The 1153433-nt window shown below is 36.6% G+C and overlaps 6 protein-coding genes and 1 long non-coding RNA gene across 11 annotated transcripts; 5 read left to right on the top strand and 2 right to left on the bottom strand.

Annotated features, from left to right (window-relative positions):
* The first annotated feature begins 214463 nt into the window (after positions 1–214463).
* LOC147914294 (dynein light chain 1, cytoplasmic-like) lies at positions 214464–216875 on the top strand. 3 transcript variants are annotated; one of them, XM_087444903.1, is made up of 2 exons: positions 214464–214474; positions 216546–216875. In XM_087444903.1, exons 1-2 carry the CDS (start codon positions 214464–214466, stop codon positions 216799–216801), a joined length of 267 nt encoding a protein of 88 aa, XP_087301029.1. In that variant the 3' UTR covers positions 216802–216875. The 3 variants fall into 3 exon arrangements, with proteins under 3 accessions (XP_087301029.1, XP_087301030.1, XP_087301031.1); XM_087444904.1 differs by lacking the exon at positions 214464–214474 and adding an exon at positions 215887–215901 and having other exon boundaries at positions 216550–216875; XM_087444905.1 differs by lacking the exon at positions 214464–214474 and having other exon boundaries at positions 216556–216875.
* Positions 216876–218539: 1664 nt separating this feature from the next.
* Positions 218540–881051, bottom strand: LOC106802359 (uncharacterized). The gene is made up of 6 exons (XM_087444925.1): positions 880838–881051; positions 880477–880749; positions 873989–874105; positions 782790–782897; positions 396230–396259; positions 218540–218775 (listed from the first exon to the last, which is right to left on the bottom strand). The coding sequence occupies exons 1-6, from the start codon at positions 881049–881051 to the stop codon at positions 218618–218620; spliced, it is 900 nt and encodes a 299-aa protein (XP_087301051.1). The 3' UTR covers positions 218540–218617.
* Positions 530080–542515, top strand: FLRT3 (fibronectin leucine rich transmembrane protein 3). 3 transcript variants are annotated; one of them, XM_004433740.2, is made up of 3 exons: positions 530080–530295; positions 538449–538650; positions 540220–542515. In XM_004433740.2, exon 3 carries the CDS (start codon positions 540263–540265, stop codon positions 542210–542212), a length of 1950 nt encoding a protein of 649 aa, XP_004433797.1. In that variant the 5' UTR covers positions 530080–530295; positions 538449–538650; positions 540220–540262; the 3' UTR covers positions 542213–542515. The 3 variants fall into 3 exon arrangements, with proteins under 3 accessions (XP_004433797.1, XP_004433798.1, XP_087301761.1); XM_004433741.3 differs by having other exon boundaries at positions 538449–539203; XM_087445635.1 differs by lacking the exon at positions 538449–538650.
* Positions 543795–563414, top strand: LOC147914293 (uncharacterized). Its single transcript, XR_015555654.1, has 6 exons — positions 543795–544023; positions 545956–546044; positions 550287–550383; positions 557173–557363; positions 558215–558706; positions 561357–563414. It is a non-coding gene; the product is annotated as an uncharacterized LOC147914293 (long non-coding RNA).
* A 62971-nt stretch (positions 881052–944022) lies between the features above and the next one.
* Positions 944023–1023556, top strand: SEL1L2 (SEL1L2 adaptor subunit of SYVN1 ubiquitin ligase). The gene is made up of 20 exons (XM_087444924.1): positions 944023–944185; positions 960235–960337; positions 964734–964896; positions 986606–986659; positions 987125–987184; positions 987275–987356; positions 988585–988739; positions 989406–989462; positions 996113–996181; positions 997077–997154; positions 1001249–1001311; positions 1001873–1001960; positions 1004136–1004284; positions 1005425–1005590; positions 1005698–1005772; positions 1010339–1010511; positions 1020136–1020264; positions 1020392–1020525; positions 1022157–1022224; positions 1023330–1023556. Exons 2-20 carry the CDS (start codon positions 960288–960290, stop codon positions 1023554–1023556), a joined length of 2040 nt encoding a protein of 679 aa, XP_087301050.1. The 5' UTR covers positions 944023–944185; positions 960235–960287.
* Positions 1023557–1047721: 24165 nt separating this feature from the next.
* On the bottom strand, positions 1047722–1088280 carry NDUFAF5 (NADH:ubiquinone oxidoreductase complex assembly factor 5). The gene is made up of 11 exons (XM_004433743.3): positions 1088031–1088280; positions 1085773–1085813; positions 1082737–1082800; positions 1078226–1078273; positions 1076943–1077046; positions 1073426–1073465; positions 1070499–1070696; positions 1056588–1056648; positions 1048422–1048505; positions 1047989–1048071; positions 1047722–1047829 (listed from the first exon to the last, which is right to left on the bottom strand). The coding sequence occupies exons 1-11, from the start codon at positions 1088250–1088252 to the stop codon at positions 1047737–1047739; spliced, it is 1038 nt and encodes a 345-aa protein (XP_004433800.1). The 5' UTR covers positions 1088253–1088280; the 3' UTR covers positions 1047722–1047736.
* A 119-nt stretch (positions 1088281–1088399) lies between these two features.
* On the top strand, positions 1088400–1151179 carry ESF1 (ESF1 nucleolar pre-rRNA processing protein). The gene is made up of 14 exons (XM_087445634.1): positions 1088400–1088512; positions 1089828–1090512; positions 1094336–1094724; positions 1095327–1095440; positions 1097477–1097577; positions 1098584–1098736; positions 1100924–1101038; positions 1102932–1103079; positions 1108261–1108419; positions 1133120–1133241; positions 1141868–1141955; positions 1146058–1146134; positions 1148018–1148164; positions 1150338–1151179. Exons 2-14 carry the CDS (start codon positions 1089870–1089872, stop codon positions 1150629–1150631), a joined length of 2550 nt encoding a protein of 849 aa, XP_087301760.1. The 5' UTR covers positions 1088400–1088512; positions 1089828–1089869; the 3' UTR covers positions 1150632–1151179.
* Positions 1151180–1153433: the final 2254 nt, after the last annotated feature.

The raw sequence follows: 1153433 nt of genomic DNA, 5'->3' as shown, positions 1-1153433 counted from the left end.
AGACCTTCATCTCTCGGCTGAAACATTGCAATAAATCTCTATGTTCCTTTACAGGAGTCTCATCTCTTTCAATACAGTCTCCACATTCCTTCAAGTGTTCACTCTCTGAAGATACACTTTTGATCATGTTGCTCCCTGCTCAACAATTTTCAACTGTTTCTAGCAACCATTAGCAGTGATTTGTAGTTTGGGTTCCAAGTTCATGGGTGTGCTTATATGCAAAAGTGAGTTGGTATGCATGTTTTTCTTGGGGAAGGGTTTTAGCTTTCTTTAAGCAGATTCCCAAAGAGGAGAATGTCCCCAAAATAATGAATAAAAAGCAAAAATAAGAGCAGATAAACAATAAACCACTGGAAATCAACAGTCAAGATCCAAATTCTATTTTTGGATATACAAAACCATTTATCATCTAGCTCCTGCCAATGTCTCCCATTTCTTCTCTCACTACACATCACCTCAGACCCATTTTCAAGCCTTACTTAATTTTGCACCATCTCTTATCTTCCCTCTTTGTCTTTGCACTTTCTAATCTTTATGCTTTTGTTATTCTTTTTCCATTTTCTGATCGAGCAAACTCAAGACCTAGTTTGTGAATCACTTTTCAATGAGGCCTCCTACTAATGACTTAGGTACACTGATCACTCCTTTATGGACCATGTACTTAGTTCTATTCTAGCACTTACCACATTGTATACAATTATGTATTTACATATCAGCCTCCTTTTCTATGGATTTCTCAATGGCAGAGTCTGAACTTTAATCCCTTTCTCCTCTACAGCACCCCAAAAATGTTCATTGAATTAATTAACAAATACTGCAGCCTTTGATAAGAGACAGGGGCTGAAAGCTTTACAGAATACTTTAGATGAAAAAAGCAGTTTATTTTAGGTCCTGAGAATACTTATGAAGGAAATAATACAGTATACTTGGAGACAATAATAGGAAATACCTTGTTTTTTTTTTTTCTCATAATATAAGTCCTAATGTCAGTTTCAAAAGAGCATTATTGAATGATATTTTGGCACATTATATATGTATTAACTCTCAATAAAAAATTTAATTTTTTTAGTAGACCGGCTGATATCTCTGCTAAACCCTGTTCACCAAAAGAGAAGCAAGCTAGTAGTAAATGTTTCATAAAAACCAAGTCATTGCTACTGCTGACTTGAGCAAAAGCAGACATAACTATCCTTACAACACTAACAAGGAAAAAGGGGGATTCCACCCCTCCACCATCATACTTTATATATGGTGGCAAACAATATTTTATTCTTATAAAGGCATCACTTTTCACCAGTAATTCTTGCTTATTTGTTTCCCTTTATGATATTTTCACTTTCATTCTTTTAGTACAGTGGAAGTACCAAGTGAAAAAAACATGATGAAAAACTAGGAGAAACGATATGGGGAAAGTGCAATAAAGGTGAAAAGGAAGAGATGAGAGGATTGGAAGAGGCCCAGGGGAGAATCTAGACATAACCCATGGAGTGAGTCAGGAGCCAGGGATCTGGGCGAGCAGGACATCCCTGGGAATGAGTGAAATATAGCTCTTGTTCCCATCAAAAGGGGTGAAAGGGAGACCAGAAGAGAAGCAAAACCCAGAAGCTGAAAAATATGACAAGAGCCCAGGTAAATAGCATTGAGGTGGGTCCAACAAAGAGAATAGAGATGTTCCAACAGATGTAGAACAATAGTGACTCTAGAGGATGTGATATTCAGAGAAGGCTCCTAGAGTGTTAGAGCATAAAGGAATCCTGGTCCCATTCATTTGCTGTTCAGGGGAGAAAAACGGATGGTGGAAAGCTCAAGTAAAATTTTCAAAGTCATAGATATCATTCTGCTGCTCAAAATTCTTGTCCTTTCTCACTTTGGATCTTCTCACTCGTTGATTACAGAATAAAGTCCAACTCTTTAGAATGGGATCAATGCCTTAACTTTCCAATTTGACCTCACAGTACTCCTCTGCTTATTTCTCAATTTTGCATGAATATATCCTGTGCTTTTTCCTGTCTCTATTCTTCTTTCTGAATGGAATGCCTCTTTTCGCTATATCCACTTCTTGAAATTTCTGGCTTTAAGAGCCAGTTTAAGAGCCAGAGAGTTTTAAATGTCCAAAACATTTTCTTGAATTCCCTCCCTTCCAAGAAACGGTTTTCCTCATTTTCACTCTAGTATATCACTCTGGTGTTTCTCCTATGCAAATGTCACCTTGCATTATGACTATTAGAGTTCTCATAATCAGGTGGTAAATGCTTTAACAACCATGAAGCTGCCTTTGTAATTTTTGTGCTCACCATAGCTCAGAGCTTATACATATTAAGGGTCTAACAGTGTTTACTCAAGTAATGAATAAATGAATGAAGCTATTAAATCTCAGCAGCCAGCACATTTCCCATCTATTTTTGTGTCTATCTGCATTTTTGTGTGTGTGTGTTATGGGCTTCGAAGGGTATGTGAAGCTTCTTACTAAGCATAAATATGCATAATATATACCATTGAACACTGACTATGTGCCAGATCCTATGCTAAATGCTTTACATATATAGTCTCATTTTATTATTTATAACCACTCAGTTTGATTAATAGCTATTAGTATTCCTAATATATACACAAAGTAACCAAGGCTTAAAGAGGTTGAGTAATTTGCTTAAGAGTCATCCATATATTAAATGGCATTACCAAAATCTGGAAACAAATGATTCCAAAGTCCATGATACAGAAAACAAATTATGAGTTTAGCTCTATCTATCGCTGTGGAGTTCAACTCCACAGAACTTTCTTTAGTTATATACACCAACACACAGTATATACTGCGCACATTAGTATAAACATACTAATTTACATGTGTATGTATACGTATATACACATATTTATGTGTATATATATTTGCACACAAATATATATTCTAATTGTATTATGAACATAATATTTTAACTAGGCACAGTCATTTGTCAAAGCAATGTCTCATTTTTAGTTCTCTCATAAAAATTATTTTATTAGGATAAAATCAGTGAATAATGTCAATTATATGATCGGATACATACTGATGTTTCCTATTTTTATGTGAATGAGTCATATAAACCACAAAGATTAGAATTAAAGTAAAATGTAGAAAAAAATCTATGCCTTAGCAAAATTTGCCTGGATCTAACAACATTCAATTATTGCCTGGTCTACAAAATGCACACTGAACTTCAGTCAAGAGCCAACTTTGTAACCCATTCAGGAGCCTACCCAGAACCTAGCATGTTCAAGGGTCTTTGGTAGACGTAGATGTGGTATCACAATCCTTCATATGAGTTCAGTGACTGCCTACAGAAGGCAGAAACTTCTTGTTATTCACCAAAATCTCTATCTCCTTTCTAGGCACTCAGTTGGACACTTCTCAGTTTGCCTCGCATTTAGTGTAGCCCTGTGATTATATTCTGACCAAGAGAATGTGAGGGAAAATCATAAAACCTTTCATGTATGCTCCTTCACGCTTTTACCCATTCTGCCAGATGGATATCAATGCCCAGAGTAAGCAGGGAAGTTGTACACTGATAGTGGGAAAGCCTCTATCAGCCTGGATTCCTAAATGACTATGTGTAGCAGATGTGCCACTCCCTCCTGTTGGCCAGGAACACCCACCCATGTTGGACCGTGATACAGGCAACTAACAAACCTCTATTGTGTTAAGCTGATGAAATTTGAGGGTTGTTACAGAATCTAAATTATTCTAGTACAGATAGCAACCTCTCAATAGACTAAGTGCTCCCACGTTCAGCAATTTTGACTTCTAATATTATCTAAATAAGACTTTTATTTTTGTGAGGAAGATCAGCCCTGAGCTAACATCTGCCAATCCTCCTCTTTTTGCTGAGGAAGACTGGCCCTGGGCTAACACCCATGCCCATCTTCCTCTACTTTATAGGGGATGCCACCACAGCATGGCTTGACAAGCGGTGTGGTGGGTGCGCACCGGGGATCCGAACCGGTGAACCCCGGGCCGCCGCAGCAGAGCGCGCGCACTTAACAGCTTGCGCCACCGGGCCTGCCCCTAAATAAGACTTTTTAAAATAGAATTTTAGAAACTATAATCAAATTATATTACTGATTAACTATAAACAAATTCAAGTATGTATTTAAATTAATTTCAAGCATAATTCTATTTTACTACCAGTCTATCCTCATTAGGAGTTGATAAGAATTCTGTGATCTGCCAACGTGAACTATATCAAGTCAGCCTTATTCCCAGTCTTTGATATGTTCATCTGTTGTCTGCTTCTGTCTTCTTCAAATAAATCTTGTAGGAAACCTTCAGATGTCTCCCCCCTTACCCAGAGTCCACTTCTTTTACTGTCTGGGTTTTGCTGACAGAAGAACAAAAAGGTGACCTATAATCTTTCCTTATTTTATTGCTTCTGTTATTTTCTATGTGGCACCCTCTGTATTTACCTTTCATGTTTCTTCCTTCTCTGCAGCCTTTGAACTTCCATTTATGTATTCCCTCATGTTGAGCTCATGGTATTCCTTGGGTCCCTCCCAACTTTTGCTCTCAAGGTTGAACTTTGTTTTTAGACAGGTTTTAGAGCACCTACTTTCCCTTAAAGTCACTACTGTGGCCTCAAGGCTGCAAAGTTCCTAGTTTTCCAATCTTTCTCAGCATGTCCTGACCACCCTGCCTCTCCTGTCTTCTTAGACATTGGGTCATTGGCTACCCTGACCACAAACTTACTCTTACTTCCCCCCAGACTGACTTATAAGACTACTTTGACTTTGATCTCTCTGGAAAAGGTTACTATTTCACCCTTGTGGTATGGGGAGGGCAAAGGCTAGTTTTCTAAAAGAATGCCACAGGAAGACTATTTAAAAAGAACATAGAACATAGTTTCTCTGATGCCAACTTTTGCTTCACTTTGAAATAGCCTACCTTTTGCATCAGCAAGGCAAGGAACAAAGTGACTCACCTATTATCTGCAGCAGTCTGCCAAGTTTGGTTTACAGATATTACTTAAAATAAATAAAATGTAAAACAGGGCTCCTTTCTACTTAAAAATTTAACTCCTAGCCGCAAATTCCAAAAATTAAAACAAACAAATAAGTATAGTCATGGCTGCTTGAGGAAAATTTGATTAAAAAAAAATTCTATTCCTAATGTTTTACATTACAAAAGCATAATTCTTTTTACACAAAAGGCCCTTCAATGTTCCCATTAAATTAGAAGCTCTTAGCACATGTAAAATGATAGTTATTCCATGTATTGCAGTTGGTTTTAAAATCATCTTTTCGGGAACATATCTACGTGCTATTGCCTGTATAGAATGAGTTTCAGTGTATAAATTTTGCACCAATTTTTCTGTGAAAGTTTTGACATATATTTTAAAATTACATTTCCCATTGCTCACTACATTTCTGGGAGGACCTTTGCCACATTCTGCAACAGTCAAATGAAGCAAAAGGCAACCAAAACTGATAGACACACCATCCTACAGTCACAAAGAACCTTAAAATTTCAAGATATCCATTCTCATGTCTCAAGGCACATGAGGCTAGAGAAACTATCCCAGATGTAGATTCTGGTTTTGTTTTTGATGTATTTATTTTAAGTCTTCTAAACTAATTATGATATTGATTTTCATTGAATGATTTAATAATTGTTTTAAAAATACAAATGTTATTTTAAATACACTTCCTATTGTAATCTATAAGTTTTTGTGACAAAAACTCACGCATTTAGGTAATTTCCAGTACTCATACTATAGAGCATTTGAAAAAAAATTACAATAATTAATTTTTAATGACAAATAATAGCTTATAACCTAAGAATATATTACAAAGCTTGTTCAAGGGTTTCACACAAATTTTTGCTGTTGTTATTGCTGTTGTATTAACCTCAATGACTCAGAATAACATCTGCTTTTAAAAGAGTATTTGGTAGGTTTGTTTTCAATTTGTTTCAAATTGTTTTCAATTCTATGTTTTATTGAAAAGAACTAGAATATTTAAGAGAAAGACAAAGAATGTCATGAAGTTTCCTTTTACCAGTTCATTGGAAAACGAAAACAACTGCTTTGCATTAAAGAATTGCAGGAGCTCCATTTACAGCTTTTAATTTTCAAAGAATATTTTTTTAAAAAAAGCTCAAACACTTTAATGCTGAATAATATCATAAGTATTTTTTAAAGTGTAGTAGCATTTAATGCATCTAATATAAGCAAAAATTAAAACATTTTTACATCAAATAATGCTATCTTCCATCAGAGCCCTTGGAAGGAAATTTGAAAGAATATGATAAATACATTTGGAATCTAAGTGCTCCTGATTTCTAAAGATGTCCTTTTGGCTACATCCATATATGCAGTAAAACTTTTTCTTGCATGAGATCTAAATTACTCATTTAAATAAAGTCTCCATTAAATCTGCCTTAGGGTTTTTATACTAGTATTTCACTGATAATTAATGCGATACTGAAGGAAACCAGAATTGGTCTAAATTTTCTAGTACTTCAGAGCATATCCACAAAGAAGATCTGAAAGAAACTAGAAAAAGAAGAGCTAGTAAACTCAAAACAAGCAAAATAAAGGAAAAAATAAAGATTTAAGCAGAACTAAATGAAATAAAGAATAGAATAACAAGAGAAAAATCAACAAAACCAAAAGTGGGTTATTGGAAAAGATGAAAAACTGGTAAACTTTTAGCTAAATTGACAAAGAAAAAAAAGGACTAAAATTACTAAAATCAGGAATGAAAGGGGGGACATTTCTACCAACTTTGCAGAAATAAAAAGGATTTTAAGGGAATACTAAGAACAACAGCATACCAACAAATTAGATAACCTAGATGAAATGGAAAAATTCCTAGAGAGATACACAATACTGAACTGACTCAAGAGGAAATTGAAAATCCAAACAGACCTATAACAAGAGATTGAATTAGTAATTCAAACATTTCCCACAAAGAAAAGCCCAGGCCTAGATGGCTTCACTGGTGAATTCTACTACACATTTGAAGAATTACCACCAGTCTTTTACAAACTCTTCCCAAATATAAATGAGGGAACACTTCCCTGCTCATTCTATAAAGCCACTATTATCCTGATACCAAAACTAGACAAAGATACCACAAGAAAACTATAAACCAATATCCCATATGATTATAGATGCAAAAATTCTCAACAATTTACTAGCAAATTAAATCCAGCAGCTTATAAAGAGAATTATAACCATGACCAGTGAGATTTATCCCAGGAATTCAAGATTGGCTTATAAAATCAACATATGAAAATCAATCAGTATAATATACCATATTAAGAGAATAAAGGACAAAAACCACATGATCATCTCAATAGATGTAGAAAAAGTATGGAAAATCCAGCACCCTTACATGATTAAAATACTCAACAAGCTAGGAATACAAAGAAATTTCTTTATCCTGATCTAGTAATTCCTTGAGTTTCCTCAAAGAAACCATTTTATCAATTTCAGACTTGAAATTTAGATGTGTATGTATCCTCAATGGTCAACCAAGTCTGCTCAGTTATATATTCCTTGGTTTAAAAAAATTTTTTTTATTTATTTACTCCAGAAAGGATTCAATATTTCAAAAACTCACATTGAAGAGGTAGCCATTTAAGAAGTTGTTCTAGTTTGAATTATGTCCCAAAAGAAATACGTTTGGAATTCTAATCCCCAGTACCTCAGAATGTAACCTAGTTTGGAGATATGGTCTTTGCAGAGGTAATAAAATTAAAAGAAGTCATTAGGGTGGGTCCTAATCCAATATGACTGGTGTTGTCATAAAAGAGAGATTTGGACACAGATGTGCACACAGGGAGAATACCGTGTGAAGATGAAGGCAATGATTGGGGTGATGCTTCTACAAGCCCAGGAATGCCAAGCATTGCCAGCAACCCACAAAAAGCTATGAGAGAGACATGGAACAGATTCTTCCTCAGAGTCCTCAGAAGGAACCAAGCCTGCTGAAACCTTGATCTCAGACTTCTAGCCTCCAGAAGTGTGAAACAATAAATTTCTGTTGTTTAGCTACTTAGTTTGTGGTACATTGTTATGGCAGGCCTGGCAAACTAATACAGAAATCCTCAGTAAATATTTATTCATTGTGAAAATCATGGCAAAACAAGCAGAGGGAATTGATGCTGATTTAAAAATATGGGTTGAGACATAAGGCAAATATGTCTGCCTTCTCCTAAACTTGAAAATACCAGATGTGTTTGCACAAAAGGGAGGCTGGTGTGTAGTTCAGGAACAGTAATTGTGTCTTTGTTATAATAGGAAAAGTCCTGGGATAAAAGGTCACATCTATAACCAAGTGTTGGGGTTAGGGATATTAATGATAGCATTATTTACTTCACATGTTTATGGTTATCAAAAACAAAGAGAAAAATAAACTAGAAAAAAATGATTTAACCGAGAATTTTCATTGTCATGCACCTCTGTTGGCTCCCGTCTGCTCTTGGTCCTTTGGATGTCCAACAACAGAACTTCCTTCCTTATTGGGAGAGATCTTCTACCGCATGGGCTCTGGTGGAAGAGAGGCTTCAGTTCTCATTAGGAAGCCAATGCACCAAGCAACCAGGGAATTGGCACATGGTCTAAACTCAGCCAATCAAAATTTCCTGCTTAGAACTTTGAAGCTCTGGAGAATGGTAGAAAGATGCAAGGACAGCTGAGAAATTAGCTTTGGCAGTGTGGAAATCCCAGCACAGCCAAAAGCAAGTGCCCAGTGGAGATGGAGCCAGCAGCAGAATGCCCTCACCAGACTATGACTATGGCTTGAAGTAGGCTATGGGTCTTAACTACCCTATTGGGGAACCGGGATTCCTGCTTGGTTCTCCTGCATTTCTTCAGTAAATATCCTTCCATGTTCTTCCATTTAAATTAACCAGAGGCAATTTCTGTAGCTTGAAAAGAAGTCTGATATGAATCACTAACTAAAATTAACTATCTAAATTCCAGGTCCTGAAACTCGGATCCCGTCTTACTTTCTATAAGTAGAAATCATTTTTATTCCTTATATATCTGAGCCTCTATTTGGGAACATTAAAAAATATATTTATAGGTTCATGCTCTGTATGTAAATTCATCAGAAAAGCACATTATTATAAAAACTAATTGATGGAGATATTTTTTTTAACTTCTTAAAAAAAGTTTAGGATGGAGTGAACCTCAGAATTTGATAGGATTGTAATTATCCCCTTAAAATTCAGTTTTGTTAGACGCCTACCTTCAAAAGGAATGCAACACAACCCGACTGTGATTGAAACTTGTCTGCAGTCAGTCCACAGAAATGCATCTGCCTCACACAGTCTTGTTCATCTTGTCAAGCAAAGAAAAATCTCATAATCAACTTTTGCACCCCTGGGGCCTTCCAATTCTCAAAGTAATATACCAAACAACTCAAGAAGAACACCGGAACCAGGGCTCCGTGGTCAGTCTATTGTAACATCATGCAGGTAGAGACCTCATGGCAGCGTAGGGTCATAATATCTCCTTAGAACATCTCTTTAGACAAACCAAATGACTATCTGTTGCCACCCTTTATTTTTATTTTTATTTTTTTTAAGCCATCAAGGAACTAGCTGCACAATTTTAATTACCTGGGCACTATAGACAAACCAATGCAACAGATTTTTTTCAAGGTGATTAAAAACATTGTTTCTCCTGGACTAGAACATGGTAGGATTCATCATGTAAATTGGCATTTTGCCTGCAGCCATATGCCATCTGTCATTTTCTTTAATGAAGTTTGCATCAATTTACAGGCAGCACCAAATGCCATATAACTGGTAGAATCACTTCACGCAAGCAGATCAATGTTTGATGTCGCTTTTTCTGTGGAAACTCATCACCCAATTCCATATAAGTAAAGTTTTCTGAGTCTCTGGTCCCTCAAGTGATGAGAATATCAGAATAAGTTGCTCAGAAGCAAAATATTGAAGAGAAAAGGTCTGAGTTCATGAACTGGGGCAAACAAATAAACAAACGGGGAGAAATCCACTAACCTTTTAGAACTGTAATTATGCTGCTAACCACAGCAGATTTAGAATTTTTGGAAGAAGGAATTCTACATTCATTAAAAAAAAGGCAATGATATAACTGACTTAATTCACAACAAATACCCCTTTTTAAAAGATTAATAGCAAACATGTTCTTCTTTCCAAATGTTATTGGTCTAACTGACTTACTCATTTTCAATTTCTAGTGTTAAAAAGAAAGATATAAGGTAAATAGTGAGATCTCAGCTTAAATTTATTTAGAATTGAACTAATATTTCGAATTATTTTAAAACTCTCCTTCTTTATCTTCCAAGGTTTTTACCCGAAATTTTCTGACCCTCAGAAAATTAAATTATAAAACAATTAAATTATAAAACATTTCAAATAGAAAGGAATTTAACCTAAAGTAATAAGGTAATCACTACCCATATCTGACAGATGGTAAGATTTTTTAATTTTCTTCAGATTTCTCTTCTTTAAAATACTAATTAATAAAACACTGAAAATTCTGGTAAAACTCACTCCCTTCCCCATCTCTCCCTCTCCAGAGGTAAACACTATCCAGAAATCAGTGTGCATTAGTTATATACATGTTCATATATTTTTGTTAAGCTCCATGATCCCCCTTGTCCCTAGTGCACAATCTGCCCCTATATTCTCCTTTCCTCCACCATCACTATACAGATGTTTACTTTTACTGCATGTCACTTTCATGAAAATTTTGGAGGGGTGGAGAGTAAGCTTCTCCCTACCCCCTACACTTGCACCCTCGACCATCCCTTCCAGAACATGCTTATACACTACCAGAATTCTTAGCCCCTAATCTGGAACTACACAGCAAGAAAATAATTCAGGCCCTGTAACTCAGTAAACTTAATTGCAGGAAATTTTTCTCTTCTCTAGACCTCTTGCTTTAAATAGTTCTCACACAGAATATTTTCAAATCTAGTTCTAACTCCTCCGACTTTCCTGAGCTCCAGGTGGCTATTCTTCAATACCAAGTAGATGTCTCCTTCAAATTACCGTGTCTAAAACCTGACTCTTCTTTTCCCAAAACCACTTTCAACTCCATCATCCGATTTTCTGTTAATAGAATCTCATTCTCCAAGTTTCTTACACTTGTTAATTCTATCTATACTCTTGCCATCCTCTAGCCTCCCACATCCAATTGCAATTAATCAGTTACCAGGTACTTGACAGCATACTTTAAAATGTCTCACATCCATTTATTATCATCCATTTTCTCTGCCATCATCCTGGTTCAGATGCGAGTCATCTCATCCATAGTGGTAAACAGGGAGGTATGTCTCAACAATGCTACATTCCATGGGGAATGTTCCTCAAATGGAAAGAGGTTGAATGTTTCTCACATACTCACAAAACAACAAATACTCATTATATCCTTAAATACCCCTTTGAGACTATCGGTTTCTTGCTCAAAAGCAATCAGTGACAAATGTTAGAGCAGAAGAGGACTAGATAATGTGACCGTCAATTATTGGTACTTGTTCTTTACCAGGTGCTTTTATAGACACTACCCACATTGGCACATTTAATCCCCACAACAACCTGGTAAAGAAGTTATTATTTTCCACATTATCTAGACAAAGTAACTGAGGCCTAGAGACATCAGGTAATTTTCTTAAAGCCACTTCAGAGAGCCATTTGATAATTTCAAAGAAAAATGAAAATGTGCATTACATACAATTCAGGAATTCCACATTTAGATGTAGACCTTGTAGAGATATTCTCACACGTGTACAAGGAGACATGTATGAAGTTGCTCATAGCACAGTTCTTCACAATAAAAGGAAAAACTTGGAACAACTTACAATGGCAATCAATAGAAGAACGGATAAACATATTACTGTATATTCACACCTCATAATACTATTCAGCAGTTAAAAAGGATTATGTGGATTTATACTTGTCAGCACGGATACACCTCAGAAACAAATTTTGAGGGATAAATAAGTTACAGAGAGATATAACAAAACACTATTTATATGAATGTAAATATTCCAAAAAATAGGATATACTTATTACTACCTATATATGTGGTGAAAGCATAAAAATATGGATAAGAAATTATATGCCAATTTTTGATGGCAGATACCTAGGCAGAGGGAGGGGAATAGGATTCTGCATGTATATAAAGAGACAAACTTTATCAGTAATATTACATACATATGAGATCTGAAATTAATATGGCAAAATGTTAATATGAATTAAACCTTGTTAAGGAGTTCATGTTTTTGCTATAATATTATGTGCTAATTCGCTACATTATAATATTTTTTCAAATAATAAAACAGACTATTTGGGGAAAAATATTAAATCCAATCATTAATAAATACCTGATGTAATAGAATTGATAAAAATATTAACACTAGGAGAAAAGAAATGAATACTTGAGTGACTATCACATGAGAATGGATTTTCTTCTGATAAAAGTAGATGTAAATGTGAATTAAGAACACTAATACCCCCATGATGGTATTAGTGTTCTTAGAAGAAGAAGAAGAGACCAGAGCTCTCTTTTTCTTCCAGCTGCCATGTGAGGACACAGAAGGAAGGCAGCTGTCTGCAAGCCAGGAAGAGAGCCTTTATCAGGAACCAAATCTGCCTACATCTTGATCCTGGACTTCCTAGTGTCTAGAACCGTGAGAAATAAATGTCTGGTGTTTAAGCCACTTGGTCTATGGTATTTTGTTACAGCAGCCTGAGCTGACTAAGACAGGAGATAAAAGCATAATATATTTTATAAATATTATAAATTTGGTGTAGGAAACCCAATAAAAAAATATTTATAGATTATAAACTTATAATCCACAACAGAAAAAACATAACTGCCCGTAGGTATGTACAAAAAATATCAAATCTTATTGATAATCAAAGAAATATAACAAATTATTTTTCACCTATAATTTATAACTACAATTTTATCTTATCAAATAAGCAAAGACAAAGCAAAATATATAACAATAAAGGTCAATAAGATGTGTTAATTTTATATACAAATATTCTGAAAAAACAAGATCTTTAAAAAGCTCTATGTATGTCACTCCCATTAGGCTGGCCACTATCAAAAAAACAGAAAATAACAAGTGTTGGTGAGGATGTGAAGAAATTGGAACTCTTGTGCATTGCTGATGGGAATATAAAATAGTATAGTTGCAGGGCCGGCCTGGTGGCACAAGCGGTTAAGTGCGTTCACTCTGCTGCAGCTGCCCAGGGTTCACCGGTTTGGATCCCAGGTGCGCACCGATGCACCGCTTGGCAAGCTATGCTGTGGCGGTGTCCCATATAAAGTGGAAGAAGATGGGCACGGATGTTAGCCCAGGGCCAGTCTTCTTCAGCAAAAAAAGAGGAGGATTGGCAGATGTTAACATTGGGCTGATCTTCCTCACCAAAAAAAAATAAAATAAAATAGTATAGTTGCTATGGGAAAGATATGGAAGTTCCTCAAAAAATTAAAAAAAGAATTACCACACAACCTAGAAATCCCACTACTTCTGGATATATATCCAAATAACTGAAAACAGGATCTTAAAGAGATTTTGCACAGCCATGTTCATTGCAGCATTATTCATAATAGCCAAGAGGTGAAAGCAATCCAAATATTCATGGATGGATGAATGGATAAAGAAAACGTGGTATATACATATAATGGACTATTATTCAGCCTTGAAAAAGAAGGAAATTCTGATAGATGCTATAACGGGATGAATCTTGAGGATGTTATGTTAAGTGAAATAAGCCAGTCACAAAAAGACAAACACTGTATGATTCCACTCATACAAAGTATCTAAAGTAGTCAAACTCATATAAACAGAAAGTAGAATTGTGGTTGGCAAGGGCTGGGGGAGGGGGAAATTGGGAATTGTTCAATGGCTATAGAGTTTTAGTTTCACAAGATGTAACAGTTCTAGAGATCTGTTGTACAACAATGTGAATTTACTTAAAACTACTGAACTGTACACTTAAAAATGGTTAAGATGGTAAATTTTATGTTACATGTTTTTTTACCACAACTTGAAAAAATCTCTATGTCTGTCAATCTTTGAAATATAATCCTACATCTAAAAATTTAATATAAAGAAATAACTATAATGGGTGAAAGTGGTCAAAAAGAAAAGAAAGAATTATCAAATACACACAAAGACATGGTTACAAGGCTCTTCATCTTAGTTCGGTGTATAATGGAAAAGAGAAAATGACAATTTAAATATTCAATCCAGGGGAATAGTTAAATAGATCATGGTACATCATACAATAGAATACCCTGCATCTATTGTAAATAATGTTTAAAATACTTGTATAAGCAAAAAAGAGGTCCATAATATAATAATAATTGATTTTTCTACAAACATGCATTTGTTTTCTTATTGGTGGGGGGAAGGCAGCAGGAGACTATTTTAAGAATAACTTCCTTAGTATACGTTTCTCCTACCAGCATAGAATCCTTTGAGTTTCAATCCTTTAAACACGTTTTAACTACAGATTTCATTTGATCACTAATCACAAGCCTGTCTTTCTTTGTTACTTTATACTGTTCTTTCCTTTCTGTTGAACTTGTCACATACATCTGTATTTTCTCCCTAACAAGACCGTAAAGTCTTTGAAGACTAGAACTTCTAGTAATATAAGCACTATTCTATGATTGTTTTCTATTAGTATCCTTCCATAACTGAGTGAGACTCATATATAAAAGAGCAAGATCCAGTAGAGTGAACATAGAAAATTAAACCAACAAATGTTTACTGCATACCTACTATATGCAAGACATGGCCAGGTACTAAAGATATTATAAAAAAGTAGAAAGTTTGGTTGTTGTCTTCAAAGAGTTTACTATCTTGTTAGGAAAGCTATGCATATACAATAGACAACTTAAACCCTGGGTACATTTTGAGAAGAACATGTGACTTATGTTAAATTGCCAAGATGTAATAAAACAAGTTACTAATACTTTTTCTCCACACTCAGTGTATGAAACCACAACACAATGGCTTAAAATAAGTTAACAATGTTCTAAAATGTTTATCTGTACCCTTGGCTGTTTTGTTCACAAATGAAATCTGAGGATAATTAAAATTCACACCAGTTTTGGAATGTTAGGATCAGATAAAATACATGAAAATCTTCCAAGAGTTTAAAAACAAAATCCCCAAAGGGATTCATTAAAATTGTACTGTCAACAAATATCTGAGTTTGGATATTTGGCCCACTTTGATGGCAGAAAAAAAAGAAGGAAAAAGGAAAGGAAGAAAAGAACAAAGAAAGGAAGAAAAGAAAAAAGGAAGGAATGAGAGAGAGCGAGAGGAAGAAAGATGGAGAGGGGAAGGAAGGAAGGAGGTAAGGTAGGAAGGAAGAAAGGAAGAAAAGCAAGAAAGCAGGAAGGAAGGAAGGAAGGAAGGAAAGAAAGAAGGAAAGAAAGAAAGAAAAAGAAAATCTCTTTGTCTAATCAGGATTTTATCCCCATCATACCACTCAAAATGCTGCCAGCAATCCACCCATGACCTCCATATTGCTAAATCCAGTGGTCATTGTCAGTCTTCAGCTTACTTTACCTTTCAACAGAATTTGACCCCACGATCACTCCCTCCTCAAAGTACTTTCTTTACCAAGATACCACTCTCTCTTGGTTTTCCTCCTGTATCACTGGTCATTTCATCTTAGCCACTTTATCTTGTTCCTCACTTCTCTCTGATCAAATGGTGGAATGCCCCAGGGCTCAGACCTCTATCCTCTTTTCTGTCCATACTCACTCTCTTGGTGTTGTCTACCTACGAGACTTTAAATACCACCTACTTGCCAACAACTCTCAAATTCTACCTTCTGCCCAGACCTATCTCCTAACATATATCCTGAGTTTTATATATCTTACAATTGGATGTTTAATCGTCTTCTCAGACTTGAGATGTCCATACTTGAATTCTTGATCCAAATTTGAAAACCTCCTCTTCCTATGGCCATTTCCATATCAGCTGATAGTAATTCCATCCTTCCAGATGCTTGAACCAAAGCGCTTAGAGTCATCCTCAACTTCTCTCTATTGGCTCTACCTTCAAAACAAGTATAAAACCTGAACTCCTTTTGCCACTTCTACTGCTATCTGCCACCTTGATTGAGCCAACCGCAAATCTCTTCTGGATTTTTGCAATAACCTCTTGCTTCTTTCCTTGTCGTTCCATGCCATCCGCCCCAAACAGATTAGTCTGGCTAAAAGATTAGTCAGACTAATCTTTTAGAAACTTAAATTGAATCACATCACTCCTTTGCTCAAACAACTACAATGGCTTCCTATTTCACTTGGCATTAAACCCAGATATCTTAAAATAGTCTGCAAGGCCCTACATAATCTACCTACACCCCCTACTCTGACCCTAAATAGATACCTTATGTCTCTGAACTCATCTTCGCTTTGCTCCCTTGACTTTAGCCACAATGATCTCCAGAGATTTCCTTGACACTCCAGGTTACCTCCTTAGGGTTCTTGCTTTAGCTGATCCCTATGCCCAAAATGATCTTACTTCAGATTATCTGCTTGGTTCACTCCTCTACCTATTTCAAGTCTTTGCTCAAATCTCTCCTCCTCAATGAGACCTTTTCTGACCCCATATTTCCTATGAAATACTGGAGTCCACCCACTTCCTCCCTCATCTGTTCTACTTTTTCCTCTATTCATAGCTTTAATTAGTTTCAAGCATGCTATATAATCTAAATTATTTAAATATTTATGGTAATTTCTTGTTGTATATCTCTCCCTACCCATGTCCTGCTAAAATAAGATCTTTGTGAGAGCAGGGATCTTTTCCTGTTCTTTTCATTGATGAATCCCCAGTGCCTACAACAGTCCTTGGCACACGGTAGGCACTGAATAAACATTTATTACATATACAAAATATGGTGAGGAATATAACAACATGAGATGGAAGAGGGTGGTCTGTGCTTTTAATCTTTGTTATAATTCATGAAATTCCACAAAACTTGTATTTATTCATATTGCTGTATATGGAAAAATATCCATGGTACAAAATGATATAAAGCCATCACAGTTTACATGCAAACTCATGCAACAGTAATGATATCAAAAGTAGAGAAGTGGTGCCTTTTGTTCAAGGATAAGTAGGTAAATAGCCTTTTTCCCAAGAATCATGCAAAATCCTATATGAGGAAGGATTATTATTTAATAAAGAGACTCCCAGAGCCCCTCAATCTTATCATATTGGAAAGAATTACTCATTGTGCTACTGAAAGAGGCAACTAATGTAGGGAGATCTAATTTACTCATAGATTGTTTTGCTATAGATGTTTTAAATTACAATTCTTTAAAAGTTCAGGGCAAAACATGGTTCTGGTTTATCATGAACAGCAAGTATGTCAACTTCCAAACAGGGTCACAACAATAAACCGTTCAGGATAAGTGACTCGTGCTGACACTGTAATTGTGGAAATGCTTCTCTGAATCAAGATGTGTGCTTTAAATTAATTTTATTTAATTTGGTTGCGTGTCCCTCTTGCCATATAGTTATAAGAGAGAGACATCACTGGCTCTTGCTGTCTGGGTCAGTCTACATGTAAAGATGGTAAAATTTCAATAAGCAAATGACAGTTCTCGAACTAACTGGAGATTTAGAGAAGTGCATGTATCTGACTGGACCTCTCTTCCTTTCTGGACCTTAAGCAGCATGCCAGCTCTCTATGTGGTCTGGCAAGCTTGATGCAGTGCAGACAAGCCCAGTAAGCCACAAAACTCAGCACCTCCATCTCCTGTCCCTCAGCAGCTTGGAGCAGCAGGAGAAAAGAAGAGAGGATGCCATGGCAGACTCAGCTCAAGGTGGTAAGGCTGACTTCGCAGCATCCTTTATCAGTCTGCAGTGCAGTAAACGAGGAAGGTCAGCTGACAACAGGAAGCAATCACAGTGCACTCAGGCTTCAGCCTGACCATAGCACATCTAGACTGAGTAAATGAAAAGAAACCAACAAATAAACAAAGGCAGGGGCTTATAGGTAAAGAGACTATCCACTAACTAACCCCAAAGTACTCCTGTGGAGAAGATTGTCATTCTCTTTTTGATTTAGGTAACAAAACATAGCCATTTGACTGGTCAGAGGCTCAGAAGCCTGATTTTCCTTTTTATTCTTCCTATGTGTGATTTTTGGCAAGATTCAGTCTCCTTGGGCCTCATTTTCTTTACATTTTAAACAAAAGAGCTAAATATAGGATTTTTTCTGTTTTGTTTTTTCCAGTTTGAATATTTTGTGACTTCATAAGACAAGTCAAATGGTGATTCCCAAGATGGTACCCCTCTCCAATCATACCCATTAAACAAAACAAGAAACATATCATTTTCGTCAGTAAGCAATTGTTCCTGCTGGTATTCCAGAAATGCTAATCATATAATCAGTATTAGTATATTTTTCTACCTAATTTATTCTGTTCTATTTACTTCCTAGAAGAGATATTTATTTCCCTACTATACTACTCACTACACTGTTCTGTAATTATGTAACCCCTATGGGTCTATTGAGGGCAAACACCCCTACATCTCTAGTGCTAGACACACAGTAGACACCAATAAACACATGTAGACTAGTAATGAAGCCTTTGTACACAAATGTGCACATATGTATGTATACATGCGGTCAGGTGGGAAATGAATTTTTGTAATATGATAGTGTCCTGGTCATTTTGCCTTGTTATCCTTATAATGGTCCCAAAACTGAAGTACCTCCTCTTCCCTGCCAAAGTCAAAAAAGCATCTCCTGTGACTATTTCTTTTCAGAGAAGTCAATGAACATCTCTAGGTCTAACAAATGGGCCAATAAAATTCTCCACTAGAGACCTCAGGGTAGAAACGAATTGCGTTTCTTAGCTTAAAGAAGGCTGCCATGATTGCTCTAAGGAATTTCATTTCTTTCCTCTCCCTTTTCTCTTTATCACTTCCATTCATTTCCTCATTTATAAATTGGGGTTTAATACTACCAATCTGAAGAAGATGTTGTAAGAAATAACAGAGTTAAAGATTAGCACTGGAGCTGGTGTTAATTTACTCACTATTTCAATGACATCAAACATATGTTTATTGAGAACCTATGATTCCTGGGCACTGGATTGGGTGGTGAGAATAAAACATTAACAAGTTGGACACAGTCCCTCTCCTCACAGAACCTAGACACTAGTATAGGAAATAAACAAGCTATAGCACACTTAAAAGTTGTATGACGGAAGTATGGGGTAATGAGGGAAGGGGCCCTATCCAGGATTTTAGGTAAGGAGGTGATCCCTTTAAAACATAAACCAGAGCATGTTGCTCCTCTTCTCAAATCCTCCCAATGTCTCCCACTTTACTTAGAGTAAAAGTCCAAGTCCTTACAGTGACCTACAAGGCTTTCTGTAATCTGGGCCCCCATCATCTCTCTGATCTCATTTTCTCTTCTTCTGCTCTCCCCTTAGTTCACTCCAGCTGCTCTGAGCTCTGGCCATTCCTTAAACACAAAAGTGCATGCCTATCTCAGGGCCTTTGCACTTGCTGTTTCTTCTGCTTGAAATATTCTTCTTCCAGACAGCCTCCAGACTGTCCCCTCACTTCATTCAAGTTCTGACTCAAAATGATACCTTCCCACTGAGGCCTTCCCTAAGTGCCTAAACTTCAATGCCCACACTCCAACATTTTATATTGTTCATCCTGCTTCATTTTTCTTTGCTTAGTACTTATCACTACTATATATTTTCTTGTTTATTGCCTGACTTTTCCACTGGAAGTGCAAGTTCCATGACAGAAGGTCTTTTGTTTATTTTGCTCACTGTAATATCCCCAGGGCCTAGAAAAGTGCCTGGCACAGGACACGTACTCACTCAATATTTGTGAATGAATAAATAAATGAAGTGTTACAAAATACTTGGCAGAGGAAGTGACCAATTGAAACAAAGTCGAAATCTGAAGAATGAGACTGAATTATCCTGGTAGAGTAAATGAAGGACAGTGAGAAGAAAGTGGGGCAGAAAAGAAAATTTCAAAGAAAGAGAACAGGCTGCACAAAGCTTCAGAGGTAAGAGGAAGCAAAAGCATTTGAAGAACATCAAGTCTTTGTCAAAACTGAATGCTAAAGGTTTAGCAAGACATGAAGAGGTGTGGCTGGAGATGGAGTTAAGGGCCAGATCACACAGGGCCTTGTGAGCCGTGCAAACAAGTTTGCACTTTACCCTAAGAGCAATGGGGGATGTTTGATGAATTGTAATCAGAGGAGTGATATTATTTGTGATTAAAAACAAAATCACCGTTACTGGATTGGACAGGAGCAAGGCTGGAGGCAGGGAGACCACTTAGGAAGGTGAGGGATGTTGTGTGTACCGGAGAAGTGGTAATGGCAATCAAGAGAAGTGGAAAGATTCTAGAGCCAATTAGAAGGACTTGGTAATTGACATTTATATATATGATATAAATGATATATGATTAAATTATATAATTATAAATTATATGCAATAAAGAATTTATATATTTCTAGGGTGGGTCATGGAGAGGAGGACAAATAAAAGGGAAGAAAGAGTAAAAAGTGATGCCTAAGTTTCTGGCTTGAGTAACTGGGTATTAATTAAAGATTGTGGTAGTATAAAGATGGCCAAATTCTTTGACGCTTCTCCCAATGACAAGTAGGGTTCTATGTCCACCCCCCCCTTAATTCTGGCCAGAATTTGTGACTTCTTTAGCTAACAAAATATGGCAGAAATGATGCTGTGCCAGATTGGAAGAGACTGGCAGCTTCCAGTTCTGGTATCTTGAACCTAAGGAACCTAGCTCCCCAGACAGCAGACCCAGTTGAACTCCCAAGCAACAGCCAGCACCAACTTGTTGGCTGTTAGTAAGACATTTGGAGATGGATCCTCCACCCCAGCTGAGCCACACCAGCTGACTCTATGTGCAGCAGAGACAAGCCTTTCCTGCAGAGAACTGCCCAAATTGCAAATTCATGAGCAAAACAAATAATGGCTATTGTTTTAGGCCTGTAACTTTTAGGGTAGTTTGTTACACAGCCATAGATAACCAGAAAAAATGTGAGAGAGGCAAAGAGAAGAGAAATTGTCATGATTTTTCTGTGTGCAACCACACAGGGTTAAGCAATCCTGGTCCCCCAATTATTCCTACTTAGCGGATGTCACAGGGAAAGTGGAGTGCCCTCCAGGATGGGGTACACTACTACTTTAGGATGATCTTGGAAGAAGTTAATTCTGATCTAAATTAACAAAGGAGGAAACAGAATATATTAAACACTTTAAGATCACACTTTCATGTTGTTTGAACCACTGGTGGGAATGCAATCCCAAATTAATACAACAAAACCAAAAGCTTGCTTAAAAAAATATTTCATCAGATTTCCAAATTTTTACCTTGGGGTAAGGCATGTTGGAACTTTTTAATAGTTACTCTAGTAAAGACATTCGTTTCATTTTGTAAGTGAACAAAAGAAGATTAAGTGAGCGCCTCTGGAACTGCCTAAGTTATTGGTAGACACCATCCCTATATTAAGTTGGAGATCGATAAGGCTCCAAATCAATATTAGAGCTTCATGTCAGGGACCAGTACATGTATGTGACAGATGCAGCTAGGCGGGAAAGAAGAGCAAACACCTCTTTGCTTTTATTTGAAGTACTTTTTTTTAAGTTAGTTTGATATAGAGAGTTTGTTTTAAGCACTGGGATTCAGAGCTGGAATGCGGATGGGATTACAGTAGTTTTATTAGAGAAAGAGAAAGCCAGCCCAGAGGGAAAAAGGTATGAAAAACTCAGTGACTTCCAGAAATTGACATCAGTCCGACATGCTTACCACAGAGCCAGAAACTGCCTTGGTAAACCTCAGCCAAGGGCTCTATAAACTCAAGCATTATTTCTATTACTATCCTAATCACCCTCTTCATTGAAAAGGAAGAAAACACCCCCTCATTGTAGGCATAATATTCAAATTATATATGAACCCTGCAGCTTGAGAAAGGTTAGGTATGTCTCTTAGTTTTTCATGAACCTAACTTAGACTTACCTATTTGGGCTATTAACAACTAGCATTTCTTAAATGTAATTACGGTCTTTTTAGGAAACGGATTGTTGCACATTTTTCTACCTTACTAAAGACATAATAGAGTCTAACTCTTTTGTGGTATTTAAAACATGTTAGGTTGATAAATAGGTAAGTGGTTCAAAGGAAAGAGACGCAGTATTGCCATCATTAACCATGACTCAGAATATGGTGTGGCCTCTGTTTAGTGAAGGCAAATGAATTCCAAACACTTCATCACAAAAATATGGCCATTCTCACCACTTTTGCGGCCTATTTAAGAGGGTATTTTAGTGTCTTCTGTAATATCATGTTTGATGGTATTATTTCCTATGTCCAATATATAAGGTCTACATAATTGATTCCTACTTGAATATAGTTCCAAGAGCAACCTTACCTTCAGAGAGGAATTTAAATGCTATTTTTTCTTAAGAAAATGGAGATGATGGAATCCAACATATTTCCTTTAGTGACCTGAAATCTCAGAGGCAGACCCATTACCCTAATACTCTGATCAGTTCTACTGAAGAATCTGAATGCCTTTCTGCTTCTTTAAGATGATTTTATTAATCTATTTTAACTTTAAATAATTTGTCATATTGTCTTCTAATCTTTAAACTTTTCAACCAAATAGCATTTTGTGGGAAGGAGAAAAGAGAAGGGACTGATTGGGAAGGGGAGTAAATTTTATATCTTTCAACACATCAAGTTTCCAATCTGTTTAGAAAGTTGTTTTAGGGGTTCCATGTGTCATATGTTGATTATTCAGCTATTCTTGTGGAGGTTATATAACAGGTATAAAACATGGTTCTTCCCTTCAGGAAATGATCTCTTATATTCTGAAGACAAAGAGATATCTAGTAAAACAAGGAACTGAAAATTCCAAACACTGGGAAGATGAAAAAAAGGGAAGAAAGTTTCAATGAGAGGACAGGGACTAGAATAATTATGAAAGTATCATTCATTTACGTATTCACTCATCAAATATTTACAAAGTGCCTGCCATATTTTAATGACTGGGCTAAAGTCTGGAAGACAGTCATAATCTAGAAGCAAGACATAACTCTGGCCGTACCGCAGAATCTCTAAGCATGTGGGCTCAGAAAGGAACAAGGCTGCCTGAGCTTGAATCCTCAATTGCCACTTAGAAACCATGGTGCCTTCTAGGGCTTTAGGCAAACTACTTAACCTTTCTGTGCATCAATTTCCTCTTCTATAAACAGAGATAACAAGAGTACTTCCTTTTAGAATTGTTATTGAGGATTAAATGAGTTAACACATGTAAAGCACGGCACAAATAAGCACTATACAAATTTAGGTCCACTCCTTAGAATATAGAAGGAGACAGACCAGTGAAGAGGCAAACCTAAGCAATAGGGACTTGAATTGGATCAGAATTCCTAGGAGCTTCCCTCAGGCCCTTCACTCACCTAGACTTATAAAGCCCTGGCTCCAGGAAGAGGTGGGATTGGAAAGTCGCAGATAGAATTTTTGCTGAATATTCCCCAGATTCCAAACTCAAGATGCAGGCCAGTATGCAAATAACGTCCCTCCAGAGTATGGACAAGCTTGAGGCAATTCCAAAGCCTGTCAGCACAGAAGCCAAGTAAAAATATGACCTGTCTTCTCATTGCCTGGTTTCCCAAACTGAACAGCGTGAGAGCTACCCCTGACTCTTCCTGAAGAGGCTGTGTGTGAGGGGCCAGGCTAGGCAATTTATGGATTACCTCATTCAATTCCCAGCAATAAATCTGTGAGATAAGAATAGTAAGTTTCATTTTATAAATGAGGAGACTGAGGCACAGGAAGCTTAAGTCTCTTGTCAGTAAGAAGAGTCACCAGCTTTTACTTTTCTTTCTTAGACCTAGAGTCCAAGGCTTGTTCTAGCAGAGTTCTTGAGCTTTAAGCTCAAGAGGTGGTAGAATTTAGAGCTCAGAGCTTAGCCACAGTGCCTGATATCTAATATGGTCAAGCCCATGAGAAAAAGGGAATTTATAAAAGCCCCCAGGCTGACTGGCTCCAAAGCCTATGGATCTATAATTCCAGCAGGAGGAGAGTGGGAGAAGATTCCACTTGCAAGGGCCTAGCACGGGTTAATATTTTTCTTTCCATTGCAGCATCTTCTCATTCCTGATAAAGAACTATTAGAAGCATTGTGTTCTGCATCCCTTCCCTGCCCAAGGCAAGTCATGTAGGTCCTAGCTGGAGGATTTACTTGCAAGAACTCACACACAGGCATTACAGGGGCTTGTGACAAAGGTTCTGAGGAGTCACATGGCTTTCCAGCCCTCCAGGACCACCCAGGCAGGGACAGGGGCACTGTGATTGCAGCTGCCCACACTGGACGGCAGTAGCTCCCAGCAATGGAAGGCCACTCTGGCCCAGCAAACTCATCCCTGATATGGTGGGAGCTGTGTTTGTTTTCTGAGGCCAAGTTCAGATACAAAATAATGCATGGCATTCCAAGGCATCAGTTAGATGGTTCCATCAGTTCTTTTCAGTTTGTCTTTAAAAATCTCTGAAAATAAAACTTAATAATTTTGGCTTCTCATCATTGGCCATTGGAGGGAGGCTGAATGTGGCTAAGGAATGTTCTACCACATAGCTATAAATTAGCTAAATGCATGAACTGTTCTGAACCTTGAATACTGCTAAGCAGAGGATTTGGAGGATCTGCCCTCACACTCTTCACAGAGGCCTGCGTGTTTAGTTACATCAGATGCAATTAGGTACAGTTCATCTCTCTTAAATTCCCCAGGGATTTACTACATTGGCCCTTGAAGGTTTCCCTTTCAAATGGCCATGGATTCTGTATTCAAATCAGTGTTCAATGAGCACTCTAATCCTGGCTTTAACTCTGCTGCAATCCTGTGTCCATGGAAGTTGAGGATGTGAAGAGTGAGAAAACAAACACAGTTCTTTGAATTATCACACGAAATGCAGCAGAAGATGAAAATAATTTTGTAGCATACCAGATAATCAGAGGCTGTGATGGCAGTGACACCACCAGCCTGGTTTCCACATTCCTCCACCCACAGCCTGGGGTTGAGATAAGATATATGTATCTTCTGATGGCAACAGGAGACTCACTTCTTCACGATACAAATCTTCTCTTTCAGATTCTGTCACAACACTGAAAGGAAATTGATCCTGTTTCTCAAGTCATAGCTGGGCATGCTACAATTTGCAGAAATCCAATGGCCTGCTTTCCGCCAGTCAACACACAATTTGTATATTTATCATTCCAGACAAAAGTATAATGTATGATCTGCTCCCATGAGGCCACAAAGAGACAGGACTTAGATTTTCACAAGTTCAGTTCCTACTAAGATTTTTTTAAAAACTCACTTATGAAACACATAAACAGACTTTGAAGGAACTTTAAAATGACTTTCAAGAACCTCTGTTTATTTGCAAACCCAGGAATATTTAAAATTATTTTCACAGTTTGTTTTTCATCATCAGATTTCACAACAAGAACCAGGCTTCTGTGTTCTTTTAAAGCACTAACTTGCTTAAAAAAGTAAAAATAGAAAAGCACAATGATCAATTGTCTTCTGAATCAATTATACTCTATATATATCACAATTAACCCAACAGTTTGTGATGAAAGAATAATGTAACCTCATCATGTTGTTGAACAGTGCTACGTCATTTCTCCATGAAAGGACTAACAAAGCAGGCTTAGTTCTCATCTTTGCTCAATCAGGTTTAGCTACATTATTACAGTCTTTCAGCCCCATAGCCTTGCCATTCTCCTCTGAGTCATTGTTTTTTTCCTCCATAATTTAATTGGAAAAAAAAAAGTTCATCTCAAATATCAAATCTATATGCATACATGTTATGTCTGAATTTCAAAATTGGTTAATGTCAACATGAGTGAACCAATTTGAACATTCTAAAAGATAGGTCAAGTTAATACTGTCTTGAAAGAATATTTTTCCTTATATTAGCCCAAAGGTCACATTCACTAAGTATATAGGTAACATACATTAAATATAGTTAATGAGCAACTCGAATATTCTTTTTCTATACATTAAAACATTAGTCAGAATGGTTTATTAGTAAATGCAGAGAACGATACCATTCATGCATTTATTAATTTATTAAATACCTATTTGCTGGGCATTTCTTTGTGCAAGGTTTTATGGTATGCAATGCTTGTGAATAAAGATAAAAAAATATGGAGCTCACAGTCCACCTGTCACAGAGATGTAAGTATGAGTGAGATGAAATATACAGAAGTATAAAATAGTGCCATGTGAGAATCAGAGAGAAGAGATAACATGTGGTTGAAGCATGTAGAAAGTATGTGTGAGGGGTCATTTGATGAAAGTGGGGCATGGTGGACAGAAAGGGTAGATACTTCAAGTAGGAGGACAGGTATTAAGGAAAAGAATTGGAGGTGAGAAAGCATGGGTTATGTAAGAGAAGCAGCCCTGTCCACAGAGGCTTTCGGAATGGAAGGGCAGAATTTCAGCCTGGAAGGACAGGTTGAGTTTAACCCATGGAGGGCCTTGAAAACCAAATTAAAATTCTGCTGGCTAATAACAAGGATATATGGTGTTTTCACTTTGGCCAGACAACTGTTTGAAAAATGAAAGCATTCGTCAAACAAATTATTAGGCAGAATTGAAAATGTTCTTTTGACAATTTTAAATGTTTTGATTATTTGTTTTAATAAATGTAGGCGTACTATATGGTATCATGGTTGTATGCTATGTGATCCCCAATTCTGAGTCTGTCTTTATCTCATAATATTTCACTACATAATATTTACTACTTCTCATCAAACAACTAATAATGCTTACAGCTTATCTTTAAAGGAAAATGATATCAAACAACATACAAAAGAGAGGGCAGAGATTCCCTAACAAAAAGAAAAACATATGAATGTACTCCAAGCAATCAATCATGCTTTGACACTATCGATGCAGTCTTTTATGGTGATGTAGCATAGTTGGCTAATTTATGCCATGTCTCAGATCCTGCCTTTGAGTACAAATGCCATAAAGGCCAAGAAATATCTGTAGAGTTTAAAGATATACAGTCATGTTTCACTTAATTATGGGAACGTTCTGAGAAATGCATTGTTAGGCGATTTTGTAGTCGTGCGAACATCACAGAGTGTATTTGTATTTACACAAACCTCGGTGGTATAACCTACCACAGACCTAGGCTCTATGGTACTAATCTTATGGAACCACCATCATATACGTGGTCCATCGTTGACTGAAACCTCATTATGTGGCACATGACTATACTCTTTCTTCCCCTCTTCAAACCAAAGAATTCCAAATAGCAAAACCTGCTTACACAGTTAGCTGCAAAGCAAGCTGAAAGCAACATGCCTAGACTGTTCTCTACTATTTTATCTCATACAGTGATTCCCTTTTCTGAATGGCCTTTGCAAAATTACAGCTGTAGGTATGTTTGTAAAAATGTGTAGAAATGTATCCTCCTAATCAGTGTTAGAGATAGGTAAGCTCAGTGCAATACTGCTATTTGGGCTAATATTGTCTTTATCTTTAACAGATTGCATTCAAATCCAGAAGTTTCTAAACAAATTAGAGTTGACTCAATTGCACACATATTTAAAATAGTTCTTATCAATTAAAGCATCAACATCAATCAATGCTTACTATGCTTTCCAGAAAATAATAAAATAATATTATTATAATAAATGATAAAATAATAAATAAATAATAAAATGAAACAATAGAACACAACCCACTTATTTACGTATTTATGCATTTATGGCATTTTCCATTTCAAATCCCATTATTTTAATCTGAAGCATTCCATTTTATTTTTAATTCTAAATAAACGAATAGGAAGCAATTTATAAAGGCCTGTACAGATCATCAAAGATCAGACTAGATGTTGCAAAAGTGAATCTAGTGATTGATCCACATGACTATAGCTACAGACAGATAATATTCCAAAAAGGAATCTGAAAGGAGAAAATCAAAGAGATCTGAGAGATTCCTAATAAATTTAAGTATAATACCAGGACGACTCAATAAGTTAAGATAATAATAATATATATTTACTGAGCTTTTACTATGTGCCATGCGTATGCTGAGCACAATATACGTATTAACTTGTTTCCAAATATGCTACTCTTTCTTAAAATCATAGCAATAATAGCTAATATTCATGGAGTGTTTCCTAATTTCCAGGCACTCTATTAAAACATTTTATCTCATGAAATCCTCACAACAATCCTATGAGATGCACTTATTATCCCCATTTTACTGATGTAGAAACTGAGAAAGAGGTTTAATAATATACACAAAACTACATACACCATTAGCCATTTTCTCCTTGTGAATGACAACTCTGGTTGCTGAAATGGTGGAAGGGTCACCTAGGTGCCTGTTAGACACCATGTGAAAGAAATTGTCTAGCTATTAGTCTTACCCATTTCCTTTTCTTCCTGAGCATACAACTGGTTTTCCCAGCATACTCTGCAATTAGGAGTGGTCATGTGACTAAGATCTAGCCAATGAAATGTCAGAAAAAGTGTAAAGTGCCACTCCCAGACCTGGCCCATAAAAACCTGCCATGCGATCCTCCATTTTCTCTCTTCCCCTTTCTGCTAGCTAGATATCAATGCCCACAACTGTGAAAGCCATGTGTTGAAGATAGTAGAGCCTACATCAGTCTTGGTTCCTGAATGGCTGCATGATGCAGCTACCACCCTCTCTCTAGCTGCTATTTAGTTTGATGTGAACAAGACATAAAATTATATTGTATTAAGTTCTTAAGATTTTAGTGCTCATCTATTATAGCATCTAGTATTTACTTTAGCTAATATTGACTGCCCTCTACATTTTAGATATTTACATAAAAGTCAGATACTCCTCTACCAACAATGCAGAATCCAGTTTCTTCGAATGTGCTCTCTTTTTGAGAAAGAGTTTGCTTTCTATACCAGCTGAAGAAGTCAGATTCTCTTCAACGCCTTTTTACCATTTTAAATTTCATCAACAAGAAGACTTATGCAAGGTACAGAAGGAAGAAGCGAGGCTGACAGCAGCCTATTGCTCCTCTGCAGTGATAGTCAGGCATGGCTTTGGTGAAAATCATCCTCTATAGTGCTGCAGGCAGCTTGGCCATCACTAGTGATTTTGTGGGGTTCCTACACCTTCTGTGGCTTCTGAAAGCAAATGGTACCTTTCCTTGAGCTTTGATCTTCCAACTGTTTTAGAAACACCTAATTTGAAGTATGAAATCCCTTCCAGCTTAAAATACCTAGAGGAGTTTCTGTTTCTCTAATGAAATGCTGAGGGATACAATATAATTTCTGCTTCTCAAGGCACTTGATACTTGGTTATTGCCATTCAAGTTATTTTCCCTGTCCCAGCACATATCCCCTCCAAAGCTGGTGAGAAATGGATCTCAGGCTACAAAAACCCTTTGTTGTTAAAATCTTACTGTCAACAATAACCATCAATACAAGACAGGCCTCTTGGGTGAGTGACCTGTGCAGCTGCATAGGACTCTGTGCTTAGAAGGGCCCACATGTGGCTTAATGCTCTTCTGTGGCCTTCTTGAAGTTCTGGATAACTTTGGAACAATGCGCTCACGTTTTCATTTTGCACTGGGCCCTGCAAATTACAAAGCTGGATCCGTATCAATGATAGTATTTGACCAAGAATCATAGGGGGCATATAAAAAGAAAGAAATCCAGGTACCTTAATCTCTTTTGCTTTTATAGTTCAATGTGGCAACACATAAAGTACAGTCCTGCATCTATTCTTGACATCCCAACACCACCAACGTACTACCTGTAACAATGGTGTTTACTCTGCCAAGTAGAGGAGGAACCATGTGATCTATGATATGTTGAAAAGAAAACGCAGCAATTTCAAATGTTCTGATGGTTCTTTATATATGTAAGAGTGGAGACCCTTGTATTTGGGAAAACACCTTAATTATTCTCTTTGAATATGCAAACTTGGGCCCCAGATCCTAGGTTGGAGTAGGGTTTGAGAGTTAAAGTCTTCTACATAATAAAATAATAAGGATTTTGTTATTATAGTAGCTAATGATAGGAAACTGGAACTCTGGAACAGGAGATATGGGAGAGAGATGGACCCTCTCAAGACAGCAGAGTTTGGGGATCTAAAAAAAGCTAATGTCAGTGACAATGTCCTTGTGGCAGAAAAAGGCTAATACATTTCTAGGAATAGTGCTGTTTACATTCAAACTTAATGTGTTTCCTGTTCTATGTTTAAATTACAACATCCGAATCCTTCACTCTATCTCCTTCTCCATTGCTATCACCTTCTTTCCATTGCCTAACTTTAAGGAAAAATCAATTGCGAGTGGCCTTAGTTGGTGTCTTAAAGGGTTGATGGGGCAAGATAGGGCAGAAAATGGCCAGCAGCCATGAAAGGTGAGCCCATGAGAAAGGATTTGGAGTGAGATGTGCCACCACAACTTCAGGCTTTTTTGGATACCTTGGAAATGTTAAGTAAAACATTGAATCTTCCAAAGTGTATGGAGTGGAGGCTTAAGCCATTTTTATTTGACTAGGAAGAAAAATGGTGGCTTCAAAATCCAAGAGGACTTGGAGACAACCAGAATATACCAATATTTTCTAGAAATAGAATTACTTCTGGAAGTAATGGGAAATGAATACATGGAAGAAATCAACATGAAAGATGTAGGTAGAAGGCTGGTTCAGGATTGAGCTGTGAGGTAACCTATTGTATAGAGATCCAAGCAGAAACAGGAATCTCACTGCCTTTAGCAACTTTCCTATGGCTAAGAATCCTATTTTTCAGAAGCCAGGTACTTGCATAGGCATAAAACTCACTTTCCAAACCTACTAGAAAAAAAGACTCAACTGAAACGTCATTTACATTTCAAAAAGAATGTCATCTGGCATATTTTCAGTTCCTTAGCCAGAAACAAAAGTCTCAGTTTATATAAGCCAATCTACGTTCCCAGCATAGAGACTTAAAATCTACAGTGAGTGTATCCTTTATGTAACAGACCCAAATAAAAAAGTCTCCCCTCCCCAAGAAAATAATATCACATCCTCATTCCAACTATTTACAAGGCAGCTATCAAAACTATGACTCCATTCACCAGCTTTCTCCAGGAATTCAGCATTTATTTATGAGTAGTTTGGAGCTTCTTAGAAAAGCATCAAGTAGGGCCACCAAAATATGGCCCTTGAAGAATGCACACAATAACAAAAGTCAGATTGCTCTCAATTACATACATTGACAGCTTCCACATCACAGAGCTCCGAAATTACAGGAAGGGGAAAAAATTATTCTTAGACAAAGATAATATAGTTTGAGAGATGGTACATTTACTCTTTAAAATCAAACATCTTTGATTTAACTACATTTCAGATTTGTTCTTCTTGACAAGGTGGCATTAACACCTTAACTTAAAGCAAATTCATATTTATCCAACATACATTCTGTGTGAAGAATTGCTTACGCTCTGGATAAACATTGAGGCATGCCTTCCCACCCACATTCAGAAACTGGAATTTTTACTCATACAAGCATACATCACAAATACTGAAAAGCTTTGTCTTTACCTATATTCTTAAAAAAAAAATTAGCCCAATATATAACAATAGTGGGGACTGTATTGTTCTTAAAAGAATGCATCTGCAGCATTACAAATTAATTGTTGTTCTCCTGGACAATTTTATGCTCAGGTCAATTTAATAAATTTGAACATGTCATCTACTAAATTATGAATCACCAAGAAGACCTACTCACCCAGAAACTGTTCTGTTGTTTCAACTGCAACTTTAAAAAAATCATCATCTAAAGCATTGAGAAGATTAAATTACCTGTTTTTTAATTTCAGCAAGCAATGGAGTGTGTCTACCTGCTGGATCCTCTGCCAACTGACAGACAAAAGGCTGAGAGAGTGCACTTTGGATGCTATCAATTAAGGAAAGGTGGTTCATTAATCTCTACTGTCAATGCCTGAATTCTGCTCTGATGGTTCCTATGGTATGCAGTTCGTTGCTTCTATTTCAAACCAAGACCCACCAAGCTAAATTCACCTTGTAGAAGCATAACTTAAGCTTTTCTTGGTTAATTGTGAGTCCATTTAAAAATAGCTAATAATATGTATTGCTATGAGAGAGAGATATTTTGAAAATTTCTTGTGTTCATTAACTCAAAATATAGTTATTTTGTGCCTATTATTTGCCAGAAATTCTACACAAAGATTAACCAAACTGCACCAAAGAAGAACCAGACATCATGGAGCTATTTTTGGAACTGGATCACTATACATACTCTAAGAAGGGTTGAACTTTAAAAAAAAAAATTATGGCTGCTTCCAAGATGATTAGAAAATGAAAGCTGCAAGCACATCTTTTTGAGAACTTTCTACAAATAACTTAGAGTTTTAAGAAAAAGCAATGCCAGGAGCCCTGCCCAGTAAGCACACAGGCCAGCATCACTGTAAGAGGAGGTGGGGGCAGCCCCGTACAAACTCGAATGCCTTTGGAGGGGTAGCCCAGCCTGTGGGAGCACCCATCATGCTGCAGTGCCCCCACCCTTGGGAACATTCCCCACCAGTGGCAGCAGCTCAGCTCCCATGAAGTTTGCCCACCAACCAACCACAGTGGCTCAGTCAAATTACCCGTGAGTGAAGGGCCAGCCTGTGCCTGTGCAACTAACCCGCTGAGCACAGAGGCCTTGCCCCTATGAGAGTGGCCCACCGAGTGGCTGTGGCCAGCCTGTGCAAACACAGGGCAGCTATACCCACATGACTTTCAGTAGATGGGGCAGGATCAAAAATACAGCTCCTGCTCCCTTCCAGTGGTGGCAGGTGGAATCTGTGACCTGATATTACCACAAATGCACTGGCAAAGGATCAGTTCATCAAATACCATGAAAAACTACATTAACACTCCAGAGCAGCAGGAAAATGACAAGTGTCCAGAAACCAATCCTGGTCACATAAATTTATAATCTAAATGACAGAAAATTTAAAATAGTGGTCATAAGGAAATTCAACAAGTTACAAGAAACCTCAGAAAGACAGTTCAATGAGTTTAAGAATAAAATTAATAAGCAGAAGGAATACTTCACCAAAAAGACTTAAGCCCTTAAAAAAAACTATACAGAGATTCTGGATATGAAGAAGACAGTTAATGAGATAAAAAATAATCTAGAAACCATAAAAATAGAGCTGATGTTATGGAGGACGGAATGAAAGAATTAGAGGACAGGAATATAGAAATGCTTCAAGTGAAGGAGGAGAGACACCTAAGATTAAAAAAAAAAAAATGAAGAAATTCTTCAAGAAATATCCCACTCAGTTAGGAAAAGCAACATAAGGATTATAGGTATTCCAGAGGAAAAAGAGTGGAAGAAAGGAGCAGAGAGCTTGTTTAAAGAAATAATAGCTGAGAACTTCCCAAACCTGGGGAAGTAACTGGACTTACAAGCACATGAAGTGAATAGAACTCCTAATTACATCAATGTAAAAAGACCTTCTCCAAGGTATATAATAGTAAAACTGATAAAAGTGAATGACAAAGAAAAAATATTAAGAGCAGCAGGCAGAAGAAAGTAACCTACAAAGGAACCTCTATTAGGCTTTCAGTGGATTTCTCAGCAGAAAAATTACAGGGTAGGAGAGAATGAAATGATATATTCGAAATACTGAAATATAAAAACTTTTAGTCAAGAATACTCTATCCAGTGAAACTACCCTTCAGATACAATGGAGAAATAAAAGCTTTCCCTGATAAACAAAAGCTGAGGGAGTTCATCGCCACTAGACTTGCCTTATAAGAAATGATGTAGGAAGCCTTCATACCTGAAACAAAAAGGCAAAGGTGTACAAAGCTTTGAGCAAGGAGATAAGCAGACAGACAAAATCAGAAAATTGAAGATCTCTATCAGAACAGGTTAGCACACACTTAAATATAACATAAAAGATAAAAAGAAAGAAAGAATCAACAATAACTATGAGCATTTCAATTGAGTCACAAAATCACAACATAAAAAAGCATAATTTGTGACAATGATAACTCAGAAGCGGAAGAGGAAAAGGATGGATCCTGCTTAGTCTAATGGAGATAAGAGGCTATCAGAAAATGGACTATCTCATCTATGATATCTTTTATACAAACATCAGGGTAACACATAAACAAAAAATCAGAGCAGAGCCACAAATTATAAATAAAAAGAAAACTGAGAAAAACCATCACAGAAGACTACAAAACTGAAATGGCAGTCAGAAATACAAGGGAAGAGAAATATAGAACAACCAGAAAATAGGAGGTAAAATGGTAGTATTAAGCCCTCATATATCAATAATCACTCTAAATGTAAATGGATTGAATTCTCCAGTCAAGACACATGGTGGCTGGCTGGATTAAAAACCAAGACCCAACAATATGCTGCCTCCAGGAAACATCTCAGCTCTAAGGACAAATATAGGCTCAGAGTGAAAGGATGGAAGACGACACTTCAAGAAAATTGCAAGCAAATGAAGCAGGCGTTGCCATATGTATATCAGACAAAGCAGACTTCAAGGTAAAAAAGATAATGAGAGACAAAGAGGGGCAGTATATAATGATAAAAGGGACATTCCACCAAGAGGACATAACACTTATGAAGACATATGCACCTAACACAGGAGCACCAAGGTACATAAAGCAACTATTAACAGACCTAAAAGGAGAAATTGACAGTAATGCAATAAAAGTAGGGGACCTCAACACCCCACTTACATCAATTAATAGATCATCCAGAGAGACAGTCAACAAGGAAAGAGTGGACTTGAAAGAAATACCAGACCAGATAGACTTAAAAGACATATATAGAACATTCCATCCAAAAACAGAAGAATACACATTCTTCTCAAGTGCACATGGAACATTCTCAAACATAGACCATATGTTGGGAAACAAGACAAGCCTCAATAAATTTAAGAAGATTGAAATCATATCAAGCATCTTTTCTGAGCACAACGCTATGAAACCAGAAATCAACTACAAGAAAAAAGCTAGGAATGTCACAAATACATGGAGACTAAACAACATGTTACTAAAGAACCACTGGATAAATGAAGAAATCAAAGGAGAAATCAAAAAATACCTGGAGACAAATGAAAATGAACATACAACATACCAACGCTTCTGGGATGCAGCAAAAGTACTCATAAGAGGGAAATTCATAGCAATGCAGGCCCATCTCAACAAACAAGAAAAATCTCAAATAAGTAATCTTAAACTACATCTAACAGAACTAGAAAAAGAAGAACAAACAAAGCCCAAGGTCAGCAGAAGGAGGGAAATGATAAAAATTAGAGCAGAAATAAATGAAAGGGACTAAAAAAATAGCAGAAAGGATCAAGGAAACTAAGAGCTGGTTTTTTGGGGGAGATAAAAAAAATTGACAAACCCTAAGCCAGACTCACTATGAAAAAAAAGGGAGAAGGCTCAAATAAATAAAATTAGAAATAAAAGAGAAGAAAATACAATGGATACCACAGAAATACAAAGGATTATAAGAGAATACTCTGAAAAACGATATGCCAACAAATTGGATAACCTAAAAGAAATGGACAAATTCTTAGCATCATACAACCTCCCAAAACTGAATCAAGAAGAAATAGAGAATCTGAATAGATCAATCACAAGAAAACAGATTGAAACAGTAATCAAAAACCTCCCCAAAACAAAAGTCCAAGACCAGATGGCTTCTCTGGAGAATTCTACCAAACTCAAAGAAGATTTAATACCTATCCTTCTCAAACTATTCCAAAAAACTGAAGAAGACAGAACACTTCCTAACTCATTCTATGAGGCCAACATAACCCTGACACTAAAACCAGACAAAGACAACACAAAGAAGAAAAATTACAGGCCAATTTGCTGATGAACATAGAGGCAAAAATCCTCAACAAAATATTGGCAAACCAAATACACCAATACATTAAAAGGATCATACACCATTATCAAGAGGGATTTATACCAGAGATGCAGGGATGGTTGAACATCCACAAATCAATCAATGTGATACACCACATTAACAAAATGAGGAATAAAAATCACATGATCATCTCAATAGATGCAGAGAAAGCATTTGACAAGATCCAACATCCACTTATGACAAAAACTCTCAATAAGATGGGTAGAGAAGGAAAGTACCTCAACATAATGAAGCCCATATATGACAAACCCACAGCCAAAATCATATTTAATGGTGAAACACTGAAAGCCATCCCTCTGAGAACAGAAACAAGACAAGGGTACCTGCTCTCACTACTCCTATTCAATAGTACTGGAGGTTTTGGCCAGAGTAATTAAGCAAGAAAAAGAAATGAAAGGGATCCAAATTGTAAAGGAAGAAGTAAAACTCTTGCTGTTTGTGGACAACAGGATTCTATATATAGAAAACCCTAAAGAATCCACCAGAAAACTATTATAAATAATCAACAACTACAGCAAAGTTGCAGAATACAAATCTACTTACAAAAATCAGTTCCATTTCTATACACTAACAATAAACTTAGCAGAAAGAGAAGTCAAACATACAACCCCATTTACAATTGCAACAAAAATAATAAAATATCTAGGAATAAATTTAACAAAGGAGGTGAAAGATCTATACACTGACAACTATTACAGATTATTGAAAGAAATCAAAGAAGATATAGAGAAATGGAAAGATATTCCATGCACATAAATTGGAAGAATAAATATAGGTAAAATGTCTATAAAACCTAATGCAATCTACAGATTCAATGCAATCTCAATCAGAATCCCGATGACATTCTTCACAGAAACAGAAAAAAGAATCCTAAAATCTACATGGAAAAACAAAAGATCTCGAATTGCCAAAGCAATCCTGAGAAAAAAGAACAAAGCTGGAGGCAACACAATCCCTCACCTCAAAATATACTACAAAGAGATAATAATCAAAACAGCGTGGTACTGGCACAAAAACGGACACACAGATCAATGGAACAGAATTGAAAGCCCAGAAATGAAAACACACATCTATGGACAGCTAATCCATATGTATGTACATACAATAGAGAAAGGAAAGTCTCTTCAATAAATGGTGTTGGGAAAACTGGACAGTCACATGCAAAAGAATGAAAGTCGACCACTGTCTTACACCATACACAAAAATTAACTCAAAATGGATTAAAGACTTGAAGGTAAGACCTGAAACCATAAAACTCCTAGAAGAAAATATAGGCAGTACACTGTTTGACATTGGTCTTTAGGAGCATCTTTTCAAATACCATGTCTACTCAGGCAAGGGAAACAAAAGAAAAAATAAACAAATATGACTTCATCAGACTAAAAAGCTTCTGCAAGGCAAAGGAAACCATCAACAAAATGAAAAGACAATCCACCAACTGGGAGAAAATATTTGCAAATCACGTATATGACAAGGGGTTAATCTCCAAAATATATAAAGAACTCATACAACTCAAGAACAAAAAACTAAACAACCTCATCAAGAAATGGGCAGAGGATATGAACAGACATTTTTCCAAACAAGATATACAAATGGTCAATAGGCACATGAAAATATGTTCAAGATCACTAATCATTAGGGAAATGCAAATCAAAACTATAATGAGCTATCACCTAATGCCTGTTACAATGGCTATAATTAACAAGACACAAAACAACAAACGTTGGAGAGGATGTGGAGAAAAGGGAACCCTCATACACTGCTAGTAGGATTGCAAACTTGTGCAGTCACTATGGAAAACAGTATGGAGATTTCTCAAAAAATTAAAAATAGAAATACCATACGGTCCAGCTTTCCCATTATTAGGTATTTATCCAAAGAACATGAAATCAACAATACAAAGAGATTTATGCACCCCTATGTTCATTGCAATATTCACAATATTGTGACATTCACAATAGCCAAGACGTGGAAGCAACCCATGTGCCTATCAACTGATAAATGGATAAAGATGTGGTATATATATACAATGGAATACTACTCAGCCATAAAAAAGACAAAATTGTCCCATTTGCAACAACACGGATGGATGTTAAGCACAATAAGCGAGACAGGGAAAGACCAACACCATATGATTCCAGTCATATGTGGAAGATAAATAATCTCATGGATAAAGAGAACAGATTAGTGGTTACCAGAGGGGAAGGGGGTCGAGGGATGGACAAAAGGGGTAAAGGGGCACGTATGTATGGTGGCAGATAAAAATTAGACTACTGGTGGTGGAGCACGATGCAATCTATACAGAAACTGATATACAACAAAGTATACCTGAAATTACACAATGTTATAAACCAATATGACCTCGATAAAATAATTGAAAAAAAAGAAAGCAAAGCAATGCCATATAAGGCCAGGCTGGATCTGGGCTTGCTTTATCATCACAAGACAAGCTTTAATTAAACAGAGTTGGCAAAAGAAGCTTTATTTCAGGTGAGCATAAAAAAAGAGTTGAACTGAGAGCACATGATAATCTATTAACCACCTCCAATTTGGTTAAATTTAGTATATAATACATTTGAAGATGCATTTATTATTATCTTTAGTATTAATGGTAATTAAGTTTTACAGTAATGAATGATATTAACAGACAAGATTTGAAACAAGTATTTGTGGAAACAGTAAATTCTGAAAAGCTGGTAACTTGTGGAGTTGATTGTGACTAGTCTTCCACTACAATAACTGACTCCAGTAAACATTTGATATTTAAATGGAAACTTTATCAGTCAAGGTCCAACCAGGAGCACACAAACCAATGAATAACTTAAGGGAAAGGAATTTAATTCAGGGAATCGATTTCACAAGTAATAGGAAAGATGAAAAGCCAAATAAGAAACAGTGAGACAACTTAGGGATTGCCAAAGGCAGAAAACAACAAAAAGACACAGCGAAGAGGTAGTGTCACCAGAGCCCAGGAACCAGGGTTACATGGAGGAAGTTGTAACCTTGGCAGGTTTCTCTGGCAGGGGAGAACACAATGGAGGCAGAGATGCCACCAAGGCAGAGATGGAAGGAGAAAGAAATACCCTGGCTTCTCCTTTCTCCTGTCCTCTAAGCTCCTGGCGATGACTTCCAGTCACCAAAACCAGATGGCGTCAGATATGGGAGGCTGGGAAATGCAGCCCGCAGGGGGCTGCTCCCCTCTAATACAGAGCAGAGCATAGCAGGAGAAGGACAAGAATGGATGCCAATCCAACAGGCCCAGGACCACTATTTGAGCCTAGATCTACACTGAGGGATCTGTTAAGTTCAGAAGCTCTCACATTACATGACTCTGGAGTCACCATGAAATTCAACAGCAACCAAAACATAAGTTAACTCCTGTGTTACCCTATAGTCCTTGTGAATAGGAAGACTGCAAGACTTAAATTGACACTGGTAACACAGGTCTAGAAACCTTCTTAATATCTTATTTTTTAAAAGTAAACTAGGATTCTATGTCCAAATATCTATTAGCAGAAGAAGGTAACCTTCAAAGCCAATGTTTTCTCAGGCACCTTTGGTAGCATTGAAATTGCTCCAGCTGACACTTTCTTGAGGTCCTGGCTAAGTGTTTAGCTAAGTCGTCTTATTCTAAAGACAAGGTCCCTGGGTTCAACACCCACTGTTGCTCTATAGTGAAGAGAATTCTGTTCACACAGTATTAGTTATCTAGAACTTTCCAATATTTTGTTACAGAGAGCAAAGCTTTATAGTGAATTAGTCTAGCTTTAGGAGATAGAATTGCCTTACATGTTCAAAATGAGTAAAAACATTAAATTCTTAAAATTAAAGTTTTACTGTATAAAAAGAAATAACTGTTTTAGAAATCCATACAAAGTGATTGTAGGGCTTAAGACTATATTTATCCAAGACTGCCTTCCCCAAAGGGTGCACTGCGGGATACACGTGTGGCTGTTATTTGGAAAAAGGGTTCTCTGGACAAAAAATGTTGTAGCTGTAGGACATTTGATACACCACAGCATTGATACACCAACAATCACGTCTTCATCACCAAGAAAGGGCATGGTATTTAGTATTTATAAGACATATTTGACAATGAAATTTTTAAAAATTTTTTTGCAGAACACCTGAGAGTGTTATCATCCATATTTTGGAAAATAGGAGCCTAAGAAAAAAGAATCATGTATAAATCATGTATACTCAGGAAACAGAATAGCATAAAGTAGTATGGCCCAAATTCTCCTGACCATAAAAATCACCTAGGAACTTATTAAACATTCAGATTCCTGGAGAGAATATGGCAAACTGCACTTAAAATCAATGGCCCAGTTGAATTTAACAATAGAAAAATGAGCTTGGGGTTTGAAAGCAGGTTAACCAGGGTCTGAATCCTGGCTCTGTCACTGGCTAGCTACATGACCTTGGGCAAGTGTCTTAAACTTTTGGAGCCTTGGTTTTTTCATCCATAATATGGGGATAACAATAGTTCCCATTTAATAGGGTTGTTGTGAGGATAAAACGGATGTAAAGCTCTTAGCAATAGTGTCTGACAAACGTCATATGCCTCATAAATGTTATTAATCTTATAATATTAAGCTAGACATGTCTTTTTTCTTCTTCTCAATCTGGAAACATATGTTTACCTAATTGATATTTTTTCTTGGACTCCCCACTCCCACCCCTAGCCTCTCACCTCCTGTCCAATATGACTTTACATTGTCATAATGTGTCAAATTGTACATGCAATGCATATGCTAAAATTAAAATTTTCAGACAGAAGCATTTGGTATAAAACAGAAATATTCACAACACCTGTAAGAATTGCTTCTTTATTACCCACCCCTACCCTTCTGCACCCCCTTGAACTTTATAGAGACATTGTAAGCAGCCTTTATCAGGATGATTTGGGAGGAAATAGGAAGGGACAGTGCATCCAGTGTGAAACGTGCCCACAGGTATAAACGCTGCTTGTGTAATGAGCCCATAGATACGTGCGCTGGCAAAACTGCGAGTGCCACTTATGAAACGTTGCTGCCCTTCGGGTATCCTGTTCTTCTTCCTAAAGATGTCTGGTGAAATGTGAGGCTGACGGTGGAAGAAATTGGTAAAGAATCCGTGGGCAGTTGGCTTCTGCTTTACTGATGTCTCATTTGAACCCAACCCTTGTGGCTGGAGAGAGTAGCCAGTGAATATTTTGTCCTTATCAGGAACTAGAGTGTGGCTTCGTCCATGGTGAACCTAAATGTGTAGTCACTGACCATCTTGTGTACAAAAGGAGGCAAAATGGCATATATATCATCCAGTCATCATGAGAAAGTATTTTTAAATTGTTGAGGTTTGGTTCTCACATGGAAACGTGCAGGTCTTTGCTCAAAATCCATGGCTAAAGTGTTGTGAAAAGTCTGATGTTCACTTCTGCCATCTTCTCCTACAATTCTGTGCCCACTAGGAAGAACTGGGCCACTTGTCAGACAGATGACAAAGACCAGACTAGGTGGGACTCATTGCTCTGGTCTCATCTTCTCTATAAAAATGACTTCTCATGTCTCATCTCACTTTGGAAGTCTGCATTCCATGGCTCCCACCAGCAATTGGGCTCATGTTAGCATAAGCATATACATCCCAATAGACCTTGAGTCCCGCTTGGCCAGCAGCAGGAGAGCCACTAATACCCAGGAGGAACACTATAAGGAGTACCAGATGATGTTAGCCCTTTAGAAGGCCATTACACCTGAAGGATATCCTGCTCAATACCAAAACAGCATGAGTGAGCCCACCTTAACAGGGAAATGTGAGTCTGTCCTTATTTCTAATTTCTTGGGCGGGGGAAGAGGCAGAGACTGTTGGGTCTCATTGTGAGCTCTGAGCTTGTTATTCCACATCCTTCCCTACTACATGGGCTACAGGGGGCTGACCCAAGCAGACTGCATTATCCCAGCTTCCCTGCCATCTGGCTTCTGACTGGAGGCATCAGCAGGATGTCAGAAAGTGGAAGAGGAAAGAGATGCCAGGGTATCTCTTCCAGGTTCACACCTAGCTCTGACACTATATCTCAGTCAGTGGCTGTGTCCTTCAATGACTATGTTTCTCTAACTTGGCTGTACATTACAATTACTTGGGCAGCTTTTAAAAATCCTGATGCCCACACCAAAAATCAATTAAGTCAGAATCACCAAGGGTGGGACTTACATGCTAGTATGTTTAAATTTCTCCTGGTAATTCCAATGAGTAGACAAGTTTGAGAACATCTGTTCTAGGACAACAGCTCTGCTGGGTGCCCTGTCCTCCAAGGCCCCAGCTCTCACTGTGTTCCAGTAGCCCATCTTCTCCTTGCCCCTTGAGGCCTAGGCGGGTGGTAACAGCTTCCACCAATTGCTAGGCTCTGAGTGACTCAACATCTTGTGTGGGTTTCCTCAACCCGGCTCACACTTCTGTAACTACTCCTTTAATTAAATTCTCTTTCTTTAAACCACCTGGGGGAAATTATATGTCCCATCATGACCCTTTGTTAAGCTCCTTTGTTGCATAAGAGAATAGAAACAGGGAACTGGCTAACTGATAAGCATGAGATAAGCAAATAAAACAAAAACCTCTAGAATGGGGATATAATTAAAGATGAAGACTATCTAATTCAGCCCTTAGATATCCAAAAGAGGCTAGAGAAAAGATTGTTTTTAAATAGCCAAATTAAATTTATTTTGGAAGGTGGAGTGGGACTCTGTGGCTTGCAGGTTATGAAGGTTATAAATGTCATTTGCTGGCACTAGTCACAGTGCTTGCTTAGGCTGTGTGGTCACAGCCTTGGAAGGGAGCATCTCAGCAGGAACCCCCACCTGGATTTTGCTGCCCTCTTTTCATGTGAAATGATTGCTTACCTTCCCATTTTGTCCTGCTGCTTTGAGAAGACTTGCTGAAAAGGATCAAAGGGGCCAGTGAGAACTGGAGGGCATAAGCACAAGTTGCAATTAGACAGAGACACAGAGTGGTCCCAGATCACAGAGAGCAGGATTCCAACAGGGAGACAGGGAGGGAGGTGCATCATTGCTTTCCACACTCAGGCTTGGAAAGAATTCTCTCACCATATATTAGGCCCCTGCTTCTTGCTAATTCTCCCACCTTGCTCCACAAAGAGGGGATGAGTGAGAGTAGAATTATCCCAAGGACTATGTGGTTTATCAAAAAAAAAAAAGCATAAATTCTTTTCTATGAATTTTTGTCATTTCCCCCTAAAAGTTGAAAACACTTATGACACAGGTCCTGCGTTTGACAAAGATTAAAGTGATGTCCTTTTCAACTTATTCAAGGGCATATTCAGAAATGGACCAGTAATCTGTACAATTTAGGAAGCAATCAGCCAACATAATAGATTTTTTTTAGGGCTCTATTATATGTTCTCCCTCCTGCTAGGATATTTTTCAGGAATAGCTTTAATTTTTATTCTTCAACAATCTGAAATTAATTGAAATGCTTATGTGTGCATTTGTGCAACATACATTTTAGTATATAATCTGTAGGACTACTGTCCTGGGTTTGTCTCTCACCTGCTGGGTAACATTGGACAAGTCATATCTCCTTATCTATAAAATGAGGCTGCTGGAGAGAGTCGTCTCTAAAGAATCCTTTCCTGATTTAACATTTTACTACATTTTCTCCTATTTAGTACTTTCGAAAACTGAGAATGACTTTTATTGTAAACCTCAGACTGTTATCTAAGATCTAATGTAGATCAGATCCATAAGTGATACTTAGAGAGCTAACTAATAAGTAATGGGCAGTTGAGATTGTGCATTGGAAAAATAGACGACGCTGGCATTTTGCAAAGGGAATTATAAATGGATGAAAAAATTGTTGGCCATGAAAACAATATCTCAACAGCAAAAATAAAGTCATCAATGGTTTAGAAAAGAAACATCTCTGAGAAAATTACCACTCTAATGGGTTAATAGTTGCCCTAAAAGGTAAAATGGTTTACTGCATGTATCCTCTAGAATATTCACTGTGATGGATGCTCCAGAGGTCAGCTGAGGGTGAGCACTGGAATGATAATAGTAATTCTAACAATAACAACAACTAGCATTTATTGAGCACAGGCACAGTTTTAAGCATTTACATGAATTAAATCATTTCTAAAGATGTAGCCCTTGTCTTTTTCTTATGTCCAAAGCAGTAATCATGATGATAATAACAATAATAATTAATATTTATAGAGTGCTTACAATTTGCTAGGCACCGAAGCCCTTTTATATAGTACTACACAGAAGTACTAATTGTTAGTTATTACTTAATCTCATTGACCTTACCTGAATATTCCTTTAAATTACTACTTAATTTTCTAACTGCCTCTTTTCCTCTAAATCAAAACTTTCACTTTACTCATTTAATCCTCATAAACCCTTTGAGGTAGGTACTATTAGTATCACTATTCTACAGATAAAAAAACTGAGGCTCAGATGGGTTTGAAAACCTGTTTAAGGTCACACTGCTATTGAGTGGAATAGTGGAATTCCCAGCCAGCACTGTCCCCTGAGAAAGCATAGTGCTGCAGTCCCTCGCCTAGAGGAACACCACACCCCCGGTCGTAATGATTTCACATGACAAGGGGAACATCAATATAGTGAACATGCACTGACGCTAAGTGCTCTGGGTAGTTAGAAATAAAATCCTATAGTTTGGATGTCAAGGTGAGAATTTATTGGATCTCAGATCCCCTACCTGTAACATTCCAAGATCCTAAGGATTACTCATCTTCCGATATGATCAAGCACATAATCTGGATCCAGATTGTATTTTTTCCATTTTTTTCCCCCTACCACAAAGTCCCACAGGAAGTATTGAGACTTTTGCATCATCTCAAGGACCCCCTCCAGGGTGGCATTCAGGGAAAATAACAATCCAAAAAATTCTGCTGACTAATGGCCTAGCAAGTAACTGCCTCCTTGTCTCCCCCATGTTCAGAACTTCACTCAGACCCCTGCTTTGGGTCAACCACATTTCCCAGCTGCACCCTTTGGGCCTACTTATCACCTTGCTGCATGTGCCAAATCTCGAAGTAACATGTTAAACTAATAAAAATGTACTACGTGGCTCTTTCTAAAAAGTGTCTTTCGAGTGAGACTATTATATAAAACATTTCCCTGTTGACTAAATAACTCCACATAGGTACTAATTATGAGTTATTAATATTTAATTTTATCGCCCTTATGTGAAAATTCCTTGAAATTAATATTTGATTGTCTAACTGCTTCCTTTTCTCTAAATCAAAACTTTCACTTTACACATTAATTACCTTTTAACTTTGTGGCCTTTAATTTGGAGTTTTAGAAATTAAGACAATTTATAATTTTTCGTGTTACATCTGAGCATGTGCATGCTAAGGCAGTGTTCCATTGTCACACCACAGTAGAAATTCAACTATAGGGGGCTGGCCCCACGGTTTGGCAGTTAAGTGCATGCACTCTGCTACTGGCAGCCCGGGGTTCAGATCCCGGGCGTGCACCGATGCACCGCTTGTCAGGCCACGCTGAGGCGGCGTCCCACATACAGCAACTAGCAGGATGTGCAACTATGACATACAACTATCTACTGGGGCTTTGGGGAGAAAAAGGGAAAAAAAAAAAAGGAGGAGCATTGGCAATAGATGTTAGCTCAGGGCAGGTCTTCCTCAGCAAAAAGAGGAGGATTGGCATGGATGTTAGCTCAGGGCTGATCTTCCTCACAAAAAAAAAAAAAAAATTCAACTATAGAAATTTCCTTGATACATTGTCTAAAGAAATATGCTTTGGGAGTTAATAGGCACCAGTATTGGGTTGCTTTAAAATGCAGTACATAAGGAAGCTGAAGAACATCTCCCTGTATACATCAATACAATTCCAACAGACAACTATTGAGTGGCTTCACCCTGCCCAGCTCTGTAAGATGGTGAGTAACCAGGCCACTCAGAGCCTATGAGCGCAGGAGGAGTTTTCAGGGAGACTTCATGAAGGACAGGAAATATAAATGTGAGGCATTCTTGGTCTAGGGACTACACATGCAGAATTTGGAATCAGGAAAAAAACTATCCTGTGTGGAGGACAGTGAGATGACCAGCCTTGCAGAATAAAGGCATAGACTAGGGATGATGGTTCATAGGACTGATGAGGAAAATATCAGAATGAACAAAGGAAATGCTCAGCTGAGTGAACCTTGAGTGAGGAAGTGATGAGATTTGGAGAATACTTTCTGAAAGAGATGTCTATCTATCCTTTGCTCATGCTGGACTGGATGGGGAAGGCTTTGAAATAAAATATTCTTCTTATGTAATTAGCTTTACTATAGTGACAATCAAGCTGAGATAAAGCATATAGCATTATGCAATGTGAAGACCAAACTGAGATGATGGAAATAATATAAAAACACTCCACAGTAGAGAGGTAGTGTTATTTAAATATCATTATTGGTACAATCATGGTGGTGGTGATGGTGGCAACTGTCTTCACTTCACTATCTGGGGCCTTGTGACTCAAAGGATGGTCCTCAGACCAACAGCCTGGGCATCATTGGGAGCTTTTTAGAAGTGCAGAATCTCAGGCCCTGCCCTAGACCTAGTGACCTACTGAATCAGAATCTGTATTTTCACAAAATTGCTGAGTTATTCATGTCCACATTAAAGGCAGAGAAGCACTGATCTAGTGGAGCCAGAAACCAAATCTGGGGAAATTGCTTGTCAATCTACATTGCTATTTAACAAGTAGATTGCCTAGTTTTTCACACTTTCATTTTATGGTTGTAACAGAATAGAAAAACAAGAAACAACCCAATTTTTACCGTGGGTACAAATTCAACAGGACATGTTTTGCGTATTTAGAATTCTACATAAATGTATAGATAGCTTTTACAACTGGATTTCCCTCCCCCTCCCCCTTTTCTGAATGCTGGCCTCTGTTTTACTAAACCTTTATCCAAGTCAAGCAGAGGTAGGTCTTACAATGTCTAGACTTTCTGCAAAATTTTACCTAGTCAAATCAGATAATTAAGGTCTATTGAAACTTATGCATATTTATTTTAATTAAATTCTATTTAACTGCCACCAGACAGGGAAAAAAATCCAAATTAAATTTGATCAAAGGCAACTTGATTAGGTTGCTGGATTTGTGTACATAGAGGGGGTTGGAGGCATAGAAAAGGAGGGAAGCCCAAGCATCTTTACTGAAACTAAGTATGTTTAATGCAATAAAACAGATCTTGGTAAATCTGATAGAAAACCATACAGAGTACCATGGGACCTTCACATCTATTCTGAAATCTTTCTTAAATAACAAGTTTCATTTCAACGCTTAGAAATAACAACATTTTAAAATATTAAAGATGCTCTGTACAAGGTAATTGCTTAGACACACTATATTTTTTATTTACATATTATCTGTCAAGATTACTTAATATTTTAGATGACCACAATGAATCTAGTCAGTGAACTCTAAAGGACATAGCATAAAAGATAACATTAAAAATATTTTTATGACCTTACATGGGAATTTAGTCTCTTTTCAAGCTATCAAGGATAAATTAAAGCTTGTAATAGATACAAAGATATTAACATAACAGTCTTACAAGAAGACATTGTATGCCAGTCAAACCAAGAGATAAGAATTGAGCTGTGCCTTATTTAAAAAACTCGTTAGGATCACTAAAATTCTGACTTCTTCCTCAACTGACTGATTATATCTAAGCATGAAGGGTTATGTTGTTTCTTCGGGCTATTGAATATGCTGTTTGGAAATACTCAGTGAAAATTATGATGCTATTAGATCCGAGATGAATTTACCGCGAAACAATGAAGCTTAAGCTTCAAGAGCTCTCGTTTGCACAAGCCCCTTTTAAGGCTTTGGATAGGGTTCTAGCAATGTGTTCACATAGTCATATATTTTTTTAATTAGCAAAAATGAGAAACAGTTATGACAACAAGCTACCTAGTGAGGATAATCAATTCCAAAGGTATTTAAGATTAGTCCTTGCACAAGAAAAATTGAAATGCCGTAAAATCTTGCAGCTCATCATAAAAGAAGCCTGAAGAAGTTTTCCTAAATTTGACTACAATTCTAACAATGTACATGACATTTTCAATAAAAAATAGATGGAAACTTTTCTCAGCTATTAATAATTTTTTTTAATTCCACCATCTTAAATGAAAGAATTAATTTAAATAACCCCTTCATAACTAATTTTATATTTGTGAGTTTTCTTTCTCTCAAACAGGGCTCACCCCAAATGTTGTATAAGTTGCAGTTCCCACAAAACCTTGATTCATCCCTGCATTAGAGACAGATGTTTACTGTTGAGTAACAACTTAGTTTTTTAAAATAACCATTGTAGTGTAAAATAAAATCTATTTCATCTCTATTGCATCAAGAGAGAGTATCAGCCCAAGTTGTAGCACAACAATTAAAACTTAAAAGGTCCTAAAATAGAAGTAGGCAGCTAATCCAATCACACTTAGTAAGACATTCCATGTGTTAAGTCTAGGACTATTAACTACCAGTATTTGGTGAGTCATCGGTTAAGTACACCAATACAATGATATAAAAGCTATTATCACAGGCTGTATAATTAACAAGGCTCCTAGATCCCCATTTTTTATAAACCAAATTCAACAATGGGTATTCAGTAACAACCAATTTTTGTCTTTCTCACAGCAATTTTTAATTTTTCTAATTTTGGAACAGGATGCTCTTTTTACGTAAAGGGTAATCCTACTTATCTGACCACAGCCTTTCTCCTGGTAAAGACAGATTTGCTGGAATGCCATCTACACGCTCTGATTGGTGCCTCCCTGCACTCAAAGACAAAAGTCAGGGCGATGATGAGGTTTAAAGTGTCCTTCTGGGGTCATGGAATAGGTTAAAACCAAATGGCCTGCAGGAGTATTAAGCCCCTAATTCTGACCTCATTACGCCAAGATTCCAACCAAATAAACTAACTGCTGACCTGGCTCAACAGACACAGAATATACCCAAACCTAACTGAAATATACTCTGAGGGGTAAGTAAGTGGAGTCCATTTAATTGTAGTTATGCTTAATGGTTCCTTTTACATTTTTTTTCATTACTTATTAAATCCTTGTCATTTCTCTCACTTTTAGCACCAAAGAAAATTGTTTACATTGCTCCTTATAAATGTCTGATAAAATCTTATAAACACATACTTGGCCACCATCACAGTGCTCCTAAAAACTCGCTCCTCAGATGCTCTCCTTGTGTAAGCAATGTACCATGCTCATTTCCTAAGGTATTTAGTAATGAAAAAAAGAAAATGTATTGCTGGTAAAAGGAAACCGAAAGGTGACCTAAGATATGGGTTGTGACAGCAAATAATTACTTGCCCTCTCCATTTCTCTTTATTGCGTTTTTTATGTTGTTTTTTTCCCCCTCCTTGCTTTGACTCTATATAGCTCTGTCTTCTGCTTACAAACTCCACCCCATTTTTAAAATATCTACTAAAATCACAATTTAGACAGGCAGATGGTTCTCACTGAGCCACAAAAGCACTTCCAGTCAACTAGGCCAGAAATCAGAAGAAACCAAAGCACCCAATTCTTCTCCACCACAGAATTCAGTCACTAACAAAACCAATTTTACCTACCTTCTCCAACCTCATTTCCTCTCGGCTAATTCAGGCCATGATTTCTTACCTGTACTGTATGGGCGTGGGTAGCTTCCCAACCTAGAGCATTATGAATGCTAAGTAGCGAAAGCAAATTTCTGTACAAAATTTGCCTTGAGGTAGACAAGTACGATTTATCATTGCTCCCCTATTCCTATGTCCCCGATCAGGCTGACACACGGGGGTGAAGGGGTCCTGTGACAGAGTACTGAAGTGTGACCTCAAGCTGGCATTCAGAGCATGAGGCCTGCCACAGAGCCATCTCTGGGGCATGCTCCCATATCTAATGTTACCATAGGTTCTTCAAAATGAGAATGCTACAAGGGTTTGCAAATGTGAAAAGCTGACTGAGCTATATGCCCCCCTTCCATTCTTACCAAACTTCTTGAGTGATCTACTTTCATGTCTCCATTTTCACCTTTTACTTCCTCCTATTCCCATTGCAATTTTTTTTCAACCCTCTATGCCTCACCACTACTCTAATGAAGCTGTTTTTTCTACAGTCACCAGTGACCCCAAAATCAAAACAGCTATTGGGGTCTTTGTAGTCCCCTCATATCTCTTTCTCTCCAAAGCTGACCACTTCTTTATTTATGCCTACATGGTAACACTTACCACATTTTACCTTTTAACTGTGTCCATCTTTATATATATGACCCTCAAGCCATCTTAATAAAAGCAATTCATTTTTTTTCACATTCATCTTAGTATCCCTATAACTCCTAAGATAACATTATATTTCACATGTAAAACATGAATAAATGTTTGTCGACTCAAATTAACCCTAGAATAGCTTATCCAAAGATATAATTTTGTCCCTCCATGGAAACTATGTACCAAGAACGCTCAACTTTAATAAGCTGACCTGCAAATGGATGAGGAGAGATTAAACAGAATTTGGTAAAATCCCCCTGATGCTCTTGAAACTGTCCTTATATTCCACTGTAATTGTTCTTTTCTGGGGACCAAAGTTCATCAGCAACTAAACTAATCTCATCTCCTCAGGGGCTATAAATTCAAGGAGAAGGTAAATCTGTTATTTGGTATCCAAACTCCAGTTCAGGAGGGCCTCCAGGGAGAATGAAATCAAAATGTCCAAGAAGTTCCAAAATGAAAAAATTCACTTGCATAGTCTTAAAAAAATTCTTATATAAAATGAGCCATTCTTTTTAACTCTTTCCCTCAATAACAACTTAGTTCTTTGGTATTTCTGTTGCTCCCAAAGACACAGCCACTTCCTCTCCTAGACAGAAGGCTTTTTAAATTAACGTGAGACTTCATTTTCCAATAGCATAAGGCACTGCATGTCATAACACACTCCTTCACTCAGGGCTCTAATGTAGTTTTATTGTGAAAAATAATAGAAATTGCAAAATCTGGCCTAGACTCTTTTCCTCTCCCCAGCTATTCCTCCCTATCTAAGGCACTACTATCTTTCTTATGAATCAAATTGCTTTTAACTCCTTTATCACCTCTCCCTATGTTGAGGTTCCTTACATGTTAACATTTTCACATTTTAAAATCTAGTAGTCCATTGTCTTCCACTCTAAGATACATTTTTACATATATAGATCTAATTCCAACTAAGATACACTCTGCTGTGTATGGTAATGTCTTCAGTATTTTGAGTTATTTAGAGGTTCCAGTTGCATCTAAGACTAGAATATTCTAAAATCCACCCATCAGTTTGGGGTGCCCTGGATTATCCTCTCTCTCCTTCATCGGGAAGAGGACTAAACAGCTCTTAAAATGACATTAGGGTGCCAATTAAACACTTTAGTTAACACATCCCTGATACAACAGTGGCAAACAAAACTCTAAATAAAGCTGGCTGCATGCTGAATCTTTTTTCACATGAAGGAAGTATACATGCACACATTCCCCCTTCAGTTAAACTTGTAAAGTTCTGATATTCCCTGAGAGTGCATGGGTACATTGGCCCTGTGCCAGTCCAACTGATTTGCATTTTTCCATTTCAAACTCTATTTACATATCTTCAGGAACATTATTCAGAATATTTCATACTTTATTAGGTTGAGTTTTAGAACTGTCATAGAGCTTCAAATCATCTATGTACTACAGGCATGAGATGTTCATTTTCCTGTCTTTGGGCTCTTTTGTTTTCTCATGTAACAAACTGCAAACAGAGTTGCAATGTCCTAGATGACTAAAAATGCTCTGTACTTTTAAACTATCGCTCTCCTTCCTATTTCCTTTTGACCATGTATTGTGATATTTCATTCAGTCATTGTGATATGTAAGAAATCTAAATTTTGAGAATCCAACATAGAAGCATACATAACCGTTGGTAAATTTTGGGTTGGGGTTTTGAAGTAATAGCTCTCTTTAGGAGTAAGACAAGATTCCTTTTTTATGATTTGCTTGCATCTAGATTTGCTATGATGAAACACAAATACCAGAGTAGGGGTCAGGAGCCTATTTTTATTGGCAATGGGACTTTAAGCTGCTGCCACCTTCCCTTGCTTTTAGATGTAAGAGTTACTACCTGTCAAGGGAGGGCTTGAGCAAGGACATCGAATAATACCTGGTGGGCCCACATTTTGCTCCTCAAGCTACAAGACAGTCCCAGCATGCCAAAGTTAGAGTTGCAGCATCAATACATCTTTAATTCATGGATGCCAATTTATTCACTAGAAAATAGTTTCACACTCTAGTGTTAAAACAACAGTGAAGTCAGGAGTAAAACTTGAATAAAGTTGGAGGAATGAAATGTAGATGACAACGATGATGAGCTGGGAAGGAAAAGGCAGGAAGAGGCTGAATCCAGGTAAAAAGAGCATTAGGAAAAGTAAAGAGAATACTATATTTCACCAATTCAGAGATGCCAATATCATCACATCTTGACATCTCTGTAATTGGAAGCTGAAGATAGGCTAGGATTTCGCAGATCTGCCTGAGTGGTCAGAGCACCTAAGTGGCAAAGAGGGCTGACCCGGCCAGAGTTGGCAAATGTGTTTATTTCACTTGCCAACTCTGGTCAACACGAAGGGGCTGCCTGGATCATAGTGGTGGGAAGAATTCTGAAGCTGTGTCTTAGTTCATGGAGTGCTGGTTCCACGAAGAAAAAGGCTGTGATTGATGTGTGACATCTGCCTGAGAATGAGGATTATCTATAGGATTACCATGAATTTGCCATCCTTAGCCCAGGCTGTCCTAATTAGATGGTACAACTTCTGGTAGATAAATTCTCCCCAGAGGTAAAGAGTTTGATTTGCCTTCAGTGTGAAACTCTGGCAATAGAATCTACTCAAGGAATTGATAAACATTATTTTACAAAGAGGGGATTGTCAGCTTACCAAGAAATATTACTCTAAAGGTAAAGGGACAACTTTTCCTCCCATTTTACTCTCTCCATTGTATAGACTCAGAGGATGCCTTAAGAAGATCTAAAAGGAGAAAAAAACTAGTCATTCCTATAGGGTAATAAGGAGAAAGATAATATTATATAAATAGGCTACCATATCCGAGAATATATGCGTGTAAGTGTGCTTGAGCATGTATGTGTGTAAGTTCTTCATCCAAGCCCTAGAAAGTCCATTAAGTGGAATGAAAACAAAGAGTTGAATAATAAGCCATAAAGGAGCATTGTTTTAACTACATTAGTAGTCTTATTAAAATATCCATCAATTTTATTTTCACTCCAGTTAGAGAAGGCAAAAGCTCTGGTCTTGTATGTGCCTAGAGGGATGAAAGAATACTCCTCATCAGCAATTATCAAATCATTTGTTTAAATGCCATTTCTCCACATTCAGCTCCCCATCTTCCTCTCGCATAAGAATAATGTTCCCTGAGAATAGAATTTGGTGATATATACTTCTAAGAGAACCACGGAGTCTGTAGAGCTCATTAATCACGCAACCTTCTGTGAGCTGCTGGCCTGAAATGGTTGGAGTTCACTTTAAACTAGACCGAATTTCAAAGCAAAGGGCTCTGAGGTGGCAAACAGCTCATTAATTCAGAGTGTAAATCAGTAACAGAAGAATTGTTTTAAATGCACAATCTAAAACTATTTAAATTCACATTATAATTATAAGCAAAAACTATGCACTTCAAATTTGAAATCTGGATATGTAATCTACCGATAAAACTAATGCACAAAAATTTTTAAAAAGAGGGGACTGCCATCCTACCAAGAAATGCTAATCAACCTGCTTTTTGAAGTATGCCTCATTTGCATCGCAAGCATTATTATGAAAATTCAACATTATGCTTCTGTGTATTGCATTGTACTGCTCTGCTGAACATCAAAAAAACAGCCAACACTTCCCCAAAGTGAATAAAAATGGAATAAAAAATCCTGATCGAAGATAACTTCAATTCCTTGTTAATTTTACCTTAACTCCACTCTTGGGACAAGAAGTCTTCTCCATAAGTTTTCTTTCCTGTGACAAATTCTCCAGCAAGCTTATGATCCCTAAATATATTCCCAAATGTAACAGAAGCATAAATAAACATCAGTCAAATTTGCATAGCCTCTACCATAAATATGGCAGCACGTTCATAAACTCATTAAAGTTCACTGTGAGAAAAACTCATTACACTCCCATTAGAACATAGGAATTAACTTTTTAAAATTAATGTTACAGAAGTGGTTTTACTCTTTTTTTAAAGTAACCAATAACAATGAAAAGACTCACTAGTGCTTTCTTTGTACTTTTTCTTTTGTCTAAAGATGAAAAAAAATATAGTTATTTCTTTCAAACATCTTTATGGTAAAAAAATTGTAAATAAATATTGTCTAAAACATCTGTGGTCACACACTAGTTTCTTGATTTTTTATAAATTTAAAGGATTATTTTCCTAAAAATTAAGATAAGAAAATCAAGCATGAAAAAATTGAATTATTATTGTTGATTATTTTAGCTGAAGAATACGCCAAATGGTGACAAACATCTTATAACTGAAATTAAACTTAATTCAAAATTCAAGTGCTGAAAAATTACGTGTTGAAAGGTGATGTGCAAATTTTTTTCCAGAAAGTGTTGTCTACCTCATATAATAAAATACATATTTAGTTTAACAAAGAAAGTTGCCATTTTTAAGGCTATTTTTTTTCACATTGATTTTCTCTATGAAATATGTGTATATTTTTAACTAGAAATCTAGTGAAATTACATTATATTTTTGACTACATCAAAAATATTCTGTGGCACTTCCTGATGAAATAAATACCAGCCTTAGAACACTTAGATGTATTAAAAAAAAAACCACCCAATTGCAAGAGCAAGGCTTAGACTCAGAAAACAAAAACTGTTTCAAGTGATAACCATTGCTGAAATTCTCAGGTTCTTGGTCAATTACTAGGAGCCAAGTGTCTCTGTTATTATTATTCCTGAAAAAGGCCATCTAGGGAGAAGGAGCATTTTTAATAGCCCAAAAGTCAACAAAATCTTACTGATCGTGATTCATACCTATAGCAAACCTCTGTAACTTCTCTGACAGATCAAATTAAATTCAGCTTGGGAAAGATATGGGCCACTCCTCTTGGTTGAAGCAATGCTGTACTTTTTATTCCTGCTGAATAAATAGCCTCAAGTCAAACTACTTGCCCTGACTAATGATCAAACATATTCAGGAATTCTGTACAACAAATGCATTCTTCTCTCCTTTGAAGTGCATTGCTGGGAGAGCAATTGGGTTTGCTGGAGATTTTCCTTAGAACTGCAAAAGAAATTTCTTGGCTAAGCATATAATCAAGCTACAGATTTTCTTTTTTTTATTAAATATCTTCTTGTAAGAGGGTGGACACTGAATAAACATGTGCCTCAAAGGAGTGTCAGAATGATGCACTACTGTCTGTTTGCTGACTGAGGAATTCTCAGCAGTTTTAGGTTAAAAAATTCCATCAGAAGAATACATCATTGTGAAACATTTCATTCAGTCATATAATCCCCTCTAAAAATACAATTGTGCCTCCAATATATTCATACCATTATAACTAGGCAGTCATGAATATACAAAGATGAATATGACATAGAACCTGTCCTCAAAGAACTTACAAACTAGCAGGTTAAGTATTATAAAAATATTTTTTAAAAAAACTATACAAAAATAACCATAGAGTCAGGATGTGATAAGGCTATAATAAGAATGCCGCAAAATAAATGCCACAGGGCATCGGATGAGGAAGAAAGAGGTTACTTTTGGTGAGAGTGGTTAGCAGAGGCTGTTCGATAGTTCAAAACAGTTCAAAATGACTGGAGTATTAGAAAGAGAAGATGAGAGATAAATTTAAGAAGGCAGAGCCAGAACATGGAGAACTTGAACGCAGATGTCATTCATGGAGAATGCATAGGGAGCTTTAGAAGGCCCTTCTTCTTCTGTTGATATTCCAGAAGGAATATTCTATTGTTCCTTCTGACAGTTCGTTGTCTTGGGTTGACTTTAAGTACAGTAATCATAAACCAGTTTGCCTGAGATTGTCTGTTTATCCCTTTTTTCTTGAGAGAAAGGGGTACCCCTTTTGTCTCAAAGTATCTCATTTCAGATGAAAGTGGAAAAAAAATTGGAAACAGTATCTAGGCAGGGCAGTTAGTGTCCTGAGGAGATGTCCTTCTATTAACCTTTCTGAGCCACTTCTTTGCTTCCCAGACTACTGGGATTTTGGAGAAAAATAAGTTATGCTACAATAAAGAGAGTATGAGAGCCTCAGACCATGGCAGGAATGCCATTTTTAGCTCCTAATTCAAGAACAACTCATAACCAATATGAGTGAAACCATGAAGTAGAAAGCCAGGATAGTCTCAGAAATAGCACTGAGATCTCTGCGTGACGGAAGAAGAGAGGTAAAGTGAGTGGATGGGGTCATGACAGCTTGGTGAGAGTGGCAATAGTGATCATGGCAGTACCAACAGCACCAAAACATCATGGAGTACCTGAGGTTTTAAAACTACTTACAGGCTGAAAACATCAAAACATATAAGTTAAAACTGCAAGAGAAACAACTATAGAATGGAAGAGAATGTGCACAGACAACAATGTGAATAAAGAGTACAGTAAAAGAGTAAAGAAGTTAACAAGAATGAACAAATAAGACAAAGAATTTAAGAAGGGCCAAATATAAGAAACGGGTTGGTAATCCCTTTGAAATATGCCCAAGAGAACAAAAGTAGTCAAAAAGAAGGGAGGTGAACAACAGCTCAACAGTATTTACCAACTGCCTTTGTGTGAAGGAAATGGTAAGCAAATCTAAACTCCTGTAGCAGACTTACAGAAGGTGTCTAGGTTAGTTCTAGATCTACCAACAGGAAAGATTTAATTTACTTGCCTTGCCCACCTAGTGGAAAAGGAAAAAGGAAAGAAGGAAGTCACATCAATAGTCTACAGTTTATGTGTGTGTGTATTCTCTTATTAAAATGTATTTTGAGCATACCCTAATAAATGTGTGTTTATTCATCAATTGTATCTATGTACTACTATATTGGTAAAATATACATGTTATAAAATATACACAAACACACAAATTTAGAAGGATGAGAAAAATAAATTTAAAGAGAAGTTCTAATATTTCCTTCAGAGGTCATTAAGTTGGATAATTGCTTTCTCTCCCAGTCCCAATCATAATGCAAAGAGCTTAGATTTTTATATTCTGTAGGCAGTAAAGCAACAAGAAAAGCTTATGAATATGAAATGAGATGATCAGATGGTTGTTTTAGGAAATTTAATCCAAGGAATCAGAGTTGGGGATGATAGAAGGGGAGGCTAAGACTGGTAGACCGGAAGCCAGAAGGAGGGCCACTTTGACAGTCATGGTATGAAATGATAAAGGCCTGGATTTAGGTGTTGATGGTACAAATGGAGAGAAGGGGGCACATACACTCTGGCAATTGTACTTTATAGGAAACAATCTGATGCACTCCTGTAAAGACAGGAAAGGAGCACAAATTCAGCTGCAGATATGTCTTCCGGATATAACTCCTAAGAATTCATCTCTTCATCTCTTATTCTAAGTGAACGTTGGACTCCGTTGCTTCACTGAAGAGACTTCAGCATAGCGTGGATGGCATTTCAAGTGATAATAATTTCTTATATCTGAGCAAAACAATTAATCTGAAAATGAAATATTTCTGGAGATAGACAAAGATCAATTTGGAAAGCCAAAGAGCTTCAAAAATGTCTCAACAATTGTAGGGTATCATTTTCCACTTTATAATTTTTATTTATTTATTTTTCCCCCAAAGCCCCAGTAGATAGTTGTATGTCATAGCTGCACATCTTTCTAGTTGCTGTATGTGGGACTCGGCCTCAGCATGGCCAGAGAAGCGGTGCGTCGGTGTGCGCCCGGGATCCGAACCCCGGCCGCCAGTAGTGGAGTGCGCATACTTAACCGCTAAGCCACGGGGCCAGCCCTCATTTTCCACTTTGATGCATGCAAACATCTGTTCAGATTCTAAAAATCTGTCAGCATCCTTTTTAAAGCTATTATATCTACCTTCATAATAAAGCATTAAAAAGAATAACGATATGCATTTTATATTTTCCTAGGTGTATTGTAAACAGAGCAGAAAACAATATCACTATATTTTTTTAAATAAAGACAGTTCTCAATTTTTAGAAAACACCTCTAAATGTGAGTGTTTCAGTGAAATACCCAGAACTAATGATTACTGCTCTAGGGAGATTATAGGAAATGTACTAAAAAAAATCAACTGAATGTCTGAAGGTCTAGGAGGGAAAAGTGACATGGTGTCTATTCCATAAAACTCTATCCAAAGAAAAAGTCTTAAAACCAACCTTGGTGTAAGTAATACCAAGATCATAGAATATTTCTTTATTACCCAGAAGATACAATTTCTTTCATGATGCTTTACTATGTTACAAATGGCAGGTAATGAGACAAAACTCAAGTTTACTTATAATCATGTCATTTTAACTTTCATTTACAACATTGTATTGCAGTAACTGCCTTGATGAAGGATGTTAAAGCTGAAATTCAATTGAACATACACACACTTCTATCTGATCACCTAAGAAAAGTTGCATTATAGTGTCATTCAAATATATGTGGCAAAGGCTGCCTTTCTTTCTTTCTTTCTTTTTCTGAAAACATCTACTGGAAAGGTAAATCGCAGGTGTTCTCCAATACTTTAAGCTAAGATATTGAAAGCTAGGGGAAATATTTCAAAGACCCATTATTTCTTTGTCTTTTTCATGACAGAGAGGATGGTGGGGTTTCCCTTTGCCCCTCAATCAGTGGAAAGTTCTTATTAGATCAAATCACAAAGTAATCAGTTCATTCACTCAATCTACATTAATAAAGGAATTTCTCAATCAAAATCTCTGATTTGATTGTCAGAGGAGGTTTCAAAGGAATGTCTATTTAATTTCTTTTATTCATTATTTTATCTGCATCATAAAGTTATCATATAGAATATCAGTCATTTAACTATAACCAAATTCTATATTTTCACAATTGTTTCAACGTACAGAGATTTCAATGGAAATATTTCTAATATTAGTCAAAAGAAAGTAATTAGAGTATAAGCAATAGAGCAAACAACATTAAAATAATATTTGTTAAATATTTTTGAAAACCTTTAGAGTCATTCATGGTTTTGTCCTAAAATTTACAAGTATATATTTTGAAATAATATCACAAGATTTTATTTCATGCAATAAAAGACATGAAACATTATTATGGAGCATCTGATAAAGACAAATCATTTTGGTTTATTTCAAAGTGCAGTATTGTTGCACCAACCCTGCACTCTTATAGCTATGTTCCATTCTTCCTTCTGAAACCTACCAGAATCATGCTAAAATGTTCTAGGAGAATCTGTGATGAGCTTTCAGATAAGAGCAAAAAGTAGAGTTAAGTGAAAAAGCTTACTTAAGCTTCCAAAATGAGCTTCCTTTGAAAGAACCTGTCAACCTTTCCAATGATAGAACATCAATAATACTTTTAGGGCCGGTTTAACTCAATCTTCCTTTCTTTCTTTTAGTTTCAATGTATGTAGTCCTTTCTGACAGGAGAACTGATTACAGTCCTCCTTGGTCTCCCTGGACACAAATGAACAAGTATACACAGAGGAAACCCCTGATAAAACAGCAGGGGATAAGTTTAAGGCTTTGTCATTTTATCATTTCAGGAAGCTGGTTTGAAATGAAGATTCTAAGAGACATTTTATATCTCATTGACCTCAAATCATGAGCCCTCTAGGAGCAGGTAGAGGGATGAGTAACAGACATCCCTGAGAAGAAAGGGGAAGGGAAGAAACATTTTCACCATTTTCGCTACCCTCTTCAATCTGAGAAAACAGAGAACAAAGGATGTGTAGTAGTTTGGAGATTTATCAGTAGGATATTGAGAGTTTCTGATAAACCCTAATCTAAATTTTAGAAAATGCCAGCTTATATCTATAATCAAAATTCGGCAGTAAAAGAAAAGCTCTCTTTCCTAATACCAAAAATATCCAAACCGAACGAAAAAACAATTCTCGTTCCACAAGTATGGTTTATACCAAAATACCGGCCATCTGATGAGTGTCCACCAGCACCATTTTACATGGCCAATGCCTCTATGTCACTGTCAATTTTGGGGACATGTTCACAGATCAATACAAGAAACTAGAGCAAAAATTACTTAGGGACCAATTGTCAGCCCCATCAGGCCATGATAAACATTATTTTATGGGAAATGGAAACCTCAAGTGACCCAATCCATATAACTTGCACGTGTGTGTCAACTGGAGATGGGCCAACAGCCATTACAAAGATCGTATTGCTTTGTCTTACATACTGGCATTCCAAAGGCAATGTAACTTAAGACAAAAGCTGGTTTTCAAATGTCCACCAAGCACTCAGCTTAAATCAAATTCTTTCATGCTATCTCTCGTTCCATCAGTCTTGTGTTTTAACGTATTAGGAAGCCAGAAGGACTTTAAAATCACAAAGGGAAATGCAAATCAATCTACAACAAATCACCTAACAGGTGCTCTGGAAGAGAGTTTTATTGCTAATGACGTTAACAATTTCCTTATCACTGATACTATCCTCTTTATGGATAATATCTGGTTATTCCCCTCACAACTTAGAGTCACACAGAGGAAAAAGTAGCCCAAACAACCTCCACATTGCTTCAAGGGAAAATGCATTGAAATGACTAACCTTTCCCAAGGTCATTAGGCCAAGAGATGGGTTCTTCTGTTTCAAGATAGCTTTCCTCCTGACCCACAGCATATGGTTTCTATTACTGCCAGACCATGACCACAAAGACATTTCAAATCCCTGTGAAAAATGTGATTATATGTCTCCTGCTCAGTTGTATGTCATAGAGGACAGCTGAAGTTCTGGCGGATGAGAGGCAGGGGGAAGGGTGGCAGTAGGGATTTAATCCATGCCATCCCTTTATATGATATGACTAGGTTTGTAATAGAAACCTTCTCATTGCTGCTTTCTCTCTTTTATCTTACAAACCACTTAATGCTCATAAGGGACAGTGAACACACTTCAGTGTATCATGTTTAAGCTCTCCAAAGATGTGAAACAGCTTTATCAAGGGTGATAGCTCTGCCATTCACTAATCTGCTCTGCAAAATTTGGGAGTTTTTTTTTAAGGGAGATAAAAGTATATTTATCCTATTTAATCTGCATTAACACAGCAAACAATATTCTGTCTATGATGATTAAGAAATGTTTATGAAGTTATTTTGAATAGATATTTACTTGTTGGTATTGCAGTTGCCACAGAACATTAATAATGAGGACAAGAATTAGTCAACTAATACAAGATATTCCACAAGACACCTTTAATCCATTCAGATTAGTCAGACTTTCAATATGAACATAATAATGTTCTGCCTCATTAGATTTCACAAGTGACGTTTTCTCAGTTTTTAATATAACATAAAATGTAGAACCATTGTCTAGTCTTGTAAAAGAATTTTATACAATTAATTATGAGTTTCTAGCATATCCTAATTTTATAGTAGCTAATTTGCAACATCTCTCTGAGCACTGAGTTTAATGGTTCCTGACAAAAGAGATGGGCAAAAGATTACATATACACACAAATATTTACACAAATATAAGCAAATAACTCAAGCTATTTGCTTCACAGTGAAATCCTACAAAGTATAAAATAAAGCTTTGAGCAATTTTTCTTATTTTATCTTTATGAATTTTTTTTTCCCACAGTATGGACTTAGCACTTTTTCAGTTTGTCCTTTTCACTCACTTGTTTGTTTGTTTTGGCTGTGCTCTGTAGTCTTTATTTTTCCTTCAGGGGGTATTCCACTCTTTGTGATCATTTTGGAATGTTTCATGGAAAAAACAAAACACCCTGACACCTCCCCACGGAGCCCTGCACGTGTCTAGACAGAAATAATATTTTAGTATATGCAAAGCACTAATCAAATTAAATTTCCTGGTTGAGCATGATACAGGTAAACCCACTGATATCTTGTTTCCTATGTAAAACACGAGAATTTGTCATACCAAAACATGGTTTTGCTAGTTAGTGGGAAAAAACTGATCAGAATCATATTTTATTGAGTTGGCTGGTCAATTCCAATAAAAGTGGTCTCTTTTATCTCAAGTACCCTTTTGTAGTGTCATATCAGACACCTGATCCTGGGAATTACGAAGGCATGGGCTTTCATGTTATAGTTAGTTTCAAGGCCAGAAATTTACAAAGAAACACAATTATAAGGAGGAAACACATTACCAAGTCTTTGTTACATACCCATTCATACTCCAATTGGCTAAATAACAGGAACACTAAAAAGTTGAGTTGTGTTTGTTTTCAAGGATACACTCAGATAAGATTATCCTCACTGGGGGCTCCTAAGCACATCTGAATTTTTCCATAGCTGTGATAAGTTTATTTAACAATCTCCTGTCTCTTAGACAATCAAAAATGTTCTACGGTAAGCTTGCGTCTTTACAAATAAATTCACTCATAGACTATTTATCTATCTAATCAATCATATTTTCTAGACATTATGCATATATAACAAACACTTTCCACTTTAGTCTTCAGGAATCAAAATTCACTTGGGGAGGGAAATAGACTGATGAGTGAAAAGGAAATATTCATCTACTTTTAATTTACAGATCAATCTATCACACCTTTCTAATTAAATCACAGTATTTCTATTTCCTCTTATCTTTTTAAAAAACTTTTATGGGGGCTGGCCCAGTAGTGCAGTGGTTAAGTTTGTGCTCTCTGCTTCAGTGGCCCAGCGTTCACGGGTTTGGATCCCAGGCATGGACCTACACACTGCTCATCAAGCCATGCTGTGGCAGCGTCCCACATACAAAATAGAGGAAGATTGGCATAGATGTTAGCTCAGGGACAATCTTCCTCAAGCAGAAAGAGGAGGATTAGCAGCAGATGTTAGCTCAGGGCCAATCTTCCTCACCAAAAACACTTTTATGAACTCTCTAAAGCACAACTGCTTTCTTTACAATCTATTTTCATTCTTTCATAAAGTATTTCTTCATCATCTAATATTTGCTATCAATTGGCCTATGTATAGACATGTGTTTGGAGAAGGAAAATTTTAAATTCCAATGCATATTTCTGCCAAACTGATTCATTCAGCTTGGGATTCTGTTTCGCTCTTCATCATCACCAAAAGTTAGGATATACTTCTAAAAGCTTGATTTCCTATTAACAACTCTCTAGGGATCTCTTACTCATAAATTAATCCTCCAGTTGCAAGCAGGGGAGGGTTTATATAGTAAGTTCTGTCTTCTAGAATTTGATTAAATAGTATGGGCAACCTGTGGATACCATTTACAGTTATACACATTTCAATTATATCCCTTCAGAGTCAATGCCATTTTAGATCAAAGAATCCCAGCTTCATAGACAGTTCTCCTACAGAGAACTTTTCATTAACCTGGATCCTCTTTGGGGCCTCTGTGTGGATCCCTTTTTACCTTTGCCTTTTTGAAGTACAACCAGCAGGACCATAGCCAGCATCCCTCCTTGAGTTTTCCTGAGGATAAATTCTCTTAGCTATGGATAAAACTGGGACATTAGGATTTGAACAAATTTGTGCTGCAGGACACTAATCTCTCAAGATGCTTCAATATAAACTATTCCCAGGTCAAATAATTTTGAGAAGCACTGCATACGTTAGTCCCTCTTGGATATTATTACACTGCATATTAGCAAATTGAAAGACCATGATGTACACTGCAGTAAAACAACTTGTTTAACTGTTTAATTATTTCTCAAATATTTTTGAGTAGAGACACCTCAGTCTTTTGTGTGCTTATTGATTTGAGGAGGGTTTTTCTTTCTATTGTTTTGGTCTAATAACTGTGAACCATCTACCCCTTGAGGAATTCAACTATAAATATATACATTTGGGGATTTAAACTTGTTAGCAAAAATAGGAACAGAAAAGCCCATGGTAAAATCTTTCATTGCAGCTCATTTCTTGACATATTAACATTTTCTACTATGTCTGTAACACACTTGCCTGGTTTTTCCTGAAGAAGCAATAGGGAGAGGCTAGCTAAGAAAATAGTACTTAGCCCTAAGTAATAGCAGATAATACGTGTGATAGGCCTAGCACAGTGCCTGGTATCTACTAAGAAATAGGTAATAATAATAAAAATGGAATTGGAATGGCCAATGGCTTCTTATATTCCAGTTTCTAAGAGAATGGCATTATGCTCCCTCCCAGAGCAATGGCAGTAACAATTACTCTGGTCCAGTATCTGAGCAAGTGACAACTGACTCTTAGTGATAAATCAACCTCAGATGGACACCTGCAACCAGGTTGGTTCACTAAAGTCAGTTCCATAGAGACTATGCTCTTGTGTTATTCCCTCTGTTCTTGCACTCACTTTCACTCAGACTTTCAGAGCCTGAATTTCTGGATCTTATTCCATAGTGGACCAAGAACTGAAAGTCCTGACCTTAAATATCAGTGTCTCAATGACTCAGTCCAGATGATGGCTATCAAACTTCCATGATGCCAACCTTTCTCTAAAAAGCGTACTTCAATTGGCCTTAGACTTTACTGACTGTCTGCCTGATATGGAATCTTGGACTCACCATGGACTAGGTGTTAACTCATATTTCACATGTTCTTTCATTTATGAACAGAACTCCTGCTTCAAATACATGTCTTCATGTGTCCATCTTACCTTATGCTTTGATTCCTGAACCTCTCCAGACAGAATGGTCTTGAGTTCTAAGGCTGTCTTTTCCCTCATGGGTCAAAGGCCCACGTAGTAAATTAAAAGTGACAGTGGGAGAACCAGTAGTACTAAAGAACTGATGTAGTTTAGATAAAATACTTGTTATAGAGGAGTTTATGCACAAACAACAACAAAACCGAATTTAGCAAATGTTCTATTTAGTTCTATTTTACCATAGTAAGGGGAGAGTCAACTTTAATGAATAAATCTCTCTTTCTTTATCATTCATTCACTCAAATATATATATTCTCATAGACACACAAATACATTTAAAACACATTTTAAATTTGTCCCATCCTAAGGTCTATTACCCTAATTCCACTGAGCTTTACCATTGGCCAGTACAATCTGGAAGATAACAGAATAGTTATTTCAACCAATGTCCTGGGTAGATGTATTGTAGTACGAAAGATTTTGCAAATATAAAAATTTCCTAATATATTTTGAAGTATCTTCTTAAAATTTTTAAATATATACAGTAAATACATACAATGAGGAAACTTAATAATCTATGGTCTCCAACATTCACTTAATGGGTCCCTTCTGATTTTAACTCTTCACTTCCTCTGAGTCTGCAGTGATTGGGACCCCTGACTTATACCACCTGGAATCACTCCCACTATCATTGTCAAACATCATTTTACATGATTAAATTGATTCATGGTAAAGCAGTTTGCCCTCCCTATAGGATATGAAAACACTATTCTGGAAAGTTGGTCATGCTAAATATTTTCTATCAATTTATTTCCATTTCTAGTATTTCTCTGAAGTTTGGTTCTTCTGCCTAGAAAACCACACCAGCTGCAAGGGTAAAGGTCACAAATTGGCATTTCTTCTTAAAATATCTCTATTTAAATGCAAATTTTGGCCTTTATTCCTAACCTTTAAACAGCCATTTCATAGAAATGCAAAAAGTAAGAGTAAATTTTGTGTTTTAATATCTACAAAGTAGCACTCTAATGTGTTATTTAGCTTCATTTATGTTGTGTAAATCCTATATTTTTAGAGCCCGATGGATTTCTTTAGGGATAAGCAGTATTTCCCCAGAAAATTCAATTTTTAAAAATTTAAAGATGCATAGAATGGTTTATATCCAACTTTAAGAAAATAGAACCTTATTTTTCATAATTTGAATCACTAGAAGTTGCTACATGTTTTTTGGTAATATTTTTATTTAGCTTACGCAATTTACAATGAAGCCACAGCATTCATTAGTGACAAATAACTTGAAATAGTCTTTATCATTGCTGAAACTAATTTAAATACACTTCTGTGCAAATAAAAACGTAAAGCAGATAGCATTTTCTACTTGCATTTCAAAATGTAATCATTGAAAGCACAGTAAAATACTACTTAATAACGAGGTGACAGTTTTTTCTAGTTACTAACTTAAAGGAAAATCAAAATGATTACAGTTTTAAAAGAAAAAAAGCTATTTAGAAAACATTAAAAGTTTCAAAGCATTACATTAACTTATAACTTCAGGATTATTACCAGAATTAAATTTCTTATGATATGAACATTGATACAGAATCATAAAAACAGATTTGAATGTACCAAATTGTTACTTTTTCAATGCCCTATAAGACAGTGTAAGAGGAATTTTGTGCCTTTGGCATAACCCCTCAGCCTGCCTGTGATTGCCTCTGTAGCTGTGGGGGACCAAGGCAGTGTTTCTCTCAACTTTTCTTCCTCAGGAATTTCTCCCAAGCACTGGCAGCTATCTTAGCCCCCATGCAGGGTAGATTGGAGTATGAGGAAATTAATACCCCTCCCCCCATACACCATCACAAATGGGGAGTGGGAGTTAGTGATTAATGCCTGAGCCTCTGATCCTGTAGAGTTGTGTGTCCAAATTCCAATCAAGTTAGTCACTAGCCAGCCATTATACCTTTTTACATTAAAATTAAATAACAGTAAAAATTCAATTACTCAGTCACATTAACCAAATTTCAAGTGCTCAGTCACCACATGTGGCTATCACAGCAAATAATGTGGATATAGAACATTTCCATCGTCAGAAAGTCCTATTGGACAGTGCTATTTAGAGGGACCCTTCTGAGGCTGTGTTCCACATCGTTCTTGAGAGGGTCTCCAGCAGGATTGAGCTTCAGTTGCCCACAGAAGTAACCAGCTAGAGAAAGCATCCTTTACTGGGTTTTCTCCCATTCCCTAGCTTACTCCCTGCTTCTTCACTTCTACTCCCTAGGAGGAGAACCAAATAAACTATTTGCACCTAAATGCTTGTCTCAGGCTCTGCTCAGTGGGGAATCCAAACTGAGACAGGTAGCATCTCAACATTTTTGACCCTGCTTTAGTTAGAAGAATGCTATGATTAGCCAAGATGCAGACAGGAATAAGATAACAATTATAATATATGTATTTACAATCCCTCCTTTCCCACCCCACACCTCCCCAGGCTTCATTTCTTTACTAGTTCTATAACTACTTGGTCTTCACTGAATTGCTCAGGCTAAGGAGGAAACGGGACCGTGTCAAAGGTCAACCAGACAGGCTAAAATATTATATTTTAGAAGTAAGGCTAGTTGAAGAATAAAGGGGGTGGAAAGGAGGGAAGTAGAGAGAAGGGGAGAAGAAGAGCAGGTGCCCTTAGGTATGTTACTCAGAAAGTTACTTAAATGGGAGTTTTAGACAGCCTGGATCTATATCTTCTCTTCTGATGCAACTCCCTCACTGCTGCTTCCCTGAAAGACCTTCTGGAAAGACCCACATTTATTTTCAAGGCTTTTTAGTTAGACTGCTACATCTTTCACTTGCAACACTGGTCTCAAAGGGACCCAACACAGTCAGGGTGCATCCCCAAGAAAAAACAATCATCAAATGTGAACTTCACATTTGTACCATAGTACCACATATGGCCTAAAGCAAGAAAAACAAAAAATGAAAACTATGACAAGCTCATAACAACTTGAAAGTGAAACATTAACAAACTATCTTTGCCCAAAATTGTGGGAATTAAAATTATCTCCATTTATGCATGATTAATAAGTGGCAGCATTATAAAGGTTTAAAAGGCTAACTTCTGAAAATATTTGAACAAAAGTTTAGTATTGTATTTTGTTTATGGCAAATTTTAGTAAACTTTAATAATTGCCTTGGCAGATAACTAATATTACTGCCACTAATCAGCCCTTGGACCTTTATAAAAATGAAAGTCTATGAAATTGTCCATCATTTTTCTATGTAAGAACCATCCACTTGTGGGCCTTAGGCTATACTTTGAAAACCACTATGATAGAGCTTTCGGTTTTTTCTGCCTTATTTAAGATTAAGATAGACTATGAAGTTAAAAAAAAATACTGACTGAAAATATGTGATTTAATCATTTGTTCTTAAATCAATTTATTCCTGCTAAACATACATTTCTCAACTCTGTTATTCAAAGAGTGAAATAGCTTTCAAAGCTTAAAATACATTATCAACGGAATTAAGAGATATGCTGATCAGGAAAGATGTATACATTAACTTTTACACTCTCCACAGAAATCTCCCATAATAAAATACCAAGTTTCAGTCAATTGCATTTTATTGCTCTTTTTTATTGGGGTATGGAGGGAGTAGGAATGTTGGGGAATGATTTCCAATAAACAAATCTTACGTTGATATTCCAAAAGAATATCTGAAAAGAACTTTTCCCTAAACTTTTTTTCCTTATAAGTCTGTGATCATGCCTCCATCACATCAATAAAATTTGAAATATTCATCAAACAAATGGTAAATTCATCCATTCATGCATACATTCATTCATTCACTCACAAAATTTATTAAGAATATACTTGTGTCAACCATTGTGCTGGATGGTGGAAATCCAGAGTAGTTAATTTATCCAACAAATATTTATTGGACACATACTTTTTAGGCCTTTGGTAGGTGGTGAGGGAAGAGCGGTCACAAGTTCGAGTGCCTGAAGACAAGTTGTTTTCTCATGTAGGTTAGACAAGTCCTTCCCCGTGGATCTGGCTATGACGTGCATCTGTCTGGTAATTCCCTGCCAATTAATAACTTCACCCTTATTTCAGTCCACTCCTAACTAAACTCTTACATATGGAGTATGGTTTCTCTTGATCTGCATGTTGGACATTCAATAAATCAATATCTAGATTACGTATTGATTTTTCTAGTGCTATACGCACATGCAGACATTTCATTCAGTTTGAGGAAATGAAATAGAGACAAAGATTACACTAACATGCTCTTTTTAATAAGTGAAAAACAAGCCTGGCACCATATTTAAATTTGATATTTGAATGGTTTATATATGAATCTAATTTTTTAAATCTCAATTAATAAACCGAAAGATGCCATCCCTAAGAAGTTTGCCAATGTTTTATATAATGCAAAGCTTAACCATTAAAGTTAAAAAAAAAAAAAAAACTCTAAAAACCATTGCAGAAATAAAGTACACAGCATCAGGTTGCCCCATTACCACTCAGAGAGGCCTGGTCATCACGGAATGGCCAATTCAAATTTCAGCGATGCCTCTTTAAGCCCTAATGAACCGTAGTGCCCTAATGAGAGGTTTCACTGAATCCTAGTCAACGAAGTATACATTTCACAGAGAAAAGAGAAAACTAGGAACCCACTGCATCACAAATGGTGATATTTGTATCAACAATGTTTATAGGTCATTTTTTCTTCGGATAAAGAAACCAAATAGCTATAGCTCTATGGGACTCATATATAAGGGTGTTCACTTAATTCAACATGAAACTCACTTTACATCATGAAATATTTTGTGTCAATTCATCGATGTTAAGAATTAATTCATTAAATGTACTTCTTTTAGGAAAATAATATTTGCATAGTTTTATATAGTAAGGAGTACATTTTGAAATGTTTAACAAAGAATAAAAGGTATTTTGTTTACAGAAAATCAATGCTGAGGCTAAAAAAAATTGATTCACTAGAAAAAAAGATATTATTTAATTCACAAAATAATATTGGTCACCCAGTTACTGGCATCATATAGGTCAAATCGCATACAAAGTCTACATATTTTTGTTCCCTTACTAGTAATTTTGGCAAGTGTGGACAGAGTGATGGGTAAAATATGTCCACAGAAAGATCAGACTCAAAGGCATTACTGTTCACGGTCTAACTATGGTATTCCAATGCCCTTTCATTTTTGCTTAAGACCTTTAAAGATGATTATTAGAAAACTGAGGCTAGAACTTCTTGGCTTTTACTCCAAACACTTGGCTCCAAGAATAGCATTGAGTAACCTGAATATATTGCCTGTGCGATGAAACCCCATCTCAATGATATGCAGCTCTTGGGTATGGCATCACTTTTTCCCTTAACAAATAGTTGTGGACCATCATATGTTAATTATTATAATTGTGGGCAAAAGGAGGAGAAGTGGAGTGAAAAGGAGACTTTGTAGACCGTTTTTTATTGTCCAACAATAAAATAGAACAAAACTAACTGACTTAGAATATGCCAAAGCATACCTAGCATTCCCCAGTAGGAATGTAACGTTTAATGGCTGCTAGCATGATGTAACACAGTATATATTATATCTCACCCACACCCACCCCACACAAGTGTCAAATATCATTTCTTTAGGGAGGCCTTTCCTGACTCTCCACACTAGATCAGGTTCAAACTCCCTGTAACTTTCCTTTATAACACAAGTTCCATCAAGAAGGCACTTGTATAATTATTTCCGATTTGTCACCAGTTATTGCATATTAAGTTCGGGGTAAGCAACTGGGCCATCTGTTTCACATCAACTATTGTATCTTGGTCCTAGCTCAGTGCCTAATGCATAGTAAGCACTCAAATGGTTTTGAATGAAGAAGTGAATGACCATGCTGTCCCAGTTAATCGTAAAAGTAAGTGAGAATCAGGCAACTTTCTACACAAGAGTAGTTCTAGAGGGTATTTTGATAATATGTCTGAATATTAAATATGCATAACCTTTCACCTTCTTTAGTAAAAAGCTGTATATATAGGAATGGTTAAAGAAACATTGTTTACAATCACAATAGCTCAGAATCAACTTAAATTCCAACAGCAAGTAATTGAATAAATTAGGGCACATCCTTAAAAAGGACTAGCCCAAAATTAGTTGCATGGACTAGTTGCAAAACAGTATATACATAAAGCACATGCAGAAAAATTTTATACATATACATAGGAAAATATACGTGAAAACTTTTGAAAGGATACCAACTAACAGAGCTTATCTTTAAGGTGTGAGACTGTATATCATCTTTATTTTCTTCATTACACTCTCCTATTTTTCCTAAACTTTAGGAATGAGCATACATTACTTTCATAATAAAAAATTAAAATTATTAAAAGAAAAGGAAACCAAGAAGATGGATTATGACAATAAGATGGATAGAATGTAATGTTTCTTGCAAAAAATTCTTTTCTACTTCTTATGAGACTATGTCTTCTATACTAGACATTATGAAAAGAAATTATGTATTTTGAACTACTACTAATAAATATTAAATATTTATTCAAATACAAATCAATAATTAGGCTATTAAATTAAATATCTAACCTCCAACACTCTAGATAATAAAACTAATAGTTTTAGAGAGATACCAGAGCAAGGAGTATGTTCTGTCAGCTTTTTCTTTTGGCAAGGAAAATATGCATATATAAAAATAAAATGAAGTTAAGAATTAGTTACATTATCTGTAAAATACCATCTCTGAAGTCTATCAGGGTACAAAACCTAGGTCAAAGGAAAATTTAAAACTTCTTTTCTATGATTGTGGTCAATGGTAGGGGCTTTGGTTTGTGATGCTGAATAAGTGGCTGAAGTGATGCTTCAAGTCTCAGAAAGGGGATTACATCTACCTAGAGGTTACTATGAAATAAACCCAGATACCATGTAGAGAAAGCGTCCATGCCATACCTGGAACATACTTTTCATTCAAGCTACTTTTGTTACTATTATTGTTGGTGGGGGGGTTGGATAGAGAAAAATAACTTGCTCAAGTCATCAAGATAACTGTTACAATTTCCTACTTAATGCACTCTCTGTGGAAGGAGACTAACTACCATGTAGATTGACAAGCAAATCCCAAGGATATCAATAAAGAGTTCAATAAGTCATTTGATGCCAACTTAATTTTTTAATGTAGTTGGAGTAGTCCCCAAGGGCCCTATGGCTGCCTCAAAGTACTTCTGTAACAGCAAATGTCACAGCCGTCCAAGGATGTGAGGATGCTAATGTAGCATTCCTCATAAAATAAAACCGGGTTGCTGCTCCCCCTGACATCATAACAAAGCCCTGATGGATGTGCACGCTGCGTGCTGAATTGATTTTTGTTAAGTCTGAGCTCTCATACTATTTTATCCTAATGTGCCTAAATAAGCGGTGTTGACTCCTTAATTTACTCATGTTAACACCAGCAGCTTCTGGGACTCCACTAACATGACGCTGTATTTAGGTTGTCTGTTGAATTTGCTAACCTCAAATGTATGAAATCTGAATTCTTAAAATTGATAACATTGCCAGGAAAATCATTTCTTTTAAGACCAGTAGGAACTCCTGCATCAGCATTTCAACGGGTCACATCCATAAATTCTTAAACCAGAGGGACAGTAAATTAATTAGGACAACTGGGTTTATTAAGAAGGTTGATTGTGGGTACATATTCAAATGCGAGCTGAAGGCCCAAAAGAAGTAGTATAATGTTTTGCCACCAAAAGAAGCTGTAGGAGAGACATTCATTGAAGGAAATCCAACAAAACAGAATGCAATTCAATAGCTACATGAATTCTGCCAAAAGCAAAATAGACTATTAGGGTCTGGAGTAATTTGGACGTAAACAGTAAATTCTGTAAGAAAATAAAATAAAAAGAAAGTGAGGAAAAGAATTACTTCAAGTCACACAAATAGCGTTTTAAAACAAATTGAAACTGCATACCAAAATAGAAGATTGTTTTAACCAAGCCAAATTCAAAAAGAATTTTGTTAGGGACATTTGTATGATATACAATGATGATGCTAAACCCTTGGGGATATAGTAATACATGTATTTTTTGGGGAATATAAGAAATCTATTTCCTTAGAAGTCAATGAGGGGTATTGTGGGTTCAGATTTGTGTTTGATTTCTTTTTTAACTATATAGTGTTTATTTCTGAGTGTTTGGTGGTTGTATTTTATCACTCAGGGAATTGCAGGGTGATATACTCAATGAATTTCTCCTTGCATCAAGTTCAGTGTTTTACTGGTTTTAAAAGCAGCCATTACTTTTATTGTCTCCAGAAAAACCAAACACATGCTTTACTTTAGTTCCACATCTGTATTGATAGTGATAGGTCACCAGCTCTTCAGTACAACCCAAACTGTGACATTATAAAAGCCTGCCTCCTTATTGAAGCTTAGACTTTGCTTGTAAAAACAAGGCGAAGGTCCAATTAGCGATTCAGAGGAAAGTGGGAGGGCAGTCTTTTGTGCATAGGCATCCCTGTTCAAAACCTATAATCCATAATGAGCCCTGTTTAACACAACGGATGCTTTCCTTTCAGACGAACCCAAATACCAGGTCACTAATGAGCAAGAATTTAAAACGCCAAGGCTATAAATGAAACAGGTTATTGTGAAAATTGGCACATATTAAGAGATTTAAAAGACTTGGCTAGTTCTGTTTGGTCTGACAGGTCTAGCTAATTAATCAAATGCTTTGATAAGTAACTAACTTCTCACATTTTAAAAGGGAACTCTGATCTGCCAAACAGTGAAGGAAAAGAACAATCTTGATGCTACTTAAAATATAAAGAATGGGATTTCATGGCCATGTCATGACCCATACTTATTTTGACAAGGGTGTTCTAGTAAAAGCTGTGATATCTGGAACACACCAATTAGAAAGTATTAGAAATTAGCGTATTTGTAATGCCCCTGTTACAAGCTTTTATTCCAGGAAAAAGGTACCCCCACAAGAGCTTTCTAGAAAAGACTTGAGAGGCTATTATCACTGGTCAGGTTTGCTGAGATGAAAGAGCTTGCAGTGGGGCTGAGCACAAAGGAGCAGGTCTCTTGTCCAGCCCCATGGCTTGTGCTTTCCTTTTACGGCTCTCAGTGTTAGGCATCTCTGTGGCACAAGGAGCTCTTAGTTAATTAGAATGCGTAGGGGCCTCTTTCCCTTGCCCTCAATTCAAAAAAACAATATATCAGGTGGCAAGGCTTTTGTTGTGCTTAGAGTGAAAACACACGGGGCAGACATGCCTGCAGCAGTTACAATGGACCAAGAGGTTAAGAAGGTGGCTGAGGGCTGTGGAAAGAGGAAAGTCTTTGGAGGCATTCAGAACCAGGCTAAAATACTGGGCCCTACTATGTAGACCTATGTGACCTCCTACCAGTCAATTAAAATATTTTGAACCTCATTTTTTCTATTTGAAAAATGGGACAAATAATACATTTGCAGGGGAATTGCGTGATTAAAGACAAGTAACTGGCACATGGGAGTGACTCAATAATAATGGCTATTTTTTTCCCTCTTAGAACTTACTGTGGCTGGAAGTTACTTTGGAGACCCCAAAAGAACCACACTTCTTGCTATTTACACACCCATTTGTAATTCCTCCCACTTGGACTCTGCCCTTTGCCATGGGACTAGCTTTGGATGTTAACAGAAGCTTGATTAGTGCTTGCACATTGGGATTTATCCTCTTGGGATGCTCACTCTTAAAATGATCTCTCTTTGAAATCAGCTGCCATTGTGTGAGAAGCCTAACCCAGCCATGTGTAGAGGCCACATAAGGAGAATTGAGATCCCTGTCATCGGGCAGCACTGACTTGCCAACCATATGCATGAAACCATCATGGAAAAGGATCTTCCAGCCCCTCCAATTAGCCATCCCATCTGATGTTAAGTGGAGAAGATATAAGCCATACCCACTGAGTCCTGTCCAAACTGCAGAATTGTGAGAAAAGAAGTAATTGTTGTTGTTTTAAGCACTAAGTTTTGGGGGGGATCTGTTAGTAATACATAATCAGTACACATCACCTTTTCATCATCTGCTACTGGTTACTGTAGACTCCCAAGAATTCTGCATAGTGTTTAAAGAAGCTACAGTCTTCAATACTCTTGATTTGCCTAGTATTTTCTGAGGCCTTCACAATTTTATAATTGTTCATGAACTCTGAATTGTTTTGAAGATCGGATGAATAACTCTAGACCAAATATATACCCCCCTCTCTTTCTCATAGATGTTCTGAATAAATGCAGTTGCCAGACAAGTGATTAGTATATAAACAAATTTTAGAATTTTTCATATAATTGTTAGAAAAGTTTACATAAGAATTTGGTCCTGGTATTTTCCTGCCTATGGTCTAAGTTTTTTTTAGATAAATCCTCACAGCTGTCAATATAGTAAGTTGTTCACTAGCTGTATTTATATCACTTCATTTACTCTCTGTCAACAAACAATATAAATACTTGTACTTTTTAATTTGAGCATGTCTTCCAATAATACAATCTGAAAGCAGTGAAGTGGCAAAGATCACTATTATCTACCCCAATATCTATTCCCCTCTTCCTCCTTAGTAAAACACAAAAACAAAAACATTTGGGATGGCATTACACCCAAATACAGTTATAGAATTCCAAGCCTCCCTTTCAGCAAGGTATAGCCGTGTTAGTTTCGACCAATGAGATCTAAGCAAAAGTGATGTATGGGATTTATAGAAAGACTCGTTATAAAGAAGAAGACAACTCTTGTGGTACCTCACTCCCCTTTCCTAGCTTCCTTCCTCCTGTGAAGGGTGGCGATCCAGCAGCCATCTTGGAATATAAGTTGACCTTGACGATCATGTGCTAAGGATACAGAAACCCAGGTCCCTGATGACGGTTGAGCCACCATGCCAGCTCTGAACTCCCTAGGACTGCACTTATTCTACATGAAGATAAAAAATTAAAGTCTACCTTGTTTAAGCCACTATTATTTTAGGATTTCTGTTATTTGCAGATAAACTTAATCCTAACAAATACATGTAACCTAAGTATTACTATATAGGAAAAAAAGAAAAGAGTTTGATTTTAGTCTCAAGTTAAAAATTTTAAAAGGAAAAAAAATTTTCTGAAGATCAAGAAGCCATAAATAGGAAGATGTTGCTGCTGGAAAAATCAACAGATACAATCTAGAATCCAATAAGAATTAATGCCTGTTTGCTAAAATTTGTTTTCATATTCAAAGATAAACTACAACAATAACAACCACAGAACACGGAAAGGCACAAGAAAACCATTCATCAATGTTGAATTCCTTTAAATACATTTTCAGAAGATTCAACTAAAGAAGATTAAATTACATATACTAGATTACAACCTAAGTGAGGAAATTTACTTAATTGTGACAAAATGACAGCACAATTTTTAAAATTATTAAAATACATAGATTCTATGCAGTAAAGTCTAACTTAGAATTAATTCATAATTCCACTAAAGACATGGATGGGAGATGAACACAACAACGGATGTGTGTGCACACACAGGCGTATGGTAATAATCATCAAAAGCTCTATCAAAGCACATTTTCACTTTTCAGAGGAAAATTGCAGTGAGGATTTAACTTTGTTCAATGATTGAAAAAAGCTTATTTTATACTGAAGTCTCAAATTCAGTGACAGGCTGAAACAGAGTTTCTTAATGAAAAATTGTATTTCCAACAAAATATTCAGATGCCTTAATTAAATGAAAACTTTACCTAGGAAATAGTCAAAGTCCAAATGTTTTCCTAATAATCATTGAAAATACTTAGAAGAGATTTTGACTTCTCCAGATCCTATAATGCCTAGCCATAGCTCCTAAGAGTGTCATAAGACCAGTTAGTGGGTTGCCCAAACTATAGCTGGAAGAATGAGTAAGCACATATTGTGAATGACAGTTTACCATAAGGTAGAATATTATGTAAATTATATCTATCATGTTAAAAAGGCTCAAATACCCTAAAATTTATTTTAAATGAATATAAAATATAAATATTACTCATAAATAAAATTATTTTATTTTTTTGTGTGTGTGTGAGGAAGATTACCCCTGAACTAACATCCAATGCCAATCCTCCTCTTTTTGCTGAGGAAGATTGACCCTGGGCTAACATCCATGCCCATCTTCCTCTACTTTATTTGGGATGCTGCCACAGCATGGCTTGACCAGCAGTGCATCAGTCCATGCCCGGGATCCAAACCTATAAACCCGGGCTGCCAGGAGCAGAGCGCACAAACTTAACCACTATGCCACCAGGCCAGCCTGACTTTATTTTTTGATTGGTGAATTTCCCCACTCCTTCCAGTATGTTTTTATCAGAGATATTTTCTTAAAACTTAAGGCAACCTTCTGAGCTGATAATCTTCTTGAAACTGTTATCCATTTTAATTGGAAAGATATCTTAAGGGTTGCAATAGCTAGAATGTTTCTCACCATTTTTCAACAAAGCTTTAAATCTATGTACAACTCTTAAATAAAATCATCCTTGGATAAGTAATATCACATTCCCAGTCAGCGTCTATCAAGTTTTAAAGGAATAAGAACTCTTGTTTTATACAAGAAGGTAGAAAATGGGGTTCTAAAAGCACTATGGTCCTCATGCTGCTAGCATATGTTTTGATGCTCCATCTTGTTCAAAGATATGAGATGCCAAATACCCCCTTTTTGTATTGATAAATAAACATTTGAATCCTAAACTGAATATTAAACATCTATTTAAAAGTATAAAATAAAACATATTTTTAGTAAAAGGCCAAGTCTTAGGTACCTACGGGATAACAAAGTCCTTACTAGACAGAAGTCCTTATCAGTGTAAGTGTTCACTGTAGGTCTTTACTTACGAGTGTGCCAGGGCGAGCTGGGAAGTGCACGAGGGGCTCTTGGACAAACTGATTCACCTACTTGGTAGCTTACAGTGGTCTTGAGTATCCTCCTTAAACTTCTATATGGTCAACCCAAGCCTAAAATGGAACCATCTGAATCTCCTTCGACTCTGCAGCTCCCTTATTCTGCTAACCCAGAACCATTCCCTGAGATGTGAGCCAGACTTAGGAAAAACAAAAGAGAAAGGAGAAATGGGGAGAGTTACCTTAGGAAAGTATGTTGTCTGTCACATATGATGGGAACACTAGCTCTCAACCTTGGCTGCACATTAGAACGAACTGGGAGCTTTAAAAAAATCCAGATGCCCAGGCTGCATCCAAGACCAATTAAACCAGGATTTGGGGAAGATGGGACTCAAACATTAGGACTATTTTGAAAGCTCCCCAGGTGATTCCAATCATTCTGTCATACCAAACTCTCCCTTAGCTACTGGCATTTAGGAAGGTCATTAAGAGAACAAGGAAAAAGAAACATAATTTACTCTGGTGAAATTACGTGATTGTGGGTACACAATATAATTCCTGACTGCCCGATTAAGATATTAACCCAATTATGCTCATTTTATTACATTGAAAAAAACAGAGCCATCATTTTATTTTAATTTGTTCAACTGCTAAAAGAATAATGTATTCCAGTGTCAATATGCCAAACCTAATACATTTCATATGAAAGGCATCTATTTATGAGTTTTAGCAAGACTGGAAAACTGCCAATGCATGTTTTCCAACAGATCTAGGAGGCTTAGCAGGTAGTAAGCTGAGCTGGCATGTAGGGCCTTGTGTTAATGAAAATGCAGAACTCTGGTTTCCGAACTATTCATGATTGGGAAATTAGAGTTTACGGTTCCAGAGGCTTTCCACACACCTCACATCATCTGGGCATAATGAAAAACTGACAAATAAGTACCCAAGCATCATGTGAATACTGTGCAAATGCTTCACAGAGAGGCACAGCAGCTTAACCAAATGGAGAACAAAAACACAGCAACACACAATGAATGAGTAAGTAAAATCCCCGTGAATCAATTCACTCAGGCATAATACCCTAAATCCTTAGGAAAAAAAAAAGCAACAAGAATCCTTTTTCATAGTATACCCAAGGGTAGCCTATGTAACAACCTGGTTAATGACAATACAAGATTAAAATAAACACCAAAAAATCACTATGCCTGGATTCATATTACTTAGATGAGATCTTAAGATATTCTAGAAAAGTTGACCTAACTACACTGGTGATAAAATTATCTTTTCTTTGGCTTAGCAGTTATGACTTGGCCCCAACTCTCCTGACCTCATGAGTAAGTGGAGCCACATGTTCATCTGAAGATATCACAGTAGCTGTATCTTTATAAGAAAAGCTCCTTTTTAATTATAAAAGTAAAGCAGAGGAAAACAAGAAAATAGAAGGAAGAAAAATTATTCCTAATCCCACCACCTTCAGATGCCAAAAGAGTTGCATCTGCATCAGCATGTCCTTTTAGACTCAGAGGTTGGGGTTCCTCCAGATCTTTGGCCAGCAGACAGAAATCAGCTTTCATACAGGCCACCTTCCTAAAGATTTTCAGAAGCTGTTTCACTAACACTCCCCACAGTGTCCAAATCAGAAGCCCAGGCAACGTCATTGCTCTCCTCCTCCTTCACTGCAAACATATTCAAGTCTTCCCGCCTAAGTCCTTGATCTCCCTCAAAGAAATCCACTGCTCTCTACCCTCACCAGTAGAATTATTGGTGCAGCTTCCTTGCCCCTGGATTTATTCCTCTTCAATTCATCTAACACAGAGGAATGTTTCTAAAATGCGAATCATGATGTCACCTCCTTCATGGGCTTCCCAAGGCCTTTAGGATGGGAATGGCATCACGATGCCAATGGTTCACAGGGCCTCCATCTCCCCAGCTGCTTCTGTCTCCACTCTCCATCTTAAACTTAATGTCCCAGCCATAGTGTCCTTTCAATGCTGGAATGAGTCCTCTGGGCCTTCAGATATGCTCTTCCCTGTGCCTAGAACATGTCTCCCCTGCCCCCTCCCCACGTTTGGCCTAGTCATCTTTTAATTTTCACCTTAAACGTCATTTTCTCAGGAAAGCTTTTTCTGATCCCTAAAGTTGATTAGGTACCCAGGCTTAGGGCTCCCTTAGTACTTGTACTTCCCCATCATAACACTCAGGACCTAGTATGCACTGATTTGTTTAATAGCTTTGGTATGCTCCCTATAGGCTATAAGCTGTATGAGGGCAGGGGGTGTCTATCTTGTTCATGATGGTGTGCACAGTGCCTACCTATGTGGCCCATAGTCAATTTCCTAAGTAATATTTGTTGAACAAATAGATGAAACTTGGATCTCCCTTTTTTGTACCTTGTCTTTCTTATCAATAAGTTTTGCAACCGTACCTCAGAATTTGCGATACTCACATAAAATCCTGATGGAGTGGCTAGTTTTGTGATTTTAGACAAGTTATTTAACTTCTCTTAACTTCAGATTCATTAATATAAAATGCAGATAGTAATTTGCCTTGTAGAACAGTTGTCAAGGTTTCAGAGATAAGGTATGTCTGGTGACACAATAGTAGGCCTTCCATAAAATGGTAACCATGGCTATCACCAACATCTCTGCAGCCACCTCTACCATCTTCCTGAAGAAATCTAAGGAAGAGTAACGAAAACACTCTCTAAATATCAATACTATTTTAGATAATCACATACTTCCATTCACATTACTATAGTTGTACCTCCCATTCTGGAATAATAAACATCTATCCTGAAATATTATGATTTTTGTTATAACTTCTTCAGTATAAATTCATACAAAAAATGTGCACTGGCCTTCTTACATGTGCATGGTCCATAGTAGTAGTCCTCCTTTAGATAAAACTAGATGTTTGGCATGCAGTCCTTATCTCCTCCTCTAAGTGGAATCAGAATATTCTCACGTCAAAATCTTGAACAATCCTCTGAATATTCCAGCCAGAGAACACAGCTACTAAAATACCCTGACTGGAACAACAACATATTGCTACTCCTCCTTTTTCCATACACATGCGTCTTCATGGGGGTACACAGAGACCAGTGGGCTAAAACAGGGACATTCAAAGCTAAAAAGAAGAGCCAAAGCCACTCTGGAAGGTATTAGGATTCTGTTCTTTCCCATAAATGGAGTAAATAATTCAAACTCCTGTGTACTCCAGGGACTTTCCATTGCTTGTCCCCTCCTAAGCCAATTACCCTGACTGCGAGCGCCTCAATGGTGGCGATTTCTCATATTCTTTCCTGGTGTCTGCCTCTATGCCTAGAACAGTGGCCCCTAGCAGGATAAATCAATAAATGCGTGTAAACTAATGAATTAATGAATACACAACCTCTATCTTTATATAGACAGACATAAAATAACATTGGATGGACATAAACACACTTTGGAAGGTATGGTAGATACTTTTGGTGGTCTGATGGACATAAACACACTTTGGAAGGTATGGTAGATACTTTTGGTGGTCCTCCCAATGCTCCCAACTATTTCTGCTTCAGTGTGCCCCAATTGACTCTCAACTGCCAGTATCTGCTTCTCTTTGCCTCAGGGCTTTCTCTGAAGCTTCAAAGACTACTCCTATTTGCGTGGCAGGCCAGACCAGTCAGGAAAATCATATCCTCTTCAAACTCTGTGGCATTCAGTCAACGCCCGATGACAACTGGTGTATAAATACCCCACCTCCTTTACCCTTTGGGTAGCATAACTCTGAGACATTTCAAAATCATTTCTAAGAAATCTCATGAATGCTTCCTCTTTCCTGTCTCATTTCTTACTCCCCTATCAGTAATTTATGAATTTTCCAAATAAACTACTTACTTACACAGGAATCCTTGACATGGGGTGTGGTTCTGAGGGAAACCCAAATTAAGACAAAAAACATATATGAAGAACACAGAACTTAACATGTAGTCTAGCTAAGATAGTCCAAGGAAGTTAGTAAGAAATTCTGCCAGGTAAACAAAATATATAGTTCTAAATAACATTTTCTTTAACTTCCATGTTTTATAATTTAAACTGTATGCTCTGATATGAATAAGACAATTTAGTGTACACATCCTTTACATGCAGTTTTCAACAGTAGACATGTATGAGCCACAGGAGCAATAAGCATTGTGGAAATAAATAAACCAGTGCATCGGTCAAGGGTAATATGTTCTTAATGAGAGAACTGGCTCCTTGACACAGAATGCTTCTTCAAGCATGATTTCAAATGTGATATCACTTGAAAAAAGAGTGCAGTTTCAAAATAAAATGCTCTGATAGTTCTATTTGCTTAGCAAGAAGTATATCATTTAGGAATCCTAAAATTAATTAGCACTCCCATATCATGCCTTCAAAACAAGAGGATCAACGGAAAAACTATAAATCATCAATTTAAAATTAAAAGATTTATGAATAGCCAAGCTATCTTTGAATAACATTTTGGAAATCCTATTGCTCTGTGGTAATCATTCAGTTACACACCATTTTATAAAATATTAGTATATATGATTTAAATGTTGAAGAAAAATTTTATTTAGGTGAGCAGTTTTCCTTTTATTCCACATAACTAGTGCTTTATCTTTCACTTTGCACACTCCAATTATTTCCTTTTTATCATTTTACATAACTCAAATGCAATTGTATTTCATCAGAACATATAATAGAATGACAATTTTAAGGCCAGCACCTCATATAATATAATTTAGTTCCATTACCCAATTTGTCCAACTATTTTGCCTGAATATAGTCAATAATGGAAAGCACTTCAATTCCTCTCCTTGCTGAATCACATCATAATTTTCCATTCATAACATTAGTGTTAGGTGAAAAAAAGAAATATTTAGATGCATTTTTAAAAATATAGTTTATATATGTATAAGTATTATATATACATTTAAGTGAAAAAAATATGAAAGTGGCTCTATTGAAGAAGACATGGTTCTTTTAAAAATTCAAGAAATGTGATATATTTATATAGATGAAAAAAGAGAGATATAAAGCAATTTTTATAATACTAAGGAATACATAAGCTTCTAAAAGCTTTTGAAGGTCTTCAGTAATTTGACTTTTTAAATGCTTGGTAGCTTCATGGATCTCGGCCCTTACCAGCTCTCCTACTCTAATTCATCCCTAAAAGGTATAAACTAGTGACTTCTTAAGCAACATTTTTGCTATTATAAAATCAACAGGAAAAAAATGCAGATATTTGGAAAACGGAGAAAATAAAGGGAAACTGAGAGTATGGGTTTCTCTGTGTTCCATATCTGGGAACTTAATCCAGCAAACATTCCTTCTTTCTTCGACAGCTTAAATCCCTCACCTATTTATTGTTTTCCCTTCTGATAAACCCTGTTTCCATTCTTTCCCCCCACAAACCTACCATCTTATCTATTTGCATGTTCATCGTCAAATTTCTAGGAGGAACAGTAAACTTAGATTCAGTTTATTACTCTTTCATAATTTTTTACACAACTCCTTTTAATGCAGGTTCTAAACTCTTATCAGTTAACACGTTATCTGCAAGGGACAGAAGATCAACTCAAATGTTACAGTATAAAAGAAAATATACTGGCTCCTGCAACTAAAAAGTGGAGCTGTAAGTCTGGCTTTAGGCACTATCAGATAGAGGCCCTCAAAAAATGTCACCAAGAAATTGATCACTGTCTATTTCTTGGTTCTGTTTTCTTCATTCAGATGATCACATGGACTGAAAGTGAGTGGAAGATTGGCTCCCCAAATAAAAGTTATGATACAGTTACCAAAAAAGGGTAGGGGAAACCATGCAGTGATTTATTAATACTGTTTTTTTCAGAAGTCACTAACATTTGGGCAACTCTAATGGCTGCCTCTCTACCTCTTTCTCTTTCTCCTCATACAATCTATTGGATAATGAGGTCTTCCCTGACATCGAGGATACTAATCAGTTTTGGAATTCTCCCCCTTATTTCTTTGGCTGATCATTTTAGTTTCTTCTTTGGACATCTTCCCTTGAGCAAGCTCTTAAATGCAGTCATTCCTCACAGTTCAGTCCTTGGCTTCTTTCCTTCCTTGAACTTTTGCTGTGCAACCTCACTTCCACATAGGCTTCTGCTATCATCTCTAAGTGGAAAATTGTCAAGTGTACATGTCAAGCTGCATGTTCTCTCCTGTTATGGACTGAATTGTGTCCCTCACAAAACTCACGTATTAAAGCCCTAACCCCTAATGGGATGGACTTGGAGATGAGGCCTTTGGGAGGTAATTAGGTTTAGATGAGGTCATAAGGATAGAGCCCTCATGATGGGATTATTGCCCTTACAAGAAAAGACACCAAAGAGCTTGCTTCCTCTCTTTCTCTCCACCATGTGTGAACACAAGGAGTGGATGTCTGCAAGCCAGGAAGAAAGCTTTCACCGGGGAACAGAATTGGCTGGCACCTTGATCTCAGATTTGCCAGCCTCCATAACTGTAGGAGATAAATTCCTGTTGTTTAAGCCAATCAGTCTATGGTATTTCGTAATAGCAGTCCAAGTGGACAAAGACACCTCTCAACTCCACATCTTCACTTCCAGTTGCTTGTTGAATGTCTTCTACATACTATTACCGAAAATTCAACAGGACCAAAGTAGTTGCTATCTTCTCTCAACACACTATGGTCCACAGACCAAATCTGGCCCAAGACTATTTTTGGAAATAAAGTTTATTAGAACACAACCATGTCCATTCTTTTACATGTCGTTTATAGCTCCTTTAATGCTACAAAGGCAGAGCCGAATCATTGCAACAAAGACCATATGGCCTGCAAAACTTAAAATATTTACTATCTGGCCCTTTATTGAAAAAATTTTCTGACATTCGCCTAAAACAATAACTGTTATTCTCAGGTATACATAAGAATTACATGGGGCACTTTTTTTTTTTTTAAAGATTTTATTTTATTTATTTCCCCCCCCCAAAGCCCTAGTAGATTGTTGTATGTCATAGCTGCACCTCATTCTAGTTGCTGTATGTGGGACGCAGCCTCAGCATGGCCGGAGAAGCAGTGTGTTGGTGCGTGCCCGGGATCAGAACCTGCGCCACCAGCAGCGGAGTGCAAGCACTTAACCACTAAGCCACCAGGCCAGCCCACATGAGGCACTTTTAATATCCCATGTCCTAACCAGTTAAACCACGATCCCCGGGAGTTCAAGCCAGGCATCACTAGTTTTAAAGCCTCCTCAGGTGATCCCAATGTGCAGCCAAGACGGAGATTCGCTGCTACAGAACCAATTTCTGTTCCTGAATTCCCAATCTTACATATTAGTGTCACCATTCTCTCAAGGCCAAGTTATCATTGGTGCCTTTTTGCCTGCCTACTTCGATAACTTATCCCATACACTGTCATATTCTACCATGTTTAGATCAGCAAGTTTTCTTGATTTATTCATTTCTTTCTATTCAGGCCCTCATCATCTTTCATTCAGCCATTTCAATAACTGCTTCATGAGTGTCTTTTTGCTCTTGTTAGTCCTACTGATGGTCCTCAGAGTTTTACCACTAAAATAAAGGGATAATCATGCTACTCCCATACCAAAATAAACTCTGACTCTGGACACTTTATTAAACTCTTTTATGAATTGTAATAGTTTTATTTAGATACAATTTTTATAAGTAGATAATGATCTGCAAATACTGATAATTTTGTCTTTGTGTGTGCTTGTATGTGTGTAAAGTATGTGTTATTGCATTGGCTAAAATATCTAGTATAATTGTGAAATAGCAGGCATTCTTGTCATGTCCCTATCTCCTGGCAATACCTTTTATTATTTTCCAGTGCTATTATAGACGTATTCTTCTTTTCCCTTGTGTCTTTTCAATGGAATTTTAGGTGAGTTGTGCCTTATCTGCTGTTTTGGTCCATCCCTTTCTTTCAAGATGATATTTGAGGAATAAATCAGGTCTAAGGTTTACCTAATACTTCTTACTAACATCTCAAATTCATCCACCTCCTTTGAAAGTTATCACTGAGAGAAGAATAAGCAAACAAACATGAAATCTAAAGTGTTCCACTTGAAATGGAGATCTTTCTTTGTCAATTAATAATACACTAAAATGAAAAACTGTGAATAAATATCATTTGAAACATGCAGACTCCAGGTTTGATTGAAAATAACAACGACATAATAAAGTTATCTGTTTCCTGAAACTCTTTCCTGAAAAAAAGATAGGGCACAAACCATTTGTTGCACTGGAATCAATAGATTATCTAATGAAAAATATTGGAACAGTGAACAAGTAAACAATCTCTTGCTTACCCTATAGCTAAGCTGATCTAGTGTATGTATAATCTCAAATTAAACCTTTTACTTAATATGATCTTTTCTCAGACCTGGGAAAAATCTGGCCTCTGCTGTTCACTATATATGTAACCCTCAGAAGTAATTTAAGTTCTTTGGAGCCTGGGTGTCCTCATCCATAAAACAGGATCGATCAATACTATCTGCCCAATTCAACTCTCTGTGACAGTAAGAGGATCAAAAAAGATGGTGGATGTGGAAACCTTCCATGTATTGAAACATTCACTATAAATGTTATGATAGTACTGTTTTAATTATGGAAAAAAGAAGTCAAAGAAATTTTGGAATGGAAGAAAGGACAGCCTGGCTTTCAGGAAATCTGGATTTGCACTTGGCTAGGTCTTATTATCTGGGCAAATAATTTCATCTCAATGTACTTCCTCTGACCTATCTTCCTAACAGTATTAAGCATAGGACTGCTAATAGATATGAAAATGTTTAGGAAAGTTGAAAGTACTATAAAATCTGCAGTATCTTTATTATATATTCCCAATAAGGATATTTGTTGTAAAAATAAAATGAATTCTAGTTATATCCATTGACAAAGACATTTAAGTCAAAGCATTTAAAAAAAGATTATATTCAAGCAAAGAACTCTGGTTTAGAAGGGAGAAATGTAAGAATAAAAATCAAGGAAGGATAGGTCATGGGATAGTATCTGATTTAATTCAGGGCTACCTTCATGAACTGAAGAATCAGGGCAGAGCACCATTGCAATTGGAAGCAGAAAAAAATTGATAGAAAGGAACATTTGATGGTGCTAAGAAGAAATGAGTTATTTGGGAGCAAAATCAGCAGCTAAATGACCTACTTCAAGACTCGAAGGGTCAAGTAGAATGTGAAAATGCCAACTTTTAATTCTATATTTTGCACTTTAAAAATGGTTTAAGATTGTTAATTGTAAGAGTTAAAGGAAATCATGTATGAAGAGTTGACAGCATTGTTTGGCACGTAGTAAACCCTCAGTAATTGTTATTATGTTAAGTATCGTTAATGCTATCACTATTATTAACTTGTGATTGAATGCTACACTATACCAGAGAGGAAACCTTAGTTCAAAGAAAAATTAGACTAGCATTTAGCTATCAGATTCAGTAACTGAACAATACCTGTAAGACTGACATACCAATTTTATATTTGAATTTCTGCAGAGGGAATTTAGATGTTGAGAGAGAAATACATGCACACACACACACAACTCACACACAAAGATTCAGGGAACAGATGTAGTGATATATTCTGTTACGGTAAATATTTAATCTATGAAAACTTCAATGTCATTTAGAAATTTAGATGTGAAAAAACTATTCATGAAAGCACATATGCAAAATCCTAAAGGAAAAAGCATCTACTTATGATTTTAAGGGATTTCTTTTTTCTTTCCAAAAGATTCACTGCTGGTTTTCTTTAAAATGTATACCACTGTTATATAATTTGAAATAAGATATCAGATGCAGAAATTTGACCTAGACACAACTTTCCCCAGCAAATTACAATTTTCTGGGAAATAACAGCATGCAGCTTACATTATTTAAAATATGTTACTCAATTGTTAGTGGGATGTAAGAGCCATAAAGCTTCCCCTTTCGCCTTGAGGCCACAGTGTTCTGCAATATGCATTCTGCCCTGACTATTCCATTGAACCTTCCCGTTTGTTTGCCAAATCCCATGTCATCTTCTCAGAGCACAGCATTTACCCCTGTGATTACACCAGTTTTTATGATACTATTCATTCATTCAATCATACATTCAGTAAATGTTCAATATATGTACCTTTTTCTATGATTCTTCTCTGAGACCTAGAGCTGATAACTTCCTTTTCTGTGCTCTCGCAGCAATCTTTTCCTATCTTTATCATCATACTCATTGTCATGTTCTACCATTATTTCTTCGATTATCTGTCTCCTTTAACCAGCACTTCAAGGACAAAGATGACAATGATTTAGTCATCTTTGTTGCCCTAGCAAACAGCCGTCTACTTGGAACATGGTACATATCCACAGCTGTTTGCTGAATGACTGATAATCACAAAAATAAATTCTCCTTTAGAAGATACCATAGTTCAAAACGTTCCATTCTTTTAGGGTATCCATTTTTCTCTAGTGATTGTTTTTATTTACACTTCTCATTACAAAACTCTAATTTTTTAGTGTCTGCCAAAAAATGATTTATTCTGCATGCATACACAAGTCAGTAGAATGTTTTATTACGATATAATGTCCACTAACTCTCCTTCACAACTGATTTCCGTAAAGTTATAATATCAATTTTATTTTGCAAAAAAAATTGCAAGCATTTATCATCACCAACCAATGAAAAGCTATAAGGCTGCTGTCTCTTATTCCTCCTCAGATGTAGCTCCTGGCTGCCACCAGGGCTGAGAAATGGGTAGTGGTGAGGTGGCAAAGTCCTCAAACAAAACTTTCGGTTATGCAGTGTGGAGAGAGGTGTGAAATAGCACTGATTTGGAATGCACTCTGTGCTGATACTCTCTTTCTGGTCTCATCTTCCAACCTCTTTACCCCGATATTTAAGGTGAGTCTACCAAAAGAGGTGCTGCTGGGGGTGTGGAAAGATAAAGAAGGGGAAAGGTTATATTTAGACCCAGATATCATTCTGAATGAATCATGGTCATTTTCATGCCCATTTCTATCCAAAGGCATATTTGATGCCCTCAGGAAATAAGGCTTTCTATTTGAGTTGTAACTAATAATAACAGCTATCTTTTACTGAGTGCTTATTATGTGCCAGGCACTATTTTCAATGCTTTATTTGTATAAACTCATTGAATCCTCACAACGACCCTGCTTTAGACATGAGGGAACTGAAGCATAGCAATCTCAGATTATGTGCCCAAGGTCAGACAGAGAGAAAGGGGTAGATCCAGGATCTGAGTATCAATGACAAAACTAACAAGGGGACAACTTGCAATTCTAACCTTTGTGAACTGGGTGAATAGCAATAGCTTGCCACTGTACACTTTTTCCTGGTTAAGCCATTGCAACTTAAACCCCAAGAAAGGAAAAAAAGGGAATGTTCAGAAGTTGTCTCTTGTTAGACGTATGTCACTGGAAAGTGTGAAAACTGATGAGCTTTGTTCTTCCACTATGGCTGGCATCTTAGCATAGTGGTTAAGCTCATGGGCTTTAAAATCAGAGAAACCTAGGTTTGAATCCTGGCTTTGTTACTTCCTAGCTATATCATCTTTGCAAGGTTATTTAACATATCAGAGTTTCACTGAATTTTTATAAAGGTTTGGTTAATGCGCACAAAACTTTTACCAAGTTGGTTGGCAGAAAGCAAGCACCCAACAAGTGATATGATGATATGAACTGATAATTACATATTGTTTCCACTAAACTGGTGGCTATTGAAAAAACGACAAGAACCACTGTTCGCAGAGGGGAAGCAGTGCAATATATGCCTATAATATGCGAAATAAGAAGTTCCATTAACTTATGGACTCTGGGTTTCTCTTTTATGTGGTGTTTTGCGTCTCAATTATGGTTCTGAAATCATGTAATTCACACCATGTGAAAAGAAAGTTTCTAAAGAAGTAGTATAATAATTCAAGTGACCAATATTTAATGTGAACAGAGAGAGACTACTCTTAATTACAGTGCCTGGTTGGTAGCCCATAGACCTGTCTTTTCCTAGTCCTAAATACAAAACCTAGAAAAAACAGGGGTAAAAAAAGTAAAACCAGGGGCCGGCCCGGAGGCGCAAGTGGTTGGGTGCGTACGCTCTGCTGCTGCGGCCCAGGGTTCACCGGTTCAGATCCCGGGCGTGCACCGACGCACTGTTTGTCGAGCCATGCTGTGGCGGTGTCCCATGTGGAGTGGAGGAGGATGGACACGGATGTTGGCCCGGGGCCAGTCTTCCTCAGCAAAAAGAGAAGGATTGGCAGATGTTAGCTCAGGGCCGATCTTCCTCACCAAAAAAAACCAAAAAAAAAAAGTAAAACGAACAATTGATAACAGATACTCAAAGCATTGCTAGATCTAGGAGGAATTTTTCCTAATTATAAGATCAATTAAACTGGATTCTAAAGTACAACCCTGGCCCATACATGCCATGACTGCCTGAAAGTAGGCATATATACATGCACAAAAAAATTGGGCTTAAAATTCCAAGGGGTCCATGGACCCACGGAAGCTTGTCTAAAGATCTGTAGAGCTTCATAGACATCAACTTAAGAATTTGGGTTTTCTGTGCAGGAGCTCAGTTTTGAGGCACCAGAATTACCTCCTCAATACCCATCTTCAACACTTACACACACACACACGCACACACCTGCACATCTCCTCATCTCTCTTAACATCCTGTTAAAGACTACAGCTCTAGAAAAGAACTGGAAAGGAGGTTGGGAAAGATTAGTAAGCACACAGTCAATCACTGGTGACCATGACAGAGCAGCCCTCCTGGTGGCTCTCACTGGTGATTGTGCTTTTCATACAAGTCATCAGTTCAAAGCATACAAATGGCAGGTGGGGGTGAAGAGTGCTAAAGGAAGATCCCACCTCCATTGAGCAGAGCAGTCGCAGACAAAACTGGGGATTTTCCAGGGGTCTCCTCTTTCCCTGGATGCTGATCCTTTCCCTTAGCACTACAGTGTTTTCCATGGACCTATGTTGCTGCTGTTTCCTGTTTGCACATTTGTGACTGAGAAAAACTCTAGATTCCCAGTTTAACATAGGCAGCTTGCATGAAATGCTCTTGAACCCTGCATTCTTTTCGTCTAGATGGTGAGAAAATCATCTGCTCAGATCTTCTACAGCTTAAAGGGAGGTAAATGTGCACAGCTCCTAGCAAATCTCCAGTGAAAATAGAGCATCCTTTCACAAAAGACTCTAGATAATGCTTAAAAGCAAACAATTACATTACAATTATATGAAAACAATACCAAAAAAATAAAAATAAAAACAAAGAGCTACCTATTCCTAGAAAAACACTAAAACCAAGTTTCCCAAAATATAATTGTTTTCGAATGGTGAGATTTAAAAATAAAAAATCACTGTTAGTCAATTGAATGAAATTTGAGGGAAATGGAAAACCATGCACACATATCTGTTTTTATTAAATTTGATTGTTATAACTTTGTTCTGTGATTTTTATCTATTGAATATTCAAGTGGCATTATTAAATTACAAATGCTTAGACATGAAAATCAAAATTAAATAATATTACCACTACCTACTCTAATAGAAATAGTAATATTATATAACTCAGATTAGAGGCCAGAGTATAATAAAACCGTATAAATAAGTGTTACAATAATTTAAAAATAGAAAGGGGAAAGGGGAGAGAAAAAGAGTGTGTGTGTGTATTGAGGAGGGAGAATTTGGTTGCATTACTAGGAGAATTATCCAATAAAATATTTATGAATTTATCCATATCAGACATGTAAATATATTTATACCTGTATATCCATATCTCTATATAACTTATCCTTTGTAAAGTTGAAATAAAATAATTAAAATAATAAGGTTGAACTAAATCCTCTGTCTTATCATCTCATTGATTTTCCTTATTTCTGATTTACAAACTTTCAGCTACTTTGGGACCAAATCCAAGGACTGGTGAATTAGAATAGAAAACAAGAAAAATGATATAACTCCCAGTAAAATCATTGATAAAGGAAAGAAGTATAATAAGCTAGATACTTTGCTGCTATGAAGATTTTTATTTTGCTAAATAATTACCTACAAAATTTATATACACTAAAGTTCACAATTTTTGGTATGAAGTAGTAAATGTTCATCAACTCCCCACTAAAAAAGTGCCATTTTGCCTTCTTTGAGCCATACTGGACAGGAAGAAGTCACTTTTCTATTTAAAAAATAATATTAAAGGTAATTTAGTCCTATCATTATTTAACCACTTACCTATCAAGTGATGCTGAGTCATACATTAAAATATGATAACTTCGAATTATGGAAGAACTAAACATACTAGAAAATATTCCTATGATATTCTGAGCAAACTTTGACTTATTTTATGAATGGTCATCTTAACCTAAGCATATAAGAATTCCAAAACGCAAGAACGGTGGGAAAGACTGGGTAATTCATCAATAAGTTCCTTGCTGTGTCCTCTTTATAAAAATAGTAATATATTTCACTTTAAGAAACCCCCTATTTTCCTTCAATTCTGTGCTGCTAATAATTAATTTATTTTGCTTATACTGCATCCAGCTTCAAATCATGGTCTCCCCTCTCTTGGTAATAGATTCTGCCACAGGCAATATGCTGTGCCATAACCTCAATTACAACTTACAAAGGAGAAGACTGCACTTATTTTCTGCTGGAGATGCTATTTTGTCTTAAATGAAATTGTATATGGGTGATGGGGAGTGCCGCTGCGGTAGGAACTAGTGGGCCTCCAACCATATTGAGTCTGTGTAAAAACTCATTTTAACTCCAGGTCTAAGAATGAAAGATCCATTGACATTAAGCAGCTGGTGAAAAATGACTAATAAAAAAATTTCAATTACAGTAGAAACACCAGTGGTACACACAACTCTATTATTATCATTAAAAGTGAAAAAATCTAACCAAATAAATCTTTGTGCAGATAATAACAAAGTATAAAACCCATTATTTCTTTTGAAATCATAAGATGTGTGTCTCTATGTGCCCATAGGGAAAGAGAAAAACACAGAGTCAAAAACAGATACAGAGACAGACAGAGAGACACAGAGACAGAGACAGACAGAGAGACATTTATATGTAATACAAATTTACAAGGATATCAGATGGAAGAATTATCTTGTCTCATCATTATTTACTTTATTAGAGGTGTATTACATATCTTTTTTGATTTTTACAATATTATTGTTATAATTTATATTTGTATTTACACTCAGAATGTGTTAGAGATATGAGCCCAAATGAAAAGGTATAATTGTATATGTATGCATGAATGTGCAAGCACATGTACTAATGGTGTGTGTTAGGGAGAGTGATTTTTTTTTATTTTTTGGAGGAAGATTAGCCCTGAGCCAACATCTGTTGCCAATCCTCCTCCTTTCTGCTGAGGAAGATCGGCCCTAGGCCAACATCCGTGCCCATCTTCCTCTACCTTATATGGGATGCTGCCACAGCATGGCTTTGATAAGTGTTGCGTAGGTCGGTGCCCGGGATCCGAACCCGCGAACCTGGGGCAGCAGAAGCGGATTGCGCGAACTTAACCGCTATGCCACCAGGCTGGCCAGAGAGTGATGGTTTTAACAGCATTTTTTGCTTCTTAATTTCCTTCTTAAATTATATAGCAGAAGGGAATATTTAACACTGAATACAAGGTGCCCCAGATCTTTAAGTCTTCCTTTAATAAAAGTGTTTAATTATAAATGGGAAACTCGATTACTGTAAAGATGTCTGTAGCATGTTAAAACCATATCCAAATCTTTTTGCTCCAATTTTTACCTCAGAATTCTCCCACTAGTGAACTAGATTCCTGTCTTCTCTGGTCAGAAACATTTGGGACAGTTATAGCAAGTGCTGATGTGATCATGTACTAAAAGGAAACTCAGGGACATGCCGTCTCAGGCTTCTTCTAGAGGAACGCCACTCAGTTTAGAGCATGTGACATCATGGTTGATGATGGGCCGAGATGCCCTTGTCAACCACTCACAGGCTCTGTAATTTGGTAGAGACATATATAATTAATTCTGCTCTGTCCCTGATGTTTCTACAACTTAATTATGTTGAAGTCCTGGAAGTCACTGATATTGACCCATTGTGCCCTTGGTGGGTGAACCTTAAAAGAGAGGTTGCTAAGATTTCATCTTTTGGAAAGTCAAAAGGAAAACAATCAGAAAAAATAGGACTGGGGGCTGTAAAAGGAGAGCACACTATGCTCTGTGCTAATCAATCATCTGCATTTCTGCTTCTGTCTTTTACTTTCTCTTTTCATAGAACAGTAGAAATGTCCATTTGGAATGGCTATGGATCATCAAGTTCAATCACCTTAATATCACAGAGGAAGCCTCAGATAGGCCAAATGACTTCATTAGGGTCACATAGATTGTGGGGGGGCCAGGACTGGGAGCCAGGTCTCCTGGTGTCTAGTCAGGTCATCTGACCGCTACACACTATGCTGCCCCTAACATCTATCTCGCAGCACAAGGAAATGTCTTTCATAGAAATCAGTTTTTTAAGAATAAGAGAGAGAGAGAGAAAAGGGAGGAGAGGAGGAGAAAGGAAAGGAGAGGAGAAGAGAAGAGGAGAGGAAAAGAGAAGGGAAGGGGAGGGAGGGGAAGGTAAAGGAAAAGGAAAAAAGAAAGAAAAGAAGATTTCAACCTACCTTCAACAGTACACGTGTAGGTAGATCTGGGCCTACAGCTGAGTCATCTCTAACTCATTGCCAGGTTGACCAGTCTAAATATTATATACATGAGGGACTGAGGAGCCTCCTGGGAGAAAATTTGTCCTAGACAAGCATGTATAAACCACAGTGTATCAAAATGAAGGAGTGGTGGCAATGGTTTGCCCTGGTAGGGAGGAGTACTTTTTTTTTCTCTGATATCGTTTAGAATCACCAGCACATAGTGATACTAAAAAGCCGACCAATTTCAGCCAATTTTGTTTTAGTCCTAAATTCTCTACAGAGAAAACATCCCATTATTTTCTGTACCCGGATTGGACTGATCCCATTGCTCTCGCAGCACCCTCTCTGCTTTCCACCCCTCACCCGCCTGCCCCTTCCCCTAGTAAGCCTCTGACTGTAACACAGTGGGACAAGCTGCAGAGCTCTGGCCCTTCAGCCTCTGACAGAACCGAACAGACAGCGCTGAGAGACGCAGAGTCCCTCTCAGTTTGCCAGAGATCGTTTGGTAGATCTGGCATCTAGGTATCGGTGGTGCCAGTGGGGCTGCCAGAAACCAGGGACCAAGCAGACTCGGCTCAATAATGCATACTGAAGAGGGCCCAAGGCAAGAGAAGAGGAAAGAAATATCCAGCACGTTAAGTAGCGGTCTGCACAGCTGACTGGGTTATTTGTGAGCATGGGTGAAATTCCCCTGGAAACTCTAAATATGCTTAGTTTTTCTGATGGGAGACTTTTCAGAAATATGCCTTAGCAGATGGTCAATATATATTATCATTGCAGCTATTACTGTATGAAAAACTCCTGGTGTGAGAATATGTAAAATAAACAGATTATAGAAAGAAGTCTTTAAAAAAAAATCCCTGGGGATAAACATTAATGTTGCAATTTTTAATAAATTTATGAATACACGAAGTCTGCACAAACACTGACTACTAGAGATGTTGAATGGACAAATTGACCTAATGATTAAGTCCATGAGACTAAAGGGACTGAAGCCTTGGGTCATGCTGCATAGACACAGAGTAGCTTGTTATGGAGAAAAGCACCAGTTGGTGTACTATGGCATGCTGTCAGTGTTGGAGGACACAGGAAAGGTGGCTTATCACACCCTAGCAACAATTCTGGCTAAAAAGCATGATCTCAATTAATTCTGAAAGACAAAAATTATCCCAATTATTGAAAAATTTTCCACCAGGTTCTTCATTTTTAAATTATTTCAAACAGCAATGTGATTACCTTTCCCCTTTCTATTATTTTGAAGTTAGAATTTCAGGAAAATTATAAAATTATGTACTAAAAATTCACTTTATACAAACAACTCACATGTGTGTTGTCAAGTTAAATTATGGGTGAAACGGTGGACTGTAACCATATGCATCCACACGCGCTGACTGTTGTGGCAGATTTAATTAGTAAAATTAGTCAAACCCACCGGCCAAGATGTGTCAAATCAAACCAGCACAACCTGTGTTTGTTGGCAGAACACTACTATTAAATAGGTTGAGATTATTTCAATTCAAGACAACTCTGGGGTACTAACTATACCCATGACTGTGACTAAACTTCAAACGAAATTATAAAGGTATTTTGGCCTTCAGAGAGAAAGGAGCAGACAAGTTTCCTAAAGTACTCAACAATACTCTTATTGCATCTTGAAAGGACTTATTTTAATTAATCTGGAAAATCCTCTAACTGGTTGAATTTCCAGGGAAAATTCTCCAGTGGAACGCTTAAATACAAGAAGAGAAGACATTCCAGTGACTCTTAAATTGCATTGGGCAATGAGATTAGGATCTCATCAGGTACATTATATTGGAACAGTTAGGCTATGAAATATATTGTTTTCAAAGAAAAATGACAGAAATAACCTTAGATAGGCAATGATTTCCACCTATAACTCTAGGCAAATTAACTCCATCTATAATTCCATTATTAATCATCAATACAGTTTTAATAAGAATTTCTTGGGCACAAGGATATTTATTTACATTCTTTACACACTCTCTAAAATACTTGGAATTTGGGAGGCACTATTCTGAGTAGTTGAATTCTTTTAGACATAAAATTCCTTTTGGAGTTAACAGAAGTAGTTTTGCTTCTCTTTGAAGTTTTATGAAATTTCCTTGACTTCTTGTGCAAGATGACTAATTTGCCTAAACTGGAACAAGAAAAAAAATCTTAAGACTTGGAAATCAAGAAATCACTAAAGCACCTTCCTCCTAGTTTCCATTACTAGGTGCCATTCAGTGACCTCAGCAAAGGTGGTCATGATAGAATGCCTGTCTGAACTGTCAGCTTGACTAAGTACATTTCTAAAGCTTTCCATATTGGCATTTAATCTTTTATTTAGTCACGGAAACATGAAGTCACCATTTTTAAAACTGCCAAGAGAAATGGAGAAGAAGTGTTATCTTTCTTCAGCTCCCAGCAAAACATTACAAGATAATAGGAAGATGAGGATATTTCTTCCATTAACCTCTTGACCCTGTAAGGTAATGGCTTTTTGTTGCAAATATATCAACAAACAGGGCCCCATGTGAGATTCTAACCCAGGGAGTAAGGTCTCTGCAATTACATGGAACAGTGTCCTGGTGCTCCATACTGATACCTAATACACTTAATGTAAGGGCCAGTCTGCCCCAGAAGCTGGCCAGGAAGCATAGCTACTATCTTCTCAGAGCAACTTCTAAGGAAACACAAAGACATTTAAATTATTTTAAAGTTAAACAAACCAGAAGTGCTGCCATGCCTATTTCTTGCCTTTATCTAAAGATCTTACCCTATTGCATAATGAAGGTGCCATTTTCATTGTCATTGCAGAACTCAAAATCTTCTATGCTGAGATTAAATTGAGTGAAAAAAACTTGGAGACACAATTTTAAGCAATTTCCTAAAAGAAAACGCATTACAATTTGCATAAACTATCCAAGTGGTATGCTTTAGCTACTGTTTAAAAGGATGACAATGACAATCAAAATTACTATTACTTCTTATTATTTTAATATTAAGATTGTGCTGGGATTTCCAAAATAAAAATGTTAATAAGTAAGGGCTTCATCAAGTTGATTTGGGATGCAAGAAAAAAATGACTTAATTTCTTCAAAATCAAAATCTCATCAGAAGTGTACTTATACAAATGAGAAATCTTTAAAGGATAAAACAGCATTAAATTATTACATTTTCATAACATTTTTCCTAATTCTAAAAGTGCCCGTTTTCTAACAATTTCTTTTAGGTAAATTTCTAAGAGAGGAAATATTATATTATCAGTATATACTGTTCAATTAACCAGTTCTACTCTAGAAAATCTGTCCCAATTATACTTTTGAATAATAAAAAATCTGAAAATAATAGTTTTTGGTGGTATGATTTAATTCAAATCACAATTAAAAACAAATTTGGAGTAAAATCTCAGGAGACTTATGTCTCATTATTTCTAAGTTATTAAAACATAAGGTTACAGTGATATCTTTTCTCATTTATGTGGCTGTAACCATACATCAAACTAAAATAAATAATGCTTTAAGAAATGATAGGATTTATCAAAAAAACACTGAAGTAAATTTACTTCTTAAATAATAAATTGCACTTGGATTGGCCTGATCAATTAATATTTAACATATCCCCATAATGTAGTAAATGCCAATGAAATATGAGTAGTAGCTATTAAACTAACACGACTATTAAGGTTTGACCTATAAAATCTAGTAATGAGACAAAAAAGTCTCTCTCTGATCAATTGTCTGTCTGCCAATCATCCATGCGATACAAATGATGAATACCCCTTTTTTGGAAGCAGATACAAACAGAAAAACAATGACCTTCTGAAATCAAATAGTTTGTAAAATTATCTAGACAAATCCAAGTTGATGAATTGCAGAAAAATTGAAAGCTGAAGAACCTGGGGAAAATATTAAACTTCTGTTCCACGTATTTACAGTAAAGTTAAGTTTACCTTAAATCTATACCTAAGTCACTGTTTCCAATTACATTTTATGCTAAATTCATTTAAAGTAAATGAAATAAGGTTTACAAGTGGATTTTTGCAAGCTACTAGTGCTAATTATTACAACTGTGAATAGTAACAGTAATAAATGCTGTAGAACATATCTGAAAATAATACTTTTGCACAGAGTCCCATAGTCAGGCATTATTACTTACACATCTATCTATATACAATAAATTAATAGAAAGTCAATTTGAATCTTAAAATGTACTGACCTTTACATACAAGGAAGGTCCTATTAACTCAGTAGGATATGAACTTTAAGTTTGTTTTTCCAATTCTAATAACAACATGCACTGAGTCAGCCTTATATTTTTATGCAGTCCTTTCAAGACTATTCATTCATCAACAAATGCCTACTAAGTGCTGTTATGCTACTGGCACTGAGTGCTGGGGATACAAGATGAACAAAAGCAGGCATAATCCAAGTCCTCACAGAATTTATAGTCTAGAGTTAGAAATAGATATTAATCAAATATCCTTCATAGCATTTATCACACATACGAAAAAAAATCCACAGCTATGAGAAGTGCTGGGAAGGAAAGGTAGCCAGTGCTACAAGGGGATGGGATTGAATCTGGGGTGTGGGGAAGACTTCATGAGGAAATGCCGTTTGAGTAGGAATCATAAGCACAAGTAAGCATTAACTAAGTGAGAAAGAAGGGGGAGGGAGAGAATTCTCAGCAGAGGGGACAGTGGGCACAAAGACAGAATGGAAGGAACACACAGAGAGTATAAGGAACAGAGTTCTACAAGGTGAGGCAGGAGATAACTGCAGGGGCTAGATCATGCAAGCTTGGTAGTCTGGGTGAAGGATTTTGGTCATTATCCCAAAGACAACTGGCAGGTCATTGAAGAGTTTTCAGCAGAGGCATGACATGTTCAGATTTGGGTTTTGAAAACAGCATTCTGCCTGTGGCCTGGAGAATGGGTTGAAGTAAATGTATGAAGACCATTTAGAATGATATTGCAATAGTCTAGGTGAGTGGTAATGGTAGTTTGGGCTGGGAAGGTGACAGGAAAGTGAATATAGAGAGAAGTAGATATATGAGCAAGATATTGGCAATGGTAGTAAGGATCAGAATTTTGGCTCGGCATCCTCAATAATACCATGCACTGTGATAAAGAACAATGGAAGAGGAGGAGACTTATGGATAAAGATCATGAGTTTGTTCCAGACATCTTGGACCTGAGATATCTAACAGAAGATGTTAAGAAAAGTATGGCCTATAGAGAATTTGAGACATAAATTTGTAAGGCATCAGCCTGTGGTCTGCTGGGATAAGGCAACAATAGGACATCCCTTAAAAAGATTAAAACTGGATTTAAAGTAAATAATAGTTTACAAATGCAGTAAAACCTTTACACAAAAATATATATTAAATATAAGTGCATCTATCAGGGCTCCCTGTGGTAAAGCAAAACTAAGTATGTGACAATATAAAGGGCATATTTCTGTACTTCTGAATCAGCATTCCCAGTGCGCAATAGGATGGCAGTGCCTTTTGCCATCAAAAAGAAAAGTAGAGCACAGTTAAGAAAAGACAAATGCTATATTTATATGAACTAAAATAACAGCAGATAAACTCAGCTTGCTCTCCAATAAGGAAGTAATTCAATAACATCCACAGATATTAGATTTTCTGCTATAGAGTATCCTTGAATAGGTAAACTTTATTTCACTTTTTAGTTCAAGTAATTTATGTTGACATTGAATGAAGATGAAACTGGTCATATAAAGAACACTACTGTAACATTCTTAAAATGTTATTTTTATTCAGATGAAACAGTTATTCAGATGAAACAGTTAGTTTTCCTACATTCGTTACTACTAGTTTTCCCAGCCTGGTTTCACTAAAACAATTCTTGGTCATCATTTTCAGTGAGTGTCCTACAGAGAAAAAGCCTAAGAGATTAAACAGGAGGATAGCATTCTCATTACCATGCTGGATCAATTTCCAGTTATAGATTCCAATCACAGAGGAGGCAGAAAACCTTTCAGAGACACTTACATCAAATATTATCCCCTAACTGAAAATGTGATGTCAGCAGACAATTCTTCCACAGACTTGACAAAAATTGTGGTGATTATTATTCCTTCCTATCAACCACCTGAGGCTTATAAAAACCTGAATATATATAGGCTCATAAAACCTCATATAATATAGAATTGTTCATGTCAAGGTCAATGCAAACTCTATGTGGCCAAATACAATGGACCCTTCTCTCTTTTCACCTACTTGGAGTTCTCTACACTTGGCTTCTGCAAGATATACTTGGCTCCTTCAGTGATGCAATAGTTTTCTCTCTTGGATTTCATAAGGTTCAACTCATGCTTTTCTTATTACCTCCCAGGATGACTTCATTTGCTTCTGTTATGATCCCAGTCTTTGAAATGCTAGATGTTCTCTTTACTATGCACATTATCTCCCTATGTCACCAAATCTTGGCACGTGGCTTTACGTTCCACATGACGATTTCAAAAACAAACAAAAATAAGCTACTAATCTCTATCACTAGCCTTCACTTCTGCTATAATTTCCAAACTTGGATATTCAACTGCCTGTTCAATATCCACATTTGAATCTCTTGTAGGTGTCTCAAACATCCTATGTGTCTAAAATGGGATTCATTTTTCTTTTACTCTTACAAGTGTTCATTCCTCTCCTTGTTTCCAGCAGATCCATAATGACATTAATATCCACTTAGTTGCTCAATCCAACCCATAGGAAGTGTTCTTGATTCCTCTCTCCACCTGCCATCTCCCCCCACCAACCCTAATATCCATTTTATCGGCTAGTCTTTCAAAGCATATCTCAAATCATCATCATCATCATCATCATCATCATCATCATCATCATCAACATCATCAGCTCTTGTCTCGCTTCTGGCTTTCTTCTCCTAGTCCTTTCTCTGTTTCTACTTTCACCTCTAGAATCCATTCTCTACAGTCACCAGAGTGACCTTTAAAACTATAAATCGGCTTACATGACTCCCACATTTAAAACATTCTGTGGTTTCTCATTTTTGTTGGAATAAAATCCAAACTTCTTACTGTGCCATACTAAGTCTTTCATGGTCTGGACCCGCCTATTCCTCCAAACTCACTCTCTTCTCTTCTCACTGTACATTACCGACAGCAGCTTCTATGGTAGTACCTTGAAAACACCAGGTTCTTTCCTACTTAAGGGATGTTGTCCTTGCAGTTTCCTCTGCTGAGAGTGCCTTTCACAGGGCTTCCTCCTCCATTTTCATCCTTCAGGTCTCATCTCAAATAGTATCTTTTTAAAGAGATTTTTATGACTACACCCACAAACACACTTTCAAAAACAACCCAGTATTTTTTCCTTTATAGCATTTTTCACATTGTTTCTGTGTTTACTAGCTCATTATTTTTCTCCTTGTCTCTACTAGAACATGTGCTCCTTGCATGCCTGAACAATGTGGGTCCTGTTCACTCTGATTCCTCAGTGTATGGCACTGATGAGATCCCAGTAAATATTTGTTAAATGAATTTAAAAGTTCCACAAACAGGATTTTGATATTATAAAGAAATTATAAAACCTAACATAAACCTGTATGCAATAAAATACAAATGGGTATTTTACCAAAATTCATCTTCTACATTTTTTTTTAGAGTTTATGTCATCTTCTGATTATTTCAGCTAAAATCAAATAAACCAGAAAATCTCTCTCATTTTAAATTCCTTGGATAATTTTTAGCATTTAATGAATATTTAACCTCATATAAAATTTTCTAAAGGTAATGGTCATCTTTCTAACACAATTAAACTGCAGAAGGATTACGAGATCATATTAATTTCCATTTGAGTAAATGAGAAATATTTCCCTTATTTAGGTATTTCTCTTTTTGATACCAACCGAATTATATGAAGATTTGTCTTTGAAGAATCTTAAAGGAATAACAAAAGTCCTCTATTGAGAAGGTATTCTTGAATGGGGATGCACCAAGCAAAGAAAGTCACATTATCTATTCTTCTCAAAATATTTTTTTTAATAGTCAAAGGAATTTTAACCACCCAAATTTGAATATATAACTACAAATATTTACTTTCAACATTCATGTGAATTTGAGTCTATTTAAAAGTGAACATGTCATTTTAAATCAAACCAAAGGAGTCAATGGGCTTTCAAGTCCTTTGGGGGAAGATTTTCATCCTACAAATCAAAGTATAACATCACTCTGCTAATACAGACGTGTGCCAGTCGGTAAGCTCCTGTCTCTCAGCCCCAACACCATCCTTGTATTCCCCTGCTGTCTGATGCTGGAGGTGGGACTGCGAAGCTACATATCCTCTGTACCAGCTGGCTCCCTGTCGGGTTCCAACAATAGGGGCACGAGAAGGAAATTGGCAAACAGGAGGAGAGGAGAAAAGACCAGCTCCTTCCTTTTTCACTCATCATTTCTACCAGTGAAGCCCCAACCTTAGCTCTTCACCTCAGCAGCAGCAACAGCTGGCCTCAGCTTCTATTTTCTATTTTTTGGTACTTCTAGTGTAAGTTTTATTGTGCCCCTCAGAGTTACCAGCTTGAGGAGGACAGCTCCACAGAGACCCTTCTCCAGCCAGTCAGGTCAGCACCAGCTGGAGAGCACTTTTCCTCGAGAGGTTGAGGCCTAAGTTTTATGGGGTACTTTCTTTGAGCTCCTAGAATCTGATAAACCTACCCTCTTTAATTCATCCTTCCATCCTTAGGATTGCTGTTAGCTCACGGTTCCCTTTTTTGCCTTTGTAGCCCTCTAACAGCTGTATAATCAATTCTCTACATGAAATTTTCTCAATTGAAATAACTTCTAAGGATGCTCACTTCCTGAATAGACCCTGGATGACACAGAACAAGACAAAGAAGGTGGCCTGTGGTGAACTAAAAAGAGGAATGAACCAGGAGATAAGCTGCGGAGGACAAAATGGAGAATCAGTATATTTTATGAATAAGTTGGAGGTGTTTTAATATTAAGCATCTCATAAATTATATCAACAAAATGTAAACTCCTTTGAGGACAAAGGCTGGGTCTTATTAATACTACCACGATGCTGAGAACCATTATTTATTCTGTCACTACACATTTATTGAGTACTGTATGAGGTACATAAAATGTTTAATTTTCAATCTATACTATAACCTAATGCAATAGGTATTAATCCCACTTTACACACACAAACACACACACACACATTCGCATAAAGAGAAGATAAAGCCCAAGGTCACTTGGCTAATAAATGACTAAATGAACATTTCAACCCATGACTTTAGGACTCCAGCGCTCTCATTCTCCATTAGACCAGGCTGCTCTCACTTGTTTACTGTTATAATACTTGCCACAAACAGGATAGAACCCTGCAGAAAATAGAAGCTCAGTAAAGGTTTGTTGAGTGAATGACTGAAGAAACAAATAAACACTTTTTTCAAAACCAAAATAACTTCAATTTGGTAGCTATATGATGTTGGCATTGGTAAATAAAACTGATAACTAGTAAATAAAATAGAAAAAAAATTCTATTCCAAAGGTAACATAGCTTTGTGGCTACAATTCAGTAATCACATCATTCTAATAAATAAGGGGCCCATCTGCTGACTAGAACAATGATGAGGGGGAAAAGAAACTGAATCAACTTTGTAAAAGGAATTTCCAATATTGCGATAAATCTAGAATGTTAACCTAACTCAGAGGATGGGAATACCAGTGTTCAAGGTGACAGGCAGGTTCTCATCGCACACGGGGTAATCAAAGTGTTTGAGGTGCAGGTGCTCTGCCCTAATGACTCCATAGAGCTGTGATATTAGTTCAGAAAATCTGCTTTATGTGTCTGATTCTTTCTTTTGACAGAAAAGCTTCACTTGTAGCAAGAAGGCTTTGGCAGATCACCAAATGATCATTCATACTCAGACAAACAGCTTTAATCTTTGAAGGCTATTCTTAACCAGTATTAAGCCCAAAATAATGAATGCAATTAAAATCTTAAAGAACAGAAATAACTTGGAACTGGCACTAGAGTGTAGGGGTACATTTATTATGAACAAGTAGGAGATAGAAATGTATGTAGGGAGAAAATAACATGTTCTGTATTAAAATATGTGGGTGTATCCACAATTAATACAGAACAATTCAGAGCTAATCCAAGAGTCTTATATCCACAATTAATACAGAACAATTCAGTACTAATCCAATATTCTCATGGATTGTATGCAGAGAAGAACAGTGACTGCCATTCCATAATAAACAATTCCCTAAATTAAAGCCCAAAGTATATGATATATGATATGATGCAAGCTTTATGATGCATCTTTTATGAAAAAAAAATCCTCATGTTATAAGATAGAAATAATTATGTAATTGTAGGATAAAGAAATATTCTTCATTTGAGGAAAGATAAGGGTTTTTTCCTGAGAATATCAAAAGATTTTACAACTTTTATGATATCAACAGAATACTATAAATTGATTGCCATTAAGATTTAAAAATCAGAGAATATTCTAATTTTAAATATTTACCAAGTAAAAAATATAACTATACAATATACATATAAATACATGTATATATAAACAAAATATGAATTCATTCATATTTGTATATTATTTATATGCTTTTTGAAGGGCTTTACTATAATATACCAATTTTAGTCTACAGTCACATATATACAATATACTGAATTTATGTGTGCTAAAGAGGATCTAGTGGAACCTGAGGAGATGGTGGAAACAGTGACGAGATTCAAAAGGCTTTGATTCATGTCTCAGCTTATCACTTCAAAATATTTAAAAATTTACAGTTATTTTGTCAATATCCTCATATTCCACATAAAGAAACTGAGGCACAGAGAGAGATTACATATCCAGACAAGACCACAGCAAAACTAGGGGCAGCAATCAGGTCTCCTGATATCAATATCTGTGTTTTTATCCCCCTCTTGGATTCTGGATCTTAGTTTTGTCAACTGGAAAATAGGAATAATAACTCCTAGGTAAACCTCACATGTTTTGTAAAGATCCAGAGACGATGTGCTCACGAAGTCCTTCCCAAACCAGGAAGCACTCGACAAATATAAGGGTTCTTGGAGCACAGATGTGACACGTTTCTTGAGTCTTGCAGTACACACACAGACTTAAAATTTAAGCCTAAATATCTGCATGCATAATTCAATGTACTATATTTAAACAGAAATGGCTTCTCTCATTCATTACATTGACTTATTTGTACAATGTAAGACCAATTAGTTTTTATCACACTCTGGGCAACAGCAACAAAAAATTGCATATAAGCCATATCTGAAGTTTTACAAAGCTTTTCCTAAAAGGGAAAACACCATCTACAGCAGACACTGTCGATGTCTTGCCTCACAGCCCTTTGGATCAGCTGAGTAAACCTGGAGCTGAGAACACTTCCTGGTTGCTGACAATTTCTCACCTCAAACACTTAGGTCTATCTTCTACTCTGCCTTTCTGTGGCACTCCCAGAGCTTGCAGAGAGGCGCAACCTAGAAGTCAAATGAGGAAATGCACAGAGAACACTTAACACCCCTGAAGCTAACACTCAACCAGTGTGTGTGGCTGAGCCTTGGAATGGCCTTCTGCCCAAAGAAATGAAATCCGACAAGAGTGGGGAAATGTTTGTTTTCTATGAACCAAATTACCACCTGATATGTACTGGGCATACTGACAGTTATGGCATATTTGCAGTCTAGAAAACTAGCAAAATAATTTTACATGCGGTTTTTATTTCTAAACAAATAACAAGTGTATATGTAAATATGCACTTAAAGAGAAAAAAATTGCCTATTGAAATAAGGGGAAAAATGCTGGCTCTTTAAATTTACATATTTGATATGTTGTTTAGGTTTGTTTAAATATATGTATAAGTGGATAAAAGCACATTTAGCATCCATAGAAATCCTTTGAATATTCTATTTTATTCTATTACAAAATGCAATCTAAATTTCATTTTTATTTCAAAACCACATTTTTTTTCTCTTTCAATTTTGTGTACTTTAATTTTTATTTCTCATCATCATATTTATGCAGTGTTAGGAAGGCAAATACAGTTATATTCCTAATGGAAATGAGGTTGGATGGTTTATAAGTTTGCATTAGAATTTGCAGTGCCTCCCTGATTAATCTGCAAGATAAAGAGATATCCTTCCAGAGGTCATGTTTTTGGTTTTGGTGTGCTGTTCTGAATTCAAGGAAAGAATGAAAAATGATACGATTTCTTTCTATGTTAGCCCTCAGAACCCCTGTATTTAATTAATGAAAACTATGGGTGCTTTTATTATAATTTAGTTTACTTATTTCATATAAGATGGCAAAGTTTAATTGCATTTAATTTTTTTCCTTTTATTTTTTTTCTAACTGAATAATTATACAAGAGACCTTAATGCCATATTGTTTTTGATGCAGGTCTCGATTTTTAATGAATGAATTGAAACAGTTTATATGAATTTGAAAACAGCTTCCCTAATAAAAAGAATAAAATATAGCAGGGATACCTTTAGAAAATAACACTGATTTGAGTTTGATTTTTGTTAATACAGAAAAGTACAAAGAAGAGAATGAAAATGACCAATATCTCACCACTCAGATAAATCCTGTTAATATTTTTTTTTAAAAATCAAACTGTATTAAAAGTAGATAATCAGAATCTTCTCTTTCCTAAAACTCCTTCTTTTTAAAGAAAACCACTATTAAAAATTCATTCAAATACTGCCTATTCTCAGGTGTTGCAGCAAATCACCCTAATGTGTCTGCTTATCCATCCCTCCATCCATCTACCTACCCATTCTTTAAAAAGAAAAACAATATTATAAATGCTATGCAACCTAATCCACTCCTTGGTGCTTAATATATCCTGGAACATTTTCCACATCAGTACAAATTTGCCTTATTTTTTATAGGTTGCACAGTATTTCAATATTTAGAAAATACATACTTTATGATTCTTGGACTTGACTGTCAGAGAATGGCTAGACTAAATTTAATAAAAAGCCCTTCTAGGTAAATATTTTATAGAGTGGAAAAGCCAAGATATAGTAAACAGACCTTGAAAGTTGCTCTATTCTATTGTTCCCCATCAAGTGCCTCCATTCATGTGGTCCACGAATGCCACAGAATAGACTCTGCAACATTTCTTTAGGAAATATCATTTAAGGAAAATATAATCTGAAAAAGACCAGCCTCCAAGTTCTCTCAAAGCACAGTCAAGAGTAATAATTTTTCCCTCTCATAAACTGAGTTCTAGAAAAGGATAGGAAGTCCCTACAAGGTTGTCTGAATAGGGGAATGTGGCCTTCCGGGGCATGAAAAGGAAAATGGGGCATGGTGTTATGTCTACAGTATGCACTCTACAGACAGCATCAGTTACTACTTAAATCCTGGATACTTAGGAAGATGAGAAGAATGAGGATTTTATTTCAAGTGAGATCATGGAACAGATGATAGGGGCCAAGACTCCTTGGTAAACCTTACCCTGCTTGTCCTCTCAACCTACCTTTGCTTTGATTTCATATTACATCTCTTCAAGTGAACTCACTGTCAACTTTGAACTTTCCCCAGGCAAAGAAAAAAGGCTACATGTTCCTTAACAATGACAGGAGTTCTTTTTTATGATCTTTAAGGATAAGTCAGAATTTAATACATTTACTGTCATTTTTTCACTCTACAATATACTCAATGACTTCTTTTTAGAAAGGCTTTCAAAAATGATCATTTAAAATGTAAAAGGTAATTGAGAGAAAATTGATGAAGATGCTTCAAATTAATTATTAAAACTTAAGGACTGACCGTGTCTTTAATAGACATTTAATATGGAATCAAATATCCCATTTAGATCATATTAGATGTGACAGATCAAATATGAAGACCAATAAATATCTGGTAGCTATGATTACCATTATGTGTGTAGCTTACAGCTGGGAAGATATTAGAGCTCAATGATCCATGTATGACTTCAACTTGCAGCTTCCACCTCCTCAGAAATTGCTTATAGTCATGAACTTCTCAGTGATGGCTGTCCTGAGGGGCCTACAGGTACGTTACTTTTCCTATTTTAGCTGTTGCATTGCCCCCATTGCCCCTTTTTTTAAATTACATATTTGGAGGTTCAAGAGGACAAAGAAAGCAGAATCAGGAAGCTGAGAGCCCAGCATCCAAATTTATGTTCTTACTGAAAAGTGAAGTTCCAGATTTGAAATTCTAAAGTGGTAAGTAATCATTTCAATAAAAAGCTGTGTGCATTTCTCTCTAATCAATGCTATGGATTCTGGTACACCCAGGCTCCTGCAACCCCAGGATCTACTCTACTTTGTATCTTTAAAAGTACAGAGTTCAACCCTGGGCCTCCTGGTCTCCATTCCCATTAAAGTCCACGCAAATGTCTTTTTTTTTTTTCTTCTAATAAAGAATCCCTAAGAGTTTAAAAGTAGATTCAACTCAACTTCTTTTGAAAGCTGAGAAAAAACAGAGACAACTTTGGCCAGTAAAAAGAGAATAATGATACCTGCTTCCTTCCAGGCCAACCTGTCCCCAAGGGAAGAAATACTCAAGGCCATTAAGAGGTGAGGATTTAAATCATGTTAATAAAGGATTTGAGCTGTCCTGCCTTAGAGTCTTGCACAAATATACAGGGCTTTGCATTCCAGATGCTGAAAAATGCAATCTACTTCAAAAAGAGATTTCAATACTTCAGAAAATTTCAGGCCTCTTCTTTAGCACTCTCTCTCTCTTTCTCTTTTTCTGACTCTGAATGAGCCAAACAGCATCAACAAGAGAACTGGGAACTTGCAGAGACTTTTTAGGCGCTGAAAGCATGCTCTCACTACCCTTCCGCAGCTCCTTCTCCATGAGCCTCTAAACAGAAGCAATGCTGTGCGTCAGTGTGTTTTGCCTACCTAATACCCACTCTCCTCTTCTTTCTGAAGAAGCAAGAAGCATAGATACTAAAATGCATTTCCTACTCTCCCTTTCAGATAGAGGTGGCCAATGAGATGTAAGAGAAAGTAACTGCATGGGGTTTCCAGGAAAGCTCTTCAAAGGATGCTGGTCAACTGAGGGAGAATTGTTTTTGATCTTCACTCTGTTTCCCTTGCTCCTTCTTCCTCCTGCCTAGAACACAGAGGTGATTGATGGAATTCCAGCAAGTCGTCTAGGACCATGAGGCAACACTGAAGATGGAAAACACACATTAACAGAGAAAGATGGTAAAAGGAGCTTAAGTTCCTAATGATTGTGGATCTCCCATATCACCTTTGGCTGCCTCCTTCTCAGCTCCTTTTGCATGAGATATTTTAAAAAAATCAAAACCCAAAAAACACAACAAAAAAACAAAATAACCCTACATTTAGTTTAAGTCACTGCCATTTGGGGTTTCTGTTGCTACAGACTACTGATACAGTATGTATATGAGTATCATTGTTTGGGGTAGGTGTTGCGAGGGGTCATGTGAAATGAGACTGACTTAAAGAGGACTGTCAGTAGAGCTCACCCACAGTCCTCTGCCTGGACTCCAAGTCCCAGGAGGGCACTGTTCCTCTCCCTTTACCTCGGAACTGTGACTTCATTTAAATACAGTGGGGGCATTTCTTCTTGTTCATATCTCACTAAAGGCTCTTTTCCCTGCTTGTTTGAATTAGATATAGCTTACAGAAGTATGCAAAAGGTCTAAATGTGCATGGGAGGGTTGCGGCGGGGGGTGGGGAGTGGGGGGGGTGGAGGTGGGGGGGGGTGGAGATGGTGGATGTTTCAAGTAAAGCCAAGTGATTTTCCCTGTCCAGACCCTTAAGTCCCGGGCCAGTGGCCAATGTCTGCCCAGACTCCTAAAATGATCTCTCTCAGAATCATATGCATGCGTGTGCATGTATGTGTGTATGTGAGAGAGAAACAGTTTGTTTCTTTTAGCTTGTTGCCACACAGAAGTTAACTGAAATTATTAAAGGGTAACTAAATGGGCATTGTCTTTTTTTAGGAGAAAATACTTTTTATAGAAATTTACTGTCATTTCATTGAGTTTGCTTTCTTCTCAGAAAAGTATGTTATAGAGCATCCCTGCCTCCAGGCCCTGTTTTCCCATTTGTAATGATATACTATATGTAAAGTTATATTACCAGCACTTGCAGTTTCCCAACTGCTTGATGCCTGATGTCACAAAATTATAACTAAGAGAGGCTGTTACATCTACTGCTCCAAGGCATAGGGAGTAGTATTTCGGCAACAGCGAAAGCGTGTAATAAAGGACTTTAATTTTAATGACAGCTTGAGTGCACAAGCTGTTAGAAAAATCGTGTGTATATTTTCCTATCTAGGTAACCAAATCAGATGGCCCCCACAAAACAGCATCCTTTTCCAAACAACTTTGGATTTAAATTAATCAATTTAATTCAACAAGCATTTTTCAAATGCCCATTATATGTGAAGCATTGCAGTGGATGCCACAGTTAATTGAACAGCAACACCTGCCCTTCAGGAGTTCACAGTCTAGTGAGAAAGAGAGATGCCTATTAACATAACTTTAATACAAGGCAGATTGTGAGAAGTGCTAAAATAAGGCTACAATGAAGTGCCACAAACTACAGGAGAGGGATTGGTGAAGCATCTTGGAGAAGGGCACCTTGGAGAAGGACTTCAATAGGAATGTAACACATACAAGAGGAAACATATTCCAGCAAAGGGACCCAACCCCCAACCTAAACAAAGGCTCAGAGGTGAGAACACTTGGGGGGTGTTAAAGGACGAGAATCAGGCATATGTGACCGAAGACAGTAAAAACTGCAAAGAATGGAGAGGCTCTGGAGCTAGCAGGGAGGCAACATCAGTAGAAATTGGTAACTGATTGGATGTAGGAGTGAGGAAAAAACACCCAGCCTATATGATATGATTATAATATCTGTGTTTTCTCTTTCTTTTCATTAATTAGTCTGTGTCACTGATGTTACAGGGCCGCACTCACATCCCCTTGCCCTGAGCATTTCAGTGCCGATAGGCCTGACTGCTAGCACCTTCGTTGTTTTTGTTTTTGTTTTTAATTTATTTATTTATTTTGCCTAAGGGCTTTCTTTGGCTTCCAGAGCCTGCTTTGCTCAAGCACATGGGAGATGGGAAGTGCTAAGGAATTATCGTCCAAGGGGAGCTAGACAGGAGTTGGTGTATCAATAGCAGAGCTTCTTTGCTCTTGGGTGGGTAAGGATGAGATACTTATCCTTTGTGGGCTACCAGAGTTCCCTCATTGGAGTTAGCTCTAGTTGCTTGATAATCCACCTTTATTGTCTGCCTTCTCTTCCTTGTCTCATTTTCCTATTCCCCTACCTTAAGCCACCTTGCCAATAAAACTACCTGACCTCAAATCCTTAAAGTCTCAGGGTCTACTTCCGGGGAAACCCAACTTGAAGACAAAGAGTATAGGTGATGACAATTTGGTGTTGAATGTCATTAAAGTACCATTATCACCAGAAATTTCCAAGGCTTTCTTTCAAAACTGTGTATCAGTGTAAATAGAGAAAAAAGCAGAACTATGAGGAGAGTAAATTACTCTGAGTAGAGATGGCAAAATATGAGACATAAAAGAACAAGAGATGTTTGCAACCAGACTTTAGGGCAAAAGCATTATTTAGTCACATGACTGCACAGTAGTTTCTCAAAAGTGAAAAGCTACATGATAATCCTGAGAGAAAGACAGCAACGGACAGGGTTCTACTGCAGTAAACACAACTGCCTTCTTGCTTGCCTTTGTGGGCTATTGCTACGATCATTAAAATTTAGAAAGAGGCTGTAGAAAGATAACAGTGCAAGAATATGATCCCACGAATTGTTATGCAATGTTATGAACAAACACACATGGAAAAATAGTGTTAAATTGTTAATACTCTGAGATGGGTGCTCTGGGTGGAAGAAGGAAACATTTAGGAGAAGCTTCCTCTGAGAAGCCTTCCTTAGCTACCTTGGTTCTCAGCAGTTTCTCTGGCTTCTGAGAGGTAAGAGCATTCAGAATCTGAATGGTTCTTGTGGCCCTTAGCTCTCCTACCTAGTATACACTGCTGTGACCTGTCTTTTAAATTAGACTGTAATTTTCTTTGAACAAAGGTCTCAGTGGCTTGCACAAAGTGAGCCATACTGTGGCATGTTGGTTTTCCAGGAAAGCAGACTCTGGAATGGAGACTGAAGTACAGGAAATTTATTAGGGAGTATTTTTGAGATTAACAGCGTTGGTGGAAGTGAAGGAAGCAAGACTAGGCAGAGAGAAAAGCTGGGCTGTGCTACAGTCACCGTAATGCCTTTCATGGCTGATCCCATGGGAAGCTCTGAAACTCGGACACCCTTTAGAGTTGTCACAATTGGGGGGAAGGAGCTGGCCCTTTTATACCTTTGCATTGACCAGTCATTGGATGTGGGCATCCACTAAAATGGTAGATGACATATTTTGATGGATTTGGGTGATGTCAATGTCCTTGTAAGCATCTGGTGAACCTCAATAATATATTTTAGTTATGAAATCGAAGAACTATGTTGAGAATGTTATATCTATGATTAACATAAATTTAGTAATGACAGTATACACTAACATGAGTTGGCTTGGTATATAAGTTGTCTTTATTTTCTAAAAAGATGGTTAAGGACCTAGGGAGCAAACCTCTTTCATTCTTTGATTCACAGTATTTTTAACACAATAATTGTTCAATTATTATTTACTGATGATGATTATGATTTAATTGGAAGCAATAATAAGAATTAAGATCTTTTAGTCCACTACGACACAGTCCTAAACTTAGGAGAATTTTTTAAAAAAAAGATATATAATAAGCTCTCTATGAGACATTCTTTTAGCACTTAGGACAAGGAAACATATTGCTATCCCTGTTATACATTATCTCCTATGATAATTTTAACTAAATCTGCCTTTTTGGTTTGGCTTCCTAAAAGCCCTTTCATATTGGTTCTCATTTATACATTTCCAGTCCTAACTATGTATATTTACCATTATTTTTTACATGTGCATTTATGTGTGTTGAACAAAGCAGGGCATAAATAAATCAGTATTTCTAAATTGTAAAACTTCTCTGGTGCCCAAAACAGTGATAACTGAAGCTCTACTTTATTCTCTAAGGCTTTCCCTAAGAATTCCAATCACTCCATACACAGATTTTTTTCAACCCTGTGTTATATGGTTTTGCAGTTCATAGCACACTAGAAGGAGAAAAAGCAACTGAGGGAAGAATCAAGTAGATTCAAACATGAGAAAAAAATAACATCAAGAGAGCTGGAAACAAATAAAAGCAGACTCAGAGGTATTCTATTGCATAGTAAAATTCTGGATTTTTCAAGCCATGCCCTTGAGTCATCTGTCTAAATATACAGGAATGTCTATAGAATATTTTAGAAAAATTTCCATTAAAAATTACCTTTTTAAAGTTTTGGTACTTGAATCAATAAAACTTAGTTATCTGAAAAAAGTGTTTTTATAAGGATGCTAGATTTTGTGAAAATAGCCAATTGTTATCATCTAAATAGATTTTGACTGACTAATAACACCCTCATGTTTCTCTGTTTATTCATACACTTGTTTCATCACTATCAATTCACTGGAAATTACATTGTGAATCAGGGTTTTTTGAATTTCCTCTTTTTTTTCCCCTGTAGATAAAATGGCCCATGTGAATATGCAACAAAGAAAAGTCACCCATTTCAAAAGCAGAATAATGCACTCTCACTCATAAGAGCAACTTGATGTCAGAAGGTCCTGATCATGAATCCTAATTCAACCACTCTCTTATGTGCAACATTTTGACAATGACTCAACCTCTCCAATCCTCAATTTCTTCATCTGTAAAAAGGGGACAATGATATCTATGTCATAGGAACAATGTGAGATTAAAGGAGATAATTTAACTGCTTAACACAGGACCTGGCCCACAGCAAACAATCAAACTGCCTATGCTATTACTTTTATTGTATTTGTTAAAATATGAGAATGATTCTAAATGTAGGGTATAATGATCTATTAAATATGGACTAGTGCTTATTTGAGATACTATAAAATTTTAAAATAAAAGGTTTAAAGTAGGTAAAAATAAGGAGGATATGAAGAATACAGAGAATATAACGATTAGTAAGTCATTTCAAGTGCTATTATTCATCAACCTATCTGTTAATGAGAATTTGGTGAATAGAATTTTATTTTTACCATACTGATAGACAATATAAACCTATAATAAATAAGAAAACAGGGTTATGGTATATGATACAATGTAAAGTTCCAAGTTAAATTCTATTTTGAATAATAGCTGTAAGGACATTGTAACTTGCTGACTAAATGCCTTGTGTTGTCATCCTACTGTGAATGATGGATTAGAGGAGGACACAGAGATTATGACAAAAATCCAAAGACTCCTTTACAGCTTCTCAGTAGAAATAAGAAAAATGCAAATGTGAACTTGTCACCTGAGTGTGTAATCACATGAAGGCCAATACAATCATTACAATTACCTTTTGAAAGATAAAAAGTGCAATGTATCTATGAAGGGAGAAAAACATCCAAATTTTTACATCCAGGGATAGCAGGACCTAGTACTGAGAATGGAAAATTAGATGACCATAATTCTGATTTAGGGAAAGAAATAAACTGCCATGGACATGCTGTGAGCAGCAGATTGCTTTATGCACACTCTGAGCTTGGAATGAAGACATCCGATGAGGACTTTTGGTAGAACAAGTCCGACAATTTTTTTCCCACCCATCATCTTATTCAACCCCCTGTCGACTCTCATATATTTCTAGTCAATGCTGGAAATGAAGCCTGTCCTGAGTGATTTAATCAGTTAGCTTCATTTTGCTTAATTTTATTCATCTATAAGATTATAAGAACAAAACTGGAAAAAAAATCAAATTATATGATGTAGTGAAAAGAGGACTGTACAGTGAATTCTAGCCCTAACACCTCTCTCACTTGGCATTCTTAGATTTGGCCTTTTTGAGCTTCAATTATTTAATGAGATACTTGGATTGCATAATCATGGAGGTACTTTCTATTGCACAACTCTATCATTCAAGCACCAATTCTAGACATTGCAAGGAACTGAAACACTTTTCTCACCTGGTCTACCAGTTCATATCTATCTTAAGCTTGAGCTTCATAATAAAGCTCTCTAAGTGAGACAGCCAGGAAAACATACCCCCAAGTCACTTAAGATATATCATAATTTGATGGCTCTGATGCGATTCCAATGGGGTCCCAGGAAGATCTGTCCGCACTAATATCCTTCCCCCAAACTACCATAAATTTCACACTTGGCCACTCTGTCTGAATTCTTCCTGAATTCATTTTGGAAATGAGCTGTGTAGGTTGCCTTAGTGAAGAGCTATGGACAGCTTAAGGACCCATTTTCTAGAGAAGGCCACTAGATGGGAGGGGAAAGAGTTAGAAAATTAAAACATAAGGGAACAGAGATGGATATAGACAGGAAGGTGGGACGACAACAACGACAATTGTCTAGGCTTGGCTGGCCTTTCTAAGATAGCAGAAGGTGAAAGAGCAAACTGGTATTCAGCTACTCCTACCAGAGAGAGTGGAATGATAGAAATTTAAAGATCATTTGTAAAGTCTATCACAGAATTTTTTATAGTTTGCCTGCTGTTTACTGCCATAACGTACAACTACTTCCCTTTTATGTTTCTCTGGCAACATTAGGCAGTAAAGAATCAGTTAAACCTGGATTTGAAAACAGCTGTGTCATTTGCATTCTTTGGGAACTTGGACAAGTTGCTTAGCATCTCTGGGACTGATCTGTGGGAAAAAGGATGGGGAAAATGCATAACCGGCAGGCGTTGAGGATTCAAGTGAGAAATGAGTGTGTAAGACCTCGAGCTCAGTAGATGCTCAGTCCATTACTGAAAGTTCTTCTTGTTCCTGCTGGCTTGTGGTTTTAGCATGACTTTTCCAAAAACACAGAGGCTTGCGAATGGTTCAAATTAACACAAGATATAATATTTATAACCCATTTTTCTCCTCATGCTAAAATTGGAGGCAACCTGATAAGTCAAAACTGCTCTTGGTACGGGAGGATGTCAGTGTGAAAACTCGCACATTCCTTACACTAGCTGTCAGACACTTCTACAATTTCAAACAAGTTTTTCTTAACCTTTTATGTTTACAACAGCATTTTTACTGAATTTCATGCCTGGATCTAGTAGTTACCTAAAAGTAAGCTTTTTCTTTTTTGCTCTTTGGCGCCATTCTAGCCCATATTTGTGTTATCTAATATGCCTCTTCTTACTTGTGTGGTCTATATGAATCAGGCTGCTTTCAAACTCGTTTCAGTTTCCAAGAAAACATTAGAAAAAGAAATCCACAGCTGTTAAGGTCTGCCATCAAAATATATCAAGCCATAAAACAGAAGCAGAAATGCATGGCTCTGATAGCTCTCTAGTCTCTCACACATATCATAGGGCTGGCCCTGCTCTCAGCCAACTTTACGGGATTGACCGGCACAAGGACCAGCCCTTAATACAGCTGCATTTTGCTCAGCTGGATGCTTTGAAAGTAATCACAATGCAGGGAGAATAACTCTTAATAAGTAATAATCATTCAAAACAACCCCGGACACTGCTGGTGAGAATGTAAACTGATACATGCACTTTCGGAAGAAGCTAAGCATACGCACACCCTACGACCTAGCAATCTCAAACCTAAGTATATATCCAACAGAAGTGTATCCATCTGTACACTGAAAGACATGCACAAGAATAAAGAATTTCTATACAGAATATCTCCAGTTTGGGGATACCCAGTCTATGGTATTTTTGTTATAACTGCCCAAACTGACTAAGACAGACTCCAATGACAAATCTGACACAGAATGTTTGAGGACCACTGGGCCAATATTTCTATCATTATTATTATCATCTCTGATATGAGCCAGGCACTATATTGAGGATCCTTTCATAAACATGATCTCATTCATCCTCACCAACAACCCCCATGAGAAAACACTACAATTTCCATGTTGCAGGTGTGGTAATTGAGGCTCAAACATGTTAAATTATTCATCTCAAGTTGTTAGAAGACCCAAGATGTGGATGATCACCTGTGACACCTGTGTGTCCAGACTATGGACTTATGTGACCCTACTCTTTGACTCCAGGAAATCTCCTCCCCATTGCTGTGTGGGATGACAATGACTTCTTCCTATGGCATTCATTTTTCCTCTGTGGGTTCAAGTTAGTTCAGCCTGTGCTCTTTAGTCAGTCTGTGAAATACTGACTGTTGAGCAGCCGTGGCAATATCCAGCTCTCCTCTCTCCCACACACATGTGGTTTAGTTCCACCAAGCCCAACATCAAGGCTGCCAGACTGGCTGGACTCCAGAGACTCATTGTGACTACAATTTTCCTACTAGAATTATCAAAGTGATCACAGAAGTAACCCAAACTCCTGCTTGCTTTTAGAATTTTCAAAGGTTAATGTGAGGATAGACGTTTTCAGAATTCCCAGAGAAGTCCAAATTTTTTTTTCCCTAATGGACCCATATAAAATTATTTATACTCAATATCAGCAAATTAGTGGAGCTTTTTTGTAGTGAAAAGGAAGAGTATGATTACTATGTGCTTACATGAAGGTCTTTAGAGATAGACAAACCTCTGTTCAACTCTCAGCTGAGCCACTTACTAAGCCCCAGTTTCTTTATCTAATAAATATGGAAAATACCTTCATCAGAGAATTATTATAAACACAAATAATATAATGTATGAAAATCACTTAGTTTAGTCTCTGCCGTGTGTTACACTGTTTCCATAAGTGGCAAATACATACACATAAACACACACATATAATTTATTTAGCAAGCTGTATGGTAACATCATACATTATATACACATACATTTACGTACACATTGTCTCACAGAATCAAAGGTTTGCAATTTCTTAGTCTTCTAATAGCTACAACAGCAAACCCTGTTTTTGAGGGAGTTTGGTGACATGCTAGTTTTCAAAAATAGCTGAGAATTATAGGAAAAAAATGTAATCATGAACAGCAATATAATAAATAACCTGTAAAGCAGCAAAATAGGTTTTAAAGAAATATGAGTGTCTAAATTCTGAGAATTCAAAAAGTGTGAAATCTGTCCAGTACTAGATATTTCCAGGCCACTTACTCAAATGGTAACTTGCACCATATGTTTAGCTTGACTAGCATACTATGTTACTCATTTATAGAACACTTTGACACCTTGAGGTTAAAAAAGTCTTAACTATTGACAATCTTTTAATAAATCTACATGCAATAATGGCCTTTTAATCCATTGTCTCCCCTTCTCTTTAAAGACTACAAGAGTTCCACAGTTGTTCTTTATATTTTGTATAATCTCTCAAAGAACTGAGAGGGAATGTTCGGATAGAAATTAGCCACAGCCACAGCTATGCTTGGGAAGCTAATTCACAGCAGAATTCAAGAAGACTCTGTCCCCTTACTCACTGGTGTTTAATGATTTTACTTCCTTATTACAGTTCTTTTGCCCCAATATAGAAAAAATAATTAGACCTTGAACATGGCAATTAAAAAGCAGATATCCTGAGCTCTGACACTTCTAGCAGACTAGCAGACTGTTAAGGAGTATCATCATCCTGTAGCGAAATTTCTAAAAGGTTATAGAGCACTGTTGAGAAAAAATCATTCATTGGCAAGTATAACCCAAGAGTTTAAATGTTCTAAGTTCAGGTTCCTAAAAGCACACACATATACAAGCTGATGTTTTTTAATGCTATGATATTTCCTTTAAGTCATACACTAATACTCTATTTCCAAGGTCTTCTAAAGGTTATTTTTCCATGATAAATAATTATAATAAACAAAACTGTAACTTTGGGTTAAAAGCACCAGTAATCAAATAACTATATGTTGTGAAGATAACACATACAATCTATAAAAATTGCTATTTATTAAACCCAATGAGATTCATTTGGAAAAGAAACTAAATATGCTTCTTTATCAGCTGGTGTTTGATTTCTCACTGATGCATATTAAGAAAAGATATTAGGACTTTCACACAGGAAAAGTAAGTATAGCTTCATCACATAAGCACACTTCAATCAGTGTACACATTAATGTGAGTAAGACAATAAATTTCTGTTGTGTAAGCCACCCGATTTGTGGTACTTTATTATGGCAACCCTAGCAAATTAATACAGATAGCAAACTGAATTTCAGACGTATTGCACAATGAATTCAACTATACGTTAGAGGTGTTACAATCTGAGTCTATCACTTTGGTGAGTTGTCCTACAAAACTACATTCACTTGAGGCATATTGTGACAAAGGATTTATTTTTGCTTGAACTGAAACTTTATTGTGGGACAGCCTACTGTCTACTGCTGTCTATGCAGCTGATAGAGAGGTCCATGTGGTAAGAAACTAGGGCCTCCTGCTAACAGTGAATGAGACATCATAGAAGTGGATCCCCCAGACCCACAGTCCAGCCTTCAGATGCCTGCAGCTCCTGCTGACATCCTGACTACCACACACGGAAGACCCTGAGCCAGAGCCACCCAGCCAAGTCACTCCTGAATTCCTGATCTACAGACACTGTGAGACAGTAAATACTTGTTATTTCAAACCACTAGATTTTGGCATAAGTTATTGCACAGAAATATATAACTAACATATCTATCTGAAATTCATGTTCCCTTTCTATTAAGAGAAACCTTACTTATTATTCAGATGGCAATCTTTAATGACTAAAATACACTCCCCAGCTCTGTGCAACTAGAATTGGCACTGTAGCACAATTGTGGCAAAAAACTGTAAACAGAAATTTGCAAAGGATGTCTAAGAATGTTTTGCTCTCCTGATAAATGTGCTTTCTTTCATCCTACCTTGAATGTCAGTGTGATGGCTGAAGCTGCAATAACCATCTTACCACTAGGAAGGAAAGGTCAAGGGAAGCATATTGACCTTGGCCTTGATATCATTGAGGTGCTAAAATAATAATGGAAATTGCCTGCCTTCGGATTGTTATATGAAGAAAAAAAAATTTGTTTAAGTCATTTTTTTATTCAGTTTTTCTGTTACCAGTAAGTGGAATACAATCTTTCCTGATAAAAGCTATTTCTCTATTTTATGTCATTTTGGGAGTAGTGGCATAACTTCTCTGTTTTTATCTTCAGAAAATATTATTCATTCACTGTCATAGGAAGTTTTATTAATTTATTTTTAAAAATCTTTAGAACCAGATTTTTTGCATATATTATCTCCTTCCATATTATTTGTATGAATAAAAAGGAAAAATTAGAGAAAAATGGAAGGGATAAAAGAAAAAGAAAAAGAAAGAAGAGGAAGAAAAGGGAAAAGAAAAGTGGCCAAGATAGAAAGATACAGATATGGAAAAGAGAAAATGAAGGGGAAAAAATACATTTTTAAACCTGTAGAAAGAAATAGGTGTGAAGATCATTAAAAGAATTTAAACATTAAAGTATAAAAACATTTGTTGTCTCCTTCTAGGATGTCAAGTAGTTTTTGTGTGTGTGTGTGAGGAGGACCAGCCCTGAGCTAACCTCCGATGCCAATCCTCCCCCTTTTTTTTTTTCCTTGAGGAAGACTGGCCCTGGGCTAACATCCGTGCCCATTCTCCTCTACTTTATATGGGACGGCGCGACAGCATGGCTTAGCAGCGGTGTGTCGGTGCGCGGCGGGATCCGAACCTGCGAACCCCGGGCCGCCGCTGTGGAGCATGCACACTTACCCGCTGCACCACCGGGCCGGCCCCTCAAGTAGTTTTTAAATATCATGTACAATGAGATTTTTGTAAGCATTAAATTTATTTTCCTAGTGTTTGAACTTTGACAATAAGCAATGAAAGTCTAAACTTGCAATGCTTTTGATAACTGTGTTTCCTGAAAACAAGATGCGAGGTGATAATGAATTGAACCTTTGGAAACATTGAATGAGTTTGCAAGTTCTACTTATTTTACGGGTTACATACAAAAAAATAAAAAAGGCAATTACTTACACTACATAGATAAAATGGAGATGGGATAAATATTCCAAAGAAAACAAATATTGAATTAATCAGTGGTTCCAAGTTTTTTTTTTTACATTCATACAAAATATATCACATACATACTATAAAAAAGAGAAGAAATTACAAACCAAAATTTCTAAAACTCTTTATAAGTCATTTGTGAAAATAAAACTCTTTCGGAATATTTTTTTCTTCTATTAAAAAAATATTCCCTACTTTATACTTCCAGGGATAATAGACTATCAGTCTATTTGGTGTTTGAAGTTTCATTTCATTTTAAGTGGCTGTTTTTATAAATCTAATCTTTGGTAAATATTAACACATAGTGTAGCATATGTGACACATATCTGTAGGGCTCTGGAGTCAACCTGTTTGACTTGAATCCCAGATCTACCACAAGGTATTGGTCACTTCCAACAAAGATTTACCTTCCCTGGGCTTCAGTTTCTTCATCTATAATATGGGAAAAATAATAGCTACCTCATAGGGTATTGTGAGAATTAGGTAAGTAAATCCATGTACAGCATTTAGAACACTCCTGGAATATGATCAGCAACGAATGCATTATTATTAATTATTATTTGTGAATACAGACCTAATAATGAAATGGCTAGAAGTGAACATTACCTATAATTTTTTGACAAGGAAATGGAAAAATTAGAGCCAAGATGTAGGAATTAGTCAAAAAGTGTGAATCCACAAGAGATATTTGAACCTCAGGATAAACACATGCAGAACAAGCATAGTTTTTAGACTTATATTTTAAGGCTCACCTTTTTTTTGGACAAAGCTGAAAAGAAGAATTCTAAAATCAGGATAAACCAACTACAGTCACTTTCTACCACCTCTCTCCTGTAGTCCCCTATTTGAACATGAGTATATGATTTTAAATAGTTTTTCTTACTTTTCATGATACAGACAATACATGTTCACTATGGGCTAATACACAATACAAAACAGCAATAAAGAGACAAAAAGAAAAAATAAATATTACCTACATTTCCATAATCAGAGATAAACATCGTCAATTTGGTGTGTGTCCTTTCAGACCATTTTCCGTGCATTTTTAAGAATCTAAATAAATAATGCACATTTTTATACCAAAATCAGATCATACTATTCATGCTATTTATAATCTCTTTTATTTAGAGTTATATGAAACGATCTTCATGTCAATAGATATAGTTTTTACAGCAGCATTTTCAATGGCTAGTTCTTAGGAATTTCTCAAAATTTCTTTATACCTTATGTTGAACATTCAATTAGTTTCTGGATTTTCTCTATTATAAACAACGCTGATTGTTTCTTGTAGCTAATAGTTTTGCATATGCTTGAGATCAATGCTAGAAATAAAAGATTTTTAGGCTTTTGACACATGGCACAGCTGCACTCCAAAAATGCTATACCATGTGTTGTTTCTTGGATGCTTCTAGTGGGTCTCTAAAGGTGTCAAGCAAGCAACCTCAAACCAGGTCTGGGTGTAAGGTTGCTCCAAAACGTTGAGAGAAAAAAAAAATTAGTTTACAGCTAAGAAGCCAAAGAGAACCCACAATCGTTTTGAGCATTTTGACTGTGACGCAAACCCAATGACTTGATCTTGTATAGTATAGGACCAGGAACTAAAAGAGTTAAAATTGAAAGCTTGTCTGACAGATATTTAAAGAATGATGTGTCATTGTTCTGGTTTAAAGCAAGAAAATTGTATGAATAATTCATCCCTCCCCCCAACAACAACAAAAAAATGTTTTACACTTTTCAAATAAGTGTTAAAATAGGAACTGTTTTGCCAAAAGTAAATAAGTAGAATATAAATTTCTCTTCCTGCCAAGACGGAAAAGGTTCTACATCACAGCTGGGGAAGGAAAGAAGATGCACTACCAGAAAACTTCTCTGCACTAAGAAACTCAAAGAAAACCCTGGCTTAGCAACCAACCAGTTCTATTTAATATTTATGTTACATGAAGGATGACCACCCTGGGTTGGATTTTCACTTTTCTAACTGCACTGAGAGAGAAGCTTTCCAATGGGGGAAACACATCTCTTTTGGTAAGTTCATCAATGATTAGGTCTTAAGGGCACCATATCATATTCTACAAGGAGGTCATTTCTAAAATGAGGTCTAAGGCCTTACTATTAATAATAGAGTAAGAACTAGCTTAAATTCTGTCTCCTGGTCCCAACCAAACTCAAACATCTCTTTATTCTTTTCTTAAATTTCAAAACCTAAAGGGGACTGACTCCCTCATTTCCTCTTTTTTGAGAAATAAGCTCAAAGTAGTCCTTAGGAGATGTTGGTTAAAAAGTTACTGTTATTGGCATTCTCTGATCTTGATGGTTGTTCACTCAGTAAGACGTGCAATCAAATGCTCTCTTAAAAGAGGAAAGGTTCACATCTAGAAAAGTCTTTAGATTTCCATACGGTCCATCTGAGAACAGGAAAATCAAACTATTATGAATTCCTAAGTTCATAGGAAACGTTCACGTACACTATGCTGTTGGGTATTCACAGCAACCCCAGGATGTAAGTCAGACAGGTATGGTTACCCTAGTTTAATCAAAGAGGAAACTGAGGTACAGCAGGATCGAGGAGATTCTGAAGGGCACAGCAATAAAGGTGGAATCAGGAGTCAAACCTACCCCTCTTTTTATATATACTGCATTCAGGCAAATTGACAATTAATATCTTTCATATGCCAATACTTCTAACTAAGGGGCATTACTTCTTCACTTGTGTTTCTAAAGTTTCTCTCAATATTTCATTACCTTCAACTTACACACTATTGGTTTCAGCTAGTGTTTTTCCTTAAAAAAAAAAAAATCAATCCTTTTATGCTAAGTCTGATTCTGGATGATTCTTGACCTTGCCTACTGTATTAGTTTCCGAGTTAGTGGTTATACCAATGATTTAGTGGGAAACATTTAAGTATCATTTACAACCCAGTTAAGTCAATATGATCAGTATTGTTTAAGTCCATGCTTGTAATAGAGCTGAAAATTATTCTGAGTATATGACAATATGTAAGGAAAAAAGATCTTGCTTTTCTCTGCATTGATTACTGTATCCTTATCCGAACTGATAAATGAATAATACACCATTTAGTTTGACGAATAAGTTCCTTGAAATGGTAGAACTAATCTATCTTATGTGGTGTCTTTATGTTGTTGCAGCAGTCTTTATGAATATGTCTTCTCCATAGCAAACATAAACAATCACTTTTCTTTTCTCTCCACATCTGCTGAAGTTGAGATATGCCTCAGCAATGTTTTTTTTGCCAGCTATTGGCCACATAATTATTGGCCAATCCTCCCAGGCTGCAGTGAGGTTTACAATTCCCCTCTATGTCAAAGGAATTCCCCAAACTCTAATTGCTTTCTGAACTTCACCCTTTTTTTCTTTATGGGGCTGCCATAAAATTTGCCTTTTACCACCTACTTTATCAGTACTCCTGGGACAATCACTTGGATTCTTTTTTTCAGCCAATAATGGTCCAAACTGTATGCTTGACCAGGAATAATGACAGACAGAAGGACGATGGCAGAGTAAATAAATAACTTAGGGGTATCATTCTAAACAAGGGAAGTACAGTATGAGGGATGGTCAGATACTCATCGGCTAAGGGTGTAGGAGGGCACAGAACTGGCTGACTGCCCATGAGAAAAATCCATAACCACTACACTCTTCAATGTACACACACACACATACACACATATGCATGCACATGCGTTTTTTTAATGTTAAACATTAAAAACAAAAAACATTAAAAAACACACACATATTTTAAATGTAAAAATATTCTCCAAGATAAACAGCTCTGTAATAAATGAGCAGTGTAGGAGCAGTGCTGAATGAGGAGTCAGGTATGTGATCTCTTGGATCGAACATAGATTTGAAGTAATGTGGAAGGAGGCAAAGCACTGTGGATTGAGAAGCAGTTTCCTATATCCAGGAGGTTCTTGAACTAGCTAGGTTATTTGGGTCATTTAACTTCTGTGACATAGTAGATTAAAGGTTTTCAAATTGGGCTTCATGGAACAGTCAGGGTTCCCAGGAATCCACGTAATAGTGACTATGGGAGGAGCCATGGGTGTTCTCATGTGCACTCAGACTTCCAACTAACTTCATTCAGAACAAGATCTGTTTCATATACTGATTTATTTTTAAGATTTTGTTTGAATATAGGTTTCTAAGATTTTTTTAAATGTAAAAAAATTACACAAAATTATCTCTAGAATCTCTTCCAACACTTTACTTCCTGATTCACCCGGAAGAGAAAAAGGTGAATGACTTCATTCTCACTATCACAAATAATCCTATCTGCCAACTTTTGATGAAATACTGACTTGGCTACATTTAGAGACGGCATGATATGAACATGGTCATACAAGGTCAGTGGCCTCCAAGTTATCTGATGTTTCACATTTCAACAAAAAGTCAGGAAGAAGAGTATGTTGACGAGGTATGTCAGTAGGAAAAGTTAGGCAGGTGGGACATTGACTAACAAGAGTATAGGGAAAGAGAGTTTTTAGCCCTCTCCTTAGACCAGACCTACTTCTGGCAACTCCTGTGTCCCATCAGAGAGAAAGAAAAATAGAGAAAGGAGTTGTTAATCTGACTGGTAGAGTATTGAGTCACATTTTCTAATGCGGGGGGGTGAGGGGGCCACAATTTCTTAAATTGTATAAATCCACACTCTTGCTTGGTCTATATTCTTGAATTTGAAGAGAGCAAGAGTCACTGCTTAAGTCTTTAACTGAAATTTTCACTGGACCACTAGGTATTAAAGCAGTACTCTGATGCCCCATTCACTGCCATTGCTTGCATAGAGCTCTCTTGGGAGCTCTGCCAAGACATCTAGTTTTAGCTGGGCAAGGCTGAGACATTCCTGGGTTCCTTGGCTATGAAAAATTCCATCCTGCTTGCCAACAAAAAAGTTGAGAAAAAATAAATATCCAAAATATAAGAAAAATCTTCAGGTTAGATCGAAGCTATCAGTGTAACATTCAGCCTTCCTAATGTAGTTGGACATATTCATACACAAATTGCACAGATTCTGAACTCGCACATTTCCCTTCTCTTCTAAGCTTAGCAATATTCAAGGGCAGCTCTAGGAATTTGGGACAATACTTTCTGGGTACAGTTTCACCTGGGATGTGTGGCAATGATATCTTCTTGTCACCCAGACTCTGGAAACTGTTTAAGAATAAATCCACTTAGGTACCTGACAGTCCTCACAGGACGTAGTTCACAGGCCACTCTCGTGGGTCAGGTCAACAATTTTGATGGTTTGTCTGAATTTTCTGTGCCACAAATGCATACTAGAGTATCAAAAAAGACACATGGACCATGTCTTAGTCAGGAATCTGGCAAGAAACAATCTACCTCAGATGGTACAGAGACTGGACTCTAAGGGACTCCTTAGATGTTGTAGGTAGGTTTCAGGCAACCAGGAAAATATGACAAGACACCAAAAGAAGAGCAAGAGCAGGAAGTAGCTCTTGCAGGACCAAAAGCACAAGGCACAAGGCAAAAATGATGTTACTGGAGGCTTGTGAGTGCTGGCTCCATGAAACATAGGCCTGTGGACAGGAGCTGTAGTCCTGGAGGAATACAGCCTCTGCCAGAAATGGGATCCAAAGCAAGGAAGGAGAGGGAAAAAACATCCCAGACTTCATCTTCCTCATCCCTCTCATTTCCTGCCGGTGCCTCCCAATGGCTAAGCTATTGTCAAAAGTCATAAGTTGAATGGAAAGGGAATTCAGGTAGTGCAGTCCAAACTATCAGTCTCCTGGGGGCATAGATTAGGGCAGAGAATGGATCTGGGAATACGCATGTGTGGTGGGGCAACTGGAAATATTCAGCACACATCCCCAGCCTAAGAAAATACACCTATGCACGTGGGAGGTTTGTAAAACCCCTGAAGCCTATTTATGGATATCAAGTTAAGAAACTAAATACATTAATGACTTTCAAGTCTATATCTACAGGCTATATTTTTATCTTTCCCCAAGTATGGATTTTATATATACAACTACCACTAGACATCTTCTCTCAGATATCCAATAGGCATCTCAAATTCAGGCTGCTCAAAACAGATGTAGCTATCTTCCTCTTCCCTTTAGATCTGTTCCTTCTCACAGACTCACTTTTTTATTAACTTGAATCAACCTGGCCAGATAAATCCAAATCTTTCACTCCTTTTCCCCTTCACTCTCTAAATCCCATCAGTGACTAAGTCCTGTTAATATCACCTTGTAAGTCTCAGGAACTTATCCTCTTACTGTCAATCGTATTACCACCTCCTTAAGACAGACCTCCATCACCTCTGACCTAGACCACTGCCCCTTCCCCATGCTGTCCCTCCCTCATACTTCTTCCCATCAGTCTATTCTTCGAAAGTCATAGAGCTACTTTTCTAAAAAAAAATTCCATCATGCTATTCCTTTAATTAAAACACTTCAGCCTCTCCTTTTCAGTTGTAGAAATCCAAATCCATCCAGATTCAACAGCATACACACGAGCTTTGTCTCCACTGCTCCCTCACGACCCTGAGGTCTAGCAACACCACATGAGTGGCACGGATTTTTGCATATATTTTGAATGCCTTTCTCTCAGCGTCACCATGATTTGCCTGCTGAGTTTTTGTTAACTTTTTATTTAGAACTAATTTTTAAATTACAGAAAAGTTGTACCAATCTCCTATATATCCTTTCCCTGCACTTTTATTCATTCCTTACTATCCGTTTCCAGGAACACCTTCTCTGGTCCTAACCCCATCTTGTGAAGCTCATTTACCCCTTTCTCTGTGCTCTGTTATTTTTTCAGCTCTCTATTGTAATTGCACTTTCTATGTCTTCTGTGCTTCTCTACTTGTCTGTATGTCACTTAATAGTCAAGTTCATAATGACACAGGCAACGCATCATGAGGGACTACTGCAGAGCTTACCTTCAGTAGGCACCCAAGAAATATGTGCTGAGTAAGTGACTGAATGCTCAATCCTATGACCAAGAAATAAAATAGGACATCAGGGTATATGGGTTTTGGTATGTGTTTTTTTTTTTAATTTTGTTTTATTTGCCGGGGGTAGGGGGTATCATCCTATAAATTGAGTCAGTACCACTAGATCTTCTCTATTCCAAAGGAGCAGAGGAAGAAGAAAGAATCTGCCATTCTCTGAAGAGACACCATGACCCCACTCATAGATGAGTCTTCTAAGCTTGTACAGACACTTGAGAGGAGATAAGTTCAAGAGGAGGGAATCCCTGATGTGCTACATGATGGCCTAAGCGGAGGATTATGCTAAAAGTGGTACATGTCCCTGACACGTATGGAAGGGACTGACAATCTCTCTTGGGAAGGCTACTGGTATCTTGCAGAACTAAGAAAGGTCCCAGGCAATGAGGTGAGCAGGAGGCAATGTGAACTACCTGAGACCTTGAAAAGGGAGAGAACAGACCTGGAGTTGCATTTACCAGCAGAGGCCATATTCAGAGATGTCACGTAGATTTACCTACTAGGGAATGGGAAGAGATTTGGAGGAACATCGTGGTGATTCAGTTTGCAGCAATTTACCAGTGAGAAGGTGCCTAAGTATTTGCTGACTTCTCTTCATTGTGGGCAAAACTTCCTTCCATTACATAGTAACCTGAATGCTTACAAACTGTAAAGTAAGGAACATCTGGGTTTGTGTGGGGGGACTACAAAGGGGCACCTTAGACCCAAAGGCAACCAGTGTATTTTCAAAATAAGCTCATCTATAGCTCTATGAAGTAGAAACTTCATTTCAGATTGGTGGCCTTGAAAAAGTAGTTAGAGAAAAAGCACCCCAGGAGAGGAACCTAAGGAATATAGAGCAAGTGTCAGGATTTAGCACTCTTACCTTTGCTCTAGCATATCAATGAGCTGAAACAGCTATCTCATAATGAGGACCTTGGGAATAAAAAACAAGTTTAGGTAAGAACTACATTGGATGAAGGGGCAGTAAACTTACTGAAATAAATGTATAAAATTCTGAGTGTTCACCAAAAATGGAGAATAGTCACTAGCATGAGTACGATGCTGGGAATTATATGAGGAATTTGTCACTCTTTTTACCTCAGAAATAGATATTATGGCTCAACTGTTAATAATATACAGCAATAGGAATGTTTCAATGATTGCATCCAAAAAGAAAGTCAATCCTCAGCAAACATTTATTGAGAATTTACTCGCTAAATGGATTTTGCAGTTCTGTAAGACAATTTCCTATTTTCAAGAACCCTGTTGTCAGAATTCAGGACAGAGATCTTAACAATACCCAAATAACTATAAATTAAAGAAGAAAATAGGTTTTCCAATAGAGGTAAAGACAAAATGGCATGGGGGGCAGCTGGGAAAATCAGGGAAGGTCCCATGGAGAAGGAAGCATCTGAGATGGAAATTGAAAGTGTAGGATTTCAATAGACTGAGTTGTGAGATGAGGAGGTGTCACAGAAACAAAAAGGAAGAATTCCAAAAGGAGTGTAGTTAACAATCTATACTGTAAAGGAATCCAAGAAAATAAGAACAGAGAAAAGATGATGAAATTTTGCACAAAGATCTTCGGTCACTTTCATAACAGTAGTTTCAGTACTGTTGAAGAAATAGAGCTCAATTTTGAACAGTCGAGATTGTAAATTGGTAGTAATAAGATGACAATAATGAGCGAAGATACAAGTTTCTAGTTGTTAGGTGGTAAATGGAAGGAGAAGAAATACAGAAAACATAAAGGGCTTATGTTCTTTTTGAGGGAGGGATAGATGAGAACTCAGAATTACGTACCGGAAGAAGAACAAAGAGAATCAACAGGCCTGGATGAGGGAGCATGTGAGGGAATGAGGTCCGGAATGGAACTGAGGCAGAGGGACTAAGGAGCACCACATTGTATTGTGTTTTAAAATGTATGTAACCCACGATTTAGAGGACTATGTTAGTAATAATAAATGGTGAATATGAAGAATTTCCACTGGCAATTGTATTAAATGCCAGAAAACAATAAGAACTAACATTAATTAATTCTTTACTATGTATCTGGCCCCAGGCTCGTACTTCACACTTGAAATACAATTTTGAATCATTTCTGTAAACTTAAAGGACCAGATACCCTCAGAGTACATTAGAGCTAAAATTTTTAAAGTACAAGTACTTGCAAGATTTTAGATACCCAACTTTCCAACACCTTGAAATAAAGAAATTGCCATCTGCTCAGGATCCCTCCCTGCCCCACTCTACCCTGCCCCAACTCTACGGGCACCATGGGGACTGAGTGATCCAACATCCCTTCATCAGCAGTCTTATTTTTCCCTCGGGAATTCTGGGCGACACACGAACTCTCCACATCGCTCACGACCTCAGTACCTTATGGCCCATTTGGTGCCACCTCAGAAAATTTCCCTCATCTCCACAAACTTTCCCTTAATCAGATGCTTTCTTCTGCCTCAGCTCTTACCCAGTTACCTCAGGAATATCAATCCACGTAGTCTATCTTTTGCTCTTCCTCTTTTCTGTTACTCTATTTTTAAGTCAAAAGGCAACTTAATCATGTTGATAAATGACAGAGTATGTACCACTAATGCTATACTGACAAGAAAAAAAAAGGGCAAACATATATTGTGACGTGAAATTGCACAGTACAATAAATCCTGCTCCTTTTAAGTATATCCAGAATTTCTCTCTTGAATCTACATGAATTTGTGTACCTACATCCTGATCTTCTAATTATACCATTTTTGTCTAGGTTTCAAAACTGAAATAAGGTAATTCTTGGTCTTTTTTTTTTTCTATTTTAAGATGTAAAATAGTATTTTCTGTAATTTCTCACTGTAAATTAATATTATTTCTTCTATATTATGAGTGAAACAAATTTTAAGGGCTAACTTAAGATCTTAACCCATTTAGAAAATTGATTGTTCATGAAAATGAATTTTGTGCTCTAAATAACTACTTTATAAATACACTTTTGAATACAGTCTCTTTGTATGTTGGAAACTGTATGACTATGAAGATAAAGCATATTATGATACTGTTATGCAAATGATTGCATGGAATCTCTAAACTAAACATTAGAGATGCCTTTTTGAAGACCATTAATTAATTTTTTACTGGATCAGTTATGCTATCAAATACTCTTATTTTATTCTTAAAATCTCTCATCAGTTTCCTATGCAGTTGAAATTTTTAAGAAAATTAACTCAAATATAAGATACAAAAACATATTAAGAGTGCAAGACCTTCCCAAAGTCCAGTTTTGATACGCCTAATAGAGTATCAAAAAGGCTTTATAAATTCTCCAGTTGTTCTAATGACTTGAAAATTACAATGAGCCAGGCAAGCAATCTATACAGTAAATAATGAATTAACAACCTACCTAATTTTAAAGGCGATTCAAGTCAGCTTAACAGAAAGCATATAATTAAGCAAGATACAATGAATTAAATATGAGCAAGAAAAAGGAGAAAAGGAAAAGGAAAGTAAGATGGAGCGAATAGGTAGATTCATACACAGTTACATGCTGTGAAATATTGGGACTGTAAATGGGCCCCCAGATTTAATTCTTAGAGTTCTAGAAGACAATCTAAAGAGGAAAAAAAAAAAATCAATTACAAGATTCACAGTGTTTACAAAGTAAAAACTAATCTAATATACTTATGGAAGAATAAGAACAACTATTTCTGGTACTGAAATCCTAGAGAGATCCTCAGCATCTTCAATGGTATTCTTAGAGTAATCCTAATGACGGGATCTATAGTGCTGGAAGTTGATATTCTCCACACAAGTAGATGGAAGCAATGCAAAGCCCAGTTGAATAAAACCAGCCCCATGGGTGCCTATCAAAGTGCTGTCCAGGGAATGGGTCCCCCCAATAGACTTACTGAGTCATAAACTGCTTTAGATCATCTATAATAATATATGGATTAATTATCTTTCAGTCAATCTTACATAAATATTCATTTCCAGTCCATGTTTTGAAATGTACTGAGCTCACCAAATTCACATGCCTGGATCTAGCTACCTAGCGTGGCTGGGGAAATATAGGACTGCCTGCTTTAATACGCAGTGAAGCTCTGGGAAGCATTCTGGGTATGAAACTGTCATTGAACAATCTATGCAGATCACTTCTGCTTACCACAATAAACGTGTTGGTACTGTCCTAAAATGGATAATAATATTATAAATACTCACTGAAGTGAGTAACACTCAATGCTATATAAATCCAGTGGCGCAAGTGATCAGCTGGTTAAACAAAAACACACACAAAAACAAGGCACTAGAAAATTGAAATTTCTATGCTTATTTTTCTCTTTTAATAAATATGAAATCAGTGAAGTTTACATACACTTTTTTAAAAAGAGTCATATTGGATCTCTTTTCTTTAACAAGATGTCTCCCCAAGAAAATAATATCATTGCACAAATTGGTACTTTGTAAATCTCTTGAAACTAAATGAAATTTACTATTCTAAATTCCCTAGGTACATTTCAGAGTATTATGGCTTTGAATCTCAAATTTATCTAACCGTGCTTTTTTTTTTTGAGCTAATATTGGTTTATAACATTATGTAAGTTTCATGTATACAACATTATATTTCAACTTCTGTATACACTACAGTGTCCTTACTACCAAAATCTAGTTTCCATCTGTCACCATACAATTGACCCCCTTTACCCATTTCATCCTCCCCTCACCCCCTTCCCCTCTGGTAACCAACAATCTGTCCTCTGTAACCATGTGTTTATTTTTCTTTTGTTTTCTTTGTTCATTTATTTATTTATTTTTTTATATTCCACATATGAGTGAAATCATATGGTATTTGTCTTTCTCCATCTGACTTAATTCACTTAGCATGATACCCTCAAGGTCCATCCACGTTGTCACAAATGGCAAGATTTCATCTTTTTTATGGCTGAGTAGTATTCCATTATATCTATCTATCTATCTATCTATCTATCTATCTATCTATCTATCCCAAAACTTCTTTATCCATTCATCTGTTAATGGGCACTTAGGTTGTTTCCATATCTTGGCTATTGTAAATAATGCTGCAGTGAACATGGGGGTACATATATCTTTTCAAATTAGTGTTTTCGTATTCTTCAGATAAATACCCAGTAGTGGGATAGCTGGATCATATGGTGGTTGTATTTATAATTTTTTAAGGAATCTCCATACTGTTTTCCATCATGGCTGCACCAATTCCCATTCCCACCAACAGTGTACAAGGGTTCCCTTTTCTCCACATCCTCTCCAACACTTGTTATTTCTTGTCTTTTTGATAATAGCCATTCTAACGTGCGTGAGGTGAAATCTCATTGTGGTTTTGATTTTCATTTCCCTAATAATTAGTGATGTTGAACTTCTTTTCCTGTGCCCTTTTAACAGTGCTTTTTTATTTTGTTTTGTTTTTAAATTTGCCACACAAAAGTGAAATATAATACATTAAGATTTTAATGTATTCTGTCACTGAAAGAAATTGATTCATTTTTTAAATTTTGACTGTATTACTTATTTGCTAAATTGCCCTAAAATTTTGTATTACTTCTTTATCTCCATTATGATAAGGATAATAAATGAAGGAAACCAAACTATAAGAGAGTATTTTCCTTTTCTTTCAGATATTTAAATAAAAAATGTTGTCTTTGCAATAAATTTCTAAAACAGTATATTATTGTCAAGATTCAAATTTTAAACAATGTCTTTTCCTTCTTGTTACATTTATTAAAAATGTTTTCATAAAGCTAGCAGCTGGGAGCATGTGGGCTGAGGCCTCATCAGATCAAGACTGGGGATACAGTTCAGTCATGAATTGAAGGAGCTTGACAGACTTCCAATTTATAGTTTAAATTAATAAATTATAATTTTTGCGATCACCTACTATGTGCCAAGCAAATTATGAGTACCAGGGATATAATTAATAACCAGAAAATAAGCCTCCTACTGCCATGAAGCTCACAACCTAATGGAAAGGTCAACACATTTTTGAAAACTATAGACTGTGTTAAATGCAATGAAGACAATAAACAGACGCTGTGAGAAGAATAACAGGGGATGTTAAATTTGGATAGGAGGTCAGACAAGGCCACTCTGAGGAGGGGATATGTTTAAGTTTCATCAGAAGGAGGAGTAAAGTATGCAAAGAGTAACCTAGGAAGAAAGAATAGAAAGGAGCAAGAACCTAGGGGAGAAAAAAGCTTGCCATATTTTAGGAACTGATGGAAGCCTAGAGTGGCTGGAGTTTAGAGAGCAATGGTGACGCAGGAGATGACCTGATAGAGGTCAAACCATGCAGAGCCATGAAAGTCTCAGCAGATCCTTAATTTTATTCTAAAGAAATGGAAAGACCCTGAAGGACTGTAGAGTGGCAAGAATAGGGCAATGCATTTAGAAAACAGAATGAATTAACAAATTAAGCCTTCCTTAATGACCCAAGATGTTAGCAAGTCTTCAGAGATTATTTTTAAAAGATATAGAAATCTCAGTTAAACAAAGTCAAGTAAACTGGGTAAAACATATAACAAATGTTAAGTTTAGAACATGGACAATCTTGTATTTTTTGAGGTTCTTTCTATTAATGGAATATTTATTTCCTCTTAATTTCATACATGCTGACCCAGAAGTCTCTAAAATCCTTAGAACTATGTTTTCTCCCCAAAGAAAACATGATAGAAAAGTACAAAAGATAATATAATGAACACTTATGTTCTGAGTATTAACAGTTTGAATTTTTCAAATTTACTCACTTTACCAATAATGTCCATATAATAAACTTTATACTAAATTTTGACCCACTCAAAAGCAATAAGCAATCCTCTCAAAAAATCAGTCCTTTTTTCCTGGTAGGTAAAACTATAACTTCACTGAATTTACTGGACTTTATTAATCAAATTTCAGTGTAGCCACTGTTCACGAGGGGTGCAATTCTAGGTCATTGTACTTACAACTGAAAAACATATATATAAGCACCTGTTAGGCACTTGTGTCTGATTTAAACACTATATGTGGCATTCTCAAGTACATGAGGCAAGAAATGTTCCCGATGGGGTGATCTCATCCAAAATGCCTCTGAGGAGAAATGGTGAGAATGTGGCTGAGGTGACTTCATCAGAAATGACCCAAAGCTGGAGTGGTGAGAACATGGCTCAGGTGACCTCATCTGAAATGGTGCAAGGCTCTAGCAATGAGAGCAACCAGAGAGTGGACTCTCCCACTCTCATGGAGTCTTGGCTCCAGCACACATTGCTCTGGTTCCTCCATGTGTCCTAATTCTGAAGGATGATCTCAGATACAGAGATTGGAAGATGAATCCTGAGCTAGAGTTGTCACCCCACCAAGGCAGAACCTGCGCCTTGATTGCTGAGCAATTCTCAGCTGACAAGTAAGCCAAGATTCTCTCAGGACAAAGACGACATTGCCTTTGCTTATTGTAAACCATTTTTAGGATCATGGGACCTTAAAAACATCATGGCGGGGCAGCCCGGTGTTGTAGTGGTTAAGCTCACACGCTCTGCTTCCACGGCCTGGGGTTCGTGGGTTTGGATCCCAGGTGCGGACACATGCACCGTTTATCAAGCCATGCTGTGGCTGCGTCCCATATAAAGTAGGGGAAGATGGGCACGGATGTTAGCTCAAGGCCAATGTTGCTCAGCAAAAAAGAGAAGGATTGGCAACAGATGTTAGCTAAGGGCTAATCTTCCTCACAAAAAAAACATGGCACTTTTATGTACAAAAAATAAACAAACAAAACCCAGGAATTTCTTCTGTTGCATACTTGGCTCAACAAAAACTATGTTCTCCTAAGTTCATGTTAGTCCACCATCCCCTTGGCATCCCTCAAAAAAATCTACTTTATCTAAAAATGTCTCATATGTGGGAGTTTGTGGATCCTGGAATGACAGATATTCCCTGATTTCAAACGTACAATAAGCCAAAGAAAATATTGTTCACAATGTTTGCCATATGGGGCAGAGTGTTCTTAGGGAAACTATTTTAGGGCCTCAAAGTCTTCAGTTCACAGGTTTTACATGCCATTTTCAATGTATAGCTCTGTGCATAACTGTGATAACTACCAGATGGAAAGAAACTCGCTAAGCCCACTAGACATTCAATATCTCCACATTCCCCAAATGAGAGAAACTGAATATAAGCTACCACTAATTGATAGCAACCACTAATTGACACAGATACAACTACTTTCATAATCTATTCACTATCTTAACAATCCTTTCACCACAATTTATCTCTTTGTGGCTGAGGTTTGAGACCAAATTAGAAGCATACTGGTCTGGCTTCCCTTCCATGAAATTAAAAAAAAAGGTTCAGCATATGATGGATGTTTTCAGAAAAAATATTTCCATTTTTTATAATATAATGCCAATTATATCATAATCTCTGTAAAGGTGGAGACCATGTCCATCCTATTTTCCAAGAGCGCCATATTACCTCAACATGGCAAGTGCTCAATCAGTATTTGTTGAATTAATGCTAGATGATATGAAGTGTAACATGATAACTAGAAATAAAGAAAGTATGTATTGAATGTGGATAATTTCCTATTGGTATCTTATATTTATGGAAGTATTTCATTTTCATTAAAAATAATTTATGTAGATTTCCACCTGCCTTTCCTTTCCCTATTTGGTTGTTAGTATCTTATATCACCATGAAGCCAGAGACTGAAAATTGATTTACTTTCATAACATTTCCTACTATAAAATCACAGTTCCCACTTTGAGAATTAAAAATGTAGATTTGGACATGATATTTTAGAGGATATGTGCACGTGCACACATACCCAAGTCCTCAAATTGCCCAGCGCTGCCAAATGTGATGGTCTTCTCTACTGATTAATGCAGAATTGTCTAGGGCTGTGTTCTAGGGTCTGGTTATTCCCCTTTTAACTCAAAATCTCTGTTTTACTAAAGAAACTGCATAGCGATAACTTTCTTTAGAAAAGTACAACCAATGCTATGAGCTATCAGATCGATCAAGATACTCTAATGTAAGAGTTATATTCTCTACTGTTGACAATATGACTCCCTTTGCACAGAATTTTTCTCGTGTAATCCGACTATATAAGTACTAGAAGAAAGCAATACATAAAAACAGAACAAGGCATTTTTTTTTTATTAACCAGAAACTATTTTTTTATTTATATCATAATAGTTTATAACATCGTGAGATTCCAGTGGTACATTATTATTTGTCAGTCACCATATAAATGCGCCCCTTCACCCCTTGTGCCCACCCCCCAACCCCTTCCCCCTGGTAACCACTAAACTGTTCCCTCTGTCCGTGTGTTAGTTTATATTCCACATATGAGAGAGGTCATACAGTGTTTGTCTTTCTCTTTCTGGCTTATTTCACTTAACATAATACCCTCCAGGTCCATCCATGTTGTTGCAAATGGGACGATTTTGTCTTTTTTATGGCTGAGTAGTATTCCATTGTGTATATATACCACATCTTCTTTATCCAATCATCTGTTGATGGACACTTGGGTTGCTTCCATGTCTTGGCTATAGTACATAATGCTGCAATGAACATAGGGGTGCATAAGCCTCTTTGGATTGTTGATTTCAAGTTCTGTGGATGAATACCCAGAAGTGGGATAGCTGGATCATAAGGTATTTCTATTTTTAATTTCTTGAGGTATCTCCATACTGTTTTCCATAGAGGCTGCACCAGTTTGCATTCCCACTAGCAGTGAATGAGGGTTCCCTTTTCTCCACATCCTCTCCAAGATTTTTTATTTTTTGTCTTGGTGATTATAGCCATTCTCAAGGGTGTAAGGTGATATCTTAGTGTAGTTTTGATTTGATTTCCCTGATGATTAGTGATGTTGAACATCTTTTCATATGCCTATTGGCCATCTGTATATCTTCCTTGGAAAAATGTTTGTTCATATCCTCTGCCCATTTTTTGATTGTGTTATTTGTTTTTTGTTGTTCAGATGTGTGAGTTCTTTATATATTACGGAGATTAACCCCTTGTTGGATATATGGTTTGCAAATATTTTCTCCCAGTTGGTGGGTTGTCTTTTCATTTTGATCCTGGTTTCACTTGCTTTGCAGAAGCTCTTTAGTCTGATGAAGTCCCATTTGTTTATTTTTTCTTTTGTTTCCCTTGTCTGAGTAGACATGGAATTTGAGAAGATCCCTTTATGACCAATGACAAATAGTGTACCGCCTACATTTTCTTCCAGGAGTTTTATAGTTTCAGGTCTCACCTTCAGGTCTTTGATCCAGTTTGAGTTAATTTTTGTGTATGGTGAAAGAAGATGGTCTATTTTCATTCTTTTGCAAGTGGCTGTCCAGTTTTCCCAGCAGCATTTATTGAAGAGACTTTCCTTTCTCCATTGTATGTTCTTTGCTCTTTTGTTGAAGATTAGCTGCCTGTAGATGTGAGGTTTTATTTCTGGGGTTTCATTTCTGTTCCATTGATCCGTGTGTCTGTTTTTGTACCAGTATCATGCTGTTTTGTACCAGTACCATGTATGTATTACTATCGCTTTGTAGTATGTTTTGAAGTCAGGGATTTTGATGCCTCCAGCTTTGCAGAACAAGACATTTTAAATAAAAATAAGTTTTTTGATAGCGATAGTAATCTATTTATTCCCTGACAATTCAAAATTTCTCTTTATAAATACATGTGCATGTATACACATACATGCACACCTACACTTATACATTCATTGAAAATATACTAAACATATTTTATGTACCAGGTCCTAAGTTTCATGCTGGTAAGACAATGATGATGAAAAGTGGTATATTTCTTTCAGGTTTATTAATAAAATTTATATTAGTTTTATATGTTCTGAAAAGGACAAACCTGGACCCTAATACTTACATCATTCATTTTATTTACTGGTTCAACTAACCTACTAGAAATGATTCCTGGTCTTCTCAAGCTTGCAGTCCAGTGGACAGAAAGATCTTAATGAAATAATCCCATAGCAAAATGCAAACTCAACACTGTGATCAGCAGTGGAGACATACATGGTATGGTTACAGCATAGAGTAGAGGGATGTGGTTTTGTTGGGAGGGCTGGAAGAACCTGTTTCATTTAGGGACAGGGGTTCTCTGGCACAGGAATGAAGTGGGATCTGAAAGATGAGTAGGAAGTAACTAGGCAGAGATGGGGAGGATGTGCGCAAGTATGGCTCTGAAATGCAGGAGAGCTAAACACACATGGATGCAACCTTCAAACAATGGGGAACCAGTGGATACATGGTACTAGCTGCCCATTCCTCAGGCATATAATTATGGATCCTATTCTTTATACTTCCCAGAGGTCTCATAGAATCAAGCCACTATTGCATACAGTGGCAACCTCAGTAAAGCACTCTTATGATGGCTTTCCTTTCTTTTCTTGTTTACTCTCCCCACTCCTTCACAGCTACTTCCTGGCTCCATCTTCCAAATAAAAGCCCTACAAAATCTTTGTCTCATGTTATGCTTTTTGGGTAACTGCAAACTAAGACATTAAGCATGACATGGGATGAGATAAGGACAAAAATGTATAGGTCTGTTAGGCATTTTATCTCTATCCATTCAATAAGAAGCCTAAAGTGTTTTTTGGTGTTTACCGAAGTGTTTTTTAAAGGAGGAAAACAATTAGACTTATTTTTCAATAAGATCTTGCTGGCTGCAGTACAGAGAACAGATCAGATGAGGGCAAAGGCGATGACATTCAGAAGTTATTATCACGGTCCAGGTGAGAGGATGGTGGATTAGACTAGGGAGGAACCACAGTGATAGAAAGCAGCAGATGGATTCCAGAGCTATATACACAATATAGTAACAGAGTTTAATGATGAAAGAATAGTATCAAGGATTACTCCTAGTTTTTTGGCTTGCATAATTCAATGGATGTGTTACCATTCAATGAACTAGGGAGCACTGAAGAAGTCTGGGGTAGAATGGAGGAAATGTTAGAAATGCTTTAAATCTAGGTTGAATCTGAAGTGTCTTTGAGATATCTTAGAAGAATTATAAAGTAGGCAGTTAGATATATGATTCAGATACCCAGAGGAGAAATTTAAGCATTTCTAATTCATCTTTATGTGGGTGGCAATGGGATCCATGAAGACAGATGACGCCAACTAGGGAGGCCATATATTAAAAAAAGAGGATATGGTATCAGGTCTTGAGGATTTCCAACTGAGTCTTGAGGAAGCTGGATTGGCAAAGAATACTGAATGGGGTGGGCCAGAGGGATGGGATGAAAATCAAGAGAATGTTTCATCATGGAAGCCAGAGGAGGAGGGTATTTCGGAAAGAAGGCAAAGGTCTACATTATCCTTTGCTATTGCAGAGGTAGGTAAGATTACTGCGGTAGATTGTGTTATTAGCTCCAATTCTTCACGTCCCCATACATCCACATTCTTTACTATGTGACTTTTCAGTTTCACCCACTAAAAGAGGTGAAGTATATTTTCCCATTTGTATTTATTTGGCCAAGTGACTTTGCTTTGGCCAAAAGAGAATAGTAGAACCGATGGCACACAGTTTCTGAGCATTTCTACTTGCCTTCATGCACTTCTGATATCCTCATGAGAAGGACAGGCCTGGTCTATCCAGTGAATCCCAGGAGAAAGAGAGACAGTGGAACAGAGCCCAGTGGTCCAGCAGATGCACAGATGTAAGAACTAAATAAGTGTCTAGTGTTGTTTGTCCCTGAAGTTTTGTCATTGTTTATTATGCAGCATTATCTTAAAAATAGGAAACTGATACATTGACTAAAAATCTATCTGCTACATTAAGCATGTAGTTCATTAATTGGTATAGATCAGTTTTGCTATGGAGAGACAGGAAGAGACAGGGTAGTAGGAGAAGCACTTGGATTTGAGAGAATTTGTGTGTGTGCATGTGCTTGCATGTCTTAAACGGCTGGAGCCTAAGCATGAAAAAAAGTTAATGGTAATTCCCCAAGAAGAGAGACAAACTGAATATCTAAGATAAAAAGGGAAGATATGATAGATGCCATTTGAGAGACTGGTAACATGTTATGAGAGTTCATATTAATGATGACATAGGTCAAGGGTGAGGCTGGGAGGCTTTGTAAAGGAACTAGAGTGCTAGGTCCATAGGTGCTACCCTCAGGGAATGGTGTAAGTTTTTCTTCATATTGTGCTTATTTCCACAAATGTGAAATTCAAGTAAGCACATTTAAAATTTCATAGTATACACTCTTAAGTGTCATTTATAATGATATAAGATCTTACCATTCTTTCAACAAAGGTCTCACTAGTGGAAAAAACAAAACAAAACTTCTGTATCTTGTACACAAGGTCTCGCATAGAATGCTAACAACATTATAATATTAAAATGAAAAGAAATAAGTAAAAGTAGATATATCTGTAATCAACCAGATTAGTTATTTATTTAGTTTATTTATGAAACATTTTTTTGTGTGTGAAGAAGATCAGCCCTGAGCTAATATTCACGCCAATCCTCCTCTTTTTGCTGAGGAAGAGCGGCTCTGAGCTAACATCTATTGCCAATCCTCCTCCTTTTTTTCCCCAAAGCCCCAGTAGATAGTTGTATGTCATAGTCGCACATCCTTCTAGTTGCTATATGTGGGACGCCGCCTCAGCATGGCCGGAGAAGTGGCGCATCGGTGCGCACCCGGGATCTGAACCCGGGCTGCCAGTAGTGGAGCACATGCACTTAACTGTTAAGCCACGGGGCCGGCCCCTGAAACATTTTTTTAAGAAGATAACATTCTCAGTTTTAAAGTTGCAGGGTACAAAATCAACATACAAATATCAGTTGCATTTCTATACATTAACAATGAACTACCAGAAAGACAAATCAAGAATACAATCCCATTTACAATCACAACAAAAAGAATAAAATACTAGGAATAAATTTAACCAAGGAGGTGAAAGACCTATACGCTGAAAACTATGAGACATTACCGGAAAAAATCAAAGAAGACAAAAAGAAATGGAAAGATATTCATGCTCAAGAATTGGAAGAATAAACATAATTAAAATGTCCATATTACAGAAAGCAATTTACACATTCAATGCAAGCCCAATCAGAATCCCAATGACATTCTTCACAGAAATAGAACAAAGAATCCTAAAATTTATATGGAACAACAAAAGACCCTGAATAGCCAAAGCAATCCTCAGAAAAAAGAACAAAGCTGGAGGCATCACAATCCCTGACTTCAAAATATACTGAAAAGCTATAGTAATCAAAACAGCATGATACTGGCACAAAAACAGAGACACAGATCAATGGAACAGAATTGAGAGCCCAGAAATAAAATCACACATCTACGGACAGTTAATCTTCAACAAAGGAGCCAAGAACATTCAATGGAGAAAGGAAAGTCTCTTCAACAAATGGTGTTAGGAAAACTGGACAGCCACGTGCAAAAGAAGGAAAGTAGACATTATCTTACACCATACACAAAAATTAACTCAAAATGGATTAACGACTTGAATGTCAGACCTGAAACCATAAAACTCCTAAAAGAAAATACAGGCAGTACACTCTTTGACATCGGTCTTAGCGGCATCTTTTTGAATACATGTCTACTCAGGCAAGGGAAACAAAAGAAAAAATAAACAAATGGGACTAGAACAGACTAAAAATCTTCTGCACGTCAAAGGAAACCATCAACAAATGAAAAGACAACCCACTAACTGAGAGAAAATATTTGCAAATCATATATCCGACAAGGGGTTAATTTCCTAAATATATAAAGAACTCATATAACTCAACAACAAGAAAATGAACAACCCAATCAAAAAACGGGCAGAGGATATGAAAAGGCATTTTTCCAAAGAAGATAGACAGATGTCCAACAGGCATGTGAAAAGACATTCAACGTTACTAATTATTAGGGAAATGCAAATCAAAACTACAACAAGATATCACCTCACACACTTCTGAATTGCTATAATTAACAAACAAAGAAATAATAAATGTTGGAGAAGATGTGGAAAAAAGGGAACCCTCATATACTGCTGGTGGGAATGCAAACTGGTGCAGCCACTATGGAAAACAGTATGCAGATTTCTCAAAAAATTAAAAATAGAAATACTATATGATCCAGCTATTCCACTACTGGATATTTATCCAAAGAACATGAAACCAATAATTGAAGAAGATATACACACCCCTATGTTCATTGCAGCATTATTCACAATAGCTAAGAAGTAGAAGCAACCCAACTCCCCATCAATGGATGAATGGATAAAGAAGATGTGGTATATACATACCCTGGAATACTACTCAGCCATAAAAAAAAAACAAAATTGTGTCATTTGCAACAACATGGATGGACCTTGAGAGTATTATGCTGAGTGAAATAAGTCAGATGGAGAAAAACAAATATATGATTTCACTTGTATGTGGAAGATAAACAAACACCTAGATAAGGAGAACAGATTGGTGGTTACCAGAGGAGAGTGGTCTGGGGGAAGGGCAAAAGGGGTAAAGGGGTACATATGTATGGTGACAGATAAAAACTGGATTATTAGTGGTAAACACCACGCAGTCCATACAGAAACTGAATTATAGTGATATACACCTGAAATTTACACAATGTTGTAAGCCAATATGACCTCAATAAAATATTTTTTAAAATTATATATTAAAAAATGATAGCATTATCAGTTTTTATGTTAACTGTATTTTATTATACTTTAAGTATTTTTATTAATTATAAAATAACTGACTAAAACAATTCAAATTCTGATGATAGTGGATAAAATGTTCACTATTCTAGTAAAAGTAAATTCTAGAAGATTAATATTTTTATGAAACATGACAATTTTCAGATCAACATTAACGCATTTTTAATTAACTTTTTAAAAGTCAGTGTAAATTCTCTATAATGTTATGCTGTTTTCTAAACCAACTGTTTTTTAAAAGTCCCAAATAGGTTTATATAATATCATAAACATACATAGCAGTTTGTTTTTCTAAACCTAGACTCTCATAGGATATAAAACTAAGAGGTAAACAATAACTATAATTTCCAAAACCAAAAGATTACTCAAATTTCTTATTTTTCATATACTATTATGTTTCAGTAAGAAAATTTATCCCAAGATACCACTTTCTATTAGAAAATTAAAGTTTATTCCTGATCAGAAATACTGCTAAATATCTATCTTTGTAGGCCTATATTAGATTAAACAAAACATTCTCATATTACTGAAATGGAATCAGTATCTAAGAAAAGAATGAACAGACAATTTAGAATTTATGTTTTTACTGAAATTTTCTGAATTACATATTTAGTTACAAATTCCTGTTTTTAATTTTAACTGAAATTCTGTACAGTATTCTATTAATTGTTCAGAGTTTATATCTTTGTGGATTTTTTTTTTGAAATTCAAAGCAACACCTATAGTAGACTAATCTTTGAAGTTTTCTATGGTTAAAATATAATATTCTCTTTAGAGAGATGTTGACATGCACCTGAAGGGCATTTTCTTTCTTTCTTTCTTTTAATCTATTAAAAAATCTAAACTGTACAATTCGTATTAAACCATCACCCTTGCACAGAGAAAGTCTAAGTGCACTGCCAAGACAGTACTTATTCAAGCTCCGATGGCAAATACAAGTGATTCGGGCGGGGGGGGGGGCGGCTAGGCACATTTTCATTACATAGTACATGATATACAAGTTACAAAAATGGTAGCGTTTTTAACGTTCATATGGCATGAGCCATAGTTCAATTTCTCCCCAAGTAAAATGAAGAGACCTGAGAAAACACTGAAATGTTGTAGTAGTGTTTGTGTCACTATGTCAAGTGTTGCTCTTATGAGACAAGCCCCCAAAAAGTAAAGATAAATGAATGGAATCACAAGAGATTTGCTGGCTAAAACAGTTCCTTTGTGAAGGGTCTAAATTCCTATAAATTAATGACTTGAGTTGCTGGAGTGAAAACGAAGATCCATATTGTCCCATTATTAATGTCTATACCCCAAGTTTCTGTGGATGTATCCAGTTTTTCTCACTTGCTCTGGAGAGTCATGGGGCATGAAGGACAGAGATGCTGACTGTTTCCAACAGCTATTCCTGCTTCCTGCCTAAGAACCATGGTCTGCTGGATGCATCAAGCCAGGGGCAACTCCCTTACTTTTGGAATTCTAAAGGTAATTCAAGTTGAAATAGCATTAACTAGTTTGGAAACTGGGGAGACAACTGGTACAATTTTAACATAGTCATAGATAAACTTCTGAGATAATATAAGGGCTTTCTAGAGTCCATCATTCTCAGCAACAAAATATTTAAGTCAATTTCTTTTATTTAACAGTTTTCTAAATCTTCTCTGTACCCTACTTAAGTTCTTTAATAGTCAAATGTAGTACTAAAGGTGACCTCCCTACACACAGACATATTAAGGTACATACTTTCTGCTTCTCAATAGTTCATAACAAATATTAACTGAGCACCTGCCTAAGTGTCAGCCACCGTACTAGGCACTAGATTTAGTGGTTAATGCATTATGCGCTTACTACTGTGACAGATAGTAAAAACAATAAATAGTAGCAGTAAACTACACTATGAGAGTTCTTCTATCTCCGAGCCTGGTCCAGTCTGAATGGAGGAGATGTTCAGGAAAGGTTTCCTTGAGCATGTAACACACTCATGCTAAAGGAGGAGTAGGAATGAACCAGATGATGGGAACAGAGAAGAGCACTCAAGACAAAGGACAGCCTCACTGAGGCCTGTCTTTGAGAATCTTATAGACCTGTTATACCTGGTATACAATCTCATCTTTCTAAGATGACGATGGTTTTCTTAGAAAGTCATCTGCTTTCCTCTAAAGAAACATTTGAGAGTCACATCCTTTCTTCCTGAGACAATTCTCTGGAAACTCTATTGGTGAAGTCAGATCCAGGAGGCCCAGATTGGCCTGATCTATGACTAACGTGTGAATTCTGTTCTGATAGAAATGCAGGAGAGATCAATCTACTAACATTTCTTCTAGTAGGAGTTCACTTTTTCTCCCATTTAGTCCCTCAAACTCTTTCCCTTTCTCACGTCCCTCAAAATCTACCCCATTATACCAACAGAGATGGGAGCAGAGGCAAACCAAGGTTGAAACCTTTTTTTGCCACTACCTGAGGACCTGTCATACCCTTCTCAATCTTCTCCTTTACTCTCCTGAGGTTCGCCCTTGGTATCTCTCCTTCCACCTCAGCAAGAGTTTCAGATGCAAAAGGGATAGCAAGAAAAAAAAATGGGTTATTTAATGTAAAGGCTACTAGTGAATTAAAAGCCTGTTTTTGACCAAGCAATCCTACCTGGGTGAACTTGACTCCATACCTGATTTTGAAATTGTTTTAAGAAGGGAGTGAGGGTTGAAGAAGCATTTAAACCTAATCTAGCTTTAGGTCTTTGCCCACCCACTCACCTAGCTCTCAATCTTTCTCTCTACTCTTCATCCTAATGTCTCACCACATCCTCACCATTCACAAAAAATTCTGACTTTCATTCTCCTCAGCCTTTATCTTGATGCTTCCACCTTATCACATAACTCCCTTGTCCCCAACTCTTGACCCCAACAAGGAAAGTCATTACTCCAGGATTTTGACTGGGCATGTCCGAACTTCAAATCATTTTGGGTTGGAGGAAAGAAGACAGAAAAGTCCTCACCCCTACTGACAGGGCCGCCACAGAAGAATAAGCTCCAGGCCTCCCAACTTGGATCTTAAAAAGCATGCTACCCTCATATGCATTGCTATTTGTGTTATTTAGGCTAAATAGCAGCTTTAGCACTGGGCATATGATGGGTTAAGTAGGCTTCTGTAGGCTATTCTGGGAACATACTCAACATTTGTAGTTTTTATTTTTCTATTGAAAGTACCTTCTAAGTTCCAAATAACCAACTCACAAATGAGTTTTTGGAATAGAATAGTTTGTAAGATGGACTGACTGCAATTAGAATGAAACAATGTAGGGGCTGGCCCCGTGGCTTAGTGGTTAAGTGCGCGCACTCCGCTACTGGCGGCCCGGGTTCGGATCCTGGGCGCGCACCAACGCACCGCTTCTCCAGCCATGCTGAGGCTGCGTCCCACATACAGCAACTAGAGGGATGTCCAACTATGACATACAGCTATCTACTGGGGCTTTGGGGGGAAAAAAAAAAAGGAGGAGGATTGGCAATAGATGTTAGCTCAGAGCCGGTTTCCTCAGCAAAAAGAGGAGGATTGGCATGGATGTTAGCTCAGGGCTGATCTTCCTCACAAAAAAAAAAAAAAAAAAGAAGGAAACAATGTAGATTGGATGAAAATTCAATTAAATTAACCAAAAAGCAGGAAGATGAAAGGCTATTCCACAAAAGCCAAGTAATTCCTATGAATTAGGAAAAAAGATGCCATTAGCTAGTAAATTAGACCCTTCTTGAAACCTACATTAACTCCTTCAGGACACAAGGGTAGCAATGGACAGATACCTTATCATTTATCTGTAAAGATGTTTTCAGGGGCAAGTAACAAAACCCCCAACTCAAACTACATTAAAGAATATAATTAGTGGTCTGAAAAGTATTCCCAAAAGGCCTCAAATTAGTTTCAGCATTGGAAAAAATCTGATTCATTATTTTACATGAGGCCATGGGAAATAGAGTTAATCTATCAAATAACTAAGCATGAATATAGCAGAATGAAATATATGAGGCCAATATAGTTTATATCATATCCTTACAAGTTATAGACTGCACACAGAGACACACAAACACACACAGACACAAACCTTCCCAATACAAACATCACGGTTCACAAAATGTAAATTCTTCCACCTTAAACCAAATAAAGATGTTATAAGATTAACTTATTGTCTCTCTTTTAGGTCAAAGTATTTATCTGGCCAAAAAGACCTTAAAAACGGTGCTAGAAATTTCTTTTACTAACTAGTGCTATTAAATTCTATTTTCGGGCCAGCCCTGTGGCTTAGCCGTTAAGTGCAAGCGCTCCGCTGCTGGCGGCCCGAGTTCGGATCCCGGGCGTGCACCGGCGCACCGCTTCTCCGGCCATGCTGAGGCCACGTCCCACATGCAGCAACTAGAGGGATGTGCAGCTATGACATGCAACTATCTACTGGGGCTTTGGGGGGAGAAAATAAATAAAGAAAATCTTAAAAAAAAAAAAAAATCCTATTTTCATTTTTAATTCTCACATGTCAGCTCCTCTGAAAGAAAAAATATGATTCTGCAAACCTGGGTGGTCACAGCAGAAGACAACTGCAGGAGTTCCTTACTCAAAACGTAAAGACAAAGTCTTGGAAGTGAAAACCTGAAAGCAGCTGGGAAGCCTGAATGGTTGTTTCAGTTGACTAAGTCCATGGTGAAGGGGATGGAGTCATTGTTTCCACCCCCAAGGGAGTCAGTTAACTTTGCTGTATTCCATGGAAATAAATATCATCTTCCTAATATGAAAGAAGTAGCCATGATGCTGTAATTCTAGAATTAGAAGGGACTTTAGAGAGCATCTGGCCAGGGTATCTTCAAACTGTGATCCTTCAGAGGCTTAGAAATTAACATACAACTCTCCAAGAGACCAGGAGGGACTGTTCCCATGTTTCTTATTTCTTTAGCAAATTTACTAGTAGTAAGTTTTCATGGAAACCAAACGGTCTCTGGTTTCTGTTTTGTAAAGCTCTAATTTCAGCAACTTGATCCAAGGACCCCAATGAGGTAAGACTTCTTGTTAGTTAACCCTACCTCTCCTATACTCATATAGGTCTATAAAAATATAGAAGGTATTCAGCAATAAGTACACTCTGTTTTTCATTTAGAGTCTATTCAAAAGGTAAAAAGCTTTTACAAAAATATTGGTAATCTAATTATTTTTAGTTGGATGTATTTTGGAGAATAAGGATAAAAAAATTGGGGCTGAAAAGTACAAGTCAAGGTACCTTACTTTCAGTCATTTCAAGATGCCCAGGAAGTCCTGACACCATTTCTAGCACAGCCTCCTGAAAATCAAAAGCTACAAATGATTCAAAAGAAATCTAGTACAGGACATCTAAGTGCTACCCCCTTATGATTTCTAGAGGCATGGTCATGTCTAAACCATACCCTACAGCCTGAGAAAGTAAATGCACTGTATTGGTTATCTATTGCTGAGAAACAAATCATTCCAAAACTGAATGGCTTAAAAAAAACACACATTTATTACTTCTTATGATCCTGTGGATTGTATGAGTGGTTCTTCCAGTCTGGACAAGTTTGGCTAGGGTGTGGTGGTCTAGAATGGCATCACTCCCATGTTAAAGGCCTTAGCTGGGGCTTCTCTGCAAGATCTCTCATCCTCCAGGAGGCTAGCCCAGGGTTCTTCAGACTGTGAACAAAAGGGTCCAGGCACAGGAAAGAGCAAGTCCAAAGCAAAAGCAAATTTTAAGCCTCTGCTTGAGCCACCTTTGGTATTTTCCCATTGGCAAAAGCAAGTTACATGGTAAAATTCAAAGCTGGTATGGGAGGGGCCTACTCAATGTGTGAAAATAGGGATATGAATTACGGTGGCCATTTTGTAACAGTCTATTATATTTTAAGTTTTTAAAATTGAATTCATTTAATACAGAAGTAAATGGGCTTTTATCTGAAAATATAGGTTCTATGATTTTACTAACATAATTTTTATTCAAGGAATCAAAGATCCATCCTATGACTATGTAGCGTCTTGTGTAGATATGCCTCACTTTATATCTCAAATGTCTTTATTAATTTCGTATGGTTGCTGTAACAAATTTCTACGATCTTAGTCACTTAAAACAACACAAATTTATTCTCTTACAGTTCTGCAGATCAGAAGTGCAAAATCAGTTTCACTGGGCTAAAGTCAAGGTGTTGGTAGGCTGATTCTTTCTGGAGGCTCTGAAGAGAGAATGTTTCCTTGCCTTGTCTAGCTTCTGGAGGTTTGTCCATAGTCCTTGACTTGGGACCTCCTTCCTTCATCTTCAACCAGCAATGTTGCATCTATTTATACTTTTTTTCCACAGTCACATCTTTGTCTGACTATAGCAGGGAAGGATTCTTTAATTTTAAGGACTCCTATGATTAGATTGGGCCCACCCAAATAATCCAGGATTATCTCCCCATCTCAAGGTTCTTAACCTTAATCACATCTGCAAAATTCCTTTGGTTATATAAAGTAATAGTTACAGGTTTTAGGCATTAGAGAGTGGGCATCTTAGAAGGGCCATTATTCTGACTGCTACAATATGTTATTAGAAAACTGTATCTAAATAAAATTTCTAAATGCCAAATCATATTGAACTGCATTGGAGAAATTAGCTATGTTACATGAAAAAAATACGCGGCCAGGCCCGGTGGCATAGTGATTAAGTTTGCAAGCTCCGCTTTGTCAGCCTGGAGTTCACCAATTTGGATCCCAGGCACAGACCTATACACTGCTCATCAAGCTATGCTGTGGCAGTGTCTCACATACAAAAAATGGAAGAAGATTGGCACAGATGTTAGCTCAGTGACAATCTTACTCAAGCAAAAAGAGGATGATTGGCAACAGATGTTAGCTCAGGGACAATCTTCCTCATCAAAAAAAAATATATATATATATATTCTATGATGAGCTTTCTTTTTTGGGGGGGGTGGTAAGGAGGAAGATTAGCCCTGAGCTAACATTTGTTGCCAATTCTCCTCTTTTTTTTTTTTTTTTTTTTACTGAGGAAGATTGGCCCTGGGCTAACATCTGTGTCCATCTTCCTCTACTTTATATGGGATGCCGCCACAGCATGGCTTGATGAGCGGTGCGTAGGTCCACACCTGGGATCCGAACCTGCAAACCCCAGGCTGCCGAAGCAGAGTGCGTGAACTTAACCACTATGCCACTGGGCTGTTCCCTGATGGGCTTTCTTAATAGAAGTCAAGTTTTATAAATAAAATTTCCATTACTTTAGAACTATAAGGTACAGTTTTAATATTTTAGAACTCTTTTCAATACTTTGTGTCCAGGGCTAAGCACTTCAGCATATGAAACCAATATATCTAGCCTGTGGTTCAGATTTCAACCATGATTTTAACCCTTTTAAAAAGTAAAAGTAAAATTTTAATATTACAACTGAATTGAGTAGAGCATACTTTGATGCGAATTAGTGATAGTTTATATTTAGTACTATTATCTTTCTCTCAAAATTGTTAATAATCAAAGGTAAACCCAACCCTGTTTGCATTTCCAGACTTTCATTAGACATCTATTTTCTAACTCACCACAAATACAACCTTGGAGAAATGCCTAATGTGACCATGACTTCATATTTCTACAGTTTTTGAAGTTATTAAAACTTCTGTCAGATGTCAGTTCCATTTCTCAGATTAGGAAATCATTTTCAGGAACTGTCTCCTTCTCTCTCAAACCATTGAAATCATTTGTCGTAGGACTTACACTCTGTTTATAAACAAGTGAAAATTACCCAGCAACAATCTTCACTCAAAACTGGCTCTGATAAAAATTCTTCCAAAATCTGTTTTGTAAAAGGACCTAATAAATCCTTTATGCAAAACATTATGAACAAAATTTAAGCAAGGTTTTGGAGCAGAGACTTACAGTGAATTAATGACACTTCTATGTCTGTGTTTTCAAACACTATTATTATATTGCTGAACTCCTATCATTTTTCTCTCTTCATGACAGTAAAAATGTACAGTACATTGAACTTCTGTAAAAGTAGATGAAGAAGTGTGCAATGACAGGTTAGTAATAACTCCTGAAAGTGCTTTATACATTTTTATCTTGTCTAAAAAATGTTTTCAAACAACTGCTTTATTTTTCCTGATTTTTATTTTATCTAATGGGCCTATTTTTTAAAAACTGGGTCTGAATTTATGACCCCTTGTGAGTAGACTCAAATATTGCATTCTTGAAAAGAAAATGTTGCTTTGTCAAATAATTCTTTTATACGCATCAGAGAACCTCTTGGAGTAACAGCGAATTAAAAAAAGACACCACAAATTTACTTTTTAAAAATTTATTTTAGGTAATTTTCATCAGTCTCACATTCTGGCATTAGGAGAATTGTTTTTTTTTTTTTCTTACATTTAGTATTGTGTATAGTAGAAATCACCACACAAGTAAATTCATGAATTATGTAGTAACACCACCCCACAACACAGTTTTTAAAGGATGACCAATGAGGTAATAATAAGCCAAATATTATCTTCTCTGACTTCTGACTCAGCCCAATTAAAAAATATTATTGTTTATAAAGTAAAAGTGATTATAAAAATGTGTGGATGGGTATATACAATACATCATCTAAAATAAAATAGAGTGCCTAAATCAAATTGCACATGTGCTAACATTATTTTACACATACAATATATGAGTGAATATTGACATAAATAATTCAAATTCTGAACTTCTCTTCACTCAAAAATTAACAAAAGCTGGATTTCACTTTGTTAATAATGACAATATATACATGACCAGAAATGAACACTGTCCATTTGATGGTGAAGCTTTAAAATGAATAAGTCAGATTAATTATTTCTGAATGATTTGCTTTTTTCTTGCTGAAATCCAATATATTATTAAGATACCTAGACATTCCTAATAATAGACCAAGGTGAGCCTTCTGTCAGAACACACAAAGGAGCTGAAGCAGAACTCACAATAGCACACACAAACCAGTATGCTAATGTGCAACAAAGGAGCAGAGCCCACAAAGGGCCAAGATGGCAGACAAATCTCAAAAGAGTGCCGCACTTCAGTAACAAGATTTTCTGCGACCTCATTAATATTTACCAAAGCCAAGAGAGCTGTTTTTTCCTTTAATTTAGCCACAAATGCCTCCTTAAAATTATTCCTATATTGAGACAGTATTAGAAAAATAAACCATGCATATAAAAGAAGTCTCAAATGAAAGACAAGCAGCTTTTAAGATAAGCCTGCTTTCAGTGTGAGCATCTGCACCCAGAAGACCATTTACACAAATTAACATATTTTATCTACTGTAAAAAAAATGAAATAATTCACACATGTAAGATTGTTTAATTTAAATTACTATCAGGGAATGCTTGAGTATTATTAGCACACTCCACAAAAACATAAGTTCTGATAACCAAGGCAAAGATTTGCCACTTAAAAAGAAAACTAATGGGAAAGATGTTTTTCAATAGCAAGCAGTGTTTTATTGAATTATTTAGCAGAGTGATCAAAAATAAGCATTGGATGCAGACAGACCTGGGTATGCTTGTGACACTAGCTGTGCGGTATTGGATAAGTTACTTAATCTCTGTGAGCCTCGGATTTTCCATCTGTAAAATGGTTAATAAGACCTAACTAGGGTAGTTTTAAGAAGTTTAAGAGACCATGCTCACCAAAAGCTTATTATAGCACATAGCTCATTCAAAGCCTTCAATAAATGTTGAAGGTTTTTTGTTTTTGTTTCTGTAATTAAAGTATTTATTAGAAGTACTTTAGAGACTAGAGATAATAAAAAACTTACCCATCATCCCACTACCCTGCGAGAACCACTATCACCACTTGGTGAATGTCCATTTAGTTCTTTCTTTATGTGTGTGAATAAACTTGTATGCATGATTTCCAAATTTTTATTTTATGGATGTGGAATCCTACTTTGCGTTATCTCACTTGTTTCTCCTACCTCCCCATCCCCCAAATAACAATATATTGTGAATACATTTCCATATCTTTAGCTGTTATTTTATAACATCATTTTAACTGCTGATGGTATTTCATTGTGTGACTGTATCAGTATTTGGGATGCTTCCAATATTTAATCAGTGTAAACAATAGTGCAATGTATGTATCTGGCAATAAATATTTGCATACATCCTTAATTATTTTTTAACCTAAGTACCATTATGACAAACATCCCACAAACAAAAGCGTGTATATATTTTTATTTCCTTCAACCTGAAAACATGCATTTCTACACATCTTACTTTTTTCTAGTTTTTTTTTTTTCAAATTTTTTTTTTTAATTTTTTTTTTTATTTATTTTTTTTTTTATTGAAGTTTTAATGGTTTCTAACATTGTGAAATTTTGGGCTGTACATTTTTGTTTGTCCATCACCATATATATGACTCCCTTCACCCCTTGTGCCCTCCCCCACCCCCACTGCCCCTGGTAACCACAGTCCAGTTTTCTCTGTCCATGTGTTGGTTTATATTCCACATATGAGTGAGATCATACAGTGTTTGTCTTTCTCTTTCTGGCTTATTTCACTTAACATAATACACTCCATGCCCATCCATGTTGTTGCAAATGGGACGATTTTGTCTTTTTTTATGGCTGAGTAGTATTCCATTGTATACATATACCACATTTTCTTAATCCAATCGTCAGTCGAGGGACACTTAGGTTGCTTCCACTTCTTGACTATGGTGAATAATGCTGCAATGAACATAGGGGTGCATAAGCCTCTTCGGATTGTTGATTTCAGGTGCGTTGGATAGATTCCCAGTAGTGGGATGGCTGGATCATAGGGCATCTCTATTTTTAATTCTTTGAGGAATCTCCATACCGTTTTCCATAGAGGCTGCACCAATTTGCATTCCCACCAGCTGTGTACGAGGGTTCCTGTTTCTCCACATCCTCTCCAACATTTGTTGTTTTTTGTCTTGGTGATTACAGCCATTCTAACAGGTGTGAGGTGGTATCTTAGTGTTGTTTTGATTTGCATTTCCCTGATGATTAGTGATGTTGAGCATCTTTTCATGTGCCTATTGGCCATCTGTATATCTTCCTTGGAGAAGTGTCTGTTCATTTCCTCTGCCCATTTTTTGATCGGGTTGTTTGTTTTTTTGTTGTTCAATTGTGTGAGTTCTTTATATATTATGGAGATCAACCCCTTTTCAGAAGTATGTTTTGCAAATATTCTCTCCCAGCTGGTTGGTTGTCTGTTCATCTTGATTCTGGTTTCATTTGTCTTATAAAAGCTCTTTAATCTGATAAAGCCCCACTTGTTTATTTTTTCTTTAGTTTCCCTAGTCTGGGTAGGCATGTCATCCGAAAAGATTCCTTTAAAACCAATGTCAAATAGTGTTTAATTTTTGAGTAGATAGTACATTTGTCTTACATTATTATATCAATATAATATAAATAAAAAGTAAACAGTAAAAAATCTTGCTCCCATCCCTGTATCTTATTTACCCACTTCCCACCTCATCTAACCTGTGAGTAACATTGTTATCAATGCATACAATCTTTTAGATTTCATCTATGAATATATAAATAAATATGAACATATGTATTTTACCCCTTTTCTCCAAAAAGGGTAGCATGCAAAACACGCCATGCTATATTTTTATTTTTTCCACTTAATAATATAGTTTAGAGTTATTTCTATGTCAGTACTTAAAGAGATTTCTCATTCTTTTATGTATAGTTTCATAGTATTCCTTTGTATGCTTGTACCATAATCTAACCACTCCTCTACTGATTGGTATTTGGCTTTATTCCAACATTTTGCTCTTGAAAAAAGTTGCTGCAGTGATTAGTATTGTACATATATTATTTCATGTGCATGCAAACATATCTTATTTCAGACTGATATTCAAAATACTTAACAATTCGTAGGCTATACTGCTGTTTATCATCTGATTATTAGCTTTGTCTGTCAGTTAAATTCTCAGAAATAGAATTGTTCATCTCAGTTCCATATATCTTTTAAAAGAAAAAAAAAAAGGGGGATACAACTTTACATTTCTACCATCATGACCTCCTTTTTGTACTCATTGTGTTTGTTCCCTAAATTTACCCCTGTAGGTCATGTCTGATCTCAGCTACTTTTGGCAGCCCTTTGACATGGTATGGAGTTTGTGGATTTTATCTGTCTCCTAATTTCACTTATATAACTACTGCATCATTCCTTCATAGAATTGAATACTATGATTTAAAGGTTTTCTAAATTTTATATTTGAAAATATGGTATCTGCTATTGATTCTATTTGCACATTTTAATAATTAGTGAGGTTGCTCTTTTAATATATTTATTAACTATTTCTACTTCATATTTAGCAAATTAGCTATTTTTATCCTTTGCTCACATTTCCATTGAAGCATTACTATTTTCCCTTTCGTTTTCCAACAGCATGCTCTATATTAAAGTTATTTGTGAATTTTAAAATTTCATTATATCCCTTTTAATTTTTGTCTGGAAATGATTTGAAGATATGCTTATTTAATCTACCTCTACTTTTTGCAGAAATAAAAGACTTAAGGAAACAAGAAGTAGATTCATTCATTTATCCGAAATGTATCAAATGCCCATGTGAGCCAAATATTTTTCTAGGCGCTGATGACACAGAGGGGTATAAGTTCCAGTTCTCATGGCATTTATATTTCAATGAGGGCAAAAAATAAAGGAGGGAAGGGGCTAGAGAGTGGCAGGTGAAATGTGTTTTGCTTTGTTTTTAGATAGGATATGAGGAATCCAAGATGCCCATTTTAAAAAGGATTGATTGGACCACCTTGAAGCTTAAGGCAGTTACCAAATCCAAACAGCTTTTTTCTACAACCAAAGTTATTCTTATGATCAGAAAGAGAGCTTTAGTACCATATGTTCAGTCTTCAGATATATTTCACCTTGGTTAAATTTTTAAAAATTATTCTGGGCCGGCTGGGTGGCCTAGTGGTTAAGTGCGTGGGCTCCACTGCGGGGGCCCAGATTTCGCAGGTTCGGATCCCTGGCGCTCACCAACGCACCATTTGTCAAGCCGTGCTGTGGCGGCGTCCCATATAAAGTAGAGGAAGACAGGCATGGATGTTAGCCCAGGGCCAGTGTTCCTCAGCAGAAAGAGGAGGATTGGCAACAGATGTTAGCTCAGGGCTAAGCTTCCTCACATACACAAAAAAATTATTCTGCCTGAATTCTATTTTACCTTTTATAATGGTTTGACTAAACGGCTTTCAGAAAACTGACTTTTTAAATACTCTCCTAAAATACCAAAAAGCAACCATGTTTATCCTTAAATTTCACCCTTGACTCAAGAAATGAAAGAACACCACTTGATAAGGACAAAAATATAGAGTTGTGATGAGAAACTCAAAGTAGTTCGCAAATAACTGAGAAAAGGTATACAGGAACTATTATCAGAAATGAAAGTAAAATTGACCACAAATGCTTAGAGGGACAATGAAATAAACAACCTAGCATGTACTGCTGTTTTGTTAACATCAAGCATAGGCCAGGAGATTTTAGCTCTTCCAAAGACGTGGGTTTTTTTTTGTTTTTTTTTTCCAGCTAACAGGAACCTATAACAACACAACAGTGATACAGATTCCAATGCATTACTTTCCTAACATCTTCCAATCAGAAATCAGGCCCAAGTAGTATCTATTTGGTTCTGTTTTCTGTTGCAGAAACAATGCAATGTACTGGTTAAGAGTTTTGGTTTTGCAAATAGACCAATTGGAATCAAATCCCTTAGTGACAATTTATTAAGTATGTAACCTTATGCAAGTCACTTAAGAATCTGTACCTCAGTTTCCTCATATTAAAAAAAGAGGAAGAGTACTTATTTCATAGAGTTGTCATGATGATTAAAGAGAAAATCTGTGCAAAACACTTAGAATAGCACCTTGCACATAGTGAGTGCTCTATTATTATCCATGATTCTCATATTAACTTGTCATCACTGCTGTTGCAGAGGTATTTCAAGTAGAAAACGTAAAGTATGACTGGTTTCGTTACTGCCCAAAAAATTTACAAAACACTTCATTGATTTTTATTTTTTGTTTTTACCATTTTAACCATTTTAGTGTTCAATTCAGTGACATTTGGCACATTCACAATGTTGTACAATCATCCCCACTATCTAGTTCTAGAACATTTTCATCACCCCAGAAGGACATCCTGTACCCATTAAGCAGTCACTCTTCATTCTCCCCTCTCCCCCCAGCCCCTGGCAACCACTAATTTGCTTTCTGTCTCTATGGATTTTCCTATTTTGGATATTTCACACAAATGGAGTCATAAAATATGTGGCCTTTTGTGTCTGGCTTCTTTCACTTAGCGTATGTTTTCAAAGTTCATTCATGTTGTAGTATGTATCAGTACTTCATTCCTTCTTATGGCTGAATACTATTCCATTATATAGATATACAGAATTCTGTTTATTCATTCATCAGTTGATGGATATTTGAGTTACTTCCACCTTTTAGTGATTGCAAGTATTGCTGCTATGAACATTTGTGTACAAGTTTTTGTTGGAACACCTGTCTTCCATTCTTTTGGGTATATACCTAGGAGTGGAATTGCTGGGTCAAATGGTAAGTCTATACGTAACCTATTGAAGAATCACTAAACTATTTTCCCAGTGGTTGGAACACTTTACATTTCCACTATCAATATATGAGCATTCCAATTTCTCCACATCTTCATCAACAATGTCATTTTCCCTTTTTTAAATTTATTATAGCGATCGTCGTAAATGTGAAGAGGTATCTCATTGTGGTTTTCATTTGCATTTTCCTAATGACTAATGGTGTTAAGTATATCTTTTCATGTGCTGGTTGGCCATCTGTGTATCTTCTTCAGGGAAATGACTATTCAAGCCCTTTATCCAATTTTTAATTGGGTTGTTTCTCTTTTTGTGGTTGAGTTGTAAGAGTTCTTTATATATTCTGGATAGTAGACTCTTTCAGATATATGACTTACAAATATTTTCTTCCATTCTGCGGGTTGTCTTTTCACTTTCTTGATAGTATTCTTTGAGGCACGAAAGTTTTCAGTTTTGATGATGTCCAATTTATCTATTTTTTTCTTTTGTTGCTTGTGCTTTTTGTATCATATTTAAGAATCCATTGCAAAATCTAAGGTCTTGAAGATTTACCCCTAAGTTTTTCCTAAGAGTTTTATAGTTTTAGCTTTTATATTTATATCTTTGATCCATTTTGAGTTAATCTTTGTATGTGGTATCAGATAAGGGTCCAACGTCATCCTTCTATGTGTGCATATCCAATTGTTCTGGTACCATTTGTTGAAGAGACTATTTTTTTCCTATTCAATGGTGTTGGCAATGGCCATAGTGGAACAATGGAAAATGGAATCCTTGTCGAAAATCAACTGACCATAGATGTATGGGTTTATTTCTTGACTTTAAATTTTATCCCATTGATCTATATGTCTATCCTTAAATCAATATCACATTGTTTTGACTACTGTAGCTTTGTAGTAAGTTTTGAAATTGGGAAATGTGAGCCCTCCAACTTTGGTCCTCTTCTGCTAGATTGTTTTGGCTATTTGGAGTCAAACTACTTCATGTATTTAAAAGTTATTATTAACAAAAAAATAGAGCTGGATGTTTGGTGACGATATAACAATATCCTAGTGGCTAATACCTTAGTGTGAATTTTAATATAAAATATTTACTAATCTCACCTAGAAAATTATTTTAAAAAATGTGTTTTCAGAGTCTGCAGAAATTTTTAAGAAGATGTACCAGAATAGGGGAAATTGGAGTACAAGGCAGTTTAAAGATATTAATAATAATAATAATAATAACTATTTAAAATCAGTAACATTAGATTGTTTTGAAAATACTTGCACATCCATTATCTGATATTTTCTCACAAAACTTTTGCAAAGTAGGGCAAGCATGATTATCCTCAATATACAAATGGGGAAACTAAGGCCCTGAGAGATTAGACAATGAGCCTAACATTACACAGCAGATAAGTGCTAGAGACAATCCATAATACCATGTTCTCTGATTTCCAGGTTGGCTATTTCAGCTGGGCAAGTCAACATCAGCCTTGGATAAAATTGGCCTTATTCATAATTTTACTTCAGTTTGGGAGGAAAAAAAAAGTCTATTTTATAACTAATAAGAGATTTTATAATTACTTCTCCAAACCACTTGCTTATTCCAAGTTCTCAGAGAAATAAAAGTAAAATACAGATGTCAAGCAAAGATTTTAGCTCTGCTGAGAGTTATTTGTGTGGAGATATAACTTCTTTGGGTTGATTCCCTTTATACTCTAAGCTATGCTATGATTCTTCTCCACATACTATTACATTATGCAGTTAAGCAACACAGATTTTTCTGTATAATCTGTGATGAAAAATCCATGCAAGCCAAAGGGTTGCCTGAGGGAAATGGCCTGAACCACCTCTTAGGTATTCATCCACTAGCCCCATCAAAGTATCACAGGAATATTACAAAGTATTAAAGGATGAAATTTGGAGAAGTGTTATACTTATTTCCCTTTGGAGGACTTACGTGAAGCCAAGGAAAGATAAATACTGTGCATTTTGTAGGTCATAGGATGTGTCTAAAACTCCAAAGTCCAGGGCAAGAAGGACCACTCAGCCCATGTTCTTTCAAAGCAGTGAGTTAAATGGTCTTGTTATAAATTTGCAGCAGAAAAAAAAATGTACTCACTTTCATAAGAAAGTAGACGAAAATATTTTCCCTTAAAGCTTGAGCCATTCTGGTATAATACAAACTGAAATTCACCTTCAGTTATTCTCAAGTGTAGCTATGCTGTGTTTTTTATTCTTCTATTTGGTGAAATGACAGTCTTGGTAATTGAATATTAATTTTCACCAAAAAAGCATTCCAAACTTTTCTTCAAAGAGGGAGTTAAGCTTATTAATTCATTCCTTAACAAGAGGACAAAGTGCATGACTTGCTGTATAAGGAATAAGAATGCCTAGGGGCCAAGAAGATTTAATCAAGGATTGAGGTGGGAAGAAAAAGCAAATGAGCCAGAAGGCAGAAGAATGTGAAGAGGTCATCCAACTTTGCAGGAGAAAAAAAAAAAACCTTTCTACAGCTCAGGCAAAGTAAAGTAACAAAGCAAAGCAATCAGAAGTACAAATTCCTCCTGAGATACAGGCTAAAACATTGACTTTCCTTTATAATGCCACTTTAATTTCTGGTAAAATTCCAAAGCAGAGGTTTATATTTCATGATATTGTCAATTTTGCATAAGACTATTTGTGCTACTCATGACTTACATGGCCTTGGAGACAATATTGATATTTTTCCCCCTCATAAATCTGAAAATGCTCTCTGCCTTCACAATAGACCCCTAATATTTATTGGTGTCTATCCTAAAACAACAATTCAAGGTTAGAGCTATGAAAACATTTGGGGCTCTAAATTACCACAAAGAAAGTCTACTGAAGATTATAGATAATACACAGCACTCAAAATTTGCCCAAGAAATACTAGAAACACCTCTGCCTAAACACTCACACACTTTATTTTTCTTAATAGATGTTGCCACATAGGAAAGTTACAAAGTGACTCATGCCACAGCCTTCTCCAACACAGCCAAAGAACTCCATGCCTATTCAAAGTATCACTTCATTTATAAATATTCCCTTTCTGTTACTTTACATTCTTAAAAATTATTAAAGACCTTAGAGTTTTTGTTTCTGGGTGTTATATGTATAGATGTTTACCATATTATATATTAACTGAGATTTTTAAAAATATTTAATTCACTTAAAAACAAAAATTAATCCATTACAGATTAATATAGATAACACATGCATTATGAAAAACAAAGATATTTTCAAAAACAAAAAAACCTAGTGATAAAATGGCATTGTTTCAAATTTTTGCAAATATCTTTAACGTCTGGTTTAAAAAGAAGACAGCTGGATTCTCAGCTCTTCTTCTACGTTCAGTATGTGAAGATATCATATGTCATGTAGCCTCTGGAAAATACTATACACTTGTGAGAGAATGAGAGTCAAAAAAAGCAAATAACGCCTTAGTATTATTATGAAGATCATGTTGATCTCATAGACCCCCTGAAATGGCTTTTGGGACCCCCAGAGATCCCCACATCACATTTTAAAAATGATTGCTTTAGAACATCAGAAAATCATACAGGGTTTGGAGCCACAAAAAGGAGATAACTATTAACAGACTAGCAAATAACTACAGCAGTATCCTGTTAAGGTTTTCAAATTTATTTCTTCTAAATAAATGTCACATCAGTTACAGTTCTCTCTCCTTTTGCAGTCATGTAGGCAGAAACATAGTGTCAGTCCCATGTAGGACGTTGGAAAAGGTGGTAGATTTTCTAAGAGATAGTGGATCATGTCTGAAAAAGTTGATTTGGGAACATAAGTTATTTTTCATTACAATTAATTATCTCTGTAATAATGGCAAATATAAATTTGTTGCATAATCCCACATTATCAGGGTTTATGTGAAATCAGGACAGCCATGTTTCCTCCCAGGTAGGTGAGCAAAGATCTCATATCTTTAAAGCGCTGCTTTCATTGGCATCCTTGTATTGTTAAACGTATGACTCTTTTGACAAACAGGGATCATCACTGACTATTCTTGCACTACTCTTGTTGGATCCAAGTAAGGCCTACAAGGTGATGAATACAAAATAGCTCCTGAAATTACAAAAGACAATTCCTTTTTTTTTTATTGAAGTATAGTTGACATATAACATTATATTAGTTTCAGGTGTATCAGATAATGATTATGTGTTTATATATATTGCAAAGAGATCCCCACAATAAGTCTAGTTATCATCCATCACCATACAAAGGTACTAAATTTTTTCTTTTCTTGTAATGAGAAATTTCAAGGTCTACTCTCTTGGCAATTTTCACATATGCAATACAATATTATTGACTGTAGTCACCATGCTGTACATCACCTCTTCATGACTTACTTATTTTATAACTGGAATTTTGTAGATCTTGATCCCCTTCACCCATTTTGCCCATCTCTCAAATTCCCTCCCCTCTGGCAACCACCAATCTGTTCTTTGTATCTATGAATTTAGTTTTGTTTGGTTTGTTCATTTGTTTTGTTTTTTTAGATTCCACATATAAGTGAAATCATACAGTATTTGTCTTTCTCTGTCTGACTTACTTCACTTAGCATAATACCTTCAAGGTCTGTCCATGTTGTTGCAGATGGCAAGATTTCTTTCCTTTTCTATGGGTGAGTAGTATTCCATTGTATACATATGCCACAACTTTTTTATCCATTCATCCATCAATAGACATTTAGGTTGTTTCCATATCTTAGCTATAGCAAATAATGCTGTAATGAACATAAGGGTGTATATATCTTTTCAAATTAGGGGTTTTTTTTCCTTTGGATAAATACCCAGAAGTGGAATTACTGGATCATATGGTAGTTCTATTTTTAAATTTTTGAGGAACCTCCATAATATTTCCATAGTGGCTGTACCAATCTACATTCCTACGAATAGTGCACGAGGGTTCTCTTCTCTCCACATCCTCATCAATGCTTGTTATTTCCTGTCTTTTTGATAATAGCCATTCTGACAGGTATGAGATGATATCTCATTGTGGTTTTGCATTTCCATGATGATTAATGATGTTGAGCATCTTTTATATGCCTGTTGGCCATCTGTATGTCTTCTTTGGAAAAATTCTATTCAGATCCTCTGCCCATTTTTTAATCGAATTTCTTTTAAATGATTTGAATGAATTCTTTATGTATTTTGGATATTAACCCCTTATTGGATATATGATTTGCAAATATCTTCTCCTGGTCAGCACGTTGCCTTTTCATTTTGTTGATAGTTTTCTTTGTTGTGCAAAAGCTTTTTAGTTAAATGTATCCCATTTATTTCTTTTTGACTTTTTCGCCCTTGCATTTGGAATCAGGTCCAAAAAATCATCACCAAGACCAATGTCAAAAAGCTTACCACCTATGTTTTCTTCTAGGAGTTTCATGGTTTTGGGTCTTACATTCAATTCTTTAACCCATTTTGAATTAATATTTGTGTATGGTGTAAGATAGTGGTCCCATTTCATTCTTTTCCATGTCTCTGTCCAGTTTTCCCAACACCATTTATTAAAGAGACTGTCCTTTCCCCATTGTATATTTTTGTCTCCTTTGTCATATTTTAAATGACCATATATGCATGGGTTTATTTCTGGACTCTCTATTCTCTTCCATTGATCTATGTGTCTGTTTTCATGCCAACACCATACTGTTTTGATTCCTATAGCTTTGTAATATAGTTTGAAATCAGAAAGCATGATGTTTCCAGCTTTGTTCTTCTTCATCAAGATTGCTTTGGCTATTCAGGATTTTTGTGGTTCCATAGAAATTTGAAGATTGTCTATTCTATTTCTGTGAAAAATGCCATTGGAATTTTGATAGGAATTGTATTGAATCCATAGATTGCTTTGGGTAATATGGATATTTTACCAATATTGATTCTTCCAATACATGAGCATGGAATATCTTTCCATTTATTTGTGTCTTCTTCAGTTTCTTTCATCAATGTCATCTAGTTTTCAGTGAACAAATCTAGCACCTCCTTGGTTAAATTTATTCCTAGGTATTTGTTTTGATACAATTATAAATGAAATTGTTTTCTTAATTTCTCTTTCTTATATTTCATTGTTAGTATATAAAAATGCAACAGATTTTTGTATATTGATTTTGTTACAAAAATCAATAAGACAATTCCTATCAAACTTCCAATGACATTTTTCACAAAAATAGAATAGACAGTCTTAAAATCTGCAACTTTACCTGCAACTTTACTGAATTCATTTATTAGTTTTAACAGTTTTTTGGTGAAGTCTTTAGAGTTTTCTATAAATAAAATCATGTCACCCACAAATAGTGACAGTTTTACTTCTTCCTTTCGATATTCCTGCATATCTTTTCTTTTTCCTGCCTAATTGCTCTGACTAGGACTTCCAATACTATGTTGACTAAAAGTGGCAGAAGTGGGAATCCTTGTCTTCTTCCTGATCATAAAGGAAAAAGTTTCAGCTTTTCACCATTGAGTACTATGTAGCTGAGGGCTTGTCACATATGGCCTTTACTATATTGAGGAACATCCCATCTATACCCACTTTGTTGAGAGTTTTTATCATAAATGGATGTTGAATTTTGTCAAATGTTTTTTCTGCATCTGTTGGAATAATCAGATAATTTTTATCCTTCATTTTGTTAATGTGGTATATCATGTTGATTGATTTGCTGATGCTGAACCATCCTTGCATCCCTGGAATAAATTCCACTAGATTATGGCGTATGATCCTTTTAATGTATTGTTGAATTCAGTTTGCTAATATTTTGTTGAGGATTTTTGCATCTATGTTCATTAGGGATATTGGCTTGTAATTTTCTTTTTTTCTGGTATCCTTGTCTGGTTTTGGTATCAGGGTAGTGCTGGCCTTGTAAAATGAGTTTGGAAGCATTCCCTCCTTTTCAATTTTTTGGAAGAGTTTGAGGAGGATAGGTATTAATTATTCTTTAAATGTTTGGTAGAATTCACCAATGAAGCCATCTAGTCCTGGACTTTTGTTTGTTGGGAGATTTTTGATTACTGATTCAATCTCCTTACTAGTAATCGGTCTATGCAGATTTTCTATCTCTTCATGATTCAGTCTTAGAAGACTATATTTCTAGGAATTTATCCTTTTCTTCTAGGTTGTCCAATTTGTTGGCATATAATTGTTCATAGTAGTCTCATGATCCTTTGTATGGCTTTGGTATCAGTTGTAACTTCTTCTCTTTCATTTCTGATTTTATTTATTTGAGACTTCTCTCTTTTTATCTTAGTGTATCTAGCTAAAGTTTTGCCAAATTTCTTTTATATTTTCAAAGGATCAGCTCAGTTTCATTGATCATTTTATTGTCTTTTTAGTGTCTATTTCACTTATTTCTGCTCTGATCCTTATTATTTCCTTCCTTCTAGTAACATTGGGCTTCATTTGTTCTTTTTCTAGTTCCTTTAGGTGTATAGTTAGACTGTATATTTGAGATTTTTCTTGTTTTTTTAAATAGCCTACATTACTATAAACTTCCCTCTTAGAATTGCTTTTGCTGTATCCCATAAATTTGGGGTTGTCTTATTTCCATCTTCATTTGTGTCAACATATTTTTTGATTTCTCCTTTGATTTCTTCATTGACTCATTGCTTGTTCAGTAGCATGTTGTTTAATATCCACATATTTGTGATTTTTCCAGTTTCTTCTTGTAATTGATTTCTAGTTTCATACCATTGTAGTCAGTAAAGATGCTTCATATGATATCAATCTTCTTAAATTTATTAAGATCTGTTTTGTGGCCTAACATGCGATCTATCCTGCAGAATGTTCCATGTGCACTTGAGAAGAATGTGTGTTCTGTTGCTTTTGGATGGAATGTTCTGTATGTATCTATTAAGTCCATCTGGTCTAATGTGTCATTTAAGGTCAATGTTTCCATATTGATTTTCTGTCTGGATGATCTATCCATTGATGTAAGTGGGATATTAAAGTCCCCTACTATTATTGTATTGCTATCAATTTCTCTCTTTAGCTCTATTAATATTTGCTTAATATACTTAGGTTCTCCTATGTTGAGTGCAAGGTAGGTACAAATGTTGTATCTTCTTGTTGGATTGACCCCTTTATCATCATGTAATGTCCATCTTTGTCTTTTATTATAGTCTTTATTTTAAAGTCTATTTCATTTGATATAAGTACAGCTACCTTAGATTTATTTTGGTTTCCATTTGCATGAAATATATTTTTCTACCCCTTCACTTTCGATCTGTGTTTGTCCTTACATCTGAAGTGAGTCTCTTGTAGGCAGCATATATTTGGGTGTTATTTTTTAATCTATTCAGCCACTCTATGTCTTTTTATTGGAGAATTTAGTCAATTTACATTTAAAGTAATTATTGATAGGTATGTACTTATTGCTATTTTTTTTTATTGTTTTCTGGCTGTTATGTAGTTCTTCTCTGTTCCTTTCTTCTTATCATGCTCTGTTCCCTTGTGGTTTGATGAATTTCTGTAGAGTTATGCTTAGATTCCTTTCTCATTATCCTTTGTATATCTGCTATAGATTTTTGCTCTGTGGTTACCATGAAGCTCACATATAATAGCCTATACATATAACAGTCAATTTTAAGTTGATTGCAAGTTAAGTTTGATTGCACTCTAGAACTGTATTTTTACTCCTTCTCCCATTTTATCTTTTTGATGTCACATTTTGCATCTTTTTATTCTGTGTAACCCTTAACTAATTATTATAGTTATAGTATTTTTTACTACTTTCATCATTTAACTTTCATACTAGCTTTATAAGTGATTAATCCACTACTTTTACTATATATTTACCTTTACCAGTGAGATATTTACTTTTATATGTTTTCTTGTTACTAATTAGTGCCCTTTCTTTTCAGCTTCAAGAAATCCCTTTAAGATTTCTTGTAGGATTGGTTTAGTGGTGATGAACTCCTTTAGCTTTTACTTGTCTGGAAAACTCTTTATCTTTCCTTCAATTCTGAATGATAACCTTGCCAGGTAGAGTATTCTTAGTTGGAAGGTTTTTTCCTTTTAGTATGTTGAATATATTATGCCACTCCCTTCTGGCCTGCAAAGTTTCTGCTGAGAAATCTGCTGATCATCTTATGGGTATTCTCTTGTATGTAACAAGTTTGTTTTCCTCTTGGTGCTTTTAAGATTCTCTCTTTATCTTTAACTTTTGACATTTTAATTATAATGTGTCTTGGTGTGGATCTCTTTGGGTTCATCTTGTTTGGAACTCTCTGGGATTCCTGTATCTAGATGTACATTTCCTTCCTCACGTTAGGAAAGTTTTCAGGCATTATTTCTTCAAATAATTTTTCTGCCCCTTTCTCTCCCGTTTCTCCTTCTGGGAATCCTATAATGCCAATGTCACTCCATTTGATGTTGTCCCATAGGTCTCTTAAGCTATCTTCTCTTTATTTAATGTTTTCTGTCTTTCATTGATGCTATGAGAGAGACGTCAGTCTAATGGCTGTTGTTCATGTAGGTAACTTGTCCTTTCTCTGTAGCTGCTCTTAGTATTTTATTCTTGTCTTTGGAGTTCTATGGATGGACTTCAGTGTGTCTAGGTGTGGTTTTCCTTTTTATTTATCCTGCTTCAGATTTGTTGGTGTTCCTGAGTCTAAGGATTAATGTCTTTCATTAATTCTGTAAAATTCTCAGACATTATATTTTCTCTACTGTCTCCTCTCCTTTTGGAATCCAAGTTAGATGTATGATAAACCTGCTCACCATACCCTCACATCTCTTAATCTGGCTTTTATATTTTATATCTACTTGCCTCTTTATGTTGTTATTCTTCAGATCTTCCAGTTTGCCAGTTCCTAATTGTTCAACCTACATAGTAATTCTTTTAATTCATTATCGTCAATTGCTAAACTTATATATGATTCTTTTTAAAAGCTGTTTAATCATTTTCGATAGTCTCTAATCACCTAACATTTTAAATCACTTAACATTTTAATTATTTTTCATTTTAGTAAATATAATATACATACTTATTTACATTCTTACCTGATGATTCAAATATTATGATTCTATCTTTGTTGCTTTTGTTGATCCTAGATCATGGCGATTTCCTTGTTCATTTAGTGATTTTACATCCTGAGCTTCCAGCCATTTTAACTTTATCCATAAAATTGTTTGAGATTTGTATTGAGAGTGTGTACCTCTAATGAGGATTTCTATTTGCTTCTACAAATCACCTAAGAGTACTTTAAACAAAATATTTAGCTTGGGAGTTTTCAGGCAAATAAGTAGTGTAAATGTGTGCTGCCAATCCATAAGACGGTCAGCTTGTGGTTACAAATATACCCCAAATTGCATGGGCCCTAGTTCCTGGGCCTTGGTTCTTATTGTCCCATAAGATGTCAAGAATTGTCTAGGTTACAGGGAATCAAGACAACACAGGAGAGCAGCAGATTCCCGTTCTCACTTATTCCTTTGACCTTCGGGGATTTCTTTATTTTCAAGTCAGCTCAACCATATATTTTAAATAGTTATTAAAGACACTAGAAAAATGGGCCGGCCCCGTGGCTTAGCGGTTAAGTGCGTGCGCTCCGCTGCTGGCGGCCAGGGTTCGGATCCCGGGCGCACACCAATGCACTGTTTCTCCAGCCACGCTGAGGCCACGTCCCACATACAGCAACTAGAAGGATGTGCCACTATGACATACAAGTATCTACTTGGGCTTTGGAGGGAAAATAAATAAATAAATAAAATCTTAAAAAAAAAAAAGACACTAGAAAAAATATTTTAAGTGCTTTTAATGAGTGATATTTTTCATGATATCTAGTCAATCATATCAGAAATAGAAGTTTCTTAGCTTAAAGTACACTATACCACATTTATATAGAAATTCTACTACGGGGGTATATCCTTATTTTAATTTATAATGTTCAATGATATTCATATCATTTGTTAAAATCATAATAGTTTAAATTCATATGGTTTTTACAACTTATCAAATACATTTGTATCATTTATTGTAGACTATATAAAGGCTAGAACAACTATGTGGAACTAAACATAACTAAAAGTTGTTTTTCATTTTCATTAGAAAATCATAAAGAGACAAAAATCACCAGAAATTCGTCTGAATGGGAGCTATAAATAAAGTCATGTGACTATGAGTTAAAATTTAACCTAAATGTGTTTGTAGCTTTTTAGAAGTCATCTCATCTATAACCATAGAAATATAGAAAACCATAGCATATAACCGGAGAAAACCAAAGAATATGATCATAATATATCTTTTATGTATCTCAGATGAAAACACAATGATAGAAATTAATCATACAATTAACTTTATTTATGCTCATATATAACCCATGTGGAGAATAATCTGACATGACGGAACCTTAAAATGTATCAACTAACTTACTTCTCATGTTTTTCCTACTCCTCCAGGTAATTAAAAAGTCATTAATGGGGCCGGTCCCGTGGCTTAACGGTTAAGTGCATGGGCTTCTCTACTGGCTGCCCGGGCTCGGATCCCGGGCATGCACTGATGCACCGCTTGTCCAGCCATGCAGAGGTGGCCTCCCACATACAGCAACTAGAAGGATGTGCAACTATGACATACAACTATCTACTGGGGCTTTGGGGAGAAAAAGGGGAAAAAATGGAGGAGGATTGGCAATAGATATTAGCTCTGGGCCGGTCTTCCTCAGGAAAAAGAGGAGGATTGGCACAGACGTTAGCTCAGGGCTAAACTTCCTCACCAAAAAAAAAAAAAAAAAAAAGTCATGAATGAAAAACTTAACTAATTTTTTTAAATAAATATAACTTTACAAAAATAAAATTATTGTTTTGGCCAGAATCTTGACAGAACTTAGCATCAAACTCCAAATAATTCCAAGAATATTTGGAGCTCATCTCTGGCTGCTTCTGATACAGACATTAACAGTGAAATAGTTTCCCATGTTCTGTAAGTTTTCTAATAGAATCTCCCTGCAGCCATCAGACATAAGAAACATTAAAGAGAGGCTTAGATATTCAATCTTTAACCTTTAGCTATGACATATGCCATATAAAATTGTATATCGCAGGACTAATATCAGAAAAATAAAGAAAATAATAATTCAAATAGGAAGTACTTAAGCCAGTTTATTTTTAAAGTGCTTTCTAAAAATAATGTTTAAATTATAAGGACTTTGGCTTAATTCAATTGCTCATGGTTCTACTCAATTATAAATTAATACTCTAAAAAATATAAATTGCTACATCTGTAAGCGATTAGAATTACAGGAATGTGCCATAAGTGATTTTAAATTACCAGAATACTTCATTTTTTCCCATCTGAAAGAAAAACCAACAAAACTAAATATACAGACATACAAATCTGGTACTAACTTTTGGGACATAGGAACTTGACATTTTAAATAAGAGAAGAAATACTGGGTCCTAATTTCTTCTGTGGCTCTACTTTAACATAGATATAAGTGGAAACAGAATTTTGTGGCCTATAAGTTAAGCACCTCCTATTTTTGAAATTCACGGGCTATGAAAGGATTGCATAAAAGCCTTTAAATCCCCTCCAGTAGGATTTAAATAGTAACCAATATGAAGTAGCACAGGTGAAGCAATCATAATATCTTAGGGCTATATGGGACTGGAGAGTTCTTCCACATGGGGAAGGAGCTGCTAAAAGCAGTCCTTTCCTCATAAGGTGGGATATCAGATTCTCCTTTGTTGTGAAAGTGATCTCCTTACAGATCTACCTAGTATCAAAAATCTTACTGAGATCAAATGATGTAACATATTTGAAATTACTCTAAAAATTATGATTAGTCATTTGGTACACTGGGCAGGTAACAGCAAAAGAAACTGGAGAGGAAGTAGATAAATTGGGTTTGGGGAGTGATAAAGTAACAACATCTTTCTAAGGCACATATGACAATGAAACGTTACAGAATACGTCTTGAGGAAGAGCTGGGTCCATATGGCTTCTTCTCCCAAGTACAAAGCATCCAGCAAGCAGACCTTTCTTAATTAGATTTTTAATGGAAGTTTATTGGACAAGGTATCTCTTGGTATCCTGCATATTTTTAAACCTAATGATAAGGCATAAGAATTCACAAAAGGGAAAATCACTGTTAAGAGACTGTATATTAGAATATATGAAAAACTGGTCACTTGAAACCACACAAAAGAGATTTAAAGAAAAGACATTCCTTTTTTTTTTTTCAATTAAAAATAAGACTATTAGTAGTCAGGGTTTTTTGTTTTGTTTTTTTTTTTAACCTCTAGTAGAATGATTAGCAAAGTGAATTTATGGACAAAGTACCAAACAAATCATATGTGTGATTTGTCTAAGCAATTCAGACAGCCAGTGACAAGATCACAGCTCATCAGTGCTACTTAAGCCATGTAATACAATGATTTGAGGAGAATGGACTCTAGAGGCAGAATGCCTTGTTTTGAGTTTAAGCTTTGGCATTTACAGATGTGAACCGGACAGTTACTTAACCTCTGTGCCTCAGTGGGTAAAATGAGAAAAATAATACTATGTATATTGTAGTGTTGTTTTGAGAATTAAATTAGCAAATTTTGTAAAGTGGTTAGGACAGGGCCTGGTACATAGTAAGCTCAAGTAAGCATTTACCTTTTCCATTATGGTAGAGAGAAAAGGAAACCAGATCAGATGTTAATAAACTTGAGTCTTGGTCTCAATATTTTTATTTGCTCAGATAAGAAGCTTAAAAGCAATTCAGTTTCACCTGTGACACTAATCACTTCACTCACTACCCTTCCAGGAGTTACTATCAAGTGGTTTCATGTGTACAAGGGTACCTTGAAAAGCATCAAGTGTAACCTTGAGTTCTCTGAGAGAAAGGCACTGAATTTCAAGGTACCATATCATATGAATTCTTATTCTAATATTTCAAGAACTATCAAACACTGAGGCCATATGTGCTTACCTTCATTTTAATGCTGTCCAATTTAATGATGTTTTTGGCACTGAAGAATATGCTTAAAACTTACTGCTACTTTAGATCAACAATATAAGGAGAATTATTCACCCATTGATTAATATGCTTCAACTAGTTTGTCACATCTTCAGGTATGACCAGTAATGAAGAATTTTGAATTCTCGCTTGTCTTAATAATTTAATTTTGTCAATTGGAATAGCTTTTGTTCTGATTATATTTCAATGAAGAAAGGTAAAATGATTAGGGCCAATCAAGTAAAGAACATGACAATAGCAACAGCTAATTGTACTGACCCTATTGGCGCCCACCCAGATCTGCTCAGCACTTGTTCTAGTACATGCTGTGGTGTCCTACCAGAAGCATCTGCATCCCCCCTGAGGGTTTTATCTTGTGGGCAGGCCAAAAGTGCCATGAGTTAATACCTCAGGGAGCAGATCTCAACTAATGACAAATGCAGGTGGAGGATAAATATTCCTCATCCCTTGGGTGGGGCAACTCTGAGGTGTGTTTCATGTTATTTCCCAGAGGTCACCAGCAGGATTGAGCTCCAGTTTTCCCCAATGGTAACCTGCTTGATAATGCATCCCTCAATGGCTTCCTCCCCTTCCCTGTCTCGCTTTCCACTTCCTTTCCAGCACTTCCTGGGATCACCTCTCAATCTACTTGTCTCAGCATTCTGAAGAAACCCAAATAAGACACTAACATCTACAGAGAAGCTACTATGTACAAGCATGCTTAGGGCTTTATATTCTTGTTTTCCTGCTACCTCAGTGCCCATGCCTTTTCAATGCCCTTCACTGACCTCTCTTCTGCCTGACTTCTAAATGTTGGTACACCATGGGATTCATCCTGGGACACCTACTCTTTTTCCATTTCCATTCTCTACCTAGGCAGTCTCATCAACTCCCAGGGTCTATGTACCAATGACTCTGAAATTTCTATTTTTAGCCCTGACTTGTCCTCTAAACTCCAGGTTCATATCTTCAAGTGTTATTTAACATCCTCACCTAAATGTTAACAAGGCCAAAACAGAACTCTTGATGTCCTTCCAAAACCTGTTTTTCCTCCATCTTGCCCGTCTTGCCAGGATATGCCATCACCAACTATCAGTTGCTCAAGCTAAAAAACTAGGATTTGTTCTTGATTCTTCCCATCCTTTCACTCCCCATGTCTAATCCATTAGCAAATTTTGTTTACTTTACCTCCAAAACATACTTTAAAACTATCCATTTGTTTCCACATCTAGAACTACCACCTCATCTAAGCACATTCCTCATCTGGACTATTGCAGTAGTCTCCTACCAAGTCTTCCATCTACATTCCATTCTCAACAACATATCTAAAGAAATAATTTTGTAAAATATTAAGTAAGCTACAGTGCTCCCTTCTTTAAACCTTCCAATGGCTCCAATAATACTTAAATAAAACCCAAACTCCTTGTCCTGGCTTATGAAGATCTATAGTTTCTGACCCTTTCCTTCTCTAATGTCTGTATGACTTTCTTCTTAGATCATGATGCTCAAGTCTCATTGGCCTTTTCTCCTCTTTCTTGAATATAGCAAACTCATTCTTGCCCCAGAGTTTTTACCATATCTGTTTCCTTTGTTTTAAATGCTCTTCTCTGAGATCTTTGTAGAGTTACCTCCTTCTTATTCAAGTCTCAGCTTAAATACATCCTCTTCATAAAGAACTTGATAAACTGTCTAACCTAATATAAGACCTGAAACCACAAGACTCCTAGAAGAAAACATAGGCAGTATGCTCTTCGATACCATTCTTAGCAGGATCTTTGTGAATATCGTGTTTCCCCAGGCAAGGGAAACAAAAGAAAAAATAAACAAATGGGACTACATCAAACTAAAAAGCTTCTGTCCAGCAATGGAAACCATCAACAAAATGAAAAGTCAACCTAACAACTGGGAGAAGATATTTGAAAATCTTACATCTGATAAGGAGTTAATATCCAAAATATATAAAGAACTCATAAAATTCAACAACAAAAAAGCAAACAATCTAATTAAAAAATGGGCAAAGGATCTGAACAGACATTTTTCCAAAGAAGATATACAGATGGCCAACAGGCACATGAAAGGAGGTTCAACATCACTAATTATTAGGGAAATGCAAATCAAAACTACAATAAGATATCACCTCATGTCCATCACAATGGCTATTACTAAAAAGACAAGAAATAGCAAGTGTTGGAGAGAACGTGAAGAAAAGAGAACACTCATACACTGCTGGTGGGAACATAAACTGGTGCAGCCACTATAGAAAACATTATGGAGATTCCTCAAAAAATTAAGACTAGAACTACCATATGATCCAGCTATTCCACTTCTGGGTATTTATCCAAAGAACACAAAAACACTAATTCAAAAAGATGCACCCCTATGATCATTGCAGCATTATTCACAATAGCCAAGACTTGGACACAACCTAAGTGTCCAAAAATGGATGAATAGATAAAGAAGATGTGGTATATATATATACAATGGAATACTACTCAGCCATAAAAAAGATGAAATCTTGCCATTTGCGACAACATGGATGGAACTTGAGGGCATTGTGCTAAGTGAAATAAATCAGATGGAGAAAGCCAAATACCATATTATTTTACTTATATATGGAAGATAAAAAACAACAACAACAAGAAACAAACACATAGATATAAATAATAGATTGGTGGCTACTAGAGGGGAAGCGGGAATGGTGAAAGTGGTAAAAGGGCATATGTGTACAGTGATGGATAGTAATGAGACTTTGGGTGGTGAACAGGATGTAGTCTATGCAGAAATCAAAATATAATGATGTACACCTGAAATTATATAACGTCATAAGCCAGTGTAACCTCAATTAAAAAAAAAATTTAAGATTATAAATGTTTCTCTGAGCATTGTTTAGTCATGCCCCGCATACTTTGTCATTAATTTCAAGTTTTATCCTATCATGATCAGATAATTTTTTTGGTGAGGAAGATTGGACCTGAGCTAACATCTGTTGCCAATCTTCCTCTATTTTGTATGTGAGATGCCACCACAGCATGGCTTGATGAGTGGTGTGTAGGAGCACACCTGGGATCCGAACCCATGAACCCCGGGCCGCCGAAGCGGAGGGTGCAAACTTAACCACTATGCCACTGGGCCAGCACCCAGATAATGTTGTTTTTAATAGTTGTAATTTGTGGAAGTTTTCTTTGTACCTACTAAATGGTAAAATATTTTTGGAATGCTCCATGGAACTAGAGATGATATAGTCTGTATTCACTGTGTGTGTTGGGGAAAGGGTGTCAATATATTCTACTTTATTAATTGTGTTGTTTAGCTTTTATATATCCTCCTTTATTTTTTTTTTACTTAGTCTGTCATGGACAGATTAATTTACATGAAAGTAAATTAAGGTTTTTTGATATTAATGTATATTTCTTCTTACAGCCATAGATTTTGCTCTTTGAAAGTGGTGGTATACTATTTGGTCCATATAAAGGCAAAAATGCTATAAAATATATATATATATATATATCCTCTTCATAAAGAACTTATAAACTATGTAACCTAATACAGTGCCCAGTCACTATTTTATCACAGGTGTTATCACTACTTTTTCATGCTTATTTCTTTTATATTGTGTATCTTCCTCTGAATAAAAGTCAATAATAGGAATTTTGTCTTATGGGGCATAGCATCTAGAACATAAACTGACACATGGCAGGCCTTTAATAAATTTTGTTGAATCAAATAAATGACAGGAACTATTATCATCCCCATTTTGAGGTTGATAAAACAGAACCTTCAGGTAGTTATGCAAATTGCTCAGGCCAAAAGAGGCAGAGATTGATATATAAATCAAATCAGTCTGACCCCAGAGCTCACGTTTTTAACCATTACACCAAATTTCCTCTGCATATGTGTGGTAAGGAAATACGAATTAATCCAAGAATTTTGTGCATCCATCTTTACAAAGTACTTGCTTTTAAAAGACTCAGCACGTTTGAATTATTCTGAGACCTATAAAACATCCATAGTTCTTAAGAAATGATTCTTAATTTTTATGCTGTGTGGGTAAACCAAGAAGAAAGGAAATCAAAGCTATCTTGGTTCTCACTCTCTACACAAGCCTAGTAAGAGATATCCAATAGTTTAAATAATAGGATACAATTTTCAGACCATTTCTCATAGGAAAACTAAGACTCCAGATTACAATAGAACATAATTCATTTTGCATGGAAACCACTAGAAGAGTGGTCATGTTCAGTAATGTTTCCTTTATGAGAAGGAAACTGCATTTAACATGTATGTATGTAATTTAAAATCAGAGTTACAATGGCCTACAAACCAAGGGATATGAATAGATATATATTTTTTTGTGAAAAGCTGAATAGCATCAAAATAGAAATACTCATAAAAATGCACTACTCAATGTATATGAAGAAAATAAGCTAAAATTACCCAAGGGATAATAGGCATTTAATGCAAAGTATTCTAAAATTATTTTGAAATGTTTTTTAATGAGACTCCAGTATGCTAGATGACAAATTCCATCCAAGGTTTCTAAGAAACAATATATTTAACCACCTCAAAAAAGAAATTCAAGGAATAAAGAAATATCAAATCTTCATGAAGAGGAGGTAATGATATTTTTATAATCCTTACACTAATAATAATAATAACAATAATGATAATAATAATAATAATAATAAAAGAAATATTAGCTTTCATGCCAGATTCCAAAACAGTGACTTACAATGGCACAAAGACACATTATTTAGTCAATGTTTTGTCTCTTTTGCCCTCATTCCTAGTCCCTTCATTTCCAAGGAGTAGAATTGCAAAATGTCATAATCAAAAAGCATATACAAGAAGAACAAACAATATATCTAAGTCATGCTCCTGATGAAGAAACCAAGGCCCAACTAACTAGAGCCAGGGCAGGCATTTGAACCCAGGACCTCTGATTCCAAGCTCAACAGTCTTTCCTCTTTATCACACAGTCACCACACAAGAAAATAGCACACAAGTACATATAATTTGTGCCCTTTTCCTTATTCTACTTTCCTTTGGTTGTTAGTGGCAATAGGAGTGTCATAAAGCTTGAGTTTAAGCCACTTTAAAAAGTATAAAAACCCTGTGAGTTAAAAGGGAAGTATTTGGGTTACAGTTCTAACATACAAGGTGGTCATACAAGACAGTGCTCCCACCAAAAATCTCTGGTGGCCACTGTCAGACCAAAGTCAAATTAATATAAGGTAATAAGTCATTTCCTATGATCTCAGGTTTTTATTAATATAATTTGATCTGATATAAAAATTATCTATCTTTTCTCTGCAGAAAAGTCAGATATTATCACTCAAAGAGATGGCTATGCAGGAAGTGCTAGTCAGAGGGAGAGAAAAGAACTGGCATCAGCAAACTAACTTGACTCAGATGCGTGGAGATCCTGAGTTCTACAGTCTGATTGACAGAACACCAGGAAGAATGACAATGGAGGTGATGAGGCATAATATTTCCTATGTGTAATTTCTGCATGGTCATTTCACATACCTGTCAAAAAATTATATATCATTTATACACTGAAGCTATTTCTATCACTTTTGCTCTAAGGAACTATGAGAGTTTAGGTAAAAGATTATATTCATATAATTCACAACTTCATTTTCATTTAACTTGCAAGCTTAGTATATGATTTTTGGTATTTTTTTAGAATTTCTTTGGTTTTGTTTGTTTCACTAGGTTTGAGAATCAATATGGCTTATTAAATGTCAAGTAGGTTCTACCTGACATTATAAGAAAACCTAGGATTGATGAGAAAATACAGGACTTGATATCAGCTGCTCCAGATGTACTTCAATAAAGAAGCTAATAAAAACTGACTATAAACTTATGTCCAAAAACATTCACTAAATACCTACTATGTGAAAAGCACAAGAAGTTCCAGTGATAGAACACTATCTGCAAGAGTTTTATAATCTGCTTATGATGATTAAATCCTATATAGGGGAAGAGATGAAGGCCAGATGCGAATTATTACAGACAATGCATTAAGTACTAAGGAAGAAGTGGTTCATTTTAATTAGAAGTGAGAGCAAGGGAGATTTCATGGAAGAGATGACATCTATTTGGAGACTAAAGGAAAGAAGGAGGTTTTGAACAGGTGGGGGTGAGGAAGGTACAGAGAGAAAGTCAAATGTGTTGAGTGCCTTTGTGCCACATGCTATGCTAGAAACCTAACCCAGATGATCTGAATTAATCCCCCAATAAGACTACTGTGGGAGATCCATTATTGTTCCTAGCCTTCACCCTCATCCTTTATCTATCTGTTTTGCCCTATGACACTGTAATTCCTCCCACTGGAGGTAGATTTTATTTCCCCACTCAGTGATATGATTTCCTTAGGCCAAAGGAGACATGGTGCAAGCAAAGACTTGAATTGTACATGAACAGTTGGACAGTTGGACTTTCTACCTTCCCCATGAGAAAAACAATCTTTGCATCCCACTGATCACCCCAAGTATGGGAGACCCATGGAGAAGTCCTAAGCAGAGCCCAGCACCTGGAGCTGAGCCTAGCCAACCCACAGATGCATGAGAAATAAATAAATGTTTATTTTATGCCACTGTTTGTTACAAGGCATTATTCTGTCAGTAGCAAATTAATATACCTGTACAGAATTAGGAACTAAGCCCTAGAGGGGAAAAGTGGTTTGCTCAAGGTTACCTAGCTAGTAATAGGAAAAGCCCAGTTTAGAACTCTGATGTGTTATGGACCTAAGTTTATATTCTATTACACGAATGCTTAAGAGAAGGGGAGAATTAGAGAGAAGGACATTGCAAGATTAGGGCAGCTGAATGAAGAAAGTCATGGAGGCAAGAAGGAAAAGACTACCTTGGTTGAAACTGTCTGAGGTAGCCTAATGATTCATGAGGTTAGAAAGGTAACTTTGGTCTAAATTTAAGAGAGTCTTGAATGTCAAACATTAGAATTTCAACTTCATTTTCAGGACATGAAAAGCCATCAAAACATTGTGAATATGAAAGCAACCTACTGAAGTAAGGCAATTCAGGAAGCCCCATTTAGTACAAACATTTAGTGGGATCACTCACAGGCTTTTGCATTAATCTAGACAGTAAAATAACAGACAATAGACAATTATTTCTCATGTTTAAGCCAAAACTAATTGTACTTGCCCTAGTAGATACTCCTTATAGAATTGAAAGATTTGCTTTTATTTTAAACTCATCTTCTGAATTGGTCTAAATGTAAATTTACTTGATAAGTTTTAACTCTCAATTTACTTCAACATATATTTCATCTAATATTTATCAATTCATTATGTGTGTATGCAGATGCATCCAGCAATTTGTAAATGTGGTTAAAAGAAGTTGCTTGGCATCTAGGAGATAAATCAGGCTAAAAAACCATAAATCTACTGCCTTTAGGCTAAAATGCTAAGTAAAGGAGGAAATGACTATGATATGACAACTGCATCAACCAAAACAGAGAATTACTCATGATGAATGTTCAATACCCTTGTTATTTGGGGACCTTTCCTAAGCCAACTATGCCAAGGGCTTACGAAGAGGAAATACATATATTTTAATTTGCTTATGTCCTTTAACAAAAAGTACTTTTTTATTCAAAGCATAACTACATGACATATTAATTGATTAGAAGTACTACAATTTAGTCTAAAGATCAATTAGGTATATATTATAGCATGTAAACTTTGTAGTTTTTATTAAGGCCTAAGATTTACAAATATCAAATTATTATCCCCATTGTATACTCATCACTATATTTGAGAAAAGGTATCAACAATAGGAGGATTTTTCAACACACAACATCCTCCACTTTATATTATATGCGATTGCCTTTCAAGAAAGTTTTCTGCAAATCAGGCCATACAAGGAGTCTTTCTCTGGCAAGATAAAAGGTCAAGTTACAGACATGAGAAGGACACAGCTGCCCACATATCCTTCCATCCCTACCTTCTCCCGCCCACAAATTTCTTTTTCTATTACCTTTTCTCTCCCCACTGAAGTCTCAAGGCTCTGGTGGGACTTGGCTGTGGATTGTGTACATGTTGGGGGCAGAGTCACTGTCTTTAAAGAACTGTAGTTCTTTAATCACTGGACATTTTTGGGCCTCAAGTTGGAAGGAATATAAAGTACTATTTTTTTTTTTTTTTGGCAAGGAAGATTAGCCCTGAGCTAACATCTGTTGCCAATCTTCCTCTTTTTGCTGAGAAAGATTGGCCCTGTGCTAACATCCATGTCTGTCTTCCTCCACTTTACATGTGGGACGCCTGCCACAGCATGGCTTGATGAGTGGCGCATAGGTCTGCACCCAGGATCCAAACCTGCGAACCCTGGGCCGCCAAAGCAGAGCGCACAAACTTAACCATTACCTCACCAGGCCCGCCCCCAGTAAAGTACTATTTTCAAAGTACTATTTTCACAGTATTCTTCTAATATGTGCCCTCATGTCATGCCAACAGATTAATATATATACATATGTATATACTCACAGACATATATGTGTGTATATATGTGCATGTGTGTGTGTGTTTTTTTTTTTTTTTTGGAAAGGCACCATCTCGGACTATGTGCTTAGGGAGAATAATTACCCCTTCCTGCTTTGTCCACCACTCTCCTTTCTCACCTGGCTCCAACTAACTTCTCCCAAGTCCACAGGCATTTCCAGAAGGTCAAAGGCCGTGAAGACATCTTCCAGACTCTCTACCCCCTGGCTTTCAGGAACCCAGGCAAGTAAGTGCAAATTACCTCCCAATATCCCCGTGACTCAAGGTTCAGTTCTACTACCTCCGTTCAATCTTTCCTCACCTCCCCAAAGCTCCACTTCCTTATTCCCTTATTGGACATCTTAAATCTTGAGGGAAATGAAAATTTAATCCTCTCTCTGCCAAAGGTTAGGCACTCCTCAGTTAATGAATAGCTATCCCTTAAGGGTGTTTGAAAATATTAACTGAAAACCTCATGAAAGGTATTCAATATAGCAATCTGCTAAAAACTTGGGGACTAAAAAATAAAGTGTAGCATTTTACAAGGTTTTTAAGTGAATACTTTTACTTTAAGACCTAACATTTCAGCCTTTTAAAGAAATACTTAAAAGTTCATTAATATTTCCTCCTACCACTCACATCCGTTTTTACACCCCAACCCGTAGACACCAGAGCCCTCAGGAGAAAGGGACAGATAGACAGACAGATACTTTCTGGATAACTTGCTGATGATTGTTTCAGGAAACAAACATGTTAATTATGCAAACAACTGTAAAACTCCAAAAACAGAATATAAACTTAGTATAATTTATTCTATTATTAATTTACGTATTATTAATATACTTATATAATTTATACATTTTATATATATTATATATTATTATAATATGATATATTATATAGATTATTTATACTATTTTTTATATTTCAAATTTTACAGTACTATTCTGACTTAGTGTAGAAAACTAGTTTAGTTTCATTCCAGTTTAGTTTACATAAAATGAGAATTTTTAGAGTCAGTGCTTTTTTTTTTTTGTAAGAAAGATCAGCCCTGAGCTAACATCTGCCAATCCTCCTCTTTTTTTTTTTTGCTGAGGAAGACTGGCCCTGGGCTAACATCCGTGCCCATCTTCCTCTACTTTATATGGGACGCCGCCACAGCATGGCTTGCCAAGCAGTGTGTCAGTGCGCGCCCGGGATCTGAACTGCCGAACCCCGGGCTGCCGCAGTGGAGCGCGTGCATTTAACTGCTTGCGCCACCGGGCCAGCCCCTAGAGTCAGTGCTTACAATACTCAATACTCAAAATAATTTTTTGTTTTAAATTAAAAAACCAAATTATGAATTTTCATTTCTTAAGATTGTCAGTTGACACTCAAGATTAAAAATGGTTTAAGGACATATTGCAAATTTCTTTTCAGAAAGGAGAAATGAAAAGGCCTCACCTGCATCTCTACAAAGCCAATTAATATGCCAGGTTCCTTTCCTCCATCAAAAATAATGGAGCATTTGCATATAGCAGAACTAGGAAGCTAGTCTGCTCATCAGCATATTATAATGCCTCCTGACAGCCTCACACACTGCCTCATCAACATCATACTGTTTCAATTACACATTTTTTCACCCACTTCACAGTGTTAAGCCATCTTCACTTCTATCTCACCTCCAGCTGCAGTATTAAATTTAACTACATTTTTCCAGGTATAGATGGATTTTCTGCAAGTCAGAAACTGAAGAATCACTAACATTGTATTGTTCCAGGCCACAAAAGAAAGAGGAAAAGGCGGGAGGAAAAAGAACCATGGTGGATTTTAAAGAAACAAATAATCCCTCCCCACAAAAACCTGACCCTCTGAACCAATGGCAGAGAGAATTAAGAATTGGCTGGAGCACAGTATGGGGTCCCTCTACCAATGAAATGGAAATAGTCTTTTCAAGAAACGCTGAAGCGTGCTCACTCCCCTGTGATCATCCTACCCGTTCTGCTCCACCTCGCAAGGGTAATGAAGCAAGGTCTTTGATTTTGCCAGCAAGCTACTGAAAAAAACCAAAATAAAGCCTGGGCTTGAAAAGATGAGCTTTAATTTAGCAAACACCATAGAGACACGTCCCAAGACAACTGCTACCTCACGTAAAAAATGTCTTCAATTTAGATCATGAAGAGAAATTTCGATAAAGTAAAGCAAAATAATTCCAAAAGATCATGACTCTTATGTGGCTGTATTCCTAGGAAAAACTCTAGGCAGACTGAAGGAAAACTCCCTCATATCACTGCAGAGTCCATCTTTCAGAAAAAATTGTAATTGCATGAATATGTAGTATCCAGAGAGCTGACTTCTGAAAGTGAGTTTTCATAGCAATAGAGCAGGTTGGAAATTAGAACATCACTGATTTCCTGGTGTTTGGAAGATTTATGAAAGTTTCACACTATCTTCCTTTCAAATTGACATTTCATCCTGATTGGTTAATTACCATTTTTCTGTTTCAATGGCAAAAAGATCCTGAATAATGCAGATGCAGCTGGATTGTCTTTACATGAATCCCAAGCTGTGTAATTTCCGTGTTTTCTCACCCTCTGTTGATGTTTAACTTAAAAACGACAACAAAAATAGTTCCCTTTGCCTCACAGACCCTAAGCCTTAAAATCTGTAAAAACAAGTAATCCTGGCCTGTTTTGGTTCTCAGAAAGCTTGACTATGTCTGAGCTGATGGGACAATTTGGAGGAAAGCAGCATTTTTTTTTTTCTCCAGAGGTTCTCTGCATTTCAGTGGCAGCTTTATATCCCAACAGGATGTTTGCAGACCTCTAGGTTGGAAGGATGTGAGACTGACTAAGAAGTGCCATCTTAGCCTCAACACTAAAATGATCAGTCTGTGATTTGGGAATATAATTCTACCACTGACTACGTAACATTTCCTTTTTTTAATCAATGCAAAAGGTATTTAAAAATAAGTAACATTGCCAATAACTGAAGCCTTCAAATAAAGAAATTTTCAAATCATGTCAGTTTTTAATCACAGCTTTGGTTATTTCCCCCACTATGTATTTATTAAGAGTCTACTATGGACTAGGTATATGCTAGACTCTGGACCTAAATGGAGAGCAAAACCAGACTGTGGTCCCCAGGGAAAAACCAACATTAATCATACAATCAGATAAATGTAGAAATTGCAAATGTAATAAAAGCTACAAAGGAGAGATAGATACATGGGGCTAAGAGACCCTCAATAGAGAGATTTGACCTAGTCAAAGAGGTCTTGAAAGATTGGGCTGATCTGAAAGGTAAGTAGGAGTTGACAAGACAATGAGGGGAAAGAAGAGCATTCCAGGAAGAGGGAACAGTATGTGCAAAGGATCTACAATGGGAAGGAGCATGGTGAACACAAAAAATAGAACAAATTTTTTTTAAACCAACATGCCTAGAGAAAAAGAGTGAACAAGGTGGAAGATAAGGCCAGAGAGAAGGTGGAGGCCAGATCTCGTAGGCCATGTTTAGGGGTGCGAAACAGGGATGAAAATAAGAATATCTTTAGAGGCCATGTTGAGATCTTTTGCAGGGGGTGACAAAGTATTTATGTTTTGTAAACGTCACTCTGGCCACATGGTGGAGAGGTGACTAGAGGGGTAGATGAGTTGGGGGCTATTGCCTGCAGCAGTGTGAGCAGCAGTGGTAAGTATACGTGGGTAAGCTCTTGGTCTGCCCCACTGCAGCACAGTCATGCATGTTGCCTTACTCTTTACTTGTAGACATTGATCCTCTATCCTGCACTCCACTGCCTAAATAATCTTCTTAAAGCTCAACTCTGACCATGTAATTTTCTGTTTATGTCCATTTGCCATGTCGTTATAGCAAAAGGCTCAGTCTATGCTGGCAGTCAAGGCCTGATAATGGGATCTCAATCTACTTTCTAAGTCGCATCTCTACTTCATACCTGTCCAAAGCTCTACTTTGTCAGAAGGGGTTTACTTACCTCCCCTGTTTTTGTTTGTGTCCTTCAACCCACTTGGGATGCCCTTTGCCTCCTGCTGTCCTGCTTCTCTTTACACTTGTGTTCAGGCCTGAATTAACTTCCCACCTCTGTCCTCACTTTCTAATTTTTCCCCATCCTTCTCCATCAAGCTTAAATACCTTCCTTGTTTTGTCTTAAGAATTCCCAGGGGCCAGCCCGGTGGCGTAGTGGTTAAGTGCGCGTGCTCCGCTGCCGGCAGCCGGGGTTCGGATCCCGGGCGTGCACCGATGCACCGCTGTGGCAGCATCTCATATAAAGTGGAGGAAGATGGGCACGGATGTTAGCCCAGGGCCAGTCTTCCTCAGCAAAAAGAGGAGGATTGGCATGGATGTTAGTTCAGGGCTGGTCAGATCTCTTAACTTCTTCCACATGCATTTCTTGTTATTTGGCAATTAATCATGCCTTGTTTTGCTATACAAATTATTAATTGATAATAGTAATTTTTTTTAGCTTTTCATATGTATATGTTTTATCGTTTCATCTAGTTAATAAAGTACTGGTGGCAGGGACCATGTCATGTATTTCTTTGAGCCTTTCTCAGCACATGCACAACGCTTTGTACATTTGTAAGTCTTCAGTGAATAAGCATTGCTTAAAATTTGCTCTGAGATATGCTTTACCTTTACCCATGAAGGTGGGGAAGGGTTTTTGGAGGTCTCCACATAATCTATTTAATCAGATTTATAAAATTCATGGAGTAACAGATGTGGCAAAATTTCCAGAGTAATATCAAACCTGAATCTCCAATAACTCTGGTTTCCCCAATGAAGAAAAAAGAGGTTCTGTAGTGACAATCTGGATTCAAATCCTGGCTCAACCACTCATGTTTTAAGAGATTTTAAGCCAATTTCTCACTTTTCTAAGATTCTATGTCTTCATTCGAAAGATGGGAATAGTCATACCTACCCAGCAGACTATATGTAAAAACATGATACAAGTCTAAGCAAGCACTTAGAAAGCTCTCTGGCCATTAGTATTCAAAAACAGTAAATACTTTCTCTTCAACTCTTCTCATCACCCTTAATCTAATGCACAGGCATGAATTTGCACATGCATGCTCAGACACACAGACAAACACTTCTTTTATTCCTTCTTTTACTCTCATTTTGTGACTGCCTTGATTTCTCAAATCTATCATCTTCTTCTTTTTTTCTCTTTTCTTCTTTCTCTGTCTTTCTTTACTTAATGAACACCTAACAATAAGACTTTGGAAATTACAACTGGAAAAATACAACCACTATTGACAACCTTTTCAGTATACCGGTTAAATTATTGAATGTAAACAGGAAGGATAAGAACTTCTACCAAATTCCCTTTTCTATTGTCCGGTAAGCAAACATGCAAACATTTCTGGACTGAGCCATTAATCCTCCTATTGTATTCTCTCCTCCACAGTCTAACTGAGTAAGATTAGAAATCAAGAGAAAAAAACAGTTGAGAGATTAGCAGATACTGACAATTCAAGCTCACAAAAAAGTCTTTGAATGCCCAAGAAAGAAGACAAGTTAAAATCTATTTGAATCAGTGCAAAGTGTGAAGCCATCACGTAATGTTTATTTCTTACCTTTGTATACTTGAGGTGTGGTAAAATAGTCAAAACAAGATTGGCCTCATTTGATATTAGCTTCTCTAAATGTCCCAACAATGACTATTCACTTAATAAATATAGGTATTCAGGGCATTCAATATATATCAGGTGCTGTAAGAAATAGAAAGAATGCTGGCCAATTCCAATTATCAATATCTATCACTTTTTAGATGTGCACTATTTAATGTCACATGAAAACAAGCAAGCACTGCTATGGGGCTGCTTACCAAGACCCTAGAACGAAGTTCACCTTGACTGTTGTATTTCTCACTTTATTTTTAATAATGCATACTAATTTTTATGTATCACTGGCATTCATCCACATAATTTCCCTTATTAAAAATAATTCTCGGGCCGGCCCGGTAGTGCAAGCGGTTAAGCGCACGTGCTCCGCTGCGGCGGCCCGGGGTTCACCGGTTGGGATCCTGGGAGCGCACAGACGCACCGCTTGTCAAGCCATGCTGTGGCGGCGTCCCATATAAAGTGGAGGAAGATGGGCACTGATGTTAGCCCAGGGCCAGTCTTCCTCAGCAAAAAGAGGAGGATGGGCAGATGTTAGCTCAGGGCCGATCTCCTCACACACAAAAAAATAATAATAATTTTCCTATATAGAAGTATAGGAATAAAATAAATGTGTATTTCCAACCCAAAGAGACATATGTTCGACAATTTATGTGACTCTAACCTGGGGGCATATTGAAAAAATAAAACTGTCAAAATTTTAGCAAAATCAACCCAACCTTGAAAAGATATATGTGAAATTTCCCTGAATCTATTAGAGTCTTTCATTATTATTGTTATTTTAAAGAATAATTTTCTCTAGTTTCATTAAACTTCTGACATGAGAAAGTGAGTGTTTCATATAGATGGAAGAGGTCTGGGCAGCACTTAAGAAGCTGACTAACAGCGGCTTAGCTACCTCCAAAGTGATTCCTATTAGAATGAAAAATAAATAGACCAAGTGCCAAACTCAAAACTATTCTCTTACAGAGATAAACTATAAGTGCTCTACAGAAAGTGAAAACAGCTCTCCAGGGAATGCTTGAGATTTGGGCAAAAGAACAATGCAACTGTTTCTGTAAGTCAAGTGGAAATACTTGGGGGAGGGGAGGAGTTGGAAGAGTTATGAGAAATGGGCAAAAGAGCTGCCAGAGAGTAGAGCTAAAGGTGAGGTCCCTATTTAGTTCACTGACCTTGCAGACAAACCCAGGTCAATTCTGAAAAGGAAACGAAGAAACCTCATGATGAACATAAACCCCATTTGTAACAGGAAGGCTAATTGTATTTTTTAAGTCTTTGGCAACATATAAACCATCACCTAGTCTTTAGGGTCAATAACATCTTTCAATGCTTCAAGAAAACTGAAAAGAGAGAGACAAATGAGTTTCTTAAACATGATCAATAATTTACACACCCTGCTTTTGCAAAACCTATATTGATATAGTGATTAACTTGGGTGTTTCTAACTTCTTCAACAACACTGAAAACTATTCCTGAAGAACTGCAGAATGAAGATGGAGACATGATTTATTCCCCCTTTTCTTCAATATAAAAAAGCTAAAATTGACTTCAAAAGATTGTCCAGAAGTTGTAATTATGCTTGAGCAAGAGACCCCAATAAATCAAAGGTGGTTGTCTATTCTGAACAAAAATCCAGGAAGAAAACTTGTGACCCACTCCAGAGAAATCTGAACAACTTTCTTAATCCTTAGAATACAAACAAGCCTCAGCTTGAATTTACAACCTAGTACTAAATTTGGATATAATTTAGGAAAAAATAAAAATGATTGCATGCTCTCTCTCAATTTCAACTCCAATATACTTGGTAGGAAAATCTCTCCATTTGAGAGATGCTAGTGTGGATTCCTTCCAGACAGAGGGCAGAAGCTGATCAGCAGTAAGAATGTGAGTCCTTAGGAGAGGAGCCTACGAGGACTCCACTTTCAGTAATGATTGTGTACCTAGGTGTGAAGACAGAAAGGGGGTTATCAACTAGGAAAAACATCAACCCAGCCTAATTGCATTTGTTTCTTTAGAAAGATTTAAAAATATCGGCAGTAAGAATAATGAGTGAGTAGGTAAAGATAGTAAAAATAAAACTAAATCATATAAAACTATAATAAGTTGCATTATATGGGCAAAACGATAGAACACAAAATGGCAACGAGGAGGAGTATCCAAAAGAGGTAGAAACAAGGGTCAAATCCAGTATGCCAGGTAAACTCTGCATTTCTGAATCATGTTAAAAGACACCTTAACTTTTAAATTTCCCCCAAAGGGAGACTCAGTCAATAAGATGTAAAAATCTGAAACTGGAGCTACTCTTCCATGAGTATTTACTGAACCAATAACTATTTTAGGAATTCTACATATGTGACAATAAGCCCCACGCTTATCTTTTTTTCCCATTATACAAGATGAAATTGTAAACCAAATATTTACTGTACTCTTACTGTGAACTTGCTTTTTTTAATGCTATTTAAAGCATTCAACTTCTCTTTTTGGAAATTCAGCTAAAGATGCTTATTGAATATTTACTGCCTGTCACCAGTCCAAAACTGAGCAGATAGAATGGGAGTACATCGTCAGAGGGGCAGGACTTTATCACCAGCCCCAAGCACATGATGTGTTTTCCTATTGATTGTGGTATCCATTTTTGTCAAGTAAATATAACTGAAGCCTCTGGTCTGGCCACTCAAGGTCATTTTACTTCCTCATTCTTAGAGGTATTCAAGGTAATTTGCCTTATCAAGTTGTGAATTATCTTATCACTGCTGCTATCCCTTGATTTGACCTATACTAAATTTCCTTTATATTAGATCCAATATGATTCAGCTGAGTAAAGAGCTATAAAAGAAAATAAATATAGCTAATCAATTAGGAAATGTCTGAAAATAAGCAATTAATGTTCTTACTTAAAAGATACATTTTGGACTATAACACAGTTATGAATATGTGGGAACTCTATATTTATCTAACATCAGAAAAAGAGTGAATTTTCCAGAAAACTGAACTTTACAAGTTAAAGGTCAAAACTTCTAATTGTTAGAACGACTTTCGAGCAACATAATCCTAAAAGATATTACACTTATTTCTGTTTAAATAATCAGAGTGCAATGTATATAGGTTAGCCTTTTCTAAATAACTGATTCAACATGGTATCATGGTATGGTTTTTCAGTTTTCTGGCTACTTCCTGTGGTATCCAAACGTCAGCTCTCACCTCTGCTTCATTCAGTTACCCTTTACTAGTAAAAGCCCTTTCCCTATTTATTGCTTATAATTTGAGAAATTGATGCCAAGCCTATTAAATTTGAATCTAACTACATACAAGTAGGATCAGAATAATAGCTTGAGGCAACCTCTAAAGAGTAAGTCTGATAGTTTGGTGCATATCTGCTTTTGACACCCAAATACCCTCTTTACTTTGTGTATAAGTGTGTGTGTATGTGTGTGTATAAGTGAGAGAGAGAGATTGAATGTGTTAGTGGGTGACAGAGAGAGCATGTATGAATGTGTATCCTAGAAGTGTGTGTAAAAGACTCTCCTCAAGCCACAGACTTCATGCCCCTCTCTAGGGATGGCTTTTACAACCAAAATAACGCTAAAACTAGAACTTATTTTACAAAAGTATCTTACAGAGTTTTGGGGTTTTTTTCAGTATTTCAATCCATATCTCCCAAATTAGCCCTTTCTCTGAAAGATACAGAACCCAGGAATACATCTTTGACTGAAAAAAATACACTTTCAGTGTTATTAAAGTAGAGAGAAGTATTAAAAACTTCTTGGAGGTGCTACATTTCTAACCTCAGTTGGAACTGACACAGGCATCTGCCTGTGCCCATTTCTTCTTCTGAAGGACCTGCAAGCTAGAAAGAAGGCTGTCTTGATTTTTAAAGTTGAAGTCTTGGCCACAAAACAAAGTAAAAGCAGATTGCCCACAGCACCCCCCACCCCCTACCCCACTCTAACCAATAATGCAAACAAGTCTGTTTCTCAGACAAGGAGATGATCACTAGATAAGAAACGGGCCTCATAAACTGTCCCACAGAAAAGTCCTGAGCTCAAAGTTAGATAACAAGTGCTATTACCTTGACATATACCAGTAATTAGCAATGAGCTCACAGGCAATCTCCTAACAATCTGCTTCCATTCTCTTATTTATAAAACACAGATAATAGGAAATAGGGAGTTGTCAGAAATCAGAAAACTATAGTCCCCAGGCCAAATCCGCTTGCCTCCTGTTTTTGTAAATAAAGTTTTATTGGAACACAGACACATCATCCATTCATTTATACTGTCTTTGTCTTCTTTCACACTACAATGGCAGAATTGAGTAATTATAAGAGAGACTGTATGGTCTGCAAAGCTAAACATTTATTATCTGTCCCTTTATAGAAACGTTTGCCTACCCCTGGTATATATTACACTACAAGGCTGTCAGGAAGATTAAATGTCATAATAAACAGGAAAGTAATCAAAATGCTATTACTAGCAAACATTGATAGTGCTGATCGAGTTTCAAGTACTGTGGTAAATGTCATACATGTCATCTCCTTTAATCCTTAGAACAATCCTGAGCTGGTCTCCATTATTGTGTCTGTTTTATAGATGAGGAAACTGAAACCCAGAGCTCAGTAATTTCCTACCACACACAGCTGGCTAGATGAAAAGGCAAGGACCAAACCAAGGTTTCCAGATCTAGAGAGTCCTTTACTGCTAAACATACTGCCTTTATATAACTGGAAAGTTCTAATTGTTAGGCATATGAGCATTTTTATCAATTCAAATTTTATTAGCATTATTTTAATGTAGAATTTAAGATAATACACAACTAAATATTTGCTCTAAGTGTGAACTGCTAATGACAGGCAGGTTAATTTTTCTCTTCTCCTTTGGGACCATGACTTATTTGAACAAATAGTTGAAACGACCTTCTTCCCTATCATATATATGTACATGTGGTTTGGTTATAAGGTTCCAGATGAAAGTCAAAATGATCCTGCTGAGTCTGAATGCGACACTCCCAGAAGTAGGCAGCCAGAGAATTCACTCTGAGCTTCGTGCCTGTGGTGGGTGTGCCTCATGAAGGAAGCAAACTCTACAGCACTGGGAGGGGCTCAGCCCTGAAAGCTATAATAAAAACTAAAAATCAAGACAGCATTGGTGTTTGTTTTCTAGGGAGGCAGGACAGAGTGATAAATTTTCTCTGCCTTATAGAAACACAGTTCCAGCCTTTATATCCGCAGAAAGAAAATTGAGGCTCTTCTGTGGAAATGTTAAGATGTAATATCTGTTTAAAAAAAATAAAGAATTCTATTCAAATTGTTTCCTATTGAGAACCAGCATTACTTAGTCCAACTCAGCAGACTTCAACAAATTTATGGGAGCCCATCAGTCTAGGTGTCCTGGACCAGTGGTCAGCTCAGTGTCTTCTGCTCTTAGTGATCTTCCATGAAAGCTTCTGGACTCCACAAAGGTCAGGAAGCTCATTCCACAAGGCGGCCACCTCAGCCTTTTAGAAGATGACTGGAATTATGCTCGATTCTACAACATCACACATTTCAAACAAAGAGGAGTAAATAAATTTATTTGTATCCTATTCTTTCAACCATGTCAACCCTATCAATCTGATCATTAAGGAGAAAAGAGAGAAATAAGGGAAAGATGAAACGAAAGAAAGGAGAATTAGCGCCTTGGATCTAAATTTTAGCTCCTAGATTTCTGCATCCTATTTTATGAACTCCATATGTAGGATATCATTTATCTATTCACCTTATTTCAGGCAATCAGCTTTTCCACAGTAGCACCAAAAAAGTTAAAATTAGAATGAGGGCTGAATTGAAAAAGGAACCTTTCAACAATTGCGCCCTACAGTGTCAGCACTGCTTGCTTTCTGCCAACAAGAAGAGATAATCTGTAATGAACTCTGGAGACAACTGGAGGGACAATGATAAAGTCAATTCAGGAAGAATAAAGCAGAACAAAAGGAGAGGCCTCTTCTGCCCAACCAGGTTGTGTGCAGTTTGAAAAGAACTAAATCTGGGAGATAAGCTTTTTTAGAATATATGTTACAAAATCAATACTCACTAAACAAGTTCAAACAAATGATAAATAGAATGTTACACTGTTTGAGGGGGGAAAAAGTTTCCTCAGTTTTTAAACCACAGAATAAGTAATAATGCCTTCAGTTACTGAAAGTTTTGGAAGCGAGAGGCCATAAGTACTGGTCTTCATTTCACAAAGAAAGGAAAGACTGTAGCTAAAGCATTTAAGTTGAGAGTTATTAGTCATTCGCTAAACAAAACCATAAGCTGTCAGCTTCACTTACTTAAATTCTTCTACCAGTTTTTAACCATATGAGATATTTAACTGAAATAAAATAGAGAATTTTAAAAAGTTACTTAATTTAAATTTTTATTTAAATCAGGCTGATTGTGGAAGGAGGAAAAGAAAGAAAGAGAGAGAAAGAAAAGAAAGAAGGAAAGAGGGCGAGAGAGAGAAAGAGAGAAGGAGAGAAAGAAATAAAGAAAGAAAAGAAAGAGAGAGAGAGAGAGAAAGAAGGAAGGAAGGAAGAAGGAAAGAAGGAAAGAAAGAAAGGAAGGAAGGAAAAGAAAGAAAAAAAATAAACTAGACACCATCTCATGGGGGAAAAGTAGTAAAAATATTTGAAGCAAAACATTTAGAATCATTAATGTTTGAGTTTGTTCATTTGTTTTTAACCTCATATAATCTTGACAATAACTCTAAAACAAAGCTGTGGATAAATTTAGAATTAAAGGCATTAGGTAAAAATAAAAAAATTCTAAGTACTACTTTCCAACCCATTTTTATTTCCAGTTATTTCTGCCGATTTGGCTGAAATGTTCTCAAAGTGTGACCAGAAAGAGTATTTCTTTATATTACTCCTATAATAAAATGGATGGCCCAGTCTGTAACCTTTTGACTGTCAGGTCCTCAGGAAGTCACCAAGAACCACAAGCCTAATGAGAAGCTAATTAAAAGACAAAAAAATCCAAGAAGAGAGGAGAGATGGATGAGGAGAGATCCTAGCAGTATGGATCTCTGAAGACTAAATTATTCATTCAATGACAATTTACTACATGCATATATGCTGCAGCAGTTCCGTGCTAGGCACTGAGGGACATTAAAAATAAAATCTAAGCAACACAAAAAAAGAGTTCTCGACTTTTGGCAGTTCATCTTATAATTGGGAGGAGGAAGGACACAAAAGGCAAGAACGTGACTAACCACATGCAGCCTTGCATTAATTTGTTCAAATGACAACTTCTGTAAGGTCCAGAGCAGCTCTATGAGCATGAGCTCAAGCAGGCCAGAAGAACCTTGGAAGTCTGTGGGACTGGGCTAGAGGTAGAAGAGCATGCAGTCTTTGAATAGGTGAATATCTTTGTTTGAGTTTCCCCAGAAAAAAGACCCTGAGACAAGAAGCTCAGGAGCCGGTGGTCAGAGGTGGTGAAATGAGACCAGAGCAGGAAAGGGACAACAAACAATACTGTTATCAAGCCAGATACCACTAAGGTAACCGGAGCCTGATGCTCCTTGAGAAATCTGAGGGTCACATGCTTCAGAATCGCCCTGCCCAAGAACCAAGAGAGCTGGAGCATTGATACAGTGGGGAAAGGGACCAATAAAACCAAATGCCTGGAACTCTGGAATTAGGAATGGGCACTATCTTCAGGGGCAGCAGGGTAGCAGATTAGGGGGGCAACAGAGACTTAGGCCTGTGGATCATTTAGTTCAATGCGGAGGAGTTATATTAACATTAAAGAAAACTTGTCCTAGCCTTAACTCAGGTAGACTAGTGCTGGAAGAAATCTTAAGAAAATATCTACTACTAAAAATTCCTCATCTTTAGATAAGAAAAACGAGATTCAGAGTCCACTAATATACTGTTTTATGGCACAAGCTAGGTTAGAGCACAGCTGGGGAGAAAATCCAGGTCTCTTGCTTCTTAGCTCAGAGTTCTCTTTATCAAACCTCACATAAACCTAACGTTTGTTTGTAGGAACTTCATAAAGCATGGAGGCAGATTATCTATACTAGCAGTGGAATTTATTATTAATCACTGTCTCTTAACCACAGAAAATTTCTTCCTGACTCTTTCCTTTAATTCTCAAGTGTTGTCTTGATGGGTCCCTCTTCTCATTTGATGCTCTTATATGTTCATTGCTAGAGTTTACTGCACAGCCCCTCCCAACCAGCAATCCCACTTCAGGAAACACATGCATGTGAGGCAATATGTACTGAAAAACGTTCATTTCAGCACTGTTTATAACAGGAAAATATTGGAAACAACTCACTGATAGGAAAATGAACAAATAAAATATGACATATCTAGAAGATAGAATTAAATACAGCATCTAAAAATTAATTACAGCTAGAATGAGATCAGCACGGAGAGGTTTCAAAAATACAGTGTTGAGTGAAAAAGCCAAGAAACTGTATAGTCTGTTTAAAATGAGGCCTTTTGTATACATTTAAACACACAAAATCATAGTGTATATGGTTTATGGATATTTCTATATCTGTGGTAGAAATATAAAAATATAGTCTAGAAAGTTTTACATCCAGCTCTTAAGAGTGGTTGCTCTGGGCAAGGAGTGGGAAGCAGGAATTGGAGGAATGGGACTGAGGAGAAGAATTTTGTCAGAAATATCTTATTCTTTTATTTAAAAAACAAAGAGTAGAGGTAAAGAAGCCAAAATGTTAATGTTTTTAAAATTCCTGATGGTCGATGCATAAGTATTTGTTATTTTTCTCAGTACTTTTCTGAGCTTAAACAGTTTTTAAGTTAAAAAAAAGCCTTCTAAATATCATCATCAACTTTCATATAAAAGGGAAAGAAATCAAAAGAAACAATATCAGTGAAATTAGTTCGTATATAAGCAAATGTTCATGCCTAGGGATGAGATAAGGTCTTGTGTAGAAGTGCGGAGCCATGGAGAGGTACTGTCTGAGGCTGAATCCTCGCTCTGCTCTTACTAGCCATGGGACCTCAGGAAAGCTACTCAAACTGTCTGTGCCTGATTTTCCCAGTGTATAAAATGGAAATAAGAACAACCCACCACATAGGGTTGTTTTGAGGATAAAAATCAGGTAATATTACAGAAACATCCAGAACAGGGCCTGCCACACAGGCAGAGCTCAGAGACATACAGAAGTGATCATTTTGCTTCATTAGACCGCTTTAGACTTTTTTTACAAGGGTATTTCTCCTTTTAGTGAAACTACCTTTAATACACTGATATGATAATTAATTATAAGAAGAGAAGATTGCACTGGCTCTCATCTGCAGCACCAAGTCTTGCTTTACAGCATAAGATACTAATGAATTGCAACAGCAAAGTTCCCATTCATTCATTTAACTAATAAGTTAAAACCTCATTATAATGTCATTTACTGTGCTGTGTAATTCAGCCCAAGAGATCTCTCTTGGGCCCCAGATAGAAGGATTTAATTATTGGATTACCAAGAGGACTTTTCAGTCAAGTGGAATCACCTATGAGGTAAACTTGAAGGACAGAGTTATCAAAAGAGTGCAGCATCAATTTTTACAAGTATAGATGTTCAGGAGTTGACATGGGGAACATACAAGACCTTAAAAAACCTTCAATTTAGACTACTCAAGATGGAATGAAAACAAGAGAAGGTGAATAATTATGTAAACTATATGTTTGAATTATCAGAAAGTCATAGGTGGAAAGTATCTACAAAACATATGTAGATACCAATGACATACAGAAATACATAAGGCAGAAGAGAAACCTGAGTGGTCCATGGCTAAAGAAATAATCATTTGTGTGCTTTTTGTTTGGTCCATTGCAAAGGTAAAAATGGGAACACTGTTTTCTACCTATATTTTGTACATTTCTAAACATCGGTGTTTTAGTACATTTACTGCTCATTGTTTAAACTGTAAGCCTCATGACCATAGACATCCTCTCATAGGAGGGACGTAAGAAAGATGAGTCAGGGTCTCAAACTTTTACCATGCTACAGAACCTAATTTTATTAATTGGAAAGCCTACTTTGAAGTTTGAGACAACAGACTCTAGGCCATCAATGATAAGCTCTTTTTCCAAAGAGGAAGGAGACATTCCTTTGGTGAACTAGCTCACTCCCACAGCTCCAGAAGTGCCAGTTTCTGTTTTGAAAGCTAAATGCATCTGTTTTGTATATAGATTATGACTATGTCAGAACCCAAATCAGTATGCATCAAAAAGTACCAACATTTACTGAGAGAAATGTATTTTACTACTGTAAGCAACTTAGTTCCCCTATTTAAATAGATTTTGTACAATACATAGATAGAATGGCATAAAATAAATGCACACATCACAGATCCCTTTTTCCCTAAGGTAGTAAGCAAAGGTTTTGGCTATCTGGTACATCTATCAAAGAAAAATAAATGAACACCAGATGGTCAAACTCTAAAAGAACAAGCTTACCCATCTATATCTAACAATAATTGAATAGTTGAATGATATTCAGCTTCACAAATGGAACTTTCGTTTTACCTTATGCTTTATATTCAATTATGGTCTAAAAGGTCTACTATTTCAATTTTTGAAGTAGTCCTATAAAAGTCAGTTTACAATATCATGAAATTCAATACTATGTGAAACCTTGCTTAAAAATAGCATCTAGGATACTTACATGAATATAAGATGCTAATAATGAATTTTCCTCAAACTATAGTGTATGAGTATATATTACACATACACAAAAAGTTATGGTTAAATCTCATCTCTCAAAGAATAGCCATAATGCTCTTTTAACATAAGGAGAAGTTAACCCCAATTTCTAGATTTAAAATTCTGTGGTGAAACTGGGTATTTGTGGAAAAGAAATTAATTTCCATGTAGGTATAGGGATACATATTATTAATACATGTGCTTAAGAATATTTCTGCATAAATATAGTTCAAGCTGTAAGATTGATTACTGTAATACAATAAAAATATATATATTTGGTCTTTGTTCCCTGTTCCTGGCAAAGAGCTTCTAAAACCCTTGGAATTTCCTGAGTGATAAAAGCGATAGGAGCATCTTTTGTTATTCATAACAAGTCCCTTTTAACCGCATCTGAATTTATGCTAATGAAGTGATTCTTGGTGGGACTTTACATAGCTTCAGGTTTGGGGGGCTGGTTGCCAGAAGAACCATGTGATCAGAAGGTTAGAACTTTCAGCCCCACTCCTACCTCTGGGGCAGGGAGATGGGCTGGAGATTAAATTAATCCAGCCTTCAGCCAGAGGGCCAATGATTTAATCAATCATAACTAAATAACAAACCCTTAAACAACAGTGTTTGAAGAGCTTCCAAGTTGAACATACTGGGTATTGAGAGGGTAGATGACCAGAAAGGACATGGAAGCTCCATGCATCCCCGTACCTTGCCTTCTGCATTTCTTCCATTTTACTGTTTCTGAGTCGTATCCTTTATAATAAACCAGTAACAGGAGGTAAAGTGTTTCCCTGAGTTCTGTGAGCCATTCTAGCTAATTGTCAAATCTGAGGAAGGGGTCATGGGAACCCTTAATTTATAGCCAGTCAGTGAGAAGTACTAGTGACAAGCTGGGACTTTTGACTGGTATCTGAGTTGGGGACAGTAGTGTGGGACTGAGCCCTTAACTTGGTATATAACACCAATTCCAGGCAGATAGTGTCAGAATTGAATTGAATTGTAGGACATCCAGTTGGTGTCCAAAGAGTTAGAGCATTGGTTGGTATGGAAAAAACAAAGAAACAAAAACCACACACATTTGTTGTTAAAGTGTTGTAGGAACAGCTCAGAATTGGTATGAGAAGGTGGGATTTGCCAGGAGGACCCTAGCTCATAGAAACATGTGGTTTGGGAACAGAAAAGATAAAAGGGCAGAGAATGAGGAACCTTTGATCCCTGGATGGCTACCTAGTCACCCATGACATAAAACTACAGCTGCAGTGCAATCAGTTACTAAGTTAAAAGTTACCAATGGAATTTAGAAATAGTGGTCAATCTGATTCCTGAGAAATTGGCTCATTAGATATATAAGGAAATGCAAAATAATAAGAAGCATGCTACACATACAATTCCTTGTTTATTATTATCTGTGACAGCTAAAAAGAAAGTTAAAGAAAGTGTGGGGTCAGGTCTTGATGCTAGACGAAGCTCAGATTTTGGTCAGTCTGAGCTTTGGCCACTAGCCTCAAAGCTGCCTACAAATGGAAAAAGTATGCCAGGACAACAGAAAGTACCTCTGATCACCAACAAGGTAATCAATGTGGAGGGAGGGCAAAACCAAGAAACTACAAAACCAGAGGGTATAGCATGAAGGAGTTGTCTCATTTTGTAGACCAATATTATCAGCTCCCTGAAGAACATTCACTAAAACAGATTGTGAAAATGACTAATTTAGGGACACTATCTTTGGTTTTGAATGCTGCAGGGTGGAAAAGCATGCTTGGGTTGATGCAGGACTCACAGCTCATTATGGAACAATCAAAATGGCTATATATGATCCAGACAAACAGCAAGTTATTCTTAAGGAAATAGCCGGCATGGTGAACTGGATAAAATCTGCTGTAAGGTCTGTTTACTGTAAGAAGGGGGAATGTCCAACTCTCTATAAATGCCAAGTGGAACACCCTAGATATAGCAGTTTATATGCTGAGTATACAAGCTATGTGGAACTGGCTTTATGATAATTGGGATATTCACCCACTGAATATGCCCATTACCCAGGTCATGGTAAATGCTGTGGTTAAGGGGGTCCCTTCTGTATGGACACTCCTTGTAACCCTACTGCGGCAAAAATCAAGCACAGTTTGAGAAGCCTTATTAAACTTATTGTCTTGGTTCTCTCTCATTGGTCTTACAGATACTAATAAAAACACTAAAATAATTAACAAGAGAATGCAGAAAGGCAGAGGAGAGAGTCAAAACACGTGTCCCAGTAGGGTGAAAATTTTTGAATGGTTATTAAGAAATGAGGTGAATATAGCAAACATTGATGGCGGTGAAAAAAAGAAGAAAAAGAAAGGGGAAAGTCAAGGGATTCATCCCAGCAGGGTAGAAATCTTTAGATGGTTATTAAGAAATGGGATGAATAAGATGGATATTGATGGGGTTGAAAGAAAGGTCTTTTTCTTTTATTATTTTTTTTATTTTTCCCCCAAAGCCCCAGTAGATAGTTGTATGTCATAGTTGCACATCCTTCTAGTTGCTGTATGTGGGACATGGCCTCAGCATGGCCGGAGAAGTGGTGCGTTGGTGCGAGCCCGGGATCCAAACCTGGGCCGCCAACAGCGGAGCTCGCGCACTTAATCGCTACGCCATGGGGCCAGCCTGTGAAAGAAAGGTCTTAATAAAGTACTGTTGAAGGTTGGGTGGACCAAAGGGACTCCCTGCTGGTCATCCAACATTAAAGGGCCCCAAAAAAGTCTGGTCTACGTACCTCAGTTTGGAGGAATTTAAAAGCTGGAAGGCAAAGATTACATCAAAAAATCAGACCTAGAATCACATGGAGCAATAGTCAAGAAGATTAGTCAAGATAAATATTGACAAAAGGGCCAGGGTCCCCAGGCTCAACCCTCTGCTGGGGACCCAAAGTCTTATGTACTTAAGTGGGTAAAATGGTCAGGAGGTGCAGAGAATTGATGGGATTCCTTGATACAAAAACCGCAAGCACTGTGATACCAAAACTCACCAGTGAAGCCCTGAAGTGAACTACAATTTGATAGAATACAAAAATTTAAGGGTTGATAGGATTACAAAAGTTGGAATATTTAAACAGGCTTTATGGGAACAGGTTGTTTCTCCTTGACCTGAATGTTTTATAGGAATGGATATTATATCTGGCTGGAGAATACTTACCCTGCTCAGTATTGTAAAACCAAAACCTGTTAATGAAGTCCTAATGGAGGCTACAGTTAGGAATGTAAGTGTTGATGAGATTAAAGTGAAAGTTTGGAGAACTGGTATATTTATACAGGCTTTATGTGAAGTGGTTGTGTCTCTTTTACCTGAATATATTATGAGGATGGACATTGTATCTATCTGGGAAATGTTTCTTCAACATAGTATCATAAAAGACAAGGCATGTTAATCCATCCTTCAAGCAATATTAATTGGACATACTAAACGGGAACAAATAAGACTACCCAAACTCACGCAGTGTAGACTACAACCTGGAGTGCTAATAAAAACAAATTCTCTGCAATTGCCCAATGTGGAGTGCAAACTGGGGCTGTGACAGAAGCTGGTGAGTGACTCCCAGAGACAACTACTGTGACTCTGAACTAGAGAATTTCTCTTTGAGAGGAAATCACTAGCTTGCTATTGGACATTAATTGAAACTACTCCTATGACTGAAGAACATGAAATACATCTTGAAGTCTCTATTAGCCATAATGTCTTGGATGATGTTAAAGAAACACTGTAACGGAGAGGTCAGTGCCCAGAAGAGTTCTCTAATAAAATGGAAATGGTTTATACATGCTACCGGAGGAATGCAAGGAGGAGGAAGATACTCATGAGCAGGGAGCCTCTTTTCCCCTAGGATTAACTTCAGAACTGCATGAGGAGCCGATGGATTCTATCATCACTTGGACAGTGCCCTATAAGCAGCTCTAAAATGACTGAGAAAGAGCTGTTTGGTTTGTAGACAACAGTTTCAAGGTAAATACACAATATCCTCTTTGGAAGTCCCCCACTCTGATAAAAGAAGGTGAAAATGAATCAGCTTGGTAGGCTGAATTGCATGATGTTTTATGATGAAAGCCCCTATGTTTCAGTTTTTACAAACTCAGGGGCAATAGCCAATGGCCTGGCCATATGGTCAGGCAGAAGGGCAATGGAAACCTGGAATATTAAAGGGGTGCCCAAACGGGGCACGGCCCTATGGAAATCACTACAGGAATTGGAGGAGTGTATTAAAGTAGGACATATCAATGCTCATCAGAAGAACCCCCCTCCAGGTTCAGAAGGTGATTGGCATTGACAAGCAGAAATCCCTGTGCACTTGCTTAAGGTGGCCACCTGGCTGCATGAAATGAGTGGGTATCAGGGTACTGCAGCAATATAGAGATGGGCTGAATTTAGACATTTTCCTCTTGTACCCTCTGAAGCACAAAATGCCAATAAGAATTGTTCTGTCTGCCAACAAAAGAGACAGAGATTGCAGATTGTTGTATGGCAGATTCCCCGGGGGGAAGGCCCTGAACATAGTGGGCAAGGGAGACTGAGGTAGGTAGCCCCAGTGGGGCTACAAATAGGTCTTGACAGGAACAGACACTGACTCTGGACTGAGTTTGGCTTACCGAGTGGTAGGTACAAATGCTCAGGGTACCATAAAAGAACTGGAACAGAGGATAGTGCACCAATTTGGATCACTGAGTCACATTTCTTCAGAACTAGGAGCATACTTTACAGACCATAATGTCCAACAATGGGCAGAGAGGCATCTTCCTCAGAGTAATAGTTTAGTAGAGTTTGAATGGACAATTAAAACATTGGTTTTCTAAAATAGGGGGCTACAAAGACATGAAGGGCTGGTTTAAATGCCCTCACAAGTGTATGCTTACATTCAACATGAATGGGACTAAAGGAATGTCCCCACTAGATAATACTCTGTTTTTCTGGTGACTCTGGGGAAGAGGAGGTAGGGGAGGATGCCTGTATGAATACGCAATTCTTCCCAAGGTGGGGAGGACACTAGCATAACAACTATATTTTTTCTTTCTTCCCCACATCACTTCAACTTTTTTTATCTCTACCTGATGCAGTGATCTCAGCAACAGTGCTGCAACTACAAGTGCTGGAAACAAGGATGATTCCCAAGCAAAAAACTGTAACTGTATATATATATTTTTTGCAGGGAAGGATTCACTCTGAGCTAACACCCATTGCCAATCTTCCTCTTTTTTTTCTCCCCTTTTTTTTAATTCTCCCCAGAGCCCCAGGGCATGGTTGTACATCCCAGTTGCAAGTCCTTCCAGCTCCTCCATGTGAGCCACCAACAGAGCACGGCAACTGACAGATGGGTGGTGTGGCTCCACGACCGGGAAACAAACCCGGGCTGCCTGGGCGGAGAGTGGGGAACCCTAACCACTAGACCATCAGGGCTGACTCTGTAACTATATTTTTAAACCTTTATGTCAGAAGTCCTAAGGGCCTGATGGGGTTGGTTGTTCCTTCACCCCATCTGGCAAAATTGGGGTTAACAGTGAATGCCGCTGTATTGCCTAATGGTCAGATAATTTCCTTCCCTGTAATAAAAGGAAATTCTATTTATATCAAATTAATATTCTCTAACCACTGACTATCATGCTATTTCCTTCTCTACTCCAAGTAACAATTAGCTCTGGTGGTCTATAAGTGGGGAGATGGCCCAGATTACTCTGACACAAAATAACAAATAGATTTCTCGTGTTGTTGCAAGTCCCTACCATCCTATTTGTGAAGAACAAGTTGTAAAGCTTTATTATTTCCCATAAAGTCTGAACAGTTTGTACACAGAAGAAACACACATCAATATTTCCCCTTTTAACACATTTACATGTAAATTGTAAGCACTGGGACTAGCAGTCTCCATCAGAAAGTCAGTCATAACACATTTCAAACCCATAAAATTATCACTTTATTTTAACGAGGTTTAACAATAAATTGAGCTTGGAAATCATCTTTGAATACAGACTCTAAATCAATGGGAAAGGATCACACTATCAATCCACTGGCTTTTAGTTAGGCAAGTCAAGACATGGTTCTCAGGTCATTAAAGTTCTTTAAACCTCTTCCTCTCTGCTTTATTTCATCCTGACACTACTACTTAAACTACAGAGTTTTAAAAAATAGGAAAAAGATGTGCAGCACACCTAAAACAGTCTTGGTAGGTAAACCAGATGTCAGATATGGTCTTGACCCTCCCATACATTGATACTATTTTCCTGGATTATTTCCAACTATTAGCCAAGTTAACTGGAAGAGCCAAACGAACAGAGCATGAGACTAAATGTGCTCTTAGGCTAATTCTTCCAGGAACTCTGTGAATAATTATACATAATTAAACTTAAAGTTTCCTGTGCACATACATTTGTTCATTCACAAATGGTTTTGAATACCCTCGTAGGATTTGGAGATACAGCGAGGAACAATGTTCCTGCATTCATGAAGATTACATTCTAGTGGAAGAGACTAAATTCAACAAATAAACCAATAAATACATAAAATAGTCCCAGATGATAATAAGGGTTGTGACGTCAACTAAAGCAGGGCAAGAGATAGTGATGGGTGACATTTTAGATAAGATGGTCAGGATGACCTTACTGAAAAACAGCGAACCTTACACAGTGTTTACTCGGAGGCAGGCAGTGCTCTGAGCGCTACACAGACATTAACTCATAATCTTCCACATCTCTGTGAGGGGGATATTCTTATCCCCATGTACAGGTGGCAAAACAGAGGCACAAAGAAGTTTCATAACTTGCCCAAATCCAGAACCTGAATTTGAGCCCAGGATGTTGGGCTTCAAAACCCATGTTCTTAACCATTTTGTGGGATGTGGATATCAATAGAAAGAAAGTTCCAGACAGAAAGGACACCCATTTAAATATTTCAAGTCAATTGATTCTGACTTCAGGAAGTTCTAAATTCTATCTTTAAAATGGATTATGCCACAAGTCAATCAATCAAATAGCTTAACAAAAATTTGAAAGGCAGTTATAAAGCACTAAAAAAAAAAAAAAAAAAAAGAGCAAAAGGAAACAAAAGAACAGAGAGCCATAAAATCAGACAATAAAGCAAGTATTCCACCAGAAATCCACCCATGTGTTTTACGTCTGGGAAATATAACCTGGTACAGATGCTTTGGCAGATATGTGTCAATCTTATTTTTTAAAGGTGCTGCTAAGGAAAATAAACAGAATAAAATCATAGGTAATGAATTAGTCTATGTTTAATTGGCTTCCATATCAATGCATGTTTGACATTTTGACTTAGAGACAAGAGAGTCAAAAGTTTTTCTCTCTAAAACATATGGATATCAAGTCATGATTAATTATTGAAAAAATTGTTTACAAATCACTGTCTGCCTTATTCTTTGTTTTTTTTTTTTTGGTGAGGAAGACCAGCCCTGACCTAACATCCGTTGCCAATCCTCCTCTTTTTTTGCGGAGGAAGATTGGCCCTGGACTAACACCTGTGCCCATCTTCCTCTACTTTATATGGGATGCCACCACAGTGTGGCTTGATAAGTGATGCATCGGTCCATGCCCAGGATCCAAACCTGCAAACCCCAGGCCTCGGAAGTGGAGCATTCGAACTTAACCACTACACCACCCAGCTGGCCCCTGCCTTATTCTTAAATAATGTGAATGTAAAACTCTTTCATAGGGATTATAGAAATGTGCTCTATGTGTCATTAGAAAATGAATCATTAGAAAATGTCAGGCAGCCGTTTACCAGACCCAGTCAAGAAAGGCCTGTGCCCCTTATGCCAAGTTAGAATAAGGTTTCCCAGAATCATTTACTATAGTAATCAGAGAGAGGTGTACCGTGTCCCTCGTCTCCATCCCAGGGTACAAATGTGTCGGAATCCACTGACCATTTCCACTGGTCACTGCATAGTAAAATCCCAAGGAAACATGATGGAAGAAGGCCAATACCACCAGATCTTTCCATTATAAGATCCCTCAAATAAAATCTCCATGAAAAAGAAGAAAAGACCATAGACTGAGAATCTGACAATTTGGATTCTTGGCAAGGTTTTATCCCTTAAATATCTGTGTGATCTAGGGCAAGTCACTTGATTCATTTCAGCTCAACTAAACTCGATTCCACAAGGGTGAGGTCTCTGTCTATTTTGCACATCATTCTTTTCCAAAGGATAAGCAAAGCTCCTGGCACATACTTTAGGAACCAATCAGTGTTTGCTGAATGAATGAGACACTTATCACTACTTACTATGTACCAGACAGATTGTCAGATACAAAGTACACAGTCTTAAACAACAGATAAAAATCCTTGCCTAGTTCTTAATGGGAGAAACTGGCCTCAGTTACTAAAAGAGTGATTTCTAGATTTTTTTTCCAGCTTTAAAACATTGTAATTGTGAGACTCTTAGCGAAAGCTCCACTGTCCCCAAATGTATGCCCTCAAAGATAGTGATGAATAAATAGTTGCTAGTACACCATGATGAACAATAAGTAGAAACATCTCACGTACAGGTTTAAAAATATTGATCCCATCATTTCTGAATGGAGTGATAGGAAAACGAAAATAAGAGGGGAAAAAAGGCCATGTTATGGTTAATTTCAAAATAGGCATAAACAATAGGATGTTGTTTAGAGTGTGATATTAATGTGTTTAAGATAACAGGTTTGGTGCCCACGACAACCAGTTAATTTGGTACAGTATATGAAGAAACACTGCTATTGCAGACATTAGAGAATATAAGGAAATGTTTTAAATATTACCTCTTTTTTGATGTGTAGTTCTCTAAATTTCACCTCCCTTTATATGCATAGCTTTATGGTTCCATCTCATAACTATGCAATATTCTACATACAGAGCCCTGGCCATTCTTGAGGGGTACACTTGGATGTGAGGTTTCTCAATCTCTCATCATTCTTCCTATCCACCCTACTACTCAGGCAGTGGATATTATTAAGAGGAAGATAATCAAGTTAACTTTTCTTAATTTTAAAACAATAGGTACGACATGTCCTGCGCACATGGAGGAGGAAGGCTCAGTCCTGCCAGCCTGCCCAGCACAGCAGGTAGCTTTCTTCTGCCTGCCCTCCAGGATGTCTCTTAGTAGATTTCCTGGGGGATCCCTAGAACCCTCTATCCCAGTTCCATCAAGCCACTTCCAAACCCAAACTCTACCAAAACGCTTTCCCAAATAACTCCACAAACCAAAAAAAATCCCCCAATTCCATACTTATAAAACGTATTATAATGCAGAAGGAAATCTGTGTTCAGCATAACGAGAATATACTCCTAATGGAGGACACGAAAAAGGACGTGTACATGTATATGTATATGACATACCTAAGTACAGGAGTAACATTAAAACAGGAAAAAATCACCTGGCCATGAAAGGAAAGACAATAGTTTGGCATCACATGCTATGATATAAGAAAGCAAAAACTGAGTGTCTGTAAATGGAAGGAATTTCTAAGACAGCCCTTTACCCTCCACACCTTCAAATGGGTGACTGGACTCTAAATACAATACAGACACAATCTGAAAGAGAATTTGCAAAAATACATTTAAGGTTGTCTCTGATGATCTTCACTAAGCAGAATAAATGCAGAAGGAGAATAAATCTTTCCTCAAAATGTCACAGGTAGGAAGAGGAAAGCTTCAGAAGGCCTTAGGAAATTATAGGGATTTCACAAATAGCGTGTGATTAGAAATGAAACAAACTCTAGGTGGTTCTGAAAAATGAAGGAGCTGACGAGAAACACACCACCCAGTATAGCAAACAGATTTAGAAGGGCACTGCTACAAATGTAAATAGGAAGTTACCTCTGCTTCACTTAGCTAGCAGCATCAACAGAAAAGAGAAGCTGAATTAATTTTTCCCTGCAAAATGAAAATGGCAATTTCTATCAGTAAAAAGCATGTGAGTAGCAAGTGCAAAGACCCAAAAACACTTAAGGAATATCAGGTAAATACTAATACCCAATTGTGTGTTTTGAGTTGCATTATTTTCCTCCTAATGCTTCTTTACTAAGCTGGACTTTGGATTCTCTTTGACCCTAATCAACTAATCTCTCTCTCTTTTTTTAATACATAAAATGAGAGAATTTTCCATATATAACAATTTTTCCAATCTAGTACGCTATGACAGAGGAATGCTGAAGAGATATGGTTGCATTTCTTGATTTTAAGATCACTGATTAAACATAACTTTACCCCAAATTCTATTTTGCTTTCATTTTGCATTTAGGCCTGTCCCTCAGCCTGGCAGCTCTGTGCTGAGAAAACATGATAGACACCAACCACTCTGCCAGTGGGCTTCTTACATTGCTTAATAAACTTCACGGCGATAGTTGCTGTAATTAGTTACCTATTGCTGCATAACAAATATCCTAAACCTAAAATAACAAACATTTATTATCTCACAGTTTCCGTAGGTCAGGAATTCAAAGAGCTTAACTGGGTGGCTCTGACTCAGGGTCTTTCATGATGTTGCAGTCAAGCTGTCAGTCAGGGCTGCAGATAGCTGAAAGCTTGATTGGGACGACAGGATGTGCTCCCACGCTCACCTTTATGACTGTTGGCAGATCTCAAAAGATCCACTTCCAAGTTCACTCACATTGTTGCAGGCAGGCCTCAGTTCCTTGCCACATGGGCCTCTTCAGAGGCTGTCTGAAGTCCCTTACAACATGTTAGCTGGTTGTCCTCTTCTCAGGGCTGCTTCATGACATGGAAGCTGACTTCACCCAGAGAGAGTGTGTAGTGGGTTGAATGGTGATCCCAAAAAGATATGTCCGTGTCCTGAGCCCTGGAACCTGTGAATGTGAATTTATTCAGAAAAAGAGTCTTTGCAGATATAATTAAGTTAAGGATCTCAAGACCTTGAGATCATCCTGGATTAGAGTGGGTCCTAAATCCAATGACAAGTTTCCTTATAAGAGAAGAAAAGGGAAAAAGACATAGAGAGACACAGGAAAGATGACCGTGTGAAGACGGAGGCAAAGGCTGGCATTATGTTGCTATAAGCCAAGGAACACCTGGAGCTACAAGAAGCTGGAAGAGACAAAGAAGGGTTTTCCCCTAGAGTCTTCAGAAGGAGTGGAGCCCTGCCGACACCTTGATTTCGGACCTCTGGCCTCCCTAACTGTGAGAGAGTAAATTTGCTGTTTTCAGCCATCAAGTTTATGTTAGTTTGTTACAGCACTCCTAGAAAACTAATACAGAGTGATTTGAGAGAGGGAGAGCAAAGAGGGCACCAAAGATGGAAACCACAGTCTTTTCATAACCTAATCTCAGTAATTCCCATTATTCTGTCACATTCTATTCACTAGAAGGGAGTCATTAACTTCAGGACACGCACAAGGGGAGGGGAATTAAACTCTACCCCTCTAGGGGAGAAATATCAAAGAATGTGTGAACATATCTTAAAACCAAGAAAGTTGCCATCTGAAGTTTCTCAAAATGACTTTTGAGGAGTTTCCCTTTTCTCTAAGACAAGATACTGGAAGGAAGCAGGAGCAAATGTCTGAGTCTTGAGGATGGTATAGGCTTTTTCTTAATACCTACCTGTGACTTCTGTATTTTCTCAGACACCAGTCACTGCTGTATATATTCAAGTGGATTATCATCATAAACTTTTACTAGTAGACCTCGTGATGTCATAAATAATTTGTATGTAACTCACCTAAAATTACTGTTAATAATAAAGTGCCATATGAAATAAGAAATCAGTATTTCAAAAGTATGTTCATGTATATCATCTCACTTAATAGTTAATCAAATTCTCACAACACTCCTATAAGAGAGTTAGTATGATCAAAGAGACTAGAAGATTCTAGACAGTATCTTTTAGCAGAAAGAGCACTATACTGTGAGTCAAGATACTCAGGCTCTAGTCTTGGCTCTGTCCCTTATCACATGACCCTGGGAAACATTAAATAATCTTTCTGGGCCCCAGTGTCCTTAACTGTAAAATTAGGAGGTCAGATTAGGTGACCATTAAAATTCTTGTGGATTCCAGCAGCAGCAGCATTATCTTGATTACCTCCAAAAAGTAGACTAAAATTAAAATTATACATATGTCAGAACTGAAATAGAATATTTGTAGGAAGGAAGAAAAACTGACAAATTCATGGACTATCTCCTTTTACACATCAGGCAAGGTGAATTTTGTTAACCCAATGGTAAAGCACTTTCACTTGGTCTGCAATAAATTTCTCCCAGATAGCGGTAAGGCTCTCAGCTCAAATATCTCCTCAGAGAGGCCTTTCATGACCACCATAGGAAAAGTAGCCCCCTCCCTCCACTCTCCATTCTATTGCTACGCTTTATTTTCCTCATAGCCTTTAACTTTATCTGAGGTTCTTTGCTTTTATGTGAACGTGTTTATGATCTGCCTTTCTCTGCTAGAACATAAGATCTAAGAGGACTGGAACTTTGGTTGTCTTCTTTACTATAGTCTTCTACATTCCAGAAGAGCACAGTAGCTCAGAACAAGCACTCAATAAACAATTGATTGAATAAGTAAATGCAAGTATTTTGCAAGTAATAATAGAGCCATATATCTGTATGATGTCTTACACTATTAAAAAGTGGTTCTGCATATATTCCTTAACAAACTTGCCTAAAGTAGAAACTACTACCCCTAGAAAATCATGGATGAGGAAACTCAGGCTCAGAAGTTAAAAGATTTTACCAAACAATTAGAATATCTTGGATTCAGGACTTCTCCTTAGACTTTCCACGTTCATGTTTAACGTTTGTGACCCAGTTTTATTCTACAGTGCAGAGCTTGGTTCCATCAATATTTTTGACTGGAAACACCTCTAATCAAGCCATAAAGTGGTCTAATATTTAATCTTTGGGATTAGTGATTAATTGTAAGGATAATTAATAAAATTACAAATTGTTCTATGTTGCCCACTTTCTAATCAAATCATTTATGTTAGTAATAGCTCAAAGAACATTTTAGCACTGGGGGAATATCTTCATTTAACTCAGCATTCGCTACTTATTTCAATACATGCATTCTGCAATTCTTGCACATTAACTATTGTGGTTCTGAGATTAACCTTTCTTGTTTGCTTGTACCTCACCTCAAAGCATCCTAAATTACTCAAAGCAATTCTGATAGTTTTAACTTATGAGAACACCTTCAAATATAAATCTTTTAAATCCTGAAAATGATTATCCCTGCACAACAGTGGCTCTCTTTTTAATCTTAGCTGATAACTCTGATTAAACACATCCAATGGCTGATTACCCCCACTGCGGTTAATGCCAGTGTCACAGCTAACTACTTATTTCACAGCAGGAATAGCCTTCAAGAGCCCATTTACATTATTACTCAGAATTGATTTACACTGTTATTTCTTATTGATCACATAGGAAAAAGAAGGTATAGACAGTGTCCTCTGAAGGCCTGCTAGTATGTCAAATAATACAAACTAAGCACAGGCATTTATTCGACATTCATCCAGAATACAACAGTGTAAACACTCATTGCTTTCAAAATGTAGATATTTTAAGAAGACACTATTTACAGTTAGAATTGTTTATTTCATCACAAAGTCACTTGGGGATGGAATCTACGTTATCACAGTGCGTTAAAGAAAAGAGAGAAAATGAAAAAATAATCTAAGAGTAGGTTAAATGTGTGCTGTATGGACAAGTTAAGCAAATTTTGCCCCCTGTGCTTTGTTATACTACCGGCCTTTGAGCAAGCAACATGTTTGGTGAAAGGATAACAGAGATGCTGCAAGTGGCAGCAGTACTAGCTCTGTAGATTACTGGAATCACGTAGTCCTATCCTGAGTGTCTTTTTGGTTGGTTTCCTGCAGCGGCAGCTATGACTATGACAAACACAATGCATTCATTAATTCCTCCAGTAAATATGTATCAAGAGCCACCAACTCTGTGTTGGGTACTATGTCAGATGCTATGAATACCAGGGATGAATGAGATTGATATGACTTCTGCTCTCCCTAAACTGTTATTCTGTTTGAGAAGACAGGCAATAAACAAGGAAACAAATAAATACAGATATCACTAACTGTGAAAATGCCACAGAGGAAAGGAAGAGCATATCAGAGTTATCTTCGAAGAAAGCTCTAAGCTGTGACCCAAAAGCATGCCTGTGTTGTGTAGCAAAAGGGGTGTAGGGCAAGGAATCAAAAAGGCAAGGGTTCTTCTCAGGTTTCCACCACTGTCCAGGTGGATGGTCCTCACACTTGACTGTACATCAGAGTCACCCGGGGAGGTTGTTAAACTACGGAGTTTCTGATTCAGCAGGTCTGGGGTGGGGCATGAGAATTCACATCTCTAACAAATTCCCAAGTGGTGCTGCTGCTTCTCCTCCAGGGAGAACATTTTGAGAACCTCTACTCTGGGTTTTACAATCTTCCTGCCCCTGTTACTTCCACATTCATCATTAGGATCACTAAAGAGATAAAATGTACAAAACTGCTTAAAATAAATGAAAGGGGTGGTAATTATGAAGAAATAAATTCAAAGAGAAATTAAATTCCTAAAGCATTTAAGGAAAATGAGCCAATCAGAGTTGATTTTAGGAGAAACAATCCCATCTCTCTCTTCAGGAAGGAGGATGATTTTATGTTCTTCAAAAGCCATTTTTCTCTTTATGTAATATAAGTCATTTAATTATGGAAGGGGCTCATGAGAGCCCTCAGGTCTCCATCAAAGACTCGCAGAGTCATACTCTTAGCAGCATGCCCACTCCACTGCCTTCACAATCAGACACCTGCTGGTAGAGCCCACAATGGCTGAAATCAGGTCATGCTTTGCAGAGGACTAACTCAGAACCATCTTATAAGTTAGCAACTCTAGAAACTGAATTTCCTCAGGACTACAGGCTCCCTCTCAGCACATTAGCTGACACCACTGGAGGAAGCAAGGAATAAAGATCTATGGCCTAATACTCTGGTGGTTTGAATTAACTCTGCCTTCCGAGACGACTTATTCACTTTCCAGTTCTAGCCCTATTGAGAAAAATGACCATTTTTTCAGGGGTTTTTCTTCAAGGTGTCCTTATAATTTAAAAGATTTAAAAGGCTTCAGATCATCCTCCCAAGGTGATGTTCTATTGAGGCAGCAGAAGCAAGGACTGTCCCAAGAAAGAGACGGCAGGTATTTCAGTCTCATGTTTGTCAATAGTGATCTGAGTAAGTCAGAAATTCAAGAAATATTTAACCTCTCTAGATCTCAGTTTCCTACTTTATAAAGAGTAGGGATTTCCATTCAGCAGCAGTTGGCAAACTTGTTCTGTAAAGGGCCAGATAGTACCTGTTTCAGGCTTTGTGGTCATACAATCCCTATTGCAACTACTCAACTCTGTTGCATGAAATAAGCCATAGGCCTACCTAAACAAATGGGCATGGCTGTGTTCTAATAAAATTGTATTTACAAAAACAGGCAGCAGGGCTGGCTGACAACTGCCATAGACTCTCTCCCTAGCTCAGCAATATTTGGTCACTGCCATGCCCCTAATATGGATTTAGTTTGTTATTGGGAGCAACAAATTTAACCTCTCTGTACCTGAATTTCTCTTTGTGTTGGAAGAAAATATCATTACTTGTCATGTCACTTTCTCACAGAAATTTCAAAAAGCACTGATGAGCTAATGTTTCAAAGTACTATGATTTCCTGATGAAGGGCACAAGAGAAGTACTAATTATTATCAACAGTACCTTTTAAGCTACTATCATTTGATTATTATTGCACTTGGGAATAGAATAAGCATTCTGATTCATACCACTCTATAATATTCAAACATATTATGCTATGGTCTCTCACCCTATAGTCTCCTTTCAAATGAATAATGAAAAACTGTGATTGGGATGCTAATATTACCCTTTGATGTCTTCCAAATATTAAATAGAAGAGATAAAAGAAACAAATTCCATCGTTATATATACACGGATTTAATTTTTTTTTCATTTATCTTTGATGATTATTCAGCCTTAAATCCTAAAAGTGGAGCATTCTCAAGAATAGAACAGACATGAGCTATGCTGAAAATCATTCAACAAAGTTGATATGGTTTCTTAATTTTTATTTGTTCACCGTTAGGGGAAGCTCCATTAAGAGTAAATTTCTTAGACAAGAGACTTTGGAATTAGTTGTATTGTAAAATATGATTTAAAAAACACAATAGATAAATGACACTAATTTCATCATTTCTTAGGAATATTAGCATGAATTTTCTTCTACATCCCACCCACCACCAATTATCAACCAGTCTGTCCTTTAACAATTAGTTCATTTGATAGATATTTCTCTATTACCCATTATATACAAGGGAATGCTAGAAAGCTAGAAAGGAAAGTTTGCATATATAACAATAAAAAGTAGCATGTGAAAAGTGCCCTCCACGTGTAACATGAGATATTCTGGATTTTGAAGGAAAAGAAGGCACTTTTAGCTAAGTTGATAAGGGAAGAATTGTTTTATGGCAGAAGTGATATTTGAGCCAAGTCTGGAAGACAGGTGGAAAGGAGCAAAGAAACAGCTTTCTACACAGGCCCAACCACAAACACCATGCACAGACATACCACTGTGAGCAATTCAGATCACATAAAAGGCTGTAAGTAGTTCGAGATATGGCAGTAAATCATGGAAGGCCAAAGATAATCAGGTTAACAAGTCTGTGTTTAAGGAAAAACCCATTGAGGGATTTTAAGAGGAGTAGAGTTAGATTTTATTCATTCATTCGACAAATAATTTTTGAATTCCTGTTATGTGTCAAACATTTTTCTAAGCTGGATGGATACAATAATAAATGCAAATAATGCAAAGAAAAAAAAATTCCCTGCCCTCATTTTGGTAGGGGAAGACAGACAATAAACAAAACAAATAAGTAAATGATACAGTGTATTTGAAGGTTAAATGCTACAGATAAGCAATTATAAATAAAGCGGAGAAGCAATTCTAAATACATTAGTTAGGGTGACACTTGAGGTTACATTGGAGTAAGGGTTTGAAGTAGGCGAAGGAGCAAAAAGCTAGGTATCTAGTAGAATTCCAGGCAGAGGGAATACTAATGCAAAGGCACTAAAGATCAGCAAAGCAGCCTGTGTCAGCAAGGCAGAGGATAGAAGGAGATGATGTCAGAGAGGTAAGGAGGGACAAATCATCTAGAGACTTGTAGACAATTATAAGGACTCTGGATTTAGGAATATTAATCTACCAGCACTGGGCAGAATGGATTGCAGGAGGTAAAGAATTATAAGCAGAAGCAACAGTTAAAAAGCTATTTTCCAGGTGAAAAGGTCTGAAACTATTCATTCATTTGATCATTCATTCATTTATATTAGTTCAGCACATATTTATGAGACACTCTGCTAGATATTAACACTAGAACTGTGACTGAGTTGGATAAACCTCTCCCACATGAATCTGATCCTCTCGTAGAATGATGACAACGTGAATAGAAATGTCCCACACATTGACAAGCTTCTAAAAATCTATAGGATTCCAAAATCTATTATAAATCCAAAAAATATCTAATATTGTAAAAGAGAAGGTCCCAAAAGCTCCAATTATATAAACAGTCCTTAGTCCACTTCCTAAGTCATTTCCTTAGTAATAGCCTTCAATTAAATATTGGCCATATTCTTTCTACTCTTAAGATTACTTCTGAAAAAAATGATTGGATACTCTATTTGAAAAGAAATCATTCAAAACATCCAAGCAGTAAGAATAAACTAAATATCTGAGGCTTATCTTTCCACCAATCATGATGAGTCACAGAATACAGACTACAAGTATAATCAATTCAAATACAAGCATTTATGAGTAGATTAATTTAGCACGCATAAAAGAAGCAAAGATCAGTCCAAAATTACCAAGTTTGTCTGTAACCCCAACAATAGCATTTTCCAAACAAATTGCTGATGCATGAAGATATCACTGGTGGCTGGATGACTGACTTTGGTACCCCAATAATGATAAACCCGCTGTCATAGAGGATAGATAGGAACTAGTCTTCGCTGTCAATTTGTCATGGAATTATTAAATATGGAGAGGGAAAATGACCCAAACAGTAGGTAATGAGCTCTTTTTTCATTCTCTCTCTACAAAAGCACATCTGTGGATTGTTAATGACTCTGAAATGGATGAACCAAACTGATGAGAAAGAAAAACAACTCTCAGGGATAGGGAAAGGGAAAGCATACGCACATACAATGTTTTTAAAATATAATGGCTTGTGAAAGTAGTGTCAAATACTACACAGTGGCAAACCAATATAAGCTCTTATTATTCATTTTGTATTGCTTTGCTTTATTTTTTTAAAATAAATCATTAATCTTTCTAAATATAGAGAAATACCAACACCTATTCACAAATAGTCCATGTTTGTGAATTTCATGAGGTGGCACCGCCATTCTAGTCTGGTATTTCTATTCTGTTGGATGATTTTTTACTAGCTGTGCCCTGTGGGCTACACTCAGTGACTTGAATGTGTGTCAGGCTCTCAGTATCTCAGCTCACACAGACTCTGTACCAAGTCCTGTGGATTGACTTTCCATGTCTGGAGTCTTTGTCCCACAAAGACTCACTTGCCATGGGATGCCCACGAAAGCCACACCTTTGCTCAAAGATATGACTGAGTCATGGAATTTCTCAAGCACAGGTATTGGTATTATTGATCTTTTGTACCTCAGTGTCTGGTATTGTACAAGTCTTCAATGAGCCTGAACTAAGCTGAATGACATTCAAAGGAAGCTGAATAACATATAAAGAGGGATGTCAAACAGGAAAAAGCACATTAAACAAAATTACCATGGTGTCAATCCATCTATTAGAGCCACCATTTTATTTGGTCCTAGTTAGTGATTCTGAGATTATCTGTCTTCAGAAATCTCAGAGTTGAAGAATTTTTTATTTGTGTTTTAATACATGAGATAGAAAGTAACGAGTCAGTGGGAGACTAGGCATTATTCCTTGGTTTAAGGACAGACACAAGTCTGAAAACAACCAATAATCTGCTTGTTCTTACAGTGGTATCCATTAGCTATATCACAAAGGTAGTATGGTATTAAAAAGGAAGAATGATGAAATGCACCATGGCTTTGGTAGCAGTGGCTGCCCCCTGGTGGGTCTAAGCCTTGCCAGCCCCTCCTCCAGGAGACTGTTACAGTAGGCCAGCCCCTGCTCCCTGGTAACCATGTGCAATGGAAAGGAAGAAAGGCTCTGATCAAAAATGCTGATATGTCAGAGGAGATGCAACAGGACTCAGTGGAGTATGCTACTCAGGCGTTGAAATATAACATACAGAAGGACATTGTGGCCCATACTAAGAAGGAGTTTGACAAGAAGTACAACCCCACCTGGCACTGCATCATGGGGACAAACTTTGGTAGTTACATGACACATGAAACCAAACACTTAATCTACTTCTACCTGGGCCAAGTGGCCATTCTTCTCTTCCAATATGGTTAAAAGCATGCCCTGTGCCACTCACCCAGTGATCCATTCAAAAACAAGGACTGCAGCCTAAATTCCAAATACCAGAGACTGAAATCTTCAGCCTTGCCTAAGAGAACACTTCAATCTTTGAACCTTTATTGTGTTGTTTTGTACAAGGCATTCTCTGTACTATTTGTTGTGGTTATAAAACAGTCAGCAAAACAGCTTACATTTGTATTTATTTTCTGTTCCATATCTCTCTGCCCATGTTTTTCTCCTCAAAATCCATGCCTTTCAAAAAAAATAAATCTGTTGGGGAAGTGTGTTAGTTACGATTTATTCAAACAATCTAGGGTTGAAGATGGCCTACCATTTGATTTTGACCAGGTTAGTGGGGATGAGTCCTTGATGGTTCTGTGGGATATAATGGACTAGCCTATTCAATAGCCTTGAGTCTTTAATTCTCACCTATCTTGCATGTTGAGAAATGCACAGCAGAGACACTTTTAGATTAAATCTTATTCCTAATCTGAAAAAAAAAAAAATACAGAATGACTAATATTTGTAAACATAAAGCCATACAATCTTGGAAAGGAAAATCATCTTTAATATTCAGGCATTCTGAGTCAGAGGGAGGACTGCTCTAAACACCACCGTATACAAAGAACTTTATTTAACATAAATGTATATTCCAAGTAGGAGTGAGAGGCCATTTGGCACATGATTTGACTCTTTCAAACAAGGTAAAACACCAACGAAGAAAGAAAAATGAAGTCATTAAATGAAAAATTAAATAGTATGTAGCTGATATACTTTCACTAGCAACCCACTGTGAGGAACATAGAATACAGTATTATCATATTTATAAAGAAAAATACCATTTTAATACATGACTACTTACTAACTGTCCTCAAATTTAAACATACTTTAATCTTTAAAAGATAACACACTATCTCTCCATTAACACATATATGTGAGAAATTCATTCTTACACAACCTGTCTATACAGAGCCCAAAGAGTATCCACAGACTGCTATAATTTTTTTAGTCACATTTTCTCTACTGTTAAAACAAAAACAAAACCAGCTTCACTTTTACGTAAAATGTATTCACAGACCCAGGCAGTATCATAAGAAGCAGGTGAATGGAATGAGCAATAATTGGTTTCCCAATTTCCAGATGAATGCACACCTTAACCCTCTACCTTCACCCCCCAGGCCCTGAAGATTATATGCTAAAAAATCTGTGCCTTTAACCAGCTTCTCGCTTAGTATTTTTATTTCACACCACCCCACCCAGTTGGCTAAACAACTAAGCAACAAGGTCAATCAAATGCAATACTTCTCTCTATTCAAATATAATGGAAATTTTGACCATTCCACATTTAAAGAACAAATACGTTCTCACACTGACAACCACATTCCACTGGCTTTTCCTAAAAGCAAAGTGTGACAGATGCCTTGGCTGTAATTGCCAATCAGCCTTTACATGGCAGCTGAAAACACAATACATCACTTTGAACTCCTTTACTCTAAACACATCCACAATCAAGAAACCCGAACACGGAATAAGAAATTGGCATCATTTCCAGAAGCTGTCACTCTGTAGCACTTAAATATTATAATGTATATTTTGCTCATATTTTTATTTCTCTGTTTCAGAGACACTCTGTCAAAGACCTGAACAAAAATCACCTATGGTTAAACATCATACATATATATTTGGAGACATATTTGGAAGACACATTTTATTACCACATAGAAATCTGATAAGTACATTTAATTAAGTATCACTACTACCATCTCCTTTTCCATTTACGCACTTGAGGAATAAAACAAGACAAGAGTGCTCATCCAATTTTGAAACAGTGTTCAAAAGAGCTGTACTCACATTTTGCAGGCAGGTCATAGCCACATGTGATTTTTGCATGTCCAGTATCACAGCCATTCAGGTTACGACATTCAGCTAGCAAACAGGGGCCAGCTGCTCTGTGAATACAGCCATCCACTGGGGGAGAGAGAAAAAAGTTAGCCCATAATTGGCCTTTTGAAAATAAACGCAAAACTTGAGATAGGAAGAGAAAAGCAACTCAATTTATCCCTCTTGGAAATCACCATAGTCCCATGGAAGAAAATCCATGGTGTCCAATCACTCAAACACTATGTTTCTGTCTCTCTTTCAATCTTTCTCTCTTTCAATCTCTCTCTCTCTCTCTCTCTTTCTCATTCTCCCGCTGGATGTGTGTGTGTGTGTTTGGTTTGTGTGGTGAGCAGAAGCAGAGGGGTTACAGAAGTAGTGTGCTGATAAATGTTCTCATGGGGTGGGGGAGCACTCTCTTTGTACCATTTTCCAATTTCAACTGTGTAAATATCCCCACCATGTCTGATTTCAAACTATCAACTTGATGTCACTAAACACAGGGTTGGGAAGAAATGCTAACAATTCTATCTCCCGAGCTGGTAAGCGTTGCCTCCAACACACCACAGGTTATAGAAGAAAAAAAGCTTGAGAAGAAAGTGAGAAAGGCACTCTGGAACATTTGTACTCACCTCAAAACTGCGAGTAGAAGTAAAGCTATCAAAATAAGAGCCAGACCTCTAAGTTCCTTCTCCTGGCAACAGCATGACACAAATACAATTGTGTTTCTACAGAGTATCTGCTAGGACGCTAGATGATGGGAAGGGTAGCTTAGATATTAATAAACACCTATAAGACTACCCCTCCCTCACTTGACAGGGATTAAAACAGAACTGCTGCTGCTGCTCTAGCTCTGCTAAATGAGCAGGCTCTCTGTCCTTTACCAACCTCAGGTCCCAGCAGCTCTCAGGACTCTCATCCTGGTCTCCCCACTTCACATCTGGCCTTCACAGTGAGATCCACATTTTAAAAACACAAATCTGATGCCACTGTAAATTAAAACTTTATATGACTGGATTGGGGGTGAGTGCACAGGTGGAGAGCTAAAAGATCATATGCACGTATATTAGGAAATTGAGAACTTGAGTTCTTAGTTCTTATTGAATGGGCCCCTTGGACAGAAAGGAAATGCAAGATTGCAAAATAAAGGGTAAAGAGACAGAAAGAGAGAGTAACAGCAATCTGGGATGTAAAAACAGACCAGTATATTAGCGGCCTGAAGACCTCCCCCCCTCCACAGTCCACAATACCATGTAATTGATCATTGCTTTTTACTATTGCTATTATTATTATTTTGAGAGGAAGGTGGATATTGGGAGCTGGAGATTGTCAGTGAGGGGCATATAACTTGTCTGATGACCAAGTGGCTTCTGCTACCACTGACTGGCATGGAGATATCACTTATGGCTGAACAAGTCTCTGAGGGAAGCAAGCTTATCCGGGCTTTACTACATCACCATTTGCTTATCTGTAAAGTTTGAGAATGAACCTGGTCCTCAAAGACTTTCACAACAAAACGAATTCACTCCAGACTACTCTAGACCACAGTATTTCAGAAAACCTAGATTGAAATCCAGACTGTACCTTTACCACACATATGATACTCAAGCCCCAGTTTCCTTAGAAATCAGTGTCAATAATGGCACTACCTCACATGGTTGTGCATGGAATTTGAATAATATAGTGCATGAGAGGCACCAGCATAGTCTTTAGTACAGTGTTATGTGCCCCATTGATGGTGGTGATCTTAAACTCCTTAAGTAGAAATTTTGTGTAAATTTGAAAGTATTTTAAAATGATTTTTCTTATTTAAAAATGAAAAAAATAGAGAAGCAAGAAGAATATGAAAATCATTATTTACTCTTCCACCCAGAGAACTGTTCAACATTCTGATGCTTATTCTTTCACTCTTTATTTCACAAACACACTCACCCATACAATTTTTCTCTTAAAAAAAAGGTTAATAAATTTTGTTTGAACTCTTTCACATAGCAATTTTACTTTTGTGAATTTATTCTATAAAATAATTAACACAAGTACAAAAGATATAAGTACATAAAGGATGTCAAAGTTTTTTATAACAGTGAAAACTTGGAACTACTCAGATAAATAGAGAGCTGGTTAAATAAATAAAAGTCCGTCAATGCAATGGACTATTATGCAGCTGTTAAAACGAACGTACCAACTCTATATGTAAATGGAGTCCTAAACATGAAAAGATTTCTAAGTGAAATGCCAGGTTTAGAAGAGTATATATAGTATAGACATAATTTTGTTTACAAAGTTATACATACATGCTTATACACGTATACATATGTATACATATACACATATATGTACTGGAAAGATATACACCAAAGTATAAAAATTGATTATGGGATGGGAAACAGAGGGTGAGACTACTAGGGAAAAAATTAGGTTCTAATTTTTCTATGTTCAAATTTTTTTACAAAAGCTTCAAGACAAGTACTTTAAAGTAAACATTTTTTCTTGGCAAAGAGATAGTTATTTAGTTTGAAATGGATAAGGAAAATAGGATTTGCTAGTGTACTTAATCATATGCTGTCATATATATTCTGCATTATTTAGATTACAGCTTAATGCAGTTTGTAGATAACTAATTCTCAAAATCTTCATGGTTATACCAGCATTCATGACAGCAATAAGGCAGTGAAAGTGTAGCTGAAGAGCTATTTAATAATAATGACTGCAGCTTAAATGTACTGAGTGTATCCATGTGCCAGGCACTATACTAAGGACAACCTTATAACCTTATACTGATTTTATCATTTCCATGCTATAGGTGATTAGAAGAGGTTAGTAAGTTGCCTACATTCACAAAATATTGGCAACACGATTCAAAACCCCAGATTTGTCTGATGTAGCAACTATGCTCTTAACCATTATAATTTAGTTCACTGCCTTCAGGACTTGAATTAAGACAGTCTTTCCTCAATTCCTGCATGTGGCATGTTGAATCACTATATTACATACATTTTTAATTTTCATCAATTCTACTTATGAGTCATAATGTACATACAATCAAATGTACAGATTTTAATTGTAGCTTTGATGAGTTTTAACAAATGTACACACTCTTGTAACATGATGTCAATAAACATACAAATGTTTCCATCAACCCAAAAAGTTCTCTTGTGCCCTTTCCATCCAATTTCCCGTCTCCTCACCCAGAGAGAGCTCATGTTCTGATTTCAATCACCACAGCTAAGTTTTGCATTTTACATAACTTTAAACTTCATATAAGAGATTTCGGAGGGTAACAGCTTCTTTCACTCAGCATATTTTTGAAATTCATCTGTGTTGTTGCATGTATCAGTACTTTTTATTCCTGGGTAATGTTCCATTGTTGAATATACCATAATTTCTTTATCCATTCATCTGTAAATAGACATGGGAGTATTTACAGTTTTTAGCTATTATGAATAAATCTTCATACTTTTACAAGTCCTTTTGTGGCTATATATTTTCATTTCCATTAGACAAATACCTATGAGTAAAATTGCTGGGTTTTATTTTATAAAGAACTAACATACAGTTTTCCCAAGTAATTACATCACTTTACATATACTCCCAGCAATGTATGAGAGTTCAAGTTTTGGCAATACTTTGGTGTTGTCAGTCTTTTTAATTTCAGCAATTCTAGTAGATACAAAGGGTATCTCATTGCGATTTCAATTTGCATTTTCCTGATGATTAATGATAAATATCTTGCCAAGTGCTTGTTGGCTATTTACATATATTCTTTTTGAGAGTGTCTGTTCATGTCTTTCGCAAATTGTTATTGTCTCTTTATTACTGAGTTGTGTTAAATCTGCTATTAGTTCCAACCATTTTTTTTTTTAATTTCAGATAGTTTTATTTTTTCAGTTCTTGAAATTTGCATTTGGTTCTTTTTCTTATAGTTTTCATATCATTCCTGAAATTTCCCATACCCTCACCCATTATACCCATCTTTTCATGTAAATGCCTTTACAGATTTCACACGGTGATTTTAAAGTCCCTGTCAGCCAGTTCCAATATATAGGTCAGCTAAGAATCTGTTTATATTGACTGATTTTTTGCATGATCTGGGTCATACATTCTTGTGTGGCTCCCCGCTCTGTGACTCTCTCCCTTCTAGGATCCTCATCTCAATTCCTAGTCCTTCTGACAAGGCTGAATTCAGTCTTCTGATTCCTAAAGCCCATAAAACTATTGCTTTCTATTTGAGCCCTATCAGCCACCTCCATTTGGGGTAGAAAGGGCCCTCAGGGATCAAGCCATTTAAATGTAGATCTCACCCAAAGTGGTTTCCTTCTTTCAAAGGTTGACTCTTTAGTTTCAGCCTGCTTTTAGTTGCTCTCTAGTGCCAATAAACGCTTTCTGCTATTGCTTTTATATTTCGTCAAGAATTTATAATTACTATTGGTGGGAAGGCTAGTCTGGTACAAGCTATTCTGTCATTATCAGAAGCTGGAAGTATACACATTTTTGATTGGTTAAAACATGATTTCATATTATTTCAGAGCTATATTTGTGGCCTGTTGAAAAAGGGTGTGAGAGAAAAAGGCAATAGTAATATCTGTTATACCAATTCTGTGCTTAAAAGTATTATTATGTCTAAGAAAGAAAAAAAGGATATCTCTATATGCACAAACTCAATATGAGAGTTTAAAATTCTCTAATCTGTTACCAATTCTTTTACTGGATTTATATTCCTAAAATGCAAATCTGATTTTATTACTTCCCTACCAAAGTAATGTTTGCTAATCCCTGTATCTTACATTATAAAACTCTTAACTCCAAATTATGGTCTTTTAGACCTTTCACAAATGTGGTTCCAGCTTGCCCTCCCACCTTCACATCATCCCAGTCTTTCTCCTCACATCTTCTGATCTAGCCACACATAAATCCTCACCTTTGGCTAAACACACCATGACTTCTTTGCAAAGTACTCTCTACCCAGGATATCTAGCTACCCTTTTCTTTTCTGCCTACCAAGGTCTTTCTCATTTTTCAACTTCATTTCCAATTCAAATGTTTTCCCCTCTAAAAAATGCACAACCTTTACAGAACAAAATAATGTCTCTCTATGTTCCCTTAATATTCTGGTTTGTACTCTTATTTTCATACTTAAAACTTGTTTTATAGTTATTACATAAAGACAGCAGAATGTTTATATGCTGAAAAGTCTGTCTCCTCCCTTTGTCTATCAGCTCCTTGAGGGCACAGCAGGTGGCTTATTCTTTTGTATTTCCCCAACTATCTTAATAACTGACTTTTTGTAGGTGCTTAATACAGCTGAATTAAAGTTAATTAATACAGTTAAATTAACTTAATACGGTTAAATTTTTAAAAAATTTATGCAATTAAATTTGTGAGGAAAAGTAGCATTGCTTTCTTTTTCATTTTTTGTTTTTTTTAAAAATAATACTGAGGAAGAGGTCAGGCTACTTTAAAGCCAAACAATCAGATATTAAAAACTAAAGTTGAATTCACAGCCACAAGGTTGAAGTCACAAATCTAGTAATGAGCTTCCATATTAGAAGTGTTAACAATTCACAGAATCTGAAAAGCCATCCACTTCTCTCAGGTCTGGTGCAGGCTGCTAGAAAACCTGCTCCTTTAGTTTCCCTGATGGTCAGGCTAAAAAGGCAGCAAGCTGAAGAGTGGCAAGAAATGCGATTCAACACAGGAGTACTTTTACCATCTCTCCAGGGTGGGAGGGGATGGAGGACCAAGCATCAACACTCAGGCTAACACAGAATATATTCAGTCTGATCCAAAAGGTCTAACTTAATTACAATTAAAAAAAAAAAAAAAAAGCCATGATCAAAAGTCTAAAAGACAAAGGAAAGTTGAAAACAATTTTCCAGAGAGCAACAGGACTATCTATGCCTCTTATCCTACCAAAGAAATATATACTATAGGAAAAAAGAAAGACAACTAAGCTCCATAAATAAATATGTTCTCCAAAGCCTAGTTATTTTTCTTCCTGGGCATTTGCTAGACAGCACTTCTCAGTCTCCCTTGTAGTTATGTGGAGTCATGAGACTGAGTTCTGTTTAAAGGAGTATAAGTACAAATGATGTAACTACCTCTATGCCCAATCCCTAAAAATCCTGCACACAATCATCTTTCAAATCCTCCACGTGATCTTTCATTGTCTGCAGGCTGGATGCAGAGGATCCAGTGCAAGACTCCAATGCCCCAGGAGACAGTAAAGCACTAAATGGAAGGTGCCTGAATCCCTAAATGACTGTGTGGAACAGAAGTCCACCCAACCTCTACTTCCCATACTGGATGGTGAATCAAGAGATAGATAAACCTTTATTATGTAAAGCCTCTGAGATTTTGGGATGTTTGTGACAGCAATTTGCCTCAACTAACACATTTACTTCTGTTGTAAATACTGTAATGGTAATTTTCATTCAGCTTGGTTACTGCTATTTTTTAAACTTCTATGCAAAATATTCAGTTTTTACTACGAGAATGAATATATTATCTCGGCCAAATTCGTTCCCTTAGGTATGCCTCAGAGTCCTTAATCATGCTAGACTTGAGGACTAAGTGAACACCAAAGCTAGCTTGTCCTATTCATTCAAATATTTGTTCCTCCTACTTTGTGATTGAAACCTTATTAACAGAAGATAAAGGCCGAGGACTGCCTAGAAACTGCCTGTGCCTTGGTCAGCTAGTAATGGAGTGAACACTGAGGTCACTCATAGGGCTGCTCTTCATCAGGGCTAAGGGAAGTCTGGCTGTAGCTTCTTCCAAAGAGCAGGCTTTCTGCCGTACTAACACACCTGTCATTTACCATCCTGACAGCGAGGACAAAATGCCTGTAGGCAGATGGTTAACTAAGGCACGGGCCTTTGATTCCTGGCATATTTCTTCCAGTTATCTAACAAAGGCTAAATTCAGAAGACTTCAGCCTGTTAATTAGGCCATCTTATTTAGGTTTCCTTACACTATAGCCTAGAGAATTAGACTGTCTGAGGGTGGGGTAGAAAGATAGGTTTCTGTTGTGCTTGGAGAAATTGTTTTTCACTTTTGTCAATATTACCTTGGGGTTTAGAGTTTGAGAATGTTTTCATAGGATAGTCTTATCCCACTATTTAAATAGCTAAAATAAAGGGGAAAGAAATGGGATACGAAACCACATCAATTTTTCTGATCTAAGATTTATTTTACCCCATGGATTTCAACCTGTCTTTCTAGCATTCCTCAGGTAAAGCTTCCCATTTTATAAACAAATGAACAAATTGATCTTGGAAACAGGAAAGAAAAAGCAAGCCACAAAGCACTGAACGGGAATCCATCAGACACCATGGACCAGTGAAGAGGTAGCAAAAAAAACCAGGAAAGAGTTCTAAATACATGTTGTGAAAAACACTAAAAGCACCATTTAGTGAAATCCAGTTATTTCAGAAATTGGCCCTATGAGGTCTCTTCCTTTTGTCTTACAAAGACAATTTTCTAAACAGTTTTTAGCAAGGGGGATTTTGAAGTTCTTAGATCTGCACATATTCATTTAATCTTCTTTGGTGAATAAAAGGCAGTAACTTAATCTAAAAACAGCCATACAAGTCATATTAGCCTGAAAAATAAGAGGCTCTGTCACTGAATATATCTCTTAGAAGCCCAAGAGGATACAACAGAGTTCTTTCCAAATCAAATCAACATAAATTTATTAAACAACTACCTTGCACAAAGCATTCTTAAAGAACCTGTGAGGGAATCAAATAATGATAATAATATGTCACATCTTTTGAAGATTTTATGTGATGCCTTCTGGTGTGCTAAGTGACTTGCAAGCTTTCACCTTATAAGAGGCAGTGTTACAGAGTGGAAAGAGGATGGTTCTGGAGGCAGAGGCAGAGGTTTGAGTCCTAGTGCCACCATTTTAGCTCCCTATGCTTTAATTTTCTCATCTGTAAAACAGGGACCCTCATAGGATCTCTATCCAAAATTAGGGGTGTTTGTGAGTAAATTAGTAAATTATTACATGGCAAATACTTTGAATAATGCCTGGCATGCAGCAACTATGCAATAAATGTTCTTATGCTATTACATTTAATCATTATAAAAATTTTTACAGGTAGGATCTATTAGGATGACTACTTAACAAATAAGAAGTAAAAGTTAAGGAAATAGTGCAAGATCATGTAGGAGCTGAGGTCAGAGTCCATGTTTGCCTGAACTTAAAATCTGTGTTCTTAATCCCTACTCTCTCCTGTCTCCATTAATGCAAAGAAGTATAAACCATGGTCCCTTCCCTTGGGAGCCAAGCAAATAGGACAGAAAGGCTCAGAACCATATTTTCACTAAAATAAAAAGTAATCACAATGTATAAAATATATTACTATGGAGAATACATCTTTCAATAGATCGACAGAACTTTTGGGACTATGTCACGTTATGTTACATTTTACAAAGCCCTTTGACAAAATTACCACATATTTAATTCTCAAACAATTTTGCAATGTGGTCTTGGGCTTTATTACTTTGTCCCATTTTATAGCTGAAGAAACTCAACAAGAATAGATGACTAAGAGGCTGGCCTGGTGGCACAGTGGTTAAGTTCACATGCTCCGCTTCGGCAGCCCAGAGTTCACAGGTTCGGATCCTGGGCGCAGACCTACACACCACTCATCAAGCCATGCTGTGGCGGTGTCCCATATACAAAAAGTAGAGGAAGATTCACACAGTTGTAAGCTCAGAGCCAATCTTCCTCACACACACACAAAAATAGATGCCTAAGGCCATCCACCTGTTAAATAGCCAATACGAATTCAAGTTTACGGCTTTCAAAGTGTGGTCAATATCACCTGGGGAGCCTGATAAAAATGTGAATTCCAAGATCCAACTCCAAATCTATAGAATCAGTCTCTCTAGCAGTGGGACTCTAGACTCCACATAAAATAATCTCCACAAATAATATAGATGCACACCACCAGTTGAGAACTTGGAGAATCACTCCTCCAGACCCTCTTGCTTACGTAACAAAGTTCCAGAGAGTAGTGAGTAGATGGGTCTGTGGTGAGCAATCTGAGCTTTCACTGGATACACAAAATCATGGGTCCTGGCTCTTATAAATCAGAAGATCGCTTTAAATTTAATCAGAGGCATGTTTTCACCTTCCCCCATTCATCCTAATCAAATATCCAAAGAGTCTCTGCTCTTACCAGTTTGCATTTAAAGCTGGCAATATCAACTGGACCTAGAACTGAACTCCAGTTGCAAGTAGGATGTTGATTAAATACTGCTTCACTCAAAGACAGAGATGGTAATTATGAAATGCCTTGGGCATGAAGAGATCCCTGGTGCATGGTCTCCAAAGTAAGGCCACAAGACATCCATATAGAAGATGGGAGAATATATTCAAACTTTTATTGAAATTTACGAAGTTCAGGTTTACTAACATTTAACATGTAGATTGACAGTAGTACTTATATATAATTTATAAGTAAACACACACATACATGTAGTTCCACACTCAAAAAATTGGTAATGAAAGAGCTGCACAATTAAAAAAACTTGGAGTCAAGGGGCCAGCCTGGTGGCGTAATGGTTAAGTTCACCTGGTCCACTTCGGTGGCCCTGGGTTTGCAGGTTTGGATCCTGGGCACATACCTATGCACCACTTATCAAGCCATGCTCTGTACAATTGTATTGTACAATACAATACAATGACATAAAGTAGAGGAAGATGGGCACGGATATTAGCCCAGGGGCAATCTTCCTCAGCAAAAAGAGGAGGACTGGCAACAGATGTTAGCTCAGGGCTAATCTTCCTCACCAAAAAAAGAAAAAAAACCTTGGAGTAAACAGATGTGGTGCTTAAGAGTGCTCTAGAATCAAAGTGCCAGTCACTGTCACTTAGAGTTTCTGCATCTATATAATGGGTATAATATTAGTACCTACGCTGTAGGGTTCTTATGAGAATTGAATGAGGTAACATTTGTACAGTGCTTAGCTTGTGCAGTGCCTGCATAAGTGCTCAAAGAATCTTAGTGTGGTAGATCTTTCTACCACACCAATTGCTGCATAGAAAATTGCAGAAATTATTCCCATCTCTGTGTCCATGCCCTTGGTAATGTGACTCCACAGCTTCTCCCATCAAGAAATGGAATCTGTTTCGTCATCCCGTTAATCTAGGCTGATCTGATAACCTGCTTTAGCCAACAGAATGAAGCATAAGTGACTCTGTGCCAGTTCTAGTCCTATGCCTCAAGAGGCCTTTCATGCTTCTGCTCACTCTCTTGGAACCCTGCTCGGCTCCCATGTGAACAAGTCCACGCCAGCCTGCTGAAGGATAAGAGACCGTGTGGAACAGAGACAAACTACTCCTACTGAGGCCATCCTAGACTAGCAAGCTCTCAACTTTCTTGGCAGCTGACCACAAACAGATGAGTGAGCTCAGCAAGGATGAGAACTGCCCAGCTTATGATGAACTCATAGAATTATGAGTTATATAAATAGTTGTTTCAAGCCACTAAACTTTGGGAGTGGTTTGTTACACAGAAAGAGCTAACTGAAATAGCCGTCATCATCAGAAAAGATACAAAGCAATAATCCATTCTCAAGCAAAGACACAAAGGAATAAGGTTAAATAGCTGTCCTAAACTCTTGGGGAAGAAAGACAATATAGCTAAAGTAATCAGGTGAAAAGTTGCTTCCATTAGAGGTCACCTATAGCCTGCATGAAAGATTTGTGTGTCAGTTACTGAATAACATCAGTGTTCCCTTTAGGGAAGAGAAGAAATATCTGTGAGAAAATACAATACAATGACAAGGAGATCCACATCTTGAAGCTTCACAGATCTGAAGAATTCAGCTATTTGAAACAGCCTTGGGCTGACATAAAAATTAACTTCTGTTATGAACCTCTTGATCTTGCTGGTCAATTTGACGATGCGATTTGGGCTGTGATCCCAGGTGAAGATGATACATGTAATAGAATAAACATTTACGCATTTCTTAGCTCAAAAACCTGGAGCAATTTTCAGCTACAGGTCACACATCTAGCTTTCTTCATCTCTAATCCAAAAGCTTAGGGACTGATCTTTAAAAGTCAAGACACTTCTATCTCCTAGAATCTAAGATCTAACTAATTGTGCATATATCCCCAAAAAAGTGATTTTTGCTTCTCTTGTTGAACTTGAATTCCCAAGTGAGGATAAGAGTATTTCTCAGAAATAGTTACAATAGATCTTCCAAATTTTTCTCAGAAAAAATATGAGTCAATGAGCTCTATCTCATCATTAGGTTTGAGAGTGAAAAAATAAAGTTGATTAAAACCCTACTCAGATTATGATAAAGATATACTTAGTTGATGTTAACTTCATGGCAAACAAACTATTTTAAGACCTAACCCATGCCCTTGTCTTCCACATATCCATGCTCTCTTTAAAGAAAAAAAAATCCTTGACCAAAGAAAATGTCATTATGACATAGATTACTGGTTGCCTACCCACTCTCAATTCTCATTTTCCCTACTAACAGAATCTCTATATTGATTGGTGTGGCTATACACCCAACTGAAAATCTGTGTTTGCCAGCAGCTAATTTAAAGAGGAAAAAGATATGAGTGACTAATTTAAATGGAATGAGATGCCATTGGGTGGGCCTTCAAGAAAGATTATGACAGAGGGCTAACTCACACAGCAGATCTTTTGATATATTATTATTATTATTTGGCTTTCCCATTCTTCTACCTTCCTGCGTGAGACTAAAACCTAGTGGTCAGACTTCAGTAGCCATCTAGTGAGCTTGATCATAAAGGTACATTCTGGAATGGTAGAAAGAAGAGCTGGTAGGTGTCTGACTCTCTAATGGCATCTGTGGAGGTGTTACATTAGTCTTGACTACTTCTCATTCAATGAAAGAAAATATATTTTATTAATAAGCATATGTCTTGTGTAAGCCACTATCTGAGGTGGGGATGGGACTTCTGTAACTTGGAGCCTAATGTCATTTTAAAATGTTGTAGGCATACATTTTAATTTAGCTGAGACATGTTCCTTGAAATTCTGGATAAGGAATTTCCCTTGGACCATTACAAAAGTATTAATTACAGGGAAATTCTGAGCTGACAAAACATTGGAAAGGGAAAAACATAGTAGGCTACACTCCCAAGAGTTCACTGGAGGGGCCAGGGCATTAATGACCATACCACTAAGAAGGAATGGCAGCTAGAAGAACCTAGAAAGTGCTAGTCCGGCAGACATGTGATCTTAAGATGGCTTATATTACATCAGCTCTCACCAGGGAGGGATATTTCTATCAGTAATAAGGCTGAATTTACTGAAGGTAGATGCTACTAAAGGATCCAGAGAAGAGAGTAAGGATCATATTTCTCTGGAAGTCCACAGAGACAGTCTGAATGAGGGGTAAATTTGCCATCAGAGATGATAGGGATTTTCAGGAAAAGGATATATTAGCTGGTGTCTCAATGGCTCAGTAATACACCATTTTCTTTTGTAAATTTGGCAAGTTTGCTTGGGAAGAAAATATATGCATCTCAATTCTTATTCAAGGGCATTCTCATTCCTCTTCCCAAGCAGAGACCCTTCTCAAGGAAACGTGAAGAGGCAGGTCCTAACACTATATCCCTTGAAAGAATAATTCCTCAAAATAATTTCAAATCTGATGTTAATAGAGTCTAAGCATTAATGGAAATTTTGACTTTAAGTAAAGAAGAAATAATAACTGTATTCTCAGAGCAGCCATAATAGACCCGCTTTTACAGTGTGGCTTTGCCTGGGTTAAAGGCATAGATTGTGCCCTTGTTCCTGGGGAAGTCTTCTTAATAGAGACCAGGTCATGCAGAAATGCAGGGGGAGAGAGACTGCTCTCTTTCCAAGAAATAAGTGAGTCAACTTAAATACTTCCTCTTCATCAGAAACTTCCCAGTGGCTGGGGATACAAGTTCAGAACTAGGGATGATGTAGGTCAATATTAACAGGTGCCTCTGAGACAACTTCATTTGTTTTATCAGAAAATGAGACCTATGGAGAAAGGTAATCTCTCCTCAAGGAATTCAGCTTTTAAACTTCAATCGTGTTATAGAATCTCTTCTCATTTTCTTTCTACGAAGAAGTAAATATGTCATTTTGTGGTTCATGCTCCCATCTGTTCCAGGAAATACTAATGGTTTTAGGTGAGATGATAAAGGATTAAAAACTTTCAGAAGAGAAAAAGAAATCTCTCTGAACTTTCACCTGGATATCTAAAGGAAAATGATAAAAGCCTGTCTGTGTATACCTATTTGCAAAAATTTTAAATCTTGACACACACAAAAGAGAATCTCTGTTTTGGTAAACTCTTTGCCACTCACTCTGCTTGAACTTGAAAAGGACTAATGACTCAGTGTATCTGTAGGTCTGGCGAGGTGATAAGCAATAAGCAGCTCTTTTCTCCAAGGTCTACACATGAAGATGGCATTTATTGCTCCAATCCAAACATTGACTTTCTCTTCTCCTATTATTTATTTGCAAAAGGAGCTTTGAGGGATAACATTATGTGAAGAAAAAACTTAGAGGCAAAAAACATTTTGGTCATTCTGTCAAGCAGTAAAATTATTCTTTCTTTTTGACTTTTTTTCTGATTAAAGAAAAAGCTGACTTGACTTAAAGACTAATTTTTAGAAAAGGCTCTTTTTTTTCGCCATATTTCATACTTGACTCTTTTTTTTTTTAGTAGGAAAATCTACCCAATGAAGCTTATGGTAGTTTATAATTTTGATGAAATTTCCTTATTTCTTTCCAGTAAAAAATTCAATAGATGTGCCTGCATGGATGAAAATTTTTTCCTTAAAAATTCTGAACTCTCATGAATATTTTAATAAAAAATTCTCAAAGAGAAAAAAAAAGTACCACATATCAAAATAAATTTTACCATAAAAAAACAATATTTAACCTAAACTGATAAAAGAACAGAATAAATAGTGTCACATGAGATTTTCGTAACTAAAGTTGCATTTCAATGTACTCATCTAAAATATTTCTAAATAAACAGGTTGAGATCATTTTTTTTTTTTCAGGCAATGTTTCTACTCAGGAAAAAAAGAAAGAATTTCAGAATTATTTCTTTTGGGAATGAAAGTAGCAATTTGCCAAGTGGAACCTATAGGAGGGTCCTGGTACTAATCAGACGTGCAAGGGACATTCAGTCCCCATATCCCGGGCCTATATTATTCGAATGTCAGTTGAGGCCCTCACCTCCAGACCCTCAGAGGCTACAAGGCTGCTGCCAAAGGAAAATATATTTCCAGAAGCAAATGGAGCAAAACTTTCCATTTGCTTCCCCTTTTCCAATGCAGGCCCAGTCACCAGGTCTACAGCACTTGTTTTATGGCCTCTTCTAGGAAAACTCCCTCTAAATCTATTTGTTCCCTATCTGAGACACTGGGGGTTTCTCCCCAGAATGGCAGCTGAATGTGAAGAAAACTTCACAAAGTTTTCTGCTAGAGAAGGGTCTATGTGGTGAGACCTTTCGATTCACATACTTACCCATTAAAAATCAAAAATACATGATAGAACAAGTGGTGGTGATTGTGGGGGAGGGGTAAATGGGTCTCTTTGTGCTGATAAAGAAAGTTTTGTTTATCCTTCAAGTTCATAGAAAAGAGACTTCAGAGAGGATAAAGCTATGTTTTGGATAATCCTGCAGCTCAGCAAAATGTCTATTTTCTTTTTCCCCAGTGGAACCATTTTGCCCCATCTAAAATGCTTGCGGGAGAAGTTAAAATAAGCCACATATGCTTTCCTCCACAAAGGAGCCCTATATTTAACATAGCACACGTATCCAACACCTCAAACGGTTTTGAAGAAAGCTGTGCTTATTATGTTGGCTTATGAAACAAAAAGTACAAACTTTCTCACCCTGGAAAAATATGCAATGAAATTTACAGCCAAAATAAGGAAGCTGGGCATAATGTAACACTTAGCAAGAATTTTAATCAGTGGATTGGCAAGGCTAGATGCAATACTTCAGTTCCTTTCAGACATTTCTGAGCTTCCTCAATTTAAATACCACACACTGGGTCTGGGGAGAACATTTAGGAGACATTGTACTTTCTGCAGGAGTGCTGAAGAGCAATACAAGCTAACTGAGAAGGGAGCATCATTGATGTGATAACATCTTCAACCTCAGGGAATGAATGATGGCAAGAGATAGACAAGCTGTCACTGTAGAGGAAAGCAACACAGATTTACACTATGATAAGGCATTCCAGCCACATTACCTTAAGCAGGTAAAGACGTTTCCAGGTACCAATCTGACTGAGTTTTGACAATCCTGGACCTTGTCAGGAGTGTTCACGCAGGATTGTTGTTTTCCCAACTGGAAGACAATAGAACTATCCAGTCGCCCTCAATTCCTGAGCAGCCTGACAGCAGTTCAAACAACTTGAAAGTCAGGTCACATAATATGGACCCAAAACTGACCATCACAGAAAGAGTTATAATGTGATGAAAAGCTCTGGGGAACCTATTAAATCCACCATTCCTGTCAGGATGAAACAAGAGCAATCCTGCCTCCGCAGCTATGATTTTTAAAGAGCCCACTAAGAAAATAGTTTATCCCTCTGCCATCTGCACAACACTCTAGTAATTAGTATCAGTATATCATATGAAATCTTAGGAACTGAAACATTAAGAGAGAAGACTCAAAATTTAAATGATAGAGATGTAAATTATACAGTGTTTGGACTTAACTGCATCCCTTGCATGGAGTATTTTTCTTTAAAAAAATACTCTTTAAAAATATTTAAATACCCTTAAGTTTGCAAATGTATCACCAACTGGAAACATAAGATGTTATTTAAAGATATTCTTCAATGACTCAGCTCTATGGAAGGTAAATGAGGGATGGGGAGGACAATTTGCTCTGCTGAACAGGAATCCAAGGTCAAAGGACATGAAAAGCCCCCAACTCTTTGTAAACTTTCCTGCTAAGAATGTTATCAAAAATTAATTTAGAAATATGATCTGTTTAGAGAAAATACTGATTATTTTTATGCTACACTATTTCTCTGCTAAGTAATAAAGAATTTATATACATCATAAATATCTGGAGAAAGTTATTATTTTGGGGTTTACCCTGTTGTGAGTTCTGTGAAACCAGAAATTAATGTGAATACAGTTTGAGACATGATTGCTTCCCCAATCTTACCAGTGCATTTTTGGTTCCTAACTCTCAATGAGAGGAGCAGAAAGTTGAGAACTTGGCAGAGCCATGAAACCACACCTCATGGACTATGTTCATCGTCTCCTTTAATTCTGGCCCTGTAGAAAAGGACTCTAGGTTTTTCAAAGGAACACTTAAAAGGGCATATCTCCTTTTAGAAAATAGTATAAGGACAATTTTGATTGTTTCTGTTGAAAATGAATATTGGAACTGATGAAAAAAATAAACAAAACATTTATTACACTGGGCTGAAGAAAACGGTTCTTCCAAAATCATATGGAGTGCATGATACCTCATAATCCAAGAGAATGTAAATAGAAGTATTTTTGAATGAGGAGATAAAAATGCCCTGGAGAATTTGATGACCAGGCCCAATGGCTGTGGGAGAAAATAAAATTCAAAGGATGGATATGTATGAGTTAATTATGCTAAGAATGATGGCTTGAGGGAAAAAAAATCTAATAAACTAATTTAGGAGCATGAAAATTATTCCAGTGTGATTGAAATTAGGTAAGAATGACTTGATAATTAAAGAAAAAAATCATGAAATTTAAGTAATATAGAATCAGCAGGCGTAATATCTGTGGGAACCAGGCATTTCCAACTAAGGATAAAGCAAAAAAAAATCACCAATTGGAAAGCGTAAAGAAAAAAGGAGATAATTACTTTTATATGTCTATTTCTTTATTAAAGTAATGCTTAAAAATGTAATTCATTAGGTCAGGGCTTAGCGTCCTTTTTTTTTCTTTAATTGTTCCTAATTCTTTGTAAACTTTTCTACCTCCCCCACTCCCTTCATCCATACTGCAGTTAAAAAAAAAAAAAAAAAAAAAATTAAGCTGCCCCTGAAATCTTAACTGGTAATTCCTCCCTAACTCTTCAACCTGTTAATTCTGGTCACTAATAGCAGTAAAATGCTATTCAATAAGTTACTCTTCTAGTATCTCATTTATTCACTTTTTTATTTAACAAAGACTCTCCAGGCACCTACCACGTGCCAGGTACCACTGAGCATTGTGGACAGAAATATAAAGAAACATACCTTTAACAAAATGGCATCAGAGTTACATATCATAATTAAGATATCTGGCAAAGTTCTTTGCCCTTATATCAGAGGATTTTTCAGTGCTTCTCCATTCCACTGCAGTCAGCAAAACCTGCTATCTAGTTGAAATCCTAATGCTGTCCTTGTGTAACTTCTCTCAGCCATGCCAGTATCCACTTGTTACCCCTCTGACTTGGGGCAGGTTTTGTGAAAAAGGAGCAGGTTCCAGAGTCAAATAGGATGGGCAAATTTCTTCCCACTACCACTATTAGTGATGCTAGGTGAGCTACTTAGCCCTTTTGAGCCTGTTTCCTTATTTGTAAAATGAAAATAATAATTCTTATCTTTGAGGGTGGTTTTGAAGACTAGCTGGGATCAAAAGTGTAAGGCACTTAGGACATGGTAGATGCTCACTGAATTGTGGCTGCTCTCATTACCATTAGCTTTATCATTTTATCTATGATCAGGGGTGCTGTTGCACTGGTGTTGATTTAGATGGGAATCTAAAAGGTCAAGAGCTAGCCTCAGTCTTGAGTCAGGATAACGCATCTTGCAGGTATTAAGACTCTACAGTTGGCAAATTTTGTACAGTAAGGCAAATCTTGCAATCAAAACTAGACTGTTGATAACAGTCTACAAAAGTTCCAAAGTAAATCTTGCAATGTTGTTATATGCCTAACCAAAAGGAAAGAAAGCAATGGTTATTATACAAGCAAAGATGATTTTTTCTATCAAGGAAGATACCATGTTCCTCATCCAGCCTTCTGAAAAAGTTGTCATGTGAAATTATTTCACATTCTTTTCAACCCACTCAAAGCACATAAGGGTTTACTGAAACATGGGTCTTGTAAATATGCCTGAATGTCAGGATTTTGGCTGTAACAGTGGAACTAGGAAGGACTCCAGTTGTATCTTTCTGTGCTCTTCCTGATTTATGAGCCAGAACCCTGGTATTTGATGCACATGTGAGAAAATATGTTTTCTTTTTTATCTATTGTGATTTTTGTGAAACCAACAATTATCTAATTCTCACCCTTAGTAATGGACAAGGAGAATTTAGAAAGTAAAAATGTATCATCCAGCAGTGAAAAAAAGGATGATACTATATGCAATAAAGTATCTTAATTAGATCTGGAAATTATAGTCTATATTTTAGAACTAGAAACTCAGAAGTGTTATAGCAAATAAAAAGGTCAGTCCATTGGTGAAAATAGACAGCCATCAGTCTTTCCTGTTAATGGTCATAAGACACAATGTGTTAGGGGAGAAAACAATTCTTTTAGTGGTTTCTTTATTCAAAGCCAAAATTAAATTGTCTACTCAAAATGTTATATGATCAAGAGTTTATACAGATTGTTTAATTATAAAAGTAAATGCCATGACATACAGAATCAAACTAAATACCATGATGTAAAGAAACTGAGAAACATTGCAGCAACTAAGGTATAACCGTATATTATGTGGTCTTTTTAAATAAGTTATTTTGAAAATAATTTCAAACTTACAGAAAATTTGCAAAGCCAGTATAAAGAACTCCTATATTTTCTTCATCCAGATTCCTCAATTATTAATATTTTACCACATTTGTCCCTATATATATGGCTATCATAATATATACACTTATTATTATACATATATCCCCATTTTATATGTATGTACACACATATACAAATTTTACATATTTTATATATATAAGATATATAAAATTTATGTAAATATAAATATATTATACATATTATAAAAATATATATATACCCATTGTCATTCTCATTAACAATCTTTTTTCTGAACAGCTTGAGAGCAAGGTAACAAACTGATGCCCTATCACTCTTAAATGACCCAGTCTGTATTTTCCCAAAGCAAGGACATTCCCCCCATAACCATCTTACAACCCTCCAAGTCAGAAAATTGATATTAGTACTACCCTACCATTCTATTCGAATTTTGTCAATTGTCCCATCAATGTCCCTTTTTGCTTTCTGGGTCAGAATCCAATTCAGTGTAAGTGTATTTAAAGTCTATGTGGAGTTGAATGATTTATGGAAGAAGATTTCTTATTAGAATAACTGTTCTTCACAATTACTTAATTTTTAAAATATGATTTTTAAACTTCTTTGCCACCAGATTTGGTACCCTCTCATCTTGACATTACCGACCACTAAAAGTAGATACTTCCATATCACTTGGAAACAAATTACTAAAACACAGAAAAGAAGCCAAATGTGTTTTTGAAGAGATTGAGATTATCAATCTGCTTCATTGCTTGAATTCACAGATTTGTTAGTAAAATACATGAATATTTTAAATTTCTATTATTTCCTGGTTTCTAAAGGAAATGTATTTTATTTTATTATTTTCTTTATCTCTTGCTTTTTTTTTTTTTGTGAGGAAGATCAGCCCTGAGCTAACATCCATTCTTATCCTCCTCTTTTTGCTGAGGAAGACCAGCTCTGAGCTAACATCTATTGCCAATCTTCCTCCTTTTTTTTCCCCCAAAGCGCCAGTAGATAGTTGTATGTCATAGTTGCGTATCCTGTTAGCTGCTTGTGGGATGCGGCCTCAGCATGGCCAGATAAGCGGTGTATCGGTGCGTGCCCGGGATCCGAACCCTGGCCGCCAGTAGCGGAGCGTGTGCACTTAACCGCTAAGCCACGGAGCCAGCCCAGAAATGTATGTTAAAAATATGTATTTAAAGTTGTGCTCCCAACCTCAACTGGATGATATTACATATATACCTCACATAGTGTCAGATACAACATGTATTTTGATAATTACTTAGTAAATCAGCAAATAGATTAAATATCTTAGGGAAATATTTACTGAAACATTTTAAAGCATTTTTAAAGGAGAATAGACATTAACATGTATGTAAGAAGCATGGATACATTGAGGTGTTTGACTATAAGCCAACATCTTGAAAGCCTTTTGCAACAAGTTATTTATTTATTTTGACAATGGAATATGGACTTTTCTCTAGCAAAACCTAGGCTCAACTATCTAGCAGAGATCTCAATACTTTCTCATCAGAAACAAAGTATGACATCTAAATGTGGCAAACTCACTTAAGCCTGCATGCAATTCTAGACGAGATACAGGGCAAGAGGTTAAGCCACGGCTGTATTTATCAATATGCTTTTAAACCAATGAGTGGATCAAGTAACATACAGAGTGAATGGGAATTAAATGTAATTAAAATCACTGTCTCCACAGACAGGGCAGGTTATAACCTTTATTCTCTCTAACCAAGTTCCCTCCCCACACATGCCTCTAAGAGTCATAAATAAAAGAACCCAAGATTTTTGAAAGATTTTTTAGGATGTCATATTTAGTTTGTTTTTAAAAATCAAAGATAAAAATACAAAGCACAAGTATCTAGGAGAAGGTTATTGGAAGAGAAACACCAAAAGAAATGGCTGAAATTGTGATGGTATATTTTATTTTGTTGGATTTATTTTAAGGAGATCTATCTGAGTGAGGCAAATTTGTCAAAAATGAATACAGGCCCAAAATTAACAACAGAATTTCTCAATATCTGAGCACACTGGTGCCCAGCATTTGTCCACCAGATCCTTTTTCCCAATAGTGTATACGTCAACACAGAACTTTTTGGGCTTGTAACCTGGAGTGGCAGGGAGGGGGAGGTGGTGGAGAGAAAAAAATAGGGAAAATTTTTAATGTATAATTAAGTGATTTGCTAATCCCCGGGGAGCCAGCATTCCTTGTACTAAGTTCTAGCACAATCGGAACTGCACTATAATAGGAACCAAGCAACTGTCTGGTGACTGTTGAGTAAAAAGCTACCTCAAAAGATATGGAAGACAATGTTTGCCTCTGGTTGGTGAGAAGGACAGACATTACTATATCGATACAAGACATTCAGAAGGGAAAGGTGAATATAGATTAATGAATTACTAGTTCAACAAATATTCTTCAAAAAGTTCATTATTTTTTCTCATTATATATATAAATATTCCGTATAAGTTGTAGAAAATGTGGAGAATACAGAAAAATAAAAGTACAAAATTACCCATACTCCCAGATCCCAAGATAACTTCTCTTAATATGTGGTATATTTCCTTACCATTCTCTTATGGAAAGAGTTGATTGTTTTAAGGCATTTATTCTCAAAGCGTAGTCCCAGGAACTAGCAACAACAGCATCACCCGGGAACTTGTTAGAAATGCAATTTTGTGGGCCTCACCCAGATCCATCAGAAGTTCTGGAGGTGGGATCCAGCAATCTGGATTTTGACAAACCCTTCAAGTTATTCTGATCATGCTAAATTTTGAGAACCACTGCTTTAAGATATTCTTAACATAAAGATTTGAAGAATCTGGGCTAAAGGTATCATTCTTCTTTTTTTAATGGAAAAGTAAATAGTACTGGGTTTAGAATGTGCCTAATTCTTCAATTAAGAGATAAATCCAGCAGTAGAACACAGGCTCTGATCTCTAGTTTTAAGAGTATAGTTCCTCTGCTGAAAGAAGAAATAAAATTAGGGAAAACAAAACACATTTTTTCTCTTTTCCTTCCTCCGTTCCTGGTCTTCCAGGAAGTATTGTGATGATTTAAGTTTCTGAGATCAAGATATCTATCTATAGACAGTTTTAAAGGCTTCACAGGCTATGGTTTAACTTGATTTCTCCAAAGTGAGTATGACTTGGAAGAAAAGAACAATTAATCAGAGCATGAACATTGCCAGTTAGCAAAATTATAATTAAAGTAGATAATTAGACATAACTCATTTAAAATAGACCTTCAATAAGAATTCCAAACTTTAATCATCTTCTTTCCCTCATCATCTTAGAAGTGAAATAGTTTATTGAAGAAATAGTATAGAAACAGATAATCCACTTTATTAAAAGGTTAAACTGCAATGCAGTTATTATAAATGTTATTGAAATTATCAGGTACTTACAGTCTTTTTTAAAAAACTATGTTCATACTCTCTTGGAAGAGGAAAGAAATAAGCCCAGGATGCTAAACCACGTAGACATTTTAGAAGACATCTGCTTACTAAAACAAGCGTGGCTTAGAAGTCAGAAGCAAGTTGTTACAAGCCAATGGCTTTACTTAGTGGCAGAGCATTGTTCTTTCCTGGATGGTCTGATAAAGACTGGTAATTCCCTAGAATTATTAAGTACTGGAACTAAATACTAGTGAAGGAAAATTAAAAATAAGAACAAGAATAAGCCTCTCAAAGAGCCTTTTCATATTGTTCAACATGGCTTTATATATTTCTGTTTAAGGTTTTCTTATCACAGCTAAGCCAGAAAGACGTATACTATTACCCTTGTGATAATGATTTAATTATTTTATGTTCTTGTCCAGCCACACAGGTGGCACTTTTCATGGACAAAGAAAACCCCTAGTAAATCGAAGGCCAAAACCCCAGAGATATGTAGTCTTTTCTCACAGTGTGTGACAGTTCTGGCTGGTATTTCTCCATGTGCAGCCCTGCAGTGCTTCACTCTGCCAAACCCAAACAGAAACTACTGGTTTATTTCCAGTTATTGCTGAGGGTTTTCATCTGATTTTATTTACTTGTCTAAAGTGGCTGTAACAAGCACCAAATAAGCCACAATTGCCAAAAGTAGAATATAAAATTAAAGGGCTTCAATTAATAAGTAATAACACACTTAGAGATGGATGCTAACTTGAATCATTGAATGAGGCACTGTAACTTATTGGATTGTATTTTTAAATGATTTTGAACGAATTTATTTAAAATTATATAGATGCTATTTGGTACATGAATTTAAAAATCTATAATACTAATGCACTGGAAAATGTAAAATAAAGCACACATGTATGAACATAACAGTATGGCAAGACTAGTAAACACTCCCCCTATTGTGAGAATGTGTGGTATGTACATGTGTACATGTGTATGCACATATGAGAGTGTGGTGTATTACCTACATGTTACAACAGATATGTATACCAGCCCTGTGAAAAGGTTGTGAAGTTTATAATGTAGTAGACATTCATGTACATCTTAACTCTTACTTATGGTCTAGGAAACAAAGAAACCTAAGACAGCACAGAAAATATACTACCCCAAAATAGAGATACAGCAATTTTCAAGATGAAAAGTCCACAATTCTCTACCACGAGTACTAGAAAACAAACTGAGTACAACAATATAACCCCCGGAGTAATGACATCTCTCATATCAGCCAGAACAGTCCCCGGGCTGACGCCAAATTTACTGGCTGGTATTTCCCCAGCAACAACCCTGAGCCACATATTTCAATCATAATGCTAGTAAAGGGCTGCCGAATGTATTATAATAAAACATGAACAGTTTTTTCCCCATAATCTATGGTTCAGCCAATACGCATTGCCTCTTTCGGCAGGAAGATATAAATAAACCAGCTAACCCGCACCACAGAGAAAGGGAAATGTATAAATGAACTAGGACGTTTCTATTTGTGCCACATAGAAATTAACAGCTGTTATATATGGTGTCACAAGTTCTGTCTTAAGCTTGGGTGGGGAAACTGTCCAGCTTGTGCTGTGAAAACAGGTGCAATTCCCACCCTTTTAAAGTTGAATAGATGTAATGAGATCAGAAATTGTCTGTATGAATTTCTTTGCCATCCCAACTCTCTGGACTCAGTTTATTCCTCTCAAGCATAAATGGGGTAGAGGGAGGCGATCTCTGAAGTTCCTTGAGAGCTCCAATAGTCCATGACCTCCATGATCCTACTACATCAGACATGACGAGGGAAGGCCTGAGCTAGCCCCTGCAGAAATGCCACAAGACACCCAGGAGAAAAACTAGATTAAGAGAAATGGACTGGCTACGGGAGAAGTAGGTTCTACTCAAGTCTTGCCCCTTACTTAGCTATGGGACTCTGGGAAAGTCTCACAAACCCTGTGGGCCTTGATTTCCTCATTAATAGAAGGAGGCAGGTGACCCTAAATCTCCTTCAACTCTGTTTCCAGGGAGTGAGAATCTAGCCCACGTGTATTAAGCAGCAGTGACAAACGGCTTCTCAGAAAATGAAAAGACATCACAGGCCTTTGGAATTTAGGACAGCCTTGATCATTTCATAGAAAGCCAATTAACTCATTATAGCTAAAATGCTCAACAGCAACAACAATTTTGAGTGAAAGCAGGTCAATAGAGTTTTATTGATTAATCATAGGGGGTTAATTTCTACTTTATTTTTATGTTAATTTACCAACAATGATATGAGCTGCATTTACACATAGCCCTGAATGTTAACACATAGAAATGCTGCTTCATTAAGGAGAGAAGGAGGCAAAGAGAAAGAATATTAAAATATACGTAAAAGTTAAAAACAGACTCAAGGCAAAAATAAGCTAAACAATTCCTCTTCTCTTATAACTTAGTAATAATGTTACTGGAATTTATAAAGAATGACATTTGAGAAGAGACAGGTCAATTTTAATACCCAGACCCACCCAAGTATTATTTTATCTTCATTTAAGTTATCCATCCCTAAAGACTTGTGTGTAAATAGGTAACTGTTAATGACTAAACAATTACAGAAGCAAAACAGCCATGAACACACACGCAAGCACACACTCAAAATACACACACCCTGTGTCCACTTTTGATCTATACATAAGCTTTGTATAGAGAGGTAATTTGTGCATTTCTCAGTTACTCCACTGACAATGAACTACACTCTTTAAGAACAAAGAGATGAAATAGAAGGAGACATCCTTTCTTCTAATCTAATTTTTTAAGGTTATAATAAATAGTTAACCATTCTCAGTCAGTCTGAAAAGAAAGAAACACTGAAGCAATCTATGGTCACCAGTTCTGAATATTGCTGAGGGCAGCTATGGTCAGAGAAAATATTCAACACAGCCTTATAATTAAAAAAAAAAAAAAAAACCCACTGTGTATGAAAGAACTCAATCCATCCTAGTAATTGCTTTTTATGAAATCTAACCCTTGGTCCAAATTAATGAGTTACAGGTGTGAATCTAATGCTTTCCATTTTGCCTAAGATGTTACTGTTGCTTTTTTCTGAGACACTTGGCCTCCAAAGGTATTATAGTTAATTTATCACAACATACTATCAATGCTCAGCGTTCACTAAAAGGGGAAAATGGGGCCCTTTTGGTGAAATAGAGAGCTCTTGCTTTCTACAGTGCTGTCAGATACTAATACAATTTTTAATACCTCCACATTTAAAATTCTGCTTTTATTATTTGCCAGATGAACTGCCAGACCAAAATAGGTGTTACAAGATTTTATTTTAAAAGGCAGAGAAATTAGCACAGGCGAAGTCATTGCACAAATTTGTCTGCTGAACATGTTCCTGTTATTCAAATAGAAAATAAATTTTCAAAAACTGATTTTTTTTTTAAACAACAAAAGAAATGGTGAAAAATAAGAGTAGCAGATGTGGCAGCCATGAGGGTGGTTAAAAAAATATCTCCTTGTTTTTTACATAAATAAATATGTCTTTTGGAATTAATAACCATTACCATTTATTATGTGCCAGACACTGTGCTAAGTTCTTTTCACATCTCTTATTTTGAGTTCTCTCAGAAGTAGACCCTGAGACAAGGATTTGAATGCAACTAATTTATTTGAAAGGAGATCCCAGGAAAACCAGGAGAAATGAGACAGGGAAGGAAAAGAAGAAGGGTCTATCAAGCAATTAACTTCTATGGGCAACTGGAACTCAGTCCCGCCAGGGAGCTCTGGAAAATGTGCAGAGCAGGCCTCACAGATATTCCAAATGAGAGGCTTCTTTTGGAGGCATTACTTTTGTAGACTTCCACTTTGCCTTGTGAATGAGCCAACCATGCTACTACAGCCAGAAGGAAGGCAAGGAGCAGGAAAAGTTCTCAGTAAGTAGAGTCCGATGTGTATAAATGAGGGCCCAGGGAATAAGAGCCGGACCCTAATAGTCTGCTAGAACACATTATGGCATTTAAACTTCACAGTGATCTTATGTCGTGAATAATAAGATCCCTATTTTACATACGTGAAAGCTGAGGCTCAGCGAGTTCAAGCAACCTAAATAACCAAGGGTATACAGGGCTAATAAATGATGGGGAAGAGACTAGAAATCCTGGGCTGTTTAACTCCAAACCTTAGTCCTGAACATATTGCTAAACTGTAATAGGTACAAAGAATGAACATAGGGACCGTTATAACATGTCAGGAAGGCCAAGTGTGAGAGAGACAGAGCATTGCTAAAGACGGAAGTCCTTCTCAGGGCCAAAATAAATAGCTATTGGGACTGAGGGAAATGAATGGAAGGTCATATGCAAACATGAGGACCTTGTCAAGGACAAGCAAACAGATGAGAACTATCACCCTTAGTTATATATTTAGATAACTGTAGCCATTTTTGCCAAAAAGTCTCCAGCTTTGGAATTCCTTCAATTTGGTGGTCTGAATGAGCCCAGGTCCTTATTATATGGCACATAAAACCCATCTGTTTGCTGAAATGTCAACTGTTCTTGCGTTATATGTAGGAAAAACTGGTGGTGGTGGTGGTGTTTTTAACTTTCAAAGTTTTTTGTTATTAAGTTACTGTTTTATTGTTAAATTCAATGGTCAAAAAATCTGACACAGTTTTCCCAATATTAAAAAGGGGTAGAAATTAGATAAGAAAAAATAGAATTTTATGGACTAAGGGATATGTTTGAATGATAGGAAATTAATAATGATGTTTGTGGTAGCTATGAATGCTGCAGCTATCTCATAGTTTGAAAGAAGAAATATCGTGTTGGTGTTGTATGAGATAAAATAATACGGCAAAGTTAGTTTCCACTGCGGTTTTGAAGATGTAAAATTAATATGACCAGAACACTGTAAGTCACTACTTACAAATAAACCATACTTCAGATTAGGAGAGAAATTTCTGAATGAGGATCCCCAACAGTCAACTGTCTAAACTTTTTTTTTTTTTTGAGGAAGATTGGCCCTGTGCTAACAGCTGTTGCCAATCTTTTTTTCTTTTTTCTCCCCAAAGCCCCAGCACATAGTTGTATATCATAGTAGTAGAGTTGTAGTTCTTCTATATGGGATGCCACCTCAGCATGGCTTGATGAGCAATGAGTAGGTCCACGCCCAGGATACGAACCAATGAACCCTGTGCCACCGAAGCAGAACGGGGGAACTTAACTGCTCTGCCACCAGGCCAGCCCCAAGTGTCTAAAATTTTATGTAAAATAATTAAAATAAACCAATGGCAGGAAAATAAAATGTGAGGCAATCATGTTTCCAAAATATTGATGGGGTAACCCACCCTGGTTGGGTATCTCTGTGTCCTTGCCTTGGTATCTTTCTAGTGACTTAGATTGTTTTTAGGGCTTTTTAAACTGCAGCTGTTTATCATAGGACCAGGCCCCTACCAGAACCTCCACTGGGATTTGTCATAATAGGAATGCATTTGTGAATTCATAATTACTTTGTGAATAAATAAGAAACAGAACCTGCTAAATAGCTAAGACACAGCCTCAGCCTGAGTTCCCCAGAAAGCATCAACAGCATTAACTCAAAAATCCAGGGTAGGAATGGGATTTGGTGAGGTACTGTGGGTTGGATCTGCATGAAGCTAGTTGGAGCCATGCAGAACTTGTCCCCACGCCTGTGGCTACAATCACAGACAAATGAGGCCTAGAGGATCTGGAGAGGCACACCTCCTGATACAGGAATTTGGCCTATAGCAAAGCGGCTGTCTTACACTCGGGCTTCCTCGCATGTTATTATGTACGCTACGTTAATTTCTTGAATTTATTACCACATAGCGATATGGTTCAGGACTGAGGTTTGTAGTAAAAAAATCCAGGATTTCCAGTCTCTGCGCTGCCTGGCTGTCTCCCTCCCTCACCTCATCCCCATCACTTATTAATCCTGTATATCATTGGTTAAGTTGATTTCAGCTTTGACTACCAAAGATTTAGAAAATATGCTCCACTCAAAGCCACAATATGTAGCCTTGTCCTCTCCTCCTCTCCTTTCTTCTGTCTTCTTCTGGTCCCTTCTTAGGTGTGTTGAGATTAGGGTCCAGTTACTACTAGTTCTGTGTAGGTTCCAATTTGCTCTAAGTCCTTAGAAACTAGTTCTCATGGCATGCTGAATTCATTTCCTGGGTTCTTTTCTCTTAGGCATTTCATCATATCCTCCTAAAACAACATTGTCCTAAGTGGAATCTTCAAACCATACAAGTTTGGGAAATGCAGCATATGCTGTCCCCGTCTTGGAGATTAATAGTCCACACTAGAATAGCAAGCAATACTGCAAGAAGGAAATCTATTTAATGACATTTAATTCAGTATTTCTCAAACTTATCTGATCACGGAACCCTATGTTGGACATAACCTCTCTTGGCATCCTATAGGCCTAGTGTTCTACAGAATGGCTTATCTCTTTATACCGTACTGCCTCTGTTCCACTGATCTCTTGTTTCCATGCTACATAATTTTCAGCTCTCAGTCTCAAAATAGCACTTGTACCTTACTTATCCCTGTTGTTTTGCCTCTGAATGCTTATCACAGACCAAATGACATGAGTTCACTTTTCACTCCAGTGTTTCATCAGAACTGCTTCTGGCAACTAGACTAAAGGCTACACTTCATTGTGAAAGTGTATTATCAACTAACTTTTTGCACAATGGAATGGGTTTATATCTACCTCTCAGAAAAACCTTATCTTTTGATGGGGAAACAGTATAAAAAGATAAAAGTAACTAATCTCCATTGAGATTATGTAACCACAGAAGAAGAGTTAGCTGTTTGCTATCAGTCTATTTGGACAACTAAAAGACAGAAAAAGTCTGCTCCATTTGATTTTTCAACCCATAAGAAAAACAATAATTACTAATTTTTGATAGTAGAACTCTAACCTTCCCATGGCTGAGAACCATTGATAACTATACCATGAATTCTGATCTCCATCATCATTTTTAAAAAGCCCAAAGTTCATAAAAGGGGCAGAGGTGAGGACACAATTACTAACGTTGTTCTTCCAGTCTATGGTAACGTAATAGGTCAAGATAGTGGGATATCAACAATTTGACCCGAAGGAAATAGGAAATCAGTAATGATAGCCAACTGTTTAACAGCTAAAAATCTGATCAGGACATGTCTACATGGCAAAGTGTTTAGGATTTCTGCACCTCACACTCCTTAGTAAGTTGCAAACACACCTAACTCATTCTTTTCCAAGTAGGAAGACTTTCCCATATAAATATCCTAGCAATCAGCAGGGAGAGACACACATTTTTGCATATCTCAGCCATTCAAGCACTTGGAACAAATCCACTGGGACTGATAAAAAGGATGTATTGAGTCTAGGCACAATAAAGAGATGACAAAATTTCCCCTTCTACTTCCTGTCTCCATTCTGAATGCGTGGATTTGACTTTTCTGAGAAGAAAGTTATTGGCTTAACTCAAGGCTTCAGTCTGCAGAAAACACTGTGAAAACAAGTTGTTATCAGTCTATGCATGCCCCACTTGGATCCAGAGGCAAGAACTGAGGATATTCACCCTGTAGGCCCAGCCCCACCCAGGCTGTGACTCAATGAGAACCAAGCCTGGGTGTGTATTAGATGTGGAGTTCTAACAAAAGGAGGGGCCTAGCATTAGCCTCTGTACCCTAAATCTGACATCTAGTGTAACCAGGGCAGAGCTTTGGGGCCCTGTGTACATACAGAGCTACAGCTGGATGTTAGCCCCCAATATACGTGCCCAGCCCTATGAGCAAGCTCCAACCCTAGTTCTTTCTTGCAGTCCACATCCTTGAATGAACTGCAGTCTTGCCCAGAAAAATCCCCTTCTCAGTCTCTTCAGGGGCTAGGTCTTGCTTAACTCCCTCACCACGGCTGTGGTCATGGCTCAATCCAGAAGAATATACCTATAAGTTATGAAGATAGTTTCCTTTCAAGATTTAAATTGTTATTGTCTAGATATCCCTGCCCATGAAAATAAACCTTGTAGATATCAGTTCTGATCTATATCTGAGGAACTGGCTATGCCTTCTTTGGGACCAGTTCTACTAGACCTGACCTCACTGATATCTAAAATTCTTTCCTCCTACTAGACGGCCCATACTTCATGGCAGTGCTAACTGAGCCCTGACAGGAAAAAGGTGTGCTGAATATTGGGACACAAATTGCTATTCCTTTTATTTTCATCCACGTCCTAAGATGTAAACACTTCTTTAACAAAACTGGGCAGGGAGGTGGGAGCCTTAAGTATGGAGGGCCCTGAGCGTGAAGTGGAGGAGTTTAGACCTCTGGAGTTCATAAACACCCACAGGACTCCAGTTCTACTGACTACTCCCAAGAGACACATTAATTTCAGAGATTGCCTCATGGACCCATTGTACATAGCACTTTGCAGAGAAATTGTGGATTTTTATCTTTTTCTTTCTCTATTTTTTAGATGAGAGACAAGAGTTTAAATCCCTAGGAATAGCAGATTAATAGGCATAGGTGAAGCTTATCTTATTTAACAGAGATGTTCTTGGTTGAATATATAATGTACAGTCAAACTATAGAATATTATTATACAGCTATTAAAAAGATAAATTAGATCTTTATTAAGACCCAAATGAATGTTTATCATATACTCTTAAGTAAATGAAATAAGTTGCAAAGTAATATGTATAGTATGACTCCATTTTTATAAAAGAAAACAAAAATCCTTTGTATGTGAGAGCTTTATATATATTTAAATGAACAAAAAGAGGAGTAGGAAGATCCATACTAGATTGCTAGCTTCTGTTACCCAAACAAGTTTGATACTTCTAGGTTTGATTTCATTTGTTACATTGAGTGTGTTTTAACCTATAGAATATTTTTTAATTTAATAGATTTTGGAAAGATTATCTTGAAAGTAAATCAGATTTTAAATGCCATATGGGTACTTTCACTTAGAGAGTCATATAAGAACTATTTTGTAAATTTTACAAATGACCTAATTTGTGATACAAATATTGATATTTGCATTTATGTAGAGTAGGAAACTATGCTATTATACAATCAGTCATCCTACATAGAGAAACCATTCTGATCTTTAGTTTTCCTTTTTTCTGATGAAAATCACATTGCAGAGATTTTGAGCTATAACCCTGACCTTCACTACTACTACATCCATTTCTAATGCCACATAAATATTAGCTATTATTACTCTAAGCAGTCACCATTCAGTAACATATATTAAGTACTATGTATCAGGCATTATGGAGGCAAAGATAAATAAAATTTGGGCACTGCCTCTAGAGGTTCTTAGTCTAGTGAAAAACATTTTTGTTCCACTTGAGTAGAATGCAATGGTAGTTCTTTGAGGAAAGAGGTGGACTTTCTTTTTCCGATACAGTGAGGAAAATAAGATGGGGCCCTTCTGAGAGAAGAGTAACACAGAGGAAGTCCTGAAACTAGAAAATCCCAAGACAAAGGGAAAAAAATTAACATGAATGGTGGTGTCTGAATGATGATCATCATCCTCAGGGATGATGTCCGCCCAGATATGGACTATTGTCTCTCAGTCAAGAGTGGCAGGCATATTTATCTATTCTATTTACCAGGAGGTCTGTCATCATTTTAGGGTGCATTAAGAAATGGAATTGAGAGCCTGGAGGGCTGGGTGTCTTGTGAGGAATCAAGGGAGCCAGTGAGAACTTGGTCTATTGTCTCCCTAGATTCTTGACCTGATAAACAACTGAGGTACAAATACTGAGAGTGAGATGGCATTAGCCATGACAATTACTTCACTTCTGCAATGCATTGAAATATTTTACATATTTTACAAATGGTACTTGCTTAGTTAGTATTTTTTTTTTTTTTTTTTTTAGGAAACAAAACATTGTCCCTTTTATCATCACACCACCCTCAAGGTTATTGAGAAAATTTTACATGTTCACCCATAAGCATTACTACTAAGGTTCATCTGAGATTTCTCGCCTCCCCTAAAATGTGAAGGGAAAGCATGAGCTGCTGAAACAAAAATTCAAATAATTAAACAAACTTGGTAACTTAGTCTAAATCCTTAAATTCTCAGCTCCAGGAACCTTGAGGATTGTGTAGCACGTTCTTTTCACACAAACAGATTTTTCAGAGAACTCAAGAAAGGACAAATAAATCCTCCTGAATTAGTAGCTGCTGGCTGTACAGCCAAGATCCTCAAGTGTAGGAGAGAATAGTTTAACTAGGATTCTCTTCAACTTGTTTTAGAGGGAAAATGCTGATTACCTGATTAAGATGGCACATGAGGTGTGCCAGCATGCTAAAAACATTAATAGAAGGATCATCAAGAAGGTTGACAGCAAATACTCAGATGTGTGGAAATGCTTCCCATCTCTCAACTAACAACAAAACCCCAGAAACCCACACATATTTATGTGTACGAAGGCAGATGAAGAAATACTTAAACACACACATAATGGCTGTGTTTTAATAGAAAGGATGATGGCATGGTGAAGAAATGTAATTACACAGTACCTTCAAAGATTGCTTTTAAGCAGGACAAGAAAGTAACTACGTTCTGGTACTAAAATGATAAATGAATTAATGACTTTAAATACGGTTACTCCTAATGAAACTATGTACCATTATGTTAAGAATAAAGGCTTGATGACAACATAAATGATTTAAAAGGTGAAAGTGAAGTGTGCCACCTCATTTCTATTACATAAAACGAAAAATCTCCCCTAACATTATCAGCAGAAAGACCAATTTTTTTCCTAGGGAAGAAAAAAATCCCACCATTATAACTTTTGTGATGAATCCACTGGGTTCCCTGCTGACATTTATATATAACTGATTATCCTACTATAGCTGGATAATATAATGGTACTATATTAATGTACTTGAATATTAATGAAAGATTTGGTTAAATATGAAAGCTGTTTGGAAAAAAACACTTGAGAAATAAGGTAGCTTCATCAACGTTAGATTTTCATCACAGGTTTTATGACATATCATGGAATATAAGTGCTTTTATGAGTTGTAAAAATTGCTTCAATATTTGACACTCCGCGCTTCAAGGAATCCTGACTGGCAGTTGATTAGACTTTTGCTCCAGTCATTACCTTCTTTAGTGAAATTAGTAGGCTAGAAAATTGCATTGTAATTCATCAAGGGGAAATTAACATTGCAAGAGATCTTAAGGCTATGATCGTATATTTACTTAGTATACAATACAAATTTTTTTCAGTCAATTTCTAATAAAAATGTGCCTGAAAGAGTACGTATTATCGATTCATCTGGAATTATGACAATCCATTTCTGCACATTTGGTCTCTGTAAATGGAGAAGTTTTATCTGCCTTGAATCCCTGTGTGATGGCATTAAAATAAATTACAGAGAGAATGTGATCTCTCTGTTATTACTGTCTCTTACATGTTCTATTTAATATCATCTTGAGGACCAAATACTTTTGAAAGGATTCTTCAAATGCAACCAATACTAACAATATTTTCACACTAATGCAAAGTAAATAATTCACTATCAGCCAATGTGTTACATTATGTGCAATGCTCTAGAAATCTTACACGTGGAAACATTGTAGCTAAATAACACTTTTAATTAGGTGTCAAAGGTATATACAGATGTATTTCAGTAAATTAAAAAAGTTTTTTAGGGATAACAAATGGAACACACCCCAATCAATTTAAATTAGAAGAAAGTGAGCCATGATATGACATTAGGTATACTCTTGTCAATCTTCAGAAGTCAATTCTAAGTTCTCAATATTTTATTCTCTTAAACTAGGTATAGAGGAGAAAAATTTACAGTGTATGAAAATTTGTGGGTGGTAAAAGGAAGTATCAGAAAATGAAAAGATTGACCAGAATATATTACTCATTCATTCAGCTACAATGACAAATGCAATAGACTCACGTTAAATTCTTGTCTTGTTTATATTTCGTAGGTATGGCTAATATACTTAATACTCATGAAATAAATTTAAAAAAAAGGCACCTAAATAATATACTTTATTTTTTAAGGAAGTTTACAGTTACATTTAATCTTAGAGTGAAGGCAATTTTAAAATTGACAAAAGAAGCTATTTATCATTGATAAGTAATTCTAAAATAATCATTATCCCTGTGAAAATAATATGTTTTGGTCTTTCTAAATATTGCTCAATATCTGAGTATAAAATCATCATCAGAATGTAGTATTCTTTACTTTCATACTGGCCTTTTTTTCCTTTCTATGCTCCTTCTATGGCCTGGCTTCTATCTATCCCCATCCTGTTTTTGTTTATTTGGTTTTTATTGCTTACGTTTGGTCACCCACTCCATGCTCACACAAACATGAATGGTATCCGGTGTTATTATTGTATTTGACAAGTGAACACAAGACTGATATAATTCTGCCTCTGTAGCCAAATATCAGGCAAGGAGACAAAAATAACATTATGTTGTATATGCAGACTATGAATAGCCTCAATGTTCTGTTATATAAGCATATTAATTTTAAATATTGTATCGACATCATTCATTGCATATTTGAAAGATAAACTTAAGTAAAATGGAACTTTGACTTTTTAAAGACATTTAAGATATAAGACATATATCGCTGTATCTTCAGGGACTTAGGGTCCATGAACTTGGATGGGAAAGAAAAAATCCTCATTTTTACGAACCTAAGTAAAACTTAACATTTCCTTCACTTGTGAATGCAGGGAACAGATCAAAGTGGTTTCAGGAAAACCTGTGACTTTGTCAACAGTAGAAATCACAGTTACTTTCCTATTGCATTCCAGTTGATGCAGAGATCCCAAAATATCATTTACACCCATCACTACTTAGGAATTAGAGTAATTTTAGACCGGCTGTCAGGTCTTATTATTTAATGTGTTAATAAAAAAGCACATAAATTACTATTTCACAAATTTATTTCAAAAATGTGATAAGTATATTTCTATATAATTGGTTCCATAAGTAATTCTTTGTATTTTATTTTATGCTTTTAAAACATTTTGAAGAGGGGTCCACAGGTACCAAAGAAGTAAACAATATACACACAAAAAATATTAAGAAACTCCTACTAAAGCCTGGAGGTGGAATGAAAGGAAAGGGAGAGGGAGCTGAGAAGAACTATTTACAATCCTACTGATGGTCCACTTACTTGGGAGAGTAACAAAAAGTAGGCCCTACTCTGAGATTATAAAAAATGGCATTCCCTATTAGACTGACTTGAGCTATACTTGTGCAATAATACTCTGTGACTGTTGATCACAGTCACACTGTTGATGTATCATTCCTAATACTGAAGCAATTCTGAAACCTAAGAACTTGAATCAAGGAGGAATTTGAGTGATAGCTCAGTAAATCCTACTTTTGATGGTGTACAGCTGTAGTTGGCTAAAGGGCCGTGAACTGCAAGAGAATTAGACAAGTCTTTAGACTTTTTATTGAATGATAACTATTCTGTAAACAGCTTCTGAAGGAGGAAAAATGGTGGAGAAATCCCCACTGAGTTATGTAAGTGTATCCTGATTGCAGCTGAAGGAAACCACAGTCCTGTCTGGCCAAAGGTCACTGAAAGACTACTGATTACAGGAATTCTCCTAGCCACAGGAATTAACTTTACTAGAACCTTCTAAGATAGCTGGATAAATAATAAACATTTTAGAGCAGACAAGAATTGATTAATTATATGAAATTGGGCATGGAATGAATGAATTGAGTGAGTTCAAGAAAAAGGTACCTGGATCTTAAGGATGTTCTAACTCCTTTAAGAGATGAACTCTACCTATTAAGAACAATTTTAAGTTTACTCACAACATAAATAAAAAGGGATGGGGTTACCTTAGACTCTGCTAAAATGCAAATGGCTTATACTTATTAATTCTTTCACATTAGTTGGGAAACCCAGGGGACTTATTTGGAAGCAAGTGAGCAAATGCGTTGCTGCCAAAGTTAAAACTATGAAAACCACTTGTGGATAACATGTCCAGTAGCCCTGTACCAAAACATGAGGCCGGACATAAATTAAGTGGGTATGTATTCCTTTATCTATCACATATATATAATGCCTACTGTGTGCTGCCGCCTAAATACTTTACATATATTCACTCATTTAATTCTTGCAACAACTTGATGATGTGAATACTACTTTTATTATCCCTATTATACAGATGAGGAAAGTGGGAATGTGAGAGGGGAAGGAACTTGTTCAAAGTCACATGAGTAATCCTGGCAGAATCAGGTCTGGGGCCAGGCAATCTTCTAAGACCATGCTTTCAACAACCACGCTGAGCTCCCTTGAGCTGCAGAGGTGTAACTCCGGAGTGGCCTAAATTGTAGTGTCCCACAAGAATCATTGAAAGTTGTAGCTTGAAGTAGGGAAGAAAGCAGCAGAAAAAGATTCGAAGTGTGTTTAAAAGAAATTCATTTCATTCTCTTAGTTCTAACAAAGTGAGACCAATTCTTGAATATCTAATTTATTTCCCAATTTCTTTTCCTCCTTTCCTCCTAACAATTCTAGGGACTGAGGAGAAAACAGAAGAGGTTGGAAGAAAGGTTTACATGACAGGGACAATGTTCCCTTTTCCACTTCCTTTCAATGTATGCTGTATTTGTACGTATGAAATGCAATGGGATATATTTTTGTGTGTGTGTGAGGGAGATCAGCCCTGAGCTAACATCCGTGCTAATCCTCCTCTTTTTGCTGAGGAAGACCGGCTCTGAGCTAACATCTATTGCCAATCCTCCTCCTTTTTTTTTTTCCCCGAAAGCCCCAGTAGATAGTTGTATGACATAGTTGCACATCCTTCTAGTTGCTGTATGTGGGAATCGGCCTCAGCATGGCCAGAGAAGCATGCGTCGGTGCTTATCCGGGATCCGAACCTGGGCCGCAAGTAGCAGAGCGTGTGCACTTAACCGCTAAGCCACCGGGCTGGCCCTGCAATGGGATATTTTTAAATCACATGATATCCTAAAAATGATCACTGAAAGGTTATTTAGACACTGGCTTTTGATAGATAGAATTCAATTTAAAGTGTAACAATAATAATTTAAACTACTAGTAAAAAAAATCCCATCACAGAATTCTATTGGTGGATACCACCAATTTAGAGGCACCTCTGATACAGAGGATACCCTCTACATCAAACTGAACACAAAAAGGAATTGAGCTGCCTTTTCTTCCCAGCTTAGGTTATGAAAAAAATAAACTTTACATGGAAAAAAATCATAATTCAGACTTGAAAAACAAAATTATAGAAAATCACAACTGAAAAGAAGTTGTTCCCTGACTTCCAAAATCCTGACAGGATCTTGACAGGAAACATTTTTTGGAAGTCAACCATCTAAAATGTTGCTTATTCATGATCCTGCCAAGGTAGAAAATACTGAGAGGGAAATGAGATTGCAATATCTCCTTGTCCAGCTGTCAAAGACGACAGCAAATTTCTTCCACCGAAGAGACAAAACTTGGGGAAAAAAAAAAATCACCCTGTTGGAAAACTGCAATTCACCTCAGTGGGTTTGAGGAACATCTGAGAATGGATGTAATGTGACAGCAGCCACCTGGACACCAATTCAAAAATGACAAAGATTATTGTTGTAGTACAGTGTGAACAATAGGAACCTGGCAAATCATAATGATGAAAAGAGCCTACGCATGTAAAACTCCATGGAAGGCATGATTAGGCCTTCAGGGTGTTGGGGAACATAGAGAAACTGAGTAAGGTGACAGCTTACATGCCTCAGATATAATTTTTCCTTTGGTTTTCACTTTAATATTTTACTCTCTTCTTTTCAACATAACTACTAATTAGGCAGTTTAACGATAATAAATCAATGACCCTGGTAGGATTGCCAACTTGTACAGGACTTATATATCTTGGTGGTCAACTGGAATACTAACCAGTACCTGAAGAACACTTTTAAAAATTGACTATAATATCCATCACTCAGAAAATTTTTTTTCTTCTTAAAGCTAGAGAAATCAAGGTATACCAGTAGAGCTGACTCTTAGAAATACATAAGCCAAGGCAAGCTAATCTTTGAAACCAGTATAGAAAGGTAGCTGCCAGAATGTTCAATGGAAACCTTTCAGAACTTCCTTCTCCTCCCACTCTACTCTCTCATGTCATCTCTCCTTCTGCTGGTTCTCTCCCGTTTTTCATTTTCCAATAGGTATATTATATTAACAAGTCACATCTTGTTTGTACAGTATGAAAAGCCATCTCAGTTCAGCGATTCTATTCTTTCTTATCCACTATCATTATTCTACATCTTGGCTAATGGGCTACTTTTCTTATCTTCAATTCCAGTCTTCATATGCATTTTACTTTTCCACCATTCAGTGCCTTTACTTAAGCAGACTCCATGAGCGTCAGTGTTTTCTTCCTCTGGGTTCCCTTAACCTTACCTGTAATTGATCTGCTTTTGACCCTGTTCTCCAAATAGAGAGGAACCATATTTTATTAATTTTTGAATTTCTGACACAGGGCACAGTCCCTTACACTTAGCAGGTGCTCAAAAAAACACCTGTAGGTATAAAGTGCAACACCCTGAAAAAGTTCTATAACATTTCACTGCTATCCTCTTTTTTCTTGCAAAAATATATAACATAAAGAAATATTTGAGCACAGGTGCAGACCACATGAATAGCAAGAAGACTGGGCATCTAGTCAACCTGGTGATGGATCAAAACAAAATCTCTATGCATCATTTCCTCTCTTCTACAGGACTCCTATTCGGCTTTCCAGGATCACTCTTGCCTTGCTCATCTCAACATGGCAGGTGTTTCCCCTTGAGCCCCAGAAAGGGATGCAGTGGCATAAGTTTAAATGCCGTAGTGGTCCCCAGTGAAAGAAGAGAGAGAGAGAGGAGAGAGAGAGGAAAGAATAATATTCCAGATTAACGGAATTCCATGGGAGAAAAGTACCCTTTTGTATCCATAGCCTCTTTACTTCATCTTTACTGCCCCCTCATTTCCAAACTATCTATTAGAGACACTGCTTAGCTTTAGACAGTATGGTTCTGAGCATTGTCTTGTTTTATTTATTGGCGGGGTGGTAGTGGTGGTTGGAGGGTGTAAAGTTGAAGAGCCTTCAGGCTACCCTTTAGAGGTGGGGAGTGGGGAAATACCTGGGGTGAAGTGGGGAGAACTATGTATAGTTTCAGGTCATAGTAATTATCTCCTCTGAAAACAGTAAAGGGGATGAATAGATATCCGTGTAGAGATTCATTTCATCTCAATTTTACAGATGAAATGAGAGAGAAAAAAGCACCTATCCCCCATATCAACATTACTCCCCAATATTTCTGGCTTAAAAGGAACTTCTGAAACAAATTCTATAATGAAAAATAAAGTGGAGTTAAACTCCTTTTCCATTCATTATCATATTAAAATGACATTTTAATAGAATTCTTATTCTTATAGATGACAAGCTCTGTGTATTGTAATAAGCAATAGAATTACATCAAGTAAACATGAAGATAGATAAGCCTTAAAAACAAATTGTGCAGTATTTAAAAATTAATACATGCAGTAAAGCAAAACATAAATAAATGAAATTCCATTTTTTCCACTGAACATTAGACTAAATTAGTTTATAAACATGTTCTTAAAATTTTGTATTCTGTCAAACGTGTCTCATATCATTGGGGAAAATTCAGCATTTATTACTATTTATCATCACATCCTTACATTTTTTGTTCCAATATTATATGAGAATTAATTTTATACTCTTGGCTTTGCTTTCATCTTCTTGATTTTTCAAAGGATGCTTGCACCCAATGGTTAACATTCATCATATGTCTAATAGTTGTCATTCAAGACTTCAACCTAAATGAAGTCTACAATGTAATAAGGAAGTTACATACATGAATAAATTATTGATCACAATAAAGGTGTGATCAAAAGATTGAAATAAGGTCTTATATTTACTTTAATGATAAATCTATTAGTCAGAAAGTAATTGTTATACTCTATTAATAAACAAAAATTGTCAGGACAATTAATAATTTTATGTTAGCATTTTTTACCTTTGTATTGCAAAGGAAGCCCTCTCATTTCTGGACACTATTCTTATGGGACATTCTTTCTGAGCACACAGAATTCAGCATCAACGAGCTTTATCTACTATAGCATGGTCAGTACTGCCTCTGCTTTTTGGAAAGTTGAAAAAAGAGCATTTTAGTGACTTTTCTAGGTACAAATCCGGCTCTGCTAGACCTTTGTTAGTGGGTTTTGTGCAGCAACCCCTGGCCTAGACTATGACAAGTTGAATAAAAGCACTGGGGAAAAGTTAAGTGATAACTTGTAACAATAACAAAAAGCACAAAATGGTTAACACCACCACAATGCTGCTTGCCTGCACTGGTACCTGATACTGAAGAACACACAGGTAACTCCATACAGATTACACAACTGAGATATTTTCATTTTTAACAATCTCTTTAGGATTTTTCTGTAGTTTTTTTCAGGCAAATAGAAAGACATAGCTCCTTGTCCTCACTGCACTTTGCACTCAATAAATATTCATCAAGGGATTGTTGACTAAAATGTTAACTCCAGAATTTTGCCTGGGAAAGATAACTAGAGCAAAAATTTTCCCTGCAGACCACAAGGAGGTAAAAGAGATTGAGCTTGAGGGGTGACATGGGTCTAAACTTTTTATTCTTTCCCTTGCAAGAATTATGCCTCAAGGCCATAGCTTCCTGTCTAGAGCTATTAGTCTCAGACAAACACGTAATTTCAAACTAAAGACAGAATAGGTCTAGGGCTTTTACTTCAACATGCTATGCCTATTTTGGATATCTTGGAAACAAAAGGCCTTCAATAATGAAAACCAGAGGTCTCTCCTATAGACTCTGCTATCATCCCATACCCACAATATTTGTAGCCTTATAGGCATGCTACGTAAAATCCTCTCATGAGTTGTCCAAATTCTCTGAACAATTCTGCTGATGGGATCTCATATGAAAATAAATTTGAACCCCCAGCTGGGAGGGAGCATAACAAGAGGAGAGCCAAATTGTGGCCAAATATTAGGCATGAAAAACAGTCAGAAGGCATGCTCTAACCAACAGAATATGAGAAGACATGAAATTTGCCACAATTGAGCAGAAGCTTAAAATTCCATGTTTCTTCTCAGTGTCTGCTGTCTGTCTGTCTCCTCTGCTCTGTCACATCCCAAATATTGGCTGCTCCTTGATCGTGGGTCCCAGAACGAGAAGACACAAGGAACAGAACCCCAGTCTACTTGTGGTCAAGGAGAGCCATGCTTGTCATATAGTAGGTAGTTGGTATATGAATTTAAATTTTATATATATTTTTGTGTACATAGAAAAAAAGTTCTCCAAAGCTCACACTAAACTATTAAAAGTGCTGATTAAATCAATGCATATATTGATAATTACTTTTCACTTTGTTCATCTCTGTATTGTTTGAATTTTTAAATGAACATGTACTACTTTTATGATGTTTTATTCACTTTCTTTTCTTTTTTAAATTACCTATGCTGACCTCCATTTAACATAGATAACTGAGATTAAATTATAATGAATTTACTTTTCAAGAAAAAAATCAATAATAAAAATGCTGATTCAAATTAAAAAATAGTCACAAGGTTCATGAACAATATGTGATCAGAGCAACACATGGAACAAAAGAGGAATATACAAGTCATCATGGAAATGGACAACTTTACTTCAAGTTGTGGCCTTTAAAAAATTCATTTGAGAAATACATATTAAATGCCTACATTGTTCAAAACACTGTAAAGAAGTATAATAATGAACAAAATGAACAAGGCATAATCCCTGTCTATTAAGTGCCCATCATTCAAAAGGATGACTTGTTCATTGATAAGTGCAACTCGAGCTAGTAACATTACAGATATTATTTATGTGTGAAAGAGAAAAACCTTACTTCAGGCCACATTTCAGAAGGGTCTTGAAAGGTGAGTAGACTTTTAAATGCAAGTGGAAAAAGGCATGTCAGGAAGGAGAAAGAGGATGCAAAGACTTATAGATGGGAAAATAAATGGCATATTCAGAGGGCTTTGAATAGAGCAGTTTACCTAGAATCCAAGGATCAGGTGAGGAAGACATCAGAAATAAAGCTAAAAAAGTAGATCACGGCCACGCTGAGGCAGGCTAAGGAGTTTAGATTTCACCTCATATGAAATAAGGAGCCAAACAATATATTTGTGCAGGAAAATTAGATGACCAAGGTAGTGTTTTAGAAATATTAACCTGGTGGGTGCAAGATAGAATGGAATAGGGGAAAAATGGACATGGAGTAGCCAGTTAGGAGGCTATTAGGATACCTCAAATTAAAATGTCTTGGATTGAGATAGTCTCAACGGGCTTATGTGCCTGTGAGAGAATAAATTTCTGTTGTTTTAAAACACCAAGTTGGTGGTAATTTATTATAAAAGACATGGGAAACTGACACAATTACAAATGTAATTTCTATTATGTAAATGAGAAATCTCAATATATGTTCAAATGGTGATAATCAGGATGATTAATAAATTAATAGAATAATTAATGATTAATAAATTAATAAAATAATGATTAATAAAAAGTCCAAGAATTTTGAGATTATTTTTCTCAAAATATTTTTCTTCTTATATTTTACATTAAACTGTTCTTTTAAGAGGCCATTCTTGTCATAGAGTTCTTTGGAGTTAGAGAAATCCTGCTTCAAAAAAATGCTCTAAATAGGGGCCAGCCTGGTGGTGTAGTGGTTGGGTTTGCACACTCCACTTTGGTGGCCTGGGGTTCGCAGGTTCAGAACCCAGGGATGGACCTACACACCGCTCATAAAGCCATGCTGTGGCGGCAGTCCTACATACAAAATAGAGGAAGATTGGCACAGATGTTAGCTCAGGGACAATCTTCCTCAAGCAAAAAGAGGAAGATTAGGGGGCCAGCCCAGTGGCGTAGCAGGTAAGTTCATGTACTCTGCTTCAGCGGCCAGGGGTTCGCAGGTTCGGATCCCGGGTGTGGACCAATGCACCAATTGTCAAGCCATGCTGTGGCGGTGTCCCATATAAAGTAGAGGAAGATGGGCACAGATGTTACCCCAGGGCCAATCTTCCTCAGCAAAAGGAGGAGGATTGGCAGTGGATGTTAGCTCAGGGCTAATCTTCCTCACAAAAAAAAAAAAAAAAGAGGAAGATTGGCAATGGATATTCGCTCAGGGCCAAGCTTCCTCACACACACAAAATCCTCTAAATTACTTAATTTTGTTTACTACACTTTTAAAGAAACATCTCTGCATCAGACACTAAAAACTTTTAACTATCTACTGCCTTCTTGATTTCCAGACTAAATAAGGAATATTACAAATCAACAATAGCAAGTTGGTTTTGAGATACAATCAATCATAAAATAAAAACAACAAAAACAAAAGGCTCAGAGTAAGAAGGGGACTCAGTGGGGGAGAAGGACCATTATCATTATGTACTCAAGAAAATAGGTTAGAGATACTTCGTAAATATCTTTTTTCCTGCATGAATTACACATAAAGTTGACATTTTTAAATAATTTCCCATATCTGCTATATTTCAAAAATTTGTCTTTACCTATCCACATATAACCAAAGAGTTCTATGAATAAAGTAAGTTTTCATATTATAAGTTTCTTAATATTTTTTTAAACACTCAACTTTTAATCCTGATTCTAAACACACAGTATTTAAATTAAATCCTAAATACATTAAGAAAAAATTAAGGACTGATTTTTGCCAGAACTCTCCTTTGTTCAGTCAGATTTTGCACGGCCACCCTAATGGAAAGATGTAATATCATTCATAATCCAATATGGCCCCTTTACCTTTCCCTCTGAGCTTCACTTAGACTAACAATATAAGCAAGGTGAATCACTTCACCTTAAATGCAAAGCAGTCAAAAAGACCTTTGAATATCAGGGAAAAGCAAGTTTGGAAATTAAAATGCCATTCCAATAATCACAAATTAAATACTACATTCAAGAATTTTTAAAAAACAACTGAAATTTTTGCCTATTCAGGTGGAAATTGTCTAAGACTCCAAGCGGCATGCTCATTCCAGTAGCATATGTGTTGAAGTTATAACAATACAGAGAAGATTGTTGATGGTGTGTAAATTTATGAAGAATCCTACATGTTCCTTAAAAAAAAACAATTTTAAAAAGAAGACAAATAGAAATGTACTGACAATCCCAAAATGGCTTAGTAGAGGTGGACAAATAACAATTGTTGGAACACTGGAAACCTCAAAGATCCAGAAAAGCGATTCCATAAGGGAATTACATTCTTATTAAGTGGGAAATGTAAAAAATCTATATGTAAGAGAAAGTGTTTAAAACTGTTGGATTTAACTAAAGATCTGTAAATCATCTCCTTGAAATGATGTGCCAAAGATACTTCAATAGAGATTAGACAATATGCAACTCTTTCCAGTGTAGATAACAGTATATATTTAGATTTAAATTTTGTTAGCTTATCTTTTTGAAATGCTTATAAATGCCTAAAAGAATTTATGTTGCTGGCGATGGGCACATTTCTACTGAAACTCCGCGCATGCAGGCTGGTGTGATCTAATTAAAATCCTATTGTGTAAGAATTCAATAATCTAGAGAGAAAGGCATCATAATTAGAAGAAATCTGCATATATAATTTATGTTGTTTAGAAGGCCTAAATCATTGCTAAGAGTTACAGGAATTTTTAGAAAACAATTGTTAATTTTAGTTCACTTCAATTTGATCTTTGAGTCTCTGGGGCCTACTTCTTAAAGTCTCAAACAACTTTAGCTAGTCAAAATTATCTTCCTCTACTGTGCACCAAGGTTAAGCAAAAAAAAAAAAAAAAGTACACTTTTTAAAATTTCTCTTACAGTCTAAGTTTTAGAAATTGGTGAGATGCTCTTGGGCTCTTTTAATTTCAGCCACCTGTGAAGAATTTCACCTTTTTCTTTGTCTCCATTCTTGCCCAAATCCCCCAGTTGCATTCTACAGCACACAGAACATCTCATGTGGTTTTAAAAGCTCACACTATTGAAAGACAGGATAACATGATGGTTAAGAGGATGGGCTCAAGAGCCAAAGTGCCAAGACTCTAATCCTGGGACTGCCCTTTCTAGCCATGAGACCTCGGACAAGTTACTTAACCTTCCCCTACCTCCATTTTCTCACCTATCATGGGGAGGTAATAATAGTGTCAACTCACAGGGTTGTTGTAAATCTCTAAAAAGTTAATATATAGAGAGCTTGGCACATAGCAGCTGATAAGAAGAGCTAACGCTCTGATTGCTTTGTACATGTGTCTCTTTGAGACAGAAATATGAAGACAAACCTTAGCGTTTTAAAGTTGAACATTATAAATGTTAAGATTTACCAGGAAATAAAAAGATGGACTGGGGTTCTTCAGGATAGGAAGAAAAAAGTCTTGGCTAGAGGGAGAACACCGAGACTCCAAAGCTAATTTACAGCACGTCTTTGTAGTGTGACCCTTCCCAGCATCTGTGCATTCATGACCCCTTTTAAAGACCTGGAGAAAGGGGGGCCAGGCCCCGTGGCGTAGCGGTTAAGTGCGTGTGCTCCGCAGCTGGCGGCCCGGTTCGGATCCCGGGGGCGCACCGAAGCACCGCGGCACCGCTTATCAGGCCATGCTGTGGCGGTGTCACAAGTAAAGTGGAGGAAGATAGGCACAGATTAGCCCAGGGCCAGTCTTCCTCGGCAAAAAGAGGAGGATTGCCATGGATGTTAGCTCAGGGCTGATCTTCCTCACAAAAATAAATGTTTAAAAAAAAAGACTTGGAGTCAGGGCGAAAAGCTGAAATCAGTCACTCAAGATTTAGAAAAGTCACCTTTCTTACAGCTTCACAATCATTACATGCAACTGAAATACTCTACACATAAATTATACATTCATCGCAGGTAAAAAGAGATTTAAAAATCAGATATCTCCCAAAATAATTAATAAACAAATAAAGATTGCAATGTATGAAAGTTGTCTCATGAAAGATAATTGTGTGTCATATGCTTAGGTTTAAACGAAGTTTTATTTTCAAGTAATGAAGCACAACAGCTAATTCTCACAAATCCAGACTATGTGTTGTGTTTTTTGGATTACATTTGAGGGACTGTTCCATTTTTGTTTAAAATCTTGTTCATTTAATGGAGAAGTAGAAACATTCTTGAAGGGGTAAAAATTATTAAATGCATTTCTTATTCCAATGATCTGGCATGCAGAACCAATGACATGTTAAACACATATCTTACCAAGTTGTGCAAGGACTGCAAGGGTTTTTTTAATACGCAACTCTCTTACGACATGCAGAAACTGCCTTTGGGGTGCCTACTTTAGAGAAGTCACCAGTGGTGCTCCTGTTTTCCTGGGGCAATGGAGCATACGCCATCCTAAGAAGGCTTCTTAATTCTGGTCTTGTTAAGTATGATAACAATAAATATAATGTGTCTAATTCTAGTCTACACAACTAAATGGGAAGATACCAAACTTGGCCACAGTTCCAAAGAAATTTACCATTAGAACTCTGAGGAAAGATTAAGAAACCTTGGATTATTCATCCTACATAAAAGATCATACTAAATAGTGTCTTATAACTCAAGATTCCTACAGAGAGGATGATGAACAAAGGCAGCTCTTGTCACTATGATTGCTGAAGACAATTCCAGCTCCATTTTCTTCTTACCATACATCTGCAGCTAGGATGAGATCATCCCATGTCTTCTACTGTTGATATGATGTGGTCTCCTAAGCCCAGATCTCTCTATCCACACATCTAATTGCCTTTGGATAGATATCTCAAAGTTTCTCAAAAAAAAAAAATCAAAATAAAAGTCATCATATCTCACCCTTTCTGCATTCCCCCCAATACATACCAACACACTCATATATACTACCATTACCCCCACCTCCACCACCTATTTTGGTAAATGGTACGTCTACCTGCCCAAACCAGATAGATACCAAGGGGTATCTCTCTACATTCCCATATCAATTCATCAACCAGTTTTATTGATTCAATTTCCTTTCTGTCTCAGGAATCTATTATTTTATCTTCTCCATCTTCCCCGCTCCTACAGTAATTTAAGCCATCATTTATTAGCTATATTGCTGCAAGGAACTCCTAACTGGTCTCCTCTCTATTCTAGTCTCTATACTTCCACTAGAGTAGAGTCATAACTCCAAAATGAAAATCTGACCATATACCTTTCCCGCCTGGAGTAATTCAATGAATGTCAACAGCTCTCTGTACCTCACACTAATCTCTACCACAGTCCTTGGTCTGGTTCTATGGAAGTACTTTCCTACCTTCAAACCTTTACTCTTCTTACTTCACACTGTTGCCACTCTTTGAACAAATTCTTTTCTTTACCTAAATAATTTCTACTTATCCTAAAGGCTCAGATCACATACTTTTTCAGAAAATCTTACAGATTTCTTTCTCTTACCCAGCTCAACAATCTAAACTAGATGTCCCATCTCTGGGCTCCCACAGCATGCCCTATTAATCATAGTACATTTAATTGTTAATTTAAATGGTTCTCCCATTCACCCATCAGGTCAGGCATTATTTGCCACTGAATCCAGAATGCTTGGCATAGTGCTTAATACATAGCAGACACTCTTTAATTGTTGAATCAAATTATAATGAATATAAGACATAGGTTTTAAGAATCAAAACATGTAAGGAGAATGCTTGGGAATGCTTTTGGATGTGCTAATAGTGAAAATTTATCAAGTAAAATAAATAAATACTAAAAATAATAAATAAAATAAACAAATATTAAAATATAAGTATTTTTAAATTAAATTTTATTTTGATGCTGGGGACAAGGTCCTAAGTTCCACTCTCCCAAAAACAGACTCTGAGGCAGAGATTTGTGTGCAGGAAGTTTATTGAGGAGTTCTCTCAGGAACAATGCCAAAAGAGAAGCAGAACAGCAAGACTGAACAGGAGAAGAAATGCACCTGCAATGCAGTTGCAAGAGAGACCTCAGCGGATCCAACCAGGACCTCTGAACCTGAGATGGCCCTTCAGAATTGGCCCCCATCAAGGCAATGGGGGTGGACTTTTGAGCCCCTTCGTCAACTAGTCATTAGATGCAGGCTACTCCTAGGAGGGGCCATGACCTTGTGAGACAGTTACTTTCAGCAAAGGTCAATTCCCAAAGAGGGAACTAGTTTTGAATCATCAGCGGTCAATACTTTCAGCAAATGAGGATATGAATGCCTCATTCCTGAAGGGGATATCTGGGTGGTGTAGATGCCCCAGCATACCTCAGACTCCTAAAAACTTTACTGATGTAGAGGGCCCCTGAATTTCCATAAGGCTTATCTCCTACCAGGATTTATCCGGTTTTTGTAGGGGCCAGACTTGTGTCCATCATGATCCACTTTGCTATCAGACAGTCCAGTTCTGTAACAGCATTTTGCAGTCAGTCTTGGCTAACAGAGAATAGCTACCACAGGGCTTCTCAGAGATAATGGTGCTCTTCTCACTAGGGATTTCATGATCACTCTGGTAAATGAAGAATCCTCTAGTTCTTTCTGCAGAATATGGCCATCTGGTTGGGCTTCCAGCCCATGTGTATCTCATCTATCAAGCCAACTTTTCTGAGCCTTTTGATTCCTTCATTCACTGTCTCCTACAGCAATTTTGGCATTTCTATTTTTCATTCTGTAGGCCATTACTTTTTCCAAGCTTCCAAGAGCCATTCTAGAAATATGTTAACACCAGCTCCCAAAGTCATCTACCCAAAATATTGCTAGGGTATTAAATTGTGTATCATAAGAGAGTCCTCCCACATTAATAAAGATTCCCTTATTCAACTTTATGTTTCAACCACTTTGATGCAGCATTCTCTGGATCCAGTCTCACATATACTCTCTTATTCCTGTCAGTGCATAATAGCTAGGATCTACAACTCTTTGGGCTTCCTCCTGTAGCATACCTAGCACCTCCTTGGCCATGTTATGCTGGGAATTGACCCTAGATATTGGTCTGATGACCTGGAGATTGGTTGAGAAAAGAAACTAAACTGCCATTCAGTTGTAACAGAGGCCTCAGCCAATCCTACAGGAAGCTCTGGCATTGGGATAGTCCTTCAGAGTTGTTCCCGATCAAAGCAAGGGGCCACGGCTGTGTTCTTTCTATATCGACAGTTACTGGATGTGAGCTAGCCCAAAGGGGTCAGGTCTGATGTTGGAGGGGACAGCTCCCTTCAACAGAAGTCAAGTCCAGTAGGGGGGCTTAGCTTTGAGTCATTAGCAGACAACACTCCCAGTAATAGGGAAATAAGTGTCTCAGTTCTGAAAGGGGGAGACGGGTGGCTCACCAGAGTATTCACTCTAGGCAGTATGCCAATGGGCCTAAAAACAATGGGACAAATCTTAAAAAACTCTGCCATTGCCCTCTTCTTTGACATCTATTAGGGGATAAACAGCTCTGGGATATTGGCTGTCATTTCATGAGGTCAACGTTTTTAGGAGAGTAAATAAATGGATTGTAGGATTTGTTCTTGCAAAGATTTAGATCATCATAAGAAGTAGGATATTTGGCAGAAAATAACGGTGCCTCAAGGGTAGCCTGAGTATTTGAGTCTTCTGATCCTAGAATGCTAGGCTCTGAAAACTTCTGGTCTTAGAATTTTCTGGAAGTGTTTATCCCCAATAAGAACAACAAGATCAAGTTCTAAAAACTCTTTTTGCGACTTAGACTTAAACATTAGATTTCTTTAGTAAGAATTTTATTCTTTTGAATACTAAACAAGTCTCTCCTGTATTCACAGTTCCTAGTGATTTTAAAATGTAATGCTGTATAGGTCTGCACACAGAATTTAAAAAAAAAAAAAAAAAGGATGTATGATAGTAGCAAAGCCAATGGCCAAAGCTGCCCACTCAAATCTCTGACATTCCTTTGACCAAGTTAACAGACAACTTCTCAGAAAGTGCATATTGACTTCTTTCTTATCATGCCATAGGATTTAAGACTAAAGGCATGGATTTTAGAAAGTTTTGAGGAAATTATTTGAGTTTCTAATATCTTTATTATCCATGAAAGTATACTTAGGGGCTTGTTAACTGAAGAACAAAATAAATGTAAGATAATTTAAAATGTTAAATAAAATAATACAACTTAAATAGCTCATTTTATTTGTGAAACATTTTTCAAAGATTTTACCTTCTTTGATTCTTTCCAGAGCCCTGTTAGGTAAGCAGAAATTATTTTATACACACATCTATATATGGAAACTGAGGCAGATATTAAATTATTCTGTCAAAACACACACAGGTAATAAGAAATCTTCCCAAGTCCTGACTGCAGTATTTTTGCCGCAAAGCCAATGTTATTTAGCTGCACCATGTAGTTATCTATAAACATGGTGTATACTTGACCTTCAAAAGAATAGCTTGTTTTTATGTACCTAGAAACACATTTCTCAACGGAGTCTATAAAGCAAATGAAAATTAATTTGGGTTGGGGTGTTAACTTTTTACAAATGCAAAACACAGCCACAGATCAAAATTTCTCTCCTCGGGAGAATACCTTTCTTGTTTTCATCCTTGAAGCAAACACTGTGGGAAAATTAGAAAGAGCTGGTTCAGCTGATTTAGTTATCTGAGTAAGAACATTTCCTGTCTTATGCTGAAGAAGAAAATGCTTGAAGATTCAAATTTTGCACATTTTTAAACTTTATTGAAACATAGGATTGTATGAGGTTTTAAAGAATTGATTGATACTTCTGAAGTTAGAGCAATTTCCATTTTATAAACGAAAGATCATTTCCCATCTTTTGGTCTTGAAGAGACCAAATCTTCATACTGATGATTACCCTAGCTACCGAATATTTTCTCCAGGCAAAAAAGGGACTGGAGCAGCACATCTGTAAACTTATTCCTACTCCACAATCCACGTGGATGCTGACTTCAAAGCAGGGAGAAGCCCTAGTAAAAACTAAACACAGCACACTAATAATACTTCTTAATAATAGCACCTAACAATTATACAATGCTTTGCACTTTCAAAGCATCTTACAATCATTAATCAGTTTATCCACATATCATCCCTATGACTTATGCCAGTATTATTATCCTCAATTTAAAGATGAGGAAACTGAGATCCAAAGTGATTAAGTGCCTTGCCCAAGGCCACATAATGAATCAGTAGGATCTGTACCTGAGTTCATAACGCTCTGTCTCATGTTCAGGACTAGCAGAGAGTGTGGAAATTCTTGAGGTCCACAAACCATCTGCTTGGACTACAAACATACTGCTATCCCCATTCATCAATGGTATCCTCCTTTCTTCATTGATTTCTATAGAACAAAGCTAAGAAATTAAGAATCTTCCCTTTAAAATGTCTAAGTACATAATGAAGTCATTTAAATCAAATAAAAAGCCAGCATATTAAGAACATCATGTGGTCTCCAGTATCACTAAATGATCACTAATCACTCCAGATTACTAAATGATGCTGTTTTCAGCAGAAAAGAAGCTGACAACCCAACCCTACCCTGCAGCTATAATTAATATAGCTTCCTTGCACCCAAATATGACTACCCACTAATACCAGCATCACAACTACTAGTCAAATGAACCAATCTGAGGTGTCTAGCTAATTTTTTTTTCTACCTATGATAGTAAAAAATTGCCCCTGAGCTCTTTAACTTTGAGGAAATATAAGTCTACAGGAGAAAAAGAAAACTAATTTTAAACTTTTGGAAAATTTTCCTAATATGTTCTAAATCTGAATCAGAATAGACTAGGATATACTGCAGTAACAAACAACATTCAAATTTCAATGACATAAAACAAATGTATTATTTCTTGCTTATACTGCATGTCCATCTTAGGTTGGTGGGGAGCTCTGCTCCATTTTGTCTTCACTCAGAGACCCAGAATGACAGAGCCATAAGCATCTGGGCCACTCTGACAAGAGGAAAGAATATTACAATTTGCACACTAGATCTTGGAGATTCAACAAGGAAGTGAAACATTATCCTCACTATGCTTCACTGGCCAAAGCAAATTACATAATCAAGGCTAATTCAAGTGGGCAGAGAAGTGCAATCCAGCACGTGTGCAGAGGAGGAGATCCAAAATATATGTGAATCATAATAAGGACTGACATCAAATATTTGTTTCATTCCTCTTCCAGTCTTCTGTCTGCCTCAAAGTGACAAATGCCAGGGCTAGGTTCTTTGGCCAAAAAACTGTGTTAAGAGCCCAAATACAATTTGGTATCTTCCTTCCCCCACTCAGGCAACTAGCATGTTTCAAATGGTGGAGGCTCTGTTGGCCTATATCCCTGAGTAAGGATGAGGTGAGGCAGAGTTCCTACCCAATCAGTAGTGGAACTACAACACGAACAAGAAATAACCTTTTGTTGTTGTTGATTTAAGTCCTAAGATTCTGGGGTTGTTTGTTATTGCAGGCTAATGTGGCCAGTCTTGACTAGCACATCATTTTACAAGATAGCATGGATTGATGACAGCCACATTTCTCTTACTAAAGTCAGATTAAAACCTTCATTATCAACAAGCTCCAAAAGGAAGGAGAAATAAGGAGTCTTTTATTCCCTTTTATCTCCTTCCTTCCTTCCTTCCTTTCTCTCTCCCTCCTTCCCTTCCTTCCTTCCTTCTTTTTTTAAACACTGAAAACTTTCTAAAAACAGCCTGGTTAGAGTGAGGCTTTGGAATCAGAGATATCTCTCAAGTCATGGAATCATTTTAACAGGGAGTTCATGAATAAGGAACTTAAAGTTCCAAGAACAAAGGTATGATACCTGAGATAAAATACTTTAATGGCACTTGTTATCTAGAAAACTATCCATCTTGTTACTTTCTGAGGAAGCAAGCAAATGAAATATTGTTATCTTTACAGGGTAGTGGGCATTGTTTTTCTTGCCAATCCCTTGGACCCTGGGTTTTTATTACTATAATAATTATTAATAAAATTTATCATTTATTACATCCCTATGGTGCACCTGGCACTTTAAATGTATATTCTATCTTATTTAATCTTTTATATAATACAAGAGGTATTTTTTATCCAGTTTATAGATGAGGAAACTAAGATTCCAAGAGTTTTAATAATTTTGCCAGAACAGGCAGCTAATAAGTAGCTGAGCCAGTATCAACACCAGGTTTGGATGGCACTAAAGCCTGTAATACTTTTTGCGCACCTCACTACCTCATTTTCAAGTGCTCAATTATTAACCATATGAGTGTATTCACACTGGTTGCAAGATTTCAGCATGACTTCTGTTAAACTTCTGTGATTGCAGAAATCTGGGGATTAATATGGAACATGAGGAAAGAGAGACGCAAAGGTGCAAGACTTCAGAGGTCCACTTAAACTGCATGATTCCACGTTGTTTAAGAAGCACCTGTCAAATGCCACACTTGCCACCATGGGAGGAATCCTGTGAGTTATACCATGTGCCACTGACTGCTCATTGCCAATATAACAGCTAACAGATATTGAATGCTAACCATATACTAGGTATTAAGTCCTACACATGATTTAATTCATTCAATCCTCACAGCAATCTTATGAGATATGTTCTATTATTATCTGTGTTATGCGATAATTGAGGCACAATGAAGTAAGTAATTTGCTAAAGATCACACAGCAGGAATTTGAGCACAGGCAATCTGACTCCAGTACTTGGAGAATGGTACTTGATCATTCTACTATATTGACTCTCAAAAAAACAAAACAAAACAAACCAAAAAAATAGGTGAGGCAATGTTGCCTGACGAGAAAGGTAACTGCTATTCTGAATTCCCTTTATCCCTTGGCTCTGCTTTTCAGTTCACCCACAGGACCTTCTAAGCATCAGGCATTATTTTAGGTACTTAGGATACGTTGATGAAGAAAACAGTTATGGGGGATGAGGTGAGGAATGGGTTGCAGACTCCTTCCAGTGACCTTGGTTAAATGGTTTAATTACTCAGATTGCTGGTTGTCTTATCACTTTAGCCAGGATGACACTCTTCTTTGCCTATAAGAAGGGTGATTGAAGAAACTTCCCTTCATGGATCCCTTCAGCTCCGAGACTCTGAAGTCTAGCTCGGTACAATTCATCAGCTGCACAAATTCCCACTAAAGCACTCCCCTGTCCTCTTCACTACTGTGAGGCTTTGACCAAAGGCATTTGAAGAAGGTTCTTTCTAACATTATCCATAAGAACTAGAGTTTCAGTAATAGGCAGAATTCAAATTCAGCGGAGTCTCATAATATCTTGACTCTGTTACTAAACAAAGAAAGTAGATTTTATTTTAATTTACTAGGCATAAAAAATGGATGAGAGGGGCCGGCCCAGTGGTTAAGTTCGCATGCTCCGCTTCAGCAGCCCAGGGTTCACAGGTTCAGACCCCGGACACGGACCTACGCACTGCTTATCAAGCCATGCTGTGGCAGGTGTCCTACATGGAAGTAGAGGAAGATGGGCACTGATGTTAGCCCAGGGCCAATCTTCCTCAGAAAAAGAGGAGGATTGGCAATGGAGTTAGCTCAGGGCTAATCTTCCTCACCAAAAAATAAACAAACAAACAAACAAATACATAAATAAAATGTATGAGAGAAGTACTTGAGCAAGCTAGTTCTTTAAAAGGGAGAACCAGTTCTTAAAAAGAATGGTTATTTAGGGGCTGGCCCAGTGGCGTAGTGGTTAAGTTCGCATGCTCTGCTTTGGTGGCCTGGGGTTCGCAGGTTCGGATCCTGAGTGCGGACCTAGGCACCACTCATCAAAGCTGTTCTGTGGCAGGCATCCCACATATAAAAAAATAGAGGAAGATGGGCACAGATGCTAGCTTAGGGCTAATCTTCCTCACACACACAAAAAAAGAATGGTTATTTATTATCCTTTAATGTGACTTCTATTATAAGTACAACAAGCATCTTTGAAGGAACAACGTAAATGAGTCTCGTTTATGGTTTCTTGGTCTTTAAATTAAAGAACAATTCTTGCAAAAAAACAGAGGAGGGTGGCACACGTATATCTTTGCTAATAAACAGAGAGTGGTTTGTGTTTCCCCAAAGATCAGGTGCAGAATCATATTCACCACTCAAAGAACAGAATTTGTTTTAAAGACACAGAGAAGGGTAAAGTCTCAAACATAAGCTCATCACTGACACTGGAGGCAGACAAGTGATATATTATCACAGTGAGTCATTACTCCAAGAGGTTTCTTGTAAACATTAACCAACAAAGGAGGAAAGGTTGGCTACTTGGAAACACACACTAAAGACTTAGGATGAAATATAAATCATTTCTAAGAACTGCACTGAATCTGTGAACTGAAAGAGAGAGAGAGAAACAAGAAAGAAGAGTGAGGTGCCAACGAAACTAAGGTTGAGTTCTAATCACAGTCAGGAGAGCACACAGACTGACAATGTCAAACAACGTAGTTCAAGTAATAGGACTGGACGATATATGACTAGGAACTTCCCAACAAGCTTGATTTATCTTCCTTTGAGAAATATTTGGGAACCATAACCAGATAAACGCTAAAATGAAATTTCTTTGCAAAGCAATAAAATCGAGACTCTCAGGTGTCTATACCTCAATTACTTTCTTCCAAGGTTTTAGAATGGAAAGAGAGATTGTACAGAGTTCTGTGACTTCACAAACTGACTAGTTGGAAACTAATGATATTACAACAGTTCATTTTGAAATAAGGCTCATTTAAACTGTTCTTAAATGAAATACCCTAGACATTAAGATGAAGTAGGAAAGGTTCTTTCATGATGACAAATTACAGGATGATCAGTTCATCCATTTCATTTCTGTGAGAAAGAGAGGCGAAAAAAGAAATTATAACAATATTAAGGCATACTATGTCCCACAACTGAGTCCCCTGTAAGGCAGCGTTTATAACATTCCAGGACCTCCTTCCAAGGTTAAAAAGCTACAAGTATGACTTAATTTTCCATTTTGTTCAAATCCTGAAAATGCTGGCCCTCAAAATTAAATCACTGTGGGTGTTTTTACTCTTAATATCACTTTCAGGGGCTCAGAAGTCCTCTTACTCGAAATAATCCATCCACTGAAATTCATTTAAAAAGACTTGAAGTTTAATTCTATAACTACAGAAACTTCAGGAATAGATGATAGGTAATTGGAGAAACCAACACTGTGGTATAAATGACCAGTTTTGACAGAGAATAGGGAAGAGAGAGGGAGGATAAATACTCTGAGAGCTTGAAAGAAATGGCTAGAAAGTGAGAATAACTGATAGCTGGCATTTTGAGAACAAACATTAGTTATTTCATAGCTTTACCTGGCACCATGTAGGACAGTGCTCTAACATGACTGGGCTCAGACTCCTGATGTACTTTCCTTGATCACCAAAACAAAATGACCTGATGTTGTCAGGCAAGCCCAGATAGTAATACAAGAATAGAGGATTCAAATCAACCTGAACAATCTACCTTCGTGCACTTCCAAAGCTCCATGCAAAACCTTGGTCACATTTGTCTCCTCCTTTTGTAATAATAGATCAAAGCCACTGCCCTTTCTGAGCCCTCTTCTCCATCACTATGCCTTTCCTTACTACAGCTATCCCCTACCTACTGACCATCCAAATCATCTGATACACATATAAACATTCAGTCAGCTATCAAACCTGTCAATTCCACGTCTACACTGCCTCCTGAATCCATCCAGTTCTTTGCAGTTCTCTGTCTTCCTGCCTGTCTTAGGTTCTTCTTCCTTAGGTTGGTTCTTGGTGTACAGTTTCATTGGCTTACTCCCCAATCTGCCTGGATTCCAAATTCTGGCCCCTCCTATCTCTCCATATTGCTACCAGATTAATCTTTCTCAAGCACACTGGTATATTTTGCTCCCAGCCCCTGAAGAGCAACCAAATTAAGCCTCAACTGCTTATCCTGGCCTTCTAGACTCACAAGCTTCTAAACAAATCTGTACTTCATATTTCTCCACATTTACCTCTATTGTTTCCTGTACCTGTAATACCCTGCACCTTATCTCAGCCTCTTGAAATATTAACCATCTTTAAACATCAAATTGCAATGGTATCTACTTCAGAAAGTGGTCTCCAATTCACCCCTGGCTTTTCTCTCCAAATAAATAAATATGATCTCTTTCTTCTTTGAGTCAGGGTAGCTTTTTTTTGTTAATCTCTTTTTTTTGCATGTGGTGGAAGTTGTAATACTCTACCCAAATCCCCCTTTAGAAATGAAGGATGCATTCCTCTATCTGCTGGGAGAGCTGCCAGAAGACACTCTAAGCTGTCAGCTCTATTTGGGGATTGCTTCAGCTCAAGAAATGTGTGTTACCCAAGGTTTCTTCTTCCAGCAGCTGTATCCAAGTACTGATCAACATGGAGGAACAAAAACATGACCCCTTTCAGCCCAACTTGAGACAACTCTGAAGAGCTGTTCCAGCCCCAGAGCTCCTTGTGGGGTTGGTGGAAACCTTTGTTGGGAATGCATTGAAAGTTAACTTCTTCTCTCTGCCCAACCTTGCTTCTGTCATGCCCCTCCCTTCCCCACACCACAGACAGAGGCATTGATCCCAAGAGCACTACCTAACAAACACACTGCATGCTCCATCTTAGAATCTGCTTCCTAGGAAATCCAAATCGCAACATGGCACTTAAACACAGTCAATTTTCCTTCTATTCAAGTCATGTATGTATTTATTCACATTCTTCATCACACACTAGATTATAAACTCTTCAGAGCAGGGACTGTATTTTCAAATCATATGTGCTTGCAGTGTTTAGCACAGTAGATCAAGACTTAAAACTGTGTATGTGTATAAATGAGGAAATGAATAATTAATGCTTAAAATTAGCACCTCTGTGGTACTGCAAGGTCTTTACACATTTAAAGAATCATCAACATGTTTTCCTTAATTGACAAGTATTCAATGAGTGTTAGTTACAAATAAAGCACTGAGCTTGATGCTCTGGGGAGGAGTGTATAAAAAGAAGTAATATACTCCCTGCCCTCAGGAAGTTTATAATTTAGCACAGCAGGATAATTACAGCCAACATTTATGGCAATGGTTCCCAAGTGTGGCTGCTCATTAGAATCAACTGAACTGTTTTAATGATTCCCACCACTGGGCTCCACCCCTAAAGATTCATATTTAATTGGTCAGGTGTGTGGCCTAGGCATCAAGCTCCCCAGGTGATTCTAATGTGTCACCAAAGTTGAGAATCACTGAGTTATGAAGACTTTATATGTTCTAAGTACTGCTCTAAGCACTTAGCCTAAATTAACTAATTTAATCTTCATAACAACATTAATACAGAAATTATTACAATCATCATTTTATAGACAAAGAAATTAAGGCACAGAAGATTGAAATGATTTCCCCAAGGTCACACAGTTTGTTAGGAGTGGAGTTAGAATTCAAACTCCAAAATGCAGGCTCTGAATATGTAGCTCTTTACCACTATACTGCCTCACTAGCAGAGACAGTGAAATGTAAACTAATTTATGTTTAGTACAGTTTTATATAAATATTTTATCATTTGAAAATTGGGAGGCCTCTCTGGTGGAAATAACAACAACAACAACAACAACTACCTCTGACATTTGGATTGTTCTTTGACTCTAAATATTAAAATAAGAAGGAAATCTAATTTCATTTATTAAGGGAAGCTAAGAATAATGATGAGTTTATATAGGCAGATGAGGTGAAAATAAGCTAGATAAATAAACTTGGTATTTGTTTAGCACTTTGCAACTTATGGCTAAAAGTGGATTCTTATTTAATTGTTCTGTAATACAAATGGAATACTCTGCAGTTCCTTAAAACTATTGTTCTACTGAGTTAATTAATTGTGTCTAAATAATTTTAAGATACTCTCTCCTTCATATCCAAAAACAAGTAGCAACAAGCAAAGTAAGAGGAATAATAGAAGCCATGTGAACCAGGGGAAAACATTGGGGTATCTTTTCTCCCCTGTATTGTCTTGGTCTCCTTAACGCCCTGCTCTCTCCTTTTCTTATCAAGCTTTTCTTATCTCCATAGTTAACAGACTTGCAAATAGTTGTCAAATAAATAATTGGATTTATTGCTCTCCATTTGCTCTCCATCGCTTTCACCCACACTTGCTAAGTTCGCTTTTTCTCCCCCTCAGTCCTCCCTGTCACCTTCTGTTGCTCCCCATATACATTAACTAAGAGAAACAGAAGCATCTTCCCGCCCAAAATAAATCACTCTATCACAGAGAAATAAAAGCCCAAGAAAAAATGTTTATAAATCTCTGTTAGGTTTAGAGCATGGTTTTAGGGAAGGCATATGGATCATAACTTATTCTCATGGCTCTATATGCATATTTCATATCCAGAGACATATCACAAACATACTTCAAATGATAAAACTAGAAGAGATGGTAATAACCAAGTTCAAACCTTTCATGTGGTCAGAATTGAGACTTTAACATAAACTCCTGATGTTTACTTTAATACAATTTCTACTGTATCACTGCTTTTAATACCCTATTAAAAGTGAAGCTCAAAACAATATTTGGGAATGATCCCCTAGGTCTCCAATGAGATCTGTAAAACTCAAAATACTTTTAAGATCTTCCTCAGGAAGATTTAAGAACTCAAAATTTTTAAGAACTCAAAACTTTGTAATATAGCTCAGAATATTTAAAACAGCCCTGTAAATGCATACAAAACTAAAGTGCAAAATTGAAAATACAATGGGAGATACAAATAGATAGAGCTATAGCATAGCTATAGACACAGACATATAGCAGGGCACAAATGATTTTTGTTAAGTAGTAGCTGATTTTTTTTCTCTGTTTCCCAAACCCAAACCTTCTATAATTTTATATTACTTTCATAATTTTTTTAAAAAATTATAAAGAACATTTTAAAATTCACCATAAGCAGAACTATTTTAACACGTTTGTAGTTCCCAACATGATTATTTTAGCGGCCCCCACCTCATGAAATATTAAACATATTAAAATAACCCAATCCACATCAACACAGTGTTATAGGCAACTATATGAGTCGAGTTGAGCTACAGTTAAGCAAGTGCAATGCAATATTATGCAATTTTATTTTTATACCTGCGTGTGGTTTATGTGCATGTGTGTGTGTGTGTATGTATATCCCACACGTGCCCATCTTGTCCCCATTCTCAGATATTATCATAGGCCCATAATCAATTGGTATGATTTACCTAGTGCGAAATTACAATGGAATATTATATCTGTTGCAATATCCATAAAGTATCGAATCATCATAAAAGACAATGACAAAGGCAATCGATATCCAAAATTGGGGAAGGCGCCTGTAATAAATAGAATGTTCCCTAATTTTGCAAAGTTTATAGAGTTTCAAAATTAGGTTTTTGTATCTTTCATTTTATGTTATCTAAATAGTTATATCGATACATATTATGGGGATGAAAAGCCTGACTTTGTGGCCTACTGCTGAGAATTAACTACTTGATAAATGAAGACTGTGTTAATTGTATTTAACTTGTTTCCCCTTAGTGTTTAAACATCTGGCTAGACAATTTGCACCTAAAAATCTCTATAAACAACACACAGTTCTTAACAGATAGAGCCCAGTATTTTTAAATGCCAAATTGATTAAAAACGCAAAATCCAAGGAAGGCAAGAAGAAAAAAGACCATAATTGAACTTCCTTTTACATATAATAATCTCCTACCTGATGCCTTTTAGAAAAATTGACACTGTTTACATTTTAAATGTTAGATGAATACCTGAATAATCCACTATGTAATTTAAAATCATACATTTTTAGGCAGCTAAATGAACTAAAGCATATGTTTTTTAAAAGCTTAATATTTTAGCCATAATACTATACCTTCAAATTTTCTGATTTTCCTAAGGCTAAAGGCTAAATTTAAGATAAGAACACTACACAGATTTACTAAGAACAGAGAAGCAAGGCCCTTTATCATCGCAGCTCAAAGTCCTGAGCAGAGACAACGTGGAGTGAACTTAGGTCTACAAAGGGCTTACTGCACACCAGGCCCTGAGCCAGGACAGTGGGTAGAGCACAGATTCGAGATGCTGCCTTGTTTTTCCCTTCTGAAGGCCAAATCCTTGTTCTTTTTTATTACATTTTATGAAATGTAATAATTAGGCAAATTATGACCAAAACAAAAACAAAACAGGTCATTGTTGATCTCTCCACTTAATGAAGAAGTCCTCAAACAGGACCAACGCAATTTGATAACCAGTAAACTTGAATTTTTACCAGGCTTATTCAAAAAAAAATAATTGCTGACATTTGTTTTTTACTAAGTGCTAGACATTCTTCCAATGTTTTGCTTATATTGTTCATTTAATCCTCAAAACTAGGTACTATTATTATGTCACTATATAGATGAGGAAACATAAGTACAAAATGGCTGTAAGATGTGTCCAAGCTCTTACAGTTAATAATTGGTTTGGGTGGGATTTGAATCCAGGCAATGTGTCATTATAAGCCACATTCTTAACCACCACACCATCCTGTGAAAAATTCGAAGACTAGTATTCCAAGAATGTAAGTCTACAAGCAATGCAATTCTACCAAAGCCTTCTATGAAACTCCTAAAAAACACTTCTAAAAAATGCTTGTAAAATGAGTCTTCACTATAGAAATCAACTATACTTTGTCTTTTTTGCTTAATGCTTGAGTTACAAACCAAGCTAACAGCATTATCTTGCACACCTTAACAATCACAAAGAATAATAATAAAAATACCTTATATTTGCATACTTTTACCATTTTCAAAGCATTTTCGTCTGAATTCAATTCAACTTTTATTATTCTTATTATTAATGTATGCTTTTATATATACTATCTTGATCTTAGGCCAAAAAAAAAGAAAAAAAATCTCAATGTTAGACTTTACCGATTAAAATCTGTCATTCTGTATTTCTAGAATCATTTAAAATAGATGATAGGAAAGGGAAAATGTGTATTTCAACCAAAGTACAATATCCACAACAAGTAAACACTGTACTTACTCATGAATAAAAGACATTTTCTTTTCAGCATTCAAAGAAGAACAATTTATGAATTTATCTCAACACTATTGCCAACTGGAGAAATAAACTCATCAGTGGGTAAAAAGAAACCCTAGGTAGAAATGGAAAATTACCTGAAGAGCTCACCTTATAACAAAGAGTAGGAGAAACTTAACAGTGACAAATATTTTATTCATCGAGGAAAATAAAATGAAAGGTTATATTGTGTTTTCTTGGAAAATGAAGTAAAAATCCCCATGGCAACTTTACATATGCATTAATTTAAGACATTTAGATCCAATACAGTATAGAAGGTCTACGTTAGATGAAATGGATGTGTCTCAGAAAAACTGTTTATAAAATCATATATTAAATCCTTCAATGTTGTTTATTATTTAAAGACATTCTACAATAAACCTCTTTTCAAAGCAAATTATCCATCCTTTTAATTTTGTTTTTTTGTTTTTGCTTATTTATTTGTTTGCCAGATCAGATTTTCTCAATTTACAACAGAGAGCACATTTGGATCTGGTTATAGAACAAGTCTGCTTATTGCTGCTTGAAATTTAGACAAGAGAGTATTGTAAAACCCTGCAGTATACATAGGCTTTAGACTAATGTTAAGAAATAATAGGACAGAGGAACAAAATACTTCTTAATCATTCACTGGAAAGACATTAAGTTCTTGAAGGTTTTTTTTCTGGGTAATTCCATGTGTTAAAACACTGATTCTTGGAATTTTCTCTCCAGTGTAGAAAAAGAAGCCTCATTCTGTTCCATGGCCCATGACCCCAGATAGCCATGTTATCTACATGAGTCAGTGATCACAAGGAAGACGAAGCAACATGCAGACGTCTGTTTCCATATAAATCCATCACTTTTTCTGGAACCACAATTCTGAACACATGATCTACTGAGAACTGGTCATTTGTGTAAGCTTCATATACACAAGTATTTTTGCAAAGAAAAGAACGATGCTTCATAGTGTTTGATATTTCAAAAATTAGTTTGCCATGAAGTTCAGAGTAGAAGGTTAATGAAAAATCATGTGAAAAAGATGCACACTCTAATTTCTTGAGTAAATCACAAAGCAAAAAGGATACAAGAGGGGAAAGAGGTGACCTTTAAGTACTCACCCCAACCAACCCCTACACACATATCAAACCAGCTAGTCCCCCAACAAGAATTCCCTATCTCAGTAAATGACAACATAATTAACAGCAATAATTAAAAATAACTCAGCTACTGTCTACCATGGGTAAAGAAATCTTGTTCTCTTGTCTTCTGCTTCTGTTCTGTATTCTCGTCTTTCCATAGCTTTTAAGTGTGATCTATCACAATTCTTTGCGGTTCCCCTCAACTCAGAAACAAAACTATGGCATGGGTTTATTGATTTACTGGGCCCACAAATAGGTACCATTCATTAAGTAGATCCAGAAAAGGATCATTCTAAGCCTAACTGTTGTGTAGTGTTGACCACAAAGGAAATCTATTTTATTTGAGGAAGGAAATGTATTAAGTGTCGTTAGTAGAAACAAAAAGCATTAAATCAACGAATTCAGGAAACATGTCTTGGTCTGCAGGACATGGTGAGAAATGGACAAGATAAAGAGGAGGGAGCTGCAGAGGGTTTACATCCTCATTATCACAAGAGCAATGTGAGTAAAGACAAGAATTATAATTCATAAAATGATAGTGCAGTTGAGATAGAACTGCCCTTCTTGGGCCCTCGTCCTCATTACACTAGTCCCTAGCCACCTCTTTGTGCTAATACAGGCCTAACTCTTATTCAATATCCATCTGTGGGGCCAGTTGTGTTCATAATTCAGACTTTTCTGGATCTCAGAAAGGTAATCTAGTGCATATACCACATACTGCATAACACCCCCACTGGAATCTGGGGCAATATCCTATAATCAAGCACATTTATATTTTGGTAGCCAAATATATGAATATTCACGTCAAGTATGATAAATAATAACTATAAATAGCTTCATAGTAGTTAAGTTATAAAAATATTTTGGTTCTTATAACTTTTTGGATTCAGAAATCCAAATTTAGAATTGCAGATAAAGGATTTTTAATCTTTAATAGTACAGTGAGAAGAGACATATGCCAATGAAATAAATTATCATTAGTTCCACTTTGGAAGACAGACAGGAATAGAGTTGGAGAGCACGACAAGAAGCAGACAAAAGTAAAATCATGAGGGATGAACTTGGGTTACCATCCCTCTGAGCTGGAAAACTTCTTAGTTGTCTCAGAGTTTGTTTCTCTCTAGTTGACAATAGTAGGCAATGGAAATAAATTTCAATTTGTGAATTCATGTTACTTCAGCAGTCCTATTGGAGGGCATCTCTACATGAAAGGAACCTGGAGCTGGGAAATGGATATAGAGCCCCCGTTGACTCTGCTTGCTACCTGGGTTCTTTCCTGTGCATTGCTGTAACCAAACGAGTTGGCCAGGTTGAAAGAGGTTTCAATCCAGATGAAATTCAATTTAGCAAAAGATGGTGTAAAAGTCAGAGGATAATAGTAAGAGATGCTATCTCAAAATGCAAACACTGATTTTGTGTGGAGTGTGAGCCTATGAGTGGCTTGATTTTTAAGTGTGTGTACTTATCTATTTCTTACCACAATGGGCATGTATTATGTATATAAGAAAGGTTGGTTTTTATGAGTTTAAGTTAACAAAATAGCACTTGAAAAATAAAAGTAAATGACATCAGGAAACGAAGCTACTCTAACAAATTAAAATACCAAAAAGTCTTGGGATTAAAAGCACAGGAATGGGTGTCTAATGCTAAAGAAAGCAAAAATTAATAGCCAAATGACAAAATAAATTAAAAAATTTTTTTTAATCTCATGAGTCAGGGTAGGTTCTAATTTCAATTAAAATTATTATTGGTATAGAAAGAACTATTTAAAACAATAAACTCATAGTTACACTCTTTGACATAAAACAATAATAATTTATTGCCAATAATGACTCTAAATTTTGCTCTAAGCACAGAATCACAGCAACTCCTGCTCTTCAGGCTCAGGGCTTTAACTTAATAGGGTAAAACAGTATTATAATTTCAGTGAAACTAATTCATTTAATTGATGGTGACAATATAGTTGATGTTTATTGTCTGCTCACAAAGTGCCTGTGACTGTTGTAAGATTGCTACACATATTTTCTTAAACAATTTCTCCAAAAGTCCTATGAGGAATATGGTATTGTTATCTCAGTTCTAGACATGAGAAAACTGAGGCTTGAAGTTAGGTTAGTTGTCCAGGCTCGTTCATATAATAATGGCAGAGTTGAGATTCAATCATATTTTTTTTTTTTCTCCAAAACCCATTTCTTCTAACTACTGTGGTAAATTTTTACTTAAACGGATATAGAAAAGATAATGACAGTTAAATTCCTTTGTTTAAATTTAGGAAGCACCTCAGTATTATTCTAGGCCATGCTTACAAACAGTAACAAGTACCCAATCTATTTTACAATTCTAAAATTACTTACTCCTAGGGTATACCTATGAGCTGATAAGGGACCTATATCCACAAGAAAAAACAAGCAAGAGTGAATACATTTTTCATTCTATTATCCCTGGGTAATATAACTAGACAAAACATACACATGCACATATAAATATAAGATTACAAATAGGGGTATTCTATAGTGCCTACAGGTATTTTTTCCCTCTATTTGCTTTTCTTTAAAAGCCTAACAATCTTTTTTGTTAAAAAAATATATTGCAAGGATTTTTTAAAATAATTCTTAGAAAACTAATAACATTAAGACAATGCATCAAAATTCAGTTGTGAATTCTTTAAAAAGAAATTTTAAAAATAACAAACAAATTCTGTAGAAGAATCAGAAGCTATCAAATTAATAACAACTAAGTACATTCCTGAATAAATGTTTTAATAGTTACTAGAAAAAATTTAAATTATAAGGGGCTTCAGAATGTAGTACAAATCCTGTGGTACTTAGTGTCAGAAATCTAACTTATAATATGTACTTCCCCCCTGTTATGGGTTGAATTTTGCCCCCCTTAAAAGATGTTGAAGTCCTAACCCTCAGTACATATGAATATTATTTGGAAATAATGTCTTTTTAGATGATCAAGTTAAGATGAGGTCATTAGAGTGAGTTGTAATCCAATATGACTGGTGTCCTTATAAAAAGGGGACTTTGGGACATATAAACACATATAGAGGGAAGACAATGTGAAGCTACAGGGACAATGCCATCTACCAGTCAAAGGAACTGAGGCTACCAGAAGCTTAGGAGGTAGGCATGGAACAGATTCCTCCTCCTCAGAAGGAACCAACCCTGTTGACACCTTGATTTTGGATTTCTAGCCTCCAGAACTGTGAGACAAATTTCCATTGTTTAAGCCACCCAGTTTGTGGCACTTTCTTACAGCAGACCCAGGAAACTAATATACCCCCTAACTAGCTGTTTGGAATAAGTCCAACTTAATAGGCTTCTATCTTTCTACCATGAGTTGGAGAGAGAACATATATCATAGCTACCTCACTATGTTTTGTGAGAAGCAAAGGCACAAGTGTAAAGTGTATAGCATTATGTAGACATAAGTGTGATGAAGTCATGTTCAGACAGAGCTTAAGTGGAATGCCCAATGGGAATTTATTTTAAAATGATACAAACTTTTCTATATGTAGAGGTAAAGACACTGATTTTCCAGGCCTCTTGAAGGTGTCTTCTTAGTCATGTGAATGTGAGGCATGAAGGCAACTTCTTCCTTGAAGAGGGGAGAGAGAGAGTTTGGAATATGACCAAAGACGCCATTTGCTGAGACCTCTGATCCTTGTGGAAGAGAGAACCTAGCCCTGCTCCCTAAGTTTCAAAGTTTGGGAGACCTGTAAGATGTATCAGGGTGACCTCCACCAAAACTCTGTGGCAGGAAAGAGCAATGAGACACTGAAATGAAACCGCCTGGAGAAAAGGGAGCACAGCGACTGGAGGCTTGAGTACAGACATACGGATGTTTTTGAGGAATGATCTGAGCTTGTGGCTTACGCAGCAAGCTCTTTCAAACTCAGCCACCATGCCACAAGGCCACCCTGCTCTGGGGAATAATGACTGGACCTGAAAATGTGAACTAAAAGTGCTGCAATCATAGCACCCAGCAGGGGGTATCCCTGTGAGCTGATAAGGAACCTATACCTACAAGGGCAACCAGGCAACAGTGAGCAAATAGTAACTGCAAAACTGTACTAGGTGAGTCTACCACAGGGACACCTTGTGATAGCCTGAAGCAACAAAAGGAATCAATGGTTCAATTCAAACGTGTACTCGGCTGGCAGTTGGAAGGTAGGATGCCTCTCCTTTGAACTTAGCACGATTCAGGGTTCCTGAATAATTAAGGACAAGCGGAAAATCTTAGGAAAGAGAAACTAAACTTCCTGCAATATTGGTATGTAATAGTTTGAGCTACTAATTTGACAAATAAAAGAAATGTGACTGTTTCCAGGCCAAACTCAAAATATGGTAGAGACTACTATAACACCCAAGCTAGAGGGAGCAGAAGCATGGATTAAGGTCCAAGTAGCCAGTGAAGGTGGATAAGATATCTGAGGTAAGTGAGCCTGGAAGGGGTCAGAGAAAGGTTGTTTTTGATTGCCTTCCAATTGTGTCAGGAGGCCTGTGGTTAGATCTTACTGACTTAAAGGGCTTAGAAGCAAGGAAGCCATAAATAATAAGGGAATTTAAATACGAGGAAGACTTAGAATTTGGTCCAATTCTGCTCGTTACTGATTGTGAGATCTTGTCTAAGTCACTTAAAGTCCATATAGTTCAATTTCTTTATCTGTAAAATATTGATGATAATAATACTCTCCTCACAGGGTTGTAAGCGTCAAAAAAAATAATGCCTATGAAAGCATTCTGCCAACTGAAAACTGTCATACTAATAGTAGATACTATCATTGTTATCACTAAAATCAGAAAAATCATCTGGGTAAAACCTCACATCAAGGGAATAATTACCCATTTTTCTTATCATTCATCCTTCCTTTATAGTGAGGAATTTAAACAACTTTTGAAGAACCCAATAAACGTGAAACTTCAAGTATTAGACCATGCCCAAAACGCTGCAATTGCATTCTCCATACATGAGCATACATTGGTTTTCCATAGTTAAAACCAGCCACTTCTCTTTCAAAGAGATATTAAGTATGCAAAATAATCTCTACAAGTAGCCAACCCTGTTACAGGCTATTGTGTAGGACCAGGCATGAGAAAAAACAAAAATCACCCTTTTCTTCAACTTCTTCGATGTAACTAGTACCATCAACCGCTATTGTCCAAACTGCAAATGGTTTCTTTCCTCTCTAGTGCCTCACTCTTCTATACACCACAAGCTATTAAGATGTAAAAACGCTTGAAGCCTGAGAAAGTTATAAATCAGAGAGTGGGAAAGACAAAAATAAATGAAAAACAAAGTGGCGCTTGGCAGTCTCTTAAAAAAATAAAGCTACTATGTGGTGCAAACTAATTAGCAACAAATGTCCTGATAATTTATTATGTATTCTTCTCCTCTTCAGAGAAAATGGAACTTTTATAAATAATATTAAAGTAAAATAAGAAAAGCCATTGTCCATAAAACTAGATGTTTAAACCCTAGTAGTGATATATGTTGTCTCCTATTCTATAATTAGATAATGCTGGTCTGTCTTTGGTACTGAGGAATTAATGCTCATTTCTCACTCTCACACTGTATTCCCATTAGATCAGTGGAACACAGAACCATTTATAACACGGGAATGCATACATGAAGATATCAAAGGGCCTTGACTGTTTTCACAGGCCCTTTGTTAATTAAACTAATTTAGCAAGGGAGAAAAGTCTTGACAAACTAATTTATTTAACTTTTCAATTTTTAAGGAATAATTAGGATGGTAGAGAGTAATGCTAAAAAGTATAGAAAAGCCATAAGGAGGAGCTAATTTTGCAGGACAGATAACAATTTTTCATTTCAGAGATCTAAAGTTTTAAGTGAAATTTTAGTTACAAAGTACAGTTACACACAGCAGTTAGCCTATGGATGTCAGTGTTGCAAATAGAATCAATTTAATTGACTAAACGTTTATGAACAACTTTCTAGGTGCCATATACTCTGCTGGTTATTGGGGATAAAGGAGGGGATAAGACACAATCCATGTTCTCAAGACACTTTGACGTTCTAGTAGAAGAGACAGATGTGTAAGTAAATAGTTTAAATATGGTGTGAGAAGTTTAATCACACAGCACAAATGTAGCCCAGAAGAGGAAATAATGAACTTTTTAGGAAGGCAGTGTTAGAATAATATTGTTGGGTGAAGGAATACAAATGTTGGGTTTAAGTTTACTTTAATTGACATAAGCTGGCTAACGAATCAATCAACAAAATGTATGGGGAAAGCATTATGGCTCAGACATTATAAGAGGTTTAAGGGATCTAAGGAAGAAGTGATGGCCAGGACTACACTAGGATTTTCATGAACCTGAGCCATTTTTGCTCCATTAAAAAAAAAAAAACCCTGAAAATTATATATTACAATTATAAAAGATGAAAATATTAATATTATATATTAAACATTTTATTCAACCTAAAAGTTCATTTTTCCTTCTGATTTTAAACAAAATTAAAACATTTTCATGGGCCCCTAAAAAGTATTGTGAGTTCTCTAAACTGTGCCTACTGTGCCTAGACTGACTTTTACGAGCCAAATGCTAGGTAGGCATTTCACACGTATTATGTCGTTTAACTCTCTCTACAACTTGTTTACAGATAAGGAACCAGGGTTCAGGGGGTAATCAACTTTCTCAAGGTCACACAGTTAACACGACAGAATGTTCCCATTTAAACCAAGCATTTGGACTAGAATCAAAGCCTGTGCACTTTCTCCTGCCATGTCAATTTCCTATATAACACAGGTACCAGGCCTCAATCAATTTACCTTCAGAGCAAGGAAACGGGTATGTGTGGAAGCAAAGGTAATGCATCTGGTCCAGATGAACTTTAGAAACAGGAGGATGTAATGCAGAAGGCCACATTAACACAAATGCAGTAACAAAATGAAGCACGGTCTGAAACAGATACCTACTCAATATGGAGGCAACATGAGCACTAGTGGTTAGGAGCCTGGCTCCGAAGCCTGAGTGCCTGGGTTCAAATTCCAGCTTTATAAATGCTATTTAATTTCTCTGAGCCTTGGTTTCCTCATCTATAAAATGGAGATAATACAACGTTATGGTGTTAATTTAAGGATCAAATTATTTAACACTTGAACAGTACTTAGAATTGTGCCTGGCACAGAGTAAAAACTTAATGAAAGCTAATTATTTTTATATATTTTTGTACTTAGAACATCTTATAATGTACAATTAAAAAAATTAAAATACTAGCTGTATTTTTTTTAGAGTTTTCCCAATATAATAACAACAAATATATTTGTATATATACTCCTATTGCAGATTTTTTTTTTTTTTTTTTTTGTGAGGAGGACCAGTCCTGAGCTAACATCCAATGCCAATCCTCTTTGCTGTGGAAGACTGCCCACGGGCTAACATCCATGCCCATCTTCCTCTACTTTATATGGGATGCCGCCACAGCATGGCTTAACAAGCGGTGCATCGGTGCGCGCCCGGGATCCGAACCAGCGAACCCTGGACCACCACAGCGGAGTGCACGCACTTAACCGCTTGCGCCACCGGGCTGGACCAAAACAATGCTTTTAATACAATCTCAGAATCTAGGAAATGGATATGGAACTGGTACTGTTTTTCCCATTTTATAGCTGAGAAAATTAAGCTATTGAAAGATAAGTGATTTGAGTGAGATCTGGGAGCGTTTTGGGTGTATTCCTTGGATGATGATGGCCTTGCCACATTTTCAAAACTTTAGTCATTTGTTCCTGAAAATATTAATTTCTTATCATGCCAGCACTATCCAGACAGTGTGGTGGACTCAATAGCTGAGTTTCTCCTACTCTCCAGCCTCTTAATTCCCAGTGACTGCTGAAAATGTCAACCTCTCTGTGCTTTCAACACTTTAATTCAATTCACAGCCCTACTCCTACTGCAGTGATAGCTGTCTCTGTCACTGGTGCCACCTTACTCCTCATCACATGGGCTCAAAACTCAGCTCATCCTGAAACCCACCCCTGTCCTCCTCCCCACATGAGGCCAGTGCCAAGTCTTGTCAATTTCTCATCCACAGTGCCTCTTGCATCTGTTCCCACCTTCCCATTACTGCTGCCACTGCTCGCTCCATTCAGGACTTTATTAAAGCTGCCCCTCACTATTAGAATTCAATTACCGCCTCCTGACACATAGGACACGGCTCTGCTTCCAATCTCTCTACCTCCTAAGCCATCCAGTACACTGCTGCTGAAACAATCTTCCTACAGATGGGAGTCCAAGCAGCTCAGTTTAGCGTTTTATGGTCCCTATGATCTGATACCAACCTATTGTCCAGCCTTATCTCCCTCTTATGTACCTCACATCCAGTCACATGGGAATATTGCAGCACATGTCCAGCATGTTCCCACATTTGTGACTCTGCTCCTGCTATTAGACTATCCAGATGTCCTTTACCCCATTTATGTCTGTCAGAATTCTACCCATCCTCCAAAGCTCCAATCAAATGCCCTATCTTCCAATAATCCTTCCTCTATCTCCCACTAGTTTTCTTTCCGACTTCCCACCATCCTTGTCTTCAATGCTTTAATAGTATTTGTCATGCATTTTGATAGGGCTGAACATAAGTGTCATCTCTTCAGGAAGCCTTTGCCATTCCAGCCTCTGTTCCCTCCTGTTCTTTCCTCTGCTTTCTAGAGTTTGTGTTTTTTTTCATACCTTTATTATTGTACTTAATACAAATTTTATAATTATTCGGGAATGCCTGTACTCTGCTAGATGTAAACTCTTCACCCTGACATACCCAGAACACCTTTTGTGGACTCTGACACAAATACATATTCTTTTAATCAATACGTATAAATCAATATAGCTATCCCCATTTATATCTATACTTTGTGTTAAACTTTTAAGTACATATATCCAAAGCCAAAAAACTTATTAATATTATTATAATACTAATATAACTACAACATGCTTAGAGTCTGACAACTTTTCTTCTATCAAACTGTTGATTTATATGTTATAATTCTTCATCTTTGAATCTAGCCAAAGATTTGTGGCATGTGTCATAGCACCATAGAGAACACGTATAACGTGAAATTGCAAGGCAATAAAAGTCTGAAGTCCTCCGTTAAAGGCATTTCCCAAGCCTCAAACTGCTTTCCCTACTCCATTTCCTCATGTGTACTTAGGCTTTCAGGAAAGCTTCACAGCAAATAAATTCCACCATTTTCACAGTAGGTACCCCTAGTGAAAATTACTTAATTAACATGTAAATTAATTAATATATTTATTTTCTCTAGAGAAATGTTGTTTAAACCAACATGAAGAATTAAGAATTCAAAATATAAACAAACTAAACTTAAGGCCTGGGGATAAAAATTCATATTACTATCATAAAATTATATTCTATACTACCACTATCATTTTTTAAAATCATAGACTGTGGGACTTAAAACTCCTAATCGTTCAACTCTACTCAAATAATAACAAAAAAATTAGAATATTCACATTGAAAATCAATTTGAAATCCTAAAAAGATAAACACTTCTGGACAAATGGTTACTGTGAATATAAAAATATATAAAGGAAAGATGGCTAGACCTTTGGTTTCATTTTAAACTAGAAATTTAAGAAGAAATATGAAGGAAACTTGCAGATAGCTTAAGAAAAGTAGTCTTAAACAGAAAGAATTTTTAATACGATCATGAGATTTGAGTGAGTCTGCAAATAAACATGCTGCATGCAGAAATGCTTCTGGGAATGTCCATATGTTTGATTGTAAAGTACATTACTTTTAAACTCTAATTAAAATAAACTTCCAACCCCAGTCCTTACTGCAGGCTGAAAGCAAACAAACATGGAGAAGAAGAGATCTGTTTATCTTGGAGACCTTTGATAAAAAGAGCACATTTTTAATCATTTGTATTTGGACACAGAGCCATAGTGCAATAAAATAACTGAGTATAAGAAAAAATTCAATAGACAATCCAAAGTGTAATTTTTAAAGGCACAAAATTTTGAATTTATGTTAATGTCAGACTATTTTATAATTGAGTACTACAAACAACTTCTCTATTTCCTATTAGAATTGCAAAATCTGAAATTTATAAATTGAGATCAATATTAGGAGACTTAAAAAAAAAAGGAGGAAAGGAGAGACAATTGGATTTTGCCACATATAGGGTAAAAAGCAACAGTTGAGCCAATTATAGCCTTTCTCCTAAATGTGATTATCCCTAAGGCTAGTGAATAATGAACCAGATTTCATTTCAGCCAACTTGCCTTCTCTCTTTTCGTTGAAATAAGATAGTTGGGTAAGCCAGTTCCTTAGTGTTAGAAGCTTAATTTTCAAAGCACATCTTCCAAAATGATTCCAGACTTGAAGATGGCAAAGTTTCTTGATATTTTTCACATGTTTTTTGAGGGTTAAATAAACACTTCCAAGTCAACTCACTCTTTGGGCACTCTTTCCTCTATATTTCTTCAAAAACACTATTGTAGTTGGAAAACAAAGGATTAAGAAATGCTTTTGTGAAGAAATGGAAAACAGGAACAACAAACTGCCTTCATTCCCATATAAGACTTAACTTGGTTTCAACCAAATGTTTATATAGTAATTTATTTACACAGTAATGGAAATACATCCACTATGTGTAAGCAACAATGATGTAATTTCATTATGAATTCATCACTCCCTGAGAGGGAACAGGACTGCAAAAAGTTGTTCTCCAAACTTCATGAAAGTCTGAAAATCATATTTCAAACTCAAACTTTGAAAACCATATTTCTGAGACCAAATAATCATTTTGAAAAGATGACACCTCATTATAAATTTTCAGTATAGTGGTATTTAAAACCATGACAATGAACACCAAATTTCAAATCATAATAATTTACATGATGGAAGTAATTCTTAATGCGAGGTGTTCAAATGATAACATGTTGCACACATGTAGGGCTTTATAGATTACAAATGACTTATACAAACATATCTCATTTGATGCTCCAAACAATTCAAAGAGGTAGGTATTATTAACTCCATTGGACAAATGCGAAACTTAATCTTAAAGAAGCTGGGCAACTTGTCTAAAGTCGCAAGCTTAACAAGTATAATATCAAAAAAATTAAGGGGCCGGCCCAGTGGCTTGGCGGTTAAGTGCGCATGCTCCGCTACTGGCGGCCAGGGTTTGGATCCTGGGCATGCACCGATGCACCGCTTCTCCGGCCATGCTGAGGCCACGTCCCACATACAGCAACTAGAAGGATGTGCAACTATGACGTACAACTATCTACTGGGGCTTTGGGGAAAAAAAGGAGGAGGATTGGCAATAGATGTTAGCTCAGAGCCGGTCATCCTCAGCAAAAAAAAGAGGAGGATTAGCAAGGATGTTAGCTCAGGGCTGATCTCCCTCACAGGAAAAAAGAAAAAAAAAATCAAAACTCGGGGCCAGCCCTGGTGGCCTAGTGGTTAAGTTCAGCGCACTCCGCTTTGAGCGCTTTGGTGTAGGCGAGGACCTACATTACTCATTTGTAAGAGGCCATGCTGTGGCAGCAGGTCACATACAAAAAGATTGGCAACAGATGTTAGCTTAGAGCGAATCTTCCTCAGGAAAAAAAGAAAAAATCAGAACTGGGTCTTCAGATTCCAATTTCTTTGTACTCTGCTACCTCTAACAGTATAAGAATAGCAACGAAAATAGACACATAGTCATAATAATTTGGTAATTTTTATGGGTGAAATAGGATAGGTAGAAGTACTAAAGGAAAACAAAAGTACTGAAGGAAGACAAAGACTCCATTTTCCAGACTATAATCCTAAATTTTATAAGGTAACAAATTGACAGAAAGGAAAAAAAGCTCACTCAAGAAAATGAGTTCTCAGTAATAGCTTTAGTTAAGTCACAGGTGCTCATTCCTTCCATGAGAGTGAGATAAATATTATTTCAGGAAGCCATCATCTGAATGGATAGCCATATGGGAGAAGGAAAGGTACAAATAATCATCTCAACATGTGAGAATTCACATTTACGTGCTTCATGGTAGGATTTCCCTTTGGAGATTTTTTTTCTCTAGTCACATCTAGTTGTTTGGGACTAGGCATGGAAAAGGAGGCAAACTGGGTTCAATAAGATGGGATTTGGCAAAAGAATCTGAGAGAGAGGCAAGAAGGTGAGGGTATTTGCACAGGACTTGTAATGATAGACCGTGGAATCTAAGTTAGACCAGGAGGGAAATGAAGACAGGAGATGCTGATAGATAGTAAGAAGTTGGTGGGGCCAATGGATTAGTCATCTCAACAAGGTCGAATAATTGTAATGGGGCTTCCAGAGCAAAGAAGCCGATGGTCAAACAATGGGATGTTAGTAAATGAGATTAGAGGTGCGATTTCTAGTGATACAGAGGCCAGAGTGTGATGGAGAAAAAAGGTAAAAACGTGCGAAGAGGGCAAGGAATCGAGATACCAAGGCTTCTCAATTGAAACTGGAAGGGCCCTCTTCACAGACCCTAAAGTCACTCAGGACGATGTTAGGAGTAGGGAGAGAGAAAGAAAGTGATTCAAGAGCTTGATTCTTCAATGAATAAGATGAACTGAACAGGAGATTGATAATGACATTAAGAAGAGAGGAAATATGACCTATTTTACAATCAAAAAAGCAACTAGTGATCATGATTCAAATTTTAATCCTTTACTTGTGATCAGAAATGTATGTAAACCACAGAAGAGTTAGTGAGACAGATGAGTGAATTGTGCCATTAAATAAAGGAAATTCCTTTCCAATCCAATCACTTTCAACTTCAAAGAGGGAAGGCAAGATGGGAACAGTCCTCTTTAAATTATCACTTGTCATTTGACACATGGCTAGGACAAATCTGCTCCTGTACATTTCATACAGATACAGCTTCTTTTCCACTACACTTCCCAAAGGTACTGGAAGTCCTGAAATTTTTGTTAGAAATTTCAAGTTTTTTTTTGGAAAGCCAAAATTTCCGTTAATATCAAACTCATTCAAATAAAGGATTTGTACTTTAGTGGGAAAATCTGACTTTTCACAATAAAGGTAGAAACTCCTCCCTAAAGTATAGGAATGTTAATTGTTATCGGGAAAATTTAACTGAAAAAAGTCAAAATAATACATATGTTTGCTACAGAATTTAGTTATTTAACAGTTCTGGTGTAGAATGTGAATATTGCATATACACATTCAATGTAAGTGTATATCTTTCAACAGAACAGCGTTTTCACTGCTAGTTAGTGTGTACACAGGCAAAACATTTCCGGAGAACAATATGTAGTAAAAACCTTAAGAAGTGCATAATTTGACACGGCACTTCTACTATTAATTCATCCTAAGGAGAAAATTAGACATACATGCAAAGATGTGCTTACAAGGATGTTACTAATGTGGCTGTTTATACTAGGAATGATTAGAAACATAACTACTTATGGGTTGGTTAAGAAATTTTGATATAGTCATAGAGTGGAAAACTCGGCTATCATTAAAAATGAAGATGGAGCCCTGTACTTGCTACTGTGAGAAAATGTTTATAATGGATTAAGTGAACAAAGCCGAATAGAAAACAGTACATATGGTTTTGACTCATTTTTATAAATATGTGTTTGTTATTAATATTTGTACGTCTATATCCATACTGGAAAAAAAAAAGCCAGGATTAGTGTATAAGAAAATAATAGTGGAATTTGGGGTGTTATTTTCTCTTATTTACCCGTATTTTCTAACTTTTCCATACCAAATATACATTGCATGTGTATTTATTTGAAAGAAGGAAAATATATTATTTTTAGGTTTATTTTTACATTGTCTTACTCAGATTGTGATGGACAGTTCAGATAGTTGGCAGATATGTAATGTTTTGAAAAATTAATACATTTTAACATATAAATTTTCTTGTGACAAAGGACCAGGAAGTTTTGTATTAGTTTTTATCCAGAAGCAGTATTCTCCATATTTGAATAAACCCATAAATGCCTTGTAAGTTCTAATTTTTTTTTTTTTTCTTTTAAAAGAAGTAGACTAATGCCAGTCAAATGAGAGGGAGAATTTAAAAGACCACAGACGAATACCAGATAGCAGAAAACAGAGAAAATTGCAGAGATGAAAAACCACGGTGAAGAGGGTAGGGGAAGAGTCAGTAAAAGGCCCCCTCAGTTTCTTACCATTCCCTCCGGCTAAGTTATTTTCTCCTTCTTTGTACTCCCACTATCTTCATTTGTAAGTCTTTAATAGCACTCACCAAGTCTCACTTATTATCTCTTTACCTGGTTGAGATTCTCACTTAGTCTCTGAGAGTCTCTTTTCTAGCCCTATCACCTAGTTTCATGCTTGGAGCTATAAGATGCTTATCAAAACTGTTTAGATGGATGGAAGGACTAAACTGCATCGAAAATCTCCTGATAATCATATTCCATTCTTGGAAGTCAACAACTCTATATTCATGATGTCTAGTTAAGTATAAGAAGCAATTTACAAAAAAACATGATTTCAACATAATCACTCCTTTTTCTTTTTGGTAAATACTATATATATACACAAACAATTCTAAAGGGATACAAATAAATATGTTAATAGTAGTAGGAGTATATTTGGCATCTATTTGAATTAACAAATGAATACATTTATTAATAATACATGAAATTGATCATATAAATATCTTCTATGACACAAATATATCATATACTTTGTTTCTCTGCTGTGTTATAAAAAAACAAAGAAATATCGAGAACATAAACAACTTTTTCCCTAAGAGTATGTGATGATCCTAGTTATTCTTAGCTTTTCCAAATCACATTTGTTTTGCCACCACAAAACTGTTAATTAAAGCAACTAGAATGCAAAACTACTGAGTCTGTTAATTATATTCCTTATTCCTTGTTCCCTCCCTCATCTCATCTTGTTTTATTCTTAATTCACACTGCATACAAACAGTAGTTAAAGTACAAACCAGAACGTTACTTGCACACATACATTTCATTATTATACACAATCTGTACTCTTAAATACATCTGCCTTTTACAGGAGATTTGGCCAATATTTTCCACTAATCAAGCAAGAAAACTAATGAGTATACGTAGGTTATAATAAAAACACAATAATATACTTTATGAAACAATTTTAAACAGTTAACATTTTACTCTTAGAAGATATCATTGGTATATTGGTATATCATCGTTATACCATTGGTATATCATTGGTATATTTAGCTGGTATGGCAGAAAAATACAGCTTCAGATAACATCAAAATGTACCTCCTACTTTTTACTTGATTTATAGAAAAATGACTCACACACTATATGCCTCTAAAGCAAAATTTTGACCTAAGATTTTGCCATAATTAATATACTGAGTAATACTGATTGTAACGATTATCTACCATTTACCTAAAACTCAGACTATCCCAGTAATGTCTTAGGATTATGTAAGTCTAGAATTTAAGGAATGACTTGCCAGCACTAAATTTTCTAAATATGAAAAAAATATTATAGTTAAAGACAGAAACTACCAACAAACATTTTATTTTATATTGCTTACACCAGAGAAAATCAAGTATTGTGCAACTTATTAACATAGAGCTAGATCTGCTACAGCTACTGCTAGTAAATGATACCTATGCACACCAATAAAACCAATCTGTCAAGATGGGGAATTAAAACACCCAAAGACTGGTAAGAACATAGATTTCTTCTTCATCATAATTTTGCCTTCTTTTAGCAGGCCAAATCAAATGTCCCAAAGTTCCTAAAACACAACTACACTGTAAGCTACTGTCCTTGACTTTTTGAGCTGCTTCTTCCAATTTCAAATTTAACCTTCTAAAGTACACGGCTTCATATCACCTTCTGATTCAAATATCCTTCACAGCTGCCTCTTATGTGCCACATCATGTACTGTTTTTTTTTTTCTGCCTAGTTTTTAAGGAAGTGCAAAGCAAATAGAGCCCCCCCAAATGCATTTATTATGATTTCCCAACAAACACAATTGAGTGTCCAGTCATGCCCTCCTGTACTCCTATTAGCCATGTCCTTTCACATCCAATTTTCTCTATCCAGCTTGTCTTTGTTTCTCCTATCTGCCTAATGATTTCCTGCTACCTTCACATTCAGTCTAAATTCCGGACTACACACTGAGCTTTCTCCTGGAAATACTATAGCACTTGAATGTACACTTATTCATTTGTAATTACATGATCATACATTACTTCATATTTTTATATATTTCTAGAACTCTCACCATACTGCTTGATAAATGGTTGGCTTTCAGTAAAAATGTGACTGTTGCAGCAAAAGGCTGCAGCTAGCCTGTGAAGATAACATTGCTCCTGTTCCCCAAACCCGTCTTAGAAAGGCATTATGCTAAAGCTTAAAGTACATAAAAAACCTCTCTTCAAACTTTATGAGGCTGTACATTTTCTTCTAGACATCAAACTGTGCTAAGTTAATGCTCTTCCTTTGCAGACATAGAATGGTGATGTCCAGTTCATCACTGGCTTTGGTGTTTCAGAAATTGCCCTGGAACTAGAGATGGCCAGATTTAAGCACAGTTGCTGTTGAAATGGCTATTGAAACAGGTATCTCTGAAAATATATTAAGTTTCTTTTGCTATGAGACATACTTGTGGGGAGCCAATCTAACTATACTACATAATTTACAAAAAGGAAACTACCAAGAAAGGGAGAGAGCAAAGAGAGCTGACGTATGACGATTTGAGTAGAGCCTCTTATATCCTCAGATCAAAGAATTCTGTTAACAACCCTGTGTTCTTTGGGAGAAGAAGGCAATGAGGGAAAAAATTGATTAAATGCATTACATTTGGAACACAGAAAGGAGTTCAACAGCATCAAGATATTCAAAATAAAATTAAGTTCAGTCAATTCACAACTGAGTATGCAGGGGCATTCAAGATAAAATAACTACTAAAATATACAGATAAGGCAGAAATAGTAATAAGACCATAATGCATACAAAAGTCAAAAAAGTAAAAACGGGAGAGTGAAATCAGACCTCTAGCACATTGCGCAAAATGGATGAATTTGGATTCATATGCCCTTTTCAGGAAGAATATGTTTACAGTACCATTTTGACAGCCAGTCAAGTGTATGGGAGGTGCTAGGAAGCTGAATGTTTCCTACCTAAGCCATGTCACAGCATCATAATCTCTTTTCTCATTCAAATCTTGCTGTTCCACAAACCTCCAAACCCATACAATCTTTTCCCTCTAACTAGTAGGGTTAGGAAGACTTTACATCCCATTTCGCCCCAGAGGATCCCAATTAAATACTGTTTACACAGTATTAATTATTAATAGTGTCTCCTTTTATGATCAAAAGCATTCCAGCTTAGATAACATATTTATGATCACCTAAATATAGTCAAAATAGCCTAAAAGTGATCAAGAGATATGAATAACAAATATTAAAAATATAATTCTTTAGGGCTGCAGAGAAGAAAAAATGTCCAATATCCACAGTTTTCAATCCTAATCCCCAGAAGCTGTCATACAAATGTACACCATAGCTCAATACAACTCTTCACCAACACATGAAAAGCAACTCAAAGCACATGTCTCACAGATGGAAAGGTCAGTAAGGTCACCTTTGTATATCAGGACACCATAATTTTATAAAGTGCTGCAGAAATTCATAACATAAGCAGTATGCAGCATTTAGTGAAGTGCATGCAGATGTACCATTTTCCAGCTGGTTGTTGTCAGAACTTTTCTTTCTGAATTTAAAATAGATTTTATTTGGTTTTTCAGCTCAACCTGGCATCTGGCTAGCCACAACTAATGTAGCCAGAGTGGGGAAAAGCAGTACAGAGAAAACCAAAAATGAAATGTCAGGAATAAGCCCAAATGTTTCAATCATTATAATAAATGTGAGTGGTCTAAATTCTATTATTAAAAGATAAAGACTCTTAGAATGAGTAGTGCTACATATATAATTAAATGGCTACAGAAAGATTCTAACTAGAAGATATACCTGTATAACAGAGAAGAGAACAACAAAAAGCGAGAATAAATGGCAATATTACTATCAGATGCAATAGAATTCAATGTGAAAAGCGTAAAGTGGAGCCAAGAAAGATGTTTTATTTGACAAAAGTTAGAGTCAAATAACAATATTTCACTTATTGAGATGTTATGGTAGCATTGCTTCAAAATATATAAAGCAATAACAGATAGAAACAAGGAGACATTGACCATTTTACAAGAACAGCTGGAGATCTTACCACAACTCTCTCAAAAATCAGTCATTTAAGTATATAAAAATAATTAAGTGATTAAAATATTTACTTATTAAAATAAGCTTGATCTAATCATTAGACATACATAAAATAATATACCCATAAATACACCCTATGAATTAAGAAATAAATTCTTTTCAAACAAAAACAATACAATAGAAAAAAATCATGTGTTAGGACACAAAGAAAATGTCAACTATAAAAATAGAAAATCATACAGGATACCTTTTTCTGAGGCAACGAAATGAAATTATAAATTAATAACAAAGCAATTATATACTCCCTCTTCTCAAACAATTTAATTGCTCAGAAATTTTCTTTAAATGTTTAAATAACTATTGGTTAAAAAAGCAATTAAAAATAACATTACAAACTACTTGGAAATAAATGACAAAACGAACCATACATATCAAAAGCTGTGAGATGAAGTCAAAGAATATGAAGTGCTGCAAATTCATGTCTTATAACATTTACTATGAAAATTCAAAAAATGTCTATTCTGTAGTCCAGGAAGTTTCTGGAAGAGGAGCAATGAGGAGATATAGGCCTGTCCCAATATCATGAGACTATAATAATTAAAACAATTTGGAACCAGAGTTGATAATTGGCAGACAGATGAGTGACACAATAAAAACTCCTGAAATAAACCCTAGTATATGTGAAATTCTGTATATCATAAATGTAGCATATCAAAACACTAGGAGAAAGATGGATCATTCAATAATTGACTAACTTTTGTGGAGGGGTTGGTTGAGGGGAGTGTAAAATAAAGTAAATGTATAGAGTAAAACTATGCAAATTAAGAGTATTTTTGAGAAACTTGTAATGTTTGAAAATTGATCGTCACATTCTGCATTTCTAACCAGTTAACTACAGAGAAAGCCAATTGACACTCCTTGTGCAGAGTTCTAAGGAAGCATTTCTTTTATTCTTTTGATATTGAAACTAGTACTTAAATTTTTCCTTGTTACAGCAGAATGCATTCATTCCTTAGTGTCACCTATATAAGCACAACTTTTCTTTTGCATCCTTTCACATGGCAACTTAGAATTAGGAAGCCTGAAGAAAGATGTTACTGATTAAATCAACTTATCTAGAATATTCTGAGAAAGACAATAAAAGATTCATTTATTGAAAGAATATGCAAACACCCATCATCAGAGTTAACATTTAACACACACACACACACACACACACACACACACACACACACACTAAGTGGCACCTAAGTGGCATCTCATCACCCTTCATCACAAGTCCTGAGAGCACCTTTACTTCGCAAGAGAAAAACATACATACTGTTTGTTCTTGCTTCATAAATTCATATTTCCCTGTTGGCAACCAACCTGTGAGTCTTCCCCTATGTTCTCTAATACGTAAAAAATTAAAACAAAACAAGCAAACACACACACATAAGCCATCACTTATATGTCCAATTTAGTGCACTGATTGTCCTTACATCATATAATTTTTTATTCATACAAAGACATAGCTATCATTTTTCTTTGTGTTCCTGACTGGTGTTTAAATGGTTAGACTTAATATCCGTTGGTTCAAGTTAAAGAAACTACATAGAAAGCTGTACACCTTAAATACCACACCTAAAGGTCAATATTTTCTTTAAAAATATTTTAACTCCAACACAAATATTTTAATCTACCAAGATCCTGTATCTTTGAAGAAAAAGAGCTTTGTCGAAATAACTATTTTTCTGTGGAAAAGTAGGTAACCTCTTTAAGATGGTTCCCCCACTGGTACAGGAACACCTTACATATTTAATCTTTTCTGTAAGCTTCATGAGGTCAGGAACAATATCTGTCTTGTTTACTGACTATTGGAAGTAATTACCTGAGTAAATCTATACCATAAATATTTTGTGAATGATGGACTAAAGCTGATGTACATATTAGCTTTGTGTCGCTTCAAAATTCATATGTTAAAGCCCAATCCCCAATGTGATGGTATTGGAGGTGGAGCCTCCAATTACCAATGGGAGGTAATTAAGTCTTGATTGGGGAGCTCTAGTGAATGGGATTAGTGCCCTTATAAGAAGAAACATGAGACAGCTTGCTTCTCCCCTCTCTGCTTTCTGCCATGTGAGAACACAATGAGAACACATTCATCTGCAAACCAGGGAGTGGACCCTCACCAGACACTTGATCTGCTGACACTTTGATCTTGGACTTCTCAGCCTCCAAAACGGTGAGAAATAAATGTTTGTTGTCTAAGGCACTGAGCCTGTTGCATTTTTTTTATAGCAGCCCAAACTAAGACATATATACATATATATGTATAAATATATATGCATATATACACATATATATAATATGTAACCACATATATATACACATACACACACATACACATGAGTTCTTGTACTTCCTTATACTAAAGTACTTGTATATTCCTGCTATGATATCCTTATACTAAAGTACTTGTATATTCCTGCTATGATTTATCAATCAGAACTTACTCTCATACTTTACACATGACTCTAAAAGGCTTAGTTTCATGTCTTTAGAGATGGGGTTATATCAGAGGCATAGCGTATAAGAATGATTTGGGAGGTGTTAGTACTCCATAATTTTCTTAAATCCTAACAATTTCAGAAAAAAGCACACATGCTAAGTAAAAAGCAGTATGTTTTTATGTACACTCAGCTCCAGGACAAACTTGCTAGATCCCCTTCCAACCAGATTTTTCCTCCTATATAAAAATTCTAGCTGGAGCACATAAACTTCCGGGTCAAGCTGTCCCTTCATCCCAGCCAGAACTAGGCTGCTCTAGCGAGGCCTGCTTAAGAGACTAAACCATATTCCTTAGCTGTAATGACTCCAGTTGATGCTAAGGAGATTGGTACCTCCAGTTTTCAGGAGGACCTTAGGCCAATTTCGTTGAAAGAAGATTTGTTTCCAAAGGATTTGTTAATCCCAGAATCATAGAATTTTACTGTTGGAAGAAATCTCAGAGAAGAATCATTCATTCATTCGATAATTTATTCAATAAGTATTTATTAAGATAACTCGTATAGAATCAACAATAACTTCTAGCTCAAGTTTCTCATTAAAGTATCACTGGATTACTAGTTATGATAACCCTAAGGCATACATTTAAAAACTTTTAATTAGGCTCAATATATTCTAAGAAAGAAAGTAGAAAAATATGCACTAATTTTGAAAGATTTGTCACCCTCAGTATTTACTATTTTTAGCTTAAAACAAAACGGCTCTGATTTTAATATTTGTACTATTAAAGCAAACACAACTTAAAGAAGTGTCAGTTACTCAGCATGCTCTGTATATGGAAGAGCTAATTTCCAAACTACCAATGCTGCAAATGAGGTGCTTGTGGGAAATTTGGGCCACTTGAGTTTGCTGGATGGGAAAACCCTTGATGGAAGTAGAATATTTCATTGGCTGGGATAAAATGTAATGGGAATAGTTACAAGGTGAGTAAACTAAGAAAATGAAGTTGAATCTCTAAGTCCTGTAAGTATTTGTTAGAGAAGGGAAGAAGGAACAGAACAGTAGGGCACCCCAATTCGAGGTAACACAAGTGCAAAGACTGGTTCTGTGATGGGATTGACCGTGCCTTGTGGTAACTGTCTCAGGATGAGAGAAGGAAATGAGTGGTAAGTATTCACGCATGTAGCATCTCTCAGTTGTGTTCACTCTGTCTCTTTCTTGCCTTCTCTATAGAAATCACGTTAGGATGAGGTATTCAAATTTGTCCGTCTCTTACTATTTACCTATCAGTTTTTAAAGTGAGTAATGTAGCATGGATAGGGATAAATGCTTTGTATAAATTAGATCCAGTCCTCTCAATAACCTTGTGAGGTATATATTAATATTCCTATTTCATAGATGAGTAAGTACTGATTCTAACTGATCTAATGTCACTGTCTTAGTTTGTGCTCACCTGAAATCAAAACCTATGACAAGGATCTGGATATAGACAGTTTATTTGGGAGGTGATCCCAGCAAGCAGGATTGAGGCTATTTGAATAATGAGAGAGGGAGGAAGGAGAGGCCAATATAAGGGTTCATTACTGAGGTTACTGCTGTGGGCAACCAGGGCTTGAATCCATGGGAAACTCCTAAGAGTACAGATGCCTCCCAGGATTGCCCACCTAAATGCTGAGAGGCTGGAAAGTTTATCTAGGATTCCTGACCCCATTGGTTGATGGTTTCTCCTCAGGCATTAACATCCGCATGCTTCTGGCCCCTACTGGTGTTTGGGTGAGGAAGCTCCAGCAACACAGAAAAAGGACATGGGCAGGAAGCTAAAAGACATACTCATGCTTGTGGTGGAATGCTGCTAGCCTGAGGTGAATCTCGCTTGCACAGAACTGTCTACTGCATCTGTGTCTGAAGTCAAAGAGAAGCCACAGGGATGTGGCACAATATATCAGAGTCACCTGTGACAGTCACACATTTCCTACGTCCCTGAGCCAGACAACAGACTTGCATCACCCATGCATGTAACTTCCATGTACTGAACTGTATGCACTCAGCCAAAAGAGATAGAGAGAAATGACCAAGGGTTCAGATGATTCTGACACCATGTCACTTGATGTGTATGGCCCAGAGTCAGTGTGATTCCGGACCAGGACTCCTCTTGTTATATGAATATTTCACGGCAAAGAATGTCATCATAATGTTGAAGCATATGTGTTTTCATACATCTGGTGCTCAGCTGAAGAAAAGAAAATCTGTTTCAATGCTGGAGGAAAAAAATGGCTGTCTTGTCCTTATTAACGTGTCTGCTAACTGTATTTATTTTCTGGGCAATGGAAGATGCAATTACCTTGCACTGGGACCCTAACCATAAAGTGCTAGCCTTTCCACTACACAAATAGTATCACACTGCATCAGCACCACTTTTCTCTCTGCAAAATCTCCGCATTTCATTTAATTTTATGCTGATGCTACTCACATATGTGGTTTGAATCTATAAAACATTTGCTGCATAGTGTGAATGTGTGGTGTGGGCACTGATGAAGAGTATAGGGCAAGCTGCTGGGAAGACACCAGGAAGAGTACTCAAGATGACCAAATCACAGAGGATGATGCAGGCAGGAGATGCAAGAGCAGGCCCACAAACTGATAACATGGGGATGAGGATCTCTTCTGACATTCAAGATTTGGGAGTAGATTGTTTCCTATCTTAGTTTGATAAAACTAACATATTAAGTAGAAAAATGGTGTGAGAGAAAAATCACAGTAGAAAAGACAGCACACACTAAAATATGCCTAGCATGATTTTCTCCTTCTGTACTGTTTTAGCTTGGATGAAATTTTCTTTTTTTTCTTGTGTGAGGAAGATCAGCCCTGAGCTAACATTCGATGCCAATCTTCTTCTTTTTTCTGAGGAAGATTGGCCCTGGGCTAACATCCATGCCCATCTTCCTCTACTTTATATGGGACACCGCCACAGCATGGCTTGACAAGCAGTGCATCGGTGAGTGCCCGAGATCTGAACCTGCAAACCCTGGGCCGGCGCAGCGGAGCGTGCGCACTTAACCGCTATGCCATCGGACCAGCCCCTGGATGAAATTTTTTAAAAAGCAGAGATTGAGATGAGGTCCTGTGTGCAGGTAGTTTACTTGGGGAAGTGACTGCCAAGAAACTGGAATGGGGATTGAGGTGAGTGGGAAGTAAGAAACAGGAAGGGGGAAAGCAGTAGTGGATAAAGCAAAAAAGTGGGTTAGGAAGATGTGAGATTGGGCATAAAAGATTTCTAACACTCATATTAAAATGTACTCTCTGTCCACTAAAGTGTCCATAATCAAACCATGGTGGCAAAGTTTTACATAGTTAAATAATGTAAAAATAATATAAACCCTGAATCATGGCCTTTTATGATGTTCCCAAGTCCAATTACATAGAAAAGACATTTTTTTTTTTGTGAGGAAGATCAGCCCTGAGCTAACATCTATGCCAATCCTCCTCTTTTTGCTGAGGAAGACTGGCCCTGGGCTAACATCTGTGCCCATCTTCTTCCACTTTATATGGGATGCCGCCACAGCATGGCCTGACAAGTGGTGCCTCTGTGCTCGCCCGGGATCAGAACCCGGGCCGCCAGCAGCAGAGGGCGCACACTTAACCACTATGCCACAGGGCAGGCCCCATGGAAAGGACATTTTTAAACAGAAAATCTTCTATACCAGCATTCTAAATTAAGAAAGTCATGCTACAGGGTGTTTGTTTTAATAAGGTCAAGAAAATAAATAATACAATGAATGAAGAAATAAGTGCTTGATTCAGTGGTTCTCAACTTTAGCTACACATTGGAATCATGTAGACAGCTTTAAAAAATACAGGATCCCAGGTCCCACAATCAGAGATTCTGATTTAATTGATCTGGGGTGTGGCCAGGACATTAGCATTTTTTTCAAGTTCCCCAGGTGATTCTAATGTGCAGGCAAAATTGAGGAACACTGGCTTAAACAAAGCTTAAGTTAAGTTAAAAACCAAGACTGTTTTAAGTAACTCAGTAGGGCCTAGAATCCAAAATCTTTTTTCTCTAATTCAAGAATTTAGATCATATGCTTCAGCTGAGAATATCGGGCCTGCTACTGTTTTACATTTCCAAAGGGGTCTCCAATATGACACTCACAACATCGGCCTTTGGAACTGCTCAGAGCTAGTCTGGTAGTTATTCATTTTATACTCATGGTGGACAGCCAGGTGACCAGAGGATCCATTTAACTTTTTAAACGTGTTCTTTGAAGATAAAGCTCTGCAACGACTGACTGAATAAATAAATTCATTGATAGTAAATGAAGAAATCTGCTACTGAACGTTTGCCCCCAAAGTATGCATTACTAAGTAAGCTTGAGGTCATTCGAATGTTGAAAGAGTCAAAGAACACTGACAAAAGAACATAGGACTCCTAGGTGTTTGACAGACATAACTTGTTAGCTTCAAGCTTCCTTTCTTCAGTAGAAAAGTAGGTCCTAAGGTCATGACTTCCTAGTTCTCATTTTCAGCTATAAGGCATCCATCTCTACTTTGACCTGACCACCCCTTTAAGAGAAGCCAGAGCCTTGCCAGCATGTGTTTACAAAGCACCACCGAGGCATGCCAGTTTCCTCATGTTATCATCACAAATGTCTTGAAATACAAAATGCAGATACAAGGGATGACATCCAATTTTTGCTTGACAGTTAAAAATAACATTTTATAATAAGAATGATAATACTTGCTTTTGGTATTTTTTCAGGCAAAGGGTAAAAAAAAAAAGAATCAAATCCTCTTTATCCAGATCAATTGAATAATGGCGTAACCAAGTTAATAGAATAATCTATTAGTGCCATTGCATATTAAGTCTGCTTGGATTTCCATTTTTCAAAAACTTAAAATACACTAAAATACTATTAATGCTAACACTACTCAGAGCTGATCACAAATTTGCTGAGCAATTAAGTTCATCATTGTGAACATCTGCCACCATAAACAATACTGTCAATTTTCTTCCAAACTGGTCTCCAACTATAAAACTTAGCTTTTTCAACTAGACTGTGTGGACGTAGATGTTTAATTTTTTTTTTTTTTTAAAGGAACACCTCTAATCAACCTGCTTTGAAAAATTCTACTTAGTAGCAAGGCACTTAATTATCTTGCTCACGTTTTGTTCAGTTGCTTTGCAAATAATGACACGAAACATTCTGTCTTTTTACTTTCAAGCTTTTCTTCTTCCCGATTAGATTCTACTTAAATAGCATCATGTTCCTTCAAGTTCCTCCAAGATGAAGGATTTTCTTTAATCACCTGAAACCTGCTGGTCTGCCTCTTTAGCATTCTGAGATATCTCATTCAACAAGCTTAAATCAACAATACAACTATTTACCCCAACAGGTTGAGTACATTAATTCTCATCCCTTTATCAAGCTTTTATATTAATTCAAGTATACAAAGATATGCAAAGTGGATTTTGAAATTCAAGATGGTTGCAACACATTAAAGGGAGATTTTCCCTGAAGTTTCTTAATATACCGTATATAAAAAGAAAAAGTTAATATAATCAAATTACACCTGTGCAAGAAAAACTAAGATTCTATTAAAAAAATGTGATAACCAAAAAATGTATTAATCAAATTTTGAAATTTTTTTTCCTTGAAAAGCTCAAAAGGCAAGTACTAAACATGTATTTTCAATCTGATTGTAAAATATCATTTGCATCATTATCAAGGAAAGATTGGTTATCAAGAATTGGATACATGCGGCCGGCCAGGTGGCACAAGTGGTTAAGTGTGCACCGCAGAGGCCCGGGGTTCGCCGGTTCGAATCCCGGGCACGCACTGACACACCGCTTGGCAAGCCATGCTCTGGCGGCGTTCCATATAAATAGAGGAAGATGGGCACAGATGTTAGCCCAGGGCCAGTCTTCCTCAGCAAAAAGAGGAGGATTGGCAGATGTTAGCTCAGGGCCGATCTTCCTCACAAAAAAAAAAAAAACAATTGGATACAGTTGCTGCCCAGAAAAAAAAAAAAGTGTTGTATTTTAATACAGGCAGACACCTGAACTAAAAGAGGATAAAAAGGTAAAAAGTGAGGATTAGGGCTTTCAGCTAGCAGCAGTTTAAAGAAATGCAACCCATAAAATTCACAAGTACTTCGAAGAAATATGGGAAGGAGAACACTGAAGCTCAAGAAGACTTAGAGAAGAAAAAAGGAATTCTTACAAGAAACAGATGAAAATCCTGTAAACCAGAGCCACACACTCCACTCTGTAAAATCTTATGGCTGCAGAAAAGTAAATTATTATCCACATAGAGTCATATCTAGCTTAGTTTTGAATGAATTTACCTTCATCTGGTATAAATTTTTCCTTTATTCAGAAGCAATACTTGCACACTTTAAAAAATAAATCCAACTGCTTGTAACTAAATCCACCTGATATTTGGTTTTAAAATTTTTAGAGTCTTAGCTGAATAAGGACATAGGAATTTATAATTAGACGCATTGTTGTTGCAATTATACTCCATAACAATTTAAAAGGTGGAATGGGGTTCCCTAAGTTACTTTTTGTTAAAAAGCAAACATTTAACTCAATAGGATTCTTTAAGGAAGAAATGACGTTTTAGTAAAGAATACATTTCTGAAAGGCAGTCATCTGAATAAAAATCACTGGATTATCAATCTCTGCATTAAATATAACACTAAAATTCCTGCCTTCAGTTTATAACATGAAACACACAATTTTTTTTTTCTGGAAGTACATAGCTTCCACAACAAACTGCCTTATTTGTGAATATTTTTTATATTTTAGCTTTCTCCAAATAAGTTTAAAAATTCACCAGAAATATTTTATCAAATAAGTGAAATAACAGAATATTCCAAATTCTGTAAAGCATAAAAGTTGAATTTTTTTTTTTTTTGCTGAGGAAGACTCACCCTGAGCTAAAGTCTGTTGCCAACCTTTTTCTTTTTTTGCTTGAGGAAGATTAGACCTGAGCTAACATCTGTGTCAATCTTTCTCGATTTTTATATGTGAGTCACTGCCACACATGGCTGACGAGTGGTGTAGGTCTGCACCTGGGATCCAAACCCACAAACCAGGGCTGCTGAAGCAGAGAGCACCACTCCGCTTAACCACTACACCACAGGGCCGGCCCCAAAAGTTGACTTTTTAAAAACTTCCATCGAGGGGTGGGAGTCAAGATGGCGGCGTAGGCAGACTCTGAACTCACTTCCTCCCGTGGACACAGCCAATTTACAACTACTCGTGGAAAAATTACCCCTGAGACAGAACTGAAAACTGGATAAGAGGAACTCCTGCAACAACGGACAATCCTAACTGGGGTAGAAGAGGCAGAGACTCCCTTCTGGAGAGGAAAAACGCCACCTTCACAAGCCGCCAGCTTCACGGCCGCCGGGAGCAGCTCACAGGTACGCAGCCTCCCTGGAGGCGCGGGGCCCTGAGCCGGGGAGCGCCCCCGCTGTGGGCATTTTGTGGACCCAGCACAATTGAGACCAGCAGCATAATATCTGACTTTGCCTGCTCCTAAAGCATTGGGTAGCACCCCCAGAAAACCCGGTTCACAAAGAAACTAAAACTGGCTCTTAAAGGGCCCGCGCACAAACTCACCCGTTCCAGAAAGCATCCTAAAATCACCAGAAGGTGCACAGTGCTTCGGTGACAAGAGACTCACCTAATAGGCCCTGAGTGCATCTCGGTGAGGGGTGAGACCTCTCCAGGGACTGGGACATTGGCGGCGGCCATTGTTGTGGCCTGGTGTGAGCGTGCTGACACAGACGCCATTGGAGTTCTCCCTGAGGCCTGCTAGCCCAGGGTCTGCCCCACCCGCTAGAGCACCGATTTAATCCAGCTCAGCCAGGGCAGGCAGCCCACCCTAGAGACTAGCCCCACCCAACAACAAGCCTTCAGGCAACGTGTGGGCCTGCATAGATTGGTGACTGGATTCTCTGCAGCCTGGCAACTGAGCTGACTTGAGCGGGGCAGGGTGTGCACAAGGAGCTGGGGGAGAGTGGGGCGGTGGCAGAGTGTGTGGGGCTCCCGCCTTGGAGAGACTGGGTCCACTTGGGAGGTCAAGGTGCTCACACGGGGCAGGACTGTGTTGACTGTGTGTGTGGACCTGTGGGCGGCAGGGCTTCTCAGCCACAGAAGACTTGTACTTCTCAAAGACCCACATAGGAGGTTTGCTCCACCTTCCAAAACCTGAAACAATTGGGTGCTCCTGTGCCTGAGGCCAGCCCCACCCAGCTGCAATCCTCAGAGAGCTGACAAGAGACCTAATAGGCTAGAGGCTTACAGCAATTGTAAGGCCCTGAGCCTAACAACCTGCCACGGTGGGGGCCTACTCACTTAAAAGAAATACTGCAACACAAATGTGGTATTAGAACTTGCAGCCAACTGTGCTGGGGCTCCCCACAGCTGATAAAGAGACTGAAGGGCCCACAACAACTACAAGCAGCTGAGCTGTTACAACAGCTGGCCAGGAGCATAACTCAGCCTCCTGGGCGCCTACAGGAGAGCAAACAGGCCACAGCAGAAGGATACACGTAGCCCACATAGGGGTCACCCCTGGAACATTGAGAACTGAGGGAAGCACACTGGAAGCCTCCTAAGCCATCACTTACATAAGGTCACCTATCCAAGAGCAGGAGACGTGGCTGACCTACCTAATACGTGAGACACAAGCACAGGTAAAGAGGCAAAATGAAGAGGCAAAGAATACATTCCAAGTAAGGGAACAGGACAAAACCCCAGAAAAGGAACTTAGTGAAACAGAAATGAGCAACCTACCCGACAGAGAGTTCAAACTAAGAGTGTTAAGGATGCTCACTGATCTGGGGAGAAGAATAGATGGACTCAGTGAGAATGTCAACAAAGAAATGGAAGATATAAAAAGAACCAATCAGAAATGAAGAATACAATACTGGAAATGAAAAACTCATTAGAGGGACTCAAAAGCAGAGTAGAGGATACAGAAGAACGGATCTGTGAGCTGGAAGAAAGACTAGAAGAAATTACCCAAGGTGAACAGGTAAAAGAGAAAAGAATTAAAAAGAGTGAGGACAGTCTAAGGGACCTCTGGGACAACATCAAGCGCACTAACATCCGTGTTATAGGTGTCCCGGAAGGAGAAGAGCGAGACAAGGGGGCAGAGAATCTATTTCAAGAAATAATAGATGAAAACTTCCCTAACCTAAGGAAGGAAACAGACATCAAGGTACAGGAGGCACAGAGAGCCCCAAACAAGATAAACCCAAAGAGGCCCACACCAAGACACATCATAATCAAAATGTCCAGAATTAAAGATAAAGAGAGAATCCTAAAAGCCGCAAGAGAATGTCAAGTTACATACAAAGGAAACCCCATAAGGCTATCAGCTGACTTCTCAGCAGAAACCTTACAGGCTAGAAGAGAATGGCATGATATATTTAAAGTGCTAAAAGGAAAAAACTTACAGCCAAGAATACTCTACCCAGCAAGGTTATCGTTCAAAATGGAAGGAGAGATCAAAATTTTCCCAGATAAGCAAAAATTAAAGGAGTTTGTCACCAAGAAACCAGTGTTACAAGAAATGTTAAAGGGACTGATTTAAGGGGAAAAGAGAAGACCACAAATAGGAAAAATTATCTATTTCCACGATTAGAACGTAATGGATACAAATGCACAAAAAAGAGGTTGGATATGATATCAAAAACATAAAAGGAGGGAGGAGGGTAGTTAAAGAGTACAGCTTTAGACAGAGGTCAAACTAAAGTGACCATCAATTCTGTATAGAAGAAGTAAGGAACAGAGAAGGACTACTAAAACACTGAGGAAAAAAAAGTTAAAAATGGCAGTAAGTACATACTTATCAATAGCTACTTTAAACGTCAATGGACTAAATGCTCCAATTAAAAGGCATAGGGTGGCTGACTGGATAAAAAAACAAGACCCATATATATGCTGCATACAAGAGACACACTTCAGACCTAAAGACACTCACAAACTGAAAGTGAAGGGATGGAAAAAGATACTCCACGCAAATGGCAATGAAAAGAAAGCTGGGGTAGCAGTACTCATATCAGACAAAATAGACTTTAAAACAAAAACTGTAAAACGAGACAAAGAAGGGCATTACATAATGATCAAGGGAAGAATCCAACAAGAGGATATAACACTTGTAAATATCTACGCACCCAATGTAGGTGCACCTAAATATATAAAGCAATTATTAACAGACATAAAAACAGAAATAGACAGTAACACAATAATAGTAGGGGACTTTAACACTCCACTTACACCAACGGATAGATCATCCAAACAGAAGATCAATAAGGAAACATTGGCCTTAAACGACACACTAGAACAGATGGACCTAGTAGATATATACAGAGCATTCCATCCAAAAACCGAAGAATACACGTTCTTTTCAAATGCACATGGAACGTTCTCCAGGATTGATCACATATTAGGCCACAAAACAAGTCTCCATAAATTTAAGAAGATTGAAATAATACCAAGCATCTTTTCTGACCACAAAGGTATGAAACTAGAAATCAACTATAGGAAGAAAATCAGAAAAGCCACAAATACATGGAGATTAAACAAAATGCTACTGAACAACGACTGGGTTAATGAAGAAATCAAAGAAGAAATCAAAAAATCCCAGGAGACAAATGAAAATGAAAATACGACATGCCAGAATTTATGGGATACAGCAAAAGCGGTTCTAAGAGGGAAGTTTATAGCAATACAGGCCTATCTCAACAAACAAGAAAAATCTCAAATAAACAATCTAACAATGCACCTAAAGGAACTGGAAAAAGAAGAACAAACAAAGCCCAAAATCAGTAGAAGAAGGGAAATAATAAAAATCAGAGCAGAAATAAATGAAATAGAGACCAAAAAACAATAGAAAAAATTAAGAAAACCAAGAGCTGGTTCTTTGAAAAGATCAACAAAATAGACAAACCTTTAGCTAGACTCACCAAGAAAAAAAGAGAGAAGGCACAAATAAGTAAAATCAGAAATGAAAGAGGAGAGGTTACAACAGACACCTCAGAAATACAAAAGATTATAAGAGAATACTATGAAAAACTATATGCCAACCAATTCGACAATCTGGAAGAAATGGATAAATTCTTAGAATCATACAACCTTCCAAAACTGGATCAAGAAGAAGTAGAGAATTTGAATAGACCAATCACCAGTAAGGAGATCGAAACAGTAATCAAAAACCTCCCCAAAAATAAAAGTCCAGGACCAGACGGCTTCCCTGGTGAATTCTACCAAACATTCAAAGAAGACTTAATACCTATCCTTCTCAAACTCTTCCAAAAATTGAGGAGGGGGAAGCTCCTAACTCATTCTACGAAGCTGACATTACCCTGATACCAAAACCAGACAAGGACAACACAAAAAAGAAAATTACAGGCCAATATCACTGATGAACATCGATGCAAAAATCCTCAACAAAATACTAGCAAATCGCATACAACAATATGTTAAAAGATTATACACCATGATCAAGTGGGATTTATTCCAGGTATGCAGGGATGGTTTAACATTCGCAAATCAATCAACGTAATACACCACATTAATAAAATGAAGAACAAAAATCACATGATCATCTCAATAGATGCAGAGAAAGCATTTGACAAGATCCAGCATCCATTTATGATAAAAACTCTGAATAAAATGGGTATAGAAGGAAAGTACCTCAACATAATAAAGACCATATATGACAAACCCACAGCTAATATCATCCTCAATGGTGAAAAACTGAAAGCTATCCCTCTAAGAACAGGAACCAGACAAGGATGCCCACTGTCACCACTCCTATTTAACATAGTATTGGAAGTCCTAGCCAGAGCAATCAGGCAAGAGAAAGAAATAAAAGGGATCCAAATTGGAAAGGAAGAAGTGAAACTCTCACTATTTGCAGATGACATGATTTTATATATAGAAAACCCTAAAGAATCCACCAGAAAACTTTTAGAAGTAATAAACGAATATGGTAAAGTTGCAGGATACAAAATCAACATACAAAAATCAGTTGCATTTCTGTACACTAACAACGAAGTAGCAGAAAGAGAAATTAAGAATACCATCCCATTTACAATTGCAACAAAAAGAATAAAATACCTAGGAATAAACTTAACCAAAGAGGTGAAAGATCTGTACACGAAAACTATAAAACATTTCTGAAAGAAATTGAAGAAGACACAAAGAAATGGAAAGATATTCCGTGCTCTTGGATTGGAAGAATTAACATAGTTAAGATGTCCATACTTCCTAAAGCCATCTATAGATTCAATGCAATCCCTATCAAAGTTCCAACAACATTTTTCACAGAAATAGAACAAAGAATCCTAAAATTCATATGGAACAACAAAAGACCCCGAATAGCTAAAGGAATCCCAAGAAAAAAGAACAAAGCTGGAGGTATCACACTCCGATATCAAAATGTACTACAAAGCTATAGTAACCAAAACAGCATGGTACTGGCACAAAAACAGACACACAGATCAATGGAATAGAATCGAAAGCCCAGAAATAAACCCACACATCTATGGACAGCTAATCTTTGACAAAGGAGCCAAGAACATACAATGGGGAAAAGAAAGTCTCTTCAACAAATGGTGTTGGGAAAACTGGATAGCCATATGCAAAAAAATGAAAGTAGACTCTTACCTTACACCATACACAAAAATTAACTCCAAATGGATTAAAGACTTGAATGTAAGACCTGAAACTGTGAAAGTTCTAGAAGAAAACATAGGCAGTACGCTCTTCGACATCAGTCTTAGCAACATCTTTTCAAACACCACATCTGACCGGGCAAGAGAAACAATAGAAAAAATAAACAAATGGGACTACATCAAACTAAAAAGCTTCTGCACAGCAAAGGAAACCATCAACAAAACGAAAAGACAACCTAACAATTGGGAGAAGATATTTGCAAACCATACATCTGATAAGGGCTTAATCTCCAAAATATATAAAGAACTCATGCATCTCAACAACAAAAAAACTACCAACCCAATTAAAAAATGGGCAAAAGACCTGAACAGACATTTCTCCAAAGAAGATATACAGATGGCCAACAGACACATGAAAAGATGTTCAAAATCACTAACTATCAGGAAATGCAAATCAAAACTACAATGAGATATCACCTCACGCCCGTCAGAATGGCTATAATTAACAAGACAGGAAACAACATGTGTTGGAGAGGTTGTGGAGAGAAGGGAACTCTCATACACTGCTGGTGGGAGTGCAAACTGGTGCAGCCACTATGGAAAACAGTATGGAGATTCCTCAAAAAATCAAGGATAGAACTACCATATGATCCAGCCATCCCACTGCTGGGTATTTACCCAAAGAACTTGAAAACACCAATTTGTAAAGGTACATGCACCCATGTGTTCATTGCAGCGTTATTCACAATAGCCAAGACTTGGAAGCAACCTAAGTGCCCATCAAGGGACGAATGGATAAAGAAGCTGTGGTATATATACACAATGGAATACTACTCAGCCATAAGAAATGATGAAATCCAGCCATTTGTGACATCATGGATGGACATTGAGGGTATAATGCAAAGTGAAATAAGTCAGAGGGAGAAGGTCAAATACCGTATGATTTCCTTCATTAAGTAGTAGATAATAACAACAATAAACAAACACATAGGGACAGAGATTGGATTGGTGGTTACCAGAGGGGAAGGGGGGAGGGAGGAGGGTGAAAGGGATAATTCGGTACATGTGTGTGGTGATGGGTTGTAATTAGTATTTTGGTGGTGAACATGATGTAATCTATGCAGAAATAGAAGTACAATGATGTACACCTGAAATTTTTACAATGTTATAAACCAATGTTACTGCAATAAACAAAAAATTTAAAAAAAAAATAAATAAATAAAATTATATGAGAATACAAAAGACAGCCTAGAATGTCATCTCATAAATTGCCTTTTGATTTTTATGAGATCTCTGGGCAGGCAGTGCTGGCAGAACAGAGAACTTATTCTCACCGCCCAGAGGAAACAGCCAGACCACCACATCATGGCAGGAAAGGCTCCTCTCTGTCTAGTCTACTCCACATTTCCAGCTCCATCTCCCACCTGCCCTGTACGTGCCTGACAGTCCAGATACCACAGACTGCTAATTAGAACTTAAATATATTGTATATGTTGTCTCTGCTTTTGCCCATGTCATTGCCATTTGTAGAACCAAACTAAAACGGAGTCACTTATGTCAGAGACAGCACGGAGTTGGCCAACATAGGTGCATTAAAGAAAAAGGAAACTTAACCTTACCTAACGTAAGTTGCAGGAATTTATAGCTCTTCTCAGAGATCAGCAGAGGACGCCAGCCAATCCTCAAATGCCAAGTCTGTTCACACCATCTCTGGACTTCTTTGTTCCCCTGACTCAGCTACCGTGATCCAAATAAGGAAGAAGACCACTGGGTAACCAGTTGAAAAAGCCAAAAACTTCTGCATTTACCACATAAAAATCCCTTAGCTTGTGAGCAACTTGGAACTCATTGCTCTTTGTAGCCTTGAGTTTCCTGGCTTGCAGGTCAAAACTCTTGCAATAAACTCATCTTTCTGCTTTGTTTTAAAAAAAAAAAAAAAAATAAAAAAATAAAAACTTCCATCATCAGATTGTTAAAAAATTATGTGATGTATAAAGGAAAATTATGAAGAAAAGCTCAAAAACCAGATGAAAATAAAAGCATTTAAAATAGCTCATATTTGATATTTCTATAATATTATATTTAAATCTGCACTAGTTTTTTCTCATTTAGTGAAAAGAAAAGCTGCTATTGATATAAGCATAATATATATCTCCTTTATTGAATATGAATAAATAATTCTCTTCCCTTATGTAAGAGCCTTTCAATTCTATGCCATTTTCTGAATATGTAAAATTTTAAGAAGGTGGCAAGTCATAGAATAGAAAAAACATCAGGTTGTACTTCAGAAATCCTGGGTTCTAGATCCAGCTCTACAGCAAGCTTGCTTGGAGAAATCAACTCAGTCATTTAGCCTGAGAGTTCTCATCTTTTATTGAGGGAATTGGCATCCACTTCCTCTGCTTTCCTTTCAGGTTCTATGATTCCAAGTCAAGGGATGATTTTTCCAATTCTAACTACAAGCTATTCCTTATATGGTTCTAAAAGCTGAGCCTAAATTCTTAAACGATAATTGTAACGTTTAGATTAAAACAAAGTTATCATTTTAATCACTTGAGGTTAAAAAAACGTTATAGTTTTGAAGTATATGCTTTACCAGTTTAGTAATCTCCAATACAAAATTAGTTACTTATTGATGCATATACATTCACATATTAAATAGGGCTTTTCTCAAAGGTGAGCATATCATTTTAAAAAACTGCATATTTGGGGATTTCATTAATAGGTTACTTACATAAAACATTTTAAAATTTAGAAATTTATTTCTCTCTTAATAGTCATATCCTCAATGATTTGGCTATCTAGTGCCCTTAGGTTTAAAAACATTATTGTAAATAGTATAACATATTGATGTAAAGGTGTCACTCCTTTAAGATGGAGCAGCAGAGCCTATCATTTGAGGATCACACCCAGAAAGTACTTCAAATTTAGGATTTTATATCCAAATGAGGTCATTCATGAAGAAAACTGGAATATTCTAACGGGATCAAAAGAATATGGTGTTTACTATACAACTCAAACTCATAACTAGTACTGGATATATTTATAAAGTTTGTTTAGGCAATTTTATTTAAAGACATGTTCAAGTAAATTCTGCAATTATCTTGAGAACTCCCAACTTACCTTGCTTTATATTTGTGTTAAAAGTGTTAATTTGTCCAATATAAGTCCTTAAAATATAATTAAGTTTTTAATAATGCTTTTGCATTTTTTCATCTTTATAATATACCAAAAGTTTTGAAAAATGGAGTGGCCTCCTGATCTCATGACCTCTGAGAGCCCTTATGTAACAGTGTTTGCAAACAGAAAGTCCAGCTGTCATTGAAAATTGTCACATTTAGGCTGGATCTGGGTCTTTTAATTATATCCAAATAAGGCAAAGTCCTATAGCGTGTTCTTGACTTGGGGCCTCCACGTTTTGCATTGTCTAAATTAATCAACTGGTTCCCAAAAGCAACTTTGTCATTAGCAGCTCTGAGGCATACTGAAAATGGCAGTTACACTTTCAATCCAGTAGCAGAGATAAAAAATTGGAAATAGACTCTGGTAAGGGAGCCAGGCTCACATAAAGGGACTCTCATAAAGGCTTCCTTGAATTGGAGGAGAAATCTGCATATTCGATGAATGAATGAATCTGAAGGGCAGGGTAAATGCTGTGGCTTGGTAAGAGATGCAGCTGAGAGTGTAGGGTTTGATAGAACGAGACCAGATAATAATCTGAATTGGTCAACCTGAAACAAATGAAAAAGACAAGTAGAAGTCCAGGCCAGAAGTCGAGGTTTGAGCCCAAGGAGCAATGAGAGCAGAAGCAAGATCCAGAGCCTGAGCCAGTACAGGATGACAGCCTCAGGAATATCTCATGTCCTCAGAGATGCTGGCACCTGACCAGTACCATTTCATCATATTCCTATTGGGACCCTGAAAGCATCAGGCCCTTCTTGGAAGGTCAATCTTTCATGGTTGAGGCTACTTCCTCATGCACTCAGAAGGTCAGCCCTGATGAGGTGGTACTATAATTTTAGGAACATAAGTAACAGGTCAGGTTGGAGATATGGGATACCCATGGCTAGAATAAGCCATTCCTCTGGGCCTTGGGAATCTTCTTTTGACACCCATCCCAGCCTTGCTCCTCCCAGTGGGCCAAGGCAAAGACAGACTTTGGGTGGGTTTAGCCACCAGCCACATATTTTTTGGATAAATTGGGTAAAGATCTAATTTCTCAATAAGTATAGTTGTTTGAGGACTTTTTCAACAGTCTACTCTGTTGTAAGGTATGGAACACTTACAACGATAGCAGTGCAGCAATAAAAATTCTCTAGGATTCAGGATTCTTTCATCCTAGAAGGGACGCCTGAATAAAGTGACTAGTATGATGCATTCCTGAAAAAAATGTCTCTTTGCACTGAGGTGAGGCCTAATCCAACCCTTTACCCATAACATTCTTAATTCAAAAGGTCTTGTCTATCATAAAAAAAAAATATGCTCAATTCTCAGGGGTAGATAAGGATATAAGCAAAAAAAATTTGCATAAATTTCCATTTAATTTCTGTCCCTTACATAACTGTGAGTATCATGGGAGCAGAAACCATTTCTTAGACATTGCTAGCACTCAACAAGTATTTGTTTAATTAATAAATGCAGGAATAAATAAATGAATGAATGAATTCCCTAGTTCCAGGAAGAAGGGCAATGATATGCTAGGCCTAGTTATACGCTAGTAATTGTTATTTAAGTTCCCTTGAATGCAGAGACAGTTCATTAAACTTAATTCTATACTGCAGTGAATGGTAGACCCAAGTGCCAGACTCAGGGTTTCTGGTCACTTTTTTCCCAGCTTTACTGAGGTATAACTAACAAATAAAATTGTAAGATATTTAAAGCACAGAAAGTGATGATTTAATATGCATATACATGGAGAAAGGATTCCCCTCATCAAGTTAGTTAACACATCCATCACCTCATGAATTTACTTTTTTTTTTTTTTAGTGAGAACATCTAAGTTCTACTCTCTTAGCAAATTTCAATTATACAATATAGTGTTATGAACTATAGTCACCATGTTATACATTATAACCTCAGACCTTAGTCATCTTATAACTGAAAGTGTGTATCCCTTTTACCACTCTCTATTTTCCCTCTCCCTATTTCCTCCCAACCCCTAGCCCCTGGCAACCACTTTTCTACTCTCTGTTTCTATGAGTTAGACTTTTTTTTTTCTCTAAGATTCCATACATAAGTGATACCGTGCAGTATTTGTCTTTCTCTGTGTGGCTTGTTTCACTTAGCATAATGCCCTCCATCTGTGTTGTCATTTGTGTTGTCATAAATGACAGGTTTTACTTCTTTTTTAAGGATGAATAATATTCCATTTTATATATCACATTTTCTTTATCCATTCATCTGTTGACAGATGTTTAGGTTATTTGCATACCTTGGCTATTGTGATTAATGCTGCCATGAACATGAGAGTACAGATATCTCTTTGAGATAATGATTTTATTTCCTTTGGATATATACCCCGAAGTAGGATTGCTGGATCATATGGTAGTTCTATTTTTAATTTCTTGAGGAACCTCCATACTGTTTTCCATAGTTGCTGTACTAGTTTACATTCCCACCAAGAGTGTACAAGGGTTCCCTTTTCTCCACATCCTCGCCAGCATTTGTTATCTCTTGTCTTTTTGATAATAGACATCCTTATAGGTGTAAGGTGACATCTTATTGTGGTTTTGATTTGCATTTTCCTGATGATTAGTGATGTTGAGCACCTTTTCATGTACCTGTTGGCCATTTGTATGTCTTCTATGGAAAAATGTCCATTTAGGCCCTTTGACCATTTTTTAATTTTGTTATTTGGGTTTTTTTGCTCTTGAGTTTTATGAGTTCCTTGCATATTTTGGATATTAACCCCTTATTGGATATGTGATTTGCAAAGATTTTCTCTCATCCCATATGTTGACTTTTCATTTTTTGATGGTTTCCTTTGCTGTGCAGAAGTTTTTTAGTTTGATATAGTCCCACTTGTTTAGTTTTGCTTTTGTTGCCTTTGCTTTTGGTGTCAAATACAAAAAATCATTTCTAAGACCAATGTCAAGGAGCTTATCTCTTATGTTTTCTTGAGTTTTATAGTTTCAGGTCTTATGTTTAAGTCTTTAATTCACTTTGAGTTGATTTTTGTATAGGAGTCCAGTTTCATTCTTTTCACATGTGGCTATTCTCTGGTGACTTTTAATGATAGTCTGACAGTAGTAAGAGCAGCAGCTAGAATGTGCACAGATTATCTATTTTCATAGTTCTTTCAGTATTCTTGTTTTAGCAATTTATTCACTTAAAAAACATTTAGTAAGTACTGATTACTTGCTAGACACAGTTCTAGGAACTTGGCATACCACAATGAATAAGACAGACAAAAATCTCTGCCCTCATGAGATTCACATTCTAGTAAACAAACAATATATAAAATAATTTATAACTCCAGGGACTCACAATAGACCCATATAGCCTTAGATAATTTATACTCCATTTTCTTATGAGGAAAATAAGGCCTAGAGTAGTTGGTTATGTGAGCTGGCCCAAGAACTTAGTTCATCAAAGACAGAGCCAGAATGCAAACCTGGTTTTATGACACCAAATCCTGCTATTATTCCACCTGGCTATAACACCTCCTTATCATACACTAAACACTATAAAAAAAAAAAAAAAACCCTGTTTCATGATGTGTAAGGATACTGTTTGTATTTTTACTCTTCTCTACTTTTCTCTGAAGCCAGCATGTTCCAAAATAGGTACATGTAAACACAACTGATAAAAACTGGAAACTGATTCCAATTCACATCAAACTCATGCTTACAAATATCTTTAAACTTTTTATTGAAGTATAATATACATATATAAAAGGGCACTTATCATAAATGTACAGCTTGATGAATTTTCATGAACTAAAACACCCTTCTAAACAGCATCATAAAACAGAACATTACTACTCCCCGCCAAAACCTTTCTCATGCCCCGTTCCCATTACCATATAAACCCCAAGGATAACCACTATCCTGATTTCTAACAGCAGAGATTAGTTTTGCCTATTTTTGTGCTTTGAATAAATGGAATCATACATTATATACTCTTTTGCTTCTAACTTCTTTCTCTCAATACTGTCTGTGAGATTCATCCATATTATTGTGTGTAGAGATTGTTCATTCTCATTCAATTTATCTTCTCTACTATTGATTGGCATTAGAGTAGTTTCTATCTGGGGACAATTATGGATAGAGCTGCTATCAAGATTCTTATGCAGTCTTTTGGTGAATATATTACATATTTTCCTTGAGGATACACCTAGGAGTAGCACTGCTGAGTCATAGGGTAGATACACGTTCAGCTTTAGTAGATATTGCCAAATAGTTTTCCAAAGTGGTTGTACTAATTTACTCTTTTGCCAGCAGTATTTGAGAGTCCCAATTACTCCAGGCTGTAAATATTTAAATTAGATGCCAAAATGCCTTCAAAAATGGACACCAATTTATCTCTAAAATAATCTCACATTATTTTACTTGTTTTCACAGAAATTCAGATATGACTGACCTATGTTTAAAAAAATAGAAATAATATAATAAATAAACATACCTAGTGCTCCCCACTATTATCCTCTTCTATAAGGCACTTCCATGTACCAACAGAAACTACAGAATATAGGTGGCAAAGAAATGTTAGGAAGTCTGGGATCCCATACTATCTATGACAAAATGTTTTAAGCAAACACTTCCTAACTGAATATGACTGATCATTTGACTAGAGCGATAATAGTCTTTTTCTTCCTTTTCATCCCCATATATCTGTGCATTCCTGAAATAATAAAGTGTCTTCCCCTAGAATAACAGCAACTTCTTAATGCATAAAGACAAGGTGTTAGGCAAGCAAAGTTTCTAGGAGATTGAATAATTTGGTCTTTCTTAATTGGAGAAAGAGCCCATGATTTGCAAAGACTGGTGAATCCACATTATAATAAGGTAAACCCATTTCTGACAATTTCTCTGCCTTTTGATTTTAATAGAATGGCCTATCAAAGAAGTGTGAGCAGGCAAACACTTATCTATATTCTAATTCTGACGAATGAAACATCAAAAATACATGAGGCCCTGTACCATTTGGAACATGAATTTTTTTTGCTCCTAAGCCTCCAATTAGAACCCATGAAATGACAGAGACAAAATAATATTTCAGAAGCCAAGTACATAAGAGATACTCAATAAATCTTAAAACCGGCAAAATAGATTATTGTTTTATTAAAAGTGATATAAATGTAAAAGGAAACTCAGTGCTCTTCCAGATTAATTTCTAACAATGATTATAATACAACAGTGCTAAAAATAGCTTCAATCATCCGGACTTCACGACTTTCCTAATGCTCATTGGCTAAGCAGTACATTCACAGATGCTGTGAAATTCGCCCTTAAGAAGGAAATGAAACACACTTCTCATCTCCCATAACCTTAATATTTATTAGAAACTTAATAATAACCAATGTGGATAATAAGCCCTGCCATAAAGGGGAAAAATTGAGCCAAATATATCTGTTTGGCCAGTGTATTCTTTTTCTCCAGGCCCTAGTTTCTCAAAGTATACTGGAACCAGCTGCGTCCTAATCTGAGTACTTTTCTAAGGTACTTATGAAAAATGCACAAACCTCTCCTCAGACTTCCTTCAAAATCCTAGCGTGAGACCAAGAAATCTGCATTTTTAACAAGTGCTTAAATCAAGTTTGAGAATCACTGTTCAAATAGGAATTGGGAATAGGTGAGAGGATGGGGGTGGAGGAAGGAGAAACAGGAATAAATCAAGCTACTTCATTTTTAGCTGTTATTAAAAAAAAAGGAATCACTTAATTTTCTTCCCCTCTTTTTGGCTAACCATTAGAATCATCTAAATTGTGTTTTAAAAATAAAGATAATTGGCCCCATCTCAAACACACTAAACTAGAATCTCCCAAGGAGGGACCTAGAGTCAATATTTTTGACAAGCTTCCTTAAGTGATTCTAAAAATCAGGAAAGTTTGAAACACTAGGGTAACTATCTTGCATTCCATTCAAATAATTAGCCTTGGCCACTTAGAGAATTTAAAACATTGACTCTCAAATTTTCATAGACTTTAATAATATGTCTCCTTCTTGATTTCTTTCTATGGTTGAAAAAAAACAAAATACATATACTTTTATGCTGCTAATCCTCTTCATTTCTACAGCTGGCCTTTTTCTTCATTCTTTCTTTTTAATCTTTTTATTGAAGTAAATATATATGCGTAAAATTGCAAAACCACAAAGTGAACATACTCATGTAACCAGCACCCAGATCAAGAAACTGAACACCACCAGGACTCCAGAAGTCCCCATTGTGCCCCCTTCTTGTGACTACCCAATATTGGTAACCACCACTCTGACTTGTAACACCATAAATTAGTTTTACCTGTTTTTGAAGTTTATATAAATTGAATAATACCAAATATACTCATTGCTTATCCAGTTTCTTTCATTTATCATTGAGCTTGTGAAATTTGTACATGTCATTGTGTGTACTTATGATTGGCTCATCCTTTTTGCTATATTATCCTTTTGTAATAATGTGCCACAATTAATTCATCCATATTACTACTGATTATTTCCACTTTGCAATTAGTACTAATAGTACTCCCTTGAACATTCCTATGCATGTCTTTGATGAACATATGGACTCATTTTTGTTGGTTGTATACCTAGGCATGGAATTGCTGAGTCAAAAAGTAGATGTATGTTTAGCTTTAGTTCTCCTGCTGAACAGTTTTGAAATCGTGGCACTTCCACCAGCAGAGAACCTGAGACACTCCAATGCTAACATTGCCTCTCTTTTTCACTTTAACCATTCACTGTGGTTTTTATTTGCTGTAGTTTTTGTTTTATTTGATTTTCTATGGCTGGTTTCTGAACTATTTTCCTTAATAATTGTGTTTAAGATCCAGATTCCTTTGTAGCTCTATCCTTCCCAGCATATAATATTCATAGTCAATAATATTCGACCTAGCATCTAAGAAGTAAGCCCCTGGGTAGATTTAGCATACAAAAGATAGTAAGTTCACCCTAAAATAAATTTGCCTAACTCCATTTTACTTTTACTTTATAAGCAGAGTCAGAAACAGTCATTTTCAGTCAATTTCATCCTCCCTAAAAATTGAAAGAAAAAAGATGGGGGTACTTAAACGTTGGTAGATTGCTAAACCAAGGCTAGCAGATAACTTTCTTCAAGAGTGAAGTTTCATTAAACTGGGCTGGGGAGGAGATTTGATAGGCATGGAGGGATACAAAGTCTTGATATATTTTTTTTTCATATTCTTCCTAGCTGTAGTCTCCAGCCAGCAAAAATTCATTTTCAGTAATAGCTCAATATCTATACTATTAGCTAATGTATTTGTGAAAGCAACATAACGTGAAATTGAAGTTTTAATAGTTTTTTTTTTTAAGAAAAGAAATGTAATTAACTCAGAAGGTGAGCTAACAACATTATTCAAGACTCTGGAGTTATTTTTCATTTTTCCTCTATGCTATTTTGTCACTAAAAATGCAGTGTAGATTTAGCCAGAAATCTACCTCCTAAAAAGCGTTGTGTCAGGAATACTAGCCCATTAATGAGACATCTCAAAGACACTGAGGTAGACACAGGACAGGAAAAGATTGCTGGTTTGAAAGGAATCATGCCTGAGTGAGAATTTCATTTTTTTTTTTTAAGCAAAACAGAATTTCAGATTTACATGCTGCCAGAATATCTCTCCTTGGCACTTCAAAGATAGATCGGGCTAGAAAGAGCAAGAACATTTTGTGTACTCCTTCATGGTTTGGTAACCTGAAAGCAGACTGGGGCTGTAGCAGTTTGCAGGGAGGGTGTTAATTTGAGAGTGAGGAAAGATACAGCTAATCCACTCCCTCAGGCAGAAGTTGAAATGGTGTTTAGGAAAAGATTTAGGGGGAAAAAAGTCTCTCACATAGAAAACTGTATGTTACTTCTCAGAAAAGCCTAAATTTTCCATGCATAGTCTTTCCTTGTCCCCTTCCCCCACAAAGAACTAAACCAATGTTATTATTTAAAGATTAATTAAATTAGGCAGGGAGAAAGTTCACTAAGGTTTATGTAACACAAACCCATATGATGATTTTTTTCTAATTATAAAGATTTCATGTTTGAACAAATACGTTTCTTCTAAACTGCTGAACATATTCAGAGGTAAATTAAACTATCTGAGTAACTTAAGCAATTACAACAAATTAGAAAACAGCCTCACTTGCTCCCTTAACCACCAAGTCCTCATGAATGCTTTGCAATGACCCACAAGTGGAACAATAAGAAGGATGTTAAAAGGTTCTGTCAAAGGACCTGGACGCTAAACGATGCAAGCTTTGTCTAAATCCATCCAAAAAGTGACAAATTGCTATGTCATGCATTGGGGACCCTTTCTTGTAAAGACCTGGGTAATAATGAGATCCTTTGCCCTTCTGCAGTGTCAGATCATATCAAATACAAATGAGCAAACTCTAACCTGAATATATTTATTTCTTAAGTAATCATCTATTTATTTATAAATCCAAGCAAAATACCCTTTCATTCTACTATTGTGTTTTCTCTACGAGAAAGGTAATATAAATCATATATAGCTAATACAAAAATGTGCTTATTACTTTAGCCACTAGTTCAAAGCCTTTAATACAATGTCACCTCTCTTTCTTCCTATGCATCTCTGATGTGTTCATTATGCTTTACAACAGTATTTCCTAAACTTCAGAAGCTGGCACTCCTAAATATATGTTCCAGTACCCCAGAAACCCATGGTGGGAGTAATGAGAAATAATGCTTTGTCAGTATTCAGTGATAGAATGTATAATCTTTCTCTCTTTCTATATGCTATTCGTAATGCAGAGGGATTGTCTATTATAGAGAGCTTACCAGATAGAATTAGGATTTTTTATTCTAATTCTAACTTGTTTATATTTGTTATACAAATATAATATCTGCATTGAATACTTCCTTTTCCATCCAAATATCTGGCGTAATCTGAATACAAATGTGGTCTATTGAATCTTTATTTTGTTGTTTCTGTAGCCAACTATACACACAGGCTTTCAAAAAGTGTCAGCTGACAATATACTTTATAGGCAGGGACAACAATCAAAATAATTAACAACCAGGGCAGCACAGGCACTGACTAATCAGAATAAACACCCAGCCAATCAAAGTGGTCATCACCATAAATAACAAACATGACCAGGCAAGCATATTCTGGCTGAAGAGCAACCCCCAAGAAACATGTTCTTCTAACAGTCACTGTTTTTGTTGATCTTCAATGAGCTATAGCAGGGCACATGTAAACACCCACATATCCACACACATCTATAACCTGCTTTTCTTCTTTTATTATTATACAACATTATATCATTGACATTTAGATATCCTTTGCACACCACCAGATACAGATCTAGTTCATTCTTCTCAGTACCATCATAATATCTCAGGGCATAGATGTACCATTCCTCTACTGGTAGATCATTTTTCAATTGATGGATATTTAGGCCACTGTCAATTATCCCAGCAAATAAAATTGCAGTACACATCATTTATACATATATCCTTGCGTACTAATGTTTTCTTGTTTTTAATGCTGAAAACTGGGATTGCTAAATCAAAAGATACATGTTTTTCTTTTCAACTGATTTTTTGAGTTTGTCTTCTGAAAGAGACTGCAACTATTCACACTATAAGAGTTTCTATGCCCCTACAGGCTCACACACGCTGGGCTGTGGGTTGGGTTCCCTGGAAAATAGCCCTTTGGAGTTGTCCAGCCTGGAGGCAAGGAGTTGAACTCTTTTATCTCACATCATGAGTCACTGCTTACAGGCCATCCTCAGGGAGAGGGCATAATCTTGGAAGACAGCTCTTTCTGACTAAGAAAAATTCTTGGAGAGGGAATCAGCAGCAAGTTGTCAGCCACCCAAACTCTCAGGAGCAGGGAGAATTCTTCAGTCCTAAAGGGGAATCTGACCCCATCTTATGGGTAAAAACGTATTTCATTGTTGTTTTAATCTGTATTTCTCTAAATACTGATGCAGGAGCATATTTTCACACGTTTATTGGCCATTTGGAATTTCTCTTCTGTGACATGATTGTTCATACCCTTTGCCCATTTTTCTTTTGGTTGTTAGCTGTCTTCTTATCCTTTTGTAGGAACTCTTTGTAAATTCGGGAGAGTAAATCTTTGTTTTTGCCCCAGTCTATCATTTGTCATTCCATTTAATTCATCTGTTTTTTGCCAACTGTATCAGGGTCCTTGCAGGGACAGATGGCACACTCAAAGGTTTTGCCTGAAATAATTAAATAAAAGGGCTATGGTCCAGAGATGTAGGCAGGGTTAAGGAAACCAACAAAGGTTCTAACAATAAGAGAGAGCTGTCTCTACCACCAGGTCTTAGAGATAAGAAGAGAGAAAGGATTAACAAAGTCTGATAAAAAATAGAGATATAGAAGAGGAGAAGCCCAGGTGATACAGTCAATAAAAGTAAGCCTCTGGGGCAGGGGGTAAGCCAGAGAAGGGCACAGAGGATTCAGAGTGGGAGGAGGAAAAATGTAGAACAATCAACACATCATATAAAACATTTAACATGTGTAGGCCAACATTTCAGTTTTTTAAAAACTTTTAAAGTATTACTGGTTTATTATTGTTATAAGCTATGATTTTTTTTATAACTTTTTATTTTGAAATAATTTAAGACTTGCAAGAAGGTGTAAAAATACACAGAGTTTCTGCTTGCCCTTCACCCAGCTTCCTCCAAAGAAGATAACCCTAATGAACATAATTGTGGTACACTGTCAAAATTGAGAGAATGACATTGGTACATTATTCACTTAAGTGCACATTTTATTTAGATTTCACCAGTTTTTACATGCACTAATTTATGTGTGTGTGTGTTTCTACAAAATTTCATCATCAATATAAATTTGAGTAAACATCCCCACAATCAAGACACAGAATTGTTCCATCACCACAGAGAAACTCTATTGTGTTAACCCTTAATAGTCACACCCTTCTCCCAATCCTAATCTTTGGCTACTAATGAAATCATATTCACTATAATTTTGTCACTTTGAGAATGTTATAGAAATAGAATCATACAGTATGTAACTTTTTGAAATTGGCTTTTTTTTCTTTTTGCCTCAGTATAATGCTGTTGAGATCCATCCTAGTAGTTGCATGTAACAAAAGTATGTTCTTTTTCATTACTGAGTAGTATTCCATTTTATGGGTATACCACAGTTTGTTTATCCATTCATCCAATAAAGGACATTTGACTTGTTTCCAGTCTTTGGCTATTACAAAAAAAGCTGCTTGGAACTTTCATTACAGGTTTTTGTGTGAATAAAAGTCTTCATTTCTCTGGGTTAAGTGGCTAAGAGGGCAATTGCTGGATAATATGGGGGTTTATGTTTAACTTTATAAGAAACCGCTATTTCCACTTCTCAGAAGATGAAGTAGATATAATTTTCTCTATTGCTCATGCTGAAAACAACTAAAAACCCTGAAAATTATGTATCAAACAAATACAAAAAGACTATGACAAGTGGAATAAAAAAGACAGACTGGCTAAGGACCTCAAAACCCAAAGAATGACAGAGTGTTAAGTTCCCTGGGTTCACTTCTTGCCGCATATGTCCCAGACTTGGAGCTGAAGAAGTTGGTAACCCAAAAATGCCAACGGACACAGACAGAAAACAAACAACAAAAAAACCCACACAACAAAAGCCTGCTGCCAAGTACAAAAAAATTTTAGACAATAACCAGTTTTACAGCCTAACACAACACAGAAAAAAATGTGGCCCTACCCCACCAGCAAGGCCAAGTGAGAAGCATAGACTACCACCTTGGCAAGGCTGCAATGAGGCACTCCCAACTCCCCTCGCCCACTAGGGAGGGGTCAGAGAAGCCAATCAAGGAGCTTGGATTTTCATCTCCATCAGCTCTAAAGAGGTTTCCAACAGAGCACAAATGGAGACCACCTGGAGAGCCAGAACTCCCACTCCCACCCAGCAGTAATGAGAAGGTCCATCCTTTGATGTGAACAGAGGCCCAGTAGGGTACCTAGACTTCTACTTCTACCGGGCAGTAATGAGGCAGTGCCTCTCCTTCCCCTGCTAGAGCTGAGTCAAAGGATTCAGTTGAAACAGGAGATTTAAACAAGATCCAGAGTCTCATAACATAATATGAAGATGTCCAGGTTTCAATAAAAAATCATTCATCACACCAAGAACCAAGGAGATATCAAACTGAGTGAAAAATAACAATCAATAAATGCCAAAACTGAGACGGCACAGATGTTATAATTACCTGGCAAAGATTTTAAAGTAGCCATGATAAAAATGCTTCAGTGAGCAATTACAAACATGCTTGAAACAAATGAAAAAAGAGAAAGTCTCAGCAAAGAAGAAGAAGATATAAAGAAGAACTAAATAGAATTTTAGAACTGAAAAATAGAATAACCAAATAAAAAGAATAACCAAATAAAAAGAATTAGAATAACCAAATAAAAAGAACGGGCTTAACAATACAATGGAGGGGAAAGAAGAAAGAAACAGTGAACGGGAAGATAGAACAACAGAATTACCAGATCTGAATAACAGAGAGAAAATAAACTTAAAAAAGAAAAAAATAATAGACACAGAGACCTAGCATTCATGTCATCTGAGTACTTAAAGCAGAGGAGAAAGAGGGCAGAGCTAAAGGAGTATTAGAAGAAATAAAGGTTGACGACTTCTCAAATTTGGCAAGAGATCTACAGGTTCAAAAAGCCGAATAAATCCTAAATAAGATAAACTGAAAAAAAAAAATCCATGTCATAACACACCTTAATTAAACTCCTAAAAGCTAAAGACAAGGGAAAAGTATCTTGAAAGCAGCATAGAAAAACAATACCTTACTCATAGGGGAAAACAATTCCAATGGCAGTAGATTTCTCATTTAAATCATGGAGGCTAGAAAGAAGTGGCACAATTTATCTTAGTGCTGAAAGAAAAGAACTGTTAACCCAGAATATTATATCTAGTGATAATATTCTTCAGGAATGAAGGGAAAAATCAATACATTCTCAGATTAACAAAAACTAAGAGAATTTGTCACCAGCAGACCTACCCTATAAAGATGGCTAAAGAAAGTTCTGTAACAGAAAGGAAATGATGGAAGAAAAGGATCCTTGGAACATCAGAAAAGAAAAAAAAAAACATGGCAAGAAAAAGTACGGGTAAACACAATAGGCTTTTCTTCTCCTCATGAGTTTTCTAAAGTATGTATTATGGTTAAAGCAAAAATTAAAACCTGTCTAATGTGGTTTTAAGTGTATATAAGGAAAATATTTACAATAATTATATATAAATAGGGGAGGGCAAAGGGATGTAAAAGGAAGTAAGATTTCTATACTTAACTCGAACTGATAAAATGACAATACCAGTAGACTATGATAAGTTATATATGTATAGCTACAGTAACCAAGACTGGAGGGTATTGGCAAAGGGATAAACACATAGATCACAAAGGAACAGTAAGAGGAGAGAACCCAGAAACAGACCCACACAAAAATGCCAAAAGGTTCTTCACAAAGGAGAAAAAGCAATTAAATAAAGGAAAGATAGTCTTTCAAAAAATGGTGCTGGAGCAATTAGCCATGCAGAGACATAAAATTGAAACTTGACCCATGTTTCACACCTTATGCAAAAATTAACTCAAATAGATTATGGACTTAAAGGTAAAACTTTCAGGAAAAAAATAGAAGGAAATCTTTAGGATCTAGGGATAAGCAGAGTTCCTATGCTTGATACCAAAAGCATGATCTATAAAAGGAAAATTGGATTTCATCAAAATTTAAAACTTATGCTCTATGAAACACCCTTTTAATATCCAACAAAGTGCTAATAGCTAGAACACATAAAGAACTCTCAAAACTAAACAGTAAAAAAACAAACAATTCAATTAGAAAATGGACAAAAGATGTGAAGAAACATTTCACTGAAGAGGATAGACTAATGACAAATAAACAAATGAAAAGATAAGCCATTAGGAAAATGCAAATTAAAGCCAAAATGAGATATTACTATACACCTATTAGAGTAGCTAAAATAAAAAATATTGACAACACCAAATGCTGGTGAGGATGCAGAGAAAATGGCTCACTCATGCACTGCTGGTGGGAATGTAAAGTGCTACAGCCACACTGGAAAATATTCTTGCTTGTTCTTAAAAAATAAACATGCAACTACCATATGATCCAAAACTGCACCTTTGGGAATTTAACCCAGAGAAATGAAGACTTTTGTTGACACAAAACCCGTACATGAGTGTTTATAGCAGCTATATTCATAATAGCCAAAAACCAGAAACAACACAGATATCCTTCAATGGGTGAATGGTGAAACAAACTTGCTACATCCATACCATGGAATACTACTCAGCAATATAAAGGAGCCAACTATTGATACAAGCAACAACCTGGATGAATCTCTAGAGAAATATGCTGAGAGAAAAAAGCCAATACCAAAGGTACACACTAGATTATTCCATTTATATAACACTCCTGAAATGACAAGAGGGTTAAGGAGGGTGTGGAGTGAGAGGTAAATGAGTGTGGCTATAAAAGGGGAACACGAGGGATCCTTGTGGTGACAGAAGTACTCTGCATCTTGACTGTCAATGTCAATATCCTGGCAATGATATTGTACTATAGTTTTGCAAATGAAAAATTAGAACTTCTCTGCAAAGAAAAAGAATGTATAAAAAGAACCAAGTAGAAATTATAGAACTGATATTGTACTACAATTCTCCAAAATGTACCACTGGGGGAAACTGGGCAAAGCATACATGGAATCTCTCTATACTATTCCTTACAGTGGCATGTAAATCTACAATTCTCTCAAAATAAAAATTTTAATTAATGAAAAAAAGAAACTGCCAAACTCCTTTACAGATGATTGTACCATTTTACATTCTCACCAACAATGATGAGAGACCCAGTTTCTCTGCATTCTCGCCAGCATTTGGTATTGTCAGCATTTAAAAATTTTGCCATTCTAATAGGTGTGTTGTGGTGCCTACAATTTTTAACTTTTAAATATATGACTTATTGGAATAATGAAGAGTTTTTCCTAAATATAAAAAACATTCCAGTTCCCTTCTGGAGGGGTTGCTTTCTCCCCTGCAAACTACTGTATTTGCTTTCATTATACGCTGAGTGTTTTGTAACTCATTGTGTTTTCCCTTTTGAACTTGGCTTCCTGGAAGCTTCTGCAGGGATTTTCCTCCTGCAAGAAACTAATATATCCTAGCTTTATGCTACCAGTCAGTCATACAGACAGAGGAGGAGGGAAAAACCCTGGGGGAGATGCTAGTGGAAAATAGATAAGGAGCATTGGAAAGTGGAGATAGAATTAAACTTAATTCCAATCTAGTCCTGCATGGGCAATGTCTATAATCCAATTTAGTCCAAGGAAGGTTGTTGACTACATTCTGGGTCAATGGTGAGATCCAAGGGAAATCTGATCCAGGAGGAATGGGGCAGACACAGGGCTCACAAAGCATGGAACAGAAATGGTCAGAAAGATGCAAATGGCACCCAAGTTTTCCAAAAGTTTTGAAGTAGGACAAAGGAGCACCAGAGCAGAATATAGCATAATCTCCTGGGAGAAGGCTAGCAAGAAAAAGACAGGCAACAGATCCAGAGAAAGGTTTTCCTGCAGAATCCTCTACCCTCAGGGGGAAGAAAAAAGGAGAGAGGATGGAAACAACCCAGGAAGCCAAGAGACATACTGTGGGAGAGCAGACTCATTCATTTTTAAATATAGTGGACACCAGTTTTAAACACTAAGAAGATGGCCCAAGGTTGGAGTGTATAGGTCCAATTTTTGTAGTCAACTACAGTTGCTATCCCGGACAAATGTGTTTTGGTTTAATCATCCTTTTGTTATTCCGCATTACTCACTGAACATTAATATTTTTACTATAGCTATGCCTTTTTAGTGTAAAATTGCTCACCTCATTTTTTTTTTTTTTTTGGTGAGCAAGATTAGCCCTGAGCTAACATCTGTTGCTTATCCTCCTCTTTTTGCTGAGGAAGATTGGCCCTGGGCCAACATCCATGCCCATCTTCCTCCACTCCACATATGGGATGCCACCACAGCATGGCCTGATAAGCAGTGCACAAGTCCGCACCCAGGATCTGAACCCACGAACCCTGGGCCACCCAAAGTGGAGTGCGCGAACTTAACCACTACACCACCAGGCCGGCCCCAGCTCACCTCCTTTTTGAAAGTAGGTGGATATATAAATAATAAATAAACCAAGTTAAGCAAGACAATGTTAAATTCAGAAAAAAAGCAAGTTACATGTTTGTTGCAATAGGTTTTACTAAGAAGTGAATTTGACTCCATCTATGTATTTGGACAAAACGAAAATTTTTGATCACTGCAACAAAGTGATACTTGAGGACACTCTATTTCCTAATCCCCTTCTACCTGGAGGAGATCATGCAAAGAACAGATGTTTCAAAATTATGGCCCTTGGTTTTACATCACAAATCCCAATACATTAAAAAATGAGGTTTCCTGCCAAAACATCTATCTAATTATTATGCCTTTCCCTCATCCAGAGGCATAAGTTCTATTCTGGATGTCCAGATGGCAGTAGAGTAACATGTTTCCAGTTAAAATCAATAAATTGCCGATTATTGCTAAGAACTGTTAAAAAGAATTAAAAAGTTCATGCCTTACATTCTGGTTTATTTACTTCCTTGACCTAGACTTGTAATTCTCAACAGAATAATTTCTTGGGTATTTTAGGTTTCTCATCCCAATTATTTGAGCTTTTAAAACTGGATGCAAAGTTCATTCTTTATGTGTAACATGAGAAGTGTAGTTTAAACTGTAGTAGAGAGAATACAGCACTAGAGATTATGCTTCAAAGTATATTTTTTCTATTACATGATAGTTTTTGATTTGTCATTTTCAAGTAACCCACATGAAGTATTTTTTGTGTTCAACATGGTATTCCTTCCTCAACAATACAATATTTATAGGTGGAACCTATGTAAACTGAGACAATAATATAATATCATCAAGATTTACACTGTCTTTTAGCTATTAGAAAAGCAAATAAAAAATTTACCATCCCAAATGAACAATGACAATCTCTGGAGAAATCCTGTACATAATAAAAATACCAAATTCCCACACCCAGCTCCAAATATAACATAGGGATCAAGGTCACTTTGTTAAAATTCAAAAGTCTATGAAAATATAAAACGTTAGCATACTAAAAGGCTTTTCATCAATTATTCCAAAATATTTATACAAGCTTATAGTAGTTTCTAGTCCATAATCATAAGGCAACTTATGACTGCACTAAAATGTCTCAAATGTCAAGACATTTAGAAAGAACAATTTGAAAATGGCAGTTTTCTAATCAGGTTACAAATCTAAAAATAAATCTAATAAAATGTTTTTAAATAATATCATCATTTCAGATTATAAACAATTCCTCATATATAATTTGTATATAAACTACAACAATAGAAAGAGATGTTCCTTGGCCTGTATGCAGTATTACAAATTCACCAAATATCTCTATCTAGATGCCACACTGTAAGACTTCCAGGATTTAGGTGTTAATCTATCCGGACAATATCTTAAAGCAATAAGATTACTGCATATTACCATAAAGCAATAAAACTTCATTTGAATTTGTCAGTCCATCTGTTAAAGTTCCTGGTATTTCAGATGAATGAAAATAAATCAAACTTTATTCCACGGAAATAGTTTCAGAGGTTCCTTCTAGGTTGATAAGGTCAAATTCTAAAGTTTATTCATAAAAAGAAAGGGAATAGGAGGTAAAAAAGCAAATTAACATTCGGTATATTTTACTAATTTGTTTGCTGTTATATGAACATTGGAAGTAAATGACTCTGTGGAATTAGTGCTAAAATAAATGTTGGTATTCACCAAAAATGAATTAATATCGCCTGAAAGTGGTGGTAACATAGAATGGACAAAATATGACTCACTCTGATGCACATAGGTCTACTGTAGGATGCAAAAAACATTGTATAACAGTATTCTCAAGAAAATCACTTCAGAAAAAATGCTGTTTATGACAGGCAAACACAGGATGAATTACTACTTAATAATAAAGCTGAGTAATAGTCATTGATAGAATGAGTTGTGACATTTACAAATTTCATGTTTCTTTGTTCTTATCCTTCTGAATCCCTGAGATAGGCTGCACTTCCTATGTCAGTCCCCAGATGACTTGGGGAGGCAGCCACAGAATAATATCTGCATCTGAATACTCCAGAGGTCAGTTTTTGATCCCATTTTCAACTCCTGTGTATTGACGTGTGTGTGTGTGTGTGTGTGTGTGTGTGTGTGTGTGTACGTTAAGCATAGCTATCCATTTCCAACAAAGTGTGATTAGCAATCAATTTTTTCTGTGTAAGCATCTCCACCAAACTCACCATCTTCTTTTAACATATCAAAAGCTCTTTTAACAAAATCCTAACGATCTTGCTTTCTAAAAGTTTCTAGAGAAGGCTCTTTAAAACAAGTAGCAAGGGCTTGTCCTCTCTTGCTTGAAAAATCTTTGGCTAGTCAAAAAGCACAGGTAGAATATTAATTATTAAGAACTAAGCAGTAGAGCTTGAATACTTAAATATGTAAATGTACATGCTATTAAACATTTTCACATTCAGGAGATCAAAACACAGAGAAATGTGAATAGATAAAGGAAAGAAAAAGCTCCAAATTGCAGCGTTAGGTGGACCCTGAGCCCCATTTGACACCAGAGTGGCAGAGAAGGGAAATGGTAGCAGCCATTACTGTCTTCATTTGATAACACAAGTAAAACCTCTAAGAATCTTAGCATTTCCCAAAGGGATCTACAAATTATGCATGATTCATATCTTTAGAAATCACTCCAGTCAACTGACAAAATGGAGAATTCATTGTAAAAGGTTTGGAGGTCAGCCCTAAAACAATTTAACATATATAAATAAAGAAAAAAAATTGTGGAAATTGTAGTTACAAAATATGCAAATATTATAAGCCTTGAAAATTTTAGAAATAATATAAGCTGAAAAAACAGAAAGCAGAGAGAGAAGAACAAGTAGGGAAGTGTAAATGTGCTGATATTCTAACTTTGCATACAGAGGGTTAAGAGATAATGCTTGAAGCTGATAAATCAAGTATAGGGATTTGAATATATAATCTAGATGCATATAATTTCCAAAGAGCTAACCAATCAAGTTTTGATGACAAAATGAAGGGTGATGGTGGTGAAAAGAGCTATATAAGTATAGTAGCTTCATCATCTTTCATAGCTGACCACTTTAGAGGTTATTTCTTCTAGTAGATAGGATTTAAATAGGTAATGTATTAAACTTACCAGATGCTAGCTAGTATTGATTTATATAAAATACAATTCTTTATTTGGCTAAATTAAATTTATATATTACTTTATTCATTTAGAAAAAACAAGCTGTTAGAATGTTTAATTTGTATCCCATAGGAAGAGTAAATTTAAAAAACACAATTATTATACTTGTGAGGTTCAGGGAGACTGCAGGCAATTATACCTCCATTTGATAAATATTCCTAACAGATAGTTTATTGCTCCCAAATATAAATACTGAAATTTGCCTTTACTTCTAAAGTTCATACTATCTCTTTGGGTAGAGATCTTTCTCAGTCATATCAATTATTAAGAAATACTAGTTTAGAACAGATATATACTATTAGAGCATTAATAATATTACCAATATATATTTATGGAATTAAATCGATTCTACTTTTGCTAATCTGCGTTTCTCTGTGAGTGTCATGAAAGAGTCTTGAAAAATGATCACCTAGCCCTAAATTCTATGATTATAGAATCATAGACTTTGTCTAATGGTGTAAATACACACACACACACACACACACACACACAATTCAATACCTAATACAACATTGTATTTCAAGGGTAAAAAGACAGTGGCAGTTCTTTTAGGAATTACTTTTTAACTTATGCTATAATTAAAGACCATTATTTTAGATGCAGTAGGAATTAAAGAACTTAAGAAAACTGAGACATGTAACATTTCCTTTTGCTTCATGTATTTTTAGACTCTGTTGTTTGATGAGTACACATTTACAATAGTTATGCCTTCATGATGATCTTTTTATAATAATGTAATGTCTCTCTTTGTCGTTAATAATTTTCTTTGCTCTGAAGTCAACTTTATATATTAATATAATTGCTTTTTAAAAATTATTGTTTGCATGGTATATCTTTTCAATCCTTTTACTTTCAGCCAATCTATGTTGTATTTGAAGTGAATTTCTTGTAGACAGCATATTATTGAATCATGTCTTTTATCCACTATGCCAAAATCTGTCTTTTAATTGGTGTATTTAGACCATTTACATTTTTAGCAGCTTTATTGATTCACATATGATAAAATTGGCTCATTTAAGGTATATAATTCAGTGTTTTTTGTATATTCATAGGCTTGTTCAACCATTGCCATAATCAATTATTGAACATTTACATCATCCCCCAAAGAAACCTATACCAATTAGTATTCACTCTGTTTTCCCCCCACCTCCCAGCCCTAGGAAACCAGCAATCTGATTTATAGATTTTCCTATTCTGGACATTTCATATAAATGCAATTATACAATATGTATGTAGTCTTTAGCGGCTAGCTTTTTTCGCTCAGCATAATGTTTCCAAAGTTCATCCATATTGTAGCATCAGTAGTTCATTCCTTTTTATGGACAATTTTCCATTTTCTGGATATAATACAGTTTTCTTATCCACTTATTAGTTGATGGTGATTTGGGTTATTTCCATTTGGGGGCTAGTACGAATAATGCTGCTATGAACATTCATGTACAAGTTATTGTATGAATATATGTTTTTGTATCTCTTAGTTATATAACTAGGAGTAAAATTGCTGGGTCAAAGAGTAATTCTACGTTTAGCAATTTGAGGACCTGACACACCATTTTCCAAAGTGGCTGCACCATCTTACATTCCCACCAGCAATGTATGAGGGTTCCAATTTCTCCATATCCTAGACAACACTTGTTATGATCTATCTTTTTGATAATAGCTATCTATCCTAGTGGGTGAGAAGTACTATCCCATTATGGTTTTGATTTACATTTATCTGATGGCTAATGATGTTCAGCATCTTTTTATGTACTTATTAGCCATATGTATAACTTCATTGAAGAGTTATCTATTCAGATTCCTTGTCCCTTCTGAAATTACATTATTTGTCTTTATATTATTGAGTTGTAAGAGTAGTTTATATATTTTGTTTTTTTCTTGTTGTTTATTGCAGTAACATTGATTTATAACATTATATAAATTTCAGGTGTACATCATTATACTTCTATTTCTGCATAGATTACATCATGTTCACCACCCAAATACTAATTACAACCCATCACCACACACATGTGCCGAATTATCCCTTTCGCTCTCCTCCCTTCCCCCTTCCCCTCTGGTAACCACCAATCCAATCTCTGTCTCTATGTGTTTGTTTGTTGTTGTTATTATCTACTACTTAATGAGGGAAATCATACGGTATTTGACCTTCTCCCTCTGACTTATTTCACTTTGCGTAATACCCTCAATGTCCATCCATGTTGTCACAAATGGCTGGATTTCATCGTTTCTTATGGCTGAGTAGTATTCCATTGTGTATATATACCACATCTTCTTTATCCATTCGTCCCTTGATGGGCACTTAGGTTGCTTCCAAGTCTTGGCTATTGTGAATAATGCTGCAATGAACACAGGGGTGCATGTATCTTTATGCATTGGTGTTTTCAAGTTCTTTGGATAAATACCCAGCAGTGGAATAGCTGGATCATATGGTAGTTCTATCTTTAATTTTTTGAGGAATCTCCATACTGTTTTCCATAGTGGCTGCACCAGTCTGCACTCCCACCAGCAGTGTATGAGAGTTCCCTTCTCTCCACATCCTCTCCAACCCAGTAGTTTACATATTTTGGATACAAGTCCCTTATCAGATCAGATAGATGATTTGCAAATATTTTCTCCATTCTGTGAGTTGTTTTTCACCTTCTTTATGGTGTGATTTGAAGCACAAAAATTTCAAATTTTGATGAAGTCCAGTGTATCTATCTTTCTTTTGTTGCTTATACTTTTGGCATCACATCTAATGATTCATTGCCTAATGCAAGGTCACAAATTTGACATATATGGCTTCTACTAAGAGTTTTATAGTTTTAGCTCTTACTTTTAGATCTATGATCCACTTGAAGTTAATTTTTGTTTATGGTGTAAGGAAGAGGTCTACCTTCATTCTTTTGCATGTAGATATCCAGTTGTCCCAAAACCATTTGTTGAAAAGACTATTCTTTCCCCATTGAATTGTCTGGCACTCTTACTGCAAGTCAATTAGCCTTCAATGTAAGAGTCTATTTCTGGACTCTCAATTCTATTCCATTGATCTATGTGTTTATCCCTATGCCAGAACCAGACTGTCTTGATTACTGTATCTTTGTGGTAAATTTTGACGTTGGAAAGTGTGAGTCCTCCAACTTTGTTCTTGCTTTTCAAGATTGTTTTGGCTATTCTGGGTCCCGTGCATTTCCACAGACTATTTACATTTAAAGTAACTTAGTGATAGATATATTAGGGCTTAAGTCTGTCATTCTATAAAGTGCTTTCTATTTCTTTCCTCTGTTTCTCTTTTCTTACTATCCTATGGGTTATTTGATCATTTTTAAGGTTTCGATCTTGGTTTATTTATAGTGTCTGTTAGTATATTACTTTGTATAGTTTTCTTAGTGGTTGCTCTATATATCTAATACAATATACATACGTAACTTATCACAGTCTAATAGTATCAGAATTTGTGGTGGGGAGGTGATCAACTTCCTGCTCAGCACCACTGAAACCCAAGAGAACTATGGTTTTTTTTAGTAGAATGAACCTAATTTAGAGTCTCAGTTCCTCCTTGGGCAAGATACGTAACACCTTAGAACCTCAGTTTCCTTGGCTATACATATAGTTTTCTGATGGTGTTTGGCAGATATTGCCAAAAAATTTTTCTGTCATTAGGCTACCCTTTTCTTGGGCCTTTGGCTAAGGGAAATAGGATTTTCTTGGAGCTTTTTTCATCTGCCTCTGTCGGTGGTCCTGGGTTGGAGACTTCTGAAGCGCCCTGTCCAGGATATATGAGAGGCAATAAGGAAATTCAAGGAACTCACTGCTGTGTAGTTCCTCAAGTCCCTCGGCAGCCCACCTTCTTCTTTTGATCTTTCAGAGACTTCCTATGCTTGTTTGTTGTATTATATCTAGAGATTTCTAGTTGTAAGGGGGAGGACCTGGGAGGAATGGGGCTACTCCATATTGGTGGAACTGAAACTTAATATTTCATTTTAGTATTAAAAATGCCCACTTGTGTCATTTGAACTCCACTGATACACTCCGATGTTTCCTCCAGTAATATCTGAGGAGGGTTAGACTATTTGGGTGAAGGTACCAAATTATTCCTTTTGTTGCTCATATGCAGGCAAACATTCATTTATATTTATCTAAAAGTAATTGTAAACATTTGAAAATAATTACATGGTTAAGTCACTTCAATTAGTTGAAACAGTTGGATGAGAACACAACAGAATTTTTCAAGCAATAGCTGAGTAGGAGATTTTAATCTCATTACAACCGATGTCAGCAATCTACTTGAGGCAAAACTAATTGCAGCAGCTTCCACCCACAGTCCCAACTCATCACATACTCACTGGATAACCATGCAAGAGAAAATGTGCTAATAAACGGATATGGAGCACACAGAGATTTTATTTGGGCATCTGCAGTCATACAGTGAGCTAGTGCATGTAGTCAGAACCTTATGTACATAACAGAAAGTGTCTATGTCATTTCCCAATCTTGACCTTGGTGCCAACATCTGTGCTGGAACACTGATCGCATGCGTTCCTTGTGAGAACAAGAGGACTATGGGTTTTTTGGGTGAGATGAACCTAATTTAGAGTCTCAGTTCCACCTTAGGCAAGTTACTTAACATCTTAGAATCTCAGTTTGCTTGTCTAGAACATGGGCTTCTGAAGCTCTAAATTCTTTGGAAGGATTAAATAAAAGTATGTAAAGTGCCTTTCACAGTATCTTGACTCACAGAAAATGCTAAGTAAGTATATTTGACCCACTGATTTTGCACAGATGAAACAACAAAGTTAGAGCTCACATACCTCAGAGCCACCAAGATTGGCTTTGACATTCCCCCAAATTCTAATTTAAGGGGTAGAATCCCAACTCTGCAATTCAGAACACCAACCAAAGAACATTATGAATTCCCAGACCTTTTGCTTTCTAAGAAATTGTCTCTCCCAAAATATTAAAAAAACAAAAACAAAACAAAATCTTGGTCTCAGAAAGCACACAAGTATTTAATTTGAATAAATATAAAAATTCTAACCTTCCTGATAAATCTTTCACTACCAGTCATCAAATTTCAAGTATACTTTTTCTAAAGATATATTCAAAGACAAATCTCATGAATTTCTATTTTAATTCTGTACTTTTTTTGCTGAGAGTTGTTTGAGGATTAAAAGGAATTTTTAAATCATGTGTAGAAAAAGTAGAGATTCTCTCAACATAAATCCCTTAACAGATAAGTGGCAGAATCGCAATAATTAAATACTTGCCCATCCCTCTCTTTTCCCCAGTGCTCTCTGTAAACTAAAAGGTAGTTCTGGGTTAAGTAGAGTTTCTGAAGATCAAACTTTTGTCATAAGTTCTACCTTTTTGGCCTACAGGAACATGGAAACACTTGAAACAAAAAGTCCACTTTATCCAACAAAATGTTCTCTGAAAGAGGAGGCCAGATTCTCCAGGTTGTAATCCTGGCTAACCACTGATGGGTTGCACAGCCCTGGCAAATCACTGAGCTGCCAGAGTTTCAGCCTCCCAGCTAAGTGGCAATAGCAGCACAGCACTCCCCATTCAATAAGCATTTTCTCATCTAGCCTGAACACACCCTTCAGTGTCAAGGGAAATGTCAGCAGCCATGCCTATCCTCATTTAATAGCAGAGAAATGAAAGCTCTGAGAATCTTGGTGTCTCCCAAAAGGTAATCTACAGACTGTAGATGATTCATAGGCAGCCTCTGAGATAGGAGAAATACTGGCTTTGAGGGCTGGAGAGAAAAACTGGAAAAACAAAGGGACGTGGGAAGGAATATTAGAAGCCCAAAATAATAGCAGCTAGCAGATAGTAAGCTGGCAATGAAAGAATGATGAAAGAGCAAAACAGCTGTACAGGACATGAGGAAATGAGACATTCAAAACAGTTGAGTTCTGTGGACAGCTGACTCTTAGTGCCACCGAGGGCCAGGAATTTCAACATTGAATGGTCACTTAAACTCTGTGACAGATGGAAAATCATGCCTCAGAATTTTGAAATGACTTGTATAGAGGAAGAGTTAAAGCTAGCATGAAAGTTTCATGATTTCATATTTCAAATCGGGCTGGGTCCTGACCTCATGTATTGCCAACTTGGATGGACATTAGCCAGTTGCCCATCCCTTACGACTCTAAATTCTGGTTCAATAGGTTTGGAGTATGTATTTTTAACAAGCCTCCCCGCTGACGCTGAAGCACAACAAAGTTTGAAATATTCCATCCTATATACTACAAGGCCTTTTTTTCCATGTACAGTTTATTCTTCTTGTAGCTAAATCTATTTCAGGGATAAGGTGTGGTTATTTGCTACTTTCCTGAGAGAGAAGTGTCATCTCCATGACCCTTATCCACACCCTCCCACCTAGAGGATATGAATAGTCTAAATTTTACTTATTATAAAGATTAAAAAATAAAAGTCAGGCAGCATAAGATGTACAGAACTCAAAAGGTCATTGAAATGTAAATGAATGAGAAACTGAGTCATTTTTGAGAAAATGATGTAGGAACCATTGCATCATTCCAAGGTCAGATGAAATAAAGAATAAAAAATAGATGTTCTGATACTAGTTTCAGCAAGCCAGTCATGCTTTCTGACCTCCTTGATGAGAAGCCCATGTCATTATGAGGGAAAAGATAAAAAGCATATACTATTATCTGTGAAAAGGATTAGAGAAATTAAATATTTTTATTAAATGTAATATTAATTCAGTACTATCCTGAAAATAAACTAAATGCATCAACTGAAAAAACATGGAAAAAATGAATTTCGGCTTTAAAATAACTCCACAATATTCATGCATATCTACTCATCAAAAAAATACAAAGAATATTGTTATATATACAAAAGAATGTTGTAAAATTATAGCCAACTTTATAGCAGTAATTGGCTAACAGCTCAGGAAAAACCTTATTTAAAGTTTAATATGATGAAAATTTAAGTGAGAGAATATTAAGCTGCCTTTTTTATCTTTTATAATTTTAATTTCACTAAATAAATATAAAATTCTATTCTCGTATATTCCTTTACAAAATAATCCAAGTGCACAGCGATGTCTTGAATGGTAATCCATCCCAAAATTTATGCAAAGAAGTTATTCTCTTTTACTTTGGCCATTTTTGCAATAGATATAATAATTGCAACGGCAGAATTGATCACCTCCAATCAATCTGTACCCCAGTCACCTGGCATATGTATAATCAAAAATCTATTGTCAACTTAATGTCACTTTTTGCGTCAACATAATTTATTGTGTCAGAAATTATGAGGTGTGAAGAGGACTGTTTTAACTTATGTTCTACATCAGATTCAATTAGAAGAGAAGGAAAATATTTTCATGGCATTCATGTATTGCATTGGAAGCAAGACATCTTTTCAACCATACATAATTTAATATCATTATTTAAATCAATATTTGAGAAGTAATAAAGAGATTACTGAATCACAAGTTGATTTAATTTACACTGTACTCTAAGACTATGCACTGCATTAAGGAACTGATTCCACTTCCTTATTCTATCAGAGTCCTAGGACAAATCAAATCTTAATTTTCATGTTTCACAAAACAGTCTACACAATGAAATTGCACAGACAGAAAGACAGACAGAACATTCTACTACATGTATGGAGACTTTATATGACAGAAGTTACTCATTCAAAGGTAAAAACAATTACACTGGGTGAAAAGGAAAAAAAAACTTATTTTCTTGCTCCAATATGAGTATCTCCTGCTTAAAATGATAGGATGACAGTAAATATGAGCAATTCAAAAATAATGTAATTAGTTATAATAGGTCTTCCTTTGGAAGTGAGACTTATGAGGATGCCATAGTATCATTATGCCTCAAAACAAACCTACTGACTACTACTGATAGAAGGTAGGGGTCTTAGTCAACACTTTCAACCTCACTCTACTGTTCTTCCTTGCTTCCGTTTTGCACCTAAGGCCTAATTCATCTTGTGATATTGGCTTCCTCTGGGTTTCCTACCAGCAAGGATTCCCTTGCTTTATGCATGATGTTTTATTCTAGCTATGTATTCAATCACTCACTTTCATTTACTCAGCAAACCAAGAACTTTATTTCAAAGCAAGGTACAAAGTGCTAGGGATCCAAAAAAATGAGTAAGATACATTCCTGCTCTCAATGAGTTTATAGTTTTAAGATTGTAGAAAACCATGAGTCCACTCTAAGAAAGTGCTCAATACTGATAGGAACTTTCCGGTCTGCCATCTAAGAATAGTGATTTTCCCCCTGCTTTCCAGAGGCGAGACTCTTTAATTGTCTGTTTAGCTACCTATGTATTTCTATGGATATTCTTAAAAACACCAAAACAGGCAAAGGTGGCTTGAAGGAGACGATTTCTCCCTACCGGCTGATGAAAGAATGCACAATGTGGCTTCTGCACAAATGTAATGGTCTTCAATTTATTCCCTTTATCAACTTACTTTACTTATTTTTACCTCAGAAAGAGATCTAAAAAATCATCTGAAAACTTTTGGTCACAGAAGTTTTCTCTAAGCAAAAGTTTACTCTGCCTAAAATATAACTCAGATAAAAGTAAAGAAGAAGGTAAAAAGAGACCAGAAAATTTGAGCAAATTTTGAAAAACATAAGTCAATACTTTAAAAAAAAAATAGAACTGAGTCTCAGAGATATTAAGTTTCTTATCAACAGTCATATAGCAAAAAAATGGCAAAGATATTTAAAATTATCTTTTCACTACATTATTTTCTACTCTCCTTTATTAACTTATTTATTGATCAAATATTTATCGAGTACCTACTATGATCAGACACTTTTCCAGGCACTGGGATTACAGTGATGTGCAACAACAGATATAAACCCTGCTTTTGTGGATTTAGAACCCAAAGCCCTCACGTTCCTTTCTAAAAATGTGAGGAGGCCATCAGGGTTGGGTAGTGCATGGTGAAACTGCTATTTCCCTTCATATGAATATCATCTTTAAAGATCTCTTATGATGTGACCTGGGACAGCTGTGATGGCTAAAGAAGTATGAGTTGTTTTTCTTGGTCATTATTTTAGCTAAAACTATTTGGTAGAAGGAGAAATTGCCAAGCTTCTCCTTAAAGGAAGTTAGGTGAGACAGCTAAGCCTTCCTTTTGGAAAGGGAATGGAAGGGGAGAGAAGAGAATTGTGTGTATGGCTATCACTGATAGTCCACTGCCAGACCCCCATGTCACTGGCCACTTCTGTGCTGTTAGTCCAACTTCCAGTACCAGTTTCTCTTTGCTTAAGGGCTTTCTCTGGCCACTAGAGTCTGCTTTGCCTGTGAACAGCCATAAGTGCTGAGAAATTAATGGCCTCCAGCTCTCCCATCTCTCTGTGAGGATAACTCTGAGGCACATATCTACACCGTTTCCCAGAGTTCCCCAGTAGAAACAACCTCTGGTTGCTCCAAGTTAACTGGTTGACACCCCTTTTTTAGCTTCCTTCACTCTCTGTTTTACTCCCCCGACTTCCCTGTTTGCGTTTCCTAGAATCAGCTCCCAAAGGAACTACTTACATTTTCATCTGACTTAGGGTCTGTATATAAAGAAACTCAAAGTAAGATAGTATGTCTTATAGTTATATATCTACAAGATAAAACTCAAAAGGTAAGAAATGAGAGAAAAAAATCAAGATGTAGAAATATTTCATACCAGTATTCTGAATATAAAACTGAGTTTATCATTGGCAGTTAGAGGTAGAGGTAGAACCATCATGGGGCAACTATTCATTCATTCAAGAAATAAAGACCAAAATATTTCTCATGTTCTGACCCTAAAAATGTGAGGAAGACACAGCCCTTCCTCCGAAGAAATCACAGTCTAGTGGGAAAGGCTGATACAAGTGTAAAGATAGGCACCAAACATGGCAATCAAGTATTCCTTCCATCATTGTACACATGTCCCTTTGCAATATGACTTTGCTGCTCCTCTCTTCAAGAGATGGAGTCTATTTCCCATCACTGTGAATCTGGGCTGGCCTTGTGATTTGCAGTGAACAACTGAATACAGTGGAAGTGATATCTGGGACTTCTAGTGTAGCCCTAAATAGTACTCGCGGCTTCCACTTCCCCTTCTTCCTCCCCTTCTAACCACCACGCTAGAAGTCCAGGCTAGACTGCAGAATGATTAGAGCCAGTGGAAGAGACTTTGGAGGGAGAGAAGCCATCTTGGATGCTCCAGCCCCAGACAAGCTCCCAGCTGAATGCAGCTGGATGAACAAATTGAGCTACACCACTGAGAAGGAAAATGCCCCCAGCCGAGCCCAGCTAACTCACAGAGTCATAAGAAATAATAAATTGTTGTTTTAAGTCATCAAATATCGGGTGGTTTATTAAGCAGTAGCAATAACTGAAAAAGCAAGCAATTATAGTGCAGCTTGATAATTCTACTGAAGTATAAAGTGTAAAAGAGGACAGAGAAAAGCTAGTTATTGGGTGAGCACCTACTATGAGATATTATTGTGCAGGGAATAATCAAAGATATATAACGTGATTGCTGCTATAAATACACATTTTTGCTGGGAATGATGGCTATTATTTGTATTGATAAGAGAGCACCAAAGTTATGAGTGTATGATTGTGACTGAATGGACAATGAAACTTGAGAGAGAAAAGATATATAACATTGAACTGGTTGAAGGACTGGAGCTTTTCCTTTGAAAAGAAAGGGAAGCCATCCAGGTAGGGCAAAGAGTTGAGTGAAAAGGCAAGAGGCCAAGTAGGGCTGACAACAAAGATCTGTCTGACAGGACAGGCGAGAGGAGTGGGAAATGTGGATAGTATGATGTAATCTTCTGTATTTTCTCACTCCACAGTCCTAAAACTTGCTCCCTAAATATGTATGATGACTATCGCCCTTCTTTTCTTTGAATCAGTAAAATATTAAGAGAACCACTTATGAAGAGTAACAAAGTATCACCTATCTTCTAATCACTGTCGAAAAGTAGATTTGCAAAACATTTCCTTGTTTTTTTCTCCCAGAGGACTCTTTATTCTATTTAGGTAAACCACATATTAGTCAACAGCATGCCTATTGCTAAAACTATGTCATATCTACTGAAATGCTGACCTTAATAGTTGATGCTATCAGTGCAAGAAAGGTTATAGAAATTATTTCATATTGCCCTCTGTGACAGATTTTTAGTATATTTAAAGAGTGTTTCAATGGCTCCTAATTTCTACAATGTGGATGCACAGCATTTTATGCTTCAAAAATTAAGGAGATCTGTTTTCCTGTACTTATTTAAATATAGTTATTGTTAATCCATTCATTCCTTTAATAATTTATTCCCATTTTTCAAAATAAAAAAATAAAATACATTTATGAATTTAAAAGGAATCTTTTAAATTAAGGTTCAGATTTACCTTTTTTTCTTTTTTTGAGGAAGATCAGCTCTGAGCTAACATCCATGCCAATTCTCCTCTTTTTGCTGATGAAGACCAGCCCTGAGCTAACATCTATTGCCAATCCTCCTCCTTTTTTTCCCTTTTTCTCCCCCAAGCCCCAGTAGATAGTTGTATGTCATAGTTGCACATCCTTCTAGTTGCTGTATGTGGGACGCTGCCTCAGCATGGCCGGACAAGCGTGCGTCGGTGCCACCCGGGATCTGAACCCAGGCCGCCAGCAGGAGAGTGTGTGCACTCAACCGCTAAGCCATGGGGCCGACCCCTTACCTTTTTGTCTTTGATACGGCAAGCAACTGGTCAGTGCAATTCCATCTTTGTTAGGTGTCTAGGACACGGCCGAAATAATGTATGTGTACATGTATACAGATATCTCTATACCCATATATGTAAATAATGGTTTATGGCTTGTAGATCCTCTGAGATTTATTAAAGAAGACACCTTCAGTGCTTCCCAAAGATAATAGTTACCTGAACATACACAATTCTAAGAGAGGTGCCTTATCTCTCTCCTCCACGCCTTCAAATTAATAGTGTTTTCCTAACAACTACCACAATTTCTCAAAAGTGAACTTGAACAAACAAAGCATTTAGGTGTTATGAAGTGTTATGAAGTGCACTATCTTCATGTTCATAAAAGTTATTGCTTACACCCCGTTAGATTGCTTAATTACCATGATTCAATTATGAACAAAACAAAATGCAGAAAGAAGATCTCACTTATTCTCCTGCCCAGAAACCACATCCCATAATTAAGTTGGAAGATGGTGGGATATCTCCTCAAACAACGTAAGGGTGTGGTGGCACTGTTTCTTAATGCTCATTACTTTTGGGTTACAGTTGAATCATAATTATTAAGGGATCCTGTGGGCTGTAATGAGCAGATCACCTCATACCAAGGTTGCTGACTCAGAAGTGTACACTGCTCTAGGAGGTGAGCCCAGAATAATAAACAGTGGACTCTCAGATCCAAGGAGCAGCCACTAATGCACAAAACCTACCTAGGGCCCAGACAGGAAACCTGTACAGAGGAAACTTATGCCAAATAAAATGACTCATCGGCCAGGGCCACAATAATTCCAAGCCTGTCAGATAAATTGCATGTACAGGTAGGCAGAGACACACGGCACAGACAGGCATTTCCCTACATTTAGTCATCTACATTTATATTTCATTTCTCAGAGAGAGACACATAGTGTCCCACCTTCATCAAGTGGTCTCATCATCATGATCATCACATGGACAGATGCTATCAGTGCTCTATCCATATGCCCTCAGCTCTGGCCATTTCAGGCATGTCAAGCTGACTTCCAACCTCAACACCTGAATCATTGCCTGCGAGTTTTCTCTACCTGCCAAAGACCACTTTGCCTATGCAGGTGGCAGGCTGTAAATGCCAACGAATAAGGCCCCTTAGAGCAGCCCTCAACTAACGACTGGCAGGAACTGATGAATAGATACTCCATTATCTCTCTGGTGGGATAACTCTGCGGTACATGTTCTACACTGTCTTTCAGAGCAACCTAGCATCATCATGCTACAATTGCCCACCTCTTTACTGGCTTTCTTCCTTTTCTGTCCTATCTTTTCACTGCTCTACCAGTGTTCCTTGGGATCACCACTTACACAAACTACTTATAGTAGAATCTGTCTCAGATTTGATTCTTGAGAAATCCAAACGAAAATCATCATCATCATCATCATGACAACAATAATAATAGCACTTACCAATTATTGGGTTACTACTGTATGGACTTGAGGCTTTTATTCATTATTCTATTAAATTTTTAATTTTCACAACAGGCAGCTATATTACCCATAATTTACAACTGAGAAAGAAAGGCATGGGGGATTTAAATAAGTTGCTGAGATCTAGATCACTGAGTTAATAAGTGAAGAAGAAGCCAGGATCTGTTTTATTCCAAACTCATTTTGCTCATTCTACGATACTATACTGCCACTCGTCAAAACTAAAATTAAAATAAATTAAAAACAAAATTTACGGGCCGGGCCTGTGGCTTGGTGGTTGAGTGCGCGCGCTGCGATGCTGGCGGCCCGGGTTCGGGTCCCGGGTGCGCATCGAGGCACCACTTCTCTGTCCATCCTGAGGCCGAGTCCCACATGCAGCGGCTGGAAGGGTGTGCAGCTATGGCATACAACTATCTACTGGGGCTTTGGGGGCAAAAAATAAAATAAATAAAATCTTTAAAAAAAAAAAAAATTACATGTTGAGCCCTTCTCTATCTTCTAAAAAATATTAGAAGGAAATCGTTTTATTTCAGCTACTTACTAATAAATGTCCAAGAATACATTTGTTCACCTAATAATACTTTCAAAAAGAGTCATCGGAAGACGGATAGCATTTTAATCCATTTGAACATTCCTCCATTAAATGTTTGGTTGTGTCTCCTTTTTGCCGCAGTAGCATTTTACAAGAGCACAAGACCTCCTCAAGGGCAGGGACGACCACATCTTATTTGTGTTTGCATTTCCAGAAGCCTGCCTAATAAGCATTCAGTGAATGTTACCTGAACTCACAGACTTGAGTTATGGTCATTTTTAACGATATGGAAATGTTTAGGAGCAAAGCTGGTTTCAGTAAGATTCAATCTGGATGCAAAGGAGATTGATGTTCCTTGGTAGGGAAGACAAATTTTACAAAATGAGGTAAAATGAGGTCCATGGTCTTCCTGATGGTGTTATCTACACAGAGAATAATCCGTGCTTCGAAGAAATTTGATATTGTAATGTAAATAGTGTTTTGATATAATAATTGAAAATCTTGAAAAATTTAAATTGAATTTAGAGTAATGAGGAAGAAGCAGAATTCTGGAGTATATGTTACAATATAGATCTGCTTCATGTCACTGGAGATGCCTCATTGGAAATATTGCTGACTCTGTCAAAGAACACGTGGTGGGTTTCTTTTCCAAATTGAAGGAAACAGATTTTCTTGAAGATTTCATAGCCAAGCTCTGCCCATTAGCAATCCAAATGTTTCCACTAATGATATGTATCCTTTAATCAAAAAGTAAAGATTATTGCTTGGAACTGGGTAGCTGAGCCATTGCCTACAACATTTTGCCATTTCAAATATTTACAATTAAGTTACTTTTAATAGTCCTACAACCTCTTATTTATAATTGTAGAATATAAGTTTCTAAATATATGGAAGAAACAGTCTATGAGAGACAAACCTTTTAATCATGATATGCCAATTATTTACAAAAATGTGTATGAATTAAACATTCAAATTCTAAATGGCTTCACCTTACAAAGTGTAGAGTGAATGTCTAATCAGTTAAATTAATTCATACCCCACATATAAGATTATGAAAGATCTGGAACTTAAGGAGCCCAGAGAATACTATTTGGGACGTATTGGCCATATGAAAACAGATATAGCAAAGAGGAAGAAAATGAAGAGCAAAAGGACAATTTTCTACAGAATAAAAATATCCCATAATTACATTTCCAAATCACTCTTGGGTTTTTTTTTTTTAATATAAAAGACTCTTTTAAAATTAATTCTAGAGACGCAGAATCAAAAATTTACAGTAATTTCCTGCTTCATTAATTCATTATGTAAAATTTTACATTTAATTTGAAAAAATATCTTTCCAAAAAGAAGAAACAGTATGCAAATTAGTCATATTTAGTTGCAGATTATTTTCTCCAACATTTAATTATGAAATTTTTCAATCATACAGAAAAGTTGAAAGAATTGTAGAATGAAATCCCATATACCCACTGCCTAGCTTCTAGCATTACTATTTTACTCTGCTTCCTTTATCACGTACCTATGCATCTATCTATCCCTCTACTCATTCATTAATCTATCTGTTTTTGGTGCATTTCAAAGTGATTATCAGACAGAAAAATTCTTCTTAAATACTTTTGCATGCATATATAATTAAATATAATTCAATATTTGCTTCCATCTTATAAAATGTGCATGCAATGAAATGCAAAACTCTTAAGTGTTGATTCATGGAATTCTGACAAATGTGTATACTCGTGAACATCCAAACCCTTTCAAGATATAGAATATTGAGCTACAGATTCTTTTCAGGAAAATAATAAATACCTGTTATAACCTCTCTTTTCTTTTCTTAAAAAAATCCAAAATATTTAGAAATTTTAAAGTAAAATAAAGGATACCATTTTTGCCTTAACCTCAATAAATTTTTTCAACTCTATCTCAGCAACTAAATGAAAAGCAGCATATGAAGTGATGCCTGAGGATGAGCTTGACTTAGAGCAGGGGTGCTATGCCAAATGCCAACAGTGCCCATGCTGGTAAGATAAATGTAGGAATAAGGTGAGTAAGCTACAAAAAGGCATGGTGGAGACCGCACATCAACACTCAGCTCCAGCACCGTCAGACCTTCAGATTAGTCAAGGAGGGCTGGAAATCCAGATTTTTATGTGCAATATGTTGAATTTCAAAAATGTTAACTATTAAATTAAAAATCTTAAAAATATTATATGGTTCAGTCACATTGAGCCTATAAACCTCCCCAGTTTGCCTTCTCTTGCTTGGAGTTTCATGCTATTTCATGACTTGTAGTTTCCTGTAGTAGTATATGTTTATTATGATCAGATCATTCTTTGAGTCAAACAATGAGTCTCAGAATAATGACTTAAAAGATCTATTTATCGATAAAGTTTAAGACCTGAGCAGTTAGATAGACCAGATCCTATTATAACAGACATAATAGGATCAAGAGAGACCAAAAGTAAATAGTAATACAAGCTCTTTCTCCCCAGGAAATACACCCATATACACTCCCACAAAATGGGGCAGATAATATCAGGGTTTTATAGACTTTTATCCTCTCTCAGTCTCATCGTTTGTTTGCTTATACATTCATTCAACAAATATATATTGTGTATATATGTACCAGCACTGTCCTGGGTCTGGGGATATATTAGTAAGTAAAATAAAGACCCAGATTTCGTGGAATTGAGTTCAGGGGAGAAAAAGAATAAGTGTATAATATGCCTTGTGATTATAAGTGATAGGAGAAAACTAAAGCAGTGTAAAGGTGAGAGGATTATATAAGGTGGTCAGAGGAGACTTCTCTGACAAGATGACATCTGAACAGAGGTGAAAAGAAGTGAGAGAGAGAACCCTAAGAATATCCTGGTGAAAGAGGGGTCCATGCAGAAAGAACTTGCCAGACTAAATGGAAAGACCTCAAATCCATCACAAAAAAGTATGTCACCAAATGCAAACTAATACATGTGTACTTCACTTTAAGAATGCCTGTTCTCACATAAAGTATATATGAGGTATATTCAATTGAGAGAATAATATCCTATTTGGGATTTAAAGCTTCTACTGCTTCTTGCCTTGACATACTATTGGGATGAGACTCTAGCAAAGATTTATCACGAGCTTATTATTCAGAGGGGTGAATTCTATAATTAAGATATGATATGATTTACAATTTTTGATGCACACTTTTTGTGGAATGCATTCATTACGTAAAGGAAGGTACTCCCTACCAACAGAATTCATACACATTGTATATTGCAAGGTAGAGTAATAAAGGGCTAATTATGGACAGTTGGCAGATCATTTTCATATAAGAAAATGAAATCTAGATGAAGAATGAAAATGTGAGCTAATTAGTCTTCAGAGATTATGCCTGATTTTTTTTCCTTGAGCCCCTTTGAACGGAGAGTATGATCATGAAAGTTAAAGAACCTGTCTCTTGCCAACCCCTTCAAGGTGCTGATAGCAGGTGGTGCTAATGTACCTTGACATAGGATTTTTTGCTCAGGAGCTCAAAATAGGGAAAAGGGATTATGGCAACAACTTCACCTGACCCAGCGATATCTCTGTCTTTTGTCACCCATCATACCAGTTTCAGAAAAGTCGGTATAATGTTTCAATCAGAAACTGGCAGAATTCTCCTTTTTTACACCTGTCAAGACTGAAGGTAATTGTGCTCCCAGGGCCATTCCACTTGAAGGAAAATATGGAAATTAGAAATATACCACATTCTACAAGAAACTGCCAGTTTCTGAGTGCCTTTGTGAACTCCCTTTCTTTTCCGTTTAATATAAAAATAGAAAGGGAAGGGCAGGGAAAGGGGAGGGTGAGAGCACACAGTAAAATATGTTTAGCTGTCTGCAAAGTTACCACATTGAAGCTTCTACTGCTTCTTGCCTTAACATAAACACTTCATAGTCTCCAATTATATTAATTGCTCATGTGGTAAAAAACCATCTGCGTAATAAACATAACCAAGTTCACAGACACGATAAATTTGAAAATGTCCTGAATGCAAACAAGGGCAATATAAAGATGTTGTCCCACCATTTTTGGTTTTAGAGTTTTATTTTTAATAAATTGGGATTCTTTTGAAAGTTTACATCAAACTCTGGTAAATATCAAAACTATGGCTATGTTATTAATTAATGACATTGCCATATCATCTTGCCTTTTAAAATGTAGGTGAAGATATTTACAATATTACAAATAACTGAATCCAAGTCATAATTATCTGTGAGTTATGAAAAGCTACCGGGACCTTTAAAAGAATGGCAAAACAGTCTGCAGATGATAAAAGATCCCCAAGACATTCACATGTGAAGCAGTTTGCTTAGCATCCAGAAAACTCGCAACAGCTGCCGTTGTATCTAATGCATTCCTCCCAGTCTACCTCTCCACTCCATTAACCAGTGGAAAAATGTGAGTCACATCCTTACCAGAATTTTTTATCTCTGTATTTGGGGACGAAAGCAAGACCTAAGTTCCCAATTTCTCTAAAAGAAAACTAAGCAACCTGTCAATACACCAGCAGCATTATTTTTCAGTTGCCAAGACTTATAAAAAATAGAGGATTTATGGTACATATGCTAAATGCATCTTATTGATTTTTTTAAGAATTTACTCACTAAGGAAAATTAGATATAACTCCTTTTTTTGAGGAAGCGTTTTATAAAATATCTTAGTGGCATGGGTGCTGATATATTTACCTGTGCAAAAATGAGCCCAATTCTTAAGAGTTCCCACTGCTACTTACTCAGGGCTTTTATATAGCCCTCCTTGCCTAAATGATGGGATCAAATCATTTTCACACAAGTTCTTTCCTCACTTCACCTAACTCTCTCCTCCCACCACCAGACCATTCTGCTACCTCCTCCATTCCCCTGGGAAAGCGAGAGTCAAGGGAGGATGGCAGAAGAGGGTGTTTCTGAAGCTCTGTGTATAATTATCTAAACTTGGTCAGGAAAGCTAACAAAGGTGTCACCCTGTACATGTGGGTACTATTCTCTGCAAAAAAAAAAAAAAAAAAACTATGTCATCTCCTCCCATTAAATAAAAGAGAAAAGTGGGATTCTGAGAGGGAAAATGTTTTTGGCTCAAAATATTACACACAATGGATCTGAGATAATTTTGACCAGAGTCACATGAGCTGGCGAGAGAAATGTCTTGATTTCAAGTATTGCCAAATTTTACTAAGTTAAGGTAAAGTAACTAAATTTATAAGCCATTTGTTCATTCATTAGTTCCTTCCTTTATTCATCAGTTAGCCAGTCATACATCAAATATTTACTGAGTACCTATGATGTGCCAGGAAGTTCTAGGTATTAGGGATACAGTAGTGAAACAAGACATACAAAGTCCTAACTCACAGAACATTTAGAGGGGGGTTGGGGTCAGGGAGACAGATAATAAACATGTAGGCTCAAAAATAAATGAGATAATCTTTCAGATTGTAACATATGCTATGAAGAAAAGGGAAGAGGGTCATGGAATAAGATGCACAGGGTGAGGGAGGGGGGCTGGTCAGCTGAGGCCTCTGTAGCTTCCAAGCTGACATCTAAATGATAACAAGGGGCCAGCTAGGTAAAGAAGCAGGAGGGAAAAGCATCCCAGGTGGAGCGAGTGGGAAACACTCTTGTCCTGAGGAGGGTAAAAGCTTGGTATGTGCCTGGAACAGAAAGCAGACCAGTGTGGGGCTCAGAGTCAAGGGTACAGAGGTGGGAGATGAGGGCTGGGAGACAGGATGAGAAGACTCATAGGTAGTTGAGTTCTTGCAGGCCAGGATAAGCAGTGTGGATTTTTCTCTAAATGAAGTGGGACTCCATTAGACGGTTTTAGGCAGGGGTAGTAGTATGATCTGATTTAAGCATTTTAAATATTATTTTGGATGCTACATGGAGAATGGACAATTCTTAGGGCATTTTACACAGGATCCCCAGTAGGACTGAGACCCAGTTACCCAAATCCTGAATCTGCTCATTAAAATACCCTTTTGGGGGGGTGCTTCACTCTCCTTTCCTTCATTCCTATTTCCTAAAATTATCAAATAAACTATCATATCCAAGTCATTGTCTCAGGTTTTGCTTTTGGGGGAATCCAAACTAGGACACCATATAATGCCCCTAAACAGTTCAGTATTCATGTGAGCTTCCTTCCACAGTGGAGCAGGATTTCCAACCACTATCCCCATGATTAATCCAGAATGGAATGAGAGTGCACAGAAGATGGGGAGGTGGGTGGGAGGGAGAAGACTTACCATGTGTGGGAGGAACTATAAGTTAATACCACGGCCAAGAAGACACCCTGACCCTTTCTGACTAGACCTACAGTCACACAGATGGACACTTCCATAAGAAAGATGTACAAAATGTCTGTGACATTAATTATTATCTGACTCAAAATTTTGACAGAATTCAGTTTAAGAACTGAACATGTTGAGACAGGCACTGGCACAAAGCCCCAACCTAGTCAGATGTACATTTTTATTTACTGCAGATGGGCACCAAGTCATTTTGCCAATTTGAATGTTCCCAATAAGGTTTCACAAATAGATCTGTTCTCTAATAATATCTGCCTTCAGTCAAACGTGGAACAAATATAAGAAATGCGACTTAATTCACACACACATAAACATACACCAAGGTTACCAGTCAAGTTTAAGACCAATTACTTTAGATTTTGTTCAAAGTTCAAAATAATCTATCATCATCATCATTATGTTATTTTGCTACTAAAGAATTTGCATTTAATCATTTTAATACTTATTTATAAAGGTAAACTTTCCCCATGAAGAATAAAATAAATAATTGCCATCTATTTCACATATGTTCTCCACATCCCTATTTCTCATATACTATTCCTTACTCTTCCTCAAGTGTAATATGAAACTGCATTCAATTCTCTTCTGTTCATGCTCAGTATTTCTTCATTCTTCTGTATCTAATGAAGTCCTCCACTTGAGACATGAAAGTTTAAATTTGGCTAGTCAAATTCCAGCAATGTTAATGGAGAATGCATTTTTAAGAAACGATAACAGTAACAGAGAATTATTTTCATATTAAATGGCAATCACCAAAAGTCTATGTTGCATATATACATGTTGGTGTCATCATGACAAAGTTCTTCTTTTTGAGATCTCTGTGAAACTATAGGCGATTTCTCCCAATGACAGAGTTCAAAAGACTTTACTTCTAAGTGTTGCAAGGCCCCAGCTTTTATTTTGTGAAGTCATGATGTGTTTCTCTCCAATAATCAAGAGGGTTATTTCTATCAGATTGAAACTATTTCATATGTTCTAATAAATAAACACTACACTATAAACAAAGTTAATTACATTAGTACTAACCTTAATACTTTCTATCTATAAAGACAGATATGCTTAAAGAATTAACGAAACCTCTCACAAATTCAATTCTAGAATACCTTCTTAAGATACAATATGACAAGTTCAGTTGCTCATGCTTAAGCCTGTTGGTACAAATTATTTGCCATCCAATCCAAGGAAAGTGAGGGTCTTAGTAAAGTCACAGCAGCTAAGGGAGGATGCTGGGGAGACTTCAGTGCATAATTAATTCTGCCTTCTTCTTCATAATTTATTCAAGACTTTCGTGACTATTAAGCTACAGCTTCCCAGAAATCAAATTAAAGCAATGCCCAAGTCTTTGACAGGACTCCTTCCAGGATAAGAAGGTAACCCTTATAAAGATAACTGATTCAAGAGTAAAATGACTTAATCTTAAATTCTGAAGGGACCTTGGAGGTTCCTTCAACCCTCAAAACCAATGGAAGAGTGCTCTGAGATAAAAATTATTCACTCTCTGCTCAAATATTTCTAAATAAGAAGTACTCACTAGCTTCCAAAGGGGTATCATTCTATTTTTTGCTGCCTTTGTTTATTAGCAAGCTCTTTCTGATAATAAATAAAAACCTCTCTCCTTGTCTCTTTTTATCCACTGGCCCTAATTCTTTCTCCAAGGACAACAGAGCATATCGCATTGCTCTGTTTAGTAATTGTCTTTTATCTATCTATTCAGAAACTCTCTCTCCCCTCCCTCCATCAATTAACTTCAGGCCTCTTGAGGGTGAAGGAATCATTTTAATTATTTTTGGATTTTGAGGGCCTAGCACAAAGTAGGTGCTCAATAAATATATATTGAAAGCATAAATAGACATAAAGGAATCTCCAGGTCCTTCTAAAATATGTCTACATATGAAGATACTCTTCATTAACAGGATTATCCATTGGTTCCCCAGTCATACATAATACCCATTATTAAGTAGAGAAAATCTTTTCTATATTTAAATCAAATTTAATGTCAATGGGGGAAAACAGCAGAATGGATAAAACAAAAGTGAGAACAAATTATAGGTTTATATTTGAACATCAGCATATCTACTATTCTTAAAATTTACCATATTTGAAACAAAATATAAGCCAAATAAAAATTCAAACACAAGACCTGGAAAACTATCCTAGTTCCCCATCTGGTCTTTACCACTCAGTCCTCTTTGCTTACCACTCAACCCAAGGAGGATAAAATTACCCTTAAGGATAAAGAATGCTCTAATCTGACAGTTCTGCCCTTTCTGTATTTTAGGCTTTCTTTACTGGGTCTCCATGGAATCCTCAAGAAATACAGATGTAATTGACAATTTAGGTTTTAAAAAAGGGAACCTGAATTTCCTGCTCTTTGAATGGTATTTGTTGAAAATAGATGGCAAAAGTTGTAAAGAGCATCTCTTCTGTAGAGGAAGAACTAATATAACAGGGATTGACCATCAAATTGATACATGGAACATTTATGAAGTTAAACATAGTTGCTACTGCTTCAAGATATAGTGCATATTTGTTAACATATTAAACTTATCCAAAAAGTGAATGTCCAAACACAGGTAAGAAGACTCAACTTAAATTCTTTACCTTGACTGTAAGGCAAAAATATGACATTACTAGGGCTCATAATGAAACTATTGGCAAAGAAAGTAACTAATTATTCTAGTGAAAGAGATACATAACAGGATATGAGAGTTTTAAAATAATGCTATTTATGGTTAAAGGTAAAAACCAGACTCTCATAATATGACCAGATGTTTAGGAATCAGGGATGAATGCAACTTTGTTATTTTTCTCCCATTTCCATTCTCTTTTTCTTTTTCCAAGATCAAATAGTTTACCACCTAGTCCACCATAAAGCTAAAACTAGCAGTCATTTATTTTCCCATAAATTTGTAAGAGTCTTAATAATAAAGGAATTATTAATAAATATATAATCATAAGTCATATGACTGCATGCCTCTGACATATTAAATACAACTTCACAATTTTTGGTCCTTCACACAGGCTGAAGGGATTGCAAAACACAACAAGCTCAGCACATATGTCAGTAATTTCTGCTACAAAGGCCTAATCCCAACAGATCAAGCAGACCTCAAACTTCAAGTCCACATCAATAATTCAATACTCTGAGCAATACATGCAGTCATTTAAGCAGAGATGAAGTGAATAACATTCTAAGAAAATGCCAGGGGCAAGTATTTGAGCAACAGGAGTCCAGGTCATCACCACATCTGAAGCATTCACCCTCTTGACAAAGAGGAAAGGCATTAGAAAAAACAAGCAAAAAAACCAAACCTACTAATGAAAACCAACTTGCCCAAATATTGAGTAACTATAAATGACCTCAATCACACTTAAGTAATAGTTCTTAGTATTGCATAAATTTTGTCCTTAAATTTCACACTAAAAAAGTTATTAGTTATAGAAGGTTGTTTTGTGCATAAAATGTCAAAGCTATGCTTCTTAGAAATCCTGGATCTTAAAATCATTATACTACTCTTGTCTTTTAGAATAAGCAATAGTTAAGCCCTTAGTAGGTACTAAGTTGAATTAGTACCTACTAAGTACTTAATGTTCATTCAATAAAGAAATGAATGCATCTATAGTGAGCACAAACTGAAATCATCATATGGTAAAGGAAAAAACAAAAACTAATTGGAATGTGTCCACACAGTGAACATGAGGTGCTAAGAGAAACTTTTAATGAGAAAATTGAGACACAGCTTTTAGAAGGCCAGCTTTAGAAGAGGAAATACAAGATGAGGGGATACAACTTTCCACCTAGACTTGTTACCCTCTAAGGGCTCGAGTAAGCTCTTCAAGCTTTCCCTCACAGAGGTAGCCTCCAACGGGTTGGTGGCTCTGTGTTTGGTGCTTGTGACCATAGCTGGGGCAGGTTATTTAACTTCTCTTAGTCATTCAGCTCACTATTTGGCTCTGAGGACCAGAGATGAGTACATTTGGTAAACTATTTAAAAAAAAAAAAAGGTATTGGGCCAGCCCCAGTGGCCTAGCGATTAAGTTAGGTGTGCTCCCCTTTGGTGGCCCAGGTTCGGTTCCTGGAACCTACACCACTTGTCTACCGGTGCCCATGCTGTGACAGCAGCTCACATACAAAATAGAGGAAGACTGACAACAGATGTTAGCTCAGGGCGAATCTTCCTCAGAAAAAAAAAAAAGTATTACCTCCATTACCACTACTACCCCTAATAAAAATATCTGTTGTATTAGTTTCCTGGGGCTGCCGTAACAAATTACCACAAACTTGGTGGCTTAAAACAATAGAAATCTATTCTGTCACACTACTGGAGGCCAGAGGTCTGAAATCAAGATGTCAGCAGGACCGTGTTCCTTCCCAAAGAAAATAATCCTTCTTTGCTTCTTCCAGCTTTTTGGTGATTCCAGGCATTATTTGGCTTGGGGCTATATGACTCCAATCTCCATCTCCATCTTCACATGAAGTTCTCCCCTATGTGTCCCTGTGTCTCAAATCTCCCTGTGACTTTCAGCTCACCCTAAATCTAGGTTGAATCTCATCTCAAGATCCTTAACTTAATTACATTTGCAAAGACCCTTTCTCCAAACAAGGTCCCCTTCACAAGAGGCCATATCATTTTTGGGCACAGTATTCAGCTCACTATACCTTTCTATTCCTCCTGCTCCCACCTTTCTTGCCCCCAAACAACAAAAGGAAAGTAAAATGATTTTCAGAGCTTTTCATTTAGTTTTTGCTAATTGCTTTGTATTCCTGGTAAATAAAAAAAAATTTAAAAAGAGAAAATAACAAAAAAGCTAGTGGAGAAAATGCCTTGCCAGGCAAGTGTACATGGTGACTATTATATTATTATCAACATTCTTTTGCTCCTGAGATGCACAAGTTTGTTTCTCTAGAACATGATATTTATATGAGTTAAATGAAGCATAGCCTACTGATTTGAACAATGATTCTCTTACTTTAGATTTACTAATTAATTGCCATTCTGTTATGTATGGCATAAATGAGAAAACTAAACACACATATAAAAATTGAAAATAAATTATATTTCAGTGCCTTTAATCAGCTTGGAAGGTGAAAAGACACCAGCATTTAAACCAATGCTGTAACATCAAAACGTAGTCAGCTAACAATTAGAGATAATGTTTTTAATGTAAGGTTTCAACTCTTAAGCTACTCTATAAGCACCAAAACAAATCCTGCAGGTGAAAATATCTATTTTTAGAGCTATTAAAATCAATTTTCTTTTGCCAGAATATCTGAATGTAAGCAGTGTGCAGGGAAACAACTTGCTATAACATATACACAAATCACATAGTTTCAGAAATGACCCCTTTTGAGGCCTACGGAAAAAATATGGAAGTGCCTTCTCCTTTTTGACATGACAATTCCCAATAGTTTTGCAGGCACTCTGACATTTCTGCTTTTTATACTGTTCTATGGACATAAAGGAATGTGGCAGTTGCTGTTGGTCCTCAGCTAATAATTCTTGAGCTTCATCACTTCCTGGGGACTTCTAATTTCCAATATCTGTATCTCTGTCTGAGAGCTTCCCCATCAGCTGCAAAAAGCCACATCACAAGCAGCCTGGAGACATTAACACATTCTCCTGAATTTCTCAACAGATGACTGAAAAAAGTTGGGGTACAAATACCCCAGCAGCCTTACACCTCATGTGGGATAACTTGGAGTCTAATTCCACACTATTTCCCAGAGTGTCCCCATGGCCTTATGCTTCTATCATCCACAGTTGTGACTAGTTTGATAATGTAGCCTTGTAGGCTACCTTCCCTTCCTTGTATCGCTGTATCACTTTCCATTCTCCCCTATCTTCCAAATAAACTACTTCCAGTCTAATCTTTGTCTTCGAGTCTGCTTCTAAGGCAACCCAACCTAAAACAGAGAACAAGGAATATTACTACCCTTCGGAAAAAAAAAAAAAAGAAAGAAAAACCTCTTTGCTTTAAAGTGACCTCACAAGTGAATCTTTCTGCAACCACTGCCACATACTAAATATGGATGCACTAACATTAAAAATGAAAAACTCATAATCGTACAGTACTGTGGCAAATACCACTTATTAACAAAAAGGCATGTCCTAGACCCTTCTGTCCTTACCAGAATCCCAATTTCATTCAAGCAAGACATGAGGGAGGCTCGTCCCATTTCTCTTGAATTAAGACCCTTCCTCATGAACAAGGCTGCTTATTTTACTCAGCCTTCCTGAAGACACTTATTCAAGCAGCCCTTTTTCCTAAACCATAATAATTGAGATAATTACCCCCTAAGTGGACATGGAAAATAATACTAAATTTAGAGGAACTCATTTAATTCAGAATAGTGTGTCATCAAACTTTGCTGGCTCAATTGAACCACATGTGAAAAACATTAGGACATTCTGGGATGTGTCTAACACATCATTAAGAAACAGTTTTCCAAACATGAACTCTTTCTTAGCTATTTTAATGTAAATCACAGAAAACGAAACTGCTGAAATTCATGACTTCACAATGCACAGTGTGAGTCATTGTCCCCAGAGCATTCTTTTTAGAAAAATGGTACGTTAGCATATTTTCCTATAATGTTACTGTCATCCATTGATGTATATTTTATTTGTGGTTTACAGGTTGTTCACTAGAAATCTGTTTTTTGGATGCCTATGTAATCAGAGTTGGTATAAGCACATTCTGGAAAACTAGCTGATGTAAGGAGTGTCGTTGAAGTCTTTGAAAGGTTGAACTGAATCTGAATCTGAAAAGAAATATAAATCAGACTTGAAAGACTTCTGTCTAGGAAGAGAAAATTCCAACCAACGACACTAACAGTACTTGACAGCTTAATCTGAAACATACAGACAAGACAAGATGGTTCGCTTGATTTACTAACCCTTTTTTTTCCTAGTTAAAAAAGTATAAGTGTGAATAGGAAGAATGTAAATGAAATTCTGCAAGACAACACTGGATCTTCATAGAGTCAGTATGCCCTCCAAATAGTTAGATCTGCAACAGCAGAATTTGAGTCAGTTTTACCTATCCTACTTTAAGTGAGAAAGAAAAAAGAAAGATAACAAAAAAGGGAACTAGAGTTTACAGATAGTATGAAAAAAACATATTTCCTATGCAATTTAAGTTCCATGAGAGATACATGAAAAATACTGCTGTCAGAGTCATTCCAGTGACTTTCATTGCACGTTTATTATACTCTAAGCTATGCAAAATATTTGATTACCACCATCATGACAGTAGAAAGTTTTTTGTTTTTTTAGTCAGCATCCTGACATCAGCTTTACTCACTGCCCTGCCCTTAGAAATCAATTTTGTGGTAAATGTCCCCCTCTCAACCCCCCTAATCCCTTCCAAACCTCAGGAAGCATGATCATTAAAGGGGTAGATTTAATCTGATCATCAGCATGGATCCAATATCTATTGGCTCCATTGAATGGAAAACCAGCAGGAGGAGGGGGAGAACATAACAGGCAACTTGAAATTAATGTGAATATATGGGTTATTTGACATCTTCATTTACCATTCTTTGGAAATGCAAATGATCTAAAAAGTTATTCTAAGTGCTTTAACATCCAACTGTTCTAATTAACATGCCTAAATGCCATTAAAATGCAGAATAGGGTACAGCACCTCTCTAAAACTGTTCATAACTTAAAATAAGCACACCAATATGGTAAAACACGGTCAGGCATAGGCGACCACATGTCATTGTAGAAAGATGTCAGTTATAGAGTCTGACAACTTGGGCATGAAGCTTAGCTCCGTCATTTACTCATTGCATAATTTAAGCACCTCCCTTTTCCTCTCTGTGCCTCACTTTCCTCATGTGTAATATGCAAATAATACTTGCATCACAGTGAGGTTATGGAGAATAATAATAATGTAGTGACTAGCACAGTACCTGCTTACGTGGTGGATGCTTAATAAACATGAATGATCATCATTATCATTAACATTGGTAACTTTCAACATCTTGAAACTGAATGTGTTCAAATGGCATCCAGCAAAAAGTGTGGATAAACCTAATTATAAACAAACTATATCCCCAAATTTCATCTAAGCAACCTTGGAGAGCTAACCTCAGATTTTCTGTATAGAAATAGTGTTAGAGTTGGAGAATAGGTTGATAAATAAGAAAACAAAAGTCTATTTAGACACCAATATACCCAAAGGGTACTACTAGTAGTATTCTAATTCTAATTCTAATTCTAATTCTAATTCTAATTCTAATTCTAATTCTAATTCTAGTTCTAATTCTAATTCTAATTCTAATTCTAATTCTAATTCTAATTCTAGTAGTATATGGCCAGTTATAAAGGAGTTTCAATGAGAAAATCAATTCAGAATTCTCAAGTGGAGTGCCAAGACCACATCTTCTCTACCTGCATTCTTGATGTGAAAAAAGGAAAACTGAGTCTCTTCCCAAACCCTCAAACTCTCATCTATAAAACAATGAAAACGAGGTTCTCCAAGCTCCAAGTTTTTGCCCTCAGCATGGTGAGGGAGTACTTGCAAGGTAAAAACCATCCAGAGAGAGTGTGAGGCATGTGAAGAGGCAGGAGAAGGGGCTTTGCTATGAGAAGCAGCATGGAAGCCACTCAGGACCAGGAAGAAGGGCTAGAAAACCTTATGAGAAGGTCAAGGACTTGAGGAGCATCAACGAACGGGGTGAAATAAGAGCAGGGGAGAGTATTCTAAATATTCCCTCCCTTTCTCCTTTAGTGGGATCCTTGAGGTAAACAAGGGAGCAGTGAGTCAGAGGCTAATGCAGGCAGGGCACAAGAGCATGAGCATAATGGGTAATGACATGTACCTAGATGGTATGCATCCTTCCTTTATCCTATCTTTTCCTTTCCCCTTCTCTGTCACTCCCATCTTGCCACCACTAGTCCACATTTTGCACTGGGACAAAGTGAGAGTGAAATTCCAATTTACTATGATAAATTGGAAAAGAAAACCTCCATTTGTCCAGTCAGCTGCTTTCTGTCAAGAGAAAGCTTAGGGCATCTCTGGAGCCCTAGCCAACTTCTGAGGCTAAGATGGAGAAGGTGGTTAAGAATATGAACAATTTGAAGGGGTGGGCAAATTTAGACCATATAATTATATTGGAAAGGACACTAACAGGTGAGGAAAAGTGAAACCTTAAGGTGACAGACTAACTCAAAGAGGAGTTCTGAAACTATTTCACCATATTTGGTGAAATAAGTTGAAGATAGGCTTTTCGAACAGATTTCTGCCATAACCAGAGCGACTATACGTCCTGGTTTATAACTTCTGATCCTGTATAATTATAAATACCACTCCCTTTTACTTTTTTTTTTTTTTCCTTGAGGAAGATTAGCCCTGAGCTAACACCTGTGCCAATCTTCCTCCATTTTATATGTGGGTCGCCGCCACAGCATGGTGGACAAGTGATGTAGGTCTGTGCCTGGGATCTGAACCCGCAAACCCAGGCCACTGGGCCACCAAAGTGGAGCATGCCAAACTCAACCACTACCTCATGGGGCTGGCCCCCACTCACTTTTATTTTTAAAGTGTCAGGTTTTAAAAAATAAATTCTATAATCAGCTTAACCATAAAATATAGAGTACATTCCATCGACCTTACATAACTAAAGCTATTTTAGAGTTCATGATTTTATTTGCATTTTATCAAGAACAATCACCAAGCCTCTCACAAGACTGGCCTATTCTTGGGCCTTTGCCAACTGGAGCATATCTGAGGGCAACTGCCAGAGGCAAAAGGGGACCCTTAAAACTAGCCTCTGGATTCTTGTGAATACACAAATACATGCAGACACATAAGTACTCAGATACAGTGTCTGCAGAACCAGAATTACATCTTATTACAGAATTTGCAGATGCACAGAAAGCATAAGCTAGTAAATTTATGGAAGGAGACCCAATGTATGACATTTGTCAGTGGACTAGTTAGGACCTCTGCTATTTTATAAAGTTCAGCTGGAGGCCAATATTCTTGTACCTGTGGAGAACATACACTGAAATTAATGCTCATGATTGGTTTAACCCTAGGAGCTCCAGTGAGGACCAACAGGAGCCCAGAAACCGTGGGAAAAGAGGAGATGAGAAAATGTTAGGAGAAGGTAGAGTCTCCCCATCTCTAGGTGTGAAGCCTCAGTGATTACACAAAGTCCACGAGAGGCAGCACATATGTTACACCGACATGGGGATATAAGATGGATCTCTGATTCTGAACCTGCAGGTTGTGCCATTGGCACCTGGACACAGAAAATATAATTGCAGAAGAAGGACTGAATACTTTGAGCAGGGTAAGGATGGGGAGTTCTTTTACGAGTGGAGTAGCAAATGATAACTTTTCTCAATGGATAAATGGAAAATCTGCCCCCAAATCAACTGCACTTTGAGGAACTGGGCATGCCAGAGAAGAATCACACACGTTACTTGTTCCCTCCTGATGTGGAGATTACAGTGGTAAAACAAAGCTCCCTCTGCCTGCTGGTAATTGGAGGGCAAAGCAAGCCATCTACTTGTGAGGCCTCAGAGGTTCCTCTGGGGGAGAGAATCAAAAGAGTTGTATATATCCTTCCACCTTTTTTCTGAAGCAGAAAAATAATAGCTTTTATTTTTTTTCTTCAGTAAAGGCACCTATGAAAATAGGAACACAGAAGAGGACCTTCTATAAAACTACTAAAAGCAGAGAAATATTTTTAGCATAATCAATAACACATAGAGGGATGAGCCAAAGAGACATGCAGTCTTGGCAGTAGAAAAGATGTGACTGTGTCATAGGTATTTGCTTCATTAATTCGCTCAACAAATACTTACTGAAAACCTACAAGTTACCAAACACTGCTCCAGGAGGCAGGGAAACATCTATGAATAAAACAGACCAAAACCCCTGATCTCAGTGAGCTTATATTCTAGAGCTGGTATTTGACATTCTAATGTTTGATGTTGAGACTAGACGCATGAAGGTGGGTTTTTTGTTTTTGTTTTTGGTGAGGAAGATTGGCCATGAGCTAACATCTGTTGCCAATCTTTCTCTTTTTGCTGAGGAAGATTGGCCCTGAGCTGACATCTGTGCCCATCTTCCTCTATTTTGTATATGGGACACCACTACAGCATGGCTTGAGGAGTGGTGCATAGGTCTGCGCCCAGGATCCAAACCTGCGAACGTGGGGCCACCAAAGCGGAGCACGTGAACTTAGCCAGTACACCACAAGACTGGCCCCAGAAGGTGGGGTTTTTTTTAATTGCCTTTATCCACAGAATGGACCAGAAGATCTCAATTCCATCCAAGAAAATTAGTGACGGGCCACTTTGGCCAAAGGCCATAGAGAGAAGGCAAAATAGTCAGAGGACAAAGAGCGGAGAGTTTTAAGAGACCACACAGCCTGCTGGGGAGAGAATGAATTAGAGGTTCCACAAATAAGAAAGGGCAATGCCTGTGTAATGCAGACCAGAGCCCTCTGGTACCCACTGAGTTGCTGAAGGGACAAGCCCAGAAGAGTAGAGGTGCCTCATCCAAGATGGTCTCTGTATAGACTGCTATAGGTTTCTCACACTCAGAGTAAAGAACTTACTTCTGGATTTACTGCTGTGACTGACCAGTCTAGGAAAGGTCTCCTCATCCTTACGTCTGATTTTGTTTTTCTTTTTTTGAGGGTTAAAGGTGTTTTGTTTTGTTTTATTTTCAGAAATAGACTATACTGCCCCAGCTTTCCATTGTCAAGGGCATATTAGGTGAGTTACTTACGTGGCCATTAACATTATTTATGTGGCTTATTGATATTTTAAAAAGAACAGTAGGAGCCCAAACAGTGGATTTTTCTAGTTTTTTTGCCCAGTAGTTTTCAAATATATCATATATGATAATACCATTTTACCCAAAAGATGAATATGTAAAACAGACAGAAGCAGAGCTGCTCTGATTAGAACTAGAGCGGGGGGTGGAGGGAGCGGGGGGGGCGCAGGGGGAGGCACAGAATTCTTGCCTGCTTTCTCATCATAGTGGCATGTGAGGGGGCTTCATTAAACCCCTAGAGATGCACCAAGCACAGACTGCAAACCCTGACCTGTCTACATTGGCAGAGTGCACTCCCTCCTATCCACACAATCTGACAGCATTGCCCCGTACTGGTGAAAAGGGATGTGTCAGAAAGTATAAGCCATTTCAGTGTAAGCAAAGAGAATTTTGATGAAAAGATTTCCCATGGAATAACTAGCTGTCCGAATACAAGAACTGGCAATATCCATGGATAGCAGAGCGAAAACCAGGGCCTGCACCGACCATGAGGATGAATTACCAGAGGAGAACCATGGTGAGATGAAAACAAAAAACAAAAAAAAGAATTATGACTAAGGGTCTTGTGAACAGGCTGATTATTCTTACCACCAATTAGATTACATTATACATACTCTGTGTTATTCATCCAACAAGGATTTATGAAGTGCTTACCATGTGCCAGGCATGTTGCTAGGTATTAAGAGCAGAGAGAAAAATAATACACAGTCATCACTGTGAAAATGCTCAAGTCTTCTACAGGAGACAAACCTGTAGGTATGGAGATATAAAGAGAATCTTATTTAAATGTATATATAAAGTAGTTAGTATAGTGCCTGGCATATGGTAAGCTAACCATAAATGTTAACTATTATCAACAGCTTAATCCTCTGTTCCCATTCACTGGCTCCCACAAAAAGATGAATTTTCAAGGAATGGAGACTTTGATAAGCAACTAAGGTCAGGGAAGAGGCATCCAAGGGCAGAAGCTTGAGAAACAATAGAGGCTTTTGCTCTGATGAGTAGTTCATGCAAGTTGAGGGTGACAGCTAACTTATTCAGTGTGGTGAAGGGCATATTTTAGAAGATACATGGAAGAGCTGATACTATGAGAAAGAAAAACATGAGATATTCTGCTTAGGGAAAAATAGAAGTATCCAATCCACTTTTGTTAAGTCTCTGCTTTGCAGTGCATGATGTTAATCCTCTTTCCTGTCTCCTCAGGAAATCTTCAGTAACACCTAAATTGCAGTGTGTGGGCGTGTGTGTGTGTGTGTCTGGTGCTAATGTCCTGCTTAAGGATGGCCCTGGTGGAGGAAAGAAGCCTCTGGAGGAGAGAGTGGATAGAGGAAGAACTGATCACAACAAGGTCTGTAAATAAAACAAGACAAAACAAAGCAAAAGCATATCACTACAAGTGGAAGATAAAGTAAAGATGAAGGCACACTGGGAACTGAAAAAGGGAGACTAGTGAGCTCTACATGGGGAAGTCAGGAGAGGACATGCAAAGGAAGTGCTATTTGAGCTGATCATAAAGAATGGGTATTTCACCAGGGAAGAGGGAGGAGTGGGAGTGAGGAGTCAGGGATTAACATGTGGAGAAGTATGCAGACCGTAGTATGCCAATTCTGATAAGTCAAACTAGTTCAACTCAGCTGGAAAAGAAGCTGCAGAGGGAGAAAAAGAGAACTCAAACAATATAGCATCTTGAGCTCTTTTTACATGGATAAAATCCAGCCATCTTAGAGATTAATCCAAACAAAAAGAATTCAGAAATGGCAAATCATAGTAAATGAAGTAACTTTCCTCAAATTTTCTTTCTTTTTTGTTGGGTTTCAAAAGAAGGTAGTGCATATAAACTGACTTTATACTCCACCATCTTTTAAAAGAAGTCTCTGGTTTGTGTACTTTTATGGTGTTCTAGGTTCTAACAACCTACCTACAGATTCTGATCTCCTCATATCCTACAGTATTGGACACCTAAGGGTTTCAGGAGTAAACAAGTCACTAACCAGTAGAACAGTTAAAGAACTGTTACTTGATTTCCTAAATATATTTCATAAAATCAATGAATCTTGGCTCTAAAAATGGTTTCCTCATCCTTGCTTACAAGCAGAAAAATGCAAAATTTCCTAGAAATGCAATGAACTGCTTTTTGAGTACAACATTCCAGTGATCAACAATTTGCATTGCTATGATTTTCTTTTCTGTACTTAGTAGCTTAGTCATTTCTCTTATCTATCTCTAGTGAAGGAGACCAAATTATCTTCTGTATCATAGTCATGTATTTAAAATCATCTTAATTTTCATTTCCAGAGGCTGAATAATTTTTTAACTACTTTTCATATATACAATTTTCAGTTCTTTAATCTTTTTTCTGCTTTTGTAATTTCATGACTAAGCCTGTCCTATCTTGTTCCAGCTTTAGGGATTGTCGTTCTTTAGGAAGATGTTCCTATGAAATCCAGGACTCACTCATATCTGTGCTTCCTCTCTTAACTGCATAATTTCATATGAATTATATCCTATGCAGTGCTGATATAAACACTTTAGTCTTATCTCTCTCGCTTGCTGAATGTTTCACGAGGGTGAGAACCAGGCTTTATATTTTTATATGAAGTGCCACTCTTTTCTTCTTGAATTCTTCTCTCTTGGATTCTGGGATACCATAACCTCCTCTAACAAATAAGAAGAGAAAAACAGTATAATTATATCAATAAACACCTAAAAAACATTTGGTAATATTAAGCATCCATCTTAAATAAAACTCTAATTGACATAGGGATAACAGGATTTATCTTAAAGACTATTTACTAAAATTCAACAGTAAACACCAAATACAGTAAAACATTGAAACCATTTCCATTCAAATAAAGAAAAGTTAGGGACTTTTGCTTCACCACTATTGTTTCATCACTACCTTTGAAGTTCCCAAATTACACAATTGATAAAAATATTCAGAAGAAGAGAAAAAAAGTCTTTATTTCAAATTTAAGAAACGAGTAGAGTTAATAAGAGAATTCAATATGGTAGCTGGATTCAAATAAACACACAAAAAAATCAATAGCATTTCACTAAAGCAATAACAACCAATTATTAGAGGATGTGGAATAAAATCCTATTCACAATGGCAATATAAACTATAAAATGTGTAAAAATATATTCATAATAAAGATACTATATCTCCATAAATAAAATTAAAATCATGTAAAAGACATAAAATAAGAACTGAAAAATGGAATTACAATGTGAATGTTTTGTGGTGACTATCGAAAACTGGCAAATGATTTTAAAATCGCTATGACGCATAAAGCCAAAAGTGTTTGCAAAAAAAGAATGCTGAAAGAGTACTTTCCTCATCAGATAATTTAACAGTCTATAAAGATGCCCTAATCGACATAGCATTATATGGCTACTAGAAGAGACAAAATATCAGTAAAAAAGAAGAGTCCACATAATATGTACCTAGAGGATGTAATATATGACAAAAGTTGTATTTCAAATCAGTGGGAAAGGAAACTTTATTAAATGGCACTGATAGTTGTCATCCATGTGGAAAAAAAATAAAATTAAACTCATATCTCACACTATATACAAAATAAAATTATATTTAAAAAACCTAAATGTCAAAACATAAAATAACAGCATTAGAAAATAGAATATTTTAAGTAAAGAATATTTCTTAAGCAAAACAGGATATTCAGATGCTTAAAGAGTTTATAAAATTTCACTTAGCTTTCCACATATATTTCACACAGTTGTTCAGAATTAGTTTTATAATTAAATGGATTTTATTTCTATTTTTGCACTATATTGTAAAATATTTCAGTTGATCTTTTGTAACATTAATTCTGCATGATAAACAGCAAAATTATTTTTTTTAAGCTCGTCTATTGAGTTTAATAGGACTTTGATTTTGTTTTTTTAGGTCCAGAATACTTTTGGATGCTCTTCTTAAGAGCTCTTCTTCAATATTCTTGAAAGCACTTCCTCTTCTAGATAAATTTCTCTTCCAATTCTTTCATTTTTTCTAACTCAATGGGAGCCTACTCTTCTATTATCTAATTGTTGTTCCTCATCTAGAACATTCTTAAATAAGTTGTGAATATCCTTTCCCTCTCTTGCCTGGATGTTTCTTTAGCAAACATATTTGTTACACACTATTTCTCAAGCAGTGGAAAACATACCATGGAAGTCCGAGCTGCGGCTCTTCTGGCTTTTGTAGTCAGCACTTTGTGGAAGTTGTTGAAGGCATCCATTATAACCTAGGTCTTTTGGTAGAGCAGACTTCTCCAATTCATAAGGTCTTGGTACTATTCAACACACTAAAGCAGCTTTCCTCAAGTTCTTCTGGGGTCAATAGGATTAGGAGGCCCCTCCAAAAACAACAAGCAGCAAGATATCTTCACCTGTATTAGTGAAGGTGAAGAAATTAGCTGCTATACATTAGCTGCTATAAAAATTTAGCGGTTTAACACGACAGTTTATTTTTCACTAATGAAGCGGTCCAATGTAATTGCTTCTCGTTGGTGGATAGCTTTCCTCCACGTGGTGATGTAGAGACCCATATTCCTTCGATCTTGTGGCTCTGACATTTGCTATGTCCTCAGAGGCTTCTACAACCAGCCAGCAGACAGGGAAAGACAACATTGAGAAGTCACACTTGCTTCCTAATAGCCTTCTCCTAGAAATGACACACATCATTTTCTTTCACAATCCATTTATGAAAACTAGACACAAGGCCCCATTTAGATGCAAGGGAAAGTGAGACATGTAGTCTGGCTGAGTAGCTGCTTCTTGGCAATAATTCTCTATAATTTATGGGGAGCTCACATTTCAGTGGACTATTAAATGCCTGTGTCATATTATTCTAGACCTCAGAGAGAGTCTGGGCTTCCCCTACACCCCTGGTCCTAAGTCTCTCACAATATAATAAGGCCAGAAACTTACTTTTGATTCAGGAAGTGACCAAAAAAGCAAGAAGTCACTTTACGACAAGGCCAGTGAGGAAGAGATACTTTATAGTATTTAGAAAAGTATAAAGTCCATAAAAGCTAAGAGTTAGATGAGAAAGCCACAGATAAGAATATTTAAGAAATTAAAATGAAAATAGCATAGTATTTTGGGGAGTTGTTTTTTTTTTAAGAAAAAGGAGAAGAAATTTAAAAGCATCTCATTATTATATAAGAAGTGAAACAATGTAATGGTGGCTTGTAGAGAAACATTAAGATAGAGATTTAGACATAAAATATATAACCAGTCCATATAAGAGAATCATAAAAACTCTTTGTTTTAATATTATTTCATTCAATTAGGAGCAATCTAGACATACCAAATCAAATACACTCAAGTATCCAGTAGTTAGTGACTTTTTTATGTATTCTTACTTCTGCAGCAATTATCTGCAATTTCTTTATTCTGCTTGGGCAGTTCATTTTAAGGAAGCTATATGGTAAAATAAGCCCCCACCTACAATTTATAGACATACCGCAAACTTTAAAATTTTTCATCAGTATGTCAAGCATTTAGGAAATTTAACACAATTATGTTTCCCTCACCTAATCTGTTTAATTCATGAATTTTGAATTTTGGAGAAAAACTTCAGAGAGATTAAAGAAGAAAAAATGCAAGCGATGTTTTAGGGTTTTTTGATTAACATGACTAATTACCATATACAGTATTTAAATCCTATCAATTTTTTTTACTGTTTAAACTTTTGCCATGTTTTTGTTACTGTTTAAACTTTTGCCATGTATCTTTCAAGTACTCTGTCAAAACAGGCATTTGCTCAGAGAATTTACTATTTCATATGGTAACTGAAAAGTCTCTAAGATAGCTTTTAAAGAAAAAGAAAGAGAATACCCCTGCAAAGGAATGATGTTTCTCATTTATGTCAAATGATGAAAAGCTTACAGTCAGCAAATAAGAGACCTCACAAGTACTCCACACAGTATTTATCACAACCTCACTCACCAGACCCAGACCTACTTCAAAACCTTCAGACTAAAAGAAAACCGGCATGGGAAGTTTGCCAACTCTTCTTGCCAACTTGGCAGAGTCCTAAAAGTTTGAATGGGCTTATCAATGTATAAGATAAAAGCAGGCATTTGGAGCCTGTGAAGCCTCCCTGGGCACAATCAGACCTTAGGTAAAATTCTGTCAACTACTGCCATTTGCACATGATGTCAGGTATGCAGACAGTACAACAATTTAGGGCTCTGGCTACATGAATAGTTTTGTTATGAAATCAAGACAGAAAAAAATCTTAAAGTAAACATGAAGTAGGAAAGGTTTTTTCCCCTCAAAGATGATCTTTTTCAGCTTTGATCTTTCACCTCGAGTTACTATATTATGTGAGGCATAGTAGGACAAACTTGGTTTCAGACAAGAGCAACTCTCAAGTCAAGTACATGTATGCTCATGAGAGAGACAAGAACAGACTCAAGTGACTGGAATTCCTCCCTGCCCACTGCTTTATCCACTAGCAAACATCACTTCTGAGCTATTTCCTAGCTTCTGGGTAGCAAGGCCTCTGTTCATTTCCAAATGAGTAAGCAATCAGAATTCTTGATTGACTTTAATTTTACCTCCCTCTACTTTTCTCTAACCAGTATCTCTTCCATTCGTTCAATCTAACATGGCCTCCTACACTCTACAGATCTCCCACCCCCAGTCTTCACCCAGCCCTGTTGTTATCCACACACTGCATCTTGTCATTCTCTGACAGTGGGAACTCCCTGACTCTAAGAATTCAGTGTTCTTTCTTGTCAAATGACAGATGCAGAATGTTTCCTCATGGACTGGGAAACAAAGGACAAATCACTTGTTATGTGATTTCTACAAATCACTCTCAAGGTTCCTCTTGCATTTAATTTTTCTTCAAATATATCTTCCTTTTGGACACGAAAATTTGCCTGCATCATAGAATATCATAGATCATGGGCCTTCATGGATACCCTTCCCTCTGTCTATGTATCTTAAATTCATTTTTACCTCTTCAATCTATCCTACTCTTGACCTCCCTGGGAATTCCTGCCAGCTAGAACAGACTTGCTGTATCTCTCTGTCTCATTAACCCTCTATCTCATTTCATATCCAACTGAAAGCCTCATCTCCCCCCTGCCAAACTGTATACCTTAAATAATAAATAGACTGAAAGAAATTCACTCTTTATTGAATTGTGTAGTGCAGTGCTATGGAGAAAGTTAGGGCAGAGGTGCCACGGAAAGCTCTGTACAGAATGAAATTTTATTGTACCTCAGTATTGTGTCCTTTAACACAGAGGAGATGATTAAATCAAACATGCAACAATATATACAGCTTTTTTTTTCAATGTCAGCAACTTTGTATAATTTATGTGGAGATTCTTACACTGTAAAATCTAAAAAATAGTTGGAGAGCCATTGGAGTTGTGCTTTTTCATAAACCAAACTCAACAGATATCCTGTTTAAATATTCCAAGTGTGGTTTGAAGTTAAGTTTTCTGTGGTGAAATATCTTTCAGATTATCAGAATGAAGGCATCTAAAGCCATTTTCCGGATAAAAAATCCAAAAAGACCATAGATATTAGCTGCACTGGGAACAGTCTTTTTGGAAAAATACACACACATATATAAAATATATACATATTGTCTATATACATATACACAATAAAATTTCAATTTTTCTTACTCAAATAAATAACCCTAATCTTCAAGTCCGCTCCTGTCAAGTCTTATCTTCAACACTATTCAAACCATCTTCCTCAATAACCAAATACATCAGCTCTAAGGAAAAACAGTTTAGTAAACAAACAGTTAAGACCTGGCATTCTTTCATTCTTTCTTGCTAAACATCTTGAAGGATGGTGTGGAATACAGCAATCACGTAGGTAATCTTAAATTATCTTCTGACTTACAGAAAAGCATTTACCAACCTGCAGTTCTGCAACTGGCCCCACAAAGTCTTACCATACCATCTACTCCCTGCATCTACCTCTTCCCAGTATTTAGTTTGTAACATCAGGTTATTAAAAGCTCACCTCTTTAGCTTCAGAGTTTCTCTATGAAACTCATATAAAAACAAAACACAAGAAATAGAATTTTTAAAAAATGAGTTCTACATCGTGAAAAAACTTCCCTTTAAAAGTACTTTATATATGGAATAGGGAAACCAGACAGAAGTTCTTTGTGCCTTCCTGAAAATAAAAACTGATACACACTGAAGAGTCAGATGAAGGGGTTATTCCATTTTTATATCTCTTCTCCTTTTTCATCTTCTTCCATAAACACAATCCAGTTATGAGTTCTCCTGAGACAGGATAAAACTTGCTCCAAAGTCACTACATCATTCCAACATTTCCATCATAATCTTGTATGTGATCCAAATTATTCCCATTTAATGACACTAAAAAATTCAGACAGAGGAGAACTAAAAACTGGCAACTTTTCCACCTCAAATTCCTTATGGAAAGGAAGTTAAGACACAAAAAGAAGTAAATAAATGTTCTCTTTTCTGTTTGATGATCTGTGAGATAAGCATCTAAATTTTCATGTGTTTCTTTCTTTATTAATTACAAAATACTTATATTTGTATTTATCAAGAAATTACACAATATATTCTGAAGATATTCTTCTTTTCAATTTGGTTTTCTATTGACATTAAGCTTAGAGCTAAAGAGAAACTGCTTTTAATCTGACTACATTTCCTGATAAAACGCAACCCTTGAGCAAGTCCAAAGGCTACCATAAATCTGGAAAAGTTAAGCACCATTGCTAACATACTAGAAAGCATAAGACTTTCTCAGGGAATCAATCTGTATCCTAAAGTGATCTGAAATAATTCTTGAGTTAGAAATGCAATCTACACAGAAATTGAAATACAATGATGTACACTTGAAATTTATATAATATTATAAACCAATGTTACCACAATAAAAAAAAAGAAATGGATTTTTCTTCACATTTCTAAATAGCTGTTTTGCCAAAAAAAACAGGTGTTTAAAAGGGAATTTAAATACATCAGGTTGAAGTAAATCTATAGTTTTAAAGTCTGAACATCTAAACATAATTATGTTACTTTTACTTTGTTTTATTAGAGCACATAGATTAATACATGTATAAATACATGATTGGTAGAAGTTGTTCTGAACAAGAATCTAACTTATTGCAGAATATTAAAAATAACATATTAATATTAAATAGTGCTAACAGCCAATATTTGTTTAGTACTTATCATGTGCCAGAGACTATTCTAAGCATTTAACTTGTACAAACTCATTCAATCCTCACACAAATCTGAGAGGTAGGAAGTATATTTAGCCTCATTAAAAATGAGGAGCTGAGGCAAAGAGAAGTTAAGTAACTGGCCCAATATCAAATAGGTCATATGAAATGAAGCCTGGAAGCAAACATAGGCAGTCTGGGCTTAGAACTCACTCTTTATTTATTTAAAGATTTTTTATTTATTATTTTATTTTTTTAAGAAGATCTTTCTTTTTTCTTTTGAGGAAGATTGGCCCTGAGCTAACATCTGTTGCCAATCTTCCTCCTTTTTTTCCTCCCCAAAGCCCCAGTAGATAGTTGTATGTCATAGTTGTACATCCTTCTAGTTGCTCTATGTGGGATGCCACCTTGGCATGGCTTGATGAGCGGTGCCTAGGTCTGCACCCAGGATCTGAACTGGTGAACCCTGGGCCACCAAAGCAGAGCATGCGAACTTAACCGCTACACCACCGGGCTGGCCCCCAGAACTCACTCTTTTAAATACTACATAATATACACAGCATAATTATTGCTCATTATATAATTATTCTTTTATGGACATTTAGTCTCTAACATATTGTGAGCTTCTAATGGGCAAGAACCCCATTTTATTCATCTTTGTATGTGCAGGCACTAGAAAATGTTCAATATCCAATTATTTTAAAAAAGACATTATAATTTGTTCCCTGCCCTGCTAAATAATTTTGGATACACAATATAGTTAAGGGTTTTATTGTCTTAATTTTAATTTTTTAAATGTATGTAATAAATAAACAATGAAATAACTTTAATGAAAACTGAAATAAAGGGAATGAAAAAACAGTTACAAAAATTTCACTACCCTAACAGATCAAGTGGCTTTTATGTTTCCATATTCAATTATGGTCCTTTTCATTTGTATAATTTGTTTTGTAGTGTTGAAATCACAATGTACAGTGAATAGTTTCGTATTCTACTATTTTCTTTACCATTAGATACAGGATCTTCAAATTATAAATTTGAATGGTTGCATATAATTCCATTGAGTGGAAGCACATCAATTTATTTAACTAATCCTCTACTATTGGACATTTAGGTTGTTACCATTTTGTAGTCTTAAATATAATGCTTTAAGAAAAAAATGGATTGACGCATGAATAGATGGCTACATGGACAGAGATGTGATAGAACAAGTATAGTAAAATATCAATCACAGATCTGGGTGGTGGCCATATGGGAGTTCATTGTGAAATTCTTTCAACTTTTCTATTCATTTGAAAATCACCATAATAAAATGTTAAAAAAATAATGCCTTAAGGAATAAATATATTTATTTACTAAATGTCAGCTTCATGAGGATAGGGATTTTTGTCTGATTTATTCATAGGTATACTGCTAGTGCCTAGAACAGTACCTGGAACATAGAGGTGCATGCTTCATAATATTTTGTTGAGAGTGAACAATTTGAATATTATAATATGGAAATCAGGATTCTCTCCCCCTCCCTGGGTTTGTTGTTGTCACTTGTTGGTAAGTTGTTTGGTTGTTTAGTGACCTTTCTAAATGCCTTGTGTAACGACTACATTCTTTGTCATGTATGGCCACTGAGGTCTCTGCACTGTTAGCTAGTGATTTGATAGGAATTTTCTGAAATGCTTGGAGCCACAAAAAAAAAAAAAAAAGAAAAGAAAAAATACTCTCCCATCTTTCTAGATTGGCTCATGTTGGGGTACTTCCTCAACATTTATTCAGGCTACTTAACAACTCGTCCTTAGCCTTCACGTCCTTCTCTCATTGAGCCTAAAGTTGAGGCAGAGATGCAAATCTAGCATCTTCTCAGGTCTTTTCTGAGCATATATCCAGCCCTGGGCATAGGCATAGCCTTCTGAGTTCTCTGGTATATGCAGGGGCCTTTCAAAGCATTTGTTCCCCCATGTGTTTCCTTCCTTAGCATCTTCCTTCCCAGGTTTTTTTGGTCTGTCTGATGCTTGCATGATTTCTTATCCCTTGTCTTAGGAGGCTGCAGCAAGTATATTTGCCTTTAAATATTTCCAACAAATGCTCTCTGGGGGCTTCCCAAGCCCTGGGAAAGCTCTGAGGTAGGTGAAACAAAGGCAAGGCCTTCAGCTGATCCATCAAGGAGGCAACAAACAGGTCAAGGCACACAACCATAATTCTTTAAGAACAAGGTCTATATTACTCCCTCTAGCACCAGCAAGCTACACCAGGCACATGGGCCACTGTCTTCATGGCCATGGCTGTGCTGGGGAGTGGGAGATGGTAGGCAGGCAAGTTAAAATGCAACAATCCTCTCTCTCACCAAATTTCAGCTATTTCTTTTTCTTTAAGTGTTCTTGTGATTATTGTAAGTTTTTGCTAGATTCGAGAGATCAGAAAAAGTTGATTCTGACAGCTTTCGCCAGCTTAATCATTGCTTTACTGGTGGGATGGAGATTTGGAGTTCCCTACTCTGCCATGTTTGGTGATGTCCCTCATAGGAAGAATTTTTATTAGCAATTCAATTTCTTTACTTGTCTTAGGTTGATTCAGACTTTATATTTCTTCTGAGACAGGTTTGATAATATATATATTTCTAGGAATTTGTTCAGTTCATCTAAGTTGACCAATATTTTGGCATAGGGTGTTCATAATATTCCCTTTTAATCCTTTTAATTTCTTTAGGGTCAGTAGGGATGTCCCTTCTTTCCTTCTTCGTATTGGTAATTGGTGTCTTCTATTTTTCTTGATTAGTCTAGCATGTGGTCTATACTGGAAAATGTTCTATGTTGCTTGAGAAGAATGTATATTCTGCAGTCATCAGGCAGAGCATTTTAAATATATATACTGGTTAGGTTGAGTTGGTTGATGGTATTGTTCCAATTTTCTACATCCCTGTTGATTTTCTGTCTACAAGTTCATTCAATCATTGAGAGTAGAATATGGAAATCTCCAATTATTGTTGAATATACTATTTCTCCTTTCAATTATGTCAGTTTTTCCTTTATGCATTTTAAGACTCTGCTATTAGATGTTTATAATTGTTATATCTTCCTGATGTATTGACCCTTTCACCATGATAAATTATACCTCTTTATCTCTAGTAATATTTCTTGCCTTAAAGACTATTTTGTCTGATATTAACTTAGCCACCCCAACTCTCTTATGGTTACTGTTTGCATGGTATATTTTTCTCCATCCTTTTACTTTCAACATACTTGCATCTTTGAATGTAACATATGTCTCTTGTAGAAAACATTATTATTTTCCTATTGGTTACTCCAGGGATTACAGTATGAGTCTTAATTAAAGTAGTCTTAATTTATCACAGTCTTCTTCAGATCAATATTAACTTAATTTTGGTGAAATATATAAACTTTGCTCTAATATATCTTCATTCTATACCCTCTTGTTTGTGCTACTGTTGTGATATACAGTCCATTTATGTATGTTATAAACTAAACAATCATATCTTTTAAAGAATAGAGGAAATGAGAAAAAATATATTTATAGAATCTTTTATATTAACTCATGTATTTATCATTTCTAGTGTTTTTCATTTTTTTGTGGTTTCACATTACCATTTGGTGTAGTTTTCCTTCAGCCTGAAGGACTTTATTGTTTCTTATAAGTATTTCTTATAAGAAAGTTCTGGAGTCTTTGTTTATCTGGGAACGCCTTTATTTCACCTTCATATTTTAAGGAGTTTTGGTAGGTATGGCATCCTTGGCTGGAAGGGGTTTTCTGGTTTTGTTTTTCTTTTGGCATTTTGAATATGTTATTCCATTACCTTCTGCCCTCCATTGTATCAGAAGGCAAGTTACCATTAATCATATTGATGGTCCCTTGTACACGATGACTTATTTTTCTCTTGCTGCTTTCCTAATTTTCTCTTTGTCTTTCAACAGATTTTCTGTTGCATGGATCTCTTTGTACTTATCTTATTAATGATTCTTGGAGTTCCTAGATGTGTTTTCCTAGATTAATGTTTCTCATCAAATTTGAGTTTTTGGCCATTATTTCTTCAAATATTTATTCTTTCTCTTTTTCTATTCTCTTTCTGGGACTCTCATTACACATATGCTGGTATACTTGCTCTTCTCCCACAGCTCTGTGAGGCTCTGTTCATTTTTCTTCAATCTTTTTTCTTTCTCTTCTTCAGATTAGATAATTTCAACTGATCTATCTTCAGGTTCACTGATTCTTTCTTCTGACATCTTCAGTCTGCTATTAGTCCCTCTCAATGCTTTTCATGTTACTGCACTCTTTAAATCCAGAATGCTATAATTTCTCTCTCATTATTGAGAATCTCTACTTGTTGATTCATTATTGTTGTACTTTCCTTTAATTATTTAAACATGATCCCTTTAGTTCCTTGAATATATTTATAATAGCTGTTCTGAACTCTTTGTCTGCTAAATTGAACATCTGGGGACACTCAGTCACAGTTTCTCTTAACTGCTTTTTTTTTTGTGGTAAAATGTAGCTAAATACAATTTACCATTTTAACTGTTTGTAAGTACACAGTTCAGTGTCATCAAGTGCATTCATATTGTTAGGCAATCATCACCACTATCAATCTTTAGATTTTTTTTCTTCCAAAACTGAAACTTTGTACTCATTAAACAATAACTCCCCATTCCCCTGGCCCCTGGCAACCACCATTCTACTTTTTGACTGCTTTTTTTCCTTCTTGGGTATCAGTCACAGGTTCCTGTTTTTTTGCAAGTTTCTTTCTTTTTTTTGAAAACTGAACATTTTTGATAATATATTGTAGCAACTCTGGAATCTGATTATTATCTCTCTGAAGGTGGTTGTTGTGTTATTGTTGGAAAGTTTTTTTGTTTGCTTGTTTGTTTTGTTTGCTTTTTTTGTTTGCTTGTAAGCCCACTTACCTGGGCTAAATCTGTGAAATATATCTTTCCCATCAGGAACAGTCTGAGATATCTCTGCTTAGGTTTTTAAATTCCTGTTTTTATTTTTAATTCTGGCTCGCTAAGGGTTGCCCATGTTTCATTGAACTTAGTTGTCAGCCAATGATTGGACAGTCAGCGACAATGAGAGTATCACACTACATAGTGCTAGCCCGCGAAAAGGTTAAAATTCAAAATGCAAAGTATGGTTTCTACTGAATGCATATCACTTTTACATCATCATAAAGTCTAAAAATCATAAGTTGAACCGACCATCTATAAATGTCTTTGTGGTCTATGTCCTGCAAAGCTGACCCTGCAGCATGGACTTCATATATGTATACCATACTTGTGAGTCTGAAGCCTTGGGTATGCTCAACCTCCAGGAAGCTGCAGACACTGGGGGATATTTAGCTAAGCAGAAGGCTTTGTGGCCCTTGCAGCTGTTTCTGAGAAATGCCTTGATTTTTTGTCAGAAATAACCCTGTAGGAGAACCAGAGGAGGTGTTTCAGTTATAAGCTCCTGACATATTACCTCTTGCTTATTATCTCCTAGAGAATGCTCCAATATTGAGCATTTCACAGTCCTCTTGCTTCTTCCTCTCAGTTGTTCATAGTTGTGTCCATTGACACTCCCCACACATAAGTTCTGTTCAGCAGTGCTCCCAAAGCCAGTTTTGGAGATTCAGATATTTAAGCAGCTTCAACCTTCTCTGAGCTAAAGCTTGACTTGCATCACCTTTTCAGACCTGGAACCTAGATACCAACCCCAGTGCTGGCCCTCGAGCTCCAGATTGTGCCAGAGTCTCCACTGCTCTCATTCAGATCCAGGACCAAGGGCCCCCGTAAGGATACCAGGTCTTCTCTGCTGTCCTGCAAGTTACAGCACACTCACCACCCTCTACCCCTTGTATGCCAAACAAGCTTCTGCTGGGTTCCTCCTTCCCTCCTTCCACTTCCAGGCCTGGCTGCCTGCTGGACATACACATTATATGGGTTCCCAGTTCTCTTTTGTGGGATCCCTTGCTTCTCCCCAGTGGCAAGTAATTGCCTGAATAGGAAAATGCTGCTGTTTCCTTTTCTTCTTCCCGTGCTTTGAGAGACAGCCTCAGCACATATCCTGCCCTGAAGGATGTGTTTAGCTCACCTTCTCCTGGCCTTGTAAAGTTATATGAAGCTGGAATACCTCATAATCTAGGGTATAATAATTTCTGACTCTGGGCATTTAAATGCTTTAAAGAAAAGTGCCTTACAACCACCACTACACCGGATAAAACGAACTACTGTTAGAATAATCTTTTATCTATACTTATATGTAAAATCCTTGGGCTTATTTGGGGTTAATTAAAGCATAATTATCTATATTACCTTCCCACAAAAGAAACTCTCCTCTACCACACACAGATATTTGGATTTCTGTTATCCAACAATTCAGGTTATTCCTCTTTATTTGGAAGTAACATCACCACATATTACAATTATTCAGCACCTTTCATCTTTCAGTTTTAGACTGTAATGATAATAATAATGACAACTACAGTAATAACCATTTATGTAACACTTTGGATTTGAAAAGCACTTTACGGTGAACAATTAGTCATTCCACCTCTGTAAAGTAGTTACGTTATCATTATAACCATCTTTTCAGAGGAGAAAACTAGGACACAAAATAAAGAATTTGTCCTAACTCATAAAAAGAAAAAAAGCAATTAATGACTTTTGGCCAAAGACAGAGCTGCAGCAATAAGTAATCAGGTAAAGCAAAAGGACTTTCTGAGTGGACCATGGGTCCACAATGTTTGTGACTGGACTCCTGGGATCTCCTTGGACTTGTTGCCATTCAGAACTGGCCAGGTTCATTCCTCTCTACACCCCACTGCATATCTCCAGTTTTGGGGTAACTGAAGGCAGCTCCAAAGAATGGAACAGGATTCTTAATAGTGCCAAAGTTGAAAAGATTATAAAAGTGGCTTTCAAAGAAATTGCCCCAACTTGTACTACTGGAGCCACAACAGATATAGTAAAGAAAACCATTCTCCCCCACAAACTGAAGGGATATAATCTAGTGACTTAGAAAACAAGAGCCTTGACCTGTAGCATTTTCCCTGGACCTTTATTTCCTACCGTGTACTTACAGATCACATTTAGAGCCTCCTTGGGTATAAGGGATAAATATTTAAAACAGGAGCTCAATAAACTTTTCCTTTGTATAGTTTTGAAAAGATTTTACCTTTAACACAAGTAGATAAGCTATACAAGCATTATACTACGGCTACTACATAATTAGGTAGATACAGACATATCCTGGAAGCTGTGTAAAGTACTTCCCAACTCTAAATTATTTGTTTTTAGATATGAATTTGTGCTTCTAAGCACTTAGGTCCCATTTAGCTAGCCAAACACAGTGGGAAAGCTTATAAAAGTACAGAATTATTACCAAAGAATTTCCACTTCTGAAAAGAGAGCTCTCATTTTTTTTTCTTTTTTATTTTGCAATGATTTATTTCTATCTTTGATCATGCTTTACCTATCTAAACACGCTTGACAGACTGACAAGCTTTACATTTTTTCCAAAAAGTTAACTATAAAACAAAAATATAAAAGTAATCTAAAATAATATTTACCAATTATGAAACTACATTTTAAAATGCAATATCCTCAAATCAAAAACAAAGTGGAAACAAATGAATATAAATAAGTATCCACTGGAAAGCATAAACACACAGAAAGATTATCTTTTAGAGATACATATTAAGATCATATATGGAGGAGAAATCCATACATTAAAAGAGACATAAAGACATACCAACCAAACAGTCTATAAATCTTATTGGTATCCCAATTCAAGCAAACACTGTAAAAATAACATAATAAATAGGAATAATATGAACATTGAATGAACATTTGACAATATTAAAGATCTTTTTAAGAATGATACTTTTATGATGTTAAAATAAAAAAATAGAAAAATACACTCTCTACCTTTTATAGGTGCATATCAAAATATTTACAGATAGAATAATATGATTCTTGCATTTGCTTCAAAATAATCTAGATGTTTGACTAGATGGAGGTGTAGAGGACACAAGATTGGCTATGAGTTAAAAACTGTTGAAGCTGCATGATGAGAAAATTGGATTTATTATATTATTCTATCTACATTTGTACATGTTTAAAATTTTCTACACTAAAAACTTTTTAAAATAATAATATAACAGACTTGATATACCAATCTTTTTTTGGGGGTAGGAGGTGGGTTCAAGGTCCCTCTTACTCAAGTTTATATTTCGGTAGTTCTTTCAGGAAGGGTCTATGATCAATTTATTTTTCAATATTTATCTGAAAAGGTCTTTATTTTTGCCTTACTATTGAATGATAGTTTTTGTGGGTAAAGAATTCCAGGTTGACCTTGATTTTCCTCAGACATTACTTTATTGCCTTTTAGTATCTATTCTTGCTGATGATTTAGCTGTCAGCGTAATAATTGTTTCTTTGTAGGAAATACCTTCTTTCTGGTGTCTTTTAAGTTTTTATCTTTCTATTTTATGTTCTATAGCTTCACTACAATGTGTCTATGTCTTTACTTAATTTAATTTTTCCTCACTAAAAATCAGTATGTAAATTCTATGGAATAATTTATTTCATTGGCAATTGTGAAAAATTATCAGCTATTATCTCTTCAAATGTTGCCTTTCTTTCAATCCTTTACTTTCTGGAATTCCCACTGTATATATGTTGAATGTTATCCCTCTATCTGCCTTGTCTCTATCCCTCTCTTTCATATTTACCATCTATTTATATCTCTGTGATGCATTCTGGGTAATTTCCTACAGTGCTGTCTTCTGGGTCACTAATTCTCTCTTCAGTTTTATCTAATATGATGTTATAAAATCTATTATTAGAATTTTCACATTTGCCTTTTTGACCATGGTATTTTATCATTTTCTTAGGGTTTGGAATCTCATTTTTATATCTTTAATCACATTAAACATATTTATTGGTATTTTCTATTCTCTTTTAGGGTGCTATCTAGCTACCTTAGGTTCTTGGGAGTCTAATCCTGATGTCCATTGTGACTCTTGCATATTTGGTGTGCATTTTGGACTTATTCCTCATTTTTTGTTATAAGAGACTATCTTTTAGAAGAGTTTTAGACTTATGGAAAAATTGAGAAGATAGTACAGAGAGTTCCCATGTACTTCAACCCAGTTTCCTCTATTATTAACATCTTAAATGAGTATGGTACATTTGTTACCATTAATGAACGAATATTGACATATTATTATTAACTAAATTCCATAGTTTATTTATATTTCTTTAGTTTTACCACGTCTTCTGTTCCAAGATACCATCCAGGATACTACATTACAATTAATTGACATGTCTGCTTAGGCTCTTCATGGTTGTAAGAGTTTCTCAGACTTCCCTAGTTTTTGATGACCTTGATAGTTTCGAGATATACTGATCAAGTATTTTGTAGGATGCCCCTCTATTGGAATTTATCTGATATTTACTCATGGTTAGATTGGAGTTATAGGTTTTTGAGAGGAAAATAACATAAGTAATGTGGCATTTTCATTACATCACATCAAAGGTACATCCTATCAACATGATTTATCATTGCTGGTTGCAACATTGATTACCTGGCTGAGGTAGTGTTTATTAGGATTCCTCACTGTAAATTTCCTCATGTTTTTTGTAATTTCTAATAATGAGATCATCTTGGCAGGGCTTTTTTCTTTTGTGGGAATACCCTGTGCCCTGGGTGTTTGGCACTTACCTCCAGAGTGATTTTAAATCTGCCTCTGATAGTAGCCCCTAGGACCAATTTTTGTGTTCATTTCTTGTGTTTGGGATTCTCAGATATAAAGAAGTTGCAGGCTCAGGATACTTAATTTTTAGGGGAGTCTTCCTTGTAGTTTTCTTGAGCCAGTAGGCAATTTTTTTCAAGTCCACCCTTCCACTGAGAGTGTAACAATTTGAGGATCTTGGCTTTAGGTGAGGATCTAAGCTTTCACCTCCTACTTTATGCAGTCTTATTTCTTATCCCCAATTGAGAACAAGCCCCATAGCCCCTGATGTCCAATGCCCCATCACCATCTGCACTACCACAAAGGCACCTACAGTATATAGTTTATGTTATAGTTTTGGTAATCAGAGGAGAAGGCAAGGCAGGAAGGATCTTGCGTTGATGATGACCACCAGCTTGCCCAGTTGCTCTGATGGAGGTTTGCTGCCAACACCACTAGCACCAGAGTTCCCTTCTTCAGTTCTAACACTGTTCACTCCATTTTAAGTGGCATGCCTGGACGGTGAGAGGAAACTGTTTAACCAAGGTCTGGATAATATGACTGCAGAACAGTGAGGAGGATGACTGAAGCAAAGCAATGCATCTATAAGTTATCTATATCAAACAGTAGGAAATACAACTGAGTGGGTCATTTCCTTCCTCTCCTGGGAAAAGCTACTCATTCTCTGAGATTGCTCCAGTGTCACCTCTTCTGGAGGCCTTCCCTGACCACTCCAAGATGTTGACTTCATCTTCTCTGCTTCATTTCTCCTGTATTAAGAACTTTTCTAGTTCTTAAGATATTACTGTGTAAATAAATACTTATACCTCTGACTGCACCTAGTTATAAGAATCTTTGCTACCTCAATGTCAAGACTAATATACAGAGGTAATCAATACATGCTGTTGACGGAGAAAGAGAAAAAGGAAGGAAGGAAAGAAAAAAAGGGAGGGAAGGAAGGAGAGGACAAAGGTAGGTTGGTTCAGTATGTAACTGAATGTTATCAGACCTGGCCTGGCTCCTGATCCCTGCATTCTCTTTCCCTTCTCCTTCCTCATATCTGGACCTCCCAATCTCCTCTCACAGGCTTAACCACCTGCAATGCCCAGGATCAATCCCACCTGGGGCAGTCAAGATTTAAGCCTTATTTTCTATGGTTTAGCATCACATCCCTTTCTATAGCTCTGCTCCTAAGACTGGGTCCCTAATCTGGCCAAGGCCAGGCCTCTTGAGTTTCTCTCGCCATGCTGCTCTCTCTTTCAGGACTGAGAGGCTATTGCTACTCTCCAGGCCCATGAATTGGACCCCTCCACCTGCCGAGCTTAGGCTAGCTGGCTAACTCACTGCCAGACACGCTTGATTGACTCTCAAGGGACAACCCCCAAAACCCTACTTGCTTTAACATGCCTTGGTCCTTCACTGCTCAAGCCCCAATACCCTACCTGCTTTAACTGGCCTTGGTCCCTCACTGCTAACCATTATCCTAGATTCCTCCCAGCATGCCCAAGGCCTCGCCAGGTCTCAAGGGCTAACAAGAGTGAAAAACAGAATCACTGTAGGGATTTTGAGCAATGGAGTGATACATGCCAGGGGAAAACCACTCTGTGTATGGGGGGAGGGTGAGAGGCCATTCCGCTCTGCTTGTGAATGTTTAAGAAGTAATTTATGAAAACATACTGGTTAAACACACTCGAAAAGCCCTTTAAACACGTTACTTTTTATGTGAGGAATCCTTGGCAGCAACTCAGATTTTTTGTGAAAAGAGGACTTTTCAGGATATCTGTTTTGCTTTTTGAAGAAGGAATCTGATGCCTGACACCCATTCTATTGTGGTTAAAGTATCATTTTAATTGAAAAGATCCATGCAAGGAAAATCCTTGAACACCTGAAAAAACATGGGGAATTATAATTGCTCAGATAATTCAGCCGAACAGGAATCGTGATTGGTCACAGGGAAAGGGCTGTGTTTATTGCCAAATCAATAATCAATACTGACACACAGTAGTTACCAAATTAGTATTTGTTGAATGAATGAATGAATGAACATGTGTACATATGTGTGTTTGTGTGTAGAAACAGATGATGGGTGGGTGGAGATACACTGATGGTATGTATTGTATGACATCAAATAGTTTTACGATGTCACTACTTTTGAAGCATGCATTTCGACACCTCACACCAACTGCCTTAATATGTAAATGGATATTAATAATAAAAAAGCATTAGGAATTCTCTCTGCAAGTAGAACAGTCCAAACAAGAAATGATAGTTCAGAGGAGCAGTTACTAACCCCAGTTCACTGAACTTTGTTAATCTTTGGGTCCACTTTAAGGGGCACAAGGAGAGCAAGAAGCCTTTGGAGGTGGGGAAGGCCATAATATATGCTATGTTCTTTATTCTAGAAAAATGGCTTTCTCACACATTCCATCTGGGGCTGAGTGTTTATTTAGTGGTATTTGCTTACACTTAGAGTTTTTAAAGTTAACCTGCCACAGAATCACCTCAAGGATAAGGTATCGGACACAAACATATATATATACACCCACATATATATGTATATGATTAAAACCCGAGTCCTATAAAGTTATGTGTATAAAAAGCCAACCTTAAATTGCCACTCTGTCAGGAAATGTCACTTTAAATGTCTAACATTATGCCTCAGGCTTCAGCACTCAGGAGTTTTGACAGACTAGAAGAGGAAGCAAATCCCATAAACAATGTCCTGTTTGGTTCTATCAGCAGGTTCTGGTCTTATGTTAAGTATTGTGACAACAAAAGGGAAAAGACATTATCTAAAGTAAGAGACTGTAAATTTTGTTCTGGTCTACTATGTAACCATCTGAAAGGAATTAGCTCTTTAATTTTTATATTTCTTTCTAATTCTGTTTCTTGACATAATTTAAGGCTGGCTGCAAAGATTTTTTTTATTATATATTCCAAAAGGACAACATCAAAGAACTCTGTGCATGTAAAATATTCTTATTACAGATGGGTGAACATGTATTTAAAACGAAATGTGGTCTAAGACTGAACCTCAAAAAAGGTATGGATCTGGGTAGCAATCCAAACGTACCGTAAGACAGTGCCACTGTATGTACTTTCAAATTATCGATTTAGCTTGAGACTTGTAAAAATAAAGCAAGGAAAGCATCATCCATATCTCAGCTGCATGTTTTCCTGTCCTCTCATTCATTTTTCCTGGTGTAAACAGAGTTACCTACCTGTGCACAGAAAAAGCAAATCTGAAGAGCGAAGATATATTAAAAACCACAGAGCAAAGGCAAAGAGCCCTAGAGTGAGAGTTAAGAATCCTGTCTTTTCATTCAATCTTTGCCCTTTATAAACTGCATAACCTTGAAGAAGTCACCAAATCTGTCTCATTTCCCTCAACCATTAAAATAATAATAACCATAAAAAGAATAATAATGATGATGATGATGATGATAATAATAATAATAATAAATAACACTGATCTCATTTGAGCACTGTGGCAAAGACAGTGCTATGTATTTACCATACCATTTCCTCTTCCCTCTTCCTGGGAACTCTGGAAGACTCCATTCTTCCCAGCCTTCCTTGTAGGTAAGTTGGGGATCACTTGCCTGAATTCTGATCAATGAAATACGAGCAGAAGTGATGTAAGCCACTCCCAAATTGGGCTATAAATATATCCCACAAGATTCTCCAGCTCTCTCTTCCTGTTCTGTGACATCTTTAGCAGCCACATATCACATAGTGTAGCTACAAGATATGGAAACAGCCTGGGTCTCTGTGCCACCGCCTATAGGAGAGCGACCAATCCTACTCAAACTATGATGTAAGCAAGAAATAAACCTTGTTTTATTAAGCCACTAAGATTTTTAGGGTATTTGTTACCACAGCATATTATAGCCTATCCTGACCAATAACAAGACTAAACGAGAAAATAAAATTTACTTGTTTTATATATCAGTATCCTATACACCTATACAGAGTAGTATTGGTAGCAATGATGGAAATCATATAAAATATTAAGAGAAATTCTAAGGTTTTTTTGACATTATACCATTACAGAGGTAATGTAAAGTCTTCCTGAAAGGTAGAATCCAGTCACTATAGACCAGCCACACACTTACTTAAGAAATTAGTATATGTCTCTGCCTTTAACACATCTCATAAATATAGACAGAGATGATCCATTTTACCAAGGAGTTCAATTGAAATGACTAGGTAGTCATGACCCCATCACCTATGTTCATTACAATGAACTGTAGACAGTGACACTAAGTTCCTAGAAAGAGTGAACTCTGGCCCAAAGATGAAAATTCACACCAATGTGAAATGATTCTCTCACTTTAAAATCAGAACTGAGAGGATGATTGTGACCATTTTTAAAAATATCCTTTTAGGAAACCTCTCTTCTTGGTTATAAGCACTCAAAAAAGAACAATAAAATGCTAAGATTTTATGAACAATGCAATTTTGTATACACTGATTTTGTCTAAATTTCAAGTACTATTACATAGAATTTGAGGAAAGCCCTCCTGAGGACCTGAAAAAATGGTACTTAAGGTACCATTATTATTTTTTATGCGGTGTCAAATATTCTTGATTAAATTTAGTCATTCAAAGAATTATTCCCATTAGAGGCTTCTGAAGGGATATTAATTCAAGTCAATAAAAGGAATCTTTGATTAAATCCAAGAGAATTACATCAGTTCAATTGCTCCTTATTGGATGATTATTAGGTGTTACTTTACAAATATCACTGAGAGGATTAAAAAGATTTGTCACTGGAGCCGAAGGCCAAAAATCAGTTCAGACAAGGCTAAAAATATTCCTTAAATTTAATTTTTAAATGCAGCTTTCCAAAAATCAGACATGTACTTTAGAGCAATCTTGACATCTCTAGAAGTGCAAAAATGAATTTAAACCTGTCAATGACCTATTTTAATGAAAGGAATTACAGTCACCTTAAATACTTGTAATTTATCTGCTTGATGATGCTTAGTTGCTAATTTTAGAATTCAGAAATTAGAAATTATGGCAAATAACTGCATTTAGCAAAATCAACTGTCTAGAGGAAGACAGTAAAGTATATACTTCAGGGAAACAGAAAACTGAGATTGCCTATTCCTGAATGTCTTGCCATTGCTAAATATTCATAATGTATATTCTCACACAGGTTGGAGGCACCATAAGGAAATACAGGTCAAGTCACTAGAGTTAATTCTATACATACTAGTGTATGTATACACATATTGAAACAAAGCAGCTTGACAAGGCTTCCTGAACAGTAGCCTGCCTTCCTACTATGGCAGGGACTACTCATTGTCCACAAAACCTCCACTGTCTCCTTCCTCTTTAGAAAGTAGAATACTGTTTTTGATGAGCACATTGCTTCCTGGAATAAACAAAGATAAGGAGAATAGAATGGTGGTTACCAAAGGGCAAGGGGTGGGGGGGAAGACAAAAGGGGTAAAGGGGTACATATGTACAGTGACAGGTGGAAACTAGACTTTTGGTGGTGAACATGAGGCAGTCGATAAAGAAGCTGAAATATAATGATGTACACCTGAAATTTATACAATGTTGTAAACCAATGTGACCTCAATAAAATTATTTAAAAAATAAAAACTACATGTATCCATGAATGAATATTCCACCAAGTTCAAGCATAACGTGGGACTTCAGGGAAAGCTGCTTAAAGAAAACTGACACATCTTTCTGGGGCCGCCTTTTTCATTTTTTGCCTTTCTTACTCCTCCTGACTCCTATATTTATGATAGCTAGAGCTCCAGTAGCTATCATTGACCCTGAGTTCCATGCACTAAGAAGGAAGAGGAGAAAAGTAAGAGCTTGAGTGCTTAATGACACTAAGGAATTACCACACAACCATTCTAGTCCACATCTAGACTACTTTTACACAAGCCAAATGCATTTCTATCTCCTTTAAGCCACTATTATTTTGAGGTTTTCTTTTATGGGCAGCGAAATGATTTTAACTAATATACAAATCAGTTTTTATTTATTTTTTTTTAATTTTATTTATTTTTCCCCCCAAAGCCCCAGTAGATAGTTGTACGTCATAGCTACACATCCTTCTAGTTGCTGTATGTGGGATGCGGTCTCAGCATGGCCGGAGAAGCAGTGCGTCGTGCACGCCTGGGATCCAAACCCGGGCCGCCAGCAGCGGAGCGCGCACACTTAACCGCTAAGCCACGGGGCTGGCCCTCAAATCAGTTTTTAAAAATAGATAAGAACAATAAATTAACTGTCTAGCTAATTTGTCTGTTGTTTTAACTTGATGAATTTATTTACGTAGACTCAACTTTAACTCTCCTTTATCTCATTTAACAGTAATAGTCAAATTTTTAAAAATATGTCTTGTAAGAAAATCAGCACTATGGACTATTTATTTTAACAACGTTTCTTAACATATTACAAGAGACCTACAGATAAAAATTTACTGAGAATCCAACTCTTAAGGAAAATATTCCCTTCTAATACCCCAAAACTACAAAAAAAAAGTACAATGAGAAATCCTGTAGATCTATATTTTCTAAAGTAATTTAGGGAAGAAGAAAAGAAATACTCTGCCATATAAGGTGCATTGACATGTGATAATATGAAGAGCATTTTCTAGTTTAAGCTGTTTTCTATTATTCCTATTTCCAAGATTCTGTTTTAAAAAATCTATTGATTCTTACATAGGAACAACTGTTAAAAGTTTAATTTCCAAATAAAATTTACACTGAAACCTCTTGATGAAGGCCAGGGAATTATTTGAAAGTCTAAAGCTCTGTAGAACCACATTTACTTCAACCATGTACATGATAGAGGGAGCAAGAGCGAGAGGGAGAGGGAGAGAGAGTGAGAGAGAAAACAAACCCACTTATGTCCCTCTCGGTCTTAAACGAAAAGGACCCTATTCTATAGTATACTTTTTTCCTCCCCTATGGACTGGGGCTAGGAAAGCTTTCATCTTTCAACCTAGAAATAAAAATAATAAATAGTTACAAGATTTTAGTATAAAAAAAAAAATTCCCAGTACAGGAATCTCTCTCTTCCTCATCTCACTTTCTCTCTTTCTCTTTCTCCTCTAAATAGGCTGAAAGAAAAAGCAAAGTGCCAATATTAATTTCTTTTTTATTTTTCACAGTAAGTGGCTGTTATATTAAGCTCTCAGGCTACAACATCGTAATTTTTTTAAGTCACTATGATGAACAAAAACAAAAACCACAAGTTTCCAAATGTATTGTTTTAGAATTCATATTAAAAAGACTCTGTCATCTGCTATACGTGTGCTCGTCTCAGTAGCTTATAGCTGTTACAGCTTATACCAAAGGTAGAAATACAAAGCTTGAAGAGAAAAAAAATAGTATTCCACAGACTTTGAAATCAGTTAAAATAACATTTAGGCAAACCCAAGGTATTTCTATTCTAAATTATTTTCTAGAACATTAGCATTTTTGTGGTTGATGATTACAGCTAAATTAATTTTCTTTCAAGTATCACAGCACTTACTTGACATCTTGTGGTTGTTGTAATAAAAAATGTATTTTAAGTTAAGTGATGTTCAGGACTTACCACCTCCTCCTCCAAGAAGACTGGCATTTGCTGTTTAAAAGAAAACAAAACAAAATAAAAGACATTAAAAAAATATATAAAAAATGTCATATGCCAGATAGTTTAAGAAAAAGCTGGTAATGATCATGTCTCTTATAAACACACACACACAAAATGCGTATTTTCATATAAAGACAGTCTTTATTACTCTTTTATGATGGTATGAAGATTAAAATATTTCACTATTTTTATCTCTTTTTTCTCTTCAAATGATAGTTTTTATAACATACTTCCTTGTAATAAAATTAAGTACATATTGCAATCCTTTTATTTTCCATTCTGTATCTAAATTAATCTTCGGGGTTCTCCATTTTATCAAGTAGAGACAGAACAATGTTATTTAGGCAATTTCAATGATTTCAAAGGACAATGTAGCATGAAATTATAAGGATAATTTTAATTAAATTAAACACCATCAAATAAAGCTATCTCAAGACACTTTCAGTAAGATCTCTTAAATAGTAACAGATTTATTACCTTTAGCATTAACTTTTTATCTGAGGGAAAGAAATAAATTTTAAGCATCTTTGTAAAACAATGCTGTGCCATTTCTTACCCAGTTATTCATTATTTTAGCACACATATTTACAGAAGCCAAATAGTAAGCAAAATATAAGATAATTCCATTTGGAGTTCTTTCAAGAGGTAAAATTTTCAGAAAGTTCCATTGCAGATTCTGCTGAAGCATTATGCCTATGTTTATCTAGTCATTATAATAGCCAGAAAACAGAAGTTAACATATACTGCACTGAGCTTTATTCCATAGAGTTCTTATGTATCATAGGCATTATCTCATGCTATCAAAAAAGAAATTCTGTAGCAATATAAAGAAAGTATGTGATAACCAAGGTCTCTCTCTTTGTGGAGAAACATGAGCTACCAAAAGATTAAAGAAATCATTTAGGAAAGAAGAGTAGGAGTCTTTAACTTGAATTTTAGTGTGCTGTCCACAGACCATGCATTGCCATAATTAAGAGAAGCAAATACCAGAGTGTTAATGATTCCATCAATAAATAATGGATCATTTTAAGAACAAATGCCCATATCCATAGTTCCATGAGTTTAAATACATGATGGCTTGCTAATTATTGCAACGCTACAGAGAATTTCATGAAAATTCATGGAGAGAAAACGCCTTTGAAGGTTTTCTCAATATGTCAATATTAGAGCATCAAATCTTGTTCCACATGATTTTCTCTTCCAAGTACAGGGACATATAATTGTTGCTCTTGCCTTCCACTCAGTGCTTTGGTCACAAACACGGACTAAATAGCAATGCCATTATTCAACCATAAACAAAACTCACTTCTGATATCATCGAGTCTTCTGCTATCCTATCACCTCAGGTTCCCAAATCCCTCTGACTTCACAGTGAAAAAGTGTATGTTACATAGATGGTAGCCAGGACTTAATGTCCTACCTCAAATCAACCTTTGTAACTGCTGAAGCAGTAACTTGTTGAAGGGGCACAAGGAAAGATGTTGCGAATTCTATTTTGGTTCCATATCCCTTAGTGGATGGGGTAAATTTCATGATCAACCCCTGTCTCTTGGCTAATCCAAATATTTTCTAAAATCTTAGCTACATGCATTTATAAAACTGCATGGTATTTCACATGCCTGCTGATTTTTTATTTTTATATTTGACTGAGAACTAGTTCCCTATCTATAGATTTTCCAGATCCCTGAAACCCCATCTGTTATCCTCCAATTTTCACATGTTCATTCATAAAAAACAGGTGTTTCTAAAAACAAACAATAATAAATAGTAGCTTTTCACTCAAATTATCATACCCAGAAGCACAATAAAAGATATAGCCTACTTTCACCCAATGTTTTGCTCAATAAAGGTGGAGGTTGCCTGTTTTGAGAGCATAGCTCAAGGCCCATCTGTTTAACCAGGCACTTGTCCAATAGATGTGGGTGGATGAGCGGGAGTAGGTGTAGGAACTGGAATTCCAGTCCTGGAGAACCATCAAGTCAATTTATGTCAGATGTGTGCTCATGTCTAGATAAGCATATCTGGTCACATTTTAACATCAACATAGAACTATTTTATAAAATTGTGGCATTCTACATAGTGCACCATCACTTTTAAGATAATTTCATGTACATTACCACTCATGTAATAGAATCTTAATCTAAGCTGCTTAAATATATTCAAAGCAATTCTACTAACTATAATCCTGATGATTATTTTTCTAAAGAATCTATCAAATTTAATTCTATTTTATCAATTTCTGTGCTTTAACAATTAAAAAATAAAATGTTTACTTTATTAGCAAAAATATCAAGGCAATTTTCTTCAGTAAAAGGGACATAGATGCAGGCAAATAAAAATGAACCTTTATTATGATTTCTAATATCACTTTACCTTCACAAAGCATCCTATTCATAACTTATCCTCAACATTTATTGGTCAGGTGGATTAATATTATTTCTTCCATTTTACAAAAATGAAAATGACTTTTGTGTGTCTAAAATTAATAGCCATTTAATTTCTACTTAATTATCCAATAAATTGAGGTATATCCCAAACAGATAGGAAGCCTCTAAAGACAAGGTCTGAGTTTAACAGTTTGCACCTAATGAGCTCTCAATACATGTTTTCTAATGGTGAGATAATTGGCAGATTTAGTCCAATTTCTTTATTTGCATTTAAGAGGTATTTGTTTGCTGAAGTGTGTGGAAAGAACAACTTGGGTCCTTTTTCTTCCTGTAAAATCAAGGACTGTTAACCTCAAAGTTTATTTGGAAATACTTAGTGATAAAGAATGTATGAAATATACTTATATATTGTGACCCTTATCTAGGTCCCTTACTAGAGGGAATTTTGGACATGCCTCTTGTTATTCCTAGAGTTTCACAGAGAAGGAAAAGGAGAAAAAGAACAAAGAAAACTTGAAGTTTATGAGCATGGTGCCATTGCTCCTAAAGTAAGATTTTAAAATCTCTTTTCTGAGCATGCTTACTAACCAACACTATTTTCCTTCACATTTTCCTAAATAAAGTACCCTTTCTATTACCAGAGGAAGCAGAGGGAAGATTCAAGATACAGGAAATGTCTCAAAGACTGATTCAATGAGAAACCAAAATGAGCCATCACAAATTCATGAATCTGTGTATTGTACTTTCTCCTCTCCCAAAAATAACAACTCAATTAGATTATCAGTTTCACTGTTTATAAAGCGAAAACAACATTGAACACAAAATGGCTGAGAGAGTTACCTAAACCTAATTTCCAAGTGGCAAATTTGGAGAATTTATTCATAATACTCTGAGCAGGTGGTTAATTTTTTTAAGTTTGAGAGTTTAAAAAGTTTAAAAATTGTTTTAGTTTAAAATTGTTTTCTTCTATTTGAACTCAGTTTTGAATCTTTTAATTAAAATTATCAAATTTCCATAGGTATAAATATTCATTTTTAAATTATTAAAGCCAAAAAATAAATAAATACAATGTAGGAATCCTTTTCTTGGGATAATTAGCCTAAATGAAAAATGGTCATGGTAGTTGCCAATAGTGTCATTACTTTATCTTCTCTCAAAACACAAATGGAATATTATACTACCTTCTTCCTAAAAAACATTCTCTTAAATGACCCTGTGTGTAAGTGTGTGAGTGTGTGTGTGCGTGTGTCTGTGTATCATTTTAAGAATATAATTATATTGTGGATCAAATCATGAAAAATAAAATTACTATATACTAGAAGTAATCTTCCATTAATAGAAGCTCCTAGATGGAATACATGGCATAATGTTATTAGAAATATAAGACAAAACTATAACTTAGACACATAAAGCACTTTTCCTCCCTAGATCTCAAAATCCTTTTGTTTGTATAGGGTAATGGAAAGAATACTGAACTGAGAACCACGTAAGCTCTGTTTTAATTCTGCCTCAGTTACTAGACAGCTAAGTGATTTGGACAAGTTATAGTCAACTACCTTATTTATCTTCTTCCATCAGGAAATTTAGAACCAATCAAGCATGGCAAATAGGTTTCAAACAACTATGATTCATTAATTAGAAGAGACTGTACTTCTGATGTGAGAAAGGTTCTGAGGCTAAATCTAGGTTCAGTGGAAAAAAGAACCATGATCAATTAATAACGTTGGTCACTGTCAGAGGGGGATAGGGAGAATTAAAATGGCAGCACACATGCCATATACTGGGGATTTCTGTATCAGATGACTTCTCTTAGATGTAACAGTTTTTGATGCAATCATCTTAAAAAACAAAACTGCTAAACTAATGCATATAATATAATCCAGAGCTGAGAGAGGTAACCCATGTTGACTATGAGCCAAATTGGCCTGATAAGTGTTTGGAACAATTTTTTATTCCACTTGCCCAATAATTTCTATTATCTCTACAGTAATTATTTGTTTTCCACTCCATTTCTACCCCCACCCAAGACTATCTGTCAAACAAGCAACAGCCTGGGAGACTAGTCTTTAAACATTGATTAAAACTATTTGTGCAGGGTTTTTGTTTACTTTTCATCATTATAAAGGAAATTATAGTTGCTTTCATCCTAACAGGATCCTGACCACCTAGCTTAATTTATTTATTCTGCCTTCTTATTATAATAGAGCAATGGGTTGTCAAAATGATTGTTGGCAAAAACTTTCCCAGGAGCTTCACTTAAAACATCATTTCATTCACAACATGTTATCCTAAAAGATACAAAAGCCAAAATATCACCCTTTAGAATGGCACACATTATATTCCATACACTTTGAAAGTCAAAGTAGGAAGTGCTAAAAAATCTGGTAAGATTAAAATTCCAAGCACGTGCATGACTTTAGAACCACTTTGTACAGGGAGCAACCATCTCAACTGACAGCTGTGGAAATAAAATCTACACAGATAAATACAGCCATCAATTTGGTAACAGCTCTCTGTTCATGCTTTACTAGATTTACACCTTCTAAACAAAATCAACAGAATACCAGACATTTTGGGCAATGGTATAATTTCCTGCTTTGAAGCTGACAAAGAGACAAAATTAAGAATAGGCTTAACCACCTCACATGTAGAAACCAGGCATAAACACATGATTAATACTTCACATTTTATACTTACTGTAGAATCCAAAGGAACTATTGATTATTCCAAGGACTGTGTGGTTTGTATAAGCTGTAACACACTACCAAGTCAAAAAAAGAATCCAGTGAGCCCGGCTATTGATAAATAGGTGAAAAGGCATCGGAATTAGAAAACTTACTTGGGAGTACTAACAAATAAAACAAAACAAAATTACTCTGGTTGAAGTAGGAGGGAGGAGCTAGAGCTGCCCCTATTTTGTCAATCGGCCTTCACCAGCTATCATTCTGGGTGCTCAGCGACTTCTAGGAATACTGCAACGTACCATAGGAGGAAAACAACTATTTTGTCCAACTCCTTCATTTTACAAATGTGGAAAGTTAAAAAGCACCAAAGACGTTAGGTAACTTGTCTAGGAACAGACCCAGGAGAAGTACCTACCACGCAATAATGCCAATTTCAAACTGCAAAGATATATATACATATAGATAGATATATCTATATGTATTTTTTTAACTTTTTTTATTGATGTCATAATAGTTTATAACATTGTGAGATTCCAGTCGTACATTATTATTTGTCAGTCACCATATAAATGCGCCCCTTCACCCCTTGTGCCCACCCCCCAACTCCCTTCCCCCTGGTAACCACCAAACTGTTCTCTCTGTCCATGTGTTAGTTTATATTCCACATATTAGAGAGAGGTCATAGTGTTTGTCTTTCTCTGTCTGGCTTATTTCACTTAACATAATACCCTCCAGGTCCATCCATGTTGTTGCAAATGGGACGATTTTGTCCTTTTTTATGGCTGAGTAGTATTCCATTGTATATATATATACCACAACTTCTTTATCCAATCATCTGTTGATGGACATTTGGGTTGCTTCCATGTCTTGGCTATAGTGAATAATGCTGCAATGAACACAGGGGTGCATAAGCCTCTTTGGATTGTTGATTTCAAGTTCTGTGGATGAATACCCAGAAGTGGGATAGCTGGATCATAAGGTATTTCTATTTTTAATTTTTTGAGATATCTCCATACTGTTTTCCATAGAGGCTGCACCAGTTTGCATTCCCACCAGCAGTGAATGAGGGTTCCCTTTTCTCCACGTTCTCTCCAAGGTTTGTTATATTTTGTCTTGGTGATTATAGCCATTCTCACGGGTGTAAGGTGATATCTTAGTGTAGTTTTGATTTGCATTTCCCTGATGATTAGTGATGTTAAACATCTTTTCATACGCCTATTGGCCATCTGTATATCTTCCTTGGAAAAATGTCTGTTCATATCCTCTGCCCATATTTTGATTGGGTTATTTGTTTTTTTTGTTGCTCAGTTGTGTGAGTTCTTTATATATTACGGAGATTAACCCCTTGTCAGATATATGGTTTGCAAATATTGTCTCCCAGCTGGTGGGTTCTTTTCATTTTGATCCTGGTTTCATTTGCCTTGCAGAAGCTCTTTTTTTTGGTCTGAACAAATGGGTCTGAAGTCCCATTTGTTTATTTTTTCTTTTATTTCTCTTGTCCAAGTAGACATGGAATTCAAGAAGATCCCTTTATGACCAATGTCAAAGAGTGTACTGCCTACATTTTCTTCCAGGAGTTTTATAGTTTCAGGTCTCACTTTCAGATCTCTGATCCATTTTGAGTTAATTTTTGTGTATGGTGAAAGCAGATGGTCTACTTTCATTCTTTTGCATGTGGCTGTCCAGTTTTCACAGCACCATTTATTGAAAAGACTTTCCTTTCTCCATTGTATGTTCTTTGCTCTTTCATCGAAGACTAGTCGCCCGTAGATGTGAGGTTTTATTTCTGGGGTTCCAATTCCATTCCATTGATCTACGTGTCTGTTTTTGTGCCAGTATCATGCTGTTTTGATTACTATCGCTTTGTAGTATGTTTTGAAGTCAGGGATTGTGATCCCTCCAGCTTTGTTCTTTTTTCTCAGGATTGCTTAAGGTATTCGGGGTCTTTTGTTGCCCCACATGAATTTTAGGATTCTTTGTTCTATTTCCATGAAGAATGTCATTGGGATTCTGATTGGGATTGTATTGAATCTGTAGATTACTTTAGGTAGTATGGACATTTTAACTATGTTTATTCTTCCAATCCATGTGCATGGGATATCTTTCCCTTTCTTTATGTCATCATCCATTTCTTTCAATAATGTCTTGTAGTTTTCATTGTATACGTCTTTCACCTCCTTGGTTAAATTTATTCCTAGATATTTTATTCTTTTTGTTGTGATTGTAAATGGGATTGTATTCTTGAGTTCTCTGTCTGTTAGTTCGCAGTCAGAGTACAGAAATGCAACTGATTTTTGTAAGCTGATTTTGTACCCTGCAACTTTGCTGTAGTTGTTGATTATTTCTAATAGTTTTCTGATGGATTCTTTAGCATTTTCTATATATAAAATCATGTCATCTGCAAACAGTGAGAGTTTCACTTCTTCATTGCCTATTTGGATTCCTCTTATTCCTTTTTCTTGCCTAATTGCTCTGGCCAGAACTTCCAACACTATGTTGAATAACAGTGGCAAGAGTGAGCACCATTGTCTTGTTCCTGTTCTCAGAGGGATGACTTTCAGATTTTCCCCATTGAGTATGGTGTTGGCTGTGGGTTTGTCATATATGGCCTTTATCATGTTGAGGTACTTTCCTTCTATACCCATTTTATGAGAGTTTTTATCATAAATGGATGTTGGATCTTGTCCAATGCTTTCTCTGCATCTATTGAGATGATCATGTGGTTTTTACTCCTCATTTTGTTAATGTGGTGTATCACATTGATTGATTTGCAGATGTTGAACCATCCCTGTGTCCCTGGTATAAATCCCACCTGATCATGGTGTATGATCTTTCTAATGTATTGCTGTATTCGGTTTGCCAATGTTTTGTTAAGGATTTTTGCATCTATGTTCATCATCGATATTGGCCTGTAATTTTCCTTCTTTGTATTGTACTTGTCTGGCTTTGGTATCAGGGTGATGTTGGCCTCATAGAATGTGTCAGGAAGTGTTCCATCTTCCTCTATTGTTTGGAATAGTTTGAGAAGGATAGGTATTAAATCTTCTTTGAATGTTTGGTAAAATTCTCCAGAGAAGCCATCTGATTCTGGACTTTTATTTTTGGGGAGGTTTTTGATTACTGTTTCAATCTCTTTACTTGTGATTGGTCTATTCAGGTTCTCTATTTCTTGTTGATTAAGTTTTGGAAGGTTGTATGAGTCTAAGAATTTATCTATTTCTTCTAGATTGTCCAATTTGTTGGCATATAGTTTTTCATAGTATTCTCTTATAATCCTTTGTATTTCTGTGGTATTCATTGTGATTTCTCCTCTTTCATTTCTAATTGTATTTATTTGAGCCTTCTTTCTTGGTGAGTATGGCTAAGGGTTTGTCAATTTTGTTTATCTTCTCAAAGTACCAGCTTTTTGTTTCATTGATCCTTTCTACTGTTTTTTTGGTTTCAATTTAGTTTATTTCTGCTCTAATTTTTATTATTTCCCTCTTTCTGCTGACTTTGGGCTTTGTTTCTTCTTCTTTTTCTAATTCTGTTAGGTGTAGTTTAAGATTGCTGATTTGGGACTTTTCTTGTTTGTTAATGTGGGCCTGTATTGCTATGAATTCCCCTCTCAGGACCACTTTTGCTGCATCCCATATGAGTTGGTAAGGAGTATTTTCATTTTCATTTGTTGCCAGATATTCTTTGATTTCTCCTTTAATTTCTTCAGCAATCCATTTGTTGTTCAGTAGCATGTTGTTTAGTCTCCACATCTTTGTCATTTTCACAGCTTTTTGCTTGTAGTTGATTTCTAGTTTCATAGGATTATTATTGGAAAAGATACTTGTCATTATTTCAATCTTCTTAAATTTATAGAGGTTTTCCTTGTTTCCCAACATACAGTCTATCCTTGAGAATGTTCTATGCGTGCTTGAGAAGAATGTGTAATCTGTTCTTTTTGGATGGAGTGCTCTATATATATCTATTAAGTCCATCTGGTCTAGTTTTTCATTTAAGTCCACTATTTCCTTATTGACTTTCTGTCTGGATGATCTATCTATTTATGTAAGTGAGGTGTTAAGGTCCCCTACTATCATTGTATTGTTGATATCTCCTTTTAGGTTTGTTAATAGTTGCTTTATGTACTTTGGTGCTCCTGTGTTGGGTGCATATCTATTTTTAAGTGTTATGTCTTATTGGCAGAGTGTCCCTTTTATCATTATATATTGCCCCTCTTTGTCTCTCATTACCTTTTTTATCTGGAAGTTTACTTTGTCTGATATAAGTATGGCAACACCTGCTTTCTTTTGTTTGCCATTAGCTTGGAGTATCGTATTGCATCTCTTCACTCTGAGCCTGTGTTTTTCTTTAGAGCTGAGATGTGTTTCCTGGAGGCAGCACATGTTGGGTCATGTTTTTTAATCCATCCAGCCACTCTGTGTCTTTTGATTGGGGAATTCAATCCATTTACATTTAGAGTGATTATTGATATATGAGAGCTTAATGCTGCCATTTTATCTCTTGTTTTTCAGTTGTTATGTATTTCCTTTGTTTCTCTTCCCATGTATTTTAGACTGCTAATTCAGTTTGGTGGCTCTCTCTGATGGTTTTCTCAGTTTTCTCTTTATTTATCCTTTGTGTCTTTGTTCTCATTTTTTGTTTAGTGATTACCGTGTGGTTTGTATAAAAGATCTCATAGATGAGATAGTCCATGCCCTGATAGCCTCTTGTTCTCTTAGTCTAAGCAGGTTTCATCCCTGTCCTCTTCCCCTTGTAAGTTGTTGTTGTCACAACTTATTCCATTATGTCTTGTGAATTTGTGGTTAAAATGAAGTGATAGTATTTATTTTTCATGTTTTCTTTTCCTTTAATTTTAGAGTTATAAGTAAGTGTTTGCTAATCTGTTCTGATAGAGAGTTGCAATTTCTGATTTTGTCTGCCTATTTATCTCCTTGCTCAAGGCTTTGTAAAACCTTTCTTTCTTTTTTTTTCAGGTATGAGGGCTTTCTTGATCAAATCTTGTGGGGGGGGGTCTTATGGCAATGAACTCTCAGCTTTTGTTTATCTGGGAAAGTTTTTATTTCTCCATCATATCTGAAGGATATTTTTGCTGGATATAGTATTCTTGGCTGAAAGTTTTTGTCTTTCAAAATTTTAAATATACCATTCCACTCTCTCCTAGCCTGTAAGGTTTCTGCTGAAAAATCTGCTGAAAGCCTGATAGGGCTTCCTTTATAGGTTATTCTCTTCTGCCTTGCTGCCCTTAATATTTTTTCTTTATTGTTGACTTTTGCCAGCTTTACTAATATATATCTTGGAGAAGGTCTTTTTACATTGATGTAATTAGGAGTCCTGTTGGCTTCTTTTACATGTAATTCCAGCTCTGTCTCCAGATTTGGGAAGTTCTCAGTTATTAGTTCTTTGAACAAGCTCTCTGCTCCTTTTTTTCTCTCTTCTCCCTCTGGAATACCTATAATCCTTATGTTGCATTTCCTAATTGAGTCAGATATTTCTTGGAGAATTTCTTCATTTCTTTTTAGTCTAAGTTCTCTCTCCTCCTCCATCTGAAGCATTTCTGTGTTCCTATCATCCAGATTGCTAATTCTATCCTCCATATTATCAGCCCTGTTGTTTAAGGACTCCAGATTTTTCTTTATCTCATCCATTGTGTTTTTCATCCCTAACAATTCTGTTTGGTTTTTCTTTATAGTTTCGATCTCTTTTGTGAAGAATTCCCTCTGTTCAGTAATTTGGTTCCTGATTTCATTGAACTGTCTTTCAGAATTCTCTTGTATCTCACTGAGTTTTCTTATGATGGTTGTCTTGAATTCTTTGTCATTTAGATCGTAGATTCCCATGCCTTCAGGATTGGTTTCTGGGTGTTTGTCTTTTTCCTTCTGGTCTGGAGTATTAATAAATTTCTTTATACCATTCAATGGAGTGGATTTGTGCCGCTGCATAGTGATAGTTTCTGGATGCAGGTTCTGCCTGCTGCCACTTGGTGGGGGGGGCAGGAGCTGTGTAATCTGAGCCCACTGCTGCGATCCCTGTCAGCTGTGCCTGGCCAAGCCTGGGTCACTCCTTGGGATCACAGTGGCCCAATGAGGTCTCCCACCGAATGGGAAACTAGTCACATGGGGGGCTCAGGGTCACTGCCACCTGCTCCCACAGACGCCGGGGGTTGTGCTTTCTGCTTCTGGGCCATAGTGGTACTATGGGTGCTCACGGCAGCTGGGAGCTTGTTTGCCCAAACTGTGATCTCAGCTGCCCTCTGCTCCTAGGTGGCACCAGCCGTTGTGCTTGATGGGTGGGAGCTCCCTTCTGGGACTGAGCCAGCCACTCCTTGGTACTGGGTGGGATTGTGGATTCTCCCACCAGAAGAGAGAGTGATCACACGGGGGCTCAGGGCTACTGCCACCAGCTCCCACAGTCCCATTGAGACACGCTTCCCCCTTCAGGGCCGCAGCAGTACCATGGGTGTTCACGGCAGTCAGGAACTTGTTTGCCCAGACTGGGATCTCAGCCTCCCTCTGCACCTAGGTAGCACCAGCCGTTGTGCTTGGTGGGCGGGACCACCCCTCTGGAACCAAGCCAAAGCCACTCCCTGGGACCATGGTGGGTTTGTGATTTCTCCCACTAGATGAAAGAGTGATCACACAGGGGCTCAGGGTCACTACCACCCACTCTCACAGTCCCGCTGAGGCACGCTTCCCCCTTTGAGGCCACAGCAGTACTATGGGTGCTCACGGCAGCCAGGAGATTGTTCGCCTGAGCAGTAGCTCAGCTGACCTCTGCTCCTAGGTAGCACTGGCCTTTGTGCTTGGCAGGCGGTGCTTCCCCACTGGGTCCAAGCCTGTGCCACTCTCTGTGGGCTGTGTGGCCCTGAGGGCTCCCCCACTAGATGCGGACGTGATCACACAGGGGGCTCAGGGTTGCCGTCACCTGTTTCCACAGTAGCGCTGAGGTACGCTCCCACCCTTGGAGCCACAGTGGTGCTATGATCACTCCAGCGGGGAAAGTAGTCGCACATGTGGGCTGGGCTGCCTGGGGTCCAGAAGGTGCTCACCTATCTCCACCACCTCCTTGGTGGGGGGAGTAGTCCATTCACCTTCAGAGGTACAGCTGCTTGGGTCTCTCAGGCATCCTTGTGTGTTGTGTGGGTTCCCCGCTGATCAATGAATGTCCTTTTAGTTGTAGTTTGAAGTGGGAGAAACACAGGAGACAGCTCACTCTGCCATGTTGCTGACATCACTCTTATATGTATTTTTTTTTCCTCAGAAATCACATCCAAAGATGGTCACAGAACACAATGTGCATGGAGTCTACCGAACATTATCCTACTGAAAATCACCTAATTTAATTATTATAGGGTGAACCAAAGCATTGGCAGTTCCTGCAGCTCCATAATGCAACGCAACTAATGCAAAATGAAAGAAATCAGCACATGCTTCTATGTATCAGTCATCTTTCTTGACATTGTGTTCTGAATCAGTTGTAATTTTGATAATGATAACTCTGGGTCAGTTACAAAAATGGGATTACTTAAGTAACCCAATCTGGGGCTTTCCAAAGAGTGAACAAGCATGTCTAAATAGGGAAAAAATAAGTTCAAATGTATATTAGCTTTGTGGTTGTAATGACACAAGACACCTGAAAAGCAGTTTTAACTTGCTTTTCACAAGAAAGGTTTTGAATACAAACCAATACTCAATTTGAAAAATGGAAGATGTGCTTATTTGAGGAAATATGATACACTTTTAGCCTGATTAAAACATAAGCCTGAACATGCACCCTCATTTACACACTTCTTGGGGAGATTAATTCGTTTCAATAAAACCAAACAGTACCTTTAAAAAAAACTGTTTCACTTAGTTTTCTTATTTCATCTTCCTTATAATATTATAGAATCTTTATTTCTCTCCAATAATTAAACAGCAAGTGAGTTTTTTTAAAAAAGGTTTATTTTACATTACACTTTAATTTAAATAAAACAAAAGAATAATTCTCAGTCGTAGTAAATAGATGGGAAGATTGAGACAAAGAATCTCAAAGGTAAAGGACTTGAGGTTAAAGGAAAAGCGTAGGATTGCTACTCTGAGAACTCTTATGTGTTGGTATCAACAGTACTATGCACAATTCTTGGCACAGGGTAGGTACTGAATAAATATTTGTTAAATACATAGCTAAGGGAAAGAATGGAAAACAGGGGAATGAGAGAGAAGGGAAAGAGAAAGTCATATTTCTGGGACTGATGAGGGTGCTACAGTGACTCCTTCACAATTTTACAGCCAAGTGAGGCTGTGCCAGGAGGAAGCCAAACAGATCTAAGCCCAATTCCAGACTCTATCATCGTCCTTGAGAAAGTTTTTTAAATTCCAATTGATTATCTAATCTCTTAGAGTATCTGTTTCTTAATCAGTAATTTGGTAAAATAATGATCATGGCACAGGTTTGCTGAGAGGAGTAAGGGTGATTACCTATGTGAATGTACTCCATGGCACTTGGCACATGCTGAGGCTCAGTAAGTGTCAGCTCCCTTTCCATGACCTTGATTACAGTGCTACTTCTGGCATCTGTGCTAGAGGTTAATAGAAAACCCCCAATATTAAAAGCATTCCAAGCGTTCTACACTTTGCAGGGGCTGGGGCCATGTTCATCTTAGATACCCACAGTCCTCTGCCCTCGCTCTGAGATGTCCTGTGCTATACCCTCATTAGAGTTTTGGGAAGAAACTAGGACTTATGTGTGGAAGAGAGTGAGGAACAAGGCCAACTTCAAATTATTATTTTTTTAAATTCTGTCTTTGGGCTTAGGTCAATTAAAAAATAATTCTATAAGCTCATAAAGAAAATGAGTCTCAATATTTTGCATATTACAATAGTTTTCCCCCCTTCTGGGTTATTTTTATTATTTAGTTCATAAACAATGTTGCATATTTTATGCCAGATAGCTTTTGTTTACTCCTCAAGACCCACTCTCTACACTTCTCCCTGTTCTCTGCCTAAAGCGATCTGTATAGATGACATCAATGGAGACGACATCAACCTCTTACCCTCCGGCTCTGGTCGGGTTCAGTCAATGGAGAGCCCTGGAGGGAGCTGGTAGGAGAGATGAAAATGAGTTCAAGGTTTTTATTTCCCTGGTTCACTCCTTGTAAGCGTACCTTGAGCTGTCTATGTCCCTTGAATAAAGGTCACTGCTCTAATCAAGGTCAGTTAGTTTATAACATGACTTTCTCTCCTTTTGGGTTCTGATATGTTCCCTCCACTCATCTCTTTGAGCTTAGAGTAGTAACAGCTGTGCTGCTGATAGCCTCTGGTTCCTGAACAAGCCCTTGAGGTTCTCCTACACCATAAATGGCTCCAACCTTTGTATTTGTTCCCTTTATAAATAAGCCGTCCTTGAAGTATCCTAATTTGATTGTGCCAAAGTTCCTGTTGGGACCTTGACTGAACAGATACGGTGTATACAGACTGGTCACAACTGGCGGCTAGCCTAAATCTCATATCCCTTCCAGACTAACTCTCTTAGGTCAGAACTGATATGACGATGGCTCCTGTTCTTATGTTTCCCTTTGGGGAATAATCAATATAGTAGACTTATGTTTTCCTTATTAATTAAAAAATATGAAATATATAAATATATAAAAATATAAACATGTAAAATATAAAACAATATGTACTCATTTGAACATGTGAATCAAGAATTTTATTAAACAAACTCAACTCCTCTTATCTACTATTCCTTTTCATACTTTTCTCCATGTTCATATAAATTTTACACATAATTGAGTCTTTCTGGGATTATCGTTTAAAAAACAATGGATTCTACTATAAAAATTACCATGCAACCTAATTTTCTCATTTATCAATACACCACGAGCTCTAACTAATACAATAACATATAACATACTAAAATTTTCCAAAATTTGAGTGAAACCACTTCCATTATTGATGGGCACTTAGGTTGTCTCCAATTTTGCCATTATATGTAATGCTCTAGTAAAAATCTGTGTGTGTGTGTGTGTGTGTGTATTTCTACATACTGGTGGCTTCTGTCCTATAGAACAAAACCTTCAAAGAATTTATGGATAAAAGAGTATATGCATTTTTTTAGCTTGAGTTTAATAAAATTATTAAAATAAGTCAAAATTAGCAAAATATTAACATTCGTAAGTACACTCTGGGAAGCACATAAAACATCAGTATCATTTGATGTCTGCCAATAAATAATCTGAATCAAAATGTCTTGACATATAGATGAGGGTCATTGGACTGCTCCTGATTTAAATGTAAAATACATCAGTGAAAAGTTCTCATTTCTACCTGAAAAGATATTCAGTCTGAAGTTCTGATTGATTTCAAATACATAAATTTAAAAATGGTCTGTTTTTAATGTAAAAATAATAAAGGCATCTCAACTGATGGTGAGCCTCTTTAACCATTTTCTTTTCATGTTTACTAGATACAAATCACGACAGGTCTTGAACTTCAAAGCAAACTAAAAGCTTGGCTAGAAAAGATAAGAAAAAAGAAGTTTCCACTATTTTCTGATTAAATTCTTTGCAAATTTAAAGTGTACTTCAGAAGTTTAAAGATAAAGAAGTTCAGAAGATATTAACTTATTAGAAAGATACGGAAGGAAAATTTATCCAAAACACAAAGAGATGTAAGAATGCTTCAGCTCAATATGGTTTTCAAGGCTAAGTACAACTGTTTCTTTTGTTTTTTAAACTATTGTGGCAAATGAAGACTTTCTCTAGCAGTGTCAATTCTATCTATGTTAAATTAAAGAAAATTCAATAAAATAGGTTTCTATTTTTTTTCCCCAATCTAAAGACATCATTTTAAAGCAACATTCTTCTTCCAGTTTGTTAGTCTTGTTATACAACTAAAGTGTGCTGGCTCACAGAGGAGCTGACCTGGCTCTCCATTCATCCTAATGCAATACTTGGATCATCAAGCAGTTCTGATCTAACTACTACCACCAAATTTGGCCTTGTGACATGGCCAACTTATGAAAATTTTAAAATGTGCTCTTGTATGATTCATTTCTATCAGAAAGTCATGCTCTGAATCACCAAGCAAGTGGACAAGCTGACACATATTTTAGCTGGCTTATCAAGGTAGAAAATATGCCCATTATCACAATCAAATAAAGAAATATACACATAGATCATGATGACAATTTTCTGAGCATCTATTATTTATTAGGCTATGCTTAAGAGTTGATCTGTGTGTTATCTGTCATCCTCCAAACAACATTGTAAAGTGGGAATTTTACTTTTCCTATAGCAAATGAGGAAACTAAGGTTATAATGACACTAAATTGCTTGCCCCAAAGTCATGCGCTGATAAGTATTCAACCCAAGGTTTGAGCCCTTTCATCCAACATCTAACCAATTATCTTTACGGTAGCCAGATTAACTCTTAAGGAATTATTTCATTTCTCCCAAATTATTTCAAAATAGATGGATATCCACTGCCCACATGAACCATGTATTTAAATAACACCAATGTCAAAGGTATCATTACTAGTTTTTTAATCTAACTAGTGACCAGAATGGACAGCACTTACGTACTTCACACAACTTAAAATTATAAAAATTTAAATATCTTTAGTTATACTTTCCCTGTGTCATTTACTAACATTATTATAATAATCAACAATATGGATCTTATAAAATCTGAAATTGTCTATAAGGGAAAACTCCTTTGCAACATTACATTTAATATTCTGATAACATTAAAAATTGACATTTAAAAAGAAAATTCTTGGGGCCGGCCAGGTGGTGCAAGCAGTTAAGTGTGCGCGCTCCGCTGTGGCGGCCCGGGGTTCACCAGTTTGGATCCCGGGCACGCATCGATGCACTGCTTTGCATGCTGTGGTGGCGTCCCATATAAAGTGGAGGAAGATGGGTATGGATGTTAGCCCAGGGCCAGTCTTCCTCAGCAAAAAAAAAAAAAAAAAAAGAGGAGGATTGGCAGATGTTAGCACAGGGCTGATCTCCTCACAAAAAGAAAAAGAAAAAGAAAAAGAAAATTCTCAGTATGATTTTAGGCAACATGAAAAATTATATATATATTGCTATCAATGATAATATATATTTCTTAATTAATAGGCTTTTGACTTAAGCTAAGTTAAATTTATAAAAACAATAATAGTACATTAATGTTTGGCGTTCACCAAGTAAATGCAAACTGGCTAATCTAAGTTATATTATGCTTATAGAAATACACAAAATGAAAATAAATATATGCTTTCATTTGTCCTAAATTTTCTATCATTAGCACTCCTTATCCTTGAATTTAGGATTATCAAATAAAGAATTTTTTGGTAACTTGAGGTAACAAATAAAAACCATAATGATTTTTCTCCTTCTTAAATTACATAAGCCTAATAATTCTATTTCAAATTATGGGTTGCCTTCTATTAACGTGCAATGAAATTTTACATTGTTCAAGGATATAATAAATATATTACTATGTTTACGTAAACTACAAGCATCAAAAAATCATTTCCTCTGAAGCATGGAAAAATATAACTTTATCAATATCAATTTTAATCACTTACAAGAAAAGACCCACTCTTTTCTGTACACAGAGGCAAATTATAATTTGCATCCTGTGAATATCAAAAAATATCAATTATTTTGGTTATTACAGTTTCATCAGGCCAGCTGCGGATTCCATAATAGAGATTAGTTTTATTCTGGTGCATTGAAAAGCACTGATATTAATGTCAGACAAAAGTATTATCATTGGTGAGATGCTGATTACTGACTACAGGGGCTTTTAAAAATTATTATTATTTAATAAATCTCACAGGATAACTAAATAATACCTACTAAAAATAGCTGTATTTCTAATGTCACTTTGCGATATCCAAATATAAGAAATAAAATAGAAACAGCAACAGTTAATAAAAGAATTTGTATGTGGTATTCCAGATGCAATGGATTTGGTGTCTACCAAAAAAAAAAGTAGTAACATTAATCCCTAATTTCACCAGTAATTGGTTATATAATTTTGGCCAGGTCACCTAAACCTCTGTGCCTCAATTTGTCACTTATGAAAATATAAATTATAATTTAATTATTTAACAAGCATTTGTTAAGCAGACACAACATGTGAGTACTCTGGGATAAGTGCTGGGAATAAATAGGTAAGTAAAATAGACACATTAAATTAGATATTATAATAAATAAATCTATAAATTATAAATATTTTTAATATAATTAATGTATTTAATATTTAAACATGAGAATCATGATGTTGATCTTTTAAGAAAAAATATTATTTTACAAGTTGATGGTACTTTATAATATTATATTTTCCAAAATTCTGCCCTCTCATACTTCCAGTCTAGACAAGACGGCATATATTTTTTTCTTCCTGTTCCATTCCTCCTCCCCACTCCCTTGCTAAGTACAAATAAAAATGCTGGAAATTATGCAAGAGGCAACCAAAGGAGAATTCGGAAAGGTGCAAGGAGGAAGGCGAACTGGTTAGAGATCCTGGGACAGGATGAACAATCTAGGTGCATGGCATCTTACATCCTCCCACCCAAAGGAAGAAGGTAACCCCGACCCAGCATTTCTTGACATCTAAACTAGCAAGAGAAGGCTGCGTAAGCTCTTTCCTCCACAGATCAATAGGAGCCCCACTGACAATAAACCTTCAATAAAAGTGCTCTCCTCCTCAGGGCCTGAGACTCTTCTCCTCCACAGAAAGACACAGGACAGCACCAGCAAGGGGGATCCAGCCTCAACAACTACCCTGCCAGGAAGACCCATGTGTCTGAGACTCCCCTCCTATACCAAGAAACATTGGATGGTTGCGGGGGTACCAACAAAGGGGATCCTGCCACCAGCACCCAGGCCAGGAAGGGTTTTCCATCCCCCACAGGCAAGGAGCATCTGCCACAACAAGCTCTGGCTTAGGAAGTGCTTTTTTTCCCCACCAGGCCTGAGAATCCTTCTCCCACCAAGAAACATCAAGGGAGGGTTGGGGGGAGAAAAGGGGGCAAAGCGGAGGATCCCCACCACAATAACTAGCCAGGCCCAGAAGTACTCTTTACTTCTCAGGGCAGAGACTTTCTTTTCCCCCTAGAAGCACCAGGAAGCCCCACCTCAAAAATTTCCTTCTGCTCCCTCAGGCAGAATCAGTAGGGACCACTGGGAGCCCCACCTACTCCAGTTATACCCTGCCAAAAAAACCCTACCACAAAGGCTTTGAAATTAAATTATCATTGGAACTAGAGCCCATTAAAGAAGTCCAGGACCTGTGAGCGGAACATAAACTGAGTAAATGCCTACTAAAGTAAAGGATTTAAATAGGACCCAGAGTCTCCTAAAATGAACAGAGCCTCAGAGACTCATGGGACAAAAATAAATGATCCTAGAAGTTGAGAAGAAAGAGAGTAGGGTCAAAGGACTATCTGAAGACAAAATGGCTGAAAACTTCACAAATTTGGTGAAAGATATAAACTAATAGATTCATGAAGTGAACCCCAAAGAAGATAAACTCAAAGAAATCCATGTGAAGACACATCATAATTAAACTTCTGAAAACTAAAAACAAAGAAAAAAATCTTGAAAGCAGCCAGAAAGAAAGAGAACATTACCTTTAGGGCAACACCAATTCAAATGACAGCATACAGTTCTTCGCTGGCGGCCTTTCTAGGGACTATCTCAGCTGAAAAGAGCTGCCTTACTCTAGGTCATGTCCCTTTCCTGGGTGGCTCACATCCCATAACTTGGAGATTGATGCATATGGGGATATAAAGGCCCAGCCCTTGCCCCAATTCAAGACAACTCTGAAGGGCCATCACAGCTTCCTAGATGTTCAACTTGGCCTTTGTTGAGACTGCAACACAGTTCAACTTCTCCCCCTGCCCAGTTTAGCTTCCTTCCCCATTCTTCCAAGAATGTTTCCTAATAAATATTCTGCATGCTAATCTCTATCTCAGAGTCTGCTTCCTGGAGAACCCAACCTGTGACCATGGTGGTGGGTGATAGCAGGAGAGAGCAGGGCTTGTTCAGGAGGCATTTATCATTAAATGGAGTGAGTCTTTGACCACCAACTGTTAGCAGCTCTCTTTAGAATGTTGGATACCTGATGCCTCTTTGCCCTTAGCTTTAGGTCTTAGTTTTCAATTCCAGGGCAACAAGAAAAGTTTTCTCCAATATCTTATTACATTAGTCTAGTTTGAACCTTCAATAACAAATATTAAATGTTGTTTTAAATTAAAATCCTAGTAATTCCATTTTTAAATTAGACATCAAACCTCCAACAAATAAAATTCAAATAAATACATTTAGTATTAATGATAATAATACCAGATTATGGAGTCAATGTTGGAGCAAGGCGAGAGACAGTGCAAAGCATTCTGAAACTTTTTTTTTTTTTAAATTAAAAACAAAAAATAAAATATATCCTGGAAAGAAGTAGACCTATGCAGATGTATGAAGAGGAAGGAAAGAAACAAATTCTTGGATACAGAACTATTCTTACAGTTCTGAGTAATGTAAATATCAAGAGCTTGATGTTTTCTATGTAAATCCTTACACTATAACTTTAAAATTTCAAAATTTACTAACAGTTTACTTTTTTACGCAATGAACAATGTTGTGCTGGCTGGCTGGAGAACATGCCAAAACCATCTCACAGATCACATATTTTCTTATGGAACTCATTGCTCTCAGTGTACAGAGTCATCACAATCCATTCCTTAATTGATCCTAACGTTTGTGTATTTCGAGTAAACTCCCTAGAATCTCAAGGCTTTGTATTTGCTTCAATGCATGATAGTGCTTCTCCCCTGTGGTACTTGAGAGACTGATGGTCTCAATAATGCATTAGCCTGAGCAGACTGACTTAACCCATAGTTAATTGGTAATGATTCTGCCACTGACCTGATGGACAGACACAGCCAGTGACATCTGATTTAATATGTTAATGAGAAACGAAAACAGAGTGGATTAACTAAATAGAGAAGAATAGACAATCTAATATGGTCTAATCCTCCCATCCTTCTTGCTCAGATGTGTTACTTTGTGTTAAAACACATATTCAACTTCTTATCTATATCTGACTCATCTTCAGCAGAATCACAGTAAGACCAAGAAACAGCTGAAGAAGTGGATTGTAGAAGAGAAAAGGTAATGAATGGAGGTTCCTATCCAATCTACAAACCAATCAGTTGCTCAGGAATCAAGACTAGGTAGCATGAGTTTGCACAATATTGGGGAAACACCCCATATTTACTGTTAAAAGAAATTGAAATGGTAATATGTTTTCTTTTCATTTCTAGACTTTAATTCTAATAAACATAGCCTCAATAATTTGTTTTTATAAATGAAAAGGATATATGACAGATACATTCAGGAGTTCATTCAACTTAGCTATTCTAAAGTTGTTACTCATAACTTCTAAAACATTTTAAAAAATAGTGGCTTATATAGTGACATGGGTCTGCTTACATTTAAATTGATTTTCAAATTCCAAACTTCTTAGGGAGGCTCTTTACCATAAGCCCACAACCTACTTCTCCAGTCTCATCATCAAACCCACCTAGCCCCTCAGACCTTCTAGAACCAGACCATACCACACATACACTCACACACTCATTCACTCACTCACCCACATGCACATATACACACAAACACCTGAGTCTCCTGCCAGGCAGAGTGAACTCACTAGAACCAGACCCCTTTGTCACTTCATGACTTAGTAGTATAAGCAGTCTTTCTGCCTTCATTCCCTAGGCAAACTTCCATTTAACACTTAAAACCCACTTCAAATGTCATTTCCTTTGTGATACCTTCTCTGACTCCCTCATGCACAATTAGATATTCCTCTTCTGAAGGTCCATGGCATGAAAACCAGCTTTTCTGTATGGCATTTCTCCTATAAAATTTTAATTAACTATTTTTCTGGGTCCTACTCCGTTAGACTGTGAACTTCCCAAGGGCAAGGATTATGACTTACTCCTCTCTTCTCATCCAGTGCCCCCATCAATAAAATAGGTTATCTCCCAATATAGGATTGTAAGGACTCAAAAAGAAAATTAAGGGGCCGGCTCTGTGGCCTAGTGGTTAAGTTCAGCACACTCTACTTCTGGAGCCTGGGGTTCGGAGCCCAGGCGCAGACCTACACCACTCGTTGGCAGCCATGCTGTGGCAGCGACCCACATACAAAATAGAGGAAGACTGGCATGGATATTAGCTCAGGGCAAATCTTCCTCAAGCAAAAGAGAAAAAAAAGAGGAAGATTGGCAGTAGCTGTTAGCTCAGGGCAAATCTTCCTCAACAAAAAAAAAAAAAAAAAAAAAGAAAATTAACTAGAGCACTTAGCACATATAAAGTGCTCAACATGTGTTAAAATTTTTTTTTAAGTTTCAAAAATAATGCCTATTTTGTAGCAAGCATTCTACAAATGCTTAGTAAATAAATAAAATGGGAATGAACAAATGATTGTTTTTAAAACGTATTTCAAACAGAGCTAAATAAAAATCAAGAAAAAAATATGAATGTGATAATCCTTATCATTACAAATTAAATGCTCCTAACAAGGATTGAACAGAATGCTTTTTCTAAACTGTGATCAATTACTAGATTATTATATACAGAGGAAAATCAAAATATTAAAATAAATGAGAATTATAAAGAACTTTATTAAACAGAAACACAAGATTTGTTGAAACTCTCCTAAATGTTAATTCAGATTAACTGAATTGGTTCTTAAGGAAATGCTTTTAATAACTAAACACAGACCAATAGTTGCCTGTCTTGCAAACTTTAAATCATTTAAATTATGCTGAACATCATAGCAAATAAGAAGAAAATAATGCTGATTTTCTTTCTTTTATTTCCTGAGTTTTTCCTGAGCAAAAATAGTTGATTATTTTTAAAGCCTTGAAGTCCATTTTGTACATATTTTCAAGATTACCCTAATAAGTTAATCATTTTTAGAAGTTTTTCATGATTTCCCCGCAATAATGTTCCCCCTATGGTAGTTTCCGATTTCAGACAACTATATGGGAATCTCAGAAGTATGGTGTACTAATGGAAGCTCATAAATGATCATCCTGAGTCATAAAGAAAATGTACATTATGTTCAGTAGTATCTGTTTAAGAAGGCGTGGAAGTGGATAACACATTTTAGAAAGATTTCCATTCAAAACAGTTAACATTTTTAAATGTTTCCCTTCAACCTACAGTACAGATTTTATGAGCTAATGAATATAAGCCTAGATGTCTCTAACTGTAAACAGAATTCTAACTTTTGTTATATTTGGTTAAGAAGGCTACTTCCCAAAATCTGTCAATGATTCTTCAAAATTAGTTGAAGATACTCCTTTAGGCTTATGTGTCTTTAATCATGAATGATGAGCTCCTTTTGAAGTATCTGAGTTGCTTTTAGTAAGAGTTGCAATCATTCTGAACAAATTACAAAGCAGCCTAGAAGAAATAATGTTCTATGCCATATTAATGCATTTCTAACTTCAGTAGATTAAGCAAAGATGATTATAAAAGTGAAATGTGTAACCTTATTCACTCCTGGGATCTATCATAGAAAGATTAAGAATGAAACTAGTGTTTTCAACACTTGTGAAAGGCTGTTATTTGAACTCTGTTTTTTTAAAGCTAAATTATATAAAATATTTACTAACACCAAAGAAATCCTGATTAATACGCTATTACCTGACAGACAATATATCTGAGCCATAATTTTGATTATGACTTTAGGGAAGCAAGAGAATTCTTTAATTCACATATTTTAACAGAGTCACTGTAAATTTGTCCTATTGTTTCTCATCTAAACTCCATAGCAATTGAGGCCAACGTGTCTAACAGATGAGATACATGATGATTTCAGATGGCACATGGAAATGATTTTTTAAATTTTAATAGACATATTTATTATTAGATGTTAAAAGAAATATAGCTAAAAATATATAGCCAGACTCATGTGTGCATGGGTAATATTACTTTAAAAGAAGTTAACTTTTAAAAAGTAAATCAACTTAAAATTATTTTAAAGAAAAATACTACATTAATATTTACTTAAAATAATGTTAAGTAAATCTGTATAGTTTATAGTTAAGGCAAAAATCATGATGTTGGTTCAAAAATGAGGAAAGTTAAGAAAATAGGATGTATTCTCTCCACTTAGAAACTAGACATTGTGGCATTTTATTTATAGTTGCTTTTGACTACTATTTACATCTTTTATGGATTAAAATATCATCTAGGGCCGGCCTGGTGGTGCAAGCGGTTAAGTGTGCGTGCTCCACTGTGGCAGCCCAGGGTTCACCGGTTCGGATCCCGGGCGCGCACAGATGCACTGCTTGGCAAGCCATGCTGTGGTGGCGTCCCATATAAAGTGGAGGAAGATGGGCACGGATGTTAGCCCAGGGCCAGTCTTCCTCAGCAAAAAAAGAGGAGGATTGGCAGATGTTAGCTCAGGGCCGATCTTCCTCACCAAAAAAATATATATATATCATCTATTGCTCGTCTCCCCAACTAATTTATAAGTTCAGTTACCACAAGGTCAGGTTGAGTGCTTTGCATGGATATAGACTCACGTGTGTTGGTTTAGATTTGCCTGTGAGAAGCTTACAGGTATCGATGAGAGCATTTCTTTTTTTGGCTGATAAGTCAACCTGTCTGATATTTCACTTCAGTAGATTTCTGGTTCACCTGCCCATGAGTTAGTTTTTAATACACAAAATAAGAAGAACTGCAGATAGCTCTTAAAAGTTTGGGCTCTTTCTCTCTAAAAGTCTGTTACATCTGTGAAAATATAATGAGCAAAAGATTTTCAATTTAGCAGACATGAATTCTACCCATGTTATAATAACACAGATTTTATCTCTTACAAAATGTTTGAATACTGAGATGTTAATTGTCAATACATAATATTGTCTGAATACATCTTGAAGGAGTGTAGAGCAAAGTCATATTTATATGTGGATAATATGCTATTAGCAGGTACCAATATGAGATGCATAGCAAAATGATCAAGTGATGACATGGTGCAATAGAAAGAGTATAGAGACTGAAAATAAAAAGACCACAGGACTCCTCCACCAATTAGCTGAGTGGATGAGACAAATCACTTAACTTCTTTGAGCCTCAGCTTCCTCAATAAGAGGTAGTTTATATAAACAAATTTATGATGATGATTAAAGATGTCTGAGTAGAAAGAGAAAAGGAGTCTGGTTCCAAAATATTACTGAAAAATGAACCCACTGCTATTACACCTACATACTTCTGCTTATGCAAGAAAAATAAACCTTTCTCTATGTAACTCATTGTTAATCAGTTGTTCTGTTACTTATAGGTGAATACATTTCTTACTGAGAAGATAACAGAAAAAAAAAATCACAATGAAAAGAATCAATACATCTGACATAAAAATGTAAAGCTTCTGAATATTTTTTAAAAAACTGAAAAATATATGCAATTAATATGATAAAGGATTAATATTTTTCCTACAAAAATTACTTATACATATCAACAAGAACCATTGAGAAACTAACAGATTAATGAACAAAGAATATAAACGGAAAATTTACAAGAAGGGATAGAGTTTTAAAAACATATGGTAATTGCTCACTCTTGCTAGAAGTCCAATAAATTCAAATTAAAATAAGAAGATAGCATTTCTTGTCCAGCAGATTATCAAAAACAATGGTTTTAATTAGAATAACTAGAGATGAGCATGGTTTGGTGAATGGGCACTATCACACACTGCTAATAAGAATGTGAATTTTTATGATACTTTTGGAAGGCAATTTAGTGATCTGCATTAAAATATTAAAAACACAACAATAGGGGTTTGGTTGAGTAAATTAAAGTATGAAAATCCTTTCTAAATAGCATATAAATATTAAAATTATACTTATGAATTATACATATTAAGAGCTACCAATCATATCTTGTTAAATGAAAAAAATAGAATATAAAATTGTGTACATATTGACTATGAATATATTTTTTAGATTACCTGGAAAAATAGAAAAAACTGTTAAAAGTAGCATTCTTTAGGTAGTGGACCTATGGGTAATTTCTTTTAAACTTGCTTATGCCTCAGTTTCATGGGGTTAGGAATGCAAAGACAGATAGATTACAACAGAATTCCTAAGCAACTGCTTATATAGTGAGATGAGATGAACCGGAACAACAAGATGCAAGGTAAGCAGGAAAAAAAACACTCTAAAGCGACACAGCCAAACAGCCCGAAGCTGTGAGTTATTAGGAAATGACAGTAGTGATCAAAGATAGATCGCACCATTTCAAGACGAGGACCCTAAGCCCATGAGGGCGAAGTAGGCACGAGCATCAGAGAGGAACCATAGCCCCTAAACCACTGACAAACTACAAACATCCTCAGGGCTGAATTTCAAGTTACATGAAGTCCTTGGCTGTCTAATGTTCACAGGAATGCAATAACACTATCAGCACCAACATCAATGAATTTAGATTGGTGTGATTTTCATGTCAGAATAGAAAAAAGCTCCATCTGCACTCAAATACATCTTTCTTTTAAAACTCTTTTTTAAGATTAAGTATTGTATTTCTCACTTCTTGTCCTAAGGACCTAGATAAGTTAATTGAAATCAATAGTTGAGAAATGATACCAACCAGCATACATTCTGCAGTAGATTGCAGCAACCATAGGTGGGGAGACGCCCTCTCAGGAAAATCTCTAACCACTGTTGGTTCACAAACTGGTCCCCGTACATAGAGGGCAGGGAGAAACCAAAGAAGAAAGAGGCAGATTGGCAAGTGGCAGCTTTAAAAAGCAAGGGAACTTACATATGAGGCTTGTCTTGGGTGGCTACAAGATGAGCTGATCTCCACACCCGCTCGCCAGAATTTTAAAAGTTTATATAGAGGCCTTAATGGTGTTCAGTCATGTATTCAGTCCAGATGTCTCAACAACACCTTATTCTCTCAAGTCTAGGTCCTTGAAACAGCTCCAGCTATGGGAATGGTGGGCAGAATGTACATTCCAAGGACAGGAGAGGGGGTGAAGAGCCTCCAACTGCCCAGGTCTAGCTCTTAGGTCAATCAGTGGTCATGTCCTCTTGATGACCTCCCACAACAACCATGAGAAGAAAATGTCAAGATGTAAGAGGCACATTAAAAGACAAATATAGTCATTTACAAGGCAAAAATGGCAGAAGTACTCATCACTTTCAGGCAAATCTAAATGTGAAAAATCCTTATTTGGACCAAAGACATGACAATTCAGTTTACCAAAGGATTCACAATAAGATTACTTTGAATAATCAGCTTTCCAGTACTAAAAATCACTTTTTCAGAGCTGCGTATATTGTACAAAGGGAGTTGCACTTGCATTCTACAAATAAATCCTGAGGTAATGCAGTTCAGACCCAGCCTTGTCACTGATGAGCCGAATCACATCAGACAACGCCTTATCTGAACTTTAGTGTCTTCATCTATTAACTGGTAATAATAGGACCCTTACTGGTATCACAGAACTATTGTAAGGATTCACTGAAATTAATTTGTTGATTTATTTTGTATAATGGAAAGTCCTATAAGAATAATATAAGGTGATAGTGTTATTATTATTATCATTTGTATAAAAAAACATAAGATTATCCATCAGTCTACTAACACTAACATATCTTTAAGAATACTATCCTTTGACTTTAAGGATATTTCTATGTTATAAATCCCCAAAATAAACACTCAAGAAAACAAGACCTTTATTATTGAACACATTACAAATGAGAGTGTAACTGGCCAAGTGCAATTATACTAAGGGGGAAAAAAGTCAATTTCTTAATAAATATAGAATAAAAGAAAAACACAAAGCATGATCTAAATTCATTATTACTTTCTATCCTCCAAAGTTCCAAGCTTCCTTTCCATTTCCCCACTCCATCAGTAGAGTAGAGGGATCAGAGGCTTCTAGGTCAGACATACCTGGGTTCAAAACCCAACTCCTAATTCTAACTCTAATATGACTTAGCTGTGTGACCTTCAAAAAGTTACTAAACTTTTCTGAGGGTGAGTTTTGTCCCCTGTAAAACATGGAGAGAATCTCTATCCTCCATAGTTTTTATAGGAATCAAATGTGCAAATGGCCATCATAATTTAAGTCTCTTGAATTATGGACACTTGGAAATGTCAGTTTCCTTCATACACAAAACTGGTAATCTTTAAAAGATCATATAGCAGATGTCGTGGATACTCCTCTCATATCCCTTTGGCCTTATCACTTCATTCCACTCATCTCTACTTCAACAGCCAGTACTTGCAAAGCTTTGCCTGAGAGCATTCTTTGCCTCCAGACCCTGCATTGCTTCCCATGCAGAAGTTCTGCAGAATCAATGTGCCCTAGGAAAACTTCTCAACCAAATACTAGTGGAAGTAGGTGTCTAAATATCCTAGTTTCTCTGTCCATTGATGTGATAACCCAGAGGCATAGGTTCTGCATTTGCCTCCAGAGTTCTCCAGTGGGATTAAGCTCTACCCACAGTGGTAATTACCTTGATAAACACACTCTTTCTGTTCCTCCTTTCCTCCCCCGTCTTACTTCACGATGTCTCTACCAGTATGTCCTGGGATCATCTCCCATATAAACTCCTTCACTCAAATCCTTTCCTCAGGGTGTGCTTTGGGGCAACCCAAATTAAGTCACATTTTCATTATCCCATTTTCCTCCTGAAGAGTCCATATTGACTCCTTTCTTTGGAAATATGAAAATTCTGCAATATGAATTTATGACTTTTCTAGCCTCCTTGTCTAATTACCACAAAAAGGACTCCATGCTCTAGTCAAGCCAACTCTACTCCTATATCTGTGTCTCTACTTATATTCTTAACCCATTTGGCATACCATCCCACCATCTGTCTCCTTTTTCTTCATATACTTTCTTAACATTCTCAATAGTAATTGTTCTTCAAGTATTTCTCAAACTTAAGAGAAAAAAATGTTCCTGGATCCTCAATGTTAGCCTTGAGTATAATTATATAGTATAGTCTTATTTAAATACATACTAACTTAAAATGGTATAAACTCTTTTGGTTCATAACACTCAGGTAATCATGAAATCAAAGCAAAGTTACAAATTAAATACCAAAATTACAAAATCAATAAAGTTCAAATTAACATTAATTCAAAGTAATTTTTGCTCCTGTTAATTACTTTCACTGAAGATGTGGCTCTGGTGCAAGTCCCTAGAAACTTGATGTGCCTATCTCACTGTGAGCTTTGAGATGATAAGGATCTCTCACCCTTTTCTCCATCCTAATTAAGATGAATGCTTTATTTGCTCAGTGTGTGCTCTCTGCCATCATTGACATTCACTTCCTAAAACAGTGTCATTTATATATGAAATTTGCTTCTGTGCTATTCTCATTAGCCCAATGAGTACTTCTTAGCACCAACATGCTTATAAACACAAAAGCAAACAAACACAGTCACTGTGCTGGACTCAGTTATAAGATGATTTGGAGTACATCTATACTACTTTTCAATGTCATGGAAATAAGAGCACAATTTTTAAAAATTAAACTTAGAAACACTGAGCTATATCAGACAATTGGCACCTATTAAATATTGTCATTGTCTAATTGTCCTTTTTTAGACATATAATTTTTCAGTGGCTTCTCATTATATACCTAGAATGAAGTCCAATCTCTTAGCATGGAATTCAAGGTATTCCACAATATGCCTCCAGCCTTTCCAAGCCTTCTAAGCCATGTCCGACCACAATAGACTACAATCTATCTGTGAAAACTTCCTTCTTAAGTCTGTACCTCTACTTATATGGCACTTTTTAATCTGGAATGATTCTCCACAAACTCAGATATTACAGTGTAGCTAAAAAGAGTATAGGCTTTGAAATCAAACAGACCTGGATTCTAGTTGCTGTTTTTGACACCTACTAGCTATCTGATTTGGACAAGCTGCTTAAGCTCTCTGAACCTTTAACCAGAAAAATGAGGATAAAATAACTATCCGAAGAGGCCTTTTAAATATGAATTCAGAAAAGGCTTATAGAGTACCTCAACTATCTTGGGTTATCGATAAATAATAGCTATTATTATTTTTAGTCCTTAATCCTTTCAGTTAGAATGAATCATTTCCTCATCATTATTACCACTCAGCTTTGTTTATACTCCATAAGAGACATTCAGATCATTAGGCACAGTGTTACAGTTGTATACACATGTTACAACCAGACTACATACCATGGATTTAAACATTCAGGTTAGTTTTCTCAGAGCTTAGCATGGTTCCTGACATGGGATAGTACTCAATAGTACTCAATAAAAATCTATTGAATTTAATTGGACTGAATTCCAAACCCTTGTAGTGCCAAGCATGGTACTGAGTGGATGCTCAAAAAAATGTCTGTTGATTGATCCATTACATGACATGATCCAAAGAAGTTCCTGAAAACAAATGCCAAGCCTATCCACAAAAAAACATCTATTCATTTCCCTGGTTTAGAGCAATTTTTTCAACAAAGAGGCAGAAAGAAATCAATCTGTCAGGCTTTTAATGTACACCAAAGATATCCTTTTTTCCCCCTATGATTCAGATGAGGGGAAAAAAAAGCACAGGAAAAAAACCTACTCAGTTAAGTCAACCTTATGGCCCCATAAAGACTTAGAAACTGCCTATGCTTTCTTCAACTAGAATCTCAACTTTCCTAATTTACCAGAGAAAAAATTCTCTAAGTGGTGGATTTAACTTATAGATTCATAATACTTCTCAAATTATTTGAGATTTAAGATACCAATCAATCATCAGTCAATGAATTAACTAACTTTACTACCATCTAAAAGGCAGAAAAGTGAAACATCCTAATATAAATACTGAATTAAGAATTAGTGATATTAGAAAATCCATTTTTACTGAAGAGCAATATTTTCCTTATAAGCACAATCAGTGCATTCACAATGGAATATAATCATGGAATGTAAATCATGGAATGTAATGCAAAAGCAACTTCACATATGTCCCCCACTGTCGTTTTAAAATACATTCACTGGGGCCAGTTTTTCCCTTACTGGTGAATGAAAACTCTAGTAGGCTCTATAACATTTCTGAACACTCTTAAGTAATAAAAAATTGCTTAGTTGCAAAACAGAATCTCAATTTAGCAAATAAAAGTTTCAGTCTAATACATTAAGTAGCACTTTGATTTTCATTCAATGGTTAGTCTACCCTCCCTCCTCTCCTATCTAAGGACTGTAGTAAAACCGATCTTTCTAGATCCTAAATGAAAGAAGGGAGAGAGAAAAACGGGATGCAAAGTTCTCACTTGACTGGTACTGCTGTAAAATGGCTTCACACTTTCTTGGCCTTGCAGATATTTAAATCAACCTTTCTCTCTCTCTCTCTCTCTCTCTCTCTCTCTCTCTCTCTCTCTCTCTCTCTCTTTCTCTTTCTCTCTCTCTCTCTTTCTCTCTTACTCTCTCTCAGACATTTTCATGAGTTTTCAGATGATCCCTTTCTGGACTCCTTTGATTGCAACTCCAGTGATATGGATGATCCATTCTATTCCTCCAGCAGCTGATCCCCTCTCAGCCCCTGGTTGTCTGGTGGTCCACTGCTCAAAGACTCTGTTGGTATTCCTTTGCCTTCTCTGGTAGTCCTCTCAAGCAGGAGTCAACATTACTCAGGACAGTCCTCTCTCCTTCCTTGGGTCCCACATATGGTCCCCAGGATTCACGCACCTTTGGCCAATTCAGAGTGAAATTCAGTTACTGCCCAGACATAGCCCTCTACTTAGCTTCCAAATGCCATTTTAGCCAGCCTTTCAAGTAGTTGAATATTTTCTTTGAAAATCTGTCTCTTGGTATCTTACAACTCACTTTGGTGTCTGATATCTATGGTGTCTTGGTGGCTCTGATAAAACTAAAAACATAACATTCTGTTGTAACAGTGTATAATTTATAGGCTTTGTTTTCTTCACACTAAACATCATTAACAGGTGGTTTTGTACAAGTATATAAATTGTTATTAGCTAGTATCTACGCCTCTTTGCAGGGGAGTTCATTATAATTACTGTATCACTTACAGTGTTATTTGGTGAAACATTTTCTAATTAGTAGAGTTAAGAAATGTGAAAAGCGCCCACAATGAAATGCTCTGAGAGAATTTTCACACAAACAGGGGTCTGTTCCTTACGCCATCCTTTAGCCCCAAGTTGTTACTCTGTTTGGGTGCAGTGGTCTAGAACTGGGAGGCCTTCAGTCATTCTGGTTAGGAGTTAGGAATATAAATGTTGGGGTTAAATCAGCAAATGAACTGGGGCCATTTGAAGTTGGAATAGGGATGCCAAGCGTTCCCTCCAGGTTTATCACGGCTCCTTGAGAAGCAATATAATGTGGAAAAATGTTTCTAACTCCCTTCATGACCTGGGAGGCAATACAATATGCTTGTTAGGTAGGTGGACCTGAGATCAGACAGCCTGGTTAAATCTTTACTTAAGCACTTAACAGTTGGTGATATTAGACACATTAATTTTTCCATGCTTGAATTTCCTCATCTATAAAATGGTGATAATAACAGTCCTACCTTATAGGTTTGCCAAGAATTAAAAAATATAATCAGTGAAAAGCAGAGTATTGTTATTATTATCATCACTATTACTGTTCTGTCCAACACTAAGCAAAAAGAAGATCACCACATCAGAGACATATGGATAAGGAGTGAAGGAGAGAAAGGAAGGCAATACAAAGTGTGGCAGAGGCTCTAGAATGGTCATCACCAAACTTGTTTCTGCTTCTTTCTGGGCACACAGATGAATCATACTACCCAGCCTTGCCAGCGGCTTAGTATGACTTATTATGACTATTTTTGTTTGTTTGTTTATTGCAGTAACATTGGTTTATAACATTGTATAAATTTCAGCTGTACATCATTATACTTCTATTTCTGCATAGATCACATCATGTTCACCACTCAAATACTAATTACAACCCATCACCACACACATGTGCCAAATTATCCCTTTCGCCATCCTCCCTCCCCACTTCCCCTCTGGTAACCACCAATCCAATCTCTGTCTCTATGTGTTTGTTTATTGTCGTTGTTATCTACTACTTAATGAAGGAAATCATACGGTATTTGACCTTCTCCCTCTGACTTATTTCACTTTGTATAATACCCTCAATGTCCATCCATGCTGTCACAAATGGCTGGATTTCATCGTTTCTTATGGCTGAGTAGTATTCCGTTGTGTATATACACCACATCTTTATCCATTCGTCCCTTGATGGGCACTTAGGTTGCTTCCAAGTCATGGCTATGGTGAATAACGCTGCAATGAACACAGGGGTGCATGTATCTTTATGCATTGGTGTGTTCAAGTTCTTTGGATAAATACCCAGCAGTGGAATAGCTGGATCATATGGTAGTTCTATCCTTGATTTTTTGAGGAATCTCCATACTGTTTTCCATAGTGGCTGCACCAGTTTGCACTCCCACCAGCAGCGTATGAGAGTTCCCTTCTCTCCACATCCTCTCCAACACATGTTGTTTCCTGTCTTGTTAATTATAACCATTCTGACGGGTGTAAGGTGATATCTCATTGTAGTTTTGATTTGCATTTCCCTGATAGTTAATGATTTCGAATATCTTTTCATGTGTCTGTTGGCCATCTGTATATCTTCTTTGGAGAAATGTCTGTTCAGGTCTTTTGCCCATTTTTTAATTGGGTTGGTAGATTTTTTGTTGTTGTGATGCATCAGTTCTTTGTATATTTTGGAGATTAAGCCCTTATCAGATGTATGGTTTGCAAATATCTTCTCCCAATTGTTAGGTTGTCTTTTCTTTGTGTTGATGGTTTCCTTTGCTGTGCAGAAGCTTTTTAGTTTGATGTAGTCCCATTTGTTTATTTTTTCTATTGTTTCTCTTGCCCGGTCAGACATGGTGCTTGAAAATATGTTGCTAAGATGGATGTCAAAGAGCGTACTGCCTATGTTTTCTTCTAGAAGTTTCATAGTTACAGGTCTTACATTCAAGTCTTTAATCCATCTGGAGTTAATTTTTGTGTATGGTGTAAGGTAAGGGTCTACTTTCATTTTTTTGCATGTCGCTGTCCAGTTTTCCCAACACCATTTGTTGAAGAGATTTTCTTTTCTCCGTTATATGTTCTTGGCTCCTTTGTCAAAGATTAGCTGTCCATAGATGTGTGGGTTTATTTCTGGGCTTTCGATTCTATTCCATTGATCTATGTGTCTGTTTTTGTGCCAGTACCATGCTTTTTTGGTTACTATAGCTTTGGAGCATATTTTGAAATCAGGGAGTGTGATACCTCCAGCTTTGTTCTTTTTTCTCAGGATTCCTTTACTTATTCGGGTCTTTTGTCATTCCAAATAAATTTTAGGATTCTTTGTTCTATTTCTGTGAAAAATGTTGTTGGAACTTTGATAGGGATTGCATTGAATATACAGATGGCTTTAGGAAGTATGGACATCTTAACTATGTTAATTCTTCCAATCCAAGAGCACGGAATATCTTTCCATTTCTTTGTATCTTCTTCAATTTCTTTCAGCAATGTTTTATAGTTTTCGGTTTACAGATCTTTCACCTCTTTGGTTAAGTTTATTCCTAGGTATTTTATTCTTTTTGTTGCAATTGTAAATGGGATGGTATTCTTAATTTCTCTTTCTGCTACTTCGTTGTTAGTGTATAGAAATGCAACTGATTTTTGTATGTTGATTTTTGTATCCTGCAACTTTACCGTATTCGTTTATTACCTCTAAAAGTTTTTTGGTGGATTCTTTAGGGTTTTCTATATATAAAATCATGTCACCTGCACATAGTGACAGTTTCACTTCTTCCTTTCCAATTTGGATCCCTTTTATTTCTTTCTCTTGCCTGATTGCTCTGGCTAGGACTTCCAGTACTATGTTAAATAGGAGTGGTGAGAGTGGGCATCCTTGTCTGGTTCCTGTTCTTAGAGGGATAGCTTTCAGTTTTTCACCATTGAGGATGATATTAGCTGTGGGTTTGTCATATATGGTCTTTATTATGTTGAGGTACTTTCCTTCTATACCCATTTTATTCAGAGTTTTTATCATAAATGGATGCTGGATCTTGTCAAATGCTTTCTCTGCATCTATTGAGATGGTCATGTGATTTTTATTCTTCATTTTATTAATGTGGTGTATCACGTTGATTGATTTGCGAATGTTACACCATCCCTGCATACCTGGAATAAATCCCACTTGATCATGGTGTATAATCTTTTTAATGTATTGTTGTACGCGATTTGCTAGTATTTTGTTGAGGATTTTTGCATCGATGTTCATCAGTGATATTGGCCTGTGGTTTTCTTCTTTTGTGTTGTCCTTGTCTGGTTTTGGTATCAGGGTAATGTTGGCTTCATAGAATGAGTTAGGGAGCTTCTCCTCCTCCTCCATTTTTTGGAAGAGTTTGAGAAGGACAGGTATTAAGTCTTCTTTGAATGTTTGGTAGAATTCCCCAGGGAAGCCATCTGGTCCAGGACTTTTATTTTGGGGGAGGTTTTTGATTACTGTTTCAATCTCCTTACTGGCAATTGGTCTATTTAAATTCTCTACTTCTTCTTGATCCAGTTTTGGAAGGTTGTATGATTCTAAGAATTTATCCATTCTTCCAGATTGTCGAATTGGTTGGCATATAGCTTTTCATAGTATTCTCTTATAATCTTTTGTATTTCCGAGGTGTCTGTTGTAACCTCTCCTCTTTCATTTCTGATTTTACTTATTTGTGCCTTCTCTCTTTTTTTCTTGGTGAGTCTAGCTAAAAGTTTGTCAATTTGTTTATCTTTTCAAAGAACCAGCTCTTGGTTTTATTAATTTTTTCTATTGTTTTTTTGGTCTCTATTTCATTTATTTCTGCTCTTATTTTTATTATTTCCCTTCTTCTCCTGATTTTGGGCTTGGTTTGTTCTTCTTTTTCCAATTCCTTTAGGTGCACTGTTAGATTGTTTATTTGAGATTTTTCTTGTTTGTTGAGATAGGCCTGTATTGCTATAAATTTCCCTCTTAGAACCGCTTTTGCTGTATCCCATAAATTCTGGCATGTCGTATTTTCATTTTCATTTGTCTCCAGGTATTTTTTGATTTCTTATTTGATTTCTTCGTTGACCCAGTCGTTGTTCAGTAGCATTTTGTTTAATCTCCACGTATTTGTGGCTTTTCTGATTTTCTTCCTATTGTTGATTTCTAGTTTCATACCGTTGTGGTCAGAAAAGATGCTTGGTATTATTTCAATCTTCTTAAATTTATGGAGACTTGTTTTGTGGCCTAATATATGATCAATCCTGGAGAATGTTCCATGTGCATTTGAACAGAACGTGTATTCTTCGGTTTTTGGATGGAATGCTCTGTATATATCTACTAGGTCCATCTGTTCTAGTGTGTCATTTAAGGCCAATGTTTCCTTATTGATCTTCTGTTTTGATGATCTATCCGTTGGTGAAAGTGGAGTGTTAAAGTCTCCTACTATTATTGTGTTACTGTCTATTTCTCTTTTTATGTCTGTTAATAATTGTTTTACATATTTAGGTGCACCTACATTGGGTGTGTAGATACTTACAAGTGTTATATCCTCTTGTTGGATTGTTCCCTTGATCATTATGTAATGACCTCTTTGTCTCTTTTTACAGTTTTTATTTTAAAGTCTATTTTGTCTGATATGAGTACTGCTACCCCAGCTTTCTTTTCATTGCCATTTGCGTGGAGTATCTTTTTCCATCCCTTCACTTTCAGTTTGTGAGTGTATTTAGGTCTGAAGTGTGTCTCTTTTGTATGCAGCATATATATGGGTCTTGTTTTTTTATCCAATCAGCCACCCTATGCCTTTTCATTGGAGCATTTAGTCCATTGACGTTTAAAGTAGCTATTGATAAGTATGTACTTACTGCCATTTTTTAAGTTTTTTTTCCTCAGTGTTTTAGTAGTCCTTCTCTGTTCCTTCCTTCTTCTATACAGAATTGATGGTCTCTTTAGTTTGACCTCTGTCTGAAAGCTCTACTCTTTAACTCCCCTCCTCCCTCCTTTTATGTTTTTGATATCATATCTAACCTCTTTTTTGTGCATTTGTATCCATTACCCTCTTATCATGGAAATAGATAAGTTTTCCTATTTGTGGTCTTCTCTTTTCCCCTTAAACCAGTCCCTTTAACATTTCTTGTAGCACTGGTTTCTTCGTGACAAACTCCTTTAGTTTTGCTTGTCTGGGAAATTTTTGATCTCTCCTTCCATTTTGAATGATAACCTTGCTGGGTAGAGTATTCTTGGCTGTAAGTTATTTCCTTTTAGCACTTTAAATATATCATGCCATTCTCTTCTAGCCTGTCAGGTTTCTGCTGAGAAGTCAGCTGATAGCCTTATGGGGTTTCCTTTGTATGTAACTTGACTTTCTCTTGCAGCTTTTAGGATTCTCTCTTTATCTTTAATTCTGGACATTTTGATTATGATGTGCCTCGGTGTGGGGCTCTTTGGCTTTATCTTGTTTGGGGCTTTCTGTGCTTCCTGTACCTGGATGTCTGTTTCCTTCCTTAGGTTAGGGAAGTTTTCATCTATTATTTCTTGAAATAGATTCTCTGCCCCTTTGTTATTATGACTATTGAATGAATTCCTAATGTTTATTCACAGGCCTGTCCCATAAAAACATCCTGCAATAATCTTCTATACTCTTTCTCTCTTCTATGGTAAACTTGCATGACGTTAGGGTTGTATGATGGAAGGAGCCATCATTATTATCATGTGAGTGAGGGGAAAAAAAGTCCTATTATTATGACTTTATGTGAGTGAAGGGAAAAATATTATTTTTTTAAGTCACTGAGATTTAGGGAGTTATCTGTTTCGGCAACAAGTGTTACTTTACACAAACATATTTTAACTTTTGCCTCTACAATTTTCCTTAAGATGATTTTAAACATCAAATATAAAAGCACTATACTAAAGAAAAGGAAACAGGAAAATTTGGTTTTCCCATTCTTTTTTCCCGAACCATCTATCAAATTTTGCCAGACCGAGTCCAGGTTAGGGGAAGAACACTATATTACATTGCGTGATAATTGAGGGAATCAAGTTCCGGGAAGGGGAATGAGAATCTGGGGACAAGAGCACCCATAAAAATGGGAAATCAGAGAGATGTGTTAATAGTCTTGATGGAGAAAGAAGGTGAACAATATTAAGATAAAAAAAATCTCATTACCCCAAATTTCTAATAAAGACTGATACATACACATTAATGCCTTATACAATAGCCTTTGTGGGGAAATTATGTAAAAAGAGATGAGTTCAGAAATTATCCATCATATATTCAAGAAATATATAATGAGTGCTTATTTTAGGCCAGGTACTGCTCTAGGTGCTGGATATATGTAGAGGAAAAGACAGACAAAAATCTCTGCCCTCATGAAGCTTACATCACAGTGCAACAGACTGAAAGGAGACCAATGTGGCTGGAGAAGAATAAGCCAGAGAGACAGTGGTAGGAGATGAGGTCAGAAAGGTAACTGGGAGGCAGATCATCTGCCTTAAAAGGATTTGGACTTTTACTCTGAGCGAAATGGAAGCCATTGAAGGATTCTGAATGGAGAAGTGACATGATTCGACTTAAATTTTAATAAGACCACTTTGGCTGTTGTCTTGAGAACAAACTGGGGGGGAGGGCAAGAGTAGAAGCAAGGAGATAGTTAGGAATCTATTTCAATAATCCAGGAGAGAGGTGATATAGCTTGGCCTAGGGTGGTGGTTGTTAGGGTGGTGAAAAGTGGTGGTGAATTTTTTCTCCCCTCATTACCCCATACACACACACACACACACACACACACACACACACTAATGGTAGAACTGATAGGTTTGCTAATAAACTACATGATGTTACACGTGAGACAAAGAGGAGAATCAACGATGACATTAAGAGTTGCCATTAACTGAGATGGAAATGACCATAAAAGGAGTTACGTTTGGACACGTGGAGTTGGACATTCAAGTGAAGATATAAAATAGAGAGTTGTTATGTGGGTCTGGAATTAAGAGGAGAGATATACACTAAAGATGTGTGTGTGTGTGTGTGTGTGTATATATCCATCTATATATTTCAATACAGATTGTAATTAAATTTGTGAAACTGAATGAGATCCACCTAGGGAGTGAATGTAGTTAGAAAAGAGGCCCAAAGACTGTTTCTTGGGACATTCCCATATTTAGAGGCTGGGCAGACGAAGAGGAACCAGTAGAACTGATAAGCAGCAGAAAGAAAGAAAGCCAGGTGAATGTGGTATCCTATGAGCTAAGTAAAGAATATGTTTCTAGGCGAAATAAGTGATTAGTTGTGTAAAATGCTGCTGTTAAATCAGGTAAGATGAGGACTGAGAAGTAACTACTCAATTTAACAATTTAAGGAATTTGTTCACATAGCTTTTATTTATTTATTTATTTTTTTGGATGCGTAAGAATGCACTCATTGTAAGTAACTCTCCTTGAACAAAAGTATCTCCCTAACAATAGTATTTCCTTTTAGCAGCATTATAAATTATTTTACCTAAATATTTTGTTATGTTTCTATTTTACTGTATACCCTGTATATACTGTATATTGTCCTGTTTTTCAGTTTTTATATATTCTTTATGAATAACATTGATACTAGTTATAAATCATATTAATCATATTTTAGCTTTTAGATAAAGTAGTGAGATTTAGCTGGTTGGTGCTTCAACTAAATTACTTTAAATGATATATAAATTAAAATTTAAACTGCCTCATTATCTGAACAAAAGATTTGTGCCCCAGCAGTACCTACCATTAGTGAGCACAGACTGTGTGTTAGGAACTGTGCTAAATGCTTTAAATGCACTGTTTTCTTCAACCCTGATAGTAATCTTATAAGGCAGGTCCTATGATTATTCCTATTTTACAGGTAAGGAGACCAGGTCTTAGAAATTAAGTAATCTGCCCAATTTATCCAAATAGCAGGTGGCTGAACCATGATTCAGATTCAGTTTGATTCCATGTTACCCAAACATAACTATATGCAATACACTCACTACTGTTTCCCTTACCTTAACTGAATTAATTTGACATTTTTCCCCATAATCTACCCATTTTGGTATTTATTAATAGTAACATAATGAGAACAGGTTGCTCACTCTATATCCTTTTCATTTAATCTCAAAGGGCAGCTCTTTCCCCCACCGTCAGCCCAGCTTCTGTCCAGCCCTTTCATCCTTAGGAAGGAAGAGCTCTAAACTTAAGGGGCCACAGTACCAGAACGTGGAATGTTCAGTGGAAGGATCAATATCATTTTGTTCAATGTAGTACTCATTTTTGACTCTTGTGCCATCTCTTGCAAGGAAATGAGTATTGTGGACCTGGGAGACGCTTCAGCCTTAAGGACCAAGCAAGGCCAGGCTGGAGTCTCAGGACATATAGAGTAGACTGTTTGGGCCTGGCCCTCCACTCTACCAGAGGGAGAGCATTAGAGATTCAAGTGGAAGTTCCAGCAGGAATCCAGGGTGAATGCAGTCAGCATTCACTGTTCACTCTCTTTTCAGGGACGCCTTTAAGTTAAAAGAAAGAGAGGGAGGAGGGGGAGAAGGAAGAAAAGTGAAAGAAATTTGTGTGATTCCAATAAATGTCTCCATATTTTTCAGTTTGGCATCAAAATTACTGGTTCTACAGCTTAAAACTAAAGAAAAAAAATCACTGGAAAATCAAAGAAAATAATGCTTGTATAAAACAATAAAATTGACCAAAATACCAATGTAGAACTGCTCATTTAAATTTCTCTATTAACTAAGCAAAATTTTTATTTACATTTTCAATTTTACAAAGCATTTCATTTCTTTCTAATTTTTCTTGATTCTTCAGATTCCTCCTGCACTTTGTACTGGTTCATTACATGTGAGTTTCTAGCTCATGTAGTGTTTTTAGAAGTCATTCTTTTTCAAATATGGATGTTACTATTGATAATGTAACACAGCACTCTCAATGATGATGGTAACGGGAACTAGGCAGGCACTTAGCAGTTTTCATTTTTAATATTTCTGAGTCTTACTGAAGTCTTCATGAGGCATACAGTAACTAGAAAGGCAATCAGCCAGCAGTCATTTCCAGGCTATATGAGTATCAGAAACCATCCTGGAAATCTCTGTAGATATTTTTTTTGCTCCTACAGGCCAAACTGATCTGTATAGTGCAGTAATATCTCTGTTCATGAAAGGGAGATGTTCTGACTCAATATCTTATCATTGGAAATGTTTTTACTGGAATCTGAGAGAATACAGGCATTAGAGATGGGTTTTAGATTGAGAATTACCTTTGTTATTTCCCTTTTGGCCTACACAGGTATATCAGTTATCTACTGCTATATAACAAACCACCCCAAAACCTAGGTATAAAACGAAACCCATTTATTCTTGCTCAAGATCCCATAGATCAGCAATTCTATGGCCAAGCAGTTATTCTTCTGGTCTTGCCTGGGACCACTTATGAAGATGTAGCTACCAGGAAGTGCTGGGAGCTGGCTGTCGGCTAGGGCACTTCCATTCTCTTCCATATGACCTCTCATCCTTTAGTAGGCTAGACTGTGCTTCTTTACTTAGTAATCTCAGAATAGAATTCCAAAAGGGTAAAAATGGAAGCTTCAAAGTCTCTTAAAGTTTAGCCTTAGAAGTCACATAAAGTTACACCTATCACATTGTATTAGTCAAAGCAAATCACAAGGCCTCCTCAAATTCAAGGGATGGGCAAACAGACACAAATAATGCACATGTTTTCTGGCTAGGCAGAATTTCTCCTAATCTCAAGTGCTCTCTGGCCAGGACAAAAGTGTTTGCTTGCTCAGGCTGTGTCCTGCCCAAAGGTGTCTAGCCAAAGGTTTAAGTCCTGGGCTCTTCTTACCAAGCCATGTACCCTGCTACAGGGCTATATGCCCCCAGAGAAAGGGATACCTTTTTCTAATCTGCACAAAGGTACCCTACGGAAGAGAGGCAGTCCTCTGTGAGCTTTGGATATGGTCCTCTACTCATGCTCTGGTCTTGCTAGCTGTCCATGAGAGGCTTGGAGGTTCTAAGCTACCAGTGTTACCTGGAGGCTCAGAAACAGCTGCCATAACTTCAGCAACAACCTCTCCCAGGCTAACCCTGTAAAAAAATAGCTCAAGTGCAAAACGCTCATTAATCATGGCTCTTATGCAAACTTCTCATTCTCTCTCTGTTCTCATATAGAAGATGAGGTAATTTGTATACCTAAATTACATAAAGCTACACAGATCTGATCATGTCACTCCTCTGCTCACAATTTAAAATAGCTAATTTCTATTGAGCAATTACTATTAGCCAGACAGTGTTCTAAATATATTATGTGCATTACCTAATTTAATCCTCACAACACCCTACAATATAAGAATCACTATTATTATCAATGAGGAAACTCAGGTACAAAAAAGAACTAGGAATCAATTCCAGGACATTTGGTCCTAGAGCCCATGTACTAGCTTCTCCACTATCTTCAACATTTCCTTTTGTCAACAGAATAAAATTCAAATCCCCAAGTGTGGCAAGTCTGTCAATATTCTCAGAGATGACCTGTAGGATGTGGCATTGTTGTGGCTTCTCCTCTGGAATGCTGAGGGCAAGACCTCTAAGACCTGGCTCCAGAATCATTTCCCCAACTCTCCTTTATTAGTACTCCTTACCTCTGTAAAAATCCCATCAATTCCTACCTCTGTGACTTGTCCATGCTGCCCTCTCAAACTGAAAAAATATCTTCATTCATTCTCACTTAATAATTTGAAGAACTAGTATTTATTCAGTTCTTTCTGTGTGTCTGGCACTATTTTAACTACTTTAAATGACTTAATTCAAGCCTTACAACAACTCTATTAGTAAATAATATCTTCATTTTACAGGTGAAAAAACTGAGACACAGAGAGATTAAGTATTCTACTCAAAGTTACACAGCTATAAGTAGCAGAACTCATTTCAAGACGGGAAGATTGGTTCTGGAGCCTGTGATCTTAAGCCATATTCAATGCTTTCTCTCAACAGTTTATATATGTAGTTCCTAGAAATATATACTTTCAAATAATACTATTGGACTAAAAATCTCATTTCTCAATGACTCAATATAATTTTGGGAAATGAAAAATTAATAGGATATTTTTTAAATGGGCAAAACTTCCAAAAAATATTTTCATTAAAATATATTTTCAGTATTACAATTTAAATGCATAATTCATTTATATATGGACCATTATTATTCATTGCTTAAGTTCTATGACTTCAATTTTCAAAGTGATAAAGAAAGAATTGACAAATTGACTAAAAGAGAAGATATGCATATAAAAATATTTAATGGGAATACCTTTTTAAAACTGGAATATGAAGTATTTTGGATACAAAATATAAAAGAATGGGAAAAGTTAAGGATGACATCCAATGAAAGAGAGTAGCTTGTAAGAAACAATAGAAAACTTAGAAAATACCACTTATTTTTCTTTTTATGAAAATATGTGCCTTACGTACACAACTGTTCCAAGCAATGTCATTAAAATATCATACTTAATGGCTTTTAAAATTGGAGCCATTAATTATGTTTTCCATTTATTATGTGGATATAATTTTAAACCTCAGGTCCTGCCAAACTGAAACTTCCATATGTTTCAATTAAAAGTTATTTGCATGATAAGAAAATTCATTGTATTTTCAGGATACATGTTTAAAGCAATAATACTAAAAATAATAACTGAGCAATGTTAATAACTAAGATTCATGGAGCACTTACTATGAGCTAGGTATACTCTAAGTGCTTTACAGGATTGTGTCCTGCAAGTAATACAGCCTCATAAGTCCTTTCATTATTATGTTTTTGTTTTTCACAGACAAGGACACTGAGTTAGTTAAATTGGCTAAGAAGGATTCAATCCCAGACAGCCTGATGACAGAGCAAAGTCACTCACCATCCAAGCAATCTTGCTCCTGATAGTTGCCAAGTCTACAGCTGACTAAATTTAATTCCTCTTTATATATCCACTACATGCCATATACTGTGTTAGTGCTGGGAAAACAGAAACTGAAAAGACATGGCCTCTCCTCTTAAGGAGCTCATTGTCCATTAGGCAGGTGCGTACAGAAGCACACTATCACAATACAGGGTGATGGTTAATGACAGGGTAATGGGGTGAAGCATCAAGTGCCTTGGCACATAGTAGGTGCCCAGTGTTAATAAGAATAATAACATACACACAGTTTGGAGCCAGCAGAGAAAAAAGCATAATTCAGTCCTTTAGAAAAGGAGGAAGCAAGGTAGATTTTACAAAGAAAGACAAGTTAGTTTGAAAGTGGCTTCATGATATACATGGTACATTGTTTATATCGATTTTAATTAGACTAATAATGTAGCACAAACAAAGAATTAATGAAGAAGATCAGGGTCATCATGCTATCACTTTCTTACTTACTCTGGGGGTTTACAATCAAACCGTTATGGCTTTGTGTCACTTGTCAACGGATAAATATAAATTTAACCAGACTTTTGGCACTTTGTTTTTCTCTTTGCTCTAGCACATGGGTAAAACATCTGATATGTAGTCTGGCAATGAATGAACTAGAAAATTATTATTTTGTATTTTATATGTTCTGGATTTTATAAAACCATGACTTTTGGCAGCTTAATTTCAAATTTAAAATGATTTCTTTAACTTTAGGAAATGTATTGATGTACTTTACTTTAAGTAATACACTTACACCAAAGAATAATTCCTTTTCTTCCCTGACCAGAATGTAACTCCATGACAGTAGAGATTTTCTTACCACTCTCTCTCTCAGACCTAGAAGAGCACCTGACACAAAGGAAGTACTCAATAACTACTTATTGAATGAAAAAGTTAATTAGTTGTTAAATTTCCATCCTAATTAGAATAGTATATCATACTTCTACTATGAATGAAAACACTGAACAATGGGATCATTATTGTAATGCATTGAAAAGTGACCATCCCAAAAGATATAGCCACATCCTAATCCCTGAAACTTGAATGTGAGCTTAATTCGAAAAAGATCTTTGTAGATGTTATTTAGTTAAGCTCTTGAGATGACATCATTCTGGATTATCTGGGTGGACCCCAAATGTAACGACAATTCTCCTTCTAAGAGACATGCAGAGGAGAGACACACACAGACAGAGAAGATGACCACGTGAAGATGAAGGCAGAGGTTGGAGTTATGCAGCCACAAGCCAAGGAACAACTAAAGCCACCAAAAGCTGGAAGAAGCAGGGAAGGATTCTTCCCTAGCGCCTTTGGAGGAAGTACAGCCCTGCTGATAGCTTGAGTTCAGACTTCTGGCCTCCAGAATTATGAGAGAGTAAATTTCTGTAGTACTTTGTTATGGCCACCCTAAGAAACTAATACAGTATCAACAGATCATCTGTGGAAGAAGTCTGCTCTATGTAGTTATCTTGTAGTTGATTTAATTGAAAAAATACTGGGACCCTACACTAACAGTCCCTGACGTATAATAGGCAAATGAGAAATGACCATTAGCACTCATTGGCGATCTTGATAAGAGCAGTTTCAGTGAGTGATGGAGGGTGAAAGGCTAATTACAATGGGTCACAGAAGGAAAGGAAAGAGAAATTAAAGATAGTTAAGTATAGACAACCATTTCAAGGAGTTTTGCTGAAAAGTTGTAAGGAAGATAGAAATGAGAGAAATGGAGTCAAGAGAGAGATTTTGAAAAAGGAAAAATAATAGCATATTCATATGCTGATAGCACAGGCCAACAGAGAAGGGAAAACTGATAATTCAGGAGAAAAAGAAGAACCGATAAAGTAATATCTTTGAATCACTTTACGTTGTTAACAAGACTGACATCATCCCTGCCTTCAGGGAGTTTACAATAAAGTCAAGATGAGAGATTTTATTTTTTTCCCCAGCTTTATTGAGGTATAATTAACAAATAAAAATTGCATATATTTAAGGTGTACAACATGATGGTTTCATTACATATACATTGTGAAATCATTACTACAATCAAGCTAATTAACATATCCGTCATCTCACATACTGGTTACCATTTTCTTTTTTTTTTTTGGTGTGATGAGAATACTTAAGATTCTACTCTCTTAGCAAATTTCAAGTGTACAATACAGTATTATTAACTATAGTTACCATACTATACATTGTCTTATAAGTGAACGTTTGTACCCTTTGACCAACATCTCCCCATTTTCCCCATCTTCTAGTCCCCGGTAACAACCCTTCTACTCTCTGCTTCAATGAGTATGGCTTTTTTAGATTCCACATGTAAGTAAGATCATACGTATTTATTTGTCTTTCTCTGTCTGGCTTATTTTACTTAGCACCATGTCCTCCAGGTACATCATGTTATCACAAGTGGCAGGATTCCTTCTTTTTTATGGCTGAATAATATATACACAATGGAATATTACTCAGCCATAAAAAAAAACATTGTCTTTATCCATTCATCCATCAATGGACACTTACGTTGTTTCCATATCTTGACTATTGTGAATAATGCCGCAATGAACATGGGATGAGAGACTTTAAACTAATCATTGCAAGTGGATTCAGTGCCAGAAAGGAGAGGTAAAAGTCCTATTAGAGTGTATAATAGAAGCATCTAATTTTGTGAAAGGTGATGATGGCAGATGCAGGAATCAGTGAAGCTTTTTCTGAAGAACAAATATCTAAGCTGAGTTAGAAAATGATAGAAAGCCTTAAATATAAAAACTCAAATATATAGAAGGTTCAAAACAATTTCCGTTTGCTTCATTTGATTTGATAACTCCTTGTATTTATTTCACAAAGTACACTAAGGCGATGTTTTTTCATTGCTTTGCAAGTAATGTCAAATAGATACAGAACAGCATTATGGAATTTGAGAATTTAAGTTCCATATCTTTCAGCTAAGTTAATCACAAGATTAATTTTGGGCCCATTTATCCACTACATTTGAAACTTATTGGCAACAAAAACATAATGAATAAAACTAAGATCAGCCATTCATGACACTTTCAATAATTAGAAAATCCATAGGTTGGCTATAACTTCTAGAAGTATGTGTTTTCAGTGATACATGACAATGGTTAAAAGAATTGTGTATTTTCTGTCGTACTATTACAACATTAACTACGTATGCAAGCCATTTTCATAGATAAAGCTACATTGGGAACAGAAAAATCACCTGATGAATTTCTCTAACTGTTTTAAATCCTCTGAGAACTGCTTTCCCAGGTTGCAAAAAAATTTTGATCTGTCAAATCACATACAACCAAATCAATTCTCCAGACGCTCCTGCAGAACACTAACAAAACATCTTGATGAGAGAATATTCAGGTAACCTGGCCATTTTTCTTTCCATTTCATTGCGTTGCTGCCATATGCTAGTTGCTAAAATTTTCTATTTTGTGGGTCATCTTACCTCTTAAGAAAACTTAACAAAAGAAGATGGTTGCTTTGAAGAGCTAGAAATGACCAACTTTCTATCTGGTGAAGAACGAATTTTATGATTCTGATTACTCTGCAATTCTCGCTATCTTAAAGTACTTTGATTTCTTTCCAAAGTCATTTATTTGTTGTTTGTTTTGTTTTACAAATTTTATCCTTTTCTTAGTTTAAGAAAGTCATTTTGTCTCTTTATTTTCTGTATTACTGGACACATTAGAAAATTAAAGACTTGTCAGGCAAAATAAAAAGCCTTGTGTTTATTCTCTTAACAGCATGTCTTGAAAGAAATTACTTGAAGACATTGCTTATTACACATTCATTGCTGGTTATGCACAGGTTATGTTTCAGTAAACTAATGCTTTGTTATGGATGTGTTTTATGTCTCTTTTGTCATGTTTCTGCATTTACTACTATTTATTATGTGTATTTCATCTCCTCATTAGGACCCATAAATTTCCTTGAAGGCAGGTAGAGCTGTCCACTATCTCTTCTGTTTAAGGACATAAACTAGTTCTGTTGCTCTCTAACTAGAAAGTCTTCCCTACTTGCTGATGGCGACATACTCTTTCAATATGTATAAAGTGCTTAGACCAGTGCAAGCAAATAGTGGGAGTTCAACAAACATTAGTTATCACTATCATTGTGGTCATCATCATTATCATCATCATCATCATTATTTCATAGCCACATTATTAGGAAATGGATTTCTATGACTATAAATGTGTATACATAGAATTTTCAATCTCTATGCTAAAAAAAGAAGACTTGGACTCTGAAGTAAATTCTTCCAGTCACACCTTATTAATAATAAGTATAAAACATCAACTTACTCTGGCCACTAGAGGGTCATTTACTACCAAAAGGTAATGGTGGCAGAGTGCCCAGACCTAGCTCAAAACTGCAGAAATATTCCAGAAATTTGGAATAGCTGAAGAACAAGAGACCTCATGTTGGCTACTGATGGAAGACTCAGAAAAGGCCTCATATATAAAATGCTCCAAATGAATGATTTTTAACATCTGGCTTTCAATAGGTTAAATGTTATGTTAAACCTTCCTGAATTACATACAATAATTCCATAGTGGTTTTTAAGAAAAGAGAAATGAAAACTATTGAGTGGGCTCTACAATTACAGCCTATATTATAGAATATTACTTTTATAAGTTGGCCCTCACATACTGTCCTCTTCATTCATTCAATACATGTTTTACTGAGTAACTACTACATGTCGGGCAGATACTGCTCTGGGCATTGGACATGTAGCAACGAATGAAACAAAGTACCTACCCTTATGGAGCTAGCAAGGGCAGACAGATTAATGGGTGGATATACAAATAAACAAATGATCCCATTTAAACAGATCAGTAGTAATACATCCTATAAAGTGACATATGAACTACAAGTAAAGGAAGTGAGGAATTAAGCTCTGCAGATGACGACGGCAGTAGATATTTGAAGCAGAGGGGACTGTAAGTGAGACAACTCTGAGGTAGGAGCATGTTCGATATTTTCCAAGAACAAGAAAGGAGGTCAGTCTGGCTAGAGCAGAGTGAAGCACAGGAAAAGTGGTAGGGGACATACCACATAAGCCATTGTATGCAAGAATGGGGAGTTTGAATTTTATGCTGCTATATTCTTTGGTCAAATAGTCACATTAAACCATAATCTAAATTTCTTGAAGAGGAGAATTAGGACTAGTAATTGTCTCTTGAAACAGATGGCCACCATGGCTGGATTTTGGCTTGACTTTCTCTCTCTGCTGTAGGAAGTATTCTAAAGGTAATACTGAACCACTTCAGAAGCTGGGAATCTGGATCAGCGAGAACTCAGAGAAAATAACAATGGAGCTGCTCTCAGCCTGGCATATGGGAAATTTAAGGGTCAATCAGAAGACAGAATTATTGTCTGGGTTCTGTCTCTAACGTTGATATACAACTTTGGCAAGTCATTCAACTGCTTCAGGTCTCAGTTTCTCACCTGAAAAATCAGGGCATTGGACTGGATAACTTTTAAATTGTTTTCCAACTTTAAAATTTTTGTAGGCCTCTCCACTTGTTTTGACCTGGTAGAATTCCTAATAAAACATCTCTAAAAAGACTAGAGAAATATTAATAAACATACTTAATTCATCATTTGTTACAATTCAAATTGACAACTGAATTTATAGACATGTTACTTAGAAGTCCCGTGGATCTCATGTATTTTACGCACAGTATTTCCAAGTAATAAAATGTAATTTTGTAAGATATATATGCAAATAAATAGTTCTGTGCTTTCAGTAGTTTTAAAGATTCTTCTCTCAGCTCATCCACTCTTAAGAAATAAATTCTTGTGATCTTTCTTCTGAGTTCTGTCCTATATTGCAGCACAATAGTTTACAGTCTGACATCAGACAGATCTGGGTTTCAATCCTGGCTCTGCCACTTAGTTGTATATCTTGTACAAACTGTTAAGCCTTTCTATGTCTCCTTGCACATATAATAAGGACCTCGCATATAATTATCACCCAAATGCTAGTTGCTATTCTTAATATTTACTTATTTATTTTTATTTCCAACTGCCTGTTAAACATCTTCACCTGGATAACCTGCTCTTAATTCAGACTCAATATACCCTGTGTCATCATTTAGCCTTAGGTACAACTGCTATAAAAGAAAACCCAATATAACAGTGGCTCAGAGAAGATGAAGTTTATTTCTCTCTTATATAAATAAATTCTGGAGGTGGGCAGTTTGGGGCTGGTATGGTCTCCCTAGTCATTAGAAATTCCTATCATGTAGCTTCCATCCTCAAAGTCACGTCATAGTCCAAGATTGCTGCTGGACTTCTGTGTTTCCAAATAATAGGCAGGAAGAATGAGGTCAAGGCGAAGTGACACATCTCCAGATGAGTCTGCTTCTCATATGCAGGCTTCCTTGAAGAATAACACATTCACTTATATCACATTACCCAGAACTTAGTCGCACGGCTACAACCAGCTGCAAAGGAAGCTGGGAAATATCTCTGAGCTGGGCACATTATGGGTCTGAATAAAATGAGGATTTTGACACTAAAAAAGAAAGGGAGAATGGATATTGTATAGGCAACTGACAGATTTTGCCACAGAATCAAAATGAAGTCATTTTATCTCACAAACATATTCCTCCTCTAGGTTTTCTATTTCGAACATAGCATCACCATCCTCCCAGTCAGTAATAGAGGTTAGAAATATTTGCATTATTTTTAACACCTTTCACTACCCTGACACCCACATCAAACCATTTGCAAAATGCAGCATTTAGTATCCTTCCCCTTCATTTCCACTTGTATTACTACCTCACCTACAGAATGGTCTTGCAGATGCATACTTTCAGTCTCTCCTATCGCCAGTCTCTTTTAAAGACTACCACCAGGTTCTTTCTTATTTGGAAGCCAAGCTCTGATCATGTCACCTCCCTTTGCTAAGTGTTTAGAAAATCTGCAATACCTGAAGGAAAGCTCCAAATCCTTAGTCTTCCATTAAGTTCCTTGTTATCTAACCAATTTTATTGCCCTGGAACCATAAACCTGATATTCCAGTTAAATTGAGCCACTCACTGATACTGTACTTAATCTTTACAACTTTACCCATGATGTTCTTCCTCTATCTTTACCAAACTATTTTAGTTTGGGTACCACCAAAAATAGATGCTGGGATAAGAACTTGAGAGAAGACAGTTTGAGAAGTTATTTCAAGAAGTACAAGTGAAGAAATGGGAAAGGAGAAAGGAAAGAAAATGCAATATATTATGGCTGCTTTAATGAGCAGGTTACCACTGTAAGCCACTAGAGCACAATCCTAATAGCGACCCTCTGGAAGACATGGAGGTCATACCACCAAATTGTACTCCTGGAGGAGACTGAGGAGTTCATCCATTGATTGTTTATCATCTCCCACTGAGATTTCGCACCTCCCAACTGAAGGTTACCTATGGGGGTGTTAACTCCTCTACAGTCCCCTGGGGCACCTGCAGTATAGCCAGGTAAGCTCCTCAGGTGCCAGAGAAAGCCCTAAGGCAGAGAAGCTGAAAGGTGTAGATATCTGAGGTAGGAAACCATCAGCATGCCAGTAAGTGTCCATAGCTGCCTTTTACTCAGGTGGGCAGAGCATCGTCAAGTCTGCTGCTAGGACCAAAGCCCATCTATACCAATTTCAAGGACCTGAACAAGGCAACTCGTCCATGAAGCTTTCTCTAATCTCCCAAACCTGAAGTATTTGGTCACTACTTGATCTCTCTCCATTAGATCACTTTTTTATTCTTGTGGAGATATTAAATACACTATCAGACTGCATAGTTCTCGAGAATAAGCTTTGTATCGAATTTCGTAAGTATAAATTTTTTACCTCACAATACCATGAACAAGGAGAAAATAATCAAGCACTATGGACATTTAAAGGCCACAGAGATCATTCTGATTATAAATTATAAAGGTCTGGCATAGCGTAAGAAAAGTAAGTACATGTACATAGGAACACTGTGGAATTCTTACAATCTTAGAACCTCTACCTCTGGCATTCATTTTAAGTGAAATATTACAGTGAGTTTAAACATCATTAGGTGCTTGGTTTAAACAGTTCATGAAGGTTAGGCTGAACTCTCAATTCATTAATAATAGGCTAAGAAGAGTACTCGCTTCAGTTTTTAAAGCAATAAATACTATATATTGAAAGGTAACTCCTCATTGCATTACTCTAAATTGAGGAGTGAAGTTCAATAACCAGCACAATATTAGACTTCCCTTCAGGGGTCTAGTTACTGGAGGACCAAAATGACCTCATCCAAAAGCATAATATTTATGAGCCAACTCCAAGGTGAAGCTCCTTATAGACTCAGGAGTGTATTAAGTTATACAATGAAAATTCACACATTGAAAGTTCTTATGCATTCTAGTTAATTTAAAAATTGGGTGTTTCACATGTTATTTCAATGACCACATTTATCTTCACTGTTAATAAACATATACTTTCCATTAATTCTATATAAGTACCTGTATGAAGATTATAATCAACAACTCTTATTGGCAATATCACTTCATTTCAAAGATGATAACACTGCTGCAAATCAACTCTATTCCCAAAAGATTTTTGCAAAATATTTTTCTTCTTTTAAATGATTTACTTTCACTTTCAAAAACAAGTTTATCTTAGTAAAAATACAAGAGTAATATAAAACTAAAATTGGGAAGATGAAATTCTGCACCAATATGCCTAATCTGACAAGGCAACAACAGGCATTCTTTTCATTTTATAAAACAACAGGCAAACTTTGATTTAATTTTTTACTTACTATTCTAAAATCTAAAAATTAAGGCAATTCTTTTAAATACTACACAGTGTTTTTTCCCATCTGTGAGAGAGTGTTAAATAGCCACAGATTGAACATTATTAATCAACAGTCATATATTTTTATGTTAATAGTATTACTGTCATATATAAAATTAGAAAGCCAAGATTTAATAGGCATATATCTTGAAGACAGGGCAGTCTCATCTAAAAGGGATCAGCTATTATAACACTATTAATCCATTTTGATATTTCTTTCCATCTGTATTCAAACCCATTAAAAATTGAGTTTTGTCAGTTTACAAAATGGCAGCTTAATATTTTCTACTAAATCACATTTGAAATTATATACTAAACTGCCTCACAAGATATTATTATTTTATTAGCATTTTCATTAAATTGCCAGTCTAAAAGTCTGCTCATCACTGTGGTAGAAATTACGATAAAGCTACAAATAAGAAAACAGAATTACTACCTTTTTCCAATATCTATAGGATATTTACATAACACTATTAACAATGTCCATCTACGAAGAGAACATTACACAATCTGCCAAAAATCTGCTAATTCAGCTACTTGGTATTTCATTGCTTTCAAACTGAAATTGAAGAATTAAGTCAATTTTTTAAAAGCTACAAGGAGTCAGGGCTTAACTGAGTACTTCTAGCTTTACCATTTAACATGGGTGAAATCAAAGGAATACCAGCCATCTTTCTAGGCATGTTTTCTCGACCTACATAGAGTAAAAAAGAAGAAATCATCCATTCAAGGGCAACTTTTCCAAAAGTCGTAATCAAACTGGATGAAAAGACAACGTGGTATGCATCATGGGTATGTATGTGTGTACATTTGGAGCTAAACAGGCTTTGAGGGGAATAGAAAGGTTGCACAATCGAGGCAGAAGGAGAAAGTGAACAGAAGTTGCCAGAAGGGATAAAATAGGTTATCCAAGATAAGAATTCCTTTTGGGAACAAGGTGGGCAAGGAAGAGAAGAAGAAGGGAGGGTTCAAAAAAATGGTGGAAGCAGAATTGGAAGTTGGGCCTCACTACATCCTATTGCATGTAACACTATGCTGTGTTTTATTACAACAGAGATTCCAAAACATCTCTTCTGAAAGAATTCCAGGTGTTCTCTTAGTGAAGACAGGTTCCATATGTTACAATTTGAATACTCCTAGGGAAAATCATTTCCTGAATATGATGATATGACCTGCCTACAAATAAGAATATGAACTGCTAAATTCCTAACAAAGATTTGCTTGGCAATGAACTGAGTAACAACAATGATGTACTTTTTCACCTAATAGTTTTGGGAGTAACTTTCCCCAAAGATCCCTTCAACTATAAATTAGAAGAGTTGAACTAGATGGTCCTCAAAGATCTTTTTGACTAGAAGATTCTAAGATCTCAGTCAAATAGATAAACGGATAATTCTATCACATGCTGAAACGGGCTCATCCCCACCTCATACCTTCTCCAGCCAGAATGAGGACAGTACAATAGATCCCATACTGCAGGTCTGTGTTAAAAACCCTCAGTTTTCACCATAAGTTTGTTTTAAAATAATGCCTATGCTATGAATTAACAATACTATTTTGCCTATATAAAAGCAAAATTTCTTTCTCTCTTTTCTTTCTTTTTTTTTTTTTTTTGCAGGGGAAGATTCACCCTAATCTAACATCTGTTGCCAATATTCCTCCTTTTTCCTTCCTTTCCCGCTCTACAAAGCCCCAGTAAATAGTTGTGCTTAATTGTAAGTTCTTCTGGTTCTTCTATGTGAGCTGCCACCATGGCTACTGACAGACAAGTGGTGTGGTTCTGCACCCAGGAAACCGAACCCGGGCCACCCAAGCAGAGTGCACTGAACTTAACTGCTAGGCCATCAGGGTTGGCTCCAAAATTTATTTCTAAGTAAGTATCTTAGTTATCTCTTTATTCCAATGTGAAGGAAGAAAGGTCTATATCTGTTTATCACAGAGTACATTAGCCTAAAAGACAGACAAATTCAGCAACTCGAACTATAATTCCAAGGAAAATATATACCAGTATCTTAAGAGAGAGTCTTCATTTCCAGTTTGCTTACAGTTAAGAGTCTGAGTCAAGTTTTAGCTGACAGAAAAAAAATTAGCTGTCAAAATTGCACACTCCTGATTTATAACAGAAAAAGTAAAGGAACACTAACTAGAGGGTGCTAGTATAATTTCAGAAATCCATCATATCTCACATGTATCATTTTTCTCAAGGACTGTTAAGTGCTACCATACAATGTATTTTTTAACAGTCTAAAATCTTTTTTAGAAAATCTGAGCCCTGGGCTTGACTATGATGGACAAGTCTTCAAGGAAGATTCCAAACAGAAGTAATACAGCACTCAATCTCAACTTAAATACAGGTCAGGTTCAGTCAAAAACTCTATCTTCTTTTGGTACTGTGGGAAACCCATACACAGTTCAGACTTTCAGGTTTTCCATAAAAACATTTTGTCCATCTCACTGCATTAAAATGTACAGATACTTTTTTTCTTATTGAAATGAACACGTTTTCAAACAAAGAGCTCTCTCAGGTAGCCATCTCCCCTATATGAACCAAAAAAAAAGTAACTGATATGAAGATATAATACTAGGAAACACTGGTAATAGGATGTGCAACCTCTGGACTCCATTTAAATTTTGGAATAGGTGATCAGGTAAGCAGTGACAGTACTTTCCTATCATTTTCTGTCTAGCTAATGGTCTGTGAGAAATAAGTTAATAAGCCTATTTAATTTCCTTTAAAAACATTTCTATTGCAATCTCAATCTTTTAGTGCATCCAATCTTGGGGCACTTTTCAACCTATCTTTCCAGATCTCTAGACATGTGGGCATTTATTTTTGTATTAAATCAATATAGAACATTCCCTTCAAAAAATTTGCTACAATATAAAATGTAAACCGTTAACATTGTAAACTAAAACAGGGAACTCAGAGGAGAAACAAAAAGAAAAAATAAAATAAGTCTAGAATCCAGGAAGAAAAAGAAGCCATGACAGCTAGCAGATAGATAGATGAGAGAGAGAAAGTGTGAGAGGGAGAGAGAGAGAGCATGTGCGTGTGTTAAAATAACAGAGAGACTATTCAAGTTCAGGTTGCTGAAAGTCTCTGAAGCCAAACTAACAACTGATTAAAACTCCCTTAGGGAATGAATGCAGCACTTGCCCTGGAAAAGACCAACTACCAGAACCCAAATCCACGGATATGGGCCTCATCTTCCCCATCCAACTAAAAAGCTAGATGCAGGCTGACTCCAACTTACTTTCAAGAAGCTACTCCAGGGTAGCCTAGGATTGCTAAATTAGCCTATACACCATTCCCAGGTCTGGGTTTGTATCTTTATTACCTGGCCTATCATTGGTATTTAATCAGTATCTGTTGAAACAGGAAGGAAGAGAGGAAGGGAGGAAAGGAAAGATGTGCTTATAACAGAATGCTTCCTACAACACTAAAGTAGTTTTTATATGACTCAATTTTCCATTTAAAAGAAGAGATTCATTTTTATATGGTTGAAAATCAAATGATGGTTTCATTCCTTATTTTAATAACATTCTTGGAGTATAAACAAATATATGAAACATGTATTAATAAATTATATAACAACACTATGTATTTATGAATGCATTATTTGTTATAATATATATAATTAAAATGTATACACATTTTAGCTTGTAATAACTTAAAAATTATTTTGAGTAAGTCATCAATTTACACCAGGGAAAAAAATAGCAGAATGCAAAGACAAGCTTGGTTTAATTCTATATTAACGGTAATTTGATATAAAAGCTAAAAGATATAGGAAAATAGAAGGGTAAACCATAACAATCTAAAGATCTCAACACCTGTAAAAAGAAAAAAGAAAGCAAGTAAGCAACAGGTAGCAATTATGAGATTCCAGCTAGACTTTGAGTATTTTAATCATATCATTAAGCTATCTTATTACTTTCCTAAGAATACCAGGAAAGGAAAGACAATGTGCCTGTTACATATTGAAACATCAATTTGTTTTGTAACAGTTACACCTGTTACTGAAACATCAATTTGTACTTTCTTTCTCTGTGTCACCAGTTTATGAGTCTAATCACCACAATTATTTGCTCTTTGGACACCGTTCTAGTTTCCTACATGGATAGTCCTTATGCAGTTCAACAGACACTGTTTCCCTCTGAATGTAAATCTCCACTGCATATCAGTGCTTCGGTTCAGCCAGCTCCCCTCTCCTCTGAGCCCAGGAAATTTTACAAACTAAGGAGTGTCAATATTTGGATGAGTTGCAAGTGAAAAGCAGAGTAGTGGCTGATTTACAAAGTGACCTTTGTTTCAGAAAATCTGAACTGTATTAACACCCGAGCATGGTGTCGGTGGTCACACAACTGGCTAAGGTTGGCTTTTAAATAAGCAGTAAATATCCATGCAGAGAATAACAAGCAAATGTTTGGGGGAAGAGAGAAGTTTATATTCAACTGAACTGAATTCAAAATTCAAAAGATGTTAGGTTGATAAAAATGAAAACTGGCATGGCAAGATTTCAGACATTTTACAAAATCTAAGTCACATTCAATACTTTTGTCCTTTGTGTCACAATTTGATATAAAAGTTTTCATACTCTGATCTGCAAACTCTCCCTAATAATATTTCCTTTTGTGCTTTTGTTTTGGTGATAATTGTGAAAAACTAAGCATTCATTGATTCATTCAACAAATGTTTATTACACACATACTAAGTGTCAAGCAGTATTTTAGGTGCTAAGGAAAAGCTAAGTTCTTGCCTTCGTGGAACTTATATTCCCAAGTACAGAGAGGCAGACAATAAATAATTTAAACATATTTAATATACATATCATATATAATGTATAAGATACATAATGTAATATATGGTGATAAGTGCAGTGGAAAAAATCAAGCTGGTGAGGGAGTGCCGAGGAGGTAGGCTGGGGTCAGGATTTTTGATAGGATGGTCAGGGAAGGCCGCACTGATAAAGTGACATCTAAGCAGAGGCCAGAAGAATGTGAAAGTGCAAACCAGGTGGCCATCTGGGGAAAGAGGATTCTCAGCAAAGGCAACAGCAGTGCAAAGGTTCTGAGAAGTTCTATGCTTGCATGTTTAAGGAAAAGTGTGGGTGGAATAGACTGAGTAAGGGAGAGTGGCAGGGCCTTGTAGAGTTTTGGTTTTCATTCTGAGATAGGCGCATTTGGAGGGTTTGGAGAAGAGGAATGATATAGTAATCTGCCAGGAGTTTTACTTTTTTTGTGTGTGTGTGTGAGGAAGATTAGCCATGAGCTAACATCTGTCGCCAATCCTCCTCTTTTTGCTGAGGAAGACTGGCCCTGCACTAACATCTGTGCCCATCTTCCTCCACTTTATATGGGACGCCGCCACAGCATGGCTTGACAAGCGGTGCGTCGGTGTGCGCCCGGGACCCAAACCCCAGGCTGCCGCAGGGGAGCACGTGCACTTAACCGCTATGCCACCATGTCGGCCCCCAGGAGTTTTACTTTTAAAGCACCATTCTGGCCGCTGTGCAGAATACATATTACACTACATAATCAAGAAGGCCAGGGTGAAAGCCATGAGACCAATCAGGAGGCTACTACAATCATCCAGGCAAGAAGTGACAATGCCTTGGACCTGGGAGGTAGCAATGGAGGTAGTGAGAAGTGTTCAGATTCTGGATACATTTTGAAGCCAGCAGGATTTTCAGGCTGATTGGATTTAAGATGTGAGAAAGAAAAAAGTAAAGGATGACTAAGGTTTGGGGCTTGAACAACAGGAAGAGTAGTCTTGCCTCTCTGAGGGGATGGAGAAGAATACAGGACAAGAAAGTTTGGAGCAAGTCAGGGAAATCAGGAGATCCATTTTGGATGTTAACTATATCAAGGTTAACTTGTAACTGCGAAATGCCATTTAGAAATCCAAGTGGAGATGTCTATCAGGCATTTAGACCCTACAAGTCTGGAGTTTAGAGGAGCAGTCTAGGCTATAGATATAAATTTGGAGTTATCAGTGAGCAGATGGTATTTAAAACCAGGAGTCCAGATGAGATTCCTTAGGGAGAGAGTGTAGTCAGCAGAAGAGAAGCTCATTAGTGTCCTCTGCATGACCCCCTTACTATCCCCTCTGACAAAGTACTGACAAAACACTGCAGGTTCACATTGGTGTTTGCATTAACAATCAATCTACATGAAGTAGCATTATTTTAGAGGAATAAATAAAGGCAGAGAGAGGCAGACAAAGGCACTGAGTTTATGAACACTGCATTCACAAGGCCAAAGGCTGCCTCTGCCCATTGTGTGAATGAAGGTTTCACAGTCGTTTCAACAGAGAAAAAAAAAGTGACAAAAGAACTTTTCATCACATGGAGCTTGGTACTTCTGCCATGCTGAACTCTAAAGATCCTGTTTTGTAAAAGTCTATATCATATTGATTTCTTAAGTGGCAACTTCATTTCATTAGAACATTATTATCTGTCACTTGAAACTTGTATTGTTAATTTGAATTTCATTGCCTTGCAGTCTCCAAATTTATTTATCTTAAAATAATTTTAGGAGCTAAAAGGAATTTATACCTGATTATATGTTGGTATATTTTACAGTAACATTACAATAGAATGTTATTTATGTCAATACTAAGGGTCCATAAGAATTCCTTTTAAAAGAATCCATAAAATATTCAAGTTTAGGAAGCACTGGTGACAAATAGATAGATTGCATTCATGAGACCAAAATAAACATGGGCATGGTTCAAATATAAATTTAAAAAACTATTTTCTAAACTTATAAATATTAATTTTGCAAGGAAATATGTTTAAGACAATTTGAAACTTTATATATAATATTTATATCATAATATATACTATGTATAAATGCATATAATTAGCTATTTATGTGCATAAATAGATAGGTACATATACATATTTAGGGAGACAGAAAATCATAGTGGTTAGGAGCACAGGTTTTGAAGTTGGATTATTTAGGTTTCACTACCAGCCCAATCCTTTCATAGCTTTAGTTTCCTCACTTGTAAAATTGGTATAATAATAGTAAACTTGTTATAAGTTTGCTGAGTATTAAAGACACGGGTCTAGTACACAGTAAGCACTCGAGAAATAGAAATTAGTAGTATTATTGTCATTATTATACATTGACAGATGTATATATGCTGGTGTACTTTTTCTACTATTCCAGTACCTTTCTTTATTATTTTTCCCTCTTCCTGAAAAATTTTCCTTCCTTACCTACAAACTCCCTCAAGGTCAGTCTGGTAGAGTTGATGTGACATGTTTCCATGAAGATCTACTGGATTTCTTGGTATTATTTCTTATTTTTTGGAACTTTGTGATAATAAAACTTTATTGTAAAAACTTAAAAGATTATTTTCTCATAAAATGTATAGGATACAGCATATACTCAGTATACTGAGTAATTAAAAGTCTGTTCACAGGATCAGACTGTCTGAGTTTCTATCTGGGCTCTGCCAATTACTAAGCTCTTGGATCTTGGTCATATTACTTAACCTCTCTTTGCATCAGTCTCTTCATTTACAAAATGGGATGATATTAGTATCTACATTTTTGTGAAGTAAAATAGTTCATATATGTAAAACATTTAAGAGAAATAGTAAATGTTATTATATATGTATACTGTTATTATTATATTATGGTTTTGATTTTACATTATAAATGTGAATTTGATTGATTAAACAGGTTCTAAAAAAATTCTTTACAACTCTAAAAAGTTTTATGAATTATAGCATTTATTATAAAGCCACTCCTTAAGGTATATTCAACGTTCAAGAATTCACAGAGAGTAAAAAAAATAATAATAATCATTTTGAACAATACCATGTTCTAAGTACCTTATATATATTAGTTCACTTACTCTTCATTGAGGTTTTAGTTCTCCAATTTATGAAGACAAAGAAGAAAATGATCTAAAATTTTAATTTACACCTGAAACATTAGAAGGCTGGATGATGGCTAAGTAAATGATTGGGGACAACAACGCAGAGAGGTCTTCTAGAGCATGTGTTCACACACACAAAAGATACATATAGTATTTCCATTATAAGTTTGTCCTTTGATAGCAGAAGACATGGACCTGCCAAATAAGACTCTACAAAAAGAATATTAAAAGTGAAAGAAAAAAGAAAGCCAGAGTGGACAGACCAAAACAAGAGTACATTCTTGGATTCAAAAAAGAGTGAAGTGGGTACAAAGACCAGACAGATAAAAGAATAACTCAGCCTTCAGGTAAATGTTTTCCAAGATACTTTCAATGTTAATTTTTACCTAGAAAGTAAATGGTTCTAAATATACCTGTAAGTTACAACTACACGTGATCTGTTGTTGAAAACTAAATAATTGCTGTTTTGTTTTGTTGAGATAATGCAGGGCAGCTAAAGCAGATATAGCAGGCTCCTATCAAAAGTGGTAACAAAAGACTATGATTGCATCTGTGGATAATGTCACATCCTACAGGGTCTGAGTCATTGGTTCCAAGTCTCCCAAGAGTTCCATAGAAAGATGCTCCCATAGTCTCAGTTAATTACAATCTGGGGTCACTGTTTTGCCAAGAGGGGTATGCTACACACTACACATGCCACCTAGGATCTCTGAGTTCTTCTTCATTGGACTGAAGTCCAATGCTGAGTGGATTCAAGTTACTTAGGGAAGACTACCAAGCTAAATCATGATACCATGCCCCTTGGAGGTACACATTTAGAGATTCCATCACAATAGAATTAATTTATTTTTTGAGAACTTACACTTGTCAGACTCTACGCTAAAAACCTTACAAACATTGGTTTGTTTAACCCTCATAACAGCCTTGTGAGATAGGGATTCTCATCTCCATTTTACAGATGAGAAGACTGAGAAATTACGTAAATTGCCCAAAGTTTACAGAGCTGGTAAGTGTATTTAGGTCCCTTTGAGAGCTTTGCCTTAGCTCTAATCCCTGTTTCCACCTCCCATTATTACTGGCATGAATATAGGCTATGGATTCTGAAATACAATCTTTTAACTTTAGATCTGCAACTGTTCCTAGTGATTGAGAATGGCATAGATCAAAAACTCCTCTATGGCTTCTATGAATAATTGGCAAAGGAAATCAGTCTTTTGGGGGGATGAGAGGTATAAAGAACTGCTTCCATTAAGGCCAAGATGACACCTTCAATTGAAAGGCTTTCTAGGGCTGCCTTGGAAGCAGGGCAACATCAAGATGAAAAGCTGGCTCCAGAAGGGCCTCAAGGGAATTGGAATTCCCCGAGGGCCCAGGGTCACAGCTGAGACAGAGGTCCTCACAGTGGTATGTTTGATTAAGGCCTACATAGGACCTGTGTCATCCTTCACTGGACTAAATAGAAGGAGCAGGCAGAGAAATTACAATTTTAGAAGATGTATGCAATTTAAGCTTAGAACGAAGATAGAATTCCTCATGGAAAGAAAACCATTCTTTTGGGGAAAAAATACTTCAATGAGACTTATTATGCTAAAGTAGGATTCTGGGAGCACTTCTGGACAACAGAGGCTGAAAGAAAAGTATAATAATAAAATCACAGAAAATGTCACCTTCTCCTGGAGTGGTGTCTGAGTCTTTTGGGGTTGAGAGAAAGCAGAGCTGCTAGGTTGCACAAACACCAGAGGATGCCATTCCTATCACAATCTATGTGAGTTGCGTCCCCGGGAGTCGTACAGTCTATAGCCTGCACAGCTATACAGGGAGGCTCTCGTAGGGAAGGACTTGGGCTCAGAGAAGACGAGAAATAAAGTGGGTCCTGGGGGCCAACAGGAGAAGTAGCAACTAGTATGGAAAGCCTGGCAGCAGAAATGGATGCCAAATCTTACGGATTCTGATACTGATTCTTAGTGATAGATAATGATAGTGACTCTCAGTGATTCAGTATCTTAGTGATGCTGAATTTCAAGTGTTCTCTGAGTAATTCTCATCCTTTAACTTCAGACCTGAAGGAAAGATCTAATACATTGAACAGCATTACGGGAGTAATGCTGTTGGGAATGATGCAGAAGGAGCCATGTTTAAATCTGGAGAGGATGAGAACCAGAGAGACCTACAGCAGCAGGCAGACAGGTTAAAAGGGACTTTGGTTAAAAAGGACTTCAGTTGGGAACAGGTCAGAGTGAGAACATGCAGGTAACTAACTATTCCCTAACTCTTATCCCTGATGAATCCTAAGAGTGTGATGAACTTCTTAGGGTTGGGGCATTTGAGTCTTTGTTTTTTTTTTTTGTTTGTTTTGTTTTACTCTTAAGGGAAAGATTTACCCCAGAGTACTTGGGGATCTTAGCTCATATTGAGTTTATAGGCCCTAGAGTAACTAGAGCAAGAACATAGTATCTTTCTCTCAAATAAGGGTCCTGGAAAATCCCCAGGGGAAGAAGGCCAGCTATGCCCTCATCTGTAAAGACTTTAAGATCAATACAGGCAAATTCTGGCTACCTCATCCTGGGCTACCTCATGACCAATGAGACTTTCCTGGAACAGATCTGTAAAAATGACCTCATGTCAGCCAAAGTCTTGAGCACTATCTTGTCTCACTATCTTGTCAAGGCTGTCCATTCTGGAAGCTTAGAGAATCATCTGCTTAGTTTGAGTTCTACCAGAAGAAGATACTACAATAAGCATGAGAGTTCAAGTAGTTATTTGGATGCTGATGCCAAGGAGCATGGATAGAAAAATGGGGAAGTCAGAAAGGAAAGGGAAAGAGATAATTAAATATTTACTGTTTATCAGGTTACATTTATGGGCAACTAGAGCTTAATTCTGCTAAGGAACTTAGAAGACAGTATACAATAAACCTCATATTTATCCCAAATGAGAGGCAAGGGAGCTAGTGTGCTACTCAAAGTGTGGTTTAAGGGTTAGCATCATCTGGAAGCTTGTTAGAAATGTAAATTATGGACCTCAACTTCCACCTAGTAATTTTTAAACAATTTTCCAAGACTTTTAAGCACACTAAAGTTTAAGAGAAGCTAAGTATGTATCCAACTCTTGTCATTCATTGATTGAGGGCTGCTGGGTATTAACTCCCTGACACTTCTGATGTGTTCCCTCTCTCCCTCCAAGCTGAGCTGGTTTCAGGAGCCAAAGAAAGCCCTCAGGCAACCAGTGGTGGGTGCTCACAATTGGAAATCTTGGTGTCTACCTACCACAGAAATGGTGAATGCCTTGGGGATATGGGAAGGGTTATAGCTCTACTACACCTCCCAGTCTCTCCTCTGCTAAAGAAACTGGCAGATCTGATTCAGCTCAGCAGTTGGAGTTTCCATCCCACATACTTGTTTAGTCCTTGAGCATTCTGAGAACAAAGCCTTCCCCAACCCAAGCAGTGGGTGAGAACATTAGCCTCAAGTTCACGAGAATCTGAACAAAAGTAGCTCAGGCATTCCACCAAATTTGGGCAGGGAAGGTCAAGTGTCGTGGGAACTTAGCCCAGCCTAAATGAAATATGGACTCTACCTGTGAGAGAGCTGACTCCTAGGAACATCCTCTCTTCTGAGTGGTGTGGAATACAAGGCAACACAGTAGAGGTTATGATCTCTTCCTCTGCAGGCAGATAGACCTGGATTTGAATCCCATCTTCAATAGGTACTTGACCTGGATGACTATAGATAAGTTAGTTAATCTCTCTGGGTCTCAGCTGCCTCATCTATAAAATAGGGATGATAATAAAAATACCTATAACAAGTTTTCTATGAGGATAAAATGAGATTCTGAATATAAGATGATAAGCACAGTGCTTGGCACTTGTAAGGAAGGGCTCAGTGAACATTGAGAAATTACAGGGCCACCATCATAGGGGTCAAAGCCAAATGCATGGTCATGGCAAATTAAACAGGCTCTTGCTGCTGGGAGATACAACAGTTATGTTCTACAAGCATTTACGGAGGGCCTATCATTTGCCTGGCATGGCACTAGGGGCTAGGGAAAAACAAACAAATAAACAGAGCCAAGAGGCTAGAGCAAGCCCTGGCAAAGAAAGGATGTGGCAAAGTAATAGCCTAGTCAAAAGGACAAAACACAGTTTCAAAATTCATGTCAGGTATCAGCAAGACTAAGCTCTAGACATGCATGACAGGGGCAGGAATTGCAGCAGGGATGAAGACTCTGTATGTAGTGGTTTAGTCAAGACATAAAGTAGGAAACAGGGTTACTTTGACTGAAATGAGGCACCTACTACAAACAGCCCTAAGATGAGTTCATTGCTAGGGCCAGAATCTGTGGCAAATAAAGACTTTCTCTGGAATCAACCAAATTTTTCTCTAAAGGCAAACCTTACTTGATCTGAAATAGCCAGTGCTGGTAAAAGAAGTCCACACATAGATTAAGACCTTATTCAACTAAGAGCTCTCTATTGCCATGTCTATGGCTAGTGGATCAATATAGATACCCGAATGCTTAGTGATGTCTGCTCACTTAGCTTCCTTTGGGGTCCTGCCAGGCCCTACATCCCTCTGAAGCAGGGATTGAGATTCTGGCAGCCTCAGGCAGTGTATATTGTCAGGGGGTGATTAAGGATGGCCTAGCTAGCTGGCTGTCCAGGTAAGCAAAATATGACTACTTGAAATTAAAGTAAGTGTGGAAAACTTTTCTTATGAGACTTCTCTCAAGGAGGAATTGGGAGAGGAAAATCAGACTCCCAAAAGCCTGCTTAAGTAATCATACAGGGCTCCCACACTGCCACCCAAGGAGAATTGATGTAGTCTACTGCAGAACATTCATTCCATTAACTAGTGTATGCATATTTGGTGTCAGAGATAAAATGCGGGGCCAATAAATAGGGTAACCTTTGGTTACTTCTGCATCCTTCTCACATGTAAGGCTGAGGAATATTTCCAAATAAATGTTGGACATTAACAACTACAAAAGATCAAAAACAGCAGCATAAAAAGAATAACAAATAACGTTTACTAAGATCTAAACATAAGGAATGCATATTACAAAGTATACACATTTTCACAGTTGTATTAACTCTCATTTAATAATCCTATAAAGAAGGTTCTGTTACTATTCCCATTTTATAGATGAAAAACTGAAGCACAGAGAAATTAAGTAACACTAAAAGTCACATAGCCAGTAAATGGCAGAGGTGGGATTTGAACTCACACAGTCTGGTTTCAGAGCCTGCTCTTTTTTTTTTTTTTTTTTTTTGGTGAGGAAGATTAGCCCTGAGCTAACATCTGTTGCCAATCTTCCTCTTTTTGCTGAGGAAGATTGGCCCTGGGCTAACACTCATGCCCATCTTCCTCTGCTTTATATGGGACGCTGCCACAGCGTGGCTTGATAAGCAGTGTGTCAGTCCATGCCCAGGATCCAAACCTGTGAACCCCGGGCCACCGAAGCAGAGCACGCTAACTTAACCGCTATGCCACTGGGCTGGACCCTAGAGCCTGCTCTTTCACCACTACAACATATAGTTAAATAATACTAGTTGGTAGAAGCACCACATATTTAGCCTGAATGGGACATTAATATGTCTTGGCCCAGCCCTGAATTTAGTTAGGGTCACACACAGAAATGTAAAGAAAGAGCAAATATTTTCTTCTTATCAAAAACAAAAATAAAAATATTCTCTGACCTGCCTAAATGAAAAAATTCATAAAGCTTAATTATTGTGAATCACGTTTTGCCTAAATAAAGGCAAACAAGTTTTAAAATGTATTTTGCAAATATAAAATCCAACTAAAACACTGGCAGTTTCAGTAAATGTAGTCACCTGACGCCTCCCTGGTGAAATCTTCAAAACATTACAAATTTTCTTCATTTTGAAATCATCCTTAACAACAATTCCCACAGGAATTTGATTTTACTGAGAATGGCTTTTTAGTCTATTAAAATGACACATCGAAACCTAATCTTGAACAGTATGACAAAGTTGTTGACTGCTGGGAATCAACGCTGGCAGTCAGACCACACTGACAAGCTGTAATCAAAGACAGCTCATTTCAAACAAAAGGGGCATAAAGCCTCCTATGAAGCCAGAAAACAGAGTCACCATCAGCTATAGGGGTGACACAAGGTAAGAACAGCTTCCAAAGGGATGGGGGATGGGAGGGAATGGCAGATTATACCTGACAAATAAATAAGTATAGATCCACAGGTGAAACACTAAGAGAAAACAAGCATGGAGCCAGAAAGAGCAGAGCAAGAAAGAATTTAAATGAAACTGAAATCCACATGCAATAGAAATGGTGCTGTACTTTTTTACTGTGGTTTTTGACTGCCACCAGATGTACCATCATTAGATCCTGATTAAAGGATTAGTGAAAAATATGGTGGCTAAAAAATGTCTGCAGGCCACTAAAGCTTTGTAAAACTATCTGTAAGGCTGTATTATAGTTTCTCATGACAACAGAATCTGCATTTGAATTCAACACCTTCACACAAAGGCCCATTCTGGGAAAGGCTGTTTATTAAGTGCTGAGGGACACAAAACTGAGGAAGGCTGGAGGCCTCCCTGCAAGGAAACAAAAAGTAATTTAGGACTCGAAGTCATCAGAACCCTCTCTTGGCTTCTGAAAGGTCAATGATTAACAGGTGATACACTCAAGTATTTACCAAGTAACCATGAGATGATGGTAAAGTCCTTGGTGGTGGGTTTGACGGAATTAGTTAACAAATATTTACCAGATATTTACTATATGCAAGGCAAAGGGCTAGCAAGGAAGGGGAGATAAGAAAGCCAAAGACTGAAACTAATATAATGGATATCAAAGATACCTCAATAAAGGAAAGAAAGAAAGACAGAAAGCCAAAGACAATGTCTTCCTATCCTTGAGGAATTTAGTTGGAAAGATAAGGGCAAGATAGTTAACCATACAATGATCAAAGGGAAAAGCTGCAGGAGTTGAAAGGAATAAGAAAAAAACAACTGTATGATACAGTTTCAGTGGATAGAGTTTACAATGTGACAGGATCTAGTATTGTCCTGGTTCTAAAAATCATTTACCACACTTACATCATACTTTCTACTGAGTTACCCTTATTCCCTACCAACTCTCCATTTTGGCTTACTAACAAGAACATAAAATCAGAATACTCCTAAACCAAGACCTAAACCATTTACCTTTTCCATTTGTAAAAGGCAATAAACAACTTAATTAGTGCCTATTTCAGAAAGAGATCTACAGAATTTTTACTGCTATCCTCACTGCAAATAAAAGGTTATCTCAGATGAAGAATATAAATCTTCTATCCATTGCTGGGGCTCTTCCCATGAGATAGGTCAGAAATGAGCAAACTGCTGTCAAACAAGTCTTTATAATTCTATAAAAGAAAATGTCCTCCAAGTTCTTTTCCTGTTCTAACATAAATATTCTCATTTTCTATCAGTCAAAATCACCCAGTTAAAATTCACAGTAATGATTCAAGTTGTTGTTTTGAGATAGTCTTATCTTTTTTATTAGATAAAATCAGCCAGTAAAATTCACATTAATGACTCAAGTTATTTTGGATTTTGATCTTTAATCAATGAATGGGAACCACAGTATTGCAAACTAACATATATGTATTAGATTCTTCACAATTATTACTATTATTTTTGATGTGAATATCTGTAGCGTATAATAAGGTCTCCTCTGCGATAAAACTATGTGCACGGTATGTTACACATAAAAGGTCTGAGACTGAATTTCACCATACATACAAATATGAATTTGTAAGCAGTCACACAAACTGTTCTATGAGATCAACGAAGTCCTAGCCTTCTGCCCATTTAGTTGTTCTCACAAGCATCTTTGCATGAAATGCCCAATGGAAGCAGATTCAACTCCATTCTCAGCAGTATTCTAATGAGTTCAAGCGGCAGAATGCCCTGAACATGGCTGCACACAGGAAGGACAAAGTCCTCCAATAGGCTATCAGACTCTCTAGATTTTTAAACCTCTTCATTCCTAAGCGGAGATGCTTGTACAATATTTCTAACCAACCTACATATTTTGAATCCATTTCACTAAAGAAATAAATCATTTCTAATACCCATTATGAATCTTTCCATGATGATCAGACGTAAAGATATTGAAAGCCTTATAGTAGCCATTTGTCAAAAAGGGCTTCTGATTAAAGGCTTCCTACTAAATAATCATCTCTGTTGTATTAACTATTGAGTTACTTCAAAGGCTAACAGACCACCCTAGTGTTCCTGCAAATCTTCTGAATTCTTAATAATTTTTTTTAGCTAGGTGTATGAATTATTGTTAGACGTGTTTAAAAGTCTCAATATAGTCTTGGGTTGTGAATTTTTGTTTTTCTATATTTGAACTTCACAGTAGATGCACGTAAGCTTAGAATTCTTTACCTCTAGTAATATGCTTGCCTTAAAATCTATTTTTTATAATGTAATCATAGCTATGCCATCTTTCTTTGGTTGATAATTGCCTGTTGTATCTTTCTTTTCCTATTTTTTTACTTTTAACTTTCAATATATTTACATTTTAAATGTGCCTCTACTCTGACAATCTTTTTCATTTAGCGAGTTTAGTCCATTTGGATTTATTTCTAGAGTTGTATTTTGTGCTTATCTGCCCTGCTTTCTCTTGTTTATTTTTTAACTTTCTTGTGTATTGATTGAATTTTCTTGTTTCATTTCATTTGATTTCCTCTACTGGTTTGAAATTTATGTCCTCTACTATTTTAACGGTTAATCTACAAATTATAACATGAATAATTAACTTAATAATATCTAAAGTTAAGTGATATTTATCTTCTGTTCAAACAATACTAGGACATTAGAATGCTTTATCAATGATTATCCCTCTTCTGTTATATATGACACTATCCAATATTTTAGTTTCCTTTGATGACAAAAATTAGGCATATTTTAAAATATAGTCAATATCTAGATTTTCCCACATATTTTATGTGTTTTTACTCAACATTTCTATTTTGATTTTAGATTTTCAACATCTAAATACTTTCCACCCTCCTGATGTCCTCCTTTTAGAAGTTTTTTAGTTTTTGTTTCTTTGAAGATGTCTTTAATTCACCTTCATATTTGTTATATACTTTTACTTTGTATACAATTCTAAAAATATTATTCACTTTAAAGACAGCAATCACACTGGCTTCTGCTTCTGTTGTGGCTATTGCTAAAATAGCTGTAATTCTAATTGTTGTTAGGTAATCTTTCTTTCTTTTCTAGCTGTTTTAAAAGTCTGCCTTTAGGGGCCAGCCCGGTGGCATAGTTTGTGTGCTCCACTTTGGCAGCCCGGGGTTTGCAGGTTTGGATCCCAGGTGCAGACCTACGCACCACTCATCAAGCCATGCTGTGGTGGTGTCCCATAGACAAAATAGACGAAGATGGGCACATATGTTAGCTCAGGGCTAACCTTCTTCAGCAAAAAGAGGAAGATTGGCAATGCATGTTAGCTTAGGGCCAATCTTCCTCACGACCACCAACACCAAAAAAAGATCTGCAGTTCCTCTAAGGTGATTCTAGGTTCAGATTTCTTTTGATCAATTTTGCTTTGTATATATGTGCTTCCCAAATCACATCTGGAAAGTTCTTAGCTATTATATTTTCAAATACCACCTCTACCCTATTCTTTTATTATCTCATTCTGGAACTCTGATTAGATGTAAATTCTAACTCTAGCCTTTATGTCCTTTAATCTCTCTTTTATGTGCTATGCCTCTTTATCTCTTTCTTCTGTATTATCAGTAATTTCTTCAGATCTGTATTTCACTAATTCATTCATTAGATGTGTTCATTCCACAGTCTAATTTATAGTGTTAATTATACATTTATAGTAATTTATAGTGTTATACATTTAATTTACAGTAATTTATAGTTTATTTTTGTTTTCTCCAATTTAAATGGTTGTTTTACTTACTTTTATCTTCAATTCCTCCAAATATTTCTTTGATTTTATTAAACATATGTATTTATATTCTATATCTAATTATTCCAATATCTGAAGTATTTTGAGTCCCTTGTGTTCTTATGTGTTTTATGAATTTTGATTTTAAGCTCAAGGTTGTTAGAGCTTTATCTATGTGAATCTCTGAGGCCTGGTTGATAGTGTTTTCCTCTTTGTATTTGTATTTTCCTGACATCCAGGGAACTGCCCACCTGCAACTACTTTAAGCTAAATTCTGTTTTTGTGGCATTTTGGAGAACCAGGTATTGGGTTCCAAGAGATTAATGTATAAAAAGGATATTTATTTTTTCTATATAAGGATGTAGTACTGTTTTTACAGGCAACAAAATACACCAATTCTAGTTTGTATTTGTAGAACAAAAATATTATTTTTGATGTTGCAATTCTATTTCAACATTTAGTCAGTGATTTGAAGTAAGTCTCCATCAAAAATTGGATATTAACTTCTCATCATTTGTTTAAGAGTTTCACATTTATATTCTTTGGGCTATTACAAAAGAAACAATACCATGCCTTGATTTTTATCTAAAATAAAGTCAACAAAACAATTTTGGAAGATGTGGAGAATGCTTTGCTTCAGTAAAAGACATTGAGACAATGTCTAAACCATTCTTTGTAAATAAGCTATAAAAAACTTGCCTTTATCCTTAATTACTGAAAATCACACAGTGACAGTAATGTGAATTTTGGGGGGGGTACAATGAACCGATAACTTGATAAGCATTGTTTATGGACTCCTTAGAAGTGATCATTTTGATTTCTAAAGGAATTTAAACAAATGCATAATTCTACATTTTTCTCTCCTTGAGAAAATTCCAATATAAAAGAATTTCCTTAATATTCCAAAATAAAATACAAATTTCCATAATATTTTCTGTCATTTTCAAACACGAAAAGTTTTAAAGAGGAAATGATACTTTTGTGAATTAAATATGAATTCTAGATTTTGAAGTGTTTATATATATAAGCTATTTTGACTTATTAAAGCCATTTAAATGTCTTTGAGTATACAGGTACCCATGCAAGCAGCTGTCTCCTGTCATTAGAATGTGGACTCTTCCTCTTTCTTGGACTTAAAAACACAGCCCCAACCTTCTGTGGTTGGCAAAAGGAACTATTCTAACAACATGATCAAATTGAAGGCCCCAAGACTCTGGAACTCTTTTTCCTCTAAAGAAAAGGATTTTGTTTTATTTTTCTGTTTATGGTTGTTGGCTGACTGAAATTCTATTAGGCAACCCTAAAGGGACACTAAGGAAAAGGGCTTCATGTGCTCATTATGGTTAGAGTGTCACCTCAGGGTTCTTATTTAACTTAGCCATAACTAAGGCAAATCTTCTATGAACTATCAAAACATTTCTGGGATGTAATATTTGTAGCAAGTACACACACACACACACAGACACAGACACAGACACACACACACACACACACACTTCCCCTATGATATGAAACCTCCTTTTCATTTTTACCACCACTCTCACCAAATGCTTAATCTAAGAGGACCCAAGCTAGAACAGAGCAGTATGTTTATAAAGATCTGGATAAGGCAACAATTAACATGAGCAGGAAATGAATAGGATAAACACAATTCTCTTGGGCACATTTTATTCCAACACACTGGGTCATATTTTCAAAGCTACTGAAAATTGCAAAGATTACAACCAGAACTTAACTGTTGTAGAAAAACACACCAATACAAGAGAGTCATTGCCCCTCAGAGTTCATCATTTTTAATTACAGGCAACAAAAATTAAACCCAGAAGATGTGGAGCATGAGACACATATATACACACACACTCTTAGGTTGTAACTATAATAGCTATTTGTTGCAAGAAAAACAGCTAATATATATTAGGTACTATGAAAATATTTCTATATCTATGAATACTGTAAGAAGTGACTGGATGTGCAGTACACCAGAAAATCTCTAGTTTGTTGCCAAGCTGCCTATTCAGAGAAGGTAATAGCTGGTGGATGTCACTTCTATTTGTGGATCCAATGCAGGAAGTAATGGTATTGACACACCCTCTCCCATACATGTTCAGTATCATAGTTTAGCAGAGGAGGAAACAAAACAGAACCATAATCTAGATTACAAAAAAGATGGAACTAAAGTGCATGATGGCACACTTAAGTTTGTATTAGGAAAAAAAAAAGACCAACAGATTTTTGAACCAACAAAACTATTGTGAGACGTCTTTTCACAATGATACCCATCAATGCTAAAAAATGGGGACTTAAAAAGGAAAAGGAAATAACATGCTGAATTTTTACCTGTATTGAGTCAATACAGATAAACACACTGATTGGATGGCTGGCTGTCAAATAAGGCATAATATACCCAAGAAGAAATAAATGCGACTTACTTAGATTTAGATTAGATTCTGATTAATTTAACTGAAGGAAAGACAGTTTTTGTCTGATTCTATTTATTTACTTATTTTAAAATTTGAATGTAATATATGCAAACTGAAAAATTTCAAGCAGTAAAGAAAGGCATAAAGTAAAAAGTAAAAATTGCCCTCTCTCCCAACACTGTATTTCTCATATAGTACACACTTCAAAAGTCATATTGCACATAGTCTTCTTCAATTTGCTTTTTCCTCCTCACAAAATATTATAACAATTTTCCATATCCGTAAACATAGATAGATCTATGGTGTGATATTTCAAAGAATTACTGTAATACTATTTATGGATATTTGGGTTACTACCATATCTTTTATAATCACAATGTTGTAATGAATGTTCTATAAAGTCATTTGTAATATTCTCTACATGTACGCTGTATTCTGGCAAAGAGTTAAGTTTCTCAAGAAAAAAAGTAATGGTTGGGCCAGCTGTGGTGGCCTAGTGTTTAAGTTCAGTGTGCTTCACTTTGGCTGGGTTCAGTTTCTGGGCGCAGACCTACACCTCTCTGTTAGCAGTCATGCTCTACTGGTAGCCCACATACTAAAAAAATAGAGGAAGATTGGCACGGATGTTAGCTCAAGGTGAAAAAAAAAGTAATTCTCTTTATGCTTCCTTAGCTTTAGGACTCTTCTTTATTCCCAGCGCCAGCTCCCTCCATCAACCCCACCCTTCACACATACACATTCATCTGTTTAATTCCAACTAGTTCATACAATCTCAGTTAAAAAGTTACTTCTTTTAAGAACTGTTCTCTGATTATTCCCATCTCTATCCTTCCTTTTCACTCCAATAAAATACTATATCGACATTTTTAAAAATACTACTTATTTTTCAATCACTGACACATCAGCCAGAGTCCTGCTATTCACTCCTCACTTTATTTTCTACTGGAGTGGAAAATGTACAGAATTTCTACCATCCCTAGCTCTTGGCAGAAATAATACAACTAGACTACATTTATACTTGGAAATTTGCTCAATTTAGTTAACTCAATAAAATAATTAATTGACTTGAAGAAAGAACAGGGATTAAATAAGGGTTTAAATTGACTGGTCAATTCAACCAAATCATTTAGTCTGTATAGACCCATATGGATACAGCCCGGGTCCTCACAATAATAATATCCTAAAACAAATCCTATGACATAACACACTAAAGGATGTCAACCATCAACATTGCAAGTATTAATAGATATTATTATAGATCATTATTACTCATCATGTAGTCTAAATATAGTAAAAGTACTTCTACTTCAGGACAAGATAGGATAACAGAGACCAGATATACCCTCCAGTGTGAAGCAACTAAAAATATTAGACCAAATATATGACACAATAGTTTTCAGACATAGGACATCAAACAGTACAGAACAGTGATCCCCAAGAGAAGAAAAACAAATGAAATGAGGCTAGGATTGCCCCAGCTAACTGCCTGAAGAGATTTTCCATGTGGCAAAAATAGGGAGAGAGTACCAAAATGTAGTCAGGTAGTCTTCTTGAGTTGAAAATTGGAGTACAGCATCCAAAAATGTCAAGGCAGCTATAGTTCGCTGGCAGAATATTGAAAGAAGAAAGCCACACAGAAGACCTACAAAATCAAAAGAGAGTATCTCCTTCTTTTCAGCTGAATATTGATGAGCACATGCATACGATAAAACTACCTGAGGTGAATAATGTCCAGTACTCATGCATGTCTGGGAAAAGTTTATGTTCAAATTAGATAGAATTGAACTAGTAGACAAGGGCAGTAAGAATCTTTATAACTATATTCCACATGTTCAAAAAGTTACAAGAAAAACTGATCATGTTAAGATATGGAAGATTTAAAAAATCAAATTTCTAGAGCTGAGAAACACAATATACAAAATGTAAAAAGTACAGTAGATGGGATTAACAGCTGAGTAGACAATATGGAAGAAAAATTACTAAACTTGAAAACATAGCAACAGAAATAATTCCAAAATGAAAAAGGGAAAAAGAACTGAAAAAAAGAAAAGGAACAGAGCATTAGTGAGCTGTGGGACAATTTTACACATCCTAATATGCATGTATTGAGTCCTGAAGGAAGTGGGAGTGGGAAGGGTAGAAAAAACATTTGGAAAAATAACAGAGGAAAATTTTCAAATTTTATGAAAACTACAGACCTACAGAATCAAGAAACTCAAGAAACCACAAGCACAAGCATATAAAAAAAAAGTCTACCAGAGCAAATTATAATCAAATTTCTTAAAAAGAATGATAAAGCCATAAGACAGTGGAGGGATATCTCTAAAGTACTGAAAGAGAGAAAAAACAGTCAACTAGAATTCTTAACTCAGTGAAATATGTTTTAAAAACAAAGAAGAAATGAAGATTTCTTCAGATACAAAGACTTTTTCAGATGTACAAATGCTGAAAGAATTCACTGCCAGAAGAACTGCACTATAAGAAATATTAAAGGGCATCCTTCAGGCAGAAAGAAAGTGATACCAGTTGGAAATACGGATGAACACAGACAAAAAAAATGAAGAGCATTGAAAATGGTAAATATATGGGTAAATAAACCAGATGTTTTTCCTATTTTTGAAATCTCTTTAAAAAATAATTGACTATTTAAAGCAAAATGTAAAACTATGTATTGTGGGTTTATAATATATTTAAAGATAAATAGTATGACAAAAAAGGTACAGAGGCCAAAAGGGGGAAAATGAAAATATACTTTTTTAAGATTCTTGTAATATACATGAATTATTATGTTATTACTTAAAGGGCAGACTAGGATAAGTTCAATGTGTACACTAGAAACCACAAAGAAACCACTAAAAAAAAAGTTCTAACCAATAAGCCAACAATATAAAACAAACAACAAGATGGTATATTTAAACCTAGCCATAGTAATATTTACATTAAATGTAAGTGGTCTAAATATAATAATTAAAAGTCAATAATTGTCAGATTGAATTTTAAAATCAACACCAAACTATATGCTGACTACAGTAAATCTCATTTAAATAAAAAGTCACAAAAAGTTAAAAGTAAAAGAATGGCACATTATATAACATGCTATCACTAGTACAAGAAAACTAGGATGGCTATTTTATTATCAGACAAAGCAGATTTAAGAGAAAATACTATTACTAAAAATAAAGAGAATAATTTCATAATGCTGAAAGGATCAATTCATCAACAGGATATAATGATTTTAGACATTTATGCACCTAATAACAAAGATTCAAAACACATGAAGCAAAAACTGATAGAATTGAAAGGATAAATACTCAAATCTACAATGACACTCAGAGATTATAACATCACTCTCTCAATGATGAATAGAAGAAGTAGAGAGAAAATCAGTAAGGATTTAGAATAAGACTATCAGCAAACTTGACTTAATTGACATTTATAGAACATTCCACCCAACAAGACCAGAATACACCTTTTTTTCAAGTACATATGGAACATTGACCAAAGTAGACAACATCCTGTACCATAAAACTAGTCTCAATAGATTTAAAAGGATTGAAGTCACACTAAGTATGTTCTTAAATCACAATGGAATTAAATTAGAAATCTATAACAGAAAGACATCTGGAAAACTCTCCAAATACTTGGAAACTAAATTATACACTTCTAAATAATGCATGGGTCAAAGATTAAATTAAAAAAGAAATTAGAAAGTATGTGCAACTGAATAAAATTAAAACACAGCACATCAAATTTTGTGGGTTGCAGCTAAAGCAGTACTTAGAGGTATATTTATAACACTAAATACCTATACTAGAAAAGAAAAAGGGTCTTAACTCAGTGGCTTTAGCTTCCACCTTAAGAAACCAGAAAAATAAAAGTAAATGAAATACAAAGTAAGCCAAAAAAATAAATAAATATCAGAGTAGAAATTAATGAAATAAAAAACAGGAAAAAACACAGGAAAAAAACAATAAAATTAAAATCTGGTTCTTTAAGAAGATCAATATGATTGAAAAATCTCTAGCCAGCTGATGAGGAGGAAAAAAAGACAAACATTAACAAATTAGGACGGAGCAAAGTGACATTAGTACAGACTACACATATATTAAAAGGATAATAAGGAAATATTATGAACACCTTCAAGCCAATAAATTTGACAATGTAGATGAAATGGACAAATTAATTTAAAAATTCAAACTACCAAAGCTTCCTCAAAAAAAAAAAAATCTGAATAGACCTATATATATTATAGAAACTAAATTTGTAGTTAAAAGCCTTCGCACATAAATTAGATATATTTATATGATAAATTTTATATATATATATATCACTCTAGGACCAGATATCTTCACTGGTGAATTCCACCAAACATTTAAAGAGCAAATAATACCAATTCTACAAAACTCTTGCAGAAAGTTAAAGAAGAGGGAACACTTCCTAATGGATTCTATGAGACCTACAATGCCCTAACAACAACACCGGAAAAAGATATTCCAAGAAAGAAAATTTCAGGTCAATATCCCTAATCAATATAGATATAAAAATATTCCACAAAATTTTAGTGAATCAGATCCAACAATATATAAAAAGGATAATATATTATGACCAAATGAGTTTTACTCAGGAATATAATGATGGTTTAACATCCGAAAAGTCAACCCATATAATTCACCATATCAACAATTTAAATAAAAGGCATATAATCATCTCAATTGATGCAGAAAAAGCATTTGAAAAAATCCAATATCAACAACTGATTAAAGAGGAAAAAACAAAAAACAGGACTTCTCAGCAAACTAGGAATAATAGCCACCATTCATGAAACAAAAACAAAAATAACAAACCTACAGCTAACATTATACTTAATGATGAAAGTATAATGAAACATTATAGTTAATGATGATTATACTTAATGACTGAATACTTTCTCCCTAAGATCAGGAACAAGGCAAGGGTGTCTGCTCACACAACTTATCTATTCAATATTGTATTGGAAGTTCTACCCATTATAATAAGGCAATGCAAGACAAAACAAAAAGGGGGAAAAAAAGGATAAGAAAAGAAACGACACCCATATAAGAAAGGAAGAAGTAAAAGAAAGATCTTTACTACTAGGTAAAGATCTTACATATTCTACAAAAAAGCTACTAGAACTAACAAGTTTAGCAGGGTTGCAGGATAAAAGAGCAATATTTAAAAATTATATTACTACATACTAGAACAAGCAGTTGAAAGTGGAATAAAAACCATCACCATTACCAGAGTATCAAAAATATGTAATATTTAGGGATAAATTTGATGAAAGATGTGTAAGACTTACACACTGAAAACTACAAAACAATGCTGAGAGAAATTAAAGACCTAAATACACGGGTTGGAAAACTCGATATTCTAAAAATGTCAATTCTCCCCAAAATGATCTACAAATTCACTGCAACCCCAATTAATAAGCTGATTACATATATACTAAAAGTATTGTGCTGTGCATAGAACATAATACTCTTGTCTTAGCTTGGGCTGCTATAACAAAATACCAGAGACTAGGTGGGTTAAACAATAGATTTTTATTTCTCACAGTTCTGGAAGCTGGGAAGTCCAAGATTAAGGTGCCAAAAGATTCAGTTCTTGATGAGAACCCTCTTCCTAGTTTGCAGACAGCTGCCTTCTAGCTGTATCATCACATGGCAGAGAGAAAAAGCCCTGGTGTCTCTTTCTCTTCTTATAAGGACATTAATCTCATTCTGGAGGCTCCACCCTCATGACCTCATCTAAATCCAAAGACCCCCATCTCCTAATACAATCATATTAGTGGTTAGGGCTTCAGCATATGAATTTTGGAGAGACCCAAACATTCAGTCCATAACAACTCCCCTCACATATAGAGAGCAATAATAAGGCTATGATGAATATAAAACTGTAAGAAATTATACTTATGCCAAAATTGCAGCAGGAATTAAGAAGAAAGAGGAATTATTTCTCTGTTTGGGAGAGAGGAAGTGGGCAAGGAAGAGAAGGAGGAAAGCAAGACTTTGCACGGATGAATCTTAAAGATCAAGTATGATAATGGCTTGCAGCCAGGAGGGGAAAGCAATTCCAGGCAGAGGAAAACAAGGTAAGAAAATATGTAAAAGAAAATATGTAAAAAAGAAAAAGGAGAACTATACTAAGGAATACAGAATATATTCAATTTTCTGGCCCCTCGGCATGGCTAAAGGAGAGAAGGTGAAAAGAAGCCTATAAAGTGAAGTTAGATTACAAAGGACTTGCATACTAGGTTATTGACTTCTAACATTAGCCCAATTTGCCTTTCCTCCATTTCTTACTGAAATCCGGGGACTCCATATATCAGACATGGCTTCATCATCCATGTTAACACGCTCATTCACAAGTTTCCTAACCTTCTGAACTAAATGTGTTTCATATGTATTCTATTTCAGACCATATTTTGGTTTTAATCAGCTTTTGTAACAAGATTTCAAACTGGAAGCTACTCCAAGCTGTAATGATAACTTCTGCCTTCTACCTCTCCACTTGCTCTGATCTAAAAACTTGCTCTTTGAAGGATAAACACATATCCAGATCTCAGCCTAGTTATATTTAACCTACAGTGAGTTTAGATTCAATCTGTCAGTGAAGCCTTCTTTAGTATCTTAGAAATCCGTGGGTACCATAGACCTAGTCTGGATAGCACAGGTCTAAGGTTAGCTATGGAAGTACTTCTGACCTAGAGTGGTGTTGCATGGATCTGGAGGCAGGCACAAATCAACACATGGGTCAGAGCAAGGGACATGTATCCAAAGTGCCATCAAATTAAGAAACCTAAGGTGAGACTCTACCTGGATCCAGAGAGCAGAGTCAAGGAATTGGAGAGCTGGAAAGTCTGAAAGCCAGGAATAGACAGTCCAAATAAGCCAGAGGTAAAGCTGTCTGGGTGAAAACAGACTGTGCGTTTGTGCTCACAACCAGATTTCTGTATTCCCTGCAGTCTGGTGTATGGAGGAGTAGGGTTGATACACTTAATATACTCAGGATAAACTATAGCTCCACCTCAAATATCTTACATTTATACAGAGCTTCAGAGGGCATTCACATGTATTATATAAACTTATTTTAGGCCTACAACTCTGAGAGGCTAGTAAGACTAGAAATTGAAGCTTAGGGATGTGAAGTGAATTCTGCTAGTTATTCACTTAGTTAGATGTTAGTGGTGGTGATAAATCTAAGATTTGTAATTACAACTTCTTGGTTCACTTAGTTTTTTGAATAAACTATGTACCAAGAAGTAAATATCATCTAAAACAGTTTGAAGATTTCACTTCTAACATTCTGACTACATAATTTTAACAAGTCCTTGACCTAAAATGCATTAACCCATATGAATGAATGTATTTAAGTGTCTTACAATCATTAACTGTGTTAGTCAACCACTAATATGCTATGACTTTTTACATTAGTCAAACCTAGCTACCTCACAAAATTAGGGAAATGTCCCAAATAAAGTCCTATTACACACTGGATTATTATTACCTCCTAACTTGTTTTTATTAAGTAGTTTACATTAAATTATCTAAAATTTGCTTAGGATAAACTATAAGCTCAAAGGCACAATAATGCACAATTCCATTACCACAGTTTCTGAGTATGCCAGGAAAAATGAGTAATGGCAGTAAAATGAGCTCCCTCAGGGTTCAACAGATACATTTACTTTAAGACCAGAAGATTTGATATTAAGAATCTCAAAGAATAACTGAAATCCATTACTCAAAAATTAGCTTATCTGTGTCCGAATAAATACCAAATGAGAGTGACAGATAGACTAGATATCAAATCTTCCAAAATGCTTGGCAAAGCACTATGTTGATGTTCTATATTGCTTTGTCTTTCAAGGTAAAACATAGCTGGATAAAATATAAATATTTTGGGAAGAGAAGTAGCAACCTAACTAAAGTACAGAAGAAAAAAATGGAATTTTGAAGCTGGAAAAGGTCTTAAAGATCATCCAGTCTAATTCCTTCGCTGTTCCAGTGAGAAAATTGCAAACTAGCAATTAAGAGACTATCTAGGGCAGTGCTGTCCAAAAGAAATATAATGCAAGCTACAAACGTGACCCACATATGGAATTTTTAATTTTCTAATGATAACATTAAGAAAAGTTAAAAGAAGCAGATGTTTTATTTAATCCAATATATCCAAAATATTACCATTTCAACATATAACAATACAATATATTACTGGAATATTTTATATTCTTTTTTTCTTACTAAGTATTTGAAATCTTGTATGTAATTTACACGTATAGTACATTTGTACTAGCCATATTTCAATATTCAAAAGCCACATGTGGCTAGTGGCTACCGCAAGGGATGGTCTAAAACCATCCAGTATTGCAATGGAGCTGGAATGAGGTCTCTGAAATTCTGATTCTCGGCAGAGAACTTATTCTAATTCACCATGCTGCTTCCCAGTCTAATAAATCAGTGTGCCTTCCCTGATAAAATGAGTTCAGGTAAACTCAACTATTTCCCAGGTTGAATTCATTTTATTTATTTTTTTATTTTTTTAAAGATTTATTTATTTATTTTTCCCCCAAAGCCCCAGTAGATAGTTGTCATAGCTGCACATCCTTCTAGTTGCTGTATGTGGGACGAGGCCTCAGCATGGCCGGAGAAGCGGTGAGTCGGCGCGTGCCCGGGATCCGAACCCAGGCCGCCAGCAGCGGAGCGCACGCACTTAACCGCTAAGCCACTGGGCCGGCCCTGAATTCATTTTAAATGGCTTAAAATGTTCATAATGAAAATGTGTTACACTCAAGAGTTTTGTGTAACATATGATGAATAATTGTTAAAAATCTAAGAATGAGTCATCCAATAGAGATTTCCCTTTCAGACATAATCAAGGGAAACCTATTAGCTATATTACCCATATCAATAGATAATGGAAAAGCCATCGAGGTGTTACTCCAATTTATATCACTAAGGTGGCAAAAATCCTTTTATTATTAATATTAAAAAGACATTTATTTTCCAATCATTTCTTTCAAATGCAGAAATGGAATTTTACTGAATATTAAACTTTCACAAACTGATTTATTTTCCAATTACATAATTATCTACCCGCCCTTTTGTCTGACATTAATGTATACATACCTATTTTAACAACAAACATGTTACTCTTTTACCTGAACCATTATTAAAGTACAAGTACAAAAAATCCACTTTCATGAGATTTGTTTATTAGAATAATGTTTTACATTAGTTCACTGTTTTTAATTCTGTAAAGTATTTCCTCTCTATGAAAGCCAACAGTTTCCAAATTTAAATTTTATTTATAAGCCCTAAAATAGCTTAACCCTTGATTGAGCAGAGAAGAACTAATTAGCAAAATTTGAAATAATTTATTATTTTGCATTTACCAAAGTGTGCAAGCTTTCCAAGTTAGCATTCTAATTTGCTAATCACACCTCAATGTGACTTAAAAAAAATCTGTAAATTACAGCGCATAAAACAACATTTACCAAAATTAAGGGATTGTACATTTAAAAAATGTTAATGTCCCCAAATCACAGAAATATTGTTGTTGAGATGGCTGCATCATCATTACCATCAATATCATTCCCATCATCACCACCATCATTATCACTACTACCGCCAAACTTCATAAAATGCTAAGACTGCAGCTCACAGAAATCACTTTATGTTAGTTTTTCTCAAGAAATGAGTTGAAAAATGGTTCCCACAAAAAGATTGTTTTTATGTCTAACGATCAAGCCATTATTATAACACTATGACAAAATGAAGACTCATCTTGGTCTAATATGTAACTGAAGGCCAAGTCATAAAATATTTATGATGACTAGAAATTTATTAGATTTAAAAATTATTTTAAAATAAGGGTTCACAAAATTCCTTAAATAATTTTTATGATATTTATATATTTTGATATCAAGTATTAATTATTATGTATTACAAGGTGAAGTCCAACTTCAGCATATTAAATGATATTTCATGGCTTATAATACTAAAAACTCTCCCAAAGGAATCAGTTTCCAATCTATGTAATGAGTTAGAATCATCTTTTGAAGCCATATGAAGTTTCAGAAAATAGTCTAATTGCATATATTTATACATGCAAGCCACAATATGTCATACCTGAAGAAAGAAAAGAAGAGAAGAGGGAAGGAAGGAGAAAGGGAGGGAGGAAGGGAGAAAGGAAGGAAGGAACAAAAGAAGGGAAAAGTATTTGTATTTGTACAATTTTGAAATATATAAAAATTCACTAAATACATGAAGTCCAATTATCTAATTGAAGGTATTTAAGTTTCCATTTGAAACTTCGTTAGAAAGTTCAATTTGGTTTGTGAGGTGTTGATGAAATACAAAAACATCCTATGAAAGTAGAATGACAAATTTTATTTGAAATTTAAAGAAGAGAAGTACTACGGAGGCTTATTTTCGCAGAGGAAAAAAAGAAAAGTCACATTCCTAAGGCAGAAAATTTCTTAATGCTTAGAAAGAAGGTTTTGATTTGAAAACTACAGATTTCAGTCAGATTTTAATACAGATATTTCCATCTATCTTTTCTCACACCTGACGTCCCAACCAAGTTTTCATGACTTTATTGCCAAAAATAAAATCATTTAACAAGCTCTATATTTGTCAAACTTTAGTTTATATAAAAACATAATTTCCTCTCCAGATTTTACTTATGTAGGCCCTTGTAATTCTTATCATTTTGTATTTACCAAAATGTACAAGCTTTACAGATAAGAAAAAAATCTTTTCTTCTTTGTCTTCCTCACCATGAAACAGTTATTGAATACCCTCTATGCAATCAATGGTTTTCCAAAGTCATCACTAAAAAATTGATATTTTAATAAGTAATAATAATTTGCTGAGTTTTTCTGTTTAACAATGTTTTATTTTGTAACATAGGAAAGTAAATTTAGGATTAGCCTAAATAGCTCATTCTTTATAAATGCACATCATTTATTACTTGGGAGTATTTCTTAAATATTTATTCACTTATTTTAATGTGGAATATAGTTAATTTAGGAAAATAAGTGTGACTGTACCATCATCATTATTATCAATGATACATATACAAGAAAGCCACAAACTCAGGCCTCCTCTGGAAATACAATATTCCTGTGTCCATGAACTTTTTTTTCCTACTACTTTCTGTAAGTTCAACCTACCAAGCCTACCAAGTTTTAGAACTCTAAAACCTGAAACTATTATCTCATACAGAAGAAAACTCTGGATGCCATTTAATTTATACCATTCTGAAGAACAGGTCAGTCAGTTCCATGAAAAGAAAAACCACAAAATGATAAGAAATAATGTTTCATTTTATATACATGTTTCCATTTTAACTCACCTTTGCTATTAAAAGACTTTTAACTGCTTACAATGAAATTCTAAGTAACTTAAAACAACATATAAAATTCATCAAGAGAAAAAAATATTAAAAAGAAATTAAAAATTAGACCAAAGTAACGTTACAGATGATGGCAAGATTGGAAGCTCAAGGAACTAGTCCCTCCACAGAAACAACTATCAAGTATCAAGAACTGTCAGAACAAACCATTTCGGAACTCTGAAGTTTAGTGAAACACTTGCAGCATACAGGAGCGTGCTAAATGAAAAAGGGGTAAATTTCCTGGTAAATGTCGGTGAATTTTGGCATTTTGAATAGCAGCTACCATCCTCCAGCCACCAGCCCCATGGCAGGCATCCATGGGAAGGGCAGATGATGGTATTGGTACAGCTTGCTGGTGCCAGTCAATAAGGACACTAAAGTCTCTGTTCTATCTGTTCCATAGTCAGCTAGTGATCTTTGAGAGAATTTCTTGAAAGCTTGGATCCAATAAGAAAAGAATAAAAAAGTGTTTTGTCTTTCTAAATTCCTCTGACAGATACTGTCTAGAAAGCTACTTTAGCCCAATAAGATTGATACAGTGGCCAGCCTCTGTGCTGGTCCCTCACTGAATTGCCAGACAGATCAAAATACATAACTCCAATTTTTGGAGAACAATGTCCTTATAACATCATAAATATAAAAGACATAGGTCCGATGGTGGCTGAACAGAGTGCTCTGACAATCTCAGCACATTTCTAAGCTCCTACTTTCATCCTCAGGGAAGCTGCCAGACTAATCCAAATGTCACTGATAACCTACCAAATGAACTAAAAGTTCCTCAAAGCACGATGTTGTATTGATAGCATAGATTTGCCCTGCTTGTCTCAAGCAGCTGGCCTGTCCTAACGAGAGGGCAAAAAAAAAAAAAAAAAAAATCCAGGGGGGTAAAAATAAAGGTTCAGTGGCATTTCATTTATGCACAGGCCACTTTTCTGGCAACTTCAACTATTCAGAACCAGGTGACAAACCAAAAGATGGTCAAAACAGCACCTGCACAGTACTTATATTTACTTAAGCCCATAAACTAGCCTGCAATCATGGAAGAGTTACTCAGGGCCTCCCTCATTCATAGATTATTTACTCTTGCTAAAGCTATAGTTCTTTGAGCCATGATACTGGTTTCCTCATGGTATGTTGAATAAAAACAGCAAATTAGAAGGGAAACAGAAGCTGCTCAAGAAAGGGACAAAGACCACAGGCAGTTTTACATCAAAGATAGAAGTGGACCAATTATAAAAAGCAAATGTAAGAACTCAGGCAGTCAACAATCTAGAACTATCTGATGGACAAGCAAACAGATTTTGTAAAGTAATTAGTCAACGTGTAGCAAATGATCTTCATGTTTTCCCAAAGTTATCAAGAAATGGTTAACCTGTGGTCATTATTGTATGTTACATAGAGAAGTGTGACATATACTTTCGTAAGACTTCCACCAAATATACTTAAAATCAAAAGTATCTGTTATTTAAAAGAGAGAGCAACTATCATCAGAAAAATTCACGTTGATGCAATATCTCCGTTTTTGATTAATCAATCAATACTCATCACTATCTTCAATACCCATAAATATCTTTTATTGAGAAAAAAACAAACTTGAACCTCATTACAGGACAACTGTAGTTTAATAGAAAGAGTCATAGGCTTATGACTACCTACATATACATCTTGCCCCTGCCACTTCTTTCTAGCTGTGTTATTTTGCAAGCATTTGACCATTCTGTCTCATTTTCCTCTGCAAAACAAATACGATAATATCTTCCTCACTGGACGTTCTACTTTATAGAGTGACTAACAAACGTGGAGAATTCACAACTCCAAAAGATAGCACTGGAAGGCAATAAAACTGGTTTCAGGGAAAGAGTATGATGAATGATGAAGCCATAAACAAAGGACAAAGCTGAGAATTCACTGGGAGCATTGTCATAACTTCTCAGGGCTTGTCTTCTCAAGCCACTGTTGGTGAAAGAATCCTGGAAACCATACATTTGAATCAGGGTGGCAATTAATTGCAATATTCTCTTTCAGTAGAGTTTAACTGCTATCAGATTCATTTCCCCAAAGCATAAATTTGATCATATCACTCGTGTTTTCCCAGTTTCTATCCTCAACCCTATTTTTGCTCCAGATTTTCTTGGTGATCTCATCCAGGGCCATAGCTTCATGCCATATCTATCTCTGGCCTTGGCCTCTCTTCCGCATTTGAAAGAAAGGAGACTGAGAAAAGCCACCAGAGAAAATAAAGAAGAATCGGGAGGAAAGAGTATGGCAGAACTCAATAGAAATAAACCTATCATCACCACAGTATTTTAGGAAACTATGAATTCCACAAGATAGATTTTATAGGATGCATATACATCATGGCTCTACAACATAAAGACAGACACAAGAGAGTTTCAATTGTTAAGTCACCACTTCCTGGGAATAAGTCCTTGAGTAAGTCATTCTGTTGTCTTCATGTCCTCATTTAGTAAATGGAGATAAAAACAATACATACCTGGGGCCTGCCCTGTGGCTGAGTGGTTAAAGTTCTGCCCACTCCACTTTGGTGGCCCAGGTTCGCAGGTTCAGATCCTAGATGCAGACCCACACCACTCACCAGCCATGCTGTGGTGGCATCCCACATATAAAGTAGAGGAAGATTGGCACGGATGTTAGCTCAGGGCTTATCTTTCTCAAGCAAAAAAGAGGGAGATTGGCAACAGATGTTAGCGCAGGGCGAATCTTCCTCAGCAAAAAAAAAAAAAATAAATAAAATTAAAAAACAACAACAAAACAAAAAACAACAATACATACCTTAGAGTTATGGTGAAGACGAAACAATTTATGTAAGTGAATGCATTTACCAAAGGGCCTGGCACATATTAGATGCCTAACAAAAATAAGCTGTATTAGCTATGTACCAGCAGTCCTTCAATAAATATGCATGAAAGGATAAGTAAATAATTTATGTTCCTTAATGTTAATAACATGCAGGTAATACAATCATTAGTGCAAGATCTACACATCTTTTCAAGTCCTTTGGTATATGCAGTGTGTATCTGACTATGAATGTGTGTCTGTGTTTTTAAATTTGAAACTTCTAAAGGGCAGAATTTCAAATTGACTGCTAAAAAGGAATATCCCATTATTTAGATTTCAATAAGCTAATTTACCAAACATAATTTTAAAAGAGAGCAAATATGTCCCAGGTAGGAGGTCAACATGGAAAAAGAAACGCATGCACTTGAAAATTGGCTTCTGCCAGTAAGAGGCCACCCACTGCCCTTGATTGTTTTCAAAGTCCATTAAAATCAGTAAAGGAAACAGATACTAAAAACTTTAAAGTTCTTTTATGTTTACTTTCTTCAAGTAAAAATGCTATCTTTGACATGTAGCCCTTAAAGGCTTACATTACTAAGGATTAAACTGATCCATTAAAGGAACAGGATACCCCTATGTTAATGCTTATTTTAAAATTGTGAAATGATGAAAGTAATTTTTGTGGCCCATTTGAAACTATGAATCACAACAGACTTAATGGAAGTTAATGTAAACAGCAATGAAATAATAAAACTGTAATTTGATAAAGGTATAGCCATCCACATTTCAATAAAAATGTATATAACATGTATAACTAAAATGATAGATGTATCATTTTACTCCTAAAGCTTTATTTAAATGATTACTCTATCTACATTTCCATCTTAAAAAAAATCACTTTAGAATATACTTTGCCCACAAGAACTTTTTTCCACTGATTATCACTAAGATGAGATGTCATACTGTTAGCTGAGAGCATTTACAATGAAAAGTTGTCATTGTAACTTGTAACCAACTTGATGCCTTCTATAAACCCCTCAGTAAGAGTCTCAACAATCCTTGATTTCTTTTTTTTTTTTTTTTTAAAGATTTTATTTATTTATTTTTTTCCCCCCAAAGCCCCAGTAGATAGTTGTATGTCACAGCTGCACATCCTTCTAGTTGCTGTATGTGGGACGCGGCCTAAGCATAGCCGGAGAAGTGGCGTGTCGGTGCGCGCCCGGGATCCGAACCCGGGCCGCCAGCAGCAGAGCGCGAGCACTTAACCGCTAAGCCATGGGGCCGGCCCTTTGATTTCTTTTTTACACCTTTGAACAGAGAAGAGGGGTGAGATTACATAAAGTACCCTTTTGTGTTTCTTCCTTCCTCTTACCTGCATTCCCAATTTATGCAGGTAAATTGCAGGTAAATTAAATGCAGGTAAATTTATTCCCTGTTTTACGCGAAAACAGGTTTCTTGTCTAGGAAAGCACTCCTAAGGATTTCAAAAAAGAACTCCTAAAGAAATGAAGTTCCTATTTTAAAGCATATCAGATGGAAACTCTGAAACTGGAACGAGATATTATTTAAATTTACGTAGCAAAAATTACCACAGTTGTGACAAGAGCTACAATAAACCCAACTGCACCAGAACTACAAGTATGTGAAATAAACATTATACACCGGGCTCTTAGTTTCTTGAGTTTAAAATCTTTTAGACTATATTTCCATGCATTTGTCTTGCTTTTGCGCAGATTCCATCCACTTGCTCCAACTCCATTTACACTTGACAGATGGTCACATCACTCATGACATTTCCTGTTTAGCTCCATATTTAAAAATCAACTGCAGTGCAATGTAGACTGGCAACAGACTTCTCTCCAATAAATATCCACACCAAGGAACATCAAAAACCTTTCTTCTTTCAGATGGAAACAAAATATTTGTGTTTATATTAACATAATTTTAGTCCACTTCCTTTCTTAGTGCCAATTATGGCTAGTGCCAATTATAAATGTTAAAAGCCTTGAATTTCCACACAGTTGCCTCAAAAACAACTTTATCTTTTTCAATTTTAGTCAAGTGAAAGAAAGCTCTAGATAAATAATTTCAAATAATAGCAGTTGTTTTTTTTCCCTGACAATCAAAAACTCACTTCCCAATGGCTTTCTTCTCTAATAAATTGTCCCTGACCTAAAATCTCATATTTTTATAAATTTGAATCCTAGAAGTATCAATTGGACTGTACTCATCAGTATTAAATAATGAGAGAAATACAATGGACTTTTTGATTTAAGAAAGCATTTTAGCATTTTAAGCCTTTTCTTAATGCAAGACTAGGTTTTCAAGAAGCACAAGCAAATGAGTAAATAAAGCATTTAAATCACCAAAGTTTAAGGAACAAATAGTTAATATGAACAAAATCTGAAAATTACAAGAGATTTTTATCTATATGTCCAAAGACTGGCAATATGTTAAATTATAAAACCATGGTAAAAGATTTAATGGAAATATCTCATTAAATATCTCTATCACATACACACAAAAGAAATAAAGAAGGAACTGGAGGCTATAATTTTGGACTACTACTTTAATAGCTAAAAGTTGAAATTAATGAAAAGTTGGTTTTTATTTCTCTCAATAGCTTCATTATTATCTTTTTAACACAGTCACCTTAATTGAAGGATCTATCTCGACAGCAAATACAGAAAATTTTTGAAATGTTTAGAAAAGATAAAGTTGCCACAATTTCTATAACCAATAATAATTTTATAATTACAAGTTATAATATTTGATGAACCACTGTATTTAAATGCCCTGTGACAATAAATCAGGAAAACTGATTTTCATAGCCAATCTCATGTCATTCTAGGGCTTTATAAATATAAAGTCTTTCCATCCCTTTGAAACAAATGGCTAGCATCATAAGTCCTCTCATTTTACAAATAGCCAATCTCTTAGAGTTGAGCTCAAGAGCCCAGGGCAAATTAATAGCAAAGACAGAAGTCAAAATCCAAACATTGCCAAACTAAGAATCATCATTTTGTTCGCAAGTTCAGTGTGCATAAAAGAACAAAAGGCACAGATTTGCTTGGTTTTTGTTTTGTTTCATGTTTTAAACAAACTTTATGGAGAGTTTACTATTTACTTGGCACTGTGCTGGTCATGGGGTTACAAAAAGAGATAAGTCAAGTCTCTGCTCTAGAAAACTTCAGTCTGAGGCAGTAGATGTGTAAATAGATTGCTTCCCTACAAAGAGGAAGTGTAGGAAATATATATGGACTTCTGTAGTGGCTCCTTCATTGGTACTTTGTTCTTAAGAAAGCACTAATGCATTCTTAATCCCAGGTTTAGGGAAAATTTTGTGGGTTCCCCCTTCAGCTTTTCCTATAAATGCATCCTCTCAAAGGGTGTATCAAATTCCTGTTTCAACTTGGGGCCGCGATCCTGAGTGTGGTGTGTTTGTTTTCAGTATTTTTTGAGACGATGTTAGGTAGCAAACATACATACATTTTTTTATTTTAGTAGTTATGTATTTATTAGAAATATATTGATTTTTCTTTTATGACAGTTATACAAATCTTTCTTTTTTTTTTGAGGAAGATCAGCCCTGAGCTAACATCCCTGCTAATCCTCCTCTTTTTGCTGAGGAAGACTGGCTCTGAGCTAACATCTATTGCCAATCCTCCTCCTTTTTTTTTTTTTTCCCCAAAACTCCAGTGGACAGTTGTATGTCATAGTTGCACATCCTTCTAGTTGCTGTCAAATCTTTCTTTTTAAATTTAGTTTTTTTAAAAAAGCAAGGCAACAAAAAGGCACTAAATAAATAACAATATAGGATTACTCAGTTATGGCAAAAATTCTGAAAGGGTTCAAGAATGACTAAAGTTTGGGAAATCCTCAGGCTGCCTCCTGAAAACAGAATACTTGACAAATTTGCGGGTTACCCTTGCATAAGAAGCCATGTTAACCTTTTCAGGATCAATCCCATTAGAGTATACATGGTGCCAAAACAAACAAAGCATTATCGTTCTTATCACCAAAGTTTGATTTTAGAAAACTGATGACAATTTTCTTCAGAGCCAGAGCTTCAAAAACCTATTTAGTTCATGGAACCATATGGTTGAGACAAGTGTCTTTCTGTCTTTCTTTCTTTCACTCTGTGAGCGTGAATCAAACAATTGAATTTGATGCCAGTATAGGCAGCAAGTACTATCACAGCATGGGAGTAGGAGGGTTAAAGATAGGCTTTTTTTCTTTTTATGGTGGGAACTCTTAGCGTTGGGTATTAGTATAAATATAATAGAGACAGAGAACTTGTTCTTAGATGAAAGGAGAAGCACACCAGTTCCTCATGTAACACATTCATAGAGAAAACAATGCATATACTACTATTTCTTACCACTACTATCTTCTTTCTTATGATGTGCAATGCTTTATTTAAGTGATAAATAATGTTAGTGAAAAATTCTGCCCAATATACTTGGCTTCATTCCACAAAGATTTTTCTGTCAAAAACTATTCTTTAATAACACTTCAAAAAAAGATCATATTAAACACTGACTTTGTAAGAACTACTCCAACAGAGGACTTATTCTTTCACTGGGGATTTTTTTTTTTAAGTATCTCAAAAATCAAAATCCAAGTCAACAATCACTCATTTGAAACCCTTGGGGTCAAACGTCTTTAAGGATTCAGAATCTCCTCAATTTTACAAAGAAAATATGGTTTATGTACAATATATAACATAGCATCCTTGTGAGATCTCAGAAAGCACCCTCTAATCAAACACATTAATACTTCTGTTGTAAAAGATTAGAACAGTCATATTAGGGAAGATTTTTAAAAACACTAAATACCTCATGTCAGTCTAGGTCAGTCTTTGCTTCCAAAAAGGTTCTGGTCAGCACATGTTCTGGTTTTGCATTATGGGATTGTAGATAAGGGAGTATAGACTGGTACTGGTAAAGTTATAAATCAGGAGATGAACAAGCCTGCAAGAAATCTTTTTAAGGTACTGTGATAGGCACTGCATAAATACAATCTAAAAGAGAAAAGGCAGGCCAAGACAAATAAACACTGAATGCCAACAGTACCAAAGCATAACATAATAGAATTGCAAGGTGCCCCAAATAGCCAAAATAATTTTGAAAAAGAAGAACAAAATTGGAGGATTCACACTCCCTGATTTTAAAGCTTACCACAAAGCAACAATAACCAAGAGTGTGGTACTGGGATATGGATAGATACATAGACCAATGGAATAGAATTGAGGGCCCAGAATTAAACCCAAACATCTATGATTAATTGATTTTGGGCAAGGGTATCAAGACCACTCAATAGGGAAAGAATAGTCTATTCAACAAATGGTGCTGGGACAACTGGAATTCTACATGCAAAAGAATGAAGATCGACTCACACCTCACACCACATATAAACATAACTAAAAATGGATCAACAACCTAAATACAAGAGCTAAAACTATAAAACTCTTAGAAGAAAACATAGGGGTAAATTTGCCTGACCTCGGATTTGGCAATGGAGTCTTAGATGTGACACCAAAAGCACAAGCAACAAAAGAAAAAAATAGAGAAATTGAACATCACCAAAATTAGAAATTTTTGTGCATCAGAGGACACAGTCAAGAGAACGAAAATAGAACCTACAGAATGGGAGAAAATATTGGCAAATCATATATCAGATAAGTGTTAAATATCCAGAATATATAATGAACTCCATCCCACTAAAAAATGGACAAAGGACTTGAATACATTTCTCTCTCAAAAAAGACACACAAATGTCTATAAGCACATGAAAAGATGCTCAACATCATCGGACATTAGGGAAATGCAAATCAAAGCCACAATGAGATACCACTTCACACCTACAAGGATGGCTATAATAAAAACATAAAAAATAACAAATGTTGGTGACGTTGCGGAGATATCAGAACCCTCATACACTGCTGGTGGTAATGTAAATGATGCAGTTGCTATAGAAAACAGTTTAGGAATTCCTTAAAAAGCTAAAAGTAGAAGTACCATATGACACAGCAATTCCACACCTAGGTATATATCCAAAGGAATTGAAAGCAGAGACTCAAATAGATACTTGTACACCAATGTTCATTCAGAATAGCCAAAAGCTGGAAACAACCAATGTCTATCAAGAGATAAATAGATAAACAAAATGTGGTATATACACACAATGGAATAATATTCAGCCATAAAAAGGAATAAAGTTCTTACACATGCTACAATATTAATGAACTTTAAAAACATTATGCTCAGTGAAATGAGTCAGAAACAAAAGGACAAATATTGTATGATTCCACTTACATGAGGTATCTAGAATAGGCAAATTCATAGACACAGAAAGTAGATGACAGATTACTGGGGGCTGGTGTTGAGGGAAAATAGAAAATTATTGTTTAATGGTTACAAGTTTGTTGTGTGGTGATGAAAAGTTTTTTAAATAGACATTGGTGATGGTTACACAGCATTGTGACTGCAATTAATGCCACAGAATTGTAAACCTAAAAGTGATTAAAATGACTATGAACAACTATACACCAACAAATTGGACAACCTAGAAGAAATAGATAAATTCCTAGAAATATACAACCTACTAAGACTAAATCATGAAGAAATAGAAAATCTGAACAGATCAATAGCAAGTAAGGACATTGAATCAGTAATCAAAAACCTCCCAACAAAGAAAATCCCAGGACCAGATGGTTTCGCTGGGGAATTTTACCAAACATTTAAAGAAGAATTAACATCAATACTCATCAAACTCTTCCAAAAAAATGAAAAGGAGGGAATACTCCCAAACTCATTTTATGAGGCCAGCATTACCCTGATAAACAAAGCCAGAGAAGGACACTACAAAAATAGAAAACTACAGGCCAACATCCCTGATGAATATAGATGCAAAAATTCTCAACAAAATACTAGCAAACTGAATTCAACAGCACATTAAAAGGATCATACACCATGATCAAGTGGTATTCATCCCTGAGATGCAAAGATGGTTCAACATATGCAAATCAATATATGTGATACATCACATTAACAGAATGAAAAATAAAAATCATATGATCATCTCACAATAGATATCGAAAAAGCATTTGACAAAATCCAACATCCATTCATAATAAGAACTCTCAACAAATTCAGCATAGAAGGAAAGTACGTCAACAAAATAAAGGCCATACACGACAATCCTACAGCTAATGTACTCAACGGTAAAAGGTTGAAAGCTTTTCCTCTATGATCAAGAACAAGACGAGTGTGCACTCTCACCACTCCTATTTGACATAGTGCTATAAGTCCTACCCAGAGCAATCTGGCAAGAAAAAGAAATAAAAGCCATCCGAATCAGAAAGGAAGTAAAATTGTCTCTGTTTTCAGATGACATGACTTTATATACAGAAAATCCTAGAGACTCCACCAAAAAAACTGCTAGCTCTAATCAACTGACTCAAGTTGCAGGATACAAAATCAAAATACAAAAATGGGTTGTTTCTATACACTAACAGTGAATTATCTGAAAAAGAAATAAAGAAAACAATCTCATTTACAATAGCATCAAAAAAATAAAATACTTTGGGATAAATTTAACCAAGGAGGTGAAATATCTGTACACCGAAAATTATAACATCGATGAAAGAAACTGAAGAAGACACAAATAAATGAAAAGATATCCAGTGTTCATGATTGGAAAAATTAATATTGTTAAAATGTTCATACTACCCAAAGCTATCTAGAGATTCAATGCAATCTCTATAAAGATTGCAATTGCACTTTTTACAGAAAAAGAAAAAACAATCCAAAAATTTGCCTGGAACCACAAAAGACCCCAAATAGCCAAGTAATCCTGATAAAGAACAATGCTGGATGTATCACACTTCCTGATTTCAAACCATATTATGAAGCTATAGTAATAAAAACAGTATGGTACTAGCATAAAAACAGACACATAGACCAACGGAATAGAATTGAGAGCCAAGAAATAAACCCATGCATATACAGTCAATTAATATTTGACAAAGGACCCAAGAATACTCAATGAAGAAAATACAGTCTCTTGAATAAACGGTGCTGGCAAAATTGGATATTCACATGCAAAAGAATGAAACTAGACCACTATCTTACACCACTTACAAAAACTAACTCAAATTGGTTAAAGACCTAAATGTAAGACCTGAAACCATAAAATTCCCAGAAGAAAACATAGGGGAAAAGCTCCTTGACATTGATCTTGACAATGATTTTTTGGATATGACACCTAAAGCACAAGCAACAAAAGCAAAAATAAACATGTGGGACTACACACAACTAAAAAGCTTCTGCACAGCAAAGGACACCATCAATAAAACGAAAAGGCAACCTATGAAATGGGAGAAAATATTTTCAAACCACATATCTGATAAGGAGTTAATATCCAAAATATGTAAGGAACCTACATACAACTCAATAGCAAAAAAACCAAATAATCCAACTAAAAAATGGACAAAGCACCTGAATAGACATTTTTCCAAAAGAGACATACAAATGGCTGACAGGTACATGAAAAGGTACTCAACATCACTAATCATCAGGGAATGCAAATCAAAACCATAATGGGTTATCATCTCACATCTGTTAGAATGATTATTATCAAAAAGACAAGAGATAAGCGCTGGTGAAGACATGGAGAAAAGGGAACCCTTGTACACTGTTGATGGGAATGTAAATTCGTGCAGCCATTATGGAAAACAGTATGGAGGTTCCTCAAAAAATTAAAAACAGAACTACCATATTATCCAGAAATTCCACTTCTGGGTATATATCCAAAGGAAATGAAATCACTATCTTGGAGATTTATAAGCACCTCCATGTTCATGCAGTATTATTTACAATAGCCAAAATATGAAAACAACCTAAGTGTCCATCAACAGATGAATGGATAAAGAAAATGTGATATATATATATATACACACACATACAATGAAATATTATTCAGCTTTAAAAAAGAAGGAAATCCTGCCATTTGCAACAACATGGATAGACCTTGAGAGAATTATGCTAAGTGAAATAAGTCAGACAGAGAAAGACAAATACTGTATGATCTCTCTTAGTTGTGGAATCTAAACAAACCAAACTCACAGAAACAGAGAACTGACTGATGGTTGCCAGAGGCAGGGGGGTGAGAAAAATGGGTGAAGGGGGTCAAAAGGTACAAACTTTTGGTTATAAGATAAATATTTCTGGGGATATAATGTACAGCATGGTGACTATAGTTAACAATACTGTATTGCATATCTGAAAGTTGTTAAGAGAGTTGATCTTAAAAGTTCTCATCACAAGAAAAAGGAAATTGTAACTTTGTGAGGTGACGAATGTTAACTAAACTTATTGTGGTAATAACGTCATAATATATACATATACTAAATCATTCTGTTGTACAGCTTAAACTTATACAATGTTATATGCAATTATATCTCAATAAATCTGGAAAAAATGATTAAAAGCTAATTTTGTTATATTTTACAATTTAAAAAATTAATAATGTAATATAAGAATACCCATTGAATTATACACTTAAATGAGTGAATTGTATATGTGAATTATATCTCAATAATGCTGTTAAAAATTATGTCAACTTAAAAAAAAAGCATAACATGAATACCAACCGATAACACATAAAATGTGAACTTATGTAGCATCTGTGCAAGTGAAGGGCACAGATTCAGGAGCCAACCTTCCTGAATTTGAATTGCGGCTCCACTGCTTCTTGGTTACATGACCCTGGTAAGTTATTCAACCTCTCTATACCTTGGTTCCTTCTTTTCTAAAATAAGAATAATAGTAACTTTTTCATAGGGTGTTATGAGGATTAAAAGAGTTAATATTTCTAAAGTGCTTAAATTGCTGTCTGATATATGAAGCATTAGTGTTAGTCATTAATAGTAGTAAAAGTACTTGGAGAAAAGCACATATGGGATTTTAGACAGACTGGATTTGGAGAGAGTCATACTACTTCTAACTCACTGAAGAACAATAACCCGCTTTATGAAAGATACGGAATTTTAAGGGCTTCTTGAAAAACATTTGTTGTAGATGAAATGGAGCAAACATGGAGTTGATGAATGGCATCTGTGGGAAAACCTTTGGAACTAGAATGCTGATGAACAGAAAGGAAGACACTGACCAAATTTGCCTAAAAAGAGGACTGACATGCTGAGGCAAAGGAGAGAAAGTAGTTAAGGGAGAACTAATAAAAGCTCTGAATCAGAGAATCAGGAGCTTAGGTACTACCCTCCTACGTCATTCTGATGGTGAATTAGATGGCTAGGACCTCACAAATCACCAAATAAACCACAACAATCCTCCTCTTGCTCCTACACAAGAATAAATTGGGATATTTAATTACTGTAAGATAAGTACTTAACGAATACAATATTATTACCTACTGCTGCAGGCCAGAGTCTCTGGACACAGATTTTGAGATGAAGGTTAATCAGAAAGTGCTCTTGGGAGTAAAGGAAGTGAGATTAGGCAGAGAGAAAAGTTGGGCTATGATACAATTGCAACAAAGCACTCAACCAATCCCACAGGAGCTCTGGAGCTGAGATAGGCCTTCAGTTATCCTGAACTGAAGCAAGGATTGCCTTTGTAATCCCAGCATTGATCTATCGTTTTCTGTTTTCTGTGAGGTTCAAGTACAGTGGGGAGTGTAGCTTTAAGTGAGGCAGCTCCCATCAGCTGAGGGCAATTGACAGAGAGCGTCTGGGAGCCATCACAGCCAGTACTCCTTGTAGTTAGGAATGAGTGCCCTACTCCTGGAGGGTATCTGTGCAGTGCAATTTAGCACTCACCACATCAGTGGGTCCTACATTGTAGTCCTCAGAGTAGCAGCAGCAGCAGCATGGCCTGGAAACTTGTTAGAAATGCAAATTCTCGGGCTCCATGCCAGAGCTACTGAATAGGAAACTCTGGAGGTGAAGCCCAGCAATCTGTGTGTTTCAACAAGCCCTCCAGCTAATTCTGATGCATACTAAGTTTACATACATTATGTAAAATATGAAATGCACACAAAATTATTTCATTGCAGGAATAGTTGTCATACAGCCTGCACTTTGTGAATGCACATCACGGACTGGTAGCCAACACTACTGGAAAATAAGAAAATTCAATCACTTAGAGCCCTGACTTTGAGTCAGTCACAGAGCTGTTGGTTTTATAGACTCAAAGGTAATCACTAAGCTGTAGCAATATTTGATATGGCACGTTATATGTGACACAGATCAATGGAAAACTGAGTTAATAAACCAATCAAGCTACACTCATTGCAAAAAAAAAAAAAAAAGTCTATAAACATAAAAGAACATGCTAAAGGCAAAAAATTGTGAACTGAGTAAACCAAAACAGTAAGAGGTGGACAACTCTAGCCAAATCCAACTTGGTTGGCATTTGACTTTCCTCTTGGGCTTCCAAGAAGATCTCAGGTGAAAATAACAAGATAAGCTCAGAAAGGAGAGAGGGAATGGCCTCAAGGCAATTTATCTTTTCTATAGAAGTGGTCTTTGTAGCCAAGAGGAATGTACAGAGTTGGAAAAAGCTGAGGAAAATCTCCAATCTGCATGACTTTATGTGAGAGATAACAATGAGGCAAATTTCAAAGAGCGACAGGACAAGGTGGTGAAAATCTTCTTCATGGATATCCTTACTCCAAGTATTCACTGACACAGAAGCCATGGTGTGGTCTGCAACTCATTAAAGCATTCCAGGAAGTCTTCTGAGAAAATGATAAAAGAAGTATTGAATATTCCCACACAAAAAGTTTCAAATTTTGATGGTGTTTTCATTAAGCCTGGTACTAGCAGCCTTAGCAATTAGAATAATAACTGTATCTTACATTACTACATTGCTCTCCACTCTTCAAAGCCCTTTCACACGCATCTGTAATTTGATGCTCAGAAGTACTCTTTGAGAAAGGCCAGTGTTGTATCCGTATTTCGTACATAAAGAAATCGGTCTGAAAAGGCTAAGTGACTTGCTCAGGGTCCCAAAGCAAGCTAATCGGAGACAGGATATTTATTCTTATCACTTATTATCCTTTATTGGATGTCTCCTATGTACCAGGGACTAGGCTAGAAGTTATGCCACTATTTTATAAAATCCTCACAAAATCCTTCAAGTTAAGTATTATTATTTTTCTCTTTTATAGATAAGAAAACAGACACAGATGGGTTAGGCAATTCACCCAACATAATGCAGCTATTAAGTGGCAGAGCCAGAGGCCAGGGAAGTTTGGCTCCAAAGCGTGCATTCCTTCTACTACACTCTTTCAGCTGGTCTTGGGTGCGCCTGGGCATTATGTTCAGGTGATTTTAATGCTCCCTAGGTGATTTTAATGTGCACCCAGGGTGCAGATTTTAACATACACTCAGGGTGGATAACTGCTGTTAAGCTACTACGGTAGCAAAACATGTACAATCTGGCCAGGACACAAGCAAGAATATAAAGGCGTAAACTGACAAAATTAAAATAAATGAAAAGGCATAGAAAGTTGACAAAGAATGAGTTACTTCAGAGTAAATAAAATGTAATACCCCAAATTCCATGTTTTTCATAAATAAATATTAAGATATTAAGTATTGGTTGGTTTATCCATCTTAATAATGTGAGTAGAAGGAGCAAGAAATCTAAAAGCAAGGCACATATCAACTTTTATAGAAACAGAATGATATTCCAGATTCTGAAAGTCAGAACTCAACCTGATATTTGATTTAACTTCAGAATTTTTCTACATTTAGAATAAATCATTTTTCTTGCATTTCAGGACACTTCCCAAATGTGTAAATAAACAGTTCTATACAAAACCAGTGTTTCAGTGGTGTGGCTTCTTCAAAAGGTAGTTAAATATTGATTTGCCATTCTCCTGGCATAATGACCAAACAGAATACTCCATCAGTTTGTTGAACCAGTGTCCCTAAGTGCTGTCAAACAGGTCAGCAATTAATGTCTTTGCTGAGTAGTTGGTTTCCACGATATCTATAAGGAAATGATTTTCATTGAATTGAAAGCAAAACAGGAGACAATCCCTTCATTCATATGAAAGCCAGCTTGTCATTTGAAACTAAAGCAACTGAACTAGCAGCTCGTCTTAGACACCAAGACTTATTTCCTCCTCCCAGCTGTCAATCTCCGATTCACCTAGAAAAGCCCCAACCCGCTTCTTCTTTGCTATTAAATTCCATATTAACACTTCCCAGCTGCCAAACCTCCTAGCTCTCTCCTTTGTCTACCTTTATAGTATGTGATCAAGAGCAAATGCTCCAGCAAGCTTAAAATCTTACAGCTGCACAAAATACACATGGGAAACAAAACCTTCTGAAACAGGGCATCCTTTAATGTTTAATTTAACCTAAGCCTGTTGCTTAAACATAGTACTGTCTACTCACTGCAAAATGCCACATTGTTAGAGGTTAAAAAAACAAGTATTCTATAACATAATTCACATTTGTAAGTTACAATCTGGTGATTTTTTTAAATTCACTTAAATATATTTTAATAATAATTTTAATCTCATCGCACTTAATATTTTTGCTTCATCATCTTTTAAGTATATTTCTGTGATTTTTGATGCAAAATTCTTATGTACAGAGTATTTCTTATTTATAAGAAAAATCAACATTTGAATCTTTCTAGAAGTAGTGTTCACTTAACACTTGAACAAAGAAAAGCAGTTGTTCTTTTCTCTTCCATTCTGATTCACAATGGAGGAAACAATTTCCTTTTAAGACAAAAAAACTTGAATATAGATCCCCAAGATCTGTAAGTAGAGATTCTGAGGCCATTAAAAAATGTGTTTGGATATAAAACACAGATGGAGAATTTACCTAATCTCTAATGTGAAAAAGGTTTCTGAAACATACTTTTCTAAATAAATATAACTGTTTTAAATGCATACTTCTCAACTCAGGAGAAAAGATACGACGAGTCACTCACACACAAAATGCATATACTCCTAATCAGAAAGTGTGTGTTTTGTATCCATTTTCATGGTTAACCACAAATGAATAGGAAAGTAAGGATATCTATTTTTATAAATAGATCAATTAGATTGATGACAGATAGACAAAACACAGAAAATGTACAGAATAGCATAATAGAAACTATTTAACATAATTTTCAATCTCCATCTGATGACATAAATCTAATAGCTAACTATTATTGACAACTCCACAACCCCATATTGCAAGTTCTTATAGAAAATGCCTTTCTTAGATCTCTCCAGAGATTTTCTTATTAGCAAGACTGAAGAATGTGTTTGTCATATCAAATATGCTCAGCTGTTTACCGCATGGTGAAGTAGTGTTAGAACCATTTAAAGATGTGTCTGACATCATTAATCTATTTGACCTCTGACCTGCAGATCTAAACTGTAACTATGGTGACCACAGCTTGACCTTACAATGCTGAGAAACTTTAAAGCTCTGCAGTATTTTGGGTCACATTGTTAAGTTAGACAAAGGGGTAAAGAAGTAATGTGACAGTTTCCTGGGAATTAAGGTCAGCAGGTCAATTGTTCTAAAGCTTTTTGTGATAAGGAACTGGTTAAATTTTTTGATCTGTTGGAATTTTTAGAAGAGTACTTTGTTAGAAGTTGTAAAAAGTGCAAAGAAATCAATTCATTAAACTCTAAGGAAGTTGGAAATAAAAGTATAATTAGTGTTGAACATTCAATAATATAATATCCCTTCCAACAATTTATAGATATAACGCAATATATCACCATTTTCAGAGTCTATACAATCATAAGTAAATATTTTCATCTGCAGATTCCTGTTCTACTTATAAAGTACTCAAAATGATAAAATGATCATTTTTTAAACACAAAAACATTCTTGTGAACACATTCAAAGTCATTTACCTTAATATCTACTAATTGAAAACTGCCTACGTACACATACAATATTTATTTGCAACACATTATTCTCTGAGGAAAGCTTATAATAAACAAAAACGATGAGTATGTATGTGAATGTAGAGCTAGCGTAACACCACATGAGCACCTCCTGTGTGTAGGTGGGCTCTCGCTGCATAATTTAAAGCAGCACTTCAGGTAGAAACTGTGAACCTCTATTTTCAATATTTTCTAATTATGCCAATAATAGGCTAGATGAACCTTTTCTGCAAAAAGGCATGTTCTGAGGCACTGCTTTATGGATATTTATCCTGAAGCCCTGATTATTTCTATGCTTATCATTGGAAACAAATTATTTGATGTATAGATATATAAATGCAGGAGTGGGGGTGGGGCTCTGCAGAAAAATAGTAAAGAAGGGTATTTTCTACATAAGCAAAGCAGATTCAAACGGTCCCCCAACCAACTCAATTTTAAAACACACATCCTAAACAAGTACTACAGACAATTCGTATTTGCCATTATTTTTGTAAATAATAAAATTTATTTGGCTCTAAAGAAACTCTGGAAGAAAGTTTCATAATCCAAATATATTTTCATTTCATATTTAAAAATAGGAGAGAAATTAAACACACATAAACCCACACGTGATAATTTTACCAGATATATAATCACATGGAAAAGAAAGGACACTAAATATTTCTTTTATGTCTTTCACTTGGAAGTTTGGAAAGTCTCAGAAAGCAGGACTGCTGAAAGAGCAGACAATACTTGCTGCTTTATTTTCTTATCCTTCACCTACATATCTGTTCAAAAGAATATGCCAGTGATTTTTCTTCCATGTGTCCCTTAGAGACTTTAGAAGTCTTGAGAAGGTTTGAAGGAGCCTTTGGAATCACAAAAGATTTGAAGACTTAAAAAAGAAAATCCAAGTGTGGATCACTTTAAATGAATTTTGACAGTATGAGAATGCTTAGAGAATTCTTCTAAACAAACCAAACTGGGACACGTAGTTATAAAGTCATGGTAGAATCAGGTATGACTAGTAAAGAATATACAGCAAAGAGAACCAATGAAATCTTTTGATCACATCTTTTTCTGCCTGGCTATGGACTAGATGAAAATAAATCCTAGCTTCAAAACTTTTTAAAGTATAAGTAGATAGCCACGTGGAGAAATACCTCATGGAATCCTCCAAAAACAGGAATATATTATCAGAAGGCTGAAAGTCTACCATAAATAAGAAATAAAGGAGCAGGGGATACAGGGATGGCTAATGCTGGGAGGGATTGAATCAGAAAAGCAAAGAAAGAATTCAATATACTTCCCTTCTCTAATACATCACATTTTAAAATCTGATCAGTATTAACCAACAATGGCTAAAAATTTGCCACTTAAAAAAGAAACAAGGCCCAAATGGTTTTATATAGACATTTATATAGACATCAAATCTCCAAAGCACATTTCATTCTCATGTTACAGTCACTGCTTTTGTTATTTGTCTTGAAACATACTTAGTCATACTGTATTGTTATTTGAATTTACTCACTACTGGATATAATTTGCTTATATTTTATTTAGGATATCTGTATTAATGTTCTTAATTAAGACTGGCCAATAGTTTTCACTTACATGTGTGCTATCTTTGGTTTCGTTTCAGTTTTTACTAACTTCGAAAAGCTGGTATATATTGAATTTAGTGATGATATTAGTAGAAATAAAATGTATCAAATAAGTAAATTAAAAGGAAACATTGGGAAAACAGAAAGAAAAACCAGGAAGAAAATATGGAGTGTTTGCATTATTGAAATCCTAAGTGTGAGGTGAGTCAAGAATCTGATTGGAGTCCCACCTCCTAGAGCAGAGGATTCCACTCAGACTCAACTATGCAGCACATGCCAAAACCACTCCTGGTTGTCCCTGTTTCCAATGCTAAAGTATTAAAATAATGCAAAAAGACAACACAAATGAAATATCTAGTTATCAGAGGTTAGAACCTTTTTGTGGGAAGTTCAGTGGAGGAAGTTGGGACATAGGATGGGACAATGAAGAGGCTGGCCTGGATTTGTAAACAAAATGGATTTATTGAGCTTTCAAATTCTAGAATTTGAGAACTGCAAACTTGTTTTCTCTTCTACTGTCTTGAATTATCAGTATAAATCCACCCAAGGGGATTAGGATAGATAAAAAGGGATGTGAACAACTACTTTTTCAATTTCTTCTAAGGTTATTGATCTATTTAGGTTTCTGAATCTCTTGAATCAAATTTTGTAATTTACTTAGAAAATAATACATTTCATCGAGAGTCTCAAATGCATGGGTATAATAACATTCTCTTATCATTTTCTTAATCTGTGAAACTGTACTCATGATCTCTTTCTCATCCTTAATCAGTGTTTTCTTTTTCGAAAGCAGATTTCCCAAAGATTGTAAATTTGCTCAGTGTTTTGATCAACTGCTTAATTTGATTATTTCTGCTTTAACTTTTACCTAGCTCCTTCTTCTTGCTTTCTTTATGCTTATGTTCTATTTCCTAGTACATTCTTTTATACTCCTGCTTTGTAACAAATGCATTTGAGATTATATATTTTCCTCTGCTTACTGCTTTGGCTATAGTACACAGGTTTTGATATATAATAATCTATATTTTGCTTATTCTAAATAGTTTGTTATTTCCATTTTAGTTTCCTCAGTAATGAAGTTGTTAATAAGAGTATTTTATATTTTTTAATTTTCCAAGTAGATAGAAAAAATTAATCATCCTTTTATTATTATATTTTAAAATTAATGCATTGCCATTAAAGAATGAAGCTATATGAGAGTTCCCTTGCAGCCTGTTTATAAAAGTCCCTGCATTTGAGAAGAATATGTATTCTTTATTACTTACAGCACACTCTTTCCCACACAAGCTCTCAGAATTGCATAAGTAATTGAACAGATTAGAAATTGAGGCTCAGAGAGATAGCAAGCTAACCTATATAAGTAACGTATCAAAATACTCACTAAATGGTGAGGCAAAAGTCAATCTCAGATTTGCCCAGAGCCTACACTGTTAATAACTATGACAGAGTGCTTCCATAATTATTGATTCCCTTATCTTTCTCTCCCTAGTAGACTATGAATTTGCCAACAGTAAATCTTATTTTACTTTCTATCACAAAAGCTGTGGTTAACTGTTACTTTGGTCACTCCCAATGAACCACTCCTGCTAACATTCACCCTCTTGTTTAGTGCCTTCATCTTAAATTGAGCTGGCCTGAGAATCACATAGAACATGGCTTGATGATTCCAATTTTGCACACTTAAGAATACATGTAAAAAAACAGATTATCCTGCTGGAAAGACCACATGGAGAGGTTAAGTGGTAAGGCCATGTGGGGAGGCTACACAGAGAAAGAGGTCCAAAAACTCTATGGAGGAGAATAAAAAACCCAGCTAACAAGAAGAAGCAAGGCCATAGTCACACAACCTCAGTCAAGCTATTCCAGCCATCCTTGTTAAGGAGCCAGACATGTTAGTGAAGAAGTCAACTGAGAGGTTCCAACTCCAGTAAACACGGTGGAACAGAGACAGTTCATCCCTGCCTTACTGTCTAAATCTCTGATTCACAGAATCTGTGAGAAATAATAAAATGGCTGTTGTTTTAAGCCATCAAGTTTTGGGATAGTTTTTTATGCAACAATAGAAAACCAAAACAGTAGCCAGTAGAGTAAGTCTTCACTACATATCGTTGAATGAATAAACGAACAAATGAATGATGAGTGAATAGGTAACTTGACTTATTATAGATAGTGGACCTTTTTTATATACATATAATACAGCAATCTTATTTTCTAGTGAAATTAGTTCAAGTTCACATAAGAGTATAAAACAGTACCACATGTTGTGGTGATGCTGTGGAGTTTCAGAGTACAGTGTTCTACATCATTCAACAGCAAGCGCTCATTAGAAGCTGCTTCTGTACCAGGCCCTGTGCAGTGCTCAAAGATTTTGATGGTGAATAAAGCCCTACAACGTCCTTGCCCCCATGGAGCTCCCAGTGTGGTAAGGGAGATTGAGAAAAGATTACTAAGAAATCCAACTGCATACTATTTATTATGAAGGCCATAGAGGAAAGGAACATATAATTGGAATATATAAGAGTTCAGAGGAGCTAATGTGGTCAGGGAAAGCATTCGAGAGGAATTAATGTCTGAGCTAAAATCTGAAGAAGGATTTAACCAGATGAAGAAAGAAAGGAACAGAAATGCTAGAAGAGGGAATCTATGGGCAAAAGGTTTAGAGGGGAAAGAAGTCTTGAAAAGGCCTCTTGAAAATATATAATAGTCACAGATATACCATAGATTCTAAAATCTACTTATTTATTATTTATTTAGTTAATTACTTCACTTGGTAACTAACTGCACACTTGTCAAATAGGTAAAATGAAGTCAATAATTTAAAAAGAACCAACATTTTTTTCTATTAATAGGAATAAAAAGGCATGTATTCAGATAGATGCAGGCAAAATATGATCAGTTATTATTTTAGAAGCTCACAAAAAGCTAGATTAGCCTAAAAATATTCTATATCCAATATAAAGGAGTTCAGTATAAATTGCTCAAAATCACAAAACATCAGAACAGAAGGGAAGTTATAATTAATATAAGGCATGAAAAGGAAATATTTTTATGAGAAATAATTCAATATTTTTATATTTAAATTTTAGTACCCTAAGTAAATCACTTTTATAATTAACAGTTCCTCCACTGAGTTCAAAATGTATATAAATGAATTCACTTCTATTAATAATCTAATAATTGTTTAATTTTTAGGATCTTCATTTGCACATTTACTCTATAATATTTTAACATGCTACTACATAGACTGTATTTCTCTCCTGAACATGCAATTGTTTACCTAATAAAGCGCAGGGAGATTCTTTGGCAGTTTCTTGGAAAAAAGAAACTGTGGTTTTTATGTCTTCCTTGAAAGGAAATTAAATAGAAAATCCTGCATTTAAATAACACTGACTTAGTGACACCAATGAATTGGGGCCAGGAAATTCAAATTTAAAGTTTAGGTTGGCACTCTATCCTTAAAACAGGCTACTGTTCTGCTCCCACCCCCAGTCTTGCAAATTTAATTAAATCTAAGTTCTAACCAGTTGATATAAGTGGTTCAGAAAACTCCTACAGGAATTTCATCCTTTAGATGGCCTTTTGTGCTACACTTCCTCTCACTGGGGCACAAAGAGTCTATGTACATTTTTTCCTCTCTTTAAAAAAAAAAAACAATTTCTAGTTAAGGAACTATTTTATCTCAAGTATTCACTGTCTTCCCAAACCCAGTGAAACAAAACTTTGCCCTTTATGTCCTTTCAGTCTCACTACGTGGACAATCCAGGCTGAAGTTTCATCAAAAGATACTCTTTAGCTTATTTAACTTACATGTTTTTTACATTCCTCAACGTGGATATGCTTTTTTCTCCAATTAACTTTGCTTTCTAATAACTAAAAGAGACTATATAATATGATAATTCAATGACAACTCATACGTTAACACTTTCCCCAAAATTATTCTTAACCACATTAGTTTGTAAAGTATTGAATAGCAATCTAAAATTCAAGCTTAAAATGATATTTTCAAAATAACTGAGAAAAGTTAATCTCCATTTTTCTCTAACAATAAAGTCTTGAAGATTCTATGGTAATTATTTCTCATTGAAAAAACTCAACCAATCAAACAATCGGATTTAACTTCACAAGAATTTAAATTTCATTCTGTTCAAAAATCTTGCCTTTGCCAACAATTCAAACCGATTTTCAGCAGCCAGAATATTTTTTAAGTTGCATGAAGATTATTTCTGAAATGATTTATCATTTTATTTAATCTGATACTGTGTGGTAAAAAAATAGAGGGAATTTCTACAATACATATTTATCAACTATATTTTAGATGCTTTTTTAATGAGAGTGGTGGATTTAATAAAGTATAGACAAGACTTAGAGTTTCTATACTCTAAAACAAATATATGCAGATAATGAAATTTGGGGGGCGGGGCAGGAAGTAAATAGGAAATAGGACCCTATATGTAAATGTCATCATTGTACTTAAAGGACAGCTCATATCATATCATGTGATAACTAAGGCCCCAAAAGTAAACTGCAAGTAATATCAGTGAATATGGCAGAGTAAGCAGCTACAAGAGCCTGTGCCCCTACAGAAACATCAAGAAATCAAGCAAAACTGTCAGAATGAACTTTGTCAGAACTCTGGGAAACAGTCTAAGGTTTACAGCAACCAAGTGAATACTGAGTCAAAATAAAGAAAACCGAAAAATGGCAGGAAAGATTTGTGATGTTTTTACTTGTCCTTGCCCCAACTCCCTCCCTGGCTAAGCAGTGGTGTTGTTTTGTTTTGTTTTTTAATGAGGAAGATTGGCCCTAAGCTAATGTCTGTTGCCAATCTTTCCAAATTTTGCTGAGGAAAACTGGCCCTGAGCTAACATCTGTGTCCAACCGCCTCAATTTTGTATTTGGAATGACACCACAGCATGGCTTGATGAGCGGTGCATAGGTCCACATCCAGGATCCAAACCTACGAACCCCTGGCTACCGAAGCGGAGCGCACAGACTTAACCACTATGTCACAGGCCAGCCCCAGCACTGGTTTTAAAGATGGTAGTTAGCTTCCCTAGTGTGCAACCCTAGTCCTTGGTTCCCGAGGAAACAGAGTGCCTTACTCACAAAGAATTGTGTTTGTCTGTTCTAACCTTTCCAGGAAATCCCTGGGGGAACAAGACATGGCACCTGACTTTGTTTTGCCGAACTGGGAACTCACTCAAAGCAGAAAAGTGGCAGGAATTCCTTGAAAATACTGTAAGGTAAACAAATAACCCACAGCTACCTGGGACAAAGACTACGATTGAGGCATACAATATAGCAACCAAAGCCAGGGAGAAAAAGCTGGGGAGAGACGTGTTTTGGAAAATAAGGCATGTATAGCATTCATGTATACTGGGGAATTTAAACAACCATGTGCATGCCCAGAAAAGACCTAATAAGATACTTTCACCTCTGGCTGATCTGTAGGCTCAGGGCAAGCAAGCAGTTAATAATCCAGAGGTGAAAAATGGCCTGGCAAAGTGTTAAAGGAGTACCCCAGCAACAGCCAATCTGCAAAGACTGAGAGGTTTTCGGGTACCCTTTCCAATTTTTTTTCTTTCTCTCTCTTTTTTTTTTTCTGTTCTTTCTCTCATTGTTTTTTCTTTTTTTGTAGCTTGGCATTCAAGTTAATCTCTGTCAAGACACCAGCTGAATACAAGCTAAAAGAATAGAGACCTCAGAGACCATATGTGACAAAGAATATACACTTCACAAAATTAGATCAAAAAGTTGCTGTAAACAAAAAGTTACAGCATACAACAAGCAATAAAAACAAACCCAGGGGAGGGTGGAGATTTGGATTTTTAGAGTTAGTACACTATGGTATTAAAAATGTCAAGTTCTCAACTAAAAAACTATGAAGTATGCAAGAAACAAGGAAGTACGGTCACTTAACAGGAGAAATTAACAGAAACTATCCCTGATGAAGCACAGACATTGGCACTATTGGACAAAGACTTTAAATCAACTGTCTTAATAAATCAAAGGGCTAAAGGAAACTAGGAATATGACATATAAACAAATAGAGAATATCAATAAAGAGACAGAAATTATAAAAAAAAGAACCAAACAGAAATTCTAGAAATGAAAAGTGCAATAACTAAAATGAAAAACTCACTAGAGGATTTCAATTGCAGATTTGAGCAGGCAGAAGAAAGAATCAGTGAATGTAAAGATAAATGAACAGAGCCTAAGAGAACTCTGGAACACAATCAAGCATACGAACATCCACGTAATGGGAACTCCAGATGGAGAGGAGAGAAAGAAAGAGACAGAAAGAATATCTGTAGAGATAATGGACAAAAAATTCCCATGTTTGGTGAAATACATGAATCTACACATTCAAGAAGTTCAGCAAAATCCAAGAAGGATAAATTCAAAGAGATCCAAACAGAGACACATTACAAACAAATGGTCAAAAAACCAAGGGCAAAAAGAATCTGGAAAGCAGCAAAGGAGAAGCAACTCGTCACTTATACAATCTTCAAAATTGTTTCTTCAAAAAGATTAATAGTTGATTTCTCATCAGAAATCATGGAGGCCATAAGGGAGTGAAACAACATTTTTAAAGTCCTGAAAAGAACTGTCAACCAAGAAACCTATATCTGGCAAAATTATCCTTCAAAAATGAGAAGAATTTAAGATAGTCTCAAAAACACAAATGCTGAGAGACTTCATCATTAGTAGAACTGTCCTACAAGAAATGCCAAAGGGAGTCCTTTAAGCTGAAATGAAACGACACTAGACAGCAACTTGAAATGATATGAGGAAATATAGCACTCTGGTAAAGGTAACTACCTTGTAAATAAATAAGTCAATATTATTATATTTTTGGTTTATAACTCTTCTTTTTATTTACAATAGGATTTAAAAGACAAATGTATAAAACAATAATTATTATCTATGTTAATGGGCACACAATGTAAAAAGATGTAATTTGTGATGACAATAGCAATATAGGGGGGAGAGCAAAGTTTTCATATGCTGATGCTAAGTTCGCATCAATTCAAACTATGCTGTTATAAGTTTAGGATTTTAATTGTAATCCCCATGGTAACCACTAGAAAAAATCTTAAAAATATATACAAAAGGAAATGAGATGAGAATCAATATAATATAATACAATATATTAATTAAATAGAAAAGAAGGCAGTAATGAAGGAAATGAGGAATAAAAAAGCTATTACACATATAAAATCAAACAGAAAAATGGCAGAGGAAAGCCCTTCCCCATCAGTAATTACTATAAATGTAAATGAATTAACTCTCTAATCAAAAGTCAGAGATTAGCAGAATATATTAAAAAAAAAAAAAAACATAATACAACTACATGCTGTGACATGAGACTCACTTTAGACCCAAAGACACAAATAGGTTGAAAGTGAAAGGATCAGAAAAAGATATTTCATGCAAATAGTATCCAAAAGAGAGCTGAGGTGGTTATACTAATATCAGACAAAATAGACTTTAATTCAAAAGTGCTACAAGTGACAAAGAAGGATGATTAGATAGACAGATAGATAGATAGATAAAAGGGTCAATACATCAAGAAAATATAAAAATTATAAACATATATGTACCTAACAACAGAGACCCAAAATATATGAAGCAAACATTGTCAGAATTGAAGGGAGAAGTAAACAGTTGTACAATAATTGTTGGATATTTCAACACCCCACTTTCAACAATAAATAAATACCTAGACATAAAGCCAATAAGGAAATAAGAGGACTTGAACCACACTAAAAACAAACTAGGCCTAAAAGACATAGATAGACTATTCCACCATCAACAGCAGAATAAACATTCTTCTCAACTGCAAATAAAACTCCAAATATATAAATCTCCAAAATACACCATATGTTAGGCCCAAAACAAGTCTCAATAAATTTCTAAAGATTGAAACATACAAAGTATCTTCTCCATCCACAATGGAATGAAGGTAAAAATCAGTAACAGACAGAAAGCTGGAAAATTAAAAAATACATGAAAATTAAACAACGTAATCTTGGGGCCGGAATGGTGGCATAGTGGTTATGTTTGCGTGCTCCACTTTGGCAGGCCGGGGTTCGTGGGTTCAGATCCTGGGCGCAGATCTACACGCCGCTCATCAAGCCATGCTGTGGCAGCATCCCATATACAAAGTAGAGGAAGATTGGCACAGATGTTAACTCAGGGACAATCTTCCTTAAGCAAAAAGAGGAAGATTGGCAACAGATCTTAGCTCAGGGCCAATCTTCCTCACCAAAAAAAAATTAAACAACATAATCTTAACCAACCAATAAGTCAAAGAAGAAATTACAAGAGAAACTTAGAAAATATCTTGAGACAAATGAAAATACAACACACTACAATTTACTGGATGCAGTGAAATTAGTGCTCAGAGGGAAATTTATAGCTGAAAATGCATATTAAAAAAGAAGAAAGATCTCAAATCAATAACCTAACTTTATACCTTAAGGACCTAGAAAAAGAATAGCAAGCTAAACTCAGAGCTAGCAGAATGAAAGAAATAATAAAAATCATTGCATAGATAAATGAAATATCAAGAATAGAAAACAACAGAGAGAGTCAATGAAACCAAAATTTAGTTCTTTGAAAACGTCAACAAGATTGACAAACCTTTAGTTTGACTGAGAAGGAAAGAGACTAATAAATGAATGAAATCAGAAGTGGAAGTAGGGACATTACTACCAACTTTAGAAAAATAAAAATGATTATAGAGAATACTATGAACAATTGTGCACCAACAAATTGGAAAACCTGGATAAAATGGACAAATTCCTAGAAACACACAAACTACCAAAACTGACTAAGGAAGAAATAGAAAATCTCAACAGACCTATAACAAGCAAAGAGATTGAATTAGTAATGAAAAACCTCCCAACAAACAAAAGCCCAGGACCAGATGGCTTCACTGGCAAATTCTTGCAAACATTTAAGGAACAATTAACACTAATCCTTCCCAATCACTTTCAAGAGATAGAAGAGGAGTGAACTCATTCTATAAGGCTAGGATTACTCTGAACCAGACAATGACGCTATAGAAAATGAAAACTAGAGACCAATACTGCTTATGACTGTAGGTCGCCAAAGATGCTCAACAAAATATTAGCAAACCAAACTAACAGTATATTAAGAAGATTATACACCATGACCAAATGAGATTCACCTCAGGAATACATGGGTGATTCAACATAAGGAAATCAATTGATACAATATACCACATTAATAGTAGAAAGGAAAAAAAAAAAGTGATCATCTCGATGTAGAAAAAGCATTTGACAAAATCCAATATCCTTTCTTCATTAAAAAAAAAGTCAAAACTAGAGATAAAGGGAAACTACATAAAACTCACTTGTGTTTATACTAATCCAAAGAAGACATAAGAAATCAAATCCACTTACAATAGCCTCTAAAATAATAAAATACCTGGAGATAAATTTAAGCAAAGAGGTGAAAGATTTGTACAATAAAAACTATAAACTATTACTGAAAGAAATTAAAGAAGATGTAAATAAATAGAAAGATATCCTGTATTCATGGATTGAAAGTCTTATTATTATTAGATGGCAACGTTACCTAAAGTGATCTATAAATTCAATGCAATCCCTCTCAAAATTCCAATGGCTTTCTTTTTGCAGAATTGGAAAAACCAATTCTCAAATTCATATGGAATTGCAAGGGGCCTCAAATACATAAAACAATATCGAAAAAGACAAACAAAATTGCAGAACTCACATTTACTAATGTCAAAACTTATTAGAAAGCCACAGTAATCCAAACAGTGTGGTACTGGCATAGGATAGATATACAGATCAATGGAATATAATTGAGAGTCCAGAATTAAACCCAAACATCTATGGCCAATTGAATTTCAACAAGTGTGCCAAGACCATTCAACATGGAAAGAACAGCCTCTTCAACAAATAGTACAACAAATAGTACAAATAGTACAACAAATGGGACAACTGGGTATCCACATGCAAAACAATGAAGTTGGACCCTACCTCACTCCATATACAAACTTTAATTCCAAATGAACAACTAACCTAAATACAGGAGCTAAAACTATAAGGCTCTTGGGAAAAAACCATAGGAGTATATCTTAATGACCTTGTATTTGGCAATGGATTCTTAGCTATGATACCAAAAGCACAAATGACAAAAGAAAAAATAGATAAATTGGACCTCTTCAAAATTAAAAAGTCTTGTGCATCAAAGGATACTAGTAAGAGAGTGAAAAGGCAACTCACACAGAATGGGTTAAAATATTTGCAAATCATGTATCTAGTAAGAGTTTAATATCCAGCGTACATAAAGAACACTTACAACTCAACAAAATAAAACAAACAATCCAATCAAAAAATGGGCAGAGGACTTGAGTAGACATTTCTCCAAAGAAGATATACAAATGGCAAACAAGCATATGAAAAGATGCTCAACATTAGTAGTCATTAGGGAAAAGTAAATCAGAACTACCATGAAATATCACTTTACACACATCAGGATGGGTATAATCAAAAACGTAAAATAAAAAGTGTTGACGAAGGTGTGGAGAAATTGGAACCCTCATAAATTGCTAGTGGGTATGTAATATGGTCACTCCTCAAAAAGTTAAACATAGACTTATAATGACCCAGCAATTCCACTGAAAGCTATATACCCAAGAGAAATGAAAACTAATGTCCACATAGAAACTTGTACACTAATGTTTATAGCAGCATTGGTCACAATAGTCAAAAAGTAGAAACTACACAAACGCCCATCAACAGACGACGTCCATCAACAGACGAATGAATAAACAAATGTTGGTCTATACACACAATGGAATATTATTCAGCCATAAAAAAGAATGAAGTAATGATACATGTAACAATGTAGATGAATCTCGAAAATATTATGATGACTGAAAGAAGTCAGACACAAAAGGTATGATCGCATTTATGTGAAATATCCAGATTGGAAAATCCATAGAAACAGAAAGCAGATTGGTGGTTGCCAGGAGCGGGGGCCGGGGGGGTGGGGCTTGGGGGCAATGAGAGAAAATGTGGAATAACTGTTTAATGGGTATGGGTTTCCTTTGAGGTGATGAATGTTTTGGAACTAGATAGAGGTGATGGTTGTACATTGTGAATGTATTAATTGCCACTAAAATGTTCATTTTAAAAAGATTAATTTTATGACAGTGGCTAGCATGTAGTAAGTTATTATTATTGCTATATGACATATTTCTGCAGATCAAAAGTGATTACTCATATCTATGAAAACTCAGATACTCCAGAATGGAATCTTAGGATTCTGTCTTATGGAAAGAGATTCTACTGGACATTACAGAAGCTGATGCCTGGGCCTACCAGGCAAACCATCAATACTAAAGTTATAAACTTGACCTTTATTAAACAGCTAGAAAAGGAAGTGAAATGTGCAGATAAACCAGAGATGTCAAAAAATGGGATCTAGAAAACAAACTTGTGCTGGGCACGCACAAAAAAATAAAAGGTTAAGGTGAGCTGTGGACAAAACATAAGAAGCCTAAATGTCAGAAAGATGCAGTGGGAAGAAGCACACATTCCTATCCACTGACCCTTTTTCTCTATTCCCCATGGTTACTGGATTAACTATTGGCTCCTTTTTTGGCATCCTGCTCACAAACCCTCGTGGTTTCTAGACAGCTGCCTAGTCTGCTGGCCATTCTGACAAAAATGGTCTGAGAACCATAAATTACAGTTAAATTACCCCATGCATCCTTTCCACCTACTGGAGTGACATGCTTTACAGAAACTGAAATATCTGGTATTTAGGAAGAATGAGTGAAGTGCTAACAGATCCATTTTTGAGGTCTGAGGTTTTATTCTTAAGCATCAATCATTCAGTTAGGAGTCAAATTTTAATTCACTAAAATTTAATTCTGCAAACATATATGGATCATCTATTATGTGTCCAGATCCATCCTAGATTTCAGGACAGGGACTGAGATCTGAGAAGGGATGTGCAAAGCCATGACAGTATGCTCTAGTGAGAAAAATATAGAGATAGAAGAAAAGGGATTATAGTCTCAGTTTCCTTGTGTCACAGGGGAACACTGTAAACCCTGACAAATGTAGCGGGCTGCAGTGAGGGTACGATTAAGAAGTAGAATCAAAAGTATCTCAAAAACTTTATAGGATAGTCTAGGGATGGCTAATACTTCTTCCTCCTGGAGGCAGTGATCATAACATTCCATCTCATCAAATCTGGATGTGATCTCAGAATACTTAACAGTCCTCAGGGAGCCACCATGAATTGATCAGCCTTGGCACATGAGTACATAAATAGATAATACGAATGAGAAGGAGTATTATCACTGAAAACTCAAAATGTGAACTAGATTCTGCAAATTTCCCCAAGATCACTGCAGCCCCTGCAAACTAGGAAAGGCTAGAAAGCCCCATTTTTCAGATCTTAGTTCAGCAGCTTCTACCCTGTCCAGGAGATATTCTCCTTTTATTGCTTCCTCAAATTAAAGACTTCTGCTAGAAATTAAATAATAATTACTAGAATCTACTGAGTGTGATATAAGCCAAGTACCATGCTAAACACTTGACATACCTCGTATGTCAACATTTAATGAAACAGTGAAAACAGGGACAAATACAGAATGTGATTTTCTAAAGCAGACACTATATTTCTGAAATGCTTTTCTAAAAGAAATGATGTCTGATATAGCAATAACTAACAGTAAATGAGGACTTTATAGCTTGCAACTGGATTTGATAACAAGATCATTGATTTGCTCTTTCAAACAACCCCTTGAGGCTGGTAAGGCAGCTGTTAATATCCCCAGGAGAGAAGAAGTGACTCACCTAAGTTCTGGTTACAAACAGCAGTGCAGGGTCTTCAACCCGCTCCCAGATTCCAAACACCACCAGATTTGACTTGCAGATGCAAAGAAAGTTGAGCAATGAGCCTGAAATTTAATAATTTACTGCCTAACTTCCCTTTCTGAGATTTGCCTTGCCTTTGGTTTTTGTAGGTGAACTCTGAAAGAATCTCCTGCAGATACCTACTTACATTCTCTTGATCTAATGCTAAAATTTTCAAGCAGTATTGGAAAATTAAAGTCATCTAATGCAAAATTTCCAAGCACTACAACTTTTTAAAAAAACTCATCTGCAAGGCAATAAGGAGCAGTGGTTAACAACTTGGATTCTAGAGCAAGTAAGCCTGGGTATGAAGCCTAATTACAATACAGTGTGACCTTGGGCAAGTTTTTTAACCACTTTATTCTAGGCTATAAAACGGGGATAATGGTATTAACTACCCCACAGGGGTGTTGAGAGAATTGAATGAGTTAAATATTAGTAAGTAAAGTGCTTAGGATAGGACCTGGAACATAATATGCACTCAATAAATGAAAATTATATTTAGCCAAAAATCTACTATCTTGTAAACTGTCCCCAGGAGTAAATTAATCTATTTGAGAAGTTGTATTAACTCCTTTTAAGTCTCCAGAGTGGCATTCAGTCCACTGTTTGCTCATTTCACCTCAAACTTGAAATGGTTTTGCTTTTTAAAATGAACAATTTTCCCATTTGAAGGGAAGAAATATATTACAGCTGCAAAGATAAGTTGAATGTTTCAAAGAACTATGCCTGGCCTCTTTCAGAATAAGACACGTGCAAGTCAAAGAGATGACTTTGTGAGAGATCAGCGGCAGATCTCAAGTTTTTTGGGGGGACAAAATGGCCTCTTTGGCCATTTCCCAAAATCTCAAGAGCACTGCCTTATTTGCAAGTGCATTTGCATGAATCTTATCAATACCAAATGTACTGACATATTTACTGGGTGCCTGCCTTTCTTGACAGATGAATAGAAATTGCTCTCTGTCGAAGTTCACCAGCAATAAAAGCCAGCAGCAGCTCATCAGTTGTTTGCAACCCACAGCTAAGGATAAGGCAGTGAGAACCACATTTCATGGTTTTATGGGCTATATTTGGCAACTGAGATTTGCCCTGAGGAATCCTACATTTAACCTAGAAATATTTGTGAGTAGAATCATTTCTTTCTTTCTTTTCTTTCATTCTAGAGGTCACTGCCACTAGAAAAATGACCAAACTGAGAAAGGAGTATAATAGATTTTCAACTTTGACTTAAGAAATTCTATACAGAAATTTTATATTCATAGAATATAGACTATCTAGATACATTGTAAAAATTGTTAATCCTTTCATTTAAAATTTTTTATTATAGCATTAAGTGCTCAACATTGAAAAAAGGCAGAAAATACAGAAAAATATTACAAAGAAAAGTCACCCATAATCTGCACTTTATAAAAAGTACTAAGATGGTTTTGATACAGAGTTGAGATTGCTGCTAGTGGTGATTAAGAATACCAAGAACATTATGTTATCTAATAAGGTCAGTAGACCACTATTGTGGCAAATTGTATGTCTAAAGATGACTGCAACAATATCTCCCAGTCCTCATGCTCTTCTTACTATGTGACTTTTACACTCCTTCCGTGGAAAGGTGGGTGTCTATGTTCCCTCCTCTTAAATCTGGATGTATTTATGACTAATGGAAATAATACTAAGTGACTACTGGGAACAAGTTATAAAAATGTGATGCACTTCCGACTGTTTCTCTTGAGATTCTCTCCCTCTCAGAAACCAGCCGTCATGCCATGAGGAATCCTGAGCAGCATGAAGAAGCCCACTTGGGGAAGAACAGAGGCTCTCAGCACACAGCTCTGGCTGAGCTCTTAGCAGAAGTCAGCACCAATTTTGTGAGCGAACCAACTTAACAACAGATTTCTCAGCCCCCAGGTGACCCACTCCAGCTGATGCCATGTGGACAGAGATGATCTGTAACTATTGAGATTCATGAACAAAATAAATTATTGTTGTTATTTTAGGGCACTAAGTTTTGGAGTGGTTTATTATGAGGCAATAGATAACTACTTGAACTTACTACTGAAATAGCAGGAATTTATTATGAGGCAACACTGTAATAAGGGTTTTAAATGTAATATCTCAGTTAATTCTCACAATAACCCCATGGAATAGAAAGTATTATTACTCTCAATTTATATATGGAGATATTCAAGCACACACACAGGTTGAGTAATTCATCCATAAATTAATTAACTTTTAATTAACTTAGCTACCAAGTGGCAGAACTGGGCTACGAACCAGGAGGTCTGGCTACAAAAGTCATTGCCCTTAACCACAACACTGAGCAGTCAGGAGAACATTCCATTTAATTAAGAGCCAAAAGTTGTTCTTGAAGTGCAGCTGAGTCAGTATCTGCTGCCTCAGGCCCTACTCAGCTGTATTCCTCTCTTCCTAATGAGAAAGACACACCACCAGATGGACTGTCCCCTCCCCAAAACAGATCAGAGATTTTATTGTCATAAAAGGGCCCTCTCAAACCCCAGTGATCCTAAAACTGGAATAAAAAATAGCCAATCTTAACCAAAGATTGTTTTAAATAAAAATTTAATATTGAAAACAATACATATTGTAAAAAAATTGGAAAGCTCAAATAAGTATAAATTTTAAAAAGACTCGTAACAGTACTCAGAGATAGCCACTGTTAACACTTTGATATATTTCCCTCCTTTTCTTTTTCCTATTTCTATTTTGTTTTTAATATCATCAAAATCATTAGGCATATAGAGTTTTGTATCCTGATTTTATCTCAATTATATAATCAGCTTATTCTTGTGTCATTCATAAAAACCTCTGAACACATTTGTATATGACTGCAAAAGGATCATCTCCATAGATGCAGCATAATTCACATTTTATCAATGGACATCTGGTTGCTTCCATTTTCTTTTCTCTTATAAATAATTCTGCTATGAACATCTTTCTTATATTTTCTTTAGGATAGCTTCCTACAGCAGAAATTACTGAGTTAAAAATATTTGGATTGTTAAGGTCCTTGATATATATTTCCAGAAAGGTACCATATTACACTCCCAGTCACAAAGTCACACCTCACTCAGACCCACATTAATTATCCTTTAAAACATTATTTTCTGATTTGATAGGTTACAAGTAGTTTTTTTTGTTTGTTTTGCTGAGCAAGATTCGCCCTGAGCTAACATCTGTTGCCAATCCTCCTCTTTTTTTTGCTTGAGGAAGATTAGCCCTGAGCTAACATCTGTACCAATCTTCCTCTATTTTGTACGTGGGTCACCAGCACAGCATGGCTGATGAGTAGTATAGGTCCGCACCCAGGATCCAAACCCACGAACCCAGGCCACTGAAGCGGAGCACACTGAACTTAACCACTATGCCACGGGGCTGGCTCCTACAAGTAGTATTTTTTTATTTTAATTTTCATTATACCGATTACATGTATAGGGGATTCAAACTGATCTTATGTAAGAAAACACAGTAATTAATATAATACATTCTAAAACATCATACTAATATAACAGCAGCTACCTTTTATTGAACACCAACTTTGTTCATGGCATCTATTTAGGCCCTACATATACATTATATACATGTTTAATCTAAAAATTAAGTATTTGCTCTTCTCCACAGTTCAGGAAGCTGAGGTTCAGACAGACTGAGTTACTAGCTTAAGCTACAGAGTGTCCATGCTGGGGATCCAAATCCAGGTCTATCTGATACCAAAACTTATGCCCTTTCTGTTATTTTACAGTACCCATTGGGCTAACAGACGGGTAATAAAAATTTTAGATAATTCAAGTTAATTATCTTCACTCCACATTAACTAACACATAGATGTATAAGGGAACAGACCTGTCTTCCAAATCATATTTTCCCAAGGACAATGATATAAATGTTCTAATTTTTGACACATGGCTATGAGGTAAGGAAATTTATGAATTAAAAATTACTATTCATGGGCCTAGCCCAGTGGTGTAGTCGTTGGGTTCGCACACTCTGCTTCAGTGGCCCGGGATTTGTAGGTTCGGATCCTGGGTGTGGACCTACACACCGCTCACCATGCCATGCTGTGGCAGGGTCCCATATACAAAACAGAGGAAGATTGGCACAAATGTTAGTTCAGGGACAATTTTCCTCCACCAAAAAGAGGAAGATTGGCAACTGATGTTAGCTCAGGGCCGTTCTTTCTCACTAAAAAAAAAGAAAATACTATTCATATACAACAACAGTTTACATATTTTTAGTTTTATATTCTTAAAAATTATTGAGTTCTCCAAAGAGCTTTTATTTATGTGGGTTATATTTCTCGATGTTTAATATGTTAGAAATTAAAACAGAAATGTTTTAGGGCCGGCTCCGTGGCTTAGCGGTTAAGTGCGTGCGCTCTGATGCTGGCGGCCCGGGTTCGGATCCTGGGCGCGCCCCGAGGCACCACTTCTCCGTCCAACGTGAGGCCGAGTCCCACGTACAGCAACTAGAAGGATGTGAACCTATGACATACAACTATCTACTGGGGCTTTGGGGGGAAAAACTGAATAAATAAAATCTTTAAAAAAAAAAAAAAAAAAAAAAAAACAGAAATGTTTTAAATACTTATAAATTCACTTAAAAATAACAATAAACCCAGTATACATTTACATAAAAAGCATACTTTGTCAGAAAAAACTATTTACAAACAAAGAAAAAGTTTATTCAGAAGAGTAGCATTGTTTTACATTTCTGCATACCACATTAATGTCCCACGTAAGGGAAGACAGCTGGGTTCACATTTCAGGTTTGGCATTTGCAATTTGCTGTGATATCACAGGTCATGTAGCCTCTATAAGACTCTACCTTACATTTATGAAAGAATGAGAGTGAAAAAGACAAATAACATTTTAATGCCATCATAAAAATAGTTTTGATCTTACAGATCCTATGGAAGAGTGCCATATCACTTTAAAAACTGTATACAGTATAAAAAAGGTCGATATTCACTTAAAATTCAATACGGAAAAAAAACTTTAGAATAATATCCGCGTGACCTTGGTGTATAAAATGATTTTTTGAATTAGACACAAAACGTACAAATCTTTAAATTATGGAAACATTTTTTATTAAAACAAAAATAAAAAGACAAGCTATACATTGGCAGAAGACACTTCCAACACAATTTTACAGACAAATAATTGTTATTCAGGACATATTTTAAAAACTGATACAAATCAATAAGAAAAATACAAATAACTCAGGATAATATAAGGTAAAGAACATAACTAAGGCATTTCACAGAAGAGAAAACCTAAAGGACCTATAAATGTCTGAAAAGGTATGTAACATACTAGGAGTAGAAAAACGTCAAGGAATATAACAGAGAGCACCATTTCATGCTCATTAGTTTGGCAAAAACAAACAAAAGCCATGACAATTAAGGACTCACATACTACTGATGGGAATGTAGCAAGCAGACATACAGCAGACACTGCCAATTGCCTACTTGCCATCTACCTTCCCTCTTCTTCCTTCCTAAAAGCATATTTTGTTCAGGTATCTCCTTCCCCCGAAAACATTCTTCAAGAGAAATTGGCCTTGTCCCCCAGCCCACCATCATGGTCTTGTCTAACCTTGTAAGTAATCAATTTAGGCACTGACATGCGATTCAATTTTAGTCAATAAGATATGACAGAAAGCTCGATGGGGGAAGTTTTTGGGAAAAGTTTCCCTGCCTTTCAAAAGAAACACAGCAATACAATCATTCTGGTCATTGAATCAATGAATTAACCAAACCTAGAGCAACCCTACTTCTGGATTTCTTGTTGTGTGAGGTAATAAATTTCTTTATTTAAGCCACTTTGGACTCCATTGTCTGTTATTTGCAGCTGAAAGCAGCCTAACAAAGCAAAGAGAAGAATTTTGCAATATCTAGTATAGTAACCTATACCTATAGTCATCCCTTAAGACCCAGAAATTCCATTTCTAGGTATATAAGCCAGAGAAACTCAGCCATGTGGAGTAGGAAATATGTAAAAGAATGATCCTTGTGGTCTTCTTTATACAGGGGACAACTAAACGCAATTTTGCAGTTAATTAATGAATAATTATCATTAAAATAAATAATAATTGCTATTATTATAACAGATGGGTAATTATTAGTACCAATGTATTTGTAATCCTTTTCTCTGTCCTTCCTGGAATGAGGATGCCACTAGCTTGAATTATGAGATCAAGGACACCCACTGTAAAGCAACAAACTGGAAGAAGCCCACGTCACTGACTGTGTGGAGGGCCACGCCCATCCTGAACTATCTGGACCTAGCTGGACTTTTACACAAGTGAGAAAGCAACTTCTATATTGTTTAAGTCACTCTGACTTAAAGTTTTTGATGGCTCACGGCTGACTCTAATTTTAATTAAACGAATACAAAAACATAGACTGAAGAAAATATACCACCAAATTCATGACAGTGGATGCCTCTGGGAAAGGAAAGAGGTAAATGGATGAGAGAGGAAGCTAAGGATATTTCAACTTTGTTATATTCTTATATTCTATTTTTAATTAAGAGTTTAAAGCAATAATAAATTCAATAAATGTTAATCTTTGTTAATTCTAAGTGGTGCATACTGTATTGCTTTGTTATTCTCTGTACTTTCCTTTGTTCAACTTCTGAAAGAAATAGATGACACAGACAAGTTTACCAAAAAAGAAAAAAAAAAAAAGAAGGAAGAAAGGAAGGAAAACAAAATGCCCTCTCCCCAAAAAAGAAAGAAACTGTGCTCCTTCTATGTATACAAATTAAAACAATATCAAGATCCAATTTATATCCTATTAAATTGAATATTAACACCACCCAATGTTGTTGAGAATGCAGAGACTGGGAGAATATATCCTTTCTGGAGGGCAATCTTGTAATTACAGCAAATTCATTAAAGGAGTGGCAGATCTATGAACTGTCAATTTTACCTCAAGTAAGCTGTCTTAATAAACTTGATTGAGCACAAAGATTTAGTTAGAAGCATTTTCATCATAATTTTGCTTATAATCTTGAAAAGTTGAAAAGCACATAAATGCCCAGCAAGACAGGTTGGTTACATTGATCACTATCTGTGCAAACAATGGCATATGATGCTCCCATTATAACCGATGATATCCAGGTATATTTATTATCAAATAAATATCAAATTGGAGACGTGCTCACAATTTTCTTAAGTGAAAAAAAGTTATAAATAAATAAATTATAAAACAGTAAATAATTTTTTATTTAAATACAGTATTTTCCAAATTTTTAATAAAAATATTACTTGTTTGTATATAGATATAAGTTGTAAAAGTCCAAAAGGCTTTATACTATCCAGTATTGACATTGGATACTGTAAATTCACATTATTTTTATTTTCCTCTTATTATAATCATTATTTTCTAACTTTCTACAACAAACAACTAAACAGTGTCGCTTAATGGCTATAGGTAAACTATAAAGTGAATTGTAACAATTGATTGCAACAAGTCTGATAGAAAAAGTAGTAGTGGTCAATTCATTTCTTATAATAAAAAAATGTGTAAATGGTTCCTAATAGCATAGTCTTCTGAGTCATTCTGTCTCCTCTCTTAAACAATGTTCATTTATTTTTAAAAAGGTTTATTACCACTCATATTAGAGATTGAGGGAAAAAAATATATTTGCGCATAGTCCATCAAAATCAATCCTTGACACTAACAGGACTGTTGGTGGTTTTCCCTAATTGATGAGTGAAGAAATTTGTTTGTTTACTAATGAAAGATATTGTTCATAAAGGACAAGTCAAAGGAAGGAATAAGGTTCAGAAGAGCCAAGTGTAAATAGAAATGAATATTAGAATTCTGGAACATTATATGGTAGATGACATATCCTGAACTGGTATAACTTTCTCCTTAATATTTTCTTTCATATACTTTCTGATACAAATTACAATGAACCCTGAATGCCACAGCATTTTTATTCCATATTCTAAGACCTGTACATTTGCTCTGGTTTCATATTTTGCATGACTCTGTTGTCTGCACTGACATTACAGTGTTAGACTACATGTTAATCTGGATACAAACCAGAAGCCTCTGCAAGTTGCCCCATATTCCTAAAGGACATGTGGGTGATTTGACTGACATGTGGCTTCATGTACACATCCCCCTTTAATGGTCATGGCTTTGTTAGGCCATTCTAGCTCTCTTGGAAAGTGTCAGCTTTCACTCTCCTAAAGCAGATAGTTTCCTTGCCATTTAAAGAAGAGCCTTCCTCAGTCAGAGATTACATTCCTGGATGCAGAACAAATAAAGACTTGGGAATCCCATGGACTCTCCTATAAACTTACAACTGGCAGCTTTTGGAAAGCCTCAACTCTCTTCCCCGAAGGGCCTAAGAAAGGAATGAGCAGTCTGGTCATGTTCCTTAATACCCCAAATTAGTAACATATCTCCATATTTGAATATCTTTTCCCCTCGTGTGCAATCAGATTTTACTATTTTAGTCTACACTTAGCTTTCCACCACTCTTTTCATACTATCACCATTTTTAGAATACTAGTCTCACTACACTGATACTATTATTTTGCTCACATCTATGAACTTCTCTCTTCTTCTTCATTGGCCTGTATAACTCAGCAGTCTCCTCTATCCTTCTTCAAAATTCACTACAAAGAGGGGTAAGGGGAACATGCATTGTAAATGTTGTTGGACAATTTCCTGTCTTCCATGCTTGCACTTACCATCACAGTAACTGGTAAAGAGTTTGAAATCTACCTACTATGGCTCTCTTCCCCTCAAATTAACACATCATTATTATCTCAACAGCTCTGATTCTCTCCTTAATATCTCTTCAAAAATTTTTCCTCTTTAGCTGCTATCAGTTTCATTTCAAATATAGTTTTATAAGAATGCATTGGTTAAATTGCTTCTGACCTTCTCATACACAGACTAAGAACAGGTTTCTATGTCTTTTCTTTAGAATTGCTCAAGAGTCTATATCTAGCTGTTATGAGGTGGTATTGGCCCACATATAATCCATATGGATAAGGCAACTTTAAAAGGTTGCTTATAAAGTCTTTGAAGAACAGAGAATAAGTCAAAGTGACCAGACTTATGGCACATACCTTGCCATCCAGTAAATATTTGTTGGGAAGCTGTGGGAAGACAGAGGGGAAAATAGGCATCAAACTTAAAGGGCCTTCTTAGAATGTCTGTTCTACTTCTCTTTTTTGACCGCTTTTGTTCTGAGTGTCTACTGAACACTTTGAAAGCAAGAGCTTACTTAGACAATCTCACCACCCATTCCTCCTAACCAGTTAATTCAGAGACTTAGTTGGAAGTAAAACCAACCTAAACAAAACAAAGAGGATGCTAGTGAATTGAATAAAGTGCATTAAAAAATAGTAACCCTTCTAAGCCTGGATAGCATCGTTTTCTCTTAGAACTACAGAAACCACCTTAATACCATCTTCAGAGTGCCCAGAACAAGTTCTTGGACTGGCACCCGCTATAAAATTACTAGATATCAGCTATATTAACGGAGATGGTAATATTGTTTTGTTTAGTCAAGAAGATAGGATACAAATATGAGATACAAATTCCTTATAATTACTTAACATTTACAATAATTTATTTCTACATTTATAATATTTCTACTGCCTATCAGAAAGCTACTTCTACTTTCTATGAGAAAGCTATTTCTACTTCTGTTAGAAAACTTACTGGAAGCACCTAAGATGCAACATAATTTTCTCTAACTTCTTCTAAATATAAGATAGAAAGATTTGCTTGCAAGGAACAAATAATAACGATAATGACAACAACAATAATAATGATAATAGTGACAACTTAATTATAGTGTATAAAATATGGGTAAAACTGTTAACTTTTACTGAACTTAAAGTGCTAGATAAGGTAAAACTCAAGGAAATGTTTCAAAAAGACGTAAATCCTACTTTGAAAAAAGTTTAGTTATTTAAAAACCGTGAACCTTTTGGTTCAGGACTTTTGGTATCAAACCTGTCATATTTTACTTGTCCTTCCCTCTTCTTTAGTCAGCCAACAAGCTTTGCTCTTTGTCAATAAGATATGATCTGATAAGCTTATTCCTGACTCACCCTGGGGAAGAAGGGGAGGACAGAATTACACGTGGGCACTTCAGAATGACAAGTCTGTTCCCCGGGGTCACTGAAGAAAACAATGAGGGGCTGCATGAGAAGTGACTCAAATAGTTCCGCACTGCTTCTATGTAAACATGAGAATTAAACAACTACCAAAAACCTTCTCAGCTTTCTCCCACATAAAAATTATTAACTTTAAAAAGTAACACTTTTTCATTACTTTTTGATTCTATCCTCATTTTTTAAAAACAACTGGTTAAGAATAAAAGCTCATTAAAGTATAAATAAATTTTGGCAACATTTGTGCACTTTTAATGAAACTTGTCAAGTCTAGATCTTAATTTTTAAACACATATACGAAACCTAATAAAGCATTTGTGAATTTGTAGCAGTAATACATTTTAAATGTCAAACAAAAGGAATAAAAACTTACTAATAAAAGAATTATAAAATGTTTTTAAATTCCCTAAATTTAAGATTAATTACGTAGAGTATAAGGAAATGAGGCAGAGGGGACATAGACATAATCTAGTTTATACATAACACATTTGTTCAGAAAATTTAAATAGATTTATATTTTAAAGAAAATTTCCTAATGATAAACGTGACAATTTTTAACTTATTTTTATTTGGAATAGATGATATTGTAAAACATTCACTTAGTCTAAATCTAATCAATTGATAATACTTTATCCCTTAAAAAACCTTGCAAATAATCAATTCATACCATTTCCTAAAGGAAAAGAAATACTAATTGTAGTAAATCTGCTTCTCCTGGACAGTGCCAATGAGAGGCAGTTTCCATAGTTATTTATAAACAGATATAATATAAAACAGTCGTCAATTCTACTTTAAACATGTTTCTTTCAATATTAGACATGTTTATGTACCTAAGTAATCTGGACTGCAGGGAAATAGCAATCCCTAAAAGAGAGAATCTCAAACACAAGGAGAACTACAGAGCTGGTTTCCAGAAATATGAAAAATCTGACAACAATTTCAGGAAATCTTTCTCTCAGAAAGTCCATGTGTGTACCTAAAATTAGCACCAATACTCCAGAAATAGTGAAACAATAAGATGGTTTGCATGTGATGACAGCTTTAGTTGAGATTAACAGCAGTAGCTTGCTATATAGAGAATCACACGGCTTCAGAGCAATTCACTTGTGTAACACCTAGTAAATATACATCTCAATAATCAGACATATATTGATCTGCTCTTATTAACTGTTAGCCATTCCTCCAAAGCTATGTTTTAGACTAATTATTGCTAAGGATAAGGAATTTGTCCTTCCATTCGTAATTAAGTCTCAGAACCAGCTTTAGATACTGTTATCTCAAGGTCTGAGCATCCGGGACAATAAGCAGAAGCATTTCTCAAATTGTTTCATTCTCAAAGATAAATTGTTAAAACACACAGCTCAGTTTAACATTAGTGGACTGTACCTTTTGAACTGACACTGGCCCCACTCATCCCTATGAAAATAAAAAAGCAACTATCCACAGGTTTTAGCTGTGTCTTGGTAAGTGCTTTCTCAGATTTAGTAATAAACTCTTACATGTACCAACTTTATTTGAAGTCCATAATAGCAAAATGAGGTGGGTCTCATATCCCATTCTTCATAAATGAGAGAACAGAGGGTCAAAGAACTGAAGTTCTTTACCCAGGGCCACACACAAAGTATTAGAGGGAGAATTCACTCACTTTGCTTGCTCCAAGTCTCTGCTTTTTCCAAGGTCCATTTTAAAAGATACTTTTAAAAGACACTTTTAAAAGAAAAGATACTTTTCTGAACATTAAAACAAAGAGAGAAAGGTGACATGGCATTGGGGAGTTGGAAGGAATCAAGGACACGGCCTACATCGGCCAGAGTTGTACAGTGCACCATCTGCATGGCCGGCCGTATGTAAAAGCCCTGAAGAGGGAAGAAAGTAGGAAACAGCAGGCTTTCAGTTTTGCACTAACCAGATTCCTTCCACCATCACTTTTGGCTGGGTACTAACCTGTTCTGAACCACAATTCCTCCTTTCTTTCCTGGGAGGCCAAAGGGATGCTTTTTTCTCAGTTTTTTTTTTTTAATCAACTTTCTCCCACAGTCTGAAGTGTAACAGTCTAATCTGGGTGTTGAAGAGAAGAAGGGTATAACAGAGGGTGGGCAGACAGGCAGGTAGGCAGGGAAATAACCACTCTGATTTTGCTTTGATTTCTGTTTCAAGTCCTGTAATGACAGATCTCACTCCAGGGCAGCATGTTTTGGAAATATACTTAAAAGGGATATGTGATTGTTTTTAGGTACATTTTAAGTGTTGACTAATAAAAGGCAAATACCAAAAGAACAGTTTAATATAGGATTTTAAAAACCTTTTAGTATTCTAAGGCATCTGTGACCTGCTAAAATCTAATTATTTCTCCAATACCCTTCGGAATTGTTCAGAAAGATGTGGTATGGTTTCTAACTGGTGCATTAAGCATCTGGCCCGACTTCACAGAATTACAGATAGCTGAATATGCACTCTCTATATATTTTATTAACATCTCATAGGGCTCATGTTAAGATGTAGTACTGATGTGCCCTGACATGCATCACTACCTGTTGACAGAAAAAACTGGGCTAGACTTGAGAGGGTCTACAAACAGAAAATCTTTTAAAGATGTTTTGGCAATTTAAACAGAAACTCTGGCTTAAAAAAAAAAAAAAAGAAAGAAAGAAAGAAAAGAAAAAGAGCAGCTTCAAGTTTATAAATTTATAAAACATGCCCAAGTTTCAGCATGCCAAATCTTCTGAAAACGAGCTAATATCCAGCATCCGTTCCTTCCTTCTCAAACTAACAGTGCCCAATTTCCTTTGGGTCATACCCTCTCCTCCATTCTCAGCCATATGTTTGAGTGGGATTGACCCCACAGAAGGTTTAAGCTCACCAACGTATTTCCCTATCCACCAGTAATAGATTGAGGAACGAGCATGTGATCAAGTTTAAACAAATGAGAGAAAGTGAATCACAGGGCTCCATGCAGGAGCTTCTGGAGGTGACCTCTCTTCCCTTGAACACTGCAATATCAGAATCTGATACGTGGAACAGTTACTGCCTGAGGAGAAAGCCTGGAGCTGCCAAGGGTCCATTGTATATAGCCTGAGGAGGCTGCCAACACTAAAAAAAAAAAGGCAGAACACTAAGAGCCAGAAAGAAACTATATTCTTGTTGACATATTTTAAGCCACTGAATTAAGCTTTACTTGAAGCCAGACCATACATTTGAACTTCTCAGTTACACAAACCAATACATTCCAATTGTTGATTAGACAGTAAGGCTTGGACTTTCCAATCACTTGCAACCAAAAAAATTCTCAACAGCCCAAGGAATTTAATATACCAAAAGCCTGACCTGATTTTTGTTTGTTTGTTTTTCACACAACTTTGAAGACTTTATTCTCATGAAGAATAGTGAGGGAAAGGAATATCATCAAGAATGTTTCTAGTACAGCTTACATGTTTTAAAAGAACTTTAATACATTCTAAGACTAAATCACAAATATCATAGTTGGAGGTAGTTTAGGGATCATCAAGTTCTACCAGCTTCTTTTACAGGGATGTTCAATGAATTTGTGGACAATGAATGAGTGAATGAGGTAGCTTAAGTCTAGACAAGTTGGAAGACCTGGATTAAATTGTTCCATGGAATAATTATGTATTGTAGTCACTTTCAGCTGGGAATTGTTCATACTAAAAGAGGTTTGGTTTTCTGTTGTTGTTGTTTTCCCTTGGATGTGCAAGTAAATGGCAGAGCCTGAGAAACCTGATTCCAAATCCAATCTCTCCTATTCTCCACGAAGGAGCATCTCATATCCTTTCACAAAAACAGAAAAACACAAAGTCCTTTGATATGACCAGTTTAGACAGTCCTAGAGTTTTAAAACTTGGATATGCTACTGGAGTTCATTTTCAAGCCAGTTGTTTCACAATCTGAAATGCACCCTCATATATAGTGTTAGATTCACAATCTAGGCCACAAAACAAGACAAAATGCAAAATAACAACAAACACCTTTTCAACCCAAAATGTCTACTAGAACTCAACTAAGTGTTAAATCCTGGGAACGTGAGGCTGTGAAATGCTTGAGGACAACATAAAAAAAAAATCAACAAGAAAATCTCCTATTTGCTCACCTCCTACCGCATTTCCTGGCTACAGAACTACTTCTAAGGGAAATTTTGAAGAGTGTGAAAAAAGCTGTCACTGGCCTTCTACCTTCCTTCGTCCACTCTTCCACCACTTCTTAATGTCCCTTTTTTCCAGGTGGTCAGATACTCTCATCTTAATGAGCCACCATTTATTGGATACTTACTATAAATCAAGCACTGAGCTAATAAACTCAGAGGGATTAAGTAATTTCTTTACAGCCAAGATGGACCCCAGGTATGCTCTACTCTGAAGCCCATGCTCTTAAACATTAGAGTACACTGGTTCCTCTACTCTGAGCTGAGTCTTCTTTGCTGTAAGAATCCAGCCTTTCCCTTCCTATTACAGCCTAATGGGCTTCACATTGAAAATCGCCTGTCTTCCTTCCCCTTCAACCAGGACAGCCATCCCCTTCCTGCAGCTAATCTCTCTTAGGTAACAAAGGAGGAAAGCAATCTGAAGTAACTCAGGGTAACTCCGTCTTTCCAGAGGCAGTACATATTATTTCAAAAAGGGTACATATTATTAGAAGGTCACCTCCAACTGGCAGAATTTCAGGCAGCTGATAAGTGCAGGAAGTAAAAAAAATGGAAGCAGCAAAAGAGTATATATTTTTGGACAGGGGAGGATGATAGGGGCTGTATTAAAAGTTTGTCTCTAAAATCAGTGCTTGTAGTACAGATTACATTTTTCACAGTCTCTTGTTTTCTACATTTTAATCCACATCAAAAAAATACATAAATAAAAGCAACAGTACATAATTGGCATGCAATAAATTCCTGCTGCCTTTATTTGCCATGTGATGAAACCAAAGCCCAGAGCAAATAATATGAAGTCATATAACAAATGGTAGCCTAGGGAATGGAAAACTCAGAATTCCTAATTCCCAGGCCAGTACACTTTCGTTTAGGTACCTGTAACCAAAATTGTCCGTTTAACTTTCTTGTCTGTTTAAGGCCTACCTGAATGGAGACAAAACTGATTAAACATGGATATAAACCCACAGGAATCTGGCCAGGCAAAAATTCCTTTTTAAATATAACTAACCCCCATCTGAAAATAGCTTCTAGAAAGAATTATTTCATAAAATAATTTAATCCATGTGTTGTGCAGTAACAGAAAAAAATCCACCCTTTACTGAGAAATTATCTGTTATTCCCACCTCCTTTTCCTCCAAAAATTCAGCAGCTGCATCTCAATTTAAATTGTGCTACCCAACATTTCTAAGAAATTGGCTTTTTTTGTGTGTGTGTGAGGAAGATCAGCCCTGAGCTAACATCCATGCCAATCCTCTTTTTGCTGAGGAAGACTGGCCCTGAGCTAACATCTATTGGAAATTGGCTTTTCAATAGACATTAGAATTCTAAAACTCCTGGATTTAATGGGTGTGCCCTCAGAGGCCAGCAAAAGGGCAATCATAGAAGAACAGGGGTCAATATACCTCTTATCAAGGGTTCACCTTCTACTTTGATATCACCCATTCTTGGAGGGGAACTCAGAAGGTCAAACTGCTATCAAAGAAGCATATAAATAGATAAAGTAAATGAAGCTAATGAAGAGACCATAATCAAATACTCCTGGGAAAAACAATTAGCTGGCCTCCTTTAGAAACAAACATTCACAGAAACTTTAAAAAAGCACAAAGGAGAATGTTGTGAACCTCTAAGAATAAAGCAAATAATGATATCAGTTCAAGGAAATTGCCCTTCAGGTAAATATAAAAGTAAAATTCTTCTCAGCAACATTAAAAAGTGAAACACACTTAGTGGAAAACTTATGTGCCCAAAGCAATTGCTGACCAAATAGCAGAAACCATCTATGAAAATCATAATTGAAAATAAAAGTGTATAATTCTGTTAATTTATAATGTCTATGTCTTACAATTGTCCAGTGTTTATTCATGTACCTAAATTAAAATAAAATAATTTTAACACAAGCAAAACCACCCCTGAAAGGTTCTTTTTCTTCTTAAGACGTTTATATCTTAACCCATGTTCAGAGCAGCAAAAACATATCAGAAAGGAAAATATTCTCTTTAATTTTTCTAAAACTTTTTATTTTAGGGAGAGTCTCCTAAATATGAAAAACCTAATATATACTAGATTCTAAAGAGGATGGACAAATAGTGGAAGTATATGGAAAATCTTTTCATTTCCTAAAACATATATAGAACAATAATTTACTCAGTACCTCCAGGAAAAAGGACTGATTACTTCAATTTTTTTACCTTTTGGCATTCCTAGTCCCCTTCCCTTAAATAAATCAGTTATTTATTTGAACTTGCTTTCTATTCATTTGTTAGATAAATATTCACAGTTGGGGTTACTAGCCTTCATAATTATAACATTACTGTAACTAGTCAATAATGAAAACATGATTTTGGTTAACTTCTTTTTAACACAGATGCCTTAAAAATGAAAAGAACCTGTGTTTTTCTATTGTAGTCTTATAAATATCCTTCTAACATGCTTGTATTTTTTAAAAGCTTTCCACCACTACCTTGTTGTAGTAAACTTTAGAAAATGTTGCGATTCCAAAGGGCTGCCTACAAACCAAATGGCATCCGAGCTTTGGCAGGCCGATAGCCTCATTTTGGCTTCTCTCACTCCCTCTAGCGTTTGCAGAGCTCATGTCTCTGATTATCAAGTTACCTCACTGAACAAGAGCCTGGCTAAGTCCTGCCCACCTATGACATCACCCCCTTCTTCAACCACTGCGAGGTAAAGCTTTAACTTCAGACTTGGAGGTGGGCTGTGTGCAGTAAACTGGAATGCTCTCCCTCACTCACTCCTCAGTGTAGGAGTGATCCGAAGCAGGGGACAAGCCCAGCCTGCCGCTGCCGTGGCTTTGTGTGGACTGCAGGACTGGACGCGGAGGTTGGGAGAGGGGGGAGGGTTATTACTCCAGTTCACAGTCAGTGGAATTACAGCTATAGCGGGAGTATATATAGGATTGCATTTTCTCCATCATCCTGGTAAGTGTTTTCCATGTTTTTCCTTATGATTGTCCCAGAAAGTTTGCTTGGTTTTACTCTCTAGAAAATTACTTGGTACCGTGAGGCATTCAAATACGAATGTTTGCTCTGTCACCAGTACCAGCAATATATGTGCGTGCAAGCCAGCAAGGAAATATTTGACAATATAGACAAATGCAGTAAGTTTCTTAAAAATCTTCTGTTTGCAAAAAATAATAAATGACTATTTTCTGTCTCGTGTAGTTGCTATTTGAAAAGAGCCTTATGGAAAACATTAACTTGGAAAGTTAAATGTTAAATATTGAAGAATACAAGGCAGATTTTTCACAGATAGGAAAGCAAAAGGTCTTGCTAACTTGGTATGTAGTGTATGTGTGGTATGATCACCAATTGCTGTTTTTACAACTGAAAGAAAATCAATAATCCCTCAGCCTATGAGTACGCAGTACATGAAAAGCATACGTCTTGCTCACAGCTAGCCAAGCTACTCCTGGAGACTTATGTGCCTCTGTAAGGATTAACAGCTACACCTAGATTTTAAAGCTTGCACTGCTATCCTGCCAGAGCTGCTTCAATCATTTCAGGCTTGCAAATCTCAACTAGTGTATTCAACTCAGAGGAGGGGGAGACTCTCTTCTAAACCATATTCCCTCTCTAGCAGAACGCAAATCCATTGCTTGGGCAAATGTCGTATGTGACTAGCATAGTAATTGGCAAAGTCTACTCAGAAAAACTAACAAAGCTCAGCCTGGAAGCTATGCCTGACGTATGCAGCGAGTTTGGGGTGGCAGAGCAGAAAGAAAATGAGCAGAGCCCTCATCAAGTGGGATATGCAGAGTATCTATTCATTTGCAACTTATAATAGGAAAATCTTATATTGGAAGAAATGCTTTTATACAAGAAAGCTTTCAAAAAGTAGTTAAATGTATCATCTCAAAATTTTTTTTCAGTGAATTAGGTCTGAAACAAAATGGTTGCATAGAGGTAAAAGTGCAACAGGCCTATATTTTCTCAACATATAGGGGGTTGATTTTTATTTATTTATTTATTTATTTAGAATTAGAAAAAAAGACGTGATATTTGCCAGTTATGAACCAAATTCTCTAATGGTTTTAACAATTAGCTATTTAAAATTTTTTTAATAAATCTATCTGCTTTAAAATGCACATATATGTTATTTAATTAGCAAGAAACAACATGAATAAAGCCACTAGAAAAATGCTTCAGCTGTGGCAATGCCTTTCATTTATCCCTAATTGCATAAGAATATCCTGACCAGCATAAACATAAAGAATGAATTTGTTCTCAGGCAGGATCACTTATGCTGCCCCAAAGTGACAGATGACTGATACTCATCTCTTTTGAAATGTAAAGAAAGAAATTAATCCTTTAAAAGTACCACAAAATATTAATATTACCACTACTACCAATATTAATAATAATACGCCGTTTTAATCTATAAGAAGATTAAATCAGATATGTTACTTAGTTTGCAAATTTATGTGTGTGTACACAACATACACAAACACATACATATATTTATCAGCCTGAAATAAAAAACAGCGTTCCAAAAACGTGATTGCATGTATTTAACTAGGAAAATCACATTTAATTTTTTTTTTAAATAGAGCACTGCCAAAACACATCAAGTCCAAAGATTAGCAAAGATATTAGTGAATGAATAAACATAACGAATTCATTAATATTGTGTTCCTGTATTACTAACCATCAGTTATTAATTGGGCTTTTCATTTCTCCGCATCCCCCCTCTTTTAAATCAAATATGGTTAGGTTCAAAATGCCCAATTAAACACTTCCTAAACATTAATGTTTGTGAAATACACAATTGAGCAGCAAATAAAGTTTTTACAAAAAGAAGAAAAACAGTAAGAAAATTAGTCATAACTGAATGTGGCAGCAAAATAGAAGGTATGTTTCTTTTGATTTCAAGTGTTAATTAAGGAACCTCCAATTCTATCAAAACTTTTTCAGAGCTAAATGAAGCGATGTGAAATAAATTTGGTTGAAATCTTGTGGCTGTCAGACTTGTTAGCAAGCTATTAATTATCTTTACCCCAGTTTCTTTTCTAGACTATATTGCCCAATCAAATAGAAACTCCAATTATGTTCAGCATCTCCTGCCTAGGGCCACAAGACCCTAATGAATACTCAGTGTCTCCCGATGAAAAATACAATTATCAGCTTTAAACATGCAAGTGCACTGCAGAGAGATTTCTCTGTGTTTCTCTTGGCCACACACCCTAAGGCTTCCTCATCTTTCTGGATTATTTTGAACAATTTTAAACCCTACAAAAATCAGTAGCCGAGAACCTACCTTGTATTACAATTATACGAATGTTTCTTTTTTCTGCTTTTTATTTTTGTTATGCCATTTTCATATCAATATTAAATTAAATCTGGTCATTTAAAAAAAATTTGGTTTAAACTACCATTTCATTGGATCTTAACTTTTACCCTCTTTTTTAAGGTGGGTGGGCTACATAACAAAGAATGTGATTAATGGGAAGATCCAGAGCTAACTTAAAAGTTCTGAATAAAGCCCCCTAAATAATCTTCTATTCAACCAGTTTATTTTAATAGCATTATAAATAATTGTTAAAAGTCAAATGAAGACTACGATAAATGAAGTCAATGAGGGAAATAAACTTCAGTAAATTTTTCAAAGGCTGTAATTTCTTCCCTCATTTTCCCCTCATTCTCCCTTCCCTCCCACCCCCCACCTTTTGCCCCAGAGGCCTTCACTGTTCTTCTCAACGGGAGGCTTTGTTGTAATTAAACCAGAGAAAAACTGGCCAGCAGCAGCCAACATCTGACTTGCGGCTTCTGAAAGCAGTGTTCTGGTAGAGTGTACCACCCCCCAGTGGGCAAAAACTCTACAGTAAATCTCTCAGCAATATTAATTCTCAAAGCTGTATTTTTCTCTTCAGAGCATAAAAAGGTCTGTTTCTCAACTCCTTCTAACATTCCACTATTTCAAAAACTTATCATAAGTCAACAAACCAATTTCCAACAAAGAGATGGTTTATAAATGTCTTCTGGAAAAAGCCTTCATCTTAAGAGCCAAAATAGTAGTATACATTACAGAAAGCATTTTCCAGTTTCAGGATGCAGATCGACATCACTAAATTTGGTAAAACATCACACTAAAAAGAGTTTTGAAAGCCATGTTTACATCACATAGAAGAGCAGGTTTCAGGACTTGATTTTCCTATTGACATGAACTCCAGAGAAAACAGATTTTAAGTAAAAACGAATGAAATAAAATTTAAGCAGCAGCTAAACTTGCATTTGCTTTGCATATGCATAATCTCTTTCTTAGCACCAAAATCAAGTGTCAGGAATGTATAAAAAGCTCTCTCCAGGTACAGTATTAGTCTGCTTAAATGAGAGGAGGGAGAACTGCTCTCACTTGATGAGACAATGACAGCTTTTGTTCTTTATTCTTTCACTTTACATGTGCACAAGTTACCCTGGCAACTTTGAAAAGAAAACCCACAGACCACATTTGGTTAAACACCATTTTCAAAGTGTGCCACTGGACTGTGGATTGATCAGTTTACGTGTTGTTGATTTTCTTCTACTTCATTTGGTTTATATCAATAGTATCCTACTCTAAAATGAAAAAACAAGGTGTTTTATGATTTTGGATGTTCTCACCAATCAGCACAGTGCTTGGCACATAGACCCAAATATCGGTTGTACTACTGCATGGAAGCTTAAATATTAGAAATATAAAGCTCATCAACCAAATTATACTCACAACACTGAAAAAGGAATTTCAAGTTTGCATTGGGAAAATGTTTGTGGTTTAACAAAAGTAAGCATAGTTTTAATTGCAATTGCTCAAAAGTCAACACAAACTTAAAGCATGTCTCCTGCCCCAAGCTCTCTACTGCTCACCTTTACTACCCTCTAAATTAGTATCTTATTCATTCATATAAGTCTTGGTTCTCTAATTCATTTACTCTGGCTTTAATATCATAAAAGGAAGCAGCATTCACTACAATGAAAGATAACATCCCAGTTTGCCTTTTTGTTTTAAGGATGCTCAATTTAACTTTACAAGCCAAAATAAATGAAGCAGAATTAGACTCATTTATCACAAGCCTATTGGGAAAACCAGCCAGTAACATAAAAGGAGAAAGTAAAAATTCTTTGCTTTGGAACTTTTATCCCCTATTTTGCATAAATGAAACAAAACCTTTTTCAGGCTAAAAAATAGTCTGGATAAAACCAAGTATGAAAAGGCACACTTGCTACTCTGCCTCTCAGCAAACCCTTCAGACTTCATGACTCTCAAGAGGAGAGTTAGAGGTCCTTCTGCTTGCCTGGCATTAAACAAAAGGATTGGAACTTTCCTGAAATCTGATGATCGTGGAAAATTTAACTACCAGACAGGCTGCTTAGAAAGCATTTTGCTGTCACTATCAACTAACCTGATGCACTCCAGTTTTTCAGTTTAACCATGTATGTAGTTTACTTGAAATACCATTTGTCATACAAAGACTTAGCATTCACAAGTTGATCATTTTGTTGTGCTTTCTAGCGGCAATTTAAGCCTTCATAAATAATGACTTTCCTAATACTCTAGATTATGATTGTATAAATTCCAGTTTACCTAGAAATATTCACAGATTTGAATAAATTTGATTAAGCATGTGTTTTTGTCAATCTCAAGGTTGTACTCAAAATAACAATGCTGTTAACTTGGATTAAAAGTTCTACATGTCATTCTACTTTAGATCTAATATTTTAAAAAGTTCTCAGCATTAAGAAATCATTATGTAAGGCAAATCATTAAAAAGAAACTAAAATCTCAAAACGTTATACTCGATTTAAGATTTCTTTTTAATGAGCAATGATTTCAAATCAAAATCAATTTCAATCAAGGGTAGCAGATAAAGGATTTAAGAACTTAGCACTATCAAAATATAAGGCAATCTTAATATTAAGTTGCCAAAGGTGAGAAATACCTTCTCACCTCAAACATTCCCACCTCCAAAATGTTTTAGGAGTAGAGATGGAATCATATAAACGTAGATTGCCATAAGTTCTCAATTTTATTTAAATGCCAGTTTTCTATTCAGATACAACTTCTTAAATTATATTAGTTTTCCTAAAATTACTCAAAATGATAGCATCCTTATCTATTTACATACTTCCTTAGTTGTATCATGGAAATAAATTGGAGGCTTTTCACAGACTTGATGATTACATTATAAATGCATTAAAAAAGACCTCCACAATTTTTATTTATAAAAAGAAACCGAATAGAAAGATCGCTATTAAAAATTTGATTTACCAGTGAGGTGATTATGTTTTTTCTTCTTTTTGTTACAGTTTTAAATGCTATATACTTAAGTAATGGTTCCATTAAAAAATAATTTTAAAACATTCCTTTAAGTAACCAGGGCATCATTCATGTTTTCTCCCAAGTTACCCCATTAATGATATTTTTCTAAAAGATCAATTCCTTTTTGTTCGGAAGTAATGGCCTCTTTCAAGCCTATGCAGACATAAAGGCTCTGAAGTTGATGTTGTGGAAACCTGGCCACAGTGTCCATGCCAGTGGGGGTCATTTTTCTTTTCATCATTCACATTTAACTACAATGACTCTATGTGCCTGAATATGTAGAGCCAGCTCAAAAAGAGGGAAGTCTAAGCATGGGGGCAGGATGGCTTATTTTAGATGGAGAGATCAGTAAAGCCTTTAATACGCAAAACAAAATAAAACTGTTTAGCACTATAGTGTAAAATATAAAAGGGAAGGAGAAGTTATAAAATATAAGATATAAAACACAATCAAACATGAATTGAGCTTAAGTAAAGGGAGTAGGGACTTGTGAGGGAATCTTCATTTCTGAAAGAGTATGCTGTCCAGAGAAACCTGCTTTATATTTTTGCCTTCTGTTTTAATGCAATTTGAAGAGAAGAGAATGACATTTTCCAAGAATTTAATGAGATTTAAGGCTTTCTGTTAATCCCACATTATTATCACTATTGTATTGACGGCAATGTGAGTTGGCATATCAAAAAGAGCAAGCAATTTCACAAATGTAAAACAGGAAAAAAAACAAATTAATCTGCCTTCTTTTCACACCAATTTAGAATTTTTTTCTTTCTCTGGCTTAAAATATGTGAACATCTGTACATATTCTTAGAGCTTGATTTGGTGAAATATTTATAGTTTAGATACAAGCTTTACCTCTGGTTATCATTATGATCATCACCTCGGACACAGGCTAAACCTGACTGGGGAAACAATCAACAATTTTTAAATCTCCATTCATCAGATTCATCTTCTCAATTTCACAGTATGTCCTGGAGTATGAGAAATGTCTGACTATTGGTAACATTTTAAGCAAGTTCTCACCTGTTATTTTTATAATGGTTTTTAATTAGTTTCTAATTAAATTTAACAAAAGTAATTGTTTGTAATGTTAGTAATTGTTTTCTAAGCTTAAATTAACCAAATTATTTTATATGTTGAATAATTTTCAAGCTTAGAAAACATTCACAGCAGATACTTCTAAGAGTAACTTTGTAATTATAATTTTAACAGCCTGGTTTTCCATTTTCACATACCAAGAAAACAACAATTTTCAAGGAAATACACTATACAAGTTCAACAATAATGAGAAAAGCCCTAAAGGCATCACAGTAATACCTCACCTTAAACAATAAATCATTTAAACTTTCTTCTATGGGCACTTTGCAATATCCACTACAGACTACTTTATCCATCTGCTAACTGCTATTTTTGTTTCAATTGCCTAAATAATAAATTAAATGTATCTGTAATTTTTTTTAAGTTTCCTTCTGTTAATGCAGTCTATCATAGTGTTGGTATCTGGTGGCAAACTAAAAGAAATTGAATTTTCAAAGAGAACCAGAAACACAAATTTTGGCCTTGTTAACTTGCACTTTCAGTAGTGTTTGTATTCTGGAACAGATGCTATCTTTGTTGGATGCTAGGTAATTACTAGGGAGAAGCAAATTACTTCTACTTTTAGTCCTTAATTTCAGGGTCAAATATTTCCATGATACCCTAATGTTCCCTCCATGTACAGAAAGCCCCTGAGTAGTCCTGCATAACAGACACTGATCCTACCCACCTCCCCTGTCCACTCAAAAAAATCTTCACGCATATTAGCTAATGGACAAAGCAGTCATCATTAAAGTCACTGGACTCTTTGGTCAAGCCTTAAGTCTTTTTTCAGAAATGAAAAAATACACTTATTGGAAATTGGCATGTTTATGTTTAAACCTAGAGAGAAATGCCTTGTCAGGTTGTGATAGGCTTTCCTAATGGTCATTACAAAGAGAGAGATTGAAATAGCGTCCTTTCAGTTCCAAATACAGATTTTTCAAGTTCAGTTTGCTAAAACAAAATTACAATTGTATTCTCCTAAAATCTAATTGTGACTTGAACTCCTATGCTATTTTTTTGGCCAAGAATACCGGAGTAACTAGAGTTTCAAGATCATCAACTAGTCCTCAGAAACACCTCTAAGGAGAAAGGTGATGGTGCTCACATTCTGCAACTGGGAAAACTGAGGCCTGTGGGAAGAATCAAACAGGGCACTGAGCAAATCAAAAGAAAAGCTTCTAAAGCCAACTCTTTTCAACTCTTTAAATTGTAGATTGTATGACTTTGTAAAACCATGTTCAAAAATGTCTAAGAAGTTACCATGGCGTTTCTATCAAAAAATCCTTGTTACATATGTGCTCACCTCTTTGACATGGACTTGTTTTTTTCTTTTTAAACATTTGATCATTTTATATCTAAAACTTAAAACTGAACTTTTAAAGAGTGGCCTGACTTGAATTCGAAAGCCCTGGAAGGGGCTTACTGCCTCTTGAATGAAGCTTTGCTTCTGTGTTTAATCCAAAGTGCATTAACAAATAATTAACAGTAGAAATTATCTGTTTGGTGACAATCTCAACTTCAGCTCCTACTTTATATAGGAAAATGGGAAGTAAAAAACAAAGAGGTCATCTTATCCCTTTTCACGAACTACTATGATGAAAGATGTGTTGCTTAAAGAAAGAATTGAAATTAAATCTATGAAATTTCTCTAGTATGCTCAAGTTCATTATTAATAGTTCATTAAAACCTTTTCCTTTCACAGGAGATGCTCAGATCCAGTATATTTTAAGGAAGAGAAATAGAAAGGAAATCTAGTATGCTTCCTTTTTTTTCTATGAAGAACATTTGAATTAAGTTTTCTTTACCTCTTAAAAAAGAATACCTGTTCTTGCATAACGTGACTGCACCACATATTTTGAGAAAGCAACAAGAAGCAAAAGCTGGAAATAGCTATTTCGCAGCAGGTAATCATACCTCAGGATGTAGCTACTGTACAAAGTTTATACTTGGATAACCCTGGATAGGAATAAAGGTGGGGGGTAACTGCCTGAAAAACCTATTACTATACAGGCCTTAGCATCATGAATGGCTTTCTTCATGAGGATCTGAAGTTACTATCTCTGACCACATTGCACAGAAGAGCCAATAAGAATTTCAAAGAGGGTAATTTCCACTAAGGGAATTAAGCTATACGAAAGGAACCTTCACACAAACTCTATCAGAAAGAAAAAAAAAAAAAAAAACATAGGAAGCCATGTGTTCTACATAGTAACGGGAAGCTGAATCCGGTCCCCACTTTAATGAGCTTGCCCACCATGCTGGACTGCAGCTGGAATGTTCACTGACAACAGCGTGCCTGATCTGGAGGTGTGTGCGGCATAGGATTACTTGAATAAACAGTGAAGAACATTTCCAAGGACTAAACAAGAGTTTATAAGTCCCAGCCCCTCACCAGGAAAATAATATATGCGCATTGGATTTTCACTCACGCAAAATTTACTCACATCGTTCAATAAGGTAGGAAAAATATTAAAGTCTTTTATTTTCATGCCTGAAATTATAAAGGCTATTTAATATCTAAAAGCACAGAAGAGATATTACACAATAAGTCAGTATAAATCTATAGTTCTCCAGCCATGGGGAAACTTTAATCATATTCTAGATTAGAACTTGAAAAAAGATAAATGCATTGTGAAAACAAGTTATGAGATAGAATATAATGAAAACGTGCATAAAGCTATTAAACCATGTAGTATGAAACATATAACAAAATGAAATAAAAGAAAGAACTAGTTTAACATGAAATGGAATTTTCCACTTAGATTAGCTGGATGTATTAGCTATGTAATTCTTTCCTTCCTAAAGTAGATGAAAAAGATTTCTTCTGATTTTCTTGCTAGAAACACCTATCTAACAATGTTTAATATTAATCATCAAAGAAAAAGAAACAATATCAATAATGAAAGCAAAGAATTGGCTTTACTAGGATTGAGGATCTCAAGAGGTGTGTAACTATTCCTGAATAGTAAAAGAATAGATTTTTTACTACACATTTTTATACTTGTACAGTCTACCTGATAAAAAGTAGACATTAAATTTTGCTTTTTAAGAACAGTAACTTTATTATCTTTAAATATAATAAATCATACTCCTATGTGTCAATTCATTATGAATATTAAGAAAATAGAAATTTGAGTAGCTTGGTCAGTGACTGGCTCCAAAACTAATATCAAGTAGTATGAAAATGCTTTAGGATATTCAATAGAACTTTAATTATATTTGACATTTCAAAACCAAATGGATTTGGGACATGATACTTCTTGATTTAATACCAGAAACATTTAAGGTAAAGAGATTATATGATTGTATTCATTGTTAGCTAGCAATAAACCCTAAGCATGCAAAAAAAATTAAAATATTAAAAGTGATTATAGATGTTTTAGTTTCCACATCTATTTTGAATACTATTTTAAGTATGCCGGCCTGATTGTTTTCTGTCTTTTTTTTTTTTTTTTTGACTCATTCCGTTTTAGGGCTCTGAAGCTACTTTGTGTTAAGACCTCAACACTGCTGACCATGATCAGCCCAGCCTGGAGCATCTTCCTCATTGGGACTAAAATTGGGCTGTTCCTTCAGGTGGCACCTTTATCAGTTATGGCTAAATCTTGTCCATCTGTATGCCGCTGTGATGCAGGTTTCATTTACTGTAATGATCGCTTTCTGACATCCATTCCAACAGGAATACCACAAGATGCTACAACTCTCTACCTTCAGAACAACCAAATAAATAATGCTGGGATTCCTTCAGATTTGAAAAACTTGCTGAAAGTAGAAAGAATATACCTATACCACAACAGTTTAGATGAATTTCCTACCAACCTCCCGAAGTATGTAAAAGAGTTACATTTGCAAGAAAATAACATAAGGACTATCACTTATGATTCTCTTTCAAAAATTCCCTATCTGGAAGAATTACATTTAGATGATAACTCGGTCTCTGCTGTTAGCATCGAAGAGGGGGCATTCCGAGACAGTAACTATCTCCGACTGCTTTTCCTATCCCGTAATCACCTTAGCACAATCCCCTGGGGTTTGCCCAGGACTATAGAAGAACTACGCTTGGATGATAATCGCATATCCACTATTTCATCACCATCTCTTCAAGGTCTCACTAGCCTAAAACGCCTCGTTTTGGATGGAAACCTTTTGAACAACCATGGCTTAGGTGACAAAGTTTTCTTCAACCTAGTCAACTTAACAGAACTGTCACTGGTGCGGAATTCCCTGACAGCTGCACCAGTAAACCTTCCAGGCACAAACCTAAGGAAGCTTTATCTTCAAGATAACCACATCAATCGGGTGCCTCCAAATGCTTTTTCTTATCTAAGGCAGCTGTATCGACTTGATATGTCCAATAATAACCTAAGTAATTTACCTCAGGGTATCTTTGATGATTTGGACAATATAACCCAACTGATTCTTCGCAACAATCCCTGGTATTGTGGGTGCAAGATGAAATGGGTACGTGACTGGTTACAATCACTACCTGTGAAGGTCAATGTGCGTGGGCTCATGTGCCAAGCCCCAGAAAAAGTTCGGGGGATGGCTATCAAGGACCTCAATGCAGAACTGTTTGATTGTAAGGACAGCGCAATTGTAAGCACCATTCAGATAACCACTGCAATACCCAACACAGTGTACCCTGCTCAAGGACAGTGGCCAGCTCCAGTGACCAAACAGCCAGACATTAAGAACCCCAAGCTCACTAAAGATCAGCGAACCACAGAGAGTCCAGCAAGAAAAACAATTATAATTACTGTGAAATCTGTCACCTCTGACACAATTCATATCTCCTGGAAACTTGTCCTACCTATGACTGCTTTAAGACTCAGCTGGCTCAAACTGGGCCATAGCCCAGCATTTGGATCTATAACAGAAACAATTGTAACAGGGGAACGCAGTGAATACCTGGTCACAGCCTTGGAGCCTGATTCGCCCTATCGAGTCTGCATGGTTCCCATGGAAACTAGTAATCTCTACCTATTTGATGAAACTCCTGTTTGTATTGAGACTGAAACTGCACCCCTTCGAATGTACAATCCTACAACCACCCTTAATCGAGAGCAAGAGAAAGAACCTTACAAAAACCCCAATTTACCGTTGGCTGCCATCATTGGTGGGGCTGTGGCCCTGGTGACCATCGCCCTTCTTGCTTTAGTTTGCTGGTATGTTCATAGGAATGGATCACTTTTCTCAAGGAACTGTGCATACAGCAAAGGGAGGAGAAGAAAGGATGACTATGCGGAAGCTGGCACCAAGAAGGATAATTCCATCCTGGAAATCAGGGAGACTTCTTTTCAGATGTTACCAATAAGTAATGAACCAATCTCAAAGGAGGAATTTGTAATACACACCATATTTCCTCCTAATGGAATGAATCTGTACAAAAACAATCACAGTGAAAGCAGTAGTAACCGAAGCTACAGAGACAGTGGTATTCCAGACTCAGATCACTCACATTCATGATGCTGGAGGACTCACAGCTGACTGTGTTTCGGTTTTTTAAACCTAAGGGAGGTGATGGTAGGAACCCTGTTCTACTGCAAAACACTGGAAAAAGAAACTGAAAAAAGCAATGTACTGTACATTTGCCATATAATTTATATTTAAGAACTTTTTATTAAAAGTTTCAAATTTCAGGTTACTGCTGCGATTGATGTAGTGGAGACGCCTGAACACAATTCTATATTTTAGTATTTTTTAGTAATTTGTACTGTATTTTCCTTGCAAATATTGAAGTTATAAACCATTTACTTTGTGTTCTACTGAGTAAGATGACTTGTTGACTGTGAAAGTGAATTTTCTTGCTGTGTTGAACAATCAGGACTGCGTTCACATGAGATCCTTGTAGTATAAGCACAGGCCATTTTTCACTTTGGTATTAATAAAATGTAAAAAAACCTGGCTGAATGAAAAAAATTAAATTTCAAAAAATAGTTAATGTTCTAATTAAATTTATATTATCCCAGTGGTATTCAATAAATCAAAATATGTGAAGTAATGGGCAATATCAAACTTGCTGCATATCTCCATTTTCGCTCTAGGCAAATTAGATATCCTTAAAGCAAGCATATCTTCTGAATTGAATACGTCAGCTGGCATAAACGGAGTGTGAAGTCTGTTGTTAAAGCCATTGTTAACAAAGCTTTTAGAATAAAGGACTTCACAAAAACAATAATGTAAGTGTGCTTCCAAGTTAGGGGGGAAATTTGTACTTAGGAAAATATGAAAACTTAGACTCGCATAGCGTGATGAACACAAATACCAGAATTGCATTTTGGTTTTGCCTATACCATCCTGATTTTTGAAAAGTGAATTCTAAAGACATAATTGTTAGTGTTTATGATTTTTTATCATGAAAGATGTCAAAGAGAAACCTTATAGGTATGAAAAAGGTAGCGTAACCATAAGCAATTCCCCTCAACAATCCAGAGAAAGTAGGACTTTACATAAGTGAGAATCTAAAAGAAAAACAAATAGTAGAAATCAAATTTAGATCTGGGTTACATGAAATGTTTTAACATTGTACATAAATGTTCAATTTACTTTCACAGTGATCAAGAATATTGCCCATTACTGTCACAGTTTTCCAGATATTACATAATGAACTCGTAACATTTCTTTCTAGCTTCCTACTGAATTGTGAGCTATTACTTGTTTAAAACCCACATCACTTTTCTGTTGCCATGATTTTTTTTCCAACAAAAAACCAAAGTGCATTGTACGCCCTTTGGCCAGTCTTGTATGTGCCTTGATCCAACGCTACATGTATTCAGCCTTTAAAACTCGACAAGTTTTTCATACTTCCTTAAATATGAAAAATTATGGTCTTATTGCTGAATAAAACAAAAAAAAAAGTACAAAATAAGCGTGCTTGCTTTTTCAGGATTATGTTACTATCACTAAAGTAGCAAATTGCGCAACACATTAGTCCTAAGCACCTCCATGTATTTTTCTAGGCATAAAAATAAACGTTGGTTACAAATTAAAAAATAGCAATATCTTGAGCTTGCATATCATTTTACTTCAAAGAGTTCCATGTTTAATGCATACATTAATTTCCTAATAGTCTTTTGGAAAACTCTTATTTTACTTATTCACGCTATAGATGGAAAACTTAAGAAGGTTTTGTGACCTGTTTTTGGTACACTGCTGCCATTGTCCTGGCTGACACTTTTTAATATTGTCTTTGAAAAACTAATACTTTTTTAAATACCTTTTTGGCAGTGTGGAGTTTGCATCAGAGGATTTGAAGTCTCAGATCTACTACTTACTAGGTATGTACTTAAAAATAAACCACTTACTCTTCTTAGCTTAGTTTTCTTATCTATAAAATGGGGCAATTAATACCACCCACCACACAGGGTTGTTGTGAGGATTAAATGAGACAATATGCATGGAAACTGTATAATCTTCAACAAAACATAAGTTACTACTATTATGATCAAGAAAAGTTAGCCATGTGTTCCCAGAGGTTTGCTCAATATCACTGCTTCTACTGCTCTACTAACAAATATCTCCAACTGCCTACGAAAGTTAATTTGTTATTCATTTGCCATCTTCAAATGTTTCCCAACACTTTTTCTTTGGACTTCCTGTTATGGAGGATAGTTTTTTTCTAGGAATAACATAGCAAAGACAAACATGATTGACATTAAATATAGGGAACGTTTTCTGAAGGAAGTCTGACTTGGCTTCCAGAGGTTTTGAGTAGTTCAGCTACAGTTCTGCCAGAAGTCAGGGAAAGATCTGGATGGTTTCATAAAGTCTCCATAAACCTGTGAGTTTATAAAAAGCCAAAAGCCAAGAGATTATATTGACTATTTTCCAGTTAGTATACCTTTCACGAGCACAGAAAATTTTATGTGTGTTCTAATACATGCTTTTTAATTATTTTACCTGGTATAAATTAGAACCATGTTTCACACCAGCAAAAAGAGACATCACAGGGAGGGTATAGTTTATTCTTTACCTAGGCTTGCTATGAAATCCAAATGCTTTGCTGAAAAAATACATATCCTTTCAATAGAATAACAAAACACACATCTATCTCCACCATAAAGTGCACTAAATTAATTATAGATACATTTGCATATATCCTAAACTAAATATTCACAATTTTTACTGATCAGGTACTAACAAAAAAAAATTGTAGGAAAAAAAATCCAATCCTGAATATACAACTTATAGATTTAACAAAAATACAACTGGGGAAGCTATGAAAAAAATTGAGGGAAAAATCACTCTTTGCTGAAAGTTTGACAAAATCAAAAATTGTTTTTGGATGCACCACTTGTAACTACTTTAAATCACTGCACTTATTCTCTCATTCCCTATTAAAAACAACACTGTGCTCTATCTTGCAGCAAAGCCGATTTATTAGAAGTATTCCCCTGCGCCAAAGGAACTAGTAAAAAAAACTCTGCTTTACTAACTACAGTTTCTGAGTAAAGCACGTTTTATAGCTACATGCCAACATGACAGTTTTCATGAGGAATCCAGAGACTCACATGCTTTAAAGCACCTGAAGCGTGGGTGTTAAAGGAACCGATCCACCACTGAATTTACTTTAATATTAGCTCATCTGCTGCTGAAAACAGCAGTGGCATTTAAAATTCTAATTCCTTTCTCCTACTTAGCATGATTAGCAAATCTTAATTTAGGCAGTCTTAGAATTAAAACTAGTGCATTTTATATTTTTGGCTAAATTAGCAAAAAATAACTCATGCTTATCAATCACTTTCTTAAGAACTTCAAAGTTCTCTACAAATAATCTCAACAGCCAATGACCTTTACTGAGTGGCTTCTATATTATAAATAGCAGAAGTCTTGCCTTCAACAAGTGTGCTGTCTAGAGGTTGTAAGGCATAAACATATAATCTAATGAAAATTTACTGTGACTGCAGTATAGAAGAAATAATTACATCTATTTGGATGGATCAAGGAAGACCTCATGAAGGAGGTAAAATCAGGGGTGTGCATGGAAGAATTAGAAGGTACTTCAAGAGAAAAGCAGATACTGGCCATAGAAAGAAAATGGTGAACAAAGTCATGGAGGCAGGAAAACGGGCAATGTTTCTCAGTGCTGGTTTTGGTCAGAATCACTTGGGGAGGCTTTTATTAAGGTAATTAGGCCTCAATACAGACCTACTAAATTTAAATCTCCCAGGTTAAGGTTGGGCATTTAAATTTTGTTTTAAATTCCAAAGGTCATTCTGATGACGCTGAGGACCACTGATTTAGGAGGTGTTTGGGGAAAGACCAATAGTCCAGCTAAAATACAAGGTCCATGAAGGAGGTAAGGCTGGGAAAATTTTTATATCAAGCTTTGCAGTGTGTGGAATTCCAAGCTGAGAAGTCTGCATGATATTCTTTGGCAATGGTTTTTGAGCAGGTGTATAAACAATCAGTGTACTTTAGGGACATTTTGTAGAAGTAATATTGCAGGAAGGATGAATGAGGAGAAACTGAGAGGAAGAAGACAAGTTAGAAGGCTATGCAGTATTCCAGGTAAGAAGACACAACGGCATGAACAGTGCACTGCCAGTGGAATGCAGTTTAAAAAAAAGGTGTAACTCAGGGGCCAGCTCATGGCTTAGCGGTTAGGTGCATACGCTCCGCTACTGGTGGCCCGGGTTCGGATCCCAGGCGTGCACTGATGCACTGCTTGTCAGGCCATGCTGAGGCGGCATCCTACATACAGCAACTAGAAGGATGTGCAACTATGACATACAACTATCTACTGGGGCTTTGGGGAGAAAAAGGGAAAAAAAGGAGGAGGATTGGCAATAGATGTTAGCTCAGGGCCGGTCTTCCTCAGCAAAAAGAGGAGGATTGGCATGGATGTTAGCTCAGGGCTGAAATTCCTCACAAAAAAAAAAAAAAAGATGTAATTCAAAAGATACAGGAAAGGTAGAATTCCTAGGAATTGGAAACTGGAGAAAGAATAAGAATTAAAGACAATGATTTTCAGAGAAGGTAGGTAGAATATTGGTGAGGCAATTAATAATGATGGAAAATACTAGAAAAGCAAATTTCACAGTATTTTGTACATATTGGGTTTGGATGAGACCATACACATAGTACAGGTTTACATTGGCTAATTATTAATAGTGCCCTCTTTAACCTTCCACAGTGACCCAGTTTAGTTGATAAATTATAACCGCCTTAGGTTTAAAGTACTTTTATGTTATCCCTGTGGAAATGTCTATAAAAAAGTTGGAAGTGAGGGTCTGGGGACAGATCCTCAGCATCAAGGAAGGGAATCCATATCTAAGAGGTTATTGAAGTAGATGGATGCTGGTGGTGAGATCACCAACAGAAAGTGAGCAGGGACAGAAAACAGAGCAGCCAAAGGCACACCTGCCTTTTGTAGAGACAGAAGAGGGAAGAGGAGTCCAAAACAAAAACAAATAAAAAAAAGGAAGTTGGAAAGGAGGAAAAATCATCATGAGAAGAAAATATTATGAAATCAAGGAAGTAGAAATATTTAGAAAAGGAGGATGTCAAAAATGTAGTCAGGAATGTAGACTTGGAAGAGAACACTGCTGAATATGGAAAAAGAGGAGACCATCAGGGATTTTGAAGGTAGTGATGGCAGAGTAAGGAGGCAAAAGCCTCTAGGATGTTGCCAGGATAATGGGAAATAAAACAGAAACAATAATTAAGACTATTCTTTAAGAAGTTTGGAGGGCAAAGGGGTCTTGTTCAGTCATGTGGACGATCAAGATAGATAAAAAAGAAGTGAACACCAAGAGGGATATTTACTGACCTCAGGAATAAGATGGGGTATAGAGATAGGAATCTACACTGAAGTCAGGGAACATATCTAATAGGAGAAAAGAAAATTGAAACGCAGAAGAGGTGTGGTCCAAGTCATGGCTGTGACTCTAAGACAACTGAAGTAATGGCTGTAACTGAGAAGCTGCAGTTTTGGAAGAGTCATCAGCAAGGAGTACAAAGTCACTCAGAGAGATGGAAAGGGTTTATAAGACAGGTCCTAAGGAAGATGGGGAAATGTGCCAGAGATGAGGAGTAGGGAGAAGATGATGGGATTAGGTGATGGAGATGTAAAACAAGGACTTCAAAGGAAAAGTTTTTGAATAATGGTGACAGAAACATACTCAGGAAGTGGTCTTTCAGGGGCAAGGAAAATTTTTTTGCAACTCCCAACCTACATCCCACATCCATCCCCTCCCCTAGTTTTATCAAGTAGTGATAGTAAGAGATGAAGCAGGTAACAGGGAAGGTGTCATCCTCAGGGAACAAATGTCTATTAACTCAAGGTGATGGAAAGAACGCTAAGAAAAATGTCAGTTACATGACAAGTTGGAACCCAAAACTAAAGGATGACAATGGGGCCAGTGGAAGCGGTTAGGAGATGGGTCAGAACGGATGTCAAAGTCTCAGCTGGAAAGATACATAAAACAGAAAAGGAGAGCAGAGGAGGGCACGGCACCTAGGACTCTTAACAGATGATCCTAGTTAAAAAGGATGTTGGTCATGAGAGGTCAGCCGAAACTCCCATTCTAAATAGTATAAACATATGGAACAGATGAAAGAAAAAGATTTAGAATAACCAAAGTAATCTTTCTCTATTCTTGGCATATCAAAACAGAATTAAATCCAATTTTATATCAAAATATACACTAAAGAAGTATTTCTACTCACCCACCCAAACTTTTTACCAGGCTTTCCCACAAGTATAGGATTCCAGGAGAAGGGGTAAGCAAATCACATTGAGGACCACTCCCACTTCCTATCTCCCATCTCATTTCTAAATTATATGGGTGAAATGAGATTAGAAATAAACTTGAGGGCTGCCTTGAAAGTTTTTTCTTTTTTAAGAGGCTTCAAAAGGAAGCATGCAGCCACACGGGTATGGAAGTTGGGGATAATGGGATTTTACAGACTGATTGTGTGCACACATAAAAGCAGTGCTTCTTTTTCAATGCTAGCGGGCTGGAGTGGGGGCTCGGGGGCAGTCTAGGAAATTACTATCCAAAGTAATTACCCTTCTGAATGTACATCAGGGCTCTGATAATTGTGACATTACAAAGCTGAGGCCACTTGACATCAATGTTTCATTAAAAAGCATGGAATCATTGCTGGAATTCCATATTTGAATTTCCTAGATATAAGGACCAATGTCTAATAAAATTCTCTTTTAAAAATATGTTCTATAAACATTAGCGATGTCTTACACATACAGTGGGCTTAATAAATGTCTGGTGATCATGCTGCTGCCACTGAAGACACTACCATTTGTTGAGGACTTTGTCAAGCACACTGCTAATTGTTTTATATATTTTAATCTCATTTAATTTACACAATAACTTTACAGATAGGAATTATTTCTGTATTTTTCAGATGAGAAAATTAAAGCTTTGAAAGGTCATGGAGGTATTTTATTTATTCAATATTAACAGTTATTTATTTAGTACCTAACTCAATAACTGTGCTTAGGACTGGGTAAACAGTAGTGACCCAAAAAGATATGGAGATTATAGTTGAAGGAGGCAGGAATTCAGATATTGACCAAAAACCAAATGACTATAAAGTAAAAAATTGTGACAGGTGCCATGAAAGAGAAAAACATGGTGCTATGAATGAGCATAACAGGAGAACCTATTTAGACTGAGTGCTAAGGGAAAACTTAAGACCTGAGGGATAAAGAGTCAGCCATGTGAAGAGTCAGGTAGAGAGTGTTCTGAGCACAGGAAACAGGACACGTTAGTTTCAAGTAGGGAACCAGTTTAGTGAGTTTAAAGATTGAAAAAAATTTCAGGGTTGCTCAAGCTCACTGACCAGGAGAGAGGTGAGATCACCAAGGCAGGACTGGATCAGATCATGAAGGTCTTGTAGACTAAGGCCAAGGTAAGGAGTCTGGACTTCATTCTAGGGCAAGAGAAAGCCATTGGAGGATTTTTAACAGGGTGGGGTGAGGGGAGGAGGAGGAGAAGAATGATGTGTGGGGATCAGACTATCGGCTTCCAATTGTAATAAGGTCCCTCTAGACACTGTGTGGAAAAGAATGAGTAAATATAGAACAGGATGGTGATGGTAAGAAGAGAGAAGGGAAAAGATACCAGATATATTTTGGAACTATAAAGTAATCCTTTTTAAAGTTATAGACAGTAAGTGGTGGAACAAGGATTCTGTCTGCTCCTGAAGCTTGAGCTCTTAACCACTCTCTAAATCGTGAGCAGAAACATTTCTTCAACAACTTTAAAAAGGAGTTTGAGTCCAGAAAAAAAAATTATTTCATTTTACTGAGATAACAAATAGAAGATATTTTTAGGATTAAATCTCAAAATGTTTTAATGGGGCAAATGTGAATTTTTCTCCCAAGGCTTACAGACCTCTGCCTCATGATGGTGAATGATGACTTCTGGTGGCCAATAGTTAATGGCTATAAACTATCCTGAGAATAACACCTGTCTTTCTTGCAACTTTCAATAAATTTAACTCATAGTTGGCAGGCGAATCTTAATATTTGAGTCCACTATGTTGAGGTGATGATCTTTTTGTGTCTTCTAAGAGCCAGAATGGAAGGGCCAGATCACTGAAGACTTTCCCCAGGCTTTGTACTGAATTTGAGACATATAACCCATGAATACTACACCTAGTCTATAAAGGTAAAGAAATGTCAAGATTATTTAATGTTTTTCAATAATTAATTATTTTTAAAAAATAATCTTTGAATTACTTAAATGCTTTATTCAGAGTATACTTACCAGACAAATATAAATACAGACAGGTATTAGAAATCTACATTTATTCTATGCTTTCAGTCAATATGTCATAGAATCTTAGTTAGCTAGAAGAGATTTCATGAATGTTGGTGATGTGTTCTAACAATTAAATCAAAAAATTAGTCCCCTCATTGTTTTAGAACAATACAAAATTTGAAAAAAAGTTTATAGTTGAACTGAACTAGTTTACAGTTTTTAAAAAGTCCATAATGGAAAAACATGTAGCTAGTCTCTGAATCAAAATATGCTTCTAACTACTGAGCTATGTATGGCTCATAGCACTCATCATACAAGAGTTATATGTTATATTTATTGTTGTTATTATTATCTAATATACTAAATATTTTACTTATATGTTATTATCCATATCCCCCATTAAAATGCAAACTCAATGAAGGCAAGTAATTTTTTTTCTGCTATTTCACTGTTAAATCACTCCAATCTACAGAACAATGCCTGGCACCTAGCAGACACTCAAAAAAATATTTGTTGGATGAATGAATAAAAAATAAGTATCATCTGAGACAATCTTTGTGAAAGCTCTTTGTAAACTGTAAACCATTCTACAAATGTAGAGTATTATCAGCATCTTCATGATAACTAGCGTAGACCATTTAAGCATTCCGCATCCTTTATCTCCTCTACTTCCCAATTCAAAAAAGAAACTCAATTTCAAACAGGTTATGCAACTCGCCCAATATCACACAGTACAAATGGCAGAACTGGAACTCCAAAAACCAACTTGATTCCAAATGCAAGGATCTTAACACCAGATCTCCTGTCTTTTCTATATTTCTCTCTTCATTGTGGCATACTGACTCCAAGCATATAAAACAAAATATACTAGAACACTCTATTAAATTATATGTACAATTGATATTTGAGATGATGATTAAGAGCACTGTCTTTGAATTAGACAGATCTAGGTTTGCATCTAGTTTCTGCCACTTACTTGGAGTATGGACTTGGACAATTTAGCCAACCTTTCTAAGCCTCGGTTTCACCTTCTGGAAAATACGATAATGACAGTGCCTCTCTAATTGTAAGGAATAAATTATATATTTCAACTTGAGCACTTAACTCATACCTGCTCTTAGTAAATGTCCAGTAAATTCTATTTTCACCCTTGATGATGAAGAAATATTTGCCTGGTATCTGATATTAGAACTGACATTTGAACATAGGGCGACAAAACGTGGGAAGTAGTGAAGCAAGATCAACAGACTGTCTGCCTTTCTGTGGCCCCTCTGTACCTTGCACTGATTTTAAGATTCAAATACTAATAAAGGCATACTTTTTTCTCTCTCCCCAACACCGGACTCGGCTCATTATATTATTCTGCTACCTTTTGGTAAAGGTACAAGTAGGAATGTCAACTGCTAAAAAGTGGAAAGAATAATAATTTCTAAAAAGATTTGTTATCTTAAAGCTGTTAAAATGGTAAAAGTCTTTGTTATGTTTTCCAGAATCCCAATAAAATTTTTTGTTGTGTAAGAATAAATATCTACATGGTTACTTGTTAGATCAAAGTTGCAGAGTTATTAAGTACATCAGTGTATGACCACCAGGGACAGCGTTTCGGATGAATTAGCCCCTGCTGGTGGGAATCATTTTTATTGGGAAAGAAGGAGTGTTAACAGCCAGGTACATGTCTCAGGCAACTAGGCAACTACAGTCTTCTGTTTAAGTGCAACAGCAAATTGCATAAGCTAGGCCATTCCCTCCTAGTTGTGAATCCAAATTAGCATGCCCTTGCTCTTTAAAAAAAAAAAGAGAGAGAGAGAAGTCTATTCTCTGGTTTTATAAACATGTTTAAACAAGACATTCTTATTTCCTAGTTTATCAGGTGCTGATCTTTTCCAGGTACAGGAATTTAGTTAACATGTTTCTTCAGAAAATTCCTCTTTGAATGTTAACTAATATACTTAAAAGGTTAGGTCTAAGAGTGAAAATTAGATTTCAATATTTATTATAGTGTAATAGTATTACCTAGAAGAAATGTGCTAGTTCATAAGCACATTAAACTTTCTCACCTCCCCAGACAAGTTTCACAAGTTCTTCTCCAATTTTTCACCTTTCCTTAGAAGTCCCAGACAGAGAGGTAGCAGTAGGAGCCATTAAAACCAATTAACACTTCACCTTCATTTTGGGACAAATAAGAGGGGAAAAAGAGAAGCAATTCAAACTAAATCTTTAATAAATGCGTAAAGTAAATTTATCAGCCCTTTCAAAGTAAAGGAAAACATTTACTTGTGAGAAAACACACGTGTGGAATATTTAATACCCAAATGAAAGAAATTCAGGGTAACTTCTTAGCAAATGTTCACAAAATACATAAGTATCTACCAACTATACTACCCTTTAATATTAAGAATATAGGGTTAAGAATCTCTTAAAAGAATGTTAATCCGGTGCTCTACTTTCAGCCAGTCTATAGCAGATAATAGAGTAACCAATTTATGATTTAAAAATATTTCTGGGACAAGAAATTCTATAATATATTTCAGAATCTCTTCTAAAATTTAATGTCAACACTGAGGTGTTTTAATGTAGATGTTAAATGTGGACTTTATTTAATGTAGACATTAAAGTGTTATACAATTACCTTCCAGAAACTCCCCAGTAACTCCTATTATTTCTATGAAATACTGAAGAGATGACAAGATATCAGCATATTCAAACGTCATTCTTGCATATAGAATAGTGGTTAGGAGCACAGAGTCTTGGAGTTGAGCCAACCCAGCTTCAAATCACACTGGTTCTACCACTTATTAGCAGGGTAACTCTGGGCAAATTACTTAATCTCTCTAAACTTGCCTTTCATAACTCTATAGGATTGGTAAATGCATTTAAAGTATATGAAGTGCTTAGTATAGTAATGCCTGACACATTAGTAACTACATAGTATTTGGTGGCTATAGGCAATATATTCCAGGGATTAATTGTGCAAATTCTAAAATCTGACTTCTTAGTTTCAAAGCCAAGCTTTTCCACTTGTTACTTATTTGGCTCTGGGCAAATCATTTAACCTATTTAGAAGAGTGCATTGCACATGGTAAGTACTCAATAAATGATAATTTTAAAATTACTTCAATTGAAGTCTCATAGAAGCTGAAATTTAAAGAGCATATCAGAGTAATTTTCTCTTCTGATATTTGAATTGACCAGCGTTAGAAATAAATGAACACTACCAACTCAATCCACATCTGTAAATCTTTCCTACATACCAATATGCAGTTATACATTGATCAAGCTCCTAGCACAGACTCCTTACTTTCAGGTTTCCCAGACTTCTCTGATGATACAAATCACCCAGAGATTGTGACTGAGGAGGTCTGGGGTGGGGCCTTGGAATCTGTATGTATAATCAGCTTCCCAGGTGAGCCCTACAGCTGGGCAGGCTTAGAAACCCTGAATTAGTTGATGCTGTGCCTAACCACAGAATCTGAGAAGAATATCTAGCAGTCACACTCACTGAACAGAATTATTGTTTTACAAGTATTATGTAATGGAAATGGGAATCTTATAAGTGACCTTTTACTCAACAAATATTTTGTTGAGTATTTATCAGTACCAAATATTTATCAAGCATATATTACAGCACAATTCACAAAACAGTGTATGAATATTAATTGGAAAACAAACCTATTCTTAAAAATTAACATCATTTGGTAAATGAGAGTGGCAAACAGAAAAAGCATCCTTGGAAAAGATAAACATAATTATATGTTACCATCTGTCCTGGGGAGTTCAGAAAGTATCAGGGCAAGAGTCTGGTCAAGAGGTCTAGTTCTTCAAGAAGTCTGTTTATAGTTATCTGTGACACTGCTGCCATTGCTAATGGGCTAAAAATGCTAATAATTTAAGAATATTCAAATAATTCACTGTAAAAATAAAGAGTATAACCACTTTTTTCCTTGACCCTTCTGAACATTAGTCTTTAGAAACAAATTATAGTTTATTCTTATGAGTAAAATTAGCACAAACTTGGATCTGAATTTTTTAAAAAAATGATAAAAGGAAACGAGCTTCCATTCTCCCAAGCCCCCATGCCCACCCACACATGCACCATGTACATGCTCAAACAAACCATGAGCAGCTTCTACAACTGAGGGATCTGCAACCTACATCTTTGTAGAAACACAAGCATAAATTATTATGCAAGGAAATCCAGGTGCAATGACAACAAAAATAGCACTATTATTCTACTGAATGAAGAACACTTACTTATAAACTATAGGATAGCAAATGCGTATATGTTTCAACATAATATCAGCCAATGTGGTCAAGAATTATTACTTTTTTTTTGGTGAGGAAAATTGGCCCTGAGCTAACATCTGTTGCCACTCTTCCTCTTTTTGCTGAGGAAGATTGGCTCTGAGCTAACATCTGTGCCCATCTTCCTCTATTTTGTATGTGGGACGCTGCCACAGCATGGCTTGATGAGCGGTGCACTGGTCCAGGATCTGAATCTGCAAACCCTGGGCCACCAAAGCGGGGCGCATGAACTTAACCACTACGCCATGGGGCTGGCTCCCAAAATTGTTACTTTTTAAGATTCAGGGTAGTACATGGAAAGGTAAAACAGTGTAATCATTAGGTAATTCTCTGTAATCTCCCAGCTAGAGAATTACTAGCTACATGCATGAATTTGGAATAAAATGGATTTAAATGCAATCATTATAGCTATTCAAATATTACTGGTCCATAGGAGCTGAACTAAAATAAAGCATCTAATAGGGATTGCTGAAAATATGACCAGGGGAGCAGACACAAAACTTCAGGTTTTGCAGTTATCCACTACCCCAAGGATTAGGAAAATAAAGGGCTACTTAGGACTCTCATAACTACTCCTGAGTGGTCACTGCTGAGTGGTGAGATGATAGGTGAATTTTTTTTTGTTTTTACTTTTCTGATTTTCCAAATTTCCTAATAAAAAAAACGTACTATACTCTTTTTATGACTAGGGAAAATAATTTCTTTATTTAAGGATATTATCTGAGGGATCAAATTTATTTGAGTATTACAATAAGGCCATTTAAAATCATGTTCTTCCTCAAAGAAAATTTGTCTTGCGTCCTCCTTATTTTGTCCAATAAAAAATAATATAAGAAAAAATAACAATACAAGGACTGAAATTCCATATGCTACTTCCAAATCTAGGTCTTCAAAAGGATGGTTCACAGTAGCAATGCTAAGTGATGATAACAGTTTCACTGGTAGTGATAGAACTCCTCCTATTCATCTGGTGTGTGATCCAAAGACAGACAGGAAACCCAGTGAAGGCTGGCAAATAAAAAATGCTTATCCTCTCTAAGCAAAAGGAGAGCCAACTTTTCTATTGGATTGTTGTTAAGGGTGTAGGGCATAACCACTGATGGACTTTCATTACTCATCCTTTACCCTTTCCATCTCCAATTTCCCATTCTCTTCATCTTTATTTTTTTCTTTCCTATTCTCTCTTTAGCTTTGGCCTAGCTCCACAATCAGTTCCTGTAGGAGGCACTCAAAGGCATTGTTATTCCCATGAATTTAAAAAGGGACAATTGTAGGCAGATTTTGGAATATGTGGAGGAGATCTATGCAGCCTCCCATGCAGACACACATACAGCTAATCCACAATTGATTTGTTTAGGGATACTGCATTTATAAGATGAGTTTAGTCATTTTCCCTTGAGCCTTTTTCAAGTTTTCATGAGCACCTTGCTCATGATAAGTCTAGTTTCCCTGACTTAATGCTGTTTTAGAAGGCAATAAGGATCCACAGGGCAAGGAATTCACTTTAATAATAACATCTTTAAAAATAATAACATCCTCACAGAAAGGCATCTATCAAAGTGAGTTCCACACAATGATCTGGACAAAGTCAGAAGATGTAAGCCATTTTAACCACTGCTCACTGTAAGACTTCAGCTAATATATTCTTCAAAGAATCAACACAGGGGAACTCAGCAATGCCTAGTGACGGAACTCTCTAAGGTTCTCAAACTGAGAGCGGTTTGATTTAGGTTTATATAGTCCAGAAACAACTTAGGAGGTAAATAACATAAATGCCATTACCATGTTCCAGTCCAGAAGTTTTTATTACAGCAAGTTTAGCTCTGGGCAAGCTGCTGCAATCAGCACACTGCTATGGCAAACACACTGACTATATTTTCTTCCTAAATGGTATATAGCACTTGGGCTGCTCCTGAGAATGATTCATGAAACAGCTCTAATCAACACATTATAGCTGGAAAAGCTAGATTGAACACTCATAATTTGTACACCTTAATTGTCAAAACTGTTTGCTTTCCAGATGAACACAGTCAATAAAATCACCCAAACTAGTTTATCAACTGACATGACAAATAATCCCTACCTTCTACCACCACCTCTGAGATATATCCTCTGAGATATAACTCAATTGTTAGAAAAGAAAAACACTAGAAATGGACACAAATGACAAAATAATTTACCAAAATGAATCACCAGAAGCAAAGTTAAATAAGAGAAAATTTTTTCCAAAAATTTCAAAGAACGTTGGTAATGTTGAAGGTTCTTGCTGAGTTTATGACAATATGGGCTTAATACATGGGGTGTCTTCTGAAAGCTGGAAAATCTTAGTTTTCTTCCCAGCTTATTGTTTTGTGATTTTCTGACACATTAACTTACCAACCTCAAATTTCACAGATCTAAAAGGAGCTCGACAATTGTTATTCTAGACTATGCCTAAAAGACAGTTTCTCAAATCAATGAAAATAATTGAATAATTACTAAAACTTTAAAGACAAAGTGAACAGATGAAGTGCATACCATCCTCCAATTTGGTTAAAAAAAAGCCAAATTCCTTCATCAAAGCCATCGTGGAAAAAAACTAAAAGGTAAAGAAGTGTCTGTCTCTCATCTACCCCTGTTATCAATTTAGCATAAGAGTCAAGTGTTTTTCACCTTCTTCAACTAAAATTCAGGACCACAAATGCAGAGGTCCCTTTGGTTCCTGAATCAATATTAAGATTTCAAATTTTATGTCAACTTTAATACATTAACGGGGAGGACATCTCATTCTCAAATTACGCTAAAGTTTTGAAATTCATGGTAAGCAACTATCAATAAGTCTTCCCTAATTTGTACACTTGAACTTTACCTCCCTCACTGATTAATAAAATCCCCTTCCTTTCCTCTCAATAGTCAATGGTATGTGTGTCTGGTCCATGGACCACACGTTGAGTAGGATAGAATAGCTATGTTCCAATTGCAGCAATCAATATCCAACTCAAGTCCGACTATGGTTTGGTATCAGTTAGTGGCATTTGCCCCTCTAGCGTAAATATCCAAGGGGCAAGTGAAACTTTGGCTAACTGGCACTTCTGGGATAGCTGCAGCAATTCAAAGGCCTCCTATTTAATTGACCTTCCTTTTGTCAACCCAATCTGAGGAGAGTGGAAAGAGAGACTATTAGAGACATGTCACTCTCAGCCTCTCTGCTCTTTAAGACCTAGCTGCCAGCTGTTCTGCTCCCTTCTATGACTTGTCCTCTCTCCTAGAAGATAAGAATTTTAGCTTACCTCTGTTTGAGAATGAGGTGCTGGCTTGAAGACACTTCAAATGTCAATTGCCAATTGGCTTGTGTCAATTGCCAAAATTGATATTATTGTGAGGTGCGTTCTTGTGTAATTTACATTTGATCATGATTTCAGTAAAGTGTTTAACAATTCTTAATTATATCCTCCAGGACCAGATGGAGAACCACAGGCTGCATGGTAATGTTATTAGGTGGACTCAATAACAAAACCCCAAAACTGATCAGCATCATCTAATAGCATATCATAGGACTCTGTACTCAAGCTGAAATTTTCAAGCTTTTTATCAATAACTTGAATAATGACACATAAGACCTTCCTACCAAGAACTGTATCTTAGAAGTAGAATTAAGATGTTTAATGGCAGAAGGAGATTTAAATTCATGCATTCATACAAGGAAAAAATTACTGAGTGATTACTATGTGCTAGGTGGCAAATCCTGGGCAATATACAAATAAAAAATATGCTATGTCTTCAAGAAATTTATGACCTAGTAAAAGAGACAGACAAATAAATGATTATGCTGCAGTGTGAAAAGTGCTGCAATAGAGAAATGTGCACATGACTAAGAAAAACAGAAGTGTTACCTGACTCCCAGTGGAAGATTCTAGGAAGATTTGGGATGTGAAAGTGAAGATATCAGGTGAGCCATTGTACATATAGGTCTGACATTTGGGACAGGTATATGCTCTGACATAAAGGTTTAGGAGAATCAGAATATAGTTGGTCATTGAAGCCATGGGTTTGATGAGATAGATCCAGAAGATTATACAGGAAAAAATAGTTAAAGGCCATGGATGGAACCTTGGGGAATAGCAGCCACCAAGACTGAGGCAGAGAGAGAGAGGTACCCAAGAAGGAGACAGAAAAGAGGTAACTCCACCAATTTCCTAAATGTTGGAGTTCCTTGGGCCTCTGTTCTATGCCCTATTTTCTATATATACACTCTTCCAGGGTCTCATCCATTTTTTTGGGTCCAAGTGCCATTGATAACATGTTACTATTTTCTGCTATTAGAGAAGCAAGGTCACGTTTTAAGAATGAAAAAGCATAGTTAGATAGGAGCTTGAGAAAAATGGTGAAGTTGTGGGTTAGCCACACTGGGGAATTCCATTCAACAACTCTTTGTTGAATAGTACGGCAGGCCCTAATGTAGATGGTGAAATATGGCAGTGAAAAAAAAACAACTAAGAAAAGGAATAACCCCATGGATTCTCTAAATGTTGTAGTCACTTGGGGTTCTCTTCTATGTCCTCTTCTCTCTATACATACTCTTCCAAAGCAGTTTCATCCATTCTCCTGGTTCCAGTTACCATTAATAATATGTTATGTAATGTGTATATGATAATATGTACAGGCAAGCTCCATGAACCTTACATTCTAGTGAGAAGAGGGCAGACAATAATGAAATATATACACAACAGCAATTTACCTGAAAAATGATATGAATAAAAAGAAGGAAGAAGGGAATAGAAAGTGAAAGAGGCCTACATTATACATAGGGTGGTCAGGGAAATCCTCATTGAGGAGGTAATAATTTGAGCGTAAAACCAATTAAAGTGAGAGAGCAAAGCACGCATCTATATAGGGCAATAGCTTTTGACCTAGGCTGCACATTAGCAACACCCGGGAATCTTTTAAAACAAAAGTAATTCCTGGGTCCCACACCTCAGAAATTCTGAGTTAACTGGTCTGGGATATGGCCTGGGCACAAGAAATTTTTAAAACTCTCATTGATTCTAATGTGTAGCCAAGAATGAAAAGTACTGATGGAATGGAAGAGCGTTAGACAGAGGTAATTCCAAGTGCAAAGGACAAGAGGAAAGAGCATGCCTGGAGTCTAGGAGAAAAATATGGGTCAGCTAACCAGATCTAAATAAAAGATTTGAATAATGGTGTTGAGGACTAGCAGAAATACTAAATCTTATATTTATATAGACCAAAAAAAAAGGAAAAAAATACCACACAGCTGTATGATTTTCAAGAGCAGTCCTCAGCAGCCCAGGGGTAGTTGTAAAAGAGGTAGAAGGCTGGATTGACCCAGTGCTAGTAGTTCAGACAGTGACTGTAAAGAAAGGATAACAGAGAATTCTTAAAATAATGGACTGTTGGGTATGAGCTGAAGCAAGAAGGAACTGAAGCCAAAAGTTAAGGAGAAATGGGAGGGATCAAGTGACAGAACATACAATGATCTCAATAAACAGAAAAATCAAACATGGTGAGTGTGGAGGAGCTCAGCTGACCACAATTTCAATCTGACCCAGAGGCATACCATGTCTACTAAATATCCTAAGGCAATCTTAGACTTATTTTAAAAAGGAGTGGTTGGCCTTCACTAGATAATCACTAACTTCCCTTCTGGGTGTAGAATGTATTCACTTGAACTTGGGAAAGTATAATCTACACATCATGGGAGGAAGCAGCCTAATCTGCTCTGGGCTGGGCAAAACATGTTTGGAATATTATGTTCAGTTCAGATGAGCAATTTTAAGAGAAACTCTAACAAACATGAAGGGTCCAAGGATAGGCAGTCATGATGAAAAATAATATGGAAGTTATTTCTATTAGGAATAATGACCTTTTTTTTTTTTTTTTCACCTGGAAAGTATGATGACATGAAAGTTCCATTCATAACTGTCAGAGAGTGGAAAAGGTCTCAGGCATAAAAGAATTTCCCATTTCTTAGAAGTAAAGTGGTCCAGAACAATGAGGAGAATCCAAATGTGGTCATTCTGGTAAATGATAAAAGACTATAGTTATAAAGCTAAGAGGTCACAGTATTTCAAGGGGCACCAATGTAGATGCTGAATTCATACAAAAGAATCATAGAAGGGACTGTGACATAGCTGGCCCCTATCCTTCATTAGAAGACTGCCAAGGCACTTTATGAATAAGCCCCTGTATGATTCTAAGGGGAAATTTTGTTCTGCCTAATGTCTTTAAATGCACTGGGGGCTATGGGATGGGGGGTGGGGGTAGTAAGGAAGACTGTCAGGGAGGCTTGACTCATTAAAAACATATTTGGAACTATACTGAACTGACAGCTATACACTTTAAAAAAGAAACAAATCTGATGCATATTAAGCACTAGTTATAAAGTAAACGGATCAGCTGAAAGGCTCCTCCAATGGTGAAGTCAAGAAGAGGGAAACTCAGTGATTAGAAAGTATATGCCAGATGTATATCCATTCACAATCTGTCTCTTCAGTGAATGAAAGCCAAATAGAGAAAAGATGAGCTGAAAGATGAGCATGAGGTCTTACACCTTGAGGATGACTTGTCTTCTTTTCTAGATATTGATCACCACTGTGGCTTCCCAGAGAGGATATAAGGGATGCGACTACTGTGGATATGACCGTTCCACCTTGGACAAGCAAACTCTTTGGGCCATGGTGGATGCCTGCAAGGTCTCTCTGCAGCCAGAGTCAGGCAGAGAAAAAGATCGACTGATCCTTTCTGCCCTTTCTTATTTTCTGAAGCCTTGGTATTTCCAATGGGAAATGGCTGATGGGATATGATTTGAGGTAGGCATGAAAATAGGTTTCATTGTAAAAATGTTCCATAGTAAATCTGTATAACAAGAAAAGTGAAAGGTTAAGTTCTCTGTGAAATTCAATTCACTATCAACATGTTCTGCCTTTATCATAAAATAAAAGCTACAGTAAGTGGCTCCACCTCTCCAGTGACATATCAGAGGAAGGGACTTTGGAATCAGAGTTAGGTTACTTACTACCTTCTTTACTGAATATTTAACAATATTTCATTGAATACAGAAGAAATAAATACATTTCACCAATTTTAAGATGATCTCCAAGTCTGAATTCTAACATATGTATAAGGAATAATAAATTTAAAAAAAAATTCCTTTTAAGAACTCAATAGATGTAAGGACATCAAAATACTCAAATAAAGCAAGGTGCCTATTTCAGATGCTGTCAGTATTAAATCTCAAGGAAATACAGTTAACGCATCACTTAACAACAGGGGATACCTTCTGAGAAATGTGTCGTCAGGCAATTTCGCCATTGTGCAAACACTATAGAGCATACTGAAGGGCAACAAAATTTGCCACCCCAAAATGTGTCTCTTTAACATGAGGATTATTTTACGCTGACTATTTTTAAGAAACAAAGACTCAAACTTTTTCTTGTTACCTCGTTTTCGACTGCCTAAAAGAATTCAGATTAAAAAATCGTGTCTCAGGAACTGAGCTATCAATTTAGCATAACATGAACTAGGTGGTAGACAGGGAGGAACCTAGCAAAGCCTGTTTGTTGTATTCCCCTCTGTGTTTTTCTGTTTCTATGTGCCCAAGCACTTGTTTTCCAAATGTTTGCTCCTCTTCACCTACCTGTGAATTGATTTCCTTCCCTTTGAAGTCCCTGACTCTTCCAATCCCCAACATCTTTTGAATTTTGCTGAGGATGGTATTTAAGGTAAGGGCTTGGCCATTTTGGTGAGTTATCCGATTTTCCTGGGTTTCTCCCATATACACATGTTATTAAACTTTTATTTTTCTCCTGTTAATCTGGCTCATGTCAATTCAATTCCTAGACCAGCCAGAAGAACCTAGAAGGGTAAAGGAAAATTTCTTCCTCCCATACAGTACTTACACAAACCTAGATGGTATAACCTAGTACACACACAGGCTATATGGTACTACTCTCACAGGACGAACATCATATATGTGATCCATCGTTGACCAAAACATCTTACGCAGTGTATGACTGTAGCAAAATCATGAACACTTTGCTGTCTCTCTGTGGTAGGTAGAATTCTAAGAATGATCTCCATTGACTTTCATCCTTGTATAATATCCTCCCCCTTGAATGTGGGTGGAAGTGAAATCAGAAAGCTTCCAGCCAGAGAAGGATTTAATGTCTCATTGCTGGCTTTGAAAACTGGAGAGGGACACAATGAGCTGAGAGTGGCTCCCTGCTGACAATCAGCAAGAAAACAGGGCCCTCAGTCCAATAATCACAAGAAACTAAATTCTGCCAACAACCTGAATGATCTTGGAAGCAGATTTTTCCCTTGAGTCTCCAGATAAGAGCCCAGTAGGCTGACACTGTGATTTCAACCTTCTGAGACTCTGAGCAGTCTCTGAACCCAATCAAGCCTGCTAGACTTCTGCTTTACAGAACTTTGAGATAATAAATGCATGTTGTTTTAAGTCACTAAATTTGTGGTAATTACACAGCAATAGAAAACTAGTATACTTTCTCTACATAGTTCTTCTACCTATCCAAAGACATAAAGGTAAAAAAGTCTGATTTTCTACATTATTACAACAAAAAGATTTAATTTAAAGTATGAAGTCAAAAGAACTCAGATTTCATGACAGTTACCTACAGAAGATCTGAATTAAAATAAAATTCGTATTTTATAAGTATATGTAAATTAATTTCCAGAAACAAATGTTGTATATATTAAAATAAACTCCAAACCTATTTCAAAAGATGGAAACATGTTAGATCAATAATCCCAAAATATCTTAGTAAAAAAAAAAAAAAATATATATATATATATATAATGATTTAAGGGGAGGACAATACAACTTTTCCAATTTAAATATTTGGTAGATTCCTTTAGCTATTCGGGGTCTTTTGTTGTTCCATATAAATTTTAGGATTCATTGTTCTATTTCTGTGAAAAATGTTGTTGGAACTTTGATAGGGATTGCATTGAATCTATAGATGGCTTTAGGAAGTATGGACATCTTAACCATGTTAATTCTTCCAATCCAAGAGCACGGAATATCTTTCCATTTCTTTGTGTCTTCTTCAATTTCTTTCAGCAATGTTTTATAGTTTTCGGTTTACAGATCTTTCACCTCTTTGGTTAAGTTTATTCCTAGGTATTTTATTCTTTTTGTTGCAATTGTAAATGGGATGGTATTCTTAATTTCTCTTTCTGCTACTTCGTTGTTAGTGTATAGAAATGCAACTGACTTTTGTATGTTGATTTTGTATCCTGCAACTTTACCATATTCGTTTATTACTTCTAAAAGTTTTCTGGTGGATTCTTTAGGGTTTTCTATATATAAAATCATGTCATCTGCAAATAGTGACAGTTTCACTTCTTCCTTTCCAATTTGGATCCCTTTTATTTCTTTCTCTTGCCTGATTGCTCTGGCTAGGACTTCCAATACTATGTTAAATAGGAGTGGTGACAGTGGGCATCCTTGTCTGGTTCCTGTTCTTAGAGGGATAGCTTTCAGTTTTTCACCATTGAGGATGATATTAGCTGTGGGTTTCTCATATATGGTCTTTATTATGTTGAGGTACTTTCCTTCTATACCCATTTTATTCAGAGTTTTTATCATAAATGGATGTTGTATCTTGTCAAATGCTTTCTCTGCATCTATTGAGATGATCATGTGATTTTTGTTCTTCATTTTATTAATGTGGTGTATTACGTTGATTGATTTGCGAATGTTAAACCATCCCTGCATACCTGGAATAAATCCCACTTGGTCATGGTGTATAATCTTTTTAACGTATTGTTGTATGCGATTTGCTAGTATTTTGTTGAGGATTTTTGCATCGATGTTCATCAGTGATATTGGCCTGTAATTTTCTTTTTTTGTGTTGTCCTTGTCTGGTTTTGGAATCAGGGTAATGTCAGCTTCAGAGAATGAGTTAGGAGCTTCCCCCTCCTCAATTTTTGGAAGAGTTTGAGAAGGATAGGTATTAAGTCTTCTTTGAATGTTTGGTAGAATTCACCAGGAAGCCGTCTGGTCCTGGACTTTTATTTTTGGGGAGGTTTTTGATTACTGTTTCGATCTCCTTACTGGTGATTGGTCTATTCAAATTCTCTACTTCTTCTTGATCCAGTTTTGGAAGGTTGTATGATTCTAAGAATTTATCCATTTCTTCCAGATTGTCGAATTGGTTGGCATATAGTTTTTCATAGTATTCTCTTATAATCTTTTGTATTTCTGAGGTGTCTGTTGTAACCTCTCCTCTTTCATTTCTGATTTTACTTATTTGTGCCTTCTCTCTTTTTTTCTTGGTGAGTCTAGCTAAAGGTTTGTCTATTTTGTTGATCTTTTCAAAGAACCAGCTCTTGGTTTTATTAATTTTTTCTATTGTTTTTTTGGTCTCTATTTCATTAATTTCTGCTCTGATTTTTATTATTTCCCTTCTACCGATTTTGGGCTTTGTTTGTTCTTCTTTTTCCAGTTCCTTTAGGTGCATTGTTAGATTGTTTATTTGAGATTTTTCTTGTTGGTTGAGATAGGCCTGTATTGCTATAAACTTCCCTCTTAGAACCGCTTTTGCTGTATCCCATAAATTCTGGCATGTCGTATTTTCATTTTCATTTGTCTCCAGGTATTTTTTGATTTCTCCTTTGATTTCTTCGTTAACCCAGTCGTTGTTCAGTAGCATTTTGTTTAATCTCCATGTATTTGTGGCTTTTCTGATTTTCTTCCTATAGTTGATTTCTAGTTTCATACCGTTGTGGTCAGAAAAGATGCTTGGTATTATTTCAATCTTCTTAAATTTATGGAGACTTGTTTTGTGGCCTAATATGTGATCAATCCTGGAGAATGTTCCATGTGCATTTGAAAAGAACGTGTATTCTTCGGTTTTTGGATGGAATGCTCTGTATATATCTACTAGGTCCATCTGTTCTAGCGTGTTGTTTAAGGCCAATGTTTCCTTATTGATCTTCTGTTTGGATGATCTATCCGTTGGTGTAAGTGGAGTGTTAAAGTCCCCTACTATTATTGTGTTACTGTCTATTTCTGTTTTTATGTCTGTTAATAATTGCTTTATATATTTAGGTGCACCTACATTGGATGCGTAGATATTTACAAGTGTTATATCCTCTTGTTGGATTGTTCCCTTGATCATTATGTAATACCCTTCTTTGTCTCTTTTTACAGTTTTTGTTTTAAAGGCTATTTTGTCTGATATGAGTACTGCTACCCCAGCTTTCTTTTCATTGCCATTTGCGTGGAGTATCTTTTTCCATCCCTTCACTTTCAGTTTGTGAGTGTCTTTAGGTCTGAAGTGTGTCTCTTGTATGCAGCATATATAGGGGTCTTGTTTTTTTATCCAGTCAGCCAGCCTATGCCTTTTAATTGGAGCATTTAGTCCATTGACGTTTAAAGTAGCTATTGATAAGTATGTACTTACTGCCATTTTTTAACTTTTTTTTTTTTTTCCCTCAGTGTTTTAGTAGTCCTTCTCTGTTCCTTACTTCTTCTATACAGAATTGATGGTCACTTTAGTTTGACCTCTGTCTGAAAGCTGTACTCTTTAACTACCCTCCTCCCTCCTTTTATGTTTTTGATATCATATCTAACCTCTTTTTTGTGCATTTGTATCCATTACGTTCTAATCGTGGAAATAGATAATTTTTCCTATTTGTGGTCTTCTCTTTTCCCCTTAAATCGGTCCCTTTAACATTTCTTGTAACACTGGTTTCTTGGTGACAAACTCCTTTAGTTTTTGCTTATCTGGGAAAATTTTGATCTCTCCTTCCATTTTGAACGATAACCTTGCTGGGTAGAGTATTCTTGGCTGTAAGTTTTTTCCTTTTAGCACTTTAAAAAAAGTGCTAAAGCTGGGGGTATCACACTCCCTGATTTCAAAATATACTACAAAGCTATAGTAACCAAAACAGCATGGTACTGGCACAAAAACAGACACACAGATCAATGGAATAGAATCGAAAGCCCAGAAATAAACCCACACATCTATGGACAGCTAATCTTTGACAAAGGAGCCAAGAACATACAATGGGGAAAAGAAAGTCTCTTCAACAAATGGTGTTGGGAAAACTGGATAGCCATATGCAAAAAAATGAAAGTAGATCCTTACCTTACACCATACACAAAAATTAACTCCAAATGGATTAAAGACTTGAACGTAAGACCTGAAACTGTGAAAGTTCTAGAAGAAAACATAGGCCATATGCTCTTCGACATCGGTCTTAGCAGCATCTTTTCAAACACCACATCTGACCGGGCAAGAGAAACAATAGAAAAAATAAACAAATGGGACTACATCAAACTAAAAAGCTTCTGCACAGCAAAGGAAACCATCAACAAAACGAAAAGACAACCTAACAATTGGGAGAAGATATTTGCAAACCATACATCTGATAAGGGCTTAATCTCCAAAATATATAAAGAACTCATGCATCTCAACAACAAAAAAACTACCAACCCAATTAAAAAACGGGCAAAAGACCTGAACAGACATTTCTCCAAAGAAGATATACAGATGGCCAACAGACACATGAGAAGTTGTTCAAAATCACTAACTATCAGGGAAATGCAAATCAAAACTACAATGAGATATCACCTCACGCCCGTCAGAATGGCTATAATTAACAAGACAGGAAACAACATGTGTTGGAGAGGATGTGGAGAGAAGGGAACTCTCATACACTGCTGGTGGGAGTGCAAACTGGTGCAGCCACTATGGAAAACAGTATGGAGATTCCTCAAAAAATCAAGGATAGAACTACCATATGATCCAGCTATTCCACTGTTGTGTATTTATCCAAAGAACTTGGAAACACCAATTTGCAAAGGTACATGCACCCCTGTGTTCATTGCAGCGTTATTCACAATAGCCAAGACTTGGAAGCAACCTAAGTGCCCATCAAGGGACGAATGGATAAAGAAGCTGTGGTATATATACACAATGGAATACTACTCAGCCATAAGAAACGACGAAATCCAGCCATTTGTGACAACATGGATGGACGTTGAGGGTATAATGCAAAGTGAAATAAGTCAGAGGGAGAAGGTCAAATACCGTATGATTTCCTTCATTAAGTAGTAGATAATAACAACAATAAACAAACACATAGGGACAGAGATTGGATTGGTGGTTACCAGAGGGGAAGGGGGGAGGGAGGAGGGTGAAAGGGATAATTCGGTACATGTGTGTGGTGATGGGTTGTAATTAGTATTTTGGTGGTGAACATGATGTAGTCCACGCAGAAATAGAAGTACAATGATGTACACCTGAAATTTTTACAATGTTATAAACCAATGTTACTGCAATAAACAAAAAATTAAAAAAAAAAAAAAAAAAAGAAATAAAGTGATATAATTCCTATCAGAAAAAAAAAATATATTTGGTAGAATAAAAATATCTTATTATTAAAAGAGAAGTAGGGATCAATACATACAAAGGTTATTTTTTGAGCAAGGAATGACAAGGGACCAACACAACTGGTCACCATTTATTTCACAGTGTCGATGCTTTAGGAAAATCCAAAAGAACATATTTTTGGTACATGATCTTTACTCAGGGGTTCACAGGAACGAAAGGAGTTCACAAATGCTTGGCAGTCTTGTAAACCTATACCATGAGGTTTATTGCCTTACAGACTTTAAGGCAACCAAACTATAAATGCCTTTCTCCATCTGCAGATAGCTCATCCTAAAATAAATCAAAAGATTCAATCTGCCATAACACTTGATGTCCTTTCACTCTCTTCTTAATATAAAGCATGTTCACATCCAAATCTCTGTTCAACTCGAGAAGAGGAAGCAAGATATTGCAGTTAATATGTGAGTTCTAAAATCAGCTTTCCTGAATTCAAATCCTAAACCAATCACTTGTTAAGTGTGTGATTTTAGGCAAGTTGGGTAACTTCTTTGTGCCTCCATTTCCCTTTCTGTAAATGGGGAGAGTAAGAATACATACCTCATAAGATTGTAGTGAGGATCAAATGAGTTAATGTAAAAAGTCCTTACAACAGTGCCTGAAACATATTAAGTGCTCAATAAATCTTAGCTATTATGAAAACTGCCAAAGCTTTTCCTTACAATCATCTCATTCCTTTAGGCAAAATTAAACATCCTAACAATGGACACATTTTTCAAACAAAATTAAACATCCTATCAATGGACACATGCCTTATGCAACATGTGGCTCACTACAAACCTTCACCTATTTCTTCTGCCTGCCCCATTACTCCTGCATTACACCTAGGGTCTTTTATTTAATGGCTACTTGTAGGTAAGACAGAAACTGGATATGGAAGACATAAGAGGGGCTCTGAAACTGGCCCAGCTGAGTCACAGACATTAGCCCTGAAATATAATCTAAAACTAAAACTACTCAAGAACCAGTCCTTGAGATAGGTGGTTTGGCCATGTCTGTCTTTGAATTCAACTTAAAAACTCAAGTGCTTGGTCAAGGAAGCCTCAAAAATACATAAGGAACATCAGTGGGACAGGACTGAAAAGCTTATCAACTCCTTAAAGTTTCCATTTGAAATAAATGTACCACTAACAAATAAAAGAGTGTTTGATTTCTTCTGCAGCCTTGAACCAAATGAATCCACTATGAGGAATACATCCTAGCAGTAAAGAGCATGGGCTTTGGACTTAGACTTATTTTCAAAGCCCCCTCTGAGTCCAGTTTCTCCATCTCTAAAATGGGAATAATATTAGTATGCTAACTCAGAGGTTACTTGTGAGATTCACATAAGATAATGTATGTGTGCACATTTAACAGAATGTGTGGTACATAATAAGCTCTTAAATAGAGACGTTATAACAGAAGTTACCTGTCTTTAGTAAATGCATGTTTTACTTCTAAGTGAGATCAGTTTCTTCCCTGTAAAAGCTATGGATAAGTGTCTCCCAACTCCCAGTAATCTCTTTATGACTTGGGAAACCTTAAAAATGGGTAAAAATCTATGTGTAGGGGTGAGAGGAAAAGCTGCACTGGCAGCTCTGAGGCATGATTTAGATATGTCACAGTGCACCTGTGTATGATATTACAATCCTATGTTATTCTTTTGAGTTTCTTTGAATCAATTCAGGAGTCTAATACAGACAGAATATGAAATTTATGACTGACAATATGAGAATCTCAACTAATCACTCTCTGTATATATCAAAAGCAAATCTGACTGTGTAAGAAATTAATAAATCCTGGGTCAGATGCATCCGCTTTCTGTTCAGAGGTTTCTACAATTTTAACATTATCCCTTCTACTATGAAAGATATTTTAAAAATACAAACACTGAGAACAGTCCCAAGGTTAAGTAGTGATGTTCAGGTTTTTTAAAGTTTTATTTGTGAAATATAAATGGCATATATATGTACATAAAACATAACTGAGCAGCTTAATAAATTATTGTAAAGAGAATACTTTTACACCACCATCCAGGTGAAGAAAAAGAACACTGTAAGCACTCCTGGATGTCCTACACTTGCCTCTTCATAATCACAACCCTTGACCAAAAGTAATTCCTATCCTTACTTTATGGTTATCATTTCCTTGTTTTGCTTAATAGTTTACCTAAGTTTGCATCTCTTCATACTATAGTTTAGCTTTGCCTGTTTTTTGAACTTTATTTAAATAGAATCACCCACCATGTATTCTTTTATGTCTGGCTTCTTTCATGCAAACATTAAATTTGTGTGATTCATATATGTTATGTATACATGCAGTTTCTTCATTTTCATCACTTTGTACTGTTAACATTATACAAATCTCAAAATATACTTATCCATTTTACTGCTGATGAACATATGGTTTGAGTTTTGAGCTATTGTGAATAACGTAGCTATCAATTTCTTGTACATGTCTCTAAGTGCACAGAAGCATACGTAAATATATTGGCTATACATCTCAGAATAGAATTGCTGAGTCTCTAAATATGCATATCTTCAAATTTAGTAGACGATACCAAAGTTTTCCAAGGTGGTCATACCCTAGATATTATTTATAACATGCTTATAAATATGAGAATTTGTTCAAACTCTGAGTCATAGTCTACAGGCAAGTCTGCAAACTAGTTCCAGAAAGTGCTGTCACTGTGACTATGAATCACACTGATGAGCATGGTCCCAGCTATATGGTGAGAAAATCCATGTTTATTTCCATGTCTGTCTAGCTAGGTTTCCAAATAGATAGATGATTCCATCAGGTTGAATCAGGATGGATTACAAAACTATTTTATTGCTGTACAAGTATAATCAGTCTGAGTAACTGACAGGCCAAGAATAGTACCTCAAAATTCTGTCTGACCTGGGACCAGAGCCCAGCATACCTAATGAGGTTTTACAATTCCTGAGTATTGGAAACTAAAGATCTAGGAGACAGTAACATGTGCAATAAAACTTTTATCCTTCAGTAGCATGTCAGTGGGACAAAGAAACATATATTCAAAAAGTCCATTCAACTTACAACTTTGCCAAAATACATCTGGATAACCAGAGGACAATTAAAACCATTTTAAAGGACATTTGATGTCACCTGGCTTGAAAAAACAGTAACTATTATACAAATCTTAAATTGCCTCTTGACCACTTAGTGAAAGAAGGGTTTTCAACATGTTACTTTTTTCTACTGTGCCCTTTTATGTGTTTATTTTAAAAATTAGGGCCATTCTACTTGACCTATTTGTAAATTAGTTCTACAAAGTAGAACACTCATAGATAATACAAGTAATCACACAGATAGAGTCAACTGTACCTACATGCTCACAAAAAGCCAGGAATTTAGGAAGCTATGTAGAATAACTACTAGTGGAACTGCTACATTGTGACGTGGATGGAAATCACAGCACAACCCCTCATTTCTCTGACCAAAGACAGTTCTGTCATATCAAGCATTTAAATAAATCTCAGCACTATAAAGTAATTATGTGTCAGAAACTGCTACTACTGGATTTGTAATTAGGTGAATTATATTTATAATTATAATTAGGTGAAATTGCCAGGGTTATAGTGAAAAAGGAAACTTGTTTACTCATCTTCATTTATAAATGGACATTTAGAGCAATTACAAATCCTGCTAAACATACAGTTCATTTAAAAAATCAACTTAAAAGAGATCCATCTTTGCCAAATTTATAATTTATAAGCTTTGAAAATATGTCTCAAAAGGGAAGATTTTACCAAAAGAGCATCTCAATGCTCATTCTTTACTAGTGGAATAATGCTGGTTGCCTCTCTCTATATATACGAAGCATTAGCTAATTTTTAAATAAACTACTTGCTTACAAAATATTTCCATAAAATATTCAAGCTCCTCTGGTCTTCTGTCAAGCTTCCTATGAATGTATCAAAAATTTTAGTAGCCTAACACATAAAAGAATACATTTTACATGCTACTCTCTGTGAACAGCAGAATAAACAAATAGCATCATTTAAACTTAAGCCAACCCTATACTAATGCTTACTGCTTACTACAGGTCTGTGAGACTGTTGTAACTAGGCTGTAAACCGTGGGTTCCAAGCTTTTCTCAAAAATAATTCTAGAAACTATTCATCTAGTAGCCCTTTTATTTATATCCCAAGAGAAATTCAATCCTCCAGTCACTGTGCTACACACATACACACACGCAAAAGAAATTACGTATTCAGTGATTGACTGTTCATCCTATGTTGCCCCATCTTTCAAAGTAAAGAGGTACATACATAAAAAAAATTGAAAGGGATTTGGTTTGGTTGGGAAACTATACCAAATAAATTTTAGGTAGCTAATGTCTTAACTCACTAATCTGAAAGGCTTCCTCTTTCTATTGACGTGTCCACATATGGGACATAGCATAATAAATGCTTTACTGCCCTTTAAAGCTCAAACCTAATATCTGTTCACCTCTTCAGAAATAACGCAGTGCTGTTAGAAAAAGTGACATGTTAAATATATTTCAATATTTCTACACTCTTTCAATGGTAGATATTTTACCAATAAAGTGAGGGTATAAGATAAGAAGGAAAGATACTCTATACTGCACTAAATACTGATTACTCTTTCCTGAAAGGAGTAAAAACAAGTTGGAAGCCACTGCAGGCAGGCACACAATGTCCCTCTTGGTGATCATTATTCTCCACTGGATTACTGCAGTTATCTACTTGCTTGACCAGTACATATATGTCAAAATGATCATCTCAAAATATAATTCAGATCATGTTACCATGCTGCTTTAAAAACCTCCAGTGGCTTCCCATTGCAATTAGATTAAAATTCAGACTCTTTTAGTACTCTAGTGGGCCCTCCATCATCTGGCTCCTGCTCACCTCTTTGAATTCATTCCTTAACCAGCTTATGCACTAGGATGCAGCTACACTGTTTTTTTTTTTTGGTTATTCAGTGAGACCAAGCGTCTTCCTCTTCCTGAAATAGACCTTCTTTGTTCCCCAGAACTTAACATGGCTGACTCCCTCTCATCATTAAGGTCTCACCTGAACTGTCATCTCTTCAAAGGGGCTTAGTTGATCATCCTTATTAAAATATGGTGCCCACAACTCCTACCTCAACTCACTCTCTATCCCACTTTTTCTTTGGTGTTCTTCATAGTACTTATTTCTATCTAAAATTTTATTATTTATTTATTTGTTTGAATGTTTATTAGCTATTCTTCCCACTGGATTATACACATTGAGGGCAGAGAATTTTTCCATACTGTTCACTGTTATATCTCCAGTGCCTAAATAGCACCTGGTATGTAGTAGGTACTCAATAGTAAATAACATGTATTGGATAAATGATTGAAATATTTATGTTCGGTTAGTACAGTCAACCTGTGTTAATGCGTAGTCTCTCTTTTACATTTGGCAAAGCCACTAGGCTGTGATCTCTCCCACTTCTTAATCTTCTGAGCTTCCTGAGAGCAAAGGCCATATTGTACTTATTCCTACATCTCCACTGCCTAGCCTCGTGCCTGGTACATAATAAGTGTTCAATAATTACTTGATGCATCAACCTGCTAAAGAAATGCATGCATAAATAAATGGATGGATGGATGGATGGATGGATGGACGGATGGAGGGTTTTGATTTTTTTACCCAATATGGTCCAAGCAAGAATGGCTCCTGCTATTGCAGTTTAGAAATGCAGCCTAGTGCATACACGGAAAGGAGGGTGTAGTAGCCACTATTGCTACCCTGATCAGATTCCTTTTACTCAGGGTTTCTCAAGCCTGGCACTATTAACATTTTGGACTGGATAAATATTTGTTGTAGACGGGTCCTTTGCATTATTGGGTATTTAGAAGCATCCCTGGCCTCTACCCACTAGATGCCAGTAGCAACACCACTACCACCCCTCCCCCTGAGTCTTGATAATCAAAATTATCTCCAGACATTGCCAAATGTCTCTCAGGGACAAAATTACCCCCAGTGAAAAACTACGGCCCTTTATCTGTAGTATATCCTTCTCCAAGCTGCTATGAGTATTAGCTGCTAACAAAAGCATCCTTCTCCAGAGAAATGTCCTCTGCCTGAGGGAGTTGCCTCTCTGGGAGGATATGCCCTCCCTCCAAGGATAGCTTTAGACACTGAATGAATGATGAAAGAGGAATACATGTGAGTCTCTTTCCCTCTAGGTGGAACAACTCTGAGATGCTATTCCTACTTCAGAGCTCTCAGTAGGATCAGACCCAAACTAGACTTCAGGTAATACTACATCTTAATTAGCTTTCCCCTGTCATATCCTACTTCTGCCACTCTCTTCCAGGATTCTCTTGAGAGCACTATTTCAATAAACCACTTGCATAAAAACTCCCATCTCAGGGTCAGTTTCTAAGGAACCCAACCCAAGACATGCAAGACAATAGGTAAGGAGAAAATAAATAAAATAAAGCTTAGACAAGCACTAAAAATAGAGCCCAAAAATTTGAGAGACAGATTTTATTCTGGGTGTTAAATGCTATCTGATCTTTCTGCAGAAAGAATGCAGTACTTATTCAGTACTTATGTGTGGAAAGTTGACAGGGTGTGGATGGGTGTGGAGGTACCAGTAGCAGCTCAGTTGTGCTATTACCTTCTGCCCTTCAGGATTTTCAACATGTCGATTTTACTTATATGATCCTAAGTTTTCCCTTCTTTATGGTGAATATATAACACCTACCAAACTTGCAAAAATCATATGACTCTCAATCACCACGTATCTTGCACTTGATGTAAAACAAAGGGCATGCTTTTCTCCTTTTGGAAGCCACATATTTTTTTTTCAAAATATGTATTTAATGTCCATTCCATCAAAATCAAACAGAACTACATTTCAGAAGTACTATATACATATAGTATATGTATATATTTTTTTAAGGTGCATTTTCAAGTTTTATCTTAAACTAAAAATCCAGAGGCTTTTGTTCACACTGTATCTTCTATCTGGAACATCTTTTACCATATATCAAAATGCCCATATTTTACCCACATTTTAAGTCCAAATTTCAAGCTCTGTAAAAGATTCCCAAATTCCCATGGCTAAAAGTAATCATTCCCTCCTCTGGCACTTTTTCCATGCATTATATTTATTTGTGTTTAATTCATATCATCTCTACTAAAATTCCCTAGGGCTAGACAAATGTTCTGCTCTAAACTGTATCATTCCTTGCCTCCAGCCTTATGCATTGTTCATCAAAGACATGAACAAATGAGGGGCTGGCCCAGTGGCATGGTGGTTAAGTTTGCACGCTCTGCTTTGGTGGCCCAGGGTTCACAGGTTCAGATCCTGGGTGCGGACATACACACCACTCATCAAGCCATGCTGTGGTGGCATCCCATGTACAAAATAAAGGAAGACTGGTACAGATGTTAGCTCAGGGACCATTTTCCTCAAGCGAAAAGAGGAAGATTGGCAACAGATGTTAGCTCAAGGCCAATCTTCCTCACCAAAAAAAAAAAAAAAAAAGAACGAATGAATGAGGAAAGGTTATTTCCGTGGACTCTTGTTTCCTTTTTTGATAAAACTTGTACAAATAAATGACTCAAAAAATTTTAAGAAGAATTAAGAGAATAGCAACTCATGTACAAATACATGATTTTAAGGATTATAATTAATATACCAACCATGAATATGACCTTTTATTTGATTTTTTGAAAGTTCTTCAGTCACGAGGGGTGTTCCCAAATTAATTTTCAAGCAGCTCTTATAATAACAAGGCACACCTTATGCTTTACAAACTCCTAAATGCCAGTTTTCAGAAAGAATTACCTAAAGAGCTTGTTAAAAATACAGCTACTCTGGCCTCACACCTGAGATTCTGTCCCATTAGATCTGAGGTGGGATGACAGGATGCTTAGCCAGATCTGGGGACGGTTTCTCTGCTTTGTGCCAAGAATTCTCAGGGCAGCCCCAATTCTCTCTGTCCTCCTCTGTCTAGTTCAAGGCCTAGCTTAAGTCATACCTCCCTTTTAAGAAACTTTTTTGACCATTCCAAATCTTTGCCTTCTCTTTTTAAACATATATCGTTGTGGTGGTAACTGCCCGAATAAAAACAGATTAAATACATTATTATTCACTATTTCGCTTATTTAAGCCTTTCACTCCCTAACTTCGCTATAAGTTCCTACTGGGGAAACACCAATGAATCCTTACTTCCATTCTGTCTCCAGAGTGCTGAGCCATTTTATGTATTTTGGATTTAATAAATTATTCTTTGTTTAGGCCAAAATATTTTAAAACCTTACAATTACGGAAATAAAGACTATGAGAAGTATTGAATCAGGTCATTTTTTTAAATGAACATTTATCAATGTAAGGCTAAAAGGAATAAGCGAAAGGAACACTGAAGGGCAGAAGACTTCCCGAGAGAAAAAGCATCTGTTTTAGACATAAGAGGCTACACCTTTGTTTTGGTCAACTTACTACAGTGAGCAATAGTTACTTTGGTAATTTTTAAAAGTTCAATAATAAATTCAATATCACCTTGCCCCAAAATAAAGACTATAGGCATGGAGACTGATACACAACTTAGGAAGAATGGATCACTTTAGCATTCCAATATCCTATGACATCTGCATCAATTCACAAGCACAGAGATATCAATTGTTACCACTCACACGAGGGTCTCTGAGATCTATACTGAATAGGAATCCCCCAATTCCACTTGCGTCAGTCATGACTAATCCTGTGTAGTCAGGGAGACAGAGAAATTCTCTCAGAGCCCTCCTTTCTATGGTCTTTCTAACCTAAAGACTTGTGTGGAAGCTTCCTCCAGACCATTCCCTAAATATCAGCCATTACAATAAAGTAGTTAGATTTGTTTATATGCCCCATGAGCCATCTCTGTCAAGCAACAGGCTCAAGAGTCAGGTAGTCCGTTTCTCCTCAGGATGGGATCAGGGGCTGGAATGGAAAATATGGTTAGTCAGAATTATTGCTACATATAGGTATTGCCATAATTTCTCAGTAAAAGTTTTGAGGTTCACTCTAATTAGAATGGCATAGGTCATATTCCCACCCTTCTGTGAAGAAGCATGAATGTTCTGATTGGTTTAACTTGGACCTAGGGGTGATTTCAAGTTCCTTGAAAACAAAAAATAGAACTATAGATCACAAAATGGAAATGAAAGGCTGTTGGAAAGAGGAAAGGGGAGAAGAGATGAAAGAAAAGAACATCAGTTAAGATTAGGTTCAGCTGCAAAGGACAGCCAAAAATAATGAATTAAACAAAATAAAAGTTTATTTTTCTCTACATTAGAGAAGTCAAGAATAGAGAACCTTCAAAGGCTGACTGGGTGACTTCACAAAATCCTCAGAGTTCCAGAGACTTTTATCTTGGTGGTCTGCCATACTTAGTCACATGGCCATACCTATCTACAAGGGAATCTAGGGAATGAAGTTTTTATTCCAGGTGACCATATATCCATTTAATAATGAGGTGTTTTCTATTTCTTAGGGGGGAAAAAGGACATACATTGGGGGACAAATAGCAATCTCTGCCTGTGGTGTACGGACTCCTAATGTGACTCTCATGATTCCTATCACCTTATGTTCATACCCTTGTGTAATGCCCTCCTCTTGAGTATGGGCAGGACCTGTGACTTGCTCCTAAGCTGCAGAATATGGAAAAGATGATGGTATATAGATGATTAATATACATGATTATGTTAAATAAGATTTAGCGTTTGTCTTGTAGGAGTTTTTTTCTCTCCTAGTGATGGTTGTGAGGAAGTAAGAGGCCATGTTGGGAAACCCCACACGGCAAGGAACTGAGGTGGCCTCTAGGAGCTGAGGGTAGCCTCTGGCCAACAGCCAACAAAAAATAAAGCTTTCAGTGCAACAGCCACAAGAGCAAGGAAGGAGATCCTTTCCTGGTTGAAGCTGTAGATGAGAATCTAGTCCTGACTAAAACTTTGATTGCAGCCTTATGAGACCCTAGGCAGAAGACTCAGCTAAACTGTGCCCAGATGCCTGATGCACAGAAACTAAGATAATAAATGTGTGTTGTATTAAGCCACTAAGTTTGTGGTAATTTGTTATGCAGTAATAGAAAACTAATACACTGACAAGGAAGGCAACCAAGAGATGCTCGCAATACTGCATAAAAGGCCTTAGTCCCTAATATATAATACGTATTTAATTAAAGTTAGCTGCAATGATCATCATCATCATCATCATCATCACCATCAGTCATCATTTCCTATACCTGGATTCCTCCAATATCATCATCACATTGCCTAGCAAGGAATAAAATCCCAACAGGACAAACAGTTCTATTCATGTTACTTCTAGACTTTTTGGAAGCAACCAACTTTAAAATCTAATTGGAGTTGAATTTCCATTAGCACTGCTCTGGTGATTCAAGTATATCCATCTGCCACTCCATTCCAAGAACTTGCCTCTCAAGGATACAACAATCTCTTGGTCATGCCTCATTGGGGAAGAATTGAAAAGAGTAAGACAGGACATACTACTCTAGGGGTTCAGTTAAGAATTGCAGGCAAGCCTACAGAAAATAGATCCATCACTCTGTGGAGTCAGGCTGAGGAGAAAAGAAACAATTAGCTAGAGGTTAAGTAGCAAAACAGCTGCTAGAAGACTTAGGTAAAAATGTCATGGAATAGGAGTAAAACATTGGAAGAATAATGTGGGAGTGAAAGTTATCAATTGCTTTGAAACCTGAATTTACGCATTTTAATATTATCTAGCAGAGTCAATCTGAGCATCTGCTTAATATCCTGGTATGTGACAAGAATACCAAGAGGAATTTTTAAAATTTTTTAAAAGGAGAGTTTAAAAAAATCACCTTTCAGGGCATTTCAAGATAAAGTTTTTACAAGACCATACAAAACCTGAGCTATTTTAGATGGTAATGTGTTAAAGCAAATTAACGTCCCCTAAATCAAGCAAAGATATCAAAGCTAAGCCATTACATATAATGGAGTGAGGCAGAAAAATAAAATCTACTCTATGAAGTATATAAAACAAATAGAATTTGCTGTTATTAGACACCATAAAATAGTCAATAATTCAAAAGATGATTAAAAAATAAACAATATATTAGTAATAAAATGCAACATGGGGAACATTCTAATAATAGATTTTGGTTTTTGGCTTACAGCAACTCAAGAATCTTAGAGGGAATATGAGGAGAATAGCTATTACACCAAAAACTACTGTAGTTTTTGCTTATGTTTATTTTTATAGGAAAAAAGTCATGTAAAACAGCACTTTTTATAAGGAGTAACAAGTATCTGAAAATAATGAAAAACAAAAGCATGGAAATGATAAAAATAGAAATGAAAGATTTATCCCAGAAGTATGTGGCATTAATTGATAGAAGATGTAAATTTTTAACTACTGTAATATTGACAATGATTTTTAAATTCTTGGAATCAATTAAGGTTTTCTTTTCCTATGTGTTTTATATTCCTGTTCTATAAACATGGTGTATTAACCCCCAAAATACTAGTGAATGTACATGGAAAGTATTTTAACATTGTTCCCATGTAGAAAATTCTATTTCTACAGTATTGTTTTTCACTTTTTTGCTGCAGAATCTGTTACTATTTCTGACATCAGTGACAGGAAAATAACAAAGTAACTATCCCAAAGTTCCTTCTCATTGTGGAGTCAGCTTTGTACAAAGATATATATGACTATGAAGCAAGACTGTAGGGACCATTAAACCTCATCAACAAATATCACTAGTCATTATGGAGGAGGGGGATGAATGAGAAAATATAATTGTTAGTGGTCTCAACAGAAACAATCACCATGCAATACACATCCTACCAATGGTAGGTCAATAATGTCATCCATAACCAAAAGCCATGGTATTACCTTCCTGTAAAATATTGGCTTGACAAAGGGAGAGAAAGAGAGAGAAAAGTCTTCAAGTTTTTTTTCCTCTAGATTTGGTTTTGTTTGTTTTGTTTTTCACTTTCCACTAAAGAGGTATGCTCATGCTTAAATGAAAAACCTTCCTAATGGAGTGAACTATGAGCCAACTGAGGACACATTAACTCAAAAGTGACTATTACAAGGTAACTGAATAGGGTTCCTTTTTAATATATTTTTTCTCGAGGGAAATAGTGTGTCCACATTACAATAGAGAATGTGGGTTTCATTGGTGACTATGGAGTTCTAAATAAAACACTCATTTTAATGTTTATTTTTGATGACTTCTAGGAATTTACATTTTTTCACCATTTTTATAATCAACCCATAAACAAGAGGATCTGATGGTATATAATAGTTTGTTGTAAAAATGTCTTTGAAATATTGTGAACAATTCTTTTATGTAGAATAGTGACCCAGATGGAGGATAATGTTAATATATCAATATCCAAAGGGAAATCAGAATAGACATTAAAGACTTACCCTACAGAAGAAATCAAGGCAGATTTCTGGATCTAGAGATACTGACATATTTTTAACAAAATAAAAATATTTTCTTATTACACCTTAATATTTATACTGAACTAGAGTTGACGTGAAATCTTCCAAACTCAGTCTATTCTTCCTCACTCTTGTGTTTTCTAGTTTCTAACTTAGTTCTACCAGGAATATCATCCTGCACCATCTTTTTTGCCTTGCAAAACCTTACCCACCCATCTTTTAATGTCCAGTTCAATGCCCATTTTCCATGATGTCTTCATCCTGATCACCACACTAAAAGTGATCTTTTTTATGGGAGAGAGGCTATTTGGGGAAATAATCAAAATGAATTCCAGTGGCACCATTTCACCAGACTACCTTGTGTTATGACTATTTCTTCTTTATGTGCCTCGTTTTGAGGGTAAAGAAGTAGTAACAAGGACACTACCTTGCAAACTATATTGAAAAGCATAATAAACGCTTATTGGACAAGAGAATGAATGAGTAGATAAAACAACGGAATTATTAGAGAAGAGGTAATTTGTTCAACTGTGCACTATTAATGCTAACTATACTAGGAACGCAAAGAAGGGAGAGATATATAAAGGTTAAAGTAGTTTGGCAGGGCATCATGGGGACATGAGCTGGAGTGGGTAAAAGACATTTTAGGCATTGGCATGAGGGAGGGCACTAAAGCAGGGCAGAATAACACATAAAGTCAAAGTGAGGAATCTAGCCTCTCTTCTAGGATGTGACCTTTCCCAAATTCCACCATGAAAAATTTACAAGGTTGTTTATACACAAGGAAACTCAGAATCTCTTCTTTGAAATGTGAACTTTCCAAAATAGGCCAGCAATCAAAACCTATCAGAGAAACCATCTAGCTAGGCCAAAACAGAACCAAAGGAAATATGGAGCACTCATAGAATTTAAGAAATGCACTGGGATTGCTACAGGCATTTAGAAAGTATTATGCAATTTAGAATAGTCTGTGAATCACAAGGGCTGTTCCCCTTTATACTTAATAAGGTACAAGGGAGTGGCAGCTATGCCCTAACTCAGATGTAATCTGGAAACTCATCTTAATGAAAGTTTAGTTGCTAGTAAAAATTTAGCTGAAATGATGCCTTATAATTCTGCATCTTCCTCTCAAGAATACTTAAAATCTACATCCTGGGTTTTCAGATGTGACTAAAATAGCCAGAGGGTTTCTGAGGGATACCTATTATACCATAGTAAGGTAATTTGCTATTTCAAATGGTAATGATGACCAATTATGCTTTGGTACTGCAAATACTTAGAGTTGACAGCAACGCTCTGGAGAAATTTTGTACACTAGGTTCCAAGTTTCATAATGTCTTTCTACCAAATATTTTGAAACAAATTTAACATTAAGATTTTCAGTACGCTGAGCTGTCAATCAAGCTTTAGTTACCTGGATATTGCTCTTTTAAAAAAAGCATAGTGCATTACTTACCCATGATCAGTAACAGGAGGCATGTCCAACCTAACACCCCTACCAACAATCTACAGATATTTTGCCATTTTGCAATGGAGAAAAAGCTTAATTTTCTATACAGCATGAATAAGCCTTTCAGAAAGCAATTTCAAAGCAGATTTCCGGAAGCAACTTCTAAGGGCAGCTGAAAGAATGATGCTTTTAGTGTGCTTTGATGACTATCAAAATTCGAAAATTACATAAATACGTAATAACAAGTAAGCATTTCTAACCTGGGCCTGCATAAAATATTACCTTTCCTGGAGAAACTAAAAGAAAATTTGAATGGTATTTCATCAGCACTTTGACATTTGAAAACTGTAGCCAATTACAAACGTTTTTTTGGCTCAATCTTTTTTTGTCTCCACATTAAGAATGACATTTTTATTTTTATTTTTTATTTTTTTATTTTTTGTTTATTGCAGTAACATTGGTTTATAACATTGTATAAATTTCAGCTGTACATCATTATACTTCTATTTCTGCATAGATTACATCATGTTTACCACCCAAATACTAATTACAACCCACCACCACACACATGTGCCGAATTATCCCTTTCGCCCTCCTCCCTCCCCCCTTCCCCTCTGGTAACCACCAATCCAATCTCTGTCTCTATGTGTTTGTTTATTGTTGTTATTATCTACTACTTAATGAAGGAAATCACACGGTATTTGACCTTCTCCCTCTGACTTATTTCACTTTGCGTAATACCCTCAATGTCCATCCATGTTGTCACAAATGGCTGGATTTCATCGTTTCTTATGGCTGAGTAGTATTCCACTGTGTATATATACCACATCTTCTTTATCCATTCGTCCCTTGATGGGCACTTAGGTTGCTTCCAAGTCTTCGCTATTGTGAATAGCACTGCAGTGAACACAGGGGTGCATGTATCTTTACTCATTGGTGTTTTCAAGTTCTTTGGATAAATACACAACAGTGGAATAGCTGGATCATATGGTAGTTCTATCGTTGATTTTTTGAGGAATCTCCATACTGTTTTCCATAGTGGCTGCACCAGTTTGCACTCCCACCAGCAGTGTATGAGAGTTCCCTTCTCTCCACATCCTCTCCAACACATGTTGATTCCTGTCTTGTTAATTATAGCCATTCTGACGGGCGTGAGGTGACATCTCATTGTAGTTTTGATTTGCATTTCCCTGATAGTTAATGATTTTGAACATCTTTTCATGTGTCTGTTGGCTATCTGTATATCTTCTTTTGAGAAATGTCTGTTCAGGTATTTGCCCTTTTTTTAATTGGGTTGTTAGTTTTTTTGTTGTTGAGGTGCATGAGTTCTTTATATATTTTGGAGATTAAGCCCTTATCAGATGTATGGTTTGCAAATATCTTCTCTCAATTGTTAGGCTGTCTTTTCGTTTTGTTGATGGTTTCCTTTGCTGTGCAGAAGCTTTTTAGTTTGATGTAGTCCCATTTGTTTATTTTTTCTATTGTTTCTCTTGCCCGGTCAGATGTGGTGTTTGAAAAGATGCTGCTAAGACTGATGTCGAAGAGCGTACTGCCTATTATTTCTTCTAGAAGTTTCATAGTTTCAGGTCTTACATTCAAGTCTTTAATCCATTTGGAGTTAAGTTTTGTGTATGGTGTAAGGTAAGGGTCTACTTTCATTTTTTTGCATGTGGCTATCAAGTTTTCCCAACACCATGTGTTGAGGAGACTTTCTTTTCTCCATTGTATGTTCTTGGCTCCTTTGTCAAAGATTAGCTGTCAATAGATGTGTGGGTTTATTTCTGGGCTTTCGATTCTATTCCATTGATCTGTGTGTCTGTTTTTGTGCCAGTACCATGCTGTTTGGTTACTATAGCTTTGTAGTATATTTTGAAATCAGGGAGTGTGATACATCCAGCTTTGTTCTTTTTTCTCAGAGTTCCTTTAGCTATGCAGGGTCTTTTGTTGTTCCATATAAATTTTAGGATTCATTGTTCTATTTCTGTGAAAAATGCTGTTGAAACTTTGATAGGGATTGCATTGAATCTATAAATTGCTTTAGGAAGTAAGGACATCTTAACTATGTTAATTCTTCCAATCCAAGAGCACAGAATATCTTTCCATTTCTTTGTGTCTTCTTCAATTTCTTTCAGCAATGTTTTATAGTTTTCCGTGTATAGCTCTTTCACCTCTTTGGTTAAGTTTATTCCTAGGTATTTTATTCTATTTGTTGCAATGGTAAATGGGATGGTATTCTTAATTTCTCTTTCTGCTACTTCGTTGTTAGTGTATAGAAATGCAACTGACTTTTGTATGTTGATTTTGTATCCTGCAACTTTACCATATTCGTTTATTACTTCTAAAAGTTTTTGGGTGGATTCTTTAGGGTTTTCTATATATAAAATCATGTCATCTGCAAATAGTGACAGTTTCACTTCTTCCTTTCCAATTTGGATCCCTTTTATTTCTTTCTCTTGCCTGATTGCTCTGGCTAGGACTTCCAGTACTATGTTAAATAGGAGTGGTGAGAGTGGGCATCCTTGTCTGGTTCCTGTTCTTAGAGGGATAGCTTTCAGTTTTTCACCACTGAGGATGATATTAGCTGTGGGTTTGTCATATATGGTCTTTATTACATTGAGGTACTTTCATTCTATACCCATTTTATTCAGAGTTTTTATCATAAATGGATGCTGTATCTTGTCAAATGCTTTCTCTGCATCTATTGAGATGATCATGTGATTTTTATTCTTCATTTTATTAATGTGGTGTATCACATTGATTGATTTGCGAATGTTAAACCATCCCTGCATACCTGGAATAAATCCCACTTGATCATGGTATATAATCTTTTTAATGTATTGTTGTATGCGATTTGCTGGTATTTTGTTGAGGATTTTTGCATCTATGTTCATCAGAGAATCACATCTTTATTTACTGTTTTGTAGACTTAATTTCTTCCAAAGGAGATTATAATTAAGTAATTACACGAATTAAGCCCTGGTGTACCTTCTTATAACTACTGCAGATAGATAACCCTTAAGGGCAAAACCAGGGCACTCTTAAACAGAATAAATACTGAGAGGAAGTGGAGATACATAGTTTAGAAACAGCAGACTGATACTAGGGCAGACAATTAATATTCTATTTATATTATACTTTTTATATCACAGTGAATGAAACTGTTAAGTAATTGAATATCAACAACAAAACCAAACAATCACAAATTAAAAAACAGGAGGGATGGGCAGACAGTAAAAAGCCATAAGGTACTCTTGATTCTCATCACATTAAATATACAGCTTTTGGTAATAATATATATTTGGTAATTCATAAAATACATGAATTTTAACCAATTCAAACAAAAGCATCCAATTAACATGCTGTTAATTTGCAAAGTAAATATTGCAACAGTATAAAGAACAACACTCAATCACAGTAAAAGCTTGACCCACGATTATATATCACTATCTGAATTTCTCCAAATTTTAAAAACACATTCATGTAATGAATCAGACTCTTAAAGGCTTTAGATTATGTTTTTCTCTGTGTGGTAAAGTTCTCAATAGACATTAGAAAATAGAAAATTTATCATAGGATATTTAGTTATTCTCCCATTAGTAAAAGGACTATTTTCAATAATTAGCATATGTTCTAGGATAATAGTTTATTGTTCTTTGTTGAGGATAGTAAGTGAAATCCTCTTTCACTGAAAGACTGTTCCATGGAGTAGATAGAAATTTCCCTCTGACAGCCAATCTTAATTTTCTCAAAGGTCATCCAATTACTCCTGGTTGAATCCTCATTTGACACACTAATTTAGAAATGTTTCCTTATTAGTGCTGACATCTCCCAAGTGTTGGAAAGAACTTCACATGCCACATCATTCATTTGAAATGTGGATTCAGAAAGGGGAAAAAAAAAAATCTATGCTTTTAGGTCTTTGGATACAATTTTGTATTATATACATGTATCCTATAAAAGAGAAGATATGTTACAATCAAAAGGCACTACAGTAGCATGAAAAGTCAAATGTTTTTGAGTTCAAATCCTGCATCTGTCTATCAACTGAGAGACCACAAGGAAGTTACGGAGTCTCTCTGAGATTCAATTTCCTCACCTGCAAAAATAAAAGCAACACCTTTGCAGGCTAATTACCAAAATGCAAGTAAATTGCTTGATAAAATATAGATCTGTATGTTGCTATCAAAGTTGTCATTACTATTATGACAGTAAAAATCACTGTAAGACCACATAGATCTACCATGAAATTCACTGTAATCCCCAGAGTAGAAGAATGGCTATTACCCAACTACATCAAGAGCAAGCATAATGAAAATGGAAGGAAAAGTTTGACTGCCCCGTTAGTCAGCTAGTCAAATAAAATATCACTTTTTTTTTTTCAGGAGGAAAGGGAGGGAGGATAGCCTGTGAGAAGGGAACCATTTTCTGCTTTCATTTCAAGGGATCAGAAGAAGAAATCATTTTTGCTGAAATTCCAAAAATTTTCTCTCTTACTTGGTGCCCCAGCCTTTAGCACCTCCTATCTCCAATACATACCACAGGCATCAAACAGAAATATTTTCCTCAAACTTCATTTTGATATTCTCCCTTGCCCTGCCCAGAAGTGTACAAAGGCCCACAATAATCTCCAAGATCCCACACAAACTCTTGCTCCTACTCCTACCCTACCCACCAACCCACTCCTCAAGAACTTTAATCACAGCGACTCTGCCTTATACTAACAAAAACTCAATTTAAGAATGAATTCAAAGTAACTCTTCATACTTAAATTGTAGTCTATTTAAAACACTAAGTAACTCTCATTTAAAACTCACTGATTATATCTTCTGATGCACCTACAAGGCAGAAGACAGCTCATGTATTCCAAAATCTTATTAAATGTGATAGCAATTTACTCATATTGGAAGTACTTTGAAGTACTAATTATTTTCCTGTACTGATGTCCTCTAATAAAATGACTGAGTGACCTAAATGTAATTAATGTAAAATACACTCCATTTCATTTCTTAAGATTTAATTAGAGATCATATTTATATTATACCTACATATTTATTTACAGCGATACCAACTTTACGCTTTTTTCAAAACCAATTAGATTAAGAAAGGAGAGAGAATATCTCTCAAAAGGACTACCGGAACTTATAGCAAATATTATTGTGCTTCTCAAACAAGTACTTGAGTACTATGGTTTCATTTATAGGCTAGATAATCATACCAATTAATTTTCAATCCTTTTAAAGTTAAATTTTGGTAACTTATCCACTAGTAGATAACCTGTGACCTTCTCCTCTCCACTGTCCAGTACATTCCAAATAGAAAGGCAAAGTAGCTAACAAAGTAGATGGAAATAGTGAGTGTTATAAGTGCGTATGTATATATATATATATATATATACACACACACGCCTGTGTGTGCATCTGAATACTTTTGAAATAAACAATACTTTATTGACATTATTAACTATTGAAATTGCTGAATGTAAAGCAAAGTTAATATTTAAAATCATTCTGAGAGTAAATTTGAAAGTAAACAATTAGCTATAAAGATTCACTGTTCATTATTATCAGAATTTTCTAAATATTTCTTTACACACTAGCTCTGACTGACTGCTTTTATACCTCACCTCACTCATCTTAGCCTGAATGTAGAAGCCTTTTCCAAATAATTATTTTCCCTCAGGAAAACTAAGCATCAAGGTGCTTCTCTCCAGGAGGCCAAGTTAGTATTTCAACCTAGAAAACTTTCTTTGGCCTGCTCATTTTTTTTTCCTACCTGATGCTGAATGCTGAAATAATTCTGTAGATTTTATTTCATCCTATCAGCACCAGGTTTTCCTTTCTCCCATATGGAAGAATTAGAAAGTGAGAAAAAAACTTGCAGGTGGCTAAGATTACCCCTTTTTCCATCTTATATATCTACTTTTCCTTCCCTATCTATGATTAGATTATAGTACAATAGATTTTCTACCTATTTCTTTCTTTCTTTTTTTTTTGTCCCAAGAGTATAAGACCTGGCACTGAGGTGGTACCAAATAAATATCTGATAGATGAATGAATGAATGGGAGTGAAACAACAGTCTCCCCCCTTTTCTTTGATGTAAGATCTTCCAGCCCACAATGTTTAATTAGTTAACCACCAGATTAAGTTATTCAAACACTACTTAACCTCCCAAAACCTTTAAACCATCAGGCAAACTAGTTCTCTAGAAATAATTTTCTGAGTTTATATATCTTAAACTGAATATTTTGAACATATTCATTGAACAAGTTCTTTCTTGAGCAACTATGCTGTCAACTTAAGGTTTGTAAAAGATTTAACGTGGTTTCATTAGCATATTTTTAAATGTACTCCAAATTTATATCTACTTCTATATCCCCTCAACTCAAAATTACTATTGCAGGTGGACTGTATTTTCAAAGGTTATATTGTAAGGAAGCTTCTTCAGAGATAAACAACAACAGTAACAGCAACAAGATTCAGAATTCACTGAATCATGACAGAGCCAAGCAAAGTGCCTTGCTCACAATAGTGCTTCATCGATATTTATTGATTTGATTGACTACAGGATTTTCTCCATTTTAAAGGGTTCGGGGGTTAATTTTGGGAAAGGTTCCCAGAAATAAGGAATATGAGAACTAAAGAAGGCTTCTATTTTCAATTTAGCACTTATTAATCATCAAAAAGTGGGAGAGTTGGATTTAGAGCTCAAATCTCTTTGAAAGGACCAGTAGTGAGGGCCAGCCCCGTGGCTTAGTGGTTAAGTGCGCGCGCTCCGCTACTGGCGGCCCAGGTTCGGATCCCGGGTGTGCACCGATGCACCGCTTCTCCGGCCATGCTGAGGCCATGTCCCACATACAGCAACTAGTAGGATGTGCAATTATGACATACAACTATCTACTGGAGCTTTGGGGGAAAAAATAAAGGAGGAGGATTGGCAATAGATGTTAGCTAAGAGCCGGTCTTCCTCAGCAAAAAGAGGAGGATTAGCATGGATGTTAGCTCAGGGCTGATCTTCCTCACAAAAAAAAAAAAAAAAAAAAAAAGGAAAACAAAGGATCAGTAGTGAAAGGGAGGAAAGGAAGAGATTTTTAATCAATACGAATTATAAATCTTCTGATACATGTATGTAAGCTGGGAGTTAGAATTAATATGTTGTATAAGAGAACAGGGTTTGAAATATCTCTTGGAGCCTCAACTAACCACACACAAGATGGCCTGATAGTATTTTCTGTCTTAAAAAAGAAAACAACAATGACATAAAGATTAGTGGACAATATATTCTGTGGTCTTGCAACTAAAAAATCTCATGCATCAGACTGTATTACTGGAAAAACCAATAGCACAACATTCAGATGTTAGGAAATAATAGTCTTAATGCTCTGACCAGACCACAGCTGGGTAGTATGTTAGGTACTAAGAACTATATTCCAATAACAGTATCAAAATACAGTGATTTAAAGGAGTTTGAATAGAATTATGAAGTGTCTTGAAATGATGACATAGGAAAAAGAATTGAGGAATTGGTAAAGATTTGGCCTTGAAAAAAGAGGTTGAGAAGAAATAAGTTTATGTCCTCATGTATTTGAAAAGCTTCCAAGTAAAAGGGAGGAAATAGGTATAGGTGCATTCAATATTACGTGAGAAAAAAGAAATTAAGTGGAAGCTCTAGAGAACAGAATTTTAATTCAATTTAGAGGGCATACTCTAATAATCAGACCTACCTTGAAACAGAATCTCTCCTTTGATATATATAGGTATATACAGACTTTTATATGTTGCTTTTGAGAGAAACTAATATATATATACACACACACCAATTTAAGTTATTTATATATATATATATATATATATACACTAAGTCATACATATATACTAATTTATTAAAGCTTTATGGGCCTTTTATATTTTTAATTTTACTCCATATCCCCTTCTAAAATGAGACAATACTGAAGAAATAATTTTGCATGTGGCATCTGCTTTATGCTCTGCCTTATAATTTCTTTATTGAACATAGTACACATTCATGCACATTTTATGCAGATTTCTTACGCTTATAAAATATCCTTAAGCAATGGGAGTATCCAGCAAAAGGAATTTTTCCCAGGGTTAGAATTAGGAGTGGCAAACAGGAGGTTTTCAATAAACTATGACTAAAGGGAGATGCAAATCCAAAAAACTCTTTAAAAACCAACATGATAAATAACACAAGTTTGTCTAAGAGGCAGTAGAAAATCTGACTCTGAAATAATAGCATGTTTAAAGAATGGTTTCAGTATTACAGAAATCCTTCAAATTTTTACCCAGTAAACTACTGATTATTCTTACTTTATTAATACCAATTTGTATAATGAAGCCCTAAGGAACTATATAAAAATAGATACTTTTCACATTATTTTCCTGAAAACTCCAAATATAATAAAAGAAAGAAAAATTGAACTTTTTTCTAATATGCTCTTTGCTCCCATACTTCTTATTTATGTTGCTAAGAATAATAAGATCTAACTTGTCAATACTAACATGAAAGAGAATAAAAATGAGGATAAGCCAGCTTAATAATTTATTTTAGCCAAAGACTCCTCCATTCCTGGTAGTATCCTTGTCCTCAGCAATGCAAATCAAACCTTAGCAAATCAAAACATTTCAGTTCTGAGATGACAGATACCAGTGCATTTTTCAGACAAGCCCCGATTAAATTGGATATATCCTTACATTCTCATTTCCAAATTAAAGCCACTACACAATATGCTTTTTCCCCAGTGATTTACCATATGCTTCATTCGGCTATTTCAATCTTCTTTTGGTTGATCTGTACATTATCTAAGCCAATTTATGAAGGTTGGCACTAATTTCCACACACACAATAAGGCAACGCAACATTCACAACAGGTCCTAACTAAGCAGCTCATATCACCAAATCTTGATTATGTAGTGCTGAAGAAGTCCTCTGAGGCATTTTAATATGTTTAGAGACTAGCTTGCTACCCTCAATGATTATTAGCAATGTGCTCAAGTCCCTGTGTGTTATTACACCAACACACAAATTATAGGATAATTGTTGACACTGTGCTTTGGTATTTCAACCATGATGTTGATATTTATCTGTCTTGGTAAAGGCTGCTATGGGAATTGATGGCCTGTTTTTAAAAGGATGGGACAAAGGAAACCAAAAAAGAGAGGGAGCAGGAATAAAAAGCACATGCTTCATGTAATAATTTAAATGACTATTACGGGGAAATCTATTTGACATCATAGCTTTTTATAAATATTTCATGTTAGTTGTTAATATTTGGATGATCAAAAAAACTTTGGGGCAGATCACTTTGGGTGGGGGTGAGGGAAAAGGATTAGTCTCGGTATTTCTTTTGGTTTTAAGATTATAGTATCAGATTATCAACAATTCCTAAAATAAAAGATCACAATTTTATATAGCATCATCTATGAAACACACAGCATCATCTGTGGAAAACTTCATGAAAAAAGGAAATAAATTGAACCCGAATCTAATCAAGCTAAATAACTCACTTCTTGTTTACAAGATATACAGAAGCTAGGGAATCAAGTTATATAACACCACAGGGAAGCAAACACACAAATCTAGAATATGAGAGAGTCTGCTTCAAAAAGAGGGGAGGGGTATGGTTCTGGAGGGGCTATAAAATATAAAGTGCAATGTGTATTTCTTTGGATACCAATTCAAATAAATCAAATGGAAAATAACATTTTTGAGACAATTGATAAATTCTAAATATGAACAGAGTATTAGATGGACTAATGAATCAGTGTTAATTGTTAGTTATGATAATGACATTGGGGTAAAGAAAGAATATATCCATTTTTTTAAAGATTTCTACTAAAATATGTGGGGGAGAAATGATATGGAATCTGGGCCGTGCTTTAAAATGCTTCAGCAAGAACCACAATGATAAAAGGTATAGGTGTAACAAAGTGTGAAAAAAATCTTGATAATTCTTGAGATAGGGTGATAGTTATACAGGGGTTCATTATAATATTCTTTCTATTTTTATATGTTTGAGTTTTTTATAATAAATTTTAACTGTATGTTATGGTTTACTAAAATGGCTTAAGTAGCAGCGGCTATGGGCAGCTCTTTTGCTATTAAAAAACAATCGATATTCTATTTTTGTCCTCTGCCTTTGAGCTGAAATTCTTGCCTATGGATGGGTTTCAGGGGTCTATGAATCCCCTGATCTTTCATTCTCAATTCACTTCTCTGGGAGACAGTCAAGTGTCATCACATTTTCCAAGATATCAGTACCCCCACAAAAGTTCAGACCCACTGGATTCGAAGCTTACTGAGAAAAGTTTTCGTCTATTTCTCTTCAGTTGGCATTTTAGTTACTGCATTTCTAGACATTTTCAGCAATAATTAGCAATGAGAGTGGACACATAGTAGACTCTAATTATAGCAAGTATACATCCCTGTTTGAGTGGAACAGGCCTACTTAGTGCTTGTTGCCCTGATCTGGATGAAAAATTACAGTCATCCTAACTCTAAAAGTCTTAAGTAGAAAATATCTGGAATGTAAATAAATACTAGAAACAGGTTAGTTTTTGTTGTTGCTATTGTTTTATGTTCACTTTATTCTACTTGCCCAAACTGACCCTCTAATAACTATATATATATCATTGGCTAAGTCAGTGCTTCTCTACCAATTACCCTGAATTTGCTAGATAATTGTTAATTTTATATTTTGTTTTATGCTCTCACACTTATATTAAATTCTTCCCCTAAATGGACTACATACACTTCCTGCCAGCATACTTGTAGTCTTAGTCTGTGCTCTAAGGGATTTGGGGGTACAAATATCTACCAAACTATAGGCTATTTAAAGTAATTTCCCTTGGAATTTGTAAGGAACTATTAGCTTCCTTCATAGCTAGTTTTCTCACACATGGGGCCATTACTATACACTCCTCTTGGATCACTGTTCCTCTCTAGTGATAATCTGATATGGTACCTACTCTGTAATTAAGACCTGACAATAGCATTACTTTTATCTGAAAAAAAAATCAATACACAGTGTAGCTAGCCCAAAAGCAATCATTCGGCAAATAAAGAGAACTTGGTGCTCAACTATTTTCAAGTGCAACTGAGTTTATTTTCCAGGATTTATCACTGCTGAAAAATACTGATTACAATATGTTACATAAAAAACTATTCCAACTCTATTAGGTAACACACAATCCCCATTTTTTGGGTGATCTGATAAGAAATGATCTGACTTCTATCTATCTTATTTTATGGTATACTTGCCATATACATATATGCATGTGGTGATCCACAGCAAACAATCTCTTCTAAAGCTTCAATTGTCAGACTATATCATGATTTACGCCAGAGACAACAGAAGATAATGATCCCCCAGGAAGAAATTAAATATCCAAATTATTCACTATAAAATGTGTTGAATCTTTGTACCACACTTGAAGAAAGAGACCTATATTATTTTTTATCTAGTAGATCTATGTAACTGAAGATGATGTTACAGGATGCTTATGTCCAGATATATGTCTTTAGCCCGCAGTGGCTTGGCGGCAACAAAAGCCAAAAGATATGCAGGGATCTATTTATGGGATGAATAAATAGATCTCTGCCCTCATTCCTCAAAAAGACTGCTTTTAAAGAGTAGGGATTTGTTGGCCCTCTGAGGAGTCAGGGAACCAAAATATTTCAGAAAAGAAGAGACTGTTGATATCACTAAGCCCAACCTCCTCATTTTACATACAAGAAAACTATGGCCCGAAGAGGTTGAACAACTCATCCAAAGGCTGCAGGACAGTTAATAAAAGAGCCGGGCCTGGGGAGCTTTTACTATATGCTATCTTCTTAAAGCTGAGATTTTGGAGAAAAAAACCAAGATCCTATGTAGACCACAAGCCAAAAGAAAAATGAAGTTGGAATAAAAAGTATGAGGAAAACAAGTTGAATATTTGAGTAGGGTTCAAAAAATTAAGGAAATTTTGCACATGGAAAATAAAAGAGCTTTAAAAATGTGAGACAAAGTAGGGGGTGGATGAGAATGAAAACAAGGACTTAACAGATTTTGCTAAATCCAAGATGGCATTTTATGGACCAATACAAAAGAAAAAAAGTACAACCAACTCAAATTATAACATGCCATTGATTTAACATTCCACAAGTATTAAAATGTGAAAGAAAAAAAGTGCTTCTTACAATCAATGAAATCCAGTCAATTGTAAGATGGTATATTTTGGGTTTGCCACATGATAGTGTTAGTTACTTCATTAACTTATTACGCCCTTTGCCTTTCTCCTCTTCCTCCTCTCCCTCTTCTACTCAAGATCTCCTCTGTGTAAATAAGACAATCTATCTAACAGCCCTAACCAGGATCCATTCTCAGACTTTTTTCTATGCTGTTACAAAAATAGTCTGTTCACTGTGATACCTACAAACTCATCTATAGTGAATGATGATAACCCAGTAGAAACATTAAAACTTCCAAAAACTGTACTCGAAGGTTGTGCTTGAATGAAGAAATGTGAAATGCTTTCCACATTTAGTGTATTTAAATGAAGAGAAGAGGGAGAAAAGGAAGCAGCAATACAAAACATCTGAGCACTAAGCTCAGCTGTTAGCACTAAGCTTTAGCAAAGGCTGCTAAACACAAGCGTTCTCCAAAACCTGTTAAGATCTCAGCCTGCCTAGGTCAGGAATTTTGAAGCTGGTTGATCTAATCACACCTTTCATTTTGATTATTCGTGGCCACCCAACAAAATCCAGTCTCCTTTGTCACTGCCTTAACAGTGTTGCTAGCCATACTGCTGTATTTCCTTCCCACAGCTCTAGCTGGCCTCTAACCATTTTGTTCTCAAACTCTCATTTTGTTGTAAATACCCTCCATCTTCAGCCTAATTACAGGATGTTCTCTAAATCTTTTTTCTTCAACTAGACCCTGGCCTTCTCATAAAGAAATCCCTCACTTTCTCACCACACACCATAGGACCACAGGTGGCACTCTCCTAGTTATAACATTTAGACCATTACTTTCCAAACCTCATCTCAAAACCCTCCCAACTTTGAGGTACAGATCACCTGGCTGCATCCCTCTTTACTCATCCTTGTTGTTGTCATCTTTCCCTCTTCCAGATAATCCCCTAAATTCCCTGAAGACTCTGACACTTGATTCAGTCTTATTTTCCACTCCAAAGTATGTTATAATCATTGCTGACTTCAACACCCATGTCAATAGCTCTTTAACAACCTAGTATGCAAGTTCTTTGACTTTCTCTCCAACATATAAACTACCCTTACTTATGTTTCCATGAAATGATTAGTAAGTAGAACTGTTCCACTTCAAAATCTTAAATTCCAGCACACTAGTTTCTTATAGTTGCTCCTTCTTCTTCAAACTCTCTCACTTCTTTACTTACAATACATCAACTTGGAGATCAGTGAAGCCTCTAGATTGGTTGTGGTATGTGCACAGTTTTACAATATTCTCCCTTGACTCTCCCTTTTCTTCTACGGCTTAACACGTACTTGGGACAGGATTTCGGAAGATCTACAGAGCAAGGTCATAATAAGATGTAAGTTACATGCAAATCAGTAAGTCTGTATTATGTGCCCAGGATGTACTAGATGCTAAAAGAATTAGAAGTGATGAAAACAGGACAATTCCTGAGAGATTTTTTTTGCAGTCCTGCCAAGTGTTTTAAGCAATCAGAAAAAAACTGAGATGTCTTGCTGATAAGAAAACAAGAAGAGAGGAAGCTATTCTCAAGTAAAACAAAGACAGTAACTTTGGAACATCAGGAAGTGAGGTCCTTTATTTCATTGTAGAAATGAGAGAGCATTCAGAAAAACTAATTGCATTTGTGAAAAGTCCCTTCTGTTATGCTCTCTGTGTCCCTTAACCAAAAAATCTACCTTCTTTTTTACATTTGCATTTAATATGACTTTTTTTCTACACTTCTGGAACCACTAAAAAAAGTATTCATCTCTTTTGTTTTAATATTTATAGTTCAAAGCAAGTGAAAAATAAGAATAATATGTTGATCTCATTATCACTGTGTCTGTATTTGTGTGTGTGTGTAATCAGAAAAAGCATGGGATTGAGAATTTGGGAATTTATACTCTAGCCTTAGTTCATCTCACCTATAAAGTGTGTGAATACTGAGCAGAATTTTTTTTTCAGCTTAACTGGATTTTTTTTTTATTGATGTCATAATAGTTTATAACATTGTGAACTTTTAGTTGTACATTACTCTTTGCCAGTCACCATTTAAATGCATCCCTTCACCTCTTGTGCCCACCTCCCAATCCCCTTCCCCCTGGTAACCACCAAACTGTTCTCTCTGTCCATGTGTTAATCTTCCACACACGATGGAAATCATGCGGTGTTTGTCTTTCTCTGTCTGGCTTATTTCACTTAATACCCTCCAGGCCCATCCACGTTGTTGCAACGGGACGATTTTGTCTTTTTTATGGCTGAGTAGTATTCCATTGTGTGTGTGTGTGTGTGTGTGTGTGTGTGTGTGTGTGTATAGACACCACATCTTCTTTATCCAATCAACATTCAAGGGACACTTAGGTTGCTTCCACTTCTTGGCTGTTGTGAACAAGGCTGCAATGAACATAGGGGTGCATAAGCTACTTTGGATTATTGATTTCAGGTTGTTTGGATAGATACCAGTAGTGGGATAGCTGGGTCATAAGATATTTCTATTTTTAGTATTTTGAGGGATCTCCATACTGTTTTCCACAGAGGGTGCACCAGTTTGCATTCCCACCAACAGTGAATGAGGGTTCTCTTTTCTCCACAACCTCTCCAACATCTGTTATTTTTTGTCTTGGTGATTATAACCATACTAACTGGTGTAAGGTGATATCTTAGTGTTGTTTTCATTTGCATTTCCCTGATGATTAGTGATGTTGAATGTCTTTTATGTGCCTATTGGGCATCTGTATATGTTCCTTAGAAAAATGTCTGTTCATATCCTCTGCCTATTTTTTGATTGAGTTGTTTGGTTTTTTTTTGGTTCAGTTGTGTGAGTTCTTTATATATTATGGAGATTAACCCCTTGTCGGATATATGCTTTGCAAACACTTTCTCCCAGCAGGTGGGATTTGTTTTCATTTTGATCCTGGTTTCATTTGCCTTGCAGAAGCTCTTTAGTCTGATGAAGTCCCACTTGTTTACATTTTATTTTGCTTCCCTTGTCCGTGTAGACACAGAATTCAAAAAGATCCCTCTACGACCAGAGTCAAAGTGTCTTTGATTCTTTGCCTATATCTTCTTCCAGGAGTTTTATAGTTTCAGGTCTTACTTTCAAGTCTGTGATCAACTTTGAGTTAATTTTTGTGTATGGTGAAAGAAGATGGTCTACTTTCATTCTTTTGCGTGTGGCTGTCCAGTTTTCCCAGCACCATTTATTGAAGAGACTTTCCTTTCTTCATTATATGTTCTTAGCTCCTTTGTCAAAGATTAGTGTCTGCAGATGTGTAGTTTTATTTCTGGGCTTTCAATTCTGTTCCATTGATCGGTATATCTGTTTTTGTACCAGTACCATGCTGTTTTAATTATTATAGCTTTGTAGTATATTTTGAAGTCAGGGATTATTATTCCTTCAGCTTTGTTCTTTTTTCTCACGATTGCTTTGGCTATTCAGGGTCTTTTGTTGCCCTGTATGAATTTTAGGATTCTTTGTTCTATTTCTATTAAGAACGTCATTGGGATTGGGATTGGGATTGCACTGAATCTGTAGATTGCTTTAGGTAGTATGGACATTTTAACTATGTTTATTCTTCCAATCCATGTGCATGGGATGTCTTTCCATTTCTTTATGCCATCATTGATTTCTTTCCATAATATCTTATAGTTTCCTTGTATAGGTCTTTCACCTCTTTGGTTAAATATATTCCTAGATATTTTATTTCTTTTGTTGTGATTGTAAATGGATTGTCTTCTTGAGTTCTTTTTCTGTTAGTTAGTTATTAGAGTAAAGAAATACAACTGATTTTTGTAAGTTGATTTTGTACCCTGCAACTTTGCTGTAGTTGTTGATTATTCCTTAGTTTTCTGATGGATTCTTCAGGTTTTTCTAGATATAAAATCATGTCATATGCAAACAGTGAGAGTTTAACTTCTTCATTGCCTATTTGGATTCCTTTTATTCCTTTTTCTTGCCTAATTGCTCTGGCAAAACCGCCAGTACTATGTTGAAGACAAATAGTGAGAGTGAGCATCCTTGTCTTGTTCCTTTTCCCAGAGGAATGGCCTTCAGTTTTTCCCCACTGAGTATGATGTTGGCTGTGGGTCTGTCATATATGGCCTTTATTATGCTGAGGTACTTTCCTTCTATACCCATTTTGTTGAGAGTTTTTATTGTAAATGGATGTTGGATCCTGTCAAATGCTTTCTCTGCCTCTATTGAGATGATCATGTGGTTTTTATTCCTCGATTTGTTAATATGGTGTATCACACTGATTGTTTTGCAGATATTGAACCATCCCTGTGTCCCTGGTATAAATCCCACTTGATAATGGTGTATGATCTTTTTAATGTATTGCTGTATTTGGTTTGCCAATATTTTGTTGAGGATTTTTGCATCTATGTTCATCAGCAATATTGGCCTATAATTTTCCTTCTTTGTGTTGTCCTTGTCTGGCTTTGGTATCAAGGTGATGTTGGCCTCGTAGAATGTGTTAGGAAGTGTTCCATCTTCCTCTATTCTTTGGAATAGTTTGAGAAGGATAGGTATTAAATCTTCTTTGAATGTTTGGTAAAATTCCCCAGAAGTCATCTGGTCCTGGACTTTTATTTTTTAGAAGGTTTTTCATTACTGTTTCAATCTCTTTACTTGTGATTGGTCTGTTCAGATTCTCTATTTCTTCTTGATTCAGTTATGGGAGGTTGTATGAGTCTAAGAATTTATCCATTTCTTCTAGATTGTCCAATTTGTTGGCATATAGTTTTTCATAGTATTGATCCTTTCTACTGTTTATATGGTTTTAATTTCATTTATTTCTGCTCTAATTTTTATTATTTTCTTCCTTCTGCTGACTTTGGGCTTTGTTTGTTTTTCTTTTTCTAATTCTGTTATGTGTAGTTTAAGGTTGGTTATTTGAGATTTTTTTTGTTTCTTAAGGTGGGTCTGTATTGCTATGAGTTTCCCTCTCAGGACCGCTTTCACTGCATCCCATACAAGTTGGTATGGTGTATTTTCATTTTCATTTGTCCCCAGATATTCTTTGATTTCTCCTTTAATTTCTTCAACGATCCATTGGTTGTTCAGTAGCATGTTGTTTAGTCTCCAGATCTTTGTCACTTTCCCAGTTTTTTTCTTGTAGTTTATTTTCAGTTTCATAGCATTATGGTCTGAAAGGTGCTTGTTATGATTTCAATCTTCTTAAGTTTATAGAGGCTTGCCTTGTTTCCCAACATATGGTCTATCCTTGAGAATGTTCCATGAGCACTTGAGAAGAAGGTGTAATCTGCTGTGTTTGGATGGAGTGCTCTATATATATCTAGTAAGTCATCTCGTCTAGTTTTTCGTTGAAGTCCACTATTTCCTTATTGACTTTCCGTCTGGGGTGTTAACATCCCCTACTATTATTGTGTTGTTGTTAATATCTCCTTTTAGGTTTGTTAATAGCTGCTTTATATACTTTGGTGCTCCTGTGTTGGGTGCATATCTATTTTTAAGTGTTATGTCTTATTGGTGGAGTGTCCCTTTTATCATTATATATTGCCCCTCTTTGTCTCTCATTACCTCTTTTATCTTGAAGTCTGCTTTGTATGATATAAGTATGGCAACACCTGCTTTCTTTTGTTTGCCATTAGCTTGAAGTATTGTCTTCCATCCTTTCACTCTGAGCCTGTGTTTGTCCTTAGAGGTGTGTTTCCTGCACACAGCACATTGTTGGATCTTGTTCTTTAATCCATCCTGCCACTCTGTGTCTTTTGATTGGAGAATTCAATCTATCTACATTTAGAGAGATTATTGATCTATGAGGGCTTAAGGCTACTATTTTATCGCTCATTTTCCAGTTCTTTTGCATTTGCTTTGTTTCTCGTCCCGTGTGTTTTGGACTACCAATTCAGTTTGGTAGTTCTGTATGATGGTTTTCTTAGCTTTCTCTTTATTTATCTTACGGTTCTGTTCTGTTTATTTGTTTAGTTGTTACCATGAGGTTTCTATAAATAATCTTGTAGATGAGATAGTCCATTTTCTGATGGCCTCTTATTTCCTTAGAATAAGACAATTCCATCCCTTTCATCTTCCCCTTCTAAGTTATTATTGCCACAGATTTATTCCATCTTGTGTCATGAGTTTGTGTTTAAAATGATGAGGTTATATTTATTTTTGGTGTTTTCCTTTTCTTAATCTTTGATGTTATAATTAACTATTTGCTAACCTATTCTGATAGAGAGCTGCAATTTTTCTGATTTTGTCTACCTATTTTTCTCCTTGCTCAAAGCTTTGTATCCCCTTTCTCTTTTTTTGTTTTTTCAGGCATGAGGGCCTTCTTGAGCATTTCTTGTAGTGGGGCTCTTGTGGCAACGAACTCCCTTAGCTTTTGTTTATCTGGGATAGTTATTATTTCTCCATCATATCTGAAGGATATTTTCGCTGGATATAGTATTCTTGGCTGAAAGTTTTTGCCTTTCAGAATATTGAATATATCATTCCACTCTTTCCTAGCCTGTAGAGTTTCTGCCAAGAAGTCAGCTGAGAGCCTGATTGGGATTCCTTGTATGTTTTTTGTCTTGCTGCCCTTAATATCTTTTCTTTGTCATTGACTTTTGCCAGCTTTACTACTATATGCCTTGGAGAGGGTCTTTTTATGTTGATATATTTAGGAGATCTATTGACTTCATTCACTTGTATTTCCAGCTCCTTCCCCAGGTTTGGGAAGTTTTCAGCTATTATTTCAATGAACAAGCTCTCTGCTCCTTTTTCCCTTCCTTTTCCCTCTGGGATACCTATAATCCTTATGTTGCATTTCCTAATTGAGTCAGATATTTCTCGGAGGACTTCTTCATTTCTTTTTAGTCTTAGTTCTCTCTCCTCCTCCATCTGGAGCATTTCTGCATTCCTATCCTAAATAAGGCTAATTTTTTCCTCCATATTGTCAGGTCTGTTCTTTCAAGCTTCCAGATTTTTTTAAATCTCATACATTGTGTTTTTCATCTCCAACATTTCTGATAGGCTTTTCTTTATAGTTTCAATCTCTTTTGCGAAAAAAAAAGTTCCTGATTTCATTGAATTGTCTATCTATGTTTTCTTGTAATTCATTGAGCTTTTTTATAATAGTTATTTTGAATTCTCTGTCATTAGGTTATAAATTTCTGTGCCTTCAGGATTGATATCTGGGTACTTGTCATTTTCCTTCTGGTCTGGAGATTTAATATATTTTTTCATACTGCTTGAGGGCGTGGGCTTATTTTTCCTCATTCTGAAAATATCTGGTCACAGCTTACACCTGCCACCACTAGGTGGGGGTCAAGAGCTGTGTATTCTGAGCCTACTGTGCTCCGCAGGCACTCTGGCCAACCAGTTGTGCTGGGGCGCTGGGCACGGGGAGGGGCTGTTTCTTTCACCTGCTCAATCCCAGGGGCTTCTCACGCTTCCCTCGCTATTTGCTCTCCTGGGGTGCTAGCTTGATGAAGGCACCCCCACAACAATTCAGTCCCCTCCATATGGGAATTTCCCACAGGCTGTGAGAGAGCTTGGAGAGCAACAGTTTTCCCATGGAGGGCCACCTCTCCCCCCTCTCTCTCTGACAGCTGTGCAGTCTCAGAAGGGAGGGGCTCTTTCTTTCACCTGCCTGATCCTGGGAGTGAAGCAGAATTTTATAAATGCAAATTATTTTCTTCCTTCCTTCCTTAAACTATCTACATACCACAACCAAGTCCCAGTATGAAACAGGCATTCCAGATACAGTACAACCACTAACAGTTTACGTACACTTATATAGTCCTGAGTATGTACTCAGTACTCTTCTAAGAACTTTATCTATATAATATAATTTAATCCTAACAATAATCCTACAAGATAGCTATTATTATTATCCTCATTTTATAGTCACAGAAACCAGGGCATAGAGAAATTAAGTAATATAGTAAAATTAAAACACAGGCGGCCGGCCCCATGGCATAGTGGTTAAGTTCGCATGCTCCGCTTCAGTGGCCCAGGGTTTGCAGGTTTGAATCCCAGGCGTGGACCAATGTACTGCTCATCACGCCATGCTGTGGCAGCATTCCACATACAAAATAGAGGAAGAAGGGCACAGATGTTAGCTTAGAGCCAATCTTCCTCAGCAAAAAAAAAATTAATTAACTAAATAAATAAAATTTAAAAACAGTGGAGGGCGAGCTCCAGTGGCCTAGTAGTTAATTTTGCCATGCTCTGCTTCAGCAGCCCGTGTTCTGTTCTTGGGCATGGACCTACACCACTCGTCTATCAGTGGCCATGCTGTGGTGGCAGCTCACATACAAAATAAAGGAAGATTGGAAGCAGATGTTAGCTCAGGGTGAATTTTCCTCACCAAAACAAAAAAGAAAGAAAGAAAACACAGTGGAAGTAAGATGCAAATCCAGGCAGTCTGGCTCCAGAATCTGCGCTCTTAGCCACTATGTCATATTGCCTCTTTAAGCGGTGCTTAGGGTTACCCAAAGCACCTTTGAGAAAAAAGAACATGACAATATGCTGATGTCCCTTGGTAAAGAGAAATCTTACAAAGTAAATTCTGGCAGTCTCCACTGACACCATCCACTTGTGGCATAAATATGTTTAACCTGTGTTCCTTTGTCACACACATCCATATAAATACATACATATATATATACATATACATACACACACACAGTATGTATATCCATATAAAAATATACACATATACACCCATACATGCACAAACACATACACACCCGTACACACAATATTGTTCTTTTAAAAAAAATTTCTATCACATTATTGTATTTCACGGCATTTCTACTAACATCCATGTTCTACACTTCTAAGATCTGATGAGAATACAATGAATAACATAAATTGGGGTTGGACATGGGTCAATAAAATGACAAACTATCATGCACTAGAGCTTGGCACAGCAAAGCATACTTGGCCCCAACCATTTTTAGGGCTTCCTGAATTAAGGAACCTCAATCTGTTTCCAATTCATTTACACACCTCATTGGAATGTTGTTCTGTAACAACTGATTGATTCACAAATTCTACCTGCCTCCCCTCCAATTCCTTATAAACAAAGGACTGAAGAGGCTCCTCCTTCTCTACATTCCCAAGACACTGTTCAGCAACTGTTAGAAAAGAATGTGATTCCACAGTATGATCTATTTAAGTCTAGAATTGCACTTATCAAACCATATGTAACTTTCTTTTTCCTTGTCTGTATCCCCACTAGGACTTCAGCTCTGCAAGAAAAATGCTATATTAAGTTCATTTTTGGGTCTTCAGCATCCAGCACAGTGCTTGACAGATAGCAGATACTCAATAAATATTTGATGAATGGTATATGAACAAACAGATACTCTTTCTGTGTTTTTTGTTTTCAGCAGTTGCTTTTGCATGGAGTTATATTCACAATCCTTTGTAATAAATAGCATACATTCAAAGAATGAAAAACTGAGGATAAGTGTGTAGACATTAGTAATAAAACAAAATAGCTCCCAAAGGATAGAACCTTTGTCACCCTGTTACTAACACCTGTTGCAAATCTTCCTCTTTTTTTTTTCTGTTAGGAAGATTCGCTCTGAGCTAACATCCATTGGCAATCTTTCTCTTTTTTTTCGCTTCAGGAAGATTCGTCCTGAGCTAACATCTGTGCCAATCTTCCTCTATTTTTTGTATGTGGGTTGCCACCACAGCATGGCCGCTGACAAGTAGTACATGTCCATGTCCAGGAACTGAACCTGGGCCGCAGAAGCAGAGCACACGGAATTTAACCACTAGCCCATAGGGCTAGCCCCTGTAATCTCACTTTTGATGGAAACAGCTGATTCTAAAATTCATAAGGAAGTGCTAAGAGTTAAGAACAGCAAAGAAAATCTCAGAGAGAAACAACAAAGTTGAAGTACTTACTCTACGTCAAAGTTTATTATAAAAGCAAGAGTAATTAAGATAGTACATTTTGGCTGGGGCCAGCCCAGTGGCACAAGCGGTTAAGTGCGCAGCTCCGCTGTGGCGGCCCGGAGTTCGCTGGTTCGGATCCCGGGCACGCACCAACGCACCGCTGGCAGGCCATGCTGTGGTGGCGTCCCATATAAAGTGGAGGAAGATGGGCATGGATGTTAGCCCTTGGCGGGTCTTCCTCAGCAAAAAGGAGGATTGGCAGATGTTAGCTCAGGGCCGATCTTCCTCACACACACAAAAAAAAGACAGTACATTTTGGGGACAGAGACAGACAAATATAGACCCCAAGGAACAAAATTAAGAGTTGAGAAACAGATCTATGCATATATGGACGTTTGTGGGAACAAGATGGTCTTTTAAATAAACAGTGTGTGTTAATATAGGGGAAAAATGCACTTGACTCTTACCTCACACCATACATTAAAACCATCAATTCCAGGTAGATTGCAGAACTTAAATAGGAGACACAAAGGAATAAAGTGTCTAAAGGACAACACAGGACAACATTTTTATTTACTTTAAGTAGGGCAAGAGTTCTTTAACAGGACACAAAAAGCACTGGCAATACAATAAACAATCGATAAATAGGTCTACGCTAAATATAAAAGCTTCTATTCAAAAAAGACACCATTGAAAGAGTAAAAGGTAAGCCATATAGTGAGAAAAGATATTTCCAACACATATAATGAATGAAAGTCTCTAGAACTCCTGTGATTTTATTTTGCCACATCTTATAGGTAGTATTGAAGAATAGTATGTTATAGTGATTAGCCTGGTTTGTCAAAAATTTCCAGCTCTTTCTACTTCTGTCCTCCTTGTGGTTGGGTGGGAACATGTAATGAGTTCTGGCAAATGAGCTGTGAGTAGAGTTGCATGTGTTTGAGACCTTCTATTGCTTTCTCTTTTGTCCTGGCATGGCATCCAACTACATTTAAAATGATGGCTGCTCTGTCAGCAATGACCTCCATGAGTGATCTTCAATGGACATGTAGGTAGGTGAGGTAGTATAAGGGTTTATGTGTAGTAGATTATGATATAAAATGTATTTCTTAGTGTAAATCAGAGTAAAAATGTCTGAAGGGATATTCTAAAAAGATACTTTGAATGAACTATCTCAAGGTGTTTTGGGAAATGGGAGGGGGTTCCTGTGAGGCATTATCAACCAAGGAAAAATTGAAATTGAACTAAATTCCTGGGAATAAATAACCAAAGCAAGGAGAATGGATAGGGTAAGTGCTAGTCCCTCCAAATCTCCAAATTTGTCTATGCAAATTCTCCATCAGAATCATTTGGAGAACTTGTATTAAAACTCATCCATTCATTCAGTAAATGTTTGAGAGCCTATTAAGTGCCATATCACAGGAAATAGAGCAGAGAACAGAACAGATCAAGTTCATATCCTCAATGGCCTATAGTCCAATTGGTGGAGATCTTAGAAGTTTCTAAAGTCACACTCTCTCCCCTCTCAAGTACTTCTCACGGTTACTTTGTTGTTTGAAAAATTTATCCTTCATGTACTCTTCCACCTAGGAGATTTACAGACTCTTCTTTGATAATTTTTCACCAAGAAGATGAAGGATAAGGGTACTGTGTTTTTATCACATGTATTTCAATAAGTTCAGACAGTAGATAATAAAAGAAAAAAGGACTGAGACTACTATTAGAGTACACATATTAAAATCGAGGCTTACTAGCAAGTAACACTATACACTAGAAATTATATCTTTCAGTTTGTATATCATCTGCACCTTTTGCTCCCTTGTAATTCTTTCTATTTTTAGAAACTAATGCTAGTTATAGCATTATCACTATAATAAAATAGACCAAAAAATGTGTAATGTAACTTCTTAGCAACACTGGGAGAGAACCATTTTGTGGAAATGGTTAATATTCTATGGTGGAAATAAGCTGAATTTCTAAAAAATAAAATGTAACCCTTTTTCTCTTTGTATTACTACAAATAGACAATAAATAACTAGGAAGAATAAAATTAAAAAATAGTAAATAAAAGTTAATTTTACATCATAAAAAAATACAACAAGATATTGCAAAATATATGGAAAACTAGGACTTGTATCTCAATTTTATATTACTACACATTGTGACACAATCTCTATCCTTATTTTCTCTAAAATACTGCAAGCCACGCTTCAGTGACAATCATTATAGGAATATTCAAGAGTATCTTCTTGGCAGCTCTAAAAGCCGATGTCAAATGAATATCCAAAATTTGATTGAAAAATAGGTTTCCGATTATTTCTTAGAGAATTAGGGCACTGGAAAATATCCCAAAAGCACAATGATATTAGCAAAATCCTCAACAGACCACAAAATTCAGCCCTGAATAATAATATACTAGTAAGTGTTTTAAATAAACATGTTTCAGAAAGATTTATATATTCTTAGGAAAGAAAACAAATGTTCCCCAAATTAGCATATTTGCATGCCTATCTTTTTAAATGCTCTATTTGCTGTCAGAGACTACCAATTTGTATATTAATGATATCTTTAAATTATCAGATATTTGGAAATATATTGGCTTTTAACATTTGAGAGTCCCTGATTTTTCTGAATAATTTTTTACTTTAAGTTTTTGTTTTATATTTATTCTCATTTAATTGTACCCATTTGTTAAGATTGAAAAAGTGAGGGGCAGATGAAACAAGCAACTGTGCACAATCTATATCTCATAGTAAACAAGAAAGTAGAGTATATGTGATTCTTGCTGATTGCCTTAGCCAGTTTAAATAAATAAATAAATATATATATATATGCCTTGCATCATCATTTGAACTGTACAGTTCAAAGACGAAGTCATCCTCTAACCCAGAAAACACAGAATTTCAAATCCAGAAGTTCGAAAAAGTTTAGATTCTGATGCCTTGGTAATGAAATCTTCTGATTTTGATCAAAACCACACTACTTGATCTGAATTGCAAGGAAAGGAAGAGAATATGAACAGGTTTTTTGAGTAATGAAAATTCAAATATTGAACATTTTTTAAAGTAGCTTTTATAAAAACATATTCACAATCTAAAAATCTATATTAAAATTTTAGAAAATACCCAAAATGGGGAAAATTAGTACATTTTGGGAAAATCTACTGTACTATCTTTCACACATCTTAGAGAAGATAAAAATATACTCTGGTCATGTTGATCAATGCATCCAACCCATGCTCTGCCTCAGTTATTTGTTAAGGATACATTTTAAGCATTAAAGAAATATGAAGTCAACAAGTAAAAAAACGTCATGTTAAAACATTTCCTTTGAAAACCACAGATTATATTTACTAACAAAAGACCAAAAATACCATGTATCTGAAGTAAAAGGTGTTTATTAAAGCAAGAGGGGAAATGGAGGCTCTGAAATGCTTTTCACAAAATCACTACTCATAAAATGTACCATTTGTATGAAATAACCAAAGTTTAAAGCACAAGAGGTACAATGACAGCAAGACAACAGGGAATTATACTGCAAAATTGAATTTTACAGAGTCAAGAAAATTGGGCACACCTAATGTTTTGAAGTTTAAATTCTAAATTAATGTTTCAACCAAATAAAAGTGTAGCTTTAAAAGCTACAGTCCAAATAAAAAGATAATCCTGTGTAAGTAAATAGATGCAAGAAAAAAATCAATCTTAAATGTTGTTGTGTTATCAAGACAGGCAGAAATAAATAGAAAGAACATGAGGTAATAGTCAAAGCTAAAATCATTCATTCATTCATTCAACAAATATTTATTGAACATCTACTATTGGCAGGTTCTGTTCTAGGAGTTCAAGATAGAGCAGTGAACAAAACACACAAACACCTGTCTTCATGGAACTATGCACTAGTAAGGGGAGACAAAAAATAAAATAAGTAACATACACAGAATACAAATATGTAAGTAGGGGTGCATGGAATAAGTGGGAAAAATCAGTAGATTTTAACAGTCAGAGTCCCCTTTTCGGAGTTTTTATATTGAGAAGAGAAAAAAGAACATCAGCAGTAAACCCTCTAGGTAAAAATGAAGTCAACCAAAGCCCACTCCACAATTTTTCTGATCCCAGATAGCCAGGATAATTATGCGGGGGAGGATAGGAGAGAGAGAAACAGGAAAGTCTCCAAATAGGTTCACATTACCCACTCACAATATGATTGGAGAGACCTATTTGGATAAACTTAGCATAGATTTAGTGTAATTTTCTCCCGCTTCTGGTAATTATGCAATTCTGTATTTAGCTCTCTAGATTTCTTCCTCCATTTCTTATCTCTCATCTTATAGAAACAGTTCCCTTCTGATACACTTAACATAATTTTCTCAAGGCAATGTGTCCATAGTGGGACATATGCAATGATTTTAAGTGGTAGATAATTTTAAAATTTTAAACTTTTACTTACAGATATTGTGCTTAGAACAAGATTTAGCATTATTTAAAAAGTGAGTAGATTTAAAGGAACTCTCAAGAAAACAAGTAAATAAATAGTAGTGCAAATTTGTGCAGATTAGATTCTCAAGAGAGTAAGTTAACGACAGAAGCTTGAGAAATATGGTCTTAAGAAAATCCAGCTTCCTTCAACTTCCATGATTTTTAACCATGCTAGACCTGTTTCTTATATTTGCCTAAATTTATTCAACTTTACACTTTAATGGTCTCTTTCTTTTCTATTACCCATTACGTCAATGTATAGAAAAACAAAGTAAAGAAATTTAAAAACAGTTTTTCCTCAGTGTCTATTTTCCATAGGTTAAATAAGTGTTTCTTTTCCACTGGCTTCAGAAGCTGTCATTATTAGCACTTACATTAACAAATGCTAGTGGTAATATTATTTTGGTTCCTTTTATTTAATCTTTAACAGGTTTTAGCTATTTTACCTTTGGTATTCTAGCATGTATAGAAATGTTATCATCATACTTTATTCTATATTTACTACAATCATTTCTTACTTGAGAAAAATATCCAGCAGTCTGAAAAAGCGTAGTGAGTTCAGTTAAATCTGACCCAGACATACCCTTTGAAACACAGGATTAGATAAAACAAATACTGTAACGTAAGACTAAAATTAAATGTTTTAAAGGAAAAATACAAACACTTCATTATATAACAGAGTGTACAGAACATTTTCCAATTGCAGCAGCTCAATTTCAGCTTTTTTTCTTGAAGTACCCTTAGCAAATGTTTTGCAAGAGAAAAAAGAGATATGCAATTAGAGAGCAGAGGAAAAAGCATGCTGCACAGTGCAATAAGACAGATGGTTTAGTCCCTGAATCTATTTTTTAGTGCGTGGCAGTTATGAAGTTTTGTTGTGATCTGATAGTACATAGGTCTTCACACACATTTGAATTCATCTGTCACTTAATTTCATGGATCTAGGAGTGCCAGCAATAAAAGTATGTGTAGCTTTCAAAATCTGTATAAAATGTTATCAAACTATTAAAAAAATGTTATTTTCCAATTAGGCAATAAATATTCATTTCAATCATAGTATTTGCTGACAATCAATTAGAACTCCACGAGGAACTAAAAAAAATCTTAAAACAGCAAAGCTATCACCAGTTTTAAATCAGATCATTTTATCACATCATACTTTCAGATATACTTATTATTGCTTTTTTTCATCAGATTCAAGTAACTCTGGCAAAAACAGGGGCATTATTATTATTGCCATTACTGTTATTATTATTATTTTATTGCTACAACGAGCTAGGAATCTGGAGAATTAAATTATATACACTAAGGACAATTTCCCCAAAAGCTATTAAAAATTTTCCATTTTTGGAAAGGAACTGCAATTTTCAAAAGGATAGGATGGCCTAAGCAGAGCTGCCATGACCTGGACACTACTTAAGAATCTGGCTCAAAGAGTATCTTCCAATCTACTTTTTAAAAGTAGCATGGGGCTAGAAGAGGTAGTAAGTATTCACATTATTTTTAGAAAACGAAATAAAGCCAAATCACCTATTCAATGATGATTCCTATTTTTCAAAGTAAAACTGAAAGAAATGTAAATGAGGAAACTACAATATGCGGAGGTGGGGATGGGGGCATGGAGAAATCTGTTTATAACACAACAAAAACATATCATTCTTTAAAATTGGCAACAGAGCAATTATTTATGTAGTCCCTTTACTCTGCCCTTATTATCATAGGATGGGACAGTACACCCCTTCACTCACACACAAACCAGAGGACGTACAAATAACTTCTTTATTTCAGAATGAAAAAACCTATGCATAGTCAATTTTGTGGGAAAAAGGTGAGCTATTTCATCCTTTTTACCATCCCCTATCTAATCCTTCTGGGTAGGCCAGACTTCACAGCTGTTACTCCTCTACACCTTGTAAAGTTATTCTCCTATATCTGCCCTACCTTTTTCACGGGTCCCTGAGCTCTTAAACTCCTGCTCCAAAGTCCTGCTTCTTTTCCTTCCAGACTTTGACTTGGGTTGACGAGCATTTACTCTGTTTCCCCCACTCCCCCCATCTGGGTATAGCTCTAAAGTACTTCCAATTATTCAATTACTCCACTATCAGTTGTATTATAAAATGCTGTCTTATGTTTTCCTAGCTTAGTAAGTTTTATGCCCTCAGAAAAGTGGTAGGGTATATATTTTGCCATACATATAGCTCAAAATCATTCTGAAGTATTAAAAAACACCAAAAAGCTTTACAGGATATTATAGAACTTGATTACAATGGATTCTGCTATAAAAACAAACTCACTATGACAGGAATCAGGATCCTGATGGTAGATATCACGGGGAAACTTCAAAACTGGTGGAATCCAAAGCCCCTGAATGATGTCTTAGGGCCCTCTCCAATTTTGACGCTGGAGACAGTGTGCCGTGACCCTCTGTGGTCCCTTTCCAACACTCAGTGGTACAGCTAAACAAGCAGAACCAGGATAAAGGCTGTCTCTCAGGAATCCATCATCTTTACTCTATCCCTGCCACCTATCACCTTGGATTTGCCCCTTCCCATTTCTTGTCAAAATATAAATGATTGAGCTTCATGCTCTAGTCTTGTCTCTCCATTTCATCAGATCACTTTTCCACTTAGCTCTTCCTGTCTCTGGCTTTTGCCACTATCATCCTGTTCTTGCCCCTCTGGACATGGGGATGATAATCTTGTCCTCCTACTTCTCTCTTGGCTGTCCCTCAAGATCTTAGATTGGACCTACCCTACTGGCCCTGATACTTTCTGCCACTGCAGGATGGATTCCTTGCCCCAATCAACCCTTTAGCACTCCTGCATGAGCTGACCCTCTGGCCAAACCTACCTGTTTCTCCTATCGCCAGAGAGGATTATGTCTAGTCATTATCATAGTCAGGATAAAACTCAAACTCTGTTGAATGGTACATATAATGGAACGTCTGTTTTTTTATTTGCCCAGCATTCACCCCACTTCTTCCAGTAACAGTACCTGGATTTTTCTTGGAAATTTATGACACTACCATTAGATACTGCCTTGGTTAGGATCCTCAATCATGGCACACTCATTTTTGCTAAGAGATAGAAAGGTGATAAAAAAAAAACATGGCCAATAAGATGGCCTCTCCTTAGAATACAATTCCTGAGCAGAGTGACAGAAAACTGCATGAAGTTCGGACTGAAGCATTCTAATGGCATAACCCTATTGAGATTGTTCATCAGAGCCTGATAATTAGAGCCTGATTCAAGCCTGATCTGCAGGGAAGGCTGCCCTCTGCTCTTTCCTAAGCTGGTTCCTCAAAAAGCTGGTGTCTGTGAGCACCCCACTTAGTTTTCCGTATATTCATTTTGTGCCTATTAGTAGAGTTGGCTTCTGTTGCTTGCAATCAAAGAACTCTTTTTCAGTCTAAAAAAAATCATGACTGAAACTGTCTACTTCTGCATATTTCTCTCACCTCACCCACAAATGCAGAACCTTGAATACATCCTTCAATGCCTGCCCCTCCTCCCCATCATCATCACCCTGTCGTCTTGCCCTACATTTAGAAATGCCACACCCTTTGCCTGAAAAGATTTTTCATCTATTTCCAACACTAGAATAACAGCTATGTCTTATCTCTGCTCTATGCCCCTTATTTGAACACATCCTATCATATTATAATTCTTTGTTTGCTAGTTTTTTTTCTCCAAGTGAAAGCACTGTATCTTTCATTGTTTTATATCCAGCACAGTGCCTACATATACTAGGTGCCTAAATTCTTGTTGAATAATGAATGAAAAACGAAAACTCTGAGACATAACATGTCGTGCTCGTTGTTGGTGCCCTACTAAACCCCCTTCACTGGCGGGTGCACCCATTACTCACCTGCTATAAGTGTTGACTGCTAATGTCTCCCAGCTGCCATCTTCTCTGGAGAAATGCAATGCAACCAGTGACTGACTATAGGAATATGAAACACCATCCCCTTGCCTCAAGGTAGGAGCAACTCTGTGTACAATTCAGATACTCATAGTACCATGCTGATGCTGGACTGTAACTGATTTATAACCTAATCTTGCTTAGCTGCTTTTTCACCTTGTCCTGCTTCCCTCCCTCCCCTTCTCCTGAGAGCCCTCCCTCAATACACCATGTTCAACCAAATCCCCTTCTCAGGTTCTGTTTCTAGGAAACTCAAACTCTGGAGATGACACTGAGACAAGATTTTTAACATATTTCCTTCCATAATTCAGGCTGTTGGAATGAACTCAGAGGACTGCATCGGAACAAGTGCATTTTAGACGATGCAGTAGAACAAAATGCAAAGTTGATGTGTTGCCTATAAAAAGATCTTTGAGACCATAGAAAAGAAGACCGTACGCAGCACAAAGAAGCTACAAAGAGCAATATTTCAGTTATTTTTGACAAGCTCTTGCCTCTAGAAAAAATTCCTCTATTCAATCTGAGTAATAAGAATAAAAACTGACCATTCAGTTAATCAGTGCTATTTAAATTGATACAGAATATAAAGGCTATTATTTCCTAAGTGACTAAGTAACATTAAAGTAAATGTATTTGAAAAATCTAATCTCATATCCAAAGAAAGATATAAATTATTTTTATTTAATATATTATGGAGAAGAATTTTTATATAAAAATATTATATACCAATACTTTTTAATGATATTCTGCAAAGGTATATTTAAAACTCCACCTCCACACAAACTTGACTAGGCTGAATAAGAGATTAAGGAAATAACTTCAAATATTACAACCAACTTTGAGTCATCCTTACATTCAATATGATTCTTAGTCTGAGCCATATTTTGTAGATAAGTACTATAAAAGTCCACGTAACCACAACAATCACTGAGATGGTGACAGTGACATTGCACAACATATGCTATTGTTAGCCATCTCCAGCATGAGAAAGCATCTTTCCACCCTCCCATTTATTAGTGGAAGGAGCCCTGAAGACCAGGGTCTAAGTGTTGCATTTGTCTGTATTTGATGTTGAACCTTGTGTACATTACTCCAATCCTCTAGATTTGTTTCTCTATTGTTAATAATTTATTATTTATGTCCCATTTCTTTCTAAGAACAGAATAAGTATATAGATCACCACTAGTGGAAAGTTGGTGAAATCAGCTGAACATTTTAGATATGGTATTAGCTATCTATTGCTATATAAAAAAAATTTACCCCCAAATTGGGCAGTTTAAAATAACATTTATTATCTCATACGGTTCCTAAGACGAATCTAGGGTTGGTTTAGCTAGGTGGTTCATGCTCAGGTCTCTCATGAGCTTTCAGGTGAGCTCTCATGAGCTCAGGTGAGTTTTGTAGGCATCACAAAACTTGAAAGGGGCTGGAGAATATACTTCCAAGCTCATTTACATTGCTGTTGATAGGTCTCAGTTCCTTGTTGGCAGTTAGCTAGAGGCTTCCATTTCTCCATGTGGGCCTCTCTGTAGGCTGCCTGAATGTCCTCATGACAGACATCTGGCTTCCCCCAAGAGTGAGTGATCCAAAAGAGAGAAAGCATGTGACTGATGGAGAGAGTATCCAAGATGAATGCTGAGTTCTTTTATAACCTAATCTTGCAAAGTAACATCCCAACACTTCTGTCATATGCTATTGGTCATACAGACAAACCCTGGTTTGATGTGAGAGAGAACTACACAGGATGTGACTAGCAGGAGGTGGGAATCAGAGGGGGCCATTTTAGAGGATGGCTACCACAGACACATTTTTGAAAGAAGGAAGGCAGATGAAGTGGTATGGATCATGGCTGCTGCAGAGGTGGGCACCATTGTTCACTGTATAGCTCCAGAGGGGCTCTAGCTCAGACGTCAGCTGATGGCAAGTGCACAAGTGAGATGAGGGAGAGAAATGGAAGTGATGAATGAAAGAACCATCGTAGGAAGGATGCATGCATCAGAACCCCATTCCACATTCTAGAAGTGCTTACCCTTGGTTAAAGCTCTAAAACAAGAATAGTACACTCACATATGGTGGAGGAGGGGAGTGAGGGACAAGCAGGTAACTTAAATGAGTGAAAATGAGTAAAGAAGACTAATCTGGAACTTGAGGTAACAGATTTACTTCTAATAGTAAATGCATAGCAATATTCTTCATGCTCATAAAAAATATGATCTCTCCTAATTTCTTAAAACGCATGAGCTTTTATTTTTTCTCCTTTGATGGGGACATTGTTAGTAATTTTCCAAATAACATTTTTTGAGCACTTGCTAAGTGCCAAGCATTGTTCCAGTGGATATCATATAAAACAAGACAGGATATCATATAAAACAAGACCGCCAAAAACTCTGCCCTCTAGGAGTCTACATTCTAGTGTGGCAGAAATAGAATAAGCATGAAAAGAAAGAGATAAATGGTGCTTGGATAAAGTACATAGGGTAATATGACAGAGAGAGGGTCTGAGCAATTTTAGCTAAGTGGTCACGGAAAGCCTCTGAAGAAATACGAATTGAGATAAGAGCTGAATGATGAGAAGGAAGCTGAATGATGAGGAGGAATGGAGATCCAGGCAGAGGGAACAGTAAATGCAAAGACTCCAAAAGAAGAACAAGTTTGACATGATTAAGGGAATAAATGAGTACAATATGGACGAGGCATAGAAATATTCCTCTTATAACACTAGCATAATAATAAATAGCAATAAACATTCAGCCCCAGTGTTGGGAAAGTAAAAGGGAGTGGTGGGAACTATGCCAGACTGGAGAACAAATGGTTATCTCAATGGGGCAGCTAAGCTACAGTCCCAGATGATTGTTGTCATATCTACAGATGTTTCAACAGGAGCCACAAATCCAGTTTTGCGGGAAATATCTCATTTTTCAAAGGTTGGCTCAAATTATAAAATAAAAACAACATCATTCCGGCTGCCAGTGTGCCACCTTCATTCTAAAGAAATTTAGTGACTTATTTGGAGGACTTAAGGCTCTTGGCATGTGGTTATTATCTAAGAAAATGGCCCTGTTCATTTTAGATAGGGGTGGGCAAGAAGTAAAGCAGCCTGACTATTCTTTCCTTACCCATGAATCCTTAAGAAGAAAAATTTTAAAGGAGCGTAGGGAAGAGCTAGAATTTAAAAAGTTATGAAACCTTCTAGAACACAGAGCAAAAGGCAAAGAGTTGGGGGGGGGGACACAAAAATGAGAGACACAGCAATTAACATCAGAAAATTAGAATTTAAAAAGGAAAAATTTATCAAATAAATTGTAGTACAAAAATGCTAGAGTTTAAAAAAGACAAAGGTCTTCAGATTTAAATAGTCCACTGAGTGCCAAACAGGATGAATGTAAAAAGACCCACTCTTGATGTATCAGAACACCAAAGGAAAAGAGATCTTAAAATTTTCAACTAAGAAGCAAAACAAAATAAAACAAACAAAAACCAGATAGCCTATGAAGAGAAAAGAATCAACTTGACCTAGGCCTTCTTCACAGCATCAGGTATTCTAGAAACTAATGAGGCAAATGACAGAAAAATTCTAAAAGATAATGATTTTGAACCTAGAGTTCTATTCCCAGACAAAATCAGTCAATCATGGATGTACAATATATGAAAGGACTCAAAGTTTACTTCTGCCACAAACTAACTTTTACATAATAATATAGTATAAATGCTACAGAAAAAGCACAGTTTAATTATAAATGTGGAAAATAATGTGAAATTTATCAACTATGGTGAAATTTATCAACTTCTATGGTATAGAAGTTGGGGGGTCAAAGGAAAAGAGAGGTGGAGGTGCCAGTTTTCTCATCTTACATTGCAGGGAATTGAGGAATAGCATTCTAAATATGATGGATCAGGAAACAAGTATTTTACTAAGTTATTATGAAGTAATAGAAAATAAATATTAAAGAGAGGTGGAGGTGCCAGTTTTCTCATCTTACATTGTAGGGAATTGAGGAATAGCATTCTAAATATGATGGATCAGGAAACAAGTATTTTACTAAGTTATTATGAAGTAATAGAAAATAAATATTCTCCAGCAATAGGGTAGCTGGTTTATGAAAATTGTTCAATCACACGATGCAGGAGTTTTCCATCCCCAAAGCTTAGAGCGCCATCAAAAATTTCTTATACTAGGACAGAGGTATTTTTTGAATAATTAATTCTTGTTTTCTTATTATAAATATACTTGTGAAATAATAAGAAATACATATACTGGTCTCTGCCCCTCGTTCCTGACACAGGGTTCCTAAAACCCTTGTAAATAGGAGTGCTAAGAGAATCTTTTGTTCTAACATTTAGTCTTTGACCTCAGTTCCTCACGCAGAGCTCCTAAAACCCTTATAATTTCCTAAATGATAAAAGCACTAGGAGCATCTTTTGTTCTAATATTTGGTCGGTGTCCCTGGTTCCTCACATGGAGCTCCTAAATCCCTCGGAATTTCCTAGGTGATAGCAGTGTCTTTTGTTCTAATGAGGTAACTCTTGGTGGGCTCCTGGATGGGAGGTGGTCACCAAGAAGACCAAGCCATGATTAAAAGCTTGGAATTTTCAGCCCTGCTTCCCATTCTCCAGAGACAGGAGAAGGGCTGGAAATGGAGCTAATGATCGATCATGCCTATGTGATGAAGCCCCCATAAAAATCCCAAAAGTACAAGATTCAGAGAGCTTTTGGGTTGGTGAACAAATCTACACGCTGGGATGGCGGTACATTCCAACTCCACAGGGACAGAAGCTCTTGTCCTTGGTACCCTTCCAGATGTCACCCTCTGTATCTCTTCACCTGGCTGTCGCTCATTTATATTCTTTATCATATCCCTTATTACACAATAAACTGGTAAATGTAAGTAAGTGTTTCCCTGAGTTCTGTAAACTGTCCTAACAAATAATCACATCCAAGGGGGAGTATCATGAGAACCTCCAATTTACAGCCAAGTCAGACAGAAGTTGTGGGTAACCTGGGGACCTATTACCTGTGATTGGCATCTGAAGTGGGGGGCAGTCTCATGGGACAGAGTCCTTAATCCATGGGGTCTGTGCTAACTTCAGTTAGTGTCAGAATTGAACTGTAGGACACCTAGCTGCTATCACAGAGAATTGCTTGGTGTGTGAAAAAACTCACACATCTGGTGTCAGAAGTGTTGTTGAGTGTGGTAATAGTGTAAGAGTAAAAGGAGAAACTCACAAGAGAAGTGAGTTTTTCCTACACAGTTATAAAGGTAACCAATACAATGAAAACTGACCATAGTCTTCTAGCTCTGTACTTCTGAGGGCTGACTGTGTGTCTAGTACTGTGCAAGGTACTATATAGAAGACTGGAAAAATATGAGTCATGTCTTCTAAAATAAAACAAACACTCCTACAATCTAGTCTGTAGAATTTCTTCAACATTTCTATTCTTCCCAGAAAGGGAGAGACCTGTCATGAGGCATCACTATAAATGTCCCAGATTCTGAATATTTAGATTATTCAGACATTTAATAAATAGGCACTGAGTGACTACTCTTTGCCATGCACTGTGCTGGGTACAAAAGTATCACCATAAAAAGGGACAGGCCAGAGTTGCAACTTTATGAGGGAGAAAGCTATTGTATTAAAGATGGAAAAAAGTATCAAATAACCTAGAGACAAAAGTTACTTATTTTAGGAATCAGTGCACAGATCCAGCAAACCTTATTGTTCGAGAAAACAGGGAACAGTCAGGGGAACAGCAGAACATTTTGCATTCTTTTAATCACAGGAATGAGAGGAGCCAAGAAGGCATTTTGGAATTTGAACAAGTAAATATTTTAGTAAAGGCAAATCTTCAGCCCTCGTTTCCCTGGAAATGAGCCCTCAACTTTTGATAATTATATTACAGTGTGAAATAACACATATGCATGAAGTACTTTGCAATTACAAGGGGAGCTTCACCTTGGAAGAAGGCTGGGTAAGAGTTTGGGAGAGGTTTGTAGAGGAGAATAAAGAGAAGAATTTCATTATATATAAAAGGATTAAACTGGATGTGTCTGCTACAAAGTTTCTGATTCTGATAAACCTGTTGTTTGGTCAGAACCAGAGTAAATAAAGGAAATGGGTATATAATCACATCTTCTACCTGCTCCCTTACTATCTACCAATCATGAAAGGTTCAGACTACCTAGAAGAGGAAGCAGAAGTAGAACTAGGCGTTAACACAGTGTGATCTGTAGAGAGACTTAAGAGATCAAAGAGGACAAGCAGAATAATTTAAATTAGGAATTAAGAAAGCTTCACAGTATAGAGATACTTAAACTAGACTCAGAGATGACTGGGTTTTCTTAGGCATTAAATAGAGAGAGGAGTTTTTCCTGGGGAGAGAGTACAAGCATGACTTGTTCAGGGAAGATGCATCGTGCCTTACCCTGATCTAATAACCATGGCTACAGAAAGAGATAGAAGTTACTATGATGCTGATGATATTCTGATTCTCCTAAGAGCATATGCATGCCTGCCTGCATGGTGAAGCATCATGAGGTGTACAGGTGTTCTGGGATTCTTAGTTAGGAACCATTAATGAGCCCTAAACAGATAAAAATATACTCTCAATCTTAGGTAGAAGCAAAAACTTTCTTGCTAAAAAACTTTATGTAAAAGGTTAATGTCATCCAGCCTTATAGCAGATGATGGTTAGGAATAATTATAAGGTAGAATTTCTGCTAAAGGAGGACTTTGACGTTCACAAACTATGCCAAAATAGCTGTCCCCATGGTATAATCTATCCATCTTAAATGGATAGGTTAGTCTAAGAGAAAACATAGCAATACTTACAGTAGTACTATGTCCATTTTGTAAGATGTGCAGAACTTGACAGTATAGCTTTTAGGATTGGAGGAGGCATGGGGAGCTTGCTTGGATGTAAGCCAGAGCAGCTTGGAAGGAATGAGAGGAATGGAAGGGTGTCTGTGAACTTGCAACTCTCTGGATGAAAGGTGTCTATAAGCATTGGAGATAGAGATGATGGCTAGGGGAACAAGAAAAGAATTCCATTCTCTCTCTTATTTTTTTTTTTTTTGTTTTTTTGTGAGGAAGATCAGCCCTGAGCTAACATCCGTGCTAATCTTCCTCTTTTTGCTGAGGAAGACCGGCTCTAAGCTAACATCTATTGCCAATCCTCCTCCTTTTTTTCCCCAAAGCCCCAGTAGATAGTTGTATGTTGTAGTTGCACATCCTTCTAGTTGCTGCATGTGGGACGCGGCCTCAGCATGGCCAGACAAACCGTGCGTCGGTGCGCACCCAGAATCCGAACCCGGGCCGCCAGCAGCGGAGCGCCCGCACTCAACTGCTAAGCCACAGGGCCGGCCCCCATTCTCTCTTTTAATGTTGGTACAAGTTGTACCAACTTGTAAAAACTGCTACAGGCCAGTTTTTAATGAGCTTGGAATAACCCTTTGTTATTCAAAAGGAAGCTAGTAGATTCTTTACTTTTACTCTTTGAAATGTTAAATTTGTCTATTTCACAATACCTGAGGATGAGATAACAAAAGCAAAGGGTTGGGAGTTCCTCAGACTTGGGTTCTGATCCCAGATTCAAATGCTTACTAACTATGCAACTTTGTGCCAGTTACTCAATCTCTCTGGGCTTCACTTTCCTCCACTGAAAAATAGGAATGAATATACTTTAATTTCCAGGGTTGATGTGAGGAATAAATTATACAATGCATACAAAGTGCATAGCAAGGGCATTTGAAATGGTTAGCTTCTATAGCACCTGGTTTCAGTCTGCTTTCTTTCACACACAAAGCAGGTTTAGCTTACCCATGAAGGAAGGATGTATGGAGCCTAAATTTTTCTGTAGCTGAAAACGAGAGAAATCAGGCTCAATTAAAAAAATGTCTACTGAACAATGACTGTGTGCTTGGTGCTTTATTTGGAACTACAAGAATATTATATTATCACTTACGGCTAATGACCAGGTTAATCTTTTTCTAAAAGGTCAAGGTTATTTCATATTTACTGAGGACTCACAATAAACAAAGTAATATCAGCAAGCACAAGGTTCTTTGTATTCAGGCTGTAAGAGTAATGAGGAGCAATTTACCTCTTAAAAATGTGATGGCCCTGGAGGCTCCAGCCATTAGCTGCCATCACCTACACCTGCTTTGGAGAAAGACACCTCTGCTAATGTCATATGCCCATATTAAGAAGTTGCTTTAACAGGAGACCAGAAAAAGGACAAACCTGTTTGTGGGTTAAGGCTATAGATCTTTGTGCCAAGTTCCAAATCCATTCAACCTGCAACCCGCACATTGTGATACCACACAACCACAACTTGCAACCTGCACATTGTGATATCACACCTCCCTCCTGGGGTGGGGGTGGGTCACCCACACCAAACATTATTGATGACACTTCTTCATCTGCTCACTACTGGATGTGGTTTTCTGAACATCACCCCCAACATATGTTCTTAGATTTATAATTTTGCTTATTTCTCCACTTTTGACTTAAAATACCAGGCTCTGACCTCACCCTCAGCCTGAGATCTATCTAAATCCTGGCTCTATCATTCTTCTGTGTGACCTTGAGAAAGCGTCTTAACCTCTCTTTGCCTCAGTTTCCCCAGCTATAAAATGGGGATAATAATATCAGTATCTCAAAGAGTTGTGAAAAATGAGTTGGTACCTATAAAACACGTAGAAAAGAGCCTAGAGATCAGTAAATGTCAACGATGATTACCTTACATCTTCACATAAGGACTCTTTACTGCCTAATTTGGCCCCTCCATAGGCATGTGTAGCCAGCGCAATGTTTAGGTTGGTGTAGTTTTCTGCCCTGGCTCTGTCTGGGATTATGCTCTCATGGAACTGCTCACCATACACTTGATATGACACGCTATATGGAATGTGCACAGAGCTTTCCCGAGCTTTCAAATGCTCACTAATTTTCCTAACACATGAACTAAGGAAAAGGGATATGTAACTTATTGTCAAGTACCAAATGATAGGATACATATTGTCACTTTCTAGTATCCATTGTTTAAAATAGCCATGGCTTCCCATGAAAGAAGTGAATTGGGACAAGCTACTCACTAAAGAGTTAAGTTCTTCACTATTCTTGAGTTAACAGTTTGTCTATTATATGTACAATTTTTCCAATGTCAGAAATCCCAAGGGGACTCTTAGCCAAAGCGAATAATTGAGCTGTGTTTTCCATAAAGGCAATGCCAGAGTATGTATTATGAATCTTCATCTGAGTTCATCAAGAAGGTAAAATAATGGCATGGGTTCTAGCCAAAAAAAGAAAGGCATATGTTTTCAATCAAATTAACTGGCTGACATAGGCTTCATAGTGAACATGTGGATGAAAAAGTAAAAGACTGGAGAGAAACAGCTAAATGGTCAGCTAAAAAGACAGAAAGCAAGGGAATTATTCAATTTCCAGTTAACTTCACTTTGTTTCAAACTAAATGTGTATGAATAGTTCCTAAGATTAGTATTCCACCCTATGCAAAAGAGCATAAAAGATGACAAATTTTATCTTGATAGATGCAGCATACAGTTTATGATCTGTATGTAAAATTCAGTCAATGCAGTGAACTGAAAAGCTGATTCTGCAGACATTAAAGCTCAAGAGGAGTCTTCAAGCATATCTCCAAAGATGGCCCACTGATGAGCCAAAACATACAATCAATATGTATGAAGGCCAACGCACTTTATTTGGGGTCACGCAGTTTCCTCAAGAAGGGATTTTCTTGCTAAAAAGTAATTAATGAAGAAGAGATGGGAAAAGGTTGCTTTTACTTGGTGGTATCTGTTTGATTTGACAAATTAACAAAATAATTTAGAATAATGGACAAAAATCCTTCTTCTGTAAAAACCACATCGTCATCTCAATAGACGCAGAGAAGGCATTTGACAAGATACAACATCCATTTACGATAAAAACTCTCAACAAAATGAGTATAGAAGGAAAGTACCTCAACATAACAAAGGCTATTTATGACAAACCCACAGCCAATATCATACTCAACGGGGAAAGGCTGAAAGCCATTCCTCTGAGAACAGCAATGAGACAAGGCTGCCCACTCTCACCACTCTTATTCAACATAGTACTGGAGGTTTTGGCCAGAGCAATTAGGCAAGAAAAAGGAATAAAAGGAATCCAAATAGGCAATGAAGAAGTGAAACTCTTACTATTTGCAGATGACATGATTTTATATATAGAAAACCCTAAAGAATCCATTGGAAAACTATTAGAAATAATCAACAACTACAGCAAAGTCGCAGGGTACAAAATCAATCTACAAAAATCAGTTGCATTTCTGTATGCTAATAATGAACTAACAGAAAGAGAGCTCAAAAAGATAATACCATTTACAATTGCATCAAAAAAGAATAAAATATCTAGGAATAAATCTTACCAAGGAGGTGAAAGACCTACCTATACAATGAAAACTACAAGACATTATTGAAAGAAATCGATGATGACATAAAGAAATGGAAAGACATCTCAGGCACATGGATTGGAAGAATAAACATAGTTAAAATGTCTATATTACCTAAAGCAATCTACAGATTCAATGCAATCCCAATCAGAATCCCAATGACATTCTTCACGGAAATAGAAAAAAGAATACTAAAATTCATATGGGGCAACAAAAGACCCCAAATAGCTAAAGTAATCCTAAGAAAAAAGAACACAGCTGGAGGCATCACAATCCCTGACTTCAAAACATACTACAAAGCAATAGTAATCAAAACAGCATGGTACTGGTACAACAACAGACACACAGATCAATGGAACAGAACTGAAAGCCCAGAAATAAAACCACACATATACGGACAGCTAATTTCAACAAACGAGCTAAGAACATACAATGGAGAAAGGAAAGTCTCTTCAATACATGGTGTTGGGAAAAGTGGACAGACACATGCAAAAGAATGAAAGTGGACCATCTGCTATCGCCATTCACAAAAATTAACTCAAAATGGATCAAAGACCTGAAGGTGAGACCTGAAACTATAAAATTCATAGAAGAAGATATAGGCAACACACTATTTGACATTGGTCATAAAGGAATCTTTTCGGATGACATGCCTACCCAGACTAGGGAAACTAAAGAAAAAATAAGCAAGTGGGACTTTATCAGATTAAAGAGCTTCTACAAGACAAATGAAACCAGGATCAAGATGAATAGACAACCCACCAGCTGGGAGAAAATATTTGCAAAACATATATCTGACAAGGGGTTAATCTCCATGATATATAAAGAACTCACAAAACTGAACAACAAAAAAACAAACAACCTGGTCAAAAAATGGGCAGAGGAAATGAACAGATACTTCTCCAAAGAAGATATACAGATGGCCAATAGGCACATGAAAAGATGTTCAACATCACTAATCATCAGGGAAATGCAAATCAAAACAACACTAAGATATCACCTCACACCCGTTAGAATGGCTATCACCAAGATAAAAAACAACAACTGTTGGAGAGGATGTGGAGAAACAGGAACCCTCATACACAGCTGGCAGGAATGCAAACTGGTGCAGCCTCTATGGAAAATGGTATGGACATTCCTCAAAGAATTAAAAATAGAAATACCCTATGATCCAGCTATCCCACTACTGGGAATCTATCCAAAAAACCTGAAATCAACAATCCAAAGAGACTTATGCACCCCTATGTTCATTGCAGCATTATTCACTATAGCCAAGAAGTGGAAGCAACCCAAGTGTCCCTCGACTGATGATTGGATAAAGAAGATGTGGTATATATATATAATGGAATACTACTCAGCCATAAAAAAAGACAAAATCGTCCCATTTGCAACAACATGGATGGGCCTGGAAGGTATTATGTTAAGTGAAATGAGCCAGAAAGAGAAAGACAAACACTGTATGATCTCACTCATATGTGGAATATAAACCAACACATGGACAGAGAAAACTGTATTGTGGTTACCAGGGGCAATAGGGGTAGGGGGTGGGCACAAGGGGTGAAGGGAGACATATATATGGTGATGGACAAACAAAAATGTACAACCAAAAATTTCACAATGTTATAAACTATTAAAACATCAATTAAAAAACAAATCTTTCTTCTGAAAGAAATGCTCTAAATATCAACGATGTGATCATAATGAAAACTGTATAAGCTCATATCTTTTGAACTCAAAGAATTTTTTACATTGCTTTTATATGCTTGCAAAGGTATATAATTTGACTTTCTCTACTTAGGAATTATATAAAGCTAAAATTAGTAGTACATGAGAATAAACAAATAGCTCCATTTTCTATTTTTCCACAAAAAATGTGTAAACTGACCATTTTTAAAAGAAAATAATTGGATGATTAACACCTGAATTTTCCTGCCACCCAATAGAACATGTTTATAATTCAAATAAATAAAATTATTTCAGTGTAAGAATTTCTTTATATTATGAATATATGTGGCCCAAAGTCTCCTTTTGATGTATACTATCTGTACAGTATACATGCATACTTCTGCTGGCATATAGATATTCTATATCTGAAAAGATCATTCTGATCCAATATAACTTAAATTCAAGGTCATATGTATTTTCAAATACTGTATGTGAAGGAATGACAAGAACAATCCTCCAAAGTCTAAATTCTAAATTCATGTATTTCTGTGCCTTTTTAGAATGCTTACATGTTGAAATGAAGCCTGTGATTTTTCTAAGTACTGAATATAGAAACAGAAAAATTATCAGATAGGAAGGCTAATCCAAAATTTTAAATAAAATAACTGAAATTGCATGAAACTTGGAAGAACCCAAATCAAAACTAAAAATAGCAGAGAATATCCAAATGTTCATTTCCTAAACACTCTGGTTAGAGTTTGAGTTAAATGACCTTTGATCTGACTTTTAACACTAACATTGTGTGTCTTCTGATTTTAACACAAATGACTGAGGTTACTAGGATGTAATTTTAAGCAATTGTAATGTTCAAGTTAATAGTAAGGTTTATGACATCTGCTACAGGTCCCTAACATAAATTAACATACATTTTGTGAGGGAATCAATTTAGGTTGCCTCCATTAAGCTTATGTAAAAGAACATTATTAGACAATGGTATTAGCAAGAGTATCAGTAAAACTAAAAACTAAATGCAAAGACAGTTGTTTTCATCTGTTTTCCTTCCTGCCACAGGGCTTCTTCTCCCTGAAATGGTATCCCCACTCTTCAGCCAGTTCCAACACATCATCCCAGAGGTTAGAGTTCAAGTATCACTTGTTCAGGAAAGCCTTCCCTGACCTTCCTGAATAGGTAATTCCATATCATAAGCATTCATATCATCATGCACCTTTATTTCAAGGTAATGATCACAGCTACAATTTTATTTATGTATTTGTAACTTGGTAAATGTCTGCTTATCCGTCACACTGTATATGCTTCTATTTCTGCAATGTGTCTGTATTTACAATCCATTGAATTCCCAGCACTGGCTCATGTTAAGTGATCATAAGGAAATTTTTTACCAAAAAAAAAAAATAATCGCACACCAATCTGAATGAAAATCACATGACTTTTAAGACTTCTATAGATAAACCACATAAATTTTCAGTTCTCTTGACAATTGTACATTTATTTTTGGCAAAGATATAACCAAAGAGCAAGCTGCTATTTTCCTTTACAAATTTCTCAGGAAGATAATGCTAGTCAACATGATATACACATATATATGATAATGCTAGTTAATATGATCTTTATCATATATGATATATATATCCCTGAAAGAAAAATATGCTTTAGGAAATAGCTCTTCATTTTAATTCTTCAAGTACTAAAATAAATTGTTTGAAAGGAAAAGAAACTTCTAAAAACAAAATATAGAAGGTAAATACAAACCTTGATTCTGGCCCAAATAGAAAACTTTCAGGCCACATTTGAGCCCAAATAGAAACTATAAGGAGTTAGATGACTGATGCTTATTACATAATATTTATAAAAATAGAAAATATATTTATATTAACAAACCAGGTAGTGACATCAGTGTTAATGTTTTTTAAAAGCCTCCTTACCATTGCATCTGAATGTTAACTAATTTCCAGTGTTCCAAAACTTCCAAAGTACTCAGTAGAGAGTTAATTTTTTTTTTCACAAAAGAAGTCTGTCATGTATGCTTTGGTGAAAATCTCCTTAGCATAAAAGTGCTTTCTCAAGACATCTCAATTCTTCTAACCTATAATTTGGACTCTCTAAGGGGCAAAAGAGTGAAAAGCAGATTGAGAGGAAGAAAAAAATACGAAAATTTTAGTTCTGAAAGGCAGAGCCTACTAGAGTGTTTTTCTCGTTTAGAGGAACTACTGTATAGGAAATGTAGAGGAAAAAACGGCAAGCTGCAAGTACAAGTAAAAGGAAATTAACAAACGCTTTATCCTAAGTGCTAAGGTAATGAAGACATAAAAGAAGTAGGACAGACTGTACAAGTTACTCAAAGAAAATTAAAAATCAAATCACATTTGTATTATACACATTAACTGAGTAATATCTACATTCTAAAATGGGATTTCAACTTTAATAAACAATACAGAAGATTTTTTTAATCTTTATCAATTAACTTGAAACTTCACAAATAAGAAAGAATATGTCTAAAGGCAAGGATATTTTGGAAATAAAATGTCTAAGAATAAACAGATTTTAATGCTCCAATCAAGTGAAATAGTGAATGGAACCATGATGACAGAAGCACCCATTTTTTCTGTCTTAAGTACCTGGTATCAGTGTAAACCTTAGGGATTACCTCATTTTACTTGCAATTGTGGCTATGTTTTTTAAAATATAAAACTAAGATGGCAACATTAGGGAAAGTTTGGAAAATAATGAAAGAGGTGTCTCCAAAACGTTGTAATTGTTTTTCTTTTTTTTTTTTTTTGCTATTAATAAAGTTGGATGGTGAATATATGGTATTCATTTTATTTTTACAGTTGTTTTTTTCTTTAAAACAAACATGATTTATAGCTATAATTTTATTTATGACATATAATAAAAATAATTTTTAAAGTCTTAGCATCAGACCACAATAAAAATTTTCGTGGATTCTCCTCTCGAATGTTATTTCTATAGGAATATATGGGTTTTATCACTATTTTAGGTGATACAGATTACATAGGTTATAATCACTACTGTGCCAAAATTTTGTATCCCTTTTTCACTTAATGTGATGGTCTGTATTTTTCAAAAATGGCTGCAATAACATCGTGCATCCCATACACCCTTCTTACAATGTGATTTTTGACTCATGGAGAGGTAGGATCTATGTTCCCTTCCCTTGAATCTTGGCTGACTTGTGACCATGGTGGAAGTAATGGTATGACTTCTGAGGCTCAAAAGACGACAGCACTTCTTCCCGGTTCCTTTGAGATTATTTGTTTATGTAACTGTCCCACCATGTCATGAAGGAGGCTAAGCAGCCTGTGGAGAGGACCCCATGGAGAGGAACCAAGTCCTCCTTCAACCCCAGCTGAGCACTCAGCTGACCGCCAGCACTTTGTCAACCATTAAGAGAGCAATCTTAGAAGTGGATGCTCTGGCCCTTAGTTGAGCCACGGTGGATGACACCACACAGGGATCTCTGTGGCAGAGGAGAGAGGAGCCTTCCTCAACAAGCTGTGCCCAAATTACAGAATCATAAGTTAAACAAATGATTGTTGTTTTAAGAAGTGTTGGGGTGGTTTGTTACACAGCAACAGATAACCAGATATTTGACATTATATTGTAAGCCAAATCATCATAAGTATGTTTATATCAGACTATATTATATTACAATGAATTCATGTACCATAATTTAATTAGACATTCTCTGAAAATTGGGTATTTTTAGGGTTATTTCCTATGGCTTTTCCTTATACTTAGCGGAAGTAAGTCAAATTTCTAAAGATTTAGGGCACAAAAAGAAAAAAACACATAATGGTGAAAAAGATCATAAGAAAACATAGGCTTTAATATTTTCACACCTGCCTAAAATAAAATAACTGAAGCATCTGTTACAGTCTAATAGAAATAATTCAAGAGAAAAAGATTAGATTTCATCATTTAAAACTAAATGAGTACTACCTTCAAATACATGATATTTTAATTTTGTAAAATAATTACATTTCACCATATTCTTCAGACCCAAAAAGACTAACATCTGAAAAAAATAAAATGACTATTTTTTTTTATTTTTTGTTTATTGCAGTAACATTGGTTTATAATATTGTAAAAATTTCAGGTGTACATAATTATACATCTATTTCTGCATAGATTACATCATGTTCACCACCCAAATACTAATTACAACCCATCACCACACACATGTGCCAAATTATCCTTTTCGCCCTCCTGCCTACCCCCTTCCCCTCTGGTAACCACCAATCCAATCTCTGTCTCTATGTGCTTGTTTGTTGTTGTTATTATCTACTACATAATGAGGGAGATCATACGGTATTTGACCTTCTCCCTCTGACTTATTTCACTGTGCGTAATACCCTCAATGTCCATCCACGTTGTCACAGATGGCTGGATTTCAATTATTTTTTACGGCCGAGTACTATTCCATTGTGTATATATACCATATCTCATTCGTCCCTTGCTGCGCACTTAGGTTGCATCCAAGTCTTGGTTATTGTGAATAATGCTGCAATGAACACAGGGGTGCATGTACCTTTACAAATTGGTGTTTTCCCTTCTTTGGATAAATACCCAGCAGTGGAATAGCTGGATCATATAGTAATTCTATCCTTAATTTTTTGAGGAATCTCTGTACTGTTTTCCATAGTGGCTGCACCAGTTTGCACTCCCACCAGCAGTGTATGAGAGTTCCCTTCTCTCCACATCATCTCCAACACATGTTATTTCCTGTCTTGTTAATTATAGCCATTCTGATGGGCGTGAGGTGATATCTCACTGTAGTTTTGATTTGCATTTCCCTGATAGTTGATGATGTTGAACATCTTTTCATGTGCCTCTTGGCCATCTGTATATCTTCTTTGAAGAAATGTCTGTTCAGGGCTTTTGCCCATTTTTTAATTGGGTTGGTAGTTTTTCTGTCGTTGAGATGCATGAGTTCTTTATATATGTTGGAGATTAAGCCCTTATCAGATGTATGGTTTGCAAATATCTTCTCCCAATTGTTAGGTTATCTTTTCTTTTTGTTGATGGTTTCCTTTGCTGTGCAGAAGCTTTTTAGTTTGATGTAGTCCCATTTGTTTATTTTTTCTATTGTTTTTCTTGCCCGGTCAGACAAGGTGCTTAAAAATATGTTGCTAAGACCAATGTCGAAGAGCATACTGCCTATGTTTTCTTCTAGAAGTTTCAGAGATTCAGGTATTACATTCAAGTCTTTAATCCACTTTGAGTTAATTTTTGTGTATAGAGTAAGGTAAGGTTCTACTTTCATTTTTTTGCATGTGGCTACCCAGTTTTCCCAACACCATTTGTTGAAGAGACTTTCTTTTCTCCATTGTATGTTCTTGGCTCTTTTGTCAAAGATTAGCTGTCCAGAGATGTGTGGGTTTATTTCTGGGCTTTCAATTCTATTCCATTGATCTGTGTGTCTGTTTTTGTGCCAGTACCATGCTGTTTTGGTTACTATGGCTTTGTATATTTTGAAATCAGGGAGTGTGATACCTCCAGTTTTGTTCTTTTTTCTTAGAATTCCTTTAGCTATTCGGGTTCTTTTGTTGTTCCATATAAATTTTAGGATTCTTTGCTCTATTTCTGTGAAAAGTGTTGTTGGAACTTTGATAGGGATTGCATTGAATCTATAGATTGCTTTAGGAAGTATGGGCATCTTAACTATGTTAATTCTTCCAATACAAGAACACGGAATATCTTTCCATTTCTTTGTGACTTCTTCAATTTCTTTCAGCAACGTTTTATAGCTATCGGTGTACATGTCTTTCACCTCTTTGGTTAAGTTTATTCCTAGGTATTTTATTCTTTTTGTTGCAATTGTAAATGGGATTGTATTCTTAATTTCTCTTTCTCCTACTTCGTTGTTAGTGTATAGAAATGCAACTGATTTTTGTACGTTGATTTTGTATCCTGCAACTTTACCATATTCGTTTATTACTTCTAAAAGATTTGGGTGGATTCTTTAGGGTTTTCTGATTTATAAAATCATGATTTATAAAATCATGTCATCTTCAAATAGTGACAGTTGCACTTATTCCTTTCCAATTTGGATCCCTTTGATTTTTTTTTCTTGCCTGATTGCTCTGGCTAGGACTTCCAGTACTATGTTAAATAGGAATGGTGAGAGTGGGCAACCTTGTATGGTTCCTGTTCTTAGAGGGATAGCTTTCAGTTTTTCACCATTGAGGATGATATTAGCTGTGGGTTTGTCATATATGGCCTTTATTATGTTGAGGTACTTTCCTTCTATACCCATTTTATTCAGAGTTTTTATCATAAATGGATGCTGTATCTTGTCAAATGCTTTCTCTGCATCTATTGAGATGATCATGTGATTTTTATTCTTCATTTTATTAATGTGGTGTATTACGTTGATTGGTTTGCAAATGTTACACCATCCCTGCATACCTGGAATAAATCCCACTTGATCATGATGTATAACCTTTTTAATGTATTGTTGTATGTGATTTGCTAGTATTTTGTTGAGGATTTTTGCATTGTTGTTCATCAGTGATATTGGCCTGTAATTTTCTTTTTTTGTGTTGTCCTTATCTGGTTTTGGTATCAGGGTAATGTCGGCTTCGTAGAATGAGTTAGGGAGCTTCCCTGCCTCCTCAATTTTTTGGAAGAGTTTGAGAAGGATAGGTATTAAGTCTTCTTTGACTGTTTGGTAGAATTCACCAGGGAAGCCATCTGGTCCTGGACTTTTATTTTGGGGGAGGTTTTTGATTACTGTTTCGATCTCCTTATTGGTGACTGGTCTATTCAAGTTCTCTATTTCTTCTTGATCCAGTTTTGGAAGGTTGTATGATTCTAAGAATTTATCCATTTCTTCCAGAGTGTCGAATTGGTTGGCATATAGCTTTTCGTAGTATTGTCTTAAAATCTTTTGTATTTCTGATGTGTGTGTTGTAATTTCTCCTCTTTCATTTCTGATTTTACTTATTTGTGCCTTCTCTCTTTTTTTCTTGGTGAGTCTAGCTAAAGGTTTGTCAATTTGGTTGATCTTTTTAAAGAACCAGCTCTTGGTTTTATTAATTTTTTCTATTGTTTTTTTAGTCTCTATTTCATTCACTTCTGCTCTGATTTTTATTATTTCCCTTCTTCTACTGATTTTGGGCTTGGTTTGTTCTTCTTTTTCTAGTTCCTTTAGGTGCATTGTTAGATTGTTTATTTGAGATTTTTCTTGTTTGTTGAGATAGGCCTGTATTGCTATAAACTTCCCTCTTAGAACCGCTTTTGCTGTATCCCATAAATTCTGGCATGTCGTATTTTCATTTTCATTTGTCTCCAGGTATTTTTTAATTTCTCCTTTGATTTCTTCGTTGACCCAATCGTTGTTCAGTATATTTTGTTTAATCTCCACGTATTTGTGGCTTTTCTGATTTGGGGCTCTCTTCGCTTCCTGTACATGGGTGTCTGTTTCCTTCCTTAGGTTAGGGAAGTTTTCAGCTGTTATTTCTTGAAATAGATTCTCTGCCCCTTTGTCTCGCTCTTCTCCTTCCGAGACACCTATAACACGGATGTTAGTGCACCTGATGTTGTCCCAGAGGTCCCTTAGACTGTCCTCACACTTTTTAATTCTGTTCTCTTTTACTTGTTCAGCTTGGGTAATTTCTTCTAGTCTTTCGTCCAGCTCACAGATCCAGGCTTCTGTATCTTCTACTCTGCTTTTGAGTCCCTCCAGTGAATTTTTCATTTCAAGTATTGTATTCTTCATTTCTGATTGTTTCTTTTTTATATCTTCCATTTCTTTGTTGACATTCTCACTGAGTTCATCTATTCTTCTCCCCAGATCAGTGAGCATCCTTAACATTCTTTGTTTGAACTGTCAGGTAGGTTGCTCATTTCTGTTTCACTTAGCTCCTTTTCTGGGGTTTTGTCCTGTTCCCTTATTTGGAATGTATTCCTTTGCCTCCTCATTTTGCCTCTTTCCCTGTGCTTGTGTCTACGTATTAGGTAGGTCAGCTACGTCTCCTGCTCTTGGATAGGTGACCTTATGTAAGTGATGGCTTAGGAGGCCTGCAGTGTGCTTTCCTCAGTTCTCAATGTTCCAGGGGTGACCCCTATGTGGGCTACGTGTGTCCTTCTGTTGTGGCCTGTTTGCTCTCCCTGTAGGCGCCCAGGGAGGCCGAGTTATGCTCCTGGCCAGCTGTTGTAATGCTCAGCTGTTTGTAGTTGTTGTGGGCCCTTCAGTCTCTTTATCAGGTGTGGGGAGCCCCAGCACAGTTGGCTGCAAGTTCTAATACCACATTTGTGTTGCAGTATTTCTTTTAAGTGAGTAGGCCCCCAGCATGGCAGGTTGTTAGGCTCAGGGGCTTACAAATGCTATAAGCCTTCAGCCTTTAGGCGTCTTGTCAGCTCTCTGAGGATTGCAGCTGGGTGGGCCTGGCCTCAGGCACGGGACCACCCAATTGTTTCAGGCTTTGGAAGGTGGGGCAAACCCCTTATGTGGGTCTTTGAGAAGCACAAGTCTTCTGCAGCTGACAAGCCCTGCTGCCCACAGGTCCACACACACAGTCAACACAGTCCTGCCCCGTGTGCGTGCCCCGACCTCCTGAAGTGGACCCAGTCTCTGCACTGTGGGAGCCCCACACACTCCACCACTGCCCCACACTCTCCACCCACTCCTTGTCCATGCCCTGCCCCACTGAAGTCAGCTCAGTCACCAGGCTTCAGAGAATCAAGTCACCAATATATGCAGGCCCACAAGTTACCTGAGGGCTTGTTGTTGGGTGGGGCCAGTCTCTAGGGTGGGCTGCCTGCCCTGGCTGAGCTGGATTAAATAGGTGGTCTAGTGGGTGGGGCAGACCTGGGCTAGCAGGCCCCAGGTAGAACTCCAATGGCATCTGTGTCAGCACGCCCACACTGGGCCACAACAATGGCCACTGCCAATGTCCCAGTCCCTGGAGAGGTCTCACCTCTCACTGCAATGAACTCAGAGCCTATCAGGTGAGTCTCTTTTCACCATACACTGTGTACCTTTCTTTCTGGCAATTTTAGGTTGCTTTCTGAAATGGGTGAGTTTGTGCGTGGGCCCTTTAAGAGCCAGTTTTAATTTCTTTGTGAACCAGCTTTTCTGGGGGTACTCTCCAATGTTTTAGTGCAGGCAAAGTCAGATATTATGCCACCCATCTCGATCATGCAGGGTCCACAAAATGCCTACAGTGGGGGCGCTACCAGCTCAGGGCCCCACTCCTCCAGGGAGGGGTGCGGACATTTGGGCTGCTCCCAGGCAGCTGTGAAGCACTGTGGCTCGTGAAGGCGGTGTTTTTCCTCTCCAGAAGGGAGTTTCTGCCTCTTCTACCTCAATTAGGATTGCCCTTTGTTGCAGGAGTTCCTCTTATCCAGTTTTTAGTTCTCTCTCAGGGGTAATTTTTCCACGAGTAGTTGTAAATTGGCTGTGTCCGCGGGAGGAGGTGAGTTCAGAGTCTGCTTACACCGCCATCTTGACTTGTCTCTCGACTATTTTTTTAAAAAACTATTTTGTCTTAATTTCTGCCTCTAATATTTCTAAATCAAAATAAATAAGAAACAGAAAGAAAAATTTACCTGGCAGATTTTAAAAGAGGGGGTTCCAAATGCCATTCCATGATCTAGTGCCAGAATGGCACCCTTAGACTCTAGAGGGTTGTTTAGTTGCACAAATTCTTGCTCCCTCTGTACTACCTTCCCAAAGAAATCCTCATTCACTAGCTCTGAAAGATGTGGATATTTGGTTGTGAAACTTTATACACTCCCTTCCAAGACTCCCATTCCCAAAGAGGCGGTTCACCTCTTTTCTATAGTTGATTTCTTCAACTGAGTTCTAAATCCTATGTGTTCTTGCTCCAGGGACTCTTTGCTCCCACTCTTATCTCCTCCCTTTCAATAGGTTTATGGTTTAGTTTTATTTTTACTTTAATTTCTTACATGGCACTAACTCTTTCAAATGTTCACAAATCTTCCATTTTTAAAAACAAATACTCATTTTGCCACCATGTTTTTTCTAGCTATTATTTCTTATATTCCTTGTCTTGCTTATTTTTTCAAATAAATATGCAAAATCTCCTGCTTCCATTTTCTTGATGCCCTGTAGTCTGGTGCCTTTCCTAACTCCTTTGTTGCCAAATCCAAAGACTCTTTTTCATTCTCCTTCACTCTTCTACTGCAGTTTTTCCTTTCTTCTTTAAACTTTCGTTATTTGCTTGGCTTCCATAGCATCCTGCCATCCTGGCTTTTTTCTTAACCCTTAGGATTTCTTTTTTCTGCCTTGGTCTCCTAAAGATGCTTCTTCACCTGTAAAGATGACCTCTCAATATGCCAACTAGAGAGGGCTTCTCCTCCACAGACCATTCTCTGAGATCATCCATACTCCTAACTTCCACTGATATGACTCCCAAATTTTTATCTTGATCCTAACTTATTCCTTATATTATACCCATGTCATTAAGAGTAAATATCTAATTAATAAATTCCCCAACATCAGAATCAAAGTGCTGAAAAAAACCGTACTACTTTCCTGCCACCTACATGTTCCTCCAGAAACAATGGAAACCCTTGCGTTATTCTATTATTATTTATAACCTACTTACTCCTAAGTAATATTTGAGTTATTTTTAAAACAAAAAATATATGTAAAATTTAAAAAGGACATAAAATAAAATTAGTCCATGTTATGAGGGGGGTAGGTAAAGATACCAGAAATAACTTCTGTTTAACCGATCTTTCAAGTCTCCTTGAAAAAGAAAAAAATATTTACAGCATCTATAATACATATAAACAGATGCATTACAAATATAGGAAAAAATAAGTTCCTTTCCAAGTTTTTTCAGCAAATCTTGCATCTTTGAATTATATTTTCCTGTATCACATGTTCTTCACATATTCTGAGTATCAAGATATACAAAATTATGTAAAATTAGAACCATAGCATATTTGATGGAAAAAACTTCAAAATCACTTAAGCTAACCTCTCATTTTGTAGATTTTAATTATATGTTAAAATGTAAATTTTGACTTAGTTACAAAATACGCCAAAGTTGGTTGTCAGACCAAGATTGCAATGTTCAAAGGATGTATCTGAAAACTATAAGACTCTTAAACAGTCCATCTATATTTGTATAAAAGTCAGTATTTAGAGATTAACATAATAAAGATTGAGCGCAGATTTGGGGGAGAGCTTCCATGCATGGTGAAGCTCCAACCCCTAATAAAAGGGAGGAGTGTGTAGGTGCCTGCTCCTTACCTCTCAGTTTAATATATGGCCTCCAAAGTTTCAGAGTGACATGGTATAATGGTGTCTGACTTTTGCCTGGAAAATTTAAAAAGTGAGAGAGGGGTTATTGACTTGCTCTAAAGGCAAGAGCTGTGTGATAGAGTCAGCCTACATTCCCAGATATGTTTTGGTCAAAGAACGTGTTTCTGATGGGCCATGTGTGGACAATGTTTTAGAGAGTGCTAATGTGGGGTCATCTGAAGTGTGGTCCAAGAGAGCCATCTGAAGAGGATATGAAACCTCAGAAGAAACTGTAGGTGTCACCACCAGATGCATATGGACTTAAGAAGCAGTAAGTGACCACGTAGAATCAAGATGTATTTCCCTTTGGTTAAGGGAACAGAAGGTGAGTGAGAGGATGGGAGAAAAAGTGCCCATGATAAAGAATTAGCTTTAAACATGAGTCCAATTTAAAACAATATCAGTCAAGTAAAACCGTTCTTGCTCTGTTATCTCTTCTTCACCACTCTAACCCTGGAGCAGTCAGACACTGCAGCTAGGAGTAAGAGTAAAAGCATAAGATGGGGAAGAGAGAAACATCTGGCCCTGCCCTTCTTTCCTACATGCAGGCACTGGCCTGCAATAAATCCAAGCTGGGAGAGAAGAGAAGCCTCAACCTTAAATCAAGGTTGCAGTTTTGATTATTATACTGAACTGCTAGACATATTAAATACTATTGAGACTATTTGGAATTCAAGACCATCAGCTTTCTATACCTAAAAGTGACCCCAAAAATCATGAGACATACACAAGATCTATCCAGGGGCAAGGGGAAATTGGGCCCACTGAAGAGAGGAACTTTATGAGTATACATCATAAATTTTGTTTGTCTTCAAAGAAAGGCTATATACTCATAAATGCATGCACGCATATGCACACACACGATATAAAATGCATATAAAAACTACATTGTGGTGTTAATTCTTCAAATTTCACTGAATAAATTTTGTACTTCAAATTTTGGTTAAGATACATCTTGAAAATGTGATACATTTTAAATGCATTTCAAAGTAATTCTAAAGTTCAAAAATTTTATTTTTAAAATATGAGAATTTGTAAACAATTCATTATCAAGTATTAACTGACCCTTCATTAGAAATGAAAGGAAATTAAATTTGGGACTCAATGGATAAGTTTTATTGATTGGTGAAATGAATACATTCAAATTGTATTTAAAATAACGTTTATGAAAGCAAATCCTGAAAAGAATAAGCAAAACTAAGGAGTCTTTTTTGAAAAAGATTTAAAATAATTTATACAAACAGTGCAACAAAGGAGTCATGTGAGAGATATTACAAAAAGTCAGGTTTATTCCTGTTTTTAAGAATCTCAGGTGCCCCATCCATTCAAACATATCTGTTTTCTTATTCATCTCAGCAAAATGATTTATAATCCCACCACGGGGCTTAATTTCCTTTTACCGAGTCCATAGTATGCACAGCAATAGACTACGGAAACAATTCAGTAGACAAGCTCACACTGGGGCTTGTTTGTATTACCAATACTTTACAAAAATGAATTTTGATGAGATGCAAAATAAAAAGGCAAATCATGGACAAATTGAGGGTTAACCATTCAAAACATCGACAGCTATGTACTTTCAGATATACAGGAGATAGCAGCCTGTGACAGTTACTGAAGAAAAATATTTAATACTTACAATTTTATCAATGGTTATATGGTATCAGAAAAAAGGAAACTTTCAACATCATATTTTAAACACCAAGTAATCCCACTTTACTGATTTTTTTGGCAACAACCATTCAGAAGGTTTTGCTGTCCAATTATAACTTTTACAGATATAAATATTTTTTGGTAGCTAATCCTTTCCTCTTATGTTGAACAAGTTTGTAATAATACCTTTTGACTCTTCTCCCCTATTTGCATGTAGCCAGTCCATTCAAATATGAAGAAAATAATTTTCAGTGTTTCCTTTTTTTTCTTTTCTTTAACAACTAATAATGTAGTATGTGGATTGCCCCTAACCTTCCTTCTTTCTTCTTTTGCTTGAGTATTTATCTTTGCACTTTCCATCAGTATCTCTGACACAGAGGACAAGAACATCTATGTATGCGTTTTCATTCCCCTATGTAAATTCCTCAGTGAGCAGGAACAATGTCATATTTATATTTATAACCCTTACCACTCTTAGCTCAATGCTTTGTGCATATTACATTCCAAATGCCTATTTGATGACTTACTCTAAGATAAGAGGTCCTTTCTTGACCTGAATCACAGGCTTAAAGCAGAATCTTGGCTGCCAGAGTCAGCTTTCCTACTTCTATATTCCTACCTGAACTTCTGACCATTGCCAGCAGCCAGACCCTGAAGGTGCCACCTTCTGTGTTCCTTCCAAAGACTGCATCATAACACTAGGCTCCCTTCTCAATAATGGTCACTTCCCTTAACTTTCAAGACTCCCTGAAGGCCAGTCTCCCTACCAATTGTCTGCTTTGGAATCTTCTCATGAGCCCTTGCCTCAGCCCAGCAGACTGTTCCCCAAATCCCTGGTCTGATTCATCCCCATCCCAAACCTAAGCATGCCTATCGAAAGGCATTCTGCATTATGCAACAAATGAAAGATCTTTACCAGCCTCTTACTCTAAACTTACTATTTTTTTATGATCCAGGCAAATGTATTAATCATTATATTTATACATTTAAATCTTAGTTATAGGAAATTTACAGCATCAAATATGAACAGAAAACTGAACTCTTCTATTTCTCAATTATATTTTATGACAGTTTTTCTGTCCAGATCAGGAAAAAATTGCTTTTAGCTTCTCAGACACAACTGACTTACACGGCCCGTGTGGTTGGTACAGTTAGGGAAAAAAACTATACTTAAAACAGATATTGTGATTGCTGAATATGGTTTTATAATTTTTATTATTTTTTTAAATTTTATTTATTTATTTTTTTTTTCCCCAAAGCCCCAGTAGATAGTTGTATGTCATAGCTGCACATCCTTCTAGTTGCTGTATGTGGGACGTGGCCTCAGCATGGCCAGAGAAGCGGTGCGTTGGTGCATGCCTCGGATCCGAACGCGGGCCGCCAGCAGCGGAGCGCCGCACCTAACCGCTAAGCCACGGGGCCGGCCCAGTTTTATAATTTTTAAAGTGCCAATCTGAATTGGATTTAGACAGCAGTTGTAACTCCCAGCCCATAAAAGTTTGTGTTTATACAAATACTTTACTATAAACTTTTTTACTCTTAAAATTTGTAACTTCTAATCTAAAAGATGTTTTAAGGAAGGATTTACTTCCTTTAAAAAATTTTCCAGTGTTTCCCATATTTTCATTTATCTAGTCACACCAAACTCCAACTCAAGAATCTAAAAATCCAACACGAAATGGCTCATTTGATAAAATGCATAGCCTTAACACTATTAACTATCATCTTTTTAAAAAAGATAATGCACAATTATCTGATCTCTACACATAATAAGAATACTTCTATGAAAGTGCACATGGATGACTTTTACAGTAAAAATTTCTTCAAGGAAATTTTCCCATCTTATTTCTCTTGGCCATTTCATTTCAAGGTAACTTTTCCATTTCAAAGTTTAATTATACTGTGAACATGTTTACAATTCCAGAATTGCCATGCTATGTTTTCAAACATATTCCTACATGTTTTTCAATAAGAGTTCACTATCCTGTGGGAAGCACTTCAAATTTAAAAATATTCATCAGAACAAAAAATGCATTAAAAGACTTACTATTGGAGCCTCTAGAGCTATATATAATCCAAAATACTTCTTAAATACTTGGTTATAGGCTGAGCTCATTGCATTTCGATATTAACTCAAACTATTTCACTGGCATCACTGCAGTAAATTTGCAGATGGAAACTATACGAGTAATAACTGTTTACAGAAAGTTATACAGAAACTATACTACATAAAGTTAAACAGAAAATATATTTGAATAATCTAATATTATTGGTCTTAACGACTATGTATTCAAGATTTACAATGTGCCAAGTATTATATCAAGCACTTTCTAGGTATAAAAATGACTTGAATCTCATAGAAACCCAGTGGTGTAGGATTTATTAATTCCATTTTACAGATGAAGGTGCTAAAGCTTAGACTGGTAAAAAAGCGCAATATCACATAGGCCAATAAATGGTAAAGAAATGTGGATTCAAACCCATGCAGATCTGATGCCGAAGTCTATTCTCTTAATCCCTAAAACACATCGCTTTCCTAAATCTAACACATTCCACGATTATTATTTTAAAAGAAGTCATTGTGGTAATTAAAAATGTTTAAACTTTATAATATTGAACTACTTTAATGTTGCTCTACATCAATAACTATTCTCTTGGCTCCTTTCACAGTGCAGCATCTCAAGACTTTGGCCCAAGATGACCAGATGTTCACTGGATAGGAAGCACGGATGATTATCATCATCACAATGGGACACAGGATTACAGAAAGGAAGACTTTGCAGGGAGCAGGGCTAAAAAATGCCTGGGCTTTTGCTAGACAACTGGAATACATGCTTATTCATTTTAGGAAAGATAAAAGATATGGCAAGAAACTAGAAGGCAATGAGATCAGAGTTGACAATGAGACCAGTGATATTGAAGTAAGCATCTATAGTGGTCATTCATTATGTCCAATAATAGTTGGCTAGCAAATGGAATCAAAATAGGGAAAACACGATAAACCTAGATGTTTAAATACCCTAGATGTACATTTTAATTGGATACATTGTACTGCATATTATAAAGTAGTCTATTCTCTATTAAAGGAATTTCAGAAGTGTGAGTATAAAACAGAAAATGCAAGCTGTAATTTCTAGGAAACTCCTAATCTTGATTGTTAAGGAAGTTCTTTTTGCCACAGCACCAGGACTCTAAATAGCTGGCCCATGTTTTGCATTTTGGTTTTAGGTGAACCAATTTTAGCTCTCTGCTGAACCACTTCCCTAGATTAATTTAACTTTTCTTCTCTTCCTCTCACCTCCATTATGCTTTAGCGTACAGGCAGTGACACAGATGGTACTACCCTCACCTGTTGCAGAAAGCAGTCTTTCATATCTGCTTTAAAAAACCAGCTCTGAAACACAGCAACAAACCCACCAGGCATGTGGAGACTGAATCCATCCACCTATCTTAAGAGTGTTGGTAAGTAAGACAAGTAGTTGCTGTTAGTGCTGTCTAATCGATTCCTACTCCTAGCGACCCTGTCTACAGCAGAGCAAAACCCTGCCCAGTCTTTTTGCACCATCCTCTCATCTTCTGGCACTACATCAGACTATACAGCAGTTCTGCTGCTATTCATAGGGTTTTCATGCCAATTTTTTTGAAAGTGGGTGGCCAGGCCTTTCTTCCTAGTCTAAGTCTGGAAGCTCCACTGAAACCTGTCCACCATGGTATTTGAAATACTTCTGGCATAGCTTTCAGCACCACAGCAACACACAGCTGCCACATAGGACAATTGACAGACAACTCTTTCAGTTCCCTGATCAGGAAACGAACCTGGGCCATGGTGGTGACAGCACTGAATCTTAACCACTAGACCACATGGATGGCTAAGACAAGTAGGCTGGTTTATAAATAAGACAAGCAGGAAAGGTAAACCTATAATTTGCATAACTAGACAGAACTTCCAGCATCTTGGCTCTAGGATGCAGTAGTTTAAAAAAAAAAAGAAGAAAGAAACATAAACTTAAGCATCATTAAAGTTTTCTGCCTGATAGAAAGCATATATACCAGAGCTCATTTGATTCATCAAATTTTTGAGTTGGCATGAATAGCCTTTTTTTGGTCTGTTTTCTAATAAAAATTTATTTACAACAAGTGGCATCAAGCCTTTTGAATGACAGTGTGAGTTCCAGAGAGAATAACCTACTTATCCAATGGGCTACAAAGTTAGCAGAAATGTTGGAACCAGAAAGTAGCCTCTTAGTGATTCCGCACTTACACACTTTGTCTTACAATATGGCTAACAATTATGGGTATGTAAGCAAGAGTAAAAATGTAGTAGTGATATGTAGCAAGTAGATAGAAGGTTCTTGAGTTTAAGAAAACTATTATTTCACAGAGAAAAATCGAAACTGTAACAGGTTCTAACATCCAGTCAGTGCAGGTACCAGTCACCAACAAATCTTTCATCCATAGTGTGAACTCTAGTATTATCCCTTTCAGCTGTCAATATTTTCTTTTTAAAAAAAGTTTCAGATTACTCTGCCAATGTTTAATAGAAGCACATAAAATTAGTATATGGGAAATATTTACCCATCTCCCCAAATTATTAAAATGCATGTACATATAAGAACAACTGTTTCCAATCTTCAGAACTGCAACAACAAAGAAATGTGCCTAGTTTAGAAATACATTCAGCCAACTCTTGGGTCATTTGGTGGCTGATGATCCAATCTGTTGGGTATATTTAGGGCTCCTTGCTTCTCTTTGTTTTCTCTCCAGATGCTCATCTTTTTTCTTATTTCAGTGTTATTAGTATCTTCATCAGAGGTTGGAAGAGGCAAAATTTGTGAAACTCAAATCACTACATTTTACCTCTTTGAGGCTAGTACAAATAGTAAAATTATAAACAAAGAAAGCGTTATGTTATTTTCTTATTATTTGTAAGATTACATTATCTGTATTATGTATCTCAACCACTTTCCATTAATAATCGCCAACTACCTCTAGGAATTTTTTTGTCTACCTTATCAGTTATATTTTTGAGCTGATCATTCTGAATCTGTCCTTACAACACACAAACACAATACTTATCAATGCAAATATAATTAGAGCTTCGCCATTTGCTTTTAGCTTTAACAAATATATTCAAGGAAAGGCTATAGGTATGATGGGAGAAAAAAAAATTGATTAAAAGTCAAATAAAGAGAAGGGCAAATGAAAAACCAGAGATGAAGGAAAATGAAGGTTGATATATAAAGCAAGGAACACTGAGATGATGACAGCATGTTGAAGGGTAGAATAAAAAAATAAAGCAGACAGTTAAAAACAAACAGAAATGCACACTCTAAGATCTGAAAAGAAAAAGCTGTAGGTCATGTTCGTAATGCAATGGTGGCACCAGTCTTCACAAGGCAGAGGAAATGTGCATTTCATGGGCAGTAGCATACTGATAGTAATTTACATGGTTCAAGTCTGAGGAAGCCAGCTGATAATGACTGCTGAGAGTTTTAAACTCCCAAGATCCTGACTTGACAAGAAGGAAATTAGGAACCACATTTAACTGACATCAAGCATCATGTGTGTTGTCAACATGTACTGCAAATCTCTTTCCTCAATTATCTTATCCTAGTCTCCTCCATATGGAGCTCTTGGTTGCAAAACTCTGCTCTGTGGTCTGTAAGTAGGGACTGGCTACTGTCAGAAAAACTGGCAATACGTCCGAACTCAGAAAGACAAGAAACCAACATAATCATTTAGATTTTCAATTAAAATATACCTTTAACTTTCCAGTGCAACTCTGTAACTTCATTGGATGCTTTTGCGGATTTTTGTCCTTTCAACATAAATAGAACTTAAACTTCAAATCACTCAACTCACCATTAAAACTTAATTGCGAAATTTACTCTTCATTAACAATGGTAAAAACAGAAAAAATATTTTTAAACATCATTTTGTTCTCATGAGTGTCCCAAGCAAAACAAAATTTGAAAATATTGTGTCATAAATGACAATCTCCTTTAAAGACAGACTTACTGAGTTACAAAATGAGCCAATGATGTAAGTCCTCTGTATGTGGGGTGGGAGGCAAGGTGGGAAGGAAAGTGATGAGATAATAAGAAATTAGGTCAAACCATTAATTTGAGTTATATAGAAGAAAGAGACTGTGAATTAAATTTTCAAGTAGTTCATTGTTCAAAATAATCTCTTTTTAGAATAGAATACGTTAATTTATCAAATTTTATAAAACTATCAGACTATCTTTTTCAATATATTTACCAGGTTTCTGGTTCAAAAGTCCTCTCATTCCTCTAAAAAACAAACAAACAAACAAACATGCGTGCACACACACACATGTAAAAGTAAAAAATTATACAAATATGTCTGCATTAGCATGGAGCAAAATGTGAAAGAGTACCCACCAGGGGATTAAACCTGGTTACACCACAGGGAATGGGAATGAAGGGGATGGTAAGGACAGAGGGGAAATAATCAACTTTTCATATGTACATCTTTGGAGGTTTTTAACATACATTATAAAAGTATGTGTCACTTTTATAATAAAAATGGTAAAACACTTTTACAGGAAAAAAATGAAACCAAGGTTCTAAAAGAACACATAAGGTAAATTTATTTATACTCTTTAAGTAGGAAAGGTAATATATAAAACCCAGAAGTCACAAATGAAAAAAATAATAAACCTGATGATACGAAAAAATTAATTCTGCATTAAAAATACTATAAAAAGTCAAAAACAAATATGTATAAACTAGAAAAATATTTTCATTATATGACAGATAAAAAGCTAACTTCTGCAATTCACAAAGTATACAAAATCAAGAAAAAATTCCATAGCTCAATCAAAAACAAAAAATACAAAAGGCTATGAATAAGCAAGTCATGGCAAAATAAACATAAATAGCAAGGAAACATGAAATATGATCCACCTCATTCCCTACAAAAGAAACGTAAATCAAAAAAACCCAATAATATAGATAGACATATGGAACAATAGAATAGAATTGAGAGTCCAGAAATAAACCAAATATCTATGTTCAACTGATTTTTGACAAGCGTGTCAAAACTATTTAATAGAGAAAGAATAGTCTCTTCAACAAATGGTGCTAGGACAACTGGATATCTATGTGTGAAACAATGAAATTGAACCCCTGTCTCACAATATATATATAAATTAACTCAAAATGCATCAAATATCTAAATGTATCTAAATGTAAGAGGTAAAACTATAAAATTCTTGGAAGAAAACATACAGGAAAATCTTTGACTTTGGATTTGCCTATGGATTCTAAGATACAACACCAAAAGCACAAGCAACAAAAGAAAAAATAAATTGAACTTCATAAATGTTAAAAACTTTTGTCCATCAAAGGACACTATCAAGAAAGTAAAAAGACAACTTACAGAATGGGAAAAAAATTGCAAGTCATATATCTGATAAGGGTCTACTATCCAGAATATATAAAGAACTTTATAACTTAAGACAAAGACAACTCAATTAAGTTTGAATAGATATTTCTCTAAAGAGAACTACTTCTATCTGGCCAACAAACACATAAAAAGATGCTCAACATCATTATTTATTTGGGAAATACAAATAAAAACCACATACATCCACTGAGATGGCTATAGTCTAAAAAAAAATAGAAAATAAGTGTTGGTGAGAATGTGGAGAAATCACAATCCTTGTATCTTGCTAGTGAGAATGTAAAATGATACAGTTGCTGTGGAAAACAGTTTGGTGGGCCCTGAAAAGGTGAAACACAGAATTATCATAAGACTCAGCAATTCTACTCCTAGGTACATACATACCCTAAAGAACTGAAAACAGGTGCTCAAACAAATACTTGTACACAAATGTTCATAGCAGCACTAGGTGTAAACAATGCAAAAGTCCATCAATGGATGAATAGATAAACAAAATGTAATAGAAAAGGAGAAAATAGAAAAAGAGAAAAATTTGGTATATCCATACAATAGAATAATACTCAGCCATAAAAAGGAATGAAGTCTTGATATATGCTACAGTGTGGATGAAACTCAAAAATATTATGCTAAACCAAAGAAGCTATACACAAAAGGACAAATATTTTATGATTCCACTTATAAGATATATCTAGAATAGGTAAATTCATAGAGACAGAAAACAGATTAATGGTTGCCAAGGGCTGGGGGCCGGGAAGGGAAATGGGGAGTGACTGTTTCATTAGTACAGGGTCTCCATTGGGGGTGATGAAAATATTTCGCCATTAGATAGGGCTGATGATTGCACAACATTGTGAATATACTAAACGTCACTAAACTGCACACTTTAAAATAGTGAATTTTATATTACATGAACCTCACATCAACGGTATGGAGATTCCTCAAAGAATTAAAAATAGAGATGCCCTATGATCCAGCCATCCCACTACTGGGAATCTATCCAACGCACCTGAAATCAACAATCCAAAGAGGCTTATGCACCCCTATGTTCATTGCAGCATTATTCACCATAGCCAAGAAGTGGAAGCAACCTAAGTGTCCCTCGACTGACGATTGGATTAAGAAAATGTGGTTTATATATACAATGGACTACTACTCAGCCATAAAAAAAGACAAAATTGTCCCATTTGCAACAACATGGATGGGCCTGGAGCGTATTATGTTAAGTGAAATAAGCCAGAAAGAGAAAGACAAACACGGCATGATCTCACTCATATGTGGAATATAAACCAACACATGGACAGAGAAAACTGGACTGTGGTTACCAGGGCAGTGGGGGTGGGGGTGGGGGGTGGGCACAAGGGGTGAAGGGAGTCATATATGTGGTGATGGACAAACAAAAATGTACAACCCAAAATTTCACAATGTTAGAAACCATTAAAACATCAATAAAAAAAAAAAAGTATATATACATACATACACAAACACACACACACATAATTTTCACTTCTCAGGTTGGAAAACAGTAAAAAGTTTTATAATAGCCACACTGGTGAGGGGAAAACAGGAATTCTCATATTCTATTGTTGTGACTATAAATTGATGCAACTATTTTTCAATTTGATATTATCCAGCACTTTCACTCCATCAATAGGAATTTGCCTTGTACTTTCCAAAGGATGCCAAAACATAACTACAAGGATATTCATTGTAGAACTTTTTCTGATGGTAAAGAATGGGAAACACCCTAAACGGTCCATCCTTTAATAAACTATAATACAACCATATGACGGAAGTTGTAAAAGAATGTTTTATATATATATATATTGCTTTACAATAAAATCTCATGGAAATATTAAGTTACAAAAAGAAAAGTACAACACAATATGTATATTATGATTCCATTTATTGTGACCTCATTTATTATATACATGTGTGAAGATATACATGGAAATCCTCATAGACATAATAGAAAATGAGAAAAAACTTCACTTTTATACATTTTCTGATCATGTATATAGATCATTTTATTTTTAATGTCAACAGATCTTTTACATGCATTATTTTATGATTATCCACCTCCAATGTCTAGCAGTGGAATAATGAGCAACTTTTTCTTTTTAATACTTTTCATTAAAAATAACTAATAAATGTAATTTCAAACTATTTTTTTAAATGAATGTGAAAAATGATTCCAGCTATTAATCCATAAATATATAGTTTTTAAACCCACTTTAATTTTTCTCATTTGAATGACGACATCATTCTTTGCAATTAAATTATCATCATTTCCCTGAGACCTCTAATGAGGGCACTGACCCTCTTTCCAAATTCCTCCTAGGACAAAGAATAAATACCTCACAGATATACTTGATTTGATCTTAAAAACCTGTTAGCCATTTGGAAGTCTTGTATTCCTAACTGGGAATATATGTAGGTTGTTGCTGATAAGGCAGCCCCTCTGACAAGAATATAGGGTAAAAATTAATCTCCCCAAAGAGATCCAAGAGAACCACCAAAGGAACAACCACTACATTTGAAGAAGTATAAGATACCAGAACTATTTTTTTTTACCTATAATATGTATATAAATACTAGGATTTTTTATACAAATGAGGATTGCCTTCTCTTCTTGGGAGAGTACAACTTTATCCCATTGGTACTACTGTTGATGAAAACTGTTGTGTGTACCTTTTTTTCTGAGCCTGTGCAATGTTTATGTCCCCCCAAAATTCATATGTTGAAATCCTAACCCCCAAAGCACTGGTATTAGGAGATGGGGCATTAGGGAGGTGATTAGGTCATGAGGGTCAAGCTGTCACAAATGGGATTAGTACCCCTATAAAAGATACCTCAGAGAGCTTTCTCACTTCTTCCACCATGTAAAAACACAGTGAGAAGAGAGCCATCTACGAACCAGGAAGCAGGCCCACACCAGACACTGAATTTGCCAGCACCTTGATCTTGGACTTTCCAGCCTCCAGAACTATAAGAAATAAATGTTGTTTTAGCCACCCAGTCTATGTAATTGTCTTGTAGCAGCCCAGACAGACTAAGAGAGTCTGCATCATTTTATACTAGACAACATAAATGATGGGCAAGTAGTGCCCTTTTTGAGGATGTTTGATTTTTTTAAAGGTTAAATGTTATTCTAATAGAAAAGCTACCAAAAACTAAAGTATGATATAGCTACCAATTATAAATAGTATCAGTCTTTTTCACATGTGGCTTGTAATATAGTTATGAAAACAATTCTGAAGTAGGACTCACAGAAGTGTCTTAGTAGAACAGGAACACTGGAATAAGAATATAGGCCTTCAAGGCAATACTGTAATACTATGGACTTTTCAATTCTGATATGTCTTTTTTTAAATCTCATTATTGTGCAATCACACATATATTCTGAAACCAAGAGACTGTCATATGAGAAGTCATCCTCCTGAATCCTTCTCTGTAAAATGAGTTAGACAAAATAATTTGCAAGACATCCAGATGTTTTATGATGCTATATTTTATCATCAGAGATAGAACAAGGAAGTTATCATTGACCTCCCATCACCAACTCCAATTCTCATTTCACATCTTACCCAATCTATCAGAAACATTAAACAACTGAGTTGATCACTCCCCAAGTTTCATATATCATTTTCTTCACAGATTCAGAGTCCATTAGTTCTTTCTTAGTTTTCCTTCTGCCTCAGTGGCTACTCTTTCTTAGTCTCCATTTCTGGTCACTTTCCATCTGCCTGTGCTCTAGACAACGGCAGAAGCCAGGGATCAGGATTCTTTTCTTTTCTATCTACAATCACTCCCTAGATGATCTGGTCTAATACTATGTCTTTAATTACTGTCTTTATGCTGATAACTCCCAAAATTATATCATCAGGCTCAATTCTCTACTTAGCATCTCAGATATGTAATAGTTATTTCAAACTTCACATATCCAAACCATGCTCTTAATTTCCATACTCACATCTGTTCCTGCTACAAATTACTCCATTTCATTAAATAATAACTCTACTTTTCCAATTGCTTAGGCCTATCCTCAACCTTAGGACCATCCTCAACTACTTCCTTCTCTTTTCTCCACATCCATCCTTGATCAAATGCTGCCATCTTCACCTTTGAAATACATCCAGAATCCAACCACTTCTCACCACCTCCACCTTGACCACCCTGTTCAAACCATCATCACCTCTAGTCTGGACTACTGAAACATCAGCCTATTTGATGCTCATGCTTCCACTGTTATTTCTCTATGCTCAATTATTCCACGAAGCAGGTAAGTCAATGCTTTCTTTAAATCATTAAACATATTATGTCACTTCACTACTTAAAATCCTCCAAGGGCCTCCCCTCTTACTCAAAGTCAAAATGAACTGACATGAGCTGGACCCTCTACCATTTATCTAACCTTACCTACCATACTTTCACCTCACTCACTCCACTCTCTGCATTCTTTGGGCAGGTTGAGGGTAAGTAATCCAGTTGAACCTGCTGCCTGTAACGATCTTGCATCAGATATACACATAGATCACAATTTCATTTTTGGAGGGTCTCTGCTCACATGTTGCTGTATTAGACATGTCTTCCCTAAACTACTATATATAAAATAGCACCCTCTGGACACACTGTAGCTCTGCTACTCTGCTTTCTCTTTCTTCATCGCACTTATAAAAACCTGACATATACTACATTTTTTGGTTTATTTATTTATTGACTGATTCCCTCCTCACAACCACCAGAATATTGCTCTATTAAAGCAGAAATGTTATTTACTGCTGTATTCCCTGTGCTTAAAATAGCGCCTGGAAAAAAGGAAACACTTGATAAATATTTGTTAAATGAACAAATGAGTATATTAACTCCTATTTTATCATGTGGAACAAAAGTCAACAAAACAATATAAAGAAACCATTTTGAGAATATAGGGATGTGCTAGGTACAACATGGGAACACAGAAACATATGTTTACCTGCATAAAGCCGTCTCTGAAACTTGATTTAGAAACACTCACTCCACTGTTGCAGGGAATCAGCAAGAAAGCTGGCCAGAGCCATGGGTGGAAAAATAGTCATCCACAGGAAATTAGAATCCCAGTCTGTGCGCTACATATAAGTGTGGGGTCCAAAGTCACATTAAATGGCATAGAGACCCCAACTGAAAAATTAACTTAAAAACTGGTCTAGAATCAGGGATATATCTAGGTTATCTGCAAAATCAAATTTAAAATTATCTTGTAGCAATACTTTTATAACTCCCGTTACATAAGACCCAATGGAAAACAAACTACACTGATAGTGAGCATAATAAAAAATTAGAACCCATAAAAGGAGGGAAAGTCAACCGCTACATGAATGGGAGAATTCATACCCTAAGAAACAAAAACAAAATGATTTGAGTATTAAAGTAGCATATTTTAAAAGTTTTTTTAAAAGAGTACATAAATCAAGAATAGAACAAGGTGAAAAAGGTGAACTTCAAACAGAACTAATAAAATTCTAGAAATGAAAAATGCCGAAAGAACAAGAAGAACTATAAATTAGACTCAGCTAAAGAGAGATATGATGCATACACAGTATGGAAAGAAAAAAAGACAAAAAAATGTGAAAGCAAAATTAAGTGATTTAGGGAACAAGAATGAAAAAATACATTATATGTCTAAATAGGAGTCCCAGCAGGTGAGAAAAGAGAATTGTGTAGAGGACCTATTTATAGAGAATATGGCTGATAATTCTTAGATTGAAGAAATGAGAGATTATATTTATATTTATGTACAGATACATACGTTACACGCACATAAATCCACACCTACACACCTTGTAATGAACCTCCATAACCCCAAAGACGAGAAAAAATCTTTCAAACTAGCAGAGAGAAATGTGAGATTGTTATAGAGGCAACAATTAGTTTGACAGCTGACTTAGCAGCAGCAACAAATGCTATAAGATAATGAAATACTATCTTCTAATTTTTGAAGAAAACTGTCCACCTAGAATTCTGTACCTAGGATTCTATATCCAGAAATCTAAATTATTAAAGAGTGAGGATGAAATAAAAAGATTTTCAGACATAAAAAGAATGAGAATTCACTATTTATATACTGAACTAAAACTAAATTTTGGCAATAAGGAATTAGATGCAAGAAAAATTAATGAACATAGGAATTGATAATAAACACTGATTTTTTAAAAGTAGTGACATTTTGATTGGAAGGAACTTAAAAATAAGGTGGATGTGAGCCAGCCTTGATGGCCTAATGGTTAAAATTCAGCATTTTCACCACTTCAGCAGCCAGGTTCGGTTCCCAGTCGTGGAACCACACCACTCGCCTCTCAGTAGCCATGCTATGGTGGTGGCTCACATAGAAGAACTAGAAGGACCTACAACTAGAATATACAACTATGTACTGGGGCTTTGGGGAGGAAAAAAAATAGAGAGGAAGATTGGCAAAAGATGCTGGCTCAGGGTGAATCTTTCCCAGCAAAAAAAAATTGTGGATCTAAAATACTGAACAATATGATGATTGATGCAAAAAGGCAGATTGAATTAGGCATTAAAGATATTTCTACTGCAGACTTTGTTAATCATTTGAGGATAGCAACCCCCAAAACAGTAGAGACAATGGGCAAAAGTCTGAACTAGAGGGATACACACCAAATTCATAAATGCAGTAGCATCTGAAGAGAGGGAAGTAATGCAACTACAGAGGCAACAAAGGAGACTTCAACTTTATCTGTAATGTCACATTTTTTAAAAATATTGAACAAAAATATCAAAATATTAATTCCTTTTGTTGAGTAAATGTTTCTTTTTATTCTCTTTTTTTATGTTTTTAGCAGATGTAGGCCTTATTTATTTTATTTTTTTTAGACTAAGCAAGACTACTATAAGGTCTCAAGGGAAGAGTATGAAAGTTTTTGATTCTAAAGCTCATAAAGCCTCAAGAACTGTATGAACTAGAAGAGTTCTACTCTCTAGCTGATTTCTCACTTAATCTAAAATGAATATGAAATCAAACTGTTCTTCATTTTGAACCACTCCAAAGAATGACCAGTCCAATCTTACACTTTGATTTTGAAATTGTAGGACACAAACATAAGCAAATCAAAGCAGTCTGGATTTGACTTCAAAAACACACATGGGCTTCCTGCTCAGAGACCAAAAAAAGAAAGAAGGAGGGGAGTATAAAAATGAATCTTTCAGGGCTGGCCCAGTGGTGTAGTGGTTAAGTTCACACGCTCTGCTTCGGTGGCCTAGGGTTTGCAGGTTTGGATCCCATGCGCAGACCTACACACTGTTTATCAAGCCGTGCTGGGGCAGCATCCCACATACAAAATAGAGGAAGATGGGCATGGATGGTAGCCCAGGCCCAGTCTTCCTCAACAAAAAGAGGAGGATTGGCAACAGATGCTAGGTCAGGGCTAATCTTCCTCACAAAAAAAAATAAAAATAAAAATGAATCTTTCCAAATGAGCATGAAGGGATTCATAGGAAACTTGGTTAGATATGCTAAACAACTTGGTTCTTATGTTCAATCAAGCCACTCAGTTTATAAATTTTACACATCAGTGGCTTAACTTACAGCCAGTCCATAAGCAGTATTTCAGTTATAATAAAAACGATAGTCCCATAAATATGTTTTTTCCTTGTATTACTTTCCTTTCCATAGAAAAAGAAAAGTTAAACCTATAAAGGATGGAGTAGTTCCAAATGGCTTTGTTGTTCATGCACTTGTAAATGAGGTCTGCAGCTTTTAAAACCAAAATAGAGCGTGAATGTCCCAGTAAATCTGCATCAAATGTGCTTCAGGTTGAAAGGAAATGATACCAAATGCAAGTAGTTAAATGAATCGTGAAAAAAGTGTAATCTACACAGATAGACCATGTTATGCAATTGCTCTGCTTGTGAAAGTCTATAGGGCAAAAACAACTCCTTATCTTTTCCAAAAATAAATGTAGTTGGTTGTTCCTCTGCAGCTGGATGAGGTGTTTCTTCATAGTACATTTTGAGGCATTTTAAGGGAGAAAAATGAGTTATCTTAGTTATGATAGAGACAATATAGTTTAGCAGTTCCAAATGGGTGCTCACGAGTCCTACTGTCTGGAATTTGAATCATGGCCTCTCCATTAGTTGTGTAAGCTTGTGCAACTTCTGTTCACTAATCTGCAAAATGAGAATAATGGCAGCAAGTAGAACACCGTAAGTAATCAATAAATGTTAGCTATTATTATCATCATTTTAACGTAGGACTATAAACTGCCAGGAAAAGAAATGCAGTATTCCTGTATTATGAAAATCAATCAAGAACAATTTTACCACTAGGAAGAGATGCTTCATATCTCTGATTGAAAATGGGTTTACTCAAGGTCCTACTATTCATCCATAATATGTAATGTACATTAATGTTCAACTATGCACTACTTGTGAAAATAAGGTTCTCCATTTTCCATAAAAATTTTTTTAAGTTCATGTGGGCTATTTTCTGGAAGTTTAGCTGTGTTTGTGTGTGTGAAAAATATTCATCATTATGCAAAATATTTCATTGTACAATGTCTTCTCTTTCATATTTTAAGAACTGTAATAGAAATATTTTCTGTATGATTTTAGGCATTACTAAGTGAAACCTACAGCTGTTCATAATATAAGTTTTATCCCTTTCACATTTGAAAATATTAGTCTGGAGATGTGGCTTTATGTAGGCTTATATAACTAAATACCTTTTTTTTAATCTCCCTAGAGCGACATGACTCCTCTGTTTAGAGTGCCCTTTTACCAAGTTCCAATTACCAACTATAAATAGAAACAGTGTGGGGTTTTTTCCCCACATTAAAAAAAAGTAAAACTTGGTTGAAAGAATTACTCTAATCCATATTTGACTTTCAAAACATAATAACCAATTCATTCTGATGCATTAAAAGAGCAAATATTTAAGTGTTCTGCATATCCAAAACAGTGAGCAAAGAAGTGAAGCAAGAATATTTGAGTCGATGAGTAATGCTGATCTCCCAAAGGAAAGAGAGTCAGCTGCATTCACTCTGGGATTGTTAGGCCTTTTGACAAGAATGCAGCTTAACTATAAGGTCTAAAAATCCGTATGTGTCTGTGCGTTTGTGAAGGGTGTGCATGCATTGTGCATGTGTGTGGGAGGAGAGAGAGAGAAAGAGAGAGAGAGAAATATGAAGTGTGACATTGGCAAAAGACAGAAAAATCTAGACAGAAAAATTAAAAACCATTTAATCTGCTAAGAAACAAAAGATATAATAATAGAGTGCATGAAGCACATACTAAAAACATGCTAAGGGCCGGCCCTGTGGCTTGGTGGTTAAGTGCGCGCGCTGCGATGCTGGCGGCCCGGGTTCGGATCCCAGGTGCGCATTGAGGCACCACTTCTCTGTCCATCCTGGGGCCGAGTCCCACATACAGCAACTAGAAGGGTGTGCAGCTATGACATACAACTATCTACTGGGGCTTTGGGGGCAAAAAATAAAATAAATAAAATCTTTAAAAACATGCTAAAAACTTAATCTAAAACAAAATAGTTTAAATAAAATAATGTTTAATACAAGCTCACTTTCTAATTTTGTTTGAAAGTATAACTATATACCTTCAGGAAATATGTACTTACAAGGAAATAACATATGAAATAGGAATAACTAATGTATACCCAAGAAGAATTTCACAAAGTACTGTGGAGAGACTTTGTTCCAAGACTCAGGGCAGTCTTTAGTAAGAGCTTCAATAATGGAGCCACAAGATTCCTATTACTCATTCATAGGAACACCCATTCACAGCCAACACCCCCACAGTGCACTGTGCCATTACCTTCAGCCTCTAGTGAAATTTCACAGTAATAATATCAGATCAGACTCGTCAAGAACATTTACTGAATACTTACAATGTGCCAGACACTATCCTAAGCACTTGCCATGAATTATTTTATGTAATCCCCATAAAAATCCTATGACATAGGTACTATTATGATGACCATTTTACTAATGAGGTAATTGAGACATGGAGGTGAATATCATGCTTAAAATCATCTATCTAGGAAGGGGCAGAAGCAAGATTTCAACCTAGGCAACCTGGCTCTGGAATCAGGCTCTTTATCATCACACATACATACACTTCCCCCCATGTCTTACTTCCTCCCTTCATTTAGGTCAAATGCACCTCCACAGAGAGGTCATCCCCAATCACCCTATGCAAAACACTCCTCTTACTGTCAATTCTTTCTACCCTCTTATTCTATTTTATATTTCTTTACGGTACTTATAAGTAATTGAAATTATATTGTATATGTGTATTTACTTATTTATTTTATTATCTGCCACTAGAATGTAAACTCATGAAGACAAAGATTATGTCTTAATTTACTACTACATACCCTGTCTAGAACAGACACTTGGTAAAATTTATTACATGACATACATATATATTACTTTAATAATAAAGTTAACCTTCAGGAACCTTTTTCCCTAAGTTTCCTATACCTGCAAATATATGGTAAGACATGAGATAAGAATAATGAAATATGAAATAACTGAGATTGTTAACCATGGAAAAAATAAAGATGACTCATTGATAATCATTAAATACATGAAGAGTTATTATGAGGAAGATGAAAACCAAATGTTCTTCAAAACATACTGAAAGCCAAAAAAAGAAAGAGAAAGAAATGGAATTATTGCATCCCATGTGTTTAGTTAATAGACTAATGAAAACATTTTGACCCTTATAAGATTTTCAAAATGGGTTCATCAAACCAGATATTTAATATGCCTTAAGTCTTCAGATCAGTTCTCGAACCCTCTCCCTACCCCCAACCCCTACAAGAAAAGCAAAAAAACAAATCTGTAGTTTCTCTCAGAGTGAATATGGCCCACCATGCTAAGCACATAAAAGAAACCTTGAAATGGGACAACTTCATGTTCCTCTGCCCCACTTTGGTTGGATAAAACATGGACCAAGACCAAAGACCCAGACGACTGGAATGAGGTAGGCCGCTGCCAGAGCTGACTTACCAGCAGGCTGTCATGCCTGCATTCCTTTCATTTCACAACTAGGGCAAATGGTATACAATTGATGAATAAACTAGAAATGTTTTCTTTGTTTTTCCCGCTATGAAGCAAAATGTTTTCTTCCATGAGAGAAATGAAAAATAAATGTGTGTGCCATTCAAATTCAAGTTCACTCATACTGGCATGTAATTATATATAATCTAGCTTTCAAATATACTTAACAGAACCCCTTATCAATCTCTTATTCTAAGGCACCTTCAAGTCATATCATACCTACTACTATTATAAAATATTTAGTATAAAAAAGATAGGTGAGCTTATTAAGAAATTTTTAAACTGTGAAATATTTCTACCTAACATAGGTAACAACCACCACAAAAGACGCTTGATGACTATTGCTCAATTTATCAGGTTTTTAAAAAAATAACAAAATCCCAAGGCAGAATTTTAATTATTTGATATATTAAATGAAGAAAGAAAAACGTGGTATGATTATCTACTTTAAATCAGTTAATACTACTTTACTTTATTCTGCATTAATTTAGAAATCTAAGTAAGAGTGTGAATTACAAAGTTGACACCTAAGCTGAAATTTGTCATTAAATGTAAATGTAAACAAGTTTAAGTGCAGAAAAGTTGCAACATACTCTAAGAAGCTTAACTTTTAAAAAGAGAGAGCAAACACTTGGAAGATAAATGACATACATATACTGACGCTAAGCATATACAATTTCAGAAGGATAATAAAGCAATTCGTAGAACTGCCACATTATAAAAGATTTGCTACTGTCAACAAAAAAAGTCTGAGAATTACATGAATATCATTTCAGAATTGCTTAAAATCAAGTACTACCTTAAGTCACTGGAGAATTATGGAAAATTATTATTATCAGCAATTGATAGTATATGTGGGTTTTTTGTTTGGTTACTGATGTAATTTTTACTGCTTTTTAAAAAATGGTGCAGTTTTAAGTTTACAGAAAAATTGAGCAGAAAGTCCAAGGTCCCATATACTCACTCTCTCCCATCCACAGTTGCTCCTATTATTAACATCTTGCGTTGATGCAGTACATTTGTTACAAATGATAAACCATATTGGTACATTGCTATTAACTCAAGTCTATAGTTTACATTAGGGGTCACTCTTTGTGTTGCAGTTTTGTGAGGTTTGTCAAATCCATAATGTCACATACCCACCATTACAGTATTACATAGAATAATTTCACTGCCCTAAAAATGTCATGTGCTCTAACTATTCATTCCTTCCCTGCAACTCCTGGCAACCACTGATCTTTTTACTGTCTTTATAATTTTGCCTTTTCCAGAATGTCATATCGGTAGAATCAGATAGTATATAGCCTTTTCAAACTGGCTTGCTTTCACTTAGCAATACGTATTTAAGTTTCCTCCATGTCGTTTTGTGGTTGGATAGCTCATTTCTTCATGTCTCTAGGTAATATTCCATTGCATAGATGTACAACAGTTTATTCACCCATTGAAAGACACATTGGTTGTTTCCACTTTAGGTCAATTATGAACAAAGCTGCTATAAACATTCATGTGCAGGTTCTTGTGTGGACATAAGTTGTCACCTCATTTGGGTAAACACAGTTTCTGGATCGTATGGCAAGACTATATTTAGCTTTGTAAGAAACTGCCAACCTGTCTTCCAAAGTGGCTGCATTGTTTTGCATACCCCCCAGCAATGAATGAGAGTTCCTTTTGCTCCACATCCTCACCAGCATTTGGTATTGTCAGTGTTTTGAGTTTAGTCATTATGATAGGTGTGTAGTGATATCTCTTTTTATTTGCAATTTCCTAATGATGTATGATGTTGAGCATCTTTTCATATGCTTATCTGCCATCTGTATATTGTCTTTGGTGAGGTATCTGTTCAGATCTTTTGCCTACTTCTTAATTGGATTATTTGTTTTCTTATTGTTGGGTTTTAAGACTTCTTTGTATATTTTGGATACTAGTTCTTTATCAGATATATGTTTTGCAAAGTTTTCTCCCAGTCTGTAGCTTGTCTTTTCATTCTCTTAATAGTCCCTTTCACAGAACAGTAATTTTTAATTTTAATAAAGTCTCAACATGTCAATTTTTTCTTTCATGGATTATGCTTATTGTGTTGTATCTAAAAGCTCATCACCAAATACAAGATCACCTATATTTTGTCCTATGTTATCTCTTAGAAGTTTAATAGCTTTTCAGTTTACATCCGGGATGTGTTGAACCTATGGTTGGGAAGAACTAACATCTTAGCAATATTGAGTCTGTTTTTTGTAATTAAACTAATGTTTATAAGCAAAGGAAAATTTAAAAGCCTTGGACCAGCACATCCTAAAAAATGTGAAGTTGGCATCTAAACCTTGCCAAACACTAAATCCTCAGTTGACAAAGATCCTACATATACACAAACAGCTACCATCACCAAGACTTCTGCCAGGACTGCACCCTCACTGCTCCATCATTGACCCTATAGAAACACTGAGGTTCTCTTCTAAGCACCATTCCTGCTTCTGCTAGGCCCTAAGAGGCACAGCTTTCCCTTGTTCCCTCCCTGATGCTTACCAACTCTCTAATCCACAAAGCTTCTATATCCAAATTCCACCTGAACTGATCAGCAACCACTTTTCTCACTTCTACTCTAATCACACACATATACTGCCTACCCATCCTTGGCAAACTTCCCCCCACACTCAAGGGCCAGAGAAACACAAAGAAAATCAGGACTTAGAGTGGTTTCAGGAAATTAAGAAGTCACAGCCATCATTAAAACACTATTTTCAGCCACACTGTGGCTTAAATAGGCTTTCGTGGGTGGGCCTGGGAACTTGTCATTTATTACGCTAGTGTTTTGGAAAAAGCATTCTAAGTTTCAAACAACTACCTTAAAAACAATATTTTAGATCACCTAAGTTTGAGACCACTTGCTCTTAATATTAACACAGAAAACTGAAATCAATATCCATATAGAATCTCATTATAAAAGTCTATATTTTGAAATACCGATTGATTAGTCTGTTATAATTGTACTGAAATCAAGTAGTTGCTACCTTAGCAAACTACATTTGTGATTTGATTGACATAAATAAGGTTGTATTAAAGGCTTAAATGGTGATATTGATCTGAAGATTTCAAGTACTGTACTTCAAAGTGAAATTGTTTAGTAATCATTTTTTTTACAATACACAGGAGGCTGTGGGAATCATATTTGAAAAGCTAAGTACACTTAAAAAGAAATGAATATAGTTTTTCAAAGAGAATAACTATATGTTAATATATATCTATCAAAGTTGAAAAATAAGACCAAATGTCAGAGCAGGCTAATAGGTGAATCAGATTTTATTGTTCCCATATTTCTCACGTATTTTTTAAAAAGTAATTATATTTACAGACTAAAAGACTTCTGATTTAAGTTTCCCCTTTCAAAGAAGAAGAAAATATGTACTTCTTTTCTGCAATATTCCAAGCTACTAAAATACAACCAATGAAATCATTTGATGTAGTTTTTAAGCTAGAATTATTTGTTTCCACCTTGCAATTATTCTGAAGAGGAAAACAAATTATTCTGCCATTAGAGAAAAAATACTAACAAATAAATGACCTAATAAATAAGATTTTAAAATGTTAGTGAACACATATCTGACCTACAACCTTAAAGAAACTTCCGCCAACAGGCAGATGGCAAGCTGTAAAATAACATCTGGAATTTAATCTCAGGAAATCAGATCCAATCTGAAACACTGAGCGGCGAGCACAGCACTCAGTGGAATATGTTATCAGGTAGGGTGGCTAGTTTATAGGATATAAGCACCATGGTAACAATTCTACAGCCAGCGATCCCAAACAGTGGCATTTGAAAACCACAGGCCCCTGAGAATAAAAGCCATAATGGAGCAAAACAAGAGGACTGGTCTGCAGGTCATAAATACCACACACATTCAATTATTAAAAGAATGGTAGTATATTTAATAATTACTCCTCCTCACAAAACACTGATGAGAGAACAAATAGGGCAGGAGTGGCCTTACAATAAATAAACTCTAACCAAAGTAGAAAAGAAATATGCCAAATCAGATACAACATTCTGTGAGAACTATTAGCAAAGAGTGGAAGTATTTGAAATTTGTAATAAAAATTTCAGAAAGCCCAGTAACTTATATATATATATTATATATATATATACACAAATATATAAATATAATAAATAAAATATATAAATATAATAACACATATAAAGCTGAAGGAAGGAGATTAACTCTCAGGACACTAATGGCTGCCTAGGTCAGGAATCTGTAGGCCAAGTCAACTGTGCAGAAGACTGAAGTAGGCTAGGATCAAGGTGGAACAAGGGTTACAAGAGAAGGCCAAGCAGAAGTCTGCATAGGGCACAAGTACTGGCAAAACCGAGGCTAACGGTGTTTTGTCAGATGGGCACAAGGGCTCAGCAGTACGCACAGTCAACGTAGGCTTGAAGTACAGTCATGAACAAAGTCAGAACAGAAGTAGTAAGTGGTGAAAGCTTAAGGCCTACGGCTAGAGCCCCACATAAGGTTGAATCTGCTACGGGGTCCAAGGCAAACTCCAAGAAGAGGTCCCTGCAATGGTTCATTTTATGTGTCAACTTGGCTAGACCACAGTTCCCAGATATTTGATCAAACATTATTCTAGATGTTTCTATGAAGATATTTTTTAGATGAGTTTAACATTTAAATCAGTAGACTTTGAGTAAAGCAGATTACTCTCCATAAATATGAGTGGGCCTCATCCAATCAATTGAAGGCCTTAGTAGAAAAAATCCTACCTCCGTGGAATAAGATGGAATTCTGCCAGCAGACCACCTTTGCACTAAAACTGTAACTCTTCCCTAGGTCCAATATACTGGCCTATCCTGCAGATTTTGGACTTGTCAAGCCTTCACAGTTGTGTGAGCCAATTTCTTAAAATAAATCTCTCTCAAGGGAACTCTCATACACTGCTGGTGGGAGTGCAAACTGGTGCAGCCACTATGGAAAACAGTATGGAGATTCCTCAAAAAATCAAGGATAGAACTACCATATGATCCAGCTATTCCACTGCTGGGTATTTATCCAAAGAACTTGAAAACACCAATGCGTAAAGATACATGCACCCCTGTGTTCAGTGCGTTATTCACAATAGCCAAGACTTGGAAGCAACCTAAGTGCCCATCGAGGGACAAATGGATAAAGAAGATGTGGTATATATACACAGTGGAATACTACTCAGCCATAAGAAACGATGAAATCCAGCCATTTGTGACAACATGGAGGACATTGAGGGTATTATGCAAAGTGAAATAAGTCAGAGGGAGAAGGTCAAATACCGTATGATTTCCCTCATTAAGTAGTAGATAATAACAACAATAAACAAACACATAGAGACAGAGATTGGATTAGTGGTTACCAGAGGGGAAAGGGGGAGGGAGGAGGGCGAAAGGGATAATTCGGCACATGTGTGTGGTGATGGGTTGTAATTAGTATTTGGGTGGTGAACATGATGTAATCTATACAAAAATAGAAGTATAATGATGTACACCTGAAATTTATACAAAGTTATAAACCAATGTTACTGCAATAAACAAAAAATTAAAGAAATAAATAACAAAAATCACTCAATGTCAAAAAAATAAAAATAAAAAAATAAATCTCTCTCTCATATACATATATATACACACACATATGTATACATATGATATATATATACACACACATATGTATACATATGATATATATATATTTTTTTCATTTTATTGAGGTCATAAGTTTATAACATTGTGAAATTTCAGTTGTACATTATTATTTGTAAGTCACCATATATATGTGCCCCTTTACCCCTTATTCCCACCCCACAACTCCCTTCCCCTCTGGTAACCACTAATCTATTCTCTTTGTCCATGTGTTAGTTTATCTTTCACATACGAGTGAAATCATATGGTGTTTGTCTTTCGCTGTCTGGCTTATCTCACTTAACATAATACCCTCCGGGTCCATCCATGTTGTTACGAATGGGACAATTTTGTTTTTTATGGCTGAGTAGTATTCCAGTGTATATATATACCACCATCTTCTTTTTCCAATCATCAGTCAATGGGCAGTTGGTTGGCTTCCATGACTATTGTGAATAATGCTGCAATGAACATAGGGGTGCATAAGTCTCTTTGAATTGTTGATTTCATGTTCTTTGGATAAATATCCAGTAGTGGGATAGCTGGGTTGTATGGTATTTCTATTTTTAATTTTTTGAGCAATCTCCATACTATTTTCCATAGTGGCTGTACCAGTTTGCATTCCCACCAACAGTGTATGAGGGTTCCCTTTTCCCCACATCCTCTCTAACATTTGTTACTTTTTGTCTTGGTGATTATAGTCATTCTAACAAGTGTAAGGTGATATCTTAGTGTACTTTTTTGTTTGTTTTTTATTTGGGTGAGGAAGATTGACCCTGAGCTCACATCTGTTGCCAATCTTCCTCTTTTTGCTAAGGAAGATTGGCCCTGAGCTAACATCCCTACCCATCTTCCTCTACTTTGTATGCGGGATGCCGCCACAGCATGGCTTGATGAGCGGTGTGTAGGTCTGCACCCAGGATTTGAACCTGAGAACCCCAGGCTGCCAAAGTGGAGCATGGGAACTTAACTACTACACCACTGGGCCGGCCCCTATCTTAGTGTAATTTTGATTTGCATTTCCCTGATGATTAGCGATGTTGAACATCTTTAATGTGCCTATTGGCCATCTGTTATGTCTCCTTTGGAAAAATGTCTGTTCATATCTTCTGCCCAATTTTGGTCAGGTTGTTTGTTTTTTTGTTGTTGAGTTGTGTGAGTTCTTTATATATTTTGGAGATTAACCCCTTGTCAGATATATGATTTGCAAATATTTTCTCCCAGTTGGTGGGTTGTCTTTTTGTTTTGTTCATGGCTTCCTTTGCCTTGCAGAAGCTCTTTACCCTGATGGAATCCCACTTGTTTATTTTTTGTTGTTGTTTCCCTTGTCCAAGTAGACATGGTATTGGAAAAGATCCTTCTAAAACCAATGTCAAAGAGTGTACTGCCTATATTTTCTTCTAGGAGTTTTATGGTTTCACATCTTACTTTCAAGTCTGATTCATTTTGAGTTAATTTTCGTGTATGGCGAAAGATAATGGTTTACTTTCATTCTTTTGCATGTGACTGGTCCAGTTTTCCCAACACCATTTATTGAAGAGATTTTCCTTTCTCTATTTTATGTTCTTAGCTCCTTTGTTGAAGATTAGCTGTTGGTAGATGTGCAGTTTTATTCCTGGGCTCTCGATTCTGTTCCAACAATCTGTGTCTCTGTTTTTGTACCAGTACCATGCTGTTTTGACCACTATAGCTTTATAGCATATTTTAAAGTCAGGGATTGTGATGCCTTCAGCTTTGTTCTTTTTTCTCAGGATTGCTTTGGTTATTTGGGGTCTTTTGTTGCTCAATATGAATTTTAGGATTCTTTGTTCTATTTCCATGAAGAATGTCATTGGGATTCTGATTGGAATCATGTTGAATCTGTAGATTGCTTTAGGCGGTATGGACATTTTAACTATATTTTTCTTCCAATCCACGTGCATAGAATATCTTTCCATTTCTTTATGTCATCATTGATTTCTTTCCATAATGTCTTATACTTTTCATTGTATAGGTCTTTCACCTCCTTGGTAAGATTTATTCCTAGATATTTTATTCTTTTTGTTGTGATTGTAAATGGGATTGTATTCTTGAGTTCTCTTTCTGTTAGTTTGTTAATAGAGTATAGAGATGCAACTGATGTCTGTAAGTTGATTTTGTACCCTGAAACTTTGCTGTAGTTGTTGATTATTTCTAATAGTTTTCCAATGGATTATTTAGGGTTTTCTATATATAAAATCATGTTGTACGCAAACAGTGAATATTATATATATTTTTATATTTTTTCACATATATGTATTAAAGTGAGAGAGATATTATATATATATTTTTATTATATACATAGTTTTTATTCTACATATAAAATAAAATATATACCTTTTAAAATATATTTATTTTTATATATTTATACATATATTTATATCATTTATATAAATAAACATTTTAAAATTTATATATAAAATATTTATACATATATATGTATATGAGAGAAAGAGATATTCTTTTGTATCTGTCTCTCTGGAGAAGCCTGACTAATACAGTCCCAACAGCAAGAGTTTGGAGTAACTGTTTCCCTATTCCATAGAGCCCTGCTCCCCAGGAGGGCTTTCCTAGAGCTATCACTCAATGGCATGAGAGCCTCAGGGGAATGGGATCTTGCCTTCTTCATGTCTGCCTCCCGCACCATGTCTTGATAGGACCTGACATACAGTAGATAACCAATAAATCCCTCCCAGACATATCTGAGGCTATCATTCAAGTATTATCAGGCCCATGTGATTCTTGAAGACTGTACACACTATTGACATACTTTCTAACCCATTCCTTAAGTGAGCAAGTAAAACCTATATGAATATCTGAGTACTTAAAATAATATCACTTGTCTTTCTTGCTTCTTCCTTGTGGCTAATTCTGAAAGCTGAATTTAATTTTGTTCTCAATCATTACAAATGCTTAATTTGATTATTCAAAGATAAATTCCAATCTGTTCTCCAAAATCCTTCTCAATTTCTTCCAGAAACCTAAAGGTTGAATTATAGAGCAAAAAATCTAGTTCCTCAAATTTAAGAATTGAGAATAAATTAGGAAGTAGCATCTAGCGATAATGCCTACCCTTATAGAACACTTGTTTGCCAAGTATCTGTGCTAGCCCATTAAAACACATGATTTCAAAACAGCATTGTAATGTAGGGATTGTTACCCCACTTCACAAGTGAGAAAATTGAAGCTGAAAAAAAGTTAAAGTTTACACAGCAGAGTAGGATTAGAATCAAATCTCTCTCATTCCAAATCCCAATCATAACGAAAGAGAATAAATGTATAACCAAAAAAAAAATGTTCCATTCTCATCAAAGGATGCAAAAAATAAAAAAATTAGTATTGGCGTTAGGCAGCTAAAACAAAACCTATCCTAAAGCAACAAGGTCTACAGCATCTAAAAGAACTGGAATGGTTATCAAAACCTGGCTGGATAGGGGCCTGCCTGGTGGTGTACTGGTTCAGTTCGCACGCTTTGCTTTGGCGGCCTAGGGTTCACAGGTTCGGATCCCAGGCACTGACCTACACACCACTTACCAAACCATGTGTGGCAGGCGTCCCACATAAAATAGAGGAAGATGGGCACAGATGTTAGCCCAGGGCTAATCTTCCTCAGCAAAAGGAGGAGGATTGGGAATGCATGTTGGCTCAGGGCTAGTCTTCCTCACCAAAAAAAAAAAACCATGCTGGATAACTTCTCAGGTAAAGTCAGTCAAGATTACAATAGATTAAATGCAGAATAAAAATTAAATGTCTTAATTTTAAAAGTTTAGGCAGAGACATGATCATGCCCACTTCTGGTATGGCCAATAGATAACAACTATAAACTCTGGACAAAACATAAAAAATAACTATCTGAAAGCTCTGGAGAATTTGACACAAGCAGAGAAAAACTGAAAGAGAGTCGACACTGGAAGAAGGGGATGGCACTAGGTGGTCTCCCTGTTTTGTGTTGGTTTTTGTTTTTTATGACTTGTAGCCTCAGGGCAGCTCTCACAGTCCCTGTGTAAGAGAGCTACAACTGCAATGATATGATCAGGATCACATTTTAACAATTCCTCAAGCGTGCAACTTTACCAATTTCTCAAATTGTGCAACATTCTTCTTAAAAGTAACAAAGACTTTAACATGTACAGTTTTAAAGTCAACCAACTCACATTCTTCAATTACTAAATAATAGTTATGCCTCAACTTTGGTCTACTTTAAATAATATACATATATCAATTTTTTTACATTTCTTCTAAAGCTGAAACCATCTTAAGATAAGCAAGGCAACTGGGTGCACAAAACAGCAATTAGTAGTACACATAATGAAATTTTCTTTGAACTACATGATAATCATGTTTCCATTAGATATACTTCCTTTTATTAATGACTTCTTTTAATCTTCTCCTTTCAGCCTTCTCAGATGGAATATTAATTTGAGGAGAAGAATAATGGTAAAAAACCATAAAGGAAACTTTTAATTTAATTTGGAAATATCAACATTTTATCTTAATAATCATAATCACGGATTTCAGTTAATTTTAAATACAATACTTTATTTTGACTGCCAAAGAAAAATTTTTATGCTATAGTGTTCTTGAGATCTCCCAATCCACAGAGAGTTGATTACTAATTTTTATAATAAATAAAAAAATAGATGGACAATTATTTCTTATTCCATTATCACTATTAAAGCTATACCCAGTAAGATATACCAACTTTCAAAGGACTATTTGTTTCAACAAAGCTGCTTCCTATGCTTGAGTTTAAGTTTATTTCTGAAGGCTCTGTTTTTCTATTTGAAAGTTCTCAATGTAGTATGCCACTTTACAAGGCCTTCAGAAGAAATTATTTTCAGTTCTCAGTACCAGGAAGCAACTAAGAACCCTCAGGAATCTTGTGCTTGGCTTTTTTTTTCCCTTAGCCATCAGAAGCTCAGAGTCAACTGTGTGGCCCATCTTTAGCAATTGTATAGCTTCATAGCATAGAATTCTTCATGCTCACTTTACCGTTTTCTTAAAATGGTTAGGGAATTTCATTAGAAAAGACTGTAACTTACTAGAGTGAGGTAAGGTATAAAACTGTCATGTCTGTATGGTATGTTGTTATGGACTAAAAATGTTGATTCACATTTATTAACACTTTATTAAATAATAAAGTGCTAAATATAATACTTGTGAATTAATGGAAGCAAAAACTAAATATGTGATTACAAACAATTAAGAAAACACTCATTCTGTTCAGCTCCTTGCTTCTCTGGCAAAATTAACATGTACCACTCCACACTCATTCTGTTGTTGCAGTGACGTGTGCTGGGAACAGCCCCAAATGGGTCAGGATTTTCACATGTAGAACCTGGAGGTTCTGGTCAGTCCATGAGGAGTCCAAATGCCACACAGCAGTGGAATAGCTGCAGTCACTGATCACTCCCAGGAACACACCATCCTCTATTGAGTAGCTTTCTTCACAAACTGATTCAGGTCTGAGAAATACTCAAGCTTTTACTAAGATCCCAGCTCTATACTAGATGATTCATACAGTTATTCTATTTAATCCTCAAGATCCTAAAGAGTGTTTCTACCCCCATTTTAGAGACAAGGACTACAGAAATCAAATTACAAGCTCAAAGTGAGTCAGGTGGTATAACAGAGCTAAGACCCAAAGCTAGCCTCCTTGACTCTAAATTCTGTTCTTTCCACCACTCAAGAGCTACCTATAAAATATATGTCATACACAGGCAAAAATTCAAAAGCTGGAGGGTTGAATTTATTCTTATTGAAGCCCTGAGAAAAGGTGAATTAGGAAAAGTTACATTTTTCCTACCAGCTGGGCACATCTCCTTCAGGCCTCTTAAGATGCTATGTGATGCCATGTGAAGCTCTTTTTGTTGATGAAGAAGTAATCAAGTGGAATTGAGATCTAATCTTGCTGCATCTTTTTTCCTCTTAAGGAAAGTAACAAAGGCAAGTTTATTACAATTGTGAAACTGCTCTCCAAATACTGTACTCATTTTGAGGGATTTATTTAAATAGCTAGCTCAATAACAAATTTTATTTTTTTAGTACTGAGGTTTTGGCAGCATTATCTATAGACCATTTAAATGCTCTGTGTTTAAATGAACATCAATAGGATCTTTTGAACCCAGCAACAATTTACAAAATACGGTAAAATTCCTGTGCTAATATCGTCAGAATGCAGATCTACAATCCTTTATGTGTTTTAGAATTTAGAATGTAGGCACGTGTGTGTATTTTAGAAAGTAAGTAATTCAGTACATATTTCATAAATTAAACATTCTGCCTCTTTCAATTTCCCAGCAGGAAATAGGTGATATGCTCAAATTAGGATAATTTGAGGAAAATTTAATAAGGGTACTATTTACCAAGGTGTGGGCAAGGTGTAGAGAAACCACAAAGGTTAGCTTGGTAACCTGGGGCTAGTATTGTGGTAACTATTACCACTCCTAGGCCAGAAGGGATACAGGAAGGGAGCAGTTACTGCAAGTTGGAGACTGAAAGGCTTGTAGGGAATGGGTAACCTTCCAGGTGCTGAGACCTTCAGTCTAGATACAAGCTATGGTGACCCCTCATGGAGGGACCTAGGTGAATTAAATACCTGTCCTCACTCTTTCCAATCTCTTGCAATGACTTCCACTGGCCAAATCCATTGGGAAAAAAGACCACAAGGGAGCCTGTAAATAAATATAGACTGTAGAAGGTCAGACTCCCAGGCACATAGCTGGGTAGAGAAAGGTGGAGAGTGAATCTGGGGAATAAAAGGAAGCTATCCAGCATTCACTCTGAGTGGGGTCTGGGGCATCATACATTAATCAAGTTTATTAATATTTCTGCCACAAAATGTATAAAGAGGCACACCAAATGGGGTGGAGAGAGACTATAACTTCTCTTTAGTCCATGTCAGGTTTTACTGCCAAATGAGTCACAAAAAAAAGAAAATCTTTTGACTTTCAGAGCCTTCAGATATGGTTAGTATGTCTATCTTACAGATAAGAACAGAAGTTTGTAAAGGTGAAGTAACTTGTCCAAGGACACAAAACTAGTAAATGAAAGTCGATTTGATCCTGGTTCTGACTCTAGAAGCTGAGTGGCTAACTACCCTCTACCCTGCCTCATTACTTTCCCGATAATACAAGAGTTATAAAGGACTCCATAATTTATATATGTTTACCTTATTGTATAATTCCTCATCTTATAAAACCATGCAAAATCGGTATAAATATAAAGTACATTCCATAGTATCAATAAATCTTGAAAGAAAAGTACTATGCTTATAGTTTTGAAACCTCATTGCATAAAGTCTTGGCTAGCCATGTAATCACAAGCACTTCCCTTTCTTTACAAGATGCACTGTACTTGATGTTCTCAGAGTTACTGTGTTCCTACAGTTGCACTGTCACCAGTCAGCCAGCCATCTGAAAGACATTTTTATATTTCATAGACCACAAGCAGCACCAAAGTTTAAGACTTCTTTTCCTTTGATCAAATTTCACTCTTACTAGTCTTACTGGGCACAGGCTATGATTTTAATTGCATCTTGTACACCTGAAAATTTAATCACATTCCAATTTCAATAATCACAGTAGATGAAAAATAAAACTGAATGCGAATAATCTTATATTTTATATTTCCGTTGATATTACTAACTTTGCAACATAGTCATTTCAAATCCAAAAGCCACCAGAACAATTTGCTAATCCTGAGTTAGTGTGAAAGTTCTTCTCAGCACGTGCTCTAAGAGGTCCATCCCTTTAATCCTGCTTCCAGCAAGGCAAGCCTATTTACCTGCATTCTTCTCTGTAGGCTGCCCACACTATGGGCTTGACTCCTGCCCAGCAATAAGCGTTGCAAGTCCCTATGAATAAGGCATGTAGCCTCCAACTTTCTCTCTCCTTGGGTGCCTATATTGGTTTCTTCCTTCATCTCCATATCTGGATTCTACCCCTGACACTATCCCAGTCGCTAGCTTCCCAGTATTGCCTCCACTATGACTCACTTTAATACTTACTCCCAATCTGCAAATTCCAGCTTGACTTATCTTTCCTGTTCCTAGAATTGTTATGAAGAATGACTAATTGTTAGTTTAGAATTTTACAGGTTGATAACAAAGACTGAATATGAAAAATGTGTTTAGTGATTCTGAATACAGGTGGCAAAATGCAAGTGTATATAATTTAGCTTATTCAAATCTATTACTTTTCTTCCCCCAGTATGAAGTTTAAGTCATGAAACTTACAAGAACTCTGAAGAGAGGCAAGGTTACCAATTTTCTTTTGTTTCCAAGTACAGTAAACTTGTAATTATGAGAAGTGCTGAAGAGTGAAATCTGGATAATAGTGGGTAACCACAGGAGATAGAGATTGTTAGTTGATCATCCAGATATATATTCTATTTTCCCTGTGCACAAAGACTACATTTCCCAGCCTCCCTTGAAGCCATAGGTGGCTATGAGACTAAATTCTGGCCAACTGAATGTGGACAGAAGTAAGACATCCTACTCTAGCTAAAACTTCCCAAGCTGTTTTCCTCTTCTGCCTGGCTGGGATGGAGACAGTGCCTAGGGTGACCTTAGAAGCCATATGCTGATGAAGGTAAGCCTCCCTACCTGAGTCCCTAAATGACCACAAGGAGAATGGCCATCTACTGACCAGTTTATCCTCCCAGTAGTGCTACATGAGCAAGAAATAAATTATTGTGTTCAAGACATTTTTCAAAACTCCAGAATGTTTTGGAGTCTATTTGTTTTCACAGCTAGCATTAACTTAGTTAATATCACATATGATATAAGGTGAAAGTAGAACTTTAATTTTTTTCCCAGCACCACTGATATTTGTTAGAGAAAATTTGCATAATTCCAGAGACCTTCTGGGACAGAAGAGATACAAAACCTGAAACTCTTCTCCCTAAAAGTCAAAGTTATTGAAACATCTTTAACTAAACCTCTCTACTACAATAGTATTCACCAAGAGGGAGTGGCAGGGAAGATAACATGGCCCCAGAGAGAATGGCAGCTCTGGCAGTCATACCCTGGGGAAGTGGTTATGAGTGAGCTATAATTTGAGGAGCCCAGGCAATGATGGCACATAGCATTCTTTACTGAGGTTTAATAAGAAGGAATCACTCTCCCCCATTTATTTGTTTTCATATTCAGCAAATATTTATTGAGCATCTGCTATATAACCCCTTCTCTATTTCTCTAGGAATTCTAAATCTCTTGTGAGAACACTAAGTAGCACTGTCAGACTTAGGCTCTCACACTGCTTCTATCTCCTCTTATTACTTGAAAACTGTCTTTTGCAAAATGAGTCCTATCCCTCCCAACTTTCTCTAATAAAAGGCATTTTCTTCTTTCACTTTTGGGAGAAGGGGTCTACATTTTCCTTGTTCCTCACTGCTATTTGTAGATCTTCAGTCTACTGCCATAATTCAAGTATTGAGCCCCTTTTGAGGTTCCTATCATCTCCTTATATGACCAGGATAAGTTAAGACTCTTGGTAGGAAGAAACAGAAAACCAAATCTAATCAGCATAAAAAGAAAGGGGAATATATTGATAGAACACTAGGCAATCTCAATGGAAATGAAGGAAGAGATCAACAACTACTTTTGGGAAAAACAGAAACCAAATCAGCTATGGGGACCTCTATAGCAATAATTTGGGAACCTACTCTCTATAGCACTGCTATTAGTGTGACTCAGTCCTATCAACCACCAGGTTCCAAATTTCAAATTTCCATAAGAGAGACTTTGAATAGCCCAGCTTTAATCAGTTGTCAACTCTTGGTACTCTAGTTGTAGCAACAGAGTCAAGGCTACATGGCACCAACATGGGCAATAGAACTCCCACTCTGGGTTTTATGAGAAAATCCCAGAGAAAGAAAATGGCTATGTGCTGAGCACTACCCCAAAAAGGTACATACAACATGCTAACCTCTGGCCTTGCAGCATATCTGAACACTCCCTACTTCCTACATATTCAAAAATGCCATTATCCAACTATCCACCCACAAGGAAAATATAATCACTCCCCACAAAGGGAGATGATCTAACATAACCAAGGATCTGACAATCCAACTATTATACTACAACTACAATGTAATTACTCCCCTTCCCAAAGGGAGTTGACCCAAAGTCACTTTCAGCAACTACATCCAGGACTGATATCATGCATCTACTCTTCAAGTCTAGATTCTCCAGAAGAGTCCAGAATTCTTCTAGTTCAGCTATAACCACAATATCGTATCAATTTCCAACATGGAAATTGTTTTCATTTTAATTACCATAACTCCTATTTCAAAAGGAAAACAGAAGATAATTATTGTTCTCTATTAGCAATAAAAAGTACAAATGAAAGAAACTAAGGTTGTATTTCTGCGTTAGTTGGTATTTGGGAATTCCTTCCTCTAGTATCCATTCCATGTATCTTGCATTCAAAAAACACTTCTTGGTGGGTTCTTTGCCTAGTGGAATAATCCAAACCTCCATCTTGTAAAAGCCTGAGCCCTTAATGTTTCTGCTGTATGGCCACAGGAAAATTTCTATTAACCTTACTACTGGGCATAGTAGTAGCAAGAGGCATCTCAGGGAATCTCATGGGTTCTACCATACTCCTCTTGGTGTCTACTTGAAAATAACAACTCTATATTCCTTTTACAGAGAGAGTCAATCATCCCATCTAATACACGATGTCCTTTTTACCTATTCTCCTGGTGGCATGAGGAAGCCAAAATAGCCAGATGGTATTATTAGGCTCCTACTTTAGTAGAACCATTATCCCAAGCACTGGCAACAGTTAGGAGAAATATAGACATTTTGCAATAGCTAAATAGAAATTCAGCATATTTCAGGTAATATGAAGAGGTAGAGGCAGTCTTCAAGCCAAAGGTTGAAGATACCACGTATTGCTCACAATAAAATTAGGATTCCAAGGGGCAAAAGTATCTGTCCCCTGGCAATTAAAACCTCTATACTTATGGGCCGCCCCCGTGGCTTAGCGGTTAAGTGCACGCGCTCCGCTGCTGGCAGCCCGGAGTTCAGATCCCGGGTGCGCACCGACTCACGGCTTCTCCGGCCATGCTGAGGCCGCGTCGCACATACAGCAACTAGAAGGATGCGCAACTATGACATACAACTATCTACTGGGGCTTTGGGGAGAAAAAATAAATAAATAAAAATCTTTAAAAAAAAAAAAAAAAAACCTCTATACTTATAAAGCTAAGAGTCATGGGTATGGGAAGCAAAAAAAAATTTTTTTAGTAAGGCGTTAGATATAATCCTGAGAGATTTATACCTCTAGTCTTCATTCTCAGATCAGTATATGAGAAGAACAGTATCCTATATAAATCTCTGAGTCAGGACTCCACACTTACAAGGTTGCCAGCTGGTACACAGCTGAATTGTCAGTACGCCATTCCAATATTGTATCAAATCAGTTGCTTTGGGATGAGGGGATATGTGATAAGACAGTGAATCCCACTACCATTATTCTTTCTTTATGAAGTGGGTTGCTTGATTTGAGGTAATGGTATGTGAATTATATCATGCCTATATATAAAGTGGTCAGTTAATCTATGATGGTAGTAGGAGCAGGGCACAAAGAAAGGAAACCCAAAGACAAAATAAAAAAAGACAAGCTGCTGCACCCTTCACAATGTAATTGGACCAATATAATCAGACACCATATAACTCGGTTCTCAATGTATAGTATCCTATGTTGGACTCAGGGTTGGCTGATGCTGCTGGAAAATTAGTCATCCAGCAGTAGAAGTAACTTGGTAAGTCTCAGTGAGAGAAAGTTCACACTACTGAGGCCATGCATAGCCTCAATCCTTGTCACCACATGCACTTTATATCTGAGCTCAATGAGCAAACAACTGCCATCTTCAGAGAAGAACATCTCGTGTATCTTATTATTAAAAGCCTTCAGCTGAGCATCCACATTAAATACAAGTATTTTTGGTTTCTGAGCCCATTCTGAAAGTTTCAATCACATAATCTCCCCTAAACCCTCTGGACACCACCTGCCAGCCTTACTCCCAGAAATCAGTATAAAGCCTGACCTCAGGCTCTCTCTCCTTCCAGGCTAAGTAGACAACGAGATGTACTGCCTGAAGTTATATGCCCTGAGAATTTTCCTCTTCTTCAATATTTTTCACTGTCACTGCTGATAGGGGCTGTAATACTGTGGCACTTCACTTCTGGCTCATATCTGAAAAGCTTTCAGATCATCTGTAATTTTTTATTCTTAATCAAGTTTATACAGGGAATTCCCTATAAGAATACTCATGTGAGCTAAGGGAACGTTAGCAATGTAGCAAGTACTGATGGGCCAGAGTTATCACAGAGAAAATTGAAATCTTTTTAAAGCTCCTACAACTTCTGCCTATTCCCATGACAAAATTTCTTTATATTGCTATGTCGCTTTCCTTTTCGTCTTCCCTATTGTCAGTTAAGAAGCGACCCTTCCATCTGTGCTTTTGATTCTATTCTTTCTCCCCCATTCCAGCTGATGAATATTTCTACCTTAGCGTGTGTCAGCCCCTGATATTCACTAAGTAGAAAATAATTCAGTGTATTGGCCATCTTTCTCTTATATTTCCCTCTCTCTACTATCACCACCATTCTTCCTAGTTACTCAAGAAATATCCTTTGATTCAATTCAACAAATATTGAAAATCTCTTCCTTCCAAGCAATCCACTCAATTAATAAGAATGTTCCTAACTCTGATTAGCAAGTAAGAATTGCTTGAAAAAGTGGATATAATGGAAATTTAGGAACTTAAAACTACAACCATGTTATTGTTAGTCTATTCAGAATAAAGAATTGTTTCTATCATCCAATCTCTACCATCTTTGTGTGGCCTAAAAAATTGATAAATATGACAACTACATCTTCAACCAAATCATTGATTTAAAAAAAAAAAAAAAGACTTGTAAGAATGCCTACAAGTAGATGGTGGGAAGAGAAAGTTCAGCTACCAAGTCAATTGAATACAATTCAACAAACATCTGTTAAACAACATGCTAGACAACAGAAGAATTTGAGAACTGCAAGGAGAAACAAGATCCATTTAGGTAAGATGGTGAAAGCAAACTGATTGTGAAAAGGCTGTTTTTTTGAACATTTAGAGAAGTACCTCATTCAAGCTTGATGCTCAATAAATACTTCTTGAGTGTTCTTATATGCCAAAATGGGCTCAAATTGGTCTTCAAACTTTAAGGAACATCAGAATCACACAAAAGGCTGGTTAAAAGACAAATCGCTGAGCCTCAGCCCTAGAGTTTCTGGTTGATTAGGGTGGAAGTGAAGCACAGTAATTTGCACTTCTAACAAGCTTCCAGTCAAGAACCAGTGCTTTAGACTAGGATTTCTCAAAATCAGCACAATTGACATTTTGGACTGGCTAATTCTTTGTTATGGGAGAATGTAACATCCTTGGTCTCTATCCACTGGATGCCACTAGTGTGCATCCCTTGCACTCCCACTACAAGACATTGTCAAATGTTCCCTATGGGAACAAAATTGCTCATACTGGAGAACCAGTGCTCTAGATCAACCAGATTACCTTTTTGGGTGGTATACTAAAATAATAGACCTAGTTACTCGCATAGATACTGTGATCTAGACTTTAACAGGACATTATATAATATCTCTCAAGTTATCCTAATGGATAAAACAGAAAAATGGGGGCTGAATAATATAAAAATTAGAAGACTTCATATCTATTTAACTATTGGATCACGGGTTTTGATTAATAGATTTATAGCACAGAGACAGACCTCTCCAACCTATATTATTTTGAGCTATTTTTCTCCTAGACTGGGATGTCAAATAGGCTCCATTTCTTGCAACACTAATCATATGGTAGTAACCACCTAGAGTGTCATCTTAAGAAGGATCTCAAAAGCCTTTAAAGACAAAGTGGGAAAGAATACTGAGGTCACTTAACAATGTCTCCTATGAGCACTACAGAAAGAAAAAGTGCCACAGTCTAGATTCCTATTCATTCCTGTTCCAGTCTGGAGTCTGTTCCAGATATTTGATCATATCTACCTTTTGCCTGTCTTTTGAAGTGTGCTGTTTTTTTAAGTCTGGAGTTATCTAACTAGTTACAGCATTTCCTCTCTCTACAATATCCTCTAAAATTTCTACTTCTTGAATAAATTCCTCCCTCTAATTTAGAATTATGTAGACTACTAGGCTCTGTTGTCATTTTCTATGAGACTCTACAGTTCTTTAAGAAAAATAAAAATTTACTAGATGTACTACCTTTACTTTCTTAAAGAAAGTTCTAACAAATGTCCAGGTACTTGAGAACTATCTCCTTTAGACCTCAGTCAGTGCCATAATCTCCTCAAGAACAAAGAATCCATTCTTCTCTGTAATGAGCTGGTCTGTAGAATACTTACATTATTATAACGCTTCTATGCTTCTCTCCTTTTATTCTTACTTATATGTTCTCCACCATCCTTTGACCCTCAAATTTGTAGGTTCTACCTCCCTTCTCACTAGTATGTTTTTTCTGAACAATGAAAAAATTAGCAAAAATAAGTTATAAAAGAGACATAATTAAGGAGATTCATTCAGTAATTATATTGTCTTCAATGCGCCAAGAATGCAATTATTTTTTAATGAAAAATTCTCACAGAATAAAATTAACCAAAGTAGAAGAAAAATAAGCTATAAGATAAAAGTCTTTTGGGGCCGGCCCCGTGGCATAGCGGTTAGGTGCACGTGCTCTGCTGCTGGCGGCCCAGGTTCGGATCCTGGGCGCACAACCATGCACCGCTTGTCAGGCCATGTTGTGGCGGCATCCCATATAAAGTGGAGGAAGATGGGAACAGATGTTAGCTCAGGGCCACTCTGCTTCAGCAAAAATAGGAGGATTGGCATGGATGTTACCTTGGGGCTGATCTTCTTCACAAAAATAAATTAAATAAATAAATAAATAAATAAATAAAAAGATAAAAGTCTTTCTTCCAACCTAATAAAATTTCCAAATTCCTACTTTTCAAAAACACTGTACAAAATTGGGTATGGATCAGATTTTAAACTATCAGTTTCAACACAAACAATTTGGGTAATAAACAAACCTCAAAGATGAGTCACTGCATTTGGATTACCAAGCATTTTGAATACAATCACTTTGAGTGGAGAAAAGGAAACAATTTAACACTGTCAAATCATTTTATTTATATTAATTTGTCATTGATTTTAATAAGTAGCTAAACTACAATGAGGATTGTCAAATAATTAGCAGTAATGATGAACAGAAAAACTATTCCAGGAGATCAAAGACTCCTATTTATATCATTTTGGAAACAGTAATTACAAATTATTTGGGAGCCTCAGTATTAGTCAAATATTTTGATAAGCATTTTTGTAAGATCAAGCTTTTCTTTAAACATTAAATCACAAAGTATTATGTGATATATAACAATATATAGGTAACATACATATATTTCCATCCTACTTTTAGATTTTGCTATTCATTCCTAACACATATTGATATTTCTAATGACCACACGGTCATCTTTTTTAACTCTATTTCTATCTGTTTATTCAATACCGTTGCTCACCACACTACTAAATGGTAAATACAACAGTTAGGAGAAAAAAAATTCCCCTGACATCTAGGAATACTGTTTACTTTCCATCAGAACACCCTTTATATCTATCAGGAGACCTTACAGAGGTTCTCAGTTTTAAGTCACAGTAAGAGAACCAGAAGTCTAGAGATAAGATACCAACCTCAGTGAGGCAAAGAGAACTTCAAAGAACAAGAAAGATTAGATAGTTAGTTTCTCTTTGTTAGATTTGCTTATAAAAGCAAAAGACAAAACTATCACAAATACAATATTTAAAACACTAAAATATGCAGGGTTGTAAACTTAACTACAGTTAACTGATAAAAGCTCAATAATTCAATTCTCAATTTCTGCTTTGCAAAGAGAAAAGAATCTTTAAATAATATTTAAGTAGTTGATTGTGTAGTTTATGGAGTATGCAAGGCTGTTCTTCCAAATTTTAATCAATTCATTGAAAGAGAAGAACGAAACTCAAATTATTTATTTTTCTACCACCTTGTAATTCTGATACATATCTAACACTATAACAAAATAAATTCCAGATAGATTAAAAATTAAACATAAAAGGAAAAAAAAAATCCATAGAAATAAAGTAATTAAACATTTATCTTGGAAAGGGAAGGCCTTTCTAAACAGAAGTAATCAGAAAGGAGGAAAAGCTATTTAAAAAACAAAAACATCCTTCAGAGGTAAAAAGAAATGCTCAAAAATAAAAGGAAGATGGCTGTAAACAATATTTCCAGCAAATATAACAAACATTAATATCTTGGCTAAAGAACTTATATAAAGAAATGAGAATAAGCCTAGAACTTTGAGAGAAAAACAAGCAAAAGGGCACAAATAACTAATTCACAAAAGAGGAAATTCAAATACAAAGAAACAACTAAATTAAAACAAAAGAGGAAAAAATCCATGTTTGGCTGTCAAATTAGCAAACATTTTAAAATATGATATCAAGAGATGGCAATGATACACTGAACTAGGCACACAAATTATTGAAGAAATGTAATCAACCATTAGGAAAGCTATTAAGGTAATGTGTATCAATAGCCTTAAAAATTTTTAAACTTAGATCCAATAATTCTATTTTTGGGAAACTATCCTAAGGAAAAACCCTTTAATATGTGGGGAAACACTTTCTTAATCATGTTTGCTCTTGTGATATTTATAATAATCAACTATGAGAAACCACATAATATCTAAGAATGGGTGGATAAGAAGGGAATGGTTAAAGTAAGCCATGGCAAATTCAGGACTCTGCCATGTACCGGCAGTGGGCCCTTCAACAGTCTACTTACCTTCTCTGTATCTGTTTTTGTTTTTCATTTTAAAATGAGGATAATAGTACCCAGTGAGTTGGATACTATTGGGTACTACTGAATTGTTGTAAGGATTAAACAAATTAATATATGTAAAACAATTAGACAGTCTGGTACATAATTATTACTATAAAAATATATGTAGTCATTCAAAATTAAAAACATGGAAAAGGCTTATGATAGAATGCTATGTGAACATGTAAGATACTAACATGGTGCATAGCCACATATCAACCAACCAGCAAAGGGAACTACACCAAAATGTCAACAGTGAAAACAAAAAATAAACAAAGAAAAAGATTTTGCTAAGGAATTGGGTAGTACAAATTAAGAGTTTACTGTACATTTTGGCTATGCAAGCTATTTACTCTGCTTTAAAGCTAGAAGTTGGTTTAATTGTCTAGAGCTAATTATTAGTTCTCTGGAGCTAATAATTGTTAACTATGTAACTATCTAAATTGAAAGCTTAGTTTTAAGTGTTTCAGTTTTCCTCCTGAAACTGTTTTTACAGATTCCAACTTCTTAAAAGTCTATTACAGTGCTCTCAGCTGGCTGCCCTCCAGGTTTTCTAGCAAAAGCTCTAAGTGCAGAACCGTTGTCACTCACCCACATACACCACAGATAATGTCTATTTTATTTAGATTTGCAATATTAACAGACTGGAATCAATAGTTCCTGAAGAGAACCATCTATTTTATGGAAGCAAAAAGCTATCTGTATTCTATTTATGGTAACTAATTTTCAAAGTTACTTTCTCCCTAAAGTTTAGTAACAACCAAAGGTCAAACACTGCTGTGCTTTTTACTAAAAAGAGACACAGAGAGCACGAAAGCAAGAAAGAAAAAGAAAAGAAAGAAACTCAAATTGCAATATGATGATACAAAAGAAACATCTTTTAGCTTCACGATGTATAAACAAAAGCAATTATATTTGAGGTCAGCAGTTCTTGTCACTGCAGAAAAATCTTCAGTTAGGTCATTTACAAAGGTAATATAAAAGGCACTTTGGCTTCATGAATTCTCACAGATAAGCATATTTTAAAGCAAGAGAGAGAGAGAGACGAGGGGTAAGGGGAAGACAGAGAGAGAGTGGGGGAGGGGGGATGGGATTGGGATTGATTTGTCTCTTGTCAAACCAGAAACAAAAATAACATGCACACCACCAGGGGACTATATAATACATATGGACAAAGATTGATGGGCTGGGTTCATTAACCTAGAGTAGGAAAAAGGTTCTTTCCATTTAACATTTTGTGTCCATTTGGTGGACACTCAGAGTTTTAGATTCTGAAAGCGATAAGATCAAGTTTCGAATTTAATTATAAGAAACCCAGTGGTTGATACAGAAATAACAGATTGACTCCTAATTCATATGATTGGTCCATCAACCTAATATCTGGCTTCAGCAGCTCATAGATTCAAATTAGAAGCAATGTTTGGTTATGTAATCCACCCCACATCATTCCTCGTTGGTTGCTCCTGTAGGAAGTATATATAAAAGGGAGAAAGTCAATAAACTTATTAGATATCAAATTACCAGAGGTCTCCTCTCTAATAACTAAATCACAGAGCACACTCATTCATCCACACAGCCACACACATCCAGTCCCCAATAAAGTTGTTATAAAGAAGGTAGAATATTGACCTATGGCCAGAGATTACCGTTTACCTTTCCCCACTCTGTGAAGTATAAAAGGGAAAAAGAATTAAGCTCATTTTCCTACTTCCCTTTTTTGTAATGTAAATGTGTCACTTCTAAAATCATACCCATTTGACTAATATCCAGGAACAGCTTTCAGTGAATATAAGCTACATGCATGTACACAAATTTTAATGTTGCACATGTGACATTTTTAAAAGGCTGTCTAGCCTTATACACATCTGCTCATCTGGTGTGAGTGGTAAACATGCCAGTTTCTTTTACTTTAATGACAGTCATCCCTGAGAGCAATAGAGGAAGCTGGTAAAAAAATTTCAGTTGAAAGTGGCATTTAAAAATTCACTTGCAAGATCTTAGTAATACCTTTTGGATAACTAAAAATATTTTCAGTTAGCAGCATCTTTGCTTTATCAATTAACCACACGGCATATTTTTGCTCCCAGGTCAACCTTTTTCATTATCTAGACTACTTTTCCCACTTTGATACTTCTGCTTGTTTATGCTTAAGAATGCAAAGAATGCATCTTATTGCTAGCCAACAGAAAACATAATTAAAAAGGCAAATCTCCAATAAGAATAATGATATTATGCATTTCAAATGCCAAAATAAAGTTTATTTAACTACTGGGAGCACTTGTCTTCATTATCACTCCCTTCCATAAATATGTATGGCCTAGAGTTAACTATATGTACTAGCAAGCAGAGCCCTCAAAATGTAATTATTCCATGGTAGAATAATATGTTGAGTGTATAGCATGTTCTACTTTGTCTGGCTACAGGAATGACTCCCCCTATACACACGCCTGATTACAATGGGAGCGGCTGAAGGTTGAGCAGGGGGAGGGCACAACTGGTCCAAACTGGGACATTTCCTAGGATCCAAGGACTTTGGGAGCAAGAAAATCAATCAGATTCTTTAGTCTTTCTCTAGTGGCAAAGCTTTATTATGGAAAACTTAAGAGCTGTCAGCAACCATACTTTCTGACTGTAGGAAGCCTTTCTGCAGAGAAAGAGAGGTAGGAGACCCAAAAAGATGAAGAAGCCAAAATAAAAGATGGCAAGAGTCCCAACAGTATTTAAGCCTCTACTTGCAGTTATTCCCAACTCCCAGCTGTACCCCCACCCTCATCATGCCTTAGTCATGCTGAAATATGCACCAGGATAGTTCTTCTATGCTCTCCCTTTTACTGAAGCTATTTATTCTGGCTATATAAATACCTATTGTTTCTTTGGCTCCTTCCCTCAAATGGCTGACAGTGTAATGAAAAAGACATATCAGAAAGTCATGTCAGTATGGTGGGATAATTGCATCACAACACAGATTTGCATACCACAAATCTATCTAGAATGACGTTGGGAGTGAGGAGGGTGTTAGAAAGTGTGGGAGCCAAACTGCGCCTACTGTGCCTAGAATCTTGAAAGACAAGGAAGAGTTGGCCTGGGGGGGCGGGGGGCCGGGGGAAGGGGGATGGTATGGGAGGAGGGGCATTCCAAGCACCCAGGCAGAGAATGGCCAACACAAATGCTAGAGAAAACAAGGCAACAAGAAGTGTTTCCTGGGCAGATGGCTGTAGGGTTTCCTGTGCTCTCTATATTTAACCATTTTTGACAGCTTTTTTCTTTTTATATCCCTTTTTCCAACTGGTTTCCCCTCTTCATACTCCCCAACTAATCCAAAATAAAGCTTACGTTTAATAATAAAATGCATATTTTCCATTAATAGGCAAATCCTTCATTTAAAAAAAGCTAATAAGAGGCTCCTTTCAAAAAGAATTCAAATTAAAATTAGGTTCAATTTCACAAAGTAGAAAAAAAAAGATCTGTGTCTATTACATTTTTCTTTCATTGCAGACTGGATATATTTTTACTCACTTTTATGCTCTCATTACACAAGGGTTGATAAGCAGGTTAGACTTCGCAATATTCTCTCACCTGAATTGCAGATCTAATAATCCCAGATAAAGACTGTCTCAAGCTTGCTGATATGTTTGCACTGCTTGATTATGTAATAAATAATGACCTCTTTTTTTTTTAACATCATGTAATTCTCTCTAGGCATCAAACCAAGCTTTCTTTTCCCCTGCTAAACGGTCCCACTCTTGTTCTGCTTTGAAATCATTTAGGCTAAGCCAAGAGTTTTATTGCTCAGTCAGGTCCTCCTCTGGTTTCCAACTTTGCATCAGGTATCTTGTCTCGGCCCCAGCCGACTCAAGGAAAGCTGTTACTTGCCTGTCCTCCAATGGAGTTGGTGCTGTGCTACTTCTGGTTGCTACCTCATTGTCAGCCACAAGTTGAGCATCTTGCTGTAATCTTGTTTTTAACCCCTTGCCCCAGTGTCATTTGGGTATATGTCACAGCAGTTGGTGACAGCACTTACCATCTAGCCCATAGAACAGCCTCTGGATGAAGACTGGCAGGGCTACCCTTCTTCACTTCACTTACTCAGCTATGTGAGCTGAACTTTCCTGAGAGTTTTCAAATCAGGCTTGAGCAGAAAGCAATCCCAATCTGGGCAGGACAGGAATATAAAGAAAAGCAACTGGAATCAGAGCAGCTACACTGTTGTAGTAATGGTATCAGCTTTGATAAGCAACAATGTGTCATTTGTTCTATCCCAGTCATGAGCCACTTATCCACCAACAGACCTTCTGAGCTCCAGGTCTTCAGGAGCAGCCACACCCCAACAGTAAGAGTAAGTAGGTACCCATTCCCCAACAAACGCAGGGTTTGGAATCAAGTCAATCTCTACAGTAGACTGATCCGGGACTTAGACCCCCTTTCATAATCAGTGAACTCCCTCATGTGGAAGATCAGTCCTTCTTCTCTTGGATCTTCTACTGATAATGAATTTCTAGCCCCCTAAATTTCCACCCCTAATTTATCTTCCTTCCCAATATATTTCCCTATTACTGGATTGAGGTTCTGATTTGTTTTCTGTGCTGCTTATTCTCCATTTGACCCCTACTAAGATCCATATTCTGTCCTACTATGTGTCCCAGGATACTGACCCCTAAGGATTGAATTATGTAGGTTCCTTTGCTGTCTGGATCCAGTTGAACCAATGAGTGCTACCAGCAGGAGATTAGAGGGTGAGAGAAGAAAAGGGCCAGGATATTTCTTCTCTTTTCCCTCCCCACTTCAATGTTCCATCTTTGGCTGCATTCCTCCACAATTACAGCTCTAGATCCTCCTTTAGAACTCAAGTGTTTACTTGGCTCTGGTAACATTATTTCCTCTCCTTAATCCCTCAGTCCTAGGGGTGGTAAAACCTTCCTGCTTATTCTGGTCTCTAGGAGCCTCACCAGCCATTGTTTTGTACCCTTAATCCTGTCCACACCTCTGTAAGCAGTCTCTTCATTAAAGTCTCTTCATATAAACCATCTAAGGTGAATTCTGTTTCCTTCTAGGGCCCTAAGAAGATAATTCCTGTAGTAAGCATCTACTGTTTGTGTGGGCCTGAATCTACACCCCACCCTACAAATTGCTTAATAAAAGCAGCCTAGTTTTCATTTCAGGTTTCTACTCCTACCCTACAGACTCCACGTGTTTTGGGGTAAACTAACTCCATCCCTGATTCTAAGGATGGAGCATGAGGCTCTGAGGCTCAGGCCCATGCTCATCCTAGCTCACTATAAATAAATAGTTAGGGATGGACACATGACTTAAGATAGTCCAGTTAAACTTTATGAAGTCCAGAGCTTCCATTTGATGGCCAAGAAAGATAGGCTTTCTTCTACCAGATAAGATTGTACTGAGGATATGATATTTGGAATGCTTCAACCTGAAGGCGCCAGAAGGCCACTGTGTGGATGACCTGGGAAAGACAGAGCAGAGGGAACTGCAAAGAAGCCAGGTCCTCAGTGACATCGTTTGAGCAGCTGGATCAAGTCTGTTTGACAATAACTCCATATGGATTTTTCAGTTAGATGAGCCAACAAGGACCATTTTTGTTTCTGCTCCTTTAGGCTGAGTATTCAGCCACTTGCAGAAGCAAAACTCCTAAAGGATATGGCACCATCCCAGTCTAGTAATTTGCCAACTCTACCTCAATCCCCCTGTGAAGGCCAGGATTGCTGCACACAGATATATCTCCCAGAGATCAGCCAGCAGCCCACCTATACTTCCAAGTGCCTCCTATGAGAAGACTCCTTTGTCTGAATCATCCATCTGTCGGGGGATCTCACTTCGCCACCTCAAACCCCAAAGCCACACATCTGCATGAATCACAAATGAAGATAGCCAAAGTTCCTGGACAGCAATGCCTAGCCGGACCTGTCCTGGCATCTCTCGCATGTAGTGGCAGGACCAATTTCTCTTCCCACATTTATCCCACTTAATAAAAATAAACCATTATTCCTTGCTAACATATCCTAAGATATGCCAACCATGTGTCTCCTGAGCTGTTATTTTCCTGTCCTCTCTTACTTACTAACCATCTCCTCTTGGATGCTACTGCTCATCAGATCCCAAACATACTCTCAACCTGCTACTCATATAAACTCCTCACAAGATAGGATTCAAGGTATTTACTGCCTTATTTTTCTCACTGACATGTATGTATGGGGCATACTTCTGCCCTATACCTATACCTCCACAAAACTCCAGAGTTTACCATAGATTCCTCACTCTCACCAACCTATCTTGTCAATTCCCCAACATTACATTGTGCTATAGATTTTTCCAAAAACCATAGATATGTTCAAATATTTATTCATTCTATCAAAATATTTTTAATAATTGTGTACAATGTCCTGCACTGGACTCTATGGGATACATATAAAGATAAATAAAATTGAGTTTCAAGAAATTGCCCTCAAAAAACGTTTAAGTTAGTAAAGAAATAAGAAAAACACAAAATAACTCTCAGTTAAAAAATGAGGGGCCGGCCACATGGCTTAGCGGTTAAGTGCGTGCGCTCCACTACTGGTGGCCCAGGTTCGGATCCCAGGCACGCACCAACGCACCGCTTATCCGGCCATGCTGAGGCAGCGTCCCACATACAACAACTAGAAGGATGTGCAACTAGGACATATAACTATCTACTGGGGCTTTGGGGAGAAAAAGGGAAAAAAAAAATAAAGGAGGAGGATTGGCAATGGATGTTAGCTCAGGGCCAGTCTCCCTCAGTAAAAAGAGGAGGATTGGCGTGGCGGTTAGCCCAGGGCTGATCTTTCTCACAAAACACTAAATAAATAAATAAAAAATTTAAAAAATGATGTGTGCTGTAACAGAGAATTCCAAGGAACAAGATATAACTTCTGGCTGGGGATATATATCAGTAAAGGGAAGTGAGAAGGAAGGCATTAACAATTACAGAATGCCTACTACAGGTCAGATACTCTGAGGGTCTTTGTATATAGTTTGTCTAGCTCTCATCTGATCTATTCAACAGCCTACTCAGTATCTACATTTGCTCCTTACCCCGAAACTATACAAAAGCCAGATAGTACTTACAAAAAAGTAAAAAATAAGTTAGATCATGTGACTCCTCATCTCAAAACTTTCCGATAGCTCCCCATCTCATTCAGAGAAAAAGTCTCTACTAAAATTGACCTAAAAGAAGCTGCATGATCTGGCCTTGTTCTTTCTGTCCTAATTTCACTTGAAACAGTCAACTGACCTGTCTGCTGTGCTTAGAACATGCCATTCACACACACCCCTCAGAGACCTTGCACTTGCACTTCCCTCTGCCTAGAATATTCTTTCTTCAAATACTCTCAGACTCTTCTAGGCCCTTGCCCAAATGCCATCTTCTCAGTAAGCCCTTTTCAAACTATCCTATTTAAAATTGAAACCTCACTCTTCCTCCACTTTCTGCATTCTCTACCTTCCCTCCCCTCACCATTTCTCATACTATATATTTTGTTTATTATTTATTTACCTGTCTATCTTCACCAGAATGTAAGTTCTACGAAGGCAGGGTTTTTTGTCTATTTTGATCACTGATATATGATATCACTCCTTAAATATTTCTTGAATGACTGAATTATATACGACTTAAAATTTAAAACTACCCTGAGATTTGGGTATTGTTCATATTTTGCAGATGAGGAAACTGAGGGTCAGAGTGACTAAGGTACCTTTCTTAGGATCAGAGAGCTAGCAAATTGTAGCACCAGAATCTGGAATCAATCTGTTGGACAATAAGGCTCATCTGCTTAGCGAAATATCAAGGACTGAGAGACTGAGCTTTACAAGACGGGCAGAATTTAGCTAACAGTGTATTTGAGGGCAAAAGGAGTCAAAAAAAAAAAAAAGATAAGAAGATTAGTAAAGGTATGGAGGCACAAAAGATAGGGCATGTATTTGAAATAGTGTGTACATCGATGTAAACTTAGATGATGACAGTATGGGTATGAGTATAATGTGCCTCTGAAGAGATGGAAAAAAAATCAGGTTAATTCCTATGGTTTAATAATAAATCCTATTCTTTTCTTTAGCAAAGTGGGGCAGTGGGTAAAAATAAAGCTACATGAAGATCCTAAAGGCAGTTCTCTGCTCAGGCTGAAGATGAAACTTAAACTACTATTTTTCAACAACTCTTTTCAAACACTCCTTACCGACGTAGACAAATTTGAAGATAAACTGAGGAGTGAAGACTTTATACATATTTCATTTAGACATGTTATCCCACATTAGCATGAATGATTAAAAGTTGGCTGCACCTACAAAAGCTATTTTCTCTAAGTATTATGAATACCAATCAGGAAATTCAGCCCCAATATTGCATCTTCAGAAATAATTCCAGACACCATATCAAGAAGGCATACAGATGTGATAAACATAGTCTGTCATTTAAATGTCGTATATCCTGGCTTCTTGAGGGTAAATAAAAGAATCACAATTAGAAATGCAGCTGTGTAAATAAAATGACTGAGGTCTGAAGTGGAAGAAAAAAAAAGAATCACAAAATCAGAGAGTTATAGAGCTAGTAGTGCTCTTAGAGGTCATCACCATCTTCTCTGTTCTGCAGATGAAGAATTCAAACCTAAAGAAATCAAGTGGGTATCCATGTCTACAGAGTTCATGAGTGCTAGAGTCTGAACCAGAATTCAGTCTCCTGACTCTCAGTTCACCATCCTTTCTGCCACATCAAGAGTCTCCCTCTCACAAAAGTTTCAGATATAAGGATACAGTTCTGTGTAAGAAATCCTTAATACTGCTAAATGGAGCACCGTTGAGAGAATCTTTATATAAATGTCTGGGAACTAACAGTCACTGGTTCAATTTCCAGTTAATATAGAGACTTCATTCATTGAACATTAACTGAAATGGTTTTTATGCTAATAGTTTGTTTTACCACCGATTTTCATAAAAGCATCATCAGCCAGCTTAAAATACATGAAGCATTCTTACGATATAAGAATCTCCAAGCCTGTTGTAAAATGCAATTGAAAGATCTGACAGACATTCATGATGACATCTATACAATTCTGGACTCACATATTTCATTCTCTTCATAGAAGTTGCCTTCTCAAGTGAGCACATTGTCTTCTAGACCGTCCCATAATGTCTGCATTCCAACATGAGCTTGACCTCAGCTAGCCTCATGCTATCCCTCGAAATTCTGTATTACAATTTCTTCCTCTAAATGTACTGAATTTGTATATGTACATGAAATTTTAAACTTCTATAACCTCAAATACTCTAATTTTAATTTCATCTGAGAGGTAGGTAGATAAACATAAAAAACTGAAAAGCTGCTCTATGTCAATGTTTAAAATATAGACATGTGAACAAATTGCAAACATTCACAAAAAGTCTTTGTTTAAAGGAACTACGAAAAAAATTTTAAACGTGCAAATAGATAATACTCAAAAGTTTAAAAACATTGCAATATTTTTGGTAAGGCATCGGATATCTTTGTTGAAATAAGTACTTTTAATATTTAGTGCCCTATGTTCAATTATCTCTAAGATCAATTTATCTTCTCAGAAGTTTGACTTTGTTTAACATTTTTTTTTCCCTTACTTTCACATTTTAGGAATTCTAGTGAAATAACCAAAGCATGAAATAACCATAAACAATCTTGTGTGATAATCTACCGTGAAATTTCAATGAAATTACTGCAAATAAAAAATAAAAGACGTCAATGAAGCAGTACATGTAAGCATTAGCAAAAAAAAAAAAAGAAGAGAGAGAGGTATTCATTCAATTGAGTTACTGCCACTCTACGACTGAATGAAATAGGGTGATAGATGAATGCCCAAAACAATCCACCAAATTAAATGAACTGGAATGAGAAGCACTTTAAGTGGCTAAAATTTAAGAGCTGAATTACGAATGCCACATAAATAAATAGCTCGAAAAAATGTGTTTTGCCAGTTAAATAATGACTTTAATAAAACAGATGAAAACGTAGGCTGTGTTGTTTTTTCTGCCTGTCAGAATCTCATTAGCATTTCAATTTAAATTCTACAAGTGCACTCAAATCTCTCATTTGTACATCTGGCATAACTCAAAACACTGCCTTATTTGTTAAAAAAAAAAAATTAAGGCAAATGAGCCGATTCACAATATCTTGCAGTGGTATTTTAATGAGTGAAAGCAATGTTGTTATTTCAATGTTGTATAACAGCAGGGGTCTCCGTGTGAAGAAACTGAAAAGATTTAGATAACACTTTCGAAGAAAATTTGTTTTTTTAAGAAAATCTAAAAAGCATGAAATTAAGTGCTAATGCTATCTTCAAACTATTTCATATAAAGAGTTAATATATTGATTTCTCTTTATAGTAAGCTTAAAGAAATGATATCTAAAGAAACAATTAACAAAACTATAATCCAGATAAATATAACATTACTTCAAAGTTCTTTGTACAAAGGATTCCTAATATACCACCATAAACACCTAAAATGAAAAATGCAGAGAAAAATTCTTCACACTATCTGTGTTTAGCAATGGCTCTAGAACAAGAATCACATAAAGATATTTTTAAAATGTGAATTCCCAAGGTTAGCCCCAGAAATTCTGATTCATAGATAAAGAACAAAACCTAGTGTTTTTAACATATATCACAAGCAATTTTGATGCAAGTGGTCTGTGGACCATAATTTGAGAAACACTAACCTGTAGGATAAAGTTCATTTCCTTTAGACTGATAATTAAAGTCTTTCACAATCTGGTTTTATTCTACCTTTCAATCTTACTCTAGGATGAACTCCCCAATTTGATCAATTGGATCTCATTATCACCATCTTAGCTTAGTGCAGAGTGCCAAAGTAGGGATCTGAACCTCCTAAATCCTTTATATACCAATTTGGGTACAGACCAGTTGAAGGTCAGTTCAATACAGACTAGTGGATCATGGGATATGGAAAATACACAACAGGTGTTTGCCTTAATACAGACCCTAGTAACAGAGAGATCCTAAGTGAAGTGTCCCAATAGGTGGAAAGGAGCACATGGAAATAAGGGAGAGGTGGTACAAAGAGATTACACTATCTAAGACTAATTGGTCCCTGCAAAGATCACTTGAGTCCAATTACAGCAACGATTTCATCTTAAAAGGGAACTTGGAAAAATATAAAAGTAAGTTGCCTTTATGTTAGATTTAACAAAATTTCAGTTATAATTTTAACTCCATGATAATTTTTAGATCAAAGAATAAATCAGCTATAGGTTTTTATTGATTTTTCTGAAATTACTTCATGACAGAGTGATATAACATCTGTCAATTCACATTTAACACCTAAAATGTAGTAACAAATATCATCTAACAGAAATATTCGACAGCTTCATCAGTTTTCCGAAGGATTTCTCTTAATCCTTTGCTATTCCATACTCTTCGAAGCATTATCATATCATAACCTTTGCCAATTTTCTCTGCTTCAATTGTAACTGTTAAGTCCTCATTTATCGGTAGCTTTAATACGTGACTCAATAAATTCTCTAATATCATTTACACCAACTTAATGAAATCTGTATCTTTCCCAAAATTTTCTATTTTTTATAGTCAATTTACATTGTACTCTTTAAGGTCTGAAACAGCCAATTAAAAAGCACAGACACATTTGCCACATCTTTCATTTTTTATTTATTTATTTATTTTTTTGTGAGGAAGATCAGCCCTAAGCTAACATCCTCTTTTTGCTGAGGAAGACTGGCTCTGAGCTAACATCTATTGCCAATCCTCCTCCTTTTTTTTTCCCCCAAAGCCCCAGTAGATAGTTGTATGTCACAGTTGCACATCGTTCTAGTTGCTGTATGTGGGACACGGCCTCAGCATGGCCGGAGAAGCGGTGCGTCGGTGTGCGCCCGGGATCCGAACCCAGGCCACCAGTAGCGGAGCGCGCACACTTAACCACTAAGCCACAGGGCCGGCACCTGCCACATCTTTTAATCACTAAGAGAATGGCAAAAAATTTGATGTGATAGGGAGAGGAAGAAATTGTGTTCAATTAATCTGAGTGAAGACTAATTTTATAATGTCTACTTCACTAGAGAATGTTTTCCTGTCATGCTTACTTTAATTCCCCATAGAACCTGGGAAGATGTGGATAAATAATCTGACTAACAACCCCTATGGAAATCCAGAAAAGCAGTCAGCATTAAAAACATCTGTCAGAAGATAACTAGCAAGCTCCACTAGCTGGATATCAGAAAGATCAGGGATAGACATTCAGGGGAAGAAAGGCTGCTAAGAGCATAGCATGTCACTGTGTGCTAGCCTTGCCAGTGAGGTGGGAGACACTCTCATAGCAAGCTAGCTAAGTCAGACAGTTAACGAAAAGTTTCAAAAAATACACTCACAGTTTTGAAACTCTAACATGCATATGTTACAGTATAATGAACTCTTACTATGTATATGCAAAAAAGTTTTATATACATTTTCTCATTTAATCTTCACAAAAGCCCTATGAGGTAGTAATATTATCATCATTTACAAAGGAAGAAACTGAAGTTTAAAAAGACTAGTTCATCCAAGCCCTTAGGAGCTAGTGAGTTACTCAGTTGGAATTTGAACCCAGGGATTCTGACTTTAAAATTGATCCTCTGAATTATTATGCTGAAGATCTTTGTATTTTATACTGTTTTCATTTTATTTTATATTTTGACTATTTTAAAGGTTAAAGAAATATGTAATATATATATATAAAATCTTTGCTTTGATGACATATTATCAATCTTTCTATCCCCAGCATCTAGCAGTGTCTTATACACAGGAGACGTTCAATAAATACTGCTTGAATTAAATTGTTGGTCATATACATAATTAAATTAATGTTGCATCCAAGAGCACAACAACCAATTATACCATTCCTTGGGGATTAAATTTGCCTTTATCATTTCCAGGAACAGACTGAGGAGAAATGAACTACTTCCTAGTTATACAGAACCCTTCTGAGGAATATGAAAGAAGGGTATTTTTGTATCTGAGAGTGGTTCAGAACATGTGCAAACTGTCATCGAATGAAAGACTTCTTTTCCAGGTTAGCATAGCTTTTATAATTTTATTTATTTATTTTTTCCCCCAAAGCCCCAGTAGATAGTTGTATGTCATAGCTGCACATCCTTCTAGTTGCTGTACGTGGTACGCGGCCTTAGAATGGCCAGAGAAGCAGTGCGTCGGTGCGCGCCCGGGATCCGAACCAGAGCCGCCAGCAGCGGAGCGCACGCACTTAACCGCTAAGCCATGGGGCCAGCCCATAGCATAGGTTTTAATTGATGGTTTTGTGATTTCTAGATACTCAAGTCATGATTTCAAGAAGTCTCCATCATAAAGTAAAAAAGGTGAAATGATATACCCCATCCCTGCACAATAATGCATTCAATTCACTTAGCAAATTATTACTGAGCATCTACCATGTGTCAGACACAGTTCTGGACATTGAGTATAGATATACAAGATACCTACATTAAAGGAGCTTATATTCTAGTGAGATGCAATAAATAGTAAACAAGCAAACAAATTAACTAGATATATTCAGTTGAGAAGAATTAAACTGAGTAGAGTTTGAAAGGGGTCACTGCTTTAGCTGAGAGGTTAGAGAAGAACACTCTGTAGGGTGAATGATGAGAAGGAGTCAGTCAAGCAAAGGGTCTAGAGAAGGGCAGTTCAGGCAAAAGGCAGTACAAGTACCAAGTCGAGAGACTTTCTATTTAACATAAGGGAACAAGGGGAAATGTTCTGAGAGAAAAGAAGCCCTCTAGCTGTAAGTATTTTTTCATCTCACTCTTAAGAGTATTTTTAAAAACTAACATCTATGGACCCCTACCTCACACTATAAATGAAAATTAACTCAAGATGGATCAAAGACCTAAATGTATGATGAAAAACTATAAAACGAAGAAGAAAAGATAGGGGGAAATCTCCATGACCTTAGATTAGACAATAGTTTGTTATATATGACACCAAAGGTACAAGCAACCAAAAAAAATAGACAAATTAGACTTCATAAAAATTAAAAACTTTTGTGCTTCAAAGGACACTATCAAGAAAGTGAAAAGACAACCCACAGAAAGGAAAAAAAATTTTTGCAAATCGTATGTCTGATAAGAGTCTAGTATCCGGAATATAAAAGAAAACAACAACTCAATAACAAAAAGACTGAATAACCAAATTCAAAAATGGACAAAGAATTTGAGAGGGAGGGATCAAGATGGCAATGTAGGAGGCTCCTGAACTTGCCATCTCTCATGGACATATGAGGCAACTCCCTCTGAAAGAAATCCAGAAACCAGCTGATTACTCCTACACATTGGGTAATTAAGAAAATACTCACAACAAAATGGGTAGGAAAGGCTGAGACACACTCTCCCCATAAACCCCACCCCCAGCACAGCGCCATACAATCTAGAGGGAATTCCCAATTCCCTGCTTCTCCCTGAGGAGCCAAGGATTTGGACTGTACATCTAGTGTCCCAACTTTTAAGGCTGCCACTTGAGGGACAGGCCTGTAGAACACCAAGCTCTGAAAGCCAACAGAGCTTGCATCCATAAGACCCACAGGATTAAAGGAAAGAAAGGAGCAGTTCTTAACAGGCATGCAAGCAATCGCTTTGGCTAAAGCCCCAAAATTCAGTGCAGAGGGAGCAAGCAAAAACACTCATTCCCAGTCTTTCCCTCCAGGTGTTTGACTGCATACTTTACGAGCTGCAGCCTGAGGATCTATCTGACATCTAATTTAACACACATCTAGGAGCTGGCTGCAATCCTCTCCAGAGCCTGGGGGAACCAGTGAGCACTTCCCTCTCCAGCTTACTCAGTGATAAACCAGATCATCAGAATCTCTCTGAGAGGAGCTTGTTCATACATCTAGAGCCCCAACTTTTATACCTACCACCTGAAGGACAGGCCCCCAAACCACCTAGCTCTGGTAGCTAATGGAACTTGCATTCACAGGTCTTACAGGACTATAGCAAACAAACAAGCAGTTTTTAAACAGGTATTGGAACACGTCCCCCCCAACCCCAGCCATACACCTGAGCTCAGCACAACAGGAGCAGCAAAAACACATTTCCCAGTTTCTCCCTGGAAGGGGCTTAACTACATACTTTCCCAGCTACTGCCTGAGGATCTCACTTCTAATCAGCCTGCATCTAGATGCTGTGATCCACCCCTAATGGGTCTTGGGACACCTTCAACTACTGACAGCCACTAAGAACAAAGACAGTGGCTCATATAATCACAAAGGTTTGAGAGACAACCATGATTCAAGCTAGGCTGATTTGAACAGGTTCGTCTCCTAAATGAGACCATTCAGTAAAGACTGGGAGAGGTGGCTGTTCTATTAAATGCACAGAAACCAACACAGAGAATCAATAAAAATGAAGAAATAAAGGTATATGTTCCAAACAACAAAAAAAAGATAAATCTCCAGAAACAGATCTTAATAAAACAGAGATAAGTGATTTACCCAATAGAGACTTTAAAATAATGGTCATAAAGATGCTCACTAAGGTCAGAAGAGCATTGCATGAACAAAGTCAAATTTAAGCAAAGAGATAGAAAATATTAAAAAGTACCAAACAGAAATCATAGAGCTACAGAATAAAATGACTGAAATGAAAAATTCAATAAAGGAGTCAAGAGTAGACTAGATCAAGTGAAAGAAAGGATCAGTGAACTCAAAGACAAGACAGTGGAATTCATCCAATCAGAGGAGCAAAAAGAAAAAAAATGAAAAAGAGTAAAGATAGCTTAAGGGACTTATGGGAAACCATTAAGCAGGCCAGTATATGCATTATAGGAGTCCCAGGAGGAGAAGAGAGAAAAGTGCAGAAAGCTTATTCAAAGAAATAATTGCTAAAAGCTTCCATAACCTGGGGAAAGAAACAGACACCTAGATCCAGGAATCCAAAAGAGTTCCAAATAAGATGAATTTAAAGAGATCCACACTGAGACACATTATAATTAAGTTGTCAATATTAAAAAGAAGGAGAAAAATCTTAAAAGCAGCAAGAGCAAAGCAACTTATTACATACAAGGGAACCCCCATAACACTATCAGTGGGTTTTTTCCAGCAGAAACCTTGCAGGTCAGATGAGACTGGGATGACATATACAAAATACAGAAAGAAAATGTTGCCAATCAAGAATACTCTACCCAGAAAAGAGGTCCTTGAGAATTGAAGGTGAGATAAAAAGTTTTCCAGACAAACAAAAGCTGAAGGAGTTCATCACCACTGGACTGGCTTTATAAGAAATGTTAAAGGCAGTTCTTCAAGCTAAATTAAATAACACTAAATAGTAACATGAAAATACATGAAAGTATAAAACTCACTGGTAAAGGTAAATATATAGTTAAATTCAGAATAGAAAACATCTGTGAAGCTAAGAGTTGGTTTTTTGAAAAGATAAACAAAACTGACAAATATTTAGCTAGACTAAGAAAAATAAAGGAGAAAACTTAAATGATAAAATCAGAAAAAAAAAGAGACATTATAACTGATAACACAGAAATACTAAGGATCATAAGAAATTAGTATGAAAAGTTACACGCCAACAAATTAGATGACCTAGAATAAATGGAAATATTCATAGAAACATACAACAAGAAATAGAACATCTGAACAGATCAATTACTAGTAAGGAGATTAAATTGGTAATCAAAAACCTCCCAAAAAAGAAAAGTTCAGGACCAGGTGGCTTCACTGGTGAATTTTATCAAACATTTAAAGAATATCAATCCTTCTCAAACTCTTCCAAAAAACTGAAGAGGAAGGATACTTCCAAACTCATTTTATGAGGTCAGCAGTACCCTGAATACCAAAACGAGACAAGGAGACTACAAGAAAAGAAAATTACAGGCCAATATCCCTAATTAACATAGATGCAAAAATCCTTAAAAATATTAGCAAACTGAATTCAATAGTACCTTAAAAGGATCAAGTGTTTCATGATCATGATTTATTCTAGGGATGTAAGCATAGTTCAACATACATAAATCAATAAATGTGATATACATTAACAAAATGAAGGATAAAAATCAAATGATCACCTCAATAGACGCAGAAAAAGCATTTAACAAAATTCAACATACTTTGATGATAAAAACTCTCAAAACAATGGGTACACAAGAAACATACCTCAACATAATAAAAGTGAAGATATGACAAGCCCACAGCTAACATCATACTTAACAGAGAAAAGCTAAAAGCTTTTCCTCTGAGATCAGTAACAAGACAAGGATGCCCATTCTTGCCATTTTTATTCAACGTGGTACTGGAAGTCCTAGCCAGAGCAATTAGAAATAAAAGGCATCCAAATTGGAAAGAAAGAAGTAAAATTGTCTCTGCCTGCATATGACATATGATATAGAGAGAACTCTGAAGACTCTACCAAAAAACTGTTAGAACAAATGAACTCAGTAAAGGTGAAAGATACAAAATCAATATCCAAAAACTAATTATATTGCTGTACACTAACAACAACCTATTAGAAAAAGAAATTAAGAAAACAATCCAATTTACATAGCATTAAAAACAATAAAATACTTAGAATAAATTTACCCAAAGATGTGAAAGATCTGTACACTAAAAACTATAAGACATTGATGAAAGAAATATAAGGAGACAGAAATAAATGGAAAGATAGTCTGTGTTCATGGATTGGAAGAATTAATATTGTTAAAATGTCCATACTACCCCAAGTGATCTATAGATTCAAGGCCATCTCCATCACAATTTCAATGGCACTGTTTACAGACATAGAAAAAATTCTCTGTAAAATTCACATAGAACCACAAAAGACCCCAAATAGCCAAAGCAATTTTGAGAAAGAAGAACAAAGCTGGAGGCATCATACTTCCTGATTTCAAACTGTATTACAAAGCTATACTGATCAAAACAGTACAGTATTGGCACAAAAACAAACATATAGATCAATGAAACAGAATAGAGAGCCCAGAAATAAACCCATGCATATATGGTCAATTAATTTTCAACAAAGGAGCCAAGAATATGTGATAGGGAAATGATAGTCTCTTCAATAAATGGTGTTTGGAAAACTGGATATCCACATGCAAAACAATGTAACTGGATGCTTATCTTATACCATACACAAAAATCAATTCAAAATGGATTAAAGACTTGACTGTAAGACCTTTAACCGTAAATCTTCTAGAAGAAAACACAAGGTATAAGCTCCTTGACATTGGTCTTGGCAATGATTTTTGGATATGATATCAAAAGAAAAAATAAATAAGTGGGACTATATCAAACTAAAAAGCTTTTGCATAGCAAAGGAAACCATTAACAAAGTGAAAAGTCAACTTTTCATGGAATGGGAGAAAATATTTGCAAACCATATAGCCAGTAAGGGGTTAACATCCAAAGTATACAAGGAACTCATACAACTCAATACCAAAAAAAAAAAAAAAATCCCATTTAAAAATGGGCAAGAGACCTGAATAGACAGTTTTCCAAAGAAGACATACAAATGGCCAACAGGTACATGAAAAGGCACCCAGCATCACTAATCTCCAGGGAAATGCAAATCAAAACAACAATTAGATATCACCTCACACCTATTAGGATGTCTATTACCAAAAAGACATGAAATAACAAATGCTGGTGAAGATGTGGAGAAAAGGAAACCCTTATGCACTGCTGGTGGGGTTGTAAACTGGTACAGCTACTATGGAAAACAGTATGGAGATTCCTCAAAAAATTAAAAATAGAACTACCATATGATCCGGCAATCCCACTTCTGGGTATATACCCAAAGGAAACAAAATTACTATCTCAAAGAGATATCTGTACTCCCATGTTTATTGTAACATTACTTACAACAGCCAAGACATAGAAACAACCCAAGTGTCCATTGATGGATGAATGGATAAAGAAAACGTGGTATATATATATAATGGAATATTATTCAGATTTTTAAAAGAAGGAAATCCTGCCATTTGTGACAACATGGAGCAATCTGAAGGGCATTATACAGACAAATACTGCATGGTATCACTTACATGCGGAATCTAAAAAATAAAAAGTCAAACTTATAGAAACAGACAGTGGAATGGTGGTTGCCAGGGGCTGAGGGGTGGAAAAAATAAGGAGAGGCTGGTAAAGCGGTGCAAACTTTCAGTTATAAGATGAATAAGATCTGGGGACCTAATATATAATTGGTGACTATAGTTGATAATACCATATTGCATAATTGAAATTTGCTAAGAGAGTAGAACTTAAGTGTTCTCACCAAGAAAAAAAAAAAGGTAAATATAGAAGGTGAAAGGAGTGTTAATTAACTCAATGGTGGGAATCTTTGACAATGTACATGTATATCAAATCATCACATTGTATGAGTTAAATATCTTAAAAATTTTATTTGTCAATTATACCTCCATAAAGCTGGAAAAAAATAAAATTCTCAAGACATTAAAAAAAATTTGAATAGACATTTCTCCAAAGATATATCAATAGCCAGTAAGCACATGAAAAGATGCTTATTATCCTTCGTCATTAGGAAATGTCAATCAAAACCACAATGGATACCACTTCATTAGAATGGCTTTAATTTTTTTCAAATGGATAATTACAAGTATTGACAAGGATGTGGAGAAAGTATAACACTCATACTTTGCTGGTAGGAATGTAAAATTGCATAGCTACTGTGAAAAAACAGATAGGCAGTTCCTCAAAAAGTGAAACATAGAGTTAGCATATCACCCAGCAATTCCACTCCTTTCTTTGCTTTCTGTAATTTTTGTTAATTTACTTCATTAGTTAATTTGTTATTCTGTCATTTTTTGACTATGTTATTACCAAAGTAGAGTAAGGAAAATGGTGAGGAAACTTTTTCTAAGTATTGATTATTTTGCTTTCTTCATATTTTTTTAAATTGAGATACAATTCACATACCACAAAATTCACCTCTTTAAGCATACATTTCAGTGGTGTTTCTGTATATTCGCAAAGTTGTGCAACTATCACTACTATGTAATTCCAGAACAAAGAGAATCAAAAACATATACTCACACAAAAACCTGCACATGAATCGTCATAGACTTATTCATAATAGCCAAAAAGTGGAAACAATCAAAATGTCCATCAACTGATGAACAGATAGATAATTTTGGTACAAACATACAACAAAATATTATTTGGCCATCAAACAAAATAAAGAGGAGGGAATGGGCAAAGGCTGTCAAAAGTACCAACTTGTAATTATAAGATAAATAAGTTCTAGGGATGTAATGTATAGCATGGTGACTATAGTTAACAATACTGTATTGTATATTTGAAAGTTGCTAAGAGAGTAGATCTTAAAAGTTCTAATCACAAGGAAGAACATTTGCAACTATGTGAGGTGATGGTTGTTAACTAAACTTATTGTGGTAATCATTTTGCAATATATACATACATCAAATTATTATGTACACTTTAATACATCTATATGTCAATTATATCTCAACAAAACTGAGGGAAAAAAGACATGAAATACTGATACATGCTACAATGTAGATAAATCTTGAAAACACTACACTAAGGGAAAGAAGCCAGACACAAAAGGCCACAGATTGTATAATTCTATTTATACAAAATGCCCAGAATAGGCAAATCCATAGAAACAGAAAGTAGACTAGTGGTTGCTAAGGGCTGGGGGAGAAGGAATGAGAAGTGACAGTTAAAGGGTATAGCATTTCTTTTCAGGTGATAAAAATGTTCTGGAATTAGATAGTGGTGATAGTTGCACAACTTTGTGAACATACTAAAAATTACTAAAATGTATACTTTAGAAGGGTGAATTTTGTGGTAGTTGAATTATATATCAATTTTAAAAAAATATGAAGAAAGCAAAATAGTACTTAGCAAAAAGTTTTCTCATCATTTTCTTTACTCTACTTTGATAATAACAGTCAAGAAATGACAGAATAACAAATTAACTAATGAAATAAACTAAAAATTACAGAAAGTGAAGAGAAAGATAATCTTTCTCTATAAATTTTCAGATTGAAAATACATGTTTCATCCAAGTCAAAATATAATTAACACAATATCCATGACAAATTACTAGTCTATTTTATAATACATATTATATAAAAAAATTTTAACATATCAAACATTGGCCACTTGATTTATACTGCAATTTCTATGTACAATCTCTAATATTCAAGCAATATACCATTATTAGTCCTTTAAGCTATAGCAGGAATTAAATAAAGTGGCACTTTTACTCTGCCACTGACCTTGGCACACATATAAACCAGTAGGATTTCAAGCCAGCATAAGCAGGAAAACAAGATAAACAAAGAGAAATAATGAAATATTAATTACTTCAACATTCACTTTTCTATGGCAGCTTTACTGCTTCATAATTATTCTTAGACTGAAAAAAGAGATAATCTAAAAGCTTGAATACCACCTCAGGCAATATTAATAACTTGTATACTATATACATATATGTACATTTTTTAAGAAAACTGCAACAAAGGAATAAAGGCAGATGAAAATCTCCACAGTTGTACTCTTTATCATACCACTGAATTATACTATTCCAGTCTAACCAGGTGGCCGGTTTAGGAGTAATAGCTCAATGCTCTCAACACAGAATATCAAACAAGACTAAACCCGGAATGTATCCAAAAATATTTACATAATGAACCAGAAATTCTTCTTCCAAAACATGCCCTCTGCATTAAACCTATAGGGGTCATATGTTCTGATTCAAGTGGCAAGAATTCAGTTATAATAAACAGCCAACTCTCCATCTTTCTTTTTTCCTCACTAGGACTGCTGCTTACCTACCCTATAATACCCAATAACAGTCTAGAAAAACAGACATTTAAAAATTTCTAATTTGATTCATAGAGACAGAAAGCAGAATAGTGGTTACCAGGAGCTGGGGAGGGGGTAATGGGGATTTATTGTTTAATGGATACAGAGTTTCAGTTTGTGACGATGAGAAAGTTCTGGAGATGGCTAGTGGTGATGGTTGCACAATAACGTAAATGCCGCTTAACTGTACACTTAGAAATGGTTAAAATGTTAAACTTTATGTTATGTATATTCTACCACAATTCTAAAAAACTGTTAAAACTGTTTAAAAAAATTTCTAACGTGACACTAGTGTTCTAGCCACGCTGGCCTAATCTGAGCATCCCCAACATCCCCAATAGTGAGACATACTCTCAGACCCCTGAGCCAAGGCCTGGGCTATTCAGTCTTCTTAAAATGCTCTATCCTACTTCTTCCACCTGGAGAACAATAGATCCTTCAAAACCTGGCAAATATCACATCTTTGGTGAAATCTCCCCAAACAAGTCTGTTTCTAGAAAATTTGGATCCTATCTCTAATGTGTTTGAACTAGTCTTTCCCCTTGATTGGACTATTTATTCTTAATGCAAGAATGATGTCTTATTCATCTTTGTATTTCTAACATAATCAAACAAATACTTGTTTGCTGAATGAATAAAACAACCAATCAATCAATGGCAAATTGGAGAATGTCCTAAAGCAGACGGCCAAGAGAGTAATTTTTTCTGCAAAGAAAATGAAGAATAATTGAAACATATGAAGATTAAAAATAGAAAACTTAGCAAGGGCGTCAGAATCTTTAGCTTTATGATGCACTGAAGATTATCATGCGCTATTTGAATGTTACAATGTATAGTTGCAATATTGGCTATCTATTTACTTTCAGTTATGAAGATAATCTCAGAGATAGTAATCTATCTCTTTACTATAAGAAGATTATTTCAAAAACAGTCAATTATCTATAATTGCCCAATTATTTAAGAAACTACACATGAAATCCCACAAAATATTGTGCTGATGAATTAAGATATACTATTATGAAGTTTTATGATTTTCAGACAGTAAAAGTGTTTTATTATGGAAAGCAAAGTATGATAATCTTGTGCAATTTGTGGCCTATCCATCATTCCGCCTCCTACATTTTCCATGTAGCCTTTTCATCCTCCTTAAACATCCCATGTTACTTGGTCAAATTTAAGCGCCACAAGGAACCTATTAGAAGCTATGCACTACTGGGCTGGGGAAAAGAAAGCACGGAGAAAACAAAGCCTGCATTGAAAAGGTAAAATACGAGATCGTCAATGAAAAAGGGGCAGGATTTTTTTAGGTCTTGAATGCTCGATGATGAATCTTCTTTTACTCTGGGAGAAATGGGGAGTAGTTGTGAAAAAATGGAAGTAAGGGTTAAAATGGCAAATTTTATATCTATCTCTATCTCTATCAAACCACAATTTAAAAAACAGAATTTGAAGACATCATTTTACTCAGGAATACAAACCAATCAGTCATGCTAAGCACAGCAGTACAGTGGACAAGAACTCAGAATCTGTAGCCAAACAGCATGAGATAGCACCCACGTTATGCCTCTTAGCAACACTATGACCAAGAGCAAATTACATAACCTATTTCTCAATTTCCTCATACGCAAATATAAATAATATTAATGCCTAACTTGGTCCTTGTCAAGATCATTCTACTGCCCTTAAAACAGTGTCTGACACACAATTAGTGCTATATACATATTTACTATTAATTCCAGGAGAGAAAAAATACATTTGTGGCAGGTTAAATATCTGCCAAATTATACACTGTTTTTAGAAGTACAGAGGAAAGTGAGCAACTGCTCCACTAAAAATGGAACAAACAAAATGGAAGAAAAGTTTGAGTCTAAGAGGTTTAGATAAAAGAAACAAAGAACTTCTTAAATTTAAAGGTTGTTAATTGTCGGAATACGTTATGCAGGGAGACCGTCTTTCACAAAGGTGTTTAAACAGAGTAGATCCCCATGTTCAGAAGCGTTCAAGTGCAATCCTGACAAAAAGCAAAAGTTGGATTTTAGAGACCTTTCGTGGTTGTTTCAAGTATTAAAAACCATAGAAAAGAAAGAAAAAAATGTTTACGAAATTTAAATACAGATTTTTTTCATATTTTTGTCTCTCTCCCAAAATATGACCATATAGTCCCACTGTTAAGCCTCGCTTGAAGTTTCTCTCCCTTTGTGAGTTATTTGGCACTGCCCTTGTCCACACCCAGGCTGAATCAGAGCTTCATAAGCCACAGTCTAACGTCTGCCAAGGATCTCTAGGGGAAGCTAGAAAGAGGCCATGGCATGGGTAGTAATCTCCAATGATGGTCATTATCAATTCTTTCCCTCCTGTGCACAAGCCACTCTCTTATCAAGAGGTAGAAGTCTTTCCTCAGTGACGTTGGTTTTTGGCTAGCCTATGACTGCTTTGACAATCGAATATGAAGGAAGGGATGGTTTAGGATTTCTTAGCCTAGATATTAAGAATACTTTGTAGCTTCTGCTCTTGCATTCTTGAAGTCTGGAAACATCTTATAAGTACAGGTTACCTCGCTGAAGACAGAGTGAGAAGTTCCGGGGGAAGCCCTGAGACCATATGAAGAAGAAAGACCCAGCCATCTCTCTATCCAAGTCAAGCCTCCAGAGAACTCTAGCCTCAAGAGTCATCTAACCATAGTCACAACAAAAGAAAATGCCCAGTTGGGTCCAAACCAACACAGAAGTGGGGGGAAAAAAGGTTATTGTTGGGTTTTTAATTTTTTTAATTTTGAAATAATTTTAGACTTACAGAAAGTTGCAAAATTAATATAGAGAGATCATATATCTTCTACACCCAGCTTTGCCTAATGTTAACAACTTACATAACCACAGTAACAATTATCAAAGCCAAGAAATTAATATTGGTACAACACTACTAACTAAACTATAGACCTTATTAAAATTCCAACAGTTTTTCTCCTCATGTCCTTTTTCTGTTCCAGTATTCAATACGAGATCCCACGTTGCATTTAGTTATTGTGTCTCTTAAGTCTCCTCCAAATATGACAGTTCCATGGTCTGTCTTTGTCTTTCAGGAGCTTGACATTTTTGATGACATGTGGCCATTTATTTTGTGGAATGTCTTTTCATTTTTGTTTGTTGATGTTTTCCCAAGATTAGATTAAGGTTATGTATTTTGGGCAAGACTACAACATAAGTAATGCTGTGTCCTTCTCAGTGCATCATAGCAGGGGGTACAGGACGTTAATATGTCTTTTTGCAGATTATGCTAACCTTGATCACTTGATTAAGGTGGTGTCTAATGGGTTTCTCCACAAACTCTACTGGGTTTCTTATTATTTTCTCCTTAATAATTGATAAATATCTTGGGATTTTGAGACTGCAACCATCCTGTTTCTCTTCCAACTTTTGTGCATTGATTTTGCCCACTCATCCTTTTGTGGATCTTGCCTGCAACAATTATTACTGTGGTTTTGGTCTAATAGTGATTTTATATTTCCGTCATCCCTCTACATTTATTAATTGGAATTCCTTGTAAGGAAAAGCTGTCCCTTCCCCCCCATTTATTCAATTATTTATGTAGCTCAGTATAGATATTTATTTTATTCTATGGGTTATAATCTAATATCATCATTATTTATTTTGTTCCTCAAACTTCCAGTTTTGGTCTTTAGGAACTCCTTCACATTGGCTTTTGTGTCCTTTTGTCTAGCCCCTCCTCCATCACAAGAAGTTCCAGGCTCATATGTATTTTTTCTGCCCCAGCCCTGGAATGTACCAGTTATCCAAGGAGCTTTGGTTCCTTCTATTGGAGAATGATATTCAAAAAACAAAATCTGTTACTAGGTGTGCATACTACTACAGAGGTGTCATTGCTTCCAGGCCCTGTCGGTAGACAGAGCTAAGAAGCTAAGATATATATGTATGTATACTAATACATGCATACACACACACACATCTATAGTTATTTCTATATCTAATATATCCATGTAGATATAGATAGGTAGATATATGTAGATATATGTAACTATAAGTTCATACTGATAACTCTGATTCCAATTCATTACAAAGTTCATTATAGCTTTCCCCTTTCCTTATTTGTAAATTTCTCTCTGACAGTGAGAAACCTGGATTTCATTATCTGTAATACATTTACTTATTTGTTCAATCCTGGTATACACATAAGGTAGCTACCCATACCCCTGAAAGAACCATACTTAACAGGATACAACATTTGTGTACTCTAGTCAAAATGCTGTTTTTGAGAGTTACTTAGATTAGCTCTTTTGGTTCCTATCCCCTTCAGTATGGTTATATTATTCATTTGTGATACAATTAGGTCCATTTGTTACAATTTGTATTCATGTTGGGTAACCCTGCCTACAACCCTGGTTGATTTCAATGATTTCTTTGGTTTGATATGTAACACATTACTACCATTCTAAGAGTCAAAGCTAAACAAAAACGGTATACTCTCCTTATCCTTACTACTCTGTTCTCATTCTCCTTTTTTCTACTCCACTTCTACCCATCCCCTGTAGGTAACTAATTTCTTCAGACTGTGATTTATCACTCACATATTTCTTTTGCACAAATGAACAGAACACAAATGTATTTTCTTATATCTCCTTTCTTACATGAAGGATAGCACCCAACAGATACTCTTTTGCATTTTTTTATTTTCTCAAAACGGTATATACTAGAAATCACTCTAAATAAGTTCATAGATATCTTCTTCATTATTTTTTCCAGCTGCCTAATACTCTACTGGGTGAATAGAGAATATGCCATAATTTGTTCAACCACTCACCCATAGGAGACATTTAGGTTATTTCCAATATTTTGCAACTACAGATAATTCTCCAGTAAATAGCCTCATCAATATGCATTTTCACGTTTTTGGAGGTGTATCATCATGATAGGTTCTTATAAGTGGAATTGCTGGGTCAAAAGATAAATGTGTAGTTTTGGTAGGTATTACCAAATTTCCTTTCAGAGAATTATATCAGTTTGAAGTCCTATCAGCAATGTATGAGAGTGACTGTTCCCCTTCAGCCTCACTGACAGAATTTGTCATTTAAAAAAGAAATTTTGGCACTCTAAAAAGTGAGAAGTGGTATTTTAGTGTTGTTTTAATTTACATTTCTCTAATTATGAGTGAATTTGAACATTTCTTCATATGTTCACCGTATGTTCATATGTTTGCTTTTTTTCTTTTTTTTTTAAAGTTTTATTTATTTTTTTTTAATTTTTATTTATTTATTTATTTTTTTGTGAGGAAGATCAGCTCTGAGCTAACACCCATGCTAATCCTCCTCTTTTTGCTGAGGAAGACCGACTCTGAGCTAACATCTATTGCCAATCCTCCTCCTTTTTTTTTTTATTCCCTCAAAGCCCCAGTAGATAGTTGTATGTCATAGTTGCACATCCTTCTAGTTGCTGTATGTGGGTCATCACTTCAGCATGGCCGGAGAAGCGGTGCCTCAGTGCTCGCCTGGGATCCAAACCTGGGCTACCAGTAGCGGAGTGCGCACACTTAACTGCTAAGCCATGGGGCCGGCCTGTTATATGTTTGCTTTTGTAAACTGCCCATCCTTGTCTTTTTCCTATTTCTGCAAATGGTTTTTGGTCTTTTGTCCCTCCATTTTTAAGAGCTTTTTGTGTATTAGGGACATTACCTTTTGTCTGTGTAGATGTTGCAAATATTTTCTTACACTTTCTCAGTTGTCTTTTGACTTTGTTTATGGTGTTTTGTTTATGATGTTTTCAGCCATACAATTTTTAAAAATGTTTTATGTAGTCAGATTTATCAATCTTTTCTTTTATTGCGTCTGCATTTTGAGTCAGAGTTAGAAAGCCTTTCCCTATACCAAGGTTAAAGAAGAATGCACTTATGTTTTCTTCTAGTGCTTCTATGGTACATTTTTTACATTTAGATCCCAAATCCATTATTTTGGGGTATAATGTAAGATACAGTGTAAGATACTTTTTTTCTAAATGGCCACTCAATTGTCACAGAGCCATTTATTAAAAATTCTATCTTTATCTCACTCATTTGAGATGCTATATTTATCATATACTAAATTTACATATATATTTGGATTTATTTCTGGACTTTCTCTTATTCCATTGCTCTATTTGTCTATTCATGTACAAGTACTACAATGTTTTAATTATAGAAGCTATCTAGTATTCTAGTATGTTTTAATGTCTGGTAGGGCTAATCATTACTTGTAGTTTTTTCTTTTTCAGTGTTTTTCTGGCTATTGTTACATATTTGTTTTTCTGTATGAACCTTGGCATCAACTTATCTAATTCCATAAAACAGATTGTTGGTACTTTTGTTGGGATTGCATTAAGTCTATATATTAAGGTAGGGAGAATTGTCATTTTTATAATGTTGAGTGTTTGTATAAGAACAGGAGAAGTCTTTCCATTTGTTCAGTTCTACCCACGTGTTTCAGGAGTGTCCAAATTTTTTTCTAGAACAGGTTTTACACATCTCTTATTAAATTTATTCTTATTGACTTAATCTTTGTTGCTTTTGGAATGGTTATTTCCTTAGGCCACTAAGTTTGGGGACGATTCCTCACACAGCAATAGGTAATCAAAACAGATGAATTATCAAAAATCCACTGTCATCCACAGAAAATCAAGTTAGAAGTATGATTACATTATTTTGAGAATAAAGGGGATAAATGATGAATGGGAATTGGTTTAAGTTCCTCAGAAACAAAATAATACAAACGAGCATAATATTTCTCCTTCTATTCAAAGGTATTTTTTTAAATAAAAAAAGTTTGAAAAGCACATTACTTATAAGGTTTAAAAGGGAAAAATCCATGCTGTAGAAACAATATTAATTGCCAGTTAATTTTCTCAAACCATTTGGGTGAAGGAGAGGGGTAAATATCAGAGAAATGAAACCTCAGATGACGGTCAGTTTGTTATTTGATATTACAATAGTAAAATTATAAATGAAGCATTAGGAAAGCACTTTCATATCTATTCTAAAATTAACAGAAATTAGCAACTCCAGAGAGCACATTCCACTTTATATATCTGCAGAAGTTATCAGGAAAGGTCCCACCATAACTGCACAAACACATTATCATAACAATCCTTAATGTATGCCCCTAACAACATAGCATCCAAAATAAATGAAGCAAAAACTGACAGAACTGCAAGGAGAAACAGATGAATCCACTATTATACTTGGAGAATTCAACACCCGTCTATCAGTAATTGACAGATCTAGTAGGCAGAAAATCAATAACAATAGAGTTGAACTGAACAACATCATCAATCAACTAGATCTAACTGACATTTATAGAATACTTCATGCAACAAATGCAGAATACACATTCTTCTCAAGTTCACATGAGACATTCACCAAGACAGACCATGTTCTGTGCCATAAAACACATCTTAAAAATTTTTAAAGAATAGAAATCACACCAAATATGCTCTCAGACTACAACAGAATTTAACTATAAGTCAATAACAACCAATAGCTAGAAAATCCCAAAATATACAGATTAAACCACACACTTTTAAATAATACATGAGTTAAAGAAGTCTCAGCATAAAAAAAATATTTTGAACTAAATGAAAATGAAAGTACAACTCATCAAAATTTGTGGGATACAGCAAAAGCAGGGCTTAGAAGGAAATTTATAGTACTGAATGGATAGATTGGAAAAGAAGAATGACCTAAAATCAACTAGCTAAGCTTCCACTTTAGGAAACTGAAAAAAGAAGAGCAAATTAAATCCAATATAAGCAGAAGAAGAGAAATAATACAAACTAGAGCAAAAATAAATAAAATTGAAAACAGAAAATAAATAGAGAAAAATCAACAAAACCAAAACCTGGTTCTGTGAAAAGATCAACAAAATAGATAAACCTCTAGGTATCTAACCCAGAAGAAAAGAGAAGACACAAATTACCAATATCAGAAATGAGAAAGGGGACACTTCTACTGATCCCATGGATAATAAAAGATTAATAAACGAGTATTGTCATCAACTCTATGCCCACTCTATGTGCTAATGTAAATGGTATTATTCACCATTTACAACTTAGAAAAGTTGTAACTTTTCTGACAACTTAGAAAAAAATGGACCAATTCCTTGAAAGACACAATCTACAGAAACTTATACAAGGAGAAATAGACAATCTGAATAAGTCTGTATCTATTAAAGAAATTTAATTAATTAATCACATTCTAAAATAGAAAGCACCCATCTCAGATGCGATCACTGATGAATTCTACCAAAAATTTAAAGGGAAAAATTATATCAATTCTCCACAATTTGTTCCAGAACATAGAATCAGAGGGAACACTGCCTAATTTATTCTATGAGGCCAGCATAACCCTAATACCAAAACCAGAAAAAGATATTTCAAGAATAGAAAACTACAGATAAATATCTCTCGTGAACATAGATGTGAAAATCCTCAACAAAATATTAACAAATTAAATCCAACAACATATAAAAAAAAATTATACACCACACCAAGTTGGATTTCTTCCAGGTATGCAAGGCTAGTTCAACATGTAAAAACCAATTAATGTAATCCATCATATTAGCAGTCTAAAGAAGAAAAATCATATGATCATATTACCAGAGGCAGGAAAAGCATTTGACAAAATCCAACAGCTGTTCATGATTAACAAAAAAAAAAAAAAAAAAAAACCTCTCAGAAAACTAGGAATAGAGGGGAACTTTATCAATGTAATAAAGAACATCTACAAAAAAATCCTACAATTAACATCATACTTAATGGAGAGAAACTAGATGCTTTCCCACTAAGATCAGGAACAAGACATGGATGTCCCATCTCACCACTTCTAGTCAACATCATACTGGAAGCTCTAACTAATGCAATGAGACAAGAAAATAAAATAAAAAGTATACAAATTGGGAAGGAAGAAATAAAATTGTCTTTGTTCACAGATGACATGATTCTCTATGTAGAAAATCCCAAAGAATCAAGAAAAACAACAAAATTCCTGTAACTAACACACAGTTGTAGCAGTTACAGGATACAAGGTTAATATAAAAAAATCAATTGCTTTCTGGTATACTAGCAATGAACAATTAGAATTTGAAACATAAAACATAATACCATTTACATTAGCACAAAAAAATAAAATACTTAGGTATAAATCTAACAAAATATGCACAGGATCTATATGAGAAAAAGTACAAAACTCTGATGAAAGAAATCAAAGAACTAAATAAATAGAGAGACATTCCATGTTCATAGATAAGAGGACTCAACATTGTCGAGATGTTAGTTTTTCCCAACTTGATCTATAGATTCACTGCAATCCCAATTAAAATGCCATCAAGTTATTAAATGGATATTGACAAACTAATTGTAAAGTTTATATCAAAAAGCAAAAGACCTAGGGACTGGCCTGGTAGCGTAGTGGTTAAGTTCGTGCACTCCAGTTCAGCAGCCTGGGGTTCACAGGTTCAGATCCTGGGCGCAGACCTATACACTGCTCATCAAGCCATGCTGTGGCAGCATCCCACATACAAAATAGAGGAATATGTGCACAGATGTTAGCTCAGGGCTAATCTTCCTCAGCAAAAAAGAGGAGGATTGGCAATGGATGTTAGCTCAGAGCCAGTCTTCCACACATACACACACACACACACACACACACACAAAGCAAAAGGCCTAGAACAGCTAACACAATATTGAAGAAGAACAACAAAGTCAGAGAACTGACACTATCCAATTTGAAGATGTACTATAAAGTTACAGTAATTAAGACAGTGTGATATTGATGAAGGAATAGACAAATAGATCAGTGGAATAAAGCAGAGAGCCCAGAAACACACCCCCACAAATACAGTCACTGATCTTTGACAAAGGATCAAAGACAATCCAGGGGAGAAAGTATAGTCTTTTCAACAATTGTTGCCAAAGCAACTAGCCATCTATGTGCAAAAAAAAAAAAAAAGAAAAAGGAAGCTGGATACTGATCTTACACTATTCACAAAAATGAAATAAAAATGGACCATAGACCTAAATGGAAAATGCAAAACTATAAAACTTCTAGGAGATAACATAGGAGAAAATCTAGGTAATTTTGGGTTTGGCAATGACTTTTAGACACAATACGAAAAGCAAGATCCATGATAGAAAAAAATAAGCTGAACTTCATTAAAATTAGAAGTTTTGCTCTGCAAAAAACTCTGTTCAGAGAATAAAATGCAAGCCACAGACTAGGATAAAATATATGCAAAACATATATCTGATAAAGTACTGTTATCAAAAATATACAAAGAACTCTTAAAATTCAACAATAAGAAAACAACCAAATTAAAAAGTAAGCAAAAGATCTGAACTGACACTTCTCCAAGGAAGATATGCACGTGGAACAAAAGCACATGAAAAGATGTTTAACATCATATGTCATTAGGGAATTGCAAATTAAAATAATAATGAGATATCAATCATATCTAATAGAATGGCCAAAACCCAAAACATTGACACCACCAAAGGGTGTGGCAAGAATGTGGAATAACAGGAACTCTCATTCATTGCTGGTGGAAATGCAAAATGGTATGGCCACTTTCAAAGAGAGATAGGCAGTTCCTCACAAAACTAAACATAGCCTTACCAATATGATCCAACAATCTCATTTCTTGGTATCTACCCAAATTTGAAAAATTACGTCCAAACAAAAATCTGCACATAACCCAAAACTATAAAACTCTTAGAAGAAAACATAGGGGTAAAACTTCACGATATTGGATTTGGCAAAGATTTCCTAGATACGACACCAAAAGCAGAGGCAATAAAAGTAAAAATAGACAAACTGGGTGACATCAAAATTAAAAACTTCTGTGCATCAAAGGAAATAATCAACAGAGTAAAAGGCAACCTATGTAACTGGAGAAAATATTTGCAAATCATTTATCTGATAAAGAATTAATATTCAGAATATATAAAGAACTCCTACAACTCAATAATAAAATAACAAATAATCCAATTTTAAAAATGGGCAAAGGATCAAAATGGCAGAATATGAGTTTTCTACCATCTTCCCCCAAAAGAACACCAATTTTGACAATCACCCACACACAAGAGTGCTTTTGTGAAAGTCCAGGAGTCTAGTAGAGAATTTCTAGCATACTGTTGGAGAAAAAAAAAAAAAAATCTGAGATTGGATGCATTGAAGAGGGTAAGAACAGTCCCACTTTACCTGCATCACCCCTCCCCCAAGGCAGCACATCTCAGTGCCAAGAGACAATTTCTTAGCCTGCAATTTCTCCCACAGGGGAAATGAGAGCATGTGAGTGAGCATCAAGCTTCCCTAGCTGTGGGACACTGCCAAAGAGACCCATTCCTTTCTTGTTCCATCCAAAACACTGAGAAGTGCTACATGTCTTGGGGACAGGAAGAAGCTCAGAAAACAGCAGTCTGGGCTCTCAGGGGGAATCAAAAGGATGAGAATCCTGCTAACTACTTTGTGTACTCCATCAGGAAGCCTGCTCAGTAGTTGCAATGGACACCTCACCTGCTGATTCCTACAAATGGCTTATGTGAACCCCTAATGCTCCATATGCCTCACCAAAACACACCTCCACACTGTGGCCAGCTCCTTGTACGTGCCACTGAGGGTAGTGAGAACAAGCCTTTGCAGATGGCTACTAAATACACAAAGAAAGCTGGTCTGACTCTGTGGGATTGGGAGGAAGCACACAAACTTGAGCATTCAACACCACCCTAGGGAAAGCAAACAGGATGCTGTCAGCACTTGGCCTGGCTTTGCAGGAGCAAGAGAAGGTATACAATCTTAAGAACCCCCTCCCAAGAGAGTACAAGAAGTATGGAGCAGGTGTATACACAGAAAAATCGGAGACAGCCTCAGAATCCATAATAGGGCTGAGGTATTTCCTTCTCGATGGCAGCCAGTAAAGACTGGAGTGGGTAACTGCTTCTTCAAATGCAAGGACGGCAAGAAACATGAAAAATCAAGGAAACGTGATAGTACCAAAGGAATCCAATAATTTTCCAGGAATTGACACCAAAGAGAAATGGAAATCTGCTATTTGCCCAACAGAGAATTCAAAATAGTTGTTTTAAGGAAGCTCAGTGAGATAAAGGAAAACACAGAAAGAAAATTTAACAAAATCAGGAAAACAATATACAAACAAAAAGAAAAGTTTAACAGAGAGATAGAAATCATAAAACAGAACCAAACAGAAATGCTGGAGCTGAAGAATACAACAAATAAAAGGAAAATGCAATAGAGAGCATCAACAGCAGAGCTGATCTGAAAGAAAGAATCTGTGAAGTAGAAAACAGGTCCTTTGAAGTTAGTCAGAGGAAAATAAAGAAAAAAAATTAAAAGGAGTATAGAAAGCCTATGTGAAATATGGAATACTATTAAGGAAAATAATCTATGCATTATTGGACTCCCAGAAGGCAAAAGAGGAAGAAAGCTTATTTTAAAAAATAATGGCCAAGAACTTTCCAAATCTGGGGAGAGATCTGGAAATCCAAGTTCATGAACCTCCTATAGACTCACAAAATTTCATCTCAAAAAGATCTTCTCCAAGACACATTATAATAAAACTGTCTAAAATCAAAGACAAAGAATTTTCAAAGCAGCAAGAGAAAAAAATTGCTCACATACAACGGAACCCCCAGGCTATCAGTGGATTCCTCAGAAGAAATCTTGCAAGCCAGGAAAGAGTGGCATGATATATTGAAATTGCTGAAAGAAAAAACTGCTGACAAGGACACTTTACCTGGCAAAGCTGTCCTTCAGAAAGGAAGGAGAGATAAAGACTTTCTCAGGTAAATAGGAGCCAAGGGAATTCATCACCATTAGACCTGTTTTACAAGAAATACAGAAAGGAGTTCTTCAAGCTGAAATTTGAAAAAGCTAATTAGCAACATGAACACATAAAACACACTGGTAAAGGTAAGTATATAGTTAAATTCACAAAACTAATACTGTAGTATGGTGGTGGGTTAATCACTTAACTTTAGTATAAAAGTTAAAGAAAAAAAGTTTTAAAAACAACTAAGTTACAATAACTTTTAATGGATATACAATATAAAAAGATGTAAATTGTGACATCAAAAACATAAAATTTGGAGGGGGGAACAAAAGAGTAGAGGTTCTATATGCAATTGTAGTTAAGTTGTTATCAGTTTAAAAATATATATATATCTGTAAGATGTTTTATGTAAGCCTCACAGTGACCACAAAGCAAAAACTTACTTAGATACTCAAAAGATAAAGAGAAGGGAATCAAAGGATCACTATGGAAAATCATCAATTCACAAAGCAAAACAGCAAGAGAGAAAGAAAGGAACAAAAGAACTATAAAATGGGCAGACCACGACTAATAAAGTGGCACTAAGAAGCCCTTAACTATCAATAACTACTTAATATGTAAATGGATAAAATTCTCCAATCAAAAGGCAAAAGAGTGGCTGAATGGGAAAGAAAAACAAGACCCAACTATATACTGCCTACAAGAGACTCACTTCAGCTTTAAAGACACATGTAGGCTAAAAGTGAAGGGATGGAAAAGGATATTGCATGGGAATGGAAACAAAAAGAGAGGAGGAGAAGCTATACGTATATCAGAAAAAGTAGACTTTAAGTCAAAAATGACAACAGAAAAAGAAGATCATTATATAATAATAAAGCAGTAAATTCATCAAGAGGATGTAGCAATTGTAAATACATATACACCCAACATTGTAGCAGCTAAATACATTAAGCAAATATTAACATAATCTGAAGGGAGAAACAGACAACAATAACATAGTAGAAGAGGTTAATATCCTACTTTCAACAATGGATAGATCATCCAGACCAAAAAAAAAATCAATAAAGAAAAATTGGACTTGAACTCTACTTTAGACCAAATGACCTAACAGGCACATACAGAACATTCCATCCAACAGCAGCAGAATACACATTCTTCTCAAATGTACATGGAACCTTCTCCAGGACACATCATATGTTAGGTCACAAAACAAGTCTTAACAAATTTAAGAAGACTGAAATTATATCAAGTATCTTTTCCAACCACAATGATATATATTCATATATACATATATATATATATGAATCTTGCCATTGGTAACAACACTGATGAACCTTGAGGGCATTATCCTAAGTGAAATAAGTCAGACAGAGACAGACAAATAATGTATGATCTCATTGATATGTAGAATCTAAAAAAAGCTGAACTAATAGAAACAAAGAGTAGAATGGTGGTGCCAGGAGTGGTGGTGGGGGAAAATGGAGAGATGTTGTTCAAAGGATACAATCTTTCAGTTATAAGATGAGTAATTTCTGGGGATCAAATGTACAACACGCTGACTATAGTTAACAATACTGTAATAGATACATGAAAGTTAGCAAAAACGTTCTCACAACACACACAAAAAAGTTGTAATTATGTGAGGTAACGGATGTGTTAACCAATTTTATTGTGGTAATCTTTTCATAATAACATTCTCCAGGATTGACCACATATTAGGCCACAAAACAAGTTTCCATAAATTTAAGAAGACTGAAATAATACCAAGCATCTTTTCTGACCATAATGGTCTGAAACTAGAAATCAACTATAGGAAGAAAATCAGAAAAGCCACATATATGTGGAGATTAAACAAAATGCTACTGAACAACGATTGGGTCAATGAAGAAATCAAAGGAGAATTCAAAAAATACCTGGAGACAAATGAAAATGAAAATACGACATGCCAGAATTTATGGGATACAGCAAAAGCAGTTCTAAGATGGAAGTTTATAGCAATACAGGCCTATCTCAACAAACAAGAAAAATCTCAAATAAAAAAATCTAACAATGCACCTAAAGGAACTGGAAAAAGAAAAACAAACAAAGCCCAAAATCAGTAGAAGAAGAGAAATAATAAAAATCAGAGCAGAAATAAATGAAATATTTAAAAAATAGAAAAATTAATAAAACCAAGAGCTGGTTCTTCAAAAAGATAAACAAAATTGACAAATCGTTAGCTAGACTCACCAAGAAAAAAAAGAGAAGGCTCAAATAAGTAAAATCAGAAATGAAACAGGAGAAATTACAACAGACACCTCAGAAATACAAAAGATTATAAGAGAATACTATGAAAAGCTATATGCCAACAAATTCGACAATCTGGAAGATAGATAAATTCTTAAACTCATACAACCGTCCAAAACTGAATCAAGAAGAAATAGAGAATTTGAATAGACCAATCACCAGTAAGTAGATCGAAACAGCAATCAAAAACCTCCCCCACCCAAAATAAAAGTCCAAGGCCAGATGGCTTCCCTGGTGAATTCTACCAAACATTCAAAGAAGACTTAATACCTATCCTTCTCAAACTCTTCCAAAAAATTGAAGAGGAGAGGAAGCTCCCTAACTCATTCTATGAAGCCAACATTACCCTGATACCAAAACCAGACAAGGACAACACAAAAGAAGAAAACAGGCCAATATCACTGATGAACATCGATGCAAAAATCCTCAACAAAATACTAGCAAATCACATACAACAATACATTAAAAAGATTATACACCATGATCAGGTGGGATTTATTCCAGGGATGCAAGGATGGTTCAACATTAGCAAATCAATCAATGTGACACACCACATTAATAAAATGAAGAATAAAAATCACATGATCATCTCAATAGATGCAGAGAAAGCATTTGACAAGATACAGCATCCATTTATGATAAAAACTCTGAATAAAATGCGTATAGAAGGAAAGTATCTCAACATAATAAAGGCCATATACAACAAATCCACAGCTAATATCACCATCAATGGTGAAAAACTGAAAGCTATCCCTCTAAGAATGAGAACCAGACAAGGATGCCCACTCTCACCACTCCCATTTAATATAGTATTGGAAGTTCCAGCCAGAGCAATCAGGCAAGAATTTGGAAAGGAAGAAGTGAAACTGTCACTATTTGCAGATGACATGATTTTATATATAGAAAACCCTAAAAAATAGACTAGAAAACTTTTAGAAGCAATAAATGAATAGGGTAAAGTCACAGGATACAAAATCAACATACAAAAATCAGTTGCATTTCTATACACTAACAACGAAGTAGCAGAAAGAAATTAAGAATACAATCCCATTTACAACTGCAACAAAAAGAATAAAATATCTAGGAATAAACTTAACCAAAGAGGTGAAAGATCTGTACACTGAAAACTATAAAACATTGCTGAAAGAAATTGAAGAAGACACAAAGAAATGGAAAGATATTCCGTGCTCTTGGATTGGAAGAATTAACATAGTTGAGATGTCCATGCTTCCTAAATCAATTTAGATTCAATGCAACCTCTATCAAAGTTTCAACAACATTTTCACAGAAATAGAGCAAAGAATCCTAAAATTTATATGGAACAACAAAAGACCCCGAATAGCCAAAGGAAGCCTGAGAAAAAAGAACAAAGCTGGAGATATCACACTCCCTGATTTCAAAATATACTACAAAGCTATAGTAACCAAAACAGCATGGTACTGGCACAAAAACAGACACACAGATCAATGGAATAGAATCGAAAGCCCAGAAATAAACCCACACATCTATGGACAGCTAATCTTCCACAAAGGAGCTAAGAACATACAGAGGAGAAAGGAAAGTCTCTTCAGTGAATTGTGTTGGGAAAACTGGACAGCCACACGCAAAAAAATGAAAGTAGACCATTATCTTACACTATACACAAAAATTAACTCAAAATGGATTAAAGACCTGAATGTAAGACCTGAAACCATGAAACTTCTAGAAGAAAACATAGGCAGTATGCTCTTCAACATCGGTCTTAGCAACATATTTTCAAGCACCATGTCTGACCAGGCAAGAGAAACAATAGAAAAAATAAACAAATGGGACTACATCAAACTAAAAAGCTTCTGCACAGCAAAGGAAACCATCAACAAAATGAAAATACAGCCTAACAATTGGGAGAAGATATTTGCAAACCATATATTTGATAAGGGGTTAATCTCCAAAATATATAAAAAACTCATACATCTCAACAACAAAAAAACTAACAACTCGATTAAAAAATAGGCAAAAGACCTGAACAGACATTTCTCTGAAGAAGATATACAGATGGCCAACAGGCACATGAAAATATGTTCAACATCATCAGCTATCAGGGAAATGCAAATCAAAACTACAATGAGATATCACCTCACGCCCATCAGAATGGCTATAATTAATAAGACAGGAAAAATAAGTGTTGGAGAGGACATACACTGCTGGTGGGAGTGCAAACTGGTGCAGCCATTATGGAAAACAGTATGGAGATTCCTCAAAAGATTAAGGATAGAACTACTATATGATCCAGCTATTCCACTGCTGGATATTTATCCAAAGAACATGAAAAACCAATGCATAAAGATACATGCACCTCTGTGTTCACTGCAGCATTATTCACAATAACCAAGACATGGAAGCAACCTAAGTGCCCATCAAGGGACGAATGGATGAAGGAGATGTGGTAATATATACACAATGGAATACTACTCAGCCATAAGAAATGATGAAATCCAGCCATTTGTGACAACATGGATGGACACTGAGGGTATTATGCTGAGTGAAATAAGTCAGAGGGAGAAGGTCAAATACCGTATAATCTCATTCTTTAAGTAGTAGATAAAAACAACAACAAGCAAACACATAGAGACAGAGATTGGATTGGTGGTTACCAGAGGGGACAAGAGGAGGGAGGAGGGCGAAAGGGATAATTAGGCACATGTGTGTGGTGATGGATTGTGATTAGTCTTTGGATGGTGAACATGAGAACATGATGTAATCTACGCAGAAACAGAAGTATAATGATATAACGTGAAATTTATATAATGTTATAAACCAATGTTACAGCAATAAAAAAATAAATAAAATACTAAAGAAAAAAAAAATGAGCTCTGATGTAAGTTATGGACTATAATTAATAATATGTCAACATTGGTTCAATTTTAACAAATATACCACAGTAATATAAGATGTTAATAATATGGGACACTGTGTTTAGTGGGGTGTGTGCAAGGGGGTATATGAGAACTCTGTAATTTCTGCTCAACTTTTCTGTAAACCTAAAACTGCTCTAAAAAATAAAGTCTATTAATTATTTTAAAAAGACACCTTTTGTTTTATTTTGTCTCTTATTAGATTGCTCCTTCTACTACAAATTCTGCAACAACTTAACAAGCTATGTTTAAATTTATCATAGCATCTGTTTGGCTGGTATTTCATTCATTCACTAATTCATTCATTGATTCATTCATTCAATATTCAAATATTTTGTGTTTGTAGGCTGATGATCACCCACTCATAACTTTAAAAATATAACTTCTATGTCATTTTACTTCCTTTTAAAAACGTTTTATTATATTATTTTCATGTTTAGAGACTATGAATCATCTGTTGTACAAACTTAGTATCTTAAATTAATTATAGGGACCTCTCTGAAGGAAGCTCCTAGAGTTATTTTTGTAGCTTATTATGAGGATAAGTCAGTCTCCAGGATATGTCCAAATTGGATGCACCCAATTTTAATTGCCTTACTTCTTTTCACTGATGAATTATTCAATAGGCTTTCTTTATCAATTAATATGACTAATTATTATACTACATATAGTACTATACTACAGTGAATAGCTCCTAAGATCTCTTCTTAACACACAGGATAAACTTAATAAAGTTTTCAATGTTTCTTGAATTAACATTTTTCAGATACATGGGAAATATTACAAAAGGTATAATTCACTGAACACTTAATTGTAATTATGGGACTTTTGAGGTTTTACCTTTGTAATGAAAAAAAATGTTTTAAAATAATATTGAAAGATATAAGATATAGTCTCGACTCTTAAGGGCTCTTAAGGACTTTACGGTTAGTTCAGGAGGAAACATATATAATCATGTGGAAGAAAGGAAAACTGGAAATAATTCAGTACAAAAATATAGAAAATGTCACAACATTGTAAATGATTAATTTCTAAATAAATGGCTTTGATAAGCATTATAGGAATTTTTAGAAGGAAAAACAAATAAACAAACCCCTGTGTGCTAGAATGGGCTAGCTTCATGCAAGAGAAATGATGTGAGTTAAATCTTGAAGTGGCATGAGCAAAAAATGAAAAATCAAGACATGGTGAAGAGTACCTACACTGACTGGTTTAGCTAGCATGGTTGATTTCAGAAACTGAAGGACTGCAGTCAAAACCAGAACTACAGAGTGGGGCAAAATTAAGGAAGAGCTTGAATTCCAAGCTAATGAGTTTAGATATTAACTATGGGCAATGTAAGGCACTGAAAGTTTTTTAGAGGAAAGCAATTTGCTGAAGTAAACAGTTGTATACAGTTTATATTTGGTCAGGGAGGTAGGTAGACCAGAAGAACAGTTCAGTAGCTATGACAAAAATGATTATGGGAGTCATGAGATAAGTGACTGAATTGGGAGGAGGACAGTAAAAACGGTAAGGATGCAAAAGCCATCCCCTCCCTTCTCCCCTAAAAAAAAAAAAAAAAGAATTGGAGGGAGATAAAGTTAGGTGGGGTCAAAGGTGAGTCCAAGCTTCTGAAGTTAGAGAAGAAGAAGAATAAAAAATTTTTCAGACATGTTAAGCTTGAACTGTCTGGGAGACCTTAGGTGGAAATGTACATTAGATAATTTGATAATATTGGAATTGGAGCTCAATTGTGAGATTAAAACTAAAGAGAAATATTCTGGAGTTAGCTTCAATAGAAGCGATAGTTGAAGGCCTGAAAATAGACTCTATTCTCCAAAGGAGAAACTGTCTCTAGAGAGATAAGAATAGAAAGCCAACTGAAATTTGGAGAACCTACTTTTAGGGCACAGATAAAGAAACACACACCAGTATAAAACACACACACACACAAAATAAACAGTCAAGAGGAAAGTAAAGAATCATCATGCGAACTTAGGGAAATTTTGTTGCCTCTCCCATATTATTATAAAAACCTTTCCTATAATCCATATCCCTCTCTAATAATTTCAAAATCCTATAATCACCATGAAATATTATATTTTAAAAATCTTTCTTTCCCTTACACAAAACATATTAGACTTCAAGGGACAACCAAGGATAACTGCATTTTACCATTCATTATTGGTAAATTATTCACTATTGATATATTCTTCAATAATAAACCAAAATTTAAAAAATGATATGATTCGAACCAGAAACCATACTGTGTTAATTCCATTAAGGCCTATGCAAGAGCACTTAGGATTCTTAAAAATGGGAAGAGGTCAGTTCCTTTCTGAAAATCATGGTGACAATATCAGAGATTAGACTCCAGAGTTTAATGTCCTAGTGAGGAATTATCTAGTAAAGACAGATTGCGTGCATACAAGGCCAGACAGGCAGGATAATCTAGCCTAATAATTTAGAATTTCCACACTGATAACTGAGGGTTTTTCATTCATTCATCAAGGCATTTACTCATTTATTCTTTAAATTAGTGAGTAGCCACTATGTATCAGGCATTAAGAATACAAATATGATAAGACTTATTCCTGTTACTCAGGGCATTACTGTCCTTAACCATAACACATGTAAATATTAGGCAAGACAAAGTAGAAATATCTTATTTCTGTAAAGATAAATAATTTGCAAGTCAGTCAACATGGAAGGTGGCATTCGTGAAAGAATTCAAATCTATCTGCACCTCGCTCTAAAGATTCTACAAAAAGACTCATAGCATGAATAAGTAGCCTCACTTGCTCCTTTCTCATTTCTTCTAATCCATCCTTGGTAGTTTAATTTGGCCCAGTCTGAAAGTAATTACCAATTTCTTTCAAGAAATGGAGCATAGGGGCCGGCCCAGTGGCACAAGCGGTTAAGTGTGTGCGCTCCACTGCAGAGGCCCGGGGTTCGCCGGTTCAGATCCCAGGCGCGCACCAACGCACCGCTTGTCAGGCCATGCTGTGGCGGCATCCCATATAAAGTGGAGGAAGATGGGCACGGATGTTAGCCCAGGGCCAGTCTTCTTCAGCAAAAAAGAGGAGGATTGCAGATGTTAGCACAGGACTGATCTCCTCACAAAAAAAAAAAAAAAGAAATGGAGCATAAAGGAGTATAAATTAATATTCCCTTAAAGTTAAACAGAGTTGGGTATCATTTGAAATCAATATCTTAACAACTTTGACAATAAACTCCTGGTAATGTGCAACACACCAAACTCTGTAGAATTCAAGATTTAAAATCCCGCAGGATAGAGAACCATCTGCTTACAATGACCCTTACAGAGAAATTACATTGACTATCACAAAATAGTTTCATTTATTCCAGTCATAAATTGTGTTTTAGACATTGTCTCTCAGTAGTTGGCAATCAGCAACTTCAGTAATCATATAATATCCAATCTTTAAAAGAAACAGTAGTTTCAGGAAAGCAGAAATTACGCAAAGGTTAATTTTAATTTGACGACTTTTACCTCACTACACGGATGACTCACATAGAAAGGAAACTAAAATATAGAAAATAAATGGTGAGTACAAATAAATTGGACATTAAATGCAACTTTTAAAAACTTGCATAGTAAACTTTTTGAATGATTATACTTATAAATTAATATATCTTGCCACTGATGATAAAAATTTAATGGGAATTCAAAACCGGATTAACAGGTTATATAGGCAAGAAATGTCACTTTCAGTACTACAAGAATCAATTTTTGTTCAGGTTATTAACGTAATAACCTGTAGGAAATATAGATAATGGGTTAGAAATTCTAGCATTCCACAGTTAAGCAATACTGCAAATAAAGATAGCCTCTGAGAAAAGCAGAATAAGAAAGCCAAGGGGGTAATACATTTCTTAAAATATTGTTTCTCTATTTCATTCAGGACATGGACCAAAAGGAGCCGTGAAAGATAGCTGTAACATAGATTATGCCCCACACCTGCACAGTTTTTCAAAAAAATTGAGAGGAGAATTCCTGGTTATATGTGAAAATATATATATAATACCATTTCTTAAATAAAGATATCTTTAAAAAAGAGATGATTGTAGCTGTGACATGGGCACAGTGATTCTAATTTAAAAAGTGATATTTATAATTAAAATGATGAAACATTAAAATGATAGAGAACCTTTATAAGCTGCATATTAATAATAGCAATTAATTCTGCTTGTTTTGAGAAAAGGGTATTATGTATTTAATAAGCTTTCTAAAATGAGCTTAACCACAACAGAAAAAAATTAATAAAATGTGGTGAAACAGATTACTAAAGAGGCTATGGAAACTCCTCTCTTAAGATTAATAAAGTCAGGAACACATGTATCTCGACTTGTTTAAATGAAGCCAGATGGAAGGCTTAAGGTTGAATTAAGTGAATGCCAATAATCTCTTTTCATCAGTCATGTCTGTGGATTCCCTAGTCAAAGACTTGGGAAGAAAAGTTTTAAAGTTTATAACATTCCTTACACCATAGATAATCAATTTATATGTGAAATAGAGTACTGATGCGAAGGTGTCTATAATAATATTTAATTGTAAAGAAAGGGCATATTTCTTATATATTTTATAAGAAAAAATAAGAAATGGTAGAAACCACAGTAGCAATTTTTTTTTTTTTTTTGTGAGGAAGATCAGCATCCGTGCTAATCCTCCTCTTTTTGCTGAGGAAGACCGGCTCTGCGCTAACATCTATTGCCAATCCTCCTCCTTTTTTTTCTCCCCAAAGCCCCAGTAGATAGTTGCATGTCATAGTTGCACATCCTTCTAGTTGCTATATGTGGGATGCGGCCTCAGCATGGCCGGAGAAGCGGTGCGTCGGTGTGCGCCCGGGGTCCAAACTCGGGCTGCCAGTAGCCGAACGCGCGCACTGAACTGCTAAGCCACAGGGCCGGCCCCCACAGTAGCTATTTTTAAAGGCACTTGAATCAGTTAAGCCGATTATCTTTCTTCAATTTGAAATGTTTTTTAAAAATGTTTACGATTAATTTCAAATGTTATATATATTATAGGTGTGTAATATATTAAATATAATATATACATTTCAGCTTTTCTGGTTAAGGAATGAATCCCACTAGGACTTTCAAATCAAAACAATGTGCTCTTATTCTAACCTAAATTAACAGAGATTTCAACTGTGAAATATAGCCAAGAGGCTTCCCTGAGGCTCCCTTCCAGTGTCCTTCCCAGGGCTTTCCTTTCCACCCAGGGTTGGGTGCTGGGGAGATGCAAAGAAGAAAAGCATTCCGTTCTCATCCTTAAGAAGCTCACTTTCTAGCAGGGGAGAGTGACCTGTAAACAAGTAATTATGACCCTTATGATAAATGCTAAAATAGAGATTTGTTACATAGTGCTTCCAAAGACTGAAATGAGTTATTATACACGTAGGCCTGTGGACCAGGGGAAGATGAACAGCTTCAGATAGTCAAAGGAATGTGAGGCCAGAGTTTCCCAAGAAAAGCTTCAGCAGAGCTCCCGGATAAAATTTAAAGAGGTATTACTAAATTACACCCTGAACCTACCCTGGCAGGCTCCATTTTCAGTGCCCATGGAATTTCCATTTGTTGCCAGTATTTTCATCATATAAAAAGTGCTCATCCTGCAACAAAATCCAGCCAGTACACTCATCAGGCATAATGAGAACAGGACCCATGTAATGTTTCAAGTCAATACTGATGACATCAGTCTAAAAGCAGACACAACTAAGTCATTAGCACCATGGGGAATGAAAAAGAGCCATTTATCTTTAAAAGCTTTTTAAATATTTAGTAGATCTAATGCTATTAAGAAATAAGGTAGCATTAGTTCACAGTCTTGAGAAATAGGCCTGCCGTTTCCTCCTAATACTTGTGCATTTAAAATATTCCTATCACATTTTAGTGTTCTTCATGGTGCAGCTGACAAATCATTTTTCCTAAGTGGCAAAGTGTGTTGAAATTAGAATTCAAAACAAAAGTCAGCAGGAAAAAAAAAAAGTTGCTTCCTTTTTGACACTACATGAGTATATTACTAAAATATTGGCTTCTCTTTTTTATGTGAACCAGATACATGTATTTATAAAAAACTAATACACATTAGAACTAAAATTTTATGGAGTTTTTTAAATGGCATAATAAATGCCTTTTTATCAAGGACCTATTTTCTGTCATTTTAATACATTTATTTTAGCTTTTGCCAGTTACAGTATATACCACATTTTTACTGAAAAAAAATTCCTTGATCATTTGCCAGTTAATTAAAGTTTTACACATTCAGAAACCACATGCTGAGGCATCTGTATTGTTTCCTTCAAGGATCAATATAATAATATTAATACGATCTGTTCTCATTAATATCTGCATATAGATTATGTATGACAAAATCTTGATATGCTTTTGGAACTGGACAGCCACTACTCCCACACTGACCACACATGATCACAAAACAGCTGAAAGTTTGGACGTCTTTCCCTCTCAACATCCCCAGATGGACTTTTCTTTCCTTTTTTTCTTTACACTTTGAACACTTCTATTTTATTTAATTATGATAAATCTTCTAGGGTTACCTGCCACCCACTAGGAAGGTTTTCCACTGGCTTTTTCTGTCCAAAGACTGTGTACTCCCACCACTGTTTTCATTTCTCATCCAAGAAGATTGTTTTCCTTTCTAGCAATCACATCTTACCACTAACGAAAGATCTGCTAAATTCATCACTCCTTGTCTTGTTATTCCTAGAACTTTCTTCTCAAACACCATGCTGGCACCAAGAAAAGCCCTATCTATATTATCTATTCTTCCCTAATTAGAACCTTAGCAGTAGATTTCAATCAAATCAGAAAATGAAGAGTTGATTATTGACATCAATCTCATATTTATATTTATGTCTATATCCATATCTACCCATTCAGCTCAATTTTAATTTATGATCAAAGCAATTAAGTTGTTTAGTTAACATGAAAGAGTTGTCAATTCAGAATGGAAAATTAATGTAAGCAACCAATGATGGAAACTGCTTAATGATAGGTATAAATGAAAAATAACAGATGACATTACGATAGAATCCATGAAAATACTTCACCAACAGAAACACAAGAGTTACCAAGATTATGTATCAACAAGCCACAATGCAAGTATCAGTACCTAGACTAAGTGAAAATAGATAATAATAAAATAAACAAACCGGTAGAAGAAAAAAAGGAACAGAATGAAAAAAGACTCAATTGTTGACTGATTTCATTAACTCGAAGCATTAGGAAAAACATCAAATGTTTTATTGTCAAATGCAACAAAACTGATTGTGTTAGTAGAATGATAAATTCTGCTAATAGATCAGATATTTGATTTTGTTGATTGATTAAAAAAAAAAGAAAACCGCATGAGGCTTTAAAAAATAATACAGTTCTATTGAGCCAAAACATCTCTGAAACATGGACAAGCACATATAAAGTATGTAGCCTAGTGAATGAAGTATTTGAAATATACAAGAAGTTAAGATACAAGAAAGCAAAGTCAATTACCAGTTTAATAACTAAAGTGATTATAAAGTTACTATTCAAGATAGTTGAATTTTTTACCCTGGAATCAGCTTTGGAGATGATACTTTTGGATAACTGCCATATAACTAGACCATGTTTTTATTTTTCTTTTTTTCAAAATAATTATCATAAAATTGGTTAAAATTCTGCTCAAAAACATGAGAATCCAAATCAAAATACAGGAGCCAGCCCGGGGGCATGGTGGTTAAGTTCACGGGCTCCGCTTCGGCTGCCGGGGGTTCACAGGTTCAGATCCCAGGCGCGGACCTATGCACTGCTTATCAAGCCATGCTATGGCAGATGTCCCACATATAAAGTAGAGGAAGATAGGCATGGATGTTAGCCCAGGGCCAATCTTCCTCAGCAAAAAAAAGAGGAGGATTGGCAACAGATGTTAGCTAAGGGCTAATCTTCCTCACACACACACAAAAAAATATACAATATTCATAGTTACAGAACATTCTTTCCAGGAAGCAGCTGAGATCAGAGGGATAAGGCACAGTTTCATGGCTGAGTCTATGACAACAATGTATTTATTCCTTCCTCTATTTCCTAGCTAGCACTTGAACGCCAAACTCTTACCTGGGCCTACCGCTAAGTTTTAATCTTTATTAGGTATTGGGATAAAACCTATGAACCCTCTACAGTAGAATGCACATAATGCCACACACATAAAATTAGGTTTAGGTTCATGAACATCCCCTCTTCACATCATTCTCACTCTCAAGCTAGGGGTCCATAACTTCAAGTTAAGAACTCAGACTAGAGGAAAAAATCCACACTCGGCACAGCACTGTTAAAATGTCTTAAAAACTGCATTATACTTTCTCAGTGTGTAATGTGTAACACAAAATTTGACTGGCAGATACAACATAGTGCCAATTACATCTCAAATGTTATTTTCTTCACAACTGTCCTCCTACTATCACTAAGTGACAGACACTAGGCTAGTTTCAAACAAATGAGAGTAAATGACTCCCAGGTCTGAGATCTACTTCATCAGATTATACTACCTGCAAATTAACAAACTAAATAATCAACTGATTCAAAATGCCATTCACCATAAATCCAATTCAATTTCTAACAATTAAAAAGTAGCCACAGTGTTCCAAATAACTATCTCTTTTCAGAGACAGAATATCAATCCAAATCCAGGATGAATATCACAGCACATCAATACATGATTAGCTGAATATAATCCATTTTATATGGGTTTTAAACTGAAGAGTTCAGGATCATGAGTCCAAGCACAGACTTTCAACTTTGTCTGCTGACTCACTTTTCCTTATTCATCTTTTCTTTCGGTGTTATCATAAACATGTGTGATCAATAACAAATACATCTTTTTCTATTCCTTTGGGAAGAAACCTATCCATAATTATTTGGTGCTGAGTGATAAATATAGACCCTCTGCTTTAGAGAATATCATTCAGCAAAATTCCATTAAGTTATTATTTTGGAAAGTTGATTTTGAGCACTGTATACATAAAATACACTCCAAAGTAGTTAACTCTGTTCTATCCATCCATATGGTGGTTTATCCAACCATAAAAATCACCCATAAAAATCATTGCAATGAACTCAACATAGGACCTGAGAACTGAGCACATAGAAGGACATGTAGATATCTTCCTTACAGCATCAAACCATGCCATTTACAACCACAGATATAAGGAACAATTCATAACAGCCATTCTAGAGGACTACTTGCCACTGTGTATCAAGAGCCTTAAAAATGCCTACCCTTTGGTTCTGCATATCCCTTTATAAGAATTCATCCCAAGATAATAATGATGAAATTATGTAAAGATGTATAAAAAATAATGTCATAATAACACAATATATAATACTAAAATGCTTTATTAAAAAGTTTAAATGCCCAGCAATAAAGGATTAAGCAGCTATCATATGGCATATCTATATGATACAATCATTCTAACTTATGTTTTAGAAGATATTTTATGACATAAGATTATAATGTGTTGTGAAGTGGAGGAAAAAAAGAGTACAAAACACTAAGCAGAGTAGGATCCCATTTTTCAAAAATTAAATGTAAATTTCTGTGTAGAAAAAGACCTGAGCGAATATACACCAAAATGTAACTGTAATTAATCCTTGGGGTGGTGGGATTATAGATGTTTTAAATTTTATTCTTGTTGCTTCTCTGTATTTCTGTTCATTTTTACAGTAAACATGTATTACTTCTATAAAAGAAAAAGTCAATTTTTCTTCAAGTTATAAAATTTAGCAAAAGTGGCAAATATCATGTATAAAATTCCCATAAGAATAATTTTTTTGAGAGGGAAAATTTGGGATGTTGTCCCTCTACTACATATAACAAATGAGGAAATTCCTTTTATCATGAGTGATATTACATGATTTATTTGTTGGAGAATCACAATTAGAACATAAGTCATGTAACCCCCAATCCTTTGAAATAGACGTCACTATCACCACTATATTTTCCTCTATATCATCCTCACTTCTACTCTTTGTTGGTAAATTCATAATTGACTGGATTCTTCCTCATTTTTCTTCTCTTTCCCTTTCCCTACCCTCCTTTTTATTAATAAAAAAAATTTGCTTACCAATAAAAAACTACTACCTTAAAATATACTTAAATTATACTTTATAAAATCTTGGCTCAATTGATTTCCAGTCAAGAAGTCTTTCTTAAAAAGAAAGCATGAAGAAGACAAAAGCCAGAAGGGAGGAAGAAAGTTCAGAAAGAACAAAGAAAACTGAAATTGTATGCCTGTACTGATCATAAAAGAAAGAGAGAGCAAGAAAGACAGAGAGAATCCCTTCTTCCTAATATTTTCATGTTCTCCTTGGTTATGTAGACTAAAAGTCGGCTGAGAGGGGGAAAAAAAAAAAACTACCTGCATTCAGGAAAAAGATAATAATAATTCCAAAAGTAAATGACTAACACTGAGTTGCTACTATATAACATGCACTATGACTAGCTTAAGGTTTACTTTGATTACTGGATAAGCTTTTTAATGCATAGCTTGCCTTTTATTTATTAAATGTAAGCAATAGAAGAAAGTAAGTTACATGACAACATCCACACAACTTCCTAATTCACACAACTTCCTAATTCAAACCCCATGCTGGAACTCAATTTTTAAATATAGTCCTTAGTTCTGCATCAGAATTATTTGTCTTTACAAAAACCATCTGCAGCCTCAGTTTTTAACTTCTTTGAGTATGGCTGGTGAGAGAGAGGTGGAAAAAGCAGAGGGGCAAGGAGAGAGTAAGAGAGAGGGAAGAGGCTAAAGGGGGAGGAGGAAAGTGGGGAAAAAAGGGAAGACATAGAAGATGAAGAGATGAAGGTGGAAAGGTGGAAAAAGGGAGAGAGAGAAATAGTGCTTAGCCACTGATTGATAACAGAAATATATAATTTTATATACATAAAATACCTTTATGTTCATGATATAAAAATAGAATTTAAGGAGGAATCATAGTATTTTATCAAACTTAAGGTTTAGAATTTATCTAGAAAAAATATCAGGTTTTACTCTTTTCGTTATTATTTTTATTATTATCTTTTAATTCTTCATGAAAAGACAACACTTGGATACATATCATTATGCATTTGTCCAAAGTCATAGAATTTACAATACCAAGAATAAACTGTAACGTAAACTATGGACCCTGGGTGATAATGATTCATCAATGTAGGTTCATCAACTGTAATGAATGTACCACTCAGGTGGAGGAGGTTGATAATGAGGGAGGCTGTGTGTGTGGGGGCAGGAGGTATATGGGAAATCTCTGTACCTTCCTCTCAATTTGCTGTGAACCTAAAATTGCTCTAAAAAAATTGTCTTAATAATGAAAAAAAAAATAGCATTCCTAAGAAAAACACCGTGAATCAGGAGGAAAACTAAAAATTCATATTGACATATTTATTTAAAATTGGTCACTTCAGTGAAAAAAAACCAACACAACAGCAGTCAGCTGTACACATTCTTCCCTCTCAGTGCGTTGTAGCTAGAAGAATATAATTTACTACATTAAATAAAAGCACATGAAATGTTCTCAGTGGAATATATTACACATATTAAATACAAAAACAAAAACAAAATTTTTAGCAAAAGAATTCGATAATTTCTTCACAAAATCCCATTTTCCTGAACACTTTTAAATGAATTTAAAGTGAGAGGAAATATGGTTCTGCATGAGACGACCACTAATTTTTCTGCTTACATGAGAACTCATCTCACCAAACATGACTGGTTTGATAGAAAAGAAGGTATGAAGAATGTGCTTCCAAAGCATTAATCTTGGAGGAATATATAACAGTGCAGCATCCTTGACTTATAAAAACTATCAATGACTGACAAAAGTAAATCTGAAAGCCAGACAAGTGAAGAAGACCAAAATAATAAAATGATTTTCTGAGGAAGAGACACCAAAAAGGATCTAATGAAATGAAATCTTACAAAATGATTAGATTATACAGACATGTTCTTCAGATCCCAGTATATAAATGTCTTCCAAAGTAATTTACTCAACATGGTAACATATTACAAAAATGTCCTTCAATTACTAATTTACCAGTATTTGCTACTTATTTACTCTCATTCATGCATTCATCCCAAACATAATTCCTGAATTTCTACTTCCTGCCAAGCACTGTGCCAGGCTCTGCTCACATCTAGGAGCCACATGAATAAACACAGGGTAGATTACCCATAATAACTCAAACATGAATCAATAATACCACCGAAATTCAGAAACTTTTAAAACTTCAATTTAACCAAAAAGTTCAATCATTCCTCCTACTATTACCTTAATTCTAATATCCAAGAGTAGTAAAACTTAACCAATTTCAGATTCAACTTTTCTTACATTTTAGTGAATTTCCTTATGAGTCATAAGAAAGGTAAAAAATCAGGAGGAGACTCAAAAGACCCAAAATCTCTACTACCTTGAAAGGAAGAGATCTTCCTTATATATATGAAGTCATTCTTCAAACACTGTGCTCACATATAATATTTCGATTAAAAGAGAGTTCGGCATGGGGTTCTAAAAACAGGTGTGATATGGGCCAGCCTAGTGGCATAGTGGTTAAGTCCATGTGCTCCACTTCAGTGGCCTGGGGTTCGCAGGTTCAGATCCCAGGCACGGACCTATGCACGGCTTATCGAGCCACGCTGTGGCAGGTGTCCCACATATAAAGTAGAGGAAGATGGGCACGGATGCTAGCCCAGGGCCAATCTTCCTCAGCAAAAAGAGGAGGATTGGCAACAGATGTTAGCTCAGGGCTGATCTTCCTCACCAAAAAAAAAAAAAAAACAGGTTTGATAGATAAAATTCAGCAAACCCTAAGTGCTCAAGGACTCTTTAGAGTCCTGAAGATCCACAATGTGTAGCAATTGTGAATTATTCTGATGCACAAGTTTGAGTTTGCACTCACTAGGAGGCTTGAGTGTAGGAAGTCTGTCCCTTGGCTTGGGCATGAGCCCTGCCACAGGCTCCATCTCTGCACTTCAGCATACCTTCCTTTTCTACCTGACTTTACTCACATTTTACAATGAAACAATGTACCTGTTCTGAACTTCAGTTTGCTAATCTGTAAAATGGAGGTCATAGTTACCTCATTGTGCTTCTGGCAATACTCAGCGTGATAACACTGAAAGCACCTAGCTTATTACATGGACATAAGAGACTCCCAAAGAAGACAGTCTTTCTCCTCCCACTCCTCTACCTCTCTCCCTTTATCACTCATCATGCCCAGGAACAGTAGACTGGAGATATCTTTTCATCCTACCCTAGTGGTTAGCAAACTTTGGTTGGTTATTAGAATCACCTGGGGAAATTAGTATAAATACAAAAGCCCTGGCCTATTTCAGTGAGCCTGTACCTTTGTGGGCTTTCTTAGCTCCACAGCTGATTATGATACACAGCAATATTTGAGAGGTACCCCTCTAAAGGCTTTCTCTCCCTAGCTACTGGACCCTCTGACTCCTATCTAGAAGGAGAGCTTTAATGTCTGATTTGAAAAATCTTGGTGAAATTTCCTTCATGTATCAGTATCAATCTAGAAGGCTTCTCTGACATTTCCTTGATTTCTCCACCAGCTAAGAGAAGGGTAGGTATTAAAGGGTAAACAGGAGTTTATAATTTGCGGAGGTAAAACATCAATCAGTAGATTCTGGAGTGGCATACATAAGCAACTGGGTTGTATGTCCTTTTTCTCTTATCCCTCCCCCTAGTTAACGGCTAAATTCTACCCAAACCTACAGCTAACTGGAACAGCAGGAAACCTGAGTAAGCTCAAGCAGCAACAAGTGGGGAAGTGGCAGAACTAGAAGACAAATTTACAATTTTCATTCAGCTTATCAATGCCAACAACTAAACTGCAGAGTAACTCAATTCTGACAGACATCTTAAAGGGGGATAAAACTATAATCAGTCTTACAAAGAAGTAATGGTTCAGTAGAATACTGGTTTACAGAAAACAACAGTCTCCCAGGCAGTGATTAAACAGGCTTCCAATAAAGTAATATGCAGAAAACAATTATGTTAACATTATGCTAATATTTAAATTCCCTGTCCAAATTTCAGAAGAGTTAATTGTATTATTTCGGAAAATTTGAACATTTATAATATATCCTTAGGAAGCCCAAGCTCTCCATAACAACTCTAACAGAAAACTTAATAGTGAGAAAGAACTGGACTAGCAATATTGCATGTGCTTTTCAAATTAATTAACTATTTTGTAAATATTATTCAACTATTTGAGAAAATAACTTTGAGAAAGTGAAAAGAATTAAAGTTAGCTTTAGATTTCTGGAAATTCATGTACTCTAAGCTCTATTACCTAGGACTTTACCAATAAGGAAACACTAGAAACTGGTATTTATGATATTCCCCAAAATATATCTTCAACCTACTGGCCACTATCCATAATTTTGAAAGAAGCTTAATAATTTCAAGCATAATGAACACAAATGGAAGAATTTTTTCCTCAAACATGTTTCTTGCTTTAGAAATCTATGAAAAATTAACACAAATTAATTGAACCAATACCTTTTGAACTCCAGTTCTGAGCTGGGGCATATACAAAGAATAATCATGATATTACCTAATACTTATTTGTAACTACCACAAACACTATACTAGATTATATATTCTTTGAGTAAAGAATTGAGGTGAAGCAAATCTATTCATCTTTATTCCAAACTCTCTTTAAGCCTAATACACAGAGACACAACATACATATGCAGTGCTTTATTGTGGAGCTATATTAATTAATTTAATAATTAATATATCTGTACAAAGGGGAGAGGGATCATGGTTGTAGGGAAAATAGGATATCTTCTCAACCAAGGGATGAGGCAAAGGCCCCAGGACAAAACCATAATTATCTTGATACAGAGTGGCTAAACGTGATGAGCCCTGAGAGAAATCTGTGGAAGTGAAGAATATTCCTGAAGGTGAAAAACCTCAGATGGTACAGAGGACAATGCCCCCATAATTATGGGCACTAAAGCTGTGCTTACACAAATAACATACCAATGTTGTATCTCCCCACCCCAACCACCCTCATAAACAAAAAAATGAATGCTGCTTCTAAAGGTCACTGAAATCCACAATATTCTCTCATGTGAAGATGTAACAATGAGACTGCTAAAGAATGTTACAGAACTTAAAATTATAATTAACTATTAATTCAATTATCTGTTTCTTTTTTCCCTGGCTAAACTGCAAGCACTCTGAGGAAAGACACTAGGACCTTGTCTCCCTGCATTTACTGTCTTACCCCAGTTCTGGGGTAGGGAAATATAAGTGGGAAAGGAATATTAGTTGAAGGAAAAGTGAATCAATCCATATGTAAGAGATAGGAGATAAATAAGTGAACAGAAAAAGATTAAGTAGAAGGTCAAACTGAGAGTAAAAGGAAACTTGGAAGGTCGGACAGTCCTGAAAATATCCCAATTAAAAGCTAGTGGCTAACATGCCCACTTTTATCAAAAACACAGTCTATGAAAAGCAGTGATTGACAAATCCAGGTTTAGAATAAGGAAATGGAAAAAAGTGTGTAATGTATTCTGTGTATTTCCACTCATCAATAATTTCGAAGTTTTTGCTTTTTTTAGGATAAGAAATATATACTTGTCTTTAATTTATATGCACTCCACATATTTAAGACACTTATAAATTTCCAAGAAGTAAAGAACATGAAAAAACTGGCTAATTATACATTCCTACATACTCAATTCACAGCTGCTCAGGCATCAAATTTTTATCCCTAAAATCTCCTCAAAAAATGAATTTGTAAAAAAAGAGATAGAAAAAATGTCATTGAGATCAAAAGAGGTAAAAAAAAAAACCTTTGCCCAGTGTGAGACCTGATAACCTTAATTATTTTAACTTTGAAAGGAACCTAAATACAGAAATGAACTTGGGCCAGTCTTTCATCCAGACATTTTTTCCATCTTTATTGAGATATAATTGACATATAACATAGTGTATGTTTAAGGTGTACAACATATTGATTTGACACATTTACATACTGCAAAATGTCTACACCATAGGATTAGCTAACACTTCCATCATGTCACATAATTACCATTTCTTTTTTGTGTTGAAAAAATTTTAAATCTACTTTCTTAATGGCACTTTGGGTTGTTCATAAGATAGCCTCCTCTAATTATTTTAATTTCTTCAGGAATATGTTTCATTTGCTAACTTTTCCAGCAAAATTGTAATTTAGACATGCAGTTTGAAAATCATCAATCTCTTATTCACTTTAGTGTGAAGCAAGGTTAATGGAGGATACTCATTCCACAGTGGCTTGAAGAGAGACCTTACATTTCAAAGTGTGTTTGAACCAACATATTATTCAGCGAATTCAATTAAATAAAATTGTCAGAAATGTCTTCACAATGAAATAACCAGACTAGAACTCCTTATATCGGTTTTTTTTCTTCAAGCAAGTGGTTATCAAGCAGGAATTCCACACATATTAGATGCTGTAACCATCTCCACATTAAACAGAATTATCACATCGCTATAAAATGCTGACCCCACTTAAGAATCCTGCTGGTCAGTGATTTCATCATTTTATCAAGCACGTGAAGGCTGTTATCTTCAAGCTGAATGTTGCTACACAAGATAGTTATACAAACACTGTTTGCTTAAAGACAGGGTTATCTGGAAAAAGAAGTCTTTTTGCCAAAGTAATGTAAATCATTTCCCAAGATATCTCACAAAGCAGCCTAGACTCCTGACAAACTCCCATAAGAGTGTAGAAACAAGTATCCTTTGAAGGAAAACTACAGATTAATTAATACACTGAAAACAACGTACATAACCAACTTCTAAAGACAGGATCACATTGCCATGCTAATAACTTAATTTTGGTGAGTTAGTTGTTTAAGCTTCCCACTAATCAAATTTTCTAGGATAATTACCATCAAGAGATGAAGTCAATTAAAAAAAAAAGAATGATGAAAGACATGAAAAGTTTTCTTAATTTTATACAATGCAAGATTAGTCTGCCAGAAACACTGCCATATTATAACTCTTTCGTGTGTGCATGTGTGTGTATCGATACCCACCCTAAGACTTTAAATCAACCTATGCTTTTTTCGTAATTCATAATACATAGTCATTCCAAGTATCTCTTTTAATCCACAAATTAATATAAAGTGATCCTTTGTAATCAGAGTCCCAGGCAACATTTATTCATAATTATGGGGTATTTTTGTTATAAAAAATATTAATATTCTATAGGGGCTTATCTACCAAACCTACGGGTATTTTAATACAGCCCTGATTAATTCCAAATTCATCAGGAACTTAGCAGACAGCACAAAAGACACTAAAATGCAAGTCCTAAAAACAGTGGCAAGTTTAACAAAACACTGTTGATATCAAATTTTAAAAAGCTATCAATTTGGCGACATCATACTGATTTCTTATCTAGCAAAATAATGAGTGCAATGGCAGCATCATTATGCTTGACAACATAGAGCTCTTCTGGGGCACCTAGGCACTCTGCTAACAAGCCAGTGGCTCTGGCTCTTTCATTTACATGAGGACATCAGTGAGCAGGGAAGGATGGCATGGCATAAAAAGAAAATAACTTGGGAACTCAGGCAATTGCCCAGGTGATGATAAAGAGCCAAAGTGAAAAAGTGGTCACTAAGCAGCAGCAAAGGCAGTGGAGAGACTCCCTTCCAGCTTCGCAGCTGCTGCAGTAAGTTCAGATTTCTGGAATCACAGCACACCCTGGTGACAAAAATGGGCTATCTCCAGGTGCCCTGATCAAAGTCACTGAAGCACCATCAAAGTAGAGAGTAGAAAAGCTACCTAACATTTCTTCAAATCTTCCTGAGAAGAACCAGAAACACAGTGAGTAGACTTGCACTTTTAACAAAAAAAGGAAAACCAAAAGAGAGTTTACATATGTCAAATGCTAATGCTATTCTTAAAACATCTGGCTTTGTCACTTACCAGTAGTGTGAACTTGGGCAAGTTTTTAGACTGTTTGTGCCTTAACTTGGCACTAGAGATTTTAAAAAGTATTCACCTTTTAGGGTAGCCACAAAGATCAAATAAAGACAATGTTTGTAATATGCTTAGAGAACAGGATCTGGCACACAGAAAGCACTGTATGTATTCATTAAATAAATAAATGAATAAAATCAATGTAGAGATAGGATTTTTTAAGCTGAAAAGGAATAACAATATTAAAAGTTATATTATAGTGAGTGCTTGCTATGTGCCATCCACCATGCTCTTTACATACATTCTCCCCCTAATCTTTATAACAAATCTCTTGTGTATAGATGAGGGAAGGCAAATGTGAAGCCCAAAACACAAAACTATCAAGTGGCAGAGCCAGGATTCAAACCCAGGTAATTCTGACTCTAAAACCTATGCTCTTAACCACTGCATTGTAGAGAAAAGTTGATTTTATTCATCTATTCCTATTTCATAGATAAGGAAACTGAAGTGTCTTAGCTAAAGCCCCATGGTTGTCTAGTGGATAAAGGAAGAATTAAGGTATCTTAGCTTACTACCAGCAGATACCTCCTTGTTCTGAAGGATTAAATAGGTATAAAATTCTATTGCCACTGGGAATAGTCTCTTGAATCACCCAGGATTAGAGTTAGTCTGAAGATATCCATCTACCCTCCATAACACACCCAGGTATACCCTACAGTAAATTAGGGAGCAGAAGAAATTTTTCTCCTTTGCTGGTGGAAGGCAGGCAGGCTGGGTGTCGTGGATGACTCTGTAATATGATCAACTTATTCATCATAGTAAATGCCAAGTCTAGTACCAAACACATGGTAAATTTCAACTTTGTTTTTCCAACATAGAAGGGAAAACCCATAAGGAGGGCAGGATAGGTACACAAGCCTACCAGCTGGCTCTCTTGGCCAAGAGCACTGATGATCAGCACAAAAATAAAGAGATCTGTGACAGGTGCATTCTCCCTGCATATGCCCAGGCTGGACAGTGAAAGAAAAGCCAGGCAGCTCCTCACCCGCAGGTGTTGGCTGGGCGACATGTAGCAGCAGCTGAGGCTGAGGTACATGCAAGCTCTATCCTACCACTCTCTGCAGTGAAAAAGTTGATATTTCAACGCTAAGGGTGAGAAGATGTGGGTAAATATATTGAAAATACAGATGCATCTGCAAGATGTGTAACAATTACAGCTCAGTGCTCTCACCCCTGTATAAAAATTAATCAACTCCTGTCTGGGTTATATAAATCAAACTAATCAAATGCTGTGCTCAGTCGAGAGAATATTTGGGAACTTTATCACAACTTATACTCATTAGACATTTGTTTATAGAATAAAAGAAAAAATCTCTTTATATAAACATATTTATCATTTACACATCTATTAGTCTCTTTAGTCAAGATATTAGGTCTTTTAGATAATACCTAATTAGAAGATAGATCTTTTATAGCTGTTATAATGGAAATGGTGATCTTTCTTTTAAAATGGTAAATGCATATTCATATTCTCAACAGACACTGCAAGAAAGCCAAAGTTTACCTAATAATGGTCAAAATCCTAGTAAATGGCAAACCATTCAGCATGGTTCATTTCACAGTATTTATATTTCATTAAATCGCACCAAACTTCAGATTTTATCAACCACAGGCAGTGTCCTTAGTAATTCAAGACTTACATTTAATAAGCTATATGCATGAAATAGTATACTCTAAAACTGTTACAAAAGACTTTGTGTACCACTTCACAGATTTGATTAAATGTTGTCCTTTATATACTTTATGTGATATATTTATCTCAGAATATAGAGCCTCAAACTTTATAGCAGTATTAAAAGGGCCTCAGTTATACTAACAGTGCCAAAAACACAAAACAATAATTAACATGTCCTCTTATACCATCTTAAATTGTTTATGTTTTATTTCTATATAAATATATAAGTATGGGGAAATGTTTTACTTAAATCCAATAATAGCCTAAATCATGGACATGTAACATGATATTTTACCTTCTCTTGCTGTATTTATCATAAATGACTTCTCAAAACCATTGAGGACATCAGATATTTTCTTTCTTTTTTGTTTTTAATGGAAAAAAATATTTTTTCCTTTCTTTGAAGAGGAAGGAAAGAAATTATCCAGGGAACTTTATCTTTCCCGTTACTCTTCCAAAACATAATCTTTATTTAAATTTACCTTCTGCTATGGTCTGAATGTTTGTGTACTCCCCAAATGCATATGTTGAAATCCTAAGCCCTAAAGGTCACAGTACTAGGAGATGGGGCCTTTGGGATGTGCTTAGGTCATGAGGGTGAAGCCTTCATAAATGGAATTAGTGTTCTTACAAAACAGACTCCAAGAGATCCCTCTCCCCTTCCACCATGTGAGGACACAGTAAGAAGGTGCCAGCTATGAACCAGAAAGAGGGCCCTCATCAGAACACAACCATGCTGCACCTTGATCTTGGGTTTCCCAGCCTCCAGAATTGTGAGAAATGAATTTCTGTTGTTTGTAAGCTACCCAGTCTGTGGTATTTTGTTATAGCAGCCTAAACAGACTAATATACCTTCAGAACAGAAAAATAAATTGTGGTACAGAAAGAATTTTATCTATTATCCCTGTCCTGTGTTTTAAATAGTAGCTCTCTCTTGGGTATCTATCAACTCTTCTCACAGGAGAGGCAACATGGCTCATTCATCTTTTGTCTATCAGTGCTCAAGAACTAGGAGGTGTTCAATACTTGTTTATTAAGTAGTGAAGTGTCAAACTTTATTTGAAGAAGAAAAATATCCTCCATTGTTTAAATGTCTACAAATCTCTTGGCAGGGCTGGCTTTATGAGTCCTGTGCTTAGATAGGCCTCATGCTTGGTTTAATGCTTTGCTGTCACCACCCTGAAATTCTTAAGTTTTTTAAAAGGAGCCAAATATTTTTATTTTGCACTGAGTCCCCCAAATTCTGCTGCCAGTCCTGTCTGTTCACATTACTCAACGTGAACCCTCAGGGTAATCCATGTGGAGATGTGGCTGTTTCAACTCCTGCCAAAAATTGTGGGTCCAAACTCAATAGTTACTTACCTCAAAGTGGTTTATATGAATAAATATTCAACCTCCAAAATAACTCTATGTAATGGAACTAACAACCAATACTTTCCAATTTCTGTAACTTTTCAAACAAGGAAAAAGATTCATATGAGGCAACTCTACAACTATTCTTACCTATTTCATTTCCCTCTTCATCCCTTTCCGAATAAAATGATTTCATGATTACACTATATCTAGAATAATAATAATATCCTATTTTTATTGAGCATTTATTATGAACCTGGCATGGTCATTTTACACATATTATTTCATTTAACCCTCACAACAAATCTATAAAGATGGTACTATTATTACTGCCATGTTATGGTTAAGTAAAAAAATAAGTAGAGCAGCTAGGATTTGAACTCAGGTGGCCTTATTCTACATTTGGGCTCTTAACTATTACACAAAACTGAAGTGCAACAAATAAATGACAATCCAAAAAAACTAAGTAGGTTGTCTCTGGCAAATGAAAGGTCTAACTCGAGACCACTACTATTCAATACAAATATAATGTAAGCCACATACATAATTTTAAATTTTCTAGTAGCTCCATTAAAAAAGTAAAAACAGGGGCCATCCCACTGGTGTAGTGGTTAAGTTTGTGTGCTCTGCTTCGGTGGCCCAGGGTCCATGGGTTCAGATCCCGGGTGCAGACCTGCACACCACTCATCAAGCCATGCTGTGGCGGTGTCTCACATACAAAATAGAGGAAGATTGGCACAGATGTTAGCACAGGGACAATCTTCCTCAAGCAAAAAGAGCAAGATTGGCAATAGATGTTAGCTCAGGGCCAATCTTCCTCACAAAAAAAAAGTAAAAACAAACAGGTGAAATTAATTTTAATAATATATTTTATTAACTCAGTACATTCAATATATTATCATTTCAACATGTAATCAATATAAAATTAACATATTATATATTCAGTTTTTGTACTAAGTCTTTGAAATCCAGCGTGTATGTTAGACTTACAGCACATCTCAATTCAGACTAGCTAAGATTTCAAGCGTTCAATAGCCATATGTGGGCAGCACAGGCCTAGATAATAAATGCTGGGAGTGGGAGTAGAGAATTATTATGATTGGGAAATAATTTGGGAGGCAGATGGAATCTGAGTTGTGTCCTGAAAGAATGCTAAGATTTAGAAAAACTGGGAAGGTATTTCTGGAGGAAACAGTGTAAAGGAAGAGATTAGAAGCTATATTGGGGCAGACATTTGTTTTTGAAATTAATTACATACCTAGTACATAGCAAACACTGTGACACTCAGTATACAACAGATATAATCTTTACATCAGTGGTTCTAAAACTAAGCATCAGAATCACATGGAAGGCAAAAGGTAATTTGCTAGGCTCACACCACCCTCTGAATTTCTAAATCAGTAGGTCTGGATTTGCATTTCTAACAAATTTCCAGGCAGTGCTTATGACGCTGGTCCAGGGACCACACCTGGAGAACTGCTGCCTTATATTAACACTTTGTAGTAGATATTATCTCCACTTTATAGGTAAGAAAAGTGAGGCTCAGAGAAGCTAAGTGACTTGTCAGGGGTTGCACAGGTAGTATATGGCAGGACTGTAGTTCAAGTCCAAGTCTGAAATTTAAATCCAGGTCTGTTTGTCTTCACCTTCTTATTCTCCTATGATTTCTTCTAAAACTTTTATAGTTTCTGTGGTTACATTTAACTTTATGATCCATTTTGATTCTATTTTTGTACGTGGTGTGAGATGAGTGAAGTTTCTTTTTCTGCATTACAGATACCCAGTTTCTCACTTGTTGAAAAGATTATCCTTTCCCCACTGAATGGCCCTGGTATACTTGACAAAAATCAATTATCCATAACACATAAGTCTATTTCAGGACCCTCTATTCTGTTCCATTGATCTATGTTCTATTCTAATGATCTCTGTGTCCATCTTGACACTAATAACACACTGTCTTATTATCACAGATCCCTAGTTAGTTTTGGAATCATGTAGTATAAGTCCTCCAAATTTGCTCTTTTTCCAAAACTGATTTGGCTATTCTAGGATATTTGCATTTCCATATAAATTTTAGAATCATCTCATCGATTTCTACAAGTAAGCAAGCAAAGATTTCGATTGGAACTGTGCTGAATCTATGGATCAATTTCCAGAGAATTGACAGTTTAACAACATTTAGTCTTCCAACCCATGAACATAGTATATCTCCTCATTTATTTAGGTCCTCTTTAATTTTTCTCAGCAATGTTTTGAGGTTTTTAGTGAACCAGTCTTTCATGTACTTTGTTAAATTTATTCCTAAGTAAATCATATTTTTGATGTTACTGTAAATGGTACCTTTTAACTTCAATTTCCAAATGTCTGTTGCTAGTATATAGAAATACAATTGACTTTTGTGTATTGATCTCATATCCTGAGACCCTTGCTAAGCTCACTTATTAGTTCTAACGGCATTTTTTGTAGAATCCTTAGGATTTTCTACATAAATGATCATCTGAGGATAAAGACCTTTTTATTTATTCCTTTATGTTCTGCCTTTTATTTCTCTTTTTTGCTTTATTGAGCTGGCTAGGGCCAGTAAAATGTATCATAGAAATGGTGAGAATGGACATTCTTGCCTTGTTTCCAATTTTAGGGGAAAAGCATTTAGTCTTTCATCATTAAGTATACGAGCTGAGGGTTTTTCATAGATGTCCCTATTAGCTGAGAGTTTTTCACAGAAAGTTCCTTCCAACGCTAGTTTTCTGAGAATTTTTATCATGAATGGATATTGAATTTTATCAAATACTTTTCTCATATCTATAGAGATGACCTTTTTTTTTTTCACTTTTAGCCTGATAATATGGTTAATTACATTGATTTTTCTAATTTTAATCAACTTTATATTCTTGGGGTATTTTTCACAAGGTCATGATATATTATCATTATTATATATTTCTGGATTTCATGTGTTAAAATTTTGTAGAGAATTTGTATATCTACGTCCATAACACATTTGGTATATAATTTTCTTTTCTTGTAATATTTTGGCATTAGGTTTGAAAATAATTAATGATGATGTTTATAAATCATGTAAATTACAAAACTAATTCAAAGCTTTCTTGATATAGGAAGGATGAAGGTAATTCACAAATAATACCAATTACACAGTAAATGGAGATTTACATTATATATTAACTTTTCAAAAGTTAGTTATATAAAACCATGAAATGATAATACATTAAACATAGTTGCTTTAAAAAAAATCCCCGTTTTACATTGTTCACAACTTTTTTGCCATTACCAGGAATTTTGCATTTCTAATATACTTGATGGAAACACCTTCATGGCAATAAATCATAAAGTGAATTCTTTCCTTTTGCAGCATAGAGATAATCTGAAAACCCCACTCATTGATATGAATTTGTGTCATTCTCTTTATAAATGAAAAAGAGGTTAATGCTGACCTGACTCTAGTTAAATATAACTGAATATATTAAAATCCTGTAATATTCTAAGTAGTGAGGATAAACTGCTGCTTCTGAAACAGCATGCTTCTCTCAGTGAAATAATAAGATCAAAGTGGTTAGGAAAAAATATAATCCCTTTAGCAATTTCCAACCTGTGTTGCAAGTATAAAGTCCATTTTCAGAGTGCTGGAGTCAGAAAAGTAAGGTTCACATTAACATGTAAGATTCTGTCAGGAAGCAGACTGTGGCTTGATATAAAACAGGCTGCCAAGTAATAGTGAGATAGAATCATCAATAAGCTGTAAATTCAGAAAATGTCATAGCAAATATTGGGTTCACTGGGAAGCAGACCACAAGACCAAGACTAGCATGCAGGATGTTTATTAAGAAGTACCTTTGGGATAAAACCTATGAAAAGAGAGGAGAATGAAGAAGGTTTGGACAGCGGGAGAAGTCAAATTATGATGCAGGTCTAGTGTCAGCCTTGGCTGATCCCACAGGGAACTCTAGAGCTAGAACAGCCCTTCAGAGTTGTCCTCAGTAGGCCAAAATGGCCAGGCCTTTACACTCCCACAGCAGTCAGTCACTGACTGTGGGCCATCCTAGGAAGGGGAGTTACCTTAGTCAAGCTGGATCCCTGCAGCTGAGGCAGTCCCTGCAGGGGCTAACAGCTATGGGTGGTCTGCCCATTGCACTCTCAGCAGTTGGGGCAACAAGCCTTCATGGAAGGGAGATCTGAGTGACACATTACAGTATGTACCACATTAGGCAAAGTACTTAGAAACTTAAGAAAGAAAGATCTTTTTTTTTTTTCGTGAGGAGGACTAGCCCTGAGATAACATCTGATGCCAATCCTCCCCACTTTTTTTTCTTGAGGAAGAGTGACTCTAAGCTAACTTCATGCCCATCTTCCTCTACTTTATATGGGACGCTGCCACAGCATGGCTTAACAAGTGGTGGGTCGGTGCGCGGCCAGGATCTGAACCTGCGAACCCTGGGCCACCGAAGCGGAGTGCTCGCACTTAACCGCTCGTGCCACTAGGCCGGCCCCAAGAAAGAAAGACCTTAAGCCATGCCAGAAAATTTATTTAGATATGTGCATATCAATGTTTACATGACTTGTTCCTCCACTTCATTCAGATCTCTATATAAATTTCATCCTTTCAGAACTTTCCCTGACCAATCTATCTAAAATGGCACCTCTTTACCATGTTTCATTTTTTTCATGGTGCTTATCACTACCTGATATTTTAATATACATTTATTTGTTTACTGGGTATTATCTGTCACTCCCACCAGAATATAAGTTACAGGAGGGAACTTTATCTTGTTCATCACTATATCCCAGTGTCTAGAACAATGTGGGAAAAATAACATGTTCATAAATAATAAGAGTTCACTTAATATTTGTATTGGGAGTGATAATGACTTGTCATCATTGATAACTCATTAACTATACTGTGGTTGAATTGGATATCAAAGGTTGTAACTTAGCCTAGATTCCTGATAAGAAATGTAAGACATACAACTAAGAACTTTAAGGTAGGTCATTGTGATGTTTAATTTTATATCTCAATTTGACTGAGCCATGAGGTGCCCAGATAGTTGGTCAAACATTATTCTGGGTGTTTCTGTGAGGCTTTTTTTTGGATGAGTTTAACATTTAAATTGATAGACTGAGTAAAGCAGATTGTCCTCCCTAATGTGAGTGGGCCTTATTTAATCAGTTGAAGGCCTGAATAGAACAAAAAGGCATGACTCAACTCCAAATAAGGGAATTCCTCCTGCCTGATTCTCTATGAGCTTGGACATTGGTTTCTTCCTGTCTTTAGACTTGAACCAAAAACATCAGCTTTTCCTAGGTCTCAAGCCTGCTGGCCTTTGGACTAGAACTACACTATCAGCTTTCCTGGGTCATAGGCCTTTGGACTCAGACTGGAACTATACCATCGGCTCTCCTGATTCTCCAGCTTGCCAGCTGCAGATCTTGGCACTTGTCAGCCTCCACAATGGTGTGAACCAATGTCTTAGTTCATTCAGACTGCTATAACAATATACCACAGACTCAACAGTTTATAAACAATAGAAACTTATTTCTCACACTTCAAGAAGCTGCGAAGTCCAAGATCAAGTTGCTGGCATAGTCACATTCTCATGAAGACCCTCATAGACAGCACCTTCTCTCTGTGTCCTCACATGTTGGAAAGGGCTAGGGAGCTCTCTAGGGTCTCTTTTACAAGAGCTAATCCCATTCACGAGGGCTCCACCCTCATATCCTAACACTTCCTTAAGGCTCCACCTCCTAATACCACCATCTTTGGGGATTAGGATTTCAACATATGAATTTTGGGGATACACAAATATAGCAACATATGAATTTGGGGATACACAAATAGACCACAGCTGACAATTCCTTATTATAAATCTCTTTATATATATATATAAAGCTAGCTATATATATATATATATATATATATATATATATATATATATATGTTCTGTTTCTCTGGAGAACCCTGACTAATACAATCATCTTACTTAAAAGACACAAATTTCTCACTATGAAAGTAAATTATAAATAGAATCCTAAGTAATTAATGTGTACTTTGTTATACTCTACAAAGGACATTAGCCATCATTTGGAATTTATCTGTCAAATGTGTTGCTTCTTATATGTATGTTTGAGAAACAGAGGGTCTTATAAAGGGCTCTAACTCTTTAGAAAAGGAAATTCAAAGACCTAAAGAAGTATAAAATCTCAAATATATCCCACAGAACTAAATATATTTCAATATTTACTTAAAATTCCAAGGCTATCAATAAAGTCATAGGACACGAGGCACACCCTCATCCAAATGCAGTACCAAAATGCCGTCAAATGCTAAGAAATAATTTTTGGATTAAAAGGCTTCTTAGGAGTCTACACGCCTATGCTTCTCCGTCTGTCAGTGTGAATAATCAAAAGCTAACTGAATTTCAAATGGAACATTTAAATTGACATCTTCTGATGTTATTTCATCCAGATCATTTTGAGAGAGAGAAATGTTTCAGACAATTATACTATTTCTTGCAAAGCTGCATTTAAGAGACTCTTCATAAGGAAATGCCAATTTAACCTCCATTAAATTGTGCAAATTAGTCTACCTTACTTTGGGTGGATTTAGTTAGTTTTACTATTTGATTGTTAATACATTAAGGCTATAAATTGTGTTTGTTTTAAACAAGAGAAATGAAAAGAAATAATGTTTTATTTGAAATGTATTTCCACTTAGATTGTAAAAGCCACATATGTACCTCAGAAAACAACTCCTCATCCCCTGCCCAAAGGAATAGTATACATTTTAAGGAAGTCATACTAAATGTTATCTATTATGAAAACAGTTAAAAACTTCTACAACTTTTTCAGTTTCTATATTCACAGATCTTGAAAATAAAATTCAAATAAAACATGGTCCTTGAAAGGAAATTCTTTAAAATGATTCTACTCACCTAAAGTGTTCATAATTTATCTCAAAAAAACATGACAAATTTATCCCAATTTGTTCCTATTTGAAAGGAATGTCTCTATTTAGCTCCAAAGAAAAAGTAGAACCTGAACTCTTCTGGTCCCCACAAGATAGTGACTGAGAAGCCATGTTTATGGGTTAATTACAAACTACTAAAATAGTGCTATTTCACTTAAGGCCGTCAAAATAGTAGGAATAATGCTTTAATGAATTTTCCTATGCTAAACGTAGATATTTTCCTGATTTAAGGGGAAAAAAATCAAACATTTTTCCTACTGTTCTTGACTCTTACATTTTTTATTGATTCTCTCCTCTCCTAATTAGAGCCATCCCTAAAAAATGAAAGAAAATCTGCCTCTTAGTAGACTTAGGTGACCCAGTTTAATTGAGTCAACACAAAAAGATTCTTTTAGACACAATGAAATCGTCTTTCTTAGCTTGGAATATTTTATGTACTTAACTGTGTCTCCCCCAAAATTCATACGTTGTAGTCCTAGTCCCCAGTGCTTTAGAATGTAACTGTATTTGGAGACAGGGCCTTTAAAAGAGGTAATTAAGTTAAAATGAGACCATTAAGGTGAGCCCTAATCTAATCTGCCTGGTGTCTTTATAAGAAGAGGACGACCAGAGACACCAGGGATGTGCATGTACAGAGAAAAGGCCATGTGAGGACACAGTGAGAAGGCGGCCATCTTCAAGGGGACTCAGGAAAAACCAAACCTGACAACACCTTGAAGTTGGACTTCCAGTCTCCAAAACTGTGAGAAAATAAATTTATGTTGTTTAAGCCACCCAACCTTTGGTATTTTGTTATGGCAGCCTGTAATATTGTGATTCATAAGAAATATATATTTGGTCATTCAGATAACCAAAATATATTTTTCATATATTTGGTCCTTGTCCACAGTTCTTGGTTCACAGTTCCCAAAACCCTTGGAATTTCCTGAGTGATAAGAGCAATGGGAGCATCTTTTGTCATAATATTTGGTCTCTTGTCCTCTGTTTCTAAAATCACTTCAGAGCCATACAGGTGAAATGAGTGTCTTGTTATTTATATAACAAGCCCCTTTCCAGCACAACTGGGTTTATGTTAATGAGGTGACTTTTGGAAAACACCTAAGTAAGGATTGGTACTGGTAGCCAGGGGAACCAAGCATGGTAGTGGGTTGAAACTTTAAGTTCCACTCCCTGATTTCAGGGGAGGGGAAAGGGGCTAGAGGATGAATCAATCACCAATTGCCAATGATTTAATCAATGGTGCCTCCATAAAACCCAAAAGGAGGGGTTTCAGGGAGCTTCCATGTTGGTAAAAACATGGAAATTTGGGGCGAGTGGCACACTCTGAGAGGGCATAGAAGCTGCACCCCTTTCCCCATACCTTTCACTATTTCATCTCTTCTATATGGATGTTCCTGAGTTATATCCTTTTATAATAAACTGGTGATCTAGTAAGTAAAATGTTTTATTGAGTTCTGTGAGCCCCTCTAGCAAATTAATTGAACCCAAGGAGGGAGTGGTGGGAACCTCCATTCTATAGCCAGTGGGTCAGAAGCACAGGTGACAGCCTGGCTTGAGACTGGTGTCTGAGTTGGGGGTGGGTGGGTATCAGTCTTGTGGGAATGAGCCCTTAACCTGTGGAATCTGATGCTATCTCCAGGTAGACAGTGTCAGAATTGAGTTGTATTGTAGGACACCCAGGTGGTGTTGAAGAATTGGTTGGCCATACAGGGGAACCCCACCTTCCACACACATGCACACACACACACACTTTGTAATTGGTCCCAGAATCTTTACAACGCTAGCGAACTAATACAGAATATATTGGCACATTTACTTCAGGCTTATACAATCCTAACATCCTGAGGGAAAAAGCGTACATCAAGTCACCAATTAAAATTTAACTAAGAGAATATGATAATAAAACAGGAGCCAAATATTTCAGAAGTTCTACATTGGTTTCTAGAGGCTGTGTTAATAAAATTCAATCCAATCCAATCCAGTCCAACCCAATCCAATAAAATGGCCTTTTCCTTTGAGCTACACCAGAGATTCAAAGACAAATAAAACATGATCATTGTACTATTTTGCTGCTGGTTAAAAAAAAAAATGGGGGGCCAGCCCAGTGGCATAGTGGTTAAGTTAGTGTGCTCCGCTTCTGGCAGCCCAGGGTTTGCAGGTTCAGATCCCGGGCACGGACCTACGCACCACTTATCAAGCTATATGCTGCAGCAGGCGTCCCAGATAAAGTAGAGGAAGATGAGCATGGATGTCAGCCCAGGGCTGATCTTCCTCAGCAAAAAAAAAAAAAGAGGAGGATTGGCAACAGGTGTTAGCTCAGGGCTAAACATAAAAAAAAAAACAGATGTATTAAAAAAGAAAAAGCTAAGTAACATGCTCTTGAAACTACAGAAACTAGACAAAATTATTGGTCTATTATTATCATATGCATCAAGTGATAAAAGTATGTTATAGGGGGTGGAGTCAAGATGGTGGCATAGGCAGACTCTGAACTCACCTCCTCCCGCGGACACAGCCAATTTACAACGACTCATGGAAAAATTACCCCTGAGACAGAACTGAAAATTGGATAAGAGGAACTCCTGCAACAACGGACAATCCTAACTGAGGTAGAAGAGGCAGAAACTCCCTTCTGGAGAGGAAAAACCCCACCTTCACAAGCCGCCAGCTGCACGGCAGCCCGGGAGCAGCCCACAGGTACACAGCCCTTCCTGGGGGCGCAGGGCCCTGAGCCAGGGAGTGTCCCCGCGGTGGGCATTTTGTGGACCCAGCACAATCAAGATGATGGCAGAATAACTGACTTTGCCTGCTACTAAACATTGGGGAATACACCCAGAAAAGCTGGTTCACAAAGAAATGAAAACCGGCTCTTAAAGGGCCCACACGCAAACTCACCCTATTCAGAAAGTAACCTAAAATCACCAGAAAGAAAGGTGGACAGTGCTTTGGTGAAAAGAGACTCACCTGATAGGCTCTGAGTGCATTGGATTGAGAGGTGAGACCTCTCCAGGGACTGGGACATTGGCGGCAGCCATTGTTGTGGCCTGGTGTGGGCGTGCTGACACAGACGCCATTGGAGTTCTCCCTGAGGCCTGCTAAGGCAGGGTCTGCCCCACCCACTAGAGCACCGATTTAATCCAGCTCAGCCAGGGCAGGCAGCCCACCCTAGAGACTGGCCTCACCCAACAACAAGTCCTCAGGCAACTTGTGGGCCTGCACAGAATGGTGACTGGATTCTCTGCAGCGTGGCAACTGAGCCAACTTCAGTGGGGCAGGGCATGCACAAGGAGCACGTGGAGAGTGTGGGGTGGTGGTGGAGTGTGTGGGGCTCCCACCGTGGAGAGACTGGGTCCACTTAGGGAGGTCGGGGCGCGCACACAGGGCAGGAATGTGTTGACTGTGTGTGTGGACCTGTGGGTGGCAGGGCTTGTCAGCTGCAGAAGACTTGTGCTTCTCAAAGACCCACATAGGGGGTTTGCCCCAGCTTCCAAAGCCTGAAACAACTGGCTGCTCCCGTGCCTGAGGCCCGCCCAACACAGCTGCAATCCACAGAGAGCTGACAGGAGACCTAAAGGCTGGAGGCTTATAGCAATTGTAAGGCCCTGAGCCTAACAACCTGCCATGCTGGGGGCCTACTCACTTAAAAGAAATACTGCAACACAAATGTGGTATTAGAACTTGCAGCCAACTGTGCTGGGGCTCCCCACACCTGATAAAGAGACTGAAGGGCTCACAACAACTACAAGCAGCTGAGGATTACAACAGCTGGCCAGGAGCATAACTCGGCCTCCCTGGGCGCCTACAGGGAGAGCAAACAGGCCACAACAGAAGGACACACGTAGCCCACATAGGGGTCACCCCTGGAACATTGAGAACTGAGGAAAGCACACTGCAGGCCTCCTAAGGCATCACTTACATAAGGTCACCTATCCAAGAGCAGGAGACGTAGCTGACCTACCTAATACGTAGACACAAGCACAGGGAAAGAGGCAAAATGAGGAGGCAAAGGAATACATTCCAAGTAAGGGAACAGGACAAAACCCCAGAAAAGAAACTAAGTGAAACAGAAATGAGCAACCTACCCAAAAGAGAGTTCAAACAAAGAGTGTTAAGGATGCTCACTGATCTGGGGAGAAGAATGGATGAAGTCAGTGAGAATGTCAACAAAGAAATGGAAGATATAAAAAAGAACCAATCAGAAATGAAGAATACAATACTGGAAATGAAAAATTCACTAGAGGGACTCACAAGCAGAGTAGAGGATACAGAAGAACGCATCTGTGAGCTGGACGAAAGGCTAGAAGAAATTACCCAAGCTGAACAGGTAAAAGAGAAAAGAATTAAAAAGAGTGAGGACAGTCTAAGGGACCTCTGGGACAACATCAAGTGCACTAACATCCATGTTATAGGTGTCCCGGAAGGAGAAGAGCGAGACAAAGGGGCAGAGAATCTATTTCAAGAAATAATAGATGAAAACTTCTGTAACCTAAGGAAGGAAACAGACATCCAGGTACAGGAAGCACAGAGAGCCCCAAACAACATAAACTCAAAGAGGCCCACACCAAGACACATCATAATCAAAATGTCCAGAATTAAAGAGAGAAACCTAGAAGCCGCAAGAGAAAGACAAGTTACATACAAAGGAAACCCCATAAGGCTATCAGCTGACTTCTCAGCAGAAACCTTACAGGCTAGAAGAGAGTGGCACGATATATTTAAAGTGCCAAAAGGAAAAAACTTACAGCCAAGAATACTCTACCCAGCAAGGTTATCATTCAAAATGGAAGGAGAGATCAAAAATTTCCCAGATAAGCAAAAATTAAAGGAGTTTGTCACCAAGACCAGTGCTACAAGAAATGTTAAAGGGACTGATTAGGGGAAAAGAGAAGACCACAAACAGGAAAAATTATCTATTTCCATGATAAGAGGGTAATGGATACAAATGCACAAAAAAGCAGTTAGATATGATACCAAAAACATAAAATGAGGGAGGAGGGGAGTTAAAGAATAGAGCTTTCAGACAAGGTCAAACTAAAGAGACCATCAATTCTTTATAGAAACAGAGAAGGACTACTAAAACACTGAGAAAAAAAAGTTAAAAATGGCAGTAAGTACATACTTATCAATAGCTACTTTAAAAGTCAATGGACTAAATGCTCCAATTAAAAGGCATAGGGTGGCTGATTGCATAAAAGAACCAGACCCATATATATGCTGCATACAAGAGACACACTTCAGACCTAAAGACACTCACAAACTGAAAGTGAAGGGATGCAAAAGATACTCCATGCAAATGGCAATGAAAAGAAAACTGGGGTAGCAGTACTCATATCAGACAAAATAGACTTTAAAACAAAACTGTAAAGAGAGACAAAAAGGGCATTACATAATGATCAAGGGAACAATCCAACAAGAGGATAGAACACTTGTAAATATCTACACACCCAATGTAGGTGCACCTAAATATATAAAGCAATTATTAACAGACATAAAAACAGATATAGACAGTAACGCACTAATAGTAGGGGACTTTAACACTCCACTTACACCAACGGATAGATCATCCAAACAGAAGATCAATAAGGAAACATTGGCCTTAAATGACACACTAGAACAGATGGACCTAGTAGATATATACAGAGCATTCCATCCAAAAACCGAAGAATACACGTTCCGTTCAAATGCACATGGAACATTCTCCAGGATTGATCACATATGAGGCCACAAAACAAGTCTCCATAAATTTAAGAAGATTGAAATAATACCAAGCATCTTTTCTGACCACAATGGTATGAAACTAGAAATCAACTATAGGAAGAACATCAGAAAAGCCACAAATACGTGGAGATTAAACAAAATGCTACTGAACAACGATTGGGTCAATGAAGAAATCAAAGGAGAAATAAAAAAATACCTGGAGACAAATGAAAATGAAAATACAACATGCCAGAATTTATGGGATACAGCAAAAGCGGTTCTAAGAGGGAAGTTCATAGCAATACAGGCCTATCTCAACAAAAAGAGAAATCTCAAATAAACAATCTAACAACGCACCTAAAGGAACTGGAAAAAGAAGAACAAACAAAGCCGAAAATCAGTAGAAGAATGGGAACAATAAAATCAGAGCAGAAATAAATGAAATAGAGACTAAAAAACAATAGAAAAAATTAATAAAACCAAGAGCTGGTTCTTTGAAAGGATCAACAAAATTGACAAACCTTTAGCTAGACTCACCAAGAAAAAAAGAGAGAAGACACAAATAAGTAAAATCAGAAATGAAAGAGGAGAAATGACAACAGACACGTCAGAAATACAAAAGATTATAAGAGAATACTATGAAAAGCTATATGCCAACCAATTCGACAACCTGAAAGAAATGGATAAATTCTTAGAATCATACAACCTTCCAAAACTGGACCAAGGAGAAGTAGAGAATTTGAATAGACCAATCACCAGTAAGGAGATCGAAACACTAATCAAAAACCTCCCCCAAAATAAAAGTCCAGGACCAGATGGCTTCCCTGGGGAATTCTACCAAACATTCAAAGAAGACTTAATACCTATCCTTCTCAAACTCTTCCAAAAAATTGAGGAGGCGGGGAAGCTCCATAACTCATTCTACGAAGCCAACATTACCCTGATACCAAAACCAGACAAGGACAACACAAAAAAAGAAAATTACAGGCCAATATCACTGATGAACATCGATGCAAAAATCCTCAACAAAATACTAGCCAATCACATACAACAATACGTTAAAAAGATTATACACCATGATCAAGTGGGATTTCTTCCAGGTATGCAGGGATGGTTCAACATTCACAAATCAATCAGCATTATACACCACATTAATAGAATGAAGAATAAAAATCACATGATCTTCTCAATAGATGCAGAGAAAGCATTTGACAAGATACAGCATCCATTTATGATAAAAACTCTGAATAAAATGGGTATAGAAGGAAAGTACCTCAACATAATAAAGGCCATATATGACAAACCCACAGCTAATATCAGCCTCAATGGTGAAAAACTGAAAGCTATCCCTCTAAGAACAGGAACCAGACAAGGATGCCCACTCTCACCACTCCTATTTAACATAGTACTGGAAGTCCTAGCCAGAGCAATCAGGCAAGAAAAAGAAATAAAAGGGATCCAAATTGGAAAGGAAGAAGTGAAACTGTCACTATTTGCAGATGACATGATTTTATATATAGAAAACCCTAAAGAATCCACCAGAAAAATTTTAGAAGTAATAAACAAATATGGTAAAGTTGCAGGATACAAAATCAACATACAAAAATCAGTTGCATTTCTATACACTAACAACGAAGTAGCAGAAAGAGAAATTAAGAATACCATCCCATTCACAATTGCAACAAAAAGAGTAAAATACCTAGGAATAAACTTAACCAAAGATGTGAAAGATCTGTACACCGAAAACTATAAAACATTTCTGAAAGAAATTGAAGGAGACACAAAGAAATGGAAAGATATTCGGTGTTCTTGGATTGGAAGAATTAACATAGTTAAGATGTCCATACTTCCTAAAGCCATCTATAGATTCAACGCAATCCCTATCAAAATTCCCACAACATTTTTCACAGAAATAGAGCAAAGAATCCTAAAATTTATATGGAACAACCAAAGAACCCAAATAGCTAAAGGAATCCTGAGAAAAAAGAACAAAACTGAAGGTATCACACTCCCTGATTTCAAAATATACTACAAAGCCATAGTAACCAAAACAGCATGGTACTGGCACAAAAACAGACACATAGATCAATGGAATAGAATCGAAAGCCCAGAAATAAACCCACATATCTATGGACAGCTAATCTTTGACAAAGGAGCCAAGAACACACAATGGAGAAAAGAAAGTCTCTTCAACAAATGGTGTTGGGAAAACTGGATAGCCACATGCAAAAAAATGAAAGTAGACCCTTACCTTACCATACACAAAAACTAACTCCAAATGGATTAAAGACTTGAATATAAGACCTGAAACTATGAAACTTCTAGAAGAAAACATAGGCAGTACGCTCTTCGACATCGGTCTTAGCAACATATTTTCAAGCACCGTGTCTGACCGGGCAAGAGAAACAATAGAAAAAATAAACAAATGGGACTACATCAAACTAAAAAGCTTCTGCACAGCAAAGGAAACCATCAACAAAACGAAAAGGCAACCTAACAATTGGGAGAAGATATTTGCAAACCATACATCTGATAAGGGCTTAATCTCCAAAATATACAAGGAACTGATGCATCTCAACAACAAAAAAACTACCAACCCAATTAAAAAATGGGCAAAAGACCTGAACAGACATTTCTCCAAAGAAGATATACAGATGGCCAACAGACACATGAAAAGATGTTCAACATCATCAACTATCAGGGAAATGCAAATCAAAACTACAATGAGATATCACCTCACGCCCGTCAGAATGGCTATAATTAACAAGACAGGAAACAACATGTGTTGGAGATGATGTGGAGAGAAGGGAACTCTCATACACTGCTGGTGGGAGTGCAAACTGGTGCGGCCACTATGGAAAACAGTATGGAGATTCCTCAAAAAATCAAGGATAGAACTACCATATGATCCAGCTATTCCACTGCTGGGTATTTATCCAAAGACCTTGAAAACACCAATGCGTAAAGATACATGCACCCCTGTGTTCACTGCAGCGTTATTCACAATAGCAAAGACTTGGAAGCAACCTAAGTGCCCATCAAGGGACGAATGGATAAAGAAGATGTGGTATATATACACAATGGAATACTACTCAGCCATAAGAAATGATGAAATCCAGCCATTTGTGACAACATGGATGGACATTGAGGGTATTACGCAAAGTGAAATAAGTCAGAGGGAGAAGGTCAAATAACGTATGATTTCCTTCATTAAGTAGTAGATAATAACAACAATAAACAAACACATAGAGACAGAGATTGGATTGGTGGTTACCAGAGGGGAAGGGAGGAGGGAGGAGGGCGAAAGGGATAATTCGGCACATGTGTGGTGATGGGTTGTAATTAGTATTTGGGTGGTGAACATGATGTAATCTATGCAGAAATAGAAGTGTAATGATGTACACCTGAAATTTATACAATGTTATAAACCAATGTTACTGCAATAAACAAAAAATTAAAAAATAATAATAAAAAATAAATAAAAGTATATTATAAACACTATGTTCAATATGATCCTGTTTCATAAATATGTACATGCATGTGTAGAGTGTATGCACATGTAACATCCCTTGGAAAAACCACAGGAAAGGCATATAGAAAAGTGTTAACAGTTGTTCTAAGTGGCACAATTAAGGTAATTTCAATTATCTTCTTTTTGTTGATCTCTAGTGATCACATTATTTTTATATTAGAAAAATGATCATACATTTTTAAAAAAGATGTTACCTCAAGAAATGTTGCCAAAGCCTGAAATTATACAAGATTTACCGAAAAAGACTAAAGAGAGCAAAGACTATCAATATTTAAGAATTTTACACTCAATTCTGTGAGAATTATTTATTCTCTTTTTATTGAAGTAAAATTCATATAATATAAAATTAACCTTTTTGAAGTACACAATTCAGTGGCATTAAGCACATTCACAATGTTGTGCAACTACCACCACTATTTAGTTGAAAAACATTTCATGACCTCAAAAGAAACCTCCATACCCATTAAGCAGTCATTACCTATCCCCCTCTCCTCCCAGTCCCTAGATACCACTATTCTGCTTTCTGTCTCTATTATCTATTGTGGATATAAATGGAATCATACAATATATGACCTTTTGTGTCTGGCTTCTTTGACTCAGACTAATGTTCTTGAGGTTCATCCACATTGTAGCATGTCTCAGTACTTTATCCTTTTATATGGCTAAATAATATTCCATCATATGGATAAACCACATTTTGTTTATCCATTCATCAGTTGATGGACATTTGGGTTATTTCCATCTTTGGCCTTTACAAATAAAGCTGCTATAAATGTGCAAGCTTTTGTGTGGACATATGTTTTCAATTCTCCTGGGCATATACTTAGGAGTAGAACTGCTGGGTCATATGGTAATTCTATGTTTAACTTTTTGAGGAACTGCCAAAATGTTTTTCACAGCAGCTTCACCATTTTACATTCCCACCAGAATACAGAAGGGTTCCAATTTCTCCACATCCTCTCCAACACCTATTATACCCCCCCTTTTTTTATTATAGCTATCTTGATAGGTGTGAAGTAGTATCTCATTGTGGTTCATTATGTTGTAATCATAACCTACACACATTTGACATTTCAGTTCCAGTAATTATGCAAGAAATTCCTAACAATTATACCAAGTTATGTGATGAAACTTTTAATTATAAGAACACGTCCATTAGGAACAAGGATAAGAATAGGGTTATTTTAATTAGTTAATTTAGCTAATGCTGAAATCTAGGACATAGGAGGTGAAAGGGGAGGAAGCACATTAACTCATTAAGTCCCTAGTAGATTTTTAGTCTTACTGAATAAGTAATTGAAGAAGAAGCAGTTCACGTGATATATTCCTTCCAAAGGTGGAGTAAGCCATGGGATGAAATAATAAAATTTCAATTCAATCAAGCATCAAAAAAAAAAAAGAAAGAAAGAAAAGAAAAAAATAACTCTAATTCCAAGAAACATTTGATAAAATGTTATATCTGGGTCACATTTTAGAGGTAAAAGAAGTTTATATATGCAATAGGAGTCAGATGCAACTTATACTCAATTTATATAAACAGTAGAAACAATTCATCCTTTGAAGCCTGTCATTTGCTTTTGAGAGCAAAGTAAATACGGTTCAAGGGAAAAAAATAGAAAACAATACCTTTGGCACTACCAGAAACTTCTTATTCTTTTCAAAAATTAAATACGCATAAAAGAAACCAGAAACAAAGAGATAAACTCTCTTAAAGGAAAAAGATATATCCTAAATACCACTAGGGAAGGGTAAGCATCCTCAGGTAATTAGTAACAATTACTAATCATTTTTATTTCCTCACCCTTTACTTACCCTCTTCACCATTTCCTGTTCTTCCTTAATTCCTCCCTTTCCTCTCTTGTCTAAGCCTTAAACCTTCCAGAAACATCCACTGGCATTCATCAATTTTTACGAAGTACTCAGAGGCCAGAAATGTTACCATTATTGAACAAGGATGATTATCTCTACCTCCAGATTTTAGATTGGTTTTTAAACCCCACTATTTTAGAAGCCTTCTTTAGGTAGCTTGATGTCTGGGGAGGCAGAACTTGATATTTTCTTCTCTAAGAAAGAATACCAACATGCAGAGCTGGAAGATTCTTGGGAGAGCCCAGATGAACCAGGGAGCTGAGGTCACAGTCCTCCTCCTCCTATCTTCACCATGGATGCTGCAGTGCTAGCGAAGGTGAGGCTCCTTCCAACAAGGAAAGCTTGAATACAAGAGAAAGACTATGGCCAATGCCACATGGCAGCTGAGAAACAGTTTGGTGAGATGTCCAGAAATAGTCAGGAAAGGATGCACATTGACAAGACAACTAGAGGTCCCATATGATATATCCGGGACCAAAACAGGAACTTCAGATAATCAATGTTAAAGTGCCTTTTTTTATATCAATCATTTGAAGTTTTGTGACATTCAGACTACATTTGGTTAAAATAGGGCTAATAGGTTAAGAATCAAATACTTTCTAGCAAAGTCAAGAGATTACATTGGTGACTATGCTTCAAGTACTGAAAATTATGTACTTTATTCTCTGCATTTGTTGAGGCAAATTAATTTCTCTGTGGTACAGGCTACAGAGATAGCCTCATTCTCTTGCCTGATAGCAATCTCATCAAAAACACTAGTTTGGTGCCAGGCCTGAGTTCACTACAATTAGGAAGAAGATACCCCAAAGTCTCTACTTCCGAATAACTGATGTATTCCTTGTACACTGGGAAGTTTTGTGGGCCACATGGACACAGACTCTGCAGGCGAGGGCATCTGATCACCTCAGGAATCTAAGATGGGAAAGTCAAGGTGACAAAAATAAAAAATGAACAGATGAAAGCATTACATAGTTGTACAGAATTTCTGCACAATGTAATGCCCAATTATTTAATTTCTCTTATCCAAATATATACTATTCCCAGGAGCAAAGAGTTTGTCAGAAGGAAATTTTCAAATATTTGACCTGACACCCCTTGAAAAGGAACTACTGATTGATCTTATCATAGGGGGAAATAGATATCCTTTAATAGGATCATCTTTGGGAACCTTCTTATAGATTCCTCCTAGTGAAATAATCCTAGGTCCTTTGTGTAAACAGAAAAGGGTTGCAGATGAATTGATGAAGAAGGTAAACTGGATGAATTAGATAATGGCTAACAGGAATAATGTTTCAGAATACTATTCTGTATTTCTACCCTAGGTACAGTATTTTTAAAGCTACTATTTATTGAGTACTAACAATGTGCCAGGGATGTGTGTTTTGTTTATTTAATCCTCACAATGACTCCAAGACACTTATTCTCTCTATTTAAAGATGAGAAAACAGAGATTCAGTTAGGGGTTGAGTGATCCTTGTCAAGCCTTTACTAGCCTTTGTGACCCCGACTAGTAAGCAACAGGGAGAGGATTCAAATCCAAGCCACCTGGATTCCATATGTCCTGGAGAAGTGGCAAGCATTAATATAATTATGTTATTTTACAAAACAATTTCTGGGGGCCCTTAGCAGTTAAGTGCGTGCGCTCTGCTGCTGGCGACCTGGGTTCAGATCCCGGGCACGCACGGACACACCGCTTGTCAGGTCATGCTGTGGCGGTGTCCCATATAAAGTAGAGGAAGATGGGCATGGATGTTAGCCCAGAACCAGTCTTCCTCAGGAAAACAAAAAAAAACAAAAAAAACACCAATTTCTGAAAGTAGGCAAGACCAGCAGTATTAGTACCTTCACCAATGACGAAGGACTGGATTATCCCAAGAGGACCTATGTAACATTATTGATAGCCTAGAAAAATCAAACAATTATAGAAAATATGTCTTTTATACAACAGAAAGAAATTAAAGGGGGAAAAAGGATTCATTCATGTCTCTAAATTAAAAGGAAGGCCAACTTTAAAACAGGCAGTAATTGAAGTAACTTTTACACCAAACAGTTACAGATTTTCAATATAAAACAAGTAAAGAAAAAGCCGTCCCTGATGGCCTAGTGGTTAAAGTTCGGCGCACTCTGCTTCAGCGGCCCAGGGTTCAGCTCCTAGGCGTGGAACCACACCAGGGAACTGTCAGTAGCCATCCAGTGGTAGTGGCTCACATAGAAGAACCAGATGGACTTACAACTAGAATATACAACTATGTACCAGAGCTTTGGGGAGGGAAAAAAAAAGAGAGAAGAAGACTGGCAACAGATGTTAGCTCAGGGCGAATTTTTCCCAGCAAAAAAGAAGTAAACAAATAGAAGCATACTTCTAAGACACAGAATTAATAAAGCAATTTAACAACCAAGATGTTTTCATACAAATAAAATGTCAACACTTTTGTTAAAAGACACAATAGTGTCTGTTTTAGTTTTGTCATTTCAAGTAAAAAGGAGATCAATGGAAAAGTAGTCAAGGGTCAGTAGAAGAAAATATATCTGTAGAAGTGTTCCCTTTCTCTAACCAACAAACCAAAACTACTCAAGAACAATGCAAAACAAAATTGTCAGAAATTCACTCAGGCCAAACTATAATGCTCCAGTCAGAGGTTTCATTTACTATCCATATTTCATGCAAACAAATATTTCAAAAGATAGAAGATTCACAGAGTATTTTAATAGAAGCCATACTGTTTCAATACTATAGAAAAAAACAATGAGTCCTAAAAACCCTTCAGATCCAACCTACAATATCAACTTAATATCATGAAATACATGTCAAATTTCTACTGAATTATTAAATATGATAAGTAACACATGGAACTGAACTGAGGAAAAGAACAGAAGCGAATGTCTGGAGACCTGAATCCTACTCATGGTTCTGCCACATACGGCCTACATGTCCTTGAGTGTGTTACTTCCTCTCTCCAGGCCTCAGTTTCCTCATCTGTAACATGAAGCATCTGGCCTGGATAATCTTTCAGTTTCTTTCAAGCTTTAAAATTACATGACACTGCATGACAGGATCACTTTCTAACCTCCTAATCTATACACAGTGACTATGTGCCCCTGACAGGATGATAGAGTTTTCTCTTTTCCATGCTTCTAATTTTCATCTCAGTGCTTAAATTACGCTCTAATAGAAGCAATCCCATATTTGAACAAAATGTCACACATTTACATTATAAAAATCAAAATACTATCTTAAGTTCAGCATAACTACTAGTTTCTGCCTATATAAAACCCAAGTCTTTCTATGAGGTCAGCCAAGAAAAATGACTATTTGTACTTTCCTTTCTAACATTGAAGATTTTCTTGGCACAGGCTATTTAACACATGAGTGTCAAATGGAAAAGGCAAAAAATAACAAAGCCTGCAGAGCTAGCACATTGTGGTCCTTAATATCTGTAGGTTGAAAGAACAAATGCATCCACAATGGTAAAGGGTTCTTTTGTTTATGATGTTTTTAACATCAGCCCAGGAATGCTACAGAAATACCTGAAGCATCAACAATGATCAATAATATGGATGGGTGTTAAAAATCAGAGTAATCAAATTGTTGTTTATAACCATATCTTTGAGTTTGATACTAGACTCATGAAAGAAACTGAAAACTCATCCCTTCTAGCCTTTTGTAGAAGCCCATTCTAGAGCAAAACAGTACTGATAGTGGGCAATAGGTCAGATCTAGGCCATCCAGAGAATTTGCAATTTGGAAGAAAGGTGGAATAAAAATGAAAAGTCTGGAGAAGCTTTCTCTTGCCAAGAATTATGGTGAAAGGAAGGGCTAATGGCACAGTTCTAGGCAGCTGCCCTCCATTGTTAGGCCCCCATTAGTGTTGAAATGTTATATTAAAAAGTTCCATTCAAACATCAAAAGGAATGTTTTTGTGAGAATATCCCCAGATATTTCCAAAGGAAAATATCTTTCTATTTATCTTTAGTGAAGCAGCAATGGAAAGAGTCAACATTCAGATGGAGATATTACAAATTACTATGCAAAAAGGACACCAGTGACAGAGCCCAATCAAATTCATCATTTGAGACTCAGACTCAAATTCTCAAAGAGGCCTACCCACATCACCCTAACGCCTCTAAAATGTGAAGAAATTCTAGAAATCATCAGAAAAAGTTCAATAGATGCAATTATATAAAAAAGCAAAACTTTTGTAGAAGCAAAACTAACAATAAAACAAACCAGAAAACATATATGTAGTAAATATCACAAATGATTAATATATTATTGTATTCATTTTCTATTATACATAACAAATTGTCAAAAACTTAGCAGCTTAAAACAACACCCTTTTATTAGCTCACATGTCTCTATGCCAGAAGTACAGGCATGATGGGACTAGGTATCCCACAGTCGAAATTAAGGTGTCAGTGGGGTTGAGTTCCAGTCTGGAAACTGGAGAAAAGTCTCCTTCCAAGCTCATTCTTGTTGACAGAATTCAGTTCCTCACAGTGGTAGGACTGAGGCCCCTGTTTCCTTGCTGGCTGTCAGCCAAGAGTTGCTCTCAGCTCTTAGAGGCTAAGCACTTGAGCATTTCAAGTCTAGTTCCCTTCCATGTGGCCTCCTCGATCTTCAAGCCAGCAACAGCATGATGAATCTTTCCCATGTTTTTACTTTTTCTGACTTTCTCTTTTACCATTATCCAGAGAAAACTGCTTTCAAAGGGCTGATGTGGTTGTAACTACTATGTAGGATCAGACCCATCCTGATAATCTCCCTTTCTTGAAGCCAATTGTGCTATGTAATATAACCTAATCATGGGAGTAAAATCTATCAAATTTATAGTCCCAGGGATTACTTGGGGCAAGTATACTTGAGGAGGGAGTATGAGGAAACTTGAGTAACATCTTAGAATTCTGCCTACCACAATTATATAAGGAAATTATACAATTTGGGGAAAAATATATTTCAAGATACCAAATATAAATGAGAAAATAACATGGGCAAATGAGGCACTTATAAGGAGACAGAATCTTCCGGAAAATAATTTGACAAGAAAAATCAAGAGCCATAACAATGTTAGTACTCCTTGGCCTAGCCAACCATTCCTGGACATACAGCTCCCCCCAAAAAAAATATTTATAAGAAAGAAAAAGCTACGACATTATATGTCAGCCTCCTCTGGGTTTTCCTACCAAAATATACACAACTCTAGAACAGCAATTTCTACGTGATGTTGTAGATGTTGTCTCTGCCACTATACTTTGAACATCAAATCTACAAAACTGTATCTTATTCATGCTTCTGTTCCCGTGAAGACCCTAGAATGGTATCTGCACTCTGCAAATATTTCTTGAGTGCCTAGTACGTAACCATACTGAGTGAGGCATCAGAACACAGAATTGTATAATCCATGCTCGATGAACCTCATTTCTCATAATTTTTGTGAAAAGAAAAAAGTTATATAATATCAAAAATTCTATAGTCAATATATACATAATGTACTAGGATCATAAAAATCAACAGAAATGAGAGGACTGTTGGACCAGGCTTTGAGAGCCAATTGGGAATTCACTAGAGAGACAAAGCACATGGGGAAAAAAAGTGGAGAATATATTATTGTCTTGACATGAGTACAGCCATGTTTGGCCGCTCCATTGACCTACAGCCACCAGCACAAAGAGAAATACAAAGCTGCTTTCTGTGTGGTGGGAACCGGCCTTTTCCCGGGAACTGGCCTTTCTCCCACAGAGAGAGTTGCAAGTTGTAACATTTCAAGGCTCTTGGAGCGTCGTAGCACGGGATGGACTGGCCATCTGTGCCGGGCTAAGACGATAACCAAAGAGAACAATGCACATACACAACTACTGGGCTGGGACGTTAGCCAAGGGGCTCAGTGCACATATGCCACTGATAACCATTTTGTGCATGGAAACACTAAATGCTTGCTCTGCAAACTCTGTAATTGCTTACTCTGAAAATTACTGATGGTATAAAAACTGCTGGAAACTGAGCCCGAGTGAGAGTTCCACCTGTGGAAGGGACACCTTGCCCAGGATGTGTGATCCTTGCCCAGCCGCGTCGATTGACAGGGCTCTCCCGGCAGTGGGGCGTGGATGTTGTGAGTAACTGATTTGATGTGAAGTAATTGATTTGATATGAAGTAATTGATTTGATGTGTTCTCTTTCGGTCAGCCTGGTGTTTCTCTTTCCGGTTGATTTGTGTCATTTCTCTTCAGCCGATGTGGGTGTTTTCCCTTTCCAGTCGGGCTGATGTTTTTTTTCCCTCTTAATATTTGACCTATTTGGATCTGTTTGCAGACTGTCGCCTTTACTATCCTCTATATAATAAAATATACCTTCGGTCCATTTGTTTGGAGTGGAAAGTGTCTTTTACGTCTCCGATCGAATCCCCAAACCTCTCAACAATTATGTAGCCATTTAAAATTATAATTATGAACTGTATAAAACTATATGAAAAATGTTTATATTAAATGGAAAACTCTGTGTACCAAATTAGATGTGGATTGTAATCATAAATATGCAAAAAAAAGTGTATAAATGCATAGAGACAAATAGGAAAAAATCAACAGTTTTTTAGAAGGTGGAGTAATTGGTAATTTATTTCCTCATTTATATTATTATGTTTGTAATATCATTTGTGTTTTCAAAGAAATGTTAAATGAAAAGAAAGAAGAAACACTACATTAAAAAAAATTAAAAATCCACCAGCTGGGGGAGTCCTGCTAACTAAGAGAAAGAAAATCCTCAATGTCTTAGTCTATTTACCACCATTCTAAGTAAAAGTCCTGATTACAGGAAATGGCTTACTCAACCATTCATTAATTACACAAACATCTCCTGAGCACTAAAGGGCCAGACATAGCAAAAGGCATTAGAGATACGTATATGGATAACACAGCCCCTGCCCTCAGAAAGCTCTTGATCTGACGAATCACCACAGTAAGATTACATTTGGTAATTGTATTTTAATAATTGCTGAGAAGACAAAATCCTCTAAATAACAGTTCACTTCATCAGTGGAAGCCTCAGTCTGAAAGAATGAGTAAAATGGCTCACTACCTCAAGTCTATACTCTGCAGCAGGGATAAGACCTGTCATTGCTGCCAAGCAACTGTCTTCTCAAGACACAAATCAGATCCACCTGATGCTTAAGTTACATCACAATGCAAGGCAATCTAGTCAGTGCCTACATATATGGCTCAGTAAATCTACAGATCTAACATCTTGGCTCACTAACAGGGTGGTCTGTTTTATACTTGAAGGATAATGTTTGAATGTCCAATAATTCCCACAGAAGTTTACTTACTGGATCTCAATTTTCATAAGGAAAAATCAGGATCATTACAATTTGTATATTTCTGTGTTTTATTTTATTTTACTCTTTTTCTGGGGGGAGGGGGTCTTTCTTCATTCATAATTCTTATCATGAGTGGCCACATGTAGCACTAAGGAAAAATATAAATCTCAATTTCACTAGTACCCCTAGAACTACCAGAATAATTGAAAGCAATATGAACTTCTAATTGGTGAACATATTGTTTCTTCACTGAGATCACCTCTGCCAGTTACCAAAATAGTTTTTCGATTGAAAGGTGTCTCCTCCCAAGCTGTAGACTATTTGAAGAACGACAAGTTAAACAAAAGTAAAGCAAAAAATAGCCTCAGCCAAAAAGACAAGATATCTCACTGTCTTCCTCATGGAATATAAATCCAACTTGAGGATTTTTTGTTACAGGATCTTCATATTTCACTAAATGGCTTCTTATTGTGGGTTTTACTATCTGCCATTTACGAAGTAGTAAGAGGGATGCTTTATCAATTATTCAGAAATAATAGAGTCAGTAGTTTATTAAATTAGAAATGTTATAAAGTACAATGGATCCATTTGGGGTTCCCTGCCTTTTGTTTTATATTTTCCCTATTACCATTGGTATCATCACCATCAAATTTAACATTTATTAAGTAGTTTGTGATATGTACCAAGAACTGGACACCATACAAAGCACATAAGCATGTTAGATCATTTCCCCCTCTAAACTACTCTATAAGCATTTAGAGATCTAAGGAACTAGTCTAAGGTCACACTAACAATAAGATCCCTATCTTTCTAACTTCAGAGCTCAACCTCTTAACCTCTGTATTAGTTTCCTAGAGCTGGTATTAAAAAAATTGCCACAAACTACATGGCTTCAAACAACATACATTTATCCTCTCACAGTTCTGGAGACCAGAAGTCGAAAATCGGTTTCACTGAGCAGAAACCAAAGTGTCAGCAGAGCTGCCCTCCCTCTGGAGACTCTAGGGAAGAAGCTCCTTGCCTCTTCCAGCTTCTGGTGGCTATCAGCATTCCTTCTCTATTGCCACATCACTCCAGCCTTCAAGGCTAGCATCCTCAAATCTCTCTCAGCTGCATCTTCACATTGCCTTCTCCTCTGTGTGTAGTCAAATCTCAAGATCCTTAACTTAATTACATCTTCCATTTAAGGTAAGATTCACAAATCCCAAGGATTAGGAGGTGGATATCTTTTGGGGGACTCTTTTTCAGCCTACCACAACCACTAAACTTTACTGCTTCCCCAACTGATCTATTCAAGGGTTCTTGGTATGGTGGTGAATTAGAAACAGTCCAGAAAGATATCACCGGGAATAGCATATACTTTCCTTTGAGACAAGTCAGCCATGCAAGAGAGAGAAACCAAAGATTAAAACCAATAAAGTAAGACAAAGACACATAGGGACGTATATTGGAAGTCAACAAAATCCAGCTTATCAGGTCCATACCAGCATTTGAACCCTTGTCCTTACTCCTTACTCCTTGTCCAGTGATATTTCCACAGAGCCACAAACAAACTTTGGACTGATGCACCATTTCCTCACAGGCCAGACTTTGTCATGCCTTGCGCCTTTGTTCATGCAATTTCTTGTCTTTATGCCTACTGAAATGCTACTCTCCTCAATGTTTTATCACAATACTGAAAAGTCTTTCCTGTTGTCCACACTCACAAAAATGACTCCTTTCCTGGCATTTGGTTTATATTTCTCCAATGCCACTTGTCATTAGTCCTGGATCATATAGTTGCTTATCTACATATGTATCTGCCTAGAAAGTATAAGGTCTTTTAGAACAAAGACTATCTATAATGCCAATGCCTGGCAGAGAATTAGGCACAAATTCTAATGCAATGTGCATTAGAAAGGAAGGAAAAAGGAGGGCTTAAGAGAAGAAAATGAGGAGGAAAGGGAAGGGAAGAGAAGGGCAAATATTAAAGCCCAGATTGGTTGAAGAGAACAGAGGGAGACAGAGTTCTTTCCAACACACATCCAAGAAAGCGCTGAAGGGAGATGATGTTCAAAAATGTCTGAAAAAGAGTATCAAGTTCACGGACCTTTCATGGTATGCTCTAAGCCCTAGAGTTTAGGGAAATTATTCCCAAAGAAGAGTGTGCAGACTCCTACATCAGAACCTCTGCATCAGCATGCTTAACTATAGAGATTCCAAAGGCACCTCCTAGACATACTGAATCTGAATCCTTGGGTGTTGGAGACTGGGAATCACCATTTAAAACAAGCTTCTGGGTGATTCTGATGCCCACTAAAGTTTTGACACTTTACTCAATCATCACTCTTGTAGGAAAGAAGGAGAAAGTCAAACAATGCCCTGCAATTTTTTTTTCTTTTGGCTTGATTCCCAAGGACTAGTACTGAACTCGATGACTATTTTCCTTTAAAGATAAAGATGAAAGTCCAGTTTCTGAAATGACAAGGTTGCAGGTCTCCACTACGTTCCAGGGAAACATGCCAAAAACTCAGAGAGGGGTTTTGGGAAAGGTGCCAGAATGATTCAACACTGAGCCTCTCTAGATTATGAAGATATTACTTTAATCACCTGGTCATAAGAATGATAGCCACAATTTGCCTGACACATCCAATCAATGACAGTGTTATGCCAGTTTGTGGTTTCTGTCATCTCAATTATTTTTTCAATGACTTAAATTCTTTTTGAAGGTGCTTCAAGGCTTGAGAAATCATAAGGAATTCCTTGGTGTCCCTTCCTTGAGTTATATCATATATCTTATTGATCTTTTGCTCCATTCCTCATTCCTCACTTCCTTCTTAGAAATGATGTGTTACCAGCCTTCCTCAATCTTCTTATAAAATGTAACAGTTCATGCCAGGGTGCAACTAATCTCTTCTAACACTTAATCCCTATCACCCTCTCAGAGCTACAGATGCCTTGAGAAGATGCCATCTAAGGAGGAGGCTTCTGTCTCTAGGCTTTGGAAAATCAATCATTCTATCATCTTTTAGTGTGTTCTTTTCTTCCATTATTTTACAGGACACATTTGCTTTTAAAGGATCAATATTCAATTTAACTTTCTATGCACTGTAAATCAAGTCTTTAAAAAGTGAAGAAAATGTATTTCTGGTTTTGAAGTTATTTGAAACCATAGCCAGGTCCTATGCTGAGCCCAATTATTGAGGATCATCCTTGCAAATTCTAAGCAGCGTGTGAGCTATGAAAGGCAGGTTGCATTTCTTCCTTACTGTCAAAGAATATTGCTTTAATAGCTATTTTTAACTAAGATAATGAGCTGTAAATCAGTCTAATTAGAGAATTTATAAGTACTCAGAAGATGTAAAGTTGTGAGCTTTAAAGAAATAATTTCTTTTGCTCATTATTTCTTGCTATGAATGCTATAAAACACATTCAAGATCAGTAATTTTTCTATATGTAAACATAGAACTATATTCACAAGATTATTTAACACATTTTAGTAGTTATTTCACCAATGAATTGAAATTAACAATGTCTAATTTAGAAATTTTCTTACATGAACAAATAAACCTTAGTTCACTGCCATGATATACTATCAAATGTTAGTACCAGCCACACATTTTAAGGAGAACTTGGATAAACACAAATGAAACTGTAAGAGAAACCTGTTTTATGCATTTAAAATAATTTATTTCTAAATGTCCTCACAAAGTTTAAGCAGGTCTCTTCAACCCCATGGTATTGGGCATGTTTCTGAACTAATTTCCACCTGGTAACCCACGGGATGAAAATTTTCACTGTGTGATAAATTAAGTTGCCAAATGAAATGGATTAGCCATCAGTGAAACTGCCTGATAAGCTGTCAAAGCCATTCTGTATTGGGATTCATGCTCTTTCTCCACCTGTTCATTAAGCTCCAAGTTTATGGCAACTCCAGTGACTCATTGCACATTAACAAGCTGTTTATGTGGGGAGGTGAGCTAGCTTAGTCAAGATTCCTATACTTATACATTCATTTAAGCATAATTCTCTGGTAATTTATTCTGCTCACAATCCCAGTGTGGAAAAATATACTTCTACCCTGAAGTTTAATTTTGAACAGAACAGAGATGTGATGTGTTATAAACTTAAAACTTAACAAAGCAAATCAGATTGTACCTCAAGGTGAAAAGAAGGTGGAGAATTTTGATGTCATAAATTTCCTTCATCAAACAGTTTCACAAATGAAAAGAGTAGTGAAAAAGCTGTTCCCTTTGCACTGATAGTATGTCAAAACAAAATATTTATTTCTGTCCTTATTCTAAAGCAAACACTGGCTGCTTCTGTAACTAGACAGCTAAACAGTGAAGAATGTTAAAAAATAATTCTCAAGATTTCCTCCTATCAAAATGGCCAAAATCTTCCTTTATACAACATCAAGTATAATAAACCACTTCTCAATCAAAAGGCAGCAAATTTGAGCTATAAATAAGAATATTGTTCTTACTCAAGTAAGAAGCACTGACTCTTTCCTTTTTAAGTATATAGAATTCACTTCATAAAGGGACTATTCACCAAACACAAAGTTAATAAAAATCAGTAAGTTTCTCTGAAACTCCTAAAGTTTAATAGATTTATATTCCATAAAAACATAAGGATGTCTACTTTCTACTGATAAGCTATTTTTCTTCACTATTGTTTATGGAGCCTAATTTTTATATAAATTAATGATTGGAATTCAAAAATCAATGTCACTTTTCACTTTCCCTACACACATAAACCAAGGGCTTAATTGAAGAAAACTTAACTAATAGCCAAAAGACTACAATTATATTCAGCCAATTAAACAGAATGAATATCATTCAGATGTTTTTGAGCCCACAAGTAACAGCTCACCACAAGTCACAAATAAAGAAGAAAAACAACTTTTAGAAATTAAGTTGACTTGTATATGTAACAAATATACATTTCCTTTAGTTAAAATTAATAGAAGTATACACCAAAAAATTTTCAAATTTACTGTATAATGTAAAAAATAAAATTTTAAAAAGTAAAAGAACATGGAGAATTTCAAATAAGGTTGCACATAAGTATTAGACAGCCCCTACACCTCATGAAACCTCATTTAGCATCATTATCAAGTTCAAGTTTCAAATAGATTTAACTATAATCGACTTCTGACAAGTCACGCAATTACAAGAATTAAACTGTGGCAGAAGGTATTTGTATTTATTGTTAACTACCAGTAGAATTAGAATCCACTTCCCCATTTCCCAGCTGCTTACTCTCCCAGGGGAGGGTTCCCTCCTCTACAGTTTCAGTCCAATTGACTCAGTCCACGTGGAAAGTAGCATGGAGAGGGCGTAGTTCAATTTCTGAAGCTGGGATGCTTTAAGTAAATATCAAGACTCTCTCTGCAAAGCTCTGGCTTACATAGCACCTATGAAACTCCACCCAGGGGTAGGCTTTGAGATTTTCTTGCCTAGGGTAGAGGCTCAAAGTTTCAGAGAAACTATGCTCGGTGATCTCTAAGAACCAAAGCCATAGTCTTAAGACATCCCCAGTGCCAAGGACTGTGCTAGATGCTAGGTACTACTCTGAAGATGAAATAAACAGTTCTTTTCTCATTTCAAAGAACTTCAGTGCCCATCTCTGTTCCCACCATCTTGAATACCAGGAATTGAAGCAGTGGCACTGAACTTGAGCAACTGGGTTTCTCTGTTGAGAAACACTCAGCACTGTTCTCCTCAGGCCTCCAACCAACTCAATTCCACCCAATGCTTCCTGGCTACTACCACCAAGTTATTTGGACCTTATTGGTGCCAATAAAATTTTATAGGTAAAACACTTGCTTTCTATTCCAGAAGGTAATACTAAAAGCTGTGTTCCCTGTCTTCGAAGAAATGGAAATTAAAACAACAATGAAGTAGAATTCAAAGGCAAATATTAAAAAAAGAAATTCATCAAACTTAATACTGATGAGGTTTTGGGAAATACATACTCTCATAACTTGAGAGATAAAAATTCATTTAACCTTTCCATAGAGCTATTTGGTTACATACATCAAAAGTTTAAAAACTTGCACACTCCCATAATTCCACTTCAAAGAATTTTTTTCCAAGGGAATAATCAAAGATTTTTGTAAAGCTTATCTGCTAGGATATGTGTCTTAGCCTGTTTATAACAGTAAAAACTTGAGAATCTAAATTTCCAACAATGAGGGAATAGTTAAATAAATTAACATTCATGTATATGACTCAATATCATGCAGCTATTAAAAATGATATAGAAAAATGACCATAGTATTTATTAAAAAAAAAATTAAGCAGTATTTTGTAAAAATCAAAATACACCTATAAAATGAAAAGAAAATAACCTGAAGCATAAACCTTGAACTTTAACAATGATACATATGCTTGGAAACATTATGGATATTTTGTTCTTTTTGTATTTTATATTTTCCCTATTTTAATTATTAAAGTGTATTCCTTTTGTAATCAGACAAAAAAATTTTTTTCTTATTTTTTAAAAAATCCAGTTGACCAATATGTGTAACAAACAAAATATAAATTTCCCTAAATGCATTGAAGAATTCTCATGGAGAGAAAAAAAATCTCTGAAAACATGGAACAAATGCCCAAACAGCTGCTACCACCTTTGCCCTGCATTTAAAAAAAAATTTTAGTCTTTCAAAGTCCCTTGAGGACTATGTTACTACTTAACTCCAAGGGATATTCCCTTAAAAGTAGCAGAAAGAGAAATCAAGAATACAATCCCATTTACAATTGCAACAAAAACAATAAAATACCTAAGAATAAATTTAACAAAGAAGGTAAAAGACCTGTATACTAAGACCTGAAAACTATAAGACATTATAGAAAGAAATCAAAGATGACACAAAGAAATAGAAAGATATTCCATGTTCATGGATTGGAAGAATTAACATAGTTAAAATGTCCATATTACCTAAAGCAATCAACAGATTCAATGCAATCCCTATAAAAATCCCAATGAAATTTTTCATGGAAATACAACAAAGAATCCTAAAATTTAAACAGAACAACAAAAGACCCCAAAGAGCCAAAGCAATTCTGAGAAAAAAAAGAACAAAGCTGAAGGTTTCATACTCTTTTGAAGTATACTACAAAGCTATAGTAATCAAAACAGCATGGTACTGGCAGAAAAACAGACATTGAGAGCAGAAATAAACTCACACATTTATGGACAGCTAATTTTTGACAAAGGAGCCAACAATATACACTGGAGAAAGGAATGTCTCTTCAATAAGTGGTGTTGGGAAAACTGGACAGCCACATGCAAAAGAATGAAAGAAGACCACTATCTTACACCATACACAAAAACTAGTTCAAAATGGATTAAAGATTTGAATGTAAAACCTGAAACCATAAAACTCCTAGAAGAAAACATAGACGGTATGCTCTTTGACATCGGTCTTAGCAATATCTTTTTGGATATGTCTTCTCAGGCAAGGGAAACAAAAGAAAAAATTTAAAAATGGGACTACATCAAACTAAAAAGCTTCTGCACAGCAAAGGAAATCATCAACAAAACAAAAAGATAACCTATCAATTGGGAGAAGATATTTGCCAATCGTATATCGAATAAGGAGTTAATATCCAAAATATATAAAGAACCCATAAAACTCAACAACAAAAAAACAATTAAATGGGCAGACGATCTGAATACACATTTTTCCACAGATATACAGATGGCCAACAGGCACATGAAAAGATGTTCAATATCACTAATTATTAGGGAAATGCAAATCAAAACTGCAATGAGATATGACTTCATGCCAGTCAGACAAGACAAGAAATAACAAGTGCTGGAGAGGATGAGGAGAAAAGAGAATCCTTGTACACTGCTGGTAGAAATGTAAACTGGTGCAGCTACTATGAAAAATAGTATGGAGATTCCTTAAAAAATTAAAAATAGAACTACCATATGATCCAGCTTTTCCACTGCTGGGTATTTATCCAAAGAACATGAAAATACTAATTTGAAAAGATATATGCACCCCTATGTTCATTGCAGCATTATTTACAATAGCCAACACTTGGAAACAACCTAAGTGCCCATTGACAGATGACTGGATAAAGAAGATATGATATATATATATATATATATATATATATATATATACACACACACACAATGGAATACTGCTCAGTTATAGAAAAGATGAAATCTTCCCATTTGCAACAACATGGATGGACCTTGATATTACGCTAAGCGAAGTCAGTCAGATAGAGAAAGACAAATACTGTATGATTTCACTCATATGTGGAAAATAAAACAAACAAACAAACAAACACACAGACACAGAGAACAGACTGGTGGTTACCAGAGGGGAAGGGGGTTGTGGAGGAAAGGGGGAGAGGGGGAACATATGTATGGTGACGGATAGAAACCAGACTTTTAGTGGTGAATACGATGTAATCTATACAGAAGTCGAAACATAATGATGTACACTTGAAATTTATATAATGTTATAAACCAATGTTACCTCAATAAACAACAACAAAAAAATGTTAGTCTTTCAAAGTCCCTTGAGGACTATGATACTATTTAACTCCAAGGGATATTCCCTTAAAAGTGTGACAACAGGGGTCAAAAACAGAAAATGAAAACTCAAAGGGGAATTTCTTGGCATCCATCCCCCTTGGCAATTATTTTCTCTTGAGAATTATCTCCTAATTCCTTGGAGGATTTAATGTTTAGTTTAACTTCACAAATTCCTTTAGAAAAATTTGTAGATCAGAAAAACAAAGAAGTGATAGGTTGAAGGGCAGAAATATTCTGAAAAATATGTTGAGATCCAGAGCTAAGTAACAAACAAAAATGGTGAGCTACAAAAGCCTCAATTTGTCAACTCAAAACTTATATAATTGTAAATTTATATTTAGATAATTGTTTAATTACAATGTCCCACTAGATTATAAATTTAAGAACTTAGATGATGTCTAGTTTTCTCACCATTTTATCTCTCACATTTAGCATAGGGCTCATCATATAGCAGATACTTAATATATATTTGTTAGATGAACAAATGAATGAATTATGAAACACTTGACTACAGGCATTCCCATTAAAATCAAGAATAAGCAAAAATGTCTTATCACAACTAATTTAACATTATCATGTAGTAGCCAATGCAATAAAAAGGAAAGAGAAATAGTGTGTATAACAATGTATTTGCCTAGAAAACCCAAGGGAATCAACTGAAAAGTTATTAAAATTAACTTCAGTAAGGTGGACAATTATTAAATTAACAGCTTTTCTATATCACCAAAAATAATATGATAAAATAAATAATACAAAAAAATAGATGCCATTTATAATAGCAACAAAATTATAAACTTTCTAGGATAAAACAACTGTGTGAGTCCCATATGAAGAAAACTATAAAACCTTACTAAGGGATATTAGGGAAAAGAGACGTAAATAAATCTAACAGCCAGCACCATTCCCAGACAGGAAGACACAATATGTTAAAGATGTCAAAACTCCCTGAATAACAAAAATTCCATTGATATTTCTGAGATTTTGTTGTGATGGTAGTTGGTTTTGGTTTTTGTTTTGATTTTGAGCTTGACAAAATAATTGTAAAATTTATCTAGTAGAATAAAAGATCAAGATTAGCCAAGAAATATTTGAAAAGGCAGACAAATGGCAGAGGTTGGGAAAAGAATCACATGATCGCATACAAAATTACATACGTGAAAGCTACAATAATTTAAAAATATGCATCACTACCTCACATCTTTCGTGAGCATAAATTCTAGATGGAATTTAATATAAATTAAAGCAATCACTTAAAAGGTAGAGGAAATATAAGGAACTATTTATCAAACCTTTAAACCGGCAAGTCTAATAGAAAACCTGGTTAGAAATATGAACATGATACTAAAAAAAAACATGTAAATGCCCAATAAATACAAGAAAAAGCATTCAATACCACTAATAAAAAAAAGATAACATTAATCACTACTAAATTGATAGGTTTGATTTTGTGTGATGCAACCTAGTCGACAAGAATTTGCACTTACATATCACCCTTGAGAAAGTATAACATTCTTTCTAAGAAGCAATGGATATCAAAATCATTTTTTAAAAAATATTAGAGCTTTTTATCTAGTAATTCCTTCTAAGTAATACATTTTGAAGAAATAATCAGAGATGCTTATAAAGATTTTGGTATGAGGACAGTCATTATAGCTTTATTTACAAAAATGAAAAATTGGAAAAATAATCATTTAAAATCATGTTCTTAGCATTTAAGGATACGGAAAACAGGATCGATATGAGTGGGAAAAAAGCAGGTTACAATATAGCAAATATAGTGTTGTTGCAAAGTACATAACTTATAGCTCTCCACATAAATACATATTAAAGACTATAAGATATAAAACAAGTATTAATAGTGGTTGTATTTGGATTAAAATTTGACATTTTATTTCTTTATACTTTTCTGTATTTCTCAATTTTCTTAATAAACATGTATTAATGTTATATTCTGAAAAAAAAAGGTCACATATTTTTAAATTATCAATACTATAAGACATTAAATGAGTCTTACTGATAAGGCATATCTATGACTTAAAAGCAAACTATTGATAAAATCCTATTTTGAACGTAGCTTTACATTGCAGCATTTTTTCTATATCTTTGTTCAGCAAAATGACAGGCTTTGTGGGCTATCTCACACGTGCAAATAGACGTTATGAGGTTTTTTTCCAAAATGGCCTTCTTTTCCAAATGTAGGTTTGAGAATATCATTTCTAAAACTGTTTTCTCTGTTTTTGGTCTTCCCAAAAGAAGAATGGTAGTAGTAGTAATAATAACAATAGTAGTAACACTACTTTTATAGTATGATAGTTTATTTGTTCCTAAGTGCTGCTATGGGAAGAAAATTTATTACATTTATGTTTTTATGAACTCAATAAGGAACTACATAAAACAACCCCCCCTACTCATCCTCAGCCATAAGAAAATAATATTTACATTACATTTTTTACTTTACTATTTCTTCATTTATACACACCTTAATATGATTGTTAGCTACTAAATGCTATACAATTTGATTTGTCATAGTATATCTTATACATTCACTAAAATATTACTACTCCAACCATGTCACGCACTATTTTAAAAACAATATAGAAAATATCAAGTATTGGCATATCCATGAGCAACTGGAATTGTCACACTGCTAACTGAAGTAAAAAAGAGATGCACTCATTTTGAAAACCACATGGCCGTATCTATTAAGGCTGAATGAACATACATATATCCTATGATACAGCGATTCCAATCGCAGATATAGACCCAATAGAAATATCTAGATATCTACTCACAAAAATACACACACACACACAAAAAATGTGTTTGAAGGGCCGGCCCGGCGGTGTAGCGGTTAAGTTCGCACACTCTGTTTTGGCGGCGGAGTTTGGATCCCAGGTGCGGACCAACACACCACTTGTCAAGCCTGCTGTGGCAGCATCCCATATAAAGTACAGGAAGATGGGCATGGATGTCAGCACAGGGCCAATCTTCCTCAGCAAAAAGAGGAGGATTGGCATCAGATGTTAGCTCAGGGCTAACCTTCCTCTCACACACACACAAAAATGTGTTTGAATGTTCATTGCAGTACTAATAGACCCAAACTGGAAATAACCTAAATGCCCATCAACAATAGACTGAATACATAAATTGTGGCATATTCAGAAAACAAAATATTACATAACAATGATAATGAATGATCTACATCTATACACAACAATACAGATCAATCTTACAAGCATAATTGTGAATTAAAAAAGCCCAGCATTGAAAAGTATATACTATATGGTTCCATTTACATAAAAACAAAAACAGGCAAAACTAATTTATGCTACTAAAAGTCAGGACAGTGAAAACACTATCCTGTATTCACTACAGGATATTAGGGGATGCCAAGGGGTCTTCCAGGGTACTGGTAATGTTCTGCTTTTTTGATCTGAATGGCATTATACAGTGCCACACAAATGGTGTGACAATTTGTGAAAATTTATTGAGCTGTACACTTATGTGTGTGTGTTTGTATCTACTACTGCTCAACAAAATGTTAAAAGAAAAAATATATAATACAAAAATTCAAAGATGAATAAAACTTTAGTGCTTTGCTAGTAGAGATGAAATTTCATATTGAATCAAGTAGTTGCTATCAATACTGTCCTAAAATATTTCTGAGACTAAATAAACCTCTTTTCCCAATGATGTGAATTCTTATTTCAAATATGCCTTATTTTAGTTTTAATGAACAATATATAAAAATAACATTTATTGTAAGCAAATGGAGGTGATTATTTAAAGAAACTTCCATAAAGTAAAATTTCTTCCATCATATACAGTCCCAGTACCTGATTTACCTATGTAAATATTCAGATATTCTACATCAACTTTTAATTAAATTATACCCAATTATTAAATGGTTATCTATCCAATCATATGTCACTATCTCAATTTTTGATGTAATTATGACATTTGCAATTAATGCAATAAAAACACTTATCACTGAAGTAAACTAAAATAATTCTTTTCCCTTGGCCATTAGTTCATGTAAATTACCAACAATGTTGTTAAACTTGGCTTTTATTCTAAAACCTCAGAATTGGACTTTTCCTAGACACAGTTCAAGTACGTAGTATAACAGCTAAAATTGTGGGACATAGTATAAACACCTTTAGTTGGTCATATGTCGCATAAGACTTGAAAAACACGTATAATTACCTTGTGATAGTCATAGAAAAGAATCATTTTTCTGACATTAGAACTAAGCCATATAACTCTGCTACCGTTTACCGAGTGTGTCTATATAACAGGCACTGTCTGAAGTGCTTTGTATACATTATCTCTTTCGACTTGCACAACAGCCTTGTGAAGCAGGTCCTATTATTATCTCCATTTTACCAATGAACAAACTAAGGCTCAGAAAGGTTAAATAATTTATTGAAGGTCATTTGGCCAGGAAGTTGAAGAGGCATATTTAAAATCATGATTGATTTGACTCCAAGCCCTCTATGATTAATCACAGTGTAAAGGTACCTCTCTTTGGCATGTTGTGGTGAGAACAGGAAAAACTAAAAAAAACAAATCAACCTTCCTCACTTTCCAATTTAAAAAAATCTTTTTCATGGCAAATTGAATTAATCTTTGGCCAAAGTCAACCCATTAGAGTTGGCGAGTTAACCATTTTTTCATTACACAGCTTGCAATCCACAAATTAATGAAAATCACATCTCCTGCAAAATATTTTTCTGTGATTGTGATACACATGAAATTGTCTCTAATGATAAAATACTGAACCATAAATTAGACGGATGTATTCGCCCCTGAGCTCTAGCAAAGACCAAAATTCTTTGACCAATAGGCTTAGTACAAAATTATACAAGGACCTAGACACACAAAACATAGCATCCTATATGCTGCTACACACAAAAACCTGTACATGAATCTTTATAGCAGCTCTATTGGTTAGAGCATAATACTGAAAAGAACCCAAATATCCTTCAAGGGGTGAATGATTGAACAAACTTTGGTATATCCATGCAACAAACTACTACTCAGCAATAAAAAGGAATTAACTACTGATACATGCAACAATCTGAATGGATCTCAAGGGCTTTATGTTTAGTGAAAAAAATCAATCTCAAACGGTTATGCGCTGTATGATTCCATTTACATAACATTCTTAAAATGACAAAACTATAGAGATGGGGAACAAGGAGTGGGGCAGAGAGGTGGGTGCCACTACAAAGGGGTAGCATAAGGGAGTTCTTTCATGATAATGGAACAGTTCTATATCTTGATTGTAGTGGTTACATGAATCTATACATGAGATAAAATTGCAAAGAACTACATACACCCAACATGAATGCAGGTTAAAAAATGGCGAAAACTGAATAAGGTCTATACTCTAGTTAACTCTAGAAATTGACTCATGTACCAATGTCAATTTCCTGGTTTTGCTATTGCATCATAGCTATATGATGTCACCATTGGAGGAGACATACACAGGTGCAAGTGAAGGCTATACAGGAATCTTTGTAGGATTTCTGCAATTTCCTATAATTATTTTGACACAAAAATTTTAAACAAAAAATGGCCCTGGGTATGAGAACCTGAATTTGAACCTGGGGTCTGCCTGACTCTAAAACTTGTGCTACTGCCCTGTGTACCCTACTGCCTACAAAATCTGTTTTATTAAAATATACCAAATATGCATTATTTCCTACAGAGAAGAATATAATATATAGGAGGCTCATCCTGGGTCACATTCAAAGAAATCTGAGAAAGTTCAAAAAGTACTTTATTAGGAAAAAATTTAAAATATCAAATCATTTCATTCATGGCAATTAAGACCAGGTGTTCCAGTGTACTAATACAGACACGGAGGGAGAACTTTGAAGTCTGACAGAAAGTGATGATTGGGCTACTTTGGCACCTTGACTGGGGGCACCGCCTCTCATTCCCCTCTCACTAGAGGCAGCTCTGGAGTTTCCTGCCATGTTGCTTTGTTCACCTGAAAGGTTAACAGCTGTTCCTCTCCTTATACACCAGCCAAACAAACTGCACAGCAGAAAGCTGTAAGTAGAGTCATTACACTATACATTTGGCATCTCTTTTCCATTTACTCAGGAACTTCCTGATGAAGTGGTCCTTTTAAGATGCAGAACATGGCCAAATTATAATTATCTCAGCCAGAGAGGTTAGCTAACAGTGCCAAATGGTTTTTGGGAGTGAGTGAAGGTTGCTGCCTGCCTTCATATTAATTCATCAAACACTTGTACACTGTGGCAGTTATGAAAAAATTACACATACAAGCAAGGACAAACATTCAAAATAGTGTTAGGATGTTTTCCTGTTTAGCCCCATTTTATTTATTTCAATAAAAATTACCCCCAAAATTATTTTTATTTATTGATCATACAAATTATTTTTCAAATCAGAGCCAAATTGGTTCACTGTGTCAAGTCCTCAATGCTGAAAGTGCTGTTGGTCAGAGGTGCCACAAATTCAATTGCATGTAGTTCAATTTAACAAATATATAGTTATCAGGTGTTTATTAAGAACATAAGGGCAAGGCATTGTATTGGGAGGTGACACAAAAAGTAAAAAAGACACTAGCCTGTAGCCTTAAGGGGGACACAAACAGGTATATAGTTAACAAAACCCAAGAAAAACCCTAATTACTACTATTAAGTGGGATAACGTGGCAAATTCAATGTTATATTAATAAGAAGAAAGAGAAAACTCATGAGAGTGTTCTTCAGGAATTTAAGAAGGAAATATATGTCATTAATCGTACATCACAGAACAGAACTGGGATCAATGGCTAGAAATTACAAGAATATACAGGAAGCCTGGTGGTGTGTATATATATATATACAAATAAAAGAGCTTTTAATTTTTTTAAATGAAAGCCCACATGTTTATAGAATTTAGGGCATAATAAATCATTGACAACTTACTAACTACAGTGATATCTAATTAACTCTCTGTACTGGAGAGAAGTTCATGAGACCCTTTCCAAGGACCTATCTTCTGTAGAGGCCCCAAAGATCAAAGGAAAGTATCTTGATACCCAGGACCACAAATGAACAGTCCATAGATACTAGATATAAGGGAGACTTATAGTCTATGAGGTGATCTGAGGATGGAATTCTATTCAAAAGGAGTGATTCATGTCAAGTGGAAATTAACCCAAACAGATCCTCTCTCATGAAGAGTTTTACATTTTAGAGAGGGAGCAAAGGAGAAAGGAAGTATAGAGATATCAGAAGAAGAAAAGAAAGTGAAAAACTGAGCTCTGGTTATGGCAAAGCAGATACAGTACAAAGCAACTAATAGCCCATTGTGAGACAGGAACAGGCTGACTAGGCTTCCAGACTCCCTGCTAGGTCACCAGAACTATGCTACATCCTGATCAATGTTTCCAGTTCTCCTACCAGAGACCCTTCTGTTCACCTACCAAGCCATGTTCCTACTATCCTGTGTGAATTTACTCATCACCGAAGAGAACCTTGAGAAAATGTTGAACTTTACCTGAATTCTGCACTCCTGGAAATCAGGGACTGTCAAGAAATTACCCCCCCACCCTCCACCCTTTTGCGTTCCTGGAAACCTCTTACTGCAAAGAACCACGCTTCCCCATATGACTTAGATAAAACTCACAGATGACCCCTTGTACCCTGTGACAAAGCCAAGACACAGACTCTCCAGATTCCCACTGTGGTTCATAAATGATTAGCTGATTATCTCCATTGACCATTCGGGTTGGTCAATGCCTATTAACTGGACTTGACCAAAGTTTCGTCAAGCTTCTCTCCTTCCTCCAAGCCCTAAACCTTGGCCCATCCTTGAGCAATGGAAGGTGAACAACCCCTCCTTAGTGATCCCTCCCATGAATCAGCTGACTTTAGGGAAAAACATTCCCTGATCAACTGTCCGATCATGCTACCCACTCATCCCACACCCAATTCTTTCCAGCTTGTTTACTCCTCTCTCTAAAAGAAAAGCCCTTTTCTGCCTGACCTTGGAGATGCTTACAGATCTCATGATCAAAGTGGTTCTTCCTATTGCAATATTCTGTTCCTATTGCAATAGTCCTCCTCCCCTTATTGTAATAATCTTTTTGAATAAAGCCTCTCTTTATCTAAGTCCAGATTTGTTTTTATTTGACACTTTCAACCTGCAAAGAGCCTAATTTTACCAAAACATAAATTAAAATCATTAAATATCCTCTTACTATTGACATTTGTTTTTATAGAATCACGACTATTATGTTTTTCTTGATATACAGCCACATAATAAAATATATAGGCGATACAGACAACCATAAATAACACTTATTTTCCCAATGTTCAAACACAAAAATTACTTACATAATTAATTACTAAAATAATTAAAATAAAGCATTTCATAACAAACATGAAAAGTTGAAACCAAACAACTGAGGTTTGGAATAAATAATTTCACATAAATAATTTCTTTCTATTTTCCTTTTGTCTGGTGTAGTTCAATCATCTCTTTACAACCTATTCAAAAGAAGCAAAAAGCTTGATGAACTTACTTTTATGTTCGCCATTTATCAACTCAAGCATGCAACCAACAATAATATAGCTGCTAAAGTTCTTTCTGGGGCCGGCCCCATGGCTTAGCGGTTGAGTGCGCGCATTCCACTGCTGGCGGCCCAGGTTCGGATCCCGGGCGTGCACCGACACACCGCTTCTCCAGCCATGCTGAGGCCACGTCCCACATACAGCAACTAGAAGGATGTACAACTATCACATACAACTATCTACTGGGGCTTTGGGGGAAAAAAAAAGGAGGAGGATTGGCAATAGATGTTAGCTCAGTGCCGGTCTTCCTCAGCAAAAAGAGGAGGATTAGCGTGGATGTTAGCTCAGGGCTGATCTTCCTCACAAAAAAATAAAAAATAAAAAAATAAAGTTCTTTCTGAAGAACTTTGTGCAACAATCTGTCACTTCTCCAGTGGTCCAGTACTCTAGTCTCAACTTAGTATGGATACCATGTAGTTAGCACATTAATTGCAGCACATACATAAAATAAATCCTCAATATTTTCAATCAAAAAGGGAAATACATAAGACGTTTTTATACCAATAAAAATATTTTTCTAAAATACTTATATTCCTGTTTACAAAAAAAAATAATTTAAATAATAAATACTTGTATAACAAATACATCACAAAAAAATCAGCTACTCACCCGCATTGACTATAGCATCTACCTCTAGCAATGTGATGTCACCTCTATAGAGAGAAACTTTTTCACTCAAACTTTTCTTCACCTGTGATGTTTCCTGGGTCTTTTCTTCTGTAACAAAAAAGGAATCTATATTAATAGTAATATCCTTAATTAATTTAATAAAGACAATTTTGATACAAGAACCAATATGGGTCACACATTAGACAAGTGGAAATAAATTTGTAAGTACCAGGGATGTGACTTATTCTCTATTTAGTGTGTATTCCTCAATACAAATGCAGTATCACATATATAATAGACATTTAATAAATTTAGATATGTTATATTGGTCAACAAAAAATTTAGCATCTATTATTATGAAAATAACAATTTTAAAATAAAATTATATGCCACTAGTTTCACAAGAAGATAAGAAAAAGATGTGCAACTACCAAAACAAAATAAATTTTCAGTGAACGAGCTTATTTCTATTTTGTTTCAGCTACCTAAAAGGTATCCTTGAAAAGAATATTTACTGGGAATAAAAAAATTTAGGTCCAGCTCTTTGCTACTTCTAAGTAACAAGCTGTCCCTCAGAATGGTTTGAATCAAGAATATTTGAATGTGTCAAATTGCTTCTTTCGTATCAAATTGTATTAACCTTTCACTCGAGAAGGAGAGAAGGCACTGCTAGATTTAAAAGAGAAATAGCTCTGTCCTGCACATAACAGCCAGCAAGCTGATATATTTAAAAGAAGCCAAAACATTACGTTCTAAAACCTGACATATTTTTAAACATTTTAGAGCAATACTATAACTTGAATTTTCATTTATTTTTAACAAATAGTAATGTTAAAACATATTAAACAAAGCTGTATGAAATCAATGCTTAAAAATACATTAAATTGCTATGCATAAAAAGCTTTTCAACATATCTCTAGAAAAGCTGATTTATAAACTCAAGCTTTTAAAAGTATTTATGATCTGTGCAAATCTTTCAAGGAGGAAGATAATGCTATTAATTCACTAAGACATTCTCAAATGAACATGTAATTTTGAGGTATCTGGGGGATTAAAGGTGATAGGTTACAAGTCACTTCAAGTGTCTTTGGGCCTGCATAGCCAAAGAAAAAATTGGCCAAGACTAAGGAAACGATCTGTGCCATGAAAGTGATCTTTCCTCTCCCTGCCTCCAAAGTACCCCCTTCTTTGCAACCACTTCTCTCCTTAAAGGATTCTAATCAGAAGACTCACTGGTGGTACTAGTAGTAGTAGTAGTAATAATAATAATGAGAATAATGTGGGGAAATTGTATGTTAAAAGAGTAGACAAAGGGGCCAGCCCGGTGGCACAGTGGTTAAGTTCGCACGCTCTGCTTCGGCGGCCCAGGGTTCACAGGTTCAGATCCCAGGCACGGACCTATGCACCACCTATCAAGCCATGCTGTGGCAGGTGTCCCACATATAAAGTAGAGGAAGATGGGCATGGACATTAGCCCAGGGTCAATCTTCCTTAGCAAAAAGAGGAGGATTGGCAACAGATGTTAGCTCAGGGCTAATCTTTCTCACCAAAAAAAAAAAAAAAAAATGAGTAGAGAAAGACTTTAGAAGACCTCAAAACAAAAAACACTTATAGTGGAGTTGACCACCTCAGGGAATCCTAGAGTACTGTTTTCCTTTGTCAGGTAATGGCTAAGAGCACAGACTTTACTACCAGACTGACTCTGTTCACATCTTTCTTCTTCCAATTAACAACTCGGAGACTTTGGATAAGTTATTTATTCTCTCCATGCCTCAGTCTATAAATTACTGGTTCCTTCCCAATGAACATGAGTTCATTAAACTTAGAATACTGTTTGCTCCATCATAAGCTCTAAATAAACACTACCTTTTTTTTTTACAAAGGTGACATATTATTTTAGCATCCATATTCAGAATACCACAATAGTTAAGAAATATTTTCAAAATATATTATTTTGAATAAAGTATCAATATATTTGTTATTATTATTATTCCCTATCAGTGAAAGAGATCAGATTTTGTTTGTGCTTTTACCAAGCTATCAATGCCTGGCCCAATGAAAAAGACTTTGAGTCAGAAGACCTTGAGTTCCACATCCAATCAGTTTCTATTCTTACTACTTTTACCAAATTAGAAAGTCCTGATTCCCAATTAAAGATTGTTGGATGGCAATAAATATTTGGTGGCTTTGTCAGAAAATTCTGGATATTTGGATTATTGTGAATGCAGAAATTATAAAGACTTCTCACTGATGATGAGTTTCAGAACTCCATCAGGCATTAAACTCATAAGCATATCACAAATGAAAGCAGAAAGGTTAACTGTTTCAATTTGGGAGACAGAGTAAATAGATTCCTAATCCATCCTCTAGCTGCACTTAGTTCTAAAAAGTATTTCTTCATTTTTTCATGAAGCATTATGTATGTAATATTTCATTTGTAGTAATGTGACTTTTAAACATATATGATAATAAATCATGTATTTCTTTCCTCAAAAGTAAAGAAATTGTTGGGGCCAGCCTGGTGGTGTAGTGGTTAAGTTCGCGCACTCCGCTTCAGCGGCCCAGGATTCGCAGGTTCGGATCCCAGGCGCGTACCTATGCACCACTTATCCAGCCATGTTGACACAGGTATCCTATATGTAAAAGTAGAGAAAGATGGGCATGGATGTTAGCCCAGGGCCAATCTTCCTCAGGAAAAAGAGGAGGATTGGCAACAGATGTCACCTCAGGGCTAGTCTTCCTCACCAAAAAAAAAGAAAGTAAAGAAATTGTTAAAGAATGGTATTGAAAAGTATCAAAGTCTAACCCATTTATACCACAGCTCAGTTATCTTAAAATAAGTCCTAAACTCTCATCTGCAAATTTAAAAAATGAGATATTTTCAGCCTAAAGTAAAGGTTCAAGCAATTCGACATATTGAATAGATATACTGCTGTGACATGTCATTCAAGTAAGTTACTCAAAATGGTCTTATTAGAATTATCAGCATCATAATCTGTTCCTCTCTCATTTTAAAAATTCACATGAGCATCTTTTTTCCTCATAGCCAGACTTACACTTGTTGCCCAATTTCTCACATGGTATATCAAAAAGGCATAAATGTACTCAAAAGCTACCATTTGGTAGTATTAATAATTATGAGTATTTACTTCAACAATAAACCAAATAAAATTACATATTTTTGACCACCAACTGTTCTCTGTACATACAAAAATGTAAATTACCACTAGAGGCCTCTTCTATTTGAATAGAAATGCACTGCCTGCCTTTTCACACAACTGTATACCATCAGAACTAATCTCAATGTATCTCTTCCCATATCCTGGGTTTCCAGTGATAAATAAGACAGAAAACTGTCAAATGTTGCTCCCTCATGGACATTCTATTTGTACACAAAGCACTGATTCACATTTTGCACATCACTGGCTTTATCCAAGTGCAAGTTGAAATATCTGTCAGTTTGCACACGATAGTAATTGTTCTTCCAGACTGTATACTATTGATATTGTTAAAAAAAAAAAAAAACAAAAACAAAAAACCCAGAGCTAGACAGTAATCAAGTGGTAAAAACAGATTTTATTCAGGAACTAATACAATAGGGGCAAAGAGATCTCAGTATAGAACTGGGCACCCTTCCCAAAACAGCAAGGACAAGTGGGGATTTATAGCCAAGGAGCAGAGTGAAGATCAGTGGAATGAATTTTTATCAGGGGCAGGGGACGATTCTAGTTAAACAGACTTAGGATTTTTGCTGAAGGCAGGCCAAGGCGATCAGGTATGGGGGGGGGGGATGCAGAATTTGATCAGATATTGAAGGTGATCAGATATCGAGGATGGGGAATTCTCTCTAAACTGATTTAGCAGGATTCTTGTTAAAACTGCACTATGCAGATCTGGCAAGGACGGGGTAAGTCAAGAAAAGTAACGTAAGCCCATTTCTCATTAGGTTGCCTTTTGTTCGTTAAGCACCAGCTGAGCCATCAGTTGACACTTGGTAGTGGAGGATATTTGCTAAAGGTGGTAGGTAGGAGCAGTCAGGCATTTAATGAGGTAAATTTCTACAAATAAAAAGAAAAACAAAGATTAATGATTGGAGCAGACTATAAACCTAGTTTCTGAGTTCAGACAGCAGACAGTTGAGAAGATTTCTAGATGTGGGACTTGAAGCATCTTTTGCAGTTTGAATGTCCTTGGTGATGGCATCAGGTGTTCCAGTGAACTTTCTGAATGGCCCACACAGTAGCAGGCACGAAAGCTGCCCATACATGATCTGTTGTGGTGATTTCTTTGAAGTTTTCATCAGGTCATCCAGCTTCAGCTTGCAGGGTTTCAGGAAAGGGGCAGTTTTAGGTCTCAATGATGCCAAATTAGGAGGAGGAGACAAAAACTGGAAACATTATGTAGAGTTGTAGCCAGATATGGGAGGAAACTAGAAGAATTGACAGAATGTGCAAGAAAATGAACAGGACTGGAATTTGATAACCCAGAGGGGTGCACTATAGTTTTCCATTGAAACATAAAATGTCTCTCTCCAGTCACTCCACTTTTTTATTCTTGTTTACAAAATAAGTCTGGTCTTATCAGATTTGGCCTGATTATTTACTTAAGTGCATCAAGAATGGTAACTGACCACTTAGGCCTTTTGAGTTTGCTTTGCTGAAACTTTTCATGAAGAACCTCAGATTAGACTTTTAAAAGCCTCTCAAGGCTAGGAAGACATGCCAAGAACTCACCACCAGATTTAGCCTGTAATACCTATAGATTTGGGTGAACTCTTCTCTTCTCAAGGTTCCCAAAATATCCTAAGATTCCTGGACTTTCCAAGAAGTTACCTTCCTTACTCATCTGTAAGGCTGGGAACCCTGTAAACCAGGTACCAGATCTGTTTTTCCAAAAGGGCTTTGTAAGCATTGCCTTTATAAAGTCAACTCCAGTTCCTTAAAACTCTGATAATACCTGATTCTATGCATCATTCTCAAATATGACATTCCAGTCAAAGCCTATACAACCAATTTTTCCAATTACGTCCTGTTAGAAGGAAGACAGATTCTCATTGAACTTATATAAATACTTTTATTACCATGAAAATAAGGATACTCAACAGAGTTTCTGAATTCTGGAGAGTTCAGGTAGGGAGAAAAGATAAATGTTTCATTTCTGTTTATGAAAGTTAATCTACTAAATTGTCATGAATTATAGACAGCTTAAGAAAAGAAAAAAGTGGTTCCTTAAATAAAACATTAAATAATAACCACAAAAATCATGAACATTCTTCATTAGTTCATTGAGTCCCATGTAACTGATTCTTTTTCCCCCAGCAGTAATTTATTAAAACAACAAACAAAAAGCCCACATACTTTTCTTACTCCATAAACCAACAACTATATTAAGTAATCTTATCTTATACACTAAGATCTATTTCTGAATTCTCTAGTCTGTTCTACTAAATACTTTTTATAGTATTTTTTTTTTCATGTAATTGATTCTTGTTCTGTTTGATCTTAGGTTAACAGTTTTTTGAACCAGTCAGCTTCTCCATTAGTTCTGGAAATCCTTACTTGGTCCACTGGTGTGGTATCAAAGTTATTTAAGCAATAATGCCTTCAGAAGCATGTACCCCAGAATACCTGTCATAGTTCTTTCCACGGGTCTCTGATATAGTCACTTTTTGTTGAGTACAAGGCTCTCTTGCCTGTAGGTGATTGCAAGAGCTGTCAGGGGAGAATCATAGTAAAACAAAAAGTATCTGCGGATGATAAAAGGCTTAAAATGGCTGTAGTTAAAGATCTGAAGAGAGTTCATTATAAAAATGACACAATTGATGAGGGAATTTGGTTATTTCTATGACATACAATGTTTAAATAACTAGAATTATAATTGATAACATTATACTAGAACATGTCATGGACAAAAAGGGTACTGGCAAATTTCTATGAACTTCATACCATTTCTGAAATATCTATATTAATAATATTTACCCATACAAATACAACTTAGGGAAAGTTAAGCATCACTCCTTATTAGACAATATTTCCCATGCAATTTAATAAACCAAATTATTTTTTAACATTTTTTTTTTTACAAGGTGAAAGAACAAATCTTTTGAGACTTTCCAGGGACCCTTTGAGGAATATCAATCTCAGTTTGAGACCAAGATATCACTTATGATTTGGTTTTGGGAAGTTGTCAAAAATGTCAAAACGTTTGAACACTTGAAACAATACTTACGTTCTCATAAATGGACATGATAAAGACAATATAAGGCACAGAAAATTATTTTAATGAGACATAGAATCTTTGTTTCCTAGGCAGATTACTTAAAAAGTAAAGAAAATATTTTTACAATCTCTTACTAAGAACGGACAAATAATCCAAGAAAACTCGGTCATTTTAACAAAAGAAAATTCAACCTTAGTTTTGCACCAGTACATTATTGGGTTCATTTAAAAAAAAAACAATAAAAAAAATCCATTCAATCTTAGCCAACTTGATCACACATAAGGTTCCTCTTCTGCAAACCTTCTATAAATCTCTATATTCATTCAAGTTTTGTCCTATATTTTTCCACTTTCTCATTCTGGAAATAACCAGTGATCTTGATTTAGGACAAAATGATCATTTCCCTTAACAATAACAACAAAAATCTTGCATTCCTTGCAAACTTTACAGAGAGTTGTTTCTCTTCACCATTATTATTTTTAATAGTTTCACTTACATATATTAATTATAATTTTTAACCATCGGTATCCTTTATTTTACAGAGAAGACTAAGAAGTAGACAATTATAAATTGTCTGTCACATACCAGCATTCCCTAGCAGACTAGCAAATTTTATGAATATACTATCTCTCAATTTCTAGACATATTTCTTTATAGTACAACTTTTCAATATGGCAAAAGAATATGTTTATTAACAGATTCAAATATATTTAGCTCCCCTATACCATATAAAAATAAGAAGCCAAAAGTATATGAACTTAAAGTTATGTTCAGTCATTAGAGTGTCAGTAGTTTAGAAATAATCTAGATTTTTCATGAATATCTATTATTTAATTTAACGTAAGTCTAAGGTTGCAAGGTACTAAAAAGATTTTGGAAACTGTTTTTAGGCAGACATATTATAACATTAAACAAAGCTAACCATCATCTTAAGTTATTGCCCTTTTAACAATTTCTAAGCACACGCGTGTTAGGCAAGCATCACAAAAGAAAAAAAAACAAAAAAAGTTAAATACATGGATTTTTCTTTTACTGCTTTGCTTAATATACAAGAGCTCATGGATATCAAGCAATTCATTTTTACTGAATCTTTACTTGTACGTTGGTCTTGGGTTGAATTTACAATTTTATTAATCTTAAACATCTAGTAGATATAACATAAGCTTATTTGATTAGTAAACCCTAGTACAACAAAAATGCATGCTCATATTATACTTACTGTTCATAACTCAGAAGACATACCTGTTTTTATTAAGCAAATAATATTAAACTTATCTTACTTACCAAAGACTTACCCAAGTCACAAGAACTTGAAAAGTATTTGAGTTAGTTTCTATATTTCTACGAGTTTTAGGAATATTTAATTTATATAAGTGGTTATTTATCTCTAAGCCAATTTGAATAGAGCTCCTTTTATGAATTAATTTAGTTATACCACCCAAAAGTAGAAAAATATCACATATACATAACATACATACATAGATAAACATATGCACAGACAGATGCAAACAGAGATCTTATAGTTTTCATTCTAAAATTTTATCCATGAGTCAGGTAAACACAGTAATACACTCTAGTCTTTGCTTTCCTTGATATTTTTATTCAAATTACGTTTCTGGCAGAAGGAACAACTTAAGGTTATCTGTTCAATATGAGGGCTAATGCTTTCTATCAATATTTGTGGGTGAGACTTTCAAGATTTTTCATTTGCCTTGATATGTAATCTTATGGAAGCTGTGGACTGAATTTTAGGAGAGACATTCACTCAGGAGACATCAAGGAGCGGTGTGGATGTTTCCAAAGCTTATCTGAGTGCATAAAACATCCAGTCTGTTTCCAATCACCTTTTCTTCCTTTTCAGCCTCAAGTAGTTGCTTTCAGGGGTCCCTGAGTCCCTTAAGTGCCCCCGATGGAGGGCAGGGTGCCTAAAGTTCAAATGACTAAAGGGAGTTGAGGAGCTAAAGTGAGAAGGGAAAAGTCTGGCAGTGGGGACAGAGGGATGGAGACGGTAGGGGTTTGAAAAGAGACATATTAAAGGATTCAAGGGAACTGAAGGGAAGATTAAAGGTAGAAGAGCAAAAAGGAAGATCAGAAGCAATGGGAAGGGAGGGGTCTTAGAGGAGCCAGTTTGGAAGATCTTAAGTTTCCCAAAGAAGCCAATGAAGTTCCAAATTATTCTTAGTCAAGTATGCCAACAGGAAAGAATGTAGACAGAGTTGGCAGAGCATATAGTCAGCAGGCGCTCGAGAAGAAGGTAAGTTCCCATGTGAGAAACAGGACCAAATAAATCGAGAGAAGAGAGAGGCCTTAGGAAAGCGAGGAAAAACCTTTCCAGACCAGGAGTGAATATCCACTCGAAACAAAGAGCAAGGAAGAAAGACTTCCAGCCAAATAAGTACCTTTCAAACAAAGAGGCCTGGGTCTCGAACTCAGCTTCAGAGAGTATACTTAGAATCTTAAGATTAAAAATATGTCCCTACCGTGCTTCTACTGACTGTCATCAGGGGCACTGGCTCAGGAGTCAGACTCACCAGTAGATCCCCAATCAGTCAGTAAGGAGTGAAGACAATTTCGTCAAAGATCAGATACAGAAGATGATCAGAAATCCAGGCTAGGAATTCTCTCTAAATTGACCTAGCAGAATTCTTGCCGAGACGGGGCTATCCAGCTCTGGCAAGAATGGGGCCTAGTCAAGAAAAGGGCTTAGAGGAATAAGTTTGGCTAAAGGGAGAGTCTTTGCTAATATCATGTGACATTCAAAAGTTGTATTTGAAAAAAATTGTTCCTTCTACTTCCTACTCTGTGGATAATATTTGTTATTAACTTTGCATTTGTTTTTATAATTCCTTGTTTCTAATAGTTTGACATGTCAGAAAAAATTGTGAAAGACTTTTGATATGGGGAAAAAAAATTAATAGGTGTCCTGTCTAGCTTACCATCAGTGTGAGCTCTACTTTTCATTGTCCTTGAGCTATTTTACAATTCTGTAAATTATAGAAAACAGATAATAATGCAAATGATTCTTGTCCACGGAAATGCAAAAAATTAAGTTCCCTTGAATGCAACTGATATTCTCCTGTGGACAATTTGCCTTTATTTGTAAATTCCTTTCACATTTCCTTACCACCTATATATGTGTGGTTCTTTAAATTCTCCTTTGAACCAAAGTTAAATAAAATTGTTGATAGGTGTTCATTTTATTTGTATGAGTCCTAATCTCATCGTTATAAAAATATTTCTCTCTAAAGACATTTTTATTTAGCTCTAATGTATTTATTTAACTAATACTCGTATAGCATTTACTATGTGTCAGGTGCCGTTCTAATGCTTACAAATATTAGCTCCTATAATCCTCATAACACATCTATGTAGTATATATTACTACTATTCCCTCTAGGTAGATAAAGAAGCTGAGGCATACAGAAATGAGTGGTTTGACCAAGTACACCCAGCTGGTAAGAATAAGCCTGGGATTTGAACCCACGCAGACCACGCCCTTAACCAACAAGCTATACAGGCTCTCATTTACCTATTTTCATTTCAAAGAGTCCAACTCTGAGGGAAGTGTCTGTTGCCTATGTCCTGTCTTCGCCTTTAGTTGCAAAATGCAGCAACTTCACCCCCTAAAAAAGCATTATTTGCTTTTGCCCTAGAAAAAAAAATGTAATTGGTTTACCAGAGCGGTTACCATACTTTGAAAATAATACAAAGGCCTCGGTGGTTTTCCGCTACTATTTGACAGTTTCATAACATACAACACACCGAGGACTAGAGGACTATAATAAAATTAAATTTGCAGACTTTAATCATGTATCTTCTATTTGTATTTTCTCTTTTTTGTTTGTTTATGTAAAATCATCAAACTTGCAGATTCATTTGTCCCAACGAATACAGTGTTTGCACAGGAACTCTGTTTACTATTCATTTATGACCTTTTTCTGAGTTCTAGCATTTATGCTACTATTTCACCTCCTTTTTAGGCATCAATAAACCACTTTAGAGATATTTATCTATTTTATGAGGTAGGTATATAATGCAATGCTATAGTAACAATAAAAGCAAATTTAATCAAATATACATTAACTCACTAATGAAATGAAGATACATTAAGAGAAACAAACTTTGTTAACTGAATCTTAACTGACCAACGTTCTCCTTGTTTTAAAAGCATAACTTATAAGACTATAATAATTACTGAGAATATAATACAATTTTCATAAAAATCATATTTTACATTTCAAACTTTTAAAATTTATTGAACTGTCTCATCACTTTCCCTCTGGAACTACCAAACTACCTTCAAGGCCACGTGATAAACCGCTAAGGGACAATCACTGGGTCCTCTCACCACACTTGGAAGACTAAGATCCTGGGGGATTTTCATACAGTGTGCTAGGAAAACTCAAAATTCTTATGTTCCCTCATGTTAACATCCTCTGCATTTTAGCACTCATGGGCATGATACAGAAAAGCCACCAAAGGCACCAATGAGTTGGCTGGTGGTCACACAACAAGGGGCCTGCTGCCAGTAGACCTCTTCCATTCTAAGGATGCTGCAAAAGTCAGTTTGGTTTTAATCCAGCCATATGCATACAAATACAAATTCAAATTAACATTCCCTCTCCCTAAAGGTAAAACAAAAGTTAGCAGGAGACTATGCCATGAAAGCAAAAAAACAAAGATCAAGCAAATATCTATAGAAATTAAGGTTAAAATTAAATTAAATTTATAATCAAGATGATCAGAAAAATAATTTTGGGTTCATTAAGAGGCTTTAATGATATACAACCTGAAAACTAGAGGAACCCCAGGGATGCAGGCTGAGTTTCTGAGATTATATCTTGAAACCAGCCAGCCTGTTGATCTGCACACCCCCATCTCCTATCTGATCGTGGCTGGCTAATAATCATCACACCATTATTTCAGATTCCTGCCTGTTTTGCCCCTCCAATTTAACAGCTCACTTCTTTAATTAGTCTTAGACTCAATCCCCCTGCCTTCTTCCTAGCTCCAACTTCCACAGAGCTTCCATGAGTGAAAATCTCAGCAACCGATTTCCCTTCTTTTCTGCTTTCAGACTCCAAACTAACGCTGTCATGGAAAGTCAAGGAAACCTTCAGATAAAGCTCTCATATTTGAGTGAGATCTCACCTAAGCAGGGAGGCAGGAATTCCAAGCATGATAGCCATGCTAAGTAATGCAGGAAATACAAAATCCAGCCAAGATATGAACTCCACATTCTAGCAGAAGGATAATATAGCATACACACACCACTTCAATACAAGGAAGAATATTATAAATGCCACGAGAAAGACTCAAAGTGTTTTGGGGTTCAGACAGAGAGAAACAGCATTCAATGAAGTTTTATGAAAGTGAAGACATCCAAGCTGAGTTTTAAAGGATCAGTAAGCGTACCAGAGGGCTGAAGGGTGGGATGAGGGTGACAAAGGGAAGAACATTCCAAAGTCACAGAGGCAGAAAATAGAGTATGTGTTGAGGGAAAGTAAGGATTCATCCATCATGAGAATATGGAGAGCACCACAAACTGGGGAGTAGTGGCAGATAAACTGGAACTATTCAGGTTTGAACCAGATGGTGGAAGGCCTTAGATGATGGCTGTTTGGGATCCATTAAAGAAGTCACAAATTGACAGCTTTTGTTTGAATTCAGACCAAAGGTAAGATTTTCTTCAGCTTGAACAGTTTTATTATTGCTGTTTTTTAAATTGCATTTTAAATTTTTAATTAAATTTTAGTATTCAAAATCAGGAGACTTCACATTAAAACTTGGATTTCCTACTTCTCTTGAAAAATCAGATCTGGAAATACTGGGCCCACATCCTCACATGACATGTGAGTAGAGGCTATCCCCTTTGGACAGGGCATCTTTTGCTTTTTAATTTACAACAGAGCATATTTGTTTATACTTAAACCAGGCTGGCCTCACTCAGTTATGTTACCTGCTTGCCTCCCACAGGCATTTGGGTGTTAGATTTCTGCAGTAGAGCTTCAAAAGATTAATGTCTATAACTCCAACGTATCTATTAGAAGTCTACTAGAGACAGAAAACAGTTACTAAAGCGGCATGAAAGCAGTATGGAGCAGTTTCCATCAACTCAAAATAAATGTTTGCATGTCAAACAATAAAACTGTAATCAAAACTTATATTGCGATCTAAGATGTGGTAAAAACTCAGTAACGCAGAATATCCTTAGTAAACTGGGCCAAAAAGACTCCCAAAGAATCGCACTTCCCTGTGTCTATACCCTTGTATAGTACTCTTCCACAATGACTCTGAACTTTCCTGGGTGATTTGCTTTGACTAATGGGACACCAACAAAAGGGACCCAAGCAGAGGCTTAACGAGTGCTTGTACATTGGTTTGCCCTCTCTTGGTATGCGAAGACCAGCATGTGACAAAGCCCAGGCTAGCCTAATGGAGAATAAGAGGCCACTTGGAGCAGAGACAAGCCATCCCAGCTGAGGCTTACTGGACCAACCAGCCTGACAAATGCCAGCCAGACATGTGAGTGAGACCATCTAGAACCACCTAGCCCCAGCCAACCCACCAGCTGACTATAAAACCTCCTGGTTAACCAGAGACTAATGACACAATAAAAAAAATGTTTTAAGTCACTAAGTTTTAGAAGGATTTGCTGCACAGTGAAGCTAACTGATATGGGAAGGAAGGAGGGTGGAGCAGAGAGGGGGCTTTGAAGAAGATTCAGCAGAAAAATGAAGTTGCAAACCCTCAGCATAACAGCTACTATGAGTCAGCCTAGGAGAGAGGGTCTTCTAGTCTAACAGCTACAACACCTGAAAGAACCATAAGATATGAAAACAAATGGATATGCTGGAATAGGGAGAAATATGTGTGCACAAGAAAGAAGAGGTGCTCAGCATCATATCTTTAAATAAGAACAATGGTTCCATCAATATACATCCTAATTCCACCCTCTTTTCCAAAATGATATGGTCAAATTTTTACCAATCTATTTTATATGGCGTGTTTCTCTATATTAACACTTTGAATCATTTAAACCACTCTATTAAAGTAACTTAAGGAAACTGAGGCACAAGGAAATTAAGCAACCAACTTGCCTAAGGTCTTACAACTGACAGACCTGAGACTTGAACCCTGGAAATGTGGTTCTAGAACCCATGTGTTTAACCACTGTGCAATAATGCCTCATAATAAGGATCAGCCTCACAAGCTTAAAAAAATTAAATCCATAAATTCTTTAAATAAGGACATGTGGCATTTTCATAGGATTTTTTTTTTAAGTTTATTATGACGTGAAGATGTTTGGGGTGGGAGTTTAGGATACAACACATATTTTAATGCCTAATAACATAATCTGCTAAAAATCAATTTAGTCAAAAATTATGATATGACTACACAGTATGACTCAGTCTTAAGATTATATAAGAATAATGCAACCTAATACTTTAAGTAATCGTGTATAAAAATTAATTAATTAGGTTCATATGGTTATACTCCAAAGAAAAGGAGAATTAAATTTCTGCCCTTTTAGTAAAGTTTATAAAATCCTAATTTATAAAAACAGATAAATGCTGGTTCAAATAAATAAATAATATTAAAGAACTAAAAAATCAGAAAAACAGTAGCATATATAATTTTGCCACCTTTTTCTTTATTTAAGCATAGGATTTTTCAGTCTGTAGGTTAAGGCCCCTTAATGGGTTGCAAAGTCAGTTTGATAGACTGGAATCAAGTTTGTCACAAAATGATATAGAATTGAAATATTACAGTGCATTGCACATAGTAAGGAAAAGTATTGTTTTATGAAAATTTTGTTTCAGTTACATGTACATAGATATATACATTTATGGGTTATAATATAAAATATGCTTGTTACTGTGGACCTTGGGTAAATTTTTGAGTGTGTTTGTCTACTCTGACACAAAAATGTTCTAAAATGTTGTCATTTGGGTATTTTGTCATTTCACAAAAATGAAAAAAATGTAAAGAGTAGGTTTCAAAATATTATACAGTGACAATTTCTGTAAGATTTCTGGGGCGCAGAAGCAACACCTAATTAATTGACTAACTTATATCAAGATTTTACAGAGTCTAGCACTGAGGCAGCTATCTGGTAAATGCACAATTCATTGACCAATTTGTTACTGAGTGTGTCTTTGTTTAAGAGGGCCTGGTTTGTTCTATAGCGGTCAAAATCCACAAGGTAAGGCACATGATAATGGGCTTCTCTACAGTATCACATACCAAGCTATAACTAATTCACTGGTGCAACTTTAGTGAAAAATTGACATTTTCAGAAGGCAGTAAAAGATGGTGTAATAAATACAGGTTCTGGAAGCATTATGCCTAGATTTGAATTCCACCTCCGCCACTTACTAGCTTGTGTGGCACTGGTCAAATTTAACCTCTCTGGGCCTCAGTTGCCTCACAGGGACTATGCTCATTTTACCAATCTTACAGGGTTGTTGTGAGAATTAAACGAATTAAGACATATTAAAGCATGTGAAACCGTTCCTTACACATAATAAAAACACAATATAGGTCACCTGGTGGGAGGAAGAGGAGAATTACCACTAATCTGAAAGTTTGGACAGAATCCCTTCTTTGTACCATATATGCCATCCAGCACAATACTTACTTTGCAAAAAATACTGAGTGACTATGCTCAAATACCCTCTCCAGCAGGTAGGCCAGAGGTGACCCATCCAATGAGCTGGGAATAGAGAAGAAGTTTCTCACCTGAAGCTCAGAAGACATTAAAATTAGGTGAGTACATATAGTCAAGGGCACCATTGGTATGTAAGAACGAGGCAAATCACAAGGGAGAGTGTGAAGGATCATCAGAGAATAGAAGCCAGCAATCCCAATGCCAATTAGAGAACAAAACAGGTGGGGCAGGTGTCCAGGAGGAATCTAGGTTAACTGGCCAGAATTGCCATAGATGACAATCTATTGCTTTCTACTATGTGCAGCCTTGGCAGGGCCCACAGAGATCTAGCCAAATTTAAAGGAGCAGAGGTTGAACTAACATACCAACTGAGTTCATGGACTATTTGTTCTTGCTTTCCCTGCATAGTGCTAACATCTGCAACAAATATCTTGAGTTATCTTAGACTGCATTACGTTAACCATTAAAATAACAAAAATATCATTTTCTTTAGCTCTAGTACTTTTTTACTACCTATGTCAAAACAGTATTTAATTTTCTCCCAGAATTCTTTGAATATTATGGTAATAACTACTTAATTAATATAATCACTAACCTTGGTTTGTTTTTAGTCACAAGCTTGCTTCATTATTATCATTAGTATAATTTAGTTATTAACAGCTGAATTGCACTTGGTACTGTGCCAGATGTTACACAGTTTAAATTAAGTATATAGCTGCTGCCCACCAAATACCAACAGAAGAAAATCGCTGACCTATTTAACTAAAAAGTAAGATTGGAAGGGAGCCTGAATAGAAACATAAATCTGTGAGGAAGCTCTTAAAAGAGTCTTAGCTTGAATTAAGACAGTGGCAATGGAGACAGGAAAGGACAAATGCCAGCAAAAATACTCAACAGTTATATTTATCAAAGTGTTAGGGTCCCACTGGAGGAAGGAAGACAGGAAATTGCTGAAGTTGACTTCCTGGCTTCTAATTTAAGTGGCTACGAGAGGCAATGCAGTGGGAAAGCCAGTTTGGGAAGGAAGATAAGTCAGTCTTGGATATCTCAAATTTGAACTTCCTGCTGAATATTTAAGTAGAGGTATTGTATGTACAGCTGTTGGTGTCAAAATAAAGGCTTTCAGGCTAGAAATGGAGGTTTGAGAGACAACATCATGTAGGAGGGGCCCTGGGTGAGATCATTGTGGGTGCACATGTAAATGAAAATGGGCCAAAGACAGAACACTGGAGAACACCAACCACTATAGGAAAGGCAAAGGGAAAGAACATGAAAAAGACACAAAAAACAAACACTTAGGAGAGAAACCAGCAGAAGCCCATGGAGGAGAAAGTTTAATAAACAAGTGATCAGGAGCTTCAAATGTCATAGAGAAGTAATAAAAGGATTGAAAATGTTCCATTGGATATAACAGTTATGTCATCACTGGTGACCTTAGCAAGAACAGTTTCAATAAAGCCAGAACATGGATGTGCCTAAAACAGATCTTAAACTATTAATGCCCCATGAGATGGTAGAGAAATAAGATGGAAAGAATCTGTGTCCCTGAATGACCACATGGAGTAGAACTTCCAGCTGATCCGAAACATTACCCTGCAAAGTAAGAAATAACGTTCAATCTTCTTTAAACCATGGAATCATTGATAAGTCTCTTTGTTACAACAGCCCCAACCTTCCCTAACTTACCCATCCAGCAAATAGATACACTATAATTTATCTAATCAATTCCTTTTGAAAGCATTTAGGTCATTTCCCATTTGTATTATTAAAAATAATACTATAATATGAAGACCTTTACTTATACATAAATATTTGAACACATCTCTGATTATTTCTTTGTTTTCAACTCCTAAAATAGAATTACTGAATAAAAGGCTTTTGATGCAGACTGCAAAATCACACTGCTTTATTTACATAGGGATAAGGGGGAAACACAAACAAACATGGCTTTAGACTGTTTGAGAGAGAGGGAATGCTCATATGCCGAGATGACTTCAAAAAGGATGAGACAATGGAGGGAATCCTGTCACAATGTATATCTATATCAAATCATCACGTTGTACACTTTAAATATCTTATAATTTTTCAATTATACCTTAATAAAGCTGAAAAAAAAGATAAGGCCTGAAAACAGGCCATTGGATTAGAAGCTTCTTGTTTATCCAAACATGGTTGCGAATCATAGAAGTCTAATTTCACTAAATTCTGCATCTTCATTAACTCTTCCAATTAGTCATTCTTAAGTCCTCTAACTTCAGTTCAATTTTAACTCTCCTAACTCATATCCAACTAGCCTGTAAATCCTCTTAAAATACCCCAAATTCATTTTCTACTCTCGACACTCACTCCAACTACCCTGGTGTATTAAGTTAAACATTAAAATAAATTAAATCGAAAGATAAAAGTCTCTTGCCCTAATCTATCTTATCAACCTCATTTTCCACAACTCACCCATCAACTTGCTCTCTTATCAAACCAGCCTCTTTAAAGCGTCTACGTCTTTACATACATTGTTCTCATTAACCAGAATGCCATTCCCTTTCATCCCCTTGACAAACTCCTACTCATCTCTTGGGAGCTAGTACGAATGTCAGATGTTTTGTGAATTCTTCTCCACTACTCTGAATGACTTTGTCATTCAATATATTATATAGTTATCACTTATTTTATAAATGATTCTTAGTCTCTGAAATGAGAATGTCAAAGTTAGATTCCTGTCGTTTGCATATTTGAGTCCTTCTAGATTCCTAGCACAAGACTGACATATTGTAGATACTCAAACATTTACTAAAGAAGGAAGGAAAGGAAGACTGGAGGAAGCATGGCAGGAAAAGATGGAATAAAAAAGAAACTAATACAAAGGATATTTTCAAAATCAAGGCTAATCACTTATTTTAGTGAACAATAACAGAAACACTTATGTCAAACTAATGCAAGTTTCTGTGTAGAAGTGGTAACGACTTGGATACAATATTTTAATTTCGTGCTTTACAAATCACTAACTTCTAAAGCTTCTATTTTTTATTTTTTAATCTTTAAGGTAGTTGCACCAAGTATGTTCCACAGAACAAGGCAAAATCTCTGGAAGTAGGGCTGAAGACATCTTCATTTTAGCAAGCTTTAAGGTAATTCTTAAGCACATTGAAGTTGGAGAACCACTGCTCTAAATTACCATTTTATATATAAAATCACTGACATAATTTTTAAAATAATATTGGAAGCCCAACAAACTTTTATGAACTATGCATACCATTCATAGGAAGTAAAAGCTATTAACTCACTGAATCAAAATGTGTTCCTGAACTTCACACTGTCACAAACATGAAAGGATATATAACTCCTGGCTATGCTTAAAATGATGGTGATGATAAATTCCATAACAACTACACACATGATCACTATTTTTGAGGTCATACATTTGGAGAATTTAAGGAAGATTATGAAATTTGAAATTCTAGAATATTTAGGGGAAAGAAACATCCTGGAACTCTGGGCCAGCACCCTCTCAACCTTTCCCTTCAATGATCTTTATATGACTAAGATCAGACTTTCAGTACTGATTTGTAAAAATCACACACATTTGCACAATCCCCTTACTAGAAGTGCCAATCCAGAAGAAAAAATATATATATAACAAAATTCACACTTGTAAAGAAATTTTTATTTCTTAGGCTATCTTGACAAAATATATTAAAGATTACTGTGAAATATTTTCATATATCTACATGCAATTTTTAAAAAGAACTTTAAAAAACTGACTCAAGTAACTAATAACAAACTGAAATGAAAAGAAATTTTCAGCAGCAGACTTTACATCCAACTTCTTTCAGTGGAATCTTCCAAAAGATGCAATCAATAGTGTACATACATGCAGAAATAACACAAAGTACATTTCAAAGGAAAAAGCAAAAAAATTAGGAATCTTTTTCCACGTGAGAGTGCATGACGTTCATACTTCTATGGTGTACATACATATATAAACGATAAGCTGAAACAAGCAATGTGATAGCTTTAAGGTAACCGATGAATGTAAAATATACAATTTCCCCTCTTTTTATTTAGTCATATTTTATTTATTTATAAGGATTGCCAAATGATAATATTTTCATGGCTATGTTATTAAGATACTAGGCACCTAAGAATGTAAATCTCGAATATTTAAAAATCTGTCAACCAATTCAAATAATAGAATCAGCGAAACAAGGGCTATTGAATTTTCAGGACCAAAACTGTACCCAATAAATTCATCAGCTGGCCAAGACATACAAAGGCTCAAAGGGTACACAACACCTATGCACATCCTAAAACACTACTAAAAGAAATATTGAAGCCAGTTTACAAGTAAGTCACAATAACCCAAGAGGAAGAACACTACGGAAAGTGGACTAGTAGTAGGCACTGAAACTATTCAAAGAAAAATATTCAGATTCTCTTTCTGAGCACATGGATGATTACACTTCCTCCCATCCTCCAATCCAGATGTCAAATGCTCCCATCATGGATGCCTTCTGGAACTCCTTCTAAGATCAGAAATCTCTCGATAATCTCAGCCTCATTGCTGAATGTTTCCTTGACTTCAATGAAACTTAGCTGTCCTCTAAGAATATCAATTCATTTCAGTGGACCTTTGGTTTTTTGTTTTTTTTTTTTAACTCTAATCACATGTGCCTCAAAGCTAAGAAGTACGACAAATGCTACCCACTCCCACACCCAAACTATTTCTGTTCCTTCCTCCTCCAACTCCCCCTGAGAAGGACTACTCTCTTCTCTTCTTCATTGGAGTCATCCTCTATCCTCCCAGTCACTGAAGACCCTCTTCCTAGTTCAATGTCCTCTTTCCACTCTACTACTGTCATCATTCCCAGTGACATCAACATTCACTTGATCTTACTACTGTCATCATTCCCAGTGACATCAACATTCACTTGATCTTGGCCTTCTCACCTCTAACAATCTTTTCCTTTACCTCACCTGACTCACCCATTCCCACTATATGTGCCACTTCCAAACTCATAATCTCCAGCATCTCAATCCCTGATGACTGTCTCCTGCCTTTATTTCACCCAATTTTATCTTACCAAGGTCTTCAATCATTAATTTCACCCTTTCTCACATCTGCATCACAACAAAATTTCTCAAAGTGTTGTCCATACTCACTTTCTCCACATCTTTACCTCACTCACATTCACTCTTCCATTGTTCAGGAGTTTTTTAAATAAAAATTTAAAGTAAAGCATTCAAAAGATAATATATTAATATAAACTTTTTAAAGAAAAGCACTTTTTAAAATAAACATCCCAGTACCCCTCACCCAGCTTAAGAATTAAAACACCACCAACATATTTGAAGTTCCCCATGTGCCTCTCTCCTAAATTTTGTGTCATTCCCTTTGAAGTTCTAACAATATTCATGTATTCATATATGACACATTTAACTTTGACTATTTTTGAAATTTATGTAAATGGAATCAAATAGTAAATATTCTTGCATGACTCGCTTGTTTTGATCAATATTACGTTTTGAGGTTTCATCATGTTGACGCATGTGGCTGTAGCCCACCAATTTTTGTTGCAGGATAGTATTCAATTTTATGTATATTCCACAATTTATTTATCCATTCTCCTGTTGATGGATATTTGGGTTGTTTCTAGTTTTTTGCTTCTATGAACAATACCACTAAAGAACATTCTTAAGCGTGTCTCCATGCACACATGTGCAAGACTATCATGATGATATATAACTGGAAGTAGAAGCAAGAGTCATGGAGTATTCATGGATTTAGTGCCAAATAGCTTTCTTAAGTGGTTGTACCAATTTACACTTTCACTGAGTCACTCTTCAGCCTTCTACAGTCTGGCTTCTGACCATAATAATCCACTGAAATGGCTCTTGTCAAACTCCCCAGTGATCTACATATTGTCAAATCCAATGACCACCTTTCTGATCCCATCTTGCTCAATTTTTTAGAAGCATTCAATGGAAATAACTACTCTTCTTCTTGAAACATGTCCTTTCCTTAGCTCCCATGACCTTTTATTGTCCTAGTTTTCTTCCTATCTCACTAGCCACTCCTTCTCAGTCTCTTCTGCTGGCTCTTGCTGCCACCTCTAAAAGTTAAAGTTTTCCAAATCTCAGTCCTGAGCCCCTTTTCTTTTCTCTATACATGCACTCATCCTGGGGGATTTCATCCAGTCCCATGGTTTAAATACAAGAAGTGTTAATGGCTCCCAAACTGGATATCTCTGGCCCACATGTCACCTGAGATCTAGCCTTCATCAGCAAAGCTGTTCTACTTCCAATATATCTCAAATCCATCTACTTCTCTCCATTTCCATTGCCTCCACCTGGTCCAGGTCACCATAAACCACTCACCTGAACTAAATGGTCCCCATTTTCATTTTTTATCTTCCTCATCTCCCACAGTATATTCTCAGCAACAAGAGTAATCTTTTTAAAAATGAACGTTCACTCCCCCGTTGAAAAACAGAAATTATCTTCCAATATCTATCATCCATTTCTCCTGGTTAGTAATAACCCACACCTATACACAAGTTTTAACAGGGTACATGGCCAAACAGCTAGGGACTATACTTCCAAACCTCCCATGCTATTAAGAGTGGCCATGTGACTAAGTGATGACTAATGAAATGTAAGTGGGAGCTACACTTAAAAAAGGAGTTGCTAGCCTTCACTCCCTCTTTCAAAAGTTAGAGACAAGGACATGTAGATGGTAAGGTGGCTTGGACCATACAGACAGGAGTAACACCTTACCAGATAGTTAAAGACCGAGAGAGGGAACCAATCTTGTAGAACACAGTCAGCTACCAACTCTGGACTGAGTTATTACATGAGAGAAAAACTTGGGGATCTTTTTGTTACAGCAATTGAACCTATAGTTTCCCATTGTACTTGGAATGAAGTCTGAGCTCCTTACCATAGCATGTAAGGTCCTACACAATTACACCCCAGTCATCTCCCTCCCAATAACTTTGCTCCAACCCAACTATAACCTTGCCCTAGATGCTCTTCCTCTAGATCTTCATACGGCTGGACCTTTCTATTATCAATAACTTAACTCAAATGTCATCTCCTCAGAAAAACTTCCCTCACTATCCTACCTAAAGTGGTCCCCTCTTTTCACTCAGCATCTTAACTAACCCATTTTAGCTTCTTCATAGCACTTACACGGTCTGAAATTGTTTGTTGATCTGTTTGTCTGTTCTAGGTAAAATGTAAATGCTTTGGAAGCAGAACCTTTGTCAGTTTGTTCATGACTATATCTTAAATACCCGGCACAATACCTGACAGAAGGTACAATAAGTAATGCTGAATAAAAGATAAAAAACTCTTTACTTCATCAGTGCATTCACTACCCTCAACCTGTACTGCTCTTCACCCAAGCTCTATGTCCCTTCTTGATCTTTAAGTCTCAGCTTAAATGTCACTGCTTCAAAAAAGCCTTCCCTGACCAACCTATCTAACTTAGTATCAATCTCAGCTGCAGTAAGTCATTCTCTACCACTTCACCCTGTTTATTCCCTTCATACTACCCTTCCAAATATAAAAGTATCTTCTTATTTACCTATTTATTGACCACCTGCCCCAAAGAATGTGAAGCTTGATGAGAACAGGGGCCCCATCTACCTTTTTCATTTATAGTCTTATTTGCCTAGAACAGTGTCTGGTGCTTAGTAGGTGCTCAATAAATCTGAGTTAATAAACTGATGACTGTAAATATGGTTATAAAACAGTGTAAGTCTCATGATTAACTCTTGAGATTAAATAAAATGCAAAAATAATTTAAAAATAAAATTTAATCTGAATCATAAACTATATCAATAAATGACAAGAGTGAGAGGAAGAAGGATGAGGGAAGTGAAATTGTTTCATTTCAAATTGGGGTAATTGAAAGAAATTAATTGATCCTTGATACTGATATTTAGAAAAATATAAATTCAAATATTCAGAAAAATTTAAGGATTATTTTCAGCACAATTAAAAATAGTTTTATCTCCCACACAAAGAAAACAGTCTGCATAACAATAGAAATAAAGTATAAAAATTAAATTAAAAAACATTTATGATCATGAATGAAAATGAATAAAAATTCCTTTGTAAAAGTCAAAGACTCTCAAAATGGGTCAAAATTCTATAAAGGGAAAATTATCAACGAAAAAAGAGTGCAAAGATATAACTGGCAAACGAAAACAAAAACAAAGTCAGAATAAAATTCAAGAAAAAAAAATGTTTTGTTTGGCTTTGCTTTTAAAGTACTCTGCAATATAGAGCAGGACAGAGAAGAGTTGGGATTGGATGTGAGAACATACAAGTACATGACTGGCAGAGGATATTATTTATTGACATCTTCAGTAAGTGGTAAAACTGTGATTAAGTTGTATTGAATTTCTACTATTATTTTAATATTAATAGTATCCTTGGACTAAAGCAACATTGTTTCCTGTAATTTGAACTTTATCAAATTATAGCACATGTGCAAAAAAGTTCACAAATCATAAATTAAACTCATTTAATTATTCCAAAGTCAGTATACCCACGTAACCACCACTAATATCAACAGAACATTACTAATACCTAGATGTCTCCTGAACTCCACTTCCCCATCACTATCCCTTCCTCCTCCACAAAAGTACCCACTATACTGAAATCTAATCCCTAGGTTAGTTTTGCTGGCTTTTGAATTTTATATACAAGAAATCATATACAATGTGTATTCTTTTATGCCTGGTTTCTTTCAGTGAACAGTATTATTTGTGTAATTTTTTTTTTTTGTAGCATGGAGCTGTAATTTCTGCATTTTCATTGTTCTACCCATTGCTGTATAACACTGGATTGAATATACTATAATTTATTTATCCATTTTACCGCTGATGGACATTTTTGTTTCCAGGTTTTGGCTAACATACATAATGCTGCTTTGAACACTACTGTATTTGTCTTTTAGTGGATATCTGCCACGAATTCCTATCAAAATTGCTGGGATATATAGGTATCTATATACCTATATATATCTGTGTACACAGAGCTTTAGTAGATGCTGCCAGAATTTTCAAAAGTGATCTTCCCAGTTTAGATGCCCAGCAGCAGTGAAAGACAGTTTCGTCGCTATCCACATTATGCTGACACTTGGTATTGTCAATCTTTTTAATTTTAACTATTCTAATGAGTGTTGTAATGGTATCTCATTATAGTTTTAATTAGCATTTCTCAGTGAACAATTAGTGGAGGAATTTTTCACATATTTATTAGTCATTTGAGTATCCTCTTTTGTGAAGTGCCTGTTCAAGTCTCCTTCCCATTTTTCTATTGGGTTGTTGGTCTTTTTCATATTGATTTACAGAGGCGCTCTACATAATATGGATACAAGCCCTTTGTCAGGAGTATGTACTGCAAGTATCTTCTCTCATTCTTTGATTTGCTTTTTCTCTCTTTTATTGATATCTTTGAGGACAGAAGTTCTTAACTTGTCAATGGTCCAGCTTATTAATCCTTTCCTTTATGTTACTAAGTTTTGTGTCCTGTTTACGAAATATTTTCTCACTCTAAGATAATGAAGATATTCTCTTATATTGTCCTTTAGGGGCTTCATTATCTTACTTTTCACATTTCACATTCAATCAAATGCTCATGGTGTGAAGTAGAGATCAAGTTTCATTTTTTTTTCCCATTTGGGTATCCAAATGACCAATAACATTTATTGAAAAGATTAATCATTTTTAATTGATGAAAAGTAAAATCCATTATAAAGATATCAATTACAAACTTTTAAGCATCAAATAACATAGCACCGAAACATGTTAGAAATAATAATAAAAATGACAAACACAACAGTAATGCAAAACTTTATATACTTAATTCTTATAAGTATATAACAAAGTATTCAAAATATAGAGGGGCTCTGAATATATGTAATAAAGCCAATAAATAAATAAATAAAACTGTATACCCTACAGAAGACTCACCTTCTTTCTCAGTGCCCGGGGAACACTTTAAATATTGATCTTATATGTATCACAAGAAAAAAAAATCTCAAAAAGTAGAAATTGCACATGCCTTATTCTCTGATCACAATATAATGCTAGAAATTAACAACTGTATTTTAAACACATACACACATTACATAATTTAAAAATATCCTCCTAAATAAGTCAAGGAGGAAATCACAGCTGCATTTATTGAACACTTAGAAAATAACAAAAACAGTATATATCAAACCATATGCGACTTGGTCAAAGCTATAATCAGAAGCAAATTTAGAGTAATAAAAGCTTTCATCAAAAAAAAAAAAGGAATAAAATAAATGGGAGCATTAATCTTAGAAAGAAAAACCTAGAAGATGCAACATACGTAAAATTATATATGGTTTTTAACTAGAGACTAGAAAAACAGAAGAATTCAAAATTATCACACTCCTTCAAAAATACTAATAAAATACACATACCTCCAATTAATTATTTAAAAAGAGAAAAAAAAACACAAGACATAAAATTGGTAACAATAAAAGGACTTTACTTAGATATGGAAGAGATGACATATTACAAGGAAATTCTATATACAACAGTTTTGCTAATAAATTTTTTAAACTCTATGAAAGTGACAATTTTTAAGGAAAATACAAATTATCATATTATCAAAAACCTGAAAAGACTAATAATTATATAAGAAATTGAAAATTTTTTCAAATAAATACGACTACAAAAGGCTATGGGTAAAATCTAATTATATCATGTATTATCCATTTGTAATCTGCATAATACCAGAGAAACTTCTGTAACACATGCCAGGATTCCTACTAAGAAGTAGTATCCATTTACTCAATCATTAATTCACTTAGTCATTCAACAAATATTTATCCAATGAGGATTCTGTATGTACCAGACTCTGTGCTAAATACTAGAGATACAAACACGCAAAAGCCAAACCTGGCCTCTAGAAGTTACAGAACATGGACAAGTAAATAGGCAATTACAATATAGTGGGATGCTTTACAACATGAGAAGTCAGAGGGGGAAAAAAAAAGGGTACTGACCCTTAGCCTAGTCAATGCGGACAGGGAGAAGAGGGTGGAAGAGAGAGCTGGCACATGTTAAAGGCCTATGCTTTGCTGTGTCAGGTGTTACAAAAAGACATTCTCATTCACTCCTCAGAAGAATTCTGGACAGGTAACTTGCCTTACACACAGGCTGATAAATGGAGGTGTAACGATTCACACCCCAATTTTTTGGCTCCAAAGCTCCTGATCTTTTCCTAATGCCATGAAAGGAGAATAAGAAGTCTAACTGCATATAATATACATACACACAGACACACACAAACACAACTCAACTATGGAGCAATAAGAGGACACCAAACAACACACGCTGAGGCAAAGGAGCAGTGGAGTCAAAAAAGAGATGGGACAGACTTTTCAACTTAATTAATGCATCATGGGAAGCTATCACTAGAGGGCGGCATTGCAAAGACTATAAATAACTTTTAAATCAATAGAAAAAAAGACTAGGGTAAAACTACAAAGCACTTCAATGTTTAAGCCCACTTTTAATTACTAAAAAGGAAATGTTTTCCTGTGGTTGAGCAATTTTTAGAAAGTTTAAGACAAGAAAATAGATGCACAGATTTTTCTTTTTTAACCTGAAACGTATAGAAAATATTTTCTCGGAGTTTCACAAAACAAAGATTACTGTAACCATTAGCGAAGATGAATAAGCCTATAAACACAAAACCTTATTTTCTAAAATAGCTTTTTTACGGCAGCTTTTCAGTTTAAAAATAATCACATCTACCTTTAGAAGCCTTATAACTTTTGTCAGCATATTTATATTAATAAAACTAATTTATCCCACATAGAACTATTTTCAGATTAGAAGCCTATAATTAGATCATTGGGTCAGGAACTTAAGCTTTAAGAAAGTGTCTTTAGGGGCCTGCCTGGTGACGTAGTGGTTAAGTTCGCAGGCTTCGCTTTTGGCGGCCTAGGGTTCGCAGCCCGGATCCTGGGCACAGACCTACGCACCGCTCGTCAAGCCACGCTGTGGCAGGCGTCCCACATATAGTAGAGGAAGATGGGCACAGATGTTAGCCCAGGGCCAATCTTCCTCAGCAAAAAAGAGGAGGCTTGGCAACAGGTGTTAGCTCAGGGCTACTCTTCCTCACACAAAAAAAGTGCCTTTAACAAATAGCAAAAGCAGAGAAAGAATTCTTCTGAAAGAAAATCACTGTCTGCATGTTCTCACCTCTCAATCACTTCATAATCCAGAGTTTTCTGGGTTCTGGCCCCACTGAAATTGCTCTGGATAAATTTGCCAGTGGCTGCTCTATACCAAATCTGAAAGACTCTTTGCATTCTTTGTTTCTACACATCTCTGTGGCAACAGATACAACTGAACAATCTTCTTTACTGAAACACTGATTCCTTGCCTCTAGCACAGTCAAACCACCAGACTCTCTTTTATCATGAACAGTACCCTGTTGGTCCTCTCACTGGCCATGATTAAAGTTTAAACTTCTTGGGGTTACATCCTCAGCCATCTTCTCTTCTCTCACCATAATTTATTTCCTTAGAGAACCTTCTCTCCACTACATAGAGGGCTTTCCAAATCTCATTCTCCAGCCCAGTTCTGACAACTGTACACTAGCTATCTCTACTTGGATATTCCACAAGCATCTCAAATCCAACATGTCCAAACCTAACTCTTCACTTTTCATCAATTGTTTGAGTCCTACTATATCCCCTTGCCAGTAGTGGGTAATACAACCATCCAGTCTCTCAAGACAGTAATTCTACTTCCCAAATCATTTTTTTATTTCTGTAGCCACTGCAACTGCCTTGGTTTTGATCAGAAATTTCACTTTTAAAGGTGGTTTATTTGGTACCACAGTGGTACTTGAAATTTTGAATGTTGATTCCCTGGTGGGGGAGAAGAAATACATGCAGCATTTCCTTTCACCACAGAACCTGCCCCTCTCTAGGCCTCACACCACTGCCTCATCCCACATTCACCTTATCCGCCTGACCCCTTAAGGAATTTGAGTTTTGAACTTAATTATTTGGACTTAGACATCTACTGTCTACCTGGAATTCAAGTCCCACAATTTCCTTCTAATTCATCCTTCACTAGAACGTTCCCTCTCAACTGCAAAAGGCAAAACTAATCACTTCAAGTATCCCTCCCCTCGTTATCTACAGGTTAAGGGGCTACACATCTTATAGACTTCTTATAATCAAACCCCTGCTTATCTCTGCAGCCTCCTCTTCTACCATGCAGCCTTCTATTTTGAGCTGTTGTATAGCAAATGATCTACCACTTGCACTCAGAGGGTAACTTCCCATTCTGAGTGTCTGGGATGTCCATGTCTCCTCTTACTCTCCTATCCACCTGCTCGTGAAATTCCTCTTCACCCTTCTACATCTTGCTGAATTGTCACCTACTCTAAAAGTTTCCACAATTTTCTCCAGGAACTCCCATGTTGGTTTCTTTCATTATTGTGTGGATCACACTAGATTGCAATTTTTCATTTGCAATCCATCCCCCCCAACTCAACAGTGAGATCCTTTAAGGGAGAGATCCTATATCACCCCTTCTAGTACGCTAAGCATTAGCAGGGAACTTGGCAAACAGCAGGCTCTCAATAAATGTTGAAATGAGCTGACCTAATGAGTTCCCAGTGTCTATATGTCCTTGCCAGACACAACAACTTCGTCATTTGGGACTAGCAGACATCTTTTTCTTATTGCCCCCAGGCACAAGGAGATCAACCTGCTTTTCCTCCCTAACTCAGTAAACATTAGTTGCCAGTTAACCAATTTCCAAACCTAGGAACATACTAAATTACCTCCCCTCAACAACTCCTCTCCATAGCCAGTTAATAACTAAGAGCTTTTTATTCTACTTTCCACATATCTCTTGCCTCCAGCTCCTCCTCCTCCTTTCCAGTATCACACAATTCTTTTTCCTCGCCAAGCGAAATGGTCACCATGTCTCCTCTTCTACCCCTATGTAAGCAAGATTTTCTTAAAATTAAAGTTTGATCATATCACTCCTTCAAACTCCACAGAATAAAGACAAAACTCTTCAGAATAGTCTATAATCTTGCTGTTCAGTGGGTGGTTAGGGAACCAGCAGCATCAGCATCACTTGGGAGCATCACTTCTCCTATTGAATATAGGGTCCTACCCCTGACTTACTGAATCAGAATCTGTATTTTAACAGGCAATTCATATAGATACTAGTTTGCATATCATGAAAAGGCACTGATCTATGAGACTGTTCATTAGGTGGTCCCTGACTCCCTCTGTCATTGCCTCACCTGCCAATCTCCCATAGACAGAGAGCTCTCCACCCTTAGAAATGGCTAATAGAACTCGAGAACTCAGTGGGTCTTTAAGTCTTACATCTCTTTTTTCCTACTTCCTGATGCTCCTCCACCCACTCCCAAATTGATTCTCTTCTTTTAGGTCTTAGTTTTATCACCTCTGCTACAAAGTCTTCCCAACCATATCCCCTTTTCCTTTGTCCCTATAGTACCGTAAAGGACTACATTTTGTTTTGTAATTTAAAGAATCTTAGACATTAGAATTTTTCTCATTCAATTTTGTATTCCAAGTACCTGAAGCAAAGCTAGGAGGGCTTAAAAAATGTTAGTTGAATTAAACTGTAAATGAGAGTCAATAGTTCTGATGGAATAGATTGATGTTTTCTATTCTGAGCAGGTCAGTTTCTGCAATAGAGAGAATAAACACATATTTTTTCCCTTTACTATAATAATAAAAATAAACAGAAGTAAACAAATGAAAGCTAAACTTAGAGATCCTATTTCATGAAATAATCTTGGTGGTGACTCTGGCAACTTTATTTGAAGAAAGACTAGTAATTCGACTAAAAAGCACTAACAAATGGAAGAGTCACCTTGAGCTATTTCTGGAAAAATGAAAATTCATCATACAAAGGAATCATTTGACAAGATAAGATTATTTGTACAAGTTTCAAAGCAGAAGGAAATTGTTACCTTGGATATTAATTCTGAATGCCTGATTATGTATGTGATTGTGGGGATGGGAGTGGGAGGAGGTGGTTAGAATCTTTGCCACTATAAGCAGTTAACTTTCACAAAGTAGGATCTGCACAATGACTAAGTAGTAAGTTAGAAACCGAAGTTATCTCTACAGGTGAGAAAACAGTAGGAGTACTATTAAAAGATTATTTCATTCTTATTATTATTTCTGTTAAAGAAAAACATATGTCTTTTACACAAGCCAAGAGAAGCTTCTTATTTCTTTTCAGTGATTCACTTTTTCTTTTTTGGATCTCCTCAGCTGACCAATGCCTCATAAAACCAAATCATTTCACAGATAGGAAGTACCCATAAGCCACCTTTGCATTGGCTAAGAGAAGAGAACCAAAATGGAACTTTATTGAGGAAAGAGACACAGAAAAAAAGAAAAAACAAAAAACATTCACATAAATGGTGAAAAAAGAAAAGAGATTGTCAGGCTCAGAAGATGTGCAGTGTAGAATTTCCTTCCTCTTCTTCTCAACTATAGTGGAAATGGAACATGAAAACTGATGACATCTCTACTAAAACAACTACGTCCCATACCCACTGCTGTTATCCATATTTACATTACAATTCTGATTTCCAATTGATAAATGATTTCAACATCGATTGAGCACTTACTAATTGCCAAACATCGTAAAAAGCCAATTAAAAAAAAACAGTGCTTAAAAGTTCTTTATGAACCCAAAGTAGAGAATAATTTTCCAACATATATCTTATATTTTTCCAATATCTCAGTACCTACCAGAATTAATTCTTTCTGCCAATATTTAATGAGGACTTACAAAATACCAGGTGTAATACAAAGCACAAGGAATATTATGAAAAATAAGGCAGCTCATCTACCCTAGATAAGCTTTCAATGTAGTGGGGGAGACAGAAAACTAAAAACCCAATTACAATAAAGTATAAGAAGTGCTTTTGATAATCCTTCATACAAAGGAAGGACAGTGGAGAGCCATGAGACTAGAGAAGTAATTACAACAGCAGCTAACACTACATGCCAGGCAAAGTACTACGCACTTTCACATATGTAAATCCTCACAATGATCCTACAAGAGAGGTGATTATGATCAGCCTCCTTTTACAAGCTGAGGAATCTTAAGTTTAAACTTACTGGAGGTCACATAGTGGTAAGGGTAGAGCAGGGATCTGAACCAAGGTTATGTGCTTCCAAAGATCTTGCAAGGTCATAAAGAGGCCATTTGTATCAGTTTAGTCCTTATCAAAGAAGGACTTTTAAAGTGTAGAAGGCGAGCCAGCCCTAATGGCCTAGTGGTTAAAGTTCGGCACGCTCTGCTTCGGCGGCCTGGGTTTGGTTCCTGGGCACAGAACCAGACCACTCATCTGTCAGTAGCCACGCTGTGGTGGTGGCTCACATAGAAAAACTAGAAGGACTTACAACTAGAATACACAACTATGTACTGAGGCTTTGGGGAGGCAAAAAAAAAAAAAGAGAGAAGAAGATTGACAATAGATGTTAGCTCAGGGCAAATCTTGCCCAGCAAAAAAAAAAAAAAAAACAAAAATAAAAACAAAAAAAAAGAAAATGAAATACTTAAAAAAAAAAAGAAAAGAAACACTTGATTAAAAAAAAAAGAGAAAAGAAAAGAAAAAAATAAAGGGTAGAAGGCCAAAAGAGTGATTTGATCAGACTTGCCTTTAAAAAGACTGCTTTGAGAACGGTGTCGATGGGATGCAGCAAGACTTTGAAGGCAGGTAGATGAGTTATGAAACTGCCATTATAATACAAATAAAAAAAGTTTAGAGCCTGATCTCAGGTACTGGCACAGGTAATAAAATAGAAGTATAAAAAAAAGATATTTTAAAGACGAAACTTCAAAAATTTAGAAACTGTTAGAAGTATGTGTTACTGGAGAGTAGTAAATGATAACTTGAAACAACCAGACAGGTGGAAAGATCATTCCTCCAAATAAGGGTAAAGGATGAATAGGCTTGAAAAAAAGATAATGAGTTTAGTTTTGGCCAAGTTGAGTTAGAAACCAAACTGTAATAAACTTTAAAACCTTATGGTCATACACTGAGGTCTCAATTATGAGATAATGTTGGGTATTTTCAAAGCCACTTAGGAAAAACTTAACTATTCGTGAAAGTCTATTGATTGATTCAATCTGAAATTTGTCATATTTTTTCCTAAATTGCTATACATCTTACATATTTCCACATCTCATTGTATAATACTGCTAGTCAATCATCTAGTAAAATCACCTCAATTTTCTCTCTCAGTAAAACAGAAATATTGCTATTCATAAAACTGTACCATTCCAACTGCACCTAGCATAAGTCAATGATTTGCAAAGTGTTTTCAGACCTTAAGAACATAATTATAGGCCCTATCTTTTTTAACCAGTGAATAAGACAATAACAATTTATGTTTGTATAATTTCGATAGTTTTCAAAGTGTTTCCATCCAATGTCACTTTCAATCTTTATAATAATCCTGTGAGTTATAATAAAAGCCAAATAACAGATAAGTCTTTTGAAAAATATAGATGGCAAATACAGAACTAGAACTCATAAATCAGTTTACGGTTCAAGCTGTGCACAAACATACTACAGACTTGATTATAATATAATATTGTATGAAACTGTTTGAAATTTAGAAAATATGCAATCCTTTGGCAACCTAGATGAAAGGAGAAAAAGACGGTTATATAATTTACTTAAGTTTATAACCAAGTAATAAAATAGCCAAAGGGATTTATAATTATTCAAGCTGAGTGAAAGAGAGTTGATAGAGATAAAAATGAAAAGCAAATAGAGATAGAGCCTGTGAAAACTGTCCTCAGTGACTTGACATAATGGGAAGTTTAATAGTAAAAATTCATCTCTCTCCCACAGACACATTTTTTCCTCAAGTAAACTGCAGTTAATTTTGTGTGTGTGTGTGTGTGAGGATGATCAGCCCTGTGCTAACATCTGCCAATCCTCCTCTTTTTTTGCTGAGGAAGACTGGCCCTGAGCTAACATCTGTGCCCATCTTCCTCCACTTTATATGGGACGCCGCCACAGCATGGCTTGCCAAGCGGTGCATCGGTGCGCGCCCGGGTTACCAACAGGCAAACCCCAGGCCACCGCAGCAGAGCACGCGCACTTAACCGCTTGTGCCACCGGGCCGGCCCCACTGCAGTTAATTTTTAAAAAGTCATACACACAATTCCATTGGCACAATACAAAATTTGAGGCTTCTGTCTCCATCCATATTATAATAGCTGATTATTTCCTGACACTTCCGTAACTATTAATTGTGACTGCTGTATTTTAAATTGTTATATTTTAAAACTTATACCCTATGAATTCATGATATTAACTGTGCAAGCCTAAGACAACCATAGGTATTTGCTGCTGTAATAATTTACCTTATATAGCAGTAATCAAGTCTTAAAGAAAATTAATTTAATAGTCAAATGGATCAAAGTAATGCCTAATTTCACATCCACATGTATCTCTATATTAACTGTCCCCCTCCAAAAAGGTAAAGCTATTCATTTTTGTTAGCAGATGAAATATTACATTTTAAAATCAATTCTCTATTATGCAAGGATTCTTTACTATGTAATCCTATTTCCAGAAGATCCTTTAGTATTTGAGTCCAAACTCCCTACCTTCCAGCTAAGTAAACAAAGGCCCAGAAAATTTTTGATCAGAGCAAAGTTCACACAGGTAATGTCATAGGCAAAATTAATGCCTGGTTTTAGTTAGTGTGTTCACCAGCACACTATTCAAATGACTTTCATCTTTTTCCTCTCTAAAAGGAAAGACATTCATCTTTTCATCTCCTCTTTTGCCTGCTCCTTTCTAAGAAGGGGTAGAGAGAAGGGATGCAAGTAAATTCCATTAAATTTTGTGGAGTAATTCAGTGTCTCAAGTGCAGAAGCACTGAGGTTGAAGAGAGAAAGCAGGTTAAACTAAAACTAGTCACTATACTAAGAATTTTGACCAAATTTCAACTGTCCATACTAACCCTGAGTCTCATTATCTTCTATAGGTAAAACTGGCTTCTATCTCAATGTTCCCAGGGATCTTAATGTTGTATCCTCTTTAATTCATTTCATAGGAATAGCAAATTATGTATATCACTGACCACTATAAGTATTTTTATTTTTCTCTAATTATTAAATTATTGTATAATGTTATAAAATACAACAAAACTGCATTTAAGTGCTTTTTTTCATAATTCTTAAACTCTTCCTCAAAAATTATAAAAGTAACACTTTCACTGAAACCAATGTGATAATACAAAAATATGAAAAGGAAAAAAAGATCATCCCTATTCCTTCCTTATCCTCCATCTCATATATCAAGATAATTATACCTTTCTTTATTTTAAACAAATACAACATGATGTATAGAAACAAGTTTTAATAGGATACTTTATGAATTATAACTAGCTTTCCTCACTTATTAAAATATCACAGACATTCCTTAAAATAAACAGATAACTCATTTTTTAAGAATTCCATAAAATTCCATTGCAACCATTCTCCATCTTGATGTACGTTCAAGTTATTCCTAGCTTTTTGCCACTACAAACAATGTAGTGATAAACACATTTGTACAATTCACCATGTCAAACCGAAACGACGTCATAACCTTACATACACACACAATCATTCTGCATTAATAAGAGGGCACTCAGAAGAGAATCCAGTATACAAGAGACCTTCAATCAAAAAATCCTCTTTGGAGAAAGGCTGCGGAGAACACATTCTAGACTATTGAGATACTATGGTCAAAATAGATAACAACTTGTTCTTAAAGCCCTTAAAATAAGGAAAGACTGAAAAATGAGAAACAAGGTTCAAAATTCATATTATTGGCCTGGGGAACTGAAACAACCAATTATAGGCTCAAAAACCTAAAGTCCTCTTGTCTTTCAAAGAAAAGCTGCCTAATAGAGTATGATTACACAATTTAAAAAAAACAAGTAAAATTTAAATTTAAAAAACACACACAAGCCAAATCCATAAGATGCTTCCCATATAACACAGATAAACAATTTCCAAAAATTGAGATAAATTTGTCATTTAGGATCAGGGTTTATACCAAAACCGGACTCAATATTTAGTAGAAAATTAATATAAGATCAGTATCCTTGATATTACAACATATATACTATTTTAAAATTTTTATTTTGACATATGCAGTAAAATAAGGTCTGTTAAAATCTCAAGGAAAACAGAAAATCATATGATAATACACCATAAATAGCATAATTATATAAGTGTTAAAAATAAAATCTCAGTTTCATCAAGCCGTCCACAGATACCAAATTGGCAGAAAACTGACCATAATGTGATTAGGAATCATCATACTTCATCTTGAAAATCTAATATTTACTGACCAAAAAAACCCTACAATGGTTGGTTTTGAGCACTACAAAATTTTAAAACGCAAGAGGGGTACTTTGCAAAGCTCTAGTGATAAATAAACAGATCGTACTTTCTAGGTTTTGGCAGACACTATATATTTTCATTCCTCCTTGGAAGCACTGCTGAAACAGAAGCAAGAGTGCCATCATTCATAGAGGACAAAAGGGTGGTTATGAATGTGAGAAGAGTTTGTGAGAACTGTGCACAGCAGAGACAGTGTCCTGGAACTAAGCATCAACTGTATTTCCACATTAGTAGATGGCCATCATTTTTCCATCAAAACCCACAAAATTCTGTCATTTCTTAATTTTCTCCCTTCTCAGCTCTCCATGTTCACTCTATGAAGTTCTGTTGGTGTTACATATACAGCAAAAACACTTGTTTCTATCACCCTTTTGGTCTGTTTGCCTTCTCTCAACAGTATTTCTTTTTCCTTCTTCAAAACAGACTCTTCTCAAAGGAGACTTCAATGGGTCTTTCTTGATTCAAAATGGACTGGAAGACAAGATGGGATAAAAGAACTCCTTTCCTAGTGCCCAAGCTAGGAAAAAAAAAAAAAAAAAGAAGAGAAAATAATACAAAATTCTCTCTTAAGAACAACATTTCTTATTTTCATTGAAACAAAAAAGAAAATTCTACCAGCCTATGCTCTCATTTCACTTATTTTACCTTGGCCAATTTTATTGACATATCTTTGTTCATATCCACTTAATTGAGTTGTTATAGGTATATGTTCCAACCGCTCTAAGTTTTCAAAAACAACTTCCCCCCACATACTCATGCATACTTCTCATATTATCATTTAAAAAGCACAATAGAATTATAAATTATGAGGAATACAACTGAAGATACCAATTCTAAAACTTCAATAAGTATATATCTAGAAAATCTGTATGAAATTCCCCGACATATAGTTTGAAAAGAATTTTTTTTGCAATATTTTTAAGCTACTTTGTAACTAGAGCTACCTTGGAAGCCATTCACTGAGCTCTTGTCACTTAACTCTCTGCTATTCTGGAGAAAAGTCAAGAATTTAAGACTTAAGGAGCTCCAGTTAATTAACTACTTAATTTAAATGCATAGCAGCATTACACATCTTCAAGCCTGAGAAATAAATCAATGTCAGATGGTTAAATAACCAATTAATGTAACCAAAGAAGGGATCATCACTAATTACACATACGATTTCAAGCATATATTCAAAATGTTTAAAATTCAATACAGTTCACACATCTAAACATTTTCCATTGGTTTCTAAAAGCTGCTGCTTGCTAATACTATTATGTCCACATGCTATTTACCTAAATATTACTGGTGAATCTTATTACCATAGAAGTAAACCTGTGATTCAAGAACTCTGATACAACTTCCTTTATTGTGAAGATGACAGCAAAAGTTGTACAAGAGCAGAAAAAGAAAAGAGACAGAAAGACGCTGGTATTCTTTTCTAATTCTAATTTCTACCACCCCACTACTCCACCCCAACCCTCCCATCTCCCACCTCCCACTCCTTCCAGAGAAAGATTTTATCCAGTAAAAACACAGCAACCAAGTAAAATACATAAGAAGAATACCTGTGAGATTTCTCTTCCCATAACTTGTCCCAGGCAAGGATCTTCAGGCATTCTCTCCCATGTCATCCTCCACCACTTCTTCAACCATTAGAGATGCATCCTGAATGATGGTGGAGGGTTCAGAAGTTTATAGTAGATGTGGCATATTGAGATCAAGGATTATATCCATCTCCTCACAAAAAGGATGGGGCCTTTTAGGTGGTCCAGTATACTACTTCACACCTCTGTGATTATACTCACGTTACTGTTCTGATATTGAGCAATCCCTACTCTCAACCCAAAAAATCCCACCAGGATATACCTCAAAATCTTGAATATGTCATTCTTCTTATTTTTTCCTTTACAATTCATTATTTTATTTACTTCCTGACTCATTCTACAAAAAGATGCTGAATTGATACTACCCTTTATTAATAAAGTAATACCTAGAAATTACCCCCACTTTAAGGTATTCTCCACATACATATCATCTCTCATAAAATCCATATGCAATGAAGGAATTAGCCACCAAACCAGCCCGATACTCTGGGTAAAAAAGAAGGTTCAGAGAAGGGTGTGAAAATATACTCCTGTCAGAGTCCACGAATAGTAAGGGAAAGACGACTGCTAAGAAATAACAGAAAATATATGTTACAAAGAAAAATACAGACTTCAGACCATATGTAAATTAAAGCGGTTTAGGTAACGACTGCTACCCTCATGTTGCCCTCCTACCCTTCCTCCCCAATACAACTTTTAGTGATTTATTTTTTAAATAAAAATATGCTCCTTATGAACATTGTTTTAAGAAATAAGAAACGTATTCCTCTCCCATTCCTCCATCCTTTACTCAAAAGGAAGCCATTACTAATATTTCTTGTCCTTTCACCTTTCTTTTGCATATTTGAACATGCACGTGATTTCTGACCACAAATATCATACTATGCATACTGTTCTCACAACTTGCTTCTTTACTTGATATATCTTGACCATCTTTTCACATCAATATATACCAATTTCATTCATGTTTTATAATATTCATATAATACTCTCTGGCATCTAGGTATTGTGCTCTACTATTTCTTTGATCATTCTCTCACCTCTTCTTATATCCTCTGAAGATTGAAATGCTTGGTTCCATGCTCCATCCATGTCACTTGCACGTTTGCTCATATTTTCAATCTCCACCTTTTTATATTTAGGTTCTAGGATGTTTCCCCAATCTTACTTCTAAATCATTAATACAGCTTTCAGCCTTTCATTTTTTTTTTAATTTTTTGTTTATTGCAGTAACATTGGATTATAACATTGTATAAATTTCAGATGTACATCATTACACTTCTATTTCTGCATAGATTACATCATGTTCACCACCCAAATACTAATTACAACCCATCACCACACACATGCGCCAAATTAACCCTTTCGCCCTCCTCCCTCCCCCCTTCCCCTCTGGTAACCACCAATCCAATCTCTGTCTCCATGTGTTTGTTTATTGTTGTTATTATCTACTACTTAATGAAGGAAATCATACAGTATTTGACCTTCTCCCTCTGACTTATTTCACTTTGCATAATACTCTCAATGTCCATCCATGTTGTCACAAATGGCTGGATTTCATCATTTCTTATGGCTGAGTAGTATTCCGTTGTGTATTTACACCACATCTTCTTTATCCATTCGTCCCTTGACGGGCACTTAGGTCGCTTCCAAGGCTTGGCTATTGTGAATAACGCTGCAATGAACACAGGGGTGCATGTATCTTTACGCATTGGTGTTTTCAGGTTCTTTGGATAAATACCCAGTAGTGGAATAACTGGATCATATGACAGTTCTATCCTTGATTTTTTGAGGAATCTCCATACTGTTTTCCATAGTGGCTGCACCAGTTTGCACTCCCACCAGCAGTGTATGAGAGTTCCCTTCTCTCCACATCCTCTCCAACACATGTTGTTTCTTGTCTTGTTAATTATAGCAATTCTGAGGGGGGTGAGGTGATATCTCATTGCAGTTTTGATTTGCATTTCCCTGACAGTTAATGATTTTGAACATCTTTTCATAAGTCTGTTGGCCATCTGTATATCTTCTTTGGAGAAATGTCTGTTCAGGTCTTTTGCCCATTTTTTAAATGGGTTGGTAGTTTTTTTGTTGTTGAGATGCATGAGTTCTTTATATATTTTGGAGATTAAGCCCTTATCAGAAGTATGGTTTGCAAATATCTTCTCCCAATTGTTAGGTTGTCTTTTCGTTTTGTTGATGGTTTCCTTTGCTGTGCAGAAGCTTTTTAGTTTGATGTAGTCCCATTTGTTTATTTTTTCTATTGTTTCTCTTGCCCGGTCAGACACGGTGCTTGAAAATATGTTGCTAAGACCGATGTCAAAGAGCGTACTGCCTATGTTTTCCTCTAGAAGTTTCACAGTTTCAGGTCTTACATTCAAGTCTTTAATCCACTTGGAGTTAATTTTTGTGTATGGTGTAAAGTAAGGGTCTACTTTCATTTTTTTGCATGTGGCTGTCCAGTTTTCCCAACACCATTTGTTGAAGAGACTTTCTTTTCCCCATTGTGTGTTCTTGGCTCCTTTGTCAAAGATTAACTGTCCAGAGATGTGTGGGTTTATTTCTGGGCTTTCGATTCCATTCCATTGATCTGTGTGTCTGTTTTTGTGCCAGTACCATGCTGTTTTGGTTACTATAGCTTTGTAGTATTTTTTGAAATCAGGGAGTGTGATACCTCCAGCTTTGTTTTTTCTTCTCAGGGTTCCTTGAGTTATTTGGGGTCTTTTGTTGTTCCATATAAATTTTAGGATTCTTTGCTCTATTTGTGTGAAAAATGTTGTTGGAATTTTGATAGGGATTGCGTTGAATCTATAGATGGCTTTAGGAAGTATGGACATCTTAACTATGTTAATTCTTCCAATCCAAGAGCATGGAATATCTTTCCATTTCTTTGTGTCTCCTTCAATTTCCTTCAGAAATGTTTTATAGTTTTCGGTGTACAGATCTTTCACCTCTTTGGTTAAGTTTATTCCTAGGTATTTTATTCTTTTTGTTGCAATTGTAAATGGGATGGTATTCTTAATTTCTCTTTCTGCTACTTCGTTGTTAGTGTACAGAAATGCAACTGATTTTTGTATGTTGATTTTGTATCCTGCAACTTGACCATATTCGTTTATTACTTCTAAAAGTTTTCTGGTGGATTCTTTAGGGTTTTCTATATATAAAATCATGTCATCTGCAAATAGTGACAGTTTCACTTCTTCCTTTCCAATTTGGATCCCTTTGATTTCTTTTTCTTGCCTGATTGCTCTGGCTAGGACTTCCAGTACTATGTTAAATAGGAGTGGTGAGAGTGGGCATCCTTGTCTGGTTCCTGTTCTTAGAGGGATAGCTTTCAGTTTTTCACCATTGAGGATGATATTAGCTGTGGGTTTCTCATATATGGCCTTTATTATGTTGAGGTACTTTCCTTCTATACCCATTTTATTCAGAGTTTCTATCATAAATGGATGCTGTATCTTGTCAAATGCTTTCTCTGCATCTACTGAGAAGATCATGTGATTTTTATTCTTCATTTTATTAATGTGGTGTGTAACGCTGATTGATTTGCGAATGTTGAACCATCCCCGAATACCTGGAATAAATCCCACTTGATCATGGTGTATAATGTTTTTAACGTATTGTTGTATGAGATTTGCTAGTATTTTGTTGAGGATTTTTGCATCGATGTTCATCAGTGATATTGGCCTGTAATTTTCTTTTTTTGTGTTGTCCTTGTCTGGTTTTGGTATCAGGGTAATGTCGGCTTTGTAGAATGAGTTAGGGAGCTTCCCCGCCTCCTCAATTTTTTGGAAGAGTTTGAGAAGGATAGGTATTAAGTCTTCTTTGAATGTTTGGTAGAATTCACCAGGGAAGCCGTCTGGTCCTGAACTTTTATTTTGGGGGAGGTTTTTGATTAGTGTTTCGATCTCCTTACTGGTGATTGGTCTATTCAAATTCTCTACTTCTCCTTGGTCCAGTTTTGGAAGGTTGTATGATTCTAAGAATTTATCCATTTCTTTCAGGTTGTCGAATTGGTTGGCATATAGCTTTTCACAGTATTCTCTTATAATCTTTTGTATTTCTGATGTGTCTGTTGTCATTTCTCCTCTTTCATTTCTCATTTTACTTATTTGTGTCTTCTCTCTTTTTTTCTTGGTGAGTCTAGCTAAAGGTTTGTCAATTTTGTTGATCCTTTCAAAGAACCAGCTCTTGGTTTTATTAATTTTTTCTATTGTTTTTTTAGTCTCTATTTCATTTATTTCTGCTCTGATTTTATTGTTCCCATTCTTCTACTGATTTTCGGCTTTGTTTGTTCTTCTTTTTCCAGTTCCTTTAGGTGCGTTGTTAGATTGTTTATTTGAGATTTCTCTTTTTGTTGAGATAGGCCTGTATTGCTATGAACTTCCCTCTTAGAACCGCTTTTGCTGTATCCCATAAATTCTGGCATGTTGTATTTTCATTTTCATTTGTCTCCAGGTATTTTTTTATTTCTCCTTTGATTTCTTCATTGACCCAATCGTTGTTCAGTAGCATTTTGTTTAATCTCCACGTATTTGTGGCTTTTCTGATGTTCTTCCTATAGTTGATTTCTAGTTTCATACCATTGTGGTCAGAAAAGATGCTTGGTATTATTTCAATCTTCTTAAATTTATGGAGACTTGTTTTGTGGCCTCATATGTGATCAATCCTGGAGAATGTTCCATGTGCATTTGAACGGAACGTGTATTCTTCGGTTTTTGGATGGAATGCTCTGTATATATCTACTAGGTCCATCTGTTCTAGTGTGTCATTTAAGGCCAATGTTTCCTTATTGATCTTCTGTTTGGATGATCTATCCGTTGGTGTAAGTGGAGTGTTAAAGTCCCCTACTATTAGTGCGTTACTGTCTATATCTGTTTTTATGTCTGTTAATAATTGCTTTATATATTTAGGTGCACCTACATTGGGTGTGTAGATATTTACAAGTGTTCTATCCTCTTGTTGGATTGTTCCCTTGATCATTATGTAATGCCCTTTTTGTCTCTCTTTACAGTTTTTGTTTTAAAGTCTATTTTGTCTGATATGAGTACTGCTACCCCAGTTTTCTTTTCATTGCCATTTGCATGGAGTATCTTTTGCATCCCTTCACTTTCAGTTTGTGAGTGTCTTTAGGTCTGAAGTGTGTCTCTTGTATGCAGCATATATATGGGTCTGGTTCTTTTATGCAATCAGCCACCCTATGCCTTTTAATTGGAGCATTTAGTCCATTGACTTTTAAAGTAGCTATTGATAAGTATGTACTTACTGCCATTTTTAACTTTTTTTTCTCAGTGTTTTAGTAGTCCTTCTCTGTTTCTATAAAGAATTGATGGTCTCTTTAGTTTGACCTTGTCTGAAAGCTCTATTCTTTAACTCCCCTCCTCCCTCATTTTATGTTTTTGGTATCATATCTAAGCTCTTTTTTCTGCATTTGTATCCATTACCACCTTATCATGGAAACAGATAATTTTTCCTATTTATGGTCTTCTCTTTTCCCCTTAAATCAGTCCCTTTAACATTTCTTGCAGCACTGGTTTCTTGGTGACAAACTCCTTTAATTTTTGCTTATCTGGGAAATTTTTGATCTCTCCTTCCATTTTGAATGATAACCTTGCTGGGTAGAGTATTCTTGGCTGTAAGTTTTTTCCTTTTGGCACTTTAAATATATCGTGCCACTCTCTTCTAGCCTGTAAGGTTTCTGCTGAGAAGTCAGCTGATAGCCTTATGGGGTTTCCTTTGTATGTAACTTGTCTTTCTCTTGCGGCTTCTAGGTTTCTCTCTTTAATTCTGGACATTTTGATTATGATGTGTCTTGGTGTGGGCCTCTTTGAGTTTATGTTGTTTGGGGCTCTCTGTGCTTCCTGTACCTGGATGTCTGTTTCCTTCCTTAGGTTACAGAAGTTTTCATCTATTATTTCTTGAAATAGATTCTCTGCCCCTTTGTCTCGCTCTTCTCCTTCCGGGACACCTATAACATGGATGTTAGTGCACTTGATGTTGTCCCAGAGGTCCCTTAGACTGTCCTCACTCTTTTTAATTCTTTTCTCTTTTACCTGTTCAGCTTGGGTAATTTCTTCTAGCCTTTCGTCCAGCTCACAGATGCGTTCTTCTGTATCCTCTACTCTGCTTGTGAGTCCCTCTAGTGAATTTTTCATTTCCAGTATTGTATTCTTCATTTCTGATTGGTTCTTTTTTATATCTTCCATTTCTTTGTTGACATTCTCACTGACTTCATCCATTCTTCTCCCCAGATCAGTGAGCATCCTTAACACTCTTTGTTTGAACTCTCTTTTGGGTAGGTTGCTCATTTCTGTTTCACTTAGTTTCTTTTCTGGGGTTTTGTCCTGTTCCCTTACTTGGAATGTATTCCTTTGCCTCCTCATTTTGCCTCTTTCCCTGTGCTTGTGTCTACGTATTAGGTAGGTCAGCTACGTCTCCTGCTCTTGGATAGGTGACCTTATGTAAGTGATGCCATAGGAGGCCTGCAGTGTGCTTCCCTCAGTTCTCAATGTTCCAGGGGTGACCCCTATGTGGGCTACGTGTGTCCTTCTGTTGTGGCCTGTTTGCTCTCCCTGGAGGCGCCCAGGGAGGCCAAGTTATGCTCCTGGCCAGCTATTGTAATGCTCAGCTGCTTGTAGTTGTTGTGGGCCCTTCAGTCTCTTTATCAGGTGTGGGAAGCCCCAGCACAGTTGGCTGCAAGTTCTAATACCACATTTGTGTTGCAGTATTTCTTTTAAGTGAGTAGGCCCCCAGCATGGCAGGTTGTTAGGCTCAGGGCCTTACAACTGCTATAGGCCTTCAGCCTTTAGGTCTCCTGTCAGCTCTCTGAGGATTGCAGCTGGGTGGGGCTGGCCTCAGGCACAGGAGCACCCAATTGTTTCAGGCTTTGGAAGGTGGGGCAAACCCCCTATGTGGGTCTTTGAGAAGCACAAGTCTTCTGCAGCTGACAAGCCCCGCCACCCACAGGTTCACACACACAATCAACACAGTCCTGCCCCGTGTGCAAGCCCCGACCTCCTGAAGTGGACCCTGTCTCTCCATGGCGGGAGTCCTACACACTCCACCACCACCCCACACTCTCCACCCACTCCTTGTCCATGCCCTGCCCCCATGAAGTGGGCTCAGTTGCCAGGCTGCAGAGAATCCAGTCACCAATGTATGCAGGCCCACAAGTTGCCTGAGGGCTTGTTGTTGGGTGGGGCCAGTCTCTAGGGTGGGCTGCCTGCCCTGGCTGAGCTGGATTAAATCGGTGCTCTAGTGGGTGGGGCAGACCTGGGCTAGCAGGCCCCAGGGAGAACTCCAATGGCGTCTGTGTCAGCATGCCCACACCAGGCCACAACAATGGCCGCCGCCAATGTCCCAGTCCCTGGAGAGATCTCACCTCTCACCTAGATGCACTCAGGGCCTATCAGGTGAGTCTCTTTTCACCAAAGCACTGTGCACCTTTCCTTCTGGTGATTTTAAGTTGCTTTCTGAAATGGGTGAGTTTGCGCGTGGGCCCTTTAAGAGCCGGTTTTAGTTTCTTTGTGACCCAGCTTTTCTGGGGGTACTCCCCAATGTTTTAGTAGTAGGCAAAGTCAGATATTATGCCACTCGTCTCAATTGTGCTGGGTCCACAAAATTCCCACAGCGGGGGCGCTCCCCGGCTCACGGCCCTGCTCCTCCAGGGAGGGCTGCGTACCTTTGGGCTTCTCCCTGGTGGCTGTGAGGTGCTGCAGCTTGTGAAGGCGGCGTTTTTCCTCTCCAGAAGGGAGTTTCTGCCTCTCCCACCTCAATTAGGATTGTCATTTGTTGCAGGAGTTCCTCTTATCCAGTTTTCAGTCCTGTCTCAGGGGTAATTTTTCCACAAGTAGTTTTAAATTGGCTGTGTCCGCGGGAGGAGGTGAGTTCAGAGTCTGCTTACGCCGCCATCTTGACTTCTCTCTCCCAGCCTTTCCTTTAAATTTTATTTTAATAATAAGATTTTTTGTTTCTGAGAACTCTGCAGATTGTTTTTTTCAGAACAGCCTATTTATTTTTTCAGCTATTTTAAATCTGAGGATACAAATTATACTTCCATCTTCTTACATCATTCCCATTCGCCAGGAGTCCATTTTTCTCTTAGCTCATCTTCATTGTGTACTGTTGGTTTTCTGGTGATCCTTGGTATTCCCAATTTGTGAATGGTGTTCCAGAGCTATCTAACTGGCCTGGGTTTCTCCTGCATATAGGTCTGTCCCGCTCTGAAGGCATCTTTCCTTACTAAGAGAGCTGATTTCAGGCTGAATGTGACAGGGCAGAGCACATCAAGAGGCATCTTTTAATTTAGGGTGTGTGGTCATAAAGAAGGTTGTGGGCTGGAACCCCCAAGATTGCCAACATAAGGAAGACTACTTTTGGGGTGGAGTGTTTTAGTGTATTGCACACATTTGAAACCATTTTCCCTTTCCCACTGTGTTCTTGGTAGAGTTCTCAGCCTCTGCTCTGCTACTCTCTCCAACTGCAACACACATACCAGAAGCCTTTTCCAGAATCATCATCTGCAGAACAGAAGCCGTGACTCTATCCTAGAGACAAATACCCCTGCTAACAATCATTCTGTACGAATGAGGAAGGGATGAGCCCAGCTGGTACAAGTAGTTTTTAAATTAATTACTCTGATGCTTACCCCACAGACCTCTCCAATTCTTTGAAACTGTTAACAACACAAACGGAGTTTCTTGAGGTCCACTGAGAAAAAACTTCTCATTTTCAGTTGTGGTTTTCTCTGCTCTTGTTTTTCTGTCCTTCTCATTCCATCTGCTTTCTATCTTCAGGGAATTCCCCCAAATCTGCTGCACCAACGTCACCCTTTCTTGCTGACCAATGCTGTTACAGGCTTAATTTTTAAAAAATACATTTTTAGTCATTTTAAATAGATATGGAGAACTTTGGGAGAGCTGATCATTTTCCATCTGTTAACAAAAGTCTCCTCAAATTTTTAACATGTACTTCCATCTATATTTCTTCATAAATATCAAGAAGTAAAAAGTATCCACTTCTGCAATTCTATGAATAGAAATTCTCTGCATAGCATACTATGCATAGTATTCTTTTACTTTCCTCCCTTCACCCCACTCCCACCTGCTAGAGCACAGGTTTTATTATTAAATCATCTAGAATTTTATTTCCTAGTTATCATTTTTTTCACATCTTCCATTTTATTAGAAATATTTTCTCTAAAGTTATACTTCAAAGTACATCACTAACAATTTTTTACTTTTACCCACAAGTTTCACTAATTGATTTGGTTTGGTTTGTTGTTTGCTTCTGTTCATCAATATTTAATGTACGCATTTCTGTCATCCAGCATTCTCTTATTTCATTTTGCTTAAGTACTTCCAAATAATACATTCATTTTTTTAGGTCTATAAGTGTTATAGTTCAGAGTACTTTGGAAAGAACATATATTTTTGCGTTCATATTTAAAAAAATAGTTTTGCTGCATACAGAACTTTAGGGTCATACTACTTTTATCTCAGAATCCTATAGGAATTTTTCCACTGTTCCTTAGTATCCAGTGGTGCATAAGAAAAATCAGATGTCAATTTGATTCTTTTTTTCTGTTAGGGTAAGCCTATTTACTCTATCTGGAAACTTGATTTTCTTTTGATCTTTGGAATTCAGAACTTTTACCAGTATTTGATTATATCAGAAATTTGATTTCAGTATATCTTATTTGATGGCATTCTTCAGCTCAGGAAAATTTTATTCTACCATTTTATTATCTACTGCTTCTATAATATGCATTGTCTTTTTTACTCCTGGAATTTCTTTTTCACAGATACTGATCTCCTGAATCTATTTTATAGGTCTCAAACTTTTCTCTCATAATGTTCAACTCTTGTTCTCTACTTTCTGCGAGAAATCTCAGTTTGACTGTCAGGATCACTACCTCCCTTTTTGAAAAATTTATTGTGAAATATTTTAGACATAGAAGTGAATGTAAGACATTATTTAATAAACACCTATGTATCCACCACCCAGCTTAAGAAAAAAATGTTATCTAGATAACAGAAATACCTTTCTTTTAAGCTTCATATAAATATCCTTCTTTATATATTCTTCTGCATCTTGCTTTTTTATGCTCAGCATTATATTAGTAAGTGTATCCACTGAATATGGGTATCATAATTCACTGATTTATTGTGATTTATAGTTAAAAGCCCTTATGTGGATACAGCACAGTTTATTTATCCACTGTTCATTAGGGTTTAAGATTGCTTCCAATTTTTCACTCTTATAAACAATACTGTTATGAACATCCTTATCCTTGTCTCTTTGCATTTATGTGTGAGTTTCTTTAATGCAGTATTTTTCAAACCACAGTTCATAACCCATTAATAAAATTACATTAGTGGGTCAGGGTCACAAATAGCTTTAAAACAGAGAGAGAGCGAGAGGTGAGAAATGAAGGGAAAAAGGAAGAAAATGAACAAAGTGGTAAGGCACAGACATAGATCAAAGTATACTGTATGTAGTAATAGTAAATTATTTCCTGAAAATTTTATTTCAGTTATGTCATGGTCAAAACAGATCAACAAATAATGCTAAGCGTGTGTGTACACACACACATATGTAGAATTCCTGGATCACTGGGGAAATGCACATTCAAACTTACTAGATATCGCCAAATTACTCTCAAAAAGTGGTTGTTTATGCTTCTGCAAGCTAAGAGTTCTTGTTGTTACACATGCTCACCAACAGATTATAGTCAGATTTTTAAATTTTTATCAATCTGATGTTTGTCTGACGATATATTCCAAAACCATTGTTTTTTAATGATTTGGCTAATTATCATTTCTAGGATGACATTTGTTTTCTTTTAGTATTTTAAGACTGAATTCTCTGACTTCTGGCATTCATTGTTGCAGTTTAGAAGTCTGCTACCAGTCTAATTTTTATACCTTTGTAGATAATCTGACTATTTCTGGCTACTTTTGAGTTCTCTTTGTCTTTAGTATTATCCAGTTACTTTTCTTCTTCTGGATTTACTGTGTTTTTTCAGTCTAAGGCTTACATCTTTTAATTTTAGAAAATTCTCAATCATCCTGTCTTTGGATATGGACTGTCATCAGTCTCTTCACTCACCTTTTCTGGAACTCTAACTTCACATATGTTAGACATGTTTATTCTTCTGCCTCTAAATGTCTCTTTTATGTTTCCATATCTGTTTTTTCAGATCTTTCTTCAAGTTCATTAATTCTCAGCTGTTTTAATCTATTTAAGCCATTCAATGTTTTTCAATTCCAATTATTATATTTTTAATTTCTAAAGTTCTAGTGAAGGCTCAAAGATCTCTCCCCACAAATCCATGTGACCTTTAAATGGAAGCTTCTAGGTTAGCAAGTGTTCTGAGAACAGCTCTGGAGTCAATTTAGCTCTGGGTTCTAGTACCTTCTATATTTTTTGGCCTCTAGGGATTTTACTTGGCAAACATATTTTTAATTGTCAAGAACTTTTTCCACTGTTCCCTTCTCATGAGAATACAATGTTTTCTCAATTCTAACTAAAAGTTTTCAGTTTGCTATTTTTTTTTTTTACAATAATATTATATCTGGTCTATCTGCTTTGCTTGTTTTAGTATGAGTCCTCTCTTTAGCACTGTCAGTTTTCCTCTCAAATATCCAGTATTCATCATTACCTTCTTGTCTTTAAAGATCTAGATTGCTCAGTATTGATGGCTGGTGCCGGTCATTGCTTTATATTCCTTAAGCGTCTCCCCAACTCCCATCATGCCCATAATGGAAGGCTGTGGGACTTTGTGGGTGGGTTTTGCCCTTAGTGTGGTAAAGGAGAGAGACCAGTAGACAGATTTTTCTTCAAGATGCACTGATTCCAGATTTGTCTAATAAAACTTGAGATGGCCCACAGGGCCAGTTCTCTGCACCAGCCCTGTCATCTCTCAGCTGGGTAAATTTCTAAACCATTACAGAATTAAGTGTACTTTCTACTCAGAAAACCAGATATTTTCCCTGTGTTGAGTTACATGCTGTTCAGTACTATTGGCTTTTAATAACCTAATTTTGTCAGTCTTATATCTTCCAGAAAGCCCCCAAATTTTCTGGTCCAGTGACTGCATCCTTTTCTGTTTTCCAGAGCTGCTGTGGACTTTTTTCTTATTCTTATAGTTCTTTTGTAACGGCAATTTGGATTCGGCTTGCTATCATATACTTGTCACTAATTTTTAAAAATTATTAGCTAAGTGAGTAGTGTTCCTCATCATATCACAGAAATTATATCCTCAAAACAAGGGCTCTCTCCCCCCAAAATAGCAAGTACAACAGAAAATTGAGGGACATGTCCTTAGAGAAGTCTCTAGATACATGATAGTAAATGTCACGTATTTACTATCACGTATCCAGAGCCTCAGCTTATAAGCTTCTTTCCATTACCCTCCATTTTAGTAATATTTTTATATCCTATCAACAAGCCAAAAAACCCCCTCTCCAACTCTTTAATTCCTATTTCTGGTTCATCTTCTACTAAAGCGTAAGTTAAAAAAAAATTGACGACAGAAGTTAGAGGTTTTTTTCTTTTATCATGAACAATTTATGTTTTAAGTATATTCTTTATTATAAAAGTAATTAGCCAAGTCACAGAAAATTTGCAATCTACACAGTTTTACAGATAAGGTAAATTAAGCATGCTTGAATGAACAAATATAGTGATAAGTCAGGAAATTTAGAATCTGAAAACCTGAGAACTATGCCAATTCTACCAACTGCTATTTTTCTTCTTCAGTGAAGTCTAAATGGCAGTAAAAACAAAAGAACAAAGTATATTTTTTCTGATTTAATTTTCTACACAGAGAAAATGTTTTATACGTGCTTCCCTCTACTATTGGATGGCAAATTCCATATATAAAATGCACTTCAGGACAGCGTGCAAACTATTTAATTTGCCATCCCCATAATTACCCTATTAAAAGGTTCCCCGTCCCCCACCCCACCCCAACCTTCTTCCTTAAGTCACTGAAGTAAAAAAGCCTTGTGCCACAATTTCCCTCTGGATACTCTAAGAATACGTTCATGTCACTCTACAAGTCAAATGATTAATGTTTTAATGATCATACTTAATAATAAAAAGTAAGGGGCACATTCAAGTCCTAACCTCAGTATTGAAATTAAAGGCAATTATATCATTTCTTATGGCTGAGTAGTATTCCTGTGACAACATGGATGGACACTGAGGGTATAATGCAAAGTGAAATAAGTCAGAGGGAGAAGGTCAAATACCGTATGATTTCCTTCATTAAGTAGTAGATAATAACAACAATAAACAAACACATAGGGACAGAGATTGGATTGGTGGTTACCAGAGGGGAAGGGGGGAGGGAGGAGGGTGAAAGGGCTAATTCGGTACATGTGTGCGGTGATGGGTTGTAATTAGTATTTTGGTGGTGAACATGATGTAATCTATGCAGAAATAGAAGTACAATGATGTACACCAGAAATTTTTATAATGTCATAAACCAATGTTACTGCAATAAACAAAAAATTAAAAAAAAAAAAAAAGGGCAATTATATCGGGGCCGGCCCCATGGCTTAGCGGTTAAGCGCGCGCTCTCCTACTGGCAACCCAGGTTCAGATCCCGGGCATGCACCGACACACCACTTCTCCGGCCATCCTGAGGCCGCATCCCACATACAGCAACTAGAAGGATGTGCAACTATGACATACAAGTATCTACTGGGGCTCTGGGGAAAAAGCAAAGAAAAAGGAGGAGGACTGGCAATAGATGTTAGCTCAGAGCCGGTCTTCCTCAGCAAAAAGAGGAGGATTAGCATGGATGTTAGCTCAGGGCTGATCTTCCTCACACACACACAAAAAAAGGCAATTATATCAATATTGCTTATACCCAAACCTATTAGATATTTAAAAAACAAAACAAAACACTGGCTATATAGGTTTTCAGATTTATATGCTTTTAATCTTTCATGATGTTTTATATTAAAAAACTAAACGTCTATAGACTATCAGTGTTCCCTGCTTTATTTATATGCAGGCCTGAACACCGTGAATATAATGAACTGAAGAAAACAAGCTACTTAAAGGAATATCATGTTGAATCCTTTTGTAAATTAAATAATCTCAAAAGTATATTTTTCATACTAATTTTACTTAGGATTTATTTAAAAGTGGGTTTGCTTAAATAAAAGCCAAGAAACATTAAGATATTTCTAAGATTTAAAACAAGATGTGTCTTTGATGATATGATTCTCTTCAGCAGCCCAGCAGAGATTACTGATTAACATTTTGGTTTGTTTTTTTTTTTTGTGAGGAAGATCAGCCCTGAGCTAACATCCATGCTAATACTCCTCTTTTTTTTGTTGCTGAGGAAGACCAGCTCTGAGCTACCATCTATTGCCAATCCTCCTCCTTTTTTTTCCCCAAAGCCCCAGTAGATAGTTGTGTGTCACAGTTGCACATCCTTCTAGTTGCTGTATGTGGGACGCAGCCTCAGCATGGCTGGAGAAGCGGTGCATCAGTGCACACCCAGGATCCGAACCCAGGCCACCAGTAGCGGAGCGCATGCACTTAACCGCTAAGCCATGGGTCCGGCCCAACATTTTGGTACATTGATACTTTATCAGCAGTAAGTTGTTGGAGTAAGGGCTTTTTCTCAACTTCACTGACCATCACTTTGACGGTTAGTTCACTAATTTCACAACTTTCAATCAAGCACTCCTGAAACCTTTTTACAGAATGAACTGATATATACCTCAGGATCTCTAGGGTAGAGACTATTATTGGGAAATTCTTTGCCTCTTATCTTGAGAATCATTTAATTTCAACATAAAAGACTTTTTAAATTCTGAGCAATTAAATTACTTAATACTCTACCCCCACCAATCTTTTAGTAAAAATGGTGCTCTAAAAAAGTAATACTTTTATTGTGTAGTTTCACATACTCCCTAGTAAAAATCCATAGATACCTTAGCACTCCACTCTCAGAAACAAGTTCATAGAGCATGCTGCTAAAAGTTGCAAGAAGTAGTTATGTTCAATATGTGATCTATCCTAGTAACTTAAAAAAATGGTGACTGGTAAAAAAATCTAAAGAAGCAGATTTTTTTTTTTTAACTTTCAATAGCTCTTAAGTGCAAATTTGGTACACATGTAGAATTACAAAGCAATGTGAATAACTTTTTTAAATGGTGTAAAGTAGTATTCATTACACATCTATACTTGAGGAGACAAAGCCTTCTTCACAATGTTCAGTGATTACTGCCAATTTTATTATCCACAACAACTTTACCTCTTCTAATAGTTGCTTATGTTTTAAACTAAAAACAAACATCATGGCATTTTGACTTATAATCCATAAAAAATTAATGCACAACATAACATACATCTTTCCAAAAATAAAATGTAATTAACAGTAAGCAGGTAACACAAACACATCAGCAATGCTTTTGGGAAACAAAAGAGAGCATTAACAGAGGTTAAGTGAAGAGGATGTAAAGCCAGAAGGCCTGAGCTCAAATCCAGACTTTGCCACTCAACAGCAGTGTGACCTTGGGCAAGGTAACCCCTGTGTACCTCAGTTTCCACATTTGTAAAATGAGATAATAACTGTACCTACTCCATGGGGCTGTTGTGATGATTATATAAGTTAACATTTATAAAGCACTGTGAACTATGTCTGGCACATATTAAGTACTTTATACATATCTGTTAAAGAAAAAAAGAAGAATCTTTCCTAAATTCCAAGGAATGTTTGTTTCTCTTATCATTAACCTCAAATAATTCTTATTTCTATGGTTACTAACTTCTGCCCCTCATCTCTACGCACATAGATAAACACAGGTGGTTTGTTCACATAGATTAGCAATATTACTGATTTAAATTCAGAAATAAAGTATTTGAGGGTCGGCCCCGTGGCTTAGCAGTTAAGTGCACGTGCTCTGCTACTGGTGGCCCAGGTTCGGATCCCGGGTGCACACCAACACACTGCTTGTCAGGCCATGCTGAGGTGGCATCCCACACACAGCAACTAGAAGGATGTGCAACTATGACATACAACTATCTACTGGGGCTTTTGGGAAAAAAAAGGAGGAGGACTGGCAACAGATGTTAGCTCACAGCCGGTCTTCCTCAGCAAAAAGAGGAGGATTGGCATGGATATTAGCTCAGGGCTGATCTTCCTCACACACACACACACACAAAAAAAAATCTGTTCCTTGAAGCTGGGTAAAGCTCAATCAAGCAACTATGTATCTCTTATTAAAATTATCAAATAAATTAAATATTTAAATGCTCATCATGATGAAATATTTTTAGTATCAGTTATATGATTCCATGAAAGGAGCTTCTATTAATAACTGATTATGACTTTGTGAAAATGTAATTGTAACTCTTACAACTCACTTGTTTTTAACTTATATTTTAAGATAAGAATACAAATGCAATGGAAGAAAGAAATGAATAATACAGAAACAAGTAGAAAGCAACTGATCCTACTCATCAATTAAAATATTTACTAAAATAAAATTTTCCTGTAGAATTTTGATAGAAACCTTATAATAGATTCAAGTTACATCATCACTTCTATTTTGGCCAAATTAATGATGCCACAATTAGTAAATTCTACAAACTTGCAATCATGTTTCTATGGGTCATGATTTGTTCATATTTAGGAGTGTATGATATAACAATACAAAAAAAGGCTCTTCTGCATGCATCTCAAGCTATCTTAGAATATAACCAGCTACTCAGGTGCAATACTCTTTAAAATAAAGGTTAGACATTAGTCATTAAAAAAATATTTTAAGCCTCATATGAAACACTTAACTTTTTCAAGATCTATGCACCTAAGCCATGACAAGGATCTCAAGGAGGAAAAAAGATCAATTCAGTTTTTAAAATTTTCTTTAGAAAGTACATTAAAAATCATAAACTTAAAATTAATCATTGGATTAGTAAATTAACAGCTAATTGTACAATTATTGCAAATTATCAATGTTAAGTAATCAACACATACTTACGAAGTGGATACCAAGAGTCCACCCACACTTGTGCAAAATGACAGATTCCTCTTAAATGAAAAGCTGGTCTAAAGTGAAAGGCAAAGTTAAATTACTAAGGCATTGAAGATGACACTGAACCACTCTCTCCAAAACTGATTTTCTGAGATACAATGAAAATCTCTATTCAGAAAAATGTTTTGGTTCTTATGGGGAACAACCACAGGAAAACACCCTGAGGTGCTTGTTAATAGGGTAGGTTTCTGGGCCCTAATCTATACCTACTGAATCGGTCTCTATATTCCTGAATGTGAATAGAATCTGACTCAGATTCTGAATGCATTTCATAAACATTAAATATGTTAAGTAAAATTTTATTGAGAACTAACAAATTCCAGTTATTATGCTAGAAACTGGAGGCTATTAAAATATTAGTCTCAGTAAATGTCAGCTGAGAAGACAAGTAAAGGCTATTAAACATCATATAGAATTCAAAAAGGCAAAAACTGTGTCCTGTTCATTACTGAATCCCTGTTGGCTATCTGAATGATGCATTTCAAAAATAGGATTGTGACTAACCATTTGTTGTTTATCTGTACTACTTTACCCCTCTATTTTCCTGAATAATGAATTTAAGAGCCGACAGGAAAGAAACGAAAAGTTTGAATATGTTTTCACTATATTATGCCCATGAAAAATAGAAATTATTTTTAAGATCAACAATAGAGTGACCAAAAGTTCAGAGCAAAAAACTTTCCATAACTCAGAAGTCATTCAAGCCCAGTGTGAAATATCAGTAAGTACCTGAAAATAACTCAATAAATGGCAACCTGTCATAGAATGACGCTTTTACAGGTTGACTACAATGATATTTTACATATGTTTAGTAACTTCCTTAAAGGAATTTTACATTACAGATTAATAATTATCCTCACTATATGAATGGAAGAGTTGAGAATATTTGCACAAGTACACAATGAAATAAAAGTTAAGTCTCTTAATCTTCAAGGTAATGTCTATTTACTATGTAGACTACTTTCCTTCAAAATAAGTGCCCCTTAAAGATAGGATTCCTATCCTATTAATTCATACATAAATAAATTTCATTAAATTCAAGAACAAGGCAAGAATGCCTGCTATGAGCACTATTATTTAACACTATACTGGTGACCTTAGCCAAAGCAAAAGAAATAAGAGGTACAAATATTAAGAACCTATAAGAATATAATTTGCAGAAGTTATCATCTACCTGGAAAATCCAAGAGTATCTCTTAAAAGACTGTGACTAATAATAAAATTCCAAATCAGTATTCAAAAATCAACACTTTCCTACACCTCAGCAATTTTCTAGTTAGTTAATTAGAAAATTAAATAGGAATAAATATCCCATTCATAATTTTAAATTGATTAAATATCCAGCAATGAGCATAACCAAAATTGACAAAACTAAGATGAAGAAAATTATAAAACATCATCTGACCACATAAAAATGTAATAATGTGTGTAAAATACATACATACACAATCATTAAAAACAGACCATAAGTGGAGCCAGCCCCATGGCCTAGTGGTTAAGTTCAGCGCACTGCACTTCAGCAGCCCAGGCATGGACCTATACCACTCGGCGGCGGCCATGCTGTGGCGACAACCCACATACAAAATAGAGGAAGACTGGCAACAGATGTTAGCTCAGGGCAAATCTTCCTCAGCAAAAAAAAAAAAAAAAAAAAAACAGACCATAGGTGAAACAAAAAAATCTGCAATATATATAATTAATGGTAATTTCCTTAATGTAAAATGAACTCTTAGGAGAGTAATAAAAAAAAATCATCTTTTAAAATTAGCAAATGATGTGAGAAAATAATACATTAAATGAACATTCAATGGACTTAGTCCTTGGCCCACAGTAAGTGCTTAATAAATGTTAGTCTTTGTTATGGTGGTAATAAACAGAAAAACAAATGGCTAATATATATATTAAAATATGTTCAACCTCACTCTTGATTTAAAAAATAGCAAAACAATCAGAGTGGCAAAAATAAAATGCAGTTGATAAAAATCCAGTATTGGTGTTGGGAAATATGTACTTGCATACACTACAAGTGGGAATATAATAATGGTTCAACATTTTTTCCCCCCAGTAACTTTACTGAGATAATAATGGTTTATAATATTGTGAAAATTCGGGTGTACACTACTGTTTATCATTTTCTGAGTAGACTTCATTGTGGTCATCCCAAGTAGTCTAATTATTTAACATCACCACACATATGTGTCCTTTTACCACTTTCACTGACCCCCAACCCCTCTTGTCCTCTGGTAATCACTAATCTGTTCTCTTCATCCATGTATTTGTTATATTCCACATATTAGTGAAATCATGCAGTATTTGTCTTTCTCTGTCTGGCTTATTTCACTTAACATCATACCCTCCAGGTGCATCCATGTTGTTGCAAATGGGATGATTTTGTCTTTTTTTACCACTGAGCAGTATTCCATTGTGTATATATACCACATCTTCTTTACTCAATCATCAGTTGATGGGCACTTGGGTTGCTTCCATGTCTTGGCTATTGTGAATAATGCTGCAATTAACATTGGGGTGCATAGATCTCCTTGGATCATTGAGTTCAAGTTCTTTGGACAAATGCCCAGTAGTGGGATAGCTGGATTGTATGGTATTTCTATTTTTAATCTTTTGAGAAATGTCCATACTGTTTTCCATAGTGGCTGCACCAGTTTGCATTCCCACCAGCAGTGAAGGATACCTTTTCTCCACACCCTCTGCAAGATTTGTTGCTTTTGTCTTGGTAATTATAGCCAACCTGACAGGTGTAAGGTGATATCTCATCGTTGTTTTGATTTGCATTTCCCTAATAATTAGTGATGTTGAACACCTTTTCACGTGCCTGTTGGCCATCTGTATATCTTCTTGAAAAATGTCTGTCCGTATCCTCTGCCCATGTTTTGATTGGGTTGTTTGTTTTTTTGTTGTTGACTTGAAGGAGTTATTTATATATTTGGGAGATCAACCCATTGTCAGATAGGTGATGTGCAAATATTTTCTCCCAGTTGGTGGGTTGTCTTTTAATTTTGTTCATTGTTTCCTTTGCTTTGCAGAAGCTTTTTAGTTTGATGTAGTCCCATTTGTTAACTTTTTCTTTTGTTTCCCTTGACCAGTCGGATATGTTATTTGAAAAGATGCTGCTAAGATCAATGTCAAATAATGCACTGCCTATATTTTCTTCTAGGAGTTTTATAGCTTCAGGTCTCACATTCAAGTCGTGAATCCATTTTGAGTTAATTTTTGTGTATGGTGCAAGATAATGGTCTACTTTCATTCTTTTGCATGTGGCTGTCCAGTTTTCCCAACACCATTTATTGAAGAGACTGTCCTTTCTCCACTGTACGTTTTTGGCTCTTCTGTCAAAGATTAATTGTCCACAGATGTGTAGTTTTATTTCTGGGCTTTCATTTCTGTTCCAATGATCCGTGTGTCTGTTTTTGTGCCAGTACCATGCTGTTTTGATTACTATAGCTTTATAGTATATTTTGAAGTCAGGGATTGTGATTCCTCCAGCTTTGTTCTTTTTTCTCAGGATTGCTTTGGCTATTCAGGGTCTTTTGTTGTTCCATATAAACTTTAGGATTCTTTGTTCAATTTCCATGAAGAATGTCACTGGGATTCTAATTGGGAATGCACTGAATTTGTAGATTGCTTTAGGTAGTATGGACATTTTAACTATGTTGATTCTCCCAATCCATGAGCATGGAATATTTTTCCATTTCTTTGTGTCTTTTTCAATTTCTTTCAATAATGTCTTATAGTTTTCAATGTATAGGTCTTTCACCTCTTTGGCTAAAAGTTTATTCCTAAATACTTTATTCTTTTTGTTGCGATTGTAAATGAGATTGCACTCTTGATTTCTCTTTCTGCTAGTTCATTATCAGTGTATAGAAATGCAACTGATTTTTCCAAGTTGATTTTGTACCCTGCAACTTTGCTGTAGTTGTTGATTATTTCTAATAGTTTTCTGATGCATTCTTTAGGGTTTTCTATATATAGGATCATGTCATCTGCAAACAGCGAGAATTTCACTTCTTCCTTTCCAATTTCGATTCCTTTTATTTCTTTTTCTTGCCTAATTGCTCTGGCCAAAGCCTCAAGTACTATGTTGAATAGCAGTGGCAAGAGTGGGCACTCTTGTCTTGTTCCCGTTCTCAGAGGGATGGCTTTCAGTTTTTCACCATTAAGAATGATGTTGGCTGTGGGTTTGTCGTATATGGCCTTTATTATGTTGAGGTAGTTTCCCTCCATACCTATTTTGTTGAGTTTTTATCATAAACGGATGTTGGATCTTGTCAAATGCTTTCTCTGCATCTACTGAGATGATCATGTGGTTCTTATTCTTCATTTTGTTGATGTGGTGCATCACACTGATCAATTTGTGGATGTTGAACCATCCCTGCGCCGCTGGAATAAATCCCACTTCATCATGGTGTATGACCCTTTAATGAATTGCTGTATTCAGTCTGCCAATATTTTGTTGAGGATTTTTTCATCTATGTTCATTAGCAATATTGGCCTGTAATTTTCCTTCTTTGTGTTGTCCTTGTCTGGTTTTGGATATCAGGGTAATGTTAGCCTCATAGAATGAGTTAGGAAGTGTTCCGTCTTCGTCAATTTTTTGGAATAGTTTGAGAAGGCTAGGCATTAAATCTTCTTTGAATGTTTGGTAAAATTCTCCAAAGAAGCCATCTGGTCCTGGATACTTATTTTTTTGGAGGTTTTTGATTACTATTTAAATCTCTTTACTTGTGATTGGTCTATTCAGAGTCTCTATTTCTTCTTGATTCAGTTTTGGGAGGTTTTATGAGTCTAAGAACTTAAACACCATGAGAAACCATAGCAACAGTTCAGACCAGGAGGAAAATGACAATTCTCCAGTAACCAACCCTGAAGGCACAGAAATTTATAATCTAAATGACAGAGAATTCAAAATGACTGTCATAAAAAAAACTCAAGATAGAAGAGAACACAGAAAAACAGTTCAGTGACCTCAGGAATACAATGAACCTCTTCACCAAGAGATCGAAACTATAAAAAAATAATCAAGCACAAATTCTGGATATGAACAACATAATCAATGAAATAAAAAATAATATAGAATCCTTAAAGGATAGAGCTGATGTTATGGAAGAACGAATTAGTGATTCAGAGGATAAAAAATATAGAAATGCTACAAGTGGAGGAAGATACAGAAATAAGATTTTTAAAAAATGAAGGAATTCTTCCAAGATGTATCCGACTCAATTAGGAAAAGCAACATAAGGACTATAGGTATTCCAGAGGGAGAAGGGAGGGAGAAAGGAGCAGAGAGCTTGTTCAAATAATAATAGCTGAGAACTTCTCAAACCTGAGGAAGGAACTGGATTACAAATACACGAAGCCAATAGAACACCTAATGACATCAATGCTAAAAGACCTTCCCCAAGGTATATAATAGTAAAACTGGCAAAAAGTCAATGACAAAGAAAAAATATTAAGGGCAGCATGGCAGAAAAAAATAAACTAAAAAGGAACCCCTATCAGGCTTTCAGCGAATTTCCTGGCAGAAACTCTACAGGCTAGGAGAGAATGGAACGATATATTCAAAATACTGTAAGACAAAAACCTTCAGCCAAGAATACTCCATCCAGCAAAACTTTCCTTCAGATACAATGGAGAAGTAAAAGCTTTCCCAGATAAACAAAAGCTGAGGGAGTTCACTGCCACTAGAGCTTCCCTACAAGAAATAATTAAAGATGCACTCTCACCGCAAATAAAAAGGCAAAGGCCTACAAAGCATTGAGCAAGGAGATAATTAGACAGACAGAATCAGAAAACTGCGCCTCTCTATCAGAACAGGGAAACAAATACTCAGTTATAACCTAAAGATAATGGGAAGAAAAGCATCAAAAGTAAGTATAAACACTTCAACTTAGTCACAAACTCATGGCATTAAAAACAGAATAATTTGTAACAACAATAACTCAGAACGGGAAGAGGTAAGGGATGGAACCTGCTTAGGTTAATGGAGATAAGAGGCTGTGAGAAAATAGACTATTTCACCCACGAGATCTTTTATACAAACTTCACAGTAACCACTAAACAAAAAATCAGAGAAGAGCCACAATTCACAAAAAGAGAGAGAACTGAGAAAACCTCCTCAGAAAACCACCAAAATGAAATGGCAGTCAGAAATACAAAGGAAGAGAAACAGCGGAAACATAGATCAACCAGAAAACAAGAGATAAAATGGCAGTATTAAGCCCTCATATATCAATAATAACTCTAAATGTAAATAGATTGAATTCTCCAATCGAAAGACACCAAGTAGCTGGATGGATTAAAAACAAGATCCAACAATATGCTGCCTCCAGGAAACATATCTCAGCTCTCAAGACAAACATAGGCTCGGAGTGAAGGGATAGAAGACGATACTCCAAGCTAATGGCAAAGAAAGCAGGTACTGCCATACTTATATCAGACAAAACAGACTTCAAGTTAAAAAAGACAATGAGAGACAAAGAGAGGCAGTATATAATGATAAAAGGGACATTCCACCAAGAGGACATAACACTTATTAACATATATGCACCTAACACAGGGGCACCAAAATACATAAAGCAACTATTAACAGACCCAAAGAGAGAAATTAGCAGACACACAATAATAGTATGGAACCTCAACACCCCACTTACATCAATGGACAGATCATCCAAACAAAAAAATCAACAAGGAAATAGTAGATTTAAATGAAACTATTGATCAGATTGACTTAATAGATATATACAGAGCACCCCATCCAAAAACAGCAGAATACACATTCTTCTCAAGTGCACATGGATCATTCTCAAAGATAGACCATATGTTAGGAAACAAGGCAAACCTCAATAAATTTAAGAAGAGTGAAATCATCCCAAGCATCTTTTCTGACCACAATGCTATGAAACTAGAAATCAACTACAAGAAAAAAGCTGGGCAAGTCAGAAACATATGGAAACTAAACAACATGCTACTCGATAACCATTGTATCAATGAAGAAATCAGAGGAGAAACTAAAAAATACCTGGAGATAAACGAAAATGAAAATACAACGTACCAACTCCTATGGGATACAGCAAAAGTAGTCATAGGAGGGAAATTCATAGCAATACAGGCCCACCTCAACAAATAAGAAAAATCTCAAATAAGTAACCTTAAACTGTGCCTAACAGAACTAGAAAAAGAAGAACAAAGCCCAAAGTCAGCAGAAGGAGGGAAATAATAAAAATCAGAGCAGAAATAAATGAAATAGAGACTGAAAAAAAACAGTGGAAAGGATTAATGAAACCAAGAGCTGGTTCTCTGAGAAGATAAAAAAGAACTGACAAACCCTCAGCCAGACTCACCAAGAAAAAAAGAGAGAAGGCTCAAATAAATAAAATTAGAAATGGAAGAGGAGAAATTTCAACAGATTCTGCAGAAATACAAAGGATTATAAGAGAATACTATGAAAAACTATATGCCAACAAATTGGATAACCTAGAAAAAATGGATAAATTCTTAGACTCATACAACCTCCCAAAACTGGTTCAACATTTTTAAAGTGGAAACTGAATATATCTGTCAAATGAAAATCTTGAATCTTTTGACCTAGCAATTCCATGGCTAGAAATTATTATGATATAAACATATAGAAGTATACAAAGATAAATATACAAGGACATTCTGTAAAATATTAGCTACACAAACAAAAACAAAAATTGATGTAATCAAAATGCCCATCAATAAGGGAGAGTTTAAATAAAATAACAATACTCCATACAATGATAGACTATGGAACTTTTAAAAATAAATGAAGTAAATCATTAAAATTTCTCATGGAAGGATTTCCATGATAGATTATGAGGTGGAAAAAAAAAAAGATACAAAGAATAGTATTAGAGCATGATTCTCTCTATGTATATAAAAGAAAAGGATGGGAGAGTTCTGAATATATCTTTTAATAAATATTTTAAAAATTTTCTACAACACACATGAACTATTTTTTTTATGGAGCTAACACTGGTTTATATAAGTTTCATGTGCACAACATCATAATTCAACTTCTGTATATACTACAGTGTACTCACCACCAAAATCCAGTTTCCAACTAACACCATACAACTGACCCCCTTTACCCATTTTACCCTCTCCCACCCCCCTTCCCCTTTGTTGACCACCAATCTCTTCTCTGTATCTATGTTAGAACACATGAACTACTAATGGTGGTCACAGATCTGGGGAGTGAGCCAGAGAAAAAAACTTATTTTTCATTTTATGGTCTTCTGTACTGTTTGACTCTCCAGCTGCATGTCTATCATGTTTATTCAGTTTTTGGAGAGATACATTCTTGGATAACAACATTCAACACTGTAAAGCTATCACCCTTTCAAAGTCTGAGAGGATTTTTTTTATTAGAATATGAATAGAACTCTACGAAAATTATACGAATATAGAATCTAAAATCAGTCTGAAAAAGTGTATCAAAACAACCAGGAAAATTTTAAAAAGGATGAGTGGATTTTTGCCAAATTATCAAAAATATATAAAGAAATTATAGTAATTATAGCCATGCCACACTGACACAAGAACTGATAAACAGATCACAAATGTATCAATGAAATAGAATGAAGAGTCCAGAAACAGATTCCTGCATACATGGAAATTTTAGTATATGATTAAGATAACATCAGTAAGATAACTAGACACCCATTGGAAAAAAAAATCTAAGACCACCTACCTCCTACCACACAAAACGAAATTCCACACACATAACAAACCTAAAGTAAAAATAAATTAAACCTTTGAAGAAACTAAAAAGGCACTTTCTTTTTATAAATACTACAATTAGGAAAGTCTTAATTTAGCAAAACCTAAAATGCAAGACATTTAAAAAACACTAGCAGATGTGACCAAAAATTTAAAATTTTGCTAGTAACAAGACAGCACAAATGACAATAACAATAATTGTTATAAAAGCTAGTACTTAGAGATCACTTACTAAGGATTAGACACTGTTCTATGCCATTTATAATTACAATTTATTTAATCCTCACAATAATCTCTTGAGATATACCATCACTAACCTTGTTTTACCAATAAAGAAACTGAGGTATGGAGATTAAGCAACCTTCTCAAAGAAGTGGCAGAGCCAAGTATTCAGCCTGGCTGGTTCAACTCTGTCTTCTTAACCCCCAAGCTGTTCAACAACCAACTTTTAAAAAAATATTGCAAAATTTACAAAGTCAAAATACAAAAACAGGCAATCCAATAGAAAAATGGGCAAAAGTTTTGTACAGATAATTCACTTAAGAAATCCAAATGGCTAATAAATACGAAATTTTAAAGAAATGCAAATCACAACAGCAAAGAGTTGCTACTTTTTACCCACTCCATTGTAAACATTTCAGGAATTTATGGCACCTGTTATGGGCAGAGTTATGAGAAAACAGGTATTCATCAATGCTGATGTGTGTATAAACTACTTCAACTATTTTGGACGATGATATGATAGTTTTGCCAAAATTTCAAATGTGCACTGCCTATGACTTAACAATTCCACTTTTAGGAATCTATCTCAGAGAAATCCTCAGAAATATACACAAGAATTACAAACCTATTCATCATAATCTTGTTTGCAATTGTGGAAAAAAACCTATTGTCCATTAAGGATAAAATCATTTATGGTAAATAAATTATGGTAAAACATATAGCAGAAAAATAAGGAAACGTCAAAATAGAGTTTTAAGTGGGAAAAAGCAAGCTCCAAATCACCATGTATATATAAAATGTCAGTTGTAAAAACTAACAAAATACTATATGAGCACAGGTATAGTAGAGTACTTATAAAAGCCTAAGAGGCACAAGGATTAAGAGCACAGACTCTAGTGCCAGACTGTCTGGGTTAACCATACAATTAGTTAATCTCTCTCTGTTAATTTCAATTCTCCATAATTTATTACTTACTTTCTACAGTTTTTAGGTCTTCATAAAAACTCCCTGCTATTTGTTCATGTTTAGAACCAATGCCTGACACACTGGTGCATTAAATAAAATAAACTAAAAAATGCATAAATGTCCAGAAAGATAATCACCTAAATGTTAATAGTATTTACCTGTTTGGAATTCAGTGTTTGGGGAGGGGGAAACTACCATTTTTTAACTCTATATGTTTTTATAACTTTTAAGTGCTTTATAATGACCATGATTTAATGTATTCCTTTGTTTCATAAAAATACCACAAAATATAAAAACACAGCGGCTGGTCCAGTGGTATAGTGGTTAAGTTCATATGCTCCACTTCAGCAGCCCGGGGTCCATGGGTTTGGATCCCAGGTGCAGACCTACACACCGCTCATCAAGCCAAGCTGTGGTGGCATCCCACATATAAAATAGAGGAAGACTGGCACGGATGTTAGCTCAGGGACAATCTTCCTCAAGCAAAAAGAGGAGGACTGGCAACATATGTTAGCTCAGGGTCAATCTTCCGCACCAAAAAAAAAAAAAAAAAAAAAAATACATATATATATATATATATGTATATAAAAAAACACAAATATGTAAATGTATAGTAGTGACCACCTCTAGCGGTCACCTTTATATCATTATCACACTTAATATAAATTAATGCCTACAATAAAAATTTGATTTATCATTAGTTTTAATAAATCCTTTTAAAATATTTTTTAATTAATACAAATAACATTTAAAGGAAAGTTACATGTTATTTACTTGTAACTAATTAGAACTCATTTTAAGGGGCCGGCCCCGTGGCTTGGCGGTTAAGTACGCGCGCTCTGCTGCTGGCGGCCCAGGTTCGGATCCCGGGCGCGCACCGACGCACTGCTTCTCTGGCCATGCTGAGGCCGTGTCCCACATACAGCAACTGGAAGGCAGTGCAACTATGACATACAACTATCTATGGGGCTTTGGGGGAAAATAAATAAATAAAATTAAAAAAAAAAAAAGAACTCATTTTAAGAAGTAATTACAAAGCCTTAAATAAGTTGCTAATATTAACGTGCAGGCACATTTCAGATGTCAGAGCATTTAAGCAATTTTTCATCATCAAAGTAATAGGGTCCAATCCATATGCACACTAAGATACTACATGTTTACTTTTAAATAAAAAGTACTTTATACGGCATGTCAGAAATCGTACCAGAGAAATCTAGAAAGGTTTCTCTCACAGAGAGGCATGAAATATTTAGAACAACAGTAAAACCACCTATTTAGAAAAAAGATATGTTTTAATCCCACTGTTGCCGTTACCACGAAAAACATATCTACCCAGTGTAGCATTCCATGAATATAGTTAAATAGTCTTTAAAATCCCAGGTGGGAGCCATATGTACGGCCACAACTAAATTGGGAGTGCTATATTCACTATGTCACTTTTCAGTAAAAGTAAATCTCAGATAACTTGACATCTAGATTTGGGTATGAGGAAGAAAATAAGAAAAAAATATATCTGTGCCTATCTCTCTTCCTAAAAGTTAGCTGCCCTTGATCTATTTAATTTGCTCCCCAAAGGTGTACAATCTTAGTAATGTCCATTTGACCCAGTAAGGGGAAAGGTCAGAAGATTCCTTACTTAGCTGTTTAAGTATTGATAATTCCCAAGAGTCTGGCCACAAGTACTATGTTGACAACAAAAAGAAAGCAGGACGGCGGGAGGGAGAGTCATTTCCACAAGACTTTTTTTTTTTTTTCATTAAAAATAAAATTCACAGGGGCCCCTTTCACCAGCTAAACCCTGAGAGAATCAACAATTAGAATTCTCCTGTGCCCCCAGGAAAATCAAGTTACAATATTTTACAGCGAAATTTGCAAAGAAAAAAGTACTCCTTGAATCCATGCCTCCCCGTGCCAATCAGTGTTTCAAAGAATGCCTTGGCTTAGTGTCTTTAATGACTTAATTAGAAACAGAACAGTGATCTGCATTTAGTTGTCTTACATTAAAGAAAAAAATCACTGATGTTCCAATCACCAATAGAAAGTATTGATAAATTACACTGTCATGGATCAGAAAAGGGAAGACCACTTAAACAAAATTAAATTATTTTAGAATAAGAATCTCAATAGTCAGAAAGACACTTTAGACAACATCATGTTCAATTACCGCCCAGTGAAGGAAGTGCTCCTACAATGTCTGATTTTCGTCCAGAACCTTTCTGAATAATTCCAATGATAGAAAATGCACTGTCAGAGTCCACATTTTAAATTTAGGCATCATTAGGAAAAAAAAAATCCTAAACATTAAAAGACACACAAACTTGAATTTCAAAACAAATTGAACAGACTGTACATCTTCAATTCTAAGATGCCTTTTTTTTTTTAAACTTCTTTGAAATTGGCAAGTGCCTTACAAATAAAGGCATTTACAACTGCTGCTGGGGAGGTGGTGGTCATGAGTCTTCATTGCCTATGTATATAAGAACTTATCATTTCTCTGATATAATTAGACAACTGCAACTCTCAACATTTCAGGCAACAATCCATTTAATGACCATTTGAAGAAAGAATATGACTCCTAGTTAATTGATTGAAAACCTTTCATTAACACCATCTGGTAAGATCAAGAAAATGCCAGCGTTAAAACTTGCAGACTAGGTATTGGTGATTTAGAAGAAAATCTTGAACAAAAGTAGAGTACATTTTTAATTAGTGCCATAGCACCAACTCTCCCAACTGCACAGAAAATAATTTTGTGGAAACACACATCAACAACAACGCTGGGTAGGAAAAAATGATTCAGAAGAATTAGACTCTAAGTGCAAAGACATTTTAGGAATACCTAAACCAATCTGTTTTCTCTGTTTTCTTCTAAGGTGCGTTCAAAGATGATAATATCATGAAAGTATATAACTGAGTAAATGTAAAATAATTTTTATTTTATATTTATTGAAAGACATCAGAGTGATTAAACAGTACTGTGTAATAATTTAATTGGTAATGATTTTTTTTTCTTCCTTCTTAATGGTATGCAAAATAACGGTGTTACAGCTCATTAAATATAACATAGTAGTTCAAGGAAGCTCTGTGCATGGTTGGTATGGCAGAAATTACTAGCTATTCACCAAAACCAGCTTCCAGTTTCATCCTCTTCCTGAGCATACAACTCGATTACATTTCTCAGCCTCTCTTACAATTAAGCATGGCCATGTGACTGATATCTAGCCCAAGATATGTAAAAGTCAGGTGCACTATTTCCAGGCCTAGCTCTGGATGAAAACCTCTCATGCAATCCTTCTCTTTCCCCTTTGCCCTAAGGTTCTCCAGGGCAACCTTAGAAGCAACGTGTTAAAGAAGGCATAGCCTCCATCAGCTCCATCTCTAAAGGACTATGTGAAACAGAATGCTCACCGATACTCACACACACACTCACATCCACCAACCACCATCCAACCATCAGCACCACCACTCCACTGACACCAAACACAAACACCCACACCGGACTCTCAGGTAAACTCAAAATAAACTTCTATCATGTTAAGCCACTGAAATTGAAGGTTAATTTGTTAAAGCAGCTAATGGCAGCCAAACTAACACAACTGGTTTTTACATTAGAAATTTGAAAGTTCAAGCAGACTGGTGGACCAGATAGCTCCAAAGCTCTCATTCTCCCACAGAAAGATTGAAAACAACATTGCAGAAACTGTTTGAACCAACTTTGTTGAAATTCTGGAAAACAGTGAAAAGTTTACAGACACCAAGCAAATACCCAAATAAGAAAAACCCATCTTCAAAAGAGTAGGAAACTTTTGTAGCATTTTTGATCATCCTTGCCCCACCCCATCCCTGGCACAACAGTAATCCTGGTCTTGAAGCAGTAGCAGTCTGGTTCCCAGTTCCCTCCTGCAAACCAGAAGAAGCAGAATAGACCTTATTTGCAAATTATTGCGGAAGTCTGTTCTGACCTATCTGGAGGACACCTGAAGAATGGATGCAAGGCACACATCTCTATTTCACCAAACTCAAAACTCAGGTGGAAAAAATCAGCAGGCACTGCTCATAAACGCTGCTAGGCAACTACAAACGTTTTCACAGACACCTGGGGCAAGATGAGAGATGGATATACAAAGACCATGTAACGTCTAGAGGAGAAGATGGGGTGAGACTCTTTGAGAAATAAGAACATTCAAAAGCAGCCATGTACACAGGGGAATTTAGAAAGTCACACACATGTCCAGACAGGATACATGCTCAGAAAAGACCCAAGAAGACCTAAGCTTGCACCTCAAGATGATCCTTAGATTCAGAGGAGGACTAGCTAAGTGCTGAAGGAGTACCCCAGCGCAGAGCTAATCTGCAAAGACTGGGAAAACTCCTGAGGAAATATTTGCAAAAACTTTAGCTGAACACGAGCTACAGAAAGAGAGGGCCGGCCGCGTGGCTCAGCGGTAAAGCGCGTGTGCTCCACTACTGGCGGCCTGGGTTTGGACCCCGGCCGCACGCCGACGCACTGCTTCTCCAGCCATGCTGAGGCCGCGTCCCACATGCAGCGGCTGGAGGGATGTGCAACTGTGGCATGCAGCTGTCTGCTGGGGCTTTGGGGAAAAAAAAGGAGGAGGACTGGCAATAGATGTTGGCTCGGAGCCGGTCTCCTCAGCAAAATGAGGAGGATTGGCACGGATGTCAGCTCAGGGCTGATCTTCCTCACAAGAAAAAAAAAAAAAAGAGAGCGAGACTTCAATTATCACACATGACAAGAACTAGTCTATGCAAAAATAGTTTGGAAGAGTCTCAAAACAAATGGATTACTACAGCCTTCAACAATCAACAACAACAAAAAAGACAATAAACCCCAGAGAAGAGGGAGAATTTGATTTCCAGAGTTACATTACAATAGTCAAATGCCAATTTTCAACAAAACAGCAAAAGGCATACAACAAAAGAGAAAAAAATGGCCCATTGAAACAAACAAAATCAACTGACAGAAACAATCTCAGAGGAAGCCCAGATGTTTCAGACCAACCACCTTAAAAAGGAAATCAAGAAAACAATGTATGAATAGAATGAGAATATCAACAAAGAAAGAGAAATTATAAAAAAGAAACAAACCATAGAGCTGAAAAAGCACAATAACTGAGAGTGAAAAATTCACTGTAGGGGTTCAACAGCAGAACTGAGCAATCAAAAGAAAGAACCCATGAACTTGAAGATGAGAGAACTGAAATTATCAAGTCTGAGGAACAAAAGGAAAAAAGAATGAAAAAAGGGAACAGAGCCTAAGGGATTAGAGGGACACCAACAAGTAGACCAATGCATGCCTTATGGGATCTCAGAAGGAGAGAAAAGGGCAGCAAGATAATTTGAAAAAATTACATGAATCTACAAATCAAAAAAGCTCAACCAACTCCAAGTGGGATAAATTCAGAAACTCACAGCAAGACATTATAATCATTGTCAAAGGCCAAAGACAATGGGAGAATCTTGAAAGCAGCAAGAGAGAAGTGACTTGTCATGTACAAGGGATACTCAATAAGATTATCACTTGACTCTCATCAGAAATTTTGGAGGCCAGAGGGAAAGGAGTGGGAAGATATGTTTAAAGGGTTGAAAGAAAAAACAACTTTCCACTGAGAATTCTATGTTCAACAAATTAGTCCTTCCAAAATGAGGGAGAAATAAACACATACCCAGGGGTAAACAAAGGCTAAAGGAGACCTAAGAAATGCTAATGGAGGTCTCTCAGGTTGAAATGAAGGCATGCTAGACAGTAACTTGAAGCCATAAGAAGAAATAAAGATCTCTAATAAAGATAAATGGGCAAATATAAAAGCAAGTATTACTGTAATTTGGTTTGTAAACTCCACTTTCTATTTTCTATATGATTTAAAAGACAAATGCATAAAAAATAATAATAAATCTATGTTACTGGGCACACAATATATAAACATGCAATTTGTTACATCAATAGCATAAAGTCGACAAGAGGATGGAGCTTTATAACAGTTTTGTATGCAACTGAAGTTAAGTAGGTATCAATTTGATAAGATAATAACTTTATAAAGATTATAACTATTATAACTTTAGGATGCTACATGCAATCCTCATGGTTGATTACAAAGAAAATATAATATCTATAGAACATACATAAAAAGAATTAAGGGAATCGAAAGGTGTCACTACCAAAAATATCAACTAAACACACAAGAAAGCAGTAATGGAGGAAGTGAGGGACAGAAAAGCTTTAAGACATACAGAAAACAAATAGCAAAATGGCAGAGGTAAGCCCTTCCTTACCAATAATTACTGAAATATAAATGGTTAAACTCTTCAATCAAAAGACAGAGATTGGCAAAATAGATTAAAAAAAAAAAAAGATCCAACAGCATGCTGTCCACAAGAGACTCATTAAAGATGTAAACAGGTTAAAAGTGAAAGGACAGAAAAAAGATATTCCACACAAATAATAACCAAAAGAGAGCAGGGATGGCTATACTAACATCAGACAAAATAGACTTTAATTCAAAAACTGTTACAAGAGATAAAGAACAGTATGCATTGATAAAAAGGTCAATTCATCAAGAAGAAATAAACAATTATGAATATATATGCACCAAACAACAGACCCCCAAACTACATGAAACAACATTGGCATAATTGAAGGGAGAAACACAGTTCTAAAATAAAACAGATTTAAATATCCCACTTTCAATAATGAATAAACAACCAGACAGAAGATCAATAAGGAAACAGAAGACTTGACCAACACTATAAACCAAATGGACCTAAAAAACATATACAGAACACTGTATCCAACAACAGTTTTTCTCAAATGCACACGGAACATGATCTAGGATGTTATACCACAAAACAAGTCTCAATAAATTTTTAAAAACTGAAACCATACAAAGAATCTTTTCTGATCACAAAGGAATGAAACTAGAAATCAGTAACATGAAGAAAATTGGGATATTAACAAATATGTGAAAATTAAGCAAAATGCCTTTGAACAAACAATAGGCAAAGAAAAAAATCAGAAAATACATTGAGACAAATGAAAACATAACATCAAAACTTATGGCATGCAGCAAAAACAGTGTTAAGAGGGTAATTTATAGCTGTAAATATATATTTAAAAAAAAGATCTCAAATCAATAACAAGTTTACACATTAGGGAACTAAAAAAAAGATCAAACTAAGCACAAAGATACCAGAAGAAAGGAAACAATAAAGACTAGTGGAGATAAATAAAATAGAGAACAGAAAAACAACAGAAAAGATCAACAAAGTTAGGGGCTGGCTTTTTAAAAAGATAAATGAAATTGACAAATCTTTACCTGTTAAGACTAAGAAAAAAAGAGAAGACTAAAATTACTAAAATGAGAAATAAAAAGTAGGGACACAACTACCAATTTTACATAAATAAAATGAATTATAAGAGAATACACTAAACAATTATACACCAAAAAGCTGGATTACCTAGAGGAAATGGACCAATACCTAGAAACACACAATCTACCAAAACTGACTCATGAAGAAATAGAAAATCTGAATAGACCTATAACTATAAAGAGATTGAATCAGTAATCAAAAACCTTCCAACAAAAAAAGCCCAGGACTAGATGGCCTCATTGGTGAATTCTACCAAACATTTAAAGAAAAATTAAAACTAATCCTCCACAAACTCTTCCAATAAACTGAAGAGGAGAGATACTTCCTACCACATTCTATGTAACCAGAATTACCCAATACCAAAGCCAGAAAAAGACACTACAAGAAAACTACAGACCAATATCCCTCATGAATAACTATCCAAAAACCCTCAACAAAATACAGCAGCAGCTTAAAAGGAATACACACCTTTGTATTGAAAAGGAAGAACAAAATTATCTCTGTTCACAGAAGACTCGATCATATATGTAGAATTCAGAGAAGTTGCAGGATACAGAATCAACACAAAAAGATCAGCTGAATTTCTATATACCAGCAATAAACAATTGATAAGGAAATTAAGAAAACAATTTCATTTATAATAGCATCAAAAAGAATAAAATACTTAGTAATAAACTTAACAGGAAGTGAAAGACTTGTACACTGAAAACTACAAAACATTGCTGAAAGAAATTATTCTTTATAATTTTTACTATTATTATCGTAAAAAAAAAAAAACAGAAAATAACAAGCATTGGCAAGAATGTAGAGGGACCCCTGTGCATTGCTGATGGGAATGTAAAATTGTACAGCCCACTGTGGAAAACAGTTTTGTGGTTCCTCAAAATGTTAAACATAGAATTACCATATGATTCAGAAATTCTACTCTTAATTATATACCCAAAACAATAGAAAACAGAGACTCAAACAGATACCTGTACACCAACGTTCATAGCAGCATTATTCACAATAGCCAAAAGGTGGAAACAACTCTAATGTCATTAAGAGATGAATGAATAACCAAATATGGTATGTACATACAGTAGAATATTATCCAACCTTAAAAAAGACTGAAATTCTGATATATTTCTACAATATAAATGAACCTAGAAAGCATTATGCTAAGTGAAATAAGCCAAACATAAAGGACAAATATTGCATGATTCTACTTATATGAAGTCTACAACAGGCAAATTTATAGAGACAGAAAATAGAATAGAGATTACCAGAAGCTGAGTGAGAAAGAAGAATGGGGAGTTATTATTTAATGGGTACAGAGCTGCTATTTGGGAAGATGAAAAAGTTTTGGAAATGGGTACTGGTGATGTTTGCACAACAATGTAAATGTACTTAATGCCACTGAGTTGTACACTTTACAATGGTTAAACAGGGCCAGCCCCGTGGCTTAGCAGTTAAGTGTGCGTGCTCCGCTACTGGCGGCCCAGGTTCAGATCCCGGGCGCACACCGATGCACCGCTTCTCTGGCCATGCTGAGGCCAGGTCCCACATACAGCAACTAGAGGGATGTGCAACTACGATATACAACTATTTACTAGGGCTTTGGGGAAAAAAAGGAGGAGAATTGGCAGTAGATGTTAGCTCAGAGCCGGTCTTCCTCAGCAAAAAGAGGAGGATTAGCACTGATGTTAGCTCAGGGCTGATCTTCCTCACAAAAAAAAAAAAAAATCACTCTATGGACCATGAAGTGATTAAAATGGTTAAACAGATTTTAAATATACTTAAAGACGAAATCAAGTTACTAGAAATCTGACCTAGTTACTTGGTTGAGATAAGCATATGTTTAGTAAACTGCCAGGTACACATTTTTATCTCTGTCCAGCCATGTACCACCTGAACAAAAAGAAGAATTCAGAGACTGCAGAGCATGTAATATTTTTTGTATTTGTCTAAGACACTCATGGTTATAAATGTGGTTAAATTCAATATTCTTATGATTCATGTCATGTAATTTCTACTATCATTAAAACAACAAAGATATCAGGCACCTGGGTATCTCCACCCACGTACACCCTTTATTTTAGTAAGATAAATAACTCCAGCCCTCATCCTATCTATATTCTTTGAGGATGGACAGACTCTGTCTTTATACGGGGACTGACTTCCTGCCATATTGCTGAAGCTCCTTGCTCTCCATCATCCCTTCTCACATTTCCTCCTTTTGTTCCTACATCCTTCATACCTCTCTCCCAGGCTGCCCAAGAAACCCAAAACTCCTCTTTATTTTTGTCTTCTCTTTCCAGACTTCTCATATCCACAAAGGCTCAAGATATTTTCTCAACAAAAAAGTCATCTCCTCTGATGTATGAACTACGCTATTTGCTTAGTATGTGAAAGTTGTTCAGTCAACTCTTGTTTTATACCATTGCTTTCCTTTCAATGACGTTAGAATTCATATACAATGAAAGCCAGAGATTTTTTATTAGCTTGTTATTTACTTTAAGTGCTAAATAACAAAAAAGTTATAAATTTAAAAATATTAGCCTTTAATTCAGAAAGTATTTTCAGTTTTAGATGCCCACTTTCCTCTCAAATCTGACAGTATAAATTTCAAAACTCTTTGAAAACGTACAAGTACTCACAGAGGAAATAAAAAAGTAGCTCCTGATGGTTCCCAATAAACAACTATCTTTAAAAAATTCTCCTTGACTAGTTGTAACTCTACTTAGTATGCTTACCACAAACTACTAAATGGAAACATACACAAGGACCTCCACTGGACAATATAAAATAAAATTTCAGTAAGCATTCACAGTTCCTACCTTCTAAAGCAGTCTAAATTGAAACAAACTGCACATGTAATTACAGTCACAGGCATAGAAAAAAACCTACATTATACATTGGCTGAGAGCATAGATATGAGTAGGAGGAGTGAATACAGAGTCACAAGAAGTTTCATGTGAGAGACAAGGTACACTCTAGAAGAAGAGAGAGCTTTGGAGCTATCTATGCCCATTGATGTCCTCTCTCAATTAATTCTCAGGACAACCTTAGGAAGGAGAAATAAACAACCCCTATGTGGAAACTAATATATGAAGAGAAAAATTTAGGAAGGTCACGGGTTCTTTGGCTAGGGTACATAATAGCAGAATTAGGATTTGATGCCACAACATGTTTAATCCCAAAACCTATGCATTCCCAGAACTAACGTGGAAGATACATAAACAGTCGTCCCTCGGTATCCGCAGGGGATTGGTTCCAGGACCCCACGTCGGATACCAAAATCCGAAGATGCTCAAGCCCCTTATATCAAATGGCATACTATTTGCATATAACCTACACACATTGTCCCATATACTTTATCATCTCTAGATTACTTATAATACCTGATACAATGTAAATGCTATTAAATAGCTGTTGTATAGTTTGGGGAATAACGACAAGAAAAAAAAAAGTCTGTACATGTTCAGTACAGACCCAACCATCATAGGTCTTTCGATCTGTGGTTGGTTGAATCCACAGATGCAGAAGCCACAGACATGCAGGGCTGACTGTACAGGCATGCACTGCATAACGACGTTTCAACCAACAAGAGACCACATATACAATGGTGGTCCCATAAGATTAGTACCATATAGCCTAGGTGTGTAGTAGGCTATACATCTAGGTTTGTGTAAGTTCACTCTGTGATGTTCACACAATGAGAAAATAGCCTAACGACACATTTCTCAAAACATATCCTCGTTGTTAAGTGCCATATGACTACATATCTAAATAATGAAAATCACCCCCATCATTACATGTCTGATGGATATTTAATATTAAGCCTCAACTTACATAACCAAAAAAAACCTGAAAGTTTTTCCCCCACAGAATCACTAACACAAGAAAAGTATAAAATTTGGAAAGTCTCTAACCTCTAACTCTATTTATTTTCATATGGCAGACACAATCTCAAATCTAAGCTTGATGGGAGAATACCCTATATATTGGAATAGCCTGGATTCTTGAAAAACTGAATATGTACTAATCTGATCTCTAGGGAATGACCAGCAAGCTGAAATCCATGGCTTGTCCTGGAGATAGACCAAACTAAAACTCAGTATTTCCAAACCTAAGGCACACACATCTCCTGCCCTGACATGCATGTGGTCAGGCATATGGACTTTTGTTGAACTATATTTATTATCTGTATTTTGTTATTTGTTTCATCAGTAATCCTCAACTTGGTTCTAAGGCTTAGATAAAACAGTAAATTGTATTTAAATCCTTGTTTTGAATACTTATATGAAAATTCAATAAATATTTCAGATAAGAAGACAAAGACTTTATAAAGACTCTTTCACATAGAAAGACAAACAGAGAGGGGGAAAAAAAGGAAAAGGTTGGCTTTGGCTACCACCAATCTGTAACCCATCTCAAAGTATCCATCTGTACTGATCAAAATATATTTAAGTAAAATCCATATTCAGCAGTATAATTCACTTAATAGGTTAAAAAGAAAACTAGTAGAATCTGTGGTGAAGTTACAGACTTACGAAATACATAGAAAGAACTTTTCATCTTGTGGTCTCAACATCAAGACATCTTTATGTATATCAAAAAATAAAAGATACTTGGTTTTTGTTTGTACATTATTTTAAAAATAAGCTTAAATACAAGGACAATTTACATAGCACTTAGTGGTACACACTGTAATGCACAATAAAACTTATTTAAGTGTTGATAAAATAATCTTTAAAAGTAGTTTAAATGACCAAGAGTGAAATAAAGGCAGAGAAAAAAATAAAATCATGTAGTGAATCATGAATCCCTACATAATTTCATATTCTTTTTTCTCCATTTTAAAAGTTAACTTTACTTCACAAATGTCTGACTAAACCAGTGCTCACACTTTGACACAGAGTATCATTATACAAAAATTTTTAATGTTTTCATACATTAGAGTAAATGCCATTTATTCTAAAAATTCTTATAATTTACTTAGAAGTTATTTAACCTAATTCTCCCATGGGGAACCAAATTCTTTGTCTGTAGGCAAGTTCTTTTTTGAAGCAAACCAACTAACTCAATAAAGGGTTTTAATGAGACATAATATTGAAATAATTTCTTACAGTCCCTTTACATGTCAAAAATCAATAATGCCAAAGTAAATGCATTTAGAATGGCAATACTTTAAAATTTTTCTACACTTTAAAATATTATTATATAACAGGCTTAAGTTCCTATATTTACACTCATTTAACTTCAGCTCTGTAGACATTTAAACTCACAGAAACTGAAATCATGAAGTTTAGTTACTAAGTACTATAAATAACAATATACAATGCTGATGAATACACATAACACATGAATACTCATCCTTGTCTCAACTAGTTAAATATATACATAATAGTTCAGTAAAATCTGTATTGAAATTTATCATTGTGTTATCTAACTTTTAAAACTTAATGCAGACCTTATAGTACAGAGATGTAAAGTATTTGTTACCTACATTAAAAAACATCTGGCTTAATTTCTAAGCCTGCCATTCCCACATGAATCTTCACAATACAGTGAAGAAAAGGTAGGAAGGAAATAATGTATGAAAATATCATCACGCAAATATTTTATCACTTACTCAGTTCACACAACAAATATTTAATGAATATCTACGTGTACCAAGCACTATGCCAGACGCCAGGGATACAAAGGAGAGCTACGACAATAGTCTCTAATTTCATGGTAACTACAGTTTCACAAGGTGATAGACTCCGATCAGATAATTCTATGATTGAGCACATAAAACCAAATTGATATAAATGCTCTATGAAAAGGAATACAGATCTATGAAAGTCCATAATAAAGTGAGCTGTCCCAGAATAAGGGCTCAGGGAAGACTTCAGAGACAAAAGAAGAGTTTCAAGCTGAGAACTGAAAGATGAGAAAAATTAAGAAAGTGAGACGAGTGGCGAGAAAAAAAAAAACAGATAAAGGTCCAGCACTGGGAGGGAGCACAGCACATTCAAGAAACAGAAAGGACAGTGTGGCTAGATGCACAGACCAAGAAAGGGAGTGGTATAATAAGAGGCCAAAGAGGAGAGGGACAAGATCATAAAGGAGTTTAGCCCATCCCATGATCTTAGTCTTTATCCTAGTCTTTACTTTTCACTTCTGAAGTGAAAAATGTCTGTTTCTAATATAAGTTCTACTTGTGCAACATCTTTGTAGGTAACGGAAGCTTCACAAACAACTGTTTAAAGAATAAGTCACAGTGGTCTTACTTGAGGCAAATATAGATTTCTGTTTCTTTAATTAATTTCAAGATCATATAAGAGGCAAGAAAAAAATCACCACCCACTCAAAATAAAATATTTGTATCTAAGAAGCTAGGATGTTTTCCTCCGAGCCTTCTTCTGCTTCTACAGATTATTTTACTTTTAAAGTATAGTACTCAAACTGAATATGATAATATAAAAAGGGACCAATATCAAAAGATTAAATAGCGGGGCCAGCCCCGTGGCAGGAAGCGGTTAAGTGCGCCCGCTCTGCTGCAGGGCCCGAGGTTCGCCAGTTCGGATCCTGGGCACGCACTGACACGCCGCTTGGCAAGCCATGCTGTGGCGGCGTCCCATATAAAGTGGAGGAAGATGGGCATGGATGTTAGCCCAGGGCCAGTCTTCCTCAGCAAAAAAAGAGGATTGGCAGATGTTAGCTGAGGGCTGATCTTCCTCACAAAAAAAAAAAAAAGATTAAATAGGAAACATTCCTTTCCAATTTTTGTATCCCTATAGAATTCTATCTGTTTTAAATACCATTTTCCTAACTGTTCAGTCATTTTAAATTGTGGCCTGTCATCCAACATCAAATATTTAACAAAATAATGTAAGTGATATAGTTTAAAAATCTGGGGCAGTGCCCATCTCATCAGAGTTATTAAAATTTCTTTTAAATTCCTTTTACCATTATGGTCCCTCATCCCTCTCCATGTAATATTCAGTAGCATAAATAATTATATTCTTATTTCCTCATCCCTAGTGATTAATAAAGATATTGACATTCAAAAAATAGTTATCATAAATTTACTAAGGATAAAAATACTGGACTATGGAGAGTGACGTCAGCATCATGGCGGAGTGAGCTTTCCCGTGAACTCTTCCCCCAACAAGATACAACAAAAGCAACAGTCACAGACCAACAACGGAATCCCAGACACAGAAAAGCTAGAGTGGAGGGATCCACACTGCCGCACATCTGAGGGCGGAACGTGCTGGGCCCCCGGAGGAAGTGGGGAGAGGTAAGGAGAACTCCTCTCCCTCCCCATCAGATCAGCGATCCCGGTCCGCCCGGCTCCCAGAGAGGGGGGAGGGGTGGCCGTCGGCGGGGAAACTGTGGCTCTTCGGACTCTCTCAGCCAGTGGGAAACTCCCGCACAGAGGACTCAGAGGAGCCACAGGGCTACCATCAACATCTGAGCACCCCAGAGAGCGGATAAAGAGGGGCAAACGAGAAGCCTCCCACGTCAGGGGCCCAGAGGGCAAAAGAGAGAGCTCTCCCCTCCCCGCAAACCGGACTCTGCAGCTCAAACGACCAGACCAGACCTAGCAATCCGTGACAGACCAGACCAAGTGATCCGACAGACCAGACCAAGTGATCCGCGACAGACCAGACCAAGTGATCCGACAGACCAGACCAAGTGATCCGCGACAGACCAGACCAAGTGATCCGCGACAGACCAGACCAAGCGATCCGGGGCAGACCAGATCAAACGACTGGACCCATGGATCGCAGCGGGGAAAAAAAAAACAAAACTGCGGATCGCAGCAGAAAAACCGGGGCAGAGCACAGGGGGCTTAGACTACACAGCCCTTTACCACCAGACAGTGGCGGCAGGTGGAAATTGCAACCAGAGATTTCCAGGATGAGGAAAAACAAAACCAACACAGGAACCACAATGCAAAAATATATGAAATCACCAGACCAGAAACAAAATGACAAGCACCCAGAAATCAACCCTGAAGACACAGAAATCCATAAACTAAATGACAGAGACTTCAAAATAGCTATCATAAAAACACTCAACGAAATACGAGACAACACAGGCAAACAATTCAATGAGATTAGGAGTTTCTTCACAAAAGAGATTGAAATCATAAAGAAAAACCAATCAGTGCTGATGGAGATGAAGAATACAATGGAGGAAATAAAGGAGAATCTGGAATCTTTAAAGAACAGAGCTGACAATATGGAGGAAAGAATTAGTACTTTAGAGGATAGGAATACAGATATACTCCAGATGGAAGAGGAGAGAGAACTAAGACTAAAAAGAAATGAAGAAAGACTCCGAGAAATATCTGACTCTATTAGAAAATGTAACATAAGAATTATAGGTATTCCTGAGGGAGAGGAGAAGGAAAGAGGAACAGAGAGCCTATTCAAGGAAATAATAGCTGAGAATTTCCCAAATCTGGGGAAGGAGCAGGAAATACCAGTAAGCGAAGCCAACAGGACACCTATATATATTAACAGACAAAGGCCTTCACCACGACACCTAGTGGTAAGGCTAGCCAGGAGCAACGACAAAGAAACAATATTAAGGGCAGCTAGACAAAAACAAAAAATAACGTACAAAGGAACTCCCATCAGGCTCTCAGCAGATTTCTCAACAGAAACTTTACAGGCTAGAAGAGACTGGAATGATATATTCAAAATACTGAAAGACAAAAACTTTCAGCCAAGAATACTCTATCCAGCAAAAATATCCTTCAAATATGATGGAGAAATAGTAACTCTCCCAGATAAACAAAAGCTAAGGGAGTTCATGGCCACGAGACCCCCACTACAAGAAATACTCAAGAAGGCCCTCAGGCCTGAAAAAAAGAAGAGAAAGGGAACACAAAGGTTGGAGGAAGGAGAAAAGTAGGTAGACAAACTCAGAAAATATAGTAGCTCTTTACCAGAATAGGTTAGCAACCACTTAAATACTAAATTCAAAGATCAAAGGAAGAAATTCACCAAAAATAAATTTAACCTCATCACTGTAAACACACAGCCACAACACAAGATAGAATAAGGGATAACAAGAACAATTTAGAAGGGGAAGAGGAAAGTGACTGAATTGACTTAGTATAAGGAAATAGGAGGCCATCAGATAATGGACTATCTCATACACAAGATTTTTTGCCCAAACCTCAAGGTAACCACTAAACAAATAATCAAAGCAAAACCACATAGGATAAACAAAGAGAAAACTAGAAGACTCATAAGACAGAACAACCAAACTGAATTGGCAGTCCAAAACAAATGGGACAAGAAACAAAGGAAATGCAAAAGAACCAGAAAATAAGTGACAAAACAGCAACAATAAGCCCTCATATATCAATAATTACCCTAAATGTAAATGGATTGAACTCTCCAATCAAAACATACAGAGTGGCAGGATGGATTAAAAAGCAAGACCCAACAATATGCTGCCTTCAGGAAACACATCTTAGCACTAAAGACAAGCACAGGCTCAGAGTGAAAGGATGGAAGACAATACTCCAAGCTAATGGCAAACAAAAGAAAGCAGGTGTTGCCATACTCATATCAGACAAAGTAGACTTCAAGATAAAACAGGTTAAGAAAGACAAAGAAGGGAAATATATAATGATAAAAGGGACACTACATCAAGAAGACATATCACTTATAAATATATATGCACCCAACATAGGAGCACCAATGTACATAAAGCAACTATTAACAAACCTAAAAGGAGAAATCAACAACAACACAATAATAGTAGGGGATCTTAACACACCACTTACAGCAATGGATAGATCATCCAGACAAAAAGTTAATAAAGAAATAGTAGACTTAAATGAAAAACTGGACGAGATGGACCTAGTAGACATATACAGAGCACTCCATCCAAAAACAGCTGACTACACATTCTTCTCAAGCTCACATGGAACATTCTCTAGGATAGACCATATGTTGGGAAACAAAGCAAGCCTCAATAAATTTAAGAAGATTGAAATCATAACAAGCATCTTTTCAGACCATAAGGCTATGAAACTAGAAATGAACCATGAAAAAAAAACTGGGAAAGTGACAAAAATGTGGAGATTAAACAACATGCTACTGAACAACCAATGGATCATTGATGAAATTAAAGGAGAAATCAAAAACTATCTGGAAACAAACAAAAATGATAACATGCCATATCAAACCATATGGGATGCAGCAAAAGCGGTCCTGAGAGGGAAACTCATAGCGATACAAGCCCACCTTAACCAACAAGAAAAAGCCCTAATAGGCAACCTTAAATTACACCTAACAGAACTAGAAAAAGAACAAACAAAGCCCAAAGCCAGCAGAAGGAGAGAAATAATAAAGATCAGAGCAGAAATAAATGAAATTGAGACCAAAAAAACAGTAGAAAGGATTAATGAAACAAAGAGTTGGTTCTTCGAGAAGATAAACAAAATCGACAAACCCTTAGCCAGGCTTACTAAGAAAAAAGAGAAAAGGCTCAAGTAAATAAAATTAGAAATGAAAGAGGAGAAATTACAACAGATACCATGGAAATACAGAGGATTATAAGAGAATACTATGAGAAATTATATGCCAACAAATTGGGCAATCTAGAAGAAATGGATAAATTCTTAGACTTATACAACCTCCCAAAATTGAACCAAGAAGAAATGGAGAATCTGAATAGACCAATAACAAGTAAAGAGATTGAAATAGTAATCAAAAACCTTCCAAAAAATAAAAGTCCAGGACCAGATGGCTTCTCCAGTGAATTTTACCAAACATTCAAAGAAGATTTAATACCCATCCTTCCAAAAAATAGAGGAAGATGGAACACTTCCTAAATCATTCTACGAGGCCAACATCACCCTGATACCAAAACCAGACAAAGACAATACAAAGAAAGAAAATTACAGGCAATATCGCTGATGAACCTTGATGCAAAAATCCTCAACAAAATACTGGCAAACCAAATACAACAATACATTAAAAAGATCATACACCATGATCAAGTGGGATTTATACCAGGGACGCAGGGATGGTTCAACATCCGCAAATCAATCAACGTGATACATCACATCAACAAAACAAAGAATAAAAACCACATGATCATCTCAATAGACGCAGAGAAGGCATTTGACAAGATACAACATCCATTTATGATAAAAACTCTCAATAAAATGGGAATAGAAGGAAAGTACCTCAACATAATAAAGGCCATATATGACAAACCCACAGCCAACATCATACTCAACGGGGAAAGACTGAAAGCCATTCCTCTGAGAACAGGAACGAGGCAGGGCTGCCCACTCTCACCACTCCTGTTCAACATAGTACTGGAGGTTTTGGCCAGAGCAATTAGGCAAGAAAAAGGAATAAAAGGAATCCAAATAGGTAACGAAGAAGTGACACTCTCACTATTTGCAGATGATATGATTGTATATATAGAAAACCCTAAAGAATCTGTTGGAAAACTATTAGAAACAATCAACAACTACAGCAAAGTTGCAGGGTACAAAATCAATCTACAAAAATCAGTTGCATTTCTATATGCTAATAATGAACTAACAGAAAGAGAGCTCAAAAAGATAATACCATTTACAATTGCATCAAAAAGAATAAAATACCTAGGAATAAATCTTACCAAGAAGGTGAAGGACCTATACAATGAGAACTACAAGACATTATTGAAAGAAATCCATGATGACATAAAGAAATGGAAAGATATCCCATGCACATGGATTGGAAGAATAAACATAGTTAAAATGTCTATATTACCTAAAGCAATCTACAGATTCAATGCAATCCCAATCAGAATCCCAATGACATTCTTCACAGAAATAGAAAAAAGAATACTAAAATTTATATGGTGCAACAAAAGACCCTGAATAGCTAAAGAAATCCTAAAGAAAAAGAACAAAGCAGGAGGCATCACAATCCCTGACTTCAAAACATACTACAAAGCAATAGTAATCAAAACAGCATGGTACTGGTACAAAAACAGACACACAGATCAATGGAACAGAATTGAAAGCCCAGAAATAAAACCACACATATACGGACAGCTAATTTTCGACAAAGGTGCTAAGAACATGCAATGGAGAAAGGAAAGTCTCTTCAATAAATGGTGTTGGGAAAACTGGGCAGCCACATGCAAAAGAATGAAAGTGGACCATGTGCTATCGCCATTCACAAAAATTAACTCAAAATGGATCAAAGACCTGAAGGTGAGACCTGAAACTATAAAACTCATAGACGAAAATATAGGCAACACACTATTTGACATTGGTTTTAAAGGAATCTTTTCGGATGACATGCCTACCCAGACTAGGGAAACTAAAGAAAAAGTAAACAAGTGGGACTGTATCAGATTAAAGAGCTTTTATAAGACAAATGAAACCAGAATCAAGATGAACAGACAACCAACCAGCTGGGAGAGAATATTTGCAAAACATACATCTGACAAGGGGTTGATCTCCATAATATATAAAGAACTCACACAATTGAACAACAAAAAAACAAACAACCCGATCAAAAAATGGGCAGAGGAAATGAAGAGACACTTCTCCAAGGAAGATATACAGATGGCCAATAGGCACATGAAAAGATGCTCAACATCACTAATCATCAGGGAAATGCAAATCAAAACAACACTAAGATACCACCTCACGCCTGTTAGAATGGCTATAATCACCAAGACAAAAACAACAAATGTTGGAGAGGATGTGGAGAAACAGGAACCCTCATACACAGCTGGTGGGAATGCAAATTGGTGCAGCCTCTATGGAAAACGGTATGGAGATTCCTCAAAGAATTAAAAATAGAGATGCCCTATGATCCAGCCATCCCACTACTGGGAATCTATCCAACGCACCTGAAATCAACAATCCAAAGAGGCTTATGCACCCCTATGTTCATTGCAGCATTATTCACCATAGCCAAGAAGTGGAAGCAACCTAAGTGTCCCTCGACTGACGACTGGATTAAGAAAATGTGGTATATATATATACAATGGAATACTACTCAGCCATAAAAAAAGACAAAATCATCCCATTTGCAACAACATGGATGGGCCTGGAGTGTATTATTGTTAAGTGAAATAAGCCAGAAAGAGAAAGACAAACACTGTATGATCTCACTCATATGTGGAATATAAACCAACACATGGACAGAGAAAACTGGACTGTGGTTACCAGGGGCAGTGGGGGTGGGGGGTGGGCACAAGGGGTGAAGGGAGTCATATATATGGTGATGGACAAACAAAAATGTACAACCCAAAATTTCACAATGTTAGAAACCATTAAAACATCAATAAAAAAAAAAAAGAAAAAAAAAAATACTGGACTATGCACTGGGATTGAAATATGATTAAGATACACTTTCTTTGATGATTTCTAAATATCAATAGTCAACTTGGGACATAGGTAAAATATAACAAAATTCAATACCTACACTGAAATAAGATCTTAAAGTGACTGAGAGATTCGGGAGTTTGGACTTAACTTTTATTTCTTTAGTCAGCCAACACTTCTTGTGGAAATAATTTAAGAGCAGAAATTAGTTCTAATGAAAAAGAGAGAAAATGAAGTTGAACTTCTAAGCTAATATTTTTAATATGAAAGAAACAAAAGACTACATACATGCCTCTAGTCAACCTACACATCTCAAAATATTTCTGTACCCCTCAAAAAACTAAAATTCAGACTTACAAAGACTTCACAATTCAAGACATTTTATAGTTAAGTGTTTTCAAATGGCCTATAAATCAGATTTGAATATAACATACATAAGATAAGAAATATGAAGTTTCTTTTTTTTTTTATACCTTTGACTGTATACCCCCACAGTGATTTATTGATTTATTTTTATTTATTTATTTTTTCTGTGAGGAAGATCAGCCCTGAGCTAACATCCATGCTAATCCTCCTCTTTTTTGCTGAGGAGGACCGGCTCTGAGCTAACATCTATCGCCAATCCTCCTCCTTTTTTTCCCCAAAGCCCCAGTAGATAGTTGTATGTCATAGTTGCACATCCTTCTGTTTGCCGTATGTGGGACGCGGCCTCAGCATGGCCGGAGAATCGGTGCGTTGTTGCGCGCCCGGGATCTGAACCCGGGCCACCAGCAGCGGAGCGCGTGCACTTAACCGCTAAGCCACAGGGCCACCCCTGAAGTTTCTTTCTAAAAGAGCTTTTTTAAAAAAATATTTTATTATAGTGAATATATAACTTTATAGTTTTTACCTAACTCACCTTCATCATTTATTATTTTATTTTTCCTGCATTGCTGTTCCATATAAACATTAAAAGTAATGACTCAAGGGCCGGCCCGGTGGCTTAGCGGTTAAGTGCGCACGCTCCACTACTGGCAGCCCGGGTTCGGATCCTGGGCGCACACCAACGCACCACTTCTCCGGCCATGTCCCACATACAGCAACTAGAAGGATGTGCAGCTATGACGTACAACTATCTACTGGGGCTTTGCGGGGGAAACAAAAAGGAGGAGGATTGGCAATAGATATTAGCTCAGAGCCGGTCCTCCTCAGTAACAAAAAAGGAGGATTAGCATGAATGTTAGCTCAGAGCTGATCTTCCTCACAAAAAAAAAAGTAATGACTCAAAGTCAATCTAAACTTACAGCTGTAACTATTTTCCATGATACCAACTAGTAAGAGAAAAACTAGCATAAGCACAGCAGTCTTTGCCAATGCTTTTCTCCACCCTAAGAGAGTAACAACATTGCTTCTCTGAGTGGTCTAGTAGAACTTGAGCATTGAAGTAGCAAAGAAGAACAAAACACATACAAATTACAGCGGGGAATTGAACTTTTTTTTTTTTTTTTTTTTTTTGCTGAGGAAGATTCACCCTGAGCTAACATCTGTTGCCAATCTTCCTCTTTATGTATGTGAGCTGCTGCCACAGCATGGCCACTGATGAGAGGTGTAGGTCTGCACCGAGGAAGTGAACCCAGGCCACTAAAGCAGAGCGCGCTGAACTTAACCACTAGGCCATTGGAGCTGGCCATGGGAACTGAACTTTTGTCCCTACAAAGAAGCAATGCCATCTTTCTATCATATCCATCCATCCATCCATTTATATATCTATATTTATCTTTGTCTTTCTACTATACCCTAGGGCTACAGTTTAGTAATTGTATGTATTGTATGGAAGCTATACTTTAAATGCAGGTGCACACACATACGCACATCCTTTGTATACTGTTAACCACTGAAGCATTCCCATTTAATATTGTGTGTGTCAGGGGGAGAGAGAGAGAGAGATTCAAAATGACAGTCAAAAATTAAAAAGAAAGAACTCTTCGGGCTCGCCCTGTGGCATAGAGGTTGAGTTTGGTGCCCTCCGCTTTGGTGGCCCGGGTTCGCAGGATCGGACCCCAGGTGTGGACCTACGACACTTGTCAGCCATGCTGTAGCAGCAACCCACGTACAAAGTACAAGAAGACTGGCACAGATGTTAGCTCAGAGCTAATCTTCCTCAGAAAAAAAAGACAAAAAAAGAACTCTTTGGTTACCTTTGGAGGATTTCAGAGAACCAACTCAATCTGAAAACCGGTAGGTAAGAGGAAAACCAGCATTTATTCTGCCTTTTCTATATAAACTGTACTGCAGGAAAATAAAGCAGTTGATAAGAGAAAGTTCTTTATAGAAGTCCAACTAATAAATGAAAAAGGAATGATAAAATTAGAATAACATTATTTTGCAACCCTTAATAAAATAATGGATCTAAGCAATGATCATCAGTGGCTGCTAAAACCATTAGGTGAAAAGTTGATAGGAAACTTGACAATGGATAGATTAGGCTGACAATACTTAAACCTAATGATCAGTCTTATCACCACAGAGAGAGACAACCAGAAGTTATGTGCCTTATGATATTATGCAAAAGAAGGCACAAACATCTATAAAGTATTCTTTAAAAAAAAATTAAACTCAAGTCTGATCAAGCCCCTGTATTTAACTACCAGCTCGTTAAAAGCACAGGGGTCAGAGAAATATGGTAAATGACACCACAAAGATATTGTCAGCAAAACTCAAAATGTGAAAAATTCTGTAAGACAAATAACCTACTTTATTCATCAAATAAATTACAAGGAGGGAAAAGGACAGAGAAAGAAGGAACTAATGATTAAAAGAGACTTAAAAAGTATATCAATTAAACGTAATATGTGGACCTTGTTTAGATCTTGACTCAAGCAAACTGTACAAAAAATCAAAACCCTTTATGAGACAATGGGAAAATGTGAATACTAATTGGATATTTAATTATATTAAAGAATTATTAATTTTCAGGTGTGTGATAGTATTGTGGTTATGATAAAACAAGAAAAATGTGTGCCTATGTTTTCAAGATATATACATATGCACACATACATATATTTACAGATAAAATTGATATGATGTACAAGAATTGCTTCAAAAGAGTCTGGGAGAAAGGTGCAGGGAGAACTGGTATAGATGAAATAAAATTGGCTATGTATTGGGGCCGGCCCTGTGGCCTAGTGGTTAAGTTCAGCGCACTCCGCTTCAGCGGCCCAGGTTCGGTTCCCGGGCGTGGACCTATACCACTGATCAGTGGCCATGCTGTGGCGGCAACCCACACACAAAATAGAGGAAGACTGGCACAGATGTTACCACAGGGCAAATCTTCCTCAGCAAAAAAAATGGCTAGGTATTAAATGTTGAAACTGGGTGATGGGTACATAAAGGTTCATTATATTATTCTATTTTTATATATGTTTTTAAATGCTCATTTTAAAATTTGAAAAAAAATAAAGAATTGTCCTATGTAGACTGTTAACCTCTGAGGCATTCTTATTTAACATACTAATTGAGTACACCCATGCATGAGGCACTATTCCAGGTGCTAGAGACACAGTATAACAGGAGAGAAGCATTTTAAAATTCCCTACAACAGAGCAACGGATAAATGAATTATCACATAATTACTAATACAGAGGAAGAAGTAATTAGAAGTATATAATTCCAGATATTTACTAATAGTAGTTGACAAATATGAACATGAACAATAAGTAAATGGGTTTTTTTGGTAATCATCTCCCATTGTTTCCTCTTCTGATCCATAGCTTTCCAATAGTACCAAAGTAGTAAGCCAAAGTAAAAATATCATCTACTTGCTTCCTCCTTTCTACACAAACATTGATTGCATATTGTTTGAAAAATTTTGGTTTCCTTTTGTTAGGACAGCTTAAAATCAAAATTATGACAAACACATTTGGCCACTTCCCTCCTTTTTATTTAACTTTCTACTACAACATAATAACAAGAAGCATTTAATTAAAGTAAAAGAAAACTGAGCAAAGTAAGAAAAAATTTAAAAACAACAGCTTGAGAACTTTCCATGTAATCATGGATATGAAGGCCAAAACTGTCTTCTATAAAAATGTAGGTAAAAATGATAAACTACTAAATCTAAAATTGGTATATTGTGCTAGCCCAATAAATACTGATTATTTCCTACAAATAAGAAACTGTGACAAAGAATTATAGACTTCTTTTAAAACTTAGTTTGAAATCTCATACTTAAAAATTAGACTATTATAAATATCAATACCTACTTATATACATACACATTTACAAGCAGTAGCTTAAACATTTCAAAATAAAATATAAAAATATAACTATATAGTTGTCCTTTATGATTTTTTTCTTAATTTATATTTTTAAACGATTTTTCTTTAAACTGTTGCAATACTAAAACTCTCTTGACTATAAATATTTTAATGTAACTGAGCACTGGATAGGTAACATTGGAACAAAGCACTTATTAAAGATATGTATTATGTAAAGAAATTAAGAGATATTACTTATAGAAATAAGCCATTCTGTTTCACAAAAAAAGAAGAGGACAGTCACAAATTTCTAGGTCACAACAGAAAGGAGCAAGTAACATTAGATGGAAAGAACAAAACATTGTTTAATAGAAATATGATTTTGACCACATCACCTAGTTCCCCACGAAGGACCTTCACGTTCAGAAAATCATGAAGGAAAAGAACTGAAATACACAGAGCAGTTGTAAACCACTTATAAAGCTCATATTGGGAGACAGGATTAAATACACAGGATCTTGTTAGGGAATAACAATGTCAGATGTTATTCAATGTATCTTTTTTGATTTGGGGGACATATTTTGGTACATGGTATCTCTGAAAACATCTAACTCTGAGTTCTCTAAAAAACCAGTTCAACACTACACTGTTACACGCTGAATATTCAAATAGAAGCAGCCAACAGAAAGGCCAAGCCTCTACACAGAGGTGAGCAGACCCAACATTAGGCTATGCAGCCTGGGTATCACTACTGCTTTGTCAATTGTTCTGGCAGCAACAGGAATCTCTATCTCAGGAGGCAAAATTTGTTTAGAAAAATAATAATAATAACATCATGTACTGCATCCTTAGAAAACTGACCAGCTAAAACAGTGACCAAGAAAGAAAATCAGATGAATGAAGCACTAGAAAATGAGAGATTTACTAGCCATGATAAATGGCGCTCAAGTATTCAATACCAGTTTCTTATAAACAAAAGAAGAAATAACAGACCCAAACATAAAGAGGTACATGGCACTAAGTCAGACAGAGCCCAGAATGCTGTCCTTTTGACACCTAGCTCTGTATTCTTTTCATTACACAGCACTACTTTTCTCTTTCAATGATGTCTTCAATTAGATCATTATAAAAACAACTTGCATTTACTGAAGACGTATACATCCCAATCAGCTTGTCCAATGACCCCATTAGAACTTGGGGTAGAGCCATTACCCCACTTGCCCAAGATGACACGTTTCCAGGCAGAGTAAGGTCTAAAAGAACCCACATGCTCTGCATTCCTAGAAAAACAAAGCGCTGTCTGAAGCCCAAACACTCAGGTAAATGGCGTTCTCTTCACAGACACAAAGCCTAATTTGGCTAATGTTTCCCACAGATTTTGTCCACAAGAATTCCATGCTAGTGTATTCTTGTTCTGGGCCCATAGTATCCTGTATAGCTCCATCAATCTAAGATCACAACCTGTGAAATTAGCATGTTCCAAGTCACTTTCATAAAGTTAACTTTCTTTTTCAACTGCTAAGTACCTAAAAAGCACCCTGTTTCTTTTAAACGTCACATCCAGACCATTAACACCACTGAGTGTCAATTCAAAGATAAATATATTAAACATCTGTTAAATCTATTATGTTTTTTTTAATTTTTTCCATGTACCTTTTTAATACTTAAAATTTTATCTATATTCTAACACATATATTTTCCCTCAAGCAATTGAGATTCTCACCAAATCATAAAGACTCTGACAGAGAGTAAATTTTGTCATACAAATACTTTATATACTTTTTATGTACACATAATACCACAACATACAAAATACATATTCTTTTCTAAAAGTATGTGAATTGCTATTTGGTTTTTCTCTGTTCTCACTAATACACTCTCTTTCAACTGTATCCAAGCCCTAAAGTAACTTGAAGAAAACTCGAAATAAATGAACCTGATTAAAACAAATTCAAGGGGCCACACCACCAAAGAAGCAAATCCCTAATATCATGTGCTCCAAGAACTATTGCAGAATAGTTTTTCAAAAGTACTATAATATAGTCTATTTCAGAACATGAATTATGTTAATATAATTTCCTAAATTTAAATAAAACATAATAGATTCCTAAAAACAAATGACAACCAAGCAATTATTTCAAATAGTAAAATGTCATGTCTTTATCAAATGCCAGTTACTCATTTCTGTCGACAACTGTCCTGCAGAATTCATAAATAAATTCAAACAGTATCTACCTGAAAAATGTTCTGAGAAACTTACCATCATTTTGGCTCTTGCCCTTCATCTCCTCCTTCCACGATAGGATGGTGTTCAGGGGAACATAGTCCCTTATGTATTCTTTGCGTCTCTCCTCTAAGGTCATCTTCAGTAAACGTTCTTGCAAAATAAAAGCAGAATCTCTATTTGTATTTAACTTGTAAGTTCAGGAATTATTTTATAATTTAAATATTAACCATATTAAACTAACCAAAGAATTGATGTGGACTTAAGGAAGACCAAAATGCAAACTTAATTACTCCCTATTTGAGTTTTAGAAGGTGTCAAATTAATACCACATTATGAAAAAAGAAAAGATCAATGTTCGATGAGGAAGACTCTCTTGTGACAGTCTAAGAAATAAGTAAACTCTTTCAATCAACACTTATTGACAGTCGATGTGCCAGGTGATATGTTTATACATTGCAGGTACAAAAGCGATCCTTAACCTTGAGTTCACAACACAAAAGAGGAAATGGATAAGATACAAAATAATAGCTACATAAATAAAATACAAATGCTAAGAGCACAAGAAAGGCAGCCACCAAGATATTTCCTTAATTCTACGATGCCATCAACAATAAAAGTGCACTTTCAATTTAATAATACCTTTGTGGAGGTGATACAAGGTGACACCTTGAATATACATCTTGATTATAAGATTAAAATATTTTTAAAAATGCATCTTAGAATTAATCACAGATGGCGTCATTTATAAAGAACTCACTGTGTGGCAGGTACTTTACATGTATAATCTCATTGAAATAATCTTCCCAACAACTCAGCAAAATAGACAGTAGTATTCCTATTTTGCAGATAGGGAAATGAAGCACATCAAAATTCAGTAGTTTGTCCAAAGCAAGAAAGCTTTCCATTAAAATACAGTCTATCTCCATTATGGAGATTATTATAATATCTCCATTAGTCAGACACTGTAGCCCATACTATTAGCCACTATACTATACTACCTTCTCAGGAAAAGCTCCCCAAAAGAGGTGATGTGTATGCTGGTTCCTAAAGGATAGGTAGAATTCTGTCATTAAGAGGCAAGAGGAAAGGCTATTTCAGACTAATAGATCAATGTAAACAAAGATAAGGAGATATGAATAGTTTAATGAAGCTGCAAGATATGCTAAGAGGAAGGGAGTAGCCACAAAAGTGAAAAGTAGCTGGAAATATAAGTTAAAATGAAAATGTATAGGAACTTGTATACCATGTTGAGCAGTTTAACCTTTATCCTACAAAGTAAACCACTAATATTCAAAGTTGATTATGCATATCTCAGAAAGTACATAGAACAATCCACTAGGATACAGGAAAAAAAGTAAGAAATTCTATTTATATTTCTTTTTAATCTAAGAAATGAGAAAGAAATTAAGATTGATTAGTATTCAATATATCAAATCACATTGGCATCCTCACTCATTCTGTATGTCAGCAGTCATGTATCATATATTTTACCAAAGGTCTCCACAACATAGAAAGATTTGACAGTTGTACTCTCACTCCCCAAGTGTCTTTCAGCATATTACATGGTACAGTATTATAGTTTAGGTGAACGGATTTAAGGACAGAATCTAGTTTTAGGTAATCTAACTCTCAAAAAATAATGACTTTAAAGGATTCTTTCAAAGAAATAAACTGCAGCAAGTATTAATATAAGCATAAGTGAACAAAAAAATGGGGAGCCAGCATTTTTCCCTGCTCCTAGAATTGGCTTTTCTTCAGCCACATTAGGAAACAAAAAAAAACAGATACAGTAGTTCCCCCTGATCTGCAGTTTCATTTTCCTCAGTTGCAGTTACCCGTGGTCAACCGTGGTCCGAAAATATTAAATGGAACATTCCAGAGATAAACAATTCATACGTTTTAAATTGTGCGCCATTCTGAGTAGCTTGATGAAATTTCACCAGGGACGTGAATCACCCCTTTTTGTTCAGTGTTATCTACACTGGATACACTATCTGCTTGTTAGTCACTTAGTAGCCACCTCAGTTATCAGATCAACTAATGCGTTATCACAGTGGTTGTGTTCAAGTAACGCTTATTTTACTTAATAATGGCCTCAAAGCACAAAGTAGTGATGCTAGCAATTTGGATAACCCAATGAGGAGCCCTAAAGTGCTTCCTTTAAGTGAAAAGGGGAAAGTTCTCGACTTAACAAGGAAAGAAAAAAATTGTATGCTGAGGTTGCTAAGATCCACAGTAACTTTTATTACAGTATATTGTTAAAATTGTTCTGTTTTATTATTAGTTATTATTGTTAATCTCTTATTGTGCCTACCTTATCAACTAAACTTTATCATAGGTATCTATGCAGGTATAGGAAAAAACATAATACTGGTATCAGTACTATCCAAGTTTCAGGCATCCATGGGGGGTCTTGGAAGGCATCCTCCCTGGATAAGAGGGGACTATGGTATTTTAATCAAATATGACATATTCAAATCACAAATACTACAATACTCAAGGATCAACACTGTTGAATTCAAGATGCCTACAAGGCATTCAAGTTGAAATCAAGAATCAGTAACTCAGGAAAGAGGTCTAGCCTAGAGATTTTGGAAATTATAACCTAAACTTCTAGTCCTACAGGAAGTTCACAGGGAAGGGTAAGGGAGGGGACCAAACCTCAAAGAAACAACATTTAGGGAGTGGACACAAAGAGGGGAAAAATGAAATAAAACTTAGATGTCACTGGGGGTACAAGGTGAACCAAAGTCTCAGTGATGTGGAAACCAGCAGAGAAAAGAGTTTTAATAAGCAGAAGAAGGAAAATATTGTCAAGTGCTACAGGAAGATCAGGAAGAATAAAAATTAATAAGCCATTGGTTTTATCAACTGGGTCACCAACAGCACTGAAAAGAGAACAAAGTGGTTAGTAGCGCTATCTGGGTTCTAATCCCAAATCATGCAAATCCATATGATCTTGGTTAATCTCTCTACATCTCAGTTTCTTTTTGAGGTAGGTTGGTAGGTATTCCCAACTTACAGATGAGGCAACTAACACAGAGAGGCTGAATAACTTACCCAAGGTTCCAGAGCTAGTAAGCAGTACAACTAAGATTCAAACCCAGGCAAATGGTGTTTAAAGGTCTTGACCCTACAGTATACTACCTCATAGGGTATTGTGAGAATTAAATGAAACAACTCATGTTAAGGTACTTAAAATAGTGCAGAGCACACAAAGAGGACTCTAATGGTAACTATTTTTATATTAGTACCATCCTCATTGTCATTACTGAATGACTTTAGGAACATTAGATTCATTAGACTATAACTGAGATCCAGGAGACTACGAGGGACTGAGGAAAAGGAAAGTGAGAACAGCAACTCCAAGGTGAAGCCCTGTGAAAGGAACACTACTTTAGGGTAGAAGAGACTTGAGGATTGTTACAGGCTGAGGAGAGGAACCTGAAGACACTGAGAAATTCAACATACTCAAAAGAGAATAAATGATGGCACAATATCTCAAAGAATACAGGAGATGAGAAAAAGAGCACAAGCAGAGATTTTAATCCTAGAAATCGTGAAAAGTGCTTCCTCTAAGACAGGAACAAAGCTGAAAGGACAAACGACATGTAAAGAAACAGACAAATGAGACTATGGAGGAAGATGTTAGGACTGCTCCATGTTATCTGACATGTATTTTCTCCGTGAATTAAAAGGCAATGTCATCGGTTCAGTATAGGAGGATGGGATGTTGATGAAATAGGAAGCTTGAAGGGATAGCAAATTTAAAATAATCACAAAAAGGAGGAAAAGGGATGACTAGGACTTACCAAAGCACTACTAGAAAAGCTCAGGTCACTAACATGGAAATATTACAATACCATTATCAGGCTGAAAGATTTATTATGAAGCAATTCGTAGTTTTTGTAAATGTCAGAAGATACATACGGGAACACAACCTGCCCTCTTCCTTCCATTTAAAAGTTTAAGTGTGGACACTTACAACAAAAACAATATCAATAATAAGACAAAAAAAAAAGAGATGAGTTAAGTTTCAGTACTTGATCATACACAGTAAGTGGTTTTGAATTAGGGCTCAAAATACTAGATCAATAATGTTTAACATATGTGGACTTGAGAACTCCTTAGTTACTTGTTTAAACAATGAAACATACTGAGGGCCACAGACATACATAGTTTCTTTGGCATTAAACAAAACTTTCCCTTAAAGAATGCTTCACCTTTGCAATGAATCCTTTCTCTCTGAACCAGACAGACCTACTCATTAAACGGTATACTGAGTTGAAGTTATGTTTATAGAATGCCTTGAAATTTCAATGAGATGGGTAAACCTTCCTTTAGATTTAAATATCAGCTGCAAAAATACGACACCATCCTCTCCAGTGCGATGAAAGGAAAAAGGTCATGCAGCCCATCAACTTCTTTAATACTAACTACTGTCCTGGAAATCCTTGGCTCCTTCTTGATGGCATAATATATATATTTTTAAATATTAAATATTCCAAAATCAGACATCATGAAAAGGCACTGAGACATACATTCAAGTCTTCAAGTTACAATAACTTTTTCTTTTAATGTTAAATTTCATGCAAAAATAGGTTAGTTTTGGACAGGAAAATGTTACTTTGTTAAATGCCTTCTTTGTGCATTTGCTTCTCTATTTAGAAAACATTAGTTTGGTTATATTTTTCCCTATTATTAGAAGCAAAAAAAGAAAAAAACATCAAGACATTAAAGATTCTAAAATGCCTGCTTGTCACAGTCCAACTGTGTAGATGTTAAATGGAAGGAACTGTTATAACATTGTTACTTTAGGAACATTATCTACTATGACAGTAAATAGTTCTTAAGTAATCACTATAATTTCATCAATGATTCATGTACTGAAAACAATCCCTATGTCTTCCACTATTTTGCCTTCATTATCAATAATACAAAGCTAACATTTCAAGACCATCAATAAAAAAAAGCACAAATGATTTTTCAATGCTTATGAGGTAATTCCTTGTGAATGTGTGTTGAAACTAAAGTAACCACTACTGTAAAAACAAAGCAAAATTATTTTACATTACTTTATACATCAGGCTATTATTCGCAACAGCATGTGTTTTGTGACATCAGAATTTTTAGTTCTATATATGCTCATAATTAAAACATAACTAAATGACATACAACCTAATCTTTCAATATTTTAAAGACCATTTTAATTGGGCTGTTCAGTTGCTATGTTAAATCTTCCCAGTAGTTAATTTGAAAAAAAATTCCCTCCTCCTGCATTGTTTGAAATAGTCCCTACATAGAGGATACTTTCTCTACATTCATTCCCTTTCTTACCTCCACTGTCTGGCCTTCCTGTTTATAAAGGCCAGGACTTGCCATAAAAATCGACAGGTTTTAAGGAGCTATTATCAAGCAAATCAACTTTTAATCTAGTCACCCCTTCATCCTTCTTCCAAAAAAAGGGGATACTTAGGAGAGATTTGCACTACCTCATTCGACCTCACCCTTGATACACAGGTTGGCTAGTAGCGATGCAAGTACGTTTTCCTACATTTCTGTGAACTCAAGTATAAAAACAAAAAGTTGTGAAAAGATGAAAGAAAAAACTCCAGAGACTCAAGTTTACCTGAGAATATTATCTAACTATAATAAGAGAGAGAGAGAGACGGCGGGCGGGCTGGACTGCACACTTCTGTGTCTTACAGAAATCAATGCCCGTCAATCTAGCTGATTCGGATAAGCCTTGATGTGCACAAAATTCAGGGGTGGGTTCATTCAGAGAGTGACATCAGTCTCACAATCTTACTCTGAGCAACTTCAGACTATGAATGGGGATGGAATATAGAGAAACACACTGCAGAGAGAAAAGCCCATTCAGACTTCTCTGAAGGCACCTATCCTCACGGACAAGACTCTCGTTTTGGGTTTCCCCGAGAGTTCCAGGTTTCAAAAGTCACACTGCTGCGCAGGAAGGGACCTAGAGAAGAGGAAAACACCTGAAGGTGGGGACATTCTGCCAGCTAGGGGGTGGAAGAGGACAGAGGCGAGCAGTGAATGGACGAGGGTCAGCGGGGAGCAAAGGCGCACAGTAGCAGCTGCAGCCGATATGACCGCCGGTGGGCAAGTGTCCGTGGGACACCCGGCCAGGAGTGCGAAAGTCCCAGCTGGGGTCCGGAGACGGGGCGGTGGACCTGAGGAACTGGTGCCGCGCGCGGGGGTCCACGCCGCCAGCCAGGCGAAGGCAGCCCCACCTGGGGCGAAGGCGACCCGAAGTGGCAGGCGGCGGGGAGGGGCGTGCGCCCACACGTGCGCGAGCTGCAGGTGCCCGGGGGCGGCGCGTGCCAGCCGGTGTGAGCGCGCGTATGCGCGTGTGTACACACGGACCCGCGAGGGAGGCGGCAGCGGCCGGCGGGCGCGAGGCGGGAGCTCGGGCGGAGGGCGCCGCGGCACACACAGCCCTGACCCCCGCCCCCACCCTACCCCAACCCCCGCACCCCAGGACTCGACGGGCCGGTTACCTTTCTCCTCTCTCCACACCTTTTTCTTCTTGTTGCTGGGGTACATGTTGCCGTGGGGGTGGCTGGCTTTAAGCTGCAAGTTCCCCAGGCTCACGGGCAAACAGGGTGTGTGTGGAGTGGGAGGGGAGGGAGGAGGCACTCGGGAGGGAAAAAGTGAAAGAGGCTCCGCGTCCCGCGCCGCTCGCCGCTCTCCACTCGCCGCTCTCCACTCGCCGCCCTCCTCCCCAATCCCGCGCTCGGCTTCGGCTCCCACCCGCCTCAGCCCCGCGGCCGCTACCACAACAGCGCCTCAGAGCCTGTCAACTAGGTCACGCCTCGCGCTAACCTAACACCGCGCAGGCCCCGCCTCCCAGCCGCTAGCCAGCGCCGCCTCCCATTGGCTGCACCGCCCGCCGCTCTCCGCGTTCCAGCCACCGCGCGCCCCGACTTCGGCCCCAGGGCGCACGCGCAGGCGCAGGCTCGGGCCCGACGCCGAGGACGTTAGGGAGCTGGAGGGGGCGGAGCCAGGGCGCGAGGGGGCTGGAGACGGCCTCGCGACGGGGGCGGGGCGTGGAGCGGGAGCCCGGGAGGAGCATGAGGCGGCTGGCGCTTCCCCCGGCCTCTCCAAGTCAGGGGGACCGGAAGGCGTGGCCTACATGGCCAGGTGCGCTAGGGGACAGGGGAGGAGAGGGCGAATGCTGCCTCAGGGACTGGAAGGTGGGAAAGTGGGAGGAGATGTGAGTCAGCACGGCTTGTCAATGCTCTAACTGCTCCGTCGGGATGGATTTTACCAGATAATCTGAAGCTTTCCTCTTGGTGGGCAAATATAACTGGAAGAAGTGAAAGGACTGGGAAATGGTTCCAGACAATATACAATCGGCTTATCGACCTTGTAGTGAAAATTACAAATTTCGCTGGAGTTCAGTGAAGTTCAGAAAAAACGAAGGTAATCTGGACTACTCAAAGATTTTAAGAACCGGGAAATAGTGGGCAACGAAAATGTTATATTGGAAACAAAAGTCTTACATCAAAGCAAATACAAATTTGCTGGTATTAACCAGAGCCAGGTCATCTTATCGTTTTATTCCTTCACCAAATGCTTCAGGTCAAGGCTTCAGGTCAAGAGCTGGCTTGATATTGGGTAATACTAATATGTTGGTGTTCTGAAAATCCAGTTCCAGTAGAGTCTGCCGCAAGAGTAAGGTGACCTAGAATTTAGAAGAAGTTTGGTAACCCCTCCCTAAACTTATTGCGTTTTTAAATATCAGACCATCTACAAGGCTGATTTGGTGGATGCAGTGAATCCACATTTATTTGACAATTAGGGTGCTGTATTATGTGTTGTACTTAAGCCAGGTGTGTAAGAGCAACTAATTATTTGGAACACATTTTTTTAAACAGTAAAAGAAAAAAGGAAGAAAGGGTGAGGCCCCATTAAGAATTGTAAAGAATGAAATGTTTTGAATAACAGGATGCTCTCATGAGGATGATTCATAACATAGTAAAGTAATAATTTTTATTTTGACATTGTCTCTGCTGTTTTTCTTTTAATGTGGGGAAGTACCTAAAAATTTATTTGCCTGAGAGAAATAGGGAAGCCTTCAAGAAGAAAGTGACATTTGAGCTAGTAATAAAAATATGCATTCATTTATTGGCAATGGAAATAAAAGGAGGACTGAGACAAGACACGTTACCAAGGTTGAATCAATAAAAATTGGTAATGGAATAGATTTGGGGAAGAAGATAAGGATGAGAAAGAAGATAAGGGTTTCACAGGATAATGAAGGAGGAGAGTAGCAATATTATTAATAATATTAGGCAATACAGGAGCAATTGCAGATTTTGTGGGAAAGATCTTGAATTCCTATTTAGAAATGCTAAATGTAAGGCATCTGCAGGGAAGTACATCATACTGGGCACTTTCCCTTCTGTTACAACAGGGAAACTGTTTCCAACCCAACCTAGGGCCAGTCCTTCCACCTGTGCTTTCTTAGGAACATACACTATTGGTTATCCTTTGTCTCATGGCGACTCAAAGAACTGGAACCATCCACCAATTTTTAAACTTTCTCAAGTCTCTCCCATATTTAAAAAAATAAAATCCTCCTATGATCTGACAACCCCTCCAGCTACTGCTTCTCCTTCCTTTCTAAAAGGTTGGCTATACCTGCTGTGTCAATTTCCTTACATCCCACTTTCTGCTCTTCAGTCCACTCTAATCTGGGATCTATCCTATCAGTCAACTGAAATATCTCTTATTAAGGTGACCAATGACCTTCATGTGCTATTAAATGGACATTTGTCAATCTTTCTCTTACAAGATCTCTCAGCAGCATTGAAAATTGTTAACCTCTCATTCCTCCTTGCAGCATTCTTTTCCTTTAATTTCCCAACCCTTTTGAGTTTCCTCCTCTCTGGCCATTCCTTCTCATTCTCCTTTGCTAGCCCATCTTCCTTTTCAGCCATTACATTTTGGAGTTCGTTAAGGCTCAGTACTAGCCCTTTGTCTCTTTTCAGTTGGTACTGTTTCTTTGAATAATTTCATCCATACTCATGACTTCAATTATAACAGTGATTCTCAACCAGGTGCAGTTCTGCCTCCCAGGGGACACTGGCAATGTCTGGAGACATTTTTGGTTGTCACAACTAAGGGAAGAATGCTGTTGGCATCTAGTGGATAGAGGCCAAGGATGCTGCTAAACAGCCTACAATGCACAGGACAGACCCCAACAACAAAGAATTATCTAGCCTAAAATGTCAGTACTGCTGAGGTTAGGAAACCCTGATTTACACCAATAACTCCCGAATTTATTATCTCCAGCAAAAATTTTTTCTTGAGCTTTAGACCTATACATGCTACCATATACTGGTTCTCAACTTTAAGAGGCAGTGTTATGTACTGGTTAAAAGGCATCTGGAGCCAGATCACCTGGATTCAAATCCTAGGTTTACCCTTATTGGCTATATGACCCTTGGCAAGTTACCCAAAGTCTCTGTTGCTAGGTTTTTTAATCTACTATATGGAGATTATGTATAGTATCTACCTTATAAATTTATGTGAGGATTAAATGAGTTAAAACACGTAAAAGACTTAGAACAGTGACTAACACATAGTAAATGTGTGAGCAGAGATGCTCACTAATACAATTTCCTTTCTCTTGGCCCATAGGAAGACTATATTTCCCAGCCTCCCTTGAAATTAGTTAGGACATGTGAATGCATCCTGAGTGGGTTATAGGACAGAAGTGACGTATGCTACTTCCAGGCCTGACCATCAGATCCCCTATGCACTCATCTATAGTCTCTCTATCCTTTCCACAGTTATCTCAGATGCAGCATCTAAAGAAGGAAATTAGCTTAGTTACCTGAGTCACTGTATGGAAGAGTATTTCAGGGATACAAGGAGTACCACATCAGGTCATGATATAAACAAGAAACTTTTATTGTGTTAAGGCATTAGTATTTAGAGGGTATTTGTTTCAGCATTTAGTATTAATTATTCAGACAAAATACCATTATCATCCAAAAATGTTAAATATTAATATTTAATGTCTCAAAAGTACCTGAACTGTACCATGTGCCACACTAAACTCATGATCTTTCGCCCAACTTATACCTCTTCCAGTGTTCTCTACCTCTTTGAATTGCTCCGTCACCCATTCAGTTGAACAATCTAGAAACCTAAGCTCCATCCCTGGTACTTATAACTTCACTCTCATTTTAAATGAATTGATATACCTTCCCAACACTCTCCTTTCCAATAGCACTGCAGTAAGCTCAGTCTGAATTTAAGTGGACTACTGCAGAAGACTTCCTAACTAGCCCACATGTCCACTTTTGCCCCTCCTCTGTCCATTCTCTACTCTGTATCTAGAGTTATCTTGTCAAAGGTGATCATGTCATCTCACTGTTGTAAATCACTCAATGACTTTCTGGTAGTCTTTGCTATGGACTGAATTGTGTTTCTTCAAAATTTATATGTTGAAGCCTTAGCCCCCAATGTGATTATATCTCAAGATAGGGTCTTTAGGAGGTGATTAAGGTTAAGTGAGCTCATAAGGGTGGGGCTCTAATCCAGTAGGACTGTGGCCTTATAAGAAGAGGAAGAAATTTCTTCCTCCAACCCCTCGATGTAGAGACATAGTGAGAAGATGGCCATCTACAAGCCAGGAAGAGAGCCTTCACCAGAACCAGACCATGCTGGCACTCTGATCTTGGACTTCCAGCCTCTGGAACTGTGAGAAAATTAATTTCTGTTGTTTAAGCTACCTAGTCTATGATATTTTGTTATGGCAGCCTGATCTGACTAATATAGTCCTACTGTAAAAACTAAATCCATTAAGAATGGCGTGACCATCACCTACCAATTTTGCTTTTTCTTATACCATGCACCACTCCCACCACCCAATCTCTGGTTCCAATCATACCAACCCTTACAGTTTTTCATTTCCTTGAACACATCTTATTCTCACCACATGGCCTTTCCACATGTTTTTTGGAATACCTGGGACCTGATTTGTTTAGTTAACCCATTCTCATTCTTCAGAGTTCAGCTTAAATATCACTTCCTGGCAAAACATTCCCTAACTCTAATCCCACCTGACTTCTACCCACAGTTTCCTCTTATATGCCCTCAGTGCTCACTTAGTTTCCTATAAACACTTTTTATGGTTTTTAATTATACGTTTATTTTTGTGATTATTTTATTAATATTTATCTTTTACTCTGGACCTGTAAACTCTCTGAGGACAGGAAATATGTCTTTTTGCTCACCATCCACAGAGAATGGCACAATGCCTGGCACATAATGGACTCTCAATAAATATTTATTGAATGAATAAAAGAATGAATGAAAGTTAAATGAGCAGCCATAGAAAGATGTTGGCAAAACTAAGGAAGAGCACATGAGACCAAAAGGGGTTACCTTAGGGAGGCCCTAATTTTAATGTGAAGACTAAGAGAGGAACTAACAACTGAAATTAATTAAAGCCTCAAAGAGAGTTGCCATTCATCTTTAGCATACAGTTGGTATTCAGTACATGAATGAATGCATAAAGGAGTGAAAGAAGAATGAGAAGTTGTGTTCAAGAGTGTAGAAAAATAATTGCAATTCAACTTTCAGAGAAACCATTAATATATTTTCAAGAAGATGTTTGTGGTCAGAAATGTCAGATGTCTCACAGAGATCAAGTAGGATGAGAACTGAGAAAAGATAATTGGATTTATAGTCTATGTAAATTAGTGAAAATAAAAACAAGTAGTTGAAGAATAAGTGGGGGGCAACAAGCTGGAAGCAGTGATTATGGACTATTCTTTTTTTTTTTTTTTTTATTTTTATTTTTTTCCCCCAAAGCCCCAGTAGATAGTTGTATGTCATAGATGCACATCCTTCTAGTTGCTGTACGTGGGCCGCGGCCTCAGCATGGCTGGAGAAGTGGTGCATCGGTGCGCGCCTGGGATCCGAACCCGGGCCGCCAGCAGCGGAGCGCGCGCACTTAACCGCTAAGTCACGGGGCCGGCCCTGGACTATTCTTTTGAGATGTTTAGAGGCTAAAGGATAAGTAGATGAGATAGTAGTTGAAAGATACTAGAGTCAAGGGAAAATTTTTCTAAGAGAGGTGGAATGAAATGTTTATAAATTAAGAAGATTGGTGACAAAAAGATTGAAAAAAAAAAAGAGAGAGAGAGAGAGAGAGAGAAAAGAAGGACAAATATTAGATACACTTAAGTACCAGAGAAAGTGGATGTGGATAGAATCAAAAGTGAGAGTAAAAGACTTGCACTTAGAATATAGGAAGGGCATTTCATCTTTTGGGATGAATTAGAAAAAGAATGAATAGATAGAGATTTAAAAATTTTTTAAATAAAAAGAAAGTCAAGGGAAGATAAGTCAAATGACCTCAATTTCAGTAAAAGTAGGAAGCAAAATCCTCTGCTTGAAAGATGCTGATAATTCTGGATCCAAATGAGGACTGCAAAAATGGATGATATTTAAAAGTTTAAATAAATTATATTTAGGCAATTTTAAAAAGTACAGAAGTTAGGAAATTTCCATTTTGAAGTTCCTTGGTGAAAGGAAAAGACATTAGAGACTCTGGTAGACTGAATAATGGTCCCAAAGATTTCCAGAACCTAATCTCTGGAACCTATGAATGTTGCCCTGTTTGGAAAAGGGACTTTGCAGATGTGATTGAGGATCCTCAGTTGGGGAGATTATGCTGTACTATCTTGGTGGTCCCTAAATGGAATCACAATGTATCCTTATAAGAGACAGAAGATTAAACTACAGAGAGGAGAAGGCAAAGTGATGACTGAGCAGAAATTAGAGTGATGTGGCTACAAGTAAATGAATGTGGGCAGCCACTAAAAGCTGGAAGGTACCAGGCAATGAATGGATTCTGCTCTGGAACCTCCAGAAGGAACTAGACATGCCCTTAATTTTAGTCCTGTAAAAATTCTTTTGGACTTCTGACCTTAAGAACTATAAGAGAATACATTTCTGTTGTTTTAACCCACTAAATTTGTGGTAATTTGTCACAGCATCAATGAGAATCTAATAAAGGGAGTAAACTTGTAATTTCAAGGCAATAAATATGTCTGTTTCTGAAGTAACTACCTGGACACACTGTAAAAGTTGAATATATTTTAGGTATAATTTTTCAACTAGCTCCATTACTTGGATATATTTAATATTTCCATGCTTTTGCCTAAATATTCATTTTGATTTCTGGTCCTAGCCTTGAGAGCACTCACCCATGAAATGCCCATATTGTTTAAGATAGTAGAGAAGGCATTTTAAAACACTTTTAATGAAAGTTTAATGAAACATCTTTTTTTCTAAAAGTCATTGATGACTTGGATGTTTGTGTTTGTCCCAGTAAAACCTCAGCAGTTCCTTACTTGAACAGAGGATAAACATTTTCACCCAGATGGGGACCAAAGACTTGGTCCATATGTTTCTTGTCCTTCATAGCCTTGAAATGTTAGATTAAAGAATGTTGTCAGGTCAGCTCATGCACTTAATTGTGTTTTTACATACATGCAGTTTGCACCTCTGGAGGTAACATAAAAATAAGAACTTCCAGCAACTCTGAATATCATTTGAACATTAGTGTGGACATGTACAAATTGGACTTCTGGTCCCTTCCTTTAGTTTCAGAGAGCAACTCCTACCCATTTCAAGCCTATTCCTTATCTCCCACCAGAAGAACAGCAGACTAGATACTGGTTTTCTCCCACAGCCTGCTCTCTCCAGCAGCTGGCTTCATTCTGGTTGAAAGGAACTTTCTGGCAGCTCATTGGCTGAAGAGTAAGAAAGTGGTTGCTTAGCAACTGAGTCCTGACCCCCCAGACCTGAAAAGAGGAAGCTTGTGGGCCAGCCACCTAACTCTGCCTGTGTTACACTGAGGAGGAGCTGCTTAGTAGAAGATGAAGCCCTTGTCCCTATTCATAGAGATATTGATAATTCTTGGGGTCACAATTAAAAGTAAGTTTTTCTGTCCTGATTGTTCTCTATGAGGGTCTTTCTACTCTGACAGCACTAAGGGTGGAAGCTGATTAGAAAACCAGAAGTAACCTCAATATATTCCCAATTAATACCATTTTTGGATAAATACTTAAAAATATCCAGTAAGGATAGATAGTAATGATACTCTCATTTAGGACAATACTTGGGAAGGACATTTGTGTGTGTGTGTATGAGAGAGAGAGAGAGAAATAGGGAGAAAAGATTGAGCAAATCTATGAAGAAAGCATTATAGTAATTTTTATAGAGTAGGGATATTTTAGACAGATTTTTACATTTTGTTAGGTCTAGAATATCATGAAGATCTAGTTCCAGGACTTTAAAGGAAAAGTATAGGACTCAAAGAGTGGCAAAGTGCAATAAATTTATACTCTTATAATTTTCTTGGATCTTTTCACAATAACAATTCTACTTCCAAAGTTTCCATGTTTCCTAACTGGTTAAAATGGAAATTGTTAAAATCGAAAATTATTTAAATAATTTTTAAAATGGAAATTATTTTAAAATGGAAATTTTAAAATGGAAATTGTTTTAAAATGGAAATTTTAAAGTGGAAATTATTTTAAAATGGAAATTTTAAAATGGAAATTTTAAAATAAATAGAAATTATTTTAAAATGGAAATTATTAAAATGGAAATTTTAAATGGAAGTTATATTAAAAATGGAAATCATTTTCCAGTATTGTTTCTCTGGCCATTTATTGAGTTAATTTTGACCCAATCCTCAGATAATTTACTTATCATGAATTCAATTAAAAAAAAATTTTTTTTTGCATTTAAGCCAGGAATGCAAGGTTGGTATGAAATCAAAAAATTAATTAATGTAACACACCACATCAATAGAATAAAAACAAAGACTACATGATCATTTCAATTGCAGAAAAAGCACTTGACAAAATTCAGTGGTTCTATGTTATAAAAACACTCAACAAGCTGGGAACAGAAAAAAACTTTCTCAGCCTAATAAAGGGCATCCTCAAAACACCCACAACTAATATTTTTAATGGTGACAGAATAATTGCTTTCCCCCTAAGATCAGGAACAAGATAAGGATATCCACTCGTACCATTTCTATTTAACATTGTCCTGGAGGCTCTAGCAGAGGCAATTAGATAAGAAAAAGAAATAAAAGACATTAAGATTGGAAAGGAAGAAGTAAAATTATCTCTATTCACTAATGACATGATCTTGTATACAGAAAATCCTAACAAATCCACTAAAAAACTATTAGAACTAATAAATGAGTTCAGCAAGGTTGCAGAATAAAAGATCAATATACAAAAATCAATTCTATGTCTATACAGTCACAATGAATAAACTAAAAAGGAAATTAACAATTCCATTTACATCAGTAGCAAAAAGAATAAAATACTTAAGAATAAATTTAACAAAAGAAGTGCAAAGCTCATACTCTAATAGCTACAAAAATTGTTGAAAGAAATTAAAGAAAACCTCGATAAATGAAAATACTACCTATGTTCATGTATTGAAAAACTTAATATTGTTAGGATGGTGATTCAATACAATCCCTATCAAAACCTCAGCTGCTTTCTTTGCATAAATTAATAAAATGATCTGAAAATTAATATGAAAATGAATAATCTTGGAAAAAAAGAACAAAGTTGGAGGACTCACACTTTGTAATTTCAAAACTTACTACAAAGCTACAGTAATCAAGACAGTGCAGTACTGGCATGAGGATAGACATATAGATCAATGGAATATCATTGAGAACTCAGAAATAAACCCTCACATTTATGGCCAATTGATTTTTGGGAGGGATGCCTAGACAACTCAATCAGAAGAGGAAAGAATAATCTCTTCAACAAATGGTGGGAACAACTGGAGAGCCACATGCAAAAGAATGAATATGGATGCTTACCTTAGACCATATACAAAAATTAATTCAAAATGAGTCAAAAACCTAAATATAATAGCTAAAGCTTTAAAACAGTTAGAAGAAAATGTAGGCATAAATCTTTGTGACATTGGATTAGACAATTATTTCTTAGATATGCCACCAAAAACACAAGCAAAAAAGGAAAAAACAGAGAAACTGGACATCATCAAAATTAAGCACTTTTATGCTTCAAAGGACATCATCAAGTAACTGAAAAGACAACCCATAGATGGGAGAAAATTTTGGCAAATCATGCATCCAATAAGGAGTTAATATTCAGAATATATAAATAACTCTTACAACTCATCAACAAAATGACAAACAACTCAATTGTAAACATGGGCAAGGGAATTGGAAAGACCTTTCTCCAAAGAAGATATACAAATGACCATCAAGTGCATGAAAAGATACACAACATCATTGATCATTAAGAAAATGCAAATAAAACTACAAGGAGGTACAACATCACACCTGTTAGGATGGCTATAATAAAAAAGTGGAAAATAATAGACTTTGTCAAGGATATGGAGAAATAGGAACCATCGTACATTGCTAGTGGGAATGTAAAATGGTACAGCCACTATGGAAAACAGTTTGGCAGTTCCTCAAAAAGTTAAATAGTTACCATATGACCTATCAATTCCACTAGTAATTATATACCCAAGAGAAATGAAAACATGTGTCCACCAGAAAACTTGTACACAAATGTTTATAAAAGCATTATTCATTATACAGTCATGAGCCACATAATGACACTTCAGTCAATGATGGACTGCATATACAACAGTGGTCTCATAAGACTAGCACCATATAGCCTAGGTGTGTAGCAGGCTATACCATCCAGGTTTGTGTAAGTACACTCTATGATGTTCTCACAATGACAAAGTCACCTAACGACACATTTCTCAGAATGTATCTTTGTCCTTAAGCAGCACATGACTGTAGTTAAAAGGTGGAAACAACCTAAATGTCCATCAATGGATGAGTAGATAAACAAATTGTGATATATACATACAATGGAATATTATTTATAGCCATAAAAGGAATGAAATAGTGATACATCTATTCTGCAATTGGATGAACCTCAAAAACATGATGAGTGAAAGAAGCCACACAAAAGTCCACATATTATATAATTCTTATTATAGGAAATATAAGTGAAATATCCAGAATAGGCAAATTCATAGAGACAGAAAGCAGATTAGTGGTTGCCAGGGGGTCAGGGAGGGGAGAATGGTGAGTTATTTAATGAGTACAGAGTGTACTTCTGGGGTAAAGAAAAAGTTTTCAAGCTAGAGAGAGATGGTAGTTGCACAACATTGTGAATGCACTAAATATCACTTAATTGTACACTTTAAAATGGTTATTGTATGTTATGAATTTCACCTCAAATTTTAAAAAATAGTGCAATGCTTTGGAAAACAGTCTGGCAGTTCCTCAAAAGATTAAACATGGAATTACCATATGATCCAGAAATCCCACTCCTAGATATATACCCAAGAGAATTGAAAACTTCTTGCCACACAAAAACTTGTACACAAATGGCAGCATTATTCATAGTAACCAAAAAGTGGGGAAAAAACAAATGTCCACTAACTGATGAATGGATAAATAAAATTTGGTATATCCGTGCAGTGGAATATTATTCAGCAAAAAAAGGAAGGAAGTAACATGTGGATGAACATTGAAAACATTATGCTAAGCAAAAGAAACTAGACACAAAAAGCCACATATTGTGTGATTTCATATATATGAAATGTCAACAATAGGCAAGTCCACAGAGACAGAAAGTAGACTACCGGTTACCTAGGGCTGGGAGTTACAGGGGAATTGGGGAGATGATGGCTAAGAGATACAAGATTTCTTTTAGGGTAATTAAAAGGTTCAAAAATCTTGGTAATGGTTGCACAAATCTGTGAATTTCCTAAAAGCCATTGAATTGTAGGGAAAAAAAGAAATATTTAATAAAAGTTATGTGCCAGGAGTACTGCGATACAAGAATATCTAAGACACTGTCCTTATCCTTGAACAGCTTTGAGTCTAGAAGAGAAAAACAAGTAAACAAGTGAATAAATTGTAAAGTGTTATAGGTGTTAAAATAAAAGCATTTACCAGGTACTGTAGGGCATAAATGAGGGAGTGGCCAATTCTACCAATGTGTGGAGTGGTCAGAAAGTTTTCATAAAGGAAACGGCATAAACTGAATCTTGAAAGATTAGTGAGTGTTCACTAAGCAGACAAGGAGAACAAGAACATTTCAGACCAGGTAAAGGGAACAAAGACGCAGAGGAATAGAAGGGCATGGTCTACAAATAGGTATATCAGTTTGCTGTGGGTGTAGGATATTAGAAGGAACACAGCAATTGATGAGGCTGGAGTGGTAAGCAGAGACTTTGTGTGACAGGCTATGAAGTTTAGGCTTTATCCTCTGAGCAATAGAGAGTCATTTAAGGGTTTACTCATTGAAGAACATGAATAGAATTATGCTTTTAAAAATGACTTTGGCATTAGAGAAGTGGATGGATTCTAGCTGTATAACTCTGGTGACAATATAACCAGTAGCAGACTACTGAATGGCCCAAACAAGAGATGAGAGGACTTAAACTACAGCAATAACAGTGGGGACTGAGAGGAGTAGATGGATAACAAGGCTAGAGAGAATAGTGTCACAAAAGTCCACGGTGAGAGAATGCCAAGAAACTGGGAATGGCCAATAGTGCCAAAGGCCAGAGAGAATGGAGAGGTGAGCTAAGGATCAACAAGTGACCATCGGATTTAATAGCTGGGGAATCTTCACAGTTCCAGGACAGTTATATCAGAGAAGCAGGGATGAAACATGATTTCAATTGGTGGGAGTGAACAGGAGAGGAGAAAGTAGAGACAGTGATGATGATTACAGAAATCTTCCTGGATTATGGTGCGTTGTGGGGTCAGACATGAGTTTTCTAAAGATCTCAGAGGTCTACAGAAGCCCACAGAAGTAGTTAGAGGGGAAGAAGACAGTTGCTTTACAAGCTAGTGCTGAAAGACCTAAAATTCATACATAAATTCAGCCCTTAAGCCTACTCTTTTTTTCTTTTCCTGCCCCTCTACCCCTAGTTCTCAAGGCAAAACAGACAGTTCTGTCCTTTTTCACTCACATATACCTTGCAAGCTTACATATTGCTTTTTATGCATTTTTTCATCTGATGCTCAATGTACTTTGATTTCACCTATATAAAAATATTGAGAGAGGGATGATGCCATAACTGTGTGATTGTCCCTGACTCTGCATTCACCTAGGAAAAGCTCTAAAAAAGTTGCTGAGATTATTTTTCTCTTTTGGTAAATCCTCAGAATAAAATAACTGATGATGATGGAAAGAATGAGCAGTCTATCTTAAAGTGTGGCTTAGAAAATGGAAGTAAAAGTGATAGGGTGTTTTTTTGCTGTCACCCTACCAACACAGTTGTTGATTTAAGGTAGTGTAAAGTATATAACTGAGGCAGAGAAAAGACATTGCCAGGATTTCTAGCTCCAGATCATCCAGGATCCAAGATTTCTCTATCCTGTCTATTTCATTCTAGTAGTAATTCTTCACTATTGTACACTTCTACAACTATAAAAGAATACAATACAATACCATAAAAATAAAATACGCAGAAAGTTCATATCAACTCTCTCTCCTGACACTAACCCACCCAGCATCTCTCTATCCCAGTTGAAAAAGGCAAGTAACTCATCGACCTCACACTGATCAGAGGTCAGAAAGCAATTGCCTAGCAGTCTTATCTAGGTCCCCGTCAGGTCCACGGAGGGGCCACATAAAGGCCAATTCCTAGACATGTTGCAGAGGATGCTGTGCCTAGGCAGTAGAAGCAGGAGATATCCTACTTCTTCAAAAATGTTCTTGCTATTACGTGTGAAATCGAGGAGTTCTAAGTTACCTTTGCTTCCTTTCAGTTCTTTTACATTATACCTGCAGACAGGGAAAGAATAAATTACAAGTACCTGGAGCATTTTTCCTTGAAGAGAAGCAGGAGAGAGCAGATTTGTTATGGTGCGATTGTTGACTACTAGAGAGAAGTTTGACTGTTGTGTTATGATAAGGATCACTAAGAAATCTCATTTGTCTTTTGTGAATTGTTCTGAAATACTTAAAGCTTTTTCTTGTGTTCATATCCCAGATTTATCTGAAAGGTTTCTATAATAACCAATCACTACTACTCTTTGAAACCATCCAGTAGGACAGCACTCAGTGGGGAGAGAGCAGCCCTCAACCTGGGGAGACCTAGGGGAACAGACACCCCTGATGAACCCATTAATGCCCATGTATCAGCTTTATTTCAGGTTACTCAGGCTGCTTTGAGGAACTGCCCTCTTCTGACATGTCCTTTTTGTCATACCAATAATCATTTTTCCCAATTCTACATAATTAGCTTCATACAGGTGTTCATATGTCTCTCTTATCACATACCTACCCCAAGAATTCTCTCTGCCAGTGATAGCCCTCTACCTGCTCCCAACTGATCCTAAGATCTACTTCCTATCTATTGAGACTGCTTTTTCAAAGAACACTAATAGCCCCTTGATTACCAATCCAGTGGTCTCTCACTATTCTTAGTACTTAACCTCTCTGCAGCATTTGATGCTATCACTATCTTCTTTTCCCCTCTACCTCTAAATCCCCTCTGAATCTTCTTAGGTTCTTTCACTGGTTTGTCTTCCTCAACCCTCCCTTTAAATGCTATGCCCAAAGTTTAGTGCTTGGCTCTCTTGCGCTTCATATTCTATGCCTCTTGTGCTCCCTCCCAAGTCCCACAGCTTCATTTACATGTGTATTTACATCCTAGACCTCTAGAACTGCATGTCAGCTGCATGGTGGTCAAAACAATGTATGGTCTGTAAATGTCTTAAATTCAGCATTTCTTCTCAAAAGTGGTTCCTCTCCTATGTTTCTTCTCTTGTTAATGGCATCAACATCCCTCCCTGCTCCCCTAGTTCTCAAGCACAACACCTCAAAATTGTATGATCATACCGTTATAATGCCCTTAGTATCATCTAATTTAATGTTTTTACAGGTGTTAGGACAGAGACCCAGAGTGGAAATAGATTCCTCAGGGTCATTCTGCAAAACCAGGTCTGGAACCAGAATCTCCTAATCCTTTACAATTTTTCATTCCTTTATTCCTTCACCAAATCCTATCAATTCCACGGTGTTTGTCCCATCTATGCATTTTCACTGTCTCAATTTATAGTGTCCTTTTAGTATCATTTATCTACACTACTGCACTTCTAACTCTCCCCTCTCTTACCCACAAAACTTTACTACCAGAAATAATATTCCTAAACTCCAGATCTGATCATGATTTCCCCTGTTCAAATACCACTTTATGGGGATATAGCTCAGTGGTAGAGCATTTGACTGCAAATATCTACTTTATACAGAATAAAGTTCCAACATCTTGTCTAGCAATCAAAATCCTATGTAATTAGATCCTCAAGTCCTTTCTATTTTGTCTCTGCTATATACTTTATCTTAATCAATTCAAACTATTAGCTACTCAATACACGAACCTAACTCTCTCACTTCCATGTCTTTCTCAATCTGTTCTGCAGATGGACTGTCAGCAGAAACTGATTGTCATCCCATCTTCTTCCCCATCACCACCATAAATCTACAGCATAACATCCTGCTCATCTTTTAAGGTTCATTGCAAGTTCTATTTCCTCCAAAAAAAACTTTCTCAAACCTTCCTCAAGGCACATTGTGCCTTTATTTTCTTTTACATCACAGTTGCACAATTGAGTTAGTTTTTAACTCCCTCGCTAGATTGTCAACTACCTGAATGCGGAGATTGTGTTTTACTTACCTTTTATATCTCCTATAGCTCATTGCAGAACTTGGCACATAGACGCTCAATTAGCACATATAAAATAGAATAGTAACTAACATCCATGTAACACTTTAAAATCTGTATATTCCCAAAAGCTGTGGAGTAGGCCATGCAGACATTTTTATTATTCTAAATTTATAGATTTCAAAACTTTGAAGTATAGAGTTTAGTAAGACCTAAATCCTCTAATGGGAATCAAGTTTGGGGTTTTTTCCCTCCATATCACTTGTTTGTTATTCTAAGTCTATATTCTCCGAAGTGGACTGCTCTGAGTATTTGTCTCATAATCATATTTACTTGCCTCAGGCTGTTTTTACATACTACCAAACAGCCAGATGAAAAATAAAAAATTCAATCAATCATCCAAATATTTTAAAATGTAGTGTACAGATGTTTGCTTCTATATAGAACAGCTATGTGATTGATTGAGTTATTTACTTTTCAACCAGTTGTTTTGTTAGTATGATGATTGAATAAATTGAAACAGTGACATTTTATCAGCTTTTCATTAATTTTGTAATTTTACGGGCATCATACTCAGGGAGCCCCTATTCCCAGAAGACTAGCTCCTGTCACATCCTGATAGCACATCCTGCAACACTCACAAAGTTATTAATAGTAAGCTGAGGTCATTGTTATATCATTCACAGACAGGTTAACAGGGAAAATCCAAGTCCAATGTGAGTACAATCAAGACTCACCAAACATTTGAGGAAAACTAACACAGTGAAAGAAAAGCATTAGCACACATAGTAATAACACCTGAGGAAACAGAATAAGCAGAGCAAATGGTCAAAGACTTTAAAACATAAAATGATTATCATAAGATGTATTTAGAGAGGTTATTATATCCATAAAACAAGAGCAGGCCTTAATGAAAGAAAAAAGATGAGATATTTCAGAAATGAAATATATGATAGTAAAAATAAAAACTTCAAGGCAGAATAGCAAAAGAGCTGAAGAGTAACCTGGAGGTTCAAAGATCAAACTGAGAAATTCTCTTAGATCATAATACAAGTGGACAGAGAGATGGCATGTATGAAATAAAGGTTAAAGGACTTGGAGGATCCATCCAAAAGTTACAAATCCACATAATTGGATTTCCAGAAAGACAAAATAGAAGAATTGAGAGTAAGAAATAAAGAAATCACATAAAATTCCCCAGATCTCAAAAACGACTCAAGTTTTTAGATTCAGTCCCACTGAGTGCCAAGCAAGAAGACTGAGAAAAGACCTACTCCTAGAAAATAATGGTAAAATTTTAGTACCTTCTGGATAATGAGAAAATCTTAAAAGCTTCTAAAGAAAAAACATACATTATTTACAAAGAAGGAAGCACCATGTTAACTTTAAATTCATTAGCAACATTTGGTATAAGAAGACACTGAAGAAATATTTTCTAAGTATTGCAGTGAAATGATTTTGAATCTACAAGTACCTAATCTGACAAACTATCAGACAATTGTAATGGAAAAATAAGACATTTTCAGACATGAATGGATTTGGAAAATCTACACCCACAACTCTTAGCTGAAACATTGACTAGAAGATATGCTCCTGCAAAATAAAACATGAATTCAAGAGGAAGACCAAAAATCAATGGTAAGCAAAGAAACCTTTAAGACTTAGGATAAATCTAAATAAATGTTCACTTTAATTTCTAAAAATATAACAATCACAAAAATTCATCTTTAAAAATCTTTCACCATAGCAACAGAAATTATAAAATAGCTAGAAATAAATTTAATAAAAGTGAAATGACATATGAATAATAAAAATGAAATTTTTCTGAAGAGCATTACACAGAAAATCTGAATAAATTAAGGCTATACACTTGAATGGATTCCAATACTGTAAATATGCTGGGTCTTTGTAAATTAACATGTAAATCCAATGCAATCCCAGTGAAAATATCAACACATTTTTTAAATGAATCTCACAACCTTATTCTGAACTTCATCTAGAAAAGAAATTATGCAAAAATTCCCAAGATAAGTTTTAAAAAGAGGAACAATGAGGGTGTGTGTGTGTGTGTGTGTGTGTGTGTGTGTGTGTATCTGCACAGAGAGGTTCTTGCTCAACCAGACAGTAAAATATGCAGTTATAAATCTACAGTAATTAGCATATTGGCAGAAGAATAGACAAATATATCAAGAAAACAGAACAGAGAATTTAAAAATTGACCTAAGTACAAATGAGAATTTAGTACCTGAAAGAAGGTTTTTCAATGCAATGGGTAAAAGATGGACCATAATGAATGCCATTGACAAACTATCTAATTGTTTAGGGAAAAAGGTCAGATTCCACTTCATACTAATCATGAAAATTGAGTCCAGATGGATTAAAAACATAAATGGTAAAAAGAAAAATATAAAAATAGCTTAAGGAAATATAGGAATACGTATTTAAATGATTGGTAAAAAACTCTTCTTGAAAAAGGCACACACAAAAAAGGGTTATAAATGAGGAAAAGATTGATAATTCTGACTGCATCAGAATTTAAAGCCTCTGCAGCAAAGGACACCATAAACAGTTAAAAGGCTAACAAAAGACTGAAAAATATATTTACAATGTATATACAGATCAAATAATATCCAGAATATATAAAAAACTCATAGATACATTTTTTTTTTAAAAAAAAGGCTAATAGAAAGATGGGAAAAATAGCTAATAGTCGGTTCCTTGGAGAGGAAATACAAATGCCCCCAAATGTGAAAAGATTCTTAACCTTGCCAGTAATCATGCAAATGGAATTAACAAGGAGATACCAATCCCAACACATTGGCAAAAATTGAAAAGTGTTGTTTAGGGTGAAGAAAATTAATGTTCTAATATACTGTATGTAGAAGTATAAATCAGAGTAGCTTTTTCGGGAAGGCCAATTTGCCATTATCTATTCAAACTTATATTAGGCATACTACTTTTCAAGTGAGCAAATTAATTTCTTGTCTACTTTAGCAAACCCTCATACATGTTTCACAGGAAACATGTTCAAGGTTATCCATTACAGTATTGTTTGTAATGGCAAGGTAATTGAAAAAACCATAAATGTCTATCCGTATTTAGTGATTAAATGTAACACCATTGTAGAGATGATTCTCTTCTAACCCTGAGATTCTGGATTTTATTTACAGCATTTCAGAAGGCTTCAAGAATATAATGATTTTAACAAAGAATTCCACACATAAACACAAATTAATTTATCTCCACATTCAATAAATGTTGAACATTACCTCAAGTGCTTATAGTATCTAGGGTACTGTATATTTCTAAGATCACATACATAACTTCCTACAAATATATTTTTATGTTTGTATAAAAATAGACAAAATATACCAAAATACAAAAACTTTAGGGATTTTCTATATGGTTATTTCCTGTATTGGTTAATTTAGTAGTATCAGGTAAAATACCTATCTTTTTTGCCACAGCGTGGCTTGATAAGCGATGCGTAGGTCCGTGCCTGGGATCTGAACCTGCAAACCCCAGGCCCTCGAAGCAGAGCACGCAAACTTAACTACTATGCCACCGGGCCAGCCCCTAAAATACCTATCTTTAAACTTCTATCAGTTTTAATTCCCATTGCATTAATTAATACTTTTAATCACTCCAAGTAACACTGTAGTAATGTCAGATAATGCTACGTGATACCGTGGTCATTTAAATCACTGGAGAAAACAAGACATGCATAGACAAGCATAAGTGCCTTGCCCAAGATCAATTAATACATCCATTTGCAAAGGGAACTAAGACTAGAATTGAAGATTTATGAATCCTGTTTTCTTGCTCTACTGATAATCCAAATTTCTGTATCCTTAAAGAAAGATGCACCGATAATTAAAGGACATCTTGGAGCTAAAACCTCTGAGTTCTAAACCTGCTTTGAAACTAGTTCCTATAAACTCAAAACAAATCATCTATATCAGGTTGCCAAATGTAATTGGTCAGTTACTTCTCTGGGTTCAATCAATCAATCACACATAACATAAAAGCATATAAACTTAAAAGCCCCTTAAACCCAGTCAGCCCATTCCCAAATTTGTAATGTTCTAATGGTGAAGCAGTATGGATGAAAAGTCCAGCTAGGATTAAAAAAAAGAATGATAATGTTGTACTCATGTGTAATCTTTGGTTTTGAAAAACAGAATATTATATAAAGATTAAAAACTAATACAACTTCATAGTGTTCATTGAACTACTTAATTCAAAGTGGTTGCAGTGATGAAGAACAGCAACAGTAGAAAAAATTTTTTGAAGAGGACAGCCACTATCATTATGTAAAAAAAATAAAAAATAAAGATTTGTCTTTTTGGCTATAGAATTTAATTTGACAATTCCAAACCTGAGATTCTTTGATGCTAAGTTTTCAGTGGTAACTTAAAAAGCAACTTGGTTGAATTTTAGATCCATGAACAGGATTATATTCTGTGTTATAATAAAAGTATTAATCAACAAACAATTTTAATTAAGTCACTGTGCAGGGAGCTATGGATGAACCTAAAGAAAGAGAAGGGGGTCCTGCACATGGAGATATTACAATCCGTAGAATAAAATTCAATATATAATTGGGTGCTAACATGAGTCATACAGAACACAAGTCTGAAGAATTTCCAAAAAGGGAGAGGTTATTTAAGGCTGAAGTATCCAGGGAAACCTACAGGTAGAAGGGCGAATTTATTTAGTCGTTCAACAAATACGTATTATGAATCTATTATAGGGCAGGAACTGTGCTAGGCATCAGGCCCCAATGTCGAAACAGGACAAACAAGTCCTGGAAAGATGAATAAAATTTGGATATTAGGAGAAGAAAGGGAAGACATTCCAAATTAGAAGTACACAAATAAAGGACATGGGTATAAGAAGGAGTGGAGTGTCCATATCGGGTAGGAGGATGCCACCAGTTCAATAAGAGCACGGTGTAGTGGGAAATAAATTGGTTAAGAAAATTTGGGTCAGATTATTGACCTAGAATTTGGGTCAGAGAACCTTAAATTGCCAGGCAGAGGAAATTAAAAGAAACATTACTAAGTGCCTAGTCCATGTCAAGCACTTTCAAATCCATAATCTCGTTGAATTCTCAGTACAACTCCTCCCACTCCCCGCCCAGAACTGCACCCTGGGTATAAAACAAGAAGAATTTTCCGTATTTAATGGATGAGAACACAGACTTAGACGTTTTATGACTTGCTTAAGTTCACGTAGCTAGAAAGTGGTAGAATATTGGCATGGGATGAGTGAAAAATGATATATGATTTTGAACTTGAGAGACTGATGATTCCTTTGACAAGGACAGAAAATTAGAGAGAGGAAGCTGACTTAGGGAGGTGCATATGAGCAATAATGATTTCGTTTGGGGACATTGGGACATAGAGATGATAGGAATGTAGCCAGGCCACAGGCCACCTTGCCACCTATTCAATCATATTTCTGCCACGTCAGTATTGATTGGCGACAACTAACCAAGTAATTTAAGCATTTCCACTTTTCATTAAAACTCTAACTGGAAACTATCAATTGCAGAATTTCAGTCTTTCAACTAAAGCTTCTCAGTGCGTGTCTCTAAGCTTAAAAGTTTTGCTGCCCTATTTCTAAAGGAAAAATCACATTTTACACTTACCCTTAACAAAGGCATCATACTTTGTATGAATATAATTAACTGACTAACTAATGTATCAATTATAAATTTTAGTCCACAAACCCGTGTGCAAGAAATATAACTTCCTTAATTTTTTAATAATGGAATTTAATTTCTATTTAATGTCTATTTCATGTTATCATAGTGGAAACTTCTCTTTGCTATCCCTCCAGCTCTCTCCTCCCCCCTAGTCTTAGGGAATGTTTTCTCATTTTGGGAAGAGGACACAGAAGGCCTTGCTATTACCTTGATGTTATTTGTCAGGTATTCTCCTACGTCCATCCTATTTGTCCGGGTTGTAAGTCTTTTCTTTCCCCCCTGACAGCCAAGAAAATACTTATTCCTTTCTTTCTGCTACATCATTTTTTTGCTCTGAAGCAATGAGCAACTCACTGGCTGAAGGGGAAAAAGGACACAGGGTACAAGAAAATACCAGGAAAAATTATGGTTAACATCACCAAGGATGTTTTACTGTATTTTCCCACTTGTAATTCTCATTTCTTCCCAATTATTTCTCACCTAATCAAGAAGTAATAATAAAAATAACATTTATTAAGCACTTTATATGTGCTAGGCACTATCCCAGGCACATTGCATGAATTATCCAACCATCCTTCAAGGTTACTAACTTCTTTACCTGCACAGTATAGGAGGTAATTGGTAGACTTCTGAAAGGAACATTCTCAGCAATGCTGAGAGTTATTCAATCTTCTCTGTCCAATTAAAACTCATAAAAATAAAAATAAATAAAAGGACTATTTGCTTACTGTTAGCCTAGTCCCTCATTAACTCTAGTATTTATGGAAATTTTGCAATCTTTCCACTTGAAGAAGGAAGTTGAGGAGGAAGAGAGAGCAGAATGTTACAAAATACTTACCCTTTTCAAGATGATGACATTAAATTATAGACTTCCAAAAAAATATACTATATTAATATAACTAAGTCATTAGTCTATTACCAAGTATATAATAATACATCAAAATGTATTTATTGGTCAATTAAGTTACCACAATATACTAACATTTTCATCCTTTATTATAGTCCTTTTATTGTATACCTCAATTTCCTTTATATATGTATTTAGAGACTTTGATAATGTCCAAGCCTGGTCTAATTATGTAGAAATAATGATTGTAAACGATTCCTATTGAGAGAGGAATGGAATATCTCCCTTCTATGTGTGCAATTCTTGCTGTACAGATGTTGCAATTATTGTATGTTAAAGATGAGTCTCTTGGGGACTGAGCTGTTGTCAGTAAATAGAGGATGGAGTCTTATCTGAGGGATGATAATATGTAAGTCACCCCACTCCTGTCAGGGATTTGGGGAAGAGAAGAGCTGTGTCCCTTAGAATGGGAGGGCCTTAGGTGAGTGGTAGAGTTAGAAGTTGTACTGTTGCCCTTGATAAAGAAGATCAGTGTTAAGGAGAATAGCCCCTGTGGGGTGGAAAATAAGATGATACTTTTCCAAGGTAGGTGGGAAAAGTTCTTGTGAAATTCTTCAGAAAAAGGAATGAGACAGGACCAGGGAGAATGTGGTCAAGATATTATAGAACCAGAGATCTGTCAGTGTACACTGGACTGTGTCTATGCCTTTTATATTTTCTTTGTTCTTCCTTGGGATTAACTTTATTTTGAAAATGCCAGTCTGTTTTAGATGTGGTAAGAGTAACCAGGGAAAGAGGTTTGAAGGGATAGATGGTTGCTACAGTTATCAGAATGAGAAAAAACCAAAGAGAAGGTAAAATTCAGTATTGTGTTTTATTTATTCGATATTGTATATTGTATTGAAACCGTACAGTTTCTTCATTTTATTTCAGTAAAGGAAGTGCTTTCCTCACAGATCCTAGTACCACTTGCCTTTAAAAGATAAGCCTTTGGGAAAGGAAAAAGAGAAGGGAACTGACATTTATTATTTAGCTGCCATGTCTTTAATAAAACACCAGACATTTTACACTTTAATTCTATTCTGTCTTCACATCTACTCTAAGAGATAGGTACAGTATTGCTATTTCCATTTTAGAGAAAACTTCCATTTTAGAGAGGCTTAGAGACGTTAAATAACTTACTCAAGGTCACATTATTTCTAAACATCATTCTTGATGATGTCAAAAGCTAAGTATCTCAAAAACCAAACTAATAAAGGATGTAACGTCATATTTGTTTTTTATTGGAAATTTTAATAGATAATTTTTAGTCCATTCAATAGGAAGTGTTAAAATTAAAGAAAGTGAAGAAGAAAACTTTCAAAACAGTAATCAGTAACTAACGAAGCAGAGATTATTTGAATTTGAAAAATAGTTGTGAATGTGTAGTTAGACCTGATTATGAAGGAGACTGGAAGTCAATAGAGGGAGTTAGTCTTTATACAATAAGCAACAGGGACTTAATGGGTTTTTAAGCAGATGTGTGCCTTGCTGGAAATGGTACTCAAAGAAAATTATTCTGAGGGTAGATGGAAATTACATTAAAATTAGAACAATCATGATTAAATCTGTTAGGGGACTTTTGTAAGAATGCAGGCATGTAATGATGAGGGTCTGATTTATGCTATGCTTTCCACAGGAAACTGAATACTTACTCCCACAAAAATCTCTTTGGCAGAATTTTCTCTGGACCCTTTATGTGCAAACCCTCACTCTTCTTACTCCTTCTACATTTCCTCAATTGTCTACTCATTTCTGGTAACTTAGATTCATCTACACCCTTCTATTCCCAGCCTGTCCTGCTCCCATGATTTTAGTCCCAGGTTTTGGAACAGTCTTTGTTGCCAGATTTGTCTCTTATCACTTGTCTCACATCTGCCAGCCTGGATTCCTTCTCTGGATTCCTCTGTGACCTGTGTTTTTCTGTTTTCCAATCATTACAGTTTGATTCCCAGGGCTTTACTTCTTAAGTGGCTGCCTGTCCTGGAATCAGCACATTATCCTTTTCTAGTTGCTAACCTCCTGCACTCACCATTTGTCCACTCCAAAGTCCTTGCTGACCCAGCTCAACCTTTAGATCACGCCAGAGAGAGGAGGTAAGGACTGAGCATTGAGAAATACACAATCGTTAGTGGATACAAAACCAAAGGGGAATTCTAGAATAGGGATTTGTAAGAAAGAAGGATATCCAGGATGGTGTAGAGTCACAGAAGCCAGTATACTACACAGTCTAAAAGAAAGGTTAGAAAAGAACCAATAGTTAATACTTTTTATACCGTTACTATATCTAGTGGTCAAAGCAAATGAATCAGGTGAAGCCCTAAGTGAGGCATGAAACACCATTTTAGAGAACTAGGATAGGAGAATCAATAAAATACTTCCATTTAGTTTCATTTGTAAATGGTGTGTGAACAAGAAAACAGAAACTGATTTTCTTATGTGCCTATAACTCCCCAGGCAGATTCCTCCATAAAGTACAGAGGTATCTTTTTTTCAGAACCTCAGTCAGTAAAGGAACAGTCACATTAATCAGTGTCCCAATGTCTATTCAAAGGAAGATGAACCATGTCCTGGAAGAAAGGAGGTGAGCCACATTAGGGAAATGAATGGTAAAGCCAGGAGTTAATGTATATCAAGCCTTTCATGAGAAAGTGGATCTGAAAAGAAATGTGATCCAGAAAATATTTTGGGATATATTTTCTTCTAATCCTTTTCTCAATGCTAATGTAGCTTCTGAGAATTGATAATTCTATCCGAGGAGTCCTAGTACGCTGAACAAACTTGTTTCAGTTCCCAATTGCTACATAACAAACAAACCAAAACTTAGTGGTTTGAAACAACAATGATTTATTATTTCTCATAAGTCTCTGTGGGTTGACTAGATGGTTTTTCTGCTGGTCTCACCTGGACTCACTCATGCAGCTTCACTCAGCTGGTGGTGAGCTGAGACGGGTGGGCCTTTCTCCACATGATATATTATCTCTGGCTTCTTCAGGGCATGGTGGTCTACATGGCATTGTTCCAAGATGGTGAAAGAGGCTGAAAAACCTAAGGACTAGCCTTGAAAGTTGAACAATGTCATTTGCCACATTTCTGTTGGTCAAAGCAAGTCAAATCGCAGCCAGTTCAAAGAGTGAAGAGAAAAGTCTCCATCTGTTGATGGGAAGATTGGGCAAAGTCACATTGTAAAGGGGTATGATTACAGGTAGTTGTGACTCATTGGGGGCCATTGTTGTAACAATCTACTACAGTCTACCTTCAGGCCTCAAGAAGATTTATATATCTCTCACCTGATTCTCCCCCTTCCAAGACTGCCTAAATCTCATCCAATCATAGCATCAGGCTTAGAATCCATCATCTCATAATCTGCATCAGGTCAAGATATTGACGAGGCTCCTTGGGTACAGTTCTTAGATTCAGACACTTGTGAACTAAAAAGACAAGTTATCCTCCCATTCTCTCACATACCCATTGTACACTGGAGAGAAAGAAAAACACACTAATTAGACATTGCTGTCCAAACAGGGGGAAGGGGAGACATATAAAAGTCACTGGTCCATATAGAAATCTAGCCAGGTGCATGATAGCAGGTTCCTCTACTCCAGGGGTAGGCAATGTTTCTTGATTAGGGCCCAGTTCTACTCTCTTGGAGTAGTTCCCTAATCTTTTGTTCTCCTTGGCTCTTGGCAACACTCTCTGGGCTCCCGGCTCTGCCCTCTGAGTTGTCCTTTCTTCTGCATAAGAAATGACCCATACTTGTAGCTGAGTAGCTTTCTCATCCTGCTTCCTACTAATAGAAGTGTGGGGGCTCAGAGGCCTCTTTTCATTTTGAACTATGTCACTCTCTTTCAGTCCAAGCTAGTGGTGTTTTTCCACACAACTCTTTCAAAAACTTTGTGGGTTTTCTATGAATCTGATGGGGTTCACTCCATGCCCCCCAAAGTCACATGGATAATTCTTTTAGAGGAAGTGGGCTGTAGCACTAGTTTCTTCCTTATTCAAAATTCTTCTCTCTTAATTGGGGGGGTAGTAAATTCAAGCTCTCATATACAGAAAATGGTGTGTTTCACATTATACAAATAGACATGTCCCATAAAATTTTGTGCATAAGTCAATTTTTTGTAAAGATAATGGAGTTTATGGCATTGTAGAAGCTTGCCGTTTAAAATCAATCTATCGTGAATCCTTTGGTAAAGTTTGGAGAAACAGTGGGGTAGAAAGAAGGACAGCTCTGGAGTCAGACCTGCATTTGAATCCCACTCTGCCCTGTGGCCTTGAACAAGTTACTCATTGTCCTTTGGTGTCAGTTTCCTCATCAGTAAAATAGAATACAAATATTTTGTGCTTGCTATCTTGCTGGGTTGTTATAGAGATTGGAGATCAAGTATGTAAAGCAACTGGCACATAATAAATTATAGCTAGAGCTACAGTTGTAGAGCTGAACGAAACTTTAGTCCCCTTCCTAGGCTAACTCCATATCAAACGTTTTTGATGGTATACTCTATTATATGTATATTTATTTATTATAATGATATACTACTGATCCAATATATTATAAAACACACCCAAAAATAGAAATTAAAAAGGAGAATTTTTTAACTTCATATAAGTAAAAGGTCTAGTATTTTCTTCCTGCCCCCAGTGGATTGTGTTTTTCACATGGAGTGCTGGAATTTGTGGCACTATCAATATTCATATAGAGGGAAGTGATGAAACAGTGGAACAGCTCTCCAGCAATCACCAATGTTTGTCAATTGATATAAAAAACCTACTAGAAAGCATTGTGCAAGGTACTGTTTGAAGCAGAATGTTTTCCCCAGTAGCCAATCAAAACTTCATTTTCTTTAGGCAAAAACCAAAAAGGCCAAAATTTAGAAAAGAAACACATTTTTTACATAAGTTTCAAAAGAATTATTTTGGGATGGCGCATCTTCTGCTAGAAGTAATGACCAACAGTCTTTACCTTCTTTTTATGTTTTAAGCTATTAAATAGTTGGTTCCTTCAGTTAGACTCTTACACCTCCCATTTCACTAATTCTTTCATCTACACTTATCCTACCTTTAATAACTGCTTTTAGCCCTGTAATTTTCATGTTAATGATGTTCGACCACTGACAATTTGATTTTCTGGTCCAATGTATAATACAAACTTTATTTAATATCCATAATTTTCTCCTCTTGCTCTGATACAAATGACACTTTGTACTTCTTATTTTGTGTCTGTACATTCTGTGCATACTAACTCTAATTTCATTCTGTGTACTTTGAGAAATATAATAATGGGAATATACCAAATCACATTGCTTTTTCCAGTTCACTTTTTCTAGTTGTGGTATTGGAGTTTAAAAATTACTAGACATGTACTGTGACTATAATATCAGTCACCATATCTGATTTCTAATATACAAATATAATTAGGCTAAATAATTTGTGTTGAATAAAATGCTTTAACTGAGAGAGAAGTCATATTATAGGCAAAGCATTAATAAATTCTAATAATATTTTAAGTCTCTAATAATGCATTATTTGCCATAGTCATTTAAAAATACTAATTTATGTGTATTATTATCTTGAAGGTATCTTAAATCCTTTAAAGAAGTAGGCCTCATATAATAATAATCATAATTTTATATATATAGTTAATATTTATTAAGCACTGAATATATATTAAGTACTGTGCTAAATACTTTACATAGATTATCTCATTTAACTATCATAAATTAATGAAATAGGTACAAAATCAGGACTAGAACATGGGTTCAAAGGCTACATGGTGGATCATGATGCTATGTTGTCTCTGATAATGAGTGTCTATGGCCCCAAAGTGACCACTTGGCAAACATGGGATAAAGAAAGTTTCATTTGTAATAACATTCTTGAACCTAAAGACTAATCCTGATGAATATAATTGTATGAAATTTTAAACTTTTCATATGCTTTAGATTAATGCATCAATACCATGCAGGTTTTGAATTTTTATTTAGAATTTGCCAATTGTTTCTCTAATTTGACAGAGGATTAAATACCAAAAAACCTGGGATGTATTTCTATAAGGTCTGGCTTACAAAGCAAGCAGAATGGACATAGAATTGTAAGGCCAAATACTAATATTAATCAGTGAGAGAGAGAATAAAACATATCAAATTTAAAAATACAATGTCAGAGACAACATTAGAAAATTCATTACCTGCTGTAAAGTATAAGTTCATGACTTTTGGAAATATAAAATTTTGACTACCCCATAGTTGTCTTGAGCCAAATTCTTCAGTCCGTAAAATGTGAATGCATCACATAATATGCATATTTTACTTCAGGAAATCTGTAGGGTCATTTTTACTGTGTATCAAATAATTTTTCAGTAATTGAAAATTATCAATCCTAATAATGTAATTAAGTTGACATGCCATGTTGTGCCACCCCTTTATATCAGGTTTTCAAAGACTTATTTTTCTAAATATGTAAGTCAAGAAATTTCAAGTATTATGCAAAAATAAAATATACCAATGACTACTTATGTATTCTATATGGTACATATATTCTATTCTTTATAAAAAGATTCATTAAAAATTGTTTGTGAAAATTATTTTCTCAAATTTCAAAGCCTGATATAATTATACTAATCTACATTTCTCAGATATTTATACCATTCAACTATATTAACTTTTAGTATCTCTGTGACATATGGATGAGTCTATAAAAATATACAAGATTGTATTCCCTCTTCTCTATTTTAATATTCTCTATTAATAGATGGCATTTATTTACATAGATACATTTTAATTAAATTCTAGCTCAGAAAGTTTTCCTCTATTGTAATTAGCTCTCTTATTTCTAGAACTCTTTCATGTTAACTCAATTTCAGGATGCGTGATTAAAGTATTTAGATTATCTCTAGTGTTAAGTTACATCTTTAAAAATTATAAGTGAAGGAATTATTTTGAAACACATTATTAGTAACTTTAAATGTAAGTTATTTTCAACTGTTATTCTTAGAGTTCTAAAAGTTATCTAGAAAGTTTTTTAATAAGAAACTGTATTGATTTAGTGAAATTTTAAAAAGAAAATGTTTTCAAATTTTGTGAAAATGTTTTGTATATTGCAGATATCGAAGCAGAAAAACATAATAAAAAGCAAAAAGAAAGAAATGTCACCACACAGGTAAATATTTTGCTAAATGATTATATATTTTCAATAGAAAATTTAGGCTATAGGCACTATTAGTAGTATTGATTCAGCATGCTCAGGATTTCTTCAAAAAGTAGTTATTGACTATGATTTCTGTTCTTTTGTTGTTTTCATTCTCAATCAATATTTTTTGTTCACTCATTCAACAAATATTTACTCATGAGAAGATAAGACTGTTATCAGGCCTGAGCCTTCTCATAAGCCATGGCCTGTCTAAATATTAAGACAAAAAGAACAGACCAGTCTGGCTTATAGAGTTACAGATGCTTGTTAAAATTTATTAACCTCATGATGTCTTCTGACATCTTGGAAGTAGGGGATTCAACATTTTCAGTCTATTCTCAACCCAGAAATCAACATAGTCCTATAAATGTAAGTAATTTCAAGTTGCCCCTTTACTTGAAACCCTTTAGTGGCATCCCATCTCACGAAGATTAAACCTTGCCTATTAGGTTCTGTGGTCTGGCCTCACTGTTTTTTCTCTGACATCATCTCCTACTACTGTCTCCCTTACTCACACCATTCTAGACACACTGGGCTCTGTGCTGTTCCTCAGAAACCCCAGGCATACATCCATTTTTCTGTTCTTTCTGCTTGGAATATCCTTGAGCCCAGATATCCATTCGGCTCCCTTCCCTCATCTCCTTTAGTTTTTTGCTCAAATGTCATCTTTTGGGAGGGTCCTTCCCTGGACACTCTAAATTTGCATTCACTCTGCCTAAAATTGCAAACCATATCAGAATACCTTTATCTCGCTTCTCTTTAGTATTTTTGTGTGTGTGTGCGAGGAAGCTTAGCCCTCAGCTAACATCTGTTGCCAATCCTCCTCTTTTTGCTGAGGAAGACTGGCCCTGGGCCAACATCCGTGCCCATCTTCCTCTACTTCATATGTGGGATACCTGCCACAGCATGGCTTGATAAGTGATGCATAGGTCTGCGCCCGGGATCCAAACCTGTGAACCCCAGGCCGCTGAAGCAGAGCGTGCAAACTTAACCACTACACCACCAGGCAGACCCCATCCCTTCCCTGTAGTATTTTTCCTCTCAGAATTATCACTATGTAACATACTATATTTTGTTATGTCACCCTCCACTAGAATATAAACTCCATGAGAGCAGAGGTTTTTGTCTGTGTTGTTCACTGCTGTTATCCCAGCAACTAGAACAGTGCCTGGCACATGGCAGGCACTCAATAAATGTTTATTGAATTGATGAATAAATTTTAAATCCAGATTAAAGGAGTAAACTTTGAAAAATGTTTATAGAAATTAAAAACTCCTTTTACATTGCAACATTTTCTAAACCCCTCCAAATTTAGCTCTTCTTCATTACCGTAACTACCACATCCCATAATTAACGGTGGGATTATTATCTGCAGAAATAGAAGTGACCTTGGTACAAAGCTCACAGTTTGTCCTTGGGCAGGTGGAGATTGAAGGACATCAACTTCATCAGGTCATCTTGATTTCTCTTATGGGCTTTGAATATCTTGTGATATGCAGTGCCTCCCAACAACATAAGAAAGCCCCCTTTGAAATCAAGGAAGTCTTTACTGCTTGGGATCAAGGATGCTGCTCAGATCCATAAGTGTCTTCCCCAATGCCTGACATAAGTAGATGAGGCCTATATAGTAAATATGAGAAAGGACCCCAGCTCTATCTATATATACCCAAGCACAAAAGAAAATTATAATCTATTCTAAGAGATCTCAGAATATTCAAAAACAAAAGCACTATCTTCCCGTCAAAGACAAGAGATAACATACCAAAGTAGCCGGTTGTAGACTGTATATCTCACCCAATTCCACCGGAGTATCTGTTTTTTTAAACTTCCTTAGCACCAACCTCATAGAGCATGGAGTGCAGAAGTGAAAAGACCAAATACTATAGATGGCTCTAATGCAAAGTTCCCTTACATCCCTGCTACGCTACAGCCATAACAAAGTAACCTCCGTTCACTCAACTTGCCATATTGTTTCATGACTCCTTTGCAATAAATAGGATACTATCTGGCTGATAACACCCTCCCCCCATTTCTCTCCCCATTGTAGACCTGGCAAATTCTGTTATCTTTCATAATAATTACTATTTGCCTTATAATTTTTTAAAACAGCCTTCTAAGTACAGCTGCTCTTTCGCTAATTTTTCTCTTTCTGGCTTTACAACTCTACAATTCACAAAAGAATATCATCTACTCCTTCATTCTCCCAACACACACTTTTAAAAAAACATGTATACATACTTGAAAATATATATTTAAAGACACTTTGTCTTGTTTTAAGGATCTAATATTTTCAGGAGTTCTGTGTATTATTTCCTTCAGTATTAAAGAATGATCATGATGGCAGAGGTGGTAAACCCCCAGGTATCTAATGTACTACCAGGGAGTAACTGAGGTCCCTTAAAGGAGAAATTCAAGTGTACAGCTGAGGGGCCATTATGACAACCACCACCACCAAGAGCAAGAATGAAAACTCTGAAAACAAGGAAAAGGTAGCTCAGACGGCGGAGTCAAGATGGCGGCGTAAGCAGACTCGGAACTCACCTCCTCCCGTGGACACAGCCAATTTACAACTACTCGTGGAAAAATTACCCCTGAGACAGAACTGAAAACTGCATAAGAGGAACTCCTGCAACAATGGACAATCCTAACTGAGGTAGAAGAGGCATAGACTCCCTTCTGGAGAGGAAAAACGCCGCCTTCACAAGCCGCCAGCTTCACTGCTGGGAGCAGCTCACAGGTACGCAGCCTCCCTGGAAGCGCGGGGCCCTGAGCCGGGGAGCCCCCCCACTGTGGGCATTTTGTGGACCCAGCACAATCGAGACCAGCGGCATAATATCTGACTTTGCCTGCTACTAAAACACTGGGGAGTACCCCCAGAAAACCCGGTTCACAAAGAAACTAAAACTGGTTCTTAAAAGGCCCGCGTGCAAACTCACCCATTTCAGAAAGCATCCTAAAATCACCAGAAAGAAAGGTGGACAGTGCTTTGGTGAAAAGAGACTCACCTGATAGGCCCTGAGTGCATCTCGGTGAGGGGTGAGACCTCTCCAGGGACTGGGACATTGGCGGCGGCCATTGTTGTGGCCTGGTGTGGGCGTGCTGACACAGACGCCATTGGAGTTCTCCCTGAGGCCTGCTAGCCCAGGGTCTGCCCCACCCGCTAGAGCACTGATTTAATCCAGCTCAGCCAGGGCAGGCAGCCCACCCTAGAGACTGGCCCCACCCAACAACAAGCCCTCAGGCAACTTGTGGGCCTGCATAGATTGGTGACTGGATTCTCTGCAGCCTGGCAACTGAGCAGACTTGAGCGGGGCAGGGTGTGCACAAGGAGCGGGTGGAGAGTGTGGGGTGGTGGCGGAGTGTGTGGGGCTCCCGCCGTGGGGAGACTGGGTCCACTTGGGGAGGTCGGGGCGCTCACATGGGGAAGGACTGTGTTGACTGTGTGTGTGGATCTGTGGGCAGCAGGGTTTGTCAGCTGCAGAAGACTTGTGCTTCTCAAAGACCCACACAGGAGGTTTGCCCCACCTTCCAAGGCCTGAAACGATTGGGTGCTCCTGTGCCTGAGGCCAGCCCCACCCAGCTGCAATCCTCAGAGAATTGACAAGAGACCTAATAGGCTAGAGGCTTACAGCAATTGTAAGGCCCTGAGCCTAACAACCTGCCACACTGGGGGCCTACTCACTTAAAAGAAATACTGCAACACAAATGTGGTATTAGAACTTGCAGCCAACTGTACTGGGGCTCCCCACACCTGATAAAGAGACTGAAGGGCCCACAACAACTACAAACAGCTGAGCATTACAACAGCTGGCCAGGAGCATAACTCGGCCTACCTGGGTGCCTACAGGGAGAGCAAACAGGCCACAACAGAAGGACACACGTAGCCCACATAGGGGTCACCCCTGGAACATTGAGAACTGAGGGAAGCACACTGGAAGCCTCCTAAGGCATCACTTACATAAGGTCACCTATCCAAGAGCAGGAGACATAGCTAACCTACCTAATACGTAGACACAAGCACAGGGAAAGAGGCAAAATGAGGAGGCAAAAGAATGCATTCCAAGTAAGGAAACAGGACAAAACCCCAGAAAAGGAACTAAGTGGAACAGAAATGAGCAACCTACCTGACAGAGAGTTCAAACTAAGAGTGTTAAGGATGCTCACTGATCTGGGGAGAAGAATAGATGAACTCAGTGAGAATGTCAACAAAGAAATGGAAGATATAAAAAAGAACCAATCAGAAATGAAGAATACAATACTGGAAATGAAAAATTCACTGGAGGGACTCAAAAGCAGAGTAGAGGATACAGAAGAACGGATCTGTGAGCTGGACGAAAGACTAGAAGAAATTACCCAAGCTGAACAGGTAAAAGAGAAAAGAATTAAAAAGAGTGAGGACAGTCTAAGGGACCTCTGGGACTACATCAAGCGCACTAACATCCGTGTTATAGGTGTCCCGGAAGGAGAAGAGCGAGACAAGGGGGCAGAGAATCTATTTCAAGAAATAATAGATGAAAACTTCCCTAACCTAAGGAAGGAAACAGACATCCAGGTACAGGAAGCACAGAGAGCCCCAAACAAGATAAACCCAAAGAGGCCCACACCAAGACACATCATAATCAAAATGTCCAGAATTAAAGATAAAGAGAGAATCCTAAAAGCCGCAAGAGAATGTCAAGTTACATACAAAGGAAACCCCATAAGGCTATCAGCTGACTTCTCAGCAGAAACCTTACAGGCTAGAAGAGAATGGCATGATATATTTAAAGTGCTAAAAGGAAAAAACTTACAGCCCAGAATACTCTACCCAGCAAGGTTATCATTCAAAATGGAAAGAGAGATCAAAATTTTCCCAGACAAGCAAAAATTAAAGGAGTTTGTCACCAAGAAACCAGTGCTGCAAGAAATGTTAAAGGGACTGATTTAAGGGGAAAAGAGAAGACCACAAATAGGAAAAATTATCTATTTCCATGATTAGAATGTAATGGATACAAATACACACAAAAGAGGTTAGATATGATATCAAACACATAAAAGGAGGGAGGAGGGGAGTTAAGAGTACAGCTTTCAGACAGAGGTCAAACTAAAGTGACCATCAATTCTGTATAGAAGAAGAAAGGAACAGAGAAGGACTACTAAAACACTGAGAAAAAAAAAAAAGTTAAAAAATGGCAGTAAGTACATACTTATTAATAGCTACTTTAAACGTCACTGGACTAAATGCTCCAATTAAAAGGCATAGGGTGGCTGACTGGATAAAAAAACAAGACCCATATATATGCTGCATACAAGAGACACACTTCAGACCTAAAGACACTCACAAACTGAAAGTGAAGGGATGGAAAAAGATACTCCACGCAAATGGCAATGAAAAGAAAGCTGGGGTAGCAGTACTCATATCAGACAAAATAGACTTTAAAACAAAAACTGTAAAACGAGACAAAGAAGGGCATTACATAATGATCAAGGGAACAATCCAACAAGAGGATATAACACTTGTAAATATCTACACACCCAATGTAGGTGCACCTAAATATATAAAGCAATTATTAACAGACATAAAAACAGAAATAGACAGTAACACAATAATAGTAGGGGACTTTAACACTCCACTTACACCGACGGATAGATCATCCAAACAGAAGATCAATAAGGAAACATTGGCCTTAAACGACACACTAGAACAGATGGACCTAGTAGATATATACAGAGCATTCCATCCAAAAACTCAAGAATACGCATTCTTTTCAAATGCACATGGAACATTCTCCAGGATTGATCACATATTAGGCCACAAAACAAGTCTCCATAAATTTAAGAAGATTGAAATAATACCAAGCATCTTTTCTGACCACAACGTTATGAAACTAGAAATCAACTATAGGAAGAAAATCAGAAAAGCCACAAATACGTGGAGATTAAACAAAATGCTACTGAACAACGATTGGGTCAATGAAGAAAGCAAAGGAGAAATCAAAAAATACCTGGAGACAAATGAAAATGAAAATACGACATGCCAGAATTTATGGGATACAGCAAAAGCAGTTCTAAGAGGGAAGTTTATAGCGATACAAGCCTATCTCAACAAACAAGAAAAATCTCAAATAAACAATCTAACAATGTACCTAAAGGAACTGGAAAAAGAAGAACAAACCAAGCCCAAAATCAGTAGAAGAAGGGAAATAATAAAAATCAGAGCAGAAATAAATGAAATAGAGACCAAAAACACAATAGAAAAAATTAATAAAACCAAGAGCTGGTTCTTTGAAAAGATCAACAAAATTGACAAATCTTTAGCTAGACTCACCAAGAAAAAAAGAGAGGAGGCACAAATAAGTAAAATCAGAAATGAAAGAGGAGAGGTTACAACAGACACCTCGGAAATACAAAAGATTATAAGAGAATACTATGAAAAGCTATATGCCAACCAATTCGACAATCTGGAAGAAATGGATAAATTCTTAGAATCATACAACCTTCCAAAACTGGATCAAGAAGAAGTAGAGAATTTGAATAGACCAATCACCAGTAAGGAGATCGAAACAGTAATCACAAACCTCCCCAAAAATAAAAGTCCAGGACCAGACGGCTTCCCTGGGGAATTCTACCAAACATTCAAAGAAGACTTAATACCTATCCTTCTCAAACTCTTCCAAAAAATTGAGGAGGGGGGGAAGCTCCCTAACTGTCTTGACATGAGTACAGCCATGTTTGGCCGCTCCATTGACCTATAGCCACCAGCACAAAAAAGAAATACAAAGCTGCTTTCTGTGTGGTGGGAACTGGCCTTTTCCCGGGAACTGGCCTTTCTCCCACGGAGAGAGTTACAAGTTGTAACATTTCAAGGCTCTTGGAGCGTCGTAGTGCGGGATGGACTGGCCATCTGTGCCGGGCTAAGACGATAACCAAAGAGAACCATGCACATACACAACTACTGGGCTGGGACGTTAACCAGGGGGCTCAATGCACGTACGCCACTGATAACAATTTTGTGCATGGGAACACTAGATGCTTGCTCTGTAAACTCTGTAACTGCTTATATAAACTGCTGGAAACTGAGACCTGCTGAAAGTTCCACCTGTGGAAGGGACACCTTGCCCAGGACGTGTGATCCTTGCCCAGCCGTGTCGATTGACAGGGCTCTCCCGGCAGTGGGGCGTAAATATTGTGAGTAATTGATTTCATGTGAAGTAATTGACTTGATACGAAGTAATTGATTTGATGTGTTCTCTTTTCGGTCAACCTGGTGTTTCTCTTTCCGGTTGATTTGTGTCATTTCTCTTCAGCCAATGTGGATGTTTTCCCTTTCCAGTCGGGCTGATGTTTTTTCCCTCTTAATATTTGACCTATTCGGATCTGTTTGCAGACTATCGCCTTTACTATCCTCTATATAATAAAATATACCTTCAGTCCATTTATTTGGTGTGGAAAGTGTCTTTTACGTCTCCGATCGAATCCCTGAACCTCTCATAACATAATTGGCGCTGTGAGCAGGATTCGATTGAGGAGATGCCTTTCCTATTCAAACGAAAGGTAACTGAAGCCAAAGTGGAAGAAACTCCAGGATGGGAGGACCCTCCCTTTTGCACTCTGGCTGGGGAGTGGGCTCGTAGGTCAGGGTTATATGAAGCTTGGGATGCTCGTCTGCGACCATTTGAACCATTGGATGTGACCAAAGCTTTGCAGACGATGGAAAGGAAAAAGAAAGATGATGTTTCTTTTTTGGCACGGCGAGGTTGATGTTTGCTGACTGCTTATCGTCGGGCTATAGAAGATAGGGATAAGATACAGAAAAAGAAGGCACTCTTGGAAAAAGAAAATTCAGATTTGCAGTCTCGCTTGGCTATAATTCAATGTCAATATCATACACTGGGAGATCAGGCTCATAACTACCAAGCTATAGCAGAAAAGGCTACTGTAAGAGTTGCCAAATATAAATATAGAAAGAGGAGAGGAAAGGTAAATGAACGAAAAGTTCATATGGCCATAGCATCGGCCGGTCCTAAGTGGGACCCAGACACATGAGATGGTGATATCTGGGATGATGATTCTGAAACTGATTATGAGGAAGAGGAAAAACCGCCCAAACGCACAGAGGCATGTCCTCTTCGCAGTCGGCGGATGGAAATGGATGATAATCATTCTGTAAGGAAAGATGTGATTGAGGATTTTAACCAACAAGAAATTTCTGATATTTTGGCCCGGGCTACACAAAAGCCTGGAGAAGCCATTATAACCTGGCTTGTTCGCCTATATGATATGGGCGCTACAGGAATTAATCTGGATGCAGGAGATGCTTTTAAATTTGTAATTTTGTCCAATGATCCAGTAATACGGGGAGCTTTCAGAGATTGGAGCATGAATGCTCACCCCCCAAATGATCGTGGACAAGACACTGATGGTACAACTTTATTGGCTCTTACAGTAAAAGGAGCTCAAGATAAATACCCCACGGATGATATGTGGCCGGACACTAATAGACCATGGTATACTTTAAAAGATTGTGTCCAAAAGATGAGAGAAGAAACCATGAAACGGGCTGTGTTTCTGGGGTGTAATGAAGCTTTAAATGAAATGACTTTAAGTGTCCAGGTGCGAAACAAGTTGATAAAAACTGCACCTCCGGCATACAAACAAATAATTACAACCCTTCTCATGAATGAAACTGAAAACCCTATATCAACACTTGCAGATAAGATTATGCAGCTAGCAGACTTGGGAGACTGACAGACAACTGAAAACTCTCCAGGAAGGGAAAAAAGAGAAACATTCTTTAAAAAGGATAAAATGACTCGAGGTGATATGTTTTTGGCCCTACTCCGGGCAGGAGTACCCAAAGACCAGATTGATGGAGTTGACACTAAAGAATTATAGAAACTATATAAAGAAAAAGGGCTAAATGTAAAACAAGTGAACGGAGGGGACAATATAAAGAATGCTTCCAACCCAGTGCCTACTGCACCTAGTGCACCGCCTCCTCCCTCGGATCCTCTTTTTGCTGACTTATGTGATTGAAGGGAAGGCCAAACCTCTGTATCGATTAGTGCCACTAGAAGAAAAGATATTAGACCACATGTACCAATTAAAATATTTTGGAAGAATGGATCTACAACTAGTGTGAAGGCACTTGTAGATACAGGGGCAGAGGCCACCCTTATCTATGGGAATCCAACTAAGTTTCAAGGTACATCAATTCTGATAACTGGATTGGGAGGAAAAGAAATCCAGGCAGTTACCACTAATCTTTCTATCCAAATTGGGCAACTACCCCGGCGCACATATCTAGTTATGATTGTGCCAATACCAGAATATATAATTGGGATTGATATTCTAAAAGGATTGACATTAAACTTGGCTGATGGACGATACCAATTTGCTATTAGAGCTTTGTCTTTTCATATTAATGCTGTAATTGTGGGATGTTTGCATCATGAAGTAGAAATTCCACCTGCCACGCAAGTGGTCAATCAAAGACAATATCGCATCCCTGGAGGACAACAAGAAATATCTGAGACCATAGAAGATTATTTGACTATAAAAGTCCTTTGCAGAGTAACTACAGCCTGGAATAATCCTATCTGGCCTATTAAAAAGGTGATGGGACATGGAAAATGACTGTAGATTACAGAGAGCTAAACAAAGTGACTCCGGCTATTCAAGCGGCCGTCCCTGATTTGATTACTCTTATAGAAAAAGTGCAATGTTATCCAGGCACTTGGTATGCAGTCATAGTCTTGGCTAATGCATTTTTCACCATACCTATACCTAAAAATGTTCAAGAACAGTTTGCTTTCACGTGGCTGGGACAACAATATACCTTTACTAGACTTCCTCAGGGATATGTGCATAGTCCCACTATCTGCCATCGACAGGTTGCTGAAACCTTGGCAAAGGTACCTGCTTCTAATGATGTCCAAATAGTACATTATATAGATGATATTATGATCCAAGGAAATAAAGAAAAAAAAGTAATGGACACACTTGAGGAGGATGGATGGAAAACTAATCCAGCTAAAATTCAGGGCCCAAGTTCAAGTGTTAAATTTTTGGGAATACTTTGGAATAATGGAAAACAAGAAATTTTACCTAAAGCTAGACAAAAGATATTAGATTTTGCAGCACCCCGCAACAAAAAGGAAGCACAAAAATTTATTAGATTATTTGGATTTTGGAGGGCACATATTCCACATTTAAGTCGGCTCCTTGCACCTTTATATAAAGTTACCAGGAAAAAATATGAATTTGAATGGGGAATGAAACAAAAAGAAGCTTTTGAAGCAGCCAAACATGCTATTCAGACTGCTTTAGATCTATAGCCAATTAAACCGGGACCCATTGAATTACAGGTAGATGTCATTGATCAATATGCCAGCTAGAGTTTATGGCAAAAACAAGGTGCCCGACGTTATCCTCTGGGATTTTGGAGTCACAAGCTTCCCTGTTCAAGTGAAAGATATAGTCCTTTTGAAAAACAGTTGTTAGCCTGCTATTGGGCTCTAATAGACTCAGAAAGCCTTGCCCTGGGACATAAAGTAATTATGCGACCCCAAATACCCATCATGCAATGGATTCATAGCACGCCTGTTACTCATAAAATTGAACATGCACAAGAATTTAATATCATCAAATGGAAATGGTATATTCAAGACCGGGCCAAACCTGGCCCAAAGGGGTTGTCTCTATTGCATGAACAAGTGTCTCAATATAGCAGTGAGCCAACTGTGTCACCTAAGACTGATATAACAGAATCTCCTTTTAAATGGGGTGTCTCATATGACCAATTGACTAAAAAACAACAAAAACATACCTGGTTTACGGATGGTTCTGCCAAAATGATATCGGGCTCACGGAAATGGAAAGCAGTTGCCTATAACCCATCCACCCAACAAACAATTGTCACCACCGGAGATAATATAAATAGCCAATATGCTGAACTTTATGTGATATATCAGGCACTTCAACAAGAACAGGGGCAACAATGTCATATATATACTGATTCATGGGCAGTGGCACAAGGTTTGGCAATGTGAATGCCACAATGGAAAAAACATGATTGGAAAATTAATGATAAAGAAATATGGGGAAAAAAATTATGGGAACACATATGGTTATGGTGTCAAAACATGATTGTTACTGTATTTCATGTTGATGCTCACAGTTCTTTAATTTCTGCAGAACAAAAGCATAATTCTCATGCTGATCAACTGGTGCAGATTCGTGCAACGCACAACCCAGGCTTAGCACAATGGGTCCACGAAAAGAGTGGACACTTGGGAGAACAAGCTTCATACAGGTGGGCACAACAAAGGGGAATCCTTGTCACCCATGATGATATTGCCACTGCAGTACAACAATGTCAGTTATGCCAACAGTTAAATAAACGGGGAGTTCCATACCCCTACCAAGGTCATATCCAAAAGAGATTATTTCCTGCCCATACCTGGCAAATAGATTTTATTGGACCATTGCCAAATTCTTGTGGATATACTTATGCCTGCACTGCTGATGATACATATTCTGGTTATTTATTGGCTATACCAGCTAAAGTGGCCACCCAACAGAGTGCCATAAAGTTATTAGATACAATTAAGTTATATTATGAAACACCAAGGCAAATTCAGAGTGACAATGGTTCCCACTTTACAGGTAAGTTGATTCAAACCTATACCAAGGAAAATTATATAGAATGGATTTATCATATACCTTATTACCCCCAAGCTGCAGGCCTCATAAAACGAATAAATGGATTGCTTAAACAACAATTGAGGAAACTTGGTCATGGCTCATTAAAGGGGTGGCACAACCATCTAAATACTGCTCTAAATATGTTAAATAACAGGCCACTAGGCCCTAATGAGACTCCTCTGTCAAGGTTATTACCAGCAAAGATTACAGAAGTGGCAGCCGCAACCCACGAGTTTATGACCTTAACCTATTGGCCCCTGACTCAGTCTGCTAAACCGCCTTTTCGTGCCACGGCCAAAGCGGCTAGATTGGATTTATCTACTGTTCATTCTATTCAATTGCCCCCTAAGAAGCAGTCTATAGTCCCTACTGGGATAGGGGTACAATTTCCCAAAAATACCTTTGGTTTGTTAAAAGGACGCTCTGGACTGGCAGCAAAAGGTATTGATGTACTGGGAGGAGTCATTGATCCAGATTACCAAGGAGAAATAAAATTTATATTATATAATGGTAGTGACACAGTACTAACTGTAGAGTCTGGGGAACTAATGGGACAATTATTGGTGCTTCTCCTCTTGACTCCAAATGTGTCACAAGGACAACCTCCAAGTAAATTAACTAAAAGAGGAATACAAGGATTTGGGTCTACAGATAGATGGAAACCTGGAACAAAAGTGTGAGTGACACATCCACCCAATGCGGCTCCCCGTGCTGCAGAAGTAATGGCCCAACGGCCCACTACAACACTCATAGTTATGTATCCAAGAAATAAACAGTTATATCATGTTCCTAAAAATTCTGTTTCTTTGCATGAATAGATATTCCTGCTGTGTTTGCTATGCTGTGCTGCACTTCCATGTCTGCTGCAGACCTACACACCAACTAATGCCTCTGTAGGACAACCTTTGACCCTGCACTGTTAGACCAACTGTTCTACACCAGTGGGTCCTATAACCTGGACTATGAAGGCCAAGAAATTTGGTCTCAGAAACTTCAAGCAATCTCTTGGTATAAGCCTATATCTGATCAGTCACGCAAAACTAGTTATAATTTCTCTATTACCCTGCCTTCTGTTACCCTCCGTGATGGGGGCTGGTCTGGACTTCTGCAAGCTAATTTGTTAGGCCTAAGTGTTACCTTATCTAATGTTATCTTTGATGCTGTACATGATTTGCAAGATCAAGTTAATAACATTTCATATTCTAAGGGGTTATTTGATTGGTTACCTTGGGGTTTGGGTCCTTTATTGCGAGATAGTTTTATAATTATTGTAGTCATTAGATTTTGGATTCTTGGATGTGCCTTATGTACTTGTGTACGAAGTTCATTGTCTGTGCATATGGTGTCTTATGGTTAATGGAGACGGCCACAGCCAAATATGTCGTGACCTGAGTACAGCCATGTTTGGCCGCTCCATTGACCTATAGCCACCAGCACAAAAAAGAAAAACAAAGCTGCTTTCTGTGTGGTGGGAACTGGCCTTTTCCCGGGAACTGGCCTTTCTCCCACGGAGAGAGTTACAAGTTGTAACATTTCAAGGCTCTTGGAGCGTCGTAGTGCGGGATGGACTGGCCATCTGTGCCGGGCTAAGACGATAACCAAAGAAAACAATGCACGTACACAACTACTGGGCTGGGACATTAACCAGGGGGCTCAATGCACGTACGCCACTGATAACCATTTTGTGCATGGGAACACTAGATGCTTGCTCTGTAAACTCTGTAACTGCTTATATAAACTGCTGGAAACTGAGACCTGCTGAAAGTTCCACCTGTGGAAGGGACACCTTGCCCAGGACGTGTGATCCTTGCCCAGCCGTGTCGATTGACAGGGCTCTCCCGGCAGTGGGGCTTAAATGTTGTGAGTAATGGATTTCATGTGAAGTAATTGACTTGATACGAAGTAATTGATTTGATGTGTTCTCTTTTCGGTCAACCTGGTGTTTCTCTTTCCGGTTGATTTGTGTCATTTCTCTTCAGCCGATGTGGATGTTTTCCCTTTCCAGTCAGGCTGATGTTTTTTCCCTCTTAATATTTGACCTATTCGGATCTGTTTGCAGACTATCGCCTTTACTATCCTCTATATAATAAAATATACCTTCAGTCCATTTGTTTGAAATGGAAAGTGTCTTTTACGTCTCCGATCAAATCCCCAAAACTCTCATAACAGTAACTCATTCTACGAAGCTGACATTACCCTGATACCAAAACCAGACAAGGACAACACAAAAAAAGAAAATTACAGGCCAATATCACTGATGAACATCGATGCAAAAATCCTCAACAAAATACTAGCAAATCGCATACAACATGTTAAAAAGATTATACACCATGATCAAGTGGGATTTATTCCAGGGATGCAGGGATGATTTAACATTCGCAAATCAATCAACGTAATACACCACATTAATAAAATGAAGAATAAAAATCACATGATCATCTCAACAGATGCAGAGAAAGCATTTGACAAGATACAGCATCCATTTATGATAAAAACTCTGAATAAAATGGGTATAGAAGGAAAGTATCTCAACATAATAAAGACCATATATGAGAAACCCACAGCTAATATCATCCTCAATGGTGAAAAACTGAAAGCCATCCCTCTTATAACAGGAACCAGACAAGGATGCCCACTGTCACCACTCCTATTTAACATAGTACTGGAAGTCCTAGCCAGAGCAATCTGGCAAGAGAAAGAAATCAAAGGGATCCAAATTGGAAAGGAAGAAGTGAAACTGTCACTATTTGCAGATGACATGATTTTATATATAGAAAACCCTAAAGAATCCACCAGAAAAGTTTTAGAAGTAATAAATGAATATGGTAAAGTTGCAGGATACAAAATCAACATACAAAAATCAGTTGCATTTCTGTACACTAACAACGAAGTAGCAGAAAGAGAAATTAAGAATACCATCCCATTTACAATTGCAACAAAAAGAATAAAATACCTAGGAATAAACTTAACCAAAGAGGTGAAAGATCTGTACACCGAAAACTATAAAACATTTCTGAAGGAAATTGAAGACACAAAGAAATGGAAAGATAGTCCGTGCTCTTGGATTGGAAGAATTAACATAGTTAAGATGTCCATACTTCCTAAAGCCATCTATAGATTCAATGCAATCCCTATCAAAGTTCCAACAACATTTTTCACAGAAATAGAACAAAGAATCCTAAAATTTATATGGAACAACAAAAGACCCAGAATAGCTAAAGGAATCCTGAGAAAAAAGAACAAAGCTGGAGGTATCACACTCCTTGATTTCAAAATATACTACAAAGCTATATAACCAAAACAGCATGGTACTGGCACAAAAACAGACACACAGATCAATGGAATAGAATCGAAAGCCCAGAAATAAACCCACACATCTATGGACAGCTAATCTTTGACAAAGGAGCCAAGAACATACAATGGGGAAAAGAAAGTCTCTTCAACAAATGGTGTTGGGAAAACTGGATAGCCACATGCAAAAAAATGAAAGTAGACCCTTACCTTACACCATACACAAAAATTAACTCCAAATGGATTAAAGACTTGAATGTAAGACCTGAAACTGTGAAACTTCTAGAAGAAAACATAGGCAGTATGCTCTTCGACATCGGTCTTAGCAACATCTTTTCAAACACCACGTCTGACCGGGCAAGAAAAACAATAGAAAAAATAAACAAATGGGACTACATCAAACTAAAAAGCTTCTGCACAGCAAAGGAAACCATCAACAAAATGAAAAGACAACCTAACAATTGGGAGAAGATATTTGCAAACCATACTTCTGATAAGGGCTTAATCTCCAAAATATATAAAGAACTCATGCATCTCAACAACAAAAAAACTACCAACCCAATTAAAAAATGGGCAAAAGACCTGAACAGACATTTCTCCAAAGAAGATATACAGATGGCCAACAGACACATGAAAAGATGTTCAAAATCACTAACTATCAGGGAAATGCAAATCAAAACTACAATGAGATATCACCTCACGTCTGTCAGAATGGCTATAATTAACAAGACAGGAATCAACATGTGTTGGAGAGGATGTGGAGAGAAGAGAACTCTCATACACTGCTGGTGGGAGTGCAAACTGGTGCAGCCACTATGGAAAACAGTATGGAGATTCCTCAAAAAATCAAGGATAGAACTACCATATGATCCAGCTATTCCACTGTTGGGTATTTATCCAAAGAACTTGAAAACACCAATTTGTAAAGGTACATGCACCCCTGTGTTCATTGCAGCGTTATTCACAATAGGCAAGACTTGGAAGCAACCTAAGTGCTCATCAAGGGACGAATGGATAAAGAAGCTGTGGTATATATACACAAAGGAATACTACTCAGCCATAAGAAACGATGAAATCCAGCCATTTGTGACAACAGGGATGGACATTGAGGGTACAATGCAAAGTGAAATAAGTCAGAGGGAGAAGGTCAAATACCGTATGATTTCCTTCATTAAGTAGTAGATAATAACAACAATAAACAAACACATAGGGACAGAGATTGGATTGGTGGTTACCAGAGGCGAAGGCGGGAGGGAGGAGGGTGAAAGGGATAATTCGGTACATGTGTGTGGTGATGGGTTGTAATTAGTATTTTGGTGGTGAACCTGATGTAATCTATGCAGAAATAGAAGTACAATGATGTACACCTGAAATTTTTACAATGTTATAAACCAATGTTACTGCAATAAACAAAAAATTAAAAAAAAAAAGAAAAGGAAAAGGTAGCTCAGCTCTCAGCATGAAGCAGTTTCGCTGGAGTTCCCAGAGGGCTCAGTTCCATTCTCTCCTTCATCTAAACAGGCACATTATTCTTCTTTTTGAGATTAACATCCTGTTACAATAGATAATTAGACGGGTTTTTTTTACACTTATTGATAACTTGATTTATGTCCTTATATTCATAATTCATATTCAGAAAAATGTCTTACAGTTATCAGATACCTTCAACTTTATAAAATCCCTTCACATATACCATTCGTTCCTCCTAACATTTCTGTGAAAGATGTTAACCAGTTATTTAAATGGTCAATTATTATCCCAATTTTACAGATTAGAATAACCAAGCCCATTCAACTTTAAAAGATCTTTGCATCACAAATTTTCAATACGCATGTTCATTGAACACAATGCCTACTAGGTACCAAATATAGTTACTGGAATTCAGAATTTCCAAAAGATTCTGATTTTTTTTTTTTTAGCTTTGTGAAATCTCAGTTTGATAGTACTTAAACTTGATTGTCTCTGAGAACTTCTTCCCCTGCAGCCCTCTCAAGCATTTTCTCCCACAACCCAGTTATATTTGTTCTAGTTGGGGTGGTGGGTATCCTTCTTATTACCACATTCTCATTGGGAGAGTAATAGGAGCTGAGGACAGAGAAGTAGCTTGTGATCTTTCTCTCCAACTCTGCTTCTTTCATCATTCTTGGAGATTTTGGTATCCATGAATCCTAGACTCTCAGTTCCATTATTTAGATCTTTTTGCTCCAATAATTGCACTCTCCTCTCTACTCACTTGGTCATAATCTAGACTATGTCTTTCCCAAATTAAAATTTCAAGTTTTCAAGTCTCTGATGACCACCTGGTACTTTCCAGGTTATCCCATCAATGCTTCAATTTCACCTCAAATCCATTTGCCCCTTTTACTGTGCCTCGTTACCCTCACATCCTCATCTCCCTTCTTACTTGGCTTAGAGTTGATGAGTCATCACTACAGGACCACAATCCCTTTTCCAAAACCCTTGAGAACAAGAGTATTTCAGAACTCAAGGTTTGTTTTCAAATTGTGGTAAAATATACATAATATAAAATTTATCCTCGTAACCATTTCTAAGAGTACAGTTCATTAGTGTTAAGAACATTCACAGTGCTGTACAACCAATCTCCAAAACTCTTCATCTTGCAAAACTGAAACTCTCAAAAACTCTCAAAAAAAAAAACCCCATAAAACAACTCTCTACTCCTCCCTTCCTTCCAGCCTCTGGCAACCATCATTATAGTTTCTGTCTCCATGAATTTGATTACTCCAGGTACCTCGTATAACTAGAATCATACACTATTTGTCTTTTTGTGACTGGCTTAATTTCACTTAGTATAACGTCCTTAAGGTTCATCCATGTTCTAGCATGTGTCAGAATCTTCTTCTTTCTTAAGGCTGAATAATTTTCCATTTTATGTATATCCCATATTTTGTTTATCCATTCATCCATTGATGGACACTTGGGTTGCTTACAACTTTTGGCTATCATCAATAATGCTGCTATGAACATGGATGTAAAAATATCTTTTCAATATCCTACTTTCAGTTCTTTTGGGTGGAATTGCTGGATCATATGGTTATTCTAATTTTAATTTTTTGAGGAACTGCCATATTCTTTTCCACAGTGGCTACACCATTTTACAACAGTTCCAATTTCTCTATATCCTTGCCAACACTTGTTATTTTCTGTTTTTGTTTTTTTCTTTTTTATAGTAACCATCCTAATGGATGTGAGGTGGTCTCATTGTGGTTTTGATTTGCATTTCCCTAATGGTTAGTGATGTTGAGCATCTGTTTATGTGTTTGTTGGCTGTTAGTATATCTTCTTTGGAGAAATGTCTGTTCAAGCCCTTTGCCCATTTCTTAATAGGATTATTAAGTTTTTTGTATTTGGAGTGTCAGAGTTCTTTACATATTCTGGATATTAACCTTTTATCAGATATATGATTTGCAAATGTTTTGTCCCTTTCATAAGTTGCTTTTTCATTCTGTTGATAGTATCCTTTGATGCACAGAAGTTTTTCATTTTGACATAGTCCAATTTATCCATTTTTACTTTTTTGCCTGTGCTTTGAGTGTCATATCCAAGAAATCATTGCCAAATCCAATATCATGAAATTTTCCCTATGTTTTCTTCTAGTTTTAGTTTCAAGTGTATGTTTAGGTCTTTAATCCATTTTGAGTTACCTTCTGTATACAGTATAAGGTTAAGAGACCAATTTCATCCTTTTGTACATAGATATCTGATTTTCCCCACACAATTTGTTGAAAAGACTGTCCTTTCCCCATTGAATGATACTGGCACTCTTGTTGAAGATCATTTGACCACATATGAGAGGGTTTATTTCATAGCTCTCTATTCTATTCCATGTCTGTCTTTATGCCACTACCACAGTTTTGATTACCATAGCTTTGTAGAAAGTTTTGATATCAGCAGATGTGAGATCTACAAATTTTTCTTTCTCAAGATTGTTTTGGCAATTCAGGGTTCCTTCAGATTCCATGTGAATTTTAGGATGGATGTTTCTATTTCTGGAAAAAAAAATGCGATTGGTATTTTGATAGGGATTGCATTGAATCTGTAATCACTTTGGGTAGGATTGACATTTTAACAATATTAAATCTTCTACTACATGAACATGTGATGTCTTCCCATTTGTTTTTGTCTTCTTTAATTTCTTTCAGAAATGTTATGTAGTTTTCAATGTATAAGTCTTTCACCTCCGTGGCTAAGTTTATTCCTAAGTATTTTACTCTTTTTGATGCTATTGTAAGTGGAATTGTTTTCTTAATTTCCTTTTAGGATTGTTCATTGTTAGTGTATAGAAATGTAACTGATGTTTGTGTCTTGATTTTGCCATCTGTATATCTTCTTTGGAGAAGTGTCTGTTCATTTCCTCTGCCCATTTTTTGATTGGGTTGTTTGTTTTTTTGTTATTCAGTTGTGTGAGTTCTTTATATATTATGGTGATTAATCCCTTGTCAGATAAATGGTTTGCAAATATTATTTCCCAGCTGGTGGGTTCCCTATTCATTTTGATCCTGGTTTCATTTGCCTTGTAGACGCTCTTTAATCTGATGAAGTCCCACTTGTTTATTTTTTCTTTTGTTTCCCTTGTCTGAGTAGACATGGAATTCAAAAAGATCACTTTATGGCTGATGATGAGTAGTGTACTACGTATATTTTCCTCCAGGAGTTTTATACTTTCAGGTCTCACCTTCAGGTCTTTGATCCATTTTGAGTTAATTTTTGTGTATGGTGAAAGAAGATGGTCTATTTTCATTCTTTTGCAAGTGGCTGTCCAGTTTTCCCATCACCATTTATTGAAGAGATTTTCCTTTCTCCACTGTATGTCCTTAGCTCCTTTGTCAAAGATTTGCTGCCCATAGATATGAGATTTTATTTCTGGACTTTCAATTCTGTTCCATTGATCTGTGTGTCTGTTTTTGTACCAGTACCATGCTGTTTTAATTACTATCGCTTTGTAGTATGTTTTGAAGTCAGAGATTGTGATGCCTCCAGCCTTGTTCTTCTTTTTCAGGACTGCTTTAGCTATATGGGGTCTTTTGTTGCCCCATATGAATGCTAGTATTCTTTGTTCTATTTCTGTGAAGAATGTCCTTGGGATTCTGATTGGGATTGCATTGAATCTGTAGATTGCTTTAGGTAGTATGGACATTTTAACAATGTTTATTCTTCCAATCCAAGTGCACGGAATCTTTTTCTATTTCTTTATGTCATCATTGATTTCACTCAATAATGTCTTATAGTTTTCATTGTATAGGTCTTTCACTTCCTTGGTTAAATTTACTCTAGATATTTTATTCTTTTTGTTGCAATTGTAAATGGGATTGTCTTCTTGAGTTCTCTTTCTGTTAGTTTGTTGTTGGTATATAGAAATGCAACTGATTTCTGTAAGTTGATTTTGTACCCTGCCACTTGGCTGTAGTTGTTGATTATTTCTAATAGTTTTCTGATGCATTCTTTAGGGTTTTCTATATATGAGATCACGTCATCTGCAAACAGCGAGGGTTTTACTTCTTCATTGCCTATTTGGATTCCTTTTATTCCTTTTTCTTGCCTAATTGCTCTGGCCAGAACCTCCAGTAGTGTGTTGAATAAGAGTGGTGAGAGTGGGCACCCTTGTCTTGTCCCTGTTTTCAGAGGGATGGCTTTCAGTTTTTCCCCATTGAGTATGATGTTGGCTGTGGGTTTGTCATATATGGCCTGTATTATGTTAAGGTACTTTCCTTCTATACCCATTTTGTTGAGAGTTTTTATCATAAATGGATGTTGGATCTTGTCAAAAGCCTTCTCTGCATCTATTGAGATGATCATATGGTTTTTATTCCTCGTTTTGTTAATGTGGTGTATCACATTGATTGATTTGCAGATGTTGAACCACCCCTGTGTCCCTGGTATAAATTCTACTTGATCATGGTGTATGATCTTTTTAATGTATTGCTGTATTAGGTTTACCAATATTTTGTTGAGGATTTTTGCATCTATGTTCATCAGGGATATTGGTCTGTAGTTTTCCTTCTTAGTATTGTCTTTGCCTGGCTTTGGTATCAGGGTGATGTTGGTCTTGTAGAATGTGTTGGGAAGTGTTCCATCTTCCTGTATTTTTTGGAATAGTTTGATAAGGATATTTGTTTGTTGATTTTGTATCTTACAACATTGCTAAATTCATTTGTTAGTTCTAACAGTTTTTTCATGGAATCTTTAGGGTTTTCTACATCAAAGATCATGTCATCTGTAAATAGAGATAATTTTACTTCTCCTTTCCAATTTAGATGCCTTTTATTTCTTTTTCTTGCCTAATTGCTCTGACTAGGATTTCCAGCACTATGTTGAATAGAAGTGGTGAGAGTGGGCATCCTCACCTTGTTGCTAATCTTAGAGGAAAAGCTTTCAGTCTTTCATTGCTGAATATGATGTTAGCTATGGGTTTTTCATATATGACATATTATGGTGAGGTAATTTCCTTCTATTCCTAGTTTGTTGAGTGTTTTGATCATGAAAGGGTGTTGAATTTTGTCAAATTCTTTTTCTGCATCAATTGAGGTGATCATGTGGGGGTTTATTGCCTTTAGTCGGTTAATGTGGTCTATTACATTGAGTTTTTTGTATGTTGAAACATTCTTGCATTCCAGGAATAAATCCTATTTGGTCATAGTGTACAATCCTTTTAAGGTACTGTTAGATTCTATTTGCTAGTTTTTTTGTTGAAGAATTTTACATCAATATTCATCAGGGATATTGGTCTGTAGTTTTCTTGTGGTATCCTTGTCTGGCTTTGGTATTAGGGTAATGCTGGCCTCATAGAATGAGTTTGGAAGTGTTCTCTTCAATTTTTTGGAAGAGTCTGAGGCAGAGTTCAGGGTTTTTTTTTTTCTTATTATTTTGGAAATGTAGTACTATATACACACACTCACACACACACACAGACATATACACATCATATATTATAGAATACCTCCAGCAGAGACTGGGGAAATAGGTTGTTTTCAAGCATATTAATATTTATGCAACAAAGCATATGAATATTCACATTAAGGGGGATAAAGAATATAACTTCACATCAGGTTCAGATAGGTTTTCCTAGTAACTGAATTGAGCACCAAACTATTGAAAAAGCTTTTAGTTTTAAGATATTTTTGGATTTTAGAATTGCGGAGAAGATTTTGGGGTCCCGTGAAATCACAACCTTGTTATAGACCTTTCATTTAGTTATTCCTCTTGTACTCCATCCAATTTAATGGTAAAACCTCAACCCTGATTGGATGCAGTTCTCCACCTACTCAATTCCTGCACCTGAGTAGCTGAATGTGGCTGGAAATAAATCCAATCAGACAACCTGTCTCATTTTAATTTCATGACCACAAGCCTCAAGTAGGACTTTAGTGTTTCCCTGCAAACCTGAACATCTCCCTAGTCAAATTTATTATCCCCCATCTCTAAGGCTACTGTTTCATATCTTCTCCTATCTTCTCAAAATCCAACGCATCTGTCCCTCACTCTCAGCTAATGACTTTGCTTTTTTTCTCTCATTGAAAAAATAGAAATTGTCTGAAGAGAAATTCTACAACCTCCCATGAACAACTCTATCAATTTACCAGCATTTATAACCATGTACACTGCCTCAACTCTCCCCACAAACAGCCTAAGCCACCTCTCTACTGGGATGTCTAAAGGCATCTGACACTTGACATGTTGACTGCTGAACTCCTGATTTTCCTCAACCCAAACATGTTCCTCCCCTAGTGTCTCTCATACCAGTAAATGGTTCCTTCATCTACCGGCTGCTTAGGGTAAAAACCTTAAGGTAACTCTCTACTTCTTTCTCTCATACCCAACACCCCAGATATCTTGGTCTTCAAAATATATCCTGAATCCAATCACTTACCTACTCTGTCACCAGCCACCAGCATCACCCATCTAGACTCTGTGGTAGTCAACTGCCTGTTCTCCTGCCTACATTCTTGCCCTATTGCAGTCCATTCACCTTAAAGTATGTGTTCCATTACACATAGAACAAAATCAAACTCTTTATCATGCCTTACAGGGTCCTACATGACCTGCTCTTTATCTGAGCTCTGACCATTCTCCCCATTACTTACTCCATTCCAGCTATCTTGGCCTCCAAGCTATGTTTGGGATACTCAAGTATACTCCTACCTCAGGGCCTACTGCTCGCTATGCTTGGGATGATCTGCTAGACAATCACATGGCTTGTTGCCCTCAATACACCCTTCATTTGGGTATCTACTCATACATTTCTCCCTCAAAAAAAATCCAAAACATTTTTTAAAAAACTAAACTTTTCTCAATCACTTATCTAAAATAGCATACTCCATCACTTTCTAATTCCTTACCTTGATTGAATTTTCATATGTTTTATCATCACTTGTAATTGTTCACATTTGACTACCTGACTGGAAACTGAGCTCCATGTGTACAGGCTCTTTAGTTTTTTATTCATTTCTATATCTTAGAGTCTTAATTAGTCCCTAAAATATAGTAAGTGCTTGATAAATACTTGTAAATGAAAAAATGTCACTGTTAGCAATATTTGTATCGGGGACAGAACAACAGCTAACTGTCAGTAGCTCTAATGACAGTTATGAGAAAAAAGGTGCTAAAATTAGTGACAAAAAAACAGGTTTCTAGGGTTACCTTAATAATTTTAATGATTTTAATAATCTATTTATCCTCTGTACCATGAATACTTAATATGGCTATATGTTTAACTATAATTTTCTGCTCCTTGCATGTAAAAATGTAGAGTATAGATACTCTAGTATGTATCAGATCTTAATGTTCCCTTTTTTTTTTTAAGATTTTATTTATTTATTTATTTTTCCCCCAAAGCCCCAGTAGACAGTTGCATGCCGTAGTTGCACATCCTTCTAGTTGCTGTACGTGGGACACGGCCTCAGCATGGCCGGAGAAGCGGTGCGTCAGTGCGCACCCGGGATCCGAACCCGGGCCGCTAGCAGCGGAGCGCGCGCACCCAACCGCCAAGCCATGGGGCCGGCCCTTAATGCTCTCTTAATTTCAGAAAGCTACCTTTATAATGCATTTAGCAATTAATAGAAATGTTATATTAGTACTATATTATTAGTATCACTAATGCTATTTTATTTTTCCCCTTTTATTTTCTACTTCATCATTTTCCCACATTTCAGAAGTTATCTTTGGATAGCTGTCTGTTATTGTTATCTGGTGACTTTAGAAGGTAGATGTGCAAATACCCAATAAAATAATTAGCATTGTCTTTGCCAAGAGAAAGAAATATTTTTACTGATGAATGAGTTATTTCTTCTCCGTAAGAAGTAGATATTCTTTTAACTTATGGGTAGCTATTGCCTTACTTGCTTTGTTTAAAAAAGAAATTTTAGGCATGTTAGGAAAAAGTATTCTAAGATTGTTTTATATTCTTAACTGAAAATAGTTTAGGAAAAATGGAAAACACTAAGACCATTACCAAAAACACCTTTGTTTCAATTTAAGCATCTCATAAATAAAATATTACTTTAAGGGAGAAAAACTATAAAACAGTGAGATTTTCAAGTGCCAGTCTTTTCTTTCCAAATATGTATACATTTGTTTAAGACCTAGAAAGCTTGAGTAATTTGATACGCCTTAAATTCCTGATTAAAACCATAATCCAAACAACATCTGCTTCAGTAAGAGTTTTTGCTATATGTGTTAACATCTTCAATGTCTGATGAGTGATATAAATTTTTGTACTATTTTATTTGTCTGCTTTAATTCCACTTTAATTTGCTGACTACTTTCTGTACTATGACTAGGGCGGGAATTCTCAAACACTAGCATCCATCACACTCACCTGGAGGACTGGTTAAAACACAGTTTGCTGGGCTTCACCCCCAGAGTTTCTGATGCTGTAGACTGGGTGGAGCTGAGAATTTGTATTTCCAACAGATTCCCATGTGATGCTGCTGCTGCTGTTCCAAGGACCATACTTTGAGAACCAATGACCTAAGGAAATCTGGTTTTCTTATAGGCAAACTTATTTTCTTTTTTTCCACTCCCTCTTGGCTTTCTCCATAATCTGGCTTTTCTCTGATATTGTATGGGGCACTAATGTTCATACTCTTTGGAAATATAGTGGCCTAAACATAGGATATGGAATCCACATCTATATATAGTGGGAAAAGTGGAAATTCAGTTCTTCCCTCTTGCCAAACCAATGACAGCAACCTGTGTTGCTCTCTCTGCCACAGCTCTGTCCAACCTAATTCAACCACAGGGACAAGGGCCACTAATGAGGAGGTGCTGAGCTAGTCTTGGTTTGCCACTCTTATTGTCCTCACTGATGCTTTCAATAAGCTGTTACTTTTCATCTGCTCTTTTTTCAGAGACGTTTTTCAGCAGAATTTAAGGTATTACACAGTGCCAAGGAACAGGGACTATTTTGGGTCATGTGAGCCAGGAAAGGAAAAGGGAGATGAATAGTTAAGGAAACCAAAAAATGCCTCTGATTGATGAGCCCTAGGGAAAGTAAGTCACTGACAGGCAAATAATCCTTACCTTCCAGTTCTTCTTTAACATCTCACCAATCTCCCATTTGCAAGGAATGATGCTCACTTCCCATTCCACAGCAAACGTGACTCACACTTACTCCCTTAGACAAAACACAAATCTTTTTTGTTTTCCACATATAGTCACACAATTTGGAGACATTACCACATATACAGGTGTGTGTGGGGTGAGACTGATTTCTTTCTCCAGACTTCCATCCTGCTCCCCATACTTCTTCATCCCTCTAACTGGAATCTCCATCCACTCAGCTGGTCTAGCTAAAAAACAAGATCTTTGACTTTGTCCTTTTTCTTATCCCTACATCCAGTCCATATCCAATTCCCATCTGTGTTACTTCCAAAATATATCCTAAATCTGCCCATATAGTTTATCTCCATTGCTTCTGCTCTCGTCTGAGTCACATCATCCCTCACCTGGTTGACTACAGTAGTCTCTGAACTGTTATTCCTGCTCCTGTGCAATCCACTCCTCACACATCAGCAAAAATGTTTTCTTTCTACAATGTAAGTCACAGCACGTCACTTAAAACCCTCCAGTGCCTTCCTCTTGTCTTTTGAATAAAATGCAAACTCCTTACCATCTCCCTATATAACATGACCCCTACTTCGCTTTCTTTTTTACAGTTCTCCCTTTAGTTCACACTCCTGCAGCCACTTGGGCCTTATTTCCATTCCAAGAACTTAAGTTCGTTCCTGTTTTAGAGTATTGGGACTTGCTGTTCCCTCTGCCTGGAATGCTTTGCCCCAATATCTATGCAGGACTGCCTTCTTGTCATTAAATTCTTGGCTCCAAAGTCTCCTGTTCAGTGAGGCTTTTCTTGAGCATCCAATCTAAATTAGCTAAATTAGTGCACCAATCCCTCTTCCCTCTGCATTTCACTCTTTTTGCATCTCCTTGTTTTATTCTCTTCATAGCATGTATTGATATCTGATACTAACTTGTTCATTTATTTGTTTATTGTTTATTGTCTGTCTTCTCACAGATGAATGGAAGCTCTCTAAGATCAGACAGATTATTCATTCTATCTTATTTGCCACTATATCTTCAATTCCTAGTGAATGCCCAGCATAAATGTGTTGAATGAATGAATCATTGATTCGTATAGCTCTTAAAGAACAAGGTTGGTTTATTATTTGATTATTTCACACCTGTTGCCTCCCAAAACTATGTGAGGCGGCTATTAAAGTCCCACTAACATTAGTTATGTTGCTGTTATTAAAATATGCATGGGATTTGGGGGCTAACATATTCAGTATCAAAAACATCCTAAGTGGCAATGGGGGCCTAGGACATGCTAAAATTGCTGTTCACTGTCTTTAAGTGAAGTTAGTCCAGACAATGTATGGCATAAATGTGTTTTCTACTAGTAAAAGGGTTTTTAGACATTCTGCTTAAGAGATAAAAAACTATATTTCAAAAAACCAAATAATATTTACTGATTTTGCAGGCTCAAGACATCATAGTTCACTGATGAACAGAGCAAATTAAATAGCCAGAGTACCTAGGTCCTAGTAGTTTAGAATCTGAAACAGAAAAACAGAAACATTAAGTTACACAGAAAACATATATAGTCAATACAGTAATAATAATAATAATAATAATAGCTAGTATTTATTGAGTGCTTACTATGTACGAGGCTCTTCACATGTATTAACTTATTTGATCCTCACAACAACCTAATGAGGTAGGCAATATTATTACTCCCATTTTACATGTACATTTACAGTTCACATTTACTATAAACTGAGTCACACAGAGGCTAATTAACTTGCCCACAGTTAGACACAGCTTAATTCGTGGTGAACAGAAAATGCTATGAAGGGAATATAAATGAAATATTAAAAATCGATAACATTTATTTAGGGGTATGTGCAATTAGGATGGACGATTGTGAATAAGTTATCTGTTCATATGTTAGCAAGTAATCAAAGTTTCCTGTGTTTCAAAAGTAAAATTGGAGCTGGCACCATGGCATAGCGGTTTAAGTGCGCGCACTCTGCTGCTGGCGGCCCGGGTTTGGATCCCCGGCACGCACCGATGCACTGCTTGTCAGGCCATGCTGTGGCGGTGTCCCATATAAAGTGGAGGAAGATGGGCATGGATGTTAGCCCAGGGCCAGTCTTCCTCAGCAAAAAAAACAGAGGACTGGCGTGGATGTTAGCTCAGGGCTATTCTTACTCACAACAACAACAACAAAAAAAGTAAAATTGTGTGTTGTTTTAAGAATAAAACTAGTTAAGTATCATCCATACAAAACAATGTAGAAACTCTTAAACTTCTAGCCTTAGCAGACTGGCTTACTCTTTTAAACAAGAAACTATGAAAAATGTGTTCTGCGTTCTAGTACTGTTTCTTTTTGTATAATTGTTTTTGCCTTCAAGCAAAGTACCATAGGACTGGGTACTACTTTGGAAATGTCTCTAGGCACAAGAACTATGATTTAGCCACAAATAAATTAGGATTAAATGTACAATGTAATAAATTCCAAACTTCTTTCCTCTAAGCCTACAGATTGTTTAGTTTCTCTTGTGAGAGGACACTCCTATCTTTCCTGTGCTTTAAGAAAACACAGGATTTCCCAAAAATAAATAACTCCACACATTCTTTAGACTTTCCTCTACTCAAGACACTCTACTGGAAATAAGAAGTACGCTAAAAGTTCACAAAGCATCTGTATTTAATTGAGTAGATAAAACATGAAATATGTGATGTAGAATGATCTCAGCTTTAGACTGTAGAGCAGTGAGCTACTGCTACCCAAGGAGGAAAGACGCCACAAGGTCAGAGAAATGGAGATCACTGTGGGTCAAGGGAAATGGGAGGGCCTTGGGCAGTAAGAATTTGAGTTGGACCTGGGAACAGGAGTGATATTTGGGATAATAGGAAAGAAGGGGCAATGAAAACTGTAAGCAGGGGCAAGGAAGTAGGAAAGAATCTATATTCTATTTGGGGAACAGAGGGCAAAAGAGTTTGCTGCGGATGTTCCTGTAGGTGTGAGAGTAGTAAGAAATATGGTCACGATGACATTTTTAGGCCAGACTGTGAAGAATCTTAGATTCTGTGCAAAGAAGTTTGATTTTATCCTGTTGTCACTGAGGACCGAGGGCTTCTCAGTTGGGCAGTGATGTATTCAAACAGATGCTTGAGAAAAACTCATCCAGCATGAATCTTCAGGATACAGGGAAGTGAAGAGGCAAGAGGGCTAGGTTAGAGCTTATCAAAAACACTGTGTCACTTTGATTAAGAGCTATAGCTAGTCTATAAATGGGTCTTGAGAGTTCAAAAATATACTTCCAAAGCACATACTTTAAACTTGGAGTTTAAAAACATGCTTTCAAAAACATACTTCCATTGGGTTTGCTGTTTGAAAACTAAAATATAAATTATAAGTCCATCAACAGAAAATCCTGCTAGTAACACCTCTGAAATATATCCAGAAACCAACCACTATCACCACTTTCCCCTACCATCTTCATACTTTACTGCCACCATCAACTTTTACCCAGCTTGTTTCAATTACCTTGTTTTTTCCCACTTTTTCTCCAACATATAATATTCCGCACACAGTAGTCAAGGTGATCCTTTTGAAATTTAAGTCAGTCAACATCACTCTTCTACTTAGAACCTTCCAAGGATCTCTCCTTCACACAGAATACAATTCACAATCCTGATGCTAGCCTCAGAGCTGCCTCTCTGCCTCATCATTTACCACCCTGCCTTCTGTTCCAGCTATGCCATCTTCCTTGCATACCTGTGTGCTCATGCTTCAAGGCCTTTGCATTTGATGATCCCTCTGCCATAACTCTCTTTCTGGAGGTATTTGTATGACTAACTCCCTCCTTCCCCTCTTAGGGGAGGAAGAGAATTCCTCTACCCATTCTAGGTTCTTCTGGCTGGGCTACGAATTAAATTCACATAAGACAGAATAACAGGAGAAAATCAAACAAAGCTTTATAACATGTATACATGGGAGAAACCCAGAAAAACTGAGCAACTTGCCAAAATGACCGAGCTGCCAGCTTAAATAGTATCTGTAGCTAAAGACAAAGGAGGGTGTTAGGGGTAGTAGTTTGGGACTTCAAAGGGAAGGAAGGCAATTCACATGGAAATGGAAAAACAAATGTTTGGTAAACAGAACTTTGGTAAGAATTGGCTTAGTAAGGACCCTCCAAGTCTACCAATACCCAGAGTTATCTGTGGTGATAGCCCGTCCTGGGGACAGGCCTTTTATCTTAAATTCTTTTAAGCAGTTAGGGGAAAGGTCAAAGTTTCTTTCAGAGTCTTTTGTTCTTAACAATAATCAAGGCAAGGCAAAGAGCCATATTTTGGGGTGGCCAATTCTGATCCCCCATACCACATAGGGGTCTACTCAAATGTTATCAAAGAACTTGTCCCTAACCATCCCATATCAAATAACACCAACTTTTATCAACTCCATCCCCTTATTCTTTTTTTTTAAACCTCGTTTTATCAATTGACTGTTGTCTTACCCACCAAGAACATCAGCTTCATGAGGGCAGAGATTTTTTTGTTAATGACTGTCTACCCAGTTCTTAGAAGAGGGCCTGAGACAGACACTCAATAAATACTTGTTACTGAATTATATAATCTTTGGAGGCTTTTGAGAATTAGAGGAAGATTCTCTGCCAAAGCTCCTTAATACTTGCTCCAACTGGCTGTTGTTCTGCCAAATCCCACCCAGTGATAAAGGAAGCAAAATCAGGAAACAGTGGCCTCTGTAGAAGAAAGAGATAGAAACACCAGACAATCAGAAGCATTTGCTAAGCTTGTATGACCTCTTCAATTTAGTTGTTGGCTATTTTTGAATTGAAAAATTAAGTTTCTTTTAATGGAAATAACATATGATAATCTCTTTGTACTAGAGAATGCTGGAGGCTTATCAAGGTCCATGTTCTCTTCTTCATGATACCCACATAGATTACATTTCCCAGCTCCCCTTGCAGTTGGGTGAGGCCATGTGATAGTTTTAGCCAATGGAAAGTGGCTGAAAGCACTGTGTGTCACTTTCAGGTCTGGCCTATTAAAGAAAAGAAGACAAAGCAAACCAATGAAACAAAACAAAACAAAAACCCTTTCTGCACGTGATCTTGCATGCTGTTTCATTTTTGTCTGCTAGATATCAATGCTCAGGGAAACCTTGGGATCCACATGTTGAAGCTGGTACAACCTTTATCTACCTAGGTCCCTGAGTGACAGCAAGGAGCAGAGCTGCCATTGACTTGAACAGCTGCCTATTGATGTTGAGCCATTGTTCATTGTGGGTCTAGTTGTTAATATGTAATATTTGGCACATACTTATACTTTTTAAAAAATTCATTGATTATGTGAAATTCAAATTTAACCGGGCATCTTGTATTTTTTATTTGCTCAATCTGGCCACTCTAGAATCACATTTCAAGTCCTGACATATCCACACAAAAACTTGCACATGGATGTTTACAGAAGCATTATTCATAATAGCCAAAAGGTAGAAACAGCCCAAATATACATCAGCAGACAAGTGGATGAACAAAATGTAGTAGGTTCATATAAGGAATATTATTTGGCCATAAAAAGGAATGAAGTGCTGATACATGCTACAACATGGATCAACCTTGAAAACATTATGGTAAGTGAAAGAAGTCAGTCATAAAAACCCACATATGATATGATTTCATTCATGTGAGAATCCGGAGTAGGGGAATCTATAGAGACAGAACATAGATTGCTTGGGGCTGGTAGTAAGAGGAATGGGAGACTAGGGAGGGTAACAGCTAAAGGACTCATGGTTTCTTCTTGAGGTGATAAAATTGACTGTGGTGATGGTTGCAAATTTCTGTGATATACTAAAAACTGTTGAATTGTACACCTCAAATGTACAATTATACATTTGTAATTATAGTATATGACTTTTATCACGTGATTTTGTTTTGATTATTTGTTTAGTGGTTACCTTGAGGTTTGTGTAAAAAATTTTGTGTATGAGATAGTCCATTATCTGATGGCCTCCTATTTCCTTATACTAAGTCACTTCGATCACTTTCCTCTTCCCCTTCTAAGTCGTTCTTGTTATACTTTATTCTATCTTGTGTTGTGGGTGTGTGTTCACAGTGATGAGGTAAATATATTATTGGTGAATTCCTTCCTTTGATCTTTGATTTTGGTATTTAAGTGGTTGCTAACCTATTCCGGTAAAGATCTACTATTTTTCTGAGTTTGTCTACCTATTTTTCTCCTTGCTCCAAGCTTTGTATTCCCTTTCTCTTCTTTTTTTCAGGCCTGAGGGCCTTCTTGAGTATTTCTTGTAGTGGGGGTCTCGTGGCCATGAACTCCCTTAGCTTTTGTTTATCTGGGAAAGTTCCTATTTCTCCATTGTATTTGAAGGATATTTTTGCTGGATAGAATATTCTTGGCTGAAAGTTTTTGTCTTTCAGTATTTTGAATATATCATTCCAGTCTCTCCTAGCCTGTAAAGTTTCTGTTGAGAAATCTGCTGACAGCCTGATGGGAGTTCCTTTGTACGTTATTTTTTGTTTTTGTCTAGCTGCCCTTAATATTGTTTCTTTGTCATTGACTTTGGCCAGCCTTACCACTAGATGTCGTGGAGTGGGCCTTTGCCTGTTGACGTGTTTAGGTGATCTGTTGGCTTCGCTTACTGGTATTTCCTGCTCCTTCCCCAGATTTGGGAAGTTCTCAGCTATTATTTCCTTGAATAGGCTCTCTGTTCCTCTTTCCCTCTCTTCTCCCTCAGGAATACCTATAATTCTTATGTTACATTTCCTAATAGAGTCAGATATTTCTCGGAGACTTTCTTCATTTCTTTTTAGTCTTAGTTCTCTCTCCTCTTTCATCTGGAGCATATCTGTATTCCTATCCTCTATAATGCTAATTCTTTCCTCCATATTGTCAGCTCTGTTCTTTAAAGATTCCAGATTCTCCTTTATCTCCTCCATTGCATTCTTAATTTCCATCATCACTGATTGGTTTTTCTTTATGATTTCAATCTCTTTTGTGAAGAAACTCCTAATCTCATTGAATTGTTTCTCTATGTTGTCTTGTATTTTGTTGAGTTTATTTATGATAGCTATTTTGAAGTCTCTGTCATTTAGGTTATGGATTTCTGTGTCTTCAGGGTTTGTTTCTGGGTGCTTGTAATTTTCCTTCTGGTCTGGTGATTTCATGTACCTTTGCATTGTGGTTCGTGTATTGGCTTTGTTTTTCCTCATCCTGGAAATATCTAGTTGCAATTTCCACCCGCCGCCACTGTGTGGGGGTAAAGGGCTGTGTAATCTGAGCCCCCTGCACTCTGCCAGGGCTATTCACTGTGATCTGCCAGTCGCTTGGTCTGGTCTGCTGAGCTGCAGGGTCCAGCTTGCGGGCAGTCGGGGGGCTCTCTCTTTTTCCCACTGGGTCTCTGGCGTGGGGGGCTTCTCATTCACCCCTCGTTATCTGCTCTCCTGGGGTGCTCAGATGTTGATGGTGGCCCTGTAGCTGTTCTGAGTTCTCTGTGTGGGAGTTTCACACTGGCTGAGAGAGCCGGAAGAACTATGGTTTCCCTGCAGAGGGCCACCCCTCCCCCTTCTCTGGGAGCCGCGTGGACCATGGTCGCTGATCTGATAGGGAGAGAGAGGAGTTCTCCTTACCTCTCCCACTTCCTCCGGGGGCCCAGCACATTCCACTCTCAGATGGCAGCAGTGTGGATCTTTCCGATCTTGCTTTTCACTGTCTAGGATTCCGTTGTTGGTCTGTGACTGTTCCTTTTGTTGTATCTTATCAGGGGAAGAGTTTATGGGAAAGCTTACTCTGCCACGATGCTGACATCGCTCATGACCTTTCTAAATAAATCTGTTTTTAAAAAAAGTTCTTACCTGGCTTCATGTCCTTGCATGTCCTTGCTCTAGTGTCTGGATCACTGCTCTGATGTCTTTGCCACCACACAGGAAGGCATTAATCGTTCCAGAAAGTGATCTTGGAAAGAGGGAGTTTAAATTGTGATACTGAAAAAAAAAGGAAACAAATAAAAACCTAGACTCTTCTTAGAAGTAGTAGTTGACAAATAAAGGAATTTTTTTTTTTTTTTTTTTTTTGTGAGGAGACCAGCCCTGTGCTAACATCTGCCAATCCTCCCCCCCCCCTTTTTTTTTGTTGAGGAAGACCGGCCCCGGGCCAACATCCGTGCCCATCCTCCTCCACCCTATATGGGACGCCGCCACAGCATGGCCCGCCAAGCAGTGCGTCGGTGTGTGCCTGGGATCCGACCCAGCAAACCCCGGGCTGCCGCAGCAGAGCGCGTGCACCCAACTGCTTGCACCACCAGGCCGGCCCATAAAGGAATTTTTTTACCCATAAAGGAATTTTTTTAATCTTCCAATATAATTTTCCTGAAAAACTATATATGTAAATCATGAATATGTATACCCATAAAGCTTTTAAGTTTTCTCTTAAAATATGCATTATTTTCTATTACTCAAAACCTATCCCTCCAAATCCCTCTCCCTAGTTAAAATAGATTAATTATATAACTTCTAGAAAGTATTTTGGAAAACATTTTTTTACATTTTTCTTTTAACCAGTCACAAGATTCTCTATACTTTCCACCGATTATAAATTTGTTGTGATGTGTAAGGCAATACTAACATCTTCATTTTTTTTTTAGCTCACTCAATTGATATTATCATGACAACTCACCAATAGAAGAGTAAAATTGGTTAAACTGGTTAAATTTATTTATAACATTTAGGTTTTAATGCTTGGCTCTGCAGTTCAGATGACAATGTAGTAGGTTTACAAAGGCTTTTATTCATAAAAGATATGAATTCTTGAAGAGAAGTAAGTCATCTATCATTTTGATTTGAAAAAAGCAGGAATTAGAGTGTTTGCATTGAACTAGTATTTTTGCCATGAATAGATGATTTTTTTACTTTCCTATTGTTTCATTTTAAAAAGTTACATATAAAAAAATGAGCAAAAATCTTTTTCTTTTAGGTATCAGTGAATGAAATCAAACAATTTTTATCACATACATTGGAACGAAGAAAATTGAATAAAGTAATCAATAAAAGAGAAAATCTCTTAGAAAAAAAGAAGAATCAACATAAATTAAGAATAAAAGGAATTCAAAATAAAGCTCTCTTGAAAAGAAATAAAAATCATTGTAAGTAGAATTCCCTCGCATGTAAGTTAAAAATGACAATGTAATCTGAAATCAAATTTTAGAGCTACTTTCTGAAAAGTCATGGGATATAGTCATAAATATTTATACACACAAAAGCCTTAAATTTTGTCAGCTTCTACTCCTCATCTTAGATTCAGAATTTGTGCTGATGATAATAAGCAAAGATGATAATTAGGATTCATGGATAAAAAATCTCCAAAATTATGTGATAAAACATTTATCAGCTATTCTGCTAGTAGAAACCTTCACACTTTAAAGAAAACCAAAATTAACACAGTGCCCCTTTTTTTCCTAGTTTGGCAATCCAGAAGCATCCCTAGTAAAGACACATTTGATTAGTTAATGGGTTTCTCTGGATGCAAAAGGGTCTGGAAAATATAAACAATGTCTCCATAGATTCTGTGTGCAGGAGTTAACTGGTGCTCAATTATAAAATTTAAGAATCATTTTCAACATTTGATTTCAGTCTAATGCATGAAAGCTTCCCATTTCTAACAGATATGTATGAATTTCTATTTTATTAATGTATTATTTAACAGAGGGAAACTTCTTTGGCAGAGAAAAATTATCAGTTTTTAATGGCATTATAAAAATGATATGTACATATCTTAAATTTATTTTAAATCTAAATCATATACATTGAAACATTCATTTGACCGTTTTTTAACATAGAAACATGACTTGCTTTTTTATTTAGCATTAGTCTCCTGATTGGCGTTGCTAGTAAAAAACCACACTCAAACTGCATCATCTATGATTCGCCATCTCAGGTTTTTAAGGAAACAAAGAACTAAAGACATTTATGGAGCAATCTGCGGGCAGAATCCTTTCAGATATTTGCAGACTTTTCCCCCCTTGAGTATAGATGCTTCACCTACAGTTAAATTGGATAATTTTTAGTGGCTCTCCTTTATCAAGCTTTTTCATAGTATTTCAATTACTTTACATAGAAACACATTTTCTTTTTGCACTTATATTTAATCATCTTACATATTGTTTAATTAAATTCTGTAATTATAATGACAGTACAACTGGTACTAACAGGTTTGAGAACAAGCACTCCTGATTCTTGGTAAGCGTACAAGGGGTGGAAACAGAAGTGCATGTACTTCTGAGAATCTCACTACCTGCAGGCATTCAGTGTGCTGTGGAGATCAGTAAGTAAGCTGGATAGAAGAAATGAAAAGCATGGATTAATTTGGCAAATAAGGTAGGTAGAGGTTGTTTAAGAGAGCTTCTGCTGTTTAAAAGAGTAAATAATGTCACCTTTCAAATGAGATTCTTTCCCCTATATGGAAGTGGTTATATTATGCCTAATAATAATAAATAATAAGCTAGTTGAGCATGTTCCATATTGTTTTAAGTGCTTTACCCAATTTAAGATAGGTTATATTATCTCCACTTTTTAAGATGTGAAACCTGTAGCACAGAGAAGTAATTTCCTTAGCATCACAAAGCTAATCTTTAGTAGGGAAACTAGGATTTGAACTAGGTAGTCTGGTGCCAGAGTCCTCTAGCTCTTAGCCATTATGCCATATGCTTCTCACAAAAATAAGCTGATAATATCAAGAAATTTTAATTCCATGCTTCTCAAAATGGTTTTGGGCAAATATTGAACTGTATGATAAACAGCTGTGATTTCCTGAGCACTAAATTTACTTGAAGGTTTTTAGGGAAATAAATAATAGTAAATAATTAGAAACATTTTTGTTTTAGAACTAACAGCTATAAGGTATGCAGTAGATTTCAAAATACACATTTTGAATTATCAAACCTAACACTTCAAAGAAATGTCTTCCTGTCCTCCACACATCTAGGGAGTATACATGCATTCGTCACTGCCTATTTAGATGTTCCAAGGACATTTGAGAAGCCCTGACTTATAATAGCCATAATATCCATTCATCAAGATTTACATAAACTAGAAAATGTTTCCTTCTGAGAGAAATAAATACAGAAAAGTGATTATTGCTAATAAGGCCAATAGATAGAAATTGAGAACCAAGGGATTCCAGAGGAGAGAGAGGTTCGTTTTGGAGCTGGAAGGACTCTTATGGATCCTGGGTCTCTACTTTTTTTTATGAGTCTTGCTTTGACAAAGACTTTTAAATTTTTTTAATCTTAATATTCTAAGAGTATTTTTCCCCACATTTACCCCCAAATACTGGTTCACTGCTCAGTTAAAGAGTTGGCTCTAGATATGACATAAAAATGTTGGCATGTGTGTTACCTGAAGTATCAGGCAAGGTTTTGACAGGAAATAATTGGCACATTTAAATTGAGTCATTTGAGAAAAGTTTAATAAAAGGTCTATTTCTATAAGTGTAGACAGGATGTTGGGAAACCACAAAGTACCCCCCAGGCTAGTAACAGCAGTGGCATCACCACCTGTAGGCCTAAAGGGCCACAGAGCAGTAGTGGCTATTGGAATGCTGAGCAAGAAAGCAAGAGGTATGTGGAGAAGAGGTATATATCTGTCTGACAGAACTATGACCTTAGGTCAAGGAAGAAAGCCAACCTGCAGCAACCCAGATGGGGAGCCAGAGAATAATCACTCCTACCTCACTCTCTTCCTACCCTTCATACTTCCTGCTGGTGCCTTTCAGTCAAACCTAACCAGAAGCTGCAGGGGAAGGGAGTCCATTGATGCAGTCCATATGGTTCAGTGTCCCAGGGCACAGAGCAGGAGGGAATGGATCTAGAAATGCATTCAGAAGACATTCAACAAGCTGGGTTTTCCAGACAAGGGAAATTAAATGGCATGAACGAAAAAGAATGAGGGCTTTTAGTGGCATGCAATAGAAGCATATTTATTAAAAGTAAAATATAGAATCTTGGAATTAATTAGGGAACTTTAGAGGTCATCTAGTCTATCTTTCATCAGATATTCCTGGCGGATGACACCAGCTCCTACTTAAATACCTGTGACTAAGCACACTATATCATATAAGGCAGCCTGTGACGTTATTTAATACATCTCTTTCTTATAAAGTTCTTAACTTAGATTAAACCAAAATCACTTCCCGACAGTGATCTTAGTGTAGTCGGTGTAAATTATGGCAGCTGGAGCTGAACGTAACAATCCCACTGCAGACTCCTATAATGGAGCTGTTTCTCTACCTCACTGAATACTGTGGCTCATGCATGTTGTTTCTAAGATCCTGTTAGTTGTTTTTGGCACCCATTCACAGTGATGATGCATGACAAATTTAGAGCAAATTGAAATCTTTTCTCACTTAAAAGTAGTAAGCCAGTATATCAGTCAGGTTTCAAGCAGAAAAAGGAACCGGTAGAAAATATATATTAAAAGAGTTATTGCAAGAGATTGGCTTACGTGGTTGTGAGAGCTGGCTGGGCAAGTCCAAAATCTGGAGGATAGTTTGTCAGGAAAGGCAGGCTGGAACTTTCAGCAGGAGCCGAAGCTACCGTTCACAGGTGGATTTTTTTTCTTCCTCAAGGAAACCCCAGTTCCATTCTTAAAGCCTTTCAATTGCTTGAATCAAGCCAACCCAGGTTATCTGGGATAATCTCCCTTACTTAAAGTCATCTGTTTATGGTTTTCATCACATCTACAAAATACCCTCACAGCAATAACTAGATTAGTGTTTGATTTAATAACTGAGGACTGTAGCCTAGTCAAGTAGACACATAAAATTGACCATCACAGCCAAGTATCTTCTAATCCTATGTGTTCATCTAAATTTTTGAATCTAAGTGTAAGATTTTACATTTATGTCTATTCAATTTCATTGTGTTTATTTGGGGCTATTACTCCAACCTATTGATTATGTCAATTCATCAGCTATTCTCTCCCTGTTTTCTGTCATTAAAATTTTTGTCAAGCATGCCTTCTAATCTTTTACCCACGTTCCTGTTAGAGAAGTTAGTAAGACAGGGCCAAATTTAGAGCCTAGAGCCCACAATAATCCACCATAAATCTCTAGAGGTATATTTACCCACTGATCAACTTGATAAAAATCTACATGTGATGAGGTTGAGAAAATACAATTTTATTTACCAGAATGCCTTGTACAGTGTGCACTTCCCTTGTTTGGGAAGATGCCTTGATAAGCATTTGTGGATAGAAGGTAGGTAAACATCCTTCCTGCTACCCCACCTCCAACTCCCACAGAAGCCTGGTGTAAGCTGATTCCAAGTATTTAAGGGTGGAAAGAAATTGCACTGCAGAGCCAGGGAGAAGAATTTTGTCATTTTACTTTTGCAAGAGAAAGAAGAAAAGAGAACGGGAGAAAAAATAGGGAAAGAGTGGATATAAGGAGCCAGTAAGAGGGTGTTGGCTGTGCTAACTTGAGAAACCAGTAAAACTCCAAGTTGCAGGAACCCAACTGATATTTTTAAATCAGTGATGCCTAAGATGACCGTTAAAGTTGTTTTTGTTCTTGGAATTAATCATCTTCTCATTCTGCTCTACGAAATCTTTGGTAAAAATCTACGTTCCTCATACATGCTTTGTAAGAGTGAATCTTCTTTTGGCACAACTCAAAGAGAGGCTGAGTTGCACTGTAGGTCGATATGAGACAGCCCGGGAATAGTATGTATGGAATCAGAAGTTAAGAAAGTAGAAGAAGCCAAGAAGCCACGGAGAAGTAACCTTCCCTAGTGGGAGGGTTTGAACTTCACAAGCTGTGGAATGAACAAGGAATATGAGTTACACATGATTATTAACCTGCCTAAAAACCTTGTTCAACTCTATTCTCATTCAGTTCCCATTTCAATATTTTGTGCACAGGATATCATAAAAGATAGGATATAGGTGTTCTATATAAATGCGAGTCCCCAGACTCACTAGTCCTTAAGAAAAGAGAAATGAGATTTAACCTAACATTTTCAAAAACACTTCCTAATTCTTAATGATCATCTCCTTATCTCAAAGCTCACAAACCATGTGTAATAATCTGTTCAAGAAATTAAAGAGATTAACATCAAGCTGTTTCTAGAATATGAATATATTTCTCCACATCTTGAAAACAGAGGAACTATTTACCCATTTTCAGTCCTTTACCACTTGTCCCTTTACCCAGAATTTCTCAAATATAACCAATAGCATTTGTACTCCCATTACTTCACGGCAAAATCTGTGCCTGGCATTGTATCTGGCATCGCGTAGTTAATACAAATAAATATTTTGCTGAATTAAATTGAGTTGAATTCTTCCTATATAGAGCTAGGATGTAAACTTAGATTGTCTGACTCCAAGTTCAGCATTCTTTACAATATACTGCAGTATAGGTGCTACATAAAAATAATAAAGCCTTACATTTTTAGAGTTCATTTGAATAGTGTTTTACAGTTGAATGCAATCCTTTCACATCCATTATATTTTTTTTAAATAGAATGTTCATTTCCTCTCAGGGTATCTTATCACTATAACTTCAACAACTAATTCTTCTGTCTGAGTCAGAATTGAGTCTAATTGAGTCTTTATTAAATTGTTAGCAAGACAAATCAATAATTAATTATGCTTTGGGAACAATGGAGCCGATTCTTGCAGGCAACTAGAACACTGTCTTCTATGTCCTTCTTGACCAGGTCCTTCCTGGCATTTCTTGGAATTAATCATCATTAATTTTGGTGATCAGACAAGATCACTACTGTGTTCTTGGTTGGAGGGGGGTGTCTTGGAATCTTGCTTTAAGCCAGTCTTGGCATTCTTTTTTCTTGCTTCTGGGGTCTGTGACCAGCTGGGCTAAGTTTATCACTTATATCCCATTTTATTGACTTTTGGAATATATGTGGGGAACACTGTGAAGTGCCATTCAGATCTCCCCTTCAGTGAAGGACTTGTTGCACAATTGCTGGGAGTGCAGTTTGCAGACAGCCTTCAGCAGCAGTCCCTTCAGGGACTGTCTCAGGTACACTGAGCTACATAGCCCAAGTTTATGCCTCCTCCATGGGGCAGCCCACTTCCAATGACTAATCAATTCAGGAGCATAAAGGCCTGACCATCTCAGACTAACTTGGGATGAGTTAGAAGAGCTATTTTAGCTCCAGAGCAACCTGTGGGGTCAGGCCAAGGATTTCATTGGGCTTCCATCACAGTTTCTCTCTCTGCACAGTCCAACTTCTTCCCCAGGTGTGGTTCCCAAGGGTACTTCTTTATAAACACCCTGAACTCTTAGAGTCTGCTTATCAGGGAACCCAAACTGCATACCATTTAATACCTTTCTTATTACTTACCGAAAGTTTTTCTTTAGATCAACACAAGTTTTATGTAAATAAGTTTATTTTAAAAGAAAATTACTAAAGATCTCTCATTCTAGCAAAATGGTGGGCTAACCCAATTTGAAAATCCTGCTGCTACAAATACCTAAAAATGATGACTAAAGTATACCAAAACACTTTTTTCTTTTTCTTCTTCTTTTTTTTAATACAGAGCTGGGTTCACAAGAAACTGAAATCTCCAGGTGTTAGAAATAATGAAAAATAAGCATGTGAGTTGGTGTTTTGGCTAGCTATGATCAGAGCTGGTAATGGATGAGCCTTGGATTTTAAATCCCAGGCTGGGAAAATCAAAAAGACATTAGGATTTTTGACAAGGGAATTGGGATGAAGAGCTATGAATAAATCTAGGAGTCTCATAGAGCTGTGCATGCAGTGAAAGGGGAGATTAGGAGAAACAAACAAACAAACCACCCACCAGTATAGGCAAATATCAAAGAAGATCTTCCACCACTTAGGGTCTCGCAGGGAAAATCATCTCTCTGGAAAAACCTGCACCACAGCCCTGTACCTTATACGGATTTGAATTTGAATTTATGCCACCTGGTTTTTTGGTGAACACTTTCAAGCCAATATGCTAACACATAAAAATTTCCTTCCATCAATAAGGTAAGTCTGGAAACTTGACAGAGCAACACAAAACCACTTTGGAGAAATATTTCCACAATCCCTCCATAAAAAGCCTTGTTGGGGATGAACTTACAAGAAAATTTTATAAAATGCACCAAGATAAAAAAAATCTACTCAGTTTGCACATACACGTACCCCTCACACACATGCGCACAACATAAGGCATAGTCTTGATATAGTAGAACAATAATGTGAAAAAAAACTATGGAATAAATATATTTTAAAATGGTTAAGAAACCATGAGAAGTGCTGGCCTGGTGACGTAGTGGTTAAGTTCACGCACTCCTCTTCAGCGGCCCAGGGTTCACGAGTTCAGATTCCAGGTGTAGACCTATGCACCACTTATCAAGCCATGCTGTGGCAGGTGTCCCACATATAAAGTAGAGGAAGATGGGCACAGATGTTAGCCCAGGGCCAATCTTTCTCAGCAAAAAGAGGAGGATTGGCAACAGATGTTAGCTGAGGGCTACCTTCTTCACACACACACACAAAAACTAAAATAAAATAAAAAAGGAAACCATAAAAAAAGACAAGGCATCATGAAAAAGGAATAGGTGGCTGTGTAAAAGAACCAAATAGAACTAAAAAAAAAAATGAAAAGTGTGTTCATTTAAATTAAAAGTGAATGGATGAGTTAAACAGAAGATTAGATACTGTGGGAAAGAACATTAATGAACTAGAGAAAGAGCAGAAGAAATTGCCCTGAATGCAGCCCAGAAAGAAAATATGATTGAAGGACAGAGACACTTAGATTAAAATAAAAATATTATACTCGGATATATGCTGTTTGCAAGGGATATACTTAACACATGACACAAAAAGACTGAAAGTAAATTGATAGAAACAATATCCCAGGAAATATTAAGCAAAAGAAAGCTGATATTGGTTTCAGACAAAATAGACTTCAAGGTAAAGGCATTAATAGGGAGAAAGCGTCATCATATAGTGTTCAGAGGAACAGTTCACCAGCATGACATGATGTCTACATTGAAAAATTTAGGAAAATCTATTAAACCATGAGAATTAATAAAGTTTGGCCAAGTTGCTGGATTTAAAAATTAATTTAAAAATAAATCTCATTTCTGTATATGATATAAAAAACAAATAAAAATGAAATTACTAAAATATTATTTAAAATAGCAATAAAAACTAAAAGGTACCTAAGAATAAATCTAACAAAAGATATACAAGATGTTTAAGAAGACGAAAAGCATAAAACTTTATTGAAGAATATAGAAAAGACCTGAATAAATGAAGTTATTATGTTTATGAATAGGAAGAATCAAAATTCTAAGATGCCATTTATTATCAAATTAGTTTAAAAATTTCCCAAAAGGGTTTTCATGGAATTTGACAAACTAATTTTAAAAGTATATATGAAAACAAGTCCAAAGATAGCCAAGATTCTTCTGGAGTAGAATGAGATATGGAACTTGCCCCACCAGATTCTTACTATAAAATGGTATTTGTATAAACAGTATGATATTGACAGATTGAAAAATAGCAGAGTCTAGAATCTGCCCGATATATACAGGGGAATTTGGTATATGAAATTACAAGTCAGTTGGGAAAGGATAAACAGATTGTATGCAGGCCATTGATTCTCCTTTGGAAGAAGATTAAGATCAGATCCCATCCTCGCCTCATACACAAAAATGAATTCCAAGTGGATTAAAGACCTAAATATGAATATAAAAGCCTTAATAATTTTAGAAAAAAACATTATGATATTGGCATAAGAAGGGAATTCTTAGAAAAGACAAAAGTAAAACCATAATGGCAAAATTCATAAAGTTAACTACCTTAAAATTTAAAAATTTAATAGGTATTTTTTTATTACAAACTAGGGGAAAAAAGCCCCACACACTAGAAGAAGGCATTGCAACAAATACAGTCAATGAAGAATTAGCATTGGGTTATATAAGGAACACCTACAAACCAACAGGAAAACCAAATAGAAAACTGAACAAAGGATACAAATAGGTACTTCTTAAAAGAAGAAAACAACCAAAGGACAATAAATACACTTAACTTCACTAGTAATTGCAGAAATGCAAATTTGATAGCAAAGATTTATCATTTCACACAGATGGCAAAACAGAAAGTTCAGATAACTTTATGAGTGATCCAGAATTTGAAGAAACGAGAACCTTTATACATCATTGGTGAGAGCGTAAGTTTGGTACAACCTCTTTGAAGAGCAGTGTGGTAATATCTAGTAAAGTTTAAGATGCATATGCCCCACACTTGGCACATGTACTTTTAGAAATGTATCCTAGAGAAATTCTCATACATCTTTATAAGAAAATGTGTGCAAAGATTTACATTGCAGAAGTGCTTTTGGTAACATAGAAGTGGAAAAACCTAATGTCCGTGGAATGGGTAGGATAAATAATAGAGGAATGAATAAATAAACTATCTATTCATCCAAAGAATTTTGACCAGACAATTGGCACTGGTTAAAATGAATGAATGAGGCCTACTTGTATCCAGATGGATAAATCTCAAAAAGTAAAAAAGCAAGTTGCAAAGTAAATACAGTATGGTGCTATTTATATAAAGTATAGAAATAATATTGGATGCATATATGTAGTAAAAGAGCTACATAGCAACTTCAGGACAATAGCTACCTCTGAAGAGAGAGCAAAGGGAAAGGATGTTGAGAAGAGGTTTTGGGTGTGTCTGCAACATTAGGATGTGTCTGTTTTCTTAAAGAGATAACTAAAACAAACAAGGTAAAATGTTACCATCTGTTAAATTGTGTGTGTGGTGGGGAGGGGTTATGGTGAGGTATATTTTATTTTCTGGATTTTTTAATGAGCAGATATTTTATAAAAAGGGAAATACAAGTGGCCTAGTGAATGCACATGAAGCACCTAGAATAGTAGTGCCTGGTACATACTAAGCCGTTAATATAGTTAGCTATTGTTATTCTTATTTATTTATTTTTTTGTTTATTTCAGTAACATTGGTTTATAACATTGTATAAATTTCAGGTGTACATCGTTATACGTCTATTTCTGCACAGATTACATCATGTTCACCACCCAAATACTAATTACAACTCATCACCACACTCATGTGCCTAATTACCCCTTTTGCCCTCCTCCCTCCCTCTGGATTTTTTAAATATGTCTGAAATATTTCATGATTAACTTTTTAAAGAAAGATTGAAGTTAGTATCACTTCCACAAACAGAATCTACATATGAATATATTTTAAACGTGTTAACCATCAAAATTTTAGTTTGTGTGTGTACCACTTAAAATTATCTTATGTACCCTTTGGGAAACAGTAACCTAGAGTGGTATACAGTAGCAAGTGCAGCTAAGTGTCAATCAGCAGTCACCATCTTTCTCTTTCAGCATGTTGCCGTGTTTCTCTTGCCCCTTCTGCTCTCACTCATTACTGACGGGCTTCCCATTATCCAAGGCCTCCCACAGGCACTGTGTTCTTATATAATCATGTCCAAACCAACCAGACTGGATACTGTCAGGTGTGCATAATGTTGCTCTGAATCATCAAGACCAGGTTTAAATCATGCTCATTATCTTCTGTTGGGGAAGGTGGAGGAATATATTGTATACTTTTTAGATGTATCTCCATCAGAAAATAGTCAAAATAAAAAAGGATATGACTCATCTAATGGGAAAAATGATTTACATGAAACACATTTCTCAATAATGTCAGATAAATGAGATATTACTTTAAATAAACAACCTGTTGTTTAAAATACTTAAATTACAGTAAATTTATTTTTAAAAAATGTATTTTGGACCTGTTTTCCAAATTTTTCATCAACTGGTAGTAACTTTGTGTTTATTGCATGATTCTGCATATTATGTAGCTGTGAGAAGCAGTATGAACACAGACTCTGGAGTCAGACTGCCTAGATTTGAATATGGGTACCTTGGGCAGGTAACTTAATCTCTCTATGAGAGACTTAATCTCTCTATCACCTCATCTGTAAAATGGGAAGATAATAGTGGCTTCCTCTCACAGTCAGTGAGAAAACTGCCTGGTGCCTAAGTGCTTTATAAATGTTAGCTGCTATTATAACATAATATATACTGTTTTTTATTCTTTACTTGTTTTATAAGCCATATATCTTTCTGTTAAATTAAGAGTTTTAGTTAGGGAATTAAATCTTTGTATGTCAGAATTCCTGTTTTTTCAAGTTTTTTCAAGTTTTGCTTTTAGTGGATATTTGAAGAAGAAATATTTTTCTACCTATAATACAATTTGTCTATCATTTCCTAGCAATACCACTATTTATGTTTGACAACAACAATCTGGGGACAGTGTGAATAAACTTGATTAATGTAAATATCTGTGCTCTTATTCAAGTGTATTGGATTTGATGGCATCTTTATCTGACTAAACTCTTTGCTGAGTCATTCTTTCTTGGATGGAATGTTATTTTTAGTAATGGATCGTTATTCTCCTTCCTTATCTGGGATTGTATCTTCCTGGCACACATTAAGGGCAAACATGAAGAGCTCTTCTGATGCATTATTTAGAAAGTCAGAAGCTGAATTTGGTTTATATCAAATACAATTGAAATTAGATAAGAAGGATGCAATGTCTGTGTAGGCAAGATTTTCTGCAGGGGAAAGAATTTCCCATTTTTATCTCTTTGTATCATTTTAATGGTGAAAGTGCCTGATTTTAGTCAGACTAAAAGATACTTATCTCCTAGTTTAATTGTTAATTCCTTTAACTTTCAATGGTCCATTGGTTCATGATATAATTATAACTTGAGATTCAAAAAAATGAATTTTTTTCCTTTTATTTTTCTGGATGATTTGGATGGTATTTATTTATTTAAGTGTTAAGGTTTTAGATTTTGTGGTGAAACATATAAGAGAGTAAGGAATGCAGGATAGGGCAAGGGAAGAAGCTGAGCAAAGAGAAGGTTTCAGAAGTTTAGAGCTTTGAAAAGTGAATTGCACTAGAGGACTGCCCCCTTTCCATGCAAGGGAGTTATATCCCCACATCAGTCAGTCAATGACTACAGGCCACCAGCACCTGAGGGGTTAAATATCCATGTTGAAGACCTTGCCTTATTTCCTATACCTCCTCAATTCCAATCATCTTTGTCTCTATTTCTCCTCAGCCGCTTACCAGCCACAGGTAGAGCTATATCACCAATATGATTTCAAACTCCAAAATTGTCTCTGATCAGAGCTGCCTTCCTGCCACTTCTGCTCTCTCTTTCTCCAGGTTTTACCAAACCTGCCCTCAGCTTCACAGTGACCTCTACTCCCTCCTCTCACTCTCTCTTCACTCATCTGTCCACTCCCCTCGGTATCACTTATTTCCACAGCCAGCCTGGACTGTGTGACCAACCATGACACTCAAGCTTCATTTAAGATGCATTGCCCACCCTTCATTGTTTCATACCTGTGGTTCATTTGCATAGACTGTTTCCTCTATATAGAAGGCCAGTTTCATCTTCTTGGCCCAACAAACTCCTACCTACCTTTCCAAAACTATCTAAAATGTCACTTCATCTCTGAAGATTTCTTAATTTCACTTAGCCAGAGTAAGGTGCCTGAAGTGAGCATTTGCTCTTTGGGGGCTTCCCATCATCCATTTTACCTTTCTCACTATCCCAATTTCCTTTTGAGGAAGTAGGTCTTCCCCCATGGATACATTATTATAGGAATATAATGAGAACCTTGTCTTCCCTAACTAGACCCATCAGATTAGTCCTCCATGGAGTCTGGAGCAGAGAGGGGAAGATCCTAAAAGGATTAGATTCCAATCCATGCGGGTAGCAGCATCTGCTTCCAGAGATGCTTTCATTCCTGACTGACCCATTGATTCTATGAGCCTTCAACAGCCTCCAAATAAGTTTCTTTTGCTTGAGTAGATCAGATTAGGTTTCTGTTGCTTACAAAGAAGGCTCTTGCACTCGCACAGTACCTTATTACATAGTGCCTGCTACATGGCATTGTAATTGTTGGTAAACATGTCTGTCTCCACTGCCGCTGAGACAGTGTCGCAATCATCTTTGTAAAAACAATATCTAGCACTGTGTCTAACACATGGTAAGTGTTCAATTCATACTAAATGGATAAGTAAATGTCTGGATGACAGAGAACAAGTTGTCTCCAGATCTCCTTTCTCATTAATATCTGAAACAAGCAAGTGGGCCCTTTCTGTTCCAAAGATTTGCTTCTAGTCATTAAGAACAAGAGGATTCTGCAGGAACTCCACAAGGACAAGTGATACGGATTAAGAATTAGACTTGATTAGGAAGTTTACAATTGAAGGGTCAGCAAGAGAAGGCATAGATTCTCAGTTCCCTCATCATCCCACAGAGGGGTGAGTTGGGTCCAGGGATTGCTGGACACATGGAAGGTCTACCTGCTGCACTGGCTACTTAGATTACAGTCATGAGAAAGTGACCTTATCAGAGGTGAGCTATTTGGGCATCCAGATACTTGGGAAAGTCAGATGTCCAGCACCTGGAGACTTGGGGGCCCATGGAAAATTATAGTCCCTCCTACATTTAGAAGGTAGCTACTGATCTGGTGGGAAGCTGAGTTTGGGTGCATTCCTTCCCACAGGGAGAAGAGGTGGCTTGTTTTCCATGCCATCTGGAGTTGACATCTGTATTAGTTTGCTAGGGCTGCCATAAAAATATACCATGGGTGAGGTGGCTTAAACAGCAGAAATTTATTTTCTCACAGTTCTGGAGGCTAGAAGTCCATGATCAGCAGGGTTGATTTCATTCTAAGGCTTCTTTCTTTGGCTTATAAATGGCCACCTTCTCACTGTGTCCCTACATGGTCTTTTCTCTTTGCCCACATGCCCCTGGTGTCTCTTCCTCTTCTTACAAGGACACCAGTCATATTGGATTAGGCCCAACCTAATGGCCACATTTTAACTTAATCACATCTTTAAAGACCTTATCTCCAAATAAGGTTACATTCTGAGGTACTGGGGGTTGGGACTTCAACATATGAATTTGGTGGGACACAATTCAGCCCATAACAACATCAAAGTTAGATATGGAATAATGGTAATAAGACTGCAGAAGTAGTAAAACGTCAAGAACTTTCTCTACAAATTATGTTTCTGACAAACACTGAAATATAAATTCATCTAGTTGGGACACTTTCCACACTTGCTGCTTTCTTACATAGTGCTCTGCCACACCTATTCTGCCCTCTTTTCTTCCTGATGCTCACCCCCACCACTTCTCAGTCAGTTTAGAGCCCCTATCAGGACAGAACAACAGGCATCCACTATTTGGCCATTCCGAGAACTCCAGACTCCTGAAGGTCCTTTACATCGAGTTAAGAATGGTCTCCTCAAATCATTTCCTAATTGTGCTTCCCTCAAATTTGGAAATCGTTAAACTATAAAAAGGAGCGGCTGGCCTGGTGGTGCAGTGGTTAAGTGCGCACACTCCGCTTCCGCGGCCCGGGGTTCGTGGCTTCGGTCCCGGAACCCTGGGCGCGCACCTACGCACCACTTGTCAAGCCGTGCTGTGGCCGCGTCTCATATAAAGTGGAGGAAGATGGGCATGGATGGTAACCTAGGGCCAATCTTCCTCAGCAAAAAGAGGAGGATTGGCATCAGATGTTAGCTCAGGGCTGATCTTCCTCACAAAAAAAATAAAACAAAAAAACTATAAAAAGGAAAGTAAAGTGTTGTCAAGTTAACTTTATCTGATAATCGAGCCCTCTTATAGTAAAGCAAATTTGTATTTGAATACATCTGGGAAGCCGAAAAAAGAATTACAAATAAAAGTAAAAGCCATGGGTAGAAATCTGTAGTGGTCATTTCTGAAATGTGCATGCATGCAGAGTCAGCTTTTCAAAATTGGTTCTCACTCTTTGAAAACATGTTAATAGGAGCAATTACTATTCCAAACACAGCTTAGCAGGCTTTTCCCATTATTTCCTCTTTAATCATGAGCATAGATAACATATAACTCAAAGCAGAAATTAGATGCTGAAAGTGTCTGGTGTTACTAAATTGATTGGATAACTTGAAGCATTCAAAATAATTGTAGATTGGCTTTTAAGTTTAAAAATTTTTTTAATTTTAAAAAGGAAGTGGACAACTCTGATAGCCTGTCAGGCAGAAGAAAAACAAGAACCACTTAAAGTTCTTTGTGGTCTTATTAATGAGGCATCAAATCCTGGAATGCCTCTCCTTTAAAATTGCTTCAGGCGTCATTCACCTAATCAGAGGTTCACTGAGTGTCAAAATGGATTTCTAGAGGCGCTGTGATGCTTTGGAAGGTTGTGTGTGTATGTGTGTGTGTATGTGTTGGGGGTGGGGTAGGGCTCTAAGGCTGATTCTCCCTCTAACCAGCCTTCTCTATCTGTAAACTGGTGATAATGTTTTGAAAACTGTAAAGTGTTATATAAATACTTGAGAAATATCATTGTAGGAGGTAAAATTCCATTTCTTTATTTTCCTTAAATCCTATAAAATTGACTCTGAGCCCCCATCCCACAAGGCAAGTTGTTATTGGTACTCTCTGTATGTCTTTCCCAAGGTCTTAGGTGTGTTCTGACACATCTACTCTCCCTCTTTTATTCCTGGTGGTCATGCCCAGCAGTTCTCAGTCAGGCTAGAAAGGTCTTAGAAAGCTTCTGGGGGAGGAAGAGGGAGCCTTGCGCAGAGCAAAATTTTTAGGGAGATTCTGTCCTCCAAACTTAGGTGTACACTGGTTGTCTTGGAGATACCCATTGCTCATGCCCTCATGTTCTCTTGAAATCTTATGGCTCTGAGGTTTATGGGCCATGCTCACACAATGGAGTCTGAGAGCTGAGAGCCTAGTATCTAAGATTCAGTCTCTAGGATAAACCAGGTGACCCCTTCCCTTGGAGGCCTTGCTTCCTACCTACTGCTTTGCAGGACTTTGCATCCCTTTCCCAGACCAGGAATATCTCTCTCCCTCCTACCATCAGAAGCATCTCTCTGTCTGCTCCATCCTCCAGACCCTTTCACAAAAGACAGGAAGAGGGTACTTTTGTAGGCAGCTTCTACTTTCTGACCAAAGGCAAAGAGATCTTCAAATGCAGAGGTTAAAAAATAAGGAGCACAAAACCCAAACTAATATGCCAGCACACTATTTTTAAAATATAAAACACAAAAATAATGTTATTTTTTCCTTGTTTGTCTATATATAGCAAAAAAGCAAGCATATAAAAATCTCACAGATGAAGGAGACCAGCTTTTTAAGATGGGCATCAAGATTCTCCAGCAGTCTAAAAGCCAAAAACAAAAAGCAGAGTAAGTCTTTACTCAGTTACTTAAGCCAAGTTAAATTTCTAGGTTGAGAAAAAAAGAACAATCCAAATCTAGTTTGTCATTAAAAGCCTATTAGGATAACAAATAAGCTTATTTGCCCTTAAACTTTTGTTTTTAAAAGGATCAAATGATGTTTATAGAATCCTACAAATTATCAGCTGAAAGAAACAGAAGAACTGTATGTGAAATTGTGGTCCCTACATATTAAATAAATTGCAGAATTAAAGCACTGATCTGAGTATTCAGCCAAAAATGTTCTGCTTTAGCTTTAATTTATTAGATATTTCAAATGCACTAAAATATGTGTTATTTGAATTAGAGTCGTCGTAGCTTTAGAATGCTTTATTCTGCCTAACTGAGCACTTCATGGTTGCCAAAGTACTTTCATGTATGTGATTCCATTTTATCCCCAGAATAGCCTTATGAGTTAAGAAAACTTCATTTTTCCCTTTTAAAAAGTTGGAAACAGAGATTCAAGGATGTTAAAGTGAGGTAATCACAAATATACAGCTGAGAAGCGACCAAACTGTGGCCACATGGTCTCACCCCGTGTCCATTGTTTCTCTTTTCACTTGTCTACTTTGTCTAAAAGAGAGGCAGAAATGTCTTCTCCCCCTCAGTAGAAACACACAACTTGAGGTCACTCCTCAGTTTCTGATTAAACCCTTGGGATCAAATTCTAGCTCTGCCATTTACTGGCTGTGTGATCCTGGGCAAGTTACTTAACCTCTTTGTGCCCTGGATAGTACAGACAAGCCCTTAGAACAGTGCCTGACACGTAGTAACCAGGAGATAATCATTTGTTATTTTTATCTCTCGTCCTATAATCGGTAAGTGGAAGGCATGGGAGAGAAGAAAGCAAGTGTATCTTGAACCAATAATAGAAAGAATGGGCTCTGAACCCCCAACAAGGACACATCTTTGTTTTCACACAGATTAGGTATACCAGCCCTGGGGAAGCATCCTAGAGCTGTGGTAGGCAACCCGAGACAGGGCAGCAGCAGAGTCCATGAATTCTTTCTTAAAACTAGAAGCCTTCGAGAAGAGCATAAGAGTGTAGACAATGAGGGGGCACTCAACTATGAACCAGGTTACAACAATATCAACAACTTCCATTTATCAAGCTCCTTCTTTGTGCTAGATATTGCTCTAGGCACTTACGTGTGGAATATTATTCATTACTCAATGATGTGAGACATTGATTATTATTCCCAAATTACAGAAGAGGAAATTGAAGGTCAAAAAGATTCTGTAATTCTTCCAAAGTGACAAGAAGAAGGAAGGAAGGGAGTTGGTCCTCTCTCTAAGGGAAGTCAAATTAGAAGCTTTTTATAAAAGTAAAGGAAATCATCCTCAGCAAAACTTGGGCCTCATGCTGAGCATCCCTGAGGGCTGTCATGATGAGGATAGGGTTAAATCAGACCTCAAAAATGCAATCCAGCCTGATAGAGAAGTCAGCTCACTCAGGTGCCCATGAGTGGGTAAGAATAGAGAATCCTCAACCCAACCTAGCTGGATGAGAGAAAAATGGAGTTCTGGGAAGAGGCTGGTCCCTGAGATTTCAGACTAGCTCTGCCTATAGCCGGTGAACCCAAGATGAGGTCCAAGGAAACCTTGTATTCAGTCTGATGGGACAAAATCACTCTTAGAAGGTCTCAAGTAACTATCCACTTAGCCTTGAAGGATGCCCTCTTCTTTGGCTTAAAGGATGGGGAGAAAACTCAGCCCTGGTAGCAGACTGTCCAGCAGTGCGGCAACCTTCATGCCTACCTAGGTGTCATTCAATCTCAGGCTATTTTTCCCAGCCTATCCTGCTCCAGTCCTTGCCCAAGAGTGCCGGAAAAGCAGCTTATTTTTGCAGCAGCATAGATACGTGAGAGGGTACGTAAAGCTGAGTTTTTTGACCCTTCTAAGTTGGTAGCAACGGAGAACTGAAACCAAATCTGCTCATATTAAGAGACCCCAGGAGTTTGTGGGCAAGCTGGGTGAAATTCCTTCAGTTATCAGGATGGTCTGCTCTCCCCTTAAGCCAGTTGTACCTATATAGACATCTCTCAGATTCTGGTCAGGGGAGAGAAAAATGAAAGCACACTCTACTGACCAAAGGGGAATCATTTCACTCCCATTCTTTCCTCTCTGCTACCCCCTTCTTACTTCACCACTTCTCAGGTGGGGGTAGCATAAGATAGAGGTGCTACTAGTCCTTTTGGCTCATCCACACCCATATCCTAGCCCAATCCATTCATTCATTCATGCAGCCTCTTCATATGTATGAGGGGGGAAATTGTTGAAAAAGTCAGTGCTGTTAAAAGTACAGATGTTAAGCAAGTATATATCAGGGAGACACAAACTTGTCTGAAGGAGTTGAGAAGCCTCAGTGACAGCCAGCGTTAGGCATCATTAAGAATTACTCCCCATCAGCAAAGGAAGTTTGGAGATGAGGTGCTGCCCAACACCAAGTTTCTGATGTGTCCTAGAGATGCATTTAGCCCCTTCTTTCCCAGTACCCACCTTAGCATCCAAGGCCAGATCCTTCAGAGATGATCCAGATACCTAACTGAACCTTCTTTTGGGGATCTGCCCCTGCTGCCCAGTTTATCCTACTTTTTCCCTCTTGGGGATTGCTGCCCAGATCTTAATCCTGCCTGATTTACCAACAACTTTCTCCAGCCCTGGGTCCTGCTTCTAGTATTCCTTCTATCAACTTGGACTTTGCTGACAGAGGACCCCTCCCTTGGAATCAAAGACAGCTAGAGGGATTGGTTTTGCAACCTTTCGCTGCCCCCTGAGACCGGTGAATGGATATACTGCTGGCTCCTGCAGCTCATCTCAGGTTTCTCTGCCCTGGTCCACGTCGATGCCCTTCTAGTCCCAGCAGGCTATGTAATTGCAGCAGCGAGCTACGTGACAAAAGGGCTTCAAGGACTGTCCTGTATCCTAATGTCATGCCTGTCCCTGGATGCCAGACATTTGCATTCATTGACCTTTAAGAGCTTTTATCTTATTATTTGCCTTCTGGTACCCAGAATCTCAGCTTGCTCTGACCCTGGCTAATTTCTTGCTTGACCTCCTAGCTTTTTTTGTTCCACTGGAGTCTACTCTCTGCTTTGCCATCCAGGACCCTAACGCCTACCTGGATATCACCCAGTCCCTCCTTTTTGCCCATTCTATTCTGCTCCAGCCTTTGACCAAGAGCAGGTTGTTTTAGCATCAGCGTGGATAGGCAATACATAAAGCTGAGTCTCCTGATCCTTCTGACTTGGTAGCAACGGTAGATATATATGTTTGTTTTTGTATTTGACTGAAGGTCATAGGCAGATGTTAATGCTTTCTGGCCTTACTGCTACCAAAAAGGAAGTTATAAGAAGAAAAATAAATCCCAAAAGTACTCTCTGTCTCTGACGTAAGTTTTGACTTTGCAAGACTCTCCATCACTACTTGTTATACGGATCAGATCCAGGTGACTTCTGATTGGGGCTAAGAAAATGCAGTGTAAGGCAATCCTATGGCATCTATATGGCATCAACTTTCACAGGAGAACAATTACCATGCTATAAAACTGTAGAATCTATGCAATAATATAATCATAATAATCATAATAAACTTATTGAGTTAAACTTATAGAGCACTTACTCTGTGGCACCATGCCAAGCACTTCACATGAATTATCTCATTGATTCTACCAGCAACCCTATGAAGTAGGTGCTACTATTATCCCCATCCATAGATGAGAGAGGCACAGAGAAGTTAAATAACCTGCCTGAAGCACTCAAACTAATAAGTGGTGGAGCAGGGATTTGAACCCAGGCAGTCAGACTCTAGATCCCTAGTAACCATTAGGTTTTGTTTGGTTATTGTTTTCCCACACAGTCTGGCTTTGCTGTGCTGAAGAATATGTTCTGTTTTAGAAAACTATTTCAGAATATAAAGGGAACTTTGTTCTCATGATAGTAACTTCCTAGACGTGACATTCCAGTTTTGATTATTTTTTGATTGATTTTGATTATATTGTTGTATATTTCAGAGTTCATTTTATGAAACAGGTATTCATATAATGGTGGTGGCCACGGGAGCGTTTACTATGTTAGAAGAAGTGCCTCATTTTTCAGTTCACTTGGTGTATAAGCTTGAAGCATGATGTATCCTATATATTTCTCCTTTTTAGCAGCTTCACTATTTGTCATATATATTTGAAATTATAATCTTAGACTAGTCTAGGGATGAAAAAACCTACCGGTTTAGAGATGTAATGGACTTCAGCTAAACCGTATTGTTAGTAGCAATGACAATTGGGCCCTACTTGTTAGAGAGAAGTAGTATGAAGTAGGGAGCAGAAAATTTCATTTTTGATAATCCTAACTTCATATTCTTGAAACAGAGCCTACATACTCTTTGCCAAAGCAGCTGACATGGGAAATTTGAAAGCTATGGAGAAAATGGCTGATGCTTTGCTATTTGGAAATCTTGGCACGCAAAACATTACAGAAGCTATCCAATTATATGAGTACTTGGCTAAAGAAGGATCATATAAAGCCCAAAACGTGAGTTTTGAAAGAAAATTAAAACTCAAATAGCTACATCCTGAAATAACTATAGACAAATAACATGAGAAAGGGGTTGAGCAATGGTATTTCCAGTCTACTGAGTGAACCCAACCTAGGGAAGTTATTGTAGTGCACTGAAATAGTGGTGTCAGGGCAGGGACACAGCAAGGTCCCTGGGCAAATTCTTTTAGTTACATGGGTTACTTTCAGGAATGGAACAGAACTGCTCTCTAATCCACCTTCCCGTCTTCCACGTCCATGTGTGTGTTTTGAAATAATTTGAGAACTCTGAATCCCTAACATAGTTAAATTTTTTACAAAATATATTCACCTATACAAAGAAAAACAGAACTAAATCTATTACCTTAGGATGATGTTTGCCTGGTTTTTATATCTTATATCTTATAAGCTAAATATATTTTCTTTCTATTTTAATAAATGCATTTCATTTTATTCGAAGAATAACACAAGCATTTCATAGAAAATCTGGAAAACAGAAAAAAAATGCCCTTCACAAGTCAACCATCCTAACTTAACTACTGTTTGGACGGCTTTGTATTTTTGCTTGGCCTCTTTCTCTTTGCATCTCTCTTTTTACATCATCCTAATCACAATGCAAATGCATATATCATTTTGTTTCTGGCTGCTTTCACTTAATCCTATAGCAAAAGCACATTTTCACGTTGCTAGTCTTTTTTTAATGAAAACATTTCTGTCTGATTACAAAAGAAATTCATGCTCTTTAAAAAAAAAAAAGCCCTGAAAATTCAGAAAGAATGAAGAAGAAAGTAGGTTGTCTAAATGCTTTCCTCCCAGAGATCATTTTTGTTACCATCCAGTAAAGTGCAGAAGCCAGGCTTTAGAGTCAGAAAGACGTAAGTTAGAATCCACTCTGCTGCTTGCTTATTGGATAGCTACTTAACAAAACCCTTTCCCCTTCTTCTGCTTGAGAATTTGACATTTGGTCCACTCTCCAGTTCATTTCCCTGGTAATCTGATAGGAGTAAAATGTTAACTGTGTTTCTAGGTAGCATTGCTTATGATTGAAATGACCTCTGATTGGCAAACTTCCTTTGGACTGGGAGAAACTATAATGAACTATAAACACCTGATGGTGGTAGTGATTCTTATGGGAACCCTGGACGCTATACCTGTGGAGTTGTTACACGGAGAATGAGGCTTTTATTTCAGGGTAGCTCCCGCACTCACCCAATGTGGATCTCAGCTCCTTGAGTCTGAGTCATTATCTGAGGAGCCAGAGATGGTGGCTGCTAGAAGACTGCAAGGACTCCCACAGAAAGGAAGGCCTGATGCCGCCCTACTTGCAAACTGTGGTTCCTGTGCCATATCCACCTGAATAGACTGGTGGCAAATGTAGCCTCCTACAGGAGTCTTATGAGTCTGTATGTTTAGTTCCACCAGAAGACCTCTGAGGGGTGGGTCAAGCTCTCTAATTTTTATCTGTAGAGTTAAGATAATGATAAAACACTGGGTACTGTGTCTGTCTGCTTCACTGTTCTATCTCTAACATTTAGCACAGTGCCTGGGACAAGAAATATACATTGAATGCTGAATTAATTAATGACGAATGAATTAATGGAGTTATTGTGAGGGTTAAAATAATGTGTGAAGGCACTTAATTCCATACCTGGAAGTTTGTAATCATTCATTATAAAGAAAGGATATAAATATTATTATTACTCCCACTATTATTCTTCTAGGATTTTTCCTACAACCATGTAAAATTTCTTTCTACAAAAATGACATCATACTTTAATTGCTGTTTCATAATCTTCTCTTTGTTCACTTAACAATATATCATAGACATCTTTCCATGTAAGTACATACAGATCAACATCACCATTTTAAATATCCATATAATTCTAATTAATTAAAGTTGTTGAATACTCTTTTTAATCCAGGGAATTTTTTGCAATTAAATATAAAATAATTATGTTTACAAAACGGTAAACAGATTTATAAATGTTATAATAAAATAGAACTGCTAAGCCTTTATTCCCCATATTTGGTTAATCAAAATTATAAAGTTCGAAGACAGACCAAATGTTACCATTATATCCACCCCTAAAAATGATATCACTTAATTTCCTTCCAAACTAGTGAATATGAGCTTTAGTTTTTAGTGGATGTATTAATTAATTAATTAAGTCAACAATCGTTTCTTGGACACTTACTACATGCCAAACATAATCTAGTTGATGCGGAGAAAAAGATTAATAGGTCAAAGTCCTCATGGGCTAATCTGAAATATAAACAAATAACTGCAGCACAATTTAGATGGACTACAGTTAAGATATGTGCTTTAGGTACAGAAAAGGATGTGACTGGTTCTGCCTGGGGCAGGTAGGGAAAGCTGCAGGGAAGAAGTGATATTTGCACAAAGTCTAGAATATTGGATATAGGCAGTATAAAAGATTTATTTGTCTGCATTTAAATAAAGTACTTGATACGAGGTCAGAATACTATTTCTAGAAAAGAAATTCCAAATCCACACAAATGGTACATAAAACACATGGATTTTAGAGCTGAAGTCAGCGTTTCACTCCACATACTCTAGTTAGTGTGATTCTATTACATGGTCATAGACCGCCCTCTAATCCAGGTTAACTGACCATCAGTTGCTTGCCATTGGTTTTAAGGAGAATCAGGAAGGAGAATGTAATTGGCTGGGTGCTAACCTAATGCCAGGAAGAGCAACTGTAAACGTATGACTATTGGCCGTGTGTTATCATAGCCATCTTTGTAGAGAGGAGCAGGCATTGTTGGGACAGCGTTCTAGGAAATGTACAATTACAGATTTCAGGGTGGCATGGTATGGTAGCAGAGCAGGGGTTCCAGAATCAGAAAGTTTGACTTTATGTGAATCCAGATTCTAAAGCCTAATGAGCTTCCATCTTTTGTTCCTTCTTTCAGTATCCCTGAAGAAGTTGCTTCTCTAAACCTCAGGTTTCCCAAATCTGAAAAGGGATTGATAATAAGGTCCACACTATTTCATAAGATTGCTGTAAGAACCAAATAATATCTGTAAGATCCCTTAGCAAATGTTAAAGAACATTAATGAATAATGTCACGTAACAATCTTAGTCCCAAAAGCTTTGTCTTTGGAGTCATTCAGCCCTGGCTTTATATCTCAGCTCCAACACTGGCCCTTGTGATCTGCCCTCTCTGAGCTTCAGTTTCCTCACCTGTAAAATAGGGATAATATCTGTCTAGTATATGTGTGTGTTTGGTCTCAAGAGGACAAGAAGACAGAATGTGGGTGAGGACAAACTTATCACCTGAAAAGCTGACATTGACCTGATATGCAAAATTCAGCCACACTGTTCATTGAAGTGCTAAAATACAGGTTGGCAAAGTCTGTGCCCGAAGCTCCTCTTATGCCCTTCCTTACATCCTGGACACCCTTCTTCCTCATTCAGACTCCTCCTACACCCCTAAACTCCCCCATGATCTAGCAAGCGACGCAGGATAAGCAGGAAGCCTACAGGAGGACTCTGCTTCAGTGCTACAGCTGGATTCTATTCTAATGGATGCTAAACTTTATTCTGAAATTTTTACTATCATCCCTGTCACCACTATACGAAATCTGTTTGCCATAGCAAGTCCTCTTGCAGTTGGTTTATCTGCTTGTACAAAAAACAACTAAAAAGATTCTTTTTTTTTTTAATTTTTTTTGTTGCATTAACATTGGTTTATAACATTATATGAATTGCAGGTGTACATCATAATGTTTCGATTTCTGCACGGACTACATCATGTTCACCAACCAAAGACTACTTACAATCCATCACCACACACATGCGCCTAATCGTCCCTTTTGCCCTCCTCCCTCCCCTCTTCCCCTCTGGTAACCACCAATCCAATCTCTGTCTCTACGTGACTGTTTGTTTTTGTTTTTATCTTCTACTTATGAGTGAGATCATACGGTACTTGACTTTCTCCCTCTGACTTATTTTGCTTAGCATAATACCCTCAAGGTCCATCCATGTTGTCACAAATGGCTGGATTTCATCGCTTCTTATGGCTGAGTAGTATTCCATTGTGTATATATACCACATCTTCTTTATCCATTCGTCCCTTGATGGGCATTTAGGTTGCTTCCAAGTCTTGGCTATTGTGAGTAACGCTCCAATGAACATAAGGGTGCATGTATCTTTATGTATTGGTGTTTTCATGTTCTTTGGATAAATGCTCAGCAGTGGAATAGCTGGATTATATGGTAGTTCTATTCTTAATTTTTTGAGGAATCTCCCTACTGTTTTCCATGGTGGCTACACCAGTTTGCATTCCCACCAGCAGTGTATGAGAGTTCCCTTCTCTCCACATCCTCTCCAACACTTGTTGTTTCCTGTCTTGTTAATTATAGCCATTCTGACAAGCACGAGGTGATAACTCATTGTAGTTTTTACTTGCATTTCCCTGATAGTTAATGATGCTGAACATCTTTTCATGTGCCTGTTGGCCATTTGTATATCTTCTCTGGAGAAATGCCTGTTCAAATCTTTTGCCCATTTTTTAATTGGGTTGTTAGTTTTTTTGTTGTTGAGATGCATGAGTTCTTTATATATTTTGGAGATTAAGCCCTCATCAGATATATGGTTTGCAAATATCTTGTCCCAATTGTGAGGTTGTATTTTTGTCTTGTTGATGGTTTCCTTTGCTGTGCAGAAGCTTTTTAGTTTGATGTAGTCCCATTTGTTTATTTTTTCTATTGTTTCCCTTGCCTGGTTAGACATGGTACTTGAAAATATGTTGCTAAGACCAATGTTGAAGAACATACTGCCTATGTTTTCTTCTAGAAGTTTCATGGTTTCAGGGCTTACATTCAAATCTTTAATCCATTCTGAGTTAATTTTTTTTAATTGATTTATTCACCAGATCTTTATTGAGTACACGCAATGTGCAAAGCACTGTTTTTTTTTTATAATTTTATTTATTTATTTTTCCCCCAAAGCCCCAGTAGATAGTTGTATGTCATAGCTGCACATCCTTCTAGTTGCTGTATGTGGCACGCGGCCTCAGCATGGCCGGAGAAGCGGTGCGTCGGTGCCGGCCCAGGATCCGAACCAGGGCCACCAGCAGCGGAGCGCACGCACTTAACCGCTAAGCCACGGGGCCTGTTCTGAGTTAATTTTTGTGTATGGTATACGATAATGGTCTACTTTCATTCTTTTGCATGTGGCTGTCCAGTTTTCCCAGCACCATTTACTGAACAGACTTTCCTTTCTCCATTGTATGTTCTTGCCTCCCTTGTTGAAATTAGCTGTCCATGGATGTGTGGTTTTATTTCTGGGTTCTTGATTCTGTTCCATTGATCTGTGTGTCTGTTCTTGTGCCAGTACCATGCTGTTTTGGTTACTATAGCTTTGTAGTATGTTTTGAAATCAGGGAGTGTGATACCTCCAGCTTTGTTCTTTTTTCTCAGGACTTAAAGAGATTCTATGCTACAAATGATGCTCAGTTTGATGGCTGGTTGCTAGGATCAGGCTGGCCACGTGCCGTATTGATCACAGCTCTCTAATAGGGATGGCCAGGTGACCACCTTTTTTCTCAGGCTCTTTGAGCCAACCTGATACAGGAATCCTGCCTGAACTGGTAGGAAGTATTGCTGGGAACTCTGAGTACAACGTAGCAACAGAAATATGGCTAAAGAAGCTGGAAATGTATACTGAGAATGAGAGGGACAGCAATAGAGAGGAAGAGAGAATGAAGAGGCTGAAGACACCTATCTCTGGGGAAAAAAGGGAAGAACAATCAGAAGTACTGAAATATAATTGATGGGAGAGGCCTGGAGTGCTAGAGATCTAGTAGAGACTTGAATTAAAAAAGAAGTGCGCTCCGCTGCCGGCGGCCCGGGTTCGGATCCCGGGTGCACACCGAGGCACCACTCCTCCAGCCATGCTGAGGCCGCGTCCCACATACAGCAACTAGAAGGATGTGCAGCTATGACAGACAACTATGTACTGGGGCTTTGGGGGAAAAATAAATAAATAAAATCTTTAAAAAAAAAAAAAAAAAAAGAAAAACAAAAAAGATGTGAATTCATATTACAAAGTGGCATTCTGGGCGTGGGGGAAGAAATGCAGTTTCAGGCTATGTATAAAGGGAAGCTGGGTGGAAGATTATTATAATTATTTCTTTTCATGCACCTTGAATGGTTCGTCTTGCAGAAATCCAAATAAACTGAAGGAAATCCTGATGAGGGCAACAAAAGCAATTAAAGTTACAAAAAGAGTCCATTGAATTGATTTCCAAAGAATCTGTACCTTCCAAATAATGAGAACTATTAATTAATGGAGTAGTCTTCAAGAAAAGAGCAGAAATTAAGGAACTAGCAAACAAAAAAGAGTCATAGAAGTCCTATAAGATATTGTACTATGCCAGCTGGAGGTAGACACGTTATGTACTTTTTATTTCTCTGATTCTCATTTAGGAAGCAAAAATTCAGAATTAGAAAGACTTACTCTTTTCTTGATATCAATGAGCTGTTTTAATAAGAAATTTTTCTGTTAATTTGCCAAATGTAGGGTTAAAGTTCATTTGCTTCAAGAATCAAGAAAAGGATCATCCACATTGTATCACCTTAAAACTTAATTTAATTGTGGTAATCTCTAAGTGATGGCTATTTGTAACTATTTTCTTTTTTAAAATACTTTTTTGGGTTTTTTTCTCTAAATTTTCTATTCATGGATATGTTACTTTTTGTGTGTGTGTGTGTGAGGAACAACAGTCCTGAGCTAACATTCATGCTAATCCTCCTCTTTTTGCTGAGGAAGACCGGCTCTGAGCTAACATCTATTGCCAATCCTCCTCCATTTTTTTTTCCCCCAAAGCCCCAGTAGATAGTTGTATGTCGTAGTTTCACATTCTTCTGGTTGCTGTATGTGGGACGCGGCCTCAGCATGGCGGGAGAAGCAGTGCGTAGGTGCGAACCCAGGCCGCCAGTAGCAGAGCACGCGCACTTAACCGCTAAGCCACGGGGCCGGCCCCTGATATGTTACTTTTGATATCAGAAAAAAATTATTTAACTTTGATGCATGTACTTCCTTGATTATACAGTTCAAAATAGTTTGACTATGAAGTATAAGAAAATCCATTCTATTATGTAAAAATAACTATAATTGATATATAAAGGAGAAGGATATGAGTTACTGCACGTTTTAACATGCTTTGTGATTCTAGAATAATTCTAACTCAATGGCAAAGATTCCACAAATTCTTCATTTATTTCAGATTTGAATTATAGAAATGTTTCATAGAGGGACTATAGTTATTAGCACTGTGCTACTACTGAAAAAATCATTTTTAGTATCAACCTAATAATCATTTTGATAATTCTAGAATTAGTTGTGTAGAGCATTTCTTCTTGACATTAATGCTCTTTCTGTATTAAGGGTACAGACAGAATCTGAGCTGTTCATTAGGTTTGATTCACACTTTTGTTTCGTATACAATTTGAGCTGAAAGTAATGATCTCAGATGCTTTCAAGCCTTGTACAATAATTAAAAGAAAATTGCTTAATCTTTTTTCTCCTTTAATAATAATTTCTTATATAAAAAATAAAAGGAGGAATATTTAATTTTTAATTTGTTTTTATGGAACGTGAATAATTTGCTTTGAAATATAATAAAATATCCTCTACACTTAACTCTTTCATTCAAATCCCAGCTACTATAACAGTTCCTTAAAAACCATGGTACAATGATTGCGTTGAGAATCAAGTCTTATAAACAATCGAATTTGCAGAGCTTGACCTTTAAAAACCACTGAGAGTGTCATTGATGTCATCACTATTATGTAGCTTCTCTTTCGACTTGCAGCATTATTATTTCTGGATTAAGATTTAATCATTCTATAATCCATCTCATTTCATCTCAGCCTTATCTCAGAAAAAGACCAAATACCAAAAACTGATTATTGTAAAGTTGTTAGGTGACAATTCCCAAGTGTAAAGGAATAAGAAAGCACTGACTATAATCAGCGTATTTACTACGTGGCAGCTAATAACATCTTTTGTCCTCCTCTAGTGCCTGCCATGCTTTAAGCAGTGTGAAAAAAAAATGAAGTTGAGCCTTCCAGAGAATTAATTCAGAATCACCCATTGTTATTTTTCTGCTAAAGAGAGTGGAAGCGTGCCCTTCTGGTTGCTTATTTGAAGCTCGTAAAATCATGGTTTTAGTCCTTGCCTTCTAGAATGAGCATTAAACAGAGGCAAGGTCTCCTCCCCAGTCACAGGATGAAAATTTAACTCCCACACAATCCACTTCACAACCTCATGACCTCACAAATTTCTCCAGGAGATCAGGCCAAAAAGTGGGGTAAGCTCTGCACAAAAGGACACACTGTTGGTGAAAGCATCATAAAATACAAACCCAACTGAATAGAACAGTATCCTCATTTTCTTATTTAAAGGTCAGTATATTTGTTTACTGTCAAAGTTTCTACATAAATAAACCAGATTCTAAACTGAGCAGAATCAAAAATTGCCAAGAGCAGCAAGAAAAATAAAAATCTAATATTGGCTAGAGATCCTTAAAAGGAGCCAATTTAGCCATTTTAAATATAAACTGCAAGGGTTAGACGAGTACAAGGATTCCAGGCGTCTTCCATTTGTAATAACAGCCTTTATGGTCAATTTACTGAAAAGGGAACCTTTGAGACTAAAAAAGAACAGGCAGAATCATAGAAGATTTTTTTTCAGTTTATTGATTAAGTAAATTACACAAATTATGCTCATAAACTATGTTAAAGCGATTACGCTTTTGGGAACTGAACTCTGCAGTCAATTCATCAAGCTTCTAAATCTAACTACCAATTTACAGAAAATACAGTGTTGTGACCAGCAAAATCCAGACTAAGAGTAACTCTACAAGACAAATGACCCGTTTTTTCCAACAACAACAACAAAAATACAAGGAGAGAAGGGATGGATAAGAAACTTATAGAATAAAAAAGACTTAAGAGACATGGCACTCAACTGCATTGTATTGACCATATTTGGATCCCAATTCAAACAAACTAAAAAATAATAATAATAATAAAGGGAAAAAATAAAAATAAAACTTATATGCCAATTGGGCAGATATAGATACTGACTGATGATATTAATGAATTACTATTAGTGTTTTTAGGTGGATAATGGTATTATGGTTATGTTTTCTAAAGGCCTTTTTCTTTTAGAGGTATGTATTAAAATATTTAAAGATGAAATATATATTGTCTAAGATTTGCTTCAAAATAAACTGGATGGCGGGGGAAAATGGGTGTGGGTATAAATGAAGCAAGATTGGCCAAGTTGATAACGGATAATGAAATTGGATGATGGATACCAAGGGGTTTGTTATATTACTCTATTTACTTTTATATGTTTGAAATACTCTGTAATAAAAAAAATTAGATGGAATAGGGGTTAGCCCAGCAGATTAATGACTACGAAGAAGTGGGAAATCTCCACACTATTCTGGTTTTTGTTGAGCATTGTGACAATTTTTTTCCTAAAAACGGCCACAGCAATATTTCCAGTCTCACTTGCTATTTCAGCACCTTAACCAACATCATCAAAAAGTGGAGTCTATTTTCCCTCCCCTTGTACCGAGGTGGTTCTCTTGACTACTTCAAACAATAGAATTGGTGGAAGTAATGCTATATCGCTTCCAAAGTTAAGTAATAAAAAGGATACAGCTCTACCTAGCTCTCTCTCTCAGGATGCTCGTGCTTGGAACCCAGCCACCACGCTATGAGGAAGCCCATACAACAGGAGAGGCCACGTGTAGGTGTTGTAGCCATTAGCCTCAGCTAAGATCTCAACCAACAGCTAGCATCAACTGTCAGACATGTCAATGAACAGCCTTCAGACAATTTCAGCCCCCAGCCTTTGAGTCTTCCAACTAAGGCTCCCATATCATGGATCAGAGGCAAGCTCTATCCATCCCCACTCTACTCTGTCCAAATTCCTGACCCACAGAACACATAGCATAATAAATGGTTGTTTATGCCATTAAGTTTTGGGGTAATTTGTTACCCAGCCATAGTAACTGGAACAAGAATACTTATATTCAGAATTAAAAGGGGAGAAAGCACTTGTCTCAGAAGCACCTGAAGCAGAGTGCAGCAAACATCTGTTTGCAGTGAGTTCAAATCTCTTGGTCCACTCCAATTCCATCCCTGGGTACTAAGAGAATTTAAAAATGATGTTACCACCAACTGGTCAGTGATTTAGAGTGACTTTTAAAAGGGGCAGGAAAGAAGCCACAAGGCCTGGAGGCTGTCAAATTCTGCAAATTACAGAACGCTAGTGAGTTTACTGGGCAAGATTCTCCAACATATTTTCAAAAAGTTTATGAACATCCCATAAAATACAGCAGTACTATTTGTCAAGGAGCATGAGTTCACTAAAGACAATTTGTGTTAAGCAAGCTCTATTTTACAGGGTTGCTAGACTAAGAAATCTGAAAAAGGTGGTAAAGATGATAATCTCATATTTTATCCATTTAAGATACTATCGACTGTTAAGTTATATACTTTTTGTTATATAATTAACTTAAAGTTATATACTTTTAAGTTATATGATTATATTATAAAAATGCTGTCAATTAAAGTATAAGCCAACACATTCTTATTACTTAGAATTTTTATTTTGTTCTTATTAAAAGTGCTGTTTCAGACATGTTAGACATAGATTTACGTCAGTCCTTGGTTACATAAAAAGGTAAATATAAGTTACATAATTTAAGGTGTTCCTAAAATTCTTCTCATTCAGAGTCCAACTGAATCAGTTTTCAACTTAGAAAACTTAGTTGATATCTGTCTTTGTCCAACGTGGTATCATTCTCTATGCCATTAAGAATATCAGTGGTGCAACATTTCTTAAGGAAGTGTTCTGCAATTACCTCCGGGATATTCTTCCAAGCTATTGACTCATTCTGCAACTATTGATACTGACACTTTCTTGTTTGACTAAATTCATACTTTTATCTTCTCTTTGATTGAATCACATGTTGCTGGAAGTTCAGTATAAAGTCAGCGAGAATATTCTGACGTCTGATGTTGAACACCTTAATCATAATCTTTTGTGATACATAAATTTGTCACAACAGCCTTTCATTGTTCATTAGTTTTTCATCTATTCCTAGGGATTTGGCAATTTCTCCTGCCTTCAGTTGTATAGTTGGCTTGTGACAGCCAATCCTTTTCCACGTAATTTAGTAACAAAAATTAACACAGTTTCGTCTAATTTGGGATATCTTCCTTTTTTAGGAACTTGTAACTACTTTGTTTTGACAAGGCCATGACAGAAATATGGCATCCATAATGTAGACCAGATTCAGAGAGTATGCAAGATGGTGAAAATCACCTAAAATATATCACACGAGGAAGGCAGAATCAGGAATCTTTGTAAAAGAGAACAATTGAGGTAACAGATAGCTGCCCTCAAATGTCTAAAAGATAGAGAGTATTTCAAGAAGGAATTGATTTGTTGAGCACCGACTAGTATACAGTTTAAGGCAACTAAGTACTAAGGCAGCAACTACTATACAGAGATTAATTTGTGTTCCCTGAGTACCTGTTAACTTGAACTTCCCATCAACAGAGAGGTCCACTTGTATTGGTTAGGATTCTCTGAGTCTTAAGTACAGAAAATACAATCTAACTGGCTTAAGCAAAAGTGGAATGTAGCTGTGAAGTCAAAGTTACAGCTGCCTTTAGATAATCTGGATCCAGAGGCTAGAAAGAATACACTAGGATATATTTTCTCGGTCTCTTCCCTTTCCTGTTTTCTATGATGACATTATTTTGAGCAGGCTGACCCCACGTGGAGGCAAAGATGGCCACCAACAACTCTAGGTATCCTTAGCCCTTACATCCAGAAGTCTCTGTGAAAGAAGCCAGATTTTTTCCCAGTGATTTCAGCAAAAGCACTGGGTTAGATCACAAGCCCATCCTGAATCAATCACTGCTTCCAGGAGGAAAGTAATCTGATTGGTTGCGCCTGTGTCATGCAACCCCCTCCAGATTCAGAAAGGCGTGAGGAGTCCTATTGAACCGAATGAACTAAAAATGGAAGAAAGCTGATTTCACAAAGAGAATCCAGGCAGACAAAAATGACTACATCTACCTGCAAAATTAAGATTTAATTATTGAGGCCTGCACAGGTCCCAATCTGTCCGTGCTTTGGGGTTGCTACCCGCCTCATAAAGCAAGGTAGAGAATTTGTCTTCTGGGAAGTCAAAGTCATCTTCTCTGAAAAATCCTCCTACATAATTGGCTTTGGCATCTTCTAGGAATAGGAGGGCACGGATTGAGGTCTGGGTTTTTAGTTGAGATAGAGAGAGGACAATGGTTATAACCAGAAAGTCCAGAGTGGGGTGTAGTTACCTCTAGAACTCATCACGGTTAACACAACCTGGGCTTCAGGGCAGTCATAGAAGTGGATTCCTTAATAATAAAATGATACCATTGTGGAGAAAAAAAAAAAAGATTTAGTATAGAAAAGCATCCTAAACAAAATTAAAAAACAAAAGATTTGCAAAATCATTTTCAAAAAATGACCAAAGAAAAATTTTAATTTATTGTAAAAAATAGAAATGATACTACATTCTTTAACCAGAAGCCATAAAACTAAAAATTAATGACCAAAAGCTTAAAATTTAGCTCCTTATAAAATTTTGAGTCTCCTAATTTTTAGCAAATAGCAAAGGTAAGTAGAAACTGAAATTGCACATTAAAAACTCAATGACAATGATAACATTATAAATCAAAAGTTATAAAATATGGCTAAAGCCAGATGCAGAGGAAAATATACAGCTTTAAATATTTTGATAAATAGGACACTTAAGCACATATCTCAAAAAGCTAAAAGAAAAAACAGCAAAATAAAATAAAAGTAGAAAAGGGAGGAGTATTTTTATAGCCTTTTCACATAATTGTAGACATTCTGCTTTGGTTCTACACCAAAACTCCATAAGTGATAACTTTTTTTTTTTGTGAGGAGATCAGCCTTGTGCTGACATCTGCCAATCCTCCTCTTTTTTTGCTGAGGAAGACTGGCCCTGGGCTAACATCCGTGCTCATCTTCCTCCACTTTACATGGGACACTGCCACAGCATGGCTTGCCAAGCAGTGCATCTGTGTGCGCCCGGGATCTGAACCGGCGAACCCCGTGCCGCTGCAGTGGAGCGCGCGCACACAACCACTTGCGCCACAGGGCAGGCCCCCATAAGTGATAACTTTTTAAAGGTTAGTTGCAATGTGGAATCTGAAATCATGTCAATGACCTTTTCCTACACTTGTTACATTAAAACTGACTGGTCTATCTTGAATTTTGAATGGAACTTTTTACTCATACATGATTTTATAACATCATGCATTGGTCATATAGAAAATATTGGTTCACTGAGTTATGCAAATCTTCCAAATGTGACACATTTCATTATCCAATATCCAAAAATCACATTTGTTAATATCACCATTGATCTCATCAAAAGTCTTTAAGTATTAGGATGTCAAGCTCATGGTAGCACATATAAGTTTTCCAAAATTCTAATTTTTGCTTAAAAGCTTGAATTTATCATTGGAAACAAAACCTTTCAATCATTTTCCTTGAAGTGATAGGCTTGCTTCATTAATTTTCAAGAAAATGTCTGCCAATCTAAATGAACATAGTCTGTCCTTTGATCCGTCAAGTAAAGATGGTATCCTATGAAAAAAGTGGCTAGTTCAGCTTGCAACTTAGTGCATTTCCTTGAAACAACCAACATATTTCACTATACAGAAGTGCTTCATGCCTCCTTTCCATCTTTTCACATAGAATAGTAAAAAGACATGTATTCAAGCATTGAGACAATAAAAATAATGCTTTTACTTCATCAATGCTAATGCTTCATCAAGGACATTCTTAAGTGAAACTTGCATTTTTACTTTTACTGTGAGTGTATGGTATGAAGAATACAATAACAATATAAATGGCAGTTTGGTTCACTTCCTTGATTCATGCTAACATGCCAGCAGTCTTACCCACCACTTCTTTGCAACATCAATACAATGTAAACATGATGAAAAATGCAAGTTACATTTTTGCATTATTATGAAAGTAGTTTTGACCTTGCAGACCTGCTGAAAGGTCTTAGTGTTCCAAGTTATCCACAGACTATACTTTGAGAATTGCAGAGTTAGGATATAGGTTTAGCTGGATATCACTGAGACCCAAACTAACAATGACTTAAAACAGAATTATAGTTTTTCCTACTGTTACATTTGAGTGGGGAAGGTGGCTCTGCTCAGTAAAGTCATCAGGGACTCAGACTCCTTCTATTTTTTGGCTTTGCCGTCTTTAGGATGTTGCCCTTGTCTGCATTGTCCAAGTTGGCTCACCATCATGTCAGCATTCCAGCCAGTAGGAAGGGAAAGAATGGAAAGAGAAAGCACACCTTTAACAGCATGACCTGGAAGTTGCTCACATCACTGTCACTCACGTCTACTGGTCATAACTTAATCACATGTCCACATCTGACTGCTAAGGAGGCTGTGGAACATAACTAAGTTAAACCATGACATTGCTGACATTTGACCTACCACATCATCAATTTCTTATGGTTCAACCTTACAGTCTATTTTGGTTACCATATCCAGGGCTACCAAAAAAGAGGTCTGTTACTCTAGAAGAAGGGAAATCCTGAGGTACAACCAGCAATCCCTGCCACAGTCTGTCTCCGTAAGAGGAATTTATTTAATTTCATTTTCTAAGAGTTTATTCTTTGTGCTGTATATTTTATGGGTTTGGACAAATATATAATTGCATATACCCACCATTATAGAACCATACAAAGTAGTTTCACTGCCCTAAAAATTCTCTGTACTCTACCTATTCAATCTTCCCTCCCCCCAGCCTCTGGCAACCACTGATCTTTTTATGGTCTGCAGTTTTGCCTTTTCTAGAATGTCATATAGTTAGAATCATTCGGTATGTAGCCTTTTCAGATTGGCTTCTTTCACTTAGTGATATGCATTTAAGTTTCCTCCATATCTTTTCATGGCTTGATAGCTCATTTCTCTGTAGTGCTGAATAATATTCCATTGTCTAGATATAACACAGTTTATTTACCCATTCAGCTACTGAAGGACATCTTGGTTGCTTACAAGTTTTGGCAATTGTGAATAAAGCTGCTATAAACATCCATATGCAGATTTTTGTGAGGACGTAAGTTTTTATCTCGTTTGGGTAAATACCAAGGAGTGCAATTGATGGATCACATGGTAAGAGTAGGTTTAGTTTTGTAAGAAATTGCCAAATTGTCTTCCGAAGTGACTATACTATCTTGCATTCTCACCAGCAATGCATGAGAGTTCCTGTTGCTCCATATCCTAACCAGCATTTGGTATTGTCAGTGCCCTTGATTTTGGCCATTTCATTTCATTTTAGATATAGTAAGACATTTTTGTCGACTTCCCCTTCCATTGTCTCTCTCTGATGATTAGGCAAGTTTGAAACGCTGATCTGGACACCTAGTGTCAAGTAAGAATTCTTTTCATCCTAATACACAGCAGCCACTTAGTAAACACATAATCTGAGAGGGCAAAATGAAGACATATTCAGTTTCACTGAGGTAAAATATAAAACAGATGGCATATGTAGATCCCAGAAAAGTCACTCTGAGGATTTATTATTGATATTTGTTTTGTTCTGTAAGGAAAACTTGACAAATCTTATTTATCATAAAAACTTTAAAACTTCTGTATAATAAAGTAGTACAACCAGTGATGAAAGGCAAGCAGTAGACTAGGAGTAAATATTCACCAAATATGTAGCAAACAAATGACTCATATATAAAGTTTATAAAAAGCTCCTACACATCAATAAGAAAGATAAATATACCTAGTAGTAAAGGACAAAGTTTATGAATATGCAAATGACAGAGGAAATGAAAGGGTGAATAAATAAGATGTTTAACCTCACTAGTAACTCAGGAAATCCTGATTAAAATAAGACATTATTGTCTATTAGATTGGCAAAACTAAAAAATTAAAGATAGACGATATCCAGTGTTAGTGAGAGTATGGAGGAATAGGTACTTCACATGCTTTGGGTTAAGAACATAAATTTGTATAACACCTTGGTAGGCAATTTGGCAGTATCTATCAACATTTTCAGTGCATATGCATTTTGACTTAGCAATTCCATTTTCAGTTATTTGTTCTAAAAAATATATACATGTGCATGTATAAGAATTGCAATATTTTTAGTAAAAGCTGAAAATTTTAAGTGCCCTAAATGTCTAACAACAGGACAATGGCTATGGCATGAAATTATGGCATGTCCACCTGTAAGTACTGGCAGGGGAAAACCTCCAAGATATATCAAGTGAAAAAAAGTATTTATTTTATGAAATTTTTGTGACACTTGGAAAACAGACACTAAAATTTATCTGTAATGGTTAAGGTGTAAGAATAGTAAATAAATTTGCGAGAAAGAAGACTAATAATAAGTGGAGACTTGCTCCATCGGATATCAAAACATACCTTAAGCTACAGTGATCAACATAGTTCAGCTTTGGCCCAGAAATTTTCAGATAGAACTAGACTTTTGCCACTTACAGCATGGTCCATTGACCAGCAGATTGTATATCCCTCTAGGAGCTCGTTAGAAATACAGAATCCTGGGATTCACTCCAGACCTAATGAATCCAAATCTGCATTTTCATGAGATCCCAGGGTTATTCATGTTGCATGTTAAAGTTTGAGAAGCAGTGACCTTGGCCTGCAGTTCACAAGACTCACTGTGGATCTTTTTGAAAATCTAGAGGCTCTGGCCCCATTCTGAAACACAATGCATCAGATTTTCCCAAGGCAGGGTCCCGATCTGTTTCCTAAAAGCTCCTCAGGAAGCTTGAGGAACAGCCAGGATTGAAAACCAAGGAACTAGAAAGTCTAGACTTATATCCATGAATATAAGAAAATTTAGTAGATTATAACAACAGTACCCCAAATTAGTAAGGAGTGTGATTTAAGAAAAACTACACATATATGTATGTGAATGCTTAGAAAGTGGTCTGGAAAGACAATTATCAGGCATGGGGATTTGGCAATGAAGGGAGACTTTTGCTTTTTTTTTAATTGTGATAAAAAACACGTAACAAAATTTACCATCTTAATCATTTTTAGTGTACAGCACAGTAGTGTTAACTTCATGCACATTGTTGTGCAACAGATCTCTAGAATTTTTCATCTTGCAAATCTGAAACCCTATACCCATTAAATAACAATTCTCCCTTTCTCCCTCTCCCCAGCCCTTGCCAACCTTCATTCTACTTTGTTTCAAAGAGTTTGACTACTTTAGAGACTTTGTATAAGTGGATTCATGCAGTATTTGTCTTTTTGTGACTGGCTTATTTCACTTAGTATAATGTCCTATTGGTTCATCCATAATTTTCTTCCTTTTAAGACTGAATAATATTCCATTGTGTGTATATACCACATTTTGTTTATTCGTTCACCCACTGATGGACACTTGGGTTGCTTACAACTCCTAGCTATTGTGAATAATGCTGCTATGAACATGGATGTACAAATATCTCTTCAAGATCCTGCTTTCAATTCTTTTGGGTATATACCCAAAAGTGGAATTACCAGATTATATGGTAATTCTATTTAATTTTTTAAGGAACCATCATGTTGTTTTCCACAGCGGCTGCAACATTTTATATTCCTGCCAACAGTGCACAGGGTGTCACTTTCTCGGTAGCCTTGCCAAAACTTATTTTCCATTTTTGTTTTTTTATAGTAGCCATCCTAATGGGTGTGAAGTGGTATCTCATTATAGTTTTGATTTGTATTTCTCTAATAGTTAGTGATGGTGAGCACCTTTTTCATGTGATTGTTGGCCATTTGTATATATTCTTTGGAGAAATGTCTATTCAAGTCCTTTGCTCATTTTTTAACTGGGTTGTTTGTTTTTTATTGTTGAGTTGTAGGAGCTCTTTATATATTCTAGATATTAACCTCTTATCATATATATGATCTACAAATATTTTCTCCCATTTTTGTGGGTTGCCTTTTCACTCTGTTTAGAGTGCCCATTGATGAAAACAAAAGTTCTTAATTTTGATGTAGTCTGATTTATTTATTTTAATTTTTGTTGCCTTGTACTTTTAGTGCCGTATTCAAGAAGTTATCACCAAATCCAATATCAGGAAGGTTTTCTGCTCTTTTCTTCTAGGAATTTTTTTTGTTTCAGGCCTATGTTTTGTCCTTAGTCCATTTCGAGTGAACTTTTGTACATGGTGTAAGGTAAGAGATCAATTTCACTCTTTTTCATATGGATATCTGGTTTTCTGAACACCGTTTGTTGAAGAGACTATCCTTTCCCCCTTGTGTAGCCTTGACATCCTTGTTGAAAATCATTTGACCATATATATGAGGATTTATTTCTGGGCTCTCTACTCTGTTCCATTAGTCTATATGCATATGTGTCATTATATCTAAAGTGAGTGTCTTGTAGACAGCATATAATTGGATCTTATTTTTTTATCCATTCAGCCATTCCATGTCTTTTGATTGGGGGAATTCAATCCTTTTACATTTAAACTAATTACTGATAGAGAAAGACTTATTATTGCCATTTTGTTAATTGTTTTTGTTTGTTATAGTTATTTTCTCCTTCTTTTCCCCTCTTGATGCCTTCCTTTGTTTTTCATTTATTTTTTTTTGTAGTGGCATGCTTTGATACCCCTTTCATTCTCTTTTGTGCATCTTCTATAGGTATTTTCCTTGTAGTTACTATGGGGATTACGTAAAACATAGTTATAACAATCTATTTTAAACTGATATCAACTTAACTCCAATCACATATGCTCTGCCCTCTCCCTACTTTATGTTATCAATGACCAATTACATCTTTCTATATTTTGTATCCAATAACATAGTTTTTTAGTTATAGTTATCTTTTATGCTTTTATCTTTTAAATTCTATACCAGAATTAAAAATGATTTATGCACCACCATTATAGAATTACAGCATTCTGTATTTGTATGTATATATATATTCTGTATTTGTCTTTATATTTCTGTATGCTTCTGTGTTGCTGTCTAGCATTCTTTTGTTTCAATTTGAAGGATTCCCTTTAACAATTCTTATAAGGCATGTCTAGTAGTAATGAACTCCATTAGCTTTTGTTTTTCTGGGAAGGTCTTTATTTCTCCTTCATTTCTGAAGGTCAGTTTTTCCAGATATAGTATTCTTGGTTGACAGCTTTTTTCTTTCAGCATTTTGAATACATCATCCCATGCCCTTCTGGCCTCTTACATTTCTGCAGAGATACCAGCTCATAATCTTATGGGAGCTTCCTTGGATGCAATGAGTGTCTTTTCTCTTGCTGCTTTCAAGATTCTCTCTGTCTTTGACTTTTGACAGTTTGATTATATTGTGTCTTGGTGTGGGCTTCTTTGGATTCATCGTAGTTGGAATTCTTTCAGCTTCTTGAATTTGGATGCCCATTTCCTTCCCCAGATTTGCGAAGTTTTCAGCTTTTATTTCTTAAAATATAAGCTCTCTGCCCTTTTTCTTTTCTTTTCTTTTCTTTTTTGTGAGGAAGATCAGCCCTGAGCTAACATTCAATGCCAATCCTCCTCTTTTTTGCTGAGGAAGATTGGCCCTGGGCTAACATCTGTGCCCATCTTCCTCTACTTTATATGGGACACTGCCACAGCATGCCTTGACCAGCGGTGCATTGGTGTGCACCCAGGATCCAAACCTGTGAACCCCAGGCCGCTGAAGTGGAGCGCACACACTTAACTGCTGCACCACCAGGCCAGCCCAATCTGCCCTTTTTCTCTCACCCTTCTTTTTCTCTGACTCCCATAATATATACATAGATCCATTTGTTGGTGCCCCATAAGTCCCTTAGGCTTTCTTCACTTTCTTCATTCTTTTTTCTTTTTGTTTCTATGACTAGATAATTTCAAATGACCTGTGTTCAGGTGCACTGATTCTTTCTTCTACTTGACCAACTCTACTGTTGAACCCTTCTAGTGAATTTTTCAGTTCTGTTATTGTATTATTCAGCTCCAGAATTTCTGTAAGGCTCTTTTTTATAGTTTTTATCTCTTTGTGGATATTCTTATTTTGTTCTTGCATTGTTTTCCTGGTTTCATTTAGTTGTTCATATGTGTTCTCTTGTAACACTTTGAGTTTAAGATGATTATTCTGAATTCTTTGGTAATTTATAGATTTTCTTTAGGGTCGGTTTTTTGAGATTTATTTCATTCCTTTGATTGGGCCACATTTCCTTGTTTCTTTGTGTGCCTTTTATTTTTTGATGTGATATATGCATTTGAAAAAACAGCCACTTCTACTCTTTACAGACTGGACTTATACCATGGAAGACCTTCACTGTTCAGCATGGCTCAAGATTCTGGGGGCCTCTCAAATCTTTTCTGGGGATGTGTCGTCTCTGTGTTGGTAATTTCCTAATTAGAGAGGTTTGCCAGTTTCTTTTTCAGGAGGTTGTAATGTCTTGCTCCGTCTGGTGTCTAACTGTGATACTGCAGGTTCTCTGGTGTTGGAACAAGCCACTAAGTTCTCTTGTTCTTAGTGGTCCCCAGCATCTAAAGCATGCCAGTTCTGTCAGTGTTCTAAGTCCAATGAGATAGAAACCAGTCCTTCAAGCAGCCCCCACCCAAAAAAAGCTGAAACATTGGGTTCCCATTTTACTCTTTTTCCTTCCCAAAGGAGAAGCCACAAGCTGGGCACTTTCTCCTGATTATGCTGAGTTCTGCTGGATTCCCTCTGCAGTATACTGCAAATTCTCTGTTGCTACAACAAGTAGTTGAGTAATCTTTTGTTCTTAGCAACCCCCCAAAAATCCAAAGTATCCTGGTTCCTTGTCAGTGCTTGAGTCAGGCAAGACAGAAACCAGTCCCTCAGAAAGTCCCCCCAAAAGTTGGAACATTGGATCTAAGTTCCACTCTTCTCTTTCCCTCCCAAAGGAGAAGCCCTGAGTTGGGCTTTTTCTCCTGATCACGCCAACCTCTGCTGGCTTGAGGGGAGGGCAATTGCAGATTAAATAAAATGGCTTTTCTTACCTATTTCAGTGGGCTGTACTTTGCTTTGAGTTTGCCTGGGTTACTACGATTTCTTAACTGATTTCTGGAGTTCTCATAAAGGCTTTTTGGACTGTATATTGTTGCCAAGTTGGTGTCTCTGTGGGAGAACAAAGTCTGGGCCTTCCTCTTCCACCATCTTGCTCTGTAATCAGACTTTCACTTTTTATTTAATATAGTTCTTCTTGTTTTAATTTTTTATATACATCACATTTTATTTTAAAACTATGAAGAAAAATATCCAAATTAAAATTCAAAAATATTGAAGGAAAAAAGTTTTTTCATTGCCAGGAAAGGCAAGCACATAAAGAGTATTGGTTTATAATGTTTTATTATTATAATTTATACTAAAGTTCAGTATTAGCCAGTTTTCACATGTACTATACAAAGCTCCCACTATTGTGACTTTTTCCAAATTCTTTCAGTCTTAGCAGAAGTGTAAAAAGGCACTTTGTTTGTATAGCATACGAAATAAATTCACAATACAGATTATTATGAAGCAGACAGTTAAAATATCCCTTACCAACGTAGATAAGAATAATTGTGAAATAAATGGATTTATTGAATTTTTCTTTTTCTTTTGGGCTTTAGGCATTAGGATTTTTGTCTTCTTATGGAATAGGAATGGAATACAATCAAGCTAAGGTAAGGTCATTCTATTTTTTCTGGAACAAAACTGATTTTTTTAAAAAGGGTACATTGAATAGAGAGTCTACTTTTTAGGTAAGGGGGCTCACTCCAGTGTGGTGGTTAAAAGCACCAGTTCAATAGTCAGAGAAGTTTAGGGTTAAAATATCATAAGGTTCTTAATGTCTCATATTTCAGGTTCTTCATTAAAGGTAGACAGTATCTACCTCACAGAGATTTTGTGATAATTAAATGAAATATCAGGTACAATGCCCTTTTCACAGACTCTGGAGCTCAGTAAGCACTCCCCCAAATGGCAGCCATCTTTATAGAGGAAGAGCGTGAAATTTGGAACTTATTTTGGAGTAATTCAAGGTTCACTGGTGGGCTAGGAATAAAAAAGCAACGACTGGTTTGAGTTCTAAATTTAGAGGACCAATATAAATTTTTTTTTTTTTTTTTTTTTTTTTTTTTTTACTTTAGGCACTGATATATTACACTTTTGGAAGTGCTGGAGGAAGCATGATGTCCCAGATGATTTTGGTTCGTAAATTAAATACTCTTGGGCCAAAATATGTGTGTTATAAATACAGCATTGTCAGAATATTAAGAATATATATGCCTGTGTTTTAGGGGTACAGATATTTGTCAGGAATCAACGTTCTACAGAATTGTGAAGTTGCCCTAAATCATTACAAGAAAGTGGCAGATTATAGTGAGTAATCCACATAATTTATTTTAAGATAGACTTGCAAAGCTATTAGAAAAATAAATCAATTCCAGTTGACATATTTATGAAAGTGTTGAGATGATGCTTTTAACACCTGTTATAATATAATTCTTTTAATACAATGTAGAGTTTCTAATTTCTGAATAGTTACTTTTCAAAAAGTTTTAAATAACTGTACTCATTTTTTATTTTGTTAGTACATGTCCCCAAACAATTGTGTTTTATTTCTTCTTGTGATGTTCTTTCCTTAAACTGAGAATTTGAACGTAACATCAATAAATATTAAGCAGTTCCCCTAATTCTAACATTTAGAATATGGGATGACTTGTTAAAAATTTCTAAAGAAGTAGATGTAAGGTTTATACACTGGTGATCGCTATCACTGCATTTGAGAGCAATTCAAGCAATCATTATTCTATTACCCTATCCTTTGTCTACAAAAAGTAGAACATGAGTTTAACATATGTTCCTAGAGTCATTTTCAAAGTTGTACGTAACATTTCATCTTGCAACATCACCGAGCCAGACTACATAATGGAGTTTTAAATAGAAGTCTTCCAAAAAATGAATAAGGTAAAGTCCATTTGGTTAGTTTCTGTAATCAGAATAACATCGGAATATACATCTTTGGCATTATTATTAGGATCTGAGAAAAGAAAGGAGGAGGAAAAAAACTACTTTTGAATATAAGAAGCCATATATAACAAGAGAGTTTCATATGCTTAATGAAACTGGAATTACTTTATATATATATATATATTTCAAAGTGCACACTTTGTTAGGTTTATTCAAGCATATTTCTCTTCATATTTATTTTCAGACTATTCATAGGAAGTTATTAAGGAGCAGCTATTGCTCTTATATTGTAGTTTCAGTCCCGGGGAAAATCAGTGGGAGAGGCAGTAGGTTACCTTCTCCTAAAATCTGGCTTCTTTCCTTGACCCCGCTTGGCCAAGATCTTCAGTAAGGTCTGATATATGTTGATACAATATTTGTACGGGTTGCAAAGAATATCTGGGTTTCTTGCACTTTTCTCAGAACCAAATAAACAAAAATCAGCAAATTTCTATCTCCCAAGAATATTTCCTTTCTGTTAGTAGACCAGATTTCTGCACAATTTAAGAACAGGCCTAACAGTATTTTCTCTGAGTTGACTGTTGTCTCTTGCAACCTTGTGTATTTTGGCTATTCTCTGCCTTGTTTCTATTCACAGTTGCTGACAAATTGGAAAAAAGTGAAGGTATTCCAGTGGAAAAAGTGAGACTAACTGAGAGACCTGAAAATCTGAGTTCTAACAGTGAGATTTTGGATTGGGACATATACCAATATTATAAATTTTTGGCAGAAAGAGGAGATGTTCAGTTACAAGTAATGTATACAGACAGGCTTGAATTTTTAGAACATGCAAATTACAAGGGGCTTGGTTCTCTCTTAGACCTAGAGGGGTTAACGGTGCCCCATCCTGAATGCGGAAGGCAAGAGACACCCCCTCCTCATTACCCTCCTCCTTTTTTGTCTCCTGCCCCTTGCAGTTCCTATGGCCTATGGGAGAGCCAGTTGCCATAGTAATTATATATATATATACATATATATATTTTTTGCATTTACTCCTAAAAAATTCAATTTTAAAATATGTAGATTTTAATTATAGGGAAAAAGGACCATCCAATGTTGATTTTAATATGAATGAAGCCTTACCAGAATCTAGAAGTGTTCTGTCTTTGGGAATGGGAATGGGACAGCATTTATGTGAAGTTTGAGAGCCAAGAGTTAAGGCCCCTTGGTTTATCTGCCCATGTGTTGCTATACACCAGCAGGCAAGCTTCCTGCCACTGAGGAAGCCATATGCCCAGCACCAACCAATTACCCAATAAAAGATATAGTCTGGAATGTTTTCCTGCTTCTTTTTTAAGACATGGCAACTGCATCAAACTAGATCAACGTACTAGAGTAAAATCACTAAGTAAATTTTTGTCTTTTCTGTATTTAAATTAATACTACTGCTAAAATAATTTCAAAACTCATTGTTCCTAGGTATCTCTTGGACAATTACATCTAATTGGGAGGAAAGGTCTAGATCAGGATTACTACGTAAGTCAACCACAAGATTTAGTCATATGAGGTGTGGAAGACAGTTGCTAGGGAGACTGGCCGGGCAGTGATGGGGGAGGGTGGAAGACTTCCTGGGGAAAGCCCACTGCTGCTGCTTTGGTCAGATTTGCTTCCTGGTTTTGAGGAAGAAAAAATTTCACCAGAGGGAGCACTTTTCCTACCTGCTTCCAAATACAAAATGCTAGAGACTTCTGAAGGAGCATTTGGGGCAGAGAAGTTTCCATGCTTTCACTGAACTTACTGTTCTTTTCTTACTCAAACTCACTGTTGGACTGGGGTTAGATGCGGCAAATACCCCCATCTGCTGGCCTTGGACATGCCCATTCCCCAAAGGCCAGCTGTGGAAAGTCCACCTGGGAGTTTCCTGCTAAGGAGCTTGAGGACCAGCCTCAGCCCCATTTGGCTAGGTCAGAGGACAGACTGCTTCCAATATAATCAGAAAGATTAATATGCATCTTTATAAATTTGCAAAGCTCTTTTCAATCATTTTGCTTAACTTTATCTTATCCCAATAAGGTTAGAAGATAATTAACAATTCAAATTTATAGTGGCGGGCCGGCTCCGTGGCTTGGTGGTTAGGTGCGCGCGCTCTGATGCTGGCGGCCCGGGTTCGGATCCCGGGCAAGCCCCAAGGCGCCGCTTCTCCGTCCAACGCGGGGCCGGGTCCCACGTGCAGCAGCTGGAAGGATGTGAACCTATGGCATGCAACTGTCTACTGGGGCTTTGGGGGGAAAAAATGAATAAATAAAATCTTTAAAAAAAAAAAAAAAAAAAAAAAAAAAAAAACAAATTTATAGTGGAGAAAAAAGCAAATGAACTTGACCTACACAGGATCCTCTTCAGTAAGATCCAGAGCCCTGAGATGAGGTCTTGTCTAGATCTTGATTGTGTTTTCAAGGCCCTAGATCCCCACAGAGCTGGAGAAATAACTGCGATTCTTTTTTAAAGATGATTTTTCAGCCCTTTTCATTTTATAGGAGTCGTGTGCTCATTGACTCAAAGGAACACATACCCTATTTCAACATAGTCCCAATGGCTAAGCAATAGAAATAACTACTTTATAAGGCAGTTACATAAAAGAGTGATCTGTTATTACTTTCCATTTCACATTATATTGTTACTTTGTGAATGAGTCTTTGGTACTATAGTTTGTGTTTTATGTGAGGTACAGTCCACATTAGCTAAATGTCAAAATTAATTTCAGAAAATGTGATAAAATAGGTATGCATCCCAAGACAGCTCAATTGAAGGGCTTCAGATTTCATTAATCCTCATCATAACCAAGGTTTTAGCTTCTTAGTTGGGAAGTTGTGGATTGACAATATTACTCCAATGTCAGATTTCAGACTGCAATGAGTTTCTCATGTTAACTCTAGGATGCATAACTGGGAAGAATTCCTCATTTCCCATAAACATGAAATTTGATTGAGTGTGATGGCAGCCAAACTTCAGCCACAGGGAATACCCACCAGTCTTTGCAGAGTACATAAAACCCACAAGGCTAAGTACTTCCGATCAGCTCCAACCACTGTGAACATAAGATGGGAGCTGTAGCTGCGTCCAGGTGAGGATGAGGTGCAATCCCAAGGCTGGCACTGAAGGATTCCAGCGCTGTAGTGGCAACAGCCAGGCAGTGGGCATCACCCAGGAGCCCAATCAGGCTCTCCTGTGGGCTCATTCACAAAGGTTTTATTACCTCTATTTTACAGATGAGAAGCTGAGGCTGGAGAGATGAAGTAAATTGCTTCAAGTCTCACAGCTGGGTAGTAAGGTTGTTAATTAGAATTTGAACTCAGGGCTTCAGCATTCAAAGCGTGTGCTCTTTCCATTAAACCCTACTTCCTTTTGACCTGGGCAAAAAAAAAAAAAAAAATACAGCTTCTAAAATCCAGTTTCCTCACTTATAAAGGAAGAATAAAGAATGACATAATCTCTCAATTTATTTCAGCTCTAATTTTCTGATGGTTGGTTGGGCCTCACGCTTTCCATTCAGATATTTCAAAAAGGCTGGTTTAATTCCAGAACTGGCCCAATGGTTCAGGCACATTCTGAGGCAAGCACAGGCTGGTTCTTCCTGCTTTTCTCAGCCTAATAGACCCGAGCTTGCATGGAGGGCTCCAGTCAAGGTCTCAAACCTCAACACTGACTGGCTTATGCATTAGTTAGATTAGGCTGTATAACAAACCACTCCCAAATTTAGGTGGCTTAAAAGAACAACCATTTATTTAATTCATGGTTTGGGCAGGTCAGCAATTTTGGCTGGGCTCAGCTGAGTAGTTATCCTGGTCTGGGCCAGGCTCAACTAATCTTGGCTGGGCTTGCTCATGCATCTGTAGTTAGCTAGAGCATTGGCCAGGGCTGGCTGGTTTATGATGGCCTCATCTGTGACAGCTAGGATGACTAGGGCCTTTCTCCACATGCTCTCATCCTCCAGCCAAGTGGCCCAAGCTTTTCACATGGCAATCAAAGGTTCTAAGAACACATGAGTAGAAGTCTCTTGAGGCTTAGGGTCAGAACTTGCAGATCACTTCTGCTACATTCTTTTGGCCAAAGCAAGCCACAAGGCCAGCCAGCACGGAAGGGGTAAGAAAAAGGACTTCCCCTTTCAATAGGCAGAACTGCAAAGTATGGCGGTCATTTTTGCAACTTTCCACAGCTTAGTTGCACCAAAATCAATTTGGAGTGGCAGGGGAGATACAAAGCGGGGAGAGAAGATCAAAAGATAAACTCAATTTCTTGAAAGGCTATTACCACAGCTCATCCTTCCAGTCTCACCTCCTCAGAGAAGATTTTCTTGATCAACTCTACTCTTCTATCTCTTATCCTATCGCTCTGTGTTTATTTTCCTGTAGCTCATGTCACTCTTTGAATTATATTGATCTTGATTTGTTTACTGTTTGTTTCCCCACAATGGAATGTAAGTTCTTGCCTGTCTTGTCTGGTCTACTTGCTGAGTACTATGTATCCTGTACTCAGATTAGTACCTGGCACATATTAGGTACTTAGTATTTATTAAATGAATGAATGATAGCATCCTAAACATTGTATGTTGCTCCTCAGCCTGAGAACCATTACTTAAGCCAGTATGCTAATACTTGGCTTCAGTCCACCAAAGAAAATTATTAGTGTAAGGCTCTTTATAAATGTAAATGATGCCCAGTTTACTGCTCAGCTAATTAAATATAAAAATACCTGGAAATAACTAGCTTACCTTCTGTTTTCTCCACAGTTTGATTGAATTAATCTCTCTCATGAGTTGTCACCACAAGGCAACATTTTCACCTCCTCCTCTTCTACCATCAAATCTTAATTATTGAAAAGTATTGTATGTGAAATTCTTGATTACATTATCTTGAATTTATACACATATATTTTAGTGTTATCTGCATTTCTAAATATATACAAGCTCAGAATGAATTGGATTAGGAAAGCTGGGTGTTTTGGTGCACAATATCAAAGTGGATAAGGCATAATTAAATTAAACTTAGCAGAGCAATAATCTCAAATATGTAAAGGAAACTGATTTGTCTACCTTACCACCCATTAAAAAGAAAAGCGCTACTATCATCCCTTTTCAGGATGATTTACAGAGCCCGGGATAAAAGAAGTGTTCATAAATGTTTTTAGAACAATACATTTTCTTGACATTTCATTCTAGGGGAAATATTACAAACAGATTAGACCAGGGATTTTCTTAGAACCAATGAAAAATCATGCTCATTTTTAAAAAAAAAGATATACATTCAAATAACAAAAAATAATAAAACTTCAGTTAGCATAAATGCCTGGGACATACTATATTTCATCCTATCTCAGATACTATCAATTATAAGATACTTTATGTTCTACTGAGAGAGAAAAAACACTGCCAATATCTGATGCCATTAATAGTAAGAAATGTCCTGATTAAAATGGGGGAGGGGAGATATACATCTTAGAATCAGTAAAATATGATCGTGGGTGCTCACTAAATATTTGAAGGGTGGGTGGATGGTGTCTTAGTCTGTTCAAGTTGCTATAACAAAAATACCATAGACTGGGTGGCTTATTTCTCACTGTTCTGAAGGCTGGAAGTTGGAGATCAGGGTGTCAGCATGTTTGGGTGAGGACTCTCTTCCAGTCTGCAAACTTCTGGTTATATCCTCACCTAGCAGAAGGGGCTAGCTAGCTCTCTGGGGCCCCTTTCATAAGGACACTAATCCCATTCATGAGAGCTCTGCCAATCACCTCCCAAAGGCCTCATCTCCTAATACCATTGCCTTGGTCATTAGGTTTTCAACATATGAATTTTGAGGTGATACAAATATGCAGACCACAGCAAATGGATGTATGGATAGATGGTTACTTGATCTTAACTCTTTGAGAACAAGAACTCAGATTGGCTCATGTACAGCCATCAAAGTATCTTGCATGATACTTTCACACAGTATTTAATAAATGTTTATACCATTGAAGCAATAGCATTAAGGGTAGGTTAATTTAAAGACAAAGAGAAGAGAACTGAAATGCCAAGTAAGCTATGAGAGTGGAGGGATGTGAAAGGGGAAATTAGAGAGATCTTCAATTCCCTTGGTCTTTATGGGCAGATGGGGAAAAACTCTAGGATTCTTATTCGCTTTGGGGGAATAAATTATTCTCTTTTAACAGTTCAAATCTAGTTTCCTAGAGTGTAACTTTTTCCCCAGAACTCTCTATTGCCAAATATTTGAGAGCCAAATTCTGACACCAGACTTTGAAAATGATTTCATAGAATCATAATACTAGAGTTGTAAGGGACCATAAAGATTAAAATCCAGTTGTCTTGTTTTAGAGATTTATAAACTTATCCTTTCATTCACTCACTCATTCATTAATTCAAGAAATATTTTGCAAGTGCCTGACATACAGTAGACACTGTGTTAAGTACAGTGGATTCAACACTGGGGGAGACAGAAAATTAGGCAAGCAATTAAATCAACGGATGCATGCCATGATAGTTACCTAGGTGTATATTTAGGTTTTCGCTCAGTAGAGACATTCATAAAAAATACTTGTATTTTTTATGTTAACATGCTCTGATAAATGTGATTGGTAAATCAAATATTTATCAGACACTTGATTTATTTACCAATAAATGATTGGTAAATCATACATGGTATTCAAGACTGTTTGCAATATGGCCCTATCATATTTTTGCAAGTCTTAGCTTTTGGGTATTCTACTTCAGCCACACTGAAGTAATTCCTATTTCCTGGACACACCTTGGACATTCCCATCTCCATTCCCTGCTCATGTTATTCCCCCAGCCTATGACGTCCTCTGCTCTGGTGAATCCTCTCTACCTTTTCTGAGACCTTTATCATTTAAGCCCTCCTTCTTGATACCATGAAGGCAGAGTGCCAAGTACATGGGAATTGGACCCAGCCTGCTTGCGGAACTCCAGTACCAGCTGCGAGACTCTTGAGTGTCACTATATAGGCTCAGATAGTAATAATATCTTTTTAAAAGTGCTGTTGTGAAGATTAAGTAAGAAAAAGCTTGTAAAACACTTATCACAGAACTAGGTACAATTTCTGTTATTCTATACCCTCTCATTCTTTTTATCCCATCTGTCACCTACCGTCTTATTGCTATTTACGCATGTGCCTTTCTTCTCAGCAGTATTGTTAGGAAGCAAATGCATGGACAGTGTTTTTTGTTCATCATGAATCACCTATAATACTTAACATACTACCAAAAGTATATATAGCAGGTTTCAATCAAGTTTTTGAAAGGATAAATGAAGAATAGGAAAGATGGATGGATGGATGAACGCATGAGGTGATAAGGTCCAGCACTGGTGGCAATTGTATTTACTTATGTCCACAATGCAGACTGACTTTAGTAACTAGGGTGTGCTTCTCAAATAAGTTGGCAATATTTCTAGAGCAAATTTACATATAAAAGAACTACTCATATTTCTTCCTTAAACATTCTCTTCTCTTTGAGAAGGAGCAGATCCTTGTATATCAACATAGTCGAGGCTTTTTAAAGAGCAGAAGAATTGTGTCCTAATAAGACACTTTGGAGAGTGTCTTCACTTCTCACTCCTGGGTCTAATTTCTTTTAATACTCCACGTGGTCTCTGAGAAGAACTTCTGGAAGATCAGGATGAGGCCTAGGGAATGGGGCAGCAAGGGACAGGTCAACTCTTATGCATTCTAGACTGAATGTTACATTTAATGTTTGACCCAGAGAGAATCAGAGGCTTTGCCGGTCCCCTTCAATTTGATTTAGAAAGAATTGGCCTGAAGTTCACTTCTGCAGAAAGACCTGGTCTCAGCAGGCAGCCAGGTGTGTCTGGTCTTACTCTGCCTTATAAACATTAGGTCACTGCATATCCAATTCTGCCAATTGTACAAACTGTCTTATAAAATAAGTACATAGTGTCAACATAGAAGCATACTTTTTCAAAAGAATGTACTATTTAGTTCTAGTTCTTAGTGCTTCTGATTTATGGTTGAAATAGCACTTGGAGTAGTGCCTTGGGGAAAGCAGGCATTTCACAGATATTTTTCGAATGTGTGTTGAATGAAATAAAGTTTGGTTCGAAAAGCCATTTTGCAGGCTATGTTCATGACTGTCAGTAATACTGTTCCTTTTCTCTCCAGAAAGCATTATATTACTTCTTAAAGGCAGCAAAGGCCGGGAGTGCAAATGCTATGGCATTTATAGGAAAGGTACATGCTTCATCTTGATCAATTTTTCGTTTCTTAAAAACCTAAGAAATTAATAGTATCGGCTAATTGAACCCAGTGTATGGTGACAGTGCCGCAGACATTTTTCATGGAAGCAGCTGACCGGGGCATTCCACTACAAACCAAGGGTAGTATTCTTGAGGTGACAATTTGGGAAGAAGCCCCACACAACAGCAGCCTTTATCTAGGGCACCAAAAGCAGCCTTGAAAATGCCCCTGGCCCAGGGCTCCTCAGCTGAGTGTAGGTCAGAGCCCCCCCGCCCCCACCATGACTCCCTACTCCAGCATGTAACAGGAGAGCTAGGCTAGTTGTGTATCAAACTGGTACAGGCCTTGGCCCAATGAGGTGCCTCCTTCCTCCGCCCCTGGAATGAGAACCAGCTCCAGGCTCACCAAAGTCCATCCTTGGGCCACCTCTGACCCCGATGGCTGCTGGGCAGCCTTCGTCGAGGGTTTCTCGAGAGGCATGTTCTTCTCTCCTTTAAAGACCAGTCACTTGGCTGGCCGAGTGCTGCCCTCGGCTCCCTGCAGCTAATTTGCATTAGTAACCATGGGGACAAGAGATCTCCTTCCAGAAGTGCTACGTACAGTAAAATTAGATGTGAGGAAACATGAGAACAAACAAATAGGATCTATTTCTTTGCCTCAGGCATGGTCACTCCAGAATGTATGTAGTGTATTGTTTCCTCAGTTTTTCCCCTTTTTTTAACTGAGATGAAATTCAAATAACATAAAATAAACCATTTGAAAGTGTACAATCAGTGGCATTTACTACATTCACAATGTTGTGCAACCATTACCTCTATGTAGTTCTAAAACATTGCTATCACCCTCAAATTCCTTAGTTTTTTACATCCTCTTTTTATTTTTTTCCCAGATGTATTTAGAGGGTAATGCTGCAGCACCACAAAATAATGCTACGGCCTTCAAATACTTTTCCATGGCGGCCAATAAGGTATGTACTCAGCTCATTTCTGTAAACACATAAAAACCCTCAGCTTTTATTACACAGTGCTGAAGAGTTGACTCCGAAGCCCCACGGCCAGCTAAGGGGCCTGGGAGGAGTTTTGTGCCCTGGAGAAGAATATTACTTACAATAAAATGTGGGGTTGGGGGAGGGGAAGATATATTTTGTCTTTTTGGTAAATGGAAAATGGCAGAGACTTGTGCTGCCCTAGCAGAAGGCCAGATAGAAGCTCAACTTCCCCCTCCCCCGTGCAGTAGATGAGGCCATCTAGCTCAGGAAACAGGAGATAAATGAGATGAGGACAGAGGAAGGGAAAACTCAATCAATAACCACAGTAAGTTCAAGACAAAGATAGCCAAGAAATGCCCAGTTTTCTCCAGTTCAATCTGACTCAAAGGCCAGAAATCCCCCTGGGCCAAGCAGAAAGTTGTCAGAGAGGCACCATGAGGAGATGCTTAAGAGTATGGCTCTGGAGGCAGAATCCCTGGTTTGAATGCCAGTCCTGCAACTTACTAGCTGTGTGACCATGGGCAAGTTGCTTAACCTCTCTATGCCTCAATTTGCCCATTTGTAAAATGGGAATGTAAGATTTGCCTCATATTGTTGTTGTCAGGATGTAATGAGTTAATATTTATGTGCCTCGTATTGTAAAGTATTTACAGTAGCGCCTGTCAGCTAGTATCTTTTGCCATCTGGGGCCAATGAGGTAGAGTGGACTTCAAAGCATATCCAAGGCAGGATGGATTGGATCCGTGGGGGAATATAGAAATGGTATATTATGGCTCCTGCCATTGAAGTGTTTGCCTTGGTTCCCAGGCTCAGTGAGGCTGGTATCTGTCGGATAAACCTTAGGAGACTACTCTGAATCCTTTTAGTGCGTGAAGAACGTCCTCACTGCAACACGCATCAGCCTAACCTTGGTGAATGGCCTTGATAAACTTTCTATCCCCGCACAGTTGGAAGCATTTTCTTGTCTTACAATATCATACTGCAACACTGGCAGTAAAGATGTGCTCAAATTGGGGAATATTTTCAACTGCTCTCAGTTTTTAAAAGCCCACACACTGCTTTAGGAGCCTATTTATAAATGCCTAGCACCTCAGAGCTGCTGCTATTGTATAAATTACTGAGAAAACTGGTACTTGCTGCTTCTCCCTTGTAATTTATATAAAATTGTCACTCAGCGAGACAGTTATCTAGAGTACCATTCGATTAGGATGACAAGGGAGAGCAGACTGAAAAAGAGGTGGGGTAATGGAACAGAGGAAGATCTCTTGTGATCTGGCAAATAACACTGATTTGTCAGCCCGAAAGAATAATGAGAGGAAGTTGTGTGTGTAAATTAACCCAGCTTCCAAGCTGTCAGGGCTGTGTAACCAGCAGAGATCTGAGATACTCATGTTCTAGACCAGAGCTACCTCTCTTTACAGAGGAAAAATCTGAAATTGCATTTAAGGTCATTATTCCCAACGGCATCAGGGGGACATGGCCATATGTTCCTTTATCATCATCTGGACAATTTATTAGATTTCTCACTTGGGGTCACTATCAAAGTAAAGGATTTCTATCTTCCACTCTGCACACCCATACTCTTCTTTTACTACTTTTAAAAGAACTATTGCTTTTTAAATTTGTTTTTAAGTTACATCAATAGAAGATGCAAAGCCACAGACTTGATGACCTCTTTTGTCTGATTTACTCAGAAACATGAACAGTTATCCTATGTGATGTTGGGCCCATATTGGACCATTTTCTTCTGGTTTTCTCTCTCACACCTCTGAACACAGCAGGCCCATTGCCATCTCCACACTCTTGTTACACGCCCTCCCTTCCCAGAATCCCCCATTCTGAATCCTACCCATCCTCCAGAACAGAGCTCAGTCCCCTCTCCCTCCAGCAAGCCACTTCTCCTTGGCTCACATAATCTTTTCCTTCTTCTGAACTTGCCCTGCATTCAGTCTATGTACTACTGGAACTTGACTGCTTCTTCCTTGTGCCTTCTCTCCTGCTGTTTGAAAGCCATGTCTCCTCAACTAAAGGAGGGCAAATGTTTTAGTACACAGTAGCGGTTCATTAAATATTTGCCAAATAAATGATCATCTGCTCCCTAAGTTCATGTCAGTTAACCTAAGAAAGAGCACCGAGCCCTAAAGTAGCAGTTATGTATGGGGGGATTGCCTACACATATGTTTTCTTTGGCCCAGAAAGTGTTTTAAAAATTAGGAAATTTCATATCAAAACCTGGACATCCACGTTTTCTTAAAAACGGGAAAAGCTAACCATATGAGGCTGCCACTCCACGTGGCAACAACTGGCTAGAGCAGAGAGCTGAAGAGCTGCTGCTGTCTTTAGATAGGGCAGGTATTTTCTGGTTTGCCTCTGTCTCCACCACTCCCTCCATCACTGGCCTAATGCACTTCTTATATTACCTGCATGGCTCCTGGAGGGATCTGAGTTGGCTACTCCTGACCTGAAAGTTCTAAACTGGTGCTCTGGGCCTTAAACTGTTGGCGAGTCATCCAATGAACACTTGGTTTCCCAGCCACTCTCTTAGAGAAGGAAAGTAATTTGTCCCCACTATTCTAACATTTCTCCTTCTTCTCTCCCTTCTTCCTTCCCTTCTCTCATTTCCCTTCCCTTCCATTTTTCTCAACACCTAAATGAAGGTAGTTAGAAGAAACCAGACTCACTAGACTTGACCACATCCTCCACACCAAGCCTTCCTACTCCCAGACCAGACTATCCCAAGACTCCTAGGACCACAGGTGGATGTAGTCAGGAGAGAAGAGGGAAGAAGGGAACAGAAGCATGCCACTGTTTTAAATACAGATGGATTGTCCTTAAGAACCCTTACAATAGCTGCCCCTTTGATATGCATAGGCTCAAACTCTGGAGTCTTGAAATAGTTTTTGAACTATGCCTTCTCTACTTTATGTGTTATTCTTGCATCACTGAGGGGTACTCTGGCTGCATCCACAATAACTAAATTTAGGTGGCAAGAAGAAATTTGGAGAATTTTCTATTAGAACTTAAGTTCTTGAGGAAATACTATAAATCTATAAAACAAACCTACAGAAGAGCTGAATGAAAGCCATGCAGCCAAGCATGGGTCCTTACTCAGTCACTAGAGAGTAAACGTGCCATGGGAGATAGAAAGAAAAAGTGAGATTTCTGGTTGGAACCTTTCAAGGTTCAATCTTCATCCAGGAGTGATATGCTAAATATCAATATATTTGAACATGTGCTAAATGCTAAATGTGCTAAATATTCCCTTCCCTAGACTATTCAGAATGCTAATCAGAAAAAGAAATGGTAGTTAATGTAGCATCAAGTGGAAAAGGAAACATTGGTGATGTTATAAGCAGTCAAATTTGAATAAAGAAACATATACCAACAATGCCTTACCATCCCTAATGGCTACATTGAAATTCACAGAGTTTCTAAATGTTATTTGGCCATTTATGTCAATGTTTTTTGACCAAAGCAGGTAACAGGTGTCTCGATAGACTTTTCTCTTCTGGAAAACTCCTATACATCCTTCAAGATCCAGCTCAAATGTCACCACCACTGACAACACAATCTCCTCAGTCTCTAGCCTCAACCGGGCAATTGAGTGTCCCTCTTCTAGGTGCTCATGACACTCTCCATCTGTTTTTACCATAGGACTTGCTACATTCGACACGATTTCTTTAAGAGATCCTACCTAATAGGTCAGAGTCTACTAGCCTGTGAACTATCTAAGGCAGGGATCACGATTTATTCATCTTTTACTTTTCACCTCCTACCTCTGCCCAGTGCCTTTTATGGAGTCATACACAAAGCAACCACTAAATAAGTGTTGAATGAAAGCATGGAGGAAAGATTTGACTTTCACTTCCCTCTTCCCTTTCTTAGTCAAAGGGGGTTAGGAGAGTGTGAAAGGAGAAACTAGAGAGGGTCAGAATAACTTGCCAACTGCCTGATTAACCTGCCTTGATTAAGCTCCTACTGGGTGCATTTAAAATACTTTGAATGATTTTGCAGTAATTTTCCTTATCATAAATTCTTCTGGGACTTTACCTGGATCTTTAATACTGTTCTAGGGCAATGCAATTGGTCTTCATGGGCTCGGTCTTCTTTACTTTTATGGGAAAGGAGTTCCTGTGGTAAGTTAAATAATTTCATTATCTTTTCAACACATTTCTAGCAATTTATAGGTAAAATTCATGATCATTGATTAATTTAAAGGAATTAGTCTCTATTACCTGGTTTGTCAAACTATCATATCTGATAATAGAGAATAAAATAATCCAGTGAAATATTTGCCAAAGAGACAAAGAACAAGCTTGTGATAAGAATAACAATCCTAATTATATCTTAGAATCATAGCTTCTGAGTAACCTTAAAAATCCTCTAACCCCTGAGGATTTTTTTGATAGAGATATTTATCTTCTTAGTTTAACCTCTGTCTTTTGAAAGACCTTCCCCCAATATCTAACAAAACCTACTGTCAATGTAGGAAAAGATGTAATTTACAGTGAAAATGAGATAATTATTTCCTAATAGATTCTAATACAATAATGAAATAAGATGTATAATACTTCTGATACTATTTTAACTAGCCTAAATCAATAGGGCACTACTATACTCTTAAAAAAAAGTGGAAGGCAATTGTTACCATGGAGTTATAATGCACCTTTGATTAATAGAGTGTAATTATCTTACAGAACTATGCTGAAGCACTTAAATACTTTCAGAAAGCTGCAGAGAAAGGATGGCCTAATGCACAGTTTCAATTAGGCTTCATGTACTACTGTAAGTGCTACAAATATGGCTGTTTTACTTAGAAGCAAAAATGTATTATTAAGTCCGCTCCTTTCTTAACAAAAATCAGAGGGTTGATGTGAGTGGTTTAGATAGAACATCCAGGCAGCGGTTTGAGGAGGAATTTGAAGAAGACAGAAGGAAAGGACACCAGTTGAGGGAGGAGGCATGGAGGTGCAATCAGGAAGCTCACCTTTGAAAAGGTCAAGTTTGAGGTGCTTTGTGATATCCAATGCACACACCCAGAAGCAAAGTATGAAACTCACAAGAAAGGTCAAACTTGAAGAGAAAGATTTGGGAGGCATCAACATACAGATGTTAGTTAAGAGTAGCTGAGACTGCAAAGGGAAAGGAGAGAGAGTGTGAGAGGAAGGAGCTTTGGGCCGTGGTCAGGAATCTGGTGGTCACAAGAACTGAAAGGGCATGGTCAGAGGAATAGGAAAAAAAAAGTGATCTTAAGGAAGCCAAGGAATAGAACTTTCAAGAAAGAATAAATGAATGAGCAGCCTTGTGAAATGCATGAGAATCCTGCATTCTCAATTTCAAAAGAAAGTAAGAAAGGGCTGAGTATCAGTGGACTTGTCAATATGGAGGATGTCTGTGAGGTCTTCGGACTGGTTGGGGTGGAAGCCAGACACGATGGGTTGAGTTATGAATGGAAGGTGAACGAGTAGGTGAGTAAAAATATTCTCAGAAGTAGCGTGCCTTTAAATGGAAGGAGAAAGATGGAATGGTAGCATGAGGGGGACCAAGAACCAAGAGAGAGTTGTTTTTAAGGTGGTGAGAAACCTGAGTATAATTTTTGGCAGAAAAAAGAGAGCCAGCCAATGGAGGTAGTTAATGTCTCATGGGAGAAATGAGATCATTGATGAAGAGGTTCTGGAAAAAGTTGGGTGGCATTAGGATCTGACCGGGCCCAGGTAAGTGGAGGCCTCATTAGTCTTCATAAAGAGGAGGGATTTATCATCCTCAAAGACTGGAGAGAGGGAGGAAAGGGTGGTACAGGTAATCTCTGTGGGGACTGAGAGAGGGAGTGGCCAAGTCAAGTACCAGGAGATGTGAACATATCTGAGTATCCCCACTGAGTATCCCCAGTCCTTCCTGTCAGAGGTGGAGCTAGGGCAGCAGCAGACTACATCATCAAGGAGGTCAGATGTGGCCAAGAGGTCAGCTGGCATTTTCTACAGTAGCCTAGGGGGAGAGCTGTTCTGTAATGTTCTGTACAGTTGCCTAAACTAGCCTTATTCTTCTAGTTCATTCCAAGTCTCAGGCCCAGGATCTATCAGATTCCTCAAGCTTCTAGAATGAAAATAATAGTAATGGTTAATGTTTATTAGGTCTTTATATGTATTTACTCATTTAGTCCTCTCAACACATCTAGAGGGTATCCTACAGTTTATAGATGAGCAAACTGAGCCTTACTGAGGTCAAACATCTTGCCCAAGATCACACAGTTAGTAGAGCTGGCATTCAAACCCCAATGATCTGCCTCCAGAACCTCTGCTCTAAGCTGCAACATGGCAGTGCTTCTAAAGGCTAAGAAATGTTAGCGCTGGAAGGCAATTTAAGGACCACCTAGTGAAAGCCCCTCCTTTTGCAAATGAAGTGCCTAGAGGTCCCCAACTCACAAAAGGAGTAATAGGAGAGCCGGGACAAGAATCCCACTTGCTGGGAGTATGCCGATTTTTCCAGCCTAGCTCCAAATACCTCTCCTTGCTCCAGGCATGAGTTGAGTCTGAGCTGGGCTTCCTAGAGCTGGGATTTGCCAAAATCCATAGTTATGGCTGACAGGAGCTAGATTGGCCTCCCGGTGTGGAAGGATGACAAGGATGGTGAAACACATCCTGGTGGGGCTTCTGGTCCTCAGAGACCACCATTTGGTCTCTTTTTCATTAACTTTAGTTATGCCACATTGAGAAGATATTTTCAAGAGACTAAATTGTCCTTCTCCTTCAGTTTTCTGAATGGGTCAAGAACATAACTTTCCAACTTATAATTGAACTCAACTTTTTTCCCCCAACTAGTGGATCTAGAGTAGCTTAGCTTTTAGTTGGCTTTTCCCATCCTGTTTAAAATAGCAGGCATCACTCTGACAATTATATTCATAGATTATAATGTAAAAAATAAAATAAAGAAGGGGTTGCTCAAAATAATTTTAATTTTCAGCTGGCTCTGGAGTATGGAAGGATTATAAACTTGCCTTCAAATATTTTTACTTGGCATCTCAGAGTGGGCAGCCCCTTGCCATTTATTACCTGGCCGAGATGTACGCAACAGGAACAGGAGTGTTAAGATCATGCAGAACTGCTGTGGAGGTAAATAACGGGCTGTTTTTAAAGTACTTTTCATTTATCATATAGAGGAGGTGACACTGTCCTTAAATTGTTGGTGCCTTTGATTTTACAGATATTACCTCTTTTCTTCCAGTTGACAATGTGAACACTGACATTTGCCAGGGAGGAAAAGCAGTGATGTAACTCAGACTGGGAAAGGGAGGGAGAGAAATGATCCCTCCTCTCCTGCATTTGGCTTTTCATTGAGTTCAGAGCTCGCCTCAGAATTCAGTTAAGGAGCTCTGTTTCAGCCTTCGATCAAATCACCAGGGCAACTTGGCACTTCTAGTGGGATTGGGAGTTGCGACTTGGGAAATGACAGGCTTGATTTAGCCTAGAAAATATAGCCCACTTCTTCCCAGAAAGCAAAGTCCTTAGGTTTTTGATGATTTGGATGACAACTGAGAAAATGAACTCTTTCAGCTTGAGCCAGGGATGTGCTTTTCAAAAGAATGCTTTTAGGACTTTAGTGCCCTTCATTGACTTATTAAACACTTCTGCTGTGCCAATATAAATACCTCCATGTTGCATTCTGGCCCCTCTGAAATTCATTTCAAAAGCTACCAGCTAATAACCTATCTTTAGATTTGCTCCTTTGCCAAATTCCTAATGAATTATGTATGGCTAACCTCTTTTGGTTACAGAAGGGCTATTCAGCTAGGTTGACGTTTGTCCCCATTGAGCTCTACACACCTCCCTCATGGTTATGTCACCTACACCCTCCGGCACTGTCTTCCCTTCATTCTCTCCTTTCCACATCAGCTGTGGCCTTATAACTTGCCCTCACAGAACAACAATGCCCAGAAAGGTCCTTTTTTTAAAAACAGAAGTCAGTACATTCTTGTTCTGCCAAAGAGCCTCGAAGTCAGGAAAGTGTATTACGCAAATTTAAAATAAACCTCAGGAAGTTTCAGCTCAAAACAAAAAAAATACATACTTGTAATCTTTGTGCCTAAGAAAGGTATTAACTCTTCACCCTAAATAATTTGCAAAAGCTGTGCTTTAGACCTGAAATCCTTGCCTGACCAGCCAGCATAAGCTGAAGACTGTTGTTGTTTATCATTTACCTGGGATGGAGTATATTGGATAACTAGTCTGCTTGCTTTCTCTTCCCATATACAGCTTTATAAAGGTGTCTGTGAACTAGGCCACTGGGCTGAGAAATTCCTGACAGCATACTTTGCCTATAAGGATGGTGATATAGATTCTTCTCTTGTTCAGTATGCACTACTTGCAGAAATGGGATATGAAGTTGCTCAAAGCAATTCAGCATTCATTTTGGAATCTAGTAAGATAAGCTAAAATTCTCTGTAATTCCCCAATCACACATATGCATGTATGACTTTACTACAGGGACATTTTACGTCTTCCTAATGAAATGTTTCCCTTTTTTAGAAAAGGCTAAAATTCTTGAAAAAGAGAAGATGTATCCAATGGCACTTCTCCTATGGAATCGAGCTGCCATTCAAGGTATAAAAGCTAGATAAAAATGAGCACATACCTGGTCCCCATCCACTATTATTTATCTGATTTGCTCCAGCTGAGTTCTTGGGCACATAGGCAGAAAGGTGCAGAATATCAAGTAGGCGGTATTTCAAACTGTACTGATGTTAGGGTCAGTCTTCAGTTAGAGGTCATTTCCAGGAATTTCTTTTCCTTGTTATTCTCAAGGTCCCTGGTTTAGCAAACCATAGAAATTTTTCCATGGCTCTGTCTCCATGGCACCAGAACAGTTGTTTGAAACATGACAATTTTACTCAAGAAACCGATTTTCTTGGTCTTGTTTTAGTCACTCATTTGCTGAGTTTTTTCTGAACTTGTCAGAGATGTGACCTATGTCTCAATGACTTTATAGGTGAAGTTACTTATGGATCTAAGATTTGTTTTATTTCTTTTTCAAAATGCCACACTGATAATTACCACAAACTTCAGATCTTTATTATAACCATCAGCATGTTAGCATTAGAGAAAAATCAACGCGGAGTTAATGGGCAAGATCCTCTCCCCTTTCCTGGGGTCCCCCTGCCCCACTTGGAGGGACCACGTGTGATAAGGAATGTAAGACAGCGTTGGTGAGAAAGCATTGGCAGGTGGCGTTTGCAGCATTATGTCTTGTTCTATTCTTTCCCTAAAATTACATTACTGAAAGCAGAGAGATACTGCAAAGCTGTCACTATTGGCATTTGGGTATGTGAGGAACCCTGTTGCAGTAAGAGAGCAATTTCACTTCCAATTAAGTTTCTCAAAACGTCTCATGCTAAGGCAGAATCATCCCTTTTCTACAAGGAGTGAATGGGATAAAACATGATTCTCAGCTGATGCTAATATGAGGCAGAGGAAAAAGTCACAGTGGTGCCTTCGCAGATCCAGATGAGCTGGTAATGGAGCAGCAAGCCATCCATGCAATTTTAGTGAGAAATTCCCTAAAAAAGAAAAGTCTATGTTTCCTAAAATGCAATCAAGACCTCATTTGGAGTGGGGAAACAACACCAGCAACCTCTCAGCTATGGCAAATCAGCTCAATTGCAGCAAATACAGGTTTATTTCAAGCTAGGAAATGGTGTGGAAATTGCACCAAGGAAAAGAGACAATGAAAACGAGGGGACATTAATATTAAAAGAATTCACCAATATAAAAATGTTGGTCTGCTAAAAATAATGTGTCACAAGAGAGGTCAGGCACGAGTGTCCCCGAAGATGTGGCTGCTGAGTGGTTCACTTGAGGTTAGGAAGTCTAATAACGAAAGCTTCCAGTCACTGGTGGTGCTTCTTTCAGCAGCACTGCATGTGAGAAGGTGCTGAGCCATCAGGACTCAGTCACCACCCGTGAATGTGAGATTTAAGGGGAAATCCCTCCCACTGACAAGCGACCCCCTGGGAGCCTGTCAGGATTGCCATGTGCCCTGAGTCAGTCCCCTAATTAGGGTGGAGCTGAATCCTTTAGAGAACCTGCTTGTTCACTGCCTTCCATTTTCAGAGACTTCAGGGGTCCTGCTTATTGCTTGTAAAGCTCGAAAATGCACAGAAGTCCTGTCCTTTTGTGGTTATGACCCAGAAGGAATCTTGCAGTCAAAGGAAGGCAAATTTGGGCGAAATTAGAGAAGGAGTGGGTTTCTCTTTAGGGATCCTCCAGGTTCCTCTCCTGGGCATCATTTCTAAAAGGTCTTGCCCCCAACCACCTGTACATTTTGAAGCACTTGGGAAGCAAGCCCTGGTAACTAATGTCTTTGACAGCTTAAAAATTTTATGATGTTACCTCTACTCAGAGAGAGCTAAAGATGGCTCATAATATCACATTTTAGAAGAAAATTCTAGACAATTAAAAGGACTTCAGGGGCCGGCCCCATGGCTTGGCGGTTAAGTGCGCACGCTCCGCTACTGGCGGCCTGGGTTCGGATCCCAGGCGCGCACCGCCGCACCGCTTGTCCGGCCATGCTGAGGCGGCATCCCACATACAGCAACTAGAAAGATGTGCAACTATGACATACAACTATCTACTGAGGCTTTGGGGAGAAAAAGGAGAAAAAAAAGGAGGAGGATTGGCAATAGATGTTAGCTCAGGGCCAATCTTCTTCAGCAAAAAGAGGAGGATTGGCATGGATGTTAGCTCAGGGCTGATCTTCCTCACAAAAAAAAAAAAAAAAAGGACTTCAGTACCCAAAGGAATCAATTCCAAAGGATTTTAGGCATTACACTAGGCGAAGTGGGGAGAAAAATTTGGAAGGATTCCTACAGCCCTTAATGATACACCTCAGACCATACCACACACAGTACTTCCTCCTTTTCCAAGCAAGCCTAGACTGTGCTAGAGGGGTTGGCCACAGCTGAGATGGATGCCCTAGATGAGCATTCCTTCTTCTTTTCAATCAACATTGTCCTAGTGAATGAAAGCATGGACCCCAAAGAGACCCTTAGAATTCATTCCTAAGTGGCCTTCAAAAGTCTGGTCTCATATCTAAAAAAGTCATGTGAATTGTTTCTATTCCTGAATATATCCATGCTTGTTGGAAAGTAAGATTCTAAAATACTTAACATATTTGGTAAGCATTTTCTAAATAGTTTCCTACCATGTCTATCCATTCATTCCATAAATATTCTTCAAGTACCATTCTAGTCCTGGGATCTAGGAATGATCCAATGATCAAGAGCGTCAAAGTTCCTGCCCTCACGAGAGAGAGAGAAAATAAACTAGCAAAAAAATGAGATAACAGTGATATATGCTGTGAAGGACATAAAACATGGAGATGAGATAAATAACAACTATGTTGGGGGCTGAGAGGATGCTTTAGACAAGGTAGTCAGACAAGGCCTCTAGGAGGGAAGTAACATTTTTGGTGAGACCTGAATGATGAGAAACCAGCCACATGAAGAGTCAGAGGAATTCCAAACATGCCAGGTAGAGGGACTTGAAGAATCTTAATTCAGGGATCCTGAGGCAAGAATGAGCTCAGTGTGTTGAAGGAATATTAAGGAATGTTAAGAAGGCTACAGCATATCAAGAAAGTGGCATCCAATAAGGCTAGTTAGGGAGGCAGAAGACAGATAAAGCATGACTTGTAGGTCAAGTAAGGAGTCTGGATATTATTCCAAGTGCAAAGTGAAGCACTTGAGAGATTTAACATAGAAGAATAACATGACTTGATTTTACATGATAAAAAGATCATCTTGGTAGTTGTGTGGGGAGTAGACTGAAAAGTGAAAAGAAGAGTTTGGAGGCTACTGTAGTGTTCCAGGCTGGGACTAGTTGGTGGAGGAGATGGCAAGAAACAGGTGTGTTGTAGAGGTGGAACCAACAGGACTTCTTGATGGATTTGATGATGGAAGTGAGGGGAAAAGAACTCGGAATAATTGCCCTAGATTTATGGCCTGAACAATGGTGGTGCTGGCACTGACATAGGGAAGAAACAGATGATTTGGGGGAGGGGGTAGCAAGGCGTTAGGAATCTCTGTTGGGTGTTTTAAGTTTGTGATCCAAGTAGGGAAGTCAAGAAGGCAATTATAAGAGTCTGGGGCTTGGGGAGAGACAGGACTATAGGTATAAATTCAGTAATAGTAAACATAAAAATTGCCATGGCACTAGATGAGATCACCTAATAAAAGAGCTGAGATAGAGGAGAATGGTAGAGAGAGGAGGGGAAAGGAGGAAGAGAGAAGAGAAAAGAAGGGAGCAAAGAAAGGGGAAAAAGGAGTTGAATAACAAGCCTTTGATATTCCAAAACTTAGAAGTTTGGTAGAGGAGGAGTCAGGCAAGAGGTTGAAAAGGAGAGGCCTATGAAGCAGGAGGGAAATCAAGAGAATACAATGTCTTTGATGTCAAGAGAGGAAAGTGCCTGGGCAGATAGGTTCAATGACTCCAGCGCTGCTTAGAGGTCCACTGAGATGAAGACAGAGAAGTGGCCAATGGATTTGGCTGCATGAGGGTTATTGACCACCTTGAAAGTAGCAGTTTCATGGAGGAGGAGGGCAGAAGCCAGATTGGAGTGGGCTGAAGAGAATGTGGTAGGTGAAGTTTTGGAGACAGTGAGTGTAGAACACACTTTTTAAAAGGCTGAATGTGAAGGGAACAGAGAAATGAGGAATAGTTAGAAGGAGACACCATGGGATAAAGAAAGGGTTTGTTTTTGTTCATAGAAGATATCAAAGTGTGTTTGAAAGACTGATGGGATTGATCTAGGAAAGAGGGAGAAACTGGTGTTGTAGGAGAGTAGAGCTTCAGGAGTGAAGTCTGAGAACAGGAGGGGTGATCCAGTTTCCCAAAAGTTGACCCATCTTCAAAAAATGAATTCAAAAGGTAAAATTCATAATTTTTTGTTCTTCAAGAACATTTGTACTATACCATGGAGTTATCCTACAATGAAAACACTAGCATTGAGTGTTATATTTTGTATTCCATAAAATATCTAATCCTGATTCTGGGATTCTGAGTGGTTTTTATTTTTTTTTCCATTTTTATATATATTATCATTAGGTTGAGTTACTAAGAACTATACATGAATCATTTGAGTTTTGATTCTTCTCTTTCTAACATTTCTATCAGGCAATGCATTCGCTAGAGTAAAAGTTGGAGATTACCATTACTATGGCTACGGGACTAAGAAAGACTATCAAACAGCAGCCACACATTACAGCATTGCAGCCGACAAATACCACAGCGCACAAGCCATGTTCAATCTGGCCTATATGTATGAACATGGTTTAGGTATCGCAAAGGTAATTGCATTGGTAATAATCCCAACCTAGTAATGGCAGCTGTACGGGAAGGAAAAATGTATAAATGTTTTGCATTTCATTGATGTCATCAGTGTAGACAAAGGAAAGAAAAGACTTAACATTTGCTGAGTCTCTCCCACGTGCCAACACATATTACTTACTCTAGTATGAACTCTATGAGGTAGAAATTATTTTCTCCATTTATGCCCAAGGACATAACCAATGAGTGGAAAAAATCTAGTCTAGGCCAATTTGATTTGTAAGTTCATGCTTTTTCCAGCAATACTAGTGGGCCCTGCCCCCACTCCCTTCCACCGCTGGGTCTTTTCCATTAAAATTTCCATTGACTCTCAAACTCTCAGTAACAAAGAGAAAGTGAGAATGAGGTCAGAGCTGGATACCAAGGTGGCATTAATCCAGAAATGTCTTACGACAAACCCACCGTGTACATGACACAGTGCTGAGCCCTCTAGAGAGGCCCAAGAAAATAGATCTCCATTCTTCAAAGACTACGCTTGAGTTGAGGAAATGAAGTATATTCATTAAGAAAAAGAGCTAACAGTACAAGGAGATGTTGGGTAAATTCATTAGGCAGTAAGTGTAATTAAGGCAGAAGATGGCGTTGGGGTCTGACAGGGTGAGAAAGTTGTATTAAATATCAATAATGATGATAATAGCCAGGTATCAGTGTGTTATGTATACTATGTCATTTAAAGCACACAACCACTCGATGAGATAAGCCCTATTATTGTCCTCAATCTAGGCATCAGGAAACTGAAGTGTAGAGAAGTTGTCACATGGCCAAGTTTGCGGAGCTCATCAGTGATGGAGCCAGAATTTGAACCCAGGCCTGTCCGACTCCATGTTTTTTGGTGGAAAGAGAGGGCCCTGCACTGAGTCATTCTTGGTGCTCAAACATATATTGCACTTCAGTGTTTATGTTCCTGGCTGCATTTCAAGATCCAAATAATGAGGAGATGATCGGCTTTTCTAAGCTCTCTCCTTTCTTCTAGTTGTAGTAATTGATAACTATTGTGAGGGAATTTCCTGTCTGACAACTGCTAATAGTGCACGCTGCAACCAAGGGCTTCTTATTCAGGTACTGACAATCCAGTGGTAGCGATCCCTACCTTCCTGTGCTCTCCAGTGGCCTGCCTTTTGGCTGAACACTTTTCATCATCCCTGGCACCCTAAGCAGTGGAAAGAATGTCAAATCCAAATCCAGTCTGCGGGTGCAAGCTTCCTGTGTTTATAACATTGGAGGGTGGGGGCCGGGGGTGGGTTTGGACTGGATCCAATAGCTAAATTGGATGATTCTTTGGATGTCATTTAGCCACACCTCGCTCCTCTCTAACCGTTATCCACATCTGTAAAACAGAACAATGATACTTTCCCTGCCCCAAGCTTTGAGGATAAAACGAATACACCTGTGTGAAAGGGGTTTGTAGTCAAACTGTGTAGAATGACTGTTACTCAGATCAGAAGAGAATTTGAGTGAACTGCTAGGTAAGGCTTCAACAAGATTAAAGCTTTTGTTCTTCATTCCCCATGCAAAACATAATAATGGTGAGAGGAGCAATGTCTGTATAAAGCATAAGAGTGAGCCCACCCCGTGGGCTAAATTCAAGTTAGCTCTCCTGTCCTGACTTGGTCCCCCTGACAGCCTCATCCTCACCACAGTGAGGCCATTTTGCCTGAGTCCAGGAAGGCAGGGAGGGGCGTCCTCTCAGGATGCATGGTCAATGTGCAGGAGAGGACACTGCCTGCCAGTGCCCAGCTGGCCCACTGTGTCAGAGGGTTTGGTTTTCTTCCTTGGAGTCACTGCTGACCTCTCTCCTAGGCACTTTCATCACAATGTCAAATAGCAGTTGTCAAGACATACATTGCATCCGTTTAGAAAAACTTTGAAGCTTCTCTCTGGCCACTTTTCTGTTCTTTTCTGTCAGTGTTCTTGCTAAATCATGAGTAGTTCATTTTGATCAGTCTCTCAGTCACAGGCATATTTTTTCCCACAGAAAGTCTCTACATTAAAAAAAAGGGGGGGCTGCACTTAACCTCAGACCTGGATAGGGGAATTTTAGATTTAGTTAATGAAGGGCCTTTGCTTTTTGTCTTTATTAATTTATTTAGCAATTAGAAAAATAATAACCGAGTACCCAGGGGCCAAGTTTACTAATCTTGCCAGCTCATAGTCAAATTAACAAGGAGATATCACATTTTCTAATTCTTAAAATGAATATGATGATAATTAAAAGCCCAAAGCTTGTTCCAGTGATGGTTAATGAAAGCAAAGCAATTAGGAGAAGAGGATTTCACAGCACTGAAGTCATCGAGTAAGTAAGCAAGGCGCTTCACAATCCTCTTTATTAGTCAATCCTCATGCAAACCAGTGGGAAAGATGAGTATCATACCATTACTAGGATTTCTCTGAGAATCAAAAAGGTATGGTGTGGAATCAAGTTTTGTAAACTCTGTATTTAAGCCCTTTGGGAGAAGGAAGTAAGATATAGATCAACTCCTGGTAACTGAATGTAAAAATATGGGTCACTGTTGTTCTCATCTGTCCTTAGGAACGGACATTTGGATGAGGGTGATGTAGGTGAGTTATCCTAAAAGCTTCACTGAGAAGCATCTCATTCCCCAATTTCTGACTTCAAACTAAGCTCACTGGGCTCCTTGACTTAAACTGTGGTCCAGGACTGACTGCACTGTTGTTCTGGGAACACAAAGTAATACCTCGGAGAAATTGGGAAAGAACCTGAACTAATTTAGAAATGTAAGCACTCAGCTCACAAGTTGTTATGAAACTCTTTCTCAGTTTATACTCAATTCAGAAGTGCTTCAGACATTTAACCATGAACAAAACCTGTTACCCATCTCCTCCTGCCTATCCCTTTTGTCTGTATCCTGGTACAGGCCTGAATTTCTACTCACGTAGGCTTGTTGTAAAGAATTCTCAGGGGTCTGTCATTCTGGTGTTTTTCCTTCAAAAATGAGGCAGAGATAGCTCTGTCCACCAAAGATTTGTAATCTCCAGTCCACGGGGAAGATTTGTTGCTGGGATGTATCTCCTAGTCAGAGATTACATTTCCCAGCTCCCTTTGCATCTGTTGGGGAAGAGGGAGAATCCCCTGCCCCCTTTCCCTTAAGGTTCTTATGGCTGGCCAAATAATTAAAAAGGCAGGTTAGTAGGAGAAAATAAAACAAAGTTTAATAACATGTATACAAGGAGAAACTCAGAAAGAGAACTGAGCAACTCGGCCATTCTGACTAAGCTGCTCACTTAAGTATATTCAGCTAAAGACAAGGAGAATGTTGTGGGTAGTGGTTTGGGATTTCAGAGGGGAGGAAGACAATTTACATGGAGATGGAAATGCAAATGTTTGTCAGATGACTCTTTACCGGGCCACCTATAGAGAATGTGGCCCCAGAGACAGAATTTAGATAAGATGGGTTTGTTGGCGACTTTCTTATCACATCTATTTTACATTATATTACAGCTATTATATGGGAGTGGCTCCTTCCTGGAACAGGCCTTCTATGTTAAATTCTTTTAGGCACTTTTGGGGGGAGGTCAAAGTTTCTTTCAGAGCCTTCTGTTCAATCAATAATCAAGGTAAAGAGACATATTTTGAAGTGGCCAATTCTGATCCCCCACACATCCATGTGACAAGTTCTAACCAAAGGAATGGAAGTAAAAGTGAAGGGTGCCATTTCTGGGCTAAGGCACCTAAGAAGTAGGTGGAACTTCTCTCTAGTCCCTTTACCATTCCACTGGCTGAATGCAGACGACACAGAGGCTCTAGGGGATGGCAGAACCACATGGTAGAAGGAGCTTGGGTCCCTCAATTACCATGTGAAGAAAATTCACCACCAACCGGGAACACCCAGACTGGAATGTTGAATGTGCTGAGCCACTGAAATTTGGGAGTTTATTTGTTACAGATGTTAGCATTACCTTAGTTAATACATAATCCATCTAACAAAGCACTACCAGGTTATTCCTGACAAAATATAACTCTGGTACTGTTACTCCTCCACCTTACCCCCCCAAACAAACATACTAATTACAAACAAGCAAACACACAAATAAAAAAATCTTATTGACTTTCTACTGCCTAATGAAGTCCAGACTTCCTACCCTGGCCTTCAAAACCTTCCTTGAGCTAACCTAGTGTTGACACAAATAATCCATAACCAATACATAAATCAAAATTGGGGTGAATTTATTATGAGCCAGATCTGAGGACCATGTAGTCTGGTAGACTCCTTTCATAAAGGAATGGAGCACTCCAAAGAAGTAGGGGTACACATAGTGGTTATATACTGTCAAAGAGCATGTATCACATATGATTGGAATGTCCCTTTTACAACAATCACAAGATTGCTTTGCAGGCACAGGATTTCACATAGCAATTGATGAACATAGCAGGTAGCAGGTCTGTGGTCTTGAGCTGGGTAGTCACAGCAGGTCAACAATCAATCCCTACCCTAGGGAGAGCTGCTTATCCTTAAGGAAATGCCAATGTGGGGGAAGTTACTTTATCTTTAAGGGCATTGTTTTTGTCTTTGGGACATAGTAAATACTTAAAGCAGATATACAGTGCATGCTCGACAGCCATGTCAGGCCCTTTTGGAAAAACAAGGCCAGGCCAAATTAGTTTTACACCAAATGGCTTCCTCATATAATCTAATATATCCTATTGCTTGTCATTTATTTATCACTACCTTGATAATAATGGCTAGATATGCCACTAGGGCTATTTTTATATATCTTCTGGGCTATTTTTCCTTACCCCTAAAAGACCTTGAACTGAACCCTCCTGACTTTTGGTCATATCATCCATTTTCTGGAATGATCTTCTACATTTTTGCCCACTGAAGATCAATCCATTTTTCAAAGAATAACTCCAATATCATCTCCTCTATGACCCCGTTCAATGAACCTCCAGATTTAAAAGATATCTGCCTCTAAACTACCATGGTACTGTGCCTTGCTTTTTATTCATTCATTTATTCACTCAAATATTTACCAAGTGTTTTGTTTTGTGTCAGGAAGCACTGTGCTTGGTTCTGGGAATACAAGAAGAACAAGACACAAAAGGGGAGGAAGACTATCCTCTACCCACTCTGGGTCCTTTCTGGCTGGGCTACAAATTAAATTGACATGAGACTGAACAGCAGGAGAAAATAGAACAAAGCTTTATAACGTGTATACATGGGAGAGACCAGGGAAACCGAGTTTCTTGACAAATGGGGAAGTTTTCACCTTAACTATCATATTAAGGCAGACAAAGGAGGACGTTGAGGGTAGGGGAATCAGCTGTGGGAGATGACCAGAAAGCACAGTAATCAAGAGTATGCAGATCTAAGTCCTCGCTTTCTGCACTGATAAGACTTTCTAGAGATAAGGTCATCCCCCCTTCTTCCTGGTACAGAGAGGGAGATACCTTTACAAATGATGATTTCCCTTATAAATGTAAATGTTTGGTCTTAGCAAGGATCCTCCCAGTCTATTGATAAAATGACGAAGGTAAAAAGACATATTTTGAGGGGGCCAAGTTTGATCTCCCACAACACCTTCAAATAGCTCACAGTCTACTATGGAAAAGACATGTCCATAGCTATAGTGAAAGCCCTAAATGGCACACACAAGTAAAGTACTAAAACATGTTCAAAAGGGAACAATTAATTTGCGTGGAGGAATCAGTACTGTGGGGTCCTGTTCTAAAATGTTTTTGTAACATGGACTATAAGAAACACATGACAATCTTTTTAAATGGAAGAAAGCATGTATGTTTTAAGATAATGACTAGGAGATATATCTTAAATTAAGACAAAAGGTGAGGGGAAATTATCCTTAGAGATGAGTTTCAAATATATATATATAGTCAGACCTACTCGATAACACATTTTTTGGATCCTGCAGGAAAAACAAAGCCATATCCACTGAGTAAATTATAAATAGAGCTGCCAAAAATAAAAGTAATTATGGCACAAAGCATTTTTATTTCTCATTTGTCTGGTCTGACCACCTATGGGGTGTTAGAGCTGAAGCTTTAAATGCCAGAATAGAATTATTTTCTGGAAAGGACAAATTAAAGTCAGATATTTAAAATGGACCTCTCAGAAATGTGACAGCACAGAACACACACCTCTTAGAAATGGTTATAACCTTTCTTGAAATAAATGTCTATTACCTAATGAAATAATCAGAAATGTGCTAAAAAATTTGTACGTGTATACCTTGATTCATTACAGAAAAAATACCCTACAAATAACCAAAATACTCCAAAACATGTTATATAAACTATTGTGTGGTGGTATACTATTCCATTATGTATTTTATGGCCTAGTGGTTCAGTGAGCAGGCTAGACACAGACTATTTGGATTTGAATTCCAGCTCCACCACTTACAAGTCGTATGAATTTGGGTAAGTGACTTAACTTCTCTGTGCCTCGGTTTCTTCATCTTTAAAACGGAGTTAACATTATCTGCCCTATAGAATTGTCATGAGGTTTAAATACATGAAAGTCGTGACTGGCACACAGTAAATATTTAATAATTATTAGCTATTATTAAAATATTAAAATACTATGCAATCATTAAAAATAAAAATATTGTAGACCAAAGAAATATCTTAGGACACGGTATATTATTTGAAAAACATTGTTAGGTTAAGAAAAGAGAAGACAAAATATCATGCAGAGTGAAAAATTCCTAAATTAGAAGTGTATATATGAATACAAAATAGTGAAGTGCTGGAAGGATGTGTATAAAGTATTATCAGTAGTTATCTCTGTGCAGTGAGATTGTGGGTATTTTTTTTCTTATTTATTCAGCCCTATATTTTCAAAGTTTTCTCTAATTAAGATATAGTATATTAATAATAAGAAAACAGGAATAAATTGTTTTTCAAAACTACCTCTGGGGGCCGGCCCGGTGGCACAAGCGGTTAAGTGCGCGTGCTCTGCTGTGGCGGCCCGGGGTTCACTGGTTCGGATCCCAGGCATGCACCGACGCACCGCTTGGCAAGCCATGCTGTGGCGGCGTCCCATATAAAGTGGAGGAAGATGGGCACAGATGTTAGCCCAGGGCAGTCTTCCTCAGCAAAAAAAAAAAAAAAAAGAGGAGGATTGGCAGATGTTAGCACAGGGCTGATCTTCCTCAGGAAAAAAAAAGTAAAAACTACCTCTGTCCCATTATAAGAAATTTTTGATGACACCCAAAGATTTTGGGGCTGGAAAACTGCATCATGTAACTGAACAATTTTCATAAACCAGATACTTTATTGCTAGAGAATTCTGTATCTTTGAAGCTATTTTGAACATGTGAACATTGGGCAGGACTTTGGCACACCTGACATTTTAGTGAGAAAATACCTTATTTAAGAAGAGTCTGCAGATCGGTTTACATAATCTCCTAAATCAGTGAATTGAAAGAAAAATAAATACAAATGTACCACGTGAAAGTTAAATGTAAGTGGATTAGGTGTGCAATGGACTTATTTAATGAACCCTGGCCATCAGCAAAACACTATTTATGGAGAAGAAATTTTTTGTTTGAACAACTTGGATTTTTTACTAAATAGGATCAAAGAACAAAGAGTCTTTTCTGGAGTCTAGTAATAAAATTTATTTTCTGTGAGTTGCCCTAATTAGCCAGAAGGGTTCAGGAATTTCTTTCTCTGGGAATTTTAAAGAAAGACTTTCCTATCCCACCCCATCCCCACCTTGAGTTGTGAGGCCACCTGTGCAAGGACTGAGCTCATCTCATCCCACTTGAACGGTACTTCTCGCTATTTTTTATTAAACTAAGCGACTGGACTGTGATGTTTGTGCCTCAAGAAATAAATTAATAACTATTGCCAGCCTCAAATAAGAATGAATGCCTGAGATATTGACAAAGCCTGCCTTTCCCTGAACGTCCTATTCAAGTCAATATGTCTTTCCCATGAAGAGGTGACAGTCATTATAATCTGCAGGGTGCTTTCAGATGAACACCCATTGAATTTGTTGGAATTAGAGACACAAGTTAGAATTTTTACAACATCCATTTTCTCTATTGCCAAGAAAATTTGTTCAGATCGATCTCCTGCATTTTAAGTATTTTAAGCAAGAACATTCCTCTTTCTCCAACAAATCAATTTACCAGACCACAAAGCTTTGGAAAAATTTAAGAAATGACAAGCAGAACACAGCTGAGAGAGGACACCACCCAAGAAAATGGGTTTAGCAGAGGCCTCAAGGATTCATAACTGTTGGATGGAGGTCTGTGTAATGCGGGTCTGGGAGATGGAGAAGAAAGACAAAGACATACTGGATGACCACAATTTGTGAAAAATCTGTCTTCTTCCCCTTCTTCTGAAAGTAATCTACAGGTGCCCAAGTAAAGTACAATTCTGGGACTGGCCCAGGGCACTTCAACTTTTAAAAGTAACTCTACTCAGCCTTTTCATTACTCTGTTTGGGAAAACAAAGCAAAAATAAAGCAAACAAAGAAAAACAAGCCGTAAGTAGGTGAAAATGAAAAAAAAAGCTATTTTTTATGTGGCATGGCATAATTTAATGGGAAAAAAAGTCCCTGAAAATATTGTATGTCATTTGAGGATCAAATTCCAACCTGAGAACCAAAATAGTTTATCCATCCATTCTATAAGGATTATCAAAGATTTACTATGTACTGGGGATTTCTATTAACACTGGGAAGTCAGGGGTGAACAGGCAGTATGAGTCCTTGTCTTCAAATGGATAAACAAACTCTATAACTTCAAGTATGATAAGTATTATGAAGAAAACTAGGAATTTTAAATGCTTGCTACTATCTGTATTATACTGGTTTGGGAGCTGTACTAGTAGTGTCTAGTTTTCTCCCACCCCTTTAATTGGAATCCTACCTAAAATTTGGTCCAAGTGTATCCAAGAAAGCTTTCTGGAGATTGTGTTAGTTTCCTGTGGCTGCAGCAACAAATTTACCAACAACCAGCAACATTTGCTTACCACAAATTTTAGTGGCTTAAAACAACACACATTTATTATCTCACAGTTTCTGTAGGTCAGAAACCTGCATGTCCTCTGCATGGATCTCACAGTCTGAAACCAAGGCTGTTTTCCTTACTGGGGGCTCTGGAGAAGAATTCGCTTCCAAGCTCATTCAAGTTGTTGGCAAAATTCAGTTTTGCCCTTGTAGTACTAAGGGCCTAATTTTCTTGCTGGCTGTCTGCATCCCTTCTCATTCTTTCCGCATGGCCCCTCCAGCAATGGCGAGTTGAGGCCTGCCTATGCTTAGAATCTCTGACGTCTCCTGCCACATCTCTCTGACTTTCTCTTCTGCCCTCAGCTCTGAGGAAACTCTGTGGTTAAGGGCTCCTGGGATTATACTGAGTCCACCCAGATAATCCAGGACAATCTACCTATTTTAAGGTCTGCAACCTTAATTACATTTGCAAAGTCCCCTTTGCCATCTGACATAACATACTCACAGGTTCCAAGGATTAGGGCATGAACATCTTTGGGAGGCCATTCTGCTTACCAAAGATAAATTATGAGATTTCAAACAATGGCTTTTGTTTACTTACCCCTAAAGAATCTGCAGCTAATGAGTATGGGCTGTTCTATTTCTAGGACATTCACTTGGCCAGGAGACTATATGATATGGCTGCTCAAACAAGTCCGGATGCTCACATACCTGTGTTCTTTGCCCTCATGAAACTGGAAACTGTGCATTTGCTCCAAGATATCCTGATTTTTAATGTAAGTTTGTCTCAAATAAGTCTCAAATCTCTGAAAACTCCAATGAGCAACTCTTGGGTGATGGAATGGAGGGAAATGACAGTCCTGAATGGAGTGGGACGGTTAGATTTTTTTTTTTTTTTGACAGAACGTTTCTTGCCGGCAGTTTACAATGAGATGGAAATGGATGAAATTGGACAACACCCTTGGACCATACTGGGATTTATTTGTGATTGGCCTAATTGTTGCTATGCTGATCTTCTTGCTTAGAAATCACTACCGGTAGGATCTGGATCATAGGAAAACCAGTTCACTCCAAGGTATCCTCGCTAAATAAAGAACTTCCTTGTCAAACTCAAGAGTCTGCTGCAGATTTCACACACAAGTCTGTGGTGGAAAATGGACAAAGCTTGGGACCCATCCTCTGAGAAACCATTTCAGACTTCCTACTTAGTTGAGGTGACCGCTTGGGTCAGGGGTGGGGTGCTGGAGTCTGGTCACCTTACACTTCCTGACAAACCTGTCATCTCGGTGACCTAGTATTGAATTAGAGATAAAGACTACCCATTTTCATGTTGTTATAACAACCTCTCCCTTTTCCAGAGGATAAATGGGTTTCTTGGCTCCTACAGTCATACTGAGGTAGGAAGGGGGAGCTTTGGGAGGGCAGGAACACAGATCCCTTGCAATCCGATAAGGACACAAATTACGAATAGACTTCATCTTGCGGGAATGCTCCTGTGAACCACATCATAGTGCTAATGAGCAGAAGCTCCTCGTGGCATGCTGTGCCAGAGGGACTGACTTGGACTTCTCAATGAGTGGCCTTTTATCAAAGCTCCTTTAGTACTTGTATAGTGAACAATGCCATTTGGGGTCTGACCAGCACTGTAGTCCTCTCTTCCACCCCTCATTGGAACCCTGTTCTACCTAGGGAATCCCTTTTAGAGTACTCATAGAGGGAAATGGTACCAGTGTCCTGTCACAGAAGCTAAAGGGTCCAGTTCTGTCTTTCCTGGCAGGGAAAGCAGGGATTCGGAGCTGGGGGGCAGGAGTGAGTGAGGAGAATGCAGGAGACCCATGACTTATGCCAAGAGCCAGCTTGAATTCCATCTTGACAACTCTTTAGCTAGTCAATCTCTCCAAACCTCAGTTTCCTGATCTGCACAATGGGAAGAATAATACCTATTTGAGAGAGCTGGTATGAGGATTAAATGGGATAATGTATGTAAAGGGACTAACACAGGGCCTGTCATCTAGAATGAACTCCATAAATGCTAACTCTTAATACCTTTTAAAAACTCACGGCAAATTGTTTGGACTATGGGGACAGCTGAGATAATAACAATCTGTGGTTTTAGTGCCCTGCAGTCAGTTCTCCACCCAAAATGCTGGGTGTTTTTGTAGAAAAAAATATGCTTGCCTATTTGAAAATCCAACCTAGGGAAAGGAAAGGAGTTAATTAATAATATTGATCATAATCAGAAAGCAGAATGAAATGGTGGGGAGCAATGGATTTGGAACTAAACAATCTGAATTTGAGGTCCAGCTCTGTCCCTTAGTAGCTCTATGACTTTGGACATAATTTATCCAAACCTCAGTTTTTCCTCCACAAAATGGGATCAACTCTTACCTCACTGGAGAATTGCGAGGTTTAAATAAGCCTAACTTCAAAAGTGCTTTATTGGACATTGCACATACACATAGTAGCCACAGTCACTTATTTGGCCATGCACCAATCCAGGCCTGTCTGAGGTTCGAGTGTTTAGAATTTCCTGGACATGGTTCCTGACTTACTAGATAGTTCCAGTTCCAAAGGATCCAGCCCATTTATACAAATGTACAGGGAAGGAGCAGGCAACCAAACCTCAGGTCAAGGCCTAATAGGCTGGCCGTGCAATTACATCTCACAGGTGTCTGGAACGTCAGCATGTCAGAGACGGGGATAAGGGCAAAAAGAGGAAGATGGAAGGCAAAGCAGGTGAGTCCTGGCTCCAAGTCTGGATGGAAAATGAGCCCCTTAGTGGGAAAGCTTGTGAAAATAGCTGCAGGCAGGGAAGAAAGGGAGACTCTTTTTGTGGCTTGCTGTCTAGAGCAGAACACTGCCTGAAATATGGGAGCAAGGGCAGCATGAGCTGATAAATTTCTCATTTCAGTTAATTGTTCCAAGTAAATGTGAGCAAAGGCTTTGAAAGCATGAGCAGCGTGGGGTGCATGAATCATTCAAATCTCCACGTCAGGGCCTCTTCTCCACTGCCTCCACTGTAGCAGTTCCCAGCACCACGCTGCGTGGATAGGCGCCTGCTGGCACCTAGGCACCTTCGTGATGACTGACGAAGGGAGAAAGAGCCTCTCCCCTGTGGTTTTCTGGTTATGACAGTCCCACCCCTTCCATGGGCACACAGGGCCCCTATTCTTTTTCCTGCTTCTGATAGCTTTAAATAAAAATTGATAGCCTGTGGACTATACGGCAGCTTGTTTTTTTTTAATTTAATTCTCTTTGTAACTCCCTTTTTCCTCCGTATTTCCTTCCCTGAGTCTTTATTAAAGTGGAGTAGCTATTCAAGTCAATACGTCTTTTGAAAGTCAAATCAAGTAAATAATTTTTTTTTTCTAGAGCAGGGGTCCACAGTCATTTTATGAGGAATATGCTTTTGGAATTCTATGATTTTCACCAAAGTCTTAAAAGGTGGGTTTTAACAGGTATGGCCTGTATGGGAATCCCAGAAAACCGTAGAGAAGAGGGTGTGGTGAGGCTGAGAAGAGGAGAAAGGAACATTATGGAACATCTGCCATGTGCCAGACTTTTTTTCTAATTCTATCTCCATGATGTGGCTGGGAGGTAGAGATAATTACCTCTATTTCACACAGGAGGAAACTGAGGCTAGGAGAAGCTAGTCACTTGTTAAGAAAAGATCACATAATAATGTGATCCCATAATAATAGATAATGAAGCCAGAATTTGAGTCCAGATCTGACTCCAGAATATGTTCTTTCCTCTAAATTGCTGCTCCAGTTATCTCTTGTTGCTTAACAAACTAGTCCAAACCTTAGTGGCTTAAAACAATCATTTTATTATATCTCAGGAATTTGGGCAGGGTGTGGCTGTGTGATTCTTCTGTTCCACATGGCATCGACAGAGGTCACTCGTTGGTGTTCAGCTGGTGGACGGGCTGTTCTAGAGAGTCCAAGACAGTTATATTCACATCCTGCCACCTTGGCAGGGATGGCTGAAAGGCTGGGCTCTGCTGTGAGTGTTGATCAGAATGCCTACATGTCACATGTGACTTCTTTAACACAGCAGACAGAGTAAAGGGACTTTTTACACAGCAGCTCAGGATTCCCAGAAAGAGTGTTCACAGAGACCCAGAAAGAATCCACAGGTTTCCTAAGACCTAGCCTAGAAAGTTCTAGAATATTACTTCTGCCACATTCTATTGGTCAAGCATAGTCTCCACCTCTCATGGGAGGAGTAGCAAAGAATCTGAAGCCATATTTAACCAACTACAAATACACTATTTAAAAGTCTACCAAGGGTTACATAATTTCCAGTACAGAAATTCGCAGGAGAAAAATGCAGCCCAGACATTGAGCTGCTTATTTTGGAAGACAAGGACTGGGCAGACTAGGTCTCTTTGTCTTGGCTTTCTTTGTCCTTACTCTCTTTGTCTTCCCATCTTTCAGACTGAGGAAATCTAGAGGTGTCTAATGGTAATTGGAGGGAGGAAAAGATGTCCTCTCTTTCTCAGCCAAGCACACTCATGCACACACACAGCTGAAGAATGCTCAATTCTTTCTCTGCTCTGAGCTCAAGTGACATGCGCTAAGAAGTACAGAGTCCCAAGATGATCGGGACTGTCTCCTGGAGCGTCCTAGGTGCAGGCTCCACCCTGTGTCTCAGGACTCACACCTGACATGCACTCATCAGGCAAGAGACATAACCCAGACCCTCTCTGCTCCTGCTCACCCTTATTCATTTTCCCTGCTCAAGCCCGAGTCCCTGTAAGCCCATCTCCTCTGCCTCACCTTCTGGAACTAGTCCTCTTGTTGAGACATGGCCTTCAGCATGGGTTGTTGTCAGCACCCTCTGTCCTACAGTTCTGCTGCTAGATGGGAGGAAACAGAAAACTTCACAGCCTTGGATAGGGACTGGGGAAAGCAGCCCTCATTGTGGACTGGCCTCTAGATTGGAATGTATTAACAAGTCAGACATCTCTTTTGCACTATGACGGTCATTCTTCTGCTAATGTTATCTCCTAAACCTTATTATGCAAAAAGTGTATCTGCTCCTTCCCAGCTCTAATATCAAAGTCACCCTCCTATTACTTTAGCATTGGGAGGTGCCAGGCTCCAGTAATGAAGTGTGGGGAAAACCCTTACAAACCATCCTACTATTCAGGTCAGGCTCCAAGAGTTACTTATTGGAGACTTTTGTCTAGAAAACTAATGGTTTTTAATTTAATTTTACATTATATTTTATCCTATTTTAAAATATATGATTACAAAACCCAGAAGTCCCATTTTTCCACACATCTTCACAAATACTGGCCATGAAAACTATCTTTACTTTGTTCCATGTTCAGCAACCTCAATGAGATTTACCTGAAAATTCCTCCAAGTTCTTCCAGGTTCTCCCAGGTTCTCCCTGCACTTTGTACTGTTTCCCATATCATTTAGCAAAGAGAATACACTGACCCACAGCAAATGCACCGAGAGTCTCCAAAGAGATTTACTCCTAATAGAACCAAAGAGAAAGGTAAGGGAAAGCAGAGATGGGCTGTAACAGTATTCCGTCCTCATCTTCACAATAACAGGCAATTTGGACCAGGACAATGGCTCCTAAGCAATCTGAGGTCATCGTCATGTTAAGAAAATAGGAAGACTTGTGTTCCTGCAACTGCTGTGGGGCCACTGTGAGGTCTGGCCTCAGCAAACCTGCCAACTGAATTAGATGACTGCCCCAGCGAGCGCAGAGGTGGCTCTGACTTGGCAAGCATACGGGCCACAGGATGGATCTGAGTTAGGCCAAGTAATTTACACATTATACAAAGACCTGAAACCAAGCAGAAAGGGGATCGATGCTATGGGAAGGAAAGGGCCCAGCTTCACGAAGCCCCACATAGGTTTCAAGTCTAAGTGATGTGATTGTCTCAGTTTAGGTTCCCTCAGAAGTGGCCCATGAGACAAAGATTTGAGTGTAAGTAGTTTATTTGGTAGGGATCTCAGGAAACATATTTAGGGAGTGAGGAAGTGAGATAGGGCAGGGAAGGAAGCCAGTGCACGGTGGTTATCAAGCCTCTGGAGCTCAGTCCCACTGGGGAGCTAAGCAGCCTGTGGAGAGCATGCAACTCATAGTTATTCCACCCAAGGGACAAGGGAGCTGGGTATTTATTCACAACTCCTAGCAGTACCTGGTTGAGGGGTGCTTTAAGGGGGGCATTAACTCTCTGCACTTCCAACCCTCCATGGAGGCAGGTGGAGCCCGCAGAGAGAGCCAGGGGCAAACAGGTGTGGGTGCTGGCAGTTGGCAGCCTTGCCTGACAACAATGGCAAGGCCTGCGGGGAGGGAGCAGGGCACCAACAGCACCTGCCGCGGTGATTAGGAGCTGCTTTCTGGACCCTCCCACCCTTCCGTTCTATAAGGTACTGAGCACTTACAATGTCCCAAGCACTCTGCCAAGAAACTGAGACATAAAAAGGAGAGCTACGTGGTCCCTGCCCTCAGGAAGCTTGCAACGTGTAGTGTAGAGGAGAGAAGACCCCATCATTAGGGCACCCACCATGGGCCAGGCATTTTCCTACAGTTATCTCACTTCATCCTCCCAGACAATGTGAGATGGGATTCTTCTTCCATTTTATAGACACACTGTGCAATGACCTGATTACTTCATCAGAACAGTATAACCATTAGCAGAGGATATTTAAAAGTAGAATCAGAGGCCGGCCCCATGGCATAGCAGTTAAGTGCACGCACTCTGCTGCTGGCAGCCCGGCTTCAGATCCCGGGTGCGCACCAACGCATCGCTTGTCAGGCCATGCTCTGGGGGCGTCCCACATAAAGTGGAGGAAGATGGGCACGGATGTTAACTCAGGGCCAGTCTTCCTCAGCAAAAATGAGGAGGATTGGCATGGATGTTAGCTCAGGGCTGATCTTCCTCACAAAAACAAAAATAAATAAAAATAAAAGTAGAATTATAGTGTTATGATTCTAGCTGATGAACAGCTTTTGTCTCTAAAAGAAATGCAGATGCTAGCAGAGTAAATGGATTGAAGCAGTATGTTGAAAGAACTGAATGCAGTAAGTAGGCTGTGGTTCACCTGCCTGCTTCAGCCTGGGACCCCTGAGTGAAGGGGAAGAGAGTGTGGGAAATGGTCAGCTTCTGCTGTTTCTTCTCCTTCCACCATTCTACCTGCCGTTAGATCCTCCAAGGTTGGGGCGTAGGGTGGTGAGAGGTATAGCTTAAGGAATAGGAAAGGTTTTACTAAACCAGCACAGAAGTAATCCTGCACAGATGCCCGCTGAGCATGGAAGTTTACCACATCGACTGCCATGGAGCACTTTTGTGGCTTTCTTGGGGATTCCCTTGCTGGGAACCTTCTGTCTTTCTTTGGGGTCTCCTGAAAGCAGAGCCTAAGAGAAGGATTTGTGTATAGATAGTTCATTTGGTAGGTGATCCCAGGACTCAGAAGTGAGGGAGTGGGAAGGATGAAAAGGCATAAAAAAGGTGCATTGTTGAGGTGACTACTATAGGCAAAGGGGGCTCTATTCTACCAAGATCTGAAAAGTTTACAAAATACCTTCCAGAATTGTCTTTCTGAAAGACGAGAGGCTAGGGCACTTGCCCATCAGCTAACCTTCTCCATTATTTGAGAATTGCCCCAGGGTGCATTAACTATCCCTTCACCCCTTCTTGGCTGCTTCTCAGAGGCTTTGGGGAAGTCTCTGGAGCTGAAAAAAGACCTGGGCCTTGCCTTAATGTTGGGCACGGTTAGCAGGAGTCTGAGGTTGCAGGGAGGGACCCTTCACACAGCTGCGGCTGAAATCAGAAGTGAGCAGTAAAACCATGTGCTTCATGAGTGAGGCCTCCTGAGCCCCAAGGCCCTGGTCATCCATCAGTCTACCCAACAGACTCTCTGGTGGGACTCCCTACCTGTGGCAGGCTGAATAATGGCCCCCAAAAGATGTCCATGTCCTAATCCCTGGAACATGTGAATGTTACCTTATATGTCAAAAGAAGACTTTGCAGAAGTGATTCAGTTAAGGATCTTGAGATGAGGAGAGTGTCTTGAATTATCAAGGTGGGCCTTAAGTGCAATCACAAGTGTCCTTATAGGAGAGAGGCAGAAGGAGATTTGACACAGACCAAAGAGGAGGAGGCAATGTGACCATAGAGGCAGAGATTGGAGTGATATGGCCACAAGCCAAAGAATGCCTGTAGCCACCAGGAGCTGGAAGAGGCAAGGGACAGATTCTCCCCAGAGGCCATGGAGGGAGTGTGGTCCAGCCAACACCTTGATGTCAGACTTCTGGCCTCCCGAACTGTGAGGGAATAAATACCTGGTGTTTTAAGTCATCAATTTTGGGTATTTTTTACAGTGGTCCTAGGAAACTAACACAGTACCCTCTCTCTAGGTAGCTCTAGGCTGGCTCCTTTCCTGGTGTCCTTTATCTGGTCCCTAAGAAACACACATTCTTGCCCCTGCTCTTGGTGGAAGTGCAGCCAGCTCGGAGGGTAGCCCAGTTTCTCTTGCTCTCTCTTTGTTATCAGCCACATACACAGGTTCTTTACCCACCACACAAGAGGGGCCAAATAAAACCGGAACGCCAGGCTTATGCCAAGGAAAGGGTTTTTATTTCCAGTGATGTCAGCCAGGAAACAAGAGTCAGCCCTCAAACTTGTCTGGTCTCCCCAACAGATGGGAGGCAAGGGGTTTTAAAGGTTGCGAGGAATGTGGCCGCTTGTAGGGAGGGGGAGCCTGTGGCCTTGCTGGTCGGCGCTTTCCCACCAGCCTGCATTTGGCCTTGCGAGGCAGCTTGCAGGGAGGAGGAGGGCGAGATGAGGGAATCTGCAGGTGGGTGTCCATGGTTGTCTGCCTCCGTGGTGGAGGGTGGATTCTGGGGCCAGGAAGCCGAGGAGTTGGGGTCTCGGAAGCTTAACTTCTGGATATTCTCTGGACATCAGTTTCCCTGTAATAAAACTTCAAAGGACCCGGAACTAGCCAAAACTTCACTGTGAGCCCACCTGGGCTTTTAACAATTTGCAACTTCTATTTGCCTTGTGAAGCTCAGTGATACAAAGGTTTAAAAAAAAAGCCTATATTTACATATGAATCTAACTTAGAGAAGCAGGGAAAGGGGCTGAGTGCTTTTGGTTTTAACACCATATATGCTGGGTTTAATGTAGGGGAAGTGAGATCAGGGCCTGCATCGTCCTGCTCTCATTCTCTCTCCTCAGGCAGGTAGCTGAAGCCTCTCCCCATTTGGCATGTGTCACAAGTTCTCCAAGAGGCTCCCTTAGAGCCCCTCTCCTTTGGTTGAAGTTGAGGAGAGAGAGCTTCCTCTTTCCCTCCCCAACAGGAAATGCAACAGCAATCAGAAAACTCTGTGCAAGAAAATTTTGCCTCCACCTTTCTACTTCAACCCTTAAATACCCCAGCCCCCGCGCTCCTCCCTTCACAAGTCCAACTCAGGACATCCAGCCCTTCGGTTTAAAAATCTGGCTCCTTTTGTTAATTCTCAGCCTTTGAGCCTCAGCACAAGTCTAGGCACAAAGAGTACTGTTTTACCACCCAGAAATCCCTGACAATTTCATTACTGAGAAGTATGCTCTTGGCTGGGAAGAAGTGAACGGCTCCAGCCCTAGATGTGCTAGGAACTAATGCTGTGGCCTCTGTCAAGTTACTTCACCTCTCCAGCTTTGCCAGTTTCCTTCTTAGGAAAATGAGAGGGTTGGACCAGTCTACAATTCCAAAGCCACCAAACTGTCAGTGGTGTCAGTGGTGTGTACAGGTGCAACTTCAGAGCTACAGTGGGACCCCTACCTGTGGTAAATTAGACAGAAAGGCTCCTTCAGCCAGAAACTGATGTTTGTGCCCTGCCTAAAGGTCTATAGTGTACGTTTGTAATGGGTTCATAAAAATAGCGTTTGCCAGCTCTACACCCCAGCCACAAAAAAACACCTAAGGCATCAGAAAGGGAACTTAATCTTTTAAAAATTTAGAACCATTACCAAAAAAAAAAGAGAAGTGGGGGAGAGGTGGAGGCATGAGTCTTGGATTTCACGTTAAACTTTGCTCCACGTGGGGCTACAGATTTTCCCACCATTTCTGTCTTCCCTTCATTCCTTACTCTGCCAGAACTAATTCCTTCTCCCATGGAGTATTTTGCTTGTATATGATTAATATAGAAAAACTATTCATCTCCTCTAAGACACATCCTTTTTATAAGAAAAGGTACCAACCTATAGTAACAATAAATATGTCATTCTAACAATAGCTTGTTATTAACAAGAAAAAAATCATAAAACTAAAAATAGTGATTCCACTAGAGCTAACTTAAGAGAAAATAGTCATGTACTGAATATGCATTTCCAGAGGTACAATATACCTGAAGCTTTAAAGTTCCCCCAAACTCTTGAGTTTCAAAAGCTTCTCTTCTCAGGGTCTGCTTCTGGGGAAACAAACTAAAACAATCCGACAAAGGTATTGTCACATTTCCCAGATACGGACATCCTGGCTCAGAGAGCAGATAAGCAACTTGCCCAAAGTCACACTGCCAGTTAGGCGAAAGATTTAGGATTCAAACTTAGAGCCAACCCCAAAGCAAGTGCTCTTTCTTCTATTCTATCCTCCCTCTCATTTTATCTTATTGTCAAATATAGCTTTCAATGTGATACCTATTATTTTTCATTTTTCCCATTGAAAATATTAAAGTAGACAAAAGTTAAAATCTATATAAGCTTCTTTTGAAAAATCCTTTTTTCTATCATGTTTCACAAGCATCATGAGGAAAACTTTGCCAACATACAATAATCCAAAAGGCATCATCAATCTTGCCATGTGATTCATTGACAACTCAACATGGAAGATGAAATCTTGATTGTGATCAATTAATACCATTGACCAATACTATTGTGATTGTTCTCTGAGCTACACCGACTTTCCACACTGATTTTCTCTCCCGTTATCTCCCCCTTCCCCACTCTATGTGAATATGCTTTCCAAAGATTGCTCCCTTTTCCAGATGGACAGGGTCTATAGTAGATACCATCAGTGCCTCACCCATGTCCCCTCAGCCCAGTTCTGAGATCACCTGCATCTTCCACAGGCAGTCCCCTGCCATCTATGGCTTCCTTCCTTAAACATCTGCATTCCTCTGCCTGAGAAGGCCCTCTGGCTGCAGGAGCATTCTTGGTTACACACAGGGCAGGCCAGAAGTGCCAGGGAGTTAATGTTCCCAGGAGCAACCCTCAACCAATGAGGAACAGAAGTCCTCTAGTTTCCTTGCCCCTTAGTGGGCTGATTTGGAGTATTTGCTATAGAGTCTCTCAGAAGGTATCCAGCAGGATTGAGCCCCACTTGTCTACTGTAGTGCCTGCTCATTAACATATTTTGTATTGGCTTTCCTCCCTTCCACTTTTCTACTCCCTTACCTTCCCACTCCCTCTCCAAATAAACTACTCGCACTCAAATATTTGTCTTAGGGTGTGCTTTTGGGGGAATCCAAACCAAGAAAGAGTCTAAGGAAAGATCACGTTAAAAATTTCAGAAGACACAGAAATAGTAACCAAGCTGGGAATAAAATCAATATCTATTCATAAACTCACTACATTTTACACTCTGCGGGAGCAGGGACCATTTTTTTTATTTGTTCACCATTGTATCTTTAGCACCTAGCACCATGCCTACACACAGCTGGTCTCAAATACTTTTTGACTGAATGAATGAATGAATGAACAAATGGATGAGAATTCCTAGCTCTCTCCTAAGGTTCTTCAAACTTTAAGATGACAAGTTACCCTAATTAATGCCAAAGAAAGGACTGGGATTATAAAAGAGGACTCTAAACTGATATAATAATTAAACAATCATCTATAAGATTTGAATAAATGGAAACACATATCTTGTGTTTGAATAGGAAGATGCCAAAATATAGAAATGTTAATTTTCCCTAAATTAATCTTTAAATATAATACATTCTTAATAAAAATACCAACAGAATGCTTTTTAAACTAGGCAAGTTACTTCCAAAGTTCATAAGGAGAAGTAAACACAGATGAATAGCAAGGACAACTCTGGAAAAGGAGAGAAAATGAAGGAGAAGTAGCTATACTAGCCACTAAAATATAAAGCTATGATCATTAAGCCATTTGAATCGGACAGCACAGAACAGAGCATCCTGAAATGACTCAAATACATAAAGTTAAATTGGCGATTCAAATCAATGTAGAAATGACAGATTATTCAGAATTGTATGTAATACAGGGTAGCCCATGGGAAAAAATAAATCCAAATCCCTACCTCATAACTTATGTGAAAATAAATCCCAGATAGGCAAAGGTTTAAATGTAGTAAATGAACCTGTAAAAGTATTAGAAGATAACATGTGGGCTTTTGTTCGTTTTTTGCTTTTACGGTCTAGGATGGGAAGTCCCATTTTGATATGGTTGGACAAGTACTCACATACAATTCATCTAGGTTCTGCTAAAGGTCTCTTCCTTTGGAACTATGGATTCCTTAGCTCTAGGAGAGAGCAGACTGTGGCCAACCCATCTTCCTGATACGCTGTACATCAGGACTCAGAGGAAATGGGCACAGTGCTGAGAATTTCAGCACTTGCTAGGGAACTAGAGTCCTCAAAAAATGAAGGAAGCAAAAGCAAAGGTTTATCTGTACTTGAGCATGTAGACTTAATTAGCCCAGGAAAGGTGTTTCCTGGAAGAGCTATTAACATAAGATCTAAAAGTTTCTCAAAAGAGCAGTGACAACTTTCTGGCACTGTTTCTGGCTTCTCCCCTTAATGGCCTTTTCACTATTTTAGTCCATAAAGGATGCCATTAAATTGAAACTTCATTAATTTGACTAAGAAAGGAGGAGGCTAAATTATTAGGCCACCAGGTACTGACCATCCTGATCATCATGGTAAGCATTCCCCCTCAGTCAAGTCTGCACCATTACATTTGCATTATTTAAAAATGATCAGATGAAAATAACCAAAGTGTGGGAAAACACTCTCGTATGCTGAAGCTGGAGTAGGTGGTTTGGGAATTTATATTAATTCTACCTTTTGACATTTATACAAAATAATAACTAAATATATGCATAAAATTAGTTATAAGGATGCTTTTTTCCATAGTGTTACTAATAATGACAAAGACTCAAATAATGGACTGGTTAAATAAATTGTCATGCATCTAGGCAAGACAACATAGAGTGATTTCAAATGATGCCATATATGAATATTTATTAACATGGAAATATCATGTTCTGTTGTGATGTGGAAAAAAATATTTCAAAATAGTTTGTAAAGTTTGGGCCCATTTTGTAAGAAATTTGAAGTATGTATTTACATAATGTAACATATTAGCAAATTCTGCAAGAACACACATGAAAATGGATGTTAACAGTGATTATCTCTGTGAAGGGACTGGGAGAATGGATTTTTTAAAAATGTGATCCAACTATATGCTGTCTACAAGAAACACACTTTAGATTCAAAGATACAAATAGGTTTAAGGTAAAAGGTTGGAAGAAGATATATCATGCAAACAGTGACCGAAAGGGAGCGAGAGTGGCCATAGTAATACCAGACAAAATAAACTTTAAGACAAAAATTGTTATTAGAGAGAAATAAGGACATTTTATAATGAAAAAAGGGCCAATTTACCAGGAAGACAATCGTAAAAATATATGCGCCTAGCAACAGAATCCCAAAATACATGAAGCAAAAACTGACAAAATTGAAGGGAGAAATAGAAAATTCAACAATAAAAGTTGTTCAATAGTGGATAGATAGAATAACTAGGTAGAAGATCACAAGGAAATAGAAGATGTGAACAATAGTATAAACCAACTAGACATAACAGATATCCATAGAACATTTCACCCAGCAACATCAGAATTCATTGTGTGGAAAACAGTCTGGCAGTTTCTCAAAAAGTTCAACATAGTTACTATGTGATCTAGCAATTCCACTTAGTATACACCAAAGGGAACTGAAAACATATGTTTACACAAATACCTGTACACGAATTGTTCATAGCAGCATTATCCTTAATAGCCAAAAAATGGAAACAACACAAATGTCCATCAACTATGACTGGATTAAAAAAATATGGTATATTCATACGGTGGAACATTATTCAGCAGTAAAAAGGAACAAAGTACTAAGATCTGCACAACATACCTGAAGCTTAAACGTAGTACGCTAAGCGAAAGAAGGCAGTCACAAATGGCCATATATTGTATGATTCCACATATATGAAATACCCAGAATAGGAAAATTCATAGAGACAGAAAGTAGATTAGTTATTGCCAGGCCTGAGGAAAGGGAGGGACTGGAGAGTGACTGCTGATGAGTACAGTGTTTCTTTTGGAGATGATGAAAATGTTCTAACATTAGATATTGGTAATGGTTATACAACTCTGTGAAAATACTAAAAACCACTGAATTGCTCACTTTAAAAGGGCAAATTTTATGAATAACTCAATAAAGCTGTTATAAAAATAAATAAATGGACACAAATATGATGAAATCTTAACAGTCGTTAAGGTGAGGTTTGGGGATATGAATATTATTTTATTCTTTAAACTTTATTGTAACTTATAAATATCCCAAAATTAAAAGAAAAGAGATGCTGGAACAATTCACTATTTAGAAAAAAAATTAGGTTATTCCCTCCCCTCCTCTAGCATAGGCAGTTGGTGCTCATCAATAAATGTTTCATGTGCTCTTCTAACTTTCCCAGCTGCCCTGGTGGCTATGTTGAGCCCATGTGACAAGTTCTGGCCAATGAACTGTGAACAGATATAATGTCTGTCACTTCTAGGCTGAGGCAATCAAAAGCACAGATGGTGGGAGCATGGATCCCTGAGTCACTGATAGAGATTCTCTTCCCCAATCCAACAGATTTGGCCTGAAAGAGAAATAAACTTTTGTTGTGCAAGCCAGTGGTAGTTCAGAGTTTATCTGTAACTGCTGCCTAGCCTAGACTAGTCTAACTAAATAAATAACAGATAGATTAAACCATTTGTATAAAACTACTAAAAAATAGCCTAAAAAAATAAAAACAATCTAAAAAAATAATGTTTAAGATTCCAGCATGAGGAAGTAATTTTTAAGGACCAGAGCAATGCGAGTTATCACAAAGGAAAAGCTGTACAGATATGAGTAGAAAATAAAATTCTGATACGTTAAGAAAGCCACTCTATACAAAATGATAGAAATATGGAAAAATGTCTAATAAATGTGACAGAAAGTTAAGGTCCTTAATGTTTAAAATAAACTACGAAATAGAAAAAATGGGCAAAGGATGTGAAAATGCAAATAATAAATTTAAAATATAACCAATATCTATTTGTGCTACTATTTGCAGGGACTATATGTTATACATTATATCATTCATCCTCACAGTGATTCTATAAAGGAGGTACTATTATCACGTCCATTTAAAAAAGAGGTAACTCAGGCTAGTGAAGCATTTTTCAAGACTCAAAATCACACAGGTAGTAAGTGTATGTGAACCTGGATTGTATCAAATGCCAAAGCTAGCCACTGCCCTTCCACAGGAAACCATGTGAGCTCATACTTAATTATCAAAGCAACATTAAGGAAAACAACGATAATATATTATTATTCGCTTATCAAATTGGCAAGGATCTAAAAAATAATTACAACCAATATAGAGAGAGTGTGATAAGACATTCATTCACTCACTCTTCATTCATTTGTAATTTTTGAACATTCAGTAGTTACTGAACACCTACTAGGAGTCATGTACTTTCCAGGTTCTGGGGATATAACAACGAGCAAAACAGACCAAAATTCCTCCCTCCTGGAGCTATCCTACCAAGCTAGAGTATGTACATCGGTACAACTTTTCTAGGGTGCAATTTTGCAATAATTAGCAAGAACCCTAAATACGTTCATGCATTTAAATCTAGTAATTCCATTCCCAGTAATTTAGTCTTTCATCATATAGTTCTCTATGATGGGGAAAAGAAGAAGGAAAAGACAGTCCTACAAATAGAGATCTTCGAAAAATGTACATTCACATGATGAAATATTATGTTGCCCTTAAAAATTATGCATTTTTAAAGAATGACAAGAGAATGTTCACAGTATATTATGTGAAAAAGGCAGGATGCCAAATTATATACAGTATCATTTCATTTTTATTACCGAGGTAGCTAGCAATTAGTAAAATACTGTAGAGATATATATTGAGATTTTAACGGTGATTGATAGGATTACAGGGTTTTAAGAATTATTTCCCCAAATTTCCACATTGAACATGTATAACCTTTATAATGATGGTAGGGGCTAATTAGGAAAAATGTTTTTTAAAAAGTCTTAGCCATCTTTCAAGGGCCAGCTCAAATGGGAAGGAAGAATTTGTGCTACTCTCCCTGTACACTATTTTCTTCTCACTCTTTACATTCTCCCTGAGCAATTTCATCTAGCACTCCCCATCCTCTCCCCAACCACCAAGCCAGTCAATCAATCATGAAGTCCTATTGATTACCACCTCTTAGATCTCTCTCATCCTTCCATTTCAATCCACACCCATTGCCCACATCCCTGTCCCCAATGCCTCCACCTATCACCTGGACTCACCAGCTCTTACCATTAGCACAGCATCCTTCTGCAGTCAACAACCTGCCTAACCAGAAACGGCAGCCCTGCACACTCCCCATTCCACATTCTAGGCTCCAAAATGATTTGCAGGTCCTGGAAAGTCCTATGCTCTCATTTGTCACCTGGGCTTTTGCATATGCTGTGCCCTCTGCCAAGTACACTTTCCCATGCCCCCCCACCCCCCATCTAATACAACTTGATTTCCAGTCCTCAGCTTCCAAGTCCAGGAAGACCTCTCTAACTTCCAGGCCTGGATTAGACGCCTCTCCTATGAGTACTGCCTGGGATTCCCAGACAGACTCTTCCACAGGACACTGCCAGAGGGGTTATGAAAAATGTGGGCCAGTCATCCTTCTCTTTGCTGTCCTGCCTGGGAGTCTCCACAGCATCACTGCTAATGACGCTGTACTGTACTAAAGAGCAGGAGTAAGTAAAAGGGAACTAGAACATAGGAAATAAATCTGTGCACTAAATATGATACAATGGAAAGCACCCAAGTGAAATCCTTCCCAAGGATGAGGAGGGTCCCGTCGTGGACACAGCCTGGTTCCTAGCCCTATCCACATGTCTGCCTTCCTCCAGAAAAGAGACTCTTTAAGCTGCCATGTGTCACACTGGGCCCATGGAGCCCTTTAGAGGGTGCAGCTGCTTCCTACAGAGACTAGCCTTTCTCGGGATCCACAAGCCAACAAGACATTTCTCCCAATTCAAGTCCAACCCACAGGCCACTCCAGAGTGGCTTTCTGCACACCACACTCAGCAAAGCAGTTTGGGCAGGTCTTTGGCCATCAAACCCCAGACCCCATTTAGGTCTCTTCACTAGTGTCTATGGCAAATATGCCTCTTTATTTTCAGAGATGAAGTCTAAAGTAGTGATTCTCAAATTTTAATTTGCTTAAGAATCACCTGGAGAGCTGTTTTTCAAAAAAGAATTCCTGGGTCCCACCACAAGAATTCCAGTTGTCTAGATCTGCAGACCCTATTTTCAAACTCTATATGCAACGCATGGATCCTATTTTCGTAAGGTATTCATAATTTGCAACTCTAACCACCTTCAAAATGAAATTAGCACTCTGGGTAATAATTTAAAAGGGTAATAGTTCTTTTGTATCTTCTCTCCTCACTTCCCGCCCCCACACCCTCACCCCCACCTTTAAAATTCTGCCTCTTTGGACTATTAGAAATAAGAAATGGGACCATTACTGAGCCATCTATCTCTTAGTGACCATTTCCTTGATAACACTCAAGTTTTGAAATTACCATTTGTAAAGATCTAAGTTCTTAGCCAAGGAACTCTCTTCCCCAGATGATCTAAGGGTGGAGGGCAGAAGGTTTACCCTTCTGCTATCACCCAAAAGCAGGGTTCATCTGCCCGCCACAAGACATGCCAATAGTCAAGAGGCAAGGTGGCAGAGAGAAAGGACTTTTTATTACAGCTTGCTAGCAAGAGGAAAGATGGGCAACTATTGTCTGAAAAAAAACCATCTTACAGAACAAAGATTACAGGCCAGTTACATAGAGGGCTGGTCTCCAGGTGAGGGAGGCATCTGATCTCCAGGTGGGGGCAGACATCTGGTCTTATTTCCTGACAGTCTTTTGTTTAACTGGATATGCATCAGAGACCAGAGCAACGCCCTATACCCAGATCTTTCAGTTGTCACTGATGATGGCTATCAGCATAGACTCTCTGCCCAGGAGTCATCACATTCCTAAGGAACTCAAGAGAACAAAGTTATCAACTTATAGCAGCTGGGAGGGGCCATAAAATCTACAGAGTATGTCTGGGCTAGTTAGTCAGGGGTCATTCAAAGTTACAATAAGGTTTCTTTTCTACAATATGGCTTCCCTCATGTCAACCTTGCGTTGAGCTGGTATCACTTCTAGCACTCATTCATTCATTTTTTCATTTATTCATTTATTCACCATACGTTTCCCAAGAGCTTACTCAGTGCAAGCCGCTTGTCACTGCATATAATTGCCCTTTATTAAATAAGTAAAAATTTCGATGTGTAAGCACTTAGGACAGTGCCTGGTCCAGGGTAAGCACTCTGGGTTATCTATTACTATCTCAGTTCATTAATTCTAAAATACATCCTTTTCCAAATTTTAACATTTCCAAAATCAGGATACAACTCACAACAAACGGCACTTAGAATTGAAGAAATCCCATATTATTTGTTGTTGTTCCACTCCACTGGACTGGAGTCCCCTTAATGGCTGGGGCTCCTTCATCATCACACTCTAGCACCTGGCCTGCTGCCTGGGACCTAGTAGGGGCTCAATGAATTGGTGGAATGAATGAAAAAATGAACAAAGCCTTCCCTGATCTTCACCTACCCCCACCCCAACTGCCCACCACACATGGACTGCATCATCTCTCTCCTGAAATCCCAAGGTGCTGTGGTAAGATCTCTTTTCTGGCATTTCTCATATTCTACCTTGAACTATAGTTGAGTGCCTATGTTACTCTACACCACTGAAATGAAGGCAGGGTCCCTGCCTTATTTATCTGAGGATCACCATAGACTATTTTGTACAGTGCCTTCACAAAAGTGTCTCAAAGTGCTTTCAGTTGCAAGAAAATACACAATGTCAGCTTCACTGTGGTCTCCAGTCAGCCCAGCTGTGAGCTCTGTGAGGGCAGTGATTAGGTCCTTCTCATCTCTAGGTATCCAGTGCATTGTATATAGTAGGTGCTCAATAAGTCCTGAATGATGAACTTGGCCACACCCACCTTTCTTCACCCCCCAATCCAGTGACACACTCTCCCTCTCCAACACAAGTACATCATGAAGTGCACTACAATTCATATGTTTTTATAACCAACACAGCTGCAGAAGTCCTTCAAAATTACTGACAGAAGGGAGGTTAAAATGGGGAGCTATCTGTAATTCACAGTTTTCTCTCCTCAGGAAAGCTGGTGCTCTGGAGCAGGATCTACAGATGTTTGAAACTCCTGATGCCAAATTAAACCAGAATCTCTAGGGGTGGGAGCCAAACAGTAGTATTTTTTTCAGTTCTCACCGTGCAGCCCAGGTTGAGGTCAACTGATCTTGCAACACAGAAATTTGTTCCAAACAAATTCAATGTAAGAGGTGACTGTGGGTATGGCAAAGGACTCAATACCGAAGGCCCTTGGAAAGGAGAGGTGCACCCAGGGTCCTCGACAACACTGACTTGCCACACCTTTCACGACTCTACCTCCTATGTAGGGGAGGTGCGGCCGGCAGGCCTCGGCTCTGCTGGGGCTGCGCAAATGACGTCAAACCTGCCATAGGTCACTGGACAAGACTCTGGAACATCTACGTTCCAAGCCTGTCTCTCCATGACTAGCTAATGACCTCAGGCATATCAGTCCCTCTGTGGGACTCAGTTTCCTCAACTGAAAAACAAGAAAGATTTCTCTAATGTCTTATAGCTCAAAAGTTTTTTAATTACAATCTCGCCTGTCAGGTGAAAAATTGGGGTCTATAACAGAAAAATAGTTTTAAATCTTTCCATGTGTGGCAAGAATAGAATTATTTTTTAGGCTGTGAGATTTATTTTAATTCTTAGCTCTTTTTTTTTTTGCCAGCCGATTATTTCACCCAGCATTTGTGCCTGTGTTTCGATACGGAAACACTTTTTGTGGTTCGTGCTTGTGTAAAGTGAGTTAACCTAGCTTGTATTTCATTAATCAAAAAATAATTTCTAGGTAGAGATAACGTGCCTCTTAAAAAAGAAATGTACAATCTTCACCTAATAGAGCATTAGAACAAATCTCTTATATTTGAGATTTGGATTTTGCCATAGAAGCAAAACAGCTGTCTGAGGTCATGTGATTTATTCTTTTTAAAAAAGAGACAGTGACTTTAAGCAGTATCTGCTTATTAATAAATCTTCTTGTGTGAGCAAGAGGGAATTTTATGTAGGACAAATGGTAAGCTAGCATCACAACAGCAGTCAATAATTTATTCTTGAAATCGTCTCTAAATTCATTCTGTCTAGAATAACAATAGTTAACATTATCAAGCTTATTATATGCCAGGTACTGTTCTAACCAGATGCATTGTTAACTCATTTGATCTTCATAACTACCTTCCTGGGAGGATACTGTATAATCATCCCTCTTTTACAGAAAAGGAAACTGACGTCAAGTAACCTATCCAAGGCCACACAGCCAGGACGACCAGGTCCAGAGTCCATGCTCTTAATCTCTGCACTGGACTGCCTTGAGAAAGTTCATAAATAATTTTGCAGGTGAGTAGATTCTGATAACTGAATGTAGGTTTTCCTGGAACTATTCAAAGTATTTAACAAGGTTCTACAATGCCTAGCATTGTGCTGGGCTAATGTTTCCCAAAACAAGTTCAAGGTCTTGCAAGGTTCTCCTTGATAAAAGGGTTATTGGGTCATTTAGCCTGGAAGACACCATAAAATATAGTGTCCTCTGGGAGATTCACAACCACATGAGCATATTAAAGGTTCTGAGAAGTCTTACAGGAAAGATAGCCACTTAATTTTGTCTGACCCAGCTTTCCCAACCATATTTACCTCTGGAAACTCTTCCTCTCCCCCTGCTCCAACTGGTACCTTCTTTTGCAACACCTATTAACATTCTTTATGTTAAGAGCCGTTGCACCAGACATGTAAAGCATCTTACGAGCTTAGCTTTCCAAGCCTAAGAAATAATAAGTGTGATGCTTATTCTCTGCTAGGCATTGAACTAATGCTTCTAAGAATGGCTCATTCCACAGCAGTTGAGTAACTTACAAAAGCTCGTTAGTGGTGGAAAGGGGATTCAAGGGCAGGTCTGATTTCAGAACTCATGCTAATCACTCTACCAGGCCACCCTGGTATCTAAGTGACAGCTGGACATCTTGCCTGGACTTGAGACCTACCATTCCACAGTGTAACATCCAGTCAGCTCTGCTACAGGCTCTGCTTTGACCTCACATCATGGTTTAGTCTTATTCTCTAGGACAAAGCTCTTCCCTGTCTCCCAGTCCTAGCAATTGTATTCCCGCCTCCTGTTATCTGCGTCCAATTGTTTTGCTTGATACCTAGATTCCACTAGAACAAGAGTCTAGCCTTGAATCCCAATCAAGTGGCTGATCTTTGGAATTCTAAGCTGAATGTGCCCAATGCCAACTGCCTGTCTTTCCAGTCTCCTGCAGTTTGTCATGCTCACAGGATCCCCTCATTGTCTGTCTGGCAGTGACTCCATCTGGGCCTTCCCTGTGGCTGATGGAACCCTGGTTATAGCAGTGCCAATTCTCGAGCAGCTGAACAGGCAGAACTCATGGACAGAAAACAATGTATAAAGTGCTAAAGGAGATGGAACTGACAAAAGTTCAAGATGGCCTGGGACAAGAAAGCAGGATGAACTTGAGCTGGATTTAAAGGATGACTGAGCTTTGAGTGGAAGGGATCCAGAAGAGTTTGGAGGGCAGGCAGCTCCACAGGGACAGATTAAAGCACAGGGCTGACCATGTGTTGGAGATAGTGGATGGAATCACCTGCCTGGTTCCAATATGCTAGTTGGGGCGTACAATGGTTATGCTGGGGGGGACATGGAGGGAAAGAGTGGTAACTCACAAAAGGCTTTGATCTCCAAAAGGCGGCAGCATAATAAAATTGTTAATTGTACTAGCTTTGTCACATATGAGACTGAAGTCACATACTGGCTCTGCCATTTATGTAACCTTGGAGAAGTCACAACCTCCCTAAGCCTGTTTCTTCATCTGAAAAATGGGAACAATACTACCAGTATCTACCTCTTAGGGAGCTGGGAGGATGAAATGAGAATTGAGAATCCATATCAAAGGCTTAGCACACTGTCTTCCAAGAACGAAAATATACACTGAGCTTTAAAGGAGGGTTTCACCAACCCATGAAACCTTAGTACAGGTTAAATGAAGCTGCCTTTGTTGAGAAGTTCAGCTGGCTTCTCAAGAAATGATGCAGACAATCTGACCTAGAGTTTGTAAATAACCTATTTCATATCTATTCCTTCACTTGGTCTTCCACAGTGCTACCACTTGAAACCTGAGTATTTCCTGTTCTGGTGTGACTTGTACTCAGGATCTTGTCAGCTGGACAAATAACTGGCAACTTTCTGCAAGATTTGGGAAAACTTCCCAAATGCTGACTGCTTGATGACTATGAGAAAATGTCATCTTCCATGGAAAATGTAGAAGGTAGCCCATGTTGAATATGTAAAGGTCTGGAGCCCTTCTCTGTGGCCCAGGAACTTACAGCAATAATGCATTCTGGACCACTTTTAAGACTAGAGAACTCAAGGTAAATCCCCCTGTGTGTGCCTTCTCAAACCCTATCCTCAAATGAAATGCAAGTTAACTTTGAAAAAAAATAGAAGTTCCAAAATATCAACATGGAGTCTGAGAAATTGTAAAGACAGGAGGGCAATTCTGTACACTTCTGTCTTGGGACCCAGGTCCTAGGATCAGGCTGAAGGCTCCTGAGATCCTCCTGCCCAATGCTCACAGCTGTTTTCCCACCATAAGATGGTGGAGGGATGTCCCATGCTCCTCTCAGTGACAGGGGCTCCCTATGGCCATGATTCTCAACCAATGGGAAAAAGCCCCTCAGAAACTTGGAAGACAGGCCTGTGGCCCCCTTTAGACTCACTGAGTACCAAATCTGTAATGTTACAGATGAAAATCCTGAGATCAGAGACATGGAGTTTTCCCGAGTGTTAGGAACCAGCAGGGCCAGGACTGAACCCAGACCACCTGACTCCCAGTCCCTGCCCTTGCCTCCACTTCATTTCCTTTTGGCAAGGACTGGCAAGTCCTCCTTTGGAATTCTCCTCCCCCAGTCTCCCATTCCTAATCTAAGTATAGACTCCTAACATTTAGACCTGGAACTGCTCCTTATTATTCTTCCACAGGGCTGGCTCTGACAGAGCTAGCAATGGGCATCCTGGGCACATGCATAAGGTTCTTGTACAAAGAGTTCGGTGGCCGGACTCCACCCGCCACTTTGAAAGTGTAGGCAGTTGACCTTTGCCCCCTTTCAGCATAGCAAGACAGGATTAACTCTGGCTTTTAAAAAGCCCTTAACTATTTCCACAGCATTGTGCTCATCTGAGAGCCTGGGAACAAGCACCCAGTGTCAACAGTCCATCCTGATAACAAGCTGTCTGCAACTCAACAGCTAAGGCAGAAGGGAACTGACCAAGGAAACCATATGCAGCTGTTTAGCTCAGTGAATTCTCAAGGTCAGAGTCTTCTCAAATTCTCTGGTTTCATTTTGTACTAGCTCCAGTCAGGCTTCCAGAAAATGGATCCTACTATTCCTAGGAAATGAAATTTAAGGACTACTAAATGTACCTTGAGAGGTTAGTTCTATTTCAAGATACCACGGACTCAAACCTCAAGGAAGGGTATCTCAGGTCCAGTTTTCCCTGAGAAAAAATGTAATATGGTAGTTTATGTTGATTTTACATAATTTCAAATAAGCAGGCTATGTTCTAGACCTAAAGTAACAACTCAGCACACCCTGGGCACCAACTTTTCCCAAAGAGAGCATATTAGTTATCTATTGCTAGGTTAACAAATCACCCCAAACATGGTATCTTCAATGACAAACATTTATTATCTCACAGTTTCTGTGTGTCAGAAATTTGGCAGTGGCTTAGCTGGGTGGTTCTGGCTCAGGGTCTCTCATGAGGTTGCTGTCAAGGTGTCAGCTGGAACCACATTCATCTGAAAGCTAGACTGGGGTTGGAGGATCTGCTTCCAGGATGGCTCCCTCACACGGCTGCTAGCAGCTCCTCCCTCAGGATAGGGGAGCTAGCTTTCCCAGAGCAAGGGATCCCAGAAAGAGCAAGGAGGAAGCAATGCCTTTTATTACCTTCTCTCAGAAGTGACACACCGTCACTTCTATATTCTATTTGTTGGAAGGAAATCACTAAATTCAGCCCAAACTCAAAAGGGGGGGAATGAAGCTCCACCTATTAGAAAGAAGTACATCAAAGAATTTGTGGATAGATTTTAAAACCACCACAGATATGAAAGCATTATTTCCTTATTTGTTAACAACAACTTACCAGTGCTCACTGTACCTTTATTTTCAAATTAATTTTTTTCAATCAGCAAGATAAATATCTATCAAGTACCTAGGTAGAGAATTAAAGTAGCCCAATTTCTAGAAGGGTAGGTCCAACTATGATAAGCCTCCTGAAGATAAACTTCACATTATTAATGACAACAAAAATAACGAAACACCCCTCCAACCTCCTGCCAAAAAAAAAGCTCAAAACGTTTCTTCTTAGGCAAGAGAGGCTGAAACAATAACTTATGAAGGAATAAACTAATAATTACTCCACCAAGCACCCTTCTTTTTCCCAAATATCTATTAATATTCATTCTTTCCCACACAGAAGCCAATCTATGGTAAATACTTTTATTCCATCCTTACTTAAGGGATATATACTGAGTATAAAAACTGTATGTCTTCAATACAGGCCATACTGTAATTGTTTCCACCTAGTGGATAAAAATGGTACTAAAAGGGTTTGAAAAACAAAACTTGCTTCATAGATACTTCATGAGTTACATATTCTCTAAGTGTAACTTTGCACAATCATATCACATACTTGATGTCTATGGGTAGCTTCCATCTCAACAAATCCTGCAGAAATTCTTTCCATAAAGCAAATAATCTTTGTTGTATAAATATAAATTTTCTTATATACTGCTACCTCTGGAATTCTCCAGGCCAACAACCTAGAATACTGCTAAGAAACAGAAAATAATCCAAAAAGTCTTCCAGCAGCCAAGAGATGTCCCAGCGTCTACACACTGAAGCTCTGTTAGACTGACAAGGAAGAGCAGAGAAGAACTGGAAGCCTGGCACATGGACCTCAATGAGGATTTGTTAAGGGAACCAGTAAAGCCCACGCATTTCACTCCAAAGGAGAGTCCTTCTCCCAGAACTTCATTCCTCTTTCCTACCTTATACACTAGTCCTGGAAAGCTTCCAATCTGAATTCTAATCTTACAGCAGATCACAAGGGGCAAGAAGAACTGACTCAAGGAAGTTCATTTTTGTCAAGCCGTTGAGACTGACAACTGACAGCAAATAAGAAAGTGTTGGAAAACAGATATAAAACAAACCACATCACTCTTGGGGCCAGTCAGTGTAGGAACAACCAGTGTAGTACCACTTGAGTTTATGACAATAACTGTGGGGTTATAAAGAAATGGTTATGTTCCATACACTATTTAAGAATGTAACATATTTTAAGAATATTTTTGATAAGAAATTTTTTAAAGTTTTGTTGCTTAAAAGAATGAGATCTTAATCATTTGGAAAACATGGTTATTCAGAAAAATGAATTTCCTGAGGGTTCCAAACAATTAAAGCTTGATAGATATTTTAAGCAGATATTAACTAAAAAAATAATTTTATTATTGTCACTCACATTAAAATAAATAATTTTACTAGTGTCATCAGTTAAACAATAAGTGACCTCAATTAGTTGTGTTAATTTTTCTAGCCTTATTTTTTTAAACCAATGGAGCTTATTTTTGAGATAGCCCAGGGTAGATTCCTCCCCAGCCCCACCAAATCATCCATATATTCACTGTTGGCATGAAATAAACAAAAGTAATATCCTTGGTAAGAAACTTCCAAATTTACGGAAAGATAAAAAATGAAAAGTACAAGTCTCCCTCCTAGTTTCTGCCCACCTCCTGCACCCGAGAGACATTCAAACACCATGACAGATGCAGATACGCCCAGTCCCTTTCCTGAGCAATAACCACTTAACAATTTTGTACACATTCTTCAAAAACAAATATTAATGCACATAAACACGTGTACTTTAAGAAATATAAACATCAAGGAATTTATCCGTTCCTCAGTCACCAGTTTGTACTTTAACACATACATTTTTTTGGTGTCGTTCTCTTCTCCCTTCAAATTCTGAAAATTAAGTTAAAAAAAACTTCCCCAAATTCTATTTCCTAAGTATTCTTTTCCTTTGTGTTAAAAACAAAGACAAAACAAAACAAAAAGCCACCAAGAGTATCCCAATTTCTAATACTGATGAATTTCCTAACCGAAGAGAGCGAGAGTAGTAATTTCTTTTTCTCCTATAAAACTTTGTTTTTTCACTGTAAGTCTTTCAAAGGGTATGTTTTTTACATAATTTAATTCAATTCAAAATGTAATTGAATATCTACTATGTGCAAAGTACGATGCTATGTACAGGGTAGACACAGCCCCTACCCAGGAAGAGCTTGGTGCTCGTAGGGTAGAGGGAGGGAAGGTAGGCGGGAGAGAGAGAAGCAAATATGATAATAACTTACTTAAGGCTGAAGAGGAGGCTGGGGCCCTTCCAGGTTAAATGAAAAGGGCAGCAAATAGCCAGCCACTGACTGGTGAAACAGACCTGGCACTCACTCTTGTGTGCTTCCCGGCTTCCTCCCTGCTTCCTCATCACCACCTTCTTCCCACCTGCTCTAAGCTGTCTGACCTTAACTGCTTCCAAATAACTTTGATCACTACTAGATGATAATGGGACAGTGGACTTGGATTAGAATAACAGTGCCAAAGGCCTGAAATGACAAAGAAAAGCCAAACAAACAGCACTTTTCATCATTGTGAGATTACCTTTACACATGATTTTGCCTCTGTAATTCTTTAAAACGTTTTCTTCCTAAGGCAGGGTGTGGGTGTAAAACCATGGGAGTCCCACTCAGACCATGGAGGTAAAAAAGAAATAGGATTAGGGGCCGGCCCGGTGGCATAGTGGTTAAGTTTGCATGCTCCACTCTGGCAGCCCGGGGTTCGCAGGTTCGGATCCCAGGTGCGGACCAACACACCGCTCATCAAGCCAAGCTGTGGTGGTGTCCCCAATACAAAATAGAGGAAAGTGGGCACAGATGTTAGCTCAGGGCCAATCTTCCTCCAGCAAAAAGAAGATTGGCAACAAATGTTAGCTCATGGCTAATCTCCCTCACCAAAAAAAAAAAGAAATAAGATTAGAATTCAGATGCTTTAAAAAAAAAAAAAGGTGAGGAAAGATTCAATAAAGAGGCACTCTTCTAAAGTACAAAACTACATAATAGCTCTGGGGAGGTACATCATCCTCTGTCTCTTCATGACAAAGACGACAGTGTGACAAATAATTTTGGCTTAAGTATCTTAAAGTAATCATTATAACAAGTCTATGTTTTTATTCTAAATGAGCCAGAACGCTAGAGAATCTACCAATTTGTCCTCATCTCCATGGCTATGGTCCTGTCACAGAAATACCAAAGATTAGAAGGAGAAAAAGGTACAAAATGTTAGCATGAGTAATATTTTTCCATCCACTCAAGCATTTATATATGTGAACATATTCGTGGATTTTTCAGAGAAATATCTTCTTGCTTTTGGGCTGAATCTGCAAATAAGGCACTCAAATCACTAGATAACAGTATCCATATGAAAATAGAAACCAAACCACATGACACTGAAATGGTTACTAAATATAGATGTAGTACTAGGTTATTCTAATTATTAGAAACGTCTGCTGGTAAATAGCTTATATAAGCTTCTTGCTTCAAAATATAATAATTTTAGATGTGAGAGTCACCCATCTCTGATGAAAATTCTGGACTACATTAACACTGAATAAAATATTTATTGTGATTTTTTCTCCTGTGACATAAGATTGCTTATTTTTCCTAGCTCTCCAAATGACACAGTTGCCGAACCTCTTTCAGCTGGTCTTGCCTAAAAATGATAAAGATTAAAGATATTAGAAATAAGTACATATACAGCTCTAATTAAACCCCTTAATGCTGTCATATTAACAAAAAATCCCCCACCCTGAGTAAATAAACAATAAAAAGTAAATGGAAACATGAGAGAAAACTGACTTAATAATGTTACCTGTGAATCATGGTATTTCCAGCCTATCATGTAATAGATCTGGTATGTGGCAGGTACTGAACCATCCTCATTTTTGTACATTTCTATAAAGACAAATAATAGTTAAAGTCTGAAAAAATGCAAGTAGGAAAAAAAATCTGCTCAATAAAAGTCATCTCCTTCAAAGAGAATTGGGTATTAGGATACTTGTAGGATCCTGAGAATGCCTCACATGACAAATCCTCAACACTTAGAAGATGACAGTCAGGAAATAGTAAGAGCTGTTTGGGAAAAGGATATGGAGCTACAGGATCTGTGTTTTGAAAGGAAAGACAAGAAATATGATGGTGCCTTAATAGAAAAGTAAAAAGCTCTAGCAGTTTGAAGGGATAAACATGACGGGGCACAAGGTCCTGAGTGACGCTGGGGTGGAGAGAATGGGCAGCTCCCTTACCTCTGTACACCGCTGCGGCCGCCAGCATCGTGTCTCGGTGCAGCAGGGCTTTCCTATTCCAAGCACAGTTACTCTCCCCCATACCTAAAAATACACTACAGGCAGTTTCAGATAATTCAGCAAATACCCTGAGCAGCTCAATAGCACAGATTTAACTCATCTCATCCAACAGTATACCCGTCTTCATGCTCTAATAGTCATGTAAAATAACCTAAATAATCTCATTTTGCTCTCAGATTGTAGCTAGGCTTCTTAGTGATTCTAAGGCAAAACTACTTGAAGCTTCTGGATATTAAGGCAAGTGAAGAAGTCAAATTTCAGGAGGCAAGCCCCATGAGTACACTTTACTTGCCAACAATGGTCTAAATTAGGAAGTCAATTGAGCAAAAGCAAGGCAACTCACTCTCCAGGGGAGTCATCGGGAGATGGCAAGTTACTTGCCAAGGATGCCACATTTCATGCCTTTTTTAGCTGCTCTTTGAAGGAAGACAGGACGCTGCTACAATGTCTCACTCCTTCTAAGCCATAAATGTAAGCATGATTGTGAAACTTGAAACAGGGCTTTGAGACTCATTAGATAGTACCAAAACTACGATGAGTGTCAGATTTTACAATATTTTACTTATCCCAGATTAGGAAAGAATTATGTGCATTCTTTTCAGGGGCACTTTTCTTCTTTTTTTTTTTTTTTGTGAGGAAGATCAGCCCTGAGCTAACATCCATGCCAATCCTTCTCTTTTTCCTGAGGAAGACCGGCTGTGAGCTAACATCTATTGCCAGTCCTCTTCCTCTTTTCTTTCCTTTTTCTCCCCAAAGCCCCAAAGTAGATAGTTGTATGTCATAGCTGCACATCCTTCTAGTTGCTGTATGTGGGACGCCGCCTCAGCATGGCCGGACAAGCGGTGCGTCGGTGCGCGCCTGCGATCTGAACCCTGGCCGCCAGTAGTGGAGCGCGCACACTTAACTGCTAAGCCACGGGGCCGGCCCCACAGGGGCACTTTTCTTAATGTTTGAAAATTTATTTTTAGATTTCTTTCCTTCAAGCTGATAGCTAAAAGCTAGGTTAACTTTATTCTATTGTTCATTAAAAATTAATGTTGTATATTTGATTTTTCTTTATGCATATATTTAAAATTACTTTGAAAGGCCACACTTTAAGCTAGTCTGCAAAATTAAAAGAATTTCTAAAGTAAAATCTTTTATATTTATTCTCTATATACTATATGATCAAAAATCGGTTTCTTAGTTTTGTTTTTCTACTTTCACAAAATAAACAAATAAACTTCCCAATATCAGTTTTCTTCAGTAGTTTAAAAATAATAATCTCCCAAGTTTTTAATGGCCTTATTAGAAACAATCAACAAATTAGCTGCAATAAGTAAACCTTGTGTTTTTTTCTTTTTGGTGAGGAAGATTAGCCCTGAGCTAATATCCGTTGCCAATCCCCCTCTTTTTGCTGAGGAAGATTGGCCCTGGGCTAACATCCGTGCCCATCTTTCTCTGCCACATATGTAGGACGCCTGCCACAGCACGGCTTGATGAGTGGTGTATAGGTCCACGCCTGGGATCGGAACCTGAGAACCCCAGGCCACCGAAGCAGAGCATGCGAACTTAACCACTATGCCACCAGGCCAGCCCTAAGTAAACCTTTTTCTTCTCTCCAATCCCAAAAGGTTCCTACTATTCCCTAAAATAATGCATCTCTGATACTAAAAGTAATGTCTTGCATCCTGTGAGTATAACAGCCCCAATTCAAGAAGAACAACAGACATACAAACTAGTAGATTCATCATCATGAAGAAAAAGGAGGATCTCATTCTTGCTGTCATGAGCAGCTAGACGATCTTAGACTAATCACTCTAGGTCTGCAAGGTGGCCAGGCTAGATGATCTCTAAAGGCTTCTAATGCTAACATTTTAGACCCATTACGTAATCTAATTTAAAAACATTCTCCTACATAGTATCAACTATATGAAGAGACCAGAGGTAAACTGGGACTCATATTAGAAGAGTTTATTGCTGATGATGGCTGTGGTGTTTTCATTTCCGCTTAACTTCTCTTGCTGCGACTTACACATTTAGATAGAGGCAACACCAGTGGAAAACAGGTTTAATTTTTTAAATGTAAATACTTAATGCACTAGAAATTTTAAAATGCCTTCTAAATAACTAGTATTAGGATACACCAATTAAGATTATTAGGCATAATGCTCTTACTGAAGGTCTGACCGAGGCATAATGCTCTTTCTGATACAGAAATTCAATAGTACCACTGTATAGCACAGTTAGTAACTCTGCTGCTAGGGAGAGCAAGAGAAGCACACAGCATACGAACTTCCCTTCTCCTTGCAGAAGGAAGCAGTGTAATGTGGTGCAAAGAGTCTAGACTTTGGGATCATAATCCCAGTTCTGATCCTTACGTAACCTGGGGCAAAGTCGTTCAACCTCTGTTAAACTCAGTTTTATCATCTTCAAAACAGAACGATAACACTTCGTAATGTAACATGGTAGCGCTTTCCTGAAGACCACGCGGGAAACACATTCAGGGACTTCTGACCAGCTCTGGGCTTTGGGATAACACAAAAATCTGGGAAGCAGCTAATTATTTAAGACTCTCACAGTGTTTTTAAGGTTAAGTTCAACTGCTTATAAAAAAGTCTAATTTATTATGGTTTACTAGGAACAATACTGAGTATTGTCTAAAAAAAATAACTGAACTTACCTTAAAACTACTGTGAAAGCCTTGAAAACTTTTCATGCATTCGTCGGCTGATATGCAACTTGTTTTGTAAAATTAGGTCAACATTCTGGACTTTTTTCTGTGAATTAATAATAATGGCAGCTTAAATGAGAAACACCAGAACCATCATGAAAAAAATGTAACACAATGTGAAATACCAAAACCAAGTTGAAGGTAACATCATCTTCTATCTGCAAAGCACCACACCTGGAAGTCTCCCAAGCTCCTCCCCTCCTCCATTCATCCCCGACCACTCTTCTTCCCATCTCAGCTGCCTCAGACCTTTTCACAGGAGAATGGCTGAGATTTCAGGACCTGAGTCAGGCTGCTACAGTAGGCTTAAATCTTGGCTCTACCACTTTCTAAATACATCACCTTGAGCAAGTTACCTCTCTCTGTGCCTCAATTTCCTCATGCATAACAAGAGAGGTTAACCACGCTGGCTCTAGTCTTCCCTTCCTCATAAAATATGCCTCATAAACAATCCTGGAGGATGAACTCTCTAATACAGTAATCTGATAGTCTCTTCTCGGTGCAAAATTCTTCCAACACCCTGCAAGGCTCACCTGATAAAATCTAGAAGCCACTGATGGACTATCCTGCATCATCTTCCATCAGCTCCCCAATCTACATGTTCAAGCAACACTGAATTACTGTACAGTCCTTAATTAGGAAAGCGAAGGAAGTGTGTATCCTCTTACATCTCTATCATTTTACACAGGCCGTTTCCTCGGCCTGGAATGCAACATCCCACCCCCCCAAACTCGCACCCACCCCTTCACTCTCCTGGCAAACTCATTTTAGCTTAGGTGCTGCCTCTTCTGCAAAAGCATCCCTGACCCTCTAAGCAGATTTAGGGGCTTTTTCTCTTGTGTTTCTCCCTGTGCTTATAAAACAATGATCTCATTTTACAGTTAAATGTGTATGCCTGTCTATCTCTGTGTGTGTCTTTTTCTCTACTATAGCATAAGCTCCCTGAGATCAGGAACTATGTATTTCCATCACTGGCTCAGTGGTTGGCACATGGTAGATGCTCAATAAATGGTAAGTGAATGAATATAAAATCAACCAGTTAAGGTTTATGTTTACTTAGTTAAATATTACTTTTACAAATTAACTTTAGATAATTCCTCTTAATCCTCCTAAGGATAAGAAACATCAAAGACTAAAATGCATGGTTTGAGTAAAAGGTTTTACAGTAAAAATTTAAGAGAAGCACTGGCAAAGCATCTTAAAGGTAAATATTAGGCAACTGTTCCTCAAAATAATGACCTATTTAAAACCTTTAGGGGAAGAGGAGGTTATCAACTGGGAAGGGGCATGAGGCACCCTTCTGGGGGCTGGAACTGTTCTATACCTCAGTTTGGATAGTGGTTAAAAATGCAAGCAGCTGTACACTTAAGATTAGTGCATTCTCCTGCACAGCTATGCCAATTTCACTGTAAAAAACACACACAGATCAAGTATGCAGTATAAGACTCTGGATTCAAATCGTAACTCCAGATCTAGTGTGACCATGGACTAGATACTTAACATCTCGATGTTACAATTTGCTAATCTATAAAATTAGGATATTAGAAAACCTCACAGAATCGCACCTAGCACAGAGTAAGTACTATACTTTTAAATTAGTGGGCAGTAATCTTTTCCAAATATAGGTCTAATTTCTAGTCTCTTTCTCTCTTCTTTCTTGAAATGAATCACGAGCACAGCATTTATTTTACAGCAGAACAAATAAATGCTGTATTTGAAAAACATTTTTATCACTAGAGTCTGACAAATCACCAGCCCACGACCATGTCTCAAGCCTTCGGGTGAAGGGGCTCCATGATTCTATCAGGGGGAGCCAAGAGCTCGGGGCAGTGCTGGGGAGGGAGAATGTGGTTTATTATTGGTCCCCTGTCATCTTGGGCATGCAGGCTAAGGCTCCCAATCCCTGTATTAAATTACAATGAATGAAGAGTAACTACAATAGTAAGTTTTCAGCTACACATCTCTCCCCTTGCAAAGGTGACAGAAGCACTGTACTCAGAGGAGGCTGGATGACGGGTAAAATGGACCTGTTACAAATGAGTAGCTACAAGAAACAGCAGAGTCAGTTAAGAAAGTGCCAGAGGAGGAGTCAAGAAGGCAAGAGTTTAGCATCTAATTCTTCCACTAACAGACAAGTGTTCTCTTTGGGCCTAATTTTTCTCACTTGTAATACAGAGATAAAGTAGTTACTAGAGGGCTATTGAGAGAAGCAAGTGCAACAATGCTCAGGAAAAACTATAAATCCGTAAATAAATAGAAAGTATTTACTTTTATAATCCTCTTGCTTTAAACCATCTTATAATTTTTCAGGATCCAGATTAAGGCTCCCCTAGGTAAGTGCAGTTCTGGCTTCATAGAACATACCTTTTATCTGTTCGGCTTCCCCCATTCATCAAAATTGTCTACACCATTTGTGTAATAAAAAAATACACCTCACAAATTCTCATGAGGCAAGTTGTGGCTCTCCTTTGAGAAAAATCACTTCTCCAGTAGCCCTCTCAGTGGTAGATGCTTATTTTTGCATATGTCACCTCTTTTGGGGATGGGAGGTAGGGTTTGTGTCCTTGTTGCTCCTCAAAGCCTTTTCCAGGCCATTACTTCTCACTCTACTAAAAACCCTTGCCCTGCTGGGACCCATACCATTTGGCCAGAACCCCCTCTCTTTCCTGCTTGCTACAGACATCAGGCTCCCAGTCCCTCCTCTCATTCATGAAAGGTTTTGGCACCTGGCTCAGTTTCCCCGTGTACCCCAAGTCCTGCCACCACCCTGGATAACTTCAATGTTAATAACCATCAAGTACCACAGCCTCTAATATTTTTTAGTCTTCTCACCACTAACGGACTTCTCCATCACTCCACCTCTGCTATCACACCGGTAACATGTCCTGGACCAAGTTATCACTTGTTAACTGCTTTACTTCCAAAATCATCAATTCAAACGTCCCACTTTCTGACCATATCCTCCTGTCCTTCGAGCATGTTCAGGCATTTTAACCATGATCATTCTCTGACCACCTTGGGATCGCTTGTGCACATCGCCTCTACTTTCTCCCAAGCCATTAGCTCATTCTTTTTTTTTTTTCTATTTCCCTTTTCTTCCAGCTTAGATTCTTTGGGCTATTATTTCAATTACACTCTTGGAATTATCTTTTGCCTTTGTCTTTTTGTCCCTGTCAACTAGCAAAGCCCCAACCCAAACTAACCCAACTATCTGTTCTGTGCCTGGTCCTGAGCTGCCAACTATTGTTGGAGAAAGTCACAGATGTGTCTGACCAACTTCAAAGGCACCCTTCAAATTTTATAACTTTCCCTGATTAATTCACCTTTCTATTCTCTACAATGACTATTTCAAATCATCTCCACTCCATTCGTTAACCTCTGACCTTCTCATTCTCAGTATATGATACTACTTTCTGTTTGACAAAGAAAATAGATCCATTAGATGGGAACTTCCTGCTATCAAATATAAACACCTATGTCCACTGGCACTATTCCTCCTTCCTTCCTTCTATAAGTCTGCCCTCCCTTTATCTAAGGTCAATCCCTCCCCCAGGTCTTTCTGTCTCATCTCCTTCCACCTTCTCAGGTAATTGACACCATCAAGTATCTCTTCTCTCCTTTCTAGAGTCAATTCTATGGAAGCACTTAGATTCTTCCAATCAGCAGGTAAATAAGTCTTAAGACAAAACAAAATAAAAACTTCACTCCATCTCCTATTCCTCTCCTCCCCTCTGACACCTGCACCCTTTCTGTCTCTCACCTCTTCACAAGTCAAACTTCTTGAGAGAATAATACATATTTGCTGTCTCCAGCCCCTCACCTTCTACTTAATCTTCATCCTACTCCCATTACTTCTACTCCCATAACTCCAACAAAAGAGCTCTCACCACAGTCACCAACAATCTTCTTGTTCCTCAATCTAATGGACTTTCTTCTCAGTACGTATCTCGCTTCTCAGCAGCATTTGATGCTTGTTTTGAACTTTTTAGGTTCCCTTTATTTTGAACTCTATCTCTTAGTTTAGGCAATTCTATATTTTTTGTTTGTTTCTGCCTAATACCTTGCTGTCTATTCTTTCTCATACTCTTTGCAGGCTCATCCTTCTTTTATGCAGTCACTATATGTTAGGTTCCTAAAGGCTCAATACCAGGCCGCTTTCTCTTCTCACTCTATGCTCTCTCTCTAGGCAATTGCTTCAAATACCACCTATTCACAAGTGAATCACAATTTTTTAACCAGGCCAGTCGCCTCCTCTAAGCTACATATCCACACGCCCAACCATCTACTTGACATCTTCCTCTTAGATATTACAAAAGCACTTCAAACCCAACATACCCAAATATGAACTCAAGAGCTATTCCTGGTCGTCTTCTACTGTTTCCTCGTCAATGAAGGGCACCATCTATCTGGTTATGTGACCTAGCAACTCAGCAGTTATGTTTGAAATGTCTCTCTCTTACATCAGCCCACATGTAATCTATCAGCAAGAACTATCAAATTTACCTTCTAAATATCCCTAGAATGCATTCACTTCTCTCCATCTCCTCTGCCACCACCTTAGTCCAAACCACCATCATTTCTCACAGAGCTTTACTGCAATAAGTCTTCCTACTAGTTTATCTGCCAATCCATTCTTTTCAAAATACAAATCTGATATCTGAACCCCCTTCTGTCTCCCCACTAAAATATCTCAAAGGGCATTTTAAGATAAAGACAAACAGTCTTAACAAGGTCTATACAACTCTACTGCATGATCTCTGGTCCCCATTTACCTAACAATTTAATCACTTAACTCTTCTTTTTACTCCTTTGTAGTCTAGCCAAAATGCCCTTCTTTCAGTTTCTGCCATGCTCTTTCTTGCAACAGCGCCTTTGCACATGCTCCTCTCCTTGCCTGGGACTCACTTCCCTCCCCTCTTCTCCTAGTTACCTCATCTTCATTTTCTTAGAGCACAATCATCACTTCCTCGGACAAGACATCGTTGACTCTCTCAGACCAGGACCTATCCCCTTGACAAACCTCAATCCTAAACTAACCCAACTACCTGCTTTCTTGTGCCTGGACCTGAGCTGCCAACTGTTCCTGGAGGAAGTCACTGATGAGTTCGACCATCTTCAAATGCACCCTTCAAGAGAGTCCTGCCATCCTTTTATAGGCAGTCATAGCACCAGGTACCTCTACTTTATAGCACTTATCACAATTCTAATTTAACATTTATCTTTGTGGCAGCTGCCTGATGTCTGCCTCACCCATTTTATATTAGAAGCTCTATGAAGACAGTCTGCTTTCTCCTTACCCAGTGTATCCCTAGTCCTTAGCCCCAGTGCCTGCGAGTCAGCTCTCAAATTTATGACTCTCAAATGGAGTCTAAAAGTCCTTTAAAGTGCCTTACCTTGTAAATCTTCCATCAATTCAAACATTCCAGGATAGTTAACTTGAATTTCATCAGTGTCCTATTTACAAAGAAAAAGGAATATTCATTTGATAATCATCACAAAAGGGGGCGGAGTCAAGATGGCGGCGTAGGCAGACTCTGAACTCACCTCCTCCCGTGGACACAGCCAATTTACAACTACTTGTGGAAAAATTACCCCTGAGACAGAACTGAAAACTGGATGAGAGGAACTCCTGCAACAACGGACAATCCTAACTGGGGTGGAAGAGGCAGAGACTCCCTTCCGGAGAGGAAAACGCCGCCTTCACAAGCCGCCAGCGTCACGGCCGCCGGGAGCAGCTCACAGGTACGCAGCCTCCCTGGAGGCGCGGGGCCCTGAGCCGGGAGCGCCCCCGCTGTGGGCATTTTGTGGACCCAGCACAATCGACACCAGTGGCATAATATCTGACCTTGCCTGCTACTAAAGCATTGGGGAGCACCCCCAGAAAACCCGGTTCACAAAGAAACTAAAACTGGCTCTTAAAGGGCCCGCGCACAAACTCACCCATTCCAGAAAGCATCCTAAAATCACCAGAAAGAAAGGTGCACACTGCTTTGGTGACAAGAGACTCACCTAATAGGCCCTGAGTGCATCTCGGTGAGGGGTGAGACCTCTCCAGGGACTGGGACATTGGCGGCGGCCATTGTTGTGGCCTGGTGTGAGCGTGCTGACACAGACGCCATTGGAGTTTTCCCTGAGACCTGCTAGCCCAGGGTCTGCTCCACCCGCTAGAGCACCGATTTAATCCAGCTCAGCCATGGCAGGCAGCCCACCCTAGAGACTGGCCCCACCTAACAACAAGCCCTCAGGCAACGTGTGGGCCTGCATAGATTGGTGACTGGATTTTCTGCAGCCTGGCAACTGAGCTGACTTGAGCGGGGCAGGGTGTGCACAAGGAGCGGGTGGAGAGTGTGGGGTGGTGGCGGAGTGTGTGGGGCTCCCACCGTGGAGAGACTGGGTCCGCTTGGGAGGTCGGGCGCTCACACGGGCAGGACTGTGTTGACTGTGTGTGTGGACCTCTGGGCGGCAGGGCTTGTCAGCTGCAGAAGACTTGTGCTTCTCAAAGACCCACATAGGAGGTTTGCCCCACCTTCCAAAGCCTGAAACAATTGGGTGCTCCTGTGCCTGAGGCCAGCCCCACCCAGCTGCAATCCTCAGAGAGCTGACAAGAGACCTAATAGGCTAGAGGTTTACAGCAATTCTAAGGCCCTGAGCCTAACAACCTGCCACACTGGGGGCCTACTCACTTAAAAGAAATACTGCAACACAAATGTGGTATTAGAACTTACAGCCAACTGTGCTGGGGCTCCCCACACCTGATAAAGAGACTGAAGGGCCCACAACAACTACAAGCAGCTGAGCATTACAACAGCTGGCCAGGAGCATAACTCGGCCTCCCTGGGCCTATAGGGAGAGCTAACAGGCCACAATAGAAGGACACATGTAGCCCAGATAGGGGTCACCCCTGGAACATTGAGAACTGAGGGAAGCACACTGGAAGCCTCCTAAGCCATCACTTACATAAGGTCACCTATCCAAGAGCAGGAGACGGAGCTGACCTACCTAATACGTAGACACAAGCACAGGGAAAGAGGCAAAATGAGGAGGCAAAAGAATACATTCCAAGTAAGGGAACAGGACAAAACCCCAGAAAAGGAACTAAGTGAAACAGAAATGAGCAACCTACCTGACAGAGAGTTCAAACTAAGAGTGTTAAGGATGCTCACTGATCTGGGGAGAAGAATAGATGAACTCAGTGAGAATGTCAACAAAGAAATGGAAGATATAAAAAGAACCAATCAGAAATGAAGAATACAATACTGGAAATGAAAAACTCATTAGAGGGACTCAAAAGCAGAGTAGAGGATACAGAAGAACGGATCTGTGAGCTGGAAGAAAGACTAGAAGAAATTACCCAAGGTGAACAGGTAAAAGAGAAAAGAATTAAAAAGAGTGAGGACAGTCTAAGGGACCTCTGGGACAACATCAAGCGCACTAACATCCGTGTTATAGGTGTCCCGGAAGGAGAAGAGCGAGACAAGGGGGCAGAGAATCTATTTCAAGAAATAATAGATGAAAACTTCCCTAACCTAAGGAAGGAAACAGACATCCAGGTACAGGAGGCACAGAGAGCCCCAAACAAGATAAACCCAAAGAGGCCCACACCAAGACACATCATAATCAAAATGTCCAGAATTAAAGATAAAGAGAGAATCCTAAAAGCCGCAAGAGAATGTCAAGTTACATACAAAGGAAACCCCATAAGGCTATCACCTGACTTCTCAGCAGAAACCTTACAGGCTAGAAGAGAATGGCACGATATATTTAAAGTGCTAAAAGGAAAAAACTTACAGCCAAGAATACTCTACCCAGCAAGGTTATCGTTCAAAATGGAAGGAGAGATCAAAATTTTCCCAGATAAGCAAAAATTAAAGGAGTTTGTCACCAAGAAACCAGTGTTACAAGAAATGTTAAAGGGACTGATTTAAGGGGAAAAGAGAAGACCACAAATAGGAAAAATTATCTATTTCCACGATTAGAACGTAATGGATACAAATGCACAAAAAGAGGTTAGATATGATATCAAAAACATAAAAGGAGGGAGGAGGGTAGTTAAAGAGTACAACTTTCAGACAGAGGTCAAACTAAAGTGACCATCAATTCTGTATAGAAGAAGTAAGGAACAGAGAAGGACTACTTAAACACTGAGGAAAAAAATAAAAAGTTAAAAAATGGCAGTAAGTACATACTTATCAATAGCTACTTTAAACGTCAATGGACTAAATGCCCCAATTAAAAGGCATAGGGTGGCTGACTGGATAAAAAACCAAGACCCATATATATGCTGCATACAAGAGACACACTTCAGACCTAAAGACACTCACAAACTGAAAGTGAAGGGATGGAAAAAGATACTCCACGCAAATGGCAATGAAAAGAAAGCTGGGGTAGCAGTACTCATATCAGACAAAATAGACTTTAAAACAAAAACTGTAAAAAGAGACAAAGAAGGGCATTACATAATGATCAAGGGAACAATCCAACAAGAGGATATAACACTTGTAAATATCTACGCACCCAATGTAGGTGCACCTAAATATATAAAGCAATTATTAACAGACATAAAAACAGAAATAGACAGTAACACAATAATAGTAGGGGACTTTAACACTCCACTTACACCAACAGATAGATCATCCAAACAGAAGATCAATAAGGAAACATTGGCCTTAAACGACACACTAGCACAGATGGACCTAGTAGATATATACAGAGCATTCCATCCAAAAACCGAAGAATACACGTTCTTTTCAAATGCACATGGAACATTCTCCAAGATTGATCACATATTAGGCCACAAAACAAGTCTCCATAAATTTAAGAAGATTGAAATAATACCAAGCATCTTTTCTGACCACAACGGTATGAAACTAGAAATCAACTATAGGAAGAAAATCAGAAAAGCCACAAATACATGGAGACTAAACAAAATGCTACTGAACAACGACTGGGTTAACGAAGAAATCAAAGAAGAAATCAAAAAATACCTGGAGACAAATGAAAATGAAAATACGACATGCCAGAATTTATGGGATACAGCAAAAGCGGTTCTAAGAGGGAAGTTTATAGCGATACAGGCCTATCTCAACAAACAAGAAAAATCTCAAATAAACAATCTAAAAATGCACCTAAAGGAACTGGAAAAAGAAGAACAAACAAAGCCCAAAATCAGTAGAAGAAGGGAAATAATAAAAATCAGAGCAGAAATAAATGAAATAGAGACCAAAAAACAATAGAAAAAATTAATAAAACCAAGAGCTGGTTCTTTGAAAAGATCAACAAAATAGACAAACCTTTAGCTAGACTCACCAAGAAAAAAGAGAGAAGGCACAAATAAGTAAAATCAGAAATGAAAGAGGAGAGGTTACAACAGACACCTCAGAAATACAAAAGATTATAAGAGAATACTATGAAAAACTATATGCCAACCAATTCGACAATCTGGAAGAAATGGATAAATTCTTAGAATCATACAACCTTCCAAAACTGGATCAAGAAGAAGTGGAGAATTTGAATAGACCAATCACCAGTAAGGAGATCGAAACAGTAATCAAAAACCTCCCCAAAAATAAAAGTCCAGGACCAGACGGCTTCCCTGGTGAATTCTACCAAACAGTCAAAGAAGACTTAATACCTATCCTTCTCAAACTCTTCCAAAAATTGAGGAGGGGGAAGCTCCCTAACTCATTCTACGAAGCTGTCATTACCCTGATACCAAAACCAGACAAGGACAACACAAAAAGAAAATTACAGGCCAATATCACTGATGAACATCGATGAAAATCCTCAACAAAATACTAGCAAATCGCATACAACAATACGTTAAAAGATTATACACCATGATCAAGTGGGATTTATTCCAGGGATGCAGGGATGGTTTAACATTCGCAAATCAATCAACGTAATACACCACATTAATAAAATGAAGAACAAAAATCACATGATCATCTCAATAGATGCAGAGAAAGCATTTGACAAGATCCAGCATCCATTTATGATAAAAACTCTGAATAAAATGGGTATAGAAGGAAAGTACCTCAACATAATAAAGACCATATATGAGAAACCCACAGCTAATATCATCCTCAATGGTGAAAAACTGAAAGCTATCCCTCTAAGAACAGGAACCAGACAAGGATGCCCACTGTCACCACTCCTATTTAACATAGTATTGGAAGTCCTAGCCAGAGCAATCAGGCAAGAGAAAGAAATAAAAGGGATCCAAATTGGAAAGGAAGAAGTGAAACTGTCACTATTTGCAGATGACATGATTTTATATATAGAAAACCCTAAAGAATCCACCAGAAAACTTTTAGAAGTAATAAACGAATATGGTAAAGTTGCAGGATACAAAATCAACATACAAAAATCAGTTGCATTTCTGTACACTAACAACGAAGTAGCAGAAAGAGAAATTAAGAATACCATCCCATTTACAATTGCAACAAAAAGAATAAAATACCTAGGAATAAATTTAACCAAAGAGGTGAAAGATCTGTACACCGAAAACTATAAAACATTTCTGAAAGAAATTGAAGAAGACACAAAGAAATGGAAAGATATTCCGTGCTCTTGGATTGGAAGAATTAACATAGTTAAGATGTCCATACTTCCTAAAGCCATCTATAGATTCAATGCAATCCCTATCAAAGTTCCAACAACATTTTTCACAGAAATAGAACAAAGAATCCTAAAATTCATATGGAACAACAAAAGACCCCGAATAGCTAAAGGAATCCTGAGAAAAAAGAACAAAGCTGGAGGTATCACACTCCCTGATATCAAAATATACTACAAAGCTATAGTAACCAAAACAGCATGGTACTGGCACAAAAACAGACACACAGATCAATGGAATAGAATCGAAAGCCCAGAAATAAACCCACACATCTATGGACAGCTAATCTTTGATAAAGGAGCCAAGAACATACAATGGGGAAAACAAAGTCTCTTCAACAAATGGTGTTGGGAAAACTGGATAGCCATATGCAAAAAAATGAAAGTAGATCCTTACCTTACACCATACACAAAAATTAACTCCAAATGGATTAAAGACTTGAATGTAAGACCTGAAACTGTGAAAGTTCTAGAAGAAAACATAGGCAGTACGCTCTTCGACATCGGTCTTAGCAACATCTTTTCTAACACCACATCTGACCGGGCAAGAGAAACAATAGAAAAAATAAACAAATGGGACTACATCAAACTAAAAAGCTTCTGCACAGCAAAGGAAACCATCAACAAAACGAAAAGACAACCTAACAATTCGGAGAAGATATTTGCTAACCATACATCTGATAAGGGCTTAATCTCCAAAATATATAAAGAACTCATGCATCTCAACAACAAAAACTACCAACCCAATTAAAAAATGGGCAAAAGACCTGAACAGACATTTCTCCAAAGAAGATATACAGATGGCCAACAGACACATGAAAAAGATGTTCAAAATCACTAACTATCAGGGAAATGCAAATCAAAACTACAATGAGATATCACCTCACGCCCATCAGAATGGCTATAATTAACAAGACAGGAAACAACATGTGTTGGAGAGGATGTGGAGAGAAGGGAACTCTCATACACTGCTGGTGGGAGTGCAAACTGGTGCAGCCACTATGGAAAACAGTATGGAGATTCCTCAAAAAATCAAGGATAGAACTACCATATGATCCAGCTATTCCACTGTTGGGTATTTATCCAAAGAACTTGAAAACACCAATTTGCAAAGGTACATGCACCCCTGTGTTCATTGCAGCCTTATTCACAATAGCCAAGACTTGGAAGCAACCTAAGTGCCCATCAAGGGACGAATGGATAAAGAAGCTGTGGTATATATACACAATGGAATACTACTCAGCCATAAGAAACGACAAAATCCAGCCATTTGTGACAACATGGATGGACATTGAGGGTATAATGCAAAGTGAAATAAGTCAGAGGGAGAAGGCCAAATACCGTATGATTTCCTTCATTAAGTAGTAGATAATAACAACAATAAACAAACACATAGGGACAGAGATTGGATTGGTGGTTACCAGAGGGGAAGGGGGGAGGGTGGAGGGTGAAAGGGATAATTCGGTACATGTGTGTGGTGATGGGTTGTAATTAGTATTTTGGTGGTGAACATGATGTAGTCCATGCAGAAATAGAAGTACAATGATGTACACCTGAAATTTTTGCAATGTTATAAACCAATGTTACTGCAATAAAAAATAAATAAATAAAATCATCACAAAAAATCCAAATTTGAAAAGAGGCCATAGAGATTACTAGACCAGTCTCTCATGATAAAGGAATCTTCTTTACAATATTCTTCACAGATGTCATCTGGCTTATGCTTGATTTGATTATGATTATTTGATTTGATTATGAAGATTTCAAACTGCAGAATAAATATTTGCCATTCTAAGAGAAATCTTCCTAAAACTCCATCAACTGGTTCTAGTTTTCTCCTTGGGAACAGCATAGACTAAGTCTATTCTGTACCCTGCAAACCACTACCCTCTTCGTCAAGTCTTTGAAAACTCTTCCAGAACACCATAATTTTTCTAGGGAGAGGGGTTAATTTCTGCACAAAATTTATAGATCCTTACACGTTCTGACTACATTTCTCTGTACCTTGTCGATATCAATCTCTCTTAAAATGTGGCACCCAGAATCAAGCCAAACAGCGTCATCTCCCAAGATGTTTTCATTCTACTTCTAGTAATGCAGCAATATTGCATTGGCTCATTTAGGAGGTGGGCACATTGCTGGCACATACATAGTTTATTTCTCAAATGAACTATTGGGCAATGATGTCCCATCTCTTTTGAAGTTTGATACAGGAGTTTACTATGGGTAGAGTGGCAGAGACCAGTGATGCTCCCCAAATATCCAGGTGCTCCTTGACACTTCCCAGCCCCAAACAGACATTACTTCTGGCCAAAAAAAGGGGGTGGGGGGAGCAAGGTAGTAAACAGCTAATGAGCCTTTTCCAGGCTGTCTCTTCTGCTGTGGTGACCTTAGAGGATGCAAAGGCCAGATGGCACAACTACAAGATGGAGATGGGCTGCCCAACCAGCGTGGAGCTGGGATATGATAAAATTTTGTGTTAAGCACTAAGATATAGGAATTTGTTTATATTGGAAACTAGCCCTAAATGCAGGACACCTACTTTTTTTTCAAGTTTGCTATCAAAAAGCTGCATGTATCTCAAACTTCATCTTCTCTGCACTAACCACTTTTGAAGTGTCTAGATCTTTTTATGTTCTGTAACTTTATCTAATGTATTAACTATTCCTCCCAATTTTACACTTTAATGTTGCACAGAATCAAGCACAAAGCCCAAAAGACAACTTATGAAAAACACCAATTCTAATTCCTAAAGAAATGCAAAACAAAATTACCAGTTACCTTCTTTTTTTTTTAACCTTAGTGATACAAAACAAAAGTATAAGCAGGAACTCTCATACATTGTTGATGGGGCATGTAAATTGATGTTACCTTTTGGAGAGTAATTTGACTTTATTATCATCAAAATTTGAAATGCGTAGATTCTTTAACCCAGCAATTCCATTGCTAGAAATTGGCCTGACAGATGTGCCAAAATTATGTGAAAGGAAATTCATTGCAGCATTGTTTGAAAGAGTAAAAAGAAACCAAAAAACAGACTGGAAACAATCTAAATGTCTATTAATAGAAACTGGTTAAAGTGTATCTATTCAATGAAATACTATACAGTTGTTAAAAAAGAATGTGCTATGAGGCCAGCCCCGTGGTGTAGTGGTTAAGTTCGCGTGCTCTGTCTGCTTCAGCAGCCCGGGGTTCGCCAGTACGGATCCTGGGCATGAATCTATGCATTGCTCATCAAGCCATGCTGAGGCAGCATCCCACACAGAGCAACTAGAAGGATGTACAACTATGACATACAACTATCTACTGGGGCTTTGGGGAGAAAAAAGGAAAAAAGGAGGAAGATTGGCAACAAATGTTAGCTCAGGGCCAATCTTCCCCCCCCCCCCCAAAAAAAATAAAGAATGTGGTAGATAAAAGTTTGTAGGGGAAGATTTCCAAGATATATATTGACTAAAAAAACCCAAAAGAGTGCACACAGAAAAGCAAAAGAATGCATATATTATTGCATATGTTGGTTTAAATGATATAACTGTATTCTGGTCAATGAGGAAAAATTGTTCTGAAAGGATGTACAAGACAGCTAACAAAGGTCATCTTTGGGGAGAGGGAAGGGGTGTCAGAAGTCAGGAGGAGGAGACTTCTTTCACTTTACCTGCTCTATTTATCTCATTCTATCCTTTTTTTTTCACTTTTTTTTTTTAAAATATATACATGGATCAGGTTGTGTGTGCACTTTCTAATAAGATCATCTCTGGGCAGTACATTTCTTCTATATATTTTTCTACATTAAAAAACCATTTTTAAAAAGGGCTCCTAAGATTAAAAACAATCAGTCATTCATTGGTCTTAGCAACATATTGTCAAGCACCATGTCTGACCGGGCAAAAGAAATAATAGAAAAAATAAACAAATGGGACTACATCAAACTAAAAAGCTTCTGCACAGCAAAGCAAACCATCAACAAAACCAAAAGACAACCCAACAATTGGGAGAAGATATTTGCAAACCAAACATCTGATAAGGGGTTAATATCCAAAATATATAAAGAACTCATACATCTCAACAACAGAAAAACTAAAAACTCAATTAAAAAATGGGCAAAAGACCTGAACAGACATTTCTCCAAAGAAGATACATAGATGGCCAGTAGGCACATGAAAAGATGTTCAACATCATTAACTATCAGGGAAATGCAAATCAAAACTACAATGCGATATCACCTTTCGCCTGTCAGAATGGCTATAATTAACAGGACAGGAAACAACAAGTGCTGGAGAAGATGTGGAGAGAAGGGAACTCTCATACACTGCTGGTGGGAGTGCAAACTGGTGCAGCCACTATGGAAAATAGTATGGAGAGTCTTCAAAAAATTAAGGATAGAACTACCATACGATCCAGCTATTCCATTGCTGGGTATTTATCCAAAGAACATGAAAACACCAATGTGTAAAGATACATGTACCCCTGTGTCCACTACAGCATTATTCACAATAGCGTAGACTTGGAAGCAAACTAAGTGCCCATCAAGGGATGAATGGATAAAGAAGATGTGGTATGTATACACAGTGGAATACTACTGAGTAGAATACCACTCAGCCATAAGAAATGATGAAATCCAGCCATTTGTGAGAACATGGATGGACATTGAGGGTTATGCTTATTATGCTAAGCAAAATAAGTCAGAGGGAGAAGGTCAAATACCATATGATCACTCATAAGTAGAAGATAAAAACAATAACAAACAAACACATAGAGACAGAGATTGGATTGGTGGTTGCCAGAGGGGACGAGGGGAGGGAGGAGGGTGAAAGGGATGATTAGGCACATGTGTATGGTGATGGATTGCAAGTAGTATTTGGGTGGTGAACATGATGTAATCTATGCAAAAAGAAAAGTATAATGATGTACACCTGAAATTTATACAATGTTATAAACCAATGTGATAGCAATAAAATAAAAAAACAACAAAAAAACAGTCATTAAAAACAATAAGTCATTGCTTAATCAGTCATTAAGCAATATCCTTTGAAAAAAATTCTTCAATGAAACCAACTAAAAGCACATCTCAATCAAAAGAGTACCACAATAGCTTTGTCAAAAGCCTTATTCAAATTAAGATGAACTATATCTGCCATTTTCTCCTAAAATACTATACTGGCAGCTCTATTCTAAAAGAAATGAGCTTCATTTAGAATGCCAACTAACTAAAAATAATTCACTAAGAGGGTCATATAAATGTAAATATATGATATTAATTTGACTTGATTTGACTTTAAAAATAAAAATCCATTGCAGTATAATGTTGTACGCAACATAAACCTGCATAATTGATTATATAAAAGCTTTTTTGGATGGGGTTTTTAGAAAATGAATTAGGATACAATATTAATACAGCACTTTAGAGACAGCATATATGTCTCAAGGAACAAATTTGTACAGCTTTATTATTAAATCAGTAATTCTCTAATTTCATATACTATAAAGACGATTCTACATCAATATTTTTGTATTATATTAATGTTTGAGTCATTCAGTTCATTTTTGGAGAAGAATATGGAAGGTATCCTGAATTAATAGATTTCCCAATTAACACAAATGTAGGCTTTTAAATACTATAATGTCAGGTTAAACATTTTAGTAGAAATGTTTTCAGAACACACAACCCACTTTACAAGCTTAAAAAACCACATGTGGCTAACATAATTTAACTTTCTTTTGATGACTCAGGATAGAAGTCCCATCTTTTTCCTAATGGGCAATATTTTGAGTCCCCTAATACTGTTGACTAACCTGTATGACCTGGCACAACTTCTTTAACATCACCCATGAACATCTGCACTACACTTCTCTGCGTCACTCGTGACCCCTACATCCCTCCTACACTTTTTAGCAGCTTTTTAGCGACATTCTCAATCAGAAATTCTTTCTTTTTCACTTCGGTTTGTAACATAGCAACATGGGAGACAGGTCTTAAGAGGGCGGACTGTAAAGATAATCTTTTCCTTATTATAAGTAAAATAAATATTAGAGATTAATGCTTTAAACCAATGGTTTCTGGTCTATTTTCATAGTCCTCTCTCAAGATCTGATGAAAACTATGGGTCCTTTCCTCCACATACAAAAAACAAAAACCAAGTTTGCATACAACGTCCCAGTGTCATTGGACTCTCTACAGTCTAGTGGCAGGTCCTCTATAAATCCAAGAACATCAGGCAAGGACTTCTGTCTGTCTGTTCACTGTTATATCCCAAATATCTAGAAGGTAGATATTTGGAAGGTACTGGATAAATGTTTCTTATAAGATTGAATAAATAAATGAAAACAGAACAGAAGGATATTTGTTTCAGTATTGTTTCTATTGGCAAAAAAAACTGGAACAAACCTAAATGTTCTTCATGAAGGAAATAGTTAAATAAAACCATGGTACATTCATACTAGGGAATAATATGCATAAAGTAAGAAGAAAGGCAACTATATCCACATTGATTTAGACAACTCTCTCAATACTGTTAAGAATGAAAAATAAATTTTTGAAATACATACATATGTATGTGTGTCTATATATGGTATGGTAAAGTATTTCTTGTTTTAAAAAATCTGGAACATTACACACCAAAGTGATAACAGTAGCTACCTCCAGGGCAGCAGTTCTCAAAAGTGTGGTTTGGAGAGTCCTGGGGTCCCCGGGACCATTTTGGGGATCCACAAAGTCAAAACTATCTCTTTTGACTTTTTTACCTCTCATTCTCTCATGAGTATACAATGGGATTTTTCAGAAGTTATGTGATGTGGGATATTGCAATAGATGTGAGTGCAGAAGCAGACATGAAAATCTTGCTCTCTTATTACGCCATACACTAAAGAAATTTGTAAAAATGTAAAGCAATGACATTCTTCTCTCTCAATTTCTTTTTTTGAAAATACAGTTTTCACAAAAAATAGGTTATTTATGTTAACATGTAATAGGTGTATTATTGTTAGTTTTAAATGAATAAATACTACAATTCAGTTTTAATTTCTAATATGGTTAATATTGATAGATACAAAGCACATAAGCAAAAGCCCTTTAAGATCTTCAATAATTTTAAATGTGTAGAGGGCTTCTGAGACCAAAGTTTTGATGCTCTCAGGAGGGAGCTAAGACTTTTGGGATTATGGGGGAATGACAAACTTTCACTTTACCTGTATAATTTAATGTTTACAACCAAAATATATTTGTGTAATTACTTATATAATTAAAATACATTAAAAAAATACAGTGACCCCTCAACATACAATTGTCTGTGTTAACAGTGTTTATTTAATTACAAAGTAGAACACTCATGTGAAACAGAGTTCTCCCATTTCTAGCTGCCCAACATCTCAGAATGCCATTTCTATTGACTCAGGCCATTTAAAAGTTTACAAAAGGTCAACCCCAGACACATTTGTGAAATCTTAAGAGTTGTCATCAGTTCCTAGCCCACTGTCTCTCTTTCCTTCCCTGGAAGCCCCTTTCCAACATTAAAGGCCCTAGGGGTCTATGCCCTTTGCTTTCTATCAAAACATGGAAGGATATGACAATCCATCTTTGGTCAGTTGATTTTATGAAGTATATTCACACTAAATCACCTTAAACAGTTATTTTCATTTAAAGCCTATCATCTCGAATTATGCAATGAGAAGCTTTCTTCATCACGAAATTTCTATTTCCGCTAATCAGGTTTAGAAATGTTTCTAGGCTTGAGGGGTTTGGAAAATCATAGCAAGTCTACTCAACCAATCTCTGAAGGCAGTAATGACATCTCTCAGAATGACTCTGCTACTGAAGGGAGTTGGAAGGGGGCAATCATTGTCTCTCCAGATAACTCCCTGTTGGAAGCCTTGGCCTGCAAAGTGCTAAGACAGAGGGAGAGGGAGAGGAAGGCAGAAGCTAATATTCATCAAGCATCTATCATGGTCCAGGCACTTCACACCCTTTATCTTATTTAATATTAATAGACACCTGAGGTGAGTGACATTTGCATTTTTGTTTAAATGAATGCTCAGAGACGTAAAGTATATTCCCCCAAGTCCCCTAGCTATCAAAAGGGCAAGGTAGGATCCAAATTATACCTGTCAGACACCAATGTCCTGTACTATCACTGTACCATGCTGACTCCATGTTTCCTCTGCCCCGCTGCCCTGATGGCCTATGGGTCCTCTTTCCAGACCTCTCTAGCCATAACAGAGTGTGGCCCCCTGTCCTACCTTCTCTAACTTTGATCTAACCCTAGGCCTCGCAAATGCATATTCTCTCATTTCTGTCTCATATGGCACTATTTCAATTGAGGGCTGGAGGCAAAGATAGTGCTGTTAATGCTCCTGCACATCCCCTTTTCCCTATCATCTGGAATGCTCTAACTCTCATATTACACCTAACTCTGGATTTGAAGATTCTGATGGAGTAGTATGTCTTAGAAAATAGCCTCCTTTTTAACTGTCCATTTTTGGGGGGGGCTACTTATTCAGGTAACAACTAAAAATTTTACATGCCTACTTTGTGTGAGTCAAGATGTGTTTATACAAACTAAATTAAAAAAGAGAGAGAGAGAAAGTGCCCAAACCTTTCCATAACACCATCAATACCCCAAATTTTCTATCTTTCAAATGAGAAGTTGTTTCTGAACTGTGTAATTAATGGGTTACTTGATTCTCTTGATAATTACCACAGTCAGTGTATTAAAGCCAGCTCTCCCGAGCAAATGTCCTAGGTCATTGACAGCGGTGAAAGGAGAAACGTGTGGAGAAAATCCTCCTTCTCTTTCCGTTTCTGCTAACTGTAATGAACACCGAAGTTCATAGAGTGTGTCACCTCCAAACATTGCACCAATAAACACTCCATCTGGTTTTAAAACATAATGAATCTGTAATAAATACAAGACAACAAAACTATTCAAAATTTTATATATAAAAATGTTAAAAGGATAAATACATGGTGTCTCAATCAATATTTTAGGATTACCATTCTTATTTTGTCAAATAAATAATCAGATAATTTAATAAATAACATATAAGGAAACAAACTGTCAGAAAGTTGATTCAGGATAATATTATTGTAAAGATACAATACATTCATTGATACGGTTAGTATATATAAAATATGTTTTATGTTTTCAAATTTTCTAATAATAGACAACTTTTATAATCAGAAAAATACTGCAAGAAAAAATTTTAAAGTATGGGAGACTGCAAAAATCATAATCTCTGTACCTGTGCCCTTTGAAATGTCACTTTGTAACAATTCCCATCAAGAGATGGAGTCTACTTCCCCTCTCTTTGAATCTGGGCTAGACTTGTGCCTTGCTTTGGCCAAAAGAATGCGGTGCAAGTGACAGCATGTCAGTGTCAAGCCAAGGTCTCAAACAGCCTTGCATGCTTCCACCTGCTCTCTTGGAGCCCTGTCAGGCTACCATGTTGTGAACAAGCCTGAGCTAGCCTGGTGAAGGATGAGGGACACGAGGAGCAGAGATCAGCCAGGCATCCCAGCTGAGGCCATCCTTGACCAGCCAGCTCCAAGACAATCTAGCAGCGGATCACAGCAATGGGTGAGCCAAGCCAGGCCCAGAAGAATTTCCTAAGTCTTGCCCAAATTCCCAACTCACAAAATCGTGAGCTAAGTAAATTGTCATTTTAAACCACTAAGTTGGGGTGGCTTATTATGCAGAAAAAGCTAATTTATAGAGAAACCATTATAATTCATAACATTAACCTAGTAACACATTAGTTTTCTTCAAGGAGAACTTATTTTCCAGCTTTAAAACAAAAAAAAATTTTAATTGATAACTTTAGCAAAATAGTGGCCAGAGTGAATTCCAGAACCACAAATGTTTGTTCACTGACTCTCTTAGACTACAATCTGTAACTAGTTTGACTCTGACTGTTCTCGACAATGAGGAAAGTTACAGGAAAAGGTGGATTCTAAAGTAAACCAGAACCCAAATCACAGCAGGCTCTTCTAATCAAAGTATCCAGCTTGAATTTATACTTAATATATTATGAAGCAATTACAAAACAGCATATATGCAAACCAGCTGCAAAATCTTTCGTTCCTTCCCTTCTGCCCCTCTAGTGTTACTTCCTTCTCTTGTCATCAAACTCTAATATAATAGGTACCTAAGATTTAGTCCTCAACTCTCTGCAGCTTCTCTCTACCTCAGAGAGCTTATCGATTCCCCTGGATTTCACAAGGATGACTTTCCAATCTCTATCTTTAGCCTGGACATCTTCCCAGAATTCTAAACTCCTCTTCAACTGCCTACGTCATGGACATTTGTCTCTTGGCAAATTCAGCCCCCAACACATCCAACCCACACACAACACTTATTCTCAAACCAACTCCTCTTTCCAAGTTCTATATTTGTAAACTACTATTTTCTATTCTCTTTACCTTTTCTATTCCCTTTACCATTCTTTCTTCAACTTTTACTAATTATTCTCCCAGGCATCCAGACTCAAAACTTTAAGGTAGCTCTGACTCCTCCCTTTCTTTGATCTTCAGATCTAACCAGCCACCAAACTGCTGATTCTTCCTTTGCAGAGTCCTAACTACCTCTCTCTTCCCTTTAACTCCTACCATTGCCACCTAGGTTTAGTTTATCTCATGCCTGGACCACTGAAAACAGTCTCTCTTCAATTTAACTAACTTTTCCCAGAATCAGTTTTCCAAGCAGCAAAATGAAGATATCTTGCAGGGTTATTTAACACATATATAAAACAGAGCACAGTGATTGGCAAGTAGTACATGCTTAAGATATGATAGTTATTACCCTGCCCACTAGCTTTTTAATCATGTCACTTTCCTCTTCAAAATTCTCTAGTGGCTCTGAATTGCATCAAGAATAAACTCCCAATTCCTTAATCTGTAACCCAAGTCCTCCTAACTCTGGTCCTGGCATACCTCACCTCCCAGCACTATGCTAATTCTCCAACAGGCTTCCTCTTTGTCCTTTCATGCTCCTGAGGCTCCTGTACCACCCCACCTAGCCTGTGACTCTGCCTTCCTGGGATGCCTTCCCACTCCAAATCCAACCTGCCTTCTAAGGCCCCAAACTTCCTCTTGAAGCTTTCCTAGACCACTCCAAGCCACGGTGATCTACTCCCCGCCTCTGAACACAATGCTTTTTACCTCCCCCTCACCTGTCTTATCACCTGATAAAAGTCAACCAACGAACATTTACCTAGCACTAAGTATAAGGCATGGGGAAGATACAAATATAAACAAATAAATTCTTACCCACAAAAAATTTATAGGCAATTAAGGAAGGAAAATAACATATAGAAAATGTCACGATATCAATATTATTTTGTACGGGTTACTAAAGTTTTCATAAATATTTAAAACATCTCCATTATTAGATTTCTTGAATTCCCAGGAAGGGGGGAGTCACTCATTGTACTTCGTAATATGCCAAAGGGCACTAAGTGTACCTGGCCCTCAGAAGATAATAAATACTTCATTTGCTTCCATTTTCTATTGTCAGAACTATAAAACAGAAACACCTGTAACTTTCTGTGTAAAAACTGAAACAAATTCTAATAAGTTTCTAATAAATAAAATAACATAGGCTATTAGAATCAACATTAAGTTTCTTACCTGTTCAAGTGCTCTAGGAAGGTCATTCACCCAGTGCAAACTAAAATATGAAAACACATATTTGTTTTAGCTTAATGTGTTTAATTAATTACTATAATTACCACTAGCATAATGATAAGCTACAAAAAAGGTGTTAATTTTGAAGTCTGAAATTACATATCAAAATTCACTGACTGTTTTCATACAAGTTTTAAAATAAAAAATATTCCTAAGGGAAAACCTTCCTTCTGTCACACTAGAAAATGTGACAGTATAGGGGCAGGCCCAGTGGCATAGCAGTTAAGTTCGTGCGTTCTGCTTCGGCAGGCCGTGGTTCGCCGGTTCGGATCCTGGGTGTGGACCTGCTCAGCGCTCATCACGCCACACTGAGGCGGCATCCCTTATAGAAGAGCTACAACTCTACAACTATGATACACAACTATGTACTGGGGCTTTGGGGAGAAAAAAGGAAAAAAGAGGAAGATTGGCAACAGATGTTAGCACAGGGTCAACCTTCCTCAAAAAAAAAAAAAATGTGACCTTATATCACTTTGCTGATATAATTATCTGTCCAATTATTCTTCATTGAACAACTTAAAAGTCAATTTTTCCAAAGAAGACATACAAATGGCCAACAGGTACATGAAAAGATGTTCAACATCACTAATCATTAGGGAAATGCAAATCAAAACCACAATGCGATATCACCTTATACCTATTAGGATATCTATTATCAAAAAGACAGGAGATAAATGCTGGTGAGGATGTGGAGAAAAGAGATCCCTTATGCACTGCTGATGGGCATATAAACTGTTATAGCCACTATGGAAAACTGTACAGAGATTCCTCAAAAAATTGAAAATTGAACTACCACTTGATCCAGCAATCCCACTTCTGGGTATATATCCAATGGAAATGAAAACACTATCTCAAAGACATATCTGCATCCCCATGTTCACTGCAGCATTATTCACAATAGCCAACACATGGAAACAACCTAGGTGTCTATCAATGGATGAATGGATAAAGAAGATGTGGTATATATCTACAATGGAATATTATTCGGCCATAAAAAAGGAAGGAAATCCTGCCTTTTGTGACAACATGGATCAACCCTGAGGACATTATGCTACATGAAATAAGTCAGACAAAGAAAGACAAATAATTGCATGTTCTCACTTATATGCAAAATCTAAAAAAGCTGAATTCATAGAAAGAGAGAGCAGAATGGTGGTTGCCAGGGGCTGGGAGTGGGGGAAATGGTGAGATGTTGGTCAAAGGATAAAATTCTCGGCTATAAGATAAATAAGATTTGGGGATCTAATGCACAGCAAGATGATTATAATTAACAATACTGTATCATATACTTGAAAGTTTTTAAAAGAGTAGATATTAAATGTTATCACCACACACATATACAAAAAATCGTAATTAGTGAAGGGATGGAGATGTTAACTAACCTTACTGTGGTGATCATTTTGCAATATATACATGAGTATAATCATTACATTGTACACCTTAAACTTACATATGCTATATATCAATAATATCTCAACAAAGCTGAGAAAAAAAATAAAGTAAAAGTCATTCCTATCTGACATCTCAGGTAAACAGTGTTATTCTGAGACTTTATTCAAAGAAAGTAGTAAAAATAGGCACCTGATGACATGTTCAAAGAAGCTCATTAATTAAATCAAACAATTAAGCTAGAGATATACACTAGTATTCTAACTCCTACTTTCCTGGAAAAAAATAAAATCCATCAGCACACCTATAACTTTCCTAACGCAAATAGTATTATTCATCAAAAAATTAACTCAATGAGTTTTTTGACAAATAACATTCCATATTTTTTAAGATCATAAAAAAAAACAAAAACCATGGGGCCAGCCCCATGGCCTAGTGGTTAAGTTCGTCGCACTCCACTTCAGCTGCCTGGGTTCGGTTCCTGGGTGCAGACCTACACCACTCACTGGCAGCCATGCTGTGGCGGCGACCCACGTACAAAATAGAGGAAGACTGGCACAGACATTAGTTCAGGGCGAATCTTACTCAAGCAAAAAGAGGAAGATTGGCAATGGATGTTAGCTCATGGCGAATCTTCCTCAGTAAAAAACAAAAAACAAAAAGCAGAGCTCCATATACTTAAAATTTAATTTAAGGAACTTCTTGCATTGTCTTTTGACCTTATTGACCCTGTCCCAGTGCATGGTGATACACAAGAATATGATGGCAAGAATCATAGTCTCAGTCTCTATAGAGTTCGCTTACACCTTCCTGGTAGAGTTGGCATCCTCTAATGCTGACTTCCAAGACAGCACTGAATACCCATTTCAAACCATATTGTGTTAAGTTCAAATTTATCTTTAATAATGCTTTCTAACAATTATTAGATACTTTAAAATTAAGGAGGTCATATTATAAGCTCTATCATACTTATGGAGGAACTGAAAGCAACAGAATTAGTTACTTGCAAATAGCAAGCAGATGAGCTAAACTTAAAACTCAGGTTTTGACTCCCTGCCCAGAGCTCTTTCCCTTAGACCAAGGCTCTGTAATGTTTTCCATTTCATGAGAGAATCTGAATACTTTTCTTACTTTGTTTAGCACACCTCAAAAAGCAGGGAAGAAATTACAAACTCACTAAAGAAAGCAGCAATGGTGACTAACTCTCCCAGTTTGCCTGGGACTGAGGGGTTTCCTGGGACACAGGCCTTTCAGTGCTAACGCTGATAAAGACTTGAGCAAACCGTTATGACTGGTCACCCTAAAAACAGCTATGGAAAGGGCTGTACTGACATGGAGAGCACGTTAAATCTTTGAAAGAAAATTTATCTGACTATAACAATAAGATAGAAGAAATAAGGTACAACACAGAATATTTATTTTCTCTATTAGATGCTGAGTTCTTTGAGGACAGGATCCCTGTCTGAATTCATTTTTGTACTCCCCTAAAGCACCTAACTCAGTGCCTTGCATATTATAATCTATCCAATATTTATTCCACTTGTAACGCATGTTTGTATGACAAATGTGGAGGGACATGGTAGGAAGCACAAAGGGAAAAAAGTAACTTTGAGGACTACATTTCTCTGTAGAAAAAGAATTAAAGCTGAAAGAAATACTAGCTTTTCCTTATTTGGCAGAATGAGTTTATAAGGGTGCTCTAACATTTGAATATTAGAGCCAGTATACTCTTTCAAACTCCTGCCCCCATCAATATCAATTCCAGGATATTAAGCTACACTGGAGAGGAAAACCCTTCTATCACAGATGAGCTTTAGCAAATTGAGGAAAGTCAGGGGAAAAAAAGTTGAGGTACTATATCATATTATCTCCACTAGGGAGCATATAATCCAAAATTCTCTAGCAGAGAAATCTTAAAGCTTACACACCAAGATAACTGGGCTTGTGACTTATTAAAAAAAAGTTAAGAATTTACTTCATTACCTATTTTCTTTACCTTATAATATCAAAACTTTATAGCATAAATTATCTATTTATAACATATGTTTTAAAGTAGAAATAGATTACCAACCTTAAACTGCTAACCACCAGGTCAAACGTATTTTCTCGGAAGGGAAGGAATTCTTCATCAGCTAAAACACGGACAGCAGGAATTTCTGTTTCTAAGGTATTTTTCTAATGGTTAAAAAATAAAAGTTCAAAAATACATTTATACAGAATCTCAATTACTAATGCAATCATTGTTAAATTTAAGTCAATGTTATATTTACTTGGCAGTTTCTAACCCTTCAAAAAAAGGAGCCACATAGAAGCTCAAAAAATATTTCTGAAATGATACTAAAGACCAGCCGGAAAAATTGGCTAGCTGGTTGGAAAAACATAAACAGGATACCTATCTCACACCAAAACACATCTCAAAAGGCTGAAAGTTTCAGTGGAAATAATTGAAGCCATAAAAGTACTAGATGAAAATATGGGTGAACATTTTTATATTCTTAAATAAAAACACCTAAGTAAACATGACTTAAAAGCGAGAAACTGTAATGGAAAAGATTGATATACTTGACAAAAAACTAATCAAAAACTTCTAAAAAGCAATAAACAACATAAACAACACACTGGGGAAAATATTTATAACACATATGATGAAAGATTAATATCCCTAACAAACAAGCTCTTACAAACCAAAGAGCCAAAGAGAAGGAGAAAAAGGTGCTTTCATGTAATATTGTTGTTCATTCTTTCTAAGGGCAGTCTGGAGATGCATGTCAAAAATTAAAGATGAACATCAATGAATCCACAAATTCCACAACTAGGAATTTATTCGCAGGCAGAAAAATAAATCAAACATACAGAGTTTCTTTATATAAGGATGTTCATCACAGTGTTGGTTATTGAGAAACTAGAAATATAACTGTTCTTCGATAGAAATTCAGCTAAATAAATCATGGAATATTCATATATTAAAATATTATATAGCCCTTTAAAAAGATGGTATGCGTGTGTATACGTATCATTCATTGATATAAAAGAATGATATTCTGTGAAAAACGTGGCACGTTAGCATAATACCATTTGTATAAAATTGTGTGTTGGGGAGATAGCTATACATCTGCAAAGGTGGAGACCAAAATGTCACCAGTAGTTGCCTCTGAGTGGTGGGACTAAGGGTGATATTTTCTTTCTCCTTTGTATTTCCTATATTGTCTAATTCTTCTTTATGTATATTATATTTATAATCAGGGAAAAACACAAACAATAAAGCTATTTCCATTTTGAAGGAAATCAAAATAAAGAAGAACTAAAAATTAAACCAGGAGATCAGAAACCAAAAGTGTTAAAAAAGCTACCTACCAAAGCATTTTCTGCAATGTCTGCTTGGAAAAACTTTCCAACAGTTTCCTGCAATGAAATACAGTTGATCAGACAATACAAAAACCCACTAACAAGTAAAACAAAACGACTGTTGAAACTGCTAAAGGAGAAAGTGATAATTATAAATTAATTTTCAGCTTTGTAAGGGTATTTTTCTGCATAAAATCAGTATGGTATGCAATTACTTTTAATAACACATATTAAGTTACACAGATTTAAATATATGCAACTAATCCTATATGTAATATATTTATATTTAATAAAATAGAGAACACAGGTGTGAATAATCAGCATTCTTAATTTACCTCACAGGGTTAAGGCTTACATGTTAACTTTTCCATGGTATAATATGCTGAGAGCCAGTCCGCACTCTTGTGCCACAAAAGACCTGGAAAGGTTTTCCCACCTTTTAGTTGTTCCTTCAAAGAGTTTACAAAGAATAAAGACAGATTTAATAAACACAGTTACTTACCCGGGGCCTAACTGGTTTCATCTTCCCTGTTTCACCTATTCTCTCTTCCTTCCAAGAGGAAAGAGTGCTGCGCTATTTCTTTCCCAGGTTAACACCTTCCAGCGTGCTCTCTCTTATCCAGGATCCTGCTCCATCACCATCTCTACCTGTGTTCCATCTCTGTCTTCTATGTCTCTTTCCCTCTCACCTTAAAATAGGAATAAGCCCTCCAATTTTGAAAAATCTCCTCACCTGTAACCATCTTCTAGTTGTTTTGTTTGCAGTAGACAACTCTACTTCTCACTAATGTTTTTCTCCCCAATTCTTGGTAATCTATTTCCACTTTCACTGCTTTACTAAAACTATTTATAAAGATTACTAATAAAGTCATCACAAACCACAACAGTCTAACTTCACTTGACCTCTTTGAAGCACAGCACTATTGAGTTGACGGTCGGCTAGAAACTTTTTCAGTATTTTCTTTCAGTACCTTCTCTGTTAGAGAAACCAACGCTTTCCACTTCACTTACACCTCCTTCTTAAAGAACTTCCCTGCTCACAACTCGGAAAGGGTACTGTACCATTTCCTGAGTACCCTACCATTGCCTGGACACTGCTGATTACCTGAGGGCAACTGGTGTGCAGGTAAATGTTTAACTAGAGGCTCTCAAAAAAAAAGGTGCCCTGAGTTGTAGTGTTTGCCAATTTCCATGGTGTAACCACTACAGCAATGGCGGATTTCACGCCACCAATATGATGTTGCTAAATGTAGAGTTGGGGGGCCGGCCCCGTGGCTTGGTGGTTAAGTGAGCGCGCTCCACTGCTGGCGACCCGGGTTCGGATCCCGGGCTCGCACCGACGCGCTGCTTCTCCGGCCATGCTGAGGCCGCGTCCCACGTACAGCAACTAGAAGGATGTGCAGCTATGACACACAACTATCTACTGGGGCTTTGGGGGGAAAAAATAAATAAATAAAATCTTTAAATGTAGAGTTGGGAAGAGATGTGCACAATTGGCTCTCATGAGCCAGCTCCAGCATGCCAGCAGGAGGGGTGAAAAATAGGCCAATCCAGACTATCTATCCCTGTCTCTCACCTGAAAATTTAAATAAGAGATTGAGCGACAGGGGCAGAGGTTCCTGGAGTTGGAAGAGCACGGAGACTCTGGGGTGTAGGCAGTGGTGTGCTGGTAAATGTTAAATAGCTGGTTCTTGGTGGGGGACTGCTTTGAAGCATTTGTCAACTTCCACGGAGTAAATACTCTGCCACGGCTGATTTCAAGTTATCAACACTACATCACTGAACACAGAGTTGGGAAGAGACACTAACAATCAGCTTTCATGGGCTGATATACGGTAGCCTTAGCACACCACTGAGTGTAGGGTACTCATATTGGGGCCACACGCATTGGTGAATACCAGGGATAGTCTGCAGAGAGAAAAAAGAAAAGAAGGCAACCATGCAGGATCTATGTAATCCCAGAGAGCATGTGAACAGGAGGGCCTTCATTCTGATGTTTCAAAGTCCCCATCCCTTGTGAGGCCTGGCTGTACTTCCAGATCCTTGAGTGACATAAGAGCCTCTAAGTAATAAATGTCCTTGTATTTAAACTGGCTTCAGGGGACTTCTGCTTCTTACAATCAAAAGATACTATATTAAAGCATTTTCCATCCTGCTTTCTATTCCCAGCATCTCTGTTGGCTCCTCCTCATTTTTCCACCCCTAAATACAATTGTGGAAGGTTCTTTTCTATATTCTTGCCCCAGACAGCTTACCTATTCCCATAGCTTCAGCTGCCACCTCTCATAGAGGCTTCCCAATAAGAACAATAGCTTCCACTTTGCCAGACCTATCTTGTCTTAATCCTTTTGCCAACCTTTGGAGATAGGTATTACTGCTCGCATTTTACAGAAACTGAGGTCTGGAGAAGTTGGGCAACTGGTCCAAGGGTATAGAGACAGCAAGTGACTGAGCTGAATTTTGAATCCCCATCCATCCAACTTCAGTCAATGCTCTTAACCTCAACATCCCAATTCCATTTCCGTATTTCCAATGACCTGCCAGACATTAACGGTCATATAGTCCACTGTCACCTCAAACTCAACATATCTAAAATATGAATACCCCTTGCTCCTTGCCGCACCACATCCCCTTTTTCCAGTCACTGAAGTAATAACTTCAAAGTTATCATGCATTTATTCATGCAATATTCATTTAATAAATCTTCATTGTGTGTTCTAGGTACTGGGAACTTAGTGGTGAACAAAAATAAGCAAGTCTATGGAGCTTATATTCCAGTAAGAGAAGACAGACACCAAATAAACAAACATACAGCAGGTACAAATGAGTGCTATGGAAACAAATAAAGCAACTAGCCAGTGGAGAGTGGGAGCCCTATTTTATAGAATAGTCCGGGAAGGGATCTTTGATGATGGGTCACTTAAGCAAAAATCTGCGAGGTGAGGCAGTAAGCCACACACAGATCTTGGGGAAGAGCATAGAGAACAAATGCAATGCAAAGCTCCAGCCAGTATGAGAGTCAGCAAGGACCCGGGGCTGCTGAAAAGCAGGGAATGAGGGGAAGGAGATAAGGTCAGAGACATCATGGGGAGCCAGATCACTGAGGGCCTTACGGATTAGGACTCTGGATTATTATTGAATAAGATGAGAAGCCAACAGTTCTGAGCAGAGGACTGATGTGTCAATGAACTGATGTGTTTTAAAAGGATTCCTTTGCTGTGAGAACGAACTGTCGGGGCAAGAATAGAACTAGGGAGGCCAATAAGGAGGCTACTGCAATATGGACCAATATGGTAATAGTGAAAGTAGTAAGAAGTGGTAGAATTATGGATATATTTTGAAATCCAAATAAGATTTGCTGATGGATTTGATCTGGGAGGGGAAGACACAAGAGGAATCAATGAATAAGTTTTTTGGCCTAAGCAACCAGAAGAACGGATTTACTCTGACCACCATATCTGATCAGTCATCAAGTTCTATGGATTCTTCTACGTCTCTTTCATACATCCCTTCCTTTATATGTTGCTGCCTCCACGTGGGCGGCAGGCCTTTATCTCTCATGCCTGCACCACCTTTAACAAAGCCTCCTAATTGGTCTGTATCTTTATCCTCTCTCTTTTTCAACCCTTCTTGCATACTATCTCCAAATTAATCTTCCTTAAACATCACTATGTCACACCCTACAGCATTCAGCAAGCAACTCTGTGCCTTTCCTCCTGCCATCCCCTTATTTCCAATGTCTATGAAACACCAATCCAGTTTCTTTCAAATCTCAGGTCAGATTCTGCACCCTTTCAGAAGCCTTTGACCACATGAACCCCTACTGATTTTTCCTTTCCCTTAACTCCTGTTGCAGTTTAATGACTGTACCATTTCTGTGGCATTTACTGTGATCAATAACAGTGTTTTAGGAGACTCACACACCCCTCTCCCCCTGCCCTGGCCCAAGTGTATGTTTTTTCTAAGAAGATTTTAAATAGAAAGCCCACTTTAATCTGTGTCCATCACAATGTAGTATATATAGGGGCTAAAACAATAAATGGTTTTCATCGTCTGAACTAGAAAATGCAAAATAAAATGGTATAAGCATTAACAAAGGCTACTTATTTTTAATCAAACAGAAAGATTTCTAACTAACTGATGCAATTAATATTTTTCCTAGCTAAAAAATGAGCTTAATCACATTTTTCAAATGAATGTCAATCTGATTTTATTGTGAATCATCAAAAACATTTGAACAAAGTGGGAACTAAGAGCACTGTATCTTATATAGATTTAAAGAAACTATCAGTAGGAATCACTGTATAATATGGATTCAAAGGAAAGAAAAATCACTTTAAGAAAAAAATACTTAAGAAGGGACACAAAACAACCACTGGTTCAACCACTCAAAAAAAACTTAGCAATTCTCATATAATCAAAACCTAAATATGATACAAACTTAATTGATTAAGAAAGTCTTTCCTTAAAATTAGTCAATTTTATTTCTCAAAGTAGGTTAAGTCATCAAATAAATATACCTTATTCAAATGTTGTGCTATGTAACCTCTTCCAGAACCAACATCCAAAGCAAGGGGGAAATCTCTAAAAAATACACACAAAAGTTATGTTTTGTCTTTAATAATACAGTCCATAATATAATTATTAAGAACTATTTTTTTTAAGTAAAAACATTTTAGTGAACACAACTTGCAAAAAGTTATATCATCTGCTTTTTCTGCCTTGTCTTACAAGCTGTATCTACCAGACAGAGCAAGTCTGCCTCGTGTCTATTCATTCACAAGACCTCACAGTCAAGCAGCTTTCCATAAGATTGCTCTATGACATGAATTCAAAGAACAGATTTAGTGGGGGTATTTTAATTTGATAATATATCCAGATAAAGAACAAAAAGAAGCTAATGTAAATTAACATGAAAATATTCATCACATTCAGGAACTTACTAATTATCTCTATTTCTCATATTTATTGAGGCAGCAGATGATTTAGAAATCATCATGTGAAATATCATGAAATATTAATATGTTAAACTAAAAACAAAACAAAACACCAACTAAATAACAGCTAACTTTCCCGAAATCTTACCAGGTTCAAAGCAGTGTGCTAAGTGTTCAGAGTAAAGTAGGTCAACCCAATGTCACTCAACCAATAACTGGCAGTCAGAACTTGAATTTAGTCAGTTTGAATCCTAAACAAGGACTATTGTCCCCTATGCTATGCTGTCTCCTCTAAATATACCATGTCACACTAAATCAGTACACACATCTAATTATAGGCTATAGGTTTAAGAAAAATTTGTAACAAGAAAATTTTAAATTTTATCCACTAATAACATTTTTCCTATTGAAACCGAGTCCCTTTTCAATTTTTTTTTTCTTGAGGAAGACTGGCCCTGAGCTAACATCTGTTGTCAGTCTTCCTTTTTTTTCCTTCTTTTTCCTCCCCAAAGCCCCCAGTACATAGCTGTATATCCCAGTTGTAGGTCCTTCTACTTCTTCTATGTGGGATGCCACCTCAGCATGGCTTGATGAGTGGCGAGTAGGTATGCGCCCAGGATGGGAACCGGCGAACCCAGGCCGACAAAGCGGAACACGCAAACTTAACCGCTGTGCCACCAGGCCCGCCTCCCTATTTCAATTTCTGTTAAAACCTTTGTCAAAAGTATACAACACCAGTACACAGTTGGAGAACTGCCGGTGAGAAACAACCACTTATTTACCTGCCCTCTATCTTGATTGTGAACACAGGCAGTGTGACATGGTGAAGTACACAGGCTTTGGAATCAGAAAAACATGAGTTAGAATTCTGGGGCTACAATTTATTGGCTCTGACCATACATGGTGATTTAATCTTACTGGATCTCAGTTTCCCCAACTATAAAATGGAAAAGTTACTACCTCCCTCAGGGTTGTTGAGAGAATTTTAAGAAATAATGCATGTAAAGTATTTAGCACAGTATAAACACTCAGCAAAAGTTAGTTATGAGTTATTATTATCACTGATTGTAACAGTATTAAGTGAGTCTCAGATATCACAAATATGACATTTAATAATCTGTGGGATTAGTTTTAAAAAATCAACAAAAGATCAGTGTTGACAACATAAACTACTCTTTCTAAGGAAAGAACATTAGTGCAAGAACACTTAGACTGGTATTTTTAATAATTTAATTCTAAAGAGTTAATGTTAGTTTAGGACGTGCTTTTAGCCATAATCACAGGTCTCTCTATAGACCTGTGTTTTGCTTAGTACTATGACATAAAAAGACTATGAAATCCAAACTGATTTGGAAAATTTAATGTTTCATTTATTAAATCGAAAATGGCCTAAAATCCAAGCAAATGAATGACTATAGTATAGAGAATTAGCTATTTTTCAGATCTTTAAAACAATGGAACTAATAAAACAGATGGAATGGGGTGATTATTTGCAACACTGAAGGGTTTTTTTTACCTTATGAAATTAATTCATCCCAAGACTCTTTAAGTGGCAAGGATATATCTAAAATATGACTGAGTTTGTGATTTTACAAAATTCCCTTTTTTATAGACAAATGTAAAAAAGTCATCCTACGTTGGTCTAATTTAATGGATGTTTTTCAGACAAAAGAGCACAAAAAGTGATTTGCTAACAAAATAGAGCAATTCTATAGCAAACTCATTATTTAACTGTGGTTCCTGCCATGTAGCTATAAACTGAATCTGTAAAGCTTTTGTTATGTTTAATATAGAGCAACAAATCCATCAAGGTTTTAATAATACTCGATGAAAGTGTTCTTTTCTCAAATCTGCCTCTATATAATTGTCAGAGAACTCTCATTGCTGTTAACAATATTTAAGATAATATGGCCAAAGTCTCACATAACCTGATTGGGGAAGAAATCTAGGTAGACTCTCTCCCTCATTTAGATGGTAAAAGATTCTGTTAATTTTAGTTAAACTTTTAAAGCTAGGTTTAATAATTCTTAAAAATTCATATGTAGTCAATTCTTTATTTCCATTTTTGGAGCAATCTTTCCATTACTGGCTTTTGGTCAAATCAAGTGGATCAGTCATTCAGGCTCAGAGAGAAACTATGAGTTGTGTTTCCATTCATTCTTTTTTTAGGCAACAATAAAGAAAAGATCACTTGCTCTCCCAGCCATAAAAAAGTAGAGACCTAGAGAGTGATTAAAATCACTAATCCTGGGGCCGGCCTGGTGGCGCAAGCGGTTAAGTGCGCGCACTCCGCTGCGGCGGCCTGGGGTTGACCGGTTCGGATCCCGGGCGCACACCTACACACTGCTTGGCAAGCCATGCTGTGGTGGCGTTCCACATAAAGTGGAGGAAGATGGGCACGGATGTTAGTCCAGGGCCAGTCTTCCTCAGCAGACAAAGAGGATTGGCAGATGTTAGCATAGGGCTGATCTCCTCACCAAAACAAAACAAAAAAATCCCTAATCCTGATAATAAATTCCTCCAGATTCTGCCATTCCAGATTATCAAGCTTTCAGCACCCAATCTCTTGAGTCTGCAGACAAAAGTTAATTTTATTTTATTATGATAATCATCACTTACCTGGCTATGTCATATACACGGTCGGCAATCCGACTTCCAACCTGAAGGAACACAGGAGGCCATGATGGACAGAAGTTAAGAGGAGTAGGTTTACCAGAGAAGTAACACTCTTCCCAGTATTCAACAATCCATAGGTTACTTATGTTTCAACATGTTGATAAGTACTTCCCTTTATCCCCGTTTCAGTTTGACCACAGCAATTTTCTTTACAAATTGTGAATAGAAACATAATAAATTTAAAATATCCCAGGAAACAAATTGAGGCAAATTACTTCAGAAGTCAGTTTAATGAATTCAAGACTAAACATTCTTTATACACACATATTTTTTGGCCTTTACATTCCATGTGCTATAAGATCGCAAGGATGAAAAGCAACAGGAGCATAACAGGCACATTATTGCCCACAGATATTAGGGTGAGGTGTATGAGACTGAAAAATTATTTAGTTAGCTGGGGTTTATTACAGATGAATGTATAAGTTGTCACAATAAAAATTCTATTATTTGATGATTACTAACAAATTTTGTGGAACTCCTAAATGAGTAAACAATTTTTCTGAGCAACATTTGCAAATTAGAAAAAGTCAGCCAAATCTGAAGAAACCGCACTTCCCACCTCCCCTCCCCAATCCCATCCCAATCTAAAAGATATCATAAGGTAGTTGCCTCTTTTTGCTGGGCTAGCTTCATTTGGCAGGAATAAATATGTAGGAGCCAAATATTCCCCACATTCCACTTATTCCCTCATAAACACCCCAGAGTTTCTATTAGGACTTGAAAGTTTAGAACATATGTGTATTTGCTTTTTGGGGGAGGGAGCAAAGGGAAGAGGTACAGCAGAAGTCTTTTCCCAGAGAAGTCCACTTTGTACATCGTTCCTAATATGAATCTTTTTTTAATTATAAAAAGAACTCTCAAATACTTTATCTCATTTATTCCAGTCCTGCACACTGGCAAGGCCTCAGTCAAGTTGTAATCTAGGAGCGTTTCTTGGAGAAGGGTGGCTAGGAACACACATCTTCTAAGTACATGCCATTAGGAACCTTGAGGACAAACACTGTCAATCATCTGATCAGGTCAGGGCTTGCAAAGAGCTCTGCCCAGAAAAGGAGCTCAATGAACGTCTGTTGCATTGGCTTGAAAGAGCTCATTATACTCGACTTCGATATTGCTCCATCCCTGAAGAAACATTTACTTAGGCCTGAGCTCCGTGCTGCATGTCCAAAGAGTAGAAACTCTCAGTTTCTAGTCCACCTGGGCAGAAAGGAAGAGGTCTTTCAAACCAGCACAAATCAGAGATCTTAATTTCTCTTAATTAATCTTCCTAAAATATAAACCAGATCCTATCACTCCACTGTTTAAAACCATTCCACAGCCTCACATTCCTCTAGAGCAGTGCTGGCCAATAGAAAAACAATGAGAGCCATCCGAGTAATTCGAAATTTTCTAATAGCTACTTTAAAAAAGTGAAAAGAAACAGGAGAAATTAATTTTAACATATTTTATTTAACCCAATATATCAAAAATATAATTTCAACATGTAATCAAGATAAAAATTAGTGAAATATTTTACATCCTTTTTTCATACTAAGTCACTGAAATACAGTGTATTTTACATTTACAGCACATCTCAATTAGACTAGCCACACTTCAAGTACTGAAAAGCCATATGTGGCCAGAGATTACCGTACTCAATGGACAACGCAGATAGAAGAAAATTCAAAGTCCTTACTCTCTAAGGCCCTAATAACCTGGGCCCTCCCTGACCTCTCTCCCACTCTTTCCTTCACTAGAGGCCTCAGGGACTCTGCACTTGTCCTTCCCTTTGCCTATAAGGCTTTCCCCCCGAGATCTCAGCTTGGCCAATTCCTCAACACGTCGTCTGCCGGAGCGCCCTTCCCTGATCATCGCAGTCACTACACGACTTCACTTCACTACCTCACTTTCTTTCTTTAGCTGAAATTACATTTCTTGTTCACTGTCTTGCCTCCCGCAAGAATGAAACTTCATGAGGGCAACGGTCTTAACGTTGCTCTGGACATACCCGTAACTCAAGCAATATCTGCCGAGTGAGTGAATGAATGAATAGAACCTTACAATATCCGAGCCCAGCCCTTCAGTGATTACAGTAGAGGCCCAGACAGCCAGGGTGCCTGCTCAAGGTCACACAGCGAGATGGGGTCGGTCGGGGCCCGGCCGGAGCTGCTGGACCCGAAGCCAAGGCGGCGCCGCCCTCCCCCGCTGCCCCGCGGACTCACCTCCTCCTTCAGGTAGTCAAACTTCATTGGCTCGGGCTGCCGGGCCGCCCAGTTCTTCTGTTTCCTCTTCAAAACGCGGTCAAAGATATTTAGGGCTCTGAGCGAGGCACTGCCCGGCGGAGAGACACCAGTGGCGACCTCCCTGAGGCCGAGGTTCTTGGCCGGGACCCCCGCCGCCGGAGGTCGCCGCCACAGGAGGCAGAGCCGGGTCAGCCTCAGCATCTCCACCAGCTACCCGACTCGCCGGCGCGCTTATCGTGCGCATGCGTGGCCGCGGCTCTGGCGCCTACTCTAGAGCTCTTCTCAGAGAGAAAGGGGAAGTAGTTTGGCCTAGTTCGCTTGCCATTACGGCGGAGCGTCACGCGGAGGATTGTGGGTGTGGATCTCACATGAGGCTCTGAGAGGGCTCCCGGGGGGTGACTGGGCTTGCTGTCAGGAAGGACTGTGGAGCGGACAGAACAGACTTCTTGGGATTCGAGAGGGTGCGCCTTTTCTGCTTGCCTTTTCCGCCTTCATTCTTCACACTTCCTTGGTCCTCCTAGTGTTCTGTCGAGGGACCTCAGCCCGATAGCCGCGCCCTGAGGTTTGGGAATTGGGAAAGGAGACCTTCGTTCCGGGGGCTACCCTAGCTGCCCCGCGTTAGGGGTGGCTAGAAGGGGAGGGTGGGCTCCGGAGATCAGCGCGGACGTTGGAGATGGGGTCAGGTCGCCTTCTGTTCTCCGAGTATCTGACGTTTGTCCAGTGCTTTCGTTCTAAACATTTATTTGCGTTACCTCTAATAGTTGGATGAGATGCTTCCTATTTCGTAAGACTGTTCAGAGGGTTAAATGCTTTAATACATCTAAAACTCATAGCGCTGTACCCAGCACGTAGTAAAAGCTCGCCGTTATTAATACTAATATTTTTGAGTGTGTAAGTGGATTATTGAAACCTTTGATTTTCTTGGTGTTTTTTTCAAATTTAAGGAAAAAAAATATAGCTTTATAGGCAAGCCTTTCTTTTGAAACAAAGCACCACTACCCTGTTTGATCAGTTCCTTTTTGCTCTTAATAATCAATGACTTTTGGTTCTTTGCAAAAATCAAATCTAGAGATGCCAAACCATTAGTGACTGTTTTCAAGGAAACAACACTAATTGTACACACACACACACACACATTCTAATATGTTTTGGGGGGAATCAGCCCATTTGGGCCTTAGTCACTGGTAGAATAAGAAATTATAGAAAGAAGTGATATTTGTTAAAAAGAGTGAGACTTTACCTGCTTCTTAAAGGATGGTCGGATTTAGAGAGGGAACTTTGTGACCTAAACCTGAATTGATTTTGGTCTCTTTAGTTAGGAAACTAACCTTGTAGAACTAAAGGCTGTTTAAAGTAGCATAAGGTAAGATTAACAGAGAGAATGGGGTCAGAATGTGAAGAAACAAATGAGACCAACTGAGGCCTGGGAATCTTTTGATTACATCAGCTTTTAACTTGTATACAAATAGAAATATAGAAATTTTAAGTGAGTGCAATTGGGTAGTAAGCGTTTGCCCCCCTCCATAAAGCCCTGGAATTCTGCTTGGTTTCCTCTTAAGTTTATTTCTCCAAATGCTCTGTAATCAAAAGAGGACATTCTGATAGTTTTTGGTTTTCTGCATGTGACTCAGAATAAGTTTGGAAAATGAAATTAGCCTTGTTTCCTTTATTTAATTTACATTTAATTTAGAATATGTTGTGAATTAATATTTTTTCCTGAAGCATCTTATTGTATTACTAACCCTTCATTATTTTAACATTTGTTTTGTTTTTTAGTATTTGGTTTCTTCAAGCATTTGTCCCGTCAGACATTTAAAAATGGCATCCAAACAAGAAATAATGAGTGATCAGCGGTTTAGGCGGGTTACAAAGGACCCAAGATTTTGGGAAATGCCAGAAAAGGATCGAAAAGTCAAAATTGACAAGAGATTTCGAGCAATGTTTCATGACAAAAAGTTCAAGTTGAATTATGCTGTGGATAAAAGAGGACGCCCCATCAACCACAGCACTACAGAGGACTTGAAACGTTTTTATGACCTTTCGGATTCTGATTCAGATCTGTCTGATGAAGATAACAAAGTGTTGAACCAAAAGAAAATGAAGAAGAAAAAACCCCAAATTAAAACCAAAATAGAATCAAAAAATCTAGTTGAAGAGAAAAAGAAAGAAACCAAAAAAATTAATCAAGAGGATTCTGGAAATGAAAATAATTTAGATAACTCTGACAGAATTCAGAAAATGAAAAACTCATGCAAATCTAAGAAGGTAGATTCAAAAATAAGTCCCAAGAAAGATAACGAAGAATTTACACAAAAAAGTACAAAAGGGAAAAAAACCGTTGTTCAACATAGTACAGATTCGTGTCCCAAGGGAAAAGTAAGGACAGTAGACTCGGGCACCTCCAAAATTGTGAAATCTCTCAAGGGCAAGTATGCTGAAACAGGAAGAGAAACGCAGTCAGGTTGGTTGGAAAGAATTAGGGATTCTTTGGTATTTCATTATTTTTATACTGATCTTTTAAAAAAGTGAACATATATAATATTTTCAGAGGATAATAGGAATGGTCAAATGCTTATTTGGAAGTAAAGAGGTATTAAAGAAAAAATACCGTATAATAATTATTAATTTGGTGCTATAATGATCAGAACAGAAACAAATAAAACCTTGAGTCTTGAGGCTAAACAATGATTTTGATTTGTGTGGGCACTAATGAGAGCTATATTCTCTAACCAGATAAAGTGTTATATGTTCTCATATGATAAGAAGATATATATCTGAAGAAGGTAAGTAGAGTTGGGTACTCATTCATTCCTTCATTCATTCAACTACTTTTAGTGACTGATATGTGGCAGATAGAACATAAGTAAGACATGGTCCCCCATGTCAGAGCTACTGCTTGCTTATATGATGCCTCAGCAAATTAGAAAGAGATATGCCCCTCTGGACACACAGAGCTCCCAGAGCTCACAGTTTGGTGAGGGATAGCACCTTTGAGTGAAGCAACAGGTTCTTTTCCCCTGAGCAGACACAGCGCCCCTGCACGATACATGGCTTGGTGAGTGGAGTTTGACCTTCATTTCAACCCTTCTTGCCCCTCTTGCATATCCTCTTTTGCAGGTAAAAGTCTGCTAAACTCTATGCAGTGGCACTGGTCTAAAGCGGCACTGTCCAAGAGAAATATATAATTTTGAATTTTCTGGTAGAGACATTAAAAAGAAACATGAAATTAATTTTATTAATTCATTTTATTTAACCCAATATATCAAAAAATATTTCAATATGTAATCAACATAAAAAATTCAATGGGATATTTTACATTCTACTTTCATACATATCTCAGGTTGGAGGAGCCACATTTCAAGTGGTCAGGTGCCACATGTAGCTGCTGGCTACCATATTGGACAGTGCAGATCAAAAGTGGAAGAAATTAGTCAGAACCATAATACCAAGTAGAATAATAGTAAGTAAGATAAAAGTTGTTTAGCAGAGGGCTATGTGAATTCGGAGGAAGAGGTCACTTGGGATATAGTAATTAGAGAAAAATTCATAGGTGACACTGTTTTGGTTGGGGTTTGGAAAAATTAAATTTGGGGACCTGAGCATTCTATGTGGAAAGAACTTTTTGAGCAAAAATATGGTTAGGAATGTTCAGAAGAGATCAGTATTCCCGTTTGATTAGATAATAAGGTCTCTGAAGGGGTGAGTTGATAATACAGCTAGAAATGATTATTTGGAACTAAGTAAGAAACATCTGATACTAGTTCGGGTTTACTAAGCTTATTAAAATTTTGTGTTACCTGTAGCTGCAGGAAATTTTGAGTGTTGGTGTTGCTGATCATTAATGTTGTAACTGAAAATTGGTGTTGTTCAGATAAGCCAGACAAAGGCTGGCTCTGATTACAGGACCCAGTGAGGGTAGGCATCAGGAAAAGGCAGAGAGAGGTCTTGACAGGGCAAGATCACATTAAGAAGGTAGAAAGTATCAGGCAGTGGACAGAATTCTAGATAGCAGGCACTAGGGGGTCAGGGGTGGGGTCCCATTTCATTTGTAGTGGAACCAGACAGCAAACTAAGGTATAGGGAGAAGGGATAGGAGTCTGGTTACTGAAATTGAAGAATAAGATCAGAATGGGAACAGTGGCAAGGTTGGTTTGATGCTGAGTTTGTGAGGTAAGTTAGTCTAGCATCTTTTAAATTTCACTTGATTTAGGGCACTACATTAATATATCCATGTAATCCTTTGGATTGATTTTACAGAACCTTTTTACATATCCTTTTTCATTTGATTTTCTCAACAACCTCAAGAAATTAGGATGTATTAGTCAGGGATCAAGGTTAAAGTGATTTATGTGGGGATACACAGAGCTGGGCCTGTAGCTCGAGTCTTTGAATCTTTCTGTCCCATCATGTTTCTTGCAGTAATGTACATCGGTTTCATAGTCTAGAAAAGGCATCATCTGTAGGTAGGGATTAAGTGACTCCATATACAACCATCTTTTGTTCACTATTCATTCATCAGTTATCATTCTATCAACTACTGTGTACAAAGGGCTTTTTGACTGCTGTAAAGTAAAGGTAATGTGAGGAGTTACCGTTTGGTATTGTGTCATTTTTAAATGTTGATGCCCGGCACTTGGACTCCTAAGAGGTTATTTTAAGTAATTGGACATGTGTGCAAAAGATGTGCATTGTAGCATTGTTTTTAAAAGTTGAAAAAAGGCAACATAAATCATTAGACGATTGATTAAGTTATGATGTATCCATACATGTCTATGATATATGAAGTTTTAAAAATAGGTTGCAAAATAGCGTAAATGGTATGACTAGCCACTTAAAAAAATTAGTAGATAATTTGCACCAACATGGATGGACCTGGAGGGTATTATGTTAAGTGAAATATGCCAGAAAGAGAAAGACAAACAGCGCATGAGTTCACTCATGTGGAAGGTAAACCAACACACAGACAGATAGAACTGTTTGGTGGTTACCAGGGGCTGTGGGGGTGGGGGGTGGGCACAGGGGGTGGAGGGATGCACTTATATGGTGACTGACAAACAATAATGTACAACAAAAATTTCACAATAAAAAAAAATTAGTAGGTATATCGTAAAAAACAGATTTAGGTAGTTAACGTACCAAAATAACCATCCAGTTATCTCAGAATAAAAAATTACTAGTCATCTTTATTTTCTTCACTAAACCATATTTTCTTAATTTTTTGCAATGAACATTCGTTACTTTTGTAATTAGGGGGAAAATGATAAAGCATTTTTTTTAAGTAGCTGGATAAGTAGTAGGTTTTACAATCACTACTAGAGCCGTACCATCTTGGACATGGAGGTAACCCAAATTATCTAGCATATGGCTTTGTGCATGGTGGGTTCTGAGCAAATATTTACTGAATGAATAAATAGGCTAATATTTACTCAATGATGTCAAAAATATTAAAATACTAGATCTCTTTAAATCTCCCATGTATCAATTTATTATACAACTCAAAGTGTGATATGTGTACCATTGTCATATGTGAAGTGATACTCAAACTTTTTTATATTAGTAGTTATGTATTTATTTCAACATCTTAGGAAAAAATGTAACCACTGCATCACATCTGTGACCTCAGGGCTACTGTTTAGAATAAAGCTAATTTCTTTAATTAAAAAAAAATTCAATTTAATGAAAAACATCAGTCATATGCAAAAATCATGAAAATGGTATGATAATGACTGATGCATGGGAAACATTGCAATACTTGATAAAGCTTACTCTCCAAGGTGTTATTTATGAGCGTGTTGCTTAAAAGTAAAATCTGATGCTTACCTCATAGTAACTTTCTTTCACTGTTGCAATGGTGTTTTTCTGATCCCATACACAGAACTTATGGTAATGCCTTTTTTTTTGGCTTTTTCACATCTACTGGCTAGTTATTTTGTGTTACTCCCCACTCTCTTGTGGTACTAAAATAAAAGCCCATTTCCTTCTTTTCCTTCTAACAAAACTCCTTTTCATTTAGTTTTAGGTCAAATGGCATCTTTGTGAAGCCTCCCTTATTATAAATCTCTCTCTATAGGCAAATTTAGATGTTTCTCTCTCTGTTGCTTTGGAACATAGCTTCATAAGTCAGTAAACAATTTTTTTTGTTTTTGAACCCACCAAGAACATGGAATCATGTTACAAATCATCTCCTTTTCCCTTTCCCTAGCTCAATGCTTTGTACATAGTAGATACTCGATAAATATTTGGTCAGTGAATGACTGTTTCTCCCTTCTTTAACCTTTTTGCAGTGGTTCCACTCATAATGGCAAGAGACAGTTATGAAAACTCAACGGGTGGTAAGATGTTTGACAAAGATGCTCTGGAGGAAGATTCAGAAAGTGCTAGTGAAATAGGAGATGATGAAGAATCTGAAGATGGAATTACAGGCATTGACATAGCTTCAGCTGATGATGATGATGATGACGACGATGATGATGGCAATGAAAACAATGAGGAGGAGGATGAAGATAGTGAGGATGATGATGAAAGTGACAGTGGCCCTGATCTTGCGAGGGGCAAAGGAAATATAGAAACTAGTTCTGAAGATGAAGAAGATATGGCAGATTTACTTCCAGAGGAATCTGGTTTTGTGCATGCTTGGAGAGAATTAGATAAAGATGCTCCTCGGGCTGATGAGGTGGTCTTTTGAATAAATAAGATTATTTGTGAAGAGCATGGTACAAGTAGCTTTTATGGATGGGAGGATTGATGTTATTAAGTGGGAAAAGCTTTATTGGTGAATAGTATTCTTGATGATGATTCTGGTTAAAACTTCTTGATATGGAATATATCTGTATAAATTAGATGTCTGTCTAAACAGATAAGGAATAATTAAATAATTAAGTCACATGAAATTTTTGGAAAATATTTGCTTTACCTAGTAGTTTATATTTCAGTTCCTATGGCACCTATTAGAAGTGCTACAGGGTAACATACTCAACTTCCACGTTCATGTATGGGTGACAGTAGCTTAACAAACTTGGTAATTAAAAAATCAGCTCATCGTCTTGTTCTGTTTTAGGAACTAAGAACCTAGGAGAAAGTGCTTATCTGTAGACAGTTTTACTATTGTGTGACTCATCTGAAGTTCTCTTTTACATGTTGAAACTACTTAGATAAATACTATATTGATTATTTCAGAATTTAGGGGAAAGAAGGCATTACATTTTTGGTATCTTTATTTTGCAGGCATTGGGAATGATATAGATCATGTAATATTTAATTTTTCTCATTTCTTAGATTACACGTCGATTAGCAGTTTGCAACATGGACTGGGATAGATTAAAGGCAAAAGATTTGCTGGCTCTGTTCAATTCATTTAAACCTAAAGGAGGTGTTATATTTTCTGTAAAGGTAAGAGTTGGTTTCATTTTGAAGTTAATCTTTCTAAGCATTTTCAGTTAAATCTCATTTTTTTTAAGTCATAGTTTTCCTTTTAAGGAAAATATTATTCTGGAAGTTGTCCGATACAGTAAGTACAAAACTGATATAACAGGTATGAAATAAAGGAAGAGGTAAAATTATTATTATTAATGTGTTATATGATTGTGTATAATTTAAAAACCCAAGGCAATCAATTGAACAGCTATTATAATATAAGCTCAGTAAAGGATTGGGGTATAGATAAACATTTCTTTTAAAATTGCATTCTTCATTACCAATATTAAACAATTAAGGAAAAAATCCTATTTTTATTAGCAGCAGAAACATATAAAATCCTTGGAAATTACCTTAAGTACATGTAACCTATATGAAGTAAACTATAACACTTAATAGTTTGAAAAACTTAAATACATTTTGAGATACTTTATTTCTAGAGAGCCAGCATAGTGATTAAGAATCTAGGCTTTACAGTATGACAGACCTACATTCAGATCTTGATTCTGATACATGCTGTGTGATCTTGGGCATTTTATTAATCTCTCAAGTGTGTTTTCTCATCTGACAAGTGGATATAACAATAGTATTTCCTAGGGTAGTTGTAAGGATTAAATGAAAAGGAGCTCACACTTAATATTGAGTGCAATGCCTGAAACAGCTCTAAATTATTATTTTTCTGTTTAAGTGTTGAAAGATGTCATTCTGCAGTTTTAGTGTAGTTTCAATCAAAATCTCAGTTCAAGGGAAAGTTAAGAAAAAGGATACCAGTAATCATCTAAACGAATAAACAAATGAGAATGACTAATAAATTTTTGAGAAATCATACCACTTTAAATCATACCAGTTACAATGTCTAAACATTTTATAATGCTGCTAGAGTTAACAGGTTTGGCTAAAAATAGGGAGACAAATTAATGGAATGGAATAGGTAAATAGAAGAGTTTATATGATAATTTAGATCAAGGTAAGCTTCTTGAATACATGGTATTGGGACAAATGGACAAGTCTTTATATGGGGAAATTAGTTCAGATCCTCACCTCATAATAGCCGAAAATTAAACTCCAGGTGAAATAAAGAAAAAAATTAAAAATCAAACCACAGAAACAGAATAAAATAGAATTGTGTTTTTGTTAAATCTCGTGTTTCAGGAAATGTATACGTTAGTAGGAATTTCTAGACTTAAAAAAAAGAAAAAAAACCAAAGAATCAACAGGCATAACTATATTTAGAACTTCTACATCCAAACCTATTATATGCAAGTCAAATTAGTAACGAAAACTCGGATCCGCTAGTTGATAGATTGCATATTTCAAACAACTCAAAAAATCTTGTGTTACTTAACAAATGTGTATTAAGCCCAGTAGTATCAAAACAATGCAGATTAATGGAGTTATATTTTTTGACTCTCAAAAGTAGCCAAGATACAAAAATACCAAATCCTGGTGAGGGTGAATCCTTTTTCTTATACCAAGACTGTATCCAATCTATGTGATAATGTTATCATCAGTTCTTTTTTGTTTAAAGAATTTCTTTAGAAGAAAGCATTGGATAAATGATATGCTTTAGAGATAAGTTGGGTATTACAAAATTGTTTCTCTTGATTACTTATGTTTTATGATTTCTGTAATCATTTTTGTGTACTTCATGTAAACTATTTAATCCAGTCATTTTTCATGTGTGATTACATTGAGTTCCTTGAGCTTCGGATCTTGTTTCACTTTTCTTAATTTTTCCCTTGGATCCCAGAACCGTCTTGTCCCAGATGATGTATAGAGGAAATGTTCTACTTTTGTTCCCAAGCTCCACATCTGTTACTTGCCAGCAAAATGGCTATTTTTAAGGAGATTCCTCAGGATGCTTTAGCTTCCTATAGTAGGTTTGGAAGTGAGTCATCCTTGCTGTTTTCATTGAGTCCACTTGTAACTCTTAGAATTCTGACCTTGACAGGTCTGGATATTGTAAGAAAAGGAAAGTATAAATTATGTTGATCTTATTTTTTTGTGTTTAGATATATCCTTCGGAGTTTGGAAAGGAGAGGATGAAGGAAGAGCAAGTTCAAGGACCAGTAGAGTTATTAAGCATTCCTGAGGATGCCCCTGAAAAGGACTGGTATTAAGTCACTGCAGAAAATAAAACTAAACCTCCTAAGTTCATGTCACTAATTCAGAGTTCTGGTCACTTTAATAGTTAGGACTAAAGTTTATACTGTGTCATTTATGGTTAAAGCAGGTTGTAAAGCAGATTAAAGTCTGTCAGAAGTGGCACACTATTCCAACAACATGTTGTGTGTATATTTCTACATTCGTGAAAATAATTATTGCAGTTTTGAAAAACATTTCATGATTAAACTGATTTACAGTTCTCAGTCTCATTGTTCTGAATTAGTAAGTTTTACTTTTTTTCTGAGATGTTGCTTTCCGTATAAGTGGCATTGAAACTCTATTTGCCTTCAAATTATGTAATTTTTCTTATTTGAGGATTAAATAGAAAAAAGAATGATAAAAAGTTCTTTATCATCATAATGTAGTATAGAAAAAAATCAAAGTGGTTTTTAAGCCACTAGATGGAGCTGTGTGTGCACTTAATAAAAATGATGGTTAAATAGATGGGTGGCAGAAGAGAGCCGATGAAGACTCAAAGAATATGTATGTAAGTGAAATTAAACTTACAACCATTTAGACTTGACAACACATGAATTTGGAATAAACGTTTTACAAGATCAGGAATTTCTTTGTAATTAGAGCTAATGCTTTCCTATCTTATTTCACAATACAGTGATCCTGTGTGGGGGTTTTACTTGAGAAGGCTGTATATGGTAGCAAATCAAATAAAAAATTCTAAGAATTAACATCATAGGCAAGCACATGTAATTCTTACACTCTCCTTTTCTAGATACCAAATTCCAATCAAAATACCTGGTCTGTACCTTGTCAAAATAATAAATTGAGCTTAAGTATTTAATGTTCATAAAGGCAAAGTCATGAAGGAAAGATGGATTAGAATGAAGGCCAGGTTGTAATATATTTTTCTTAAAACAATTACCTTTGTTTTTTAAAGGGAGATAGGTATTTATGTTCCCGTATAAGTAAGCTTAATGGTTTTTTTTCCCTTTCAGGACCTCTAGAGAAAAATTGAGAGATTATCAATTCAAACGACTGAAGTACTATTATGCGGTAGTGGACTGTGATTCTCTTGAAACAGCCAGTAAAATTTATGAGGATTGTGACGGCCTGGAATTTGAAAGTAGTTGTTCGTTCATAGATTTAAGGTAATCCAGCGTGTGACTTACCAATTTAATCTTGTAGCATAACATGATTATAAGAAGTAAAATATTTGAACTGGTAGTGTTTTCTGTTGTTTCACATTGTAAAAGAAGATTCTTTGCTTTTGGGTGAGCTTTGTCCTGTGGAACATCACTCTTAAGAAAGAAAACTGGAATGAGAAAATGCTAAAGTATTGTGTGTGAATCACCCACATTTATTTCCCTTCAAACGTATCGGCTGTGTTTTTAGGATGATGGGTTATATGTAATGATATTTCTTTGCAACTCTCTTTTAGAACTAGGAACCAGGTGAAGTAACTTTAAAAAAAGCATTGAGATGGTGGCAAAGGAATTTGCTGTTAAACTGGTACCTCTAGATCTGTGCTGTCTAGTATGGTAGCCATTAGTCATATCGGGCTATTTAAATTCATTCAGTTAAAAATTTTTTAAATTTAATATTCATTTGCTTGGTCACATTAGACACATATCAGATACTTAATGGCCACATGTTGGACAGAGCAGATACAGAACATTGCCATCATCACAGAAAGTTCTGTTGGACAACTGCTCTCAGTGCTGCTCAGTGAATGGATGGTGTTGCTGGTATTGTCTTTAGACTTGGGCATTGTTTTCACCACATGCTCAGGCTTCACTGACCCAGAGCTGAAAAACCTTAGATGGTTGTGAATGTCCGTTCTAAGGAAATGGGAAGGTGAACTACTTTACGTTTTTATCATTAGCCTAGTACTTTTGAACCCAGTAAACCATTCTACTGTGACACTTTCGATTGATACCACTTCTTTGTATCCAGGATTGATACCACTTCTTTGTATCCAGGATTTTTAGAGACTTTGTTCCCAAAATGAAATATTTCGGAAAAAAAAATGCATCATTTCATAATCACTATGGCTTTCATACTTCAAAGGCATTCTGACTGGTGGAAAAATACAAATAAAAATTTTTGAATTGATAATTTGGAGTAAGATTTTAGCCTGCTTAAGTATATAGCAAGAAGGGTGTATCTCATCAGACAAGCTATTTTCTTTTCTGTTAACAACTTCAATAGGAGGTGCATGTTTCGAGTATTTAAATAGTGGTTTGCAAACATTTGTTAGAAGGTCAGACTCTTTGGGTATCATGAATTCATGTTAACGTGTTCTCTTCAGGATCATTTTGTTCTTTCTGTTTCCTTTTTGTGACATTTCCATGTGATGTTAGAATAAGCTCTGGCAGTGCCTAGAAAATAACATCAATGACCATGGAAAAAATTTACATTCCCTGTTTTATTGTGTCATACACAACATCAAAAAAGAAAATTGAGTTTTCTGCTGCCACCCAATTATCTAGGGAAAACTTTTTTCATCTGCCCCAAGATATAAAAGTATACATATTAATAGCATTTAAAAATATTGATCTCAGATATTTATTTTTCTTCTACTAAGTCTGTGCAAAAGTGTAGCTGGAGGACGATATTATGTAGACCTAATGAACCTTAATTATCCATTCCTCCCCCCCAAAACTCATTTTTGATAGAATATACAGCATATGCTTTTTGTGTGTGTGGAAATAAAATCTTTTATATGAATTACAAACCTAAATATGGAAAAAATCATGGATTATTTAACTCTTTACCTCCCTCCCCCATTCCTTAGCTTGCTGCCTAAGAATTGTCGGACAATTACAGTGGCGAATTTACATTTAACAGCTATTTGTGAAAAAAAATTGTAAGATAATATTAAGATTTTTTTAGTCTTGAAAAATCAACCTTAAGCTTTTCCTTATTTTCAGTGACACCTCATGTGTATGATACTGTATGTTCAGAACACTTACCCATTAATAATTCTGTTTGATCTTCAGAATATCCTGTAGCAAGGCAATGACTGTGTTATCAGGAGTCTAGGTCTTTTTGAAACATGAGGGACCCATGTTTGTTTGCACCTGACTTATATTAACTGACTCCTAATGCAGGGTTCACTCATATTTAATGGAATTACAGATTTATAGCTTATGAATTTCAGAAATTTTGTTCCAAGATTATTTCTAACATTGTTTACTTCATCTACATGTGTGTTCTGTAGGAACTTTCATGTTATATATGTATAAACTACAACTAATTAGAAGAGAATCTAAGCTCTAGTTGTTTATCACTATGGCATATGTTTAAATAAATTTATTTTTTTTGTTGTTTCTTAGGTTTATACCAGATGATCTTACTTTTGATGATGAGCCCAAGGACGTAGCCTCAGAAGTGGATTTAACAGCATATAAACCAAAATATTTCACATCTGCCGCAATGGGAACATCAACGGTATTTCTTAACTTTTAAAAATGGACTCTATTGCTTTAAGAAAAGCCTTTGTGTATTATTTACTTATAGCATCTTTACAAATGGAAAGTATTCAAAGTTTTAATGCACAGGTACAAATAGAAACGAGACACAAGTGTATTTGCATTTTATCTACCACATCTGTTTGAACCTATTTTCTGTTTTGTGTTATGCCTTTAAGCCTGGGTCAGTTACCTGGGAATATTTTTTTTCTCTTTTCTTTTTTTCATGCATTTGTATTCGAGTAGATTCTTTAGTAAGTAATATGTCAGTTATTAACATCCTAGGGAGTAGGGGGAAGTAGGTAACATTACCTCAAATCACAGTTAAAACAAAACCAGTGGAAGTTTAAAATAGGAACACATTTTTTATGCAGATGTAATCCAAAATTGTAAAAACAATTGAAGTAGAATAATCCAGGACTACTAGATGTCACGTTAATGCTTAATAAAAACCGAAAGATTTCTATTGAATTATTTTGTTACTTAGCTGCCTACCTTCTTTCTTCTCTTCCCTCCCGTAAACTTTCTCCCACAGCTGGACTCTGCAGCAGCCATACAGGCTTCCCACTGCCTTTCCTGTGACAAACCCCTGTGCTCTTCTGAGGACAGGCTGGTGGCAGAGAGAGCTGCTTTATCTGTCAGCTGCATGCTGTGGTGGGCACTGTGGCCTTGATTAGTTACTGTGTATAGTAAAACCCCACCATTATACAATAAGTGAAATCTAAAAGATTCAGTCACATAAAATGTAGTAGGGTCATGTTATTTTTAAGACTGAAAATGACCAGGGCAAGCCTGTCCAGCAAGCCAGTCTGAAGTTCCTAGGATCTGGCTGTATCATCCGCATCTGTCGCAGTTCCAGCAGTGGTTTTGTGGTCATCAGCTCAGGCTTAATTATCAGAATAAGGAGAGTTCTGAATCCTGTGACTAGCTGGAACTTCTAAGACAATGGCAGCTATTTTAAGGATCCCATGGTTAATTGGTGCCCGTTTTGTTGTCCTGGTCTGGGAAGATTAGCCTGAGGAAAAAAAACAAGGATGTGAGACCCACCCTGTGATGAAGATAAAACCTCTCACAGGACCATCTGAGAGTGGGGGCTGCATAGATGGCAGGAGCCAATCACCAGACCCATCATGTTATAGATGAATTCCTGTATCATGGGGTTTACTGTACTTCCCAACCAATAGATGCCTTTCTCATCAGTGGCTCTTAATCTTTTTTTGGAAGATAGACCCCACTGAAATTGTGTTGAAAGCTTTATCGAGAGATTTCACATACTTTGTAGACCTTCTGAAATACCTAGAACTCCAGGTGAAAAATGTGTTTTCATTGATTCATCATAATGTTAGCTTTGTCACTAGTACATTTTCTTTATTTCTTTTCACCACAATTAATTCACACACTGATGAATTTTTACTCCCAGTAATAGAGTGTGTTACATATAGCAGAGAGTTAGGAGGAGGAAAGTACAGGTTAATAGAAATGGTTCCCTTTCCACAAATAGAATACTTTTTTGTTTTTGGTGAGGAAGATTGGCCCTGAGCTAACGTTTGTGTCCAGCTTCCTCTATTTTGTATGTGGGATGCCACCACAGCATGGCTTGATGAGCAGTGTGTAGGTCCGCCCCCAGGATCCAAACCCGCGAACCCTGGGCCGCCGAAGCAGAGCACATGAACTTAACCACTATGCCGCCCGGCCAGCCCCCACAAATAGAATACTTTTTATTAAGTATGTCATTTATTATTTGTGTTAGCATGTCTTAACTTTTTTAGCTTACTGTTAAATATCCAAGTTAACAATAAATATTCTTTAACAAGTTTGGGTTGCTGACATTTCCATTTTTATTTGTGGTTTTTTTGTTATTCATTGGTGAAAGGTGGAGATCACTTGGGATGAAACTGATCATGAAAGAATTACTACACTCAATAGGAAGTTTAAAAAGGAAGAGCTTTTGGACATGGATTTTCAAGCCTACTTAGCTTCCTCTAGTGAAGATGAAGAGGAGATAGAAGAGGAGCTACAAGGTACTTGTTAATCTTTGGTGTTCTACATTTGTAAGCATTCACATACCTAAACTAGACTTGTTATTGGAAATATGTCTTTAGCAGTAGCTTAAAAGGAAATATCAAACTAAAGCTTAAACTGTCTGCAGGGCATACTCACATGTACGGTATGATATACACCTGTAGATAGTAATTAAAATTTTTTTATTTAAAAGTATTTTCTTAGCCTGAATTTCTTTAACCGTAAACATTTTCTTTAAAACCCTGACCTACCAAAAGAAGCCTGGCCTTTTAGACTTGTCATGATTTACATAGTTATGCAATCTTTTAATAAACTAGTAAAATGCTTTATTGCCCCTCTTTTTTAAACTAAGAGCTTCTTTTAGATTGATTGAATATTTTTTACATTCCATTTTTCTCCTTGACTAGTTTAGAAAGTAGACTCTGTTTCTGTTCATTTAATGATTATCCTAGAAATTATGACTTGTGTCCTTAACTTATTATAGTCTAATAGTAATAAATATTTTTACCTTCCTGAAAGACAGTACAAGGAATCTTAAGATAACTTTATGCTTTCCTGTGTATTGTAATTCTATTTTTTTTTAAATCCCACAGGATGTTACTATTACTGTTTTATACTGCTTTTGTTTAAATTTACTCACATTTTCCCCACTTCTTTTCCTCCTTATTCTTTTCTATACCTCATAACTTCTGTCTGGGATCATTTTCCTTCTGCCTTAAGTATAGCCTTGATAATTTCCGATATATCTACTGGTGTCAAATTCTCTTGGGTTTTAGTTTAGTCTAAAAATGTCCTTAGTTTGTCTTCATTTGTGAAGATATTTTCACTGGTAAAAAATTCTAGGTGGACAGTCCTCCCCACTCCCACAAACGTGAAAATATTCTGCTGTCTTCTGGCTTCATTGTTGTTTTTGAGAAGTCAGCTGTCTCTAGCTTTTTTCAGTCTCTTGAAGGTTGTCTGGATTTTTTTCTTTGACTAATTTTAAAGTGTTCTCCTTCTTTTTGTCTTTCTGCAATTTTACTATGAACTAAGAGTAGATTTCTTTTTATTTACTGTGTTTGGAGTTTGTTGGGTTTCTTGAATTTGTGGCATGGTATCTTTCATCAGTTTGGGAATATTCTCAACCAATGTCTATTCAGATATTTCTTCTCCCCTCTCCTTCTGGGTCTCCAATTAAATATATGTTAGATTTTTTTACTGTGCCTTCCATGTTACTATTCTATATTTTTAATCTAGTCTCTCTATGCTGCATTCTGGATATTTTTTTCTGACCTATCTTCCGGTCACTAATTCTCTTTGACGTATTGAATCTACTGATAGACCTATCCATTGAGTTTTTATTTTGGTTATTGTATTTTTTACTTCTAAAAGTCCCATTTGGCTATTTTTGAAATCAGCAATATCACTTTTTATAGTTTTCTGCTCATTGCAGATATTTTCAATGCTTTCTTTTATTTCTATAAATAGAGTAAGCATGTTTTTGTGGTCTGTGTTTGATAATTTCAGTATATCATTTTTTTTCAGGTTGATTTCTATTACTTTACAAGATATTTCTCTTTTGTTTCTGTGCCTGGTTAACTGTGTGTGCTGGTTTGATATTTGAGGTGAGAATATCTTATCAGAGAGAACTTTCATTTACTCTGGTTGTTCTGGGACCACATTACTTTAAGTTTTAAGGCTTGAGGTTCCCTGGACTGTGTGGGTGATGCAAGTCTGTGTGAGGGTTGGTTCACTTCTGGTTGACCCTTGCCCTGAGACTATATCCTTCTGGGTCCCTGCTTAATGTGGGGGTACTAGTTGAAATCTCCCCTCTATGGTTCTTTCACTTTTGTCCTCTTGGCCCTGCCAGGCTGCCAAAACAATAGTTTAGTCTCACAGCTCTTTTTTTTTGGATCAGTAAGTGCTCTCAACACAAAATAGGTCGTGAATGCTGGAATCATCTCTCTGGTGCTTTCTTCTTGATTTTGACTTGGTAATTCTTCACTAATTTGTCAGTTCTTTAAAGTTTCCGTTTCTTTTTTCTTTTTAAAACTCCTTTGAAGCTTTATAAAAGATTTTTAAAATATTTCATCCAATTTAATGTCCTCAGTGAAAGGACATTATTGGTCTGAAGTACCTAGGTTGCCAGTAATGGAAGCCAGAAGTTCTCAGATTATCTTTGTTTAAGAAAAAAATTTTTTTGATGATTTTAACAATCGGTGTATTTTAAAATTGTATATGCTTTTGCTTAAAATAACTCATTTTTTAAAAAGAGAGCCAAAACACCCTATACTGGATCCCCTATACTGGATCTGGCTCTATTTGGAAATTTTGTTGATTGTAATTTCTTATCAGTTTTTGGTTGATGCTGTCTCCCTGATATCTTCACATCTTTGTTCTTCTTATCTAATAGAAGAATTCCCAATTATGCAAAATTGTAAGAGGTTTAGTGCTGACAGCAAATGAAAAACCATAAATGTGAAACATAGGTATAAGTATTTTAAATTAGCAGGAATGAATATTCTTACTTTTATTTATAGCTTAACATTTTTTATACCTGGCGTTTTGGTTTTCCTTTTGCATGTGTATTGTTTCTATAACCTAAATGTCAAATTAAATAAATCCTTAAATGCTTCTTCAGTGTTATCAATGACCATTAAACCTTAACTCCCTTAGATCCTATGGTTGGCCTATCACCATTTCTTTTAGACTACTGAAAATATTGCTTCATTTTTCTAAGTGTTTCGTAAACTACTCTTGAACTGTGTTCCATGCATGGAACAGAAAATCACGTTTAATCATTCCAGTTTATTTGTTCAGACATCTAATATTAATAAAACCACATAATTTCTTAGGTATTCAGTAGTCTTTGAAAAAAGTATATGATTTGCAATGCTAGTTATGTTGGACACAAAAGCCTTCACATTTTTTTAAGGCTTCAGTGGCTGTTGCTTGTTAATTTTGGCATTCCAGACAATTGAGTGACCATTTTATTTCTAGTGTACACAGAACAGTCAAGTCCTTTCTCAAATAGCCTTTACATCTTTTCCTCCCATAGATATACTAATTTATCTACATTTTCTTTTTATTTATATGCCTATATGGTGATGTAGCACCTTTCTAAAAAATCTAATTAGTTTTTCTGCACTAGCAGCTCTAAGATAAAGGAAAAAAGAGAACATTCCATGTACACTTGTGAAGATTGGGTACAAGTTTTTCAAGTGAGTTTCTTTGATTAGTTTGGGAGAACTAAACTAGATTTATTTTTTTTTTTTTTTTAAAGATTTTATTTATTCCCCCCAAAGCCCCAGTAGATAGTTGTATGTCATAGCTGAACATCCTTCTAGTTGCTGTATGTGGGACTCGGCCTCAGGATGGACGGAGAAGTGGTGCCTCGATGCACACCCGGGATCCGAACCTGGGCCACCAGCATTGCGGCGCGCACACTTAACCACCAAGCCACAGGGCCGGCCCTAAACTAGATTTAAAAGTGACATTATTGACATCTGGGCAGCTAATATTGTGAAAAAAGAAGTATTAATTTATCAGCGTATTCTTGTTAAGGTCTTGGGCTCTCCTAGTTTCAAATCCTGATTTTACCACATAGTGAAGTTACGTAGGTTAAGTTCCCTTAGCCCCCATGCCTTTCTTTCCATAGCTATAAAATGAGGATCGTAATAGTACTTGGCTCATGGTTGCAAAGATTAATTTCATAAAATGCTTAACATACTACCTCATATTATATATTTTTACTTCTAAAACTTTAAGAATTAGTGGCTTTTGTTTGAAATATACTACTCGTTAAGTTTAAAAGCATGCATTTTTCTTCAATATTTTGATTAGTTGCAAGCTTACTTTAATCTGTAATTTAATACCTCTGATAGATACATAGTATATTTGAGTGCCTTAGACTTACTAGATGTTCCTAGTGTCGTTTTTAAAAGATCATAGCAGGGCTTCTTACTGTTAGGATTACTTTTTTTCATTCCTTATGTAGTATTAAAGCCTTCACAAAGTATTGCCCTTGAATTGGGAAAAAACAGGCCTACATGAGTTATCCCACACTTAAGAGCTTTGCAAAGTAAAATTTTAGTACTGGAAAAAATCAATTTAAAGTAGTCCATCAGAGACTTACCACTAAAATTTCAACCTGGAAGGGGCTTGCTTCTAATTATGTTTTCAGAAGTAAGCTTTTAATAGAAAAAAATATATTACCATTTTGTTAATGTGTTCCTGATGTTTTATCTATTGAATTACAGGAGACATGACAGAATTCCATCCAACATTGTTATTGTGGCACAAAGCACAAACAGGAAAAAAATGAATTTCAGCTGTTTGAATGAAAATGTAAAAGTGTGATAGGATGGAAAGAATGTCCTGGACTGTTTTTCATTCATTAAAAAAAAAACACTATAAAAACATTTACTTAACCATTTTTTTTTCCATCTCACCTTTTTTAGGATGTAAGGACAGTCTGTTAACATTGATGTTTCACAGCTAAATGCTTAATAATGTTAGACATTTTTAGTGACCAGTTAGCCATAGCTCATAGAAGAGAGGGTCTTCATTATGCTGCTTCTAAATTTTCCTTTACTCGGGACATTTAGTCAATTCAATAAGTTTGTATGTTTTGCATTAAAACCCAGGTTCTTAATTTATGTTTTTGCTTTGGAGAACTATAGTGGAAATATAAAGCAAACAAACTTTTAACATATTAGTTTTCTTTGGTATTTGTTGCCCATGAATTTTATTCTGTTCCTTTGTATTTTAATTATTTTTATAAGATTAGGAAATGGAAATGTGACTATTTTTCCCACACGGGGAAATTAGTTGCATTAATTTCTAATTTATTCATTTTTATTCTTAGTGTGTTAATGAGATCCTGAGGGTAAGCGTGTATGCCCAACATCAAATGGAAAAGATTCATTATTCTTCATTTCAGATTACAAGTAACTTCCTTTATCTGTCTCTTCAGCGTGAACAGCTAAATCCGTGTACCAAATGCATCTCAACAACAGAATGATTTTGAAATGTGAATTAAAATAAGAGAAATTAAGAAGTTTAATTCTGATTTTGATGTTCTATTGTTGCATTATGTCTGACAGCATCTTTTAGAAGGGTGCTGTAGTGACTGTGAGATTTAAATACTAGAGTTAGACGTGAATTATTTCTGTGTTAAATGAAATTGATTTTTTTGTTAGATGATGGAGTCAATGTAGAAGAAGATGGGAAAACAAAGAAAAGTCAGAGGGATGATGAAGAACAAATTGCTAAATACAGGCAGCTCTTACAAGTTATTCAAGAAAAGGAAACGAAAGGCAAAGAAAATGATATGGAAATGGAAATTAAGTGGGTTCCAGGTAAGAATTAGATACTAACTAAATGTTTGCTTGTTTTTCTTCATTTCAGGATATCGAGTGCATTTTAGATATGAAGGAAAAGAATATTAACTCTTTTTTGGAAACATAAACTTAAAAAATCTTATTTTCCAGAAATGTTTGGTGAGGAAGTTAGCCTGGCATTTGCGTACATCATTTAATACACTTCCGGACTAGTGCTGTAGACTCTTGCCAGCTTGTTCTTGACTGGTTTCTTTGATTTACTAACTGCAAATTATTCCTGTCCGTTTATGAAAGTAGACCTTTCCTAAGTTTGATTCTAGAATTTTCAGGATATAGAAACTTGAATCTTGATGTGTTCTAAAATCATTAAACGTTTCAAAATATGTACTTCATAAGTGGACTTTGCTCCTGTAACTCCTCCTAGACCTTAATTAATGAGGTTTGACTAACTCAAAATATGTAATACATAGTTGTCCATCTCAATTTTGCTGTGAATAGTCAAAGTAGAGACTAAGGTTCAACAATTTTTTTAGAGTAGTACAATAGTAATTAAAACCCTATCAAAGCTAAACAGATAAAAGCTAGGATAAATGCAGATTGTTTTCTAGCATATACATTTTTCCAACAATCCTAGGCAGATCAGCATGTATGTTTTCAAGCAATATTGTTTTTGCATGTACGTTTTCAACTATATTGTTAGAATTGTTCAGCAAAAGAGCACAAAGCCTGCTTTAAGTTGAGCCTCTTTGTCAGTATGTTTCGCAATAAGGCGATATAACCATACCACTCAGGGATGTTTGTGAAGAAATTTTTTACTTAAGGTCCTTGCCTTTATGATTCCAAGGAATGTTGAATTCTATTTAAGTCAAATATGTTGTGATTGTAGCTTAATTCTAATCTTAGAATGAGCTTATTGAGTGAAGATATTTTAAATGAACATATTTAAACTGAGGTACTCAGTTGACTGTTTGAGAAAGCAGATTTAAAACAAACTTGATTGAGAAGTTTTATGGCAGATACTTCAGAGTTATATTGAGTGGACTAGGTCTAACCTTTGTCTTGATTAAATACAGTTATGTAGAGCAAATACCAAAAAGTGATATTTACTCTTATGTCTATAACTGGGAGATTTAAGCAGTACAGTTTTCCTAGAGTAAACCTCACTTGGTCATGGTGTATTATCCTTTTCATATATTTGTAGGCTCAATTTAGTAATGTTTTTTTAAAGATTTTTACACCTGTATTAGGAATATTTGTCTATAGTTCTTGTTTATTGCATTATCTTTAGTTTTTGGTATCAGAGTAATGCTAACCTCATGAAGTGAATTGGGAACTCTTCCCTCTTCTATTTAGCAGTACATTTTTTTTGTGTGTGTGAGGAAGATCAGCCCTGAGCTAACATCCATGCCAATCCTCCTCTTTTTTGCTGAGGAAGACTGGCCCTGGGCTAACATCTGTGCCCATCTTCCTCCACTTTATATGGGACGCTGCCACAGCATGGCCTGACAGTTGGTGCATCAGTGTGTGCCCGGGATCCGCTCCCAGGCTGCCAGCAGCAGAGCACGCGCACTTAACCGCTACGCCACGGGGCTGGCCCCTAGCAGTACATTTGTATCTTGGCTTTTTAATTTGTTGATGTAATATTAATGTAACATAAAATCTTTTAGAAATGTAAAATGAAAAATTATCATCTGTAACTCCACTACCCTAATTCAGCCACTGAGTGATTAGGTAGATAGTGGTTTATCATTTCTCTATTGTTGAATATTTAATCATATTTCTAATCTTTCACTACAGTAGACCTATGGCATTGGAAAGAAATGTGACCTAAGGCCGTTAACAATCCCAAACCCATAAATATCAGTACTTTCTTTTTTTTTAATTAATTAATTTTATTTTTTTGGTGAGGAAGATTAGCCCTGAGCTAACATCCGTTGCCAGTCCTCCTCTTTTTGCTGAAGAACACTGGCCCTGGACTGACATCTGTGCCCATCTTCCTCTGCTTTATATGTGGGACACCTGCCACAGCATGGCTTGATAAGTGGTGCATAGGTCTGTGCCTGGGATCCGAACCTGCAAACCCCGGGCCGCCAAGGCAGAGTGTATGAACTTAACCACTATGCCACTGGGCTGGCCCCTCCGTACTTTCTTATATCTCTTCACTTTCATCACCAGCCAAGTAATTGTCTTGCTATTTTAGGACCTTTTACTTTTAAAAACAATTTTTAACAAAGAGCCCCCCACCCAACCACCCCCATTTTAGAAATGTGTCTCTGCATGTAAGAACTAGTAGAGAGCAGTCAGACCACAAAGAGAAGCTTATACTGGCAGTCAGGCTCATTCACTAGTCAGTTATGTGACTTGCTCATTCACATAGCAACTTTGCATGTGCTGTGGATCAACCTGTGGTTCTCTTACAAGCTGTTAAAACTACCATTGTCAAAACCTCAAATGTTAAAAATCTCAGATGCCAAGCATCTAGGATGTTATAAATAATCTATAGCTTTTTCCATATTTTAAATTATTTTTATAGGATAACTTTCCAGAAATGGAATTACTAGGAAAGGGCACGAACAGTTTTTGTGTCTTGAGATTATTGCCAAATTGCTTTCCAAAACGGTTGTACCCTCTTATAATCCCTTCAACAGTGAGCAAAAGTAGCAGTTTTATGGAATTATCCTCAACATTGGGATATATTTTTTATTGTTAATTGAATGGAGGAAAATTGGTATCTAATATATAATGCATTTTTACAAAGGTCTTTAACCCTAGTGTTTTTGAAGACCTCAATGGGATATTGGTTACCTGTGAATCCTTGGTGTGTATGTGCATGCTAGTGCACACGTGTGTGTGTATGTATAAATGTATAGGGTCTTTTACATGCTAGATATGTTAAATGAAATAAATGAGCTAATCTTCCAGGACATCAGTTAGTTGTTCGGAAAGTAGGACTAATAATACCTTTTTTGCTGAATTTGAGATATTTATAAAGGTACCTTATAAGCTAGATTACTATTCATGTCGTATTTGTATTTAGGTGGATTTGTGTCTTAAGAAATGTGTGTTCCCAGTAAAAATTACCCTAAATCTCGGGACTCTTGTGATGTTATACTTCAGTAAACCACAGAGGGTCAGTATGAGATTATTTTGTATCATTAGTCGGTTTTTCTGTGGCTTGAATTTCCAGAATGTTAAGCTCTTCAGAAAAATAAGTACTCTTCATCACTAACACTTGTTGGAGTATGGTTTGGTTTAGTTTGGTTTTTAAAGGAATTTTAGTTTAGACTATTTAAACTTCCTATCGTTTTACATTGAATTATACAGTACAGTAACATCAAGATTTTAATTCCTTAAGGGTAAAGTATTAAGGGAGACAGATAACAGATACATGGGTGTAACAACTAGAATGAACTACTTTTTCTATTTATTTTCTAGTTCCTTATGGAATGTGATAATACAGCCATATTAATTAGGATTATAAATAAGTAAAAATGTTGAATTGTAAGATTTTTAAAGAAAATTGTAATTCATTATTTTGGTGTATGCGGAGTAATATTTCCTTTCTCAATGTGTTGCTAAAAAAGTATCCTGCCTGACTCACTTTGAAGAGTAGATAAGGTGATGCATATAAATAGCATGTTGGGCCTTCATCAATGAATGTACCTTATTAGGGAATTTTTTAATATACATATAAATGAAGCATAATCAGTTTTATCTCTTACATATTAAATAACCTCCCATATATTAATAATTTATCTATGTAATAATTTTTTGTTGTAGATAATGTGTAAGCTGTATGTAAATAATATCTTTGAAATTCCATCCAGAATATGAACAAAAAATGACATGTTTCTTTGTTTATAATCTTAAGAGAGATTAGATATGATAAAAGTCCTCTGGTTTAATAGATGCTGGTAAGAAGGATATCTGGTCTTTTTTCTACTCACCATCCTGCAGTACCCCAGCTTTCCTTCAAATACTTATTGAGCATTGACTATATGCCAGGAACTATTCTAGACACCGTGTGAACAAAACATACAAATCCTTGACCTCATAAATCTTATATTCTGGTGAAGGGGAGACAGATGAGTCTCTAGTAAGAAAAATATTTGAGCCAAGACCGGTAGAGGTCAGGGAGTGAGCCATGCAGATAAGAGTGTGAGAGCAGAGGAAATAGCAAATGAGTGGCCTTGAAACTGTAGCTTATCTATTGTATTTGAAGAATAGCAAAGAGAACAGTGTGACTGGAGTGAGTGAGTGGAAGAAATAAAATAGATGAGCTCAGAGAGGTAACATTGGGCCAGATCATGAAGGTCTTGTTGGCCGTTTTAGGGACTTTAACTTCTTCTCTAAGTGAGATGAGAAGCCAGTGGAGAATTTGAGCAGAAGAGAAACAAGATTGACTTATTTTTCAACAGGATCACTCTAGCTGCTGCCTTGAGAGTAGATTAAAGTGGGAGGCAAGGACAAAATTGGGGAGATCAGTCAAGAGGCTATTGCAGTAATCCTGAGATAACGAAGATTGTGGGTGAAACAGGTTTGCAAGGGAACCTCAAGAATTCTCTTTTGTTCACATAAGTTTAAGATGCCTATTAGGTATCAAAATAGACATGCCAAGGAAACATTTGTTTAAACAATTTAAAGTTCAGGGATGAGATCAGGTCTGGAGAGAGAAATTTGGGCATCTTCATTGCATAGATCTCTGAAAGTGAAGAACACCAATGGAGTGACTATAAGTAGAGAAGAAAAGAGGTTCAAAAACTGATCCCTGGAGCACTCCAGCATTTAGAGGTTGAGGAGGTGAGCAGGGACCATCCAAAAGCAGCTGGGAAGAAACTCCGAGAAACACAGGAAGAATTTCAGGGTTGCCGGATATCCAGACAGCCGAGTGAAGAAAGCATTTCAATGAGAAGATGGGTCGATAAAATACAAACTAAGAATGACTGTTAGATTTGGCAACATGGAGATCATCAGTGATATTGAACAATTTTGGTGGAACAGGGAATATGAGATAAAAGTGGGTTCAAGAGAGAATGAGGAGTGGAATTGGAAACAGCAAATACAAACAGCTCCTTTTTCTAAAATATTTGACTTAGAAAGTTGCAGGCATCATGACACTTCATCCCTAAAAATACTTCAATATGTAATTTTCAAAAACATAGACGTCTTCTACATATGCAGAATGCCATTATCACACTAAAGGATCTTAATATTGACACCATAATAGTCAAATTTTTCACTTGTTCCGGTAACATTCTTTATAGTTTTTTCTTGGTCCAGGATCAGTCAGTTTTAAAGTGTCTAGAATAGTTGGCTTATAGAATACCCACAGTCTGGATTGTCTGATTATTTCCTCACAATTAATTCAGGTAAAAAGTTTTTGGCAAGATTTCTCCATGAATGATGTTGTATACTTCCCATTGCTTCACATCAGGAGGCACGTAGTGTCAGGGTGTCCTATTATTTGTGCTGTTAACTTTGCTCACTCAGTTTAGGTGGTGTCCAACTCATTTTTCCATTGTAAAGGCACATTTTTTGCTTTGTAATTGGTAAGTAATTTGTGAGATGTGTGAATATCCTATTCCCTAGCATTTTACCTGGTGGTGTTAGCATTCATTGATGATCCTTGCTTGAGTCATTTATTATACTGTTGGATGCAAAATGCTGATTTTCTATTTCTGTCATTCCTTCTACATTTATTAGTTAGCATTCTGACTAATGCTAGTAGAGCTCCCTCCCCACCCCTTTTTAAAGTTACTGTGGACTCATGGATTGACAGATCTTGAGGAGTTTTCATATAATGGGTCACAGAGGAATGGGAAAGAAACTGGAGGGGAAGTGAGATCAAGAGAGCATTTTTCTTTCACATGGGAAAACAGCATGCTATATGCTTCTGGGAATGATCCACCAGAGACAAGAAAAAATGATGATGCAGAGAACTACGTTCTAAAGTAGGCAGAAGGCGTTGGAACATTTTTGCACAAGTGGAGGATTTGGTCTTTGGTAGATGTACATGGACATTTCATCCATTGTTAACAAGAGAGAAGAAGGCAAAGAATATGGTCACAGAGGCTAATGGGTAGAAATGGTGCTGGGAGCTTGTGGTAGTCTTCTGTTTTCTTTTATTTCTTAGTGAAGTAGGAAGTAAGGTCATCAGCTGAGAGTAGGAATAAGGGAGGAGGCAGAGGTTTGAAAAAAGAGAAGATATAAAATAGTTGTCTAAGAGATTGGCGAAGAGGGAAATTTAAGAGTATTCCTGAGCAACAATAGGGGTGCAGTTGAAGTTCATGGTCATGTAAAGTAAGATGAGTCAACATAATTATGTTTTTCTTTAGCTGCATTTAATGGTATGGTGCAAGCATGGAGTAAGGAGACAGTTGGATTAAACCAGACTGGAAGATTTGTCAACCAAGTATGACCAGGCAAGAGAGGGGCAAGGGGATTGAGGTTATATGCAAGGGAGTGATTGTAATGATGGGCCATGGTATCTATGTTGGATTAGAAGGGAAATGAGAGTATGTTGGGGGTAAGGGATGGGGAAAAGGTGAGAATATTGGTGAATTGTAGGTCCCTATGAGACAGAAGAATTATTAGCCTTGGGGTACTAGAGAGAATAAAATGGAAAGATTGGAGCTAGCAGTTGAAGAGTAGGATACTTGAAATTAAGATTATGGTGCAATTGCAATTTTTGGTAATGACATGATCTAGTTATGATCCTGGGAGTGAGGTGGAGTATAGAATGGGTGGAGAAAAGGAGGTTAGTGAACTGTGGGGCCCAGGATGTTGGAAGGGTCATATGTGTTACTATTGAAATCACCAGGAATAATAACAGGGCTAGTATTGGAGTGAGTGTCAGTGAGCCAAGAGCTTAGCTCTTCAAGAAATGAGAGGAGAGACTGCAGTCATTAGATATCTGCAATAAGGAGGGCTAGTAGGTGGTGTATTCTGATAACATGATATTCAAAGTTGGGGGCCTTGGGGAGGAGGGCCAGCCAGTGGACTGGAGTTGGCAGTGAGTAGCAAGAGGGACAGACTATGGGAGAGAAAAATTCACCACCTAAAAGGCATACAGGGGAAGCAGTGTCCCCAGAGGAGAACCAGGTTTCAGTGAGACTCAAATTAGCAGGTGAATGGATAAAGAGGATTTTGTTAATGATTATTAATGACTGATTATTACTGACTAATGTGTAGAAAGGCTTCACTGTTGAGGAAGGGTGGGAAATGGGAATGTTCAGCACCTTTCTAGGAAAGGGAATGATTTGGAAGTTGCAGACTTCTTGTGACAGATTTGCGTAGAGACAAAGGGCATAGTAAGGTTAGTACTGACACATTTAAAGCTGTAATAGTGGTGAAACTGTCACTGTCTTGGGGGAGATTTTGTTAGGAGCACCCGGTGCTGTAGAATACTTACTCTTTTGAAGGAGGCATGGAAGCCAGAGGAGAAGAAGCAAGGACTCTTCTTGCTGTCTCACGCTGAAAAAGGAGTCCTTTCTTGACTCCCACTGTCAAGCAGGAGGTGGGTGTGCAGCTCTTCCTTACTCTGCTTACTCTTTCCTTTACTCTTTACAGTTGTATTCTATTTTTTTTCTGGTGTCTGCTCTTTATCCTTTGTCCTTCCGTTTTCCCCACCTTTATTTGATCTCCATTCCTCTAAGTGTCCCACTATTCAGAAGCTTAAACACAGAGACGTCAATGACACGTATCCATGGCCATTGTATTATTCATTCTTTATTCAGAATTAAATGTTTTTGAATCAGTTGGGCATTCATTTTTCTAGGCAGCCGTGTTTCAAACATTTTAATTTTCAGACATTCTCAAAACCTGTTCACTATTTACTTTTGGCTATATCTCTTTTTCCGTTTTTTTTTTTTTTTTTGTAAGGAAGATCAGCCCTGAGCTAGCATCCATGCTAATCCTCCTCTTTTTTTTTTTTGCTGAGGAAGACCGGCTCTGAGCTAACATCTATTGCCAATCCTCCTCCTTTTTTTTTTTTTTCCCCAAAGCCCCAGTAGGTAGTTGTATGTCATAGTTGCACATCCTTCTAGTTGCTGTATGTGGGACACGGCCTCAGCATGGCCAGAGAAGTGGTGCGTTGGTGCGCACCCAGGATCTGAACTGGGGCGGCCAGTAGCGGAGCGCGCGCCCTTAACCGCTAAGCCACAGGGCCGGCCCCTCTTTTTCCGTTTTTTGCCAAAGTATCTATTGTTTGAAATATATTCACAAAAATGTTTTTTTGGTCAGAACTTTGAAAATAACCAGATGTTTAAAATTTTGAGTTGAGTGTAGAAGAGAGTATTAAATGGAAAGCCTGAACTTAAAATAAGCTAAAAGAATTTGCATTTTGCTTCATATTTTCCTGACAGGGAGGAAACAGCTCACAATGCCCTCTCGTAACTTGTACACAGCTAGTAAGTGGCTAGAATTTTAAAAACTTAAGGTGTGCGCTCCTTCCTTGAATCATCTAGTTAACAGGGTGACTGCAAGAGCTTTTGTAAGGTAATAAGCTGAAGCTTTACTGTGCAAAAAAAAAATTTGAATCATTTGTGGAATGTGTAATAAAAATGTGAAGCAGCTAGGGTTATCTAAAAATGTTACCAGCACATTTTCTCCATACAGTTACCAATAAATTTCTCAGAACTTCCTGGATTATTTTAAAGATTATTTTCTTTCTTAATAGTATTAAGATTTAATTTAAAAAAAAGTTTTTCCAAGAAGCTTTACGAAAAGATCTAAAGCAAATACTGAGGAGGTTTTTATACCAGTAGTAGTTTCAGAAAGTGTTAAAATTCTATACTTTATGAAGTTTCAGGTTAATTGGTCTGCTGTTTTAGGATCCCACTTAAATATGTAAATCGATAAGGGCCTCTGGTTGCAAGCATCTAGGATGATTCTGTTAATGTGGTTCTTCCCTCTCTGCACATGTTATCACGTCACTTGTACTGTTTGCATCTGTAGCCACTATTTCCAGACAGTAGTCCTTTTTTTTACTTTGCCTAAGATTTACAATCTGCCTGAAGTCAGTTCAAGAAGAGAGAGCTTGTTTCATGTATTGTTTTCCCACAGCCCACAGCTATGCTGATTTGTTTGAAGTTGGGAGTTCTTTGGTCTTTAAAGCAGAACTTTTGCCATTCTGTTTGAGGGTGTCCCACGTCATCATTCTATATACTAACTGCCTGACTAGCAAACTATCATTTTTCTCACACGTGTTCCACATGTTATTTTGAGAGTATTCACTCAGACTGCTTACTTTCAACAGTTTCATTATTGCTGTTCTTTTTTTTTTCCTAAAGCTGAAAAGTCATATAACCTTAAGTTTACTACTTTAATACATTCATTATTTTCCCAATTTTTTTTTGTGATAAAATACACATAACATACAATTTACCATCTTAACCATTTTTAAGTGAACAGTTCAGTGATATTACATACATTCATATTTTGTACAACCATCAACACTATCCATCTCAAGAACCCTTTTCATCTTTGCAAAACTGAGCCTCTATATCCATTAAACAATAACTTTTCATTCTCCGTCCCCCCTACCCCTGGCAACCACCATTCTACTTTCTGCCTCTATGACTTTGACTGCTCTAAGTACTTCATATGAGTGGAATCATACAGTATTTGTCTTTTTGTGACTGGCTTATTTCAGTTAGCATTATGTCCTCAAGGTTCATCTATGTTGTAGCATATATCAGAATCTGCTCCTTTTTTAAGGCTGAATAGCATTCCATTGTGTGTGTGTGTGTGTACCACATTTTGCTTATCCACTTATCCATTGGTGGACACTTGGTTGCTTCCGTGTTTTAGCTATAACACATTCATTTTTACACATTATCTTCTACAAGTACACGTAGTTGAATATATTATATCCCCATTTTCCGTTCTTCTTTTTGGTTTTATTTCTCATACTTATTTTTATATGTTTCTAAATAATCTTTATAATCATAATGCCTACATCAGATTCCATTGTGTTTCTGATTTTTAAGTTATGAATTACTTCCCTGATGTTATGTTTTAGACTCTTTCTAATGTTTTGCTATTGTAGATAACATAATAACCTTATGTTGAATTTTCTTAGGGATGAATTCCTAAAAGTGGAATATCTTCATGTCTCTTGTCATATATCTTGAAATGGTTCTATTAATTCATGGTGCTAACTGGGGAACACTTTATTTTTTAATTTATGAAGGTTCCTCAGAAATGCTTATAAAATTATATGTAAAATCAGATCTAGTTTCTGCAATAGGTTCAAGTTTTGAAGCCACGTAAAGTATGGGGTCATAAGTACTTTCTGTAGATCTTTGGCTTTGTGCAAAACTTATCCCATTGTGGGACCATATGCCATATGTCTGTGCTCTGAAAGATTTACCAGCCTTTCTCAGTGCCTTTTTCGTTAGACCATTGTAGACAATTGCTTACTGACTATAATGCACTGATAATTTTCAGCTTCGAGGTCCAAGGTAAAACCATTAAAAATGTCTGTGTGTTGAGTTGGTGGCTAGGCAGGCTGAATCTGCTGGTTTCAGGTGGGAAGGACTCTGTGTTATTCATTACACATTGACACGTGTTTGCCTGATTTAATCTTCTAGGGGAAGAGAGTGTAAGGGTACTTTCCTTCCTTAGGATAATCTTCACTAAGGATGGGTGGGATAGCTTTCATCAAATGAGCTATCAAGAGATATCCTTAGCTTAATCTACTCAGTGACATGGAAAACTTTTATCTGTAAAATTATTTGGCATAAACTTGAAAATCTGATCTTGCATGGACCAATAATTGGACTCGGGTGAGTTCCCTTTGGTGTTTGGAATAATGTGCCTTAGTGATAAATTGAAGCATATACTTTAAAGGCATATGAATTGCTAAGAATTGGCTTGCATGAATTAGGGAAGTATGTCTGCATAGGACTTAACCAGCTTTTCCTAAACATTGTCAGTTCGGGTTGTCATAAAATATATTTCATTTTAGATTCCCATTACTCCTTCTTTTTGTAGAAGCATAGAGAGGTTTTAAAATATTTTTGAAAGTAATTTATTTGGATGCATAATTTTAACCCAAAAGAATTATATTTTAAAATATCCTTTAGAGGAAGAAGGGGAAATTTACACTTACTGAAGGCCTATGGTGTATCAGGAACTGTGCTAGGTACTTCACAGACAATATTACATTAAATTCTTCCAGTGATTCTTTAAAGTGGTTGTTACCCCATTTTGTAGAAGAGAAAACTGAGGCACAGACTTGCTCAAGATCACAAAGCTAGGAATAGAAGAACTGTAATTCAAACCTTGATCTGTCTGACTTCACGACCCATTAAAATTTTTGAAGAGTATCCCCTGGGTTGCTAAGTAAATCTGGAGCCCAACCTGTTCATTTAGTGCTCTTCTCAATCTGCTTGTGTTTACTATTGTGTGCACAAAGATACCCAAGACCCTCAGTGAATTTTATTTGAGAATTTAAGGACGTTTTATTTAAAGGGTAATAATAATAAATGCTTACCTAGGATGACCCAATGTATGTTGTCATAGACTTGTCAGGGTGTGGGAACATTGTGTTCTGCAGCAAGGGTCACATGTGTGACAACATCTGATAAAACTGTCTTCTGATGAATAAGCTGTTGTGAAAGTTTAAAAAAAAAGGCAAAGCAAGGCTTTTGAGTATTTGCTGTTGAACATTGCAGTCTTCTAGATGTGCATGTTATTAGTTGGTATTCCAAGATTCTGATTATCTTCTTGGACCCAAAGAGAGCTTGACCTGTCATAGATTTCCTTAATAGGTTTTGTTTTCAGAGAATCCCTAAAAATAGAAACAGTGCTTGCTTATGAGACAAGCCATGGAAATACTGAAGTCCTAGATTTTCATGTTACTTTCATTCTTTATTACTCTTATTCTATAATTTTTTTAAATGTTGCAATAGAGGACGTTGCCAATGAAATAAACTCTGAGTTAATTACAAATACTAGAAAAGTTGAAAGAGTAAACCTTAAATGATAACTCTGTTTCAGAGATTCTCAACCAATATACCGCCAGTGGATTACAGATTTGCCAAAGTGTTGATCCCTTTAGCCCCTAGGCCAACCAGAGCCCCCAGGTTGGTATCCTTCTCTGGTTTCTTCCTCCATTTGCTCCACTGTACTGTACAAATATTATCATTTTTAATGTCTACCATTATATGAAAAAGGCCGGGAAGGCACTGCTTTCCTAATAGTTATTTTGGAAGTCTTTTTAGAAATAGTCAGAATATATAGTTTACTGATCTATAAACCCACCCCAGTAAATGGGGAAGAAAATGCTTAGATTGCAGCAAGAAAAATCTAGTTTGAAAAGTTTTTAAATATTGAAATGCTAGGGGGTTGAAGTGTTTTTCGTTTCCTTTCATTTTTATAAAATTTTTTTCTTTAATTGACTTAGAAATGCCATTGGTTGTACCCTAGCCTCAAAATATCCTTGCATATTAATAGCTTAAGTAGTCAAAAACTCTCCCAGCGAGGAAAACAATTAGGCACCCCTGAGTTTCAAGCCACCAATTTACAGGTCGATTTTCAAATACAGTTTATAGATTGGGACCTGCTTATAATGAGATTTGAGATTGTATTAGTAGTTTACTGTGATCATGGAAAGAGCATAGAGGGCTTGCATCAGAAAATGGGTTAAGTACCTATTCTTTTGATGGAGATTAACTGACAAAAGGCAGGTGAAAGTGAGTTTAGCCTACAGTTGTCAAAGAGTAAACATTCACTACCCTTTTTTTCCCCTATGTTTTATTGTGGGGGGATAAAGATAGATACAAAAGGTAAACACAATATATATATGCAGTTTAAAGAACAATAATAAAATGAACACCTGTGTATCCAGCTTAAGAAAGAACATTACTAATGTCTGCAGTCCTCTATGAGATTCCCCACTTCCACCCCCTTCCTTCCACTACCAGAGCAAACTATGACACTACATTTCTTATTAATCATTCCCTTTTTCTACTGTAATGGTTTTACCATATATGCATGCCTAAACAGTCTGTATCTAGTTTTTTTAAATTGGAACTTTATAAAAGCATCCTCTGTGTATTCTTCTGTCACTTGCTTTTTGCTGTTAACATTCTATTTTTGAGAGTTATCCATATCCATATGTGAAGATGTGGTCCATTAATTTTCACTGCTACATGGAATTCCATTAGAGATATATCACAATGTATCTATTCTGTTGCCAGTTATTGTAGTTTATTGCTGTTATAAACCATGCCTTTGTGAATATTCTTGGACTTGTCACCTGGGTATATATAGAATTTCTTGGATATATGTAGAATTCCTTGGTTGTGGAGCATGCTCACAGAAACTATGACTAGGTCATGCTGAATTGTTTTCCCAGGTTCTTGTACTATTTTCCTCTAACAGTAGTGTGCGTTTCCATAGCTCTTTATCCTCAGTGTTAATTAATATTGTCAGGCTTTTCAGTTTTTGCCAGTTGAGTATCTAAATAAAGGTTTCTCATTTTGGTTTTAATTTGTGTGTTATTCTCAAATATTTGTTGAGTTCCTGCCATGTGTGCCAGACTGTTCTTTTCTCTGGAGATTTAGCACTGAACAAAATGGACAAAGGTCCAGGCCTTCATGGGCCCTACATTTTAGTATGTGGGTTGGGGAAGGGGAGAGAAAGGGAGTTAGTAAACAAATGAGTAAAATAATCAAGTGGTGATTAAGGGCTATGCAAACAAAAGGATAAAGCCTGGATGGGGAATAGGAAGTTCAAGGGTAGGATTGGGTAGCAATTTAAATAGAACAGTCAAAGAAGGCTTCATCGAGAAAGTGACATTTGCACAAAGACCTAATGAAAAGGACTGTGCACCCTACATGTTATCTTGGGAAAGAGCATTTCAAGTAGAGGAAACAATAAAGGCAAAAGTCCTGAGGGGGAAGCATGTCTGATTTGTCCAGGAATAATAAGGAGGCAGATGTGGCTGGAGCAGAATGAGCCAGGGAATGGAGAGTAGTAGAAGATGAGGGCAGAGAAGTGGCCAGATCACAAAGGGTTTTGTAGACCTCTGGATGGACTTGAGCTTTTACTCTAAATTAAATGGGAAATGAAAGTGATATGACCTAACTTAAGTTTTCAAAGGGCTGCTCAGGCGTTAACCTAATTACTAGTGATGAAGAACATTTCTTCATGTTTTCTCATCTGTGAAATGCCTATTCGTGTCTTTTGACCATTTTTATGTAGTGTTCTTTGTCTTTGTTTTACTGATTCATAGGAGTTCTTCAAAATATTCTGGGCTGGGTCTTTTATCAGTCATATGTTTTGCAGATATCTTCTAGTTTGTGAGTTGTCTTTTTACTCTCTTTATAGTGTCTCTTGAATGCAAACAGTATAGTCAAATTTATTAAACTTGTCTTTTTATTCTTGTCTACCTCTGGTTCACGTAATTAGATTAATTATAATCCTTGGATTGGGACACTCTCATCATTGGTCCAGCATGACCCCTTTCATTTATTTATTTTTAATAACTAAAAAGTGAACCCACTACAAAAGCTAGAACTGTGCAATAACTTACATTTATCCATTTGGTCTCCCCTGCTTCTCTATACCTGAGATAACCATCATCCAGATTTCAGTATTCACTCTTTTGCTTTCCATTGTATATATTTTCATCTCATTTATAATTCCACATGTAATTCATTATATTCCTAGAAAGTGTGGGTGCATAAAAAGGAATGAAGTATTGATATATGCTACAAAGTGGATGAACCTTGAAAATATTATGCTAAGTGAAAGAGGCCAGTCACAAAAGACCACATATTTTATATGAAATATCCAGAACAGGGAAATCTAAAGAAACAGGAAGTAGTTGCGGTGGGGGTGGGGGGTGTTTTGGAGCGTCCTGTGTGGGAGAGAGAGAGAGGGTTTCTTTTTTTTTTTTTTTTTTTAAAGATTTTATTTATTCAGTTTTTTTCCCCCCAAAGCCCCAGTAGATAGTTGTATGTCATAGGTTCACATCCTTCTAGTTGCTGTACGTGGGACTCGGCCTCACGTTGGACGGAGAAGTGGTGCCTCGGGGCGCTCCCGGGATCCGAACCCGGGCCGCCAGCATCAGAGCGCGCGCACTTAACCGCTAAGCCACGGAGCCGGCCCGAGAGGGTTTCTTTTTGAGGAGACAAAAATATTCTAAAATTGACTGTGGTGATGGTTGCCTACATCTGTAAATATACTAAAAACCATTGAATTGTATACTTTAAATGAGTGAGTTGTATGGTATATGAACTGTATCTCATTAAAGCTGTTAATTTTGTTAACATTGTGGGTGGGTGGGTTTGTTTTAGATATTTTTAAATCTTTTGGGACTTTTTTTTTCCCTCAACATTATATTGCTAAGATTTATCCGTATTTTGTGTGGCTGTAGCTGATTCATTTGACTGCTATATACCACAATTTATATACCCATTCTCCTGTTGGATACACATTTGGGTTGTTCTTAGGTGTTTGCTATGGTGAATCATGCTGTTACAAACATTTCTTTATGTCTCCTGGTATGTGTTTAGGTTTTTCTGGGTATTTATCAAAGAGTGTAATTACTAGGTCATAGGGTATGTGAATGTTTACCTTTACAAGATGAAATACTAAATTCTTTTCCAATATGATGGTAGTAGTTTACATTCCCCCAGCAGTGCTTGATTTGCATTTCTCTTATCACTAATGAGATTGAACATCTCATCATATATTTATTGGCCATATATGTTTCCTCCTCAGTAATAATACTCATAGATGTCTTTTGGCCATTTTTGTGTTATATTGTTTGTGCTTTTTCTGCTGACTTTTAGGAGTTCTTTATTTATCTTTGATACTACTCCTTTATCTTTTATAGGATAGCAAATATCTTCTTCTACTCTCCCCCCCGCCCCCAAACACCCCCACACACTTTCTTGGAGGTCTTGTCTAATGAACAAATTTCTTGATTTTAATATTTTCAAATTAATCTTTTCTTTTGTAAGTTAGTGCTTTCTGTGTTTTATCTAAGAAATCCTTTTCTGTACAGATGAGACCGATGTTCACCTTTATTTTCTACTAAAGGTAGAATGGTTTAAGATTTTTGACATTTAAATCTTTGATCCATCAGGAGTTGATTTTTTAATATGATATAAGGTAGAGATCCAGTTTCATCTTCTTCTACATGGAAAATCTTTTTTATCCTGTTCCATTTATTGAATAATCTCTCCTTTCCCCCAGTAATCTGACATGTCACCTCTATCATGTACCAGAGTTTCAGAACTGCATGGATCTGTTGCTTTGCTCTCTGTTTTATTGCTCGGTTAGTCTGCCTGTCCCTGTACCAGTATCACACTTCTTTTTTTTTTTTTTTTTTTTTTTTTTGTGAGGAAGATCAGCCCTGAGCTAACATCCATGCTAATCCTCCTCTTTTTTGCTGAGGAAGACCGGCTCTGAGCTAACATCTATTGCCAATCCTCCTCCTTTTTCCCCCAAAGCCCCAGTAGATAGTTGTATGTCATAGTTGCACATCCTTCTAGTTGCTGTATGTGGGACGCGGCCTCAGCATGGCCGGAGAAGTGGTGCGTCGGTGCGCGCTTGGGATCCGAACCCGGGCCGCCAGTAGCGGAGCGCGCATACTTAACCGCTAAGCCACGGGGCTGGCCCAGTATCACACTTCTTAAAACTGGATGAAGAGCACTAATGACTCCACACACACACCTGCCGCCCACCAGGCCATTTGATATGAGAGTTCTGTGAAGAAAACAAACACCACCCCACCAACAACAAACCACCTGAAAGGGCTGCGGTGTGCAGTATCCTCAGGGGAGAGCCAGGTTTCAATCAGAGCAAGAAGATGAAGAAAATGTTCAGAGATAGAATAATTGAGTTTTTACTGATGATGTACTGTACATTCCAGAGGATTTAGTGGTAGAGAGTTGGAGGGATAGGGAGATAGTGGTAAAGAGTGGATATACAGTTAACTTCTGAGGATAAGAACATGGGAGACTAGGGGGAACCTGATTAGCAGCATTTTGGTGGTGACTAGAATGAATAGGGATAAAAGACACAAAGAGATTATTCCTGGTAGGTTTGAGGCAGATTTTGGCCGTGAGGCAGTGAGTGTTGAGGATTAGGAAGGGAAGGGTATCTGCTGTTGGCATGGATGCACCAAGCCAGTCCCCCTCTTAACCCGTTTCTGAGGAGAGGCAAATTTGCTATGAGCTCACAAGTCTTCCCATTGACTCCTGTTGATAGAGTTACATGTGAGGAAGCCAGTGTAACTAAAGAATGCACTATGGTAATCCCAGGGCTCCGGGGCCCATTTTTGAACCCTGTCAGGAAAGAATTGGCCTTACTCCACAGTGTTGTCTTTTGTCCCTGGTTTTTTAAATACTTTAGTGTTCTAGAATTTCACTATGATGTATCTAGGTCATTTTTTGTTCGTTAGCTTTTATCTTGCTTAGTAGTCATTGGATATCCAGAATCCTGGAGATTAGTATCTTTCATCAGTTCTGAAAACTTCTCAGCCATTTTGTCTTAAAATGTTACCTTTTCTTCATCTTCTCTGTTTTCTCCTTCTGGAAGTCCTGTTTGATATGTGTGGTACCTTCTCATTCTGTATCTAATAACTGATATTTTCCATACCTTTGAATTTGTGCAGCGTGCTGGGTAACTTCTTCAGTTCTGTCTTTCAGTTCGTTCATTTTTTCTTTACCTCTGTGTATTCTGCTGTTTAACTTGTTCATTGACTTTTTTTCATTTCAGCGATGTTTTTTATTTCAGGAAATTTTTCTTTTCCAAATCTGTCTCATACTTTTGATAATCTTATCTTTTAATTTCCTCTTTTGTTTTTTTAAATGTGTTGGTTTTATATTCTGTATCTGACAATTCCAAAATATATAGTCTTTATATAACCTATATAGTCTGACTTGTATTATTTTGTCTGTGCCTACTCTGGTTCATATTGCATTTTGATTGTAATCTCATTGTTCTTGGATATTCTTTTTACCTATGGAATTCTCAGAGGCCTGGGTCAAAAGTGCCCTTTTTAGAGAGTATTTCCCAGGTGCCTAAAGGCACTTCTAATCCAAGACCAATTGTAACCAAATTTTTGGATTGCAGCGTTTGGGGCCACAATGATAATGTGAATTCCAGCCACAAACCCATGGAGTTGTGGGCTTGTGATTATAAATTCTCTGGATAAATGTATTTTTACTTCCCTTGTTCTGCCCGTAGCCAAAACCCAAACAGGCATGTATTCCCTCTGAGTTTTCGGAGGAGGAGCAGTACCCACTGACAGCACCCTTAAGGATCCTGGCTTCATGGTAGTAGTCTCTGATGGGACTTCCCATCATGATCAGGTTACAGACTTTATCCCCTTTCTCCTTGGCTAGCAGCCTCTTAAAATCCTAGGTCCGTACTAGACCGTAGGAGATTAGTATCTATCCCCAAGCTCCCTGCTTCTGAGCTAGTTAACATTTCTATTTGAACTTTCTTGTTGTGACTGGACTCTGAAAAATTCACTTGGTTTTCTTACGTCTTAGCCATTCATTTAAAAGTTTTCATTTGGGGCCGGCCCGGTGGCGCAAGCGGTTAAGTGCGCACGCTCCGCTGCGGTGGCCCAGGGTTCGCCAGTTCGGATCCCAGGCGCGCACCGACGCGCTGCTTGGCAAGCCATGCTGTGGCGGCATCCCATATAAAAAAAGTGGAGGAATATGGGCACGGATGTTAACCCAGGGCCAGTCTTCCTCAACAAAAAAAAGAGGAGGATTGGCAGATGTTAGCTCAGGGCTGGTCTTCCTCACAAAAATAAATAAATAAATAAAAGTTTTCATTTATTTTCTACCTTGTCTGTAAACATTATTTGTAAAAAATAACAATAGAACAAGTAATTCTTCAGTTTCTTTACCATAAATTAAATAGCAAAATGGCTTCACCAGACTTGGCCAGAATTTTAGTCTGTCATGTTAAGATAGCTTGATATTATGTACATTGTGATTACAAAGCACGTGAAAGGCAAAGAAAACATACAAATAAAATACAGACAAATATAGGAAACAATAGCTCCCTAATGAGGCCCAAATGTCGTATATTGAAGTCAGCTTTTTAAGAACATTTGATTCTAAGAAGCTTGATTCACGGTAGACTGAGTATACTTGAAAATGGAAGGCATCATTTTAAGGGATAGTAAGAGGAGATTTAGAAGAGGTTTAGAATATGATAAGCTCAAATTCAAGACAAATGTAAAACAGTTGCTACCCACTGAAATAGCTTTTAGACAATCAACAACAACAAAAAGCATTAACAGTTATTCATGCAACACATACTTGGGGATATCTTCTGTGACTACCTCGTTGAATGTTTTGGGAGATACAGAATTAAATGCTATATGAGAAGCAGTTCCCGGGGCCCGCCCCGTGGCTTGGTGGTTAAGTGAGTGCGCTCCACTGCTGGCGACCCGGGTTCGGATCCCGGGCGCGCACCGACGCGCTGCTTCTCCGGCCATGCTGAGGCCGCGTCCCACGTACAGCAACTAGAAGGATGTGCAGCTATGACACACAACTATCTACTGGGGCTTTGGGGGGAAAAAATAAATAAATAAAATCTTTAAAAAAAAAAGAAGCAGTTCCCAATCTAAGTAGCTTACCCAAACCCCTTTATCCTTATTATCTTTATTATAGCTGTCTGTGTTGTTTCCATATAGTAGATATAACAGTATTCTAACAGTATTAAGTGCATACAAAGAGTATTTGTTGTTTCTGGCTGATTAGTAATTTTTGCTGTTTACTATTGTTCCCAAAGGCTAGTTGTTATATTACTTGTTAATTTCATGCACTGTTGCTCCCTATTCATAAGATTGGGAACAAATTTGACTCATTTATCTCTTCCTTTGCACTTTCATTCAACAGACATTTACTAGGTAAGCACTATATGCTAGGCCCTCCACTAGCCACTAGGGTTACCTTGTGGGAAAAAAAAGAAAAAAACAAGCTATGGCCTCTACCCTCATGGAGCTTGCAACCTAGTGAAGGATATAGCCGTTACTAATAATAAAAAAAAAAAAATCACAAATAAATACAAAGTTCCAACTCTGATATATGATACAGAATAAAAGAGTATAGTACTTTAAGAGTTTACAAGACAGGGATTTACAGAAGCTCAAATAAGAAATTATGAACCAAATTCTGAACACTGTTCTAAACAAGTTCTTATTCTGAACAAGTCTTGAACCAAGTTCAAAACACTTCAAATCTTCATCTTTCTCATTGCAAAGATTGATAGTTTGGCTTATCATATGCTTTAAGGATACCCTGTATATGTACTCACTTGGTTACCATGGAGAAAAAAATGCCACTGGTAAAGATTCCCATAGCTTATATGGACCAAATATTCCTGTGACCTCTATTATATAAGTAAATGTGACCTTCCCTCTCCCCACACCCTTGGGGATAACTAGCCAGTTTGAAGTGGTGCCTTTGATGTCAGTGTTCCTCGGGGCGTGGTTGGTGGTTTTCCTCTAAAAACGTTTATACCCAGAATGAATTCCAAGTTGGGAGTTTGGGTAGTGGTGGTGGTTAGTTTATATTTTAAAAGCTACCTTTGGAATTGAGTGTTGCACAGTCTGATTTAAACATACAACCATAAATAAAGATTGAGCTGTAAGTGTTCATAAATATTCTCAGTGAATCTTAAGTCCTCATTTAAATAAAAAGTGCCAGTTTCAGCCTATATCGGAAATTTTGAAACGTGCATTTTGTTTTTATAAACAAAACCAATACCTAGTTATTTTAAGTTATTCATATCCTGTCTCTTGAAGACTTTTCAATTATTTCAAATGAGTAAGGTCAGGAGGAATGTATATTCTTGTTTTAGTGGATTTTGAAAGGATATTTAAAAATATTTTCGTATGTATGCAAACTGCCAAAATAATTCTGAGTGGATTGCGCTTAAATTATTATTGTCATAATTGAGTCATCTGTGTTCATGGCTGGCTTTAAAAGAATTTTTTACCTCTTATTTGTGGGATTATTCATGTTATTTTTAACTAATTTGGCAGTCCTTGGCTATATGCTTAAAATGTTTTAAAACAAATTCGTGCAAAACTGAAAACAGTTATAATGCAGTCGTTTTTTAGTCACATAGTGGCTGCTCTCAAATAAGGCTAAAACTGTCTGAAGAATGTTCTTGTACGTATGCCAAGAGGCTTCTGGGATGGGCATATTTTTAAGAACTTAGAACATAACTATGATCCATGGCAAGAGGTTTAAATGACCTCATGATGACAAGGAGAACAAAGCATTTTTAAGTTATCATGGTGGTGTGTTAATTCATTGCAATATGTTTGTCGTTCTACTATTTTGGTGTATTAAGTGAGAGAGCCAGTCAAAAAATTACAGACTGTATTTAACTGAATATATAATTTCTTTATTGTTATAAACAAACTAAATACCAGAAAAATATAAAATATTTCCTGAGAATAAATATTTCATGAATTATTCTAGAGCTGTAGGTCCTTTAAAAAAATGCACATGAACCACTTGGGGATAAAGGCCATTTATTTAGATCCTAAAGTTTTGATTCATTTTCTGTTGGAGAGAATATGTTCCAGACATGAAAGATGAAACAGTTGGCTTGAAATAAGGATCCCTCCTTCAAGATAGATCAATTAAGTGTTTATTAAGTACTTGCTATGTGTCTGACACTATGCTAAATATTATAAAATACAAAAGAAGGTGACTTTAGCTGCCTTTGGTCTAGCTGGAAGAAAAGGCATACTCAGATGAAACTTTTAAAGTGGAAAAGACATATAATCAGGTATCAAATAAAATAACATCATTTATATGATACAAATAATGAAATAGCCCTTCTTTTCAGAAATGTCTTCTAATTGTTGTCTAGAACAGCAACTCTCAACTAGGGATGATTTTGCTCCCCAAGATGACATTTGGCAATGTCTGGAGACATTTTTGATTTTCATTACTGGGGCTACTAGCTTCTAGTGGATAGGCCAGAGTTATTGCCAAACATCCTACAATGCACAGGAGAGTCCTTCACAACAAAGAATTATCCAGTCCAAAATGACAGTAATGCTGAAATGAGAAACTCTGATGTAGAACCTACAAATGTCAATGCTGATCAGTTTTGAAGTTTGGGGAGATGGACTTCTGTGTTCCACTCGACCGCTACAGCCTCTGTAAATGTTCTTTGGTAGAGATGAACATTGGCTATCCATAAACTCTCTGAACATTGTATGCAAGATTTTCCAGTACAGTGTTTCAGGGAGAGATTCCATAGTTTTTATCAATTCTCAAGGTATCCAAGTTCCCAAAAAAGATTGACTCAATCACATGTGGAGTAGACATTCATAGAGACTGAGACACGTCAAACCAATATTCTAGTCACCTAAAAGAGACAATAACACAGAACCTTTCTTAGCATAGTGCTAGGCTAGAAGTAGAGTTTAAGTTTCAAGGATCAAAATTAGAGAATATTTGTTGGTAAAAAAAATATATATATATATTAATTTAATATTTTGAAGTCTTAATAAAATCTTTCTTAATGCATGAGGAAATTATAGTAGAATACCTTAAATATTATTATTTAAACTTCATACCTAATAATACAATACTGTGCATTTAGAATTTGAGACTGGACTGATTGTGTGCTGACCCACAGGCATCATATATAAATTGTTTTCTTTTGTTATTTGAAATCAAGTTATTTTGTCAAGATTTGCTGCTTTCTCCCAAATGAAGATCCCAGTTTATATTTCCTAGGTGCTGTGTATCTGTTGATGCAGTCAGAGATCTGGACATGGTTTTATACAGTTCGCATTTCTCCTGAAAACTGTTTAATAAAGTGAATTGTGTTTTTCTTAAAAGAAGGATTTTTAAATTGAGAATTGTGTTTCTGATTTGGCATCCAATAAATCAGAGATCCTACCCTGTCGTAAAAACAAATCTATATAACCTTGAGTATGCATATAATTTAATACTTTTCTAAGTCACAGAAATTTAGAGATTAAGCCTTGGCTTAAAAACCAAGGAAGGGACTTTAGAGATCATCTATTCCAGCTGTTTCATACTTGTCTTTGGGGCTCAAAACCCAAAACACTACTTTTAGTTGTTTTATATATTTGGACTTCTACCAAATATTTTCTTTGAGGGAAAAGTGTATGTGGGAGGGAGGAGTTGCATGCTTCTGATCTAGACCAACCTTATTTCTTAGATGAGGAACCTGAGGCCCAAAGCTTTTGATTTTATTCATGAGCTATACATTTCTTTATTCTAGGTCAATCCAGCATTTTAGATATATCTGATAACAGTATAGAGGATACCCAGGAGTTCACATTCCAGCTGTGCAGCTTCCTAGCTGCATGTTCTTAGGCAAGTTATTGAATATTTTCAGTCTCAGTATACTCATCAGGGAGAAGGGGAATTATTATATTCTTAGGATTGTTTTCACTTTCTTAGAATTGAGAATGTATCTGGGGAGATGATGTGGACCAACCATCATGTCTCTCTTAAAAAGTATTTCAGACTGTTCCGTTAATTATTGTTTGTTTTAAATGGATTTTGTGTCATCTAAATAGTGAGACCCTGGGGCTGGCCCGGTGGTGCAAGGGGTTAAGTATGCGCACTGCTTCGCTGCAGCGACCCGGGGTTCACAGGTTCAGATCCCGGGCGCACACCGACACACCGCTTGTCAAGCCATGCTGTGGCGGCGTCCCATATAAAGTGAAGGAAGATGGGCAGGGATGTTAGCCCAGGGCCAGTCTTCCTCAGCAAAAACAAAAGGAGGATTGGCATCGAATGTTAGCTTAGGGCTGATCTTCCTCACAAAAATAAATAAATAGTGAGGCCCCCTCCTCCCTAAACCCATCTATGACCTCCAAAAAATAAAACAAACGTCTTTATTATCAAAAGGGACAGCATAGTAGTCACATTTCCTTTCCTTTGGCAGTAAAAAGGGTCTTCATGGACTGATAGATCAGACTTGGGGCTTTATCTTTCCCCTTCTCACCCTACTCCAGTTATTGCATAAGCCACATTAGAAACATGAATCAGAAACTGCAAAATATGAGGAACAAGGACCTTTTGAGATAAAGTACAAGAGCAAATAACAGCTGAAAGAGCTAAACCATAGAAAGTGGAATCTGAACTTGGTGGTCCTTTTGATCTTAAAGATGTGGCCTCACAGAGTGCTTGAGGAGAGATTATGAGAATTCATTCCTTCTGGGATATTTCAACAGGGATTGCCTTGCTAATCAGTTTTTGTTAGTCGCCTATAGTTTCCAGGAAATAAAGGCTTGGGCAACAGAAGCAAGTAGAGATAATTATGTTACAGACTACTTACCTTTTGCTCCAAAAATTAATTAATAGTTCTATTCTGAGAAGATTTTGTTCCAGAATTTTTCTTAGAGGCTCAAAGCCATTAAATTAAGTATATAGAAATGAAGCTTGAGTCTAAATAAAGGATTTTTCTTTAGTGGCTTGACTATATAACAAGTTGCTGGATTTGTTTGTTTATTTATTTTGGTTTGGTTTGTTGTTGTTTGTTATTAGGAAATAGCTTTGATGTAAGTTGATTCTGCGTTACTTTGTGATCTTGGAGTATTACAAAATTCAGTGTTACATTTTATCTTGTTATGCTATTAAATATGTGTAAATTACTTTTTTTTGGTAAATTACATTTTTAAGTTAATAAAGATATAACATTTAAAACTGTTTGTGTTTTTCCTCAGGTCTTAAAGAAAGTGCAGAAGAAATGGTCAAAAACAAATTGGAAGGAAAGGATAAATTGACCCCTTGGGAACAATTTTTAGAGAAGAAGAAAGAGAAAAAAAGACTGAAAAAGAAACAGAAGGTCTCATTTATCATTATGACCAAGTATTTATTGAACAACAACCATGTATCAGAAGGTTCCAAGTGCTTGCCATGCATTATCTCATAATGTAACCAATCACTGGAGTAAGCCTTGTTATCATCACAGTTTTAAGAAAGGGGAAAGGGAGAACCTAATAGGTTAAGTGTTTTCTGCAAGACTACATAATGATGTACAAAGCCTGGTATAAGCCCAGAGCCACTTTAACCACTGTTCTCTAATATTTTACATGCTATGTAAATAAAATACATAGTTTAGTTGATATCTAGATAGTTTGATTCTGTTCTGTGTTTTGAGGAAGAGAGGTACACACAGACTTTTCTACTTGAGGATATATACATATGGAAGTTTTTTTTTTTTTTGGGAGGAAGATCGGCCCTGAGCTAACATCCATGCCAATCCTCCTCTTTTTGCTGAGGACTGCCTCTGAGCTAACATCTATTGCCAATCCTCCTCCTTTTTTTCCCCCCAAAGCCCAGTAGATAGTTGTATGTCATAGCTGCACATCCTTCTAGTTGCTGTATGTGGGACGCAGCCTCAGCATGGCCAGAGAAGCGGTGCGTCGGTGCCCGCCCGGGATCCAAACCCGGGCCGCCAGTAGCGGAGCGCGTGCACTTAACCGCTAAGCCACGGGGCCGGCCCCATATGGAAGTTTTTTAAATGAATGAAATTTTTTCTATACATTCCTGTTTATCAACTTGCATTTTTCATTTTTCAATATTATCATGTGGATGTTTTAACATCTTATTGTCATTAAATCCCTTTATTAAGAATATTTCCTCTGGGCTGATATGTTGTCTGTGAAAAATCTGGTTTGACTCCCATCATTCAGGGATAACGTCTTTTCCAGAGTTAGAGTCCTTAGTAATAGCTGAGACTACGTACAGTTTTTGCCACTAAAAACACTCTGTCTTGTCACTGAAATGCAGCATTCTGGCAGTATAGTCATTGCCTTAAGATGATATCACTAATCACAGAATCTTACAACTTGAGAAATCCTAAATGATTATTTCTAGTCCCACCCTGGTGTTTTATAGTTGTAGAAAAGTAAGTGATTTGTCTGAGAATACACAGTTTGTTAATGTGTTCTTTCTACTGTGCTATATTATTTCTGTCTCTACTGTGCAAGCTTGTGCTTTTGGTATAGCTGTGACTTTCAGTGTTAGTAAAGATAGAGGGCTACAAAGTTGAATGATGCCATGGAATGATTTTTGTATTCCTATTATAGTGAGTATTTCTGGAAGTGGTTAGTAAAATGAGGGAATGGAGTAAGAGCCCTGTCCCCATTGATATGCTACCTCTCTTATTCCCTAAAATATAAAACTAAGTAGGCAGCAAAATATCTTTTAAATGGAATAATTCTACAAGTGATTAAGCCATCAGTTTATTGGAAGACTTACAATTGGGTCTTTATGGGGTCAGTAAAGTAGTTGCTCGTTTCTGAGACCATAGCAGCTATGCTCTTTGATTTTCATTTGCTAGACACTTTGAGCTTTTCTTGTGCTTTTACTTTTTCCCTTCATTAGGCTAAGACTGGACTCGTTTTATCAATAACATTAAAAATGCATCTGTTGACTGCTCAGTTTGTTCTAGACTCAGTGCTCTGAGTCTAGTTCTTAACAGGATACTAATATCAAAATAAGTATTCTTTAGGGCTTGATGGGTCTTCTTCAGCACACAGTGTGATGTTTAGCAGTATGCATTCTAAATGTTTTTCTTGAAGTGATTTAGAAATGTTTTAGATTCTTGGGGATAAACTCAATCTGTGTAGTCTAACCTTAGTTCATATATGTACTATTTTATTGATTTTAATTTTTTTATTGATGTTTTAATAGTTTATAACATTGTGAAATTTTGGGTTGTACATTTTTGTTTGTCCATCACCATATATATGTCTCCCTTCACCCCTTGTGCCCACCCCTCACCCCCATTGCCCCTGGTAACCACAATCCTGTTTTCTCTGTCCATGTGTTGGTTTACATTCCACATATGAGTGAGATCATACGGTGTTTGTTTTTCTTTTTCTGGCTTACTTAACTTAACATAATACCCTCCAGGCCCATCCATGTTGTTGCAAATGGGACGATTTTATCTGTTTTTATGGCTGAGTAGTATTCCATTGTATGTATATACCACATCTTCTTGATCCAGTTGTCAGTCAAGGGACACTTGGGTTGCTTCCACTTCTTGGCTATAATGAATAATGCTGCAATGAACATAGGGGTGCATAAGCCTCTTTGGATTGTTGATTTCAGGTGCGTTGGATAGATTCCCAGTAGTGGGATAGCTGGATCATAGGGCATCTCTATTTTTAATTCTTTGAGGAATCTCCATACCATTTTCCATAGAGGCTGCACCAGTTTGCAGTCCCACCAGCTGTGTATGAGGGTTCTGTTTCTCCACATTCTCTCCAACATTTGTTGTTTTTTGTCTTGGATATTATAGCCATTCTAATGGGCGTGAGGCGATATCTTAGTGTTGTTTTGATTTGCATTTTCCTGATGATTAGTAATGTTGAACATCTTTTCATGTGCCTATTGGCCATCTGTATATCTTCTTTGGAGAAGTGTCTGTTCATTTCCTCTGCCCATTTTTTGATCGGGTTGTTTGTTTTTTTGTTGTTCAGTTGTGTGAGTTCTTTATATATTATGGAGATCAACCCCTTGTCAGATATATGTTTTGCAAATATTCTCTCCCAGCTGGTTGGTTGTCTGTTCATCTTGATTCTGGTTTCGTTTGTCTTGTAGAAGCTCTTTAATCTGAAAATTAAAATTAAAATTAAAGTCCCACTTGCTTATTTTTTCTTTAGTTTCTCTAGTCTGGGTAGGCATGGCATCCAAAAAGATTCCTTTATGACCAATGTCAAATAGTGTGTTGCCTATATTTTCTTCTATGAGTTTTATAGTTTCAGGTCTCACCTTCAGGTCTTTGATCCATTTTGAGTTAATTTTTGTGAATGGCGATAGCAGATGGTCCACTTTCATTCTTTTGCATGTGGCTGCCCAGTTTTCCCAACACCATTTATTGAAGAGACTTTCCTTTCTCCATTGTATGTTCTTAGCTCCTTTGTCGAAAATTAGCTATCCGTGTATGTGTGGTTTTATTTCTGGGCTTTCAGTTCTTTTCCATTGATCTGTGTGTCTGTTTTTGTACCAGTACTATTCTGTTTTGATTACTGTTGCTTTGTAGTATGTTTTGAAGTCAGGGATTGTGATGCCTCCAGCTTTGTTCTTTTTTCTTAGGATTGCTTTAGCTATTCGGGGTCTTTTGTTGCCCCATATGAATTTTAGTATTCTTTTTTCTATTTCCGTGAAGAATGTCATTGGGATTCTGATTGGGATTGCACTGAATCTGTAGATTGCTTTAGGTAATATAGACATTTTAACTATGTTTATTCTTCCAATCCGTGTGCATGGGTTATCTTTCCATTTCTTTATGTCATCATCGATTTCTTTCAATAATGTCTTGTAGTTTTCATTGTATAGGTCTTTCACTTCCTTGGTAAGATTTATTCCTAGATATTATATTCTTTTTGATGCAATTGTAAATGGTATTATCTTTTTGAGCTCTCTTTCTCTTAGTTCGTTATTAGCATACAGAAATGCAGCTGAGTTTTGTAGATTGATTTTGTACCCTGCGAATTTGCTGTAGTTGTTAATTATTTCTAATAGTTTTCCAACGGATTCTTTAGGGTTTTCTATATATAAAATCATGTCATCTGCAAATAGTGAGAGTTTCACTTCTTCGTTGCCTACTTGGATTCCTTTTATTCCTTTTTCTTGCCTAATTGCTCTGGCCAAAATCTCCAGTACTATGTTGAATAGGAGTGGTGAGAGTGGGCAGCCCTGCCTCATTCCTGTTCTCAAAGGAATGGCTTTCAGTCTTTCCCCGTTAAGTATGACGTTGGCTGTGGGTTTGTCATAAATAGCCTTTATTATGTTGAGGTACTTTCCTTCTGTACCCATTTTGTTGAGAGTTTTTATCATAAATGGATGTTGTATCTTGTCAAATGCCTTCTCTGTGTCTATTGAGATGACCATGTGGTTTTAATTCTTTGTTTTGTTGATGTGGTATATCACGTTGATTGATTTGCGGATGTTGAACCATCCCTGCGTCCCTGGTATAAATTCCACTTGATCATGATGTATGATCTTTTTAATGTATTGCTGTATTCAGTTTGCCAATATTTTGTTGAGGATTTTTGCATCTATGCTCATCAGCGATATTGGCCTGTAATTTTCCTTCTTTGTATTGTCTTTGTCTGGTTTTGGTATCAGAGCGATGTAGGCCTCGTAGAATGATTTAGGAAGTATTCCATCTTCCTCTATTTTTTGGAATAGTTTGAGAAGGATGGGTATTAAATCTTCTTTGAATGTTTGGTAAAATTCACCAGGGAAGCCATCTGGTCCTGGACTTTTATTTTTTGGGAGGTTTTTGATTACTATTTCAATCTCTTTACTTGTTATTGGTCTATTCAGATTCTCCATTTCTTCTTGGTTCAGTTTTGGGAGGTTGTATGAGTCTAAGAATTTATCCATTTCTTCTAGATTGTTCAATTTGTTGGCATATAATTTCTCATAGTATTCTCTTATAATCCTCTGTATTTCCGTGGTATCCATTGTAATTTCTCCTCTTTCATTTCTAATTTTATTTACTTGAGCCTTTTCTCTCTTTTTCTTAGTAAGTCTGGCTAAGGGGTTGTCAATTTTGTTTATCTTCTCAAGGAACCAACTCTTTGTTTCATTAATCCTTTCTAGTGTTTTTTTGGTCTCAATTTCATTTATTTCTGCTCTGATTTTTATTATTTCTCACATTCTGCTGACTTTGGGCTTCGTTTGTTCTTCTTTTTCTAGTTCTGTTAGGTGTAATTTAAGGTTGCTTATTTGGGCTTTTTCTTGTTGGTTAAGGTGGGCTTGTATCGCTATGAGTTTCCCTCTCAGGACTGCTTTTGCTGCATCCCATGTGGTTTGGTATGGCATATTTTCATTTTCGTTTGTTTCCAGATAGTGTTTGATTTCTCCTTTAATTTCATCAATGATCCATTGGTTGTTCAGTAGCATGTTGTTTAATCTCCACATTTTTGTCACTTTCCCAATTTTTTTTTGTGGTTGATTTCCAGTTTCATAGCATTATGGTCTGAAAAGATGCTTGTTATGATTTCAATCTTGTTAAATTTATTGAGGCTTGCTTTGTTTCCCAACATACGGTCTATCCTTGAGAATGTTCCATGCGCGCTTGACAAGAATGTGTAGTCAGCTGTTTTTGGATGGAGTGCTCTGTATATGTCTACTAGGTCCATCTCTTCCAGTTTTTCATTCAAGTCTACTATTTCTTTATTGACTTTTTGTCTGGATGATCTGTCCATTGATGTAAGTGGGGTATTATGATCCCCTACTATTATTGTGTTGTTGTTAATGTCTCCTTTTAGGTTTGTTAATAGTTGCTTTATGTACATTGGTGCTCCTATGTTGGGTGCATATATATTTATAAGTGATATGTCTTCTTGGTGGAGTATCCCTTTTATCATTATATATTTCCCTTCTTTGTCTCTCTTAACCTATTTTATCTTGAAGTCTACTTTGTCTGATATGAGTATGGCAGCACCTGTTTTTTTTTGTTTGCCATTAGCTTGGAATATTCTCTTCCATCCTTTCACTCTGAGCCTGTGCTTGTCTTTAGAGCTGAGATGTGTTTCCTGGAGGCAGCATATTGTTGGGTCTTGCTTTTTAATCCATCCTGCCACTCTGTATGTTTTGATTGGAGAGTTCAATCCATTTACATTTAGGGTAATTATTGATATATGAGGGCTTAATGTTGCTGTTTTGTCACTTATTTTCCGGTTCTTTTGCAGTTCCTTTGTTTCTTGTCCCATTTGTTTCGGACTGCCAATTCAGTTTGGTGGTTCTGTCTTATGACTCTTCTAGTTTTCTCTTTGTTTATCATATGTGATTTTGTTTTGATTATTTGTTTAGTGGTTACCTTGAGGTTTGTATAAAAAATCTTGTGTATGAGATAGTCCACTATCTGACGGCCTCCTATTTCCTTATACTAAGTCAATTCAATCACTTTCCTCTTCCCCTTCTAAGTCGTTCTTGTTATACCTTATTCTATCTTGGGTTGTGGGTGTGTGTTTACAGTGATGAGGTTAAATTTATTTTTGGTGAATTCCTTCCTTTGATCTTTGATTTTGGTATTTAAGTGGTTGCTAACCTATTCCGGTAAAGATCTACTATTTTTCTGAGTTTGTCTACCTATTTTTCTCCTTGCTCCAAGCTTTGTATTCCCTTTCTCTTCTTTTTTTCAGGCCTGAGGGCCTTCTTGAGTATTTCTTGTGGTGGGGGTCTCGTGGCCATGAACTCCCTTAGCTTTGTTTATCTGGGAAAGTTAATATTTCTCCATCATATTTGAAGGATATTTTTGCTGGATAGAGTATTCTTGGCTGAAAGTTTTTGTCTTTCAGAATTTTGAATATATCATTCCAGTCTCTCCTAGCCTGTAAAGCTTCTGTTGAGAAATCCGCTGAGAGCCTGATGGGAGTTCCTTTGTACGTTATTTTTTGTTTTTGTCTAGCTGCCCTTAATATTGTTTCTTTGTCATTGACTTTGGCTAGCCTTACCACTACGTGTTATGGAGTGGGCCTTTGCCTGTTAATGTATTTAGGTGACCTGTTGGCTTCACTTACTGGTATTTCCTGCTCCTTCCCCAGATTTGGGAAGTTCTCAGCTATTATTTCCTTGAATAGGCTCTCTGTTCCTCTTTCCCTCTCTTCTCCCTCAGGAATACCTATAATTCTTATGTTACATTTCCTAATAGAGTCAGATATTTCTTGGAGACTTTCTTCATTTCTTTTTAGTCTTAGTTTTCTCTCTTCTTCCATCTGGAGCATATCTGTATTCCTGTCCTCTATAATGCTAATTCTTTCCTCCATATTGTCAGCTCTGTTCTTTAAAGATTCCAGATTCTCCTTTATCTCCTCCATTGTGTTCTTCATCTCCATCAGCTCTGATTGGTTTTTCTTTATGATTTCAATCTCTTTTGTGAAGAAACTCCTAATGTCATTGAATTGTTTGTCTGTGTTGTCTCGTATTTCGTTGAGTTTTGTCATGATAGCTATTTTGAAATCTCTGTCATTTAGGTTATGGATTTGTCTGTCTTCAGGGTTGGTTTCTGGGTGCTTGTCATTTTCTTTCTGGTCTGGTGATTTCATGTACATTTGCATTGTGGTTCCTGTATTGGCTTTGTTTTTCCTCATCCTGGAAATATCTGGTTGCAATTTCCAGCCGCCGCCACTGTGTGGGGGTAAAAGGCTGTGTAATCTGAGCCCTCTGCGCTCTGCCTTGGCTGTTACCTGCGATCCGCTGGCAGCTTGGTCTGGTGTGGTCAGCAGAGCTGCAGTGTCCAGCTTGCGGGGAAGGGTGGCTCTCTCTTTTGCCCGCTGGGTCCCTGGCGTGGGGGGCTTCTTGCTCACCCCTCGTTATCCGCTCTCCTGGGGTGCTCAGATGTTGATGGTACCCCGTAGCAGTTCTGAGTCCTCTGTGTTGGGATTTCCCACTGGCTGAGAGAGCTAGAAGAGCTACGGTTTCCCTGCAGAGGGCTGCCCCTCCCTCTTCTCTGGGAGCCACGTGGACCAGGATCACTGATCTGATGGTGAGGCAGAGGCGTTCTCCTTACCTCTCCCCACTTCCTCCGGGGGCCCAGCACGTTCCACTCTCAGATGTGTGGCAGTATGGATCTTTCCGACCTTGCTTTTCACTGTCTAGGATTCCATTGTTGGTCTATGACTGTTCCTTTTGTTGTATCTTATTGGGGGAAGAGTTTACAGGAAAGCTCACTCCGCCATGACGCTGATGTCACTCTTGATTTGATTTTTTAATTTAAATATACTAAGTTAGTAGACAGTCTGTTCAAATTTGATTAGGGAAAATTTAACTAACAGATTTGCTTAAAAACAGCCCAAGAATTTTCAGGGGTGGATTATAGATAAAACAAGATAATTGTTGAAATTGGGTGATAAGACCAGGGGGTTCATAGTGCTGTCCTTACTGCTTTTGTATATGTTTGAATTTTCATTAAAAAATAATTTTCTTTAATTAACCAGCAAATAAATTATTTTAAATAATAATTTAAAATATAGTCCACAATGCACTACTTTAAGCTAGTGATACTCATTGCCATTTTTCAGTTTTGTGAGGGATAAGGCCACCTCTCTTGGCTGATCACCTATCTAAAAGTATTCTCCTTTGAATGTCTGTATCACTTTATCTCTCTTCCAGCACTTTGTTTGTTGAATTATTATTACTCTTGTATATGTTTATATGTCTAACTTCCTTTAATAGACTAAAATTTTTGAAGACAGAAACCTTGTATATTAACTTTCATTTCTCCCAAAAGCTCTGCATAGTTTTCTGGATTTATTAAGTATTCCATAAATATTTGTTGAACAAAAGAATAACTCAGATGGGAGTTGTTTTATAAACAGATCCATTTAAAAAACTGGTTTAATTTTAGATTGAACTACATGATTTAAAAGAAATCATATGATTTTCCTTCACATACATCTATTATGGTCCTTGTAATAAACTGTATGTATTTTATATTTAATTTTAAGGCTCTTGCTGAAGAGGCCAGTGAAGATGAACTTCCTTCTGATGTTGATTTGAATGACCCATACTTTGCTGAAGAAGTTAAAAAAATAGGTAAGCCAGCCCATATTTGTAGTTTTCAATGGAATATAAAGAAAAAAGGTGACGTGAGTAGAAACAATATAAACTACTCATTTTTTAAAAATTCCTAGAATTTGTATAGCTCCCTTAGTGGCTTATGAGCAGGTCTGTCCTATGGGGCATAACTGTTGATCAGATTAAGAAGGGTCAGCATACCCCCCGTTCATACAGGGAGTAATTTCATTGTATGAGGCTTTTGGTAACATGATTAATTTAACAGTTTGCTGTGGATTCTTTTCCAGAAAATATCCTTATAGACAGATTTACTATAAAGGGATGAGAGAAAAAGGAATAGTCATCTTGTGTGCTTTCACTGCTTTTTCATAACACATCCCCTCTAGGTCTCTCTCTGCAAAGCCTATGAAGAAATGAAAGAGTGAAATAAATTTCTTTATGTTTGTCTGCATATGTGTATATACATTTTTAAAAATTTTTTACATGGTGTTATAGTATAAAAGCTTTTCTGCTCAAATATAGAAAAGCATCTGTGTTTCATTTTATCCCTTTTGCATTTATCCTGGTTCATTATAGCTGAAAGCCAGGTTCCTCCCTTTTTTCTTTGAATCTCTCAACTCTCTGGTACCTGATTTCCTACATCCAGGGAGCCTTGTTTCCATTGCATATGCACCACTCATTCTTTCCTGAATACTTTCATTCTGACCTTTCTGTTATGTATAAATGTGTGTGGTAAGGTTCAGGCCATACTTGGACAAGTCAGTGCAGAGACAACTGTAAGCATTTTCCATTTGTTCTCATGCGTTTTGTCTTCCTCTGATCTGAATACCACACACATGAACCCCAAAAGACTTGCTCTTGGAGCAACTCCAAGCTGGCATTGTAAAGAGAAGGATTTTATAAAGTTTCCGTGCTTCTTGTCCCTCGTGACTAGTGGGCCAGAATAGTTCTCAACAGGAAAGTCAAAATTGCTCAAAATTATTTCCTGATTGTTTCAGCCTTTTAGCACTGACATTTTGTTGATGAAAAGGAGATCAAGATGAATAAAATCTATTATAGGATGTGAGATTCTTAGGAATTGGAAAGGGAAGTGGAAACTTACTATATTCTGCTTTTTATCATACCTGAGCAGTCATTTCTAGAAGATGATGGATTTTAGCCTTATCCTCTGCTTTCAGGAAACCGAGTTTATAGTGGAGAAATGCAAAGCCTTATAGTTTCCTTGTTCTCATTCCAAAGTGCTTCATTTGGCATGTAAAATCTGGTCAGATTGTGGAATTCTGGGTAGGATTCAAAGAATAAGTTAAATGATTTGATGGCTTGGGGTAGCTTGTTTCTTGGAATCAGCACTTTGCAATTGTGAATAAGCTTTCTCTAAAGTTAGTATCAGAAGCTCCAAGGGAAACTATAAATAAAATTTGCTTTCTTTGAATATACTTTTGGTTTCAGAATACTTCCTAGGAGTAACTATTTATATCTGGGCTTAAGTTGTTTTTTTTTAAGGAAAAATAGAAACAGAAAGGCTGAGAATTTTTTTACATAAAATTTAGGACCAAAAAGTAGTGTCTTGCCATGTTTGTTTATTCATTCTATCAATAAATACTTTTGAGTGCCTACAGGTACTGTATGCTCTGCTAGGCTAGAGGTACAACAGTAATAATGCAAGGAAAGTTATGTCCCTTGAACAAGAGTCTATGGTTTTAGGAAAGACATGTTAAATAGGTAAACAAATAAAAATATTAGGAGAATATGGTCAGTGTTTTAAAGGAAATAAATAGAGTAATATAAGGGATATAACTGGGAGGAAGAAGAATAGCTTACTTTACATAGGGTAAGCAAAGAAGACTTCTCTGAGGTGATGACATTTGAGCTGAGACCTGAAGAATGAGAATGAATCAGCATAAAGAGCTGGGGAAAGAGCACTGCAGACGAGGGAAAAGTGGTTAGAAAGGCTATGAGGTGAGAAAGAACTAATCCTATTGGAGAAATTGAAAGACACTAATGTGGCTGGAGAATGGTCAGAGAGGGAGTTTGGTATGAGACACAGGACCAATCCTACAGGGCTTTGTTGTCATGGAAACAAATTTGGATTTTACTCTACTGACAGGGTCTTTAAGCAAGCATGTGACATGATATGGTATATATTTTAACATATTACTCTGGTGTCCGTGAAGGGAACAAATTGAAGAAAAGCATTGATGAGAGATGGGAGACCAGGCTTTGCAGAGATCTAGACAAAAGATGGTGGTTGGTTTAGATGGCATGCCAGTAATGGAATTGGAAAGAGAAAAGTGAATGGGATTCAAGATATATTTTGGAGATAGACTTGCTGATTTATTTGAATGAGAAAGAAATTTAGCCTGACTCCTAGATTTTTGGTTTGAGTCTCTGGATGAATGCCCTTCCATTTACTAAGTTAGCGAGGAATGTAGAAATGGTAGGTTTGGGTGAGATGTAAGGTCAATAAGTCCATTTTGGGTATAATCACTTTGAGATGTCAGTTAGATAGCCCAATGGAAATATTAGTCCAGGAGATCAGCTGAGAAGTCAGAGTGCAAGTATAGACTTAGGAATCAGTAGCATATAAGTAGTATTTCAAACCATGGACTAGAGGTAGAAAGCATTGTTAAGAGAGGATTGGGCTCTGAGGTCAGTTAAAGCCTATATAAGGTACTATTACTCTGTCATACTGGAGAAGGTACTACCTGGAAGGTAGGGGGAAAGCTTAAGAAACTGAGAAGGAACAGCTGTGCAAAAAGAGGAAAAAGCATTAGTGTTTGGAAGGGTGTATAGTTCAAGTCCCATAGTTGAGCAGGACAGAGACATTTTAAGCCAGATGGACTTGGGTACATTTATAACACCTTTACCCTAGGCAATCCCATGGGGCTAAACTTACACACTCTTCAAAATATGGAGGATTTGGGTTCATTGATTGATGCCAGACCTGGTGTTTGGCTTGGATTAGGAGCCAAATGAGTACTAGAAATCTTTTCTAATTTTTCCTTCTGTTTTTTCCCCCTACACTATAAATTTGCTATAATTTTTCTTTCTATTTTTTTCTAAATTACAAACTTGGTATCAAATGAGAGTTTCAAAAATATAATCTACTTCTAGAATAAATTATTTTTTTCCTTTTAGAAGCCATGTTTACCATAACTAGTATTCCCTTATAATAGAGCTCGAAAGTTAACTGAAGATTAGATTTGTCTTCAGAGAAGGAAAGAGGGTTTTGTTAAATTTGTACTTACAGGTAATTACTGTTAAATTGTTAATTGTAAAGATGAATTTTTCATTTTGCTGATGCGTTTTTTATATACAGAGTTTTAAGAGTTTACATTTGGGGTTTCTTTTCTTTGTGATTTCCTCTATTGTTCTTATGCTAACAAAATATTTGTTCTAGTTAAGATCAGGTAGCTATTCCCCTGTATTCTCTCATAGGGTTTTTTTTTTCTTAATGTTTAACTCTTTAATCCATCTGCATTTTATTTTATTGTACATTATGAGGTAAGGCTATAACTTGATTTTATTTTCTACAGTAAAACAAATTGCCCAGCACCAGTTATTGAATAATCCCTTCTTTTACCAGTGATGTCTGATGCTACAATTTATTGTATATACCAAGCCACACCTACTTTTCTCATTGTATAGTACAGTATTTTTTGGTTATTTTCACTTTGTAGTACATTTGACTACACTGTGTCACTAGTGTATCAAATATATCTTGTTAATCTCTGTAAAAATTTCCTTGAATGGACTTTTATTTAGAATTTCATTAAATGTATATATTTTTTCATGAATGGATGTTGAATTTTATCAAGTGCTTATTCTATATCTATTGAAATGATCTTATAGTTTTTGTTTTTTAGTTGATGATGTAATTATACATTACTTTCAGAAGAAATTCCTTCTTTACAATATTCAGTCCCCCATCCACATGTTTTGTATTTATTCCATTCATAACCGTAGTCATCTCTCAGTAAAATTTTTTTTACTTCTTTAGTTTCTGTACATTTATTGATAAGATTATTCCTAGATATCTTGCATTTTTGTCCTAGTGTAAGCAGATTGTTGCTGATAGTGTTGTAATTTTTACCCCACCTATGTTGGTTTGTTGCACCAGGAGTAAAGAAAAGATCAATGAAGTCTGCAAAAGATGGCACATCTCCTGAGGAAGAAACTGAAATAGAAAGACAAAGGGTAAAACACGATAATTGATATGTACAATTTAAATTAAGTTGTCCACGTGAGTTTCTAGTGTCCTTAGTAAAAAGATAACTGATATTTGCAATGAAATTTATAAACTGTAAAACACATAATTAAATATTTTAGCAGCGTAGTTTTTATTTTTTTATTTTTTATTTATTTATTTATTTTTGTGTGTGTGAGGAAGATCGGCCCTGCACTAACATCTGCCAATCCTCCTCTTTTTTTGCTGAGGAAGACTGGCCCTGGGCTAACATCCATGCCCATCTTCCTCTACTTTATATGGGACACCACCACAGCATGCCTTGCCAAGCAGTGCGTCGGTGCGCGCCCGGGATCTGAACCAGCAAACCCCAGGGCCGCCGCAGTGGAGCGCGCACACGTAACCACTTGCGCCACCGGGCCGGCCCCCATAGTTTTTAAATATCATCTTTTTACCAAACATTTCTCCAACTAGTACAAAGTTAAAACTTACCACAAACCCAAGACTTGTCCCTTTGTGATTAAGAGGAAAATGTGTCGTTATTAAAAACGCTTACTGAATAACTGAGACAAAAAATACTACTATTCAAACCTCAAAATAATATTTCCGTAATTTGAATTCAATTTGAATCTGTCCTGTGATACAGACTTTGCTTTTATGGCTTATCAAATGCTAATTTCTCCCTTTTTATTATTGCAAACAACATAAATTTAATGTACAAAATTAAAGTCTTTCTTGGAAATGCAGTGAACTTTATGCTTCAGTGGCTCCAAAGATCCATGGCACAGAGTAATATGTATTTTTGCTGAGGCAGGAATTGGAGTCAACAACATCCCTATGGCTGATGTTCACATACATGACTGAGTGGTCACCTAAACTGTGCATCTTAGTGTATCTTTTCTATTCTCCATTTATTGCATATGCAGTAATACTCATAGAGTTAAGGAGTACAAAGAAAATCTTTCAGTTGTGGAAAATGGCTCTAAAAAGAAAACCAATTGCAGGTGCCAGTGATAGAAATGAAAGGAAATTAAAGCAGTCTAGAGTGGGTAATACAGGAAGGCTCACAAAAGTCTAGCAGCATGCTCTATATTTTCTCTAGTATATATGGTTGTTTATTGATTCTTGAGGGTTCACATTTAATCCCATGATCAGTAGAAAATATCTGTTTAGTGGAAACAGGCATTATATTAGATTTCATAAGCAAATATTAAGATCCTGCCTTCATAGAAGTATATCAATATTGAAAAAATAAAGGCAGAAAAAGAAAAAAGATATTCCCTGTTGTTAAAGTACATGTTTGGAAAGTCTAGTTTGTATCACAAAATACATGTTTATTAGATTCAGTGTCATTGCTTAAAAAGACCAAATTGAAATTGAGAAATTTTTATTTGGGGGATTTGAAGACTCTTATTCCTACAGCCTACTAACCAGTTATACTAAGTGAAATGTGGTCTGGTTTTTAAATACAGTCACGTGTTGCTAAGGCAATTTCGTCATTGTGGAAACATCATAGAGTGTACTTATACAAACTTAGATGGTACAGCCTACTACACACCTAGGCTATATGGTGCTAATCTTATGGGACCACCATCACATATGTGGTCCATGCTGACCAAAATGTTGTTATACAGTGTATGACTGTGTAAGCTTTCATCCCTCTCCTGCTCTCAGTGACGTCGCTTCTAAAAATTTTACGTTATTGCCGTATGAAGCTCTCTGGGTTTCTTTATGAGTTTCGGTAATCCACAGTCAGTTTACGGATGACAGATGTGATCCCGGAGCATTAGTGACTAGGTTTTCCTTTCCTAGAGGGGTTATCTGTGCCCCCCATACTCCTGTTTGGGGGAGGGGAAACACTGATGTATATTTGACCTTTTTTTCCTCTCCGCAGGCTGAAATGACTTTGCTCATGATGGATGAGGAGGAAGAGAGCAAGAAACACTTCAATTACAACAAGATTGTGGAGCACCAGAATCTGAGCAAAAAGAAGAAAAAACAGCTTATGAAAAAGAAGGAATTGTTAGAGGATGACTTTGAGGTAACCAGGGACAAAAGTCATTAGCTTCTTAAAGCTGGTCTTGACACTAAAGTCAACTCTGGAGATAAAAAGTGAGCATAGTTGTGGTCAGCCTGGTGACATAGTGGTTAAGTTCAGACGCTCCACTTCAACGGCCCGGGGTTCACAGGTTCAGGTTCCAGGCGTGGACTTACGCACCGCTTATCAAGCCATGCTGTGGCAGGCGTCCCACGTATAATGTAGGGGGAGGTGGGCATGGATGTTAGCCCAGGGCCGATCTTCCTCAGCAAAAAGAGGATTGGCAACAGATGTTAGCTCAGGGCTAATCTTCCTCACCAAAAAAAAAAAAAAAAAAAAAAGAACATAGTCAGAGTTAGCCTTGAAATGTCTCAGGAAAGGACCCACAGTGGAGACAAAGCTACCATCTTTTAACCTAACACAGCCACTTCATCCCCCATGATGGATCAAATTACTGTTTCTTTGGTTGAGGACCAGGTGAAGTAGTTGGCTTGTATTTTGGTAGCTGTGTTGCACCAAAAATATGTAGCTTTTTATGTTAGAATCACATACAGTGTGATGCTCACACTGAAAAAGATATATACATAATTAAGCCTGACTGAGAAATAGCAGGTTCACGTCACATCATGTGACACTCTCACTGTCTACAGTGGGCGGTACAGTAGGATGTGCTTTTTTATTTACTGTGTTCCTCATTTCCGTTGCTTCCTCTTTTCCCTCTTCTTGCTGAATGCTTATTTCTGATGGCCACAAAATCCCTCTGCATGAGTTTGAGTCCTCTATAGGAAACCTACAAACAGCTGTCAAGAGCTGCTTAATTACTCCCAACTGTTAGCATGAAAGAATAGACCCAGAAAAACATGGGGGAAATTTTGAATTTGTTTAAAGAATGGAGAGGAGGGCTGGCCCCCTGGCATAGTGGTTAAGTGCGCGCGCTCTGCTGCTGGCAGCACACGTTCGGATCCTGGACGCGCACCGATGCACCGCTTGTCAAGCCATGCTGTGGCAGCGTCCCATATGAAAAAAACTGGAGGAAGATGGGTACGGATGTTAGCCCAGGGCCACTCTTCCTCAGCAAAAAGAGGAGGATTGGCATGGATGTTAGCTCAGGGCTGATCTTCCTCACAAAAAAAAAGATTGGAGAGGAATATACAGATAACTTCTACATAGGACATAGAGGGCCGTTGAGACCACTCTCTAATTGCAGTTTCTGTAAGTAGTTCTGTGTATGTTGCTGTTCCAATGAAGTTTTTGGTGAATTGGTTTTCTTATGAAAAGTTAAAAGCAAAGAATAATTTGTAGTCAAATCTTCTATTATGAGAACTGTCTTCACACATTAATAATCATGCATGAAAACAATTTTCGTCAGTGTTTTGGTGGTGGTGGTGGTAGTATCACATCTGTTGCCTTACTATAACTAAGTAACTCTACAGGTGATCTCCAGGTGGACTCATCTTTCCCATGGGAATGCTGGGTGGCAGTGAGTCATGCTCCTTTTCTTGCCGGTCTCTTTTGTGCCTGGCAACACTCAAAAGCCTGGCTGGAGTTAAGGGTACACTCTTAAGTGTGGAACCACAATGTTTTTGTCGAAAGATAGAAGATCTAAGTTTGGAGCTTGTGTCTGATCAGGTCTTGGTGTCAGGGGTGCCATCTTTCCCATAGTGGTCTTTAAATCTTTTCATCTATGAATCACCCTCGGTAGCTACTCATTTTGGCACCAAGGTTGAAAATTTTTTTAAGGTATTTAGAATGCGGTGAGTTTGCATAAAACTCCAGCGGGAGATACCATCACTGGCTTAATTATCCCAGCCAGAAACAGACTTCACACTGGAAGGATGGGGAAACCTGCCTTGGGAACCACTCCTGCGGTTACTCAATCTAACTGGCCAGCGTAGTTACAGGTGACTGTATATATAGACCACTGTAGTTCCTTTATGAGGAGATTGTCATTGTGTGATAAGAACAGTGTGCCCTGCACGTTGTGATCCAAGAGTAGGCCTTAAAACTTCATTGAAGATCTGTGGGAAAACAGTTTTCTAATGAATCAATGCAGAATGCTCACATTTGTATTTTATATAATCAACAACTCACTGACTTTAATAATTTGGCCCCATTTCTGGGCCTTTTTGTTTACTCATTTATTTTATTTATTTATGTTTTCCTTTTGGATTTGCAGGTAAACGTTAAGGATACACGGTTTCAAGCAATGTATACTTCCCACTTGTTCAATTTGGATCCTTCAGATCCTAATTTCAAGAAAACAAAAGCTATGGAAAAAATCCTTGAGGAGAAAGCCCGGCAGAGAGAGCAAAAAGAACAAGAACTCACTCAGGCAATAAAGAAAAAAGAGAGTGAAATTCAAAAGGAATCACAAAAGAAGTCCATTGATCCTGCCTTGTCAATGTTGATTAAATCTGTAAAAAACAAAACAGAGCAGTTTCAAGCAAGAAAAAAACAAAAAGTCAAATAGCTGTATGTTGTTTCTTTTTGGATTGAGAATGCGATCTCCTAAAATATACAGAACTGGGAAAAGTGATATTTAGTGGGAACAAAGCTACCTTTCAAGAATATGAGTAAAATCTTACTCTGACTATTATAAAATTTCTGTCCATATATAACAGATCTAATTGGGAGTGATTGACAGATTTGTACTGTATATTTCCACAGATTAATTGTAATTAATTCAATTAATCCAAATTATAGGATTTATAAAATTTTTATATTTTATGAAATTCAGTTCATAATAGTAGAATATTACTCTGTTTGCTTTTTTTAAAGACTCTTTACAATTCTATGTAAAAAAATAGAGCATGCCCAGTCTTAAGTCTGAAAAAGATTTAGAAAATATGTATATGCAATACATTAATTTCTCTGGAAGCAGGAGGCAGATTTAGATATCTATTTAAATAATTTATTTTTCTAGCTGTAATGAATGGAAGCCAATAACTCTTTGTTGTTTGGTCATGTTTATTATAGTTTATGAAGTTAATTTGTAAATAAAAGTGCAAAATATTTTTATCATTTTGTATAGCACTGATTTATTTCCTTTTATGCACCTCAAACTACTCTCTGGAAAAATATCTGAAAAATTGACTAACTATTTAAGAGGACGACTCCATGAAGAGGCAGTTTCAGGTTTGCACTGCTCATAATTGTGTTTGAAATGTTCATGAGCTCTGCAATGATTTTTCAACTTGTGGTAACAAATTCTTCTGCCTGCCCTTCAGATTTTTGGAATACTTAGAAGGGTGGACAGGAATTTAAGGAACCTTAATTCTTTCTAAAATTCAATTAAACCGCACCTTTGAGGCCTTAATACTCCTAGATCTCATCTAGATGGTCTAGGTTTTATAAAGTATTAACTGACCACTTAGAGAAGAGAATTAGGTGTGCTGTATAAATAAATGAAAATAAAAACCAAAATGGTCACTTGGAACAAATAATAAATGTGGTAGCTTCTGAAAGGCAGTAGGAGTTTGGCCAAGTTTGTGGTTAATAGTAAACTTGACATTTTTGGTACAAAAATTCAAGTCTACCAAAGTAGTATATTTTTTTAATAATAAAAGGATGTGAAACTAGATATCAGGGTAATGAGGCTGTATGAACAGTCTCTGAAAAGGGAAGGAAAAAGAGGACATTTAAATTGTTCATTATAACAGAGAAAAGTGCAGGGAATTGTGTTTTTATCATAAAGCACTGACACTGTTGCAGTGTCCTGTTGATCCATCTATGAACTTCCCAGTATTTGTCTGCTCATCACTGAAAGATCATGAATCTTAATATGTTTATGAATATAGTCTATAAACAGTTGTATAATTATATTTCATTTATGCAAGGAAAAAACTTGTCTCCTTTAAACTGTTTAATTATAGTGTAGGGATTACTCACTTTATTTTAAGATGTCTGTGAAATTTAGCACATTTTGTTTATGGTTGGTTTTGTTTGGGTTTTTGTTTTTGAGCCCTTTGTTTTTAAGTCACTATTTAATTGTAAATCTCATTTTATAGTCAGGCACATAATTGATTATAGCAGATAAATTGAGCATGTAAGTTACGTACAGCCCTGGCACATTTTCTCAAACAGTTGATATTTTTTAGGTAGGAAAAAAAATGAGAATGGTATTATCAGATACTGCATTAAATAAACATTCTACACCAAGAATGTTAGGCCCTCAATAAATAATTGCTGGTAGTAAAACTCAGGATAAAAAAATGGCCACTGTCACAATTCAGCAAACAATGTGATGATAGTTTGGGTGACTAAGTTTACTTTTTTTTTTGTTAGTGAGGTCATAATAAGTTTATAACATTCTGATATTTCAGTTGTACATTATCATTTGTCAGTCACCACATATCTGTGCCCCTTTACCCGTTATGTCCACCCCTCAACCCCCTGCCCCTCTGGTAACCACTAATCTGTTCTCTTTGTCCATGTATTTGTTTATCTTCCTCATATGGGTGAAATCATACAGTGTTTGTCATTCTCTGTCTGGCTTATTTCGCTTAACATGATACTATCAAGGTCTATCCATGTTGTCGCAAATGGGACAATTTTGTCTTTTTTTATGGCTAATAGTCTATTGTATATATATATATACCACATCTTCTTTATCCAATCATCAATCGATGGGCACTTGGGTTGCTTCCACGTCTTGGCTATTGTGAATAATGCTGCAATGAACATAGGGATGCGTAGATCTCTTTGTATTGTTGATTTCATGTTCTTTGGGTAAATACCCAGTAGTGGGATAGCTGGATCGTATGGTATTACTATTTTTAATTTTTAGAGAAATCTCCATACTGTTTTACATAGTGGCTACATCAGTTTGCATTCCCACCATCAGTGTATAAGGGTGCCTTTTTCTCCACATCCTGTCCAACATTTGTTATTTTTTGTCTTGGTAATTATAGCCATCCTGACAGGTGTAAGGTGATATCTCATTATAATTTTGATTTGCATTTCCCTGATGATTAGTGATATTGATTTCCCGTTTACAGTCGCAACATGTGCCTGTTGGCCATCTGTATATCTTCTTTGGAAAAATGTTCATATCCTCTGCCCATTTTTTGATCGAGGTGTTTTTTTGTTGTTGAGTTGTATGAGTTCTTTATATATTTTGGAGATGAACCCCTTGTCGGATATATGATTTGCAAATATTTTCTCCCAGTTGCTGGGTTGTCCTTTTGTTTGTTCCTCCTGGTTTCCTTTACCTAGCAGAAGCTCTTTACTCTGATGAAGTCCCATTTGTTTATTTTTTTCTTTTGTTTCCCTT

The sequence above is a fragment of the Ceratotherium simum genome, chromosome 21, assembly GCF_057802395.1.
Source record: "Ceratotherium simum simum isolate JZ-2026a chromosome 21, ASM5780239v1, whole genome shotgun sequence".
Lineage (NCBI taxonomy): Eukaryota > Metazoa > Chordata > Mammalia > Perissodactyla > Rhinocerotidae > Ceratotherium > Ceratotherium simum.
Note: the sequence above shows the minus strand (reverse complement) of the source record. Positions and strands in the feature narration are given on the sequence as shown.

Coding starts and splice junctions, on each gene's coding strand:
- FLRT3 (XM_087445635.1), top strand. CDS start 540,263: ATGATCAGCCCAGCCTGGAGCATCTTCCTCATTGGGACTAAAATTGGG.
- LOC106802359 (XM_087444925.1), bottom strand. CDS start 881,051: ATGCTCCTCCCGGGCTCCCGCTCCACGCCCCGCCCCCGTCGCGAGGCC. Junction 880,750..880,837: donor GCCAATGGGAGGCGGCGCTG/GCTAGCGGCTGG, acceptor CTGTTGTGGTAG/CGGCCGCGGGGCTGAGGCGG. Junction 218,776..396,229: donor TCTTCTTGGAGGAGGAGGTG/GTAAGTCCTGAA, acceptor TCTCTCCCCCAG/TGGATGGCTGTATTCACAGA.
- SEL1L2 (XM_087444924.1), top strand. CDS start 960,288: ATGGGCATCAAGATTCTCCAGCAGTCTAAAAGCCAAAAACAAAAAGCA. Junction 1,001,961..1,004,135: donor ATTAGGCTTCATGTACTACT/GTAAGTGCTACA, acceptor TTTAATTTTCAG/CTGGCTCTGGAGTATGGAAG. Junction 1,022,225..1,023,329: donor GAAGATGGAAGGCAAAGCAG/GTGAGTCCTGGC, acceptor ATTATATCTCAG/GAATTTGGGCAGGGTGTGGC.
- NDUFAF5 (XM_004433743.3), bottom strand. CDS start 1,088,252: ATGCTGAGGCTGACCCGGCTCTGCCTCCTGTGGCGGCGACCTCCGGCG. Junction 1,077,047..1,078,225: donor ACATTGCAGAAAATGCTTTG/GTAGGTAGCTTT, acceptor TTTAACCATTAG/AAAAATACCTTAGAAACAGA. Junction 1,073,466..1,076,942: donor CTGGTGGTTAGCAGTTTAAG/GTTGGTAATCTA, acceptor TTCATATTTTAG/TTTGCACTGGGTGAATGACC.
- ESF1 (XM_087445634.1), top strand. CDS start 1,089,870: ATGGCATCCAAACAAGAAATAATGAGTGATCAGCGGTTTAGGCGGGTT. Junction 1,097,578..1,098,583: donor GATGCCCCTGAAAAGGACTG/GTATTAAGTCAC, acceptor TTTCCCTTTCAG/GACCTCTAGAGAAAAATTGA. Junction 1,103,080..1,108,260: donor GATAGAAGAGGAGCTACAAG/GTACTTGTTAAT, acceptor TTTTTTTGTTAG/ATGATGGAGTCAATGTAGAA.